The sequence below is a fragment of the Saccopteryx leptura genome, chromosome 11 (genome assembly GCF_036850995.1).
Source record: "Saccopteryx leptura isolate mSacLep1 chromosome 11, mSacLep1_pri_phased_curated, whole genome shotgun sequence".
Classification (NCBI taxonomy): domain Eukaryota; kingdom Metazoa; phylum Chordata; class Mammalia; order Chiroptera; family Emballonuridae; genus Saccopteryx; species Saccopteryx leptura.
This window is the reverse complement of record NC_089513.1, coordinates 31,005,668-31,976,734: the sequence shown is the minus strand read 5'-3', so window position 1 is coordinate 31,976,734 and position 971,067 is coordinate 31,005,668. Positions and strand designations below refer to the sequence as shown.

At 43.2% G+C, this 971,067-nt stretch overlaps 5 protein-coding genes, 1 long non-coding RNA gene, 1 other non-coding gene and 1 pseudogene across 19 annotated transcripts; 5 read left to right on the top strand and 3 right to left on the bottom strand.

Moving 5' to 3' along the window:
- Positions 1–4,935: 4,935 nt before the first annotated feature.
- MOCOS (molybdenum cofactor sulfurase) lies at positions 4,936–86,931 on the top strand. Its single transcript, XM_066352750.1, has 15 exons — positions 4,936–5,199; positions 13,718–13,807; positions 24,479–24,545; positions 25,841–26,467; positions 29,708–29,784; positions 32,653–32,852; positions 46,235–46,351; positions 54,634–55,095; positions 61,688–61,850; positions 64,481–64,559; positions 67,494–67,618; positions 78,739–78,844; positions 81,670–81,808; positions 84,063–84,167; positions 86,458–86,931. The coding sequence occupies exons 1-15, from the start codon at positions 5,058–5,060 to the stop codon at positions 86,572–86,574; spliced, it is 2,616 nt and encodes an 871-aa protein (XP_066208847.1). The 5' UTR covers positions 4,936–5,057; the 3' UTR covers positions 86,575–86,931.
- LOC136383443 (large ribosomal subunit protein uL16-like) lies at positions 62,828–64,091 on the top strand (annotated as a pseudogene).
- Positions 86,932–97,980: 11,049 nt separating the features above from the next.
- FHOD3 (formin homology 2 domain containing 3) lies at positions 97,981–586,167 on the top strand. 12 transcript variants are annotated; one of them, XM_066352670.1, is made up of 29 exons: positions 97,981–98,270; positions 170,310–170,416; positions 184,433–184,497; positions 320,187–320,254; positions 330,991–331,096; positions 390,103–390,197; positions 406,444–406,555; positions 412,685–412,779; positions 422,195–422,338; positions 432,138–432,382; positions 451,225–451,323; positions 455,328–455,666; positions 456,120–456,194; positions 461,520–461,633; positions 478,305–478,439; positions 482,884–482,934; positions 489,565–489,779; positions 507,483–507,767; positions 520,424–521,304; positions 535,013–535,171; positions 545,535–545,717; positions 547,802–547,921; positions 548,678–548,839; positions 554,137–554,327; positions 561,151–561,343; positions 566,351–566,374; positions 567,944–568,118; positions 573,062–573,223; positions 585,558–586,167. In XM_066352670.1, exons 1-29 carry the CDS (start codon positions 98,106–98,108, stop codon positions 585,638–585,640), a joined length of 4,848 nt encoding a protein of 1,615 aa, XP_066208767.1. In that variant the 5' UTR covers positions 97,981–98,105; the 3' UTR covers positions 585,641–586,167. The 12 variants fall into 12 exon arrangements, with proteins under 12 accessions (XP_066208767.1, XP_066208769.1, XP_066208766.1 ...); XM_066352672.1 differs by having other exon boundaries at positions 455,328–455,669; positions 478,341–478,439; XM_066352669.1 differs by having other exon boundaries at positions 455,328–455,669.
- An 8,866-nt stretch (positions 586,168–595,033) lies between these two features.
- Positions 595,034–595,613, bottom strand: LOC136382986 (uncharacterized). The gene is made up of 2 exons (XR_010747358.1): positions 595,180–595,613; positions 595,034–595,133 (listed from the first exon to the last, which is right to left on the bottom strand). It is a non-coding gene; the product is annotated as an uncharacterized lncRNA (long non-coding RNA).
- A 198-nt stretch (positions 595,614–595,811) lies between these two features.
- TPGS2 (tubulin polyglutamylase complex subunit 2) lies at positions 595,812–631,492 on the bottom strand. Of its 2 annotated transcripts, XM_066352419.1 has the most exons (7): positions 631,163–631,492; positions 627,236–627,315; positions 611,103–611,190; positions 608,969–609,097; positions 600,439–600,552; positions 598,347–598,507; positions 595,812–596,800 (listed from the first exon to the last, which is right to left on the bottom strand). In XM_066352419.1, the coding sequence occupies exons 1-7, from the start codon at positions 631,344–631,346 to the stop codon at positions 596,573–596,575; spliced, it is 984 nt and encodes a 327-aa protein (XP_066208516.1). In that variant the 5' UTR covers positions 631,347–631,492; the 3' UTR covers positions 595,812–596,572. The 2 variants fall into 2 exon arrangements, with proteins under 2 accessions (XP_066208516.1, XP_066208517.1); XM_066352420.1 differs by lacking the exon at positions 608,969–609,097.
- A 242-nt stretch (positions 631,493–631,734) lies between these two features.
- On the top strand, positions 631,735–665,835 carry LOC136382985 (protein hinderin-like). Its single transcript, XM_066352421.1, has 5 exons — positions 631,735–631,961; positions 637,647–637,682; positions 638,342–638,484; positions 646,878–646,972; positions 663,496–665,835. The coding sequence occupies exons 1-5, from the start codon at positions 631,841–631,843 to the stop codon at positions 663,677–663,679; spliced, it is 579 nt and encodes a 192-aa protein (XP_066208518.1). The 5' UTR covers positions 631,735–631,840; the 3' UTR covers positions 663,680–665,835.
- Positions 665,836–766,248: 100,413 nt separating this feature from the next.
- Positions 766,249–965,575, top strand: LOC136382983 (protein hinderin-like). Its single transcript, XM_066352418.1, has 6 exons — positions 766,249–766,370; positions 844,415–845,088; positions 849,776–849,883; positions 919,472–919,653; positions 938,498–938,606; positions 964,850–965,575. Exons 2-6 carry the CDS (start codon positions 844,451–844,453, stop codon positions 965,058–965,060), a joined length of 1,248 nt encoding a protein of 415 aa, XP_066208515.1. The 5' UTR covers positions 766,249–766,370; positions 844,415–844,450; the 3' UTR covers positions 965,061–965,575.
- Positions 791,558–791,689, bottom strand: LOC136383670 (small nucleolar RNA SNORA76). The gene has a single exon (XR_010747480.1). It is a non-coding gene; the product is annotated as a small nucleolar RNA SNORA76 (small nucleolar RNA).
- Positions 965,576–971,067: the final 5,492 nt, after the last annotated feature.

Genomic DNA, 971,067 nt, shown 5'->3' with positions numbered 1-971,067 from the left:
ACACCGTGCCCTCCGTGCTGCCAGGGCGGCAGACACAACACTGATGCAGCCACTGTCCTGATGGTGTCCAGATCTTCCTGCACTGCAGTCTGACTCCTGTCCACTCCTTATCCTTGCACAACCACTGTTCATGCTTCAGCCTCACTGGAGTTCCTGCTTCTGGAATTTTCTGAGCCTTCTGCAGCTCCAGGCCTTGCACATGAATGCTGCTTTCCTCCCCTACCTTCTCTTCCAGGACCCTCTGGAGTCCCAGGTGGGGGAGGTTCTCACCCCTGCAGCCTCAACCTTTGCCGAAAGGCCCCTTCTCCAGCGCTCTGCAGTGTGGAGGGGCGGCCTGACTGCAGACCCATCTCCTTCACGGCCTGAGTGCTTCTCAGGCCCAGGAGCTGCCATGCGACTGTCACCACCCCAGCACCTACCACGTTCCTGTCAGGGAGCCGCTGCCAAGTGAACCCTGAGTGGACGCCCCTGACAAAGCCTATTTTCATCATCATGATTCAAGTCTGGACAGGTGCCAGAGTTGTAGCTGGTTTCCGTGTCCCCACTTCCACCCCTTTCAGCCTGGCCCTGGCCATTAGACAGTTCTGCCCAAACCTCTCCTTGCTTAAAATTCTTCAAAGTCCAGTCTCTTAGCCTGGCTTAGAGCCTTTCAAACCCCATCCCCAAACCTGCCTGCCTTCTTCCTCGACCATACAGTCTAACTCTGAGAGGCACTCACTGAACTTTCACCAAGGGAGTAAATGAATGAACACACGAATGAATGTCTCACGTGACATTCATTCTTGTGTGAGGATCTTAGGGAGATTCTCACAAATGGAGCCCATTGCTAGCGGACACATCATCCTGAGTATGGAACAAGGGTCAGTGAGCCTCACCAAGGCAGAGGGGTCTGAAGTAGAAAATTGGAGCTGTTCGCCTGTCTGCCCAACCTAGCCCCTAGGCACCTAGTTCTCCTGGTTCTCAGGCACAGCTGTAAGTAGGAGCTGAAGAGCTGTTTCCCTACAAAGCTGTAAACTGGATGCAGAAGCTGGTCGCCTGGGGACCTCACTGTGGACCAGCTCTGGCTCTGAGCCCCAGGCCCAGCAGCTGTACCGGGTGAGATGAGACAGTGGCAGTCCTTTAGCACAGGACCCTGGGGCTCACTGGGTGGTCAGCACACGGAAGACATTCATTGACAGATGCTGGAGGTTCCACTTCAGTCAGGGTGAGAGCAAGCGACCTGATTTCTGACAGGTTCTTGCTGGCAGGAAAGGCTTAAGGAGTCTTGGTGCCAATTCGAGCTTGAGACTCCTGGTCTCCCCGACACTCTCTTTTTCACAGGCTCACTGCTGTGGCCCAAGTCAAAGGGATACGTCCTCTGGGATACGTTCCCTGGACTCCCTGGGTGGAGTAGCCCCCTCCCTCTCTCCTGCAGTACTCACCCGCATCCTGAAGCAGTGGTAAGGCACTCGGCCCACATGGCCTGTGGCTGGAGGCGTAGTTCACCTCTCTACAGGGCTGAGCATATAGTACCTTAGGCAGAGCCAAGAGCTTAAAGATATTTTTAATGACCTTCAGGAGTTTTACACTGTCATCAAAGTACACAACAGAATGAAAAGGCAACCTACAGGATAGGAGAATATTGCAAATCATACATCTGCTGAGGGGTTATTGTCCAGAATACATAAAAAAACTCATACAATTCAACAATTAAAAAAAAATCCAACTGAGAAAATGGACAAAGGACTTGAACAGACATATCTCCAAAGATGTACAAATGACCAATAAGCACAGAAAAATGTTCAACATCACTAATCATTAGGGAAATGAAAGTAAAAAACAGTGAGAGGTCACCTCACACCCAGTAGGATAGCTACTATCACACAAAAGCAAATGAAGAGTTGTCAAGAATTGGGAGAAATTGGTAACCGTGTATACTGTTGTTGAGAATGTAAAATGGTGCAGCTATGGAAAGCAGTATAGCAGTTCTACAAAAATTAAAAATAGAATTATATAATCCAGCAATCCCACTTCCACTTATATAGCCAAAAGAATTGAAAGAGATATTTGTATACTCATAATCATGAGCAGCATTTTTCACAGCAGCCAGACGGAAAAAGTAATTCCCCAAGTGTTCATCCGTGGATGAATGGATCAACAAAATGTGGTATGTGCATACAATGGAATATTATTCAGCCTTGAAAAGAAATCATGTCACTTGCTACAACATAGATGAACTTAGAAGACATTATCCTAAGTGAAATAAATCAGTTACAAAAAGATATAGTATGGTTCCACTTAGAAATGGTATCTAGAGCAGCCAAATTCATAGAGGCAGAAAGTAGAATGGTGATTGCCACAGGCCAGGGGAAAGGAGAGAGAGTTGTTATATAACAGGTTCAGGGGTTCAGTTTTACAGATGAAGAGTTCTGGAGATTGGTTTTACAACAATGTGAATGTACCTAACATTACTGAACTTTGTGCACTTAAAAATGGTTTAGATAGTAAGTTTTATAATATTTATATTTTTACTACAGTAAAAAAAAAAAAGAGTTCTGGGCCCTGGCTGGCTGGCTCAGTGGTAGAGCGTTGGCCTGGCGTGCAGATTCGATTCCCAGCCAGGGTACACAGAGGAAGTTCCCATCTGCTTCTCCACCCTTCCTCCTCTCCTTTCTCTCTGGCTCTCTCTTCCTCTCCCACAGCCAAGACTCTATTGGAGCAAAGTTGGCCTGGGTGCTGAGGATGGCTCTATGGCCTCTGCCTCAGGCGCTAGAATGGCCCTGGTTGCAATAGAGCAACACCCCAGATGGGCAGAGCATCGCCCCCTAGTGGGCATGCTGGGTGGATCCCGGTCGGGCGCATGCAGGAGTCTGTCTGACTGCCTCCCCGTTTCCAACTTCAGAGAAAAAAAAAAAGAAAAGAAAAAAAAAAAAAGAGTTCTGACTTGGCCATTTAGACTGTTCACTAGGTAAGCTTGTCCTAAAGTAGCAACCCTGCGGATTTGGGATTACTTGGACACAGAACAACTCCAGCAGAAGTACTTCTTACTTTCCCAGGGAAATGACCTAGGCCCTCACTCAGAGCACAGTTGATGGATCCTAGAGTCTGCATCACCCAGGCCAGTTAGAAACACGGAGCCTCAGGCCCCACCCAAAACTTAAATAATCAGAATATGCATTTTAGTAGACTTCCAGTGATTCATGCAAGTTAACACCAGAACAGCCTGGCCTAGAAGAGAACCTCACTGGGGAGCAGGGATTAACACGAGGGGTTAGGAGCTCACACAGTCATATTCTGGGGCGGAGCTACCCTTGCCGCTCTCCCAATTTAGAGATGGGGAAACCAAGGCCCCGCGAACCACAGTGGCCCCAGAGAGACTGCTGAGTACATCTGGTTGGGCTCTGTAGACTGACTTCCCAGGCACTAGCTTGTCCCATTTTCTTCTGTGTGCCATTGAGCCAATTATTCTTTCTCTGCCTCAGCTTCCCCACTTGTCAGAGCCACCTTTTATAGCTGCTTATTTAATTGTGGAATCATTAGTACAGGTAAGAGTGTACCTGTGCCCAGTGCAGTGCCTGGCACACAAGGACGACTCCATAACACTAGCTTTTGTTATTATTGTTGTTCGGAATCACATTTACAGGGGGAAGAGCAGTGGATAGGGGCCAAGATGCCATCAGAGCCCAAGATGCCTGCTCCAAGTGTTGTCAGAAGGTATCTAGAAGCGGGTGGGACTGGTGGTGATACTTGTGGAGGAAGGGCCTGGGAGTTGGGCAGTGAGCCAGAGAAGCTGGGACCGTCTAGGGCAGAGGCTACAGAGACACGCTGGGGTACCAGTTCTAGGGCTGTAGCCCCAACGCACCCTTTTCCAGACCTGGTATGGGGTGGTGGTGGAGGCGCTAGGTAGGCCAGGAGTGGCAGGGCTGTGTAACGCCCTCCAAGGCTCTCACAATGGGTCAAAGAATGGGCAGAACCCTCCCGGCGCTCTTTGTACAGGCAGAGGCTGGGCCCAGGAGTCTGCTGCACGCAGCCGCCAGTTACTCACGCCACCGCCGGGCCGGCTGCAATGCACGCGGAGAGTTTTTGACTCGGGCGCCCTTCCCACCTCGTCCCACCGCGATACGCTTCCAGAGCCAGTGGCCACTCCTGGGCCCCCACGCGACCCAGATCTGAATCTCTTCGGACCCCGGCACGCCGACCGCTTCCCCTGCTTGGTGCCACACGGTGCACCTCGCCAGGAACCCCAGGACCTGGTTGCCTTTCACTCCATTCCCCGAGACGGGCCCCGCGCCTAGGATAGCACCTGAGGTCCCTCTATTTGATACTTGGGCCCCATTTCGTGCACCTGCCCGCCCGCCCTGGAGCCCGACCCAACACTTCCTGAGCGCAGGGTTGGCCTGCTTCTCCATATTTGACGCAGTGGTGTCCCGGGACAGATCCAGGATGTCGGCGCGAGGGCGGAGCGGAACCGGCGCTCTCCACCCGGGCTCGGACGGTGCGCAGCCGCCGAGACTTCATTAACCAGCCTCCCGAATGTCCAGTCCTTTTCCTCCTCCGCCCTTTGCTCGGCCGCGTTCTCAGAAACGCCGAGCGCACGCTTCTCCGGGGAGCGCCAGGCGGGGCAGTCCTTCCCACTCCCTGCGCCGCACATTCGGGTCCCGCCACGGAGAGCGACCGTCCCAGGAGCTGTGAGAGCCCGGGCCCGGGGGACTCGGCGGGGAGGACTGCCAGAGGAGGCCGAGCAGGAAAATGCAACTTGTGGCTTCTTTCACCAGCCTCCCCGTGGGACCACAGATACAGGAGAATTTAGCATTCCCCGTGTCCTGGGGCGTTTCCGTGGGCTCCGCTGGGAAGCTGTCACAAGCGACAAAAATGAGCATTCTCTCCCCCAGCCCCCAGGTGGGAAGAGGACAGGAAAGAAGCGAAACTCCGTGAGTCAGCGCGGCCCAGGCCCCTCTGCGGCGGACCCGGTGCGGCCGTCGGGCGGGAGGCGCGGCCGGGCGCGGCGGGGCGGAGTCCTCGTGGGCCGGCTCTCCCCGGCCGGGCGGCCCGGACAGCGCGGCGGGCAGGCCAGGGTCATGGACGACGGGGCGGGACAGCCCGAGGCCGAGCTGCCGGCCTTCGCGCGGTTCCGGGACTCGAGCGCGCAGCCCCTCGCCTACGGCTACGGCTCGCCCGGCCTGCGCGAGCTGCGGGCGCGCGAATTCGGCCGCCTGGCAGGTGAGGCCGGGGAGGCGGAGGGCGCCTGCGCGGGGCTGCCCGGCGGCGTGGGGGTGGGGGTGCGGGGCGCGCGGCGGCCGCGCGGCTTTCTGCTCCCAGCGGGAGCCCCCTTACCTCATTTGAGGCGCATTTTTAATCGAAAGACCTGGGGGGACGCATCTCTGCGTCCATTTCGTGGACATAGCTCCCTGAGGCCCCACCTGCAGCCTCAGGACGTCTTGCTACTCTTGCTCCTTTGACTTTCCAGCGGCATAAGATCAACCTAGACCTTTTTCACCTGTCCCCATCCTGTACACTCAGGGCTTATTCTGCAGGCTGTCCAGTGGCAGTGGCTGTTGGATGCTCACCGGGCCCAGGGAGTGGTGTGTGGGCGGGCAGGGCGCGGGGTCCGGCCGAGGCCAAGGCCGCTGGGCACGGCGCCCGAAGGCTGCGTTCCAGTCCGCTGAGATGGCTCAGAAGCAGCTTCTCCACCCACCCCTCCCCGCCCCATCCTCCTTTTTCTCATCTTAGAACAATGCCTCTGAACTCTAGCCTGCTGGAGGACTTGAAGAATTAGCAAACTGTGAAATTTTAGTATTGTGTGCAAGGCGAGCCTATAAATTGGACATGAGGACAGGGATCACATCTTGCCTTTGAGTTCTGAAGCTCAATAGGTGGAACAGGGGCTGGTTAAATTTGAAATCAAGCTCAAGCTAGCCCTCTGGCCATTCCCCATTCATCACTGCAAGGGTAGGACTGACCCTTTTGCCAGAGACCTTGTGTAAGGGGCTTCCTCGAGGCCTAAGAATCTAGTAGTGCCAGGAACCAGGAGGGTCCTCAGGTTAAGTGACAGGTCATGGTGCCAGCACCGGATGTGAGGTGTATCTGTTGTCTTGAACAGTTGGTGACTTCTACTCGCTTGTGGCAGAACAGCAACCATGATTTACATTTCACTAATCAGGTGGCTGATTCTAGTCTTTGGGTTATTTCCTTATGTTTCAGTTAGCGAATCTTTTTTTCCCTTTGGGGCCTTGAAGGCTGTGGCTCCCTCTTTGCATGTCCCCTGTTCATAGTTAAGTAGGGAGGCTCAGGAGGAAAATGGGGCTTTCTGGCCAGCATGCTCTACCCCCTCCCCATTCTTCACAGAAGCACATTTCCTTGCTGAAGACAGTCCCTTGTCACTCTGCTTCCACATTATCTCTAGACTTTTTTTCCTTTTCTCCTCTTCCTTCCTTCCTTCCTTCCTTCCTTCCTTCCTTCCTTCCTTCCTTCCTTCCTTCCTTCCTTCCTTCCTTTCTTCCTTCCTTTCTTTCTTTCTTTCTTTTTCCTCCTCCTCTTCCTCCTCCTCCTCCTCCTCCTCCTCTTCTTTTTATTTTAGAGAGAGAAAGAGAGGCAGGGACAGACAGTGAGGGAGATGAGAAGCATTAACTCGTTGTTGTGATACTTTAGTTGTTCATTGATTGCTTTTCATATGTGCCTTGACCAGGGATGGGGGGCCTCCATTGGGTCAGTGACCCCTTGTTCAAGCCAGTGACCTTGGGCTTTAAGCCAGCGACCTTTGGGTTCAAGCCAGTGACCATGGGGTGATGTCTATGATCCCATGCTCAAGCCGGTGACCCATGCTCAAGCTGGTGAGCCTGTGCTCAAGCCAGTGACCTCGAAGTTTCAAACCTGGGCTCTCAGTGTCTTAGGTCAATGCTGTGTCCACTGTGCCACTGCCTGGTCAGGCTCTCTGGACTTTTTTATTATGGAAATTTCCTATCCACAGAATTAGACGGATACAATGAACACCTACAGGTGCAGAGGAAGGGAGATAGGCTTCCCATTCTTTTGAAACAAGTTCCAGAGGCTATCATTCAGTTCCTAATTATTTTAGCACCTAATCCCCTAATCCCCTCCAGCTCTGATCCCTCATACAATCATTGGCTGACCCCTCAACACAACCCTGGGAAACTAGAGCTGTGTTCATGGTCATCCTTTAAAGAACAGCATCTTTCTCCTCAGATGTATAATTTAGATGGGATAGCCAGGATTTCAGGCTGGGCTTCAGAGCCCCTTGAACATCTACTGTGCAGATGCTCCTCCCTTTACCATGGGGTTACCTCTGGATAAACCCATCATAAGTTGAAAATTGTAGTTGATATACCTACTTAACATCATAGCTTAGTCTAGCCTACCTTAAACATGCTCAGAACACTGCATTAACCTATGGATGGTCAGAATCATCTAACACAATGAAGACACTCTGCAGTCTATAGCACCAGTTGTTTACCCTTGAGATGGCATGGCTGTCTGGGAGCCCTGGCTCACTGCCACTGCTGAGAATCACAAGAGAAGAACATACCGCACATCGTTAGACCAGGAAAAGATCAAAATTCAAAATATGTATGGTTTTTGCTGAATGTGTTTTGCTTTCCCACCATCATCAAGTCAAGCAATCATTAGTCAAACTATCATAAGTTAGGGACTGTCTGCACTCATGGTAGTGTTGTGTGCATCCTTGTTTATTTATTTGTCTATTTTGTGCAAGTCCCCAGCATTTTCTCTACATTGCGATTGAAGTAGGCTTCACAAACTAAACTCACCCTTCCCACCACTAGGAGCCTTGGAACATATACACCCTCCCTTATAGGACAGGGAAAAACAAACAAAATGAGGCAAGATAATGTAACTTTTACTTCCTCTTCCTTTCCCTTTCTCCATAGATTTTCTGCAGATTTGAGAATTTGTCTGGTTAAGAGGTAGCTCTGGATAGGTAAATGGTTAACCTTTTAGTCTGAATTAGTTTGCCCAATTACTTGGATGGAAATTTATTTGTCTTGGTGAAAGGAGCACATTGAATAAACAGATGGATTTAACTGGTTCTTGAAGCTTCAGGGTGCTAATTAATGGCCACTCACCTGAGTGGAACTGAGAACTGAAGGAGCATGACCTCAAAGAGGCACTGAAATTTTCTTTCTTGAAGACCTAAAGCCAACTGGCTTTGGGTAATTTGCCTACTTCTAATAACAGCTGAGCCCTATGGAATGTGTGCCAAGCACTACACTGGGCACTGTCATACACCCACTTATTTAACTCTTATCTTATTTGCAAATGAAGGACCCAGGACCCAGAATGGCTAGTGGTGGAGCAGGATTCAGTGAAGGTTGGTTGACTTGGATTCTGTTCTGTTAGCACTGTGCTGGCTGACCTTTCCTGAGATCAGATCTCTCGTTGACTTGACATGGCTGCTTTGTTTTGCAACACAAAGTACTGGACCAAAGGCCAATGAAACCTTCTTCCAAAGGGCTTCCTGGCCCTGCGGAAGCCTGTGGGCAAAGTGTGGGGTGCCTCCAGCAGCCCCTCAGGTTTTACTTGTGCACTGGGACGTCACACAAGCATCTTCCCCAATGCCTTTCTTTGGTTATGTACCTTTGTATTTTTGAATCCTCAGTAAAAGAGAGCAGTATTTTAATAATTTTCTGGACTAGAGAATATATTTACGAGGTAAAAACATGCAATAAATTAGGACTAGAAAGAAATTTAATCAATCTGATGAAAGCCATCTACAAAAATTAAAAATAAAACCCACATAGTTCACATTATACTTAATGGTGAAAGATTCAATCTCCTGTCCCCTAAGATTAGGAGCAAGACAAGGATGTCTGTTCTCATCACTTTTATTCAACACTGCACTAGAGGATCTAGTTAGGATGATTAAGCAAGAAAATGACATAAAATGTGCCCAGATTGGAAATGAAAAAGTAAAACACCTCTACTTGCTGATAACATAATCTTTTATTATATATATATATATATATATATATATATATATATTTTTTTTTTTTTTTTTTTTTTTTTTTTTTCTTTTCTGAAGCTGGAAACGGGGAGAGACAGTCAGACAGACTCCCGCATGTGCCCCACCGGGATCCACCTGGCACGCCCACCAGGGGCAAGGCTCTGCCCATCAGGGGACGATGCTCTGCCCCTCTGGGGCGTCGCTCTGCCGCGACCAGAGCCACTCTAGCGCCTGGGGCAGAGGCCATGGAGCCATCCCCAGCGCCCGGGCCATCTTTGCTCCAATGGAGCGTTGGCTGCGGGAGGGGAAGAGAGAGACAGAGAGGAAGGAGGGGGGGTGGTGGAGAAGCAAATGGGCGCTTCTCCTATGTGCCCTGGCCGGGAATTGAACCTGGGTCCCCCGCATGCCAGGCCAACACTACTGCTGAGCCAACGGGCCAGGGCCAACATAATCTTGTATTTAGAAAATTCTAAGGAATCCACACAGAATTGCTAGATTTAAAAAGCAAGTTCATCAAGGTTACAGAATACAAAGTCCATACACAAACATTATTCCAACTGCTCTATACTAGCAATGAACACAATGAAAATGAAATAAAAGCACCAAAAAGAATAAAATAAATAGGAATAAATTTATCAAAAGAAGTATAAGACTTATACACTAAAAACTATAAAACATCATTGAAAAAAATAAAAAAGACCTAAATAAATGAAAAGATATACTGTATTCATGGATTGGAAGACTTAGTATTGTTAAGATTGCAGTGCTCCCCAAATTGGCCCACAGATTCAAGATAATCCCTATCAAAATCCCAGGTACGTTTTTACAGAAATTAATAAATTGATCCTTAAATTTATATAGGAATGCAAGGGACCCATAATAGCCAAGGCAATCTTAAAAAAGAACAAAGTTGAAGGACTCACACTTTTCATGAAAGTAGAGTAAGTAAAACTTATACAAAGTATTGGTATAAGTTCAAGATCATGTGGTATTGGCATAATAATAGACATACAGGCCAATGGAGTAGAATTGCAAGTCCAGAAAGAAACCCATGCACCTATGGTCAATTGATTTTCAAGAGGATTCAGATACTATTTAATAAGGGAAAGAATAGCCTCTCCAACAAATGGTGTTTAAAAACTTGATATCCATATGCAAAAGAATTTAGTTGGATTCCTACCTCACACTGTATTTAAAATTTAACTCAGAATGAATCAAAGACCTAAATTTTAGAGAAAGAATTATAAGACTCTTTGAAGCATAAGCATAAATCATCAGGATCTTGGATTAGGCAATGGTTTCTTTGGACACCAAAAATAAAAACAACAGGCCCTGGCCGGTTGGCTCAGTGGTAGAGTGTCGGCCTGGCATGCAGGAGTCCCAGGTTCGATTCCTGGCCAGGGCACACAGGAGAAGCACCCATCTGCTTCTCCACCCCTCCCCCTCTCCTTCCTCTCTGTCTCTCTCTTCCCCTCCCACAGCCAAGGCTCCATTGGAGCAAAGTTGGCCCGGGCGCTGAGGATGGCTCCGTGGCCTCTGCCTCAGGCGCTAGAATGGCTCTGGTTGCAACAGAGCGACGCCCCAGATGGGCAGAGCATCGCCCCCTGGTGGGCGTGCCAGGTGGATCCTGATGGGCACATGCGAAAGTCTGTCTGACTGCCTCCCCGTTTCCAGCTTCAGAAAAATACAAAATAAATAAATAAAATAAAACAACAATAATAACAAAAATAGACAAATTGGACTTAATCATAATTAAAACTTTAACACTTCAATGGATGCTATCATGAAAGTGAAAGGACAACCCACCGAATGGGAGAAATGCTGTACACAACAAATGCATAGCTGCATTATTTATAGTAGAGGAAAAAGTGGAAACAACCCAAATATTCATCAGCAGATGAATAGATAAACAAAATGTGTTTTTTCATACAATGGGATAATATTCAGTCATAAAAAGGAATGAAGTTTTGATACAAGCCACAGTATGGATGCACCTGGAAAGTATTATGCTAAGTGAAAGAAGTCAGACACAAAAAGTAACATATGGTATGATTTTATTTATGTGAAATGTCCAGAATGGGCAAATATGGAGAGAGAAAGTAGATTAGTAGTTGCCAGGGCTGGGACTGTGTGGTTGCGAATGATTGGGAATGTGTGTGGGGTCTCTTTTTGGGACGAATGAAAATGTTCTAAAATTAGTAGTAATGGTTGCACAACTATAAATGTACTAAAACCATTAAATTGTATACTTTAAAAGGGTGAATTTTATGGTATGTGAATGTTGCAACAAACCTGTTGTAAAACAAACAAAACTTATGCTGCACAGAACAAAAAATATTTGTTACATAAATGAATGAATGGATCTATTTACATTGTATTTTCTTGCAAATGTATCTCAGATTTTGTTCCCTATTAGTACTTTTAAAGTACTAGATGGGTGTACAATAAATCTTTATTTTAAATACATGGTGATAAACATTGAAGTCATTTCTGATCTTTTGTTATGGCAGACAATGCTGCATTGAATATCCTCATAGACAGGCCATTTTACAAAAGAACGGTTATTTATGAGATCAATTCCTAGAAGAGTGCCTGACCAGGCGGTGGTGCAGTGGATAGAGTGTCGGACTGAGATGCGGAAGAGGTTCGAGACCCCGAGGTCAGCAGCTTGAGCACGGGCTCATCTGGTTTGAGCAAAGCTCACCAGCTTGGACCCAAGGTTGCTGGCTTGAGCAAGGGGTTACTCGGTCTGCTGAAGGCCTGCGGTCAAGGCACATATGAGAAAGCAATCAATAAACAACTAAGGCAGGGGTCAGGAACCTATGGCTCATGAGCCAGATGTGGCTCTTTTGATGGCTGCATCTGGCTCGCAGACAAATCTTTAATAAAAAAATAATAACTTTAAAAATATAAAATGTTCTCATGTATTACAATCCATTCATTTCCTACCGCTCATGTTCATGGTTGTGGATGGCTGGAGCCAATCATGGCTGTCTTCCGGGACAACACCAAATTTTTATTTTTTTATTTTTTATTTTTATTTTTATTTTTTTTGTATTTTTCCGAAGCTGGAAACGGGGAGACAGTCAGACAGACTCCTGCATGTGCCAGACTGGGATCTACCCAGCACGCCCACCAGGGGGCGATGCTCTGCCCATCCAGGGCGTCGCTCTGTTGCGACCAGAGCCATTCTAGCGCCTGAGGCAGAGGCCACAGAGCCATCCTCAGCGCCAGGGCCATCTTTGCTCCAATGGAGCCTTGGCTGTGGGAGGGGAAGAGAGAAACAGAGAGGAAGGAGAGGGGGAGGGGTGGAGAAGCTGATGGGCGCTTCTCCTGTGCGCCCCAGCCGGGAATCGAACCCGGACTCCTGCATGCCAGGCTGATGCTCTACCACTGAGCCAACCGGCCAGGGCCAACACCAAATTTTTATTGGATAATATGTAACCTACACGGCTCGTTGTATGGCTCTCATGGAATTACATTTTAAAATATGTGGCGTTCATGGTGCTCTCAGCCAAAAAGGTTCCCAACCCCTGAACTAAGGTGTCGCAACAAAAAACCGATGATTGATGCTTCTCATCTCTCTCCATTCCCATCTCTCTGTCCCTATCTATCCCTTTCTCTGACTCTCTCTGTCTCTGTAAAAAAAAAAAAAAAAAAATTTCTAGAAGAGTAATTGCTAGGCCAAAGAGAGTTTGCATTTTAAAGTGTTATGTATATTGCCAAATTGCTGTCCATAAAGAGTTGTGCCTCCTACCTATGAGCCATGTACTAGTGGGCCTGTTTCCCTCCCCCCTCCCCACACAGTGAGTTATTCAATCTTTTGATCTTGGCCATGTGATGGGTAAACCTTGGTATCTTTTTTTTTTTTTTTTTTGTATTTTTCTGAAGCTGGAAACGGGGAGAGACAGTCAGACAGACTCCCGCATGCGCCCCACCGGGATCCACCCGGCACGCCCACCAGGGGCGATGCTCTGCCCCTCCGGGGCGTCGCTCTGCAGCGACCAGAGCCACTCTAGTGCCTGGGGCAGAGGCCAAGGAGCCATCCCCAGCGCCCGGGCCATCTTTGCTCCAATGGAGCCTTGGCTGCGGGAGGGGAAGAGAGAGACAGAGAGGAAGGAGGGGGGGGGGTGGAGAAGCAAATGGACGCCTCCCCTATGTGCCCTGGCCGGGAATCGAACCCGGGTTCCCCGCACGCCAGGCCGACACTCCACCGCTGAGCCAACCGGCCAGGGCCAAACCTTGGTATCTTATTCTCATTTAAACTTGCCTTTCTCTGTTTATGAGAGAGGCCAGAAAGATCATTTAAATTACTAGTATTCTAAAGCTCTCAAAGCTTTGGAGGGAGGTAGAATTCACTCTAGGGGAGAAGAATCAGGAGGCACCCACCAGGAAGTGGCACAGAAATCCAGACGAGGGTGTGAGTCTTCAGGTGAACTAGCATTGCTGGCATTAATCCCAGACCTCTGTTGGGCTCCACCTCTGTGTGAGATGCTCTTCCAGGTTCATAAGAGAGCTGGTTATTCAGGAAGGATCTCTCAGGGCTCTCAAGGTCATTAATTATTGGAAGTGCAGTTTTTCCATGGCTCAGATCTATACTTGGATTAAAAAGCCCAAATCGAGAGGCTGGGAGATATGAGCGACCTGATGTTATGTCTCAGAGCATCAGATGGGCATTGCTCACACAAATCAGATTTCAGTAAAACAAGTGGGCAAAACCTTGGAAAAGTAACCGCAGCTTTATTTTGTGCTGTCTTTCAGGAACTGTCTACCTTGACCATGCAGGAGCCACACTGTTCCCCCAGAGCCAGCTCACAAGCTTCACTCGTGATCTCATGGAAAATGTCTATGGTAAAGAAGAATGCACCATAATTGATTTTTGCACTGAACATGAGTCAACTACATTCAGCTGATAGATTTCTGCTTAATAAATGTTGGAATGATAGGCTGGGACCGAGCTTGAGCACCCAAAGCCGAATATGTGCGATGAAGAGGGGTTTGGGCAAACACACGTCACTCCCTGTAACACGTATGCTCCCGGGCGGGAGAACCAGCTCAAGGACACGTGGGTTATTTCCAAAAAAAGGGGTTGGCATCAAGAAGAGCGCAGAGGAGCTGTACATGGTGCTTTGTTTGGTGGTGTCATGACCCTGTGGGGCGGCACTGTGCAGGAGATGGGACAACAGGAGGAACATTCATTCATTCATTCCATGAATATATCTGTTCAGCCACTTAGTGTCGGGAACAAAGTAAACAGTCCCTGCCTTCGTAGACTCTGTCTAGTCAAGGCAAGACCGTAATCAAGAGATAGCCAAATAAATGTAAATTACCAACTGTGTGAAGGCTTGTGAACCAAAGGCCTCTGGTGCCGTAGGGCGGTGATGGGACTCAAATAATTTAACAGCTGGTTCTCTGCCCTAATGACCATTTTAAGTGTAAAAAAAGATATACCAAAAGGTAATTTATTATTTCATGCATTTAATGCTTAAATAACAATAAAAGAGGTACACAAAACTACATTTTGTTATAAGAAAGAGTTTTAAAATATTAATGAAAAAATATTATTGATAAATAATACCTGACAAAAAAACAGTTATTTAAGATATTTCCAATGACAGCTTGTCACCCCCTGGTTGTTTGGTGCTTTTTCTCTTTACGTTATATGCTTGTTTACTGAAGTAACAAATGCAAGGGAATTAAAATGTAATATTTTATCAAAGGTATAATGAGTTTTATGAAATGAATAAATAAACATTACAAGCATAGTTCCATCAAATATTTTCACCTGTGAACGGAATGAACATTACTTTGGGCGCTTAGAATACGCCATTGTGCAGATGAACATTAAAAAAAGAGTAAGGAATGTAAATTTGTGATTTCCACATTGGGCAGCTGCCCAGACGCCAATCTTAGAGAGAACCCTGATTACAAGTGCCATTTTAACAACCTGTTCACTGAACTCAACAAAAAATTAGGTACCGCTTCTACTGAACCCATGTGAACTGGCTGAATCCCACCACTGCTAAGTGGGCTTTGCAGAGAGACAGTGGGTCAGCAGTGTGAATGTCAGGGAAGTTTCCTTAGGGGTTGATGCTGGAGGATGAAGAGGAATTCCCTCAGAAAAGAGGAGAAGGGCATTCCAGGCAGAGGGAACAGCATGAGCCAAGGCCCTGCTCTGGTTTCCGGAGCCAGCCCAGGAACACAGAGGCAGGGGAAGAAAGCAGTGGAGGTATGAATGGTGTGGTAGGTAGATAAACATGATAGGTGCTCTGTAGAGCTTGATCTTTATTCTAGAAATGGTGGCCAGTCACTGAAGGCTTTAACTGGCAGCATAATGTGATCAGGAGATAAATATAGAAAGGGAGTTTGAAATGACAGTCGTAGCAGACGTAACAGTGGTAATGATAGTAGCAATAGGTAGTAATAATAACTACTGAGCACTCATTGCACTTCAGGTGCTGTTCCAAGTGCTTCATCTGCGTTATCTCTCCGTTCTTAGGACAAGCTAAAGTACAGGTTCTGTTTTCACTCCTGTTGCACAAGTGAGGAAACAGGCCCCAGAGAGGGCAGGTAATTACTCTGAGGCCACATCGTCAGGAAGTGCTGGAGCTGCGGGAAGTTGGGGGAGCTGAGCCTCTAGGCAGTTGGGCCACAGAGTGCAAGTGCTTCCCCTCCCCCAGGCTACCTTTGTTCCTGACCGTCCTGTCATGCCACACGAAGGCTCTGGTGGCCAGCGGATGTTTAAGTCTGGGGGAACAGTCCTCAGGGAAGATGCCCATGAGGAGCTTTATCTTGACTTTAAGCCATGGTTTTCAGAGACCTGCAATTATCTTTTTCAAACCTTTGCAAGAGTCATAATTGTGGGAAAGGTGCTGACTTGAGAGATGACAGAAGTGAGATTACAGGTAGTCATAATGAAACCAGACTAAAAACCAAGGTGAAGACAGGCAACCTGCATAGATGCCAAATCCCACAGAGGACTAGCTGGTAGGGAAAAGGAACATCGGTAGCTTCAATGGCCAAACATCCAGTGTGATTTGAGAAAACAAAAACAAAGACTCTAAAACAGACAAGCCCAGTATTTGCCTTAACCTGCACATGTAATGCTGCTCCCGAGAGATTCTGTGACCGGGCCTTGCAGGTTAGGTCCTTTGAATGTCTGTGTTCACATCTTGAGGCCATGTTTTGAGGGAGATAATGATATTCTGGGACACACTCAGGGGGCACAGCAGGATGGGCGGGGAGGAGAAAAACTAGAAACTGATAAAGGAAAGGTGAAATTGGGGGAGCCTTGAGAATGGGTGGCTAAGAGTTATGACAGTGCTGCCTTCACACATTAGGAGGAGGAGACATTTGTGTTTCTGTATAAACAGTACCATTAGTAAGGTTGTGAGTGCAGGGCAACAGAGGTCTCTGCCTCATGGTTAAGGGAAAGGACAGCCTCTTGAGGTTGGGGATTTGGCTCCTTGCAGTTAATGAACAGAACCAGGCTAACCACCTGTTGGAAAACTTGTAGAAAAGGTTCTTGCATTGGCCTGGCTGCCTCTGAACTGACTTCCAGTTCCAAAATGTGCTTCCTAGATCCCGTCTTGTTTTACTAGTGAGGAGAAGGCTTTGTTTGTTTGGTTTTGTTTAACAGCTTTTACTATTATCATTATTATTATTATCATCATCATCATCATCATCAAGTGAGAGGCAGGGAGGCAGAGTGCTCCAATTGGGATACACTTGGCAATGCCCCTGTGGGGCTGATGCTCTGCCCATCTGGGGCTGCTGCTCTGTTGTTCAGCAACTGAGCTATTTTTAGTGCCTGAGGCGAGGCCATGGAGCCATTCTCAGCACCCAGGGCCAACTTGCTCATTCAAGCCATGAAAGGGGAAGAGAGAGAGAGAGAGAGAAGGGGGAGGGAGAGGGATGGAGAGGCAGATGGTGGCTTCTCCTGTGTGCCTTGACCAGAATTGAACCTAAGACTTTCATATTCTGGGCCGATGCTCTACTGCTGAGCCAACTGGTCAGGGCCTAACAGCTTTCTTGAGTTATATTTTATGTTAATAAAATTTACCTATTTCAAATGTACAATGATTTTTAGGACAAGCATCACTCTAAATCATTTAGAATATTTTCATTCCTTAATAAAATCTCTGATGCCCAGTCATAGTTGATTTTGTTGTTCCCCCAACCCCTCACCTCCCCCAACTCCATTCCCTCACCCTTGCCCCAGGCAATAACTAATCTACTACTTTCTATATCTCTATACAGTTGCCTTGGCTGGGCATTTTATATAAATGGAATCATACAATATGTGATCTTTGTGTCTGTCATCTCACACTTAGCATGTTTTTGTTTTCTGATTAATTTTAATGGGGTGACATTGATAAATCAGGGTACAAATGTTCAGAGAAAACATCTCTAGGTTATTTTGACATTTGATTATGCTGCATTCGCATCACCCAAAGTCCAATTGTCTTCCGTCACCTTGTAACTGGTTTTCTTTGTGCCCCTCCCCTCCCCCCTACCCCATAACCCCCACACTCTTGTCCATGTCTCTGAGTCTCATTTTTATGTCCCACTTATGTATGGAATCATAAAGTTCTTAGTTTTCTCTGATTTACTTATTTCGCTCAGTATAATGTTATCAAGGTACATCCATGTTATTGTAAATGATCCAATGTCATCATTTCTTATGGCTGAGTAGTATTCCATAGTATATATGTACTATTTTTAATCCACTCATCCACAGACGGACACTTGAGCAATTTCCAGATCTTCGCTACTGTGAACAATGCTGCCATAAACATGAGGGTGCATTTCTTCTTTTGAAACAGTGCTATGGTGTTCTTGGGGTATATTCCTAACAGTGGTATAGCTGGGTCAAAAGGCAGTTCGATTTTTAATTTCTTGAGGAATCTCCATACTGTTTTCCACAGTGGCTGCACCAGTCTGCATTCCCACCAGCAGTGTAGGAGGGTTCCCTTTTCTCCACATCCTCGCCAGCACTTATTCTGTGTTGTTTTGTTGATGAGCACCATTCTGACTGTGTTGTTTTGTTCTGATGAGCACCATTGTGGTTTTTATTTGCATTTCTCTAATGATTAGTGATATTGAGCATTTTTTCATATGCCTATTGGCCATCTGTATGTCCTCTTTGGAGAAATGTCTATTCATTTCTTTTGCCCATTTTTTGATTGGATTGTTTGTCTTCCTGGTATTAAGTTTTACAAGTTCTTTATAAATTTTGGTTATTAACCCCTTATCAGATGCATTGTCAAATATATTCTCCCATTGTGTAGTTTGTCTTTTTATTCTGTTCTTATTGTCTTTAGCTGTGCAAAAGCTTTTTAGTTTGATAAAGTCCCATTTGTTTATCCTGTCTTTTATTTCACTTGCCTGTGGAGACAAATCGGCAAATATATTGCTGCGAGAGATGTCAGAGAGCTTACTGCCTATGTTTTCTTCTAAGATGCTTATGGTTTTATGGCTTACATTTAAGTCTTTTATCCATTTTGAGTTTATTTTTGTGAATGGTGTAAGTTGGTCATCTAATTTTATTTTTTTCAGGTAGCTGTCCAATTTTCCCAACACCATTTGTTGAAGAGGCTGTCTTTACTCCAATGTATGCTCTTACCTCCTTTGTCAAATATCAGTTGTCCATAAAAGTGTGGGTTTATTTGTAGGTTCTCAGTTCTGTTCCATTGATCTATATGCCTGTTCTTATACCAGTACCATGCTGTTTTGAGTACAGTGGCCTTGTAGTATAACTTGATATCCGGAAGTGTGATACCTCCCACTTTATTCTTCCTTTTCAAGATTGCTGAGGCTATTCATGTTCTCTTTTGGCTCCATATAATTTTTGGAATATGTGTTCTATATCTTTGAAGTAAGTCATTGGTATTTTAATCGGTATTGCATTGAATTTATAAATTGCTTTGGGTAATATAGACATTTTAATGATGTTTATTCTTCGTAACCATGAGCACGGTATATGCTTCCACTTGTTTGTATCTTCCCTGATTTCTTTTGTCAATGTTTTATAATTTTCCAAGTACAAGTCTTTAATCTCCCTGGTTAAATTTATTCCTAGGTACTTTATTTTTTTTGGTTGCAATGGTGTAGGGGATTGCTTCCTTAATTTCTCTTTCTGACATTTCATTGTTAGTGTATAAAAATGCCTCTGATTTCTGAGTATTAATTTTATATCCTGCCACCTTGCTGAATTCACTTATCAGGTCCAGTAGTTTTTTGACTGCGACTTTAGGGTTTTCTATATACAATATCATATCATCTGCAAATAATAATAGTTTTACTTCTTCTTTTCCAATTTGGATGCCTTTTATTTCTTTTTCTTGTCTGATTTCTGTGGCTATGTTGAATAAGAGTGGCGAAAGGGGGTACCCCTTCCTTGTTCCTGATGTTAAGGGGATTGCTTTTAATTTTTGCCCATTGAGTATGATGTTGGCTGTGGGTTTCTCATAGATGGCCTTTATCATGTTGAGGTATGTTCCCTGTATTCCCACTTTGCTGAGAGTTTTGATCATGAATGGGTGCTGGATTTTATCAAATGCTTTTTCTGCATCTATTGAAATTATCATGTGGTTTTTCTCCTTCCTTTTGTTTATGTGATGAATCACATTGATTGATTTGCGAATATTGTACCAGCCTTGCCTCCCAAGAATAAATCCCACTTGATTGTGGTATATGATTTTTTTATATATTGCTGGATCCGGTTTGCTGACATTTTATTGAGGATTTTAGCCTCTAAATTCATCAGGGATATTGGTCTATAATTTTCTTTCTTTGGGTTGTCTTTGCCTGGTTTTGGAATCAGAATTATGCTTGCCTCATAAAAGGAGCTTGGAAGTCTTCCTTCCTCTTGAATTTTTTGAAATAGCTTGAGAAGGATAGGAGTTAGTTCTTCTTTGAATATTTTGTAGAACTCACTTGTGAAGCCATCAGGTCCAGGACTTTTCTTTTTGGGGAATTTTTTTTTTTTTTTTTGGTATTTTTCTGAAGTTGGAAATAGGGAGGCAGTCAGACAGACTCCCGCATGCACCTGACCGGGATCCACCTGGCACGCCCACCAGGGGGCGATACTCTGCCCATCTGGGTCGTTGCTCTTTTGCAACCAGAGCCATTCTAGCGCCTGAGGCAGAGGCTACAGAGCCATCCTCAGCGCCTCGACCAACTTTGCTCCAGTGAAGCCTTGGCTGCGGGAGGGGAAGAGAGAGACAGAGAGGAAGGAGAGGGGGAGGGGTGGAGAAGCAGATGGGTGCTTCTCCTGTGTGCCCTGGCCGGGAATTGAACCCGGGACTCCTGCACGCCAGGCCAACGCTCTACCACTGAGCCAACCGGCCAGGGCCGGGAGTTTTTTGATAACTGTTTCAATCTCATTTGTTGTAATTGGTCTGTTTAGGTTTTCTGATTCTTCCAGATTAATTTTTGGAAGATTATATGTTTCAAGGAATTTGTCCATTTCACCTAGGTTGTCTAGTTTTTTGGTGTACAGTTCTTCATAGTATTTTCTTACAATATTTTGTATTTCTGTTGTGTCAGTTGTTATTTCTCCACTCTTGTTTCTAATTTTATTTATTTGAGTCCTCTCCCTTTTTTTCTTGGTGAGTCTGGTTAAAGGTTCATCGACCTTGTTTACCTTTTCAAAGAACCAGCTCCTGGTTTCATTGATCCTCTGTATTGTTTCTTTAGCCTCTATGTCATTAATTTCTGCTCTGATCTTTATTATTTCCTTCCTTCTACTAGCTCTGGGCTTTACTTGCTGTTCTTTTTCTAGTTCTTTTAGTTGTAGGGTAAAGTTGTTTATTTGAGCTTTTTCTAGTTTCTTGAGGTATGCCTGTAATGCTATGAACTTTCCTCTCAGGACTGCTTTTGCTGTGTCCCATAAATTTTGAGTTGATGTATGTTCATTATCGCTTGTTTCTAGGAATTTTTAAATTTCTTCTTTGATCTCATTATTTACCCATTTTTTATTTAATAACATGCTAATTAGTTTCCAAGTGTTTAAGTATTTTTCAGTTTTTCTGTTGTGGTTGATTTCTAGTTTCATGCCATTGTGATCAGAGAGAGTGCTCGATATAATTTCAATCTTCTTAAATTTGCTGAGACCATTTTTGTGCCCTAACATGTGGTCTATTCTAGAGAATGTACCATGAGCACTTGAAAAGAATGTATATTCTGCTGCTTTAGGGTGAAAGGTTCTGAAGATATCTAATAAAACGAGTTGATATACTATGTCCTTTAAGTCTGCTGTTTCTTTGTTAATTTTCTTTCTTGAGGATCTATCTAGAGATGTTAGTGGGGTATTGAAATCCCCTACTATTATAGTATTGCTGTTGATCTCGCCCTTTAAAACCATCAAAGTCTGCTTTATATATTTAGGTGTTTCTATATTAGGTGCGTAGATATTTATAACGGTTATTTCTTCCTGTTGGATTGCTCCCTTTATCATTATCTAGCAGCCTTCCTTATCTCTAACTATAGTTTTTGTTTTAAAGTCCATTTTGTCTGATATAAATATTGCTACCCCAGCTTTTTTTTCATTTCCATTTGCGTGAAATATTTTTTTTCATCCTTTTATCTTCAGTCTATGTGCATCTTTTGTTTTAAGGTGTGTCTCTTGTAGACAGCATATGTATGGGTCCTGTTTTCTTATCTATACAGCTACCCTATGTCTTTTGATCAGATAATTTAATCCATTTACATTTAAGGTTATTATTCATATGTAATTGTTTATTGCCATTTTATTCTTTAAATTTGTATTCCTCTTTTGCTATATTCTGTTTCTTCTTTGATCTGTTTACAGCAGGCCCCTTAGCATTTCTTGCAGCCTTGGTTTGGTTGTAGTGAATTCTTTGAGTTTTTTTTTGTCTGGAAAGCTTTTTATTTCTCCTTCAATTTTAAATGATAGCCTTGCTGGATAAAGTAGTCTTGGTTCTAGGCTCTTGTTCTGCATTACTTTGAACATTTCTTGCCATTTTTTTCTGGCCTCAAGTGTTTCTGTTGAGAAGTCGGAAGTCATTCTTATAGGGGCTCCTTTGTAGGTGATAGTCTTTTTTTCTCTAGCTGCTTTTAATATTTTCTCTTTATCACTTAGCTTTGGTATTTTAATTATGATGTGTCTTGGTGTTGGTTTCTTTGGGTTTCTCTTTAATGGAGTTCTCTGTGCTTCTTGAACATGTGAGATGTTTTCCTGCCTTAATTGAGGGAAGTTTTCAGCTATGATATGCTCGAACAAAGTCTCTATCCCTTGTTCTTTTTCTTTTTCTTCAGGAACCCCTATGATGCGGATGTTATTTCTCTTCATGTTGTCAAAGAGCTCTCTTAGAGTTTCCTCAGACTTTTTGAGTCTCTTTTCTTTTTTCTACTCTGCCTCTTTGCCTTTATTTATCTTGTCCTCTAACTCGCTGATTCGATTCTCAGCTTCATCCATTCTGCTTTTAATTCCTTCCATTATGTTCTTCATTTCTGATATTGTATTTGTCATTTCTGACTGATTCTTTTTTATTATTTCAATGTCCTTTTTTATATTTGCTATCTCTTTATTTAGGTGTTCGTAATGACCATCTATTGTTGTTCTAATATCTTTGAGCATCCTAACAATCGTTATTTTAAACTCTGCATCTGGTAATTTGGTTATATCTGATTCATTCATGTCCTATTCTGGAGATTTCTCTTGATTCATTGGTGTTGTATTTCTCTGCCTTCTCAGTTTCTCTGTGTTAAGGAAGGTTTTGGCCACTGGAATCCACTGAGTGTGGCCCATCACCCTCTCTCCTGTTGCTGCCTAGGGCGTTTGGGTATGGGCGTTGCCAGTGCCTGCCCACTGGGGCTGTTGCTGTGGTTTCCGCCTCTCCTTCATGGGAGTGGCTGTGATCACGAGCTTGGGTGTACAAGCCTTGGTGGCCTTGGCCTTTGCCCCGTTCCCGTGGGTGGCATTTTGCTTGGCCCTGAGGGCAGTGGCGAACACCTTTGCTCAGCTGTGGGTCTCCACCTGTTTCCAGGCTTTCGTTCTGACCTTGCAGGAGGAGCCCGCTTGTGGGACGGCTGCAAGCCTTGGCTCCACAGGTCCCGCGGGTCTCCGCCTGTTCTCGGTTTTTGGCTCCACCCCTGTGGGAGGAGCCGGCTCCCAAGTCAGGCCACAAGCATTGGTTCTGCAGGCAGGGCAAGGCTGTGCTTCTACACCCTTGCTCAAGGGCTTGTCTCCACCCCTTCCGGGGTTCCCGCCCTTCTTCCGCAGGCTGGATTGCAGGCTGCCTGCCACTGGGTTTTACCGCTTTTGCATGCCCCCTCCTCCCCAGCCGGGCAAGACTGAGCTCACACCTGGGCCCAGTGGTGGCTAGCTGGCTTCTGCCCTTGCCAACAGAACTGCGCTTCCGCAGCCCACCGCTGCGTACCCTCCAGCGAGCCCTCAGCCGTGTGGGGTGCGGGTGCTGCAGCTCAGACCCTAAGACTCACTACTGTAGTCCTGAAAGCTCCCTCCTTCTAGCGACTCTGCTCTGAGTGCTGCGGGAAAGCTTGTTTGGCTGGTGTCCTGCTTCCCTTTACTGGTATTGCTGTTTCCAGGGGAAATATTCATTTCAGATTTGAGGAGTGACTCGTCCCAGGGGTTAGGGTGTCTGTCTCCCCAAATGCTTCTCCCTGTGCCTCCTAGATTACACTCTCTTCCTGCTATTCCAGTCCTCTCCTCTCTCCCCATCCCCCAGAGCCCCGAGTGAGTGGTTGTGAGAGAGGTGTTCTGCGTGGTCCCTTTAAGAAGAATCCTGGGTCTGAGAAATCAGTTTCTTTCTCACAAACAGTATCCTGACTTGTTTCCAGCTAAATACTGTCCATACATCTCTTCTAGGCTCTGGGGCTGCAGGCTGGGGCTTTGTTCCTGGGACTCAGGACCCTCCCCTCTCTGCTAAACTCACTTCCCACCACGCGAGTCTCTCACTGCTGCCATTCACTCCGGGTAGCTGGGCAGTCCTCTCTGCGTTTCCGCTCTTTCTACCAGTCTCGGTGTGGCTTCTTCAGTGTTCCTTGGTTGAAGAGTCCTCTTAGTTTAGTTCAAATGTGGTTTTTCCAGATGATAGTTCTTAAAATTAGTTTGTAATCCACTTTGGTTCTGGGAGGTGGGTCTTGGTACATTTGCCTACTCCAGTGCCATCTTGTCTTACTTAGCATGTTTTTGAGGTTCATGCTTGATACAGCCAGTAGTTTGTTTCTTTTTACTGCCAAATAATTTTCCATTGTATAGGTATGTTACATTTTATCTACTTGTTCAGCAGTTGGTGTACATTTATGTTCCCAGAATTTGGCTTTACAAATAGAGCTTCTGTAAACAATCATGGCATGAATCTTCTTTTCGACATGTTTTCATTTATTTTGAATCTATGGGAGTGGAATCTCTGGATCATATGATAGTTTTATGCTAACTTTTTGAGGAACGGAAGGAGAGGGTTTTGCAGGGACCCAAAAAGAAAGACCATAAGTAGTAAGTGACTTGATGGCTTTGTCTTTGTAACCTGCTAGGTAATCCTCACAGCCAGAACATCAGCAGCAAGCTCACCCACGACACTGTGGAGCAGGTACGCTACAGGTGAGTGACCGAGATGCCAGCCTGAGCGGGCACTTACAGGTATATGGGCTTTTTTCCTATCAAGTGCCTGCATCCCATAAAGATTCTGAATTGGTTCAGAAAGATCAGCTTCAGCTCCATGGCCACACATACAATGGTACAGGTCAGGGTCAGAGGACAGGAAGGTGAGAGTGAGTAGGTGCCAAGTGGGGCAGGTAATGCAGCTCAGGTCTGCGCCACTTGTGAGTGGCTCATGGCTAGAGCTATAGTTTCTGGGGACCAGAGTGATAAGGAGTGACCTAGCTTCTAAGTCTTGTTTTTAGAAGAAAAAGAATTTTTCTGCTTTTTCTTTTTTTTTTTGTATTTTTCTGAAGCTGGAAACGGGGAGAGACAGTCAGACAGACTCCCGCATGCGCCCGACCGGGATCCACTCGGCATGCCCACCAGGGGGCGATGCTCTGCCCACCAGGGGGTGATGCTCTGCCCCTCCGGGGCATCGCTCTGCCGCGACCAGAGCCACTCTAGCACCTGGGGCAGTGGCCAAGGAGCCATCCCCAGCGCCCAGGCCATCTTTGCTCCAATGGAGCCTCGGCTGCGGGAGGGGAAGAGAGAGACAGAGAGGAAGGAGAGGGGGAGGGGCGGAGAAGCAGATGGGCGCTTCTCCTGTGTGCCCTGGCCGGGAATCGAACCCAGGACCTCTGCATGCCAGGCCGACGCTCTACTACTGAGCCAACCAGCCAGGGCCTTCTGCTTTTTCTTTTCATGTTTTATTAGGCATCTTATTTTATTCACCCCCACTCCACCCTTTTTACTGATATTTGCACATTAAACAGCTCTCTATATTATTACCACATGTAATAATTAGTTTTTGGTAAATAATTTTCAGGTGGTATCTACCTAAAGTGACTTGCATTGATACAATTTCAAATTATTTTCAATTTGAAAGGGAATATCGGGTTGCCAACATTAAAGGCGACCTGAAACAAGTTGATGACTTAACACTCATTATGATGGAGCCAGATAGTAGACTGAGGGGACCTTTCCAATTAAGGTGAAGGTAGTTGTGGAATTCTGTCTTATCCTGCGGGGGTTAGGAAGCAAGGTGATTTTGCCAGTTTGATCCATTTGTCATCTTTTCCCCATGACCTCCTCCATACCTGCCCTAACTTCACAGTGACGGCAGTGCGTCTCTGGGATTTTTCCTAGCTCTTAAGGTAGAGAGATGTCTTAATTAGTAGAAATGCAGTTAATTCCAAACACGGAACTGGAGAGAGCCCTAGCTGCGCGGCGGGCCGTGCTGTGTGTGCTTCTTGCAGGATCCTGGCGCATTTCCACACCTCCCCCGAAGACTACACTGTGGTTTTCACCGCTGGGAGCACGGCCGCTCTTAAACTGGTGGCGGAGGCCTTCCCCTGGGTGCCCCGCGAGAGTCTGCTCTGTTACCTCACCGACAGCCACACCTCCGTGGTGGGCATGAGGACGGTCGCTGCAGCCATGGATGTCACTTTCATCCCAGTCAGGCCAGAGGACGTGCGGTTGGCGGAGAAGCGGGGTGCTGCTGCCAGCAACCCCGACTGCCATCTTCCGCATCTCTTCTGTTACCCAGCTCAGAGTAACTTTTCTGGAGCCAGATACCCTCTGTCCTGGATAGGAGAGGTCCAGTCCGGGGAGAGGTGCCCTGCGAGCACGCCTGGGAAGTGGTTCGTGCTGCTGGACGCGGCCTCCTACGTGAGCACTTCGCCTCTGGACCTGTCGGTGCACCAGGCTGACTTCATCCCCCTCTCCTTCTACAAGATCTTCGGCTTCCCCACCGGCCTGGGGGCTCTGCTAGTGCGAAACCGCCTGGCGCCTCTGCTGCGGAAAACCTACTTTGGAGGAGGCACAGCCGCTGCATACCTCGCAGGCGAGGACTTCTATATCCCGAGACAGTCGGTGGCAGAAAGGTAACCTCGATGTGGAAGTGGCTTGGCCAGAGTTCAGCAAGTCTGGGGTCTGGCCTGTGCCACCTGTAGGATTGTGCAGGGGACCAGGCTGGGTCCCTGGGGTCAGGGAAGTTGGTCATTCTTGGCAGGGACAGAGGCTGGCAGCAGGGCTGACAAGATGTGTCTATTAAACCTATGATTTAAAAGATTTTGTGCAAGTTGACGGCATAGTTGGCTTTTAGCATCTAGAATCTACTGAGCTTGGCCTTAGTTAATAACACTGGGAAACAAAATTTTTGTTGCATCCACAAAAACACTTGTTCTTACCTAACTCGAGTGTGCTGATCTTAAATCTGACATTAGTTTTTCTCTATAAGCTACAGTTTTTTTGCAATTCAAGATTTTAGGTTTTCTCTTATTGTAAAATTTTCAACATTTAGTTTAACACAATGAAGTAGAATCTCTTTTAGGCATCATCTTTGTGAAAATATAATAATTTATATAATGCAGTAAATACACTAATACACTAAAAGATATGATTGCAGCAGAAATTTGTCTACAATTTTGAAATAGAACATATTAAAACACTTATTTTAATCATAAAACTTGTGCAAAACTTATTTAAATTCTATTCAGGCAAAAATTTGCATTTGTAGCTCTTGCATTTGTGTACTTGTTGAGGAAAATCTCGTTTGATGGTCCAGCAGTCGTCTGCTCATCACTAACAGCTCCAGATTTTTGGGAAACTTATCAAGGTGACTGTTCAGGAAGTGAATCTTAATGCTCATGTTCCATCCAATGTCGTGGAAAGCCAACAGCATCCTTTGAACCAGAAGTTCATAGTTTTCTTCTTTTGTGTTGCCAAGGAAGTTCTTTGTAACTGCCACAAAAGACTGCCATGCTGCTTTCTCCTCCTTATTCATCTTCCTGGCAAATTCTTCATCACGTATGAGGGTTTGAATTTGAGGTCCATCAAATACACCTGCTTTTATCTTCTCAAAAGACAAGGCAGGAAAAGCAGAAATAATATGTTGAAAGCATTCACTTTCTCTATTCAAAGCCTGAACAAACTGCTTCATTAAGCCAAGTTTGATGCGAAGTGGGGGGAAAATGATCCTGTCTCGATTAACTACAGGTTCATTCACAATATTTTGCATCCCTACTTCCAGAGCTTCAGGTTTCGGCCACTCCTTCTGTGTCCAGTGTTTCTCCTGAGCTTGGCTGTCCTACAAACACAGAAAGCAAGGATACTTTGTCCTTTTTTTTTTTTTTTACAGAGACAGAGAGAGAGTCAGAGAGAGAGGGATAGACAGGGACAGACAGACAGGAACGGAGAGATGAAAAGTATCAATCATTAGTTTTTTGTTGTGCATTGCGACACCTTAGTTGTTCATTGATTTCCTTCTTATATGTGCCTTGACCGCAGGCCTTCAGCAGACTGAGTAACCCCTTGCTCGAGCCAGCGACCTTGGGTCCAAGCTAGTGAGCCTTGCTCAAACCAGATGAGCCTGTGCTCAAGCTGGCGACCTTGGGGTCTCGAACCTGGGTCCTCGGCATCCCAGTCCACTGCTCTATCCACTGCGCCACCGCCTGGTCAGGCAAAGCAAGGATACTTTGTAAAACCTCTCTGTTGTCCTAGCAGGAAATTTACTATTTTAAGATTCACACAAATGATCCAGTTATGCTCCTCATACTTCAGAAGATCGAGGACAATTTTTATGTCATTATAATCTTCTTACAGATGAGTTGAATAACCAACTGGAACCGCTGCATAAACATTACCATTGTGTAGGAGAACACATTTCAGACTCCATTTAGAGCTGTCAAGAAATAGCCATCATTCTGTTGGACTGTAAGTGGTAACACCTAGCTGGCTGAGAAGACTACTGATATCATGACAGTAAACAAAGTGTTTGTCTTCAGAAAAAAGGCCACAAAAATTTGTTCATGCTTCCTGAAATGGGATACTTTAGCTGACCAGTGAAGTACATTCTTTTCTTGAAGCCTGGAGGCTAATAACTCAGCTGCTTTCTTTGATAGGCCCAAATCTCTTACTAAGTCATTCAATTCAGGTTGGCTAAATTGCTGAGGGGTTAATGATTGCTTGGCATCAGAAGAAGACCCTTCAGATTCTACAACCATTTCCTCATGCATCTTACCAAAATACACTTGATCACCATGTTCACTTTATTCGTTCTTAGAAGAAATAAAACCATTGAAAACTGGAACTGGGAGTTTCTCAGAGTGTGGGATAGGTCATATTGCTGAAGGAATATTAGGATATGCGATCATATGCTGTTTTTTCTTGCCGATGCCCTTTGTATGGATCAGACAGAAATAACAGTCACTGCTGTGGTCCTTAGGTTCACGCCAAACCATGGGAATACCAAAAGGCATTCCTTTGTGTTTTCCTTTTGTCCAGTCATGAAGCATTTCCTCACAATTATGACACACAATATGAAGGGCTCAATTCTTGTCTTGATTGCCAAGGAGAACTTAAAAATAGGCAATATATGCACGTGTCACAAATGATGATATATTGCACCTTTGACGTTGAAGTGTGTAACAGCCACATATATAACAGAAGGTGTCAGGACTATTCTTACATTTACGCCTACTCAAAGAAGCCATGATTCGATCTTAAGACAAAATAAGAGGGTGTTTTTATCAGATAATAATTTTTTACATTTAAAAACAACTACAAATATGTAAAAGTGATGTTTGTAAAACATTAATTGCCTTGTGGTTATGTTCAATTCAAGAGTCATTGCCCTTTAATTCCAGTTTAAAAACCAATGCATGCCATTAACCATAACAAAAAGAAATTAAAATTGCATAAAAACTAGAGCATGCACCAAAAAACGGATTTCAGATTTGGAATCAGTGATGCAGAAATATATAGAAACAGTTCTAAAACCTCATGCAACCGAAAATGGAAATAAAATTGTTCCCCAGTGTAATGGGAATCAATTAAACTAGAGGCCACCAGGCTTGTGGGGCAGTGTTAACAGCAGCCACTCAGGGCCTTTTGTCACCATGGCCAGCCCATCCTGAGAGTGCTGCAGAGTAGGTCAGGGACAGAGGCAGCCTGATGGGTCTTGCTGTCCTGAGGAGGAGAGCAATGGTGTATAAGGCAGCAGAGAGAAGGTGGCCATGGATTATGGCTGAGTCTAGAATCAGAACCTTGTCACATACCACAAAACGCACATGGAGACATGGGCCATGGCTTGACCTTGTTTGTTCCCTTCACCCTGGTTACAGGTTTGAAGATGGCACCATCTCGTTCCTTGATGTGATAGCACTAAAACATGGATTTGATACCCTGGAGCGCCTCACAGGTAGGGGACGTTTTCATCCCTGTGGGATCTGCTCCTGTTGTCCATGTGCCCTAGGGAGCCTGGGTGGCTGTGATTCAGACCAAGGAGAATCCATGCAAGTGGCTGGCACACAGCAGCTGTGCAGTGAGTGCAGTTAAAGCCAAGGCTAAAGAACTTCAAATGATTTCTGAGGCAAGAGCAACAGACTAAGGCAGCGGTTCTCAACCTGTGGGTCGCGACCCCGGCGGGGGTCGAACGACCAAAACACAGGGGTCACCTAAAGCCATCGGAAAATACATATTTCCCGATGGCTTTAGCCACTGAGAAGCTGCACTACCATCTGCAGCAGTGCTATTCAGCTTGAACGCACACCGTTTCAGACCTGCGTTCCAAACTGAATGCCTGCGGTCATGGGCAGACGTGATTGCATCATCTGTCCAGTGCCTAAGGGGCGGGGGAAGCAGAGGGAACGCTCCACAGTCCATAGCAGCGCATTACGTGTGTCCGGTGCTTGCTGACGTCATCAGTGGGCGGGTGCAGCAAGTGCTGGAGGACAGAAGCCTAGGAGGCGGAGAGCCAAGAGAGCCTGCGAGACAGCCTGCTGGTGTAGAAAAGGTTAATAATGTAAAAACAGTACACACACCATACACACAATACTGTGTAAGTGTAAGGTGCTTTGTGTGTAATCATTACACAGTACACAAAGCAGCTTACACTTACACAAAGCACCATACATTTACACAGTGTGAACTACATCGGTCTTATACTATAAGAGACCACTATAAGATGTAGTTCACACTGTTCCCCAATGTATAATTACCTCCCATATCTCCCACTATTTTCCCATATTCTGAATGAGGAAACTGCTGAAATCAGCGGTTTCCGGCATTGAATCCGCCTCCTATTGATTTCATTGGGAGTGCGGTGGATTTTGTGGAAGAGAGCTCCCGAGAATCTTGGATTACCACACAATCCGCCGCAGCCTCCTTTTGATATCAATAAGAGGCGGAGAAATGACAGTTTCTGACACATTTCTTCCTCTCCTATTCAAGTCAATGGGAGGCCGCAGCAGATTCCGCTCAAATATAGAGCATGTTGCTTAATTTTTTCCACGCTAGAACTTTTCCTAGAGCAGAAAAATTCCAAAGGTGGAATCCCCCACCCTCAATAGACTTCTATAGGAGGCAGATCTTTTACACTGCAGAATCTGCACAGCAGATTCCTCAGTGTGAAGCCTCTTTCAGTCTATTGGGGGTGGCGGATTCCACCTTTGGAATTTTTCTGCTCTAGGAAAAGTTCTAGCGTGGAAAAAATTAAGCAACATGCTCTATATTTGAGCGGAATCTGCTGCGGCCTCCCATTGACTTGAATAGGAGAGGAAGAAATGTGTCGGAACTGCATTTCTGCCGTACAGGGGATCTCTCTTCTGCGGAATCCACGGGTCTCCCATTGAAGTAAATGAGATGTGGATTCCACCACAGAAACCACTGCTTTATAGTGTGAAAGAGCCCTGAAAGATAACATGCTGTGCAGAAACTGCAGTGTATCCTATGACGTAGTTCACACTGTTCTATATAGAAAACTTGCCACTAATCTGGAAAAAACAGATCCATTAGTTAAGGACCTATTTACGGAACGGTAGCCCCAATACACTAGGTAAGGAGGTCCATTCGTAATAAATATTTCTCAATATATAATTAAATATTGTTTTTGCGATTAATCACTATGTTTAAATTATGTTTGATTTGTAGCAATGAGAATACATAATGCATATCAGGTATTTACATTCCGAATCATAACTGTAGCAAAATTACAGTTATGAAGTAGCCACCAAAATTATTTTTTGGTTTGGGGTCACTGCAACATGAGGAACTGTATTGTGGGGTCACCGCATTAGAAAGGTTGAGAACCACTGGACTAAGGCTTTTGTTGTTTTGTCTGTTAAGAAACATTATGACAGGTAAAAGACATCCCAAATTCAGAGATTAATAGCTTTGCAGAAGCAGAGGAGACAACCTGGGTTCAGCTTTGCAGAAGCAGAGGAGACACCCTGGGTTCCTGCACTGGGCATGTTTGCAGATCCTGAGACCTTATTCAGCTCTGATTTCCCTGGATTCTCCCTGCAGCCCACCCCGGGGAGCTAGACAATGAGCCTACTTATCTACATAGGAGCTTATGCTCAGAGAGGTTCGGTGCCTTCCAAATATTTACAAGTATTTAAAATGAATAATAGCAGGTTCAAGTTTGCATTTATTTTATTTTATTTTATTATTATTATTATTATTATTTTGTATTTTTCTGAAGTTGGAAACGGGGAGAGACAGTCAGACACACTCCCGCATGCGCCCGACCGGGATCCACCCAGCACGCCCACCAGGGGCGATGCTCTGCCCACCAGGGGGCGATGCTCTGCCCCTCCGGGGCATCGCTCTGCCGCGACCAGAGCCACTCTAGCGCCTGGGGCAGAGGCCAAGGAGCCATCCCCAGCGCCTGGGCCATCTTTGCTCCAATGGAGCCTTGGCTGCGGGAGGGGAATAGAGAGACAGAGAGGAAGGAGGGGGGGTGGAGAAGCAAATGGGCGCTTCTCCTATGTGCCCTGGCCGGGAATCAAACCCGGGTCCCCCGCACGCCAGGCCGATGCTCTACCGCTGAGCCAATCGGCCAGGGCCTGCATTTATTTTTAAAAAATTTTATTTATTTATTTATTTAGGTGAGGGGTGGGGGAAGAGAAAGAGAAAGAGAAATATTAGGGGGACCAGGGTTTTGAACCAGTAACCTCAGCATTCCAGGCAAGTTTATGTTATAATGAGCTCATTTTTTTTTTAAATAAGTGTGTGAATTCTACATAAAGTCAGTGATACCCTTTGGCATTTCCTGATTGTTTTTGAGGTGGGATGGAGAACATAAAGCAGCACACCTTCACCTTGGCCCAGTACACCTATGCTGCCCTGTCCTCTCTCCGGTATCCCAACGGAACCCCCGTGGTGCGGATTTACAGCGACTCGGAGTTCAGCAGCCCTGAGGTTCAGGGCCCCATCATCAATTTTAATGTGCTTGACGCCAATGGGAACATCGTTGGTTACTCCCAGGTGAGTGTTCTTTCTGTCTTGCTGACCTCTTCCCAGCAGGATTGCTCTTGTCTGGAATTCTTCAGCCTTTCCAACTCGGACACTTGCAGTCAAGGCCTCTGGACCTTTGCGGTGGTTGTGATGAAGCCTGTGCCTGGCTGCAGAGGCCACTGACCCTTCCTTTCATTGTTGTTGACACAGAGTTCGAACAAGCATGGCTGGGCTTTAGTCAGCCAGAAATAGTCCATTTCAAGTGGGAGAGGGAGGCTGAGTCTGACCACAGTGGGAAGGGACAGCTGAGAGAGGCTCACAGGGAAGACCTCCTAAAATAGAGAGACAGAAAAGCAGTGTAGACTGAACAACATGTCTAAGCTCATTTGATGCACAGATGACAGCTTGGTAGCCCCAGTGACAGATGAGACTGGACCACAGTGTCACACAAAGTCAGGGGCATTTCCACCATTTGTTTGCATGTTGCTTAGAACTCAGAATTCTTCTTTTTTTTTTTTTTTGTTAAATGACAAGTAGAAATGATGTTCTTAGTACCACAAAAGCCCGTATTTCTGCCACAGTTCATGCATCTTTTGAGTTCAGAGGATGTGGTAGGTTGGTTATAAAATAGTTTCTGCACGTAGACCCTTGGCTTGAGCCCAAGGTCACTGGCTTGAGTAAGGAGTCATTCACTCTGCTGTAGCCCCCTGGTCAAAGCACATATGAGAAAGCAATCAATGAACAACTAAGGTGCCGCAATGAAGAATTAATGCTTCTCATCTCTCTCCCTTCCTGTCTGTTCCTATCTGTAACTCTCTCTCTGTTTCTTTAAAAAAAAAAAAGTGCTGATAGTGGTTTGTAATTTGGGAACTGCTTGCATTCTTATCACAGTTGAGTAAACCCATTCTTTAAAAAGTCCCATTCCTTTAAAAAGTCCACCATCATACCAAGCACTCAGATATGGTGGTAGGTGGTCACTGGATGCAATGTTACAGATGGGGCATGGGAAACCCAAGCTCCTTCCCAGAGCCAGGGTTTCTACAGCGACTCTGTGAGGAGCAAGGTTGATCATCAGATAAGTGTAGAAGATGGTTGTCTTCTCTCAAAAGCCACTATCTCCATATACCTTTGTTAGACCCTGAATTTCTCAAAATCCATTTCGCAAGAAATCATTTTCCTGCTCTTCTGAGTAGCCATGAACTTTCTGGGAAATAAACTAGGGAAATATTCTCCTGTGGGGGAATGCTGGTTTTCACTGGTGTTTGGAGGCAGACACTGTGTGACCAATGCTGGTCTCTTGGGCAAGTTGACTGCAGACCCCCTAGGGTCCCTTAGTCATATACCTGCAGCAACCGCCTCAACACACCCAGAAGCATGCAATTTGAATGGGGGTGTGTGTGTGTGTGGAAAATGCATTGAGACAAAAGGTTTGCCTTCTCAGATATGTTATTCTAGGATTCTAGGTCATTGGTAAAATGAGTTTTAATTCTGAAAGCTAAAATGAGTTTGTGTTTCCCGAGGGGTAGAGGAAGGCAGGCCATGAAGTCTGCCATGGCAGGGAGAGCAGGGAAAGGACTCCTCATTTGCTCAGGGATGCCTCAACGAAGAGGAACCAGCGGGGAGAAGGAGCTGCCTGGCCTGGTGCCTCACTGGCTTCACCAGGAAGATCATACCCCTGGGACAGTGTCTCTCTGTGCGTCTGTAGGAGAAGCTGGCACAGGTGTGGATTCCGGGGCTGAGGCAGGGCCAGCTCTGCTGGTTCAGGGAAGTCGGCCCTGTTCCTCCCGGGCTCAGAGAGCCTCACAGTGTGGAGACCACACGGTGTCGTCGTTGGCTTTGGTGGTCTCTTTCAGGGCATATGTGAAAGAATTGAGCCTCTGTGAGAAACCTTTGAGGTCTTGCTTTTGATACCCAGGCCTCCTAATTTCATTCTCCCCTGTGGTGGGAGTCAGTCTACACAGTGGTTAAGAATGTGGGTTCAGATTCTGAACTGCCTTTTGCTAGCTCTGTGAGCTTTGTAAGGTATTTTTCCCCACCGAGAAGGAAGGAAGAGGGCCGGAGCCGCAAAGTGTGGAATAAGTAAACGGCTTTATTGAGTACAGAGCGCACACCCCACCCGGCAAGGTTCCCTGGCCCCGAGGAAAGAAACATGGAGGCTAGGGAAGTTGCAAAGATTAAACCGCGTGGCAGATATTTAAAGGGTCCCTCTAGGGAAGTGGAGCTACTATGACGTGGTGAAATTTCACTGGCTGGCAGACGATTGCTTCTTTCCAAATGGTTCCTGGGAAGCTTCCTTTGGCGGGCTTGATTGTGGGCGGTCCTAGACAAAGTGGGCAGGTCTGAGTTCTCCACATGACTATGCCTCCCATCCACCGACCTTACAAGCTTGAGCAAGTGAATTTAAGCTTTCCAAGTCTGCATGAAATTTGGGGTAACAATGCACCTTGCTGATAATGTTGTTTTGAGGATTAAATGAGATACAACATTCAGGCCCTTAACACACGGCCCAGGATGAGGCTCCTGGGCGGGGAGTCTCCGGTGCTTCCCTGTGGTCAGACTGGCCCCTCCCCCTCCCCGATGCAGGGCTCATCCAACCACAGCAAGCAGCTTCTGCACCAGGCTGAGCGCAGGCCGGGCTGGTGTGGGAGTCAGCAGGGTTGAGAGTGAGAGGGAACTCAGTCATAATGGCGAATTAGGATGAAGGGAAGTGTGGCCGAAATGGCATCTTCTACCCATATCCTCTTCTAGGTGGGGTCTCTGTCTCTTCCCCTACACTCTTGTTGGGTTTACGACTTGCTCATGACCAATAGAATGCCACAGGTGATATTGCATGGTCTGAAAAAAGCGATGCCACGTAGGCGTTGTTCCCTGGCTCACTTACTTTTGGAGCCCCGAGTTACCATGTAAGAAGTCCTACCTTGTCGCCGTCATGCTGTGAGGAAGCAATGCCACGGGAGAGGCCACGTGCAGGCACTATGGTGGCAGTGCTGCTCTGAGCCTGCCTGGCTGGGGAGGCCAGACATGCATGAGTAAGTCTGTCTCCAGATGATCCAGCCCCAGACGCCACACACTCCCAGTCATGACGCAGAGTCCAGTCATCTCCTCGGTGCCCTTTCTGAGTTCCTGACCCACGGGATCTCTGAGCACAACAAAATGGTGTTTTATTCCACTGAGTTTGGGCGGCTTGTTTCACGGAGCGGGTGGGAAGACTTCTAACTCAGCTTGGCAGGAGTTGGGATGGGGCAGGGAGGGGCTTCCCTAGGAGGGGCCCTTTGAAGGGAGACCACCTGACCCTGGACGTGGAGTTGGCCAGACCGTGTGCTTCTGCCAGGTCTCCTCACAGAGAGCCAGAGAGTGCATGACCAGACCTCCACAGCACTGAGCTGTTCCCCAGGGGTAAAGCAGCAGAGTTGTTTTCCGGAGGCCTCTCACTTCAGCCCAGAGAGTAGCTGTGCATTCCGATGTTGCAGGGGAGACAGCCGTGGTCTTGAGGAGGGAGGCAGGGAGGCACCATTGCGCTGCACTGCCCAGCCAGGGCTCAAGCTGACCGCATGGTGACCTGTGGTCTGCTGAGGGCGCCATATCCTCGTGGCTGCCTCTGGCCAACCCTGGGGGTGGGGGAAGTGTTAAAGGCTCACCCAGCTGGGCAAGACGTATTTGTTTCACTGAACACAGTCAGGTGACTCCATTGAGTTTAACCTGAGCCGCTGGGGCTGAGGACACTCACTGGGCCTCCAGGATCTCGGAGGAATGGAGCTCTGGACCCACAGCCAGAAAAGCTGGGACAAACATCCCCCATGCTAACCCTGCCTTTGCACTTTGAATGAATGCAGATCACCTCCCCGATCTTCCAGGGGACAGGAAAGGGCTTTGGAACTTCTAGATTGAACAGCAATTCTGTGATTCAGCCCAAAGTTAGGGACATTATGAAAAGCAAATTGATAACACATAGCATCAACATAGTGATGTCTGTAGTCCAGGCTGTGGGCCCAGGCAGGGCTGCTCTGAGTGGTGGCTCAGGCTGTGGGCCCAGGCAGGGCTGCTCTGAGTGGTGGCTCAGCTGCCCTGCCCTGTGACCTACCTTGTGGCAGAGGACACTAAGGAGGGGCCCCACATCCCAGCCGCACTCTGGTTTTATACTTATTAATCTCGCTTGAAATATGTGGGCCCTAACTTGAAATTTTGGCCTAACTTTGATATTTTTTCTTTTCTCTGACATACATCTATAACCAGTGGTGGGATTTAAATAATTTAACAACCAGTTCTCTGCCCAAATGACTGTTTTAAATATAAAGCACTGATATACTGAAAGGTAGTTTATTATTTCATGCATTTAATAAATAAGAACAAAAAAAGAGGTACACAAACCTAGATTATGTTCTGAGAAAGAGTTTTAAAAATATTAATGAAAAAATATTAAATAATACCTGACAAAAAAACAATAAAACTATTATTTAAGATATTTCCATATTACTTCTTTTTTTATTATTAATTTTACTAGGGTGACATCAATAAATCAGGGTACATATGTTCAAAGAAAACATATCCAGGTTATCTTGTCATTCAATTATATTGCATATCCATCAACCAAAGTCAGATTGTCCTCCGTCACCTTCTATCTACTTTTCTTTGTGCCCCTCCCCTTTCCCTCCCCTCCCCCCCAACCACCATACTCTTGTCAATGTCTCTTAGTCTCGTTTTTATGTCCCACCTACATAAGGAATAATGCAGTTCTTGTTTTTTTTCTGATTTACTTATTTCACTTCGTATAATGTTATCAAGATCCCACCATTTTGTTGTAAATGATCCAATGTCATCATTTCTTATGGCTGAGTAGTATTCCATAGTGTATATGTGCCACATCTTCTTTATCCAGTCTTCTACTGAAGGGCTTTTTGGTTGTTTCCATGTCTTGGCCACTGTGAACAATGCTGCAATGAACATAGGGCTACATGTGTCTTTACGTATCAATGTTTCTGAGTTTTTGGGGTATATACCCAGTAGAGGGATTGCTGGGTCATAAGGTAGTTCTATTTTCAGTTTTTTGAGGAACCATTATACTTCCATATGGTTGTACTACTTTACATTTCCACCAACAGTGAATGAGGGTTCCTTTTTCTCCACAGCCTCTCCAACATTTGCTATTACCTGTCTTGTTAATAATAGCTAATCTAACAGGTGTGAGGTGGTATCTCATTGTAGTTTTGATTTGCATTTCTCTGATAACTAATGAAGACGAGCATCTTTTCATATATCTGTTGGCCATTTGTATTTCTTCCTGGGAGAAGTGTCTGTTCATGTCCTCTTCCCATATTTTTATTGGGATGTTTGTTTGTTTGTTGTTGAGATTTATGAGTTCTTTGTATATTTTGGATATTAGGCCCTTATCTGAGCTGTTGTTTGAAAATATCATTTCCCATTTAGTTGGCTGTCTGTTTATTTTGTTGTCAGTTTCTCTTGCTGAGCAAAAACTTCTTAGTCTGATGTAGTCCCGTTCATTTATCTTTGCCTTCACTTCTCTTGCCTTTAGAGTCAAATTCATAAAATGCTCTTTAAAACCAAGGTCTTTTAGTTTAGAACCTATGTCTTCTTCTATGTACTTTATTGTTTCAGGTCTTATATTTAGGTCTTTGATCCATTTTGAATTAATTTTAGTACAAGGGGACAAGCTGTAGTCGAGTTTCATTCTTTTGCATGTAGCTTTCCAGTTTTCCCAGCACCATTTGTTGAAGAGGCTTTCTTTTCTCCATTGTGTGTTGTTGGCCCCTTTATCAAAAATTATTTGACCATATATATGTGGTTTTATTTCTGGACTTTCTATTCTGTTCCATTGGTCTGAGTGTCTATTTTTCTGCCAATACCATGCTTTTTTGATTGTCATCGCTCTATAATATAGTTTGAAGTCAGGTATTGTAATGCCCCCAGCTTCATTCTTTATCTTTAGGATTGCTTTGGCTATTTAGGGTTTTTTATAGTTCCATATAAATCTGATGATTTTTTGTTCCACTTCTTTAATGTCATAGGAATTTTGATGGGAATTACATTACATTTATATATTACTTTGGGTAATATGGCCATCTTGATTATATTTATTCTTCCTATCCAAGAACAAGGAATATTCTTTCATCTCATTGTATCTTTTTCGATTTCCCTTAACAATGGTTTGTAGTTTTCATTATATAAATCCTTTACATTCTTTGTTATGTTTATTCCTAGGTATTTTATTTTTTTTGTTGCAATCGTGAAGGGGATTATTTTTTTGAGTTCGTTCTCAAATGTTTCATTTTTGGCATATAGAAAGACTATGGACTTTTGTATGTTAATTTTGTATCCTGCGACCTTACTGTATTGGCTTATTGTTTCTAGTAGTCTTTTTGTAGATTCTTTGGGGTTTTCGATGTATAGGATCATATCATCTGCAAAAAGTGATACCTTTACTTCTTCTTTTCCGATATGGATGCCTTTTATTTCTTTGTCTTGTCTGATTGCTCTGGTTAGAACCTCTAGCATCACATTAAATAAGAGTGGAGAGAGTGGATAACCCTGTCTTGTTCCTGATTTAAGGGGGAAAGCCTTCAGTTTAGTGCCATTTAATATGATGTTAGCTGATGGTTTATCATATATGGCCTTTATCATGTTGAGATATTTTCCTTCTATACCCATTTTGTTGAGAGTCTTAAACATAAAATTGTGTTGTATTTTATCGAATGCCTTTTCTGCATCTATTGATAAGATCATGTGGTTTTTGTTCTTTGTTTTGTTGATATGGTGTATTACATTAACCGTTTTACGTATGTTGAACCATCCTTGAGATTCTGGGATGAATCCCACTTGATCATGATGTATTATTTTTTAAATATGTTGTTGTATTCGATTTGCTAGTATTTTGTTTAGTATTTTAGCATCTGTATTCATTAGAGATATTGGTCTGTAGTTTTCTTTTTTTGTGCTGTCCTTGCCCGGTTTCAGTATGAGGGTTATGTTGGCCTCATAAAATGTGTTTGGAAGTATTGCTTCTTCTTCAATTTTTTGGAAGACTTTAAGTAGAATAGGAACCAAGTCTTCTTGGAATGTTTGATAGAATTCACTAGTATAACCGTCTGGGCCTGGACTTTTATTTTTGGGGAGGTTTTTAATAGTTTTTTCTATTTCTTCCCTACTAATTGGTCTGTTTAGGCTTTCTGCTTCTTGACTCAGTCTAGGAAGGTTGTATTGTTCTAGGAATTTATTCATTTCTTCTAGATTGTTGAATTTAGTGGCATAAAGTTTTTCATTGTATTCTACAATAATTCTTTGTATATCTACGATGTCCATGGAGATTTCTCCTCTTTCATTTTGGATTTTGTTTATATGAGTTCTTTCTCTTTTTTCCTTGGTAAGTCTTGTCAAGGGTTTGTCAATTTTGTTGATCTTTTCAAAGAACCAGCTTCTTGTTCTATTAATTTTTTCTATAGTTTTTCTGTTCTCTATTTCATTTATTTCTGCTCTGATTTTTATTACCTCCTTTCTTCGGCTGGTTTTGGGTTGTTTTTTTTTTTCCGGTTCCTTAAGGTGTGAAGTTAAGTGGTTCACTTGGGCTCTCTCTTGTTTGTTCTATAGGTCTGAAGTGATATGAACTTCCCTCTTATCACTGATTTTGCTGCATCCTATAGATTCTGATATGTCATATTGTCATTTTCATTTGTCTGTATATATCTTTTGATCTCTGCGCTTATTTCTTCTTTGACCCATTCATTTTCTTTTTTTTTGTATTTTTCTGAAGCTGGAAATGGGGAGAGACAGACTCCCGCATGCGCCCTACCGGGATCCACCTAGCACGCGCTCCAGGGGGTGACGCTTTGCCCACCAGGGGGCAATGCTCTGCCCCTCCAGGGGGTCGCTCTGCCACGACAGAGCCACTCTGGCGCCCCGGGCCGAGGCCAAAGAGCCATCCCCAGCGCCCGGGCCATATTTGCTCCAATGGAGCCTCAGCTGCAGGAGGGGAAGAGAGAGACAGAGAGGAAGGAGAGGGGGAGGGGTGGAGAAGCAGATGGGTGCTTCTCCTGTGTGCCCTGGCTGGGAATCGAACCTGGGACTTCTGCACGCCAGGCCGACGCTCTACCACTGAGCCAACCGGCCAGGGCCCCATTCATTTTTTAAAAGTATGTTGTTTAGTTTCCACATTTTTGTGAGGTTTTTATCCTCTTTTTTGCAGTTGAATTCTAGTTTCAAGGCTTTATGATCAGAAAATATGCTTGGTACAACTTCAATTTTTCTGAATTTGCTGATGTTATTTTTGTGGCCCAATATATGGTCAATTCTTGAGAATGATCTATGTACACTGAAGAAAAATGTATACTCAGTCACTTTGGGATGAAATGTCCTGTAGATGTCTATCATATCCAGGTGCTCTAGTGTTTTGTTTAAGGCCAATATATCTTTATTGATTCTCTGTTTGGATGACCGATCTAGAGCCATCAGTGGTGTATTGAGGTCTCCAAGTATGATTGTATTTTTCTCAGTTTTTGTTTTAAGGTCAATAAGTAGCTGTCTTATATATTTTGGTGCTCCTTGGTTTGGTGCATATATATTAAGAATTGTTATGTCTTCTTGATTCAGCATCTCCTTAATCATTATGAAATGACCATTTTTGTCTTTGAGTACTTTTTCTGTCTTGTAGTCAGCATCATCAGATATGAGTATTGCTATGCCTGCTTTTTTTTGGATGTTATTTGCTTGGAGTATTGTTTTCCAGCCTTTCACTTTGAATTTGTTTTTATCCTTGTTGCTTAGATGAGTTTCTTATAGGCAGCATACAGTTGGATTTTCTTTTTTAATCCATTCTGCTACTCTGTGCCTTTTTATTGGTAAGTTTAATCCATTTACATTTAGTGGAATTATTGACACTTGTGGGTTCCCTATTGCCATTTTATACATTGCTTTCTATTAGTTTTATGTCTTGTTTGATCCTTCTCTTTCATTTTTCTATCCTTTGTTTTTGTTTGGTTGTATTCCATACATCTTTTCTCTGTTGCTATCTTTTTTAAATTATGTGCTTCTGTGGTGGTTTTTTCAAGGGTGGTTACCATTAAGTAATGAAAAGGGTTTCTACCCTGTTCATTGTAGTTCACTATCTTTTTTTTTTTATTATTTCTGAAGCTGGAAACAGGGAGAGACAGTCAGACAAACTCCCGCATGCGCCTGACCGGGATCCACCCGGCACGCCCACCGCCCACCAGGGGCGAAGCTCTGCCCACCAGGGGGCGATGCTCTGCCCACCAGGGGGCAATGCTCTGCCCCTCCGGGGCATCGCTCTGCCACGACCAGAGCCACTCTAGCACCTGGGGCAGAGGCCAAGGAGCCATCCCCAGCGCCCGGGCCATCTTTGCTCCAATGGAGCCTTGGCTGCGGGAGGGGAAGAGAGAGTCAGAGAGGAAGGAGGGGGTGGGGGTGGAGAAGCAAATGGGCACTTCTCCTATGTTCCCTGGCCGGGAATCGAACCCGGGTCCCCCACACGCCAGGCCGACGCTCTACCGCTGAGCCAACTGGCCAGGGCCTGTAGTGCACTATCTTGTGAGTACTTTTGCACTCCATTGTCCTTTGCTACTGTTAATCTCTGTCCTTTCCCCTTTTTTTTGTTTTTGTTATCACAGTTTAAATTTGGTTTTATTGTGTTCTTGGTGGAGCTTTTACTTGTGATTTTGTTTTGTTTTGTTCTTTGTATCTGGTTGGAAAACCCCCTTTTGTATTTCCTGGAGTGGGGGTTTTCTGATGATAAATTCCCTCATCTTTTCTGTATCTGTGAATGTTTTTATTTTTCCTTCATATTTGAAGGATAGCTTTGATGGGTATAGTATTCGTGGCTGATAGTTCCTCTCTTTCAGGACTTTAAATACTGGGGTCCACTCTCTTCTAGCTTGTAGAGTTTCTGTTGAGAAATTTGATGATAATCTAATGGGCCTTCCTTTATATGTTGTATTCTTCTTTTCCCTGTCTGCCTTGAGAATTTTTTCTTTGTCGTTAGTTTGTGCCAATTTCATTATGATGTGCCTTGGAGTAGGTTTGTAGGGGTTAAGAAAACTTGGAGCTCTGTTTGCTTCTTGAACTTGAGGCTTTAGTTCTTTCCACAGGCTTGGGAAGTTCTCATCTATTATTTGTTTGACTATGTTCTCCATTCCATTTTCTCTCTCTTCTCCCTCTGATATACCTATTATTCTTATGTTATTCTTTTTGATGGAGTCAGGCAATTCCTATAGGGCTTTCTCATTTTTTTAAATTTTTGAGTCTCTCTCTTCTTCAGTTGTGCTTCAAGTTGCTTGTCTTCTATTTCACGAATCCTACCTTCTATCTGGCCTATTGTATTAGCTAAGCTTGTTACCTCGTTTTTCAGCTCGTGAATTGAGTTTTTCATCTCTGTTTGATTTGTTTTTATAGTTTCAGTTTCCTTGGTAATATATTCTTTGTGTTTGTTGAGTTGTTTTCTGTGCTCCCTAAATTGCCTTTTTGTGTTTTCTTGTATATCTCTGAGTATTTTTAGGATTTATATTTTTAAATTCTCTGTCATTTAGCTCCAAGGTTTCCAATATATTAAATTTTTTCTCCATAGATTTTTCCTCATCTATCTGTGCTACCTCTCTGTCTTTTGTATCCATGATATTCGATTTCCTTTTTCTTAATGGCATCTGAGGGTGGTTTTGTTGATAGTATTAATGAGAATTAATAAAGAATAAAAAGTTAAAAAAATACTGGCCTGTGGTGGCGCAGTGGATAAAGCGTCAACCTGGAAATGCTGAGGTTGCTGGTTCGAAACCCTGGGCTTGCCTGGTCAGGGCACATATGGGAGTTGATGCTTCCAGCTCCTCCCCCCCCCGTCTCTCTCCTCTCTCTCTCTCTCTCTCTCTCTCTCTCTAAAATGAATAAATAAAGTAAAAATTTAAAAAAAATTTAAAAAAATAAAAATAAAAAATTATTATCCCCCCCCCCCTTTTTTCCTCTCCTCTCCTCTCCCCTTCTTGAGAAAATCTTGTGGTGAACTGTGAATTATAATGTACTAAATAGAACAAAAACTACCTATAATGGAGGGCCTTAGTTGGGGAGAAGTGATAATGGGGCAGAAAAAGGGGGTATGGACCCACAAAATGCAAAAAAGGACAAAATTTGGGTCAAGAATAAAATGATTTGCTTTTAGGTGATGGTTGACTAAGAGATATGATGAGAGGAATAAGAGGGAAACAGGAAAAATTAAATAATTACTATTGTATTTAGTAGAGCAAGAACTAGATAAAATGGATAGCCAGGGCTGGGAGCAGTGCTAGTGAGTTAAAAAAGCAAAGTAAAAAACCCCCAAATGGCCACAAAGAAAAATTTGAGTCACAAATTAAATAATTTGTTCATGATTGAGGATTGAATGAGGGGAAAAGTAAAGGAGAAAAGAAGAAACTAATATAGAGGGAGAAAAAAAGAAAGAGGAAAACACAAAAAGAAGAAAAAAGAACAAAAGGAGAGAGAGAGAGTTAAGCGTTTTGGAGTGCAACCCTCATAGAGAGAAAGGAAGAAGAAAGAAAAGATAATGGGAGATGTAACTCTTATGGGTAGTGTAGTTCAAGGAGAGGAGAGAGTAAGACCAGCAGAGAATTAAACGACCAAATTGGAAGAGGAAGAAAATAATCAAGACAAGAAGATAAGAAACAAACGAACAAATATAATAAAATGGGATAGGTTATAAAGTCTATGGATTATTCTTGATTTTGAGAGGTTATCTTCTTGCTTTTTCTTTTCTCTTCCTCTTCCTGGTTGGTGACTCTGTACCCCGGGTTCTGCCCCTGTGGCACGCTTAGGTAGAGGTTTGCAGTTGATAAGTCTCTATGGCAATGTCATATATTGGGCTTCAGTCTCATTGGCAGTCGAGGCACATTAGCATTTGCAGGCTCCGCCAATGCAAGAGTCCGTTTTCCCGGAGCCTCTCTCCTAGTCTTTCCTTCCTGAATTAGTAGCCTGATGATCCAGCTATGGGGTTGCTGCTGCCTCTGCCTGGAGAGTAAGAGGCTCAAAGAGCTAGCAAATCCCCACTCTGTTCCCACTCAGCGCAGGGCTCTGGGTAAGGCTCAATCAGTCAGAGCCGCTAGCATAGTCAGGCAGGGCTTCAGCCCACATAAAGACCTCTGACTCTGCGCCTCTGTCGGGGAACACGGGCGCCCACCCCCCAGGAGAATCTCTCGCCCCCTATCTGTGCTTGCCGACCAGGATATTGGGCCGGCTGCCTCTCTCCCTGGGTGAGGCAGCGCCCTGCCTGCTGGGTGAAGTTCGAGCATAGGGAATTTCGCTCCTGCTCACTCCCCGCGTTCTGCTTTTCAGGGCACAGGGGTGACCCCGAGATTCTGGTTTCGGCTCACACAAAGGCCTCTGACTCTGCCCCTCTGTCCGGTAACATGGGAGCCCACTCCCGGGGCTCTAGGAGGAATCTCTCGCCCACTATCTGTGCACGCTGACCAGGAGATTGGGGCCAATGGCTGCCCCCCTTGTTTTTGTTTGTCTGGATTTGGTGTGAGCATTAGCTTGTGTTGACTGGGTTGCCAGAAGCACAGTTTTTCCTCGGCTGGGATGTTTGTGCTACAGCCTGGTTCGGACGTTTGTTCCATAGCCTGGTTCTATTCACACCCTATGCCTGCCTTAGTTCCTATTCTCTCAGTTCTCAGTGAAAGCAGCCCTTGTTTAGGTTAGTGAGGAAGGCGGAGTGTTTCTTCCTCCTTATTTCCTTTGGGGTTGATTATATATTTAGTCAATTTTTCGCTCAATCATACCTTCGCGTTTAGTGTGGAACTTCTGGAGGCTCCAAGGATAGATTTTTCTGTCTCTGGTTGAAGATCTTGTTGAATTTTGGGGGAGATTTATCAGTATCGCTCCTTACGGCACCATTTCTCTGACGTCAGTCCATATTACTTCTTGATTGGCGTCTTCACTTGCAATTTTTTCACTTATAGACGAACGAGCATTACTATGGGTGCTTAGAATATGGCTGTTGTACAGATGAATGTTAAAAAAAGAGTAAGGAATGTAAATTTGTGCCTTTCACTCTGGGCGACTGCCCAGGTACCCACCTTAGAGAGAATCCTGATTACAAGTGCCGTTTTAACAACCGGTTTGTCAAACTCAACAAAAAATTAGGTATTTGTTCTGCGAACTGGTGTGAACTGGCTGAATCCCATCACTGTCTATAACCCAACTGGATAAACTGTATCAGTAACATTTTATAAAATGTGTTTGGTAATACTTGTGACAGATTGTGGCACTTTAGAGCAAAATTGCAGTCTCGTATTTTCGTTTTATTGTTAGGAAAGAGAGATCCAAATATTAATCTGAAACCCTCTCTCAAGCAAAAGCAGACTAAAGCTGGACATTCCTAACCCCTCTTCTATGTCACATTAACCTTGCAGGTGGAAAAAATGGCCAGTCTGTACAACATCCACGTGAGAACAGGCTGCTTCTGCAACACTGGGGCCTGCCAGCGGCACCTGGGGCTCAGTGACATGATGGTCAAGAAGCATCTTCAGGTTGGTGTCAGGTTTGGAAGCCCAAACACTCGCAAGCAACACCCAGTGGTGCTGCCGCCAGCAACATTGTGGGCTGGTCTCTTGTCTAGGGTGAGGGTGGGTTCACTTTTCTAAGCCTACCCTGGGGATGTGCAAAGGAAAAGTTGTCAACGAAAATAGAAAATGCTGCAAGATAGTATCTTTATCGAAGTCATTTTTTACATTGAAGGCAACAATTTAAAAGTCGAAGGGTTTTTTTTTGTGTGTGTGTTTTTTTTTAATAGGGGCAAGCATGTGTGGGAATGTGCTCATCCACGCAGAGGGCCCTTAAGTAGTTCAGTCCTATTGGGGTAGACCACTCCAAGCTAGAGTTTGCTTATCTGTGGGCCGGGTGAGGGGAGGAACCCTTGGGGGGGGCATGCCGCTGCATCTCTCAGAACCCCCTCCTTCTCTGCCTCCCCCTGGGCGGAGGTTTTCCACTTCAAGGCAGCGCCTCTTTTTGGACCATTTTCTAAGAACAATTTGAGTGGCAAAGAGCCCTTATTTATTTCAAGTTAGTTTTTAACTTGAGTTTTGTTTGGTTGAGTTTTGTTTGGACCTTAGGCCACATGTCATCACCAACCTTTACCTCTACCCGATCAAACCCATAGACTGGGCTTTGTTTAGGAAGAGAGAGAAGTTCCAGGTATAATATTTGACCCTGTGGAATGCTGTGGCCCCATCTCTTTGGATGACCGACCTGGATTGGTGCTGGGGGGGGGGGCGAGGGCATCCCGGGCAATGTCTAACACCAGGGGGCTGACCTTGGAGAAGCCTGCCGATCTCTTGCTTTTCTTTCCCTACCACCCAGCAGGGACACTCAAATTTCCTTTGATTTTGCTAGAGGCCTTAGGATGAGGGTTCAAAGGGGCAGCACCTCTGTCTTGCCCTGTTGTCAAAGGGCAGCTGTCAAGGATACCGGCCTCCCTCTGGTTCTGAGAGGGGCTCAGGGGAGTGGCCAGCAGGGGTTTCTCCCACTCAGCCCTGGGTTAACCCCTCCGTGCTTGGAAGCTTTGGTCTGTCTCCCCATACTTCTCCCTGTGAGGTGGCTCTGTGCAGCTCTGGGTAAGTGTTTTCCATGAAGTATTTCTTTTAAGATTTTTTTTTCCCGTCCAAAAATTTTTTTTAAATTAATTTTAATGGGGTGACATTGATAAATCAGGGTACATATGTTCAGAGAGAACATCTCCAGGTTATTTTGACATTTAATTATGTTGCATTCCCATCACCCAAAGTCAAATTGTCTTCCGTCACCTTCTAACTGGTTTTCTTTGTGCCCCTCCTCTCCCCCAACCCCCTCCCTCTCCTCCCCCCCACCCCATAACCCCCACACTCTTGTCCATGTCTCTGAGTCTCATTTTTATGTCCCACCTATGTATGGAATCATATAGTTCTTATTTTTTTTCTGATTTACTTATTTTGCTCAGTATAATGTTATCAAGGTCCATCCATGTTGTTGTAAATGATCCGATGTCATCATTTCTTATGGCTGAGTAGTATTCCATAGTATATATGTACCTAAGCTTTTTAATCCACTCGTCCACTGACGGGCACTTGGGCTGTTTCCAGATCTTCCCTACTGTGAACAATGCTGCCATAAACATGGGATGCATTTCTTCTTTTGAAACAGTGCTATGGTGTTCTTGGGGTATATTCCTAAAAGTGGGATAGCTGGGTCAAAAGGCAGTTCGATTTTTAATTTTTTCAGGAATCTCCATACTGTTTTTGACAGTGGCTGCACCAGTCTGCATTCCCACCAGCAGTGCAGGGGGGTTCCCCTTTCTCCACAATCTCACCAGCCCTTATTCTGTGTTGTTTTGTTGATGAGCACCATTCTGACTGGTGTGAGATGATATCTCATTGTGGTTTTAATTTGCATTTCTCTAATAATAAGTGATGTTGAGCATTTTGTCATATGCCTATTGGCCATCTGTATGTCCTCTTTGGAGAAGTGTCTATTCATTTCTTTTGCCCATTTTTTTTTTTGTATTTTTCTGAAGCTGGAAATGGGGAGGCAGTCAGACAGACTCCCGCATGCGCCCGACCGGGATCCACCCAGCACGCCCACCAGGGGGCGATGCTCTGCCCATCGGGACATGGCTCTGTTGCGACCAGAGCCACTTTAGCACCTGGGGCAGAGGCCATGGAGCCATCCCCAGCGTCCGGGCATCTTTTGCTCCAATGGAGCCTTGGTTGCGGGAGGGGAAGAGAGAGACAGAGAGGAAGGAGAGGGGGAGGGGTGGAGAAAAAGATGGGCGCCTCTCCTGTGTGCCCTGGCCGGGAATCGAACCCGGAATTTCCACACGCCAGGCCGATGCTCTACCACTGAGCCAACTGGCCAGGGCCTCTTTTGCCCATTTTTGGATTGGATTGTTTGTCTTCCTGGTATTGAGTTTTACAAGTTCTTTGTAAATTTTAGTTATTAACCCCTTATCAGATGTATTGTCAAATATGTTCTTCCATTGTGTAGTTTGTCTTTTATTCTGTTCTTATTGTCTTTAGTTGTGCAAAAGCTTTTTAGTTTGATATACTCCCATTTGTTTATCCTGTTTTTTATTTCACTTGCCCATGGAGACAAATCGGCAAATATATTGCTGCGAGAGATGTCGGAGAGCTTACAGCCTATGTTTTCTTCTAAGATGCTTATGGGTTTACATTTAAGTCTTTTATTCATTTTGAGTTTATTTTTGTGAATGTGGTGGTCTAGTTTCATTTTTTTTGCAGTTAGCTGTCCAATTTTCCCAACACCATTTGTTGAAGAGGCTGTCTTTACTCCAATGTATGCTCTTACCTCCTTTGTCAAATATCAGTTGTCCATAAAAGTGTGGGTTTATTTGTAGCTTCTCAGTTCTTTTCCATATGCCTGTTCTTATGCCAGTACCAGGCTGTTTTGAGTATAATGGCCTTGTAGTATAACTTGATATCCGGAAGTGTGATACCTCCCACTTTATTCTTCCTTTTCAAGATTGCTGAGGCTATTCATGTTCTCTTTTGGCTCCATATAACTTTTGGAATATGTGTTCTATATCTTTGAAGTAAGTCATTGGTATTTTAATCAGTATTGCATCGCATTTATAAATTGCTTTGGGTAATATAGACATTTTAATGTTTATTCTTCCTAACCATGAGCACGGCATATGCTTCCACTTGTTTGTATCTTCCCTGATTTCTTTTATCAATGTTTTATAATTATCCGAGTACAAGTCTTTAATCTCCCTAGTTAAATTTATTCCTAGGTACTTTATTTTTTTGGTTGCAATGGTGTAGGGGATTGCTTCCTTAATTTCTCTTTCTGACATTTCATTGTTAGTGTATAAAAATGCCTCTGATTTCTGAGTATTAATTTTATATCCTGCCACCTTGCTGAATTCACTTATCAGGTCCAGTAGTTTTTTGACTGCAACTTTAGGGTTTTCTATATATAATATCATATCATCTGCAAATAATGATAGTTTTACTTCTTCTTTTCCAATTTGGATGCCTTTTATTTCTTTTTCCTGTCTGATTGCTGTGGCTAGGACTTCCAGAACTATGTTGAATAAGAGTGGTGAAAGGGGGCACCCCTGCCTTGTTCCTGATGTTAAGGGGATTGCTTTTAATTTTTGCCCATTGAGTGTGATGTTGGCTGTGGGTTTGTCATAGATGGCCTTTATCATGTTAGGTATGTTCCTTATATTCCCACTTTGCTGAGAGTTTTGATCATGAATGGGTGCTAGATTTTATCAAATACTTTTTCTGCATCTATTGAAATTATCATGTGGTTTTTCTCCTTCCTTTTGTTTATGTGATGAATCACATTGATTGGTTTACAAATATTGTACCAGCCTTGCCTCCCAAGAATAAATCCCACTTGATCATAGTATATGATTTTTTTCATATATTGCTGGATCTATCTGGTTTGCTAATATTTTGTTGAGGATATTAGCATCTAAATTCATCAGGGATTTTGGCCTATAATTGTCTTTCTTTGTGCTGTCTTTGCCTGGTTTTGGAATCAGAATTATGCTCTCCTCATAAAAGGAGCTTGGAAGTCTTTCTTCCTCTTGAATTTTTTGAAATAGCTTGAGAAGGATAGGAGTTAGTTCTTTTTTGAATTTTTGGTAGAATTCACTTGTGAAGCCATCAGGCCCAGGGTTTTTCTTTTTTGGGATTTTTTTGATAACTGTTTTGATTTCATGTGTTGTAATCAGTCTGTTTAGGTTTTCTGATTCTTCCAGATTAATTTTTGGAAGATTATATGTTTCAAGGAATTTTTCCATTTCATCTAGGTTGTCTAGTTTTTTGGCATACAGTTCTTCATAGTATTTTCTTACAATATTTTGTATTTCTGTTGTGTCAGTTGTTATTTCTCCACTCTCATTTCTAATTTTATTTATTTGAGTCCTCTCTTTTTTTTTCTTGGTGAGTCTGGTTAAAGGTTCATCGATCTTGTTTACCTTTTCAAAGAATCAGCTCCTCGTTTCATTGATCCTCTATATTGTTTCTTTAGTCTCTATGTCATTTATTTCCTCTCTGATCTTTATTATTTCCTTTCTTCTATTACCTCTGGGCTTTACTTGCTGTTCTTTTTCTAGTTCTTTCAGATGCAGGGTCAAGTTGTTTATTTGAGCTTTTTTTAGCTTTTTAAGGTATGCCTGTAATGCTATGAACTTCCCTCTCAGGACTGCTTTTGCTGTGTCCCATAAATTTTGAGTTGATGTATGCTCATTATTGCTCGTTTCTAGGAATTTTTTTATTTCTTCTTTGATCTCTTTGTTAACCCATTCATTACTTAATAACATGCTAATTAGTTTCCAAGTGTTTGAGTATTTTTCAATTTTTCTGTTGTGGTTGATTTCTAGTTTCATACCATTGTGATCAGTGAAAGTGCTCGATATGATTTCAATCTTTAAATTTGTTGAGGCTGCTTTTGTGCCCTAACATGTGCTCTATCCTAGAGAATGTACCAAAGAATGTATATTCTGCTGCTTTAGGGTGAAAGGTTCTGAAGATATCTATTAAATCAAGTTGATCTAGTATGTCCTTTAAGTCTGCTGTTTTCTTTGTTAATTTTCTCTCCTGAGGACCTCTCTAGTGATGTTAGTGGGGTATTGAAATCCCCTACTATTATAGTATTGCTGTTAATCTCGCCCTTAAATTCATCAAAGGCTGCTTTATATACTTAGGTATTCCTATATTAGGTGCATAGATATTTATAATGGTTATATCTTCCTGTTGGATTGCTCCCTTTATCATTATGTAATGACTTTCTTTATCTCTTACTATAGCCTTTTCTTAAAGTCCATTTTGTTTGATATAAGTATTGCTACCCCAGCTTTTTTTTCATTTCCATTTGCATGAAATATTTTATTTCATCCTTTTATCTTCAGTCTATGTGCATCTTTTGTTTTAAGGTGTGTCTCTTGTAGACAGCATATGTATGGGTCCTGTTTTCTTATCTATACACCTATCCTATGTCTTTTGATCAGATCATTTAATCTATTTACATTTAAGGTTATTATTGATATATATAATTGTTTATTGCCATTTTATTCTTTAAATTTGTATTCCTCTTTTGCTATATTCTTTTCTTCTTTGATCTGTTTACAACAGGCCCTTTAGCATTTTTTTCAGCCTTGGTTTGGTTGTAGTGAATTCCTTGAGGATTTTTTGTCTGGAAAGCTTTTTATTTCTCCTTCAATTTTAAATGATAGCCTTGCTAGATAAAATAGTCTTGGTTCTAGGCTCTTGTTCTGCATTACTTTGAATATTTCTTGCCATTCCCTTCTGGCCTCAAGTGTTTCTGTTGAGAAGTCAGAAGTCATCCTTATAGGGGCTCCTTGGTAGGCGATAGCCTTTTTTTCTCTAGCAGCTTTTAATATTTTCTCTTTATCACTTAGCTTTGGTATTTTAATTATGATGTGTCTTGGTGTAGGTTTCTTTGGGTTTCTCTTTAATAGAGTTCACTGTGCTTCCTGAACATGTGAGATGTTTTCCTGCCTTAATTGAGGGAAGTTTTCAGCTATGATATGCTTGAACAAAGTCTCTATCCCTTGTTCTTTCTCTTCTTCTTCAGGAACCCCTATGATGCGGATGTTATTTCTTTTCATGTTGTCACAGAGCTCTCTTAGAGTTTCCTCAGACTTTTTGAGTGTCTTTTCTTTTTTCTGCTCCGCTTCCGTGCCTTTATTTATCTCGTCCTCTGACTCGCTGATTCAAGTCTCAGCTTTATCCATCCTGCTTTTAATTCTTTCCATTGTGTTCTTCATTTCTAATATTGTATTTGTCATTTCTGACTGATTCTTTTTTATTATTTCAATGTCCTTTTTTATATTTGCTATCTCTTTATTTAGGTGTTTGTAATGACTATCTATTGTTGTTCTAAGATCTTTGAGCATCCTAACAATCGTTATTTTAAACTCTGCATCTGGTAATTTGGTTATATCTGACTCATTCAGGTCTTTTTCTGGGGATTTCTCTTGATTCATTAGTGTTGTATTTTTCTGCCTTCTCATTTTGTCTATGTAAAAGAAGTTTTTGGCCAATAGAGTCCCCTGAGTGTGGCCCCTGTGTTCCGTAGGTGTGATCTGTCTGCAGGCCAGCCACCCCCTCTGCTACTGCTGCCTAGGGCATTGGAGTATGGGTGTTGCTGGTGCCTGCCCACTGGGGCTGTTGCTGTGGTTTCCACTTCTCCTTCATGGGAGGGGCTGTGATCACGGGGCTCAGGTGTACAAGCCTTGGTGGTCTCGGCCTTTGCTCCACCCCCGTGGGTGGGGTTATGCGCCACACCCTACTGTAAGCCTAAGCCCTGAGGGCAGAGGTGAACACCTTTCCTCAGCTGCGGGTCTCTGTCTGATACCGGGATTTTGTCCCGCCCTTGCAGGAGGAGCTTGCTCACAGGACGGCTGCTAGCAAGCCTTGACTCCACAGGCCAGGCAGGGCTGCATGGCCACGCTCAGTCACAGGACTCTGTGTGTTCTGGGCTTTTGCTCTACCCCCGTGGGAGGAGCTGGCTCCCACGTCAGGCCACAAGCATTGGTTCCATGGGAGGGGCAGAGCTGTGCTCCTGAACCCTTGCTCACGGGTGGGTTTCCGCCCGTTCTGGGCCTCCTGCCCTTCCCCCACAGGCTGGATTGCAGGTGGCCCGCAGCTGCGCATGACCACTTTTGCACGTCCCCTCCTCCCCAGCCGTGCAAGACTGAGCTCACACCTGGGCCTCAGTGATGGACAGCCAGCTCCCACCCTTGCCAGTGGAACCATGCTTCTGCGTCCCACCACCCCTTAGTCTCGGGGAAGCCCTCAGCCGTGTGGGTGGGGGTGCTGCAGCTCAGACCCTAAGACTCACTATTGTAGTCCGGAAACCTCCCTCCTTCTAAGCGACTCTGCCCTAAGTACCACGGAAGAGCTTGTTTGGCTGGTGTCCTGCTTCCCTTTGCTGGTATTGCTGTTTCCAGGGGAAATATTCACTTCAGATTTGGGGAGTGACTCAGCCCAGGGTTTAGGGTGGCTGTCTCTCAAAGTGTTTCTCCCTGTGCCTCCTAGATTACACTCTCTTCCCACTGCTTTGGTCCTCTCCTCTCTCCCTGTCTCCCGGAGCCCCGAGTGAGTGGTTGTGAGAGAGGTTCTCTGCACAGTCCCTTTAAGAAGAATCCTGGGTCTGAGAAATCAGTCTCTTTCTCACAAACAGTATCCTGACTTGTTTCCAGCTAAACACTGTCCATACTCCTCTTCTAGGCTCTGGGGCTGCAGGCTGAGGCTTTTTTTCTGGGACTTAGGACCCTCCCTTCCCCACTAAACTCACTTCCCACCACACATGTCTCTCGGGCTGCTGTTAGCTCCGGGGAGCTGGGCAGCCCTCTCTGCGTTTCCACTTTTCCTGCCAGTCTCAGTGTGGCTTCTTCAGTGTTCCTTGGTTGAAGAATCCTCTTAGTTTAGTCCAAAGTTGGTTTTTCCAGATGTGGTTCTTAAAATCAAGTTGTAATCCACTTTGGTTCTGGGAGGTAGAAGTTGGTACGTCTGCCTACTCCATCGCCATCTTGTCGCCCTCTCTTTTAAGCTTTTAATGACCCCTTGAGATTGGTGCTGACCCTAATTTACTTGAGCAAGAGATCTCGAAAGTGAGCCCCCATGCTTGCGGAACTGTGTCTCCGGCACCCCATGCGTGTTGCAGATGCAATTCTGTTTTCTGGGTCACTTTTAGTTTTCAACCTGAACAAAATTGTTTTTGCAAAACTGTTTCCAATTTATATGTGAGTAATGGCTGACTTATTTCCCCTTTCTTCCAGGCTGGTCATGTCTGTGGAGATGACGTGGACCTCATAGAAGGGCAGCCCACGGGATCTGTGAGGATTTCATTTGGATACATGTCTACTCTTGAGGATGCCCAAGCCTTTCTCAAGTTCATCATAGCAACCCGACTGCACCCATCAAGTAGCCAGCCTGTCCCTCAGGCCACCCCAGGGGAGGCTGGAGCCCCGCTGGCAGAGAATGAGGCTCAGGAAACCTTGCCTGCCGCCATGGACAGATGCAGTCCCACACATCAGGAAGACACTCCCACAGACTCCAAGGTTTGGAACAACGTGCCCACGGCTGTGGATGCTGTGGGTTTGCGCCCATCCCTGTCTGAGGCCACCAGTACCCCGCAGACCCCGTCAGAGACAGCAGCAGGAATCCTGGATGGGGACCTTAGGCCACATGTCATCACCAACCTTTACCTCTACCCGATCAAATCCTGTGCCGCGTTTGAGGTAGGGGTGAAATGGCAGAATGGAAAGTGCTTATTTTTTACTTTATAATGTTTCCTCGTTTTTGTTTTTTTTTGACAAAATGAAGAAAAAAGTATAGAAAGTGAAGAAAAAAACGCAGAAAATCGCACTCAAGTTCAGAGTATTGTGACAGATGAGGAGCCATTCGCACTCTGCCTTTGTTGGTATGGGCTGACTTTTGAACATGGCCCTGCTTGTGGGGACCCTTCAGAGGACCCCAACAACCCTGCTTCTGAGTAGTGAACAGCTAGTTATTGTTAATAATTATGGATATAACTTTCAGTGTATGCATGGGCTGGCTCCCTACTAAAGTATTTTATATGCTTTGTTTCATTCAATTCTTTTTTTTTTTTAATTAATTTTTTAGAGATAGAAAGAGAGAGGAACATTAAGCTGTTCCAGTGTGTGCCCTGACTGAGGATCGAACTGGCAACCTCTGTGCCTTGGGACAATGCTCTAACCAACCGAACTATGTGGCCAGGGCTGTTCATTTGATTCTTAAAACAACATTGTGAAGGCCCTGGCCAGTTGGCTCAGTGGTGGAGCGTCGGCCTGGCATGCGGAAGTCCCGGGTTCGATTCCCGGCCAGGGCACACAGGAGAAGCACCCATCTGCTTCTCCACCCCTCCCCCTCTCCTTCCTCTCTGTCTCTCTCTTCCCCTCCCGCAGCGAGGCTCCATTGGAGCAAAGATGGCCTGGGCACTGGGGATGGCTCCTTGGCCTCTGCCCCAGGCGCTAGAGTGGCTCTGGTCGCAACAGAGCGACGCCCCGGATGGGCAGAGCATCGCCCCCTGGTGGGCAGAGTGTCGCCCCCTGGTGGGCGTGCCAGGTGGATCCCGGTCGGGCGCATGCGGGAGTCTGTCTGACTGTCTCTCCCCGTTTCCAGCTTCAGAAAAAAACCCAACAACATTGTGAGGTGCATGGTAATGTTATCCCCATTTTATATATATGGAACCTGAGGGCTACTGAGGGTAAGCACTTTACCCAGGTCACCTTCTAATAAATAGTAGAGCAGGGATTTGAAACCAGGTCTGCTGACTCCTTGAGTCCATGCTTTTATGTGACTTGTTCTGCTCAGTGCTCCTTATGGAGGTGAACTATGTTATGTCTTAAAACATGTTGGCCTGGAGGTCACTTGAACTGACAGACTGGATTGTCTCCCTTGGTACCACCCTGCTGTGGCCAAGTGAGGCTTTCCTTGTAATCTGTGTGTGTCCCAAATCCCATGCAAAGGTCCCAGGTTTCTGAGCCTCTTGGATGACAGGCTCACTGGGTCAAATATAACCATGGTCAGGGCTGTTTTCAAGGTGGCCCCACAGAAACCTGCCATCAAGTCTGAGGCCAGAAATAAGCAAGTTCACCTGCATTTCCAAATAGAGGCAAGTGAGGAATCCACGTTTTCCTTGAGTATCAGATGGGTCATGTTGTACAGGACAGCTACCCTGCACAGGGAGCATGGGCATTCCATTTTACAGATGAGTTCACTGAGTCTCAGTAAGGTTTCATACATTGCTAAAGGCCATCCATCTATGCACTGACTCAAAAACTACATACTGAACACCTGCTGCCTGCTAGGCTGTGGGCTAGAGTCTGGTGTACAGTGATGCGCAAAATGGAGATGGTTCCTTCCTTCAGGGTGTGTGATGCTTCAGAAGGGGAACACACAAGACCAAATACCGTGCAAGTGAATGGAGTTATATTGCTGATAAAGGCCAAGAAGGCAAAGGTGGGATATGCCAGGGGGAATTCTGATGGGTGTCTTAGTCCGTTCAGGCTGCTATAGCAAAGTACTGTTGACTGGGTGGCTAATAAGCAACAGAAATTATTTCTTGCAGTCTGGAGACCAGAAGTCCAGCATCAAGGCACAGGCAGATTCGGTGTCTGGTGAGAACTCACTTCCTGTTTCATGGAGGGTTGCCTTCCTGCTCTGTCCTTTCCTGGTAGTAGGGCTGAGGGAGCTCTCTGACGGAGGTCTCTTTTGTGAGGGCAATAATCCCTTGTGAGCTTTTGACCTTTAAAAAGCTCCATCTCCTCATAGCTTCATATTGGGGGTTAGAATTTTAACATGAATTTTGGGGGACACATTTAGTTAAGTGGTTCTCAAACTTTCTGAAGTCGGGGCACATTTAAAATCCTACAAATAATTGTAGGTGCACTATATACAAATTTCTGAAAATATGTTGTAATAATTAAGTCAAATATTAAAGAAAAAAATATAAAGTCCAAGCGTGCTTTTATGGTAATTAAAGGGAATAAATATGACAAAATTAAATTTATTCTGACATCACAAACATTTTTTTTTTTTTGTATTTTTCTGAAGCAGGAAACGGGGAGAGACAGTCAGACAGACTCCCGCATGTGCCCGACTGGGACGCCCACCAGGGGCAACCGCTCTGCCCACCAGGGGGCGATGTTCTGCCCCTCCGGGGCGTCGCTCTGCCGCGACCAGAGCCACTCTAGCGCCTGGGGCAGAGGCCAAGGAGCCATCTCCAGCGCCCGGGCCATCTTTGCTCCAATGGAGCCTCGGCTGCGGGAGGGGAAGAGAGAGACAGAGAGGAAGGGGGGGGGGGTGGAGAAGCAAATGGGTGCTTCTCCTATGTGCCCTGGCTGGGAATTGAACCCGGGTCCCCCACATGCCAGGCCGACGCTCTACTGCTGAGCCAACCAGCCAGGGCCACAAACATTTTTATGTTACATTTTTTGAGTTATGCTTTTTAGAATTCGTAAAAAAGAGTGGTTAAAAATAAAAAAAGACAGAAAAGTTATATATATACACACACACACACACACACACACACACACACATTCTTAGTAAGATTTAGTAAATTCAGCAGGTCACGACATGAATGTGTTTTTCATTCTTGTGTTTATGAGAAACATGAGCCTGATGTGTCCTAGTGATTTCTTCAATGTTTGGGCATATATTTGAAAGGCAAACTCTTATTTCCTCATCAATAGATTGGAAAATTCCGCTCTTTTTACTCTTAATTGTGTTGAGTGCAGAAAACCCCCACCATACATATATTATCTTAACTTTACACCAAACAAAGAATAGAAGAAACTTGCCTCCAGTCTTTCCAGGGAACGTGGGGGGTAGTGTAAACAATCCAGCACCACAGCTTAAGAGCCTTTTGCAACCTAATCAGGCAAGTGAGGTGGGGGGTTGGGTTGACTGTTAGTTTATAGCCAATTCCCCATACCTCTGTCCCCCTAAAATCTAAACTCTGAAAACCCTGTTGGTTTTTTGGTCCCCAACAGGCACATATTTCTCTGGAATACCATAGGCGCACCTAGAAATCCTCTAGGGCACACCAGTGTGCCCTGGTGCATACTTTGAGAACCACTGGGCTAAATTTTAGTCCATTGCAGTGGGGTAGATTATATTTGGAGGTGGCGGGAAAGGCTTCTTGAGGAGGGGACATTTAATCTGCAACCTGGGAGTCAGTTATACAGAGAGAGGGGAGGAACATTCCAGGCAGAGGGACCTGTATGAGAGGGAGAGCAGGTCCCAGGAGGAACTGAAAGAAAGACATGTGGCCCAAGAGTGGGGAGTGGTGAGGAGGGTAGGTGTAGTGAGATGTCCTAGGCATGGGTTAGATTTCATAGGGCTGCGTAGTTGAGCAATTTTATTCTAAGTGGAAGAGGGTTTTAGCAAGGGAGTTACTTGCGGTACTGGGGCCTGACTCGTTATTTTTTTTTTAATTTTTATAAATTTTAATTTATTTTGTTAACATGGATTCAAGTGTCCCAATCAATATAACACTGTCACCGCCTCAGTCCATGTCCCCCTGACTCGTGTTCTGGGGACCATGATCTTCGGCCAGCACCCAGGAATCAGGGAGGGTCTGTGAACATTTGTCCTAGCTGTCTCCCTCAGATCAGGAAAGGAGTATTGTGGGTATCATGTCCCCATCCCACTGAAGGCAGTGGTGCACCCCCATGTGGGTTCAGGAGGGGAGAACCCCTGTGTGGGTCCAGGAGTGGCCCCTAAACATCCACAGCACTTGGCAGCTTTGAGGAGTGCTGATAAGGTATTTTTGGAATGCTCCTCAGTTTGGATGTCTGCTGTCTTTGTCGTGATTAGACTGGGGTGATGGCTTTTATGGGAGGAGGACCACAGAGGTAAAGTGTTATTCTCATCATACCATATCAGGGTGCATACTGTCAACATGACTTGTCACTATTGATGTCAACCTGGATCACCTGGTTGAGATAGTGTTTTTTCCTAGGCTTCATTACTGTGCAGTTTCCCTTCCACCCATTTCCATACTGTAATCTTTGGAAGAAAGTCACTAAGTATAGCCCACCCTTAAGGAGTAGGGAGTTATGCTCTACTTTCTTGGGCGGGGGGACAGTATCTACTCAATTATTTTGGGATTCTTCTATATGAGTCTTTTTTTTGTGTGTATTTTTCTGAAGTTGGAAACGAGGAGGCAGTCAGACAGACTCCGGCATACGCCCGACCGGGATCCACCCGGCACGCCCACCAGGGGGCGATGCTCTGCTCATCCGGGCGTCGCTCTGTTGTGACCAGAGCCATTCTAGCGCCTGAGGCAGAGGCCACGGAGCCATCCTCAGGGCCCGGGCCAACTTTTGCTCCAGTGGAGCCTTGGCTGCGGGAGGGGAAGAGAGAGACAGAGAGGAAGGAGAGGGGGAGGGGTGGAGAAGCAGATGGGTGCTTCTTCTGTGTGCCCTGGCCAGGAATCAAACCCAGGACTCCTGCACGCCAGGCTGACGCTCTACCACTGGCCAACCGGCCAGGGCTATGAGTCTTTATATATTTCTCCTTTATTTATTTATTTAGTCAATTATTTATTTATATCCGTATGGACTCATGGATATTTATTTTATACTTTGAGTTATAATCCAATACTACATTATTATTATTATTATTATTATTATTATTATTAAAATTGTTTCAGTTTTAGACTCTGGGCACACTTTGGGTTGACTCCTGCATTCCTTTGACCTTTTTTTTTTTTTAGCACTACCTTACTTTTCTATCACTATAAGGTGCTCCTGGCATATTTTGCATATTCCCTGACCCACCCCTAAATTCACATGTTTTTTCAAGGAGTCTTGGTTCTTTATATTGACATATGGTGTTAAAATGCAAGGTCTGGGTACTGGATGTAATTTATATTTATTTTGTAGAAATATGGAGAATGCAGGAAAACCTTCACAGTTAATGTGGATCAACGTAGTGACCATTCCAGTGTAGCCACAGTTTTTTAAGAAATCTACAGGGGTCCCCAAACTATGGCCCGCTGGCTGCATGTGGCCCCCTGAGGCCATTTATCCAGCCCCCACCGCACTTCCAGAAGGTGCACTTCTTTCATTGGTGGTCAGTGAGAGGAGCACAGGATGCATTCACATCCTGTGCTCCTGGAGTACTGTATGTGGTGGCACCACAAAGCGCAGTGTCGCTCAGGTACAGTACTACTTACGGTGACACGGGACGCACGCCTCATGGCTCCAGAAGCACGTCATATCACTTGTTATGGCTAGCAGTGACAAATATGGAACCTGACATTGACCATCTCATTAGCCAAAGGCAGACCCATAGTTCCCATTGAAATACTGGTCAGTTTGTTGATTTAAATTTACTTGTTCTTTATTTTAAATATTGTATTTGTTCCCATTTTGTTTTTTTACTTTAAAATAAGATATGTGCAGTGTGCATAGGGATTTGTTCATAGTTTTTTTTTTATAGTCCGGCCCTCCAATGGTCTCAGGGACAGTGAACTGGCCCCCTGTGTAAAAAGTTTGGGGACCCCTGGTCTATAGTATCAGGATCTTCCTGTCCAGGCATCCCCCACGGTGGTGGGAATACAGAAAGCAGGAGTGATGGAGAGCTGGGAGGCCGGATTGGGTGGAGATTTACTTTTCACATTCACCCTTGCTCTCTCTGAATATTGTACCAGGCACATGCATTACTCGCTTAAAAAACAGGTTGAAGTGGGTTCTGGCCAGTTGGCTCAGTGGTAGAGCGTCTGCCCAGTATGCGGATGTCCTGGGTTTGATTCTTGGTCAGGGAACACAGGAGAAGTGACCATCTGTGCCTCCATCCTTTTCCATTTCCCTTCTTTCTCTCTATCTCTCTCTTCCCTTCTTGCAGCCATGGCTTGGTTGGAGCAGGTTGGCCCTGGGTGCTGAGAATGGTTCCATGGCCTTGCCTCAGGCACTAAAATAGGTCTGTTGCCGAGCAACAGGGAAACGGCTCCAGATGGGCAGAGCATCAGCCCCAAATGGGACTTGTCAGGTGGATACCAGTCAGAGTGCATGCAGAAGTGTGTCTCTCTGCCTCCCCACTTCTCATGTAAGAAAAAAAAAGAGGTTGAAGTGGAGAAGGGTGGAGACTGGATCTGTAGGGTGAATGGAAGGTATTTAGGTTCTACACTGTCTCCTGTGCATCCTCTTCTTAGTTTTACTTTCTTCTCTTCCTCTCTTTCTTCCTTCAAGAGTATGTGCTGAATTCTTGAAGCCCGTCTGTATTTGTGCAGCCACTGTGCAGTAATGTGAAGGTCATTTTTGAGGACCCCCGACCTAAAATGTGCATTACCTTTTCGTTTAGGTGACCAAGTGGCCTGTAGGAAATCATGGGCTGCTGTATGACCGAGGCTGGATGGTCGTGAATCACAATGGCATCTGCCTGAGTCAGAAGCAGGAGCCCCGGCTCTGTCTGATCCAGCCCATCATTGACCTGCAACAAAGGATCATGGTCATTAAAGCCAAAGGTATGAAAACTGGGTTCATTTTTACACCGCAGCTGTCAAGAGTGGCTTTTATACTCATATGAAAGTAAGATAATAGCTTCTCCTTTATCAAATATTAAAATAATCCGAAAATGAAACGATGTCTAGAAGAGACTACAAACAGTTTGTTCCTTTTGTGTTGTGGGGATTTTCTGGGGAAAGGCAAAGATCTGATTGTCTATTCAGAAAGTGAAGAGGCAGTCTGACCAGGTGCTGGCACAGTGGATAGAGTGTTTGCCTGGGATGCTGAGGGCCTAGGTTTGAAATCCTGAGCTTGTCAGCTTGAGTGCAGGCTCACCAGCTAGAATGTGGGGTAGTCTGCTTGAGCATGGGATCATAGACATTGAGCCCAAGGTCACTGGCTTGAGCAAGGGGCCACAGGCTCAGCTAAGGCACATCTGAGAAGCCATCAATGAACAACTAAAGTGCCACAACTATGAGTTGATGCTTCTCAACTCTTTCCCTTCCTGTCTGTCTCTCTCTCTCCTCTCTCTCTCTCTCAAAAAAAAAAAGTAACGAGGCATAACTTTTGAGACTATATGACAGGGGTCGGGAACCTATGGCTCACGAGCCAGATGTGGCTCTTTTGATGGCTGCATCTGGCTCGCAGGCAAATCTTTAATAAAAAAAAAATAATGTTAAAAATATAAAACATTCTCATGTATTACAATCCATTTCCTACTGCTCATGTTCATGGTTGTGGGTAGCTGGAGCCAATCACAGCTGTCCTCCGGGACAACACCAAATTTTTATTGGATAATGCGTAACATACACGGGTTGTTGTATGGCTCTCATGGAATTACATTTTAAAATATATGGCGTTCATGGCTCTCTCAGCCAAAAAGGTTCCCAACCCCTGCTATATGATATGCTTTTCACTTACATTCCTTTTATTTCCTTCCATCATCGTAACACAGGAGTGGGCAAAAGTAGGCTTACAGTTTTTTATATGGAAAATCATGCAGGTATGATTAGTACAATAGCTTTATTCATTCAAAAGATTGTCACAGTGGCACAGTGCACTTAGGTGCAATCTTGTAAGTGTTCAAATTGCTGGCCTTCATTATTGACACATTCTGTAGTCTTTGAAAATCAGTAAAGAAACCTGAATTTCAGTGACCTGCTTGGGCTGGCCTCACCACCTCCTGAGGTGGCTGAACTCAAACCTGCCTTTGCCCAGCCCTGTCTGTTCTGCCAGCTTCAGTTCAGCCCTGCCAACTTTTATTACAGGCTAGGTAACTAGAGAAAAGTGCAGGTCGTCCCGGTCTAGTGGAAGTTTTGGTGACGGTGGAAATGTTCATTATCTACATTGTCTGGTTTAGTAGCCACTAAGTCACATGTGGCTACCGAACACTTCATGTGTGGCTAGTGGGACTTCAGAACTGAGTTTTAAATTTTATTACAATTTTTATTTTTTTATTAAATTTAAAATTTTTATTTTATTTTAAATTTTTTTTATTAAATTTTATTCGCTTAAATAGCTACATGTAGCAAGCTACAGAACAGGTCTCTTTCCCTTGGCGTGCCACTGAAGGTCCTGGTGTCATCATGGGCTGCTGCCCCTCCTGGTGTTTGTTGTAAGAACAAGCCGGTAAAAGTCTCACTTCTGCTGAGGTGTCCCTGATGCCAAGATCCACATCTTTGAGCTTGGGCAGAAGAAGGCAAAGTGGACGAGTTCCCACTCTGTGGCCACATGGTGTCAGATGAATATAAGCGGCTCTCTGCCCCCAAGCCCTAGATGTTGCCCATATTTGTGCCAACAAGTACACAGGGAAAAGCTGTGGCAAAGAGGGCTTTCACATCTAACTGCGGCTCCACCCCTTCCATGCCATCCGCATCAGCAAGCTGTCCTGGGCTGGGGCTGACAGACTCGGACAGGTGTGTGGGGTGCCTTTAGGAAGCCCCAGGGCACAGTGGCTAGGGTCCACATTGGCCAAGTCATCATGTCCATTGCACCAAGCTGCAGAACAAGGATGTGATTGAGGACCTTTGCAGAACCAAGTTCAAGTTCACTGGCTGCCAGAAGATCACATCTTCAAGAAGTGGGGCTTTACTAAATTTAGTATGGATGAGTTTGAAGACATGGTGGCTGAGAAGCAGCTCATCCCAGGTGGTTCCGGGGTCAAGTGGGACCCTCATTGTGGTCCCCTGGACAGATGGCGGGCCCTGTACTCATGGAAGATGGTGATTGGGGCAGGAATTCAATTTGATGTTGACTCCTAGGGGCTACTGAGAATTGACACTCTATGTTGATATGTTTATAGAGTGAGGTTTCATGCCTGCCTGTTTATTTTTAAAGAATTTTAGGTAGCTTAGAGAACAGTAACCTTGGGGTGTGAAGTCATCACTGGTAGAGAAAACTTTCAAACTAATTTATAGGGTTCCGGGGACCATGGATGTGACTGCCCAATGCAGGGTCTCCCCTGACGAAGCTGTTCCGTGCACACACTCTTCGTGGTATTCATCATGCTGAGGAGAATCTCTGTATTATAAAGATATTTCCAAGCTCCAGACACTTGATTCAACCAATTTCTTGCATATTTCATGATAATGACTTACACAGTTGTTCTTTTTGCATGATGATAAATTTCTCTCTAATCTTTGTTCAGCAGGAATGGAGCCTATAGAGGTGCCTCTTGAGGAGAATGGTGAACGGGCTCAGATTTGCCAAAGCAGGGTTTGTGCGGACAGGTGAGACTCTTCAGCAGGTGATAATCTCAGGTCCATCTGCAGGTGGCAGGAGGCAGAAGAGTCCTCTGCTGTGCTCCCCTCCACTCTCATCACATTGGCTCCTCGCTGTCTTTAAACCTACCAAGCATGCTCCCTTCTCAGGACTTTGACTTGCTGTTTCCTCTGTTTGGCATGCTCTTCCTCTATTTGTACCTCCACAGGGCTCACCCTCTCACCTCCAGCAGTCTCAGTTTTATCAGGTCTCTGCTGAAAAGCCCCTTTTTCAAAGGGGCGACTTGATTTTCCACAGAATCAGCCCCTCCCTCTCTGCTTGCCCTGCTGCATTTTTTTTTAGGTGAGAAGAGGGGAGATAGTGAGGCAGACTCCCACATGTGCCCCAACCAGATCCACCTGGCAACCCCCATCTGGGGCCAATACTCAAGTATCAAACTATTTTTAGTGCCTGAATCTGATGCTGTCCAATGGAGCTATCCTCATCGCCCAGGGCCACACTTGAACCAATCAAGCCACTGGCTGCTGGAAGGAAAGAGAGAGAAGGAGGAGAGGAAGGAGAAGAGAAGCAGATGGTCACTTCTCATGTGTGCCCTGACCAGGAGTTGAACTCAGGACATCTATACGCCAGGCTGACATTCTCTCCACCTGTTTGTTGCATTCTTCTCCTTTGCATTTACTGTTTTTCCAACATTTATCTTTAATCCCTTCCGCATTCTCCAACTTGAGAGAGAGCAGGACTCAGTCTGTGTTGCTTCCTGCAGAGCCTGGAACAGTGTGGTGTGGCGGAGGCTGGTGAGTTCAGAGAAGGCACAGCGGAACTTGGGCGGGGTGGCTGCCATAGAGTGGTGAGGGAAGGGACCTGTTTGTATTTTGAAAAGACCGGCTTGTGGGTGTAGAATAGTTGGGAGGGGGTCAGGGTACAAGTGGGAAGGCCAGCTGAGACAAGCTGGAGGCTTGGGTCAGGGTCAGGGAGAAAAGCAGGTGTGTATTAGATGTATTCTGGAGGTAGAAGCACCTGAACTAGCTGATGGATTGGATGTGGATGCTGAAGGTGTGGGAGGTGTCACTTCTCTTGGGTTGTATAATTTTCAGGTGATAACCCATAAGTATATTTCATATAGTTGTGGATTGTTGCCTACTCTGAGTTACTGATGATAAATCAACTGCTAAATCCTAGGAAATGTAGAAAGTGAGATTGAATGTGGTAATAGCATTTCTATTTTATTTCTTGATTCTAGGTGAAGGCTTATAAACCTATGTATTGAATACTTGTATCCCTTTTTATCTAAATCTAATCGGTACCCTAAATCATGTGGAATAGCATATTTTCTGATTGTGGGAACCGATCCAATAGGTTTCCAGCCCATTTATCAATAATACCCTGAACAATTTACCTCCCAAATAGTAAAACAGTTAACTGTAGCAGGTTACTAAGAATTTACATATAGAGGCTTTAAAAATGCTAATTGCCTGTTAGTTAACACAATACACTCATTAGTGGGTGTGGTGGTGCTCAGTAGATGGCAATGCTGCCTAGTATGGAATCTGATGACATTGACTTCTTTCAGTACTGCCTTTTATTATGTAAATCATGAAACGGTATGTTAAATACTAATGCATAACTGAGCATCAATCCTGCTGGGCACAACTGAGCACCGTGGATACTGGGCCATCTTGGGGCTAAGAGCTAAGCACAGGTGCTTGAGCCAGTAAACACTGACTGTAGCACACCAAATTGGGGCAATGAATCTTTTTTTTAAATTTATTTATTCATTTTAGAGAGGAGAGGAAGAGACAGAGAGAGAGAGAGAGAGAGAGAGAGAGAGAGGAGAGACAGAGAGAGAGAAGGGGGGAGGAGCTGGAAGCATCAACTCCCATATGTGCCTTGACCAGGCAAGTCCAGGGTTTCGAACCGGCGACCTCAGCATTTCCAGGTCGACGCTTTATCCACTGTGCCACCACAGGTTAGAGGGCAATGAATCTTAGGTAAACATTTTTGCATGTCACTATTATAAATCTTCTCATAGAAATTAGCCATTTAGGAATACCTGCAGTTATGCATTAGGCTCATCCCTGTTTGGACATTTCATTTAGCTGCATCTATGAGGAATGCCATTTTTCCAGTTAATAAAGCTTTACAGATAGCTAGAGGGTAGGGTTCTTATGCTCAGAACCAGAAGTGCTTAATATAATGAAAATGGAATTTGGTGCAATCTCACCAGAGAGAATGCACTACTAAATGAGGCCTCATTCATCTCTTCCCTTTCTAGAAAAGATAACTATTTTTCTCAGAAAAAAATTAAGGATAAGATAGATTTCAATAATATCTGTTTTATAATCCCCAAGTAAGTTATTAGCAATTTTTTTCCTTATAAATTCTGGTGAAGTACAGATTAAAAGAATTTTAAATTCTATTTAAAAATGATAGAAGATTACAGAGTTTTAAAACCAGATCAATAAATGTACTTACATTGGGAATTTACAGGCATAGGTCCCCCACCCCCTAAACCAAACATGTTAGTCCATGTGGTCTGGCTGGGAGAGAAAATAGTACCATCAGGCCATAACAAAAAACTGACACAGGTCTGGGTGCAAGGGCTTCTGAAAGCAAAATAATGCTCTGGAAAGTCTCAAATCCCAAGGTTTGTGTTTCTCGGTGGCTGTGTTTAATATAAACAAGGTCTTTCAAGAGGAACTTCTAAATTTTTAATCTGACCCTAAAGCTTTGCACAAGCCCCAGATCTCAGCTCTTCCTGTGCCTCGGAGCTCTCCCTGCAGCTTTTTATAAGGGCGTCTGTCACTTTAGGCTTCCTTCCAGCTGGGGGCTCAATGATTTATATTATATTACATTATGTTATAATATTACTTCTTTGCCATTTAGAGTATTACTTAAAGAAATACTATACAACATTCACCATTCCTCTTTTTTTTTTTTTAAAGAGTAAATACTTATGATTGTGGAGAAAAGATTTCAAGCTGGTTGTCAAAGTTTTTGGGCCGCCCATGTCATTTGATCAAACAAAGTTCGAACTTCCAAAGAAACGCGAAGAAGAAACATGACAAAGGTATCACATTTCAGATGGGTTCTCAGGGCACAGGAACTTGGGCTTATCTTTGCATATATCAAAGTCAGACGTGAAGTGGAGTTACAGGGTGTTGGAATCCATGGGAGTCTGAAAAGACCAGAGTAACAGGCTTTATTGAAAGGAAGAAAGGAACCCTGCTAGGCACTTCTTGGGGAGAAGAGCACCCGTTACAAATTATGAGGCGAATTTTATAGGGCTTGGGAGAGCCTGAGGGGGTACTGAGTCAAAAGTTCTGGTATGTTCCCTTTTACGGTTTTAGGATTTCAGCTTTCTGGAATGCTCCTCCTTGGGCAGTTGATCAGCTTTCTGGAACTTTTCTGCCTCAGGGGCGATTATCCAGTAAGTAAGGGTGAGGTCAGGCAGCCAGGTGGAACACAAAAGGGCAGTTGGAAGTTCTGGTAAATTCATATATCTATCACAGTGCAGCTTGCTCATGTACAGAAAGTGGGGTGGTCTGCTGTTGTCAGAAAGGTGCCCTGGTGGCCCCAGGTCAGCAGGACCCATATATGTGGTCTTCGATAGAACCCTGAGAGGCTAGGGTGGGCTCCCAGAAAGCTGCTTTGCTTCTGTTCAACACTCTGTCTCAGCCATGCATATTTAGAGGCACAGTTTTGTTTTGTAGCTTGCTAAGTCCTAAGAAACCTGGGTTTTAGTCTTGGCTCTATCTCCAGATAGCATGAGACCTTGGCAAATCCTTGGTGTCTCAACTTCAGTAGACCTCAGGTCTTAGACTTTGGCACCTTTGACAGTTTTCCTGCCATAAGATATTTTTAAGATGAAGCGAGATAGCAGAGAGAAAGACCTTTTTTTTTTTTTTTTTTTTGTATTTTTTCTGAAGCTGGAAACGGGGAGAGACAGTCAGACAGACTCCCGCATGCGCCCGACCGGGATCCACCCGGCACGCCCAGCAGGGGCGACGCTCTGCCCACCAGGGGGTGATGCTCTGCCCCTCTGGGGCGTCGCTCTGCCACGACCAGAGCCACTCTAGCGCCTGGGGCAGAGGCCAAGGAGCCATCCCCAGTGCCTGGGCCATCTTTGCTCCAGTGGAGCCTTGGCTGCGGGAGGGGAAGAGAGAGACAGAGAGGAAGGAGAGGGGGAGGGGTGGAGAAGCAGATGGGCGCTTCTCCTATGTGCCCTGGCCGGGAATCGAACTCGGGTCCCCCGCATGCCAGGCCGACGCTCTACCGCTGAGCCAACCGGCCAGGGCCGAGAAGAAAGAACTTTGAAAGTTGACAGTGTCATAGAGGAAGACCAGGTCATTTTCAGGTGTCTGCTGAAGTTTTGTCTTCTCAAGGGAGGCCTTGCCTGATTCCTCTCCATAGAACCAAAGCCCTTCCCAGAACTTCCCCAGCTCCCTTCCCTGTTTTGTTTTACTCTGTGCCACTGTTCCCATCCTGTAGGCCATGCCTTTTACACTGCATGAGATCATCAGCTCTGTGAGGGCAGGGATCTTGTCTACTCTGTTCAGTGCTGCACTTCCTGTGCTTACCTGGCAAATGGTAGTTGCTCAGTAAACACTAGGTGTGAGGAGGCATGAATCATTACTACATTACTGGTTTGTGCAGGGATGACCATCTTACTGATTAGCTCTCAGAGAGACTGGCTTGTAAACCCAAATAGAATTTTGATCATATGGAGAACCAGTAACAGAGTCTTGAGCCCTGCACATGTGAACTTATGAATCCCTGAATAGGTATGCTAGAGAAAGGAATCAAAGGATGTATTCTACTTAGACTTTTACAAGTTCTGACAGTTTGTTTTTTTTTTGTCATGAGCTATTAGAGAATTTGAGTTGCTACGTGATGGAGAATGGGAGTAAACTTATGCTCATTTTATCGAGGAGGTGAACTGGTGGTGTTTGGGCATGGGTTAGCTTAGAGACATGATTAAACAGGAGAGAGAAGTGGGCATCTTCCTGAGTAGAGACACACAAGGAGTGGGATTCATCAGGACCTGGGCTACCCTTATGAATGATCATGTTGAATAAATTGCAGTTATTCATAATGCCTCCTGTTTACCTGGGGCTTATCTGGGTCCTCAGGAGGCTGGCTGAGATAATTAAGCAATGGTCACGGTCCTTCTGGATGTCAGTTTAGAGTCAGTGGCTCATCAGCAGACAGCAACACCATAGTAAAGGTATGTGCAGTGGGCATGGGTGTGGGGGAAGCATCCTCTACACCTGGAAGGAGGCACAAAGGGCTTCAGGGAAGAGGTGAGTTTGGAGCTGCATCTTAACAGGAGAGTAGGAGTTTTTCAGACAGAGAGAGGTAGGAAGGTTACTTGGGAGCAACATGGCAGGGCTTGGCATTCATGGGCTCAGAGAAGGGTTAGGAAGGTTGGATGTGGCTAGAAGTGTAAGGGGGCAGAGCTGGGCAGAGGGGAGAATGTGCTGCTGAGGAGTTCGTACGTACCATCGTGGGGCTGGGGACTCACTGAAAAATTCTAAGCTGGGGGTTTCAAGATGCTGCTTGTGTTGGAAAGACACTCCTAGCATGCTATAGCAGGGGTCTCCAAACTTTTTACACAGGGAGCCAGTTCACTGTCCCTCAGACCATTGGAGGGCTGCCAAATACAGTGGTCCTCTCACTGACCACCAATGAAAGAGGTGCCCCTTCCAGAAATGCAGTGGGGACTGGATAAATGGCCTCAGAGGGCCGCATTGCGGCTCACGGACCATAGTTTGGGGACGCCTGCTATAGAGGCTGCATCTGGGGCAAGGAGAGAAGGGTTTAGGCAGGATATGGCTGTGACTGTCCTAGTGGGACATGGGGGTCTGGGTGAGGCAAAGATGGGCACAGAGGGAAGGCTGTCACCTGCACAATACAGGACAAGAGAATGTCAGCTAATGAATAGTTTTACCCGAAGGATGCCATTTATGGAGATGAGGTCTCTGATGGTCTAGGTCACAGGTCTTCAAACATTTTGCACTAGTACACCTTTGAAAAAAAATTAAAGCTACATTACCTCCTAAGACATTTATATTGTTATCTAAAGTTTAAAAAGTAGTTTAAAGGAGAATCCAAGATGGTAGTGGAATAGGTAGAAGTTACATTCACCTCCTTCTGGAACCAAACTGGAATTAAAACTAAAATAATAAAAGTTTTAAAGCTAATTAAAGGGGACTAAAAAGAGTAAAAGGAAATATCAAACGTGTCCAGGCCTGTGGCCTGGCCTCCATCTCCCACGTGTGGCCATGCCATCGCTGTCTTGATCCAAGATGTTGGTGGAAAGGGTTGGCTGGGCCACGCCTAGTGAGCTGTCCCCAAACCAGGTTGGAAGACCCTGGAATACACAGGAAAGGATACTTCAAGAGAATCGCTTTCCAGACCCTCCTCTTCCAAATGTTCTCATTGCTAAATGGCTTTGTCAGAGGAGAAGGTGCAATCCTGGCCTCCTGCATGAAAGACCTTTGAAAAATTTGGACAGTTATGTGCAAAAAAATGAAACTAGACCACCTTCTTACACCATGAGTTCTTAAAAATAAACTCAACGGCCCTGGCCGGTTGGCTCAGCGGTAGAGCGTCGGCCTGGCGTGCGGGGGACCCGGGTTCGATTCTCGGCCAGGGCACATAGGAGAAGTGCCCATTTGCTCCTTCCTCTCTGTCTCTCTCTTCCCCTCCCGCAGCCGAGGCTCCATTGGAGCAAAGATGGCCCGGGTGCTGGGGATGGCTCCTTGGCCTCGGCCTCGGCCCCAGGCCCTAGAGTGGCTCTGGTCGCGGCAGAGCGACCCCCCCCCCCCCGCAGGGGCAGAGCATTGCCCCCTGGTGGGCAGAGCATCGTGCCAGGTGGATCCCGGGCGGGCGCATGCGGGAGTCTATCTGACTGTCTCTCCCGTTTCCAGCTTCAGAAAAATACAAAAATAAATAAATAAAATAAACTCAAAATGAATTAAAGACTTGATTGTAAGACCCCAAATCATAAAAATCCTAGAAGATAACTTAGGCAGTAAAATCTTGGACATTTCTTATAGCAATATTTTTTTCTGATATATCTTCTTGGGCAAGGGAAACAAACAAAAAAACAATGAACAAATAGGACTACATCAGATTGAAAAGTTTTTGCATAGTAAAGAAAACCATTAATTAAATGAAAAGACAACCCACTGAGTGGGAGACCATATTCTCCAATGAAACATCTGATAAAGAGTTAATATCCAAAACTTATAAAGGTCTTACACAACTCAACACCAAAACAACAACAGCAACACAAATCCAATTAAAAAATGGGCAAAGGACCTTAATAGACACTTTTCCAAAGAGGACATACAAATGGCCAATAGACATATGACCAGATGCTCAACATCACTAATCCTCAGAAAAATGCAAATAAAAATCACAATGAGCTATCACCTCAAACCTGTCCAGATGCCTATCATCAATAAGTCAACAGTTGTATTGACTAAGAAGAAGAGAAAAGAGAACTCTTGTACACTGTTGTTAGTATGCAGATTGGTGTAGCCACTGTGGAAAACAGTATGGGGTTACCTCAAAATATTAAAAACAGAACTGCTTTATGACCCAGCAATTGCATTTCTGGGAATATATCAAAAGAAACCCAAAACACTGATTTGAAAGAATATATGCACCCCTATGTTCATTGCAGTGTTATTTACAATAGTCATGATTTGGAAGCATCAGTAGATGAGTGGATAAAACACTGTGATACATTTACACAATGGAATGCTACTTGGCTATAAAAAAGAAGGAAATCTTACCTTTTGTGACAGCATGGGTGGACCTAGAGAGTATTATGCTAAGTGAAATAAGCCAGTCAGAGAAAGACAAGTACATGATGATTTCACTTATATGTGGAATCTAATAGAAAAATAAACTAACAGAGAAAATAGAAACAGACTCATAGATAACAGAGAACAGACTGACAGCTGTCGGGGGGAGAGGGTTTGGGGGACTGAGTGAAAAAGGTGAAGGGATTAATCAAAGGAAAAAAAGTCATAGACATAGACAAAAGTATGGTGATCACCAGAGGGAAGTGGGGTGGGGGAGGTATAAGAGGGTAAAGGGGTGATAAATGGTGACAGAAGGAGTTTGTTTTTTTTTTTTGTATTTTTCTGAAGCTGGAAACGGGGAGAGACAGTCAGACAGACTCCCGCATGCGCCCGACCGGGATCCACCCGGCACGCCCACCAGGGGGCGATGCTCTGCCCCTCCGGGGCGTCGCTCTGCTGCGACCAGAGCCACTCTAGCGCCTGGGGCGGAGGCCAAGGAGCCATCCCTAGCACCCGGGCCATCTTTGCTCCAATGGAGCCTCGGCTGCGGGAGGGGAAGAGAGAGACAGAGAGGAAGGAGAGGGTGAGGGGTGGAGAAGCAGATGGGCACTTCTCCTGTGTGCCCCGGCCGGGAATCAAACCCAGGACTTCTGCACGCCAGGCCGACGCTCTACCACTGAGCCAAGCAGCCAGAGCCCAGAAGGAGATTTGACTTTGGGTAATGAACACATGATACAATATACAGATGACATCATATAGAACTGTATACCCAAAGCCTATATAATTTTATTAACTAATATCACCACAATAAATGTAATCAAAATTAAAAAACAAAAAAATAGTTTCAATAATAAAAAAGGATGCAATTCTTAGCATATTATAAATAGAGTAATTTTAAATTAATATTCATAGTTCATCCTTTTAAACATTAGCCAGTGGGATGTCAATACCATAGTGATTTGATTCCCAAGAATATTCATTATATATCTATACAAACTGTCATTTAATGGTCACAAATTTTATATCTTCCCTTTTACATCTTTATCTATATTTCCATTCCACTTCTTTAATGGTATTTTATGTTAGTGTTATATATTTTTTTCTTGAAAAGCCTTAATCACCCTATCATATTTATCTGAAAGTAAAATTCTATAAAATTGGAACATATAAATACTTTTAATTTACTGTGATCATAAGAGTTAAGTGTTACAAATTTCTTCTAGATTGAGTCATCATAATTTTTAATAATATAGTTGATCAAAGCAGCAAACATATTATAAATTTCAAAAGATAGAGAAAATGTTGAAAATCAGTCTTTTCATGAGATGGCTGAGCCCTGCATCATTAATTCCCATATTCATGAACAACTCACCTGTGACCAGGAGAGCTGGTGCTCAGCATTGGTTCTCTTCTGAAAAACCTTATTTCAGTGAATAAAGACCTGGGGATGAAAGGAGTTTGGTAAACCCACTGTCACTCAAAACTTTCTCCTGATACACAGGGATCTAACATTAAGATGACTTTAATAATGTCACTTGACAACTTAATTAGGTGTGGTAGTTTTGTGGAGAGCGAAGAATTGGAACCCATCTGACCCACAGGAGGATCATTCACTCAAGCTATAGAGACTTTTATTATCTCAGCACAGACCCAAGGGTTTTGAATGGGGCTTTTGTTTGCCACGCTGCAGATTTTTTTTTTATAAATAAATTTTTATTAATGTTAATGGGGTGACATCAATAAATCAGGGTACATATATTCAAAGATAACATGTCCAGGTTATCTTGTCATTCAATTATGTTGCATACTCATCACCCAAAGTCAGATTGTCCTCTGTCACCCTCTATCTAGTTTTCTTTGTGCCCCTCCCCCTCTCCCTCCTTCCCTCCCACGCCCCCCACCCCAGTAACCACTACACTCTTGTCCATGCCTCTTAGTCTCATTTTTATGTCCCACCAATGTATGGAATCATGTAGTTCTTGGTTTTTTATGATTTACTTATTTCACTCCATATAATGTTATCAAGGTCCATCTATTTTGTTGTAAATGATCCGATGTCATCATTTCTTATGGCTGAGTAGTATTCCATAGTGTATATGTGCCACATCTTCTTTATCCAGTCTTTTATTGAAGGGCTTTTTTGTTGTTTCCATGTCCTGGCCACTGTGAACAATGCTGCAATGAACATGGGGCTACATGTGTCTTTACGTATCAATGTTTCTGAGTTTTTGGGGTATATACCCAGTAGAGGGATTGCTGGGTCATAAAGTGTTCTATTTTCAGTTTTTTGAGGAACCACCATACTTTCTTCCATAATGGTTGTACTACTTTACATTTCCACCAACAGTGAATGAGGGTTCCTTTTTCTCCACAGCCTCTCCAACATTTGCTATTACCTGTCTTATTGATAATAGCTAATCTAACAGGTGTGAGGTGGTATCTCATTGTAGTTTTGATTTGCATTTCTCTAATAACTAATGAAGATGAGCATCTTTTCATATATCTGTTGGCCATTTGTATTTCTTCCTGGGAGAAGTGTCTGTTCATATCCTCTTCCCATTTTTTTTTTATTGGGGTGTTTGTTTGTTTGTTGAGTTTTATGAGTTCTTTGTATATTTTGGATATTAGGCCCTTATCTGAGCTGTTGTTTGAAAATATCATTTCCCATTTAGTTGGCTGTCTGTTTATTTTGTTGTCAGTTTCTCTTGCTGAGCAAAAACTTTTTAGTCTGATGTAGTCCCATTCATTTATCTTTGCCTTCACTTCTCTTGCCTTTGGAGTCAAATTCATAAAATGCTCTTTAAAACCCAGGTCCATGAGTTTAGTACCTATGTCTTCTTCTATGTACTTTATTGTTTCAGGTCTTATATTTAGGTCTTTGATCCATTTTGAATTAATTTTAGTACAAGGGGACAAACTGTAGTCGAGTTTCATTCTTTTGCATGTGGCTTTCCAGTTTTCCCAGCATCATTTGTTGAAGAGGCTTTCTTTTCTCCATTGTGTGTTGTTGGCCCCTTTATCAAAAATTATTTGACCATATTTATATATGTGTGTGTGTGTGTGTGTGTGTGTGTGTGTGTGTGTGTGGTTTTATTTCTGGACTTTCTATTCTGTTCCATTGGTCTGAGTGTCTACTTTTCTGCCAATACCATGCTGTTTTGATTGTCGTGGCCCTATAATATAGTTTGAAGTCAGGTATTGTAATGCCCCCAGCTTCATTCTTTTTCCTTAGGATTGCTTTGGGTATTTGGGTTTTTTTATAGTTCTATATAAATCTAATGATTTTTGTTCCATTTCTTTAAAAAATGTCATAGGAATTTTGATGGGAATTGCATTAAATTTATAAATTGCTTTGGGTAATATGGCCATTTTGATTATATTTATTCTTCCTATCTAAGAACAAGGAATATTTTTCCATCTTATTATATCTTTTTCGACTTCCTTTAACAATGCTTTGTAGTTTTCATTATATAGGTCCTTTACATTCTTTGTTATGTTTATTCCTAGGTATTTTATTTTTTTTTGTTGCAATTGTGAAGGGGATTATTTTTTTGAGTTTGTTTTTTAATATTTCCTTGTTGGCATATAGAAAGGCTACAGACTTTTATATATTAATTTTGTATCCTGCGACCTTACTGTATTGGTTTATTGTTTCTAGTAGTCTTTTTTTTTTTTTCTTTTTTTTTTTCATTTTTCTGAAGCTGGAAACGGGGAGAGACAGTCAGACAGACTCCCGCATGCGCCCGACCGGGATCCACCCGGCACGCCCACCATGGGGCGACGCTCTGCCCACCAGGGGGCGATGCTCTGCCCATCCTGGGCGTCGCCATATTGCGACTAGAGCCACTCTAGCGCCTGGGGCAGAGGCCACAGAGCCATCCCCAGCGCCCGGGCCATCTTTGCTCCAATGGAGCCTTGGCTGCGGGAGGGGAAGAGAGAGACGGAGAGGAAAGTGCGGCGGAGGGGTGGAGAAGCAAATGGGCGCTTCTCCTGTGTGCCCTGGCCGGGAATCGAACCCGGGTCCTCCGCACACTAGGCCGACGCTCTACCGCTGAGCCAACCGGCCAGGGCTCTAGTAGTCTTTTTGTGGAGTCTTTGGGGTTTTCGATGTATAAAATCATATCATCTGCAAAAAGTGATACCTTTACTTCTTCTTTTCTGATATGGATGCCTTTTATTTCTTTCTCTTCTCTGATTGCTCTGGCCAGAACTTCTAGCACCACGTCATCATTTCATATGGCTGAGTAGTATTTTTTTTTTTTTTTTACAGAGACAGAAAGAGTCAGAGAGAGGGATAGACAGAGACAGACAGACAGGAACGGAGAGATGAGAAGCATCAATCATTAGTTTTTTTTTGTGCATTACAACACCTTAATTGTTCATTGATTGCCTTCTCATACATGCCTTGACCACAGGCCTTCAGCAGACCTAGTAACCCCTTGCTCGAGCCAGTGACCTTGGGCTCCAGCTGGTGAGCTTTTGCTCAAACCAGATGAGCTCTTGCTCATGCTGGCGACCGCGGGGTCTTGAACCTCAGTCTTCCACATCCCAGTCCGACGCTCCATTCACTGCGCCACCGCCCGGTCAGGCAGTATTTCTTGTATATATGTACCACATCTTTATACAATCCTCTATTGAGAAACACTTTGGTTGTTTCCATGTCTTGGCTACTATGAATAATGCTGTGATTAACATAGGGCTGCATGTGTCTTTACATACTAATGTTTTTAAGTTTTTGGGGTAGATACCCAGTAGGGGGATTGCTGAGTTATATTGTAATTCTATTCTTAATTTTTTGAGGAACCACCATACTTTCTTCCATAATGGTTGTACTAATTTGCATTACCACTAGCAGTGAATGAAGGTTTCTTTATCTCCACAGCCTCTCCAACACTTGTTATTACCTGTCTTGTTGATAATAGCTAATCTAACAGTTGTGAAGTGGTATCTCATTGTAGTTTTGATTTGCATTTCTCTAATAGCTAGTGAAGACGAGCATCTTTTCATATATTTGTTGGCCATTTGTATGTCCTCCTGGGAGAAGTGTCTGTTCAGGTCCTCTCCCCATTTTTGAACTGGATTGTTTGCTTGTTTGTTGCTGAGCTTTGTGAGTTCTTTGTATATTTTGGATATTAACCCCTTATCAGAGCTGTTGTTTGCAAATATCATTTCCCATTTAGTTGGCTGTCTGTTTATTATGTTGTCAGTTTCTTTTCCTGTGAAGAAGCTTTTTAGTTGGAAAGAGTCCCATTCATTTATTTTTGCCATTACTTCCATTGCCTTTGGGGTCATTTCATAAATTCTTCTCTAAGGCCAAGGTCTATGAGCTTAGTACCGATGTTTTCTTCTATGTCATTGATTGTTTCAGATCTTATATTTAGGCCTTTGATCCATTTTGAATTAATTTTTGTGCATGGAGACAAACTCTAGTCAGGTTTCATTCTTTTGCATGTGGCTTTGCAATTTCCCCAGCACCATTTATTGAAAAGGCTTTCTTTTCTCCATTGTGTGTTTTTGGCTCCTTTGTCAAAGATGATTTGTCCATATATATGTGGTTTTATTTCTTGGCTCTCGATTCTGTTCCATTGGTCTGTGTGCCTGTTTTTCTGCCAATACCATGCTGTTTTGATTATCGTGGCTCTATATTTGAAGTCAGGTAGTGTGATACCTCTGGCTTCATTCTTTTTCTTGAAGATTGCTTTAGTAATTTTTTTAAATTTAAAAATTTAATTTATTGTGTTGCTATGGTTTCAAGTGTGAATATAGCAATTTTAAATGAAACCTTGTAGATTATCCTTTTTTTTTTTTTTTTCCTCTGCATTCCTCCGAAGCTGGAAATGGGGAGAGACAGCCAGACAGACTCCCGCACGCGCCTGACCGGGATCCACCCGGCACGCCCACCAGGGGGCGATGCTCTGCCCCTCCGGGGCGTCACTCTGCCGCGACCAGAGCCACTCCAGCGCCTGAGGCAGAGGCCAAGGAGCCATCCCCAGCGCCCGGGCCATCCTCGCTCCAATGGAGCCTTGGCTGCGGGAGGGGAAGAGAGAGACAGAGAGGAAGGAGGGGGGGTGGAGAAGCAAATGGGCGCCTCTCCTGTGTGCCCTGGCCGGGAATCGATCCCGGGTCCCCTGCACGCCAGGCCGACGCTCTACCGCTGAGCCAACCGGCCAGGGCCAGATTATCCTTTTAAACATTAAGTGAGTGGAATCTCAATACCATAATGATTTAATTCCCTGAATATCCATTATATATATATAGATATGCATGTGTTCTGTTGTATATGTATGTGCTGCATCTTCTTTATCCAGTCACCCATAAATAGACTCTTAGGTTGTTTCAATATTTCTTCTTTTAACTACTCCATCACTTTTAGGTCAATCTGCTGGCACAACAGCCACTCTTTCTCTCGTAAACGAGGCCCAGTACCTGCTGGTAAACAGATCTAGTGTTTTGGAACTTCAGCAGCAATTAAACACCAGGTAAGAAATCCTTTACTATTTTCTGTTTACCTCGGGAATACCGTACACAGGTAACTACTTGCTCCGGCAAGTAAGCCTGGCTTCGACTCGGGAGAAAAGTTCCTAGGGTCATGAAGTCCAGACTCTTCATTATAAGACTGAGACCTCAAAATCACAAAGCCCTTTAGGTAAGTTCTCATTAATCCTTCTGAGGGTCCTCTTTTATCTTCCAGTGTCCTTCTTGATGCCCTCAAGATGCTTAGTAGAAAACCCCAACTCTCATTTTTTAATCATTTCATTTCTTAACATTTGCTTTCATGGAATAAACACCAACTTGATCTAATTACATGGCCTGCTCTCCCCCGTATTCTGTCTCCTGAGAGCCTTGCTCTACTTCCAAAGTGCTTTTGAAGGAAGAGAAGGGTGGTTACGAGAGCTGTTAAAGTTGTAACTTTGAGTATCATTTGCTTGTATCTTTAGACAGAGCTAACATGCCTGTTCACTCCCGCCCAGCACTCTGTCCAGGGCCCCGGCAGTCATAAGACGTCTGGTCTATAAGGGGTCTTGGTTGGTCCATTCACTCTCCTGTTTTTCAGAGGAAATTGCTGTCCCAAGGTCATCAGACAATAGGGGGAAAATCATTGTCACGTGAGTGCTGGATTGCTCATTCCTAGTCCACAGGACAGACAAAGGTGTGCACACGCCGGGCAGCACCACAGGCGGGGATCCTGTGGCCCTCACATGCCACGGGCTCCTGTGCATTTGTGTGCACGCTCACACAGATCTACACATAGCGTTTAATAAGTGTCACAAAGATAAACTGTAGTAGTTCCTGTTTATAGACATTGGCAAAAACCTACGACATTGTTCCCTTTGGCCATGGCCCAGCTCGCCCTTCTTGGGGGCAGAAGTGTGACATGGCTGCCTGGTCCCTGGGTGTTCACTGAGTTTTAGCTGCACTGAGTGACCCTTCTCCTCTCTTCAGGTGCCCAGAGTGCAGCAAGAGCAGGTCTGAAGTTTTCTTGGTGTAGAAAGGTAGGAGGTTGAGACAGGCCTGCTGCAACCCTGGTTCCCACAGGAGGGTACCCCATTTCCAGCCGGTTGGTGTGGTGCACGGCTGACAACCCGGGGATAGGTAGGACAGGTGATCCACGGTCGAAGGAACAGTCCCATGGCTAGTCCATGGTGATGGTTCCTGGAGGTCTGGTTGGTGTATCTCTGTGTTCTGATTTCCAATTTGCTGGCCACAGTCATATCCATGTTGACTACTATAGCTTTTGGACATAAAACCTCCTTTTATGAAGCACAGAAGGAAGTTTTATAACCTGGAGGGTAAATCCACAGTCACAGGATTTTAGGTGAGGAAATTGTAGTCCTCATAGTCCTGGCAGGTGCACAGTGAGAGGGACAGCTGGACCTAGCCATCCGGCTCCCGGCTTTCTACGCCTGTTCACTGTGGGAAGGGCGTTGGGATACTGCTATGGTCCCTTCCTCCCCGGAGCCTGTCAGTTCCATCTCCAGGTAAAATTCCAGTCACACTCAAGGATTTCTCCAAGATTACACAATTTTAAAAGTTTTTTTTTTTGTATTTTTCCAAAGTTAGAAGCGGGGAGGCAGTCAGACAGACTCCCACATGTGCCCTACCGGGATCCACCTGGCATGCCCACCAGGGGGCAATGCTCTGCCCATCTGGGGCACTGCTCTGTTGCAGTTGGAACCATTCTAGCACCTGAGGTGGAGGCCATGGAGCCATCCTCAGCACCAGAGCCAACTTTGTTCCAGTGGAGCCTTGGCTGCGGGAGAGGAAGAGATAGACAGAGAGGAAGGAGAGGGGGAAGGGTGGAGAAGCAGATGGGTACTTCTCCTGTGCGCCCTGACTGGAAATCAAACCTGGGACTTCTACACACCAGGTCAATGCTCTACCACTGACCCAACCAGCCAGGGCCTAAAAGTACTTTTGTTGTAGTACAATAAAGTGTAAAAATTGTAAGTCCACAGCTCAGTGAACTTTATAGGTGCATACCCCTGTAACCACCACCCAGATCAAGTAGAGAACATTCCCAGGACCTCAGAAAACTCCCTCCATCCCCACGCAGTCGACCCCACCAAAGGTCTCCCCTGCCCTGACTTCTCTCACCATAGTTTCACCTGTTCTCAAACCCGACATAATGGGGTAAAGCAGTGCGCTCTTTCATTAGGTTTCCAGTTGCTTTTAGTGCTTTCTCCCATGGTGGAGGGTGTGCATGGAGGCGCAGAGAATCGTTTCATGGAACCTAATGGCAGTGAACAAAAACTTAATACGAAGTATAAAAAAAATAGCATATGCTAGTTTTTTTACATTATAAAAAAAATAGCATATGCTAGTTTCATTACAAACAGAATGAAAGTTGGGATATCAGTACCAACCCCCAAATATACTCTATATTGCTTTATGATGTTTTAGTATCCCAAAAGAATGTGATATCTTGGTAATTAAGCTTGACACTTTTTAAATATCTCTTTCTGACTCACCTTGCAGATTGGTGTTTTCTCAGAAGCTCATTCACTTGACCTCTGTGCACCTGGTGTCCAAAATCCTTCATGTCTTAAACTAAGGTCCACTCACCCTCTGCACTGCCTCTTGGGGGACTCTCCCCAGATGCGGGATCATAACCCGAGGGAGATTACTGAGCTCTGTCTAACACGTGGGTGCCTCTTGGCCTCAGAAAAAGCTTGATCTGGTCATCCAAACCTCAGGCCAAAGTACAGCTGTTGAAGTCAGGTTTTGAGTTATAGAAACATTGAATGATTACCACAGTGTAATTATCCACTGCTCCTCTTTTCCCTTTTTGGTATGTCTTAAACAGCGGTGAGAATGGAAAGGAGGAATTATTACCAGTGCAAGATCTCATCTCACGTTTCCGTGCCAATATTATAACCAACGGAACAAGTGCTTTCGAAGAAGAGAAATGGGATGAGATTTCAATTGGTTCCCTGCATTTCCAGGTGCGTTCTGGGAAGCTTTGTTATCCTTCCTTAGGAGATGCTAATGGAGACTGAATCCTAGGCCAGGGTGGTGGCAGGAGGGAACCCTCCTAATCTTTGACTCTTGTCTACAAAAACCTCAGCAGGAGCGTGTGTGACATCTGCATTCTGCAACGCCCCTTGGACGACCCATCTCTTATTCTCCACCAAGGTGGCAGCAGTCAGTTTTATAGAATTTAAGGAAGAGAGAATGTGCCCTATGCAGGTGGCGGAGGGCTCAGCACAACCTCCACCTCATCATCATATCTAGGCTTAAACTCTGTTTTCTTTGAATGCGTATGTCTGTGAGAAATTTGTCTTGCTGAACTTGTTGGACTTCTTAGCTGTCTGAAGTTCATGGCGGAGGACCTCACATGCCTAGTAGTCTTTCATTGCAATGCGGCTACACCTTCTTCCCATGCTCCAGCTTCTTATTGTACTGGGAGGAGCTTGCAGTTCAGGCGAAGCCACCGAGATGCCCCTCTCCCCAGGGGAGCATAAGGCACCCCCCAACCTGAGCTCATCATCTTCTCCTGTTTCACCAGTCTCTCCAAGCTCTTCAGCCTGTCCCCACTTCCTGTCATGGTCTCAGCTCAGATGTTATCTCCTTAGAAACGATGTTCCTGACCCACCACATGGTCAAGCTTCACACAACACCTGCTTCTTCCTTCAGAACTTGCAGGGATGGGGACCAAGTCTGTTTTGTTCCCCGTTCTACCTCCAAGGCCTAGAACAGTCCTGGCCCAGAGTCTGTGCTCAGTAATTGTTGAGGTAATAAATGGAGAGAAAAGGTAAGGAATAGCTAGGGACAGAGGGGTGGGTCATCTGCACTGAATATGCCCAGTTCTATAGGGGCACATGAAATTACTGTAATTTAGTAGTGTTATTAGCCAGTTGTATAAACTGACTATTTTGGGGTTTCTCATGTTATCATAATGATAGTGTCCACACTTTAGCACAACTGAGTGCCAGGCCTGGGCTTGGCTTCTCAGAAATAGTATCTGGACTCCTTATCAAATCCAGCTCAGGAGCTGGACAGGGAAACAAGGCCTGTCGAGGTCACTGGCTGCCGAGCATCTCAGGGTCAAAATACCAGGCAGAGCTCCTTTAAGAGCCAGCTGCTTATGAGGCCTGGAATCTTAACTTTGATACCACAGGAGGTTATACGTCCTCTGGCTGAAGGCCCAACAGCCAGAACACGAGTGATAGGTAGAGGCCAAGACATATCCAGATTCAGTTGGGTGTTTCTAATTTTAGGGCTTGCTTTGTGCTTGCCCAGTGTGAGCAGAGGAGGAAATGGTTATGAGAAGATTAAGTGCTTTTGCACCTTTTCTGTGTGAGATAAACAAAGCATCTTGTCACTGCTGAGCTGCTTTCTTCCTTGTTGTAGGTTAACATTTATGGGGAATTTTCTTTCTAAATAAGCAATTCATGCTCATGGACCATCCAGAATAGAAGTAGGACCCCTGTTAAGAAGCTGTATACTGTGTTTTATGTAGTTGTGTGTATTGGGTACATGTGTCTATATATGTAAACACATATTCATGAATATACACATAATTTTGTTTCCTGCTTATTTCAGTTGTAAAGATAAACATTTCACAATTTATTTAAAGCCCTTTATAGAATAGTATTAAAACCTGTATGATATGTGCTATATTGATGTAGCATGGTTGGCTTAACCATTCTTCTATACTATTTGATGTTTAAGATACTACTAGGTTTTCTCTATTATGAATAGTGAGAGAAATATCCTTGTACTTGAGTCTGTGTTTGTACTTCTGATTCTTTCTTTGGGTTAAATTCCTAGTTGTGAAATTGCTGGGTCAGAGGACATGGACACACTCAGGCTCTTTCCTGTGACTCCCTCACGGAGACTCAGTGATGGGTCTGGGCTGTTTAAATTCTCCCAGTTTGTCCCCGGTCAGTTCATTCTTTTCTTCCTGGAGGCCCCCAACCTGCCCAATGACCATCTGAGATTCACAGCCACTCTAGTTTCACTGCCAAGCCCCGAAGCAGCAACCATTCGGATGATTCCCGAGTGGCATGTGGAGAGGAGCCACTCTTGGGCTTCTCACAGTTAAGAGTAGAGTACTGAGCATTTCTGTGTGAGTCGGGAATTGCCCGGGGGATGGCCTCTTACAATCTAAATCCTCCTGGACCCAGAGTCCTCCCTGCAGAGTAGGAGGCTGGTCACTTTCATATCCATGCTGTCTTTTCCATCCTCACCTCCCAGGTTTTGGGACCTTGTCACCGGTGCCAGATGATTTGCATTGACCAGCAAACGGGGCAACGAAACCAAGATGTTTTCCAAAAGCTTTCTGAGTATCGAGAAAGAAAGGTAAACCTGACTGAAAAATGTAGTACCCTATTTTAAGATCCTGGTGTGTTATCTAATCCCAGAACTATAACCCTAATAGTGCAAAGTTTTTTTGTTTGTTTGTTTTAGCGAGAAAGAGAGGAAGGGAGAGAGATGAGATGAGAAGCATCAACTCGTAGTTGCTGCACTTTAGTTGTTCATTGATTGCTTTCTCACACGTGTCTTGACTGAGGGGCTCCAGCTGAGCCAGTGACTTCTTGTTCAAGCCAGCGACCTTTGGGTTCAAGCCAGTGACCATGGAATCATATCAATGATCCCATGTTCAAGCTGGCGACCCTGCGCTCAAGCTGGATGAGCCTACACTCAAGCAGGTGACCTCAGGGTTTTGAACCTGGGACCTCAGTGTCCCAGGTGGATGCTCTATCCACTGCACCACACCGGTCAGGCAGTGCTGATCCATTTTTAGAAGCGGGGAAACATTCAAAGGCTGATGGGCTACTCTTAAGTTTCTGACTTCATCTGTGGCACCATCTTGTCTTTCCTTTCCATCCGTATCTTCACTTTTGTGGGACTCTTATTATGTTATTTTTGATGCCCTCAAATCTTGTTGAAGATATATGGAGCATAAAAAGAAGTAAATAAGTAAAGCAGTTCTATTTTTGAAATATTATTTTCTTCACTGCTGAATTCTCATGAAAAGTAAAATGCCTTATGGCAGATAGAGTAGCTTCATAGAAACAGTCAATACATTTCACTACATTAAGTTTGTAAGTCATCTTCTGGAGGGTTAAAAGGACTAAATTCTGTTTTCTGTGGAGTTTACATTATACCTGTAAAAGCTAAACTTCTAACAGACTCTTTTTTTTTTTTTTTTTTTTTTTGTATTTTTTTCTGAAGCTAGAAACTGGGAGAGACAGTCAGACAGACTCCCGCACGCGTCCGACCGGGATCCACCCGGCACACCCACCAGGGGGCGATGCTCTGCCCCTCCGGGGCGTCGCTCTGCCGCGACCAGAGCCACTCTAGGGCCTGGGGCAGAGGCCAAGGAGCCATCCCCAGCGCCCGGGCCATCTTTGCTCCAATGGAGCCTCGGCTGCGGGAGGGGAAGAGAGAGACAGAGAGGAAGGAGAGGGTGAGGGGTGGAGAAGCAGATGGGCGCTTCTCCTGTGTGCCCTGGCCGGGAATCGAACCCGGGACTTCTACACGCCAGGCTGACGCTCTACCACTGAGCCAACTGGCCAGGGCCACAGACTGATTCTTAAGGAAGATTTATTTCCAGGCTCACTTTGCAGACTGTTTGTCTGCAAAGAACTCCAGGAAGTCAAGGAAGTGGTTAGTTTGCGTGGAGCAATTCTTGAAAACTAACTGACACAATGCAAACATTTAATCTCTATCCAGTAATAAATTGGCAGGTGAAATCAGGTACAATGTTCTGCACTGTTTCTTATGTTTCTCTGAAACCAGGGTTTTGTTTCAGAGTATTTGATCGACACATCTCCCTGTGGATTCAGGATAGATATGGTCTTCAGAGGTGTTGCACTTGAGTGTTATCCTAACATGTCTGTCTGCTCTGCTGAGGCAGGCTGTGTCAACCAGGGGCATGTGGACGTTGAGCTCATCCCATGAGGGTTGCTAGGAGAGGGGATGGGTAGGCACATATTCTATAATGCTTCAAAGCATCACTATAATTCTCATGTGCACAAATCACTTTTTAAAATTTTGAAATATTTTTAGATTCACAGAAAAATTACAGAGATAGCAAAAAGAGTTCCTGTGTAGTCTTCCCACACATGCACAAATCTTGAAGAATTCATTTGGCCTCAACTTCTACTCTGAGTGAGGCCTGGCACATGGGGAGGGGATGACCCACTGTTGTTATCACAGCAATGAGCAGATCTGGTAGCTCGTCACATACTCCGAAGTGTTACTAGCTTGCTGGCATCGGCGGCAAACCTTGAGCAGACTTCATTTTGGACCTTCCGTCTTTATTCTGGAGAATCTGGAGAACTTAACTGGCATCACGTGTTCTCACAGAAAATGCAGGGATGACAGGAAGGAGGAAAAAGAATGGATCCATCAATAAAGAGGTAGGGGTGACTATTGGGAAAGGACACATCAGAATGAGAACCTTTGGTGTCTGAAATGATGATGCTCCTTATTTTCCACTGTATCTTACTAAGTGACAGGACATACATACCAAGTCCCAATACATGTCTTGAAATATCTGACTTAATTTTAGTTGAACATTATTAGTTACAAATGATTCCAATTGCTAAAATAATCTAGCGTGTTGCTGCTGTTCTGTTCACAGGTGAACTTTGGAGTGTACCTGATGCATACCTCTTTGGACGGGTCTTCTCCCTGTTTCCTGTCTGTGGGCTCTCCGGTGCTGCCTGCGTTGAAAGGAAACGTGGAATGCCCCAATTGACCTGCTTCCGGGAAACATTAGAATGTTATCTCCTAAGATTTTTTTTTTCAGCATAAATTAAAATTTCTCTTTTACATCGCTCTCTACTCTTATGAAGATCAGCACGTGGTTCAGAAGCCCTTGGTCTTTTGAACAAGGAGAGTTCTTTTTCTCTGTGTGGAAAGTGCTCTCTGGCTTCCTCCTTCCTCTAACTCTCCAGTGTCCACTGGCCCAGGCAGGCAGTTCGGGCCCCTTGTGCTTTCTGAGAAGCAAGCTCAGCATGAGTGCTGCCCCACACCTGGCAGAGCTTCCACATGTATTGGAAGTATGATAGTTTTAATTAAAAATGAAGCTCACTGGGAATGTTTAATCTCCGCCATTTTGCCATTTTCCCATGCTGTTAGTTTGTCTTTAGAATCCTGAGATGCTCTTCAACCCCCTTGTATGGCAGAAGGTAGTCTAATCTTGGGGGAGTGAGAGTGTGCCCCTCTCCCTTCCATGTCCATAGAAGAGGTAGATCTATGCTCAGGGGTGCAGAGTGTGACTGTGGCCATTTCCTTAGGAGAGATTCGATCAGGATATTTCTACATTGAGCAAAGGCACAGGCCGTCAACCCCCTTCCCTTTGCTTCTTATCCCTGCCCACCTTCCTTTTGAGTTGATGCCCCAAGGGACTACTCGTGCGCCTGAAGTCACCCTCATTGAAGACGGTGTTACGTGAGCAATTGTGCTCCCCTCCACAGTGTTGGTTTGTCCCCACAGACTCTTCAAATCCCAGTGAAGAGGAACTCTGGAAGTTCAGGGAGTCCATCTGTGCCACCTATGACCAACGCTCTTGCAGTCTCCAACTGAATATGTCCAGTGACAGAAAACTCACTCTAATGAAGTTATCTGTCCCATTGTGTTGCTCAAAACTTCCTCTGTATTGAGCTGTATCTGCCTCCCTGTGACTCTGGCTATGGGTCTTTTTTTTTTTTTTGTATTTTTCTGAAGCTGGAAATGGGGAGAGACAGTCAGACAGACTCCCGCATGTGCCGGACCGGGATCCACCCGGCACGCCCACCAGGGGGCGACGCTCTGCCCCTCCGGGGCGTTGCTCTGCTGCGACCAGAGCCACTGTAGCGCCTGGGGCAGAGGCCAAGGAGCCATTCCCAGCGCCCGGGCCATCTTTGCTCCAATGGAGCCTCGGCTGCGGGAGGGGAAGAGAGAGACAGAGAGGAAGGAGAGGGGGAGGGGTGGAGAAGCAGATGGGCGCTTCTCCTGTGTACCCTGGCCGGGAATTGAACCCGGGACTTCTGCACGCCAGGCCGACGCTCTACCACTGAGCCAACCGGCCAGGGCCTGGCCATGGGTCTTGCCCTGTCATCTGGATCAACAAAGAATGAGCTTGTATACTCCCACCTCTGCTCTGCTGGAGTCCTGCTGAAGCACGGAGTCCACGTGAGAACCCCAGACCACTGGCCTGGCTTCAGCCCCTTCCACCTGGATCTTTCGTTTACCCATCATTTCCCCTTCTCAATCCCCCCACCCACCACTGCCCACAGCCGTTTCCTGAAGCCAGTGCCTCTGCATTTCTCTGCTGTTCAATTGTTTAGCACATCATGCTCAGGCTTCTGTGTCTGACCTAATCAGAGGCCTGGGGATTTGGAGATGATTTGTTTTATTATCTTATTTGTAAGGACATTGTGCTGTTCTCGGCACTCTGTGAGATTTGGAGGTGTGGCTCTGTTCTCGAGAATTGTTGAGATGGAACCTTGTGCTTGTGCTGTCACTTGGTGTACAGAATTAAGTGTAAGGAGTGGCCTCTGACTTGGTGGTTTTTGAGGTTAGTGAAAGAGAAGGCAAATGAGCTCAGGTAGGAGTTTTATTATTTCAAACTGTTCATGAAAAGATACAGCCTCTTCTAAGACCCAATACTGCGTCCTACATATAGGCCTGTCCTCATAGCCAACTGAAGTCTAATATTTCTCAGAGGTTTCAGCTAAAAATGTATTTTCTATATTCTGTGGGGGATTTCACATTTAGACTTCTTGTGCACTTATAATTCTGTGTCCCTTCCTTGGTTCCCACGTCCTGAAGTTCAGCCCTATGAGCTTCTGAAAGACTATGAAATCAAGGGCAATGTCATGTCCCTTGAAACTACTTCTAATACCAAATATCAGAGTCACCGAAAGTCAAACTGCTTTTTTACAAGTCCTGAGTACAGGCAACATCAACCTGTCTTTCTGGGTGTTCCCTTCCTGGTCCTTGAAATCAGGGGAGAGGCTCTCTTTTGCATGCCTTAGAGACTGTGCCAACACTCCTCAGAGGAGGATGGTGGTGCTGGCTTTCTCCCGTTGAGACTCAGCTCCATCCCCTGCTCAGCGTGTGGGATGGGGAAGGCCAGGTGGGATTCCTTCCTTCTGTTGAAAGGTGTCTATTCATTGGCTCACTCTTCAGTGCTGAACAGGTTCTAGGGCTACAGTAAGGAAAGAAACAGCATAGTACATTCAAAGATCTCACCTTGGGGCTGATACCAAGAGGAGAAAGACTAATAAATAGGTGTGATACAGACTGTTTCAAAGACATGTGACACTCCCATGCATACAGCTGTGGTCCGGGAGAGTTCAGGGCATAACTAGAAATAGAAGGAAAGCCGACAGACACTTTCTAGTGTGCCTTTCTCTAATTCTCCTGACTGTGCCAACAAAGTTAACTTCTCCGTTTTTCATCTTGCAAACTACCAAGTTAAAATCATGGCAAACGACATCCTATACGAGAAAATTATTGAACATCTCTTAGCATCATCTGAAAAGTGATGAAAACGACAGTACTATATCATCGAACTGAGAATTAAATGAGACATACTGTGTTTTAGCATTGTGGCAAAATCATGTTTGAGTAAGCCGCGTCTACCACCTGGTGGCAGCATTAGGTAAGAACAGACTTAGTCACTTCAAGAGGCTGAAAACTAGTTCAGATTAAGTCAGCAAATCCTAGAGCAGGGGTCCCCAAACTACGGCCCCGCGGGCCGCATGCGGCCCCCTGAGGCCATTCATCCGGCCCCCGCTGCACTTCCAGAAGGGGCACTTCTTTCATTGGTGGTCAGTGAGAGGAGCATATTGACCATCTCATTAGCCAAAAGCAGGCCCATAGTTCCCATTGAAATACTGGTCAGTTTGTTGATTTAAATTTACTTGTTCTTTATTTTAAATATTGTATTTGTTCCCGTTTCGTTTTTTTACTTAAAAATAAGATATGTGCAGTGTGCATAGGGATTTGTTCATAGTTTTTTTTTATACTCTGGCCCTCCAACGGTCTGAGGGACAGTGAACTGGCCCCCTGTGTAAAAAGTTTGGGGACCCCTGTCCTAGAGGATGGCCAACACTAGTGGGGCATATCTCTCTGCTTGGCTTCCTTAATAGACCAACTCTGAGAAATTTTCGTTATTGACATCGGAGTCCTTTAAAAGTTAGTTACTGGATTATTTTTTGGTCAGATTAATTTTTAACCTGTATTATATCAACTATTCTTTTGGAGTCCCCTATTTTTCTTGGGATTTTAAAATAAAAAAGTATGCTGCTTTGAGTCAGCTGTTTTGTGAGGTATGTATTCTTGTCTCCTTCTCATCTTTTTCTCTCTCAAGTTTTAATATATTGTACCTGGTTTCAGCCGCAGATCCAGGTTTTGTGGCTGTGAAGCTCATGCAGATTAAAAAATATCTTTAAGGAAAATAATACAAAATAAAAATTAGGTACAGAAATGAATGTTTACTTGCATGAGCAGAAGAAAGGTTTTTGGAAGAGGTCTGTACGAGTGAGAGGCCCTGAACCTCAGTTTTGTTATTTTTGCAATGAATTTACTTTTGCCTATTTTTTCTTTTCGCTGCTCTCCTTTCCTGTTCCTATGTTTTGCCCTTTGCAGAATAAACCGCATTTTGTTCACGGTCTAAAATAAACAGCCACACAAAGACTTGTCCTGGTCTTTCGTCTTCCACCTGTGGCTGGAAACTAATTGTTTCCACTCCATCTATACTGCCCTGCAAACAGCCGCTCCTGAGCCTCTTCTCGGGCCTAGGGGTGCAGCAGGGCCCACTCTTAGGAAGACCATCAGGGCAGACATACATAGGCCTTGGAAATATGGGTCATTTGGGCAGGGGATTCTGTGGTCCCAGGTGCTTGGAGAGCAATATAAAGGGAGAGCAGCCTGGGTCCCAGGTGGGCATGAACTCTTGGTCCTGTGGACTCCTTGCCCTTTAGAGAGGTGGGCAGAGTGAGGCCCTACACACAGGAGCTTAAGGCAGGGGGACCTCTTGTTCTGGCCAAGGGCAATGCTGGTAAGAACTTTCCTGGATAAAGTAAACTACCCCAGAGAGAAGACCTACAGATACTGAAGGAGAAAGCTATTTGCCCCCGGCTTGATCTACAGCGAAGCCCACCAGGCAATGCACCTCTGTTGTACCCAAGAGAGCTTCTAATCAGTTTTTAATATAAATGAACAGCCAAGGACCACAAAAATTTGAGGATAACCTTTACTATAAAACAACAAAATTGAAAGAAAGAGGAGGAAAAAACCCTCAAAGAACACAGAAACAGTGCAATAAAATGGAAACTTCAAAGAAAATGGAATTGATCATATCAGAAAAATCCTGAAAACAAGAATAAGATACCTCTAAAAAATCAGAGAACAAGAAAGTTATTGAAAATTAAAAACATGAATGCTAAAATTACAAATTCATTAAAAGAGAAGGAACATAGAATTGAAGAAATTTCTCAGAAAGTGTAACAAAATAATCAGAGATTAACAGAGTGGAAAAGTTAAGAAAATTAGAGGATCTGTTTAGTGGTCCAACTTCCAAATAGTAGGAGTTCCAGAAAGAGCAAGCAGAGAACACTGTGGAGAAGAAATGGTCCAAGACATGATACCAGAACATTCCCACAATTCAAGCCTAAATGGTTGACCCACAGAACTGAGAGCAGATAAAATAGTTGTTGTTTTAAGCTTCTCCATTTTGCAGCTGAGTAGCTTTCCTACCCATTGTAACTGGGAGTTCTTTTTATGTTGAATAATCTCAGTCCCTTTTACTCCAAGCTCACTGTTACTTCATAAGTACAACCAAATGAAACACTTTGTGGATTTTCTGTTTGTTGGCTTTTATTCCATGTTCCAAATGCTACATCCATACTTCTTTTTCATTTGGGCCTGTCAGGCTGCTTTGAAACAACACCCTGAAAATTCTTAGAAGCCCTTTGGCCTTAAAGGAGAAGATCTACTTAGGCACTCGCTGAGACCTTAACAAAGGGTCTTACAGCCACATTTAATAATTGATCTTTACCAAGATCATTTGCTAGCTGGACAGGCGGGATGAGAGATTGTTTTATTTTACAACCCAGCAGGTCTTAAGTCCTCTATAATTCTCTTAAATTCTGATTAAAAACAGAATACCCTATTATATGCTTGTAGAAACACCTAACATATTTTCAACACACTGTCTAGAGATCTCCTTTGCCAAATCCACAAATTCATCACATACATTTTCTATCTTCCAAATGACTGCAGGCAATTGTTTTGCCAATTGTTTCATTGTTACATAAGACAGGTAACCCTATCCTTAGTCTTTAGTAATAATTTTCTTACTACTTTTTCCAGGCTAGACCTGACTTTGTCACATGGCAGCCTCAGGTCAACATTCCAGGAGGGTGAGGGCAGATGCTGTCTGTCTTGAGACTCAGTTTTGGAAGTCACACAATGCCACTTTCCAACATGTTCTGTTGGTGAAAGCAAGTCACAAAGCATCAAGGAGTGGGGAAATAGATATCACCTTTTGAAGGGAGAAGTGGCAAAGTCATGTTACAAAATGTTTGGAATAAAGGGGGTAGGAAGAATTACTGTGGTCCTCTTTACCAATGAATATACCACACCAAAGCAAGTGTGAGGATCGAAAATAAAGATACCTTCAGACATGAATGTTCTCAAAGACTTGACTTTTCTCAGGAAGCGACTAGGGTATGTATTCACAAAAATTGAGAGCGTAGGTAAAAAAAGAAGATCGTATTTTCCCATGTATAAGATGCACATTAATATTGGGGCCTGAAATTTGAAAAAAAAAAGTATTACATAAAGTTATTGAACTCAAGTTTTATTCATCATAAAATTCATACAACTAACTCCTCATCACTGTCAAAACTCCCATCCATTACCTACAACCACTGTATAAGATTCACCCAGTTTTTAGACCCCAAATTTTTCGAACAAAGGTATGTCTTGGCCCTGGCCGGTTGGCTCAGTGGTAGAGTGTCGGCCTGGCGTGCAGGAGTCCCGGGTTCGATTCCCGGCCAGGGCACACAGGAGAGGCGCCCATTTGCTTCTCCACCCCTCCCCCTCTCCTTCCTCTCTGTCTCTCTCTTCCCCTCCCGCAGCGAGGCTCCATTGGAGCAGGGATGGCTCGGGCGCTGGGGATGGCTCCATGGCCTCTGCCTCAGGCGCTGGAATGGCTCTGGACGCAACAGAGCTACGCCCCAGATGGGCAGAGCATCGCCCCCTGGTGGGCGTGCCGGGTGGATCCCGGTCCAGCGCATGCGGGAGTCTGTCTGACTGCCTCCCTGTTTCCAGCTTCGGAAAAATGAAAAAAAAAAAAAAAAAAAAAGGTATGTCTTGATACATTGGGAAATACGGTAAGTCAAGTGATCAGGAACCAGGGGCTTCCATGTAGAGAGAGAAGTCAAGGAAACCTCCCGGAGGAAAGAGTCACACCCCACACTGGAGCTGGGAGGTGGAGGAGTCCCAGAGGAGTGTCTCTGAGAAGGAAGTCTCCGAGGAAAGTAGAGCACTGAGGAATTATTTGACAGTATTGAAAGGGGCATTTCCGTGGATGTGGTGGGATACGAGAAGGTATAAGCAGTGATTCAAGAAAATAATAAACAACTGAAGAAAATGGAGGCAAATTTTAAGTTCAGGAAAAACAAAAAGTTGTACAAGAAAGGTTATGTAATCATGTGCAGTACTTGACACAAAAGTGAACAATATTAACCTAATCATTTTAAAAAATCACTGAGCAAGAATTTCAAATTGTGATAAAACTATATTGGGAAGGTCGAGAAAGGGAAATGGTCGTAATGAGGTTAAAATCCTCATGCAGCATGATAGAAAGTCAGTGTATTGTCTAAAACTCATAGATCAGAGTATAGCAGTGTTCTTGCATTATTTAGGCATGAGTGCCGCTAAGAAGTGTGGTGTGGAGGTGGGGGTTGTAAAATAGGGCACTGGTTTTTTTTTTTGTTATGACTTTTTATTACTCTTGACCTTTTAAAGTATCACATTACTAAAAAAATGATTTCAAAAAATAGGTTGAGAAAAATAAACCTTGGCTATTGGAGGAAAAAAAATTATTGCTAAGAGCAGTTTCAAGGGAGTTGTCAGGGCAAAAATCTATAAAAGAATGAAGAATAACCTATATGATTAAATAATTTAAAGCAGGGGTCTCAAACTCGCAGCCCGCCGAACAATGTTGTACTGATTTTTTTTTGTTTTCAACTGCAGTGAGAAAAGTGTTGCGTAACAGTTGCCTTTTGTAGACCTAGTGCTGCCCGCCTAACGGCTGTGATCTTGCTCTGCAGCCCACATGCTGAGTTGAGTTTGAGACCCCTGATTTAAAGGATTACTTTTCATTTAAATGCCAGTCACCATGTAAAGTTTTGAGATTAAAATTGAGTAAGGCAAATTCCAATCCTGAAAGTCTTATAGTTTAGCAGGGTAGGTATATAGGTTAGCATGTATTTACAATGCAACATGAAAAGTGCTACATAAATAGGGACATGTAGAAAATAATTAGACACATAGAGGAAAGAGACAATCCTTGTTTGGGGTTCAATTAGAATTGGCTGTCTAGAAGAGCTGACCCTAGAAATGAGTGTTGAAGGATAAGTGAGTTCAGCTGGCCAATTAGATAGGAAAGAGCATTTCAGTTTGAGAAGTTCACCATGAGAAATCTCAGCCTGTTTAGGAAAAAGTAATAAGTTTGAGGTGGCTTGAAACAGGATGTGAAAATGGGAATGACCAGAGAGGTGAGCCTGGAGTGGCAGACTGGGCAGATTGGGGAGGGTCTAAGGGGGTTGGCGTGTTAGGATTTTACCTTACGGTGTGATGCATCAAATCACATCACTGGCTCTGGAGAAGCCGATGGAAGATCAAATGCAGGCTACAAGACTGGGGAAGGGAGACTCGTTGGAAGACTAGCATAGGAAGGGAGGACTAAACAGGAGGGAAGAGTTGGGAAATATTTGAGAGGCTGATTCAGTGACAGGTCATAGTCACCAAATGCAAGAGACAGGATTCACAGATGACTCTGATACTCACTCATCCATCACATTCATCGTGTGGCTTTAGTAGGAACTCTATCAGGCACTGTAAGGGTTTAATATAGCATGGTTTCTACCCTGGAAGAGCTTTTAATTTAGTGGAAACAAAGAGAATAAATAAACTAACAAGTAACTGTAGCTGTATTCACAAGAGGAGAACTGAGCCCAGAGGAACTTCAGAAGAAGCTGTCAAAGAAGAGAGACGCTTAACCCAGAGGGTAAAACTGTGAAGCTGAAGGGAAGAGTTTGGAGGAGTGGTCCCTGATGACAGACGTTGTCAAAAAAGTGGGTAGCAAGGCTGAGGTGTTCCCCAGATAGCACTGATATGCTCAGAACCGCAGGGAGGGTTGCCCACCACATGTCACGGGGTGTGGAGCAAAGAGGTGGTGAGGATGCCGAGAAATGAGTGCAGCTTCATTTTTAGAAACTAGGCAGGAAGTGAGGAAGAGGCAAACCAGAAAGAGGAAGGCTTCATAAAGATATCTTTTTTTAAAAAAAATATTTTTCAATTCTTTATTTTTATTCATTCATTTTAGAGAGGAGAGAGAGAGAGAGAGAGGGAGAAAGGAACAGGAAGCATCAACTCCCATATGTGCCTTGACTGGGCAAGTGCTGGGTTTTGAACCAGCGATCTCAGCGTTCCAGGTCGAAGCTTTATCCACTGCGCCACCACAGGTCAGGCCATAAAGATATCTTTTTAAGATGGAGAAAACACACGAGTATTTTCTCTCATCAGGGCCAGCTATATCACTTGTGGAACCCAGGGCACAATGACAATCTGGGGCCTCTTGTGAAGACAGCGATGGCGGACCATAAAACCAGTGTGGGGCTCTTCTAAATGCAGAGCCCTGTGTGACTGCACAGATTGCATGCCCAGGGGAAGGAGTTGGGAGGGGTGGGGGTGGGGGGTGGGCTGAATCAATGACAGGGTCAGGTCCCAGAGCAATTGGGAAGGGAGGGTCTAGGTCAGGGGTCCCCAAACTTTTTACACAGGGGGCCAGTTCACTGTTCCTCAGACCACTGGAGGGCCGGACTATAAAAAAACTATGAACAAATCCCTATGCACACTGCACATATTTTATTTTAAAGTAAAAAAACAAAACGGGAACAAATACAATATTTAAAATAAAGAACAAGTAAATTTAAATCAACAAACTGACCAGTATTTCAATGGGAACTATGCTCCTCTCACTGACCCCCAATGAAAGAGGTGCCCCTTCCGGAAGTGCGGTGGGGGCTGGATAAATGGCCTCAGGGGGCCTCATGCGCCCGCGGGCGGTAGTTTGGGGACCCCTGGTCTAGGTGAAGGGAGAACCAGAGGAAAAACAGGGCCTTGGTAATCTCCTGAGATGGGGCAGGCGGAAGATGGGGGGGGGGGTGCTGGAGCAGGAGAACTTCATGTTGGAGAGATCATTTTCTTGACTGAATAATCTGTAGGCAGAGAAAAGTGACAGAAGTTTGTGGCAGCACGAGGGCAGTGGGAGGCCACCCTGAGCAGTGCTGAGGAGCTTGGGGAGGGAGGGAATGGGTCAGTGTGAGTGGTCTCACTGCCAGCAGGACAGGAGCAAGGGAGACTGAGGGAGCCTGTGGAAAGGAGGCCCTGGAGATGATGGGGGGAGGGGGTTCATGTTGGGACAGCGATGAGACATGGGGTGTCCAGAAAGAGTGGAGGGCTTGCTCAGTGAGGAGGGAGTTACGGATGAAAGTGGGAGGGTAGGAGGCCTGGATCAAAGCAGTGCAATTTGTGGGGTTTTGTATTCTGACCATGAGCTGATGGTGAAGTTGGTGTCGGCTGGTCTAGAGGACTCATTCAAAGATTTAAGAAGCAAAAGCAAGGAGAGGTAGAAGTTCTGCTAGAATGAGCAGAAATGTCATGGATCACTGTTAGTTTAAGACCAGGCCTAAGTGTGCATGTGTGACCAGGAGAGTTTATGGAGATGGAAGGTTAAAGGGACAGGTGAAGGGGCTTTATACGGGACAACCCCCACCCGCCGATACCAGAAGAAAGAGAGAGAGGCATATTATAGAGACGCCTGCAAAGAGGCGGATGTTAGAAGCGATCGGTATTACCCCTGTGACCTACAGGAGGTATTATGAACCGCGAACTTGGCATTAGCCAGAAATGGAGAGAACGGTGAATTCCTATTGGAAACGAAGGGGGTCGCCCGCGAGCAGCGAGGAGAGCGGTGGCAAGCAGAGGAGTCTCGGGGCTCCCGCTTGGCCGAGGCCGGCAAGCGGCAAACCTTTCCTCCAAGTTACAGCGGGTCCCTAGCTCTCCACCGCCCCTCAGCGATTCGGTGACCTCGTAGAAGCGGCCCCCGAAGCCCACTACGGTCCAGTGAGGGCTTTTGGAAACCACACGGGACAAGAGGCCGTGGAAGTGCAGAGGTCAAACAGTATCCACCAGGCAGCCCCTGTGCCAGGCCTGGAGCTGGGGTCCCGGAGCGGAGCCTCGTACCCTCTAGGCCTCTCTCCTGGCACCCCCTGGCTTCTCTCTTAAGAAGAGCTGCCCGGTTTCCACGGCTCACCCTCCTCCTTAGCTTCCTTCTCCCCAAGGAAAACCTCGCCTGGGCTCCAGGTGCTGCCACTGCCCTGCTTGCTGCCGGGCCGGCTCCCTCATCTCCTGGCGCCCAGCTGGGGTTTTCCGAACCCAGGTAGCAGGAGCCCGCCGTCGCTAAGCCCTCTCCCAGAGGGCTAAGAAGCCAGGGGGCAGCCACGTGCCCCCGCCCCCTGCCCCAATTCCCGGAACTCCTAGCGGTGCAGCTCTGCCGGGGCTCCCCCGGCCGCGGGGCGCACGTGCAGCCGGCGGCCCTAGTGGCGTCCGCGCTGCCGGGGTCTGCCGCCGAGGGGGGTGGGTCCGCGCCCCGCCGCCACCGCCGGCGGGCTCGGCGCAGGGGTGCGAAGGCCGCACGAGCCGTTCTGCCCTTGCCGCGGTCGGCGGCGGGGTCGGGTAGGTCCGGGGAGCGGGGCCTGCAGCTAGGGGGACGGCGGAGGGGAGGAGCGGAGCAGGAGGGGCCGGAGGGGACGGAGGGGCCGCCGGCCCCGCCCCCGCCCCGCCCCCCGCGGCCGGAGCCCGGGCTGCAGCCGGGAGCCCCGGAGCCTGAGAGCCCGCGAGCCAGCCAGCAGCGGCCGCGGCCTCCCTGCTCAGTGACCCCGGCGTCCCGGCCTGCGGCCCCGCTGATTCCGGGGCCCGCGCCCCCCGGAGCAGGGATGCATCATGGCCACGCTGGCTTGCCGGGTGCAGTTCTTGGACGACACGGACCCTTTCAACAGCACCAACTTCCCCGAACCCAGCCGGCCGCCTCTGTTCACGTTCCGCGAGGACCTCGCGCTCGGCACCCAGCTGGCTGGGGTCCACCGGCTGCTGCGGGCGCCACACAAGGTACGGCCCTGCGGGGCGGGCTGGGCCCCCCGGACGCAGCCCCTGCCACGGGGAGAGCCGGGGCGGGGGGACTGCGGGCAGGCTGGGCGGGGCGCAGTCCCAGGCGACAAGAGCCGGAGGACAGACCTTCCCCCTTCCCGTTAGGCAGAGTGGCCCGGGGCACCCGGCGGCTGGCGCGGGATCTCCTGGGCGGGCGAGTGGGAGAGCCCCGCGCTCGGGTCCGGAGCGGGTGGCGGGCGGGGCTGAGCAGGTGCCGCGCCGGCTGGAGGCGGGATGGAGAAGGTTCCCGGCGCCGCGCCGTTAGCTCCGCGGGGTGGGCGGGGTGGGACACGGACTCCCGCAGCCGGCCTCGGTACCCGGGCGGGTGCCTACCCGGCGCAGAAAGAATACGGGCCCCGGAGGACCCGGGTCCTTTGGAGGGGAGTCCCGAGAGACGCCCGGGACAAAACCGCTCAGGCCTCTGGGTCAGCTGCGGGCGGTCTCCCGACCCTCGCGACAAAGCACGCTTCCCGAGGACACCTCGTTCTCCCCCACGGAGGGGGGGAGCACCGCCTGGGGCGCAGACCGCTCACTGCGATAGCGCTCGAAGGAGCCCCTTTTTCTTAGTAGAAGCAGGTGGCCTTGGGAACCTTGGAGGAGCAGTCGCTGTGGGAGGAGGGGCGGGGGCGCGCAGGGGCGGCACGCGCACAAAGCCTGAGCTTCGCATCCCGAAATGAGTGTCCTCCGGGAAGAATGGCTTCTCAGTCCACCCGATAGAGTTTTCTTTTTAACCCTTTGCAGGAGGACAGGCGTCTTGCAAAGTGTGTGTTGCAAAGAGCTGAGCATTGAAAGCTGACCATTTAGTTGGCTAGGAGAACCCTTCCTCCCACTTAAGCAGTCTGATTGGAGCTTGAAGAATTACTTCCCTGGTACATTTTTGCTTAGAGTCCATATTCAAGCTTGGAGATGATTTATTCTTTGAGGATCAACATTGATAAATATTTGGAAGAGATATACCCATGATACCAAAAAGAACAAATGTGATTTTTAAACATTCTTTAGACTTCTATATGATGTTCACCTGCCGTGGAAACAGAGGGGGAGGCTGTGTGTGGAAACCGGTGAACTTTGGCAGTAGTGTTTTTCTCCCTCCATTAGTAGTGTATCAGTACTGCCCTCGACTACTTAATTAGTAACCCGTTTTCAGGAATGGGGAAAAGAGCAGTTCTATCTTATTCTATCCGTGTTGGTGCAAGATGGATACAGTCACTATTCCTGGGAACCTCTCTGGCTGTAAAAGCAGGTTGGATTGGGAGATGGACAGAATGGTGTATTGTGGACTCAGCTTATCAGAGTTACTTTTGTAAATTATTTAGCTCTTCTCAGCCAGTGGATTCAGCTAAAACTTTTTGAAGGGCTTCCTCAGCATTATGATATGTTGTTCACTGTGGTCTCTGATTGCAGGGATCTTTGGTGGAAACCACGGAAGACATAATTGTGGTCCTATGACCTTGAAGTGGTTTCCTTGGATTTCAAACCCTATATACATGGTTGACTTTTCAAGCTGGAAGCTGAAATACCTTTTTATGATTCCATGGAAGAGCCCCACATTCTTGACGCAGTGTTCCTGTCTGGCAGGAGGAATTCCTAGTGTGGTAGCATTACTCCTCAGCACCTTCACTCCCGCTAGAAGCCACAGCACAGCAGTGGCACCAACTCACAGAACTTTCTGAGGTGTCCCTTGTGGAAAAACAAAACCAGAAGACATCCCACAGAGACCCTGGAGCCCTTGTCTTGGGGGTGAGCCAGACTTAGTCTCAGAGTCTTTTGCCCAATATACTGCAGTGTATTGGTATGTTTGGCATTTGTTTATTGCATCTAGGGCTGAGTGAAAGGGTGATTCTGCCAGCCAGGGTTCTGCACAGCAGGACTCAGGGCATTTATATGCCTAGGTGCACTTTCATCTTTTAAAATGCTAGTTAGTTTCCAACAGAGAGTCTTAACGTTGGATGGTCCACCTGTGAGAGAGAGAGCTGACATAGTTGGAGCACTTGGCATGCCGGTGAGTGCTCTACCAGGGGTGTCAATTCATGATCTCATTTAAGACCACACACCTCTGTGAAGTGGAAACTTTCATTTCCCTAGTTTACTGATGAAGAAACCGAGGCAGAGAGCATTAAGTAAACTAGCTTCTCCACTAGGAGTGGGGAGCTGAGATTCAGCCCTCTGTGAATTGAGCCTCCCCCCCGCCCCCACCCCCGCCCCAGTCCCAGTACTGTTCTGCTCCCTGGACCAGCTGGTACTTCTGATCCATTCACTTGGGGAGTTCACCAAATCACCTTCCTGTGGTAGGTACTTTTTGGCCTGGGGTAGATGAATGTTACAAGCATGAGTAAGAGCCTTGAGGCAGCGTTCCTGGCCTGGTAGAGTTCACAGTCAGAGGTGGGAGTAAATGGTTACCCAGCCTGCCATGAATAAACTAATAGTGAATGAGTAGGCAAGCTGTTACCCCAGATCCCTGCCATAGATAAGCTTCTCCCAGGTCCATGGAGCCCAGCCTGACAAGAGGCGGAGTTCCTGGGAGGGGTTGGGGGAGCTTCTTGGGTGGTAGAAAGGGGGAGAAGCATGACTGTGGAACATGCTGACACTCGGTGTTCTCAGCCTTCCTGCAAATTCAAGTCCCCTGGGAGAGGTCTTGTGTGTGAAGTAGATTGCACACACAGAAAAGTGTGCAGGGCATAAGTGAGCAGCTGGATGGATTTTCACTAAATGAACACACCTGTGTAACTAGTCCCTGGAAGGTCCCAACAAAGGGTCCTAATTTGTAAAACTCCCTAGGGATTCTCCTGTATTGGGAGCCTTTGTACTGGATGACCTCTCAGGTTGTTCCCAGCCAAAAATTGAGTCTGTGCATCTTTTCTTAACCTGATGACATATTTATTTAGCTCATGTCTGCTGACTCCATTAGAAGTTCATTGAATTAAAACACTGTCTCTGACAAAAAACACTAGATTGCACTTATTATGCTCTATCTTTTCTTCGTTAAAATTGCTAGATTAGAAAAAAAAGAAACCCCAGCTTTTCATAGCAGTTCCAGGGAAGATGAATAAATAAATGATTAATTTGATAAAAAGGTCAAAGCAGGGGCAGTGTTCTCACTGGGGAGATGTTCATTTTGGTGATGTGTTTTGAAACTGGACTAGGTGTAACCTTTTGTTTTCACATGTGTATAACAGGTATTTATTTTAGGTGTAGTGTTTTAAAAGAAAAAAGTTGTAATTACGGGACCTCTAGTGCAGAAAAATTTATGCAGTAGAATTAATAGAATCCTGGACCTTTCAAAACTTAAATGTGTTGAGATTGACACCGAAGGTTAAGGCTGTAAGGATTCATGTTTCTTTTTGATAGACAAAACTGTAATTGTAGAATACTTTTACAAAGACAATGATAATTAGCTCATGTGTCAAAATGGCAAGTAGGACTTAGTCATTTAATTCAGGAAATGTTTTGGTGACTGCTGTGGACTAGAAAGTGAAGAATTAGTAACTATTGTGTCCTAGACACCCATCAGCTCACCAAGGCCATGACCTCCCATGGTTCAGGTACTGGTGCTGTTATATCTCACAGCAGAAGAGACCCAGGGCAGAAGGAAGTCACCTGGTCATGTGAGTGCCAGAGCTGGAATTTGATACCAGGTCTAAGCTCTTAACAACTCCACTTTTGTGTCTTGAATGCCCTTCTTCCAGGCAGCCTGTCCACGTTCCAGTGTTCCCTCCTCTGATTGGATTAGCCTTGACTAGACCACGTTTTGTGTTAGTTTCTTTCTCACTGCCTTTGTCTTTGTGGTTACCTTGCTGCCTTAGCTATCCCACCTGTAAAATAGCTGATTGCAGTGAGAATGAGAGCCGTGGTGATCCAGGTCGGGGCTGAGCATCACCTGGGCTCGCAGTAGGAATGCTCTCTGGTCTCCCTCTTCCCCTGCTGAATCAGAAAGTGCATTTTCCCAAGATGTCGTGATGATTCCTGTGCATACTGCAGTTCAAACAGTGTGGATTAGAGCTCATTTAGGTCAGACTCTCAGTATGTGGGGGTTATCACTGTCTCTCCTGTTCTCAGATAAGTTCCTTGAGGGTGAAGACTGGCTTTCCAGTGCTTCAGTCTTCTTCAGGCTGAGTAGTGCTAAGGTGCAGTGTGCACTAAGTTGATCGATCAGTGTTAGTTTTAGAACACAAATCCACTGGTATTATTGCTCTAATGAATTTCCACCTTAATCCTCTTAAGTGACACATCTGTTTGCTACATTACATTAAGATTTTTGAAAGATGAGATCATTAGTAAAGTTGGCAAATGTGGTGTGTCACATAGCATCTTAGGACAAAACTGTTTAAGAATGTTGTATGAACTGCTGAGAGCATCTCTGTGCAAGCTAAGATGAATCGGGCTCTACCGTAATTAGCTCAGTTGGTTGGAGCTGTGCTATTGAGATCAGGATCATGGGATTGAACCCTTTATGGGTCAGTTGGCTTTCCTTCATGCACAGCCACAGATGGCATCAATAACCCAGCCAGACGTCCAGCAGGTGCTGTCATGGCTCCCTGAAAGGATTTGCACTGGGATGGACTGGTAGAAATCTTTGCGGGGAAAGGGCTAACATATAATGAGTTTGTGCTAGTCACTATACTGTAGGCCTCCATGCATAACTTCATTTATTCTCACAACTCCAGCAGACAGACAATGATGTCCCCAGTTAACAGATGAGGAAACTGAGACACATGGGGCTTAAGCACGTTTTCTGAACCCACATTGCTTTTAAGTGAAGGAGGTGGGATTTAAGGTCAAGCCTTTTTTTTTAATCCAAAGCTTGTAGCCAGCTGTGTCCAGTTCTTAGAAAACGGGGCAGAGCACAAGCTCTGTGCAAGAGGAGGGGTGTGGGGGGGAGGCACTGACTGCATTGCTTTACGTATGGCTTCCTGTCACACGGCTGTGACTTAGATGGTTGCGCTCTGGTAAGTCTTTCCAGTAGTGAAGCTCTGTGAGTCTGTGCCTTTTGTCCTCAGAGTCCAACCTGTGTCCTTCTGGAAAACAACAGCACTGCCTCCACCCTCCCCCTCCAGACTCTGAAATGTTAGTTCCTAATGGTGGCAGATTTAAAACTGATTAACATGCTGAGGCCAACTCAGGAACACCCCTCCCCTAGCCTCCTCTCTCCTCCATGGTTTGTGTCTCTTTCAAGATGAAACTTCGGAACACTTGGGAACTTTTCTGTCCTCAGAGGGAAGACAGTCAGCACTCTGGGCAACCTCCGCACCTCATCTCCAGATGATGCCTCTCTTGGCTGTCGCTGCCTCAGGAATGTCCCCGATTTAAATCTGGCTTTCTATAGTGAATGTAAACTATATAAAAAAAAATAAATTTGGCTTTCTAATTGGCATAGCTGGTTCCACTTTTGTGTGACGTTTTCAGAGTCTTGGGTTTGCCAGCATCTGCTCCTTTGGAGAGACAACTAGGCTGCTTTTTGCTTTATTTTTTTTAAAAGCTATTTTATTAGGAAGTATATCTGTGCCTTGTTCTTGTGATATTTAAAGAAAAGTTTGTGTCTTTCAGAGATACATATTGAAGTATTTACAGATAAAATTATGTGATGCCCAGAATTTTTTCAAAATAATCTTGAATGAGGGGCAAGTAGGATGGTGAGAGTGTAGATGAAACAAGATAGACCATGAGTGACAACCAGAGTATGGGTATATGGGGGGAAGGTCATTATACCATTTTCTGTACTACTGCATATTTTGAACATTTTTAATTTATAAAAGAGCTTAAAATTAGATGACATGTTCCAGTGTTTCCTCTGGGATCAGAGTCCTTTCACTGAGTATAACTGTGTGTCCAGAGCATGTTTACTACAGGTGAGATGGTCAATCACTAGCAAATTGATTGTTGCACCCCATCCATGAACAAGCCAATTGCAATCAAAACTCAATGACAACAGGAGGGCCCACAGAACCCACACAAGGGACATTCCTGGAATACCCAGCTCAGGTGAACATAGAGATTGCACTAGTGGGTCCCAAAGAACCTATTACATAAGGCCATTCTACCAAGATTGGGAGACATACACAGAAACAAACACAAAGTGGTAGCCAAATGGAGAGGCATGCCCCAAATGAAAGAACAGGAGTAATCTTAAAGAGCTAAATGAAATGGAGGCAAGCAATTGATCAGGTATAGCATTCAAAAAGCATAAGGATACTCAAGGAATTTAGTAAGAATCCCAACAGCATGAAAAAGGACATAGAAACCATGAAAAAACCCATTCAGAAACGAAGAATACAATAGCTGAAATGAAAAATACACTAGAAAGAATAAACCATAGGTTGCATAAAGTAGAGCATTGAATGGATTGAATCAGTGATTTGGAAGACAAGGTAGCAGAAAACAGAGCAGCAGAAAGAAAAAAGAATTTTAAGAAATGAAGATAGTTTAAGGGACCATTGGACAACATGAAGTATAGCAATAGCTACATCATAGAGGTACGTGAAGGAGAAATAAGGTACCTAAGAACAAATTTAACCAAGGAGGTAAAAGACCTGTAATTAGAAAATGATAAGATACTAAAGAAAGAAATTGAAGAAAATACAAATAAGTGGAAGCATATACCGTGTTCATGGATAGGAAGCATTAACATCATTAAATATCCATGCTACCCAAGGCAGTCTATAGATTCAATGAAATTCTTATTAAGATACCAATGGTGTATTTCCCAGAACTAGAGTAAATATTTAAAATATTTATATGGAACCACACACACATACACACACACACCCTGAATATTCATAGCTATCTTGAGAAAGAAGAACAAAGTTGAAGGAATCATACTCGCTACCTGATATCAAGCTATATTACAAGACCACAGTAATCAAAACAGCATATACTGGCATAAAAACAGACGTATAGATCAATGGAATAGAATAGAGAGCCCAGAAATCATCCCCCACCTTTATGGTCAATTAAGATTCGACAAAGGAGGCAAGAATAAAAGACAATAAAGACCATCTATTCAATAAATGATGCTGGGCAAATTGGACAGATATGTGCAAAAAAATGAAAGTAGACTACCTTCTTATACTATCCATGAGAATAAACTCAAAGCAGTTTAAGACTTATATATAAAAATCAAAATCATAGAAATCCTAGAAGTAAACATAGGAAGTAAAATCTCAGACATTTCTTGTAGCGATATTTATTTTGATATATGTCCTCAGGCAAGGGGAACAATAGAAAAAAATAAACAAATGGGACTACATCAAACTGAAAAGTTTTTGCACAGCAAAGGAAACCATTAATATGAAAAGACAATCAGCTGAATGGAAGAACATATTCACCAATGACATATTTTATAAGGGGTTAATAACCAGAATTTATAGAAAGAACTTATACAAGTTAACCCCCCAAAACTAAACAATCCAATTAATAAATGGGCAAAGGACCTGAACAGACACTTATCCAAAGAGAATATACAGGCCAATAGATGTATGACAAGATGCTCAATGTCACAAATCATCAGAGAAATGCAAATTAAAACCACAATGAGACATCACCTCACACCTGTCAGAATGGCTATCTTAATAAATCAACAACCAAGTGATGTGAGGATATGGAGAAAAGAAAATTCTCACGCACTGTTGGTGGGAGTTCGGATTGGTGCAGTCACTGTGGAAAGCAGTATAGAGTTATCTCAAAAAATTAAAAATAGAACTACCTTATGACCCAGCAATTCCACTTCTGGGAATATATTTGAAGAAACCCAAAACAATGATTCAAAAGGGTATGTCAGTAGATGAAAGGATAAAAAAGCTGTGGTTCATTGATAAAAATGGAATACTAGTTGGCAATAAAAAAGAAGGAAATTTTATCTTTTGGGACAGCTTAGATGGAGAATATTATGCTAAATGGAAATAAGCCAGTCACAGAAAGACAAATACCTTATGATTTCACTTATATGTGGAATAGAATGAACAAAAGAAATAAACAAAATAGAAACAGACTCATAGTTACAGAGGACAGACTGACAGGTTTCAGAGGGGAGGGGTGTTGGGCAGCTGGGTGAAAAAGGTAAAGGAATTAACCAATCTCCCCCCACAAAAACTCATAGACACAGACAACAGTATTGTGATTAATAGAGGGAAGGGGGTGGGGGAGGGAGAAGAGGGTAGAGGGGGGTAAATGGTGATGGAAGGAGACAGGACTTGGGGTGATGGACACACAGTACAGTACACAGCTGCTGCATTATAGACGTACACCAGAAACCTTCTATCACTTTATTAACATATATCATCCGATAAATTCAGTGAAAATTTTTAAAAAATGTGAATTGATTGTGTTCCTTACCACTCTTACTATTATGAGCAATTTATGATTGCTATAGACAGATGAACCCATTTGTAGATTAGGGTGAAGAGAGCTCATTAAAACAATCAATTTACCATGTATCAGCAAAATAATCTATATACCCAGAAGTTTATTTTTAGAGCCACAGTGACAAATTGAATCTACATTGTGTCTAGTTACAACTTGAAAACATACCTTCTCGTCACCACTTAGATATGTAACCTAGAAATTAAAATGTTGGGTAGTGCCTGACCATGAGGTGGCGCAGTGGATAGAGCGTCGGACTGGGATGCGGAAGGACCCAGGTTCGAGACCCCGAGGTCGCCAGCTTGAGTGCAGACTCATCTGGTTTGAGCAAAGCTCACCAGCTTGGACCCAAGGTCGCTGGCTCAAGCAAGGGGTTACTCGGTCTGCTGGAGGCCCGTGGTCAAGGCACATATGAGAAAGCGATCAATGAACAACTAAGGTGTTGCAACGCGCAATGAAAAACTAATGATTGATGCTTCTCATCTCTTTCCATTCCTGTCTGTCTGTCCCTGTCTATCCCTCTCTCTGACTCACTCTCTGTCTCTGTAAAAAAAAAAAAAAAAAATAAAATAAAATAAAATAAAATGTTAGGTAGCAAGGAAAAATGTTTGGGATTTCATGTTAGAGAGAAAAAAAATCTCCGAGTTGTTGGCCATGTTGATAAAAGAGAAAATGTTAGACATTTTGCCATTTGATATAGAACAATGGTCCTAGATTTGGCAAAAAAGAAAAAAGAAAAAAAAAAAAACGGAAAAATTTGTACATTGATCCCTCATCAAATATTTTTAGCATTCTGGGAAAGAAGAAAACCCAGACGAAGACATTTTTGTTATTGATTCTGCTGCTCCGACTCTTCCCGCCTGGCACTATGGCAGGGAGTGAGATGCCAGGGTTTTAACCAGAGGTCACAGGACAGCCAAAGAGTATTCTGAAGTTCTCAGAATGAAAGAAAAATGATGCATCTTCAGCTTGGCTTATCATGTTTGGGATTTCATGTTAGAGAGAAAAAAAATCTCCAAGTTGTTGGACATGTTGATAAAAGAGAAGATGTTAAACATTTTGCTATTTGATATAGAACAATGGTCCTAGATTTGGCAAAAAAGAAAAAAGAAAAAAACCCCAGAAAAATTTGTACGTGGATCCCTCATCATAGCAAATGAGTTGATGGTCAAACACTCCTGAGTGGCTTGATACTGACGTGTTTATTGCAGGTTGGAGACTGTGCAGTGGGCACCTGGCGGAGGAACGAGGAGGAGGGTCCCTCTGGCTAAACCAAGGGCACACACAGTGCTGCTGCCATTCGCTGTGCCAAAGTCACAAACAGCTCTGAGCTGTTCACTGTGGCTGCCCAGTTTGGTCATAATTTTGACTAAAGATGTTTATACCAATTCCATTTTATACCATTGTAGCCCAAGTTTTGTTTTATCTGTGACTTGGGTTCACCTTCTCTAACTCTATCCTCATTATAATTAGTAATTTAGAGTTGATTGTGTTGGCCTGGCCTGTGGTGGCGCAGTGGATCGAGCGTTGATCTGGAATGCTGAGGTCGCTGGTTTGAAACCCTGGGCTTGCCTGGTCGAGGCACATATGGGAGTTGATGCTTCTGCTCCTCTCCCCCTTCTCTCTCTCTCTCTCTCTCTCTCTCTGTCTCTGTCTCTATTCTCTAAAATGAATAAATAAATAAAAATAATTAAAAATAAATAAATAAAAGCACATGAAATGTTAAAAAATTATTTAAAAAAAAAGAGTTGATTGTAGTAGCACTTACAACTCATGACAACAGGAGCGTACCATGGTACCGGGGTTTAGACAACTGGTTTAAATAATCCAACCCCCTTCTGTAGTTTTATCAGATGAAGCAAAATTTAATATTGTTAAGTATGCTACAACCCTGCAAACCTAGCTCTCAACCCTTGTAAACAGTTATGAGGAGACTGCTGTCTAGTCCTCTGATTCTATCAGGCAGGCTGCATTCAGCTTGAAGGGAAGCAGCCAGCCGTTGACCAGAGGTCGGGTCATTTCCAAGCTGCAGGGAGTGCGGAGACCTTGGAGCATAGTCTTCAGTTACGCCCAGACCCACATCCTGGCCACAGCCCCTGGGGTGTATTTTGGGCCCTCCGCTCTATTATCTAGCAGCGTGTTCTTGTGCTAAGGCCCCACGGTCTCAACTGTAGTTTACAGTAAGTCTTGATGTCTGGTGGGGTGGATGTGCCTTCCTTGCCTTAGAGCATAGCCATTAATAGAGAAAAAGAAAAAGGTAAGAGAGGACCAGAGAGGGTCCATTCAGTACACTGAAGGAACAGCTCAGGAAACAGGCCTGTATAATTGAGTATAAATAGGAGAAGGAGCGTCAGATCATGTCACTCCTCCAACTTGCCTCCTCCCCGAGACTCCGGGTCATCTCCAAAGCCTTTGAGTGGAGTGGTTGGCCCACTGCTCCATGAGGGCAGGGTTGGTTGGTTTTATGGTCTCTTTGGTTGATTGATGTAGCTTTAGAGCCTAGAACAGTGCCTTGCACATAGTGTGTGTACAGTATATAGTATTTGAATAAGTGAATTATCATAAACTTTACAGTTGGAGGGAAAGACAAGGTCTCTTCATCCAAGCTGTGTCCACACAGAAGGCCCTTTTGTAAAGCCCCTGATCAATGGATGTTCTAGCTTTTTTAATGTATGACAGGGAGTGGTTGCCCCCTCTCTTCAAGTGGCCTTTTCCATTTTTATAGTTTGTTAGAATTTATTCTTTATTTGTCCCTGGATTTTGCTTGGAGAGGTAGATCCTCATATCCCCACAGATAGGGATGGAGGTGGGTCTGGACATTTCATCAGTTGCTGTGTACAAGAGAATGGGAGTAGGCTGGATAAGCCAGAGGAACATGACCCCAGGGTTTGGTAAGTGAGATGACCTGTGGCCCGCAAACAGTGCCTTAAAGTGGTAGCTAGATCAAATCGGTTACTTTTTCTGGTGGTGGCAGAAGGAAAAGCTGATTTCTTCTCATATTAAAGCTAAGTAATACGGACAGTTTTTGTTACTCAAATCAACATTTGTGTGTATATTGATATGTATATGTCTGGTACCCTAACGCATCTTCAACACTTGCAGCTGGGGACTTAAACTGTGTATGCAGAATCAGGGTGACATTGCTGGGAGACATTACCACTAACAAAGCCAGATTCAATGAGGGAGAGGCCGAGAGGCCAGGAGTCTAACCTCACGCAACAAGCAAAGCATCCGCTTCCATTGAGAGTGAGCACATATATAAATTTGCAGACTACTGAAAAACACTTTGAAGAGATAGAAATCACTTTTCTCACCACCCAAAGAGAAGCACTCTTAACACCTTTGTGTCTTACTAGAATTTTAATATTTATGCATATTAACCTATAACATTATATCTGAATACTTTCCCAGGTCATTAACTATTCTTGGAGTGTATCATCTTTAAAGACGGCCTGGTAATGCAGTTTGTGCATGTACCATTGTCCATGTAAACATTGCTCTCATGCTCCGTGAGGGAAAGGGCTCCGTCTTCTGAAATGTTTCTTTGTCCCAGGCTTGGTACTTAGTAAATAAATATTCATTAAATAAATGCATGCGTGAGTGAGTCATTTAATGTTTTGGTGGTTGCCATTGAAAAAATACAGATAATGCCATAATGTGTATATTCACAGAAAAAAATCTTTTGCATTTATATCTGATTATTTCCTTAAGATAAATTCCTAGATATTTAATTGCTGAGTAGAGGGGTAGAGAATTATTTTTGGATGACAGCAGTTTCCCCCATTTTAAGCATTGGAGATGGTTGGAAAGATGGTTTCTAAATCAACGTAGGGCCAAGTTGTGAAGTGCAGTCTGACCATTTCCTTTTATGAGCAGCTGGTGTCACAGCTGAGAGCGACATTTGAATTCTGGGATGACCACAAAGTGGTATTCAGAGAAAATGATTAAAATGCAAGACTGCATCTAAGGGTCACTGGGCATCTCTGGCCCTCCTCCCGACTTATGTGGTACCCTCTGGTCACCTTTTCACCTATGACACTCTGGTTCTCATTTTATTCCATGTCACCATCTCCTGACCAGGTGTAAATCCCCGGTAGCAGGAAGTGCATTTTAACTCACTTTTTTTTTCTTTTTTTTTTTTAAATTTTATTTATTGATTTTTAGAGAGAGGGGGGAGAGAGAGAGAGAGATTGAAAGGGGAGGAGCAGGAAGCATCAACTCCCATATGTGCCTTGACCAGGCAAGCCCAGGGTTTCGAACCGGCAACCTCAGTGTTCCAGGTTGATGCTTTATCCCACTGCGCCACCACAGGTCAGGCTTAACTCACTTTTTGATTGAGTTCCTAGGACAGTGCCTGACACATAATAAGCCCTAATAAATGATTTATGAATATTTGCAAGAATGTTAAATGCAGTAGGTATTCATATTCATGATGTTTGCAGACCATTGACCTTCAAAAGCAGATATCCTCAAACCTCTGTCAGATCCCTAATCTGTAGACTTGATTTGGATGTTATATTTTTCTCCACAAACTGCAGGTGAGTAAACTAGAACCAACTCCTCAAGGTGTGAAGACCTCATTCTGGCCTTTTCCACACTAGGTCCATGCTGGGTCCTTGGAAGGGAAGCTATGGTTTGGCAAGAGAAGGCCCACTGTCCTGTCAGGGCCATTTTCTGTTGAGTTTGGAAGGGCATGCAAATGCCCTGTGGTTCTCCTGTGTAGAGGTAGTGATGTCTCCTCCATGGTCAGACTTGAAGCTTGCAGGCAAGATGGGGAAGCACTACCAGGTGAGCCAGGTGTCCCCCTTGCCTTGTTGTTCCCGAGCCTTCTGTTCAGCCTTGTGACTCTTCCTGTTGAGATGCAGAGGACGAGGACAGCTGTGAGCTTGTGTTGGCGGCAGGGTCCCTGAGGCCGAGGTGGCAGCAGCATCTGTTATCAGTAGGAAATTCCAAGCGAAGGTGGATGTGGGGGACTGGAGTGGTGCCCACAGAGTCCCAGCGCCCTTCTTTCTACACAGGGAGACTCGGCCCCTTGCCAACCTTACAGGCTCAGGTAGGTTTTATTTCAGGTGATGGCACTCACCTAGGAGAGATATATTACCCCTTCACCATATCAGATCCTAGCTTCAGGCCCCAGGGTGCTCAGCTGGCTCCTGGTCACAGCTGCCATACATCACCATCCCTCTGGCTTCTGCAGGACCTGGCAGAACCCGAGTGCTGCGGGAGAGGATATTTCCCTGGGGGTTCCTCCGTCAAGTTCAAGAGCATTGCATGTCTGGGGGCTGGGAGAGGAGAGCTGTTTGGTACCCTGTCTAGAACAATAGTCAAGGATATGAGTGGTTTTTTGTTCCCAGAACAGGGTGCATTTTTGTGGACAGTGATTCATCCCTGAACACGCCAGTAACGGAACCACGGCGTGTCTGTGCAGTTTACGAGGCACTAGGACATAGGTTCCCTGGCTGGTCCTCACACAACCCTGGAAGGGGGTGAGGTGGGGCATGTGGGCCCCATATCCAAGATGGGAAAACTAAAGGTGGGTTGGTTTCATGATGGCTGCACAGGAACGGCCCCCCAGAGGGTGGCAGGATGAGAACTCAGGCGCAGTCCTCTGTCCTCCAGGCCCAGCTCCCTCCAGCGAGGTTCCTTTGGCATGAGGAACGCTTACCGACACCCAGAGGAGTCTGTGGAGTGAGCACAGTCAGGGGAAATTTTAGCTGAGTTCGTGGACATCATACATAACTATATGGAGATGATTTTTATGAGGGCTGGGCAGTGGAGGTTGGCAAAGTGGGAGGCTTTACTTCTGTCCACGCCACTGATCCCAGGACATGAAAATGATCATGTTATGATTCGCTGGGGGAAATAAGTCATAAACATAAAAGTGAAGCAACAACGGAAGGCAGCATATGACTCCTCAGTGCGATGTGGGCAGCCCAGGCTATAGAAATGTCAGATGAGGGGAAATCTGAGCCAACTGCAAGGAGCGGGAGGGTGGGTTTGAGTAGGGGCGGGCCTTCCACGCAGGTGAGAAGGGGCCTGGCAGTCTGGCTCAGGCCCGGGTGGCTGGGTGAGAGTGACCCTCTGGAAGGCAGTGAATCCCAGCAGGGGCCCTCGGGCCCAGGCTGGTGCGCTAGGCCGTCATCTGTGTGCACAAAACTGTTCAGTGTTTGCTTTCATTCTGCGAGATGGAAACATAAGGGACGAGAAAAACAGGAACATGGGAAGGAAATAATTATCAGTAAGAGGTGAGGGAAAGAGAAACGAAGAGAAGAAGAAAGAGGCATGCACAGGTCGTTGCTGAAAAGTCACCCCTGAAGAATGCGTGATGAGGAAGAGAGTCGGGGACCAGCTGCCCAGCTGCCGAACGGGCCTGGCATGTGTGGCAAGGGCAGGGTCTCCTGCTACCCAGTGCCCTGGTCACCGCTGGTTCCTGGTGAGCTGAGGTATCAGCCAAAGAGGGCTTTAAGATGGGACCCTTTCCAGGGGCTCTCCCTGCTTTCTCTTCTTCACAGTGTTTATGGGGCATCTGCTTGGTGTCAGACTCCGGTAAGGCCCGCATAGCGACCAAAGTAAAATAAAGTCTGAATGGCAGCGAGCTCCAGCTCTGGTCCAGCCTGGGCACTCCACGCTCCCTGTCCTGTGACCTTTGAACAGTAGTAGCACCTCCCTTATATGGGTGCTGCGGACAAAAAGAGAAAGATCCCACCGTTATATGTCACAGAGACCTGCCACTAGACTCACAAGGTTTCCAGCTCCAGCTGGTGGTGGGCGTCAGCAGGCTGGGCTCCCCTCTGCCCTGCCACACCTGTGACCGCAGAGACAAAGCAGAGCCTTCAGATGCAGCCCCAACCCCCACCCCCACCTGCCTGGTACCTGCACCCATGCGCCCCTCCTCTGTGACACAGCAGGCATGTCCCTTCTCTCCTGGCTGTGGCCAGGCCTCTTACCATGTACCTTCCACATCTATAGTGTGTCCGTAAAGTCATGGTGCACTTTTGACCAGTCACAGGAAAGCAACAAAAGACGATAGAAATGTGAAATCTGCACCAAATAAAAGGAAAACTCTCCCAGTTTCATACCTATTCAGTGCAGTTTGATGTGGGCTCACGCACAGATATTTTAGGGCTCCTTAGGTAGCTATCCCGTATAGCCTCTACAGACTCGTCACTGACTGATGGCCTACCAGAACGGGGTTTCTCCACCAAACTGCCGGTTTCCTTCAACTGCTTATCCCACCGAGTAATGTTATTCCTATGTGGTGGCGCTTCATTATAAACGCGCTGATATTTGCGTTGCACTTTGGTCACAGATTCGAATTTAGCGAGCCACAGAACACACTGAACTTTCCTCTGTACTGTCCACATCTCGACTGGCATGGCCATGGGCTGCTCCGCTGTATACACGGTGTTACATCATCTGAGCATGAGCACATGCTGCCACATCATCCTACAGACACTGGGAGGGTTTTCCTTTTATTTGATGCAGATTTCACATTTATATCGTCTTTTGTTGCTTTCCTGTGACCGGTTAAAAGTGCACTGAATTTCCCTCTGGGAAATGTCCTTTAGCATTGAGATGGGCTAAAATCTCTTTTATCCAGAAAACTCCTCCCTGGACCCCAGATCCGGTCCTCTTTCTTCACCCTCGAGTAAGCTTCACGGCCTTACCTCTCTTTCCCTCTTGTCCCCATGGTGGGACTGCTCTTGCTAAGGTGCTTGTCTTCAGTGCAGTACTTACTTTTCCCTCTTGATCTCACGTAATCTCTACGCAGCACCTGCCGTTTCTGGCCGCCCCCTCAGGGATGCTTGCTGTCCTAAGTGTGTGGTGAGAGATTCACCTCCGTTTCTGTTCCTCCCCAGTCTTTCTGGTCCCTCCTGCCCTTTGAATGCTGGCCTTCCTCAGGCTCTGTCTCAAGACGGTGCCTTCTACTCACCGCTGACCTCCGTTCTGGGGCGGCTTTGAGGACTCTCGGAAGCCCCCTGGACAGCTCCTCTTGGGTGTCTTACAGATGGTGAACACGCACTGTGTGGGGATCGGATCTTACCACCCGCAGACACGTGCCGCCTCAGTGAGAAACGGCACCAGCCAGCCAGCTGCCCAAACCAAGCCCTTCTCCCTGCCTCTGACCCCATCCCTCAGCCCCAACATCCAGTGACTGCTGCCGCTCAGCACTTTCCTCTCCACTCCATGTATAGTCCTTGGCATGTAGAAAGTGCTCAGTAAATGATGAACTGAATCAAAACTAAACAGGATAATGTGAGAAAGTGTCTGTCATATGGTAGTTGCTCACTCCCCCCCTCCCCCAGCAACGGATATTAGTTATCCGTGCTTGTGAACATATTACTCTAGAGCAGGGGTCCCCAAACTACGGCCCGCGGGCCGCAATGCGGCCCCCTGAGGCCATTTATCCAGCCCCCACTGCACTTCTGGAAGGGGCACCTCTTTCATTGGTGGTCAGTGAGAGGACCACTGTATTTGGCAGCCCTCCAATGGTCTGAGGGACAGTGAACTGGCCCCCTGTGTAAAAAGTTTGGAGACCCCTGCAGTTGCTTAAAGTACTTTTGTTATCTCTCACAGTTTCCTTGGGCCAGGAACTTGGGAGCAGCTCGAGGTGGTACTGGCTCAGAGTCTCTTATAAAGTCACAGCAGAATGGCTGGGCCGGAACCATCTCAGAGGCCTCTTTGCTCACAAGTCTGGCGTCTGGGCTAAGAAGACGCACATAGCGGGGAGCTGCTCTGGCCTCTCTTCATCTCTCCGTGGGCTCTGCACAAGGGGTCTCTAGCACAGTGGCTTCGGGCCAAGACGCCTCCCCTGAACGCCCAGAGCTGCAGAGAGAGCTAGAAGCAGGTCCCCACGGCTGACCCACGTTCACGGGCAGAGAGCTTAGATACTACTGTTTCACGGGAGGAGTGTCAAAAGGCTTGTGAACTTTTAAAAGAGAAACTGATATACAGTAACATTTACTTTTATTTTTTGGTGTACAAACCCTATGAGTTTTAACACATGCATAGGTTCTTGGAACTGCAGTAAGTCCTCACTTAATGTTGTTGATAGCTCCTTGGAAACTTCAACTTTAAGTGAAAGTACGTACAAGGAAACCAGTTTTACTGCAGGCTGATTGATATGAACAAGAGTCAAGTTCCTATGGCATATTACTGGTCACAGAAACATCACTAAACGTCTAAATAAAGACTCAAAAACACTTCTAATAGTAAACATTGAATTACATGTGAGCTATACACACGTTTAAGAAAGATTAATAACAAGAGAATTCTTTTCCAACTCCCTTATGCCAGTTCAGGGTGGTGGGCGGCCACAGCTGATGCCTGCAGCACCTGATGCAAGGCAGGAACCCACCCTGGACAGGACGCCCTTCCCCTGCAGGGCGCGTCACACCCAGCGCCACACTCAGACTGGGACAATGTAGACGTGCCTGTGGACCTAACCTGCACACTCTTGGCATATGGCAGGAAACCCGAGTCCCCAGAGAAAACCCCCAGAGACATGGAGAAAACGTGCAAACTCCCCACAGACAGTGGCCAGGTAGGGTATATTTGTTATCAATGTATAACAAAAGGACATTGAATGAAATGCCATTATTCAACGACCTGCTGTACCACAGGATTCAGAACAATTCCAGTAACCTGAGGAATTCCCTAGGGCTATCCCACTCTAGTCAGGCATTCCCTAGCAACCAGCGATCTGTTCTCTCTCCTTATAGTTTTGCTTTTTCCAGAATGCCACACAAATAGAATTATTCAATGTGCAGTCTTTGGAGACTGGCCACTTTCTCTCTGAATAATGCCCCTGAGGTCCATCTAATCTGTTGCGGGTGTCCTTGGTTCGTTCCTTTTTGATGCTGAGTGGTATTCCATTCCCTGGATGTACCAGTTCATAGATCCATCCACTCCATGAAGGGATTTTGTATTGCTTCTGGTTTTGGGCGATTACAAATAAAGCTGCTATAAACATTTTTTTTTTCTGGGGGTTGCATCTCTTAGCCACTATGTCATACCTTTTTCTGTCATACCCATTCGTGTAGAGATTTGTGTGAACCTAAGTTTTCATTTTTCTAGGATAAATACCTAGAAGTGAGATTGCTTTCTGGCAGGGAGTTCGTTGGCATCCTCCTTAGCTGGACTATCAGGAGGTTTTTACTTATTAGGCAAGTTACCCTGTGTAAGAAGAATTTGTTATTCAAGCCTTTTGACTTCAGAATGTAGTAAGGACCTTCTAAAACTCTGCCTCCAGGAAAGACCATTCGTTTAAAAGTCCCTGATGCCTTATTTGACTGCTCTTTATTCTCAAGCCTCCATCACCCTGTTGTGGATGAACTGGGAGGGACACAGTGATGCCCTGGTGTCCCATTTCAGCCTCGTCACCCTGAGCTCTGGTGCCACCCAGCACTCACACTATATCCTCATTCCCTGAGTTTACAAAGGGACAGTGCCTGTGATAGAGCCATGTGGGAACACTTGTCAAACCTCACGGAGCACAAGATCATCAGAAATTCTGTCTATTGGCACCAGGCCATAAATAAACGAAGCAGCAAGCAGCGTTGGAGAATGCTAGTGTACGAAACATGCACTTTGATCACTGAGCATAGAGATGAAGTGAGCAGTCACGGGGGGTAAGTGGCCGGAAGGCTGTGATTCTCTTCCTCTGTCAAGTCAGAGAACAGATCCCAAGTGAAGGAGGCAGTGGGGACAATGGGAGGGGGCAAAGGGGAGAAATACTTAAGTTCAGAAGCTATAATAGTGGAAATTTGGTCTTTAAATAAGTTTGTCCTTCTCTTAACTAAAGGAGAGCTCAGTGTCCAGAGGTTGCCGAGGGCTCAAGGTGGCCCTCGGAGGAGGACGCCTTCTCCAGTGCTCCGTGCACATTCCCTCCACGCTTGGCTGAATGAAACTCCCAGCCTGGGACCTGCCTGGAATGCACAGCAGTGCCCACCTGTTCACTCCTTTTCCCTGCTGCAGGATCACCCGGGAGACTTACTCTCCTTAGGATTACACTATGGAAATTAGATCAAAGGTTTAAAGAGGGGGAGTTCTGTTCGTTATTCCAAGTACCTTTAAAAAATGAGATGTCAGCCCACGTGGTCTCTAGGAACACACAGGGAAGTTCAATGTGAAGTCATGCCTGACCTCTGCATGACAGAAGTCTGTCACTCACCCTGCGTAGATGTGAATTCCTGCGTGGGCCTTGTTGCCAAGAACTCACAGGCCATGGTGACACCTAGCCTGATGTTCTAACCATAGGTATCCCTTGATTTCTATGGAAAAGGCATTCAGAGCTCCAGACGCGGACAACCAGGTCATAGTGAACATTTGTATGCCAGCCGTGTGTAAGTTGGGAACTGTGCTTATGCGGGAAACTGTGACTGGCCTATATTTAGCTGAGTTTCATTAGACCCTTTAGTTTGTATAAAGATGTTTAGGACAGTGTCCCTCACCTCCTTCCTTGAAAAGTCTCTCTCCTGTCTCTCTTCTCCCTGGTCCCGGCCCATCTCCTTGGCTATGCAAGGTCTCTGTATTCCAGATTCTGCTACCTGTGACCCGTCTCCTGAAATGCCAGCCTGAGTCGGAGCCTCTTGGTTCCCCCGTGCACCCAGTGTGCAGAGGCTCTTCCGGGTCCTCTTACAGATGAGCACAGCGGGGGCTCCCGCAGAGGGCTGTGGGGCCAGGTGGGGCTGGGGGCTCCCGCAGAGGGCTGTGGGGCCAGGTGGAGCTGGGGGCTCCCGCAGAGGGCTGTGGGGCCAGGTGGGGCTGGGGGCTCCCACAGAGGGCTGTGGGGCCAGGTGGGGCTGGGGGCTCCCGCAGAGGGCTGTGGGGCCAGGTGGGGCCAGGTGGGGCGGGGGGCTCCCGCAGAGGGCTGTGGGGCCAGGTGGGGCGGGGGGCTCCCGCAGAGGGCTGTGGGGCCAGGTGGAGCGGGGGCTCCCGCAGAGGGCTGTGGGGCCAGGTGGGGCGGGGGGCTCCCGCAGAGGGCTGTGGGGCCAGGTGGGGCTGGGGGCTCCCGCAGAGGGCTGTGGGGCTAGGTGGGGCTGGGGGCTCCCGCAGAGGGCTGTGGGGCCAGGTGGGGCTGGGGGCTCCCGCAGAGGGCTGTGGGGCTAGGTGGAGCGGGGGCTCCCGCAGAGGGCTGTGGGGCTAGGTGGGGCTGGGGGCTCCCGCAGAGGGCTGTGGGGCTAGGTGGAGCGGGGGCTCCCGCAGAGGGCTGTGGGGCTAGGTGGAGCGGGGGCTCCCACAGAGGGCTGTGGGGCCAGGTGGGGCTGGGGGCTCCCACAGAGGGCTGTGGGGCCAGGTGGGGCTGGGGGCTCCCGCAGAGGGCTGTGGGGCTAGGTGGAGCAGGGGCTCCCGCAGAGGGCTGTGGGGCCAGGTGGGGCTGGGGGCCTCTGGTGCATCCGGAGGTTTTGAAACTCCGCTTGTAACATTAGAGTCTGTGAGCAGCCCTTTGGTTGAAGGCCCAGCCTCACATCAGCAGTCAGGGGGGACTTAGATGAAAGCCCAGAACCTGTCTGTGCTAACATGTGCACCTCATTAGTTCCTGCCTTGTGCCTGGCCTGAGAGAGCCTCCCGCTCTCCGACCTGTGATATCCCAGTGAACACCAGCAGCGATCAGCCGGGAAAATCCCCCATCATGTCTGCCATCACCCTGACTTTTGGAAACATGATTTTGGTTTCCTGATTCGGGGTGTGTCCCCTGTCTCCTCCTTGGTGCACTGCCCCAATGCTATAACCTGCCAGGCCCTTCAGTGGCAGCTGTCTGCTTGCTGTGACTGCACACGCCGGGCTGCTGGTGAGACAGCCGTGAGTAAGACAAGAGCTAATCCTAGGCGGGGGGTGGGGGGGCAATGGGCTTTTTGTGTCTCCAGCTCGGGTGTCTTTAAGCCTCTTTTCTTCTTCCAGTCTCTTGCTTTCATTTTTGCACAAGTTTCTCGGCCTGCCTGGTTCCTGAAACAGAGCACGCCAGCTCCATTAAATTAACATTTGCAGTTCTGCAAAGTCTAAACAGTTTAAATTTCATTATTCTGGGCAGAATTTGTCTGGGGATGAGTTTGCCAAAGCAGGGGGAATCTGCAAGGGGCAAAGACAGGCTTTGCCTGCCGCACACTCAGGACTTGCTTCTGCCTCCTCGTGCGTGTGGGAGAGGCCTGAGCCCCTCGTGCGTGTGGGAGAGGCCTGAGCTCCTCGTGCGTGTGGGAGAGGCCTGAGCCCCTCGAGAGGCTCTGCCACACTGAGGTTGTCGTCCTGCAGACACGGGATGGCACCCGAGCCCCTCCAGAGGCTCTGCCACACTGAGGTTGTCCTGCAGACACGGGATGGCACCCGGGCTCCTCCAGAGGCTCTGCCACACTGAGGTGGTCCTGCAGACACGGGATGGCACCCGAGCTCCTCCAGAGGCTCTGCCACACTGAGGTTGTCCTGCAGACACGGGGTGGCACCCGAGCCCCTCCAGAGGCTCTGCCACACTGAGGTGGTCCTGCAGACACGGGATGGCACCCGAGCTACTCCAGAGGCTCTGCCACACTGAGGTTGTCCTGCAGACACGGGGTGGCACCCGAGCCCCTCCAGAGGCTCTGCCACACTGAGGTGGTTGTCCTGCAGACACGGGATGGCACCCGGGCTCCTCCAGAGGCTCTGCCACACTGAGGTGGTCCTGCAGACACGGGATGGCACCTGAGCTCCTCCAGAGGCTCTGCCACACTGAGGTTGTCCTGCAGACACGGGATGGCACCTGAGCTCCTCCAGAGGCTCTGCCACACTGAGGCTGTCGTCCTGCAGACACGGGATGGCACCCGAGCTCCTCCAGAGGCTCTGCCACACTGAGGTTGTCCTGCAGACACGGGATGGCACCCGGGCTCCTCCAGAGGCTCTGCCACACTGAGGCTGTCGTCCTGCAGACACGGGATGGCACCCGAGCTCCTCCAGAGGCTCTGCCACACTGAGGTGGTTGTCCTGCAGACATGGGATGGCACCCGAGCTCCTCCAGAGGCTCTGCCACACTGAGGTTGTCGTCCTGCAGACACGGGGTGGCACCCGAGCTCCTCCAGAGGCTCTGCCACACTGAGGTTGTCGTCCTGCAGACACGGGATGGCACCCGAGCCCCTCCAGAGGCTCTGCCACACTGAGGTGGTTGTCCTGCAGACACGGGATGGCACCTATTCTCCACCATGGATCACTGGGGCTCAAAACGCAGGTGACAGGGGAGAGCCAGCTCTTTGTGCTTGCCGAGCTGTCTGTGGGTATTTCACGGTGTATTACAGTCATGCTGTCAGTCATTGCTGATTGGAGGGCTTTCAGTATCATTAGTGTTTTAATAGTTTCCTGTCAGTTTACGCAAGGCTCAGAGGAGTCAGTGAACTGAGGACTGAACTGATCAGGTGAACTACCTTAGCTTACGCCAGTGCCCACTGTTCTGCAGCCCAGCGACTTTTAGGGTGAGGCTATTGTTTACGCTTCTGGGATCAATAACCAGCAGTGTGTTGAGAATCAGTATGATGTCTTCAAAGCTCATTGCTGATGAACTTGGATAATTAGCTGTGTTAGTCATTGATATGTTCCCTCAACACATTTTTATTGAGTGTCTACTATGTGCCAGGCTCTGTTTTAAGCACTGGAGGAGCAACAGCAAACAAAATAGGCAAAAGTCTTGACCCACATGGAGCTTATATCCCAGTGGAGGAGATGCAGGGAGAGATAATAACTAAAGCAAAAGAGCAAGTGACATCATGTGCTAGGAGGGTGATCCATGCTGATCTTCCTGACCTCGGTTTCTTCATCTGCAGAATGGGAAAGCTGGGCCAGACCCCACCATCTGTTTCTTCCTTCCACGTCTTCTCTAGATCTCCACGGGAGTGTCTTGTATTACTTCATAAGGAGATCCAGTTATCATTCTTACCTGCAGGTGTTCTTCATGAGAATACAGAAGTCTTTCCTACAGTGTAGTTCTGTGTCATGGTTCTTTTTGGGGACAGTAGAGATGTGTCTCTCCAGGTTTCCAGTGGGAAGTGGTGTGACTCTGTGGCCTATGTAGGATGAGACCAAAATCCATTACTGCTGTTCTGGGTTTGGCAGAACCCCGCATGGCCTGTGGGAAAGCAGTCAGGAAAGCTCAGAAACGGGCGCTCCTCTCTCTGGTAGGTTAGGGCGCTAGGGAGGCCCGGGCAGGACAGAGGGGCCCAAGTGTTCTCAGGCCACAGCTCAGCCTCCACAGCTTGTGGGTAATGGGACAGTGGAGTCGTTTCTCTGTGCTCTCTCTCCTGGGTCAGCGCTTTTAATAAGGAGACTGCCCCTAATCCTCATTAATACGCTTTGTGCTTCTGGAAGATATAGAACTGTTGCTTTCCCCTCAGTTTAAGTCAGTTAATGCCAGTCACTGGGCCAGGTGCAGGGGATGAGAAGGCAGGCAAGTAGCAAGTGCCCTTCCAGGGGGGTTCCTCGTGCCCAGGGCTGTGGGCCCTTTGTGTGAGGTGCTGTCCGTAGCAGCCAGAGAGCCAGGAGGCGAATGTGAAGGGAGGGCAGCTCCCCATCCACAGAGGAGGGGAGTTGTTTTCCCGTTTCCGGTGTCGGCTCTGCCGTGTTCCCGAGTCTCTAGGAAGTGCATGGAGCTGCAGGTGATGCTGAGTGTTCTCGATTCTTCCTCTGGCTGGAATGTCAGGGAGACAGCCAGCGAGGCCTTGCTGTCCCCGTGACCACTCACGGCGCCTGCCTCTAGGACAGTATCTCTTCAGTGTGAGCTGTCCACTTTCTGGTGTGAGTTTGTGTGGTGGGTAATTAGGACCCAGTATGAATGTGGCTCCTCCTACTTCTTTTTAAATTTTAATTTATTAATTTACTTTATTTAGAAATTAAATTTAACAGGGTGACATTAGTCCATAAGAATATGTAAGTTTCAGGTAAACATCTCTATAGCATTTGAACTGTTGATTGCATTATGTGCCCATCACCCAACGTCAAATCATTTTCTGTCCCTGTATATTTGTCCCTCTTCCTCCTCTACCCCCTCCCTCTGGTAATTATACTGCTCACAAATATTAGGGGATATTTCAAAATGCACTTTCAATATCAGGGAACATGCAGATACTCCAGTACTTTCAGCCTTTTGTAGAGTGCATTTTCACCAATGAAATAAAAGTTGGGGCCCTGGCCGGTTGGCTCAGTGGTAGAGCGTCGGCCTGGCATGCGGGGGACCCGGGTTTGATTCCTGGCCAGGGCACATAGGAGAAGCACCCATTTGCTTCTCCACCCCCCCCCCCCCCCTTCCTCTCTGTCTCTCTCTTCCCCTCCCGCAGCCAAGGCTCCATTGGAGCAAAGATGGCCCGGGCGCTGGGGATGGCTCCTTGGCCTCTGCCCCAGGTGCTAGAGTAGCTCTGGTCGCGGCAGAGTGACGCCCTGGAGGGGCAGAGCATCACCCCCTGGTGGGCAGAGCATCGCCCCTGGTGGGCGTGCTGGGTGGATCCCGGTCGGGGGCGCATGCGGGAGTCTGTCTGACTGTCTCTCCCCGTTTCCAGCTTCAGAAAAATACAAAAAAAAAAAAAAAAAAAAAAAAAAAAAAGAAATAAAAGTTGGGTTTGCATATCATTTACATAATCAAACAACTTTCTTTGACTTGTTGTTTGATTTTCTGATGTTCTTGCTTAATAAAAAAAATCAAATGCTTCTTTTTTTTATTGCTTCATAGTCATTTTGAAATATCTCCTAATTTTTGTGAGCAGTACTTCACTGTCTAAAACTGAGTCTCAGTTTTATATCCCACCTATGTGTGAAATCACCATATAGTCCTTAACTTTTTCTGACTTACTTATTTCACTCATTATAATGTTCTCAAGGTCCATCCATGTTGTTGTAAATGGCACTATGTCATCATTTCTTATGGCTCAGTAGTATTCCCTTGTATATATGTGCCACATCTTCTTATCCAAACCTCTGTCGTGGGTATCAAGGGACACTTGGGTTGTTCCCATGTCTTGGCCACAGTGAATGAGGCTGCGATGAACATGTCCTCCCGACTCTTTCTTGCTGAGGAAAGGGGTGCTAGGTCACTGAGGTGTGTGTGTGGCGGGTGCACAGGTGGGGTCTTCTAAGGTGGTGGCAAAAATTGGAGTGAAGAAAAGATCGTGAGCAGATGCCAGGGTCCTGAAGTCAGGCGTGAGGAGGGCTGGTGTAGCCAGATGGTGAAGGAGCAGTGGGTCGAGGAAGGACGGCCCCTGGGCCAGGAGAATCTGGGGGGTGGGTGTACTGCTTTCTCTTGAGAGGGTGACAGGGAAGGGCGTCCTTGGTGAATCTTCAGGAGGGCAGGCAGCTGTGCCTGTTTCCTCGTTGCTGAATCCCAGGCCAGGCCCCGCTTGTAGCTGAGACAGCGGCAGAGGCACCAGGAGGGGGCTGGGCTGTCCTGGAGCCTGTGGCCTGAAAGGGAAAGCAGGTTTCATGGGGAATTGGTAGGCTTGGTGTTGGGCACATTGAGTTGGAGTTTTGGGGTCCAGATGGCCTCTCTTTTCTGTGACTGCTTGTCTTTAACACCCACAGGCCCGTGTGCCTTCATGAGGCATTCTCAGCCTCCTGTGGCCTGGCAGGGTCCCCTCTGTCCAGTGTTGTCCCTTCCCGCTCTCTGTGTCACGCTTAATGCTTCAGTAACCTGCCTGTCTGGGCTCCTCACATTCCTCGCTGCTTCCCGCTCTCTGCCTTTGCCTCTGCCTTCCCCCCTCCCTCCCTCACCCCTTTCCCCACCCTTTCCCCTTCCCCACCCCTCCCCCTCCCCCACCCGCCCCTTGCTCCTGGCTGGGTCATCCTCATCATAAACAGTCTGCTTCCACATGAACTCACTCATTCATCCACTGACACTTACTGCTGCCTGTTAAGCAGCCCAGATGTGGCTGCTGGGTGCTGCCGCTGCTCCCCCACCCTCCCCGGCCGTGTGGGTGCTCCTTTGGCTTTCTGTTTAGTGTAGCCTAATGATGTGAAGCACAGGCTTTGGATCCCTCAGACATGCTATCAATCTCTCTGAGCTTCAATTTCTGTATCCATAAAACAGGCACTGCCTCCGAGGGTGGTTTCAAGCCTTAAAGGAAATGACATCTGGAAAGCATTTAGCACAGTGCTGGGCCCACTCCGGGAACGGAGGCATCCTGCTGCTGCCTCTCTTCCTTGTGTTGTCTTCAGGTTGGGTTTCCCTGACGGGATTCTTTCCCGGGCCAGGGGCGGGGGTCAGACCAGTGCAGTCAGGGTTGGCTTCCGGAAGGAGGTGGATCTAGTCGAGCCAGGAGGGGAGTTTAGGTGGGTGGAGAAGGGGAGAGTGGGCAAAAGGCTTGGAGAGGGGCACGTGAAATGAGTTGAGGTCAGCCGATGAAGGCCTGGGATGCAAGGCCCAGGTCTGGCCTTTGTGACCAGGATGTAGTTTATCTACAATGAGTCTGGATGATCAGCAGACATGGGGCCAACTTCCAAGGCTGTCAAGCAAATTGAGAAATGCAACACATGTATTTTGAGCATCAGATATGGATTTAATATCCAGGGAGGTATTAGCAAATGTCTGCCACTTATTCATAATTTAAAAGGACAGATAAATTAGCAATTATGATCTGATATAATATGTGGTATGATTGAGCTAGTTGAAGAGAAGTAAGTTCAGCTCCCTTAGAATACTCCCAAGAGAGCTGCCGGGTCTTCATTCCAAGGGGACGGCTGGAGTGGCGGGCAGGAAGGTTGGCGCTGTCTCGGGGGTGAAACCGGGAAGTGGGCACTGAGGCCAGCAGCAAAGTTTGTCCTCTGTGGCTGGGATCAAGAGCTTCACTGTGCCCGGCCCCAGGAAGCTGGAGGTGCTAGAGGGGGTAGGCAGAGGGATCCTGGTATGCCTAGGGCTGTGACCCCCCCAAGCCATCAAGGACTGCATTTTGTGAGTAATAAAAACATGCTATTTGAAACTTACTCATTATCTGCAATCTTGCCTCATAGACAATCTGATCCAGGACAGCCTTGCTTTTCTCCTCCTCCTCCCCCTCCCCCTCCCCTCCCTTCCCTTCCCCCTCTCCTCCCCTCCCCCTCCCCCTCCCCCTCCCCCTCCCCCTCCCCCTCCCCCTCCCCCTCCCCCCTCCCCCTCCTCCTCCTCCTCCTCCTCCTCCTCCTCCTCCTCCTCCTCCTCCTCCTCCTCCTCCTCCTCCTCCTCCTCCTCCTCTTCTTCTTCTTCTTCTTCTTCTTCTTCTTCTTCTTCTTCTTCTTTTGCCAGGGTCTTTAGTGGAGGAATTTGATGATGTGCCCCGTTGTGGGGCTTTGTGGTCTAAATTTCCCTTTCTACCTGCTTTGTTAGCTGTTGCCAACTCCCCAACTTCTGTGGCCGGGCAAGTGGTGCCCATGAGGGAACTGTATTGGGCTGAGTTGAGAACAGAGAGATGGTCTGGTTAGAGGAGCTTTGCTTAGATCCTGTGACCAAAGGCCTACGTAATTTGATATTCACAGTCTGCTTTCCATCCCACCGGGCCCTGACCAGCCGCTTCTTGCTCATTTGCAGTCATCCTAGTTTATATTTCCATATACATAAAGGTTAACAGGCTGAAAGAGAAACAATCATAGGCGCATAATATAGAAAAAACATTCGATACAGTATGCACCCATTGTGAAAACAAAATCTCTAGCAAACTTGTATCTCTGCAAACACAGATATTGCTGAATGATATTTCTTTAAAAACTTAGCGAACATCATATTTAATTGTAAAATATTGGAAGTCCGGAAATTAGACTGAGTCAAGGAGATCAGTTATGGCCACTTCTTTCCAGCATGGTGCTGGAGTCCTAGTAGGCACATTAAGGCAAGAAAAAAAGTGGAAGCATTCGAGAGGCATTGGCAGGCATCATGAGTATATACAGAGATTATTCAAAATGATATGTAGTTTAACAATTAGAATTAACAAATGGATTTAGCAAAGTCACTGGATATAGGATCAGTGAGCAAAAATCAACTTTATTTCTATATCACGGTGACAAAATTAGAAAAAATTGACAAGCGTGAAATCATCTAATATCTAAGAATACATTTGACCAAAGATTTTCAAGACTTCCACTTTAGTAAACTGAGAGATAATTTTTAAAAACCAAATTAAATAGAGAGATATACAATTGTCATAAATTGGAAGATTTAATATTGCAAAAATGTGATCTGTCTCAAGTGGAGATATATAATTCCAGTTAAAATCCCAGTAGATTTTATTTTTTTGTAGACATAGACAAACTGATTCCAAAATCTATATGGAAATGGAAAAGGCCAAAGATAGCAAGACAGTCTCAAAAAAGAGCAAAATTGGAGGACTTAAACCGTCATATATCAGGACTTGTTTTAAACTTAGTTTCTAGAACACATGGTGTTGGTGCCTGGGTAGATGACAAGACCACTGGAACAGCATAGACTCTTGAAGCAAACCCATACACACGCTGGGGAGGCAGGGGTGATGCTGCAGCGTAATCAGGACAAGCTTGTCCTTTCAGCAGTGGTGCCAGGTTACATACGTTTCCATGTGGAAGTAAATGAACTTTGCCCCTTATCTTGCACTGTTTTCAAAACTCAGTTCCTGATGGATCAGAGATCTAATGGTGAAAGGTAAAACAATAAAGCCCTTAGAAGTTAATAAAGGAAAATACTTTCACAACTTTGTGTAGTCAAAGATTTTAGACAAGATACAAAAAGCACTAATCATAAAGAAATACCATAGATGGGATAATTAGAACACACTATAATTAAAGGTCTTCTGTTCATCAAAAGACACCTATACAAGGGAAAAGGCAAGTCATACAATGGGAGAAGATGAGGGACATATTAAATAAACCATAGAGCTACAACTGCACACCCACCAGAATGGTTAAAATGATAAAGCATGATAATACTAAGTGTTGACAAAGATGTGGAGTCAAAGGAACACTCACATGTGTACTTTCAATTATTCTTTTATAGCTACAAAGCTGCACATTTGCATGCTTTATGACCCAACAATTCCACACTGAACTAGAGACACAAAAGATATGCATATACACATGCCTGAAGAGACGTATGTAAATAATGTTCACAATAGTAGTCTGTGGGAGAGCAAAAACTGAAACAATGCAATGCCTTTCAAGAATGGAATGGATACTTGCATTATATTTTTGAAATAGAAATTATACAGCACAGAAAGTGAATGTACTGTTATATCCATGTAACAAACATAGTTGAGTGAAAGAAGCTAGTCACAGGCAAGTACCTACTATAATTTAATCACGTTCAAATGCAGGGAGAACTACTTTATGATTTTATATGTTAAGATAGCAGTTACCGGCCCTGGCCGGTTGGCTCAGCGGTAGAGTGTTGGCCTGGCGTGCGGGGACCCGGGTTCGATTCCCAGCCAGGGCACATGGGAGAAGCGCCCATTTGCTTCTCCACCCCCCCCCCCCCCCTTCCTCTCTGTCTCTCTCTTCCCCTCCTGCAGCCAAGGCTCCATTGGAGCAGGGATGGCCCGGGCGCTGGGGATGGCTCCTTGGCCTCTGCCCCAGGCGCTAGAGTGGCTCTGGTCACGCAGAGCGACGGGAGGGGCAGAGCATCACCCCCTGGTGGGCAAAGCATCGCCCCTGGTGGGCGTGCTGGGTGGATCCCGGTTGGGCGCATGCGGGAGTCTGTCTGACTGTCTCTTCCCGTTTCCGACTTCAAAAAAATACAAAAAAAAAAAAAAAAATCCTACAAATAATTGTAGGCGAAAAAGAAGTTAAAAAAAAAAAAGATAGCAGTTACCTTTGGAGAGAAGGGGGTTTTAGTGGCTGGCTGAGGCCTTTGAGGTGCCTGTCATATTCTGTTTTCTTATCTGAGTGACAGTTAAATGAGTGTGTTCACTGTGAAAATTAATTGCTTTATACATTTGTCTATGTGTTATACTTAAATAATAAAAGTTATATGTGCCTGACCAGGTGGTGGCGCAGTGGATAGAGCATTGGACTGGGATCCAGAGGACCCAGGTTCGAGACCCCGAGGTTGCCAGCTTAAGCGCGGGCTCATCTGGTTTGAGCAAAGCTCCCAGCTTGGACCCAAGGTCGCTGGCTCGAGCAAGGGGTTGCTGGGTCTGGTGAAGGCCCAGGGTCAAGGCACATATGAGAAAGCAATCAATGAACAACTAAGGTGTCGCAATGAAAAACTGATGATTGATGCTTCTCATCTCTCTCCATTCCTGTCCATCTGACTCTCTCTCTGTCTCTGTAAAAAAAAAAAAAAAGTTATATATAAAAACACAGAGGATGGAAGCAATTGGTGTAGAATCTCTTGGCATTTGCCATTTGGAAATTAGCTATGTGGAAAAGAGGGTGGTGATGATAACATCCCAAATGTTTTTCAAATACTCTGATGTCAAGATTGTCCAGTGGCAGATATATCCTCTTCTCTGAGCACAGGGAGGTCTTTAGCATTATAGTCTCTGAGGACCAGAATGCAGCGATTAGCCATTTCTGTGGCCCTTCCTCTCCCATGGTGACCCTGGAGCTCCATTGTCTCTGTCGTTTCCCTAATATCCAGTGCCGGAGTGTGCGGAGTGTGTGGGCAGGAGGAAGGAAAGTAGGGGCAGCCCCCCCCCCCCATTTCCTTACTCTGCTGCAGACAGTCAGTATTCTTGCTGGGAGCCCACACCCACAGATGAAAAAGACAGAAGGACATTTATTTTTAAAAAGGACAGATGTAAATTAGGATTTTTTAGACTGAGACATAAATGCTAAGACTTAAGAATGTAGCAGAACTTAGACCTCGTGGGCAGTAAAGAGGGATTCTTTGAGAAGACAAAAATTCCAGTTTTGGAAGCTGAATGAAAAGATATTTTAAAAATTTTATACAGGGGCCCTGGCTGGTTGGCTCAGCAGTAGAGCATCGGCCTGGCGTGCGTAAGTCCTGGGTTTGATTCCTGTCCAGGCCACACAGGAGAAGCGCCCATCTGCTTCTTCACCCCTCCCCCTTTCCTTCCTCTCTGTCTCTCTCTTCCCCTCCTGCAGCCGAGGCTCCATTGGAGCAAAGTTGGCCCAGGTGCTGAGGATGGCTCTACAGCCTCCGCCTCAGGTGCTAGAATGGCTCCAGCCACAACAGAGCAATGCCCAGGTGCCCACCCCCTGGTGGGCATGCCAGGTGGATCCCAGTCCGGCACTTGCAGAAGTTTGTCTGACTGCCGTCCCACTTCTAACTTCAAGAAAAAAAATTTTTTTTATATAGGGAAGGCCCTGGCTGGGGAGCTCAGTTGGTTAGAGCATCTTCCTATATGCCCAGGTTGTGGGTTTGATCTCTGGTCAGGGCACATACAAGAACCAACCAATGAATGTATAAATAAGTGAAACAAAAAAAATCAATGTTTCTCTCTCCCTCCTTCTCTCCTTTTGTCTCTCTTCCTCCTTCTTCTCCTTCTCTAGCTCTCCCTTCCTCTCTTTCTAAAATCAATAAATAAAAATTTTAAGAAAAACTTCATATAGGGAATGCATGGGCTGACTGTGTCTGCCCCCCTCCCCCATTCATATATTGAAACTCTAACCTCCACTGTGATGATGTTATTTGGAGGTGAGATCTCTGGGAACTAATTCGATTTAGCCCCATAAGGATGGGACTCAATTATGGGAGTGGTGCCCTTATATCTACTTAATAGAGATTTTGTGCCCTTATAAGACGAAGAAATAACACAAGAAATCCTTCTCTACACATGCGCGCGCGCGCACACACACTCACACACACACACACACACACTCCTAGGAAAGGCCAGGTGGCCTCACGGTGAGATGGTGGCAGTCTACAAGCCAGGAAGAGGACCTTCATAAAGCACCAATGTTGATCTGGGGCTTCCTAGCATCTGTTAAGTCACCTGGTATGGTATTCTAGCAGCCTGAGCTAAGACGGGGAAATAAAATGTCACCCGATTCAACAGCTTTGATTCCTGCAGCCTGGAGCACAGCTGCCTCGTCCCCGAGGGCGTCTGTTCTGTGGGACCTCTCGGCAGCCCAGGCTTGTCCATCTTTCGTGAGCATGGAGGTCGGGTTGAGATGAAAAATGACCTGCGTGAGCACTAGAGTTTCCGTCTGGACCTGTCCTGGAAGTGGGAAAGTCAAGGGAAGAAACGAGAAACCCTTGAGTTGATGGGAACTGAAAGATTCCAATGTGCACGTCGGGCCAGGATGAGGTTGACTTCCAGGTCAGGGCTTCTCTTTAAATTCTGCTTGTTGTTCATCTAACCAATTAGTTGGAAACCTTATTTACTCTTTTATTTTATTTTATTTTATTTTATTTCTTTTTCTTTTTTTTTTTTCGTCTTATTTACTCTTAAAGAAAGTTATCAGAATTGAATTTTCTCTTAATTTTTAATTACTGCCACGTGTCCTGGATCAGGTCCAAACTGAAAGTTCTCTTCCACTTAACAGACGGTATGTTTCAGTGGTGTAGACTTTTTCCAGCATATTTCACACTAATAAGGTAGTCCCAATCGCTCTACTGCTGAGAAAATAATACTGAGTCATTTGGTTTGTGACAAATTTCAAAAGAACATCCCTGCCCTCCGCTGCTTCTCTGCCCTGAGTCTGGCTGCTTTAATCCGGCAGTGCAAGAGTTTGCCTCTGCAGCGACCACTTATCTGCTAACCAGCCAAAAATAGGCACAAAACCAGTTGCTTTCCATGGTATCTCTGCAAAGTGTGTCACGAGGTTCCTTTGAATTGGGAGATTTTCCTGCTAATTTGGGAAGGTGCGGAGGAGGCTGGCAGAGGCCTGCCCCTCACAGGATCCACGCTGTTCCCCGGGACAGCCTGGGTGTCTCTCTGCTTCCCCAGCGTCAGTTTTTTCTCACAACAATGCTCAAACTATGGACTCCATCACCTCTATTTAAAAATATTTTAAAAATTATTTTTATTAAAGATAAGTAAACTCCACCGCAGCAGTGGCACAGCCCTAGTAGTGTATTTGGGAGGATTAGATGAGTTAATACATACATGCGTAGCATCTATAGCAGGGGTCCCCAAACTACGGCCTGCGGGCCACATGCGGCCCCCTGAGGCCATTTATCCGGCCCCTGCTGCACTTCCGGAAGGGGCACCTCTTTCATTGGTGGTCAATGAAAGGAGCACATTGACCATCTCATTAGCCAAAAGCAGGCCCATAGTTCCCATTGAAATACTGTTCAGTTTCTTGATTTAAATTTACTTGTTTTTTATTTTAAATATTGTATTTGTTCCCGTTTTGTTTTTTTACTTTAAAATAAGATATGTGCAGTGTGCATAGGGATTTGTTCATAGTTTTTTTTATAGTCCAGCCCTCCAACGGTCTGAGGGACAGTGAACTGGCCCCCTGTGTAAAAAGTTTGGGGACCCCTGATCTATAGTGTGCTTGGAATACAGTCCATTCTTAAAAAGTGGCTAGTTGTGTTGAAAGACTGAGAGCTAACCAGTGCCAGATGCTTCACCTACAAAACCTTGACCCCTCACAACAGTTCTGCAAGGTGGTAGTTCTCGTTTTGTTGATAAGGTAGAAGAGCCTCAGAGAGGTTAAGTACTTAACTTAAGGTCACACAGCTGCTGTGTGGTAAGGTCTCCCCTACCATCACCCTCTTCTCTCTCTATTTCTCAGACTGGGGTCTGAGCCTCCCAGGAGTTTTGGGAAGTTTCTATGGGGGATTGTGTATGATTTCATAGTTTGAAAAATCCTGCTTTATGCAGGAGGTTGACAAGCCGTTTTCTATCAAGTGCCTGATAATAAGTGTTTTGAGCTCTGTGAACCACACTATCTTTGTTGTAGCTACTCTATTCTTTTGCTGCAGCTTGCGCCATAGGCAATTCTTAAAGAAATGTGTATCTTTATGTTTCAATAAAACTTTATTTACAAAAATAGGCGATGGGCTGGATTTGGCCTGTGGGCCAAAGTTAGCTGACCCCTGCTTTATTCCATGCTGCCTCCTGTTCTCTTCAAGCCCCCACCTCATAGGGTGTTCCCACTTCTCTGTTGACAGTGTTACTGTCCTCCTGGAAGCCTTCTATTATCAAAATCTCACATTTCTACTAATGCTTGAGTGGCTGCCATGTGCTGGATGCTGGGGATGGGGCAGTAGGCAGAACAAAGTTTCTGACCTCATGGAACTGACATTCTGGTGGGGAGACAGACAGGTGTATGCTAGGTGGTAAAGGGTATAAAGAATAAGGCAAAAGGGTGGAGAGTGACAGGGCTGCTATTTTTTTGTGAAACAGTGAAGGAAGGGCTTTGAAAAATGACAGTGGAGCAAAGGCCTACAGGAAGGAAAGGAATAAACTACATGGTTATCTGGAGGAAGTGTGTTCCAGGTAGAGAGAACAGCAAGTGCAAAGGCCCTGAGATAGGTGTGTGCTCGGAATGTTTGGGGAACATCCAAGAATCCAGAGAGGCGGGAGTGCAGTGAGTGAGGGAAAAGTGGTGGGAGAAAGGCAGGCCGATAAGGGACAGTTCGCGTAGCCTTGTATGTCACTGTAGAACTATTTAGCTACAGGGAAATTTTGAGTTTCATAGTTTGACACACACTATGGATCCCTTGGGTTGCTGGGTGAAGAAAGGCTGTAGGGTGAGTGGGGGTGGATGGCAGGAGCCTCACTAGGAAGATGGAAGTGGGAGAAGCCTGGAGATTCTGAATACGTTATAGAGACGGAGCCACATGCTTTCCCAGCAGAGTACAGCGGCTGTGGGAGGAAGAGATGGAGGGCTCTAGGGGAGCAGGTGTGTGGGGAAGATGAGGGGATTGGTTTGAATGTATTAAGTTGGGGCTGTCAGTTGGATATCCTAGTGCAGGTGTCAAATAGGCAGTGGATTTTCAAGTGTGGAGGTTAAGTTAGGGCTATGCAGTCACGGTCAGCAAAGGACGGGTGGTCTTTAGAGCCATGAGCTGGCTGGGATCACTGAGGGAGGGAGTGCAGAGAAAGGGGGGCCATGTGGAAGCCATCGCCAGCCACGTTCCTTCCCTCTGCAATTCTGGTATGTACACAGCCTGCAGAAGAGTGTGGGCACCTCTGTCCTGTGACCTGTCCCAGTCTGTCCTCCTAACCTCCCCGTGCCCCACCGTTCACCCTTAGTGCACACGAGCAAAGCCGAGCGAAGTTCTGCCTTTCCCTGCTCGGAGTCTCTCGGTTCTCCCACCCTGAAGAACCAGTCCCTTCCCAGCAGTGTGTAATAAATATGTAACCACTGTGCTGAGGACACGAGAAGACTCTAGAGAGATGTAAATCATTGTGGAGTGGAGACGTACAGCTTTTTAAAGTGATCCCTCCTGTTGATACAGAGGGTGCTGGGGATGTGGTCAGAGGCCTGCCGTGGCCTTGCGGTTTGGAGGCCACTGTGATGTGGGGCAGAGTGGTTCACACACACAGGGTCATGTTAGGGAGACACCAAGAAGGCGTGGACGCGGAAGTCACGTTCTGGCTGTGAAGGAGGAGAATGGGACTGGAGGAGGGATGAGGCCAGCTGGTACGGTGGCCCTGCCCAGTGTGAGCGAGTTCCCAGCAATGCTGTAGACACCTTGGGGATTCCCGTGTGGGCTCACAAGCCACATCTCAACAAAAGAGGGGATCCCACAGAAGTTCAGCAGGGTGCCCAAGCCATGGCTGGGCCCACCCCCAGCCATCTGAGATTTAGGCAGGGCAAATAGCTTTCTTTTGCTTATGCCAAGTCAAATCAACTGGTAATGCCTATTTGGGGTCAGGTCTCAGAAGAAAGAATGCAATGATCAATTAGTAATGTCTACCAGGGGGTGTCTCTCTGCTTCCCCAACGTCAGTTTTTTCCCAAAACAATGGGTTGGGTTCGCCATTCTGGCCCTCGTTCTGGTCCTGCAGAGAGCTTCTAAACTGACTGAGAGCTGTCTGGACCGCAGGAGTGCTTGGCACTACTCAAACACCAGTGGGGTGTCGTGCTGCGTGAATCAGACACCTGCCACATTAGAGTCAGTATGAAATGAACCAACTTAAGTGCCAGCTAACTAAATCTATTAGTGCTTTTTAAAAATGTCACAGGTTTTCTCTTTATACTTTGGAGGTGACCTTTCACATTGTTGTAGTCTTGTGTTTTACATCATGGAGCGAATTACACAGAAACTTCTAAAGAAGTAAAAACAAAGCATCTAAGAAAAATTATCCAGAGTAGTAGGAGATTTTCTTCACCAAAAGGAAATAATGTTTGCAAGTATTTGAGTGCCGTAAAGTGCTCTGTAAATGTAAAGATGGGTTCTTCTGTATTGCTCGAGGAGAACTAGTTCAGCCATAATGCTAACAATTACCGAACAGCCTTCATCATTATTCTTCCTTCCTACAATTAAGTTCCTCCTCTTGGAACTTGAAGAGAACTTTTGAGGATGAGTTTTGCCTGGTCTGGATAAAGTCCTTGCCGGTGAGGGTAAGCTGAAGGCAGGGACAAGTGGCCTTGCTGGGCCCAGTGTCCATCATTTTGATGGCCAGTTTATCCAATAGGGACCTAGCCCATGAAGAGTCGGCTGTGGCTTCCAGTGCTGTGCAAGTTGGCTTCATATGTGGAGGCCAACCTACTCTCTGATAACGATGGGCCTGCTGGGCAGCCCGCCGCTTGTGGGTACGTTCTCTTCCCAGTGGGGAGGCCTCCTTGGGAAACCACATCAAGGTCAGGAGGGTCTTGGTAAATGCAGATCAGAGTGTATATTTCTTTTTGTCCCAATCCACTGGATGGACGCTCAGTACCGCCTGGTGAGCGAGTGTAGAATTGGACCAATGAGGTGGCTCCCAGACATCAGCAAGGCTGGGACTGTGCCCACTCCGGGGCTGGCCTGGCCCTACCTCCATCCTCGAGGGTTGACGTTCTCTGCTCCCTCCCGGGCCCCTCCGCCGCCCTTGCAGATCTGATTCTGTCCAGATCACAGATGCTTTGAAGCATCGATCTCTTTGTATAATTTCGCTTCTTCTGACTTATTACAAAGAGGTGTATATCCAATTATTTCCTACTTTTTTAAAAAGAGATGAAAAATTATAAACAATAAGGTACACATAACTTCCCTGCTGGTGCTTGATAGAAACAGGCTACGAAATACTCATCCTTAGTAAGCATCCAGATAGCTCTTGAGTTGACAGATGATGTAAGAAGCTTTAGGACAAAGGTTTGAGCCATTGTTCTTGGCTTCTGTACACTGTACTCAGTTGGCAAAGAGACAGGATTGATTGTCACAAACTACAATACAAGTCAGTCTACCTACTTTGTAGGGGCCCCAGATCCTCTGAGTACATCAATGTCAGCCGATGAACAATGCAGGCTTTGCTGGCCTGCGCCACCCCCATTACTGTAGGGCTTCTGTGGGGTGCCCACCAGGGCAGATCTCCTGGTGCGGTGGTCTGGAGCCAGTCAAGAGGCAGACGCCACACAGTGATTTAAGCAGGGGAAGTTTAATACGAAGAATTATTAAACTATGAAGGGAGAGTAGTTATAGAACATACGACCCAATAGCACCCAGGACTGAGGACAGGACCCAAGGAAGGACCACCTTGGAAGGGCTTCAGCCCTTGCTGGAAATGTAGCTGACTGCCCTGGGTGACAGAGGAGGTTGTGGGTTTAGCTGGTCTGCAGTCACTGGGCCGACCCCCAGGGTTCACGCAGGGAGGGCTGTCGGGTGCTGGTGTGGGCGTGCGGCGGCCGTGGGGCACCCATGCAGGCAAGAGGCCTGGAGCCCAAGGGTCTCTGTCCAGAGGCCATATGTCAGTGGGCCCCAGGAAACAAACCCGGGGAAGGCAACGAATGAGCAGAGGGAGTCGGGTGCCGGCGTGGGCAGGAGGCCTGGGGCCCAGGGTCTGTACCCAGAGGGCTGTGCAGGGGCCGTGAGGTCACTGGGGATAGCACATCTGCGGGGGGAGCTGGGGCAGAGCCCACGGCTGTCCTCATCCCATAGCACCCACCCCCACCCCCGTCCTGTTCCCCTCCAGCAGCCTCTGGGCACCACCTGCAGAGAAAGCAGGTGACGTGTGTGGGTGGAAGGAAGAAGGGCGCGAGGGAATTTCTCTCCCTACTGCAGAGCGGTACTGACGGGCCAATCTGGAACTGAGCGGGGGATTCACTGATAAGTGGCATCCTTGGGTCCCCCTTCCCTGCAGCACCTGTGGCCCCAGGATGTCTGTGAGGATGAACAGTGTCCCCTTCCTCTGGGCTGCCCTGTTTGCTTCTCAAGACTGGCTCGCACTGGGGTTGACTCTCCTGATAAGAGGGCGCTGGGGCAGCTAAGGACAGCAGTGGCGGAGATCGTGACCCTCTCACAGGCTGCCAGACAGCTCCTGTGGGGGGTGTGTGTGTGTCAGGAACCTAGCGCTGCAGGCCGGTGCTCCTGCCAGAGAGGTGTGCTTCCTGGAGGCTCTGTGGTTGGCAGAGCAGCACCTCTGACGGCTCACCGAGGGCACCTCCCTCTCCCCCTCTCTCTTCAGGCCAGCTGGAGGTGCCCAATACTTAGATGTCTACAGTCCTGGACGGCTGCTCCGCTCACAGCTCGGGCAGTTCCTGGAAGGAGGACTTCTTTATCGGCACACTTCAGGCACGAGGGCAGGTTCTGTGCCTGTCGCTGTGAGGACTGGACCAGCTCTCTGGCTGTGTTGGGCTGGATGGATGGGCCTGTAGGAGTAGGTGCCAGGGTTAGGTGTGGAACAGTGTAGGCCTTCAGTAGCCCTCTGCCTGGGCCCCGACTCCTGGAGGTTCTGACTTAGTTGATCTGGAGCGGGCCCTTGGCACACTGACTCTTTAATAGCACCCCAGCCCTGCTGTGTGGTTTGCAAGTGCAGCCAAGGGGAGAACCTGGTTTGAGCCCGTCTCTGCCTCCTGGGTGGGGGCCCCTCTTGGCTCCTGCACTCTTCCATTTAGCTGTTTGTGCGTCCCACTCGATTATTACCTGTGAGCATTGTGACGGCAGAGTCTGTTCATCCTCCCTGTGCATCTGTCCCCAAGGCCATGCCTGGCTGGCTGGTGGCAGCCTCTGCATAACTTAACACTGGATTGGCCAGCCCCTGCCGGTGGAATCGGAGGAGTGGCAGGTGCCTGCAGGTTTATCTCATCGTCATCCCCAGAAGCTAAGTCCCCACCTGTGAGGCCTGCCTTTCTAGACTTTCTCAGGGTCCAGCTGTCACTTGCCAAAGCAGGAACTGAGGACAGCCAGTCTTGGTGAGGATGGCTGTGGAGCAGACCGCGTCCACTGGCTAACTCTGACTTGGAATGCTTGCCTTGCTGACATGTAGGAGTGCCATTTGTCAACTTGAATTCTGCTTCAGGAGTTCATTTACGAGTCGAAAGGATTACATATTGTCCCCTCCTAATTTGGCGAGCTGGATTCAAACCACTGTAAAGCTAATCCAGAGGAACGTATGGTTTTGCCTTGTTGGGGTTAGAACCATTTTTGCCCGGGCAGGCTCTAACACGAGCTATCGTGGTTGTTTCCAGAATTAAATAGCCCACCTCTTTTAGACAATCCAGCTGTCCTCCCTGGAATGTACTGGGTGGCAGTGGGGGTGGAGAGAGCCTTTTGTTTTTGTTTGGCAAGCACTGTCTGAGCAGTTCTCAAAGTGTGGTCCCTAGACTTTCAGTTTCCGCATCTTCTGGGTACTTGTTAGAAGTGCAAATACCCCCTCTCCCATTGGCCCCGACACTCTGGGGCTGGAGCCCAGTGTTCTGCATTATGAGAAGCCCCCAGATGATGATAAATGCTCATGTTGGAGAACGGTTAGCCTACTCAACCGTCAGAGCCAATGGGACGGATGCCTTAGTGTGCCGCAAGTCCAACTTACATATTCTTTTCTCTTTTAACTTCCAAGACTTTATCTCTACCTGTCTCTACTTTCTTCATGTGTGCCTTTTGAAATCACACCCATATTCCTATCCGAAGTCAGAAGTCACTTCCTTCACGAGGTCTTGCCTAACCCGCCCCTATCCCCCACCAGGTGCATTCTCACTCTCCTGATGGTGCTTGCTCCCCGCCCCCCCGCTCTTAAACCATCATTGTACGTGGTCCCCTTACAGCCACACCAGCATCACTGGGCTCTTGTCAGGAATGCAGAATCCTGGCCCTGCCCCACCTCCTGAATTGGAATCTGAATTTCACAAAATCTTTAGGTGATTTCTGTCCACTTCAAAGGTTAGGGGGAACACTGATCAAACCATCCTGAGTATACTAAAACAAATATATATGTGTTTGTTTGTTTTTTACTGAATACATTTTAAATAAATCTTTATTGGGAACTATAGAAAAGCCCAGCCCTGGCCGGTTGGCTCAGCGGTAGAGCATCGGCCTAGCGTGCGGAGGACCCGGGTTCGATTCCCGGTCAGGGCACATAGGAGAAGCGCCCATTTGCTTCTCCACCCCTCCGCCGCGCTTTCCTCTCTGTCTCTCTCTTCCCCTCCCGCAGCCAAGGCTCCATTGGAGCAAAGATGGCCTGGGCGCTGGGCATGGCTCTGTGGCCTCTGCCTCAGGCGCTAGAGTGGCTCTGGTCGCAACATGGCGACGCCCAGGATGGGCAGAGCATCGCTCCCTGGTGGGCAGAGCGTCGCCCCTGGTGGGCGTGCCGGGTGGATCCCGGTCGGGCGCATGCGGGAGTCTGTCTGACTGTCTCTCCCTGTTTCCAGCTTCAGAAAAATGAAAAAAAAAAAAAAAAAAAGTAAAAAAAAAAAAAGAAAAGCCCAGAGATAACACTGACATGAGTAGATTCTCTGGGAATCAATGTTGACATACCTGTCCCATCTCAGTGCTAGGCGGAGCTGTATTCAGGTGACCTGTTTTTGAGACAGGAGTCAGACTTTAAACAACAGCTAACACCGTGTCTTGCATTAAGGAGGTGTTCAATAACTTTTTAAGGACACAGAAGAGGGAATTTAAGAATTCTCTGCTACTATAAAGGTAGAGAGGTTGGAGGCCCTAGCATACTAAAGAGGTAGATCAAGGCTGCTTTTGGGCTAAGCTTCTCATGGCTGCTAGGTCTTGGGGTAGTGACCAGAACATCTCAGTCTGAACCCTCTGTGGTTGGCTCTCCTGAGGGACAGTGGAGCTTGTTAAAAAAAACACTGCGTGCAGCTCTTAGTCGTGGTGAAGATGCTCTGTACCGGGAAGCCCACTTTCTGACCTACTCTGAGAACTGGAGTGGGTACTGGGACTGTTTGTGTTCACTCGAATTCTCCAGTGTGAATGGGGTAGGGTGGGGGGGCCTGGGGAGAGAGGGAATCGTTCTGCCTGCCACTCTGGCTCAGAGCCTAGGGACTAATTTAATTAATCCTGTAGGAGCCCAGCAGCTGGTGAGAGACATGCGGAAACATTCCAGAGTCCACCTTTAGCCATTCAGCCTGGCACGCCTGTCTGTGTGCCCCTGTCTCTCAGGAGCAGTGCGCGGGGCACGCCTGGCTGTGTGCCCCCGTCTCTCAGGAGCAGTGCGCGGGGCACGCCTGGCTGTGTGCCCCCGTCTCTCAGGCGCAGTGCGCGGGGCACGCCTGGCTGTGTGCCCCTGTCTCTCAGGAGCAGTGCGCGGGGCACGCCTGGCTGTGTGCCCCTGTCTCTCAGGCGCAGTGCGCGGGGCACGCCTGGCTGTGTGCCCCCGTCTCTCAGGAGCAGTGCGCGGGGCACGCCTGGCTGTGTGCCCCCGTCTCTCAGGAGCAGTGCGCGGGGCACGCCTGGCTGTGTGCCCCTGTCTCTCAGGCGCAGTGCGCGGGGCACGCCTGGCTGTGTGCCCCCGTCTCTCAGGAGCAGTGCGCGGGGCACGCCTGGCTGTGTGCCCCCGTCTCTCAGGCGCAGTGCGCGGGGCACGCCTGGCTGTGTGCCCCCGTCTCTCAGGCGCAGTGCGCGGGGCACGCCTGGCTGTGTGCCCCCGTCTCTCAGGCGCAGTGCGCGGGGCACGCCTGGCTGTGTGCCCCTGTCTCTCAGGAGCAGTGCGCGGGGCACGCCTGGCTGTGTGCCCCCGTCTCTCAGGCGCAGTGTGCGGGGCACGCCTGGCTGTGTGCCCCCGTCTCTCAGGAGCAGTGCGCGGGGCACGCCTGGCTGTGTGCCCCCGTCTCTCAGGAGCAGTGCGCGGGGCACGCCTGGCTGTGTGCCCCTGTCTCTCAGGAGCGGGGCACGCCTGGCTGTGTGCCCCCGTCTCTCAGGAGCAGTGCGCGAGGCACGCCTGGCTGTGTGCCCCTGTCTCTCAGGCGCAGTGCGCGGGGCACGCCTGGCTGTGTGCCCCTGTCTCTCAGGAGCAGTGCGCGAGGCACGCCTGGCTGTGTGCCCCTGTCTCTCAGGCGCAGTGCGCGGGGCACGCCTGGCTGTGTGCCCCCGTCTCTCAGGAGCAGTGTGCGAGGCCTGTCCCCCCAGCCCCTGTCGGGTGTGGGAACAGCTGCGAGTCTGAAGAGCCTGGTCTGGGTTCATGGATGCTCAGGGGAGTCACCTAGTAAAAATAACCGTGACCTTGGGGTTATAATCTCAAGGTTCTTGATCTGTCCCACATTTCTCAGCTCTGTCCCCTTTGTCCAGCTCTGTAGAGCTGTTTTCTTCCTTGGTAAGTGCCAGAGACGGCAGCGCAGGGGAGCGCCTAGCGTGCTCTATGCGGACGCTACTGAACACATCACTGTCCTCAGCCTCCCGGGGGCAGAAACCAAGGTGCAACTGTGCTCTTCGCAGACTTCTCTTGCTAAGGAGTGGTGGCTCAGAAGTGTCAGCACAGGGGACCTCAAGTGTGACTGGCTGCAGCCGTGTGGTCATTACCCTCCGTGAGCATGCACGAAGGTGTGTGAGACTAGGTGGGTGTGTGCACACGAAGGTCTGGGCATCTTGTGGCAAAAATAGCTTGAGTGCTGGTGCCAACCTTGCAGGACGCAGGATGCGATCGTACTGCACACACATCAGGCCCTGCAGCATCTGCCTGGCCAGAGCATTTGTCTTAAAGGCCTGGGAATGTTAGTGTGTCCGCAACCAAATCCCGTGGTGGCCGTGAGAAACTGCACATTTTGGTGAATTATAATAAGCAGACAGTCTTGCTCATGTGTGCTCCTCTGTGGGAGTGGCAGGTACGGGTTGTTTTCTGGAAACACCATGTCTTGTTGCCTTGCGTGCCCAGCTACAAAGGGACCCAAGTTGAGTGCTGTCACAAACATGCCACTGCTTGTGACTGAAGCTACTGGAACCTCTTCTGGGGCCTGAAGAAAATTTTGATCTTGACCCTTGAAAAAAATCATTTTTATTTAATTTACTGGGGTAATATCGGTTAATAAAATTATATAGGGATCAAGTATACAACTCTATGATATACATTATTTGTATATTATATTGTGTGTTCACCACCCACAGTGAAATTTCCTTCATCACTATTTATCCCTCGTTTACCCTCTTCTACCTCCCCCACCCCCTTCCCTTTGGTAATCACCACACTACTGTCTGTGTCTATGAGGATTTTTTTTTTCCCCGCTTACTCCCTTTACCTTTTCACCTAGCCCTGCAAACTCCCCCTCCCAATGGTGCCAATCTGTTCCCTGTATCCATAAGTCTTTTTCTATTTTGTTTGTTTCTTTTGTTCATTAGATTCCACATATAAGTGAAATCATATGGTACTTGTCTTTCTCTGACTGGCTTATTTTACTTAGCATAATACTCTGCAGGTCCAGCCACACTGTCCCAAGAGGTAAGAGTTCCTTCCGTTTTATGGCCAAGTAGTACTCCATTGTGTAAATGTACCACAGCTTTTTTATCCACTCATCTAGTTTGATATCAGGTAGTGTGATTCCTTCAACTTTGTCCTTCTTTCTCAAGATTGCTGTGTCTATTCAGTGTCTTCTCTGGTTCTATATACATTTTTGGAATATTCTAGTTCTGTGAAATATGCCATTGTTATCTTGATAGGAATTGCAGTGAATTTATAGATTGCTCTGGATAGTATGGACATTTTAATGATGATAGTTCTTCCTATCTATGAAAACAGTATATGCTTCCACTTTATTTGTGTCTTCTTAACTTTCTTCGGTGTTTTATAATTTTCTGAGTACAGGTATTTTACCTCCTTGGTTAAATTTATTCCTAAGTATTTTATTTTTTTTTATGTAATTTATAAATAGGATTGTTTCTTAGTTTCCCTTTCTGATAGTTCATTATTGGTGTATAAAAACACAACTGATTTCTGGATATTTATTTTGTATCCTGCTACTTTACTGAATTCATTTATCACTTCTAGTAGTTTTCTTGGTGGAATCTTTAAGGTTCTCTCTATATAGTATCATGTCATCTGCAAAAAATGACAGTTTTATTTCTTTCTTTCCAATTTGGATGCCTTTTATTTCTTTTTCTTTTCTGATTGCTGTGGCTAGGACTTCCAGTACTATGTTCAATAAGAGTGGTGAAAGTGGACATCCCTGTCTTGTTCTTAATCTTAAGAGAAATGCTTATAATTTTTGCCCCTTGAGTATGATGTTGGCTGTGGGTTTGTCACATACGGCCTTTATTATGTTGAGGTACCTTCTATTCCCACTTTGGTGAGAGTTTTTAACATAAATGGGTGCTGGATTTTATCCAATGCTTTTTCTGCATCTATGTATGATCTTGTGATTTTTATCCTTTATTTTGTTTATCTGGTTTATCATACTTATTGATTTGTGGATATTGTATCAACCTTGCATCCCCCCAAATAAATTCCACTTGATCATGGTGTATGATCTTTATAATGTACTGCTAGATCTGGTTTGCTGATATTTTGTTGAGGATTTTAGCATCTATGTTCATTGGTGATATTGCCTATAAATTTTTTCTTTGTAGTGTCTTTATTTAGTTTTGGAATTAAGATAATGCTGGCTTCATAAAATAAGCTTGGGAGTCTTTCCTCCTCTTGAATTTTTTGGAATGATTTGAGGATAGGTATTAGTTCTTTGAACATCTGATAAAATTTGCCGTTGAACCTATCTGGTTCAGAACTTTTGTTTGTGGGGAGTTTTTGATTTCTACTTCAATTTCATTAGTTATATTTGGTCTAATCATATTTTCTGATTCTTCCTGATTAAGTTTTGGCAGATTCTTATGTTTCCAGGAATTTATTCATTTTGTCCAGATTTGTTGGCATACAGCTTGTAGTATTTCCTTACAATCCTTTGTATTTCTTTGGTGTCAGTTGTTAACTTCTCCTCTTCCATCGCTGATTTTATTTACTTGGGTTCTCTCTCTTTTTTTCCTTGATGAGGCTTGTTAGAAGTTTGTCAGTTTTCTTTTCGAAGAACCAACTCTTGGTTTTATTGTTCTTTTTATTTTTTTAGACTATTTCATTTATTTCTGTTCTGACCTTTATTATTTCCTTTCTTCTGTTTACTTTGGGCTTTGTTTGTTGTTCTTTTTCTCGTTTCTTTAAGTGTAAAGTTAGATTGATGTTTGAAGATTTTTCTTGTTCATTGAGGTAGTGCTGTAATGTTATGAATTTCCCTGTTAGGGCTACTTCTGTTCTGTCCCAGAGATTTTGGGTTTTTGTGCTGTCATTTTCATTTGTTTCGAGTTATCTTTTGATATCTTCCTTGAGCTCATTGTTAACCCATTCACTGTTTAGTAGCATGTTATTTAGCTTCCATGTTTTTGTGTATTTTTCAGTTTTTTTCTTGTGATTGATTTCTAGTTTCATACCAGTATGGTCAGAGAAGATGCTTGATATGATTTAAGTCTTCTTAAATTTATTGAGAATTGTCTTGTGTCATAACATGTGGTCTATCCATGTGCACTTGAAAACAATATATATTCTGCTGCTTTGGGGTGGAATGTTCTGAAGATATCAATTAAATCCATCTGATCTAGTGTGTTATTTAGGGCTGCTGTTTCCATATTGATTTTCTGTCTAGAAGATCTATTCATTGATGTCAATGGGGTGTTAGAATCCCCTACAATCAGTTGTATTGCTGTCAGTCTCTTTATGTCCATCAGGATTCATTTTATATATTTCGGTGCTCCTACATTGGGTGCAAAAATGTTTACAAGAACTATATTCTCTTGTTGGATTGTGCTCTCTATCATTATGTAGTGTCCTTCTTTGTTTTTTACTATAACCTTTGTTTTAAAGTCTATTTTGTCGGATATAAATATTATAAGACCGTGATGGCAAGCCTATGACACGCGTGTCAGCACTGACACATGTAGCCATTTTCGATGACACACGGCCGCACGTGGCTGCATACCAGAGAAGTATGGGGCCGCATGCTGAGAAGGACGTTTCATCCTCGGCTCCTGCACAGCCAGGTGCAGTAGCCGAGGATAAAACATTTGCTGTAGTGTAGACACTGTGCCAGAGGTCTGTAGGCCAAAACAACAGAACTCCGGCACAGAGCGTCTAGTTCTGGGACTTTCAGTTAGGTCATTAGGGGATCTTTGACCTCACTTCTGGCTGGAGCAGGGAGCAGTGGAATGCTGCGGGGTTCGCATCGCTGGGGGCCCTGTGATCGCCATTACCAGCAACCACATAACCACAGCAACCATCATCCAATCTACTGTTCTGGGGTGTCGTGGATTTCTAATTGACCATCATTACTGAGATAAGTGAGGGGGAGGCTGGGAGAGGCTGGGAGAGGCGAGGGCCTGTGCTATGGATGCCATTTCCTGCCATTAGAAATAGCGGCAGCCATCTTAATTTACATAAGATGCAACTTGCAGAATTTCAAGACAGCATCTGGGCTCAGGTGTTTGTCCACTTGAAGTCAAAGCTTGAGAATCTGGAAAGGTGCCACTTGGAGAATCAAGAGGAGTGCCACTACGAACAGGAAATTTGGAGTGCCTGGCAGACACGTTTAGTACCCTGAAAAAGATAGCAATGGCTTTACTCACAGTTTTTCCCTCTACGTACTTTTGTGAGACCTTATTCTCAGTGTTAAATAATATCAAAACCAACAAAAGAAACAGATTGACAGATGAAGTTAGTAGCACTTGCTTGGGTTTGAAGTGTACAAAATATCAACCTTCAACTGAAGATTTAGCCAATGAAATTCAGACACAAAAAAATCACTAGTAGGCAGGTAAGTTAAAGAATTCCCCCTCTCCTTCACTTATCTTAGGTCACGGCATCCCATACAAGTTAAATAATATCAAGACCAACAAAAGAAACTGACTGACAGATGAACAAAGAAGTCACTAAGTAGCTAAGTTAAATAATTAGTTTTTGGTTTATTAAATACAGTTATATATTACAATTATACATTTTTGTTATTTTTTGTTTGTTTGTTTTTTGTTTGAAACCCTGAGGTTGCTGCCTTGAGCATGGGCTCATCCAGCTTCTATAAATATGATGAAATTATGGTTTTTTTCTCGAAGTGACACACCACCCGAGTTATGCTCAGTTTTTTGGCGAATTTTGACACACCAAACTCAAAAGATTGCCCATCACTATTGTAAGCCCAGGTTTTCTTTTCTTTTTTTTTAGTTTCCTTTTGCATGAATTGTCTTTCTCTATCCTTTTACTTTTAGTCTCTATATCTTTTGTTCTTAGGTGGATCTCTTGTAGACAGCTTATATATGGGTCTTGGCTTGGCTTTTTTTTTTTATCCATTCAGCTACACAGTGGCTTTTGATTGGACCATTTATGCCATTTACATTTAAAGTGATCATTTATAGGTACATTTTTTTGCCATTTTATTCTTTTCACTATGTTTCGTGTTCCTCATTCTTCTTTCCTCTTCCCTTTCCTCCTCTCCTTCCTCCTCCTTCTCCTCCTCCTTCCCTCCCTTTCTCCTCCTCTTTCTCCTCCTCCTCCTCCTCCTCTTCTTCTTCTTTCTCCTCCTCTTCTTCTTCATCACACTTTAACATTTCTTGCAATACTGGTTTGGTGATAATGAACTTTTTTTCTTATCTGAAAAGCTCATTATTTCTTCTTCAGTTATAAATGTTAGTCTGCTGCATAAAGTAGTCTTGGTTGTAGCTCCTTCCTTTTCATCATTTTGAATATTTCATGCCCATCTTTCTGGCCTGAATTTTTTTCTTTTGAGAAATCAGCTGATGGTCTTTTGGGAGCTCTCTTGCAAGTAACTAACTGTCTTTCTCTTGCTGCTTTTAAGGTTCTCTCTTTGTCTTTATACCCTTTGCCATTTTCATTATGATGCAACTTGGTGTGGGCCTCTGAGTTCATATTGTTTGGGACTCTCTCTGAGTCCTGGATTTGTGTGTCTTTTCCCTTCACCAGGTTAGGAAATTTCAGTCATTACTTCTTCAGATAGGTTCTCAATCACTTGTTCTCTCTCTTTTCCTTCTGGTACCCCTATAACGCAGCTGTTTCTACACTTCATGTTGTCCCAAAGGTATCTTAAACTAGCCTTACTTTAAAAATTTTTTTTTCTCTTTGCTGCTCTGATTTGGTGTTTTCTGCTACCTTGTCTTCCAAATTGTGACTTAATCTTCTGCTTCATCCAACCTACTGTTTATTTCTTTTAGTGTAGTCTTCATTTTACATATTGAATTTTTTTCTGACTGTTTTTTTTTAATGGTTTCTCTGTTCTTTTTCATGCTGTTGAAATTTCTACTAAGTTTTCTGAAGTTGTCACTGTGTACCTTGAGCATTTTTATAACCATTTTGTTGAACTCTATATATGATAAGTTGCTTGCCTCAGTATGATTAGCCCTTTTTCTGAAGATTTCCTCTATTCTTTCATTTGTGGCATTTTTTTTGTCTCCCCATTTTGGCTGCCTCTTTGCATCTGTTTCTCTATATTAGGTAGGTCTACTATGACTACCAGTCTTGGGAGTGTGTTGTTATGCAGTATGTGTCCTGTGGGACCCAGTGGTACAGTCCACTTGATCATCTGAGCTGGGTACTCCAAGAATCCCCTTGTGTAGGTTATCTGAGCCCTTCTATTGTAAGGAAGTCTTGATTGCTACTGGCCTGTTCACATATGAGGTTCACCCTCAGGCTGGCTGGCTGTGAGCATCGACCCTAATCATGGTGTATGAGCTGCTTTGCAGGTGTGCCCACATGATGTGGAATTTGCCTCAGCAGGGTCTAGTGTGTGCCAAGATCTCCCTTTTCAAATGTCACTTGTGAAGCTAATTTGACCCTTCTTTGATGCTGTCCAAAGCTGGCTACTGGATGTATTGGTTCTGGGGCTTCTTGGGAGGGACTCTGGTGTAAGCCAATGTCAGACTATGTGTTACTGGCCCTGGGAAACCTGTTTGCAGCTACAAACTGATCTTCAGTTTGTGGCTGCCTGTTCTGGGTTTGGGTGTGTGTTGGAAGGAACTAGCTGTGTACCAAAGCAGGTTTCCACCAGCACCAAGGCCAGGGCAGGTTAGCAAAAGGTCCCAGGCACCCTAAGGTCCTTCGCTGTCTGCTGGCTACCTCTTAGGCTCAGTCACTGACAGAGCCTCCAATGTTTAAGTTGCATGAGATGGGTTTTCAGTGAGTTACCAGGTAAGGTGAGTAGTATTCACCAGCTTGATACAGGTTCAAACTCTGTGCCAGTGGTGGGTCCGAGGCCACTTAGCAAATGTTCCAGGATACACCGATTGCCTATGGACCTTTTCGGTGTGGCAGGGTCTTAAGGAGTCATTAGGGTGAGGCCAGCAGCGTTTATCAGGCCCAAACAGACCAAGATTTGACTGTGTAAAGAGAAGGCTCTATACTGGTCAGGTGTGTGAGGGGATAATGGCTCTGTCCTAGATCCAAACATCTCAGTCTCTTCCAGATTCTGCAGGAGCCTAAACTCAACAAAGCAGATCTGCTGGGAATCAGGAGTATTGGGCTAGTGGGTCTCCATGAGATGGGGTGTTGGTCCGGCTTAGGGAAAGGTAGGGGGATTTGCCTACCCCTCAGAGCCACACAACTCAGTCAGTCTTGGAGTCTGCCTAGATCTCCTGGGGAACCTAATTCTGGCAGGGCTGGGCCACCAGGGGTCAGGAGGGTGGGGCCCACTGGGAGCCCTGAGGGTGGGACTATCAGATCTCCCATGATGGGGAGGCATCAGTCAGGTTCACAGGAAAGTAGGGGGAAAGGATCCCACTGAAAAGCCATAAACTCAGTCTCCACACCCCCTGAGTCTGCCCAGACCTTTACACCCTGGCCGCGGCCGCTGACTGTTCAGTGGGAGGAGAGCTCTGCAGGATGGGGGGGATAGGGAGTCTGGATGGTGGGGCTATTGCATTTCCCCAGGCTGTTGCATAAGGAGGGGATTGCTCCACCCAAGAAAGATGGCACCTGTGGTGTGGGAGAAGGACTCAGCCCAGGGAACCTGACAGCTGTCCCATCAGCTCTCCTAGAACCCTAGCCCGTCTCTCCTCACACAACTCCAGTCCACTCTGCCTTCCCTCCACTGGAGCCCAGGGTGAGTGGCTGCAAATGAGATTGTGTGCGTGGCCCTTTAAGAATGTAACTGTTTCTCGCAGACTGCCACCTATCTCTCCCTGGTGGACAGAATCCCGGCTGATTTTCATCATCAGATTTTATGTGAGTGCCTCTTTCTGGCTCTGGCGATCTGGGCTGGGGAACCTGGAGTGACTCCACATTTCGCAAGGGGAACCTTTGCAGCTGAGATACCCCAGTGAAATCTCGGCCACTGCCCATGTGAGTGGGGCCAGTCCTTTCTGCACTTCCGCCCTTCCTACCAGTCTCGCTGCAGCTTCTTCTGTAAATCCTTGGTTACAAAGTTCAGCCAGTCTTCAGTTGGTTATTCAAGGTGATTGTTCTCTATTTTAGTTGAAATTCCAGTTTGGTCCTGGGAGGAGGTGAGAGTAACTTTCACCTCCTCTACTCCCATCTTGGATCCGTCAATCTTGACTTTTTAAAAGCCAACATTGTAATAGATGTTTTAGTTGTAAAGTATCTCTAAATCCCAAAAGATGATAACTGACCCAAACCTCACAGCAATAATGTAAATTCAAATTTCACAGTGGATTATCACTCACCAATAAATATACTACGTTTTCCTTGATTCTAAAAACTTGATCCTCAACAATCTTAGGTTGAAAGTTATTTTCCTATCAAAAGTCATATTCCCCAGTCTCTCAAATGTACCAGCTGAGAACATACCTAGGGTCATATACTGAGAGCCCTGATTTTCGGTTACATAAATGCATGTCCTGCAGAATGAATGAGATCCTCTAATGCCCCAGACCTGGTTACAGAGAGAGCCCTGCTCCCGGCTGCTGTGTAACATGAGTAATCCCAGAAGAGGAGGTGACTTTTTGTCTGCAAACATGTATCAAACACAAATTCAAGATGACAACGTGTTTGGGGTTTTTCAGGGAATATTTACAGGGAGCACATGGCATTCCAATGGGAGTGTTTCCACTTTTGCTGTCCCTTGCGTGGCCTCTTTGGAAGGTTGTCCTTCAGTGCCTGGCAGCTCTGGGGGAGATCTGTCCGAGAGATGTGTGGTCCTCTGCTTAGGAGCATGGGCAGTGTTTTTTTTTTTCAATTAAAAGTGGACAAGTTGTAATTTAGAAATACATGGATGCCTGTGGATTTTTAAATTGGATTTAAAAAGCTGTGGCCAGGAGTAGAGTGATCAGTCTTTAATTACAGCCCTGCCAGCCTGTACTTGGTCATGCCAGGTGGGGGGAGGTACCACCGCAGAGCAGAGTCAGGCATCTCAGGATGGGCTTTCTGTTCGCTATGGCAACGGAAGAGAGGACACAGAGTGGAGAAGCAGATGCGGACGTGGGTACTGGGGGCTCTGGCGATCTTAAGGACAGCCCAAACCTCGGTGAGGTACTGAAGACCTGAGTGTTTTGTTGAGGGGTTTCAGCCGATCACTAAACTAGGGCTGTCTGGTCATATAGTTCCTGCATTACTAAGGGAACAGAGTGGAGTAAAATATTTGCTGATTTTATGCCGCTGATTTTGAAACCCTCTGGTTGTTGAGGAAACATTGGTGTTATGTATGGTTGAAGCTAAATGAAGAAATGGAACATTTAATCATAGCGTGTTTGAGTGAAAAGGACCTTCGAGTTACCTGAGCCAGGGTCCAGACGGTCTGGAAATGAGCCAGGTGGAGAGTGGCCCAGGGGACGCGGCAACACGTGCCCCAAATAAAGGGTTTGTGCTGCTCAGCCCGGTCTCCCTGCATCTTTCTATTCTTCAGAAGAAGCTGGGAGCCTGGAATTCTATGTATGATCTCTTCTAGGTATTGGCAACTAACCAAAACCACTCAAAATGCCATGCAGGCCAAGCTGAGTGTGTCCGTGAGCTGTCAGCTTGCACTCTGGTGTCTGTGGTCCCCCTCGTTCTACAGATGCGATGACCGGTGGCCCCAGGTTCCGGCGCTGACTTGGGGCAGCCTGAGGCCTGGTGGCCCAGCTTCCTGTATGGGAGGCTGGTTTTCTTGTCTTCCAAGGGCCATTTCTGGGCACACTCTGGAGTGACAGTGGTGTGCAGGGTGTTCTGGCTGGCGGGCTGCTCACCTTCTAATGATCTTGAAAGCTCTTCCTGGAAGTCCACTGTCATGGCCAGCTGGACTTCCCTGAGGTGTGGCTTCTACGCCTGGGTGTTCATGTCACACAGGTCGGGGGGGGGGCTGGATTCTTGAGCCATTTGTGTGCTTTCCTTCTTCTGTGGGTGGCGGGTAATCTCCACACGCTTGGACCCCGAGGCAGACTCCGTCAGCACGAAGATCAGTGTACACAAGTGTGCGGTGTAGGAAGAAGGAGCCAGGGATGGGTGGAGAGGGAAAAGTTCCAAAGAGATTCAGACAACTCTACCCTCCCACCACCCCAGGTTTCTGCTCATGGACCTCAGCCTCACCTGAGACTGACGCCCTCCCCCAAGGGAGCTGGGGTGAACTATCTTTGGCACCTGTTCTCAGAGTGTACTCCAAACCCCTGCCTGCGTTAGATCACCTGGGGATGGTGGGAAATGAGCAGTGTCCCGAGTGCTTACCAGCCACAGCCTCAGAATTAGAATATGGGGTTTGACCAGGAGGTTATTGTGCACATAAATGTTTTAAGGACCACTGCTCTGCAGGTGGCAGAGGCACTGGGCAATAGGGCCTCCTCTGGATGGGCCCTGCTGCACAGTGATGCGGCAGGAAGGTCAGTGGGCCCTCTGGCTCACATCCAGAACCAGAAGGCAGTGTATGTGCTGGCCCCAGGATGGCTATATAGGGCCAGTGTTGTGTGACCAGTGTTGTTGCACAGGGCCCTGCACTTGGGGTTTAACGTTCTGTGGTCACAGTTTTAAAATTCTTAATAATTAATTTAAGTTTTAATTGATTGAATGAATTGATTGGGGTGACATTGGTTAATAAAATTATATAGGTTTCAAGTGTATAATTCTTTAATACACCATCTGTATAGTATTGTGTATTCACCATCTAGATAATTTTATTTTTGATTTTATGTTTTTTAATTGAAGGCTAATGGAACAATGGAGTGTGCGCTGGGGGCCTAGAACCTCAATTACGTGGTTTTGCCTTTCTGCCTTCCCCCTCCCCCCTTCCCCCTCCCCCCTCCCCACCTCCCCTCTCTCCCCCTCCCCACCTTTCCAGGACTGGTTCTCTGCTGGGGCTCCCCATCTCATCCTACCCTACCCTGCCCAGTGACTTCTTCTGTCCTCTCCCCTAGTAGGAACCTGGGTGCAGGCCCATGCTGTGTGCTCAGTAATGGGGGCAAGACTGTGGGAGCCAGCGAGGGTCTAAACATGCCCAGTGAGCATCCCTGAGCCCCATGAAAGGCAACAGTAAATAGCAGATTAGAAAAGAACCTACCATGACAGGTCAAAAGAAAGACCACTGAGAAAGGAAAAATAGTTTTATTTTCTGAACATGGGGCCTCACATTTTCAGTTTGCCTTGGGCCTTGCAAATTATATAGCAGGCCCAGATGACCCTTTGCATAAATCTCATTCTTAGTGGGTCTATTTTACTGGTGACTCACATTAATGAAATGATGCATTTCTTAACCTAGATCTTTTCTCTCTCCCCATTTCACCAACTCTTTGTTCTTATAATATCCAAAGTCTTCTATATGTTAACAAGTTTCTGTGTTTTATACATTCCAGTCTTTTTCTTTCAATGAATGTGAATAAGAGGGATATTTGAAGAATAAAGCAATAATATATTAAAAATTCCCTGTAAGAGTTTTGGAGATTTTAAAGAGAATCAGAACTATCACATTTACATGGTTTCTCTAATTATTAATTGTTCTGTTTTAACCGCACTGGTTTGGTTATGTGGTGTCACTGTTTAGAGGTATTCTGTGCTGCCTCAATGTGGCAGGCCAAGTCAGCAGGAGACACTTAGGACACAGTGTGTGGTCAGCGAATGTCTGCAGGACGGATGTGCTGGTGTCTTGGCAAAGATTTTAATATTTATTGTTTAAGGGGATGAGCCACTGATGACACTAGGCCTAGTTACTTTCAAATGAAAATTCTCCCAGCGTGTCACAGTCAACCATGTTTTTCTACTTGAAACACTCTCTCCTGTCTGCTTACAGAACAGCCTCTGGTTTTCCTCTGGTCCCTCTCTAGCTGTTCTTCTCAGTCTCCCTGTCTTTGGCTCCGTCTCTAACTTTGGAACAGTGGAGGGCTTACACCTGTGTCTGTCGTTCCTCCTCATTCCATATACTGTAGTAGATGAGAAACAGTGTCAGGAGCCAGGCTGTCTGGTGTAGTTGCTCTAATTGTGGTGGTCTTAGGCAAGCTGCTCAGTTAAGTTACGGTTTTCTGTGAGCCTGTGCTCCATCATCTTACATCAATTATAAGATGAGAATAATAATAACACTTCTTCATAGCTTACATGAGGATTAAATAATTTATATAACTCACGTCAAATGAATAGTAAATGTTTTCAGCTATTAAAAGTTAGGTGTTGGCTCTGGCTGGTTGGCTCAGTGGTAGATCGTCAGCCTGGCGTGCGGAAGTCCCGGGTTCGATTCCTGGCCAGGGCACACAGGAGAGGCTCCCATCTGCTTCTCCACCCCTTCCCCTCTCCTTCTTCTCTGTCTCTCTCTTCCCCTCCCGCAGCCGAGGCTCCATTGGAGCAAAGATAGCCCGGGTGCTGGGGATGGCTCCTTGGCCTCTGCCCCAGGCGCTAGAGTGGCTCTGGTTGCGACAGAGCAAGGCCCCGGATGGGCAGAGCATCGTCCCCTGGTGGGCGTACCAGGTGGATCCCGGTCGGGCGCATGCGGGAGTCTGTCTGACTGCTTCCCCGTTTCCAGCTTCGGAAAAATGCAAAAAAAAAAAAAAAAAAAAAAAAAAAGAAAAGAAAAAGAAAAGAAAAGAAAAGAAAAAAAGCTGCTTCTCAAGAAATAAAATAAATATTAGTAAAAAAGAAAAAAAAAAGTTAGGTGTTTTTGCCTGACCAGGCGGTGGCGCAATGGATAGAGCGTCAGACTGGGATGCGGAAGGACCCAGGTTCGAGACCCCAGGGTTGCCAGCTTGAGCGCGGGCTCATCTGGCTTAAGCAAAAAGCTCACTAGCATGGACCCAAGGTCACTGGCTCGAGCGGGGGGTTACTCGGTCTGCTGAAGGCCCGCGGTCATGGCACATATGAGAAAGCAATCAATGAACAACTAAGGTGTCGCAATGAAAATCTGATGATTGATGCTTTTCATCTCTCTCCGTTCCTGTCTGTCTGTGCCTATCTATCCCTCTATCTGACTCTCTCTCTGTCCCTGTAAAAAAAAATAAAAAAGTTAGGTGTTTTAGCTTCTGCTTCTGGTTATAATGAATGAGTGTGTAGCAGGCCAATATTCTTATCTAGAACAACCAGGTGTGATAGACAAAAAGACATGTTTAAAGGCACCAGAAAGCTGCCAAGGCAACCAGGACTTGGGCGGCCAAGATCCCAGAGAGGAGGGAGATGCACTGAGGTTTGGCTCACTGGGTCTGAAATTCTAAGCTGCTTTTCACCTTGATGCAGCTACCAGTTCATCAGGGGCTGGTGCAGAGACTATGAAGGCAAGCAGCAAGTGACTGTGAGGTGGCGGAGAGCTTAAGAATGCTGTTAGAAGTTTTATCACCCTGGGGAGAAAAAAAGCAGGGATCAGAGCTCATCAAGGTATTGTATATGAATTGTAATAAATGTTCCATGCATTTAGTTGTGACCTATAAAGATTACACTCTAGAAGTAAGGATTCACTTAAAACAGACTAGACAGGCCTACAAAGACAAGCCCATTTTCAATGAGCTAAATCTTTGATTGGATTAAGGCGATCTACTCCTATAGCTTGCCAGAAGTTAAGGGAATTCTCTCTGGCAGAAGCTATCACCCAAAGCCTTCAAACTTATTTTTGCAAACACTGATTGTATTCAATAAAACATACCTGGTATATCCAGAGATGTGGCCAATGGTGAGGAGAACTATAGAAATATCTATATGTGATCCAGATACTGATAATTAGAGTTATCAGATACAATCAATAAAACAATAATGATAAATAGTTTCAAGAAAATAGGCAAGATGGAGGATTTTAACAAAACAAAATAAAACAGGGATATAAGAAAGAAGCAAATGGGAATTTTTTTTAATTAAATAATTTTATTTTTTAATGGGGCAACAATAAATCAAGATACATATATTCAAAGATAACAAGTCCAGGTTATCTTGTCGTTCAATTATGTTGCATACCCATCACCCAAAGTCCAATTGTCCTCTGTCACCTTCTATCTAGTTTTCTTTGTGCCCCTCCCCCTCCCCCTCTCCCTTTCCCCCAATCCCCCCGTAACCACCACACTCTTATCAATGTCTCTTAGTCTCACTTTTATGTCCCACCTATGTATGGAATAATGCAGTTCCTGTTTTTTTCTGATTTACTTATTTCACTTCGTATAATGTTATCAAGATCCCACCATTTTGCTGTAAATGATCCAATGTCATCATTTCTTATGGCTGAGTAGTATTCCATAGTGTATATGTGCCACATCTTCTTTATCCAGTCATCTATTGATGGGCTTTTTGGTTGTTTCCATGTCCTGGCCACTGTGAACAATGCTGCAATGAACATGGGGCTGCATGTGTCTTTACGTATTAATGTTTCTGAGTTTTGGGGGTATATACCCAGTAGAGGGATTGCTGGGTTATAAGGTAGTTCTATTTTCAGTTTTTTGAGGAACCACCATACTTTCTTCCATAATGGTTGTACTACTTTACATTCCCACCAACAGTGAATGAGGGATCCTTTTTCTCCACAGCCTCTCCAACATTTGCTATTACCTGTCTTGTTAATAATAGCTAATCTAACACGTGTGAGGTGGTATCTCATTGCAGTTTTGATTTGCATTTCTCTAATAACTAAAGAAGATGAGCATCTTTTCATATATCTGTTGGCCAGCAAATGGGAATTTTAGAAATGAAAAATTAAAAAAGACTGGAAAAGATGGGTTCATCTGAAGATTAGACACAAATGAAGAGAAAATTAATGATCTGGAATATAGATCAGTAGAAGATATTATAGGCCAATTTATGGAGAGCAAACAAATGGCAAATGCAGAAAAAAGCACGGTAGGAATATGGGGCATGGGTCTAGAACACATGTACTGGGGTTCCCTAGTGAGAAAAAGAGAATGGGGGGGAAGGAATATTTGAAGAGATAATGGCCAAGATTTTTCAAAACCAACAAATGACATTAAGCTATAAGTTTAAGAGCTGCTATAAATCTGAGGCAAGATAAATGCAAGGTAAATCACACATAAGCATTTCATAGTAAAACTGGTGGATATTAATGACAAAGAAAATATTGAATGCATCCTGGAAAAAATAGGTTATCTTCAAAAGAATGACAGTAAGACAGCTGAATGTTTCAACTGAAATTTTGTAAGCTAGAAGACAGTGGAATAATAGTTTGTGAGTATGCCAAGAAAATAACTGCTAATCTTGAATTCTGTATCTTATAAATATATCTGTTAAAGTGAAGGCAATATGACACTAAAAGCAAAAACAACAAAAGAAAAAAATAGGTAAACTGTCCCTCATCAAAATTAAAAGCTTTTGTGCTTCAAAGGCCACCACTGAGAAAGCGAAGAGACAACTCATAGATTGGGAGACTATTTTTGTAAATCACGTATTTGATAAAACACTTGTACCCTGAATATATAGGAACTCTTAATAACTGAACAACAAAAAGACAAATAACCCAATTAAAATATGAGCAAAGGATTTGAATAGACGTTTCTCTATGGAAGATATGCAAATGACCAGTTAACACAGGAAAAGGTGCTCACCATCCTTAGCCTTCAGGGAAATGCAAATCAAAATCATGAGATAACACTTCACATTTATTAGGATGGTTAGAATACAACAATGAAGCAAAACAAAACAAGCAAAAAAAACCCCCAAAATCCCCAAACCAACAGTGGGCAAAGTTATGGGGAAATTAGAACTCTCATGCATTACTGGTAGGAATATAAAATGGTATAGCTGGTTTGGAAAACAGTTTGGCAGTTTCTTAAAATGTTAAACATAGACGTGCTGTGTGACCCAGCCATTCCACTCCTAGGTATAACTACTTAGGAGAAATGAAAATAAATGTCTACGTAACAACTTGAACACAAATGTTCATAGTAGTATTATTCATAATAGCCCAAAAGTAGAAACAACCAAATGTCGATCAACTGATGAATGTATGAACCAAATGTGGTGTATCTATAAAATAAAGATTTTTTTAGCAGTTAAGGGAATGACATAAATCTTACAGTATGGATGAACCTTGAAAACTATACTAAGTGAAAGAAGCCAGTCACAAAAGACCATGTATGATTCCATTAATATGAAATGTCTAGAATAGGAAAATATGGAGAGAAGGAAAGTCAGTTAGTGGTTTTTGGAAGCTAGAGGTGCTATGTTTCAAGAATAAGGAGTTACTGCTAATGGATACATGGCTCCTTTTTTGGTCATGGAAGTGTTCTAAAATTGATTGTGGTGATGGGTACACAATTCTGTGAATATACTACAAGCCAGGGAATTATATACTGCAACTGGTGAATTATGTACTATGTGAATTATATCTCAATAAACCTGTTAAAAAAATGGAGGTGAAATGTAGATATTTCTCAAAAATAGGAACTGAGGAAATTTGTTGCCAGAAGACTCTCACTAAAGAGTGAAATGATCAAAGATAGAAGGACAGAAATGCAGGAAGGAACCGATGTGCAAGAGACAAGATAAAAATTGGGCAAATTGAAATGAATATTGACTGCCCAAAGCAATACTGTGTATTGGGGTTCAAAATACATTTTTCAATATCAAAAGGTATAGACTATATTGAAGTGGTCTAGTGCCCTTACATTGTCTGGGAGGTGATACCCATTCGTAGCAGGTTCTGCTGAGTCTGGAAGCCATCTGATTATTGTAAGGTAAATTACTAAAATAATAATGAACAAATATATACCTAGGAATAATTAGAATAATAGAAAGAAACGACAGAATAATAGAGACTAGTAGATTAAAGCAAAAGATTACAAGGAGGATAAAGGAACTAGAACAAGTAGGTCAAATACTAAAATCTAGATTTAAACCCAAACATCAGAAACTACTTGATATAAACAGACTTTGATTAAAGACTTTTATTAAAAAACTAAGTTGGTCAGATTGGTTTAAAAAACCCCCTATGTCCTACTTAAAAGAGATACATCTGGCCCTGGCTGGTTGGCTCAGCGGTAGAGCGTCGGCCTGGCGTGCGGGGGACCCGGGTTCGATTCCCAGCCAGGGCACATAGGAGAAGCACCCATTTGCTTTTCCACCCCCACCCCCCTTCTTCCTCTCTGTCTCTCTCTTCCCCTCCTGCAGCCAAGGCTCCATTGGAGCAAAGATGGCCCGGGCGCTGGGGATGGCTCCTTGGCCTCTGCCCCAGGCGCTAGAGTGGCTCTGGTCACGACAGAGCGACGCCCCAGAGGGGCAGAGCATCGCCCCCTGGTGGGCAGAGCTTCGCCCCTGGTGGGCGTGCCGGGTGGATCCCGGTTGGGCGCATGTGGGAGTCTTACTGACTGTCTCTCCCCGTTTCCAGCTTCAGAAAAATACAAAAAAAAAAGAAAAGAGATACATCTTAAATATATGGGGCACCAACTGTTGTCAGGGAAAGACTGGAAGAAGATACACCATGGACCACTAACCAAAAGAAAGTGGTAAAGCTGTGCTGGTAGCAGAGGATGTCATCTTTAAGGTAAGAAACATTGCTAGAGATACGGAGGCAAACTCACAGCGCTAAAGGAGTCACTTCACTAGGAAATATAAACAAAGAGAGAAGTAAAATATTGATGGAATTAAAAGGAAAAATAGGCCCTGGCCGGTTGGCTCAGTGGTACAGTGTTGGCCTGGCGTGCAGAAGTCCCGGGTTCGATTCCTGGCCAGGGCACACAGGAAAAGCACCCATTTGCTTCTCCACCCCCTCCTTCCTCTCTGTCTCTCTCTTCCCCTCCCGCAGCCGAGGCTCCATTGGAGCAAAGATGGCCCGGGCGCTGGGGATGGCTCTTTGGCCTCTGCCCCAGGCGCTAGAGTGGCTCTGGTCGCAACAGAGCGATGCCCCGGAGGGGCAGAGCATCGCCCCCTGGTGGGCGTGCCGGGTGGATCCCGGTCGGGTGCATGCGGGAGTCTGACTGTCTCTCCCCGTTTCCAGCTTCAGAAAAAAAAAAAAAAAAGGAAAAATAGAGAAAGTCACAGTTGTAGTGGGAGATCAGAACGCCTCTCTATAAAATAAGTGGATTAAAGGCAGTAAGGTCAGAGAAGATACGGAAGTCCCATTCAGTAAGCCCTGCAGCTGTGGAGGACACATTCTTTCCATGGGGCCATAGAATGAATTTCAAGAAATTTCATAGAACTGATATCATACAGAGTGTATTTTCTGGCCATAAATTAAGCTAGACACCAACAATAAAAAAGATACTAGAAAATTCCCACATATTTGGAAATTATGTAATATACTTCTAAATAATCCATGGGTCAAAGAAGACATTCTAGTGAAATTTAGAAAATATTTTGGGCTGCAGATTATGAATATATGGCATAGCATATCTTGTGAGCTGTAGCTAAACCCTAGTGAGAGGGAAATTCTGGTCTTGAATGCACATAATTGAAAAGAAGATGGAAAAATCTTAAGATTTTTAAATGTTATAAAAATACAAGCATATTAAACACAAAGAATGTAGAGGAAGGAAATAATAAAGATAAGAACAGAAATTAACAAGATATAAAACAAACTTAAAATAATAGAAAAGCAATGTAATAAAAAGTTGGTTGTTTCAAAAGAAATAAATGAATAAAGACTCAATCCTAAACTATTAGAGAAAAAAAAAAATGGGAAAGCACCAATTACCAATGTCAGGAAAGAAAAAGGGGGACACCCCCACAAATCCTTCAGACACAAAATGTTAGCTGTTACCTTTAGGTATGTCAGTGCACTTCTGAGATTTCAACTGCTATATTTCTGTTCATGCCATGCCCCCAAATCAATGTCTCCACTTGCTTTAGACTTAACATGTAAAAACCAAAATCCCAATTTATCTTGTCTCTCTGCCCCCATAGCTTTTTGTCTGATGTTTACCATACTTGTAAAAAGGTACCACTCTTTATTAATCTGCTCAAGCAAGAAACCCAAGATTTTGCCTCTCTGTTAGATACTTTCACATTTGATAAATCACCAAGTCGTTTTGACTTTTCCATTCTCTTTTTCGGTATCACTGCTCTCCCTTCTCCTCTCTGCATTTCCACTCCTTCCATGATTGTCCCAGCCACCCTCAAATCACCCCCAATTCCAGCACTTGCCTTCCCTTTCCTTCCACACCTTGCAAAGCTGGTCCTGCGTGCATCCATCTATCACCATTTCATGGCTTCTTGTTGCCCTAGAATCAGGTCTAAAGTCTGCTGGGGACAGAGGCTCCACCTTAGAGCCCTTGGTCTTCCTTCTTTCAGTGCCTCGACTACTCAAATTCCTGTCAGGGCTTTTGTATCCACTGTCTTTTAGTTCCCCATGCCCTGCACTCCTCCTCCAGGGAAAGCAGGAACAGAAACAATAAAGGTAACCAACTCATTGTCCTCATTCCCCTGGACTCCCACCAGCTGTTGGTGATCTGTCCCATCCATAGCCCGGAATGCCCTGGGACCCAGCCTGTCATACTTATGGTCAGCTCCCCAGGACGTGGCACAGTGCTTGGCTCAGAGAGGGGGCACGGAAAAGGATTAGTAATTTGAACGAGTGAGTGAATGAATGATAATGGATCTGTCAGAACCCTGAATCTTAGTGCTGACATTATTTTTCACCTTGACTGAAATAAGATAAAATGGAAAAACAGTCCCTGTAAACATAAGTAAATTCAGTCCAGCCTTTTTCAGGAGAGAAGTTTAATGCATTTTTGGTTATTTACTTAATGATAAAAAGATCTTGTAAAAGAATTCAAATAGTTACCAGCTTACTACACCCACTCAGTTTAGGCTCTTAATGGGAGAATCCTGACCTTTGTCTTTCTTGTAGAATTTGGCAAAGACTTTTGCCTTTGGTTGGTGAGCTGTGCAATTTGTTGACTCAAATAGAAATCTGGGGCTCGATTTGGAAACTGCCTAAACCAATTTCAGGACATCACTCCTCTCACTGGGGTTGGTGGCCACTAATAACATAACCTATTGAAGGTTTCTGAGGAACTAAAATCCAACCGCTTTCAGAGTAAATACACTCAGATTATTAAATCAGCCATGCATGCTGAATCTTCAAAAAATGCTCTCATACTTCATCCTAAAACACTTATTAAAATACCTGTGATGTATATGTTATTCCAAGTGAGCCCATAGGGATTTAAAACTATTAATATGATTTGTTAGGATTAGCCAACAAGATCTATTTTCTTCTAATATCATGTAAATTAGTTTCATTTGGTCTTTTCTTAAGAAAACTGATCAGATGTTACATGTATTTTTTTATATCTATATATATAAAATGACCTCTTTATGTGGAATGGAATCATTTTTTATTCACACAAAGGAATAAACATGAAGTGCATGTACAGTTTGAAGGATAATGAAGTGAATGGCTTGTCCTCACTGCCCATCTCAGGAAATGGCAGAGGGCAGCCACAGCATGTGTGGCCTCCACCTTGGCCCTCCGAGGAGGTACGCTGGCATCATAACACAGAAAGGCTTGAATGGCCGAGCTGGGGTTTTGTCTAGGTATTCCTCAGCACTGAAAGAAGCATGTGGCCCTGCTTGCTGGAACACTCTCTTTTCTAACTTCTTTTGCTTGTCATCAAAGTCCAGTCTCTTGTCTCTCCCGCCTTTAGAAGGAACCAGGAAGTTGAAGGAAATCATGGGCTTCATGATTGCCTAGCAACAAAAGCACCATTTGTAGGGGAAGTGGGTGTGGCCCTCTTAGACTGACCGACCCTGCTGACAGCCGTGGTACCGCTCTCAGAGCTGGGATAGCCCAAAGTGGGGCGCTGGCGGGGCTCGTGGCAAACCTGACCCTGGAGTGAGGCGAGGCCGCCGCAGCGCCTCACTTCTGAGCCCGGAGCAGGCGTCATGGGGTGTGACCAGTGCGGTCCGAGGGCCCTGTGCTTGCAGTTGCTATCTTGCGAGTCTTCATGCTGTTATCTCTGGGCGTGCACGTTGTAGGCGAAGCACAATGAGACAGGGAAACATGCTCTGGAGGCTGGAGCGGCGCTCACCCTCCTCACCTCCCTGGGGGGTTCTCGGTTGCCTGCTTCCCTACTCCCCTGTGTTCAGGCCTTGCCACCCAGCAACTGCTGCCGTCCTTCGTCTGTGGATGGCCTTGGGCTCCCAGGGTGAGGGGGTGGGGCAGGGCAGTGCCAGGTGTGTGTGCGCTGTGGCATCTGAGGGCTGGGCATGGTGGTGGCATTCCTGCCTTGAGCTGGCAGTGGCATGGTGCACTCAGAGGGCACTTTGGTGGGGCGAGCGTCTCACCCACCATCGATCCAGGCACTGAGCACTTCGACTGTGAACTTGCCATCTCTGCTGGCTGCCTGTTTGTTGTGGGTCTTTCCTCACGGGAAGAGAAGATTCACTTAAAGCAACAACAATAAAAATATTTCTAGTAAGTCTGGTCTACTGGACACTTCTGGTTTGGGCCAGTCGGACCGATCCCTGCTGGGCTCTCTCCCGTGTCTGTCATCAGCTGGAAGGTCACCTGGAGGCGTGCTGAGCCGGACGGCCGCGTGTAGTGTGTGGCAGTGGGCAGGCTGTCGGCCTCCTGTAGTGTGTGGCAGTGGGCAGGCTGTCGGCCTCAGGTAGTGTGTGGCAGTGGGCAGGCTGTCGGCCTCAGGTAGTGTGTGGCAGTGGGCAGGCTGTCGGCCTCCTGTAGTGTGTGGCAGTGGGCAGGCTGTCGGCCTCAGGTAGTGTGTGGCAGTGGGCAGGCTGTCGGCCTCCTGTAGTGTGTGGCAGTGGGCAGGCTGTCGGCCTCAGGTAGTGTGTGGCAGTGGGCAGGCTGACGGCCTCCTGTAGTGTGTGGCAGTGGGCAGGCTGTCGGCCTCAGGTAGTGTGTGGCAGTGGGCAGGCTGTTGGCCTCAGGTAGTGTGTGGCAGTGGGCAGGCTGACGGCCTCAGGTAGTGTGTGGCAGTGGGCAGGCTGTCGGCCTCAGGTAGTGTGTGGCAGTGGGCAGGCTGTCGGCCTCCTGTAGTGTGTGGCAGTGGGCAGGCTGTTGGCCTCAGGTAGTGTGTGGCAGTGGGCAGGCTGACGGCCTCAGGTAGTGTGTGGCAGTGGGCAGGCTGTCGGCCTCAGGTAGTGTGTGGCAGTGGGCAGGCTGTCGGCCTCCTGTAGTGTGTGGCAGTGGGCAGGCTGTCGGCCTCAGGTAGTGTGTGGCAGTGGGCAGGCTGTCGGCCTCAGGTAGTGTGTGGCAGTGGGCAGGCTGTCGGCCTCAGGTAGTGTGTGGCAGTGGGCAGGCTGTCGGCCTCAGGTAGTGTGTGGCAGTGGGCAGGCTGTCGGCCTCCTGTAGTGTGTGGCAGTGGGCAGGCTGTCGGCCTCAGGTTGTGTGTGGCAGTGGGCAGGCTGTCGGCCTCAGGTAGTGTGTGGCAGTGGGCAGGCTGTCGGCCTCAGGTAGTGTGTGGCAGTGGGCAGGCTGTCGGCCTCAGGTAGTGTGTGGCAGTGGGCAGGCTGTCGGCCTCAGGTAGTGTGTGGCAGTGGGCAGGCTGTCGGGGGCAGCGGGAGCAGTCAGGCGTCCTGGAGGCTGGCGAAGCCGGTGTGCCATGTGGGGGCGGAGTTCCAAAAGCAGCCAGAGAGGACGCCCGCCTCAGGGAGCGGGTATCTTCCAAGTCTCCGCCCTGTCATGTCTGCTGCCTCCTCGGCCAAAGCAAGACCCAGGCCAGTCCAGATTCCAGGGGGAGAGAAAGAGCCTGCTCTTGATGGAAGGACCTGCAAAATCACATCGCAAGGGATGTGGGTTCAGGGACAGGAGGAACCAATGAAACGCCATAAGCAAATGGTACTTATTTTAGCTTTTCTTTATTTTTTTCCCCCTTTTAACAATTAGCTTAAAGGATAGTCCTGACGTGTGTTTATAGAATGCTTCTGGATAAATCTACTTCAGGGTTACAATAAGTTTTACTGCCTAGACTAAGGCTCTCTGTAGACCTGCTGCCAAACCCAGGTAATCATTAAGCCACCCCAGTAACGTGCCACTTCACTGGATTAAGGAAAGAAAAGAATCTGTAAATCCAGACGTGACGTTAGTCTTGTGGTAGATACACCCCCCCACCCCGGGATGGTGAATCTGTTCTTCCTTTTTGAAAGCAGTGTCTTTCGTAGGCATGGTCAAAAGGACCCAAATGACCTTGTGCAACCTGTGCGCAAGGAGCGGAGGGCTCTTTCTAAGTCCCCGGAGATCGGGGCCCCTTTGCATGGTTTGCTTTGACCCAGGAGGAGTGGCACAGAGTTCCAGGATATTTACAAGGGTCCCTTCTGGTGGATCTGCGAGGGATGCCCTCCTGAGAACCCTGCCCCCCACCAGCACACTGGCCACTGGTTTACAGCTTGCAACCTGATCCCAAGTCTTCCTGCTCAGTCACTGTCACTGCCCCTAAACTTCCCTAACGCCGCACTTTTATAATAACCCTGTAACGTTATCTTCCCAGACGGCTCCCTCCCAGCTTTGTCTTCTGTCCTGAAGTGCCCGGCAGTGTCCTGCCCACGGAGCCCAGAGCCAAGAAGGGAGTGCAGGGCAGGGGACATGCTGCCAGGGGACGAGGGTTGATATGAAAAGCATTGGAGTCAGGAAATTCCAGGGCCCTTAGGTCATTGGGGAAGACAGTTGACACGGGAGGCCAAGGGAAGGGATCAGGTTGCCTCCCTCTGTGTAAGTAGGAATGGAAGTGCCCGTCAGGAGCTGGTCTGGCGGGGAGATGTCTGAGTCCTGCCCTCTGTAGGCTAAGTCTGGGCATTTCCGTCTGAATCTTTGTAATAAGCAGATTGGAACTAACCTCCATTCACTGTCTCGTCACACTGTAGTGTTCTTTTATAACTGTTACTGAGGTATCCCTGGCAAGACTGAAGAGTCCATTTAGCTCTGCAAAAATGATACCTAAAGCCGCCTCCCAAAATATGAACACATTGTTTGAATGTGTCAGTCCAGCACAGAAGCCCTTTATTCTTACTCCTTGTCTCATGGGATGATTTAATCTTGTGTATCCCAGGTGTAACGACGAGGTGAGGTTTGTATTGCGTGATGGAGTGGGCAGTGTGTGTTGATTCGTGTGGTATCTTCACAAGCAGCCTGTGTTGTTGGGACCCCTTTTGTGCCCATGTGTCCTGGCTCACTAAAGGTGGTGGTGTCTGACCATGTGGCCTTGCTGTATGTAGCCCTACTATGAGGACTCTACATACATTTCTTTTTTTTTTTATATATAATTTTATTTTTTTAATGGGGCCACATCAATAAATCAGGATACATATATTCAAAGATAACATGTCCAGGTTATCTTGTCGTTCAATTATGTTGCATACCCATCACCCAAAGTCAGATTGTCCTCTGTCACCTTCTATCTAGTTTTCTTTGTGCCCCTCCCCCTCCCCCTTTCACTCTCCCTCTCTCCCCTCCCCCTGTAACCACCACACTCTTATCAATGTCTCTTAGTCTCACTTTTATGTCCCACCTACGTATGGAATAATGCAGTTCCTGTTTTTTTCTGATTTACTTATTTCACTTCGTATAATGTTATCAAGATCCCACCATTTTGCTGTAAATGATCCGATGTCATCATTTCTTATGGCTGAGTAGTATTCCATAGTGAATATGTGCCACATCTTCTTTATCCAGTCATTTATTGATGGGCTTTTTGGTTGTTTCCATGTCCTGGCCACTGTGAACAATGCTGCAATGAACATGGGGCTGCATGTGTCTTTACGTATCAATGTTTCTGAGTTTTTGGGGTATATACCCAGTAGAGGGATTGCTGGGTCATAAGGTAATTCTATTTTCAGTTTTTTGAGGAACCACCATACTTTCTTACATACATTTCTTAAGGGATTAAAAGGCACATACTCATTTTTTTCTATTTTAGTTGAAGGACATGCAGGCACAAATGGCTAACCTATTGGGCAGGGGGATCAAGGTCATGGCACTGGCTTAGGAAGTAATGACATCCCTTGTTTTTTGGAAGGGGGACTGGGGCAGTTTTATGGAGGATGCTTGGGTCTTGGAGGCTGCAGCTGTTAATTATAGAGAAGGAATACAACTTAGTATAAATGTCTACACATTTTGACAGTTGGTTTAAATGGATATTTTTTTCTCTTCTGTGTTCTGTGTGTCATACTCACTCAATAAAATGATCTTTGAGGGAAGGAAATGTTTATGTTCCTTGGTGCCCAGTCCGTGCCTGGCATATAATTTTGTTAAAATTGAACTATGGAAATGGTACTAGTTAAGGATGCCCTGACTGTGAGGAGAGGAATGGTGAGAACAGGCAGCCCTGCTAAAGTTTTGGGATGGCTAGGGCGATGGGGCTGCCTGTGGTGGTTCAGGGTGGCTGGGAGCCTGTTTGGACAGACACTTGGTGGGCTAGGGTGCGTGTTGAGGAAAACCAGGCATTCACCTCGGGCTGCTGGGAATAAAATCGGAAGGTATGGTGTGGAGATGCATGTAGAAGAGCCATGGCTGCCAGTAGGGACTGCAGCTGCCACCACCATGAATCCCCACGTCTGCACTAAGAGCAGCGCAGGGTGGGGTGGTGAAAGCCGAAAGTCCAGGGCAGGGTCTCTCTCCACTTCAGACACCGCCAGTTAATGACCTGAGCGGGCCAGAGGGTGTGTGCCGGAGCTGGCTGGGGTTGCTCGAGAGGGCTGATTGGTATTTTCGGGCATTCTGTGAGCCAGTTGCTCAGTATAGCCATTATTAAAAATTTAATGATATAAATGTACAATTAATAAGTTATATTAAAAACAAAGATAATAAGGCACAACCTTCCAGTTATAAAATCAATAAGTACAGACAGTACAGTGAATATAGCCAGTAACATTGTAATAACTTTGTACGGTGACAGATGGTTAATAGACTTATTGTGGTGATCGCATCATATGGTATCTTAATGTCAAATCACTATGTTGTGCACCTGAAACTAGTATTGTATGTCAACTCTACTTAAATAAAAACAACCAAAATGTAAAAAACAAAAATAATAGTAACTCAAAATATGTCACTTCTTAATTGTTTTACTACATTTCACTGCTACTTATTCCTTTGAGGTTTCTGACATATCTGTGTGGTAAATATGTTACATACTGGCGAGCTGCTGTGTGTCTTTTTGCAACTCCACGTTCAGTAACTTTACATGGTCAGCTTGAAATCGGCTGGGGTGTGAGCATTTATACCACACACACATGCACATGCTGCCCCTCTCCACCCCAGAGCAGAACGCCCTCTCCCACAGGCTCTCTTGTCGGCCGGAGTATGGACTTCAGAATGGCTCAGACCCCATCACGGAGCAGCAGAAACTCTCTATCCAACGCTTCTTTTTCTGGGCTCACATGTTTCTAGGGGCTGAAGCTCAAGAAATTGTTGTGGCTTAAAGCGCTTTCATTATCCCCATCTTCTAGGCTGTTGATTATATGTGGGATTCAAAATAAGCAAATGGGCTGATACCATCAACAGAACAGACCAAGAAAGCTTTATTAATTAACAACACCTGTCGGCGTTAAAAGCTAGAATGAGCTGTGGTGAGTCCCACTCTACACATGGTCCAGTGTCCATGTTTCCAGGTCCAGTTTCTAATGGAATTTTCCACCTCGGAATCATAAAAGTCTGATTTCGGTCCTCAGGAGACCCTTGGCTCCGGAGATGCCTTCTGCAGGAAAGCATTTTTATTGTTGTTTCTGTAGGCTGGGGTGGGGGTGGGGGAAGTTCCCCTGTGCATTTCCCCAAAAACATGGGTGCACCTCTGACACCAAACCACCATGACTTTGGCCAATTGGATTCCTGGGTTTAAATGCTCTTGGATCGGATGACCCATCTGTAAGTGCCAGTCAAGAATGCTGAACTTCACTAGCACGCCCTCAGAGAACAGTTTGTTATTAGAGAAATAAAACAAGTGAATCAAATAGGATTAACCCCTTCAAACAATTTAACTAGGTGTTTCTTACAAATAATAAAGAACAAATTCCTTTCATTCTGTTGAGGATAACCAGAAACCTGCCGGGTCTCTAATTGAAAAAAAAAAAAAAAAAGACCAAAATCTTATCAAACTGTACTCTTAAAATCTGTGCAGTTTAATGTAAGTTATATTTCATAGAATTGATTTTTACGAGAAAACAAAACCCAGCAGCCTCTTATAAATGCTGATTCTAGACAAGATGACAGCCTCTGTTTCTTTTGTTGAGGATAATAAACAAACTTTTCCTAGCAAAACAGACTAATTCCTTGTTTGAAATCTCACTGCAGAAATATTATCAAATATTTATTGTACTTAGATGCTTTACAGCAGCCACCTAGCTGCCTCCATTTTCCCCCAGTCTCCTGCGATTTTGAGATGAGCCACCCATGCAGGCGTGAAGTTATGCATTTACATTTCCTCATCATGTCAGTTTTAATCTTTGCATGTGTATTGATCATTTTAAACGTCATGTAACGTTGCTGTTACAAACAACCTCAAAATCTTCATGACTCATCCCCACAAGGGCTTGTGTCTTGCTCTTGCCACTGCCCAGAGGAGGGAGGTGCTCCGCCCCGTGCTGCGATTCCGGAACCTGAGCCGCCCCTTCCATCTGGGGCTCCGCTGGTTCTCTGTATCTGACCACAGGGAAGAGAAGAAGAGTAGAAGGTTGTGCAGGGGTGTTGTGTTGCCAGGCCTGCTGGGGGCCTTATCCACTTTCACCCACCTTTCATTGGTTGGTACTCAAGTTAGATGGCCGAAGTCCAACTAGAAGGCTGGGATATGTGGTCTGTAGGTCCAGGAGGAAAAGGGAAGGGGACTGATAAACACATGGTGTCAACTTGGCCACACCAGTACACTCAGATACCGTAACTGCATATGGCAAGATTGATATTTTTAAGTACTTTGTAGGTCTCAGGACATAGAGAGGATCAGAGCTTAGTGGTTGAGAGCATGGCCTTGAGTGAAACTGCTGGTATCCATACCCTGGCTCCATCATTTACCAGATGGGACATTGCGCAGATAACTCAGTTTCTCTCAGTGCCTCAGTTTTCTTCATCTGAAAAGTGGGGATAACAATAGAACTTAATAAGGCTCATGTGAGAATCAAATGAAGTAACGTGCAAAATGCTTAGAATTATGCATGGAACATAATAACATATAAGTATTTATTAAATATTTATATACATACTTTTAAAAACTGAGACTAATGACAAGAGACCTCATCTCCTTTATTGTTGTAATTTGGGTATGTTGTTATTCAAATGGAGAATGTTTCTTTCAGTTCAATTGTAAAAATGTTTATTGAGTGACTTTATTTTTAATTTTTAAAAATATTTTTCTGAAGTGAGAAGCAGGGAGGCAGAAAGACAGACTCCCACACACACCTGACCGGGTTCCACCTGGCATACTCACTAGGGGGAGATGCTCTGCCCATCTGAGGCATTGCTCCATTGCAACTGGAATCATTCCAGTGCCTGAGGCAGAGGCCATGGAGCCATCCTCAGCGCCCGGGCCAGCTTTGCTCCAATGGAGCCTTGGCTGTGGGAGGGGAAGAGAGAGAGATAGAGAGAAAGGAGAGGGGGAAGGGTGGAGAAGCAGATGGGCGCTTCTCCTATGTGCCCTGGCCTGGAATTGAACCCGGGACTTCCACACGCCAGGCTGATGCTCTGCTGCTGAGCCAACTGGCCAGGCCTTATTGAGTAACTTTTAATTGTAATGTGCCAAATATGATAGAATCTGAGGAAGCAGGCTTCTCACTGAAGCAAAGGAAATAGCACATTATTGCCACCAAATTTTCCTTTTATTATTATTTTTATTTTTTTTTCTTTTAAACTCTGTGACTCTTAATCCATGTTCACGTCAGCATTGTGATCTTAGTTTTCACTCCCCGCATCCATAGATTCTCCTGGGCCCCTCAGAGTGCTAAAGGGCCCTGGCCCAGGACCCAAGGGCTCCCCCCCCCTTTCATCTACATCTCCTGGGTCCTGTCAATGCCACTTTTCTTAGTAGGTGTCTTATCTGTATACTCAGGATGCAGTTTGCTCCCAATCTGTTCATAGGAACATACTACCGCTTCAAATTATGATCTGAATTTTGGAATAATGCTTGATTTAAAAAAAAACAAAAACAAAAAAACCACATGAGGGCAACATGAAGTGATTTCTCCACCCAGAGTCCCGATCCCAGCAGCGAGCAGGGCTTAACAGGCTCTCTCTCTTTCAGCTCGACGACTGCACGCTGCAGCTCTCCCACAACGGCACCTACCTGGACCTGGAAGCCACCCTGGCAGAGCAGCGCGACGAGCTGGAAGGCTTCCAGGATGACGCTGGGTAAGAGCCACCATGGTCCCTGCTCCCTGGTCCTGATCTCCCAAGGAACGGTGGCGCACTGAGGCCTGGAAAGATTTCGGAGAAACCGCCGTCCCTTTGGTCTTCTTGTCTCTCCCAGGCTCACAACAAGGGAGAGGCAGGTGACAGCCTTAGTCACTGCCAAGTCTTTTGCATTTCGAGTAACACTTTGGGAAAAAAATATTTTTCAGTTACAGTCAACATTCAATATTATATTTGTTTCTGATGTGCTGCACAGTGGTTAGACCAGGGGTCCCCAAACTACGGCCCGCGGGCCACATGCGGCCCCCTGAGGCCATTTATCCGGCCCCTACCGCACTTCCAGAAGGGGCACCTCTTTCATTGGTGGTCAGTGAGAGGAGCACATTGACCATCTCATTAGCCAAAAGCAGGCCCATAGTTCCCATTGAAATACTGGTCAGTTTGTTGATTTAAATTTATTCATTTTTTATTTTAAATACTGTATTTGTTCCCGTTTTGTTTTTTACTTTAAAATAAGATATGTGCAGTATGCATAGGGATTTGTTTATAGTTTTTTTTTTTATAGTCCGGCCCTCCAACGGTCTGAGGGACAGTGAACTGGCCCCCTGTGTAAAATGTTTGGGGACCCCTGGGTTAGACATTTATACAACTTACAATGTGATCCCCTGATGAGCCTAGTACCCACCTGATACCGTATATTTGAGTAATTCTTCCTGCCAGGGCTACACGGGGTAGGAAGATTTCTGGAAGAATTAGGCATATGATATTTACATACTTTTTCCTTTTTTTAAAAAGTTAAATATAATTGAATTAATATTTTTAAGATTTTAGTTGATTGTCAACTGTTTTAAACATTTTTAATGATAACCTACTGGGTACTTAGTTTTCTGGCAGATGTCCTAGTAGATCATTTTATACTGCACCATCTTTTGAACTCATTACAATGGAAAAACAATTATTAATTATGTTAATTAACACCAAATCACTTTTTAGTCTACGTCAAGAATTGCTTAATATTTCTGATTGCTGAGTATGAATAAAGCGGTATACATACAAAATCAGAGATGTGTACAGAAAATAAAATCTCTGTGGAAATATACCCATAAAATCAGGCATTCCTGTATTTATTAAACTATTGAAATAGTCTTCTGATAAGGCCTCCTGCCTTCTTCCCTCATCCACCTAGAGTCAAGTGTATCTCTGATTTTACCATCTTCCTCCTCAGAAAACTTCAGGGACTCCCTGTTGCTTTCCAAATAATGCTCAACTCTCTTAATCTGGTGGTCAGAGACCTTCCCAAAAGCTGTTTTGACATTACCTAGTTTGAGTTAAAAATATATTACACTCAGATGAATATTACCTGAGAATACTGATTTTTTCATGAATGGCTCAAAAAAAAAAAAGGAACCTTCTTAGTGTTAGTTTCCTTTCTACCTGACTCTACCGAGGACTGCTGAGTTCCTGGATTTTCCCTTCTTTATTACCCTTCACAATTTAAAGCCCATTTTTCCTTAATTGTCCCTCTTCTCTGCTGCTATAATGCTGCTAGGTCAGAATTGGACCTGTCTGAATATCCAGTGCCTACTTTATCTCAAGCCCTTATAGGCAATGTAGTGAACGTTGGTAGCCAGGTAAAAGAGGGGATTCCAGAATGGATTCCTGAATGTCATCACCAGGAGCACCAAGAAAACCGCCGTCCTTGGTAGGAAATACCAAGGTTCTGTGAGGGTGCCCTTCCTGTCTCCAAGTGGTTCCGAGGGCCACACCCATAGTGTGTGGGCAAAGACCTGGGAACTCCCATAGGGTATACATATGTGAGGGGTATTACTATTAACTCACATCAAATTCTAGTTATCATTTTTAAGAATTACTATATTTAGATGGACAGACTTGAGTAAATTCCATTGCTATAGTTTTTACCAGGCTTTTGACCATGTATTGCTCTCTAGAAGATTTCAGAATTCAGGCTGGGTGACAGTTTAATTGGGTGACTGTATGGCTCATTGATCCAGCAGATCCCAGGAGTGTTATGACTACTTCATTGTCAACCTGAAAATTTTTTCTGTTGGCAGAATGCTTAAAGACCGTGTCCTGTTTGATTTTTTTCCCTCTTATCAAAAGTTGAATGACTTAGAGATAGCAACTTAGAAAAAAAGTGTTAGTATATTAGACAACAGTATCAAGAATTAAGAGCCAGGAAGAAAACAACCTTTATGGAATCGTGCCATGCCAACCACTATCCTAGGCACCTTATGTTTGTTTAATTGCTCATTCTCTTACCAGTCATGTGGTTGGATTGATCATCTCCATTTTTCGTTTGAAACAACCGAGGCTAAGACGTTAACTCACACACGTAGGCTGCAAAGCCAGTGGATGGTGGAACCAGGTCTGAACATAGGTGAGACCGATTCCTAAGTCTGTATGGGAATGCCTCATTTTATTGTGGTTCACTTTATTGTCCTTCATGGATGTTGCCTCTTTTACAAATTGAAGGCTAGGTCCCCCACCAGCAAAAAGATTACAACTCACTTCATCGTGAGACTTGCTTTATTGCCTTGGTCTGGAACCAAACCCACAGTATTTCCCAGGTATGTCTGCACTCCTCCACCATCCCAGGCGCATCTGGGCAAGGGCACATGAGGTTCTACTCGGGACATACGTTTGCACCGTGCTTGACATACGCTGATCCATGCAAGGACATCCTCAGGCACAGGCTAACACTCTACACTCTGGCTCTAGTTGAAACAGCACCCAACCATCCTGCAGGGTGGCTCCAGGAAGACACACTTGCTGCCATCGTCTGGCCCTGTCACTGCAGCTCGCACTGTCCCCACCGGCCTTCAGGTGCTGGAAGTTTCTCTCCTGCCCTTCCTCAAGGGCCAGGCACTCTGCTGCAAGGTCACCACAGCAGATCCTGGCTTACTTTCTCACTTTGTTTCCTTCTGAGTCACCGCCCGGCCCTGGGCCCATGGTCCTTGACCACGTTTCTGCACCGTAACAGCATGGGATGCTGGGGAGATGAAGCGGTGGGAAGGCAGGCCTCCTGACACGGGCAGCTGCGGACAGGGGACGGTAGCCCCAAAGCAGCCCAAAAGCTGCACATTTGACAGGTGTGCCCCAAACTTACCCTAGAGTGGGGTTTATGTCTTCCAAATAGTCTTCGTTTGTGGTGACCCACCCCACATGCTTTGGATGACACTCTCTTTGTCCAGAAGGGTATGAAGAAGCCACCTTGACTGATCTCTGGTGGGGAGGTCCCTCTGTCCCTGACCTGGGTTGCGGAAAACATGCCAGGATTGTACTGTCCTGGCATGGCCGGGTAACCCTGGTTATGCCCGGGTTATTTACCACACTGAGCGCTAGCCGAGCTGGTTGGGAGCAGCCTGCAGGCTGAACCCTCCTGCACAGGTGGGAGGTGTCTGGGCACATTCGCAGCGTCACTTGCACTGAGCATCCCAGCCAGGTCCTGTCCGGGAAGTGTAGCATTTGGCAAAGTCTGTGTGTCTGAGAACTCATGTCTCCCACAAACAGGAGTTAAAATATAATTTCTTCCTAGTTAACAATTGCCCTATTTAGGCATGAAGGGGTCAAATGAAATACCATTCTTCTCTTGATTTCTATGTGTAAGTGATAGCCAAATGCCTCCTAATGTGATCATCTGACAAAGACACTGTGGCGAGCGGTGTGAAAATGACAGTGTTTTCCATACAGCATGTCCTGAGTGAATCTTCCCGGCTGGACGAGTTTGTTTCTTTGTTCTTATTCATTACCCTGCTCTTTTATGCTGGGACTAAAAATTAACTAACTCCTTGTTTAGAGTTATCACGCAAGCTATAGCTAATTGGAGAAGAAGGGAAAGACCTTCAAAAGTGGAAGGACAAAGTACTGATTACGCTAGCAGAATGGAGCCAGCTCTGCTCCTGGCTTTCCCAGGCTGGGGGACTGAGCAGGGGAAACAGAGGCCCCAAAGCCTCTGGGGTAGCATGCCTGGCCCTGCCATCGTGTGACCTTGGGCAAGCCGTTTGACCTCTGATAGGAGTTAATAAAATTTATTTAGAAAACGAGGACACTATTACCCAATCCTGTTTCCCTCTCTGCATCAGTAGGGATCCCAGTAGGGTCTCTGGCATTCGAGGAAAGCCTAGTGCCGAGCAGCATAGCTCAGTGGTTAGGGGCGCGGGCCTTGTGGTTCATCCTGTAGGTGTACGACCAGGGGAATGTTACTTCATCTCTCTGAACCTCGGTTCCCTTTAAGTGGGGATAACATAGTCATAATACCGCCTCCTTGGGTTGTTGGGAGGTAAAATGTGATGTATCTAAAACAGGAAGGTAGTTTCTGGTGTGTGATACACACTCAAAGCAAGCAGCCCTTCCTGTAAGTATAGTCAGGATTTGAGAAGATCGTACTTTGAAATGGGAATCATTGGATTTTAGACCTGGAAGGGCCCGTGCAGTTTTTTCCTTTTTCCTTTTTTAAAGAAAACCAAAGCTGGGCTGACCCCCCCCCCCCCTTTCTGCTTATTCCCACCCCACGGCCTCAGAAAGGAAACCAGCCACAGGAAAGGTGGGTTGGCAGTTAGCCCTGCGGGGGTAAGGTGGGGAGGGCGTGGTAGGTGGGAGTACGGCAGAGCTGAGAGTGGGCCTGGGCAGCACTGTGCTTTAGGGACGTTGTAAGGACCAGCATGGTGGCTGGATGTGGCGTGAGCAACCCCAGCTGCTCCGAACTTTGGGTAACTTGGAGCGGTCACCTTACCCCCGGCTTGACTCTGAGGGTCAGCCCCGAAGACAGCTGCTGCTTATCTGGAAGTTTGCTCACCTGACAGGGGGGCTGGTAAATACTCACCCCACCCCCTCTCCTGTCCCCAGGGGTTGTATGGGGGTGGTGAACGGCAGATGAAACCTGATGGAGGGGGTGTGGGGAGAGTCTGGCAGGGTGAGGCTCAGAAATGAAGGACGTGAGGCCAGGCAGGGGCGGGCAGGGCTGTAAGGAAGCCCGTCAGCAGGGGCGGGCAGGGCTGTAAGGAAGCCCGTCGGCAGGGGCGGGCAGGGCTGTAAGGAAGCCCGTCGGCAGGGGCGGGCAGGGCTGTAAGGAAGCCCGTCGGCAGGGGCGGGCAGGGCTGTAAGGAAGCCCGTCGGCAGGGGCGGGCAGGGCTGTAAGGAAGCCCGTCGGCAGGGGCGGGTGGGCTTGGCCCGCCAGCTTTGCAGTGGACATGCTTAGAGGGAAGAAGAGGTTTGAGGAGATCTCTGGTTAGACTCTTAGACACCTAACTGCCCCAGGGATCCGTGTGTGTGGGGGGTCCCTGAATCCCTGAGGTTTCTGTATAGTTGGTGGGTATGCAGGGTTTTTGGGTGCGGAAGGCTTTCAGCTGCCTTTTAAATCAGATTCCCAAAGAATTCTTTTCATCCCAAAATGTCAACTGTGAAGGAGCAAGAGCAGTTTTCCCTTCTCATTGTCTGCTACAAAAATTAACGTCATCCAGTCACATCTTTGTCTGGGTTTCCTCTGCATCTAGACCTGCTGGAATGGAAAACCACCTAAAATACATTTGAACCTTAATTCAAAAACCTACTGAACCTGAAAACCAAACCAGATCACAGACAGAAACTGTCTACAAGTTATAAGAAACTCTGGTTAGGGTACAAGAGGAAGCAATGAAGAGTCTCCCCTCTTTTTCCTCTTTCGTGATTATCTTCTGCTTGGAGTGCAGTGTGTTGTTGTCTGAGGCGTTTCCGGCCAGTCAGTGAAGGGTCTTAGGGTCTCCTGTCTTCTCAGTGCTGTGCAAGGCTCAAGGTGCAACCACCAAGACCTGTTCGTGGCCATGGTCAGGAGGAAACTTGCCCTTTCACACAAGAGGTGCCGTGAGGGTGAGTTCGGTGCTGGTCTGGGCGGGGTAGCACAGAGGCCCTGCACACCAGCTCTGGCCTGCTGCTAGGGCGGCTGCCTCTGAATATCCCGGGGAGAAAGCTATTTAGATGCTGGTTTCTAGGTGCCTGCTTCAGGAGGTTTGCCCTGGGCCTGAGAACCTTGCCTTTTATAAAACTCCCCAAGTAGTTGGATGCCATGTTGAGGTTCTTGATCATGGAAAACAGTGCAACCCTCTGAGGAACTTCAAAAATTGCCCTCCCAGGCCCTGGCCGGTTGGCTCAGTGGTAGAGCGTCGGTCTGGCGTGCAGAAGTCCCAGGTTCGATTCCCGGCCAGGGCACACAGGAGAAGCGCCCATCTGCTTCTCCACCCCTCCCCCTCTCCTTCCTCTCTGTCTCTCTCTTCCCCTCCTGCAGCGAGGCTCCATTGGAGCAAAGATGGCCCGGGCGCTGGGGATGGCTCCTTGGCCTCTGCCCCAGGCGCTAGAGTGGCTCTGGTCGCAACAGAGTGACGCCCCAGAAGGGCAGAGCATCCCCCCCTGGTGGGCAGAGCATCGCCCCCTGGTGGGCAGAGCTTCGCCCCTGGTGGGCGTGCCGGGTGGATCCCGGTCGGGCGCATGCGGGAGTCTGTCTGACTGTCTCTCCCCGTTTCCGGCTTCAGAAAATACAAAAAAAAAAGAAAAGAAAAAAGAAAAATTGCCCTCCCACACCCAGCCCTGGACCAAGGAAATCAGATCTCGGAGGTGGGCTCAGGCTTTATAAAGCCCCCACCAAATGATTCCGCTCCATGAGGGAGACTGTTCCTGCAGAGGCTGCAGTGGGTCAGACAAGAGGGGACGAATGCCTGTGCTGAGTGGCCAGTGGGACTTGACAGGCCCTAAGTACCTTCAAATGTCAGCTTGTATAATGGGACAAAGATGCCAGCAGGTAGGAGTGGGGGTGCAGGGAGGCGCTGGGCTTTATAGTATGAACTGGGGTCAGACAGAAGAGGACCAACCTGCAAAGAGGGAGCTGCTGTGGAACCCTGAGACTGAGAGAGAGAGTGGGGCGAGTGGACAGAAGTTTGAGCAGGGATGCTGTGGTCAGGTGTGGCTCACTGTGGGTGTGATCTAGTGGGCCTTGTTGCCGAGGTAGGCAGGTAGAGGGGGGCAGTACCCCACTCAGTGGGGGAGGGGGAAGGAACTGTGAACCTGAAGACGTGGTACTGGTTGGGGGGAGGGAAACGAAAGGATAAAATGGACATATGAAATTGGGGAGGAGAGAAGAGGTTTACACAGGTTAATCTGAGGTTATGTTCCACACTCAAGGTAGGAAGTGGCCAGGTGAGAATTATTGGCCTGGGCCCCAGCTGAGAAGCATCAAGGAGCAGAGAGACTGTGGGGGGTGATCCACTGGAGGGAGTTGTGAACCTAAAACTTCTCTAACAAAATGAAGTCTGTCTTAACAAGTGAGTAATCAGGCTGTGTCCAGGACGCTATGTTGGTTACAGATGCTCTCGGAAACGCAGGCTTCCTGTCTCTTTCTGCTCTGCCATCCTTAGAGTGCAGCTTCCCCCTTGGATGCTTCATCACAGTTAAAAAATGGCTGCTCTTCCTCCGGCATCACAGGAAGCCAGGGAAGCGCGCATTGGTTAGGGTGTATCTTCTCCGTGGTAACCAAGAGGTTCCAAACATGGTAGTTTAAAGACGAGAGAAGAGTCTTTCTTCCTTTCCTTTCCTTTCCCTTTCCCTTTTCCTTTTCCTTTTCCTTTTCCTTTTCCTTTTCCTTTTCCTTTTCCTTTTCCTTTCCTTTCCTTTCGTGTAAGGGTTCAAATGGGGGCAGTCCTTCTTGGGGCTGGTCGAGGATTTCATTTCTGTGTCCAGAGTTGCTTTGACTTTTCCCTGCCCACCTGCCTGCTGGCCGCCAGGAAGGAGGAAAGGGGCCGAGGGCGTGCTTGTCCATTCCTTGTGCGTGTAGCTTTCCCTCACACGCCCGTGGCCTGACGTAGGTTCATGCTATGATCCGGGCTTGTGGCCAGGGAACCCTCTGCCTCTGTTACCATGGGTGCACAGTGGTCCCTGCCTGAGACGAAGAGCAAGTGTTAGTGCCAGTTAGGTCGGCCCCCTTTAAAGAGCTTTTCCAGAAGCACCACCAGTTTCCACATGCAGCTCATTGCAGAGAACTGTGTCACATGGCCACCTCTGGGGGCCAGTGAGACTGGAGAATGCAGTTAAAAAAAAAAATTATTGATTTTAGCAAGCGAGTGAGAGACAGACAGAGACAGGAGCATGAACATCAATCTGCTCCTGTGTGTGCCTTGACTGGGGATCGAACTGGCAGCCTCTGCACTTCGGGCTGACATTCCAACTGACTAAGGCAGGGGTCCCCAAACTTTTTACACAGGGGGCCAGTTCACTGTCCCTCAGACCATTGGAGGGCCGGACTATAAAAAAAAACTATGAACAAATCCCTATGCACACTGCACATATCTTATTTTAAAGTAAAAAAACAAAACGGGAACAAATATAACATTTAAAATAAAGAACAAGTAAATTTAAATCAACAAACTGACCAGTATTTCAATGGGAACTATGCTCCTCTCACTGACCACCAATGAAAGAGGTGCCCCTTCTGGAAGTGCGGCAGGGGCTGGATAAATGGCCTCAGGGGGCCGCATGTGGCCTGCGGGCCGTAGTTTGGGGACCCCTGGACTAAGGTATCCGGCCAGGGCGAGAATGCAGTTTTGAGATGGGTACGTTGTCACCTCAAACAAAATTGGGTCCTCTTTATAAGACAAAAGGGAAACATGGGCGTTAGGTAGGTAACCGTGTGCCTCAGCAAAGAGAGAACATTTCAAAGAAAAAAAAAGGGCAGTTAACACCACGCCACAAAGAAACCATGTTGTGAGAAGACCAAGGCAAGTCCAGGGGTGAGGTAAGGAGATGCAGGCTGTCCGCAGGGAGCAAGGAAGCAGGGAAGTAGTGGAGCGGAGGACTGAGGGTGAGAGGGAGCAGGATCGCACCCGAGCTCGGAGCTCTGAACCATTCCACCACGGCTTCTTTCCCAGTAGGGGCACCTGAGGATGAAAGGTTAAAACTTTAAAACTCTTAGAAGAAGATAGCAGTAAGTCTTCATTTCTTAGGGATGACACCAAAAGCATATTATTATCCCATTTGACAGTCAAGGAAGTCGGGGCTCAGAGAGGCTGAGTAACTTGTCCAAGACCACACAGTTGGCTTCCGAGTTGATGCTTTTCGTCTCTACTGTCTACTAGGGAAGACCAGAATGCACCTGGAGACAAATGCAGTAGCAGCTGGCTCTCTTGGGCTTGGAGCTTTTGAACAAATTAATCTTTGCTGACGCTATGTTTTCACTCGCTGATGACTAGTTCAACTCCATCTCTCCATCCCTCGGGCAGAGCGCTGGCTGAGACTCACAGGTCTGGAAGCTTTCTAAAAGGAAGCTTATTCCTGGGTGCTGAGGGGGCCCTAGTTTCTGTTCCTGCCATGTGGTTAAAACATGTATTTTCTACTCTTGATTAAAACCATAGTATAGTTCTAATTTGAGTGGAGGAATATTTGGAGGAATTAATTCTGCTGTTGGTTGCAAGAAAGTCATCAAGCTTTTGGCTCTATGCCACCTAATAATGTATGCACTGTTCTTACAGTCACAAAAATACTTTATATGTTATTTGTATAAAAATATTCTCTTGAGGGACAGGACTGAAATACAGGGGTTTCTGTCAGACTTACTTGGTTATACCAGACCCTACCCCCCACACCCCGCCCCAAGGCCGTAGACATTATGGTAGGAACAACTGTGTGTTCTGAGAAGCCAGCAAGTTTTGGAGAGTTCCCGTAGCAGCAACACCCTCACGTCCCTGGCATGTTTGCCTTGATTGGAGTCTCCTTGAATTGAGTGTCTATTTTAGAAAGTTCTCTTGTCACTTGGGTAGCACTGGCCTTGGGTGTGGGCACTTGATTGGCTGTGGCCGGTCTCCAATGCTGGTGATGTTTCCCTGGCAGTGGTTGTGCTGATAGGAATGGAATCTGAGTCTCCCTGGGGAGGTACAGGTCAAATTAAATTGCTTTTGCCTCTGGGTCACCCTGCTGTAAACAGGTGGATTCGGAAGGAGTGGCAGCTATGAAACTGATACCGCATGTCAGTATCAGGAAGGAAAGGATCACTAAAGTGTTTGTACTGACTCTGCACCGACAGCCTCTCACTGATTTTTGGAACGTGGAAACTCCATGAAGGCGGATACCGAAGTTTGTATTAGAGTTCTCTAGAGAAATAGAACCTTTGAGATATCTGTCTGTCTACCTAGCCATCTAGTCTCAGCTACCTAATCTAATCCATCTGGTCTACTGAATCTATCTAAGAGGGATTTATTTCAAGTAATTGGCTCACTCCATTGTGGGGACTGGCAGGTCTGAAATCTGTAGAGTGGGCCATTCAGGTAAAAATTGAGGTCTCAGTCTTGAGTCCATAATCTGCAGGGCAGGCCGAGTTTGTGCTACTGCTACCTTGAGGCAGAATGTACATTGTGCACCTCATATGAAGAGTGGGATGAGTGAATGAATGAAGGGACTAACATCAGGGAGGGGATAGGGCACAGGCTCTGGGTCAGACTGCCTGGGTTGAATCTGAGTTCTTTCCCTTCCTAGCTGTGTGACTTCAACTAAGTCGCTTAACCCTTCTGGGCCTCAATTTCCTCATTTTAAAAATAGCAATAATGTTACCTATTTTGTGAAGATTAAATCTGTATAAAGTGCTTAGAATCCCATCTGGCATGCGATAAGCATTCCATAAATCTTAACAACTATTATGATTATTATTTTCCAAATGCAAACTGACATTGTATCCCACTGTGGGCAGGAGAAAGGATACCCATGATTATTTAAATTTTCTCTGAAGGTTTTAGCCATGAAACAGAAGACAAAGGCATATTTACTACAAAAGTGGGGATAAAATGATTATTTTTAAATAGATGATATGAATATTTCCCTAAAAGAAGCCAAAAATAAATCAGCCAAAAAATTTTTAGAATCATTAATAGCTGTAAGATGGCCATATACAGAGGAAAACCATAAAAATTAACTCTCTCTAATATATCAGCATTAACCAATTAGAAAATACGTGGTGAAGTGAGGGAAGCTATCAAGTTTAAAGGAACTCTATGATGGGTGTCCTCTATGCACTGGTATTTGATACATATATAAAACATTGAACTTCCTATAATTCTTGAATTCTTAGGATAAACCTTATTTGGTCCGATTATACTATTTTATTATTTTTGTAATTTGGTTTACCAATACTTTCTCAGATATTTGCATCTTAATTTTTTTTTTTTTTTTTTGTATTTTTCTGAAGCTGGAAACGGGGAGGCAGTCAGACAGACTCCCGCATGCGCCCGACCAGGATCCACCCGGCACGCCCACCAGGGGGCGATGCTCTGCCCATCCGGGGCGTCGCTCTGTTGCGACCAGAGCCACTCTAGCGCCTGAGGCAGAGGCCAAGGAGCCATCCCCAGCGCCCGGGCCATCTTTGCTCCAATGGAGCCTTGGCTGCGGGAGGGGAAGAGAGAGACAGAGAGGAAGGAGAGGGGGAGGGGTGGAGAAGCAGATGGGTGCTTCTCCTGTGTGCCCTGGCCGGGAATTGAACCCGGGACTCCTGCACGCCAGGCCGACGCTCTACCACTGAGCCAACCGGCCAGGGCCGCATCTTAATTTTTTAATGAATATCCTCTTTGCTAGATTTTAGTACTGAGGTTAAACCACTAAAAACAGAGAGGCTTTGTATCCTCTGCAAACCCTGGAGGAGGCCGTACAGTGAGGTGGTTGTGTGGCAAAAGGCAGGATGCTGCTGGTGACTGTGGAGTCACTCTGCTTTCAGGCCCGGCTCTATTACCACCAGCCCTCTGACTTTATGGAGGCTATGCCATTCCTGCAAGCATTGTTTTTCTCATCTGTAAAATGGCACAGCAATGGTACCTACATCAAAGCTGGGAGATAGTGGCAGTGGGTGAGGGAAGAGAGTGGAAGGTGAAGGACACCCTCGGGGCACCTGCTGCACTCGCCGCCACTTGTCCTGCTTTGCCCGGCTCCCTCGGCGTCCACAGCCCTTGGGTCCATACACAGAACTGCCACACAGATTCCTTTCATCGTAGGGTTTTGTGTACAGGGGCAGGCAGGAAAGGAGATGGCAGCTCAGAATGGTTGGCCTACCAGGTCCCCCTTAGAAAGACTGCCCTAGTTTTCATGGAGTTCCTGGAATTCTTGAGAGACTGGCCCGCACACTCACTGTGGAAATGGAGAATTCTGTGGGGAAACTCAGACACTTCCTGAAAAGGTGACTTTGCAACTGTTTGATGATAAAAGTAGGGCTTCTCCAGAACTTGAGTCGTTCTGAAATATTTTCCCTGGCCATCTATGCTTCCCCACTCTGGGCATCTAAAGCGTGTACTTTGCCCACCTTTTGGTATTTATCATTGACTCATATTCACTGAGCACGTGAATTACAGACAAGGCTCCGGGTCTGAGGAGTCCAGTCCTGTCCCTCGTAGCCAGGGCCTGGCTGCGGTAGGGTTCTGCAGTTTCGCTCCCCACTCTGGGTAAGGCTTCCGACCTGATGGCAGCTGCCCCCACCCCAGAACACCTGTCCTGGTAGTTCCCCCAAAAGCCGTTCAATAATTCAGCTCAGTGCACCTAACTGAAACATCCTTCCTAGTAGGATCACAAAAACGAGAGGAGTGTCAAGTGTCAACATCAGGATTGTCAGGAGAGAAAATTGTGTGTGTGTGGAAGAAAGTTTTGAAGAAGTGCTTATAGGAATCTCAAACTTGTCTCCCAAAGATGGGTCAAGTGCTGTGTGTTTGTTGTATGCTCCTTGAGACTAGTGCCTTGCACACAGCAATGTAAGACAATCAAATGAACAAAGTAAGAGGGTAAGAGCGAGCGGTTTCTGGGGACTGAAGGGGACTGAATGCAGGTTCTCTGCCTACACACAGCTGCAGCGAGGGAGGCTCCTGCAGGCTTTCGTAGGACTATGCAACTGGCTTTCTTTTCTCCTTTAAAAGAAGAATAAAAAGAAAAACCCTTTGGAGTCATACTTTGCCCTCTTGTCTGTTCTCAAGAATAAAAGATATAATTATTTCAATGATGACTATCGGTTCATAATCACAATATTAATAGTGTAATCTGGTGAGAGGTATGGTTTCTTCCCCTCCAACACAACTGTGAAACCAGGAAGCAGGACAGGACTGCCAGGCTCCATTATTGATGAGGCCCTGATGGGCAGAGATGAGAGTGGCCAGAAGCACGATGAGAAGAGGAGTCCAGCCACCAAGAGCGCAGTGCGTTATCTGCTGCCGCGCTGCTTGGCTGGCTCCATTTTACCTTTGTCCACTGGCTTCCTCTTTCCCCAAATCTCAAAGCCTTTGCTACCCCCAGGCAGCCAGGACTTGTGCTTGTTTCCACTTCTTATGATCTCCGTCAGCTGCTCTGTGCTTCAGTCCTCGTGTGCATAAAGTGGGGTGAGCCCTGGTAGCAACAGGATCGGGGAGAGGGCCATCTTTTTCCTGCCTCATAAGAAATGAAGTGAGAGGGAAGCAAAGGGGAAGGATGGTGTGTAAATTGGTGTTCCTGGTAATAAGTAGCCCGTAAGCTCTTTGGTGGACTCCCATCTTCCTGTAAAATATAAAAGCCCTGCAGTCTTGAGCGGATACACAGCAAAGCAGCTCTTTCTGATTTCCGTACTCTGTGTGCCCCTTTCCTATACCCAGAAAAATGTAAAAATAGCCATGGAAATGACCAAGCAGATTGTGTTGTTACATTCCTGGGATTTCACTTTATGGGCACAGATTTTAAAATTTTCCCAACATGGTCAAGCATGAGTACATGCAAACTCTGTGGATAGAATGAGTTGACTGAGTTTGGCAATAAAATGTGTGTGTCAATCTAACAGAGTCGAACTTTATTATTTTGTTTTCTGCAAAGCCCTGTGACATCACATTATTTCAGGACAGAGTCTTGTTCTGCTTAGGTCTCTGCTTACCCGGAACCCCTGTCAGGTGGGTTTGTCAGAAGCTTCAAGTTGTTTGACAGCATCTAGGGTTCTTCTTGTTGATTCCTGATGCCCATGTGTTTTTTAATCTCCTGTTTTCTCTCCATTAGGCGGGGCAAGAAGCACAGCATCATCCTAAGAACACAACTGTCTGTGAGGGTCCATGCCTGTATCGGTGAGTGACATCTGTAGAAGGGGGTGCTTGCCATCCGACCTCAGTGACTAAACACATGATGAGAAATGCCACTCACAGGAATGCGATAGTCACTGTGATGCTACTACCTACTTGGATTAGCCTCTCGTGTTGGCTTGGTTCTTAGTAAAGCAATTTCTAGCAATAGTTTTGAAGCCCTGTTTTGCCTGACTTCCTTTGTTGTTTGGTCAGTGGACAGAGCTGGAGCTAAGACATTATTGATGAGGTTCTCTTTGGTGATGCTAAGAGAGATGAGGTCCTTTCTGGGGCTGTGCCTGTGTCAATTTCCATGTGCTTCTGGGGGGTCTGCGAAGCTCCTTGTGGGGAAGTGAGGTCTGAGGCGCCGGTTTCTGGTCAGGTGATTGAGGGGGAAATCTGATTGACATTGCAGGACGGGGCACATGTGGATACTGAGAAATAGGGTGTTGAACAGATGTATTTGTGGTTCAGAATGGTTTGCCTGCGGTCACTTGGGAACCCCATTGGGGCCATTCCTGTAGCCATTGATTTTTTTCTGGACCCTCTGGTTTCCCAACCAATACACAAAGGTTGAATGGCACAGAAATAAATTACTGATGCAAAGCAGACAAACTCTCTCTAAAGTGTTTCTAAATCTGGCTTGGTTTCCTCCTGGCATTGGGCCAAACTGAGGCAAGTATGTAATATAAAAAGGAAAAAAAGAGGAACTAAATTTTACTTTATGCATAGAAGTTGTTTCATATCTCTGAGTAATTTTGCTTTTACTTAATATACACTGTGGTCTTAATTCAGGCCTCTAATTAGGAGAGCATAAGTCATCCTGTTGAAACCCAGTCTGCACCTGGAGTGTGGTGTGCATGGGCGGAGTGGAGGAATCATTTGTGGTCCTTTCTTCTTCCTGCATCCCTGCTGGAGACCCGGGGATGGGGATGAGGGAACAGCTGGATGTGGAGGGAAAGCTACATAATGGAACTTCATTTGGGGTTAGGTATGGTCAAACTGCAAGTGTCTTGAGTGACAGTCTTTGCTTAACTCCATGGCCCAGAGTAATTGTGTAGCAGACTCATAACCCGGTGGGTCATGGTATCAGGAGGGTTTGTAATCTTGTTGGAAGCAAAGCAGGACCTGTAGGACCTTCGGCTAACATTAACCATACACTTCTCAACTGCCTGTAGCACTGAGTGACCATAAGCCATGTGTGTGCACTTGATTATGTTTAATTGGTTGCTTCTGCATTACTTGCTTTATATATATTTTTTGGTTATTTCATATATATATACATCATGCCTACCTGAAGAAAAGACCTGTGACTCTTTTGGGTCAACTCTCCACCGCCCCCCAATGTTTGATCTAGAGCAAATCCAGGCATATAATGTGCTAAACTGTTCAGTATTGGTTGAAATATAGCTAGGATTTGGGACATGAGTATCAACTGGCATTTCCCAGCAATAGAAAGCCAGTGGAAAGCAGATTTACAACAAAATGCGCTAGTTCAAAATCCTAATGAACTAGCTCCTTTTAAGGACATTCACTCTTTTGCGATATGTGCTTAAATATTTTAGTAGTTTTTCTAATTAGCTACTATGTTATTGACTCACTGCATTAATTCGTGTATTCTCTAGTCCCTTGTAGTCCCTGTAAGACCCATATCTTACTCTCGTGGTATGTGAGTACCTCTAGCTAGTCCAGCTCACTCTCTCCCAGGACACACCCCCCTTTCAGCTTGAGGGGGTGAATTGGGTGCTTACAGGGTCAGTGTGTATGTTCCCAAATCTCTTTAAGCCAATTGCACTTGTTAGTAGAATTTTGTTATTTAATGAAATTGTAACATGAATATTTTATAAACTGTTTAAATAGGAGTATGAAACGTCACTGCTTAGAAAATCCATTGATTATTTTGGGAAAGATTGAAAATTAGTACAAAAGCCTGTCAACATACCTGGGTTGTGACAACTACAATAGGTGGGAGGTATTGTAAAAATACAGGGCTCTTGTCTTCACGGGTATCTTTATTCTCGCTTGACTTCAAAGAACCTGAGATCAGAAATCACAGGCCATGTTATTGGGATGGTTCATGGAGGAAGGTCCACACAGGATTCCAGGTAATAGATTCTTAGAAGGGCCATGGCCCAGAACAGGGTGTGTCTCCTTCTGTGCTATAAACGGGGTGACCATCTGTGCCCCATTACAGGCCAATCAGGATGGCCGGTCACTAGAACTGCAGGATACAGTTTTAGGGTATGTATATATCATTTTTAAAGGATTTTCTGCTTTAATCAGTTTTCACCACTATTTTGGTCTGAGTATGTCAGATGAGGATTTGATTGTGTCAATTAACATCAGCATCCAAGAAGGCAAAATATTAAAAAAAAAATCCCCCTTCCTGTTATTTGCAAGATCTGGGGAAGATTTATTATAATAGCACTAAATATTATCCTTTGGTTATATACAGAAAATGGAATGTATGCATCATGTGTATAAAGCACCAGCCTCCACTGTGATATATGCTTTCCCTTTCCAAATGGCAATATTAGGTGAGAGTTCTTTGGGATGAAAACAAACAAACAAGCCTGGCACAATCTTTAGTCAGAAGGACACAGGAAAACATGACAAGGGTGGTGGACAACCATTCACATCAGCAGTTTGAGTTGTTTCTTTACAAGGTTACTTTTCCTCTTCACAATACAATAAACCGTTGAGTTATTATAGGTGTTGAACAATGGCTGATGTCTGAGGCTTCCCCAGGGATCTTCCTTTCCGCCTCACTGTTGGGTGAAGAGCATCCAGGATCAGCTTTGGCTCATGGCTTTAAAATGCTTTCAGATAAATTTTTCTAAAATAATGTTTTCCTCACCCTACTTTCTCTTCTCCTTCATTCCTGTTTTTATTAAGTGCAAGAATGTTTAGCATCCAGGACTGCGTGTTGATGAATTGGAGGTGACATGCCTTTGGAGTTCCCCAGTGTTAACTTTGGAACTCTGTATCAGTTGGGACAGGAGTGGAGTTAAGCCTTCATGGTTCACAACTGAGCAAAGCTCGTGAAAAATGAAGGCCACAGGGGCCCTGCTTTGATGGTCACAGCCAGCGGCCGAGACAGGTCTTTTCTGATAGCACGGGAGTTCTGATGCATTTGGCAGGAAGACGGAATGAGATTTTGGTATGAAGAGAGGCCCTGCTCCCCAGCCTTTTGCACCTCCGTCCTCCCCACTATAGTTTTTATTTCTTGGCACATTTTTAGTAGAACCACTTGATGTAACAGATTGTAGCAAACAATGCATAACTTGTCTTCTTAATCTAGCTTCTGTTCCTCCAAAAAATGATGGTATTATCATGGGCATGAAGTTATAGATATGAAAAAAATTTTGTGATAGGCAATGAGGAGTCTGTATTTTATGAGGTTAGCTAGAGAAAATAAATTTTTTGGTCCCTGCAAGCGATCCTCTTTCCAGACACCAGAAGAATGTTTGGAGGCCCAACTGGCTCTGATGACTAAGTCTCCCCATGAAGAGAAAAGGAGCAGAAGCATTGTGGGTGAGGAATGGAATCGAGAATTAAAAAAAAAAGGTTTGAAGTCATCAGGATCCTAAAGTTAATGTCTGCGTGCTTTCTACTGGCTAACTTTGAAGGCATTTTGTTTGGCTTAGAAATCCTGTGCTTCAGTTTCCTGAAGCAGACCCTGTTTTCCCAAACAAGCCCTGTTGATTGATTGTCTGGGATGAAGAAGGCTGACACTGTTGAGTATCCAGCATTAGTTAAACAAAAGGATAAAAAAAGTTGGCTGAAGACCCCAAAGTGTCATTTATGCTAGTAGTCGCGAAGAAGAACCTGGCACAAAGGGTCTTCAGAGGCATGTTCCCCCAAACTCTGAGATGGTGAGGTCCCCCCATGAAGACAGTGATGACATAGGCAGAAGCTGGCAAGTGGCTGCATGAGATTAGTGTCATTGCTCATTAAGGGGAAAGTCACAGAGATAAAGACAACTTTAAAGTGCAAGAAAACAATGTAGGAGGGGGCTGTTCATGCACAGATGCAGAAAAGTAGCCTATTTCCAGCAGATATACCTGTAGAATGAGGTATGAATAGAATGTGGCATCAATCTATCATTTGCAAAGCATTCTCTTCTCAAGAGTGAGATCATGCAGCTGTGTGCTTTGCCCTGTACCGTTATAACAAGGAGGTGAGTGACAGTGGGGCAGTTCTTCAAGAAGACCGTTCTAGTGCAGTGGTCAGCAAACCGTGGGTCACGAGCCACATGTGGCTCTTCATCTGACCTGCTAGCTGATTTGGAGGAGGTGACTCCGAGGCATAGTGTGGGGTAGCATCCTGAGGCCATGTACAGTCTTAAGGGAAAAGTCCTGTATCCATGCGGGCTTTCGAGGGTGGTGATGGAGATAGTGTGTGTCCATTCGCATGGATGACAGCTCCGGGTGCGGCACGGATTCCGCCCAGTGTCTGAACCACCTGTAGCTACAGTGTGGAGGGTGCTGGTCTTCAGTGTGCTGAGTGTGGGGAGTGGAGCTGTAATCCATGACCCTCTGTCCCCAATACCTGTCTCAGTTTGGCTTTTTCATTTTTTTTTCCTTAGAATTTACTTATTGATTTTAGAAAGAGAAGAAGGGAGAGCAAGAGAGAGAGAGAGACAAAAACAGCAATCTATTTCTGTATGTGTCCTGATAGGGGATTGAACCGGCAACCTTTGCATATTGGGATGATGCTCCAATGACCGAGCTATCCCAGCAGAGCTTGCCTTTCATTTTTAAGCCTGTGAAGGTGAGCATGGCTCCTCCATCCTCTCTCAGCTCACCGAGCTTTCTGACGGGGCAGAGCACTGCTTCCCCCACCTTTGCGTGCCTCTTCCTGTCTGCGCCTGTGAGCTGGCTTTATGTGGCTGAGCCCTCCTGGCTTTGCAGGGAGGCTCCCTCCGGCTTCCTCGGCTGATATTCCGCCTGCCCCTCTGGTGGCCTGCTGAGTGCCACTGGACTTTGGCACTAACTGGATTCCAATGTGGTCCTTGTTTTGCCTCTTGACTATTTGGAATTTCCATTAAAACTAGAGGTTTCGTATTAGAAACAGCAAAATGCCTTTTTTGACACCGTTTGGGCATAATAGCACCTGAGTGCTGGTTCCAGATGAGAAGTCCTTTAGCACCGTGGGAGCTGAGACACCAGAGGCCTGTGTAGTGACATGTGTTAGCTTGGGTGTCCAGAGCCTCTGGGCATTCGGGGTCTCCTGTGTGGCTGCAGGAAGAGAGTAAAACAGGCTGTCCTCTGGCCAGGAGACCCCCGCAGAGCCGTTCTTTCTCCCCTTGGCCCCCTGCCCTGCTTTCCCTGACCCCAGGCCCTGACCTGGGCTTCTTGCTGACTCTCACCGGAGGCTGCTTTTGCTCCTGTCCTGCCTCTGCAGGTGGTGTCCCTCCTGTCCTGTCCCTGGATGTCACAGTGGCCAAGCTGACGTTGTCCTGGCCATATTCTCCCCTAGTGGTATTATGTGCATTTGGTTACATTTTCTATTTTCTGTCCTTGATGTTGAGATCTACTGGCCCTCCAGAAACCTGGAAGCCCAGCTCCCACCCCTCCTGCACAGTCCCCAGAGTGCCCGCTGCAGCCTCGGCACACGATGGGGTTGGGTTTGCAATCTCTAGTCTCCCTCTGCCCCAGGAGACTTGTGGTGCCTGCATTTTAAAATACCTCCTCGCTTTCACACTCCATCAAGTCCGTGACCCACTTTTGCCCAGGGTACCGGTCTCTAGGTAAAAACAAGCTCTGCGGGTTAATCAGATAAATGCCTCCCATCATCTGTTTCCTATTAACCTGCCTCAGCTCCCAGGAGGCAGAACCCACAGAATGTCCACCTTGAGTCTTGGCTGGCATAAGTCAGCTATTCCATAGGTGGCTACTTCTAAACGCCTTACAATCAAATATTGATTGACAAATATGCCACCTCCCCCCCCCCCCCCACGAAGGCAGAAAGGATATGGGAAGGATGTAAAACAACCAACAGGTTTGTTGAACTGAGTGAGCATTTAGTATTTAAATGTGGGTGGGTATTCAGTTCCATCACATATCTGTCCACAGGTGCTATGATCTTAGAATAGATAGGTCAGGAATGATTTCTCACCCAAAATGAAAAGGGAAATGAGAATTTAAGGCATGCAGGCAAACATAAATATGGTGTGTGGTTAAAGAAATAAAGACACACACCTATGAGAGAGTTAACATGAGAACCTTCCAGGTATAGCTGGAGACTCAGGTCAGCTCTGGGAATTAAGAGGTATCAAGGAAGGAAATATGGGCCCTGGCTGGTTGGCTCAGTGGTAGAGCAGGTTGGCCTAGTGTGCGGAAGTCCTGGGTTCGATTCCCGGCCAGGGCACACAGGAGAGGCGCCCATCTGCTTCTCCACCCCTTCCCCTCTCCTTCCTCTCTCTCTCTCTCTTCCCCTCCCGCAGCTGAGGCTCCATTGGAGCAAAGATGGCCCGGGCGCTGAGGATGGCTCCTTGGCCTCTGCCCCAGGTGCTAGAGTGGCTCTGATTGTGGCAGAGTGATGCCCCAGATGGGCAGAGCATCACCCCCTAGTGGGCATGCCGGGTGGATCCTGGTCGGGCACGTGCGGGAGTCTGTCTGACTGCCTTCCCGTTTCCAGCTTCAGAAACACACACACACACACACACACACACACACAAGAAAGGAAATACGAATGGGAACAAATGTGAACTGAGCCACAGGAAAGAAAAGCGGGTGCGTCAGGGCCTCTTACAGCAGCTTCACTTTATATTTGTATTCTTATCCCCGCCTTTTACTTGATTTAAATCGCTTATTCTCTGCCTCTCTAGAACCTTATCTTTCATCTCTAACGCTCTCTAGATGTTGTATAATAGAATCTGAGCATATGTTACGACCATCATCAATGTGTACAACCTTAAGAAGGGACGTGGAATTCTGGCCAAAAAAAAGAGAGAAGAAGACAGTAGAAAATAGTCATGTTGGTGGGGACACCTGCAGTTGTTACAAGACTAGTTTAAACCACGTGCTGCCAGTTAGACTCTAAAGTTGCTGTCCAGCAGAGCCTTGAGTTATGTCCAGAAAGCAACCCTGAGTGGAGAAACCATTGTGTTTTTGGTCGATTTCTACCAGCGTCTCTACAATGCTCTGGCCTGTCCCCTGCGCGTCTGACCTGCTTGTGGGTATAACGCAAACCCTAGTGACGGGCTCTCTGTCCCACGGCTGTCTCCCTGAAGAGGCAACTTCATTTTTGTCACTGAACAAAGTTTATGTTGGGAAGCAAAACGTCTTGTTAATAGAAATTTTGATCGCAGCGGGCCTGGGAGCTGAAGGAGGGGTGGATGGCTCACAGATGTCTTGCCCACTGGGGGTTCTCTCAGGACTAGGTGTGCACCCACATGTTTTTCAGGTCTTACTGAGAGACACAGAACAGATTCCTGACAGGGGGACTTTCTGGGCGTTTTACTGATTTCTATTGTGTTAGAAATACCTAATGGCAAATATTTAACATGGGAAAAACCCCTTGGAAGACATTAGTTCAGCAAAACAGGCGACCAATTCAGGATTTAATTCGGTGAAGAAAAGGTCTTGGGGCATTTGTTACAAGTGCTGTCGTCTCCAGTTTATATCCTAGAGTCACAGCAACAGAATAGCAAAGGAGCAAATTTAAATAGGTGAGCATAAATGAAACCTTGTTATCATAATTGGAGAAAGAGAAAATTTATGTTTTTAATTGTACCCAGAGGGGATGTCTTTTACCTGCATCCTAGTAACTGGATTGTGATCGTGTGGGCAGGAGAAGGATCCGTTTTAGGTTCTTGGGGAAATGTTTGTGGGACAAGTTATAATGTTAGGTATGCCATCAACACTTCAGTCATTTAACTTTTTAAAAAGACCCCGCTTTAGATTCAATGATCAATTTAATAACACTCTTAAAATTAGATAATGTATCTACAAGTATTTGTAAAATGCTATAAAAGATGATTAGTTTGAGAGAAACTCTACTAAAAGAAATAACTGAAAAAGAAATCTCAATTGTTTACCTTGGCCGTTTAAAAAAAGTAACACGGACCACATGTATGGACTGACTGACCTCCTCAGATTTGTCCAGTCCCATCTACAGTGTCACGGACCCTGCCACCCTTTCTGAGCCACCGGAGGGGCTGGGGAAGGCGAGGCCCCCAGGCGGTGGGCGTTTTCCTATAGGCCATGTGCCTGGTAGGTGGTGGGACTAAGCTTAAGCTTTCCAGCCTTGACTAGTGTTCTTTGCCCTGGTCTGTTACTTCTCCTTTGGGGCCATCTCTATAGTCTTCAGCCCTTTTCTGGATTAGTGATTGCACAGACCGGCGCAGCCCTTCTGGTTTGAAGAGTCTGAGAGATGCTTGCCAAAACATCTAAATAAATGTCTTTCAAAACATTTTCCCCAAGTGAAGTTTCACCAGGCTTCCAAGGATGGTTTTCCAGCTGAGTTCTGCTGTGGTTCACAGACGGCCTCAGGGGAAAGGAAGTCAGCTGGAAAAGCTGGCTTTTACCCCCCCCCCCCCCCGCCCCCTTCAAGAGATGCTGATGTTTGGTAATGCCCTGAAAGGTCCTCCCTCCCAGCCAGGCTGCGACACCTGGAGCTGGAGCTTCCACGTTCCTTCCAGGCTCCGGCCTGACCCTCTGGACGCACAGCCTGGCGTTTCAGGCTTCAGGTTGGGGAGTCCCTGGAAAGGACGATGCTCAGCTGATGAGACTACGCGCTAGAAGTGGCTTCTAGCTTTAGAAGCTGCTCGGAAGGAAAGAAGGGTTCGGGGCTGGTGGCCTTGAGTCCTTCTGCTCTTTTCTGGCAAAGTCTGTGAGGCAGGGGTTCGGCATCAGGTAGCAGCTAGCTCTTGATCATTTAAAGATAGACTGTTTTGTGTCCTGCACAGCACAGTGTCCGACTCACAGAAAGAGACCCCAAGTTATTTGTTGATTAAAGAAAGCTGCTGAAAGGGTCATGGTATTGATGACAGTTTAATTTGTTTACTTCAGAAATGTTTTCCTTGCCAGACCAGGTGGTGGCGCAGTGGGTAGAGCATCGACCTGGAGACTGAGGACCCAGGTTCAAAATGCCTGGGTCGCTGGCTTGAGCGAGGGTTCACCAGCTTGAGTGCAGGGTCGCCGGCTTGAGTGTGGGATCATAGATATGACCCATAGTCACTGGCTTAAAGCCCAACGTCACTGGCTCAGGTGGGGACACTCCCTCCCCCCTTCCGTCAAGGCCCATATGAGAAAGCAATCAATGAACAACTAAGGTGTCGCAACAAGTTGATGCTTCTCATCTCTCTCCCTTCCTGTCTAACTGTCCCTGTCTGTCCCTCTTTCTCTCTCTCACTAAAAGAAAAAAGTATTTCTTTGGTATTTTCTCAGGAAGAAGAACAAAAGGCAGTAAATGGGAAGTCACAAAGCTATGGAAGTGGGTAGTATGTCATTTTTGAGGGTGTTTCCAGGAGGGAGGGCTCTCGGTTGTTCAGGGTACTTTGTGACTGGGATTGCACAGCTGTGAGTGTTCATGGCTTCTGTGGCCTGTGCCGTGCACGGCAATGTGAGTGGGGACTTGGGGACCCCTTGCTGCCCCAACCTGGGGTGTCCAGGCCTCCGTGGAGCTGTGAGCATAAAATTTGGTCCTGAGGTCGGAGGCTAAGAAGGTGGTGGCTTGGGCTAACAACCCTATAAATGACTGCTCTGTAGAATAGTGCTTCTGGGGAACTGGGTGGGATGCTCTTAACCCCATCACCATTCCCGGGTTGCACTCTCAGGGAAGGGTCTACTGACGTGGAGAATAAGCAAGCCCTGAGCACGTGTAATCAGACACTAAAGGAGACAGTTGAATGCAGGAAGAGTCAGGTAAAGACTACAACATAGCACCAAGTGCTAGCTACACTGAATAATAATTTTAAAGTTTACAAATTACACTCTTAGTACTGTAAAAGCAGCCAACATATTCTGTATGAGTTGATATTTACAAAATGCTCAAATAGATAAGCTGTTTAAATCACACCTGAAGATACAATCTGTGTGTTTGTTTTTCCAACAACAGCCACACTAGCGGATGGGAAACTCTCACTACACGTAGAACAGTAATTTTGGCAGCTGACTCAGTATCTGGAGAATTAAAAAAGAAGTTTTGTTTGGCTCAGGACACCTTAAAAAGCTCCCCCATGATATCATACGTTGGCCTCTCCTCCACCTCATCTCCCTGCAGTGAGCTGGCAGCTCAGGGTGCCCTGGGCACGGGGCCTGAGTCAAGGGCTTGATGAGGGCGATGTGGTGGCCAAGGGTGGGCTGCTCAGGCACTTGTCCCCTCACCAGGCATTGGCTCCATGGCCTCCGAGGCCGCGGGGAAGCAAAGCAAAGTGCCACGGAGCACTTTGCACTTCATCAGAAAGCCATAAAAAACAATTACCAGCCCATCAGGGACTTTGGAAAGGAGAGCTCCACAAAGCTGCCCTGGCTAGGCGTTGCCAAGGCCACTGTGCGTCACTGATGTGATTTGTGCTGTAGGTTTTCTCTGATGGGATCGAGTGGAATCTAGAAGAGAGATGTGTCCGTTGAGATGGCCTCCCAGAGGGCTTGGGTCTGCTCAGGCCAGGTTTCTGAGGCCGGGCTGCTGGTCAGCTCCAGTGCAGTATAAGAATGGGGACCCTCAGGCCCTGGCCGGTTGGCTCAGTGGTAGAGCGTCGGCCTGGCGTGCGGAAGTCCCGGGTTTGATTCCCGGCCAGGCACACAGGAGAAGCTCCCATCTGCTTCTCCACCCCTCCCCCTCTCCTTCCTCTCTGTCTCTCTCTTCCCCTCCCGCATCCGAGGCTCCATTGGAGCAAAGATGGCCCGGGCGCTGGGGATGGCTCCTTGGCCTCCGCCCCAGGCGCTAGAGTGGCTCTGGTCGCGGCAGAGCGATGCCCCGGAGGGGCAGAGCATCCCCCCCTGGTGGGCAGAGCGTCGCCCCCTGGTGGGCGTGCCGGGTGGATCCCGGTCGGGCGCATGCGGGAGTCTGTCTGACTGCCTCCCCCTTTCCAGCTTCAGAAAAATCCCCCATCCCCTATCCCCTATCCCCCATCCCCTATCCCCTATCCCCTATCCCCCATCCCCTATCCCCATCCCCTATCCCCCATCCCCTATCCCCCATCTCCTATCCCCAACCCCTATCCCCCATCCCCTATCCCCTATCCTCCATCCCCTATCCCCCATCCCCTATCCCCATCCTCTCCTATCCCCTATCCCCATCCCCTATCCCCTATCCCCTATCCCCCATCCCCTATCCCCATCCCCTATCCCCCATCTCCTATCCCCTATCCCCCATCCCCTATCCCCTATCCCCTATCCCCCATCCTCTATCCCCTATCCCCCATCCCCTATCCCCTATCCTCCATCCCCCATCCCCTATCCCCAACCCCTATCCCCCATCCCCTATCCCCTATCCTCCATCCCCTATCCCCCATCCCCTATCCCCATCCTCTCCTATCCCCTATCCCCATCCCCTATCCCCTATCCCCCATCCCCTATCCCCATCCCCTATCCCCCATCCCCTATCCCCTATCCCCTATCCCCTATCCCCCATCCCCTATCCCCTATCCCCTATCCCCTATCCCCCATCCTCTATCCCCTATCCCCTATCCCCCATCCCCTATCCCCTATCCCCCATCCCCTATCCCCTATCCCCTATCCCCTATCCCCCATCCCCTATCCCCTATACCCCATCCCCTATCCCCTATCCCCCATCCCCTATCCCCCATCTCCTATCTCCTATCCCCTATCCCCCATCCCCTATCCCCTATCCTCCATCCCCCATCCCCTATCCCCATCCCCTATCCCCCATCCCCTATCCCCCATCTCCTATCCCCAACCCCTATCCCCCATCCCCTATCCCCTATCCTCCATCCCCTATCCCCCATCCCCTATCCCCATCCTCTCCGATCCCCTATCCCCATCCCCTATCTCCTATCCCCTATCCCCCATCCCCCATCCCCATCCCCTATCCCCCATCTCCTATCCCCTATCCCCCATCCCCTATCCCCTATCCCCTATCCCCTATCCCCCATCCCCTATCCCCTATCCCCCATCCCCTATCCCCTAGCCCCTATCCCCTATCCCCCATCCTCTATCCCCTATCCCCTATCCCCCATCCCCTATCCCCTATCCCCCATCCCCTATCCCCTATCCCCTATCCCCTATCCGTTATCCCCATCCCCATCCCCTATCCCCTATCCCCCATCCCCTATCCCTTATCCCCATCCCCTGTCCCCACACCCCACCCCATCCCTCATCTCCATTCCCCATCCCCATCCCATCAGAGAGGCTGCTGCCCACCCACCTCTCAGTCTCCAGTGCTTTCAGAACAGTACTCTGAGCAGTCCTCTCTTGTGTCTCCAGTTGTGTGAGAGCCCTACCTCTTGTTTCCCAGTGACAGTGACCCTCAAGGCAGGTGGAAGGGTAGGCACACCTGGAAGGAGGAGGAGTCTGAGGCTTCCAGGAGCCAATCATAGAGCTGCCCTGAGCCTCAGTTTCCACACCTGAACTTTGGGGAGAGTTTATTTAACAATGAGAGGCTTCTCTATATACATTTATTTTTCCCCTTCTTCACTAGTATGGTTACATCGGATTTTCTCTTGAATCTTTTGTCTTTTTTGGTTTTTTTTTTCTCCAAGGGTATTTGCTCACAAAATTCTAATTATGTATACTCTTTATTTCTCTCCTGATTCTATAGTGTCCTGTGTTTTTCTGACTTTTTCCTGATTCTTAAATTGGACTAGATGTAAGGCCCAAGGTAAGTAGAGAGAACAAAGCAAAGCCCGCAGTCCCCAACTGACTCCTTAGGTCTGTTGTTTCTCAGACAGAAACAGAAAGTGGACAAAACGCGTTCTGGGGACTGGAGCTCAGCGGTGTACGGAAGCCTGAACGTCACAGCTGGGCAGCAGCCCTGCCTGCCTGCTGTGCCTACAAGGGTGTTTCTCCCGTTCTTCCTTATCCCCTAGGAGGGCATCACTTCCAAACCCAAGAAGTGAAGAATTCACCTTCTTATTTCAAAATGAATTTATGTAATTGCTCGTTATTGTCCTTTTTCAGAGCATTGATTTTTACTTCTCAGTTAGAGTTGACAGACAATATTATATTAGTTTCAGGTGTGTAACATAGTGATTAGACATTTACCATGTTTTTTGTTCCATAAGACACACTTTTTTACCCCCAGAAGTGAAGGGGGAAATACTCATGCATCTATGGAGCAAATGCTCATGTTTTTTAGCTGCTGCGGGGCGCTGCAGCAGTAAACATATGGAGAATGAGCGTCAGCTCATTAGCCATGCCCAGATGGCACTGAAGATGGTATCATATAGGAAAATAGCGAAGAAAGTGATACCAGTGATTGTGAGCCACTGAGCTTCTTAAATTCTGACACTAGCAATGGTGAGTTCCTGAGGTTCCCAGACAACTAGAAGAGTATTTGGACATTGAAGTCTCTTCTCATTTGTTAGTAACAGGGCGAGTGGTTGTTAATACCGCTGTTGATTTTACATTGTTGAAATATTATGTGGTATATTTTATTAAATATTTTAACGTACCATGTGGTTCCGAATATTTTTTTTCTTATTTTCCTCCTTAAAACCCTAGGTGCGTCTTATGGAGCAAAAAATATGGTATGTGAACTTGTGAAGTGATCACCTGGTAAGTCTAGTGTGCATCTGATACCACACATAGTCATTACAATATTATTGACTGTATTCCCTCGCTGTGCTTTACATCCCCATGGCCATCCTGGAGCACTGATTTTTAAAAAACGTTGTCCACATAGACCCTATAACGATGTGGCCTGGATTTCCATTTCCCTCTGATGTGGGTACATCTCAGGGAAGCCCATGTCCCATTCTTCCTATTTCTAGGGAGCAGGGAATTCTCCTCAGTTCCCCAGGAGGACACGGTGGCTTACCCCATACCACCTACTTTATTTCAAGGAAAGATGGGTGGATTTGAGAAAAGAAGGGAGCAGGTGGGGTTCAGGCTCTCCCACTTCTGGCCCCTGTGTGGGGCCTGAGGTCATGCCCTGAATGCACGGTAGCCCGTCCAGTTGCACATGCGGGTAAAACTCCAGCAGTCTGCCTGGCTTGCCTCCTCTCCCTTGTGCTGCTGAGCGCAGGAGAGAAAGACCCCAGTGTTATCTACGGACCTCTGAAGCCCCACAGAGAGGTTCTCTGCACACTGGGCTCAGGAGCTGGGGAGGTGGGGCTTTAGTTCTATCCCTCCTGTCAAAGGCACGAAGCTGCATGGTGGAGCAGCTTAGAGGGATGAGCTGTGTACATAGCAGAAAGGGGTGACATATCCAGAGGGAGGTGACAGGCAGCTGCTCCTGCCTTTCTTCCCTTTGCACTGATGCCAGCATGGGGCGGTGAGGCTGTGCCAGGCTAAATTAAAACTGGAAGTGCCCTGAGCTTTGTTCTTTTTAAGACTGGATATTTGAGATTAAAGACAAGGAGTGAGTCTAAAATAAAATGTGACTCTGTTGTGTTGTGCAGCCAGGTGTCCTCCTTGTGCTCACTGTTCTAGAGGAGACCGAACCTGTCCCAGTGCAGGGACCTGCTCCGACATGCACGATGGCCGCCGCGCTGAGCTCTGTTCACCATGATTTTCTGGGAGACATTCTATTCCTTGATATTTTCAGTAAATACTTATTTAAATAATGTAACCAAAGCAGTTTAGAGCACCATGCTCTGACCTCTGTTGCTTGGTGTATCAAGGTGTGAACAAGACATGGTTTTGAGACAAATACATTTGCAGCAAAATTGCTTTAGAAAAATGTTTATATGAAATGTAGTCAATAACATTGTAACAACTATGTATGGTACTGGGTGGTTATTAACTGGTCTAACTGGGGGAGTCACTTCATAAATTATTATGAATGTCAAACTACTATGCTCTACACCTAAAATATTGAATGTCAACTGTAATTGAAAAAAATAATCAAAATACATATAAGAAGAAAAGTCCCATTTGAGTGACTGAGATAAGAGACGGTGCAGTCACCAGTGATGGTGCTTCTATTATGCCTCACAGGATTTTCCATTCAGAGCATCAACTATTAAACTCTGGAGTAATCATGTAGTAGAGTTTATGGAAGGATTGATTGCTAAATTTGGGGGGAAATGATAACTGGACCACGTGGATAATAACATGTCATTCATGCGTGAAACCAACTTGATAAGATCAGGAGATCCGCTCCAAGGACAGGAAGTGACACTGCCTTGGCTTTCTTTCCTTTCGCCCATGAAAGATGGCCCATGAATATTCACCCACTTGTTGCTGCGCACTGGGGAGTTAGGTCTGAGGGTGGGGCAGAGAGCCTCATAACTGGAGTTGCGGCCATGAGTCAGGGTTCTGTTACTGCTGCTGGAGCATCTTCCCTTAGGCATGGGGCTCGGCGTCACGTGGTGATGCCAACGCCTCTGGGAGGGGGTGCTTCGCTGTCATCAGGTAGAGGCCCGCAGTGTGCCGAGGCTCCCAGCGAGGCTGTGGAATAGGTTTCGAGGACCCTAGGGGCATGTTGCACCGGGAAGCAAAACGTGCGCACTTGAAAGGGGGAGGGGCTTGTGGAAAGGTGGGAGGGGCTGCGGTTTCTGCAGCAGCACCGGGGTCTCTGCATCTACAGGGCTGCTGGCGGATGCCTGGGAAGCACCTTCATGTCCAGCAGGATGGGGCAGCCGGGTGAGCCTCTGGTAAGGGCGCGGTTGGTCATTGTGCGCACCGCAGAGAGTGGGTTGGGGGCCTGGATGAAATGACAACACACTTCCTGCCCCTCCAGCGTCCGTTCTGCTGGAGGATGGCTGGTGCCTTCCCAGACGAGCCCCGTGGCCCCGCAGCTTCGTTTTGGGGCCCTACTACTCTCGAGTCCTATTCAGACTTCTGGGTTTTGTTCAAATACCCTGCTAGATCACAGGGATAATAATGTGTGGCCTTTTGTGTTCCTCACATGTGCGATGGGGGCACCTCAAGAGTTTGTCATAGCCCCTGGCATGCATATGGTAAGTGCTGGTTGTTCTGCTTGGGGCTCTGGTCCCATGTAGGAAGGTGAGCTTTGGAGCTAGTCTACCTGGTTCATATTGGCTCCACCCATAACAGGCTGCAGCACCTTGAGTAAGTTACCACTTCTCTTTGCCTCTCTTTTCTCATTTGTGAAATGAGACAGTCAGGTTTGTTGGGGGGGTTAAATGAATTTATCCATCAGATGCTTTGAACCGTGTGCGGCCAATGGTAAGCACCACAGAGCAGTTATTATTGGCTTCCCCAGCACAATGCACAGTACATGTGGATCTTACAATATCTACATCGGGGTTGTCAACCTTTTTATACCTACCACCCACTTTTGTATCTCTGTTAGTAGTAACATTTTCTAACCACCCACTGGTTCCACAGTAATGGTGATTTATAAAGTAGGGAAGTAACAACTTTATAAAATTTATAAAGCAGAGTTACAGCAAGTTAAAGCATACAATAATAATTACTTACCAAGTACTTTATGTCGGATTTTCGCTAAGTTTGGCAGAATAAATCTTTATAAAACAACTTACTATAGTTAAATCTATCTTTTTTTTATTTATATTTTGGTTGCTCCACTACCGCCCACAATGAAAGCTGGAATGCCCACTAGTGGGCGGTAGGAACCAGGTTGACTACCACTGACATGAACGATAAAGACAGCAGAGTTTGAGGTTATGGTGAGAGTTCAGCTGAAATATCAGACCATGGACTCATCTTCCTTTTCTTCCCAAAACCCTCAACAAATTTTCCTGATATGCTGATAAGATGTAGTGGCCATTACTGAAGTGTTTGCTAAAAAAGCCTGCCCTACGCAGGGGACAGAGGAAGGGCTGCTTCCTGCCGTCCCAGACCCTGACCCTCAAGTCGCTGTCCCTTCCCAGCCCCTTCCGGGGGATGTGGCGAGACCATGTGGAGCAAAGACAAAGCTTTGCTGGGACGGAGCAGGATGCATCTCCTTCATCCCCTTGGTCCGGCTTTATCTGTGTTTCCTGCTCAGCAGCTAATTTGTACCTTACCATGGAGTGGCTTCTTTTTCCTTTGCTGCTGGCATGGCAGCTGGGAAGGGCGGTTTTAATGAATTACTGTTTTCTTTCTGAGATTAAGCTTTCATTATAAATATAATTGCCGGCACACAGCCTTCTGGTACTTACATATTATTTGCCAATTAGGATAATGGACTAAAAAGTCCCTTGGACACTAACAGGGACAAGGTTAAGCCTGCAACTCAGCTCTGGGTGCTGGCGAATGAAGTCCTTTGCCAACTGGAAGCAACATATATCAAGTCTGCCCATAATACGCCTGTGCTGAGAGGTCTGAAAATATTCCTGACCTTTGAGAAAGAGAGATTAAAATTAGTAGGCAGGAACGCGGCAGCCCGCACCAGCAGTCTGTGATGTGGTCATTCCACAGTGTCTGCCACGCCTGCCACGTGGCTGGGGGACGGCTGCAGGAGGGGAGGCTGGGCCACTTTATTTTAGAGTTAAATAGTCACAGGCAACGTTGAAAGCATTTAGGATGGATCTGGGTCTGGCAACTGGCATGGTGGTGTTTCCACCGCTTCTCCTGGACGGCTTAGGTCTTTAGGGGCACTTTCTCTTTTCTTGGTTTTTTTTTTTTTTTTTCTTCACTCTAGACCAGAATTTCTCTCCCTCACCCATGTTGACATTTGGGCCAGATATTTGTTGCGGGTCATTTTGTGCATTGTGGAATGGTTAGCAGCTTCCCTGGCCTCTACCCACTAGCTGCCAGTAGCACCCCCCCCCCCCAGTTTTGGAAGTAGGAATGCCTTCTGGCATTGCTAACTGTCCCTTACGGGGAAGAGAACTGCTGCTCTGGGGCCGCCCCTGAGAGAGTGTGGAGGGACTAAGGAGCTGTGGCCATCCCCCCAGCAGCGCCATGTGTTGAGAGAGGAGTCTGGTTAGACTCATCCACACAAAGTCAATTGGTGTTTCATTCTCTCCGGGAACCAGTGATGACGAAGCCCCATGTCTGTGCTTGGTACTGTGATAGACCCAAAGAATGCAAAGTGAGTGAACACGAACCTAGCTCTCTAAAAAGTTTAGGAAGAATATTCTGGAAGTGGTATAGAGGATGCATTGGATGGGAAGGAGTCAAGTAGTCATGGTGGAGGAGAGGAGGCTGATGTAGCTGACCAGCTTCTCCCATCAAGAGAGTACTAGAAGGGTCCTGGTGGAGGGGAGGGTCTTCAGAGCTCCCACTGAGACATGTGGTTGGGGAAAGAGTAGTTGGCCCTGATTCCATGGTAACTGACTGCTGGGAGACTTTTCCTGCTTTCCAAAATGATTGAAAATGGTGTACAGTATTAAAATAACACAGAACAGTATATTAAACAAATACGAGTCATGACAGATTATAAGGAACAAAGAAGTGGATGTTACCAGGTGTTTCAGGATGAATTAGTTACTATAATTGGTCATTTGAACTCAGCACTAAGCTTCCTGGTAGTTTAATTGCAAAGGAGACCACTGCCTTCAAGCCTGGTTGTTTCTTTCTGTTTGGGATGTCCTTTTAAGAGAATCTGGAGGAAGAAACCAGTGCTTCTGCTCAGATTTAGACCCTTATACAAAGTCACAGACTACAGCTTTAGCTATATGTTGCAACAAAAACAAAAACAAACAAAAAACTCCACCCAACCTTGTTAAAATGGGCTTTTATCTATAAGCTTTTTGAAAAAATGGAAGCGCATTTTAAATGTCTGCCTCACCGGTCTCATTGAGCTCATTTCCGTTCTCACCAAACCCTTTTTGAGGCCTCAGCAGGTGCCCAATGGAGCATGGCAGGCTGGGCTCTGGTTTCTCGCAGGGTCCCTCAGTGTCATGAGGCATATAATACCAGTGTACAGGTGTGTTTCATTGAAGGTTATGTAGGCTGCATTCTTCAGAGAACCAAGCTCACACTTGGGTTTGAAGAGACCTGAGGAGTCAGAGAAGCCTGAAGGAGGAGCGAATATGGGAGTCCAGTACTCCATCGCTCAGGCACGGGCTGTGGCGGGTCATCTTCCATCAGGTGGGAGTGATTGCTACCCCGGGGAGATTAGAACCTTGATGGCTGGCTTGGCATTTTCATGAAGTGGTGACACGAACTTATTTTTTCCAGCCATTAAAAAAGTTGGTTCTGTCTTTCAATTGGTTCATGTTTATAAATTGAGTTTCCCTATAGTTATTCTTTATGTGTATAGGATCATTCATATTTAATACAAATTGGTTTGATTTAGCAATTAAACTCTAAGTTTGTTTCTTTGAATAGTTAATACAATAATTTGAAAATTAAAAGGTGTAAAGGGCAAAGGGTGAACAAGTCCTTCTCCTTCCCTGGTTGGTCCCTCCAGTTTGTCAGTGACATCAGTTTCCTCGTATCTCTCCAGGGATGGCTGAAGTGTGAGGGGGCCAGTTTGAGCACACACAGACGCATGCATAGCGCTTGAGTGGTGATACAGTGATTTACGCATCAGCTCCGAATCCACGCAGTGATAGTGAGGTGTTGAGTAAGAGGATCCATAACCTTTGAATGACTGCCTGAAGGCAGTCAGGACAATGTTCTTTTTTTATTTTTATTTTTGGGGAGGTTTTTAATGGTTTTTTCTATTTCTTCTCTACTAATAGGTCTGTTTAGGCTTTCTGCCTCTTCTTGACTCAGTCTAGGAAGTTTGTATTGTTCTAGGAATTTATCCATTTCTTCTAGGTTGTTGAATTTAGTGGCATAGAGTTTTTCATAGGTTCTTTGAAAAGATCAACAAAATTGACAAACCCTTGGCAAGACTTACCAAGGAAAAAAGAGAAAGAACTCATATAAACAAAATCCAAAATGAAAGAGGAGAAATCACCACGGACATCATAGGACAATGTTCTTCATGAGTATTTAAGCTGACCTGGAGGAAAAAAACAGGCAGAGGAAACCGAGCCTTTTCTAACCAAGCACAGTGAGAGGAAGATTGCAAACCTCAGAGAAAGGGGAGGACAAGGGAGGGCAGCTGATTTTGCGGGAGATGGTCAGGAGCTCAGTTCTGGGCAAGTTAAGTTTAGAGAAGGGGCAACATAGCTTTTCATTTTTACTTCAGAGGGTTTTATTGATTTTTAATTGAATGTATTGGGGGTGACACTGGTTAACATAATTGCACAGGTTTCAGGTGCCCTGTTCTACAACACATCTCTGTACTCTGTATTGTGTGTTCACCCCCTCCACAAGTCAGATCTGTCCATCACCATTTATCCCCTTACACTTCCCTCCCCCTCCCTCCACTGGCAATGACCCCTCTGTTGTCCATGCCCATGAGTTTTTCCTATTTATTTGGTTGTTTTTTACTCAATCTCTCTACCCTGCCTCATCCAGCCCCTGCCCCTGACAGAAGTCAGGCTGCTCTCTCTGAGTCTGTCTCTGTTTTGCTTGTTAGTTCATTTTGTTCGTTAGATTTCACGGACGAGTGAAATCATATGGTTCTTGAAGGACAAGATATCTGGCTTAGGAATATGGCCCTGGAGGGGTTACTGGTTTAGGGTTGCTCTGACGGAGCACACAAGTTCAGCAGTGGGTTGAGTTAGAGCGGCCCATATTTACCCATCTACTTTACATCCTGCTCCCAGCGTGTCAGAGTATCTGTACTGTTAAACAGCAGTATCAGTCAAGAAGAGTTAAGATTTTTATTTTTGCTATCCTCATTTTTTTATAGTTCTATATCTACATTGTCAGAATAAATAGCTATTTTAAACTCTCCTGTTTTCATCTTAGTTCTTATTTACTCTTAATCCTTATGTTCATATCTTTCCAATCATTTTGTGTCTGAAACTCATTCTCTCAAAACTGTTTTTATAATCATTCTAAGATGTTATTTTTCTGTTTTCTCCACTCTCATTCTCTCTTGCATGTACAGTGGAGTTATTCAGAGGGTATGTGACTTGTGACATCACAAAAAATTGGAAGTATAGGCAGATAGGCAAGTCTGGCTATTTTAAAAGATATGAAAGAGACTTAAAAATGAAAACAGTCCTACTCTTTCTACTGATTATTTTTATTTGGGAAAACAGTTATTTTCCCTAAAAATCTGTTATTTATTTTGGCATATAATGGGTTTATTTTTGACTAATTAATAAAATATTTAACATTTTCTGTTTTAAAATTTAAAAGGTAAATGATGTAGATATTATTCACATAAACAAAGCTTTTTGGGGTCTTCAATAATTTGAAGAGTGTAAGGAGTTGGAGATAAAGAATTAGAGGACTGTCATTCTAGTAGACTCTTCAAGAAGGGTTTTAATGTTTTGCACATTTGTTGGTATACTTTGCATTTAAATTTTTGCTGTACAGTATATCCTTGGCTCACATTTTCTTTCCTTGTTACTGTGTTTTCTTCTATATAAAGTGTTGCTTTTAAAAAGTCTGCTGATAATCTACTTTCTTACCTTTATAAGTCACTTGGATATTTTTTTCTTCTGCAAAGCTCAGTAATTAGACTGTGTGTCTTGGTTCAGTTTATTCTGGGCCAGTATTCTCAGAGGCTTAATGTGCTCTTTCAGTATATATTTTCCTTTTTAAAAAAGTTTTTATTGATTGATTTTAGAGAAGAAGGAAGAGAGAGAAAGAGAGACATCAATCAATTTGTTGTTCCACTTATTTATGCATTCATTGGTTGATTCTTTTATGTGCCCTGACTAGGGATTGAACCTGCACCTTAACTTATCAGAAGGACACTCTAACCAACTGAGCTATTTGGCCAACTATATGTATTTCAAATATTTATTTATTTATTTTTATTTTAGGAAAGTTTTCTTGTATTATAGTTTTAAAATATTGGTTCTGTTCCTGTGTTTTCTTCCAGGACTCTCATTTTCTGCATGTTAGATCTTTTTTTTTTTTTCCCTACCTGCAGTAATTTACTGTCTATTGAATCATTTTCTTCTTTCTTTCTTTTTAAAAAAATACTTTATTCATTTTAGAGAGGACAGAGAGAGGGAGAGAGAAAGAGAGAAGGGAGAGAAGGAGGGAGGAGCAGGAAGCATCATCTCCCATCTGTGCCTTAACCAGGCAAGCCCAGGGTTTCGAATTGGCGACCTCAGCATTCCAGGTCGACGCTTTATATTGTTATTTCCTGTTTAATATCGTTTCTCTATATCTTTTATTCCATTTTTTAAACAGTAGGCTACAAATTTGACCTTTAAATCTGTCTTATGGCTACATTGTCCATAAGGGTGTTTCATCTCCTTAATCAATTTTTCCCTATAACAGCTCTGCATGTGATTTGACCTTTATACTCCATGTTGCTCATTTTTATGTGAGATTAGTTTTCCTGAACTTTTAGGAGTTTTGGTTCAAGGTTGTTTTTCTAACTTCACAGAGCTCTCTCCTCTATTGTAGAATAGTGTTCGGAAACATGGCTGGTTGCATTCTGAGATTTCTGGCCTCTGTTTCTGTCTCTCATTTTTAATTGGACCATCTCTTTCCTTTGTACCGCAGTTTCTGCCTTGCTCAATTTTGATTCTACTGCCAGCAGTCTCTCCTATCCTGGGAGGATGCCCTGGGGGCCAGTTTTAATAATTCACAAGGTCTGGACTATTCCAGATCTCAGTCCCAGCCATGAAATCACTGACTTGTCTGGTATTGGATCGGTCAGTACCCTTCTCAGTTTCAGTGGCTGCCCCCAGCTTGGCCGGTCATACTTTCCAGTAAATATCTGTTCACTATTTTGGATTCTCCTGCTCTCACATCAGTCAGGTGCCTCATTGCTTCCCTCTGTTTTTTGCTGGTCAGATGGCAATGCCACACGTGTCTATGGCTTTTAGTGGTTTGTCTGCACTCACTTGCACTTTAATGTGTGTTGGATTTATTTTTCACACACTTGTGTTTGATACTTTATCGTAAATGTTGTTTATGGAGTTTTTGTTTTGCTATGTGGCTGCTTTTTTAAAGATAGATTTTAGAAATGAAAAAAAATTATTTTGACATAATTGTAGATTCAGATGCAGTTGTAAGAAATCGTGCAGAGGGGTCCCCTATATCCATCATTCATTGGTTTTTCTATTTTTATCTAGGGTTCTGAAAGATTCAAAACTTTTGCCTCTGCCACTGCCTCCTTCTTCATAGAATCCCCTCCCCATTGGTGATTCTTCAAATAATTTTCTTAAAATTGTTACTTAGCATTCAGTTTACCTTTGTGTAACAATACCCCTCACCCCTCCAAAAACCTGACAACAGTTGTGTGTGGTTTAATGATAGAAGTGTCCTTCCCTTTTATGTAGAAGTCTGGGGATGCATTCTAGGACTAGTATGGCAGTTCCAAAATCATCAGCGCTGTGGTTCCCTCTCTCTGGAGCTCTGTCATTCTCGGCACACGCCTCACGGTCCTGGACGCCTGCTTGAGCCCTAGTCATCACTTCTGCATTCTAGGCAGCAGAGAGGAGGAAGGGCTTTTCCCATCCTCTTCAAACACTTTTTGGAAGTTTTTGCTTTTGTTAATTTGGCCAGAATGTAGTCTATGGAGTACTGGAGATGAATTCTTTTAGCTGACTGCATGGCCACCCTGAGTAACACTGTGGTTCTTTTAATGGTAAGAATGGGAGAGTGGACATCGGGATAAGCAGCTCAAAAACAAATGGGTTTTTCCTGTATGTGCTTGAACACAAACTTACAAAAAATGAATAAGTATGTGGGAAGTTAAAAGGATATTCTGAGTATGATCTTAATCTTAACATATTTTTCTTATTAAATTTATGCTGTTCTGCAAATGAAAACAATCCAGTGCTATGAATTAAACTTTTTTTGCACATATCTCAGATACTGATGGTATCTTATCCGTGTAGATCTTGAATCTCTTGGCTCAGTGGTGGGAGGGGAGAGATGGCTCTTCTTTCTGCCTTCCTAACAGTACTTTCTGGGTCACTGTCTTTTAAGTGTGACAATAGTACCAACTCCGAGTACATCCAAGTTGTGATGAGTGTGGATTCAAAGGGTTCCTTGGCTTCTTAACTTTGTCAATTTAGATAGCTAAGCATCTTATAGCCTTTGAAACATATGTACCATGGGGAGACGTATGAGGCAGTGGATAACTTTTCTATTTTCATACAGAAACTGGGATATACTCATGGAAGTCGTAGCTCCCTGATTTACTAGAGTCAAAGAATTTGGCAGAATCTGAGTCTGATGTTGAATTGGAAGAATTTGTGTTGGGCACACTCTGGTGTAAAATGTGAGAATCCACAGATGGTGTTCAGTGACTGGGGTAATGGAAAGGCGCACCCTCTCTTCCCACCTCAGTGTGTGTGTTGGCTATCATGAATGTTACCATGAATACGTGTATGTGCTACCTATGCACAAATATCTTTTTGAGACCCTGCTTTCCGTTATTTTGGGTATATGCTCAGGAATGGTACTGCTGAATCCTACGGCAATTCTACTTGTAATTTCTTGAGAAACCGCCATACTGTTTTCCATTGTGGCTGCACCCCTTGACATTCCCACCAATAAAATGCACGATGGTCCCATTTCCCCATGTCCTTGTCAACTCTTGTTATTTTCTATTTTTTGATTGTAGCAACTGTGAGGCATGTGAGGTGATGTTTCGTTGTGGTTTTCATGTGAATTTCCGCCCTTATATTTCTGAATGCTCACCTTCCTTGTCTTTATTTATTTATTTACTTTATTATCTTTTCCTAGAAAATTGAAATACCTGTACTGCACAGCCTCTGATAATGGTATTTTTTTTAAGTCCCTGCATCTCATCTGATCCATTTTTTCTTTCCTTCCTTTCTTTCTTTCTTTCTTTCTTCCTTCCTTCTTTCTTTTTGGTGAGGACATGTAAGTTCTACTCTCTTAGCAAATTTTAACTCTACCATACAGTGTTATTAACTATAGTCACAATGATTACATTAGATCCTCAGACCTTATTCATCTTAATACTGAAAGTTTGTATCGTTTTACCAACATCTCCCTATTTCCCTTTCTCCCATAAAATTGGCAACAATTTTTCTACTCTCTGTTTCTGAGTTCAACTTCTTTATTTGGGAGGGGTTCCGTATACAAGTGCTACCATACAGTATTTGTCTTTCTCTAACTTATCTCAGCCTAATGCCCTGTCAGTTCATATGTGTTGTCACAAATGACAGGGTTTCCTTCTCTTTAGGTCTGAATTATATTCCATTGTGTATATACATATATATGCCACATTTTCTTTATTCATTCATCATTTGACAGACACTTGAGTTGTTTCTACAGTTGGCTATTGTAAATGACACTGGAATGAACATGGGAGTGCAGATATCTCTTTGAGAAAATGATTTTGTTTCCTTTGGATATACCCAGAAGGGGAACTGCTGGGCCATCTGGTAGTTCTATTTTAATTTCTTTTTTTGGGGGTATTTTCTCTAACGATTTTTAACTGATTTTAATTTATTATGTTTACATAGATTCTAGTGTCGCCCCGAATGCATCCTCCCTCCCCCGTATTCCCCTCAACATCTCCTTTGCCCCCCTCCCCACAGCACCCTCCTCCCTTCCCTTCAGGTTTATCCAATCCTATCATCCCCTTTCCCTCCATCCTCTTTTTCTCTGGTCCCTTTGATCCCTCCTCTGTCTCAATTCCGTTCCTCAGTTCACATTGTTCATTGGATTCCTCAAATGAGTGAGGTCATATGATATTTTTCTTTTCCTGCCTGGCTTATTTCACTTAACATAATAGTTTCCAGGTCCATCCATGTTGTCGCAAAAGGTAAGATTTCCTTCTTTTTCATGGCCCCATAGTATTCCAATGTATATATGTACCACTGCTTTTTAATCTACTCGTCCTCTGACGGACACTTGGGCTGTTTCCAGATCTTCGCTATCGTAAACAATGCTGCTATAAACATGGGGGTGCATTTCGCCTTTTGAAACAGTGCTATAGTGTTCTTGGGGTATATTCCTAAAAGTGGGATAGCTGGGTCAAAGGGCAGTTCCATTTTTAATTTTTTGAGGCATCTCCATACTGTTTTCCACAGAGGCTGCACCAGTCTGCATTCCCACCAGCAGTGCAGGAGGATTCCCTTTTCTCCACATCCTCGCCAGCACTTATTCTGTGTTGTTTTGTTGATGAGCGCCATTCTGACTGGTATGAGGTGATATCTCATTGTGGTTTTAATTTGCATTTCTCTAATGATTAGTGATATTGAGCATGTTTTTATCTGCCTATTGGCCATCTGTATGTCCTCTTTGGAGAAGTGTCTATTCATTTCTTTTGCCCATTTTTTGATTGGATTGTTTCTCTTCCTGGTGTTGAGTTTTACAAGTTCTTTATAAATTTTGATTATTAACCCCTTATCAGACGTATTGTCGAATATGTTCTCCCATTGTGTAGTTTGTCTTTTTATTCTGTTCTTATTGTCTTTAGCTGTGCAAAAGCTTTTTAGTTTGATATAGTCCCATTTGTTTATCCTGTCTTTTATTTTCCTTGCTCGTGGAGATAAATCGGCAAATATATTGCTGCAAGAGATGTTAGAGAGCTTACTGCCTATGTTTTCTTCTAAGATGCTTATGGTTTCACGGCTTACATTTAAGTCTTTTATCCATTTTAAGTTTATTTTTGTGAATGGTGTAAGTTGTTGGTCTAGCTTCATTTTTTTTTCAGGTAGCTGTCCAATTTTCCCAACACCATTTGTTGAAGAGGCTGTCTTTACTCCAATGTATGCTCTTACCTTTGTCAATATCAGTTGTCCATAAAGGTTTGGGTTTATTTCTGGGTTCTCTGTTCTGTTCCATTGATCTATATGCCTGTTCTTATGCCAGTACCAAGATGTTTTGAGTACAATGGCCTTGTAGTATAACTTGATAACCGGAAGTGTGATACCTCCCACTTTATTCTTCTTTTCAAGATTGCTGAGGCTCTTTGTGTTCTTTTTTGGTTCCACATAAATTTTTAGAATATGTGTTCTATATCTTTGAAGTATGTCATTGGTTTTTTAATTGGTATTGAATTGAATTTATAGATTGCTTTGGGTAGTATAGACATTTTAATGATGTTTAATCTTCCTAACCATGAGCACGGTATATGCTTCCACTTGTTTGTATCTTCCTTGATTTCTTTTATCAATGTTTTATAATTTTCCGAGTACAGTCTTTAATCTCCTTGGTTAAATTTACTCCTAGGTACTTTATTTTTTTGGTTGCAATAGTGAAGGGGATTATTTCCTTAATTTTTATTTCTGACAGTTCATTGTTGGTGTATAAAAATGCCTCTGATTTCTGAGTATTAATTTTATATCCTGCCACCTTGCTGAATTCATTTATCAGGTCCAGTAGTTTTTTGACTGCAACTTTAGGGTTTTCTATATACAGTATCATATCATCTGCAAATAATGATAGTTTTACTTCTTCTTTTCCAATTTGGATGCCTTTTATTTCTTCTTCTTGTCTGATTGCTGTAGCTAGGACTTCCAGGACTATGTTGAATAAGAGTGGTGAAAGGGGGCACCCCTGCCTTGTTCCTGATCTTAAGGGAATTGCTTTTAATTTTTGCCCATTGGGTATGATGTTGTCTGTGGGTTTGTCATAGATGGCCTTTATCATGTTGAGGTATGTTCCCTGTATTCCCACTTTGCTGAGAGTTTTGATCATGAATGGGTGCTGGATTTTATCAAATGCTTTTTCTGCATCTATTGAAATTATCATGTGGTTTTTCTCCTTTCTTTTGTTTATGTGATGAATCACATTGATTGATTTGCAAATATTGTACCAGGCTTGCCTCCCCAAAATAAATTCCACTTGATCATGGTGTATGATTTTTTTCATATATTGCTGGATCCAGTTGGCTAATAATTTGTTCAGGATTTTAGCATCTAAATTCATCAGGGATATTGGCCTATAATTTTCTTTCTTTGTGTCGTCTTTGCCTGGTTTTGGAATCAGAATTATGCTCGCCTCATAAAAGGAGCTTGGAAGTCTTTCTTCCTCTTGAATTTTTGAAATAGCTTGAGAAGGATAGGAGTTAGTTCTTCTTTGAATATTTGGTAGAATTTACTTGTGAAGCCATCAGTTCTGGTCTTTGTTTGTTGGGAGTTTTTTTTTTTTTTTAAATAAATTTTTATTTTAATGGGGTGACATCAATAAATCAGGGTACATACATTCAAAGAAAACATTTCCAGGTTATCTTGTCATTTAGTTCTGTTGCATACCCATCACCCGAAGAGAAATCGTCCTCCGCCACCCTCCATCCAGTTCTCTCTGTACCCCTCCCCCTCCCCCTCTCCCTCCTTCCCTCCCCCCACCCCCCGTAACCACCACACTCCCGTCCATGCCTCTTAGTCTCGCTTCTATGTCCCACCAATGTATGGAATCCTGCAGTTCCTGTTTTTTTCTGATTCGCCCATTTCACCCCACACAATGCTACCAAGACTCCACCATTCCGCTGCAAGTGATCCGATGTCATCATTTCTCCTAGCTGAATAGTATACCATGGTGTATATGTGCCCCATCTTCTTCATCCAGTCCTCTATTTTTTTTTTACAGTGATTAAAAGCCTTTAAGCAAACTCTTGGCCAATACAGCAAGAATCCCTAAAAGAGTAGTGTCCTTAACATGTTCACCAAGTCCAAGTTGGCCCCATCACCATGCCAAATCCCTGAAAAATGCAACCCAACCACATTTCAGTCTGTTAGGAGCTGTCACAGGGAGCAGGAGTCCAGGAAAGTTCCCCACAGGAAAAGTCCGCATGGCACTGGAATTGTTGTCACCATTCTATATTTTGCAGCTCATGTCCAAGTCCCAGTGACCGCTGCTTCTAGCTGGTAATGATTCAGGTAGACTGGAAAAAGCCATTTACAGCATGTGTGGATATGGAGCTTCTGTTCTCCTCTGCCTGGAGAGTTGAGACCAGGTTGCTTTTCCCTGGAGCTCTGTGATTGTGGCCTGGTAAAGAGAACCTTGGGATACACTAAGCTGGGTGGCAAAGGTAAATTCATAATATAAGTTGGCAAAAGGAGGAAAGAGAGCTCTAAATTAGGAGTAGGTCCCAGCCTGAAATATGAGTGGGGCATTGAGGTAGGAGGGATAAAGGAAACACTATATATTAAGCAAAGCAGCAGAAAATAGGACTCTCAACACCCACAACAGAGATCTTTGAGGGAAGAATAAAAAACCTGACTATTCAGGCAAAACATAGTTAAGTGGCCCTTGTGCGAATGAGATCAGTTTACCTGCTTCTTGGAAGAAATACCCTAGGCTCGTCCACAGTGTCGTAGATGGGGCCGACGGCCCTGGGCACCTTCAGCCTTCAGTGGCAAACCCCAGCTTTCTGGGCAAGGTTAGGTCATAGGTGGCTGGAGCAGGGCTGGAAGAGACTGAACCCTCCCTTAGAGGAGTGAGGGGGAAGCCCACCTTCCAGTGTCCCTGTTTCCTCACAGCATAGGCGTGTAAGCCTGGCAGGCTTTAGCTCAATGACCTTCCTTCCCACTATTGAAGCAGGACCCAGATGGCATCCTATGAGACCCCTTTGGGGCGTTGGAGCCTTTAAGGGTATATCCTAAAAGCTGGTAGTTCCCCTGATCTCTATTGGGCTTTTTCTGCCTCTAGGTATCTTAAAAGCCATTCTCAGAAGATCTCGCTGAGGGGTTTGAGGATCCCCATCCGCCTACATAAATCTTTTCCATATATCTGGAGCTATTTGGAAAAAAGACAGAACAGTGTTATTAGCTAGATCTAATAAAGAAGGTAGTAGTTTGCAGGCAAAAAAGATTTGGTGTCTCCTGTTCATCAGCTTTCAAAAGAAATGTAAATTTTTTTTTTTTTTTTAAGTAAAAAGCATGATATGGTAGACCCGTCGGAGTCGACCTGGTGTGCAGGATTCCCGGGCTCGATTCCTGGCCAGAGCACACAGGAGAAGCGCCCATCTACCTCTCCACCCCTCCCCCTCTCCTTCCTCTTCGTCTCTCTCCTCCCGCCCGCAGCCAAGGCTCTTCTGGAGCAAAGCCACCCTGGACACTAAGGATGGCCCCATGGCCTCCGCCCCAGTTGCCAGAATGGCTCCGGTTGTAACAGAGCAACACCCAGATGGGCAGAGCATTCCCCCCTGGTAGACATGCCAGGTGGATCCCAGTCAGACGCATGCAGGAGTCTGTCTGATGCCTCCCCATCCCCATCCTCAGAGAAATACAAAAAATAAATAAATAAAAGAAAAAATACTAAAAAAAAAAAAAAGAAAAAAAAGGGGGGGGGCATTCCCTTGTGCTAAAGCTCGGGAGTTTTTTGATAACTATTTCAATCTCATTTGTTGTAATCGGTCTGTTTAGGTTTTCTGATTCTTCCAGATTAATTTTTAAAATATTATGTTTTAAGGAATTTGTCTATTTCATCTAGGTTGTCTAATTTTTTGTCATGCAGGTCTTCATAGTATTTTCTTACAATCCTTTGTATTCCTGTTGTGTGAGTTGTTATTTCTCCATTCTCATTTCTAATGTTATTTATTTGAGTTCTCTCTCTTTTTTTCTTGGTGAGTCTGGTTAAAGGTTCTTTGATCTTGTTTACCTTTTCAAAGAACCAGCTCTTTGTTTCATTGATCCTCTGTATTGTTTCTTTAGTCTCTATGTCAGTTATTTCTGCTCTGATCTTTATTATTTACTTCCTTCTACTACCTCTGGACTTTATGTGCTGTTCTTATTCTAGTTCTCTTAGATGCAGGATTAAGTTGTTTATTTGAGCCTTTTCTAGCTTTTTAAGGTATGCTTGTAATGCATGAACTCCCCTCTCAGTACTGCTTTTGCTGTGTCCCATAAATTTTGAGTTGATGTATGCTCATTATCAATCGTTTCTAGGAATTTTTTTTTATTTCTTATTTAATCTCATTGTTAACCCATTCGTTATTTAATAACATGCTATTTAGTTTCCAAGTGTTTGAGTATTTTTCAGTTTTTTTGTTGTGGTTGATTTCTAGTTTCATGCCATTGTGATCAGAGAAAGTGCTTGATATGATTTCAATCTTCTTAAATTTGTTGAGACTGCTTTTGTGCCCTAACATGTGGTCTATCCTAGAGAATGTACCATGAGCATGTGAAAAGAATGTATATTCTGCTGCTTTAGAGTGAAAGCTTCTGAAGATATCTATTAAATCGAGTTGATCTAGTGCAGGAGTCGGGAACCTATGGCTCACGAGCCAGATGTGGCTCTTTTGATGGCTGCATCTGGCTTGCGAACAAATCTTTAATAAAAAAAAAACCCATTAAAGATATAAAACATTCTCATGTATTACAATCCATTCATTTCCTACCGCTCATGTTCATGGTTGCGAGTGGCTGGAGGCTATCACAGCTGTCCTCCAGGACAACACCAAATTTTTATTGGATAATGCGTAAGGTGCATGGGTCATTGTGAGGTCAGGAAGTAAACTTCCCTCCTTTTAATCAAGTAATCAGCTAGCTAATTGCAGAAACCCTTTTGACAAAGAAGATGGCTAAAATAAAAAAAGATGAGGAGTATTGTACTTTTCAGCAGGAATGGACAGAGGAATTCGCCTTTGTGGAGAGAGTAGGTTTTGCAAGGTGTCTAATATGCAATGATAAAATTGCATCGATGAAACAGTTAAATATAAAGCAGCACTTTGACACATGCCATACTACATTTGCAACGAAATATCCAGCAGGGGACAGCAGGAAGAAAGCATGTCAAGAGCTACTGTGCAGAGTGCAAACTAGTCAGTAGCAACTCCGTGTTTGGACCCAACAAGGTGACTGGAATTCGGCTAGCTTTGCTGGTGCTTTAGCAATTGTGAGAAACGGAAAGCCATTCACAGATGGGGAGTATGCCAAAACATTCATGCTTGATGTTGCCAATGAACTTTTGACGACTTTTCGGATAAAGACAAGATAATCAAACGAATAAAAGACATGCCTCTGTTGGCAAGAACTGTTCATGATCGTACCATCATGATGGCAAATCAAATTGAGGCAACACAAGTGAAGGACATAAATGCAGCACCATTCTTTTCTCTCGCTTTGGATGAGTCAACAGACGTAAGCCATTTATCCCAGTTCAGCGTGATTGCAAAGTATGCTGTTGGTGACACATTATTTGAGGAAAGTCTTGCTGTTTTGCCTATGAAAGAGACAATAAGAAGGGAGGATTTATTCAAGTCTTTCACTGAGTTTGCTAAAGAAAAAATCTACTGATGGATAAACTTATTTTGGTGTGTACTGATGGTGCTCTGTGCATGGTGGGGAAAAACAGAGGATTTATAGTGCTTCTTCATGAACATGAAAAGAGACCCATCTTAAGTTTTCATGGCATCCTACATCAGGAAGCACTTTGTGTTCAGATGTATGGCGAGCAGTTTGGTGAGGTGATGTTACTGCTCATTTGGGTGGTCAACTTTATTTTTGCCCGAGCTTTAAATGATTGCCAGTTTAAAACACTGCTGGATTAAGTTGGGAATAATTATCCTGGTCTGCTTCTGCACAGCAATGTGTGTTGGTTGTCAAGAGGGAAGGTGCTCAGCCATTTCGTGGCTAGTCTGAGCGAAATCCAGACTTTTTTTGAAATGAAAAACTTCGAGCATCCTGAGTTAGCTAACACTGAGTAGCTCCTGAAGTTCTACTATCTCGTGGACATGACTGAACATCTGAACCAGCTCAATGTGAAAATACAAGGCATTGGAAATAGTCTTATCCCTTCAACAAGCAGTGTTTGCATTTGAAAACAAGCTGGAACTCTTCATCTCTGACATTGAAACAGGTCATTTACTATACTTTGAAAAACTGGGAGAGTTTAAAGATGCATGCACAGCAAGTGACCCTGCTCAACATCTTGATCTCCAGCAGCTAGCAGCTTCACATCTAGTCTCCTGCAGTAATTCAAAGTGCACTTTTGAGAATTTTATGAGTGCACTTGTTCTTTTAAGTTCATCACCCATCCACACAAGTGTGCAGTGGACAGCGCTGACGTGAGTTATATCCTCGGTGTCTCCGTCAGAGATTTTGAGTTACAAGCTGCTGACCTGAAGGCCTCAGACATGTGGGTGAATAAGTTCAAGTTACTGAATGAAGATTTGGAAAGTCTTGCATGACTGCAAGCAGAGTTGGCGTGGAAACACAAGTGGGGAGAAAGAAAAAAACTTAAACCATGGACCAGCTGATTGTCAAAACTTGGAACGCACTTCCCATCATATACCACACACTGCAGTGTGTGAGTATTGCTGTACTGACAATGTTTGGCTCTATGTATGCATGTGAGCAGTCTTTCTCACATCTAAAGAACATTAAGACCAACCTACGATCACGTTTAACAGATGGAAGTCTCAACTCCTGCATGAAGCTTAACCTCACCATGTATCAATCAGACTACAAAACCGTCAGCAAAACCATGCAGCACCAGAAGTCCATTAATGGTAAGAAGTACTGTATTCATCATTGGTTCGAAACGGCATAACAACGTTATTAAAAAGAATTCAGAGACTTATTGTACTTTAAAAGTGTTGGTCTTACATAAAATGCACATTTACTTGTATTTAGTGTTAAACATATTGTATGGCTTTCACAGGATTACATTTTAAAATATTTGGCGTTCATGGCTCTCTCTGCCAAAAGGGTTCCTGACCCCTGATCTAGTGTGTCCTTTAAGTCTGCTGTTTCTTTGTTAATTTTCTTTCTTGAGGATCTTTCTAGTGATGTTAGTGAGGTATTGAAATCCCCTACTATTATAGTATTGCTTTTGATCTTGCCCTTTATATTCATCAATATCTGCTTTATATATTCAGGTGCTCCTATATTAGGTGCGTAGATATTTATAATCATTAGATCTTTCTGTACCCTCATTGTCTTTAGATGGAGACATGTAGGGCATTCTTTCTATGATAAATGTGTATTGCTTTGGAATATTGTGGGTTTTTAGGTGGTCCAGGTGCTGCCACTGGGCAAAAAGAAGCTTCCTCTGCACTTCATGGAGTGTAATTCTTGTGCTGCAGAGTTTGCTCAACTCTTCTACTGAACTGTCATTGTACTGTGGGCAGAAAGAAAGAAAGGCAGCAGAAACACAGAGGCTAAAAACATTGCTTTTTAAGAAAATCTCCTAAAATATAACAGACTTTTTTGGCAACCTTTTTTTTTTTTTTAAATGTAAAGAGAGTCTTCTTGTTATTCCTTCAAAATTACCTGCTGGTTTTCGAAAGGTTAACAAAAGTTCCACTTAATTGGGGAAGATGTGAAACTCTGAGGACCGCAATTACTCATATCTGATTGTCTCCCAACCAGAGCTGTGATGTAACTAATGTCTTGTTATCATTTCAGCAGGGGGTGCTTGGTCAGGTCCTTCAGTGGCAATACAAATGAAGTCTTTGGGTCACAGGCTTCCAGAGTACTCAAGAGAAAATGTGGCACTTTTTCTCAAGTAGGCTGTTTAGTTATAATAAAACAATAGATCTTGGCCCTCAGTCTCCCCATTGTTTCTGCTGTTTTGTCCATTTCCCTTGTGCTCTATTGGTCTTGCTCTTTCCCTTTGTTCAGAATCTGAGTATTTTGAAATATCCCCTTTCAATCCACACTTGTTGGTCAGCTTGTTTCAAGCCACACATGTTTGTAAGCAAGTTACTGACCATTTCTACTTTTAATCACTGCTTTAAAAAATTGTGGTAAATATGCACCCATAAAATGTACCATCTGAACCATTTTTAGGTGTACTGTTCAGTGGCATTAAGTATGTTTACATTGTTGTGCAACTGTCACCACCATCTGTTTTCAGAACTCTTCTCATCTTGCAAAACGGAAACACCATACCCATTAAAGACCAGCTCCCTGTTCTTCCCTCCAGTCCCTGGCAACCACCTTCCTTCTACTTTCTGTCTCTAAGAATTTGACTAGACTAGATTCCTCATAAAAGTGGAATCATATCTATTTGTCTTTTGGTGACAGGCTTATTTCAATTAACATTATGTCCTCAAAGTTCATGTTGGAGCATGTGTCAGAATTTCCTTCCTTTCTGCGGCTGAATAATACTGCGTTGTATGTGTCCATCACCTTTGTTTACCTAGTCATCCACCTATGGACATTGGGTTGCTGTCATTGTTTAGCCATTGGGAACAGTGCTGTAGTGACCGTGGGTGTGCAGCGCTCTCTGAAGCTGTGCTTTTGATGATTTTGGATATATACCCCAGAGTGGATTTACTGGCTTACACAGTAATTCTATGACCGTTGTCTTTGGAGAAGGGAAATGCAGCTGCCACACAGTGGTTTGGATTTTGGTTGCGTAGGTGGATTTTGGTTGCGTATTGGTTAGGGTTGGTTGTGTACTGGCTTGGATTTTGGTTGCACACGGGGCTCGAGGGCAGTGGAGCTGGCATGTGGTCCTGCGGCTGAGTTGAATGGCTGTTCTGTTAAGATGGCTGAAGTGCTTCCGGAGCAACCCAGGGCAGAGGGGCGTCCAGTGCACTGACAGGCGTCCCTCATGGGTGCTCTGTGACTGAGTAAGCTCATGGAGACCCCAGTTGGGCAGAACTTGAGGCGGTGGCCCCTGTAATTCCTCTCACCCACACGTGCTATGAGTTCTCTTCAACCTTTGCTCTAAGCTCTGACCAGATTAAGTAAAAGCCTGACCATTTTTCATAAGGAAGGTGCTCTGTCTGTGCCTGGGGTCTCTGTGGCTGCTGGAAAGGAAAGTGTTTGAGTGTGTTGGGAGGAGGAAGGTACATGTTGGGTCTTCTGGCTTTTGGTCTGACTATAGTTGGAACCAGCTCTGAAGTCACTCTTTTGGGAGACTGAGATTTTTGCGACCCAGAACTTGATTGCCCAAAGCTGCTTATTTTCCAGAATTGTAGGAGAGTCTGAGGGCCTTGTGCCTAACACCAAGCAAACAGAGGGACCTCAACCTTCTAGGAAGGGGGGCATTGCTGTTCTTAAAACAGGCCTGACACATGCCTTGGCTTTGAGATTCCGAATGGCATCTCTGGAGCACTGGAAGGTGTAGGTCACATGCTTCTTCCCTCAGTCTGGTCTAACTTGAACGTCCTGCTCACTTGTCCCAACAAGGACAAGTGTGAATCAAATGAAACTGCCTGTTCCAGCCGGCAGTTTCTTTGGGACTATAATTTGTCTTACATTGATATGACTGGACACATGTTTGAGCTTTCTGAGGTTGGGTGAATCTCACGTGTCCACATGCGGACTATTGCGTGTCTTTTGTTGTGGCACCTAGCAGCTCCTCATGGGCTGTATGCTGACTGGCCTTAGGGCAGTGACTCCTGGAAGCAGCTTCTCCAGCAGGAGAAGGTGCACTCACAGGTGCTCTGGCTCCTGTCCTGTCCTGTCCTGCTCCCTGCTCAGCCGTGGTGAACCTGCTTGGGGAGGCTTCTCTGGGATGAGAATCCCATAGAAAGAAACCTATTGCTGGGAAGCCAGTATTGACTCTCTACCACCAGGAAGGTGGCCTGGGCTCTGCTGGAGCCAGGAGGAAGACCAGACAAGGACACAGCTAGAGGACCATGTTGGGCTTGGAGGCACAAGGACAATGGCCCAAAGAACAGCTCCTGTTTGATGGCTGAAGCAGAATTTGACTTGACTTTTTTTGGACTGTAGAGTTCAACCTTCAATCACCTCGAGAAATAATATGGGAATGTTCCCCCAAACTAGGTAGGCAGAAGTGGGCAGGTGGGGTCCCAGCTGCAGCCCTAACGCTTCTTGGCTGGCCGTGCCTCTTTCTGTGAACTGAAAGTTATTATCTCTCCTGCTCTGGTTCGCAATAGTTGAGTTTATGGATGGTTTTAATTAATCTTCAGTATTTGTTTTTGCTTGTTTATGGAGCCATGGAGAAAAAATGAACTGTAAATAAAGTATATTTTTGAAGAAATGATAATTTTATGTGCTAGTAATACTCAGTATTTAATAATTACACAGTTTAAAAAGTAGTTACTTCAATAAATTGTTATCTTTTTGTGGGGGGAGGGAAGAGAAATAAAAACACTGCTTCTGCTCACATTCCTTCTAAATGGGCAGGGAATTTTCTTTAAGTCTGGTTGGTTGCTGCCTGTCTCCTACCTCCCGGCTCTTCAGTGGAGGGCTCAGGACCTTGCTTTTTGCAGTGTGGTCTCCAGCCAGCCGCGTCGGCATCCCCTGGGTAGAATGCACCATCACAGCCCCTCCCAGAGCCTGCTGTTCCTCAGTCTCTGGGTGAAGGGTGAGCTCACTCACATTTGAGACATGCCACCCAGGCTGGTTGGTGAGGGAGGCCTCTCTGAGACTGGGGCAGCGGGGCTGGGGGTGGGGGTGGGCCCAGGGAAGTGCTCTCCTGACTCAGCAAGCCCACGGAGAGGAGCGCAGGACCAGCCCTGGGACAGGACGGGGCGGGGCAGATCTCACCAGATGTGACCAGGCAGCGAGTCCCTGCACGCATCTCCTGCAGGAGGGACTTCGTCTCTCCTCTCATTCACAGAGTAGGAGAGGATGGAGCTCAGCAGCAGGGAGAGTGGCCAGCAAGGACAGAGCGGGCTCGTGAAGACACTTGACATCAAGCGAGGAGTCCTGAGGAGGAAAGACAGAGGAGAGTGTAAGGGGGGGGGGCTCTAGCTCTGTCACAGATTTGCAGATGAAATGTCGGCTGGCCTCTTGCTCTGGGGGGCCAGCTGGGACAGAGGTGAGCCATTGAATATTAGTTATGAAGAAAGGAGCATTTTGGAGGATGTGATGCCTGGCCTCATTGAAATGGATGTTTTTCTCAACAACCGAGAGTGTGGGAAGGAGGAGCAGGCAGGTGTCTTCAAGAGAACGCTGGACCAGGAGGTTGGATCCCAGGTTCTTGCTCTGTGCACCGTTTCCTGCTAGAGGGTGATTTTGGTCGGGTCATTGCACCTCTCTGATCCTCAGTTTCCCGGTTTATAAAATGAGCACAACAACATCCGTGTTCTCTGGGCTTTTGTGAGGATCGGATGTGATAAAGGAAGTAAAGCTAAGTGCTAGAAATCTTAACTTCTGTAAATGAGACATCTCGTGTAGGAAATCTCACATAGGGTGCACCACGGGACAGCCATAGTTGGCTAGCAAACCCGAATGTCCATTTTGGCATTTTATTGATCTACGTGTAGAAATATGTTAGGCACGCAGGAGAGGATTCTCACATAGAGGTGGCCAGCTCAGCTCTCTCCTTGCAGGTCTGCTGGCTGGGCGCTGAAGGGCGCCTGGTGTGCAGGGGGTTTGTTAGCTGTCTGGCTCAGGTATTTGATGGTGTCAGGTGGGGCAGCCCTGTGTGGTTGGCCTGTCTCACGGAGGCTGCAGGTTTTACCTCAGTGACACTGCCAGCAGGATTGCGATGATTTTTACACTAGCCTCCCACTCATCTAGGTACGTACCTATACTCAATTTTTTAAAACAGTTCTATTGAGATATAATTCACATACTATAAAAAACTACACTTTTGTTTTTAAGAAAAGCATTTAATACATTCACCTGGTATTTAGTATATTCACAGAGTTATACAACCATCACCATTATCTAATTCCAGAATATTTTTATTACCCCCCAAAGAAACCTTGTACCCACTAGCAGTTACTCCCCATCACCCCCCCCCCCCCCAAGTCCTTGGCAACCACTAATCTACTTTCTGCCTCTATGGATTTGTCTATTCTGGAAATTTCATATAAATGGAATCATGACATGTGGCCTTTTATGTTTGGTTTCTTCCATTTAGCATAATGTTTTCAAGATTCATCCGCGCTGGAGCACGGATCAGTACATCATTCCTTTTCGTGACTGAATACTGTTTGTGGACCTATCAAACTTTGCTGATCCATTACTCGCTTGATGGCCTTCTGGGTTCTTCCTGTCTTTCAGACTATTAGGAATAATGCTGCTATGACCATCCATGTACAGGTGGCTATGTGGACATATGTTTCAGTCCTCTCGCACATAATTCTTTTAAAATTCATTTAAAAATTTGTTGGTTCCTTTAGGCAGGAATTTTTTAAACATAGTACTCCTGATTGACTGTTCATGTCCAGTCCTGAGAACAGGAGAGACGGACAGGGCGCAGGGGCGTCCGGGGCAGTCAGGATCGGATTAAAGGACAGAGTCAGCTGGGCTAGGTTTAAGCCTCGCAGAAGAAAAGAACCACCAACAATTTTTCCTTATTTTTTTAAATAAATAGACTGGGTTAGGAATCTGATACTCATGGTTAAATGCCTTGCTTGAAGTCTCTCAAGTAGTAAGCCGGGGGTGAGAGGTGGGGTGGGGGTGGGGTTTATATGCCTTCACAGCCCTTGGTTTTTCTGCTTACTTGCCGAGGCAACCACATTAGTTGTTAAAGAGGTGGTCTTTTTAAAGCCAAATTATCCTGGAACTAAGCACATTTTGATTGATTGCATTTTCACTTTTTTTTTCCTAAATAAAAGAAAATTAATTGTTAAAAAAAAGAGAGGGCAGAAAACCTGTTAAAGCTTCAGGGTGAAAGAGGCCAGTCCCTCTTCCTTTCATCGGGCGGGAAAGAGGCTTCCTGAGTCGAGTCATGGGCTTGGGTGACTGCACAGAACCTGCGTGCTCATCTTGATCATTTTCTAGATCTATGTAAAAATGCCCCAGAGAGGCAAGGTGACTTGTCTAGGGTCCCCTAGCCAACAGCTGGCAAGCCTAGGACTAGAGTCCACTTTTCTGTGACTTAAGCTATTCCCTGATATCCACTGCTTCTCCTTTGATGTGACCATGCGGGATCCCTTTCAGTCCTTGTCCCCTTTCTTTATGTCTGAAAGGGAAACGGCTTTGTGCGGAGCGGGATTTTATAGCTTTCTGCATTTTAAGGCCTTACCAATATGTTCTAGTTTTCAGAGTCTCTGAACTAGAACCACAGTCAGTTTCCATCAGCTGCAGAAAACCCAACGTTTACACAGAGCAGCATCTTTTGTTTCACATCTGCTGAGAGGCGTGTCTGCGTGGCCCGAGCTGTGGCCAACTGTGACGCAAGTTTGAAACTCAAGCTGGCAAGGCGCGGTAGGAGAGCTCTCCTGGGTTAGACTGTGCCGATCATGACAGTGCAGTGAATATCAGCGAGGATGGTTTTGTTGGGGGGGGGGGGGCTGCGGTGGTGCAGGATCCTGGGCTCCTGATGAAACTCTCCGCGAGAGTCCTCCAAGGCCGGAGCTGGAGTGGACCCCAGCCCCAGCCAGGAAGGCCCGGGCACTTTGAGGGGCAGGGAGGGCGGTTCTCGGGCTGTCCTCTTCCTGTGTCCTCGAGGGGCCGGCTAGGGTGTGTTCTGTCCTCTGCAGCCTTCCTACAGCCCGCCTTTTGGCATAAGACTGCAGGATGGGTTAGATGTCACTTACTGTGACATACCGTATTTCCCCATGTATAAGACGCACCTTAATTTTGGGGCCCGAAATTTGAAAAAAAAAAAAGTATTACATAAAGTTATTGAACTCAAGTTTTATTCATCATAAAATTCATACAACTATTCATCACAGTCGAAACTCCCATCCATTAGCTTGTCCTCATCTGTCTCTGATGGCAGTTCACCGTCTTTAACAATGGGCGCAAAAACAAGTGCGAAAAATGCAAGTAAAAAAGAATCTACAACCGCTGTATAAGACGCACCCAGTTTTTAGACCCCACATTTTTTGAAAAAGGGTGCACCTTATACATGAGGAAATATGGTATACCCAAGGGCATGTCAGTGTGGAATGAAGACTCCTAGTTAGTTCACAAAACCCCATGATTCTCTTCCTACCTTAAAGAAGAGAAAGGTCTCAGATTATCTGTGGCATGAGCGGCAAGTCTTCCTTCTGAGCCACCTATGAAGTTGGGAGTGTTAGAAGCTCTCTGGTATGCCAGGGCATTTTTACAAATATATACTCTCAAAGTGGAACTTAGCATTTAGGGACCTTACTGTTCATCCTTATAATGAAAAGAATGCTCAGTGAAGAGGTTTAACACTTAGTCATCACTAAAAACACTGGCAAGTTTCGTAAAAAGTGACAAGGGGACCTCACCAAAGTAATTTCAGATTTCATAGGGATAGTGCACTTTGTAAATTGTTCTTGAGTTTTTCCAGCACCTGTCAGTCAAAGACGCATCAATTTCAGGTGGAAATATTGGTACTGTATTGGGATACCTGAGCAACTTTTAAGAACTGTGGCCTGGACCCCGTTGCAGCTCAGGGAGATCTGACTCTGGAGGTGGGACCAAGGCAACATCTGAGTCCTTCAGAAACTTCCCCAGGTGATTCACACTGGCGCTAACTCACGCCCCAGTGCCCTTGGGGTAACTATAGCCCACTGTGCTCTGAGCTCCACCTGTGCTAAGCGCTTTATTTATGGGATCACATTTCTGCCTCATTAGCAGGGAGGTTTCCTTATCCCCTCCAAACAGAGGCAGAAATTGAGCTTCCCTGGGCTAAGTAACTTAAGACCCCTCTATTCCCACACTGCACCCTGAAAGTTTGGGCACCCAGCCCAGGCCTGCCTCTCTTCCTGGGCTCTACTGCCTCCTCCTGTGCCCTCCTCTGGGGACTGTCTCATTCGACAGGCCCTCCTCTGGAGAGCCTGCCCTAGGTCAGGCATTTGCTAAGGTGTTGTCTACTTGGGTTGCTGAGGACATACCTCCTGGGATGGAAGCAGTGGGCTCTGGGGAATGACACTGGTTCATGGCCTTGGCCTCTTGCTGCTCTGTGACCTCACTTAACCTCTTCAGATCTCTGCTTCATCTAAAATCAGGGATTATAGTGCCCACCTTCCCATGCTGATAGGGAGATTAAATGAGAGGTGTGAAACCCTGGCCGGTTGGCTCAGCGGTAGAGCATCGGTCCAGTATGTGGAAGTCCCGGGTTCAATTCCTGGCCAGGGCACACAGGAGAAGTGCCCATCTTCTTCTCCACCCTTCCCCCTCTCCTTTCTCTCTGTCTCTCTCTTCCCCTCCCTCAGTCAAGGCTCCATTGGAGCAAAGTTGGCCCAGGCGCTGAGGATGGCTCCATGGCCTCTGCCTCAGGTACTAGAATGGTTCCGGTTGCAATGGAGCAATGCCCCAGATGGGCAGAGTATTGTCCCCTAGTGGGCATGCTGGGTGGATCCCGGTTGGGCACATGCAGGAGTCTGTCTCTCTGCCTCCCCGCTTCTCACTTCAGAAAAATAAAAAAATAAAAAGAAAGAAAGAAAGAAAGAAAATAAAAAGTGAAAGGTGTTGAAGGACTTGGCATGGTGGCTGACATATAAGAAGGATACAGGCTGTGTATGATGTGGACTGACCCCCTACCAGGTCCAAATGCCTACAGGGCAGCTTCCCCACCTTCAGTGTCCTTGTGTATCCCTGGGGACACGGATTCAGTAGGTCTGGGGCAGGGCCTGAGATTCTGCATTTCTGACAAGTTTCTTGCTGATACCACGGCCTGAGTCAGGAGCTTCTGGGACTCTCATGCTTCCACAACAGTGGCTAACAGGTGCCGAGACACAGCCACGAGGCAGGCTGGGAAGTTGTGTGTTCACGGTACTGCTCTCCCCTTTCCCAGATCCAAGGGCTGCAATGCTAGCTGTCCTCCTGGTGAGGTTGTGAGTGCTTCCAACTCTCGGCTGGCGTTCCTTTCAGTCCTTCTAGTAACCAATCGCTAGAAGAATTATAATGTCAGGAGTATATTTATTCTTTAATTTAAAACCAATGGGCTACTAAATGATAGTGTATCAAATGCTCTTTTTTCACTTTTGTGAAATCATTACTGTTCATTTCTTATTTATAACACATTAACTCCCATCAAGCAGAACAGGAAATAGACATGGAGTTGGAAACTCAGAGCTTAATTCCTGGCTCTGCCATTCTGTAGCGGTTTCTCTTGACTTCTCCAGCTCTCCACTTGTGCATCTGTGAAGTGGGCCCAACAGCACTGGTTGGTTAAGTGAAAATGATCAGGAGGCTCAGATCTCACCATTTTGTCTAATTATGTTTTAAGGAAAAAAGTTTTAGTCGGCAGAAGGATTTAGTTCAAAGACCAAAGCGTCTTTTCAAAGCTTGGAGCGGCTCCCCTTTCTTGCCCCCACTGCTTTGTTTGGAGGGAGGTGTCATATCAGGAGCCAAACTGATGGGCATGAAGTGCTTGCAGGATGCTATTTCCATTTTCAAAGTTTTATTTTTTTCAGCTACATTACCTGATGGACGTATGACATTTTAATGAAGAATTTTTTTGAATACATAACATGCAGGCCAAAATAGGATAATCAGAAACCAAAGAGGACTAAAAAGCTCAGGACCAGTATTTATAGAACTCAGGATGAAGAAAGAACACATCTCCATGAGGTTCCCGAGGAGCTGGCTGTGAGGACATTTTAATGTGACTATGAACGTGTCAAAATATGGAACAGATGTGCTTCTTATCCACGTGGAGGAATAACTCTTGTTTGTGGCTGTAAAGTTCATGTATGCTGGGAATTGCATCATAATTATTTCCATTTTTCTCCCTATTTGTTAGTTAAATGATGTGAGGCTCTTTAAAATATGGTATGTCAGATTTGCCTGTGGGTTCTAAACGTTGAGTCAGCTGCACAGGGGTCTGTGCTCAGCATTGCTTAACGCGTAGTAGGTCCTTGATAATGGCCAGATGGCAAATTCATTTCAGGAGCGCGGACTTGGATCTGCCCTCAGTTCACATTGTGGCCTTCTCTGTTTCTTAGAGCAGGACAGCCCCTGCAAATGCCTTTCGAGGCAACGGGAAGTGAACGCTGGCCTCCTGGGATGCTCGCCGGCTGGTGCTAGCTCCCACAGCCACACTCGGTGCTTAGCAGGTCCCGCTGCACAGGACCCGCTGAGCTGTGGCCCGCCACGGAGAGATGGGTTTAGGCTCTGTGAGCTGGACAGCGTGCAGACCCACCCATCTTCCTGCCTCATTTTATTCTCTTGTTTTTGGGTGCTAAACCGAGAGAGTGTCAGAGAGAGGGACAGATAAGAACAGACACACAAGAAGGGAGAGAGATGAGAGGCATCAATTCTTTGTTATGGCACCTCAGTTGCTCATTGTTTGCTTTCTCATATGTGCCGTGGCCGGGGATCTACAGCAGAGTGAGTGACCCCTTGCTCAAGCCAGCGACCTTGGGCTTTAAGCTAGCGATGTTGGGCTTTAAGCCAGCGACCTTTGGGCTCATTCATGTCTATGATCCCATGCTCAAGCCAGTGACTCTGTGCTCAAGCTGGTGACCCCGCACTCAAGCTGTTGAACCCGTGCTCAAGCTGGATGAGCTCGCACTCAAGCAAGTGACCTTGGGTTTTCGAATCTGGGTCCTCCATGTCCCGGTTCGATGCTTTATCCACTGCGCCACCATCTGGTCGGGCTGTATACCTTTTTAAGGGTTGTCCTTTCAGAGTTTCTACCTAGCCTGACCTGTGGTGGCGCAGTGGATAAAGGGTCGACCTGGAAATGTTGAGGTCGCCGGTTTGAAACCCTGGGCTTGCCTGGTCAAGGCACATATGGGAGTTGATGCTTCCAGCTCCTCCCCCCTTCTCTCTCTCTGTCTCTCTCTCCTCTCTCTCCCTCTCTGTCTCTCTCCTCTCTAAAAATGAATAAATAAAATTAAAAAAAAAAAAAAAGAGTTTCTACCTGTGCCTGAAAATGTAGCCTCAGATATGTGTGGGGGTGAGGGCAGTGTGTTTGTTAGATTAGGAGTGGGGTGGATGACAAGAGCAGGATATCTCTCACATATGACATCGAGAAGGAGGTGCATTTGGATCAGCAAATATTGTTTTTGAAAATTTGTCCCCTCTGGTCTCAGTCATCCTCACTTTGGAATGGATGCATTTGAACTGGTCATTTGTCTCTTACCCGAGATCAGCTGCCTGTTGGGACTGAGCAGTCTTATTTTGGGAGGCTTCTGAGGGAATTCTGAAGTTCATGATGCTGCTATTTTGGCTGGCGGTGTGAGAGTCAGAGCAACCTAGGAACCATCTCGACGGAATGCTGAAGAGGAGCGGCTGTTGGCAGGAGCTGTACATTGATGGTAGGTCCCCCGGGGCACTCACTTGGTATAGTCAGGCTACACATGAGTTCTTATTCTGACTTGTCACATCATCCACCCATCAGTCCAAAACACACACACACACACACACACACACCACCCCGGTATACATTTTGCTAAGCACACATGCTTTTGTGCCTGTTGAGGGATGGGTTCACGCATGAGTCCAGTGCTCTGCGCACAGCCGGCCCTCAGGGTCCGTTGCTATGAAGTACGAGTGCGTGGTCTGACAGGCTCTCGCAGTGATGAGGATATGCCTGCCATCCTCTGGCTTTCCTCCCCCTCTCTGTGCCCCTCTCATCTTCCTCCTCCCCGGTCATGCAGGAGTGTGCTCTAGAAACATCTGTGGGGTCTTTTGGGGGTCTTAATGACATCCCTCTTGGGATGGAAGCGCAGGATCGGGGACTGGCGATGGTTCATGGCCATGGCCTCCTGCTGCTGTGTGACCTCAATTTACCTCTCCAGGTCTCCACTTCCTCATCTGTGAACCAGGCGTTAGAGCACTCACCTTAGTGTCGGGGAGGGTGGGGTGGGGGGTGGGGGGGTGGTATGAAATGAGATAGAGCAGTGAGGGACTGGCAGACGGAGGGCAAGCCCAGGAGGGCTTTTGTAAGGCCACGTGGCTTTCTGGGCGATTCCTACATGAAGCCAAATTAAGAATTACTACTTGACAGATTTTCCTTTTCCCCCAGTCTCTACCAGTTCACTGATCCTCCCTAGTTTTGCATTTCCCCCGGGATGTCTTTCCTGTTGTCTGTGCTCAGGAGCACTGATGACGGTACCCAGTTCTGAAGCTTGGGAGCACCCCTGCATGGGCTCCCTGCACTGAGTTAGGAGACTCACACTCATGATTTCAGTCTCATCCAAGTCTAAGACGTTGCAAAATGGGCAGTGTCATCCTCTTTTTACAAATAAGAAAACCATAGCTCAAAAAAAAAAAAAAAAATTCCTGGGCCGCCAAAAATTTGGTTTGAATTGAAGACTGACTCCAAGGCCACGACCTTTCCATATTCCAGACTGCTTCTCCGAATCTTCTTTGAGCTCTGCAGATCACCGACATTAATTCACACCCAGTGCAGTAGGGTTCAGAGTGCGCACCTGGGGGTTAGACTGCGGGGGTTTGAGTCCTGGCTCTGCCACTTGTTGGCTGGGACCTTGTGCATCCTGCTTACCTCTGTTCCTCAGCATCCTCATCTGTAAAATGGTAATAACAGTTCTTCTCTTGCAGGATTGTTGTGTACCAAGTGGGGGCTGCTACATCGTCCATAGTTATTTAAGAAGCACAATCCTTTCTTTATATAATTATGAGGAAACAAAGGAGGAAGGCTGATGGCGTGGGGGCTGTTTGGGGGCGAGTGAGGAGCATGTGGCCTTGACTGTTCAGATTCCTGTGGGAGGGGACCCTGTGGCCCTGAGAGCACCTTGCAGGACCCTTGGGGCTGCACTTGATGATGACACCTTCACCGGGGTCATCTTCTGTGCTGCCCATTTACCAGCCTTTAAAATCAATAACGGAGAGTTTACTTGTTTATTGTTATGCTCAGCGGCAGAAGAAAGAAGAGAACAAGTCAAATGGTTTGCACGAACTGGGGGATGTAAATGTGAATCTTGAAGATGATCTTGGTCACGAAGAAGAGCTATGCACATGAGCCTGGGGAAGCCCAGTCAAGTCGGCAGGCCATCCAGGGCGGGGCCTGCAGCGTCAAGGGTCCTACCTGCCCAAGAGGGGACTTTGGAGGTCAGGGGTTAACCCTTCTAGGTGGAAGTGGTGTGGGAGGGCGGGCAGGTGCTATAAGGCAGCTGAGAGTTGCTGAGATGGAGGTGTGAAGGGCATTGTGGGGTGTAGAGGAAGGGAGCTCTGATGGCAGCAAGTAGGAAGCTGCCTTCCAGAGACTTGGTAGACAAAGGCAGCAGCATCAGCAGAGAGTCCATTTGAAGACCAGCAGCCAGATTGGCTAATATCCAGGACATAGTGCCAGTGGTTATCTGGGGTGAGGGTTGGACAGCCAGTGACAGGTACCAACTCAGCAGGGAGTTATCAGGAAGGAGCCAGGGGTAGACAGGCTGCGATCAGGCCTGGGCGGGAAGGTAGCCATCACGAGGAAGTCCAGGGCCCTGGAGCCACGCCCAGAGTGTGGGCTTGATCATCTGCTTGGAAAGGGCAGGCCCCTCGACTCTGCCATTAAAGGAACATATTAATGGATGTCTGAGTAAAAAGGTATGAGAAGTGACTGAGGTAAATGGTTAAAACAGGGGTGAATTGACCAGGTCATGGAATATTATTTGTTATTATAGGAGGGCCTCCTGAGACTCGGCTCGCTTCCCTCTGGGGGGGTCCAAGCCTGAGTACTTTGGTGACGGCTGAGATGACGCGGCCAGTTTAAAGCAGGATGGAGACTTGAGCTGTGGCCTGGATTTACAGTGCTTCTCAAAACAGCCTTGCAACCTGGCGAATCCCTTCCCCTCCTAGGGGAGACCACCAGACTCACCATTCTCCACTGACCATGGGAAACCTGGGAAGCAACTCCTCCTGGAGTGGGGCTGAGGCATATGCTGATCTACTTCAGCTCCTGCTTTTTAAGGCCTAGAGGAATTAAGCTGCTAATCTGCAACGTGCAGGCATGAGATTCTTAAGCAGGCAAGGAGGTGTTATTGTAAGGACTGGTGATAACACAAGGTTGGCAGTTCAAGAGTCTATAAAAACTCATCTATGCTGTTGGATATCATGTCTGCTCCATTAGCCCCTAGTTGTCTTTCACTGCTCAGCTTAGTGCTTGCTTGTCCAGCAAACTGTCTGTATTTTACCTGTTTTGTCTGGGTGCCTCACATTTGTGTTCCTAGGTCCCCTCATGTGTTATTATTCACTTTTCCCTCTTCTGCTGGGCTCAGAGCTCCTTGACCTTGTCTCTCATTTTTGTGTTCTCAGTGCCAAATACCGTGTCCATTTCGGCACCCACTTTGCAGTAGGTGTTCAGTAGATGTTGACTGAGTGAATGAATAAAGAGGATGTTGTTGGCCGTTGGTCTCAGTCTCCAGCATTGAGTGTCAGAAACAGACTTTTGGTTGCTGGAATAAAGCAGAGCTTGGTGTTTATCTCAGAGCACTGCTGGTGTGGCCTGCAGGGGCTGCTCTGGCAGCTGCTGTGGGGCCTGAGGAAGAAGCGCTGATCACTGCTTGGTGGTGGCTTGTCCCACTCTTACCCAAATTTCAGAGTCAAATGTCCTCTTTTCCCTGAAGACCTGGAGAAAGATAGTAGTCAGAGCAACCTTGCTCAGAGGGAAGAAGATGATCAGAGGAAAGAGACATGACTCAGGGGCTCTCCCACCTACCACCCTGGTCATGGTGCTGTGAACCTACCAGAAGTATAACCTTCACTTTTTTTTTTAAAGGGCTTGATGAGCTATCATCCATATACTCTACAATTCACTCAAAGTATACAGTTCAATATTTTAGTGTAGTAACAGAGTTGTGCAACCATTTCCACAATTCTAGGACATTTTACCACCCTAATGAGAATCGTCATACCCATTAGCAGTCACTCTTCACTCCCCCCCACCTCCTGTGCCCTTGGTAATCTCTGATCTAGTCTGTCTCTATGGGTTGGCCTATTCTAGGCATTTCACTATAAATGAAGCCATATAATACGTGGCCTTTTGAACCTGTCTTCCTTCACCTAGCATAATGTTTTTAAGGTTCATCAAATGTTGTAAGATTTACCTATCTTCACTCCTTTTTGTGACTGACTGTATTCCATTATATAGGTATACTACATTTTGTTTGTCCATTCATCAGTTGATGGACATTTGAGTTGTTTCCACTTTTTTTTTGGCTATTATGAATAATGCTGCTTTGAAATTCAGGTACAAGTTTTCGTGTAAACATAATGTTTTCATCTCTCTTGGGAATGTACTTAGAGTGGAATTGTTAGATTATATGGTAACTCCATGTGTGATATTTAAAGAACTACCAAATTGTTTCTCAAAGAAGCTGTACTGTTTTACATCATCACCAGCAATCTACAAGGGTTTTAATCTCTTCTGGTTCTTGCCAACATTGTTATTGTCTGTCTTTTTGAGGATCCTCATTTCAGGGAGTGTGAAGTGTCTCATTGTGATTTTGTTTCTAGTTCCCTGGTGGTTAATAATGTTGCACATTTCTTCATGTGCTTATTATACATTTGTATTTTATCTTTGGAGAAAAAAATTTCAAATTCTTAGCCATTTAAAAATTAGGTTATTTGGCTTTTTAATTGTTGAGCTGTAAGAATTCCTTATATATCTTGGATATAAGTTGCTTATCAGATATATGATTTGCAAATATTTCTCCCCTTTTTGTGGGTTGCCTTTTTATTTTCCTGATGTCCATTTAAGCACATTTTTGATTTTAGTAAAGTCTAATTTACCTCTTTTTTTTTTTCTCTTATGATTTTGGTATTATATGTAAAAAACCATTGCCATAAAGGTTGATGTCTGTTTTCCTCTAAGACAGGGGTCCCCAAACTTTTTACACAGGGGGCCAGTTCACTGTCCCTCAGACCATTGGAGGGCCAGACTATTAAAAAAACTATGAACAAATTCCTATGCACACTGCACATATCTTATTTTAAAGTAAAAAAAACAAAACAGGAACAAATACAATATTTAAAATAAAGAACAAGTAAATTTAAATCAACAAACTGACCAGTATTTCAATGAGAACTATGGGCCTGCTTTTGGCTAATGAGATGGTCAATGTCCGGTTCCATATTTGTCACTGCTAGCCATAACAAGTGATATGACGTGCTTCTGGAGCCATGACACGTGCGTCCCCCATCACCGGAAGTAGTACTGTACGTGAGCCATGCTGCGCTTTGTGGCGCCTCCACATACAGTACTCCAGGAGCACAGGATGTGGATGGATCCTGTGCTCCTCTCACTGACCACCAATGAAAGAGGTGTCCCTTCTGGAAGTGCGGCGGGGGCCTGATAAATGGTCTCAGGGGGCCGTAGTTTGGGGACCCCCTGCTCTAAGAGTTCTATTACTCTAATCATCACATTTCAGTCTTTTATTCATTTTGAGTCAGTTTTTGTAAAGTGGTGTGAGGTAGGGGTCCAATTTTAGTTCTATGCATGTTGATATCCAGTTCAAGCACCATTTTTGACAAATTAATAAATATTTAAAATTTTACCTCTATAACTTTTAAGAGCCTTTGTTAATTTCCTTGGCATCTGTTAGAAAGAAGGTTATTAAAATAATGTAATTTCCTAAAGGGTTACATTTATTATTATGTGATCCTCAATGAAGAATCAATTGATTTCTTATCTGTCTATATTTGAAACTAACATCTTCACAAGAGTAGCTAATGGTTGAATTCCAGTTCTTAAAGCACACGAAGGCCTGGCCTCCAGACGCTCTCCTGTTTCTGTTTTTCAGTGGCCATTTTCCAACTTTATTCACATTTTGCTTCCCATGTTTGTTTGTTATTGTGTTTTAATTTTTGTTCGTACCATATAGAGTACCATATTTAAAATGCTTGGAGCAGAGAGTAGAGTATGTACCTGTGGATTTGTCTCAACCTGGCCTGCCACAGAGAGTGCTGTGCTCGGAGGGGAGCCAGCATTCTGATTCCTGTCCCCCAGATGAGAGCACCTAACCTATTCCGGTGCTCTTTGGCACTCTCCGCTTCTGATCCTACACCAAGGCCGCCGTTTGGTCACCGGGAGGTTGGCCTGCCTGCTGACTCCTCCCCTTTGAGTAGCTTCTGCTCCAGGCAATGGCTGCTCTCTTGGCCTCTTCTCTCCACCTCCACCCAGACGTTCTTAAAATAAGCAGTGTCTATATAGCCCTGGTGGACCATCTGCAGGGCGACAAATGGATCATTGCAGCTACAGAGTATGATTTGAGTTTTTTGTTTCAAGTGTGTTCTGTGTTTGTTTAGTTATGACCAGGACTGTCCCCCGACCCCCACCCACAAAGGCGGCAAATGGGAAGACGTTCAGAGTGCTCATGGCTACTGCCTTAGGGGGAGGGTGGCAGGGGACAGAAAAGCTGCTCAAACAGCGCCCTTTCTTTAGCACTTTTAGAGCAGCTATGATCAGAGTGTCTGCACAAAAGTAGGACCTGTCCATGAGTCTGTTCACATACGCTTTTGAATAGCACTTTGAAATAAAGCTACTTACCAAGTAAACACAAACTACGTTGGTTCTAGTATTTAAAGTTAAACTTCTAGAAATGTGGCTAACTCTCAGGGGAAAGGGTGATTTTCTTAAGACAAAAATAAAAATGTTGCTTAAATGCATATAATTTAAAATCAGGTTGGTTGACAAGTGACAAGGAGGCAGGTTGGAGTTATTCTTGTGCAGCTGGGAAAGCTGTCTATGTCTTGGGAGATTATTGGGACATTTTCCCCATGTGAATGTAAATGTGATTCTGGACATGAGTTGCCCAGATTAATTTATTCACCCTAAAGCAGGGGTCTCAAACTCGCGGCCCGCCGAACAATTTTGTGCGGCCCGCAGACTAATCCACGAACTACAGTTTCTGGTCGTTTTGTGACACTGAAAAGTGTTGCGTAACAGTTGCCTTTTGTAGACCTAGTGCGGCCCACGGAACAGCTGTGATCTTGCTCTGCGGCCCACATGCTGAGTTGAGTTTGAGACCCCTGCCCTAAAGCAAGACTTAAGGTAGAGAGAAGAATTTGCTCTTAAAGCAATTTTATAAATGTCAAAATAACTTGACAGTTATTTCAGATTCTTTTTGTTTTGACTAGAGAAGATTCACTATTGAATAAAGTTAAGGTTAGAAATATCAATTAGGTATGGAAATCTAATATTAATGCCTGACCTGTGGTGGTGCAATGGGATAAAGCCGTCGACCTGGAACACTGAGGTTGCCGGTTCGAAACCTTGGGCTTGCCTGGTCAAGGCACATATGGGAGTTGATGCTTCCTGCTCCTCCCCCTTCTCTCTCTCTCCCCTCTCTCTAAAAATCAATAAATAAAATATTAAAAAAAAAAACAGCATAAAAAGCCAATACGTAAAAAAGAATAAATGATATGAGAAATTTTCTCATCTGGAACACATGTCCCAGACAGTGCGTAAGCAAAGATGTCCCTGGAGGCTGGCGAGGGCTACTGCCCGCCATGGCCACCTGGCGAACCATTGCTCAATGAACGACGCCATGAAGGACACAGTGAAAGAGCCAGTGATGGGGAGGGACAGAGCCAGGGAGGCAAATGCACCTTTCCCAAAACACAGGTGCATAATTGAGCCACCCTCATTTTCAGTGATACTCATCAGAAACTTGTCAGGCTGTTTTTCACATTTTTCCTACGTAAGTCAGAAGTTGTCAGGTTGACTTTGGAATAAGAGACCTTAAGAAAAGGTGTCTTGGTGTGGGGTGGCCAGGGATGTCCTCCTCCCTGCCCTGTGGGGAAGGAGCTTATTGCCCAGATGAGCAGCTCAGCACTCCCATGCTCAGACCCATTTCCCAAGTGCACACGCAGACGCCTGCGAGACTAGGGCCCACTCCCAGAGGTCCCATTGTTGTTTCTCAGGATGGAGGAAGTAGGAAGTGTGACACCTTCCAGCCAGGAGCCTAGCAACGTGGCACCAGGTGGTTGGGATTAGACTCTATGAGGCTGTCATTGCAAGGGGAAGAAAAGATTAAGAATAAAATTTGACTTTTTAAAAGAAAGTCTTAGTATGCAAGGATTTATTTATACATCATTAAAATTTAAATTATACCATTCAATCTGCCACTGAGGACAATTGGCCCCTTTATGGCCCTTTTTAATTTGAACTGTTTCAATCAGGCAATAAATAGTTAACTGTGGATGTTTTAAAGTTTACCAGGCTGCAGTAAATCTATATTTACATTGTAAGGCATTTCCAATAGGATTAAAATTACCAGCATGTTTCTCAAATCCTAAAAGTAATACCCAATTCTGGGGTATATTTATATAGTCTTCATTTTAGACAGACATTCTTGTTGCACCAACGAGTGATTCTTTTTCCAAGACCACATAATAAGGGTGGTATTTCTCCTTTGCATGCCATGGTGCCCCCGCCAGAGAAAGGAATCTGGTCTCTTCGATGAAGTTTGATAACTGATCAGATGATCTCTTTGCCTTCCGTACTGCTTAATTTCCACATTGGCTGGAAGTAAGTTTGTTTTGTTTTTTTAAAAAAAGTCTTGACCTGTGGTGGTGCAGTGGATAAAGCGTCAACCTGGAATGCTGAGGTCATCGATTCAAAACCCTGGGCTTGCTCGGTCAAGGCACATACCAGAAGCAACTACTATGAAGCTAATGCTTCCCATCTCTCTCCTCCACCCCCATCTGAAAATCAATAAATAAAAAATCAAAAAAAATCTCGAACACATCAAATGTCTGAGTATCATAGACATGGGCTTCATTTCTGAGCCACCTGTCATTACACTGAAATATGAAAAGATGGGTTGGACATCACTTTGGGAGTGTGACAAGTCCTTAATCCCCATCCTGGGCATCTGTGTCACATCACGGAGCTGTGGCCTGTGCCTGACACAGGTGACTGAATGAATGAGAATCTTCTCACTAGTTCCCACAAGTATTTGGTTAATAGCACTTCTTTGTTTGATCTCTAATTTCTATTTATTAAGAACACATACCTTTGATGTGTAAAGTTGTTTCCCTTAGCTCCCTCTCTCTATTCCAGGTCCTACCACTGTAATTTGGGGTTCTTGAACTCTATTTTTGGGACTTTTGTGACACTCTCCCTGTGGTCTCTCTCCACCGGATTCTCTGCCAACCCTTCCTCTATTCATTTTGCAAGTGATCTTCCTGAACTGCAGATCTGACCTGGACATTCTGTTGCTTAAAGCCTATTAAAGTCAGCCCCACTCCTCACCTTCAGGCCACTTCTGTGCCCCCTAGACTAGTGCACAGACACCTTGTCCTGCCCGCCAGCGTCCTCTCTCTCCTCCAGCGCCCTTCCCTCTGCCTGCAGTGGCCACACCAACTCCTGCCTCCTTTGCCGCCCTACTTGCTCTTGTTTGTCAAGAAGCCGTTTAAACTGAAGACGTCTACTTCTTTAATTCTATTTCAGTTTCTCCCCTCTTGGATGAAGAGTGCTGGAGTAACCAAAATATATATACACATTCCTTTATTTTATGAGATTATATACCTCAGAAACCTCTTTCTGTAACCGCACGCTTTGTCTTTAATTGCTGTTGTGTATATTTCGGAGCCAGCAAGGAATTGTTGAGAGAAGAAAACAAATATGGAACTTTTGATGGCATTTCCTCCCTAGATATTTGGAAAACAAGCCACTCAAATGAACTACCTTAGAGAAGGTTATAATGCTGTCTCTAATTTCTTTTACTGACTTTCTGTATTCTTTAGCATCTTGGGAAACTTTTTGGTTTACAGAGGTTGTTGTTTTTTTATCATTAATGGTTACTGCTAAGTTAAGAAATTTAGGCTGAAAAATACTTTTTGAAAAAAGGAAAAGTGTTAGGCATATTAATACACACTTATGCATATTATTAGATGCAAGCATATGCTTTGGTTTTTCCAGCAAATATGAGACTTGGCAGTTTTCACCCCAATGATTAGCTGACACTCTTGCTCCTGTAGGTGGCTTGTCCTTTGGAATTTGGAAATGCTTCACTTTCAGTTCATTTAGATACCCACCCACATCTGATCTGGTTAAAAGTGGCTACCTCAGAGTATCGATGGTTGTAAAGTGTCACATTTTCACATACTCTGAGAAGGAATTTCACAGTGATTAGCATTTAGTGCTCATCTAATTCCAAGTGAAGACTTGAGGGGTAGAATGATCGAATAAAAGCACTTGATCTTCTGTTGCAGTTTTTAAAGTACCCATGTTGCTTTTGCAAAAAAGAGTTCGAGGATCCTCACATCAGTTGAATGTTTCAACGCGCACGAGTGAAACTGGTTGAGGTTTGGGATAACCACTGTGAAACTGAAGCAACAGAGGAATTTGGGTTCTGATGGAAAAGGTTTGCAGGGAAGGCCCGTGGCGAGTGTTTACTTTTTCCTGCCTTGTTCCTATTGTGTGACACAGATCAGACCCTTTTGTCGGAATCCACATTCTCTTGCTAAATGGGACTTTCATTTTTCAGAAAAAGGACTAAAATGGTGGTCTGGGAGGGAATTCTCAGTGGAAGTGGAAGGGGAGGGGTAGAAAAAGCACAGGGCTCTAAGAAGTTATAATGTTAAAATTAAGGTTTATGGTTTTACAATAGGCCTGGCCATAAACATACTAAATTCTTACCAGTATCAAATTCAAGGAAAATGTTGTGAAATAATGCTGGAAGCAGTCAAAGGAATTTTAAAATAATTATAATTTGCTAGACAGTCAAGAGTAGTTTGGAATCTGACTTTCTAGCTGTGCAGAACCATTACTCCTTGCTCTAAATATTTGGCCTTGCACTGTTGTTGACTGTCTCCCCCTCTGGTTCAAGTGGAGGCCTCCTGGGCAGCTGGTGGCCAGGGCAGCTGTGGTGACCCAACTCAAGTGTGCCTCTCCCGTGGACGGAGCTCCCGATTTAGCTATTGGGTTTGTGCACAGAATGCCTGAGCCCAGCAATCTGAGCTCTTGCTTTCCATTTAAATAAAAAGGCAGATGCTTCACACATGTTTTCATAAATTGACATAAACCATGGAAGGAAAGAATGCTGATACTCAATAGTTACCCTGTAACGGCTTGTTGCTTGTAATTTTTAGGTTTACTGTCAAGCCTATCTGTGCTGACACTGGATTAGGAGTAACCCATGCTCTTTAAGTGCCCAAGTAATGGGTGGACGGGGCATCTATAAATAGGTCTTAGTGTGTCTGACGGACCTCAGAGGTGGGAGGGCTTCCTAGGGCCAGCCTTGTCCCATGTGGCCGGGGAGAAACTTGGCCGAGGGGATGAGGGTGCACTTGCCTTTCATCCCACACCCAGAAGGGGCAGATGCTTGGATCATGGAATTAGCCTTCTGTGTTAGCTCTGGGGCACAGGCTACCGGGAAGGCCTAAAAATAGGGCTGAGAAAGGCTTTGTCCCTTTTCTTGAAGAAGACAAAGTCCCATATGATGTTCAGCGGCATCAGAAAGCTCCCAGAGGACTGTCATGTGAAGTTCCGCTTGACGACCTCTCCTGTCTTTTCCTGGGCTCCCTGTTCTCTGCGGCTGACCTTCCCCTTGAATGTAGAAGGTGGAAAGAGAGGATGCGGGCCTGGCACATTCCTTACAGTGGTGGATTTATACCAATCTGTCTGCACCCTTTTGGTCCTAAGTGACAGTGCCAGGCACATGTCAGTGTTGGATTAATTGATGGTGCACACTGGTAAGCAGACTAGCTACAATTTGAGGGTGCAGTCTGTGGCTGTCAAACACAGGTGTCACAGGGACTGAGATTTACAGCCTGCGAGTCCTGAACCAGCTGCAAACACTTAGGGAGGGGAGGGGACATCAGGTGGTGATCGAGAGTCTCATCTCCTGCTGGCCACCTGGTGTGGTACTGCCCCTTTGAGCGTGATTGAACCTGTCAGTGCCGGGTTGCTCACACATGCAGGGTGCCGGCGACTGTGTGCACTGTCTCAGAAGGGTGACCGCTGGGGTCTGCGGGGAAGCCTGGGAGCAGTCTGTTGATAACCTCACAGTCCATTTTGCCTGTGTGGCCCTTGCTCCTGCATGGTGACTGATTTAATCACAAGCCCTTTGTTGACACCAGCTAGAAATTTGGTCTGAATTATTTCTCACCCCTACACTTTAGGGGTTTTGAAAAAGTAGTGCTTTCCAAAGCAAGAAGCAGCTTCTGGGAGGAGTCAGGCACGAGCCTTCGTATTTGGCCGGTGTCCTTTAGTTTATCAAGCTTAAATGCTTGATAAATTTTTTTTTCCCTTTCTGGAATGTTTGTGACCTTGGGGTCCAACCGTCTGCTGGCAGTTCAGGGTGATAAGCAGGAAGTTGTACGGTGTGAGCTGTGTCGCTGCTGGAACCATGTCTCCCTCGTCTTCCGTTCCAGCTGACGACCCCCAGTAGTTCTGGAGTCTTGATGTTTATCGCTATCTCTTTCACCCCCACCTCTTCCTTACCCAGCAGACAAACGGTAAGGTTAAATATGGCCATGACTCAGCCAGGGCTCAGCCGAAGCCCCAGAGTGGCCCTTAGGAAGGACAGCATCATGGTCACGGGCCTTGTTAGAACTGGCATGCAGGCCCTGGCTGGTTGGCTCAGTGGTAGAGCGTCGTGCAGGAGTCCCAGGTTCAATTCCCAGCCAGGGCACACAGGAAAAGTGCCCATCTGCTTCTCCACCCCTCCCCCTCTCCTTCCTCTCTGTCTCTCTCTTCCCCTCCTGCAGCCAGGGCTCCACTGGAGCAGGGTTTGCCCGGGCGCTGAGGATGGCTCTGTGGCCTCTGCCTCAGGCGCTAGAGTGGCTCTGATTGCGGCAGAGCATCGCCCCCTGGTGGACAGAGCGTCGCCCCTGGTGGGCATGCCGGGTGGATCCCGGTCGGGCGCATGCGGGAGTCTGTCTGACTGCCTTCCTGTTTCCAGCTTCAGAGAAATAAAAAAAAAACAAACCCAAAAGAACTGGCATGCAGGCCCTTCAACTGTTCATGCTTTCCACTAAGGTTATGCTTAGCTTATTACCAGAACATAGTTTGGTAATAAGATAATAAAGTACTCCTGGGCATGTTTTAAAAACCAAAAATTAGAGTGACTTGCCCTATGACATTCATGTATGAGGAAATATACACAGTTGAACTAAGTCTAACTTTCATATTTAGATAATGAAAGATGCTTTTAAAAATTTTTTAATATTTATTTAAGTAGTAACCAATGAGAGAGTGGAATAGCTTTTTTTTTAATTTTTAAATTTTATTTAGAAAATTAACTTCAACAGGGTGACATTGATCAATAAGAGTACACAGGTTCCAGGTAAACATCTCTATAGCATTTGAACTGTTGATTATGTGTATACCCATCACTCAGAGCCAAATAATTTTCTGTCACCTTCCATTTGTCCCTCTTTACACCTTTCCCCCATGCCCTCTCCCTTCCCCATTCCCCCACATTCCCTTCCCCCTAGTAACCACTTCACTTTTATCTGTGTCCATAAGTCTCAGTTTTATATCCCACCTATGTGTGAAATCATACAGTTCTTAGCTTTTTCTGACTTACTTATTTGAATAGCTTCTTTTGTGTGTGTGTGTAAGACTTCTCTCATTTTGTGAAGTCATTTGGCCCTGGAAACTTGACTTCAGTTGAACTGAGTTTGTGGAGTTGGTATTTCAAAGATCTTAAGCTTTGCAATCTAATATAAGACCGAGATTGTATATAATTAGTTTTTTTGTGTGTGGTTTAAATTTTAGAATGAAGAATACAATAAGTAGAATGGTGACTGGTTTAATTGTTTTTCTTCTTTATAAAATATTTCAGAGCAATAAACTATACTAAATGTGGCTCTGAGTTCAGTGGGGTTGCAGGCAGACCTTTTGCAATAATTTTGCAGAATCAGCAGTCAGTAAGAACACAACAGTGACACACGTGCTTGATATCCAGCTAGGGCTGCCATGAATGTTGGTGGTGGTTTGGGGGCACGGGCCAGTTTTAGGGGTCAACAGGGCCATGCCGGTTCCTGGGTGGCAACACCTGTGTGGATAGGTACTATTAATATAATAAGGGAGGGGTGTGCTACCTGAATAAAGAGAACTAACTATAAAGGAGTTAGCATAGAGACAGGAAGAAGAGAGCAGGGCTCCCATGGATTCCAGTATATCCAAAAGCCCCTTTCCTAGACTGGTGCACAACCATCATTTTTGGAATAGAGAAGGCATTTCAACAAGATGGATCAGTTTTATTCTAATTTTTAAAATCTCTTTGATTAAACTCTGATTTTTTTTAAAGTGTCACATTCACATGGCTGCAACTTTGAATGACATATAGTAAAATTCCTACATTCTTAGCCCAGCTATGTTTTCTATTCCCATCCTCCAAACTCACCAATTAATCACCACACATAATCAGTGTTATTAATTCCCTGTTTTTATGCATGAAGGAAAAACAGTAATTTACCTTTTTTTAAAAATAAAAAATGTAATATAGCAAATGTACTGTCTTTTTTTCACACTTAATCTTTCTTGAGGCTCTTTTCATATTAGTAAATAGTTTTCTATCTCTTTTTAATAGCTGCATAATATTCCATTACATACATGTATGTGGGAACCTTTATTCAATCTATACCATACCCATGGATAGTTGGTTTGTTGTCTACTCTTCTTGGTCATAGTCACCAATGCAGCAATGAATGACTTTGTGTATATATGTGTATGTACACACACACACACACACACACACCATTTTTCACATGTGCAAGTTTATCTGTAGGATAAATTTCAGGAGGTGATATTGCTGGGTCAAATGGTCTGTACACTTATAATATTTTATAGATTTTGCCAAATTGCCTTCCATGGGACTTATTCTAATTTCCTTTCCCTCCAGGAATTTGAGGTTGGCCAACTCACATATGTTGAAATACCTCTTGGAGCATCAAATAGTGATGCAAAAAGCATATTCTATGTGTGTGTCTAAAAGCAGCACCAGGAATGTGACAGTGCTTCCTAACAGTGCAGGGGACCCACTGAGTCCTGATTTCATGTAAGACAGGCCCACCCTGGACATTAGTGCTTGCTGTACACTGCCCAGGGGCACCCACCCAATGAAGTGTGAGCTGGCCCAAGATCCAGCTCACTCTCTCGGCTGCCCAACACCAGCCCTGGCTGAAAAAGCTGTTTGAGAAACAAAGAGGATCCAGTTCAGATTAGAAAACATAGAGTCCCCAAGCAAGCCTTTGATAGAATGAAAGCCTCTGAATGAATGAAACACCCGTCTTGATCAGATGTGTGGGGAGGGAGTATCAGGGCGGGCTTACATTTTTAGTATTGTTGACACCGAGCGGAAAAGAGTTGATATATCCATCCTTTTAACATAAGAGGCAAAGCCACCAGGCAGGGGATGGCAGGTTGGGAAATTCAGCCCAAGGAGCCTCTCTGGGTTTCCTTCTGCCCCAGCTTCCCCGCCATCCTTCGCTCCAGCGTCAGCCTCCCCGGGTTTACTATGCATGTGTCCCCCTCTCTCCTCTCCCTGCTTTTCACCTTTTGAAGCTTCGTTTCCAAATTCTCATTCCACTATGAATTTTAAAGTTAAGTAATGAAAACTTTTTCTGATAATAAAAGCAGTACAGATTTAGGATTCTTCCATTTAAGATTATTTTGACGTTATGATGGCGCAACAGTGATATGCATTCAGTAGGAATGGCTGGGCTAAGCTAGGGGCTTCAGTGGGTTAGGTGTATTAAGTGCATTTTTGACTTACAGTTCCAGTTCATGGTGGGTTTGTCAGGACATAACCCCATTGTAAGTCAAGAAACATCTCTATACATTTATGAGAGAAAATTTAAGATGTTTATGCTTGAAAGCTGTGATTGCAATTTTGCAATCTTGTCAGAGATTAGATTGGGTTAGAATAAGGAATGGACAGGTATGCAAAAGGAGGTTGGAAGTGGGGTAAATTGAATTTGGGTGAAGTGCTCAAAGTATGTGGTCAGCTGAAATCATCTCAACATATTTTTGAGTGCTGGGAAAGCAAAAGAGGAAGCCATCAGATAGCATTGTGCCTGGGCAAATCTGATGAGAATTTCTGAACACACCGTGAGAATAGAATGATGGCGGGTGCTGAGAATGCGGTCGGGGCCACTGATAGCATAGAGGGCTGATTTGGAAAAACAGTTGTCAACTCAGTGCATCAAATCATGCTGGGGGGAAGAGGAGGGATAGAGCAAGAAAGGACAGAAAGAAAAACTCATGGACACAGAGAACTGTGAGGTGATGTGGGAGGGGAGGTGGAGGAGGGTGTGGGGGCATAAATGGTGACGGACGAAGACTTGACTTGGGAGTAAAACACAGTACAGTGTACAGAGATGTGTTATAGAACTGGGTATCAGAAACCTATATAATTATGTTAACTAGTGTTACCCTAAAAACTTCAGTTATTGGAAAAAAATCACATTGCCTTATAATAGCAGATACAAGTAGAAAGTACCTGGAGGCCCCATCGAAGGGCTTTGAGTAGAGGCTTTGTGACAACAGCACACACTTCTGAAGGTGGAAGAGATCCTACAATGATCGCAGGCTAGTCCATAAATGCTGTGCACACATAGGCTTTCACTTATTTTCTTTTTCATAAAAAGTACTTCTTTTTAAGTGGTTTCCATTTTCTTTTCTTTTTTAAAAAAATATTTCAGTTACAGTTTACATTCAGTATTATTTTGTATTAGTTTCAAGTGTATGGTGTAGTGGTTAGACATTTATATACTTTATAAAGTGTTGCCCCTGATTTAACAGTTGATATAGAAAGAATGCAGTGGAATAGAATAATTCATTACACAGTTAAACAAAGTCTTCATTCTCAGTTTCCTTTACCCTGCAATACCACCTGCAATTTCACAGCAATTACCACCTGATATTATGTACTCAATTCTGTATGCTATTTGTTTTTAAAACACCAATCTGTTCTAATGCAATTGACATATTAGAGAACATTTCGAGCATAACATTGGTTTTGCATTTGCTTATATGTGATTTTCTTTGCAAAAGCAGTAGATGAACATAGAAAATCGCACCCAGCTGTGCCAAGCCACATGGGAATATGCAAAACGCACACATGTACACACCTCAGACATCTGCCATCTGCCTCGTTAATGTCTTGTTTTATAAGGCACACTTTGTCCGCATGTGGTGTTACAACTTCCTCTCTGGTTTCCAGTAATCATCCTACTCCACAATTACAAGTTGCAGTACTTCCTGTGCCCACTTACATAAGCACTCTTCAGGTTTTTTTCTTGTCAAGGGCCACAGTGATTGTAGCTTTTATGTATTTCTTAATCATTCAGCACATATAAAATTGTGCAACAGTTTTTATTAGGTTCCTGCCTACTCCCCACCCCCCATATGTCCTTTTGTTTTTAGCGTCTGATTTTCATAGAGCCTGTTGATTTTTAGGAACACACGCATGGTGTTACAGCAGAATTGACTACATGAGTACAATTGCCTTATTATGTTTATTGTTCATTGTCTTGTCTCTTTGTGTCCCCCTTCCCATATGTCAGTTCACGGGGGGCAGAGTCCTTTGATCATTTGCTCACTGTTGTGTCCCCAGCAACTTCTCAGTGTCTGGCACAGAACGGGGCTCAATGAACATTTGTTGAATGAGTGAATTATCAGATCTTTTACTGGAAACAGAATTCTACTCACATTCTGTTGCAAATTGATGGTTCTGTTAACAAAAGGATTATTACAGTTAAGGAGTATAGTATAACTGTTGAGTGTGACACATGCATCTGGTGCTTTGACTGACATAGCTTATCATGGGAAGGCAGGAATGAAAATGTGGAATATAGGTCACATAGACTTTTTTAATATTCAAGTTTGAAAAGAAACATTCTAACAATATTCTCATACTCAAAGTCAACTAAAGTAGGAACAATCAGCGTATTAGCAGAAGTGGCCAGACCCACGAAGGAGCTATGTTCATTAGTAAAAATAGTGAAAAAGAAGAGATTTTAATGATGGTGTTTAACTTCAAGAGAATTTAGTAAATGAAAAAGGACTTTTTAATTAAAACCAGAAAGATGATATTTCTGATCAGTTGTTAGGAAGAACCCGGGTTGGTTTATATTTTAAACTGAAATTCATCATTGCATCATTGATCAGCGCCTGTCATGTATATTTAAAATACGTAAATGGTTAGTGCACAGTAAATGAAGGCATGGACCGAGTATTAGTGCATGTTAAACTGATAGCAAGATCGTAGATATACCAGGCCTCCAAGCCCTGAGGACATAGCTATGTGTGCATATGCACTTCTAGATCTATGTTTAGACATGTGACTTTGTGCTGCAACTATAGGCGGTGCTGTACGTGTATCATTTCACCCTCACAACAACCCCACAGAGTAGGTGCTGCTATTTTTCTTACCTTTCAGATGAGGAAACAGGCCCAGAGAGGCTAAGTAACTTAGTGAGATTTATGCAGATGGTGAATGGTGGACCTGAGGTGTTGGTATGTGGGATACAGAACCCAGGCCTCCATGCATGGAAGGCATTACCTCAGTACCGGTGATTCCAGTTAAGAAAACTTGTCTCTTGTCCTCCAGGAGGAGGAAATGGAGATGTAAGTAAAAAGTAGCAGTGCCATTGCTACCCAAGTGAGGCAAAGCACATGAAATTGTGGGGCTGGAGGTCAGGGAGCAGGAACCTAACAGCTTCATGTCCTGGACTCCCCATCCATTGGCTAGGTGCTTTGGGAGGTGTCCTCTCCATTGAAAGGAGCCAAAAATACCCAGTGAAGAAGAAAGCATAGACCTGTACGTGAAGGAAATAACTAATATTTCTTTGATGCCTATGTCATTCTAAACACTGGACTAGTTGGTTTTTATGCATGGTATTAGTAACTAATGATTTTGATTCTGGACTTTGTGGTAAGTGCGTTTACTTGTTCTGTCTCATTTAAAATTTTTTTTTTTTTTGTAACAGAGACAGAAAGAGAGACAGAGAGAGGGACAGATAGAGACAGCCAGGCAAGAAGGGAGAGAGATGAGAAACATCAATTCTTCGTGGTGGCTCCTTAGTCTCCTTAGTTGATCATTGATTGCTTTCTCTATATGCCTTGACTGGGAGGCTACAACAGAGCGAGTGACCCTTTGCTCAAGCCAGCAACTTTGGGCTCAAGTCAGTAACCTTGGGCTTTAAGCCAGCGACCATGAAGTCATGTCTGTGATCCTATGTTCAAGCCAGTGACCCCTCACTCAAGCTGGTGAGCCTCCCCTGAAGCCAGATAAGCCCTGGCTCAAGCCAGCGACCTTGGTGCTTTGAACCTGGGTCCCCCACATCCTAGTTGATGCTCTATCCACTGCACCACTGCCTGGTCAGGCCTGTCTCATTTAATCTTGACAGTACTCCCAAAGTTGGTTTTCTGATCTTCATTTTTCATAAAATTCAAAAGCATGTGCCCCAAATCACAGTTAGTAAATGACTTTTTTTTTTGTCCTCACTCACCAACCAGTGGGTAGGAATTACTCAGGCATCAGAAAAGATGGAATACTACATTTGTGATAACATGGTTGGATCTTGAGAATATCATGTTAAACAAAATAAGTCAGAAAATTTAAGAACTCTATGATTTCACTCATATGTAGGACATAAAACTGAAAGCCACAAATGAACAAAGACGACAAAAAAACAAACTCATAGGCACAGACATCAGTGTGCAGGTTACCAGAGGGAAGAGGGGTTGGGGTAATGAAGAGGGGGGGCTGACTGTATGGGGACAGAGGAGATTCGACTTTGGGTGGTGGGCACACAATGCAATATAATATAGAGATGTATCATAGAACCGTACACTTGAAGCCTATATAGTTTTATTAACCAATGTCACCCCCAAATTTTTAATAAAAATAAATTAGAAAAGAAAAAGAAATTAAGACACAGTGAAGAAGTATCACAGTTAGGATTTGAACTCAGATGTCTTCACAGCCTTTGGTTTTCCTATCTAAATAAGGTAGATGTTGAGTTGAGGTGTGTTTCTAGAATAAATATGGAAGGATAACTGAGACAGAAGTAAGTTCCTACAAAGCTTAATAAAGATAAATGTGTACTTAGAATAATGACTGTCCTATATTTAGAAGGAAAAAATCATCAAGTAGTCAGACAGTTTGTAGAAATATGGTTTAAAATATGGTACCTATGAGACAAGAATAATCCCACTACCAGCAGAGGGATTCCTCTCTAACCCAGATCTGATCTGTGTCTCTCCCGTGAAAAAAGTGATCATTCCTGGTTCCTTTGGTCTGCCGAGTAAGATCCTTGGATGTCCACTGTTACTGTCCGTTACTTGCCATCTCCTCAGGCAATTCACATCAGTGGTTCTCTCTCCAGCCCTGAATGCTGTCTGTGAATTTTCATATAATAATACAGTTCAAGTCTCCTCTGTGCCCAGAAGGCTCTATCTCTTTCTCTCTTGCAAAATCTAGTTCAAGGTTTAGACCTTGAGGAAGACTTCTCCAAGTCCCTCAGGCAAAATTTAGTTGTTTCATTTTCTTGTTACCCCGATCTTTGTTGATCTCACACAGGAATTCAGTACACTAGTTTGCAGCCCTTGGCTGGCTCTTCTATTGGTTCAAAACTTTTTATGGGAAGGCTGTGTCTTACTCACGTTCATGCTCTTGGTTCCTGACCCAGGCCTGGAACACCCAGTCAGTGCTAGTGGAATGGGTAGGGGGGTGGGTGGATGGATGGATGGAAGAAGGGATAAAATGTTTGAATTATCCTATAAAAACTGTGATACTAGGTTAATGAGTTATTCTAAAGTGGGAACTATTTGGCCATTGTCACTGAATTCTTTATCTATATAAATGGAATTACTAATTTTTCGTTATTTCTGAAAAGTAATCATTCTCAGAAATTAGGAGGCAAAACAGGTTTTAAACAAGACACGTTCTAGTATCTTTCAGTGGGTCCCAATTAAGAAATCTTAAAATTTGGTATATTTGCTTCCCTGCCTTTCCAAATCCTAGTCATTCTTCTAGGTCCCAGGTGAATGCTGAGCCTGTGAACATCTCCCTGCTCACCTGCCCTGTCCTCTCTTGCCCAGCCTCTTCAGGGAACCTCTCTAGCAGTAGTTTTCAGATACTGTGTAGATCATCCCTAAGATATGGAACATGGCTTTATTTTTCATTAGATCTTCCTTAGGTTGCTCTTGATTCCCTAACCGGATGAGAAATGTTCAGAGGTCAGGGGCCACGTGCATCCTTTTCCCCCCACACCCCAGCCTGTCTAAAGTGGTATGCTTGTCTGTGGTAAGCATTGAAGACGCTTGTCTATACTCCATCACTGTCTTATTTTGTTTTGTCAAATTGCAAAACACTCCTTCTTCCATTCTTGGTTTACACTTTCTTGTGAGAAGCAGAACCTTACTCCGGCCTGCCTCAGTAGAGGGAGTTTGCTGTCGGGGTCCAGGGGGTCTCAGGAAACAGAAAAGCAAGTGGAGCAGCTGGGCCTCCTGAGAGGGTGTGGGAAATGGGAGCCTCGGGAACCGGGCAGGTCAGTGTCTGTCTGTAATGTCAGACAGTCTTTCATCCCTCCTTCATCTGGGCCCAGGGCCCCACCTTCCTGTCTTCTTCTGCTTACTGGACCTTTGTTTTTTATCTCTTTGAACATGGAAGCGGACTGGCCCCTTCCAGGACCCTATGGTACTTTCTGACTTACAATATACATTTTTCAAACTAAGAACTTGATTGGTTCCCCTTGGTCAGGTGTTCTCCCCTGGCCCAGTCAGCTGTGGCCCCTGGGTGTGAATGTTTCCAAGCAGGGTTGTGAGAATACATCACTGATAGACAGTGTGGGCTGCCTGGACATGCCAGGATTCTCTAGTGACACTTAAATATGTTTCAGCAGTAGTCAGTTGAAATGAGAATGCTAAATTAATTAAGGGGCCACATGCCAACATTGCTTGGACTGAAGAGAGAGATATTCTATGCTGGTATGTGCGCTTTAGCCTCAGAATTGGCACCCCATGGAGTCCTTTGAGATCCATTTAGAAGCTGATGATTGTTTTTCCCCAGGAGTCCCTGCTACCAGGATGTTTGACAAACCAGCATGGCAAACAGTGGCTGGAATATACAAAAATCAGTAGTGTTTCTATATATTAACAATGAATTTTCTGAAAAAGAAATGAAAGAGATTCCATTTACAATAGCATCAAAAATGATAAAATACCTAGGAGTGAATTTAACCAAGGAGATGAAAGACCTGTACACTGAAGAACCACAAGACACTGATAAAGAAATCAAAGAAAACACAAATAAATGGAAAAGTATCCTGTATTCGTGGATCGGCTGAATTATATTGTTAAAATGTGAATGCTACTAAAGGCCATCTGTAGATTCAGTGTAAACCCTATCAAGATTCCAATGTTATTTTTAACAAAATAGAAAAAAAAACCACTCCTAAAATTTATGTGGTGCCACAGAAGACCCAGAAGAGCCAAAGCAATCCTGAGAAAGAAGAACAAAGCAGGAGGCATCAAACTTTCAAATTTCTAGCTATGCCGTAAAAATATTGTCATCAAAACAGAATGGGGCACTGGCGTAAAAGTGGACAAATAGACAAATGGGAGAGAATTGAGAGCCCCAGAAATAAACCTAATGATATGCAGTCAACTAATATTTAACAAGGGAGCCGAGAACGCTCAATGGAGATAAGAGAGTCTATTAAATGTTGTTGGGGAAAAATGGATATTCAGATATACAAGAATGAAACTTACTGTGGGGCAACTGTGTTAGGGGTGCTTGCGGGTTACCAGCTGCAGGCACTTTGCCTGATTAGTGCATGAGCACGTGGCAGAGGCTCGTGGGCAGAGCCTATATAAGGCTATGGGTGCTTCCCCTGGGCGGCAGTTCTCCCAGATCACTCTCCCACCACCATGAGGTGCTGTTTTTCTTGCTCCCTTGTCCTTACAGAAAATAGCAGATTTTCCTTTGTTTATTAGCTCTTTCCCTTTTGTTGTTTATTTGCTAGCCTTCAATAAACGGTCATGGCTCGACGCTTCTTTCTGGCTCCGTGGTTCCTCTACCGTCTGCCCGAATCCAATGGGAACCTGTCTGGCCTCGGCCACCCACATTACACTTGACCACTATCATATACTACAAAATCTAACTCAAAATGGATTAAAGACAAATGTAAGACCTGACACTATGAAACTTCTAGGAGAAGATATAGGGGGCAAAGCTCCCAGACATGGGTTTTGGTGATGATTTTCAGCAAACTTCAGTGGGGATAGGGGGCTGAAGAACTAAGTAGACATATCTGATGGGATTCAGAGCCCCAGCCAAACGGATGGAGAAGACACCCAGTGTTCTGTGGCCGGTCCTGGGGCAGCCACAAATGACTGAGTTCTATAAACAACCAACATGCAGCCAAGCAGCTGCCATGTTGTCTTCTTACTTTGAAGCAGTTGTTTTATCTGTTACACATGAAGCTCATTTCTTTGCTGTGGGGAAAACAAATGGCTTTACAAAATGTCTCTCTACCTTTAGCTTGTGTACACAGATGAAGAAATTTTTAGGATTGAAGAACTAGTCAGAGGGTCAAGGTGACAGAAGAGAAACATCTCACAGAGAACAGGAAGGAGGGTGGAACTGAGGGCGGAAGGAGCCGTTGGGGGAGCTGTTTGAGGATATGAGGCACGCCTCGGGAGTGGCGTCCCCTGCTCCCTGGAACCTCCAGGAGGTAGCATGACCCTGCCAGCACTGGAAAGGTGTCTTGTTGCTTAGCAGCCTGAGACGGTGAGAGGTTGGCCGTCTGAAGAGCTGACCGGCTAGCAGTCTTGTGTGGCTGGTTCTCAGGATGGGGTGGAGGAGCTCGCTGATGGACAGGGGTGCTTGTGGCCTCGTGCAGTCTCTGTGCCTCTGGCTCTATCTCCAGAGACCTTGAGGTTGAGGGTGTAAAGCCAAAGGACCTCAGAACAAAGAGCTACTTTTATCTTGTCTAGCAATGGAAAGATCTTTATTTGAAAGAACAAAGATATGGGACTTTGACAGTGCAGTGACGTTGATTTAAATTATAGGTAATTTCATTGTGGATGATGTGCATGATTTGCCAGAAGACTAGGGTTGAGCAAATCAGGCCAGGTTTTAAAAATGGGAAATGAACAAGGTTAAATGTTTGACTCTTAGTCTGACAGCAATCGCTAGTGAGATCTATACGACCCAGTACATAGTAGATAATTAGTAATTTTTTATTGAATCAAGAGTAAAATTTGGGGGCAAATTTATAAATATATTGTGAGCATTTCCAATGATTTCAGAGTTACTAGGCACCGGTGTGGGTTTGTAAAAAGTGAATAATGCTAAGCCAACCTCAGCTTGGAGATAACTTGGGCTAGTAGGTCTTATTTTGGGAATCGATTTGGTAAGGATTTTTGTAATATCTTTGTGGGCTAGATGTTATTATTAGACAAAATCACCATTTATTTAAAAACAGTGGTTTTTTTGACTCATTAAAATGGGACAGTTAGTCCCACTTGATGCCATAGGCTGGTATGTTTAAAAAAAATCATTAATGTCTTTTACCTTTTTTTCCCACCAAATTTCTAAGTATAAAAATAGCCATGGAGATATAAATTACAGCATAAGGAATTTAGTCATTAATATTGTAATAAATATGTACATAGTGTCAGGTGGGTACTAGGCTTATGGGGGGGGGGTCACTTCGTAAGTTATGTAACTGCCTAATCTCTATATTATACACTTGAAACCTATACAAGATTGCATGACTACTGTACTTGAAAAATAAGTTGAAAAAAATCAGTGTCCCATATGTGGAGGCCGTACTCAAAATAATTTCAAGTGACAGAAAGAAAGCTGATAGGAATACCTAATATATTATATGACAAGGTTGAGGTAGCAAGGTTGAAATCAGCTAAAACAGTGAAATCTAATTGAAATACATGCCCTGTATCTTGGGTTCTAAAATTTCATTACGGGAGTATAGAAAGAAACTGGGAAAACAGCATTTCTATGAAAGATGACCCGTAGATTTTAGTTGACTACCTTGACAGCAGGGGTCGGGAACCTTTTTGGCTGAGAGAGCTCATGAACACCACATACTTTAAAATGTAATTCTGTGAGAGCCATACAACGACCTGTGTATGTTACGCATTATCCAATAAAAATTTGGTGTTGTCCCAGAGGACAGCTGTGATTGGCTCCAGCCACCCGCAACCATGAACATGAGCGGTAGGAAATGAATGGATTGTAATACATAAGAATATTTTATATTTTTAACGTTATTTTTTTTTTATTAAAGATTTGTCTGCGAACCAGATGCAGCCATCAAAAGAGCCATATCTGGCTCGCGAGCCATAGGTTCCCAACCCCTGCTTTACAGAATATAAAGCTTTACAGGCCGTCTTAGGCTATAAAGTTTTATATTCTATTAAAGGTATATAAAGTCCCCCAGCTGCAATGCTCTGTAAGCAGTACCTTAAGAGAGGCTCTGGACTCTTTGAAGGGTATCTAACCAGAGGGCCTGGGAGGCCTGGCCTGGAAGGCCTCTTCCTGAGGGTCAGGTCTGTCCTGAGCAAGAAGCTGGCATTTCTGGGTGGCTCCTGAGGGCAGCATGACCTCTGTGGGTAGAGGTCGCTGGTGGACAGATTGGACTCAGGTCTGGGCAAGCTTGATGGCTGGGTCAGGGTGTGTGTTCCATGGGTGGAGAAGAGATCTGCTGCCCTCTGAGGTTCTTTCCAAATCTTAGATTCTGCAATACTGAACAATCTACATTTTGCTTTAATTTCAGAGCCGCTAACATATGGTTTAGAGATGGGTTTATTGTTATAATTTAGGTTGTGTGATACTATAAAAGGAAACTGTGATATGACTCTCCGTTAAGTGGGAACGCTCAAGGAAGTATTCAGAGAAGCAAGAGAAGCCGTGACTGTTTTTGTGCGGAGGGCAAGTTTTGTTGAATGTCATTGTGATGATAAAATAAACTTGTTACATGGAAAAATATACAGGGGCGAAAGAGCGTGCAGGAAACGTGCAGCATGTGGGACATGCCCCCCAAAATGCATTTTGTGTTTAGGCAGTCAAGGTTGACTCCATCTGATACATCTGAAATATCGTTCAAAGTCCTTTCTCCCTCTGGTGATTCTTTTTGAGCATTTCCGCTTTCCAGCAATCATAGCTCTGATGTACCGAGAGAGGCCCGCCTCCCGCGGGCTGTATGTTTCAGGGCAGTGATTACAGCTGGCATGGGTGGCTGAAAGACCGTCGGGGCCATGGCCGGCCTGGAGAGCGTCTGCAGAAAGAGACCCTGAGGACTCTTTATTTTTGTTCATGTTGTTTTACTCTCATCTGTAATTTAAAATCCACTATACAAAGAGTCAACAGAGTGCCAGCTGGATGTCAGTTTAAAGACTTTCCTTTCTTTCTCTACTTTTAAAATTTTAAATAGGACTGTCAATTTGGATGTTTTGCTGTTTAGAAATTCGTGAGATGTATCTTTTGGTTTCCTTAACTTCAGTGGACAGGGAGGTTGAAAACAAAATCACCAGGTTAAGATTTATGTTAAATGTCCTTTTTTCCCCCCTTAGAATAGGGGTGGGGTTACCTCCACCAGCTTCATCTTACATAAATGAGGGAAGGACCATGGGTTTCTGGAATTAGCGTGCTGATTACAGCCTGGGAAGCTGTGCTCTCAGGGGACCTTTGAGCGTGTGCTGGGTGCCTGCTCTGCCTGTCATTCTCTGGGCCTGTTAGGGTCACATGTGGAAGGGAGGGAGGCAGGCAGGCAGGCAGGACCAAGACAGTGCTTGTACTTATGGCTCACTGTCAACCGAAGAAGGCAATAAATGACACCTTCTTGCTCTTTTGAAATGCAGATGCTCAACCCATATGTAATAATGGCTATCTTGTGCACTGCTCTTTATCGTATGTCTGTACTGAAAATTTTAGGAGGGTAGCTTTCTTTTCAGTTCATGACTCTGTCTCTTCAGCTTAAAGTCTTATCTTTCTTTCTCATTCCCTTTCATTGTTCAAGTGTCTTACTGACTCTTGAATAAAATCGTTTATGCAACTCAGGGTTGGTAGGACACTCTTAGCTGGGTGTTCTCAAAATCTGCTTTGGAAGTAAAGTGCTTTAAGAAAAGCAATTAAGCAACATGCATTTAGCTTTTTAAAAAAATTTTAATTTTTTTTTGTGACAGAGACAGAGAGAGAAACAAAGAGGAATAGATAGGAAGGGAGGGAGATGAGAAGCATCAGTTCTTCATTGCTGCACCTTAGTTGTTCATTGATTGCTTTCTCATATGTGCCTTGACCAGGGGACCAGTGACACCTTGCTCAAGCCAGTGACCTTGGGCTCAAGCCAGTGACCATGGGGTCATGTCTATGATGCCAAGCTCAAGTCAGTGACCTTGTGCTCAAGCTGATGACCTGCACTCGAGCTGGTGACCTTGAGTTTCAAACCTAGGTTCTCTGCATCCCAGTCTGATGCTCTATCCACTGTGCCACTGCCTGGCACATTTAGCTTTTATTTTTATTGCTTAGAAAATATCTTTACAAGTTTATTCTCTTTGTCCTTGTAATTGAACTTCCAGGAACAAATCCTAAGGAAATCTTATGAAATACAAAACATAAATATACTCATTTTAAAACATTTATAACAAGGAGTTCTAATAATAAATACTGTAAACAAACTATATGTATAATAGTAAGGGGATTGGTGTTATTTCTTCTTTCTACTTGTCTGCATTTTTCAGCATCTTGTTAAATATGTTCATTTGACCTGTTGCGGCAGCTAGTGGGTCACAGGATCAGATCTTTTATGGATGAGAGGCTAGAGAAGATGGGATTGAAGTTATTATGACTGCGTAGCTTGTGTGAGGGGGGAATAAAAGCTTGATTTAAAATATCTCGTACTTATTGATTGTATACCTTGGGACTTCTGTTTCTGGCAGTATGGAAAGTGCGATACCGTGAACACCCTCATCTTACAGACTACTTAGTCCTGCTGGCTATAAAACATGGAGCATCCTTTTAGAAGTGTTGTAGAGATAACAAGGAACCACAGGAAATCCTCAGCATATAAACACCTTTTCATAAGTGAGAGCTGTGTGAGCTGATGCCAGAGGCGCCCTGGGAAAACTGGCCAGTCTCGATGGCCAAGGGGCATGGAGGGAGGTGGGGAGGGAAGGTGAGATGGTAGGTCCAAGGAGGCGTGGAGTTCCTTGGTTAAAGCCAGGCCACTCAGGACCATATCTTTGGTGAGAGAATGGACCACAGAAAATACGCCCATCTGACTAAGGTGATCACTGGGCAGTTTATCCATTCAGGCTTGGGGCTGGGCATGGTGGGATTTGTAACTTCAGGCCTGCCCTTGCTTGAGTTTGGGGTTTGAATTAGATTAGTTGTGTAAGAATTCCCCAAATTGATAAATATCTGGTCTCACCTTGGATGGCTCTGTGTCAGCTTTGAGCTCCAGGTTCTGCTGAATCCAGTCAGATGCTGACACAAACTGTTTAGGATCCACGCGGTCTGCAATGGAATGAGGTAATATACCAGCATCTCAGGGAAACTTGTCAAGAGAGAAAGCGAATGTTTCTGGCCAGCAGAGGATACTGGACGGAAGGAACAGTACAGCACCTTATTGACAAATGGAAGTGATGGACGTGGTGTAACAGGCATGTATTCTTTCTAAAGACTTTCATAGATTCATCCCCAACCTTGGACCCTCTGGCTTCCGTCTGAAAAGATCTTAAGTGTTTCAGCTGAGGGCTGTCTCCCTGGCGTCGCAGAAGGGCTGCTGCGTCACTTGCTCACCTGGTTGCCTCTTCCGGAGGACCTTGTAGGTACCTGTCAGATATTTGGATCTGTCCCGGGATTTAGAAGAGAAGTCAGTGAAGGTTTGAGGATTTGAGCTCCAGGTTGATAATCCTCAGTGAATAAACACGTCCTCTGTGCTCAAAGACTGAATCAGTGCTTCTCAAACTTTAATGTGCGTGTGACTCTTCTGGAGATCTTGTTAAAATGCAGATGATGTTTCAGTAGGTCTGATTGGGACCAAGGTTCTGTACTTCTGACAAGCTCCCAGATGACGATGGTGCTACTGGTGTAGGCTCCATGCTTTGAGTAGCTAAGGAAACCACTAACCTTTCAAAAATAGTGGGGACATTCAGTTTCAGCCCCCACCTGCTGTGAGGACCAGCCAATCTGTCATCTTCTGTCATGGGGCGGGCTCTGCTGCATCTCAGGACGCCTCTCCGCGTCCTCCTGGGGAGAGCCTTTTTCCCTGGTGATGGATGTGTCACCGCCTGATCTCCGACTTCCCTCCCTTATTTGAGGAAAGCCTTTGATAGGGTCGCACATGGGGTGCAAAGGGCGTGCGGACTGGCCCACGTGGATGCTCTGACTGTGCCTCTGAGTCTGCATCTGGAGAATGCGGGGTTCTCCTGGATGGTCCTCAAGCCCTGCTGGTGCTACAGTTCCGCCACCAAGGCCCTGAGAGTCACCACAGCTGCGAGACTCCTGGAGTGTAGGTTATCTTAAGGCAGAAGTGGTTGAGGCCAAGTTCTGAAATTTTTGTTAATGAACCTAAGTACCTTTATGGTAGAAAAAAAACACACCCATAATAAGCTCTATTAATATCTTCCCACATCTCAACATAGTTCACATACTTGTCATTTTTAAGTGGCTCAGTAGTTACAGTCCCTCAGGTTGTTGGTACAAGGCCATGTGTGGCTGTGGCCATTCCCCTGGGGCCGGCCCTTGGCTCATCTCCAGATTTTTTTTCCTTAAACAGCCGGGTTGTGACTATCTGCTAAGATTATTTCCAGCCCTCCTCCAAACCCCGTTATTGCTTTGAGTAATCTTTTAAAATTGGGACCTCATGTGGTCAGGTCATCTAATTACATGATCTTACAGTTGTGCTCTACTTTTGATTTTTTTTTTTAACAATATTTTCCCTAATTGTAATCACATCATTTTCATGGTTATGTGTTTTAGGTCAGTCTCCCCTTCTAGAGTCTCAATCCCAGGGGCAAGCCCCTCTCGTGTCTTTGTCATTGCAGTGTTCTCGGCACCTAGAACACTGCCAGGCACGAGGGAGCTCTGTCAAGTAGGTTACACCAACGAACGTGTGCTCCCTAGCTGGAGTCCCCTGCACGGTCCGGTGGGCCTCCTGCCTGTCACCATGCCCTGGCACCTGCAGGGGGTCGGACCCTGGGCAGGTGCAGAAGGGTGTGCGTGGACCTGGCCTTCAGGTAGTTCAAGTGCAGCAGGGAGAAAGGGAAGGAAACAACCAATTATGAGTCACCGTCTGAAGTGCCAGAGATGTGGAGGCGCAGCCTGAGGGTGGGAGTCCCCCTGGCTACAGGGGCCTCAGTGGAAGCCGGGAAGCCCGCAGTGTGTGTGCTGACAGCCTGCTGCGGGCGGGGGTCTGAGAGCAGGTGCAGAGGGCAGTCTCACTGGCAGGATTCTTCTCAGCTCCATGTTTACTTTGACTTCCACGATCACTGCAGAGCAGGGGTCCCCAAACTTTTTACATAGGGGGCCAGTTCACTGTCCCTCAGACTGTTGGAGGGCCGCCACATACAGTGCTCCTCTCACTGACCACCAATGAAAGAGGTGCCCCTTCTGGAAGTGTGGCAGGGGCCGGATAAATGGCCTCAGGGGGCCGCATGTGGCCTGCGGGGCTGTAGTTTGGGGACACCTGCAGTAGAGATTGGGAAACCATCACTCAAACAGCTGGGCTATGCAATTGCCTTTCTGTGCCTTAATTAGAGACAGCACAGTCACAATTTGGATGCAAGGCTGCCCTGTGGAACAAAATGTACCTACTTGCCAAGTTGCGGACTCGCTGAATTTGTTTGGTCAAGCTCAAAAGGATCGTGGTCAAGTTACAGTGACATGTTGCATGATGGAAATAAAAAGTCCCCCTCCAAAATCAGAAAGGCCAAGCCAAGTTATGCTAAGTTAGGATTTCTCGCTCCAGTTCATGAGAGTCAGTGAATACAACTGAGGAATAGAATAATAAATTACTGATTACAGTGTTTCCTCTATGAGTCATGGTGAGAGAGAGTGTCATTATTTCTCACAACGTAGAAATGTCATTGCCAGGGGCCGGAATACTCAGCACCGTCCAGACACTGGTCATTCCATGTGTTCTTGGAACACCCTCTCCCCGCTCCCATTCCCCACATCCCCTTTCCTGTGTGCCCTGTGTCACGTGACGTTTGCAGGACTGGGGTCCCAACGTTCTCCTAAGTATGTGACATTTGTAGAGCTGAAAATAGTCTGTGGAGGCCACAGTTGTTTTTTTTTTCTTCTTTCTTTCTTTCAGGGTATGTTCATGATAATATATTTATCATACACAAAAATATATTTCTACATTTAGCTCAAAAGAGATAAATTTTCCTCTTTTCAAATTCCAAAGGATTTTGCTTCTCATTTCTTAAAACCAGGTTTTCTGTACCAGGTTGTTTTCATTGGCTGACTTTCTTACATTGGCATTTGGACTTCATACGCTGATTCGCTTGTTTATCACGCCTCGTCTCTTTGTCTCACCTTCGTGGTCGCAGAGGAAAACTACAGGCAACTTCCCAAGAACTGAGAACTTGGGAAAATTGTGTTTTAATTTTTATATTTTAATATTTCATTTTAAAATATTTATAATTACGGACTCTCCCAAATACAAAAATAGTATGTAAACTTTCTGAGTGTCTTTTACTCAACCTCCCAAATGTTAACATCTACATAGTTAACTATACTATGAACCAGTGGTTTTCAGCTTCCAGTCTGCCAGACATTTCATGCCAGTCTGGGAAAGAGTTAACCACCCTGATGTTTTATGAAGATTATAGAGTCTATAATCATGGGGTGTCGAATCTTCATACAATATTGGGGTGATTAACTCTTTCACAGACTGCACTGGTCTGAGACTGGCAGTTGAAAACCACTGCTATAAACCACAATAGAAGCATTAATACCAGGAAATTCATACTGTGACAGTACTATACTATTAAGTATTCTTTGTACTTTATTGAAATTTTGTCAGTTGTCCTACTATTGGCTTTTTTTGAGCATCCAATCCAGGTCACACACTTATTTCAGTTGTCACAGCTCCTTCCTTTTATAAGCTAGTCTCTTTCATGACTTTGACACTTTTGAAGAAAACTATCCAGTTAACTTTGTAGATTGCCCATCAGCATGCGTTTGTTTGATCTTTCCTCATGACTGAATTCAAATTACACCTTTCTGACAAAAATGTCACAAAAATGTTGTCTCCCTCAGTTCATCACCCAAGGAGGTACAGAATGTGAGAGGTTTCGTTGCTGCTGGTGATAACTTGGGTCACTTGGATGAGGTGCTATCTGAAAACTTTCTGCACTAAAAAGTTACTGTCTTCCTCTTTGTAATTAATAAACCTCTTATCAGAAAATGCTTTGAGGTTATGTAAATATCCTGTTTCTTGTCACACTTCAGAATCCCTTGATAATTCTTGCCTGTGACAGTCGTTATGGTTTTTCCCAAGGGGTAATTTTCTGTTTCTGTCATTCCATATGCATTTACAAATGGGAGTTCTACTGTAAGGAACTGTTTCCCTTCTCTCTTCTCCGGCTATTTATTTATTGACCTATTATCATCGGTATAGACTCATGGAGATTTGTTTTATTTTATCAGTTATAAACCATTATTATCATCATTGATTTTGTTGCTCAAATTCTTCCAGATTTGACTATTTGGAGATCTTTCAGGTTGACTCCTGTGTTCTTTAGGTATTTCTTCATATTGTTTGGACCTTTTTATTTTGGCATCTCAAGATGTCTTATGCCCAGTCTTAGAAGGAGCCATTTTCCCAAGAAGCCCCCTTTCCTTTAGTGGAGCATTGTATAGAAACCAAGATCTCAGAGGGTAGAGGTCAGTGATATTGAGGTGTCACTGGTTTTATACCGTTTCAGAGCGCAGAGCTAGGAAAGACACATACACTTCCCTATCTCTGTGTGTCTTTCTGTCACAGACTGTGGGTTTGTACTGATATTGACCTATTTTAATCTACCCTTACAGGGCTTATCCTGTTCTTCCCCCTTTTCTTATTTGTAATTCCTTTCTCCATCAACGGGGAAATATGACTTCTGTGAGCCACAGTATGTTTATTTACTCAGTCTTAGAATAAAGGGGAATACTTTCTGAATACATGTGCTTACGGGGGGCAAAAACTAGAGCATGGTAACTATTGCACAGCTCTTCTTATCTTTCGCCTTAGAGTATCTAGTCAAGGTGCTACTTCTCAAAGTTACTGCGATTAGTTCTTTTCTTTTCTCATCCCCTTCAGCATGGCTGTGTTATTCATTTGTAGTACAGTTAGATTTGTTTGTTAGTTTTTGTGCCCTGTTTTGGGTTCCTCTCATATCTTGGCTGATTTTGTTTATTTTTTGAACATGTGAGAAATATAAGTATGATTTAAAAAATCAAAACAATGCAAAGAGGCATGCTCAAAGAGTGACTTCCCACTTATCTCACTCCCACTCTCCTCCTGCCCCTTCTTTCCACCTTATTCCCATCCCATCCTGTAATACCTGCTCTCCTTGGTTTTTCCTTTATCGTTCTATATTTCATGTTGCACAAGTGAGCAGGTTTTCTTATCTCCTTCTGCTTACAGGAAGGGTAGCACACTATAGATCCTCTTTAGTACTTTTCTTACATTACTTAGCACAATGTCCTGGAAATCACTTCAGAGCAGTTCACAAAGATCTTCCTCATATTCCACTGTTTGGCTGTACCATGGTTAATTCAACAACTCTCTTCTGTGTAGGTATGTAGGTTGTTTTCAATATGCTGCAATGACAATGTGCGTGAATAGCCTCATGCATGTGGATTTTTGTGTCGTAGGGGTGTATGGTCAGGGTAAATTCCTAGAACTAAAAGATATAGTGCCTCTACAATTTAGATGTTGCCAAATTACCCTCCAAAGGATAATTCGAATAGGACAGGCTCAGCAAACCGTGACTCGTGTTACCAAAGGTGCTGGCTGTGATGACACTCAGTAGTTGCAGAGATGGACGGGCGTGAGTGGCTCTCTTGGAGGGCGGGGACTTGACCATGGTTCTTCCCTCCCCCCATCTTCTAAGACGTCTGCACTATATAGTAGAAGGAAGATGGAGGCCAGTTTAGGATTTAGATAATCCATGCTTTTCCAGGCTACCCGAGGGAACGTACGGGCTGCTTCTCATGGTGGTGAATGAAACAGTATCTTATTTTAGGGAAAGAGCTTGGTGGGGATGGGGGTGGGAGTTGGAGTTGGGTTATCTTCTGGGTTTGAACCCTGACTTGAGTTCTAGCGGTATGACTCCTAAGCAGGCGTTTTATTTAATCTCTCTGAAAAAATGAGAACACTAAATACTAATATATGGAAAGTACATTTCATGGTGTCTGGTAGGGTGGACATGATTGGTCTGAGGAGTAAATAACTCATAAACGGAGTGGTCCACAATGAAAGTTATTTCCCTTCTTCACTTCCCAGTCCTATTAAATTTATTTGAAGTAGGAAAAGGGATGCTAAATCATTCCACTGACTGACCATGAGGCTGTGTTTAAAATTGCTATAAAAATAGGCTTTGTTTCATTCCAGTATTTGACGGCTTGGCTAACATCGTGGTTATGAAGGTTTGGGCCTCTGCCTCATCTTGGGTTTCCTCTTTCCAATTGAGGAGACCCTGTTGGCGAGTTACAAGAATCCTGGGTGTTCCTAGGTAGTGCCCTCCAAGGCATTAACTGATTAGCCTTGGTAATGGTGACTATAGTCTCCTGTATCTTTTTTTTATTTTTATTTTTATTTTTATTTTTTTTTACAGGGACAGAGAGAGAGTCAGAGGGGTGGATAGGGACAGACAGACAGGAACGGAGAGAGATGAGAAGCATTAATCATCAGTTTTTTTGTCATGACACCTTAGTTGTTCATTGATTGCTTTCTCATATGTGCCTTGACCGTGGGCCTTCAGCAGTCTGAGCAACCCCTTGCTTGAGCCAGCAACCTTGGGTCCAAGCTGGTGAGTTTTTTGCTCAAGCCAGATGAGCCTGCGCTCAAGCTGGTGACCTCAGGGTCTCGAACCTGGGTCCTCCTCATCCCAGTCTGATGCTCTATCCACTGCGCCACCGCCTGGTCAGGCTAGTCTCCTGTATCTTAATATAACTTAGGTTGAAACTGAAATCACAAATTTCTTCTGAATTGATTACGAAAGAGTTCTTGACCCTATTCCAGGGTTCTCCGGTGTGGACATGTTTCATCCAAAGCAGAGCAGCCTTCCTGCAGGCTCCATTGCTGAGCTGATGCCCTGGCTCTGTCCCCGGGGTAGGCTCTGGGGACAGGAGTGTGCTGCTAGGACAGCAGGTATAAAAGGGTTTGGAACCATTGAAGTGTTGCCCACAGTTCATCCTGCTGTGAATGAAGGACTGACCCACATGGGCAACGTGTTTGAAAACCAGATCTCAAAATGTGCAGTTGTCACTCGAACCAGGTCCATGGGAATTCAGAACACTGGGAACCTGGTCTCCTGGCAGCCCGGAAGGGCCCTGGGGTTATTGGAATGGTGGGTTGTGGTTAGTGACGGCCTGAAACCACCAGCAGCACGAGAGGCCAGGGACAGACTCAGATTGTCTTTTAACAGCTTTAAATCTACGCATTGATTTCTCCTACTCAGCGGCTTGAGCCTCTGCGGGCATTTTCCTTTTCCAATGTCTTGTCTCATCAGAATTGGAGATTGCTCCCCAGAGAGGTCGTGGAATAATGCCTTATTGGCAAGTTCTGCCTCAGTTTAATCCACATGTCCCAGATTGAACCCTTTTTGAATGGAAAGGCTTTGCAAGCCAGTAAAGACTGGCAAGGAAGTAGAGAGAACTGAGAGAGGTGCCTTGGTTGGGGGGCTGTGAAATCATTTCCTGTCCACGGTCGGTCCTGAAGGAAAGCTGCCCGATTCACCCTGGCCAGCTCACACACAAACTCAGTTTGCCTTCTTGTCACCCTCCCTCCCCCATGTGCTCCCTGGGTGCTTAGTGTAAATAAACACTCTAAAAGTTGTTCAGTATATCCATCTCCCTGCACCAGAATGGAGGTCTGACTCCTCTATTTATCTAGTGCATGCATGGCCTGGAGCCTTCCTCAACACACATTTATCACACGAGTAAGAGGATGGCTGGCTGGGCTCAGGTGGGGAGAGGAGAAGCTGCCTTGTATCAATACTTCTGCCGGGGCAGTGGCAGGTGTGGGAGAGAGCCCTCAGACCCTCGTCCTGGACCTGCTGTGATCACCAAAAAGTCACAGCCAGAAGCTGGGGCAGGTCCTGCTCTTCTGGATTTGAAATGAATTTCTATCAGAGATCACAGTGTCTGCACAGTGCAGAGGCTGCGTAGGGGGTGTCTGGGAGAATGGGGCAGCCCTTAACCGCCTGCCTCTACCGCAGCCTTGGTGACATCTTATTTTCTGAGCTTTACTTGAGAAACTCACTTGAATTCTGCCTTCTCTTTTCTAAGGTATCTTGAGTGATATCAATGTAACAACTCCTTTCCCAGACCTTTGAGTGAGAATGATGCTCAGGATGAAACGCAGTCACCCTCTGTCACTGTAGGTCCTCAGGGATATGAACATGTTTCAGGGGCTCAGTCCAGAGTGTCTCTCAAGATGCTGTCATCCACATGACTTTGTGTTTAGTCTGGGACGTGATTTTAACTTGGCCTCGGTGTGTGATAACCATGTCTGGGTATCACCATATTGACCTTCCCTGATTTGATGGGTTTTTCCACACGAGCTGATCTTTTCCAATAGAATGACAAGACTGGTATGGACTGTGGAACACAGAGCTTTGTGTGGTATTGACTATATGTTTCTCTTGACCTTCAGCACAGCTATCCAAAGGATTGGTGGAGATGGGAAGGGGATGGACACCCCAGCCTCAGGAAATACTCTAAATATGGCAAAAGCTAACCAATGTCATAAGATGGCTATTGCAACATTAATAATAATGAGAATCGAAGAGCAACCTTAATGTTTAATTGTAGCAGGATAAGTTTAAGCAAATTAATGGCTTGGTGGAACTTCTTGCCGTCATTAACATTATTTTTAGTGTAGCAGCCGGGAAGAGGGTTGTTAAGGTAAATAAAAACGTTTTCAAACTTGATTTATAAACACATTGCAATGATACCTGAATGGTGAATGAAGAAACCGGTGCCTTGGCTGCCCTGGGAAGGGGAGTCGGGGAGCTGGGGACCAGCGGGAAGAGAGACTATTGCTTGCGTAGGCTTTGGTGCCTCTTAACTTTTGCATTTTTTTTTCAAAAATAAATAACAATAGGAAAAGAGAAATGTGAAAAGAGTGAAAGAAAATACAGCAAAGGAGACCAGCGGTTGTATTAAATGGTGCTATGAAGAGTATTTTATTTCACTTCAGGCTTCTTATAATAATTTAAAAAAATTTATTATTTTAGCCTGACCAGGCGGTGGAGCAGTGGACAGAGCATCAGCCTGGGATGCAGAGGCTCCTTGTTCAAAACTGCGAGGTTACTGGCTTGCGTGCGGGCTCGTCCAGCTTAAGCGCGGGCTTGCCAGCTTGAGCACAGAGTCGCTGGCTTGAGCATGGGATCATAGACATGACCCCATGGTTACTGGCTTGAGCCCAAGGTCACTGGTTTGAGCCCAAGGTCGCTGGCTTGAGCAAGGGGTCACTTGGTCTGCTGTAGCCCCCCAGTCAAGGCACATATGAGAAAGCAATCAATGAACAGCTAAGGTGCTGTAACAAAGAATTGATGCTTCTTATCTCTCTCCCTTCCTGACTGTCTGTCTGTCCCTATTTGTCCCTCTCTCTGTCTCTCTTGCTAAAAAAATAATTTTTTTTTTAATTAAAGGAGCAAGTGTGAGTACGTATGTGGCAGCAAGAACTTCTCTGAAATTGCTCAACTGTTGAGGAAGGAAGACAGCGTCCACCCTGTATTTTCTGTGCTGGTGTGTCACAGGTGGGGTGGCAGCTCTCTCGTAGATCATCCCAAACAACGGGTGGGTGTGTTAGCAAGAATTTGATTGGAATATTGGATTGGATTTTTTTATTTATTTCAGAGCCACACATTTATTATAATAACGAAGACCTGTTTTTGTTACCGTCCAGCCCTGTTCTGTAGACTCCAGGAGCCCTGCCCAGACTCCTCTGCTTGGGGACGTGCCTCTTCTGGGCTGGCCCGTGCTCAGGCCTGAAGGTGGCGTGGCGGGCTGAACCTTTTCCCACCTGGTTAACCGGGCACTAGCTGACCTGGCTTCCCAAGTATTTTATGAGCAACCGTTTCTTACTCTCTCTGCACAAGGGAGTGTTTTGTCTAGACAGTCCTCTGCTCCACAACTGTGGGGGTCCAGCCTGGGGGACAGGACCTCAAATAACTGCCCCTTCTTCCCCTCTTGCTGGGCCTAGGCAAGCTCCAGGCAGAGTGTGTAAGATGACTCAGGACAGGGTTCCTGCCAACCAGCGTGCTGGAAGCAACCCTGTGTGTGCCCTCTGGCTGTCCCTGGGAGCTCCCGTAGCTGGTCTTGCAACTGAGAAACTGTCTTGGGTGCCGTTCCTTGCTGGGCTGCCTGACCCATCTGAAGCCTTACCTCCTTGAACTCTCTGTGACCAGACAGACAGCCTCTCTATGTCCTCCTTGACTCAAGCCAGGGCTCCCCAGTCTACCTTCAAACCTCCCTCAGTGCCTCCCTTGCCCCTTTGAGACAGCCATTTCTCTTCGCTGGGAGTGATGGGAAGAACTCCTTTACTCTGAAACCTCAGGGGTATTGACATTTATGAGATGGCTGAAGAGTACCTTATTTTAACCAAGGCAGTGAATCCCTAATGATACAATTTCAGATTGCATAGCAAGGGCATGCTGGATATATATAGGAGCTCTGAATTCCTTTCAGTGGCCCTCAAATCCCTTCACCTTGGAAGCTGCCTCCGTTTCCTGTGTTTAAAGGCAATTCTAACACTGGGCTTAAAGGGAATGGTACATGTATATTTTAAGTTTTTATTTTGTTTATAAGATAAAACATACAAAGAGGGCACGAAATATTAAGTATATAGCTTGGATAATTTTTAGGACTATTACATTCTTAATTTTCTTTCCCTGTCCCCTGAATTATGCCTGTGTGCCCGCGTTGTCTCAGTGTTGCAGGCACAGTGTGGAGACGCCGAGGGCTTACGGCACCTGCCTAGTACCTCAGAGCCAGCAGGCAGGATCATAGCTCAAGTTCATCTGACCTGACCCCAGAACTTGAGTTACTGTGTTAACTGTTTTCCTCACTTTCACTCCCTTCTTCCCCAACTTGTTCCACAGACTTAGAAATAATTAAATGCATTCTAAAATAGCTGCAAAATTTAAAGCCTAAAGAAACTTTCAATATTTTATGCTTGGCTAGAATTCTTGGAATTTAAAAAATGACAGTTCTTTCCCTGTGTTCTGATACACAAATAATTAGTTTGTCCAGGAAATTTTTCTTGATGCATACATCCTTTAATTTTTTTTTTATTTATTGCTTTTTTTAAAGAGAGAAAGAGAGGGAGAAACATTGATTTGTTCCTCTTAATTATGCATTTATTGATTGATTCCTATATATTTTCTGACCAGGAGTCGAACCCACAACCTTGGTGTATTGGGACAATGCTCTAACCAACTGAGCTGCCCAGCCAGGGCCTGATGCATATTTCCTAAAATAAGAATTATTTAGGGAAAAATGTTTTCCCCCAGTCCAATTTCATTATTGAGTCAATATTGAATGGTACCCAGAGTAGGTAAATAAACACTAAAGATTTTATATTATACTAATCATGATGAAAATGACCATTGTTTCTTTGTTTTTGATTTTTTAGAGTCATGGTTTTTTTTTTATAGTTTGATAAAGGAAAGAAAATGACACATTCAATGAACAGCTAGTGACAAGTCTGGGAACAGAATTAATGGGGGAGAGAAGGCAGTGGGGGCGGCTTGGGGGGTGGGGAAGGCGAAGGGCTGCAGAGGGTCTGATGTAAAATCATCCATAGTGTCTTGAGGCGAAGTGATTAAAAATAGAAGACAGTGGGGCTAATCTTATTCAAAACTCATTTTTAAGGAAAATCACCGATCATGAATTTATGATTATTTTAAAATTTTTAGTTAGTTTAGATCAGGGGTCCCCAAACTATGGCCCACAGGCTGCATGCGGCCCCCTTAGACCCTTTATCAGGCCCCCGCTGCACTTCTGGAAGGGGCACCTCTTTCATTGGTGGTCAGTGAGAGGAGCACAGGATGCGGATGCAAAGCGCGGCGTTGCTCACGTACAGTACTACTTCCATTTTGTTTTTTTACTTTAAAATAAGATATGTGCAGTGTGCATAGGGATTTGTTCATAGTTTTTTTTATAGTCTGGCCCTCTAACGGTCTGAGGGACAGTGAACTGGCCCCCTGTGTAAAAAGTTTGGGGACCCCTGGTTTAGATATATGTTAATTTTTTTAGACATATGTTAATTTTTAATTTGCTTATGTACGTTTAATAATTGCTTAATAAGCAATGAGCACAGAAAAGCTGAATGTGGTTTCCAAAATCTGGGCTCTCCCATAAGAATAATTTATAATCACTTTCACTCATTTACTTGTTCCTACTATAATAATCTTTCAATTTAGTTTCTTTCTACAAGCTACACATACCCACATTTACATTATGAATTTTCATTTTTCTCCTTACTCCCAGAGAAAAAAGAACACACCACAATCAGTTAAAAAACAAAATATTTATAATCTTGGTATGACATCCCAAATTAATCTATCACATGTTTCCTGGTCATGTGGTGACTGTCATTAATTATAATGTAATGGGTAGAGGAAAGAGAAAAGTATTTATATGTAATGTTAAAATATGCAGTCAAGGTCACAGGTCTCAGAGTTGATGATCCTGGTGTTGTGTGTCATCTTACGAAGCCAGCACTCAGCAGGTCCTGTCTTGGAATGATACCATGGTAAAGAAAGGGTCCTGCAGCCAAATCATTTCAAAAGAGCTAAAATTGGTTCTTTACTTTCTTTCAAGTGAATTCAAGTACCCCCTTCTCTCCTGTTCATGTCTATCAGAACTCAAAGCTGCCTGGGGTGAAAAATCCAAAGAGCTCGTCCTTCCTCTCCACACAGCCTGCATAGCATTGCCCTTCCCACCTCTTCCCTCTCTCCTTCAGCACTTTGGTTAGTAGACTGACTTAGCCAATTGGGTAATTTCCCAGACTTGCCTCTCTCTTTTTCTTCTCCTCCCCATGTCCTGGATTCTGCACACCCAGCTTCAGAAAGTGGCCTGGCAGGAGCCCAACACTCATGAGGGCAAAGTCTGTATCCTTTGTGATGGGAAGGAGAGTTACAGGCTAGAGGCTACAATTCTGACTCATCCCACGGGTAGCCTGTCCTGTGTATGTCGGCAACGTCATGTATTCAGAGTGAACTTGTCAGGGTATAAATGAAAGTGGCCACGACGGTTGTTCATCAGACGTCGAGCTGCCAAGCTCTCCCAGGCCCTCTCTTTCCTGCCCCTGAGTCCTTCTCCCTGAGTTGCCCCTGTAGATGTCTCCTCTACCCCCCACAATCAGCAGCCTCATTTCCTTGCAAGTTCCTGCAAGCCAGGCTCAGGGGATTCATTCACGGTCCCACTTACCCTCCCAGCGACTGGCCACCATCAAACTGTGATTGCAGCTCATTGTCACCAGGAGTTAGAATTATGAGGGTGCCTGTTGGCATTTTTATGTGTGTGTGCCACAAATGCTAACTTTGAGGCTTAGATCTGGTAGGCATCTCATGCGCCTTTTCAGTTTCTGTGCCACTTCTGCCCCACCCCACCCCACCTCCCCGCCTCCCCAGAGCTGCAGGATCTAATAGCAGGAGAATGAATAAAGCAGACTCATCTGGCTTGGAGTTATTCACCATTTGTTGTCAGTGTCAGTCAAGAAAAAAATTCCAAAGAATTTGAGAAGTCAAGAGAAAAGCAGAAGTAGCTATCTTTCATCTCCACTAACAATTTTTTTTTATTGTAGTAAGAATATTTAACATTAGATAATTCTTTTAACAATTTAAAAATTGATTTTAGAGAGAAAGGAAGGGAGGGGGAGAGAGAAACATCAATTTGTTGATCCACTTATTTATGCATTTATCGGTTGATTCTTGTATGTGTCCTGACCAGGGATCAAACCGCAACCTTGGCGTATCCGGACAACACTCTAATCAACTGAGCTACCTGGTCAGGGCCAACAAAATTTTAAGTGTACAGTATCATTAACTACAGGCAACAATGTTTTTCAGCAGATCTCTAGAACTTACTCATCTTGCTTAGCTGAAACTTTATGCCCATGGTAACTCTCCATTTCCCCCTTCTCCCCACTCCAGTCCCTGGCAACCAATATTCTGTATTTGCTTCTATAAGTTTGACTGTTTTAGATACCTCACCGAGTGGAATCACACAGTATTGGTCCTTCTGTGACTGCTTTATTTCACTTAGCATAATGCCTTCTCGTTTCATCCATGTGTCACATATTTCAGGGTTGTCTCCCCCCCCTTTTTTTTTTGTATTTTTCTGAAGCTGGAAACGGGGAGAGACAGTCAGACAGACTCCCGCATGCGCCCGACCGGGATCCACCCGGCACGCCCACCAGGGGCGATGCTCTGCCCACCAAGGAGCGATGCTCTGCCCCTCCCGGGCGTCGCTCTGCCGCGACCAGAGCCTCTCTAGCGCCTGGGGCAGAGGCCAAGGAGCCATCCCCAGCGCCCGGGCCATCTTTGCTCCAATGGAGCCTTGGCTGCGGGAGGGGAAGAGAGAGACAGAGAGGAAGGAGGGGGGAGGTGGAGAAGCAAATGGGCACTTCTCCTATGTGCCCTGGCCGGGAATTGAACCCAGGTCCCCTGCACGCCAGGCCGACGCTCTACTGCTGAGCCAACTGGCCAGGGCCCCCCCCCCCCTTTTAAGGCTAACTTCCTGTGTGTGTGTGTGTGACAAGGAGAAAGAGAGGGATTTTCTTAATCCATTTATTTGTTGATGGACACTTAGATTGTTTTCACACCTTGGCTTTTGTGAATAATGCTGCAACAAACATGGAGATGCAGATGTTTCTTTGAGATCTTGATTTTAATTCTTTTAGATAAATTCCCAGAACTGTGATTGCTGGATAAAATAGTGCAGCTGCTATGGAAGATAGTAAGGATGGATGTTTCTCAAAAAATTAAAAATACGGATACTTTGCCAGAGATATGCATACTTTTGCCAGAGTTCTTCTCAGTCGAGCTTAATTCTAGCTTGGAATTGTCCGGAGCATGGATTCATTTTCTGTTAGCTTTTTGTGTCAGGTCACATGCCGTGGAGAACATTGGGATCAAGGGGTCGGCATACCCTGTCTCTGTGTAATAAAACACCTTTCGTTTGGCAAAGGTTTTTTTTTTCTTTTCATTTTTTCTTTTTATTTATTTATTTATTTATTTATTTTGTATTTTTCAGAAGCTGGAAACGGGGAGAGACAGTCAGACAGACTCCTGCATGCGCCCGACCGGGATCCACCTGGCACGCCCACCAAGGGCAACGCTCTGCCCACCAGGGGGCGATGCTCTGCCCACCAGGGGGCAATGCTCTGCCCCTCTGGGGCATCGCTCTGCCGCGACCAGAGCCACTCTAGCGCCTGGGGCAGAGGCCAAGGAGCCATCCCCAGTGCCCGGGCCATCTTTGCTCCAATGGAGCCTTGGCTGCGGGAGGGGAAGAGAGAGACAGAGAGGAAGGAGGGGGGAGGTGGAGAAGCAAATGGGCACTTCTCCTATGTGCCCTGGCCGGGAATTGAACCCGGGTCCCCCGCACGCCAGGCCGACGCTCTACCGCTGAGCCAACCGGCCAGGGCCTGGCAAAGGTTTTAATTTCTATGATGATTTGATCTCCTGACGACGTAAGGTGGGTCATGAAAGTCCTAGGGAGAAAGAGGTGCTGAGAGGGGTGGAGTCAGCTGTGAGCCCGGGGCTAGTGCGAAAGGAGGGTCTGGTCTCCCCACTGTCCTGGACCCACACTCAGGTTCTCTTTCCCACTGTGCGCTGCTGTGGTGGGGCCGTAACCCTGAACCCGAGGAAGAGCCTGTTGTCAAGGGGTGTTTGGGTCTGAGAACAAAAATGCTTATGAAAGGATCTTGGGAGGGTGCAGGAAGAATAAGGGAAACTTTTTAATGGCTCTCAGTGGATCTTTTGTTTTGATCATATCCATAACAATGGTAATCTATCACAATAATTATTGAGAAAAACTTTTTAATGCAGTTTTATCAAAAGAGGTTTGTTTTTTGAGACTATGAGACATGGACAAGAGTGTGGTGGTTACGGGGGGGGGGCACAAAGAAAACTAAATAGAAGGTGACAGAGGACAATCTGACTTTGGGTGATGGGTATGCAACATAATTGAATGACAAGATAACCTGGACATGTTTTCTTTGAATATATGTACCCTGATTTATTGATGTCACCCCATTAAAATTAATTAAAAAAAAGAGGTTTGTTTTTCCTTTAGACAAGTGCTATCAATATTTGTGGAACTTCCGTTTTCTTTTTTAAGCTATGAGGGATCACAGGTATACGAATGCCTTTTGTATGGGAAAGAGCCAAAGAATCTTTTTAAAAAATAGATAACAGTATAAACCATATTATGAGTCGTGCTGCCTTTCGGAGGCTCTGAGACGAGCCACCAACTCTTGGCACACGGATTTCAGTGTTTACTGCACACAGTTCCATGTTGACCGCAAACGTCTTCATTCCGGCTACAGCTACTATCTGGGAGATGGTGGAAACAGATATGGGACTGTAGCCTCAGGACAGTGACAGATTCATCCCTTTGGCTTGACCCTTCACTCCTAGTCACTTTCCACCTGCCACGTTAATGGCTGGGGCCACCTCCCAGACACAGCATCTTCTGGGTGCCGCACCCAAGTCCAGAAGCTCTGTGTGTCAATACTTCCAAGTCCACGTGCACCCTGAGTGTGCATTGGCATTTGGATCTGCCACCCCTGAGGGCCTGTACTTTTCCGATGTTTTCCAGGCCCCCTGTGGAGTTAATGGGGCTTCTGTTCCTGTTGAACTCCTTTTGTCCGGAGCAGTGAACAGTGACAGGTGAGTCTGGCTCCTGGGCCCCCAGTGCAGTTATAATTAACTGCAGGCCTCAAACAAATCCTTTAGCTATGCATGATTTTCCCCCTTTGCAAGACCTTTGATGGCCTGCGATGAATCAGCCTCTGACAGTGATTGGAAAGGAGTAGTTTTCCGACAAATGGAAAAGGTTGCCCTTGAACTGGGGTTCAGGCTGTAGACTGGATTAGCTGCACCAGCTCGGGAGTTCAACATGCACTGGACATGTTGATGGTTTTCCTTTTCTTCTTGAGAGAGAAAGAAAAGGCGGTTGATTATAATGCATTAGGAAGTATCTTGAAAAGACATGGTCACTTCTTATAAAAACAATCATGTTCTTTTGTCATAGGTAAGTATAGAATAGGAGGATAGGGCTGTAGCTATCATCTAGCCTCTAGTTTTTGAACTGTTTAATAAAGCCCTCAGTGTTCCTTGAAGAAGGGTGTTGCTGCTGGCAAGGGTACCGAAGGGTGGCAGTGTCAGTGATGGGGTCAGAGAGGGACTCATTTCTACTGCCTTCCTGCACTGGGCTCTCTGAGCTGCACTGCACTTCCTGAGAAAGCCCTGCATGAAGGTCAGGTCTGTGTACATGCCCCAGTTCCTGCCTGTCCCTGTGAATCAGGACCACAAAACGATGACTACCATCCTCCGTGTGTCCTGGGGTAACTCGTCACGGCACCCTTTAGAGGTGATGAACAGAAGTCTGAGAAGGAAGACCCTGGGCTGTATTTGCCTTTAAACGGATCTTCCTTTCTGAAGGATTGTGTTTCCCCTTTGCACACCTGCACTGTTGGTGGTGTGGGACAGTGAAGAGAAGAACTGCGGAGAGATGAGAAGGGCTAGCTGGAACATAGAGCTGCAGGTTAGACTCAGCAGCTGGGGAAGTGGCAAGTAAGATGGAGGGCCAGAAAGTTTGGGAGGAGAGAGGTTTAAAGGGAACAGTTGCCAAGATGTATATGACGTGGGTAAGAGAGACAAGTGAAGAACACCTTGACAGTGTTTTGCAGTGTGTTGTTGTCAACATGGATTTAAACAGCCACTGGGGATTGCTGTGATGTTGGGCTTGCATTTTTTTAGTGAATTGCGTGCCATGCTCAGGCACAGCTGTGTGAGTCACTCAGCTTGGTCAGGGTCCTCCTGTGTGCTGGGCCATCATGCGGACCTCCCGGTGAAAGCTGTAGCCATCAGCATGGGTGGGTTGTCCACTAGGAAGAGCACTTCAGATGTGGGAGAAAACTCTGTGGTGAGCACAAGCTTCTGTATAGAACATCTGGTTTTTTGCAAGTATTTTGGCCTAAATTCAAATACTAAAGTGTCTGAATTCAGCAGTGAAAAGGCAGTCTTTTATTATTATTATTATTATTATTATTAAGTGAGAGGTAGGGAGGCAAACAGACAGACTCTCACATGCAGCCCGACCAGTATCCGCCCAGCAAGCCCCCTACTGGGCGATGCTGTGCCCATCTGCTTGGCAACAGAGCTATTTTAGCACCTGAGGCAAGGCCATGGTGCCATCCTCAATGCCTGGGGCCAACTTGCTCAAATGAGCCATGGCTGCAGGAGGGGGGAGAGACAGAGAAGGGGAAGGAGTAGAGAAGCAGGTGGTGGCTTCTCCTGTGTGCCCTGACTGGGAATTGAACCCAGGACTTCCACATGCTGGGTCGTCGCTCTACTGCTGAGCCAACCAGCCAGGGCCAGCAGAATCTTTAAAAAGGAAAAAATAAATAAAAAGGGAGACAGCTTTTGTTGTTTTTTTTTTATTAGTTGAGTTGGTAGAGCTGGAACTATTTCTACAGAGTCTGACAGTCTTGCCAGATAGGATGAGAGGGGAGAAGGCCGTGCAGCTGCTGCAGCAGGTGGACAAGGATGTGCCTGCTTTTGAAGTGACTTTCTTCTGAGTCAGTTCCTGCCTTTCTTGCTGTCTCTGAGAGCTATCTCCAGGGCTTAATACAGTTAACTTAGCTCAGGACATCACTTATCTCAGGCCTGGGAATAGTTTAAAAGACAGAAATTTTGTTTCTGTTTCATCATATACTCTATAGCAGGGGTCGGGAACCTTTTTGGCTGAGAGAGCCATGAACACCACATATTTTAAAATGTAATTCCACGAGAGCCGTACAATATGTTTAACACTAAATACAAGTAAATGTGTGCATTTTATGTAAGACCAACACTTTTAAAGTACAATAAGTCTCTGAATTCTTTTTTGATGTTGTTATGCTGTTGCTAACCAATGATGAATAAAGTACTTCTTACCATTAATATGACTTCTGGTGCTGCATGGTTTTGCTGATGGCTTTGTAGTCTGGTTGATACGTGGTGAGGTTAAGCTTCATGCAGGCGTTGAGACTTGCATCTGTTAAATGTGATCATAGGTTGGTCTTAATGTTCTTTAGATGTGAGAAAGACTGCTCACATGCATACGTAGAGCCAAACATTGTCAGTACAGCAATACTCACACGCTGCAGTGTGTGGTATGTGACGGGAAGCGCGTTCCTGTTTTGACAATCAGCTGGTCCGCGGTTGAAGTTTCTCATTTCTCCCCACTTGTGTTTGTTCGCCAACTCTGCTTGCTGTCGTGCAAGTCTTTCCAAATCTTCATTCAGTAACTTGTACTTATTCACCTACATGTCTGAGGCCTTCAGGTCAGCAGCTTGTAGCTCAAAATCTCTGACAGAGACACTGGGGATGTAACTCAGGTCGGTGCTGTCCACTGCATACTGTGTGGATGGGTGATGAACTTAAAAAGATGAGTGCACTCATGAAATTCTCCAAAGCATGCTTTGAATGACTGCAGGAGATTAGATGTGAAGCCCACTAGCTGCTGGCGATCAAGATGTTGAGCAGGGTCACTTGCTGTGCATGCATCTTTAAACTCTCCCAGTTTTTCAAAGTGTAGTAAACAAATTGTTTCAATGTCAGAGATGAAGAGTTCCAGCTTGTTTTCAAATGCAAACACTGCTTGTTGAAGGGATAAGACTGTATTTCCAATGCCTTGCATTTTCACATTGAGCTGGTTCAGATGTTCAGTCATGTCCACGAGACAGTAGAACTTCAGGAGCCACTCAGTGTTAGCTAACTCAGGATGCTCGATGTTTTTCATTTCAAGAAAAGTCTGGATTTCGCTCAGAGAAGCCACAAAATGGCTGAGCACCTTCTCCCGCATGCGCCCGACCAAGATCCACCCGGCACGCCCACCAGGGGGTGATGCTCTGCCCACCAGGGGGCGATGCTCTGCCCCTCCGGGGCATCGCTCTGTTGCGACCAGAGCCACACTAGCGCCTGGGGCAGAGACCAAGGAGCCATCCCCAGCGCCCGGGCCATCTTTGCTCCAATGGAGCCTCGGCTGCGGGAGGGGAAGAGAGAGACAGAGAGGAAGGAGAGGGGGAGGGGTGGAGAAGCAGATGGGCGCTTCTCCTGTGTGCCCTGGCCGGGAATAGAACCCAGGACTTCTGCATGCCAGGCCGACGCTCTACCACTGAGCCAGGGCCCGCACCTTCCCTCTTGACAACCAACGCACATTGCTGTGCAGAAGCAGACCAGGATAATTATTCCCAACTTAATCCAGCAGTGTTTTAAACTGGCAATCATTTTAAGCTTGGGCAACAATGAAGTTGACCACCGGAATGACCAATGACATCACCTCACCAAGCTGCTCACCATACATCTGAACACAAAGCACCTCCTGACGTAGGATGCAGTGAAAACTTAGGATGGATCTCTTTTCATGTTCACGAAGAAGCGCTATGAATCCTCTGTTTTTCCCCACCATGCACAGAGCACCATCAGTACATACCGAAATAAGTTTATCTATCAGTAGATTTGTTTTCTTTAGTGAGCTCAGTGAAAGACTTGAATAAATCCTCCTCTCTTGTTGTCTCTTTCATAGGCAAAAGAGCAAGACTTTCCTCACATAGTGTGTCACCGACAGCATACCTTGCAATCACGCTGAACTGGGATAAATGGCTTACATCTGTTGACTCATCCAAAGTGAGGGAGAAGAATAGTGCTGCATTTATGTCCTTCACTTGTGTTGCCTCAATTTGATTTGCCATCATGATGGTACGATCATGAACAGTTCTTGCCAACAGAGGCATGTCTTTTATTCGTTTGATTATCTTGTCTTTATCCGAAAAGTCGTCAAAAAGTTCATTGGCAACATCAAGCATGAATGTTTTGGAATACTCCCCATCTGTGAATGGCTTCCCATTTCTCACAATTGCTAAAGCACCAGCAAAGTTAGCTGAACTCCAGTCACCTTGTTGGGTCCAAACACGGAGTTGCTGCTGACTAGCTTGCACTCTGCACAGTAGCTCTTGACATGCTTTCTTCCTGCTGTCCCCTGCTGGATATTTTGATGCAAATGTAGTATGGCGTGTGTCGAAGTGCCGCTTTTTATTTGACCATTTTATGGATGCAATTTTATCATTGCATATTAGACACACTGCAGAACCTGCTCTCTCCACAAAGGCGAATTCCTCTGTCCATTCCTGCTGAAAAGTATGATACTCCTCATCTTTTTGTCTTTTAGCTATCTTTGTCAAAAGGGTTTCTGCAATTAGCTAGCTGACTACTTGATTAAAAGGAGGGAAGTTTACTTCTTGACCTCACAATGACTCATGTACCTTACGCATTATCCAATAAAAATGTGGTGTTGTCCCGGAGGACAGCTGTGATTGGCTCCAGCCACCTGCAACCATGAACATGAGCGGTAGGAAATGAATGGATTGTAATACATGAGAATGTTTTATATTTTTAACATTATTTTTTTTTTATTAAAGATTTGTCTGCGAGCCAGATGCAGCCATCAAAAGAGCCACATCTGGCTCGTGAGCCATAGGTTCCTGACCCCTGCTCTATAGTAAACAAAGATCTAAGTAGAAAAATTATAGCTTCAGAATCTATGTGCTCCTTTTTTCATTATAATCTTAACCGTTCTTAACACTGGGATGACACGGAAAGCCCTGCACTCTGCTGAGGGGTGACCTCTGGAAACTTTACCATGAGAACACTTTAGAATCCACAGAAGGCTGGGGAAAGGAGGGGATTAGATAGCCACCTTCACACCCTCTAGTCCCTCTTTGCCCGTGTACCTCTGTGAAGGATCCTTCATCTGGGAGACTGAATAAAAGCAATCGCTTGTGTGGTGTGAGTGATCAGGGGAAGAAATTCTCTCGGGAGGTATTTGGAGGGTCAGAGAAAACCTGCAAACTCACAGGAATGACTCTTTGGTCAGTGTAGAGAGAAAGAAGAATGGAGGTGAAGACTTAGTGATTAGGTTGGGCAGTGGCGGTGAAGAGGGTGGTCCCGGGTTGCCTTCTCAGAGGGCAGTTTCACCTCCGTCACCCTTCATAGTTCTGTAAGAAGTGACGCAGAAGAGAACTGAGCAGTTTGAAAAAATGGTTTCTTGGTAGCATACAGGTTCAAAGCACTCGCCTTCCCCTCATTACCCTTACGATGATGTGTCCGGACGTTACGGGGCACCGTGGAGAAGACTAAGAACCAGAATCGAGGATGGGGAGTGTCTCAGCTGAAATAAGTGCTGACTCTTCCCTGCCTCTCTATCTGCCTGTTGATCTTTTGCTGCAGTGAAAGGGGGTAGGACTGTCTCAAGCCTTTTAACAAAGCACATTCATTTTTTCCTTTGGTGGAAAATCAAACTTTTCCCCATCAAATTTCAAAATGTTTCAGTTGAACCATCTGGATTACTCAGCCGAATGAGTTCTCATGAATCCTCCCTACCTTCTTTTTTTCCCCCCTTTTAATCTTTGAGTATAGTTTAGTATTTTCCAGATTAAAAGGAAAAACAGTCTGTCTGTGGAACGTGACTTATTTTGAGCTGTGTTATTGTATCTGCACGTGTCCTTGAGCACCTGGCTGGGGTAGTGTTGGTCCGTCTTCTTCACTGTGAAGCTGCTCTCTTTCTTCCCCTTCCATACTGCCCTCCTTGGAAGGGTGTCAGAGTGGGTAGCCCAAGCCCAAGGGGTGGGGAGTTACGCTTTTCTATTTCTCAATTCTTCCCCCTTGTGTGTATTTGTTCAGTCATTCACATCAGTATAGACTCATGGATATTTATTTTGTATTTTGTATTATAAATTTACTACTACTTTGGAGCAGAGGTTTTACAAAATACAAATCACTATGCCAATATGAGGTATTGATATAATCATTGTGTTATATGCTACTTTGGAGGTCATTTTCCCATGAGGCATTTCTAGAAGCTGTTTCCTGAATAGGCCCGGCAGGCTGCGCAGCACGCAATGTGGACAGTGGAGTTGAGTAGCTCCTAACGTGTGTGTGCTGTGATTGACAGGGACGTGTGCTCGAAGTGCCTGCTGATGGCAGTGACACATCTCCTACTTGTCCCGTGTGGGCAGTTAGTTGTAGATGTGAACCCTGGTTCGCTCACCATGCAACCTTGGGCAGGTCACTAAATCTCTTTGAGCATTGCTGTCTAATTGGTCAGATCAGGTCAGTGAGACCTGCATCAGAGAGAGGGTTGTTGTGGTAAATGTATGAAGAGGGGACTGGGAAGGGCCTGCCAGGCAGCAGATGGTTATGTTTTGGCCCTATTCTATCTCCTCACCTGCAGATCAGGGAAAATAATGCCTCCCTGCAACCTGAGTTGACCCAGGTGTTGACTCCTGGGTCATAGCAGATGAGTTTTGGAAGTGGTGAGGATGGGGAGGTGCTCAGGGGAGGATGGGGATTGACAGGGAGGGACCCAATAGCTAGTGGCAAGGGTTTACCTGCAGAGTAAAAGAGGGCGGGGCTTGGAAGGCGCCTCTGGGCTAGCCCTCAGATGCCCCTCAGCTCCTGTCCCCACTCTGGGCTCTGCTGCCCCTGCCTGCTTCCTTTCCACTGCCCCACCCATTCCTTCCGAGCAGGGTTCCCTCCTTCCTCTGAGGGACGGTATCTCCTATCTCCGCACCACTTTTCTCTCTTCACTTGCTTCTGAGGGAGAAGGACCATTTTGATTTCTAATGTACCATCATGATAGGTGCACACACTGAGAATAAACTGATTTCCTCCTCCCATTCTCTTTTTCCACTTGATTCTTACTAAGAGAATAAGGTCTGTAACTATCTGCTAAGGTTGGCTGAACCTGACTTTGAACTCAGGCTGGTCTCATTCCAGGCTTTGTATTTACCCACTTTGCCCTCATGGTTTGACAGTGACTCGGCTTATGACCCAATGCTTGCCCGGCATTGGAACCTCAATTAGAGGTATTTGAGGAGTTAAGGAATCTCAAAAGGCTCAAGGATTACCCACTTTTGCTTCTCATAGCTTCTAAGTTCACTTATGTGGGCTGGCCTGGGAACACATCCAACACAGGCAACATTGCTTTCATAGGGAAATTTCTTTTTAATTTCAAGTAACTAATTTACCAATAAGTTCTTGGAAGGTAAGTAGTTCGCCTCACAGACTTGGGCTTCTGCCTGTCTGTTGTGTAAGAAACAGCAGGATTCCAGCAAGGAATGGGTAATGTAGTGGAAAGAGTCCTGCCCTCGGAGTTGGAAGACCTCTGCTTTAGTCACGGATCTGTCACAAATTACTGGGAACCTGGGCCAATTCCTTCTAAGCTTGAGCTTTTCATTCCTTTTTCAATAAATTCAAGTTGGACTAGAAGATCTTAAAGCTCTCTTTCAGATCTAAGAACTTATGTTCCACATAGAATAATATACAAAAAGTGAAAGTAGTTTTGCTAACTTTCAGATGATTTTATTCAACCTGTTTTTATTGAAGTTGCTCTATCTCTCCCCCCTCCCCCTCCCCCCTTCCCCAGAAGAGAGTTCTGGGCTGTCTTAAGTGTTCTGCGCCCTGGCTCATGGGCTTGCTCACTGGCCAGATGCTATAGAAAGAAGGAGGTATACTTCCTCATGGCTTTGTGCAGTTTTTTGTGTGCCACAAGTAGACTTTTCCTTCAACTGCCTCCTTTTAGTTCTGTCATCCTTGGTGTACTTGATGGCTCAAAAATTATCCATTACTGACCCTCGAAGCTTCCTAGTAGTAGTTTAAAGACAGCAACAAATTATAGTAATCTCTCTGTTGCACACCAACCCATTACACTCTAATTTGCATGATTGCTGGATATTTATTTAAAGACAGCTTTGTTGATGGGAATTTTTCTCTCCAGAGGTTAACTAATTTTTATCTCCAGAGTTAAACAATTTCAGTGAAATCCAAATTAGTTAGGTGGTATCTTTCGTTTCCATTATCTCTGTGCTGTCAGGATCGCGTCCCTAGGAATTCCTTTCTGATAGCCTCTTGCAGGCTGTGACAGGCATTTAGCTCACGTGCCATTTTATCTGCAGAGAATATAAACGTTCTCAGTGTTTTCTTATATTTAAGTGTCAGAGACATTGGAAGTTGGGAAAATGAAATCCAGTAATTTCTTGAAGCATTTCATAGATGGATAGATTAATGATATAGTAATTGTTTTTAAAAGTGTATTTTTTTTCTTATTTTGGTCCCTATATACGGATATCAGTAAAAGGAGACATAAAATTTACTCAGAAAATAGGTTAAGCTAAACGGAAACCCACAGTATCGATGGCAATATTTTCACGCAGCAATAGAGCAGGTAATTTTTACAATGAGATGAAATAGGAGGAAGGAACCATCTTTAATTTTATTTAGTCAGAAAAGCCTTCTGCTCTCAGTAGCTGGCATTTAACTTGGACCATATCTGTGGTTAGGTTGATAATTCTCTTGGGAAACATGCCACTCTACTTGAGTTTTCAGAAGATTGTGACAATATTGACGTGTGGAAGAAATGAACTACATGCCTCTGTGATAAAAAGTATCTGGGGAAAGGATTAGTAAAGTGCAAGTCAGTTACAGAGCAATAAACATTCCTTTCATTAATAATGTTTGAATGGTTCCTGAAGGACTTTTTGCTGCTCTTAAAATTCTTCCAGGAAAGGCTCTGAATGGTAGCTGCACGCTTACTGCTGTCTGAGATGTGCAGAGAGACTGACCTCGGGGTCCCTCTGGGGGCTTAGCAGGCGCTGTGCCGTGTGCTGTGTCCCGGGCCCCAGCACCCAGGCAGCTCGGGCCAGGCGCCGATCAGCTCCTGTGGAGTGAGTCAGGCCCAGCCAGGGAAACTTGGGTCGAGAAGATAAAAATTCCATCTACTCACAGTTAAGAGACATTGCGTTTCTTTTCCTTTGGAGACTGCCAGTGTGATAACTTGCAGAAGTGGAAAGGCTCTGTGTGCAAGTGGAGAAGAAGAGAGAGTGCCAGAGACACGGAGTCAGGGACAGAGAGGTGCCCTCGGGAAGGAGGCCCAGGATGAGGCAGGGTCAGGCGGGGAGGCCCCAGGGAGGAGGTGGTGGTGGTGTGGTTGATGGCAGCGAGAACAGAGACCCCTCTCTCAGCCCCGTTCATTGTCCCCCTTTGTCTTCCCCTCTTTCCTCTGTGTGGTACTGTTGGCCCTGAGCATACATGGGCTAGCTGCCCTCCCCCTGACAGGCACACCCTCCCCCTGAACAAACACAGGCAACCTACCGTGAAATGTTTAAAACTTTTAAAATGAAATGGTAATTTATTATCAATGTGGTCTGACAGTTTTAGGTGAAAAACAGACAGATGTGGATATCGGAACTTTGAAGGATCACACACGATGACATTTGTGGCCACCTTCCTGTAACCATGGGTCCAGAGTGACCTGGGATAACACGAGGCCTCTGCTGACCGGGAGGGAGACTGCAGTCTGGACTGGCTTCTGCAGAGCCCTGGGCTGGCAGCCAGCACAGGCAGAGCGCTGCCTTCCAGCCCTTGTGGAAGTCCTTCTTGATCTGTCCCCGATGCAGTCATCTGGGGCTGTAACAGGAGAGGGCATAGCCAGTATCCTCCTAATGTTTCTAGGTTCATCCAACATCTGTTAACGTTTGATCATCTGTATATTGACCTAAACAAGAATCCCAAATAACTTTTATCTCAGAAGGTAACACTTATTGATTGATGTTAGATTTGTAGAATGCCATGTTAAGAATGATTCTGAGGCTGTGTCTGGGCTCAGTGAGTTCAATTAAGTAGAATCTGCCATGAGGATAGTAGAGGAGGACATGGATTTACCCCCTTTTCTAATCTAAGTCCTTCTAAAGTACCCTAAGCTTAGATATTCCTTTGTCTCTTCCCCAGGTATACGTACATTTTGCCTGAGATTAAGTTTGAATCTGACCTCAATTCTAAAGCCTAAAATTAGAGTAAGTCTGCAAAGTAGATAATATTTGTCAGTTGCTTTTATTTTTTATTTATTTATTTTTTTTGTATATTTCTGAAGTTGGAAACGGGGAGGCAGTCAGACAGACTCCCGCATGCGCCTGACCGGGATCCACCCGGCATGCCCACCAGGGGGCGAGGCTCTGCCCATCTGGGGCAACACTCTGTTGCAACCAGAGCCATTCTAGCGCCTGGGGCAGAGGCCACAGAGCCATCCTCAGCGCCCGGGCCAACTTTGCTCCAATGGAGCCTTGGCTGTGGGAGGGGAAGAGAGAGACAGAGAGGAAAGAGAGGGGGAGGGGTGGAGAAGCAGATGGGTGCTGGCTGGGAATTGAACCCAGGACTCCTGCATACCAGGCCGACGCTCTACCACTGAGCCAACTGGCCAGGGCTGTCAGTTGCTTTTAGACAATTTGGCTTACTCACCTTCTTGCTTGCCTGTTTCCCTGGCCTTCTTCCCATCCCTCCATGATAGAAACCTCATGACAAAATAAAGACTTGTCAGCTTTCATCAGAGAGCTGCCGTCCCCCTGGGTGAACTACTATGGCCCATGTTTTTCCCAGGGGGAGGGAGATAAGGAACCTCACATGGATGTGGTCCCTGAAAGTGGGTGAATTTGCCTTTGAGCCGGCCTGAGCCCTTGTCTGGGTTTGGCCACCTGGGCTGGTCTTCCCAGACCGTGCATGCTCCTGCTGACCAGTGAGTCCAACTCTTTAGAGATGGTGGAGAAGACATTGCATTCGAGAGGGTGGGAGATCCTCAGAAGATAAGAGTCGTGGGTCCCAGCCTCTCCTGGGGGCTCCCTGCCTTCGCCTTCGTCTCGCTGCACCCCTTGTTTTGCTCCTCCAGTGATCTCCTAGCATTCTGACCGACTTGCAACACTGCAGGATAATTGTTTTCCTGGGGTGGTTAGAAAGTCATTGTGTGAAGAGTGTTTTCAACATTTAAAGCTAAAAACACCCTTTCCTGTGTACCCTGTGTTCCCGAGAGAGATGCCATGCAGGTGGAGAGGAGGTACCACCACCCTGTGGATGCCCCTAGATGCTCTCAACCTGGGCAGAGGCACGAGGTGGTCCAGCCCGACTCCCACAGGATGGACAGGAGGGAGTGAGGGGTTAAGGGCAGAAGCTTTGGGCTCTGACTGCTTGGATTCAAATCCCAACTCCTCAGTTTATAGCTGGGGAAGGGAGGTAGGAGAAGGTCATGTGACTTTACTGTCCTCAGTTTGCTCATTTACAAAACAGAAACACCACTCTATCCTTACAGAGTGGTTGTCCAGATCCAGTAAGAGCCTATGGGAAATGCTGTCACACTTCCCAGCAGCCTAGAAGCGCTCTGTGCTGGCCTTGGTGTCACTGAGTGAATAGTGTCCCTTCTCTCAAAGATGTGCTCCACTTATTTACGTCCAATTCTGACGAGACTTGGGGGTGCTCACGTTTCGGGCAAGGTGGTAAGATGGCACCAGACCTCATCTATGGCACGGGTGCCCACACTGCAGACCCAGCAGAAAAGGAGACACTTTTGAAAACAAATTCAAATGGCAAGAAATCCCAGAAGATACTTTTACAGTCTGAGGCAGAGGGTAGGTCTGTCCCTAGCTAGATGGCTAGGGTAGCCCCCAGCTCCTACACACGCCTCTCCCCCACTGTCTATCAGCATGAAGACAGGCTCTGTGTGGAGCGTCTGTGTGTGTGTGTGGGGGGGGGGCAATCACACGATGAATAGTGGCCGCATTCATCACTTGCAGGGCTCCAACTGGCCAGATGGTCTCTGCTGTCCCTTCCACTGCAAGGACCCTGCAGTACTGGAGCCACACGCCTAGTGGTGCCTCTGCTCGGGCCGAGTAATGCAGCGGAGAGGCCCAGGCTGGATGGGGGAGTTCAGGGCTACAAGGGGAAAATGTGGTACTAAGAATAGCCAGCCAGACAAGGTGATAAGGACCCAGATGGTCAGGGACGTCAGTTGGGGACAGGGAAGGCGGAGGTGGTGGGGGAAGAACAGGGCGATAAGATAGGGACTGAGACGCAGGAATGCCCAGCTGGGGCTCTGGAGGTGGCGGTGGGAGCATGCTGCCGACAAGGGTGCCCCGGCAGCTGTGGCAGAGGGTGCGGCCCAGAGCCGGTGCCGAGGAAGAAGTGTGCCAGGCAGACCGAGTAGTTGCTGACTTTCAGAGGCAGCGGGATTTGAGTGAGCGTAGACTCCGCCCCCATCCCAGGACTTCGTGGGGGAGCAGTCTGTGGCTGGGGAAGGCATCCCTGCAAGGTTGGTGGCAGAGCGCCGTCTGTCCCCAGCTCTTCTGGTTCCTCATGCAGGTCGCCCCCTCCCACCACCAGACCACGCCCTCCGGTAGCTGCTGGTCTCAGCTCTGCTTGCAGGGGAGAGCAGGGCACCTCCAGGTGGAGGGCGGCAAGGGTGCCAGCACTGTTGATCACACAGATGAGCACTGAGCGCCTTCTGGGCTGCAGGTCCAGGCCTTGTTGCTGGGGGAGTAACGGGGACCAGGACAGACCAGGCCTGGGCATTCCTGGAGCTGGGGCAAGGAGGGAGGGCAGACAGTCACTCCGGGGACAGTGGTGTTGGGTTCAGATCATGATGAGCTCTAGGAAGGAGACCCAGTCACCCGGGGCTGGTCTCTTCCGGCCTTAGGACTTTGGTGTCACTGTATGGGGATTTCTCCTCTTAGAACTGTGACCGCTCTGCTGTTTTCTAAGAATTGGGGTGAAATTTTTCATTATACACATGCCTGTGGCCCCCACAGCTCCCTGCCTAGCACCAGGTTCACTTAGAGCAGGCGTCCCCAAACTACGGCCCGCGGGCCGCACGCGGCCCCATGAGGCCATTTATCTGGCTCCCCGCTGCACTTCCTATACGAGCACCTCTTTCATTGGTGGTCAGTGAGAGGAGCACTGTATGTGGCAGCCCTCCAACGGTCTGAAGGACAGTAAACTGGCCCCCTGTGTAAAAAGTTTGGGGACCCCTGACTTAGAGAGTACTGACCCTCCTGGGGCTGGATGATTGCTGTTGACTCCATCTTCCTGAGACTTAAGGAGACGTTTCCCCATGGTTAGTTTCTGTGGGTTTGGGCACAGATGAAGGGGCCTGTACAAGCCGCACGCAGCGGCCCCTGGGCCTCGTTGACAGCCTTGGTTGCTGAGCTGGCCAATGGCAGTGCAGGCAGTTGTCCGGCCTGGTCCTGTGATTGGGAGACGGGCAGTGGCCCTGGAGTATCTGACCCTCCTTTGGCCCCAGGCCCAGCAGGCTGGCCTAGGTCCCCTCAAGGTATCCATCACCTTGTCCTTCAGTCGTGGGGGTACAAAATGCTATGTGTGGGGCACGAAAACCAAACTGCTTCCTCAGCTCCCAGAAATGGAACCCTTCCTATGCAGCTACAACCGGACCAATAGGCAGCCGATGCTGACCCTGCAGGAACTTGGCGGGAAGGTCAGGGTTGACAGGGGGTTGCAAGGCTTGATCATTCGGTTTGATCATCATGTGAAACCAGTCGGTGCTGACCAGGTTTGGAGGGAGTTAGAATTTTCTGGCCTGTGGGCTTTCGCAGGCCCTGAGGGAACTTGTTGGAGGTTATGGGGGTGGCAGTGCGTCTGGGGGAGGGGAGCTCCAGGGCTCTGTGGCTGAGCCAGAATAAGCATTATTGTTTCCACAAATCAAGCCGTTTTCATGCATATTTCCTCCTGTGTCTTGATCTGTGTAATTATGGAATGCATATGTGTGGGAAGGAGTCTTTAGAAAACGAGTTCCTGTTCTTTGTCAAGAGGCTGACCTAGAAGTTTAGGAAATTGGTTCATGAGGCAATTCTGGAGTGGAGAGCTGGCAGGAGTTCCAGCTGGTAGGAGAGGGTGGGGTGCCCCGAGGCCGGGGTCTTGTCTGCCTCGCTGAGTTCCTCTGGACTCTGGCGAAGGTTAGGTGCAGAACACGTTGCTCAGAGAAGGAGTGTGAGCATGAAGTGGCAGTTAGTGTCCTCTTTTACATCAGGAGACCCGTGGAAGGGGTTTCGGTTCTGCCACTGAGCAGGAACTATGCCCCTTTTTGGCCCACGATTGTCTTCTCCTTCCTTTTTTTTTTTTTTTTGTATTTTTCTGAAGCTGGAAATGGGGAGAGACAGTCAGACAGACTCCCGCATGCGCCCGACCGGGATCCACCCGGCACGCCCACCAGGGGGCGATGCTCTGCCCACCAGGGGGCGATGCTCTGCCCCGGAGGGGCGTCACTCTGCCGCGACCAGAGCCACTCTAGCGCCTGAGGCAGAGGCCAAGGAGCCATCCCCAGCGCCCGGGCCATCTTTGCTCCAATGGAGCCCTGGCTGCGGGAGGGGAAGAGAGAGACAGAGAGGAAGGAGAGGGGGAGGGGTGGAGAAGCAGATGGGCGCTTCTCCTGTGTGCCCTGGCCGGGAATCGAACCCAGGTCCCCTGCACGCCAGGCCGACGCTCTACCGCTGAGCCAACTGGCCAGGGCCTGTCTTCTCCTTTCTTAACAGTAGCCTGGCACATAGTAAATGCTCAGTAAATAATAGCTCTCTGCACGAGCCTCCTGTAGTCTCCCTGCATCGTGCACAGGGGGTTAACTCAGAGGACTGTAGCGTTCCTGTCTGCAGCAGTTATCCTGTAGGACGGAGGAGCTTGGTGGAGACGGTTCTGAGGCACAGATTTAGCACAGAAGGTGGGGGGAGCAGCGACAGAGTAAGCACTTCCTAATCAGACTTCCTCTTGTCCTATGTAGTTCCGTAATCACATTTCATTAATATATCTTAAGTGTATTGTTCCAAGAGAGGTTTTTTTGTTTGTGTTTTTTCATTTTTCCGAAGCTGGAAACGGGGAGGCAGTCAGACAGACTCCCGCATGCGCCCGACTGGGATCCACCCGGCATGCCCACCAGGGGACGATGTTCTGCCCCTCTGAGGCGTCGTTCTGTTGCATCCAGAGCCACTCTAGCGCCTGAGGCAGAGGCCATGGAGCCATCCCCAGCGCCCGGGCCAACTTTGCTCCAATGGAGCCTCGGCTGCGGGAGGGGAAGAGAGAGACAGAGAGGAAGGAGAGAGGGAGGGGTGGAGAAGCAGATGGGTGCTTCTCCTGTGTGCCCTGGCCGGGAATCGAACCCGGGTACCCCGCACGCCAGGCCACGCTCTACTGCTGAGCCAACCAGCTAGGGCCCCAAGAAAGTTGTAATGGGAATGGCGCTCCATAGTCAGTGCACTCTGGGTCCGCTCCGTGACTCTCTGCGTCCCCTGGTGTGCAGAAGGGGAGAAGTACCCTGCCTCCAGAGGGGGAAAGAGACACAGTTAGCCAGATTCCCACTGAGCATGGGAGGTCCGGCCAGTGTCAGAGTCCTCTGGACATTGATGTTTTCTCACTGGCAGCAAGGGATAAAATGGCCAAGGTGATGTGGTTGGACATGAAGTAGCAGGTGAAGAGCTGGCAGGCGTTAGGTGGTTAGTGAATGCTAAGTAGCTGGCAGCTTCACCCCTGGACGAATGACACCTTCTCCTGGAGAGACAATGGCATGTGGTGTAGGAGGCCTGCTTTGCCTTTCTGAGCGGAGACCTGGAGGCTTTCAGCCCTGGCTTCTCAGGCCCACACGTATTCCTCTGTGACTCAGACCTCGTAGCATCCCACAGTTAACAGTGCTAATGCATTTCTGTCATAAAAACAAAAGGGCAGAGAGTGTGCACTATTTTTCAGAGGGTGGCTTTGAGAACACAAGGAAGCCACCCGTAGTCCTTTGCTCAGTCCTAGGAGGCAGAGGAAAATGCGTTTGTGCCCTGTGGACACTGTCACGAGTGCCATGAGCTGATGAAGGCCAGGCTGCCTCCTGATGAACTCGCTCCCTCCTGCCTGACCCCAGCTGGCTTGCACCCTGCTTTGTGACATGTTGTGCTCTCTCCAGGATTCCTGTGGTCATATCTTCTCCCCGAAGCCTACAAGGTTAGAGGTACAAACCACCCCTAATACTTCCCTTGGTCATCCTATCTATACTCACTGCGAGTGGTCGTTACCCACTGCCCTGTACTGGTGGCCTCCCGGGCTCCTCCTGAGCGCTAGGCTCATTCAGAATAAAAAGCGGTCCATGCAATCAGGATCCAAACAATGGTCTATTGAGCGCTTCTCCAAGTAAAGCCTCCTTTTGTCCAGATTGCTGACTTTGGAAAGTTCTTCTTAAGGTTTCGCTGTAGGAAGTTAGACTCACCAGGGCAAAGACAGTAAAGGAGAGCTTCCCCGTGGGAAAGTAGTCCTGTTTAAAGGTAGCTGTTTTTCTGCTACTCTCACAATTGCTTGTCTGTCTATCCACAGTATAAGGGATATTTTCTTTGTAGCACATGGAAGGTTATTTGTTTTAGGGATATAGATTCCGAAGTACAATTTTGTTGCCACCCCATGGAGTTTTACATAAACTAGATGATATGAATAATGATTTACAGAGATTTTTGTGGACAGTAACAAAATAGCGGTGAAAGATTCAAATCAGGTAGAGAGTTCATAACTGTTTCCAATCATTTTAGTGTCCAGGGTTCCCAGGACTTCAGCAACTAATGGTGGAGAGAATGAAATTGGCAAAACTCAGGTAATGATGTTGCTTGAAAAAAAAAATCGGAGTCTCTAAAAAAAAGTGAAGAGTGGTAAATGCAAACTCCATCGCTCTATTGTTCATATTTTATTGTAAACTGGAATTTATGAATTATTTTCCCTACATGCTTCCCATTAGGGATGCAGCTTTTATGAACTTTCAAGCATGGATAAGTGTCTGGTAGGGTTTTTGACTAATGCTGCTGAAGGCTTTCGGTGAACAAGTTGGAGATTGCGGTTGTTCACACAATGGGGGCCAGCTCCACAGCAATTCAGTGCAGGTTATTCTTACATCATTCCTTTTTTATGGATGAGAAACACCCAAGTTGTCCATGGTCATATATTTTGTAAATATAGGAACTAAATAGCTTTATTGACATAAAATTTAATACCATAAAAGTCATCCATTTAAAGTATACAATTTAATGGGTTTTGTTATATCCACAAAGTTGTACCACCATTACCAGTATCTAATTTCAGTACGTTTCCATCACTTCAAAAGGAATCCTCATTCCCATTAGCAGTCACTGCTCATTCCCTGTCTTCCCCTCCACAGCCCTAAGTAGGGAACCGCCAATCGGCTTTATGTTTCTGCATTTGTCTATTCTGGACAATTCATAGAATTAAATCTTGTAATTGTTGATTTTTTATGACTGGCTTCTTTCACTTAACATACTGTTTTTGAGCTTCACCTATCTTGTAACATGTAGTACTACCTCATTCTTTTTGTGGCTGAATAATATTCTATTGTTTGTATGTATTATATTTCATTTATACATATATCAGTTGATGAACATTTGGGTTGGATCCACTTTTTGAGTATTCTTAAAAAATATTGCTATGAACATTGTGTAGACTTAAGGAGCTGAAGTTTGAAACTGGCTCTCAACAATTCTGCTGTCTGCATGTGGTTGTCACTAATACTTTGTATCTCCTCCAAAAAAATTAGGATTTCACAAGAGGCAGAGTCCTTAGAAATGATCAAATCCAATTCTGAATTTCCTTCATTTGTAGGTAGGCCACCAGCCCAGGGAAATGAAATGTGGTATTTTAATCTTGGCTACTCAAAGTGTGGTGCTTGCGTCAGCAGGACCAGTTTCTTCTGGAAGCCAATTAGAAGTGCAGAATCTCAGATCCCACCCAAACCTGCTGATTCAGAACCTGCATCTTCACAGGATCCCTGGCCGTGAAAGTTGGAGAAGCACTGCTGAGTCACTCACAGCGGGACTAGAGTTGTGATTCTAGTCTAGAGGGACCGTTAGAACACTTTTACAGTACATTCTTCTATAAAATATTTTATATTGATTTTAATTTATTGTGCTTACATAGATGCAAGTGTCCCACCAAATATATCTCCCTCCCCCCCACTATAAAATATTAATAATTTCCTCACTGCCCCAAGAAAAGAGATCTGGAGGAACCAATAACACTGATGAGGTAGAAGAGCTGAAACCTAAAGGAAGGCATTTTAGCATTCTTTTTTTTTTTAATTTTTATTTTATTTATTAATTTTAGAGAGGAGAGAGAGGGGGAGAGAGGGGGAGAGAGAGAGAGACAGAGAGAGGAGAGAGAGACAGGGGGGAGGAGCTAGAAGCATCAACTCCCATATGTGCCTTGACCAGGCAAGCCCAGGGTTTCAAACCGGCAACCTCAGCATTTCCAGGTTGACACTTTATCCACTGCGCCACCACAGGTCAGGCGTGCATTTTAGCATCCTTCTTTCATCATTTTCAGAATGTGTTACTAACCCTTCCATTTTAGCATCCTTCCTTCATCATTTTCAGAATGTGTTACTAACCCTTCCATTCCCCTGGGCCAGCTGTGTCTAACCTCCCTCTGCAAGATTTCTATTCCAGAGGAATATATCAGTGGCTCTGAGAACACCTTGATACAGAAAGCTCTTTTCTCCAGAACACAGGTTTTGAGAGGCATCCTCGTGATAAGTAATACTTGTGTATTACCTGGGGTTTTTCAGAGAAACAGAGCTAATAGAATGTATATGCATATAAGAAAGGGGATTTATTATAGAAATTGCCTCACACAATTATGAAGAACAAGACATCCCAACATATGCCATCTGTAAGCTGGAGAACCAGGAAAGTTGGTGGTATAACATGGTCTGAATTCAAAGGCCTGGGAACCAGTGGGGCTGATGATTGGAATCCTGTTCTGAGTCCAGAGGTCTGAGAACCAGGAGTGCTGATGTCTCAGGGCAGGAGGAGATGGATGTATCAGCTCAGGCATAAAGAGAACAGATTCACTCTTTCTCTGCCTTTTTGTTCTATTCAGACCCTCAGTGGATTGGATGATGCCCATTGCATTCATGAGGGCAGATGATCTTCTTAACTCGGCTACTTATTCAAGTGCTGCTCTCTTCCCTCTCATCTACCCCAGAAATAGTACCCTCTCCTATACGCCCAGAAATAATATTTCATTGGCTTTCTGTCATCCCCTCAGTGTAGTCAGCTTGACACATAAAATTTAAAATCACAACTTGGAACCTATTTTGGGAAATAAATTCGATCCCAATATTGCTGATCCCACATCCCACTCTTCCTCTGAGTCATGGTCATTTGGCTGCGATGTCCAAGTTTTCTGTATAAGTACTTGGTTTCTTCTAACTTTCTTCTTCCATTGACCCTGGACAGTTAAGTAAAGACGGAGTTTAGGAAACCACATGTCTTTTAATATTTGTGCAACATACGACAATAAAAAAAAACCCTTGAAAGGTATTAGAGATCCCTAAGGAACTGTCTTGATTTTTGGTTAATCTTGTAAAACAGTAAAAATTGTACTCCAGAAGATTATATTTTACTGATTACACTATATCTGAGGGGGTATGGTTTCCTTTGCTTTGTCTCAAAAGTTAGTGCGGCTCCTACAGGAGGGATGCAGTAGGTGATAGTGATGGGAATGTGGCCTGGGAGGGAGGAAAATAGGGTTGAGATATTGGTGTTACTTCTATAGGTTTGGGCAAATACCTTCAAGATGGGTCTTGGCCCACCATTTGGGCCAAGTCCTTATAATTGGATGCTGAGTTTTGAGTGAGGAGGCAGACTGCAAACTGAGTGCTGGTACCCAAGAAGCAATGGTTGGAGAATGGAGGGAGGTATAGGGCGAGCCCTGGAGACCCCAGGGAAGAACCTTATGGAGGCTCAGCTCTGGCTTGGTTTCCCAGTCATGCTTCCTAGACCATTTCTGCCCTAGACTTGGTGAGGCGGTGACGAGGGAAGGGCTCATGGAGCCAGCAGACCAGATGCCCCTCCCTGGCCCAGAGTGGATTCCCAAGTCCTGTGACCTTCTGGCAGGCTGTAATCCTTTGGATGTTAGAAAGTGTGACCATTTTTCCTTTAAAATGAGGTCAGAGCTCCCTGGAGCTGCTGGCCATTCTTGGCTAGTTAGGGGCTCAGTTCAGTCTTCACAGGCTTTTGAGGAGTTTGAATGTCTGGTGGCTCTAAGGAGGGCAGAGACAGTATGAGAATATTCCAGGAGAGAAGGCCTCTGGGCATGTCACATTCTCTGCATTTTGTAAAACATCAGGGTCTCGTGGGGCCCAGCCACTGGTAATAGAAAATGTGCATGTGTGGGTGGGGGAGGGTCTCTGCTTTGCTGGAGAAAATCATTCATCAAGAACCAGGGTTTCATAAACATGGAGTTACCATATGACCCAGCCAGTCTATCCCTAGATATGCTGGGGTGAGCGAAAGTAGGTTTATAGCTGTATGTGAACACAGAGTTTATTCTTGAATTATTATTTATTAATTATTATATAATTTATTATTAATATTAACCTACTTTTGCCCACCCCTCTATGCGCAAGATAATTGAAAATGCATGTCCACACAAAAATTTATACACAACGTTATTTATGAGGGTAAAAGGTGGAAACAACCCAAATGTTCATCAGCTGATGAACGGATAAATACAACGTGGTCTATCCCAACATTGGAATATTATTCAGCCATAGAAAGTGCTGAGTGCAGTGATATATGATACAACATTGGAAACATGAGGTTAACTAAAAGAAGCTAAACAGCCAATAAAAAGGCCGCATATCATATGATTACATTTGCGTGAATCGCCCAGAATAGGCAAATACATAAGACAGAAAAAAAATTGCCTGGGCTGGGAGGGGCACCAGTGGGGAGTGACTGCTAATAGGTATAGGGTTTGTTTCTAGGTTATATAAATATTCATAACTAGATAGTGGTGATAGTTGCTCAACTTTGTGAAGATACAAAAAAACCATTTAATTGTACAGTTTAAAAGGGTCAATTTTATCTTATATGAAATATATCTCAATAAAACAAACCAAAAACCAAGGTTTATGCCTTGTACTTGGAGAACAGAAGGACTTGGTACTATTTCTGTATTTGTTTATTCCACCTGGAAAGTGTTCTTGCTTTCTGTCTGGGTGAGAGATTGCACCCTTCCTGCAGTGCTTCCCTCACCACGCTCGGCCCCCACGTGGCTCAGCTCCTTCTTAGCGTGCATGTGGCTCTGCCCTCACTTTCTACGGGCCTGAGTGCTTACCGGTCCTTGGAGCCTTCACCAGCTTTGGGCCATCCCTAGGGCTAAGCCCACCAGAGATGGTGTCCCTTGGGACCCTGGTAGCTTGGATGGCTGGCATTCTTGGCCCCTAAGATCTGTAGAGACCCCAGATGGTGAGGCCTCTAGCTGACATTCCTCACAGGCTATCACAGCAGACATTTTAAATAGTTAAGTCAGACATGTCTTAGAGAAGGGTGAAGAAACATAAAGGGACAGACCTGCCATTGAAATAAAAAAACCAGTAAAGTAATTTCTTAGAAAATTTCCCTTGCATAATTAGGTGCAGAAGCTATTGTTTATGCTGCTTAGTCCAAACGTCTATATGATGTAACTATTATTTAAGAAATCTGGAGAAATATATAACAAAATTACAAGGTGGAATTATAGGAGACTTTTAGCTCATAAATAGATATATAATTGTAGTTTTATTATTTTTACATAATTGCAGCATTTTTTCACAGTAGGAAGGTATTTTATAACCAGAGAAAAGACACACATTTTAAAAGCTAATAATGGCCTAGATAATGTTATCTAAAACCTATGAGTTGAAAAAAATGTGACAGAGAATTTACAGTTCACTAGGTATGTTAGGAAAAACATGATCCAAAGATTGGTCAAGAGGAATTTATTTTTAAAAGCATTTCACTAATACAGTGGTTTATAATTTATGAAGTTTGTTGGTTCATTCACTTATCTGGCCCACCCGTCAATCTGGCAGTCCTTTATTAAGCCCTGGGACTCACCAGCCACAGTGCTGAGTGTGTCTGGGGCACTGAGGTGCCCTGGCCGTGGGGCCTGGACCCATTTCCACTGGGCACTGCTGGTTAAGGATGTCTGTTACAGGCTGCCGAGGGGCCCCGAGAGCACACTCCCCTCTGCAGGGGTGGGAAAGGTGATGCCCTCGGCTGGGCAGGCAGGAATCTGTCTGCAGTCCATGGCTGCCCTTTTTGGCCACAGGGTGCAGGACTGTGGGATGGAGCCTGTCAGGCCACACAGGGCTAGCTTCTCCGGTTCCTGCAGACGGGCAGGCAGAGTGGCCCGAGTGGGAGAGCTCAGCCCGTGGGAATGAGGGGATGGTTCGTGCTGTCACTTTCCTCACTGGTAAACTACACCTGGCCCCGAGGGGAGTGAGGAGAGAGCTCACAAAGCTGGGATCATCCAAGGAGGGCTTCTGGGAAGGGGTGGCCTTTAAAAGGCTGGATCAGGGGAATCGACTCCATGGGAGATCTGGGGATTGGTGAGGTTGGTGTGTGTGTATGTATGAGGAGAGCTTTTAGCTTCCTCTTCTGTTGCCCCTCTCTTTGTCTCTTTCTGATTCTTCTCTATTTCTATTGGTTGAACCCCCTTCTCTCTTTCACTTGTCCCTAGTTGTCATTAATATAGAAATAAATCATGTTCTATAAACTGCCATATTTACTAAATAACCTGAAGGCTCTTATGCGTCATTAAAAATAGAGCTATGCCGCCTGACCTGTGGTGGCGCAGTGGATAAAGCGTCAACCTAGAAATGCTGAGGTCGCCGGCACTGGACTTGCCTGGTCAAGGCACATATGGGAGTTGATGCTTCCAGCTCCTCCCCCTCTTCTTTCTCTCTGTCCTCTTTCTCTCTCTGTCTCTCCTCTCCTCTCTAAAAAAATGAATAAAAAAAAAATTTTTTTTTAAATTAAAAAAAATAGAGCTATGCCATATGCTTTCTCTTCTTTCCTTCTGAAAAATCTCTCATTATAGGAAAGAAGTCAATTTTTTTCTTCATCATTGTGTTTGTTTTTATGGGTTAATGACCTTTAGGAGAAAGGGACTCAGAAGGACTTCTGGACCAGATAAAGTGATCTAATTATAATGTAGTTATATGTTTAAAATCCCCAGTTGTCCAGATCAGGGTTGTACAACTTCCCTCATGACAGGGAACCCATAGGAACAAGTTCTAGCTCTCTCAGGATGAGCCTCAACACTAATGAGGTAGTAAAGCATTAATTTGTATGAATCGCTGATAGCCAGATGGGACGGTGGAGGCCAGGCCATTGATGAGGTGTGAAGGAGTGAGCCCGGAAGCCAGGGCAGGTCGATCCAGAGTGGACCCTCGTTCCCACAGCCTGAGACCTGTGTGTGCGTGGGAGGGCATGTGGACTCAGATACTGGACTACTTGCCTAGAATGACAGAGATGCCATGGAAGAGGCAATTTCTTTGAGACACTACAATAGCATTTTGTTCTCTGAGTGTCCTTTTTTTCAAAGCCCCTTGAGACTGAAGATGAAAGGATCAGAATACTCAACTCTCCAAGATGTTGCTCAGGGCAAGGTCTGCCTTTTGGCCCCCATAACTAGGAAAGGGCTGTAGAATACTTGGCATTGAGGTTTAAGTCAGATCTTAAGCCAGTTGGAGTCACTGAATCCCCATGATCAAAGAGAGTAGGTAATTTCACGTCCTTTAGCCACTTCAAAGCAAGTCGTGGGAAAAATTAGGACTCTGGAAGCAAATTGTTTTTCTTTGATGTATAATTCAATCTCTTGACCTTTCTTGCTTCCAAAATCAACTGTTTCTAAGTGGAAAGAGCCAAACTGGATATAGCTATTTCACTGTGGGGGTACGGAGGTCAATTAAACTCATTGAACACTTTCTTTACCACGGGATGTTCTTGAAGCTGCCAGATGAAGGAGAAGCGCAGGAGGAGGGTTTTGTCAGCAAACTGCCTACCATTAGTTGGGGGAGAAAGAACTGCACAACTGTCATGTGCGGTCTAATCAAATGGTGAATCAGGTGACACAGTGTGCTGTGCCATGAGACGTTAAAGAGGAGAAGGAGCCACCATGATGAGTTGTCTGGCTAGGAGGGGTGTCATAGCAAGTCCGTGAAGGTGTGTAGAGTTTGGTGAGACAGGAGGACCGGGGCACCCGGGAGAAGGCGAGGAAGAAGGGCTATTTCTGTATTTGGAGAAAGTTCCTGTCAGGAGGGAATGTCCACAACCACAGGACTAGATGCACAGATGTAAAATGACCAGACTCCACCCCACCCCACCCCACCTTCCCTCTCCTCCACCCATGGCTGCTCCTGCAGCTGACTGCCCAGTAGGCAACGCTGGTATCCAGTGCTTCCTCCCGCCCTCTCCCCTCCCTGCTCTCCCAGCTGCAGGGGGCTGGGTCAGAAACAAACAAGCCATTCCTAAAAACTGGCCATCCAGAACTCGGATGAACACATCCAAACAAATTGCTAAAACTTGATAAATAATGAAGAAAAACAAGTAAGTTCTGCAAAGAGGGTCTAGGCAAATGGACTTGCTGCAAATTAGCCTATTTCCATGAGGTGGCATCTTGGTGGCCCAGTGGGAGACAGCTTTGCCCTGAGCCTCGGACATTTCTGACGCCCACTGGCCGGATGCCTTCTCCTTCTTAGTGCTGCTCTGGACACACCCTAGCCTTCCCTCCCCACTCCTCGCTTCATGCATTGCTTCTGACTTGCTGTGTTCCAACACCAAGCGCATTAGAATCATGGACACAATTTTATTTAATTCTGTAGAGAAATATTTGCACACATACGTGAAGATATCCATTGTCAAGTGTCCATCAAAGGGATCCAGAGTGGAAAATCGGGGGTAGTTGAAATGTCCACCCAGAAGAGGGAATGCAAACTTAATTATGGTCTATTAAAGAATTTTCCAGCTGGTGTTGGAAATGAACCTTAATTTCCCTGAGCTCGTTTCTTTCACTGGAAGAGAAATGCAAGAGGGTTGAGGGAGGGAGGGGAGTGGTGGAAATCATTGTTAGTTCTGTGTTTGCTCTCTGCATCTCTTTTCTCAGTAAATTGCCTCAGGAATTTCTGCAGTCAGCTGTAATCTACTCTTGAAAGGCCTCCTTTTGGACTGAGCTCTTCAAGTGAGCCAAAACTCTCTCAAGGACTGCAGGGTTTGGGAGGAAACAATGAAAAGAAAGGGAGTGCGTATTAACCCATGGTCTTTCTATTGAGATGACGAAATTTCCTTATGTTGTAGAAGGTGGCTGGAAAAAGGAGAAAAAACTCTGCTTTTGGGGGAGGCAGCACATTCACTACCCACCCCTCTTCCCTCTTTTTTTTTTTTTCTTTCCCTTTCCTACCACCCAAGTTGGCTGCCACAAATTGCTTTTTATGGTTCTGAAATTGGGGGCTTTTGCGTTCTGCTGGTACCATGGACAGATACCAAACTAATACTTGAGTCTCTTCATTCATATTTTGAATTATGACACACCTGAAAACAAACGTAAAATGCATATGTGGATTATGGACAAATCAAACTTTTCTGTGTACCTGTAACAGCTCATAAATTTGTCAAAGTTTAAAGACAAACTTTTGTGTTGATAAAGTTGTGATTTTATTTCTGAGAATAGAATTGGTCTGCTGAGCTGACTTTATAGCTGTCATTCAAAGGCTTGCTTGTATTTATTTTTTTCCAGAGATGAAAAAATGCAACAAAAATCCATTCTATAAGGACATATACTGGTATTTCTAGACATGGTCTTATTCTAAAAAATTTACTTGACTTGCATTTCTAAGTGTTTTGTGTAGACAGATTAGTATATTTTTATACAGCACTGTATCTCTACATTTATTTTGAGACTATTTTCAGTGACTTTTTCAAGTCCACGTGTTAATACATGATTGTTTGGAGTGAGTGTGTAGTGGCCTTCATTACCAAATCAAAAGGATTGTACATGTGATTACAGAAAGCAAGAGTGTGCTTGCACTGTGCACTGAAACCTTATAGCTCTTTTCTAAAGCTTTCTACATTTTTTCATGAAACATTAACTATTTTTCTCTTAAAAAAATAAACATAAAACGCACATGATAAAAATTGCACTTTTATTATTATTTCCTAAGACAATTAAACATGGAAATTAATGTTGGAAATAAGTTAAACAATTTTTATATAAGCCACCGAAGACATAGGTATTTAAATCTGATGGCTGGCATTTTAAACGGCGTTCCTTCCCCTCCTACACAATACAGAAAGAGTTCTTACACTACCAAGTCGGAGGCAGTCTTTCTGAACCTGGGACTCCTGCCATTACTCTAGGTGAAAGGGAGAACAAATTAATTCATGTGTTCTTAATTCCAAACAATGATGTGAAGGAAGCTTATTCCTATTTTATGCCAGGATCTGGGTTGGAGTTTTAAAGGAGTTCAGCAGAAGGTGGGTATGAAAGTTATTCTTAGCTCTCAGATATTATAAGAAAGAAGAAGGCAGTGGAAACAGCCTTCAAACACCCTATTCATAAGATAAGAGGAAGTGGGAGGGGGAGGGAGGGCACTGATCCTTTCATTCACTCCACAGAAATTTATTCCGCACCTTTTATGTGTCTGTCAGTCAGTGTTTTAGGCCCTGGGGCTATAGCAATGGGGTGAGCAGTGGTGAGCAGTGAAAGTCCCTGCTCGTGTGGCGCTTGCTGGCGGTGAGGGAGACAGACAGTAAGCAAGGTACATAAGTAAAATACAGTGACAGTGATAAATGCGATGAGGAGGACAATAGACAAGCGGTTCTGAGATGTGTCTATTTGAGTGCTTGTCAGAGATTTTAAATATCCAGGAAGGTGTCACTCAGAAGGGGATGTTTTCTGAAGATGTGAGGCTGTGAATCCCATGGGGGACAAGGGGGAAAGCAGGGTGACCAAACACTAGTTTCCAAGCCCCCTGAGAGCAAGTGTACTTCTTCTTTATCTTTCTTTCTCTACCTGTGGAGTCCAGTAGTGTTTGTTGGCTGGAACTGAATTGACTATTCCAGATCAGCATTTAAGAGGCACAGAGCATTGTACAATACCTACCAGGTTTAGAATGTATGACTCACTTCCAGTAAAAATGATAGCCAAGGGCCACGAGGTACTCTTCTCTGAGTCACCTGGACACACTCATGCCCCAGAGACAGATGCACCAACTCAGAATACAGAGAACAGAGGTGGAGCCTCCCTTCAAATGCAATGCCTCTGGCTCCAGAGCAGCCCGGCAGGACGGTGCTTCGGGAAGGGAGAGGGAAGCGTGGAAGAATTTGAGATTTTGCCAGGTAGTATGATCTCTGGTTTGAAGGCCAGTCCCTGAAAATGACCCAGGGTTTTTGGTGTGTCCCAAACACAGGACAAGCCAGCAGGGCAGTATGGCGGATGGAGAGGCAGGAGCAGTCTGGGTCCGCCCCGCCAGATGTGAGCAAAGATCCCAGCAGAACTGGGCTCTGCTTAAGGCTCCACTCAACACAGCCCAGCAATGTCTTTGAAGTGAGGAAGGAGCGGTGGTAGTCAGTTCATAGCCGCTCTGTACTCTTCTAGCCTGTCATTTGTGTCTATGTTTTAATAGATTAGTTAATCTGTTTACTGAGTGTGAAAATCACATATGTGTCAAAGGAGTTCAATCCCCACTGGCTTGTTTTGTTTTATTCTCGGGTGAGAAAAGTCATCATTAATGCTGGTAAAATACATTACCAAGTATTTTCACAGGAGCAGGGCAGGTTTTATAGTCCCCCATATTTCCAACGAAGGGCGGGTGGAGGGACTGACTGTAGTTAGAGGGCGGAGGCGCCTTACAATCTTTCTAGCCGGCGATGACATGGTCTTCAGTACTGTAACCTCTTGCCATTGGAGAAGTATGTTATCCTCTCTGACGTTGGCTTCTGAGCTCTGGCGAGCAGGTTTAGACAGCAGGGTCAGATGCACTTGTGCTAGCCACCCTTGGCGTGGGCTCTTTCAAATTCTAACTGGTCATCCTGGTGGTTAGCCTATCCTTCAAACCCTGAAGGCATTAACTTACTACCCCAAGCTCAGTGGCTCCCTCTCTGTGGTCCTGGGACCTGTGAGTGGATAGAAATGCAGACTGTCATGCCTACATCAAAGCTACCTAATCCACACCTGTGCCTTACAGCTCTGTAGGTGATTTCTGGGCACATGGAAGTGTGAGACAACAAAAGGTCCCACAAAATCAACTATTTCTGTAGGTCTACAGCTAGTACTCGACTTATGACCATGATTGGTTCCGACAGGAACACGATTGTGGTGACACAATTTGGTCGTGAGTAGGCTATATGTACAGTACTGTGAAATGTGTTATAAAAATCTTTGTCATATTTTATCATAATTTTCTTTCATTATTGTTATATATCATAATTTTCTTTGTTCATTTTATGCAATTTGTATCATCTCTACACCATTTTGTTTCTTATTTTTACATTCATAAGGCTTAAATAAAACACTGCATTACCAGTACAACTGGTTTAATATTTGCAAAGACAATTTTCTCTTGGTAGACATCTTGGGAGGGGTTTGATGAAAATATCCAAGACACAAAACACAAATTGCTGTACCGAGTCTGGGATAACAGTTGAAATGGTGCACGCGGAGATGGTAGTGCTGCTGGAAGCTGGTCCGCACTGTTGTACGCCCAGCTGGGCAATGCTTGCGCTGCCAGATGCAGAGCAGTTGTGGCTAGAGATTGTGGTCGTAAAGTCAAATGGTTGTAAGTTGCATAGGTCGTAAGCTGATCAATATTTGTATCTTAAAATAAATCAGATCATGTGACTAATTCTTAGTCATGAATGTTCTTACATAGACAACCTGTGTCTCTAATCGCTTCCCTTTCGTTGCTGATTTCTGGAAATCTTTTTCTATTCGTTTGTCTTGTTCCTTTAACAGACATCACGGAAAGCATGTGCCCCAAACTTCTGATAATTTGCTTTACAGTAGAAGGCAGCATACGGCTGTACCCCTTCCTTCACATGCCACACAGGGGGCTGGACGGGGAAGGGCTGCTCTTTAAATTATTTGATTCATAGAGAGGTTAAAAGTGCTTTCCTGACTTGAGGCTGACTTTGCTTAAACATCCTCTAAAGAGAAGTATTAACTGGTGGAATGATGCTAAAAATTTAGTCTTATGTCCCAATGAGAATGTTAAAGAAAACAACAACAAGCCTCCTCCTATTTTTCAGACGAGGAGAAAACGAAGCCGAGCTCTGCTCCCTTGCAGAGCACGGCAACCGTCTGGGCCTCGCAAACGGCTTGGTTTTACCCTAATGGCACCTTTATCTGCAGTCAGTGTTTGAGGGAGCCTCTAAGTGTGGTATAATGACGGGTGTCCATGTCTCTTTCCTGAGGAAAGAGCTCCAGCCCTTTGGGGGGTGTGGTGAAGGCTGGGGCCCTGCTGTCCGACCACAGAAATTACTGAGGGCATTTTCCATGCCTGTGGCTCTGGTCTGAGTGGAGTGAGGGCAGAGCAGCCGAGAGACCACACTGGGGCACCAAAGGGAGCCACCCTCAGCAGCTTCCCATGCTGGGTTCTGTCACTAAGTGCCACCTACCCTCATAGCCCTGCATCTGGAGTCACCACCTAGGTAATACGTCACACAGAGGGTGTGGCCAAGCCAGCCCTGCCCCATTTGTCTTTATCACTCACTTGTATTTCTACTGGAAATACATCTGCCCCTGGGAAGGAGGGGGCTGCCCTCTGTGTCCAGGGGTAATGTGTGCAGAGCTTGGGCATCAGGGAGTAGGTGGTAGATCACCACAAGCCAAAGATAACTTTATCTCTTGCAAAGGTGCTCTAACCCCCCCCTTCCCCCCCCCCCCATGTCCTGACCATTGTCAGGTACCAGTCAGAAGTTTACTCACTGTCTCTGCCTCGATTCCTGGAGACTTGCTGGCATTGCCGTGTTAGAAGAGCATGCCCTTTTGCTGGTCTTCTGTCAGTGACCAGTGGTTGTGACTCTTTAAAGGCTCCCTTGGCTTAGACCCCGGCTGACTGGGTGTTGGAGGCACTGTGTCCTGATTGTGGCCTATCATCCATCCTTGAGCTGCTCCTGGCCCTCGCTCCTTATCTCACCACTATGGGGAAATCCAGGGATGCCCAGTGCTTTTCCTTTGAATGGACTCGGGTGAAGCAGGTGGGCTCCAGCATAAAGCTGTTTTCTCCCGAGGCAGAGACACTGGAGGGGAGAAGAAGGCAGACTCACACCTGCGAAGCACCTTATAGGCAGGCTGGCAGGGGGGGGGGGCACTATCGGAGACTGCTTTAATTTGCAAACAAATGGCACTACCATCACAAAACACCAACCTCATTGAGGGAACCTGAAACTCAGCACAGAGCTGGTAACAAAGTATTGGTTGGGTGGACATCAGAAAACGACACGCCACCAGCCTACTGGTGACTGACGCCTGCTCCTGGAACCAGCTTGTGTCTAAGCCGGAGGGATGAGCTGATGCTGCCCATCCGCGGCCCCTCTCCTCGGTATCGCAGGACCGCAAAGACTCCCCAGCAACAGCAGGCACTCTCACTTCTTGGGGGTCTGTGCATCTGAGCCCGCAGCCTGGAAAGTTGTGTCTGCCTTCAGTCACCTGAATAACTGGCTCAGCTTCCCAGGGTCTGCTTGGGGAGCCTCCCTGAACTCCCACGACGACTGGGCGACCCCTCTTCGGCCCTGTCCTGTTTCACCGCATCCTGTATTAATGGACCATATTTGTCGGCGAGTCACTCCTAGTAGACTCCAGGTTCCTCATGGGCACTGTGCTTTGTTTATCTGTGAGGCTGGGATGCAATGCCTTCTCCATAAAGTAACTGTAAGAGACTCAGAGTCACGAGCCCCCTTCTCCATATGGTCGGCACTTGGTAGCTCCATTATTCAGGGGGAGAAGTTACAGCCAGGCAAGTTGCTGATTTCATTAGGAAATACTGATAAAATATTATCTTCAGTAATGGGCCCCCTTATCCACGGTTTCACTTTCCACAGTGTCGGTTACCTGTGATCAACTGTGGTTCAAAAATATTAAATGGAATTTCAGAAATAAACAACTCATGAGTTTTGAATTGCACACCGTTCTCAGTCGTGTGATGAAATCTTGTGCTGTCCGGCTCCAATCTGACTGGGACATGAATCATCCCTTTGTCCAGCGTATCCGCACTGTGTACATTACCCTCCATTAGTCACTTAGCGGTCTTGGTTATCAGACCGTCTGGCATGGTATTGCAGTGCTTGTGCTCAAGTCACCCTTATTTTAGTTAATAATGGTCCCAAAACACAGGAGTGGGGATGCTGACAATTTGGATAAGCCAAAGAGAGGCTGTAAAGCGTATGTATGTGTAGGGTTTTGTACTATCTGAGGTTTCGGTATCCTTTGGAGGTCTCGGAATTTATCCCCTGAGGATGGGGTGGGGGCGTTGCGCTGATGTCACTGAGGCTTCTGACTCTGGTTTTTCTGGTCCTCTTCCTCGTAATGGAGATCTGCCAGAAATCTGAAGCCACATGCAGTGTTTTTTTTTAGGATGAATTTAGAAGCCTAATTACGTTCTCCAGGAAGTTGGCCTGACCTAGCTGTTAGCACAGAGGTGATGAACAGTTTCGCTGGGGCTATTTTGCATTTTCATTGTGACAACTTGCCACAGTTCTATGTCACCCTGAGCTTAGCCCTCCCTGGCACAGGACATTGGCACAACCTCAAATAAACCCAGAGGGAAAGGGAGAATTGGGATGCAGACTGTTCTTTTCGTGTGCAGAAACCCTCAGATTTTGTTACAAGACAAAAGTCAATATTTAAGGTCTGCTGCACTTTATTGTAAAAATGCAATGCTATATTCGTTTACTGATGTATCCCTCCTCCTTGGTTGGAGAATAAACTTTAATCAAAAGAATTGTTTTAAAACCCCTTTTCTCTGGTGCAGTTTTGTCTGCATGATCGCTACTCGCTGTAGATTAGTGGCTGTTTCCATCGTGAAGAACACTTCACGGAGGAGCCTGGCCCCATGGGGTGGGTCAGGTGAACTGCTGAGTTTTGCCATCTCTGCTCAGTGACATGATTGATGCCAGATTGCTTCCTTTTGACCCCAGTTAATGATCCTTATCTTCTCTCCAGGGGTTAGACAGTCACTTCTTTTTTTCTCAGAGTGTTTAGGACAGGGATGGTGACCATTTTCCCTGTCAAGAGCCATTGAGCCCAGGAAGGAAGAGGCCATCTCTTCGAGGCAGTGATCTTGCCTGGGAGAGGCACCCCCAGGGACCCACCAGGGCTGTCTGAGCTCAGGTGACCTTTTCATCACAGTTGGAAGGACCTGACAGGACAGGAAGTACCTTGCAAACCAGAGTGCCATGTCCATGAAAGGTCTGCCTATCACTGCACGAAGGATCTTGGCTATTATTTTGGAAATGTCATGGAAGCTTCTGGGGTTTGGAGAGAGAAGGAAGCAGACTCTTCATTGAGCACAAATGTGCAGGTGCTTTATCCACATTATTGTGTTCATTGTCACATTATTCCAGAATGTTGAAATATGTGTTTTTAATCCTGTGTTAGTGATGAGGAAACTGAGGCACAGACAGGAATCTTTTCTGAAATGCAAACATCAGTTTAGGAGTCTAGATGCTGGTATTGTCCAAGGCGATGGGGAGTGAGGTAGAAGGCCAAGGGCAGACCAGGGTGGCGCACTGTTCAGGGCAAGGACCTTGCCAGCTGGGAGTAAAGGTGAAGTGGACACAAAGTAGGTGAAGAGGGCACAGTGCCCCCGGTGGTGGGCAGGAGAGGAGAGGGGCTGAGGGTGTCCACTTCTGTGGGCTGAGGCTGGGGAGAGGGGTGCGCTTTGCTGCGGCCAAGATGAGGTCAGTCCTGGCTACAGTCAGTGCCTGGAGGACATGGCTGCAGAGTTTCAAGGTGTGTCCTCAGCGGCTGCTGGGGTGGGGGTGTGCTTTTATGCCCTTGTGCCGGATGCTTCTCTTCTCTTACATTTGCTCCCTGGAGAGTAAAGCAGGGGTGGTCCAGTGGGCACCACCAGGGACTCTGGGTGCTTCCAGAAGTGCTGGGAGAAGACGATGAGCTGGTGTGCTCAGGACTGCTCTCTTCCCTTCGAGCCCGCCAGCAGGGCTGCGCTGGGCCGAGTCGCCGGCTGTGGTCGCCCTTGCGCGGAGGCCGCCTCGGGAGAGAAACACCCTGCAGGCTCGGCCGTGCGGGTTTTTTGCTGTTGTTTAGAGGACTAGGAAGAGAAATATATGTAATTTGGAAGAAACATACGTTTAAATGTTTCAAATTAATTCTAAAATAAAGAAAGAGAATGATAAAGGTCCATAAATAAATATTTTGAGATTCTTCAGAGTCCTACTTTGGGGAGAAGAGAACAAAGGAAGAAGGAAGTGTAGAAAGAGAGGAGAAGGCAGGAAGGCCGGCAGCCAAGGCACTGGGGAGGGAGCCCTGGAGACAGAGGAGCAGAGTTTTGAAACAGTTCATTGGAAGTAAAAGGTCCCCACACCTGTTTGTCACTCGACTGGTTGCCTCTGAGTGTCTTCGCTACGTTTCAGATGCTAATGATCTGATTCCCCCGGGTCAGCAGCCTTCTGAGAGGGGCAGTGTGGGGGCGCTGACCCCTCTCCGCACAGGTGCAGGGCTTCTGTGGCCCGGGCAAGCGGTTAGCTTTTCCGCAGAGGGAGGTGGCCGACTGGACGGTCTCTAAGGACTCTTTGCCACCATTCTTTGATCCCTGGAAAAAAAAGAAGGCGTGTTTTAAACAGAATTTCAATTCATTAAGTGGCCTACACTGGCTGACCCCAGCCTTTCTGCCCCTGAGAAGGAAGAGTTTTGTTAGAGCCAAGATGGGAGCAGACGGGAGTGCACTTTGCTGGGGCCCAAAGCTAACCAACCAGCTCCCTCAGGCCGGGGCGGTGTTTCCTTCGAGGGAATTCAGACCCAGAGGTACGTGGCCCTGCCTGGGCTGTTTTCCTCAGTAAAGATGAAAAGGGTGGCAGCATGGTTTCCAAGGTAACAAACTGGGAAGCTGGGTGGGGCTCAGCAAGATGGTGATGACAGACAACCATGCACAAAATCGTATAATTTTCAGCCTGGTGCAGCCTCTTGGTGATAGCTTCTTGGAAGTTGTTTGCCACTTTGGGGGGTGGCTTCCACATGTTGGCACCTCCCTGTTCCTCTGCAGTGTCCTCTCTGTCAGTGTCTGCAGTGCCCGCTGTCCTCTGCTGACAAATTGTTTGTTCCACTGACTCCAAGCTTTACAAAGCAAGATGGTGCCTTGTTTGTCTTTTTCACTCCCCTGCCTGGCTTGGCCTTAGGAACCCACAAGTGGCTGTTGGTTGTCTGGAAAAAGGAAAGAGCCAGAATGGCCTGCTGAGTGATACAGAGAAGCATCCTGGAGTGTCCAGGGTCCTAAAAGTTTTTTGTGCCCTTTGGAAGCCAGAGAAGGCTATAGACCTGTGCTATAACCATATGTACAGACACACCCAAAACCCACCCTTGGACCTTTTGGGGGATCATACGTCGATAGATTCTTGGGCTCAGGCAGTAGAACATGTCCTGTGTCCATCAGCCATGTACTAAGAACTGACCATTGCCAGACACTGCCAGGGGCAGGAAGGAAAAGGCATGGATGAGAGTTGGCTCTGGTATGGGAGGTCTGATAAGTGCACATGGGAATTTCGGGCCTGAGGTCGCATGGGTGCAGAAAGGGATTGTAAGGAGAGCAGTGTCCTTCGTAATCTCCAAACTCATAACCTCTTACTCCCTGTGGGTTCAGCTTTGGAGAACAGAAAAAAATGAGTGAAAAGTACAGAGAATTTCTCTATATCCTTCCAACCCCTAATCCCCCATTAATATCTTACATGAATGTAATACATTGTTATAATCGATGAGCCAATATTGTTGCATTATTATTAACTAAAGACCACAGTTTACATTAGGGTTAAGCTTTTTGGTGTTGTACATTCTATGGGCTTGGACAAATATATCATTGCATGTATCCATCGTTATAGTATCCCAAGAATAGTTCCACTTCCCCCCTCAAGCCCCCCACCTCTCCTATTCATCTGTCTCTCTCTGCCCCTGAACCTCGGCATAAACATTTAAGGTTCCTCCATATACTTTTGTGACTTAATAGCTCAACTCTTTTTATCGCTAAATAGTATTCCATTGTCTGAAATACCACATTTTATTGATCTAGCCACCCAACTAAGGACATCTTGGTTGTTTCCGAGGGTTGGCAGTTTTGAGTATGGATGTGACTTTCACATCTTCCTTGGCAGATTGGCCAGAGGGACGTGGCCAAGTGGGGCAGTGACCTTGGGGGCTGGACCCATTCACTGAAGGCCAGACTCTGGAATGTGCTTAGGTTTGACTAACCTGTGAAGTTGCCATCAGCCAGATGTTGGGGGCATTAGGAATCTGGAAGATATGTGATCCTCTGAGGTTCTATTTCCAGGTGTCAGAGTCAACTTGGTCAGTCAATCAGTCATTATTGAGATATTAGGTACTTGAGTTATGAAGGCAAGTTATTCACAGGTTCTGACATTAAGGAGCTTACAGTTTAGTGAGGTGAACTGCAAAAGGATCCTTACTTGTTGGAAATATTTGGAGAAACACTGTAAAAAAATAGTAATAACGGCTGATTTGTGGTATGAAAAAATAGACAATTAAAACAGCACCATTACTGAAACTGATTGCAGCCCTCTGTGACAAGTGTGAATGCTTGGACTTCGCAGCAAGAGGCTTGAGAGGCTGAAGGCTTCCTCCAGGAGCAGCTGACTGGCACCCAGGGTGGGTGTGGCAGAAGAAGCAGGACACCCTGGTCCAGCCCAGCGCATGAGCGCTGGGGCATTAGGCCTCTTCTGACCCCAGAGATTCAAGGACAGCTTTGAGCTCTTTTGTGGGTATTACACGTTATTGAGTCAGCTCCCACTCCTGGCAACTCTGTGAATGAGTAACGTCCTGCCCTCAGCAGTGGTGCTCAGCTCCTGTGGACTCATGCCTATGGCTTCTTTGATGGAGTCAGTCCATCTCATATTTGGTCTTCCTCTTTTCCCACTTCCTTCTATTTTTCCCAGCATTGATGTCTTTTCCAGAGAACCCTGGACAGCTTCAGTTTTACCGTTCCCACCCCTGCCCCCGGCAATGTTTCAGTGCTCTAGGGTCCACTTGTTCATCGTTCTGGTGGTTCAGACTATCTGTAGGGCTCTCCTCCAACACCATATTTCAAATAATCACCCCCCCCCCCATCAGCCTCTTCTCATCCGTACATAGTGGTTGGGAACACTCGTAGGGTGTTCAGGGCACAGATTGCCCAGTTCCCCAGTGGCCCATTTCTCAGGGAGTGCCCCCCCCCCCCGGCAAGTTCAGTCAGCCAAGCTGGAACTCTGGGAGCCCTTCGTCCGCCGTCCCACACTCAGGTCCGTCGCTCCATCTCCCTCAGACCACCCCTTCCAACCTGCCCTCACTGCTCCCACAGACCTACCATCCCTCGCTGAGTGGTTTCAGAGGCCCCCTGACGGGCTTCCTGCCTTGACCCACTGCCGCTCCTGCTCACCGGCCCTGGCTCGCCGTGCCAGCCGTGAACGTGATAAAATCGTGCTTTGTGGGCTCCCTTCCCGGCTTGGAACCTCTCAAACCCCCTGTCACTGCCTGTGAGACAGAAAGTGGGGACTCAGTGACATGGCAGCGAGAACCCCTCCCTGTGCCGACTCTCCCCGTGTCCCCAGCCCGAGGCCGTCACTGCCCCAGCCTGTGGACGCACTGGCCGTGCTGAGCGTCTGTCCCTGCTGAGCCCGCTGTCCCTCCGACAGCTGAGCGGCTGTCCCTCCTGAGCCCGCTGCTCCCCTGGGCTGTGTCCTCCCTCCTCCAGCCTCCCCTCCTGCACGGCGCCTCTCACTGTGGCTAACCTTGCCTTTGCCTTTGAAGTCTGCTGTCAGCTCGTCTGAATCTCCACACTTAGCCCAGGCTCACGGGTGTTCCCTTCCTCTGTGGCCCTATAGTGGTGCCGTTACCTTCTCACGTGGCCTTGGCATTATTGGGGGACATGTCTGTCTCCTCTATTAGGCCATCAACTCTTTTGATAACTAAGACTGTTTTCATTTGCCCTTGTAACAACCTCAGCAGAATACCTGCTTAGTAAGTAATCAATAAAGGAATATTGTAAGGATTATGTTACAAATAAGCACTTACAGTGAATTTGGGTTTAAGGAAGGGAATTTGGGTTTAATGAAGGTCTTCTTAAGCAGTCTTGTTTCATCAGGTCTCACTTATTGTCATTGACCTTTACCCTCTTTACCCACAGGCTGATCTGGCTGCTTCCGGCTGAGGGGTGGGGCAGCAGGGCTCCCTGGGGTCCCTGCTGTCACCTGCACTGCTTCTCACAGCCCGCCTCCAGAACCAGATCCTTGCTTTCCTCTGGGTGTGTTTTCTCTCGGGATTTCGTGGATACTTGAGTGTCACGGTTAGCATGTGAGTGACTTGTAGTGGCCCAGTGTTTATTTTTCCATGTACAGACAGAACGTATAGCCAATTCCATTTCTACTAGCCATTTCAGTTACTCCCTCCCTCCTCTGAGAGCCACTAATCCCAGTGCCAGGGACAGCAACCGTGTCACTTCTCTGGCCTTAGTTTCGACGCCTGTGAAAGGAAGGTGTTGTACTAGATCAAGGATTCTAACTTCATGTCCATAGGATCTCCTGAAGGCCCATAGGTCACATTAACGTTTAGTATCTGAATATCATTTTATGGCTTATACATGACTTTCAAATGCATCTGACTCCAAAAGCTTAAAAATCACTGGAGAAAGGTGATTTCCAAAATCTGACCAAGCAATGTTTTCACTGAAAAATAGCATTTCCACTGTGCCACTCTTTTCTCCCCCTTTAAATATCAACGGGCGATAGTGAAGCAATGGTCGCAGGTTGCAATGGGTTGTACGTCCCAGTCCTCAGTGCGTCACATGTCATGTTTGAGTCCATGGGAAGAGTTTCCAGAGTGGAATTCTTTTGCCTTTGTGCTGACAGTAATTGTGCTGTGGGCTTCCTGGCGGGGAAGGGAGCATCACCCGAGCTTGGCCACCAGGGTCCCGCGGGCTGTCTTTGGTCACATTCCGCAGAGCTGGTCTTCCCCAGCCCTCTGGCCTTGATGAGCCTGAAGAGCAGATGCCATGCTTCTACATCCTGGCAAAGGAGGAACTCGTGTCTCGCAGCTGCGCCTGAAAAATCATGATGGTTATATTGTCTGTAACTGGTGCAAACAGATCCTTAAATAGAGGCACGGGCATTTTGCCTAGGAATAATCTCCCTCCTCAATGGGATGTCTTTTGCAGCAGCCTGAAGGGAAAAGGAAAGTCACTGTCTCCCTGTGCAGAGGAGGGCCTCCGTGGTCTTGGCTATGTTTCACTTGGTTAATATGTTTGACACTTGATGAGAGAAGGCCACATTGTAACCATTTGTCTTCAAGTTGTGATTTTAACAGCCTGAACATGCTATTCAAGATGTATCTTTCACTCTCCCACTTCCCTCGACACACTCACAGATGCCTTTGGTTCCTCCCCTCCACATTCTTGTGCCGATGTAAGTTGGTGCTAATTTTTTCACTGGTTCCTTAGAATGTCTGGACTCTCCTCCCCCACCCCCCCCCCCCCCCCCCCCCTCCACATGGAAGTGTCTGCACTCGCCCTGGCAGAGCAGGAAGTGCAGGGCCTCTCGGGCTGCGCTTCTCAGTGCTGATATTTGCGGGCCATGCGGGTTCCTTCCTAACGACAGAGTGGGAATGGTTCCCACTGGCCTTTAACTAATTTGCCCTCTCCTCCACGTTATCATAGTCTAGTTTAGACTGTCATACATTTTGTATATCTCTTAAAGGAGCATGTTTCATTTTAGAAGGTAGGAACCGTGGAGAGAAAATTTGGGACGGCAGTTATGTAGACTTTAACAAATGATGTGATCACACCTCCTTTCCCCACCCAATATAGGCTCCTAATTGCCCTTTACTCAAAGGCTATCCCCCACAGATGAGCGTATTTCAGGTCTGTTCATCCTGGAAAGGGGGAGAGTCAACGCACCCATCCACTTGTTTGCCGAGCACTAGTTGCTGAATTTATAATCAACCCCCACAGCGTCTTTCCAACTGCTGGCCCTGGCTGTGCCCCTTGCATGGGGCTCCTGCAGCCTGAGCTATGGGCCACCCCTTAGCGGTTGTCCTGGTGGGAGGTGGGGCCTTATTTGCATACCTCCCACCTGGCAGTCTCAAAGCTTCAGGAGAGTGCCTGACCTGTGGTGGCGCAGTGGATAAAGCGTCGACCTGGAAATGCTGAGGTCGCCGGTTCAAAACCCTGGGCTTGCCTGATCAAGGCACATATGGGAGTTGATGCTTCCAGCTCCTCCCCCCTTCTCTCTCTCTCTCTCTCTCTCCTCTCTCTCTCTCTCTCTCTGTCTCTCCCTCTCCTCTCTAAAATGAATAAATTAAAAAAAAAAAAAAAAGCTTCAGGAGAATGACAAACCTCTGGTACTCCAACCTGGTCCCAGCCTGACATTTTTTGTTGTTGTTTTTTATTTTCAATATTATATTGTATTAGTTTCAGGTGTAGAGCATAATTGTTAGACAATCATATACTTTACAAAGTGGCCCCCTTATATTTTCAGGACCCACCTGGCGCCGTACGTAGTTATTATGATACTATCGACTTGATTCCCTATGCTGTGCTTTACAATCCGGTGACTCTTTTGTAACTGCTAATCAGCACTCAGTTCCTTCCACCCATTTCACACACAAGGCTTCTGCTTTGGCTTTGATTTTGTGCTTGTTTGGTATTCACCAGGAAGGGACCCACGTTTCGCTCAGGCACCTTTTTCCGGATGCTCTGACTTAGTGCTCTCAAGCTGAGCCTGGGGTGGCAGGATCCGTTTTCTCCCTGCATTGTCCCCCGAGAGGGACTGCATCCCCCAACCCCCATTTGGCATTTCATAACCAAGGTGGACAAAGAAAAGAAGGGAGAACATCTGAGCTCCTGGGAGAAGTGTGACATTCACACACAGGTGCAGTCTCTGGAGCTGCTCTCTTGCTGATTTAGGGTGGGCTCCAGCATCCCCTACCCCAGCTCTGCACGTGGGGTCCTTTTCCTCTCACATTGCTTGATTTTCAGACAATGTGCACACATTTCCTCCCTTGGCATGTGGGAGCCATTAGCACAGTCTACAAAGTGTGTCAGGTATAGGTGGTGGGCAGAGTGTCAGGTATAGGTGGTGGGCAGAGTGTCAGGTATAGGTGGTGGGCAGAGTGTCAGGTATAGGTGGTGGGCAGTGTGTCAGGTATAGGTGGTGGGTAGAGTGTCAGGTATAGGTGGTGGGCAGTGTGTCAGGTATAGGTGGTGGGCAGTGTGTCAGGTATAGGTGGTGGGTAGAGTGTCAGGTATAGGTGGTAGGCAGTGTGTCAGGTATAGGTGGTGGGCAGTGTGTCAGGTATAGGTGGTGGGCAGAGTGTCAGGTATAGGTGGTGGGCAGTGTATCAGGTATAGGTGGTGGGCAGAGTGTCAGGTATAGGTGGTGGGCAGAGTGTCAGGTATGGGTGGTGGGCAGAGTGTCAGGTATAGGTGGTGGGCAGTGTGTCAGGTATAGGTGGTGGGTAGAGTGTCAGGTATAGGTGGTGGGCAGAGTGTCAGGTATAGGTGGTGGGCAGAGTGTCAGGTATAGGTGGTGGGCAGAGTGTCAGGTATAGGTGGTGGGCAGAGTGTCAGGTATAGGTGGTGGGCAGAGGGCCTTCAAGGTCTGCTCCATCATTCACGGGCGGAAGCCAGATGGGCACCTGCATTTGCACACACAGGCCCACAGACGCATGCACCTAAGATCCACAGAAAGAAAGCAGAGTCTGTGGACACTGATAACAGAACAAGGAAGCAGCAAGGTCATCAGTCATTCTACACTGAGGAAGCCTTATAACCCAGGACTGAGAATTATACCTGAAATCTGCATAGACAGGCTGCTTCTAAAGAAGGAATGATTGATGTTCAATAGGGAATGCATCCACGAGTGACATCAAGCATATCCTTTGGAAGCTGGCAGTCCATACTCTGCTCCTTCACACTCTAGTCTAAGTTGAAGGGGAGGGCCCCAGAACCACAGTCTGACTTTCTGTATAGTGAGCCAGTATGCAGCACAAGTGGAGCAGTCAGTTCCTTGAACTCAAGAGTATTTCCCAGCAGTTAAAGCTGCAGACTACAACACCTACAGTTGTGGCTAGCCCACAGCAAGGTAGCCAGACCCTAGGCTGTGTGAAGGAATGCTTCTCCTTCTCCCTGAACCACATCAAAGGGCTGTCAGCAGTCTTTCGTTTGATTGTAGTGTCTGATGTGGTGAAACATCTGTCGGCTCCTTTTCTACCAGCAGGAATTGTGACTCTCATAAAATGACATTTTATGTCATTTACAAATGTCCTTTATCCTTAATCCTTCCTAACCTCTTAGTAAACAGTGGTGTCTTCATGTTAAAAAATCAACAGAAAGAACATACAGATGGCCAACAGACACATGAGAAGATGTTCAACATCATTAATCAAGGAAATGCAAATAAAAACCACAATGAGATCCCATTGTGTCAGAATGTCTATTATCAAAAGGGCAAATGATAAGTGTTGGAGAGGATGTGGAGAAAAGAGAACCCCTGTGCACTGTTGGTGGGATTGTAAACTGGTGCAGCCACTGTGGAAAATAGTATGGTATGAAGAGTTCTCAAAAAATTACAAGGCGAACTACCATATGACTCAGCAAATAAAAACACTAATTTGAAAAGATTTATGCACCCCTCTGTTTATTGTAGCATTATTTCCAGTAGTCAAGATAAGGAAGCAACTTAGTTGTAACTGATAGATAATGGGTAAAGAAGCTGTGGAGTATTATTCAGCCATAAAGGAGAAGAAAATCTTGTCATTTGCTACAACAAAGATGAAACTAAGTGAAATAAGTCAGAGGAAAAACAAACACCATGATTTCACTTATATAGTGATTCTAAAAAAGCAAAACAAATGAACAAACAAAATAAAACAGAAACAAACGTATAGAAACAGAACAAACTAATGATTGTCAGATGGCATGGTTTGGGGGAGAGGCAAAAAACCTGACGAAGATTAAGAGGTGTAAACTGTCAGTTATAAAATTAGTCATGGGGATGTAAAGTACAGCATAGGAAATATAGTCAATAATATCATAACTGTATAGTGACAGATGGTTATTAGATTTATCATGGTGATTACTTCCTAAGGTTTATAAATGTCTGATCACTATACAATGTCTGAAACTAATACAATATTGCACATCAACTGCAATTTAAAAATAAAATAAGAATCAATAGAACAAGCCAGGTAGGGTATAGAAGCTTTTTGGTACCACAATGTTTTTTAAAATAGATGCAATGTTGCTTTAAGTAAGCCCTGTTATTTCATTTTACACCATGTTGTTGGTTCTTTGTAGAGTTATAATATCAATTATCCTTTCCAAAAAGCAGTAATCTAGAGTACTATTTCTTTGAATGAGCATTTGTTCATTTAACTTTCAACCACCATGGTGATGACTCCAGTATTGCTCTCATATAATCTAGGGACCAACTAATGACATTTGTTAAGTGTTGGTTGCATAGGAAAAGAAAAGGTTTGCAGTACTTTGGGAGAGGGATCTTTCTTCATAAAAATGTAACTTCACTGTTTATCACTGTTATAAAAGGTAAAAAAAAATAACAAGAAGAACAACAAAAAACTACCACTTAGACGCCAGATGGATAGATTTTTGATCTAGACCTCACCTAGCGCTTTATAATTTATGAAATAACAAAACAAAATGTTTTAAAGGTCATTTCAGGAGAAATACATAATATTCTTATATAAGTTGGCTGATCTTTTGAGCTTTGATATGAAAAAATACTGCATTACATTTTGGGAATCTCTTTCTGAAGTCTGTAGGGATAATTTTCTCACATCAAAGAAATAATTATTACCTGGGAATCATACTATTTTATTATTCAGCATTTGGAATTAAAACTTATTTAATGAATAATGGTAAGTATTTTTAAAGAATTAAAGACAATTGGAATGAAAAGTCCTCTTTGAGTAGAAATTCTAGTTTGTTTTAATTAAAAGATATAGCAGAAAAAGAAGAGGGAAGAGGTTTTTTTTTGTATTTTTCTGAAGCTGGAAACAGGGAGAGGCAGTCAGACAGACTCCTGCATGCGCCCGACCGGGATCCACCCGGCACGCCCACCAGGGGGCGATGCTCTGCCCCCCGGGGCATTGCTCTGCCGCGACCAGAGCCACTCTAGTGCCTGGGGCAGAGGCCAAGGAGCCATCCCCAGCGCCCGGGCCATCTTTGCTCCAATGGAGCCTCGGCTGCGGGAGGGGAAGAGAGAGACAGAGAGGAAGGAGAGGGGGGAGGGGGTGGAGAAGCAAATGGGCGCTTCTCCTATGTGCCCTGGCCGGGAATCGAACCCGGGTCCCCCGCACGCCAGGCCGACGCTCTACCGCTGAGCCAACCGGCCAGGGCTGAGGGAAGAGTTTTTTGGCAGTACTCAAAGATCTGGCATTTGTTTCTCATCAAAGGGTAGGGGGCACCGTCAGGCCTCCCTGAGGGTCTTCTGTCAGAGCCACAGAGGAGCCAGTTGTGATGTTCTCGAGGTTAGAAAGACAGTGAATGCAGACCAGTTAGAAGATAAAGATTGCCAGATTGGGTAAAAACAGGTTGCAACCACATCCACAAGAAACTCTACATAGATAGGTGAAGTATAAAAGGATGGAAAAAGGTATACCCTAGAAACACTAACCACACACTAACCTACCATATTAGTATGAGAAAATGTTAGAAAAGTAGCCTTTAAAACAAGGAATATTGCCAGGGGTGAAGAGAGACATTACATAAACATAAAGGTCAATTCACCTGGAAGCCATAGCAACCTAATTGTGAGTGCACCTAACAACAGAATGTCAAAGGACCTAAGAGAAACTTGTAAAGCTGAAAGAAGAAATTGACAAATCCACGATAATAGTTGATTTCTAACACTCCCTTCATTGTAAAATATAGAACAGGTAAATAGAAATTCAGTAAGAATAGAAGACCTTAGCCCTGGCCGGTTGGCTCAGTGGTAGAGCATCGGCCTGGCATGCAGGAGTCCCGGGTTCGATTCCCGGCCAGGGCACACAGGAGAGTTGCCCATCTGCTTCTCCACCCCTCCCCCTCTCCTTCCCCTCTGTCTCTCTCTTCCCCTCCTGCAGCCAGGGCTCCATTGGAGGAAAAGTTGGCCCAGGCGTTGGGGGTGGCTCTATGCACTCTGTCTCAGGCGCTAGAATGGCTATCGTTGCAACAGAGCAACGCCCCAGATGGGCAGAGCATTGCCCCCTGGTGGGCATGCCAGGTGGATCTCAGTCGGGCGCATGCGAGAGTCTCTCTGACTGCCTCCCTGTTTCCAACTTCAGAAAAATACAAAACAAAACAAAAAAGAATAGAAGACCTTATCAACACTATCACTTGAACTTGGATATTTATAGAACCTCCACCCAATAAGAGCAGAATATACATTTTTTTCATGTGTGCCTTAGACATTCACCAATATGAAAAAATTCTGGGCCATAAAATCAACTTAATGAATTTAAATAATTAATATATAAAATATATATTCTCAGCATAGAGAAATTAAACTGGAAAATCCCCAAATATCTGTAATTTAAGCAATATTGTACTTCTAAATAAACCATAGTTCAAAAAAATCACAGGATAAAGTTATTCCTTTTGAATGGAATGAAATATTCAACATTCATTTAATTTTGAATCAAATAAAAATGAAAACACAACATTTGCTCTTACTATGTTCGTTCTTGATTGCTGTACCCTCCGTGCCCAGAATAGTGTCTGGCAGGTACTCAGGAAATATGTGACGTGTTGGATGATTTATAACGGGGCAATCTAATATCTGGTGTGAGGAACCCAATCCTGGGCACCTGAGCCACCTGAGTCAGGGCCAAGCTTGGGTCTGAGAAGCCGAGCAGAATCCATGCTCCCAGGCATCCTGATTACCCCGGTGGGACTGCACTCTCCCTTCCTCCTGTGTGCCTTCACCACTTTGTAGAGCTACACAGTGGCTACCTGGTCATTGTGGATCACTCATCTATTTATCCTGCTGCTTTGGGACCTCTGGAGGATGGGTCCTGAGTCAAGTTCACCTCCTTATTCACACGGCCTGGCTTAATTAGTAAATGTTAAACGGGATCCACTGAATAGTGGGGTTGTAGAAGTTGGCAGGAGTCCTGAGCCAGAGAATATTGAGTCAGGGCTCCTTCATCTACCTTGCACAGAGCCAGGGCCCAACCTTGAACATGAGGGAGAGGTCGGGTGCAGGCAGAGCTGAGGCTGGGTTCCTGTCATCAAAAGAGCCGGTCCGTGCTTAGAGCCACCATACTTGCCTTGGGTCTCTCGAGGGGACCATCAGTCCCCAGAGAAAAGAAGGCACCACAAAGCTTTCTCAGCCCAGCCACTGACAGCATGGTGGATCAGGGCTGTGAGGCCAGGAAGGAGGCTGGTGGAAGGGTGACTTCTGTTTAAGCTGTGTTGTTTTTTTGGACACAGTTCACCAACAAGTGTAATGATCTATAAATAGCTAGACATAGAGATCTGGAGAGAGGGAGGGTGAAGTCTGAGGGTGCAGATCTGGGCATCATTCTCTGTAACTCATCCCCCCCACACCTGCTTCCTGTCCCCTGTAACCGCCCAGATGTGTTCTGCGGTGTTGGAGGTGAGGCCTGTATCCTGAATGACACGGAGCCGGTGTACTCCCCTTTCCAGTGGAAATTCTGTAGCTGTTCATATCCTCTCTGTGTTTTTACCATCTTTTGAGTCAATTCAATTAATTTCTATATGTTATTTCTTTATTTCAGAAAAACTGTACAACTCCAGTGGACGTGATTTAAGAAGGGCCCTTTTCTCCCTGAAGCAGATATTTCAGGTAAAAAAAGAAAAAAGAGTGCTCTCAGGTTCTGTGTTTGCATTGCTGTGGAATGAGACCCAGACAAGGTTACACCTTTTAGTGATTACAGAAAAGTCTCTTTAAATTACAATGTAAATTAGGTCAAAATACCAGTTGAGAGTGTTTTTACCATATCAACTATTTCAAACATAATAAGTAAAGACAATTTTATTAAATCATAATATTTTTTCATATTTACTTCAGACTTTTAAAAAGAAAAACCTACTATGGATTAATCGAAGTCTTGTGTTCTGCTCCGCAGTACCAGCTTTCCTTCCGAACCCACCCCCAGGTCCCTACCGACTGATTGTTCCATTTGGTGTTTATCATGCATGTGTATGTTTCCTTACTAATGGTGAATATTCCCAGCAATGTCATATTCTTCTGTGTTGATTTAATATCTATGTTACCATGCCACATGCGTCATACTTGACCTTACTCGCCGAGAGCGGATAGACGTAGGCATGACTGGCGCAGCCCCGAGTGACTGTTCCATCGCGTGAATGAAGCACAGGTTCCATTGTTCATTCTTCTCTTGGCAGATGGTTGGGTTTATTCCCAGGGTTTTGCTCTTGTAAACACGCTGCTAGAACACGACCCCTTGTGCACATGTGCCAGCGTCTCTCTCGGGTCCATCTAGCCCTTCTCTCCTGAGCCTTCCCTAGGTCCCTGCCCTGACAAAGTCACAAGCTCAGTGAAGAGGGCGGAAACAGGTGTGCAGATGAGCTTCGAGGTTGTCACACACATGACACGGCAGAGGAGAGAGACAGAAAGTCAGGGGAGGAGGACGAGCTGCTCTGCCCAGGCAGGATCAGGAGCTGGCTTCGTGGAGGAGATGGCATTTGCATTGAGCCTGTGTCTGAATGTATTTGTTGTTCTTTCCATTATGATGTTGAACTCTGGGGTAGATTCCACTTCTCCTCAGTTAAATATATAGTTTTATCTACATATTTAAAAGATGTCCTTTGTCAGTGATTGTTTTAGCTAGCGTGGCAGACCCTTTCGTGTCTTCCTGTTTGAGAGGGAATAGGCAAATGGGCAGGTCAACAACACTGGGGAACTAATAATTTCCATTTTCTGTTGCATGAAGTTTTAGAACTCTTTCTATATATTTCTGCATCACTGATTCCAAATCTGAAATCCATTTTTTTGGGGTGCATGCTCTAGTTTTTGTGCAATTTTAATTTCTTTTTGTTACAGTTAATGGCATGCATTGGTTTTTAAATTGGAGTTAAAGGGCAACGACTCTTGGATTGAACATAACCACAAGGCAATTAATGTTTTACAAACATCACTTTTACATAATTGTAGTTGTTTTTAAATGTAAAAAATTATTATCTGATAAAAAACACCCTCTTATTTTGTTTTAAGATCGAATCATGGCTTCTTCGAGTAGGTGTAAATGTAAAAATAGTCCTGACACCTTCTGTTATATATGTGGCTGTTACACACTTCAACATCAAGGCGCAATATTTCATCATCTGTGACACGTGCATATATTGCCTATTTTCAAGTTCCCCTTGGCAATCAAGACAAGAATTGGGCTCCTCATATTGTGTGTCATAATTGTGAGGAAATGCTTCGTGACTGGACAAAAGGGAAACACAAAGAAATGCCTTTTGGTATTCCCATGGTTTGGCGTGAACCTAAGGACCACAGCAGTGACTGGTATTTCTGTCTGATCCATACAAAGGGCATCGGCAAGAATAAACGGCATACGATCGCATATCCTAATGTTCCTTCAGCAATATGACCTATCCCACACTCTGAGACACTCCTGGTTCCAGTTTTCAATGGTTTTATTTCTTCTAAGGACGAAGAAAGTGAACATGGTGATCAAGTGTATTTTGGTAAGATGCATGAGGAGATGGTTGTAGAATATGAAGGGTCTTCTTCTGATGCCAAGCAGTCATTAACCCCTCAGCAGTTTAGTCAACCCAAATTGAATGACTTAGTAAGAATGACATAAAAATTGTCCCCGACTTTCTGAAGTATGAGGAGCATAACTGGATCATTTGTGTGGATCTTAAAATGATAAATTTCCTGCTAGGACAACAGAGAGGTTTCACGAAGTATCCTTGCTATCTGTGTTTGTGGGACAGCCGAGCTCAGGAGAAACACTGGACACAGAAGGAGTAGCCGAAACCTGAAACTCTGGAAGTAGGGATGCAAAATATTGTGAATGAACCTGTAGTTAATTGAGACAAGATCATTTTTCCCCCACTTCACATCAAACTTGGCTTAATGAAGCAGTTTGTTCAGGCTTTGAATAGAGAAAGTGAATGCTTTCAACATATTATTTCTGCTTTTCCTGCCTTGTCGTTCAAGAAGGTAAAAGCAGGTGTATTCGATGGACCTCAAATTTGAACCCTTATACATGACAAAGAATTTGCCAGGAAGATGAATAAGGAGGAGAGAGCAGCATGGCAGTCTTTTATGGCAGCTACAAAGAACTTCCTTGGCAACAAAAAACAGAAAACTATGAACTTCTGGTTCAAAGGATGCTGTTGGCTTTCCGCGACATTGGATGGAACATGAGCATTAAGATTCACTTCCTGAACAGTCAGTCACCTTGATAAGTTTCCCGAAAATCTTGGAGCTGGTAGTGATGAGCAGACGACTGCTGGAGCATCAAACAAGATTGTCCTCAACAAGTACACAAACACAAGAGCTACAAATGCAAATTTTTGCCTGAATAGAATTTAAATAAGTTTTGCACAAATTTTATGATTAAAATAAGTGTTTTAATATGTTCTATTTCAAAATTGTAGACAAATTTTGCTGCAATCATATCTTTTAGTGTATTAGTGTATTTACTGCATTTTATAAATTATTATATTTTTCACAAAGATGATGCCCAAGAAGACATTCTACTTCATTATGTTAAACTAAATGTTCAAAATTTTACAATAAGACGAAAACCTAAAATATTGAATTGCAAAAAAACTGTAACTTACAGAGAAAAACTAATATCAGATTTGAGATCAGCACACTCGAATTAGGTAAGAACAAGTGTTTTTGTGGATGCAACAAAAGTTTTGTTCCCCAGTGAATCCATCCCATCTGCGTGTTTTCCTCCTGTTCTTCCTTCATCTTGTTTGACCACGCCCCCACGGTTTTCCCAGAGCAGGGTCCCTTCTCAGTGTCAGTCTGTCTCAGCGTGGACTTTTATGTCATTGCTCTCAGGCTTCACATCTCAGAAAGATGCCTTGGGGTTTGGGCTGTGTCTTGGTTCAGGCTGTTTCTTCTGGAGAATTAAAACAGCTATCCACGGGCACTGCCTGCTTTCGGTCCTCCCCAGTTCAACCCATTCTGTGCTTCCCAGAGGAGTTTGGGGAAGTCATTCTTTTGCTGGTTCCTTGTAGCCTTCTGGGTTACTTCTGGGGCTCTCAGTATAACACCGAGGCCCTTCTGGATCTGTCTTCTGTGCACACCTCACTGTCCTTGAATGCATCCTAAGTTTCACCGTGATTGCATTCTGGGAGCAAGCTGTGCCTTTCTCTTCTGTACCCCTGCCCCTGGACCTAGCGCTTTTATCCCAGAATGCATTGTCACCCCACATCTATTCTCCACATCTCTGAATTTCCCTCCTGGCTTCTCCTGTCAGAGAGCCTCTCCCTAAAGTAAATGACCCCTCACTCTAATCATGGCCCCTCTGAATACTTTTGATGTCCTCTGTGCTTATGTCAAGTACAGAACTTAAGATACTTCAGGGCACTGAGTCTCATCATCTGGGAGTTCCCTGGGTTCCATCGCTGAGTCCTAGGGGCCTCGCACAGTGTCTGGTGCCAGGTGAATGAACTGGGTGAGCTGAATAGCCCAGCAGATAGATGTCTGTCTTCAGTCTTTCCTGTCTCTAATTTAGTCAGTGCTTCACTGACTAATTACTTGTCCCGAAGTTCCACTTCCAACGTATCCATCTGTGTATCCTTATTCCTAGATGAACAGAGCCAAACCTCTTCACCCTCCGTTACTTCCTCCTCTCAAACTCAGGTCCCTGCTGCAGGAGGGCTGGACTGTCACTGTGCCACCAGAGGGCCATGCCCTGCCATTCCTCACCCTAACTCACTTAGTCCCTCCATCTTCCTACTGTGTCCACCGTTCAGCCTTGACTTCTTTTGAAACCTGTATTCACTTTGTTTAGTATCCAGTTGGCAGAACCACACAGAGAAAAGCTATTCTAAGTGACTTTAAAAACATTGTAATTTGTGCATCTTGAACCACACACTCAAAGTGAACTGTTTACATGTGTATGGTAATCATGCTGTTGGTATTGCTATTTTGAGAGAGACAGAGAGAAAGAGAGATCCCAATTTTGTCACTCTTAGAGTTCTCAGAGGTTAGGATTCTTGGTGTGTGGGAGAAATAAAAGATAGAAGAGGTTAAGTTAAAAGCTCCATATTTCTTAATTGGAAGAGTCAGACTGAACCCATGTTGTATATTATTTTAACAGACAAACAAGCAAATAAGCATATTTCTAGCTCTGTTTATGGAAAAAGATTAGAAACAATGATCAACCCATTAGCAAAAAGCACCACAGTCAGTAAGATTGTGGTCTTAAAATACTGAAAGGAGCCCTGGCCGGTTGGCTCAGCGGTAGAGCGTCGGCCTAGCGTGCGGAGGACCCGGGTTCGATTCCCGGCCAGGGCACATAGGAGAAGCGCCCATTTGCTTCTCCACCCCTCCGCCGCTACTTTCCCTCTCTGTCTCTCTCTTCCCTCCCGCAGCCATAGGCTCCATTGGAGCAAGGATGGCCTGGGCGCTTGGGCATGGCTCTGTGGCCTCTGCCTCAGGGCGCTAGAGTGGCTCTGGTCGCAATATGGCGACGCCCAGGAGGGGCAGAGCATCGCCCCCTGGGGGGCAGAGCACCCGCCCCTGGTGGGCGTGCCGGGATGGATCCCGGTTCGGGCGCATGCGGGAGTACCTGTCTGACTGTCTCTCCCAGTTTCCGGATCTTCGGGGGGGGGGGGGGGAAAAAAATAAAAAAAAAAAAAAAAAAAAAAAAAATACTGAAAGGAACCAGACCTCTTTGGAGAAATAGCTGATTCTAAGTCTGGTGTAGGAAATGAGTAAAATAAACTTGGAACCTTTAATACAGAAAGGAAGCTATCAAATACTACTAGGACTATTGCCAGAATAACTCAGAAACATGTTGAAGAGTCTCCCACTGGCTGGCCAAAGAAGGGACAATATAAGCATCAATAGGATGATAATTAAAATGATATAAAGCATATCAAGTATTTGTATTGATGAGAGGATAATGATACTAGAAAAAATAAACGTAGTAGATTGCTCATCACTGGAAAATGTTAGCATCCAGCTCATTATTTTGAAAATGGGTAAAGTTTTAGAATCTCATATTTATCTTGCCTCTTCTTTTTTTTTCTTTTTTTTTGTATTTTCTGAAGTTAGAAACGGGGAGGCAGTCAGACAGACTCCTGCATGAACCCAACCGGGATCCACCCGGCATGCCCACCAGGGGTGATGCTCTGCCCATCCGGGGCGTTGCTCTGTTGCAACCAGAGCCATTCTAGCGCCTAAGGCAGAGGCCATGGAGCCATCCTCAGTGCCCGGGCCAACTTTGCTCCAATGGAGCCTTGGCTGTGGAAGGGGAAGAGAGAGACAGAGAGGAAGGAGAGGGGGAGGAGTGGAGAAGCAGATGGGTGCTTCTCCTGTGTGCCCTGGCCAGGAATCGAACCCGGGACTCCTGTATGCCAGGCCGATGCTCTACTACTGAACTAACCGGCCAGGGCCTATCTTGCCTCTTCTTAAGTGAATTTTAGATAATCGAACAGTAGTTGAGGTGACATTTTGTTTTTAAAAATAATCTACGTACCTAAGAAGTAAGAAGGAGTGTTAGAATTAAAATATCTTAACTTTGCAACCCCTAATGAGTTAATGGATATAGCCCTTGAGACCAAGAGCTGTTGTGACAGAAATGAGACAAAACCAGATATTTTGTATGTCCTCATGGAAACCCACACTACCGTCAACGATGTTGTCAAGGCAACAAAATCAGCCCTGGATCTGATCATGCCTATATATGCAGTAACCAATTTATAAATAATAAGACCAAGGTACAAGAATGTAATCAACAAAACCCAGACTGTGGGCAAATGACCTAGTTTTTTCAACACATAAATTTCAAGGAAAACAAAAAGAGATGTATTAAAAGACATTTAAAAACTATACCAACTAATTGCCACATATGGATCTTATTTGTATCCTAAAACAAACTGTAAGAAAACAGTATTTATGAGACAGAAATTTGGTCACTGACTGGACATTTGATAACATAAGTAAGTATTAATTTTTTATTATGAGTACATAATTTTATTTTACTTTATTTTTTATTTTTTTGTGACAAAGACAGAGAGAGACATAGAGAGGGACAGATAGGGACAAACAGGAAGGGAGAGAGAAGAGAAGCATCAGTTCTTCATTGCAGCACCTTAGTTGTTCATTGATTGCTTTCTCATATGTGCCTTAACCAGGGGGCTACAGCAGATCAAGTGACCCCTTGCTAAAGCCAGCAACCTTGGGTTCAAGCTGGTGAGCCTTGCTCAAACCAGATGAGCCCGCACTCAAGCTGGCGACCTCAGAGTTTCGAAGCTGGGTCCTCTGCGTCCCAATCCAAGGCTCCATCCCAGGGGTCCCCAAACTTTTTACACAGGGGGTCAGTTCACTGTCCCTCAGACCGTTGGAGGGCCGGACTATAAAAAAAAACTATAAACAAATCCCTATGCACACTGCACATATCTTATTTTAAAGTAAAAAAACAAAACGGGAACAAATACAACATTTAAAATAAAGAACAAGTAAATTTAAATCAACAAACTGACCAGTATTTCAATGGGAACTATACTCCTCTCACCACCAATGAAAGAGGTGCCCCTTCCAGAAGTGCGGCAGGGGCCGGATAAATGGCCTCAGGGGGCCGCATGTGGCCCGCGGGCCGTAGTTTAGGGACCCCTGCTCCATCCACTGCGCCACTGCCTGGCCAGGCGAGTACATAATTTTAAAAAGAGTCATGACCCTGGCTGGTTGGCTCAGTGCTAGAGCCTTGGCCTGGCATGTGGATGTCCCAGGTTTGATTCCTGGTCAGGGCACACAGGAAAAGTGCCCATCTGCTTCTACACCCCTCCCCCTCTCACTTCACACACTCTCTCTCCCCTTTCTCTCCCCCTCTTCCCCTCCTGCAGCCAAGGCTCTATTGGAGCAAGTTGGCCCCAGGCACTGAGGATGGCTCCATGGTCTCGCCTCAGGTACTAAGAAGAGCTCAGTTGCTGAGTGGTTGAGTGGTGCCCCAGATGGGCAGAGCGTAACCCTCTAGTGGGCTTGCTGGATGGATCCTAGTCGGGGCACATGTGGGAGTCTGTCTCTGCCTCCCTCTTCTCACTGAATAAAAAGAAAAAAAAAAAGAGTACCTATTTTGGCGATACATACTGGAATACTTATGGATTAAATGATGTGATGTCTGGAATTTGCTTCAAATTAATATGACAGCAGATGGGGGGATAACAGATAAAATAGGATTGGTGTGAGTTGATCGACACCAGGGGTTCACTAAATTATTCTGTCTTCTTTTGTATATGTTTAAAGTTTTCCATGGTGAAAAATTTTAAAAATAAGCATGTTTAAGGTCTTGTTGCAAATCCCCTCACCAATCCTGTTCTGTAGTGTTGTCTCTCCGCATCATCAAGGATGCTACTTCTACTATTGTCAAGCAAATATTTTTGAGCATCCATTGCCTACACTGTGTAGGTAAGGAAGAAGGTGCTTGCTATATGAGTTCATAACCTGACAGGAAGACCACCCAGGAGTTCACAAAACATCTGTAAACCACAGAGCAAAGATGCACTGGGGGCTGAATGGATTACACAGGCTGCAAGCTGTCTGGGACCAAATCACTTCTCACACCCATGAGCCGGTCTCTCCATCAGCTCTTGTGTCTAGATGTGGAGGTTCTTTTTGCAACTAGACTTACAAGGGGGCAAAAAACTAGAGCTATTGGTCGTTTGGATTGAGTTGAATATTTCTTGACTAATAGGTATTTAAAACATGATCACAGGTTAATGAACAGCTATTAAAGAAAATTCTGAAATGCGGTGGTAATCACTTATCAGTGTTAACATTTTGATTGTGTTCTAGTTGGAAACCAATGTTTCAAGAACCCCTTATCAATGCCTTTATATTTTAGGGTACGTGTTTAAAACCTAGTACATTGCCAATTTGGAAGATACTCTCCACATTTATTATCCATAAATGTCTACTTCCTAAGTGCCTTATCTACATATGTGCATACATTTTAGTTAGGGTTCTGAATTATTTTTATATCCACTATCTCCTCTGACCAGTGTTTTTTTCAAAGTACCTTTGCCAGACAGTCAACTCTATGCTATATTAATATTAGTGATTAGCTTGAGTGGTTTCTTGAGAGCTTGTTCTCACTTTTTCACCATGAAGTCATGTGTGAATCTAGTTTTAGTTAAAGTAATAAACATTTGTTACATGCTTGGAAAAACTTTCTGACTAGACATGAGCTCATCTAAATGTTCACTTTTCACATATGCTGGTGGAAAAGGATATGGATGGAGAGAGAATTATTTTTTATTTCCTTTATACAGATGAGTGTAAAGTAATTTTCCAAAAACTCATGATATTGTCCCATTTTTCTCTTGCTTTCCTAAGCCATGATTATCTTCAAGTCTGAGTTAACACAGCTGTCTCTCATTACCTTCAGGGCGCAAGCATTCCCCCCCCCCCCCCCGTGCCCTCTGAACGTGGAGAGTGCTTTCTCCATTCAAAGGGAGCCTTTGCCTGGCCTGCCCACATTTAGCTCAAGTCCTCCATCCATATAATTGGAAAATGCCATAAAATCAAATCAAAATGAGGAGCTGATTTAACATAGAGACGGGAGAACGATGCCAGTTCGTCTAAATTATTTTTTCTTTTTTTTGGAGGTAAACCATGGTTGCTAACCATTCCTATAATAATAACCTTTCATTATTCCATTAAGCTTTCTACTATATACATCACTGAGGTTTTTTTTTTTCATGTTTGCTCTGTTGTTATAATTGAGGTTGAGTGTTGCAGCCCTGTCCTGGTTGCATGTGCAACACGGCACTGTCCGACTGAGGAGATCTCCTGAAGCAGCCAGAGAAAAATCTCTCTCCTAGCTGTCCGTAGGATTGGCTGCTCCAGGAAAAGGACCGTGCTCAGGGGCCGGCGGGACAGAGGCGATCTGGGCGAAGTTTGCCGCTCTTGAATCCTTCTCTGTAAAGAGGAGGTAGGGTTAGATCAGTGGTTCTTGAACCCGCTAGCCTTGAGGATTTCCTGGGGACTTTAACAGCAAAGGCTAGACCTCACCCCCAGAAGTTCTGGTGAAGTCCATCCAGGAAGGGCCCTGCTTCCTATTCCTTTAAAAGCTCCCAGATGATCCTCATGTGAAGGGGTCAGGGTTGAAACGTATATGAGCACCTGCAGATCTCCTGGATGGCTGAGGCACATCTGAATGCCTCTGAGTCACCTGGAGAGCTTGGTAAGCACAGGTCACTGAGCCCCACAGCGGACTTTCCTATCTAGTAAGTTAGGGGTTGGGTCAGGTGTCTGCATTCACGAGTTCCCCAGGTGACACTCTTTCTGCCCGTGGGTCTGGAGACCTTGCTTTGTGAACCATGGAGTTGATGACCTCTGAGGTTTCGTCCACGTTTTGCCTTCTGCGGTCAGGTCTGCAGGCTGAACACAGTGGCTCCTTCAAGGAGTGGTGTGCTGCCCCAGGCACACAGTGCGTCTGCGCTCTGCTGGTCTGGCAGGTGCACAGCTCAGGAAGTGGGAAGACGTCTTTTCTACCTTCTGATACCTTTGGAAGGACTGTCTTTTGGAACACACAAGGGGCTTTGAATCCTCCATTGATGGTCTGTGCTGCTATCGAATGTTTCCTGTTGTTAAAATCTGTTGAGCTCCATGGGTTAGTCCCATGTCGGACTTGTGGAGGAGCCTGGTGATTTTTTTTTTTTTTGTATTTTTCTGAAGCTGGAAACAGGGAGAGACAGTCCGACAGACTCCCGCATGAGCCCGACTGGGATCCACCTGGCACGCCCACCAGGGGGCGACGCTCTGCCCACCAGGGGGCGATGCTCTGCCCCTCCAGGGCGTCGCTCTGTTGCGACCAGAGCCACTCCAGCGCCTGGGGCAGAGGCCAAGGAGCCATCCCCAGCGCCCGGGCCATCTTTGCTCCAATGGAGCCTCGGCTGTGGGAGGGGAAGAGAGAGACAGAAAGGAAGGAGAGGGGGAGGGGTGGAGAAGCAAATGGGTGCTCCTCCTGTGTGCCCCGGTCGGGAATCGAACCCGGGACTTCTGCATGCCAGGCCGACGCTCTACCACCGAGCCAACCGGCCAGGGCCGAGCCTGGTGATTTTTGAAGAATGGGAAACAGAACACTATAAATATTTCAGAGTCAGGGGATTCGTTTGCTTTGTCTTTATTAGATTGCCCAGAAGGCAATAATTGGTCTTTGACAAACAACAATGTCAAGACTGGTTGTAAAATTCCTTTGGCCACAGTTGGGATGCTTCATTTGAATAGAGCAGACCAGTCTTAGGGGTCAGTCTGGCTTCATTCAAATGCTTGTGCATAGTTTTAACAGCACAGACTGGATGGAGGCTGGACTGGGACAGTATCTGAAGTCTTTTTCTTTCCCCTTCTCCTGCCAGGATGACAAGGATCTGGTGCATGAATTTGTGGTGGCTGAAGGTCTGACCTGTTTGATCAAGGTGGGAGCTGAGGCAGACCAGAACTATCAGAACTACATTCTGAGGGGTAAGTCACAACGGGCCATGCAGCAGCCCCGCTACAAGGGAGGTCAGGGGTCCCCCTCCAGGAAGTTCAATGCTGAGGGCTTTTTAAAAGACTTGGATTAGCCCCTGGCCGGTTGGCTCAGTGGTAGAGCGTCGGCCTGGCGTGCAGGAGTCCCGGGTTCGATTCCCGGCCAGGGCACACAGGAGAAGCACCCATCTGCTTCTCCACCCCTCCCCCTCTCCTTCCTCTCTGTCTCTCTCTTCCCCTCCTGCAGCCAAGACTCCATTGGAGCAAAGTTGGCTTGGGTGCTGAGGATGGCTCCATGGCCTCTGCCTCAGGCGCTAGAGTGGCTCTGGTTGCAACAGAGGGAGGCCCCAGATGGGCAGAGCATTGCTCCCTGGTGGGCGTGCTGGGTGGATCCCGGTCAGGTGCATGTGGGAGTCTGTCTGACTGCCTCCCTGTTTCCAACTTCAGAAAAATACAAAATAAATAAATAAATAAATAAAATAAATAAATAAAATAAAAGACTTGGATTAAGAAGCAAGGTGGTGAAACCACTCTGTAGCAAAAGATGACACCTTCATCAGGCTTTATCAATTTTTAGTTATTAGTGACTGAGCTCATTTTACTGACTTTCACGTGAAGAAAAAAGAATGTACTATGAACTAGGTTCTTTATAATCTCTGATTTAGTGAGGAAGAGGACATACTAAATGCAGGCTTGGGCAAAGCCTGCATTTCAGCAGAAAGCCACTCAAAACTAAAGAGGCCAATTTATTTCCTGGGAAAAAATATTTCCTCCAATTTGAGCTATCACTGGGACCATGTGTCGGAAGTGCACATCTCTCACTGGACTGGTCCTCCTGTTCTTGACTTGATAAGTTTGGAGTGCACCCAGGAATTCACATTAGAATGTTTCTGACACCTGCCTCTGTAATTTCATTTTTATAAAGCAATGCACATGTGGAGTTTGTAGCACTGATTACTTCCAGTTTATAAGGTTAATGCACTTTTTATAGTTATAGGTCTTCTGTTTGTACCCCTTCATATAAATACTAATTTTATTTGATCCTATTAAGAAAAGTCTGTGAATAGCAGGGTAGAAATGATTAGGTTGGACCATATGACATCACGGCTGTCAACAGTTTTGACCTGTAAAAGGAGAAATTTAGTATCGCTTAATATTATCTTCATTTTACAGCTGAAAAAGTTGAGAGACTTCAAGAGGTAGGATGTTGGCCTGATAAAGTCAATTTGTCTGGTGTGTGCTCAGCAGGGGCCGTGCCCAGGCGCTGGGCACATTGGGGCTGGTGCAGTTCTGTCGCCTTTCCTGCACGTGCGCCTGACACCCCACAACTCTCTGTTCTGTGACCATATAAGGAAAAAGCCCCTCCTTTCCTTCTCCCCGGGATGAAGGATAAATACATGAAACGTGTGATTTAGTCTCAAGTGTCCATGGCTACTTGGAGACAGGCAAAATGAAACGGTCTGCTGCAGTTCCTGTTGTGTTTTACTCTGAGAAGTCTCCTCTGTTCTGCTGTTACCCAGCACATTGAACGCGGAGTCCTCCCTTTCCCTGACCCCTGGAAAGCCACTGTAAGAAAAGGCAAAAACAAAAGAGAAAACTACAGGTTCATTAAAAAAATGCTTTTAAGGACATATTTTCAAGTCGGTGCTAGCCGTTTCCATTCACTTTGATAAATGCCCAATGTGCGTGAGAGAGTCCCCAAGTCCCTGGTGTTTCTTGCACGTGGTGTTTGTGAGGCGAAGGAGTTGCCTCCCTTTGTTGATCTTTAGCTTTTCCTGGACGTGTGATAGAGCCTCATTACAAGTTGTCTGTACAGAGGCTCCATTGGTGATTTTTGTTATTTCTATCCTCAGTACAATTAAAACACTTATATGGAAACTTTTGTGACATATGTAGACAAGTTAACCAGAAACTTCTCCTGCTTAGTTGCCTTCCAATGCAGCTGTCTTTCTGAGTCTGAAGGGACAGTGCAAGCCTTGATTCTCACCCTTGTATTCTGTTCACACTTGTAGGACACCTCAAATAGGGAAAAGCACAGAAGTCAGGGTGGGGGAACTTCTTCTAGTTTGTTTTCCAGATCACCTAAAATATAGATGGTCAGAAGTTTAACCACATGGAAGGAAATATACCTAAAGAGGTCTAATTCTGAATAGTGGGTCCAAATTGACAATAAATATTTTTGTTATGTTTAAAGTATATATCATTTTAACTTTACAAAAAGAAGTCTTCTCTGGTGGGTGTTTGCATGAATGTGTAAGCACACACCCCTCTATACAAGTAATACTGTTATAAAACCATCTGCGCATTTATCGTTACTCTTCTGATGCTTATTTGGGAGTGTAAATGCATGCTTTTATTGAGTAATCATCAGTGTAAATAGCTACATTCAAGGCTGGGGAGACACAAGGGCTCTGCCAGTGTGGTCAGACTCCTTTTATCAGGAAGCTATCATTCTTGTCAGAAGCCCCCTGTATAAATATATGGTGACAGAAAATTATTTGACTTTGAGTGATGGATCTACAACATAATCAACAGTTCAAATGCGATAGAAAAGTTGATCTGAAACCTACATACTCTTATTGGTCAATGTCACCCTGTTAAATTTAATTTTCTTAAAAAAAAAAAATCCCCTACTGACTTCCTATGGATTAGAGCTGGGCCACTTGACTCTAATAGCTGAAAGGAGGGTGGAGAAGTGGTATATATAGTAAGTCCTCACTTAATGTGTCCATAGGTTCTTGCAACTGTGGCACAATGATGCAAGGAAACCAGTTTAACCAAAGGTGATTGATACAAACAAGAGTTAAGTGCCTATGACATCTCCTGAATGTTACAACAAAATGATGCTGAATGAAACTGTTACAAGGACCTACTATATTTGGTTTTCTGGACTCGAAGGTGTGGCAGCAAGAGAGAAAGGCCTGGCTTTGGACCTGAGGGTGGCCAGTGCTTGCCACACAGAGGGAATTAAGAAGGAAAAACTCAGCCCGGCTGAGCAAACCTTCTAGAAAACACTATCTGGTAGCCTGGCTGGAGTGAGGGCCTCCCCGCGGCTGAGAGGACGGTGGTCGGAGTGAGGGCCTCCCCGCGGCTGAGGGGACGGTGGTCGGAGTGAGGGCCTCCCCGCGGCTGAGAGGACGGCGGTCGGAGGCAGCGAGGGCCTCCCCGCGGCTGAGAGGACGGTTGGTTTTCCAGGAGGCAGAGTGACTTTGGTGGCTTCACAAGGTCGCATATGGCGCGTGGTGTGAGTTGCCCTTCCTGGCGATGGAAGGAGGTGTTCATGTAACTACTTAAGCTGCGCTCGCCGGCTTCATGATTGCGTATCATTAACCTGCAGGGCGCTACTGACGCGCACTGTTCCAATCTGTCCTGGGAAGGTGCCAGAGGCGATTGCGACATGTTGAAGAATTAGAACACTGAGCACAGCCAGGAGTGGGCCCTGCCACCCGGCTGCTGCTTCTCGGGATGTGCGGAGAATGGCAGCGGGGTCAGACCCTCGTTGCAGGCAGCTCTTCCTAACGTGTAGGGGACTCCGAGCTTCCATCGCCAGCACCGGGATCTTGCCCTTAGCTTTTGCTTTCCCGGTAGTGTCTGGAGGCGGAAGACTCACCACGTGTCCCCCGGGAGAGGGGCACGTGCTCGCCCGTTCTGGTTACAAGGCGTCCTGTTTTCCACGCGGAGAGGCTGTTTGCATGCTCGCCCCACCTCAGCGAGGCCGCGGAGGACTCGGGGTAACGAGGGCACTGTGCAAATATCAGCATATTCTGACGCATTTGACCAAAACCCCTGCCAGGAAAGTACCTTCTGAGGGCTGTAAATGACAGATTTCTTGGGGTGTGACTTTTGTGTTTTTATACAAGGAAACTATCATTTTTCCTAGGCCACATGTTGAGTCACCCCTTCCTGACTTTGAAAAACGTCTCATGGAGACTTTTTTTAGGTTGCGATCAGCTGCCGGCTGCCAGGAGACATTTGCAATCAAGGATGACCCTTGGATTGCCTCTTTATTTGTCCAAGCGTATTTTAACCATACTACCTTAGATGCAGATCAAGGGAGAGGAATGGGAAAGAGTGTTCCACTTGTAGCTCCCAGTTTCCCGGGGAGAGCGCATCGTGCTATCCGGGGGCACGCAGAGTCCTCGGGAGGCAGCACCTTTGTTGTGGTTGCCGTGGGGAAGCGGAGGAAGCAGGTTAGGACGGGCTAGGGTGCCGGAATTTAGGGCTGTCCTGGTCCTGGGTGATTATGGTGGGAACGTCATAGCCTGGAGCTTGAGAGCCACATGGCAGGTGGCTGGGTGTGTCGTCCTGATGAGCTGCTGGGGAAGGGGAACTGACTGACGACTAGGCAGAGCCTAAACCCTGGGTCAAGATAAAAAGGAAAAAGGATTACACACTGTAAGGTGGGTCGACCATCCAAGTGTGGAGGAGCGTGCCCTTTGCGATGTTACCTTAGGAGCTCCGCTCTGTGTGACCAGGTGCGAGTCCCCAGATCCAAAGGAAACAAACGCATTTGGAGAACCCAGTGCTTTCCACATCTGCTTTCAGACCTCGTTTAATTTATCTTTATTTTTGCACTCAGCCCTCTGTCAGCTCCTCTTCTGAGGCCCAGGACTCTGTTGCTTTTAGTAGAGGATGTATCTGCTGAGAAGTAAAGATAGGTTTTGAGTTACGGTGTAGCCAAGCGCTCTCCAAAAAATGTGAGCCGGCTGCTGGGAATAGGTCTTAAATGTACAACATGTAGAAATAATATTTATCTGGCTTATTATTCTTGGATGGTCATAGCTAATGATCTAAAGTTTTTTTTGTGATAGCCAGTATTTAATATAAATCTACTGTGGAATTTGTACCTCACAATTATTCTTATTGAAGTAGGACCTAGAGTGGTATATTCTTGGGAACTTAAACTTTCCACACACATGCTGAGCCTCCAACTGTGGGCCGTATTGACCCTGAGGAACGTGACAATGAAACCCAGAAACAGCCCTGCTCTGGAGGAGCCCTTGGGAGGGGCTGGCACGGCCCATGTCAGGTGTTGTATCGGATTTGCCTTATTGGTTTAGAAATTGCATATAGGTGATATGTTTTCGGGGAGAAAGAGAAAGAGAGGAGCAGAATCAGTAAGACCAGCCACCTTTTCTGGCTGTACCTGAAGGGAAGCTGCCTCGTCAGGGCTAGTTTTGCGTGGAGAAATGGGATTTTATTCTAAAGCCATCTACTCGTTAATCGTGAGACACCACCTCAGTCATGATCAGAGCTGGGTATGGTCTTAGCACTCCTTCAACCCTGTCATCTTAGGAGAAAAGTTGCCCCCATAGTATGTCTTTTAAAAATGTTTTAATGGTTGCCAGTATTAAAAATGGGATATTTAACCCAGATTTTAGACTTTTGTTTTGTTTTGTAAAAAACTACAACCTTAGTGCCTTACCAAATATCACTTAACTATATTCCACCATGGGGAAAAATGCATATTAGGTGATCTCTTAATGAGGATCAGGACTTCTGGACAGATGGTTTCTGTTGGCATCTATGTCACCAGGAACAGAAATATTATAGACAGCATAGGAAGAGATTTTGTGATTTCGGAAAGCAGTGGTACAAAATGATCAAATGGTAGTTGCAGCAACACCCCCCATCTTAGAAAAGCTTAAGTGCTTGTGCCTTGGCATTTCAGAACAGAGGAAGAGAGCATAGGTTGGGTTCAGACTGGGCACACGGGGGTGAGGGAGGGGCTCAAACCAGTCCCAGGGGGAGGACTTGGGAGCAGAAGGCGGCAGCTGCTTCCGTCCCGAACCGAGGTCAGATGCTTGGTTCCCATGTTTTCCAGTGAACTGCCTGGCTGACACTCCCGTATCCCCTGACTCTGGTCCTGGGCCACACCTGCCGGCTTGGAGGAGCCTTCCTCTCTTCTGCCTCTTGCTGCGAGCTTTCTGTGTTTGGTCGGGATGTCAGGTCTCACTTATGGCAGCCAGATGGCCCGGTTTGGGTGTGGATGGCACAGCTGCACAAGTGGTGTCTGTTGGCAGCCCCTGGGGGGTGGGGAGGCCGGTGTGGAGGATGAAGTCCCTCCTCACTTGATGTCTCTCCTTGTGCTGAGTTGGTGTGACAGGGGCTAGTCGCAGGAGGGAATCATGTCAGCTGGCACCAATTGGCAGCTCACAGGACCAGAGTGAACACACAGGTATTTTGTTTACCCAATTTAGCATGTTGAAAGATTTTAAAATAATCACAAGCATTTAAAAACTGGGAGATTTGACATAAACATATGGATTTCTGGCTTCTGTTGGAAAAAACTGCACACTTGAGCCAACACGGGGTCCTCATCGCTGCGTGGCCACAATGAGCTGGGGTTGGAAGAAGCTGGTCCCCTGACTTGGGGCACGTGGGCTGTTTCCCACAGTCCCTACCACTGCCTTTTGTAGTACCCCTGGGCTGCCCACTTATTTGGTGGCCTCTGTGCCTCATAGGTAAGGACGTTGGAGACCTCTCAATAATAACATCACAGCCTGTGAAAAAGAATTACTGTTACCTAAAGTAGAGAAGCCCAGCTTTGTTACAGCTGGACAGAAATTGTGATGTTATTGCTACTTTGCGACCTTGGCGCTTCAGTCCAACAAAAACATTTTATTTTCTTATTCCCCCACCTCTGGCATTTCTCAAACGTGCAAAGCCACTCAAGCCCTTATGAAATCATCTAAGGATAGACATCCTATCACTACATGGACAGTGGGGACCTAGGGTCTGAACAGCCAAGCTTGGGAAAGGGAAGCTGAGAGTGGGCGGAGCCCCTGACTGAGGCGAGAGTTTGTAGACAAGGTTCCCCTCGGAAACCCGCCGCATTGGTTGAGCTTGTAACCTGATGACAGCAAGACTTTCATCTCAGTTTTGCACTGTGAGCCTCAGAATCCACCCCGGGCCTGGGGTGACCACTCTTCACAGTCTGTGCTGTTCCTGGTGACGGGAGCACGCTTACTCCTACCATGAACTTTGTAGTCGTTTTTACAATATAACGTGGTTTGTAACTTTGATTGTCATTGAATTAAATCTGCCTATTACTTTGGGAAGAATGGACAACTTTATTTGAAAATTCAAAACTAATGCTTGCATACCCTTCCATGTCTGGGACAAATCCTTTTCAAGAATACATTCTCAATTTTATGCATATCCACCACCCACCGTGGTGTTTTGCATTTATTTATTTATTTTCTTTGTTTATTTTTTAATTGGGCCTGCTATTTACCACACGATAGAGCGAGAAAATTCTCTTGGGTCCTTTTTCTGTTTATTTTGTAGATTTGGTTTGGGAATGTCCTCTCCCAAGAAGGTCTCTCTCAGCCCCGTTGGATGCGTGTGGCTTTGATCAGCCACACTGCACTGATGCACAGGACCATGAGCTCTCTGTGTCGCGGGTCCTGGCTTCTTCAGTCGTGACAACAACTTGGTGAACATGCCGAGTCTCCTGTGTGAAGTCCTTTCTCCCTGAGGGCGCGCTGGCCTCCTCTCCCTCTGTGCTTGCACGTCTGAGACTTCCTCTGAGTGCTTGGACTAGTGGCGTGCCGGCAGGAGCCTCGGTCTGTCGGCCCCGGGCACTTGCCAGCTGTGGTTTGTGGGCTGCGGAGGGCTGAGACGCTGGGCCGCTCACAGGAGGGCGACGTGGTCTTCACGCTTTTGCTTGTTTTTTTCTTAGCATTTAATGTTCTCTCTGCCCTGATCTGTGACCTTGGCCTGACCTTTTTGCTCACCCACTTGGCACACTGTTGGGGATGTGGCCACCAGGTTGAACCCAGCACGGACCTGCTGAAGGGTTTGGTCAGGGGCAGGAAAGTCACAGTCCGCCCTCCCTTGGGGAGGGAGGCTGAGTCCTTCTTGCTGCTGCTGTTGGTGTGTGGTGACAGAAATGATACCTCTGAATGTCCCATCTGTGGCCCCTCTTGTCACCTCCTCATCCCCATCTGGCATCAGGCCTGAATCCCCCTTTAAAACTGGGTCAGAGAATAACTGAGCTCCCCTCATGTCCTTGACCTTCTGGCCCATTCTGCTGGGAGAGTTCACCGAACCCCTTGGCCTGACTAGACCTCAAGATATTGTGGGTTTGCTGGAGTTTTCTAATCACTTCCCACAACGCTGCATTCCCCAGGAGAGGACGTTGTAGTCACTGGTGTGTTTAGATGGACCCCTCTAGAAGGGTCCACACTGGCATGTGGCTGGCTACCCTCAGGCTTGGGGCTGGAGGAATCTCTTCTCCACTGTGCTTCCCATGGGTCATTTGGACAGACTGGTAGGGAGGTGGTTTGGAGGCTTCTGTTGTGCTGCCATTGTTTTCTGGAGGTGCCAGATTCTCTGAGTCCTCGCTGCTTGTGGTCTGGCCCTGCCCTGCCTTCAGTCTGCAGTCCGCGTGCAGGACTGTGGTGGGTCAGGTGGGGAGGGCATACCTGCTGGGGGGTCAGGTGGGAGGGCGCACCTGCTGGAGGAAGCAGTGGGGGGCCGGGGCCGGGGCCAGGCCTCTGAAGAGGCCCAGTGCTTTTCCTCCTCTGGGCTCTCAGGTGACAGAGGGAGGTGCTGGGCTAGACCCCAGGTGAGGTGACGTTCCTGACCCTGAGCCCCTCCCTGTGTTTGGCAGCAAGTAGGATGTTTGCCTTCAGATTCTGACTCAAGGTGGATACTTGCAGCTTTAATCATGATTTTGCTTTTCCCCTTTCTTGCCACCTTTCAAGGTATTTTTTTCCCCTGTAATTAGATAATGCTTTTTCTCTTGGTAACTTTGCTTTATGATTAATAAGGTTTTTTTTTTCTTTCAAGTTTTAATTTTTCAAAAGTAAAAGTGAATGATGAATACTCTTGAACACAGCAAGCATTAAGCATTAACAAAAATACTTCACATAGAGCAGTCTTGATAAAGCAATACACAGCGAGGTCTACCTGCCAAACATCTCCACTGTGGAGCATTGGTAGACCAAGTTATGTGAAACTGCTGGTATTTGACCATTTTTCACCTACAGAAATGGCAAAGTCAAAGGGTTTAACTTAATATATTGTAATTGAGCCTCAACCCGACTCTTTCCTAGACCAATTTTACCTTGCATTCTAAATAGAGTCCCACTCAGGCCGGTTTGCAGACCCACCTCCCCTCCCCAACAACAACCACCCTTGTAATTTTGTGCATTTGTACCTCTGAGCACTTCCACTTAAAGAGCTATTCCTGCCACCGTCTCAGACAAAGAGGCTTCTGCAGAATTTTCATCTCACCTAGAAGCCTTTATCTTCTTCCCTTTATAGGAGAAAAGAAGGAAAAAGACAAAGTTATTTGGCCATTCCTTTGTGTGGAATTTTCCACAGTCAAATACCAACGTCGTGTGTTCATCAGGAATTTTTCCATCTTATTCATACCAAAGATGAGCCTCTCACTTTGTCCTTCTTTCCTTGCTTGGTAGACTCTTCCAGAGGGACAGCTGACGAGGTGTACCTCGAGTCACAATTGTTACCTCCTTGGCTGTAACTACCTCTCTTGTGGTCTCTTTTATAGGGCATCTACTTACAAATCCAAATTTATGATAGAACAATATGTCTTATGCAAATTTTAGAACTAACCCGAAACATGGATTAAAGCTATTTTCTTGGCTGGGATTTGTTGGGGAAATGTCAGTTGCGTGTTCATAGACTCCTGCATTTTGGAGTTTTAAGGGCTCTTGGTAGACTGGACCAGCCTTCCTGCAGGTTGCCCTCTTTTTCCTGACAATGTGGCTTCCCCTGCCACCGATGTGCACAAGACCCCAGCGCAGGTCACTCTGCAATGTCCCAGATGTATGGAGCCAGCCATGTCCTGGGTATCCCCTAGGCCAGTAAACATGTATTTTCTGATGGCTTTAGGCGACCCCTGTGTTTTGGTCTTTTGACCCCCACCGGGGTCGCGACCCACAGGTTGAGAACCGCTGCCCTAGGCCCTGTGTCCAAAGCTCAGCACAGCACCTTTGCACACCTGTCAGTACCCCACAGCTGCCTTATTCATCACCTCTGTGAGGAGCATGGTCCTCCATCACATTTACATCAGCTACCTGGGCCACCTGGACTCCTCCTTCTCACTCACTCTCTGTCATCATCCCCAGCCAGATTTGGCCTTCTTGACCCCTTTCTCCTCACTCCCTTTCATATCCTTCCATCTTGTTTCATTTCCAGCTATAGTTTCTCAGTTCAGACCAGCATTTTTCCCTCCCTAATCTTCTCTACGTGCTAATATTAGTCTCTCTGATTTAATTTCTGCCTCCCTTTGATCCATTTTCTCCCCTGTTGCTAGGGTTGGCCTTCTAGATCTGAACTCCTCAGTCCCTGGTGTAGACCCTTCAGTGGCTCCTCTCATCCCAGGAAGAAGTCCTGGCCCTTCGCGTGGGCAGAGTATCCATGTGGCTAGTGTTTCAGTCCAGTCCGCTTCAGCCTTCACTCCGACCTCGCTATTGTCTACGAGCCCTTCCTCATCTGGCTCACGCTTTACCCTTTGCTTCCTGTTTGTGTTTGGGATGGGGCTAAGATGCCAGATTCTCCAGACCTCCCCTTGTCCCCTGATAGTGTGGTCCTCTGTGCGTGTTTTGGTATTGACACTTACTGATAATAAATATTTGTTGCAAATACACTTTGGGCCAGAAACCCTAGGCTAATTCCCTCTACCATAGTTGGCTGCCTGCCTGCATGTCAGTTTCCATCCTTGATGCCAGCCACATTTTAGGAGCTCAGTGAAACCTGGCTGGAGGAGAGAACAGAGGAAGGATAGAATGTCTGTGGAGAAGAGAACCCATAATCCCCGAAGAAGCTGCTGGTTTACTCGGAGAATCGGAGAGAGCTAACCTGGGTTTGCTAACCTGAAGCTGTAGTTTGCCAGATTGTCTTGTTTCTGAGTCACTAGAGCCTGTGTTGATTTGTTTTTTGTACTTAGAAAAAAATGCTGAATGACTGAATTTTCTCTTTCATAATTTTGTTAGTTCAGTAGATAAGATGGTGTATATCTTGATTTTAAATGTTATGCTTTCTGAAGATAAAATCCATATAAAAAGGGATTATACTGTATGTTTTGTTTCTCAGAGAGTTATCTGCCTGCCTCTCAAGCAGATAAATAAGGGTCCCTTGGCGGCAGGAGTAGTGTTGTCATAGCCTTTGTGGCCCCAGCTCCAGCCCGATCCTGAAGCCTCATAGATATTGAGTAGCTATTTGATTTAAAAAGGTAAATGAATGAATGAGTTGGAGGGGAGTGCCTAGAACCATGCCACGGAGCTCTGCCTGGGCCTTACGTAGTGCAGCACTTGGTCTGTGAGGGAGTGTGGGTAAGCGCATACTTCACCCTGGGACCTGGGCGTGCATGGTCAGGAGATGCGGAGTGGGAGACAGCAGTAATACGATAAATGATGGCGTGTGATTGGGAGCATTTTCATTTGATTTGATTTTCAGTATTCTTTTGACCGCAGCCATGTTATTCCTTGCTTCCTTTCCCCAGCCTCTCCTTTCCTCTGCTTCTTGAAAGTGGACTCCCCCAGAGCCACTCCTGGGCTAGGTTGGCCTGACATTTCTGGAGCCAGTTTCCGTAGGCAGAACCAAACCGTGTACCATGGCCCCCACTGCCCACACTCACCTCCGGCCCCAGGGCCTTCTCGGCTCCAGACTTCCCTGAAGCACTACTGGGGCATCCTAATCACCCCAGAATTAGAGCTCCACTCTTTACCCATCAGGTCCCCTCAGATTTGGGACCCTGTAAGGGTTTAAGTGGGGGATACATTTAGATACAGTTACCAATGTAGGAGTTGTTTTCGGAGGAAGGGGCAAACGTGTTGCTTTTAAAAGCAGATTAGGAGCCATGAGTAGGAGCAAGAGGAAAGTGGTTTTCCACCGAAGACAAGCTGCTGGAACAGAATTGGAAAATTAGTTTCTTTCTTTTGCCAACACAAACTGATCAGCGGTGACTTTCTGGAGCAGTCTGTTGAGGATTCTGAAGCCACATCCAGCATCAGCAGGAAAGAGCACCACGGCCGAGTCATGATGTCCGCCAGCAGCCTGAGAGGTAGGGGGTGAGCGTGGGAATACTATATATGGTGTGTGCTTATTCTGGAAATATCGGACATTTTCAGAATGCTTGTTCAGTTGATTTTAGGCAGGCACATGGCACCTTGCATTGCGAATGCTCCAGCAGGGACCAGATGTCCTGTTAGGGCTGCAAGACTTGGGGTGGGGTCCAAGGAGATGACCTCTTAGATCCCTTCCAGCTCTAAGAGTCTGTGTTTCTAAGTAAAATAGAAAATGCAGGAGGGTGAAAGCGGAGCTGTTTGGCTCTCCTCCTTCTCTGTGTTCTGTCTTGGTTGCGGTGGGGTCCCCGGGCTGTCACCAAGCATATGTTGTCTTGTTCGAGCTTCAGAGAGGGCCACCTGGTTACATGACATAGAGCACAGCCAAGTCATTGAACATGAAGGTGCCCTTAGTCATTGAGGGGCTGCTATTTATGTTGATCTGCAGAGTTTTGAAGGGTCAGCTGGGTGAGTATTAGTTTATGTCCAGGAATCCGTATGTACGTGGTGAGGCCTGGAGACGGTGATAGGTCTGCTGCTCCTCCAGAGCCTGAGGACCAGAAACCCCCAGGGGCCGGCCTCCCCGGTCAGCCCAAGGCGGGACTGGAGGAGCAGGTTGGCAGCCATGAGGGAAGGGCCTGTTGACATGGCTGCCTCACTCTGCCGCCTTCCCAGCTTCCCTGTTCTCAACTCACACGACCAGCTGCGTCCAGATAATCTGTTCTCTGTGTGCACCTTGCTGCCCTACATCCTTCTGTCTAGATCTTTCTGTCTTTTCCTAGTTCTTCCAGGTCTTAATTTGAGGGTTACATAAAGATCAACATCCCCCAGATGTTAGATTTTATTGCTTTTTGTCAGCTGTGCTCCTGTTTTTCTGGGGTTGGAGCCTCAGTAAATAAAGATGAATTGACTGGGTTTTGTTTTTTTTTTCTTCATTAATCAGTGAGTGTGACTTGATTGAGTCGGTCACTTTGGTGTCTGAGTTCAGGGTAGATGGGAATAACACGAACTAAATAATGACTGGTTACAAGTCCAAGAATAAGGTGCTAAGAGGAGAGAGCTTAGACTGTAGCAGGGCAAGTGACATGCATACTGTGGTAGGCAGAATGCTAAAATGGCCCGAAAGAGTCCCGCCCCCTTGTGCACAGCCTGTGTTATCTTCTCCCTTGAGTGCGAGTGAGACCTGTGATTATGATGGACCCGTGAATATCGCAGAAATGTAATTAGGTCACATTATATGGCGAAGGTGAAACGATTTCGCAGATGTAATTAAGTTCCTAAATCAGTCGAGTTTGAGTCAGTTAAAAGGGAGGTTATCCTGTGCGGGACAGACCGAAACAGGTGAACCTTTGAAAAAGAGTCTAAAAGTCAGAGACACGCTCTGCTGCTGACCTTGAAGAAGCAAGTTGCCATGAGTTCTACAGCTGCAAGGAAATGGATGCTGCCAACAACCACATAAGCTTGGAAGGGGACCCCAAGCCTCAGAGGGACCACAGCCCCCATCTGACACCTTGATTGCAGCCTTGTGAGACCTGGAGCAGAGGACCCGGCTAAACTGGGCCTGGACTCCTGCCCCATGGAAATTCTGAGATAATGTATGTTGTTTTAAGCCGCTAAGTTGATGGTAATTTGTTATACAGCAATAGAAAACAAATGCAGTTACATACAAAAATTGTAATACAAAGCCATCTGGACATGCTAAAATTGATACAAAATACTGTGTGACCGCAGAAGTGACAGAGGTCTTTGTGTGGGGGGGTGTAGGGGAAGGCTTCACAAAGGCAGCAACTTCTTATTTTTCCCGTGGGGTTCTTAGGCAACCAACCACATGCCGTCTATCTCGACTCGGTTCCCCTCCACACACCTGCAACTGCTGATGGCCTCTCACACAGTCTACTTAGACCCCCCACTCTGGCGGTGGCTACTGATTTGGGTATCTCAAAAAAACTTTGGTGACTTCTATTCCCATGCAGTAAAGGGGCTCTCTCCTGTACACAGACTGACTAATAGATAAGGTGATTCAGAAGAAAATTCACTATTTCCAGTAGCCAGGGACACGAGAGAACATGGTGGTTTCATAAGGGCTGGGGCAGGTTTTAGGAAAAGAAGGGGCGTTGGTAAGCCAGCACTTGGGTCATCTTGGGGGATCTTGCCCATGAATTAAAGATGGGCCACTGAGGCACAAGGGTTCTGGGGCAAGTCTTGCTCCTTTTCAGAGATGGCTTTTGCTCATCTTTCTTTGCATCCCCATCACCCCCTCCTTCACGTGTCCACCCGCCCAGCACGTGCCCTGTGCAGACACCTGCAGGGAGGGGGAGAGCTCCAGCCAAGGCCCCTTACCACAAGGCACTTGGCAGTGGCCTCCAGACAGGAGCCATCGAGTCAAGATGGATATACAGAAAAACACTGTATTAAGTTAGGTTTTGGATGAAAATCCTGAAATTCTGGTATTTTCCTCTCAACTTTGCTTGCATCAGCATTGTTTCCAAAGGTAGTTGATAAATTTTAAGTGGTTCAATCCTATAGCATCCGTTTCAAAGACACAGGAAACTTTTTCAGTTATTCTTTGCTCAGTCTTTCAAGATGTTAGCTTTTCATAATTCAGCTTCTCTTTTTTTTTTTAGAAGCAGCTTCATGTATCACGTTTCATGGGAATTTCATAAAACATGAAATGTGGTACTTGAGTCAATTGTTCATTCTCATGTAGGCAAAACACAGCACAAAGGTTTCTAGGTATTATCAGGCTTGAAAAGAAAGGAAATATGTAATTTTATGGTTTTGTTTCTGAATTCCATGTGGATTACAAAATCCCTATTATGTCAGATGAAGTCCAATGTGAAAGGTGCTAGCAATCAAGAAGGGCTGACCCTTTTGTAAATTATAGTTGAGATAATAGTAACCTTGCAACCTATTAAGGAGCCCCTGGTTGGACACACTGATATTCTGTGGGGACTACATCTGGGTGCTGTGACACTGGGGAAGGGGACAGTGGCGACTAGCTGCTCTTCAGTACCTGATGGAGGGTTTCTGGGAGCATTTTCCTGCTGAAGACCCTCTGATTATTCCCTTGGGAACTGTGCCTAGTTAACAAGTGAGAAGGGGTACTGTTTGTCTTCTTTGAGCCAAAGTGGAGAGGCATATTGTCATCTAAATTATCTGATCTAAAGTCTATTTTCTGACTAGTCTAGTCCTGCACTGAGAAATTAGTATGCTTCCTCATGAAAAAGGAGTTATTTAAAAGGTACTGCAAGTATCGCAGAAGTGTTCTCTCAATGGCCAAATTTTAAGAGATGGTAGCAGTAGAACCCGTCTTATAACCTAATGTACTCCTACAATAAAATGACTAGTGCTCTCTTTATTCTGTCTTTGTAGGCTTGTTGGTTGTAGGACACTGTAGGGCATTGGTACCCAACCCCCGGGCCGCAGACTGGTACTGGTCCGTGGGCCATTTGGTACCAGTCTGCAGAGAAAGAATAAATAACTTACATTATTTCTGTTTTATTTATATTTAAGTCTGAATGATGTTTTATTTTAAAAAAATGACCAGGTTCCCTCTGTTACATCTGTCTAAGACTCATTCTTGATGCTTGTCTTGGTCACGTGATACATTTATCCATCCCACCCTAAAGCCCGGTCCGTGAAAATATTTTCTGACATTAAGCTGGTCTGTGGCCCAAAAAAGGTTGGGGACCACTGCTGTAGGGGAAATGGTTTGGGGCTGCTTTTCCCCAGGGGGTTGACAAGAAAGGGGGTCGGCATACAGGAGCTTCCCAAGCCCACTGTCTCTGTCACCTTCTGAATCTTCTGTCACCTGAGTGCAGTGGTGTCTCCTGGCAGTTACCATCACAAGCGCGTTTTGGCCTCAGCATACAGACCGGCCACAGGGCACGTTCCCGTCTTGGCAATATGGCAGCGGAACTGAGAAGACATATTTGTGTCACCAGGGAGTAAGACATCCTCTACTCTGGCTCCGTGTCAGGGTGTACGTAAAGCTGAACTAAATGGGAGGGCCTGAATCCACTGTGCACCTGACCTTTTGCTTTATACATGCTGATCTTTCTGCCCCCTCCTCCTTGGCATACTGTAGGGTTTCTCTTTACCCGTTGTGATACTCTTCCCAGGATAACCTCTGGGGGGCCCTTCCTAGAGACCTCTGGGGGCCTGACCTTCCCACCTCACAGAATATTTGTAACCATTTGTCCCCTGTCCTTCTCCCCAACTGGGCAGAGACCTCCTTAATGATCAGGCACTCTTATCTGCCCCTGGATTCTCCATGTCCCGCTCTAAGCAGGCACCCTGGGCAGTGCCTGGCGCTTGTGAGGCCCTTTGGTAAAGGAATCAACCAGTAAGTGTTGTTAAGAGGATGTCAGGGAGACAACAACTCCATACAACAAGGATAAAACAAAGAAGCCTTAGGATTAAAAGCTAGAAAAACTGGAGGAAAGACCCACAGGGATGATCATGAACATAGGCAAAGCCATGTCCATACACGTGGACGGTTAGATGGAACCTCAGCGTCCTTGGCTGGTCCCGTTCCGTCTGCCATATTAGATAATAGGGGCCTGACATCTTGAGCCCCATTCTGGGCATTTGGCATGGTTTGCTGGGAGCAGAGTGCTCTGTGTTCCTAATGAGAGCCCTGTGCTTCTCAGGACCAAAGTCTGTCCTTCTGTAGCTCAGTTTTTTCCCCTTGGGCAAAGGGCACAGAGCTGAGAGAGCCAGAGGGCAGTGCAGTGTCCTGGCTCTCCCCCTTCGAGGTCACAGCACCCTAGATTGGGTATCTGAGCCGGCGCCTGCTATCTCTCCGGCTTCCCTTTTAGCCTCAGGTTGTATAGGTAATTCACCCCTGTGGGGGCTGTGATCTCATTTGGCTCAGTGTTGATTCAAAGCCGGGACCATATGCACAGCCGGGTGCCTTTGGCTTCCTTTGTTAACTAGACTTACAGTATTAAGAAGAGGACAGGGTTGTTTTATCAGATTATGCCTTGAAGGTTTGGGTGCTGAGAAAACCGTTGACTTCATTGCACAGCTTCTGCTCCTTTAGAAAGCTGGCCTTGTGTACATTACATCACGTATTTCCACACCTGCTTCTGTGCCAGTGTGCCATGCCAAATCACCATTCACCTTGTTTCTCACACACTTGCGGGCCTGCTGACAGATTGGTGTCAGCTGGACCGGATGCTGCACATCGCAGCAAACTCCTTACACTTTGGGGGGATTCTGACTTCAAGTGCACGTCACCATCATTTGCTATAAAGAGAGTGTCTGGAGGCAGACTGCTTACCGGAAGTTTTATAAATAGATGTAGCTGTGGGTGATACCCAGGCTTTGGATATTGCTTCTATAGATATAGCTAAACACCAGAATGCTTAGCTCTGAAAATCCTATTGATAGGAGGTTGTTCTGGAAATGTGGCAGCATTCGAGGACACATGGTTTAAATTCAGATTCCAGCCCTGGCCGGTTTGCTCAGTCAGTTGAGAGCGTCGTCCCGAAATGACAAGGTTGGAGGTTTGATCCCCAGTCAGGACACATATAGGAAGCAACACATGAGAAACAATAAATGAACAACTGAGGGAACAACGAATGAATGCTTCCCTCCCTCCTCCCCTCTCTTTCCCTTTCTCTCTCTGTCCTTAAAAAAAAAAAAAAAAAAAAAAAAAAAAGCCCTGGCCAAAGAGCTCAGTTGGTTGGAGTGCCATCCTGGGGAGGTTGTTGGTTTGATTCTCTGGTCAGGGCACATACAGAACCAGCTCAATGTTCCTGTCTCTCTCTCCCTGCCTCGCCAAAAAAGAAAAAATATTCAGATTCCAAACCGGCCTGAACTTGACATGTGATCACATCTGCTGCTTTCTGTTCACCAACTGCTAGTTCCAGAGTGAGGCAGAAGCCGTGTCTTTTCTATTCTATTCCTGATGAGGCTTTGGGGGCGCCCTTTTCAGGCACTTTGTGTTTTCCTGGGAGAGCACCTTCAGGGAATAAGTGCATCCTGCTTGCTGATTTTTCTTTTTTCAGTGCAGGAAACTAAAGAGAGGAAGGTTTTGGGGAACTGTTTTCATATCCCGTGTATTCTGAATGTGTGAAAAGGCTAAGGCAGTCTGAAGCCCGAGAAGCCCGTGTAATTTGGAGTGAAAGTCCGTTGTCCAACAGCAGAAGTCAGATCTCTGACGAAGGCTCCTCGCAGGGCTCTGGGGCAGCAGGCACTACGAGGATGGGCTAGATTCCAGGAGCATCACGTTTGACCTTGAGAGCCTCTGCTTCCTGCGAACCATTAGCCTCTGTGGACTGCAGGTTTGCACATGGGCTGAGAGACAGGAGCGGCGGTCTGCGGAGTCTGCGCCTGCACTGCCGAAGGCATAGGTGCTGGGTGCCTCTGCCAGGGTGTGGCTCCCCACCCCTGGTGAGCACCAGGCTCTCTGTGCGGGGAGAAGGGGGTGTGGGGGCATGGACAGATGGGTCAGGATCATGAGGACAGGGTATATTTAGCTCTATTTATCAGCTAATTCTCTTATCAGTCATAGTTATAATTAATTTTTATTTTAAACTACAATGGACTTATAAAGGTATAAAACAACCTATATGCACCCACTGTTTGCTCAAGATAAGAAGCATCACCAGGACATGATTTGGCCTTTGCTGACCTCTGTGACAATAGCACCTCCACGCTTCTCTGTAGGGGGTGACATTGTTCTATAGGACACGTAGAACTTGACATGTGATCACATGCTCACCCACTTTGTTCAGTGAACAGTGCCTTGGCACAGAGTCTTGTCCTCATGAGTGCTTTTGAAAAGATAAGTGAACATAAGGATGTGAGATTCATCTAAGAGTGAACATGGTCCTGCCTGTCCATTTCTGCCACTGGATAGTCTTCTGTTGTATGAATATATTACCATTGTTGAGTGGTTCTCGGGTTGCTGCACACTTACGTTGGAACTGTAAACATCGCTAATGTGCGTTCTTGTGTTTCCTCGTGTTCTCTGGGCAGTTTCTCTGGGCTGTACACAGAGGAGTGGAATCACTGAGTCAGGGGAGTTTTCACACTTGTTCTATAACGTGCCAAGTGTTTCCGCACCCAAGTCAGCTGCTGCTACTGAACATGGGCATCCTGCATTCACAGAGGGCTGCTTCTCTGTACGGGGCTTCAGGACTGAGTGCTGCTCTCCCCAAGGCCCCTGCGGTGAGTGACCACGTGACTGAAATGGTCGGTGACCTTGGTACTGGAGTCTTTGGGCTGGGAAGAGACTTTTCCTTGGCCCGGCTCCACTGGCCTTTAGGGCCTGTCCTCCCTGACCGTGGAGATTCAGTGCCCCGTTCAGTGGCTGACTGCCTGGCTGCTCGCAGAGTGTTAGAGCCCCAAGTGTCAGCAGATGCCTAGCTGGCCTTCTCACAGAGAAGTGGATGCGCAGAGGGCAGAGTGACTGGTCCACGGACTCGTGGCTGTCACAGCCACACCTCTCCCCTTCCCCTTGGACAGGCTTTCCTTTCCTTGTGGCTGACCTTGCTTTCACAGTTTGTCCCTTTGCTCTCTCTTCCAGCTGTGACTCTATTTCAGTGGTCATGGTCATTCCTGTTCTGTCACGCTCTGGTTGATGGGACCCTTCCCCTTCTTGTGTCTCCCCAGCTGGCCCATCCCTCCGTCCCTTCCTGAGTCACTAAAAGGCACTTCTTGTGTCACTGGGGTGGACAGGATGTCTGCAGGAGCCCTTTGCAGCAGCTCCTCAGGTTCCATGAACCCCTTGGTTTACAAGAGCATGTGTGATATGAAAAGGGTGTGCCTTGAGTGCCCTGAGAAGCGACGGAACTTAGAGGAACAGATATAAACCCGCGTGAGTCAGGATAATGTCTCCAAAATGGGGTTGTCTCTTCATCCAGCTCCTGACCTCCGCCTTCTGCTGTCTATGGCCTGCGATGTGCTCAGACTCGGAGGCTCCCGATCAGAGTCGTTCACCTGTGGCTGGCTCCTCACAGGGTTCCCCTGTGTCCCCTGCTGCCCTGCCCAGGCCTCTGCATGGCTGGTGTCCTGGCACCAGCTCTTGCTCTTGTCAGAGAAGGTCTCTTCCCCACCCATCCCCTCCGCCCTCATGCTCACCCTCAGCCTTGCTGCTGGCCCGCTGCTGTCTCTGCCCTTGGAGAAACGTCCCTGCCATGCAGCTCGCATGTCACTGGAGGACAACCCTGAGCTCCCCCCGTGCCCCAGATCTTACCCCTGCTGCTTATTCTCTATAACTATAATTTGAGATGTGAGCGAGGCTCTGTAATTTTCAGGCTGAAGTACACGAAAGTATGGAGTGTCTCATTTCTTGTCTCACTGCGCATGCAGTGGGTGCCACGATTCAGAGAGCCCTTAGTCTGCATGCTTAGGATTCTGCAGGACTCTCACCCTCCTCGTCCCCCAGCCACTTCCTCCCAGTCCCACCGTCCCTGGGAGAGAGCGGCAGGAAGGGGGACCCCTCGCGGTGGCCTCTGGAGGCGCCTAGCTTATGCGAGGGTGACCGCTAAGGCATCTTTGGGGTGTCCTGTGGGTGGAAGGAGCTGCTGCAGTTACTGGTTGTGTGCTCAGCGTGGCCTGGGCGCCTCCTGGCTCTCCTTCCCCTAGAAACACTCCGAGGCTCTCACCTGCTCTGCTCCCGGGGGAACTGGAGTCCAGAACTTTCCCTAGAACCTCCGTGAGTCACCTCCGGAGCCACTCCTGCTCCCCTCTGTGTGAGAAACCAGAGGTTTCCACGTGCTATTCCTCAAACCCTAGGGTCCCTCTGAGGCCCCACTGCAGCCTCAGAGCCTCCACTTGGGTCTGTGTTACATTCCAGGCTTGCGCATAAGCATTCTTTGAAAAAGGTTCTGTTGTTAAAACATTTTAGGTCAGAAACCATTGTTTCTGGCAAGGGGACAGGAGAATAAAGGTACAGAGCAAGGGACCGCATAACGAACGAATGCCTGCCCAACACTTCACTTCCAGCTTCCAGGGGCGGAGTGGTCAGAGCAGGAGGGAGGCGGGGGCGGGGCCTGGCAGTGCAGGGCGCCCAGTGTCCTGCAGAGGAGCCGGGACTGGCCGGCGGCAGGGCGCAGGGCACTCAGAGGGTCTGGAGGGAGGGGCGTGTCTGGAGGGAGAGGGCGTGGTTCAGATCTGGTCTTGGGATTGGGGCTGGGGGGGGGGGGAGCAAGCCTGGGGGCAGGGGAAAGCTGGGGTGGCCCTGTCTGAAGCGAGGAGATAGGGGAGCTACTGCTCCCCACATGGGTGGTGGCCGCATTACTGTCTGCCCGTGCGGGGCTTGAGGCTGAGGGAGGCATCTGGTGACTAACGGGTGCCAAGCCAGAGTCATAAGGCACACCAGGGCATCACTGAATGAGGGAGGTCGGGGAGCAGTGTGCAGGGTGTGCTTGAATGGCTTGATGCTTGTGGACATTTATGTGGAAATGTCAGCAGGCAATTGAATATCTGAATCTAAAACGCGAGGGGGAAGTCAGAACAGGTCTTACAGGGTCTGGGCAGCATCAAGGTTCCCTAGGTGGCAGAGACAGGGTTTTGGGCCATGAGGGTGGCTCTGGCCCTGCCAGCCTGGGCGCTGGACTGCAGTGGGCTGCACTGCCTCTGACCTGAGGTTTGATGGGATGGGGGTGTGACCGATTTAGCACAGGGCCCTCTGACATCGGGCGCAGGGTGAGCAGGAGCCATGTATATAGTACTCAACAGTGAGAAGCAGGGTCGGGGGCACAGCTTGATGACTCTAGCTCGCACGGGGCACAGGAAAAAATTCAGCAGCCACGAGAGAGCAGAAAGCAAATGGTCAGAGAGACAGGAAGAAGCCCCAAGGACTGAACTGTTCCAGCAACTCAAGGGTGGACACTCAGGGACTTGGGACGCGGGCTGCATTGGCCCTGAGCTGTGAATACTCGAGTCACAGGTGAGGGGGAACATTGGTGCTTTACCAATGGAACCAGAAAGCCCTGGGGGACCTTAGACCTTGAGCTGGGCCACTTATAGCAGATATACAGCCAGGTTTCAGTACCAGGAACTAGACATTCTCAAAGGCATATCCTCAGCTATAAATGGGATAATACAAGTGTCCCCTTGAGAGCTTGCTGCCAGGTTGAATGAATGCACATGTGGGATGCACTTAGGTTCGTCCTGGCCCAGAGTGAGGGCTGGAGGGATGCTCACTCTGCCAATGGCATGCCTGGAAGAAGAGACCGGCCAGGGATGGAGGAGGAGAGTCCGGCTATTTACTGAGCTCTTGTAAGAGACACGTTGCTGAAACAGCACCTGTCCAGATGTGCTTGTCTTCCAAGTGGACTGTTAGGTATGGCTCTGTGGGGTAGGCAGAATAAGCTCAGGGGTCCGGTGTCTCCTGAAAAGTCTAAGGGCCTTGGTGGTGGTCTTTGGATAACTTTCCCAAGGAGTGAAAACTCTGATGGCTGTGAAGATGAGGGGGACTGAGGAATGGGTAGGTGGCTCTTGGCTACAGTAGGTGACTGGCCACCTCATGGAGTTCATGGGGGAAGGTGACTTAATGTCTTAGCTTTTGAGGAAAGCATGGCACAGCCTGGCCTGCCCTCCAGGGCTTGCAAAGAAATTGTAAGGTAAGAAAATCTGTCATTAGAGGCTGTGTGTGTGTGTGTGTGTGTGTGTGTGTGTGTGTGTAGGGGACAGGCGTGGGGAATAGGAAACTGAATGATGTGATATGTTGTCTAAAATGCTTGTGTGTTGTTGAGAAATAGTTTCCTCATTAGTATTTATATTAAGAATGTCAGAACTATTGGGTCATTTGGACTAACTTCCCATTTATGATGGCTGGGTCTCCTACCTCTAGTTCTTACTACCCTGGAGTGCTGACCCACCCCATTTTTGGACACTTCTGACAAAAGTTTTCCTTCCTGGAATCTGCATCATTGTAACATTCTCCTTTTGTCCCTGGGTGGGACATGCAGTCATTCTAATCTCCACTCCAGTGACAACCCTTCAGACAGCCAAAAACAATGGTCACAGTTCTACTGCCTGTTCTCTGGGGTTCAGGAGAAGATAGACCCACCGCTCAGTCAGGACGCGGTCCCTCTGCCTGTCCCTGGTAACACTGTGCTGTGTTCCCAGTAGTGAGCAAGGCGCAGCCTCTCCTGGCCAGCTGTGGATGAGGCAGGGTGGACGCCCGAGCGCAGGGTGATTGTGGAGGGAGGGATGTTCCTGCAGCTGCTCTGGGTGGGACTGGTCCCCACCCAGAGTGACCATCAGAGATGGAATTTTATTAGAGTGGCTCATAAGTTCAGCATCTGCCTGTTTAATCACCCTGGGTTATTCCTGTCAATCAGCACCTTCGAAACTATCCCAAGTGCCTTCAAAAGATGTGCAGGAACTGAATCACCTGCTTGTTTCCAATTGTTCCTGTTTTGCAAAGTTCTGCTGAGCCCACTGGTTCAGAGATGCCCCCCAACCCGTGCAAGAGAGAGGAGTGTTTCCCGGGTGCTAACTTGCAAACCCCATGTCTAGCTTTTACTTGTCTATAAATCTGCTGTCCTTAGAAGGCCACTCAAAACACTCAGGACCATCTGTGAAAGTTTACCCCAGTGGTGGGAAGACCCTACTGGGCCAGTTGGAGCCACTTTGATGTCTTCTTAATGTTTTTCTTCTTGTGTTTCTTGTTTTACTAACTTGTCCCATTTGTTCCTTCAAACTCCATCCCGCTGCTGCTCTAGGAAACTGATTTTTTTTTTTTTCAGATTAAAAATATGTGTAAGAAACAAACAAAAATAGCGTTACCCAAACAGTGCTACCTGTGATTCTGCGCTGTGAGCTGACAGGCAGGCTCAATGGACTGGTCAGTTGCTTGAGTTAAATGCGTGTTTTTCACTTGCCAAGAGTCAAGTCTCTGAACCGATAACTTCATCCCAGATTAGGAGATCCAGAGTGGGTACCTGACCAGGCCTTCTCAGCCCTGTCTGTAGGCCCTGGCTGGCATCTGGGTGGCAAAAGCCCTCTCTCCTGTCCCCTGGTTCCTGTCCCTTCCTACATACACGTCATCCCTCTGCCTCCAATAGCCACTTCGTGGTTGCTTTGGGGAGAAGTAAAGGGTTAATATGAGGTCTGAACCCTTGAAGGTCATTGAAAGTAAAACTCTGGGTCTAAGGAGGGAAGCAGTTAGCAGGAATCCCTTTACTCGGTGGGGTCTGATGTTATTTTATTTTGCCTGAAAACAGAGGGCCTTTTGGAGCAAAAGTCTGAGTTAGATAATAGTGTAAAATACACGTGTCTGATATTTTAAGTCAGAATTACATCAGCAAATTGAGGGCTGCTGAATTGTGCTATGAACAGACGATTATTTTAAAATTCACATATTTTATTTCTCTGATTGCTGAGCCCACTTAGGCATTCTAAAATCAGCCGAGATGGGTCAGCCCCTGAACTCTTCCCACTGCATGCACCGTGGGCTTCCTGGGCTTCCTCCATCCAGGCCCCGTGCTGGTCCCGCAGGTGTGCCTGCCACTGCCCCTGCCTCTGGGACAGCAGCCCCGAGCTCAGACTCCCTGCGGAGGCAGCAGCGGCAGCGTCCCGGCGAGGATCAAAGCAGGGAGGGGCAGGGAAGGCCTGTTCCCACACTCCCGTCTGCTTCTGCTGCTCCGAGGCTGTGCCACCCCTGGCCGCTTGGGGCGCACTAATTCTGCTTGCAATCCTGGCCCCCATACAAATGCCTGAGAAATAGTCCCTTTTTTCCCTTAGTTCAGCGAAAATAGTGTCATTTTTCAAATGGAACATTTTCTAGAATTAACAACATGAAAGGAAAGAAAAACAAATGTCGAGGAAGGTAGACTTACGGAATCAGAGTTTGACTAACATGTTCTAACCTGACTGAAATCTGACATGGCCTTGGTTTCCCCTCCGTCCGGGCCTCCTGACCCTCCTGGCTCTTCTCGTCTGGAGCCGAGGCTTCCGCCTGCGCTGCCCACCGCTGCCTCGGGCTTGGATTCCCGGCTGCTGCTGCTGGATGGGGAGGCAGGCTGCTTTGTCTCCACTGCAGACACAGCCCCAGCTCTCCCACCACAACCCTCACGTTCTTCCTTCAGGGTGGGGGCTCCGGCCTGGGAGGGCCTTGCGGACTCTCCATCGTTCACCCTTGCTGTGGGCCAAGGAGCCCAGTTCTTGAGCCTTCTCGTGCCCCTGTTTTTCACCATGACGTCAGACCGCTGCTCTGGGTTTCTCCACTACCCCATCTGGTCTTCTCCTGACTGTGCTCAGATGGAGGCATTCATCTCCCGGGAGTCCATGGGGAAGTGGATACCGGCCCCTCCCTGGGGGCTGGCTATGAGGGGCCCTTCCTTTTCTTTGCTGAGCTGGCGCTGGGGAAGGCCAAGTGGACAGTCAGGATATTTGCTACTGCTGTGTTGAAACAGGACAAAGAAAATGACCAGAGACAGAGAAGGACGTTAGATAAGGATGGAAAGTTCAGTCTGCCAAGAAGGCATACCAAATCCTAAATGTATGTGCATGGAGCGCTGGACCTGTGAAGTATGTGAAGCAAAAACTGATAAAACTGAAGGTGAGAGAGACGAATCCACAGTTACATTGTGAGACTTTAATACCCCTCTCATGACAGTTAGACAGAAAATCACAAGGATGTAGAAGAATTCGGTGTCACTATCAAACATTTACAGAATGCTCCAACTAATAACAGCAGAATATACAAATATACAACCTTTCCAAAAGCCTGTGTGATACATACCAAGACAGACCTCATAGTGGGGGTCACATAACAAACCTCAATTAATTAAAAAGAACCAAAATCATACAGAGTATGTTTCTAACCACAATGAAATCAAACTAGAAATCAATGACAGAGAGATAACAGAGAATGTCTAAACCCTCAGAGACTAAACTATATCCTTCTAATAATCAGTTAATCAAATAGGAAGTCTCAAGGGTTAAATATATATTTGAATAGAATGAAAATGAAAAGCAACACATCAAAACTTGTGGAAATATATTTACTATATATTAGTATTATTTACTATATTATAGAAAAACTAATGTAAGCTCCCACCTCCAGAAACTTGAGAAAGTAGAACAAAATAAACCCAAAACAAGCAGAAAGAAGGAAATAATTAAGATAAGAACAAAAACCAGTGAAATTGAAAACAGGATGACAAAAGAAAAAATCAAACAAAAAGTTGGTTATTTGAAAAGATAATTAAATGGATAAATCTCCAGCAAGAATGATACAAAGAAAAAAGACACAAATCACTGATATCACAAATAAAAGAAGGGCTATCCCTACAGACCCTACAGATGTCTCATGGATGAATATTCCTCCCCCCCACCCCCCACCCCGGAATAACTCTTAGAACGGTGATGGCTAAAAGTTTAGGTAGCATAGGACAAAGATCCTTTGTTGCCATATCAGATACCCTTGTGACCAGAAATCGGGGTTACCTGTGCTAGGGTTTTCAAAGACAGTTTGAAGGTACAGTTGGGAGAAAGGTGCTGTGGTGCCAAATGCAACTTATAGACGTGTGTGTGTGTGGGGGGGGTGGGGTCTTGCTGATTACATAAAGTTAATGCATTTGAAGTAATAGATTTCATAGTGTGGCAGTTTGCAGGCCTGTGCTTGCCTGACTAAGCCCTCTTTTTTGAGTGGTACCCAGTGATTTAAGCAGGGATGGGAGAGACAGTGGGCTGGAGAAGTACAGAAGGAAAGCAGGGTTGCATAAAGTGAGGACAGGAAGGACTGGTTGGTTCGAAAGCAGCTTTCAAGGAAGGAGCTAGAAGTGCCCTGATCCCAGCCCCGGCCCCCGGCCCCCGGCCCCGTGGACACTCTGTGTGGCCTCTCTGGTTCCAGGCCCTACGTTGTGGAGCAGAGCACACCTAGCCCCTTGGGCTCGTTTCCCCAATCTTCGTCTCCAGGCTAGCTTGTCCTCACCAACAGCAAGTACTTGATTCTGTGCTGTTTCTTTTTCTATTTATGTCACTTTTCAAAGGGAGTTTAGGAAAAGGCATGTTTGAAAAGTTTGTTATTTATTTTTTTTCGCTTTCAATTTCAGCAGTCAGAAATATAAAATGTGGTACACATGTCTGTGCTTTTTCATTTTTTATTATTTTCACATTTCATTATTCCTTCCAAACAAAATGAGAAGTTATTCGAGTAGTCAGTAAAATGTAGAACTGGCCCCCGGGACATTAGGGTAACAGGAAAGTTGTTTGCAGTTCAGGTTTCGGGTCCATAGATTCCTAAAGTCTTTTTAGAGTTGGCATTTAATCTAATGTGTCTCTTTATGGGACAAAATTGGAAGTGAGCCTCACAATTGAACTGAGCTAAATTTCCAGGCTATTCCTCATGAAAATGCTGAGAAATGTATACCCTTCCTTTTAAGTATTTAGAGATCTTCAGATAGCAATACTCTATGCTTCTAAAGTACTCTTTACTGGGATACAAGCCCAGGGGAGAGGCAGGAGATGTGCCCGCATCTAAGGGCTCCCAGGAAATCATCCTTGCCAGTCCAGTCCTCACCAGCCCAGCATCAAAGCTGGTTCACAAATGGGAACTTGGCTCCCAGTTCATAATTTTGGAATTAAAAGGCCAACATACCGAGGATAGAGCTATTTATACTGAGGACGATTTTAATGGGTTTCCCCACAGCCCTTTGTAGAGTTAGTACCATTCTTGTCTTTTTATGATGCTAGCTGCCCTGTGAAAATTAAATGGATCAGAGCTGGCGCCCAAACAGGAAGTACAACACATCACGATTTCTATGTTAATGTGCTTTTAATCTCATGGGTGTCAAGGATGGTAAGGGTGGAGGTGCCTTTATCTCTTTTACTGACTCAAATTAGTCCAATTTATTTTTATTTTTAAGGATTTGAAACACTGCGTTAGTTTTTGGTAAATTCAGAGAAAAATAATAGGTAAACGTTTCACACTAATGTTTTCCAAAAACTAAAATGAAGTTCTAGAAAAGGCCAGTTTCACTGAGTATTCTCTACTACCCTTGGCTTTGACATTTACCCTTTCTACCTGCTAAATGTATATGGTGTTCCCTGAATTATCTTTTCTTCCAGAATCAGTTTGCTAAATAGAAATTATATTAGAAAAATATCTACTCTGTCTTACAACACTCTTTTTCTATTTAAAAAAGTTTGATTTTTTTCTTGTTTCCATAAAGAATGGCATATTTAGAAAAAAAGTCTTAAACTTATGATTTGTGTGACAACCTTTGTAAAGGGAATCAATTTCTAAGTTGTCACAGATAGTTTATAAAGCTTTGAAGTTTCTGTAGGCACCTGCATTGCTAAGAGAGGTTATTACATTTTCAAAACATTTAGTATATGTGTAAGCATAAAAAAGGCGGAGGGAGAGGGAATACATTAGCTCCCTGTGCTGATTAATTTCTGTGTCAACTTAGCAGGACCACAGAGTCCAGATATGTGGTCAAACATCATTCTTGATGTTTCTGGGTGAGATAAACAATTAAATCAATGGATTTTGAGAGAGCAGGTTACCCTCCATAGTGTGGGTGGGCCTTACCTTATCAGTTGAAGGCTTGGATAGACCAAATGACTGACTTCCCTCAAGCAAGAGGAATTCTTCAGTAGATGGCCTTTGAATTTGAATGGGGAAGTGCTGGCTCTTCTTGGGCCTCCAGTTTCCCAGCTCACCTTGCAGGTTTGGATTTGCCACTCTCCACAATCGCAGGAGCCAATTCCTTAAAATCTATTCATCCATCCATCCATCCATCCATCCATCCATCTTCCTTCTATTGGGTCTGTTTCTCAGGAGAAGCCTGACTGATACAATCCCCTTTTAGAGAAATCTACCAGCAGAAAAATCTGTGATCAAGAAGTTAAATTTCCATGGTGTTTTCCTCAATAGCCTCGTGGGACTGTACATCATAACATGTACACTGGTCCTGCTATGTCCAGGGAGGAAAGGTCAGGGCACTCAGCGGGGAATAGAGTCCATGATCCAGGAAGAAACTTTACCTGGTTAATTAGGCTACCTGAACAGAGGGGAACATTCTCGAAGTTTCTAGATGCTAAAAAGCTTTTTAAAGCCAAGGTGGGCTAAGATTGTGAAGACCTAGGAGCCCAGCCAGCCCCTGGGGAGACTCTGGTGAAGGTAAAGGAACAGGTTTGGTGTGTTGACATAAAGGCAAGGCCCAGTTGAATACTGGGGATGAAGGCACTAAAATGTATCAATGTGTTTGCTCTCTCTGCTTTTTAAATAGTATTTAGTGATATTAACAGTGCTTAGTGTTTCAAAAAGAGTTCTACTGCCTGACCAGGCGGTGGCGCTGTGGGTAGAGTGTCAGACTGGGAAATGGAGGACACAGATTCGAAACCCCCAGGTCACCAGCTGGAGCGCAGGCTCACCTGGTTTGAGTAAGGCTCACCAGCTGGAGCCCAAGCTTGCTGGTTTGAGCAAGGGGTAACTTGGTCTGCTGTAGCCCCCCGGTCAAGGCACATATGAGAAAGCAATCAATGAACAGCTAAGGTACCGCAACAAAGAATCAGTGCTTCTCATCTCTCTCCCTTCTTGTCTGTCTCTCCCTACTGTCCTTCTCTCTGTCTCTGTCTCTGTCATATACACAAAAACAAACAAACAAAAAAAACAGTTCTACTTTTTAAAATGAAAGTGTTTGTGGAAAATGATCATGCTTCTAATCTCTTTCAGTTATCTCTGAGGGAAGGCTGACACTTGATGACTCAAACCCCGGATGAATTATCTGGGGTAGGGGAGGGTATTTGAATATTGCTGCAGCAAATTAAATCTTCACGCAAAACATAAAATTGTTTTAAGGTCTTTTTATAAGCTTCAAGTACCTACAGGTATTCATTAAATATGCCATGTGAATGAGAGATTTTCTGGCTGTTCCCTTGAATATTTGAGCAGGTAGGGTGCTGCCCTTGAACAAAGGCTCCTGACTAGACTCTTCTCTACGGAAAGATGAGGTTAGAAAAGTTAGTACTGGAAACGGGCCCAGGCTCCCACCCCACATCCCCCCACACACTCCTTGTTGCTGTGCTATCCTCTGCTCGCTCATGGGCTCGTGGAGACGAGGAGCATATGCCGTTTGCTCACCATGTGTTGACTTTCCTTTTTACTTCTTGTTTGTTTCCCATCTCCTTGCATCGAGTCTGTGGGTAATGCTTTATTGGTTGGGGCCAAAGCCCAGGCATCCCCTGGGCTCGATGAATCAGGTTGTATCTTGAGTCAGCTCCTGCTGTGAGCTGCCTGGGCACCTGAGTCATGCAGAGGCTGGCCGGCTGCAGACGCCACGGTGCCCCGTCACGGTCACAGTGACCGGCTGTCCCACTGCCTCTGGACTTACACAAGTTTTGGCAAGCTGAGAAGTTGGCTACAGTTTGAAAAAAGCCAAGGAAAACCAACCAGAGTTGCGGAGCAGTAAATGTGTTTTGGAGGAAACCTAAAAACCAGGTGAGTGTCGGTGGACAAGTCAGGCTTGGCAGCTAAGCGTGTTCAGCTGTTTCTTGCTCAGCCTCCTAAGTGTCTCCCTTCCTTCCTTCACATCTTCCCCAGGCTTTTCTTTAAACTGAGTGCTGGGTACTTTTCAAGTATCTATGAACCTGTAAACAGAGAGATTTTGCAGATGATTTTAACTTTAAAAAATTTAACAGAAAACAGCCTATTCTCAGAAGTTGGCACTCCTTAGACTAAAGTTTTAGACTTGTAACTTAAAATTTCTAAATCTAGTTTTGTCATCTCTAAAACTGGGCTAATAATACTATCTACGTACTGTTGTCATGAGGATGCATTGAAGCCACGCGTGTAGATTATGTCTATGCTGTATATACTAGAGCAATACTAGAGACAGTCGTGCAAAATTTTGCTTGAGGTTTCAGAATGTAAACTTCAGCCATGCTCAGGCCCCCCTCCCTTTTTTCTCCCACTTTGGGTCAACAGAAACTTATATCGTCCTCAGTGAGCCAGGAACAGAGCATACAACGGTGAACAAGGTAGATACGGTCCTGCCTCATGGAACTTTCCATTCTGGCCAAGGTGATGGACAGGAACATAGAAAGGGTAGATGTAATAATGACAGGTGGTGATAACTGCTGTGAAAGAAAATAAAGCAGGGCATAGGGACAGGAGGATATTGGGTGTACGGCGCGCACTCTGTTTTATATAGGGTGGGTAGAAAGGCCTCTCGGAAGAGGGGACGTTTCACCCAAAGAGGGAGGAAGCTGGAGGTTATTCTACATCCAAAGTTTAGAAAAGGGATGGCCAGGCATTGGGAGCAGCTCCCTGAATCCTCAGCTACCAGCAATACTACTGATAGTGTATCAGCTCAAAGATGTGTATCACAAAATGCTTTTAGGTTCTGGGAACAATTTCTGCATGTGTGCTTTATCTTTCTGAGGACATCATTGAAAGAAGAGCTCGGCAAGACATGGCAGAATTTACCTGGAAGGTAGAGGACGTGGGGATGCTTGTCAAAAACCCAAAACTATCCATATCTAGTTGTCTTTAAAGAATACCTGCAACTTTGATATAAAAAATGCTGTTTAAAAACAGTTTTAAGCCTCTACAGCTGTCAGAACAGCCGGGTACAGAGTTGACAGCTTGTGAGGAGTTGCTGAGGGCTGCCTTGGACACTTCTTTCCTAGAAGGACCCTCCATGTGTGATGTAGGCTTGCCTTTTGGAATGCAACCTTTGTGAATCTGTCTTGAAACTGTGTGTGTGTCATGGCAGGTGTTTCCTCCTGAAGAGATAAGTGCCTGAGCGAAATGGACAATAAGCTCCGTGTTGTAGGTGCGCAGGGAGAAGTCCCTTTCAGGGCGCACTTTCCCAGGCTGTCCTCCTGCGGCATCTCAGCTTTACATATTGCTGGTAATCCTCTGTTTTTAGTGATACTATGAACTGGGACCCCTAGGATATACTGCCCAGGTTCCTAGTGGCATTTGGGCTGTTTTTATTCCATATTTGTGTATTTATTACTCACGTTTTTCTGTGTTGTTGTTTTTTTTTCCTACTGGTTTCCATCATTTGTGCTTCTGATTTTGATATTTAAAAAATTAACCTGGGCCTGACTTGTGGTGGCGCAGTGGATAAAGCGTCGACCTGGAAATGCTGAGGTCGCCGGTTCGAAACCCTGGGCTTGCCTGGTCAAGGCACATATGGGAGTGGATGCTTCCAGCTCCCCCCCCTTCTCTCTCTCTGTCTCTCCTCTCTCTCTCTCTGTCTCTCCCTCTCCTCTCTAAAATGAATAAAAAAAAAATTAACCTGGGCAACCTAAAAGCAACTTTAAACATGTGTGGTGGTTGGCGAGTTTCATCTTTGGTGCGATCAACATACAATGGCTCTCTTAGGAGCATAGCAATTTTTCAGATGTTGGCTTATTGTTTTCTTCAGAGAGAGTGGCATCAATGAGCAACTTGAGGAAGTTCCCCATGTTCCCTGTCCAGCAACAGGAAAAGAAGGGCAGGCTGGAGTGGTCATTAGGGAGACTTTAGGCTTTTCTTTTGAAAGATAAAGCAAGTTGTTTTTAACTTGACTTTAGGATCTCAAATCCTTTGACATGATGCGTGTGTTTGCTTGTACACAGGTATTCCCCCTACACCTAGTACATTTCAGTGTAATATTTATTGGATGTTGTAGGAGGCAAAAGCTTGTATGGCATGAAGAATTTAGCAATGACACCAAATACTTGCTTAATGCTTCTCTTTGAAGCTCAAATGTTGGCTCCTTCAAGCCCTCTGTGTGTTTCTTTTATTGTTAATATTATTTAGGGCAAATTAGTATGAAAGCTCCAAGCAAGACATGTGATCTAGGGACTTCAAAGTCATCAGTGCTGCCATGACATACAGTCTCTAGACTAAATTGTCACAGACCACTTCACGGAGCTGATCCGCCCTGCCCTAAGCCAGTCTTTGGGGGGAGCCTTCCTTTGGCCCCCTTTACGGAGGGGAAGTAGCATCCTGGGGGGGGGGAGAAGAGTATGGGCGAGGAAAGGCCAAGCCCCCAGCAGCATGGGGCTGGTCCATTGCATGAGTAAGCCCCGGATCTGATGCACTGACTCAGGTGGGAGAGCCCCTCCCTCCCCTTCCTCACTTTAAGATCATTGTGTCAAAGCATTACAGCCAAGACGCAGGGGAGAACACCCCGAGCTAGAAGAAAATTTTGGTTTGTTTTGTTTTTCTTACTGGGAGGGAGATACATAACATGTTTAAATCACTTATTTTTAAAACCAGGGACAAGGACCTTAACCATTACTCTTTACAAATCCAGTAAGACAAAAGGGGAGAGGGAGAAAGAACGTGGGAGGGCAGAAACCCTAGAGTAATTCAGAAAGGGAAGTAACATTTGCGGGAGCTGGGCACCTCTGGTAGCTTGGTACATCTGTGCTCTTTCCTCCCTGGGGTGACCGGTCAGCTCTCAGCATGGGCCCAGTGTGGGGCACCAGGGGGCCAGTTCTTTCACGAAGCCCATAGTTTTGAGTTAGGCTTCAGAGCAAAAAAAAAAGGATTAATGTTGAGTGAAATTTTGGTTTGATGAGTGTTTAAAACTCAAGTTTGTGCATTCACTGAGCAAACCATCAATGGCACGTTGACAGTGTGCCGGGTACCGTGTTTAGCTCTGGGAGTCCAATGATTTCTGAGTGAGATTGTGAGAAGCTCCAAACTTATTTGCTGAGGAGAGTGCATTTGTTATGCAGTTGTTTCCTTTTCATCTAGTGGAATATATTTCTATTTTCTTAGATGCAACCTTCGATATTTCTAAACACTTTTGCGATGCAATTGACATACAATAGATAATCTGTACATGTTAAATGTGTTAGGTTCGATACATTTTGACATTTGTATACATTGGTGACGCCAGCACCACAGTCAAGAGTGGAGGTATCCATCCCCCAAAAAAGTTTCCTTGTGCTCCCGTGTAGTTCCTCTCATCCCCAGCCCCACCTGTCCCTTCCCCAGGCAACCTCTGCGCTACTTTTTGTCACCATAGATTAGTTTGTATTCCCTCAAACTATATATAAGTAGAAGCAGACAGTATGCATTCTATTATTGCCTGGCTCCTCTCACTCAGCAGAATTATTCTGAAATTTATCTATGTAGCACGTTATTAATAGTTTATTTCTTTTTATGATGAGTAGCAATCTATTGTATGGATAAACCACAATTTATTTATATATTTACATATCAATGGACATTTGGGTGTTTTCTGTTTTAGACTATTCAAAATAACACTGTTGTAAACATTACTGTACAAGTGTTGTAGACACATGCTTTCATTTCTCTGTGGTAAATACCTAAGAGGGAATCATTGAATCATAAGGTAGATGGACGCTAACTTTTTTTTTTTTATCATCAAGAGAGAGAGAGAGAGACAGACAGACAGGAAGGGAATGAGAAGCATCAGCTCATTGTTGTGGCACTTTATTTATTCATTGATTGCTTTCTCATATGTGTCTTGACCCGGCGGGGGGGCGGTTATAGCTGAGCCAGTGACCCCTTGCTCAAGTCAGCAAGCTCAGGCTTAAACCAGGACCTTGGGCTTCAAGCCAGCAACTTTTGGGCTCAAGGCAGCGACCATGGGTCATGTCTATGATCCCTCGTTTAAGCTGGTGACCCTGCACTGAGCCAGATGAGTCCGTGTTCAAGCCAGCAACCTTGGGTTTTCAAACCTGAGTCCTCAGTGTCCCAGGTTGACACTCTATCCACAGCACCACTGTCTGGTCAGGCTGGATGCTGACTTTTTAAAACACTGACAACTTTTTCCAAAGTGGGTATACAATTTTACATGCACTATTGTATGAGAATCTAGTTCATCCACATGCTTTTCAACATTTGGTATGGTTTGTCTGTTTAACTTTAGCCAATCTAATTGTGAGTCGTGGTAACCCACTGGGGTTTTAAATTGCATTTACCTAATGACTAATGATATTGGACATTTTTTTATGTGTTTATTTGCCATCTATTTTCTTTGGCTGGAATGTTTGTTCAAATCTTTTGCCAATTTTTAAATGGAATTGTCTGTTTCTTATAATTTTGTGTTTATTTTGTTACTTATATTGCTTTTCTTGTTTTGTTTTTTTGAGTTTTGAGAATTCTTTATATGTTCCAGATACAAGCCCTTTATCAACTATGTTCTTTGCAGAAATCTCCCCAAGTCTGTGGCTTGCCTTTTCTGAATGGTGTCTTTAAAAGGGCAGACATATTCAATATTGAAAAGTCTGATTTATTCATTTCTTTTTCCTTTCATGTACTGTACATGTAGTGTCATATCTACGAAATCTTTACCTAACTCAGGGTCACAAAGATGTACTCCCCTGTGTTCTTTTAGGTTTATAGTTTTAGATTTTAAATTTATATCTATGATCTATTTTGAGTAAATCTTTGCATATGATGCAGATCAAAGTTCTTTTTTCCCACTATGTATAAATAACAGTTCCTGCACCATTTGTTGAAAGAACATGTATATACATAAGGATTGGAGATTAATATAGGTGTAATCAGAGTAGTGGTTACCTTTGGAGGGAAGAGAAAGACGCACCTGCTGAGCGCTATACAAGGAGCTTCAACTGTAGTATTGATTTTGATTTCTTAGGGTTAATTGTATATTTATAGGTATTTATTTCTCTTTATACTTCTTCACATGCTTTTAATATTTTAGAGTAAATATCTAAAAAGAATTATCAAGGACTGGTAGGGGAGAAATGACACTGTTATTGCAAGTTTCTTAGCATGTATGTGAAGTGGTATAATATCACTGGGAAAAAGTCTATAATGGGATAACTATATACACAATAAACCTTAAAGTAGTCACAAAAATAACAAGGAGTTATATGTAGCTAAAGACAACAAAAGAAATTAAAAAATTCTAAAAACTAATCCAAAATAAGCAGGAAAAAAATGTAATGAAGTACAGATAGAACAAATAGAAAGTAGCGAAATAATAGATTTAAACCTAAACATTCAATTAACCACATTAACTATAATTGTTCTAAACACTCAATAATTTAAAGTCAGATTATATATATATTTTTTAAAAAGCAAGACCCAAATGCTTCGTACATATAACAAACTTTTCCTATAAGATAAAAATAAGATAAAAGGATGGAAAAAGATAAACTATGCTAATGCTAATCTAAACACTATGTTAATGTCAGACAAGATAGATGTAAGATAAATGAATATTGCCGGGGATGAAGAATATCATTTCAGAACAATAAAGTGGTCAATTTATCAAGTCGAAATAGCAATCTAAATGTTTCTACACATAACAACAGAGCTTCAAAGTACTTGAAGTGAAAATGGACAGAACAGAAACAGAAAAACCCAGTTACTTTCACAGTAATCCATAGAACAAGCAGACAAAAAGATCAATAAGGATATAGAAGGCTGAAACAAAACTATCAATCAACTTGATTTAATTGGCATTTATAGAATATTCCACCCAACAACATCAGAATGCACCTTCTTACATGCCCATAGACAGACCAGATTCTGACCTGATTTAATGGCCTTGTCCAAGATAACAGTATTAGTGTGAGTTCTGTTTAGTTTTGATTAATTTTTCTTCAAACTAGGAACATCTTTTTCTGCTTTTTTGCATGCTTGATAGTTTATTATTATTATTATTGTTATTATTATTGAATTCTAGACACTGAATTTCACCTTGTTGCATGCTAGTATTTTTATATTCTTACTAATTTACTATTTGTAAATTTTGTTCTGGGACATATTTAATTTACTTGGAAATCGTTTGATCTTTTTAGGTTTTGCTTTTAAGGTAAGGTATTATCAGAGAAGCATTTAGTGGAGGGTTAATTATTCCTCATGACTAAGACAAGATCCTTCTGAGTACTGTACCCAATGTTCCATGAATTATGAGATTTTCTAGTCTGGCAGGGGAAATAGCCCTGTATGAGCACTAAGCACTTTTCCTTCTAATCTTTCTGGGTGGTTCTTTCCCTAGCTTCAGGTACTTGCATGCACTGATTAGCATGCTGAATACTCAAAGGGGACCCTCCTTAGATTTCCAGGTTCTTTCTCTGGGCAGCTGTCTATCATATTCGGGCCTCTGACTTCTATCTACTATATTTCCACGTGTATAAGACACACCCATTTTTGAAAAATTTGAGATCTAAAAATTGGGTGCGTCTTATACAGTAGTTGTGGCATTTCAAATGCCACAGATGGAACTGAGGATGAGATAATATATGAAGACAGTGATTCATCATCAGACACAGATGAGGACAAGCTAATGGATGGGAATTTTGACAGTGATGAGGAGTTGTATGAATTTTATGATGAATAAAACTGAGTTCAGTAACTTTATGTAATACATTTTTTTTCAAATTTTGGGCCCCCAAATTAAGGTGAGTCTTATAGATGGGAGTGTCTTATACACAGGGAAAACAGTACCTTGCTTTCCTAGAGCTCCTGGCTCAGAGTCTGTGGACTGCCTAGCCCTCCCTAGAGGCCCTTTCCCTGTGTCCCGGCCTGGAAATTGTCTTAAGGCAGTTAACCGGGGTTTGGTATATTTTAAGCAGAAGGGGAAATTTGGTGCCTCTCCTTCAACATTGGCCAGAAACAGTAGTCTTGCCATCATTTATATTTAAAATGTTTGACAGTGTATAATGACTCATAAAAATGATCAAACTTTTGACCTATAATCCTACCTCTGAGAACATATCTTAAATAATTCTGAAAAAAATTAAAAAATTACACACACAAAAATATTCTGCACTGTGTTATTTGTAATGGAGAATTAGAAGAAATCTATGTTTAAGAAAAAGGGAGTGGTTAAAATCAAGGCATATCTATGCAGGGAAATATTTGAGGGTTATTTTAAATGACAATTTCAAAGTATTTTCAACATTAAAAATGTTTTTTCAAGATTCCGTATATCACCATCACAATGTCATAAAAGACTTATGTGGATAAAGATTCAAAATGTCAGAGCATTTTAGGGAGATGGTATTGATTACTTGTTTTTTCTATTTTAAAGAGTGTAGTTATTGTTGTATTAGAATCTGACAATTTGGAATTAATTTGATAATTATTCTTTTAAAAATGTATTACAAAATATTAAAAGCGTACAAAGATGTATGAGGAAAAATAAGGTGAATATCTGTGGACATACTGTTAACCTTAAGAAATCAAAGTCAATCACATCTTTCTCCTCCCTAGAGTAACTACTATCCTCACCCTGTATGTATTAGTCTCTAATCCTTATATAGTACTGTGTATATGGTTTGCAAACCATATACACAGTATATACTTTTGTACATGTGATTTTCTGTGATTTGATAAGGAATAAGACTAATCCCTTTTATATTTGTTTTTGTTGTCGTGTGGCATATTTGTATATGGAAACAGGAGCCATCACCTGCTGATGGACATTTAAGTTGCCTCAGTTTTTCACAGTTATAGACATTGATGTTGTAAAAACTCCTATACGTGTCTCCTTGTACATGTGTGTGTTTCTCTAGAGAAAGCACATTAGTGTGAGAGAAGTTACAGGCTTGCGAGGTCAGTAATTATGTTTTATGGAGCTCAGCTTCATAACCTCTCTCGTTTTACCTGTTCTCTGGAAGGAGGGGTGCTTTATACCTCCAGTTATATGTTAAAAACATTTTTATGTGATTTTTAAATGAAACAACGGCACCAAAAATTGCATTATTAATCAGATCAACTGAAATTTACATGATGATCTGGAACCTTTTGGTTAATCCATATAGCTCTGCCTTAGTTATCTAGTATTTAGGGAGTCTCTTAGGATTTCAGTGTCTAGTCTAGCACCATTCATAAGTGCTCCCTTATGCATGAAGACTCTTGGGATTTTCCTGCTGGACCACCTCAGGCTACCTCCCCTGGCTGTCTCCCTGCAGAGCTGCAGTGTGCCTGGGCTGTGCTCACGCTCACATTTGGCCCGTGCTCTGCTCAGCTTCCGGGCCTGCCTCATTGGCAACCTGTCCTGTTGCCACCAATGTTTTCACAGCACAGGAAGAATCACCTGGCTCCAGCCACCTCATTCATCTTTACCTTTTGGAAATTACTGACCTTCTCCGTGGACCGCAGTCAGTCATCACTTCCTGTTCCTTGACAAACTCTTGGGGTTGGAAGCTTCTGGGACTTGTTCATCTTTTCAGGGCAGGATGAGGTAGAGAAGCCAGCTGGTTTCAAACCTTCCCCCTTTGCTCACCTCACAATTGCAAGACTGCCTCCCCAGGGGTGGGATCAAATAATGTAACAACCGCTTCTCTGCTCTAATGACCATTTTAAGTATAAACAAATGATATACCAAAAGGTAGTTTATTATTTCCTGCATTTAATACTTAAATAAGAACAATAACAGAGGTACACAAAACTAGATTATGTTATAAGAAAGAGTTTTAAAATATTAATAAAAAGTATTAAATAATACCTGAAAAAAAACAATAAAATTGTAATCTAGGTCAACACTTTATCCACTGCGCCACCACAGGTCAAAACCAATAAAATTGTTATTTAAGATATTTCCATATTGCTTCTTGATTAACATCGTCACTTGCAATTTTTTTTATCTATGGATGAAATGAACATTACTATGGGAGCTTAGAATATGCTGTTGTGCAGATGAACGTTAAAAAAGAGTAAGGAATGTAAAATTGTGATTTCCACATTGGTGGCTGCCCGAGTGCCCACCTTAGAGAGAACCCCGATTACAAAGTGCCATTTTAACAACTAGTTCTCCAAAGTCAACAAAAAATTAGGTATCGGTTCTGCCAAACTGGTGCCAATCAGCTGAATCCCACCGCTGTGCCTACCTACCAGCTGTCAGCCCAGTGGCGCTATTTGACCTCCCAGGATCCCTTCCTCTGCTCTGGTCTCTCTTGGCTCATCAGAAAGAGAGAGAAAGCCTTCCTCTTCCACTCAGAAGGAAGCTTTTAAAATCAGATTCGCTGACTTTACCCTGTCCTTCTTACTAATAGGCTGTGATTTGCATGTGATTTTTTTATTTACTAATTACATAGCATTCAGCTACCTCTGCCTCCTCTGTACCCTTGCCTACACTTCCTTTTATTACTTTGCTTGGACAGAACACACTCATTTTAAACAGAGCTGTGATTTTTCTTCCTCGTGTAAGGTTGGTGCTCCCTGAGGATGTGTCTATTTCGGTTATCACCCCTGCCTTACTCTGAGCTCCCTTGTCTCCAATTAGAGGCTTCCTCTGTGTGCCTCTTCTATCAGTTTCCCTCCCCCGCCAGCAAAGTGAAGGAGAACTCTGCGTGGGGTGCTGAGGGCCACGACAATGATCAGGGGTCATCTCTTTATACATTATAGGTGCATGTCCAGCTTTTGTGTGGTCTGAGGTCCTACGACTTGGGGTACAAAAGTGAATATTTTAGAATGAGAAAATAAATGAACAAATGACAGATTATAACAGGTCTTCAGAAACATCTCAAAACTCAGAAAAAGTCTTAATATTTTTGTTAATCAACAAACAAACATACATCTAAATACGGTTGTTGTTGTTTTCCTGCATATTTTGGCTGCATGCTTACTATTCTCTTAATATTACAATGATTTGGTAGCATTTTCTATTAGAAAGCAGGATGGTAATTCAGTCTTTGTTTTGTTATGGCTGATCAGAATTTGCTTTGTGTTATTAATAGTTAGAGCAGGGGTAAGCAGACATTTTCTGTAAAGGACCAGGTAATATTTTAGGCCTTGGGAGCCACAGAGCCCTGGTAACAACTAATCAGCTCTGCTTATATAGGCAAACACAGTTATGGACAATATATAAGGTCTACCGGAAAGTTCTGTCCGTTTCTATCACAACAAGTTTCGACACGTAAGCACGTTTATTTGGTGCATGTGTGCCTCTCTATTTTTTATCACTTAATGTATACATACTGATGTAGCAAATTAACTAAAACAGAGTTGATTCGTGTTAGTCTTATGTGTGAAGCGATAGTGTACCCATGGCTACTGATAAAATTCATTTACGCCACTGTAATTTTTACGAATTTCAACAAGGAAGAAATGCTACAGAAGCATGTCTGTCGCATCCACCATATTCCCCGGACTTAGCACCCTCTGACTATCACTTGTTTTTGTCCGTACAAAATTTTTTGAAGGGCAAAAAATTCAAAAATGAAGAAGATATCAAACAAGCACTGGTTCAATTTTTTACATGAAAAGATAAAACATTTTTCAAAAATGAGATATACAAATTGCCCTCACGCTGGCAAGAAATCATAAATAATAATGGCAATTATATTATTTAATAAAGTTTATTGATGGTAAAAAAAATTTGTATTTTGTTTTATTCCAAAAATGGACAGAACTTTCGGTAGACCTTATATAAATTATGAGTGTGGCTTTGTGCCAATAAAACTTTATTTATAAAAACAGGGAGTGGACTAGATTTGGCCAATAGGCTATAATTTGTTGAAACATAATTTGCCAATCCTTGCTTTAGACTGTTTTGTGTGTTTTTTTTTAATCTTCACAGCTCATTCAGGGTAATCTCTTGGAAATGTCTAGGATGTTTTTCATGGACAGTGAGGAATCTCTGTTAGTTTTCTTTCCTATGGGAGCAACGGAATTGGAGAAATAGACCACAGATACGCTTCTTGTTCTTTGCATCTGAAGTTCTGGTTTTCCTCCTGCTCACACACTTGCCTCACACTTAGGACACACTGACATTGCAGTGTGACCTCTGGGCCTCCCCTGCAGTCTCACAATTGGTGAGTGGCTGCATTGGCCAGCAGGGGTATTCTGGGGAGTCACTCTTCCATTGGGGTGACCAGCAAAAATCTAACTGTACACCAAAGTGATGGTAAACCATGTAAATACATCCCACTAAACCCCCACTTCCCTTCCCTTCCTGGGTCCCCACATGCTTGTGATCATTCTACCACCTGCCACGTGAGAAAGTATGATGGAGGCAGCTAGCGTGGAGAGGGACCATGGTCTTCAGTTATTTCTCTTATGGTATCTTCCTTTTGCAAATTGCATGAAAATATAAGACTATGAGAACGCATTGCTAGGGCCCCTCCCGAGGTTTGGGAAAAGGGCCTGTGGGAGTGAGGCCCTGGAGTGTGCTTTACTAGCATCTCTGTCCTAGGGGAGGTATGCTTGAAGCTTACCTTTTTTTTTGTGGAATGGAAACATGTATTCACTGAAAAAGTTTCAGCAAGCTGGGGAGAGGCATACTTTTCAAAGGCCTGTTCCCTCTAGGGCCCCTGAAATCATACCCCAAAGGCAGCCAACTTCTTTGCCTGCTTATTAGTTCAAGTTTGTGGGAAGTGAACTCACTGTGTCCTTTCAGTGTGTCCTTGGGCACCCGGAGTGAGTCCGCCTCTTCTTGGCTCAATAAATTAGCATGGAAGAGAGGGATACATGTTGCTGAAATTCGTCACTGACTTGGAAACCCTGCCTGCTGCAGCTCCACACTGTTCTCTGGTTTTCCAGCTGGGCTTTGCATCTGACCTGCTGGAGCTCAGTCTCCTGTGCGCTGCCCTTGAAGCTGGAGCCCCCCGCAGAGATAGTTGCAGGGCCCTGGCAGGACTGAGAGGGTGTTAGTACACAGCATACACTGATGGAAATCATGACGGGTAGCTATGTACTTCCTAGTTGGTCTATTATTTCACCCGATAAGGCATTACCAGTAGTTACTTGAGCTTGTAAGGGACAAATGTCTATTGTCATCTCTTGCTTGGTTCTCAGTGCCTCTCTGTAAGAAACATCACCATCTCTGTTCTCCAGAGCTCAAATCACTTGTGCCAATTGTTTGATAAGAGCCAATGCTGCCTGAGCTCAAGCCCAGGTTTCTTGGCTTCAGAGCTCAAGTGTGTGGCTACTCCCCTTGCCTGCTGCCTGCTTCTTCCCTTCAAGGCTGCAGTGGAGCAAGGGGTCAAGGCATTCTCCCTTCCTGATGACTGCGGGTTCTGTCCATTTGGACTGGGCAGGTCCTTCCAAATGAGCCAAGTGAGTGTCTGGTGCTTAACAAATGCTCGTGACTGCTTGCATCATAGAATGCATACGTCAGCCTTAGGGAGAGCTGGGCGAGTTCGCTAGGCAGAGGGGAACGCCCCTCAGAGAGCCACACGGTGCTGGAGGCTGGAGGAGGCCCGCAGGAGAGCCACACACTGCTCTCTAATTAAAGCTTCTTTTCATAGGTTTTTTTTTTCTTCTTCTTCCTCCTCTTCTTCTTCTTTTTTATTTTGAAAAACAGCTGTCTTCTTTCTAGTTTAAGGAACATCTTTAATTAAAGGGTATGAAGCAATATTTGTCAATCATTTTTTTTCTTTTTTTGCCATTATCCTCCAAGGGAGACTTTTAATACATTTTTTCTTAGCCACCCCCCCCCCCAGGAAATTTTAATGACAAAGACATACGGTATATCTGAGGACCATAAATCATTGTAATATCTAAGGTATTCTTGCCCCCAAGAACCAGTCTTTCTTGGTTCTTGCTCCCATTGAGAATGCATAGTATTTATTCAGCTTAAGTACCTGATTACCTGTGCATTCATTGCTCAGTGTTTGTAGAACTGAAAACAAAGTGCTCATCATTGACAGCCTGTAATGACTATTAGCATGGCAAAACAATTCAGTTCTAATGAAGGTGTGATTATAGCTGCCAGGGAACAGCTGTTAAATAAATAGGAGTCTAGTGTGTTGGCCAAGGAGACAGGATGGATGATGGTGAAGTTCAGGGACTCACAACCCCGGCAGCTCTCGAGGGCTGGACTAGTCTTGCACCTGTTTGTACACAGGAAACACCCCCAGAACTGCTCGGACCATGGACACCCAGGTCGGGAGGTCAGGCCCCCTGACTCTGGAGGCATTCATTATCTTAGTTGCTCTCAGGACTTTCTGCTATGGATATTAGGCAATTGGTCTTTAGCCAAGCAGTATTTTGATATGATTTTATTTTTACTTATGTTATTGTGGTGAAATATATATAACATAAAGTCTGTCATGCTATCAATTTTTAATTGTATAATTCAGTGGCGTTCATTACCGTCACAATGTTGTAATACCACCACCACTATCTGTTTTCCAAACGTTTTATTCCCCCAAACAGAAACTTGTACCCATTAAGCTGTAATTCCCATTCTCTCCGCCCCCAGCCCCCTTTCTATCTCTGTGGATTTGCTTATTCTAGACATCTCTTGTAATGCAGTCATCCCATAGCTGTCCTTTCGTGACTGGCTTATTCTACTTAGCATGATTCTTTGGTCAGGGTTCATCCATGTTGTAGCATGCAGTTGATATGATACGATTTTAAAATATGTTCAATGTATCCATACATATTACTGTATCCATGTATGCAGAGGCCCTGAATAGGAACATAGAGCAGGGACAGAGTCCAGTGCCCTGAGGCAAAAACCACAGTGGCTTGACTGACAAAATTACTGAATGCAGCATTGTGCTGAATGAAGCACAATAGGGATAGAATTAGCAATTCTGATTAATGGATAGGTGGGGGCATTTGAGCTACTTCCTTGCCCTTTAATCTGCTCTAAAGAAGTTCCCCTTCCTGACTTCCTCATGCTTGTCCCTGCTTCTATTTGTGTGTATTAATAAATACCTATAGGAACTGGGTGTTCGGGCTCTCTCATGAAACCTGTGTAGGGGATTGTGAGGTGGTCTTCCCTAGGTCCCACCGTGCACTCTATGTGGTCTCTGAGTAGTCATTGTCTCTGCCACAGGTGGTGCCCTGTGTGAGGAACCAAGTGACACATCCATATCTCAGTCTGTTGGAATGCAGATAACAGTGCGTACAGGCACAATCAAGAGAGAGATTTGATTGTTATTTTTCTGTTTTTGAAGGAAGTTTTATTCTTTCTCTTCATCTTTTTTCTTTAAACATCACCATTGCAGAGCCAATAGGTATGAAAATGTGTATGAATGAATCACAATATGAAGGTCTCCAATTCTTTGTCCACTGTGCATGTGTTGATTTTGTTCTAGATAACAAAATAATATCATAAAATGCATTTGTCAAACCTGTAATACTTCTAAAGAATTCAGGTTTGACTAAGCCATAGTAGGCAAATGGCGACTGCACTGGACCCCACTTTTTAAAAGCCCTCGAAATCCCGTTGTGGAGGTCCACCACAACATGATAAAGTCCTCTGAGAAGACACTAAGGCTTGTTTTACTTTAAAACATTATTTAATACATTGCATTATGTGACTTTAAGATAATGTTTCAAAGTTGAAATTTTAAAATTGTCTATCAAACAGGATGAGGACTGGGAGCCACTTTTGAGATTTGGAGTTGTGGGTGGGAGCAAGCAAGCTGGGCTCGTGGGAACTAACATCCCCTGCCTTGTCCCTAGCCACAGTCTTCTGCCTGCTGGGCAGCATGGAACTTGGCTTTTCTTGTGTTGGCCTTTGAGTTTGGTTTTGGTTAGAAGTAGGTGCTGATATTGAGCTGGGAGAGAACCCTAAGCCAGCAGAGTTCTTAGATAATGGTTTGGTTTAGCATGGACCATAGGTTCACATCCCTGGCTGTGCTGGAGAGTCACCTGTGGAACATGGACAAACACAGATGCCAGGTCCACACACAGGACCAATCAAATCAAGTGATGGGGGCGGGGCCAAGAGGGTGAGGAGGTGTGGTTTAAGGCTTCTAAGGCACCAGTGATTCCTCTGCAGCCCAGCTGGAGAGCCCTGAGTAGCATCTGCCTGGAAGCTGGCAGAGCCAGGGTAGTCTCAGGACACAGATCCTTTTCAGACGGCCGAGGGCTACACCCTGGAGAGGGCCCACTGTGAGTCCCTTGAGATATAGATTCACTAATAGTTGGTAGGATTTTAGGAAGTGTAGTAACTTAGAAAGTTTAGTAAGTTGGTTTTTGCTTTAGGAAATTAAAATTGTAAAGGTTATGAAATCTTAAATAGAAATATGGAATTAACTTACTGTAATATACTCTGATGTTTTAAATAATGCCAAAAAGTATATTTCAGATTTTTACAAAGTCACATCTGGGACACCTAGGACTGCAGGTATAGACACCTATTATTAGTGCTCCCCGGTGCTGGACATGTCACATTACATCCCCACAAATGGCTTTGAGAAGAAATGTTGTGGAAATGCAGAATGTTGGAGCTTGGGCAACACTGTCCTGAAAGCAGAAATTAGGGGAACCATTGATAGATCTCTTTTTTTCTCATGTCCCAGAAACCCATCTGTCTTCTTGCAGCTAAGTGTGCCCCATTCTTTAAGTTATGGTTCTATTGTCCTTCCTCATGAAACCATTTCTAATCACACAGGCTCAAACCAGCCCCTCCCTTCTATAAATTGAGGTGTTTATGAGCTTCAACCCACCTCGCTTGGGCTTACTGGCTCTCTGAAGCTTCATGCCTCTTGCCTTGTCACCCCAGAATACAGGTAAGCTATTTGGAGAAGATGCCCGATGTGTACACCTTTAGTGCGTCCCTTCCCTAAGCCGGGGAGGAGCTGCTCTCCGCGAGGTCACTGTCAAGCCCTTGTCGCTGACTCATGATGCCATCCCAGGTCCCCGTGGGAAGAGCAGGGTTAGATTGAGCACATGAGGTGATCAGGATGGCCCAGTCACGGCTGTGGAGTCTGTTTGTGGTTCATTCCCTTTCTGGCTCTGAGATGCCTTGGGACAGCTGGGTGCTGCTCCGGGTATTTCACTGGATGTAGGTCCTGACAGATCACTATAGAGCAGGTTATTAAAATGACTGTTTTTCTTTGCACAGAAAAATTAAAAGTCTGCCAACATTTTTTAGAAGCTCAAAACCTGCTCATCTATTAAACCTTTCTTCATGCCTTTGCTTTCTCCTTATCTAAAAAATGGGGAAATGTGGAATGGGAGAGACGGAGAGAGGCCAGGGAGCATGTGATCAAGGCCACAACAGCCTCCGCAGTCATGGAGATTGGTGAGGGTCTGCTTTGGACCTTTGCTGTGGGAATCTGGAATTTGACTTTGCTGCTGGTGGGAAGGTAAAGGAATAGTTCAGAAAAAAATCAGTCCCCTGTTTGGCATTAGCTAGGAGAAGAGGATGCAGGGCTTGGCTGCATAATGTCCTCGTGGGGAAGGTGATCAGAAAGAACCACCCCAATGACACTGCTTTGGAGCCCTGGTAGAATGCCCTCTGTCTTCTGAGTTACTGAAGTAGTCTGCAAGCGTTAAGAGAGGCCATAGGCCTGATTTATTTAAAATTTGGGGGGGGGACCCTTTTTTAGGAAGCAGGAATCCTGGGGTGGAGAGAGGTTAGTAATTTTTCAAAGACTGCTTCTGAAGATTTGCATTGCAAATCCTGCTAAAGATCAGCAGGGGACTTAAAACTTTGACACCTTGTTGGAGCTCTTTGTGCTGATCAAATTCTTGTCTTCAGTCTAGAATTGGCAGCTTCTTCTCCTTAATTTTCATGCAGTAATCAGTGCTGAAAGAATACTTCTTTGACAGTTGCCCCTGGGGAGAACGTGGTCTGGGCTTGTTATTTAGGGCAGACAGTTAAGTGGGAGAGAGAATAATAATAACACAGGCTCCAAGGTCTCCATTTAGTTCCAAGAATGTCAGCATTATCAACTTCTTTTCAATATTTACTGCAGGCTTCGGTGAATAATGGAAAGTGGGGGTCGGCATATCCATTTCAGAGTGAAGAAGAGTTAAGTTTTAATGGTCTGATTAAAATAAGATGAAATCCCATCTTAATGATGAATTAGCCCTTCCCAGAAGATAAGGTTTTAGTAGTGGTAATGGTTTTTCCTTCTCTGGGGAGAACGTTGATTTAAGGACTCTCAGTGACTGTCGGAGCCCCTACAGTGCTCTGCTTGAGAACACAGTGTCAGTCTTTGGCTTACACAGGCCCCCAGAAAGAACTGACTCCATCCAACAGCTCAGTGACACCTGCCTTTACTCCCAAAGCACAAGTCACAGGTCGCCCCCCCCCACACCCCTTCCCCCAAAACACCCCAAGAAACTCTAGTGATTACTGATAATTGTTTTTAGGAGAAAGTTGCCTTTAGCGAGACAATTATTCTCCAATTTTTTATACAACCAGTCTGTTTTTTCTGTACTTTTGATTGAAATAAATAGGAGTTATTTTTAGACACATTTTCAAGTGGTTAAATATCTGCTCTTATGGAATGGCTGTAGAACAGACGTGCCTTCCCACTGCCTTTTGACAAAAAAAATCGAGAGTGGGGAAACATGATGAATGAGTCTAGGGATCCAATGTACAGCCTGTTATTAGTAACACTGTGCTGAATTCCTGAAATACACGAAGAAAGTAGATTTCAGGTGCTCTCATCACCCAGAGAAAAGGTAACTGCATGAGGAGATAGCTAATTAGCTTGACTGCAGTAATTGTTTCACTGTGTATATGTATGTCAGATCATCATGTTGTTCACCTTAAATATGCACAATTTTTATTTTAAAAATATTTTTTAGAAGTTTAGGAAAGGAGAGAGAGAATGATAAAGTAAATGATACACAAGGTAGACAATGAATGAATCTGTGTGAAACGTGTATGGGCAGCAAAGAGTCCTATTCTGGCAATTTTTCATAACTCTGAAATTATATAAAAATTAAAAGTCACCCCAAAATGAAAAAAATAATTAGTGGAAAGGTAGGTGCTATAGAAAGGCAAACTGAAATGCTCAGACTTTAGTGGGTGGGATCTTTTTTCCATGGGAACCGTAGGGTCAAATGTACAAGGGGTTACTTAGTTTACAAACCACGCCTTGTCTAGTATGAAAAAGGGCTGGTTTGGAGTAAAATGTGATATACCTATAGTTATTTCAGTGCTTTGTAAGAACAACAATCCACACTGCATTAAAAATCCTTGGCTCTACACAGTGTAACTCTCTTAAGAAGGTACTGTGGCCCTTGCATCTCTGAGCCCATTTACAGAACACACATGACCTGTGATTTCACTGTAATTTCGGGTGAGAGGAAAGAATGGATGAGGGGCTTATTAAAAGACCACACAGGGCAGCAGTGTTTAAAAGCTCTTTGTGTAGAAAGTCTGATGACTCTGCCAGGAAGGAATTACCTTTCAGCTTCTTTCGTGGCATTTCTGGCATCTTGGGCCAAAGGAAAGGACATGAACAAGCAGGCAAATAACTGATTTGGGGTTTTTTTCTAGTACATCTCTGATGTGTAAGGAATTCTTCTTTCAAAGACTATGTCTGCCTCTGGTTTGTAGAATGAATATACATTTTATATGTAAGGACTTCTCTTAAGTGCAAAGGACATGTAATTAATTGACAGCTGATAGGCTTAGACTTAAAGGCCCGAGATGGTGGCAGAAGGTTCCAGAGACACAGAAACCCAGGTGGGATGGGCAAGAAGCTGAAAGGTAGGTTGGCTGGGGGTGTGCGGAGCCCTGGGCCTTATCCTGAGGCAGACGTGAGCCCGAAGGCTTTCCCGCTTCAGCTGAATTTTCAATACTTTGGAAAGTTCAGTGGTAACAATATCTGTAATGGATTAGAAAAAGCGTAGTCGTCACAGTAGGGACTCCAGTTGGGATCAGCAGTTGCTGTAACCCAAAACAAACAGTGGAAGCCAGACCTGAGGCAGCGATGGTAGCAGAACAGGGTAAATAAGGAACCAGCTTTCTGGTTGAAGGATTAAGAAGGGGCGTCCCAGGGAACCTGAAAGTATCAGGGGGATGGATAATGGAGGAGCAGCTCAGGAAAGTGACTTGCAGAGATGTTTGCGGAGCCCTGAGCTCGCCACAAACAGTGCTCGTGAGAATCTGACCCTAAACTGCATGCAGAGAATGCTGAGAAGTGGATAGCAAGGTAGATGACTGGGCCGGTCCCAGACTGGCCGTGGATACACACGCAGCGCCAGTCCAAGTGGCACGAGGGCTTTGAAAACTGACCCGGCGTTGGAACCGTAGCCCACGAAAGACAGGTCATAGCATGAGGCTTGAAGTGAACCAGGTTAATTGCCTGCTTAAACAAAAAAGTCAACATTTTCTGTAATATTTAAACAAAACCCAAGGTCTTATAATATAATCTTCAAAATGTCCAAGACACAAACCAGAATTACCTGGCATGCAATACACTAGGAAAATCTCAACTTTCATGGGAAAAGACAAATCAGCAGACCCCAGTGCCAAGAGGACTGGGGATTTGTCGAATACTTTACAGCAGCTAATATAAAAATGCTTCAGGAAATAAGCGTGACAGACACTGTTGCCATAAATGGAAAGATAGAAAGTCTCAGCAAAGAAAGATATAGAAGGTATAAAGAAAAAAACCAAGTGGAAAATTTAGAAATGAAAAATATAATAAGCACAATAAAAAACTCACTAGATCATTTCAGTAACAGATTGGAAATAATAGACCTAAATTCAGATACACCAATAATTATATTAAATGTAACTGGCCTAATCACAATAATTAAAGACATAATCAGACTGAGTAAACAGAGTAAGACCCAGCTAAATGCTGCCTGCAAGAAACCCACGTAATGTTATATGTAAGACAGTTTAAAAGCAAAAGGGTACAGAAATATATAATCATGCAAACACGAATCAAAAGAAGGCTATACTAACATTAGAGAAGGTAGACTTTAGAGTAACAAAAGTGGCAAAGGATAAAGAAGGACATTATAATGATAAAAGGGTTAATTCACACAGAATTGGAAAACCTAGACCTTCAAAAGTCATGAAGTAAAAACTAAAAGAACTGAAATAAGGAATGGAAAACCCTCAGTTATAGCTGGAGACTTCAACACACTTCCTCTTGGTAAGTCAATAGGACTGGTAGACTGAAAATCAGCAAGGCTAAGGAGAAACGGAGCAGCACCATCTACCAGCTAGTTCTAATTGGCATTTTGAGAGCACCCCACACAGCTAAAGCAATATGGAACTCTTCTCAAGTGAGCATCACACATTCACCAAGAGAGACCGTATCCTGGTGTCCTAGCTCACAGCCAAACTTCAAAGACTTGAGATTGTCTGTTTTCTGACCATCATGGAATTAAACAGAAGGATAACAGGATTATTTCCAGCTACTTAGAAAGTAAACAACATACTTCTAAACAGTCCATATGCTGAAGAAAATTTCTTAATGGAAATTAGAAAATATTTTGAACTAAATGAAAATGAAAATATAAAATATCAAAATTTCTGGAATGTGACTTGACCAGTGGTGGTGCAGTGGGTAGAGCACCAACGTGGAGCATCAAGGTCACTGGTTCAAAACCCAAGGTCACCAGCTTGATCCTGGGGTCACCAGCTTAATCCTGGGGTTGCTGGCTCAAGCCCAAAGTCGCTGGCTCAAGCCTGAAGTTGTTGGCTTAATCTCTGGTCAAGACACATATGAGAAGCAATCAATGGATATACAACTAAAGTGGAGCAATGAGTTGATGCTTCTCTCTCTCTCTTCCTCCCTCCTCTTCCCTCTATCCAGCCTTCCACCTTCTCCTTCTCCTCTTCCTCACCCTCTTCCTCTCCTTCTTCCTCTTCCTCTCCTTCTTCCTCTTCCTCTCCTTCTTCCTCTCCCTCTTCTTCTTCCTCTCCCTCTTCCTCTTCCTCTTTTCCTTCTTCTCCCCCTCCCTCTTCCTCTTTCTCTTCTTCTCCCCCTCCCTCTCCCCCTCCCTCTCCCTCTCCCTCTCCCTCCCCCTCCCCCTCCCTCTCTCCCTCTCCCCCTCCCCCTCCCCTCTCCCTCTCCCTCTTCCTCTCCCCTCTCCTTTTGTCCCTCCCCCTCCCCCTCCCTCTCCCTCTCCCTCTCCCTCTTCCTCTCCCTCTTCCTCTCCCTCTCACTCTCCCTCCTTTCCTCTCTCTCAAAAAACTTTTTTCTTGAGATGTGGTTGAAGTAATGAATAGAGGAAAATTTATAGCATTACATGCTTAAATTAGAAAAAAATCTCTAATCAATAATATAAACACTCACCTTAATAAACTAGGATAGAAAAAGAAGAATAAAACCACAATTGGAAGGAAATAATGAAATAAGAATAGAAAATAATAAATTCAAAACAGAAAAACAGTAGGGAAAACTCAGTTAAACAAAAAGAAAAATAAAATGTTTGAAAAGGAAAATAACAAGCAATTGATGACAAAGAAAAAAAGAAACTAATTGCCAACATCTGGAATAAAGAGGGGATATAACAACAGCCCCCACAGACATTGAATGAAAAATAAGAGAATTCTGTGAACAATTCTGAGCACATAAAATTGATAACTTAGTTGAAATGGACAAAGTCCTTAGAAACCACAAACTACTAAAACTCAGCCAAAATAAAATAGATAGCCCAGCTAGCCCTTTTACTATACTTGATATTAGCTATGATTATTATATACATTTAATTTGCAATTCATCTTCTGAAAAAGAAATCTCCAGGTCCAGATGGTTTCCTGGCAAATTCTACCAAACATTTAAAGACAAAATAAAGCCAATCTTATACAGTCTCTTCCAGAAAACAGAAGAGAAGGGAATATTTTCCAACTCATTTGAGAAGGCCAGTATTACATGATATGAAATGAGGCAGAGACAGGATACTACAGGCCAAGATCTCTCATGAACCAAGTTGCGAAAATCCTCAGCAAACGATAGCCAGTCCAGCACTATATGAGAAGAGTGATGCACCGTGGCCATGAGGGAATGCAAGGCTGATATAGTAGTTGAAATTCACTCTGTGTAATGTCCACCAAACAGTGTGAAGAAAAGGTACAGAGAATCAGTTGAAATAGAATAAGCATTTGACAAAATTCACATCCATTTATTATTTTAAAACTCTTAGCAAACTAGAAATTGGGTGGAACTTCCTCACCTTGATAAAGGCCAATGTACAAAAACCTACACCTAACATAATTGATGGGAAGAGACTGCCTTCTTCCTGATATTGAGAATAAAACAAGGCTGTCCACCTTTTAACACTCCAGTTGAACATTCTACCAAAAGTAAGAAGATGGAATGGGGGGTATAGATTGGGAGGGACAAAATAACACTGTTCATCAAAGACAGCCTTATTTTCTATGTAGAAATATCAGGAAATCTACAAAAACAAAACCTAAAAAACTCATAGAATTAATACATTTAATAAAGTTATAGGATGCAAAGTCACACAAAAATAAATTTTACTTCTCTATGCTGTTAATAAATAGTTGGGAATGGACAAGTTTTAAAAATATTTCCAATAGCTCCAAAAAAATATGAGCTGCTTATATAAATCTGGCAAAATACCCAGATACAAGACCTGTAGTTAAAAATGACAAAACAGCCTGACTTGTGGTGGTGCAGTGGATAAATCGTCGACCCGGAATGCTGAGGTCCCCGGTTCAAAACCCTGGGCTTGCCTGGTCAAGGCACTTATGGGAGTTGATGCCTCCTGCTCCTCCCCACTTTCTCTCTCTCTCACTCTCTTTCCTCTCTAAAATGAATAAATAAATTAAAAAAAAATGACAAAACAAGAGTTATGTGTTTGGGTCCTCTGCTCATTTTTTAATTGGATTGTTTTTTGTTGTTGTTGTTGTTGTTGAATAGTGTGAGTTCTTTGTATATTTTGGATATTGGTCCCTAATCAGGGACCAATATCTTCACATAGGACATTTTAGAAATGAAAATCCAGTATCATGTGCCAATAATGGAAGGGAACTATGAAAATGAATTTAATGAAAGCAAAGCAATGTTATTAAATTCGAGTTGTCCATGTCTCTCAATCTGAAGTTGTTTTCTCGCCGTTGAAAAGTGCTAAGAGGTGTGTCCAATACACTGCAAGTAAATCAAGGAATGAAGATTTACTTCTGCAGGCCAACTAATGGCCAGGAAGACAACTAATTAAGGACTTTTGTCACTATAAAAAGAAAATGACAGAAACACTTATGAAAACAATCAGAGAAGATCTAAACTCATTGATGTAGTAGCTTCGTAGTTAGAAGCTTCAACATAGGTCAGTTCTCCCATAATTCATGTACACATTTCATGCATTTGCCGTAATACTTTCAGAAAGACTTTTTTGATTTTGTAGATTTAAACAAGCTGCTTCCAAAATTTATATGAAAATGACAAAGGACAAGAATAGCCAAAATTTTTGTGAAAAAGAAGAATGACATTTTAGGGGGCATGCTACCTGATTTTAAGGCCAGTGGTTGTGGTAAACAGGTCATGTGGGAATGGCAACAAGACAGATAGATCAGTGTCATAGCACAGAGAATCTACAAATAGATCCGCACAAACATAGCCCATGGATTTTTTGGGGCAAATTTGTAAAAGCAGTTAAATAAATAATCATCTCTGCAACAGATAATGTTAGATCAGTTGGATATCTATAAAAGAAACCAAACACCTGAGTCTAAACCTTACAATTTATATTCTAATTATTTCAAAAAGGATCATGCACTGTATATAAATATAAAAAGTGAAGCTATAAGAATTTTAGAAGAAAACAAAGTTTTTATCACTTTGGGTTAAGCAAAGGACCCACTCTCCCACTTTGTCTTTGATATTCTATCAACGTGTACTTCTGCTCAATAGATAATTGATGTTTGACTTCAGTGAGGTGGTTTACACAGCTAACATTTATTCTGACTCAGGCAGTGTTCTAACTCAGTTCCTACAACATCCTTGAAAAAACAGGCATTACAGTATTACTAGCTCATTTTTGAGATAGGGAAACTGAAGCACAGGAAAATTAATTAAGGTGCCTAGAGTAAAGTCCACGAGCCAGGCCGTCTCATAGTAGATCGTGCTGTTACCCACCACTCTGTTCTGACACTCTCACCCTCCTCACCCTACTTGAAAATGTGCATTACTAATATTCGTGACTCCTGTGACCCAGACCATCTACTTTTTGTTTGTTTCGTTTTTTTCCTGTGAGTTTTATTCATAGACCCACATATAGAATGGTGGTTTTTTGCTGTTGAAGCCAGTATTAACCCACTTGAATCTGGTATTTAGCGCCATCTTGTGTTTGGAGTGGCTTTTATAGAAAGCAGTGCTTTTAGCACTTGAGCTAGGGAACAAAAGATTGAGTGGGCAAGCTGTTGATTACCCAGCTTATTATCACAAATCAATGTAATCAGAAACTTGAATTCCACCAGACAGAAACTTTCTGGTGACTTTTTGTCTGAAATGGTATCAGATAATAGAATCTTGGAGAGAAACATCATAAAGAGAAAACAATATTCAAGTTGACTTACAAATCTTACGTTGCCTTCCTTTTTTTGTAGCAGTGTCCTGGTTTCCTGGACTTTCTGCAGTGCAGAGGCTCCGAGAGGTTAGGATGGAGAGCGTCATTTCTGCCAGTCAGCCTTGGGGGAGAAGGCCCAGGGGATGTACCTGCCACAGCCTGACGAGTCTGTCGTGTTTCTCTCTGTGCTATTAGGCTGCTTTAGAAGAAGATGCTAAATCTGCTCCTAGATTTGCTTCTTTAAAATATTTTTAATTTTATTATAGCTTACATTCAGTATTATTTTGCATTAGTGTCAGGTGTACTGCACAGTGGTTAGACAATCATATCATTTACGAAGTGTTCCCTGCCCATATTCCCAGCACCTACCTCTTCAACAGTGGAACTCACATGGGAGAAGGACTGTAGTGTAAATCCCCCCTCCCTGGGGATTTGCCAGTTGGTTTGGAAGGGAGAGGAGGAAAGAAAGGGGGGAAAGCGAAAATGGGGCAGGATGTGCTGAATTCTCAGAGCTGGGAGGGGTACACGGCTAGTAAAAAATTCTGAAAACCAAAAAAAGCACCTAACATTTGACATTATACAGTCTTATTATGTTCTCTTTTCTCTATTAGTTTACTTTTCTATTCTAGAGGTAATAGCTCATAATGGAAAAGTGGCAAAATAGGAAAAAAATACATCCAAAGAACACACACACAATCACAATGCTTAATATATTGTGGTTTTCCTTTCCTTCCATGCATGAAGATTTTTGTGTTTAATTGAATTATGTGATGTTTATTCATAATTTTCTACATTTTAATTTTTATTATAAACATTTTGCAGTTTAGGACCTAGCGTTGGTAAATTACTGTGTATGCTGAATTTTAGAGCTATAAGTATTATAGGTTTTAATTGATATTCTGATATTATAGATGATGCTTAATGGAGCACCTTTGTATCATCCCCCCCCTTTTTTGTTTTGTTTTGTTTTTACAGAGAGAGTCAGAGAGAGGGATAGACAGGGACAGACAGACAGGAATGGAGAGATGAGAAGAATCAATCATTAGTTTTTCATTGTGTATTGCGACACCTTAGTTCATTGATTGCTTTCTCATATGTGCCTTGACCGCGAGCCTTCAACAGACTGAGTGACCCCTTGCTTGAGCTAGCGACCTTGGGTCCAAGATGGTGAGCTTTGCTCAAACCAGATGAGCCTGCACTCAAGCTGGCGACCTCGGGGTCTCGAACCTCGCTCTATCCACTGCGCCACCGCCTGGTCAGGCCTCTTTAACATAGGGTTATTTCCTTAGGATAGCATCCTAGCATCCTCCAATCACAGTGACTAGGGGAGAAACCTGGAGAGGACTTTCAGGCTCCAGTGTAGATACAGAGGAGTCTGCTCGTCCTGGCTGGAGGTGGGCTCAAAGGGTTTGGGGGTACATTTCCTCTCTTTTCAGAGCCTCAGTTATTTCCTTTTCATGTGGGGGTAATAGTTGCCACTGCACAGTAGGGCTGTTGTATTAATAACATGTATAAAGTCCCTCCTCAGAACATGGCACACAGGAGGCACTAAATATGTACTGTAGTATTTTAAAAACAACTATAGCACTAAGTAGTCTTATTACAGGATTTGTACCAGTTTGCCGCACCACTGGTGATATATAAAGTTACCTGTTGAACCTCGCTAGCGATTAATAACCTAATCATTTCTTTTAAAATGATCTTTGACAACTTAAGTAAAACTACCTCAATATTGTTTTAATTTATATTTCTTCAATTAGAGTAAGAACAAACAACTTTGTGTATTACTGTAAACTAGCTTGTCTCTCTTATGAAATGCTTTTGGCTTTCTTTTTTCTCTTGGCATTTAGTATTTTTTTTTTATCAATTTGTAGTAATATTTATACATTTTTGAACCTTTATCATATTTGTTGTCATATGTCCTTTTATCTTATAATCTTTTTATATCAAACTTTGATTTTCTTTTTATGTAACATACATATTTCTCATCCAGATGAGAAGTAGTTGTAATCATGATGCCTTCATTATACAGTCTATAGGTGAATATTATATTGAGTCTATGATATTTTATGCAAAAAAATGACAGTATTATGTATTTATTTCCAATCATACTACCTCTTACCATTTTTCTTATCATTAATTTTGGCTGGAATTTTAGAGCAGTGTTAAATAATCAGGTCATAAGGCTTCATTTTTAAATGATTCCTGATTTCAATATGAATTTCATCATTACATAAAATAAGAGTCTGTTATTTCCCAAAATATGCTGTTTATTGTATCAAGGATAGGTTTAGTTAATTTTTAAAAAAATTTTGAGCTTTTATCTATTTAGGAGCATAATTTCTTTTTCAGAATGATTATATGGTTGTGTTATCTGATCTTTTGTTGAGTAGGGTAATAATGATTTTCTAATATCACACATATATTTGTATACTTGGAATTAGTGTTACTCACTAGTTTGTGTTTTACTTTTCTCAACTGACACCATTTTGTATATAGACTGTTTCCTACAACCTACATATAAACTTGTGAGAAATGCCTCAGAGGAAAAAAATACAAGAAAAATACATTAATATATTAGGAATGATTGACTTAAATTATGGGATTATAAATTATTTTCACTTCACTCCTCTGTGTTTTCCAGTTTTCTAAAATGTGGTGTCCTACCATTACCATAAAAAAAAAGTGTTGCCTAAAAACGTCAATGCCACGCCAATTAATTATGGGTGAAATGAGACTTAGGAGACCAAACATGATTTTAGGGAGCCCACTTATTTAGAGTATGTTGTTCTGCTCATTATCTAGGTTATTTTGATGTTAAAGGAACTGAACAATAGAATTAACTTTTTTTTTTTCTTTTTTGTATTTTTCTGAAGCTGGAAATGGGGAGAGACAGTCAGACGGACTCCTGCATGCGCCGACCGGGATCCACCCGGCACGCCCACCAGGGGCTACGCTCTGCCCACCAGGGGGCGATGCTCTGCCCCTCCGGGGCGTTGCTCTGCCTCGACCAGAGCCACTCTAGCACCTGGGGCAGAGGCCAAGGAGCCATCCCCAGCGCCCAGGCCATCTTTGCTCCAATGGAGCCTTGGCTGCAGGAGGGGAAGAGAGAGACAGAGAGGAAGGAGTGGGGGGTGGAGAAGCAAATGGGCGCTTCTCCTATGTGCCCTGGCCGGGAATCGAACCGCTCTACCGCTGAGCCAACCGGCCAGGGCCTGAATTAACATATTTTTTAATGGTAATAACATTTGGATTTTCTTTTTGAATAATGGCAAATATGGTGACTGTATTTTTCTTAAGAAATTAGGACTTTGTATCTGAAAAATGATATTTTTCATGATTTCTGACATTTTACAATCTGAAAATCTCTGAAAGGAATTAAGAATAATATTTAAATACATGTGTATCTTTTATCTAAAGGATTCAAATAGTATTGGCTAGGGATGTTTCTGCAGCCTCTGGGACCTGCCTGGCCACAGGCTGGGCCAACTCGACAGGTTGCTTTTGGAGACTTCTGTCCACTTGGCCTCAGCAGGAGCCACGACCCAGACACCATCGTGTGGATATCTTTGCCTGTCTAGGACTGCGCACAGATATAGAAACGTAGAAACATGCAGTTATACATCAAGACACAGAGAAACAGCAATCACTGGATTTGGTACCTTAATTGTATCCTCCAGACACCAGGAATAGCCCTTGTTTCTTCTGCTGCGGTCAACATTTTTCCCTCTGAAATGAGATTTTGCTCATTTCAGGGCCCAGGCATTCTCTTCACATTTGGTTCTTAACCTGCTGTGTCCTTAAAGTATGAAACCCTCAACTGACATAATATATGTTGAAAAATATGTTCACATGGACAACCATAATGTCTCCTTGCTTCTTTCTCTTCTCTGTAGCTTTGGGCCAGATCATGTTATACGTGGATGGGATGAACGGAGTAATCAACCACAATGAAACCATTCAGTGGCTATACACTCTCACTGGGTCAAAGGTAAGAGAAGACCCTGGCTGACCTTGGTTTCGGTATCCCACACCCTTCTTTCTGTTACCCCGACTGAGGTGGTTTTGCAGAAAGAAATTCTTTTCAGCTGGGTCCCAGCCTTGTCGCAGTACACATGAGGACTCCTGTTTTATAGATTTAAAATTGCAGTCACGTTGCAAGGGTGTATGCTTTTAATGCCTTTTCAGTTTTCTTCTTTTAAGTTTGGTCAAAATGCTTTCAGCACCTCTGGTTCTTTAATGTTTAATTTAAAATTTATATCATAACTATAGCATCAGTCTTACCTACTGTATTTCATCTTCATATACATTGTTACATATTTACATGTTGTACAGATGTATATGCATGTTCCTATATGTGGATGAAAGAATTTCAAACTGCCTTTCAGCTCTACCATTATGAAAGTAATCAGCATTTATTAAAGATGTACCAGACAACAGGCACCATAGTAAGTTGCTTCACAAGCATTGTCTCCTTTAAAGAGAGAGACAGAGAGGAAGGAGGGGGGGGTGGAGAAGCAAATGGGCGCTTCTCCTATGTGCCCTGGCCGGGAATCGAACCCGGGTTCCCCCGCACGCCAGGCCGACGCTCTACCGCTGAGCCAACCGGCCAGGGCCAGTCAGCCCTATTTATATCAAATTAAAACCTTGCATGTTTCCATGAGGAACAGTGACCATTTTTTAGCCAATCCCCAGAGAGGGGAGGTGGAGAGAAGATACAGAGAGGAAAGACACACAGGAGAGAAGGGAGGCGATGGGATCTGATGAGAGCAGAGACCACAGGCGGGGGGTAGGGGAAAGGGGAGAGGAGCGAAAGGAAACAGTTCTCACTGGGACGCACCTGTCTGCTCAGGGGGTCGGAGAAGACTCGGAGTATTCCCTGTTGCAACAGCACCTCGTCGAGTTTTTTTAGAATCATTCTGTAAGGAAAACAACTAAAAAGGGACACACAGGAAAATCCTTATTGCATTTCTAAATACCATGAAGAAATCGTCAAATTAAAAGCCCTCAAGAATGAGTATGTAGGAATTCTGCATCCGGCCTCCTTCTGTGGCACGTGCAGTGTCCGGGACCCTGGGCGTCTGCCCTTTGGCCCTCTGAGCTGGGGCATTGGCATCTTTCTTGGGGCAGCAGTACAGGATCAGTGCTGGTGTTTGTCTCCATCTTCCATTTTTCCCAAAGGAAGGTCCATAGTAGTCTCTGGCTCCAGATAATAGAGCCAAGGGTCAACCTCAGCCCTGTGGCTATGGTGTTAGGAAGGGGACCACAGGTGATGCCCCACAGCACAGCCTGTGTTCACGCATTGTGACATCAGGTGACACTGCAGGGTGTGCTCAGTGTCAGGCTTGTGGCCAGCAGTCAACAATGGCAGCAGCTACCGAGTTTGTTCTCAGTGCAGTTCTATGAGATCACCTCTTCTTTACAAAACCGACAGGGTGTCCCTGACACGCCCCCACCCCATCTGGGCAGCGAGGAAGCTGCGAGCAGAGAGGATGCACCAACCGCAGGCTCTTAGGCTTCGAGGAAGTAGCCTTGGTTCCTTCCTTAAACATATAAATTTGGCAATATGGCCACAAGAGGTTTTCCCAGTTCAGATGCAGTTAGAAGTCAGAAAAGCCAGGGGTCCTCCAGGCTTTCTTTTGACTAAGAATCAGACTTATCAGAACCCAAATGGTTTACCTCAAGATCCTGTGGTCTTACCTTAAATAGGCACAGAGTTGATCATGAAACCCAGGTTAGAGAGACCTTGTCATCCTGTCTTCATAATTCTTCATTTTTCCTTCCATGAAAGGCAACAGGCTGGGATTCTGCAGTTTGCCAGAGGGTCATTATGCAATGCATATTTGCAGATATTTGAGACTCATAGAGGACAAAATGATGTATTTGCAGCCAATAATTACTTTTTAAAAGAAAGAAAAGGTGTTTTCAATAAACTGTTTTATTCTATTTACCAAAGTCCACCTTTAAATTCCACAGTCAGCGGTAACAAGCAGATGCCCACCCCGTGACTTCTCACATGGCATGAAGTTTTTTTCTCTTCCTACATCTGGAAGTCTAATTAATTGGAGTAAGATGCTTCAGCTTATATAGCACAGCCTTTTGTCACTCTAACAATGCATCTGTCTCTCTGTGTCTCTATGGATTCCCTTCTGTCCCATGGGGGAGGCCCTAGGAACCCCCCAACTTCTTCTTCCCTGTGTGTGGTGCTGTCCACCACGGCTCTCTCTGTTCTCTCTAGTGTTCTGTCAGCCCCATTGAAACTAATTCCTCCAGCTGTGCCCTAGGTTGCTGATCACAGATCTCTAGATCTCCTCTGTACCTGTGTGAGGTTAGCCATGCTTCCCTTATGCCCAGCCCCAGCAGGGCTAGTCCACCGGAGCTGAGGGAAGCCCTGGTCACAGCCTGCTTTCAGACACATACCTCCACATGCTCTCTTACACACATCAGAGAGCTGTTCTCTCTCTCTTTCTCTCCCTCTCACGTGTGCGCGGGCACATACACCCCCCCCACACACACACACACTGGGGACACTGCTGACGTTTCTTGTTAGGACAGTAAGGTGATGAAGGTGGTAAGTAACATATGCTGTACAGATGGAGTGGCAGAGGGGGAGAAATGGGCAGGGATGGGAAGCTAAGGGCTAGAGCAGTATCAAACCTGTGAGGTGATGAGGACAGGTCAAGAGTCACATTGGACAGAGGATGATGGAAATATGGAGACATTTTGAGGAATAGCTTTCTAGGATTGGATATCTGAATATGGAAAAATATGAGCAGGAATCAAAGACAGAGGTCGCAGTTTTGAATCTGAGCAGCTAGGATTCTGATAGGAGGAGAGAAGTTGGAAATTGGGACTCCTCAGCAGGAAGGCTTCAATGCGCTGGTTCTGAGATGAAGGCAGGGTCCCCAAGGAGAGCTCAGCAGATGCATCCAAGGTGCCAGGCGCTGAGGGAAGTGCTGGCTGGTGAGTCATTGAATCTCGGAGTCACTGGCATGTCACTGCTGTGTAAGGTACTTCGATGACCCACGTGTGGATGAGATCTGAAGTGCTTTTTGAGTTACATACTATAAAATCACAAAATCCTAGTTTTGGAGAGGTGACAAAGTCTTGCTGAAGGTGTTGCTGACATTCGCCAGCCAGTCCTGATAATGTCAGCCGCCATTGTTAGACACCAGAATCGGCGGAAAGCCTTCCTTACTGTGACCTGCATCTACATCTCTGTCGTGAACAAATGCTGCACACTGCTTTCTGAAGCCACGCACTCACTTCTCCGTGGAAGTTGGGTTTTTAGAGGCAGCTACGTTATCCTGTCCAAGCTATAAGCAATGGTTTCCACAGGTAGTTCTTGGGTACATAATTTGTGATTCCTCATCATACAGGGGACTAATTTTTCTGCCCGTCCTGTACAAAGACTAGCAATGTGGCAGCCTCCTGGGACACCGATACCACATCTTTCCTCCACAGATCCCACCTCTGATTCATTAGGGCTTCTCAGCAGCCGCTCTGGGTGCCGGCTCAAATCAAACTGAGAATCCACTAACCCTCCCAGGTTCTTTTCACACGTCCAGGTTTGCCAGTTTCTTCCCATCTGCATCTCTGCGGCTGTTTGTCACCTAAAGGCAGGGCTTTCCCTTTGATTCCAGGCCAGAGTTCCAACCCCAAGATAATTACATGAATTTTTCTTTGGCCATTCATCATATTAATCTGTTAATCTTGGTTTGATTTAACATAAATTTAATAAGCAGAAGTTCTGTGTCATTGACCAAAATGTCGACAGAGGCGAGGGGTGCATAGTAATCCAGTGCAGCCTGCAGGTCGAGACCGATCAGTCCAGGCATGCTCGGATCACCTGGTGCAGTCGGCGAGAAGATACCTAACTTTGTGACCGTGTGCCTCTTGTTTCTCCATTGAGTTGACAGGCCTTCCTGAAGTCAAGTTATACTGCCTCTGGTGGTAAGTGCAGAGCTTTAGGGTCAAGCACGCCTGTGTGATCCTTTGGGTAGATTATTTTTCATCTTTAAAATGGAGATAATAATCTATAAAGTGTAATCATGATAATGAAGAATATGTATAACACTGAGCATTGTAACGACATAGAAGTGCCCAGTGTTGTGAGCTAACAACTCTTTCCACAAGTCCACCAACCTCTTACCTGTTAAAAAAGAAGATGTGCTCAGGGGCCAGGACCAGCTCACCTGGAAACTGGTGGTCCCAGTGTTTTCCTGTCTTTTCTAAGTGCTCATGAGACACTCATTCCCTGATCATCTGGAGCATATTGCCAGAGATCAAGAATGGATCTAGTAAAGTGTGGGATATGATGTTTAGACTTCCTCTTTAATCTTTTTCTGAAAATTGGGGTAGTTAACTCTTTATAGATTTTGGCAACTCTTCTATTCTCTCCGTTGTCTCAAGATTTACTAATTTTGACTTTGAATTGTTTGAGTGCTTACCTTGTAAATTCTTAATAGTGTTATGAAGAATCCTTTTAATTGATGTGTCTAAAAGTACAAAATGAAATGAAGTTTCTATCTTGATAAGCATAATTATCTGAACTCCCATTCTCACTATAACAGGCCACATGTTATACTATCATTTAAGTCACATTATTTCCGAGGTCCTTTAGTCTCTGTGTCTTCACATTGGGAAACAGATTGTATGTCTTCACTGGAATCATTTTATCATCAATAGAATGCTTAAGATTTTGCATCTGACTTCTGTCCAGGAAAGGAAAGTTTTAGGCTTTAATGTTTTCAGTGACATAAAGAATATGATTTGCGGCCCTGGCAGGTTGGCTCAGTGGTAGAGCGTCGGCCTGGCGTGCAGGAGTCCCAGGTTCGATTCCTGGCCAGGGCACACAGGAGAGGTGCCCATCTGCTTCTCCACCCCTCCCCCTCTACTTCCTCTCTGTCTCTCTCTTCCCCTCCGGCAGCCAAGGCTCCACTGGAGCAAAGTTTGCCCGGGCACTGATGATGGCTCTGTGGCCTCTGCCTCGGATGCTAGAATGGCTCTGATTGCGGCAGAGCGACGCCCCAAGATGGGCAGAGCATCACCCTCTGATGGGCATGCTGGGTGGATCCCGGTCGGGCTCATGCGGGAGTCTGTCTGCCTGCCTCCCCGTTTCCAGCTTCGGAAAAATACAAAAAATAAAAAATAAATAAATAAATAAAAAAAGAATATGATTTGCATAGGTAAAACTTTTATTCATTTCTTTTTCCTCATTGTGTGTTTTTATTGGGCAGTGTATATTGACATATTATTTAAGTTAACTGATTCTTTGCTCAGCTGTGTACTTAAGAAGCACATTCTTCATGGCTTTTATTGTGCTTTTTATTTCTAGCATCTCCATGGATCTTTCTTATAGTTTGCCTCTGCCAAAACTTCTTATCTGTTCATGTGTGCTGTTCACCTGTCCAGTAGAGTCTTTAACATATTAACAATTGAATTACGTAGTTCCAACATTGAGTCAAATCTAAGGCTGGTCCTGTTGATTGCTTTGCTTCTTGACAGCAAAGGTGGGAACTTGGGGGCTTTCTTGCTTTTTTTGTACATCTTGGAATTTTTGGTTGAAAGCTTGATGTCATGAATAGGGAGGTCGATATGGACTGAGGTCAGTGGTACCAGTGTCTACAAATGGGCAGGTCTGTAATTCTGAGATGTTAGAGGGGAGCGGTTGTCAGGCTGCTCCTGTGTGGATCTGGGTTTGGGTTTTTTGTTGCTGTGTTGTCTTCAGTGCACCACCAGTTGCCTAGCTTCTTAAAGCACTCTCTTGTGCTTAGAGTGAGTGCCGGTTTGCTAGAATGTTTGTCAATGGTTCCTTTCTTACTCTGAGCTTTAGAGAGGGTCTCTCTCTATTCCTCTGCTCCTTTCTTAGTGACAAGCTACTGTCGTTTGGTGCTTGTTCGCCTGGGGATGCTGGCCTGGGCTTGCTCTGTCCTTTCTGGCCCACATTAGTCTTTAGCAGGGTCTTGTGGCCAGGCAGTCTCCACGATCCTGTATTTCCCTTGGTAGCAGAAGACTTTGAAAAAATCTGGGTTTTCTGCCCCTGCCCCAGGAGTTGTAGTCTTTTTTTTCCCCCTTCACCACCTGTGCTGCAAGGACAACAAGATTTTCGGCCCCTTCCTGTGGCTCATGGCTTGTGTCTCACAGAGGAGGAGGCTGTGTGTGGTTCTCCACCTTTCCAGGTGGGCTGGTGGCTGCTCCCTTCCTCCTGGGGGGTTGCTGCTGCTTTTCTGGTTATCTGACTGTCTACACACAGGCCTGCACTATGGGGAGGTGTTTTTAGGTCTCTAGCTGTCCCCTAGGTCTTCTTCATGAGTGGCATCAGGGTCATTGGAGAGCACTGGCAAGTGGGTGCTGAATTTCTCTGTGTCTGTAGTTCCTGGGAGTTCCATATTCTTACGGTAGTCCATGCTAAAGTCCAGGCCTTTTTTAAATTGTGCACTTTTTAAAATTTAATTTAATTTATTTTTCTGGTGACAGAGATGGAGACAGAGAGAGGGACAGACAGACAGGAAGGGAGAGAGATGAGAAGCATCAATTCTTTGTTGCGGCACCTTAGTTGTTCATTGATTGCTTTCTCATATGTGCCTTGACCGGGGAGCTACAGCAGACTGAGTGACCCCTTGCTCAAGCCAGTGACCTTGGGCTCAAGCTGATGAGACTTGCTCAAACTAGATGAGCCTGCGCTCAAGCTGGTGACCTCGGGGTCTCGAACCTGGGTCCTCCTCATCTCAGTCTGATGTTCTATCCACTGCTCCACCGCCTGGTCAGACCCTTTTGCAATTTGTTAAAGCTATTATCTGTGTTTTTCTTACTGCATGGTCTGGAGGCTCTACCTTCCTTCCCTGCTCTGCTTCAGGTGGGCCATTGTTGGTGTCTCATCTTTTCCTGGTGGAATGCAAGCTGTTCCTCCTTAGAGTTCAGACTGTGGGTTGCCCCGAAACCTCAGGTTTCTAATGGACTCCCCAAAAGTTATGATTTTAATGATTATTTGGCTTTTCTTATTGTTAGGTTTGGAGTTGATACTCTTTGTGGCTTTCTAAGTAGAAGCCAGAGGTCTAATTTTGTTGATTGAAAAACACTATAAATATATTCAATACCATCAGATCTACTCAACCAAGGAATTCTACTGCATTTTTTTGTTTAATCTTTCCAAATTACTTGAATTAATATGTATATTATTCATATAAATTTAGATTAAAAGTCATTTTTATGGCCTTAGCAGTTGGCTCAGTGGTAGATCATCAGCCCAGTGTGTGGATGTCCTGGGTTCAATTACCACCAGTCAAGGCACACAGGAAAAGTGACCATCTGCTTCTCTACCCCTCCTCTTCCCCCTTCTCTCTTTCTTCCCCTTCTGCAGCCATGGCTCGATTGGTTCGAGCACATAGGCACAGGTGCTAAGGCTCTGCCTTAGGCACTAAAAATAGCTTGGATGCAAGCATGGCCCCGGATGGGCAGAGCATCAGACCCAGACAAGGGTTGCCAGGTGGATTCCGGTCAGGGGGTATGTGGGAGTCTGTCTCTCTCTCTATCCTCCTCTCACTTGGAAAAGAAGAAAAATAAAAAGTCATTTTCATGATGTAGTAGTGACAACAAGTTGAGGAGAAAACACTGTAATTTATTGGTGTAATATGAAATCAGATATTAAAAAATAGCCTTTTAAAACTTTTACTGATTTTTTTTATGATTATAAAAGTAATGTACTCTCTTGTATAAATCTTTAAAACTACAAAAAAGTGAAGTAAAAATCATCTGAAGTGCTACCTTGGTATAAAGATTTTTAACTTTGGACATTTCTTTTCAGTTTGTCTTTAAATTTTTCTTATATAGTGAACTAAAAATATATTTCAGGCATTTTTATGTTTTATTACAATATTTTAAAAACATAATATTTAATGCCTATAAAATTTTTTAATTCTACGAGTTTTAATGACCTAGCCTATAATATTTGTGTTAAAGGCATTGTGGATACAAAGAGCCAGCTTCTGCTTTAGGACTATTGATTGCTATTCTACCGAATATTGGGCTATTACACTCAGAAAGCTAATTCTCACTTATTTGATCTCATGGTTGTCCATCTCCCCCACTCCCATTTGAGGATAATCTCAGTGGAAGAAAAACTGGGGTGGGGAGAGTTTTACCATCATTGTTTCAGGAAGATGTCAAAGAGACCAGAGGTTCAGGCCAGAGTTTAAGGGACTAACAGATTGAGGAGACCCCATGGTCCAGGATGGGTCTTTCCAGCTACAGGGCTGGGACAATAGTTTCTCTAATCCACTCAGGGAGCCGGTTGGTGGTTCCTTGATCCTTAAGAGGCTCGTTGATAAACCAGAATGGCGCTGAGGGCTAGGTCTCCCTTTGCCAGGCTGCTGGCCGCCATCCCCATGCCTGTCCCCCCTGCCTGTGCTCACCTGCCCGTGCTCACCTGCCCATGCTCACCTGCCTGTGCTCACCTGCCCGTGCTCACCTGCCCGTGCTCACCTGCCCGTGCTCATCTGCCCGTGCTCACCTGCCCGTGCTCACCTGCCCGTGCTCACCTGCCCGTGCTCACCTGCCCGTGCTCACCTGCCCGTGCTCACCTGCCCACCCTCCTCCATCCATCTGATGAGACCTGAGCTGGCTGCTCAACTCTTGCTAACAGCACATTCACCATACCTGATGCTCAGTTGTCCACTGTCATGTTTCCAGGGCTGGTTATTTATTTAAGAAAGTTCCTTTACTTTTATGATTGCTTGGTAAAGAATATTTGTCATATTTTCCCAAGGCTTATTAAGTTTTTTGGACAAGAGCTAAAGATGGGTTCCTTGTAGTAGAGAAGAAAGAATCAATTTGCCCATGTTTTCCTTTGACTTCCTCCAGAAATTTGCTGTGTGACAAGTTATATAGAACATGAGGTTTTGCATCCAGAAATAGGGATGTCACTAACTGGAAAAGGACCCAGCCCTGTTGGTTTTCCCTCCTTCACGATATTCCATAGGGCAGTATTTCAGTGCAGTTCCTGGTATCCCTTAGTCAACAGTAACAGGATGGATTTATGGTACCTATGGGCCTATGTTACCTCATGCTTCATAATTACAATGAATAGCTTCGGGGAAAGTTAGCGAAGTGGATGTTTTCTGGTCTTGTCCACTTTTAGTCATTATGCTTTAAAGAAACTCCCAGCTAAGCCTCAAGAATTTTATCTCAACAGAAAAAAGAAATGTTCATTTGTAGCGCTATTTATTATTTTGACATGTTTTAATTAGTTTTAAATAGTTTGCTGTATTCTGTAAGATTTCCTATCCAAGAGGTTCCCAGCCTTGCACTTGGCCCGCTACATTAATCACAAAGCCGGCTCTTTTTGTCCATTTCATCGGGCCATTAGCAAGTCCACCAGCAGGCCCTGCGGCCATAGCACACAGACTTGGTGCTGGTGACTCCTGTCCTGGCAGATGTGCCAATCCTGGTGTCTGTATCCCTCCTTCAGGAACACCTGAAAGCCAAGGCCCAGAGTGCTGTGCCAGGTAACACATTTGGGCCTATACTGTACTTTATTTCCAATAAGACCTACCTCATTTTGCTGACAGTGCCTTTGAAGGGGGGGAGCTATGGAGTCTGAGGTATCTATTAGACTGTTGGATGACCAGTTACAAAGACTTGACAGCCTAATCTGAGTTTGTTGCACAGGAATTCTGGACTTAAGTGTATGTTATTGGAATAAAGTGTTTAATTGAGAACTTCTGAAAGGTAAGTATCTTGAGATACTTGAATTTTTCTGTTGTTGTTAACATACTCAGATAATCTTAGTTCTTTCTGGTAAATGTGTAAACAGTGGCAAAGCTTTGCAGATCAAGTTATCTCACCAATTTTGAATTCAGTTTTAATAACCAGCATCCACTTCTATAACATGTATTTATGCTTTTCTTGTGGAGAACGAAACAAATAGAATGAAACATGTTTTTCTAATCCCCTTTGTAATTTAAATCCTGAGGTTTGGAAATTGTTTTCTTTTTACGGTTGTTGAATTTTTAGAAGAGGAGTAGAAATTTGGAAATTTTGGGGGAATACTTTTATTTCTACTTAATAAGCAGCATATTTGACCTGCTAAGTATAGTTCTTGGGTTTCTCTAAGTACAATAAAACATGCAGGGAGCTCCAGTTTGCTTTTAAGTGCAAAATTATTGAGGAAAATTGCCTTTTATTCCTTTTCCATACATCTGGTGGTTACATTTTATCTAAAACCTAGACAATGGGTTCCGTGCAGGCTGACTCCATACCTCCCCTGTGGGTTGACCCAGAAAATGAAAACAAAAACAACAACAACAAACAGCAGAGCACCGTGTCGGTACCATCGAGCCACCTCCAGTCCAGCCTCCCTGGCCGGAGGGGGTGTTGGAGTCATTGTGCAATCTGGAGGCTTAGTCCCCGACTCGGGCCTGACAAGTGGTACATCGCTGGGTTAGAGGCATTTCTGTTCCTCTGAGGACGCATGGCCTCTGTTTTATGTCTAGGAAGAACAGAGAGTTGAGAGCTGTAGTAGAAAGAGGAGCTCAACCCAGGCGCCCCTAAAATGTGCTAAATGTGTCTGAGAAGCACAGCAGGTGACACCTGGAGGTCTTCCCCTCGTACCAAGGGCTTTTCTCTGGTTCCTGCTATGCACTTTCAGTTCGCTGTGCATTTTATTAAAACGATATCAAACATACTTTATTAAAATGGAGTGTTAAAATAGAATACTAGCATTCCCTAGAAGGTAATTCCATGAAACGTAGGTAACATGTGGCCCAGAGGCTGAGTCTAGAGCCTCAGTGTGATTCCTCCAGCCCTGAGGAAGTGGGATCATTGGTGTTAGCAGGAACCCAAAGGATGTCACATAGCTTTTCAGCTCCAGGGAAACCCGGAAGGGTGGCCGGATCAGCTCTGAGCCTGTCTGGCTGACTTCCCTCCTCACTGAAGGGGCTGTCCCCTGGGAAGGGCTTCTGTCCTCAAAGACCTGGCTCTGGGGGCCCCTCATATGGGTAGCACTCTCAGTTGTGTGTTGTGGAGGTGTTCTGGGTCCTCTCTTGGCAGTGGGATGACTACCTTCTTGAAGGCAGGGCCATTGCTTTCTTACTCCCTTAAACCCTCTTTGGGGCCTGGGAATCTGGAAGGTGCTGAAAATGTTGAAAGGGGAAGCAGAGCATCTTGGGATTGGGAGAGACCTTATGGGGCAGCCAGTCCACCTCCATCCAGGTTCTGAATTCCCTCAGCAACAACCTCAGCAAGTGGCCACTCAGAGCCTCCAGATGTAGGAATTCACGCTCTCTGCATCCGCCCATTTGCCTTTGAACACCTGCTTCTGAGGTTGACTCCTTGTTGCCTGGCGCCCCTGCCTCTCATGGGTGACTGGTTGCTTTATCTTCCCAAGAGGTCGATCTTCCATAGAAATGAGAATCAATTATGATAAATTTTCCCTCGGTGCTAGACAGATGTGCAAGTGTTTGAGCTTATACGTCATTTCATAGGACTCTTCACTAGAACATGGCAGAGCACCAGGCAGAGCTGAAAGTCAGACAGTTCAGATTGGAGTGACACGGCCACATCCCTTCGGAAAGCCTTCTGCATCTGAGCCATGCAGTGGTGTGTGCGCCGGCAACTGGTAGCTCGCTCCCAACCTTCTCGCTCGTGGGCCTGCCTCACCTGATCTGTCACTGGTCTTTGCTTTGCCCCTTTCAGCAGATGTGGGCTTAGAGTCTCAGTAACCATTATTGTTAGAATGTCTAAGATAAACACAAGTGGCACCTAGTGTGGATATTTAAGAACTTTGAGATGAGCCGTGTGTTTGGACTTGGAGGAATGGGTGTGTGGCCTCCATTGTGGCTGTTTTAAGAATTGGGTGGCCCTGGTCAGTTGGCTCAGCAGTAGAGCATCAGTCCAGCGTGTGGAAGTCCTGGGTTCAATTTCCAGTCAGGGCACACAGGAGAAGCGACATCTGCTTCTCTACTTCTTCCTTCCCCTTCTCTCTCTCTCTCTCTCCTTTCTCTCTCCTCTCTCTCTCCCTCTCTCTCTCCCTCTCTCTCTCCCTCTCCCACAGCCATGGCTCAAATGGTTTGAGCAAGTTGGCCCTGGGCACTGAGGATGGCTTGGTGGCCTCACCTCAGGCGCTAAAATAGCTCAGTTGCTGAGCAACAGAGCAGTAGCCCCAGATGGGCAGAGCATTGCCCGTTAAGGGGCTTGACAGGTAGATCCCGGTCAGAGGCACATGTGGGAGTCTGTCTCTGCCTCCCTGCCTCTCACTTAACAAAGAAAAAAGTACCAAAAAGAACCAAGGCTTTGAAGGGTTTGACTGTATTCTACATACTTGAGGGCATCAAATTAAGTGCTTTCTGGATAAATGAGGGATTGGTACAGAGATCTTTCAAAGTAATATACTTTTATTACTTTCAAGTGTACGCAGAAATGCTAATAAGGTATTTCAGAAGAGTCCTGCTAGGTTATTTTGACGATTAGTTAGGACATGCTTGCAATTACTGCCATGCATTTCCATGAAGTTAATGTTCCTTTCTCTTTTTCTAAGGTAGTTTAACTACCTAATAATTTATTATTAATTTTAAATAGTAAATTTTCCAAACACATATAAACTTAGATTCAACTGAAGCCAAATTCATAGAAACCCAAAATCATAAATCAGAAGAGTTTGGGGGCTCTCTCTATCTTTTTAATTACAGTGCCAAAGACACTCCAAACAGAGTCTTTACAGCAAAGAAGATGACATGAATAGGCGTGTTGAGACCAACAGCAAAAGATTTGCTAGGAAACAATGGTTTTCTTAATTAGAGAGCCTAGTGACAGAGAGTGGCTAGGGGGTTCCGGGTCCTGGGACCATGTCCGCCAAGGCCCCACGACCACAGAGATGCTCAACAGCAACCTTGAGGAGATGGGCATGAGGACCCTGCTGAGAGCTGCTGGGGGAGGGGGCTGGGCAGCAGCCGGGCTCTTCCCCAGGAAGGCACCAGAAGGCTCAAACCACATAATGACATTCCGCCCACTAAGGAAGTCTCCAAGCCCGGACTTGCTGGGTGTTTTATTTACTTGAAGAAATTTCTTCATCTCTAAATGTGCAAAGATAGTACTGCTCATTATGCCGTGCCTTCCCTTTTACCCCCAACCTGGTAGTCGGTGAGAAAAACATTCTGGCATTTAGTTTATTCCTTCTCAGGGAACAGAGGACCAAATGTGAGACCCAAGTTGTGAAGGTGAAACGCCCTAAAGAGCTGAAAGCCTTCCAAAGAAGTCAGTCCCTGGTGTAGTGGGGACGGAACCATGAGAACAGAGTCCAAGGCCCTGCTTGTCCCCAGAACAATTGTGCAGGAGCCTCGGCTTTGCTGAGGACCGTGATGGGGTGAGGACATGCAAGCTGAGCCGAGGCGACTCGCTCCACACAGTGTAAGGGGCTGGATTTGAACAAGGGGCCTCCGTGAGAGGGGCGTGCCCGCCTGTCTCTCCTGTGCAGTTCTGACTGAGCAACTCCTTGGGGACAGATGCTGTTTCCAGTGTCTCAGTTAAAAAACATGTGGGCCACAGGGGCTCAGGTTCTAGTCAGGAGCAACAAAGAAGTATTAGGTGAACAGATGTGTATGTAGCAATTTCAGGTCATAATAACAGCTGTGAAGAAAATAGGGTAATGTGACAGTGACCAAGGGACTCCTTCAGATGAAGTTGTCAGGAAGACATTTCCCACGAGGGGACATTTCTCAGACCTGAGGGATAGGAAAAGGCCACTCCTATAGTAACTGGTTAAGAAACAGCCAATGAGAGACTGAATCATGAGTGAGCTTCAGTCTGTTAGAAACATAGTCATGTGACTAAAGAAAGGTCAATGACAGAAGGGAGGGTGACAGGAGAGGAGATCATTGACTGGCACAGAGGTCTGGACATAAACCCTGCAGGAGTAGACTGTGTCCTGAGTGTGAGGTACAGCCCAGGAGGGTGAGAGTGCAGGGTCACTCCGGCTGCCGTTTGGTGGCTGGCCGTCAGGGGGACAAGGGTGGAGGTGCCTAGGAGGCTCTCTCAGGGTCCAGGATGGACAGGGAGATGAAGAGGCGGATGGAGTCAGGACAGCTTTTGAAGTGAGTTCTGTCACAACTGGCAGATAGCTTTGTTGTGAGAATGGGGTGAGAGTTCAGGGTGACTCCCACTTGCCGCACAGTGGATGGTGGGTCCTTGGACTGAGATGAAGACTGTGCAAGGAGCAGGCTGGAGTGGTTGGTGAGATGGGGCGAGCGTGAGTGAAAATGAAGAGTTCTCCGCGGATCACATTGAGTCTGACATGCCTGTTAGCACCTGAGTACAGATGTCAGGGATCAGCTGAGTGTGCAACCACCCAGCCCGGGAGTGGTTGGGCCTGGCAAATAACACCTAGCATTGATTTACAGATGGGATTTAAAACTAAGACACTGGCTGAGCTCACCTGGAGTCAGTGTGTGGACAGAGAAGGAGAGGGCACTGGAGTGGACTCGGAGGCTTTTCCACACCCAGAGGCTGAGGGCCATAGACAAAGCCAGAGAAGGGGTGGCCGTTCAGGGAGGCGCCTGTGCTCCGCCGTGGGAATGGGTGCTGTTTCTAGAGAGGGCGATGAGTTGAACTAAAGCGAGCACAGAGCAGTAACCATTGGATTTGACTGCATGGAGGCCATTGGCATCCTAAATAGGAATAAATTAATTTGCTTGGTGGTGATCAAAGCCCGGTCAGATTGGGTTGAGCTGTCAATGTGAAGGGAAGAAGTTGAGCAAGGAGTGTGACAGCTCTTTTGAGAAGCTTTCCTGTAAAGGGGATCTGAGAACCCCAGGGCGGGCTGGAGAGAGACGTGGAGCCAGTAGAAGACAACAGGTGGTCTAGCAGGGAAGTGTGACAGGGGTGAAGAGGGTACGGGAGCAGAGGTGTTCGCACAACACGGCTTGTGATGAGCGGTGCTTTTCCGCGGCTGCCTGAGAGCATGCACCATGCTCAGAGTTCCCGGTAATGTTTACTGGGTCCCTAAAATTTTGATGTAAAAAGATACTTCCAGGAGGTCCCGGGTCTTCCTTGGGCTGCAACTGGAGAACCTGCAGCCAATTCTCCACAATCTCCCAGCGAGGGAGGGTTGCAAGGCCCAAAATGGCCTTCTTTGTTCAGTTTTAAGACTGGAACCTGGTTCAGATTCCTCTTCACCTGAGCTAGCTGTTGTGATCTAGGACAAGTCATTTAACCTGCTGTCCCTGTGTCCTCACCAGAAAAAAGTTAGAATTGTGATCATTCCTACTTTACAACGTTCTAGTCTAGAAAAAAACAAAGTACACTATTCCCTCCTTGTCTGTGGTTTTGCTTTCTGTGGTTTTAGTTACTCATGGTCAACCACGATCTGAAAATATTAAATGGAAAATTCTAGAAATAAACAGTTCATAATTTCTACATTGCCTGCTGGTCTAAAGAGTGTGATGGAATCTTGTGCCATCCTACAACATCCCCCCCAGGACATGACTCATCCCTTTGTCCAGAATATCCACACTTACAGGCTCCCTGTCCGGGAGTCACTGAGCAACCATCTTGGTTATCAGAACGACTGTTGCCGCATCACAGTGCTTGTGTTCAAGTTACCCCAATAGTAGCCTGACACTACGTTCTGCTGCCTGCGTGGTTCACCTTCCTCCATCTCGCCACACAAGCCTGTATCCTCTTCCATCATCACAAATGGAAGAGTGAGCGCAGAACAGTGAACGAGACCATATTCATGTTAACTTTATATTACCGCATATTGTTACAGTTGTCCTTTTTATCATGTTCTTACTGTTCATCTCTGACTGTGCCTAATTATAAATTAAACTATACTGTAGATGTGTATGTATAAGGGAAACATAGTATAAAAGGTTCAGTACCATCTGTGGTTTCAGACATCCAGTGGGGGTCTTGGACATATCCCCATAGATAAGGAGCAGCTACTTGAGGTATTGAGAGACCACTGGGTGTGAGCTCTGTCTGGGACCAAAGGCCTTGGGTTCAGATTCTGGTGCTATTTTAGGGGTGTATTCTTGGGCAGGGTACTCTGGTCCCTCAGTTTTCTGATCTGTGCAATGGGATAATTCTAATACCTGCCTTCTGAGGCACCAATGAAGAAACCCGTGTAATTGTTGAAAAGAGCGCCAGGCCGGAGCAGGCCCTGGGTGCAGCTGCCATTGGGAGACGGTGCCTCTGGGTGTCCATGGCTGTGCCTGCCCCCTCCTGATGGTTTGTTTTCTGCGCAGTTCCGCCTGGTGGTGAAGACGGCCCTGAAGCTGCTGCTCGTCTTTGTGGAGTACTCGGAGTCAAACGCGCCTCTGCTGATCCAGGCGGTCTCTGCTGTCGACACAAAGAGAGGTGCGTGGTCCTGTCCCCTTGGTCAGACAACCCTGTGCTCCCCAAGCCCCTGTGTCCCTCTGCTCTGCTGCACTGTTTCCACTGCTGTCTCTGCCGGGTGTGCACCCTGCTTGACGATAGGCTTCCCAGCTCCTCTGGGGTCCCGGCACCCAAGCTGGCTGGCCTGCACTGCACCCTGGTGAAGAGCCAGCTTGGGATCTGGCTTAGTGTGTCACATGCTTTGGCCCCTATAATACTGCGAAGCCTGAAGTGAAGATGTTGGGTTTTTTCATTTGGTTTTGTTCCCCAGTAAGATATTATTATTGTTATCATCATCATCATCATCATCATCATCATCTCCACAAAAACTCAAAGAACAAAGCTTGATAACATTTATTTTCTTTTTATGATTATAGTAATGCTATAGTAATTCTCTGTAGAGAGTTTGGAAAAAAACCCCAGTATAAAATAGGCAATAGCAAAATCACCTCTAATCTCCCCAGACAGAAATTGTTATCATGGTGATGCATCTCCTTATGGTTTTGTGTATGCACAAGTCAGCCAAAATACAACTGTCAAAAAGAAACAAGGGGCCTAAAGAGCCCTCTTTGGTTCAAATCTTCTGTGTCTGTGACTCAGTGTTGCTCAGAGGCCCACCTTCCAGTGCTAAATTCAAAGGTGAAAGAAAGTAGGTCGCTGGTTACTTTGAAAATTGGAATATAAGTTAATGAAAACCATTTAGAACCGAAAATCGGGCTCCCATGCTTTTCCCGTGGATGCACAGACAGATGTCAGCTGCCCACCTGGTGGATCACAGGCCACAGGCAACGCTGGGCCTCTGTGTGAATGTGTGTGACAGAGACAAACCCTAGTGCGTGGCCAGGGCCTGTGACTCTGGAAAATGGGCTCCAGACAGGGCATGTCTGTGTGTTCTTTCTACCATAGCGTGTTGCCATCTGGTACAAGATTTGAAATTCCCTATGGCTAAGAGTAGATCTTGGGGCCAGCTGAGGATCCTAATGAAGACTGTCAATGGCTCAGAAACCAAAGTTGGTGTTTCCAAGACCAGCAAATGAGATTTAGGGCCAGAGGGAGTGTTTGGAAGGTTAGCGAGGCGGATCCCTTCATCCATGCCTAGAGGAGTCATGCTCTATCCCCAGCTCTGGGGTTGCTTTAGGATGAAGAATGGACTCTTCATTTTCCTGTCCTAAATTTCAGGTAACCCATGAGCCCTTGTCATGGGGGTTGTGTTAAAAAGGCCAGTCTTCTCATGGCCTTGGAGTTGTTCTTTGACTTTGTTCAGTTGGTAACTCAGTTTCCTTTTTTGGGCTTCATATTTTGTAAAGGGTATATACATATATTTTTTTATGATTATTAATCAAAAGCTTTTATTATTTTATTTTATTTTATTTGTATTTTTCTGAAGCTGGAAATGGGGAGAGACAGTCAGACAGACTCCCGCATGCGCCCGACCGGGATCCACCCAGCACGCCCACCAGGGGCGGATGCTCTGCCCACCAGGGGGCAATGCTCTGCCCCTTTGTGACCAGAGCCACTCTAGCGCCTGGGGCAGAGGCCAAGGAGCCATCCCCAGCGCCCGGGCCATCTTTGCTCCAATGGAGCCTCGGCTGCAGGAGGGGAAGAGAGAGACAGAGAGGAAGGAGAGGGGGAGGGGTGGAGAAGCAGATGGGCGCTTCTCCTGTGTGCCCTGGCCGGGAATCGAACCCGGGACCTCTGCACACCAGGCCGACGCTCTACCACTGAGCCAGCCAGCCAGGGCCCAATGTAAAGTGTATATTGTGGGGTAGGAGAGTGATCCTGAGATGAACCCAGAGCATGGCACCCTATTCAATACTCCATCGACTGGCCCAGCCAGGGGCTCTGTGCTGTGCTCAGTCTCTCCTCCACGACAGCATGATGACCATTGTTTCCCAATTTGTAAAAAAAAAAAAAAAAAAAATTAAAAAGCAAATGGTTTGTTTACTTAACTTCATTTTTTTTTTTTTTGCCTATAAATTTTCTTAAGTTTTGCACAACTACTGTTATCTCTCTGTTACTAAGCACTCGCAGCTGGGAAAAAAGGAATATAACTCATGGAAAATATTACGACGTAGCTTATCACATGTGATTCAATAGCATGTTTCTCTATAGGCAGGTGTGGCCTTGGCCGTAATTTTATAATGCATGCATATAGCATCATCGTATTTTACTGCTGGTAAAAGTGCTCCTGACCCCTATGATGGAATTAAACATAAATAGACCATAGTGTTTGCAGAGAGCAACATGATTTCCAGGTGTGTTTCCACCAGCAGGTTTATAAGGAGCACTTCACTTCCTTCTCAGCTGGGTGAGAGTAGACAGAGGGGCCAGAAGTGGCCAAGGGCCACTCGAGCATGTCCTTTGTGCACAAGTGTAGGCCATAAATTTTACTACTCATGTGGCTTTAAACATGTTCCTCTGGGGAGATAGGGTGGAGAATGGGTATGCTCAAGTATAGGCTGGTGTGTTTTAATAGAAAGGAATTTTTTAGGATGATGAAACTGTCTGATTTAAAGAATTAACAAAGAAAAACAACAAAAAGCTATGAGTCCTCAAAAATTACTTCCATCAACAGCAAATGAGGTTGTCCCAGAATAAATTCTCTTGGTTGCTTCATAAACATCACAGAAGGGATTATTCCATGAGCCTGGGCAGTTTACCCTCTGGCCAACAGTGGGCCAGTTGCAGAGAGAGCCGGTAGAAACTCCGAGGGATCTAAGTCCATCGTGGGGACTAATATATATTTACAAGTTAATAAAAATTAAAAATGCCCTGTTTGCTCTAGCAAGCAGCACTTTTGCTCAGAGGCTGGACTGAAGAGGTGGGTTCGAGGAAGTCTTGGGGTATGACACAGGGGCTGTGCTGTACTCGTTCTCCCAAAACAAAGTGAAGGCCATCTTTCCCCAATGTGTGTGTGTGTGTGTGTGTGTGTGTGTGTGTGTGTGTGTGTGTGTGTGTGAGACACACATCTTCTGCTCAGACTGCTGAGTCATCTTCTCCTTGGCTTGGAACTCCATGTTTCTTTGTCCTTCTAGGGCACAGGGCCTGGCAGGAAGATAGAACAGCAGTGAGAGCTCACGGAGGCCCCTGAGAGGGCTCTGCCTTGTCCTTCCGCAGCAACACAGGCCCCTTTCCTTGAGAGCTCCTCGTGGTGACTGACACGAAGCTGTTTGCGATCTGCCTCCCTGGGAAGGATGCCCTTCTCCCTGACTATATGGGTCTGCCCCTCAGACAGAGGGTGGGGCGAGTGACCAGACTGGGTGACCTATTTCAGTCCTAAATTGTGAGTCAGCACGAATTTGGTTCAGCACTGCTTTTGAAGACGTTCCATTTCTCATGGGAATGTGAGATGATGAGATATGACATAATTCTGAAACATGTGGACCACACATGATTAACAGGGGAGGGCATCCAGCCATCCTTTCAAGTCCTCTTGTCTCTGACATCCACTCGGGGACGCATTGATCTGTGAAGAATGCACAAAGCATGGTAGAAGTTAGGGGTTGACAGAACCTAAGTCCATTCCCATTATTATTTATAGCTGAAGTGTGGATGCTGAGTGTTTTGATCAATCGGGCCGAAAGACATGGTACTCCGTGTCTTCACACTGTGAAGACCTCCTGTTCAAGTATTAGACCAACTCGTGTACAAGGCATCATGCTGACGATCTTGTTTCCTTTGGGGTTTAATACAGAGACCTAGTTAGAAAGTAAAAGGGGGAAAGTATTGAGCAACTTATTCCGTGCTTATTTATTCTGGGTTAAGGGAGAGGCGTTGTGGTCTGGTGGGGAGAGAGTTCTGGCCTGGGAGCCTGTGCTCCCAGGGTGTTGCCACCTCTAACCGCGATTACAATTCCAGCTACGAATATTGTAGTGCCTACCATGTAACAGACACCATGCAAAGAATTTTTCATATAAAATTCACTTACTTGACAAATATTTAAATACCAACCGTGTGCTTGAAACATCAGAGGAAAGAGAGGCTTTCACAGAGCCTACACTCACTCCAGTGCTTGGGGGTGGAGTTGGAGAGACAGGATGGTGAGTGAGTAAATCAGTTATTGTCTTCTACTGATGAGTTTTGTCAGTGTGAAGGCAAAAAACCTTTATCTCAATGATACCTGAGAGCAATCCTATGAGCTCGATGCCATCACTCCAGGTTAGATGCATTTCCTGAGCCACCGTTCATCCCGCCACTCTGGGGCTCAGTTTCTTTCTTTGTTATGTGAAGGGGTAAGATGATATATATGGTTTATGATTCTAAAACAGTTGAATGTTTTCATGATAAAGAATAAGATGGTACCCAAGTGTGTTTGTCTCTATGTGAGAGGGAGAATGTCATCTGCCTACTTCCCTCTCTACAAGATGCTCCTTTGCTCGTTGGCCTTTCTTTGCCAGGCTCTGTTGGCATCTTTGGTTCCAAAGATTGCAATCAGGAGGCAGCTCTTTCCACCAGCACCAGTGAGAGTTCTTAGCTTCAACGCTTGCTCTCCTGCACAATCTTCCTTTTAACCACGTGTGGGTAACCAACTAAAATATGTGTTTTCTGCTGAGGCTGGGTGCCGAGTATGAATAATAGAAGTTGCTCTTCTTATAAACACAAGCATAGGCACTTAGAGCGTTTGGACTGCACCTGGACAGTGAGACCCAAGACCTACAAATGACACTGATTGATTGTCCTGAGGGCAGAAATGGTTACCTTGCGGGGGGTTGAAGAACAGGTGAGGACTTCAACATCAGTGGATGATAAATATCGGAAGGAAGACAATTCAGCAGTTAACAGGAGAAAGATCATGCTTTTGTGTTCAGAGCTAGAAAGGGTCATAGAAGCCTGCCTCATTCTGACCGGCTGGGCAACTCGGCGGAAGGAAAGGCTATCTGTGTACTTGCTGGGAGAGCCAACAGATGTCTACCTCAAACTACATCGACATCTTTCCCATTGTATAGGTGCCTGTACCTTTTTAAAATTCTGCTGTCTTTTCTCCTTTTCTTCCTGTGCACATTTTCCCTCTGGTGATTTTAAAACCGCTCCAGCTTAGCCCACCCCATGCCCTCCCAGAGACCTCCCTTCACATCTCAGCAGACACGTCAGCTCTGACACAACACATCCGAGAACCAGCATTGAGAAGCCACTGGTTTTAGGTTAGTTCAGCATTTACGTTTATTAGCAAAAAACCAGCAATAAGTACCCTTTGTGATCTTTAGAGAGAAAACAGGAAAGAGCTTCATGCTCCATACAACCACACTAAAGGCATGGCAACACTTCACTTCAAATATCAGTCTCAGGCACAGGAAGTGTGTCAGGGTGTCCTGTACCCTTTGCGACCTTGGCCTTGGCAGTGCTGATGTGAAGAGTCTCCCTACTTTCTCCTGGAGCCAGGGGTTAACGACCTATGAGCCTGCACCTGCAGAGCCCCAGTTAGGAACCAGTGTGCACCAAGCTCTCCACCACCATCTGCACAGCAGGAGACCTCCTCCCCGAGTGACAGGCTCCAATACGTGCTTTTGCCTTTCAAGTGCTTTCACTCTGTGCTGTCATGTGTTCTGATGCTGAGGCCTAATTGCTCCATTAGATGATAAAACTCTTGAGGACAGCCTTCCACTAGACCCAGTTCCTTGTACCTGGTTTATGCTTAAACAGTGTTTCTACCTTGGTTAAACAGAGATAATATACTTCAGTTCTTAAACTGTTTGCCAGACAGGTGTCTCACAGTTAGTTCTTAGAGCCCGCTGCTAGTGTGACTGTCGAGTCCTCCCACATCCCTTTCCTTGCAGGAGAGCAGAGCAGAGCATGCCGATGCACAGAGAGCCCGGCAAGCGCATGGCTTAAAGAGCTGAGCAGAAAACGTTCTTTTAAAAGTTACTACATAATTAAGATAAAAGGAACTTTCAAGCAAATTTATAGGCCTCCTGACACTGAAGAACATACATTTTCAAGGGGACAAGAATAATGTAGTATGTTCTCACCTAATTAGAACATGTGTCACGCTTTGATATTTGGTGACTGAGATACGGCAATCGTTGGGTGAAGAGTCTATAGATATAAACCCTGATACAAGTTAGATAAGGAATGCTGAATTCCTATTCCTAATGATTTTTGCTTTACTCATAGGAGTCATACCCTGGTCAAATATCATGGAAATCTTGGAGGAAAAAGATGGGGTCGACACGGAGCTGCTAGTGTATGCGATGACATTATTGAACAAGGTCAGTCACTGTTTTCTGTGGCTTGTTTTGTTTCCCCTGAAATTTAGGTTGACATCCTAATCCCTGGTATCTGTGAATGTGACCTTACTGGAGACTGTAGGGTCTTTGCAAATGTAAACAAGGTAAGGTAAGATCATTAGGGTGGGCCTTAATCCAGGATGGCTGGTGTCCTTATAAGAACAGGAAGAGAGACACACACAGAGGGAAGTCGATGTAGAGACATGTACACAAGGGAGGCAGCCGTGTGAACACAGAAGCAGAGACTGTCGTCTTATAGACTGCATTTATAAGTCAGGTGATGCCCAAAAAAGTCAGGGATTTCTAGCAACTGGTCTAGAATGAGGCAAGGAAGTCCCTTCCCCTAGGGCCTTCAGAGAGAGCGTGACCCTGCTGACACCTGGCTATCAGGCTTTTAGTCTCTCAAGCTATTAAGAGGATACATTTCTGTTGTTCTAAGCCACCTCATTGGTAGTACAGGCAGTCCTGGGTTAAAAATGGGGTAGGTTCTGTAGGTTTGAAATGTTTATTTATATGCACAGAAAGGTAAAAATAACTACTATGTTAAGACAAGCATCTAAGTTGTATTTAATAGGTAACTGTAGCTGTTCCAAGTGACATACATTTTCAACTTAAGAACAAACCTACTGAACTTATCTTGTTCCCAGCCTGGGGACTGCCCGGTTAATTCTGGCTACCCTAGGGAACTAATACACTGTGAGCATTTAAAATTTTCCCTCTGAAAAAGAGCCACGTCCTGTGGCCCTCCATCCCAGTGGCTGGAATCACGGCTACAGTGTGCTCCTTTGCAGGAGAAAACCCTTCACACTCACATGTGGCATGTGTGCTTCTGTGCTCGGCGCATGCGTGTGAGGCCCTGTAAGTGTCTGCTTGCTCCCAGTTGCTTTGATCTTTTCTAATAAAACCAGAAAGACGACAGCAAGGATTTTATGTCGACTTTTCCTATCAAGAGGTCCCCTTAAAAACATTTTTTCTTAAGAAATTAATTAGCATGTTTTACTTTAAGGAAATAGGTCACAGTCAGGAAGAAATAAAGGTGCTCTTATTCCACTATATATTCAATTCTGACTGCTGGGGGTGAAATCAGAGTTCCTGGGGGAGGGTCCCAGCCTCCTTTACAATGGTGACTACACCCTGTGCTCTCATCCCCTCTCCATGCCCCTCACGAGTCACCACCTCGAGGGCGGCTGTGATCCTCAGTGTTCATCCCCGGGGCTGCTGCTCGGACAGTGGTGGGTCCACACGGCCTGGGACAGCCCACTTCTTTCAGTGCAGTCCTCCTTAATAACTGAGGCTGGGGCAGGTGGTTGGATCTTGCAGATTGGTGCGCCCAGACCCCAGAACCCGCACCAGTCCTGCTACGGGCTTCCTTTGCTTCTCCACAGGCTGCTGGTCGCAGGCCTACAGAGCAGACCCGGAAACTCTCCCTGAAATAAAACAGGAGAAACATTCTGTCTCATGAACTGGGAAAAATGGGTAGAAAACAGCATAATTATAAGGAGTAACTTATACTAGATATTGAAATGTTGTGCAAACTCTAAGGATTAAAACAATGTGATCCCCATTCTTTGCTCAACAGACAGAGGGGAGCAGAGGAACCCTGAGACAGACCCAACGCTCAGAACTTATTACCCCGTCATTGCCATCTGGGGGCTGAGTTAGCTTCGTCCATGATTGGGAGAGGTCTTGCTAAATGGAAACAAACAAAAACATACTTTGATCATATACCAAAATAAATTTCCAGATCAAAGAGTTTAATGTAACACATCAAACCATAGAAAAATGAGGAAAAAAAAAATCAACGTGAAGATTAATTGATCTCTGGTAGGTGAAGATTACTTTAATAATAAAAGCAATCAATGCCTAACCGGTGGTGGTGCAATAGATAGAACACCAACCTGGGACGCTGAAGACCCAGGTTTGAAACCCTGAGGTTGCCAGCTTGAGCGCGGGCTTGCTGGCTCGAGCGTGAGACCATAGACATGATCCCATGGTTGCTGGCTTGAACAAGGGGTCAATGGCTCTGCTTGAGCCTCCCAGTCGAGGCACATATGAGAAGCGGTCAATGAACAGCTAAAGTGACACAACTATGAGTTGATGCTTCTCATCTCTCTCCCTTCCTGTCTTTCTGTCTGTCTGTCTCACTAATACTAATACTAACACTAACACTAACACTAACATTAATACTAATACTAATACTAATACTAATACTAATAATAAAACAGTCAAGAGACATTCCAAAGAAAAGGACTTAAATATTTTAGTGTACCAAACTCTATAAGGTTTTATCTGTAGAAATAAAAACCACAAATAAAAACTAAAGGCAAATGCCCTGGCCAGTTGGCTCAGTGGTAGAGCTTCAGCCGGGCGAGTGGAAGTCCCAGGTTGGATTCCCGGCCAGGGCACACAGGAGAAGCGCCCATCTGCTTCTCCACCCCTCCCCCTCTCCTTTCTCTCTCTTCCCCTCCTGCTGCCAAGGCTCTATTGGAGCAAGGATGGGCCGGGAGCTGAGGATAGCTCTGTGGCCTTCACCTCAGGCACTACAATGGCTGTGGTTGTAATGTAGCAACGCCCCCAGATGGACAGAACATCATCCCCTAGAGCAGTGGTCCCCAACCCTCAGACCATGGACCAGTACTGGTCCGTGGGCCATTTGGTACCGGTCCTCAGAGAAAGAATAAATAACTTACATTATTTCCATTTTATTTATATTTAAGTCTGAACAATGTTTTATTTTTAAAAAATGACCAGATTCCCTCTGTTACATTTGTCTAAGACTCACTCTTGACGTTTGTCTCGGTCACGTGATACATTTATCCATCCCACCCTAAAGGCGGGTCCGTGAAAATATTTTCTGACATTAAGCCGGTCTGTGGCCCAAAAAAGGTTGGGGACCACTGCCCTAGAGGGCTTGCCAGGTGGATCCCGGTTGGGTGCATGCGGGAGTCTGTCTCTCTGCCTCCGTGTTTCTCACTTCAGAAAACTACAAAAACAAAACAAAACAGACAAAAAAACAATCACTAAAGGCAAATGAAAAACTAGGAAATTGTTTGCAAAAAAAAAAAAAAGGACAGAAAATGATACTATCCTAAATAATTAAGACCCTGGTCAAAAAATTAATAACATTAAACCTATGGAGATTGAAAGCAATATGCAGTAAAACAACAGACATTGCCTTTGGGTCCCATGGGTAGGCATCGCTCTTTAATGACAGGCATTGTTGATGAGGACGCAGGGAATTCTACAATGCTAGTGGGGAATGAGCACCACTTTCCGGTAGATAAGAATTTTGCTTTTACTTTAAAATCTCTGAGTTTATTTTACTGTGCAATTTTAGAGCAATTTTCTGTTGGTCTTGTAAGATTAAGGTCATCGATTTCCTGTCATCTTCAGTCACTGACATTGTTTTGGAAAACACTGTATTCAGCAAAAAATGGAATTTTCTTTCTTGCACAGCGGTTTCCATTGTAACGCTATCCGTCTCGCTGGTAGAGGCCTCGCTCAGCTGTTCCGATGGCCCGGGCGGTGTCTGCGTGCTGTGGCCCGTCTGCTGCCAGCGCTGGCGAGGCCCCAGCGCGTGTCACACTCGCCTTGGCCTCATACGGCGTTTCATGTCCAGGAATTCCTCGCTTACTCTTTCTCTTCTGGCAGTTCTGTCTCATCTTTTGTTAATTCTGGCCCAGGGGAAGTCCAGGCAGGTCCTGAGGACATTACTCCAAATGTTATCTTTTCCTCTGAAAGAAGTCCGCAGACGGCTGGCACCCACACTGGGTTTGTCTTCCGTTGTTGAATTGTAGTCGTGTTTATTGCCCCAGTGAGTAAAAATCCTCTGAGATCCCAAACAAAATAATGAAATGTTATGTGGGTCTGGAAAAAATTTAGACTCTGAAATCTAGGAAATTGTTATATTGCTTTTCTGACTTTTGTTTCAACATAATAAAAGATGTCCTAATGACATGGAATTCAAAGAGTTAACATTTTTATGGCAAAACAAGGAACTCAATTCTAGCCTGATTATGGTTCTGGGACTGAAGTCTCACTTTTTAAATGGGGCGGGGGGGGGAGGCATTAATGGAAGGGCGTTTCCAAGATCCAGACTAATTTCCACCTCCATCCTTCCCCCCATCTCCCACCCCATGTCCTCAGAAGATCATTTCTCACCCTGAGAGCTGAAGTTATATAGTGCCCTGTCTTGATCCAGCTGAAATTTCCTCAGTGGGAGTACCCCACCTGGAGGGGGATCATCCGTGGCAGATGGGAGAATGAGTGATGGGCGCTGCTGAGGGGAGGGTTGGGGTGTCCAGGGAGGGAGGGTTCCCGGAGCCCAGGGAGGGGCTCTGCTCTAGCAGGGCCAGGGGCTCAGTGTTGCTGAGGGGATGGTTGGGTGTCCAGGGAGGGAGGGTTCCCGGAGCCCAGGGAGGGGCTCTGCTCTAGCAGGGCCAGGGGCTCAGTGTTGCTGAGGGGAGGGTTGGGGCGTCCAGGGAAGGATGGTCCCTGGAGCCCAGGGAGGGGCTCTGCTCTAGCAGGGCCAGGGGCTCAGTGTTGTTGCTGAGGGGAGGGTTGGGGCGTCCAGGGAGGGAGGGTTCCCGGAGCCCAGGGAGGGGCTCTGCTCTAGCAGGGCCAGGGGCTCAGTGTTGTTGCTGAGGGGAGGGTTGGGGCGTCCAGGGAGGGAGGGTTCCCGGAGCCCAGGGAGGGGCTCTGCTCTAGCAGGGCCAGGGGCTCAGTGTTGTTGCTGAGGGGAGGGTTGGGGCGTCCAGGGAGGGAGGGTTCCCGGAGCCCAGGGAGGGGCTCTGCTCTAGCAGGGCCAGGGGCTCAGTGTTGCTGAGGGGAGGGTTGGGGCGTCCAGGGAAGGATGGTCCCTGGAGCCCAGGGAGGGGCTCTGCTCTAGCAGGGCCAGGGGCTCAGTGTTGCTGAGGGGATGGTTGGGGCGTCCAGGGAGGGAGGGTTCCCGGAGCCCAGGGAGGGGCTCTGCTCTAGCAGGGCCAGGGGCTCAGTGTTGTAGACGGGGTTCACTCTTAGTATTTGCCTTTGTTTTTATATTTTCTTTTATTAATTTTTAATTACTATACAACAAGATTCACGTTTTTCCTTTGGTTTTAGCTGTATGAGTATATATGGATAACCTTCATAAATAGAATGCAGATCATCTCCCCTCCAAATCTCTCTGCTTTTATAGTAACTTCCTGATCCCCTGTTTATGCCCCTGACAACCATTGATTTGTTTTCCATCACTATTGTGTTGTCATTTCAAGAATGTCACATGGGGCTATGGCCAGTTGGCTCAGTGGTAGAGTGTCGGCCCGGCGCGTGGAAGTCCCGGGTTCGATTCCCAGCCAGGGCACATGGAGAAGCGCTCATCTGCTTCTCCACCCCTCCCCCTCTCCTTCCTCTCTGTCTCTCTCTTCCCCTTCCTCAGCCGAGGCTCCATTGGAGCAAAGTTGGCCCAGGCGCTGAGGGTGGCTCTGTGGCCTCTGCCTCAGGCACTAGAATGGCTCCAATTGCAGCGGAGCAACGCCCTAGAGGGGCCGAGCGTCGCCCCCTGGTGGGCAAGCCAGGTGGATCCCGGTCAGGCGCATGCGGGAGTCTGTCCATGTGGTCTGCCTCCCCACCCCTTCTCACTTTGGAAAAAATACAACAACAACAAAAAAGTATGTCACATGGAATCGTATAGGATGTAGCCCTCTGATGTTGGCTTCTATTAATGGAAGAGATTTCTCTGTTTCTGGGTGTATTAATACTTCCCTCCTTCCTGCTGCTATGTTATATGCACTGTAGATGCACCACAGTTGGCTTATTTCTTCACCCACTGAAGGAGATTGAGGTGTTTACAGCTTTTGGTTTTCATAGATAATGCTGCTACAAATTTTGTGTTCAGGCTTTGGCCATACTGATTTTATCTTACAAGAAAGATTGGATGCAATCTATAAAAACCTGGGGAGAGGAAACTGAAATGTCCTTTAGGACAGAGCTTCCTCCCGCTGAGAGATGCCTGTAAAGGTTTACTGATCACCAGGGCAGGCAAGACAAGGTCTGAGAGGAAGCAGGAAGTAGGTCATGAGGTGTCAGCTGAGAGTGAAGGCATCAAGGGACCTTTGCCTCACAGTCTCTCCTGGAATAACTGCCACCTTTGCCAGGAGTAGATGCCATAGCAGTGAGGTGTCAGGGTAGGAATGGGAGGACAGGCTCTGGGGAGAGATGGGGATATGGCAGAATGGCCGAGCATGTTAGAGAATAGCTGAAAATGGGTGAACACGTTTCTAGGATGTGTAGTCCCTCCCCGTGCCAGTGGAGAAAGAAACCGCATTTGTCTGTGGCCAAGGTCATTCCCTCTGCCGCCGCAGCCACACAGGAAAGGTGGGGGACGCAGGCTTGGCTCCAGCCCAGATCTTCACAGTGGAAATGACAGATGACCTCTTAATACACTCAATTCTCAGCCTATTTGTGATCAAAGGCTCCGTGAGTCTATTTGGTTTCCTAGACCTATTTGTTTAATTATTTAATAGTAATCCTCCCAGCCAATCATGGTAGGGCCTCCTGGAGGGATGGGGATTAGATCTAGGAATTCAACCCCCTGGAAACTTCTGAGAAAAAGAACTCAGCAGGGAAAAAAGGAAAGAAGGAGGGGAATGGAGAGGTGAGGAGACTCCAGAGCCCCCCCCCCCCCCATTCCTCGTCCTGGCCCCTGCACTGTGGTATAGAAAGATTTGAATCTAACACCGAGTGTCAGTTCATGGCATTCCTCACATTCTGCTTTTGGGAGAGTCGTTAGCAGCCAGGGCGCCTCCAGCCATCAGCCCTCCCTCCGCCTTGGTGTCACCATTTCCATCTCCTCATCTTTTAACCAAGTTCTGGGGGCTAAAACCAAAGGATGCGAGCGTCGGCCTAGCGTGCGGAGGGCCTGGGTTCGATTCCCGGCCAGGGCACACAGGAGAAGCGCCCATTTGCTTCTCCACCCCTCCCCCTCTCCTTCCTCTCTGTCTCTCTCTTCCCCTCCCGCAGCCAAGGCTCCATTGGAGCAAAGATGGCCCGGGCGCTGGGGATGGCTCCTTGGCCTCTGCCCCAGGCGCTGGAGTGGCTCTGGTCACAACATGGCGATGCCCAGGATGGGCAGAGCATCGCCCCCTGGTGGGCAGAGCGTCGCCCCTGGTGGGCGTGCCGGGTGGATCCCGGTCGGGCGCATGCGGGAGTCTGTCTGACTGTCTCTCCCTGTTTCCAGCTTCAGAAAAATGAAAACAAAAAAAAACCCAAAAACCAAAGGATGAGCTGTTCTGATGACAGCCTTCTTTGAACAGGTGCCTACTTTTCCAGTTAGCTGTGGGAGCTGGGGGCAGTGCAGTGGACGGCTGTGCCTACTGATGCCTCAGTGCCCGCCTGGCTTGGCATCTGCAGACAGTGGCTCACATCACACTTGGCCATAGGTGTGCGCACCATTTCTTACAGCCTTATCTGGTTCGCAGCTCCTGTTCTGTGTCCGAGCTGGGGCCCTGACTCATGAAGTGACTGCATCCAGTTATTTTTCACTTATTTCTGATCTCAAGAACAGTCTGGTGGCTCAGCCTAGAGAGGAAAAGGCATTGTTAGCATTATGAAGAGAAACATTCTCTCCAATATTAGTAAGTGCACATAGAAGCCTTAGGGAAGTTGGTGCTATGAAATGATTGTTAATCATTAGGAAAGTATTGGGTTTTTTCTCTTCCGAGGCAAGTCACCATGTTGACAATAATTTTGAAATATATATGTAAGGCTCTTAGAAAGGCAAGATAGTGAAATCAATAGGGACTAAAGGTCTGTGTCTGAAACTGAAGGCCAGAATAATTTGTGTAGAAGGCAAGCGTGTGAGGGAGAGGAGACTAGGGTAGTGCAGGGTTTATCCCAGGTGTTCAGGAACTTCCTGTTACCTAGGGCAAATTCCTTCTCTCCCTGCCTTTATCTCCCTCATTTATAAGATAAGGGACTTGCAGTAAATCACCTCAGAGGTCCTTCCAGTTCTGATCGGAGGCCTCGTTTGAGATACTTCTTGTAAGAGAGGCAGAATTCAAAGAGAAGTCAGCCTTTTCTTTCTTGGATTATTTATCTACTTATTTGTGTCTGGGTTGCTGCTTTGAAATTTCTCGTGTTTTCATAAATTTCATAGACCAAGGGGAAGGCCTACCAAATTGAAAGAAGAGAGAATCATTAAATTCTTATCACTCCAGCTGTTGGTAGATAGATCTTAACAGGAGTTTCTGATCCCTGACTATGCTGGTTTTCTTCTGCCATGTAACCAATTACCACAAACTTAGCAGCTTCAAACAGCACAGATTTATCATCTCACAGTTTCCATGGGAGGGTGTCCAGCACTGCCTCGCCGGGTCCCCTGCTCAGACTCTCGCGAGGCTGCAGTCAAGGTGTTGACTGGGGCTGGAGTCTCATCTGAGGCCTGGGATCCACTTCCAAGCTTTTGTGGTTGTTGGCAGAGCTCATTTTCTTGCAGCTGTAGAGCTCATGGTGACTTGCCCCTGCTCTGGGGCCAGCAGGATTATCATTCTTCCAGCCTCTGAGTTCAGGAAAAGGCCTTAGCCCACTTTTAAATGGTTCATGTGATTAGGTCAGGCCCACCCACGATTATATCCCCTTTGATTAATTCAAAATCAATTGATTTGGGACCTTGATGACATCTGTAGAATTCCTTCACTCTTGCCTCATAACCTAACCTAATCATGGCCATGATATCCCTACACTCAAGGGGAGGGGACACAGTACCTGACTAATAAGATGGGGTTCATTCTTCTTATGTTAAAGAATAAGAAAGTTCCCTGGCTGGTTGGCTCAGTGGTAGAGCATCGGCCCAGCATATGGATGTCTTGGGTTTGATTCCCCAGGTAGGGCACACAGGTGAAGTGCCCATCTGATTTTCCACCCTTCCCCCTCTTACTTCTCTTTCTCTCTCTCTCTTTCTCTCTCTCTCTCTCTCTCTTCCCCTCCTGCAGCCATGGCTCAATTGGAGCAAGTTGGCCCTGGGCACTGAGGATTTCTCCATGGCCTCTGCCTCAGGCACTAAGAAGAGCTCTGTTGCTGAGCAATGGAGAAAAGGCCCCAGGTGGGCAGAGCATTGCCCCCTAGTGGGCATGCCAGGTGGATCCCAGTTGGGGCACATGAAGGAGTCTGTCTCTGCCTCCCCTCCTCTCACTGAATAAAAAAATAATAATAATAAAACAAGAAAGTTTTTTAATTCTCAATTGAACTTGTTATCTATCTTGCTTTGTCCCATATTGTTATAATCATGGCCACTACCATGTCATGGTATGGTATATAATCTACCATGCAAAAACAAACAAACAAACAAATAAATAAATGCCTTGAGAACCTTGAGACAATTATCTAAGACATGTCTGTGTCCTGTTCTTATTTCGTCCAGACATTATCAGGATTGCCAGACCAAGATACCTTCTATGACGTGGTGGACTGCCTGGAGGAGCTGGGCATTGCAGCCGTGTCCCAGCGGCACTTGAGCAAGAAAGGAACTGACCTGGACTTAGTGGAGCAGTTGAACATTTATGAGGTAACAGACCATGCCTTTTTTAAGGCATCTTACAGCTTGGACAAATGTCAAAGGCCAAGGTAAACACACTCTAGACCTGTGGTTCTGAGTGTGATGTAGCAGCGCTTGAAATGCCCGGGAACTTTTCCAAGTGCAAGGTCTCAGTGCCCAGCCCTGACCTGGTGAAGCAGAAACTCTGAGGGTGGGCCTGGCAGTCTGGGGTATCTAAGCCTCTGGGTGCTTGTGATGCACACTCAAGTGAGAGAAGCACCGATCTGGCAGAAGCATGGGAGCTTGCTTGCTCATTTATTTATTGCTATTTTAATTTAAAAAACATGGATTCTACCAGCAGTGTTTTCATTCAGCCTAAGAGAGAGGCTGAGAGGGGGGCAGAGACAGAGAGACAAACAGATCATGTTTCTCAGACTTGATAGGGGTGGGACTTCAGGCAGGGCCTGCTCCATGATTTATAGGACAAAATAAAAACATGGGGGAAAACTGATGTTAAAGATACTAAACAGCCCTGGCCGGTTGGCTCAGCGGTAGAGCGTCGGCCTAGCGTGCGGAGGACCCGGGTTCGATTCCCGGCCAGGGCACACAGGAGAAGCGCCCATTTGCTTCTCCACCCCTCCGCCGCGCTTTCCTCTCTGTCTCTCTCTTTCCCTCCCGCAGCCGAGGATCCATTGGAGTAAAGATGGCCCGGGCGCTGGGGATGGCTCTGTGGCCTCTGCCCCAGGCACTACAGTGGCTCTGGTCACAACATGGCGATGCCCAGGATGGGCAGAGCATCGCCCCCTGGTGGGCAGAGCGTCGCCCCATTGTGGGCGTGCCGGGTGGATCCCGGTCGGGCACATGCGGGAGTCTGTCTGACTGTCTCTCCCTGTTTCCAGCTTCAGAAAAATGAAAAAAAAAAAAAAAAAAAGATACTAAACATCTTTTTACTTCTTCCTTAGTCTCTCTCGGCTTGTTACGGTATTTCTTTTTATTTGCTATTTACTGTCATTGTAAGGAAAGAACAATTAAAATTTAAAAGTATTATCAGGGTCTCATTTTTTTTGAGACTCAGAGACATGGACAAGAGTGTGGTGGTTACGGGAGGGGAGGGGCACAAAGATAACCAGATAGAAGGTGATGGAAGACAATTTGGCTTTGGGTGATGGGAATACAACATAATCAAATGTCAAAATAACCTGGAGATGTTTTTTCTGAACATATGTACCCTGATTTATCAATCTCACCCCATTAAAATTAATAATAAAAATTTAAAATTAAAAAAAAGTATTAACAGGGCTTTTACTATTCACCTTTACATTGTGCAATGCCAGTTTAAAATGCTATTATAAGAGCATTTAAACTAGATGCATACTCAGCAAAATTCGGTATTTGTCACCCCTGCATGCATAGGCATTTTATCCTTACCAGAACAGTGGAAACGCTGTCAAACTGACTCAGCTATTTTTGCTTCATTTCTTGACATGTGTTCATTCTGTCAACACTCTGTCTTCCACTTACTGATGAGTGAGGAAGGCTGAAAGGGAAAGGAACTGTGGGCTGGGGGCTGTCCTAGCTCCTCATTTTTCCTGTTTCGTCATTTCAGCATAAGTGGTTGGCTAACCTGGGGAAGTAACACTGTTGAGAAAGAGTAGGATAGGACCAGTGGTGGGATTCAAATAATTTAACAACTGGTTCTCTGCCCTAATGACCATTTTAAGTACAAAAAAACCCCCGATATACCAGAAAGTAGTTTATTATTTCGTGCATTTAATACCTAAATGAGAACAATAAAAGAGATGCACAAAACTAGGTTGGTTATAAGAAAGAGTTTTAAAATATTAATGAAAAAAATATTAAATAATACCTGACAAAAAAAAGCAGTAAAACTGCTATTTAAGATATTTCCATATTGCTTCTTTGATTGGCATCCTCACTTAAAATTATTTCACCTGTGGACAGAATGAACATTATTACTACGGGCGCTTAGAATATGCTGTTGCGCAGATGAATGTTAAAAAAGAGTAAGGAATGTAAATTTGTGCCTTTCATATTAGAGATCCCTGATGACAGGTGCCATTTTAACAACAGTTCACCAAACCCAACAAAGAATTAGGTATCAGTTCTGCCGAACTGGTGCGAACTGGCTGAATCTCACCCTAGATAGGACCCTTGGGTTGCCATCTCTTCCTTTAGAGCATTTCTGGTTTGCATGGAAAGCCTGGCCTCCAGGGCTGCCAGTGACTCTGCTTAGCCAGACAGTCTCACTGACCTCCCAGTGTCATGGGTCGACCAGAACTCGACTCACAGGGGCATGGAATAGCGGACATGCGTATTGCATCTACACCTCTATGCATACACGTGCTCCATTTTCCCACTGGACTTCACTTATAAAACCCAAGTTTGAAGTTAAAGTTAATAAGAATTTCCCGATGGGGAAGGCAGAGCAGGAAGCCAAGTGCAGAGCCCGCTGAGCACGAGGACGGAGCCCTGGACAGTTGCAGAGGTCACACACCCACGTGGCAGGCCCTGCTCTGGGTGATGCAGCATGGCTTCAAGGCCTGTTGACTTGATGTCCAGCTGTTCCCAGTGGGTTAAAGTTAGTTATCTGAGGTGACTGTTGTCTGGACTTGAAACGAAGGTTAGAGCACATTTTATGAATAGCAAATTGCATTCTCCATCATCCTAGTTTCCTTCCATGGCTAGTGGGGGATAGAGTCTGGAGACATGCTTTCTCTTAGGTGATGTGACTTTGAATAGGAAAGCTTATTTGATTCGACCCAAATTTTCCCACAATAATGCAGTGAATGAGGCTATGTCAGAGGACATTCTGTCAGTGGTGTTTCACTTTTTTTTCTTCACATTTTCCTCTCCAGATATTGTTCTCATACCACAAAATTAACCATTTTAAAGTGTAAAATCATATGGATTTCAGTATATTCATAAAGTTGCATAACCATCACCACTATCACTTTCCAGAATTTTTCATTACCCCCAAAAGAAACCTGGACCTATTGGACACTCCTTATTCCTCTCGTGCTCCCACACTTCATACCTCAAACCACTAATCTACTTTGTCTCTCTGTATCTATTTGTCTCTTTTTTTACATAAGTGGACATTTCATGTAGATGGAATCAGCATGTGGTCTCTATGACTAGCTTTCACTTAACATGTTTTCTAAGACTCATCCTGACTGATATTCTATTGTACAGCTGCATCACATTTTATTTATCCACTCACCATCATATGGGCATTTGGGTTACGCCCATCTTTTGGCTATTATGAGTAATGTTGCTAAGAATAGTTGTGTGTATACATTTTCAATTCTCTTGGATATATACCTAGGAGTGAAATTGCTGGTCACATGGGAATGGTGTTTAGCCGTATGAAGAAAAGGGGTGAGGTGGGATGAGAAACTGTGGTGTGGATAAGGAGGCCCTTCTGAGCTGACGGCCTCAAGAGAGACAGTGACGTAGAGGAAAGCGATGGAGGAGCTCCAGCTCAGCAGGCGTGCAGGGTCGGAAGGAGACTGGTGTGACTGGAGGGGTAGGGCCTGGGAGGGCAGCGAAAGCAGAACCTGGCGAGGTTGACAGCCTGCAGGTGCTACATCCCATGGGGCCTTCTCTGCCCTCTCTCCTCCTTCCTTACTCCCTGCAACTGAAAACAAGGTGTGGGAAAGTCAGATCTGACTAGGCCATTTCACTATTGAACAAAACAACCAATAGTAAGCAAGTGAATAAATATATGAATGAATGAATGAATGAATGAATGAATGAATGAATGAATGAATGAAAAAATCATTTTCATGGCCAGCAGGATATAGCCCTAACTCCTTGAGTTAGTTCAAGGGCCTACATGGTCTGTGGCCTCAAACCTCTGTGGCCTTTTCTCCAGCCATTCCTAAGATGTTGAAGTTTCAGCCACATTCAACATCTGTATCCTGAATGCGAAAAGCAGGTCTTCGGGGAACCTTCCTTTATCTAGTCTCTTTTCTTTGCCTGGAGTACTCTCTTTTCCAGTTCTCAAGTTAGCAAACTCCTACTCCTGCTGTAGGAGTCAGCTCAAGTGCCCCTTGTCCACGAGGTCTCCTTGACAAGGTCAAAAGAGTCTCTGCTGCTCGTCCTTGCACTTTGTTAATAACCGTGGAAGAGCAGGCGCTTCTGTCCTTGGACTGAGCAGCCCTCAGGACGTTCTTGCCTGTTTCCTTTTGAGCTACTCTACATTGTATGCCTCATTCCTCTCTCGAGACCCGGTGCCCAGTAGTGCACCTGCTCAGCGTAGAAGTGCAGTAAGTACTCAAATGAAGGTCTCTTTTTATATCACATGTTTTATGACAATGTTTTCCAGATGCTGGGTTGAAGTAAGGGCATGATTTAATCAGAAAATAGTTAACCTTAGAGGGAAGATGCCCTGAATAATCACTCAAGGTGACAATTGAGTGCTTTATATACCAGGCAAAGTCAGGATTTTTATTTTGTTCTGAAAGCCAACGCAGTTTTAAAAATATGTATTTATTGCTACAGGACAACTAATTTCAGAATATACACAAGCAGCAAGGAGGCCTATAAGCAAAGCCAGTATTTTCCTCCATGAATGTTTTTAAGCAATTGAAGAAAACTTGGTTGGGCTTCTAGAATTCTTAGTAGTGGAGGACGTCTGGTGACCATATGTCCTAGACTTTCTGAGGACAGGCCCAATTCCATGTAATTTAATTCCATTTCAGAAAGGTGAGTTAATCTATGTTTCATTCATTTGAATTTTTATAGCTTTGTATAATTTTACAAATACGTAAATTCACAAATCAAAAAGAAATAAGTCTTTTGTCAGGTTATGTGTTCTAACTTTTAATTCTCAAAATGTGGTCTTTGTAATGGGAAAGGCATCTGAAGGCTGGAGACTTTGGGGATGAGGGGTAATCAGTACTTTTAGAAATCATTAACTATCAGGTCTAATATCTTAAGATCCTTCTTTGTCATGGGGATAAAAAATGTGTATCAGCTAGCTCTTGGGCATAACAAATATGCCAAAAATGTAATGACCTGAAAGAACAAGTGTTGCTCATGATTCTGTGGGTCAGAGCTTTGGACCTGGTTCACCTGGGAGATACTCAAGCAGCTTCAGTCATCTGATGGCTGGACTGGAGCCACATGGTCTAAGGTGGCCTGATTTACCTGGTTTAGCATTGATGCTGGCTCTTGGCTGAGCCGGGCTAGCCTATACTTCTTCACAGGATAGCAGCATTTCCAAAGCGCAAGTACAAAAACACCAGCACTTTTCAAGCCTCCGTTTGCATCGTGTTTGAGATGTCCTATTGGCCAGTGGAAGTCATGTGGGTAATCCTGGACTCAGTGTAGGAGGGGCTACACAAGGGTAAGGACACAGGCAGTGCTGTTCCCGGGGAGCCCAGTGCTGTTCCAGCCTGTCACACCCTGTCAGCAGCATGGTTACGTTCTGAAATGATACCAGCGCTGGCATCCATGTCCCCTAAAGACTGAATCAGGTTGTGTATATATGAATGAAAAAGAAGATGTGGGATAGCAATAAGGGAAAGGACTGGATCTCTTTCTTTTTTTAAAAATTCATTTGAGAGAGAAAGAGAGAGAGAGAGAGAAAGAGAGAATGGTGTGTGTGTGAGGGGGAAGCATCAACTCCCATATGTGCCTGGACCAGGCAAGCCTAGGGTTTTGAACTGGTGACCTCAGCATTCCAGGTCGATGCTTTACCCACCGAGCCACCACATGTCAGGCAGGGCTGGATCTCCTGTGTAAAGGTGGCTGCCAGTCATGGATGTTAGTAGCAGTGTAGCAATATAAACTCCAAGAAACATTAATAGCTTTTGGCCTCCATCAGGAATGTTTGGATTGTTGGATAGTAGTTGATAGAAACCATTTTAAGTGAGACAGTGTATGCTGGTGATGGTTTTTAGAAAGCCTTATCTTTTAGGGATTTACACTGAAATAGTTTCAGATAAAATTATGTGATCTTGGAATTAAGCCCCTCCAAAAAAAAAAAAAAAAATCACTGGCTGTGTGGAGTTGGGGACACAGAGGGAGCAGGGTGTAAATGAGACAAGATTGGCCAGGAGTTGATCACTGTTGAACCATAATTGGTAGTGAATATGTCACAGTCTTTATACTCTTCAACATACCTTGTGTAGCCTGATAAAGCAGTGGCGCAGTGGATAGAGCGTCAGACTGAGATGTAGAGGACCCAGGTTTGAAACCCCAAGGTTGCCGGCTTGAGCTCAGGCTCACCAGTCTGAGCACGGGGTCGTTGGCTTGAGCATAGATCATAGACATGACCCCATAGTTGCTGGCTTGAGCCCAAAGGTCACTGGCTTAAAGCCCAAGGTCACTGGCTTGAGCTCTAGGTCACTGGCTTGAGCAAGGGGTCACTCACTCTGCAGTAGCCCCCTGGTCAAGGCACATATGAGAAAGCAGTCAATGAACAACTAAGGTGTTCCAACAAAGAATTGATGCTTCTCATCTCTCTCCTTTCTTGTCTGTCCCTGTCTGTTCCTCTCTCTGTCACAAAAATAAACACAAAAAACCCAAACAAACAAACAAACAAAACCATATGTTGTATCTTTTTGAACATTTCCACAATAAACTCTTTCTAATAAAACATTAGAAAGAATGCTCAAATCGTTCAGTGGCCTCAAAGACTGATAGAAGTTTGCAGAGATGCCACTTTCAGCTGCTCTAACTGCTTTCTCAGTAAGGTAGGGTAGGGGGTGCCAGTGGTCAGTGCTCTGGACTCTGCAATCTTCTTGCTCAGTCTGGGTTTTCATTTACAAACAGTGTTCCACGTTTAATTAAAAGAGTTAGAAGATATTTGACATGGGATCTAGCAAGTGACTCACTCCATCATTTGGGTGACAGTAGGGATCTTTCAGGACAAGTTCGACCTCACCTTGTGTCCCCGTGGAGGACACTTGTTGCACTTACAGTAAATTAGATCTGACACCACAGATTCTGAGTAAGTCTCGTAGTGAGGTTTGTCCTCTTCGGGTGTTTTCTAGCTTGTAGGGTCCTTGAATCTAATCTGTAGGACTCCCTAGAATCGGGAGAATGTGAAACTGCCACTGTAGCCCCACTGTGGAAGCGAAGTCTGCCTTCCTGTCGTCTGTGGACACTGGTGAGTCTAGGATTTATCTTAAGAACAAAACCATGAGCAAACAGCAGCCCCCAATTTCTGGTGATACCAAGCCCGAGGCTGCCTTGGGCTCTGCTGGGATTCTGTGCCCCCATTACCCCTCTATCACTCTTTTCTTGTTTTAAGGAAATCAGTGTTTTTGTTGAGGATCTGAGCTTTAGGAAGTCCCCCATTGAATTTCACTTTATAATGTTGCTTTGATAATTTCTCCAGATTTTTCTTTTCATTGAAACTCTCTGATTGTGTCTGAGTTTCTTGACAGAAGGCAGGTGAGGTGGCTTGCCCTGTGTGCACACTGCGAGGGCCTCTGCCAGGCCCTGGGAGGGGAAAGCTGTTTGGTCCTTGGATCACTGAGGTTAGACAAGGAATTAGAAATATCTGAGCTCTACTTTGGCCCCTAATCTTATCATTCCAAATGTGTGTTTAATGAGAAGCAGAATCAATACCTCAGGTCAGAGTGAGTTCAAATGGTCTAGAATTTTTATATCTCAAAATGAAGAAAAAGTAATTGGCTAGAAATATTTAAAAATACTGTCCTTGGTTAGGTACGTAATCATTCTCAAACTCTCCCCAGAGAATGCCATTTAAAGTGTTCAAGTTGAGAGGATGATAAATGTGACTGACCAAGTGCATAATTTCTTAGTTCTTGCAGTTCAACTGGAGAGGAGATTCCTAGGAAACAGCCTTTCCAACGAGATTTTATAACAATCGGGCTTTTTCTGAACTCGTATCAATTCTTACCTCAAACCTCCCAAAATTATGTCTGGTTAGTAAATTCAGAGGCACCAAATAGTCAAAATAGTATTAAATCGCCTTCATATATCTGAGAGTTTGTTATAAAATGTATCTGGCTCAGGGACAGAAGAGTTTTCACTAAATCGATCTTCTCTGAAAGCTAAAGCTGGAGGGAACGGGAGACAGGGCAGATGAAGGGTGGGCGCACTCTTGTGAAGCAGGCCACGTGTCCCGGGTGCCCAGTCCTGTGTACCTGCGTGGGAGTGGCCAGCCTCGCCTCGACTCTGCCAAGCTCACCTTGCTTGGCAAACACTGCTGCCCAAACTGGACACGGGGCTCACCAATTTTGCAATGGCCAGATTTTCTGTAGCTAGGTGATATAAACGCCACATAGTGTGATGATCTCTTTGTGTCTTTATCACTTCTTCATTCTCGTACCAGGACCATGTTGGGGAATGTGACTGAGAGCACCCACAGGCTAGAGCACTTGCACCTGAGGGGACATGACACTATGGGACTCCCAAAGTTGCCAAGTCAGAGAGACTGCTGGACTTGGTGGGCCTGGCCTACCTGGACTGCAAGGTGGCTGACCCACCAGACCCGTGAGATGGAGGAATCTGTGGGCATCCCAGGCGCCCTCATCTGAGGGCATAGGTTGGAGAAGGACAGTCATGGCTATTGAGTACCAGCCACAGGGAGCGCCCTGCTCTAGCTGCTTTGCGTAAATTACCTTTATATAAGTTATCCTTGCTATAAACCTGCAGACACAATCCTATTTTCCTCAACTGGTGGGCTAGAGTGAGGGTCAGTATCTTGTTGCAGGTCACATCTGGTCTCTTCGTGGCACAGCCAGTTTGCGCACAAAAGTCTAGTCGGTGGCAACTCGTGCTCTTCTTACTGTCCGGTTTTAGAGGAGGTAGGCATAAAAAAAAATTAAAGAAACTGGAGATACAGGTGGATAGCCCGTGGCCGGGAAGAGTGAGCATGCATAAGGGGCAGAGCTGTGCAGAGATGTGTACCAATGAGGTGAGGGGAGCAAGCCGCGGAGTTGGATCCAGGTTAGGGTGAGATTAGGGGCAGTCGAGCTGGGCTTCTGAAGGGGGCACCAACTAGGGGCAGGACCAAAATATCCCTCAGAAGAGGATGGGGTGGGTAGGGTGGTGACAGTTGGTTCGGGTTTCCACATGAAAGCCCAAGTGACAAAATATAAGCCAGTTATTCCTCTGCACAAATATGCATCACTTTTTATAAACTTGTGTTCTGGAGGTCAAGTCTGTTTCTGGTACATGTTTTGGTGGCTCCCATATGCACGCTGTCTAGTTTAACTACAGGCTCCACCCCCAACCCTGAGACCCGGCTGCTGCGGGGAGCTGCTGGTGAGGGAGCTATGTGAGGTCTGTAAGAAGGTAGCACATTCTGTGGGCTCGGCCTCTCAACAAGACCCGTGGGGGAGGCTGGTGCCCCTCACCTGGATCCCGAGTCTCCCCACTCTGACCAGAATCCCCCCGTGCTCCTCTCAGCTCCCTCATTGGGAAAACCAGCTCTGCAACCATCAGCAAGTTTAGGGCTTCCTGTCACTGGGCCGCAGGAGGGACCCCACCTCCTGGACCAGAGGAGAGCAGGGCATGGCCCAGGAATATGGCAAACTTGGGGTCCAGGGTGAAGATGCCATGCAATTACAAAACACTTCGCAGACCAATTCAGGATATCGTCTGTTTCGTGCCTGTTTGGGTAAATGCCCAGCGGCCGGCATCCTTCAGTCTGCAGCCTGCGCCGTGGGTGGGTTTGCTTGTGAAGACCCTGCGGAGACTCTGAGGCAGCAGAATGGGAAAAGCTCGTTCAGTTCTCACAGGGCGCGCCTGCAGCGCACAGTCCCACTTCGGGGCCGCGACAGGATGTCAGGTCTGACCTGGCGCTGGGCGTTCTCTGCTTTTGCAGGTGGCACTCCGACACGAGGATGGGGATGAGACGGCCGAGCCACCCCCCAGCGGGCGCCGGGACCGGAGGCGGGCCAGCGTGTGTACTGGCGGCAGCAGCGAGAGGGAGCCGCGGGGGCTGGACCGCAGGCGGAGCCGCAGGCACTCCGTCCAGAGCATAAAGAATCCTCTGTCGGCCCCCACCAGTCCCTGCTCCCAGTCGGCTCCCGGCTTCAAGCCCAGTCAAGTGCGAGACCTCCGTGAAAAGTAAGTGTTCACCTAGCTGTGGAGAGGGGTACAAGAAACCTAGGGAGTGAGGCCTCAACCCCATGGAGCTCCACATTCATCCCACTTTCTCCCCTGTCTCTTCTCTACCATTAAAACATCACCCCAAATTCCCACGGAACTGCCTAGGGCAAGGTGGCCCTGGTGACAAGCATAGATTTGTTCTTACTAACTCCATGATTTCTTCTCCACCCATCTGTGTTTTCATATTATTTAATATTTCAATTAACATCTGTCTAGAAAAGTTGTGCTTTATCAAATGAAAAAGAATACAAAACACGAAGTTTTGACCTAGAAATAAATGCGATGCCACCTCTCAGCTGTGAGATGGTGACAGTCCTCAGACACTGATGACAATACACAGTTACAGCTGAGTTAAATAGAACAAATCAGTGTAAGTTCTAAAATATACATATATAAAATATGTAACTGTATATACATCTAAAGTCCCAGTGAATGCGAATTCCATCATTTATTCAGTCCGTCAAGCAGCAAAGATTTTTATTAAGTGTGTGCAATAGGCCGGGCCTGTGTGAAGCCGTGAAGATATATAAATGGAAAATGTCTGATCCTTGTCCTTAGGAGCCTCAAATCTAGGTTGGGAGAAAGTGAGAATGAGACAAGTAGGTAGGAAGAAAGAGCTAGATTGACCATCCCATGAGAAATTGTACATGTTCAAAATACAAAGTTTGATGAAATTTAAGGGAACTCAGAAGTGGTCCCATAATGCACAGGTGCAGCAAAAGGATGGCCATGCTGTCCTGGGATCTGGAGCCAGTTCTGTCTTCCTGATGCTGTCAGTTTACTAGGATGATGGGGCTCTATGGACCAGTCCATGCCACCCAGGTCCACTGTGCCTGATTGATACACCACTTGCCAGTTCTGTTCAGATCACGTGGCTGGAGCCTTTCCCCCCATCATGGAGATCGACCTGGGAGCCAAATGTAGTTCAGGAGGCAACAGGGTGAAGAAAAATATAACTCGGAATAAGTTGGATGACCTTAAAGAGTGATCAAGATATGTCCCTTTCTCTCTACCCCTGAAGGACCACCTACCTCCGTTGCTACTGAGGATGGCCCTGAATGGTCTGATATTCATGAACTTACTAAAACATGAACCAACCCATGCCCTTGGGTACCTCCCATTGTGGGAGGAAGAGGATACCGGTCTGAGAGTGATGTGTAAGGCATGGTCCACGTTGATACCCTGCTCTACCACATAGGCCTCTAGCTAAAGCTCTTACTGTTTTCTGAGAGTCTATTTTAGTGTAAAGAAGACCAAAACTTCTAAACAGATTGACGCAAGACAACATCTCGACCATTGCACTCTGTGATCTAAGATCATCAGGAAACTCAGGCACTGCTCAAAAGGCCCTTGAAGGTTTCTCCAGCACTTCTTGTAGCTAATACTTGAAAAATTAACATGGAGAGAGTTGAGGAGTGTGTGTATACAATGGGCTAAAAAAATCTGTATTTAAAACCACCAATGATGCTGAGGGTAGGAGCTGAGAGACCTTGTCAGTAGCACATGCTGATCTTTTGTTCTCCGTGACTATGCCGTGCTTGTTCCTGTTCTATTACTTGCCATTACACTTCCCAAAGGTCCCCATGTTGTGAGTTCAGGCCACAGTGCCTTGTGATAGGTAATAGCGGTGGAGTAGACGGTCCTGAGCACAGTTCACAGTTTGGAGGCACTGGGCTGGGTGGGATCTGGAACCAGGAGTCCACAGAAGCTGCTCTGAATGTTGCTGTCTCATCCTTTCCAAAGTAGGCTGTCTTTTCATTTCACAGGAATTATTACTTTCGTGTTAAATTTGTAGCATTTATTTGAGAAAAATATACCTTCCAGCTCATGAAGGCAGATAAGGTTCTACAGGTTGAGGATCAGGAAGTGGCTTCATCCGTAGGACCTGCAGGGGGGATTTTGCCCGACGGCCCCCAAACGACAGCACAAGTCTGGCAGAGCCGGGAGTGAGGTAGAGGGGAAGGGGGACGGGAAACAAAACTGGAAACGATCTCTGCGTGCATAGCTTAGCCACCTGGTCAACATGTGTGCCTCTAAACATTACCTTGGTATTAAGTAATTCATTTTGGTAGATTCCCTGTAGGCCTTGAAAGACACAGAATCATGCCTGACCTAGATTACTCCTCACCTACCTGAATGTTCTGGCCCAAGGGACTGCTAACTTGTAGCAACATGCCCACATACTCCACACAGGAGGAATTTCAGGCTGGATGTTATAACCTTGTAACCCAACGAATGCTGATACTTTGAAAAGAAGATAAAAATGTCTGAGTCTAGAAAGAGATTCATGATATCCTAACATGTCTGTGGCCCCCAGCCCTCAGATGACCCTTCCATATCATTTGACTCTGACATCATTTAATTCCCACAGTGCTCCCCTGTAGCATCCAGGCAGGACAAATGTCAGCATCCTCATTCTACGAGTAGAAAATCAACCAGCGTGTTGGTGCCTTGAGCCGAATCATAGGGCTAGACGGCTGAGCCGTGGATTAAACTCGAGTCTTTGGTCTTTGCCTTTCAATGTTGGAACTGGGCAAAACCATTTCCCAACTAACCATTCCTAAATATAGTCTCTGAGTGAGATTTACACGTCTGACTTTTTAGACAGGGAATTTGATTTACATATTGGATGTGCTTCTGTTTCCATTGAAGAGAAACCCCAAAATTCAAAGAGAGTTGAAAAACAGAAAATCTCCAAGTCTCCTTATAGACGTAGGCCTGCTAGGCAATGGGTTTTAATTCTAAGGACTGATAAGACTCTTAACTCATATTGTTTTGCTTTGGTTTCTGAAGAAATAGAAACCAAACCTCACCAAGCTGTTAACCAAATAAGGTGCGAGTTTATTGGTCATGTGTCACCAAAAAGTTATCTTTTGCAGCTATGGGTGTTTTATCTTTGTACTTAAATTTACAGGAAGGAAGAAAATGTTAGCACTTTTTTTTTTCCAAGAAAATTTATTTTTAGTATCTAATCAGCAAAAGAACCATTGTCTCTGGTTTAAATTGTAATAGTATATAATTTTAGGGTTAAAACGTCTTCAAGGTCGTGTAGCTCAGAGCAGGAGGCTTCCCATTCACTCCAGGCTCAGGACTCTCCTCCCTGGGACACCCCATTCTATCCTCGAATCTTTCCGCTTGCTAGGAAAGTCATGTGACCTACATTTGCTCCATCATGTTATAGCTCCATTACTCTTAGTCTTCCATTCTATGGGTAAAATTTCCCCATAATGTTTTCCTATTCATCCTGGTTCCTACTTCTGTCAACACATACCAGGTCTTGTTCCTGTTCCTTATGTCAGTCTTTCTGATAGTGAACACTGCATGGGACTTCATATATGAACTTCAAATTTTATCCTGTTGATTTCCACACAACATTCCAACCCGCAGAGGTAATTTTGAACTTCACTCAGTCACTGGTGGAAGCATTTGTGCCATCCAGCCTTCGGTCATGTGTATATTTTAATACACATGGACCAGTGACCTTGCAGGTTGTAGATGATGACAACGGGTTGGGAGTGGGTGGTACAGATTACTGCCCCATGCCTTAAAGGCAAGGGTAGGAAGCTTCCTCTGTCAAAGTCCAGATAGTACATATATTAGGCTGTGCAAACCAGACAGTGTCTGTTGCCACTGGTTGACTGAGTTCTGCCTTGGTAGCATAACAGCAGCTGTAGTCAATAGGTAGATGAATGAGTGTGACTGCATTCCAGTGAGACTTTGTGGGCACTGACGTTGGAACTTTACATGCCATAAAATATTCTTTTGAATTTCTTTCCAACCGTTTAAAAATGTGAAAACCATTCTTAGCTGCCGGACTGTATAAAAGCAGGTGGTAGGCCAGATCCTAAGGGTCTGGGTTGCTTGAGGGAATTTGGGAGGAAAGTGGTCTGGAGTTGGCAAAGAGGTGTATGTGGAGTCGGAGAGAAGAACCCAGCACGCTATGGGAGAGGGCTGTAGGGAACAGCGTGCTTAAGTTCAGGGTTAGAACACAGATTATTCCGTGAAGAGACTCTGGCTGTAGGGGATCTGGCTGATGGTTGTTGTTGCTCCCAAGTTCCCACAGCACTGTGGAATTTCGAGGGGGTTGGAGAAGGCAGGACATGTGTCAGACAAGGGGACCTACAGAGCTAGCTGGGAGCAAGGGGGTCTGGCCTTGAGTCTGGGAAAGGTGGAGCTGTTCAGGAAGGTGGAGGCAGGTGGTCCTAGGTGTCCTGGAAGGCAGTGGTTCTGAACCACAGGTAATTTTGTCCACTAGAGCAGTGGTCCCCAACCCCCCGGGCTGTGGACCGGTACCTGTCCATGGGCCATTTGGTACCAGTCCGCAGAGAAAGAACAAATAATTTACATTATTTCCGTTTTATTTATATTTAAGTCTGAACAATGTTTTATTTAAAAAAAAATGACCAGATTCCCTCTGTTACATCCGTCTAAGACTCACTCTTGACACTTGTTTCGGTCACATGATACATTTCTCCATCCCACCCTAAAGGCCGGTTCGTGGAAATATTTTCTGACATTAAGCCGGTCCGTGGCCCAAAAAAGGTTGGGGACCACTGCCCTAGGGGACATCTGACAATGCTTCGACACATTTTTTGTTCATCATAGCTGGGGCAGGAGGAGTGCTATTGGTATCTTGGAGGTGGAGTCTAGGGATGCTAATTGCACATCCTACAGTGTATATTATAGGACAACCCCCTCAACAAAGGATGATCTCTTATAAAATGTCAATAGTACTGAATCTAGGAACCCCTGCCCTAGAGGAAGGTAGATAATTGATTAAAATGTTTTTTCTTCTTCTTAGGATGATGCCATGGTTAGAAGTATTAGGGCTATTGGAAGATAGCTTCCTTAAAATCACAGAGACCTCTGTGGACTTACTTTAAATGCTCATGTTCATGAATCAAAGTTTTCTTGTTTTCAGAGACTATAATTCTCAAATTTCTGGGCTACCACATAGAGTATAGTAGGTCCGTTTGTTTTTGTTTTGACTCCATTTAGCAAAGTTGTGCACTTCTAATTCTCACGGAACAGAGAATGTGCAGAACCCTCTTGGGGAACCAAAGGCTTGACTAAACCTCTTGCTCTTCTCAGCAACCTATATGCCCAGCATATCCAGTCTAATCAGCGTCACATTCATCACATTCCAAACATTGATAATGGGATATGACACCAGCATAAAACAAAATGGCACACTGGAAGAATGGTTATATAATAGAAGGTGTACTGTTCTACAGCCAAGCTCAGGAACCTGTTTGAAGGAATAGTAATGCAGGGGTCAAGCTCATTAGAGCCACCTCTGCCCACCCAGTACTCACAGATGATCAAATGGACTTGGGAAGGAGTAACGAAGAGTCTCCTCTTGGCTGTTGGTATCGTTAGCTGGTGGTCAAGAAGTTGAAATGTTAAATTCAAGAATTGCTATTTTAGCCTGACCTGGCAGTGGCGCAGTGGATAGAGCATCGTACTGGGACACAGAAGGCCCAGGTTCAAAACCCTGAGGTCTCTGGCTTGAGCCCAAGGTCACTGGCTTGAGCCAGGGGTCACTCACTTTGTTGTAGCGCTCCCCCCCCCCACCAGCCCCAGTCAAGGCACATATGCGAAAGCAATCAATGAACAACTAAGGAGCCACAACGAAGAATTGATGCTTCTCGTCTCTCTCCTTTCCTGTCTGTCTGTCTCTATCTGTCCCTTTCTCTGTCTCTCTGTCTCTGTCATAAAAAAAAAAATAAAAAAAAGAATTTTATCCTGTAGGTTAGACTAGGGATAAAAATAAGGGGAAAAGGTTCAATATATGTTATACAAAAGTATTTATTCTAATAGATTGAAAGGTATAAGGAAGTAAGCAAGATGACGGGGGAGTCAGGGATTATGGCCAGGCCTTGAGTTTGCACTTGGAAAAGACTGGACCCAGTAGTTTGACCAGAATACCTAACCTTTATGTAGCAGAGAGCATAATATATGGCCTGGCCCCGGCTGGTCCTAGAAAAAGGAAAATGAGGAGAGACCATGGCCAGGTGGGCTGCCGGCCATGGATGCTGACATGGTAGGTGATGGCCGGCTCATCTATGCTGTAGGGACAGGAGTTTGGCTGGCAGGGTATGGTGTGGGGTGGAGTGCAGACACCAGCATCGGAAGTCTGGTCTGCACTGACTGGTGGAGGATAGGTCACAGCACTGAGGGAGTGGAGGAGCACTGTTTGTGCAAGTCCTCATCAGTGTGGCCCGCGGAGTCACTGTGGTCTATTTATCGGACATAGCAGAGATGTTGAGGCATGGGAAGGGGTGCCTGGCTCTACCACTAATAGCCATGTATCTATTTATGGCCCGAGGCACAGAGCAGGCACTGAATAAGTGGAAACTCTATATGTTTTCAAATAAACACAATATAGGATTTAAGGATGTGGTACCAACTATGTGACATAAAATGGAGATAGTTGGATCACATAGTCCATATACGAATGGACCAACAGTAACCTTTACTGAGCACTTAAGTGTTTGCCAGGAACTGTGCTAAGAACTTCAGTGTGCTAAATCCATTTTGCACCCTTACCCCACGGGGTAGGTACTGTTATTACCTCCATATGACAGGAGGGGAAACTGAGGCACAAGGCGCTGAAGTAACTTGTCCAGAGTCCCACAGCTAATCTATTGTGGAGCTGGCTTAGAGATGAGATGGTCTGCCTTCGCAGTCCCTGTCCCCACATTTTATTAAACAACCCCCTCTTGTTTCCTCCTGTGATTCTGTAGATATAAAACAAATGTACTAGGTACTGAGCATTAATAAGTAGTAACTGCATGTTGCTGTCTTTTTACACTGATAATTTTCTGTATCAGTACATTAAAAAATATTGCCTAGTGTTCCATTGTGTGGAAAAACCTTCATTCATTTGCTATGGCTTGATTCTAGTTTTCTCCTAGTACCAAACTTGCTGTAATGAATGCACACACACGTGTGCACATTAGTTCTTTTTGGAGAGATACTCAGGAATGGAATTCTAGATCAAGGCATAAAACATTTTAAATATTGATATTGCCACATTGCTTTCTAAAAGGGGTAATCCAGTTTGCTGTCCTACCATCAGCATGCAGTTGACCATTTTCCCACACCATCACCAGTGCTGGATAGTAAGAGTTTTTCGGAAGTTTTATAATTCTGAAAAGTGAAATGGGCCTCAGCACATTTTAATTTGCATTTTTGCTGACTTCTGAGGTCGTTCATCTTTAGTTTGTTCATTGACTATTGACCTTTTCTGAGTATTGCCTGTTGATATTCTTTGCTCATTTGTCTTCTGAATGGCGTATCCTTTCAAATTGATGAACAGCTACTCTTTGTTTTTAGTACAGAAACTTTCAGATACAAAAGCAGAAAAATTATTTATACGTTATAGATATTAACTTTTTGACAACTATGTCATAAATAGTTTCTCCCTGTCTTCCAAATATCATAATTTATGGTGTCTCTTGATATATGCATAAAATCTGTTGTTAAAGTATCCAATTTGTAAATCTTTTCCTTTGTAGCTTTTAATTTTTTTTATTAATAAATAAATTTTTATTTAAATGGGGTGGCATCAATAAATCAGGGTACATATATTCAAAGAAAACATTTCCAGGTTATTTTGTCATTTAGTTCTGTTGCATACCCATCACCCAAAGAGAGATTGTCCTCCGTCACCCTCTATCCAGTTTTGCTTTTAATTTTTTTTTAATCAAATGAGAGATAGGGAGGCAGAAAGACTCTCACATGTCCCCAGCTGGGATCCACCCAGCAAGTCCCCTGTCTGGGCCTGATGTTTTGCCCATTTGGGCTGCTGCTTCATTGCTCAGCAACTGAGCTATTTTAGCAGTTGAGATGAGGATATGAAGCCATCCTCAGTGTCCAGGGCCAACTTGCTCATTCGAGCTATGGCTGTGGGAGAGGAAGGAGAAAGAGGGGTGGAGAAGCAGATGGTCACTTCTCTTGTGTGCCTTGACTGGGAGTTGAACCTGGGACTTCCATATGCCAGGCCAATGCTCTACCGCTAAGCCAACCAGCCAGGACCCCTATGTAGCTTTTAGGTGTCATGCTCTCTCAGGAAAGTGTGTCTTCTTTCTAACTGCAACCTCTCTGTGTTGTCCTGGAAGAATGCTTTGCAATTCTTTCACTATCTCAGAGATAAGTAGTAGGAGCAGCAGTGATAGCAGAAGCCAGCATTTATGAAGTACTGACTTTGTGCTGGCTCTTGTGCTAAGCAATTTCACACATATTGGAAATTTCATGAAGATGATGGCAGTATCTTCCCCAATGTACAGATGAGGAGACTGACACACAGAGAGGTTCGAGAACTTGCCCCAGATTTCACAGGTGGGAAGGGACACAACTGGGTTTGAACCCAGACAGCCCTGGTCCAGAGTGTCCACTCAGAACCAAACATTCCTGCAGCTAGTCTCTGAACCTGTAGAATGTCTTCAGTAGTGGCAAGTTCTTTTCTTTGGAGGAGGAACTAGATTTGTTGAGAAAGCAAAACATCCTTCAGAGCAAATGTTTACTAGAGCTTGGTAATCCTAATGAGCTATATTGGGTATAGTTACTGTTTGATTTTGATCCTGAAATCGCCATCCTAATTTGCTTATTTTTCTCATAAATTGGCACTGCAGACAGTTCCCAAAGAGGAGTTACAAAAATAACCGGAGCAATAATCGCAGCATTGGAACAAGCCTTTCCAGTTAATCCTAACAAACCAGCCATAATCTTGGTGATGGGTAGGGAAGGAAGATAGAGAGAACAGACACTCACGGTTGAGAGAGAGGAAGCTGCAGTTACTATCAATTACTGGAGGCCAACCAGCCCTCACCTTTTGGAAGATCATACTTGATGCACACCAGTTAGTGGCCCAGTGGGTGGTAGAAAGGAGGGAGCCAAGCCCCAGGGCTCAGCCTCAGAGGTAGGAGCTGGAGGGAGGTGACTGGAGAGGGTGGTGGGTGGTGTTTTCTGTTCTCCTGCAGGAGTGCAGAAGGGGACTGGCACCTCTCCACCAGCTGCAAGAACCAGTGGGCAAACGGGGCAGCCTAATTATGGAACCGCGTAGTGTGGCTTAGCTCATCTCCCTATATTTTGACAGGAAGGAGGTGAGTTGTGGGCAGAGCTTTACTCTCTGGTTTGTATCAGGCCTTGTCCACAAGACTCCATTGCCAGGGGTCAGAGAATTCATTCACTGGTTAGGTGCAGGATGTGTAGCAGAAATAGAGATACCCTCCCCAGCTCTGTCTTGGAAACAGTTGGCAATGAGCAATAGATTTGCAAGCACAACGTATTATGGGATAGAAGGTGTTATGTAATTGCTGTTAACCTATAAAATCTATGACTTGGGTGACCATCCCAGTCCTGGTTCCCAGAGGCTTGGCCAAATGCAGTACCACAGCCGAGGCCGCTGAGAGCACAGGCCTGGTCTTTGCAGCCACAGTACCAGGTTCAGCCTCAGTCTCCTCCACTGCAAACTCAGGCTGATGGTGCCTCTTTAATGGGGGGAGGGTGTGAAGAGAGGCAGCCCAAATGTGTGCTTAGCTCAGGGTTGTTATCATTACAGTCACTCCATGCCCTGGAGCTTTCCCGGATATTGGTCTATTAAAGAAGGTAATTGTTAAATAAATATGGACATGACCTGGAGGGAAGAGTGTGCACTGGCGTAAACACACTAGAGGATTTCACAACAACCAGGTTAACAACCGCTGGTACCATGAGCGGCAAGTAGCTACTTGGGAAGATTTATCTGATGGTAAATGATTCATTAGAAAGGGGATTCACCCACGAGATGTGACTTCCTGAGGTAGGTGTGATTGGAATACAGCCAGCGATTTGGATTTATCACTTAGTGTCCAAGAGGCTCTGGTATCCTCAGTATTGAGTAAGGAAGGGACATAGGGAGTGAGCTTGGAGCTGGGGAAGCCTCCACCAGAAGGCAGTGGCCTTGAGGTATAAGGAGGAAGTCACTTGGTAAAGCCCCTTTGATTCCTGGGGCAGGATTCCTGGTTTCTCCAAGATTCACAGTGACCAGATTGAAGATTTCTTGGAGGTGGGGAGGGGTTGGACTTTGCTGAATTGAATTTGGGGCTCTTTTTAGATTTTGAAGAAAATGGCAGATTTTATTCTTAAAACTTCCAGGGGTACTGAGGAATTGTAAGTGAGGAAGTGCAATCAGGCTTGTGTTTCAGCAAGACTGCTCTGGGAGCAGTGTGGAGAGTGCACTGGAGGAGAGCTGACTGCGAACAGGTGGCCAGGCAGGCTGCTGGACAGTCCAGGGGAGGTGGAGCGGCCGACTCGGGGAGTGGCAGGGAGCGTGGCGAGTAGGGGGAGGTGCTGAGAGTCCGGGTGCTGCCTGCACGCTGTAGTGAGAAAGAGGAAGGAGTCTGGGTTATTCTTACATCACCACGAACCCAGAGTCATGGGATGGCAGTAAGGCCACTCAGTAAGCTTTGGGCATTTTAATTTTGAGGTGTCTATGGTCAGTTGAGAGGCACTTCTGGAACTCAGGTACATGTAGGTGAGGGTTGAAGCCCAGGCTTAGATGCCATAGCCCAGGATAAATAAACCGAATGCGCAAAGAAGCTATCAGATAAAGCCCTAGATGGAAAGTGTAGAGTCATCATCTCACACAACACTGAAACTGAGAAGTCCACATGCTTTCCAGGTCGGTGAACCTTGCAGTCAGTTGTCTTCCAGTGTAACTGTTTCTAAAGCTAGAGTGGCCTTACTTGGTGTGATGTGTCAGGAAGAGACAAGCCATTCACTTTGGGCGTGTTAGGGGGCGCACTTCAAAAAGAAGGAAAGAGTCTTGTTTCTAGCCAAATCTTGGATTTGCTTTGGGAATCTTTTTTCCTCCCTCCTTCCCTCCCTCCCTCCCTGCCTCCCTCCCTCCCTCCCTTCCTTCCCTCCCTCCCTCCCTTCCTTTTTTTCCTTTTTTTAATCAGTGAGAATAGGAGAAAGACAGAGACAGACTCCAGCATGTGCCCTAACTGGGATCCACTGGGCAAGCCCACTAGGTGGATATGCTCTGCCCATCTGGGGTGCTGCTCAGCTACTCAGCAACCTAGCTCTTTGTAACATCTGAGGCAGAGGCCATGGAGCCATCTTCAGCACCCGGGGCCAACTTACTCCAATCGAGCCATGGCTGCAGGAGGGGAAGAGAAAGAAGTGAGAGGATGGATGGGGTGGAGAAGCAGATGAGTGCTTCTCCTGTGTGCCCTGGCCGGGAATCGAACCTGGGACATTCACACGCCAGTTCAACACTCTACCACTGAGCCAATAGGCCAGGGCCAGGAATTTTTTTCTCTACAGTCAAATCCATTTCTTCCTGACCTGTGCAAAAGCCACATTTGCTGTAATGCACACCTTTTCATCTGCATTTTGAATGATCACAGCCCTTCCTGGAAGACCTTGATTTTCTTTGGCTGTTCATGAAGGGACAGGTGGGGGTGTAGGTGGCCTTTGACAGAGTAAGCATCTCTCTCTCTATCCCAGGCCGTGCCCAGGATCCGTTTGGAAAGGGAAAAGAAGCTTCCTAGTGATTACTAAACTGAGCTGATTGAATCCAGCCATGGAAGGAATGAGATTATCTTTGCTTGACAAGAGTCTGTGTGGAGAGCCTGGTGATAACTCTTTACTGGAGAAGGTTAAACGAACAAGGAAATAAGCCTCTGAAAACGTAGGTTGAAGAGGCCTAATCTGACAGGGCAAAAAGGAAGACCCGGCAGAGTGAAGCGGGGGAAGCGTTTTGCAAGGGAGCCCTTTAAGAACAGGCTTTGGAGAGGAGAGGGCAGGCGCGGAGAAAGGGAGTCCTGGCCTAAGTCAGTGCCGTCTCACACCACTAGCTCAGCCAGCTGCCAGTGGTCACACAAGCATTGTATCTGTGTAGAAAAATACTTATTCCTAAGCAAGGTCATGTTTAGGGTTCAGAAACTGATCAGAATTAACACGGGCTGTAGTCATTGTTCGGATATGTCTTGTGGTGCCCCATATCAAGCTGTAATTGACTCTCCTGGTGGAATGGGGCCTCGGTAGGATGGGGAGGGTGAGAGCTAGAGGCTCCCCATGCTCATGAATATGGTGAGAGGAGACATAGACGGTCAGAAAAGAATCTGAAAGCAGAAAGAATTAATGGCTTCTTACAGTCCTTAAATAGGAGAGATTTTTTTTTTTTCCCCAGCCACAAAGAAATGGTCATAGCAGAGGTAGCAGAGCACGGAGGTTAAGAGCTTGGATGCTGGAGTGGATTACCGGGTTTGAATCCTGGCTTCTTAGCTGTGTGGCTCTGGGAGAATTCCTTAACCTCTCTGGGCTTCAGCTCCTCTTCTGTGAATGCAGTAATAGTACCTACCTAAGCAGTTCCTATGAGGATGAAAGGAGTGAAAGTGCTTAGCATGAGAGCACCTGACACAGATTTTGTTAATAGAATAAATGGGTGAGTGCAGGACCCCAGCGGAGTCTGTATTCCCTGGAGAGAGAGCTCCCCAGAAGGCAGAGCCAAGCAAAGAAGAGGGAAGCCTGCCCCTTGCCCTTGGAGAGTGCCCCGCAGAGCTCAGGGATGCCCGGGCACATTCGGGACAGGTATCTGCAGCCTACATGCTTTTTGATCACCTGATACAGCGTGCTTCTCAAAGACATGAAACTCAGTAAGGAATTCAGAGGCAATTATATCACACCTCAGGAATACTCAATTATGGTATTCACATCGCCTCAGAGAAATAATTTCATTCCTGAGGTTTTATTTTTCCAGCCGTGTGGTTCTGGTTTTATAAACATGAGATTAAAAATTGACTAGAGATGAGCTGCCACCAGGAAGTGGCCAGTCTGGACCTGCTGCGTGCAGGCATTTCTCTGCTAGAGGTCTGGGGCCGGGCGGGCGGAGTCGGGGAGGGCGTCACGGCTGCATGCCTATGGCAGGCTCTCCGAAATGGAGCAAATGCAGAGTTGACTGGAGGAGATAGTTTTCTTTGTTTACATTTTTTCAACTATAACAAGTTTTTGTAAAATTGCCTTTGAATCATCAGGGTAAATAATTTTGATAAGGAAATGGGGAGAATAATCATGACGCAAAGATGACGTGACTTTATGTTTGTTAAAACATGGCTGAGACTTAGGTCCACATACGCAGTAGCTCACGTCTATAAGTGAATGAGCAAACCAGCAAATCTCTAGAAAACAAACCCCAATACTGAGTATGTTTTGTTTTGTTTTTCTAGTAAGCTTACATGAATAGACTTCTTAGTCAGTACTGGCATTTTATGAACTTTGATATTATGATTACTGCCCTGCATTTATTGAGGCAGGAACACTGGCTCGAGAGCTAAAGGAGAACGAAATCATATCCATTCATTCATTATTCACTCAACTCATATTTTCTTGCACCTGCCGCATTCTTGATTCTGAGGATACATGGTAAATATGGTCCTCATAAAGCTCCCAGCTTCATGAGACAGTGACACATAAATATTGTAGCAAGTCAGCAGGTATAGCTTTGGAAGAGTGCTTTTGAAGAGAGCAAACAGGGCTGTGTGGTAGACATAATGGGTACAAAGGTGTGCCCTTGAAGAGATCTTGCAGATATGCCCAAGGACATGTGTAGGATTATCTTTACATCACAACAGCAGAGAATTGGGGAAGGCTCAATAAGTCAAACATGAAATAGCCATATGGTGGAAGGCAACCAGCATTAACAAAGGCAGCATATTGAAAGTATCAACAGACTTTACTAGTCACATCAATTTCTCTAGAAAAAGATTGTAGAGTAATATGTCTTTTTTTTTTTTAATCTGGAAATTTAACAGTGGTTACCTCTGGTCAAAGGGGACTTAATTTTATCAGTAGTATTATACTGTTTTCAAAGAAAGTATGGATACTTGTAGTTAAATATTCATGTAAAAGATTCGTTAGAAAAGAGTGGGTTGGGGTGTGGTCCAAGAAGCCTTTTCAAGCATTTAGGCTGAATCCTAAAGGATGGGAAGAGCCGCCTGGGCTGATGGACTGCCATGTTCAATGGCCAACGGAGGAAAGGGCATGATGTACCTGGGTACGACTAGGTGTCTCAAGAGACAAGGTTATGGAGTGTAGAGTGGGACACCGAGGTGGGAGAGAGATGAGATGAGGTTGCACATTCAGCAGGTCAAGTCACACAGAGTCTTGAAAACCGTAGCATGGAGTCTGGTTGTTGCCTGACATGCAATGCTCAGTCATGCGCACCTGAACAGATGGCTGTCTGACTGGTTGGGATCAGATCAGAGGTGAAGGGGGATGGAAACAGAAACACTTGTTGGTTGCTACTGATGCAAAACTATTGAAAAACATTGATAGCTTGGACTAGGGCAGTTGTTCCCAACCCTCTGAAGCACATGGACTAAAATAACTCATGCTCAGTCCAAACCCCCAAATAGTTGAACACAATTTCTGAAGGTAGGATCTAAGTATTTATATTTTCAAATAATATATCACAAGGGTGAGGATCATCAGGTTGGAGATTGCTATTGGCCGTGGAGAGGTGTGGAGACTTTGAGGCATGCATTGGAATGTCAGTAGGACACACACAGGGTATTCCAGGATCACCCTCCTGAACCAGGCTGAGCCCATAAACTGGGACACTGTGGGAACTGTGGAAGTGTGCAGGGAAACGAGGACCTGTGACATGTGTCCAGTTTCCTTGGTCTCTAGATAATTCTGGCCCTTTGCTGCTTTTTTCTCTTCCCATTATCTCCTTTTATGTAATTCATTCTTCATTGGCATCTATACCAGCAGATGGTCAATGAAGCAGAAAGCAAATACTACCCAAGCAAGTCCATGTGGTTACTGTTGGTAATTTGGAGCATGACTTGAGGCTATAGAAAATAGAAAATGAGGTTATTGGGAAGAATCCTGGCTGAAATGTAAGATTCGGGGTTTATCTCTAAATGTCAATTATTTGTACTTTATGACCATATTAAGAGTTGACTGTGGCATGTTGAAGTGCAAAGCATGTAAAAAGGCAATTAGAGTTTTAGACTCAATCTGAGTCACGAGTTAGAAAGATATTACTTTGCACTAAATCTCTGAAACACGCCTGGCTTCCTCGTGGTGGGAGTTGTATTTGATGTCTGCTGCTTAAACACACACATATTATGTCTCATTTCTAATGAGGAGTCCTTCACCTTTTACTATATTTCCCTTGCCATTTGTAAAAAACATAAGACAGAATGTGTGTAAGATGTGCCATTATTTGAAACACTTAGAAATGAGTTTGACTAGACAACACACGTTAGACTAGTGATTGGACAATTTCTAGAGATGGAAGCACTTGTCTAATGTCCACACAATTTTGTTTCTTCATCTATCACAGATCACTAGAGCTGGAGACTCCCATTCTGCTCTTCCACTTTCTTTTATAAGATAAGAGAGCCCCAGGGTCTCAGGATGAAGCCACGCTAGACACAGGGCAGGGCTGTTTTCACCTCTGCAGGCTGCCATCTTGAATTCCCTGTCCGGGACCGTGCTTGGCGTCTGCTGTTTCCAAGAGGTCATAGAGAATTTTAGTCTGCCATCATCCTAGTTTCTCTTCTGTTCTGTGAGACTGCTTAGGGACATTTAAAGCACCTTACTGGTATCTGTGGCTTAGAATAAGGTTTTCCTAAAACATAAAATCAAAGTATATAAAAAGAAATAGTGAGACAGCTCATGGTCCTTAGATTGATTTGTTTTACACATGAATAAATTTGCGACTTGGCTACTAAATGCGGGGTTTTATTTTTTCCTTTTTTTCTATTGATGTTTATACTCTACAGACTAGAATTCCATTATATTAAACTACTCCATGTTTTCAGCAAAAAGAATGTGCTGGATCCATTAGTATTTCATTCTAAAACAAAATAGCAAAATAATGGCTTATGCATTAAGGTTCTGGCTGGTAGTCCAGTTCTTGGGTATATTCAGTATCCAGGGCCTGGACTTTAAATGCCTTCTAAACTTTGCGTGCTACAAGGACAATAAATACTTCCCCGTCTAACTTTGGGTTCTCACCATGGAAACATTGGAGCAACAGCTGGGCTCTGTTAGATGTCTTTTCATTCTCTTGGCTGGCAAAAATCTGGGGAGGGAAACTTTTTTGTCTTTGGTGGATAACAAAACTCTATTTTTGAATGAAATCACTGCTTCAGTTGGTCAGATATGTGGCTTAACTGATTAAGATCACTAATTGGAAAATTTTAAACCTCATCTTGGACCCTTGGTAACCTAAAAAAACCCTCAAATGAACAGAAAGTGTGAGTCACTGTTAGGTTAAGTTCAAACTCCAGTTTAAGTCTCCTCCAACACAGAGTGATGCAGGCAAACCCCAAAGGGGCACTTTCTTTGTCATAAATTTAACAAGAAATATTCTTTTTCATCTCATTATGATCTGTCTTATGCATTTTACAGAACTAAATGGGGCATTTCAGAGGCCTGCATCTTATCTAAACCTTATTGCAGAGCTTTCTAACTAGCTGCCACAGAAAGGTCATACCTGTGTCATAACTGATTCCTCAGGACCACCTGATTCCACCAGGGCCCTGGGCAGGTCTCCTGGGACCACACACAGCTTTGTCCTTTACTCTAGAGGGTGGTGCCAATGGTATCTTGTTGTCTGTACTGTGTGAGAGGAGGGTTGAGAAGCTGAGTTTAGGAGGCTTGCTTAGAAGGACCAAAGCAGCGACGACAGAGTGATAAAACCAGGTTAGATCCTGCTTTGGTTTCATGGGTGCCAGGTAGACCAAGAGTGACAACATCTGCAAATTGCCAATCCAGCTGAGGGGAGGTGGCCTCAGGCTGAAGGTTGTCATTTTTAACTGAAAAGTACCTGGTTATTAACAGTAGATTGGATAAACTAAACCGTGGTGGCCCTGGCCGGTTGGCTCAGCAGTAGAGCATCGGCCTGGCGTGCGGGGGACCCGGGTTCGATTCCCGGCCAGGGCACATAGGAGAAGCGCCCATTTGCTTCTCCACCCCCCCCTCCTTCCTCTCTGTCTCTCTCTTCCCCTCCCGCAGCCAAGGCTCCATTGGAGCAAAGATGGCCCGGGCGCTGGGGATGGCTCCTTGGCCTCTGCCCCAGGCGCTAGAGTGGCTCTGGTCGCGGCAGAGCGACCCCCCGGAGGGGCAGAGCATCGCCCCCTGGTGGGCAGAGCGTCGCCCCTGGTGGGCGTGCCGGGTGGATCCCGGTTGGGCGCATGCGGGAGTCTGTCTAACTGTCTCTCCCCGTTTCCAACTTCAGAAAAATACAAAAATAAATAAATAAACAAAAAAAAATAAACTGTGGTATATTCACACAAGGGCATGCTGTATAGCAATGAAGACAATGGTCTTCAATTGCACATAAAGCATGTGGACAGATCTCACAAATGTAACATTAAACAAAAGAAGCTGGTCATGGTATGATTCCTTTTAGATGGAGAAGAAAAACATGCAAAGTAACCGATGGCGTTTGAAGTAGGGGAGGGAAACCACCAGCAGGGAGCATGAAAGGCACGCTGGTGTTATGGAGGGACCTGCCTTGTGAAGCTTCTATGACAGCTGACCGGCAATGAGACAAAAGAGTTCAAGATCTTGACCAGGCGGAAGTGGTGGGTTAATAAGGACTGAAGGGAAGTGGGAGCTGGTGGACGTTTAGAAAGCAGAGGACAGGCGCCGTGAGATTGCAGAAGAGTTAGGGTGGTTCTCGAGAAGCAGGATGGGAGAGTGGGTGACGGGGGCTTGAGGTTGGGGTAGGAAGTTTGGATGCAGGGTGTAGGCCAGTTCCACATCATGGTGAGGGGGACCCATGTGTGCAGGGCTGAAGTGGAGAAAGGTAAAAGTCACTGCAGTTCAAGAGTTTCAATTCCTTTGTCAAGGCACCTAGAAGCCTACATGGTCTTGGCTAGGTATTTCATGTGGACACTGACATAATTCAGATGTTGACAGGATTCGGAGGCCAAAGAAGGGTAATGAGGCAGTTATTACAGTCTGCCCTTGTTTAGTGCAAGGGCAGAACCCAAGTTAAACTACCCTTGGCAAAAATGAGAATTTATCGTCTTCCATTAGTAAAAAGCCAGAATGGAACTTCAAAAGTACTGGGTCCAGGTTCTAAATTTGTCATGGGGACGGCTTTCCCTGCGCTCTATCTTCACTCTGCTTTTCTTGGGTCAGTTTCACTCACAGACAGTCTTCCTCCACTAGAAGCTACGGAGGCTCCAGACTTAGGGTGGCCTCATAGCTCTGGTTTCTCTGAAGGCACCAGGAGAAACCCCAGGGGTGACTCGGATTGACGCCACCTAGGCCATGAGTCCACCCTTGAAGTGGAGGCACCTCAGCCCTCCCTTCCTTCCCTCTGAATCTCATTCACAGAACGAGGGCATGGTATACAAAAACCACATGCCCCCTCTGGAGGTTGGTGCCACCTGACTAAGAGTGGTGCAGGGAAGAGGTGAGAACCCTGCTTGCTGCAGGAGCTGGGCATCACCAAGCACTCACTGCGTGACTGTGTGTGGAGGAGGAAAACCACACGAGTCCCGCCCAAGGCCAGAAGCTGCTCTGCATCCCGGGTGGGGTGCAAGGCAGTGGCATCCAGCCACGTCAACAACGAAATCTGGCCTGTGCTGGGTTGCTGCCTCTCTACCCCACATTTAAATTTCCCTGTCTCTGAACTGTCTTCCTTTCTCCTAACAGATCGAATGGGCTCTTTTCATTTCATCCAGCTGGAGTTTCTGTGCTTTATCTTCTTGTTCATCTACAATGTTTATCTCGCTTCTCCATCTTGTCTCTGTCTGCATTTCTCTTTTCCTGGCCTCTCTCAGGGAGGAGGAGGAGGAGGAAGAGGAAGAGGAGCAGCCAGTCACGGAACCCAATTCCGAGGAAGAGAGAGAGGACGATGCCCCCTCTCAGGGCAAGGACAGGTATTGAGGACTGGGCCTTCCCAGACCCCCACTAATGAAGAGTCTGCAGACACCAGTCCCCTCCCTTCCTCACCAGCCCCCCCCCCCCCCGGCAAACCTTAACTGACCCTGTACACAGAGCCACAGAGTGATTAGTGTGCAGAAATCTCTGAGCACGTTTTCATTAGAGAGCTGAACTTAAATACTGCCTTCCTAACCAGGCTTTATGGAAAACTCGCCCAATTGGTTTTCTTCCCACTGTTCCTTCCCTTGTTTAGCTCACTCAGATTGACAGGAAAACGTAACCCTTTCAGCACTGTAGTAAAAATAATTATGTGTGTTTCCTTCTTTCTACTAATTTTACCAGTACAGTATTAGCTAAAATGTGTGGGTAACTACTATGTGAATGATGCAAGTTTGTTTTTTATCCAAGTGAACAGGAACACTTTTTATACTCTACGGTACAGCTAAATTTCCGAGTGTTTTTTTCATGCCCAGAACAACTAACACAGCTCTAGGGCCTGTCAGAGAGTTTACTGTTCTTTGTTCCTCCCTCCAACGTGCATTCTTTCTGTCTTCAGGCGATGGTAACACACATAGGTGCCTTGCAGATATTTTTAAATTTTGTAGGCATTTTCCGAAAACAGTGTCTATTTAAAAATAAAAATCGAGCACAGGTAATTTCTGATATTCCTGAATATATCAAAGTTGGTTTCCTCCACTTAATTGATTATGCTACAAATTGACATTTTTACTATTAGTTTTTACACAAATAAGCAAAATCAAAATGATCTTAGAAGAATTGAGGTAAAACCTTTCTCTTATTAACTTCAAAGTCCATGTGATTCTTTGCTGCTGTGGCCTCATTCTCTAGGTCATCAGCACAAACGAAAGTTCTCAAATAGGCTCATTTGATGCACTAAATGCCCACTATACCCAGGGGTCGTGGAATCCTCTCGAAAGTGACAAACTAATGATTGCTCCCCCCACCACCATTTTGGAAATACCTGAGAGGAAGCGGGCAGGGCATGGAGAGAGGGAAGGAATGGTGACAGAGAGGGTGACAGAGGGTGAGCCACGCAGTTCGGAATGAGAGGGCAGAAAGGGTTGGCATTTACTAGAGCTCCTCTCCCAGGCCGAACGTCCTGTGGGGGAATAGTGACTTTTAAGTTAGGGATGCTCTGGGAAGGGAGAAGGTTTAATTGACAGTCCCACCTAAGGAAAAAAAAAAACTAGCCACAGGAAATTGTGTAGACCCTCAATAAATGCAAGGTCATGGCTCCATATGTGCTGAAACATACACATTCGTACCCCTCCATCCCCCTCCACTCCACACACAGACTCTTCAACCACCAGACACACAGTTCAGCACCTATGGGCCAGATGGAGGAATCTGGCCAGAATGGGCACCTCTCAGTGGCACCCCTACTGACACCGTGCTGTCTTTACATAGAATTGTTTGCACAGGTAGATAGGTGGTGGTTATACTTCAGATAGCACCATGACTACATGACTGACTGTTGAAGGTGTTCTTGATTAGAGACTACAGTCAGGTTTTTTAGTTTTAGGAAATAAAGTTGTGCATATTAAACACCAGGGCTAGATCTTGACAGTACCTGAGGTATTTATTAACCTTGATCTGATGTTATTTGTTCTCGGGTATAAACTTATTAGACTTTGAAGTAGAAGGAAAGATTCTGCTTACTTCTGTGGCTGTGGTGTCTTCGATTGCCCCCCTTGCTGCTTGATGGCTGCTTCGTTGTGTGTGCCCACCATGCCTACCCATCCTCCATGCCTGTCATGTATGCCCACCATGCCTACCCATCCTCCATGCCTGCCATGTGTGCCCACCATGCCTACCCATCCTCCATGCCTGCCATATGTGCCCACCATGCCTACCCATCCTCCATGCCTGTCATGTGTGCCCACCATGCCTACCCATCCTCCATGCCTGTCATGTGTGCCCACCATGCCTACCCATCCTCCATGCCTGTCATGTGTGCTCACCATGCCTACCCATCCTCCATGCCTGTCATGTGTGCCCACCATGCCTACCCATCCTCCATGCCTGCCATATGTGCCCACCATGCCTACCCATCCTCCATACCTGTCACGTGTGCCCACCATGCCTACCCATCCTCCATGCCTGTCACGTGTGCCCACCATGCCTACCCATCCTCCATGCCTGCCATGTGTGCCCACCATGCCTACCCATCCTCCATGCCTGTCACGTGTGCCCACCATGCCTACCCATCCTCCATGCCTGTCACGTGTGCCCACCATGCCTACCCATCCTCCGTGCCTGTCACGTGTGCCCACCATGCCTACCCATCCTCCGTGCCTGTCACGTGTGCCCATCATGCCTACCCATCCTCCATGCCTGCTGTGTGTGCCCACCACATATACCCATCCTCCATGCCTGCCGTGTGTGCCCACCATGCCTACCCATCCTCCATGCCTGCCGTGTGTGCCCACCACACATACCCATCCTCCATGCCTGCTGTGTGTGCCCACCACATATACCCATCCTCCATGCCTGCCGTGTGTGCCCACCACACATACCCATCCTCCATGCCTGCCGTGTGTGCCCACCACATATACCCATCCTCCATGCCTGCCGTGTGTGCCCACCACACATACCCATCCTCCATGCCTGCCGTGTGTGCCCACCACACATACCCATCCTCCATGCCTGCCGTGTGTGCCCACCACACATACCCATCCTCCATGCCTGCCGTGTGTGCCCACCACACATACCCATCCTCCATGCCTGCCGTGTGTGCCCACCACACATACCCATCCTCCATCCCTGCCGTGTGTGCCCACCACATATACCCATCCTCCATGCCTGCCGTGTGTGCCCACCACACATACCCATCCTCCATGCCTGCCGTGTGTGCCCACCACACATACCCATCCTCCATGCCTGCCGTGTGTGCCCACCACACATACCCATCCTCCATGCCTGCCGTGTGTGCCCACCACACATACCCATCCTCCATGCCTGCCGTGTGTGCCCACCACACATACCCATCCTCCATGCCTGCCGTGTGTGCCCACCACACATACCCATCCTCCATGCCTGCCGTGTGTGCCCACCACACATACCCATCCTCCATGCCTGCCGTGTGTGCCCACCACACATACCCATCCTCCATGCCTGCCGTGTGTGCCCACCACACGTGCCAGGCCTACACCTAGCACATCAGTGTGGTCTCATCCTCCTACCGGGCCAGGGAAACAGGTACACCACTGCCTGTATTCGGAGATGGTGCTCAGATGTTGAGGTTGGAAGAAACCAGCTCGCCTCCCATTCCCAAATGGGCATGGCCAGGAGTCAAGTTCTCTCTAGGAGAGGGGCTGTGATTTTAAAAAATGCAGTTAACATAAATTCTCATGTTATAAGGGTCTACACCAAAGTATCTACGTGGTCTGCACCCAGTCCTCTGAAGGTGGGTGTGTTTATAGCTGCACCTGGGCAGAAGGGGGCCTGCCCGCAGGACACGTGTCTAGGGCCCAGGGGTGGGGGCCAGGGAAAGTGTGTGCTCCTTGTGCTGGCCCTTCCCCTGGCTCTTTGAATTCCTTATTGGCAGCTCTGTTTCTTCCCTCTTATCCAGGCAGACCTGCCCTAGAGAACGGGCTGAGGGCAGTGAGCCAAGGACAAGGATAGGGCTGTGGGATGTCTTTTCCTCCAGGCTGGCTTTGTAGCAAAGAGGACAGCTGAAGGGCAGGTGCAGAAGAGCCTTTGGGGTTCCATTAAATCCTCTCCCAAGGGCCTCTATGCCCATAGGCCGGTGGGTCTCCCAGAATGGCAAGCCGAGGGCACTGGGCTTCCTGGGCGAACCCAGGCTCTGGTGCTGGTGCTTGTCCTGCAGTTCGAGAAGCACAGCTGGATTTGGAAAGTAGCTGTGACAGCAGTGGGTTTTTACATGTCTTTTTTTTTTCCCTAACCTTCACTCCCTCTCTCCTGAATCTCTTTTCTTTCCCTTCCTCTTCTTCCACTCTTCTCCCTGCTGGGCCGGCAGCGAGGCCAGCCCCGCCCCAGAGCAGAACCCCACCAGACAGGAGACTCCAGCGCTCCCCTCTGCCTCCAGCACCACCTCGCAGGGAAAGCAGCTTCCAGCCAGCGGCCTTGCAGGGGGGAGCCCCTGGGGCAGCGGGTCCTCTGGGCCTGCCCTGCTGCCCCACCCCACCCCTGCCTCAGCCTCTCAGACCTCCTCCACTGCACCCGGCCCCCCGAAGGCCTCGCTGGCGGTAGAAAAGCTGCCCTACGTGCCTCACAGCCCCTTCCACCTCTTCTCCTATGACTTTGAGGACTCGCCCTTATCCACCAAGGAGAAGGAAGCCGAGGCCCAGAAGGAAAGCAGGTAGATCCGGGCCACAAGGAGGCCTGCGTGAGGTTCACCCGGGGAAGGCACCGCAGCCTACTAACTGCATCGCTTGGTTTGCCTCCCGGTTTGTGTGGATCCCAGTTAGAGCAGAGTGCAGTTGTGGTGAGAACTAACTCACCAACCCCCGACTAAATACTAACTTACCAGTAGTTAGGCCAGGGGCACAAGAAAACTGTCATTTGCTTGAATTAAAGGATTCTTTTGTTATAATACAATTACTAAACATGGACTTTAAATGTAAGGTTTTAGAAATATGCACAGTCTGACATATCTCTGAGATATGTCAGATATGTTTTGCATGAGATGAGCGGACCATCTCGTGCTCATCTCTCTGGCGCAGGGTCTCTCTTGACTAGCAGAATTCAGCAACCTGCTTAGCTGCCTTGCCATGCGGCATTCTAAGTGGGGCGTTTCTTCCTCTAACAGTTGCTCTGATTCTCTGCATTCGAGCTCGTATTCTGCCTCTGAGCCTTACAACTTCCGGTCTTTCTCTTCCAATAGGTGGGTGCCTTTATTTCCTTTCCCTTTTCAGTAGCTTTCTGTTTTTATTCTACTGTATGTATTTTTCCTTTCAAAGAGGGCTCATCGCTTCCCACAAGATGGCCAGCAATTGCAGTTTGAATCACTTCATGGACATTAATGCTATTATGTGAACACTTCAATAACTCATAAAATTGGAGAGGAAGGCAGGGGAAGGGAGGTGTGCAAATCAAAACTGCACAGGGAATTATCAGCAGTGCTTGTCTGCCCTTGACTAGTGCCTGGATGACAAACTTCTGCACAGTGGGGGATGGGGACCAGAGGGTTGTGTATTTGGAGCAATCAGCTGTCCAAAATCAATAACTGATAACACACATGGCCACTCCTAACTTCTGGTAATAATAATTGCTAGCATTTATTATAAGCCAGACCTGTACTTTCCACAAATTAGTGCTTTAAAAGTATCACTTGATCCTTAAGAGGTAGGTTCTATTACTTGCCCTTCTTTGTGAAAGAGGAAACCGAGGCACAGAGAGGCTAAGGAGGTAGGGAGTGGTTTCCACCCCAGGCACCTGCTCCACAGTCGGGTCCTGACCTGTACGGTGTATAACCCTCTCTCTTAGGCAGTTTGTCACTCTCCTGCGTGGACTCAAGTACACAATAGCTCCTAACCCGGCCCCTAACCCTGGCTGCTCCCTGCCAGGGCTCGTTCAGGCAAGTCCTGCTCAATAAGACTTTTTTGTTAGTCTTCCTGGGGGACCCTCAGCTGGGGTGCCAAGGAAGAAGTCACACCTCACTCTTGGTGAAGCCTTCCAGGAATTCCTTCACACCACGAAACAACCCACCACTATGGGTGTCAGCCATTCCATCGGATGAATGGAAGAATTCATCTAGAACTGCGGTCATCAACCCTTTTTGCTTACGAACAGCTTAAAAGATGATGAAAACTTCTCTCAAAGTTTCAAGTGGCCTGTCTAGTTTTTTTTTTTTTTTTAATCATAAACTTAAGTAATTGTAAAGGCTGTAATTTGTCTATGGTATATGTGCTTTTAATTTATTTTTGTCAAAACCTTGGGGATTGAACTGATTTAATAATGGGAAACACCTCCAGATGCTTAACTGACAAAGCCAGTCCTCAGTCACATGAGACCGTCAGGAACAGTCTGACTTCATGTTTCAGTTCAGATACATTAGTATGCATCTCACTTCTGGGGTCTGACTGGCAGGCAGCTGGGTGGTGACAGAGACAGTGTCTGAGACCTGGCTCTGAGTGTGTCCCTGGGTAAGGAAAGCACCGCCTTCTCCCTCCACAGCGTTGCTTAAGGAATTGCCCCAGGCATGCTGCTTTCCTATCACAGTCCTTCTCCCCCCCCCCTCCCCCGCAAGCACCCTGGAGGTCTTACAGCTCAAAGTGGTATCCCACACAGATTCTGCCTGGGTGAAACTGTTTCTTACCCCTGCCCCCCTGTAAGTGAGAGGCAGTTGTGGAAGGGGAAGCGGAACAAGAGAATCGGGGTCCCTAGGATGGCTGTGGGCAGATCCATTTTAAGAAAGAGCCAATGTGGAACTTGAGGATCTGAAAATTCATGTCCTTGTATACCCCCAGGAGTCTGTGAACTCCAGCTGGAACACCTCCAAACGACAAGCTCTCTACCTGTTTTTCCCAGATTTAAAGCTCTGGCATTGCTGTGATCTTTCCCACAATTTTTGAGGATCGCCTCTATCATGGTTCTTATGCCCTTTATGTGCAAGTTAGGAGTGGTGCATGTCATTGAAGTTCAAATATCTTGATAACCTCATCTTTCCAGCAGGGTGGCGTTAGCTCCTGATGGCAATCCAGAGCTTTCTGGTGATGGGCTCACAGCCGCTGATGGGCCTTTCCTGGGACCCAGTTCCTCAAACTTGGTCTCCAAGTGTCACAACCACTTCCAGCCCTTGGGGGGTGGGAGCAGTAGAGACCTATAAATTGCTGAAATGTATATACATGGAAATTGTGAAAAGCAGCGAACATGTTTGTGAATGAGGATTGATTTAGATTTAACTGAGAAAAGTTTACGGTTTTAAATATTTGCTACACTTTTCAATTCTGTCTAAATATTGTTTGTTCTCATTAATTTTCTGATGGTAACTTGCTGTGGTTTTTATGGGTCTGTCCGGTGACAGATTTGACTGATCAGGGGATGATCGCAATTAAATGGCTTATACTAGAGACCAACCAGTTAGTCATTAAAAAATATTTAAAAGAAAACAACAACTGGGTAATGAATTGCATGATCCACTCAATTCCTCTGAAACTGAGAAGCAAAACTAGACTGGGAGGTATTTGAATTAACTGCTCAGCCATTATAAAAACCAAAGGAGGGAAAAACGCGTTATGCTTGTCTTACTTCCATAACATCATGCAAATGTAATTTTAGTAAACTAACCCCGTTGAGACATTCTCCTGGGTGCCCACTTTTGGTCGGAAGGGAACTGCACCGGTTGTATAGAATAGTGATGGTTGTATGGAATAGCGATGGTCAGAAGGGAACCGCGCTGGTTGTATAGAATAGCGATGGTCGGAAGGGAACCGCGCTGGTTGTATAGAATAGCGATGGTCGGAAGGGAACCGCGCTGGTTGTATAGAATAGCGATGGTCGGAAGGGAACTGCGCTGGTTGTATAGAATAGCGATGGTCGGAAGGGAACTGCGCTGGTTGTATAGAATAGCGATGGTCGGAAGGGAACTGCGCTGGTTGTATAGAATAGCGATGGTTGTATAGAATAGCGATGGTCGGAAGGGAACCGCGCTGGTTGTATAGAATAGCGATGGTCAGAAGGGAACCGCGCTGGTTGTATAGAATAGCGATGGTCGGAAGGGAACTGCGCTGGTTGTATAGAATAGCGATGGTCGGAAGGGAACTGCGCTGGTTGTATAGAATAGCGATGGTCGGAAGGGAACTGCGCTGGTTGTATAGAATAGCGATGGTTGTATAGAATAGCGATGGTCGGAAGGGAACCGCGCTGGTTGTATAGAATAGCGATGGTCAGAAGGGAACCGCGCTGGTTGTATAGAATAGCGATGGTCGGAAGGGAACTGCGCTGGTTGTATAGAATAGCGATGGTCGGAAGGGAACTGCGCTGGTTGTATAGAATAGCGATGGTTGTATAGAATAGCGATGGTCGGAAGGGAACCGCGCTGGTTGTATAGAATAGCGATGGTCGGAAGGGAACTGCGCTGGTTGTATAGAATAGCGATGGTTGTATAGAATAGCGATGGTCGGAAGGGAACCGCGCTGGTTGTATAGAATAGCGATGGTTGTATAGAATAGCGATGGTCGGAAGGGAACCGCGCTGGTTGTATAGAATAGCGAGCTGAGAGTCCAGGCAGCTGTGCACAGCGCTAGGGGCAGCCAGGCAGCGCTGTCTCCCGGCCACTCAGCGCCCACTGGGGTCTCCTCCCCTCCCCACCACAGAGCTTCTGCCTCCTTCTCTCCCTCTTCACGCCCAGGAGCTTTTTTCTTCCTTCTCTGCGGCTTCCTTTGTTGTTCTCATCCTTTGCTTTTTCTGCCTTCTCCATGGCCTGTGGTTGGGGCATCTCCTTGTAAAACCAAACCAATACTCAGAGACGCAGTTAACCTGCTGGATGTGCAGAGTGTTGGGTTCTTAAGGAGGAGGGAACACAAATGCCAGAAACCACGCTGATGGGCCTTTCCTGGGACCCAGGAAAAGGTGGTGTGTTCACGGAGGGGGCTGGTGGAGTAATGTGTGATATGAGTCCCCGTCGCCTGGTGGGGCACCTGGTCCTGAGCACAGGCCACACATGCAGTACCGACTAAACAGTAAGGGAAACAGCCCAGCACACGAGACTTAATAACGCAGGATAGATTAGGGGAAATGTAAATATTTTCTTTCTCGTTATGATAGTGTAACTTGTTAAGGAAAACTGACATTTTATCTCTATTTCACTTTTTGAAATAGATTTTTTAAATGTTTTTTTCTACACATAATGTTTGACTTTCAAGAATATTTGCATACAATTATAATCAAACTTGGTGTAGATTATATCCTAATATTTTAATTCAGCATATACCATATATATGACCTTTTCCATATTATCACTTAAAAATTGGCAGTAATTTCTTATGGTTGCATAATATTCCATTGTGAATACTATATCATATTTTCTCACCCATTCTTACATTGTTAGCTGGTTGGGTAGTTTCCAATTTTTCACTGTGATCTCAATAATGCTACAGTGAATGGCTTTCCGCATGACATTTTCTGTATATAAATAACCATAAGGTTATGATAACTTCCCAAAAGTAGACTGACTCTGTCAAAGGATATCTACATTTTGAGGTCAGATTGCTTCTCAGAATGATTAGTACTGACTTCTGTTGACAGGAGTTTGGACTGTATTCACCGTACACAGGAATGTCTTTGTGCACTTATATCATCGTGACCCTTGAGGTCCCATTTACCCAAACAATGTCCCTAACCAGCTGAGGGGAAGGAGTCAGCCCTTTCCTGTGGTTGAGTAGATTGAGAGGCAGAGTTCTCTGAAGCTTGTTATTTGTAATTAATCATGAGTGTCCACCCCCCCAGGCCAGGGCTTCACATGATGATTTGTTTTCTGAGAAATCACTGAGTGATGATGGCTACATATAAATTGCTAAAGGACATCTATTCTGAAAAACAAAGAAAACTGGAATTTTACAAACCTTGAAACTTGCCAGAGATGCCTGGGAAATGTGTATAAAAGCTCGTTTGAACCCAGTGTCTGTAACTTTGGTTCCAGGGAAGTATTGAATGAAAACGTGGCACGTGCACCTCTCTGCCACAGGCGAACCCAGAGAGCCTGGTGGCGTTTCACTCGTGGTCGCCAGCTGCACGGCGAGACTAGAGTTAATGAATAAAATTGATTCAGAAATACCTAAAGCAGAATTTGTAAGATGTTTCTTTAGCCAAACATCTGGCACTTTTCTACAAATCTTGGATGGATTTAATGCTAATTGTATCACCAGAAGAGGCAAGAAAACCCTTTAGGATTCAAATGAAAATAATTTGGGTTATAATTTATGTTCATTATTTTAAAAGTCAGGAAATATGAATGTCTTATTTAAACCCTTTGTCAGAAACCCTGCTGCCCAATGGTTTTAGACTTTGGGAAACTTCTCTACTGAAAAATAATCAAAACAGGGTAGTTAGTGAATTTCTCTAAGTTAGTGCAATCACTAATGATGCCAGCATTTCCAGACCTGTTTTTCTTGCAAAAAATTAAGATGATTTGCTGTTTCTTATTTAGTGACTTGTATTCATTTCTTTGTCTCCTCTGTCCCCCTACTTAATCCTCTGCACACTTTAGATACAACAGCTTTGGCAACCACTCGTACCAATCTTCAAGACCGTCATCTGGATCCCTGGTGCCCACCACCTCCACGTCCTCCCTTTCATCCCCACAGGAGGCCAGGCTGGAAAGGTGGGTTTTATAAGGAGCATTCTGACAGCTTCACTGTCCTCAGGTAAAAGGGATCCCTTTGATTAAGAGTCCCTAATGGAAAAAGTATAAATAAAAGTATAATCTGAAGTATTTTGCTTTACAGAATGTAGTCTAAAGAAAAGATTGTTGTTTTTTTTTCTTTCACCCTATTTAGTAAGAAAATGTTTTTGAAAGATACATTGTTATTATTGTCTCATCTCGCTACCTGCTTTCAATAGAAAGGATAAAAATATTCACCAACACATTTAAATGTAAATATTTTAATTCGACCCCCAGAAACTTGTAGATCTGGTGTAGGTTCTGCAATCTGTCTTAAACACATCAGTTTTCACCTCTGAATGATTAAGTCTGTGTAAATCAGTAGGTAGTGGGCCCATTAAGGTACAGTATAATTAACCCAGGACCTACCAGAAGAGAAAAGAATTGTATGGGCCTCTGGAAGGAATTTAACTTGGCAAGAGTATTAGACCACCAGAATTCACTTACTATTACTTTTAGAAGTGAGTGATTGCACAAGGATGTGTTTACAAGGGAAAGGTAAGACCTGTAATTTTAGAACAATTAAAAACAGTTACCCTTATATGGCAAGAGTGCTGAGTTAGAGAACACTGGCTAGGGTTCCAACTCACTGGCAAGTTATTTTATCCCAGAGGGTAAAATGCCAAGTATGCCAACCCGTACCTTAGAAGGTGGTGTTGATGAACAGATGCAAAGACACATTGAAACTCTGTGTGGACCCCACAGTGCGGCTCCTGTGGGAAGTGACAATGTGCGATGATGCAGTATAATGTCCAGCAACTCGTACTTGGTCAGAAATCTAGACATGAGCAATTCCCAGGGGTCATTTGCCTCAAATCCTGAATTTAAAACAAATTTGACCTGTGTCTCCTTCTCTTCTTGACCTGGCTGAGTGTCTCCTGGGGGTGGGGGGGTAATGAGGAAGAGTGGGGCTGGATCCAGAGCCTGAGGAAGGAAGTTAGTCTTCACCCGGAGACCACAGGCTGTTCAGGTTTGAAAACAGCTGGTGATGTCCTGTCTAACATATCAATGAATGAAACCTAGAGGGTGAAGCTGCAGGGACAGGGGACACCAGAAACTGCCTCCAATTCCAAGAAAGATGACCATGTCCAAGAAGGCCAGTGACCCGAGGACTCGAGGGGAGAAGCGGGTTTGGGCACTTGACTGCGGCCAGGGGGCAGCAGCAGGGGAAGCGGAGCGAGTGAAGGCTCAGGCCTGCATGTGGACGTCAGAAGCAAAGAGCTAAGATAGAAGGTGCTGGAAGAAAAGCACATGGAGGGTGGAGATGTTCAGCTTGGGGCATGCGAGGCCTGAGGAGTCTGAATGACACCAAGAGAGACGCGGACCCAGCGGTCCCGCCTGAAGAAGGCTCGGGTGCCTCGCCCGCGGGGAGCCGTGCTCTGAGACTGTTCAATGGGGAATGGCAGTGGCAGGAGCCTTTACTAAGCCACCCGTTCCCTCTTACAGTGCATTTCTGCCACAGGACATTGATCACCTTTGCCATCCCTGTATCCACTAGTGAGTAACATCGCTTCAAAGAGTCTATTGCTACTTTCCGTGTGCATGGTTTTTTTTCAACCATCACTGTCTGTGCCCTTGCAAACCCATGTGATGAATCATGGGAAACATTAGGTGTGCAGTTTCATTATCGAGACCAGGGAGCCACCAGGCCTGACTGCGTCACCCCTTCCTGCTAGCTATGTTTTGTGACTGTAAAAAAAAAAAAAAAAAAAGAAAAAGAAAAACAAGAGGTATCCCCAACTCCAAACCTTATTTGCACTCCATTTCCCAAGCATATTATGCCGGGTACATTTATGGTAATATGTGCCTTAGTACACTTTACTTTTATTTTTTCTTTTTCATTTTTGACAACTGAACCCAGAATCTATATTCACCTTGGCAAATATTATATTCTGCCCTATTAAGATATATGATTGTTTTTACTGAGCTATGTACTTTAGCAGAATGTGTAATGTTTACTGTTGAAATGTTTCACATATCCATATTTTATTGAAACAAAAAACTTTTCTTCTTAGGAAAGACATTGAACTATTGCGAGCAACAGTTGCATTTTTGTGGGTAAAACCCCCTCGTCTGTCGGCGAACCCCTGACCATTAAACAGTGTGCTGGGGCCCCCGTGCAGTACTCGGGAGCTCTAGAACTTCATGCTCTGGATCTGGAAACAGATTTCACTTCTCAGAAGTTGTAGGAAAATCAGGCCAATTAAAACATCCCTTCGGGCAGGTGGGCCACTTAGGACATTACTACTGAACATCAGTGTGAACTTCAGAGTTTTCCATAGTTTCCTCAGGCACATTCATTCGTGTGTTGGATGTTAATAAAACTGGGAATGATAAATTGACCTAGAAAGGAAAAACTGAAGAAACAGTGTACAAAATTAAGTCAAAACAAGGGAATTAAGAAGAATCCATCCCCACATCTCCTATTACAGCTCCGTGTATAGGGCTCTCTCTTAGGAACAGAGTGTAGCGTTAATGCTCATGACACTGGAACTTGAATTGTGCCAAAACAAAATAGGAATGCCGGAGTTATTTGCAAAGGCCCTCAGGGTTACAAGATGCGACTGTTGTGAAAGCAGGCTTTTAAAGTGCTTCGATTTGAAAAATGTACTTTTTGAGTGGAAAAGTTCTAAATATTTTAATGTTAAGGGAGAACATAATTACAGGACTTGTTGAGCCATTCAGGTTCAAGTGTTCAAATGAAACATAAACAAGCAAACAGCAATCACACCACATGAATCTGTGGCTCTGGGAAGTTGGGCAAGGCGGATGGTGTTCGTTCCCATCCCTGTGGGGACGTCTCCATCTTGTGGGCCTTTTCAGAAATGGTGGCTGGAGGCTTGTTTGGTGTGACAGTTAGGGAGTGGGCTTGAGGGAACAGTAAGTCCATGCCTGGGGCTGACGGTACGGTACGTGAAGCAGTCCGTCTTTGTGGGGGGCTTGTGAGTGCACGATAACGAGGCCCACCCTGTCCTGTGGAAGGGGAGCCCTGAGCGGGTGAATGTGCTGAGTGCTTAATGGGAGCATATCGGAGGGACCTCAGGCTTAGATGTTAGGGACAAGGGAGGACTTCGTGTGGACATGTTGAGCTGAAACCTGAAGGATCAGTATGTGCCTTAAGCATTGATTCTGTTCTCTTTTCCACTTACAACAGTGCCACTGTTCACTGTCGATGACTATCACCTGTCTGTCCTATGGATTAATGTCCAGAGCCCCTGAAAAGTTAGGGAATTATCTGCCCTGTCTAGTCATCCAAGTGGAGTTTTCCCTACTTTTGGAAGACTGTGAGCCCATACATAAGTAATGACACTTCCCTTTGGGAGTCATATGTATAATAAGGGATGAATAAATTTGATTAATTTTAATATAGGCTTTAATGTACAAATATAATAGTTGAAAGGTATGAAAGGGTGAACAGTAGTTCCTACCTTGCCCATTATCCTTCCAGAAGCAACTGCTCCTAGCAATTCTTATGGAAACTTCCAGAGATATCTTATGTCATATCTTTACAGAAATAATAACAATTTTACAAGTTATTCTGCCTCCTGCTCTTTCACTTAAAATACGCATCTTGTTTCTTTCCATAGCAGTACTGTTAGCTGTTGCTTTTTTTAAATGGCTGCATATAGTGTACTTTTTTCTCTGGGCACTACTTTGTACACCCAGTGATTATCTCTAGGATAAATTCCTAGATGTCAATTTAGTAAGTATGTGTTTCTGTATTTTAAATTTTGAATTTTGCCAAATTGCTTTCCATAAAGATTGTTGATTTTCAACCGCCATGTCTGAGAGAGCTGGTTTACCCATGGCCCCACCAAAGGGTCATTCAACATGCCAACCCACACTCACCTGAAGGGTTGTGTGTCATTAATATTTATATTTTCACTTCTCTTATTGTGAATGTAGTGAGCAAGTTTTTTGGGTATCCAGGGGCCTTTAATGTTTTCTGTTCTGTGGATTTTTGATTCATGATCATGGAGTAGTCTTTTTCTTAATTGAAGTTTAGAGGTTCTTCATAAACCGTGATAGGAGAAGCAAAGATTTTCCTCAGTCATTGGTCTTTTTACTTCATTTGTGATGTTTTTATCATGCAGAAAAATGTAAAATTTAAAAATTAAATTTATTAATGTTTTTATCTTCTGGGTTTAGTGTTATTCCCGAAGAAAGCATTTCACCTGTGGTTTCTTCTAATACTTACATAGTTATAATTTTCACATTTAAATATTTTATCAACCTGGAAGTTACTTTGGCATATGGTGTGAAACAAAGATCCAACTTAAATTTTTTCACTTTGGATATCATTTACTGAATAATCCATCACTTCCCTGACAATCTGTCATCTACCAATGGGAATACAGATGTATTTATGTATCTGTGTGTTTGAGCCATTTCCTCAGGAGCAGGTCAAAACTCCTCCACCTTCTCTGGTCAACCACTCCGGGCTGTCAGGAGCTCTCCTTTCTCCCAGCACTTGTCTGTCCCATTCGGTTAGTAGTCTTTGGAATAGGAATGTATTGTGTGCCACACTGAAACAGTCCGGCTATTTTGTCAGTAGGCTGTTGTTGAGTTTTGTGTGAGTATCGACAGTGCTGGAATAAAGGGCATGGGAATATTTGGGGACACTGGGACCAAGGAGCTAGGACCAGGAAAGTGGGAGCCTGTCATGCTGAGTGGCGGCTTGTTCGCCCAGCTCGAACTCTCCCTTGTGGGATCCCAGTTCCTTTGACCCCTTCAACACTTGTCTCTACTGCTGGTGTGTTCACTCTTCCTTCAGAACGATGGTCTCTGTTTTCATGCATTTCTACCTATTTTCAGTTACGTTAGCTCTTCTAGTCATTGCCTGCGTGGCAGGATTGTTGACTCTTGCCCTGAGTGCAGTTTGCCGCTACCTGTGTCTTCTTCCTCCAGGTGACGGTCTGTTCTGTATGAGTCTGAGTGCTAATGTCTTCCCATTCTGGGCAACTTTGGCTTTTATCATTTCTTGCCTTCACTGATATCCCCTGTGCATTGAGGTTCTACTTGTCTGATTTTCAGATCATTTCTTCTTTAACATATATGACCCATGTGTTTGTCTGGATCCCAAATACTTGTTCACTATGTCCTATCACTTGATCTACACAGTGTCTTTTAAATTTTGTGTCAGAGGAATCAAGAATGCCACTGTCCAATAGGTCTTAGTTAAGCTTTTTTTTAATTTTTATTTTTAACTTAAATTTATCAAAGTAAATTTTTTTTTTCCAGAGACAGATAGAGAATCAGAGAGGGGGATAGATAGGGACAGACAAACAGGAACGGAGAGTGATGAGAAGCATCAATCATCAGTTTTTTGTTTTTTTTTTTGTTTGTTTGTTTTTGTTTTTGTTTTTTTTTTCATTTTTCTGAAGCTGGAAACAGGGAGAGACAGTCAGACTCCCGCATGCGCCCGACCGGGATCCACCCGGCACGCCCACCAGGGGCGCCGCTCTGCCCACCAGAGGGCGATGCTCTGCCCATCCTGGGCGTCGCCATGTTGCGACCAGAGCCACTCTAGCGCCTGGGGCAGAGGCCACAGAGCCATCCCCAGCGCCCGGGCCATCTTTGCTCCAATGGAGCCTTGGCTGTGGGAGGGGAAGAGAGAGACAGAGAGGGAAAGCGCGGCGGAGGGGTGGAGAAGCAAATGGGTGCTTCTCCTGTGTGCCCTGGCCGGGAATCGAACCCGGGTCCTCCGCACGCTAGGCCGACGCTCTACCGCTGAGCCAACCGGCCAGGGCAATCATCAGTTTTTTGTTGGGACACCTTAGTTGTTCATTGATTGCTTTCTCATATGTGCCTTGACCGGGGGCCTTCAGTTGACCGAGTAACTCCTTGCTTGAGCCAGCGACCTTGGGTCCAAGCTGGTGAGTTTTTGCTCAAACCAGATAAGCCCGCACTCAAGCTGGCGATCTCGGGGTCTCGAACCTGGGTCCTCCATTTCCCAGTCCAACGCTCTATCCATTGCGCCATCGCCTGGTCAGGCAATTTTTTTTTTTTAATCACTGAGAAAATCCTGAACAGCATGTGAAATGGGATAGAAAACATGCCTTTTTCTGTGATCACAGTTAATGGTTCTGGACTCACAACTGCCAGCACAAAGTAAAGGGTACCAATGCGGGAGATTCCCTGCCAGTCACAGAGAGAAGCTACAGGCTCCTGTACTGAGCAGCAGCAGCAAGCAGACTTCCTCCTTGCCTGCTGCTACTTCCCGATAGCAATCTTGTTACAGACAATGAGTTCCTGTAAGGCACAATGAGGTCCTGATTAATTGACTGTGTTACATCCAAAGTGCAGAGGAGAAGCACTGGTCAGTTGACAGAGTGAATTTACAATAGGGCCTGGCTCTCCGATGGCCATTTTATGTAACAACTGCGGGCATTAGGGAACCTGGGCTCTGTGTCAGCCTCTGTTTTGTGTTTGTTGGAGGGGGGCTGCTCTGGGCCCTCAACAAATGCTAGAGATTCTTTATCTCACATCTGTTTTGAATCAGACTACTCATCATCATTCCTACTACCATAGATTTAGTTCAAGATCTACGTCATGCCTGTACTATATATTACAGTGGTGTATGTCTTCTATCCTTTCTGAGATACAAATCTGAGCAGGTGACTCTTCCTGTTTGGGAACCTTGAATGACTCCAACTAGCTCTCAGTGTATCTCAGCCTGATTGCCATCGTCTGTAGGACCTCTCATGTTTGGGTCCTACAGGCATCTTCCAGCCCCCGCCCCCATCCTCCCTGTACTTTATCCTCGTAGAAATACCACTTGAACATGCCAGGCTCTCCTGAGGCCCCTTCCTTCCTATTTTCTCTGTCCCTTGGCTAGCTGCCTCCCTTCTTCATTTAGTCAATTCTTTCACATCCTCTAAGACCCAAGTAGGTGACATCTGCCCTGTAAGTGTCCTCTGACTTCTTTAGACAGAAGGGACTGTGACATCTTCTTGGGTTCCTAGTCTACTATTTAAGCTCTCAGCCCTTGGAATCATTATGTGTCTACCATTTGTTTCTAAATTGGGGCTCACAACCCTATCGTCACCCATGGCAATGAACCTGGGTCCCATAAGACCATAGGTTATCTTCCCTGACTGGCCGTTTTAAAAAAAAAAAAGATTTTGGGAAAATCTTTACTAAGGCAAGCAGGACTATATGTAGGAGAATCCATGTGCCCAGGAATTGTAAAGACATGTTTTGGTTTTGCAGGGAACCCTTTGTGCTGTCCCCAAGGTCCTCGTCTTCTGCCTCAAGGGCTTCTTGCTTCTCAGGCGACAGCCATTTCTGTGTCTCTCACATGAGATTCCCAGCTCCTTTCACTGCCCTGCCCCTCTTTGTCAAGTAACCAGACGAACAAATGCAGGAACATTTGTTTCACCTGTCTGAATCCTGTTTTCTTCCTTGGGAAAGTGGAATCAGAATAAGACATATTTTTTAATTAGACAATTTTCTAACCCTTGTTTACGTAAAGGATGTACATGGCAACCTTAAGACGTATGTATTATCATTCTGGTTGGAAGTGAGAACAGCGTGTGTTAACACTTAGAATTAGGTGAGATCTGTAACAAGAAAGTGTAAATATCACAGATCAATAAGGATGGATGGCATTCCTGCGCCCACAGAGCGGGAGACATTACAGTCCGGTGCTGTCAGCTGAGCCGTGTGCCTTCACCTCTCGCTTCTGTCTCAGCCCCCGACGCCCACCTTCCCAGCTGTCGCCGGCTACAGTGGTTTTGCTCTGGCATTGTACAACAGTTACAGAGCAAAAGGGAAGAGGAGGGGGAGATTTTTTTCCTTCAGAAAATGTATTCCAGGGTCACTGATATGTGTTCTCTTATCCAATTTCCCTACTCGTTACCTCAAAGCCCAGCAGTGAGTGAGAAGCTTTACCATTATAGTAGAAGAGACCGAATGTGGAAGAAATTTACTGTGTAGCTAGATAGTCCCTTCTACTCTTTTTTATTCAGTACTCCTTGTACAGTGACAGTGCAAAACCACTGTAGCCAGTGACAGCTGGAAACCTGGCCACTGGGGCTGCACACACACACATACACTCACCCCCACACATTCACTCACAAACATTGCATACTCATGTACTTCATTCAGCAAATACTGAGTGCTCACAATGTGCCAACCTTGTGCTTTGGCATGGGACTCCGACACTGACCACTTCCGACCCTATCCCTGACTTCACAAGGATTACATCTAGTGGCAGAAACAGAAGATAAGTGCACCGTCAGCCTACAAAGAGTTTCCATTGGAGTAAACATTGTAAAGAAAAGGAACCTTCATAGAAAAGCTGGAGAGGGGGGAGCATAGCACAGGTGGTCCATCCTCACGCAGACACCTCTGGTGAGAAGTCTGGGAAACTGAGTCTCTGATGGAGGGCAGATTGCAGTTTGCGGTTGGTTCGCTGGTGGGAAGCTGGGGGTATGTGCGGGAGGGAAGGTCAAGAGGGAGAGAGGAAAATAGAGTGAGTTCATGTCTGTCTTTACAACACAGTCCTGAGATCTGAAAAAGGTAGAGGCTATGTTGAGAAGAGATTTGGTGTTTAGAGAAGGGGTAAGTGGGGGGAGGGGGGAGTGGGCCTGGAGTGGAGAGGAAGCGAGGAGGTGGGAAGCATGGACCTTAGTCCGGGTCAGTACGGCCAGGAAACCATGGAGCACAGGAGGTCTGGTGGCCATCAAAGCTTTTGGAAGCAGCCAGGAGAATGGTTTAGTTATGGGGCCAAATAGGGTGGACCTGGAGCTGTGACAGGAGAGGACTGACCTCCTTCTGGCTGGAGGAATCACTTGGTCTTGGACAGGAGGGTGGAAACTAAGAGGGAATGAGCTAGAACTGCTGTATGCCCAGGGCCGGAGCCTGCAGAAGGGCCAGTGGACAGGCCAATGTGTGATGCCAGCCAGCCCGGAGGAATGGCCTCACACTCTCTGCATGAGCCAGCACAGTAACGTGAGACTGCACACGGGACCCGTCTCCGCAGCAGCTGCAGGAGCCGGGCTGTGTCCTCCCATGGTGGTGGTGGTGAGGCGGGGGGGGGGGGGGCTCAGCTCTTCACTGGAGCAGTGTGGGACAGGCTGCGGAGATGGCAGAGGGGAGCCTTACATCCATGCCCCATCTCTGACGGCAGATGTCTCCAGGACGGTAGCAGTGCTGATGGAGAAAAGGTGCTTGTTCCTAGGGCTCTGTTCATCTCCTCCTGAGAGCTGGGATGTGGCCCTGAAGGTCCAGAGGAAGATTCTGACCTTTCTTTGTTCAGCTGGGTGTAACCCTGAGTTACCTCTTCCCCTAGAAGCATTTGACCACGTGACACTGATTTCATAGCCAGGTCATGAGGATAGCCTCACTGTTCTGCATCATCGAATTGCCCCTTCATTATTATTTTTTACCTCTAAGTCTTCATGTTAAATCATCTACTTGTGAATTAAGTGATACTTTCAAATGTTAGATAACTTGTAAAATGTAAGTGACTTCTGTTAACGTGTAACCAGAGATTATAATTTATTTTTTAAGTAAGATGTTAAAGATTTGCTCCTTTCATAAATAAGATTTTACTTAACTCAAACCTACTAAAGGAGCATATATTTTTCAACACTTTTGCCATATAATTGACATACAAAAAAGTACGCATCGGTTTTGACATGTGTGCGCACCAGTGAACATTTCCACAATCGAGGTAACGCACACATCCGTCGCCCCCAGCCACGCTCTCTCTCCTGCTCTCCTGTGAGCACGGCCTCCCCGCCCCATCCACAAGCAGCCACCGGTCACCGGTCTGCCTTCTCTCATTAGGCATTAGTTTACAGTGTTTAGAGTTTTATGTAAATACAACCCTGTAGTATGTGCTCTTGTGGAGGGATTGGCTTCTCTCAATGAGCATAATTGTTTTGAGATTCACCCATTTTGTCATACATTTCCATAGTTCATTCCTTTTTATTGCGGAGTGCTACTACGCTGTATATATAAACATACTACAGTTTATCATAGCCTCGTTGGTCACTTCCAGTTTCTGCCTGGGAACATTTGTATGGAAATGTGTTTTCAGTTCTCTTGGATAAATATCGAGAAGTAATAGATGCATGTTTAACTTCTTTAAAAATTGCCAACTGTCTTCCAAAATGGTGGTAGTCCAGAGTAATGCTGTCCTCATTAAAGGAGATGAAGTGCCTCCTTCCTTTTCAACTTTCCGTAGGACATTGGTCAACACTGGGTCTCTGGCCTAACAGGTTTGTTATGAGCCCAGCTCTGCTACATTCTAAATGTAAGTTCTCTGTGCCTCAGTTTCCTCATCTGTAAAGAGGATGTAATGTAAAATAATTGGCACCCCATATTGTTTCCACAAAGGTTAACTATTATTACCAACCATATTTCAGTGAAATAAAGTTTCTGTTCCAGATGTCCTAGAGAGCATGGCTCTAAGCAGATGGGATTTATGGGGCAGATCCTGGAACCTGGTATAGCCAAGATTAAATATCGTAATTCTTGCTCAGAGTATATCATCCCTGTCCTTGCAAAACCTCTCCCTGTGCTCTCACCACCTGCATTCCTGTGTGGCGTCACTCGGTTTCAGCTGCCTTGGGTGTAACTTCGCTGACTTCAGCTTTGCAGGTGCATTCTGGGATGGCATGCAGTCTCCATGACTGACCCAGCTGGTAGCCATGTTGGGAAGGTTCAGATACAACTCCCAACCCACTCAAGTTTCTGAGGCTGGGAACTTTAGTGTCATAGTCCAGATCTGGCCTTGGGGACTGCAGCTCAAGCCTTCTTCCGCATCTACAATTTTTAGACTCCCAACAAAATGATGTCTGTTGAGTGCCTACTGTGGCCCCGACACTGTTCTAAGCAAACTCAAACATACCACTCATTTAAATCTTATAGTCCTTCATGAGTTGAGTATTACTATCTTCATTTTACAAACAAGTAAACTGAGGCTCAGAGAGGTTGAGTGGCCACACTCAGGTTTTCTCAGTCCAGAGCCCTTGCTTATTACTTGACATCATAGCTGGTCCTCAGACCACTCAAGATTAAACATTGCAGCAACTTCTAATTAGGTATTTTACTGGAAAACTTAATATGAAAGAAAAAAGAATCTGTTAAAGATGCCTTTATAAAAAGAATTTATTATGCTAGCTTGAATTTTGGTGTTTGGGTTTTTTGTTTGTTTGTTTTGTTTTTTTAATAATGATTTTGGATATTCCATTTTATGGTTTGAATACATTCCAGCATTGGTATTATAGGGTGAGCTCATTTCTAGAAACAGGATTTATAGGACAGGAATTTATGCTCTCACTGTTGGGCTTATTTAGGTAGCAGGAGACCTAGGGAAATTTAATTTATTAACATTATATTTATAACCCTTTGTTTCAAGTATGACCAAAATGGCTTATGTGCATCCAGGACAGGCAAGCTCTTAGGAGCTCTCTAATTTTCTCTCCTTGCTATGGGGATCTGGGTTAGGGTGTTCAAGAGAATGGGTCTTGAATGGCTCCGGCATCATGCTTCCCTTCAGGAAAAGAAGAACCATTTCTTATTGCTTTGAGTTAGTAGTTCTTTCGGAACTGAAATGTTTGAAGAAAGAGCCTCCACATGTTCTTAATGCCACCTGCAGGTGTGCCTACTGGTGCAATGCTGGCCTCAGAGCCAACGTGAGACCCGCTCTTGCTTGGTCCAACTGGGCAGGAGGGCCTCTGCATTGTTCTTTCTCTGAGGCACCCAGGGAGCAATGTCAGGATCCACCTGACAGAACTGGACACTGTTCACTTTCTCAAATTCTAATACTATTCTAATTTTAAACAATCTCTAATATTGTCATTTTAAACAAGGAACTGATGTTAATGCATGTGGTTTTTCTATCTTTTTGTACTAAGACCTCCACAATAACATCAAGTATGTATAAGCAATGATGGGGGCATTTTTGAATCATTTCTAATGTTAAAACTGCTCTTGCCTGACCAGGCGGTGGCGCAGTGGATAAAGCGTTGGACTGGGACACGGAAGACCCAGATTCAAGACCCCGAGGTAGCCAGCTTGAGCACAGGCTCATCTGGTTTGAGCAAGGCTCACCAGCTTGAGCCCAAGGTAGCTGGCTCGAGCAAGGAGTCACTCAGTCTGCTGTAGCCCCCCAGGCAAGGCACATATGAGAAAGCAATGAACAACCAAGGTGCCGCAACAAAGAATTTATGCTTCTCAACTCTCTCCCTTCCTGGCTGTCTGTTCCTATCTGTCCCTCTGTCTGACTCTGTCACAAAAAACAAACAAACAAAAACTGCTCTTAATGTTTCAGCATTTAGAGTGATGCTTACTGTAGTTTTTAAAAATATCTTTACGAAATACCCAATGTCAGGTTTAGAAAGCTCTCTTCTGTTCCTAAGCTTGAAAAAAGTGTTGTTTTTTTTTTATATCAAATGGTTATAAAGCTTTTTCTGCACCTACAGAGCTAGTCCTGGCTTTTCTCTTACAATCTACTGATGTGGTAAATGACATTCACCGGTGTGCTTATCTTAAAATATAATTGCATTCATTGGAGAAACCCAACATGATTGTATTTCACATTTTCGCAGTGGTGTTCATAACTGCAATCATTATATAAATTTCTGTCCTCTTAGTGTTCATGTCTGGGTTTTGTGTCAGAGTGATTTAATCAAGAAATCAGTTGGAGAGCTTTCCCTTCAATCTGTTTTTTCAAACTTTGCATATGATTAAGATGAACTCTTTCTTTTTCTTTTTTTTCTTTTTTTTCATTTTTCCGAAGCTGGAAACGGGGAGGCAGTCAGACGGACTCCCGCATGCGCCCGACCGGGATCCACCCAGCATGCCCACCAGGGGGCGATGTTCTGCCCCTCTGGGGCGTCACTCTGTTGCATCCAGAGCCATTCTAGCGCGTGAGGCAGAGGCCACAGAGCCATCCCCAGCGCCCGGGCCATCTTTGCTCCAATGGAGCCTGGCTGCGGGAGGGGAAGAGAGAGACAGAGAGGAAGGAGAGGGGGAGGGGTGGAGAAGCAGATGGGCACTTCTCCTGTGTGCCCTGGCCGGGAATCGAACCCGGGACTCCTGCACGCCAGGCCGACGCTCTACTGCTGAGCCAACCAGCCAGGGCTAAGATGAACTCTTTCTTAAGTGGTACAATCACCTTTAAAAATCTGAGCCTAGAGAGGCTTTTCGTTTTTGTTTTTTCTTTTGTTTGTTTGTTCCTTGATGTATGTGGCTATATCTATGATCAATTGATTCTATTTTTTTAATGGTTAATAAGGCTATCCAAAATTTCTATTTTTTCCTGAGTCAGATTTGATAAGTTACATACTTTTATAAAATCAAACATTTTGTAAAGCTCTTAAATGTACTGTCATAAAATTTCCCCTTGTTGCATCATAATTTTTCTTTATTTTTGCTACCTGTCATTCTTGAATATTGCCTCATCTTTTTTTTTTTGAGCAATTCTGACAGAATTTGCCTGTTTATTAGCTTTAAAAAAATTTACAAGCCAAATTTTTGTTTTATTGATTTTCTCTATATACCTTCATGTCCTATATCATTAGTTTTTGTTTCCATCTTTATTTCCTTCCTTTGCCTTATTTTATTTCATTGTTGCTTTTCAAATTGTTGGGTTCACCACAATTTGAACCCATATATTTTACTTTTTAAAAATATAAACACGTATGGCAATAAATTTTCTTTTAATGCTATTTTAGAAGCATCCTACAAATCTTGATATATAGTTTTTTTTAATTATAGTACTGTTTGATTGTATTCTAATTTTCTGCATTTTTCTTCTTTGATCTGAGTTAGAAGTATTTTAAATTTTCCACTTTTATGATCATCTTGTTACTTATTTTCAACTCAGTTGTATTGTGCTTGGAAAGGTAGCCCATATAAAACCAATTCTTGGCATTCATTCATAAGCTTTGTGGTAAGATTGATGGCCAATTTTTGGATAGTCCCTGTGTATTTGAGAAGACTGTGTTTTCTCTAATTTGGGAAACCAGATTATATATGTGCATCTGTAAGATAAAACTTAGGTTAAACAAATCTATTATCTATATATAATAATTTCTGTCAAACACTATGCAAGAAGTATTGGCAACCTCTCTGATTGTGGATTAGATTTGACTACACATAACAGAAAAAAAATATATATGATATTGCCTAAACAAAACAGAAATTATATAAGACAGTCTAACTTTTATGTAAAAGGTAAGTACAGGTCTGTCTATGCCTAAGTGTCCAGAGCTGATACAGTAGCCCCCTGGTGATCCTGGAGTGTGGGAGCTCCCCAGAGCTACCAGAAGTAGAGGTTCCTCCTTGTACTTCTACCGCTAATAACCAGGCCTGACTGGCCTTTTCTGGAGACAGTGGCTGTGGGACTTGGGGCAGAATGTGTAGAATACATGAATCACAGTTTTTTAAATTTCGTTTTTTAATGGCAGTTTACATTCAATATCATTTTGTCTTAGTTTCAGGTGTACAGCATAGTTTCATAAATATTTGGTCTATTTGTTCTAGTTTTGTGAAATGCATCATTGGTGTTTTGATAAGAATTGTGTTGAATCTATAGATTGCTTTGGGCAGTGTGGACATTTTAATAATGAGACCCCACACTACCCACAGCCAGCGACTTCTCTGCAGGGTGCAAGCTCAGCCAAGGAGAGCGCTGGGAGTCAGGAGGGTAGTGTCAGCACATTTCCCCTGGGCAGGAAGCACTAGTAAGACATGGGAGGAGTGAAGGGGAGGGAATGGCACCCACCCCAGAATCACACAACTCAGTCTCTGACACCCCTTGAATTTTTCCTCAAGAGCCCTCCGAGAAAGTCTGTCCCATGGACCAAGGCAGCTGTACCTCTGCAAGGCATGATCTATGCAGGGTGGGGTGACAGGGAGCAGGGATGATGGGCCTTGTGCTTTCCTCCAGGTTGACCCAGGAAAGATGGCATCTACGGGCAGTGTGTAGAACAACCCAGTACAGGGACCCTGATGGCTGTCCCTTCCATTCTCCTGACTTCAAATTTCCTGTTCTACTCACCCCTGTGATCTCTCACTGAGGTCTCCCCACAGCTGATCTTCCCCATATGCCCTCTTCAGTGACTACTACCGAGTGTGTTTGGTTTTACCAAGAGTCAGGGGCCATCCTTTGAAAATGCTGAGTGTTCTTAGATGCTTCTTGACATAGAAGGAAATATCCTTAATTCTATCTCAGGTTTAAAACCATTGCTATGTCTTTTTCTACTCATCTGTTAATCCCAATACCCTGTTTTAAGATGACACAATTATTGTGAGGCAGTATATTGAGCAACTGATATATGGTAAAAATGTAAAATGTTAAAGAGTTTTAGATTTAACATTGATTCCAGCTCATCAAAGTCCTGCCATAGACCGACTTTAAAACGACTATGTGTGTGTGCGTACATGAATGCATGTATATATAAGAGAAAGAGAAATTGACTGTTTTTATACCAGGCATGTTGCTTAGTATTGTCTTTTTTTTTATTTTTATGCAATATTAAAGAAAGAATAATCCAATTTATGTAAACTAAAACAAAAACATTTCTCCCATCCCTGCCTCTGGCAACCACTGATACATGTTCTCTGTGTCTGTGAATTTGGTATGTATGTATGTATGTATGTATTTTCTAGATTCCACATATAAGAGAGATCATGCAGTATTTGTCTTTCTCTGACTGAATTATTTTATTTAGCACAATACCTTTGAGGTCTATCCATGTTGAAGCAAATGCCAAGATTTCATTCTTTTGTGTGGCTGAATAATATTTCACTGTGTGTGTGTGTGTGTGTGTGTGTCACAGTTCCTTTATCCATTCATCATCATGGAGACACATTAGTTGTTTCCATATCTCAACTGTTGTCAATGATACTGCACTAAATATGGGGTGTATATATCTTTTCAAGTTAGTATTTTTGTTTTCTTTGTATAAATACCTGAAGTAGAATGGGTATTTATGGGTCATGTGGCAGTTCTATTTTTAACTTTTGGAGGAAACTCAACACTATTTGCAATTTCATCAACAGTGCACAAGGGTTCCCTTTTTGCCACATCCTCGTCAACATTTGTTATTGATTTATTGATGACAGCCTCTCTGGCAGGTATGAGGTGATGTCTCATTATTGTTTTAATGTGCATTTCCCTGACGAGTAGGGATGCAGAGCACCTTTCCATGTAACTGTTGACCCTCTGTATGTCCTCTTTGGAGAAATATCCACTCAGACCTTCTGCCCATTTAGCTGAATTGTTTGTTTTTTCACTGCTGTGTTATATAAGTTCTTTATATATTTTGGATATCGGCTCCATATCATATATAACTTGCAAATATTTTCTCCCATTGTCTTGGTGTTGACGATTTTCTTCCCTGTGCAGAATGCTTAGTATTTTTTATACGTGACACCGGTTTTGTCCTCCCAGTGCATGAGGCAGGGTACTGGTCTCCATTTAGTGATGAAGATGCTGAAACAGAAGAGCCGAGACACCCAGTCATTTCCCCCAAGCACTTACCTAGGTACCGGCAGACCCTCCGTTCTCACCAAGGTCTGATTGATTCCTACGTCAGTGCCTGGAACCCTAGGCCAGCCCACTAAAACGTGAACTCATTGTATCTCTAGGTCTTCTCTGAGTGGTCTTCTCACATCATCCTTTAGGCAGCACCAGGAGTCACTGGCGGCAGAGCGGGAGAGGCGGCGGCAGGAGAGAGAAGAGAGGCTGCAGAGGATAGAACGGGAAGAAAGGAACAAATTCAGGTAAGAAGGACTTTCAGCTTCTTAAAATAGTGAATTGAAATGAAGGCACGTGCCTCCACAGCTCTGTATGATGAATAATAGTGTCATCAGGTTAGGAGGTTTGCATTTTCTTTGGATTTTCAAAGAAGAGCAAGAACATACCTGCATTAGGATACATCTGGTTTGTTCCAGCCATTTTTTTCTCTACCCACATGGCAGGAGGCACAGCCAGCAAGCCAAATACAATTAAGCATTTCTGTATTCTTGAGTCTTCCATGATCTAAAACAGTCTTATCCAGGCCTTCCTAAAGACAGAGAGAACCTAATTGTCTTAACTTCATTTGCCATTTCCCCTAAAGCTACTCATGTTTTATTCATATTCTATTGGATGCCTGAAAGAAAATGCTTTTCTCACTTTCCGGTTTGCTGCTTGTTCCCTGTAGCAATCTTCCAGATTTTTTTTTTTTTTAAAAAAACAGTAATCTCTCCTCCTGGGAGGGGTGGGGGGGTGGGGAGTCATTGTGCTGATTACTCCCAGCTCATTGTGCCCTGATCTCCTGGTCTCTGTTCAGCTCCAAAAATATGTTCCTGTGTGTGGCCCACACCAGGTTCCATGTCTTACCTGTCTGCCTGCTGAGTCCAGCATCACTCTGTTTCTTTTCGGCCAGTTCACCTGTTCTCCCTGTCCTCACCTCCGTCCGGGCCCCTCCCTGGGCTCTGTGTTGTGTAGGGCTCCATGGGACGGAAACCCCGCTGAGTCGCCCCTTACACCTCTCATTCCTTCTGCTCATCCTTTTGTCCCTCTTTCTTTTCCCTCCTTCCTACTTGCTGTGTCCTTATCTGTCCCTTCTTTGTCTTCTCAGTTACCTCTCCTGTGGCTGCTACATCTTTCTTCTTTCTCTCCCCACCTCCACTTCCTGTTTCCTCCGTTCATTTTCTTTGGCAAACAATATTCCCATCAACCCCTCCCAGTTAAACCTACAAAGAATGTAAAGCATTGTCAAGGAGGATTTACAGGTTCAATGTTTTTTTTCAGCAGCCAGGAAGAGTATGTGTAACTGTGGAAAAATGATCAAAATAGGAGCGAAGTTGTGAAGTTGCCATAACTGTAACTCACTGCTGTGTGAAAACAAATATCTCAAGTCTGCGCTGAAATGCCCAACCGGGCTTTTGTAAGCCTGGGTGAGTGGGTGCGTGAAGTAGAGCAACACCAGCCCCCAACGCGATTGGGTGGCATGCCCTGCGCTGTCAGATTTCCACTAAATGATATATGGCAACGCCAGACCTGTATGCACCGTTTCTCATGACGTAGCTCGGGAATTTGTCACTTTTGGAAAGACCAATTTGTAAAAACCACTGGAACAGGTTAAATGCTTCCTGTGTCAGAGCTTTCTGGGGAGATTTGCATATTTTACCACCAAATAGCAGTGGATAATCTGACTGAAACACCTAGAAAATTCAGAGATTAGCTTGCACACCTAAAGATTTTGATTGAAAAGCTCTGAGAACAGGGCAACAGCTCTGTGTAAGATGGAGTCAGCACCCCCCCCCCGCCTCTCTGGCACCGCTGTGTGCCCCATCCGTCATGGGCAGCGCGCAGAGCTCTGAAAACTGAAGTGCTCGAGGGGGCAGGGCCAGTTGGGGAAGGAGACTAGCGTACAACATGCCACCGAACCAGTGAAGGGTTACCACTCTTTCCTCCACGATCACCTGGCTTGTGCTCAGACACCCCCAAACCCAGATGCGCGTACCACGTGCGTGCTGAAAGAGCTATGTGAGAAAGCCTCTCTTTCTGGGCTGAAGAGCTGTACCAGGAATTTCTAAGGGTCAGAGAGTGGAGAGAATTTCCTGAGTTTTCATATTTTTTCCTTCTCTCCTACCCCAGCCTCTAAGCAATATTATTATAGAAGCACAATGCCAGCAGTGATGTCCAGGCAGGTCCCTAAAACTCTGATGTGGGGAGCCCTTCCTGTGACCCGAAGAGCAGTGAGCCCGAGGGCACCAGACACACCAGCACCTTCTCTCTGTGTCCTCCTGCTGGTTGCCCTGGGTGCAGGCGGAGTTACTGTCAGTGTGCAGCAGAGCAGGAAAACAAAGCCAAGCTTTGTGGCTAGGGGATCAGAAGTGGAAACCCAAGGAAGCCAGGAAATGATAGGAAAGAGTGGAGAAATCAGAGTACTGATTGGTGCAAGTGTGGCGGTTCCGACCCGAAGCAGCACAGCACAGACTTGGAGAACGAAGTGCAGATGGACCACCACTCGGGGCCCAGACTGCACACACAGGGCTCGGCTTCAATAGCACTAAAAATATTTGAAAACTGAGCTAATGTTGGAACCAGTATAAGAAGACAGTCAGAACTTGCAGGCTGAATCTAACCTAGTTGTGTGCCTACTAAAGAGAAACAAAAGAAAACAGTCAAGTTTCTTCATAGGATTTAAATAAGACCCAGAGTCTCTGTGCAAAATACTTAAAAATAAACAGAATGCAATCCAAAATAACTTGTCATACAAAGAGCCAGGAGACTCTTAACTCAGAAGGAAAAAGAGAATCAAAATGTGCTAATAACCACAAAAGGAAGTTGTCTTTATCAGACAAAGACTTTAAAGCATTTATTATAAATAGGCTCTAAGAAGTAGGGCAAATAGTTTTGAAAGAAATGAAAATCGAAGTCTCTACAAAGAAACGGAAGACATACAGAAGAATCAAATGGAAATACATGTGAAACTTAAAATTACAACAACCAAAATAAAAAAATTCATTGGGTGGGCTTGATAGCTCAATGGAGGCAGGGAAAGGATCCTGGACATGATGACAGAACAGGAGAAATTATCCAATCTGAAAACCAGAACAGAACAGTGGAAAAAAAGGAGCAGTTGCTCAAGGACCCTTAGGACAATACCTAAATGTCTAGCATTCATGTCATTGGAATCACAGAAGAATAGAGCAAGAGTGCATAGTGTATTGCAATATATATATTAGTCATTAGGTTATATATAATATATATGTGATCCATATGACATATAACAAGAAATATGTATCATAACCAGAGTTTCTCAGTTATGAGCATGGCCTAGGAAGATAGTTGCCTGGGTCTAAGCCTCACTCTATCAACAGAGATAGATAGGTAGGCGGGTGGGTATGTGTGTGGGTAGGTAGATAGGTAGGTAGGTAGGTAGATAGATAGATAGATAGATAGATAGATAGATAGATAGATAGAAAATATTAAAATAAACCTTGTCCAGGAAGGAACACTGACCATCAGGACAGACCATGTACAACTATTAATTACAATGACTATAGTTTCTTCCTAAAAGTCTGAGGATATGAATGAAATAAAAATTGAAGTAGGAAATGGAATATAAAGTAGTCCCTGGAATTATCCAAATGGCTGACCTTTCACTACCCATCATGTTGATTTGCGTTATTCCTGTTCCTGGGCTTTGCTCCTTGCATGCCATCTAAAAGTTGCTCCTTATCTGCTGTTATTTTTGTGGAATATGTTCTTATGGAAATATTTGTTTCTAGTATGGAAAGTAATGAGGTTATGAAACAAATTATTTCTAGTACAGAAAGTGATGCGGATGGGCATTTATAAATGATAACAAAATTTGAGCCTTTGTTGCTTTTTTTCCCTGTCCTAACCTGTTTTAGTTGCTCTGACTTTATGTTCAGTTACCAGTGCATCGAGGGGTAGAATGTTCAAACTATGATAGGTCCAATGTAGAAAACCTGAATGTCAGAATTCTTCAGGAAAATAAATGGTCTATTGAGAGGTGTCTGATCACGTGGTCTTACACTTAGGTTCACATTGAAACCTCACCAGCAGGAACAGAAAAACAAACCTTAAAATTGGACAAAACTGAGCATCTCGTGGGTACAGACAAAAGAGAATGCACAAAGCAAGAGCTTCCAGTGATCCCTGCAGAGAGATAGAATGCGGGGGTGCAGAAGAAGGATCCTGGGCTGTGGGAGGAGCGTCCAGACTCGGAGTGCAACACAAAGTGGCTGTGACACCCCGAGTCGCTCAGACTTAAGTCCAGAGATGAACATGGTGGAGCTACCGGAGCTCGATTGAACGTTAATCACCCCTGAAAGCCGTTGCTTGCTTGTGGTTGCCATGTTTTATTTATGCATTGTTTCATCCTTTGATAATTTTTTTCTTCACCCTTCCCCCCCATATGCTTTCATTTTTCTTCCCATAAAGTAATTGGTCATGTTTCTGAGTGAATCCAGTAATCCCATGTTTTTGGACTCCCTATGATTTTATGGAAAATCCATTCTGTTTAGTATTTTTCAAGTACAGTCTTTACCCATGGTTTTTATAAAGTCAATGACAATCACTTTCCATTTCCGAGGCAAAAGTGGGCTTTCATTGTATACTGTTAATCATTTCTTGGCGATTTTATGAGCATATAATTCTGTTCTTTTTCTTCCCTATTTTATTTCTTCCATATTTTCCCATTAGCCGAGAGTATTTAGACAAAAGAGAGGAGCAAAGACAAGCAAGAGAAGAAAGGTTTGTATATCTCTTCTTTCCCACGTAACCACATGGCACGTGACTGACTGCACTGCTAACCAAGCATGCAGTGGGGACTGTGCTAATTAAAACATTCAAGCATTACCTAAGAGACCTAAGACCTTTGATAATTGGCATTTTACACAATAGAGGGTCCTGGTTATCTAAATTTTCCTGGAAAGTACAGGTTAATTATTTAGTGCCATCATGGTGTAAAATATGAGTCTGTTTCCAAAATTCTTCTCCAAATGAGCACATTAATTTAGTATATTGACATGTGGTATGTATATGTTTTCAATACTCTCTCTGCACCACCACTCTGGAGCCTGGGTTAGGTGCTCCTACTTGTTGGGCAGATAAAATGTATTATGCTCACTTTGTTAAAGACGGCGCTGCCCACGAGGAGGCCGTCGCCCAGGTGATATTAATGTGTGTCTCTGTGGGCAGGTAGAATCCTTGTAGCCTGGGGCTTGGTTTTGGGATTAGGCCTTTCCCACCCATTTTGATGTGGGGTGGTACAATCCAATCATGCCTCAGAGAAGTGACTTTGTATTACAGACTTCCCTATTTTGTATATTGGATTAAGGGTTTGGATTTCTACACTATAAAATGCGGACGGAGCAGGAGCTTGCTCTCTTGGTTTCTGGGATGATTAGAGGAGAGAGCAGAGCGGAGAGCAGAAAGAGGCCATTTGGCCAGGAGAAGCAGCCAAGATGGCGGAGTGCTGAGTGAGATGCCAGTTTGTGTGCCGTTTGTATCTGGGATAAGGAAGGAGATGGGGAACTGAGGAGAATAAGGCTGGTGAGCTAGAAACCTTTGATTCTAGGAAACTCGGATAATTCAGTGGCTTTGTGAGCACTGAATGTGAGTGGGTTTTGGAGCCCAGTGTATGTTTTTACTTGCCCGCCGGGTGCAAGCTAGGATTAAAGATGAAGGCCCATCAGTTCTTGGCTCTGTTGTTTCTTTACCGACTGTCCGAATCCAATGCGAACCTGCATGGGCTGGGCTGCTCTGATAGTGGCCCTGACCCTGGTTTCTGGCTTTACACTACTGTATGTTTCCAGGTCACTTGTTCAGCATTTCTGCAAAAATAATTTGAGTACGCACACTATGCTGAGCGCTGGCTGGGGAGCTACATGCACCTGAGACACTCACTATATGGGCCTGATCATTGACATGTCTCCTTCCTGAACTGTACCCAGTTCTGTGGTGGCCTGGTTTCCCTTGGTTGTCCCAGTGCCTGCCACAGTTCTTTTTTTTTTTTTTTTCTGCCACAGTTCTTGACACATATTATTAGACACTTAGGAAAGATGGATGGAATAAGTGAGCAAATGCAGTAACAGCTTTATTTCAGATTGTTAATATTTAGACTGTAAAGCAGCTTTTAAAATTTCAATGGCAACATGTTTTGAATCCAGTTAAAAGATGCAAAGTTAATGTATTCAGTATCTGATCAATTTAGATAAGCAAAGGAAACGGGAAGTAGAATAACAGCACAAGACAAATTTTTACCCCGTAGCGCTGCAGTTATTTCCTCTACCACCAGAGGGGGTTACTGCATGGAGAGACGGAAAGGCTGATACCATACCAGAGCCAGTTGGGAACCTAACAATCTCTGAACGATGCCAATAAAACGTGGAATCGTACTAATTTTTTTAGACACCATCAACTAAATAGATCAGGACAGTCTGTGGCATGGAGGAGTGGAGTCTGCCTGTGTTCAATTTAAAAATTAGATGCTTATGTCAGCCTCATAAACAAAACTATGGCATTGCTTTAATTCCAACATTTTCGATTATTGCCCTCCTAATAACCAGTTGCAGCCAGCAAATTTAGAGTGAAAGACACTGGTAAAGAACCAAGAAACTTCGATTTCTCTAATTCATACAGTTTTTTTGACACTGGTAAACATGACATATACTGAAAATGCTGTCGACTTTGTGTTCGAGCTTAAAAAGAAGTCAAATTTTATCTTATTTTTTAGCTTTTCCTCCAGATTTTGCACTTTTTTGAGCTTCTGACAACGTGACCGTCACGTAATGTCTGCACAGGCAAGGCTCGAAAGCTCTTGGGGAGATGGAAGGTCTGAACTGGCTCAGACTGAACTCAAAATTTTCCAAACCACCAAAGGCTACCTCTTTCTGGATGTTATTTACTGTTCTTTTTCCCAAAGCAGAATATCACTTAAGCCTGGAAAACTTGTGCAGAAGAGTTTGCCACGCCCTCCCGTCTCCTCGCTCAGCCCTCAGCCCTCGCTCCGTGCCCCTCGCTCCCGTGCCCCTCGCTCCCGTGCCCCTCGCCTGCCGGGGCCTTGCTAGCTGGTGCAGGCGCGGGCTCTTGGTGGCCCCATGCGGGCTCTTACCCTATGGCCCACCTCTCTGTTTCCACGGAGGTTTGGGGAAGCGTCAGAGCCTTTTCCTCTGGTTTGGACCAGCCACTTCCCTTGGTTGGTTTGCATCTTGGATTACCTGGTGAGATGGGAGTGAGGAAGAGAGACACTTTTATCCCCGTTTGGAAAGCTGTTGGTGGTAAGCCAGGAAGTGATCAGACTCCTGAGTATAATGGACTTTGGAAATAGATGAGGAAACTGATGGAGATCAAAGGAGGAAAGCAGTACAGAAATAAGGACCAGGACTCCATCTGTTAACTCTTCCTGATAGAGTCGTGTGTGTGTAGTGTTCCGTGTTTCTTACTCTTCCTGCGATGACTCAGAAAAAAATGGCCAGAATCACAGCAGAGGGCTTTTTGAGGTTTGTAATCTCTAGTGTAACAAGATGAATTTCACTTTGCTATGTATTGTGATGTGCAGTGGTCATCCAGACACATTCGATTTGATTTTGATTTATTTTATTTCCTATCATCTCGCTTCATAATTTCAGGTAGACCGTTGTGCTGACAGTGGTGTAGACCCAGAGTACGTTTCTGTTGAGGTGCTACTTTTACCTTTTTAAATATGAGAAGAAAGGCTGTATCTGATAATAATCGACTTAAGTGACATTCATGAATAATTTTTTAAGGAACCGGGAAGGAATAAGATTCAGGCTGGGGGCATGGTGGGGCAGGGGGCAGGATGGGGAGGAGTCGGGCAGCAGGTCACGGGGAGGAATGCCTGTCGGCAAGCAGGCTTAGGGGAGCAGAGCGCAGGGCCAGGCGGGGACTGGGCTGCAATCTGGGAAGTGATGTGAGAAGTGATCCGTGTGGCAGGAAGGCAGGATTCTGAGCACTGCTTAGCAGGTAGAGGACAGAGTGGAACGTAGAGGGAGCCAGGTTTGGGGGTTAACATACGGGGACATTTCCACGTAGGAGGGCGACAGAAGTCATCGGTGAGCAGGTTCAGGTTGAAGACAAGCAGGGTTTCTGTGGGGCCCTGTGGGGAGAGACTGGGCCTGAGTGTGTTCCCTGGGCTGCAGTCCCAGCCCTGCCGCTGCCCCCGTGTGGGTGTTGGGCTTGTCCCAAAGGTTGGTTTGACTGTCTTTTCCACTGACCTGTGAGCTCCGTGAGGTGTGTGTGTGGGAGTGGGTTCCTGTTTACTATTAAATCTCTAGTGTCCCCTGTGGTTCTTAGCACATGACAGGCACTCAACAACTGCTCAATCAATAATGAAAAGATGAATAAAGAAGCAAAAGAACTGGGCAGAGGGAAGATAAATGGGAACGTTTAGATGAAGGCAGCAAAGATGAAAAGTCTTTTTTGGGGGCTGTAGATAGAAAGCCCGCAGCCTTGCACACACGAGGCTTCATCAGAGTCTTGGGATTGAGGTCGCGTCAGTAGGCAGCAGGGACTTGTGACGGTCATTGCATAGGCTGGTGGGCTTCCTGAATCAAGTTCCACTGGGCCCCTAAGTGGTGCCACTTAGAGTCACTTTGAAAGGGGAGGTCATGACATAGGTCCAGCTTCCCCTTGGGATGGCGGGAGGTGTGTGGAGGCCAGGAAAGGTCACAGAGCTGAGCAGCTGTAATGCCAGGTGGCCTAGCATGTAGTCCATCCTCACTATTCCAGCCCATTGAAGGTGGCACTGCCGCTACCTTTATAGAAAGAATTAGTGGCTCTGGACATCTGAGCCTCCCTGCCCCTGCCTTTTTGAAAAGTTTGTAAATGTGGCAAAATGTAAAGAACATAAATTTTACCATTATAACCATCTTTTTAAGTGCACAAATTGGTAGTATTTGGTGCAGTCACACTGTTGTGAAGCCATTCCCCAGAACGCTTTTCCTTCTGTAGAACCGAAACTGTCTACCCACTAAGCAAGTCCCCATGGCCCCTCCCCTGATGTTTTTGCCCACCACATAAACATCCTTGGGACATTTCCGATTGAATTTGTGACTTTTCCCATGCCTCCTGGACCCTCGAGGATGGCATCCGTGAGACCTAGGGGTGCCCAGGAATAGTCTTTGAGTCATATTCACCCGGACTCTGGGTGAGTAACCCCTGGAGCTCCCTGAACAAGAGGTGAACCCTTTGGTTGCTCGCACATGCCTGCCAACTGAGCTGCCCACAGGATGAGGCGTGGCGAGTGCGTCCTGCACCAGGGCCGGGTCAGAAATGGGTTGTCCTGGCTTTGTCACCTTTCTCCCTGCTGAGCACGGCTTTCCTGCTCCAGGATTCCGGTCTCCTGGACCACGCAGCTCCTCTTATTTACATGTCATTCCTTGATGTCCCTTTCTTCTGTCCCAGAGTGCTTGGGCTCAATGCTCACACTCCCCCTGGGCTCGCAGCCTCTCTGGCTCTCTGTTTGCTGCTGTCTTATTTAAAGTATGCCTCCTATGGGCGCTGACCCTCAAGATCACTTTCTTCCAAGATTCCCATCACCTCCAGAGCCAAGTGGGTTTTCCTTGCTGGTCAGAAATAAGTTATACTTAACTTTTGTTACCTCTCCTACCTTTTGAGAGGTGGCTCTGGGCAAGGAAAGCCTCGAGTTTGTGAAGCTTTCTCCCTGGGCATAGCGTCTCCACCTTCTGCTGCAAGGCAGCGGCTCTCCAAGCCGACCTCAGACGGTTGTACCTGCGCAGACCCCCCACAGACCTTCTCTCGGAGGTGCACCACCGTGCACGCATGCCCACCCCCTGAGAAAGTGAAATAGGTGCACTGGTCCCGTTGGTGTCCTGTGCTTCAGGTGGACCTCTGCATGCGGGCGCCCCCTGCAGGGGTCTCACTGCCCGCCTTGCCACCTCTGCATGTGGGTGCTCCCTGCAGGGGTCTCATTGCCTGCCCTCCCTGTTTCCAGGCTGCTGACAAGTGCGAGGCACGAGGCACCAAGGGAAAGAACAAAGGAGGTGATCTCCCTGCTCTCAGAAATCCTATTATCTGCTTGTTGGAAACAGACACGCACATGTGAAAAGATGAATAAATATGCCAGGCAGTAAATGTAAAATGCCATCTGAGTTGAATGGACTACATATCCGACATGAGTTCAGAGGCACGGCCAAGATCACTTCCAGCTGCGGTGGTCAAGGCAGGCCTCACCGGGAAACACGCGGGCCTGGCCTGGAGGGCAGGCTACCCTGGGGCTGGCAGGAGAAGGGCCGATGGTTTCAGACATGGGGAGCCACGCCCCCTTCAGGAGAAATGAAGAAATGCGTGCTTTTTAAATGAAATGCATTTCTCAAGGTTTTATATAGCTGCCCCACCTTTCTTATCGAGGTGAATTAGGAGTGCCAAGTTGGTGCCTAGGTGGGCCAGGGTTAGGGGCTTGCCTATGGGGAGGAACTGAAGCAATAAATCTGGATGAATGTGAGTAAGGGTCTTGAATAAGCTGTTTTCAAAGTTTAGTGGTGGGTAAGACAGTCAGAACCCGGCTACAGCTGGGTTCATAAATTTATTTCTGAGCAAATAATGGTGGGTAAAATTAGCAGACATCTGGAAGAGGCACATATTTCAAAGTTATTTTGGTCTGATCTATAAAGCGCACCATGAGGAATATGATTGGTAGCTGGTCTTAATAAACAGTTAGTGGGTTCTGCCTGCCTGAAATGCAAAACAGATGTATCTTTGTTCTTTTCAACTGACTTTGATGAATAAACTATATGTGACGTCAGGTCCAAGCTATTGGATGTCTGAGTCCGACTGAGAAATATTTTAGAATATAAAAAAGTTTCCATGGTCGACACCAGAAGAACAAAGTGAATTCCAGTCGCATTGCTGTTAGCATTGAAGCAGGTTCAGAAACTCAGGGAGACCTTCGTCCAACACCCCCTTTATGGTATTTGGGGGCATTGTTTCCCTCTGTCACACGAGGACACCCTCCCATTTCATAGCTATGAGTTCCGAGGGCGTGTGGTTTTCAGCTGTCACTTTGGGCCCTTTTTGATGGTCGTTATTGTTGTTTTGCTTATTTGTACAAATGTCTCCTAAAAGGGCCAACTAGGATTCTGCAGCAGTGCCCCGGTATCTGGAGCCTGTGTGATGTGGCCGTTCCCCTCCGTTTGTTTGGTTATGCATGATGCGGGATTTTTAATCATTTGCATCTTGGCTTCACTGGGTGTTTCTGGCAAGCGGGCTCTCCAGCCAGCCCTGCGCTGTGCTCTGTGCATCGGGAAACCAGCTCACTCTGCAGGTGTTTCATCCATAAACAAGCATCAGCCACGGGCTCCTCTTTCTTTTTACGGAAACGCTTTGGAATTTAACTTTCAGATACAAATACTTGGAGCAGTTGGCAGCGGAGGCACACGAGAAGGAGCTGAGAAGCCGGAGCACGAGCCGGGGCAGAGCTGACCTCTCCTTGGACCTGACCTCACCGGCAGCCCCTGCCTCCTCCGCCCTTCTGAGTCCAAGCCCTTTATCTCTAGACTCCCAAGAAGCTCTCCCGGGAGCATCCTCCTCCTCAGGAACACCTCAGCATCCCCAAGGTGAGTGCTGGGAGAGGCGGGGGAGACTGGCGGGTTCATTAACACCAGACAGGCTTTTTCTGGGGCAGTGGTAATCATTCCTACGTTCAAACTAATGCTGACAGTCAACTAAGGGTAAGCTTAGGGAGTGGCTGCATCCTGTGCTGCCACTAATAAAATAGCATTTTCAGAGTCGCTTATAGTAAAACAAAATGATTTGTAAAGATGGTCATTGAAATAGAATACTGAGAATAAGACTGACTTTGACATCTAATCCTAAATCACAGGGTTTTAACTTAGTACTCTATAATTTGGATATTATTTATTTATTGGCTCTGCCCCATAAAGTGGCCACTTTGAAATGTTCTTCTTACCCTAGGAATTGTTGGTCTGGTTTAAATTAAACCGATGGAGAATAGAAGTAATCAGTGTAAGCAAAGAAAAACGTGGACCTGGTGAGAATAGGAGTTACACGTTGAGGAAGGGAAGACTATGGAGAATAGTAAAGATTGCTGGCACGTGGTGTGGGTGGAGGTGCTTGTGTGCAGACAGACAGGCTTTCCCTGGACAAGTTCCCTGTCACCTTAGCTTTCTTTGGGGAAAAACAAGGGTATTGTACACTGCAGCTTTGGGCATCAGCTGTTTTCCCAATTACTCTGTGAATCTGGGTCCCTTTTCTTTCCCATTAACAGAGAGGATGGTTCTTGGGCACAGGCGCCTCCACAAGGCATGCTGATTAACCCTGCAGCTAGCACTGCTGGGTTTACTCGAGTGTTATGGCTTGCAGCCTGACATAGACTCAGCCAACCTAAGACAACAGAGACACTAAACTTTTAACTCTAGGAGGGTTGACTAAATATGGCGCAAAGTTTAATTTAAACAAGCCAGGACTCCATGACCTCAGCAGAACTGGATGTAACAGAACAAAGTCATCTGTCCAATTCTTTGCTGGCTCTCCAAGCCTCAGGGCTCGCTCTGCAGGAGCAGGCTGGCTGCTCCACTGCTCTCCCTCCCGTCCAGGTTCTCCTGGTCCCTGAGCCATGGAGCAGTGTCCCAGGCAGATGGCTCAGGCACAGATGAGTGATGTTGGTCTTAAAATATTGAGACTGAGAATCAGGAAGAAAAAAAAAAAGACTCTTCTGTAACAACTCTGTGCGTTCCAAACCCTGCCTGAGATCACTGCTCTATCTCAAGTGTGGTGTTTCCAGAAGCAATGTGAAAAATACTTCCCGGCAAAGGAGCTCAGCACTTAACCTTGAGACTTTTAATTCTAATTGTTTTTCCTCCAGAATTTTACAGAATGTTTGTCTCTACTATGAAATACAGAGTGGCCCCACGCTGAGAGGTAATTGTCAATATCTATAAATAGTCTTTGTCCTCAGAATTTTAAATCTACTTGATACTTGTGGCAAAAAGAGTTCCTCAGGTATTTATCCATTTACAGTCGAAGTGGAGGCTGTTCTAGCCAATTGAAAAGAACATTTTAAATGTCAACAAGAACACAGAAACTACTTACTTGGAGTATATACAATGTACATTCAAAGAAATAAAGTTATTTCAAGTATACTTCCAGAAAGATAAATAGCAAATATTATTTTTCTCTACAGAGAAGGAATTAATAGAGACTGAGAAAACTGTGAGTGAAATCATACAAGTGATCTCTGCCCCTGAAAAAGGAATGCAGAGCTAAATATAGTCATGACTACAAACTGATAAAGTCACACTATGGGACATTTGCTTTTTTTCTGAAAAAGAAAGCAGTGGCTCTTAAGAAGTTGAGAAGAGCCATCTGTCACATGTTAAGTAGTCATCATCCAAGTCACTTGGGACCAGTCAACTATTCTAACATCCTCGTCCTAATACATAACTGAATTCATACAATTGGAAATTACATGTGTATGAGAAGAAACGCTGGTAGAGAGTGGTCTCAGAAAGAACTGCTGAGGCTTCCTTCTGACTTGGGGGTCTTTGCCCTCAGGACAGAAATATAATGTTGGTATGACAGAAAGGTTTCCCTCAGCCTAATTTGTTATTGTTCTTTGAAACTAAGCATTCAATTAATAGCCTATTCTTTTTACCAGGTCATATTTTCAAATGCTGAAAGCAATTTTTTGCTTATCCCTAACCTTTACAATATCCCAGCAGCATCTGGAGGAAGAATAAAAAATGTAATCACACATCCAGATGTTTGTCCTGCACCAGACACCTGGCATTATGTTATGTGGTCCAAATGTGCCCGGGGTTGACTTGCTTTTTCATTCTTTCTCCTTGTGGAATCGTATGACAGTGACCCACTTCACATTGCTCTCATGCTCTGCCCCTCCCCCCCAGAGGCTGCTATTTAACACCTGTGCATCTGGGGAAGTAGGGGAGGCTACTGTCTGTGTTTTACCGAGTGTCAGAGAGATGGGAAGACATGCTTCAGCTCTCGTTGGCTTCCTGCTGGGAGCACAGCCAGCGTTTTGACTTCAATCCAGCTGTTTCTCAGGGTGTCACTGTATCACAGTATTTGTGGTGGTGTCCACAGCAATGCCACACCTTCTCCTCAGCATCTGCAAAATTGTGGCCTGCATTTCAGGATTGTATTTACAAGAAAAGAAAAAACAAATGTATTTGTTATTAAACTCTTTGTACTTCGGGATTGAAGGTCACTTTGTGGGTTCTTTTGTTAAAACTTACTCAGAGTCCGGAGAACTTAATAGCAGAAGGTATGAAAACACTAAAAGTGTCTTCACCTTTTCTTTTACAAAGTATATTTTAAAAGAAGAAAGGGCTAATGATAAAATACCCACAGCATTGTGTGCCATCTAGTGAGATCTTTAGGCAAAAACGTTCCCGGTAAAATCTGCTATAACTTTTGTACCAATTATGCCTTACCCCCACCATCAAGTCAGTGTGTGCTTGAATTATTTTTCCATCTGGCCCTCTTGTGGCTCAGGGCAGATGTTTGCCCAATACTGCCTAGACTTAGTGGTGATGGTCAGAGTATGTTTTCTCTGTGTGAAACTACCAGTCCTAAGTAAGGAACAAACATACACATGCGTTCTCATTTGCACTGTGCTGTAATTAATGCAGGTAGCCCCAAATTGAGGTAAACATGGAAGAGCCTATCTCTTTACCCATTGCTGTAATGATCCGTTCCTTATTTTCACTCAGCTTTGGTGGTATGCATCAGAATATCTAGCTTGTCAGTTTATTACCTATCATTTTTTTTAAAAATCACAGATAACACTAAGAAACAAATAAATTATTCTCACAAACCAGAGAAAAAGGTACAGGGTTCTTACTGGGATTGAGTTATTTGGGATGACCCTTGAGGAAGTTGCTCTGAGGATTAAAAGTAAGCTGTGTACCCGCAAGTGAAATAAATATAGCAAGATAACCCAGTGGGTATCAGGTCTAGGTAACCTATTTCATAGAAACAAGGTATAGAAAACCACTCATCTCAAAGCCAGCTGTTAATGGTGGCTTCTGGAGGGTGTCTCAGGGTTGAACTACCTTTCTTGGAGGTAGAACTGTGTTCCTCTTTTGCTCTTTGGCTTACACACCAAAGGCCAGATGGAGAGAGAAGGGAGCTGCCTTCAAGAGTCTAGAGTATCTTTCACCTGCTGGTGTCAGGTGAGAGCATATAAATGGCTGGATTATTTTTCTTATTTTTTAGTTTAGTGCTCTACAGGGCGGGGCAAAAGTAGTTTACAGTGTGAGTATGTGACACGGTTTATTCCTGTATTGTTTATTAATTATTTTATTATTTTCAATACAAACAGATGTAAGTCTACTTTTGTCCCACCTAATTTTTTCTCAGTCTTTCTCGTTTTGTTTCAATCTTCTTACTCTCTTTCTGCCTGCCCTCTAGGTGTCAAGTTTTTCCCAAGGTTCGTTCTCCAGCAACCCTCTCTTTTCACAGAGAAATAAGTAGCACTTTAGAAGTACATTTGAAAATTTTACCACACTATATTCTATGTCAGGGAAAAATAGTTCAACGGTGATGTTTTGTTTCTACCTATAATTGGATTCCTAGATATTTCCAAATATTTCACTGTTTGGCCCTTGGGATATAAACCGTAGGCTGCACGGCCCTGGCCTACTCACCAGCACGCACTGCAGGCATTTACGGAAGTTGTTGACATGGTATACTGATATTTTATTTTAGATAGTCAAGCATTTCAAGTACTGGTAAATATAATTGCTCTAGCTCCTGATACTCACACCTGCACCTAAACTACAGACATACAGTTATTATCATGAAATGTTCAATGTGTTTAAATGAATAATCATGTTTCATGGAGGTGTCACCCGTCGTCATGGCTGCGGTCGTTACTGGCCATTGCGCATCTTACCGCCTTTGTTGTGTAATGTGTTCCGAGTTCCCTTTAGGTGTAGACACTCTGCTAGGTGACCCAATCCACGTGGCAGCAATCAGAAACATCTGGTATCCCGTTTCCAGCTGGCACAGTCACAATAGATCATCAGTCGTCAGCCTAATGCATGCTGGTTCCCTCTCATAAAGCTTTTGGACACCTCCAGTCCCGTATTTCATGAATTGGCAGGAGATTAGATTCTCCGTGGTTCTGTGACTCAGGGCTGACCCACCTCCCTATACCTCACCTGACTGTTGCTACTTGATGCCACTTGGTCAATTAAAATTTCTCAGGAACTCTCCCTAAGGCCAAAGCCCTGCCGGCCACAACTGCTGTGGGGTTTGGGGGGGGGGTGAGTAAGCCTTTGCAAATCATTGTAGGGTTTTTCGGTTTGGTTTTTGCCATTTCGCTGTTTCTAAAAATGAAAAAAGACAAAACCTTCCCCTTTTTTCTCCCATTGAGAATAACATTTGCTTGCCATGTATTTTCTTACACTGTATTTTAAATCATTAAATAGTTTTGAGTCCTTTTGATGTAGACAAAGTGTGAATCTTACTTAAGTAAAGACAAGGCAAATAATGGCATTGGGAGAGTTGTTAAGGAAGTGTACTGTGTGATCAACACCGTAACTTCACAGATAGCAATTAGGCCTCCCACTCATGAAGGAGCTAAGACTACTGTACATGGTAAGCTGGTAAGTCAGCCTGCCCCAATTTCATGGATATTGCCAGAAGACATGAGGCTCCTGGATCAGAGCCAAAGGACTTCGTTACTTATAGCAATAACAGTAGCTTGAGTATCAGCATTTGTGCCATATCTCCAAGCCCATTCCCACGAGGTGATGTGACTAGGCCCAAGTAATACCTGCAGGTGCACACACACACAAACCTGAGCTTTGGGATCCCAACTCGTTTATAGCAGGCAGTTAGCATGCCTCCCCTTTGTCCCAGAGAAAGACATCTTTAACACACTGGACAGTAAACCAACCAATCCTTTGCTCTAGAGCAGGGGTCAGGAAACTTTTTGGCTGAGAGAGCCATGAATGCCACATATTTTAAAATGTAATTCCGAGAGAGCCATACAACGACCCATGTACGTTATGCATTATCCAATAAAAATTTGGTGTTGTCCCGGAGGACAGCTGTGATTGGCTCCAGCCACCCGCAACCGTGAACATGAGCAGTAGGAAATGAATGGATTGTAATACATGAGAATGTTTTATATTTTTAATGTTATTATTATTTTTATTAAAGATTTGTCTGTGAGCCAGATGCAGCCATCAAAAGAGCCACATCTGGCTCGTGAGCCATAGGTTCCCGACCCCTGCTCTAGAGGGAGACGCTGTCTCTGTCTTCCGAGGCTGTTAGCACACATAGAGATATTCCAGAACCAAAGGCTACCAGAGCCACCGCTTGCAAGATAGCAGAACACGAGAGACCTTGGAGAACTGTTTCTAAGCATTGTATTATAAGGGTTTTGAATCAACCTTTACAGTCAAATGTGCATCCTAACATCTGTTTAATGCAGGGGTCCCCAAACTTTTTACACAGGGGGCCAGTTCACTGTCCCTCAGACCGTTGGAGGGCTGCCACATACAGTGCTCCTCTCACTGACCACCAATGAAAGAGGTGCCCCTTCCAGAAGTGTGGTGGGGACCAGATAAATGGCCTCAGGGGGCCGCATGCGACCCGCGGGCCATAGTTTAGGGATGCCTGGTTTAATGTAAACCAAAAATTTGAATTTTGAACAGTAATTAGCTTGTTTGTTCTTCACTCAGCAAAAGAGGAACAGGAGCTGCCAGACCCAGTCTGCAGCAGGCACTGGAGGTGAATGAGTTTTTCTGCACCCTGAGGTGCTAACAGGGAATCTGGAAAGACAGTAGTGCCTTTCATTCCAGGTCAGAGCCTTGGGTAAACGCTCCCAGGTATGGTGAGGCAGCGGCCGCAGGCAGGGGCAATGAGCATTCTTTTTTTTTTTTTTTTTTTTTTTTTTTTCATTTTTCTGAAGCTGGAAACAGGGAGAGACAGTCAGACAGACTCCCGCATGCGCCCGACCGGGATCCACCCGGCACACCCACCAGGGGCGGTGCTCTGCCCCCCAGGGGGCGATGCTCTGCCCATCCTGGGCGTCGCCATATTGCGACCAGAGCCACTCTAGCGCCTGAGGCAAAGGCCACAGAGCCATGCCCAGCACCCGGGCCATCTTTGCTCCAATGGAGCCTTGGCTGCGGGAGGGGAAGAGAGAGACAGAGAGGAAAGCGCGGCGGAGGGGTGGAGAAGCAAATGGGCGCTTCTCCTATGTGCCCTGGCCGGGAATCGAACCCGGGTCCTCCGCACGCTAGGCCGACGCTCTACCGCTGAGCCAACCGGCCAGGGCCCAATGAGCATTCTTCAATCAGTGTGGCAGTTTGAATTTCCAGAGTCAATGACTGAGACTGGAAACTGGCAAAAAAGCATAACTCTCTGGTTCCCTCTAGTATCCGTATCTGTGGCCAGGGCCTCGATCACCACTCTGCTATTTCTCCCACTCCTCTGCTGCCTCTAGCAGCCCTGCCTCTCCCTTACCACCCCCTCCCCCATAAGGTATTTGTACAAAATGATACAGTGCCTGCAGTGCGGAGCAAGATAATCACACGTGGGTTTTCCAGTCCCTAAAATTATGCTTTTTCAAGAAAATCCCTGGGTTCCGTTACCCTGGACTATATCTTATCTGCCTCTGAACCTGGCATGAATCTTTGGAGCCTTCTGAAGCTGCAGCCCCTCCAAGAAAGCTGCCTTCACTAGATATAGTGAGACGTTTCGGTAGATTTTGCTGACTTTCTAGATCCAGCATCTCTGGATCCCTGCGTATCTCTCTAGGTAATCTCCAGACTCTATGTGTTGTTTGGCTTTATTGTCTTCTACATTTTTCATCATTGTTTTCTCATCAATTTTTTTCTCAGTCTTTCTCATCATTTTCTTTCTTTTTTTTTAATTTTTATTAATTTTAATGGGGTGACATCAATAAATCAGGGTACATATATTCAAAGAAAACATGTCCAGGTTATTTTGTCCTTCAATTATGTTGCATAGCCATCTCATCATTTCATTTCAATCTTCTTACTCTTTTTCTGCCTGCCTTCTAGGTGTCAAGTTTTTACCAAGGTTCATTCTCCAGCAACCCTCTCTTCAACGCTCTCTGGCTGTGTCTTCACATCACATCTGTGATTCTTAACTACTTCCCATGTGCTAAAACTGCTGGGTCTGCATCTGCAGCTAGGACGCGTGTATCCAACCTTTGTAGGCATTACCATCTGAATGCTCCTCAGACACTTCAGACTTAATGGATGCCAGACATTCAGATGGGAGACCTCACCCATAAGACTCCTACCCACAAACCTGCTTGTATCTGCTAGTCGTCATCTGGTTAAGACCATCTTTCTTGGCCTAGTCATTTAAGCTAGAAGCATACATATAATTTTCTACTTTTCCCTCAATGTTCTCCCCTACATCTAGTCAGTCACCAAGTGTTTATGTCCTCTTTTCTCTCAAGTCAGCCCTCTTCCCTGTCTTTCTGTCACCAGTGCCTTAGTCCAAGTGTTAGCCATCTCTGATCTGGTTCTAATAGACCTTACATCTTCCAGGGTCTACTTACCAACCCAATCATTATCTATACCTTGTTCTTCTCTTGGCTCTCCTACAACCAGTCTTTACCCCCATCCCCCACCCCCACAAGTTAGGTTCCATCAGCACCAAATCACTGTGTCCCTGGAAGGTACTGCATTCTCTCAGGTGTGCCTCTGTGCCTGACTGCCCTCTTCCACTGGGTGCCCGCTGGGCTTTTATTTAGCTATTTGAAACATCTCTAAAGCCTTCCTTGTGCCTCTCCTCTGTTTCCCTTCAGCTTCTGCATGCCTGAAATACAGGGCGCATCTCCCTGCATATACAGTCATCCCCCTTCCTCATCTATATGCTCTTCAGAGGAGGGCCCATGCATGCACTCACCTTTGTTGTCACTCAATGCTTGAAGCAGCATAGGCATTTAGTAAATATTTTAAGCCCTGGCCGGTTGGCTCAGCGGTAGAGCGTCAGCCTGGTGTGCGGGGGACCCGGGTTCGATTCCCAGCCAGGGCACATAGGAGAAGTGCCCATTTGCTTCTCCACCCCCCCTCCTTCCTCTCTGTCTCTCTCTTCCCCTCCCGCAGCCAAGGCTCCATTGGAGCAAAGATGGCCCTGGCGCTGGGGATGGCTCCTTGGCCTCTGCCCCAGGCCCTAGAGTGGCTCTGGTCGCGGCAGAGTGATGCCCCAGAGGGGCAGAGCATCGCCCCCTGGTGGGCGTGCCGTGTGGATCCCGGTCGGGCGCATGCGAGAGTCTGTCTGACTGTCTCTCCCTGTTTCCAGCTTCAGAAAAATACAAAAATATATATATTTTCTGAGCTCATGCATGAATAAACAACATGTAAAAAAAGAAAGCAGACACATTAATCTACACAGATGGCTGTCTCCCCTGTACCCAGGTATTTACTATACAGGCCATGACAGAAAACACACCTTTGACTATCTAGTCCATTCTAAAAAGTGAAGGAATGATGGTGGCCTACTATGCAGGTGGAGCTTTTACAGAGAGTTGACATAGTGTCTAAGGACTATTTCTTTCTGAGGTCAAACTCTAAAAAAGAAAGAAAATTCAGAGAATGAGTCTTAACAAATTTGTAATTAACATATTCAACTGCCTTTTAAAATACTCCATATTTTAACAATGAATGAATTCTTCGTGAATGAATTTGTTAACAAGCACAAATAAACTGAATCATTGATTAAGTGGAGAGCCACATCCATCAGTGCTTAGATGTAACTGAGAAAGGCTCAACCTGTTGGGATGAGAATTAAAAAGTGGGATTTCTAGTTGTACCCCAATCTCAGGCTAGCTGGTTCTGCTTGGGCACGGTCATATTCTACTGATAGGAAGGGCTAATATTTTCCTTAGATATTTGTTGTTTTGATATAATATCTATTGACTATGACTTAAGAGACCACTTTAGCTTGAAAAATATTTCAAGGAAGACAGTTTTTCATAGTGCCTGGCTCCTAAGACTTCTAAATAAATATTTATGGAATGAATGAGGTTGCTACTAATCATATTAGAACATCTAATTAAGAGTAAGTATCTTGCTCAGCCTGAAAAAAAGTGAATTAGCAAAAAATAAATAAAATAAAATTCCCTCAAATTCAGTTTACTTGCTAGCTGTTATTATTTAGGACTATCCATTTTAATGTTAGTGTATCCCTTCCAAAATAGCAGTTTTTGTTTTGATGTCCTTGTTGTTTCTGTCTGGGACTTGACAAGAGCTAGCAGTGCTGTTGAACGCATTGCCAGTTTGAAATCAGACAGCGTCTTTGTCCTTGAGGAGAGGCTGGTCTTCCTATTTACTCTTACAAGAAAATGGGCATGTAGTAAAGCCAGGACCTCCACCAGCCCTACGGGGCATGGAAGGACAAATATTGGAGTTGATTCTGTTTGACTCTGTTTGAACCAAGGCAAGACTTGTCTGACTGTCAAAGAGAAATTTGAACAAGTTCAAAGGAAGTCTCTGTAACTGGGGGTTGATGTTTGGAACTATGCATATGGTTCAAGTTCAAGATAATGATAGAGTAATAAATGATACAATCATCTTAAATTGCTCCTCATTTTCTGTTTATAATGTGAAATAGAATCTTTGTGGTAAGAAATATTAGAATAATTGAACCTAAAACTGGCTTCTTTTTTGTCCTATATGATACTACAGTGGAGTCGTATCATATGTATGTTTAGCCAAGTGAACTCAATCAGAAGCATAATCTAAGAGGCAAAAGGGGAGGAGTGGAAATGACAATTTAATAGCGTTTGTCATCCTTCCCAACACTCAGCTCAGGTGAGTGTCCCGATGTGAGCATGACACGAGGAACAAAGACCTGTTTATTTTCTTGAACCATTCCTTACTCACACGCCTCTTGTCGTATGAATGACTTGCTACATCAAATGTGATTTTACAGTGTAAGGATTTGTATTTGGAGACAATATGTCCCAGAACATCAAGCTCAAATTCTTACTGCATTCCCCTGAAACTGAATGAAAACCTTGGTTGTTGGAACGACCAAGGTGGGGATGGGATTGGTAAAGTGGCGTCCTCCAGAAGGGTTTCTGAAGGTGATTCTGACCATGTATGGTTTTCATCTGTAGAGGCAGTGTCAGCCTGAGTGGTTTAGAAAATCTAGCTCCAAACTTTGAGAACAAAGCTGTGCTTAATTTTGAAGGCATATAAATTCACTAGGCAATGGATCAGTATTTTGCAGGTGATAAAGTATTTCTTCTGTAAAACTTGAATAAGCTAAGATTGTGCCTATCCTGATGAAACTATTCACCTAAAGCAGTAACTCTCAATCAGGGGTGATTTTTTTTCCCAGGGGACATTTGGCAGTGCCTGGAGACATTTTTGGTTGTCACAACTGGGGAGAAGGTACTGTTGACCTATAATGGGTAGAAGCCTAGGAATGCTTCTAAATGTCCTATAGTGCACGGGATAGCCCTCCACAACAAAGAATTAGCCAACCTCAAATATCTGTAGTATCAAGGCTAGGGAACCCTGCTGTAGAGTGAATCTGAGTGAACAGCTTAGAAAGAACTGGCCCAACACCAAAAGCAAAGTCTAAAGAATTTTCAAAGTTCTGAGCTTTTTCCCTTGGGACCTTTTTCACATTTATGTGATTCAACCACAGTTTAAAGTTGATGGTGTTAGTTATTAGCTATGAACTGGGGAGGTCCCTGGAATCTACACAGTTTGGAGCAACTATTATAGAGCTGGCTGGCCCAGCCCTTGGTTTCATAAGACCTGCCAGAAAGCCAAGTCCTGGCAAAGTCATCGAGACACCATCATAGATTGAAATCAGTTGAAGCCACCCAAAGACTTATTAAATTCAGATCTTTCTACCAGCAATTTATCTCTTCAAAGAAAAATTGCTTGACAAGATTCCAGTTGGATCTCCTGGACTCACTGTCAGGGGCATCGATAAAAGCAGAATTGAAATGTTTGTACCCACCGTACTTTCTTTTTTTAAAGCAATGACTACAGTGTACTTATCCTTTAAGGCTGAAGTCAACTCACCACACAGAAACAGCATGATTCACAGCCCAAGCTTTTCAATCGGGCCATTCAAGGTTCAAATCCCAGCTCTGCTAGCATTTGCTGTGCTTGTCAGTGAGTCCTTTTGGAAGGAGATGGTGCACATTCAGAAGGGTGCCTGAGGGTGGTCAGTGAAGGGACTACTCACAGAGGTATGCAGAGGGTCAGGGGACATTAGAGGTTGCAAAGCATCCAGAAACTAGGATCAGTGAAACATGTCAACTCTGTCTGCCTCTAGGCCTGGAGGAACTGGGTGACCGGCTGGGACTTGGTAAGATCTCTGTAGCCTTGGAAGGGAGCCCATGGTTCAGAAATGGTGACTTGACAACTTCTGCCAAATTGCAACCCCATTTAAAGAGAGCAGGGGCATCAATACTCCAGCCTCTCCTTCCGCTATCTTGTCTGAAAGTGAGATGGACCACAAATGGAGAAGCGCTCTCCATAGAGGCCCGTCTCCCCAGGCGTGGAGCTGAGTGGAGAACGGGCTGGGAGAAGCAGTCCGGGAGGACCCAGCCCACTCCGTAGCCCTGGACAAGTTACTTAACTTCTCTGAACCTGTTTTCTCGTTTCTCATATGGGACACCACCCTTCATGTTGTTGCTGTGATTGATATAAACAAGGTAATGTGGTTATGGTATCTAGAACTGCCCGGATATATAGAACTTTTATTTTCACTTGACTTGAAGGCCAAGCAGGATCTGATATCTAGTGAGATTTTCAAAATTAGATGAGGAATCGGTGCTGGGCTTTCGGAGGGACAAAGAGAACTCGCTAAGACGAGTCAATGTTTGCCCTATGTCTGGGAACAGGGGCTGAGCTGGCTGAATCCTCACGCCCTGCTCTCTCCTCATCTCTCGGACTTTTGTGACCTGCAGGAGGGAAGTAACAGTGATCTGAGTAGGCACCCTCTTACAGTCGCTCAATCAAAACACTTAAGTTTCCCTCTGTCCCTGTGGTTCTATATTGATGTTTTCATTCTGGCTCCCCAGCCACTCTCTGTCTGTTTCCTTTGGATAGAGAATTCCCATTAGTAACCATGTCAGCCATGGGTCCTTCCTACAGGATGGCAACAACCAGGGTCCTTGTTACTTCCTTCTGAATATATTGTAAATGCCTTCCTATTATTTCTCCACATTACATAAATTACCCATTGCCATATCCTTTTTTTTTTTATTTATTTCTCCTTCTAATACCCTTCCCCCACCCTCTGACCTTAAGATTTAGTTTAAAGCCCTCTGAATCAGGTCAGCGCAGGTTCTGGCCAAAGCCAGTTTTCTGGCCTTTGTTAAGTGCGTTCAGGCAACGCCAAGATCCCATCAGTCTGCTGTGTCGGGACACGGTCCAGAAAGACCAATCCCAGGTTTGGATGCCTTTTGTGTTGCCAGCTACTTCTTGCCATGTCCTCCTTTTATTTCCAGACTCGCATCCAGCCACAGGGAGAGGGCTGCCTGTCACCTGGCCCGGTCCCCACAGGGCTGCCCTCCTTTGCCCAGCCCCAGGGGTGCCGTCGGATTTCTGTGTCCTTCCTCATTCGGAGGTGATTGGCCAGTGTGGGTGGGTGTGGACAGGTGTGGGGAGCCCTGGAAGCCCTTGACTTGCAGGTTTGGTTTACCATGGTCGCTTCTGAGTCTCACGTGAAGACGAGGCTGCAGGGTCCTTGCAGGTGTGAGCTGGAGGGTGGGCACCTTGTCCCTCCCTTTCTGCCAGCATGTTGACCTGAGCCTTCACCGTTTCCTCCTGGCCTCGGCTTTCTGAGGACAACAAGGAGACCTTGGGACAGATAGGTGGTGAGGATCTAGTGGCCAGTTTGTGTGCAGGGCCTTGAAGGAAGCCAGCAGCCCTCCTGCAGCCCCTGCTCCTCAGATGCTAACACAGCACCTCCCTCAGTGGGTCTCCAGGTTGGAAGCTTGGTCCCACTGTCCAGAATTTCAACCATTGTAATCTTCCCGTGGCACTGCTTATACGTCCTGCTCTGGAGCCCCACGGACTGGCCATCGCCGTGCGCTCCCCACTCTGTGTGTCTGCAGGTGTGCCTCCTGGTCTGTTTGCTCCACACGGACAAGGAGCCTCGCTTGCGGCTACCGGCACGCCTGTGCTGTCCCAGAGGGAGTGCAGCTGCCATGCACGTGGAATCGAGGGGTCCTCTCAGACAAATGAAACATGGCCTGTCTCTACCTGAAGCCACCATCACTGCCCTTAGATAATGTTTCGTCCTTGTGTCACCTTATAAGGCCTGTGGCCCTGCCCCCGACACTGGACGTCTTTCATTCCTCCAGCACACCCTGTGCTCCGAGTCTCTGCCCAGAACGTTCTCATATCTACTTTCCCTCTTTTAACTCCTTTTCATTCTTACAGACTCGGCTGAAATGTCATTTTAGCACCGAGACATATATCCCCTCCCAGGCCTTGCCACAGACTCTTGCCATACCCTCCAGGGCACCAGGCTCCTGCTCTTAGAATATCCATCACATCTATAAATATTTGTAATTGTGTCTAGTGGGAGCTGAGGACTGGTCTTTCCCCATGTCCGTTGGTGGCAAGGTTGGCCCACCTTTGCTGTGCAGAGGCTATGGCAGGAAGGCTAGGAGCTCTTGCTCCTTTGTAACCTCCAGGTGTGACACTGTCTCTCACCACCAACACCGTTGTTGGGCCAGAGAAAGGCTTATAAATGCTGAGACTAGCAACAGCGGGAGGTTATGAGCAGTTTCACCCCGTGGCGCTGGCAAGTACCTTAGTTCTCTTTAGGACTTGTGCAGCAGACAACTCTAGGTCCTCCTGTTTCTCAGGGACTCACAGAGGGTAGACGATACTTTTCCCTGCATCTGCCCGGAGACAGCCGGCTTGGGTAATGACTCAGAAGAAACGACTGTGTGTGTGGGAAAGGAGGTCTTCATAAAGGAGCTGCTGATGAAAGACCATGGGAAAGGGGAACGGAAATGTCCTGGGATTTAGTGTGTGTTCTCGGTGCTTCCTGAGACCAGTGAGAGTTCTATGAGCAGGTGCTGGCTCAGGACCTCTCTGAGGGCTCTTGGATGTGAAAGGGAGGTGGGGTCTTAGCCCTTAAGGACCTTCTGCTCTTGTACCTGTGTTTGATCGATACAACTCGAGAAGGATTCTTCCGTGGACCCTGGCTGCTCCTACCGGGGACTCCTGTCACTTGTTATCTAGTGCCCTCACCTGGGTACCTGGTCACAAACAGCTGTGACCTATTGATGGGTTTTGTTTTTTGTGTTTGTTTTTTGTTTGTTTGTTTTTTGCCCTGTGTCCCTAGCCAAGTGGTGAGACCTCTGAAGGCAGGGACGCATGTTACATCAAATGACACAGGTGTTACCTGGTGTATATAGCACAGAGATGGTCAAGAATGAGCAGCTATATATGTGTGCTCTCTGCTTTCTCTCTCTCCATCCTTGGTTGTTTTGCTTGACTTCAATGTGTGTGTGTGAATACTGTTTAATTTGTTCATCATTAGAACAACCTCACATACCACAGACCTGCAGTCAGACCTTGTGGAGATGACTACCTCCCCAGCAGTAATGAAAAGAGAAACTCTCCCAGTGGTCAGATCACACATATAAATAAATGTCTGATTCCATGAAGTTAGGCCCTCACGTGTGGGGAAGCAACTGCCCTGTTTATTCCCAAGAGTGTGTGGCCTTCTAGAGATTGTGTGTCTATTACCTATCCCCACAGCCACTGGCTGTCCAATCAGAGGGCAGAGCCACTGCTTAAGTGGGAGGAAACAAGATAGTGGAGTGCATGGAGGCTAGAGTCAAACAGCCATCAAATCCTGGATCCCTCCTACTTCGTCTGCCCAGTCTCCTGGGGATGGGGAGTAGACACAGGCTTATGGCAACCAACTGCACCCCTCTCCCTGTCAGTGAGGAAGCCGCCGGAAGGCACCCTCGCCAGTTTGCGCCATATGCTCGCCAGTTAAACCTCAAATGCATGCCACATGCTAGGCTGTCGGAAACACATTTTCGTTTTGATGTGGCTATTCTGAAGTTAATGTGTGCAAGAACAGATGCTTTCTGTCAACCAAATGATGACACTGCTATTGCTAAAACTATGCTTTTGCCATACTTGTGAATTGGGGAGGGTTTTATATCTCTTTCTATTATCAGATGAAAAAGACATTACTATAAGCGTTTCTTCAACATCAAAGGGAATTTTTCCTGAAGTGATGTTCACTCTTTCCCTGTAGCAGCCCTGGTTTTGCTTTTAAGGAAAAGTGCCTGACATACCCATTCATAGGCACATGGGTTCATGTTCATGGTCCTGCCCTGTGGTTTCCTCCTGCTACCACCAGCCAGTGTGTCTCTGCTTGAAAACTTTGCCTCGTATCATCAATTCCTATGACCGTCCCTCTTAAACACACCTAGCAGGGACAGCCAGGAGAGAGAGGGGCCTGTGCTGCCCCGGCCTCTCTTCAGTCTCCCAGGGAAGCGGGCTCCTGCCTTAGGCTAGAGTCCCCAGCCAAAGATGGACAAGCCACAAGTCATCAAGCCCCAGGCTGACAGAAGGAAGAGGCCCTCCGTCCTCTACCCCCAGTGTTCCCTGAAGGACACTAGGGGAGGAGTCGCACCACGGGGTGTTCTACCCTGTGTAGGTTGGAAGTTACCCAGGGACAGAGGGGAGGCTGGCATCTTACCCTCCCCACTGCTCACCTCCCTCCCGAATTCCCTGCGCATTCTCAGAGGAAGGCAGCCCAAGAGCAGATGAGGGGCAAACGGGTTGGACCCCATGAGTCCTGGCAATGTGACTTCTTGCTAAGATGCTGGGGGACAGCTAGGCCCCCTGCCCAGTGAGGGCTGAGCTGTCCACTCCCATAATAATGCCATGGCCTGGTCTCCTGGGGGCCTGCTGTGCGCAGTCCACTGCCAGCTATTCTTGCTCACCAGCACTGGCAGGATACCTCCACACACACACAGAGAGAGAGAGAGAGAGAGAGCCCGGTCTGCTTGTCCTTATGGGGTCTGCCCAGGCCACCTGCAGATCCTGTCTGAAGTTGTATATGCCTCGGGTCCGAGCGCACACTCTTGGAGCACACTACCAGGATTCCAGCCATGTGGCTTTGCCCACATTGGTCAAAGACCCTCAGGGGTGGTATGTCCCATTATTCTGGCCCTCATATGTGGCAGTTGGCTCAACAATTTTTTTGTATTCTCAATCACTTTGTTACTTATTCACAACACACAGCTGAGATTTTTGCTTAGCAAAAACATGCAAAGAAAGCCACACCGTGCCAACTTCCTAAGGATGACACACACAGGAGCATGAGGGTTTGACCTTGGTGCAAGCATCCAGTCTCCAATCTTGATAGGTTTACAAATAGTTCTGTACTCATGAGGGATTCTTCTGCATAGCTTTCAAAATTATAGACTAATTTGCATTATGGGAAAACGATTCAAGCAGAGGGTGACAGGGCTCATTGGTGTGGCCACTGATAAAACACTGGGCTACTACTTGCTTATCAGCTTGATTCACCATGGGTTGGTTGGTTTTTTCCTCTTTCCCTGAGAGTCAGAAGGATCATGTATTAGTTATCTATTGCTGGATAATAAATTAGCATAAGATAGCAATTCAGAATGGCACCCATTCATTATCTCACAATTCCCATAGGTCAGAAATCGGGAAGTCCAGCATGGCTCAGCTGTGTTCTTGGCCTTTCCTATCACAAGGCCATGGTCAAGGGTGGGCTGGCTGGGCTCTTATGGGGAGCCCCTGGGAACACAGCACCTGCAGGTTCATCTAGGTTGTTGGCAGAATTCAGTTTCTTGTGCTTGCAAAACCAAGGTCTCTATTCCTTGTTTTGTGTTGGCCAGGAGTCACTCTTAGCTTCTTAGAGGTTACCCACATTTCAAGACACATGGCCTCTCTATCTTTAAAGCCATCAGGGTCATATCAGACGCTTCTCCTGTTTCTAATTTCAATGACTTCCTTTTCTGCTGCTAATCAGACAACATCCTGCTTTCAAAAGGCTCCTGGGATCAGATCAGGCCCACCTGGGTAATCTCCATATTTAACCTCAGTCAGAATCCTTTCCTAGCAGTGCCTAGACCTGTGTTTGATTGAATCACCAGGGGACAGGAGTCTTGGGGGCCGTCTGTAGAATTCTGCCTACTATGAAGGGCACAGAGAAGTGCGCCTCACATCCATCCTCACACCTCGCTTGACACTTCTAAGAAATTCCTGTTGTGATTGTGTCTGCATTGTTGTCTCCACCAGGGAGCACCAGGGATCCCGCACCTGATCCAGAGGCAGAACCAGAACCAGAGGCAGAGGTGGGGCAGGCGGCCCATGAGGCCCACCAGGAAGTAGCCCCTGCCCACGTGGGGACAGAGAGTGAAGTGGAGCAGGAGCCAGAAGAGCGAGCCTCCCTCAGTGAGAAAGAGAGGCGGAACGAAGAGGTGAACGAGAGGGACAACTGCTCTGCCTCCAGCATCTCGTCCTCCAGCAGCACGCTAGAGCGGGAGGAGAAGGAGGACAAGCTCTCCAGGGACAGGGGACCTGGTAATACAGCCCCTTTCCCCATGAACATTCCGGGGAGCCCTGGGGTGCGGGAGGACAAGCTCTGCAGGGACAGGGGACCTGGTAATACAGCCCCTTTCCCCATGAACATTCCAGGGGGCCCTGGGGCACGGGAGGACAAGCTCTGCAGGGACAGGGGACCTGGTAATACAGCCCCTTTCCCCATGAACATTCCAGGGGGCCCTGGGGCGTGGGAGGACAAGCTCTGCAGGGACAGGGGACCTGGTAATACAGCCCCTTTCTCCGTGAACATTCCGGGGGGCCCTGGGGCACGGGAGGACAAGCTCTCCAGGGACAGGGGACCTGGTAATACAGCCCCTTTCTCCGTGAACATTCTGGGGGGCCCTGGGGTGCGGGAGGACAAGCTCTCCAGGGACAGGGGACCTGGTAATACAGCCCCTTTCCCCATGAACATTCCGGGGAGCCCTGGGGCACGGGGCCTGGTTTGCTGGCCTCTGAGGTCACCTGCTGGCTCAACTCACTCACTGGGCTGTGTCACCAGGGTCTGGAGGTGAGGAATGTGGCCGCACTGCCAGCTAGCAGCATCCTACCCCATAGAGGGGGAATGCCCACACCCTCTGCCATGCTGTTACATCACTTCCACAGGTGGGAAAGAGCCCGAACGTGAGGGTGACAGAGGGCTTTTCTGAGGACTGAGCCCCCTATTTCTCATTTCCTTCTAATTGTTCATAGTTCACTGTAACTCTTTTCTGATTTAAATTTAGAGCCATGTCATGTTGTTGTCTACTCACTTGAGTTTTTCCAGTGACATGTGTTAAACAATTATGACAACATCTCAGACCAGTCCAAATTTGTGCAAAGGGAATCAAATGAGGACTTCCAGAAAGGGGCAGTTCGCAGCGCTCATGTCCACAGATGTACTCTACTGGAATGGGCATAGTTTCAGTCATTTTATACAGCAGACTCAGGACATGCTCTTCTTTGGTACAAAGTACATGCTTTTCCTTAGGGGAGTATATCTTTTTAGTGTTATATTTGATATTCTGATATTCAGTTCATCTACATAATGGTGGCTATGATTCAGGATTAAAGGTAATGTTAGTCCTCAGTAGGGACTTCGGAGGGAGCTACAGAGGGTTGTAGGAATTGCAAATAATTAATATAATCGTTTGAATTATTATTTCTATGTGAAACCATAGGGTTGATTTTTCACTCATGACTTGAGTGCTGTCAGGATGTTGGGGAGCCACCTCTCTCTTGATGCACAGTTGTCACTGTTGGAGCATGTCTTACAGGCCACCCTTCATTCTGCCGCAGACTGACATGCATTCAAGCCCGAGGGTAGCATGAAGGCTCTGTAAGGGCCTGCCAGCCAATGGCATGACCTATGTCTGCCTTGTTAGTTCACAGATTAAGAATACATTGTCTCTGAAGCATGGGTGTGTGACAGAAAATTGAATGAATGAATGAATGAATGAATGGAGCTATAATGTCTCCCATGAAACTTGTCATTCAATGGCTTCATCTAAAATAGTTAATCGTTGAGCCTTCACTAGTTATATTAGATTTTATTCTCTACATTACTAGTCACTATGATACAGGTAAAAAAAAAAGAAGACAGAAAGATGTGATTAATTTCTATTTTAGGAAATATTGCATTGAAAGGCTTGTGTCTTGTTGAAGACCTAAGTGCTAAGAGATATTAAATATATTAATACTTAATTTTTTTTCCAAGTCAGATTACAGTTAGTCTCCCAAATTCTACTTGTTTATTCACACTTAATGTAATTATGGCCAGAGTAAGAGTACAAGGTGATCAAGTCTTCTTGATCAGTTTGGCCTTAAAATGTTTTATTTACTATGAATAGCTATCAGAATTATTCTTCATAACTAGTTTGAGCAGGCCTAAAACATATCAACAAGTTGTCTTAGTAAAAATAAGCCAGGGAACAGAACTTTCTTGGATCATATTGTCCAATATTCTTCCAAATAAGGACAACTTTCCAAAAATGGAGATTTTGCTCCCAGTGCAGGGCCATCGACTTCCTGACAAGAGCTGGTGGTGTCCAAGGATATACACTCAGGAATTAGGCTTCACAGTGATTTTCCTGCTTCAGTCTGGTGCTTTTAAGAGGTGTGATCATGTTTTTATGTGGTAGCTCTCTGATTCTTAAAAGAATCCCACTGCTCACAGACACTATTAGCAGCTGTGGAGTCGGACAGCTTTGTCTGTGTAGCTCTTCCTTTTCAGAATGTTCTCAACTAAATCACAAAGACAATCAAAATGATATCCAATCTTATTCCTATGATTGTATCTAAACTAGTAAGGTTTGAAAGAGAGTCAACGTATTCTAGCTGTGTAGTGTCCTGTTTATTGTGTTCTGTTTCATGTATTATTGTATGGAGAGGCTTTATCATAGCATTCATCACATTTTGTCATTACTTGTGTAACTGTTCTTTGTCTCCATTTGAATGTAAGCTTTGGGAGGATGAGGATGTCTGTCTTGTTCATTGTGAGTTCAGACTTCCAAGTTGGGTGTCCAGAACATGGTAGGGGCTCACAAAACCATTGGTGAATAAATGAATGAAGAGCCGTCTGGCTAAGATGGAGAAGCTCAATTTCTCCCAGGTTCTCCCTCTTACAACTAAAATATAAACATCCTGGGCATAACAGAACAACCAATCATAGGCAAAACTCTGAAAGGTGGAAAGAAGACAGATTACGTAGGAACCTTCAGACTTGAATGCTGTGTCAATGAAGCACCAAGTAAAGTCTGTTACCCTAGCCAAAGGATTGGAAAAGGCCTTGCCTAACAGAACAGACCATCTTTTTGGCTATTAATATATTCCCTACCCTAGACAAGCACTAATAGAAAAATCTATTGATGTCCTACCCCAAACAACCCACCCAGTAGCTTCCAAATAACCAGATGTGTCAACCATGAATTCTATATACAGCAAAAATAACCTTTAAGAATGAAGGAAAAATAAATATTTACAATTAAAGAAAAACTAAGAATATCTGTCACTAGCAGACCTACTCTTAAAGAATAGATAAAACAAATTATCCAAACAAAAAGAAAATGAAGACAGAAGAAGACTTGAAATTTCAGAAAGGAAGAACAGAATGGATAAAAATAGGGGTTAACTAAAATACCTGTCTTTTCTCTCATGAGTTTATTAAATCATATTTAAAGTTGGAAGCAAAAATTCTATTTGGTTTTGTGTTTAATATACATAGAAAAAATACTTTTGACAATAATATTTAAAAGTGGGGAGGATAAAGGGATCTAAATGGAAGTAAGGTTCTATACTGCAAAGTAGTAAAATATCAATACAAGTAGACTAATGAGTTAATGTATATATTATAACACCTAGAACAACCATTAGGAAAATTACACCAAGTAGCATACTCCAAAACAGTATAAATCAAATTGAAATTCTAAGACATGTTCAAGTAAGTTACTGTGAGTGAGAAGGAAGAAATAAGAACTGAGATAAAGGACACAAAACAAATAAAATGGCAGGCTTAAACACTAACATATCAATAATTACCTTAAATTGGAAGACTGAGATTTGCAGAGTGGATAAAAACACAATCCAACTCTTTGCTGTCAATTCATTCATTTCAAAAATGACACGGGCAGATGAAAAGTTAAACGTTGGTAAAAGATATAACATGCCAGCATTAATAAGGAAAAGTAGGAGTAGGTGTATTAATATCAGATAAAGTAGACTTCAGAGCAAAGGAAAAACTAGGGGCAAAGAAGCACATGACATAACCATATAGGAGGACCCAAGTGAATAAAAACAGCATTTAAAATGTTACCTGATTATGCTCTTCTTCCTGTTGCCAAAATAAGAAATTGCCAACATTTGCTAATAAATGGAGAAAGAGAAAGGCAATCTGGTGTGAGAGACTTGGCCACTTTATCTGCTGTAGTTTCCTGGTGTCAAAGCAGTCACCCTATTTACAGGACTGTATGACCAATTATAGGGACTCCAAATAACCAGATTTTTCCATCATGCTCAAACGCTGTCTTCTGTTTTTTGGGTTTTTTAAATTTTTTTTATTTTTAACAGAAGGAGACTTTAAGGAGCTATTTGGATCATACAAGCCTCCTTACTGCTCCATGTTTTTTTAAAATTAATTTTAATGGGTGACATCGATAAAACAGGGTACATATGTTCAGAGAAAACATCTCTAGGTTATTTTGACATTTGATTATGCTGCATTCCCGTCACCCAAAGTCCAATTGTCATCCTTCACCTTCTAACTGGTTTTCTTTGTGCTCCTCCCCTCCCCCAACCCCCTCCACCCCCCATACCCCGTAACCCCCACACTCTTGTCCATGACTCTGAGTCTCATTTTTATGTCCCACCTATGTATGGAATCATATAGTTCTTAGTTTTTTCAGATTTACTTATTTCGCTCACTATAATGTTATCAAGGTCCATCCATGTTGTTGTAAATGATCCGATGTGATAATTTCTTATGGCTGAGTAGTATTCCATAGTATATATGTACCAAGGCTTTTTAATCAACTCATCCACTGACAGACACTTGAGCTGTTTCCAGATCTTCTCTATTGTGAACAGTGCTGCCAATAAACATGGGGGTGCATTTCTTCTTTTCAAACAGTGCTATGGTGTTCTTGGGGTATATTCCTAAAAGTGGTATAGCTGGGTCAAAATGCAGTTTGATTTTTAATTTTTTGAGGAATCTCCATACTGTTTTCTACAGTGGCTGCACCAGTCAGCATTCCCACCAGCAGTGCAGGAGGGTTCCCTTTTCTCCACATCCTCGCCAGCACTTACTCTGTGTTGTTTTGTTGATGAGCACCATTCTGACTGGTGTGAGATGATATTTCATTGTGGGTTTTTTTTTTAAATTTTATTTATTTATTTTTTTACAGAGACAGAGAGTCAGAGAGAGGGATAGACAGGGACAGACAGACAGGAACAAAGAGAGATGAGAAGCATCAATCATTAGTTTTTCATTGCGTGTTGCAACACCTTAATTGTTCATTGATTGCTTTCTCATATGTGCCTTGACCATGGGCCTTCAGCAAACCGAGTAACCACTTGCTGGAGCCAGTGACCTTGGGTTCAAGCTGGTGGGCTTTTGCTCAAACCAGATGAGCCTGCACTCAAGCTGTCGACCTCGGGGTCTCGAACCTGGGTCCTCTGCATCCCAGTCTGATGCTCTATCCACTGTGCCACCGCTTGGTCAGGCTCTTTGTGGTTTTAATTTGCATTTCTCTAATGATTAGTGATGTTGAGCATTTTTTCATATGCCTGTTGGCCATCGGTATGTCCTCTTTGGAGAAGTGTCTATTCCTTTCTTTCACTCATTTTTTGATTGGATTGTTTGTCTTCCTGGTGTTGAGTTTTACAAATTCTTTATAAATTTTGGTTATTAACCCCTTATCAGACATATTGTCAAATATATTCTCCCATTGGGTAGTTTGTCTTTTTATTCTGTCCTTATTGTCTGTAGCTGTGCAAAAGCTTTTTAGTTTGATATAGTCCCATTTGTTTATCCTGTCTTTTATTTCCCTTGCTTGTGGAGATAAATCGGCAAATATATTGCTGCGAGAGATACCAGAGAGCTTACTGCCTATGTTTTCTTCTAAGATGCTTATAGTTTCACGGCTTACATTTAAGTCTTTTATCCATTTTGACTTTATTTTTGTGAATGGTGTAAGTTGGTGGTCTAGTTTCAATTTTTTGCAGGTAGCTGTCCAATTTTCCCAACACCATTTGTTGAAGAGGCTGTCTTTACTCCAATGTATGCTCTTACCTCCTTTGTCAAATATCAGTTGTCCATAAAAGTGTGGGTTTATTTCTGGGTTCTCAGTTCTGTTCCATTGATATGTATGCCTGTTCTTATGCCAGTATCAGGCTGTTTTGAGTTCAATGGCCTTGTAGTATAATGTGATATCGGGAAGTGTGATACCTCCCACTTTATTCTTCCTTTTCAAGATTGCTGAGGCTATTCATGTTCTCTTTTGGTTCCATGTAAATTTTTGGAATATGTATTCTATATCTTTGAAGTAAGTCATTGGTATTTTAATTGGTATTGCATTGAATTTATAAATTGCTTTGGATAATATAGACATTTTAATGATGTTTATTCTTCCTAACCATGAGCATGGTATATGCTTCCACTGGTTTGTATCTTCCCTGATTTCTTTTATCAATGTTTTATAATTTTCCGAGTACAAGTCTTTAATCTCCCTGGTAAAATTTATTCCTAGGTACTTTATTTTTTTGGTTGCAATGGTGAAGAGAATTGCTTCCTTAATTTCTCTTTCTGACAGTTCATTGTTAGTATATAAAAATGCCTCTGATTTCTGAGTATTAATTTTATATCCTGCCACCTTGCTGAATTCATTTATCAGGTCCAGTAGTTTTTTGACTGCAACTTTAGGATTTTCTATATACAATATCATATCATCTGCAAATAATAATAGTTTTACTTCTTCTTTTCCAATTTGGATGCCTTTTATTTCTTTTTCTTGTCTGATTGCTATGGCTAGGCCTTCCAGAACTATTTTGAATAAGAGTGGTAAAAGGGGGCACCCCTGCCTTGTTCCTGATCTTAAGGGGATTGCTTTTAATTTTTGCCCATTGAGTATGATGTTGGCTGTGGGTTTGTCATAGATGGCCTTTATCATGTTGAGGTATGTTTCCTGTATTCCCACTTTGTTGAGAGTTTTGATCATGAATGGGTGCTGGATTTTATCAAATGCTTTTTCTGCATCTGTTGAAATTACCATGTGGTTTTTGTTTATGTAATAAATCACATTGATTGATTTGTGAATATTGTACCAGCCTTGCCTCCCAAATTAAATCCCACTTGATCATGGTGTATGATTTTTTTCATATATTGCTGGATCCGGTTTGCTAATATTTTGTTGAGGATTTTAGCATCTAAATTCATCAGGGATATTGGCCTATAATTTTCTTTCTTTGTGTTGTCTTTGCCTGATTTTGGAATCAGAATTATGCTCGCCTCATAAAAGGAGCTTGGAAGTCTTCCTTCCTCTTGAATTTTTTGAAATAGATTGAGAAGGATAGGAGTTAGTTCTTCTTTGAATATTTGGTAGAATTCATGTATGAAGCTATCAGGCCCAGGACTTTTCTTTTTTGGGAGTTTTTTGATAACTTTCAATCTCAGTTGTTGTAATTGGTCTGCTTAGGTTTTCTGATTCTTCCAGATTAATTTTTGGAAGATTATATGTTTCAAGGAATTTGTCCATTTCATCTAGGTTGACTAGTTTTTTGGCATACAGTTCTTCATAGTATTTTCTTACAATATTTTGTATTTCTATTGTGTCAGTTGTTATTTCTCCACTCTCATTTCTAATTTTATTTGAGTCCTCTCTCTTTTTTTCTTGGTGAGTCTGATTAAAGGTTCATTTATCTTGTTTACCTTTTCAGAGAACCAGCTCCTGGTTTCATTGATCCTCTGTATTGTTTCTTTAGCCTCTATGTCATTTATTTCTGCTCTGATCTTTATTTTTCCCTCCTTCTACTACCTCTGTGCTTTACTTGCTGTTCTTTTTCTAGTTCTTTTAGATGCAAGGTCAAGTTGTTTATTTGATCTTTTTCTAGCTTCTTAAGGTATGCCTGTAATGCTATGAACTTCCCTCTCAGGACTGCTTTTGCTGTGTCCCATAAATTTTGAGTTGATATATGCTTGTTATTGTTCGTTTCTAGGAATTTTTTATTTCTTCTTTGATCTCATTGTTAACCCATTTGTTATTTAATAACATGCTATTTAGTTTCCAAGTATTTGAGTAGTTTTGAGTTTTTCTGTTGTAGTTGATTTCTAGTTTCATGCCATTGTGATCAGAGAAAGTGCTCAATATGATTTCAATCTTCTTAAATTTGTTGAGACCGCTTTTGTGCCCTACCATGTGTTCTATCCTAGAGAATGTACCATGAGTATATTCTGCTGCTTTAGGGTGAAAGGTTCTGAAGATATCTATTAAATCAAGTTGATCTAGTGTGTCCTTTAAGTCTACTGTTTCTTTAATTTTCTTTCTTGAGGATTTATCTAGTGATGTTAATGGGGTATTAAAATCCCCTACTATTATAGTATTGCAGTTGATCTTGCCCTTTAAATCCATCAAAGTCTGCTTTATATATTTAGGTGCTCCTATATGAGGTGCATAGATATTTATAATGGTTATATCTTCCTGTTGGATTGCTCCCTTTATCATTATGTAGTGATCTTCTTTATCTCTTACTATAGCCTTTGTTTTAAAGTCAATTTTGTCTGATATAACTATTGCTACCTCAGCTTTTTTTTCCATTTACATTTGCGTAAAATATTTTTTTTCCATCCTTTTATCTTCAGTCTATGTGCATCTTTTGTTTTAAAGTGTGTCTCTTGTAGACAGCATATGTATGGGTCCTGTTTTCTTATCCATCCAGCTACTCTATGTCTTTTGATTGGATCATTTAATCCATTTACATTTAAGGTTATTATTGATATGTAGTTGTTTATTGCCATTTTATTCTTTAAAACTGTATTCCTCTTTTGCTATATTCTTTTTCTCCTTTGTTCTGTTTACAATAGGCTCCTTAGCATTTCTTGCAGCCTTGGTTTGGTTGTAGTTAATTCTTTGAGGGTTTTTTTGGTCTGGAAAGCTTTTTATTTCTCCTTCAATTTTAAATGATAGCCTTGCTGGATAAAGTAGTCTTGGTTCTAGGCTCTTGTTCTGCATTACTTTGAACATTTCTTGCCATTCCCTTCTGGCCTCAAGTGTTTCTGTTGAGAAGTTGGAAGTCATCGTTATGGGGGCTCCTTTGTAGGTGATAGTCTTTTTTTCTCTAGCAGCTTTTAATATTTTCTTTTTATCACTTAGCTTTGGTATTTTAATTATGATGTGTCTTGGTGTAGATTTCTTTGGGTTTCTCTTTAATGGAGTTCTCTGTGCTTCTTGAACTTGTGAGACGTTTTCCTGCCTTGAGGGAAGTTTTCAGCTGATATGCTTGAACAAAGTCTCTATCCCTTGTTCTTTCTCTTCTTCTTCAGGAACCCCTATGATGTGGATGTTATTTCTCTTCATGTTGTCACAGAGCTCTCTTAGAGTTTCCTCAAACTTTTTGAGTCTCTTTTCTTTTTTCTGCTCTGCTTCCGTGCCTTTATTTATCTTGTTCTCTAACTCGCTGATTCGATTCTCAGCTTCATCCATCCTGCTTTTAATTCCTTCCATTGTGTTCTTCATTTCCGATATTGTATTTGTCATTTCTGACTGATTCTTTTTTATTATTTCAATATCCTTTTTATATTTGCTATCTCTTTATTTAGGTGTTCATAATGACCATCTATTGTTGTTCTAATATCTTTGAGCATCCTAACAATCACTATTTTAAACTCTGCATCTGGTAATTTGGTTATATCTGACTCATTCAGGTCCTTTTCTGGGGATTTCTCTTGATTCATTTGTGTTGCATTTCTCTGCCTTCTCATTTTGTCATTGTAAAAGAAGGTTTTGGCCACTGGAATCCACTGGGTGTGGCCTCTGTGTTCCCTAGGTGTGGTCTGTCTGCAGGCCCACCACCCCCTTTCTTCTGTCTTTTTGATGATTGTTGTCTCCTAAGTGTTTTTATGTCTTTGGAACCTACAAGAGGGCTCAGAAGTTCCTTGTTCTGGTGTTGGTCCCTTGGTGAGGTCAGGCTACTGTTAGAGCAGAGCACAGAGGTCAAAGCTACACAGAAAGTAACAGCACAGTGGGGCCCCTGCACTTCCCTACTAAATGCCCCCTTTAAGATCAAGGCAGAGCCGATGGGAGAGACCAGTGTCCTCCCCCAGTACATTTGGTCAGGCTCTTCTCTTTGGGTAGAATGAAAGCTCCTCAGACTCATGTCCATGGCCTAGGTCTCCTACCACCTCCCGACACAAGTATCCAGGGAGACCTGGGATATCTAGTGGAACTCACATCCTGAAATGCCCACCCCACAGCCTTGCTGGCCCTTTGGGAGAAAACTCAGAGTAGTAGTGACCTATTTGTCCATTCATGCATACATGCTAGATGCTGGGGATACAACGGTGAACAAAACACACCTAAATCCCTGCTCTTGTAGAGTTTACATTCCAATGAAGAAGAGGACCGTTTAACTAGTAATTATAATTGTTCCAGTAATGGGACAAAGATGGCAATAAAGTAAGAAAAACGTGTGGGAGGTTAGAGAGTAATAAATGCTCTGGTGAAAAATATGGCAGTAATGAATGATAAGCAATGCTGGGGAGAGAGAGGGTTGTACAATTTTAAGCATAATTTTAAGGTGGTTGGTGAATTCTTCACTGAGCATACTATTTGAGCAAAGATATAATGGAGGTTGAGAAGCAAATTGTGTGACAAACTGGGAGCAGTTTGTTTAGGGGGGGTAAAGGCTAAGAAACTGGGTCCTGCCTGGTGAGTTCTAGGAATGTCAAGGAGCTAGTATAGCTAGAGAGGTCCATGTATGCATGTCTGGGTGGTGGCATAGACGAAAGAAAATTTAGGTGAGATCACATAAAGCTTGTGAACATTGCAGAACCATTGGCTTTCTGTCTCAGTGAAATGTGACATTATTAGAAGACTTCGAGCAAAAAGACATGATCTTTTTTTTTTTTTTTTTTCATTTCTGAAGCTGGAAACGGGGAGAGACAGTCAGACAGACTCCCGCATGCGCCCGACCGGGATCCACCCGGCACGCCCACCAGGGGCGATGCTCTGCCCACCCGGGGGCGATGCTCTGCCCATCCTGGACGTCGCCATATTGCGACCAGAGTCACTCTAGCGCCTGAGGCAGAGGCCAAGGAGCCATCCCCAGCGCCCGGGCCATCTTTGCTCCAATGGAGCCTTGGCTGCGGGAGGGGAAGAGAGAGACAGAGAGGAAAGCGCGGCGGAGGGGTGGAGAAGCAAATGGGCGCTTCTCCTGTGTGCCCTGGCCAGGAATCGAACCCGGGTCCTCCGCACGCTAGGCTGACGCTCTACCGCTGAGCCAACCGGCCAGGGCCTAGACATGATCTTTTAATACATCACGTGGCTATTGTATGAAGATCTGACTGTAGAGGAGCAGGAGTTGAGGCTGAGACCAGTAAGACCATTTAATGCTATAGGCAAGAAACCATGCTGGCTTAGCCCAGATTGTGACACCAGGAGGTGATAAGAAAAGTGGCTGGATCCTGGATATGACATTAGTTAGCTAACAGGGTTCCCTGCTATGTTAGATGTGTGGGATAAAAGGAGTAGTCAAGGATAACTCCAAGGTTTTTAAAATTGTCAGAAAGATGGATGAAGTTTCCATACCTGAAATAGGAAATGGTTGCAGGAGAAGCAGGTTCGGTGAGGGGAATGGGAGTAAGGGCAGCAGGTGGTATTTAAAGCCTTAAGACTGGATTAGACGATGACTAAGAGTGAGGATAGATAGAGAGAAGAGGTCTACGACATTTCAAGGTTAAAGAATAAGGAGGAACCAGCACAAGATACTGAGAAGGAGTAACCAGAAAGAAGGAAGCAAACCTGAGAGCAAGTCCTGGAAGCCAAGTGATGGAGATTAATATAGAAAGGAAGGAGTGATCAGCTGGGGCTAGTACAACCAGCAAGTCATTGGTCACCTGGAAAGGAGTGGCTTTGAAAGGTGGTGGGATCAAAATCTTCCTAAGACTGGTTCAAGAGAAAATAGAGAAGTTGGAGACAGTGAGCAAAAACTCATAAGCATCTTTAATTTAAAGGAAAAGAGAAACATTGGATTATAGCAGGAGGGATAAGTGGAGGTTTTTGTCTGTTTTAAGATGGGTGAAATTATACTATGTTCATTTGCCAGTAGTACGGTCATGTGGGAGGAGCATGGGCGATGCAGGACAGAGAAAGGCTGGAGTGGTTTCCAAATGCACAAGTAGAGCACTTGACTCCTGCTAAGATGGGCAGTTTATCAGTAGTTACTGGACGGAGGTCATGGTTGGCATTCAGGTGCAGGCAGGGTGGTGGAGGTGGGCTGAAGAGCCCCGACGATCTCCTCTGATTTTGTCTGTTACATTATTGAACTAGGAAGCAAGGCCATGTTGTGTGAGGATGAGATAGGTGAGGGAAATTAGAGGAGAGAGGATGGGTGTCAAGGTTATCCAGGAGAGGTCTTAGATGAGACTGCCAGGCAGCTTTAAGAATCTCCTGAAGACTAGTGACCGTGAACTTAAATCGCAACCAATGGCATAATCTGTGCATTTCTACAGGCAATTTGAACTACCCTGGTGTAGATGTGGTGAGGTGGGGAAGAAACAACTCCACAGCCTTTCCAGCACCTTTGTGGGGGAGGGAGATCTTTGCCTCCCTCCCTGTGTCTAGTTAGGACAAAAGCCCTTTGGTTGCCTTGTGGCTGGGTGGGTCCTGACCAGCTGTCTCCAGTGAGTAGTAAAGGTCAGCAACAGTTCTCCCATGAGCCTTGGCAGAAGCTACGAGCAGAGTCACACCTACACGAGTCCTGGGTCCTGCAGTGGGTCATTGGGAGTCAAGAGTGTTTTGTCAGCCACGACCACCTTCCTCTTCAATTGCTTTGTTTCCCTGTCTTCTTTGAAGTGGCTCTGTGTGGAAAGCCCACCTATTACCTAATTGGTTTTCTGGTGGTATTGAGGCCCCTGCTACTTTCTCATTTTTTCCCCTCTTACATGCTTTCAGGTTTGTGGCCCACGGGTGTTCAGGATGCCAGTGTAAATGAACAGTGTGGCGACATCCTCACCAGCAAACGGTTCATGCTGGACATGCTGTATGCCCATAACAGAAAGCCCACGGATGCCGAGGAGAAGGGAGAGGGCCAGCCGGTGGGCACGGAGCAGGGGGCGGAGGCGGTGGCCAGCCTGGCCAGCAGGATATCCACCTTGCAGGCCCACTCCCTGGCCCAGGATGAGAGCATCAGGACAGTGGACATTGGCTGCCTGGACAATCGGGGCAGCGTGAAAGCCTTTGCTGAGAAGTTTAACAGCGGGGACCTTGGGAGAGGGTCCATCTCCTCCGACGCTGAGACCGATGACAAGGTCCCAGAGAAAACATCCGCACAGCCCAAGACAGAATCTGACTACATCTGGGACCAGCTCATGGCCAATCCTAGGGAGCTCAGAATCCAAGACATGGATTTTACCGACCTAGGGGAGGAGGATGACATCGATGTCCTGGACGTGGACCTGGGTCATGGGGAGGCCCCGGGGCCGCCTCCCCCGCCCCCACCTACCTTTCTAGGTTTGCCGCCCCCACCCCCTCCGCCCTTGCTGGACAGCGTGCCTCCCCCTCCAGTCCCCGGTAATTTATTGGCTCCTCCTCCAGTACTCAATGCTCCTCAGGGCTTAGGGTGGCCCCAGGTACCCAGGGGTCAGCCGGCATTCACGAAGAAAAAGAAGACCATCCGTCTTTTCTGGAACGAAGTGCGGCCTTTTGAGTGGCCATGTAAGAACAACCGCCGCTGCAGAGAATTCCTGTGGTCAAAACTGGAACCTATTAAAGTGGACACTTCCAGGCTGGAGCACCTGTTCGAGTCTAAATCTAAGGAACTGTCCGTCTCAAAGGTACCCCTAGCACCTGGCATGCTTCTTGATTTACAGAGTTATCTGAAGCTATTGAGTAGGACCAAGAGATTTGTATATAAACTTCCCTTTGTGTTGCTTTTGCTATTTGGTAAAAAAAAAGGGGGGGGGGAGGGGGGAGGTGTTAGAGGAAAAATCTGACCTTTAATACATTACTTTTGTGCCATGTCCTAGACATCCTAGATGTAAGCTAAGTGAGCAAGGAACCTCAATAGCTAACACAGCATCTTAGTAACACCATTGGGTAAAGTAGCTTCCAAATAATCTGGAGAAAAAGACAAAAAGATTAACCCAGCAATATTAGCAGAGCCCAACAGCAGAGGTTAACCTCAGCCAGAGCAGAGTAGACTTGCTAATTTATCAAACATGTCGACTTTCCCCGGGAGATGTGTTTAATTACTCTCACCTTCATTGATTATAGCTGGTAGTAGTCCTTTGAACCTCAGCGGTAACCACGTGATTGGTTATAAATGTCTGAGAACTCGGTAGGCATTGCTGCTGTGGTATTTTTAAGAGTGATGTCGTATCCGTTTTTATAAATGGAAAGTGCTGTGCGTGAAGTTATCGGACATTAACAGTAAAGTCACGGTTAGTGAACACTGATAGAGTAGCTGCAGCGTACTGGATGACAGATTTTATTTCTAATGATTTGCTGCATTAAGAGTCTTCTTTCTAGCATTTAAAGAACTGTTTTTATGAAACCCTTGTGATTCTGGGTGTGTGACAGATATAAAACAGGTTTAAGACGATCCTTCTCAGGATCTAGGGGTTTAAGAAAACACTTTGTAAAGTATAATTTAGAGTGAGTATACAAGAACTTATCCTCATGAACCAGTTCTAGCTGCACATGTTTCTCCATGTGCCATTGTGTGGGGTGAGGATAGAGCTGCCTGAGTCAGGCGCCCTGACTTACCAGTCAGCCTGTTCTGAATCAAAACGCTCTAGGTGCAGCGAGCGTCCTCAGGACGAAAGCATCCTTCAGACAAGGAATCTGGTGACAGAGTTAGTGCCTGTCACCTCTGTGTTTTGCTGACAGGCCAGGTAGGGGAGCTGTAATTGGTCAGCTTCCTGTTAAAACTCACGTTGTGGAGAGGGCGGGACTGTGTGTGCTCCTCCAGAGCTCGCCTTCCGCCTCGTGTTGATTTCTGCCTGGTCTCGGGGAGGCTGTGAGCCTACCTTGTCTCCAGCCTCGGGAGCCATCCCCCCAGCCAGAATTAAAGCCCTCTCCTGTTTATAAACCCAAAGCCCTGGACTCTCATACAGAAAATCATGCCAAATCAGCCCCCTCCTTCAGCTGAAAGTAGACCTCCCTTTGTCCTCTCTAGAGAATGACACCTGAGAAAGTGATGCTGGGCACTTACTCTAGGTGTCTCTGTGTCCTGACTTTCCCAGGACTGTTAACATGTGGTGCTGAGCTGCCTGGGTGCCCCCTTTCAGTTCTTTTTTTTTTTTCATTAAGGGGAGGTGGGAAAGCAGAGAGACAGACTCCCACATGCACCCGACCGGGATCCACTAGACAAGCCTACTATGAGGCGATGCTCTGCCCATCTGGGGCATTGCTTCCTTGCTTGGCAATGTAGCTACTTTAGCGCCTGAGGTGAGGCCATGGAGCTGTCCTCAGTGCCTGGGGTCAACTTTGCTCAAACCATTGGAGCCTTGGCGAGGGGAGGGAAAGAGGGAGAGAAGGGGAGGGGGAGGGGTGGAGAAGCAGATGGTTGCTTCTCCTGTGTGCCCTGACTGGGAATCAAACTCAGGACTTCCACACACCACGCCGACACTCTAAGCTAAATGCCCAGCACTCCTTCAGTTCTTAAAGTCAGTCCTGGCATTTGGAGAAGACTGGGCTGGCTGGGTTAAAACAGCAGTCTCTGGTTGCCAGGAGGTACCCAGCACTTAATGTCACTCATTCCACCCTCCAGTCCTCTGATCTAGTTGGCTGTCTCCGCCCCTCCCCTCCATCAGCTCATGTGGCTGGCTGCGCCCTCGAGGTCTCCCTCGGCTGGGGTCTCCCTCGGCTGGCCGCGCCCTCGGGATCCCCCTCGGCTGGCCGCGCCCTTGGGGTCCCCCTTGGCTGACCGCGCCCTCGGGGTCCCCCTTGGCTGGCCGCGCCCTCGGGGTCTCCCTTGGTTGCTCATCACCCTCAAAGATTGCTGGGGAGAGGCTGGCCCTTGACAGCGAGGTAGGAAAAATAAAAGAGAGTGACAGTTTGGCAGAGAAGGCACTTTTGACATCCTTTTTACAAAGGAAATGGTAAGAATTAAAAGCTTCCTTCAGAAGACCCAAAATGGACAGTTCCCCTACCTCCCTCCTCTTGGTTCCTCTGTGGTCAGCAATAAGTCCAGTTGGTGCCCTGTTAGGAGCCCAAAGTTTCATTCTTGCTTGAAGTACATGGTGACCTCTTAAAACAGTTTATTGCCTAGATAAAGGACAAATGTTTGCCTGGTGTTTATAAAGTGAGAGCCTAAGAGGAAAGTGATATATTGAAAAATTTACCAAACTGACTGTAGGATTTTCTACAACAGGACTCAGGAGCCCATGCCGCCAGCTTCTGGGGGATAGAAAATGTGAGCAGGGGCTAATTTACAAATGTCACAAAAGATGAGAATGCAAATTAGGTTTAAAACACAATACACTGGAGAGCTGAATCCACTATGTGTATGTTCCCACTACATATCTAACCAGTTTCACTTCTGTTTCTAATCCACAACTGATTTGTATGAAACACAGCTGTAAACAGCCACTTCCGAATTCTGGCTCATGAGAAGTTTTTTATTAAGCACAACAGAGTGTAACAAAAAGAAAATGAAGTAGATTTTACAAGACAATGCTTAGCAAAAGGAATCTGTTTTAGTTTCCATCAGAAAACTGAACACGAGAGCAGAGTCATAAAAGGTCATGGTTATGGCCGTCCAGGTCACCCCCCAAACAAGATTCGTGAGCAAGAGCCAAGGCTGAGCTACCACTTAATGGAAATGATAAGAACAGAAAAATGTTCTTTTTGGTTTCCTTTCCAATTAGTTTCTGGAATTGGATCTACTTTATTGTCTCTCAGCAGGAAATACACTCAACTTTTCAGTAAGATGACTTTAATTATGTTTGGTGGAGAAAGACAGAAATCCTGTGCTAAATTTCATCATGTTGTGTTTTTACTGTTGGCCTAAGATGTGGAGAATCACATAGGAGAAAAAGTGACCCCAGAAAAAGATCTAAGGGCAGAAAGCCCTTGGGGCTCTGGGGATGTACCCGGCATGAACGTGACATCATCCTGACGAGCCCCAGGAAGTAGCCTTCTAACCTGTGCCTAATCAAGGGAGCAAAGTCTCTTTGCTCCCAATAGACAGCTTTTCTATCCCGAGTTGTAGACAGACCAAGATAGATGTGGGATGGAAGAGGACACATCTACCAAAAAGGGGCATGGCTTTCCTCTGGGGATTCGGTTCTGTCTTACCTTGGGTCCACAGGCTCATCATGGAGAGGGGGCTGTAGAATAGATTGGGTGAAATTTGTCCAACTTCATTTACCTTGAAGTTTCTAAATGTATCAGACACTGTTTGCTATGACATTTTAAAAAAATTCAGAGATGATGATGTCTAGGTTAGGGTACTAGATAAACTATATTAACATTGAAGATGTAACTGTTTTATAGTTGGCCTCTGCTATAGAAACTCAGACTGCAAGTATGGGAAATTAATACTTTTTTCCTAAACTTAAGAATAAAGCGTGGCCCTGGCCGGTTGGCTCAGTGGTAGAGCATCGGCCTGGTGTGCGGAAGTCCCGGGATCGATTCCCGGCCAGGACACACAGGAGAGGCGCCCACCTGCTTCTCCACCCCTCCCCCTCTCCTTCCTCTCTGTCTCTCTCTTCTCCTCCCGCAGCCGAGGCTCCATTGGAGCAAAAGATGGCCCGGGCACTGAGGATGGCTCTGTGGCCTCTGCCTCAGGAGCTGAAGTGGCTCTGGTCGCAACGGAGCGACACCCCGGAGGGGCAGAGCATCGCCCCCTGGTGGGCGTGCCGGGTGGATCCCGGTCGGGCGCATGCGGGAGTCTGTCTTCTGCCTGCCTGCCTATTTCCAGCTTCAGAAAAATACAAAAAAAAAAAAAAAAAAAAAAAAAAAAAAAAAAGAATAAAGCGAGCCTGTTTAGGCAAATACCTTAGAACCTTTATTCCTCACTAAAGGTGTGTTAGTGTTTATTCAGACTTAGTGTGTTTGTTGTTGTTTTGTCTTTTGCCTTAATACTTTCCCACGTATACTGCCTGCTCCCTTGTTACAGAACTTAGGAAAATTTCGTAGCTGTCACATCTTCCTGACATCTGTATCACAGCATCATTGTCATTGTCATTTTCTCAACGAACAGTTTTGAAAATATCCAGTGGCGTCACTCTTAGCAGTTAGCAGGGAGTGAGGAATGCGTTGCCTTTTCTAGAACGAGCGTCTCTCTGAGCCAGACCGGGGTCTGCAGCAGTGATGTTGAGAAGGGTTTTGGGAAGTCGGTCGCCTTTCATGGAAGTGCTCTCAAACTTAGCGACATTCTCCAAGACTCACAGAGTCCTTTTAATAAATCACGTCCTTAGTTAGTTTCTATTTCCAGCCACGGCATCCTCTGCAGTGACACGTTCTGTGTGCTGAATATCTACTTTTCAGAGGCTGAATTTTTTAAAAAATTTGCTCGTCAAATTACTCCTTAAAGATCCAAAGGGGTGATCCTTTGTGGCTGCATTTCAGGAAAATACGCCCTGTCCACCTGCCCAGACCATGTGCCTCCACAGGCTTTGGTCATGTTCCCCTCCGTACTTGCCTCATATTGTTCTGTTCGTTCATAAGGACGTGGCTGCCTTCACAGTGGCCCTTCCCTGGACCTTGGCCCTCTTTATCGTGGTGTCCCACAGACAGAAGCCCCAGGACTGGTGGAGCAGGGTTTTCTGTTTTATTTTCAAGAACCACCCCCGTAATCTGGCTGTGTGGGGTTAGCTGTGGCAGAGTGTGTGGCCGTGTCCTCAGGAATCTGCCACACCCAGTCTCAGGCCTCCCACACGGCATCGTGCCTGTGTGCAGAAGGCCTGACAGCTCAGCTCTTAGCTCCAGGAGGAGCTGGGCATTTTGGGGGCACCTCAGGCTCATTTTAACATCAATGGAAACTTCCTGCATTGTCTGTAGCCGTAAGGACTAGATCCCACATCATTCATAAAAACGACAGGGCTAGTCCTTGCTGCTTTGGGAATGGGGGCTAGGCGAGGGCCCTGCTACTGTCTTTCAGTCCTAAGAAATGTTCTCTTATCCCTGTCTTTTGTTTCCTATTTTTAAATTGTTTCCTTTTTTTTTGAAAGAACAACTTTTTACTCTCCTAAAAATCCCATCTCAAAGTCTTTAGGCTTGAGAGTCTAAATCAGAGAATCCGGCTGCAGGAGAGATGTTTTACACAGCTTTGACCCTTGTGCCCCACTCCAGATTGTGGCGATCAGGGTCTCTGGGGTGGGGTCCCAAGTACCCTGTGGTCTAAGGGTAGCCTTACAGAATCCCTTGTGCACCCCATGTTGCAAAGTGCTGCTCTAAATAAGCTACCTTTTCTGGTTTTCCTTCAGAGAGTGTCGGTAGGTTGATCAGACCTGTTTTCTCCTCAGATAAATGATGTTGAGTTTCTTCCAGTTAATGGTGGTGACTTCGCATTTGCCATTCTGCTCTCAGTCATGAGGAGCCGTGTCTCCTGGCAAAGAAGAAGCATCTCTTGCTCGTTCTCCAGCACTCCCCTTTCCATCAGTCCTGGAGGCCAGTCTGTCAGCCTCAGAAGAGAATTGGGCGTCTGGAAATCACCATGATATTCTCCTTGTTAAAAACAGAAACCAGAATATTCTCTTTGCAAGGAGATCTTCAGTACCACGCGGGGCATGCTCATTTTTTGCACCCATTTTGATGTCTGGGATTCCATGTGTTTGGGGGCCTGCACACATGGAGTCCCATGAACATCCATGAGTCATTTTTCAGTTATTCACAAAGTCCCATGATGTCCAGGTCCCTGGAACTCGGCTCTGCAAGCTACATTGAGTATCAAGTCTCCATACTTTCCCTGGAACTCTCACTAGTCAGGGTAGGAACACTGATCTGATCCGCCATCACTGTTTATGTAGGTGCCTTTGATCAGTAAGTGTGGTAGATGCATTTGTTACGAAAAATATACATTGGTAGACCATATATTTTTAAAATGCAGTATCAGTAGAATGAAAATGATATAAGGGAGTCATTGGTGGTGAAAATAGCTAAGAACTAATTCTCAGAAAGTGCTATGTTCCAGGCATTGACATAAGTACTTTCTATATATTAATACCAGCAATACTATTCTAATAGTCCGCGCAGACACGTCTGTAGTGCTGCCACAGGCCAGGCGTTGTTCTCATTGTTTTGCATCCATTGTCTCCTTTCATCCTCACAACAAACCTTGCAAGATAGATGCCAGAGAGCAGTCTGGCACAGAGAGGTTCGGTGGCCTGCCAAGGTCACAGAGCTATGCTGGGTCAGAGCCCAGCTGACCCCCCTGGATGACTTGCTCCTCTGGGTAGTTTCAGTGGCGCTTCAGGGACTCCGAGTCTGTCTCTGTGGTCCCTGGATTCCATTTTGTTTGGAGAATTTTCAGTCCATCTCTGAACACATCCTTGTACTCTTCCCTTGGGGATTTTTATCTCTTGCCATCTTAAAAGACTCCCCTCACCCCCACCCCTCGAAAGACCTATGTGATTTGTTATTGCAATTTTAAATTTCATTTGGTCTAGGCTCTACCTCTACCTGTGTGACCTTAAGCAAGTCTGTCAACTTCTCTGAGTCTGCTCTCCCCTAGGGCGGTAGGGGAGGGGGGTGGAGAAATCAGGCCTGATCTAGGTATCTGACCTTTGGGGTCCTTGAGTGAATCCAGTGGATTCTTTACTTGCAGATTCTGAAATACTCATTCTTGAGGCAATACTTTGTTCCTTCCTGTCTTCTCCCTGTGAGGCAGGTAGACATCGTCTCTGTATCAGAGACCGGCATTGCATCAAGGTCCCCGAGTGGGCCTGAATATCTCGCTTTTCCATTCCAGAAAATATTCCTATTATTGTATGTAACTTTCTGCCCGTTGGAGTGGCTGAGTTCGTAGGGCCCTCCCTTTTGGACCTGGTTGGTTCTAGAGAGTAGACCCCAACGCAGAAACCTGACCAGCAAATGACCCTAGGGCTGCAGAGAAGAGTCTCGCCCTTGCCCTGCACCTTGGAAGTCAGCAATCACTAGGGCTGCAGAGAAGAGTCTCGCCCTTGCCCTGCACCTTGGAAGTCAGCAATCACTACTTAAGTTGGCCAACTCCTCTGTGCTCAGAAATCCGGTAACTCTCGCAGCCTTGGGTGCTGCCTGTTTGAAACCTCTTTCTGGAGAGGAGCTCACTTCTGTCTTCCTGGAAGCTGGACCTTCAGCCCTCCTAGGCAGCTGGGGACAAAGGTGTGGAATTGCCTTGGTTACTTCTTTTCTGTGCCTTCTCTCTAAGAAGTCTCTGATAGCACCCCTTTCCACAGAGGGTAACTTCTTTCTCTTACCAGTTTGGCTAGCCACACCCTCTTCCCCTCCCCCTGCAGTCTTCTAGGCTGAGTGAAAAGCAAAATCGAACAAAAGCCCTACATGGTATCTAAGCCTGAAGCATTTCTCCAGAGACTGTTTCTCAGTATTTCTGGTAGGGCAGCTGCTGACATCCCGGAGGCTTCCCAAAGGCCCGTGGTTCACAGGGGCGGCTCTGCTCCGTGCTGGGTTCTGCTCAGGGCTCAGCTAAAGAAGGCTTTCTGCAAGCAAAAACCAGAGACTGGGTTCTTTCCAGGATACCCTGACCCTCTTAAAAGAACAAGTGCCTTTTCCTTGAACATTTCTGGACACATTTGGAACAGTAACCTATTCAGAAGCAGCTCCACAGAGGTAACCCCACACAACATCACTTCCGCTCTTGCTTGGGGTGACTGTCTCACCCCAGAGAGAGTTCTTTCCATTTTCACTTCCGTCCAACTCCTAACTTAGAATCCTGTGCCTGGAAGGATGCTGGGCCCATGGGAGCTTCCTTCCAACATCTTTTCCTCCCTGATAGTTCTGGGGCTTACAGAGGAAGAGGGCAAAGGTTCGGCTGATTGACCTTTTATCAAAGACTTGAGGCAGGAACCCTTATTTCTTATTCCCCCAGGACTGACCGTGGGTGTCATGGGCCTCCTGGCTCTCCACAGTCCTTGTGGCAGTGTCCCCACTCGAGAAGCAGGCACTTCACAGACACTCAGGAAATATCTGCTTAAGGAAATGGGATCTATATCCAAAAGAGGCAACAAATCAATAAATATGGGAAGACAGCCAATCAGAAAGAGACTGTTGGAAGACTTAGTCTCTTCTCCTGCCTCTGCTCAGGGTTTGTCATGAACCATCACTGATCATGCCTTGAGACTCCAGTCAGCCAAGGGCTCTTGTGGCGTGTGACATAATCCTTGTACCCTTACCCATGCCTGTACTCCTGCTTCCTCTCTTACCCATGCCTGTGCTCCTGCTTCCTCTCTTACCCATACCTCTACTCCTGCTTCCTCTCTTACCCATGCCTGTGCTCTTGTTTCCTCTTTTACCCATGCCTGTGCTCCTGCTTCCTCTCTTACCCATGCCTCTACTCCTGCTTCCTCTCTTACTCATGCCTGTGCTCTTGTTTCCTCTCTTACCCATGCCTGTGCTCCTGCTTCCTCTCTTACCCATGCCTCTACTCCTGCTTCCTCTCTTACCCATGCCTGTGCTCTTGTTTCCTCTCTTACCCATGCCTGCGCTCTTGTTTCCTCTCTTACCCATGCCTGTGCTCCTGCTTCCTCTCTTACCCATGCCTGTGCTCCTGCTTCCTCTCTTACCCATGCCTGTACTCCTGCTTCCTCTCTTACCCATGCCTGTGCTCTTGCTTCCTCTCTTACCCATGCCTGTACTCCTGCTTCCTCTCTTACCCATGCCTGTGCTCCTGCTTTCTCTCTTACCCATGCCTGTGCTCCTGCTTTCTCTCTTTTTAAGAAGGACGATGTCTGGCAATCCAGTCTCTATCATGATGTTAACCTGCCATATTGGCCTTTTTTACTTCAGGTTACTTTCTTCCGTTCCATCTTAGAAATCAGGCTTTCCTAATGAATTGTGACTCACTAACCTGGTGGTTTTGTTGGAATGATAGGGTTGGACTACCGTATAAGAGCTTTTTCTGTTCTATCATTCTAGCTATTCTAGTGCTAGACCTTTTAATTATATCAGTATTATAATGTTTTTATCGCTAAGTAAATTCTACGTACTGATTTTTTCACACATAACCTTTCATAGTAACTTTAGAATAGTTTGTTATTCCAAAAACAAATCTTGCTGGATTTTTATTAAAATTACTTTAAATGTATATATTCAATGAGAGATAATGAGCCTCCTTACAATATTGAGACTTCCTATCCTGGATATGATGTTCCTCATTTATTCACATCTTTTATTCTTCTCAAGATGATGTTGTTATTTCCTTTAGGTAGGCCTTGTATTGATATATCAAGAGGTCTGTTGTTTCCTAGTTTGGGTGTTGCTTTTTGGGATGTATCTGGTCTCGTATCAAGTGCAGAACAACTTTCTGATTTCCTGCCTAGAAGTTATGCCCCCTGTCATCATCCCAAGTCCTGTTCTACCTTTTTCCCATCACATCTTACACCTTTGTTCTGGATCCCTTTAGAGGGGCAGTAAACATTTCCTGATCTTCTCCACAAGGACCACTCTTTCTTCTTTGGCTTCTGCTTTATAGCCTATTTCCATTGTCAACCAATTTTCTATTTTTCTAATTTCAAACAATGGACAATCACTGACTTTCGATCAAAGAAGTACAATAAGGAAATGGGTGATTGAGCAAGACTGTTAGCAAGTGTGTGAAGGGTGCATTGGGAAGAGAAGAGGCTAGAAGCAGGAGACCAGTGGTGGGATGGTGGGCGCCGGGGGCAGGCTCAGGGTGGAGGTGGTGGGCATGGAGAATAGGGGTCATTAACGGCCTTGTGGAAGAGGATGGATGACAGCTTCTCTGTCACAGGACCATGTGAAGGATCTAGTGAAGGTCATACTTGCTGACCTAGGACTTTGAACCCCAAAACAATGATTGGAATGGGTCAGAATGGGTGACTACTAATCCTTAGAAATGAACATGTGCTCCTGGACAGAGAGAACTTGGCCTTGTTCCTGCAGGTGCTTCTGTAGGTTATTGTGGGGGGAAGGAGGGAGTTAGCCCTACATGACCACTACCTCGTCTCAGGCAAAGCATGAGCCAGGACACTGCGTGTTCAGTAGCATCCAGTGGAACCTGTTTTAATTATAAACAAAAGCATTTAAAACACTTCTTGGATAAAATCTAGAGATTGAATCATTCAATTTCAGATATTACTTTAATCTTATTCTTTCAGGAAGTGAGAGGAAGTGCTCTGAGAACATGGAGAGTCATCTCTGGGGATAGCTCTCCCCATTATCTCATATGCTTTGAGGCTTTTTCCTAACTTCCAGGGGAGTGTGTGGGTGTGTCTGCTCGTGTCCATTGGATTCTATTGAAAGTGGGGACAAGGCTGTGTCCGGCTCAGAGTCACCATATAGATCGATGCACATTGTTTTGCACATGGACACTGGTTGAGCGGAAGAGCTGAAATCTGAGTAGTGCAATTTTCTCCGGCTATTTGCCAATAGGGCTGTGTCTCCCCAGAAAGGGGCATCTCTTTCTTTTCCTCATTTGCACCAAGGCTCTAGTTGGGCAGGGCCTGCCCAGGCATCTCTCCAGGCTTCTAAGGTGTGGGGGACTTGTATCAGTGAGCGGCTAAGGGCAATGATTCCCAGGGAGTCCCTGCCTTTGAGAAATGTCTTCTGCACCGGAACCGGGCTCTGGGTAACTGCCTCCCCAGTGCCAGACTCCAGGCTCCCTCTGCCTTCCCTGCTGCCATCCTTGTGTGGCTGCACAATGCCTTGTGTGGCCACTCCAGGCCACAAGTCCACACTCGAGGCAGGAAGGATGGGGAAGGGCAAAAGGCATGGCCCTCTGGCTCTATCCCTTTTTAATCAGAAAAACAAAAGCCAGAACTAAGTTACAGGGCCAGCTTTAGTTGCAAAGGGTCCAGGGAGGTGACTGATATGATTGACACAGTGCCAACTTGAAAAATGTCAAGGCCCTGTTGGTGAGCACAGAGGAGGGGAAGGACGTGGTTGGGGTTAGGGGCCCCGCAGAGCCTGGATGGCTGGGCACCCCAGCACCCCAATGTGAGCATTGAAAATCATAACATCCCTCTTCACTGCCTATAGTCAGCATTTTATCAAACTTTTCTTATTCCTTCTTAGCCTTTCACACACAAAGCAACATTTTTAATTAGAGCTAAAAGCTAAGTTTCAGGGATTCCCAATAGGCTTATTTGATTCAAGAAATAGAAAACAAGTTTTCCCTGCAGAATGAAGATGCTTCCGTATGCCACATATCCCTGGAAGCCCACTGTGCAAAGCTGATCACCACACCCACAGGAATTGTTCCTCTTGGCCACCAGGCTCCAGAACTGCTGGGATGCTTTCAATTATTTTCCTCGTGAAGAAATTTTAATTTATTCCCAAATGCATATTTAAGGATGTAAAATAGAATTTTAATAATTGAGTTTGGAAGGGCTCAGTAGGGCTCAAGGGGCCACAGTCCATTTCTCCTTGCCAGCTTCCAGCTTCTAGTCTAAACGTAGCAACAGGCCAGCTTCTCCAGACAGTCCGAGCGCTCCCAGGCCTGGCCACTAGGGGGCCTCAGCGCAGACTCACGCTGAGCAGCCTTCAGCTACTTGACTGGGGCCTGCAGTGGAGTCGGAGTGGCTGGCTCCTGAGGTCCCCCAAGGTCCCCTGGAGGTGGCCCTCCCAAACCTCTAGCTTCTTCTCTGGCAGTTCCAGCAACCTAGACAAAGCCACTTCTTATCTTCCCTCCCCAGCTCAGGACTAGATCCTAGGCCAGTGGTTCTCAACCTTTCTAATGCCGTGACCCCGCAATATAGTTCCTCATGTTGCGGTGACCCCAAACCAAAAAATAATTTTGGTGGCTACTTCATAACTGTAATTTTGCTACAGTTATGATTCGGAATGTAAATACCTCATATGCATTATGTATTTTCCGATGGCTTTAGGCGACCCCGCCGGGGTCATGACCCACAGGTTGAGAACCGCTGTCCTAGGCAGTCTACCTCAGTGTCAGCTTCTCCAGACCCCCCGCCCCATCATAGATGAGCTTATAACCCCCCGGCCAAGCCCCTCATTCTGTGAACACACCCCACCTTCCCTTCAGGATGTGCACCATGCCTGTTGCATCCTTGTCCGCTAGGCTTGTTACCTGAATAAAAATGGTCGCTCTCCCAGCTCTGTTTGCCGGAAGGGAAACCTGGACAAACCAAGTGCCAACGACAGAGTCAGGGAGCTTGCTGGGCTGGAGCCCCTCCACTCGTCCCCACGGCCACCCGCCCTTAACTTCCTAAGAGCTCAGGGGGAAAGCGGAGGCCTTGTCTCTCCTCTGGGCAGGTGATGGCTCAGCACCTCACACCCAGGGCCTGCCCCCAAGAAGCACTCAGACCAGCAGGGAAGCCGCACACATACAAGGGCTCTGGGTGGACACCCGGACACTCTGTCCCCATGCTACCCTCCTCAGCCTCTGGGCCTGTTGGCCCCGCATTCCTCTTCCCCAGCACGTGCCCTTCGGTGTTCCTTCCTCAGAAGGTCCCTCTTCACACCGCCCCTCCCCCCAGCAGCAGCTGCCAAGATGTCTGTGTGGCAGGTGCTCTGGGGTGAGAGGCAGGGGATGTTTGAACGGTGAGAGGAGCGCCTGAGACGATGTAGCCAGGGGTCCAGCCGGGGCAGATCCCGCCGTCACTCGCGTCTTCCCGGCCTGGGTGCTGACTGTCTCTACTTGCAGGCACGCACCGTGCACACCAGGGCCAAGCAGAGCACATTCTGACACAGGGGTCCCCAAACTTTTTACACAGGGGGCCAGTTCACTGTCCCTCAGACCATTGGAGGGCCAGACTATAAAAAAAACTATGAACAAATCCCTATGCACACTGCACAGATCTTATTTTAAAGTAAAAAAAACAAAACGGGAACAAATACAATATTTAAAATAAAGAACAAGTAAATTTAAATCAACAAACTGACCAGTATTTCAATGGGAACTATGCTCCTCTCACTGACCACCAATGAAAGAGGTGTCCCTTCTAGAAGTGTGGCGGGGGTGGGATAAATGGCCTCAAGGGGCCGCATGTGGCCCGCGGGCCATAGTTTGGGGACCCGTTCTGACACCTTGCAGACCACAGGAAGTGAGCTCTGAGAGGTTTTAGTTTTGTTTCCATTGCTTCTATGGGAAAAAAAAATAGGTGTTTTCTTTTTCCTTGTTTACAAAATATCACATTGTTCCCAATTGAAGGAAAATCCATTTTATTTTGTAATGTCTCTGACTTGCGAAGTTCTGTTGCTGACCTGCGCTTGGCGGCTTCTTGGGGCTAATCCCTGATCTCTTTCTTCCACGCTGAGCGGTAGCCAGTCTTTTCCAAGCTGAGTTGGGGCCACTGATTTTCGTCTCTAAATAAGTAGCGAGTTTGCTTTTAATAATGAAACACAGAAAAGACCAAAGATGATACATTAATCTCAGATTCTCCTTGTTTTGTGACCAAGAAAACTGCTGCAGACGGGAAAAGGCAGGAGATCATTGTCCTGGATTCCAAGAGGAGCAATGCTATCAATATCGGCCTGACAGTGCTGCCCCCTCCAAGAACGATTAAAATAGCTATTCTGAATTTTGATGAATATGCCTTAAACAAAGAAGGAATTGAGGTAAGAGAAGCTCTACCATCATTTCTGTTCTGTAATATGTCACATCTGTAAAGCATTACTGTGTCCAGTATGACTTTTCCTGTAGCGTGGCTTGATATTTTTCTGTTTCAGCCAGACTCTGAATAATGTTAATAATTCTCACATTTTTTAAAACGCTTCTGGGAGACGGGGAAATCCCCCTTTACCTATGAAGTTCAGGGATCCTCATCTGGTTCATTTACCAACTTCCTTCTGACTCTCCTCTGCCTCCTAAACCTGGAAGAAGAGTATGATGACCTCTTTAGGAGGCTGTTAGGATCTTCTTCCACTTAATTTCAAACTAAATATACAGGGTCCTCAGGTGATGACAGTCTCGACATACAACGTTTCAAGTTTACGACCTTTATACCCATAAAAACTTAGAAATTGAGATGCGTCTCGGCTTACACTGTTAGTGTCGTACTTTTTTTTTACACTCATTTTTTGTCATCTTTTTTCTGTTACTACAGTACAGTGTACCGCATAGTATATTTATGTTCTTTTTCTGTGGCTTAGTTGTGTTTTTATGTTCTACATTATGATTTGATAACGGTGTTAGGATAAGTAAGTGACTTAGGCTAGGATGTGTTTCGACTTACCCCCAAATTTAGGTTATGTTACTGTCGTAGAAATGGAACTGTGTCATAACCCAAGGACCCCATATGTTTAATGAGCAGTTTCAAAAGTAAGGTTTTCAGATGTGCTCAGATTCATGTAAATGATTTTGTTTCTCCCTTTGCACTCATTAGGGTATGTAGAGATAAGTTTCATTTGATAAACTGGAGAACCCAAGCTGACTGAGTCTTTAGCATTTGCTGATCTGAATGGCAGAAGTGGAGGGAGGTTGGGTGACTGGGCTGTGACTACATGACTGGAACGTGTCCTCGCTGGAGCCACAGCTCACCTGCTCTTCCAGGCAGGGTTCCGTGCATTCCACCAGGACCTGTGTCCCTCACTGTGGGCTGGTGCCAGTTTGCAGCAAGTCAGATCTCCTAATAATAGAGCCAGAGTGAGTAGAGCCAGTGGCCCAGCCCACAGATTCCTACTGATGGGTAGTATAGCCTGGACCCCACTGGGTCGGAGTGGGGACTGGAGGACACTGCTTCATAGCATTGGGTGACACCCACTCCATTCTCCTATTAGCAAGAAGCCCTGGATTCCTTTTTCATTCTTCCACAGTTGGGGTTCATTCATACATAGTCTTATTTGAAAGTCTTGAAAGTAGAGGGAACAGATGAGGACTGACTGCAGTGAGGGAAAGCAGACTCTTGGCAAAAGAATTGAACGTGAGGAATGACTCAGGTCATGGTGCCAGACTTGACCCATCCCTGAGTGTGGGAGGGCATGTGGCATCAGAGCCCCGCTGGACAGGCATACCTTTGTGCTCTACAAGAACCCTCTGCAGGAAACACTGGGTTCCTAGAGGTTTGCACTGGTTTGAGCAGCGGCCCTTTAAAATACATGCCCACCCAGAACCTCAGAATAGGACCCTATTTGGAAATAGTCTTTGCAGATGTGATCATGTTATGATAATGTCATGTGGGATTAGGGTGGGCCCTACTGCAGTGACTGATAACCTTATAAGAAGATGGAGACTGGGACATAGACACAGAGAGGAGAATGCCATGTGAAGACAGAAAACACACAGGGAGACACACAGACCAGAAAGCCATGTGATGATGGAGGCAGAACTGACTCCAGAGTGATGTGTTGACAAATCAGGGAGCACCAAGGATTGCCTGCAACTGCCAGACACTAGGGAGAGGCAAGCCAGGGTCCTTCCCTGGAGCCTTTGGAGAGAACTCCTTGATAGCACACTCCTAGTCTCTCAAATGATGAGAGAGTAAGTTTCTGTTGTCTTAAACCACCCAGTATGTGCTGATGGCAACCTTAGAAAACCAGTACAGGCCTGAACGGATCTGCTCTGAGAAACACACACATACTCTGCTCCAAGAAGCAGGTCCAAGGACGGAAATGCATTTCCTTCAGGCTGGAGAGGAGTTGAACTCCCAGCCATAGAGTCAGGGCAGGCAGCAGAGCCGGGCGACAAGGCAAGTGGGCAGCCAGGGAGTGAGAGCACATGGCGGACTGGGCAGAGGGCCCGAAGGAGAGAGCCGGTGGCAGTAGGTACACGCAGAGAGGGACATTGAGACACTGCCGACAGGAAGAAGGGGGCTGGCCAGGCCTCGGTATGAGGCAGCCCGATTCTGGGACCCCCAGAAGGGCAGGGAGAAGAAAGGCATTGGCTTGCCATTGGGCAGCTGGGGGCTGCCGACCTGGACAAACCAAGTGCAAATGACAAAGAACGGCCCTGGCCGGTTGGCTCAGTGGTAGAGCGTCGGCCTGGTGTGTGGAAGTCCCGGGTTCAATTCCCGGCCAGGGCACACAGGAGAAGCGCCCATTTGCTTCTCCACCCCCGCCCCCTCTCCTTCCTCTCTGTCTCTCTCTTCCCCTCCCGCAGCCGAGGCTCCATTGGAGCAAAGATGGCCTGGGCGCTGGGGATGGCTCCTTGGCCTCTGCCCCAGGCACTAGAGTGGCTCTAGTCGCCGCAGAGCGACGCCCCAGAGGGGCAGAGCATCGCCCCCTGGTGGGCGTGCCGGGTGGATCCCAGTCGGGCGCATGCGGGAGTCTGTCTGACTGTCTCTCCCGGTTTCTAGCTTCAGAAAAATACAAAAAAAAAAAAAAAAAATGACAAAGAACATGGTTCCCTGGTGCCCATTCTGACCTTCCTGTTTATGTAAGTGTCTTTTAGAGATTGCAAAGCTTCAGATAGATACAAAGAGAGGGAGGCTGCAAATGCAGCCAGAGCCAGCCTGATTAAAGGGAAAAAATGACAACGTCCTCTTTTAAAAATATCTCCCCTTCTTTTCCTGAGAACTTGAAAGGTCCATTAGGAGAGATTGATTCTTTTGGGTTTTGCCTTTGTTCTTTCCTGAAATGCAGATCTCCCTGGGGAGGGAAATTTTCAGATACAGTAGGTTACTTAGATTTTAGAATGAATCAAATTACTTTTTCCTTTCCTGACTGGTTTCCAGCTGAGCGCCTTTTTGATCCGGAAAGGAGTAACGATAGCCTCAGTAATGATGATAGACACAGGAATGGCCACGTAGCACCGAAACGGGCGGTCTTAGGTTGCTCCCTGCAGCCAGGCTCCGGGTAGTGCTTTGCACAGGGGCTCGTCAGAACCTATGGGATACAGACTATTACATTTCCTATCTTAGAGATGAAGAGAGTGAGTCCCAGTTTTAGTCTGTGCCCAAATTCACAAGCCAGTGAGAGGTCAGGTGAAATATGAGCTCTAGAATCTGAGTGTAAAGTGCAGAGCAGGGGCCTGGAGGACGGCTGGCCCAGGAGGGCTCATGGGCATCAAAAAGAATAAGAAGGACCCTGAAAGGGAGGTGAGAAGACTCAGGAGGCCACACAGGCCACTTCCCAGCGCTGCCTGTGGCTTTCTCCTGGGGTAGCTGATATACGCAGTGATAGAAAGCAAGAAGACAGCGGTAAAAAAAAACACTGCTAAGCCCTTACCGAGAGTTTACCGTGTCCTGAGTGCTCAGTGAATCCATATTTAGTCACAACAGTGTGCAGAGTTACACATTTCTATCCCAGTTTTCATCTGAAGCAGAGTTTCTCAACAGTGGCACTGTTGACATTCTGGGCTGGGCAGTTCTGTACTCTGGGAGTTGCCCTGTGCACTGTAGGATGTATAGCAAACATCCCTGGCTTCTCCCCACAAGCCGGAAGTACTGTCTCCAGATTTTGTCAAATGTTTGCTGGGCACAAAATCACCCCGGTTGAGAACCCGTAATTTCAGGCTGCCTGTGTGACTCCTGAAGCTGTGTATATGTTTTTTTAACTCTTGTCAGTCATAGTTGAGTAGAGTCCAGCAAACACCAGTCCTCTTGGAGAACTTGGAACCCAGGCATGTCAGCCATTACGTGCTGTCTCTGCCCCCTGATCTCAGGGACTCAAGGGGCACGCGTGGTCTACAGCCCTGTGTGGAGCCAGTTACCCAGAGTTTATTCACTAGGCTTGTCGGTCAGGAATTAAGTCAGGACTGAGAAGAGATGGAAGTTTTGTCCTACAGATCTTTATTAATAAGATTTCTAGCTTGCGCGCAAAGGGCCTTTGGCCAAACTGTCTGCTTCTGGGACGCAGGACTGTAGCATGGCACCATGGCTTAACAGGGCGATGGAAACCTCTGTGTACCTGAATGTGATTAGGATGTATTAAAAGACATCCTGTGGCTTTGCCTAGCAACCTGATGGCATGCATCCAGTTTGTTGTGTAAACCCAAAGGAGTCATTAACTAACTTCATTAAGGAAGTCGTTTTTCTTAAGAGGATTAAATTTGAGAACATTATTTTGAGGCCGTTTCTAAGTAGTATTAGTGATATTTCCCAAGTAAGATGTCATTAGGGTACCACAAAGGGAGGTACGAAGAGGTTTCTGAGTGGGACCTGCCTTTCTGAATTTTATAGTCTACTCAGAGGGTAGCACCATTCAGTGGTCCCACAGAACATTTAATTTGGCCCATGTGGCTGCCAGGCCTGTCCGCATCCTACAAACAGAAGTTCCCTTTGGCCACAGGTACAGAACGAGAGCACTTTTCCAAGCACTTTGTGTGGTGCAACTCCGGTCCGCAGGTGCCCGATGGGTGCCGGGCACACTCAGCTGAGCCTGCGTGCGGGCACCACGGTCAGTCAGCAGTGCCAGGGAAAGTGTCCTGAAGGTTGGCACCTTAGCCCCGTGGTCAGCTTTGTGCTTCTGGTTGACTTGCTGTGAGCTGTGCAGCGGTGCTGGAGGCGAGGAGGAGCCCCTTGGTGGGTCTTCAGCTCCGCCTGGTTGATGCAACCTCGCTTCAGGTAAGTCACCTCATCCGCAAGTTTGATGCAATAATTTCTATCCCATGTGCTTCACTGAATAGTTACAACAGTGAAAGAAGATGCTATCAAGACACCTTAAAAAGTAAAAAAAGAAAAAAGGAAAGATAAAAAAGAAACATGTCTGTGCATGTCCATGAGAATAAGTTCCCGAGTAGAAAGCCATTATCTCAGGAGAATATGCAAGTTGCCTACAAACCAGGCCCAGCTCTGCAGGGCTTCAACTTTCTCTTGTTGTCACCAAAATCCTTGTATGAGATTTTCATCCAGAGCCATAGCCAGGGTTCTGTTCAAAACTCACAAGGCAAAATAATTACTCATTACAATCTGAGCAGCAGGTAAATGAGATAGCCAAACCCAAACACATTTGTCCATGAACAGTGAGACTTGTGCATTTTTCTCTGAAATGCAGCTTTCGGATACAAAAGCAAGTCTACGTAAAGCAGTGCTGGAGAGAAAGTAAGAGAAAATACACTGAGATTATTGTGTAGTGTTCTTGTTTGATGTTTTTTCTCCCTGTGGGACCAAATAGTGATCGTAAAATTGTCACTAAATCTCCTGACAAGGCAGAAGAGCAAATTAGAGTTCCTTCTCTTGCTCATCTCCTTTCATCTGCTCATGGAAAAAAAAAAACAGCCATCACCTTCAGCCGGCGGCTTTGGCCTGGCGTTCCCCTGTCTTACGGCTGTTTTTATTGCCAGTGATGTGTAAAAAAATAAATAAATAAAACAAACTGGCAGATGGCAACCGCATACATCTTCAACAGTGAACAAATGGTTTAAATTAGTCAGAGAAGTGAAAAACAAAAGTAAGAGTTTTGATGACTTTCCCAAAGAAGAAAAGCAACTAAGAGCATGGCAGGAAAATGCCTTCTGAAGAAGGGGTAAAGTGTTGACAATTTTTTATTTTGGAACTCTTGTACATGGTGAAAACAATTTGAGCACGGAGAAAATTAAAATGCAGATTTTAGTTCATTTTTTATTTTGAATGCTGGTTGAGTTCAAATCCTGGGTGTTTGCAAAGAAGTGGCTTCTGCTTGGATTCCTTGGGTTATGTTCTGATACCATCCATGTGGACAGGTGGGGTCAAAGCATGAGCCAGTGGGAGAGCAGGGAGCCCTGTTACTGAATATTGATGGCCCCTGATGCTCCCATTCCCCCCACACACTCTCAGGGTTTGGGGCCAGGATGAAGAGAACATTGGAAGAGGTGGTATCTGAAGGCATAGAGTCTGTGACTTCAGTCTGACTCCCCGTACAGAACACACATCTTCAATGCAGTTTGGCGTCACTGGCTTCTGATAGAGGACAAAGACAGCCCTTCTTGATAGCACTCTCACCAAACCCTGATGACTTTTGTCCTCCTCTCCCCATGTACATCCTGAGGCACAATCCTGTTGACACCTGCATGCTTGCTGATTATGGTGTCAGGAGTCCAGCTTTTTAATTTTTAATTTTATGCATTAATATACAGTGTGTTCGTCAAGTCATGGTGCACTTTTGACCAGTCACAGGAAAGCAACAAAAGAGATAGAAATGTGAAATCTGCACCAAATAAAAGGAAAACCCTCCCAGTTTCTGTAGGATGATGTGGCAGCATGTGCGCATGCGCAGATGATGTAACACCATGTATACAGCAAAGCAGCCCACGGCCATGCCAGTCGAGATGTGGACGGTACAGAGGAAAGTTCAGTGTGTTCTGTGGCTCACTAAATTCGAATCCGTGACCAAAGTGCAACGTGAATATCGGCGCGTTTATAACAAAGCGCCACCACATAGGAATAATATTACTCAGTGGGATAAATAGTTGAAAGAAACCGGCAGTTTGGTGGAGAAACCCCGTTCTGGTAGGCCATCAGTCAGTGATGAGTCTGTAGAGGCTATACGGGATAGCTACCTAAGGAGCCCTAAAAAATCTGTGTGTGAGCCCACATCGAACTGCACTGAATAGATATGAAACTGGGAGAGTTTTCCTTTTATTTCGTGCAGATTTCACATTTCTATTGTCTTTTGTTGCTTTCCTGTGACTGGTCAAAAGTGCACCATGACTTTACGGACACACTGTAGAGTAAAATTAAACTGTTGGGTATACAGTTCTAAGAGTTGTAAAATATGCATAAACTCAGGCAATGCAAAGTCAGGATTCTGAACAGTCCCATCTCCCCCCCAAAAATGTGCTGGGCTGTCCCTTTCTAGGCGCACCCTCAGCTCACCTCTGGCCCCTGGTAACCACTGATCTGTTCTCATCACTGTGGTTTGTCCTCTGGAGAATTTCACATCAGTGGAATCATGCAGCGAGTAGCTGGCTTCTTTCATCTCAGCATGGTTGAAGCCTTTGAGAGTCATCCTCGTTGTGGTACGTCCCTGTAGTTTGTCCCTTTTTATTGCTGAGGGCACTTTCATCACCTGTTGAAGAATATGTAGCTTGGTCCAGTTTTTGGAGTTATGGGGTAAAGCTGCTATAAGTATTCATATCCAAGTTTTTGTGCAAACATAAGTTTTAATTTTGTTTCTAGGGTAAAATCTACAAATGGTTTTGCTGGGTCATATGGTAACACTATGTTTGACCCTTATGAGGAACCGTAACTTGTCTTTTTATTCTCTGTACAGCGTCTTTCACAGAGACAATGTTTTTAATTTGGGTGAAGTTAAATCTATCAACCTGTTCTTTTTTGGTATCATGTCTAAAGTTCCTTGCCTAACATCAGTCACAAAGATTTTGTTCTGTGTTTCTTTTTTTTTTTTTTTTTTTTAACTTTTGCAGTGTTACCCTTTACTTTTAGATTTGAGTTAATTCATGTGTAAAGTGTAAGGTTTAGGTTGAGGTTCCTTTATTGAATAAGAATTCTAAATGTTCCAAAACTGTATGTTGGAAATAGTGCCTTTTCTCCATTGAACTGCTTTTTGAGAAATTAATATGTGACTGTTGTCTTTCAGCCCATATGTTTGTTTAAATCTTCTTCAATCGTTTTTATCAGCATTTTCTACTTTCCAGCATAGAGATCCCAAACATTTATACTTAAATGTTTCATTGTAAATAGGCTTTTTCTAAAATTTTAGTTTGTAATTGTTTGTTATCAATATATAGAAATAAAATGGATTTTTCTGTGTATTAACCATATATCATGCAACAGTATCAAACTCACTGTTCCATAATTTTTTTAGATTAGATTTTTCACAATTTTCTATGTAGACAATTATACCATGTATGATAGGAACAATTTAAAATTTTCCTTTCCAATCTGTATGGCTTTTTTTTTTTATATACCTCCTGTCTTGTTCCCAGTCTTAGAGAGAAATCACTCAATCTGTCACCACTAAACATGATGTGAACTGTAGGTTTTTATGAATGTCATTTATCAGATATGGGAAATCTCTCTTACTGCTGGGTTGCTAAGAGTCTTTTTGTTTTATTCATTTTTGTGTATAATAAAGGGGTATTGAATTTTATCAAAAAAAGTTTGTATCAATTAAAACAATTATGTGAAGTTTTTTGTTCAGACTATTCATCTGGTAGATTAATTGTATTGATTGTTATATATTGAACCAATCACATGTTTATTATTTTTACTCTATTGCTATGTAAAATATAGTCATGTCTTTATATATCTTAACATACTGACATTTATTTATATATTTAAAAATGTTTTGTTAAGGATTTTTGCCTCTAGTTTCATCAGGGATATTGGTCTCTGGCTTTCTTTCTTGTACTATCTTTGACTATTTTTTATATCAGGGTAATTCTGTTCTTATATATAGAATTGAAAACTACCTCTCCTTTGTTTGGGTTCAAGCTGCAGGTTCTTCCCTGCCTCTTGTGGACTGTGGTTCCAGGGTCAGCTCACTTATTAAAGTTTTCAAAGACTAGTTCAGGTCTCCAAGTCCTTGATGTGCTGTGTAAGGTCAGATTCACATATAAGCAGCTCAGGGACAAACCCAGAAGTTCTTAAACAACTTTATACACTTGTTTGGCCAGGCTCTGTACTTTCAGTGTCCTCTCCCGTATTTTTCAGTTTGATCTTCCAACAGAAAGCTAGGGCTTTAGTTACCTCACTTTGCCACCCCGCTTCGGTAACTATGCTAACGTCTAGGGACGTGCCAAGGGAGGACAGAGAAGAAAAGCAGAAGGCGTTCGCCCCGGCTTCTTGGGACCCAGCATCACACTACAAAGAAAGGGTCCCTCCCTCAGAGTTCTAGGTGCCTCCCGGCTCCGGCTGCCGCTGCTAGAAGACCGTTTTCCCGTTCCTCCAGTCAGGACTGCAGGGTTCACCGGAGCTCTCTCTGCTGCACCGGATACTCTCATCCAGGTTTCTGGCTACCTTATGCCCAGGCTGCAGAATGCCAGAGGAAAAATGGTCAACTCATTGCCTACCTGTTCAGATGAACTTCCAGTGCTGGTCTTCTTCTGCAGTCCACCTGCCACTATTTGTTTCTTAGAGTCTTCAAAGAGCTGCTCTATGCATGCTGTCCGGGGTGTACAGTTACATTCAGTGGGACAGACAGGGTGATGTGTGACTGCCCCATCTCACCCAGAACCAGAATTCATCCCCACCTGTTATCCAGATGCTTGCTATGTAGAGCAGTAACCAAGGCCATTTACAATTAATGAATTAACGCAAGTGACAAAAAGTATGGCACAAGATGTGTTTCTTTGATGCTACAGAAGGAGAAATGAGAGAAAAACGATGGCGCTGTATCTTAACTAATGCTGTATGTGCTATGTCACGTGATGGGAACTGTTCTCTTCTTCTAAAATGTCGTCACTAAAAAATTTGAATCTGTAAGAGCCATAATCCCCATAATGCCTTTTCTGTGTCCCCTGCCTTCTGCAATTGATCTTAACCAGAATGAAATAGAAGCAAAAAGATACACTTTTTTTTAGCAGTTGCTGGGGATTGCTCTTTATAAATATCATCCTCATTTTTCCTTAGCCAGACTTGAATTGGATATTTGTTTAGAGTTTATTTATTTCAATATACATTTTAAATATGGTTTAAATATTTAAAACATTTAAAATTAGGAAGTCCTATGTGCAAATCAATCTGAGTTCTTTGAAAATGATTCACTTTGGTAAGCTTTAAAATGAATCAGAAGTACTGGTAAGCACATGCTCTTGACATGTGTTACTCTCTTTCCTAGGGAACAAGGAGCTGTTCTCTAGTCTTCTATCTGGTTCTTTCACCTTTCTCCCACCATCATCCTCTTTGGCCTAGAGGGTTCTTTATGTATAAGACCCAGAACATTTGGGGCAAGTTGCTCATGAAACAGATTAAAGGAGAGAGGAGGAGGGAAGTTTAAAACAAATGAGTGTACATGTAGATGCCACTGAGTGATAGGAACATTGACAACAGACTATCTCTACTACCTGATTGGAAAGTTGCAATGTGAATTTGGAAACATCAAAGGGGTGGGATAGGTTCCATTACTAAGAGAGAACATATACTGTATCATCTCATCTTTCTAGAAAATTCTAACCATGATCCCTACGGAAGAAGAGAAACAGAAAATCCAGGAGGCTCAGCTGGCCAACCCTGAGGCCCCCCTGGGCAGCGCGGAGCAGTTCCTGCTCACACTCTCCTCCATCAGCGAGCTCTCAGCCCGGCTCCACCTCTGGGCATTCAAGATGGATTACGAAAGTACAGAAAAGGTAAGCTCTCAGGACGAGAGGCGGCCAGTCCTACCTCTCCAGTCTTGAGAAAGTCAGTTCTTAACTGGTGAAGGTAGTGGAGTGTCTTTCTTGAGAGAGGGCTTGAGCTGATTACGATGAGGCTGTGCCTGAACTAAGGGACCAGCAGCCTGCCAGTGAGGTATCGTTCTAAAGTGTTTGCCTGGCACCAGCCTCAGACATGTCATTGTGGGTTAAAAAAAAACACACAACAAAACAACAATTAAAGTTTCTTCTGACTCTAGATTCTCATTATAGAAGATTTGTAAAAGATAGAAAAACACAATACAGAAAGTGATCTGTAATCCATCCACTTGATGATAATCATCTAAAATGCCACTGACTCTAGCAATTAGCAGGCCATTGGGTCCCTTTGAGAGCATATCTTTTTTTTTTTTTTTTTTTGTATTTTTCTGAAGTGAGAAGCAGCGAGGCAGAGAGACAGACTCCTCCATGCACCCGACCAGGATCCACCCAGCATACCCACCAGAGGGTGATGCTCTGCCCACGTGGGGGTTGCTCTATTGCAACCGGAGCCATTCTAGCACCTAAGGCAGAGGCCATGGAGCCATCCTCAGCACCCAAGCGAACTTTGCTCCAATGGAGCCTTGACTCTGGGAGGGGAAGAGAGAGATAGAGAGAAAGGAGAGGGGGAAGGGTGGAGAAGCAGATGGGTGCTTCTCCTGTGTTCCCTGGCTCAGAATTGAACCCGGATCTTTCACACGCTGGGCCGATGCTCTACTGCTGAGCCAACCGGCCAGGGCTGAGAACATATCTTGAAAGAAAGTTGAAGAAGAAACAGATTGCTAGAGGTTGAGAGGAGAGTAGAAGGAAGGGGGCTGTGATAGTCAAGGCAGAGGGAGGAGACTCACCTTGAATAGAAAGCAGAAGAAGCAGGAATCCCCTCTGGCCTGGGGCAGTGTGAGTATTTTTGCCAGCTGAGCAAAAGGAACTAGTGGAGAGGAAAAGGGAGAGGTGGACAGTAAGCTGGACATGAGTTTAACTGAGAAGAAGTGCCCAGAGGAGACAGATTGAAAGCACAGGTGGACAGGTTGCAAGGCCTTCCTCTTTCTGCAAAGGAGAGAGCATACTCCTATAATGAGGGCCAGGTAGGTAGCTGTGGGTCTGGGGGACTTCAGGAGGAAACCGCTGTATTTGAATTCATTTGGGAATCAGCAGGGATGAAGAAACCGAGGACTGCTGAGGTGACTTAGCAGGACTTGGTCACAGAACCAGTCAGCATGCTTAGGTGACTGTCTCTAGCAAAGTGAGATAATATCCTGGAGAAAACAGACAGTTGGGTCAGCCTTGGTGGGGGCTAGGCAGGGAAGAGCTAGGCTGGAGAGAATGAAGCTGGACCTTCTAGCTCTGGGGTGCAGGCTCGGGGAGAAACTTAAGAGGAACATGGGAATGCGGATCACACAGTGATAATAGAGAGAGACTGAGGCCACGAGGCTATAGGGCAGTCTACAAGTGAGGGAGCGGGCATTCTGAAGGCGAGGGAGCAACGAGGGTGGTGGCCTTGCAGAAAGTAACCCGGGCTAAGTGGTGACCAGGCAGAGTGCTGAGAGGGAAGGATAGGAGTCCTGGGTGGTCCAGGGACAGTGAGGCCACAGTTTCCAGTGTCATGTACCTGGGAGGAGAAAGGCAAATAAGACTGGTCCAGATTCTGAAGGAACATGTGAGGGAGGACTGTCACCGACGTCACATGGCGACACGACAGGAGGAGAGGAGGCTGTGAACTAAGGGCCCTGCTGGTGCCTGGGAGGTGGGCAGGAAAAGGGAAGGACAGATTATTTATACCCCAGCACGAACTCCTTTTAGCCACAGATGCACTTGGCCTCCACTGGTGACCACTCGGGAGATTTGGGGGACTAGACTTGCTCACTGCTTGCCTTTCAGCATTTTTTCATAACAAGGAGCATATGCAAATCCTGGGGGAACGATCGCATTATATGGAGGAGAACTCCACTTGTTATTACCTTGTACAGAAATTAAAGAGAACAACATATAGCCAAGATGAACGTTCTTTATCATCTTCTTCCATTTTTTTTCTTAATTGAAAGGAAGTGGCAGAACCCCTTTTGGACCTGAAGGAAGGAATAGACCAGTTGGAGAACAATAAAACCTTGGGCTTTATCCTGTCTACTCTCTTAGCCATTGGGAACTTTCTAAATGGAACTAATGTAAGTCTCCCACGTCCCTTGTCCTCCTACTTCTTGTCATGAAGCCCCTGCCCTTCACTCGCTGAGGGAACTCAGACCTCCGGTCCTCCAAAGCACAAGTAAAAATCAACTCTTGTGTCCTCCTGCTGAAAATCTAGACGGAATTTGTTCTTAAAATATCAGGGCCTATTTATTTGAACCTGTGTCTTGCTATAAATAAGGAAACTTAGCAAAATAGATACAGTATTTCTTCCAAGGTTGGCAACTCTTAAAATGGACATGGAAGATATATTCTTCTGGGCTGTTGTTTTTGTTTGTTTGGTTTTTTGGTCTGATGTGTGTAAGTACAAATATTTGTTCTTATCACTTGAATCTTTGTACTTATATGCATTTTTAACAAACTTTTTGAAAAATTGGCCTATCTTTGGCTAGGAAGTAGAACAGCAATAGGGCAAAGGGAGGAAGAGGTTATAGATATGCAGGTGACAGAGGCCCCAGCTCCCAGCACCTTTGTGTTTAGGGGCCAAGCCTTGGGACAGCCTGTGGCTGGTGGCCGTGGTGGGGAAGGGCTAGAGGCTCATTTCCTTCTGGCGTGGCTTGTCCACGTGTGATCAGCTAAGAATGATAGAGCATGTGGCCCAGGAAGTTCCTGTCACAAAGGAGCTAGGTTTAAATGTTGGGCTACTGCAACAGGGCACTGATTCTAACATTCTGTGCCTTTCTAAGAACCTGCGTCCAATTTGTTCTTCCTGTCTCTATTTAATGTTCACCTACCAGGCCAAAGCATTTGAGTTAAGCTACCTCGAGAAGGTTCCGGAAGTCAAAGACACCGTGCACAAGCAGTCGCTCCTCCATCACGTGTGCACGATGGTGGTGGAGAACTTCCCAGACAGCTCCGATCTGTATTCGGAGATCGGGGCCGTCACCAGGTCAGCCAAGGTATGTGTGTGGCCGTGGAGCAGTCGGTTGTGTCTGTCCCTCGGTTGGGTCTGCGTCACCTCCAAGGAGCGTGGGCTCTGCTGAGTAAAACACTGCAGGGCTTGTTGTGTCCCCTGCCCTGGCGTTTGTGAACGTGGCCCGCCTCGTGCCTTTGGCAGTGGGCTTTTCAGATCCTTTCCCATCTCCGGTTCCCCGTCGGATTCTTTCCTGCTGAGGTATGTGAGGCGAGCCTGCCATCCGTCCTGACTGCCACGGCCGTGCGGAGCCGTGTTACTCACCAGGCTGGACCCGCAGGCACTGGAACTCCCCAGCTTGTTGTAGGTGGGAAAATGTCAGAAGGATGTGATTTGGCTCCTCCTCAGACTGCCGCAGGACCTTGCCGTGAGGTGCCGCGCCAGGAAACAGGGCGCCCCCACCCCTGCTCACCCAGACTGGCCATCCCTGTGACCTCCCACAGAGGGGACAGTTTTACGGGGCTGTAACCGGTACACAGCATTGGACCCTGCGCTGCAAGCTGTGAAATTTAGTGCAGAGTGAAAAGCTTCACAAACTTACGGTTTATTAGGAAAGGGACAGTTAAAATAGCTAGACAGCCAGCTCCCCCCACTGCAGGAGCGTCCCTGAGGTGGAACAACCCCAGAGGAATCCCAAACAGCAGAGCGACAGAACACACACGGGGAGGAGTGTGGTGGAAACTCCTGGAAAGACAGGAGTGTTTAGCTCCCAGGCCAAGGAGCTGAACGCACAGTGACCTTCGGCTCGGGGACACGTGGGAGTCTCGTATGAGGAGAGGAGAGAGTGGTGGGCAGAAGGGGGAGGAGTAGGGAAGGGGGCTTTGCTAAGGTCCCCCCCACAAAGCTCTTCCTCTCTCTGCCTGCGCCCACAGTACTGACTTGTGGGGACCTTCCTTCTCCTGCTGCAGGAGCAACAGGCTGGCAAACTGCCAGGCACACTGAGCAGGGGCCCCCTGAGCCAGCCTGACAGGGGCCATGTCTTGAGGCAGAAGGAGCCATGGCCAGCGATCCCCCAGCTCAGAGGACTAACAAAGAGGTTTTTAAAAAAACAGGCACCCTGCCCTGGCCGGTTGGCTCAGCGGTAGAGCGTCGGCCTGGCATGCGGGGGACCCGGGTTCGATTCCCGGCCAGGGCACATAGGAGAAGCGCCCATTTGCTTCTCCACCCCCACCCCCTCCTTCCTCTCTGTCTCTCTCTTCCCCTCCCGCAGCCAAGGCTCCATTGGAGCAAAGATGGCCCGGGCGCTGGGGATGGCTCCTTGGCCTCTGTCCCAGGTGCTAGAGTGGCTCTGGTCGCGGCAGTGCGACGCCCCGGAGGGGCAGAGCATCGCCCCCTGGTGGGCAGAGCGTTGTCCCTGGTGGGCGTGCCGGGTGGATCCCGGTCGGGCTCATGAGGGAGTCTGTCTGACTGTCTCTCCCCGTTTCCAGCTTCAGAAAAATACAAAAATACAAAAATACAAAAAAAAAACAAAAAAACAAAAAAACAAAAAAAACAGGCACCCTTACCATGTTTACCGTGTGCCGGGCGCTGTTCTGAAGTCTTTACAAATATGGCTTTAATATCCGAACCAAGGAAAAAGCCCCTCTGAGTATCCCAAAATGGATCCTCCAATCGCTGCTCTGACACCCCCTGCCCTCCCTGCACCATGAGCACCGTCCCAGAAGACTGTTAGGAATAACTCTGTTTGAGACGGTCTGTCTGGCTGTCTAGATTCATCTTGGTCCTGTTTCCAGAACCACCCAGAACAAATCAGTTCCCTTTCTACATGGTCCTTTGTTCCTCCCAGGGTCTTCTCCTAGGTGGGACCTGCTTGTAACCAAAGTAGCCCTGGCTTAGGAGTCCGGACACCAGGCTGACCCGGGTGAAGGCCCCAGGCCCCCCTCAGTATCAGGCCTTTTCCAAAGGATGATTACTTATTATTAACTAATAACTAAATGACTTTTTTTTGCCTGAGGCTTGGCTGCACAAGCCAAAATTATATATAGGTTCTACCCATTAACTTTGGCAATTACTAAACATGACAGTTGACCCAGGTCCCTGTGACTTGCAGCAAGAGGTCAAGAGGGCACATACCACTATTTCAAAGCCTTTTTGGGTGTTGACGGGGCCTTGTGAGCAGATAGGTACAAAGTAAGCCTCAGGACTCACCAACCCTAGCTGCATTCATTCCGTCCCCTGGAGTCTCACACTGTGGGCCTCACCACGACAGTCCCCACGGGGCGCGTTGCTCTGGCATCTGCAGGAAACCTTCCTCAGTGTCCCCAGCATCCCACACGGACTGGATCAGACTTGACTTTGCTTCACAGCGCAGCTCACGTGTCTTCCTACCTGTGGGAAGTGGCCCGGATGGAGCCCTCCCTCGGTCCTCTCACAGTGGGTGTCTGGGCCAGCTCTCTCCCTGGGCAGGATGTGTTCATGGGCAAGCCTAGGCCTAAGGAGTGATGACTGAGAATGTGGACTCTAGATCCAGAGAGACTTGGATTCAAATCCGTTTCACCGTGTATCAGCTGTGTGGCCTCTGGCAAGTTACTTAACCTCCCTGTGCATCAATTTCTCCCCTAAGAAGTGAAGCTGGTAACAGAATCAGAGGTCATGTGTCCTTCCCAGGAGGGCCGCCAGGTGGGGTAGCCTTCCAGTGCTCCTCAAAAGACCTACATTAAGCTCAGCCCTCAAAATGCTTTTTACTGAAGGGCTCCCACCTGGCTTCTATTGGTAGTGAAGCCACTTTCTTCTGCCACCACTGTAAGAGCTCCCAGTGGATTCTCTTCCCTAAAAAAACCATCCCTCACCTCCACATCTCTGCCTGCTGTGTTCCCACTGCAGTGTTGGGCAAGTATCACCTGGTTAGACAGCACAGGCTGCTTGGTGCGTGTCTGAGCTGAATGGCAGTCAGGTTATTGTGGCTCAAGGGAGCTGCCAGACAGAGCCAGAGCTGTGGTTAGAACTAGTACAGTTGCCTTAAACCTCCGAGGCCTCCTCCATGGTACTTGTCAATCCCAGGTCATCTGGACCAGTTTCTAGACTTATTCTTTAAACTACTCTGTTCTTGTTTAAATCTGCTTTATCTTTTCCTTTCAGCTGAATGCCAATTTTTTTCTCAGCTTCACAGTATCATAGAAAGTAAAGCCTTTAAAATCTAGACCCAGAATGTATTTGGTTTCAAAAAATCATTTTTCTCAAAAGTTCCATGAACCCCGGTTGACCTGAATCGCAGGGCTCCGCCTAGCTTGCCTTCTGTTCTTGGCTCCTTAGTACCCAGGAAACCGAGGGCATGCAGTGTCTGGCCTGGCCCCCTGGACATCTCCACCGCCACCGCCACCGCCACCATGCTAAGCACATCTTTATCCTGCCTGGTGACAGATTGTGTCCCAGAATCAACCTTTGTTGACCTGGTCCCCTCTACTGTTGTTTGGAGGGAGTGGCCGGAATCTGAGGCAGCTCCAGCGAGCCCCCTTGGGCATTCCTACCCAGGCCCTGCCCGCGTGACCTCATCGGCACCTGAGCCACGGTGCCCCCTCTGCACACCTTCCTTCTCCTCCGACCGGGTGGCCCCCTCTGCACACCTTCCTTCTCCTCCGACCCGGGCTGCCTGGCCTCGTGACCACATCGGCACCTGAGCCACGGTGGCTCCCTCTGCACACCTTCCTTCTCCTCCGACCCGGGCTGCCTGGCCTCGTGACCACATCGGCACCTGAGCCACGGTGGCTCCCTCTGCACACCTTCCTTCTCCTCCGACCCGGGCCCTGCCCTCGTGACCACATCGGCACCTGAGCCACGGTGCCCCCTCTGCACACCTTCCTTCTCCTCCGACCTGGGCTGCCTGCCCTCGTGACCACATCGGCACCTAAGCCACAGTGGCTCCCTCTGCACACCTTCCTTCTCCTCCGACCCGGGCCCTGCCCTCGTGACCACATCGGCACCTGAGCCACGGTGGCCCCCTCTGCACACCTTCCTTCCTTCTCCGACCTGGGCCTTGCCCTCGTGACCACATCGGCACCTGAGCCACGGTGGCCCCCTCTGCACACCTTCCTTCCTTCTCCTCCGACCGGGCTGCCTGCCCTTGTGACCACATCGGCACCTGAGCCACGGTGCCCCCTCTGCACACCTTCCTTCTCCTCCGACCGGGCTGCCTGCCCTTGTGACCACATCGGCACCTGAGCCACGGTGGCTCCCTCTGCACACCTTCCTTCTCCTCCGACCGGGCTGCCTGCCCTTGTGACCACATCGGCACCTGAGCCACGGTGCCCCCTCTGCACACCTTCCTTCTCCTCCGACCGGGCTGCCTGGCCTCGTGACCACATCGGCACCTGAGCCACGGTGGCTCCCTCTGCACACCTTTCTTCCTTCTCCTCCGACCTGGGCTGCCCTCGTGACCACATCGGCACCTGAGCCACGGTGGCCCCCTCTGCACACCTTTCTTCTCCTCCGACCGGGCTGCCTGGCCTTCCCCGCTCTCTTGGGCCGCACCTGCCCTGCCCCCGTCTGTGCCCTCCCTTCAGCCCCCTGCTCATCTATTCCTTCAGCCCTCCTAGCCTGCCCAGTGCCTCTCCCCTCTCCCACATCTCCATGAAGACCCTCGAGGGCACTTTTTCATGACTAACCCTGATTTACACAATTGCTAGTCTAGAGACTCTATAAAAGCATTACCTTAGAAAGCTTCCTCTGAGGCCACTTCAGTCAATCCAGACCTCCCACTTCCTTGAAGAGCACAGTGAGTGCTCTGTTATACCTGTCCCTACACACGAGGCTCAGCCATGTGCACTCAGACCACACACACACACACACACACACACACACACACACACTCGCCTGGTGGGTTCTATATATCCCTAGTGTTTGGTATCACCTATCTGTACAATCAGCCTGTATGACTATAGTGCATTCCAACAACCTAAAGTGAACTGTCATCTCTGAAAAACAAGAGTGCTCTGAAAAATTTTATGATACATCTGCTCAGTTCATCTTGTACTGGGGTTCCTTGATATTATGTTTTAATTTACAGTTTTCAAGGCTTGCCTAAGATTTCTTTCCAAATGTGGCGCACACACAAAAGTGACACTTGCACTGGATTTATGTGGAGAACTGTTTTATCGCTAAATAATTTGATGCCAAGATAATGACAGATACACAAGTCGGTGGTGTTTAGGCTGTAAATATGTTTGTATTTCAAGATGCAGATTTGGTTTCGATGTTTATTTCTTCCCAGAGGCAGTCCGGCTTCCGGGTTCAGGTTGGGGTCTCGTCGTTTCAGCGCGTTTTCAATGGTCGCTTTCTTATTTTCAGGTTGACTTTGATCAACTTCAGGATAATTTATGTCAGATGGAGAGAAGATGCAAAGCTTCATGGGATCACCTCAAGGCAATTGCAAAACATGAAATGAAACCAGTTTTAAAACAACGAATGTCAGAGTTCCTGAAAGACTGTGCAGAGCGCATTATAATATTAAAGATTGTTCATAGAAGAATAATTAACAGGTAAGTGGGTTGAGGAATATAAGGAAACACCAGTAAAATGGCATGTTGAAAATATTCTGCAAACCAAGATCGGAAGGTTACAGTTAAAAAAATTGTACTATAAATTCTTGGTACGTGGCCAGAGTACCTTTGATGCACATGTTTGTTTCATGGGCACTTATTTTTTCTTACACACACACACACACACATACACACATACACAATAATATAATGCCATTGACTCTTGAGGTCAGAAAGAACCTCAAGGATGTCATTCAGAACTGTTCCTTGATCCGTAATTGAATCTGTAACATCTCTGAGGAGTTGACCCTGAATCTCTGTGTTTGTTTGAACAGAGAGCCCACGTTTTCTAAGGCAGATTGACTTGTTAGAAAAGCTCCTTCTTTATATGATCCACAGTCTGCCCTGTGATGCGTTCCATTCATTGATTCTCTGGTGGTTGCTTTCTGCTGCCGTTTGTCTGGATGAGGCTTGGGCCCCACCAGGAATGCCCCCCTCTGGACCAGCCTTCCGCAGACTTACAGGATCGAAGAGGACCCTGAAAGACACAGCAGTCAGTGTCCGGTCTTGCTTGCCTGTAGGGAGGCTGCCTGGGGTCGAGGATAGCTCCATGGCTGTCCAGTCCAGCCCAGACCCTAGCCCGGATCTCCAGGGCACTGCCCACAATGCACCACCGCTTCCTTCCCGTTCGCTTCCTCACAGACATTGTGGTGGGTCCCTTCCTCTGGCCTGTGGGGTCTCTGTGCTCTGTCCTGGACCTTGCACCTTGGTGAGCAATGTGCAGCTCTGCAGACCTGCAGGCTGTGGCCCACGTGGAGCAGGAGCCCGGACGGCAGCCCCTCCGAACCAGGCCTCGTTCAGTTCGGCTCAGAAAGCCTCCCCTTGGGGCCATCTAGGCCGCAGCCTTTTCCAGAGGCCTGCTTCTCCAGCAAACTCTCCGGTCGGCGCCTGAGCACTTGATACTTTTTTTTTTTAAAACAGATGTGTTGTATTTCCATTTATCCATGTACATTCTATATTTTTTATTACTTTTTTCTATTTCCTGCCTCCTTTCCTCTTCTCTCCTTGTTTTCTTCACCTTCCTGAAGTCATACAGAACTTTTTTGTCAATTATAGTTGACATACAATATTAGTTTCAGGTGTACAGTGTAGTGATCAGACATTTATATACCTTACCAAACGGTCCCCCAGGAGGCCTAGTCCCCACCTGGTTATGCAGTATTACTCACTAGATTCCCTACGCTGTCCTTTACAGCCCTGTGACTGTTCGTAAAAACCTAACTCTCTTGTCTGCCTGTGAGCCCTCTGCCAGCTTGTGTCGCTTGCCGCTTTGGTAATTGTACCTCCTGGGTCTTAGTCCAGACTGTCTGGTGTGGGTCGTGGTGGCGGTGGCAGTGACCTTTAGATGTTAGGAACAGGAATAAGGAACGGAATCTTCCCTTTAGGTTGACAGCTATTCATTACTCAGTACTTTGGGAATTTGGTTGTTCAACTCTGCATCCCAGTCACTGTGTCTCATCTGGACCTCCCAGCTGTCCTCTGGGTGGGAGGATCTTACCCGCGACTTTGTCTGATTTCTCACTGAAATCAAAGCACACTGTGCTTTTAACATGGTTACAGAGGGGAGGCATGGAATGTGAGTGCTTTGGCCCTCCATGCTTTGTATGATACAAGCAATTTCCCACTTAAAACTACTCAAATAAACAAATAGTTTCCATTTGGAATATCATGAAACTGGAGCAATTTTATAAAGTCTTATAAAACTGTTATGACTGGTCACATTAACCATTTTATTCCTGACAGATAAAATCTCAGTGATCCATCTATTCCTTAAGCTATAATGCATGTGTGTGTGTAATTATATATATATATATATATTTAGGGCATATAACATATATATAATGCTTGCTCTGATTGTCTTCCTGTTAACCTGGTCACCTGGATGACCCTGCGTAACCTGGATCCCTGCCTACTCTCTGCTGGCCATCCCATTGGGATGACAGGCATGAGCCAGCAACTGACTGTAGTTCTGGTGGGAGGTAAAAGGAGCAAGGTTGGTCCAGGTGGTGGCCAAGCCACAGATCCACAGATACAAAGCATGAGCCCCAGGCTTAAATGGAGTCATTATCAGGAGTCAAGATGCACAGCTGATCAGAGCAGGACTGTCTTGCTGGAATGGAGATGAGGGCACAGAACCCCAACGACGAGCTGCGCCTCCTCTCTCCCTCCCCCACCACCGCTCTCCGGGAGCACAGCCCACAACCGGTGATCTAACACATCCCCTCTAGACACTGGGAAGCTGAGGCCTCAAAAGGAGTCACACCCTAGGTGAGAGTCGGACCAGGGGTCACAGAATCATCCTGGTCATGAAGATCAGCCTAAATAGGACTTCAGAAAAGGAAGTCTCAAGGAGCTAGACCTTCATCATTTTTTTTTCACACGCAAGTGTAAGAGTTATGTTTTTATCTGTGAAGTGAGGAATTCACTTGACAAGGCACTTTTTAAAGAAGCACTTGTTACACGGACGCTGCTTTGAGGCTCTCAGATTGTGAAGATGCCTACCTCCTGGGGATTGACTCACACCTGCACAGGTAGCGAAGAGGCACCCCCCCCCCTTTTTTTTCATGGCACTCAGATGTGCAGAGAGAAGGGCTTTTTATTTATTTATTTCATTATTTACTCCATCTCCTTGAGGACCCACTTGGCTGGGTAGCTGTTGGGTAATCTAGCCAATCATGTAAACAGCTGAACATTTAGCCTCCTGAATGTCTGGTCTTCAAGAGTTCAACTCCTCCCTGCTACTCCTCTCAAAATTGGCTTCAGAGAAGAACCGTGGTTTCTGTACCTTATGAGTGAGGGGGGAGACAGGCTCCCAGATGGATGGAGACTTGAGCGCCTCACTGGTCTCCCACACGGACAGGCTAGGACTGGTTGTGCTCAGCCTCTGCTGGCATCTCCTGCTTGACTAGCGGCTGAAGGAACAAGTCATCAGGTCTTTGCCTCTGCTCCACCCATCCGCCCAGACCCTGCAGCTGTCCGCCAGCAGACAGCGTCCCAGTACACCACCTCGGGTCCCACGGGAGCCGTGAATCCAGGCCCCCTGGCTTCCTCACCTCACTGGCTGCCCTCTGGACTCTGCCAGGAGTGCTCTGTTTTCCCCTGGGAGCCTTCTGATGCGAAAGGAGTCCTTTAGACTTTGCACCCCCCTCTCAGCAGACCTCTCCCCGTTGCAGGGCCTCCTTGGGGGGCAGAGCTGAGGACACGCATCTGGCTGCCACCTCTCTGCTCCCCTCTGTCACACAACAAGGCCAGGCTTTCTACCACCCTTTCTGCTCTGACGGGCCCTCCCTGAGTTATTCCAGTGGGTCCCTTCTTGATAAAGGACTGAACCAAAGCGGTGTACGGGGATATGTTATAGAATTGGGCACCTGAAACCTCTATAATTATAACCAGTGTCACCCCAATACATTAAATTTAAAAACAAAAGAACTTAGTCCTCTTTAGGAAAAACCTGGCTTTCAAAACTGTTGTCTGGCTAAGAAAATCTTGTTCTGGATGTCCAAACCGGCATCTGAACCTCTCCTTTCACACGGCTGCACCGACAGCCGGACTCCGCTCTGCTGTGTAGGCTGCAGGTCCTCGAAGGCAGGCTCTGGAGAGATGGGACCAGGTGGGAGGTGGGGAGGAGGCTTCCTGGGAGCGGCAGAGAACTGCAGCCAGAGGCTACCATTCTGTGGGGAGAGACGGGCAGCATACAAGGGCACACCCACCCTGGCTTCCTAGCACCCTAAAATCCGTGTGTCCCCTTTCCGGGCCACACACCCTCCTCAGTGGTACATGTGAAAAAAATGGTGAGTGATGGGACAGATCAAAGGAGTCTGGTTTGTGCTCAGGATACTGATGAGGGGAACCAGCCTCCATAACCGTCAGACCTTCATGTCACGTGTTTTGAAAGTGACAAACTCGACTAACAAAAAAATCCTTTCAGTGTTTTAATCCCTTAAAGCCTTACCCCTTTTCCTTATGCAGATATGCCATGCCATAGTCTTTCCTTTCAAACATGCATGGGAATCTCTTTTTCAGATGTGCATTTTATTGGCTTGTTTGCAAAATATATGCTTGAATTCTACTAACTTATGTTAAGTTTTAACCCCCTATTGTACATAAAAATGATGTTCTAGAAGGTAGAAGATAAGAACTCTTGGGTTATACTTAAATATAAAAGAGAACTCACCTGCCTTGGACAGATAGCTTGGTTGGTTAGAGCATCATCCCCAAACGCAAAGGTTGCTGGTTCAATCCCCAGTGAGGGCATGTGCAGGAATAGATCGATGTACCTGTCTCTCTCTCTCCCTTCCTCTTCTCACTGTTTGATTCCTCCCTAGGTTTGTTTTGCACACAGATCTTGAGTAGTGAGAAGTGGCAATATATGTAGTATGTTACACAACCCTATCCCAATGTATCGTGTCATATCTCTATATAATGTCAGGTGGTAATAAGCCAGGAAGAAAAACTATAAGTATAAATGGGAATGACAAGAAGGTGCTGATTACATTAGGTGGTCACAGAAGGCTTTTCTGAAGTTGTGCTATTTAGGCAAAGACCTGTGGATTGAGAGGCGGTTATCCATGCACCTGTCTATGGTGTCAATGTCTGGGCATAGGGAACAGCTGGTACTGGATGCCTTGTCAGGGCTCATGGTCCTCCCAATGCAGTGGCCTCCCTGCCCCTCTGCCAGTTCTCAGCTTATCTGTGTCCTGTTAGGGTCCCCTACATACCACACAGCAGGGAGTGAGGCCCTGAGGTGGGCTTGTTTAAGGAATCAGGAGGATTCCAGTGTGGTTAGAACATAGTAGATAAGGTCAGAGAGGTAGTACGCTGATTATGCAGGCCTTCTATGGTAATAACACATTTATTCATCTGTTAATAGATATTTGGGTTGTTTCTACTTTTTGGCTATTATGATTAATGCTGCTGTGAACAGTTGTGTAGAAGGTTTTGTGTGGACATGTATATTCATTTCTTTGGGGTATATGCATGGAAACGAAATTGCTAGGTCATATAGTAAGTCCATTTTAGCTTTTTAAGAACTGCCAGACTTTTCCGTAGCCGCTGGACCAGGTTTATGGTCTCACCAGTGCCATATGAGGGTTCTGCACATCCTCACCAACACTTGCTATTGTTTGTCCTTTCAATTATAGCCAAGCCAGTGAGAGTGAACTGTAGCATTGTGGTTTTGGTTTGCATTCCCCTAATGACTAATGGTGTTGAACATCTTTTCATGTGTTTATTGGCTATTTGCACATATTTTTTTGAGGAATGTCTACTCAAATTCTGTGTTCATTTTTTATTTGTCTTTTTAGTGTTGAGTTGTAAGATTTTTTTTTTTATATATATATTCAGGATACAACCTTCTTATCAGACATATGATTTGTAGATCTTTTCATCCGTTTTGTGGATTATCTTTTCACCCTTGATAGTGTCCTTTGAAGCACAAAAGCTTTTTAATTTTGATAAAGTTGAATTTATCTATTTGTTACCTTGTGTGCTTACACTTTTGATATCATACTAAGAAATAATTGCCAATCCAAAGTCATAAAATTTTGCATTTTCTTCTAAGAGTTTTATACTTTCCCTAGGAATTTTGAAAATATATATGTATGTATTTTTTTTTTTTTTGAGAGAGAGAGAAAGACAAGAAGGGAGAGGGATGAGAAGCATCAACTCATAGTTGCATCACCTTACTTGTTACATTGATTGCTGTCTCACGTACCTTGAATAGGGGGCTCCAGCTGAGCCAGTGACCCCTTGCTCAAGCCAGCAACCATGGTGTCATGTCTATGAGCCCACGCTCAAACCAGCTACCTCAGGTTTTCGAACCTGGGTCCTCTGTGTCCCAGGCCAACACTCTGTCTACTACAACACTACCTGATCAGGTGTACTTTTGTTTTTAAACAGCATCATTTGGTGCCTTTTATCTTAAGTTAATGTTGTATGCTTTATTTTATTGCTCCACAGAAAGAATAAGCCAATGTCCCTTATTTGAAAAATAAACCAAACCTTATTCTAACTATAAATTCAAGTGATCAAAAACAAAAGTTTTTATAATACTGTTTGTTCTACATAAAAATTTCACTCTGTCTTCTAGTATCTTCTTTCTCATTTCCTGATAACTAAAAATTGGGCACTGTTTGCTCGTTTAATTTCTTTTACAAAAAATTTAAGTAAATAAAATTTGACAAATTTTTATTTATAAGTTAAATAGCCGATGTAAATTTATTTTGATGCTCATTCAATGTGTTCTTATTTAAATTAAGATTATATTAATATTACAAGAAAATATTTCAAAATATTTACTCAGAGAAAACTTTACAAGCATCTTTTTATAAATCAATTTACATATTATTTATAATATAGGTATGTTCAAAATATATGCATGTCTTTTCCAAGTAGCCATCGGAGCAGATCCCCAAGGAATTGCTAAGCAACATTGTTTTATTCCTTTTTCAATTTTTATATAATCTAGAAACTATGATATTTATTTTTTTAACAAAAGTTTCTCCTATCCTTTTTAGCAAGCATTACAACACAGACAAGCAAAAAAAAAAAAAAAGATATATATTCTTCTGAAATCCTGCCATCTTGACATAGCCTTTCTTAGTGAGAAAGTGAGTCGCATTTTCACTTGAGAAAACTCTTCAGCCTCAAAGCCCCAGGAATGAAGAACAGTGTCTTCAGCTGATTGGTTTATTACAGAATGTTTTTAGATCCTTGATGTTTTGTTCCTTAAAACTGAACTCATTGCCACTATTTTTCATTGCAGATTCCATTCCTTCTTGCTCTTTATGGGACACCCACCGTATGCAATCCGAGAAGTGAACATAAACAAGTTCTGCAGGATCATTAGTGAATTTGCGTTGGAGTATCGCACCACCAGGGAGAGGGTCTTGCAGCAGAAACAGAAGCGGGCCAACCACAGGGAGAGAAATAAGACCAGAGGGAAGATGATCACTGATGTAAGTTTCAAGAAATCGGCTTGCTTATTTATTTATTTATTTATTTATTTATTTATTTATTTATTTATTTTCTTTGGTGATAGAGACAGAGAGAGGAACAGACAGGGACAGACAGACAGGAAAGGAGAGAGATAAGAAGCATCAATTCTTTGTTACGGCACCTTAGTTGTTCGTTGATTACTTTCTCATATGTGCCTTGACTGGGGGGCTACAGCAGACCAAGTGACCCCTTGCTCAAGCCAGCAACCTTGGGCTCAAGTTGGTGAGCATTGCTCAAACCAGATGAGCCTATGCTTAAGCTGGTGACCTTGGGGGTTTCGAGCCTGGGTCCTCCATGTCCCAGTTTGACGCTCTATCCACTGCGCCACTGCCTGGTCAGGTGAAATAAGCTTATTTATGTCTTTTATTTTGAAAGTACAATCAACCACAAAATGCCCCACAGTTTGGGGACTGTGCTTTTCCTTTTTTCTTTCTTTCTTTCTTTCTTTTTTTTTTAATCTGAGCCCTATCCAGTTGGCTCATTGCTAGAGCATTGGCCCAGCATATGGATGCCCTAAGTTTGATTCTGGTCAGGGCACCATTTGCTTCTTCACCCCTTCCTCTCTCCCTTCTCTCTCTTTATCTCTCTCTTCCCCTCCTGCAGCCATGGCTCAATTTAAGCAAGTTGGCCCTGGGTGCTGAGTGTGGCTCCATGGCTTCACCTCAGGCACTAAAATAGCTTGGTTGCTGAGCAACAGAGCAACAGCCCCAGATGGGCAGAGCATCTCCTGGTAGGAGGTTTGCTGGGTGGATTCCAGTTGGGATGCATGAGGGAGTCTGTCTCTCTGCCTCCTTGCTTCTCACTTAAGAAAAAAAATATCTGCTATATAATGAATGAGGAACTAGGACATGTAAGTTAAGAATGTGTGGCTGGCCCTGGCCAGTTGGCTCAGTGGTAGAGCATCAGCCTGGCGTGCAGGAGTCCTGGGTTCGATTCCCGGCCAGGGCACACAGGAGAAGCACCCATCTGCCTCTCCACCCCTCCCCCTCTCCTTCCTCTCTGTCTCTCTCTTCCCCTCCCGCAGCCAAGGCTCCATTGGAGCAAAGTTGGCCCGAGCACTGAGGATAGCTCTGTGGCCTCTGCCTCAGGCACTAGAATGGCTCTGGTTGCAACAGAGTGACGCCCCAGATGGGCAGAGCATCGCCCCCTGGTGGGCGTGCCGGGTGGATCCCGGTCAGGCACATGCAGGAGTCTGTCTGACTGCCTCCCTGTTTCCAACTTCAGAAAAATAAAAAAAAATAAAAAAAAAAGAATGTGTGGCCAGAGGAGGAACTTGTAACCCATGTGGGGGTGTTGTATAGTGCTGGTGACATTAAATGCTAGTTTTCATTTTCACCTTCTGTGATGAAAGACAATAACACTTATCAGAAGACAAATGTACTGATTTAGGAATTGATTCAGGATTTTAAACATCATAATGATGCTGTATAACCAATCAGTTGACACATGGATCACCCATCAAGTCATCTGAATAGAGAAATAATTGATGTGCTTGCTCAAAGGTGCACTCGGATGGGCTCTTAGCAGTCCCTTGAGTCAGAGGCTATCAGGATGGTACATGATCCCAGAGGATAGTGCATGGAGTAGGAGAGCCCTGTGGGGGACCCTGCACACTTACATGTTTCACTCCTGGGTTTTTCCTCCATCTCTCCCACCTCATCCCTGAGCCCACTGGGCCATGGGTGTAGGGGGTTCTCAGATGGTAGGTGCTTATAAGTGGAGAAAGGATACGTGAAGATGCCAGAGACAAAGACACACAGTGCAGGTGTCTCCTCCTGACGTGCCTTTGTGAAACTGATTCCACCTGTATGTATATCGAGAAACACGTTGGCTCTCAGTTTACCCATTCCCAAGAAATGGAATAGATAAATGATTAAGCCAATATCCTTTGAATGCCTCAGCTGTACTCAAGTCAGGCTGATTTCTTTGGGAAGGGATAAAATCAATTAAGAAGACTTCATCGAGGCTGCTGTCTGTGCTCAGAAGGGTGTTCATGTTGTAGGAAAACAGAGGACACATGATTACTGTCCACATTCTTAAGGGGTCTGACCTTTTCATGAAGACCCAGATACATTATCTTAGTGCTTTAAAATAATTGAGGTAAACTAGGGACTGATCCCCTTACCATCTACTCCCACACAGACCCCTTGTTTCCTTGGAATTTTCTGGACCCTTAGAGAGTGCTCAGACCGCTTTTCTGCAGGAGACGCCCTTGGTACAGTCCCCTGGCATTCCAGAGGCCATCCTGGCATCTCCCGTCTCCTCCCAGGCAGTCTTGGCTCAATAGAACCTTTCTCCGGCTGGATGACAGCAGCACTGGGAGCAAACGGAACACACCTGGGCAAACTAGGTCCCACATTTCATGCCACAATATTCCGTATTATTTTTTAAAGTTGTAAAAGGGGTGCTCACTTCGGCAGCATATATACTAAAAGTTGTAAAAGGGGAGTACTTATTTTTGTGGAAATGAGAAACATTGGAGGGTAAAAAAAAAATACAAATCTGATATGCTTGTAGTGATGAAAACATCAAAATTTCTTGCCAAATTATTTTTTATTTATTTATTTTTTAAAGCATTTTTATGTATTTATTTATTTAGTGACAGAGAGAGTCAGAGAGAGGGACAGACAGGAAGGGAGAGAGATGAGAAGCATCAGTTCTTTGTTACGGTACCTTAGTTGTTCATTGATTACTTTTCCATATGTGCCTACAGCAGACCGAGTAACCCCTAGTTCAAGCCAGCGACCTTGGGTCTAAGCTGGTGAGCCTTGCTCAAACCAGATGAACCCGTGCTCAAGCTGGTGACCTCGAGGTCTCAAACCTGGGTCCTCCGCATCCCAATCCAACACTCTATGCACTGCGCCACCGCCCAGTCAGGCTCTTGCTAAATTCTTGAGATTTTTTTTTTTTTTTACAGATCTAACTTTGAAATTCTGTCCTCATCTGACAACTTTTAGCTTTCCTATGTATAAGCAGGGCTAAATTTCTCTAGGGCTTGATTAAAAAGTAGTTAAATTCCCATTAACATCTGGACAGTACAGGCTTCCGCAGGGTTTATCCTCAATGTAGGTAGTCCCTATTGTTCGTGAGCTAAGTGGCATCACTTGTGTAGAAAGGTTGCCATCTGCTGGAAGATTAGTATATTGTCACTTAAAACTAAGTGTACAGCTTCATGTTTTTCCAACTCTCAGGTAAGCAGGCTCCCAGCGCATGCACAGCACGGGATGGGCATCGATTGAGGGTATAACAAAAGACAAGCTTATCCCCTAAGGATGTCATGATTTGGTTAGAAAACAACACATCACAACCTAAACCACTGAGAACAAAACCAAACAAATAGATTGAAAATCACAGAGTGCCGGCGTATTAGAGCCGGAAGTGATTTTTAGAGGAAACTGTGCAATAAGTTAATTTTAATATAGATGCCAAATAATGAGGATGGAAGTGGTACTGGTTAGACAGAGATGCTTTTAGGAAAACCATGATTTTCTAAGACACAGAAAAGTCTGGGTTAAATCTAAGACCCTCTATTTGTAAAGTCAGCCCAATATCGACTCCCCTGTGTTGGTCTCTCCCCTCCTTTCTCTGTTTCTGAATATGCAAAAGGCTCCTTTTCTTAAGTCCAGGGTCCTCCCAGGGAAGAGCCAGTGAGAAACTCGGTAATTCCTCACGCTTGTGTCCCAGACTGGTTCTCAACAAGACGGTGCCGTAGCCGAGGCAGCCCAAGGCAGTGGTGGCCCTGTCTGCTGTCATGAAGCTCCAAGTGGGCTGCGAGGACACAGGCTGTCCACGCCAGGACTCCCAGGCAAGGCAGGAGTGATGCTGGGTGAGGCCCGAGCCTCCCCTCAAGCCCGGCCTCTTCTTTTATGTAAAGGGAATGCTAATTACTTCGGGGATATGCAAGGGCTAGAGATTTTATATGTCAGCATCTTGCTTGTGTGCTAATTGCTGAAAGAAACACCAAACATCCTGGTTAAATAAATAAGTTCTAAGATTAAAAAAAAAAAAAAATAGCACAGCAGGACTGTCATCTCCTGTCACAGTGCCATTTGGCTGAGGGCAGTGTGGAACGTGATGCACGAGAAGCCTGGTATCATTTTGGCTTCCAGAAATTGAGTCGGTTCTCAAAACCCTTGTGTCAGATGTGCTGGCCCAGCCTCACCAGCTCAGTGGAAACAAACTCAGGTACAACTGAGGCATGTTTAATTTAAAGTTAAGAGATTGATCCAACTTCCGTCCTCGATTTATCTTTAGAAAAAGAGTATTTCCTTTGAGGTTACTTCAGGAAGTTGAGAATTAAAAGGATGGCGTGTCAGTTCTGACAGCCTCCCTGAGGGACAGGTGAGATTGTAAAGAGAACTTAATCTCATGCTTCTGAGGAGAGAGTGATGTGATATCCATTCTACTCGGGCAGCTGTTCCTCTTGTCCCGTCTGACCTGTGTGTGGAAGGTTCTCGGAGGTATATACCTGGCAGCCCAGGCCGGGAGGGGTCCAACATTTGGGACGAGAGGGGAGACAACAGCTGATAGGCAGAGCCAGGCTGCTGGAGGCCAGTCACTGACTGAGGCCCTGGTAGCAGGCCGGGTGGTGAGTTCCAGATTGTGGCTGTCTGAGTGGCAAGGAACAGAGCTGGGAGTAAGGTCTGTAGCGGTCGATGAACCAGGCAAGCTGGCCACCGACCTCATGGGCAGCCTTAGGAGATTGACCTGGAGACCTGCAAACCCCTTCTGACTTCGTTCAGGATGTAGCTTGGGACTCACGCGTGCAGGGAATTTCCAGACGAGGGCAGGAGGGCTATGTGAGCAGGGCGTGGCAACCTCCAAATCAAGAGGGTGTGCCTGGTTGTGGGGGTCGGTTTCTTTTATTTGGAATATGATATGACATGAGATGGTCTCATCTTTGCTGACTTCTGTGCCTTCTAAGAATCTCTTCTATCTCTCCCGTCCTGTCCTGTCCCCTCGGGTAGACTGATGAAGAGGATGAAGTTGAGGTACGACTCTTTATAAACATGAAGAATGCCGTGTTTGACCTTCCTTCTACAGGAGCGCTGTAGAGTCTAACCTAACATGAGCAGCATGAAGTGTCAGCACTGTTCAGTGCTCTAAGCCATGCATGGACGTTTGCTCGTCTGTTTCTGTGTGATCACTAACCTCCTTACATGAGTTCTGGTCATGCTGTGTGCCAACAACTGAGTGGCTAACTGCATTTTCCAAGATATTCCTACATCCCAGGCCCTGTCAAGAGTGACAGCTTCAGCGGACCTCTCTCTACTGCTAGAAAAGCGGGCAGAGAATTTTCCCTCCAGCTCTGTCTGAGCAGGAGTAAGGCCTGTAGACCACACTTGGCAACACAAATATGAGAAATGGACTCTAGAATAACCACAAAAGAACCCTAAAACCAAAGAGGAAGCGGGGTAGTGGCCACGTGCCAGACCATAGAAGTGACCAGCTGTGGGCAGCCTCTGACTTATGCCCATTTCCTCTCCTGGCACCCACTGCGTCTGGTGGGATTAGTGTGTGAGGGGTGGGGTGGCAGGGGCTCCTCCTCCTGGTCCTGGTGCAGAGGTCAGGACCAGAGTCCAAGTCTGAGCTGACTGGCTCTGGAAGACGCGGAGGGAACAGTACAGATGTATAGACCACAGCTGTGTCCTGGCTCCCTGTTGCCATGACCGGGACACTGGATGCAAAGAGGTGGCCTGGGATCCGTGGAGCTCCTCTTGTAAACGTGGATCTCACTCACTCTCTCTGTTTCTTCGGGAGGTCGGGCACTGTGTGATATGGCCCAAATGATCTAGTATACCTCCTGTAATATATCTATGTCCTGAATCTTTGTTCAGCTGGAATTAGAGAATACTGTATACATGTAAAGCTTGTTAAAAACAACTAGTAAGTTTCAGCATGAATTTCTGAGTCATGCTCTGATCTGGTCCCTGAAACCAACCCCCTAGGGGCCTTTGGCAAGTCACTTAACCTTGGAGGGTCTCAGTTTCCTTCTCTGTAAAGTGAGGTGGGTCTGGATATGGAAAAGCTCTTCCCAGGTCTTACTCTTGTGTAATGTTGTGACCAAATCCCACTTTTAAAATTCTACTATCATAAGTGATAGATAAGAAAATGTTAACTGCTTTCTGACACTAAAGTTAAAAAACTTAAAAGCTTACTATATTTAATTAACACAGCCTATTTTGACTCTCATATGAGGGCTGTGGCGTGAGAAACGGGTTGGGTTTCTGAGCTCCTCGCCGAGGTGATTCAGCCGCCCCTGCAGGCCCCCACGGAGGGAGTTGGCAGCCGGCCAGGAGACCTGCTAAGCGGAGGGATGGGTGTGGTCCCGCTGGAACCAGGGCTTTTCTTTCTGATAAAAGAACTTTCCGTGGACACAGATGTTTTGTCACTAGCTCATCCACAACCTCTGACTATCATAACAGATGTGTCTGCAGAATGCACACAAGCCAAAAAACACAGAGGAAGACAGACGAGGTTTCCCTCAACTCAGTGTTTTATAAGCTTGAGTTGGCTTTTGGGAAGTCAACTGACGCCCTCCCCCTCCTTTGGTCTTGCAGTCCGGCAAATTCTCCGGCAGTTCTCCAGCACCTTTGAGCCAACCGCAGGGCCTGAGCTATGCTGAGGACGCCGCTGAGCACGAGAACATGAAGGCTGTGCTGAAAACCTCGTCCCCGGCTGTGGAGGACACCACCCCGGCGCTGGGCGTCCGCACACGCAGCCGAGTGAGCCGAGGTACCTCCGGGCTGGGCAGGGCCCGACTTTGCAGTTAGCCGCCCCATGGGGGCCTGGTCCCATCCCAGGATATAGATTACTGTGCCCAGGCAGTGGCTTCTATGGGCAGTCACCTCTCCAGTGCTGATGTAACCACACTTTTCTTTACTCACCTCTGTGCCCACCTTCCACAGCTTCATCTCAGAAACAGACAGTCCCAAAAATATCACTTAATTCACACAAGAGGAATTATTGTTGTGAATGAATCCTCCTAGGTTAAGTCAGGGATCAGCAAATACAGCCCCAAGGCCAAGTTTGGCTGGCCATGTGTTTTGTAAATAAGGACTTATTGAACACAGCCACCCCTACTTGTTTGTGTGTTATCTGTGGTGCTTTCCCTCTGTGGTGGCAGAGCTGTGTGGCTGACAGAGACGGCAGGGACCATGGAACCTCAAGTTTAAATACCTGGCTCTCTACATCAAAAGGTTGCTGACCCCTAGACTAAAGCACTGTCCTTGTCTGCCTATTAAACCCTGAAAGGCAGACAGGAAGCTAAAACTTCAAGACAGTAAAAACAGATAAGTATATCCAGATTGGTTTCGTAAATTGAAAGGGACTTATTTTAATTAAGAATTAAGATGCAGTTTTTGCCTGACCAGATGGTATTGTTCAGTGGATAGTATTGACCTGGTGTGCTGAGGTCCCAGGTTCGAAACCCCAGGGTCGCTGACTTGAGTGCAGGCTCACCAGCTTGAGTGCAGAGTCGCTGGCTTGAGCTCAAGATTGCTGGCTTGAGCAAGGGGTCATTGGCTCGGCTAGGGCCCCCCCAGCCCCCATCAAGGCATACAGGATCGGCAACCAATGAACAACTAAAATGCCACAACTAAGAGTTGATTCTTTTCATCACTTTTCCTTCTTGTCTTTCTGTTTCTCTGACTCTCTCAATAATAATAATAATAATAATAATAACAATAACAACAACAATAATAAATTAATTAAGATTCAGTTTTCTTCTGAGAATGCTGATTTATGGCTCCCTGGTTTAGTCTGACTCAACACTGGCCTTCCTAAGTTACCTCACTGACTGCAGGATATGGCCACATCCTCTGCCCTGTTGTTTGAGGACCTCTGTGGTCTGGGCCTATCCTGTCTCTCAAATTTGGGGCTCACTCCTCCCCACATGGTGGGCATGCTCTGTGTCTCCCTGGGCCACCATGTTGCTCATGCTGTCCCCTTCTCAGTCTATCCAGGCCCCATTCATCTCCGGAGTCCACCTCCTCCCTGCTCCCGGAGTCCACCTCCTCCCTGCTCCGGGAGTCCACCTCCTCCCTGCTCCCTGACTTGCAGGTCACTCTGTCTCTAGGCTTCGGTCTTGGCCCTGTAACAGGGCTTTTACTTTGATATGCAGCTAAGAGTAAGCCAGAAGAGGGTCTATCTCCAGTCACCCTGGCCCCACTTAAGACACAGATGACAATTAGAAAAGTATTACATCTTATTGTCTATAAAAGGCCTCCATTGCTCAGAACAGCCGAGAAGTGACAGATTAGAAAGTATGTAAACAAGAAGGACTACAAGAGAAGAAAATGGGGAAAGTCAGAAGGTGAAGAAGATAACTATCATTAAATGCTGAGCAGGAGAGACTGTCAGTCTAGACCAGGGGTAGTCAACCTTTTTATACCTACCGCCCCCTTTTGTATCTCTGTTAGTAGTAACATTTTTTTTTTCATTTTAGAGAGGAGGGGGAGAGAGAGAAAGAGAGAGAGAGAGAGAGAAAGAAAGAAAGAGAGAGAGAGAAGGGGGAGGAGCAGGAAGCATCAACTCCCATATGTGCCTTGACCAGGCAAGCCAGGGTTTTGAACCGGCAACCTCAGTGTTTCCAGGTTGATGGTTTATCCACTGTGCCACCACAGGTCAGGCAGTAGTAACATTTTTTTAACCACCCAACCAGTTCCACAGTAAGGGTGATTTATAAAGTAGGGAAGTAACTTTACTTTATAAAATTTATAAAGCAGAGTTACAGCAAGTTAAAGCATGTAATAATAATTACTTACCAAGTACTTTATGTCGAATTTTCGCTAAGTTTGGTGAAATAAATCTTTATAAAACAACTTACTATAGTTAAATCTATCTTTTTATTTGTACTTTGGTTGCTCTGCTACCGCCCACCATGAAAGCTGGAACGCCCACTAGTGGGCAGCAGGGACCAGGTTGACTACCAGTGGTCTAGATGAAGCATAAAACAAGGATAAGAATAAAATAAAACAGCTTTGCAGTGTTATGGGTTTGAGGGAATGGAATCATTTATACCCTGTGGTACTCAGAAAAGCCTCCGACACCCCAGGCATGGGGCTCTCTGTGCTTGGCAGCTCTTGCAGAATTTGTGTGCTGGACTGAACATGGCCACCAGGAAGACCAAGGAGAACATTAAGACCTGCATGGGGGTGACCCCAGACACCAGGGGTCTTGAGCCCTGTGCCTTGCAGGAAGCCAGCAAAGCGGGGTGAAAGCCATCAGGGAGATGAAGTCCAGTATCTTTACTGGAACATACAGGTTGTGCTAATTATTTTTAATAACTGTTCTGACTTGAAAGGACAAAGAGAAGAAGATTTTTTTTCTGGGTTTATACAAAATAGGTTCATCTTCATGAGCTGATGAAAGGGATTAGGAAGGAGGGCTGTTCGGTCTCTCTGCACAGAGACGGCTGTTTCCAGGGCACATAGTCGGGAGCGGCAAGCGGCCAGTCCTGCTACCACAACTAGAAGACAACAAAGCTTTCTTTTAAAAGGCACCTGAGAACTGAGAAAGGAAAGAGAGCCAACTAAATGGGAACTGATATTTTCAAACAATAGCTCAGATAAGGGCCTAATATCCAAAATTTACAAAGAACTCATAAAACTCAACAACAAACAAACAAACAATCCAATAAAAAAATGGGAAGAGGACATGAACAGACACTTCTCCCAGGAAGAAATACAAATGGCCAACAGATATATGAAAAGATGCTCAGCTTCATTAGTTATTAGAGAAATGCAAATCAAAACTACAATGAGATACCACCTCACCCCTGTTAGATTAGCTATTATCAACAAGACGGGTAATAGCAAATGTTGGAGAGGCTGTGGAGAAAAAGGAACCCTCATACACTGTTGGTGGGAATGTAAAGTAGTACAACCATTATGGAGGAAAGTATGGTGGTTCCTCAAAAAACTGCAAATAGAACTACCTTATGACCCAGCAATCCCTCTACTGGGTATATACCCCAAAACCTCAGAATCATTGATACGTAAAGACACATGTAGCCCCATGTTCATTGCAGCATTGTTCACAGTGGCCAAGACATGGAAACAACCAAAAAGCCCTTCAATAGAAGACTGGATAAAGGAAAGAGGAGTACGCAAACCAGAATCCCAGGGGAGCCGAGATGCCGCTCTGGGAGCACTTGCCATGTCCAGGCACAGGCTGTGCGTGGGACTCGCCCCGAGCAGAGTGGTTCTAATGGTACAGAGAGCCAGCAGGACTCCGTAGCCGTGGGAGCTGCCGTAAGGGGCCGCACGGTGGAGGAGCTCCAAATGCAGGCAGCTTTCTCCAGGAGTCTTCTGCTGAGCGCTGGGCAGCACCGGAGGCAGGGGCTGGGCCAGGAAGGCTGAAGGAAGCCGCCTGCAACCTTGACGTTCTGAGGAAATAAGCAACAGTACTCACCTTCAACATATGCATACAGCTATATCAAGACAGAGGTAGGCTGAATCTGCCCCCCCCCCAATGCTGTCTGGCCCCAGCCCTGCACAGTATTTTACTGTGTCTGCCCAACAGGAAAAGGTGAAGCCTGAGGGGAAACGACACCAACTGTAGTCTCCTTTTTGTGTGTTTGTGTGTGACAGAGAGACAGAGAGAGGGATAGATAGGAACAGACAGACAGGAAGGGAGAGAGAGAGAAGCATCAATTTTTCATTGCGGCTCCTTAGTCTCCTTAGTTGTTCATTGATTGCTTTCTCATATGTGCTTTGATGAGGGGGGGGGGGCTACAGCAGAGCAAATGACGCCTTGCTCAAGCCAGTGACCTTGGGCTTAAAGCCAGCAACCTTTGGGCTCAAGCCAGCAACCATGGGGTCATATCTATGATCCCACGCTCAAGCCAGCAACCCCATGCTCAAACTGGTGAGCCTGTACTCAAGCCATCGACCTCAGGGTTTTGAACCTGGGTCTTCTGTGTCCCAGTCCAATGCTCTATCCACTGTGCCACCGCCTGGTCAGGCTTCTCATTCTTTTATATACAAAGTCCAGTTAAAATTGTGAGCCAAGAGAAGAATGTGAAAATGTGACTGATAATATTGACAGATCCACTGGTGATCTAGGTGTTGAAAAGTTTCACCATTTTAAATGTTAAAGGCAATAAAGGAAAATATAGGCAAATTGGGTAATTCCGACAGACAGTTAAAATTTATAAAAAGAATCAAATGGTGGACCTTCTGGAACTGAAAAAGAAAATATCTGAAATAAGGAACTCATTGGATGGGTTTAAAGGCAGACTGGTCCCAGCAAAAGAAAGGGTTTGTGAATCCAAAGATAGATTAATAGAAAATGTAAAACTGAAGCAATCCAAGGAAAAGAAATACTAAGAAAACCTATGGAGGCATCCCATGGACTAAAAGCTCAAACCAAAGATAAAGATAAAATCTGTAAAATAGCCAAGTGTAGAAGTTAACAGACAGTGAAAGACAAGAACACAACTGTGTGCAAAGTATTACAGTGGAAGTGCCCCAAGTGCAGGTGTGTGTGAGGTCAGAGCCTGGAGGGCAGGGGTCACAGCGGTGCCCCTGCCCCCTGTGGCGGGGACGGTGGGCACTCAGACCCGTCAGGCTCAAACTCTCGGCTCGGCCCGTCCCTGCTGCAGGAGCAGGGCTGTGTGTCGTCTTTGGTGCTTTCCTTCTCTCTGAGATCATCGCTCTCCCTGTTTAATTCGTCAGGATCCACCAGCTCATGGACTATGGGAACCGATGACTCGCCAAATGTCACGGATGATGCAGCTGATGAGATCATGGACCGCATCGTCAAGTCGGCCACCCAAGTGCCCAGTCAGCGAGCGGTGCCCCGGGAGCGGAAACGCTCGCGGGCTAACCGGAAATCTCGTAAGTGCCTTTGAGTTGGGGTGAGGGGCTCACTGCCCAGGTACCTGTCCTCCGGTTCTGTATGACCGGGAAGGGCAGAGACTCAGGGGGGCTCCGGTGCGTTGTCAGCAGTGCCTGGAGGGCCCACTGGTGTTCGTCAGCTGAAGGTGTCATACTTGGCAGTCAGTGTGGGCCGTGTGGAGAAGCACTGCTGCAGTCTCCCCTGTCCAGCATTTGTCGTTTCTGTCCAGAACTCCTTCAATTCACTCTTTGTTCCTACAAGGGTCTGAAAGGCCCTTCCATGTGCTGGGCACGCAGGGGTGGGCTCAGGGCGGCCCACTGCCAGGCACAGCCTGCATGTTTTGTAGAGGCTGTATTTCTCCCCTCCCCCAGCCTCAGGGGCCACTTTCTGAGCTCGAGGTGGTTCCCCCAGGGCTTTGCTGCTGCCTGTGAACACGCTCAAGGTGAAAACCAGGGATTTCATGGTCATTAGGATGCTTAAAATATTTAACGTTAGCCTAAGCTGACCAATGTTTTTACTTTTTTCCTACCAAAGGATGCTTAAAATATTTAATGTTAGCCTAGGCTGACCAATGTTTTTGCTTTTCTTTTTCTATCAAATGAGGATTCAACTGAATCAGAGCAACTGCCTTCTCCTTTAGTTGGAGCCTGACCCCTGCCCCTGCCCTGAGTGCTGGGTGTAGCGTTGCCTCTGCAGACACCATGCCAGGATTCTCCTGAGTCCTTTGATAGCACTTGCATTTGCTGTGTCCCTTGCATGTGTCAAGAGAAAGCTCAGCCCCCAAGCTTTGGTCGCACAGTGGCAGCTTGAGTCTTGACTGGCTCTGTTTCCTGGAATAAAGGGTGATGAGTAGGGAAGGGATTTATGTTCTTACAAGAAGGAGGGCTGATTGCCTCCCCATGTCCTGACTCCCAAAAGTGACAGGAGAGTGAGTCCAAGTAGGCAGGGAGTTCAGTCAGACTCAGAGAGCTCCCAGTGGTGCCAACCTTCAGGGTCACACAGGATGTGATTGGGTTTGAGCTGATTGGACCCCAGGATTTTGTGTGACCCATTGGCACACTTGTTTCTAGGGTAAAGGACATCAAACCAATTGCTGCCGACTCTTGGACACTGTTCATTTTATATGGTCTGCTTTCATTTCTGATGGAGACTTCTTCCCAGACAGGAAAGTGGCATGTGACATCTGCACTGGAGAGAAGCAGGGCTCCTCAACCTCCATAACTGGGGGTGGGGTGGGGGGGGACAGTTTTCATTTAGTACTACGGGCAGCTGACAGTCTGTGTTTGCCACGCTCCTGGATGAGGTCAGTGCTACTGGTCCTGGGTCCACTCTGAGTGACAAGGCTCCTGAGCTGTGGCTCTCAGCCATGGCTGCACCTCAGAACCTTCTGCCAAGTGTTGAACGCTGCAGGTGTCTGAATGCACCCAGGCCAGCCACTTCAGAGCCTCTTGGAGCCCCGCCCCTGCCCCTTGGGTGATGAGCCGTAGGAGGAGGAGGGCTTCCCCTCCACTGTGTGTGTCCCTGACACACTCTCTCCAGTTTTTTTAAATGGAAAACTATCACTGAGGGAGACATCTTCAGGAATATATCTGTGGGCTCCAGCATCAATATCTAAGGCCTTTACGTCTGTTCTTTCCAGCACTTTGCTATGTCCTGGTGCTGCGGTGAAGTCTTTGCCAGTCTCCTAGTAAACCAGTGTAAGAACTTGGCTATGGGCTTGCTACTCAGACACTAGGGCATCTCCTGGAGGCTGGTTAGAAACATATCCATGAGGACCCCCAGCACAACTGATTCAGAATCTGCGTTTAACAAGATGTCCAGGTGACTCATGGGCACAGTGAGGTGCAGCAGCCCTCGATGTGAGGCCTGGGGTGGAACTGTGGGGGCCTCAGGGGTGCACACCTTCCACGGCAAACTCCTCTCCTGGGACATGGGGCTCGTCCGCGCTCCCCACCCTGCATGCTGCCACTCAGGGCTCCAGGCCAGTGTGCCACTTCTCTTTCTGCGTGGCTGAAGGGGTGAAAGGTCATTTCTTTGGGGTTTTAGCCGACTTTTTCCTGCATACTAGGAAGGCTGAGTTGAGTCTCTTCCATTTGTATCTCTTTTGTGGATGGCTTGTCCATATAGTGTGTCTATGTTTCTCTTGCTATTTTTCATAAGAAATCTTTTTCTAAAATAGATTTATTTAATGAAGCTTATGAAAGGCTTTTGGAGATCTTCAGTAGATTATCTTCAGTGTTTGCCCTTTATTGCCTTCCTGTTAGTTATTTCAATAAACCGGAAACCAGATGGTAGAAACCCTGTACCCAGTCACCCCTGGTCTTGCTACAGTGTGGAACCTCAGCGCAAGAATCACTCCTGGGAGAACCGTGGAAAAGCATATGGGGGTGGGGGTGGGAGGAAGAAACAAAGGGAAAGGGGTAGAGAAAGGATGCCGGGCCAGGGAGTGCCCTCACCGAGGTGGGCAGGGTTGGGCCAGGCACGTCAGAAAAAGAGACTGCATGAGACAGTGGCCTGGCCAGTCCCAGAGTCCCAGGGAACGCACTCCTGGTGGCCTGGCCAGTCCCAGAGTCCCAGGGAACGCACTCCTGGTGGCCTGGCCAGTTCCAGAGTCCCAGGGAACGCACTCCTGGTGGCCCGGCCAGTCCCAGAGTCCCAGGGAACGCACTCCTGGTGGCCCGGCCAGTCCCAGAGTCCCAGGGAACGCACTCCTGGTGGCCCGGCCAGTCCCAGAGTCCCAGGGAACGCACTCCTGGTGGCCTGGCCAGTCCCAGAGTCCCAGGGAACGCACTCCTGGTGGCCCGGCCAGTCCCAGAGTCCCAGGGAACGCACTCCTGGTGGCCTGGCCAGTCCCAGAGTCCCAGGGAACGCACTCCTGGTGGCCCGGCCAGTCCCAGAGTCCCAGGGAACGCACTCCTGGTGGCCTGGCCAGTCCCAGAGTCCCAGGGAACGCACTCCTGGTGGCCCGGCCAGTCCCAGAGTCCCAGGGAACGCACTCCTGGTGGCCTGGCCAGTCCCAGAGTCCCAGGGAACGCACTCCTGGTGGCCCGGCCAGTCCCAGAGTCCCAGGGAACGCACTCCTGGTGGCCCGGCCAGTCCCAGAGTCCCAGGGAACGCACTCCTGGTGGCCTGGCCAGTCCCAGAGTCCCAGGGAACGCACTCCTGCAGGTTACACGTCTGCATTGGCAGAGAGTGTTGGCCTTGCCTTCTGGTCTAGAGAACCAGATTCTTACAGAAACACATAATGTCACTGGGACAATCACACAGCCATAATTAATTTTCCTCTTCAATCTGGCCAGAGAGATATTTTGCCTGTTTTTGTTGTTGACATAAAATAATATCCTTTAGTATCGTTTCCATTCCAATCTTATGCAAAACAGCCGTCTATTCTTTTTATTTAGCCAAACACATTTCATCCTGTGATGCAGTTACTGCAACAAGAATAGCACTGTCTGTATGTAAATGTTGATCTGTAACAGGTTTAATTTATTAGTAATTGCACAATCCACAGAAATTTAAGACAGAGAAAGTTACTTTGATTTCCATTTAAAGGGGTGATAAACTCCAGCTTTTCACAAGCGCTTAAAGGAGTAAGAAAAGAAATAATTTACAAAATCAACATGAAGTTTTGCCTTTTGGGTCCCTCCACAAAACCACACTGAGTTTTATTTGATGGTTTAATGGGGGCAATGAGGCAAGTGGGTAATGAGTAACTGACATATTTGGGCTATAACTCATTTGGCCAAAGACAATAACAGTCCAGCTATTGCAGAAAACTAAACAGAATCCATCCCATAACCTAGAAATTTATGACCTGCAAGCCACTTGAGGATCCTCTGAACAAATTAAATGTCTGCTTTCCTGTTCGGTGCTGGTGGCCAGGCCACACCAAATGTCTTGCTCAAGCCTGACAAATGTAGTCACTTGAGACACACCAGGGGCATCTTTATCGATTTGCAGGTTCCCATGGCTCAGTTCTGTTGCTTTTCCAGCTGGTGCTATCAGGGTCTCATTACGTAAAATGTTTCGAGTTGTCCACTTGAGTTCTAGCCTGTGCAGCGGTTGATCCAACACACCTCGTGTGTTCCCCAGAGTCTAGCCAAGACTTGCCAGTCGGCTGCTGCGTCTGACCGAGGGAGAACGTTTTCTGAGCTTTTTGGTTTTGTTTTGTTTTTCTACTTGTTTTTCTTTTCATCATATTGGGTCAGGTATTTTGTCTCAGAGCTGTTTGTTCTTTTAGGCCTCGTGGATGTTGGCCTTCCCTAGAAAACCCTGAAGCTACCTGGCCCTTGAGGCATCATTATGGGTATAATTCTGCGGGATGGGCCCTCGTGCCTGGGGTGCAGAGGGGGCCCCTCCCCAGGGCTCTTTTCTCTTGGACCCATCTTGAGAAGAGGGTCTCCACCCAGCTGGCTGCCTGCATGTGGCCACTAGCCCAGAAGGTCATGGGACAGAGCGGGGACTAGGGACTCAGCGCTGCCTTCTCTCTGTTACCAGGGGCGTGCCAAGGTTGAGAGAGGCAGGTGCCCCTCTCTGCTGAGTTCCCTCCAAGGGGGAGTCTGGGCCCCGCCTGTGATAATGACCATAGAACTGTGGGCTCACGGCTATATTTCTCTAAAGATGTGATCACTTTGATGTGACTTGCACGTAATCAACTAATTTCTTAGTGAAGTAGTATTGTAAGGTTGGATACCCTTACAAGAACAGCCTCTCGGTGGGCAGAGCCAGGAGTGCAGTTCCAGGGCCTGCTGGGAACGGAACGCAGAGAACTCAGATTTTATTTCCTCCCCTCACACATGACCCCCCACCCCCTGTACAGTGTGCCTCTTGTGAGGTCCCCGTTTGGTCCTCTCACAGGGCACGACGCATAGTTCACGTTGATTTGCTATAACTAAAACCTCATCTCTGCTATAGAATATTGAGGAATGTAGCCATCCTATCTAAGAAGTAAAATTTCATGGAGAAAGAGAATGATTGAATCTGAGCAGTTATTGAATCTGTTTTGGAAAAAAACATGATTTATGCCTCACAAAATATGAGATTCAACCCTAGATCTAATCAGTACACAACTTAGTTTAGTTGTCTCTACTTTTCCAAAGTGGTATTTGAAAATACGAGGAATTTTCCCACTAACCTCATTTTTAAAAAATTTCTCTGCGTTTTATTTAAATAGTTCTTCCTTACTTACCATGAACCAATTTCATATTTATATAAAATTTATATTTATAGGGCAAGATAACAGTGCCAATAGGCCAGAGGCCTTAAAATTACTGCTCTTGCGATAAGTAAAGTAAGATGTTGGCAAGAAGTAACGTTTCCTCCATCCAACTTCTGTCTTCTCAACAACAGTGTCATTACTGTTTACTCAGCACCCAATTATTCTTTGAACTCACTAAAGCTGGTCTGATCCCTCCACTGAAGACGGCTGAGGGTGCCCACACACGTGTGCAGGGCACAGAACAGGAGAGCAAATAGGACAAGTCCATGCGAGAACCAGGTGCCGGGTTGAGAGTCGGTACCTCTTGAGGGTGGCTGAGGCCTGAGTGAGTTGTGCCTCTGGCTGCAGGAGCGGAGGGGCCAGAACAGGAGGGAGCTGACAGCGGCTCTCTGGTTCTCTGGGACCTACTTTAAGCCTGTAGTGGGTTTTGAGGTGTTTTCCCTCGAAAAGGAGGAAGGGAAGTGAGGAAGGCCTTTGCAGCCTCTGCCCTGCCTGGGGAGGGCCCTGCAGGCAGGAGTATGTGGAGGCAGGAGAGGGGCTCGGAAGGGGGAAAGTGGGGAAGGGAATAGAGGAGGGACCTGCTTAGAGTCTAGGAAGTAGGGAGAAAAATGAGGTCCAAACCAGAGCAGAAGCTATCAAAACTGTACGCAGACCCCGAACCATCAGGGCCCTGGAAGCAGGTCCGAAGCAGGGGTGTACAGACCTGGCTTCCGAGCCCACGGGTGGGAGCAGCCCCATGCCCCCGAGCAGGGCCGGGTGGAGGCCGAGACTCCAGGGTGGCAGGGAGCTGAGGGAGGCGCCTGGCAGTTGGGGAGCCAATGAGGGAAGAGTTTGGAAGTGTCTCATGGAGTGAATGGCCTTCTGGTAGTTTTCTTTTCAGCTCATTTGCCTCCCCCTTACTGGAAACAGCACATTGAAAGGAGGCTGGCTCGGGTGCTCTTCACCATGTCTGTCTGGGTGCCAGGCACCCGTTTGGCCCAGAGAGGAGGGAGAATCAGTAGAAAGAGGAATCTGAGAACCTGTCCTTCCTCCTCCGAGAGCTGTTCTGAGGACAGACCAGGGGTCTCCATCCGGGGGCTCTGGGAGGCCAAGCACCTCACCGAGAGAAGGCTGTGGTGTTCTGTTGCCTTTGCTGCCAAGTCCAATATCAGTTTCAAAGCTCAGGAATTCACAGAGCAGAGAAGGACTGGGTCCTCCATGAATTACTTGTCCTCACTGAACCCCGGTCTTCTTCGATACAGTGAGGGCAGTCGTGCCAACCTCCAGGGGCAGTTGTGAGGTTTAAGTGAGGCACCTGTGGCGGGTTCCCACTGCCCTCTCTCTTTTCCATGCTCTGTGACATTGCTGCCCAAAGCTCCCAAGCCTGGTGGCAATACAAAGCTGCCTGCAGGTGCTTGGGGGCTGTTGTGTATAAGTCGCTAGAAAGTCTGTGCACAGAAACAACACCTCCCCAGTCGGCACTCTGCCACCTCGCCCACCTCATTCCCTGCGCGCCCCTGTCCACGTCACGTGGCCTGCTCTGATTGGCAGCCCAGACCCGTCCTCACCTCTCCTTTTATCTCCAGGAGATGCTGGTGTCATGGGCCCGCACCTGTGCGCCAGAGGCTGCATTGTCAGCGTGGCACTTGTCTAGTCCTGTTGTGACCCCCCGAGGAGAACGGAAGAGCTGGACTGCACTGGGAAGGGGGAAGGCTGTTCTGTCTGGTGCAGCGCTTGAAATGGTGCTGGAAACTCGAGTCTGTGGGCCCAGAGCCGCCTTCTTTCTTACTGTAGACTTCCCCAGGTGATGTCGGTTCTCCCAGAGATCAATGAAGAGAACGTGTTTGATCTATTTCCTCTCAAGCCACGCACCACCCTCTCCCTTCCCTCACCCATAACAAGATTCTTATGAGGCAGCTGGCTTTTGCATTTGAACTGGCTGCTTTCTCTTCAGGGCCTACCTAGGAACCAAAGAGAATCCTGAGGAGCCCCGGATGTGAAGGTAGCCACGGGTGTGGGAGGGCAGTGTGACGGGAGCCGGAACCGTTGTGAGACCGGGGTGATAGAAAACACCTGACACCTTCAGTATTTCCAAGAGACATTTCAGCTTGAGGGACCTAAATTCTGGGTTACACAGAGCTCAGAGACTTCAACCCTGTCACCACAAAGGCCATCGCCTTCCTGAGGGCCCGCCTTTCCCTGTGTCTCAGTCCCACTGGCAGGGATTTAAGTCAGGGACCCCAAACCTAGCTGCCGTTTGATCTCCTGAGAAGGCTGTTTGGAGCATGCGGTCCTCTTCCTGCATGTCAGGGCTGAGTTGAAGAAGTCAAGTGTAAATCAGTGAAGTTTGAAAACCTTGGCTTCTTGTTGTTCAAGTTTCATTTTTTTAACTTTTTCTTTTGAAAAAATAAAAAGATACTAACAAAAAAGTTGCAAAAATAGCACAGAGAATTGCCTTATATACTTGACCCAGCTTTCCCTAATGTTAACACTTTGCACGGTATAGGACAGTTTATCTAAACGAAGACATTAACACTGGCACAGTACTATTAACTGAACTGTTGGCTTGATTCAGATTTCACCAGTTTTTCCACCAACATCCTCTTTCTGTTCTATGATCCTACATTGCCCTGAGTCACCATGTCTCCTCCTGTCTGTAGAGGACATTTCATGACCTTGACACTTTCAAAAGATACTGGTCAGTTATTTTGTAGAATGTATGTCAATTTAGGAAACCTCTGCTTTTAATGGACAGGATTTTATATGCTTAAAAAAAAGCTGGAGGGTGGAAATAAGGAAAATACCTCAGATGGTTAAATAATTGATGTTGATGAAAATCAAAACCCCACTCCAATTCTAACATCAAATCACTAAAAACTCGACACATTAAACCAGTTTCCTACATTCAAGACCAAAGGGCATGATGAGACGTGATATTTTCTCCACTCGGCAGAGAAGTCCCTCGAGGAACAAGGCAAGCATAAGAGGACAGTTGTGAGTGGCGCAGGGCTGGGTGTCCCCAACCACAAGACACATGTGTGTCAGACACCTTGAAGTTCCGATATTAGTCCCTATATTCTAGACACACTGTTCTCAGTATACTTTGTAGAAAATCTTTTTTATTTTTTTCTTATGTTGGTTGATTTTAGAGAGACAGAAGGAAGGGAGAGGGAGGGAGAGAGAAAAGCACTCATTTGTTGTTCCACTTATTTGTGCATTCATGGGTTGCTTCCCATATGTGCCCTGACCGGGGATTGAACCTGCAACCTTTGTGTTTTGGGGCAATGCTCTAACCAACTGAGCTAACCAGCCAGGACCTTGGTAGAAAAACTTTAGAATCTTAGAGATTACCAAAAAGCAATTTATTTCCATTGTTTGATATTACATGCAAAAAACAAACAAAAAATCTGTCAGTGACCCACAGGTGAAGGAGCACGAGTGGAGTTCTGTCACCTGAGTAAAACTCGGTACATTTTGTATCTGTGTGAAAGATGGTGAGTGGGTGCCCGGCCAGGCTTCCGCGGGGCACAGCTGTTTCCAGGGTGGGGTGAGTCAGACGTTCTGTGTCCGGTCCTTCTCTGCCACTTACTGTGTGTGCTTGCACTACGGGCTCGATCTCTGCCTTTTGCTCACTTAGTGGAGAGATGCAGTACCCATCTCACAGGCTTTCTGCAAAGATCAAATGAAATAATCCATGTTCCGGCTAGTAAATTGTGGCCGCCATTGCCAATCTTCTCAGATTTAAGTCATTCTAGCAAAGAGTCACCTGAGAGCACCTGTAGGATTAACATTTGTTTTTAATTCTAGGAAGGGGGCAAATGAGAAAAAGAACGTAGGTTTTGTCTGAGTCCCCAGACACCCCTGCGCTGCATGTTGACACAGAGGCACCCCTGTGTCAGGTCCCACTGCTGTCACTGCTGCGTGAGAGCCGTCGCCAATGCCTGAGGCAGAGTGACCGCTGGTGCCAGCAAGGTGACCCGCAGCGTCTGTGGAAGAGCTGCGAGGCGGACAGGGGTAAACATTTCCACGGTCTGCTCTCTGTTAAGCAGCTGTGAGGAGGGGAGGCAGTGGCATGTGACAGGCTGGGTAGCTGCAGCCAGAGCATTCAAGTGGCAAGCAGGAAAGGGGGATGGAGAGGGCCCAGACCTTATCTTACCAGAGGGAAGCCAGGCCCCCCACCTCCAGTGCTTAAATCCCCTCTGTGTTCCTATTGTGCAAGTCCCACATCCTGCCAGCCCCCGGTTGCGGTCCCCTCATCCTCTTATGTCCCCAGCCCATTTTTGCTTCTGGGGTGAGAGCCAACTCCCTCTCTGGACAGGGTCGGCTGACTTCCCACAGCAGGTCCCTGTCAGCCCCTGTCTGCATGACAGCAATGCTTGGCTCAAGTAACGTTTGCTGAATGAATGAGTGAGCTGACGAGCCGACAGCTGGATGAACGGACACCCAGAGAGCCCTTTCCCTGCATGATTTGAATTGGGGTACGAAACTGATATTAACTGATTGCCTTCCTTTCACACCTTCTTTAAGTGGTAACATGAATTTACTTCGACTATTTAACAAAGGAAGGATTCAAATTTTTAAAGTCTGTGGATGAGGGACTAATATATTTATGTTTATAAAGGGGTTGTTATAGTCATTATTTACTATGTTTATTATGACAGAATTTGTCGGAATTGTCATGAAGGCCTACAGGAAGTACGATTCGATAGATGGGACAGATTTTTCTAGGAAGACTCATTTCTCAAGGACACATCTGGCAAGCAAAGGGAAATATACTGGCTTTTCCCTGCAGCAGAGAACGCATAAGCCCGTGCAGGAGGGGTGTGGGAGGGTCCCAGGGGTCTGGCACATCGACACTGTGAGTACAGCATGATGCTGAAGTCACAGCCCCTGGGTAGCCAGGCAGTGAGGCTGACGAGGCACCAGTGAGCTCTGCTCTGTGCTCTGAGCCTGTCCCAGTTGGGCTGGCCCAGTGCCTATATCCATCCATTATTGCACATGCTGTCAGGTGCCAGGGTTCTGATTCAAGTATTTACTTGAACCAAACACTACAGTTACAGGACTAAAACAAACGTGTGACCAGAAGTATTAAAGCAGCATTCAAATGCCCTCATGGGCAAAATGCCCACCAGGCCGTGGAGTCTTATCTGCATTTGGCCAAGCATGTTTACCTAAGAGGTGCAAAGAGCATGGTTCATAGACACACGTCCATGCTACCTTCTGCAGCTAATGGAATTGAAGCTGTCCTGCTAGTGCAGCCTGGACTTCTTCGGGCAGAGCTTTGCATCTTGGATAAGAGGTCTTAGTAGTCCTTTTCAAGAATGAGAAGTATTTTATCTTGTTTTCTGCCATTAAAATTATCTTTCTTTAACAAATACTTGAAGGAGTGTTTAAAGGACATAAAAGGTTATTACAAACTAGTATTTTTATTGCTGCCCCATAGAACAAATTCCATTACTCAATTAAATGCAGTCTGCCTCCAGCCGAGGCTCTGGAGCCAAATGCTTTGTCTGGATGGGTTAGACACTCAGTCTGGAGCCCGGCTGGGGTGGGGGAGGGGGAGCCCGTGCGGGAGCAGCTGCAGATGGGCAGCCGGGGGGCCCAGAGCTGGGCCTCGGAATGCGGTAGTGTGTGACTCTGGCATGGTGCAGGTGTTTGAGTCTCTGTGAAAACCCGCACTTGATGTCTGCGAGCCTTGCAGAAGTGTGCTGATTCTCTGAGTGAAGTACTGAGCACACAATAGGTTCTCCATAAAATTTGTTCATTGATCAGATTCATGGATTAGGTGTTGGGCCCTGTTCAAAATGTTGATTCCTGAGAGAAAAGCAACCACTTATTAATCAATATTAGCCCCTTTGCATTCTACCACGGGCACAGATGCTTCAGACCCTTTGTCCACAGGTGAAGTGGGCTATTCCCCAGGGGATGATGGGAGATGTGGAGTCTGGGGCATCGCTTGCAGACAGAGGAGGCGGGGCCCTGGACTCTGGGGAGACCCCAGAGGAGGCTTCAGAGAAAGAGGCCATGGTCCCAGAGGGGATTCAGGGAATGGGGTCTGGCAAGGGAGGATGGGAAGACACCAGCAGTGAGCTCTACTTTCTCCACGTTCTGACCAAGGACCTCCCTGATCAGCTCAGGGACGCTGGCTGATTGAAGCTTTAGGATGGAAGGTAGGCTAAACATAACTTATAAATTAAGGGACATGTAATTAGGCTACCTTTCAGTGGAAAGGCCTCATCTTGGAAGAGGCAGCTGTCTCCTCTTTCACCTCATCCAGCCTTTGTTTTGACGTCAAAACTGATCCACGCTGAACAATGGGAAAACCCATAATGCCAAGCTACAGAGAAGCCAGTGCAAGTCAGTGAAACATGAGTGTTCTTCCGGAGACCAGTTATAAGCCTCGGCGAAGGGGATCATTGGTTCTTTTTCAAGTGACAGGAGGGGAGATCATTGGTCTTTCTTGAGCCTTGTGTGCAGCACAGAGAATATCCACCAAATCCTCCCAGTGTAGCAGTTAGCCTCTTGGCAGCCAGTCTGCAAGGAACCCTGGTTCTTCTCTCTGGAGGCTCTTTGATGAGTTGAGACGAAGACCCACGAGGCTCACAGAGACTCATCCTGACTGCTGCTCCTTGCCCTGGGTCCTCAGCATCTCACTCTGTAAGACCATGGACTCTTGGTTATGTCCCCATGAGTGGGGTTACCTTCCCTAATTTGCAGTGCTGGGACTCACATCTTCCTACGCTCTGTAGTTGCTTCTCCACCTCGGATCCATCCCCTATGCTCGTCAAAGGCTGTGCTCTCAGCACGCCACCTGCACTTCTGCAGTGCTCAGAAGTTGTGTAAGGATGGCCTCTTTCCCCTTCTTCCCTTATAAGCCCCGTCGGCATGGCTGTCCAGGTCAGCACCTGTGCCATCCTCAGGTCAGCCTCTTGCAGCCCCAAGATTTCCCCTGCCCTGGCAGATAGATGACCAAGGCACTTCAGCAGGAGCAGAAGGGGACTGAGCCTCTGTGAGCCCTGTGACTCGTCCCCTGGGGGACCTTACGGGTAGGGGGCCATTGGACCAAATTCCATATGCCTGGCTGCTAATACCTCCTTCCCTTCTCCTCCCTTTGCGATCTGCTTATACCACCACAGTGCGAAGGACCCTGAAGAGCGGCCTGACTCCGGAAGAGGCCAGAGCCCTGGGCCTGGTGGGCACCTCGGAGGTGCAGCTGTGACGCCGCGGGCGCCCTGGGAAGTGTGCCCGAGCGGAGCGCGCGCTCCTGCTGGACACCGCCCCTCCAGCGGGCGGCCAGGAGGCTCCGCATTAACATCTGAGGTTTCGGGAAGGGAGTGCCCATTTCTGTGCGTCCCTGCGTGGCTGGCTGGCACGCTGGGCACTGAAGTGGATCTCGGAGCCTCCTTCATGTACTTTCTCCATTGTGTCAGCTGTGTTTCTCTTGTTTCTTCGACACGTGGTTGTAGTAGTTCCCAAGTGTGACGCCTTCTCTGTGCAAGGAACAGCCCTTTTAAGGAGCAGTTCACTTCCGTCACAGTTACAATGGTCGTGTGAGGCAGTTGGATTAGATTCACAGACTGGGTCTCTCCGCAACACCAACATATCCAGATGTAAACTCCAAAATTGTACACAAAAGAAAGCACAGATTGTTTACCAGTTGTGGATTTTAGATGTACTAAATGTTTATATGAATTCATAAATGTACACCATGTTTCAAATACTAAATAAATAGAGTTTAATGTCATAACCAGACATTTTTATTCTCTTGGCTGTCCGACTTTAAACAGCTCCACAGACCTGCCTGCCTCCTTCCAAATCAGCAAGACCTCTCTCCTCAGGCTCATCAGAAGGCCCATCTCAGCATGGCCCCCAGGCCTTGGGGGTTTCCCTTTTGGCTATAGATGAGGAGCCCCAAGGACACGCTCTTTGGAAGCCCTGATTAATTAGGCTCCAGGCAGTCTGCAGGACATGCTAGCAATAACCTTACCCTCATGCTTTGTTTTGCTCCAGCAAGATACGGAGGCGAAAGTTAGAGTAGCGTTTAAAAATCCGAACCACTCTGCAACTCACTCAACTTGCCTCTTTATATAAAAATGCATTTTCTCAAAATAATTTACTAAGTCACCAAAACAAAATGGAAACTTAAGGCTTTGATAACAGAGAATGACGAGTAGAGTCCTGGGCACTCAAGTACAGGCCCTCAGAAGCTAAGGTGTCCAGAGCTGGAGGGGTCGTGCAGGTCTCCTGGCAACAGCAGAGTCACGCGGCGGGGGGTGCTGCCCAGGTGGTAGCTGAGCCCTTCACAGAAGTCACTGGGTCCAGGGTCGCATGGCTCCCTGTGAAGAATCCCTACCTCCAAAAACATGGAAAGGTAAACGAACCACTGCAGCGGGTACTTGGGGGGTTGAAAGATCACTGGGTCCCTGATTCTACCTTTGTCAACACTGTTACTCCATGTTCCTGAATCTGGGCGTACGTGTTTTCTGAAGAGCCAGCGATCATTGGTTCACGCCACAGCACCACAGGCCTCTGTAATGGTGTCCCCGTCTTCTGCATCTCTACTCACGGAGAAACGTCAGGCTCTATTTGTCAGGTAATTCATGAGAATTGTGAGCACCCCAGGAGAGCCTGGGACCTGCCAGAGTTAGGTCGGTATGTTACAGATAGTTGAGTTTTTTTAATCACTTTATTAAAAGGTGTTAGGTGGTGTTTCCTTATGGAGCTAAGTAAGGTGTACTGTTCTGCATATGGTTTAGTGGTGTATGAACACTTATTTGCTTTGGCACTGAATAGACATGGAGTGTCTGTATCACTGGCGATCATGATGTACAAACAAAAGGAAGAGGCATTTTTCCTCACACCATTTAATGAACTGACACATTGATACCCTTACAGGGGCCCTAGGTGCTTTGTTGAATTACTGCTTTAGAATAAAAAGGTCACATTTGGGAGTGGCTGAATAAATCTGATATTAACTTTAAGAATTAAAAAGTTCTCAGGCCCTGGCCGGTTGGCTCAGCGGTAGAGCGTCGGCCTGGCGTGCGGGGGACCCGGGTTCGATTCCCGGCCAGGGCATATAGGAGAAGCGCCCATTTGCTTCTCCACCCCCCCCTTCCTCTCTGTCTCTCTCTTCCCCTCCCGCAGCCAAGGCTCCATTGGAGCAAAGATGGCCCGGGCGCTGGGGATGGCTCCTTGGCCTCTGCCCCAGGCGCTAGAGTGGCTCTGGTCACGGCAGAGCGATGCCCCGGAGGGGCAGAGCATCGCCCCCTGGTGGGCAGAGCATCGCCCCTGGTGGGCGTGCCGGGTGGATCCCGGTCAGGCGCATGTGGGAGTCTGTCTGACTGTCTCTCCCCGTTTCCAGCTTCAGAAGAAAAAATGTTTAAAAAAAAAAAAAGTTCTCAGAGGAGGCCCTGGCAAATTGGCTCAGTGGTAGAGCGTCAGCCCGGCATGTGGAAGTCCCGGGTTCAATTCCCGGCCAGGGCACACTGGAGAAGCGCACATCTGCTTCTCCACCTCTCCCCCCTCTCCTTTCTCTCTCTCTTCCCCTCCTGCAGCCAAGGCTCCATTGGAGCAAAGTTGGCCTGGGTGCTGAGGATGGCTCCATGACCTCGGCCTCAGGTGCTAGAGTGGCTCCAGTTGCAACAGAGCAACACCCCAGATGGGCAGAGCATTGCCCCTGGTGCGCATGTCAGGTGGATCCCAGTTGAGCGCATGTGGGAGTCTGTCTCTCTACCTCCCTGCTTCTCACTTCAGAAAGATAAAAAAAAAAAAAGTTCTCAGAGGAAGCAAGCAAGCTAATTTTTTGGTTACAACTAAGCATAGAGGGTCTCTTGCTATTGGGGACTTGGCTTAGTGGTTTTTAGTGAAACTGAAGGGTTTTTCCTGTTGCTCATTGCCTGTCTCATTGCTGCCACTCACTCTGGCCTCCTTTGTTAGCACTGTTTGATTCAGGAGGCTCAATTTCTCTAAAAGACCTTTGAAACACTTGTGGGATGCTATTGCTAATCTTGCTGGTCATCACCATAGATATTCCTGTGCCTAATTCTTAATTTGGGTCGAAATTACTGCTGGTAAAGAAAGGCAAATGCTTTCCTGTTAAAGATGCCTGGGTTTGAAGGTTTTTTTTGTTTTGTTTTTTGGAGGGGGGATCTTAAGGTTTTTTTCTTTCTATTTAAAAAATAACTTGGGGATTTGGTGATGGGGGGGTGGGTGCACAGGGACATGGAGAGTTAAGACCCTGTTTTGTTTTCTTCCAAGTCCATCATTGAACACAGTGGGCTACAAGAGACCTGATTTCCAAGCTCCTAACCTGTAAGTGGCTGCCTCACTGTCCTCAGTCCCCAAATCCACCTTCTCTGGGCTCATGGTCCTGGGATGGTGTTTCAGTAGATGCCGCTGTAGTTTGTGGTCACCCAGAGATGGCAGGTCCCAATTGCAGGAACCTCTAAAGAGTAACTTTATAATAAAGGGTCTTCTCAGCTGTGAATAAATGCAGGGTTTAGACATGGGAAGAGTATTCTGGATTATCTAGGTGGGCCCTAAATCCAGTCATAGGCGTCCTTATGAGGAAAAAGGCAGAGGGCGATCTGATAAACAAGAAAGAGTTGTGAGGACAGAGGCAGAGGTTTAAGTGATGTGGCCACAAACCAAGGAATGCCAGTGGCCACCAGACACTGGGAAGAGGCGAGGAACAAATTCTCCACTAGAACCTCCAGAGTGTGGCCCCATTGACATTTTTATTTTGGTCCAGTGAAACCATTGAAACTGATGTTGAACTTCTGGCCTCCAGAGCTGTAAGGGAATAAATTTCTGTTGTTTTAAGTCACCACATTTGTGGTGATGTCTTATCACAGCCCTAGTAAAACACCGTATTCCCCCATGTATAAGACACACCTCTTTTTTGAAAAATTTGGGGTCTAAAAACTGGGTGCGTCTTATACAGTGGTTGTAGATTTTTTTTACTTGTATTTCCTGCTTTTTTGTGCTTGTTTTTGCGCTCCTTGTTGAAGACAGTGATTTCTCATCAGACACAGATGAGGACAAGCTAATAATGGATGGGAGTTTTGACAGAGATGAGGAGTTGTATGAACGTTATGATGAATAAAACTTGAGTTCAATAACTTTATGTAATATTTTGTTTTTCAAAATTCAGGCCCCAAAATTAAGGTGCATCTTATACATGGGAGTGTCTTATACATGAGGAAATACAGTAATACACCAATCACAAGTAAGCACTGAGGGCCTGTTGGAGAGGTGACCCTGTGCCGGGGGCTGGGGGTGCAGGGGTTCAGCTGGGAAAAGCGAGGTCATGATCCTTCCCCTTAGGGAGCTTACCTGGGGCCATGAGAGGTGGTTGTCAACTAAAATTAGAATTTAGTTTAATCAACCACTCTGCAGCTATTTATACATTCTGTCAGAGAGGTAAGTAAAAATGAAAGCACCCTGTTGCCCAGGATCAGGGATGGAGTGTCTTTGCAAGTGCAGTGATGGGCCATGGGATTAAAATGCCCCATCGATTCTGTTTAAAAAAAAAAATCAATTTTTTAGAAAAATCTGTTGTTTGCTAGACAATTCAGGGAGGGCAAAATGGACTTTTTGAAAGATTTTAAAAATAGTTAAAGCCCTGGCCGGTTGGCTCAGCGGTAGAGCGTCGGCCTAGCGTGTGGAGGACCCGGGTTCGATTCCCGGCCAGGGCACACAGGAGAAGCGCCCATTTGCTTCTCCACCCCTCCGCCGCGCTTTCCTCTCTGTCTCTCTCGTCCCCTCTCGCAGCCAAGGCTCCATTGGAGCAAAGATGGCCCGGGCGCTGGGGATGGCTCTGTGGCCTCTGCCCCAGGCGCTAGAGTGGCTCTGGTCGCAATATGGCGACGCCCAGGATGGGCAGAGCATCGCCCCCTGGTGGGCAGAGCGTCGCCCCTGGTGGGCGTGCCGGGTGGATCCCGGTCGGGCGCATGCGGGAGTCTGTCTGACTGTTTCTCCCTGTTTCCAGCTTCAGAAAAATGAAGGAAAAAAAAAAAAAATAGTTAAAATATTTATTAAAGGCATCTCTGTGTGGGTACTTGTTATGTATAATTTTATAAAATCCTTATTGCTACTCTGCGTTTTCATCCCACATACGAAGAAACTGGGCATGAGAGGAAAGGAGTGACTTGCCCCAAGGACTGAGGATAGAAAGTGATATGTCCTGGCTACCACAACAGTTTACTTTTTGTTCTTTTAGAATCCTTACGATGGCCTGTGAGTTGGATAGCCAGCTCTGTTTCTGGGCCCAAACGTGCCGAAGAGACAGAACCAGGGGCAGGCCGGGTGGGTGGGGAGCCAGTCAGCCCCACCGGGACCAAGCCGAAGGCCCGGAGGCGGGTTTTCCCAGTCCATTCATCCACTCACCCATCTGTCCATCTACATCCAGCTCAAGTAGGAAAAGCTGAGACGCTCAAAGGCATCTTGTGACTTTCTGATGGATTGATTCCCGCTCTGATGGCTGAAAGGATAAGGTAAGAGGTCATTCGGGTTGCTGATTTATATTCTCTTAATAAGCACTATCTAATTACGGTCTTTACTTTTTTTTAAGAAGATGTATTTGAAGTACAAACTTATGATTGTGTAGTTCAAACCCCGTTTCAGCTGTTGACATCATAGAAATTATTCCTAACCACTAGATCAGCAACAACGATTTGTTTGCAGAATGTTTTGTAATTTAGAAGTAGAGCATTACATGTACAGGAAAATTAACACATGAGAAGGAGAAAGAGCACATTCTAACCCTCACTGAGGAAGGACTGTGACACCACACTGCATCAGGAGCACGTGGGATCAGGGGTGCAGGACCCACAGCACCTCCAGGGCCCCACGCTGCAGGCTCTCTGCTGTGGGCGGTGGGGAGGAGCGGGCTGCATGTGCCGGTCCCCATGGGTCTTGAGAGACTCCAGCACGCTCACCTCAGCTCCCGGAGGAGGGGCTAGACAACCAGTTTCTACTGAACACATTTCTTCTATTCATTTTGATAGAATCTTTAAGTTACCTGATTTTGGTGGAAACAGGAGGAAATGGATTTTGGTCATGCATCCAGGAGATTTCACAGAGGACCTGCATAGCATGTTATAGATATGGCATTCCATCAAGCACAGGGTCAGCAGGGCACTATTAGCACTGCTAATACAGACCCAGCTAAGCAGAGGCCTTGGCTTTTTTGCTCTTTCAGAAAATAAACCAGAATGCTCATTTTCCTTTACAGAGGGACCCAGCCCCGTAATAGCATCTGCCTGTGAATGCTCTTAAACCCGTACTGTTCGCTGGACGGGGGACCCACTGAGGGACAGCAGGTACTCCTGGCCAGAGCAGTGGGCTAGGAAAATGAAGCAGTCACCCTGTCTAAAAAACACTTGAGAGTGTACTCAATGGAATAAGTATATTTTTGTAAACCCCAGCTTTCAAATAAGTAAACTGGCTGCCTAGGGAAGCTTCTGTAGATGCTTTATCCAGTTCCTGAAAAAAAGCAGTCCTTGATGACATGTTGATTTAGACAAGGTTATTCTTACCAGAACTCGGCACCCAGCAGCTGGTGGTAGACTTGGCTACAGAATTAGAGCAATTCAATCAACATCAGAGCCCTGATCATTTAAAAGATGAGGCATAAGATTGGAAGTGGCAAGGGAATAAAGGGAGTTCATTCCCAGCTCAATGCAGCCTCAGCAATGCAGTCTCAATGGAAGGAAGGTTATGATCCACAACCCCTCTCGGCAGTTAGGAAAAAATAACTTGTCTCTTTTCGGACAAAAAGACTGTCCTGAAATTGTAAACTTGTTAATAAATCAATGTTGTTGTTTTTTTCCCCTGTGACAACGTAGGGATAAATTTTATTATATAACTCACCTCAAATCCATGGCCTTCAATGGCCCAGTCTCAGGATTTTGGTTAGACAGACTTTTGAATGTCTTGTGCTTGACTGAAATCTTCCTGTTTTTAATTGATTTTATAATATAGAGGGTGATAGATACATGAATTCACCAGAACTTCCAACTTCCCTTTTGCTGTTCCACTTGTCTATCTGACCCCACCCTTGCTTACTCACTATCACCCCTGAAGCAGAAAAGTTCTAGGAAGCTGGTCAGCTGCCCCGAGGAGAAGCGTTCCAGGAAGCCGAAATCGTAGGACTGCAGAAGGGAGCAAACCAGGATTGCTGACTCAACGCACACCTGCTCAAAGCTCTCCCCGCCTTAATAAATGTTTGCCTCAGAGTCTGTTTCAGTGCACTTCTCCTGGAGCAGTGCCCCAGCAGGTCTTTCTCCTCTAATAAAGCCTGCACACCTGGGGTTCGAGTGCCGTCTCATTCTTACAGAAGGCTATTTCCTATTTTGAATGGGCGAAAACATAAGTTGTGAAGATTGTAATTAAGGCCACACTAGTCCTGTTTTAGAATCAAATATTTAAGAGAAACAACTTTCCTTATTAATAAGCCTCCATTCTAGGACCCCAGTGTCGTCGCAGTAGTGGGTGTGGGCTAGCGCCACCTGTGGGCGCTGTGCCTCAGGACCGCCAGGCGCTACACAGCCCCTCAGCAGCAATCTGAACCTCCGCTTGGATCCCGAGATGACCTCGTTTACAAATAGTGGAAAGGCAAGCTGCTTTTCCATCTTATTAATCTTTTCCTTAATAGTTTGTCCCTTGCAGCTTTTGCTTAAGGGATGAAGTCTCTCTTATTGGATCTGAACTATTCTGATGGCTGTTTGTGTCCCTGTCCTGGTTGGTCTACAAGATATTCTTTGCCAGTCTTTATGCTGTGAGAAAAGAAAAAGGTAACTGAGTATCATTTGAGGGAACATTTCCGAGCTCAGGAGGGCATTCTCAAAGCCAGGCCCACCTGGGCCTTGAGGAGGCAGAGATGTGCTGCTTTAAGATGCAGAAAACCTGTTCTTCCATTTCCCCCAGCTTTCCTCGCTGGAGACCACGTGGAGGCCTAGAGGCTGAGCTGCTTTGGTGCCTACCATGTGGGGCAAAGCCCTGACCCCCCCAGGATGCAGGGACCTTTTCCAAGATGTGCAGGGGCTGCTGACTCACCCTTGGCTTTCCCTGTAAACCAGGAGTTGTAAAATATATAAAGTAGGGAAGGATGCTGTCCTAGAAATAAGGTGTCTTAAATTAGGTAAATGTCTCTGTTGAGTAGAGCATCACCTAAAAAGGCTTGGCAGCAGAATTATTATGAGAACTGTAAATACAAGCCGTGCCTGACCTGAGAGGGCTACCCAGCAGAACTTCGTGATGATGGAAGTGTTCTGTATACAACCTATTCAGTGTGGTAGCCACTAGACCTATGTGACTGTGGAACACTTAAAATGTGACAGGAGGGAGACTAAGGAACAGAATTTTTTCTTATTTAAGTTTCAATGGCTGCCTATGACTAGTTGCCCAGGTCTAAGAGAACCCACTTTGTATAGACTTTGTTGTTGTTTATTCATTTTACATGCAGGTTTCCATGCAAAATTTGTGTATAAAATTGCTTTACACTGCCATTTACTCCATCAAGAACTTCAGTGTCTAAGAAACTGTGTCCACTCCCCGCCTCCACTGTGCTCTGCGCTTTGGGAATCTTGTCCTCCAGGAAGAGTTCTGATTGATGTTGAGTGCTATCAAGCCTGCACTTTTCTCCGGAGGCATCCTGCGTTTATTCTCATTTTGTAATTCCAGCATGGTGTCTTTTGGGTTAAGGGGGGGCAGATGATTTATAGGAGAGCCTGTTGCCATCTTAATCACTTCCCTTTCTAAACGTAAATCTCGCGGTGTTTCCCCCAGTTGGCCTACATTTCGTCCGAAGCCCTTCTCCGGGAGCACTCCTTCCTCCTCCTCCAGGGCCTGCTTCATGGGCACCACGCAGAGTGCCACGACACTGGGTTCACTGCTCTCCTGGCACTAGTTTGTGGTCCTTAATTTCATCTTTGAATTCGTGTTTTTTAGTGAAGTCTGATGAGACGAAGGACCGTACACTTGAGCAGAGGAGATACGTGCGATTGAGTAAGTGACTGAGAGCCCCCAAAAGCCTTCCTTTTCATTTGAACCAGAGTTGACTCGAATGCAAAAGGAAGGTAATGGCATCCCAAGGACCATGAGTGACCACGGAACCCTAACAAAGTCTATCTTATGTTACTTTCCTGTATTTTTGGACAACCCCTTATGCTGAAAATGATGGCGGAGAAAATAAAATCATCTAGGAGCTCAGTATCTTTTTCTTGCTGACCTTTATCAGTAAGTTAAAGGAGGGTTGACAGAATGTATACATATCTTGAACTGAAACAGTAACATCTGAGCTAATTTTAGGCAGTGTTTCTACCATTCTGGTAAGAATACATATGCATACAATATGTATGAAATACAATTATGTACTTTGGGTGATTCTGCATGAGTTAATGTTTATGATTTTAATGTTTTTATATTTGCAGCTAAAACAAATTAGACAATAAAAAGGTGAGAGATAAAATTAATGCTAATACTGAAATTTTACTTATAACAGCATTAAGTAGCAAACCCCACTCTAACAAGCTATTAGAGAAACCATGGAATAAAGGGAAAACATTGTAGTGCCTTTGGTGGTACTGTTTCCTGATTTTTGAACCAGAGGTCCCACACCATTTCGCACTGGCCCCTATGCCTAGCAGCACACCCTGCCCTGCCCGTCCCCAGGCAGGCCTTGAGCCTTTCCTTATCAGAACCCCTTTAGTCTCCAGCCCTCGGAGGCCCTCCCAGGTCCTCCCTGACTGCCACTGCCCTGAGGGCACCACTGCCCCGAGGGTGCTGCTGCCCCGGGGGCGCCACTGCCCCCCAGAGCGCCACTGACCTGAGGGCACCACTGGCCTGAGGGCGCCACTGACCCGAGGGCACCACTGCCGCTTCCCTTGCAAAGCCCGGAACTGAATGGGGACTGACAGAGAAGTAATCCTGCAGGAGCACCAGAGGAAGGCCGTCTGCCATCCGGAAGATGACACTTCTCAATCCTCTCTGACCTCAACTGTTTTGGAGGAGCGGCCAAAGGCTGGAATCTCTTATCTGGTGCTGCTGGTTCTTCCTTTCATGTGACCAGTTCTGGGAGGATAAAAATATTGCAAGACGAACTTCCACTCCTGTGCTTGACAACCTGGTCCCTGTCTACTCTTTGAGCCACTTCCTGACTGGGGCAGGGCTGTGAGTAGGCAGAGCGGGGGGGGGGGGGGGGGGGGGGGGGGGGGGGGGGAGAGCCCTTGGGAACAGTGACTGGTTTCATCAAAGCTCTTCGTGAAGTCCTGCAAAGCAGTTCTGGGGAGTATCTTTAAATGGAGCACTGCAGAATCACCTCTCCTTTAAAAATAAAAACAACTGAGAAAGATCATTTTGGCAAAAGTGCAAACATCACAACATAAAACTAGAAGCAAAAATTTATAGGAAACTGATGAAGATGAGGAACTTTATAGGAAACTGAAAAAGAAATGAGATTTGTTTGTGGTGAAGTAAAGAAAGAACATACAATTGTATTTTCAAGAGGTCATGGAACATTATGACCCACCCAATTAAGGTATCAACGTTCTCTAACAAACATTGATCTGAGGAAGAGCAGTGCAAAAATATTCGAATGCAGTGCTGTCCAGTAGAAATTTCCGTGACAACAGACATGTCCATTGTCTCTGTGCTGTCTCTGTGGAACCCACGAGCCACATGAATATTCAAAATGTGGCTATAATGCAATATACATGAGGAAATGAATTTTTAGTGTAATTTACATTTAAATAGTTATAAGGGACTAGTAGATACCAAGTGAACACTGCAGTTCTAATGCCTCATGCGTCAAGACCAGTTTCTTTGCGGGGTTGCTCTAATCACAGCTGAAGGGAGGGCTGTGGCTGGGAAGAGAGGGCACTCTAACAGATCTATTTGGTTACTTAAACAAGATCTGAACTTCTCCGCGGCTTCCGGAGGCAGGGGATGGCACAAACTGCTGCAAGGGGTCTGAGGAGACTTGGGGAGACCTGAGTGTGCCCTTCCAACTCCGGCTAATGCTGACGGGGGTCCAAGGCCTGGGATTTGGTCACTCAGATGGGAGGAGGCCCCCAGGCGTGGACTACCCCTTGGGCCCCTGTGCATGGAAGTCATCGCTGTGGGGTGGGCCGGGGGCTCGAGGAGGGGGCGCTCATTTCCGGACAGGGTTTCCAGAGCCAGAGGACTTAGGGGTGGAGGGAGGAGCGGAGGGCCCTTTCTGGCCACCTGCAGGTTGGACAGGTCCTTTTTTCGGGGGGATAAAGATCTTGTTCTTGCTCTTGAACACTTTGTTGGGATCCAGCTTGTTCACAAAGGAGTCTGTCTCTTCGGTGAGCAGGTGTGTGTTGTAGGTGATGGGTTTATACATGTTGAACCATTGCTGTAAGGCAGAATTGGGAGAGAGGGTCACAATTCAAAGGAGAAAGGTCTTTGTTTATGCTCTTTAGTGGGGATCCAGGGTAGAGAGCTGGAGAGATGAGGCAAAGAGAGTAAGTTTTTATGAAAAACTCCTAGAAAATCTATTAGCACTTCAGTCAGTGACAGCATTACTTTATGAGGTCTCATCACCTTTATTTTTTATTTTTTTATTTTTTTGTATTTTTCTGAAGTTGGAAATGGGGAGGCAGTCACACAGACTCCCACATGCGCCTGACCAGGATCCACCAGGCATGCCCACCAGGGGGCGATGCTCTGCCCATCTGGGGCGTCGCTCTGTTGCAACCAGAGCCACCCCAGCGCCTGAGGCAGAGGCCACAGAACCATCCTCAGCGCCCGGGCCATCTTTGCTCCAATGGAGCCTCGGCTGTGGGAGGGGAAGAGAGAGACAGAGAGGAAGGAGAGGGGGAGGGGTGGAGAAGCAGATGGGCGCTTCTCCTGTGTGCCCTGGCCAGGAATCGAACCCGAGACTCCTGCACACCAGGCCGAAGCTCTACCACTGAGCCAACCGGCCAGGGCCGAGGTCTCATCACCTTTAAGTACCAGCATGAGAACTAAGAATTGGAGTCCATTTCCTTCCTCCGCTCTGGTGAGCCCTGAGCCTGGGATGCTAGGTCCCCAGCCCACAGGGCGTGTCTGGCTGTTCTGCCCTCACTCCAGCCACAGCCCACGAGGTGGGTTTGGCAGGGTCTGGGGTAGAAACGAGGCACATCCATATTCTGCAACACTCTGTTGTTAAAAAGGGCAGCTCTCTGGACCTGTGGTGGCGCAGTGGATAAAGCCTCGACCTGGAATGCTGAGGTCGCCGGTTCAAAACCCTGGGCTTGCCTGGTCAAGGCACATATGGGAGTTGATGCTTCCTGCTCCTCCCTCCCCCTTCTCTCTCTCTCTCTCTCTCTCTCCTCTCTAAAAATTAATAAAAGTAAAAAAATTAAAAAACAAAAAACAAAACAGAAAATGTAATACTTAAAAAAAAAAAAAAAAAAAAAAAAGGCAGCTCTCTGTGCTGACAGGGAATGAGCTCCAGAGTGGCGTGTGCAGTGAAGAGATGCACAATACGAACAGTAGACTGCATTTGTGATGGAGAAAAAGGAATACAAAACCATATGCAGCAGAGTGCCCCGTCAGGGCACACGAGAAACTACAGGGCTGCCTGTGGGAAGTCCACTGGGAGGCTGGGGCCCGGCAGAGAAGGACTTCTCTCTGTCCACACGAGCGTGCACTGCCCATCCAGAACCCACAGTCAGACCTAAGGCCCGACCAGTTCCATTAGAAAAACTCCCCAGGTGATACTGAGCATCAGCCACGTTTGGAAACCACTTAACTAGTGAGTATAAAGTGTGGTGGGAATCACCTGCCCTGCTTATTGAAAATGCAGGTCTTTGGCTCCACCCCAGACCTCCTGAATCACGGGAAAGCTGAGATCTGCAATTTAGGCATTTCCCGAGAAGGTTCTGATCCACTCCACAGCCTGAGACAGGCGTCCTCACCTTGGCCTGCGGGCTGACGCCGTAGCTGGTGAAGGCGTACTGCCACTGCGGCAGGCCCAGGTGTGTGATGAGCAGGCGGTAGTAGGCGGTAAAGGTCTGGGTGAGGAAGTGCCAGTACAAGGCCCGGTCCAGGAACCAGATCTCGGTGTCCTTCGCCAGTGCTGAAATAGCAAAGGAACTAAATGCAAGGATGGCTTAACATGGTTTCCTTTTAGCTATACCGTCAATACATACTCATGGTTTAAAAACACTCATATAGCAGAGGGGATGCAGAACGTAAGTAAAAGTTCCCTTTTTTCTCTTCCAACCTCCCAGTCCTATTCTCCAGTGGCCATTGTGCCTGGTTTCTTTGGTATTGTTAGGGATTCTTTTTTTATTTTTTTTTTATTTTTCTGAATTTGGAAATGGGGAGGCAGTCAGACAGACTCCTGCATGCACCCGACCGGGATCCACCTGGCACGCCCACCAGGGGGCGATGCTCTGCCCATCTGGGGCGTTGTTCTGTTGTAACCAGAGCCATTCTAGTGCCTGAGGCAGAGGCCATAGAGCCATCCTCAGCCCTGGGCCATCTTTGCTCCAATGGAACTTTGGCTGCGGGAGGAGAAGAGAGAGACAGAGAGGAAGGAGAGGGGGAGGGGTGGAGAAGCAGATAGGCGCTTTTCCAGTGTGCCCTGGGAATCGAACCTGGGACTCCTGCACGCCAGGCCGACGCTCTACCACTGAGCCAACCGGCCAGGGCCTGTTAGGGATTCTTGATCAGTCGACTGACCCCTCTGCTGGGCTGTGGTCATCTGCGCATCGGGCTATGGCAGCGGCACTCCTTTTCTGGATGGAAACAGCATTCCCCTCCCCCAGCGGGACATACTGTGGCCTCAGCCTTCCTGAGGAAAAGAAGCTCTGAATGGCGCTGGCTTCCTACAGCGTCTCTGCCAGGAGTTAGAAGTGCCATGAGAAAGCACCCCGGAGGGGCCGAGACCAGCTCCCTCTCCCGGAGTCTGCGGGAGACATCCCGGCTGGCCCGAAGCAGGCACTGTGGCTCCAGGCCAGCCTCACACTTGCTTCTGACCCTCCACTCTTCCTCCTGGTAGGCCTCCCCTAGTTCACCGCCTAGTGTCTGTAACATCTCCCAAGTGGCCTCCATCCTGCAGTCTCTTCCTCACCCCACACTGCTTGTGGTCACATTTGTCTTTGAACCCTGCCATTCTTCTGAACATTCTCAAGTCCCTACCCTCTTCTAAGCTATGTCTAAACTTCACCTGGCTTTCAAAACCCACAAGGGGAACTGACCTCTGGCTTCATCTCCTCCTCTTCCACAGGATGAACCATGGGGGTCCAGTGAATTGGAATTATTGGTCATTCCCCCAAATCAGTTGCCCTTTGCTACGACATGGCTTTTATTTGTGCCTCTTTGCTCGGATGGCCCTTGTAACTCGCCAAACCCTTTTGTCCCAGCCCATATCTCATTCCTACCCACAATTCAAGATGCAGCTCAAAGGCCATTTCATAAAGATCCCTCCAGCTGAAGATCACCAGTCTCCCCCCCAAGGCAAGGTGAACCCTGGTGTATCCTCTCAGGCTACCAGGCAGACAGCCACCTGTAGAGGGCTGGGCCGTGTCCAGCTCTGTAGGCCGGGGCCTGCGCTGCTGTTAGGGAGTGGCCACTGCTCGAGGAGCCAGAGCCTTCCTTGATTTCCTATCGTAGTCTTAGACTCAAATCTAGCAATTCAGGTTTTTATTGCTGTTAATTGGCTCACATACATAAGTATTGAAGAAAGATAATATTTTTCCTGGATGCTTTTCTAACACATGCGCCTGAGGGAGGAGTTATAAAAAGAATGACAATTCCTTTTAGTTTTTATTCACTTGTTATCCTAATCCCATTATTTTGCAATAACTCACAAATGACGATAACTTAAAAACACTCTAGTAACTGGCACAGAGGGGGATGCTTAGAGAGGTCCCGGCATCTGGAAGAGACCTGGTAGTGTCTCAGGAGGCCAGGGAGGAGTGTGCCCTCTGTGTGACAGATGGAGAGCAGGGTCAGCCGACGCTACACCCAAACTACGGGACCATGCTTGTCAATGATTCTTACCTGGTTTCCCTTTTTTGTAGACAAGGCAAACCTTCCCATTCCCATTGCAAGGATCCAGCTCAAATATCACACTGCGAGAATCAAAGTGAGGCTTCTCTGGCTGGTTCTCACTGGCTGCAAACCCAGAAGGTAATGGCAATGTTCAAATACTCAACTCAAACACACACTTATTCATCCAGCTTTGCTAGGATTAAAAAAACGGGGGTAAAAGCCTCATCTCAGACATACTCTTAAATATTATTTTCCGATGTGGGCCAAAACAATGCTACACTCTAAATGCCCTGGACCTTATCCACAGTCTAGCCTTCTGTCTGGGCTCCCTATCACCAATCCACAGTGTCTCAAGGGTGGACAAAGGCAGCACGAGGAAAACAAACCGGACTCAGAAGGGGACTACACAAAGGCAGAGCAATCCAGATGACCTGGTGGTGACAACCTTTTTTCTTTTTTCCAGAGAACTGCATCCCCTTATTTACAGCATTTTATGATCTTTTGATTAGAATCACCTTCCCACAGTCTAAGATGTACATAATATTAACTATGTTATAGTTAATGCTAAGTCTGGCTCAAGTTAGAAATACCTATCTAGAAATCAAATATTATGGAGTAACAGATAAAAGATAAATTCTTAAAAATAAAGCATCAGAAACCTTCTCTTCTGCTTCTTTGATTACAGCTAATATGTAATAAAGATTAGTATTAGTGACTGGGGTGGAGAGTTTACAGGTTGGATAAAACAAAATATATATACATAGTATTTTTGACATACACACATATATTCACACACATACACACCACCTATATATATACACACAATTTTATATAAATGCATAAATATTTACATTTCTTTGAAATGTTTTCCTTGTTTTTTTTAACTTGGCTTTTTGCCTCCCTAGGAGGTTATACCTTCATATTTTTCTTGATCTCATATGGTCCTAGACAGACATACAGGTGTATATTTAAATTTTGTCAAGATTGTTTATTGTAAACAATGGGATTGCACACATATTGTATCTGAATGTTGCTTTCCATGCAATAATACCACACGGAAAGGCCTCTTAAGACATTTGGTGCAACCAAAATTCAATCCTTTTAATGGCTGCCTGGATAGTCTGTGGGAGTGGAGGTACCCTAATGCACCCAGCACGCCCTATCGATAGGCCTTCACCTCTATTCCTCTGCTGTGAACGCTCCCGTGTCGTCTCTGGACACGTCCTTATGTTCTGCTGGGTTCACTACAGGCAGACTTCATTTCATTGTGCTTGGCTTTATCGTGCTTCACAGATATTTACCGTATTTCCCAAATATAAGACATACCTTTGTTCGAAAAATTTGGGGTCTAAAAACTGGGAGCATCTTATACAGTGGTTGTAGATGTTTTACTTGCATTTCCTGCCTTTTTTTTTTTTGACAGTGATCAGGAGTTGTATGAATTTTATTATGAATAAAACTTGAGTTCAATAATTTTATGTAATACATTTTTTTTTCAAATTTCTGGCCCCCAAATTAAGATGTGACTTATACATGGGGGAGTCTTTAACATGGGGAAATACGGTACATTTTTTACAAACTGAAGGTAAGACCCTCTACTAGAAAAAAGATTATGACTCACTCAAGGCTCAGATGACGGTTAGCGTTTTTTTAGCAATGAAGTATTTTGTAATTAAGGTATACACATTGTTTTTTAGACATAATGCTGTTCTACACTTAATAGACTACAGTATACTATAAACATAACTCATATGCACTGCGAAACCAACTATTTTTTCTATTACTCAGCCCTGTGACCTCGAGCTGCCTTCCCCTCGCTGTGCTCTTAGCTTTGTCTCCTCCATGTACGGAGGGCAGTAGGTTCTGCTTGGGCTCCCCGTGCTGCAGACTGGGAACTCAGGTCGTAAGCTGGGTTCACCTCCTTTGTTTCTCATCTCTTGCTCGTTGGCTTTTACTGTCTGATGGTGCCTTGAAACCTACTGTTCTATAGATTTTGTCTGTTTCTGTTGTTCCAGGTTGGAGGATGCATCTAGTCTCTGTTATTCCATCATGGATGAAATCCAAAGTTCCCACTATAGGTCCCACCAGGTCTGAGCCAGCCTGACCGAGGCCCGCCCTCAGGTATAAAGTTAAACAAATAGAAAACTCATTCAGGGTGCTTTCTTTCTGCCATTTGTAGATGCTGCTCCAGTTTGTGCCTGTTTTTGGTTATTATCCAGACCTCTGAGGTAATTGTTTTTAAAATTTTCCAGAGTTTAGAGTATTATTGGCTTAAGTCTTGATCTGATAAAAAGTAGTCTGCTGTTACCAAAAGCACAAGGTCAATATTTGAATTTTAGTTTCAACTCTGCAGTGTCATCAGTTCCTCACTGGAATTTTGGTTCGATCTCCGTGTGTGTGCATATGCCACAGACTGTACCTAGGAAGCCCACCCCTGGGAGTACCAGTGGATCTGTTACCTGTTCATTGTGCTGGTTCTTATTCATGCTGCGGTTTTTCATGTGCCTGGTTATTTTTTAGTAGAAACTGTGGGGGTTTTTTTGTTTTTGTTTTTTGTGGCAGAGACAGAGAGTCAGAGAGAGGGACAGATAGGGACAGACAGACAGGAAGGGAGAGAGATGAGAAACATTAATTCTTAGTTGCGGCTCCTTAGTTGTTCATTGACTGATTTCTCATATGTGCCTTGACTGGGGGACTCCAGACCGAGTGATCTCTTGCTCAAGCCAGTGATTTTGGGTTCAAGCTGGTGAGCCTTGCTCAAACCAGATGAGCCCGTGCTCAAGCTGGCGGCCTCGAGGTCTTGAACCTGGGTCCTCCACATCCCAGTCCTACGCTCTATCCACTGCGCCACTGCCTGGTCAGGCAGGAATTATTTTTTGAAAAATCATTTATAAAACAATTTGAGGTCTGGAATGATGTTATCTTCTAAGAATTTTCTTTTGAAAAAAGAGTTTTATATTGAGATACAATTCACATACCATACATTCACTCATTTAAACTATACAATTCAATGGTTTTTAGTATAATTACAGAGTTGTGCAACCATTAACACAATTTTAGAATTTCTTTAAAATGAGCTTGTTTCTTTCTGCTAAGCCCCTGAGGTGGTTAGGAAGCTGGGATCAATTTAGTTCAATTTTGGGATTTAGCATTTTCTGGGACACACAGATGACATACCTGAGCTAGAGTCCACATGAAGTGTGGTTACTTCTGGTTCATTCTGTCATCTAAAAGAACTGTGGTTTTTATGGTGGCATCTTTTGTAGTTCTTGGATTCTATTTTATTGCCTTTGTCTAACATATGGGTCAAATTCTCAGCTTTTCAGAGCAGCCCCATGGTCTCTTTATTTATTTGTATTTTTCTGAAGTAAGAAGCAGGGAGGCAGAGAGACAGACTCCCGCCTGCACCCGACCAGTATCCACCCGGCCAGTATGCCCATTAGGAGGCAATGCTCTGCCCACGTGGGTGTTGCTTCACAGCAACCAGAGGCAGAAGCCATGAAGCCATCCTCAGTGCCCGGCCATCTTTGCTCCAGTGGAGCCTTGGCTGCAGGAGGGGAAGAGAAAGACAGAGAGGAAGGAGAGGGGGAGGGGTGGAGAAGCAGATGGGCGCTTCTCCTGTGTGCCCTGGCCGGAAATCAAACCTGGGACTTCCATACGCCAGGCAGACGCTCTTCCATTGGGCCAACTGGCCATGGTCTCTTTTGAAAAGAACAATGTACAATGGACCCCAGGCAAAAGCAACCCCAAATGCTGAGTCTCTCCCCTGGATTCTATTTTCTTCTGGATGTTGACCTGGTGCTACCTCAGCACCCTGTCAGCTCTGATGTTTTTAGGAAGATGAGCTCCCACACTGCCCTGGCCCCCGAGTTGTCCTCAGCAGGAAGGCTGCTCTGAATTACCAGAAGAAGTCTGTCATCAGTTTAAGCACGGTCCTGAAAATGACATAGCTGAGCTGTGCTTTTTATGTCAATGTGACAGTGTTTATTTTTCAAAAGAGAAAGTCCATCCCAACATATCTGATATAATGAATGCTGTTTTATCTTATTTCTCTTAATGCTTTGTTATTTTGCTTTATAATGTTTCTTTCCCTTTCTCTTGTTTTTTCTCATGTGAGTCAACATTTCCCTTATTAAGAGATTTTAATGTAGTTTTTTTTATTTCTTGAGTTATTTTCCTTTTTGTTTTGTCTGCTTGCACGACTGGATAATATGACTCTACCTGTATTTGAAAATATACCATTTCCTAAACCACGTGTGGCATGCAGAGCTCTAAGCTGGCCCCAAGACTCCTGCTCCTGGGTGTGCACAACCTGCGAAACCTCCTTCCTTTGAGCGTGGTCAGGACCTGTGAATATAACAGCAGTTGCTCTCCTGATTAGGGAACACTATGAAACTGTTGTAGCAGACTGGGGAGAAATTTTCCTGCTGGCTGAGAAGCAAGCTGCCATTTTGTGAGAGAGTCAAGTGGCAAGGAGCTGAGAGTGACCCATGGCAAACAGCCAGCAAGAAAACAGGAACTTAATCCCACAACTGCAAGAAACTAATGTCAACCGCCAGAGAACCTAGAAGAGGCGCCATGTCAGAGATGAGATCGCAGCACTGGCTGGCACCTTGGTTTTAGCTTGGGAAAGCCCTATGCAAAAGACCCTGCTAATCTATAGCTGCATTCATGAACCATGAAAACAGTTGTATTGTTTGTATAATATATTTATGGTGTTTTAAGTGTTTAAATTTGTGGTAATCTGTTATACAGAAATAGAAAACTGGTACACCAAGACACTTGTTTTCCCCAGTAAGGTGTACAATTTCTTCCCTTCAGTAGTATGAAACCTACTCCTCTCTGCTTCTTTTCCTCTCCAGTACTACAGTTCCTACTATGAGAACCCCGGAACAGTCTTAATATTCATTATTAGGGCTGCTGTAACGAAGTACCACAGACTGTGTGGCTCTCACAGTTCCGGAGTGACAAGATCAAGGTGTTGGCAGAGTGGGTTCCTTTTGAGGGCTCCATTCGTCTAGTTCTTTCTCTTGAGTTCTGTCCAGTTTTTTCATTTGAAGCAAACTTCTTTGTCTCCTCATTTTAGTTGACCCCTTGTTTGTTTCTACATATTAGGTGTGCTACATCTCTGGGAAATGGCAGTGTCCCAGTCACCTTAGCTGGGTGCTCCAGGGGTGTTCCTTGTGGGAGATGTGTGACTTCCTGTTGTAGCTGACCCCGACTGCGGTCGACACATCTGTGGGTGGGTTCACTGGCTGTGTCGACCGCAGACGAGCTCTTGTGCAGGGGCTGACCCCACGAAGCGAAGGTCACTTTGGAGGGGCTCTGGCCATTTGGGTATGTCATTTGTGAAGTTGGCTGGGTGGGGCTCTGGTGTGGTCTAAAGCTGGCCACTGGGTGTATAGGTTTTGGAGCCTCTTGGCAATGGCTCCTAGGCAGGCCAAGGTCAGCTGCCACTTATGCTAGGCTTGGGGCCACCTGGTAGGAGCTAAAGTGATCTGAGATTTGTTGCTGCTTGGCTCATGCTGGACTTGGACACACTTGGGAAGAGGCTATGCTGTGAACTGAGGCTGGCTGCCCCTTGTGCTGGGCACCTGTGAGCTGAGGCCAGCCTCTGCAGGTGCCGAGCTAGTGGCTGCTTAGTTACAGCTATGTTCCAAGTCAAGATCGGCTGCTGCGTATGCCAGGTTTAGGGCCACCTGATGGGAGTTCAAATGCAAGTTGGGACAGGTCATTGCTTGTGCCAGGCTTGGGGCTGCTTAGCAAGAGGCCAGCTGCTGCTAGTTTGGGGTTTGTGGGCCTTTGAGCAATTTTCAGAAGGTCTGCAGTGGGAGCCGAGTCAGGCTGCTCCTGTGGAAAAGCTACCGGAAGCAGCTTAGGCCGGGCTCGTGAGTTGGGTGGGATGGGGTCTTGGGAATTGCCAGAACACGGTGAAGAGTGTTAGGTTAATGGAGAGCACCGGTTTGGTGCTCACCTGGATTATACTGGGTGCGGGTAGGACTCAACGAAGGAATGATGGCACCTGTCAGTACTTCATCCCAGACCCCTGCCTGACCCCTGCCCTTTGAGTTCTCACCCGAAGCATGTCAACTTAGTTCCCATAGGTCCCTGGTGTTTTCTGAGCTGCTGCCCCTGCAGTGGGAGTGAGGAAGTCCATCTGTGGGACCCTTAAGAGGAGCACCTGGGTTTCCAGCAGTCCTCCGTCTCATGTGGAGAATTTCCCCACTGGTTTTCATAGAGATATTATAGGGACCCCTCTTCCTTGCACTGGTTCCTTAGGCTGGAGTGCCCAGTGTCGGGCGGGCTGTGACTCCTTGCTCCTCAGGGGACCCCCGGCAAGTCTCTCCTGATTCTGAATCACCACACTGTAGCTATGCAGCATGCCCGTCCACACCTCTGCTCCAGCCTCACTGTGGCTCCTTCTTTGTATCCTTAGTTACAGGACTTCTGTTCAGCTGGACTTCAGGTGGTTCTCGATGGCTGTTCTAAAGTCTAGGTGCACCTGTGATGTGGAAGCAGGGCAGGCCAGCACAACCTTGACCTACTCTGCCATCTTGACCAGAATTCAATTTAATTTCAAATACACACATTCTTTCTTGTTCATAGGAGATTCACTAATCTCTTGACTCCTTTCCTCTTTTTGCATCCACATCTGGAGCTCTCCATTCAGTTTCATTTAAATCATATATCTTTTGGTTAAAATATATCCTCGAAGTTTAAGGCATCCTTTAATAAGTCTTATACCTGGAAGGTGTCTGATCTATATTTTCAGGACTCTTGACTTTGACTTCTCTATCACTAACCAGTATGTGCTTTTTCATTATCTTCCTGTTTCACTGTTGCAGGTGAGAAGTCTGATTATTATTCCTTCACAAGTAAATTGTTATTTTTACTTAGACGTCTGTAATTTTTTTCCATATCATGTAATGCCTAGGTGTCTCTTTTCTCATGAATTCAATTTGGGTCTAGGAGAACTTTTTTAATCTGCAGAGAAATTGTATTTTATTACTGTTTACTTATTGTCTTTCCATCCATTGTTCTGCTTCTTCAGCACCTGTAATTCCAATGGAAGGTCTCCTGGATCTATTTTCTATTTCTCTTACCTTACTACCTTTTCCGTCATAATTTTCCCTTTTAAATTTACTCATCTGTGCTCTTGGATATTTCTTGTATTTCATTTTTCAGACTACTAACTCAGGTCTCAATGTTTATAGTCTTCAATTCATCCAGCAGTTGTTTAATTGAAAAATCTCTACTTTTTTTCCCTATAGGAAATGGTTTTTAACCCCATGAATATGTCGTACAATGTGGTCTCTATCCCAGCTCAGTCCTTGGCCAAGGCCCCGTGACATCCTCTCTGGTGTCTAATCTAACTCTACTCTTCCGGCCTCAAGAGCAGGGAAGACTCCTCCACTTACTTAACTCTGTCTTTAAAGGGTCAGTGGGCCTGGCACACACATATGCAGTCAGTGTGACTTTCCCCCCACCTCTGAGAATTCTGCACGTCTCTGAGTGACCGGCTTTCTGCAGGGTCCATCACTTTACAGTCTAGCTGATGAACTTCTCCTGCTGTCCAACAGCTTGTCCAGTTGAAGGAGAAAGTCTTGTATTGGTTCTCTCTGCCAAGACTTCAGTGCACCCCAAGGCCTCAGTATTGGAGATGCTAGTGGCCTACTCAATATTAATTCTTTCTTTCTTGTTTAAACCCCAATTCTGCTTGAGGAGCCAATCAATACTGCATAGCTAAACACACCTCCTCACAGCCCGTGGCAGCGATGCGTCACCTGACTCTGTTCTCACTAATGGCTACAGGGAAGGGCTTCTGAAAGAACCACTGCTTTCCTGCTAAGAAGGGAAAGATTCTGCCGAGAGACGGGTTTTTCTGCCCTTTACATTTTTCCCTGGAACAAGCTGGAAGCTTTGAGGTGGAGCCCGCATCCCTCGCCTATGAGGATGACAACCAAACACCAAGGCTGGTGCCCTAGGAGCCAGAAGGAGACTCTAGCGCTGAGCTCCTCGAGCAGCCGCACCAGCCTGGTCCAGGGTTGTTAGAAAATAAAAGTATTTAGTTCAGACACTGTAACTGGGTCTGTGACGTGCAGCCAAACCCTATTCTGACTGAGGAAGTCCTCACTTCTCGGGTGCTCAGAGCTTCGTAGCCGTCTGAATTATAAGCCGTTTCAATCAGAAGTGGCAAAGAGCCTGGAGGGAGGAAGGGAGCTGCATGTAGACTGCCATGTTCCCAGAAACCTCGGATACGGAAATGCTGAGTACAGTTTAATCTGTAACATTCAGTCATTTACCAAGTATTCATTAAGGGTCTAAAATGGGCCAGGGGCTGAAGTGGGTGATGGAAGCAAAACAAAGATTCCAACCCTGGCATTTTCTTCATGGAAATTTCCTTTGATACAAGCTGTTTCTAGTCATGGATGGGAAGGGTTTGGAGAAACATAATGCCACAAAATCTTCCCACAGTCTGCTACATTACCAAAGGGAAACAAGCAGGCTAATTCTAACTCAGAGCGGAAGCCCCCAGTACCTTCTTGGGTATCGTCCTCCAGGTCGGCCAGAGTTGGAGCATTAGGAAGGGAGTACATGGAAGACTGGTTGAGCTGAGTCAGTTTGGTGATACTGTTAATTGCCATGCTGCCCAATGGAATCGTGTTCTCTATGGGAACATTAAAGAGAATTACATGGAGTAACAGCCTAGTTACCATGGTTATCAGTTGGGCTTCTGCTTAAGTAACCTAAGCCCACTTACTGTTTGATCCTAGGGCCGAGAAATCTGATAGAAAGTGGAAGAAGAGAATCCTTGTGCTACATGCTCTAAAGCACCAACCTATCGTGCAAAAAAAAAAAAAAAAAAAAAAAAAAAAAAAAAAGCCACTGGGGCCACAGTGAAGAGTCCCCAGTACCTGTGTTAGGGCGGAGTACTGAAGAAGAATTACAAAGGATGCGCAAAGGAACTGGGAGATCTAGCGTAGGAGCCCCGTTCGAAGAGAAAGGACTTAAAAATGTTCTTCTTCCTTCTCTCCCTTGCATGAGAAGTTACATGCGCTTTCCACAGGAGTAACAGCTTCGATTCTATACCTGCCCCTTCTTCTACTCTTGTTGTTATAAGCTTTCACGATGGACAATCCCTCCCCCTTTACTTCATTTTTCCTTATTCAGTGAGGACAACTTAGCAGGCTTCTTGCTTGGTTGCAGTCTTCTGCGATTAGGGTACAAATAAGAACGTGTATTTTCCTTATCTATTATGTAGAAGCCTTGTGAACAGGGTGCTGGACACAGGATGGCTCACAGACATACACTTCTGACTGCTAAAGAACTGGAATGGTGCGACAATAAAACAGCTGGTGTACAGACCACGGAACATTCAAAAAGAAAAGAGCACTGAAGAAGTCAACACAGTGAGCTACCTCTGCTGGCCTTCCTGTCACTGACTCTAGTTACCCAGTGAAAAATGGGTATGTTAATGGGAATAAGGACAGGCAAATGAGTTGGGAGGATTAGAGAAGGCATAATAATGAAGAGTGGCTTATTCATATAAGCTTCCTGAAATGTTTCTTTTCTCAAGCTTGTGAAGGGCTAACCAATCTCCATGATGTGAGCAAGTCTCGCTTCTGTCCACTCTCTCTGGTGCACTAAACTCCAAAGGCCATGGCCATTCTATAAAGCAGACTTCTGATACTGGTGACAAGAACGGTTTCTAGGCCATCTGAGGACAGTATTTTACACTGAAAGTTCATTTTAAATGCTCAGTAGTAAGCTACAAGAAGTGCCTCTGCTCGTTTGGGAGAGAGAAACAGTAAGGCTTTGGGAATCACCAAAAAAGGGAAAGTCAGGAGGCAGAGGCCATGAAGGGGAGAGCGGTCTGCACAGTTACTGGCAGCAGCAGTGACTGCACTCTCCGTGACGGCATGGAGAGGAGCGGGGCGCTTCCCAAGGACGGCAGATCTAGGGACGTGGTTAGAGTATGGAGGGAACAGAGGCCTCCAGGGGACAGGGAGGTCTGTGCCGAGAACTGGCTGCACTCAGCGGCTACCTCAGGGTTACCCAGCTGATGACATGGGACTGGAGCTCCCCTGCACGGGCAGCACTGCCTTCCATGTCTGCCTAGTGCCTGCATCTCTGCACGCTCTCCCCATGAGTTCCCACATCTGCACACGACGTCTGTCGCAGACATAGCTAATGCCGAGATGGGCAGTGACTTAGGCTGAAGAGATGTGAGGGAGAGAAGGAAAGGCTCTGGTCTGAGGAAGAGCCCTGAAATCGTCACTGTGCAGAGAACTAAGGAAGGAGCCCCTCTTCTGACCACCAGAGGCTGCCACTGCAGCTCGCCCTGTGGAAACTGCTTGGGGGTGGGTTCCTCGGGCTTTCAAGTTGAGGTGGCTCAGGATTTTTGTGTGGTGATTATTTCTTTCCTTCATCTCATTTCAACAGGAAACTTCTAAAATAAGCTTCCAGTTAAGGACTGGCCAGACTTTGGCATGGGGATAGGGTGAAGAACGATGGTATATGTTAGCTTTGGTCACAGCTTGTGGACACTGTACTTTAGGAGAACCCATGAAAGCCATCCAGATTCAAAGACTCAAGCGGTAATGGCCCTCAGACTTATGTTGTCTAACTTCTCAGGCAGGAAATGACCCCATACAGCAAGGGGGCTGACTCACCATCCAGCTTCACACTCCATGTCATGTGGAAGCCATTGGTCATCAGGTAAAAATTCTTCACATCCTCGGGCAGCACACAGTTATTTTTCTAGAATCACAGCAGCTGTTAGGTCAGGGCTGGGAAAGAGCATAGGGCTATGCCTCAAAGCAACTGGGGACACTGTTTACCATGTTTCAGATCCCCCCAAAGAGGAAGACTGTGAAAACTATTTATAAAACTCGAGTAGAGTTCAGGGTCAAAATGGCAACACTGAAGGCTCCTCAGCCCACTTCCTCCCATAGACACCCAAATCTACAGCTACATATTGAACAATTCCCTTTGAAAGAAATTCAGAAACTAGCTAAACGACTGCTGCATGTCAGGCAAGCAAGAAAAAACTCACACTGAAATAGGCAGAAATGGCTGATCACCAGCTCGCCACAAAACCCACCCTTGATGGGTGACACACAACCAGAACTCACAGCTCTCAGACTCTTCCTGAGGAGAATTTGGATCCCACATGTGACACCCCAACTTTTAAGATTTCCACCTGATAGATGGATCCTCAAAACATCTAACTCTGAAAGCCAACAGAGTCATAGCGAACTAAGCGCTCAAAGGGCTCACAGAGTCACATGGCTGCCCTCCCAAGGCCCAGTATGGAGCAGACTGGAATCAGGAGTCTCTGGTAAAAGAGGCCTAACTGCTGATCTTCAAAGCTTCTGCCCGAGGACAGGCTTCTAATGTAATACACACCCAGATGGCAACTGCAGTGCTCTCCAGAGACGGGGAAGCCAGCAGGTAGGACCTTCACGCTCTCCTCCTGCCTCACCCCAGGTTGCAGGTGACTCTGGGAAAGGATCTACACATTCTGACCCCCCGGGTTTCGCAGCTGCTGTTTGGGACATATACCCCTCCACTGACAGGTGCTAGTGGCAGGGCCTGTATCTCTGGGTCCCACAGGACTGTAACAAACAGAGTAACAGTTCTTAACTAGCTATATCCTCAAGGCACAGCCCAGAGGCAGCAGAATGAACTGGTATCTTTCCTTGAAAGATCTCTACTTGTAGCTCTTAAAAGATATAGCCCAAGGGTCAGGCTTATCCTTTTACCCTTTAACAACATGTAGAGTCCAAATGCCCTCTTCTCCAGGGATGGGAAGGACAGCAGATGTCATGTTCACACCCTCCCTCTGCCCTACCCCACACCACTGGTGTCTCTGTGAATGGCGGCTGTGCCTACATCTGGTGCCCCAGCTTTGGTGACTTCTGCCCAAAGGACACATCTGTTGACAGCCTGGCTCTAGTGTCCAGCAGGGCTTGTGTTCACAGGGTCAAGAAGATGGTAGCAGAGAAACAGTTCTTAACTGGTTATCTCCCTAGGTCTTGGTGCAGAGGAAATAGAAAGAAAAGCCTATCTCCCAGTCTTACCCAGAAAAAGTATTGCCAAAGTATTTGCATACTTTAACCCAGGCGTCCCCAAACTATGGGCCCACAGGCCACATGTGGCTCCGAGGCGATTTATCCAGCCCCCACTGCACTTCTGGAAGGGGCACCTCTTTCATTGGTGGTCAGTGAGAGGAGCACTGTATGTGGCGGCCCTCCAACGGTTTGAGGGACAGTAAACTGGACCCCTGTATAAAGTTTGGGGATCCCTGCTTTAACCCTTTGAGTAGTACGAAGTTCATGTACATCCTCATTCAAAGGGTTAACAAAAAACTCACTACTCAAAGGGTTAAAAGTAGCTTTCATTCAATTGCATCTAGGTGCTCACTGAAATCCTCCCCTTTGGGACACTGATAGATCCTGGCCCACCCTCAACTACTGGAAGACACTAAGGACAAAGTAGGCTGGATAATCACAAACATCTGAGAGAAAACCAAGACCTAGGACAAGGTTGAAAAATAAGGTTCATCTCTTACATGAGGCCACTCCTTCAAGACTGGAAGAGGTGGCTCTTTTATCTAATACACAGAAATGAACATAGAAAGACAAAAAGTCAAGAAAAATGAATTAGAGGAATATGTTCCAAATGAAAGAACAAGATAAAACCCCAGAAAAACATCTTAATGAAACAGAAAAATCAACTTACCTGGTAAGGAACTCAAAATAAGTGATCATAAAGATGCTCACCAAGTTCAAGAAAACAATACATAAATGAGAATTTCAACAAACAGAAAATATTAGTACCAAACAGAAATCACAAAGGTGTAGAATATAGTAAATAAAGTGAAAAAACTCAAGAGGGTTTCAATATCAGGCTAGATGAAGTGGAAGAAAGGATCAGCAAACTAGAAAACAGGGCAATGGAACTCATCCAATCATACCAGCCAAAAGAAATAAGAATGAAAAACAGTAAAGGCAGCTTAAGGGACTTATGGGACAATATCAAACAGACCTGTTTGCATCATAGGGGTCTCAGAAGAAGGGATAGAGAAACCTTACTTGAATAAACAATGACAGGAAACTTCCCTAACCAGGGAAAGGAAACAGACATCTCAATCTAGGAAGCTCAGTATTCCAAAAATAATGACTCTAAAGAGACATTATAATTAAATTGTCAAAAGTTAAAGACAAAAGGAAAATCTTAAAAGCAGCAAGAGAAAAACAACTTGATATCAACAAAGGAACCCCCATAAGACCATTAGGAGATTTTTTTAGGCAGAAACTTGACAGGCCATAAGAAAGTGACACAATATAATCAAAAGTACTGAAGGGGAAAAAAAAAGCCAACCAGGAATACTCTACCTGGCAAAGTTGTCCTTCAGAACTGAAGGAGAAATAAAAGCTTTCCAAACAAGCAAAAGCTGAAGGTATTCATCACCATTAGACTGGCTGTACAAGAAATGTTAAAGAGACGTCTTTAAGTTGAAATGAAAGCATACTAATTAGTAACAGGAAAACATTTGAAAGTATAAATATGACAGGTAAAGGTAAATGTATAGTTAAATTCAGAATAATCTAATGTCATGGTGGTGGGTTGATCACTTATAAATCAAGCATCAATGTTCAACGTAGTAAAAATATGATGACAATAATTTGTTAATAAATATACAAGATAAAGAAATACAAATTTCAATCTCTTTTTTAATGTGTGGCAGAGAAGGAGAGTAAAATAAAAAGGTGGAGCTTCCGAATGTATTCAAACTTAAGTTATTATCAACTTAAAATAGACTGTTAAAAACTGTTTTCTGTAAACCTCATGGTGACCACAAAACAAAAACCTATAATATATATAAAATTTAAAAAAGCAATCTAAGCATACCAATACAAAAAAATAATCAAATCACAAAATAGAGAACAAAAAAGGAACAAGGGAATTACAAAACAGCCAGAAGTCAATGAACAAAATGGCACTAAGTCTATTCATACATATTAGTAATTACTTTAAATGTAAATGAACTAAATTCTCCAATCAAAAGACAAAAAGTGGCTGAAAGCCTTAAAAAGCACAAGACCTAGCTATACTGCTCACAAAAATTAGAGGATATTTTATCACTTCATATTCATTTTGAAATATCCTCTAATTTTTGTGAGCAGTATATATATGTTGCCTATAAAATACTTCAGATATAAAGACACACACTAACTGAAAGTGAAATAATGGAAAAATATATTCCATTCAAATGGAAATCAAAGAAAGATGAGGTAGCTATTTTGTCTTATATAAGATTATATAAGACAAAATGAACTTTAAGACAAAGATTGTAATAAGAAACAAAGAAAGTCGTTATATAATGATAGAGGAGTCAATCCAAGAAGAAGATAAAACAATTTATAAATACTTATTCATCTAACATCGGAGCATCTAAGTATGTAAAGCAAATATTAACAGACCTAAAGGGAGAATAGCTAGCTATACAATTATAGTAGGGTAACTTCAAATATTCTACAGTTACCATTCATAGATTAGCCAGGCAGAAAATCAGTAAGAGAACACTGAACTTATAAACGACACATTAGATCAGGTGGACTTAACAGATATTAACAGAACATTCCATCCAAAATTAGCAGAATATATATTCTTCTAAAGCAGGGGTCTCAAACTCAACTCAGCATGTGGGCCGCAGAGCAAGATCACAGCCGTTCGGCGGGCCGCACTAGGTCTACAAAAGGCAACTGTTACGCAACACTTTTCTCACTGCAGTTGAAAACAAAAAAAAATCAGTACAACAAGCACAATCATACATGCAGTTTACTCAGTGTCACAAAACGACCAGAAACTGTAGTTCGCATCACAACTGCTGTTAACTAAGCTAATATCTAGCTAGGATGCTAGAGAAATGAAAAATACAAGTAGGCCGCTAGGCTTACTTAATTTTATCCAAAATTTTTTGAACTTCGTGGATTAGTCTGCGGGCCGCACAAAATTGTTCGGCGGGCCGCGAGTTTGAGACCCCTGTTCTAAAGTGTACATAGAATACTCTTCAGGATAGATCATATATTAGGCCACAAAACAATTATCAATAACTTTAATACTGAAATCATATCAAGCATTGCTTTTGGCCCCAATGGTATAAAAATCTATCACAAAAAGAGAACAGAAAATTTACAAACATAAGATTAAACAACATGCTACTGAACAACTGTTGGGTCAAAGGAATCGAAAGAAGAAATAAGTCTCGCAACAAAGGAAACGTAAATACAACATACCAAAAATTACGGGATGCTGCAGAAGCAGTCCTAGGAGGAGGTTCACAGTGATAAACGCCTACATCAAGAAATAAGAAAGTTCCCAAACCTACATTTACACCTCAAGGAACTAGAAAAGGAAAAAAAAACAAACAACAACAACAAAAAAAACAACTAAGTCCAAAATTAGTAGAAGGAAGAATATACCAAATCAGAGTAGAAAGAAACAGAGACCAAAAAGAGATAATAGAAAAGATCAATGAAACTAAGAGTTAGTTTTCTGAAAAGATAAACAAGAGACAAACTTTTAGCTAGACTCACCGGGGAAAAAAGGGATTAAAATAAAATCGGAAACTAAAGAAGAGACATTATAACTGATACTACAGAAAGACAAAAGATCATAAGAGACCACTATAAACAATTATACACCAACATAATGGATAACCTTGAAGTTATGGATAAAATTCCTTGAAACATAACCTGCCAAGACTGAATCACTGAACAGAACAATTACTAGAGAGGAGACTGAATCAGTATGAAGACCTCCCAGCTCAAAATAGGTTAGACTTGAATGTAAAACCTGAAACCATAAAATTCCTAGAAGAAAACGGGATAATAAGCTCCTACACATTGGTCTTGTCAGTGATTATCTGAATTTCACACCAAAAGCAAAGACCATAAAAGGAAAACAACAACAGAAAATCCAAATGAAACCAAACTAAAAAGCTTCTGTATGGCAAAGGAAATCAACAAAATAAAAAGGCAACCTACAAAACAGAAGAAAATATTCTCAAATCATACATCCGATAAAGGGTTAATATTCAACATATAAAGAATATTCTTTCCAATATATAATAATGTATAAATAATTCATACAACTCAATAGAAAGCAGTCATTAAAAAATGGATAGAGAAACTGAATACAGTAGATGTTTTCCTAAAGAAGCCATAAAAATGACCAACAGGTAACATAAAAAGGTGCTCAACATCACTAATCATCAGGAAAATGCAAATCAAAACCACAATGAGATACCACCTCACAACTATCAGAATGCCTATTATCAAAAATACAAGAAAACAACAAGTGTTGGTGAGGATGTGGCAGGATTCTAAGTAACTCATGTATCTGTGAACATGCGTGACCAGTCATCTCTAGCCAGCCAAACCCCTGGAGAGTACAAGACCATAATTTTAAGGTTCCTCAAAAATTAAAAATAAATCTAACATATGATCCAGCAATTCCACTTCTCGGTATTGATCTGAAGGAAATTAAATCACTATCTCAAAAAAATATCTGCACCGTATGTTTACTGCATCATTATTTACAATAGCCAAGATGTAGAAACAACCTAAGTATCCACTGACGGATGAATGGATATAATGTGACCCATATATACAGCAGAATATTATCCAGCTGTTATAAAAACCAAACAGGAAATCCTTCCATTTGCAGCAAATATATTGATCTTGAGGGTATTACGCTACATGAAATAAGACAGAGAAAGATAAATACTGTATGATCTCACATATATGTGGAATCTAAAAAAATGCTGAACTCATAGATTCAAAGAACAGACTGTGGTTTCTGGGGAGCAGGGGGCAAAATGGGTGAAGGTTGTCAAAAGGTACAGAATTCCATAGTAATGCCTCAGCAGAGAACTAGCTGGAGAAGGACTGCTCAGGGAGGAGGAGACGTAGGTAACATGGGGTCACAGGAGACCCCTGGCAAAGCGTGGATGATGCTGGAGCAAGGCAATCACTACCAAAATTTCAGACCCATGCTCATAAAGTACTTTCTGAAATAAATTACTGAATAAACAAGAACATGTTAAAAGTGAAGAGTATATACCTCTAGAACACTTAATACAATGAAACTACTAGTTCTGAAAATTCTTAAGTAAAAAAGTATAACAGGATATAAACAAATATCTCATTAGGGACAGCAAATCATCCAATCTGGTGGTAGAAAGAAAGTGATATCTTAGTATCCTTTCAGGAGGCTAAAACACGCCCTAAATTCTAAGTAACTCAAATCTGTGCACATGCTTGACCAGTCAGTCATCTCTAGCCAATTAAACCCCTGGAGAGTACAAGACGATGAGTTCTTAATTCTTCTCCTGGGTCTCTTAGATTGACTTCTCATCATGTTTATCCAGGCAGAGGGGCGATATGGTAATAACTCCATCCATACTTTTAGCTTATTGGACACTTGAGATGTGATACTGACACTGCTCATGTCAGGTTTGCTTTAGTCATATTGTCAGTCTGTGCCAGGTACACAATGTGTAGGAAAGTTAAGAGTGTAGCAAGATGATCTGAATTTACTTCAAAATTCTCCCACTAGCTGAGTGACCTTGAGTGTCACTTAAACTCTGTGAATCCAGTTTCAAGAATAATCTCTGAGTCTAAAAAACACTGGATGTGGGATGGGATGCGAGCTTGGCAGAAAGAGAGAAGACTACCTAAGTATGATTTTAGGGCACAGCATCTTTAAGAACTGCAACTGAAAAGCAAATCTCAAGCTTGCAGATGATTTGAAGCAGTGTTTTCTATATTATTAAATGGACAACAACTGTTTTAATAAAACAGGTTTTGCATATTTTTGATCTAAGAACTAAAATATGCATTATGAGCAGTTTTGTTTTATCTCCCTTACTTAGTTCACAGTATCAAAGAGGTATAACCTATTAAATGATTCTCTAGTTCCTTGAGCTAACATATTTTCCTACTTAGAATTTTATTTGGACTTGAGGGCTTGCTCCTAGTGCCTCCTGAGTGGCACATCCTCTGAGCTTTCAGAGGAAAAGGGCCCGTGCAGACTGCCTTTCTCTCTCTAGATTTTGGTGACTAGTGCCATCTAGTGGTGAACAAGAGGAAATTACTGCCTATGAGCCTTTCTAAGGTGGATTCCATGAAATCCCAGCTGAGAAGAGATTTATTCATCTTTAAATTAAGCTGAAGAATTCCAGCAGTAGTGATTATAACATTTATTATAGCATTAATTTCACAGAAAAAAATATTTGGCATTATTTTAAAAAGTGATTCATATCATAAAAATAGAAAAATGAAATCTAATATTTAATACATTTCAAATACAGTGGTACCTTGACACACGAGTTTAATGGTTCATGTCTGAGCACATGACTCAATTTGCTCGTGTGTCAAATCAAATTTCCTTATTTAAATGAATGAGAATGCAATTAATCCATTCCAGCCCCCAAAAACCACATGAATTTTTTGTTTTATACGCTTTTAAATAAGAAAATGTACTTTATAAATAACAAATACACATGCATATACATATATACATAATAAGAGAGAATGTAAAGAAATAAACTGGTTTATGAAGTGTATTTACCTTCAAGGTCAGCTGAAGATGCTGGCAGAGGCGAAGGCAGAGGAGGTTTTCATTTTGTGTGCTATTGCTTAACATACCTTACTCTCTACACACTTAATGCTACATTTAACTGCAAAATTTAACTTAGATACTATGTATAATACGTAACTTTATTGCTAAACTTAATTGCTATTTTTTTACTTTGCTTAATCATCATTTTCTTTACTGACTTTTGGCTTTTTTGCCACATTTTTCTCACTTTCATTTAGAGCAGTGGTAGTCAACCTGGTCCCTACTGCCCACTAGTGGGCGTTCCAGCTTTCATGGTGGGCAGTAGCGGAGCAACCAAAGTATAAATAAAAAGATAGATTTAACTATAGTAAGTTGTTTTATAAAGATTTATTCTGCCAAACAACGAAAATCCAACATAAAGTACTTGGTAAGTAATTATTATTATATGCTTTAACTTGCTGTAACTCTGCTTTATAAATTTTATAAAGTAAAGTTACTTCCCTACTTTATAAATCACCATTACTGTGGAACCAGTGGGCGGTTAGAAAATTTTACTAGTAACAGAGATACAAAAGGGGGCAGTAGGTATAAAAAGGTTGACTACCCTTGACTTAGAGGCTGTTTCAACAAAAACCTTTCTGTGGAAGTTTGTTTCTTCCTCCCTTTCAGAACATTTGGCAGGCTATCTAGTGGAGGGTGGCAGAAGCTCGTGATTCAAATGATCTGCTCGTGATAAAGCAAAAAAATCCTGCGAGTGACTGTTCGTCTCTCAAATTGCTCATGATTTAAAGTGCTCATGCGTCAAGGTACCACTGTACTAATATAAACCACAGAATGCCAAGTAAACCAGGCTCATGAAAACATTAAGCCTGCACCATTATTTTCATGCCAGTCGCTGGTGGCTGTGGTCTGCTGCTGCCTTGCCACAGACCTCACCCCTGGCAGCCAAACTGGGGTGGGCCCTGCAGCGCACTGACTTTAGGAATTTCCTCCGAGTGCAGCTTTCAGGGACATGTTTAGGGCGCTGCTCTGCCCTGGCCAGTGACTCAGAGTCACTGTTATTTTAATTTTTCTCGTGTCCAATCTGGAAAGAGACCCCTCTTCTCTGGGAAGCCATATGCCCACTTCAGAGGACTTCCCTGCCAGTATTTTTTGTGGGGGTGAAAAGGAAAAGGAAGACAACTTGCAGAAAGTGAATGGACAGGGGGTTAAAGGTTAGAGAGAGGATTTAGGGAGAAAGTCCAGGAGGGAGGACAGTGCTTACCAGTGTTTGAAATAAGTGTGGCTCTGACATGGTACTGCCATCCGTGTACCCTGATGATGACTGTCACATAATTCCCGATTTGCTTTTTTTCTTCACCTAGGAGGCTATCTACAATGTTCTCTCTAGAGAGAGCCCATAACAAACTGTTACTGCCCCATCCATCAAAGGACCTGAGCCACTCTGACGTATTGGGAACTATCAGCCTGCTTCTCAGAAAGACCTTCTGAGCACTGCCTGCACCTCGAGCATAGGGCTCGGGCGTCACCACCTCCACTCCCCTTCGCCTCTGGGAATCCCACACCGGGTCCCTCCTTTCCAGATGCCACTTCTCCAGGGAAGGGGGCTGGGCCGCATGCAGGACCAGGCTGGCAAAGGGGCCGTAGCATAGCTGTTAATGTTTCACAGGTGCTTGTCCACACTGGGCAGGCTCTGCATGAGCCCACCTGCAACCGCAGCCAGAGGAAGACTTGCCCAGGACGCCCACCAAAAAGGAGCACTAAAACCACTGGAAAACAGGAGCGGTGAGAACGGCGCCCCTGCCGAAACCCAGGAGGATGCCTGTGTGGCGGAAGGAAGACCCGGCGCTGTGGAGGGACGGGGCGTGGAGGGGTGGGGTGAGATCCCCAGGAGACTTCCCAGATATGGTCTTAAACTCCCCCCGAGGCGAGGAGGAAGGTCTGGTTAACTGGAACCCTTTCTCTTGGAGACTGGGGTGTGAAAGGTCAGCGCCCGAGGAGTACTATTTAAGACTCAGAAGAGAGGCAGCATGGTCTTCCTCAGACCCTCAGACTGCCTCTGAAAACACATGATAACAAAATGTGTAAACATCACCCTGTCTGGGGCACCATGTGTCTTGTGAAGTGAAGCTCTGTAGACGGCAGACCAGCCAAAACAACCTTCAAAACTGCGGCGGCCCAGGCTTAAGCAGCCATCAGAATTCTAGTCGGGATCAGTCGGTCGGGGAGCCTCTGCTCTGGGCCGCTGGGCTGCGGAGGTGGTGATGTGGTGGCCTCGCTCTCCCGACTGAAAGTAAGGGCTGCTTATGGAAAAGAACCCGAGTGACCTTGGAAAAGGTCTACACTCTTTCTGACCCTTGTGCTCGAATTCACTCATTCATCCCACATTTATTACGTGTTCGTACAGAAGAAACACCGCGCTGGGCACTACACGCGGCAATGAGGCAGGGTGCGGGGGAGCCGCGCAGACACGGCAGTGAGGCCGGACGCCCCCGACGCGGCAGTGAGGCCGGGCGCGGGGGAGCCGCGCGGACGCGGCAGTGAGGCAGGGCGCGGGGGAGCCGCGCGGACGCGGCAGTGAGGCAGGGCGCGGGGGAGCCGCGCGGACGCGGCAGTGAGGCCGGGCGCGGGGGAGCTGCGCAGACACGGGGACTGCGGGTCAAACCTGCCTCGTCCTCCTTCGTCCTTGGCCTCTGTCTGAGATGGAACGTGCCCAGTTCAATACTTGTGTTTAAAACCTCCTCTGCAACTAGTGCTGGGCATTAAACTGTAAACTCGTCTCTCACTTCTTCTTCCTGCCTTGGATTTGGAGGTGACTGGTGGGACCACAGCCATCATCTGGCCACCATAGAGGAAAAAAACCGAGAGAATTAAAGACAGGCTTAACATTGTCGGGACTGATGAACCAACTGCAAATGTCCACCTGAGGTGTCGCTATGCAAGAAATATTAACTCTCATTTGTTTAAGCTATTCTTAGTTTAATATTACGTTTCTTTGAGCCAAACATATTCCTAATTTCACACAGACAAATATGTACCAGAGGAGTGCCGTGGAGCTGTCGGTGCAGAGACCACCAGGGAGGACAGAGAGGAAGGGAGAACCCGAGAGGTGCTGCAGAAGCCACGGGAGGAGAGCGCGGGGAGAAGGGAATGGGTAACAGAGAAGCGCAGCAGAGATGTCAAGTGGGATGAAGATGGCTTTAGCCATGAAGAGGTCCCCCGTGATTGTTGACAGTGGCATCCGCAGACAGGAGGTGGGAAAAGAGGCTGTAGAAGGATGATGGGTAACTGAAGTGAAGGAAGGGGACAGTAACTTAGACCAGGGTTAGCAAACTACAGCCCACTGGACATCTCTGCCTTGCCATGTGCTTTTGTAAATAGTATTATGAAGCCAGTCGTGCCCATGCATTTCAGACTGTCCATGGCGGCTTTCAGTCCTACAGCTGCAGAGAGGGAGGCGTACAGAAGGCAGACACTGTACGGCTCACAGAGCCTTTTATTTTATTTTATTTATTTATTTATTTATTTTTTGTATTTTTCTGAAGCTGGAAATGGGGAGAGACAGACAGACTCCCGCATGCGCCCGACCGGGATCCACCCAGCATGCCCCCCAGGGGGCGATGCTCTGCCCCTCCGGGGCGTCGCTCTGTTGCGACCAGAGCCACTCTAGCACCTGGGGCAGAGGCCAAGGAGCCATCCCCAGCGCCCGGGCCATCTTTGCTCCAACGGAGCCTCGGCTGCGGGAGGGGAAGAGAGAGACAGAGAGGAAGGAGAGGGGGAGGGGTGGAGAAGCAGATGGGCGCTTCTCCTGTGTGCCCTGGCCGGGAATTGAACCCGGGACTTCCGCACGCCAGGCTGACGCTCTACCACTGAGCCAACCGGCCAGGGCCTTCACAGAGCCTTTTAAAGAAGTCATTTGCTGTCCCCAGCCTTGGACCATTTTCCTGTATGTGTGGCTGTGAAAGGAACAAGTGGCCGAGTACCGAGAGGGAGATGTGCGGCTCAGGGATTTTATTTTAATTATAAAGAGAGGAGGAAAGCCTCGGGAGGAGCTGCCAGTGCAGGGGAAGAGGTGTGACACCGGAGAGAGGGACTAACCTGGGGAGAACACAGAGGAGCCACCAGGCAGAGTCAGAGCACAGGGGAAGGGGCTTCCCAGTGACAAGAGGTCACAGGCTGCCATCTACCCCAAGGATGCTTAGGATAAATTGACAGCAGGAGCGTGAGACGGACAGATCTGTAGGGAGGTTCAGACCCACTCTCTGTAGACTAGAAGAGAAAGGCTAAAACGATGAGGATATTTTGCAAATCATTTGGCCTCTATGGGCCAGTTTCACCATCAGTAAATTGAATTTTTATCTGGGGATTAGAAAGTTTAACCAATCAAGAATTGTACAGCACTCTGCAACTCTAAAATGTCACTGAAATGCCTAGTAGTAATAGAACTCTCCTGACACCAGAAAGCTGGAAAATTAAGAGGCAGAAGCTTTCACGGTGCCCAAAAGATGAAAAGCTCAATGTAGACATTATACCATCACTACAAAAGGCAGGCAGCAGCACGTGAACATGAACCACAACTGCACAAAACCAGGTGGACTAAACCTGCTTTTCAAAGAACAAAGAAGGGAGAAACACATTAAAATAGAAAGAGGTTGTTCACCTTTTCCTCTAACCCAGGGGTGGTCAACCTTTTTATACCTACCGCCCACTTTTGTATCTCTGTTAGTAGTAAAATTTTCTAACCGCCCACTGGTTCCACAGTAATGGTGATTTATAAAGTAGGGAAGTAACTTTACTTTATAAAATTTATCAAGCAGAGTTACAGCAAGTTAAAGCATAATAATAATTACTTACCAATGAATTTTATGTCGAATTTTCGCTAAGTTTGGCAGAATAAATCTTTATAGTACTATAGTTAAATCTATCTTTTTATTTATACTTTGGTTGCTCTGCTACCGCCAACCATGAAAGTTGGAATGCCCACTAGTGGGCGGTAGGGACCAGGTTGACTACCACTGCTCTAACCTTAGGGGATACAGCAGGTATATGGTCATTTGAGTTTTAGTTTCAACTTTTTCTTCCTACATGTGCACCAAGGAATCATAAAATATTAGGCCTGGATGAGTTCTTCAATAAAGCCGAGACAATATATGGTGACAGAAAATGATTTGACTTTGGGTGATGGGCACACAACGCAATCAACAGTTCAAATGCTATAGAGGTGTTTACCTGAAACCTATGTATTCTTACTGACCTATGTCACCTCATTAATTTCTAAAATAAATAAATAAATATTTCTATCAGAAAAAAAAAGATAAGAAAAAACTGACTTCAAACCACTTTTTTACAGATGATGAACATGAGACCCAGAGAAGTTACTTTATTTAGCCAAGGCCCTAGAGCAGGAATAAGACTCCTACTGTCTTCCTCCATTGGTGCCTCCTAATAGCTGATCTCAGTGGGATTGCCAGAGGGCTGCATTTGCCTGTAAGGGCAGGGCAGGGCAGGGCAGGGCAGGGCAGGGCAGAGGCAGCGGGCCTTCTCTTGGAGGACCTACGTTATCTGGCCACATTTATGCAGCTGTGGACAGCAGCTGTACCATATGGTGCTATGCCCTGGGTCAGTCCCCTGGAGAAGGGAACTTACCAGCTCCTTAGACCCCCCTCCAGTACAGACACTTTCAGGTGCAGGCACAAGCCTGGGAGCCCCGCCACACTTTCTCCTGTGGAAGCGTGCTCCTCAGGAACCCTTTGGGTGAGGAAGTGGGACGAGGTATTTCAGACCTGCTCAAAACTTTTGCCCTCCATTGCTTAAATGACGAAAGTAGGTACTCAAACAGCACGGAGAGTGTCATGTCTGTTTTGAATAAAAAAAAATTATACAAAAACCTGTTAAGCTTTTGGGGGTTATGAACCCCTTTCAGAATATACCAACTGCTCAAGTGAATTGTTACGTTACTGATCCTACTACTGCTTATACTTTAATATGGCATGTTTTACTGGATTTTGGTCTGAGACAGTTCAAGTAAAAGACTCAATAAAAAATTCCAAATCAGTGTATCTCAGTACTCTAGGTGCTTTCACAGAAATTCCCCCAACTGGGTGTCTCTGAAGAAAACATTCTGTAGGCTATCTCAGTTAGTTAAAGAACTTTGTCTGTCATGCTCACCCTTTAATTCTTTCATATCTCCGATGGCTATTTGTCCAACTTGAGAACTGTATTCTCCTAAATGTCAATTTAGGATAAAAGGAAACCCAATAAGGTGCTATTGTCCAGGAGGCAGATTAAATCCCAATGAGATCAGATGCAGACTCTAGCCCTAAAAAGCAGCCAGGAAGGCATGCTCCGAATGACTACAGAATGAGAAATACTGGGACTGATGGGTAGCCATTTCAGAGAGTTCTGGGGAATATTTAGTATAGGTCACAGGAAGAAACATGCCTTGTAAATTATTTCAATGCATCAGTGACACAGTATGACAGAGCCTTAATGGTATTTCACCCCAGACAAGGCATTCCTGTGCACTCACATCTTCACCCAGGTCTGTGAACTTGACTTTCCAAGCCAGGATCTCCTCTTTAGCACACAGAAGCACCAAGGCAGTTTTGTCTAGAAGGCTGCGGAAGCCAGTCAAGGACCAGGAGGGATGTAATAAACCATGTCAGAAAGGCCAGACTGGCAGAGTCACAGCCTCACCAGGAGCAGGCTCTGGCTGATCAACCAGGGAGAGTCCAACAGACAGACACCGCTCTGGAACTCCCTTTTCTATTATGGACTGTGAGTGCGAGTGGGGATGCAGATGAGTAAGCCCAGGAGAAAGGTGGGGAGCTCCTGAGCTGAGGTCATACAGAGAAACATCAGCTACCAGTTACAGAGTTGTCAGAGGAGCTGCTGCTGGTTCAGCCCCGGGAGGGGGAGCCCTACATACAGGACTGAACATGCACATGTGCACACAAACCCATCTACTCATCACCTGCTTGGCTGCTGAGGACAAGACTGCCATAGTGATGACCACTGGCACAGGAGCAGTCTGCAAAAAAGACCAGGCAGGCAACCCTGAGTTCAAATTCAGGCTCTGCCACCTGGTAGGTATATGGCCAGGACAAACTTCTTAACCTCTCTGAGCCTCAGGAGCCATCAATACCTACCTTGCAAAGCTACTACAAGGACTAAATGAAATAACTTATGTGATATGTGTTAGCAGGCACTCATTATATAACAAGGTAATTTCTTGCTCCTTAGTCAAATCTATTTGCTGTTATTTAGCCACAATGTTTTTTCCAAAGCAGAAAAATTGGACTTCCCAGTTCTCCACCTAAAACATTTCACTGGCTCCCCTTTACACCCAAGAAACAGAGCAAACTCCTAATGATCTAAGTAATTTTACATGTCCTTGTCCTTGTCAACCTCTCTCCCTTGCTCTCCTGTGTTCCAGCCATAGGGTCTTCATTATGCTCTCGGAAAGTGGGATCCTTATCTTGAAGCCTTCACACAGGTCGAAAGCCCCTTCTGCCAGATCTCATCTGCCTGGTTAACAGCTTCTCATAACTTCTCTGAGAAAAAATCCTTCTCATCCTCCAGACTAGGCCTCCTGACAATGCTCCCTTCACCTAGTTCACAGTAGTCAGTCTGCTTTATAATCATACTTGCAGTGATTTACACTGTGTCTTAGCCAGTAAGGTAAAGAGGTAAGAAGCTGTGCCCTTTTTTTTATTATTACTGATTCCCCATTACTCAATACCAAAGACAACGCCTGGCCCATTTTAGAAGCTTACAAATTTTGTTGAATTAATGAATGAAAGTTCAGAGGAGGGTTGGGAGCACTAACTGTTCACTTGGTGAGTACTGCCCGGCAACCCTTAACCACATTCTGCCTGGCATGCTTACTAACGTTTCATTTTTCCTTTCCCTGTTGTATTTTTAGTTTTGTTGTGAACAGCTGTGAATGTTCCAGTGCCTCCACACGACAGGCTCAGAGATGATCCATGCTGGGGAATGGCACGGAATGGAAGAGGGTGCTCAGTGGCAAGACCAGGAACGGAAACGAACTCTACCTTGAAGGCAGCCACGGACTGAGATTAGAATAGGTTTGCTGCCCTAATCTTTCCTTCTCAGGGGCATTTAAGTTGACCTCTCTTTGTTGGAAGGCGAGAATTGAACAGGCAACACTTACTTGTTCCCATGAAGAAATCATATGACGTTCGGCAGGTGCCCTTTCCGTGATGGTCACCTCTGTCACACCTGGAGATGATTCTGAAAGAGGAAGAAGAGTCTGTAGAGTTGCAATTGACCTGCTCTCATACATCTCTACAATAGGCAGGTGAATGTGCTCAGAGCAGAAAAAGAGGACATTTATGTGACTTAAAAATTGTAGCCACAGAGCCTGACCAATTTACACTTAATGTGTAGGATTGCTTTGTTTGTTTCTATGAATATTTTAGGATTTTTTAAAAGTATACAAGATCATGTCATATGTAAAAAAAAAAAAAAGTTTACTTCCTTCTTTCCAATTTGCATGTCTTTATTTTCTTTGCTAATTGCCCTGACTAGATTTTCCAATACAATGTTGAATAAAAATGGTAAGAGGGGAATTCTTATTGTAAAGAAATGAGTAAAGCTAGCAGACCTCACATTACAATGTTAGAAAAGCCTGCTTATAAGGCTGGCCTTGTGGATCTTGCATCTTGGATTTTGGGAGCATTCCCACCATTCCTTGTTAAGAATGGCTCACTGTGCCTAAAGGTTAGTGCAAAAAAATATTTGTTCTGAACACCTGCTTTCCTTCTGGAATTTCATATACACTAACTAGATAGAAGGTGTCTAAATGACTGACTTACAATAATAGGTTGGGACTCCTATGAGCAGGTGAGCTTCCCTAGTAGACACTGCAGACATGTTGTCACGTTGCTGGAGAAATTAAGTATGTCCCATGTGATTCCACTGAGAAGACTCTTGAAAAATGACATCAGGTTTCCCTGATTTCCCCATGTGCACTTCTCCCTTTGCGTTTGCTGTAATAAATTACTACATGACCACCTCCCAAGTTCCGTAATCCTCCCAGTGAACCACCAACCTGGTATGTATGGTCTTGGGAATCCTCAAAACATTTGTCTTGTTCCTGATCTTAATGGGAAAGCATCCAACTGTCCACCCTTTAAGTATGGTGTTAGCTGTGGGTTTTTCATAGATGCCCATTATCAGTTGAGGACGTTTGATGTCTATTCTATATCCTATTGTTAGTTTGTTGAGTGCTTTATTTTTTTAAATCCTGAAAAAGTGTTGGATTTTGTCAAGTGCTTTCTCTATACCTATTGACATGATTATGTGTTTTTCTTTGTCCTTTATTCTATTAACAAGGTGCATTACATTAATTGATTTTTATACGTTCAACAAACTGCATATTCCTGGGCTAAATCACACTTGGTATGTAATCTTTTAATACTGGTATATTTGGTTTGATAATATTTTGTTGAGGATTTTTAAATGTTTGGTTTTAGACAATACTGTCGCTGTGAAGTTATTTCTTATCTTTTAGGAAAGGGATTTTGGAAGTTTGCTTACCACATACCCACCACTAACTTCAGCTACCTCGTTTTATTTATTTATTTATTTTGCATTTTTCTGAAGCTGGAAACGGGGAGGCAGTCACACAGACTCCCGCATGCACCTGACTGGGATCCACCCGGCATGCCCACCAGGGGGCGATGCTCTGCCCCTCTGGGGCGTTGCTCTGTTGCATCCAGAGCCATTCTAGCACCTGAGGCAGAGGCCACAGAGCCATCCTCAGCGCCCGGGCCATCTTTGCTCCAATGGAGCCTCGGCTGTGGGAGGGGAAGAGAGAGACAGACAGGAAGGAGAGGGGGAGGGGTGGAGAAGCAGATGGGCGCTTCTCCTGTGTGCCCTGGCCGGGAATCGAACCCGGGACTCCATGCCAGGCCGACACTCTACCACTGAGCCAACCGGCCAGGGCCAGCTACCTCGTTTTAAAATATCCTCTTAACATATTATCTTTTCAAAACAAAATGCATATGTGAAAAAATAAAAATATAATTGATTTCAATTTGTGATTAACTTGAAATTATGAGGTCTGATTAAATGTGTAAAGAAAATGTTAAAATGGGAGGCTCGATTCATTATACGTTTAATCATTAGAGTTCTTTAGTTCCTTAGGAAGGTTTTACTTTAAACGTCACCAATTTGCCAGACATCTGAAATGCTTAATAGACTATATTAAAAGTATAAATGGAATTTAAAATGTTTACAGTCATTTATTATAATTATTCAGGTCTTTAAACTGGACTGACAGTTTAAAGAAAATTTTGTAGCCTTGAGTAAACAGTGATCAAAGAAAATAGTATTTACAGAAAAATTCTGAGATTTATAAAGAGAATAATGAAGCAAGCCTGTAAAATAGCAAGCCCTACCTGACTAACCCAGGAATATAAGAAGTAACAGAGCATAAGGTTGAATGAGAGAGAGTATAGGTGGTCTCATTTAGATCTCTCCTTGCCCCACTCTATAATTTCATTTCTAAAATTTACCATTTCTTCCAAACATATCGTGGTATTTCATGTCTCATTGACTGTTTTAGGCACTGGGAAATCCAGTGGAGAACAAGACAATGTTTCTATTCTCATGGACTTCTATTACAGAAGAGAGACAAATAAACAACCAAATAAATATATAATTTCAAGTAGTGATAAAGCCAGTAAGGATAATAATAATTTAAAAATGTTGGCTAAGAGAAGAGTGATAAAAAAAAAGGTGTTACATATAATCACGGAAGGCTTCTCTGAGGTGTTTATATTCAATTAGGGACCTGAATGAAATGAGCAAAACAGATTTAGAGAAAGGTAATTTCAGTGAAGAGTCTAGCAAATTGCAAAGCTTATCTGTGTTTATAGTACAACAAGGAGGTCACGGTGGCAAAAGCATAGTGAAAATTAAGTCAGAAAGACAGATGAAGGCAGATCATAAGGGACTGGCTCATGGTACAGTTCTTTGGATTTTATTATAAATGTGATGGTAAGGCATCCAAGCATGCTATTTAGCTGGCTTAGTCTGCCTTTCCCCTTCTTGGTTATCCGACTAATTTCCATTTGTTTTTCAAAGTCTAACAGTGGTAGTCAACCTGGTCCCTACCGCCCACTAGTGGGCGTTCCAGCTTTCATGGTGGGCGGTAGCAGAGCAACCTAAGTATAAATAAAAAGATAGATTTAATTATAGGAAGTTGTTCTATAAAGATTTATTCTGCCAAACTTGGCGAAAATCCGACATAAAGTACTGGGTAAGTAATTATTATATGCTTTAACTTGCTGTAACTCTGCTTTATAAATTTTATAAAAGAAAGTTACTTCCCTACTTTATAAATCACCATTACTATGGAATCGGTGGGCGGTTAGAAAATTTTACTACTAATAGAGATACAAAAATGGGCAGTAGGTATAAAAAGGTTGACTACCCCTGTAGCATCAGTTGTGGGATATATATCTTAACTCCCTAGATTAGGTTAATCACCCCCACCCCCGTGCGCTACTTCAGAACAATAATGGATTACTGACTTCCTCTCACACATCTGGGGATCTAGGTTTATTTATTTACTTATTTATTTTTACATGAATCTGTCATTTTTCCCCCTATCTTTGTAGCTCCAGACTCTAACGTAGTGGTGGTCAAGAAAGGAAAAACACCCACTCATTTGTGCAAAGCTGGACTTCTTCGCCAGCGCAGTGCGTGGGTGCTGCCGCCCAGGGAGGCTGGCTGCAGCATCCTCCCAGCTCCCTGTCATCAGCAGAAGGGCTTGGGATTCAAGGATATTCCCTCCGCCAAGAATGCATTTCGGGAGACCCAAACTCCCAAATGGCAAGTGCCTGCTGTCTCCCCTTTGCACGTTTCTGCTCGTCCTTTCCGAGGCTTGTGGTGGGACCCCGGTGGGAACCTTCGTGCCTCCCGGGTCCGCGTCTCAGCACTCCCGGCAAAGCTCTCCCTTTCTTCCTTAACAACGGAAGTCACAGCCGCGATACCCGTTGGCACACCGGGTCCACTGTCGCGCCGCCTCGCCCGCAATCCGCAGTCGCCCCCAACCTCCCCGCCCACTCACCTAGGATGCGGGTGATCCCCAGGGTCAGTTTCTCCAGGTGTGGCTTGCAGGAGCTCACCGGCGGGGGTGGCGACTCCTCCATGGCTCGCGTCCGGGCTCCGCGCGCGGCGGGGGCAGCGGAGCAGACGGGGCGGGCCAGCGGGGAGGGCCGCAGCGGAGGACACCGCCCCCGAGCCTCGGCCATCAATTCACGGCATGCCGGGAGTTGTAGTGCTCAGCGCCTGAGAGCGCGGCGCGGCGCGGCGGCGATGGGGGGTCCGCGCCGGCCTGGGTGCAGTGGTTCCGCGGGGCGCCGGTTCCCACCTCCTCGGCCTGTGCCTCACATCACGCCTTCGCGACTCCGCGACGCCTCCGCCCTGTCCCTCCCGTCCCGCCGGGACTGGCAGCGCCAGCGAGGGTGGGCCTCTGTGCCGAGTGGCCAATGGGGACCGGGCCTGAAGTCCGGGGCGGGACGGCCCGGGCGCGACGCCCCGAGTGGCGGTTGTTTCAAGATGGCGGATGGGGAGGGTCCCCCCCGCCCGGGCGCCGCGGCGTTCTGGAGCCGGGACTGTATCCTTTGCCCGCCTGGCAGGGGGCGCCGGCGCCCTCCCCGGGGCGGCGAGTGGCGAGCGGTCGCGTGGGACCCAGCGGAGGGGAGATGCGCGGCACTAACCTCGGGGGAAGGGCCGTTCTGTCCCGATGCAGTCTAGGTGCCGGCTTTTGCGCCTTGCTTGGGAATTAGGTGGCAGAGTGCCTGATCTGTTTCCAGCTGGGGTTCCAGGTGTGAGGACCGAATACAGGTGTTTCCCAGCCCTCCGTGGTGAGCTCTAGATAGACGGTCTACAGTCGTGGTCCAGCCTGGGGCTGGGAGGGTACCCCAGGGTGCGCAGGGAGCCTGTGGAGAGAAGGATGTTGGATGATCAGAGAGCCTTTTTTGTCTTGGCTTAGAACTGTCCTTGGTCCGCGCTGTTTTGTAGGATGCCAGGATCTTGTTGGACTTCGAAGGCCTGTCATGATGATCTGTTTTCATACTGGGAATTTTTGAGGGGAGTAGGGCTTGCTTTCACGGGGACGTGGTCTGGTGGCGCTGGCTATGGAATAAACAGCAAATCGTTGTGCCTCGATGTTGATTTACATATACATAGTTTGCAGGTCACCACTGGCAGGATTAAAGTTCTTGGATTGTTTGGGGTTGGAGAAACTGTAGAGTTTTTACGTTTGTGGTAGTCTTCCCAGTTCAGTATCTGTGATGAGATGTGTGACATGGTGGTTCTTTTCCTGGGTTAGGTAGACGATTCCAGCCTGAGCTTTGGTCCTGATGACTTACTCCTTGTTCCTTAGAGGAGTGAAAGCAGAGCAGTCAGTGGGTTGGGTCCCTGCAGAGGCCAGTCGTTTTGTCTGTTTGCCTGGACTGGTGATAGCATTGTTTGAGGCATTGTTGTTAACTTTGTGTATTCTTTGCACATTCTACTCACCTCCTAGTGAAATTTACAAAACTATATTATCAGTTACCCTTATTTGAGTTACTGGGATTAAAGAAAGTGTCATGCCATGGAGAGAGAAATATTTTTGCCTTCCACGCTGTACTGTGTTTAGAGTTAAGCACTCTCTAACTTAATTACCACTTGTCCCTGACAGGTTGGGGAGAATCAAAGAGAAATCACGTCCGTACACTGTGGATGAAAGCACAGTAGTGCACTGTGCAAATTAAGTTTTTTTTTTCTTTACCTTTCAGTACGGATGCAAAGAGAATGTGAGTGTTGGGAACAACTAAGCTGAATTAGAAGTCAGGAAATTGTGACCAGTCTTTGTTTTGAAACACTGCTTCTGCAATGACGATTTTGTGATATTGGAGATATTTAAAGGTTATTAATTTATAATGTGCTTCTTCAAATTTAATCATTTTCATAACCACCTATGACCAATGGTATAGTTCTGACATAGAATAAGTGGTTTGGGGGGAAGGTAAGACAATCTGTTACAGTGTTACTGATTAATAGGTATAGAAACTGAACCTATGTTCTTGGATACTGCAGCCCTCTACCCTCACTTAATTCATGTAGTCCTATTACTCCCTATTTCATATAGAAGTTATATATCTTTCCGTATCTCTTACATTCTCCCTTACTCTAAAAATTTATGTAAAATACTCATCTTCCCATTGAAAGTGAAGAGTTGACATTGTTATGGGGGAAATGGTGGTTACCTTCTATAGAAATCAGATATTTGAAAGGCATTGCAAGTTTACTAGTATCACTTGTTTCCCCAGCCCAGCCTATTCCAACGTTTAGCCTGACGTATTTTCATTTTATATCGCCATAGAACTTAAAAGCAATGTCAAATGTGAACTTGTTACTGATTTTTCACTAAAAAAGCATAATGATAGTTATGAATCATTTTTCATAGTCATGTGTCTTTGAATCTTGATCTCTTGTCACATTGATGACTTCCCAGACTATCCCGAAGGCTTTATAGTAGAACTTTCAGTAGAAAAGGACCAAAAAGTATGTATATATAATCTGGTATATTCACACTATTGAAAGAAAGGTTGTTCAGTGCTTCCCCTAAACAATTGGAGAAATGTGATTGGGAGATTTCCCATCCTAGATGTTTTCAGCATGTGAGGACAGATCATCTGTGACTAAATGTCATCTTTTTTGTTTTAACTGTTGTTCTTATGAGTTATACATCTCCTGCACAGTATGATTCAGCAGTGCTGTTCTGTACAAATTATGTCTTTGTACCTAATGTGTAAACAGTGTATATGCCAATATGGGTTAAATGTGCAAGTAAATAAAGTACTTTTCTACTTAGTTATAATTCCTGGTAATTTCAGAAGTTAATGTTTCTGCAGCATTTAGATTTAATTCTTAAATATTCTCAAGTGCATTATCATTAACAGTGTTACTAACTTGATAATAACCAATATGAACTCTAAGGAACCTGGTCACAACATTATTGTAGCTATCATGTCTGCCATTGACTTTTCAATTAAAATTGACAAAGACAATGTTTATTCTTAAAATAATATATGGCATACCTTGGTGATATTGTGGGTTCAGTTCTAGACAACTGAGTATCACAATAAAGCTGGTCGTAATCTTTTTCTGGTAGAGGGTCTTATCTTTAATTTGTTTAAAAAAGGCAACATCTGTGAAGCACAATAAAGTAAAATGCAATGAAATGAGGTATGTCCATTGTCCATATTAACCAGGAAAGTCATTGTGGTCACTGATAATATTGATATAATTACATATGTATACATCTGTTGCTGGTAAGTGATTCTATCTCACAAGTTTAGAGTAGAGTGGGCAGTAGAGTACTAAGTCTATTTCTTTCCACTCTCTATGATATGGGATAGACATACTTTTTCCTTTCTACCTCTTCTGCCTTGGGTTTCTCATTACTGCTTTAATTCTGGGATTTAGATAGATTGGTATCAGCATTATGGATGCTTTCTAACTTGTACTTGTCTTATTGAGGTGCTTGCAAAGAAACCAGAGTAGAACTAAGGTGGCACATAGAACCCAATAAGAGATCCAATATGAGCTTGGTGTATATTGCATCATCTTTGACTTTCCCATAAAATATATGCTTTTTGGGAATCTCTATTTGAGGAAGGTAAATATTTGGGTTATTAAGATAAGATGAAGATAGAATTAAAATGATTAGAAAGGAGAGGTTTGATGGAGGCCATTTCAAATATGTTTGATCTTATTTGTAAAAAGTTTTGTTAAGGTCAGTTTATAAGCATTTTATAATATTGAAAAGTAATTTAGCATGGATGTGGCTAATAGGTTTTACCTGCATATTTTGAACAAACTAAAGAAAGAAAGATGACACTGAAGCTTGTTGGACAATGCTTCATAAAATTAAATATCAATTTCATTCTTTACTGTGAGCCAGGCATTCTTTGATGTTTGGGGATTTGACATTGAACAAATTAGTTGAAAATCTTTACACACTTGATGCTTCTATTTTAGGGATATGACATGAGACCGTGAGTAAGTAAAATGTATGTCTGATGATTATAGGTGCTATGGAGAAAAATAAAGCTGGAAAACAGTAGCTATCATGGGAGTCTTTTGTCTCTATGTTTATGTCATTATCATACTGTTTTGGTTATTATAGCTTTAAATTATAGTTTAAAATCAGAAAGTATGATGTCTCTAGCTTTGTTCTTTTTTCCTCAAGATTGGTTTAGCTCTTGGGTGTCTTATGAGGTTTCATACAAATTTTAGGATAGATTATGCTATGTCTGTGTCACTGCTGTTGGAATTTTGATAAGGATTGCATTAGATCCATAGATGGCTTTGGGTAAAATGGTCATTTTAACAATATTCTTCCAATCCATGAGCATAAAATATCTTTCCATTTATTTGTCTTTGATTTCTTCTATCAATGCCTTATTATTTTCAGTGTACAGGTCTTTCACCTCCTTGGCTAAATTTATCCTTAGGTATTTTTTTCTTTAAGAGGCAGTTGTAAATGGGATTGTTTTCTTAATTTATTTTGTACCCTGCAACTTAACTGATTTTGTTTATTAGTTTTAACAGTTTTTAAAGTGTAGTCTTAAGGGTTTTCTATATATAATATGTCATCTGTAAATAGAAGCTTGTGGAAGATCTCTACAGTTTAAGAAATAGGAAATAAAGTTACTACTGACAGTAAGTATGAAGAAGTGGTGTCAAGTTTGAGGAAAGAGGAGAAAGTATAATATATTGAGTGAGCTTTCAAATCAAAGTGCAGTTGACTGGGGTACCCAATAGCTGATCTTTCCAAGTTGTGAGCAGTCTCTTTTGTGAATGGTTTAGGGAAGTGTGTTTTTTGCCAGGACCCAGATATGTTAGTCCATAGGTGATCCTTGAAGAATATTCTGCAAATTCATCATTATTGTATTTTCTAATTGAATACAGTGCCAGAGGAAGCATATCCTGAGTTGTCTTGGATTCCCCCTCCCTCCTACCTGGATCCTTTATTCCATTTGTGTATTTCCAACAGTAAATAATTACGCATGTATTGAGCACCTATTGTATGTGCTAGCCCCAAGAGATATAAAAAATGAATCCATTTTCACTGTTAAATAGAGTCTGCACAAATTTATTTTGTAGAGTTTTTATAGTTTGGATGTCACTGAATTGGGAAATTCTTTCTCTTCTCCTGTGTTAGCTGCTTTCAGTTTCCTTGTAATATGGAGTCTATTTTTTTTGTACGCTTACTTGTCTTATGTGCCTTTTAAAATATCAGCTCCATCCCTAATATCTGAGGGAATTTAAAGATTAGGGGCATTGGCTCTGGCAGGGTAGTCCAGTGGAGAGCATTGTCTCCTATGTTAAGGTTGTGGGTTTGATCCCAGTCAGGGCACATACAAGAATCAACCAATGAATGCATAAATAAATGGAACAACAAACCAATGTTTCTCTCTCCCTTCCTTCTTTCTCTTTCTCTCTCTCAAATAATAAATTGAAAAATAAAAATAAGTTAAAAAATAAAGTTTAGGGGCTTTAGTTATCAGTCAAAATCTTGAAGCTGTGATAGCGCATATGCTGCCCTGGAAGGCTGTTAGAAACCAGCTGACTGAAACATGTGGACTTTTTAAACATGTTATTAAGTTGACTGTTCTACTCCATCCTTTTTCTGGAAGAAAATAGTTCATAATTGATTTGTCTGGAAATCTTAGATAAGAAAACATTTTATCAAAGAACAGATAACTTTAGAGTTTTCTAGATCACTAGAATGTTCAAATGTTCAGATGCTTCTTTCCTGCAAGTACTATTAAACTGAGGACATATCTGGATTTATTGATAGATATGGTTCTGAATGACTTTTTTTTTTTTCTGGAGAGAACACTCTTATTGTATTGGTTCTCTTTCTAAAGCAGTGTTACGATCTTAGCAGCATGTCTAACTTTCCCCTTTTGAAATTAAAAGTATTATAGTTCTTTTTGTCTTAAATTTCTTCCACTTGTTAAATAGTAGGGCTTCCTGGGACATTTCTTGTATGTACTATAAGGAATAAAAAAACTCTTTGTGTTTGCATGATTGAGTTGCCCTCAAACAGTGTTTGTTTTTCAAAGATAAAGCTCATTTTGAAATTATTTCTTTATGCCTAAAATAACTTGACAGTTCTCCAGTATTGAGCAAACTGGAGCACTGAACTCTTGGTTTACAAAAGGAGAGGAAATGAAAGGAACCTAACAGCAGAATTCATAGAGCAGAATCTCTCACTTGGGAGTAATAATGGATAAAAGGTTTATAGAACAAGGCTGTCCACCCACAATTTTTACAAAATATGTAGTTGTGACTATGTAAGAATGAACTTTAAAAGAATATTAACTTTTCTATATTTAATTCAATTACTTTGTTTTCTAGTTTTGGTCTTAAAAGCTAGTTATAAATTCCAAGGTCAGTAGAAATTAAGAATTATAACAAAAGTACAGAACAGAAGCAGCATTTGGATGTTGGATAATCTTTGCTAGTATTTTCCTTCATGTCTTCCTGCATAGTTTCTGATGAAGAACAATCAGTAGTATATGTTCCAGGTATGATTTTTCTATTAATTTGGTAAGCATCATTTGCTTCTTAAATGTTAGAAGAAAGATAAAACATTAGGACAACTTTGAAAGTATAACTGGATGTGGAAACAGTTCATTAGAACCTAAAATTTAAAAAAAAACCAACTGGTATGACTCTATTAAGGTTCAAGCTATTGTCTTGTACTTCATGTATTAAGGGTCAAGAGATTTTCTCATTTTTTATATTACAAATAATAGCCTAAACTTAATATTTCAAAGAAAAGTGGGAAAACTTCTTGATATAGAGTTTATGCAATAGGCTCGTTGAAGTTTACTAGTTATTACAGATGAGTAATAAAACAGAACTATTGAAAGTACCCCAATTATGTGACAAATAAGATCTTTAATTTCCCTTAATTTAGGGTATGTGTGGCATGTTGTAATTTATTGGTTTTAATATGATTTATGAACGTGCTAGCACCATATAAAAGTATTTCTGTTGAATCTTCGATGTATTTAAAACATAATCTTTTCACGATTTATTATTTATTAAGAGAGCTTTCAAATGAAGAGTTTTCCCTATTAGGCCCTGTAACGTAGAGAATATCAGTGGAGAGGTTGATGGGGGGAGGGCTTAAGAGAATGAGAAGGTTTAATTTGAAATCTTATTTGATGGAAATCCTTAGGAATTTCTACAGAAGGAAATATCAGATCAAGACACAAGTTGATGAGTCCAAAAGCTAATGCTAAATTTAAGACTTCCAGGATGACTGCTGCTTCAATCTCCATGGAGTCTTTAAAAGGTGCGGGAGATTCCATAAATGAACAGGTCAGTAATTTCTTGTTTTTTTTTCTTATTCTCCAATTTTTATAAATACTGACCAGTAACTGATTTTTCTTTGCTGACTGTCAGTGCCAATTCAGTGCCAACAGGAATATCTGATTTGGGATGTGGTGAAGAAGGAAACGTTATTTAGTGCAGAACAGCTCAATGTGATACAGTAGTGTTATGAAAACAGAACGGCTGTGGAACAGTTCTGTAGTGTTATCTCTAAGTTAGAAGCAGCACTGTTGTTTCACAGCACTGCCCTGGGGCAAGACCCTCTTCAACTAGGCAGCTCTGCTCTGGTCTGGTCTTTTCCACCTGCTTCGGTCCACTTTGCTATACACCAGTCTGTTCTGTTCTAGTCATCTCTGCTCTGGTTAGCTATCTTCTTAGTTTCACCTACAACTGGAGAAATGCCCTCTTCAATCTTCCCAGAGCCAGAGGGGATATAACATTAAAAGACAGAAATCCATGCCCCTGGTCCCTCATTGGTCAGTCTGTGCTTATGCAAACGAGGGCTCCAAATCCTTGTAGTTACATTGGTCCAAAAAGCACTGTCCTCATTGGTCAGATAGAGCTGCTCTGATTGGTTGGTAAAGATGTTCATGGTGATATAGTTGCATAGCTCCAGTTCTGGAAAGTCTTGACTATACTGGTTAAAATAGCATTCCAAGAACTCCTGTTTAGAAATGACAGCTAACCTCTGTTTTTTTGGGGGTTTTTTGTTTTTCTTTTAAGTCCATTTAAGCCACCCTGAGCCCTTCTTAGTAGGGTAACTGATATATATGTGTAGAAGAATTTTTGAAAGAACATTAGATGATCTGTAAACATTCTGAAAATGGATACAGAGGCTTCTCGGATGCTTTGATGATGCTTGGTATGAATATAAAGTGTTTAGCTCCAAAATATCTGGGCTTGCTTTAGGCCTTAGTTAAGACAATTTATTATCTTGGTATGTCTCAAAGACCTACATTGTGATTTACGTGTAGTATGTCAAATTGACAACATTTTTTTTTTTTTTTCTGAAGCTGGAAACGGGGAGAGACAGTCAGACAGACTCCCGCATGCGCCTGACCGGGATCCACCCGGCACGCCCACCAGGGGCGACGCTCTGCCCCTCCGGGGCATCGCTCTGCCACGACCAGAGCCACTCTAGCGCCTGGGGCAGAGGCCAAGGAGCCATCCCCAGCGACCGGGCCATCTCTGCTCCAATGGAGCCTCGGCTGCGGGAGGGGAAGAGAGAGACAGAGAGGAAGGAGGGGGAGGGGTGGAGAAGCAAATGGGCACTTCTCCTATGTGCCCTGGCCGGGAATCGAACCCTGGTCCCCCGCACGCCAGGCCGACGCTCTACCGCCCAGCCAACCGGCCAGGGTGACAACATTTTTTATTAAGCATTTTTTATGATTTTTTTTGTTGTTGTTCATTTGAATCTGTTAGTTGATAATGAATAAACCCTTAAATAGAAGAAAGATATTTTTATTAAAAGAAAATTAGCTTTCATTGTTGTTGTTGTTACTTCCTTCGCTTGGAAAATATCATAAGGACTCTTCTTTTTTATAGTCCAGTCATTGATTTCTCCTTTATCTTTGCCTCTTTAATAATACTCATATATTCTTTTGACACATGGGCTATCTGACTGGCTTATTTGCTTTTGGTTATATATATTTTGTCTTCCCAAAGGAAGTTTAAGTTATAATTTGGCAATCTGTGACCTTTGGAGTCCAAATATGCTTGCCACCTGTTTTGTAAATAAAGTTTTATTGGAACACAGCCACACTTATTCTTTATTATCTATTGCTACAGACTGTATGCCCACAAAGCCAAAAATATTCACTGGTGAGTTTTTTATAGAAAAAGTTTTTCAATCCCTGGCTTATGTTCTTGATGAAATTTCCAATATCGAATTTGTTACTAATTATTGTGTTGAATAGTCTGTGGGATTTAATTGTGTTACATATATCCCCAACGTACTCACTTTACACTGCGATGTGAATAGTTGAATTTGCAAGTTCTAATAAAAAATTTAACCTTTTTTTTTTGATAAAATTGTTTGTTTTATGTTCAACTATAGCCTTTTGGATTAAGTCCATACTTTTTTATGATTCGATTGGCTTATTAGCTATAAACCAATAAGTCTTTGTTGGGCTATTTCACTGGCTTTAGGAATTCTATTACACATATTTAATTTATCACAGCCTAATTTCAAGGGATAATTTCCTACTTTACCTGTAATTTAAGGCCTATTGAACAGTATAAGTCCTGAGTTTTGTGATATTTTCATAAATTTTCTATGCATGAACAAGAAAATATATTATTATTTTGCTTTAAATAACTGTCTTATTTCCAAATTGAGATATAGTTCACTTATATAATATTTACCTTTTTAAAGTAGACAATTCATTGGCTTTTGCATATTCACAAAGTTGTGGATCCATCACCACAATTTAATTCCAGAACATTTTCATAACCCCAGAAAGATGCTCCATGGTCAGTCACAGTCTCTCTCCATTCTCAAACCGTCTCAGCCCCCAGTAGCCACTAATGTACTTTTAGTCTCTATAGGATTGTCTATTCTCGACATTTCATATAAATGGAATTGTATAATATGTGGCCTTTGGTGACTGGCTTCTTGCACTTAGGAAAATAATTTCAAGGTTCATCGATATTGTGTTATATATCATTACTTCATCCCTTTTTATGACTGAAGACACATTTTGTTTAGCCATTCATCAGTTGAAGAACACTTGAGTTGTTATGGTTTTTAGCTATTATGACTAATACTGCTATGAACATTGATGTACAAGTGTTTATGTGGATATATGTTTCCAATTCCCTTGGATATATCTATATATCTATATATATATCTATCTCTATATCTAGAAGTAGCATTGCTGAGTCATTAATAATTCTATGTTTAACCTTTTGATGAACTGCCAAAGCAGCTATATCATTTTATATTCACATCAGCAATTTATGAGGATTCCAGTTTTTCTACATACTTGCTAACACTTATAGTCTTCTTTTTTATTATAACCTTCATAAAAAGTTTGAAGTGTTGTACCATTGTGATTTTAATTTGTATTTTTCTGATGACTAATAATGGTGAGCATCTTTTTATGTGCTTCTTGGTCATTTGTATATGTTCTTTAGAAAAATGTTTACTCAGATCCCTTTCAGTTGGATTGTCTTCTTCTTAAGTTACAAGTTTTTTATAGATTCCATTTACAAGTCTCTTATTAGCTCTATGATTTGCAAATGTTTTATTCCATTCTGTGCATTGTCTTTTCACTTATTGGTGTCTTTTGAAGCAATAAAGTTTTTAATTTTAATGAAGTCCAATTTATCTATTTTTTTCTTTTGTAGCCTCTGTTTTGCTGTCATGTCTAAAAAGCCATTGTCTAATCCAAGTTCTCAAAGATTTACATCAATATTTTCTTCTAAGAATCTTGTATTTTTAGATTTTACACTTGGTCTTTGATCCATTTTGATTTAATTTTTATAGATGGTGTGAGTAGTGACCCAACTTCATTGTTTTGCATGTGAATACCTGGTTATCCCAGCATTATTTGTTGCAAGACTTCTTTTCCCTTTGATTGTTTTGGAATCCTTATTAAAAATCTCTTGACCATAAGTGTAAGCATTTATTTATGGACTCTAAATTATACTCCATTGGTCTGTATTTCTATTTTTATGCTAATAATATGCCGTCTTAATTATTGTAACTTTGCAGTAAGTTTTGGAATAGGAAATATGAGTTCTCCAAATTAGTTTTTCTTTTTCATGATTGACTCTTCTGGGCCCCTTGCATTTCCATAGAAATTATAGAATCAGCTTGTCAAATATTGCACAAAAGACAGCTGGGATTTTGACAGAGATTGCAGTGTATCTTTAGATCAATTTGGAGAGTACTCTCAACTTAAAAATTGTAAGTCTTTCAATCCTTGAATATGGTGTGTAAGATGTCTTTTCATTTATTTATGTCTTCTTTAATTTTCTCTTTTTTTTTTAAGAAAGAGAGACAGGAATGGAGAGAAAGAGAGGGAGGAGAGAAATGAGAAGCATCAACTCATAGTTGCTTCACTTTATTTGTTCATTGATGACTTCTCATTGGTGCCTTGACCAGGGGACTCAAGCTGAGCCTGTGACTCCTTGCTCAAGCCAGCAACCTTGGACTTCAAGCCAGTGGCTATAGGATCACGCTGATGATTCCATGCTCAAGTCAGTGCGCTCAAGCTGGTGAACCCGCAGCGTTGGGGTTTTGAACCGGGACCTCAGCGTCCTGAGTCAAAGCTCTATCCACTGTGCCACCATTGGTCAAGCTTGTCTTCTTTAATTTTTTTTTCATAGATGTTTTATAGTTTTCAGCATACATATCTTATACTGTTTTTATTAAAATTATTTCTAAGTATCAAGTAGTTTTATTTGTTGATGCTATCATAAATGGAATTGTTTTCTGAATTTCTGTTTTGGATTATTCACTTCTAGTATATAGAAATACAATTGATTTTTGTTTGTTGTCTTGTTTCCTTCAACCTTTCTAAATGTACTTACTTCTAATCTAATAACTTTCTGGTGAATTCCTTACAGTTTGTTACGTGTAAAATCATACCATCTGCAAATCGAGGTGGTTTTAGTGTATCCTTTCCCATTTGGACTTCATTTATTTCCATTGTTTTAAAAGAGGTTTAACAATACAACAAATGTTTTTAGATTTATCCATTTAGTTCTGTATTTTTTTTCATTTGAAATCAGTAATAACATTTGCGATCTGCCTAAAGTACTTTCTTTAACATTATTGTAGTTCATATAGGCCCAGAATGACTTTTCTCAGATTTTGTATGCCTGAAAAAGTCTGTTCTTCACTTTTATTTGAAAGAATTAATATGTATATGATGTTAAATTAGGGTCATGGTTCATTTATCTGTATGGATAGCTTATTGGTCCAGCACCAGTTGAGACCATTTTTTCCCCACTGTATTATAAAGTGATGCCATTGTAAATCAAGTGACTGTAGAGGTGTCCTCTTCCCTTATTACGTCATCTTCTTTGGTAATTCCTGTCATGAATTTTTGCTCATTATTTTTTATAGTCATGGGTCAATGGACGTTTTCCGTAAAGGGCCAGATAGTAAATATATACTTTAGCCTATAAGAGCCACATGGTGTCTGTCTAAAGTACTCAACTCTGCCACTATAGTGTGAAAAGAGTCATATATATGTCTCAATGTGTAAATGTATGTACATGGCAGTGTTTTAATAAACCTTTATTTTAAAACAGACGGTGGGCCAGATTTGACTTATAGCTGTTGTTTTCCAACCAGTGTCCTGTGTGTGTGTGTGTGTGTGTGTGTGTGTGTGCGCGCGCGCGCGCCCCCGTGCATTTATATATTTATTTATTTATTTTTCTTAAGTGAGAGGCAGGGAGGCAGAGAGACAGACTCCTACATGCGTCCTGACAGGGATCCACCCAGCAAGCCCCCTATAGGGTGATACTCTGTTGCCCAGCAACTGAGCTATTTTACCTCCTGAGGCGAGGCCATGGAGTCAGCCTCAGTACTCAGGGCCAAGTTGATGCAACCCTGTATGGTTATGGGAGGGGAAGGGAGAGATAGAGAGAGAAGTGAGGGAGGAGGGGTGGAGAAGCCGATGGTCGCTTCTCCTCTGTGCTCTGACCAAGAATTGAACCCGGGACATCTATATGCCAGGCTGATGCTCTACCTCTGAGCCAACCAGCCAGGCCCCTATATTTGTTTTTTAAAGAATATTTAACTTTATATGTTTCAAACCTTATATAAATTAACTCATACTTTGTATATTGTGTGATTTGCTTTTTTACTCAACATTATGTTCATGAGATTAATTTGTTATATTTTATCACCGATGTTCTAGTTATGGTTTAGCTAGTTATTTTAACTAAAAATACTTAATATAAAGACTTGTTACATTAGTGCTGGAGAACCAAAAAGGCAAAAAGAGAACCTTCCTTACCACATAGGTAGTAAATGCAACAAACAACTACTATTTCTAGGGCTGGGAAAACAGGTGGAACAAGTGGAATTATTAAAAAGGAGAAGCTTTGAGGAGGAGGCGCTCAGAACTGGAGCGTGGCCCTCTGGTGGTGGGGAGCCAGCCTGACTAGCACTGCTGTCCCTCAGGAGACAAGATAAAGGCGGGCTCTGTGAGGACATGAAAAATTGCAAAATAGAGTCAGCTCTTCTCGCTGAGGTGACACTGACGAAGGAAGGAAGCAGAGAGGAATGAATATGTCCTTTCTTCTTCCAACAACACCTGGTCTCCCTCTAGTTCTTCCTACTGGCAGTTTAACAGCCATGTGGCATAGAAGAAATGAGGTTTCCAGAGGCTCGGCCCCAGCATCAGAAAGCAGGGCATGGAAGGGTGGGTTTGAAGATGAAAGTCAGTAACATAACAGCTGGGTCCTCTGGAATTCCACAGTTTAATCATTCTCTAGTTGGTAATACCTAGTTCTCAGGTTTTTGCTGTTAAACACAGTGCTGTGAAAATTCTTACACATGTGCAAGAGTTTCTTTTGTTTGTTCTTTTATTCACTGCACCTTTACGAATTGTCTTTTCATGGGTTATCAGCAGCTTCTCCCGTTGCCAAATCCAGTGACATTGTTCACATTCTGTTTAGCTTTCTCAGTCATTATCACTGTTAACCCCACATTGTTCTTGAAACTTTTTCTTTTCTCTCTCACAATATTATATGCTTCTGATCCCCCTCTTGTCTTTTCATATATACATTTTTTTCATGGATTTGTAGGTTATTTTTAAAAACTAATAATTTTTCTTAACTTTAAGTGAAAATTTAAAGCAGAAGAGAATAAAGAAAATAATAAAGATCTAGACATTCTCCGTAATATTATATTGCTAAATTTTTCATCTTTTTCTCTGACTTGAGAGCCAGGTGGACATTTCCAAACTTCCTGCCTAAGCATTTCTATATGAATGTCTTCTTGGCATCTTAAATTGACCTGATGTATCTAAAACCAATTTTATTTTCTTACCATTCCTCTTTCTCATTTCCTTACCATTCCTCTTTCTCATTTCCTTTTCTATCCTCTTTTCCATCTTTCAGTATTTCTGTTATTCATTATAAGGGTCTTGGATTATTCTTGACTACCAGAAGTAACTGAACTGACCTATTTTGTGCTTATGTAAATTCCAAAGAGCATAATTCCTTCTTTTTTTTTTTTTCATTTTTTCCGAAGCTGGAAACGGGAGGCAGCCAGACAGACTCCCGCATGCGCCCGACCGGGATCCACTCGGCATGCCCACCAGGGGGCAACATTCTGCCCCTCTGGGGCGTCGCTCTGTTGCATCCAGAGGCATTCTAGCGCCTGAGGCAGAGGCCACAGAGCCATCCCCAGCGCCCGGGCCATCTTTGCTCCAATAGAGCCTCTGCTGCGGGAGGGGAAGAGAGAGACAGAGAGGAAGGAGAGGGGGAGGGGTGGAGAAGCAGATGGGCGCTTCTCCTGTGTGCCCCGGCCGGGAATCAAACCCGGGACTCCTGCACGCCAGGCCGATGCTCTACCGCTGAGCCAACCGGCCAGGGCCAGTTCCTTCTTTTTACAGATTACCTCCAGTTCCCTTGTGACTCCCTGAGTTTTAGGGCTTTAAAGACCCCTGTTAATGATGTTCAAGTCCTGGGGGAATTATCTGTAGCACAGGAGGCAGGATAGTGCAGTGGTTAAAGCACAGGCTCTGCAACCTAGTTTAGTTTTGATCCTGCTACTTAACAGCTATAATCGCAGACAAGATAGGTATCCTCACTTTAAAATAAGAATAATACTTACCTAGTAGCATTATTGGGAAATAAGATGGATTAATACATGTAAAGTAATTAGAATATCCCTGGCATGCAGTAAGCACTTGATTTGTGTTAGCTATTATTGGTAGTAGTATTATTATTCTTTGGTCTAGTACCCTTTGGAACAAACGTCAGGGTATTGAGAGGTTAGAACCAGGTGCATCTGCTTCCAGTCCTAGTATGCTTTTAAGCGGTGCTATGCTTAAGAAGGGTTTTCAGTATCTTCCATGAGGTATCTGTTTCTGTGATATTCACCAAGGGAAAGTGTTTTTTTGTTGTTTGTTTTTTTAAATATTCCCTAGTATTTAAGCAGGGACATTCTGCATTTGAGTTCTTTCTGTCTGCCTTTTATGTATAAATTTTATGATGTCCCCTAGTGGGCAGATAGTTCCTCAGCCTGTTTTTAGTTCACAGTAAGTTTTAAATGAAACAGGCTCGTTGTGTTTCCACAAGATAAAAGGTATCTAAGAAATTTCACCTACTGTGCTTATTTTGAGCAATTTCTTGAAGAGTCTTAAAAATTGTTTTTAGTAAAAGTTAACCAGGAATTTTTTTTTTTTCTGCTTTAGAATTTCTGCAAGGGAGGAATAAAGAGTGCATCATTGAAGGATTTATGTATTGAAGACAAAAGACGCATTGCAAATTTAATTAAAGAACTGGCCAGGTGAGACAAAACCTTATATGAAATACATTATTAAATAAGAGAAAATTCAAGAACTTTAGAACAGATGAATTCCATTTTTCTCTCTTGATTTTATGTAATTATAAAGTGTGTCATAATTTTTATTTATATAAGATTTAATTCACTGAAATCATTACTTTTTTGAATTATTTTGAAATAATTTTAGAAAAATTGCAAAAATATCGGGAATGAGGAATGGGTAGTGACTGCTAATGAATATGAAGTTTATTTTTTGGGAGGATGAAATGTTCTAAAATTATATCATGATGTACTAAGTATACTAAAATACTCTAAATCTAAAATCCATTGACTTGTACCCTCTAATGGTTGAACCTTATTATATGTAAGTATCATATCAATAAAGCTCTTAAAAATGGATTCTCACACTTTTCACATAACTTCCTCTAACTTTGTCACTCTGAATACCATAATGCAATTGTCAAAAATTAACACTGATACAATAGTATTAATTAACCACAAGTATTCAAATTTTACTAGTGTTTTCTCTCATTTTTTTCACTAATGTATTTTTTCTGTTCTAGTATCACATTTTGTATTCAGTTTTCATGTTTTCTTAGTCTCCTTATGTGGAGTAGTTCCTTAGTCTTTCCTTGCCTTCTATGACTTTGACTATTTTGCAGAATACTAGTCAGCTATTCTGCAGTATTTCTTTCAATTTGGAGTTCTCAGGGGGTAGGTGATGATTATATTGCATTATGATATATCATATTGCATTATGATGTGTGATGTTTGTATGCCATTTCTCATGGTTTTAACTATGGTAACTTGGTTAATGTAGAGATGTAGAGTGTACTAGATTTATCCCCTGAAATGTTATGTAATTTATGAATATATAAAGGAAGTCCATGGGGACTATTCAGATATACTGGGTTGTTTTCTGAAGTTTTTACCCATTGTTATAAGCATTGAGTCCATCAGAGGAGTTTTCTTGGAACAACTATATTACTGTGATGTTCTAATGTTTACATTATGTTTCCCTGTTTATTTTGCATTTATTAATTGGAATTATTGTTTAAAGATGTGTTGCCCTATTTATTTTTATTTACTTACGTATTTCAGTATTTATTTTTTTAATCAGTATCAGATTCATGGACATGCATTTTATTCTAATCCAGAACTCACAGGAAGAAAAATAAGAATAATAAGATGGTACATTTTTTTTCTAAAAAACTTTTTATTTTGAGGTAACTGTAGATTTATCTCCATTGGTAACTCTACACAGAGAAAGAACCCGTATCTCTTTACCTAGTTTTCACCACTGGTAGTATTTTGATTTAACTATAGTGCAATATCAGTCAGGAAATTGACAACTGATGGAATTCATCAACCTTGTGTAGATTTCATATGTACTCATTTGTGTATATAATTAACTCTATGCAATTTTATCACGTGTAGGTTTATGTACCATCACACAGTCAAGATACAAAACAGTTCTGTTACAAGGATCACTTGTCATGTCCTTTTATAGCTATTACTACCTTCCTCCCTACCCCCTTCTCTAATCTCTGGCATTCACTAATCTGCTCTTCATCTCTTTAATTTTGTCATCTCAAGACTGCTATATAAATGGAATCATACAGCATGCAACCTTTTGAAATTGGCTTTTCCCACCTGCTTAGCAAAATTCTTTAAAAATCTTTTGAAGTTGGTACCTGTATCAAAGTTGTTCCTTTTATTGCCGAACAGGATTGCATGGATGGATGTACCACAGTTTATTTCACCATTCACTTATTGAAGGCTATTTGGATTGTTTCCTGTTTTGACTGTTATAAATAAAACTGCTGTGAACACAGATAGTTTTGGCATGAACATACATGTTCATTTCATGAACATGTATGGGATACTGTATCAAAAATACCTGTATAGTTTTGTTAAGAAACTACTGAACTATTGTTGAAAGTGGTTTACCACTTGACATTCTCACCAGCAATGCAAGAGTGATCTAGATCCTCTGCATTTTTGCCAATGTTTGTTACGATAATTTTTTATTTTAGTCAACCTGGTAGGTATTTAGTGTTACCTCATTGTGATTTTCATTTGCATTTCTCTACTAGCCAGTGGTGCTGCTGAACATTGTTTCATTTGCTTATTTGCAATTTATTTCTTCTTCACGAAATGTCTGTTCATCTTTTTTGCCCATTTCCTATTGAAATGTTTGATTTTACTCTATTGCTGAGTTTTGAGAGTTCTTTGTGTTTTATATACAAATATTTTGTTGGACACATAGTTTGCAAAACTTCTTTTATAATCTGTGGCTTGCCTTTTTATCCCCTATACAGGATCTTTCATACAGCAAAAGTTTTCAATTTTAACTAGGTCCAATTTATCAGTTTTTTTCATTTTATGCAGTATGGTTTTTTGGGGTTTTTTTTGTGTTTTTTTTTTTATTGTCAAGTCTAAGAACTCTTTGCAAAGCTTTAGTACCTTAAGAGTTTCTCCTGTTTTTTTTTCCTTAAAGTTTTATAGTTTTATATTTAACTCTCTGATCCATTTTGAGTTAATTTTTATATAAGTTGTATGTTGAGGTTCTTCTGCTTTATTTATTTTTGCCTACTGATGCCCTATTGATACAGCACCATTTGTTGAAATGTTTTTTGCGCCTTTATTAGCAATCAGTTGGGCCTATTTGCATGGGATTCTAATCCATTGATCTATGTGCCAATCCTTCTGTCAACTGTCTTGATTAATGTAGCTATAGAGTAAGCCTTCTTCTGGATAGAGTTATTTGTTCCACTTTGTTCTTTTAAAAATTTATTTTAACTCTTCTTGTTATGAGCCTTTCTTTAAGAATTTTAAAATAAGATTGTCAATGTCTACAAAAATCCCTGCTGGTATTTTAATAGATAATTACATTAAAAATACAGACCAATTTTGGGGAAAATTCACATCTTTACTGTACTGAGTTTTCCAATCCATGTGTATAGTATGTCTCTCCATTTATTTAGCTCTTTGAGTCATCAGTGTTTTGTAAGTTTTGGGATACAGATCCCGTATATTATTTTCTCACATGTATATCTAAGTATTTAAAATTTTTAGAGCAATTATAAATGTTATTGTGTTTTAAATTTTGGTTTCCATTTATTGTTTCACGTTTGTTTGTTGTTGAAATATGACTGAATTTTATGTGTTTATCTTGATTCCTGCTGCCTTGCTTAACTCACTCTGTAATTCTAGGAGTTTTACTGTTGATTCTTTGGGACAATGACATTTATGTTATTTGTAAATAGGGACAGTTTTATTGCTTTCTTTCCAATGCATATGCTTTTTATTTTATTTTTTCTTACCTTATGGTGCTGGCTAGGACTTCCAGTGCTATGTAAATAGGAGTGGTGAGAAAGGATATCCTTACTGTATCGTTGATTTAATATGAAAATTATTCAGTCTGTCATCATTAAGTATAATACTTGCTGTATATTTTTTATAGGTGCTCTTTATAAAATTGAGAAAGTTTTCTTATATTCTTAGTTTTATAAGCGTTTTTATTATAATTGTATGCTAGAATACTTTTTGTAAATTAATATGATTTATGAATTTTCTTCTTTAGCTGTTGAAATGTTAGATTATATTAATTAATTTCTGAATATTGAACCTGCCTTTCCTACCTATAACGTTCTTATATATGTTTTTTTATACATTCCTAATTTTGACTTTCTTATTATGATGTTTGGAATTTTTACATCCAGGTTCTTAGAGGTACTAGACTAGTTTTCTTTCTTTTACTTTTTTTTTTTTTTGTTTAGTTTGGTTTTAATATAATGGTAATAGCCTTTTAATATGAGTTAGGAAGTGTTCTCTTTTCTGTTTTCTAGGAGAAATTGTACAAAATTGGTTAATTCTTCTTTAAATTTTTAATAAAATTCTCCAGTGAAATTATCTGGTCCTAGAGATTTCTTTATAAAGATCTTTTAAATTACAAATTCAATATTTTAATGGTTACAAGATTATTCAAGCTGTATATTTTGTCTTGATTGAGTGTTGGGAGTTTGTGGTGTTTGAGAATTGTTCCATTTTTCTAAATTGTCAAATTATGAACATAAAGTTGTCTGTGGTATTCTCTTATTAACTTTTTAATGACCACAGGATCTATAGTGCTTCATTATGACATTATTGATTTGGACTCTCTTTTTTATTTTTGTCAGTCTTGTTAGGTTTATCAATTTTATTGAGTTTTTTCAAAGAACTAGCTTTTTGTTTTATTGATTTTTCTCTATTATTTCTGCTTTCTGTTTTATTGATTTTTGTTCTTTGTTATTTCCTTCCTTCTGTTGCTCTGGATTTATTTGTTCTTTTTCTTGTTTTTGAATGTGGGAACTTTGAGACCATTCCTCTTTTCATGTAAGCATTTAGTGCTGTGAACTTCTCTCTCTTTACTGCTTTCAGTACTTCCCACATATTTGATCTGCTGTAAGTTCATTTTTATTCAGTTCTATATATTTTTAAAAATTTCCTTTGATACTTCCTCTTTGACCCATGTATTATTTATTTAGAACTCTGTTGTACGAGTTCCAAGTATTTGGAGATATCCCTCTTGTCTTTCTATTATTGATTTCTAGTTTATTTATTTTTTTGTCTGCTTTTCTTTTATTTTATTTTCCTTTTATTCTTAATTAATTTTAATGGGGTGACATTGATAAATCAGAGTACATATGTTCAGAGAAAACATCTCTAGGTTATTTTGACATTTGATTATGCTGCATTCTCATCACCCAAAGTCCAACTGTCTTCCGTCACCTTCTAACTGGTTTTCTTTGTGCCGCTCCCCTCCCCCAACACTCTCCTTCTTCTCCCCCCCCCACCCATAACCCCCACACTCTTGTCCATGTCTCTGAGTCTCATTTTTATGTCCCACCTATGTATGGAATCATATAGTTCTTAGTTTTTTCTGATTTACTTATTTCACTCAGTATAATGTTATCAAGCTCCATCCATGTTGTTGTAAATGATCCGATGTCATCATTTCTTATGGCTGAGTAGTATTCCATAGTATATATGTACCAAAACTTTTTAATCCACTCGTCCACTGACGGACACTTGGGCTGTTTCCAGATCTTCTCTATTGTGAACAATGCTGCCATAAACATGGGGGTGCATTTCTTCTTTTCAAACAGTGCTATGGTGTTCTTGGGGTATATTCCTAAAAGTGGGATAGCTGGGTCAAAAAGCAGTTTGATTTTTAATTTTTTGAGGAATCTCCATATTGTTTGGTTTTATTCGTTTGGTCAGAGAACAATTTTAAAAAAATTTTGGAGGTTTTTTTATGGCCTAAGATATGGTTGATCTTGTTGAATGTTCATGAGTGCTTAAACAAATATTTATAATTGTAACTCTCCTGGCTGACACTGAAGAACTTGGTTTATATTATCTTTAATATATTTACATTTTTATTTAATCATGCTGTCTGTAACTAAACCTCCATCAGCACTGCTGCACAAAAGCGTTCCTTATCCTGCTGGAACTCGGATTCCCCATTTCAGTCTGCTAGTCCCCTCACAGTGGATGTCCCCCTCGCCCTGCTTCCAGCACACCAGTTCAGGCCCTACTCTGCCTGAGTTCCTCCACATTGTGCTCTCCTCACTACTCACCTGTCCTCTTTCCTCTGCTTGGGCTTGGACACCCCACACCAGACTACCCCTTTACAGCTGGGTCCTCCTTACCTTTCTCTGGCTCCACAAGTCCTCTCCCTTGTGTAGACTTCCTCTTCACTCTCCTTAGACCAGTGGTTCTCAAACATTTTGAAGTCTGGATGCATTTAAAATCCTACAAATATTTGTAGGCGCACTATATACAAATTTCTGAGAAATATGTTATAATCATTAAGTCAAATATTAAGGAAAAAAAAAAGTCCAAGCATGCTTTTATGGTAATTAAATGAAATAAATATGACAAAATTAAATTTATTCTGACATTAAAAAACATTTTTATGGTACATTTTTTGAATTATGCCTTTTAGAATTCGTAAAAAAGAGGGGTTTAAATACAGAAAAACAACAAAAAAGTTATCTTTTTATATATATAGATACATTCTTAGGAAGATTTAGTAAATTCAGCAGGTCCCAGCGTGAATGTGTTAAGTTTTTTCATTCCTGTATTTATGAGAAATATGAGCCTGATGTGTCCTAGCAATTTCTTCAATGTTTGGGCATATATTTGAAAGGCAAACTCTCATTTCCTCGTCAATACATTGAAGAATTCCTCTCTTTTTACTCTTAATTGTGTTGTGGGTAGAAAATCCTAATTCACATAAATAGGATGTTGAAAATTGTAGTAAGGTGTTCAAAGCTTTTTTAGATAATGCCTCATAGTCTTCTTTTCTAGAAATCCAAAAGGTTTCAAGAGACAATTCCTTATGTTTAATCATCAATCCAAAACCCCCACCATACATATCATGTTAACTTTACACCAAAGGATAGAAGAAACTTGCCTCCAGTCTTTCTGGGGAACATGGGGGGTAGTATAAACAATCAGCACCACAGCTTAACAGCCTTTTGCAACCTAATCAGGCAAGTGAGGTGGGGGGTTGGGCAGACTGTCAGTTTACAGCCAATTTCCCACACCTTTGTCCCCCAAAAATCTAAACTACAAAAACCCTGTTGGTTTGTTCGTTCCCAACAGGCACATATTTCTCTGGAATACCATAGGGCACACTGGAAATCTTCTAGGGCACACCAGCGTGCCCTGGCACCCACTTGAGAACCACTGCCTTAAGACTGACATTCCACCAGCCTGCCTCTCCTTGATGGTAACCCTCCTCACTTTGCCTGGGCTCTCATACTGCACACAGGGCTGCCTCCTGGGTGTATGTCCTCTTCAACCTTGGGCTCTGATAACCTGCTTCAGGTTAGCCCTTGGTGTGGATGCTCTCTACTCTCTGTGGGCTTCTCGACACTAGCACCCACTCCCAAGCCCTGCATTAGAGCCTTCCTCACCACTTGGGCTCTGAATCTCTACGCCAGGTCAGTTCCACACCTTTGCAGGAATACTCACATCAAATATTCACAGACTGATACCCATGCTGGGCTCCTCTTCCTCTTCCACATGGATACTCTTCTCATTCTGACACCTGTGCCAGCCTACCCTCATGTGTTGACACCCTTCTCAACCTGTTTGGCCACTGACATCCTACGGGGCAAACCTGCTGATATGCCCTCTTGACCTCACTCTGACGCTGACTGCACAGCCCCTGTCATGTTTTATTTAGCACTTACTTGTTCAGGAAGAAAAAGATAAGTAAAACATGAAGACAAAGAGGAAATGAAAGTTCAACTTTCATTTTAGAAAAGAAAAAGGTTTTCTCTTTGAGTATTTCCTTTTCATGAATAAACACATTGTTTTATGTTTATATACTTTGTTTTCCAAATCATGTCGCTTAAAATAGGACAGAAACTCTGCTTTTTTGTGTTCTGCTTACTTTGCCTGTTTGTGACATGGCTTTTTAAATTAACGGCCTTTTGTATAAATAGGGAATAATGTAAAAATATTAATAGAGAATTATTTGTCTTTTCATTAAAAATTAGGTATGAATTTAGAAGATTGTTTTAGTTGTGATAAAGATTAAACCAAAAGGGCAAAGTGTCAGAAGACTTAGAAAACCTTATGTATTTCTATGATGTATTCAACTATAGCATGATTAAAGGAGTTCAGCTATTTTGTAAATTCACCAACATTATTTTAGGGGAGAAGTCACAGAGAATGCTTAGCACTCACACTGATGATTAACAAGCATATTTTCAGAATAATATAATATTTAGTAGCTCTCAGCACAATGTACTAAGCTAATAGCATGTTTTTCAATTACAGAGTGACAGGCAATATAAAAGCAAAGTGAAAACTATAGCTTTTTCTTAATGGTGCTCTTAGGTGAAAAGCGTTTTTACAAAAAGTATTAGCCTTTTTTATAAAAACATGGCCTTAACTTTAACAGTGTTAGTGGGGAAAGTATGCATGTCTAAAATCCAGGACTGTCCTATGGCTTTCCGTTGTCTTGGAGGGGTCCATTGAGAATCTGGCTGTGCAAGCCTTTTCAGTCAGTGTCTTTATTGGTCCTGTGTATGAAAGTACCAAAAAGATGCCAGTAGGATTTATTGATGTTCCTAAACAAAAATAAATGTTAATAGAACATATAGATAAGATTCAGAATTGGCATAATAGGCTGGAGAATGGATTTATTCAAATAGGATAAAAGATAGTAGTGACAACTGCAGGTTATTGTATGTCTAAGAATAAAAATAAATTAGAAATTCATTTTAAAGAAAGACTTACTGGTTAGGCCCAGCATATATATATATATATATATATATATATATATATATATATATATATATTCATGGTTCATAGTTAAATTTAACCTGAGCATGAGCAAGCAGTATTATGCTATTTGGCAAGAAACCAACTCAATTAAAAAACACACAAAAAGAAACCCAGTATGAGTTTTTAATAATCTGCAGCTGCCTCCTTACTAACCTGTATATGCTCAGGGAACTTTTTTACTGTGTTAACTACACTAATAAAACAATAGAATATACATACAAATTAATAGGCTAATGGAGAATGGATACCAGCGATTTTATGAATTATTTAGCTGGTGGAAGAGAGTGGAAGAGATGACTTGATATATGGGTTTTAAGTAAATGAGGGCATTTTCCTGAGGTGTCTAGCATTTATTTACATTTGCAGGAGGATAAATGGAATATTGATTGATCCTTTTCAGAGGTATGAGGATAGAGAGATTTCTTTTTGTTCAAGATTGCTAAAGTAAGTGACCTCAGAAGGTCTTTTACAGTAAAATTAATGAATTGTTTGCCTAGATGGGAAAAGCAGCACCATTTATGGAGACTTGAAAAATGAGTAGCTTTGCAGAATTGTAGTTTATGCTAAAAGATGTTGAATTCCTATGTATGAATTTGCATTTTGTTTTACTGAGACTTTTTAAGATGGGGACAGTACCCTAGACCAGCGATTTTCCGTCAGTATGCCGTGGCACACTGGTGTGCCACAAGAATTTAAAAACATGCATTACCTGACTGTTTAGTCAGGGGCACTGAATGCTTTTCCCTTAGATAGTTAAATGAGAAAATTACAACAGCCAAACAATAGCCATCTAGTGCAAATGAATCAAAATTATAGCTATTGTTTTGTCAGATCGGCAAAAATAATGTGTATTTTTGGTGTGCCACAGAATTTTACTAATTAGTTTATATGTGCCGTGAGATTGGAAAGTTTGAAAATTGCTGCTATAGACTAATGCACAAACTGTACTATAGCTTAGTTTTTAAAGGAAAAAAAGTTTTAAAATAATCTTGGCTACATTGCATTTTTTGCTGTGTATGAGCCATATTCGAAGAAGCCTGAAAAAATCGCCACTATTTCTTGTCCTGTGCCCACACTGTCAAATAATACATGGTTCCCCAGTGAATACTTGTGCACTAACTCATTTGAGGACAGGGTTCTTTTTTAGGCTCAGAAACTGATTTTTCCCAGAGGACAGTTTGCTGTTTCTACTTGACATTTCTCAGAAGAAAAATAGAAAGTGTAGCACCATTAATTTTCCATTGTAAAATGAGTAGATTATTATTTTATATTTATTCTGGACTTTTAGTTTTTAAAACTAATTATAAATATTTTGTTATAATTAAATTTATGTCGTAGTACAATGAAAAATTAATTTTTCAGTGACTTTGTTTTTTGTCTTCCCGTTTGAAGCCTCGTGGATTATTTTTTTGTACAAATAGTATTTGTAATGGATTATATAGTAAATTTCAAGAAAAAAATAAGGAATTTTTAACTCTTTTTGGGTGAAAGGCATTCTCTGAACTTCAGTTTATCTTGACACTAGAAGAGTTAGTATGACAAAATTTATTTTCAGATTGTGTATTCTAAGCTCTATAACTCAAGAAATATTTTTTGAGTAGTCTGTATTCAATAATCTTTCTCTTGGTTCTGCCAAGATACAACTTCCTAAAAGAGATTAGTTTCTCTATAGCATTTGCCCTCTTCTGCGTGGCCTCTAGACACATGTACACTGCTGTATGAATGTGGTCAGTCTCTTCTGACCTTGCTAGGTCTACTCAAAATTATTCCTCCTGGATCTGCTTAGAGTTAGGCATGGCCACATTGTGGTTATGAAAAGTTGAAAGGCCACAACTGTAGATACATGTGATACCCAATTATATGCTAAAGCTTTTCATTCATTTCTCAGGCAACTTGCTTTTTTTAAAATTAAATCTATGTGCTTTCTGTATGCTGATCATTGTCTTTCATAGTTTATTTTTATGTGCCTGTTGTAATGGATTCAGATTTTTTTTAATGTCTTACCTAAATGGGATATTTATTTATTTATTTACTGAATTTATTGGGGTGACATTGTTTCACAAAACCATACAAGTTCAAGTGTACAATTCAACAAAACATCATCTGCACACTGCATTGTGCACCCATCACCCCAAGCAAAGCCTCTTTTATCCTCATTTATCCTCCTTGCCTACCCCCCACCCTCCTTTCTCTCTGGAGATCACTACACTATTTTCTGTGGTTTTTTTTTTTTTTTTTACAGAGACAGAGAGAGAGTCAGACAGAAGGATAGATAGGGACAAACAGGAATGGAGATAGATGAGAAGCATCAATCATCAATTTTTCTTTGCGACACCTTCGTTGTTCATTGATTGTTTTCTCATATGTGCCTTGACCGTGAGCCTTCAGCAGACTGAGTAATCCTTTGCTTGAGCCAGCAACCTTGGGTCCAAGCTGGTGAACTTTTTTGCTCAAACCAGATGAGCCCGCACTCAAGCTGGCGACCTGTGTCTTCCGCATCCCAGTCCGATGCTCTATGCACTGCGCCACCACCTGGTCAGGCTGTTTTCTGTGTTTATGTGTTATACATATAAATATTTTTGTGCTTAATTCATTTACTTTCTTTCACCTAGTCCCCTACACCTCTGCCCTTCTAACACCTGTCAGTCTGCTCCATGTATCCATGCCTCTATTTCTATTTTGTTTATTAGTTTCTTTTTTTCATTAGATTCCACATATAAGTGAGATCACATAGTATTTGTATTTGTCTTTTTCTGACTGGCTTATTTCACTTAGCATAATGCTCTCCAGGTCCATCCATGCTGTTGTAAAAGATATCCCCCCCCCTTTTTTTTTACAGCTGAATATTATTCCATTGTGTAAATGTATCTTAGCTTTTTTATTTATTTATTTTTTGTATTTTTCTAAAGTTGGAAATGGGGAGGCAGTCAGATAGACTCCCGCATGCGCCTGACTGGGATCCACCCGGCATGCCCACCAGGGGGCGATGCTCTGCCCATCTAGGGCATTGCTCTGTTGTGACCAGAATCATTCTAGTGCCTGAGGCAGAGGCCACAGAGCCATCCTCAGCGCCCGGGCCATCTTTGCTCCAATGGAGCCTTGGCTGTGGGAGGGGAAGAGAGAGACAGAGAGGAAGGAGAGGGGGAGGGGTGGAGAAGCAGATGGGCGCTTCTCCTGTGTGCCCTGGCTGGGAATCGAACCCGGGACTCCCGCATGCCAGGCCGATGCTCTACCACTGAGCCAACCAGCCAGGGTCGTACCTTAGCTTTTTTATCCAGTCATCTACTGATAGACACTTTGAGATGCTTCCAAATCTTGGCTATTACATTGATCTTGTATCCTGAAATCTCAATTAACTCTTTTATTAGTTCTAATAGTTTTTAGATGGATTTTAGGTTTTTTATGTACAAACCATGTCCTGAAATAGAGATGGTTTTACTTCTTTCTTTAGAATTTAGATGCCTTTCATTTATTTTTTCTACATGATTGCCCTGACTAAAATTTCCAGTACAGTGTTGAAGTGATGAGAGCAGATATCCTTGTCTTGTTCATGATCATAAGAGTTAAGAATTCAGACTTTTAGCATTAAATATGGTATTAGATATGGGTTTTTCATAGTTGGCCCTTTTCAGGTTGAGAAACTTGCTTTTCCTTTCAATTTATTATTTTTTTAAAATTCTGAATTGTCACTGAATTTTTTTCAAATGCTTTTCTGTGTTCAATTAGATGATCATGTGGTTTTTGTCCTTTATTTTTTGGTATAGCATTATTAGATTAATTGATATTTGAGTGTTAAGCCAATGTTTCATTCCTGAAATAAATCCCATTTGGTTCATGATGTATAATCTTTTTTATGTTGCTGGATTCTGTTTGCTAGTATTTTGTTGAGGATTTTTGCATCTACATTCACTCAATATTGCTCCATAGTTCTTAGAGCCCTTTGACATAGGTTACTATGTCTGATTTCTTAGGAGCACCTGTGTTTCCTTAGACAGTACTTTCTATATAATAGCCAAATATTAAAATTTGTAGAGGACATTAAGATGATTCACTGAAGTAATATTTAATGATGAAAGCCATTCTTTTTTTTTATCATGCATTTCCTTTTGCTTTAAAACATATTTCTGTTTACTAGATGTCCTATGAAATCTGTTCCTTCCTTCTCCAAATCTTGCCCACTAAGTTGATATTCAGAATTTATGAAATGCAGCCAGCATATCCAACTCCCAAACGCAAGATACTAAGTAGTGGAGGAGATTTATCTGGTTGACCATTGGGTGATTGGGTGAACTGTAATACTCTTTGGGATAGAAGTTTGCTTCCTTGACCTTGTCTTTCATATTAGTGTACAAGTACCCTATCCTAGAGTATCCAGAAGAACTTTAGGGTATGCAAAGCCACACAATAAACCTCTTTCTAGAACATTAGTTTTACTAAAAAATTTAGAATAGATGGGTGTGGGAAAACTTTTTTATATATTGCTCACAAAATTTAGGGGATATTTTATCACTCCATATTTATTTTGAAATATCCCCTAACTTTTGTGAGCTGTATAGTAAAACAAAATATGGTTGTATGGAGAAAAATATAAGATATCCAGGGATGTTTAAGCTAAACCCTAAGACTTCAAAGAAATTCAGTACTTTTAGCATAATTTTCAGCCCAACCACTCAACTCTAAGGGTATGAATTCTCTTTTCTTATTAGATAACTACGTTTTGTGGAACTTTTTGAGAAATTCTCTGAGGCGTTAAATAAATGCTAACAATCTCCCTTTATGAACAGGCTATTGTCCTCTTTGTAAATACTTAACAAACCAACTCTGGGAATATGCTCTTGTCAGTTTTAATTATTTTATTCTTTTAGTCAAGTATTTCCCTTTCCTGCATTTAGCTTCTCGTTTTGTTAATTAACTTGTTGCTATACTGTAAATGAGATAGAAGATTAGCTCTTTCTATGTTACTTTGTGATCTGAGAATGCTTTGATGAAAAATGTAGATCATGATACCAGATATTTTCTCTTACATATACCTTATGGGAAATATTATTGAACATAAATTAAACAAGAAAACAGATTTCATAGTGGATAGCAAATCTTGAGGTTGTTTTATTGGCAAGTCCTCTGCATTTAGAGGCTGTATTAATGTACTTGTTCATATTAACTATGCTAATAAGCCAGAGAGAAGCCATGCATATCTTTAGATAGGCCTATGGAAGAAGGGTTGCACTTTGTACTTAGCACAGTTTGTTAATTTTATAGCCTTCCAGAGCATAATAATTGCAAAAGGGTGGTCTAATCATAACAGCATAACAGAAAAGATTAAAAAAAAACTTGGTTATATAGTGTAGTGATAAATTTTTTAAACACACTCCAGAAACTAAATTTTAAAAAGAATAATTTTTCTGGATAGAGTACTTAAAGTTTTGTGAAAAACTCACTCTAGACCAGGGGTCTCAAACTCGCGGCCCGCCGAACAATTTTGTGCGGCCCGCAGAGCAGACTAATCCACGAAGTTCAAAATATTTTGGATAAAATTAAGTAAGCCTAGGGGCCTACTTGTATTTTTCATTTCTCTAACATCCTAGCTAGATATTAGCTTAGTTAACAGCAGTTGTGATGCGAACTACAGTTTCTGGTCATTTTGTGACACTGAAAAGTGTTGCGTAACAGTTGCCTTTTGTAGACCTAGTGCGGCCCGCCGAACGGCTGTGATCTCGCTCTGCGGCCCACATGCTGAGTTGAGTTTGAGACCCCTGCTCTAGACCCTTGCGTTATGGAATGTGTGTACAAACATTTTTGTCCTCAATGATTTTTAGATTTTTTATGGATCTCTTTCAGGTTGAACAAAAGGAATAAGTAAACGTTGGGGTGTGCCTGTATGTTCTGACCTGGCAGGCTCCAAGGATAAGCTCTGTGTCTAGTTTAATGTTAAGGTAAATTTGGCAATCTACAAGGGAGGCAGGACTATCTGAGACTAGATTATAAATCCTCTTCTTATAAGTATATTTGTTCTTTGTTTTGTTGTCTGGGTTTCCTTTTAATTATATCTGTTTTAGAGATCTTAGGAAAAGGGCCTGTCCCATTCATGGGCCTAATATTATGCTAACCATAAATAATAGGGTTGATGAAATGATTTGAATGTCAAAATGAGCAAGAGGAAATAAACCTATTTTTGAACACTACTGTGTGCCATGCATTTCACACAAATCATTTATAAAAAGCAAGTTCAGTCAACTTTTGAACATTCAAAAATTCTAATATTCATTGTTATATCATTGATTTTAATATCTCCACCAGGAGGCTAGCAAGAAAGAAAAAGCTTTAGAGTTCACATTATTCAGAAATTGTGCTAGTAGAGGAGGGTTCTGGGAGAAAGTAAATTTAGGAGTGCAAAGGAAAGGTGTGGATTCCCTGTGGATCTTACTTGCGCACGTTCCTGTGTTATACTCTCTTTGGAGAAACAAGCACCAGGAACAGAAATTCAGGGTTTATATCTTGTGCACAGAATAACATGTCATTTTATGAGAAGTTTTAATGTTGTTATTGTTTAGTTGTTTTTGTGGAGTTTTTTAAAGATTTTTTTTTCTTCTGTGTTCTTGTTAGGAGCCACCCATTTTTTGGTAGGGTTGAGTTGGAATACTTTTCAGAATTAGGCATTAAAGAATCAAAATGTTTTGGTTGGTGTTTTTAACTTTCAAATCCTTTTTGAACTAAGAATAAATGTAGTGTAAACTTTTTTATGTTAATGTTGTGTTTTAATTCTAGTCTGGTTATTTATTGGGTTGGGGAATAAGTTCGTAGTGTTTTTATATTTTCTTTTATTTTACAATGATTTGTTTGCTGTTTGGCAAAGGGTAAGTATTCATTTGATAAAACTCTTTCTGCTCTACAAAACTATGTTAATTGTATTTTTGAGTTATTTAATTTTTATTAGTTTTGAGGCTTAGAAATGGAATACCCAGGAGGCAAAAATCAACATTTTCGACACCTGCTCTTCTTTGCTTTTCATCGAGGTCAAAAAGCTGCCAAAGCAGCCCGGGACATTTGCGACGTGTATGGAGAAGGTGTCATAGGCGAGTCTACAGCACGGAAATGGTTTGCAAAGTTCAAAAATGGCGACTTTGACGTCGATGACACGTGCCGCAGCGGAAGGCCTTCTGAATTCGATGAAGAACTGGGAAATGCTCGAAAAGAATGCCACGGTCAACAAGGAGCTCTACATTGCCCAGCTACACCGCGTGAATGAGGCTATTTGAATGAAAAGACCTGATCGACATGGTCAAACCATACTCCTTCATGACAACGCCAGACCCCATGTTGCACAAGTCGTCAAAGCCGCACTCCAAGAGCTCGAATGGGAGGTCCTTCAGCATCCGCCATATTCTCCGGACCTTGCACCGACCGATTACCATCTTTTCTGCTCCCTGTCAAATCATATGAAGGGTGTTACCTTCGATAACAAAGAGGTCCTTAAAAACTGGCTCAACAACTTCTTTGACACCAGACCAGGCGATTTTTGGTGGAACGGCATCAACAAATTGGTCGAGAGGTGGGAAGAGGTTGTAAACAGCAACGGCGAATATATAATTGATTAACTTATTGATATAATTATTGTTTTTTGTTTAAATAAAAGTCTTCGGTAAAAACGCTACGAACTTATTCCCCAACCCACTATATGCTGCTGAAGAATGCAGTGTATCAGCACCAGAAAAAAGAGTGAAATTGCCAGTGGATGAGTAGTGAAATGTTTAAGTTATTCATGTTGTTTATGTTATTGATAGGATTTAAATAAGAGTAAGACCATATAGAAATCAAAATAAATTGTGCCTATTTTGATAATGAAGAAATGAAACCTAATGTTTTAAAAATTAGGTATTTTTTTTGTCCTAGATTATAATTGGGAACCTATGTCTTATGTTGGGTTCCCATATTTAAGATACATCTGATGGTTGGAAACATTCATAGTGTTTAACTTACATGCATATTCTATGGCAAAGGTATCAAAGATTGCCTAAAAAAAGGTTAGTTAAAAAAATACATAGAGTAATCCTGAAGAGACTGGGGAAAGAGGTAAGCTTACCTCTGGAAGAAGTCTAGTTTTGGTAAACTGCAGCTGTAAACACACATTAAATTTTATTCTCATAGGCATTTTCTTTTCATTTTTAAATTTCTTTCAGAGTAAGTGAGGAAAAGGAAGTGACAGAAGAACGACTCAAGGCTGAGCAGGAATCATTTGAGAAGAAGATCAAGCAGTTGGAAGAACAGAATGAGCTGATCATCAAAGAAAGGGAAGATATCCTTTTTGAAAGTTCTCTTTTTTTAATGTGCAGGAAGTTTGACCTTTTCGTGAGGGAAATGTAAACTCCAGAGGAATAACTGTTCTAATTTATAACAGGGAGTAAGTCTGCATGGGCTGCTATTTCTAGGCAATCAGGATGACACTTAACAGCATGTGCTCTTGCCTCCTTTGTGCCTGATACAGCCACCCAGCTGTTCTGATGCTGCTGTTATACTGCACAGCACGTATTTGTCAACTAGAAGAGAAAATCAGGAACTTAGGCATTAAAACGTAGTGTTGGAACTTGATTAAATTCTGTTCCACTGCTCTAATTGAGCCTGAAACCTCTTTGTATTTGGTATTCTTTCTAGCCAAACCTTTGGCAGTCCTAAGTAATTCTAGTCTGAAATCGTAAAATATTTTAAAAATCTGTGTGATTTATAGATATTGTAATTGCTAAGTTACACTGCAGCATAATGCCACCAAATCATTCTCATGGAACAGAAGACTGTGGGGATTATAACTAGGGGTGTGTGTGTTTGTGAGTGTGTGTGTGTGTGTGTGTGTGTGTATTCATGCAGTCGTGTGCCATATAACGTTTCAGTCAATAATATACTTATTGTACAAACGTGGCCCCATAAGATTATAATGGGGCTGAAAAATTTTCTGTCATCTAGTGATGAGTCTTAATATCATAGTGGAAAGCATTACTCATGTGTTTGTGGTGATACTGGTGCAGACAGATCTACTGTGCTTCTAGTCGTATAAAGGATACCACAGTGGTTTTCAAACTCGTATACTTGGGGACCAGTGAAAATAGAATTATTTCAGGGACAGAAATAAAGACCATTAATAGTATTTTGTGCATTATCTTTTAGTCATACTATAAAATGAACATAACCAGATGAACATTAAAAAGATATATTTTTAATAGAATACAATAGAAATTTCTAGGAGCAATATTTAATTCAAATTAAGCTAGTCTGAAATCTGCTTTTGCTTCTTTCCAAGAACACTTGATAATCAAGGCTGCAGTTTTGTTTCCGAGAGACTGACAAGGCTCTGCATTGACATCCACTCGTTTATCTGTTTGGTTTTTATTAGTGATGGGGCCAAAAAGTCTTCTCACACAAGTAGGTAGTAAAAAATATGATTAAAAATTAAATAGTTTTGTAACTAAGAAATTGATATTCTTCTTCCAGTGATATCCAACATTGTGACAATGCTTGCATTTTTGTTTGGACACCAGAGTGACTTCAGAAGATAAATCTGTTTTTCTTTCTCACAGTGATTAAAGGAGAAGGAGTTGATATCTTCCACGAATGGGTTATTGGTCCAGAGGTTACCTTTATAGATATCCTCGTGTTCAGGGTATTAATGGCCAAAGTTTTGAACTAATGCTCTTAAATGTTGATTTATATTAAATATGAATTTCCAGTTGATGTCTGCAGCAATCAAAAAGTCTTGGAAAAGTAGAAATATTTCTATATCTTCCTGTATGTGACTTTCTGAAAGAAGTTGTTTCTTTTTGAATGAATACATCTTATTTCTTAGTGTAAAAATTTTGTGTTAAATCCCTGAAGAGAAATAGTTTGTTGAAGAGGCTAAATGTATCTACCATATATGCAAGCTTAGCCATCCGTTCTTCATCCAACAGAAGCTCTACTAAAACAGTTTCGCTCTGGCAGACACTGTTTCACTTCTCTCTGCTGGAAAAGGCATGAAGAACCCTTCATCTCGAAGACCACCTCACTTCCTTGTAGAGAAGGAGATGTTAGTGTTGTTCATCCACGCTTTCATACAGTGTCGTGAACAGTCTCGAGTTCAAACCTCAACTGCAAATATCAATAATGATCTTCACTGTGTCGTTCATCACTGTGTTCAATTCAGGGGAGTTTTTTTGTAACTAAATGCTGCTGAGGAACCATGAACAACATTTCTGGATGTGCAGCGTCCTTTATTTTCACAGCTACCCCTGAGCGATGTCCAGTCATGCTCATAGAACCGTCCATACACACTCTGATACACTTTCCCCAGTTTAAACCATCACCTTGAAAGTATTCATTAGAGCATTAGTACCATCTAATTTGTGTAAGTGTACTCTATGTTTGCACAATGACAAAATCACCTAATGATGCATTTCTTTGAATATATCCCCAAGTGGTACATGACTGTGTGTGTGTGTGTGTGTGTGTGTGTAATTTTATATATAAATATAATTTTAAGAAAGTAAAATAAGAACTGGTGCTTTAACTTAAGAATTGTATTTAAGGAAGATGTGAGTAAAATAAACATTTCTGAAATTTCTTTTGACTGGATAGGATTAGTTATTCTTGCATGTTCTTTTGCAGTGGCATTAATACAAAGAGAAGTGACTGTCAGCAGTTAGTGTGGTAGATCTGCCAGATAAACCAGGATGCTTGAAAAATCCTATGTCCTTATTGTCGGTATCATCATTAACTTGATTGTTAGTAATTACAGAGGTTCTTCAGGTGTCAAAAATGATCACATACTAAAAGTAACTATACCATTCTGAATACCAGAAAAATAGAAGCATAAAGTTAAATTAATCAGCTTGGAAAAAAACAAAATTATAACTATAAAAATGAGTTATAAATTTATATTTTTCAAAAAGTGGGAGTACATGATTGGAAATTAATATAATCAGAATTATTAGATTTGATTGACTGAGTAGAACATTCATAAAGCTTATTGGCCCCACAATTGTAAAGGAGTACTTTTTCAATCATTTTTTTATTCTAGATCTCTTTTGCATTTGAATATTTTCTTGGGCCTTCATTGGCTTTATTGCCTAGGTTGTCAACTCTTTTGTGGTTCTCATCTGCTACATTTCTCTCTAGGTTAAAATAGTGCTGGGTAGTCAAAATTCACAACAAACTGTTCAACCAGTTTGGTCTTTCACTTCTCACAAGGAGTAGTATCTCAGTACCCCTGACACTTTCATCAAAGGTAGGTTAAGAATGCTATTATTTGTAGCAAATATTTGCTTTTCGGGTTCTGTTCTTTCACATGAAACAACTCTGGAGCCTGACCAGGTGGTGGCACAGTGGACAGAGCATCAGACTAGCATGCCGAGGACCCAGGTTTGAGACCCCGAGATCGCCAGCTTGAGCACAGCCTCATCTGGTTTGAGCAAAGCTCACCAGCTTGGACCCAAGGTCGCTGGCTCGAGCAAGGGGTTACTCGGTCTGCTGAAGGCCTGCAGTCAAGGCACATATGAGAAAGTAATCAATGAACAACTAAGGTGTTGCAATGCACAACGAAAAGCTAATGATTGATGCTTCTCATCTGTCTCCATTCCTGTCTGTCTGTCCCTGTCTATCCCTCTAACTCTCTCTGTCTCTGTAAAAAAAAACAACCCAACTCTGGAGATAAATGGCTTCTAGCATTGGTTCACTGGCTTAGTTTTTAGTGCTGGTCGTCTACAGTTCTCTTAGCTGCTTCTAGTAGTTCCACGATGCCAGGATGCAAAACATTGGCTCCAGTTCCAGGTATCACGTTCACATTAAGGTAGGAAGAAAGGGGGGGGCATTCTGGCAGTTGGGAGTCCCTCTACATTTTTTTTTATAAATAAATTTTTATTTTAATGGGGTGACATCAATAAATCAGGGTACATACATTCAAAGAAAACATTTCCAGGTTATCTTGTCATTTAGTTCTGTTGCATGCCCATCACCCGAAGAGAGATCATCCTCCGCCACCCTCCATCCAGTTCTCTCTGTACCCCTCCCCCTGCCCCTCTCCCTCCTTCCCTCCCCCCAACCCCCGTAACCACCACACTCCTGTCCATGCCTCTTAGTCTCGCTTTTATGTCCCACCAATGTATGGAATCCTGCAGTTCCTGTTTTTTTCTGATTCGCTTATTTCACCCCGCACAATGCTACCAAGACTCCACCATTCCGCTGTAAGTGATCCGATGTCATCATTTCTCCTAGCTGAATAGTATACCATGGTGTATATGTGCCCCATCTTCTTCAATCTGGTCCTCTATTTTTTTTTTTTTTACAGTGATTAAAAGCCTTTAAGCAAACTCTTGGCCAATACAGCAAGAATCCCTAAAAGAGTAGTGTCCTTAACATGTTCACCAAGTCCAAGTTGGCCCCATCACCATGCCAAATCCCTGAAAAATGCAACCCAACCACAGTTCAGTCTGTTAGGAGCTGTCACAGGAAGCAGGAGTCCAGGAAACTTCCCCACAGGAAAAGTCCGCATGGCACTGGAATTGTCACCATTCTATACTTTGCAGCTCATGTCCAAGTCCCAATGATCGCTGCTTCTAGCTGGTAATGATTCAGGTAGACTGGAAAAAGCCATTTGCAGCATGCGTGGATATGGAGCTTCTGTTCTCCTCTGGCTGGAGAGATGAGACCAGGTTGCTTTTCCCTGGAGCTCTGCGACTGTGACATGGTAAAGAAACCTTGGGATACACTAAGCTGGGTGGCAAAGGTAGATTCATAATAGAAGTTGGCAAAAGGGGGAAAGAGAGCTCTAAATTAGGAGTAGGTCCCAGCCTGAAATATGAGTGGGGCATTGAGGTAGGAGGGATAAAGGAAACACTATATATTAATCAAAGCAGCAGAAAATAGGACTATCAACACCCACAACAGAGATCTTTGAGGGAAGAATAAAAAACCTGACTATTCAAACATAGGGCAAAACATAGTTAAGTGGCCCTTGTGCGAATGAGATCAGTTTACCTGCTTCTTGGAAGAAATACCCTAGGCTCGTCCACAGTGTCGTAGATGGGGCTGACGGTCCTGGGCACCTTCAGCCTTCAGTGGCAAACCCCAGCTTTCTGGGCAAGGTTAGGTCATAGGTGGCTGGAGCAGGGATGAAAGAGACTGAACCCTCCCTTAGAGGAGCGAGGGGGAAGCCCACCTTCCAGTGTCCCTGTTTCCTCACAGTGGAGGTGTGTAAGCCTGGCAGGCTTTAGCTCAATGACCTTCCTTTCCACTATTGAAGCAGGACCCAGATGGCATCCTATGATACCCCTTTGGGGCGTTGGAGCCTTTAAGGGTGTATCCTAAAAGCTGGTAGTTCCCCTGATCTCTATTGGGCTTTTTCTGCCTCTAGGTATCTTAAAAGCCATTCTCAGAAGATCTTGTTGAGGGGTTTGAGGATCCCGTCTGCCTATATAAATCTTTTCCATATATCTGGAGCTATTTGGAAAAAAGACAGAACAGTGTTAATAGCTAGATCTAATAAAGAAGGTAGTAGTTTGCAGGCAAAAAAGATTTTGTGTCTTCTGTTCATCAGCATTCAAAAGAAATGTAATTTTTTTTTTTTTAAGTAAAAAGCATGATATGGTAGACCCGTCGGAGTCATTGGCCTGGTGTGCAGGATTCCTGGGTTCGATTCCTGGCCAGAGCACACAGGAGAAGCGCCCATCTACCTCTCCACCCCTCCCCCTCTCCTTCCTCTTCGTCTCTCTCCTCCCGCCCGCAGCCAAGGCTCCACCGGAGCAAAGCCACCCTGGGCACTAAGGATGGCCCCATGGCCTCCGCCCCAGTCACTAGAATGGCTCCGGTTGTAACAGAGCAACACCCCAGATGGGCAGAGCATTCCCCCCTGGTAGGCATGCCAGGTGGATCCCAGTCAGGCACATGCAGGAGTCTGTCTGACTGCCTCCCCATCCCCATCCTCAGAAAAATACAAAAAATAAATAAATAAAAGAAAAAATACTAAAAAAAAAAAGAAAAGAAAAGGGGGGGGGCATTCCCTTGTGCTAAAGCTCCAGGAAGCATGAAGTGAGCTTGAGTATGTCCTATGAAACATGGAGCTCTATGTTGACATATAAGTCTTTGAAGAAGGAGGAACTGCTGAAATAGTTTATCAGCATTTGTCCCTAAGACAGCAGTCTTTATAGGGGGAACACCATTTGTAAATATTTGCTGTCTGTCTATAGATTAAGGGGGGAATATAGCAAATGCTGAAAAGCCATGATCTTTGTGCCCCTCCCCTCCCCTAATGCCCTCCCTCTCCTTCCCCCACCCTGTAACCCCAACACTGTTGTTCATGTCTCTGAGTCTCATCTTTATGTCCCACCTATGTATAGAAACATATAGTTCTTAGTTTTTTCTGATTTACTTCTTTCACTCAGTATAATGTTATCAAGGCCCATCCATGTTGTTGTAAAAGATCCTATGTCATCATTTCTTATGGCTGAGTAGTATTCCATAGTATATATATACACCAAAGCTTTTTAATCCACTCGTCCTCTGATGGACACTTGGGCTGTTTCCAGATCTTTGCTATTGTGAACAATGCTGCCATAAACATGGGGGTGCATTTCTTCTTTTCAAACAGTGCTATGGTGTTCTTGGGGTATATTCCTAACAGTGGTATAGCTGGATCAAAAGGCAGTTCGATTTTTAATTTCTTGAGGAATCTCCATACTGTTTTCCACAGTGGCTGCACCAGTCTGCATTCCCACCAGCAGTGCAGGAGGGTTCCCTTTTCTCCACATCCTCGCCAGCACTTATTCTGTGTTGTTTTATTGATGAGCGCCATTCTGACTGGTGTAAGGTGATATCTCATTGTGGTTTTAATTTGCATTTCTCTAATCATTAGTGATGTTGAACATTTTTTCATATGCCTGTTGACCATCTGTGTGTCCTCTTTGGAGAAGTGTCTATTCATTTCTTTTGCCCATTTTTGGATTGGATTGTTTGTCTTTCTAATATTAAGTTTTACAAGTTCTTTATAAATTTTGTTTATTAACCCCTTATCAGACGCTATGTCAAATATATTCTCCCATTGTGTAGTTTGTCTTTTTATTCTGTTCTTATTGTCTTTAGCTGTGCAAAAGCTTTTTAGTTTGATAAAGTCCCATTTGTTTATCCTGTCTTTTATTTCACTTCCCCGTGGAGATAAATCAGCAAATATATTGCTGCAAGAGATGTCAGAGAGCTTACTGCCTATGTTTTCTTCTAAGATGCTTATGGTTTCACGGCTTACATTCAAGTCTTTTATCCATTTTGAGTTTATTTTTGTGAGTGGTGTAAGTTGGTGGTCTAGTTTCATTTTTTGCAGGTAGCTGTCCAGTTTTCCCAACACCATTTGTTGAAGAGGCTGTCTTTACTCCATTGTATTGTCTTACCTCCTTTGTCAAATATCAGCTGTGGGTTTATTTCTGAGTTCTCTGTTCTGTTCCATTGATCTATGTGCCTGTTCTTATGCCAGTACCATGCTGTTTTGAGTACAATGGCCTTATAATATAACTTGATATCTGGAAGTGTGATACCTCCCGCTTTTTTCTTCCTTTTCAGGATTGCTGAGGCTATTCATGTTCTTTTTTGGTTCCATATAAATTTTTGGAATATGTGTTCTATGTCTTTGAAGTAAGTCATTGGTATTTTAATCAGTATTGCATTGAATTTATAAATTGCTTTGGGTAATATAGACATTTTAATGATGTTTATTCTTCCTAACCATGAGCATGGTATATGCCTCCACTTATTCGTGTCTTCCCTGATTTCTTTTATCAATGTTTTATAATTTTCCGAGTACAAGTCTTTAATCTCCTTGGTTAGATTTATTCCTAGGTACTTTAGTTTTCTGGTTGCAATGGTAAAGGGGATTGATTCCTTGATTTCTCTTTCTGACAGTTCATTATTAGTGTATAAAAATGCCTCTGATTTCTGAGTATTGATTTTATATCCTGCCACCTTGCCAAATTCATTTATCAGGTCTAGTAGTTTTTTGACTGAGACTTTAGGGTTTTCTATATACAATATCATGTCATCTGCAAATAATGATAGTTTTACTTCTTCTTTTCCAATTTGGATGCCTTTTATTTCTTTTTCTTGTCTGATTGCTGTGGCTAGGACTTCCAGAACTATGTTGAATAAGAGTGGTGAAAGGGGGCACCCCTGCCTTGTTCCTGATCTTAAGGGTATTGCTTTTAATTTTTGCCCATTGAGTATGATGTTGGCTGTGGGTTTGTCATAGATGGCCTTTATCATGTTGAGGTATGTTCCCTGTATTCCCATTTTGCTGAGAGTTTTGATCATGAATGCGTGCTGGACTTTATCAAATGCTTTTTCTGCATCTATTGAAATTATCATGTGGTTTTTCTCCTTTCTTTTGTTTATGTGATGAATCACATTGATTGATTTGTGAATATTGTACCAGCCTTGCCTCCCAAGAATAAATCCTACTTGATCATGGTGTATGATTTTTTCCATATATTGCTGGATCCGGTTTGCTAATATTTTGTTGAGGATTTTTGCATCTAAGGTCATCAGGGATATTGGCTTATAATTTTCTTTTTTTGTGTTGTCTTTGCCTGGTTTTGGAATCAGAATTATGCTCGCCTCATAAAAGGAGTTGGGAAGTCTTCCTTCCTCTTGAATTTTTTGAAATAGCTTGAGAAGGATAGGAGTTAGTTCTTCTTTGAATTTTTGGTAGAATTCACTTGTGAAGCCATCAGGCCCAGGACTTTTCTTTTTTGGGAGTTTTTTGATAGCTGTTTCAATCTCATTTGTTGTAATGGGTCTGTTTAGGTTTTCTGATTCTTCCAGATTGATTTTTGGAAGATTATATGATTCAAGGAATTTGTCCATTTCATCTAGGTTGTCTAGTATTTTGGCGTACAGTTCTTCATAGTATTTTCTTACAATATTTTGTATTTCTGTGTGTCAGTTGTTATTTCTCCACTCTCGTTTCTAATTTTATTTATTTGAGTCCTCTCTCTTTTTTTCTTGGTGAGTCTTGTTAAAGGTTCATCAATCTTGTTTACCTTTTCAAAGAACCAGCTCCTGGTTTCATTGATCCTCTGTATTGTTTCTTTAGCCTCTATGTCATTTATTTCTGCTCTGATCTTTATTATTTCCTTCCTTCTACTAGCTCTGGGCTTTACTTGCTGTTCTTTTTCTAGTTCTTTTAGATGCAGGGTTAAGTTGTTTATTTGAGCTTTTTCTAGCTTCTTGAGGTATGCCTGTAATGCTATAAACTTCCCTCTCAGGACTGCTTTTGCTGTGTCCCATAAATTTTGAGTTGATGTATGCTCATTATCGTTTGTTTCTAGGAATTTTTTAATTTCTTCTTTGATCTCAATGTTAACCCCTTTATTGTTTAATAACGTGCTATTTAGTTTCCAAGTGTTTGAATGTTTTTCAATTTTTCTATTGTGGTTGATTTCTAGTTTAATGCCATTGTGATCAGAGAAAGTGCTCGATATAATTTCAATCTTCTTAAATTTGTTGAGACCGCTTTTGTGCCCTAACATGTGGTCTATTCTAGAGAATGTACCATGAGCGCTTGAAAAGAATGTATATTCTGCTGTTTTAGGGTGAAAGGTTCTGAAGATATCTATTAAATCGAGTTGATCTAATATGTCCTTTAAGTCTGCTGTTTCTTTGTTAATTTTCTTTCTTGAGGATCTATCTAATGATGTTAATGGGGTATTGAAATCCCCTACTATTATAGTATTGCTGTTGATCTCGCCCTTTAAGTCTATCAAAGTCTGCTTTATATATTTAGATGCTCCTATATTAGGTGCGTAGATATTTATAATGGTTATATCTTCCTGTTGGATTGCTCCCTTTATCATTATGTAGTGACCTTCTTTATCTCTAACTATGGTCTTTGTTTTAAAGTCCATTTTGTCTGATATAAGTATTGCTACCCCAGCTTTTTTTTCATTTCCATTTGCGTGAAATATTTTTTTCCATCCTTTTATCTTCAGTCTGTGTGCATCTTTTGATTTAAGGTGTGTCTCTTGTAGACAGCATATGTATGGGTCCTGTTTTCTTATCCACGCAGCTACCCTAAGTCTCTTGATCGGATCATTTAATCCATTAACATTTAAGGTTATTACTGATATGTAATTGTTTGTTGCCATTTTTTTTCTTTAAAACTGTTTTTCTCTTTTGCTATATTCTTTTTTTCCTTTGATCTGTTTACAACAGGTCCCTTAGCATTTCTTGCAGCCTTGGTTTGGTTGCAGTGAAATCCTTGAGTTTTTTTTTGTCTGTAAAGCTTTTTATTTCTCCTTCAATTTTAAATGATAGCCTTGCTGGATAAAGTAGTCTTGGTTGTAGGTTCTTGTTCTGCATTACTTTGAATATTTCTTGCCATTCCCTTCTGGCCTCAAGTGTTTCTGTTGAGAAGTCAGAAGTCATCCTTATGGGGGCTCCTTTGTAGGTGATAGTCTTTTTTTCTCTAGCAGCTTTTAATATTTTCTCTTTATCATTTAGCTTTGGTAATTTAATTATGATGCATCTTGGTGTTGGTTTCTTTGGGTTTCTCCTTAATGGAGTTCTCTGTGCTTCCTGAACATGTGAAATGTTTTCCTGCCTTAATTGGGGGAAGTTTTCCGCTATAATATGTTTGAACAAAGTCTCTATCCCTTGTTCTTTCTCTTCTTCTTCAAGAACCCCTATGATGCGGATGTTATTTCTCTTCATGTTGTCACAGAGCTCTCTTAGAGTTTCCTCAGACTTTTTGAGTCTCTTTTCTTTTTTCTGCTCTGCTTCCATGCCTTTATTTATCGTGTCCTCTAACTCACTGATTCGATTCTCTGCTTCATCCATCCTGTTTTAATTCCTTCCATAGTATTCTTTATTTCAGATATTGTATTTGTCATTTCTGTCTGATTCTTTTTTATTATTTCAATGTCCTTTTTTATATTTGTTATCTCTTTATTTAGGTTTTCATAATGGCTATCTATGGTTGTTCTAATATTATTGAGCATCCTAACAATCGTTATTTTAAACTCTGCATCTGGTAATTTGGTTATATCTGATTCACTTAGGTTCTTTTCTGGGGATTTCTCTTGGTTTATTTGTGTTGTATTTTTCTGCCTCCACATTTTCTCTTTACGGGAGTGGCTGTGATCACGTGCTCGGGTGCCCAAGGGTTGGTGGCCTTGGCCTTTGCCCCGCCCCTGTGTGTGACGTTATGCTCGGTCCTGAGGGCACTGGCGAGCAGCTTTGCTCAGCTGCGGGTCTCCGCCTGTTTCCGAGCTTTCGCCCTGCCTTTGCAGGATGATCCCACTCAAGGAACAGCTGCTAGCCTTGGCTCTACCGCGGGGCAGGGCTGCGTGCCCAAGCTCAGCTCTGTAGTGGAACTCCGCTTCTTCTGGGCTTTTGGCTCCACCCCCGCGGGAGGAGCCAGCTACCAAGTCAGACCGCAAGCCTGGGTTGCACGGACGGGGCAAGGCTGTGCTCCTCTGCCCTTGCTCTGGGGTTGGTCTCCACCCTTTCCGGGGTTCCCGCCCTTCTCCCGGAGGCTGGATTACAGGCTGCCGGCAGCTGAGCTTGACCGCTTTTGCACGCCCCCTTCTCCCCAGCCGGGCAAGATTGAGCTCACACCTGAGCCCAGTGGTGCCCAGCCGGCTTCCGCCCCTGCCAGCAGAACCGCGCTTTTGTCTCCCACTGCCGCCCGCTCTCTGGTGCACCCTCAGCCGTGTGGGTGGGGGCGTTGCAGCTCGGACCCTAAGACTCACTACTGTAGACCCGAAAGCTCCTATGCGACTCTGCTCTGAATGCCGTGGGGGAGCTTGTTTGGCTACTCTCCTGCTTCCCTTTGCTGGTATTGCTGTTTCTGGGGGAAATATTCACTTCAGCTTTGGGGAGTGACTTGTCCCAGGGGTTAGGGTGGCTATTTCCCAAAATGTTTCTCCCTATGCCTCCTAGATTACACTCTCTTCCTGTTACTGTGGTCCTCTCCTCTCTCCCCATTCCCCAGAGCCCTGGGTGAGTGTTTGTGAGAGAGATGTTCTGCGTGGTCCCTTTATGAAGGATCCTGGGTCTGAGAAATCAGACTCTCACAAACAGTATCCTGACTTGTTTCCAGCTAAATACTGTCCTTACGCCTCTTCTGGGCTCTGGGGCTGCAGGCTTGGGCTTTGTTCCTGTGGCTCAGGACCCTTTCCCCTCTGCTAAACTCACTTCCCGCCACGCGAGTCTCTCCCTGCTGTCGTTCGCTCCGAGGAGCTGGGCAGCCCTCTCCGCGTTTCCGCATTTCCGCTTTTCCTACCAGTCTCTGTGTGGCTTCTTCAGCGTTCCTTGGTTGAAGAGTCCTTTTAGTTTAGTCCAAAGTTGGTTTTCCAGATGATAGTTCATAAAATTAGTTTGTAATCCACTTTGGTTCTGGGAGGTAGATGCTGGTACGTCCGTCTACTCCAGCACCAGCGCCATCTTGTCTCTCCCCTCTACATTTTTGTAAAACCATAAAACCTTTCTCAGAGTATCCTTCCCCACCCCCAGCAGCCTTTCATGAGATATTTATTGTCTTGAACTTTATTACCTTGCCATGCTAAGCTACAAGAGAGGCTGAGAAAAGTGAACATTTAGCTTGTCCAGTTTATGTAGTAGAAAGCAAGGGTGGGGGGGGGGTGAAAATGAAATCAGCCTCCAACTATGGTAGCAGAAGTAGGGGAAGGAAATAGAAACCACTTTTTACATAGGGAGGAGGTGGTGATACCTTGACTTTACTGGGACAAAAAAAATACTAAGTGTATGTCCACTAGAATTGGGGTGAGTTGGGGAAATAAGGTGAGAGAAGGAGGTGGCAGACAATTTAGAAAGCCTGGCCACAGAGTGGGGCCTTGTTTATCTGGTGATATGCTTAACAAAGATGGATGGCTAACTGGACAAGCAGAGTAATTCTGGTGAGCTATTGTATTTAGCACTCTCTGGGCCACTAGTAGTTAGTGCTGAAGCTGTCTAAAGTCAGCGTGGCTATGAATGGTTTCTTCTGTTTCAGCTAAATACCAACATACCCCAGGACTCAGTGGTCGGCAAACGGAGGCTCGCGAGCCACAGGCGGCTCTTTGACCCCTTGAGTGTGGCTCTTCCACAAAATACCACGTGCGGGTGCTACCTCGATAAGGAATGTACCTACCTATATAGTTTAAGTTTAAAAAATTTGGCTCTCAAAAGAAATTTCAATCGTTGTACTGTTGATATTTGGCTCTGTTGACTAATGAGTTTGCCGACCACTGCCCCAGGTGATTGTAGTGACACAATTTTTCCTATTTTCCCCATGACTTAGCTCAGGGGCCAGCAAACTATTTTCATGGGCCAAATTCACGAGGGTGCCAGCTAAATCTAGCCCACTCATTTATTTATGTATGGTCTACGGCTGCTTTTGCACTGCAGCTGCAAGTCTAGTAGTTGCAACAAAGGCCCTGTGGCCTGCATAACCTACAGTATTTGCTATCTAGCTGTCACAGTAAGTTTGCTGACCCAATCTATCTTACATGCTAAAAGGAAAGAAAAAGGCATGCAAATAAAGCCAAAGACTTGGACATGTAGCATAGGTAGGCCTATTTTCATGTGGTTTGAAGGGATTTGACTTTAGCCTTTTTTATTATTGTGAATGAAGGTGGTAGTAAATGTTAGACCATTATCAGTAATTGAAATGGTTTCGTTAACATAATTGGTTTAAGACTTTTTTGAAACAAAAGATAGGCAGTATTTGTAGAACTTGTCAAGGAAAACTAACACCTATGGTTTTTATGAATAGTAAACTGCTCATGTACAAATCTCTTTTACCAGTGTAAACCTGTCAAAGATGAACTTACATGATTTTGCAGTACATAAAACTATAAAACTTAAAAACATAAAACAAGGTTATAATGTAAAACAATGTAATTTTAACAATGTAATTTTAACTACATGATAGGTAAATGTACCTATCATGCGTGCATACATGACTCAGACTTTTTAATATATAGGAAATCAGATAATTTTAGGTCATTTTTTAATGTCTATTTCTGTGGGAGTAACTGTATGAATCCGATTTTGGGCACTTTAAAGATGTGTTATGCTAAATTTATGGAGTTTTATTTTAAAAGTTCTAATAACTTACTGATCAACTACAAATGCAGAATGGTCCCTTAGTAAAAAAAATGAGGAAAGACATTTTACGTTTGCATTTGGATCAGGCTTTTAAAAAATTTTTTTTTAATTTAATGCAGTGACATTGATAAATCAGGGTACATATGTTGAGAGAAAAATCTCCAGATTATTTTGACATTGGATTGTGGTGTATACCCCTCACCCAAAGTCAAATTGTCTTCCGTCACCTTCTATCTGGTTTTCTTTGTGCCCCTCCTCTCCCCCTACCCCTTCTCTCCTTCTTCACCCCATCCCCCTCTTCCCCCCACCCCCAATACCATCACATTCTTGTCCATGTCTCTGAGTCTCATTTTTATGTCCCATCTATGTATAGATTCATATAGTTCTTAGTTTTTTCTGATTTACTTATTTCACTCCGTATAATGTTATCAAGGTCCATCCATGTTATTGTAAATGATCCGATGTCATCATTTCTTATAGCTGAGTAGTATTCCATAGTATATATGTACCAAAGCTTTTTAATCCATTCGTCCTCTGATGGACACTTGGGCTGTTTCCAGATCTTCGCTATTGTGAATAATGCTGCCACAAACATGGGGGTGCATTTCTCCTTTTGGAGCAGTTCTATGGTGTTCTTGGTGTATATTCCTAAAAGTGGGATAGCTGGGTCAAAAGGCAGTTCGATTTTCAATTTTTTGAGGAATCTCCATACTGTTTTCCACAGTGGCTGCACCAGTCTGCATTCCCACCAGCAGTGAAGGAGGGTTCCCTTTTCTCCACATCCTCGCCAGCACTTATTCTGTGTTGTTCTGTTGATGAGCGCCATTCTGACTGGTGTGAGGTGATATCTCATTGTGGTTTTAATTTGCATTTCTCTAATGATTAGTGATGTTGAGCATTTTTTCATATGTCTATTGGCCATCTGTATGTCTTCTTTGGAGAAGTGTCTATTCATTTCTTTTTCCCTTTTTTGATTGGATTGTTTGTCTTCCTGGTGTTGAGATTTACAAGTTCTTTATAAATTTTGGTTATTAACCCCTTATCAGACGTATTGTCAAATATGTTCTCCCATTTTGTAGTTTGTCTTTTTATTCTGTTCTTATTGTCTTTAGCTGTGCAAAAGCTTTTTAGTTTGATAAAGTCCCATTTGTTTATCCTGTCTTTTATTTCACTTCCCCGTGGAGATAAATCAGCAAATATATTGCTCTGAGAGATGTCGGAGAGCTTACTGCCTATGTTTTCTTCTAAGATGCTTATGGTTTCACGGCTTACATGTAAGTCTTTTATCCATTTTGATTTTATTTTTGTGAATGGTGTAAGCTGGTGGTCTAGTTTCATTAGTTTGCAGATAGCTGTCCAATTTTCCCAACACCATTTGTTAAAGAGGCTGTCTTTACTCCATTGTATTTCCTTACCTTCTTTGTCACATATCAGTTGTCCATAGAGCTGTGGGTTTATTTCTGGGTTCTCTGTTCTGTTCCATTGATCTATATGCCTGTTCTTATGCTAGTACCAGGCTGTTTTGAGTACAATGGCCTTGTAGTATAACTTGATATCAGGAAGTGTGATACCTCCCACTTTATTCTTCTTTTTTAAGATTGCTGAGGCTATTCGTGTTCTTTTTTGGTTCCATATAAATTTGGAATATGTGATCTTTATCTTTGAAGTATGTCATTGGTATTTTAATTGGTATTGCATTGAATTTATAGATTGCTTTGGGTAATATAGACATTTTAATGATGTTTATTCTTCCTAACCATGAGCACGGAATATGCTTCCACTTGTTTGTATGAAATGGACAAATTCCTTGAAACATACAATCTTCCAAAAATCAATATGGAAGAATCAGAAAACCTAAACAGACCGATTACTCCAAATGAGATAGAAACAGTTATCAAAAAACTCCCAAAAAGAAAAGTCTGGGGCCTGATGGCTTCACAAGTGAATTCTACCAAATATTCAAAGAAGAACTAACTCCTATCCTTCTCAAGCTATTTCAAAAAATTCAAGAGGAAGGAAGACTTCCGAGCTCCTTTTATGAGGCAAGCATAATCCTGATTCCAAAACCAGGCAAAGACAACACAAGCAAAGAAAATTATAGGCCAATATCTCTGATAAATATAGATGCTAAAATCCTCAAAAAAATATTAGCAAACTGGATCCAACAATATATGGAAAAAATCATACACCATGATCAAGTGGGATTTATTCTGGGGAGGCAAGGCTGGTACAATATTCGTAAATTAATCAATGTGATTCATCACATAAACAAAAAGAAGGAGAAAAACCACATGATAATTTCAATAGATGCAGAAAAAGCATTTGATAAAATCCAGCACCCGTTCATGATCAAAACTCAGCAAAATGGGGATACAGGGAACATACCTCAACATGATAAAAGTCATGTATGACAAACCCACAGCCAAAATCATACTCAATGGGCAAAAATTAAAAGCAATCCCCCTAAGATTAGGAACAAGGCCGGGGTGCCCCCTTTCACCACTCTTATTCATCATAGTCCTGGAAGTCCTAGCCACAGCAATCAGACATGAAATAAAAGGCATTCAAGGTGGAAAAGAAGAAGTAAAACTATCATTATTTGCAGATGATATGATATTGTATATAGAAAACCCTAAAGTCTCAGTCAAAAAACTACTAGACCTGATAAATGAATTCAGCAAAGTGGCAGGATATAAAATCAATAGTCAGAAATCAGAGGTATTTTTATACGCCAACAATGAACAATCAGAAAGAGAAATTAAGGAAACAATCCCCTTCACTATTACAACCGAAAAAATAAAGTACCTAGGAGTAAATTTAACCAAGGAAACTAAAGACTTGTACTCGGAAAATTATAAAGCATTGATAAAAGAAATCAAGGAAGATACAAACAAGTGGATCAGGCTTTTGAAAGATACGTTTTTGTTTATTTGTTTTTGAGAGAGAGAGAGATTGAGACAGGGAGAGATGAGAAGCAGCAATTCTTTGTTGTGGCGCCTTAGTGGTTCATTGATTGCCTTCTCATATGTTCCTTGATGAGGGGCTTCAGCAGAGCCAGTGACCCCTTGCTCAAGTCAGCAGCCTTGGGCTCAAGCCAGTAACCTTTTGGCTCAAGCCAGCGACCTCTGGGTTCAAGCCAGCACCATGGGATCTTGTCTATGATCCCATGCTCAAGCCAGTGACCCTGCGCTCAAGCTGGGGACCTGGGGGTTTCAAGCCTGGATCCTCTGCGTCCCTGGCTGATACTCTATCCACTGTGCCACCACCTGGTCAGGCTTGAAGGATTTGTTCTTATAGAAATAGAGAAGTACTACTAAAACAGAAAAATTCTTAGTAATTTTCTATCTTTGAACAAAAAAAGTTTATTTTCTTAGAATTTAATATGTACATGACTATGCCATTTAAAGTCAAGCAGTCTGCTAAACCTTGTATATTTTTGCCTAGCTACGTGAGTATGAAACGAGATAAATCTGAAACTTCAAGAGAGAAATATGTCCAATATTACGATAGAAATAATTCTGAAATATGTTAGCATGTATAGTGTGAGACAGAGGATGTCATCATTAGAAAAGTTTATTAATACTTGAGCTAATTATATTTCTAGAACATATGTCTTAGGTTAGGATGATATCGAAAGCTTACAGGAGGAAAGTGATGTTTGCTAACTTCACCATTTTAACTGGCATAACAAGAGAAGCGATAAAGAGGAAGCACATGGGCTTTAGAGTCAAAATCCTGTTCTTGTGCTGACTACCAGAGGTGGGTTAAGGTCAGGTGAGGCCCCGGGCGCAGAAGAGAATATTGGGCCCCTTAAAAAAGAGAGAGAGAGAGACAGGGAAAATAAAAATACATGTTAACCATATTTTTAAATAAATAAAAAATATTATATACTATTAATGTTAAAATTGCACATATGAAACCAAACTTGGTGTCATCAGAAAAAAGTGTGAAGTTGGGGTTTTGGTGGGCCCTCCGTTAAATTTGCCTCTGCTTACTACCCATCTGACTTGGGAAACCTACTGAGCTCTCCGAGTCTGTTTTCATCTGTAATATATGGATAACTGATAATGTCTCTTCTACAGGCCTGCTGAAATTTGTGTGTAAAGAACAAAGTAGTGTCTTGTGCTTAGTGTGCACCGGTAAAAAGGTAGCAGTTCTCATTACTACTGCCACCAATATGAATGAGTGATGAGATGACCGTCTCCTCTTTCTCATTTTTGTGCCTTTCCTCACTGGGGTTTGGTTTTCATTAGTTTAAGCAAGTACTGAGGCTGCTTAGAAGGCCCAGTAATAGAGTGAAATTGATCTGTTCTCTGCTTTATTTTCTAATTTCTATGAAAGAAGAAACCTCTCTACCACATATTCCCATTGAGTTCTCGCTAGGAGGACCAGGTCTTACTTTCCTGTCCCCAAAACCAGACTGACAGAAATGGTTGGGTTTTTCTGCCCCTCTGATCTGCTTTCATTATCTCTCTGATTGTGACCTAGTAAATTAAAGAGGGTTGGGGTGCTTATAGCTCAGATTCTTAGTCCATTGCATATCTAGTCACTTTAGAAACCTTGCTCTAGGAAGAAAGAATTTTAAAGGAACTAACCTTAATCTTTTTTGGGAATGTTTTAAGTATTTAAATGTTTTAAAATGAGCTGAAGATCTCAGTACGTTTGCACTGAAAATAGAGAAAATTTACAAGAATTTTATCTAATTATATAAAAAGAAGTCATTGGTTTGAATAACAGCAATACTTCAGAGGTATTCTAAGCTTTCCATTTAACTATACATCTCTGCTAAGGAGCCAGTTGACCATGACCTGTTAGGTTTTTGCCAAGGATAGTAGGGTAGGAGCCCTACTGTATGAATTATCATGGATATAGGTGGAGTGAGGAAGGACAGTAGAAAGAAGTTTCATGAGAAATGAAATAAGTTTCAAAAGAATGAGTAAATCTCTTCTTCCTAACTTTTCTGGTCCTTTTTAAGAGAAGGCAGGAGATTTTCTAGTCTTTGAAATTGTTTTAAGAGAATTAAAAATCTCAAATTCTTAAAATGAAGGAGACTGTAGGCAGAGAAGAGAGTATTATGGTGTCTGACAGTGTAACATACTAATATAGCAAGGTATGTTACCTTCCTCTTAGCAGCTTTGATGAATCTTGCCCTTTTTGTTATGTATAAATATTGTGTTTTTTTGTTTATGTTTACAAATTGAATTCTGTGGTGACAGGATATATTTCATATACTCGGAAAAAGTCAGTTTATTCTTTTTAACAAGCTCTGGACAATATTCCTTTACTAATCAAATAATTAACACTGTAGAATTTGTGCTGCTGGAGGCCATTTTATTTGCTTGGTGATGCTGTGTAACTTTAGCAGGTTTGGGGCCATTATTATTGTATTGTCCTGGAGTGCCATTTTAAATCATAATTACAGATTAAATAAGTCTCTCCATGTGTATTAGAGAAATAAGCATGCTTAGGGAAAGAACTGTTTATTACTAGTATCGTTGCCTAAATTGTTCTTAAAGATTATTTTGTTCTCTTAAAAATGCTTAGGCGTTCATGCTAACTACAGGGAGGAATTGGTAATAAATGTTTTCAGAAATTTTAAAAATTGCAATTTTTTTTATCCATATACTTAATTTCATTGTAATAAACCTTTAGGGGTCAAGTTACTCTGTGGTAGTGAGTTATGTTTACACTTTACTTTTCTGGAACTCATCCAAAAATGAGAATAAAAAGAAGTAATCCTCACCTGCCCTGGTCCCCTATGGATGTATTTTTCTTATATGAGAATTCCTGAGGCAACCAATTAAGGTGACCAGTCGTCCTTCTTTAGGGAGGACAGTCCTTCTATTTTAAGTTCCATTCTCCCTCAAAAAGTGTCCTCCTACATGTCCTCCTTTTTGATATTGAAGACTTATCTGTAAATGTTCCTATTCGATGGATGCAGAGTCAATCCATTGCGTGTAATATGACATATTTGTATCTAAAGGAGTACTTTTTTCTTACAATTATTATTAAAAATTAATAGGCATGTAAACATAATTACAATATAAAATATTACAAATGTTGCCTGACCTGTAGTGATGCAATGGATAAAGCATCGACCTGGAATACTGAGGTCACCAGTTCGAAACCCTCGGCTTGTCTGATCAAGGCATATATGGGAGTTGATACTTCCTGCTCCTCCCCCCTTTCTTTCTCTCTCTCTCTCTCTCTCTCTCTCTCTCTCTCTCTCTCTCTCCCCTCTCTCAAATGAATAAATAAAAAAATTAAAAAAATATTACAAATGTTTTTATGCATTTATCATATTATAGTGTATTCTTGTTGCAATGAATAAAATGTTTCTTTTATTTACGATATTATTTTCTTCAATTTAGTTTTGTCCTTTTCATTGTAAAAAAGTTGGACACCTTAATTATATGGATAATAATAAATTCATTAACTGGTTTCTAGTTCATAATTCCTTTGCAGATTAGAAGTAGATAATTGGCAGTCAGGAATGGAACTACAGTGAGAATATTGAAGCTGATGGAAATTAACAGGGAAACTTAAAAACCACATAAGGATTGGCAATGTACTATAGTCTAGAGCTCTTCCCTCCTAGATAATATCTCAACTCATCATATATTAAATGCAGTTCCATAGTTAACAGACATAATGATGATTCTGAGGCATCAAAATAATGCTAAATTGTTTCTATCTTGTTACTTTTTACTACCATTAGTAACACAGCCTATATTTGGATGCTGGTTTTCTATATACAGAATACTTTCATATACACTTTTTTTTTTTTTTGTATTTTTCTGAAGCTGGAAACGGGGAGAGACAGTCAGACAGACTCCCTCATGCGCACGACCGGGATCCACCCGGCACGCCCACCAGGGGGCGACGCTCTGCCCACCAGGAGGCGATGCTCTGCCCCTCCGGGGGGTTGCTCTGCCACGACCAGAGCCACTCTAGCGCCTGGGGCAGAGGCCAAGGAGCCATCCCCAGCGCCCGGGCCATCTTTGCTCCAATGGAGCCTAGGCTGCGGGAGGGGAAGAGAGAGACAGAGAGGAAGGGGGGGGGGGAGTGGAGAAGCAAATGGGCGCTTCTCCTATGTGCCCTGGCCGGGAATCGAACCCGGGTCCCCCGCACGCCAGGCCAACGCTCTACCGCTGAGCCAACCGGCCAGGGCCATATACACTTTTTTAATATTCACAATAACCTGGTGAAATTAGGTGAGGCAGATATTCTTATTCTTCTTCTAGAGATAAAGCTACAGGTATGGAGAGATCACTATAACAGCCCACTGAAGAGTTAAGAGGGAAATATTTTGATACCAAGTGTCTTTTCATTGTACCAAATTATTTCTGCAGCAGGGAGTAATACAAGTATCAACAAGCTTTATCTTCTAGCCTGCTTTAAAGCACAATTTATAAAAATTTGTAATATTTTTATAGTGCTTTTTATCCAGAGTTGGTTAAAAAATGTTTTTAGTTATCCTGAAGTCAAAATATTTCAAGTATTTTCTTGTATTTTGACTTTTCTAATCAGTCACGACATTTTTATCATTTTCCTTCTGAAATGTTATTCCGAGTCCATTATGTTTTGCTGTTTTCACTGAACTTGGCTGCATTTCCGCACCGTTGCATTGCTGTATGGTAAGTATCCTTTGTCCCTGCCTCCATTCTCTCCAGTATCCTTTCATTGACTTCATCCCGCCCCTGCTGCCAGACTCATCTCTCTTGAGGACTATTTTTATTATAGCACTTGGCATTTTAATACTTTTCTGTGGCTTCTTAAGGTCTAAAGCATCAAGGGCATATTCTTAATTTTGACATTCAAGCCCTTCATTATTGGTATGTAACTTATCTGACCTTCATTTTTATGACTCCTTTTATGTTCCCTGCAGCCTTGATGGGAAAGACGCATTGGTTTTTACTACTCATTACAGTTGATTTCTATTTTTTTGTCATTGTTCCTTTTATTTGTTTTCTTCTTCAAGGCCTCATTAAGATGTTTTCTATGATGATTATTTTTAAAATAATATTTGGCTCTTAGAATTCTTCAAGTATTCATATGTGTATCAACTGCCCTAACTTGTGTATCTCATGATTCTTTGGGCAACTATGATGTTCTTGCAACAGCGCTGGGTTTTGAGTAAAAAAGCTGCTTACATCAGAGTTTTGGATCAGCTGCTTAATACCTGTGTGACTTTCATTAAAGTCATTGAATGCACGAACATTTCAGTGGCATTTTAGAAGAATAAGCCAATTTGCACTGGGTTTAGACTTGAGTAGGGGTGAAATAATGAAGGCTGTGAAGAAAAGGAGATATTGTCTTTCCAAAGGGGAATCTATATTCTGGGGAATGTGGATTGATTTGTTTTAAGGCTGGAAGAGAATTTTGAGAATATCTAAATGTTGAAACAACTGTGCCAGCCAGTGATTAAGAGCTGCTTTCTATTTTATACCACCCTTTTTTTTTTTTTTTTCTGAAGCTGGAAACGGGGAGAGACAGTCAGACAGACTCCCGCATGCACCCGACCGGGATCCACCCGGCACAACCACCAGGGGCGACGCTCTGCCCACCAGGGGGTGATGCTCTGCCCCTCCGGGGCGTCGCTCTGCCGCGACCAGAGCCACTCTAGCGCCTGGGGCAGAGGCCAAGGAGCCATCCTCAGCGCCCGGGCCATCTTTGCTCCAATGGAGCCTTGGCTGCAGGAGGGGAAGAGAGAGACAGAGAGGAAGGAGGGGAGGGGAGTGGAGAAGCAAATGGGCGCTTCTCCTATGTGCCCTGTCCAGGAATCAAACCCGGGTCCCCCGCATGCCAGGCCGATGCTCTACCACTGAGCCAACCGGCCAGGGCCTATACCACCCTTTTTTATTTTAAGATTCGTTTTATTTATTCATTCATTTCATTTTTAGAGAGGAGAGAGAGAGAGAGAGAGAGAGAGAGAGAGAGAGAAAGAAAGAGAGAGAGAGAGAGAAAGTGAGTGAAGGGGAGGAGGAGCCGGAAACATCAACTCCCATATGTTCCTTGATAGGCAAGCCTACGGTTTCGAACCAGCAACCTCCGCATTCCAAGTCAACGCTTTATCTACTATGCCACCACAGGTCAGGGTAACTACCTTTTCTGATTTTCAGTTTTTCTTCTCTGAAAGTGAAACAAGTCTTAAAGAAATTCTGGTAACTTTGCTCAACTTTCATGCTTTGGAATACTAAGATAGGAGATAGTGCTTTTCAAGTCCTTCACCTTTGTAAGAATGAGACGGCACTCGAACACCAGGTGTGCAGGCTTTATTAGAGGAGAAAGACCTGCTGGGGCACTTCTCCAAAAGAGGGCACCAGTACAAGCTAGGGGGACTAATTTATAGGGTAAAAGGAGAGTCTCGAGCAAGTGGGTGTTGAATCAAAAGTCCTGGTATGTCCGAATGCTCCTCCTTGGGGGGCTTGCCAGCTTCTTGGAATTCTTCCGTCTCAGGGGCGATAGTCCAGTAAGGTTGAGGTCTGACAGATAAGTGGAACATCAAGAGAGCAGTTTGGAATTCCTGGTAAATTCACGTATCTATCATTTCTCAACTCTGTGGTTACATATAAAAGAAAGGCAGTTATTTTTATAATATACGGTGAGGAGTGATGAGGAGAAAGAGGAGAAAAAATTGGGAAATTATTGCTTCTTCTGGAGAGAACTCAAGAAAAAAACCTTGCCAAGCCAAGTCCCTCATCCAATTAAGGAGGTTGTCAATGTCCGTGCTGTGAGGTCTGAACCAGGCAATGTCCTCGAAAACCTGAGTGAGGAAGTAAAAAAAAAAATTTGTGCCTGACCTGTGGTGGCGCAGTGGGATAAAGCGTCGACCTGGAACACTGAGGTCGCCGGTTCGAAACCTTGGGCTTGCCTGGTCAAGGCACATATGGGAATTGATGCTTCCTGCTCCTCCCCCTTCTCTCTCTCTCTGTCTCTCTCACTCCTCTCTCTCTAAAAAATCAATAAATAAAATATTTAAAAAAAATTTTTTTGCGAGGTAATTGTTAGTTGCTTGCTGCAAGTGCTGATCTGGTTCTTCTCGAATAGGAGGACATGTGGAGATTTTTAGAGACAGGGAATCTGTTGGTGTAAGTTTTTAGAAGGACTGAATATGTGTGGTTTAAAAGGAAGGGGGTTTGGAGAACATTCAGGAGGTAACTTCTCGGGCTGAGGGGCAACTTCTTCCTGCTGTCATCCCTACCTATTTGATATTTCCCTCGTGAAGTTCTCCTTGTGGTATTGGGGAATAGGAATGTAGGAGCATTTGATTTAGATAATTCTAGAGATTTCTCTCATCCGGGCCTGTAGGAACTTGATAAAGAAGGGGACAAGTATTTGGAGATAGGAGTGCAGAGATAAGGAGGGTTGTATAGTGGGGGTGAAAGTTCTTCCATGGTAAATTAGAGATATTCTTTCCTGGCAGCCCTGCAGGGAGCAGTAAGTTTGAGCTAAAAGAAATGTTTCATGTCCGTTTGTAGGCTCCTCTTCAGCCAGGAAGACCCAGCGATCTTGTTCCCTTACTATGTTAAGGGTAAAAAGACTGAGAAGCATTAAGAGGTGAATGCTATTCATTTCCCTAGTTCTTCAGGGATACGGGAGAGCTTTAGGGTTAGGGGACCTGTAGGGGTTGAAAGATAGGATTTAGGAGGTTTGCTGATACAGGGTTTCAGATTTTTCTGTTTTGCGAAGGCAGGTTTCAGAGTTGGTGTGTAGGGTTAGGTAGATTTTTCCACTTTTCTTATTGGTGAAGGTCTGCATGCGGTTCTGTAAGAAACTAGTGAACAAATGTCAGAGGTAGGGTCCAAAAGTTAGAAAAATAAATAGAGTGAATGGACCAATGAAAGGCACCCAGTTTGTGCGAAACCACTGATTCCATGTTTACGAATTTGCTGGGTTTCAGAGAGAGAGAGAGAGAGAGAGAGTAGGAATAAGACAGGGAAGTGGCCAGTCCCCCTGCTCCTAGACCTACTTCTGTAGAAATTCCTAAAGCAACAAGGAGAAGGATTACCGGTACAGCTCGTTTGGTCCTTAGATTGACGGGTAGTGTACTAGAAACTGGAAGAGGCTCATGGGGTGGGATTAGGTTGATATTTGGGGTGAGATAGATTTGGGTACAGGTTTCTGTCAAATTAGTAGGGAGACACATATATGTTTTATGCCAGTTTTCTACTTTAGCAGCAGTGGGAGTTGTCAGGATCACGGTGTGTGGATCTGTCCACATGAAAGTCAGTCCTTGGGTGATGTAATGCTGGAAGAGCATCTTGAACAGTCTTTGAACAGTTTGCTGAGTAACCTGTAAATTCTTCAAGGACTTAGGGAAAAGGTGATTATATTTCTATACTTCGCAGTTAGAGTTTAAATCCTAGTGACCACTGCTTCTAGCTGGAATTAGCAGTAGGTCCCAGCCTACAATAGGCATGGGGCATTAAGACAAGAGGAATAAAGGAGATACTATACATTAAATAAAGTAATAAAATCAGACTGTCAATACCCACAGTAGAGATTTTTGAAGGATAAATAAAACTCAAATATTTAGGCAAGGCATAGTAGATAGCCCTTGTGTTCACCAGAAATGAGATAAGCTTATCTGCTACTTGGAAGAAATACCTTAGGTTCATGAAGGATGTCCTTGGGCCTTCAGTGGCAATTCCCAGCATGCTGGGCAAGGTCAGGTCACAGGTAGCTGGAGCAGGGCTAGAAGAGACTGAACCCTCCCTCCATGGAGCAAGGGGGCAGCTTACCTTCTCGTGTCTCTCTTTCCACAGTAATGATGATGTGTCCCTTGATGGGGCTGGGAAGCCTGGCAGGCTTCAGTTCAGTGACCTTTCTTTCCACTCTGGAGCAGGGCCCTGATGGAATCCTATGAAGCCCTTTCTGGGCGCTGGAGCCCTTAGAGTATATGCCCAAAGCTGGTATTTCCTGACCTCTTTTGGGCCTTATTTGCCTTTTCTGTTACTTCCTTGGCCATTATAGACCTTAAAAGCCATGCTCAGAAGATCTCACTGAGGGGCTTGACTAAGAGAGTAAAATTGGGAATCCAGTGTCTAAAGAAGCCTATTAGACTGAGGAAAGAAAGGATTTGATCTGTGGTGGTAGGTGGTTGGAGACTGTGGAACGTCTGAGTTCGATCTAGGGTGAGACCTCAGGTGGTGGGGGTTAAGGAGATGCCCAGATAGACTATGGACTAAGAATGAAGTTGAATCTTAGCAGAGAAGACACAATATCCTTTTACAGCAAGGAACTTAAGAAGGGTGGTGGTGTGTCTCCTTGAGGCAGGCAGGAAGGGACTGCAGAGGAGTAGGTTATTTATATATTGTAAGAGAGTATTAGTTTTGAGATTGCATGCTGCTAAATCCTGAGCTAGTGCCTGCCAAAACAGGTGTAGGCTGTTTTTGAACCCCTGGGGTAAGACAGTCCACGTAAGTTGCTGGGCTGCATTAGTGTCCGGCTCAGTCCAGGTGAATGCAAACAGAAAGTAAGAGTTAGGGTGTAGAGCAGGGGTCCCCAAACTTTTTACACAGGGGGCAAGTTCACTGCCCCTCAGACCGTTGGAGGGCCGGACTATAAAAAAAAAAACTATGAACAAATCCCTATGCACACTGCACATATCTTATTTTAAAGTAAAAAAACAAAACAGGAACAAATACAATATTTAAAATAAAGAACAAGTAAATTTAAGTCAATAAACTGACCAGTATTTCAATGGGAACTATGGGCCTGCTTTTGGCTAATGAGATGGTCAATGTGCTCCTCTCACTGACCACCAATGAAAGAGGTGCCCCTTCCGGAAGTGCCGCAGGGGCCGGATAAATGGCCTCAGGGGGCCGCATGCAGCCCGCGGGCCATAGTTTGGGGACGCCTGTTGTAGAGGAATGGTAAAGAAGGCATCCTTGAGGCCTAGGATTGTGAAGTGAGTGGTGTTTGAGAGAATGTGTGACAGTAACTTGTAGAGATTAGGGACTACTGGATAGAGGGAAATTTCTGCCTCATTGATTAGGTGTAAGGCTTGTAGGGGGTGATAAGCCCCTGAAGGTTTTTGAACAGGAAAGGTTGGGGTATTGCAGGGAGAGTCCATGGGGATGAGTAAGCCTGGTTTAAGAGGTGGGTCATTATTGGTTTAAGGCCTTAGAAACAGACGCAGTTACACATTAAATAAAGACTTCAGATACACATTATGAATTAAGGAATCTAAAGGAGCGTGCTTTACTTGTTTCAATTAAAATTATACTAGAGATATTTTCTGACAGAGAGACAAACAAATTACTTCAGCCTGTGAGGGAGGAGGAGGGATTTAAGAACATGTGGAGAAGGGAGGGGCCCCTGGCCAGCAGGGGAGGAGGAAGAGAGACTGGTATTTGCAGGTGAATGAGAAAACAGGATCCTGTGAAGGGAGGGGTCTTTCTGAAGGGAAGAGACTCAAGTGAAAGAGATTTGCAGAGGGACCAAAGAGGGGTCCCAAGAAAGGGGTGTCCTGGAGGTCAGTCAGGAGGGAGAGAGAGTTGGGAGTCTGCGAAGAAGGAAAGATTAGGAGCGGAGGTTTTAGGTGAGGTTTCTTTGGCCAAAAACGGCCTGTGTGTAGAACAGGCGGCACAGAAATTAAAGACAGGAGAGAAGGGAGAAGAAAGGCCTGCATGTAAGGAATCTCTGATGCCCTCCCCATCCGGTGGCAAAAGTTGTCAAGATCTCTTAGGATATTGTAATGGTAGTAGAAAGCAACCTGGCTAGGCGCCTAGACTTTCGAGGAAGTCCATAGAAGCTGGCTGCTTAGAGTAGAGACCTCCCGAACTGTGAACCTCAGAGAGTAGAGTGAGTCCCGAAGGAGTAGAGGAGTCCTGAAGAAGTAGTCCCAAAGGAGTAGAGGAGTCCCAAAGGAGTAGAGGAGTAGTCTCTGAGGCCTGAGATTGGGAGGAGCCCATGTTCTGAGGGAAGTCTGGCTGGATAGTTTGGACTGAGAGGAGCCCACAGTAGAGGAGACTGGTGAGAGAAGGGGGCGTCCCCACCTTCAGTCACAGTTCCAAGAGGAGAAAATCTCCATAGAAAGAGAGTCTCAGACAGGAGGTCGTCAACCCAAGGCTGAGATCCCGGGATGTAGGAGAGGGACCTGGTTAGGTGCTCCTAGACTTTGATTGAAGTTCATAAAGGAGAGACAGACCACTCGTAGATACGGGGTCAGAAGTCTAAACCATCCGACCAGAAAGTGGTGTTTTTAGAGAGAAATTTGGAGGCCAACTGGGGAAGCGGAGGGGGAAACTCCTTACTTCCTGATCTGGCAGGGTTCAGGACAGGGTTAGACAGCTGGCCAATCAACCCTGTCCTGGGTTTCGGCACCAGATGTAAGAATGAGACGGCACTCAAACTCCAGGTGTGCAGGCTTTATTAGAGGAGAAAGACCTGCCGGGGCACTTCTCCAAGAGAGGGCACCAGTGCAAGCTAGGGGGACTAATTTATAGGGTAAAAGGAGAGTCTCGAGCAAGTGGGTGTTGAATCAAAAGTCCTGGTATGTCCGAATGCTCCTCCTTGGGGGGCTTGCCAGCTTCTTGGAATTCTTCCGTCTCAGGGGCGATAGTCCAGTAAGGTTGAGGTCTGACAGATAAGTGGAACATCAAGAGAGCAGTTTGGAATTCCTGGTAAATTCACGTATCTATCAACCTTCTGTTCTGTTTTTAGCAAGGGTTATTTGCTTATATATGTATGCATTGTTATTTTAGTATTTGCCATAGACTAAATTATATCATATGTTGAAGCCCTAGCCACCCAATGCGACTATATGGAGATATGGTTGTTAGAGTTAATTAAGGTTAAATTAGGTCATAAGGGTGAGGCCCTAATCCAATAGGACTGTGGCTTTATGAAAAGAGAAATTGCCCTCCTTCCTTTTCCTTCCTCTCCTGTCTCATCCCATGCGAGAGAGGATATTGCAGGAATCAAAGGAGGACAAAAACGCCCAGACAACCTGATGAAGGAAATAGGATTTTTCAAGTGGGGGATTGTAGCTCCAAAACACGGGCTTCCTGAAGTTGATTTTCTTACAGGTTATATACCTTTACGGTATCTAAGCAATGGGCATATGATTTTTTTGTTTAAGGTTTCCCAGGACTCAAGGAGAGGGGAGGGAAAGCTTCAGTGGGGTCAGCAAGGGGAAAGGGGGTTCCAGATCGCTGGCCATAGTTACATACAGATCCTGCTATTCTTTTTTTTTTTTTTTACAGGGACAGAAAGAGAGTCAGAAGGATAGATAGGGACAGACAGACAGGAACGGAGAGAGATGAGAAGCATCGATCATCAGTTTTTTATTGCAACACTGTAGTTGTTCATTGATTGCTTTCTCATATGTGCCATGACCGCGGGCCTTCAGCAGACTGGGTAAGCCCCCGCTCGAGCCAGTGACCTTGGGTCCATGCTAGTGAGCTTTTTGCTCAAGCCAGATGAGCCCGGGCTCAAGCTGGCAACCCTGGGGTCTCGAACCTGCGTCCTTCTGCATCCCAGTCTGACGCTCTATCCACTGCGCCACCACCTGGTCAGGCCAGATCCTGCTATTCTTGCTTTGTATTTATTGTACATGACTGAGCACCCATTAGAGAACTATGGGATATAGTTAATTTATCACTGGCTGACTCAGTTACCCCTGCTGGCTCCTTTCCCTTGCATTCTTTTCATTTCTTCTCAGGGAAGAGGGGGCCTGCCCCTCCTTCCTGAAGGACACAGGTCAGGAAGAGAGCTCTGCCAGAAACCACACCCTGTGGGGCCTTGATGTTGGACTTTCCAGCCTCTAGAACTGTGAGGAAAGAAACTTCTGTTGTTTAAGCCACCCAGTCTATGGTATTTTTATCCTGGAAGCCTGAGCAGATTTAGAGAGTATTTAACATGTACTTAGTTCTTTCGTGTTTTTATCTAAGTATAAAGTGAAAAGGCCTTTCAGTGTATCGATAGAAGAATTGTGTTTTTAAACATTTCTGTGTTCTTAGATATTATTCTCTGGTCATTTTCCTTATTTTAATGTGCCTGGTTGGGTATTAATGCACTTTGAACAATAATTTTTAAAATATTACTTTGTATTATTTTTTGATGAGATTTGCTTCTAGGGATTTCTTTGCCTGTTGTCTGAGATCTTTTTAATATCTGTGTGTATCCATTTACAATAAAACAAATAGTTTTACTTTTTTTGGTAGTTTGGTTTTGGGAGTGTTTTTATTTCTTTGGCTTGTCAAAGGCTGTAGCTTTGGAGCCTCGGTGCCCCACTTTGTTGGTTTATAATTGTAAAGCCATTAGCTATAGCCACCATCATAGCCGCCTGGCCTATGCAGGTTCGCATTAGATTTGGACAGTCAGTAATGAAACAACAGAGCCATTAGCTTTAATCCTAGCTTGCACCCGGCGGGCAAGCAATACACACAAGTGGGAAGACACTTCCCTTTCCATTCAGGACTCCCAAAGCCACTGATTTATCCTAGTTTCCTAGAATCAAAGGTTTCTAGCTCACCAGCCTTATTCACCTCTGTTGGTCAAATAAGTTTTTAAATATGATATATATGTTTGCTCGCTTATAGTTTGTATTGGATGTGGGAGACAGGCTGTAACAGCCAGGTCGTTATAGCCTAAGGCTTAGTTTTAAGACTAAGTTTTTCCCACACCCTTGACTGATTGCGTGATGTGGGTGGTGCACTCTCATGAGGAATCCCATTATGCCTCAGATAAGTGACTTTGTATCAGAGGCTTCCTTGTTTGTATATTGGATTAAAGGTTTTGGTTTCTACACTATAAAATGGGGCAGACCAGGAGCTTGCTCTCTCGGTTCCTGCTATCACCATTGCAGGGGCCTCCCTGATCCCTTGCCCATCATGGGTAAAGCTGGTTTTCTGCTTTTCCCTTGTCTTCTCTTGTGGTTTGACTGTCTTGGTGAGACACCAATAAACAGGATGGCCCACCATCCTCCGACTCCGCCATTTCTTTACCATCTGCCCGAATCCAATGGGAACCTGCATGTGAATGGCCACGATGGTGGCTCCTGGCCTTACAACCTCTGTTTCCCATCTCCTTCTCTCTACACAAACTACACAAACTGGCTTCTCCTTCAGCACTCCACCATCTTGGCTGCCTCTGTCCTCCATGTGGCCTTTCTCTGCTCTCTCCTCTAATGCTAATCTCAGGAACCCAGAGAGTACAAGCTCCCGGTCTGCCCCACTTTATAGTGTAGAAATCAAAACTTTTAATCCAATGTACAAACAAGGAAGTTTCTGATATAAAGTCACTTATCTGAGGCATAATGGAATTCCTCATGAGAGTGTACCACCCCAGGGTGGGAAAGGCTTAGTCTTAAAACTAAGCCTTAGGCTATAACAACTTTGCCAGCTTACAGCCTGTCTCCCAACCAAAAGTGAGCAAACATATATGTCATATTTAAAAACTCATTTGACCAACAATAATGAGTAACCCGAGGTTCAAATAGATGTGGTTTAGAAGTTAGCCAGTGGCCCCGATGGCTAAGGGATTTATTTGTTTTTTATGCACACATGTACATAAGCTCACCAAAGTAAAATTTTTAGAAAAGGTTATTATTTACACTCTATTTAAATAATTTTAATTTTTTTCAGTGACAGTTTTACACTAGGTAAACAGTACTAAATCTGTTTCGCGTCATTTAAAATTACTTTGGAAGTTTCATCAGTTCTTGAATGAAGAAATAGACGTTCAATAAATTAATCTTATAATTACTGAATATTATTCAGGAGAGTTCATTATATCGTTTAGCCTTTTACATTACTGATCTTCTTTAAAGGGCTATTCTGATGTAATCTCTTCAGCTAAACCATTTGCATACCAAAGCTTATAATTGCTTTATATTTGAAGAATATAATGAATGACTTTATTATTTATCAGTAATTCATTTGTCTTAGTGTTCTTAACCTTAATATGATCTTCACTTATGAATAAATGATTTAAATGATAATATTCTCACTTCAATTAGAGACTTATACAGTAACATTTTTTATTTTTATGGTTTTGCCCAACATTCTGCATCTCTAAGCTCTGTAATTTTCCAGACGTAGTTAATCTATTATGTAGTCATGCAATGATCAGAAGTTAACTGAACATCTGGAATGGATCTGCCTATAGATAATATGGTAAGGATTGTCACTCTCTCCCAATTTTAGTATCTTTGTTACTACAGAAATTCAGGCAGTTGAGCATCTTGTTTTTCTGAATTCTCAGGCTTATGAAGAGCAGAGCCAAATGGAGAAGGAATCCTTCCTATCAAAACAGTCGATCAGTTCTTGAATTTCTAAATAAATGTCACTTAGAAAATTCAAATATCTAAATATATTACTGTGTTCCGGTTGGTCAGTTTTCAAATAGTTGTTATGATGTATGTGCTTTATTTTGGGGGCAATACCTGTCAGACCTTTTCTACACAGAAGCTAATAAACTGGAAAAGTGGCAGGAAACAAAGGAGAAAATAAATGGGTGGAAACAATAGGAAAGAAAGTTAAAAATAGTAGTTGCCCTAGTAAGAAATTTGCACTAGGAAAAATCTGACAATAGAGAACAGATATTGTCACCTATAATGTAACAAAAAAGAATAGTTATTACTTGAGTACAGGAAAAGTTGCCAAATATCCACTTCTGTCTTAAATCAGTAACCCTATGTAGCATCAGTCAGTATGCTAGGCTAAAGGCACAAGAATTGGTTAAGCAGTCTAGAGGCAAAGGGAGAGTGTGATGGTAAGAGGAATGATTTAGAGGTGTCACAGCATTTACAAGCATACTCTTCATATGGCATTACATAGTGATTTGAGATGGCAGAGAACTGCTTTATGCTGATATGGTAGCTTTATCCTCATTAAATCAAAATACCAATTATGTGAAAAGTCCTTTCTGTAAACTGTTGATTAGAAATTAGATGTCTCAAATATGACTTATCTCAATGTATGATATAACAGGAAATATTGTAGTATTTTGTAAAGAGCACTGGAATTATAAAACTTGAAATCTTGACTTAGGTTTGCATTTTAACTACCTGAATGATCTTGGATAAACTAACCTCTGCAAATCTTAATCTCATTTTATATATAATGAGAAAAAAAATATATATATATCATAAGAATATATGTCATGTGTAAAGGCAGTAGGCAAGGCCAGCATCACAGCCACCTGGCCCATGCAGTTTCGCATTGGATTCGGACAGTCGGTAAAGAAACAACGGAGCTAAAAACTGGTGGGCCATCATCTTTAATCCTAGCTTGCACCCAGTGGGCAAGTAAAAACACACACTGGGCTCCAAAACCCACTCATTCATTGCTCACAAAGCTACTGACTTATCTGAGTTTCCTAGAATCAAAGGTTTCTAGCTCACCAGACTTACTCACCTCTGTTCCCCATCTCCTTCGTTCTCTCTGCACAAACTGCACAAACTGGCCTCTGACTCAGCACTCCACCATCTTGGCTGCTTCTGGTCTCATCCATGTGGTCTATCTCCACTCTCTTCTCTGCTCTCTCCTCTAATACTAATCTCAGGAACCGAGAGAGCAAGCTCCCGGTCTGCCCCCATTTTATAGTGTAGAAATCAAAACCTTTAATCCAATATACAAACAAGGAAGTCTCTGATACAAAGTCACTTATCTGAGGCATAATGGCATTCCTCATGAGAGTGCACCACCTCACATCAAAAAGGGTGGGAAAGGCCCTAGCCAGTTGGCTCAGTGGTAGAGCATCGGCCTGGTATGCAGGAGTCCTGGGTTCGATTCCCGGCCAGGGCACACAGGAGAAGCGCCCATCTGCTTCTCCATCCCTCCCCCTTTCCTTCCTCTCTTCTCTCTCTTCCCCTCCTGCAGCCAAGGCTCCATTGAAGCAAAGTTGGCCCGGGCACTGACGATGGCTCTGTGGCCTCTGCCTCAGGTGCTAGAATGGCTCTGATTGCGGCAGAGCAATGCCCCAGATGGGCAGAGCATCGCCCCCTGGTGGGCATGCCAGGTGGATCCTGGTCGGGCGCATGCGGGAGTCTGTCTGACTGCCTCCCCCTTTCCAACTTCAGAAAAATACAAAAAAAAAAAAAAAAAAAAGGGTGGGAAAGGCTTAGTCCTAAAACCAAGCCCCAGGCTACAAGGATCCTGCTTGCCCACAGCCCGCCCCCAACACACATTAATATCACCTGGGCGACAGGCTTCCATGTGGGCAGCACCCTCTTTAACAAAGTGAGCATAATATATTTTATCTGCCCATCATCATGTTAATGTTTGACCTATTTACTACATAAGATAATCAAATGAGCTTAAAAATGAAAAATTTTCAAAACTATGAAGTTCTATAAAAATTTGAAGTTTACAAAAGATTTTCTTGACATAAAATAGTTGTGAAGATATATTTAATAAATCTCAAATATTTTTTAATTTAGATGTTATCTTTTATTTGAAGTTTTATTTTCCTTTAGAGTCCTCATTCAGATTTCTGTTGCCCAAAGAATAACAAGATTTTTGAGATGAGAGAGTATAGTTTTTGAAGCAAACAATTTTTTGATTTATGAGAGAGCATCCTTAAAAAAATTTTAAAGCAGTTTTAGAAAGGTTGTTGCTAAGAAATCAAGTAGTAATTAATAAATAATCTCACCTTAATATGCTGCCCTAATAAGGCATAGAACAGATATCAAGTAGAATAATGAGAAACAAAGCTGAAAAGTCTAGGATAAGATAGGACCTACTTAAGGATGCTTTATGATCTGCGTTAGGATTGAACTCTCTTGTTTATAAAAAGAAATGCCAAAGTAATAGTCATTAAAACAAGATATATGTTTATTTCTTTTTATTGTAAAAGACATTTGAGTTTCTGCGTGAAGCAGGTATGATGACTCCATAGTATGATTTTAGAGAGCTACACATTTTTGTCTTGGCAATTCCAAGCTTTAACCATTGTGTGCACATTCTAGTCAGCTGGAAGGAGTCTGTTGATTTGGCAAAGTTTGTTCTCAATTTAGTTTTAATTTCAATGTTCAATTGTTGGATTTAGAAACACAGTTGAATTTTTATATTGACTTTGCCTTAAATGAATTCTCACTTGTTAATTTTAATAGTTGTTTTACAGATTCTTTAGGCTTTTATCTGCAAACAATGATGTCATCTGCAAATAAAAACACTTTTAGTTCTGTCTTTCTGATCTTTAAGCCCTTTATTTATTTTTCTTGTCTTACTGCAATACCTCCAGTTAGGTATTAAATAAGAGATGAGTGAGAACAACCTTGTCTTTTTCCATGTTTTAGAGGAAATGTATATTGCATCCTTAAGATTGATGTTAGCTATAGGTTTTTGATAGATGTCTTTTATCACACTGTGAAATTTGTTTTATTTCAGTTTGCTAAGAGGTTTCTTTTAATAGATGTGAATGGGTTTCAATTATTGAGGACACTTCACATTCTATTTATTTATTGTATGTTTCCCTCATGGGACATTATTTTTGTCTCATGCACTATTATATACCAAGAATCTTATACTGTACCTGGTATTCGGTATGTATGCAAAAAATACGTTACATGAAATTGTTAAATCTGTATTAAGAGTCAGAACATCTGACTCTTGAAAGAAAACTTGCATTTTACTGTTAAATCTTCGTAACATCATCGCATTCTACCACCACCTGGTGTTAGTATATCTAAATTGCAGCAAAAGCTTCTTGGGAGATGAATAAACAGGTGAGAACCAAAACTGCAAATGCTTGGACAGTTTTGACAGTTATAATTTCAAAATAAACATATATTGTGTCTGAGGTTAGCAAATATTTTTCACATTTGGTAGGTGCTGAAGTGCTTCCTGTTTTCCTGGATGCTAGAAAAGGGTGCAGGATCAGTTTAATTATATATGTTAAGGAAACAGAATAAACTGAAAGTTGACACAAATAGAGAGCAAAATGATTTCTACATCTGCATTTGTGCTCCGTCAGCATTTCCTTACTGCTAGGTGCTAGCTAAATTGGAATTTTAAAGAAGGATTTTTCAGCTTCTTAATATCTTGTACTAAATATTTAATATATTGCAAGAAAGTCCATCTTATAGCCTAGAAGGAAATTTTAAGTTTGTTCTTAAAAATCAAATCACTTAGCTGCACAAAATTCACTGAGATATCAAACTGGGTGGTATTGGTCTGTTATATCAGGCAGCATTTGAGCATGAAACTGTCCTATATACTGACTGGTATGAGTACTGCTGTGTGTTTTTACTTCTTAGCCTCCCTTTAAAAAAATGCACCATCTGCCACATGTATGTTAATAAAATTTTTTAAAACTGCAATTGAAATATTAAAATTTTTTTACTGATGTTAAGTGATCAATTTTGCAAAATGTTGATTTTTTTTACATAAAGGTTAGCCCATATGATGGTCAAAATGCCTAGGATGATAATATTAGGAGTACTATTTTAGTAATAAAGATTATAGTATGGATACATTCCCTGCAAGACCCCATGATGGTAATACCCCTAGATTTTTGTCTTTAAAGAAAACTGCTGAGAGGCAATAATTTTTTTTGTATGTGTCCCATTTTCATTAATGCATGGTAATTGATGGAGTTGCAGTGACTTGTAGCAGTAATGAGTTCTAAACATAATAATGCACTCTTTTCTAATAAGTGAGCACTGCTGGGGTTTAAAAGCATACTAAATCAGTTGCTTTAGTATGAATTTATTAGTTTTTTTCAGCATTAGCTTTAATAGTAGTTATTTACATAAGCGTACATCCCATTAACCGCCATCAGGGCTGGAAAACATGCTGAACTGTTCATATTTTCATATAATTATTGAACATAATGGTTTCATTTGCATTTCTAAACAGTGATGTTTCTGTCAGCCTTGGAAATAGTGTCTTTACGCAGTCCCTATTTCACATCCACTTATTTGACATCGTTAAATTTTATGCTAATGTGCTTCCCTAGAATATCATCAGTAGGACAGATGCTTGTGCTTTAATATACAAATCAGGGATGCTTTTCCATCCCCCAAATGGCAAAGAAAATAAAAAAATATATATGCACCTTTAGATATAGAGTCTGTCTCCATATAAATAGGTTTATGAAATAAAATTTTCAGGGTTAAATGTTATAATCTGGTTTTCCCTTCAGAATACTTCATTATGAATAGCTATCTACCTGACTAGGGTTAGTTTTGTTGTCTTGAATGAGGAGATGAGTCTTAGTAAAGATCTTGTTGCTTATGAATATTTAGAATTCTGCTTCTGAATGTGGATCTTGAGATGCAAGATTTCAGTGCCTTTGAATATATCAGGCCACAGTAGTAGTTCTAAAAGTATTCTCTATATTTTTGTTCCTTTAATTTCTTAACCTGGATTGTAATAACTCATGGCGGGAGATGTTATGGTAATGCTTGCTCTTGGGCATCTAAGCTCTTGTACACATTTAGAAAATGTTCAGTGTGCCTGACCTGTGGTGGCACAGTGGATCAAGCGTCGACCTGGAATGCTGAGATCACCGGTTCAAAACCCTGGGCTTGCCTGGTCAAGGCACGTGTGGGAGTTGATGCTTCCTGCTTCTTGCCCCCCTTCTCTCTCTTTCTCTCTCTATGTCTCTCTTCTCTAAACTGAATAAAGAAATAAATAAATTTTAAAAAAAAGAAAAAATGTTTAGTGTAAGAAATGAATCAGTTGGTGAGGGAGGGGTGCAAGATGGGAGACCAAGAGCATGTCATTGTCTTAGCAGAACTAATGCGGAAGGACAGGTTTTATGGAAAACTCCTTGCCTCTTGGATATCTATGTGTACTATCAGCTTTTGTTTCTCTAACATTTGTGGATACTTTTTGTGAATACTGTCAATCAGATGGCCGAGAAATTTTAAACAGCAGCAACCAAGTAAAGAATTGTTCTGAGAGTTGATACAGGTATTTTTGATGCCCGCTACGAAAACACTAGCTCTTCTGGGCTCCCTTCCTTTCTTTCGTTCTGACAGCTCAGGGCAGCATTTTACTGTTGACTCTTAGTGGACCTGCCTGGCAGAGCTGACTCTGCAAAGTTCAAAACGCGACGTTGGCAGTCTGGCAAGATAGGCTAAAGAAGCAGCTTTAAGAGGAGTTCCTGCCCCAAATTACTTGCTAAAAATATAGTAGAACTGATATAACATACAACTGATATAGCATAAAAGGATTATTTGGATAGAAATGTTATTTGGCTTAGCAGGTCAGGTGGCAACTGAAATTTTTGCAAGGACTTCCATTCTTTGGGAATTGCTAGGGAAGAAATATAAGGGTTGTGAAGAAACTATGACAGAGTTGAGAGTTTTATAGCTGTTCATTTTTACCCCAACTTTTTCATGAATTTTCTCTATAATCTCTTAAATAGTCTGAGATTAGTATTTCTCACAGTGATGAGATCTTCTGAACTATCATATTGAAAACATTGATTGTGTCCTGTTATCTAGGGAAAATGTCGCCTTCATTGTTGCCAGATAGACATCATATATGAAAAAGGTTTTAAAGTTCTGAAAATCTAACCTCACTGATAAGCAAGGCTGTATTTTCAGCCATTTCTAAAGCTATTTATAATTATATTCTTCAGTAACCACATTATTGGGAGAGTGGGGTACAGTTTGCCGTAAAACTAAAGGAACAAGCCCTGTCACCAAAAATCACCATTTATCTTTTTCCTCCCTTTACACATTTCTTCCTTTCCTGGAAAGAGGCTTAATGTCGAAATGAAAATTTCATCTGCCTGTTCAGTTTTAAAGTGCCACAATATTTAATTTTACAACTTGCCCCTAAATATCTCTTGTTGCTGCAAAACTTTACTACCTTCAAGGCAGCAAAGGAGGTGTGCTTTCAGTGCTATGTGACTGGTTTCCAAGCCCTGACTTCAGAGGATAAAAGAATCTTAAATTGTGTTTTAGGACAGTCTCTTTGTCGGTTTCTTGTAAATTTAAGAATTCTGGAGAAAGTCAGGTATTATCCATAAACTGCCACCAGTTAGGAGGACATCACTTGCTTGGTTATACTTATTTTCTCTTTTATGGCTGGGGGAATGCAATCACCACCTTCCTTCAGAGACGATGGAAGTGCTTAGCAGTGAGCCTGAAGCGGTGTGAGCTGCCTGAGCCACCTGTTCTGCCCAGTTGTAGGCACTCTTCGCCATCCACCGTGTTGCACCTGTTTAAGGAACCTTTGATTTAGGGTATTGCATTTTTCACTGCATATTTTTTTCTCTATTCTTAGCCACGACAGTAATTACTCATAGAATTCTCTAGCCTCTGGTGATATTTACAAATATATCTGTTAATCTTTCCTCAACAGAATGATTAATACTAGTATTTGAAGACTTAGGAGGAGCCTAGGGAGTACTTAATAATTAATGCCTTATTTTATTTTTAAAAATTTAACCTACTTTTTCCTGATTTTTGAAACAGTATTTGCACATTGTGGAATATTTCAAATAATGAAGAATATTGCTTCATTCTTGGAATCATCTGTGTATGGCATATTCATGATTTCCCAGTTCATCATTTAATTATCTAAATGGATGCAAGTAGGTCTAATCTGAAAACACAGTGAAAGTTAGAATTTTTCAGATCTCTTGCCTTTAATTTTTTATCAATTAATTTAGATTAAAATATTAAGCATCTCTTTAAACACAACAGAAAAGTCGGCCAAAAGATATTTATTGTCGTATATTTATAGTACTACTTGCCAGTTCAACTGTGTAATGGTATTTTCAGAAGTTCTCGGCTCATTTTTGTGTTTATGCTTAGGTCTTTCCAGTGAGGAGGGGAAGGAAGGACTCAAAAGAAAGAGACATCTGAAATTAATGGATTTTAGGGAAGATGTTGAGAAAACAATTTCCATGAAGCTCATTTAGGACTTTGCTAAGCCAGGTACTTAGATAGCTCTGTGATGTGTGTAAATGGGACCTCTCTAAACTTCAGATTCCTTTTCTGAAAAATGAGAATAATAATAGTATTGACGTCAGAGAGTCACTTTGAAGATTAAATGAAATAATGCATATTAAATGCTTCGTGACTAACCACATTAGATACACTAAAAATTTTTTTTAATTTATTTATTCATTCATTCAGTCAGTCAGTCAGTCACTGGCTTTCTAGAAGCAGGCACAGGTAAAGTGACCCTAGCCTGCTTTATTCATTTGTCCCATCTTCTAGTCCCTGCTGCTCCAAGTGCACCCCTCAGAGGTGTGATATTAGGATCAACAGCAACACCTGGGAGCTTGTTAGAAATGCAGAATCTTGAGCCCCATGCTAGACTTAATTTTTTAGAATCTGCATTTTAACAAGATCCTTGCATATTTAAGCACTGTTTGTGCTAATTTCTTGCAATAGGACTGTTTTGTGTAAGAGATGAGCAGTAGAGAAAATACTGTTTTCACTTTCTTCTGAGTTCTCGCTCTCCAGTTTATATCTTTGGATTATGATGGAAAGTGAACTAAAGGAGTGTATTCTATGAACTTTTATTCTGCTACTGTTAGGTGGATTATTCTACAAGTGTCAGATCTGTGGGGCAAAGCTATGTGTGTATTTATTTATTATCCATAAGTTCTGTCAATTATGGAGAAAGGGGAATTGAAATCTCTGAGAATAATTGTAGGTCTATCCATTTACTCTTGCAGTTCAATCCATTTTTGCTTGGTATATTTTGAAGATCTATTTTTTAGTGCATAAAAGTTTGAGATTGTTACCTCTTCCTGTTGAATTGATCCCTTTTGTCATTATGAAATGACCTTTATTCCTAGTAATATTTTTTGCTCTAAAATCTACATTGCCTAATGTTTATTAAGCGACTATTTGCCTTTGATTAGTGTTAGCATGGTCTATCTTTTTGTATCCTTTAATTTTTAGCCTAATTGTGTCTTTATATTTAAAGCACAATTCTTACAGCCAGTAGTAGGTGAATAGTGCTTTTTATTTTTAACCTCACATAATATCTGCACTTTTTAAAAGGGATATTTAGACCCTTTATATTTTATGTGATTTTTTAGTTTATCAATTTGCAATTTATCCCATTTAATCTTTGTTCCTTCCTCTTTCCTCTTTTTTCTGCCTTTTGGATTAATGGAATATATAAAAAGAATTTTTGTTGACTCATCAGCTGTCATTTTGTTCTTTTTTATTTTTTCTGGTTGCTGTAAAACACACACACATATATTTCACTTATTATATAATATATATATTAGTGTGTATATATATTATTTATTATATACACTGATACTCAACCTTCCAATGATGGGTTATATCACTTTAGCTACATTTACAGTCATGTAGTACCATTTCTCACTTCTAATCTTTGCGCAACTGTCAAGATACATTTTAATTTTATACTCAAAGTTACAAATTTTGTTAATCAATAATCTTTAAGGAGATTTAAAGAGTAACTAAAATATCTTCTATATTTACTCATGTAGTACCACTTCCAGCGTTCTTATGTAGTTTGTATTTCTGTTGTCACTTCCTTCTGCCCGACCGACTTCCATTAACAGTTGTGGATATGAGTTCTTTGTTTTTGAACTTACAATAAAAGTTTTTATTGTACTCTCATTTTTGAGGATTTTTTTCTTCAGCACCTTAAAAATGTTGCTCCATAGTCATCATACTGTCATTTCTACCGGGAGCCGTGGTTGTCCTTTGACTTACCACTTGCCGGGCCGCCTCCAGACACGGCTGAGGCACTGGCTTCCTTTCAGACGGGTTCCCCTACCTGCGAACTATTGGAGAATATCTCATCATTGCTGATACATACTCATCTAGGTTTTGCAGGGCCTAATACTTGATTACATTTTAGGACTTAATATATAGTACCCCTTTATATGACTGTACCACAGTTTCTTAATTTATTCATTTATTAAAAGATATTTTGGTATCTTCTGATTTTTGGTAAATATGAAAAAAGTTACTAAAACATTCACATGCAAGTTTTTATATGTACATAAAAATCAGAACTATTAGGTAAATACCTAGTAGAATGATTGCTGGATTGCATGGTAAAACTGTTCCTATTTGTAAAATACTGCCAAACTCGCTCCAAAGTGGCTGCACCATTTTCCATCCCCCAACAGTGACTGAGAGCGCCTGCTGCTCTGCATTCTCATCAGCAGACGTTATTTTCAATATTGTGGACTTTAGCTATTTTATAAGTGTGTAGTGATAGCTCATTTTTGTTTTTAATTTGCCTTTCCCTAATGACATTTGATTTTTATCATGTTTTCATATGCTAATTTGCCACCTGTCTGTGTTCTTTGGTGAAGTGTTTATTCATATCTTTTGCCTATTTTTAAAATTGGATTGTTTTTCTTGTTGTTGAATTTTAAGAATTTTACACAGCTCTGGCCAGAGAGTTCAGTTGGTTAGAGCATTGTCCTGATATGCTAAGGTTATGGGTTCTATCCCTGATCAGGGAACATACGGGAATCAACCAATGAATGCATAAATAAGTTGGACAACAAATTGATGTTTTTCTTCTTCGCCCCTCCTCTTTCTTCCCTCCCCCCCCCCCTTTCTTCCTTCCTCACTCTCTAAAACCAATACATTAAAAAATGAAATAATGCCTGACTAGGCGGTGGCGTAGTGGATAGAGCGACGGACTGGGATGCAGAGGACCCAGGTTTGAGACCCGGTGGTCGCCAGCTTGAGCGCAGGCTCATCTGGTTTGAGCAAAAGCCTACCAGCTTGAAACCAAGGTCGCTGGGTCCAACAAGGGGTTACTCGGTCTGCTGAAGGCCTGCGGTCAAGGCACATATGAGAAAGCAATCAATGAACAACTAAGGTGTTGCAATGCGCAATGAAAAACTAATGATTGATGCTTCTCATCTCTCTCCGTTCCTATCTGTCTGTCCCTGTCTATCCCTCTCTCTGACTCACTCTCTGTCTCTGTAAAAAATACATTAAAAAAAAAATGAAATAAGCCTGACCAGGCGGTGGCACAGTGGATAGAGCGTCGGACTGGGATGCGGAAGACCCAGTTTCGAGACCCCAAGGTCGCTAGTTTGAGCGCGGGCTTATCTGGTTTGAGCAAAGCTCACCAGCTTGGACCTAAGGTCGCTGGCTTGAGCAAGGGTAACTCAGTCTGCGGTCTGCTGTAGCCCCATGGTCAAGGCACAGAGAAAGCAATCAATGAAGAACTAAGGTGTTGCAATGAAAAACTAATGATTGATGCTTCTCATCTCTCTCCATTTCTGTCTGTCTGTCCCTATCTATCCCTCTCTCTGACTCTCTCTGTCTCTGAAAAAAAATGAAATAAAATAATTCTACACATATTCTAGATACAAGTTCTTTATCAGATATGTACTTTGCAGATATATTTTCTCACTCTATTACTTGTGTTTCATTCCCTTAATAGTGTCATGAATTTCATGGATTAAAAGTTTTTAATTTTTTTTTTTTCTGAAGTGGGAAGCAGGGAGGCAGGCAGACAGACTCCTGCATGTGCCCAACTGGGATCTACCTGGCATGCCCACTAGAGGGCGATGCTCTGCCCATCTGGGGCTTAGCTCTGATGCGACTGGAGCAATTCTAGTGCCTGAGGCGGAGGCCGTGGAGCCATCCTCAGTGACCAGGCCAACTTTGCTCCAGTGGAGCCTTGGCTGTGGGAGGGGAAGACAGAGACAAAGAGAAAGGAGATGGGGAAGGGTGGAAAAGCAGATGGGCGCTTCTCCTGTGTGCCCTGGCCAGGAATCGAACCCAGGACTTCCACATGTCAGGCCAATGCTCTACCGCTGAGCCAACTGGCCAGGGTCAAAAGTTTTTAATTTTGATAAAATCTATTTTTTTATCAATTTTTTCCCATTGTTCATGCTTTCTTTTCACATTATATTTAAAACTCATCGTCAAACCTAAGATTGTGCATATCTTCTATATTTTCTTTGAAAAGTTTATCACTTTTTGTAAAGTTAGGTCTACAGTCAATTTTGAGTTTATGTTTGTAAGGTGTAATTGTTTTGTTCAATTATTATTTTTAGATATGGACATCAACTTGTTTCAGCATCATTTGTTAAGAGGACTATCTTTTTAGTAGTGAATTACCTTTGCTCTTTTATAAAAAATAAGTTGACTATTTGTCAGTCTGTTTCTAGGCTCTCTTTCTGTTCTGTTAATCTATGTCTATTCTTTCATCAACCACACTGTCTCGAATACTGTTTCTCTATAATAACTATTGAAATCTTGTATTATGAGTCCTACAGCTTTCTTCTTCCTTTTCAGAATTGTTTTTCACTATTCTAGTTCCTTTTTCCATACCGGTTTAGAATAGCTTGTTGATATCTATAAAAAATTTACTGGGATTTAGATTTGGATAGTGTTAAATGAACAGATCAGACTGGAGAAAATCTGCCTTTTAACAGTATCGACTCTCAATTCATGAACATGGTACATCTCATTTAGATTTTGGAAAAAAAATTTTCTTTGAGTATATTGTAGTTTTCTGTCTACAGTCTTGCACATATTTGGTTAGATTTTACCTAAATAATCTTTTTGGTACTAAGTAGTGTTAACTTTTAAAATTTTTCAGATTTAAATTTTTATTGCTGGTATACAGGAATGGAGTTGACGTTAGTAGTTGTTCTTGTGTTCATTCTGTTACTACAAAACTTAACTTCCTTTTTTTATGAAGTTTTTTTGTAAATTCTTTGGAATTTTTTACATAGGCAATCATGTTGTCTGAAAGTAAGAACCGTTTTTCCATTTTCTTTCTTTCCAGTCTATATGCTTATATCTTTTTCTTGCCTTATTACACTAAAACTTCTAATATGATGTTGAATGAAAATAGTACTAGAGGACATTATTGCCTTTTTCCAGATCTTTGTAGGAAAGTATTCAATCACTCACCATTATGATTTTAGCTATAGGTTTCATATAGATACCCTTTATTGGGTTAAAGAACTTTCCCTCTATTCCTGGTTTGTTGTTAGTTCTTATCACAAATGGATGTTGAATTTTGTTAGAAGCTTTTTCTTTTTCAATTGATATAATTATATAGTGTTGCTTATTTATTCTACTATTATGGTGATTCACACTGGTTGATATTTGAATGTTGAACCAGCTTTGCATTTTTGGGCCGAACCTCACTTAGTGTGAAGTGTTATATTTTATATGGTGATATATCTTATTAGTTAATATATTGTTAAGGATTTTTGCTGAATGAGAGATAATGGTTTATACTTTTATTTTTTTGTAATATATTGGTTTTGTGTCAGAATAATAATGGCTTCAAAGAAGAAGTTAGGGAAGTATTTATTTTCCTAAATTTCCTATAAGAGTGTATAGAATGAATTTAAATTCTTTTCCTTAAATTTGTGTTAGAATTCACTTATGAAGCTATCTGAGCCTAGAGTAGCTTCATTTGTTTTGTTTTGATTTCCCTTTTTTATAATCAAAACATTTTTTTAATTAACCATTTTATTTTACTTTATTTTTTAAATTTAAGACTTTATTCATTTTAGAGAGAGAGAGAGAAGGGGGGTTGATGCAGGAAGCATCAACTCCCAAATATGCCTTGACCAGGCAAGCCCAGGGTTTTGAACTGGCAACCTCAGCATTCCTGGTCAATGCTCTATCCACTGCGCCACCACAGGCCAGGCTAGAGGAACATTTTAAACTACAAATTAAATTCAACTTTAATCAGCATAGGGTCATTTAAGTTATTTATTTCTTCTTGAGTAAGTTTTGGTAGTTGGTGTCTTTTAAAGAATTTCTCCATCTCATCTATATTACCAAATTTATCTGCATAAATTTGGAGTAATGCAGTGATTTGGAAATTAACAAAATCAATTACTTAAAATATATTAATTTAAACTAATTTGGAATAAAAGTGGCAACTTTTTTTTAATTCTTCTTGAATGTACTTAAAAAGAAGCATATAACAGTTATTTCCTCTAATGGAAGTATTGCTCAGTTCATCATTTCTTGAGCTTATGCCTAATTGAAGGAGACAGTTGTTATTAAGACACCAAAGTAATTTGTTTTCATTTATTTTATCAACTTACAGAACATTTATATGGAACCCCTAATGATTTTTTATACCTAATTCTGATTATATTTTTGCAAACTAACTTGGGAGACTGTGTCAGGTGTGAATACATTTACATGGGATTGCAAGACAGAATTTGCAGCTGTGTGAATTGTATGTATATTAATTACTGATTAAAAATAACTGCCAATTTTTATAATAATATATTACATATAAATTGAGTAATTCCCCCTTTTTATAATATATAACATTGTGAAATGCACTCTTTTGTAGTGCAAGTTCACATAAGAATCCCTATTCTCATGGCCAAATTGGAATAGCCTTTATGAAAAAAATCTCAGAGCTTACTTAGTAGTGACAGAATTGAGCCAGAGCCTGTGTGGTATGTTTGGGCCAAGTTCTTTTACTCTTTCTGTATCCACTTTCCATGTGATTTTGCAGTTACATATATTTAGCTTCCTGTTGACTTTGGATGTAATCATGTTACTTTGACTAAATGGAATGAGGCAGAAGTGAAAGATAGTATGCCATTTTGAAACCTAGGCTTTGAAAAAGAGGGGCCTTGAGTGTTTCCACTTGCCCTCTTGCATTTCTGCCATTATCAAGAGCAACGTGTTCAGGAGGGCCAGTCCACTTCTGACTGCCCAGTGTGAATGGGTCATACATTATGAGTACCCTAAAAGCTCCCCCTGGTCACTACCATCCCCCTGGGGTAGCTTTCCTGACTTATAAACCATAGGTTACTTTTTACTATCTTGTCTTGGGTATCCCAAGTGTTTTTTGCAGAAATCTTGGGGGGAAATTAGCCATATGTTTGAGGCTTCTCAGATCTACTAAATGCTCATTTGGTTTTGTACTCTATCTTATATTCAGAAGATTCTTTATATAACCGTAAACTGGTGCTTGAGTTTAGGTTATAAAAATTACTAGAATCAAGTTACAGTATAATTCTTAATACCTTGGCATTTTTAGGCTGCTATTTCACCTCTTCTATGACAATACTGTAATTAGGAATTAGAATTGTGTCCATGAATCCTTGTAAGCCATCAAGCAGGTATGACATCCTACTTTCAAAATACTTTGCTTACCACAGCAAGAGAGAAAAGACTTTGACATTTTATTAAAACTGATAATGAGTATATAACCAAAAAGTCTTTGGTCATTTGTCAACCAGAATTCCCATTTTCTCTTTAAATTTAACTCTCTATGTGACCTTGTACAAAAACATAAGTGTAGAGTATTTTATTTGCTTATTTATTTATTTTCACTTTTTACTATTTATTTCATTTATTTATTTATTTATTTATTTATTTATTTATTTATTTGAGAAAGAGGAAGGGAGAGAGACAGAGACAGAGAAAGAAACAGTGCCTTGTAGTTCCTCTCATTCATGTCGTCTTTGGTTGATTCTTGTATGTGCCTAACTGGGGAATTGAACTGCAATCTTGGCATGTTGAGAAGACACTATAACCAACCGAGTTATTGGGCTAGGGCTTTTTTGCTTTTTCTCTTTTTTTTTTTTAAGTGAGAGGAAGACATATACTGAGACAGGCTCCTGCAATGTACCCTGACCAGGATCCACCTGGCCACCCCTGTCTGGGTCTGATGCTTGAATCAACCAAACTATTTTTAGTACCTGAGGCTGACTCGCTCCGACCACCTGAGCTAGCCTCAACACCCAGGCAGACGCTCGAACCAGTTGAGCCACTGACTGTGAGAGGGAAAGAGGAAGAAGGGGGAGAGGGCGGGGGAGAAAGCAAATTGTTGCTTTTTTTGTGTGCCTTTACTAGGAATTGAACGTGGGACGTCCATACGCCAGGCCGAAGTTCTATCCACTGAACCAACTGGTCTGGACCTCTTTTAGCTTTTTTAAATTGCTTTATTTTCTTGCAGAGCAAGCCACCTGCTCTCTAAAGCATCTAGGCAAGAAACATAGACTCAAAGAAATTATATGAAGCTGTGTAGTATAGTGGTTAAAAAACACAAAGCTCATTTGTATTCAACACAAAGATATATTCTCTTTTAGCTGCCTAAATTTGGTCAAATTATTTTTTAAGCCCCCTTCTTTCCCTCTGTGTAGCCTGTAGATATACATATAATGGATTCTACCTCATGGTTACTGAGGAGGTTATATGTGATTAAAAAATAAAATAAGGCCCTGGCCGGTTGGCTCAGTGGTAGAGCGTTGGCCTGGCGTGCAGAAGTCCTGGGTTCGATTCCCGGCCAGGGCACACAGGAGAGGCGCCCACCTGCTTCTCCACCCCTCCCCCTCTCCTTTCTCTCTGTCTCTCTCTTCCCCTCCCGCAGCCGAGGCTCCATTGGAGCAAAGATGGCCTGGGCGCTGGGGATGGCTCCTTGGCCTCTGCCCCAGGCACTAGAGTGGCTCTGGTCGCAACAGAGCAACGCCCTGGAGGGGCAGAGCATCGCCCCCTGGTGGGCAGAGCATCGCCCCTGGTGGGTGTGCCGGGTGGATCCCGGTCAGGCGCATGCGGGAGTCTGTCTGTCTCTCCCTGTTTCCAGCTTCAGAAAAATACAAAATATATATATATAAAATAAAAAAAGCATGTAAAGGCTTATTACTACAGTGTCTGGAACATTATAAGCACTCAGCAAGAGTTCTTTGATGATGTTATTAGTTTTATTACTATTACTAATATTATTAACTCTTACTACTGTTAAATATTTTACTAGGATTAGGAAAATGTAAGCAATGTTTGAAGAAATATTTTTCTTTCATTGCTTATACATTATAGAATTTACTATCTTACACTTTTTTCCCCCTTAAAATCCATTAATATACTGCTTACAAAAATTAGAGGATATTTCAAAATGAATATGAAGCAATAAAATATCCCCTAATTTTTGTGAGCATTGCAATTCTAGTTAAAGTTTTCTGGTTTTATGAATTCTTCTAAGTATTTTTATTCATTTTCTATTGCTGCTGTTCCAGAGTCAAAATTCAAAATCAATCTCAGTGGGATAAAATCAAGTTGTCAGCAGAGCTGAGAACCTTCTGGAGGCTCCGGGTAGAATCCTTTTTTATTGTTCTTTTCATCTTCTGGTGTTTGCCAGTATTCCTTGGCTTCTGGCCCTGCATTACTTCAACCTCTTTTTCTGTCATCATATCTCAATCTCTGATTCTGTCCTGCTTCTTATAAGAACCCCTGTGATTACATTGGGCACACCCAAATAATTCTGAATAAGCTTCTCATCTCCAAATTCTTAATTTAATCACCTCTACAGAGTCACTTTTTCCAGGTTATATAACGTATTTTCAAGTATATGGGATTAAGATATGGAAATCTTTGTGTATACTATTATCCTGCTGACCCTCAGAGATTTATGTCTGTCCAGCATGCAAAATACACTCACCTCATTCCAACATTCTCAAAGTTTTGACCCCATTAACAGTATCAACTCAGAAGTCCAAAAATCTCTTCTAAATCTTATGAGTTCCCAAGTTCAAATCTCATCATCTAACACATCTATATTTGGCATAGGTGAGGCTCTGGGTATAATTTGTCGTAAAATTTCTATCCATCTATGAACTTGAGAAATTCAAGAAACAAGTTATCTGCTCTCAAACGACAGTGGTGGGACAGGCATTAGATAAAAGCTATAAAAATCTTATTCAAGACGCAGTCCTGCCCGGCAGTAGAGCCAAGGCTAGCAGCCGTCCCTCGAGCGGGCTCCTCCTGCAAGCTCAGGGCGACAGCCTGGAAACAGGCAGAGACCTGCAGCTGAGCAAAGGTGCTCGCCAGTGCCCTCAGGACCAAGCATAACATCACACACGGGGGCGGGGCCAAGGCCACCAACGCTTGTACACCCGAGCGCATAATCACGGCCACTCTCACGAAGAGAAAATGCGGAGGCAGAGAAATACAAATAAACCAAGAGAAATCCCCAGAAAGGGACCTAAGTGAATCAGATATAACCAAATTACCAGATGCAGAGTTTAAAATAACGATTGTTAGGATGCTCAATGATATTAGAACAACCATAGTTGGCCATTACGAAAACCTAAATAAAGAGATAACAAATATAAAAAAGGACATTGAAATAATAAAAAAGAATCAGTCAGAAATGACAAATACAATATCTGAAATAAAGAATACAATGGAAGGAATTAAAAGCAGGATGGATGAAGCAGAGAATCGAATCAGCGAGTTAGAGGACACAATAAATAAAGGCATGGAAGCAGAGCAGAAAAAGAAAAGAGACTCAAAAAGTCGGAGGAAACTCTAAGAGAGCTCTGTGACAACATGAAGAGAAATAACATCCGCATCATAGGGGTTCCTGAAAAAGAAGAGAAAAAACAAGGGATAGAGACTTTGTTCAAACATATCATAGCGGAAAACTTCCCCCAATTAAGGCAGGAAAACATTTCACATGTTCAGGAAGCACAGAGAACTCCACTAAGGAGAAACCCAAAGAAACCAACACCAAGATGCATCATAATTAAAATACCAAAGCTAAATGATAAAGAGAAGATATTAAAAGCTGCTAGAGAAAAAAAGTCTATCACCTACAAAGAAGCGCCCATAAGGATGACATCTGACTTCTCAACAGAAACACTTGAGGCCAGAAGGGAATGGCAAGAAATATTCAAAGTAATGCAGAACAAGAACCTACAACCAAGACTACTTTATCCAGCAAGGCTGTCATTTAAAATTGAAGGAGAAATAAGTTTTACAGACAAAAAAAAAAAAAACTTAAGGAATTCACTGCAACCAAACCAAGGTTGCAAGAAATGCTAAGGGACCTGTTGTAAACAGATCAAAGGAAAAAAAGAATACAGCAAAAGAGGAAAACAGTTTTAAAGGAAAAAATGGCAATAAACAATTACATATCAGTAATAACCTTAAATGTTAATGGATTAAATGATCCGATCAAGAGACTTAGCGTAGCTGCGTGGATAAGAAAACAGGACCCATACATATGCTGTCTACAGGAGACACACTTTAAATCAAAAGATGCACACAGACTGAAGATAAAAGGATGGAAAAAAATATTTCACGCAAATGGAAATGAAAAAAAAGCTGGGGTAGCAATACTTATATCAGACAAAATGGACTTTAAAACAAAGACCATAGTTAGAGATAAAGAAGGTCACTACATAATGATAAAGGGAGCAATCCAAAAGGAAGATATAATCATTATAAATATCTACGCACCTAATATAGGAGCACCTAAATATATAAAGCAGACTTTGATGGACTTAAAGGGCGAGATCAACAGCAATACTATAATAGTAGGGGATTTCAATATGCCATTAACATCATTAGATAGATCCTCAAGAAAGAAAATTAACAAAGAAACAGCAGACTTAAAGGACATATTAGATCAACTAGATTTAATAGATATCTTCAGAACCTTTCACCCTAAAACGGCAGAATATACATTCTTTTTAAGCACTCATGGTACATTCTCTAGAATAGACCACATGTTAGGGCACAAAAGCGGTCTCAACAAATTTAAGAAGATTGAAATCATATCGAGCACTTTCTCTGATCACAATGGCATTAAACTAGAAATCAACCACAATAGAAAAATTGAAAAACATTCAAACACTTGGAAACTAAATAGCATGTTATTAAATAACGAATGGGTTAACATTGAGATCAAAGAAGAAATTAAAAAATTCCTAGAAACAAACGATAATGAGCATACATCAACTCAAAATTTATGGGACACAGTAAAAGCAGTCCTGAGAGGGAAGTTTATAGCATTACAGGCATGCCTCAAGTGCTAGAAAAAGCTCAAATAAACAACCTGACCCTATATCTAAAAGAACTAGAAAAAGAACAGCGAGTAAAGCCAAGAGCTAGTAGAAGGAAGGAAATAATAAAGATCAGAGCAGAAATAAATGACATAGAGGCTAAAGAAACAATACAGAGGATCAATGAAACCAGGAGCTGGTTCTTTGAAAAGGTAAACAAGATCGATGAACCTTTAATGAGACTCACCAAGAAAAAAAGAGACTCAAATAAATAAAATTAGAAATGAGAGTGGAGAAATAACAACTGACACAACAGAAATACAAAATATTGTAAGAAAATACTATGAAGAACCGTATGCCAAAAAACTAGACAACCTAGATGAAATGGACAAATTCCTTGAATCATATAATTTTCCAAAAATCAATCTGGAAGAATCAGAAAACCTAAACAGACCAATTACAACAAATGAGATTGAAACAGCTATCAAAAAACTCCCAAAAAAGAAAAGTCCTGGGCCTGATGGCTTCACAAGTGAATTCTACCAAAAATTCAAAAAAGAATTAATTCCTATCCTTCTCAAGCTATTTCAAAAAATTCAAGAGGAAGGAAGACTTCCAAACTCCTTTTATGAGGCGAGCATAATTCTGATTCCAAAATCAGGCAAAGACAACACAAAAAAAGAAAATTATAGGCCAATATCCCTGATGAACTTAGATGCAAAAACCCTCAACAAAATATTAGCAAACTGGATCCAGCAATATATGAAAAAAATCATACACCACGATCAAGTGGGATTTATTCTTGGGAGGCAAGGCTGGTAGAATATTTGCAAATCAATCAATGTGATTCATCACATAAACAAAAGGAAGGAGAAAAACCACATGATAATTTCAATAGATGCAGAAAAAGCATTTGATAAAGTCCAGCACCCATTCATGATCAAAACTCTCAGCAAAGTGGGAATACAGGGAACATACCTCAATATGATAAAGGCCATCCATGACAAACCCACAGCCAACATCATACTCAATGGGAAAAAAATTAAAAGCAATCCCCTTAAGATCAGGAAACAAGGCAGGGGTGCCCCCTTTCACCACTCTTATTCAGCATAATTTTGGAAGTCCTAGCCACAGCAATCAGACAAGAAAAAGAAATAAAAGGCATCCAAATTGGAAAAGAAGAAGTAAAAGTATCATTATTTGCAGATGATATGATATTGTATATAGAAAACCCTAAAATCTCAGTCAAAAAACTACTAGACCTGATAAATGATTTCGGCAAGGTGGCAGGATATAAAATCAATAGTCAGAAATCAGAGGCATTTTTATACACTAATAATGAACTGTCAGAAAGAGATATCAAGGAATCAATCCCCTTTACCATTGCAACCAAAAAAATAAAGTACCTAGGAATAAACTTAACCAAGGAGATTAAAGACTTGTACTCGGAAAATTATAGAACATTGATAAAAGAAATCAGGGAAGATACGAATAAGTGGAGGCATATACCGTGCTCATGGTTAGGAAGAATAAACATCATTAAAATGTCTATATTACCCAAAGCAATTTATAAATTCAATGCAATACCGATTAAAATACCAATGACTTACTTCAAAGATATAGAACACATATTCCAAAAATTTATATGGAACCAAAAGAGAACATGAATAGCCTCGGCAATCTCGAAAAGGAAGAATAAAGCGGGAGGTATCACACTTCCAGATATCAAGTTATATTATAAGGCCATTGTACTCAAAACAGCATGGTACTGGCATAAGAACAGGCACATAGATCAATGGAACAGAACAGAGAACCCAGAAATAAACCCACAAATCTATGGACAACTGATATTTGACAAAGGAGGTAAGGAAATACAATGGAGTAAAGACAGCCTCTTCAACAAATGGTGTTGTGAAAATTGGACAGCTACCTGCTAAAAAATGAAACTAGACCACCAACTTACACCACTCACAAAAATATTGTAAATTCAAAATGGATAAAAGACGTAAATGTAAGGCGTGAAACCATAAGCATCTTAGAAGACAACATAGGCAGTAAGCTCTCTAACATCTCTCGCAGCAATATATTTGCTGATTTGTCTCCACAGGTAAGTGAAATAAAACACAGGATAAACAAATGGGACTTTATCAAACTAAAAAGCTTTTGCACAGCTAAAGACAATAAGAACAGAATAAAAAGACATACTACACAATGGGAGAATATATTTGACATTGCGTCTGATAAGGGGTTAATAACCAAAATTTATAAAGAACTTGTAAAACTTAATACCAGGAAGACAAACAATCCAATCCAAAAATGGGCAAAAGAAATGAATAGACGCTTCTCCAAAGAGGACACACACATGGCCAATAGGCATATGAAAAAATGTTCAACATCACTAATGATTAGAGAAATGCAAATTAAAACCACAATGAGATATCACCTCACACCAGTCAGAATGGCGCTCATCAATAAAACAACACAGATTAAGTGCTGGAGAGGATGTAGAGAAAAGGGAACCCTCCTGCACTGCTGGTGGGAATGCAGACTGGTGCAGCCACTGTGGAAAACAGTATGGAGATTCCTCAAGAAAATAAAAATCGAACTGCCTTTTGACCCAGCTATACCACTGTTAGGAATATACCCCAAGAACACCATAGCACTGTTTGAAAAGAAGAAATGTTTATGGCAGCATTGTTCACAATAGCAAAAATCTGTAAACAGCCCAAGTGTCCATCAGAGGACGAGTGGATTAAAAAGCTTTGGTATATATATACTATGGAATACTACTCAGCCATAAGAAATGATGACATAGGATCTTTTACAACAACATGGATGGGCCTTGATAACATTATACTGAGCGAAATAAGTAAATCAGAAAAAACTAAGAACTATAGGATTCCATACATAGGTGGGACATAAAGATGAGATTCAGAGACATGAACAACAGTGTTGGGGTTACAGGGTGGGGGGAGGAGAGGGAGGGGGTTGGGGGAGGGGAGGGGCACAAAGATCATGGCTTTTCAGCATTTACCATATTCCCCCTTTAATGTATAGACAGATAGCAAATATTTACTTATGGTTTTTCCACTATAAAGACTGCTGTCTTAGGGACAAATGCTGATGAACTATTTCAGCAGTTCCTCCTTGTTCAAAGACTTATATGTCAACATAGAGCTCCATATTTCATAGGACATACTCAAGCTCACTTCATGCTCCCTGGAGCTTTAGCACAAGGGAATGCCCTTTTTTATTTTTTTTTATTTTATTTTTCTCTTTTCTTTTTTTTTTATTATTGTATTTTTTCTTTTATTTATTTATTTTTTGTATTTTTCTGAAGATGGAAATGGGGAGGCAGTCAGACAGACTTCCGCATGCACCTGACCGGGATCCACCTGGCATGCCTACCAGGGGGGAATGCTCTGCCCATCTGGGGTGTTGCTCTGTTGCAACCAGAGCCATTCTAGCGACTGAGGCAGAGGCAATGGGGCCATCCTTAGTGCCCGGGGTGGCTTTGCTCCAGTGGAGCCTTGGTTGCGGGAGGGGAAGAGAGAGACAGAGGGGAAGGCGAGGGGGAGGGGTGGAGAAATAGATGGGCGCTTCTTCTGTGTGCTCTGACTAGGAATTGAACCCGGGAATCCTGCACACCAGGCCAAGGCTCCACCATTGAGCCAACCGGCCAGGGCCTAGGAATGCCCTTGTTGATCAAGCTACCCAAAAGAAAATTATATAGAGCAACCATGACAGACCGAGCAAGTCAGTCTCATACTATTCATCACCAGAACGCTGCAGCCTGGTGTAAACAGTTTCAACTTTCTCGGGAAGCAGCACGGCAGATTGGGAAATCCTGTCCAAGGGGTCCTATACTGCCCCTTCATTTAGAGTTAACCCTCAAGGACCCCTACCAGGACAACTCTGGCAGATGGATGTTACTCATATACCTTCATTTGGCAAACAGTCGTATGTCCACATTACAGTGGATACATATTCCGGATCTATAGTAACCTCTGTCAGAACAGGAGAGGCTGCTAAGCATGTTATAGCTCATTGTATGCATTGTTCTATTATTGGATTTCCTAAACTGGCTAAACTGAAAATGCTCCTGCATATGGAGCAAAAGCATTCACTGTATTTTGTCATGCTTACAATCTTTAAAGTTAAGGTATTATTAAAGTGTACTCAGCAAACATTTTAAGGTCAATTTAAAAAAAAATTTTTTTTAAGGGGGTATTCATATCCTGGAACTCCTACAGGTCTACCATGTCATACTTTTTACTTAAAAAAAAAAATTACATTTCTTTTGAATGCTAATGAACAGGAGACACCAAATCTTTTTTGCCTGCAAACTACTACTTTCTTTATTAGATCCAGCTAATAACACTGTTTTGTCTTTTTCCAAATAGCTCCAGATATATGGAAAAGATTTATATAGGCGGATGGGGATCCTCAAACCCCTCAGAGAGATCTTCTGAGCATGGCTTTTAAGATACCTAGAGGCAGAAAAAGCCCAATAGAGATCAGGGGAACTACCAGCTTTTAGGATACACCCTTAAAGGTTCCAACACCCCAAAGGGGTCTCATAGGATGCCATCTGGGTCCTGCTTCAATAGTGGAAAGGAAGGTCATTGAGCTAAAGCCTGCCAGGCTTATATGCCTCTGCTGTGAGGAAACAGGGACACTGGAAGGTAGGCTTCCCCCTTGCTCCTCTAAGGGAGGGTTCAGTCTCTTCCAGCCCTGCTCCAGCCACCTATGACCTAACCTTGCCCAGAAAGCTGGGATTTGCCACTGAAGGCTGAAGGTGCCCAGGGCCGTTGGCCCCATCTACAACACTGTGGGCGAGCCTAGGGTATTTCTTCCAAGAAGCAGGTAAACTGATCTCATTTGCACAAGGGCCACTTAACTATGTTTTGCCTGAATAGTCAGGTTTTATATTCTTCCCTCAAAGATCTCTGTTGTGGGTGTTGATAGTCCTATTTTCTGCTGCTTTGTTTAATATATAGTGTTTCCTTTATCCCTCCTACCTCAATGCCCCACTCATATTTCAGGCTGGGACCTACTCCGAATTTAGAGCTCTCTTTCCCCCTTTTGCCAGCTTCTATTATGAATCTACCTTTGCCACCCAGCTTAGTGTATCCCAAGGTTTCTTTACCATGCCACAGTCGCAGAGCTCCAGGGAAAAGCAACCTGGTCTCATCTCTCCAGGCAGAGGAGAACAGAAGCTCCATATCCACGCATGCTGCAAATGGTTTTTCCAGTCTACCTGAATCATTACCAGCTAGAAGCAGCGGTCATTGGGACTTGGACATGAGCTGCAAAGTATAGAATGGTGACAACTCCAGTGGCATGCGGACTTTTCCTGGATGTGGACTTTTCCTGGACTCCTGCTCCTTGGGACAGCTCCTAACAGACTGAACTGTGGTTGGGTTGCATTTTTCAGGGATTTGGTATGGTGATGGGGCCAACTTGGACTTGGTGAACATGTTAAGGACACTACTCTTTTATGGATTCTTGCTGTATTGGCCAAGAGTTTGCTTAAAGGCTTTTAATCACTGTAAAAAAAAATAGAAGACTGGATAAAGAAGATAGGGCACATATACACCATGGTACACTATTCAGCTGGAAGAAATAATGACATCAGATCACTTACAGCAGAATGGTGGAATCTTGATAACATTATGCGGAGTGAAATAAGTGAATCAGAAAAAAACAAGAACTGCAGGATTCCATACATTGGTGGGACATAAAAATGAGACTAAGAGACATGGACAGGAGTGTGGTGGTTACGGGTGGTGGGAGGAGGGAAGGAGGGAGAGGGGAGGGAGGGGTACAAAGAAAACTGGATAGAGGGTGACAGAGGACAATCTCTCTTTAGGTGATGGGTATGCAACAGAACTAAATGACAAGATAACCTGGAAATGTTTTCTTTGAAAATATGTACCCTGATTTATTGATGTCACCCCATTAAAATAAAAATTTATTTATAAAAAAAAAAATCTTCGGCCCTGGCCGGTTGGCTCAGTGGTAGAGCGTCGGCCTGGTGTGCAGAGTTCCCGGGTTCGATTCCCGGCCAGGGCACACAGGAGAAGCGCCCATTTGCTTCTCCACCCCTCCCCCTCTCCTTCCTCTCTGTCTCTTTCTTCCCCTCCCACAGCCGAGGCTCCATTGGAGCAAAGATGGCCCAGGCGCTGGGGATGGGTCCTCAGCCTCTGCCCCAGGCGCTGGAGTGGCTTTGGTTGCGGCAGAGCATCGCCCCCTGGTGAGCAGAGCGTCGCCCCCTGGTGGGCGTGCTGGGTGGATCCCGGTCGGGCGCATGCAGGAGTCTGTCTGACTATCTCTCCTCGTTTCAAGCTTCAGAAAAATAAAAAAAATAAAAAAATCTTATTCAGTAAGGGAGGAAATTGAAGGAAAAATGGAATTACCAGTTCAGGCAATTTTGAATCCAGCCTGACAAGCTCTATTAGGTTTTGGTGCCGAATAATTCTCTTTGATGTAAGGCTCTACTCCAGTGGTTCTCAAACTTTTTGAAGTCGGGGCGCATTTAAAATCCTACAAATAATTGTAGGCACACTATACACAAATTTCTGAGAAATATGTTATAATAATTAAGTCAAATATTAAAAAATATAAAGTCCAAGCGTGCTTTTATGGTAATTAAACAAAATAAATATGACAAAATTAAATTTATTCTGACATTAAAAACATTTTTATGTTACATTTTTTGAGTTATGCTTTTTAGAATACATAAAAAGGAGGGGTTAAAATATAAAAAAATGACAAAAAAGTTATCTTTTTACATATATAGATACATTCTTAGTAGGATTTAGTAAATTCGGCAGGTCCCAGCACGAATGTGTTGAGTTTTTTTATTCTTGTGTTTATGAGAAACATGAGCCTGATGTGTCCTAGTGATTTCTTTAATGTTTGGGCATATATTTGAAAGGCAAACTCTCATTTCTTTGTCAATACATTGAAGAATTCCTCTTCCTCTCTTTTTACTCTTAATTGTGTTGAGTGCAGAAAACCCCCACCATACATATCATCTTAACTTGACACCAAACAAAGGATAGAAGAAACTTGCCTCCAGTCTTTCCAGGGAACATGGGAGGTAGTGTAAACAATCCAGAACCACAGCTTAACAGCCTTTTGCAAACTAATCAGGCAAATGAGGTGGGGGGGTTGGGCAGTCTGTCAGTTTACAGCCAATTCCCCACACCTCTGTCCCCCCAAAATGTAAACTCCAAAAACCCTGTTGGTTTTCTGGTGTCCAACAGGCACATATTTCTCTGGAATACCATAGGGCACACTGGAAATCTTCTAGGGTGCACCAGTGTGCCCTGGAGCACACTTTGAGAACCACTACTCTATCCTCATGGACTCATGGTTCTGCCTTTGGGATCATCCTTTTCTTAAATGAAGTGCAGCTGAGTAATTTTAGTCTATGGTAGTTGGGGAGTCCAGAATCTTCTTTTATTTTGTCCTTTCTGGTTTTTTTTTTTTCTGAGTTAGCTCTTTTTTCTCCTCATGTAACATTCTCAGAAGCTTTGTGGGTTTTTATGTATTATTTAGGGATTAATTTTATTAGATGAGAGACTCCTCCACATATCTTTCCTAGCCATATCTTTGGGCAGAGTCTCCTTTGATACTTAATATATCCACAGGTTTCAAGGATCAGGACATGGACAACTTTGTGTTGATGGGCTATTATTATACCTGCTATTTTATTATTCTTGTTTTGCAAATAATTTTTTAAAGTTCCAATTACATGTCTAATAATACATGTATGTATACATATATTTTCAATTAAATCGTAGCAGTAACTCTTATTAAATAGAGCAATTCTGATATATTATCTTGAACTTCTGGTCAATTACATTTGTTTTTTACACAATGGAAATAACTTCTTCCCTGCTCATCTGTACTTCTAATATAAATTAAAAGATGTATTTCCCATTTCTTATGGCATTTATGCATGGACTTGTATTATCTTATTTAAAAATTTATTTTTTATTTTTTTTTATTTTTTACAGAGACAGAGAGTCAGAGAGAGGGATAGACAGGGACAGACAGACAGGAATGGAGAGATGAGAAGCATCAATTATTAGTTTTTCGTTGTATGTTGCGACACCTTAGTTGTTCACTGATTGTTTTCTTATATGTGCCTTGACCATGGGGCTAACAGCAGACCGAGTAACCTCTTGCTTGAGCCAGTGACCTTGGGTCCAAGCTGGTGAGCTTTGCTCAAACCAGATGAGCTCGTGCTCAAGCCAGCAACCTCGGGGTCTCGAACCTGGGTCCTCCGCATCCCAGTCCAACGCTCCATCCACTGCGCCACCACCTGGTCAGGCTAAAAATAATAATAAAATATATATATATATATTATTATTATTATATATATATTATATGTAATATATAATATATATATAAAATATATTATATATATATATTATATATTATATATAATTATATAATATATATATATATTTTTAATTTTTTTTTTGTATTTTTCCAAAGCTGGAAACTGGGAGGCAGTCAGACAGACTCCCGCATGCGCCCGACTGGGATCCACCCAGCACGCCCACCAGGGGGCGATGCTCTGCCCATCTTGGGGCATCGCTCTGCCACAATCAAAGTCATGCTAACGCCTGAGGCATAGGCCACAGAGCCATCCTCAGCGCCCGGGCCAACTTTGCTCCTGTGGAGCCTTGCCTGCAGGAAGGGAAGAGAGAGACAGAGAGGAAGGGAGGGGGAGGGGTGGAGAAGCAGATGGGCGCTTCTCCTGTGTGCCCTGGCTGGGAATCGAACCCGGGACTCCTGCACGCCAGGCCGATGCTCTACCACTGAGCCAACCAGCCAGGGATAAAAATATTTTCATAAGTTACTTAAGGTGCATCTGACTTATCTAATACATTTTTGGGTCTTGAATTTAAAATGCCATTTTCACATGTTTCAATTTAACCTTTTTGTTTTATCTGCTACTGCAATCAATATACTCATACTTTTATATCTTGTTTGAAATGTGTTTTAATTTATCTAATCTTCATATTATGTTTTCCCCCAAATTTTATGAGGTAATACAAAAACACTGTGAAGTATTCTAAAGCTTTCCAATTGTTTTTTTTTTAAGTCTGTATGTTTGTTTATTTATTTATTTATTTATTTATTTATTGTGTTGGTTACCATTCTGGGAAATTTGTAGGGATTTGTGTTTTCAATCTTTTTATTTATTTTTTTCCTACAGAGACAGAGTGAGAATCAGAGAGAGGGATAGATAGACAGGAATGGAGAGAGATGAAAAGCATCAATCATTAGTTTTTCGTTGCGACTCCCTAGTTGTTCATTGATTGCTTTCTCATATGTGCGTTGACCGTGGGGCTACAGCAGACCGAGTAACCCCTTGCTCAAGCCAGTGACCTTGGGTCCAAGCTGGTGATCTTGGCTCATGCTAGATGAGCCCATGCTCAAGCTGGTGACCTCGGGGTCTCAAACCTGGGTCCTCCGCATCCCAGTCCGACGATCTATCCATTGTGCCACCACCTGGTCAGGTGGGATTTGTCTTTTCAATTTTCAATTTTTTTCTTTTACCAACAGCGAAATTACATTTTAAGCACCTAATACCTTTTTATCATCTAATATATGTTCAGTCCTTAATTTTAGTTTGAAATAATAAGGTATTTTTAGTAGTGGATGTTCACTACAATGATTTGAGGTGGAGTTGTGACAATTTATAAAGAGTGAAGTAAGGTTATACCTCATCAATTGATTTTTGGGGACCATATATTTGTACTGCAGACTTTAAGAATAGTCTCCTAGTTTTGTAGGCACTGAATTAAGAAGCAATTTATTTGTCATTTTTATGATCATAAACATTGTGTGTGACTCCTCTTAGTCTTTTCTTCCCCTGTCTGATAATGTCTAATATATTTAATTGTTTCTGTGATATTGACTTTGAAATATGGAAGGAAGTAAAACTTTTGATAACCTTGTATCAAGATTACCTACAGTGATAAGAATAAATAATGGCTGTTTGAAAAGATTAGTGACTTCTTACTATATTCCTGTTAACATCTCAGAAAACTGAAATTTACAGAGGTTAACTTGCCTAATGTCAATCACTTGATAAGTATTACTTTTGGGTGTGGATGCAGCACTTGGCTCTGAAGCTCTAGCTCTTCCCAGTTAGCCAGAGACACTTATATACTAAGAAGCATTTGGTTTTAGAGATGAAAATTTTGAAAGATTACATATTTAATGTATTGTATTGAAATAGGGTGGTCTAGTTGATTATAAATATATGTGTATATATTTTGTTTTTCATACCTCAAAAAATGTTTAAGTAGTTTTCTCTAATTTCCAGTATTACTACAAGATTAGTATTTAAGTGGCAATCTGCATTTGACAGCTACAGATGATCTTTCCATTATACACAAATAGTCACTTAGTACTTTTAAGAGCATAAAAGTCAGTTTTGCACAGTTTCAAATACTTTATTGGTTTGTTTTTATTTATTCTCAGCCTGGCAGTTTGTGTTTGCATTAGTGGATTCCATGTTATAAGTCATATTATCCTAAAACAAGTTTTCTCTTTAGTTCAACAATTTTCTTTCCTTTTATTTATTCATGTTGTTGTCTGTTTTCCACACTGCAGCAGATTTTATCCTCATCAAGCCATGTCTCTCCACTGCTTGCTGAGGAAATTAATCTTCCCTAACACTATTGGGAGATGTTCTTGCCCTTATTTTAAAATTGTTTATTAATTACTTATAAATATTTATAGTATATTGTGTGCACTTTTATATATTTTTGCCTGAGAAAAGGTCTGTATTTTGTTTTTAAATGCATATTTATTCTTTTACTGGTTTCTCAATAAATTTTCACATATATATTTAACTTATTAAAAGTTTAAAGTTAACATCTTTATTCTTCACGCATAGAACTCATTACTTCTACTAACTGCTCTCCAGTTTATATGTTGTCATTGTTAGGTATTTGTGTTATAAGGTTTTTTTTTAAAGCTTTTTTGAGTTTTAGTTTTTTAAAATAGCAAATTATTTCTTGCATTTCAGACCTTCTACAAGGTATCACTTACCTTCTGTTTCCGATCCATTCCTTATTTCTTTTTGTGAGGATTTCCTGGTGTTCATCTACATTTTTGTCTAAAATGTCCTTATTTTCATTCCTTTTTTTTTTTTTCTGAAGTTGGAAATGGGGAGGCAGTCAGACTCCCGCATGCACCCGACCAGGATCTACCCGGCATGCCCACCAGGGGGCGATGCTCTGCCCATCTGGGCCATTGCTCTGTTGCAACCAGAGCCATTCTCGCACCTGAGGCAGAGGCTATAGGTCCATCCCCAGCGCCCGGGGCCAACTTTGCTCCAATGGAGCCCTGGCTGTGGGAGGGGAAGAGAGAGACAGAGAGGAAGGAGAGGGGGAGGGGTGGAGAAGTAGATGGGCACTTCTCCTGTATGCCCTGGCCAGGAATCGAACCCGGGACTCCCATACGCCAGGCCGATGCTCTACCACTGAGCCAACTGGCCAGGGCCCTTATTTTCATTCTTAAAATTCTAAGCTGATAGTTACATTTGTCAGCTCATTAAATATATTATTTCACTCTCTTCTGGCTTCCATCTTTGTTCTCAGAGAGCCATCTTTCTACATAATTCTCAATCCTCTTTTCAGTATCTGTTTTGTTCTTTGATTTCATTGTAGTGATTCTAGATACGAATTTCCTTCTGTTTACCCTGCTCAGGATTCGAATGTTATCTTGAGTCAAACGTTGATTTGTGTTTTATTGCTACTGAAAATTTTTTAGCTCTTAGTTTCTTATATATTGCCATTGCCCATTTCTTCCTGTCTTTGCCTCCAGGAAGCCCCAGATATATTTCAGATCGCTTCATTCTACCCTTCCTATCTTTCAACTCTTTATATCATCTCTTCATTACTTTGTGCAGCATTCTGGCTAACTCTCAGATCTCTCTTAAAATCTTTTGTCTCTTTATTTCTGTCTAAACTGCTGAATTAAATACATCCATTGAAATTTAATATTTCAGTCATTGTGTTTTTATAGCTAAAATGTTTCATTTGGGTCTCAAATCTGTTTGGGCATTCTTTATTGTTTTCTATCCTCTGTTCATTTTTTTTCACCTTTCTTTTTCTTTTCATTAAGCATATTAAATATAGTTACTTTATGTGACACGTAGTTCCAAAACAGGAAGACTTTGTGAGTCTGTGCCTACTGTCTCTTTTTTGCTGATTCTCACTTATGGTGTTTTGTAGCTGTGTAGTTACTGAATTTTTTTACTGTGAATTACTGCTTTGTAATTTTATTTTTGGGGATTCTTTGAGGTTTATGATAAAGGTAGATTTTTTTCAAAGATGATTTGATTTTTTTCCCCAGGTCTCTCTTTCTTTTTAAATTAAATATATATAGCTTTATTGAAATATATAGCTTTTTAGAAAGTTTCCCCTGAACCGTCTTTTGTGAGTACTGTTATGTGGTGATCTCTGTAATCTGGATTATCATCTTCTATCACATGAATAATACAAATTTTAGCTGAAAATATAAGAAGGCAGTCTCATGGTGACAAATTCTTAGGGTGATTTGTTCAGTCACTTGAGCTTTTCATATTCCTACCACAGTATATTTAGAATATAATACAAATGTTGTGCAGAAAGGTAAGAAATAAGGGCTGCTCAGTTAAGTCTCTTTCTTTATGGGCTAAAGCATATAATAAGCATGTACTCCATATGGGAAGGTCTTTTGATGAGATTACAAAACATCTTGTACATATATGGCAGTAGAAGAGAGTATTAGCTATTAGCTTTAAGCTCTAATACTTTGGTTATCTTCATAAAAATTCCAAGGAATCTTTAAAACACACACACACATACACACACACTCCTTGAACTATTAAATGATTTTAAAACACTACAGGATACAAGATCAACATACTAATATCTATCACAAGGAATAATGGGAATCTAAAATAGGAAAAACACATTCTAAAATTTATTTGGAAAATAAAGATGTTGGAATATCTGAAAAAAATTTGGAGGACTTCCACTCCCCAGTTTAGCTAGAGTGATCCAGTGCAGTACTGACAAAAGGGTAGATCCATAGACTAATGCAACAGAATACACTCCAGACCTGGCCCCACACAAAAATGGCCGGTGCCTTTTGACAAAGGTACAACAGTGACCTGGTTAGGAAATAAATCCTTTGATGTGGGGTTTACACTCTGAGGAAAAGCCATAAGAACGGAAACCAACTCAGTGTTTCCTTCTTCCAGTCGCCAGCTCACCTCCCATTTTTCCTGCTTCTGGTTAACCTTTAGTGCCTTGAGATAGTTATTTTTTTTTACATCTAGAGTTTTTATGTCTAGAGCTTTAAGTTATCTATAGTAGAGTTGCTTCAAAACAAACTATTTAAAAAAACCTAATTCATAATTGCAGGAAGTGAGATTCCCCTTACTTTTCTTTTGATTTGTATAACATCTACAGTGATACCTCCTCTTTTTTTTCCCTTATATTGGCAATTAGTATTGCAATGTCTTATCAATTTTATTTAATTTAAGAAGCCCGCTTTGGACATTCTTAACTTTCCATCTTACTTGTTTTCTATTTCTTGATTTATGTTCTTATATGTATTCTTTCCTTCCACTTTCTTTGGGCTTAATTTGCTAGTCATTTTTTAGCATCTTAAGATAGAAATTGAGATCATTAAGACTTTCTTCATTTTTACATAAGCATTTTAAAATATAAATATCTATTTAAGCTCTGATTTAGCATCATTCTGTAGTTTGTGAAATACTGTACTGTATCATAATTCAGTATGAAATATTTTTGAATTTTTAAAATTTCTTTTTTGACACATGAGTTTCTTAGAAGTAATTGTTATTGATTTCTAACTTAATTACTTTATGCTTAGAGAACATACTATTTAATTTTACCCTTTAAAATTTAATGAGACTTGTATTATAGCCCAGTATGTGGTATATCTTGATGAATATTCAACGTGCACTTAGAAAGAATATATATATTTCATAGTGGTTTGGAGTAGTGTTTCCTAAATTTAAACCTTAATTGGATCAAGGTGCTTGGTGGTATCATTTGAAGCTCTGTTACTTGGTATATATACCTTCATTATTATTTTATGTGCATGATGTATTTATCCTTTTATTATAAAATTTTCCTCTGTATCTGGGGCCATGCTTCTACTCTTGAAGTTTATTCTGATATTAATATAGTCACTGCAACCCTGATGCTTACTGTTTCTATGATCTATCTTCTCCCATCCCTTATGCTTGCATTTCTTGTATACACAGTACATAGATGGATGTTGTTTTTTTGTCCAGTCTGACAATCTGTATTTTAATCATGAATACTTAGTCTTATCCTTACTTAATTATTGATATGGTTGGATTTAGGTCTTCTGTTGTGCCATTGGTTTACCATTTATCATATTTGTCATAGGCTCCTTTCCTGCCTTGTTTTGTGTTAGTTGAATATTCAGTATATGATACTGATTCTTCTATTGGAATTTTAATTCTTCCACTTTGCATCATTGTTTAGTAGTTGCTCTGAGGAATTATAATATGCACTTTATCAAATCTACTTAGAGTTAGTATTGTACTACTTCTTGTTAAAGGAACCTTGCAAATTATTATATAACATTTGCCCTCTAACCTGTGAACTTTAATTTGCTTTACTTTTTGTAAATTATAAAATGTTTGGGTCATTATTCAGACACTAAAACAAATTATTCAGAATTAATTTGTGTCCTTTGAATCTTGTTTTTAAGCATCATTATAGTATGCCCATGTCAATCTTTATTCTTGGGCCAAGTTAACGCTGTTGTTAAGGTGTGACTTTTTCTGAGGATCGTATCAAATGCTTGTGTAACAGTTTTTTTTATCCTGGCTGATGGGATTGCTATATGTTTTTATCCCTGTGTGAGCTCTGGCAATTGTTCAGCCTTCCGCTGTCCAGTGGGTCTTTAACTAACTTCATGGTTTTTACTAGGGATCAGTCACACAGTACCTGCATGACTGAGTGTAGGTCCCCAAAACACTTGTTCACTATAAATCACATCATTCTCACAAACTATCTAGACAGTTAGACAAATTGGTACAGTTTAGTTAAAGGCTCCAAACATGCAAAACAGTTTTCATCAGAATATTCTATGATTCAATTCCCAAGAGCCAGCCAATGGCCAGTCACAAAACAGGCATCTTTCCTGCACACACTCCTATACAAACTATTTCTGAAAATTGAAGAGAAGAGGATATTTCTCAATAGAATATTTACAAATCAAATCCAACAGTATAAAAAATTTATACTATAGCATGACCAAATTTTTTTAAATGTGAGGTTGGTTTAACATTCAAAAATTTAGTCAGTATAATTCAATAGATGAGTCAGAAGCAAAAAACTATATAATTATCTCAGTAGATGAAAAAAATTATGACAGAATCCTACATTCCTTCATTATAAATGTCTCTGACAACTAGAAAGAGCATTTTTTTTTTAATTTTCCTGAAGTGAGAAGCGGAGGGGAGGGGGGCAGAGGCAGGCAGGCAGGCAGACAGACTCCCGCATGCGCCCAACCGGGATCCACCTGGCATGCCCATCAGGGGGTGATGCTCCCCATCTGGGCTGTTGCTCTGCTGTAATTGGAGCCATTCTAGTGCCTAAGGCAGAGGCCATGGAGCCATTCTCAGCACCTGGGCCAACTTTGCTGCAATGGAACCTTGGCTGTGGGAGGGGAAGAGATAGATAGAAAGGAGAGGGGGAGGGGTGGAGAAGCAAATGTGTACTTCTCCTATGTGCTCTGGCTGGGAATTGAACCAGGGACTTCCACAAGCTAGGCCGACACTCTACCTCTGAGCCAACTGGCCAGGGCTGAAAGAGAAATTCTCAGCCTGTTCTATGGAATACTACTCAGCCATAAGAAATGATGACATCGGATCATTTAAGACAACGTGGATGGACCTTGATAACATTATAATGCATGAAATAAGTAAATCAGGAAAAACTAAAAACTGTATGATCCCATACATAGGTGGGACACAAAATTGAGACTCATGGACATAGATAAGAGTGCAGTGGTTACCAGAGGGAGGGGAAGAGAGGAGAGGGAGGGGGTACTGGGAGGGGAGGAGAGGGGCATAAAGAAAACCAAATGAAGGGTTATGGAGAATGATTTGACTTTGGGTGATGGGTATACAGCATGGTCGAATGTCAAAATGATCTAGAAATGTTTTCTCTAAACCTGTGTACTCTAGATGATCAATGTCACCCGTTAAACTTAATTATCTAAATAAAACTATTAAAAAATTTTGCACTTATAATTAAATGGGAACACTATACTTTTCCATTTAAGATAAAAAAGTTAGAAGTTTAAAGTATAAGCCCAAATCATTATTTTAAAGTTATTTATGATTCTTTACTTTCACATATAAATAGAACTTTTACTAATTCAGTGCAACAAATATATATATATATTTTGGTGGGACACTTTTATTATCCCTATAGACTTTTCTGTGTTTTGTTGTCATTTATTTAATTTCATAGGAATTATGAACAATGGGAGAATAAAAAATGGTATATTAGAAGCTATTGATTAATTTTGGTTTTGCTCTTTGAAAGATATTACAATATTTTTGGTTAAAGACTCTTCTGAGCATATGTAAACAAAATAATAAAATGGCCATTGTGTAATTCCTTGGCCATTTAGTTTGATTCAAGAGGAAAGGTAGTACAAGATTAAAATAGTGATAGGCAGTTCTAATGTTTTGAGTAAAAGTGGACCATGTATAACATTTATTGTACTTGGTTTCAAAATACTTAAAACCCTTTTTTTCCCCTTTAGGTCTTGGTTCCCTAGGCAGGGACTCAATACAAGGCTCAGATAGTTTATTTGGATAAATTAAATAAGTTTGGATTTGTTCAGTTTGACTTGACTTGTAGGTCTTTCTCTATACAGTGGTACTTTTAAATACGAGTTTAATTCATTCTGTAACTGAGCTCATAAGTCAGTCAACTTGTATATCAAACAAATTTCTCCCATTTAAAATAACTGAAATAGATTTAATCCATTCCAGCCCTGTGAAACATCCCCAAACCATCCTTAATTATGAAAAAAGACATGTTTTTAATTAAGAAACACATATCTATACTTTCCCAATGCATAACAAAATATATGAAATAAAAGAAAAATGTTATTTAGTACTGTATTCTTACCTTGGAGACAGACAAGTGCGGCTAACAGAAGTGAATGGTGGAGGAGGAGGGAGGAAGGAAGGGATGCAGGCACTGTAGACACGTAAACTAAAACTGCACTTTCTTAACACTAAATGTAAACTAAAAGTGCATTTTCTTTACTTTAAACAAAACTAAAACTGCACTTTCTTTACTTAAAATGAAACCACAAAAACTTAATTGTAGCCTGACCAGGTGGTGGCGCAGTGGATAGAGCGTCGGACTGGGACGTGGAAGGACCCAGGTTCGGGACCCCGAGGTCGCCAGCTTGAGCGCGGGCTCATCTGGCTTGAGCAGAGAGCTCACCAGCTTGGACCCAAGGTCGCTGGCTCCAGCAGGGGGTTACTCGGTCTGCTCAAGGCCCACTGTCAAGGCACATGTGAGAAAGCAATCAATGAACAACTAAGAAGTCGCAATGCGCAATGAGAAACTGATGATTGATGCTTCTCATCTCTCTTCGTTCCTGTCTGTCTGTCCCTGTCTATCTCTGCCTCTGTAAAAAAAAAAAAAAAAAAAAAAAAAAAAAATCAATAAATAAAACTTAAAAAAAAAATTTAATTGTAAAAAAATGCACTTTCTTAACTTTAAACTTAACCTAAGCTTAACATCATGTATTTTTCATTTAATCATCACCTGCTTTTGCCTTTTTGGCTGCACTTTTGGCACTTTCACTTGCAGAACTTTTGAATAAAAATCTATCCAGAGGTGTGCTTTTGCCTGCCTTTTAAAATGTTATGGAAATGTGACAAACAAGTGTCATTAAAAAAATGACCAACTGAAGCATGACCAGTTGAAACTTTTTCTGGGTGTTTCTTTTCAGTGAAACTTGAAAGCTTCTCACACATTGCCAGCATGTCTTTAATTTCACTTGTAGAAATCACTTCCTCCGACTCCACCTCCTCCTCACTACTAATCTCTTGCAGAAGTTCCATATGTTGCATCATCTGTAGCTCCTTCAACTCCTCAGTTGAGAGTTCCTCCTCATGTTCCTTGACGAGCTCGTTTATGTCACCCTCTTCTACCTCTACCTCCAAACCCATTGACTTTCCGAGGGACACAATCTCTTCCAACACTTCTACCTTGGTCTCAGTCTCTGGTTCAAATTTTTCGAAGTCCCTGTCTGCAACAACATCAGGCCATAACTTTTTCCATGCTGAGTTCAAGGTTCTTCTTGTAACCTTTTGCCATGACAAGTCAATAATGTGTACACATAACACGATGTTGTAGTGATCTTTTCAAAACTCTTGAAGGGTTAGAATTGTATTCTCAATCACCTCAAAGCAGCAGCGGAACAAGTGCTTTGTGTAAAGCTTTTTAAAGTTGGAAATGACCTGCTGATTCATAGGTTGCAAGATTGAAGTCGTGTTGGGTGGGAGGTAGAGGACTTTCATGAATTTGAACTCATCGAGAATGTCATCTTCAATACCAGGTGGGTGGGCTGCAGCATTTTCAAGGATTGGTAATGCTTTCATCAAGAGTTTATTTTCTTGAAGATATTTCTTCACTGCAGGACCAAAGACGAGATTTACCCATTCAATAAAAAACTGCCGCATAACCCATGCCCTAGCATTGGCGCGCCACATAACCTGCAGTTTTTCTTTAAGAATCTTGTGAGTCTTAAAGGCTCGATGATTTTTGGAATGATACCTTAGCAGTGGCTTTACTTTACAGTCACCTGTAAAGTATTTGCACACAGTGTAAGGGTCAGATGGTCCTTCATGGGTTTATGGCCTGGCAGCTTCTTTTCCTCTGCGGTGATGAAAGACCTCCGGGAATTTTTTTCCAAAACAATCCTGTTTTGTCACAGTTCAACACTTGTTGGGGGATGTAGCCTTTCTTTGTGATAAGTGCAGCAAAATGTGCGATGTACTCCTCAGCTACTTTAACGTCAGCACTCGCAACTTCACCATGCCTCACCACCCAATGGATGCCAGATGTCTTCTTGAAATTTTCAAACCAGCTATGACTTGCCTTAAACGTATCTTCTGCTGCCTCTTTTGAGGTTGATGGTTCTTACTTCTTTAAGTTGCCATAAGTAATACGTGCCTTTTCGCACATTACAGTCTCCGTCACTGTATCTCCAGGCAGCTCTTTCTCTTTCATTCACACCAGAAGAAGCTTCTCCACTTCTTTATGGATATTTGTCCTTAATTGGGACAGAATTGTAGTTTCTTTTGCTGGATTTGTGCTTTTGATAGTATCCTTTTGTTTAAGGGTGGTACAAATTGTAGATGTATTGTGGTCGTACAGCCTTGCCAGTTCAATCACTCGTATACCATGCTCATGTTTTTCTATTATTTCTTGCTTTACTTATATCAACATCATTCTCTTCTTCTTCTCACCACTGTTCTTTACACTCACTTTCTTCTACCCCATGATAGCACACAAAAAAAGTTAGTAAAAAATGCAAAAATGATGCAAGAATGAGTACAACGCATGAGATTCAACTAGATTCTGCAGGTAACACGTGAGAAAGAACGAGATGCTGGTGTTGTGCTGCTGATACTGGACCCGTGCGCCAACGCGCCAACTAGGGGCAGCTTCCCGAATCATGACTCGTATCTTGGAATTTTGCTCGGATCTCTAACAAAAATATGGACCGAGTTGCAGCTTGTATCTTAAAAATTTGTATGTTGGGTCTGCTCGGATCTCAAGGTACCACTGTATGTCTATTTACCAAAGATATAAATTTGCCTTATAAGGCTCAGTGAAAAGTCAGAGTTGTATATGTTATTGGCAGAAATGAAAGTAAGAATAATGTTAATTGATAATATTTCTCTTTCTTACTATTTAGACATATATTTTGCAAATAGTTTTTGAGTGCCAGCTATGTACTAGGTATTGTCTTATGGACCATATAAGGGTAACAGAAAAGATATTGTAATGTAGTATGATAAAGATATTTTCAGGGTACAATTTTAGAGAACAGAGCAAAGGTTAATAGGGATCTAGAGCAACTTCTCAGAGGAAAGGGCTCTTGATTTGAATCTTAAAGCACAAAGGAATTAATCAAGTAGAGAAGGTAAAGGAGGGAGCGCCAACAAAAGGAAATCATGTGAAAAAGCATCAAGCTATGAAAAGGGCATGGCAGTGTTGATGGATACTTCTGGTATAGCACTCTCACATTGTTTACCAGTTCTCTGTCCTAATAAGCAATAAATTTCTTCTTACATAATCATGACATTCTTCTTTGTGGCATCAAGGTTGTGCACAGCATTTAACGCATAACAAACACTGTAAATATCTTGAAAGAATAACCACAGTATGATAAATGGTACTTTATTTTTTTTATTTTTATGTTTTGGCCTAAAGTTGTGGGAGTTGATAGGAGCAGAGAAGACTTTGTAGTAAAATAGTCATGGAGTTGAGACTTGAAGTATAAATAGAAAATTACCATGCCAACAAGTAAGGGGTAAAGAAAGGAACATTCTGGACAGAGAGACATAGAGAGATTAGACCTGCACTGTTTAATATGGTAGCCACTAGCTACATATGACAGTTTAAATTTAAATTAGATTTGAATAAAATAAAAAATTCAGCACCTTAGTCACACTTGCCAAATTTTAAGTTCCCTGTTATCCACGTGTGACTGTACTGTGTAGAATGGATATAGAACATTACATTATTGCAAGTTCTGTGGGACAGCACTGTCATAATGTGTTTTGGAAACTTAAGGAGTTTGACCTACTGAAAGTATAAGTTGCCCTTGTAAGATGGAAGTTACAAAGGCAAGGCAGAAGGAAATGATGCTGGAAAAGTAAGTTTAGTCCAAGTCATTGACTGTTTTGAATGGCAAAGGTGTTTCTCCCTTCCCTGTGGGATATCAATTAGGGTAGCAGTGAGGGTGTCTGATTTTGATTTTTGAAGATAGCATCTAGTAAATTAATTTGATTGGTGTTTTAACAGAGGTTTTTTTGTTTGTTTTGTTTTGGGTTTTTTTGCAGTAATGTGAAGAATGGATAGAAAGGATGAAATTAGTTCCCAGACGCTTACTGCGTAGTAAATCAGTAGTCCCGATGAGAGAAATGTAAAGACTGAGCTAAATCAGAGGAAATGAGCAGAAAAGACAGGACCGACTTGACAGCTATTAGAATAACTAGGTCTGAGGATTTACTGTAGGAGCTGACGGAATCTGATGACTCTGGTTTCTGGATTGGGCATATGTAAACAGGATAAGCCTATGGGAAAAAGAAGGTCTTACAAAGAGCAAGCGTTTGTGAATTTAATTTTGTCCATGTTAATTCTGAAGATAAACTCACTTTGATTAAGATAAAAATCTGGAGTTGAGAATAGAATTCAGGACCAAATGTGTGCTTCTGGGAGTCATCAGAATATAATTGGCTTTCGAAGCTTAGAGTTTGGGTGAGATTGCTCAGGTAGAACATACAGTATGAAGAGAGAGAAGAGTCAAGGACAGGACCTAACATTTATTAGGTTAGGTATAAAAAAAATAGGGCCTTAGAATAGGAAGGAATAGCTAGAGAAAAAAGAATAATATTGAGTGGTGCCAAAAATTGCCGAAGGAAGATAGCAATTCAACAGTTACTGATCCAGAGAAGGCATATAAGAGGACCATAAAGTATATATATTGAACTTATTGAACAGGAAGTTATTGGGGACCTTAAAGAACCCAGTATGCTGAACCAGCAACTGAATTTAGCTCTTCATTTGAGGTGAATTTGTAAAGGGTGTTGGGAGTATCAGAACTGTTATGGCCTTCACTCATGTAAGTTACCCTTGCTCCATTTGTAAGATAATAATACAACATGGTGTTGCTATAAAGATCAAGTGGGAGGATACAAGAAAAAGCATTTTGTAGACTCTAAAATTATATTTAAAGTTTATAGAATTATGATTACTTTTAGGTAAAATCTATATTTAATTCAAATTTAAGGTAAGGGAATGGGAATGAAGATTTTAGGTAAAGACAGTGGACACAAAGACATATCTTGGTAGAATATTATAGAATATTCTATAGAGAAACATTAGGATTGTATGAACAGTGGAGATATGAGCCAAGCAAGAGGAAGGGGTGGGCTGATTGAGGAAGAGAAAAGAATAGTGTATTGTTTAGATCACTGATAAAATACTTTCTTCCTGGGAAGATCTAGAACACACTAAACAAGATCGGAGCCTTATTTTATACTGTACAAACAGATAACTATTCCTTAGATGGGTTCAGACTGATAAGGTATAGTTTAGTCTTTTTGAAAAAAAATTGATTCTTGTATATTTCTTATAGCTGGTTTCTTTGAAAAGGTTAGTTTTGGAGGTAACTTTCATTTCGTCTAGTTTTCTTCTCTCACCATTTGTCCCCTTTGATTTTTTTCTTCTTCTTTTACGAGTTTTCTGAATATTTTTTCTCTTAAGTTTTTGTTGTTGTTAAAACCTTCATCTTTTGTAGCTTTTGAGAACAGGTCTTCTGACTATGGTGCTTCCTAAACATTTTCATATTCATTTCAATATGAGGTGAGCTCCTTGCTCAAAGGATTCAATTTCCTGGGGGCTAACTGAATGAAGGACAAATTATCTAGGAAATAAGAAATTATTTATAGCTTAATCAGGAATAATTTCAAATTCTTATTTTAACATATTTGGCTATATGCCTTCCTTGATCTCTAGAGATATAATTTCTGATAGCAGATGGCAGCACCAGGCATCATTGTGTTATTAATAGGATTGGGGAACACCACTTTCACTCTTTTCCTTTTCTTTCTTCCATTTTAGTCACTCTTCACCCCTAAAGGGAGGGAGGGAGGGAGGGAGGTGTGTGTGTGACTTTGGTTTCACAGTGTTGTGAAGAACAAGGCCTGTTACACATTCCTCTCTTCAAAGCATACCTTGAAGGAGCTTTGCTTTTTTTTCCTAATGTTAATTTTCTACAGATGCACTGGGAAGAACTGTGTAGCCAACTGTTAAATTTCATTTCTTTTTGGTAGTGTTGGACTGATAAGTGGGACATGGGCTTGTTCTTTGGCTTTAAGAAAATGAAATATCGGCTAAAAACATTTACTGTATCTGATCCTGTTATGCCCACCTTATATTAAACACAGCTTAACCATAAATTAATCAAATGGAGAAGAGACAACTCTTTCTCATACAAGAATTTCAAATAACAAATGTAAATAGCTCCCCCTTTTAGATAGTAGAGCTTAATTCCCATCCTCCACTCTCACTAGTGGACTGTATTCACTTATTTGCATTCATAGAATAGGAAAAATAATAACTTTACAGTGGAGAAACCTGGCAACACTACCTTAACTAAGTGATCAAGTTTAACATCACTAGTATCTTGGTTATCATGTACCCCTGCTGTGATGGGATGAGAATGACACATCACCTCTGGGATATTCTTCTCCAATATTCATTCTCCAACCATTTCTTGCCATGAGAAAACCATCAGAAAAGCTCGAGTTGAGAGCATTCTGCAAAAATACCTGGCCATTATTTCTCAAAGTTATTAAGGTCATGAAAAACAAGGAGAAATGAAGAAATTGTCATAGGCTAGAGGAGACTAAGGGGACAAGACAAATGTACCCTGAATTGGACTATGGAACAGAAAAAGGAGATTAATGGAAAAGTCAAATCTGAATGAAGTCTAGAGTTTAGTTAATAGTAATGTAACAATTTTGGTTTCTTAGGTATGACAGATGTACCATGGTAATATAAGAAAACTGGATGAGCAGTATATAGGAACTCTCTATACAGGGATTCTTCAAGTTACTAACAGTTCCATTCCTACGACAGTGACATAACTCAAATTTTAGTGTAAGTTGAAACACACCCCAGCCTAAGTCACTTACCTATCCTAACACAGTTGTAAAGTCACATAAAGACACAATTAAGCCACAGAAAAAGGAATAGAACATAAATATACTCCCATGTAGTCCACAAGTACGACGCTACCGGCATAAGATGAAACACGTCTCAATTTTTTTTTGTTTTTATGGGAATGAGCATCGTAAACTCAAAACATCATATGTCGAGACTGCCATAACCTGAGGACCCCCTGTTGTGTATCTTTGCAACTTTTCTGTAAATCTAAAATTATTCTAAAATTAAAAGCTTATTAAAAATAATTCAATTAATCATAACACTGTGACAAAACTGTTGCCTGGAGAATATGCCTACAGTGAGCAGAGACAATTAGAAATAATAATAACTTTTTTCTTGATATTGTTATTTTCACTGTCCTTTAAAGGAAAGAAGTGGTTCCTAATAGAAATTCCCTGTAAGAGCAAGTAGGTGTGGCCTGCCTGTGGTGGCGCAGTGGATAAAGCCTCGATCTGGAATGCTGAAGTTACCAGTTCGAAACCCTGGGCTTGCCAAGTCATAATGGAGTTAATGCTTCCTGCTCTGCCCCTCTCTTTTCTCTCTCCCTTCTACATTCCCTCCCTCTCTCTTCTCTCTCCTCTCTCCTCTCTAAAATGAATAAAAAATAAAAAGGAACAAGTAGGTGCAATTTAACACAAAAATACATTCATATAGTACAATTAAAGGCCAGGTTTCCAGCCTGACCTGTGGTGGCGCAGTGGATAAAGCGTCGACCTGGAAATGCTGAGGTCGCTGGTTCGAAACCCTGGGCTTGCCTGGTCAAGGCACATATGGGAGTTGATGCTTCCAGCTCCTCCCCACCTTCTCTCTCTGTCTCTCTCTCCTCTCTAAAATGAATAAATAAAATTAAAAAAATTAAAAAAAAATGTAAAGTCATAAACCTCTAACTCAAAATCCAGGTTTCCTGTTGCCCAAAAGTGTTCAATTTAGAAGGAATTGTGAAAACTGTGCTAACATTCCCTGCCAACCCTGGTAGGGATAGAGAAGTTTCTGTCCTTTTATGTTAAAGTTGCTTTCTCTTCTAGGAACACAGACAGAGCAGGTTACATGATAGCAGTAGTAGGGGTGGTGTGTTTATTATTGTTGTTTATAGGACCCTAATGGGATAGAAATAAAGGTCTTGACCAAAGCAGAATGGTATAGTGATTAAAGAAACTATCCTTTTCCCCTTAGATTCTTGGCTCCTTTGTCATAAATCAATTGGCTATGTGTGTGTGGGTTTATTTCTGGGCACTCGATTCTGTTCCATTGATCTATGTGTTTGTTTTATGCCATTACCATACTGTTTTATTAGTATAGCTTTGCAATGTAGTTTGAAATCAGAGAGCATAATGCCTCCAGCGTTATTATTCTTTCTCAAGGTTGCTTTGGCTATTTGGGGTCTTTTATGGCTCCATATAAATTTTAGGATAGTTTTTTATATTTCTGTGAAAAATGCCATTGAAGTTTTGATAGTGACTGCACTGAATCTGTAGCTTGCTTTGGGTAGTATGGGCATTTTTAAAATATTCATTCTCCAATCCAAGAAAATGGAATGTGTTCCATGTATTTTTTGTGTCCTCTTCAGTTTCTTTCATCAATGTCTCTAGTTTTCAATGTACAGATTTTTTCACTTCCGTGGTTAAATTTTTTCCTAAGTATTTTTTTATGTCATTGTGAATGGGATTGTTTTCTTAATTTTTCTTTTTGATGTTTGTTGATAAATGAAACTGATTTTGTATATTGCTTTTGTATACTGCAGCTTTACTGAATTAATTAGTTCTAATAGATTTTGGTGACATCTTTAGGCTTTTCTATAAATAATATCATGTCATCTGTGAATAGAAACAATTTTACTTATTTCTTTCCGATTTGGTTGTTTTTTCTTTTTCTTGCCTACTTGCTCTGTCTAGGTTTTCCAGTGGAAAATTATTTCTTTATTTCAGAAATCAATGAAAGTAACAAGAACAAAGTTTGGGGAAACAAAAATTATATGTCATTGCAAAATGACAAAACTGAGGTCTGTAATGAATATGTGCTTTATTTAAATATTAGTCTTTGTTTTCAAAGGGCTAATCACTGTTAAAAGCTGTCATGGTGATCTTAGAGACCACCCTTCTTGATAGAGGCCATATGATTTTCATTCATCATTTTTTTACTCTATTTCTCATAAAACCCCAGGAGGGTATAGCCATAGGCTTATCTAGTTCTCAGGTAGGCTTTAACAGGGCTTGCAAACTACAGCCTACAGGCCAAACCCAGGCTATACCTACTTTGTAAATAAAGTTTTATTGGAACGGAGTAGTGCTTATTTGGTTATGTATCATCTATGGCTACTTCTGTTTTGCAATGGCAAAGCTGTGAAGTTGCTGAGATCGTGTGGCCCACAAAACCTAAAATGCGATCTAGCCTTTTACAGTAAAAGTGGCCAAAGTTTGGCTGGGTATCCACCCAAAATGAGCTCTCTAGATCCTAACAGGCCTCCCTTTTCTGTCTTTATCTCTATTTTTGTTTTTTTATGTAGCAAAGTTGGTGGTTTTGTTTTTCTTTCTTACTGATTCTGATCTTTAATACTTGTGCCCAAGTATTTTATTTCTAGATTTTGTGTCTTTATCTTTCTGAAAAAAATCAAAAGCATTATAGCCCTTTCAGTGAATTAAGAAGCTTTTGTTTTATTTTTGCATTTTTGTTTTTAACCTATTGATGAGTATGTTTTGCCTGAGCATATGTATTTTTCTGCTCGCTACATTTTTCTTTATTCAACTCTCCAGCTCTCTTTTCCCCTTTCTCTATTAATCTAGGTCTGATGTTAGTGACAGCAAATTTTGAGCCCCTTTGGTATAAACTTTTTAGTTTATATCTTAAAATAAAGAGCATTTCCCCTAGTGACAAATGGCCCAGATATTGCCGTCTTTGCATTCCCAGCTTGCATGTGTTCATTGTGTTATCTGGAGCTATATAGCTGCCTAGTGGGAATTTTCGGATTGGTTTGGTTTGATGTTAGTCTTTGTTTCATTGTTTTTGTTGTTATTCTTATATGTTGTATATGTTTATGGCAGGGGGAGGGGCTTATCCTCTCTAAAGAATCTGTAGCATACATATATGCAGTGGACTTCTAAGAAACAGATCAAGGAGAAAAGAATACTTATAGCTAGTAGATAAATAAGTCCTGGAGATCTAATACATCATGTAATGAATAAAGACAATAATATTGTATTGTAAACATCAAACTTGCTAAGAGACTAGATCTTAATTATTCCCACCAAAGAAAGAAGTGATAATTAAGTGAAGGGATAGAGGTACAAACTTTTGCTATGATGGCAGTTGTGCTACACTATATAAATATATCAGATTAACATGGTGTGTACTTGAAATTTACACAGTATAATATGTTAAATATATTGCATTTTTTTTAAAAAGCACACACACAGAGAAAAAGAGAGAAGGGTGTATCCTTCAGTACTTTGTAGCTCCTTGACCTTATGAAGCAGCCAGGCTAGTTTGTGCTGAGTATATATTAGGAGGTCAGGGGATATATTTATAGTTTGAAAGAACAAACTCATTTTACTAGAGAATTCCTGGGTGCTTTGCATTTTAAAATTATATGGTAGTATGCATGTATTAATGAGCTAGGTAATGGTTTTCAGTATAACTCTGTGATAAATGTCCTGTCGTACCAAATCTTATAAAGGTACCATTACTAAATGTTTTCATCTGCATATTTTAATTCTTTGTAACTAAGACAGTCAATTTGGTGCTTTTACATCCAATCGGGGAAGAAAACATGAATGCTCTGTAGTTTAAATTTTTTTTTATGTAATTAATAAAATGTGTCCTGTGCATGTGACATAAACATGAGTTGCTGGGGTTTTCATTGTACAGATGTCTGCTGTTTTGCACGTACATTTGAAAAAACGTGTTTTATATTTTATGTATACTTATATATGAAACTCTGCCTTCTTAGAAATTAATATTTAGTTATATTTAATCTTTATCCCAGTATTTTTGGTGAGTCATTTTATTAATTGTTATTCATTATGATCCAAACAGGTAATGTTCTAACAAGGTTCGAAAGCCTAACAAAATAGAAGCAATTTTTTTTTTTTTTTTTTTTTTTTTTTTTTAATATAATTTTATTTTTTTAATGGGGTGACATCAATAAATCAGGATACATATATTCAAAGATAACAAGTCCAGGTTATCTTGTCGTTCAATTATGTTGCATACCCACCACCCAAAGTCAGATTGTCCTCTGTCACCTTCTATCTTGTTTTCTTTGTGCCCCTCCCCACCCCCTATCCCTCTCCCATTCCCCCCTCCCCCCCCCGTAACCACCACACTCTTATAAATGTCTCTTAGTTTCACTATTATGTCCCACCTACGTATGGAATAATACAGTTCCTGTTTTTTTCTGATTTACTTATTTCGCTTCGTATCATGTTATCAAGATCCCACCATTTTGCTGTAAATGTTCCGATGTCATCATTTCTTATGGCTGAGTAGTATTCCATAGTGTATATGTGCCACATCTTCTTTATCCAGTCATCTATTGATGGGCTTTTTGGTTGTTTCCATGTCCTGGCCACTGTGAACAATGCTGCAATAAACATGGGGCTGCATGTGTCTTTACGTATCAATGTTTCTGAGTTTTTGGGATATATACCCAGTAGAGGGATTGCTGGGTCATAAGGTAGTTCTATTTTCAGTTTTTTGAGGAACCACCATACTTTCTTCCATAATGGTTGTACTACTTTACATTCCCACCAACAGTGTATGAGGGTTCCTTTTTCTCCACAGCCTCTCCAACATTTGCTGTTACCTGACTTGCTAATAACAGCTAATCGAACAGGTGTGAGGTGGTATCTCATTGCCGTTTTGATTTGCATTTCTCTAATAGCTAAAGAAGATGAGCATCTTTTCATATATCTGTTGGCCATTTGTATTTCTTCCTGGGAGAAGTGTCTATTCATATCCTCTTCCCATTTTTTTATTGGATTGTTTGTTTGTTTGTTGTTGAGTTTTATGAGTTCTTTGTATATTTTGGATATTAGGCCCTTATCTGAGCTGTCGTTTGAAAAAATCATTTCCCATTTAGTTGGCTTTCTGTTTATTTTGTTATCAGTTTCTCTTGCTGAGCAAAAACTAGAAGCAATTTTTAAAGAAATGAGTATTCCAGTTAATTTAGTGTAAAATAGCTCTGATTGTGATGGCAGAAAAGCTGCTTTTCTTAACTCTATAAAAAGTGCAGGGTAGGCAAAAGTAGAGCCTGGAGTGTGGCTGTGGTTTAGCCTGGTGCTCCTCAGACTTGAATGTGGACATCGTGCACCGGGGCAGCGCGAGGAGTGCTGATCTGACCCGTATCTGCAGAGGGCCCCAAGGTTTTGCATATCTTACACAGGCTCTGGGTGATCCTGAGGCTGCTGTCCATGGAGCACACTTTCAGACTTCTTGCCTGACAGTAAGTTTTCCTCTATTTAAAGCAGGCTGTAATGTAGAAAGGTTAAGTCCAATGCAGACAAACTGCTCGTGTTGATGTGTACTTTGATAAGGAAGGTACGTGACAGTGAAGCTTTGTGTGTGATCAAGAGTATTAACTAAGTAAAGGGCTATGCATTCCTGAGGCTTATTCTGACTTCCCTTTTATTTGAATGTAATGCTGGTGTTTTTCAGAAAAATAGAGGGCCAGCGAGCATTGGTCTTGATCGTCTGAGACCAGCGCTTTGGGATGTTTGTGTTCCCTGGAACCTAGTCTCTCTCCTTAATGATTGCTTATTTTTCTTATGCAACTTTGTAACCAATTCAAGTTTGAATGACATATGTCCACAAGACAAGGAATCATCCTGTCCTTTGGGTTACTTGAACCTTTTCTCACCTCAGACTTCTGGAAAGAATTTGGTTTTCAAATTAGAGCAGTAGCACAAACTATTTGCAGTGATGAATAGCTTGAATGGGGAAAAAACCATATATATGTGGGGTTTTTTCTGAATTATTAAGTTCTATAACTGAAGAGAGAGCCTTTCTAAAAGGAGATAGAAAAAATTAGTAGTACTTTCATGGAAATAAAATACATTTTTTAAAGTTACAAAATGTAGATAATTATTTTTAATTACTCTTGTCCTATGCACAAATATAGTAGAGGCATCTAAATTTTATAATTTATTATACAGTTAGTTCTGCTATAAGGAGATATATGTGTATTTCTAAAAATTACCACATACAAAATCATGCCAGAAAAAAACCCACATGGCTTATGGGAAAAAATGGGTTTAGGGACCAACACAAAATCTTCATCAGCAAAACTTTTTTTAAAAAAGTAACTTAGTAAAAATGATAGCACACACACTGACACATTAACTAATGAAGAAATATATCTATACTACAGTAAATATGGCCCTTTATCTCAAAAATAGCTTACACATGCTTTTGGAAATGGACGTTGAAAGGGTTTGCAGTTTGTGAGTTATTGTAAAGTGGCGGATGGGTTACTGCCATTGGATAAAGGGTTTTAACATTAGACCCAGGTGAACTACCACAGCTGGGAGATGCTTGAGGTGTGAGACATGCAGGTGTGTGTTTTGTGTTCCTTCAGGGCATGGGTTGGCTGAGTGCCGTTTTCTGCCTGCACCTAGTGTTTCTCATTGGTAATGTTTAACTTTTTCTCAAATTACTAATACATCAAGTGTACTGAAACAAATCTGTGTTTTCAAAGCAAGCATTATAGCAGAACTGACAGTACAGTGTATGAAATTTCATACTTGGAGAAATAACTTTTTATTTTATTGCAATTCAGTTGCACAGGCACCAGGGGGAGTAGTAGGTTCACATTTCACAGCAGCACTGACCAGTGCTTTTCTGAGTTTTGCAGCTGCACATATGGTAGATTATTATCATTTTATGGTTACAGTTATAAGCAATTTGGTAGAAAATGACAGTTAAATTATGCAGTGTTACTTTTATTTGTTTTAATTTCATAATCTAAATATATTTTTTAAATGAGGACACAAAAGGCAGAGTCATTTTTTAGTAGTAGGAGTAAGTAATCCTTCCTGTGGCTTAGTCTTGTGCCACCCAGTGGAGCTTGCATTTCATTTTTAATCGCTCTCTTGTGTATGATAGAAATTGGAGCATATAGCTGAGAGATTGTGTCTGTGTTCTGGAGAGTGAATGTTTTAGCTACATTATCGTGACTCCTACTAGTTATTAAAAGGGAGATTTCACTGGCAGTTGGATTGACAAATACAGAAAGTTAAAAATCCTCTACTATTAGGCTCTGGCCGGTTGGCTCAGCGGTAGAGCGTCGGCCTGGCGCGCGGGGGACCCGGGTTCGATTCCCGGCCAGGGCACATAGGAGAAGCGCCCATTTGCTTCTCCACCCCCTCCCTTCCTCTCTGTTTCTCCACCCCCTCCCTTCCTCTCTGTCTCTCTCTTCCTCTCCCGCAGCCAAGGCTCCATTGGAGCAAAGATGGCCGGGGCGCTGGGGATGGCTCCTTGGCCTCTGCCCCAGGCAGAGCGACGCCCGGGAGGGGCAGAGCATCGCCCCCTGGTGGGCAGAGCTTCGCCCCTGGTGGGCGTGCCAGGTGGATCTGACTGTCTGACTGTCTCTCCCCATTTCCAGCTTCAGAAAAATACAAAAAAAAAAAAATCCTCTACTATTTCCTAGAGACAGAACATTCTCAAATTTTATTCCATGAGGCATCCTCAGAAATAATGTCAAAGCGAATTTATTTCCTTGAACGCTATCAGGATTTGTACGCAGACTGCTCGCTGGGTACAGGCATCATGGCCTCTTGGCATCTTTACATAAACCCTTCTTTTGAGTTGAAGGAGCTAGCAATGTGCCGGAAAAAAGATGTGCAGAGAACTTGCCTTGTTTGTTTGGTACTTGTGTGTTCAAAGGAGGTGGTCAGATAATTGGTACCCAATACTTGTATGAAGGTGAGCACGATCCAACTTTAAATACGTATCTATTAGAAAAGATTTGCCTTGAGTAAAGGGACTAAAATTTTGTTTGCAGTATTAAATGCAAAACTACTTTCATTATTACGTTTCCCTTAGGTATTTCCTTGACTTGTGTTCAGCGTTAATACTTGTTGATGTCCGTATGGTGATCTGCATATCTTAAAACACGGTCTGTCATTTCTGCATGGTCTATATGTTTCAGAGCCATTACCTGAACCGATGGGAAGATGTATATAACCTGCTTGGTCATTGAAAACGTCAGGCATAGGAATGTAATGTAGTATTTGTCATCTTTATTTTGTTAGTATAAATAGATCGTTTTAGTGATTTTACCAAAGTGGAGAGTTATTTGGCATTTTTTATTTCAGGTCATTTAAAACAATTATTGTGCAAGTGGTATAGATGAAGCTAGAAAACAGTTCATTTGAGCGTTAGAAAACTGACGGTTACCCGAATCTTATTGATGCCAAATGGAGTAAAAGAAGCAATTTTATTTTGATAGATAACGTAGTCCATTTTCTTCAATGTGATTTCTTTTTTATTGTACATTGGTAACCCTAACTTAATTCATTTGTATTTTGCCATATGTCATTTTGAACTCACTTCAAGGGGTAATCAAGTCAGGAGCTAATCATGCAATATTATTCTCCAGTAAAGTAAATGTTATGTTTTCTGCAAATGAAAGTGGTATGTATCAGCATTTTCTTTATAATAAAGTGACATCATTCAACAACATTTTGATGATGATCTAAAAACAGTAGTAGGATATTAAAGTTTTTGTGGAGCATTAACTTTTATTATTTAAATGTAAAAATCTAGCAGTATGATTTGAAAATACTGAAAATGATTTGAGAAATTGGAGGTTTACAACTGTCTTACCTACATTTTATAAACCATATAGTGCCAGATATGAGCATGTACTCTACTGGATCATAGTCACGTTGGTAATGTGATGTGGCACTGCTGGAGAACCTCATGCCACACTGATTTCTTAATAGCTAAGACATAGAAACCTGGGGAGCACCAGCATAACCTGAAGCTGTAGTTGAATGTAATGTTATATGGAAAGAGGTAGTGAGAACAGAATAGGTTCTAGGACATTATCCTAGGGAATATTTGCATTGAATGGTGGGTACAGGAAGGGAAAGTCAGTGAAAGAGATTTAAAAAGAAGCAATCAGAAAGGCAAAAAAGAATGGGCAAGTAACTCAGGAGAAGGGAGCATTTGAAGAGAGAGAAAATGGCCAGCCTGAAACCCAAAAGCAGGTTGATGTATTTAGCAGTTAATAGATTAGAGGATATTTGTAAAGAAAACATTGGAAAGTGACAGGACAGGAAACATTGTATTAGGCCAAAATTTAAATTGGAAATGGGGAAATAGAGACAATGAGTGTAAGTTACTTTTTTTTTTTTTTTTTACAATTTTGGTAATGGTGGAGAGGAGAGAGATATTGGCAACTTAAGAAGAAAGTATTTGACAAGAGCTTTTCTTAGGATGTACTTAGCTGAAGGCTTATGGGAAGGAGCCAGAAGCTATTGAGGTCATGAGAAAGAAAGAATAATTTATAGGACAGTGTCTGAATGATATAGAAGAGGGCTAAGTCAGGAGCACAGATGGAGAAGTTAGTCTTCAAAAGCATTCATTCATTCACTCACTTACTCAATATTGAATGTCAAGACCTGAGGGACTGATGTGGTGAAACGGGAGTTGTGAGGAAGTTGGGCATATTTAATAAGGTCATGTTGGCCACATGCCTTTTCAGTGAAATGGGATGTACTTAAAAATGAGTAAATTTCTTGCTTTCAAATGCAGTTGCTTAAGCAATTACTCCCTAGTTATTCCACTATAAGTTTTTTCTTTATTCACATCATACAGCGTTATAATTTATGTTTCAACTGTCAAACATAATTTAGAAAACTTGAGAGGGGAAGGAAAGTCTTTTTATTCATATTTATACTCTTTCTTTTCTTTTATCCTGATGTTTTAGAATTTCTTTCTTCATCATTTTCTTCCTATTTATAAAACCTTTAGCCATTCTAAATTCTCATAGTTGTCCTTCCATCTGAGAATTTCTTGATTTTTCCTGCATTTTTGAAGACTATTTTTGCTGGATATAGAATCCTAGGGTTGACAGGTCTTTTCTTGCAGCACTTGAAAAATGTGCCAATTTCTTCTGCCTCTGGCCATGTTTTGTGATGAAAATCCACTGTCATTCCATTTTCCTCCATTTAAATGAAGTGCTGCTTCTCTCTTGGTTTCAAGATTTTTCTTTGTCTTTAGTTTTAAAAGTTTGATTATGATATGTCTTGGCATGGACTTCATTGAATTTAACCTGTTTGAGGTTTACTTGGCTTTTTTATTCTGTAGATCTACGTTTCTTGCCAAATTTGGGAAATTTTCAGGCATTAGTTCTCCATATACTTTTCTAGCTCCCCACTCCTTCTGCTCTTTCTGCAACTCCAAGACAAAAATGCTAGATTTTTTGTTACAGTCCCACAGGGCCCCAAGTCTCTGTTCTTCTGTTTATTTTCTCACCATTGTTAAATTGGATAATAGTGTATGTATTCTATCTTCAGATTCACTAATTCTATTCTATGTCCTCTTCGTTCTGTTGTTGAGCCCATCCAGTAAGTTTCATTTATTCTGGTTATTATATTTTTCAGTACTAAAGTTTTCATTTGATTGTTCTTTATATATATAGTTTATATATTTTTTGCTAACACTTTTTCATTTGTTTTAAGCATTTTTGTAATTATGTATTGAAGCATTTCATGATGGCTACTTTAAAATTTTTGTCAGATAATTCCAGTATCTGTGTCATTTCAGTATTGGCATCTGTTGATTGTCTTTTCTCATTCAAGTTGCGATTATTCTGGTTCTTGGTATGGTAAGTTATTTTTAGTTGTATTCTAGACATTTTGGATATTGTATTATAGTCTTATTTAAATCATATCCTTTAGTAGACCTTTTCTGACATCACACCAATAGAGAAAAAGGAGGTTCCACTTCATTACTTTTATTTATTTTTATTTATTTATTTGTGACAGAGACAGAGAGAGGGACAGATAGGGACAGACAGACAGGAAGGGAGAGATATGAGAAGATCAGTCTTTTGTTGTGTCACCTTAGCTGTTCATTGATTGCTTTCTCATATGTGCCTTGACCAGGGGGCTATAGCAGACTAAGTGACCCCTTGCTCAAGCCAGTGACCTTGGGCTCAAGCTGGTGAACCTTGCTCAAATCAGATGAATCGCTCTCAAAGCTGGTGGCCTCGGAATTTCAAACCTGGGTCCTCTGCATCCCAGTTCAATGCTCTATCCACTGCACCACCTCCTGATCAGGCCACCTCATTATTTTTAGGTAAAGAATGAAGTGCAGGGTCCTTACTCAGCTTCCTCCTTTGACACCCAGGGACAGGTGGGTACCTCATTGCTGCCTGGTGTGAGGGGGGTTCTCTCTGCTAGACCTCTGCTGAGAAGGGCAGGGGCTTCCCAAATGGTCTCTGCTGTTACTACTGATATGTCCTGAAATTCTTGGCTTTCCATTCAGTTTCCTCTGACACCTCTAGCAAAGCAGGACACCTAATTAAAACTAGATAATGGTGGAGGGTCAGGCTCCCTATGAATCCTCTACTGATCATCATGAAGGTAAAGGATGTGGAAAAGGTAGTCATACCATCAGGGATTCAAGTACTGGCTCCCCACTCAGTCTTCTCTGATACACCTCAGCAGAAAAAGGAGGGTGAGGTAGAGGGCACCTAGGAAGTCTTAGGCTTTACGGAGGGAGGTGGGGATGGCTTGTAGTGTTTTCTAGGGTGTTTGGCTAGAGTGAGGCAGTTCTTATCTAAACATTCTCTGTTTTGCTAGGCAAGGTCCCCTTTTCTTTTGGCAGGCTGCTCTTGGATTTTTTTTTCATGTGTCTATTGGCATTTCTGGGATGTTGACTTCTCCAACACCCAGCCCAGGGTATATGAAGCAAAAACAAAACGAGCCTACTCACCACTGTGTTGCTCCTCAAGTTCTAAGGCCTCTGGCCAGTCTATCAACTTCTCTCCATCTTCCTGAATCTTCTTATATTTGTTTGATATATGATATCCAGGGCTCCATCTTGAATGGAACCAGAAATTCCACTGAACTTATTTTTTCTTAAAAAGTTTTTCTCTGGCTACTAATATTGACTCAATTTTCTGAACACATCCTTTGTATTTAGATGTCTTATCTTAGTCCAAGAGGATATTTTTCTTCCTTCTATTGCAGACATAGATGAACTGATTTAGCCAAGACTGATTGTTTAAGAAAAATCACCACTGGACAGAGACTAAATAGAGAAATTTTCTGCTTCCTAGTGGAATTACTTAAAACAGAAAAATAAAATAGAAAAATCATTGGCTTTATTTTCTTCATTACTTTTGACTTTTACTGTAAAATGAAAACCTAGGTCTCTAGGATTGTTCTTTTACGTGCGACCTCTTGGATTAATTTGTTAGCTATCAATAATATTAAAATAGTAAGGCAAAAACCTAACTCCTTGATTTTAATGACACTGTCAAACTTTTCCCCTTGAGTGTTTTGGGCTATTTCTCAATAATATTTCTTGAATGGAGGGTCAAGAAAATAATCTGATTCTTTACCAGTTTTTAAAATATCATTCTGCTAAACAATCCACAGAAGCTCAATTGTATTAGGAACCGGTGAAGTGAAGTTCTTCATAAAATGTTTTATTACCTTTAGTCTTTGCAGCATTTGCTGAGTTTAGATAATAAACCTGCACATAGGAGTTACTTAATTTTTCTCTGAGCAGTAATTTACATTTGTGAGCAGTAGCCTCAGTCATTTTCAAGGTGGCAAGAAATGAGATATTCCTACTACCTTTTTTTTACTTAACCTTAAAATGTTAGATGTGATAACATTCTATAAGAACTCTCCTTTTTCATTCTAGTTATGAGTATTATTTTATGGAAAATAGTTTGAGTTTTACTGAGAATTATTATACTGGGTCAAAATTTCAAACTACGTTAAAAAGCGCACACAACTCTGATAAGAATGCTGTTCCCTAAGGCCATAGCTAATGTAATGATCTGGTAGTGTTACACTGAACTCATAAGCTATACTGTAAACTTTGGCTTAAAAGTGTGTGTGGGCAAGGTAGAGGATGGATATCTATTTGAAAGTAGAAAAGAAAAAAAATGTGGTGGTTTATTTTTTTTTCTGTGGACTCTTCCCCCAATATAAATTCTCAAGCCCTACAGGTAATATTTGCTAATTGCTTTTACTTCAGTAGTCAGCCACAATAGAAATGTTATACTGCTCTGAAAATCTAGACTACCGCTTCCTTCCAAAGGAGAAAATGGGTTATTTCGTGTCTTATATCTTATTTTCTATATGCTTCTTTCCAAAACAAAAACAGGTGAACAAAGAGAAAAAAAACACCACCATATTCTCAGGATGGTTTAAAGAGAGGAAGGCACGGAGTCCAATAATGTATCATACTGCAACACGAAGGAGGAGATGGGCTTCCTCCCGCTGGTGTGGAGGAGGGAGGACTCTTCGAGCTGCTATGCACACTCAGAAATGATTGTGGTCCCTGGACCAGCAATCAGTATCACTCAGAGGCTTGTTAGAAGTGTGGAGTTTTAGGCCCTACCTCGGGCCTACTGAATAAGTACCTGCTGTCTACCAAGACTCACAAATGATTCCTTTGTACATTAGTTTTGAAGAAACACTGATCTCTAGTGCTTCTGGGACATTAGTACGAAAACCAGCTCCCTGGCAAAGTAACCTTGGGTAAGTTGTTAACCATTCTGTGCTGCAGATTTACTTGTAAAAGGAGAGTAATGAAAATACCTTTTTTTTAATGAGAATCAAATACAACAATATCTCTAAAGCACCTAGAAGTGCTGCACTCCGATGTAGCGGTTCTACTGAGTCATCCTCAGGCACTAATTCAAGTACCTATTTCTGGTGATAAGCATTAACTGTGCAGTAGGTGATGGTGGGATCTGACTAATGAGAGAACTCTCTAATGAGGAATGTGAGAAGGGAGAGGTGACAAGTACACAAATTATACGAGCTGCAAGATGAACTGTATGAGGAAAGTATAATACCACTGGATTACTGAGTTTGGCAAAGAGAAGATTAAGGGACCTCTTAAATTCAGTTTACACTTCCACTCAGAAATGAATGGTCTCACATAGCAGCATAAATATACATAGTTCAAGTAGACAAATATAGCAGTCAGAGGAGAGGGAGGTATCATATATATTGATATTGATAGTTCATGGAGGGTTTTAATTTAATGACGAGAACGAAACTCTTCTGCTCGAAGATAAGGAGCAGAATGAGATGACTTCTTTCTGAGAAGCTTTTAGCCTGTTCCTCATGGCTGGAGCTAGCAGGCCCCAGTTTGGTATGCTTAGCTCTGCTTCACAGCATTATACCCACAGCTTCACTTTCAGAGTCTAGAGAGCTTAGTGTGCAGACTGTTTTCAGTGGTCTGTATTGTCAGGAATTTTCCAGTTCTGAAATTGGAAATTTTCAAGTGTTTAATCATTGTTACTGCATTTCACTTTATAAAGTAACTTCTGGTTGAGGTAGAGGTATGATAACAGGCTTCTTTCCTTCTGCAATTCTAGGCTACTTCCTGTAACTCCAAAAAGGCTGAATTGATTTAAAGTAGCCTTCCAAATGGAGAAAATACTTCTCCTTTGGGTCTAGCTGAAATATGGAACCTTTATACAAAAGATAAATTTTTAAGCAGGTTAGAAGCAAGAGAAAATGCATAGTTTTCTATAGAAATGTTTTTGCAGCCTTGTCTGTAACATCTACCACAAATGCTTGAAATTGTATATGCATAGAATACTATGTGTACAGGATACTATGAAGAAATCAAAATTCTGATCAGTCTGGCACATTGATAGCCTGCTTTTCAGGATATCTGCATATGAACTTTTAAATTAGTGTCCTTGCCTTTAAAGTTGGAGAAATAAACCTTGGGTCTTTATTGTGTAGTTGGTTTCCTGAAAAACCTCAGGGTCTGATGATCTGAACAAAAGACAATCTAAATTATCTCAGTTCCAAGTCTTGTGTCTCTGCAGGAAATGAGGTAGAGAGTATAATGCTTAGAAAATTCTTTAAAAAGCTAGTTAATTTCTCAAACTAGCTATTTTTCCGTGGCTCACGTTTTTGTTGCTGTTGTTCAGACAGACTGAGCACAGCCCAGGGGAACCAGGGTGTGTGCCTTTGACTCTTACTTCCCTTGGTAAGTATCCAGAACATTGAGTTGTCCCACTTGTTTCAGATTTTGTCTCCTCCCCAATGATTACTATCATCAGGAAATTGAAAAACACTGGCCTTACCCTGAATTTGCCATAAATTTCTCTTTTAATTAACATGAAAGTTTCAGACTTACATCAGTGGGTTGTACTCCAGCAGAGATCACAACTTAATAAAAAAGTGTCAACATTCATATGAAATTCTTGTCTGTCTCTGCTAATCAGTTCATCTTGAGATCAGCTTCTATTTTACCAGCGGTCCGTGTTCAGTTGCATATATCATCATTGAGTACCAAACTCGATATGTTATTTGGACCTCCATGTTCATGTCAGAAACCATGTACACTTTTTTGAAGGAGGAGAAAAGGAAGTGAATGTGAGGAAAATGTGTCCTGGTCGGAAAGCATATTTGCTTTAGGTGGCAAATCTTGTTGAGATTGGAACAATTTAAAAACTTTGTTTTTGTTTCCTTTTTATTGAATTTATTAGGGTGAAATTGGTAAAACTTAGTAAAAATTAGAAATTGGTTAACAAAATGATGCAGGTTTCAGCTGTGCAATTCCGTACCTTGTATGTGTTCACCACCCCAAGTCAGGTCGTCATCCATCACCGTCTATACCCCTCTGCCCTCCTCCACGTCTGCCGACCCGCCTGCCCCCGGCAGTCACCACACTGCGGTCCTTGTTACCCCCTCTGCCCTCCTCCACGTCTGCCGACCCGCCTGCCCCCGGCAGTCACCACACTGTGGTCCTTGTTACCCCCTCTACCCTCCTCCACGTCTGCCGACCCGCCTACCCCTGGCAGTCACCACACTGCGGTCCTTGTTACCCCCTCTGCCCTCCAACACGTCTGCCGACCCGCCTACCCCTGGCAGTCACCACACTGTGGTCCTTGTTACCCCCTCTACCCTCCTCCACGTCTGCCGACCCGCCTACCCCTGGCAGTCACCACACTGCGGTCCTTGTTACCCCCTCTGCCCTCCTCCACGTCTGCCGACCCGCCTACCCCTGGCAGTCACCACACTGCGGTCCTTGTTACCCCCTCTACCCTCCTCCACGTCTGCCGACCCGCCTACCCCTGGCAGTCACCACACTGCGGTCCTTGTTACCCCCTCTGCCCTCCAACACGTCTGCCGACCCGCCTACCCCTGGCAGTCACCACACCGTGGTCCTTGTTACCCCCTCTACCCTCCTCCACGTCTGCCGACCCGCCTACCCCTGGCAGTCACCACACTGCGGTCCTTGTTACCCCCTCTGCCCTCCTTCACGTCTGCCACCCGCCTACCCCTGGCAGTCACCATACTGTGATCCTTGTCCAGGAGTTACTTTCTCTTTTTTTTCTTTTTGTCTTGATCCTTCCACTCCCCCACCCTGCCCTGCCCCCAACAGCTATCAGCATGCTCTCTGTTTATGAATCTGTCTCTAATTTGCACGTCAGTTCATTTTGTTCACTAGATTCCACATATGAGTGAAATTATATGGTACTTTTCTTTCTCTAACTGGCTTATTTCACTTAGCGTAATACTGTCTAGGTCCACCCATGCTGTTGCAAAGGATAAGATTTTCTTTTTTTTTTTTTTTTTTTTTTTTGTATTTTTCTGAAGCTGGAAACGGGGAGAGACAGTCAGACAGACTCCCGCATGCGCCCGACCGGGATCCACCCCGCACGCCCACCAGGGGCGACGCTCTGGGCAGAGGCCAAGGAGCCATCCCCAGCGCCCGGGCCATCTATGCTCCAATGGAGCCTTGGCTGCGGGAGGGGAAGAGAGAGACAGAGAGGAAGGAGGGGGGAGGAGAAGCAAATGGGCGCTTCTCCTATGTGCCCTGGCCGGGAATCGAACCTGGGTCCCCCGCACGCCAGGCCGACGCTCTACCGCTGAGCCAACCAGCCAGGGCCTTCTTCTTTTTTATGGTGGAGTAGTATTCCATTGTGTAAATGTACCACAGCTTTTTATCCACTCAGCTACTGATGGACCCTTGGGCTGCTTCTAAATGTAGGCTATTGTAAATACAGGCAGTCCCTGGGTTATGAAGAAGAGAAGTTCTGTAGGTTTGTACTTAAGCTGAATTTGTTGGATCAGGTATATTTACCTATTAACCTTTTGAGTAGTATGAATGTTCATGTACGTCCTTGTACCTTCTGACCATCCAGAGTATGATTGTACAAAAACTTTTATTTAAAAAATGTATAAGGCAACATTTAAAAAAGGAAAATGTATGTTCTTCTTGTATCCATAAATTGGTTATCAAACAGACATGATTTTAAGTTAATAAAACTATAACTAGAACTAATTTCATATTTTGGAAAAAAAACCACTCCTGGGGTTTTTTTTCCAAGGGGGGGGTCGGCGAGCATGAAAAAACTCACTACTGGAAGGGTTAAATAAAACTTAGGCAGATGTTTATATTAATACAGTATTTGTTTTTACCTTTCTGTGCATATAAATACTTAAACATCCTCAAACCTACAGACCCTATCTCGTTTGTAACCCTGGACTGCCTGTACCTCAAAAAATTAAGTGGAACTGCCTATGACATAGTGATTCCACTTCTGGGAATTTATCAGAGAAACCCAAAACACCAATTCAAAGGAATATCACCCCTATGTTCATTCCGATTTAAAAATTTTAATGAGTTAGTATTTTTAGCCATCCTCTTGGCTAGTATAAAGACCACATGCTGTGTCTATGCTTTGTTTCAGTTCTAAACTCAAAGCTAACATGACATTTAATAAGCCCTCCTTTACCTTTATTCCTTTATTCATTCTGCTAACATTTTTGACGTGCCTGCTGGGTACTAGAGAGATACCAAGATTAATATACTGTGATTTCTGGAAACACACAGGCCTGTTCAGGTGATAGTAATATAACCAAATGATTTCAGCTGCATGCCGTTTACAGTAATAAAGATGTTTATGTCTACCTGTGAGGTCAGTGAACGCTTGGAGGAAAAGAGGACATAAAAGAAAGTTTGAAAGAATAAATAGGAATTTTGTAGCATTGGACGGAGACAAAATATTCTAAGAGGAATACACATCATATGCTGTCTTTATATATTGTGTAGTATGTAGGTGTTCAGAGTAAAGGGAGTATGTGCTATAGTGAATATCTTGGATTCTGTATTTCCTGGGAGTCTGTGACTAATGGATTGCATTAGAGTTGCAGGCTCATAGTCAGCTGTTTTTATCTCAAGGTGACCCTGAATAAAACATTGCTTTCTGTCCACAGGCTTCTTTCTTTGATGTGATAATAGCATAACTTTCATCTACCAAAACAGTGGGGGTAATGTCACCCTTGTTTTTGGCGAGGTTCGCCAATAACCTCCTCAACTTCAGTCTTTAACTGGTGTGGCCTCTGCAGCGTTGGACACGTTGACTACATCTTTTTATTGATTCCCTTTCCTTTGCCTGCCCTTTATGCGTTGGCTGTTATATTGGCCCTCTTCTCTCAGTTTGAACATTCCCACAAGAGGTTTTCTGTGGTTCCTTAGTCATTTAAGTACTCTTAGGAGGTGCTAGCGTGGCACTACCTAGTGTTCTTGCCATTGCTTTCATCATATGTTAGTATAAGTCCGTGCTTCATTACCTGTCCTCATTGCTGGCTGGTAAGCTCACTGCAGGAGACAGTGTTGGCCTTGCTAGTCATGGTAGTTCTAGCACCTAGCACAGTCTCGGATGTGAATGTACTCAGTAAATGTATCAATTTAATAAATAAATATTTATTGAACAGCTATTTAATAGGCTAAGGAATTTAGTAGTAAACAAAACACACAAATATTTCTGTCCTGTGAACTTATTGTTGGATGAATGAAAGGACTGAACAAATGAATGAATGAACAAATACACTGTCCCTGGACATTGTTACACCTCACGTCTTTAGCCACCACATATAAAGTGACTAACTTCCAAATGTCTGTTTTTACTGAGACCTCCTTTCTGAATTCCAGCCCCAGAGATTCATCTCGACTAAATGGTTTCTAGGCATCTCCGACTCTCTGTCTAAAACTGCACCTCCTTCCCCCAGGCCTCTTACTTCATCTGCATTCTCTGTCTTGGTAAAGGGATCTGTTCGCTTGGTCATACATCTTGTTACCCAACTCGGAAGTTTACAGTGCCTTGAATTTCCCTGTATAACCCCTTCCCCCCAACTCCTACCACTGTTACTTCAGTTGAGGCCTCTCTCATCTCTTGATCTCTTGGTTAGACTGTTGTAGCAAGTTTCTGGTTACTTTGATTCTAGTCTTGAGCCCTACACACTGTCCTTCACATTCCTATGAAAGGTGCTTTTATCAAATGCAACTGAGCTGTAGGACATCAGTGAGTTATACAGAAATAAAATCCAAATATCTTAGTGTAACATTTAAGGTCTGACCCATGTTTATCTTTGCAGCCTCTTTACTTATTCTCCATATTCGTGACCAGTGAACCATCCTTTCTATACTACTTGTATTTCCCTTGATGTGCTTGTTTGCCTCATTTCTCTGTGCCTTGCTCCTGATGCCGGGGTAGTCCCACCTCCCTACCCACTTTACCTACATGGTTCTTTTCCAAATTCAGTTCTGGGGCTACAGCGTCTCCGGAGCCTTTCCTGACCTCCCTCCAGTGTGGTCACAGTGACCGCTCACCTCCAGCTGAATTTCCACTGTGCCCTGTGTTTAAGTGTCTCCCCTAGAATATGTTATCTTCACTTGTTTAACTCTCTCTAAGCCTCTTGACTTTTTATCCCCAGCTTTATTGAGTATTTTTGACATACAACTTTGTATAAGTTTAAGGTGTAAAATGTGATTACTACTAACACAATAGCTTTAACACCTCCATTATCTCACATAGTTGTGTGTGTGTGTGTGTGTGTGTATCTATTACTTATCTTACTCATCTTAAAACTGGAAGACCTTCCTTCATTTGGCACCTTATTAGATTATTATTACTGAGGACCAGACCCGAGTATTCCAGACATTCAAGGCAAAGGCGGGGCGGCTGATGGGGTGGTCTCTGCTGCACCAGAGGCGTTCTTCCGGCATAAGACCACCCTTGTCCACTCTGGCAGCCTACTAGTCGTATGTCCTCTCCTCTGGTCGTTCTTCCCGCACCTCTGATTTTTCTCTCTCAGAGCTTTTATTCTTTCATCTCACTATTTATTCTGCTCTAATCGTTCATTTTATTTTTTTATATACAGTAGTCCCCCCTTATTCATTGGGATATGTTCTGAGACTCCAGCAGATGCTAAAACCAGATAGTACTGAACCCAAATATACTATGGTTTCTTTATACATACATACCTATAATAAAGCTTAATTTATAAATTGGGCACAGTAAGAGATATAGAACACTAATAAAATAGCATAATGACAATATACTGTAATGAGTTATATAAATGTGGTCTCAATTGTATTATACTCACAATTTTTTGCAAATCTTTTTTTTATTAAATTTATTGGGGTGACACTGGTTAATAAAATTATATAGGTCTCAAATGTACGATTGTATAATACATCATCTGTATATTGCATTGTATATTCTCCACCCAGAAGTTAATCTTCTATTGCCATATTTGACGCCCCTTTCTCTCTGGTAACCTCCATAATGTCTGTGTCTATGAGTTTTTGCTTATCTTGTTGTTTGTTGCTTTCAGTTTTATATCCCACATATGATTGAAATCGTGGTTTTTTGCTTTTTCTGTCTTATTCTGCTTAGCATGATACTCTCAAGGTCCATCCATATTGTTGCAAACGGCAGTATTTCATCTTTTCTTATGACTGATATTCCATTGTATATATGCACCACATCTTCTTTATCCAGTCATCTATTAAAGGACATTTTTGTTGTTTCCTTATCTTCTTAAGGACCCTAGGATTTTCAGAATGGTTAGAGAGCATTGGCTTCAAGTTAAAGTCACCAGCTACATTAGTCCCTAACAAAAGATTCAGACTGTCCTTGGAAGTTTTGACATCGGGCATTGACTTCTCTCTAGCTATGATACTCCAAAACAGCGTCTTCTTCCAATATAAGTCTGTCTTGTCTACATTAACAATACTGTATGTTGTTAGGTGTAGCCACTTTCATCAATTATCTTAGCTAGGTCTTCTGGATGATTTGCTACAGCTTCTACATCAGCATTTACTGCTCCCCTTGTACTTTTATGTTCAGGAGACTCTTTTTTTCCTTAAACCTCATGAACCAACCTCTGCTAGCTTCAATTTTTTCCTCTTTTTTTTTTTGTGACAGAGACAGACAGAGAGACAGAGAAAGGGACACATAGGGACAGACAGGAAGGGAGAGAGATGAGAAGCATCAACTCTTCGTTGTGGCACCGTAGTTGTTAATTGATTGCTTTCTCATATGTGCCTTGGCCAGGGGACTACAGCGGACCAAGTGACCCCTTGCTCAAGCCAGTGACCTTGGGTTCAAGCTGGTGAGCTTTGCTCAAACCAGATGAGCCCGCGCTCAAGCTGGCGAGCTCGAGGCTTCAAATCTGGGTCCTCTGTGTCCCGGTCCAACGCTCTATCCACTGCGCCACTGCTTGGTCAGGCTTCAATTTTTTTCTTGTGCACCTTCTTCATAGGGCCCTGCTGTGGGTTAGGCTTTGGCTTAAGTGAATGTTGTTGCTGACTTAGTCATCTCTCCATACCACTAATACTCCCCCCATATTAGCAGTAAGGCTGTTGCACTTTATCACTCATGTGTTCACTGTAGTAGCACTTTTTTTTTTTTCCTGAAGTTGGAAATGGGGAGGCAGACAGACTCCCGCATGTGCCTGACCGGGATCCACCCAGCATACCCACCAGGGGGTGATGCTTTGCCCATCTGGGGCGTTGCTCTGCCACAACCAGAGCCATTCTAGCGCCTGAGGCAGAGGCCACAGAGCCATCCCCCGCGCCCGGGCCAATTTTGCTCCAATGGAGCCTTGGCTGCGGGAGGGAAAGAGAGAGACAGAGAGGAAGGAGAGGGGGAGGGGTGGAGAAGCAGATGGGTGCTTCTCCTGTGTGCCCTGGCCGAGAATCAAACCCAGGACTCCTGCATGCCAGGCCGACACTCTACCACTGAGCCAACCAGCCAGGCCTGTAGTAGCACTTTTTTTTTATATAAATAAATTTTTATTTTAATGGGTGACATCAATAAATCAGGGTACATATATTTAAAGAAAACATTTCCAGGTTATCTTGTCATTTAGTTCTGTTGCATACCCATCACCCAAAGAGAGATCGTCCTCCGTCACCCTCTATCCAGTTTTCTTTGTACCCCTCCCCCGTTTCCTCCTCCCTTCCCCCCACCCCCCATAACCACCCCACGCCTGTCCATGTCTCTTAGTCTCATTTTTATGTCCCACCAATGTATGGAACCCTGCAGTTCTTGTTTTTTTTCTGATTCACTTATTTCACTCCACATAATGTTATCAAGATTCCACCATTCTGGCCCTGGCCGGTTGGCTCAGCGGTAGAGCGTCGGCCTAGCTTGCGGAGGACCCGGGTTCGATTCCCGGCCAGGGCACACAGGAGAAGCGCCCATTTGCTTCTCCACCCCTCCGCCGCGCTTTCCTCTCTGTCTCTCTCTTCCCCTCCCGCAGCCAAGGCTCCATTGGAGCAAAGATGGCCCGGGCGCTGGGGATGGCTCCTCGGCCTCTGCCCCAGGCGCTAAAGTGGCTCTGGTCGCAATATGGCGATGCCCAGGATGGGCAGAGCATCGCCCCCTGGTGGGCAGAGCGCTGCCCCATGGTGGGCGTGCCGGGTGGATCCCGGTCGGGCGCATGCGGGAGTCTGTCTGACTGTCTCTCCCTGTTTCCAGCTTCAGAAAAATGAAAAAAAAAATAAGATTCCACCATTCTGCTGTAAGTGATCCGATGTCATCATTTCTTCTAGCTGAATAGTATACCATGGTGTATATGTGCCCCATCTTCTTTATCCAGTCTTCTATTTTTTTTTTACAGTGATTAAAAGCCTTTAAGCAAACTCTTGGCCAATACAACAAGAATCCATAAAAGAATAGTGTCCTTAACATGTTCACCAAGTCCAAGTTGGCCCCATCACCATACCAAATTCCTGAAAAATGCAACCCAACCACAGTTCAGTCTGTTAGGAGCTGTCACAGGGAGCAGGAGTCCAGGAAAAGTCCCCATCCAGGAAAAGTCCTCATGGCACTGGAATTGTTGTCACCATTCTATACTTTGCAGCTCATGTCCAAGTCCCAATGACCGCTGCTTCTAGCTGGTAATGATTCAGGTAGACTGGAAAAGCCATTTGCAGCATGTGTGGATATGGAGCTTCTGTTCTCCTCTGCCTAGAGAGATGAGACGAGGTTGCTTTTCCCTGGAGCTCTGCGACTATGGCATGGTAAAGAGAACCTTGGGATACACTAAGCTGGGTGGCAAAGGTAGATTCGTAATAGAAGTTGGCAAAAGGGGGAAAGACAGCTCTAAATTGTCTTCAAGAACTTCTTTACATTTACAACTTGACTGATGCAAGATGCCTAGCTTTCGGTCTATCTTAACTTTGGACGTGCCTTTCTTACTAAGCTTAGTCATTTCCAACTTTGATATAAAGTGAGAGATGTACGAGTCTTCCTTTACTTGAACACTTAGAGGCCGTTGTAAGTTATTAATTGGCCTAATTTTAATATTACTTTCTCTCAGAGAATAAGGAAACCCAAGCAGAGAGATAGAGGCAGGATAACCAACCGTCAGTGGAGCACTCAGACACGCACATTTGTCAAGTGAATTTGCATTCACATATGGGCATGGTTCGTCTTACCCCCCCCCCCAAATTACAATAGTAACATCAAAGATCTCCAATCACAGATCACCGTAACAAATATAATAATTAAAAAGTTTAAAAACTTGTGAAAATTTCCAAAATATGACAGAGACACAAAGTGATTAAATGCTGTTGGAAAAAAAATGGCGCTCATCGACTGGCTCGACACAGGGTTGCCCCAGACCTTCAGTTTGTGAAATGCACAGTAATGTAGGGCTCAGTAAAATGAGTACGCCTGTAATTTGTCTCCAAGTGCTGACATCTAACTCGTAAGCTGAATAATGGTGCTAGATTCTTTGAGAATACAATTCCTATCCTGTGCCCAGGCTTATATATTCACCTACTATGAACATCACTGCCTATGATAACAGCTAGAATAAAAAAACAACTTGTTAAATACATCATAGCTGGCAAAGACCACAAATCATTCCTGTCTTTTGGAGCTTTCTGACAAAAAGCACAGAAATGTAAAACTAGCCTGATCTGATATGTTTGACTTTTAAAAATATTAGCTTATTTAGACACTGTTCATTCTGTTGTTATTGTTTTTAAGATCCTGAGTATTCAACAAACTCTTCTAATTAATGTATTCTTTGAGCTTAGTAACCTCTCCTTTCATTATGAACTAGTCTCTCTTCTACAAGCCATCTCTGATTCCTTTTTTTATTAAAGATTAATAATGAGAATAACAAAGCAAAGGGTTATTTATGTAGTCATGATTGACAAAGGTTATTAGAACAGGAATCTGCCCAGAAGCAATGATTAGGTTATGAAAATGTTACGGAATACTGAAACCAATCACCATTTTTGACATTTAAGAAATACGGTTTCCACTTGAATCATGATGACCTGTTGTAAAAGTGTTTATACAGAATAATCTCATTGGACAGTAATTTTAATACCAACAGCATACATAATAATTAAGTGTAAGGGGGAGATTCAGAAATGAACTGAGAGAAAAATGGGCCAGGGGAGGAAATTACCACAATGAAAAACTGAGGAACAGAATTCTCTCTTGGATAGAACTGTTTGTCTCTCGGATACCTGATCTATACAGTGAGGTGACCTTTCCCATTTATTATCTTCATCTTGAGTACTTTGCAAGTTTGAATAGCTGTTGGAGAGGGTACCTCAAGTTAGGTTAGGTTGCTGTGCTCTTCATACTAGTCTGTAAAAAGTATAAGGAGGTATATGGACAGAAAATGTCCTCATGGTGGTTTTATTCAAGAAACACTGACTTAGCAACATTGTGTAAAACCAAACAAATAAGACAAAAATCTAACTATATCCCTTTTTTGTTAAATATAGTCAGAGGTTTGTAAATTAGGCAGTAATTTTGCCAGAACAATACCATCACTTCTACACTGAATTTTTTTGTTTTTGTTTTAACAGCTTTATTGAAGTATAAGTCACATATAATAAAATTTACCCTTTTGAAGTCTGTCTATGACTCAGTGGTTTCGAGTGTATCCCTAAAGCTGTGCAAAGACAACATCTAATTCCAGAGCACATTTGTTACCTTCCCCATAAAACTCATAGCCATTAGCAGTTGCTTTCTATTTTCCTCCCTCAGACTCTCATAACCACTAATGCACTTTCTGTCTGTATGGATTTGCCTATCCTGGACATTTCTTTTTCTTTACTTCAGCTTTTCTCATATAGTAGCTTCTTTAAAAACTTGGAGAAGAGAATAGAAAGTGGATATGGATGACTGTAACTCTTATATGTAATCTGGTACACTTAGAACTGAGTATTCTTTCCCCTGGCTCATTGGAAGAGATATTTAAAACAGAAAGAATAGCAACAGCTTCATATAATGAAGTCATATAATATATAGTATTTTGTGTCTCGCTTCTTTAGCATAATATATTGAAGATTCATTCATACAGTAGCATGTAGCAATACTTGGTTTCTTTTTATGGCTGAATAATATTTCATTGCATAGATATACCACATTTTGTTTTTCTATTTATCACTTGGTAGACATTTAGGTGTTTTCACATTTTTACTATTATAAATAATGCTGCTCTGAATATGCATGTACAAGGTTTTATGTGGCATATATTTTCAGTTCTCTTGGATATACATCTAGAAGTGGAATTGCTTGGTCATATGGTAACTCCCTGTCTAACTTTTTGAGGCACTGCTCAATTATTTTCTAAAGCAGCAACACCTTTTACTTTCCCATCAGCTATGTGGGAGGATTCTCATATTTCCATATTCCTGTCAATATGTATTATTGTCAGTCTTTTAGATTATAGATATCCTAATAGGTATAAAGTGGTATCTCACTGTGGTTTTTGATTTGCATTTCCCTAATTGCTAATGATACCAGGCATCTTTTCTTGTGCTGTTGGCCACTTGCTTATGTTCTTTTGGGAAATGCCTATTCAAGTCCTTTGCCCATTTTTAATTAGGTAATAGTTTTTATTGTTGACTCATGGAAGGTCTTTTTATATTCTGGATATCAGACCCTTACATACAGAGTGGGGCAAAAGTAAGATTATTGTTGTTTGTGTAGAAAATAATATAATGAATAGTAATACAAGAATAAACTCTATGTTTCAAATACTCACAACTATAAAACCTGTATATGATTTGCAAATATTTTCTCTCATGCTATAGGTTGTCTTTTCAATTTCTTAAAAGCACACTTTAATTGTGAAGTCTAATATGTTTATTTATTCTTTGGTTGCTGTATTTTAAGTGACCATTGCTTAATCCATAATCACAAATATTTACTTTTATAATTTTTATAGTTTTAGCTCTTATCTTTAGGTCAGTAATTCATTTTCAGTTAGTTTTGTATATGGTGTGAGGTAGGGGTCCAACCTCATTCTTTTGCATGTGTTTGCATTTGTTTTTATTTTTTCAAATTTAAATGTTTAGAGATAAATGTCTCTTCAAATGTGATGCCCATTGCTAGTCTGTGTTACTATTTCATTGGGGGAGTATATATTATTGTGTTCATCTGAAGATTACACTTACTTGCATTCTCTCCAAATATGGCTGCATTTCTATCTCTAAATTGCTTATTGGAACACGCAAAGCAACACTCATTGATATAATTTGAATAAATATATTAGTTTTTTCCTTAATTTGAAATCTTACGTCTTCAGCTACAGTATAGAGAATGCCAAGAACTTCTAAGCCTCTATCAGAAATATCTATCAGAACAGCAGGAGAAGCTCACCACATCTCTCTCAGAACTTGGTGCTGCTAGAATTCAGGAACAACAGGTAAGCATCTTTATTCTCACCTTTTCTTGTCTTTAATGGATCAGCAAGATATCAGAAGAGTTATCTGCCTCTTTAATGTCTCACAGTACATACAGAGTGGGGCAAAAGTAGGTTTACAGTTGTTCATATGAAAAATAATGTAATAATTAATAACACAAAAATAACTTCGTGTACTCACAACTGTAAGCCTACTTTTGCCCCACCCTGTCATACTGTACTGAAATAAGGAAATACAGCACATGATTGAGCTAGTGTCTTTCACTTCCCTCTTTCCCTTTTCTCTCCTATTTCTTGGGGCTCAGAGGTCAGGAATGATTTCTTGAAGCAGGCTGGGGATCAGTGTGGAAGCTCCTGGTTGTATCAAAGCACAGCAGGAATAGTAAAGAAAACTCAAGGCTCTGGTGCTTAATGACGATGAGGTGGGCTCTGTCACTCATTCTCCTATGGAAAACACTAGTCAGTCTTTCCTAACTCATCCTTGCATTTTTAGAATAATAAAAGTGACTTGGAAACTTACAAAAGCTTGAATTGGATAAAATTAAAGTATTTTGAATGATTTTATGTTTGTATATATATGTATTAATCACATAAATATATATATATATGAGAGTGTTTGGAGATAAATATTTACATTTGTGTCATCAAATAGTGTATATTGTATAATTAAACAAATGTTCAGAACCTTGCCAGTTTGTGATGGGAGACAAGCTTTAAAAACTACTTCTCTCTAGCAAGTAATTCTTGATTTCATTGTTATATGCACGAGTTTAAATCTTCAAATGGATGAAGCTAAGCCTTATATAATATATTAGTATATATTATATATTAATATATATTAATGTCTTATGTGTTATATAATATATATTTACAACATAAATATATTATTACATGTATATTAAAATATAGTATGCATTATATGTGTTATATATAGTAGAGTCAGAGTTATTCATATTAAGTATTAAAGCATTGATAATATACTCAGATATTATCCTCCCCCTTGAATAATATCAGGTCCTGAATGTTTTTTGTAACCCTTCTAAAGCACAACATTGCTAATCAACCTACAGACATTTCTCTTGAATGAGTTAAGAGTTTTGGCGAAGAGTGACCTGTGGTGGTGCAGTGGATAAAGTGTTGACCGGGAACACTGAGGTTGCTGGTTCAAACCCCTGGGCTTGCCTGGTGAAGGCACACACAGGAAGCAACTATTATGAGTAGATGCTTCCCACTTCTCCCCCCTCTTTCTCTTTCTCTTTCTCTTTCTCTTTCTCTTTCTCTTTCTCTTTCTCTTTCTCTTTCTCTCTCTCTCTCTCTCTCTCTCTCTCGCTCTTTCTCTCTCTCTCTCCCTCTGTCTTTCTCTCTCCCCCTCCCTCCCTCCCTCTCCATAAAACAAAATATAAAATCTAAAAAAAAAAGTTTTGGCCAAAACTCTAGTTTTGATCTTAAAGTTTGGACATATAGGAAAGTTTTTTTTTTTTCTTAAAGAAATGATTTTGCGGCCCTGGCTGGTTGGCTCAGCAGTAGAGCGTCGGCCTGGAGTATGGGGGACCCGGGTTTGATTCCCGGCCAGGGCACATAGGAGAAGCGCCCATTTGCTTCTCCACCCCCTCCTCCTTCCTCTCTGTCTCTCTCTTCCCCTCCCGCAGCCAAGGCTCCATTGGGCCAAAGATGGCCCGGGCGCTGGGGATGGCTCCTTGGCCTCTGCCCCAGGCGCTAGAGTGGGTCTGGTCGTGGCAGAGCGACGCCCCGGAGGGGCAGAGCATCGCCCCCTGGTGGGCAGAGCGTCGCCCCTGGTGGGCGTGCCGGGTGGATCCCGGTCGGGCGCATGCGGGAGTCTGTCTGACTGTCTCTCCCCATTTCCAGCTTCAGAAAAATACAAAAAAAAAAAAAAAAAAAAAAAAAGAAAGAAATGATTTTTCTAGAATGTGGTAAAACTCATATTTTTAAAATATGTTTTTTTTCTGAATTCACATTTATAAAAAGTGACCAAAGTATGAATGGTTTGTTTGTATTCTAATTTGAAATATTTTCTTTTGTTCTGTTTTCTGAAAACCTAGGTTATAAAATGATGCAGAAGAAAGTGACAGTTAATCTTGATTGTTTATATGGATTTTTCCTGCCACTTTGAAAATAGCAGGCAGTTTTTAAGGTGGTCCTTCTCTATTGCTTTCTTGGGTGCGCTAGAGAAAACTATTGTGTGAAGATCAGATTTTTAACCTTTGTTTTTTGCGTTTTCACTTCCCACTTTAGCATGGCAGGTGTGTTAGTGGGCACAAAGTGAAGGGCAGCCCTTATCAAGGGTATGTGATGGGGAGGCGGAGGGCCTTTCAGTGGCCAGTATAGAGCCTTATGACCTTAAGGATATAGACAGAGAGTCAAGAAATTGTCACTAGGGGGCTCTAAAGACATCTGGATAAGAAGGTCTAACCTTTTTTTTCTATTTACTTATGAATTTAGGGGAAAAGCAAACTTTCTCAGTATTAGGATTTAAGCTACTGAATTCTGGAGCTTTCACTAGAGACCAGTCATAATTAACACCGCCTTCCTTAACCTTAACTTTGAGGGACAAACCTTAAAAAAAAAAATCACATACTAGAATGAATGAAAATGTTGGCTGAGTATATGGAGACAATAGTATATACCCTCAGAAAGAAAACACTTTTATATCTTCATTTTAACTTAATTATAAGAAAAAATTAAAACCATATTTTCAAGAAGTACCTGGTAGTCAAGTTTTAGATTATGTCTTATCCGTAGTACAATGAAATTGAAAGTTAAAGGCCAGTTGAACCTAAAGAGGAAAAAATAGTTTCATTTTGAATACCAAGTAGAAATTGTCACCTTGTTTCCTCTGCTGCCTTGGTTATTTCTTTGTGCCAAGCTTCTCCTTTCCTATGAGAACTGGGTAAATTTGGCCAAGACGAATTTCTGTTAGAAAGGGTGTGATTGTGAAGGCTCAGCCTAAATGAGGACATAATTGAGTTCAGTGTCTTCTCTGTGTGCTTACAAGTGGACTGTGCTCCTCTCTGTGATAGCACCTTTTTTGTTCTTTTGTAATGAATGTTTACTTATCCACCTCCCTGCCAAGCTCTTTAGAAAACGGGCTTCCTGATGTATTTGGTCTTTGTACATTCAGAGCCTAACATTTGGCTTAATAAATATATTTAAAAATTTTTTGTAACAACTATTTATATGGTATATACCATGTGCCAGGTACTCTAAGCTCTTAACATATATTAAGTCATTTAGTTCTCACAGTAACCCACTGAGGTTATTGTCCCTGTCCCAGATGGAGAGAATGATTAGCTTGCCCAGGTCTTTCAGCAGCAGATCTGGCTCCGGAGTTTCTGGAAGAAAGAAAAACAGGAAAAACTTGAGATAGCTAAAAAAATGTTTGCTTTAGATGCCCCTGCTTCTGTGACTAAACTCGTCAGCTAACATACAGGTTTTTGAGCACCAGAGCACAAATACAGTGGACGTAGTGGGAAACTATTTGTTTTTCTTACGAGTAGCCACAATGTCAGGTAAACATAAAATGTTATTTGCTCTCAAAATAAGTTTTTTAAAAAAATACTTAACTCCAGATGTTGTATTGGCGATGGTGGCAGTTCATTCTTTGTGAGGCATTCATTTGACTTTGAGAGACTTGTTCTGTTTCTTCTTTGCATTGGTTGCCATCTGGCTCAAATTGCATATTATAGCTTTTGCTTATAGTTTTATTAAATGCATAGTTCTTCCGAAGAATGCCCTGGCTTATGATTTTCTTTTTCAATTTCCTTGAAAAGAAATCGCTCTGTTTACAAGGTGAATTTTTTCCTTGTTTTCCCCCATTCTCTTTCTTGCTTTGCTTCAAAGATAAATGCATTTTACATTCATTTTGGAATTCATTACAACTTTTTCATGGTGGATTCTGTAGAGGTTTTTTACTTGTTCTGTTTAGTTTGAGACATTTCACTGTTTAGACTGTGTCTGTTACTTCATTTCCTTATCTTAAGAAACAGTACTTAGTCTTGGTCTTGGACATGGGAGTGTACTAGTTTTGCCCAGTGTACATTTTAGAATATAGCTTTTCTTATAATAATTGAGTTTTATTTTTTGTATGTGAACCTGAACTTAAACAATATCACTTCAAACTGTGATGCTTATAATTTCTGTTTTGTCTTATCGATAGGCTGTGCCATTTTAGAAATGTTACGTTGTTTCCTCCATCCTCTTCATATTAATAGAAAGCCTAGGCAGCATTTGAGTAGCTTCTCCCACTTATATTTCTAAGATGCTGGTATTCAAACCTAACTTACTATTTTTCATAATTCTTTATCTTTTTAGTAAGTAAATGTACAAAGGTAGATTTGGGTTCTTGAGATTTCTCCCTTTTCTGTATAATGGGTAAAATCACTATCAATTTTTAGCCAAGTGCAATGAATATTAATGAATCTCTGGTGTTCTGATCTAGCCATTCCATTCCCTTTTACAAGTATTATTTCTCTCTGGTCCCTTGCTAAACTTTTTCTGTTACTGCTCATGATTTCCTCTTTTATAGTGTATATTAATAGCAAAGCAAGATACTGAAACTTAAAAACATTTTAAGTAGTTAAATTTTTAAATACCATTATATTATAGCATCAAAATAGATAAAATACTTAGGGATAAAAGTCATCTGTACTCTGACAACTGCTGTGCAAAAGAATTTAAACACATACATGGAAAGATGTACCGTGTTTATGGGTCATAAAACCAATTCTGTTCACGTCAGTTCTTTCAGAATTGATCCTTCGATTCAAAACAATACCAGCTGAAATTACAGTAGACTCTTTTTTAAGAAATTGACAGCTAATTCTGAATTTTATCTTAAAATGCTAAGGATCAAACAAAACATTTAAAACTACCAGTAATTTAAACTGTGGTGATATAAAGATAAATAGGCCAATAGAACAGAATACAGCATCCAAAATTAGAGCTACTTATGTATAATCAGTTGTACCTAAACTTAACTGTAAAGCTTAAAGCTATAAAAGTTCTAGAAGAAAAAACTTTTAGAATCAATACCACCAGCATTGATTCATTAAAGGAAAATTGATCATTGTACTTTATCAAAATTAAGAACTAGTCTGCTGAAGACAGTGCTGAGAGAATGAAACTTTAAATCCCTGGCTCTGGGGAAATGTGTATAAATCACATATTTGATAAGTTTATATCCAAAATTATATGAAGAACTTTTAGAACTCAAGAAAAAAACTAGCCCCTTAGTACTTTTAGATTGTTGTTGTTGAGTTTCAAGACTTTGGAGTGGAGAGTGACAGTATTTACCCTGTGTATACCCTCAGTACTATTTGAAATTTTACTACTTAGGTACATGAGGTAATAATATTGTCTGGTTTCTATAGGTCTTACCACTTACACTTTGGAGTTTCACGTTGAGACTTCTTAATATGAACTTACAGCTGTTAATAACTGTCCGAGTCCTTACTCATAGAACTATTAACTCGCTTTTCTTAGACTGCCACACTTGCTTTCAAAGTGTTCATGAAATGGCATGATTTTCACCCATGCCCAGTGGCAGTAAAGATTCAAATCCGATCTTGTGATCTCGAAGTCAGTACTCTTTCTATAATTAGATTCTTACTCGAAAATGAGTTTGGGGTTCTAATTTTGCTCTTCCAATGTGCTAAGGTACCAAAGAATAGAAAAATTAATATTAATATTTTAGGAAAAAGAGTTAGGTTTCTTGCCCCCTCCTTTCTGTAAGGAGTGAGGGGAGAGGAATGTGGGAGTTTACTGGCTTGCAGAGACATACTGTGTAGGAAACCCCCTTTTACTAGGAAGCTTAAAGGGCATTTTATAATTTGGGCTAAGCATACAGGGAGATTTTGTAAATATGACTTTTTATATTTGTGTGAGATTTACACCAGGTCAGGATGGCTGATAGCATTGCATTATAAATGAAAAGAAGGAAGGCGACTTGAGTTCCCTCTCTTTCCCCACACCTAGGGAAGAAGGTAAGTAGCTAGCCAGGTTGGGGGGGGGGGGAGGGGGGGATTTGACAGGCCTTTTCCTCTCCCCTCTTTCTTTCTTTAATGGGCCATTCACAAACACTTATCCCCTGATACCGTGTTAGCTTCCCCTCCCATCCTGAAAATGTGTGATTAATGTACTGTATATACCTCTAAACAAAGGGATGGCAGATGGACACTAAAAGATTTGGGAATGTCTTTTAATATCTAAAACAACATTTTTTGCTATTGTGTTACCTTATAAGTTTTAATTTTTTTTTTTTTTTAGAGAGTCAGAGAGAGGGATAGATAGGGACAGACAGACAGGAATCGAGAGAGATGAGAAGCATCAATCATCAGTTTTTCGCTTCGACACCTTAGTTGTTCATTGATTGCTTTCTCATATGTGCCTTGACCGTGGGGCTACAGCAGACCGAGTAACTCCTTGCTCGAGCCAGCAACCTTGGGTCCAAGCTGGTGAGCTTTGCTTAAACCAGATGAGCCCTCACTCAACCTGGCAACCTCGGGGTCTCAAACCTGGGTCCTTCCGCATCCCAGTCCGACGCTCTATCCACTGTGCCACCGCCTGGTCAGGCTACCTTATAAGTTTTAAAAGGTAGGGATGTTTTTTATAAATCCTATAGACAGATGTTATAAGCTTGTTAAGGATTGTGTCATCTTCCCCTCCTCCTCCTTTTCCCGCCAACCTATGTGTGTGATCAAGTGTATATAACCTGCCTCGGGGCTATATTCAGGACTGCACAATTTGGGTCAGTTATACCCTGTGTTTGTCATATGCAGCTGACTTATTAATAAATCTTTTAATAAAACTCCTTAAAAATTCATTTGGACTTGGTGGCTCTACATAAACCTGGTGGAACAGTACTTGGCAACACCAATAATTCAGCTGTGTGCACTTAGAGAAGTCGTTTAATTTTTCTGATCTTCCATTTTTTTGACATAGAAAATGAGACCATAGAGGGAAAGAGAAGAAAAATGTAAAAGGCCCTTTCTATTCTAACTTTGCCTTATTTTCTTACTCAATTTTTCTTTACTTTTTTTTCCTCTTGCTCAGTCTTTTCCCCCTTCTACATTTTTGTCTTTTTATCCCCAGTGAACTCTCCATATATCAGAAGGTCAATTATGTGTAAGTTCAATATCTCAGAAACTCTCTCTGAGAATTTCTCAATAGGTTCCCTTGCTGGTTGGAGCCCTGTTGTCTTGTTTCTCCACCAGCAGGGTTGCACTCAGATTCTACCTTTGCTCTCTATAAAGCACACCATACATTGAAACTAAAAGTAATTTTTGTGACTGTCATCTCAACATGCTCGGTCAGAAAGCTTGATTCTAAATTTTTACATACAGAAGCAATTGTCTTATTCTTTTGGACTCTGAGATTTCTCCTTTTCAAGAGGAGTTATTGAGTGACAAGTCTGCCCTTTTCTGCAGCTCTAAATTAACTATAGAAAAACAAACAAACACACATATCTTTAGAACCCTTAAGCACTGATTGAATTAGATAGTGGAGGTGAGGTTGCATGGCAACACTGCACAGTTTTGAGTGCTGATCAAGGAGACAGTAATTGTGAAGTTGCTTTGTTATAGTAGTAGCCATAACCATACCCTTGTATTGAACTATAGTTCCGATTCTATCCATGGTCAGCTAGTGCTGCCACTTTTGTCATTCTTTCTTATTTATTTTAGCCCCATTTTGTTGTCCATCATGCTTTCTCAGGAATTTTCTTCCACAGAAGCTTAACTCATTAACCATATGTTTTTCCTTAAAGAGAAAGTAAATTTCTAAAGAGAAAGTAGGACATACTCATTTGAAGCTAACAGGTATAGCTGGAAAGCCTGTGGCTGATTTTGTTCTGGGTCCTTTTCTTTCATAGGTCTGGTGTCCCAATGGGAACACCTCCACATCACCCAGCCTCCTGTGTTTCCTTCCTCCTCTCTTCCCCCTTCCTCTGCCTCCTTCCCCACTGTTTTTGTCATCAACCATCAGGTCTAATATCAATATTTCCAATAATGGTATTCTGTTAACCCAGTCATTGTTTTATATTTGATATTTGAATAATGTCACCAAACATAGGAACTATTTTATTTAATAAGAACTTACTTAAATAAGTTAAATAATTAAGTACAGTAGTAATTTAATGATTATACACTATTGGGGAGAGAATAAAAATTTATGAATTTACATTAGTAATATATACATACATACATGGAATGATGGAGGAAGGTGTATTCTTATTTACAGTAGAGCACTGAAAGGCCACCTGGTAAATGTGGAAGGAGTGCTAAAGTTGGAAAATCATTATTTTGAAACCATGGGAAAGATTGGGTCAAGCAAGTCATCAATGGCTGCTCAACCTATTGAGAAATACTGAGGGTGAGCAGGATATTTGTGTGGCCTTTAAGTGTTTCCTCTTTAGCCTACTTATTAATTGCAAGAGGGCAAAAGGAAACTAATTGTACAGTGTGGAAAAAATGTTTCCAGGTGATTGAAATTAATATCACCAATGAGAGGAGACAGGTGGTCTCTTATCTCTCCTGAGGTTAAACTTTGGTAACACGTCACCTACCATATTTCCCCATGTATAAGATGCTCCTATGTATGAGACACACCTTAATTTTAGGGCCCAAAATTTGGAAAAAAATGTATTACATAAAGTTATTGAACTCGTTTTATTCATAATAAAATTCATATAACTCCTCAAGAGGGAAATGCAAGTAAAAAAATCTACAACCACTGTATAAGACACACCCAGTTTTTAGACACCAAAATTTTTGGGAAAGGGTGCATTTTATACATGGGGAAATATGGTATTCAGTATTCTGAGAATACATAACCTGAATCTAAATCTCAAGGAAACAGCAGATCAACACAAAATGGCAAACCTTTTACTAAATAAAGGAGGGAGGAAAACCGCACACTTCAAAAATGGAAATGTCATAAAAGACAAAGGCTCTGGAAATATTCTAGATTAAAGGGGAATTAAGAGCTATGGCAGCTACATGTAGTATCTAACCCTAGACTATATATCCTGTAATGTCTGGGGGAATATAGTGTAAAAATAGTAGGTCACCTGATAAAATCAGAATGTGGATGACGAATTAAGTAAAACTTATGAGATTAATAACTGTAATGTGGTTATGTAATATTCCCACTCATAAGAAATGCTCACTGGAATATTTAGGGTGTTAAAGGGTCATGAGGTATGTAAAGTTACTCTCAAATACTTCAGAAGAGAAAAATATATGTATTTGTGCAAATCTCTGAATGTGGAAATGATAGAGAAAATGTTGCTGGAACTAGCCAGGGTTTAAGTTGCCCATCGCTGCCAGTCAATCACAGAGATGGATTTGAGTGATATAAGAGTGTCTTTTATTCAGATTGCCAGCAAACTGAGAAGGCAGGGGACTCCTGTCAGGAAGAACTGCCTTCACATTCTCCTGGTGTTGGATGTTTTTATAGGTTCAGGGGCAAAGGCCCTGTAGTTAATCAAGTAACAATGTGCAGGAGGTGGGAGTTCAGTTAGTGAGAATGTCTCTCCCAGAAGTCCTTCTGATATAACACAGGCCCAATTAGCATGGTCCTATCTGGTGTTCTTGGTAAATCTTCAAAACAGTCGGGACCTGGCACCTCTGAGACCACCGGCCTCTGGGAATTGGCATGCAAGAAAGACTCTATTTCCTTAGAATACCGAGTAAGGATTTAAGTTTGGTGAACTACGTTTCTAATTAATTTATAGGCCTTGACTCTTCACAGAAATCCTGGGCTAGGCTTTTACAAACCACTATTGTGATTTAAACTTCTCTGACCCTCAGGTCCCTCCTCATGTAAGCTTTCCCAGACTTCCCTGCCAAGGTAAACTTTTCTCTGCATGTAAAGTAAAGGCTTGGGAGCCATTAAAGAATAGCAAGAGTATTAACTATTTCCTGACCCTTACATAATCTCCCGTTTATTAAAACTAAAAGCGACTATTACTGAAGCCAAATTTTTAACTTTGGGCTCCCCTATCAAAAATAGGATATAATGTCAACAATAGGTAAATCTGGGTAAAGAGTATTTGAGTGTCAATGTACCTTTTTATTGTTTAATTTTGTTCATAAATAACTTTCAAATAAAAAAAAAGACTAATTAAAGTGAGAAATCACTTGTGAATCCAGCTAACCTGTTAGCAGAGTCTCTCTGAGAGCTCTGCTATCCAGTAGAACTACCTGTGATGATGGAACTGTTCTATGAGTACACTATCCAAAATGGTGGTATGTCACCAGTGTAGCTATTGAACACTTGAAATGTAGCTAATGAGACTTGAATTTTTAATTTAATCTTAACTAATTAAATTTTAGCAGCTTCCCATGCCTAGTGCCTGTCCTATTGGACAGCGCAGTTCTGGAGTGTGATTAATGGTTGGGTATGAGAAGTTTATAAGTCCCCATAATCAATAAGTTGACAGTTTAAGAGATGAATTAGTTATGGCTGGGCTTATTAGTTTAGGTGAGATCTGTCTTTTTCAGAAAGAATCTGTGATATATTGCATATATTTTTACCTATCCATTAGTAGAAAATTTTATTGTTGAATAATAGCAAGTGAAATTTAATGAAAATTTCAATGTCAAAATGAAATATAATCATTGCAAGCCTTTACCCAGGTTACATTAGTCACCAAAACCCAAAGTGGGTGTGGGGCTTCCCTTCCAGTGACCTTTTCTGATTAAAGAGGCACAATGGATATGTGGGAAGGAGGAAGGGAAGAAAGGGAAGAAAGGATGGGAAGTTGGATGGATTAAGAAAACAATGCAAGATACTGTGTTCTGAATGCTACAAGAGAGTTACAGTAAGTCTCTTTTATCAAACATGTGAATAGACTGGATGTTATCTAAGGTTCTTTCTATGATGCTAAATTTTAAGAATACTGAGCAGGAGGAAATGTCTGAGAGTGCAGCAGTCAGGTTAATTTAAGACCTGGAGTTCAGTGTGTGACTTGTGTTGTTAAATGATCTTAATTTCCCAGACCATATAAATTATTTCCGTTTGGCTAAGTAAATTTATTTTGTTTCAAATGGAGCACTGATTAAAAGAAAGCTCTGGTAAATATTCCATAGAATGTGGTATCATCTTGGTTATTTCCATAGCTTTTTTAAGAGTGATAATCATGGTTTTTATTCAGTCAGCTGTAAGTATACTCCTTATGGAGGCAACATGTTAAGAGAACAGGCTAGAAGGAAGTGTAAACATGAAAGGTGACTTGTGTGTCTCCCTCAATGAAGCACTGTTTAGCACTGATGGACAAAAGGAGCAACTTGAAGCCTCAGTCCATGGGCCTCATCTTTCACTGTGTGACAGTGGGCCACTCATTGGCATTGGCAGGTAGCACTATTCTAGTTGGTTAGCCAACCATGTTGGTAGCTTCAGTTCTGCCAGACTGACTCAAGACACACTAACTTTTAAAGTTTAATGCTCTGTTGATTCATAAATCTATTGCTCTGTTTAGCTTACACCTTTGTGCAGTGTTCAGAGCTTTCAAACGATGTGTAGGCTTAAGCATTTTGCTCTGCTTTGGGCTTGCAGTAAGAGTCTGATGAAAGCCTGCCTGCCTGACAGGTTGAGTGACTGTCATTTTTCTCTCTGTCCTTATGCTGTTACTGAAATGAATTTTGCTCAGTGCCTCTTCTCTCTGAGCATTTGCCTGAGTGCTCAGAACACTGTCTCATAGAGAAGGACACCTAACTGGAACTGTGTGCCGACTTCACCTCACTATTTTAGGCAAGGGACTATATTAATCTATTCAACCCACAAACCAGGTGTAGCAGGGTTCCCAAGACCACCCCTAGGTTTGTTGATTTATTGGTTTCTGACAAATGGTCGTACTCCTAGCTAAGATTATAGTGAAAGGACACAAAGCAAAATCAACAAAGTGTGGTGAAGTCTGGAAGAAACCAGGTACAGTCTTACAAGAACCTTGTCCAAGTAGAGACACATGCAATGCTTTTAATTCCTGCAGCATCTAATTATGACTGTATATGCAAAGTATTCTCTACCAGGGAAGCTCATTAGGGACTTAGTACCTACAGTTTTTATTGGAAACTGGTCAGGTTTCACCCTCTATATAGCACATACCAATTTGCAGACTCCCAGAAGGAAAGCACACACTGAGCATAAACCATATAGTTTACACAAACTATTTAGGTATTGAAATATACCCTTATCAGTTAGGGAATACTCCCCAAATCCAAGTTCCCATATGCCAGCCAAGGGCCAGCCTTGAAAGTAGGCCTTTCTAAAGATAGCAGGCTCAAGCACACTGTGCTAATTCTGCCTCCAGATATGCTCCAACAACATTGAGCTTGGAACTTTGACTTGCTTGGAACTTTCTTTATGTCTAGACTCCTCACAGTCTTTTGTTGCTCACCAGTATCACTTTGAGATTAACAGAACTGTAGTGTACTATGTACCTACTCTTTTGCCTAATGGGGCCATTTCTATTTCTTGTTAGAGCACCAAATCTTCTTCCTCTCAATCTCTGCCACTGTGTTTTTCTTGTTGGATTTGCTTTGCTCAGTTCTTCAAGAGAATGGTCTCATAGTTGTATCTGAGCCTCTAACCACAGATTTCTTTCTCCCTCAAAGCTGCAGGCTAGTATTACCTGAAAGAAGATTACATAAATACCTACCAATATGCTTCTCAGTCATTAAAACCCTTAGAGTTGAACCTGCAGCAACTTAGAGAAGCTCTTATGTCTCTCAGAGATATAAATTGTGGGTATTATATGAGCAGACTGAGAAATAAATTGGGCCTTTAAATCGGGTCTAAATCAATGTCAACTCATACTTCCAAGTGATTTAAGATTTAAGAATAGAGAAAACTTTTAATTCTGCTGGTGGAATCACAGTTAAAAGCATTTGGGTAAAGATAATAGGAAAGAGATATGGAAGCAATAAAATTGTGAGAGTACCCAAAATGGGAAGTAGGTGATGCTGCCCTAGAAACACAGTAAAGATGGCATAGAAATAAGATATTATAATAATAGGGACATTGAGTTTGTAATATTGAGCGTATGCTAGATGACTCATTGTAAATTTAGAATATGTAATGATGTTTGCCCTAAATGGATGTAAAGGAGGTAACAAGAAGCATTACTACTTTGGAGTTAATTTTAATTAACAAGCAAAACCTAATTGATGAGGAGCAAGTGATAGGCACTATTCAGAGGAAGTGATCATTTTAAGAAAAAAAAGATACTGAATTAAAACAATGGGCAAAAGATTTGGATTAATACTTTATAAGAAAAGATATTTAGATGGCAAATAAGCATGTGAAAAGATGTTCAACATCATTAAAATTAGGGAAATGAACATAAAAATGACACTCATATACCACTATACATCTATTAGAAATTTAGCTATTGGCCCAAATTAAAAAGTCTTGCCCTGTCAAACAAAGGTGTGGAGGAACTGGAACTACTATCATGCACTGCTAATAGAAAAGTAAAATTGTACAACTACCTTGCAAACAGTTTAACTTTTTAAGAAAGTGCCATATTCCTCTATATGATTCATCCATTTTACCCAAGAGAAATAAAAGTATATATCTACACAGTGATGTTCAAAGCAGCTTTCTTTTTCTTTTTCTTTTTTTTTTTTTTTTTTTGTATTTTTCTGAAGTTGGAAACGAGGGAGGCAGTTAGACTCTCGCATGTGCCCGACCGGGATCCACCCGGCATGCCCACCAGGGGGCGATGCTCTGCCCCTCTGGGGCCTCACACTGCCACAATCAGAGCCATTCTAGTGCCTGAGGCAGAGGCCACAGAGCCATCCTTAGCGCCTGGGCAAACTTTTGCTCCAATGGAGCCTTGGCTGCAGGAGGGGAAGAGAGAGACAGAGAGGAAGGAGAGGGGGAGGGGTGGAGAAGCAGATGGGCGCTTCTCCTGTGTGCCCTGGCCGGGAATCAAACCCAGGACTCCTGCACGCCAGGCCGATGCTCTACCACTGAGCCAACCGGCCAGGGCCACAGCTTTCTTTTCTATAGCTTCAAACCAGAAACAGCACACGTGTTATTCGCTGGTGAACTGATGCATTGTGGGATAGCTGTATAATGGAATACCACTCAATGATAAAGAAGTGCTGATATGTTCAACAACATAGATAAATGTCAAAATAATCAAACAGTTAAAGAATACAGACTTAAAAGACAACAGATTATATAGTTCCATTTATAAAAGCTCTAGAGAAAGCAAAATGATCTCTGATGATGGAGAGCAGATCAGTGGTTGCCTGGTTGGCAGATGTAGGAGTACAGGGGAGTGAGTGGGAAGGATGACTAAGGGACACAGGCGACTTCGGGAGATGACGGATATGTTCATTATCTTGATCATGGAGGTGATCCCTGGGCCTTCACATATGCCGAAACTTATCAACTTGTACAATTTAAATGTGTGCAGTTTGTTGCATTTCAGTCATGCCTCAATAGCTGTTTTAAAAAATGTGTGATTTCCCTTTAAAGTTCTAGTTGCCTGGCCTTATTGTGATCTGAGCAAATCCTCCAGCCCCAGTACAGCTCGCCCTCCCCCTGTAATCTATTTAGCAGTACATGATCTATTTAATACTCACAAAAGAAACTTGTAAGCAGTTAGTATTGCCATTATCCTAACAAATTGTATATTCCTGGCAAAGTGGAAATGTTCCCATTTTAATTTCTCTGTAATGACACATTACACAGGCTTTAAATGTCGTTCTGTATTTTCAAACCTACAGAAACTTGAATGAAGTTTACATATAAGAGCAATCAACTCTGATAGCAATAGACTGAATATCAGTTTCTGAAAATAAATTTTATATGAATCTTTTCTCCAGATAATTTGACTTTTAAATGCTTTTAACTATGACATTTTTATGTAAGTGAATATGGATTGAAGAAGCAGCTATAAAACCTGAAATTTCCATGTTTCAATTTTTTCTTACCATGCTAGTTAACAGGATATAGCCAGATATTATGCACACTCCATTGATTTACTCCACAATAGATTACTACCTTCCTGACCAGTAAATAGACAACCATCACCATGAGTTAGAAATGTTAGTCATTTGACTATATCTGTGAACACAAGTCATGGTTTTTAAATATTGTGTGTGTGAATATTATTTAATTAAAATTATTGGGGTGACGTTGGTTTATTGGGATCATGTAGGTTTCAGTTATACATTTCTGTCATACATGAACTGTATGTTGCCTTGTGTGCCCACCACCCAATGTTAAACCATCTTCCGTCATCATATATTTGGCCCTCTTTATTTCCCGTATCCCCCACCTGCTTCGCTCAAACTCAGCACCAAACAACCAGTTTAAAAATGGGCAGAGGACCTGAACAGACACCTCTCCCAAGAAGACATACAAAAGGTCAACAGTTATATAAAAAGATGTTCAACTTAACTAGCTATTATGGAGATGCAAATCAAAACTACAATGGGATACCACCTCACACCTGCTAGAATGTCTATTTTCAAGAATACAACTAATAACAAGAGTTAGAATGTAGAGAAAAGGGAACCCTCATTCACTGCTGGTGGGAATGTATACTAGTACAGCCATTATGGAAAACAGTCTGGCGGTTCCTCAAAAAATGAAGAATAAAGTTACTATATGACCCAGCAAACCCTTTCCTGTGTATCTACCTGAAAAACTATAAAAGATTTTATAAATGACCATTTGACAAGCTATAGCATTCTACTTTCATAAGCCATATTTGAGGGTATTGATTTATAACTATAGTCTTGCTCTAGAGTCTGCTATTTGGTGGACAGGATATTTTTCTGCTGATTCCTCAAAGGTTCCTTCTGAATGCCATGCTAAGAGCATGAACTTTGGAGCCAGAATGTTAGGGGCTCTTACACAGTATGCTCTACCACTTTCTGTGACCTTGAGCAAGTTATATGAGGTCAGTGCACCTCAATTTCCTCACCAGCAAAATGAGGGAAATGTAATGAGCATACCTCACAGGGTGTCCAGTGGCACTGAACAAGTTAATAAATGTAAAAGAAATAGAGATGTAGTTCACGTGCAGTAAGTACTATATAATAGCTCCAGATTGTTATCATTGTTACTGTTATAATTGACTCATATGGAGATTGTGAAATGGATTTTGGTAAAAACAAAAAATACCGTGTGTCCGTAAAGTCATGGTGCAGTTTTGACCAGTCACAGGAATGCAACAAAAGATGATAGAAATGTGAAATCTACACCAAATAAAAGGAAAACTCTCCTACTTTCATACCTATTCAGTGCAGTTCAATGTGGGCTCCACTTGTTGTCCTACACACATCCAAACGATAGTGAAGTTCTTGCCACACACGGGTAAGGGCGTCTGGTGTAACAGAGTGAATAACGTCTGTGATTCTCTGTTTTAAGTGATTAATGTCGTTGATACGTTCAATGTACACATGTTGCTTCACATAACCCCAAAAGTAAAAGTCTAAGGGCATCAGATCTGGGGATCGTGGTGGCCATGGCTTGACAGACCCCTGCCTATCCACTGCCGGGGGAATGTTCTATCCAGAAACTCGTGAACAATAGTGGCATAGTGTGGAGGAGCGTCGTCCTGTTGAAAGATGACACTTTCTGGAAATTGTGGCACTGCATACAATTCCAACATGTCAAGATAGGACTTTGCCGTCACAGACTGCTATGCGAAAAAAAATGGGCCTATCACCTTATCATGCCTCGGGCCACACCACACGTTCACTTTAGGGGTGTTACGTTCGTACTCAACGTAGGCATGAGGATGTTCAGCAGCCCATATTCAGACGTTATGGCAGTGAACATGTCAACAGATATGGAAGGTCGCCTCATTGTTAACACAAACTTCTGCAAAAATCTTGCATCATTGTCGATCTCATGAAGCATATCTGTAGCAAACATGTATCATGTGGGTCTATCCGCTGGTTTGATAGCGTGCAGCAGCTGCAATTTGTACCCCGTAAAACAGAGACATTTCTTTAATACCTTATGAACTGTAATCTTGCTTAGGTGTAATTGTCGAGCACAAGCACGCACAGATTTTTTTAGGGCTCCTTAGGTAGCTATCCCGTATAGCCTCTACAGACTCATCACTGACTGATGGCCTACCAGAACGGGGTTTCTCCACCAAACTGCTGGTTTCCTTCAACTGCTTATCCCACCGAGTAATGTTATTTCTATGTGGTGGCGCTTCGTTAAAAACGCGCTGATACTCACTTTGCACTTTAGTCACGGATTCGAATTTAGCGAGCCACAGAACACACTGAACTTTCCTCTGTACCGTCCACATCTCGACTGGCGTGGCCATGGGCTGCTCCGCTGTATACACAGTATTACGTCGTCATCTGCGCATGCGCACATGCTGCCACATCATCCTACAGAAACTGGGAAGGTTTTCCTTTTATTTGGTGCAGATTTCACATTTCTATGTCTTTTGTGGCTTTCCTGTGACCTGGTCAAAAGTGCACCATGACTTTACGGACACGCTGTATCTTCTGTTTGGGAATGCCCGTGTTTCCTCATCTTTTGTGCCTTTCTTTGTTCAATCATTTTTTTCCTCTGTGGCAGCAGTTCTCATCCGGGGGTGAGTTTTACCCCTAGGGAAAATTTAGCAATATGGAGACATTTTTGGTTGTTACAATCACGCATTGTTACTATCATCTAGGAGGTAGAGACCATGGATATTAGTAAACATCCTGCAGTGTACAGGATAGTCCACACACAAAGAATCATGTTGTCCAAATGTTAGTAGGCCAAGTTGAGAAACCTTGCTCTATGTAATACTGACCTCACCTTGGAGGTTGAATGGAAAGATAAAAGGAACTGAAGTCCCTGATGACAGTGTGACACTACACAGCCCTGGACACCTCATGAAAAGAAAAAGGAAACACCTACTCTGTTAAGCTAATGGATTTCTGCCCCCTTACACATTTCATAACTGATAGAGTATTTATTTAGAAATTGATAATCATTAACATTAGGGCAACTAAAATATAAATAGTCACAAAGAGGTCTTAGGCATAAAAAAAATGAGGAAAATCTCACAATGATATATATCTGTGCCAAGAGGCATTTTGAAGAAAGTGTACTTGGTGTGTGGAGGAGTATTAAATCTGACAGAACATGAGAATTGCTGGGCTACTGTCATACATTTGCCCGTGTTAAAAGACTAGAGATATCTTTAAAGGAGTTGTACCATTTTGTGAGTTTCTTTAATGAGGCACTTTTCTGTGTCTACTGTAATGTATTTCATTCTGGTGCCAGAATTTGGTCACTTCATCTTCCACTAGATCTGCAATTATCTTAGATTATATAGGGACTTAACTGCCTTAGTCTCCATTACCTGATTGCAGATCCACTGGGGGGAAGTGATGGAGGTAAGCTGTATACACACCAGGCAAATAAGTGATGTTGCCTAATCACTCTGGGACCCTTTTCTGATTGAGGACAACATCAAAACTAAAATTCTGTGTCCACTCTTGGAACTCAATTAAAAAGATGCTGTCATTTGAGATTATCTCACACTATGATCTAAGGAACTAGAGCTGTTTGTTCTGACCTAGGAGGATAGTGGCATAGCAATAACTGATGGGAAGAAAAAATGAAAAATTCAACATAATGTTTCCTAACCATGAAATTGCCTTATGCTCTCAAGAAAGTGGTATTTCTTTGCCATATATATTCTGGTTCTAGCTGTCACAGAGCAATGCCATGTTCACCTTAATTACAGGGACCCTATAAGTAGGCATTTGTGGAGTATAAGAATCTTAGTGCACTTGTAAATTTGCACCTATGACAGCCTGATTCTCAGTGCAGAATTTTAGGGTTGAAAAATTCTCCCAAATCTTCTAACCCATTCTTTTACTATTGTAGGAAGCCATATGTTAGTAAGAGATATAGATTCTACCCTATAAAAAGCCCTAAAGGGTTTTCATCTATTGAACCTAAGAGTAAACATACATTCGATCTGTCCATTAACTTCTCAAATTTAGCATGACTAAAATTAAACTCTTTGATTTCCCTTCCAAACCTGTAACCCCGTCATCTCTCCAGCTCAGTATATGGCACTCCCGTTCCTTATGTTTCTCAGAAAACATCATTAGATTCATAATTGACACGTCTCTTTCTCTTCTCTCACCCCCAGATCCAAATTATCATCAAATCTAGCCCATTCTTCCGCCTAAGTATAGCCCAACTCATACCGTTTCTTAACCACCTTCACCTCTCCCACCTTAGTCCAGGTCCTTTTCACCTGGATTACTACCTACATTGTTCCCAAGTGAAAGGCAACTCTATATTCACATAAAAACCTATAGTTGAGTATTCACAGTGGCTTTATTCATAGTTGCTAAACACTGTAAACCATTCAACAACCTTGCATGACAAAAATAAAGGAAAGGAACAGACTGCTGATATACACGCTACGTACATGAATCTCAAATGCATTCTGCTAAATGAAAGAACCAGATTCAAAAGGTTGCTGGCTGTGTGAGTCCCTTTATATGGCAGTCCTGAAAAGGAAAACTACAAAGACAGAAACAAATCAAGGGTGGAGGTTGGAGGAGAGGCTGACTGCAAAGCACAGGGAGTTTTTCAGTATGATGGAACCACCTTAATTGTTACAGTGATTACCTAACGACATTCAAATTTCTCAAAACTTGAAGAAACGTACACTAAAGAAGTTTGCATCTTGCAGATTGGTGCAGCCGCTGTGGAAAGCAGTGTGAAGTTACCCCAAAATATTAAAACTGAAACTGCCTTATGACCCAGTAATTTCACTTCTGGGAATATATCTGAAGAAACCTGAATCATGAGTTCAAAAGAATATATGCTCTCCTGTGTTCACTGCAGTGTTATTTACAATAGCCGAGACTTGGAAGCAGCCCAAGTGTCATCAATGGATGAGTGGATAAAAAAGCTGTGGTACATTTACACAATAGAATACTACTCAGCTGTAAAAAATGAAGGAAATCTTACCTTTTGCGACAACATGGATAGACCTGGAGAGTATTATGCTAAGTGAAATAAGCCAGTCACAGAAAGATAAATGCCGTATGATTTTATTTATATGTGGAATCTAATGAACAAAATAAACCAAAAAACAAAATAGAAACAGACTCAGAGACAGAGAACAGACTGACAGCTGTCAGAGGGGAGGGGGGTCTGGATGAAAAAGTGAAGGGATTAAGCAAAGACCTAAAACTCAGAGACAACAGTATGGTGATTACTAGAGGAAAGGGGGGTGGGAAGGTAGGGGAGAGTAGAGAGGGGATAGATGGCAACAGAAGGAGACTTGACTTGGGGTGGTGAACACAATACAGCGTACAGATGATGTCTTATAGAATTGTATCCCTGAAACTTATATACTTTTATTAACCAGAGTTACCCCAATAAATTCAATTAAAAAATGGATGCATCTTATTGTATGTAACTTAGGGGAAAAGTGAATGCATTGTTAGTGATAGCAGAAGACTTTCAGTCAGGGATCAGTGTGAGAAATGGAAACCACTCAAGGTATTTTAAGCAGGAGGAGTTGAATACTAGAAATAAAAGATGAAAGAGCTAAAGAAGCAACTTTTCTGTTGGACTCTTAGTAGTGACTTCAGAACAATATAGAACTAACATACTTGGGAGGCAATGCTCTGGACCATGGCTGGAGCTAGGCTGTAAGCAGGAGCATTGCATCTATGGCTGCTGCAGTGGTGTCAGGGCACCCTGGAAAATACAGAATAGATTCCCATCAGTGAGATCTTGGGGTTAGGGGGCCAGATCAAGAAGCCATTGGTGCTTCCACTGCTGTCACAACTACTTCCTCTAACCCAGAACATGGGAAAATGATCCTTGAGGTATTATTGCCAGAGAGAACAGCACAGTATCTAAACTCCCGTCGGTAAAGCATTTGAATAAATTACTGTATGTTATACAGTAGATGAAGGATTTACTCATGTGGTAGGTATTCCTGGAGTGTAACTACAGGCTTGAGAGTTGGTTAGTAAATTTGGTAATTTAAATGTTGAACTCATAAATCTAGCCTATACCAAAGCCGGTACTATATTGCAGTTTCTGTAATACTGCTATTAAATTTGTGCTGCAAACATTGCTACTTCTTGAAAATAGTTAAGTAACTTCGCTTATTTTAAAATTAATTTGAAAGATTACAGCACAGATTAGACTTCCTAATATTCAGAATGCCATACATAAATTTAGAAAACAAGAAATTTTCAAAATGGTAAATATATAGTAGGTCTTAGCAGCTTTCTGCATGAGGGAAATCAGCTACAGATAAATGACCAAGTTTCCATAGAATCAGTGGCAAATATGGAACAGGATGAGCATAACCTATCTCTTACTGCAAAGTCCAAATGCTGCCTTTCAGATAGTGTATGAGTCACCTTTCTTGGAGGAATGGCTGGATGGCATCCTTTCAGATATCACCTGCTAGAAATGGTTTGTGTTCATGTTTATACACAGGAGTGGATTTGAGTAGGCTGGTTGGAAACCAAAGCTCCAGGAACAAGCCTTAGTTTATGAACACAAGCCTGTGTTAAGTTCTGCCCTCTCTCACCCCCACAACTGTACAGTGTCAAGGGTACTATACTTATGGGGAATCATTTCATAAGGTACATATTAATATAAATGTCTAACCAGTACATTGTAGACCTGAAACTAATATAAAATTAAATGTAACTGTAATTGAAAAACAAAAATAAATTAATTAAAGAAAGTGAAATTAAAAAAGTATTCTTCAACATAAAATAAGCTATTTTAAAGTGTACAAGCAATGAGATTAGAGTGAATTGCCACAGAAGCTAAATGGCTAGACTTCCTCTAACAGATTTTAATTATTTTTGTAGTGTTTCCCAAATGAAGACTCACAGTAGCCATTTTAAGTAAACTAAAGCAGCTCTTTTATCTTCATTGCAAGCTTCAGACCCTAAATAAAGCATGAAGCTGGGCAGTGCAGTGTTTAATTTTCAAATTGGATTTTTCATTATGTCTTATGATAACTTTTTATTTTTATCAAGTTGCATCTCAGCCTTCTGTTTAGACTCAAGAAGATTTATGGCAAATGATCTGGTTGCTTATTTGGACAAACAAATGCAATAAATCAGTTTACTATTTCAATAAAACGTTATTAATAGAACACATTATTCTGTTCAATATTATGTTATCTTTAAAATTAAGCGGAACATTAGTGGCAATGAAGCTAGTTTCAATCAATACATTCCTGTAATGAAACCTATTGTATAAGAAACTTTTCTATTTAAGAAGGAAAAATGTCCTTGGCACAGCCACCAAGTTCTGACTCTAGAGCTGGCATTACACAACTTCTGAAAACTATTTGGTAGGGTTTCTTTGTTTTTGTGTCAGTGTTAAGGTAGTTCTTTGAGCCCCCTCACAGCAGGTAAAGCACAATTGAATTTAGTTGGCACTGGACCTGGCAGGACCTCAAACATGTGCTTCAGTGAAATTGAAATCGGAGAGGATTTTAAGAAAGGAAGAGTTGATGACACTCAGGAGCATAAGAATTGACAATTTGTTGTCTGGTCCTTTAGAATTTCTGATTAAAGTTCTTAATAGAGTATTAAGAAATAAAATATATGGATGAAAATGAGTAATGGATGAAAAATGGTAATATTCAGATAAGGAGGATATAGATTTTAATATTCTAAACTCATATAATAATGAGAGTTTCCTGGGAATAGAACCCTGATTTAGACTCTCAATCATCCGCTGTATTCCTTATTGAAATTTTAGAATGATGGTTTTAAAATTAAAGGTGGTTGAAGTCTCAGGATATTATAGTCTTAGAGGCCTGCAATGAACAGGCTGGAAGGTTATTTCAGTTGCAATTTAGATAACAAAGTACCGGTCCTGGCCGGTTGGCTCAGTGGTAGAGCGTCGGCCTGGCATGCGGAAGTCCCGGGTTCGATTCCTGGCCAGGGCACACAGGAGAAGCGCCCATCTGCTTCACCCCTCCCCCTCTCCTTCCTCTCTGTCTCTCTCTTCCCCTCCTGCAGTGAGGCTCCATTGGAGCAAAGATGGCCCAGGCGCTGGGGATGGCTCCTTGGCCTCTGCCCCAGGCGCTGGAGTGGCTCTGGTCTCAACAGAGCGGACCACCCCCCAGGGGCAGAGCATCGCCCCCTGGTGGGCAGAGTGTTGCCCCCTGGTGGGCGTGCCGGGTGGATCCCGGTCGGGCGCATGCGGGAGTTTGTCTGACTGTCTCTCCCGGTTTCCAGCTTCAGAAAAATACAAAAAAATAAATAAATAAATAGATAACAAAGTACCTTTAAGGAAGGCTGCTATTTAGTAATACAGTGTAGAAGTTTAAGACTTCTAGATGTTAACTTGCATACATTTTCCAGTGAAAACTTTTCAAATATTTTATAGATAATTTTGCTTGATACATGGTATTGTTGTCACATAGCAGTTTACGGAATCTGGAGACTTTAGTTAGAGTCCAAAGTTCACTGTATTATTTCTGCCATTTTGTATGTTTAATCTGAATGTAAGAAATAGAGATGTTATTTTACTGTGGTTTTGTTCTAATTAAATATTAAGAAATTGTTATTTTGGGAGGTGAGAGTTACGTTAAAATGAAAAAATATATTTATGAAAATCTAAGCCATCATACATATTCTGTTGGCTTAGGATCAAGTTTCTATAGCCTATGTCATAGGCGGTGGCACAGTGGATAGATTGTCAGCCTGGGATGCTGAGGACCCAGGTTTGAAACCTGAGGTTGTCACTTGAGCAAAGGCTCACCAGCTTGAGCACAGGGTCACTGGCTTGAACATAGGATCATAGACATGACCTGATGGTCACTGGCTTGAGCCCCAAGGTCGCTGGCTTGAAGCCCAAGGTTGTTGGATTGAGCTGAAGATCTCAAGGCTTGGCTGGAGGCCCGCTCCTCCCCACCCCCAGTCAAGGCCCATATGAGAAAGCAATCAGTAGACAACTGAAGTGTCACAATGAGTTGATGCTTGTCATCTCTCTTCCTTTCTGTCTGTCTGTCCCTGTCTCTCTCTCTCTCCCTCTCTTGCTAAAAAAAAAAAAAAAAAGGTTTCCATAGCTCATCAAGCAAATAATTTAAGCAAATTGCTCTACAACTCTAATGGCAAACGAGTGAGCTCTGTACTGAGAATATCACTGCTAAATTTTCTAAACAGTCATACTTTCCTCCTCCAGAAATTTGAATGCAAATGATTGTCTTATTTTTTTTATGCCAGTGGGAGACTGCTTAAAATCTGAATCTATTTTGGAATGAAGCATAAGATAGAAGTAAACCTAATTTTAGTTTTTATCTTGGTTTCACCTCAAAGCTTTTATGTTACATTTCTAAAGCAAGATTCGTTCTTGTATGATGTCTGTGAACACCTGTGAACCATTGGGTTTAGGTGGTCTACAGCAGACTGATTGCTACCGCTTTGGCAGTGGGTGGCAAGCAGCAGCTGACCATGTGGTTTTCTTTGCAATGTCTTTATTTTTCTTCTTTTCCCCAATATTTTAACATAATCTGTGTTTATGGGTGTTATTTATCTGTAGTTATTTTTAAAAATATTTTACTTATTGACTTTAGAGAGAGGAGAGAGAAGAAAGCAGTGAGGGAAGAGCAGGAAGCATCAGCTCATAGTTGTCGCTCCTTTATGTGCCTTTACCAGGCAAGCCCAGGGTTTTGAACCAGTGACCTCAGTGCTCCAGGTCAACGCTTTATCCACTGCACCACCACAGGCCAGGCTCTGTAGTTATTTTTCTAGTAATAGTTTTGTCTGGTTTTGGTATTAAGGTAATACTGGTTATGGCTTTATTAAATGAATTGGAAATTGTTTCTTCCTTTTACTATCTATATTATTATTATTATTATTATTTGATGATTGATAGAATTTACCACCGAAGCCATGATGGATGGTTTTCATGGTAGTAGTGTGTGTGTGTGTGTCTTTTAAGATTTTATTTACTGATTTTAGAGGGGAGAGAGAGAGGTGGGGAGGAGCAGGAAGCATCAACACATAGTTGCTTCTTGCATGTGTTGTGACAGGATAAGCCTGGGGCTTTGAGTGAGCAACCTCAGCATTCCAGGTCATCGCTTTATCCACTGCGCCACCACAGGTCAGGCTTGATGGTAATGTTTTTGATTACTACTTTAATTTTTTTTTCTTTTTTTTCCCGCGGGGCCGCAGTGTCGCTCGCGGGTAAAAGGGCCGTCCACAGAGAGCAGTCGGCCCCAGTTTTGCGCGAGTACGTACTCTTGCGCTGCAGCCTGACCTACTTTAATTTTTTTTAATTGACGTGGAGGTAAAAAGATTTACTCTTTTGTCTTCAGTTTGTATAATTTCTGTCTTTCAAGGAATTTGTTCGTTTCACTTAAGTTGTCATATATAGTAACATAAAGTTGTTCATATTATTCCTTTATTAACTTGATAATGTCTGTGGCAGTTCTACTTGTGTGCTCCTTTTTTACCTTTTTATCAAAACAATTTTTATTAGATTTTCTCTATTGTCTGTTTATGTAATTTATTTCTGACTTTATTTATTTTTCTCTTTCAGTTTTAATTTGCATTTCTTTTTCTAGCTTGTTAAGATGGTCATTTAGATCATTGGGTTGGAACTTTATTTTTTTTCTAATATACGCATTTAAAGTTATAACTTTCCCTCTGAGAATTCCTTTATTTGTATCCTACAAATTTTTTTAAGTTGTATTTTTTATTGTTTTGGTTCATTTTAAAATACTATCTGATTGCCTTTGTGATTTTCTTTTTGAACAGTGTATAATCATTTAAATTTTTTTTTTTTTTTTTTACAGGGACAGAGAGAGAGTCAGAGAGAGGGATAGATAGGGACAGACATACAGGAATGGAGAGAAATGAGAAGCATCAATTATCAGTTTTTCGTTGCGACACCTTAGTTGTCCATTGATTGCTTTCTCATATGTGCCTTGACCGTGGGCCTTCAGCAGACCGAGTAACACCTTGCTGGAGCCAGCAACCTTAGGTCCAAGCTGGTGAGCTTTGCTCAAACCAGATGAGCCCGCGCTCAAGCTGGCGACCTCGGGGTCTCGAACCTGGGTCCTTCCACATCCCAGTCCGACACTCTATCCACTGCGCCACCGCCTGGTCAGGCTAAATTTTTCTTAATATCAAAAATTTACATTTTTCTTATTTAGCTTTCTGTTATTTATTTCTAATTTAATTCCCTTGTGTCAGAAAATGTACTCTCTTTAATTTCAGTACTTCGAAAATATTGAGACTTGTTTTGTATCCTATGTATTGGTCTGTCTTTGTGAATATTTCCTCCACATGTAATAATGCTCTAATCTGCAACTACTAGATGGAATATTCAACATATTATATCAATAAAATCAATATTTTCATGTGTACCTGCTGACTTTTGGTTTTCTTTTTCCATCAATTAGTAAGAACTTTGAACAGTCCAAATCAGATTGTGGATTAGTTTATTTTTCCTTTCACTTTTCTTCATTTTTTCCTTCACTTTTTATTTCAGTTATTACCTTTACATTTCTGATTGTAATGTCTTCTTGATGCATTAACTTCCTCCATTTTGAAAAATGGCTCTTTCATCTCTGCTATTACTTGTTCTCAAGTATACATGGTCTGATACTAGTAGAGACACTCCAGCTTTCCTGTAACTGTGTTTGCTCAGCACATCCTCTCCCATCGTTCTACATCTACCCTGTCTTTGTCTTTATAGTTAAAGCAGGCTTCTCATAGATTGGGATTGGATGTATAATTCTGTCGGACAATCTCTGGCTTTTTTGGGAGTATTTGCATCCTTTACACTGATGCAATTGGCAACATGGTTGGCTTTACATCTAGCATCTTGTAATATATTTTCTATTTTTTACCAATTTTTTAGTTTTTATTTAGTTTTTCCTGCCTTCTGTTGTTTGATTAAATAATTTCAGTATTTATTATGCCTATTTTGGGCTTATTATCTTTGTTCTGTTTTTTAGTGGTTTCTCTTCTATTTGCAATATTCATCTTTAGAAGTCTATTTTCAAATAATTACCACTTTATGTATAATATACAATGTATAACCTTACAACACAACTTTTTGTTTCTTCCGTCTTTTCTGCTATTGTTGTCATACATTTACTGCTATGTGTTATACACTCCATAGTTTCGTTATTATTGCATTAAACAGTCAATTATATGTTAAGTAAACTTTAAACATGAAAAACAATATTGCTTATATTTTCATTTCTGGAAGTCTGCATTCATTTGTATAGATCCAAGTATCCGTCTAGTTTTATTTATACCTGAAGATGTTCATTTGTTTGTTTATGGTCATATAGGTTATCTGGCAATAAATTCTTTTATCTTTTGTTTGTCTGAAAATATTTTACTGTCAGTTTTTAAAGGAAATCTTTGTCAGGTCTATAGCTCTGGTTTAGCAGTTTGTTTTTCTTTTCCATTGACCATTTTTAAAATATTTTATTGTTTCTTCAGGTTTACATGTTTTGTTTTGTTCTTTAATGAAATTCTGCTGTCATTTCTATTTTGTTCCTTTGCGTGTAATGTCTTTTTTAGCCTCTCTGCTCTTAGGAGCTATCACTAGTTTTTAGCAATTCAATAAAGATACCACTAACTGTTCTTTGTTTTTCTGCTTAGGTTTTATTCACTTTCTTGAGTCTGTGGGTTTATAGCTTTTATTAAAATTTAACACTTTAAATTATTATTTCTTTAGATATTTTTTCCTCTCTTCATGTCTCTGGCATTGCAATTGTAAATATCTTAGATCATGGGGCTTTGTTTCCCAACCTTAATTTTTTTTTTTAGATGTTTCATTTTAAATAGTTTTTATTCTATTTTGTCTGCAATTTTCTTGATCTTGTCCTAAGTAGCATCTTATCTCCTAAAACTTTTACTGAATGAAATTAACTTTCAGATTTAATTTTTTTTGTCTGTTGAATATTGTTTGGGATTTTATAATTATTTGTAATTTTTTCATCTTTAATTATGCTGAGCTTATTTTAATCAACATTTTTAAATCCTCATATGCTAATTCCATCATTTGTTATTTCTGGGTGTATTTCTATTAACTGACTAATCAAATTTTATTATATATCTTATAATTTTTTATTGCATGCTTATCAATGTGGATATTACGTTAATTAATAACTAGGTTTCATCGTCTAACTTTATAGAGAGTCCTAACAGACATGTAAGTTATTGTTAGATCAGCTTGATCTTTTTTAGTCTTATTCTTAAGCTTTGTTAGGACTAATCTATAGGCTACTATTTTCTCTAGCAACCATTTAGTTCTCTCTGTGTTCTCAGTAGGACTGAGAGCCCTGGGATCAACTATGCCTCTCATTCTGGCTGGTCAGAATGTGTCATCTCCCTGTCTTGTGTGACTTCTGGGAATTATTTTATTTACAATTCCTTGGTTGTTCTTTTCCCAGGCCATTGTAGTTTTACTTTATACGGGTGCATTCTTGATATTCTGTAAAAACTCAAACAGTTCAATGTGCAGATTACACAACTGTTTTTCTGAATAACTCTCTCTTCTCTGGGAACTGTCTTGTAACTTCTGGATACCTCAGCCTCCTTGAACTCTGATCTGTGTCTCCATAATTCACCAAAACATTTTTGTTCTGCTTAGAACTACCCTATCTGCACTACTATCTGGAAAGTTTGTCCAAACAAAAAGGGCTATTATAGGGCCTGCTTCATTTGCTTGCCTTCTCCCAGGGATCATATTCCTGCACTACTATTATTCAGTGTCTGAAAACAGTTGTTTTATATATTTTGTCTAGTTTTCTAGTTTACAATGGACAGGTAAGTGTATCTCCTGTTACTTCAAAATACCCCAGAGTGGAAATTCTCATTGAAACTATCTTTTAAATTTAATTGTTAAGATTTTAGCATACAAATTTAGTGATGTGGGGGACCTTGAGTTACGACAGTTTCAACATATGACATTTCAAGTTTATGACGCTCCCATAAAAACTTAAAAAAAAATGAGATGTGAGTATTTTGTCTTACGCCATTAGCACTGTATATACTTACAGAATATGGGTGAACTAGTTTGGTTGCATGGCAGAAGAATGCACAGTACAGTACAGTATATTGATGTCCTTTTCCTTTTTCTGTGGCTTAGTTGTGTTTTTATGTTCTAGGTTGTGATTTTACAACTGTGTTAGGATAGGTAAGTGACTTAGGCTAGGGTGCATTTCAACTTAAACCAAAATTCAGGTTCCGTCACTGTTGTAGGAATAGAACTGTGTTATAACTTGAGGGCCTCTGTATTCTTAGGAAAACAAAGAGGCTTTATAGAGGGATAAATTGTATCATGAGCATATTAAATACACAGTTACAAAAACATACAGTATTAAATGTTGTGGGGGTTTTTTGTTTTGTTTTGTTAGCAAGAGAGACACAGACAGGAAGATATTATAGTTGTGGCACCTTAGTTGTTCATTGATTGCTTTCTCATATGTGCCTTGATGGGGAGGTCCTCCAGCCAAGCCATTGACCCATTGTTCAAGCCAGTGACCTTGGGTTCAAGCCAGTGACCTTTGGGCTCAAGCCAGCAACCATGAGGTCATGTCTATGATCCCGCATTCAAGCTGGTAAGCTTGTGCTCAAGCTGGATGAGCCCACGCTCAAGCTGGTGATTTTGGGTTTTGAACCTGAATCCTCAGCATCCCAGGACAATTCTCTATCTACTGATCCACTGCCTGGTCAGGCTGTTTTTTGTTCTTTTAAAGGAGGTGAACTATATGGGCCAGAAGAAATACATAAATGGGAAGAGAAACCACATTTTTGTCAGATTTTATTATAACTTATATTTAAAGAAAGCACAAATTGATATATTACAGGAATCTTGTGAGTACTTATTTTGAGGGCCCAAAGTAATAAAAGGGAAATAAAGATTTAAGTAAGAACTGCAGACCCACAAATACTTCCTGAAGTGTTGGTGCTCAGTCTGGGGACCGAACTCCGCTGCCTTGGCTCTCCATTCAGTTGCTTTGAGGATATCTTTAGCTTTATGAATATTTCCTTATATGAATTAGATGTAACTCTTAATAAAAGTAAATGTTGACTTCACAAAATAAAAGATGCTCTTATCAGATCTATCTGACGCACCTTCTTGATGATACAGTGCTTTGTGGAAAACCTGTTATACCTTGTAAGGACAAAGAGATGAAATGTACTCAGTGACAGATTAATAATCTTCTGCCTCTCAAAAGTTTATTTGAGCTCTTGTCATAAATAGATTTAGTCTTAAAATAAAAGCAATTTCAGATGAAATGAGAAGTAGAAAATTTCATCAGCACTGTTAAACAGAAGAGCTGAATGAGGTACATCTGGTACTGTTCAAGATTAAAAGATACGTTGAAAAGTAATGGGTATAAAATATGAATAAAGGGGAGAGCAAAAGAGTGAAAAAAAACCCTTCAAATGTGTTTTTCTTTCATTAGTTACCTACAGACCACACAGTCAGAGACCTTAAGGAAAAGATCATTTATGGGCAGAAGGTACTTATTTTCATGGGAAAGAATTATCGCAATATTCACAAAAGGAGGATCTGTGATAGATGTTTAGGTATTGACCAGTCATAAGGGGAAGGCCAGAGCAGGAATGGGAATTGTATGCAGCCTATTATATGAGGTAAGGAAAGGAAAACATCTGAACTGAACACTGACATCCCACAGCCACATGGGATCATTCATGAAGTCAGGAGGCATTCGCTAGTGCAGTGGTTCTCATGTGTCCCAAGGCCTGGAGCCTCAGCATAACCTGGGCACATTTTTGGAAGAATGCATATCGTCCAGCCCCAACCCACACCGGCTAAATTAGAACTCCATCAGTGAGGTCCGGAATTCTCCATTGTTATAAGCCCTCTGGGGATTCTTGTGGACACTGTAGGGAGAACCTTGTGCTAGTACAATGGAAATAAATGTCGTCTGTTGATCAAATTGCTGGTGAGTCCTGTCATCTGCAGAGTTTTATAATAAATTTCCCAAAATTCTCTTCATGGTATAGATCTGTTAGAAATATTTTCTATCTGAAGAAAAGATCACACAAGTGCTAGAAAACCAGACAACTCTATAAGGTAGAAAATGAACAGAATTCATCTTCTACAGGTCTCTTCCTTTGTCATCACTGTTATTCATTCTTATGTGCTTTTTGTGTGATTTTTCTGTGTTGATAGAAGGATTTAAATTAATATTGGTTTAGAGTGAGATAATCAAATAGGCTATTTTAGTACAAAAATGAGTCCTTTAAGCCTAAGATAGTTTTTAAAAACCAGTTTGAAATGTACTAAAGTAATTTTTTGATACAGTTTTTTTCTGGTTTAAGTGTGGCTCTTTCCCCCTCACTCCTCTGCTCTTCTCTGCTTCTTCCCTCTCCACTTTGGGACACATCAGCTTTCTCCCCAGCCTTTCCTTTCGCTCAGTGTGCCTTCAGAGACCAGAGTCGATGGCTGGTCAGGTCTGGGTTTACGAGTATTAAGAAGGTCTCATTTTAATGATTGCTTCTGTTTTCCTAATAATGCCATAAAACTGCCACCCTGTTTTGTAAGTATTTGATTACAGGTTTGCTTGGTGCTGCCTAGAAGCTTTGCTCAGATAGCTGATCTGTGACAGAAATCACACTTGGTCAGAGTGGTTTCTGGAGAGTGCTGAAAAAATAATACACCGTATTTCCCCATGTACAAGATGCACCTTTTGGGGGGAAAATTTGGGGTCTAAAAACTGGGTGCATCATATACAGTGGTTGTAGATTTTTTTTACCTGCATTTCGCATTTTTTCACACTTGTTTTTGCACTTGTTGTTGAAGACAGTGATTCATCATCAGACACAGATGAGGACAAGCTAATGGATGGGAGTTTTGACAGTGATGAGTTGTATGGATTTTATAATGAATAAAACTTGAGTTCAATAACTTTATGTAATACTTTTTTATTTTCAAAATTCAGGCACCAAAATTAAGGTGCATCTTATACATGGGAGTGTCTTATACATGGGGAAATACGGTACTTGTAAATTAAGGATGTTCCTTTCTTGTGCACTGACATTGGCTGAGTTAGCAGTCTTTCATAGCCAAGTCAGTAAGCATTTACAATTATTTATTTATATTATCAAGAAATGTATTGACTTTCTTATGAATTAGCAGCTATCCTGTGCACTGGACACCCAATTGCACCAACCTGAAAAGTATTACTGAGAGGAACTCTAATAATAATTATAGAAATAATATTATATTAGTAAGGCAAGACTTCCAGGTTTGAGTACTTCTCAGGAAGAAGCAGATTGCTCTGTCCTGCTTTCTGTAAGAGAAAATTTTTGTTCACAGATTAATCAAAAGCATACTGATTGTGGTGTCATTTAAATCACTAGATGATTAGGACTTAGCTAATAAGACTGATAGACCCTGCTGTCTGTGCTCATTGAAGTTGTGCCAATCTTGGTAGGTGACATTGATTTGTAGACCCTTTACATACAATTCATTTGGACACATCAACTGTGTTGAACAGATGTTGACATTTGGCATGCACAGATATTCCATACAATTTGAGTTGATTAGTTCTTGTTGAGAGATGCAGAGAAACATGAAGACTATTGCCAATATGTCAGTCTATGTTCATAGGCATCTGCTCTTTCTTCCTTTCTTTTTATCTGAATTAAAAAAAAAAATTCTATTGATTTGAGACACAGGAGAGAAGCATCAACCCGTTTTTCCACTTAGTAGTTTCATCTAGTTGTGCGCTCATTGATTGCTTCTCGTATGTGCCCTGACTGGGGATCGAACCTGGGACCTCTGACATGCCGGGTTGACATTTTATCTACTGAGCTACCCAGCCAGAGCCTTCCTCTCTCTATTTGGAGTCATTAGACTTGGTTAGCCTCCTGCTTTAAGTGCCTGAGTCCACTCTCCTTCCTGCTTACAAAGTGTCATAAGAATTCAGATTTATGTTGTTGTTCTTCACAAAACCCATCCCTCCCCTCCATTGCAGTGTTTAAGGACAATCTTCTGTGAGCAAGGCTTTTCTTATTTTCTAGATTTAGTCTAGATTAAAGAACTAATATATTATTTTGTGCTTTTACGCTGTTGCAAGCAGTAAAACAGCTTAAATAATCTTCCAAATCATGAGTACAACCAAAGTATGCCCCCAAATTATACAGTATATAATACCTCATAATGATTTCCAGACCCTAAAGAAACCATATATTATAAATATTGTTGCAGTAATTTTCCATTTGAATTTTCATCATCACTCACATAATAGCAGTGAAGAAAGCAACATCTGGCTACTATTTGAAATGCTGTATTTTCTATTGTCATTATAGTTAACTTTATCTCTTTACACCTATTTTCTGCAAACTGTATTGTTCACTATTTATATATTGTCATAAGTATTTAGGGCTCTGTGCAATAAATTTCTCCTTAAATCAAATTAATTTTCAGCCAATAGGCTGTAAAGGCTCATCTGATATAAGATAAAGTTGAAGTATGTATTTCCCATATTAATGACACATTGCCTATCATAGCAGAAGGGGTCTTGTAAAGATGGCCGAAGTACTGAGCCAAGTAAAGGGGGACGAAAGGGTTCACCCCAATAATTCTTCTTCAAATAACTTTATTTGTATTGTTTTTACACCATTTACAAATGACCTCATAACTTATTTGTTTGGTTGTTTGTCTCTTTCCATTAGAATGTGAGTTTTCTTTAGAGCAGGCTGTTTATGTTTATATTCATGACGATTCCATAGAACCTTTGTGGATTCCACTTTATACATGGTACGCATTCAGTAAATGTTAGTAAATGAAGGTTGTCTTTTTGGTAAATTTATAGAGTTCTGTAACCAATCCTAAATGTTTTATAACATTTTGACCAGTGTTGGTTCATTAAGGACCAGGCCTGCTGAAGGATCCCTCATGCCCAGTTACATTCATTCCTAATCATTCCTAGGCAAGCACTAATCTACTTGCCTTTTCTAGACCTTTTATGGATATAGAGTCATAGAATAGATATTTATTTGCATCTGGTTTTTCTTAGCATCATGTTTTTGAGGTTTATTTTTTGCAGCATGTAACAATAGTTTGTTTCTTTTCATTGCTTAATAGTATTCCACTTTATAGATATACCAGATTTTATTCAACAGTTCACCAGTTAATAGGTATTTTGATTATTTCCAGTTTTTGGCTATTATGAAATATGATGCTGTGAACATTTGTGTATAAGTGTTTGTGTGGAAATATGTTTTTATTTCTCTTAGATGCACAGGAGATAAATTTCTGGGTAGTATGGTAATTTTATGCTTAATTTTTAAAGAAATCACCAAACCATTTTACAAAATGGGCATACCACTTTACATTTGAATTTTAGTTTCTCTGAATCCTCACTTTCTGTATTTTTAATTATCACCATTATAGTATGTGTGAAGTACTGTCTCCTTTTTGGTTTTAAAATGATATTCACTTTAATTTTCCTAATGATTAATCATGATAAGCATCTTTTCATGTGGCTGTTATTCAGTTTTAGGTTTTCATTGGTGAAATATCTATATTTTATCCATTATTGAGCCATTTTTAAATGGTTATTTTTCTTTACTTTTTTCTTTTTTGTTATGGTTTTTTGTTGTTGTTACAGAGATAGAGAGAGGGACAGAAAGGGACAGACAGATAGGAAGGGAGAGAGATGAGAAGCATCAACTCTTTGTTGTGACACCTTAGTTGTTCATTGACTGCTTTCTCATATGTGCCTTGACTAGGGGGCTACAGCAGGCTGAGTGACCCCTTGCTCAAGCTAGTGACCTTGGGCTCAAGCTGGTGAGCCTAGCTCAAACCAGATGAGCCTGCGCTCAAGCTGGCAACCTTAGGGTTTTGAACCTGGGTCCTCCGTGTCCCAGTCCAACGCTCTATCCAATGAGCCACTGCATGGTCAGGCTATTTATCTTACTATTTTTTAATTATAAGATTTCTATATATTCTGAGTGCAAGTCCTTTATCAGAAAAATGTTTTGAAAATACTTTATCTAAATATGTGGAATATCATTTCATTTTTTAAAGGTATATTTTGAAGTATGAAAGATTTTTATTCATTTATTTTTATTTATTTATTTAATTTTTTAAAATGAATTTTACTAGGGTGACATCAATAAATCAGGGTACATATGTTCAAAGAAAACATGTCCAGGTTATCTTGTCAATCAATTATGCTGCATACCCATCACCCAAAGTCAGATTGTCCTCCATCACCTTCTATCTAGTTTTCTTTGTGCCCCTCCCCCTCCCCCTTTTCCTCTCCTCCCCCCCCCCCTCCGTAACCACCACACTCTTATCAATGTCTCTTAGTCTCGTTTTTATGTCCCACCTTCATATGGAATAATACAGTTCTTGGTTTTTTCTCATTTACTTATTTCACTTCGTATAATGTTATCAAGATCCCACCATTTTGTTGTAAATGATCTGATGTCATCATTTCTTATGGCTGAGTAGTATTCCATAGTGTTTAATTGCCACATCTTCTTTATCCAGTCTTCCATTGAAGGGCTTTTTGGTTGTTTCCATGTCTTGGCCACTGTGAACAATGCTGCATTGAACATGGGGCTGCATGTGTCTTTAAGTATCAATGTTTCTGAGTTTTGAGGGTATATACCCAGTAGAGGGATTGCTGGGTCATAAGGTAGTTCTATTTTCAGTTTTTTGAGGAACCACCATACTTTCTTCCATAATGGTTGCACTACTTTACATTCCCACCAACAGTGACTGAGGGTTCCATTTCTCCACAGCCTCTCCAACATTTGCTATTACCTGTCTTGTTAATAATAGCTAATCTAACAGGTGTGAGGTGGTATCTCATTGCAGTTTTGATTTCCATTTCTCTAATAACTAAATGAAGATGAGCATCTTTTCATATATCTGTTGGCCATTTGTATTTTTTCCTGGGCGAAGTGTCTTTTCATGTCCTCTTCCCATTTTTTTATTGGATTGTTTGTTTGTTTACTGTTGAGTTTTATGAGTTCTTTGTATATTTTGGATATTAGGCCCTTATCTGAGCTGTTGTTTGAAAATATCATTTCCCATTTAGTTGGCTGTCTGTTTATTTTGTTGTCAGTTTCTCTTGCTGAGCAAAAACTTCTTAGTCTGATGTAGTCCCATTCATTTATTTTTGCCTTCACTTCCCTTGCCTTTGGAGTCAAATTCATAAAAAGCTCCTTAAAACCAAGGTCTATGAGTTTAGAACCTATGTCTTCTTCTATGTACTTTATTGTTTCAGGTCTTATATTTAGGTCTTTGATCCATTTTGAATTAATTTTAGTACAAGGGGACAAACTGTAGTCGAGTTTCATTCTTTTGCATGTGGTTTTCCAGTATTCCCAGCACCATTTGTTGAAGAGGCTTTCTTTTCTCCATTGTGTGTTGTTGGCCCCTTTATCAAAATTTATTTAACCAGATATATGTGGTTTTATTTCTGGACTTTCTATTCTGTTCCATTGGTCTGAGTGTCTATTTTTCTGCCAATACCATGCTGTTTTGATTGTCGTGGCTCTATAATATAGTTTGAAGTCAGGTATTGTAATGCCCCCAGCTTCATTCTTTTTCTTTAGGATTGCTTTGGCTATTTGGGTTTTTTAAAAGTTCCATATAAATCTGATGATTTTTTGTTCCACTTCTTTAAAAAATGTCATTGGAATTTTGATGGGAATTGCATTAAATTTGTATATTGCTTTGGGTAATATGGCCATATTGATTATATTTATTCTTCCTATCCAAGAACCAGGAATATTCTTCCATCTCATTGTATCTTTTTCGATTTCCCTTAACAATGGTTTGTAGTTTTCATTATATAAGTCTTTACATTCTTTGTTATGTTTACTCCTAGGTATTTTATTTTTTTTGTTGCAATTGTGAAGGGGATTATTTTTTTGAGTTCGTTCTCAAATGTTCCATTGTTGGCATATAGAAAGGCTATGGACTTTTGTATGTTAATTTTGTATCCTGCGACCTTGCTGTATTGGTTTATTGTTTCTAGTAGTCTTTTTGTAGATTCTTTGGTGTTTTCGATGTATAGGATCATATCATCTGCAAAAAGTGATACCTTTACTTCTTCTTTTCCGATATGGATGCCTTTTATTTCTTTGTCTTGTCTGATTGCTCTGGCTAGAACCTCTATCACCACATTAAATAAGAATGGAGAGAGTGGACAACCCTGTCTTGTTCATGATTTAAGGGGGAAAGCCTTCAGTTTTGTGCCATTTAATATGATGTTAGCTGGTGGTTTATCATATATGGCTTTTATCATGTTGAGATATTTTCCTTCTATACCCATTTTGTTGAGAGTCTTAAACATAAAATTGTGTGTATTTTATCGAATGCCTTTTCTGCATCTATTGATAAGATCATGTGGTTTTTGTTCTTTGTTTTGTTGATATGGTGTATTACGTTAACCGTTTTACGTATGTTGAACCATCCTTGCGATTCTGGGATGAATCCCACTTGATCGTGATGTATTATTTTTTTAATATGTTGTATTCAATTTGCTAGTATTTTGTTTAGTATTTTAGCATTTGTATTCATTAGAGATATTGGTCTGTAGTTTCCTTTTTTGTGCTGTCCTTGCCCTGTTTCGGTAAGAGGGTTATGCTGGCCTCATAAAATGTGTTTGGAAGTATTGCTTCTTCTTCAATTTTTTGGAAGACTTTGAGTAGAATAGGAACCAAGTCTTCTTTGAATGTTTGATAGAATTAGCTAGTATAACCGTCTGGGCCTGGAATTTTATTTTTGGGGAGGTTTTTAATAGTTTATTCTATTTCTTCCCTACTAATTGGTCTGTTTAGGCTTTCTGCTTCTTCTTGACTCAGTCTAGGAAGGTTGTATTGTTCTAGGAATGTATCCATTTCTTCTAGATTGTTGAATATAGTGGCATAAAGTTTTTCATAGTATTCTACAATAATTCTTTGTATATCTATGATGTTCATGGTGATTTTCCTCTTTCATTTTGGATTTTGTTTATATGAGGTTTTTTTTTCCCTTGGTAAGTCTTGCCAAGGGTTTGTCAATTTTGTTGATCTTTTCAAAGAACCAGCTCCTTGTTCTATTAATTTTTTCTATAGTTTTTCTGTTCTTTATTTCATTTATTTCTGCTCTGATTTTTATTATCTCCTTTCTTTGGCTGGTTTTGGGTTGTCTTTGTTCTTTTTCCAGTTCCTTAAGGTGTGAAGTTAAGTGGTTCACTTGGACTCTCTCTTGTTTGTTCATATAGGCCTGAAGTGATATGAACTTCCCTCTTATCACTGCTTTTGCTGCTTCCCATAAATTCATATTGTCATTTTCATTTTTCTGTATATATCTTTTGATCTCTGCTCTTATTTCTTCTTTGACCCATTCATTTTTTTAAAGTATCTTGTTTAGTTTCCACATTTTTGTGGGGGTTTTTTCCTCTTTTTTGCAGTTGAATTCTAGTTTCAAGGCTTCATGATCAGAAAATATGCTTGGTACAACTTCGATTTTTCTGAATTTCCTGATGATGTTTTTGTGGCCCAACATATGGTCAATTCTTGAGAATTATCCTTGTACACTGGAGAAAAATGTATACTCTGTCACTTTGGGATGAAATGTCCTGTAGATGTCTATCATATCCAGGTGCTCTAATGTTTTGTTTAAGGTCAATATATCTTTATTGATTCTTTGTTTGGATGACCGATCTAGAGCCGTCAGCGGTGTATTGAGGTCTCCTAGTATGATTGTTTTTTTGTCAGTTTTTGTTTTAAGGTCAATAAGTAGCGTTCTTATATATTTTGGTGCTCCTTGGTTTGGTGCATATATATTAAGAATTGTTATGTCTTCTTGATTCAGTGTCCCCTTAGCCATTATGAAATGGCCATTTTTGTCTCTGAGTACTTTTGCTGTCTTGTACTCAGCATTATCAGATATGAGTATTGCTACGCCTGCTTTTTTTTTGGATGTTACTTGCTTGGAGTATTGTTTTCCAGCCTTTCACTTTGAATTTGTTTTTATCCTTGTTGCTAAGATGAGTTTCTTGTAGGCAGCATACAGTTGGATTTTCTTTTTTTTTAATTTTTGGTCTTTTTTTTAAAATTTATTTATTTTTTACAGAGACAGAGACTGAGTCAGATAGAGGGATAGACAGGGACAGACAGACAGGAATGGAGAGAGATGAGAAGCATCAATCATTAGTTTTTCATTGCGCATTGCAACACCTTAGTTGTTCATTGATTGCTTTCTCATATGTGCCTTGACCATGGGTCTTCAGCAGACCGAGTAACCCCTTGCTGGAGCCAGTGACCTTGGGCTCAAGCTGATGGGATTTTGCTCAAACCAGATGAGCCTGCACTCAAGCTAGCGATGTCAGGGTCTCGAACCTGGGCCCTCTGCATCCCAGTCCGATGCTTTATCCACTTCGCCACCGCCTGTTCAGGTGGATTTCCTTTTTTAATCCATTCTGCTACTCTGTGCCTTTTTATTGGTTAGTTTAATCTGTTTACATTTAGTGTAATTATTGACACTTGTGAGTTCCCTATTGCCATTATATACATTGCTTTCTGTTAGTTTTGTGTCTTGTTTGATTCTTCTCTTTCGTTTTTCTATCTTTCATTTTTGTTTGGTTGTATTCCATACATCTTTCCTCTGTTGCTATCTTTTTTAAATCATGTGCTTCTGTGGTGGTTTTTTCAATGGTGGTTACCATTAAGTAATGAAAGGGTTCCTATCCTGATTATTGTAGTACACTATCTTGTGAGTACTTTTGCACTCCATCGTCCTTTGCTACTGTTAATCTCCGTCCTCTCCCCCCCCCCCTTTTTTTTTTTTGTTGTCACAGTTTAAATTTGGTTTTATTGTGTTCTTGGTGGAGCTTTTACTTGTGGTTTTGTTTTGTTTTGTTCTTTGTATCCGGTTGGAAAACCCCCTTTAGTAATTCCTGGAGTGGGGGTTTTCTGATGATAAATTCCCTCATCTTTTCAGTATCTGTGAGTGTTTTTATTTCTCCTTCATATTTGATGGATAGCTTTGATGGGTATAGTATTCTTCGCTGAAAGTTCCTCTCTTTCAGGACTTTAAATATTGGGGTCCACTCTCTTGTAGCTTGTAGAGTTTCTGTTGAGAAATCTGATGATAATCTAATGGGCCTTCCTTTATATTTTGTATTCTTCTTTTCCCTGACTGCCTTGAGAATTTTTTCTTTGTCATTGGTTTGTGCCAATTTCAGTATGATGTGCCTTGGAGTAGGTTTGTTGGGGTTAAGAAAACTTGGAGTTCTGTTTGCTTCTTGAATTTGAGGCTTTAGTTCTTTCCACAGGCTTGGGAAGTCCTCATCTATTATTTGTTTGAATATGTTCTCCATTCCATTTTTTCTCTCTTCTCCCTCTGATATACCTGTTATTCTTATGTTATTCTTTTTGATGGGGTCAGACAATTTCTATAGGGCTTTCTCGTTTTTTTTTTAATTTTTGAGTCTCTTTCTTCTTCTCTCTGTTGTGCCTCAAGTTGCTTTTCTTCTATGTCACTAATCCTACCTTCTATCTGGCCTGTTCTATTAGCTAAGCTTGTTACCTCATTTTTCAGCTTGTGAATAGAGTTTTTCATCTCTGTTTGATTTGTTTTTATAGTTTCAGTTTCCTTGGTAATATATTTTTTGTGTTCCTTGAGTTGTTTTCTGAGCTCCCTAAATTGCCTTTCTGTGTTTTCTTGTATATCTCTGAGTATTTTTAGGATTTCTATTTTAAATTCTCTGTCATTTAGCTCCAAGGATTCCAATATATTAAATTTTTGCTCCATAGATTTTTCCTCATCTATCTGTGCTACCTCTCTGTCTTTTGTATCCATGATATTCGATTTCTTTTTCCTTAATGGCATCTGAGGGTGGTTTTGTTGATAGTATTAATGAGAATTAATAAAGAATAAAAAGTTAAAAAAGTAAAAAAGAATAAATAAAAATTATTCCCCCCCCCCTTTTTTTTCCTCTCCTCTCCTCTCCCCTCCTTCTTGAGAAAATCTTGTGGTGAACTGTGAATTATATTGTGTTAAACAGAACAAAAACTACCTATAATGGAGGGCCTGAGTTGGGGAGAAGTGATAAAGAGGCTAAAAAGGGGGTATGGACCCACAAAATATAAAAAAGGAAAAAATTTGGGTTAAGAATAAAATGATTTGCTTTTAGGTGATGGTTGACTAAGAGATATGATGAGAAGAATAAGAGGGAAACCGGAAAAAGGGGGAAAAATTAAAAAATTACTATTGTATTTAGTGGAGCAAGAACTAGATAAAATGGAGAGCCAGGGTTGGGAGCACTGCTAGTGAGTTAAAAAAGCAAAGTAAAAAACCCCCAAAGTGCCACAAAGAAAAATTTGAGTCCCAGATAAAGTAATTTGTTCATGATTGAGGATTGAATGAGAGGAAAAGTAAAGGAGAAAAGAAGAAACTAATATAGAGGGAGAAAAAAAAAAGAAAGAGGAAAACACAAAAAGAAGAAAAAAGAATAAAAGGAGAGAGAGAGGTAAGGGTTTTGGAGTACAACCCTCATAGAGAGAGAGAAAGAAGAAAGAAAAGATAATGGGAGATGTAACACTTATGGGTAGTGTAGTTCAAGGAGAGGAGAAAGTAAGACCGGCAGAGAATTAAACGACCAAATTGGAAGAGGAAGAAAATAATCAAGACAAGAAGATAAGAGAAACAAACGAACAAATATAATAAAATGGGATAGGTTATAAAGTCTGTGGCTTATTCTTGATTTTGAGAGGTTATCTTCTTGCTTTTTCTTTTCTCTCCCTCTTCCTGGTCGGTGACTCTGTACCCCGGGTTCTGCCCCTGTGGCACGCTTAGGTAGAGGTTTGCAGCTGATTAGTCTCTATGGCGTTGTCATATATTGTACTTCAGTCTCGTTGGCAGTCAAAGCTCATTAGCATTTGCAGGCTTCGCCAATGAGAGAGTCCATATTCCCGGAGCCGCTCTCCTAGTCTTTCCTTCCTGAATTAGTAGCCTGATGATCCAGCTATGGGGTTGCTGCTGCCTCTGCCTGGAGAGTAAGAGGCTCAAAGAGCTGGCAAAACCCCACTGTATTCCCACTCAGCGCAGGGCTCTGGGTAAGGCTCAATCAGTCAGAGCCGCTAGTATAATCAGGCGGGGCTTTAGCCCACACAAAGACCTCTGACCCTGCCCCTCTGTCCGGGAACACGGGTGCCCACTCCCGGGGGAATCTCTCGCCTACTATCTGCGCTCGCCGACCAGGATATCCGGCCAGCCGCCTCTCACTCCTGGTGAGGCGCCCCGCCCACACAGAAAAGTTCCAGCGTAGGAAATTTCGCTCCTGCTCCCTCCCCATGCGCCGCTTTTTCAGGGCACAGGGGTGACCCCGAGATTCCGGTTTCGGCCCACAGAAAGGCCTCTGACCCTGCCCTTCTGTCCGGTAACACGGGCGCCCACTCCCGGGACTCTAGGAGGAATCTCTCACCCACTATCTGCGTGCGCCCACCAGGAGATGGCGCAGATGGCTGTCCCAAGTGCCTTTCTTTGTCTGGGTTTGGTGTGAGCGTTAGCTTGTGTTGACTGGGTTGCCACAAGCACAGTTTTTCCTTGGCTTGGATGTCCATGCCACAGCCTGGTTCGAATGTTTGTGCCGCAGTCTGGTTCTATTCACACGCTATGCCCGCCTTAGTTCCTATACTCTTAGTTCCCAGTGAAAGCAGCCCTTATTTAGGTTAGTGAGGAAGACGGAGTGTTTCTTCCTCCTTATTTCCTTCGGGGTTGATTTTATATTTAGTCAGTTTTTCACTCAATCATACCTTCGCGTTTAATGTGGAACTTCTGGAGGCTCCAAGGATAGATTTTTCTGTCTCTGGTTGAAGATCTTGTTGAATTTGGGGGGAGATTTATCGGTATCGCTCCTTACGGCGCCATTTCTCTGACATCATCTGAAAGATTTTTAAATGAACTAAAATTTATCAATATTTTCTTTTATGGATTGCACTTCTAATATTATAGTATAAAAATCTTTACCTAACCCAGGAATCACAAAGATTTTCTCCTATGTTTTTTTCTAGAAGTTTAATAGAATTTTGTTTTAGTTCTTACATTAAGATTTTGATCCATATTTTTCTTTTTTTATTTATGATTTTGTATTTACATTGATTCAAGTGTCCCACTGAATATATCTCCCCCCGCCCCCGTATTCCCCATCAGCCTTCCTATGCCCCCTCCCCCAATGCCTTCCCCCCTTCCTTCCAGGATTTGCTATCCTGCTCTCTATAATGCTGTGTTATGTATATATAATTTCATTAATCTCTTTCCCTTCTCTGATCCCATCTTCTCTTCTACTTTCCCTCTGGTCCCTTTGATCTGGCCTCTGCCTCTGTTCCATCGCTCAGTTCACATTGTTCATTGGATTCCTCAAATGAGTGAGGTCATATAATATTTTTATTTCTCTGCCTGGATTATTTCACTTAGCATAATAGTTTCCAGGTCCATCCATGTTATTGCAAAAGGTAAGATTTCCTTCTTCCTCATGGCCGTGTAGTATTCCATTGTGTATATGTACCACAGCTTTTTAATCCACTTGTCCACTGACGGACACTTGGGCTGCTTCCAGATCTTGGATATTGTAAACAATGCTGCAGTAGACATGGGGGTGCATTTTTTCTTGACTTAAAAGATTCTGATCCATTTTGAGTTATTTTTGTGTGTGTATGGTGTGAGGTAAGCATCCTGGTATCCCACAAGTTTGTTTTTAACTTTTCAGATAAGATAATCTCTATTGATTTTAAGTTATAAATATTCCTTCTCTCTTTATTGAGATTCTCTTTGTTGTGAATATTATATGTTTTCATTTATTTCTTTAAATATATTTTTCTTTAGGTCTTTTAACATATGAGGGAGTACAGGAGGGTTAAGGGGGATAAATGTTAATGGAAGAAGACTTTGGGGTAATGAATATACAGTGCAGTGTATAGATGATGTATTATATAGAATTGTACACCTGAAACCTATATAATTTTATTAACCAATGTCACCCTGATAAATCCAATTAAAAACATTTATAATAGCTCCTTTGAAATCTTTGTAAGTCTAATTTTGGACGTCTAATATTTGGACCCCCTCACAGACAGTTGACTGGCTTTTTTTTCTTCCTCTTAACATGGGTCACCGTTTCCTGTTTCTTTGGAATTTTTATGACTTTTACAGAAAACTGTATCTTTTATATACTATATCATAGCAATTCTGGCTCCTGGTCCCTTTTATTGAAAGTTATTGTTGTTGCTATCTTTTATTTGTTTGTTTAGTGATTTGACTGGATTAATTTTATAGAATTTGTTTCCCCTGAAGTGTGTGTCCACTGATGTCTCTACCTGAGCTCTTTCTTTTTTTTCTTGTTTTCTTTCTAAGTCTAGCTTCATAGGGGACAGTCTGGATGAGCGTAATTTAATTAGCAAACTGCTAATGATTTGTGATAAGTTGTGCTCTAGTGTCTTGAGTCACCATGGATTCCACCCTTTCCCAATAGATCTGTTTGTGAGTTGAGGAATACCTTTACTTTCTAACATGCCTTCTTATGTCTTCTCTACAAGAGGACAGGATCTCACATTCAGACAAAGATTAGTTAAGACCCTGTCTGGTCTTTCATGAGTGTGCACACAACATACTACCTTCTATACCACTTAGTTTACAGGGGTTTATCAAGGCTCTTGGCTGCTATTTCATTCTCCAGTCTCCTTGTTAAATTTCTAGCTATAACATTGGTTATTCTCATTGCCACAAAGGTCACTGTTGTTTCTACAACTCTGAGGGGTGTGGTAATTTTCCATACTTCACGGCAAGACAATTTAGAATCCTCCAGTTACCCTGTTGGTTTTCAGGGCTTGACCCATCCTTGTAGATCTTTTTTCTTTTCTTTTCTTTTCTTTTCTTTTTAGAGAGAAGGAGAGATGGGAAAGGAGAGAGATTAGATGAGAGCATCAACTTGTAGTTCTGGCACTTTTGTTGTTCATTGTTTGCTTCTCATATATGCCTTGACCTGGGGGCTCCAGCTGAGCCAGTGATCCCTTGCACAGGCTGGCGACCTTGGGATCAAGCCAGCAACCTTGGTCTTCAAACCAGAGACATTTGGGTTCAAGCCAGTGACCATGGGTCATGTCTATGATCCCACACTCAAGCTAATGAGCCTGTGCTCAAGCCAGTGACCTCGTGGTTTCAAATCTGGGTCCTCAGCCTCCTAAGTTGATACTCTATCCATTGTGCCACCACCTGGTCAGGTCTTGTAGATCTACTTTACTTGTCTTAACAGGAGACTGACATGGGAGCACAGCTTCAGGCTAAAATGCCAGCCTTTTTCTATTCTTACCCAAGATTCAGTTAGAATAAATGCTTCTTAATTTGTTGTATGCCTTTGTTCAATTCTTCCAGTTCTGAAATGGTTGTTTTTCACGATTTTGTATGATATTCTCATTGTTTTTAGAGGGAGAGGATTTATTGAGCTCTTTACTCTGCCATTTCAGAATTCCCACCCTTAGGTTTTCTGCTTTTGATTATTTTCTTACATTTGGACTAGATGTTTTCCCCAGGAATTTATATAAATAAAACAATCAAGAACCAGTACAGTTAGTATAAAACAAAAGGGGAAAGGAAGTTATTATATCACTAAAATATCATTTTCAAACCAAGTTAGTTTGCTGAAACTATAATATGGCTATTTTTCTTAAAACTATAATGTAGTTTAATACAGCTAAGCTTCAACAAATATATTTGATTCTTTCAAAATTATATTTTGTCCATTTTATAGGAGTTTTATTGCAATAAGCAAGACATTTAAAGTTATATACAAATAAGTGCCTTTTCTGAGGATAGGATTTCTTAAATGATTATGTCTTCTGGAAAGTACAATTTTGTGCTTCTGTCCGTTTCCAGAAGGAGGCAGGGAATGGAAGGTCAGAACTCAACCCACTTGTGCTATGTAATTTTATGGGTTTGAAGTCCACAGATTAGGAAAGAAATATAGTTTAGATCGAAATTAATGTATATGGGCGTGTGTGCCATGTATGTATATATATTTTACTGTATGTGTTTATATGCCCATGTTATTCTCTTTTCCTTTCTGAACCATTAGTAGAATAAAACAGCTAATTCCTATGAATAATACAGTTTTTTAGGATTTTAAAATAAATATGAAATCAATTATAATACAATGTCTAAATAACCATTACTTTTATCTTCCCCCCCCCCTGAAATGAGAAGCAGGGAGGCAGAGAGACAGACTCCCACATGTGCCTGACCGGGACCTGCCAGGCATGCCCACTAGGGGGCGATGCTCTGCCCATCTGGGTCATTGCTTCGTTGCAACTGGAGCCATTCTAGCGCCTGAGGTGAAGGCCATGGAGCTATCCTCAGCACTCGGGCCAGCTTTGCTCCAGTGGAGCTTTGGCTGTGGGAGGGGAAGAGAGAGACAGAGAGAAAGGAGAAGGGGAAGGGTGGAAAAGCAGATGAGTGCTTCTCCTGTGTGCCCTGGTCAGAAATCGAACCCGGGACTTCCACACGCTGAGCCGATGCTCTACTGCAGAGCCAACTGGCCAGGGTCCCCATTACTTTTAATATGTATTTATTTCTTAACATAAGCAGTTTTTATTTCTCTTGGTTTACTGTACCAACTTTTTTATATTGTGAATAGTTTGCAATTTTTTTTTAAGTATATACTTTTAAAAAAGTTCTTAGCATGCTAAGAACTTTAAGAAGCAAACTTGACTCAAAGTAACCACTGAGCTAAAGCCAGCCCACGAACTTCATGATGTAGACCAATTACTATACAATTTCAAAAGTTAGATCTTTAACTTTTTATCTCATACTCGTGATCCAAATAAATTGTGAGAGTTTCATGAGAATGTTAAAAAAAAGAAAAAATGTGCTTCATACATTGCACATGCAAAAAATTGGCTCCTAGGTGAGAATTGGATGCTTGCTTGTCTTTAGGCTACTAGACTCACAAATTATTTTAGCTTCTTTATTCACAGAGGAGCCTGAGGTTGATAAATACTGCATTAAAAAAAAAAACCAGGAGGAATATTTATTGTCAGTGACATTTAGGATGCTAGACAAGAATTAAATGCTAAATGTGATAGACTTGTATACATTTGTAAATACTAAATGAGTTATTTAAAGATGTTGTCATTCTGAATTCTTTAAGTTCTGAATCTTTAGTTTGACTACAAATTATGTATATTTACTAAGTAACATTACTATCATATATAATAGCAAATGGAAGATATATTTTAGAGAGCTTTATAGATGTTGCTGATTTTCTAAGCTAGTAGTAATGTAAAATTTTTTAAAATTAAGCTACCCATGACAGGCAAAATGTTTCTATTGTTGATTCCATAATGCTTGACTGCATAAGGTAACTATCTCAAAATAGAAAGCTGGTACTATATTTCAAGCCATTCCAGAAGTCAAACATTGAGGGTAATAGTTTTGAACTTTAATAATATATAAGTTATGTACTATAACATTTCAGTCATTTTGCTTCCTAATGTAAAGCTTCCTTTATGTAAAGCTCTGTTTAACATTCATTTTTGGGGTTTGGGGAAATTCTCAAATATATTGGTTTTTCAGTTACAATGTATCCCTTTTCAACTTTAAAATATGTAGCAGTAGTCCCTAGAATTATGGAGAATGCAGATACTTTTCCAAGGACACTAACTATGGATTTTATTTATTATCACTCTTCTTTTTTGGGATTAATAGATGGCAGAAAAATTGTTGAGGAGAGTATATATACTCAGTTCTATCATGTGACGTGCGTGCGTGCGTGTGTGTATGTGTGTGCGTGTGCGTGTGTGTGTGTGTGTGTGTGTGTGTGTTTCAAAATATAACCATGCTATTCAAAACCACACAGTAAAAAATACAGGGTTTTGGAAGAAAATGGGATTTTTTCCAAAATGAGCTATAATTTTTAAAACAAGGAACCTAATAACTTGATGAGATTTTAGTGCTAATTAGTAGTTACAAAAAAAGTCATGAGGATGTAAGGTAAAGCATAGGGAATATAATCAATATTGTAATAACTATGTATGTTGCCAGATGGGCACTTGAATTATTGGAGGGAACACTTTATAACCTATAGGAATGTCTATCTGCTGTGCTATACACCTGAAACTGATACAAAATAGTGTTGAGTGCAAACTGTAATTGAAAAATAAATTAGTGAGACTGCCTGACCTGTGGTGGCACAATGGATGAAATGTTGACCTGGAATGCCCAGTCAAGCACCAAGAAGAAGTAACTACTACAAGTTGGTGCATCCTGCTCCTCCCCGCCCCACTTTCTCTCTCTCTTCTGTAAGTAAGTAAATAAATAAATAACCTGATAAAAATAGTAGCACAGGTGTACACATGTTAAATGTTTAAAATAATACATAGATTTTACAGTAAATATTTAAAGCAGACCTGAAATTTTCTTGTTGAATTGGGTGTTCTAAGAATTACAGTTTGCAAATTATTGTGAAATCATGAAAGTAGAGTTATCCAAAATGAGAAGTTGTAGTTCCAGGTGTGGAAGGGGACAGCTTATGGACCTAGCTTAGGAGTTGGCACTAAACATTCAGTTAAGTAATCTTTTGGCCTTAAATCCTGAAGTATGTCTTTCTGCATTTGAGATATCTGTCTTTTGAGGCAAACCATTATAATAGACACCGGTCTCTTCAAAATTGAAAATTTAATCCAATCCTGTAGCTTTCTTCACTTAATTTCTATATCACGTCTAGAAATTCTTTTGCAAGTTTTTATTCACACTCACGGCTTTGCTCAAGCTGAAGTGATGTTTGAAAGCACTAAGCCAGCCATAACTAGCATAAAAAGGAGTCACTTCTAAGAATTTAGAGATTTACATTTAAGGTCATTGTATATAGATAGGTGCTTTCTGTTTGTGAAAGGTTGTTCTCAGTTATTTGCTGTTTGGTCTTCAATCCAAATGCTCACCAAACATTTTTTTTTTTTAGGCCATGGTTTTTGTTTTTGTTTTTTTCATATCTTTTTTTTATCTTATTTTTATTAATTTTAATGCAATGACATTGATAAATCAGGGTACATATGTTCCGAGAAAACATCTCCAGATTATTTTGACATTTGATTATGCTGCATACCCCTCACCCAAAGTCAAATTGTCTTCTGTCACCTTCTATCTGGTTTTCTTTGTGCCCCTCCCCTCCCCCTACTCCCTCCCTCTACTTCCTCGCCCACTCCCCACCCCTCCACCCCACCCCCTGTTACCATCACATTCTTGTCCATGTCTCTGAGTCTCATTTTTATGTCCCATCTATGTATGGGTTCATATAGTTCTTAGTTTTTTCTGATTTACTTATTTCACTCCGTATAATGTTATCAAGGTCCATCTATGTTATTGTAAATGATCCGATATCATTTCTTATGGCTGAGTAGTATTCCATAGTATATATGTACCAAAGCTTTTTAATCCACTTGTCATCTGACGGACACTTGGGCTGTTTCCAGATCTTTGCTATTGTGAACAATGCTGCTATAAACATGGGGGTGCATTTCTCCTTCTGGAACCGTTCTATGGTGCCCTTGGGGTATATTTCTAAAAGTGGGATGGCTGGGTCAAAAGGCAGTTCGATTCTTAATTTCTTGAGGAATCTCCATACTGTTTTCCACAGAGGCTGCACCAGTCTGCATTCCCACCAGCAGTGCAGAAGGGTTCCCTTTTCTCCACATCCTCGCCAGCACTTATTCTGTGTTGTTTTGTTGATGAGCGCCATTCTGACTGGTGTGAGGTGATATCTCATTGTGGTTTTAATTTGCATTTCTCTAATGATTAGTGATGTTGAGCATTTTTTTAGGCCATGTTTTTATTGTTCTTATTTACAGCACTTGAAGTTATATCAGCAGTAGAAGTTTTTTTGGGGTTTTTTTTGCCTATTGTTTTGATGTCCCTCAATGTGGATTTCTTTCTGTTTGTTGCTCAGGAGATGACAAGTTCTTTCAAAGTACTTCTATTATTTTTAGTTTTTCCTGAATACTGAAGCTTTCCTTTTGCATTTACTGTTTGATCTTTTTGATCCAGGATACTTATGGAAATGTTAATTGATTGTTTTCTTATATTAAAAAGTTTACAATGTCAAAGGATAGCGAAGTACACAACCTTTACCCTTATACATATTGGGAACTCAGATAACTAGTATTATTTCAGAGCGTGCATGTGTGCATTTTGTAAATTCCTACATGGCTCAGTTTGGCTGAGTGCAGTTTTCTGAGTTCATGAAGTATGTTTCACAAGAACTGTGCATATGCAAACATAAAATTTGCATTATGTTCAGATTATTCCCTAAAATGTAAATCACATTGGAACAAATCCACCTCTCTAAATAGTGTTATAATATAGTGACTGTATTCTAGATGATTTAGGTCAGGGCTTCCTAAACTAAACTATCTATGGTAAAAGAACCAGGGTTCATTTTTTTTTTTTTTGGTCCATCTCCCTGGTCTAAGTGACAAAATTTTATTAGATAATAGTTTCAACATACATAAATTTTATTTTAGTAAACATAATCTGAACAGATGCAACATAGGAAAAAGAGAATTATAAAAACCTTCATCAAAAGTGTGCCTACAGGTAATTAAAATAGAAAATGACCATTACTTTTGGATATTTGTAATCATAACTAAAGAAAAATATGTGAAATCACAATTCCTTCATTATAAATGCCTTTACGTACTTTGAGTAAGCATCAAGTATATATCAATGGTACCAAGTATGTCAATATTGAAGGTTTTTAATAGGATACATAAACTTGCTCCTTCATTGGTAATCTATGCAGAATTGTTTGGAGCGGTGATAATGATATTCTCAGGTGATAATGTATATTTAAACTTTTTTCTGTTTTTGTTTATTAACACTTATATTAGAGAAACCTCTTGCATAGCAATGTACTTCTAGAAATGGAAGAAGAGATTTGAAAGCAGTTTCATAGACTGGGAACATTCTTTCTAAACTTTTAACTTTTTGTCCAAGTACAAGAAGGAAATGATGATGTATTTTCAAAATTTGTTTCCAGTTCTTATAATTAAGCAGTTTCAACAATTCTATAAAATAATAGTTAAATTTAAGTTTTTTCAATGAAAGAAATGGATTTTGAATGAAAATAAAATTTGAAACATTAAATTTGAAAGAGTTCAGTGGTAATTTTTCACAGATGTGCAGTACCGAGATCATCATTTACTTCACTAAAATTATGGAATAGTCATAACAATCCCTAGAGATGCTGCTCTTCCAAACTGTTACTGTTCTTTTTTGCTCTTTGATATAATCTGCCATTGATGACCATGTTGGATTTCTACCTACTATGGAAGTATTAAAAATCAGTAACAAATACTAACAATATCAGACAAATATCAGACAGAAAAGGTTAGGTTGGCTCTCCAATTCAACCATTTAAAAGTTGTAACCAAATTAGTTTCTTACGTTGCAGAAACCCTTAAGGTTTGTTCCCAGTTCTCAACCAAACCTTTCCCCATTATGCCTGAACATATAATAATAGTTGTTACTGGTTGCTTTCATATTATGAGAAATAAATAGTTTAATTCAAATTGCATGCATTTGCCTTTGTGAAGTCCACATTTTTAACATGTTACTAAGCATTATTTAATTTACCTGATGTTTTAGTAATAAAACTTCCAGTATGAAGGAATTAATATGCTTTTTTATGACTTGATTCATGATCCAAAATGGTTTCCTGTTGTTGCTGGGCTGTCAAACCACATTCATGGATAATGTAAGCCTTCATAGTTTTATACTGTTCAAAATTAGCTATGTTTGTCAGTAATGAAGCCCAAAATACTCTTTTCTCTTCACATCATTATGATGTTTGAGTTGCACACGTACTAGAAAAATTGCAATGTTAGCAGTATATATGATTCTTCAATTTCCAGTAAAAAATACGGTGCTAGTTTTATTCTATGGATTGGTTTTCCATATACTACCCAGTTTCTGCATAGCCACATCTACATTATGACATTAGGGTGTCATAAAAAATGGTAGTTGAAGCCCTGGCCGGTTGGCTCAGTGGTAGAGCGTCGGCCTGGCATACAGGAGTCCCGGGTTCGATTCCTGGCCAGGGCATACAGGAGAAGCGCCCATCTGCTTCTCCACCCCTCCCCCTCTCCTTCCTCTCTGTCTCTCTCTTCCCGTCCCGCAACCAAGGCTCCATTGGAGCAAAGTTTGCCCGGGCGCTGAGGATGGCTCTGTGGCCTCTGCCTCAGGCTCTAGAATGGCCCTGATTGTGGCGAGCGACGCCCCAAGATGGGCAGGGCATCGCCCCCTGGTGGGCATGCCAGGTGGATCCTGGTCGGGTGCATGCGGGAGTCTGTCTGACTGCCTCCCCGTTTCTGGTTTCGGAAAAATACAAAAAAAAAAAAAAAAAGTTACTTGAGCTACATTTTTTTTTGTAGATTCACCCAACGTCATGCAAACACCTTGGATATAGCCATTCACTAATGTTTTTGACAACTGTATATGGTCTCTGTGTACTTAGCAAACCAAATTACTACCTTATAAACCCATGAAATACTAATGTCTATATGTGAATATTACACTGCTTCTCTTGGCTCAGTACTCTTTCTTTCCAAGGTCACTTGGTTTTTAACTTATTTATGTGTGTGTAATTTCATTGTTTTTTATTAGTGAGAATATCTCAGTAAAGAATATGATTTTAGCAGTCTACCATCATTGATGGCCACAGAACCACTCAGTATCTAAGAGAACAACACACTCTTAAGTAAAACTAGTATGAAGTAAAGCTAGATCCTTAATTTCATTTCTTAGTTTTTATTTCTGCAGAATCATTTACATAGTCATTTGGTAAACCATTTCTGCATTCAGAAAAAGGGTATCTTTCTTGACCAAAAAGTCTAGTGAAACTTGTTTTACTATATACAAATTACAATTTTAAATAAGTAAAATACTATTTTCCTAGGTTTGCTAATAATATAAAATCAGTATAAAAGTAGGCTTGATTAAGAATTAAAACTGTTAATACAGTGACTCACTTAAAATGATATAATTTTACAAAAAACATTTTCTCCTATTTTAATACTATTTTGGGGTCCAAATGGTAAAAACTGTTCTGAAAATATCACACATGCTAGTCTAAGACTAGTCTCAGCTCATGGACTCACTTATACTTTTAAAATCACCTGAAGCAGTTCTATTTAGCCAGAGGAGGACACTTATAACACATGTAGCTTTTTCCATTTTGATGTGTCCTATGTAATATTTGGGACATAAGTATGCTAAAAATTTATTTGTTGATTATATGAATTTCAAATTTAACTGGAAGTCCTGTATTTATATTTGCTAAATCTAAAATCCTACTTTGCCTATACTATATGGTTGCAGAGATTGTTTCATATTTTCTTCTAGAATTTCATAGTTAGAGTTTTTATATTTAGGTCTAGAATTCATTTTGAATTCATTTTTGTGTATGAGTTATAGAAGGGTTGAAAATTTTCCTATGTATATGTAGTTTTCCATGGTCCTTTGTTGAACTACTGTCTTTTCCTCCATGTATTAAAGTGACCACTGGTGTATCTTGCCCTTGTATAATTCCATCCTTTTGACTGGGTATGGAACCTGTGACTTGCACCTAGGCAACAGAATGTGACAAAGGTAATGGAATTTTGCATATATAATTAAGGTCCCAAATCTGGTAATTTTGAATTAGTCAACAAGAAGATCTTGGGTGAGCCTGATTCAGTGAAGTGAAAACATTATAAGAGACAGTAGAGCCCTCTTTGGAAAGAGCTCTCCTGCTGGATTTGAAGAAGCAAGACTCCTAGAGTTCTACAACTGCAGGAAATGAAAATCTGCAACCACTATGTGAGTTTGAAGGCAGACTTCGAGCTTCTTATTTGGCTGTGGCCAACACTTTGGTTATAGCCTTATAAGATTCTGAGGGCCCAGTTAATAGAAACTGTGAGATAATAAATGTGTGTTGTTTTATGCTTCTGTGTTTGTGGTAATTTGTTGCATAGCATTAGAAAGCAGTACCTTTGTCAAGAGAAAACTACTGGCATTTTACTACAAACATAGGAGCTTAAAAGAAATGGCTGGCTGGCTGGCTGGCTGGCGGGCTGGATGGATGGATGGATGGATGGATGGATGGATGGATGGATGGATGGATGGATGGATGGTTAGATGGATGGCTGGCTGGCTGGCTGGCTGGCTGGATGGATGGATGGATGGATGGATGGATGGATGGATGGATGGATGGATGGTTAGCTGGCTGGCTGGCTGGCTGGCTAGATGGCTGGATGGCTAGATGGCTGGCTAGGTTGGATCCCATTTCTTGATTCTTTATCCTTTTCCAGTATGTCTCTAATTCTAATGTCGTTATTAGAATGTTTTTATTATATAGCTTTATAATAAATACACTGGGATCTTATTGAAACTATAAATAAGTTTGGGAGAAACTATCATCTTAACCATATTGAGTCTTTTGATCTTTAGACACAATTTGTCTCCATATATTCAGGCTTTTTTCAGTTTCTCTAGGTACTACTTTTTACTTTTCACTGTACACTAGTGCACATATTTTGTTATTTTTATCTCTAAGTTATTTCATATCTGGAATGCTATTGTTAATAGTATTTTTGTTTTAATTTTTAATTGCTCCTTATATAGAAATATACCTTATTTGTGTATATTGTCTGTATCTCACTATCTTGCTAAACTTAATGAGTAATTTTGAGATTCTAAGTTCCTTATGATTTTCTGCATATTTGATCATGTTTATATAATATGGCACATTTGTTATTTTATTTCCAAATTTGGTGCCACTTATTTATTTATTTTCCTTATTGAACTGGCTGGGACCTCCAATGCTGAACAGATGTGCTGAGAGTGAGCATTTTTGTTTTTATTCCTATTCCATATGACATGCATTGTGTCTTTCACAATTAAGTGTGATGGTAGCTATAAGTTTGCATAAATGCCCTTTATATAATTGAGAAAATTTTTTCTTTATACCCTGCTGAGTGGTTGTTGAGTTTTATCAAAGTTTTTTTTTTGTTTGTTTGTTTTTTTGCTTCTAGCAATCTGATCCTATAATCATATTTTATTCTATTAGGATAGTGCATTATAGTGATTGATTTTTCAGTTGTTAGAACAACCTACATTTTCTGGGATAAACCTTATTTAGTCATTTAATATTATCATTTTTATATATTTCTCATTTAATTTGATAGAATGTCTTTAAGAATTTTTCTATCCATGTTTATGAAGGATTTGAGTTTATAGTTTTTTCTGTAATGTCTTTGGTTTTTATATCAGCTACATAAAATAAGTTGCAAGTGTTCCTCTTTCCTTTATTTCATGAAAGAATTTGTGTGTATTTATATTATTTTCTACTTAAATTTTTGTGAGAATTCATTAATGAAGCCATCTAAGCTTTAAGTTATATTCATGAGAAGTATTAAATTAAAAACTTAATTTGTTTAATTGATATAGAGCTATTAAGTTATTCTATTTTGTGTTGATTATTTGATAATTTGTATCTTTCAGGGAATTTGCTTATGTAGGTTGTCAAATTTATTGGAATAAAGTTATTCCTAATATTTTTTGTTGTCTTTTTAAAGACTAGGATGAGTAGCAGGGTCTCTCTTTCATTCCTTAGTTTGTCTTCTTCCTTGATCAGTCAGTTTAAGTTTGGCCTTTTCAAAGAATAAGCTTTTTGAAATTATTTTTCTGTTTGTCCATGTTTTACTTCATTCATTTCTACCATAATCTATATTATTTCTGTCCTGATTGCTTTGGGTTTAGTGTGTTGTTCTTCTAATAGTTTCTTAACATGGAAATATACCTTATTGATTCAAGATCTTTCCTTTTTTCTAATATAGGTTCTTAAAACTATAAAGTTCCCTCTGTAGACTGCTTGCACTGAATCCCCAAAATTTAGAAATGTGTTCATTTTCATTCGGTTCAGATTTTTTACAATTTTCCTTATAATTTCTTGATCCTTAGGCTATTAGAAGTATGTTACTAAATTTAAAAATAATTGATGATAAAATAATTGGGGATTTTCCAGATAGTTTTTTGTTATCGATTTTATATTTAATTTCTTTATCTCAATATATCAATTCTTTTTAATTTGTTGAAACTTCTTTTACGGTATATGGTTTATGTTGGTGGTTGTTTCATATGCACTTAATAAATGTGAATGATGTTGAATTGATTGATAGTGTTTCTATAACCCTCTTTATTTTGCCTACTTCTCCTATCACTTGCTGAGAGAAGAGTGTTGCAGTCTCTATCTTCATTGTTTGTTCTTTTGGTTGTTGTTTTCTCAGTTTTGCTTTATGTATTTTTAAGCTCTGTTACTAGGTGCCTACTTATTTGGATTACTTTGATGTTTTGATGAATCCAGTCCTTTATCATTATTAAATGTTCTTATTTTTTCCCTAGCAATTTTATTGTTCCAAAGTCTGCTTTGTCTAAAATGAACATAACCATTCCAGCTTTCTTTTGACTGGTGTTTGAATGCAATATTCTCTTCTATTCAATTTCCTTTTAATACTTGTTTTTATATTTTGTGACCTTTTTATAGACAGTATAATTGAGTCTTGCTTTTTATTCAATGTGAAAATCCTGTCCTTTAATTTGGAGTGTTGTTTATTTACATTTACTTTATTTATTTATTTTTGTATTTTTGTATTTTTCCAAAGTTGGAAACAGGGAGGCAGTCAACAGACTCCCACATGCACCCGACCGAGATCCACCCGGCATGCCCACCAGGGGGCGATGCTCTGCCCATCTTGAGGCATCGCTCTGCCGCAATCAGAGCCATTCTAGCACCTGAGGCAGAGGCCACAGAGCCATCCTCAGCACCTGGGCCATCTTTGCTCCAGTGGAGCCTTGGCTGCGGGAAGGGAAGAGAGAGACAGAGAGGAAGGAGAGGGGGAGGGGTGGAGAAGCAGATGGGCGCTTCTCCTGTGTGCCCTGGCCGGGAATCGAACCCGGAACTCCTGCATGCCAGGCCGACGCTCTACCACTGAGCCAACCGGCCAGGGCCTACATTTACTTTATTTAAATTTTTGAGTTTTAGTCTACCATTTTTAATTTCTCTCTGTCCCAGCTGTACTTTTACTTTTTATTTTCTCTTTTTTTAGGTTAATCGATTATGTTTTAAGATTTCTCTGTCTGCACTATAGACTTTTTAGCTATGCCTCTGTGTTTTCTTTTCTAGTGGTTCTAAGTTTTATGTTAACCTTTAATGAACCATAGTCTATCCTTGTATACTATTCTTCCACATTATATAAAATATATGAACTTTAAAAGTCAGTACACTTCTGTCCTTTTCCTTTTGTGGTCATTTTGTTTCTGTATATATATAAAATACATTTATATTATTGCTGCATTAAGTGATCAGTTAGCTTTTAAAGACATTAATTAATGGGAAAAAAGTCTTTTATATCTAGCTACTTCATTATCATTTCTAACTGAGTTACAACATTTATAAGATTTTTCTTTCACTAGGACCTGGTTTCCATTTGTTGTCATTTCCTTTATTATTATTATTATTTAAATTTTTACTTATTTATTTATATACCTTTTATTAAATTTTTAAAAATTATTGTAACATGGATTCAAGTGTCCCACTGCTGTCATTTCCTTGTGCCTGAAAACTTCTTTGACATTTCTTATATTTCAGGTTTGCTCTCAGGAAATATCAAGGTCCATCCATGTTGTTGTAAATGATCCAATGTCATCATTTCTTATGGCTGAGTAGTATTCCATAGTGTATATGTGCCACATCTTCTTTATCCAGTCATCTATTGAAGGGCTTTTTGGTTGTTTCCATGTCCTGGCCACTGTGAACAATGCTGCAGTGAACATGGGGCTGCATGTGTCTTTATATACCAGTGTATTTGGGTTTCGGAGGCATATACCCAGTAGAGGGATTGCTGGGTCATATGGTAGTTCTATTCTTAATTTTTTGAGGAACCACCATACTTTCTTCCATAATGGTTGTACTACTTTACATTCCCACCAACAGTGTATGAGGGTTCCTTTTTCTCCACAGCCTCTCCAACATTTGCTATTACCTGTCTTGTTGATAATAGCTAATCTAACAGGTGTAAGGTGGTATCTCATTGCAGTTTTGATTTGCATTTCTCTAATACAGTGGTTCTCAACCTGTGGGTCGTGACCCCGGCGGGGTCGCCTAAAGCTATCGGAAAATACATAATGCATATCAGGTATTTACATTCCGAATATAACTGTAGCAAAATTACAGTTATAAAGTAGCCACCAAAATTATTTTTTTGGTTTGGGGTCACCACAATATGAGGAACTGTATTGTGGGGTCACGGCATTAGAAAGGTTGAGAACCACTGCTCTAATAACTAATGAAGATGAACATCTTTTCATTTATCTGTTGGCCATTTGTATTTCTTCCAGGGAGAAGTGTCTGTTCATGTCCTCTTCCCATTTTTTTATTGGATTATTTGCTTGTTTGTTGTTGAGTTATCTGTGCTGTTGTTTGAAAATGTCAACTCCCATTTAGTTGGCTTTCTGTTTATTTGTTGTCAGTATCTCTTGCTGTGCAAAAACTTCTTAGTCTGATGTGGTCCCATTCATTTATCTTCGCCTTCTCTTCCCTTGCCTTTGGAGTCAAATTCATAAAGTGTTCTTTATAACCAAGGTCCATGAGTTTAGTACCTATGTTTTCTTCTATGTACTTTATTGTTTCAGGTCTTATATTTAGGTCTTTGATCCATTTTGAATTAATTTTAGTACAAGGGGACAAACTGTAGTCTAGTTTCATTCTTTTGCATGTGTCTTTCCAGTTTTTCCAGCACTATTTGTTGAAGAGGCTTTCTTTTCTCTTTTGTGTATTGTTGGCCCCTTTATCAAAAATTATTTGACCATATATATGTGGTTTTATTTCTGGGCTTTCTATTCTATTCCATTGGTCTGAGTGTCTATTTTTCTTTTTCTTTTTCTTTTAAATTTTATTTATTCATTTTTAGAGAGGAGAGAGAGAGACAGAGAGAGAGAGAAGGGGGGAGGAGCTGAAAACATCAACTCCCATATGTACCTTGACCAGGCAAGCCCAGGGTTCCAGTCCGGCAACCTCAGCATTTCCAGGTCGACACTTTATCCACTGTGCCACCACAGGTCAGGCCTGAGTGTCTATTTTTCACTATGCTGTTTTGATTATTGTGGCTCTATAATATAATTTGAAGTCAGATATTGTAATGCCCCCAGCTTCGTTCTTTTTCCTTAGGATTGTTTTGGCTATTCGGGATTTTGTTTTTTGTTTTTTGGGGTTTTTTTTGTATTTTTCTGAAGTTGGAAACAGGAAGGCAGTCAGACAGACTCCCACATGCGCCTGATCGGGATCCACCCGGCACCAGGGGGCGATGCTCTGCCCATCTGGGGCATCGCTCTATTACAACCAGAGCCACTTTAGCACCTGAAACAGAGGCCACAGAGCCATCTTCAGCGCTCGGGCCAACTTTGCTCTAATGGAGCCTTGGCTACGGGAGGGGAAGAGAGAGACAGAGAGGGAGGAGAGGGGGAGGGGTGGAGAAGCAGATGGGCGCTTCTCCTGTGTGCCCTGGCTGGGAATCGAACCCGGGACTCCTGCACACCAGGCTGACACTCTACCACTGAGCCACCGCCCAGGGCCTATTCATGGTTTTTTATACTTCCATATAAACCTGATGATATTTTGTTTCATTTTTTAAAAAAAAAGACATTGGAATTTTGATGGGAATTGCATTAAATTTGTATATTGCTTTGGGTAATATAGTCATTTTGACTATATTTATTCTTCCTATCCAAGAACAAGGAATATTCTTTCATCTCATTGTATATTTTTCGATTTCCTTTAACAATGCTTTGTAGTTTTCATTATATAGGTCCTTTACATTCTTTGTTATGTTTATTCCTAGGTATTTTATTTTTTTGTTGCAACCATGAAGGGGATTATTTTTTTTAGCTCGTTTTCTGATGTTTCATTGTTGGCATATAGGAAGGCAATGGACTTTTGTATATTAATTTTGTATCCTGTGACCTTACTGTATTGGTTTATTGTTTCTAGTAGTCTTTTTGTGGAGTGTTTGGGGTTTTCAATGTATAGGATCATATCATCTGCAAAAAGTGAAACCTTTACTTCTTCTTTCCCAATATGAATGCCTTTTATTTCTTTCTCTTGTCTGATTGCTCTGTAGAACTTCCAAAACTACATTGAATAAGAGTGGAGAGAGTGCACAACCTTGTCTTGTTCCTGATTTTAGGAGAAAAGTTTTTTTTGGTTTGTTTTTTTTTTCCTGTATTTTTCTGAAGCCGGAAACAGGGAGAGACAGTCAGACAGACTCCCGCATGCGCCTGACCGGGATCTACCCGGCACGCCCACCAGGGGGCGACACTCTGCCCACCAGGGGGCGATGCTCTGCCCCTCCGGGGCGTCGCTCTATTGCGACCAGAACCACTCTAGTGCCTGGGGCAGAGGCCGAGGAGCCATCCCCAGCGCCCGGGCCATCTTTGCTCCAATGGAGCCTCAGCTGCGGGAGGGGAAGAGAGAGACAGAGAGGAAGGAGAGGGGGAGGGGTGGAGAAGCAGATGGGTGCTTCTCCTGTGTACCCTGGCCGGGAATTGAACCCGGGACTTCTGCACGCCAGGCCGACGCTCTACCGCTGAGCCAACCGGCCAGGGCCAAAAGTCCTCAGTTTTATGCCATTTAATATGATGTTAGCTGATGGTTTATCATAAATGGACTTTTTTATGTTGAGATATTTTCCTTCTATACCCATTTTGTTGAGTGGTGTTTTAAACATAAAATGATGTTGTATTTTATCGAATTCCTTTTCTGCATTCATTGATAAGATTATATGGTTTTTGTTCTTTGTTTTGTTATTATGGTGTATTATGTTAACCATTTTATGTATGTTGAACCATCCTTGTGATTCTGGGATGAGTCCCACTTGATCATGATGAATTATTATTTTAATGTGCTGTTGTATTCAATTTGCTAGTATTTTGTTTAGTATTTTAGCATCTGTATTCATTAGAGACATTGGTCTGTAGTTTTCTTTTTTTGTGTTGTCCTTGCCAGGTTTCAGTATGAGGGTTATGTTGGGCTCATAAAATGTGTTTGGTAGTATTGCTTCTTTAATTTTTTGGAAAACTTTTAGTAGAATAGGAACCAAGTCTTCTTTGAATGTTTCATAGAGTTCACTAGTATAGCCATCTGGCCCTGGACTTTTATTTTTGGGAGGTTTTTGATAGTTGTTTCTATTTCCTCCTTGCCTATGGGTCTGTTTAGGCTTTCTGCTTCTTCATAACTCAGTCTAGGAAGATTGTATTATTATAGGAATTTATCCATTTCTTCTAGATCAGCGGTTCTCAACCTGTGGGTCGCGACCCCGGCGGGGTCAAATGACCAAAACACAGGGGTCGCCTAAAGCCATTGGATTTTATTTTAAAATATATTGTATAATAAATATGTATTTTCCGATGGCTTTAGGTGACCCCTGTGTTTTGGTCGTTCGACCCCACCGGGGTCGCGACCCACAAGTTGAGAACGGCTGATGTAGATTGTTAAATTTGGTGGTATACAGTTTCTCATAGTATTCTACAATAATTCTTTGTATATCTATGCTATCTGTGGTGATTTCTCCTCTTCCATTTTAGATTTTATTTGAGTCCTTTCTCTTTTTTCCTTAGTGAGTCTTGCCAAGGGTTGTCAATTTTGTTGATCTTTTCAAAGAACCAACTCCTTATTTTATTAATTTTTTCTATAGTTTTTCTGTTCTCTATTTCATTTATTTCTGCTCTGATTTTTATTATTTCCTTTCTCCTGCTGGTTTTGGGTTGTCTTGTTCTTCTTTTTTTAGTTCCTTAAGATGTAAAGTTAAGTGGTTTACTTGGGCTCTCTCTTGTTTGTTCATATAGGCCTATAGTGATATGAACTTCCCTCTTATTACTGCTTTTGCTGCATCCCAGAGATTCTGATATGTTGTATTGTTATTTTCATTTGTCTGTATGTAACTTTTTTTTTTCTTTTTCTGAAGGTGGAAACGGGGAGAGACAGTCAGACAGACTCCCGCATGCACCCGACCGGAATCCACCTGGCACGCCCACCAGGGGGCGACGCTCTGCCCACCAGGAGGCGATGCTCTGCCCCTCTGGGGCGTCGCTCTGTTGCGACCAGAGCCACTCTAGCGCCTGGGGCAGAGGCCAAGGAGCCATCCCCAGCACCCGGGCCATCTTTGTTCCAATGGAGCCTCGCTGCTGAAGGGGAAGAGAGAGACAGAGAGGAAGGAGAGGGGAGGTGTGGAGAAGAAAATGGGCACTTCTCCTGTGTGCCCTGGCAGAGAATCGAACCCGGGACTTCTGCACGCCAGGCCGACGCTCCACCACTGAGCCAACCGGCCAGGGCCTGTATGTATCTTTTGATCTCTGCTTTTCTTTCTTCTTTGACCCACTCATTTTTTAGAAGTATGTTGTTTAGTTTCCACATTTTTGTGGGTTTGTTTACCCTTTTTTTTTGCAGTTGAATTCTAGGTTCAAGGCTTTATGGTCAGAAAATATCCTTGGTATAATTTCAATCTTTCTGAATTTGTTGATGGTATTTTTGTGGCCCAAGATATGGTCGATTCTTGAGAATGTTCCATGTACACAGGAGGAAAATGTATACTCTGGCACTTTGGGATGAAATGTCCTGTAAATGTCTATCATATCCAATTGTTTTAGTGTTTCATTTAAGGCCAATATTTCTTTATTGATTTTCTGTTTGGATGAACGATCTAAAGCCGTCAGCAGTGTATTGAGGTCTCTAAGTATGATTGTATTTTTGTTGGTTTTTGTTTTTAGGTCAGTCAGTAGCTGTCTTATATTTTGTTGCTCCATGGTTGGTGCATATATATTAAGTGTTATGTCTTCTTGATTCATTGTCTCCTTTATCATTATGTAATGACTGCTTTTGTCTCTGATTACCTTAGCCATCTTGTAGTCAGCATTGTTAGATATGAGTATTGCTACACCTGCTTTTTTTTTGGATGTTATTTGCTTGGAGTATTGTTTTCCAGCCTTTCACTTTAAATTTGTTTTTATCCTTGTAGCCTAGATGTGTTTTTTGTAGGCAGCATACAGTTGGATTTTCTTTTTTAATCCATTCTGCTACTCTGTGTCTTTTTATTGGTGGGTTCAATCCATTTTAGTGTGTTTATTGACACTTGAGTGTTTCCTATTGCCATTTTATATATTGTTTTCTGATAGTTTTGTGTCTTGTTTGGTTCTTCTCTTTTTTTTCTATCATTTGTTTTTGTTTGGTTGTAATCCATACTTCTTTCCTCTATTACTTCTTTTTTCAAGCCATTTGCTTTTGTGGTTGTTTTTTCAGGGGTGGTTACCATTAAGTAATGGAAAGGATACATATCATGTTCATTGTAGTACATTATCTCATGAGTGCTTCTGCACTGCATCCTCCTTTGTTACTGTTAATCTTTGGCCTCTCCCCTTTTTTGTTTTTGTTGTTACAAATTAATCTTGTTTTTATTGCAATCTTGATGGAGCTTTTACTTGTAGTTTTGTTTTGTTCTTTGTATCTAGTCGTAAAACCCCCTTTTGTATTTCTTGAAGTGGGGGTTTTCTGGTGACAAATTCCCTCATCTTTCCTGTATCTGTGAATGTTTTTTTTTTCTCCTTTGTATTTGAAGGATAGCTTTGATGGGTATAGTATTCTTGGCTGGAAGTTCCTCTCTTTCAGAACTTTAAATATTGGAGTCTACTCTCTTCTAGCTTATAGAGTTTCTGCTGAGAAATCTGTTGATAATCTAATGGGCCTTCCTTTGTATGTTGTGTTCTTCTTTTCCCTGGCTGCCTTGAGAATTTTTTCTTTGTCATTGGTTTGTGCCAATTTCATTATGATGTGCCTTGGAGTTGGTTTGTTAGGGTTAAGATAACTCGGTGTTCTGTTTGCTTCTTGAATTCGAGGTTTTAGTTCTTTCCACAGGCTTGGGAAGTTCTCATCTATTATTTGTTTGAATATGTTTTCCATTCCATTTTCTCTCTCTTCTCCTTCTGATATACCCATTATTCTTATGTTGCTCTTTCTGATGGAGTCAGACATTTCCTGTAGGGCTTTTTAATTTTTTTTAATTTGTGAGTCTCTCTCTTTTTCTCTCTGTAGTGCCTCTAATTGCCTGTCTTCTATGTCACTAATTCTCTCCTCTATCTGGCCTGTTCTATTGTCTAAGCATGTTATCTCATTTGTCAGCTTCATTTATTTTTTCATCTCTGTTCGATTCATTTTTATAGTTTCAATTTCCTTGGTGATGTATTCTTTCTGTTTGTTGAATTCTTGTTTGAACTCCCTAAGTTGCCTTTCTGTGTTTTCTTGTATATCCCTGAGTATTTTTAGGACTTCAATTTTAAATTCTCTGTCATTTAATTCCAAAGTTTCCAAGCTATTGAAACTTTTTTCTGTAGATTTTTCCTCATCTATCTGAGCTACATCTCTTTTTTATCCATGATATTCAATTTTGTTTTCCTTAGTGGCATTTGAGAGTGGTATTGTTAATAACACTTTGATGTATGTGTATTTCAGATGCTCCTGTGATTATTTTTCTGTCTCTGGTTGTTGAATTTGTTGAAATTTCAGGGAGGTTTTTGGAGCACTCCTTGGTGCCATTTCTCTGACGTCACTCTATTTCTGTTCTTTTACATTCATCTTTTCATGTTAGTCTAGATATTCTCTGCTGACTTGTATTTCAGTTTATTGTTTCTTCAGATATACGTAATCTAAGTTTTTAAATTTTATTTATTGTATCTTCTTAAATTTTTCATTTGATTTTTTTCTAATTTTTTTCTCTATGTTATTCTCTATTATATCACTTAATTTCTTAATCACATAAATAACAATTAAAGTCCATATTTTAAATAATGCAGATTATCTAAATCTCATGTTCTATTTCTGTTGTCTTTTTTCCCTTGTAACTGTGGGGATTTAACCCACATATTTGGTGTATCCAGACAACTCTAACCAACTGAGCTACCCAGCCAGGGCCTGCTTATGTATTCTTTATTGAATGTTAGACATAGTCTATGAAAAAGCTAGATATAATATCGATCTCTGTTAGAGATTACTTTTCTCCAGGAAGAATTTGCTTTTTCCTCATGTAGGCTGTTAGCATTGATTCAAATACCCTTAACCCAGTTCAAGACTTGGTAGAGTTGAAGTGTAAACTTTAGTATGTACACGGGCTTTTCTATTTTATCTCATTCTTACTACTTATTTTTAGGGATCTTAACTGAAAGCCTAGGGTTTTTGACAGGACCTCTCTTTCTTGGCAGGCTCTGAAATTCAAATTTTGTTTCCAGCCCTGTGAGATAACTAAAGTTCTTCTCAGCCAGCACTTCCTAATTTAGAATGCCTTGAACAGAAATGTGACAACTAATGTCAAACTGTCTTTTCTTGTATGCTTTCTATCTGGGATCTTGGCCCCTTCATATTCTCACTACCTTAGTAACACTTCAGTGCTTTCAAACATATTTTTAAAAATATTTTGTCCTTATAGTTCTTCATGAAGGGAAGTTGACAGAAACACTAATCCACAGTGGATTTTGACCAACCTTTATGAGAATGGAAGCACTGGACTTTAAAGAAATTATAGAGTACTTAACAAATTGTAGTGAAGTTGTTGGTACCTTCTTGCTGATGTAGTTTCTTCTTATGCCTTGGCTAAGCATCTACCCTCTACCTAGTTCCCTTACTTTCCAAAGATCATAGATCATTTCAAATTAGTTTGTTAGTGTTTTGGCCTGTGGTACACCTTCCTTCTTTGTCATTTACAATTTTATGTCTGGATTCCTTCAGATACTGAGTATAAATTATCTTGCCTTTGATTATTTTCTTCCAACTGTACACTGTTTGTCTCTCATTGGCCAACTCCTGTATTAGTTCATTTAAAAAAAATTTTAAATGAAACTTCTATAACATAGCATTTACACCATATGTACTGTGGTACCTATCTAACATTTTGGTTTTACCTATTCCTCATCACCCTGTCCATGATGCTTTGGACTACTTAGAGTTCATTATACACACAATGGTTTCTCATCTATCATGGGGGTTAGGTTCTAGAACTCCACGCGATAGGCAAAAATCTGCGAAATAGCTACCTTATATTTATTTTATTATTTATATATATTTTAAAGCTTTATAAACCCTACCCACACTCTTATAAACCTTTCCCATACTGTTATTAATCTTTCCCACAGTCTTATAAACACTTCATATGCTCTTAAACACTTCGTACACTCTCAAACCTACGTAATTTTAAAAACATATAAAATTTTATATGGGTACTCACAAGTGAATATACAGTAATACTCTCTTAATGTGTTTTAATTAATATTTTTATATTGTTTTAAATTTTTAGGTTAGAAAATGCTTATATTACCTCACAAATAATTAAAATAATAAATATATAAAAATACCTATATACTGAAAAATTCTGCGATTTAGTGAAAAATCCACAGTACAAAATTAGATATATACAGTTTAAAAATCTGCGATACAGTGAGACTGCAAAAAGTATACCGTGATATGGCGAAGGACGACTATATTTATTTACACAGTCTCTGTTCTCTATTCATATTTTCCTTCTACCTGAAATGTCCTACCCTGCACATTCTACATACCCTCATAATACCTTTATCATTAATAAACTCCAATCTGTCTTCCAGAATTTAGTTTAAATGTCTCCCCTACTATAAAAACTTCCCAACTTTTCCCCATTTCTGTTAAAGGCAAAATTAATATCACTAATACTTCTCAACTCTTTGTAGACTTTTTCACATGAAGTGTTTTCCCCTTAGCCAAAATTTGAGGGTCATAAAGACTGGGACCCTGTCTTATCAAACTCTGTATCCCTGACAGTCAGCATAGGATCTGGAGATGCTTCCAGATCTCCATCCTGCCTGCCCACCCCGAGGTGGCAACCTCTACTTTTAGGTAAAATTTTAGTGGGAGGATAATACTGAATGTGTTTATTCATAGTATTTTGTTTATATACACTTTTCCCTTCTATTGTTGCACAAATATACAAGATTTGTCCTTTAGCTATAGATGGATGGGTCCATTTCTGTGTTTTTCCATTTAATGACTTTAAAAATTAATTATTCCTCACAAAATGTCTATCATCCTAACCCTTTCTTCTAAAATTTAGCACCAGAGCAACAGCCCAAAATACAGAACACAGGAAAACAAGTTTATTCTAAGTATTTTTAAAATAGTTATAGGACTGTATAGAAATATCTTTTATACATTGTTTAGAAATATCTTTTTATACATTGAATGACACCATTAACTGAAAAAGGATTTGGAGGAGACACTATTAAATATTTTAAAAGCCCTGATTCTGATTGTCAATGATTTCCATACATCTTTCTTCAGAACTTAATGTTGTTCCCAAAATATGCCAGTCTTATTTATGAAATGAGAGTCAATTATGTTAAGGCTGATTTTCTTTTAATAACTCAAGGTAGAAATCATAAGGCAGTTGCCTTTTATTCAGGCATAATGTATTACAACCTGTCTGTTTGCCTAATCTAGGATGATAAGCACACGTTTTATAGTCTTTCAATATAATATAGTTTCTTGTTTAAAAACGTTTTCATAAAACACTTTAGGAAATCATATATTCAGCTTTAAATATCAACTGTCATTCAAAAAGCAAAAAGTGCCCTTTTAATTTCTGTTTTATAGGTCCAAATTAAATAGGCTTCTCAATTCCTACTTATATTACCTCTCTACAATGGAAAATATGATTGCAATTTCTCCTGGATTTACAGAATTTTCAGCAACCTTTAAACTCTCTGATTGAGGAAAGGTACTTATAGAAATAGTAACTGGCTTCTGCAAAAAGTAAAACATTGTACGATAAGTTACCATCAGGTTTCTTAGAGTACATGTTAAACCATATAGCTGTTGCTGCTCCTGTTTCCTGCTTATTGGCTCATTCAACAAATGCTCATTAATTTCAGTACTTTTATTTCTAAAGGCTAGTGTTGTTGAAATATGAAGTTTGAAGTAACATTGTCCCTCTCCTAAAGTTCTGTACACTATACTGGAAAGGAGCCAAACTATGTGCAAAACCCATTATTTATTGAGCACCTACTATCTTTACTGCGGTACAGCAATGAATAAAAGTAATGGTTTTCTTTTGGGGTCTCTACCCTAAAAGCACAATTTTCAAAAGGAGAAGTATAAATACTTACACATCACACGGAAGCATAGCATGTGAAAACGGCTAACATGTAACTATGATGGCGCAGGATGAAATAAATAGAACAGTAAAGGAACAAACAAAGTACTCCTGGGGTGCCTCCAGGAGAAGACACAACTACCGTGAGCTGGGGAAACGGGGAGAACCCAGTGGAGGAAGTGGTACTAAATCAGACTTGAATCCTTGAGTGGAATTTTGAAGGCTAGAAAAAGGAGTTAGGGCATTTGAGTACTAGAAGATTTCATCACTCTTTTTATTTTTTTAAAATTTCTAAATGAAGTATCTTGTATGTGTGTATGTGTGTGTTTCAGTAAACTACACTGGCTAATAAACAATGTCCTAAATGTGTAAGTCAGAATTTGGCACTATATAATTAAATGACTAAGAGTTCTAAAGAATCCTGAGGCCCCATGGAAGGGCTAGCTCTCTAAGGGTGGCCTCTTTTCTGTGATAAGTGGTTCTCCCATTCCATCAAAAATATTTAAATCCCTGGCCGGTTGGCTCAGTGGTAGAGCATCGGCCTGGCATGCAGGAGTCCCGGGTTCGATTCCTGGCCAGGGCACACAGGAGAAGTGCCCATCTGCTTCTCCACACTTCCCCCTCTCCTTCCTCTCTGTCTCTCTCTTCTCCTCCCGCAGCCAAGGCTCCATTGGAGCAAAGTTGGCCCGGGCACTGAGGATGGCTCTATGGCCTCTGCCTCAGGCGTTAGAATGGTTCTGGTTGCAGCAGAGCTACGCCCCAGATGGGCAGAGTATCGCCCCCTGGTGGGCATGCCAGGTGGATCCCGGTCAGGCACATGCAGGATTCTGCCTGACTGCCTCCCGTTTCTAACTTCAGAAAAATACAAAAAAAAAAAAAAAATTAAATCCCATAAAAATATTTAGGACTAGCCTCATACAACCGTAACTCATTCTTCATTTGTATCTCTTTCAGACTTAGCAACCAGATAAATTGCTAATTTAAGTTCTTCAGCATGTGAGTTGCGTGAGGCAGTAATGTTGTAAATCATAGAATTAGCAAGGGGAACTCAACCAAGGGATATTCAGTCATTTTGCAGGAGGTCTATTAGTTGATAGCTGAATGTTTACTGATTGGTATGATTTCTCATCTAACCCTTTTTTTTTCTTTCATTTCCTTGGGATATAACAACTCAATCCCTGGGTTTTTCAGCTCTTAAAGATAGCATAAACTCAGATTCAAGTGGCAGTAGCCAGAGGGGAAGGGGGGTGGAGGCAAGGAGAAGGTGGGTGAGGTAGAGTAGGGGGTTGGGGATGGGAAGAGACTTTGCTTAGGACTGAGAGTGCAAGAGCCATGTGCAGATGGAATTAAGTATTAGGTTGTACACTTGAAACCTGTATGTCATCCAATAAATTCAATTAGTAAAAAAAAAGCGTGAACTATAGAGACCATCAAACCCAACCCCTTATTTTATAAATGCCTAAACTGCCTAAGAGACCTAAAACGATTTGTCAAAAATAACAGAACTCCTAAGTAGCAGTACTGGAATTTTAATCAAGGTCTTTTGACCTAAATTCAATCATGTTATCAGTTTTTCCATGCTTTCTTTTCATTTTTATAGCAATTTAACAAATTCCAACTCTCAGAAAATGTAGTAATGATTAAAGAATATGAGTTTTAGCCTTCCTGAGTCTGGTAGTTACTGTTAAGAATTTTGGCAGACCTGTGATGTACATATCCTAAAAGTTGGTATTGCATTTGGTATCTGTGCTAGTATTCTGTCATTTATACATTATTATATGCCTATATTCTTTTAAAACTCAACAATTATTGACTTTAATGTCTTTTAGATTTAATATTCCTAAACTGTGCTACAATCCCTGTGGGAACCAGAATACGTTATTAGAGCCTTGCAAATGTGTTTGACTGCTGCATCCTGTTATTTTTCTCTTCCATTGATGGCCCACAGCTTCAGCCGCTGAGCAGTGGAGACGCTTAAACCTCTAGGGCCCATTAGATTTAACTTGTTTACTGCATGGATATCTATATGTTAAATGACAAGAGAGTTCAGATTATTGAATAATTTAAAATTCAGCTCTAATTGGTGTCATGCGACCTAGAAAAGGCCATGGATGACGCCAGGAGCATACTGTGAGTTTCTTATAAATAATTTACAAATTAGATGATTCATTTGCCTGGATGTCTTGGTAAATGCAAAAGTTTGTAAGTTATAACTGATGATAAAACACCTGTAAGTATTTAGTTCATAACACTGGAAGGTAATCTACCTTGATGATCTTCTAGTAAAATCTGCCAGTACAGGAGATTTAATTGCACTGGGGAGAATGAACATTTATTTGGGATGAGACTTTGGCAAAACATACAGTGCAGCTGTTGTATTACATAGCTTCTGTCGGCTTGACAACTGGTTCCTGTACGCCTGACTTTAAAAAAATGCAGCATGTCGTTTTGGGCCCTATTTCACAATTCCAAATGTTCTGGGTAATGCAGTATCCTGCCCCACACACAATAATTTAGGGTTAGAAATTTTATCTAGGTCTTGAATTTCTGAATTCTCAATAAAATGAGCATGGGGAAAATTTTGAAGGTACAAAATTGAGATTTTCATTCTTATAAGACCATCAGTGGGAATATGGGGATTGTTAATAGGGCACTTGCCAGGATAGTAAATTATTATTTTCCATCAGAGAAATGAATACCAATAAGACTTATTGGTACTATTGACTAATCCTGTGGTTAACAACTCCTAAGTGCATTGTAAGTAATCACTTCCTCATCATGCAAAGGAAATAACCTGTTGCAAGAAATAATAACTGCAGTTCAGTTCACATCTCTCCCTGTAAAAATGATTTTCAGAAACTTATAAAACATCACTGCTTACTTGTTGCTAGTATTTCACAAGCAGTACTGTAGTCATGATTTATAACATGTGAAAACGGGAAAACCCTGGCTCACAGTAGGAAATGTGTGATTTTGGGTGTTCACATAAATGCCTATACCCCTGTGTGTATGCACATATATGTATACAAGATCATATCGTACATGTTTATCAACATCTTTATTTTCTATGAAGTCTTTTTTTAAATATGCCATATTCTAAAAAATAATTTTAAAGATTCATAAAACCTTCTTCCAACTCAGAAATTTACTTTAGCTGCATTGTGTTTAAACTAAGTCTCTCACACTGTTTTTAAAACCTTTTGCTTTTTTCATTGGTTTTATTTTTCATCTAGTCAATCTGTATCTGTCTAAGTTACGAGACATTATGCTCCAACTCTGTCATAAGCCAAAAATACCTGCATCTTCTCCTCATCTGTCTTTTGTGCTATGAATCCCATAGCATGCCATGTCAAGGACTGTATTGACTTAATTTCTGCCACTTTTAGAGTTTCAAGATGTAGTCAAGGATTGTGGAACCTTTTGTATAGGATAGATCCTAATATGCTGCCATTTTGAACTCAAATTTTTTTTTTCTTTTATTTTTCCGAAGCCAGAAACAGGGAGGCAGTCAGACAGACTCCCGCATGCGCCCGACCGGGATCCACCCAGCATGCCTACCAGGGGACGATGCTCTGCCCATCTGGGGGTCACTCTGTTGCAACCAGAGGCACTCTAGCACCTAAGGCAGAGGCCACAGAGCCATCCTCAGTGCCCGGGCCAACTTTGCTCCGATGGAGCCTCGGCTGCAGGAGAGGAAGAGAGAGACAGAGAGGAAGGAGAGGGGGAGGGGTGGAGAAGCAGATGGGCGCTTCTCCTGTGTGCCCTGGCCGGGAATCGAACCCGGGATTCCTGCATGCCAGGCCGACACTCTACCACTGAGCCAACCGGCCAGGGCCGAACTCAAATTTTTATCTGTTGTGATCCATAGATCATTTTCCTGTCTAAACTTTTGTTTTAATTTATATAACTTGTTTTTCCTACCTAGGTATATTTTTCTACATGCTTTTCTACTGAAGATCATTCCATTTATTTCTAATTAAGCACTCTAACTCATTTTCATCACACAGAAAACATGTAAACTGATTACCACAGTAAGTCATATTGTTCAGTTTGCTTACTGGGTTATGAGCATATCTTAGCATATTCATAGACTCCCTAAGGAGAACACACATTATAGTCTTCAAACTATGGCAGGCCAAATCCAGCCAACCGCATGGTCTTATACAACTCATGAGCTAAAAATGGTTTTTAACTTTATTAACTGTCTAGAAAAAAGAATATTTCATGAAATGAGGAAATTACATGAAATTCAAATTTTGATGTCCATGAACAAGGTTTTACTGGAACAGTCATTTGTTTATGATCTCTTGCTTTCCCAGTACAAAAGCAAGCATAAATTTTATGACAGAGACTGTATGGACTGAATACTCTACAATGTTTATTCTCTGGCCCTTTACAGAAGTTTGCTAACCCCTGCTATATAGTTATGAAAATGAACAAATTATAGCCACGTGTGGCACAAGTTGTGAAGCACCTGGGACTCTTGCTGTGCTGATGGGGATGTAAAATAGAATGACCACTTTGGAAAACTTACTGACTCTTTCAAATAAAGTCAAACATATGCCTACCCTGCGCTCAAGAGAAATAAGTGCATATATCTAAAAAAGATTTGTATAAGAATATTCATAGCAGCTTTATTCATTATAACCCTAAACTAGAAACAACCTAATCCACTAAGAGAATGGATAAACAAATTTTGCTACGTTCATATAATGAAATATATATTTTGCAGCAATAAAAAAGAATGAACTATTGATATCCACAACAACATAGAAGCTCAAAAACTATGTTGAGCTTAAGAAGCCAGCCACAAAAGAGCATCATACATTATGAGTCCATTTATATGAAGTTCAACATAGGCAAAACTAATGGTCATAGAAGTCAAGTTACTCCTACAAGTGTGAGGAGGTGGTATTGCCTAGAAAGGGCACAAAGGAACCTTCTGGGTTAATGACAGTGTTCTATAATTATATGAGCATATGCAAATGTAAGAATTCATTAAACTGTACACTTAAGACCTGTGCATTTTATTATATATATTTAAATTATGCCTCCAGTTAAAAAAAAAAAAACTATTGGTTTTTCTGAAAAATTCATATCAAAACCATATGCCAGAGACAACAGTTTGGGATTTGTTGTTAGTTTAAGCTTTAGTTAAGAAGTTATATTTGTAAATATCATATAGGAAGCATGGAAGCAGCTCTAGAAAGAGAAACATCTGTTTTTAAGACAAAGCGATATTTGTCTTAACTCTAATAAAATAATTTCTTTTTAAAAAATTTTATCTGTTGATTTTAGAGAGAGAGGAAGGGAGAGGGAGAAGAAGGGAGAGAGATAGATAGATAGAGAGAGAGAGAGAGAGAGAGAGAAACATTGATTTGTTTTTCCACTTATTTATGCATTCATTGGTTGCTTCCCATATGTGCCCTGACCAGGGATCAAACCTGCTATCTTGGGATATGGGGACAATGCTCTAACCAACTGAGCTACGCAGCCAGGGCTATGACTTAATTTCTTATGTTTAGATTCAAACAGGCAGTTTTCTATGTCTCCTCTCTTTCTCTTCCTTGGTAGCATATGATTCAGCCTCATCATTACCCATAACCCAATTTGAATTTTTCTACTAAGTTGATAGAGTCAGCCTATAGTTACTGAGAATGTGCAAGCCCCAGCGCTATACATACAGAGGGTTTAAATAGTATAGTCTGTTCCTTCAAAAATTGTCGAGACAGAGACGTCAGTGATAGTAATAGTAGTAGTAATCATTATAATAATAGGAAACATTTTTGAATAGTAAATTTATATTAGGCACTATTCAAACCACTTTGTATGAATTATGTAATCATCACAACAATTCTAAGAGGCAGTGAAAGGTATTGCTGTAAGACTGCCATTGTTCATATGAAGAACCACTCTATTATCTCAACAAATTCAACTCTGGCCCAACTTGCAAACTTTATGGTAGCAAAGAAAAAGTCTATTCCTGAACTCATTCTTTTTAGAAAAGAGTTTAGTGGTAATCTATTATAACTGAACACACCCCTTGAGCATTTCTTCCCTACCTTTATCCACACACACACATATACCCCGTAATGTTTTCCTCTGTAAATATAAATTTTACCCAAACAAAGAGATTTGGGTAAATATAAGGGCTTTTTGTTTGTTAAATTAGTACCCTTATGAATTGGCAGCCCTGATAACTGCCCATCTGTTGTACCACTACATTCAGTTTTGACAGAGATGCTGTTTATAATCCTTGTTTTACTGATGAGGAAACTGAGGGTCAGGTAAATTGAGTGAAATGCTGTATTAATTTATTTCTGTGTAACAAAATATTACAGCTGTGCAGCTTAAACCAGTGTCCATTTATTATCTCTGTTTCTGTGGATCATGACTTCAGCACAGCTTACTTGGGTCCTCTGCTCAGGGTCTTTGAAGGTTGCAGTCGGTGCCAGCTGGAGCTGTAGATCCTCTTCCAAGTTCACGTGGTTGTCAATTTAGTTTCTTAAATCTGATAGAGTCTCGTTTCCTTGCTAGCTGTTGGCTGGAGACTGCCTTCTGCTCCAGAGGTTACTGCCATACGATCCTCTCCACTGGCCCTTCACAATGTGGTAGCTTATTTCTTCAAGGCCAATAGGAGAATCTCTGACCTTGGAGAAGGCACCTGACCCTCTTTGAAAGGGCTTACCTGATTAGGTCTGCCCACACAAGATAATCTTTTTATTCAAAGTCAGCTGATTAAAGAACCTTAGTTGCATCTAGGAAATTCCTTCTGCTATATAATGTAGCATAATCATAATCATTTCCACAAGTTCTATTCACACACAAGGGGTGGAGATAGTACCTCAAAAGGATGGCAACTTTGGGGACTGTCTTAGAATTCTGCCTACCAACATGCGTAGTCAACCCTCTGCCAGTTGGCATGTATTAAAATCATTGAGTTGTACTATCTCTCAAAAACATGTTAACAAAAAGAAATATTTTAGAAATATTCCAAGTACCTGACATTTTTGAATAATTTAACAGTCAGTACCATTAATAAATGTCGACTATGTCAGTACCTAAAAATGCACACATGTAAATAAAATGAAGGAACAAAAATCAGAATATAAAATAATACATACATACTGTCTGTTGTTAAATTAATAATAATACATGTATTAGAAAATATGTGATAATGTAAATGGCTAATTTAAGTTTCTAGAAAAAAAAGTTATCTGTCATTTAAAATATATAATAATTCTATAAAAAGGTAGTTTGTCGTACAAAGTAACAGGTGATAAATGTTAAATATCTGTGTTGACAGTAAGTGCTACTGAAGTTCACAGTAGAAAGATTAGTGTGTACTAGAGCTTCCTTTTAGGTGTACAGTAAGGCTAATTTTTTTCATGAGGTAGTTTGTCATAATTTTGCTTTAGTACTAGTTCCTTTTCTGTAGCTTGTAATCTGCTCAGTGTACAGGATCATGTGTCTTTGGAGAAAACCAAGTCTTCTCCCCATATGATCAAATGATGTGGCTTATTCTTTTCTTTTCTTTTTTTTATTTTTTCTAAGTTAATAAGCGAGGAGGCAGTCAGACAGACTCCCGCATGCGCCTGACTAGGATCCACCCGGCATGCCCGCCAGGAGACAATGCTCTGCCCATCTGAGGCATTGCTCTGTTGTGGCTGGAGTCATTTTAGCGCCTGAGGCAGAGGCCATGGAGCCATCCTCAGAGCCCGGGCCAACTTTGCTCCAAAGGAGCCTTGGCTGCGGGAGAGAAAGAGAGAGATAGAGAGAAAGGAGAGGGGGAGGGGTGGAGAAGCAGATGGGTGCTTCTCCTGTGTGCCCTGGTCGGGAATCAAACCCGGGACTTCCACACTCCGAGCTGATGCTCTACTGCTGAACCAACCAGCCAGGGCTGGCTCATTCTTTTTTTTTTTTTTTTTTAATTCATTTTAGAGAGGAGAGGGAGAGACAGAGAGAGAGACAGAGAGAGAGAGAGAGAGACAGAGAGAGAGAAGGGGGGAGGAGCTGGAAGCATCAACTCCCATATGTGCCTTGACCAGGCAAGCCCAGGGTTTTGAACCGGCGACCTCAGCATTTCCAGGTCGACGCTTTATCCACTGCGCCACCACAGGTCAGTCATTCTTTTTTAATTAGAACTCCCTTAGAATTGCTTTAGAATCTCAAAATTTTAAGAATCATTATAATAGCCTTAGGATAGGAAACATAGTACTGTATTGCTGTATATCTGTTAGTTGACATTTTTTACCAATAAGTTCATCATTTTAACTATTGCTAAGCAAATTGATGGGATTTTTTCCATTCTACTAGGGATCTCAACTATTTGTTTATTCTATGTCCCTAGAATAGATGAGCATCTCAACTATTTATGAATTATTTGAAAAGAAGCTGTGGTAGACCGAAGAGTGCCCCACCTGAAATACGCCCATGTCCTAATACCTAGAACCTGTGATGCCATTTTATATGGCCTAAGGTACTTTGTATGAAAGAGACTTTACAATTGTGATTAAGTTTAGGATCTGGAGATGAGGAAATTATCCAGGATTACCCGAGTGAGCATAGTCTAATCAGAACAGTCCTTAGAAGAGGGATACAGAAAACAGATGTTCCCTGATACAGACCAGTGGTTCTCAAAGTGTGGTCCCAGAGTGGCAGCATCAGCATCCCCTCGTGACTTGCTGCAAATGTAGGTTCCTCCGCTCTGCTCTCACCTTGTAGAATTGGAAACTCTGGAGGTGAAGCCCAGCAATTCACGTTTAGCGAGCTCTCTAGGTGACTGATACCTGTATGTTTGAGAATCACTGATCTGCACTAAGTTTTGTTCTCCCCAGTAGTACAAGCGTGAAGCTAAATGCTGGGAAAGCTCACTCTGTTGGCCTGTCCAAGGTGATTTGCAACTGCTTCCTTTCTGCCTGAGTTTTATCAGGCTGTAATCACTTGAACAGCTTAATTGAAGAATCACTTAAGTTTATCGCTGAAATTAAACATGTTTTGTATTTAACCACTTTTGATTAGAATTGTATTCTGTTGAAAGTGTTGGTTTTATCTGTGTGCTGTAAAAATATTTATAAAAACTCATCAAATTTCTAGCTGTAACCAATATCCTATTTAGTTTAAGGTTAAAGGTTTTATATCAAATCTCATGCTGTGTAATGGCCAATCAAAGGGTATTACAAAGAGTATTTAAGGTGGCTAAATGGATTTCTTGGCTTAGTGTTCAAAATTAAACATTTTAAGATCTAACATTTAATGCTTTTGCCTCTTCTCAAAGTTGATTTTATGTAACCCTCATTATTTGCAATTCCTGAAATCTTGCTTAAGCAGTAAATAGCAACCCTTTCTTGTCCTTACAGATTTACTGAAATCTCAATTGTTTAAAAATGGGTTTTGCCTGACCTGTGGTGGCGCAGTGGATAAAGCGTCGACCTGGAAATGCTGAGGTCGCCAGTTCGAAACCCTGGGCTTGCCTGGTCAAGGCACATATGGGAGTTGATGCTTCTAGCTCCTCCCCCCTTCTCTCTCTCTGTCTCTCTCTCTCCCTCTCTCTCTCCTCTCTAAAAATGAATAAAATTAAAAAAAATACGTACTATAAAAAAATGGGTTTAGCTTTGTGGCACATGTCACGTGAGCTTTGTAAATACTAGCATTTATTATTTAAGAAGACAGAACAACTTTGTTTTGGTGAAAATGTATCATTGATTTCTGAAAAGTCAAGAAAGAACTGGTTTTATTGTGCTCTTATTTGACAAGTGATCTTGTGGTTCCTTTTAGGTATTCAATAGGAAAAGCACTCGCCAGCCTTCGTCTATGGAACTGGATGGTTCCTACTTGAGTGTAGCCAAACCACAAACCTACTATCAAACCAAGCAAAGGCCTAAGTGTGCAAACCAGGCCTCAGCTTCAGAATCCCTTGTGGAGTTCAGGAATAATTCTTTGAAACCACCAGCCCTGCATTATCCCAAACAGGACCTAGGCAGGGTGCCATTGGAAAACAGAACATGTGATTATGGATCCCCAAGGAAAAAACTAGCAGATGCAGTCCCTACAGAGAAAGATTCATCAGAGGAAGTGAGGATGAAGGAATGCCAACATCCCAAGCCTACTCTGTCTAGACTGTGTTGTGGTCATAGACTTCCTGAAAATGCAGATCATGTTCATGTTAGCCATCCTACAGACCTGGCCCCTCCAGATTCCAAGGCACACCCAGAATCATGCCATTATTGTGGGTTTTCTTGGGCATCTCTGATGCATGGCCAAGGGTTACTGCAACCCAGTGAAACCGATTTCAAAAAGCAACTCTCAGAAGATAGAAGGCAGCAACTTCTGCTTCAAAAAATGGAGCTGGAAATTGAGAAGGAGCGCCTTCAGCATCTGCTGGCCCAGCAGGAGACAAAGCTTCTCCTGAAACAGCAGCAGCTCCATCAGTCTCGGCTGGACTACAGCTGGTGAGTCCTACCTGTTCTTTCAGCAGCGTCGTAGCCTGGAGAACAGGATCAAGTGACTGCAGTGTTACTGTAACAAGTGTTAGGAGCAGAGGTTCCTTGGGATCTTGGCTTTTTCAGGACATGCACAAACTATGACTGCTAAGTAAATTTCACTGTCACTTTTGGAAGACTTGAAAGATAACCTTGTCTTCCAAAATGTTAGCTTAGAATATTTACTTTTGAGCAGTCCAGTATAATTTTTGCCAGATTTCAAAGACAATATTTTTCAATGATATTACCATTACACAAAATCCTTTGCTGTTTAATGTCATTGTAAAGAACGTTAGGCATTAAAGTTAGACTTGACATCTCAAGGTGTGGAATCCGATTGTGAAGAAGTATGAATAGCTGTCATTGTCCCATAACCATGTCCATCAACCATAATATAAAATATAACGAATGACGGGAGCCTGTGCAGTTCAGCCTTTTCCTGTTCTTGAACGGTGCTTCCCTTAACAGTTCTCCCCTAAGAACAGTGTTTCAAAAGCTGAATTGCTATTTTGATATATAGTTCAGCATACTTTTAAATGCAGTCATAAAATGTGCCATCTTAATTTATTCAAGCAAAATATTAACAGTAAACCAGATACAGCTATATTTGAAACAATAAGATATCATGTTTTTTAAAAGAGTAAATTTTAAGTCCAAAGATATTATGTGGAAAATTCCAGAAATAAACAATTCATAATTTTCAAATTATGCACTATCCCAAGTAGCAAGATGAAATCTTTTTCCATCTCACTTCATCCCACTCAGGACATGAATTGTCCCTTTGTCCAGCATACCTACACTGTATACGATCCCTGCCTGTTAGTCACTTAGTAGCCATCTTGGTTATCAGATCGACTGTCATGGTATCACAGTGCCATGTTCAAGTCACCTTTGTTTTACTTAATAACGGCCCCAAAGCACAAGACTAGTGATGCTGGGAATTCCAATATATCAAAGAAAAGCCAAAAGTGCTGCCTTTAAGTGAAAAGGTATGTATAGGAAGAAACATTGCATATACAATATAGGGTTCAGTATTATCCACATTTTAAGGCATCCATTAGGGGTCTTGGAAGTATTCTACATGGATGGTGGGTGGGGAAACTAACTACCATACTTAGTTTTCTTGGAACCAAAAGCCATCTTCCTCTTTCTCTTCCTATGATCAGACGATTCTAATCATCATTGTTGAAACCTAGAGGCTTTCCAATACATGAAAATAAAGCCACTTATAACAAGATTGTCACCAAAGGCTGAAATGTTGCTTCAGTTTTATGACCCCGATTGTTAATCCTCAAATTATGTATACTCTCTTCTGATAACATCATTCAACAAACATTTACTGATGCCTATGATAGATGAGGAATGGTTCTAGGTACTTAGGATTGAAAAATAAAGTCCCGGTCAGGGCACACAGCAGAAGCAACCATCTGCTTCTTCACCCCTCTCCCTTTCCTTTCTCTCTCTCTCTCTCTCTCTCTCTCTCTCTCTATATATATATATATATATATATATATATATATATATATATATATCCATCCTCTCCTCCCACAGCCATGGCTCAGTTGGAGCAAGTTGGCCATGGACCTGTCCTCAGCACTGAGGACCTTGCCTCAGGCGATAAAGTAGCTTGATTGCTGAGCAGTGGAGCAACAGCTCCAGATGGGCAGAGCATCGCCCCATAGGAGGCTTTCTGGAAGCATCCTGGTCGGCACACATGCAAGAGTCTGTTTCTCTGTCTCCTTACCTTTCACTTAAGAAAAGAATAGACATCATGTTCATTTGAACATCATTGAATTGTCAAATAATGCTGCATAATTCAAATAATGCTGCATAATGATAATAAAGTCTTTATTGTTCTCTTGATCATCATTGCTTAGATGAGAGAGATATGGAACACAGCTTTTGAGCAAGTTTTATGTATGTATAAGTTGCAAAAATTAATATTTACATAGATTTTTATAAACTTTATTTTTAAATAATTATAGATTGACAGGAAGTTGCAAAAATAGTACAGGGAGATTGCATGTATTCTTTATTGTTTCCCCCAATGACTATTACTTACATAACTATAATACACTATCAAAACTAGTAAATTAACATTGGATAGTTCTGGATCATTTTATCACATGTGTAGATTTGTAGATTTGTGTAACCACCACTACAATCAAATATAGAACCAAGATTTCATTTGTACTGTCTCTAGAGTTGCTCTGCCCTATTCTGCCCCCACCATTCCTAACATCTGGAAACCACTAATTTGTTGTCTATTTCTAAAATTTTATCATTTGGAGAATGTTATAAAATGGAATTCCGTATTATATGAATTTTTGGTATTGGCTTTTTCCATTAAGTGTAATAATGCACTTGAGATCCATCTAGGTTATTGCATATATTGTACCTTTTGATTATTGAGTCGTATACCATATATGGTTATGCCATGACTTGTTTCACCATTCATCTATTGAAGAACAATTTAGTTGTTTCCAGGTTCTTCTGTTAGAAATAGAACTGCTATGTACATTTTTATACAAGTTTTTGTGTGAATAACGTTTTTGTTTATACACTTGAAAGCTAGGGTAATAATTGTTAGATCATAGGGTAAGTATATTTAGTTTTCTGAAATTTAGCTTATACTACACTTCATTTAAAATACTTTCCCACTAGCTGTGTAGGCGAGATCATTTCTTCATATCCTTGTCTGTCGGCATTTAGTATTGTCACAAGTTTTTATTTTTTCTCTTCTAATGTGTGCATCGTGATATCTCATTGTGGAATTTTCATTCCCCTGATGGCATTGGTGTTGAGCATCTTTGCATTTGCTTGTTTGCTCTTCTTCCATCCACCTGGGTAAATAAATGGTCTCTTTAATATTTTTGGCCCATATTCTGATTGGATGGTTTGAGTCTCCTTTTTACTATTGAATTTTGAGAGTTATTTATTTATTCTAGATATAAGTCCTTTGTTAAATATGTGAGTTGCAAATATTTTCTCACATTCCATAGCTTGTCTTTTTAATCTCTTAACAGAATTTTTCAGAGTAAAGTTTCAATTTTGATAAAATCTGATTTATCAATTTTTTTCTTGTAGCTTATATATATATAGCTTTATCATAAATGTTTGTTGAACAATTCAAAGCCCTTTTATGAATCAATTGATATTTCTTACTTAACCTGCTAAATATAATAAATTATACTGATTGCTATTTTAGTGTTGACCTAGAATTGCATACCTAAAATAAACCCATTTGCTCATATTATACCATAACATTTTATGTATTACTAACTTCTATTTACAATTTTGCTAAGGATATTTGTTTTAATATTGATAAGAGATACTGGTCTATGGTTTTGTTTGTTTGTTTGTTTTGTACTGTCTTGGTCTAGTTTCAATATAAAAGTAATATTGGCATTATTTGTTTATTTCATTCATTTCCTTATAATGTTCTTCTGCTTGCTTTGGATTATCTTGCTCATCTTTTTCTAATTTCTTAAGGTGGGAACTTATTGATTTGAGACTCTTTTTGATTTCTAGTGGAAACATTTAGTACTATAAATTTCCTTCTCAGCACTGTTTTGACTGTATCTCACAAATTTTGGTATTTTGGGATGTTCATTTTGCAAAATATCCTCTAAGTATATCCATGTTATCCCAAATGGCAGGATTTACTTCTTTCTCATGGATAGATAATATTCATGTATATAATCCATCTTCTTTATACATTCATCTCTTGACATTTAGTTCCATATCTTGACTATTGTGAATAATACTGCAGTGAACATGGGAGTGCAGATATCTTTTAAACATACTAATTTTGTTTCCTTTAGATAAGTATCTGGAAGTGGAATTGCTGTATCATATGGTAGTTCTTTTTTAAAATTTTTGAGACACTGCTATACTGTTCGCCTTAATGAATGTACCAGTTTACATTCCCACCAATAATAGATAGAATTTCTTCAGGATCTTTTGGGGGAAGTTTTTCTGTAACCCAGATAAAATGTTAGTTAGTGAGCTATAGCCCCAGCTTTTTAAATGATCAGTATGAAAAGCTCCACCAATGGATACGTTGGGCAGGGTCAGTTTTACTTACTGTTACTGGAATTTACATTTTAGACTCTGGTGACCAAAAAACACTTGCTTAGCAGTGGAGATGGAGAAGCTTTAAATTTCTAGAGAAGATATTTAAATTGCTCCTAAAACATCTGTAATGTTGAGTTTTTATTCTTCCCCCCTCCTCTATAAATTCTTCTGAAACTGCTTTGTCTTTATGTGTCTTTAGGAAGAAACCATTTACAATGGTACCGAGATACGAACAGACCAACATATGAATTTTTAAGATACGAGCTGAGACTCGGTCTGTATTTTTGTTCGAGATCCAAGCGAAATTCTGAGATACGAGTCGGGAAGCTGCCGCTAGTAGGCGCGTTGGCGCATGAGTCCAGTATCGGCAGTTTGATATACAAGTTGACTGACTTACGAGCTTGGTTACAGAACGAATTAAATTTGTATCTCAAGGTACCACTGTATATATTTTTGGTAGATTGAGTTTTAACTTGAAAATTGCTGGATAATATACCTAGAAGAGAGTGGTCTTTCAAGAATTACCATTCAGTTTCATAAATTCCACAGAATTAGATTTTCTCTAAATTTATTTTTACAGGTTAAGAACTCAAGCTGTATTTAAGTCACAAGAACTGGCTGCTGATAAAGAGCTTACTAAGCCGCGAGAGCTCAACCTGGATAAGAATGGGAGTGACTCTGGACCAAGGTAAAATTGAGTAGTCAGTCAAGGCAAGATTATACAGGATACTGATATTAAGGATATGTTAGGTATATAGTTATAGCTCCATATTGGTGAATCCAGTTTTCTGATTATATGAATAAATACATTCTCATTATAAAGTTTTGAAGTATATAGGAAAATTTAAAGAAGAGAATAAAAATTATTCATATTCCTACCATTTAGAATCTTTTAACCTCTTTTCCCCTTTTCATCTTTTTTATAATTATATATTCTATATTGAGTAATAGGGATTATGCTTATACAGAACTTTATTTTTGCTTTTTTCACTACATTTTCTGATACCATTAAATTTTTATGAAAATATAGTAATTTAATTAACAAATATTTATTGTGTGACATCTGTTATTTCGTATATATCTATAGCCTGTCGTTGGTTAATACAGGGTTTTGCTTTGAAATTATGCTTTGAAGAAATTATGCCTTTCCCTAAATAAATTATTAATTTACTTCTACCCATTTTCTTAGTATAAATTCCTATGAGTGGACTGCTAGCTCAGAGTATTCATGAATCCTTTTAAGATTCTTGATTCACATTAACATGTTGCTTTCCATAAAAATTAAATCAATTTACTCCAACACTATGTTTGATCAATGAACAAATAAAGTGTTTCAACAAAGATTTGATGCTTCTCATCTGTCTCCCTTTCTGTCTGTTTGTCCCTATCTGTCCCTCTCTCTGTCTCTCTGTCAAAAAAAACCTATGTTTGATACTTTTTCATGACATCTGAAGAATTTTTGGTGGTTATTTTTTCAAATATATATATTTTTCCCCCATTCTTTTTCTCCTCTTCTTTAAGACTATATTTACTTGTACATGGACCTTTAGATACTACTGCTTATCCCTGACTATGAATATTTTAAAATATTTTTCTTTATTTTTTATATTGAATAGTTTACATTGATCTATCCTCAAGTTCATCAACTTTCATGTTACTTAGAGTGAATTTTTTAAATTTTCAGACATTGGGTTCTTCAGTTTTAAAACTTCTATTTGGAACTTTTTTTAAGCTTTTTTTTTTTAACAGAGACAGAGAGTCAGAGAGAGGGATAGATAGAGACAGACAGGAACAGAGAGAGATGAGAAGCATCAATCATCAGTTTTTTGTTGCGACACCTTAGTTCATTGATTGCTTTCTCATATGTGCCTTGACCATGGGCCTTTAGCAGACCGAGTAACCCCTTGCTCAAGCCAGAGACCTCGGGTCCAAGCTCATGAGCTTTTGCTCAAACCAGATGAGCCCGCGCTCAAACTGGCAACCTTGGGGTCTCGAACCTGAGTCCTCAGCATCCCAGTCCAATGCTCTATCCACTGCTCCAACCCCTGATCATGCTATTTGGAACTTTGTTATAATTTTTACTTCTCTGCTGTAATTTCCTATATTATTCATTACAAACATTTTTTTAAGTACATGTCTACTAAGTATTCTGACATCTGGATCATCTTGGGGGTTTATCTCCATTGGTCAATTGGTTATGTTTTCTTGTTTCTCTGTATGTTTAGTAATTTTGGATTGTTTCTTAGTCATTGTGACTGACTATACAATTCAGTCATATTTTTCTGAACAATGTTATTTTTTTTATGCTAGCAACCAGCTAACTTAACTGAACTCTAATTTCAAACTACTTCCCTTGAGTAAGTGACAATGAAAATTTTTACTGTTATTTTAACTTTATCTGGGATGGTTGAGCCTTCCCTGTTCATGTGTAGTTCAGAGGTCAGTCAGAACTGGAAGAGCTGTTGCGTAGAATTTGAATCTTTCACTCTTTCTATTAATCTGAAATTGTTTTTATCCATCCTCCTAGAAATTTTTGCTTTTCTGGATTATATGCCTCTTTTGTTTGAACTACATACTCTCTTCTTTTTGGTTTATACTCATCTTCCTTAAACGTGTCCTTCAATACCTTACTGAGAAAGAGTAGAGGCAATAATTTTTAAAGATCTCATACCTCTGAAAAATGTCTTACATCTGTCTTTACATTTATTGTACAGTTTAGCTGGATATATAATTCTTGGTTGTTAATTTTTCTTCAAAATAGATTGAAGGTTGGATTTCATTACCTTCAAGTTTTTTGTGGTTTTTTTTTTTTTTTTTTTTTGTCACTAATAAATTTGGTGTAGTTTGATCATTTTTTTTATGTGGCTTATTCTCCTTGGACACTATTACAATCTTGTCTTTCTCTGAATCATTGTAAAAATTAATACCAATGTGTACCCTTTTCCATTAATTATACTGAGTAATTAGTGGAGTCTTTCAAGTAGGAAACTTTGTTTAATTTGTAGATTCTTTGTCAGTTTTCTTCATTTCATTTTTTATGTTATTTTAATATTCTTTCTTTCCAGAAGTCTATTAATCAGCTATTGAATGTCTTGGAATCATCTCTCACTTTCTTATTTTTCTATCCAGTCTTTCATATCTGTCCCTTTTTTCTAGTTTCTAAAAGACTTTCTGAACTCTTTTTCAGCCCTTCTGTTGAATTTTTTTTACTAATATAATTCCAAATAACACATTATTCTCTAAGTGTTTTTTTATATAAGAACCAATACTTGTTTTATCTTTCTCTTATCTCTGAGGATATTAATAATAGATTTTGAAGTTTCTTTTTTCTTGGTGCCTTGTTTCTATTTTCACCAAATCAAAACTTATTTTTTTAAAAAGTCTTATAATGCATATATATTTACAAACAAAGTAGTGAAAAGTTATTGAAAGCTCTCAGTGCCCTGGCCAATTGGCTCAATGGTAGAGCATCAGCCTGGCATGTGGATGTCCTGGGTTTGAATCCTGGTCAGGGCACATAGGAGAAGTGCTAATCTGCTTCTCCACCCTTCCCCTTGCTTCTCTCTCCCTCTCTCTCTCTCTCTCTCTCCCTACATTATACAGCCATGGCTCAATTGGAGTAAGCTGGCGCCCAGCACTGAGGATGGCTCCATGGCCTCTACCTCAGGTGCTAAGAAGAGCTCAGTTGCTGAGCAACAAAGCAACACCTCAGATGGGCAAATCATCACCCCCTAGTGGACTTGTTGGGTGGATCCTGGTCGGGGTACATGCGCAGTCTGTCTCTGCCTCCCCTCCTCTCACTGAATTAAAAAAAAAAAAAAGAAAGCTCTCAGTATAAGTGAGCAGGGCTTATGAACTGATGAGCTTTATTGTGGGGTGATCAGGTAGGAACACTGGGAATCTGCTGTAGGTCCTTTCTTTTGGATAGTCAGTTTCCCTAAGGATAAATCTGCCTGAGTGGGAAGAAGGAATGGAGCATTATATAAGCTTGGCTGCCAATGTGGGAAGACCAGTGGAAGAAGGGAAATTGCACCCAGTGCTCATTATATAGACTTTCACTTAATATTCCTTTTAACTATGGTATTTCTGCCCTCAGCTGTATTTTAGACCCCCAAGATAGAGTCATTTGGGTTCAACCTCTCCAGGGGAGTAAACTTCCAATCAGGGAGAGATACTTGACAGGCTCTGGAGATAAAAGAGGGTATCTTGAATGTTTAATGCTATGCAGACTTTCAACAAATCATGCTTACAGTTCCACCTGCATTCCTACCTGGTTCCTTTCATCCCTGATCCTCTCGGGAGTGCTCTGGCATGTTTCAGCCTAACACCTTCCTTTGCAAATATTTCAGTTAGATTTTTCTACTTGGCTAGTTGAGTTTGAACTCATACATCTGCTTTATAGGCTTCTAAAATTTTGTGATCTGTCTTATTTGTTATCCATTCCTCTTCATTTTTTCCATTACATAATTTTATGTCTCTATACTTTTACTATAATTTTTAGAGATGTCAGAGGGAATGCATTTGCTTTCAATCAGCCTTATAAATTGGCTCTTCAGTGATGTTTTTTTTCTTAGAGAGAGAGAGAGATAGGGACAGAGATGAGAAGCATCAGTTCTTCATTGCAGCTCCTTAGTTGTTTATTGATTGCTTTTTCATATGTGCCTTGACCAAGAGGCTCCAGCAGAATGAAGGACCCCTTGTTCAGGACCTTGGACTCAAGCCAGTTACCTTGGGCTTCAAATCAGTGACTTTTGGGCTCATGCCAGCAACCATAGGGTCATGTCTATGATCCCATACTCAAGCCGGCAACCCCCATGCTCAAACTGGTGAGCGCGTGCTCTAGCCAGATGAGCGCATGCTCAAGCTGGTGACCTCGGGGTTTCGAACCTGGGTCCTCTCTATCCCAGTCCCATGCTCTATCCCCTGCACAATTACCTGGTCCGGCTACAGTGTTAATTATTATAAACAACATTTGTCAGTTTAATAGGTGAAAAATAGATTGCTAATGTATTTTGCAGTTATTCAATACTCAATTAAGATGAATCTTTTTCTTTGTATTATTAACCCTTTGTTTTTCTATGCAGAAATTTTTATTCCTGACTATATACACATTTTTTATATATAGGCATTACTTCTTCAGTTGTTGTGTAAGAACTTTTTATTACATTTTTTTTATTTTAAATATTTTTTCTTATTAATGCTATTCACATTTAACTATATCATTATATATTTACTTGCTTGCCAGAAAAGAAATTAAAATGCTGATTAGCCAAAAGAGGAGATAACACATGTCCATAATCACATTATTAAAGGCAATCTTAATATATAACCTCTTGATAAATTCCTACAACAATACAACCTTCCTAGACTGAGTCAAGAAGAAGCAGAAAGCCTAAACAGACCAATTAGTAGGGAAGAAATAGAAAAAACTATTAAAAACTTCCCCAAAAATAAAAGTCAAGGCCCAGACGGTTATATCAAACAAGGCCCAGCAAATTCTATCAAACATTCAAAGAAGACTTAGTTCCTATTCTACTCAAAGTCTTCCAAAAAATTGAAGAAGCAATACTTCCAAACACATTTTATGAGGCCAACATAACTCTCATACCAAAACCAGGCAAGGACAGCACAAAAAAGAAAACTACAGACCAATATCTCTAATGAATACAGATGCTAAAATACTAAACAAAATACTAGCAAATTGAATACAACAACATATTAAAAAAATAATACATCACGATCAAGTGGGATTCATCCCAGAATCGCAAGGATGTTTCAACATACGTAAAACGTTTAACGTAATACACCATATCAACAAAACAAAGAACAAAAACCACATGATCTTATCAATAGATGCAGAAAAGGCATTTGATAAAATATAACATAATTTTATGTTTAAGACTCTCAACAAAATGGGTATTGAAGGAAAATATCTCAACATGATAAAAGCCATATATGATAAACCATCAGCTAACATCATATTAAATGGCACAAAACTGAAGGCTTTCCCCCTTAAATCAGGAAGAAGACAGGGTTGTCCACTCTATCTACTCTTATTTAATGTGGTGCTAGAGGTTCTAGCCAGAGCAATAAGACAAGACAAAGAAATAAAAGGCATCCATATCAGAAAAGAAGTAAAGGTATCACTTTTTGCAGATGATATGATCCTATACATCGAAAACCCCAAAGAATCTACAAAAAGACTACTAGAAACAATAAGCCAATACAGTAAGGTCGCAGGATACAAAATTAACATACAGAAGTCCATAGCCTTTCTATATGCCAACAATGAATCATTTGAGAACGAACTCAAAAAAATAATCCCCTTCACGATTGCAACAACAACAAAAAAAAATACCTAGGAATAAACATAACAAAGAATGTAAAGGACCTATATAATGAAAACTACAAAGCATTGTTAAGGGAAATCGAAAAAGATACAATGAGATGGAAGAATATTCCTTGTTCTTGGATAGGAAGAATAAATATAATCAATATGACCATATTACCCAAAGCAATATACAAATTTAATGCAATTCCCATCAAAATTCCAATGACATTCTTTAAAGAAATGGAACAAAAAAATCATCAGATTTATATGGAACTTTAAAAAACCCTAAATAGCCAAAGCAGTCCTAAAGAAAAAGAATGAAGCTGGGTGCATTACACTATCTGACTTCAAACTATATTATAGAGCCACGACAATCAAAACAGCATGGTATTGGCAGAAAAATAGACACTCAGACCAATGGAACAGAATAGAAAGTCCAGAAATAAAACCACATATATATGATCAAATAATTTTTGATAAAGGGGCCAACAACACACAATGGAGAAAAGAAAGCCTCTTCAACAAATGGTGCTGGGAAAACTGGAAAGCTACATGCAAAAGAATGAAACTCAACTACAGTTTGTCCCCTTGTACTAAAATTAATTCAAAATGGATCAAAGACCTAAATATAAGACCTGAAACAATAAAATACATAAAAGGAAACATAGGTTCTAAACTCATGGACCTTGGTTTTAAAGAACATTTTATGAATTTGACTCCAAAGGTAAGGGAAGAAAAGGCAAAAATAAATGAATGGGACTACATCAGACTAAGAAGTTTTTGCTCAGCAAGAGAAACTGACAACAAAATAAGCAGACAGCCAACTAAATGGGAAATGATATTTTCAAACAACAGCTCAGATAAGGGCCTAATATCCAAAATATATAAAGAACTCATAAAACTCAACAGTAAACAAACAAACAATCCAATAAAAAAATGGGAAGAGGACATGAAAAGACACTTCTCCCAGGAAAAAATACAAATGGCCAACAGATATGTGAAAAGATGCTCATCTTCATTAGTTGTTAGAGAAATGCAAATCAAAACTGCAATGAGATACCACCTCACACCTGTTAGATTAGCTATTATCAACAAGACAGGTAATAGCAAATGTTGGAGAGGCTGTGGAGAAAAAGGAACCCTCAGTCACTGTTGGTGGGAATGTAAAGTAGTACAACCATTATGGAAGAAAGTATGGTGGTTCATCAAAAAACTGAAAATAGAACTACCTTATGACCCAGCAATCCCACTACTGAGTATATACCCCCAAAACTCAGAGACATTGATAAGTAAAGACACATGCAGCCCCCTGTTCATTGCAGCATTGTTCATAGTGGCCAGGACATGGAAACAACCAAAAAGCCCTTTAATGGAAGACTAGATAAAGAAGATGTGGCACATATACACTACGGAATACTACTCAGCCATAAGAAATGATGACATCAGATCATTTACAACAAAATGTTGGGATCTTGATAACATTATACGGAGTGAAATATGTAAATCAGAAAAACCAAGAACTGCATTATTCCATACGTAGGTGGAACATAAAAACGAGACTAAGAGACATTGACAAGGATGTGGTGGTTACGGGGGGGGAGGGGGGAACAGAGGAAAGGGAGGGGGAGGGGCACAAAGAAAACTAGATAGAAGGTGACGGAGGACAATCTGACTTTGGGTGATAGGTATGCAACATAATTGATTGACAAGATAACCTGGACATGTTTTCTTTGAACATATGTATCCTGATTTATTGATGTCAGCCCAGTAAAATTAATAATAAAAAATATATATTTTTTATATGTAACCTATAGACCTTATTTCATTAAATATGAGGTATTTTGATATTAACATTTTGTTTCATATTCTACTTTAGTTTTTATCAAAGTGTGCTAAATTTCAAGAGAAACATTTTCTTATAAAAAGCAAAACATCCAAAGACACATCAAGAAAAGATCTGTCATCTTTCATTCCCTATTTACTCCCCTATTTTGAATTAGTGTTGGCAGCCTGATATCCTTTTTTACCTTTCTTTATGCTTCCATATATATATACAACATCCTTAAATATTTGAAACCAAACTGTACACATACTTGTTAATTTTCCCCCTACTTAACAGTACTTTATGGTCAGCTATAAAATTTTTAGATGTAAAACCATGGTAAGTGGGAAAATTGCCCCAAAGATGTCTGTGCCCTAATCCCTGGAACTTCTCACTATGTTACCTTACATGGTAAAGGGACTATGCAGATATGATCAAAGCAATCAACCTTGAGACAGGAGATTATCCTGCATTATCTGGGTGTTCCCAGTCTAATCACAAGTCCTGAAAAGTAAAGAATTTTTCTTTGCTGGGTCAGAGAGATGAGATGGAAGGAGAAAGAAAGATTCCAACATGGGAATGACTTAAATTGCTATTGCTGGCTTGGAAGATGGAAGAAGGAGTTCACAAGCCGAGGAGTGGAGGTAGCCTCTAGAAGCTCAGAACTGTCATCAGCTGACAGCCAGCAAGGAAATGGGGACCTCAATCACCCAATTTAAAGAAACTAAATTCTGCCAACAACCCAAATGAGCCAAGAAACATCCTCCTCTGGAGCCTTCAGAAGGGAACATAGCCTTTCCTAAACCTCAGTGTTAGCCGAGCGAGGCCTGTGTCAGACTTCTGATCTATAGAACTATGGAATAATAAACTTGTGTTGTTCAAGCCACTAAACTTGTTTCTGTGTATATTGTTAATGTATCCAGCACTTCCATTGTTGGACATTCAAGTTATTTCATGTTCTTTACCTCTACATACAATGCTATAATAAGCATGACTGTATGTATTCTTGTGTTCTCCTACTTCTGTTTTATTAGAATAAATTCTCCAAAATGAAATTGCTATTTTTACATAAGTATATGCCAGTATAATTTATAATGATAAATTACAGTACTCCATACTAATTTTCTTTTCTAAAAAGTTGTAGCAATTTGGCCCTGGCCGGTTGGCTCAGCGGGAGAGCGTCGGCCTGGCGTGCGGGGGACCCGGGTTCGATTCCCGGCCAGGGCACATAGGAGAAGCGCCCATTTGCTTCTCCACTCCCCCCTCCTTCCTCTCTGTCTCTCTCTTCCCCTCCCGCAGCCAAGGCTTCATTGGAGCAAAGATGGCCCGGGTGCTGGGGATGGCTCCTTGGCCTCTGCCCCAGGCGCTAGAGTGGCTCTGGTCGCGGCAGAGGGGCAAAGCATCGCCCCCTGGTGGGCAGAGCGTCGCCCCTGGTGGGCGTGCCAGGTGGATCCCAGTCGGGCGCATGCGGGAGTCTGACTGTCTCTCCCTGTTTCCAGCTTCAGAAAACGAAAAAAATAAAAATTAAAAAATTTTTTAAAAAAAGTAGCAATTCATACTCCCACTTGCAATTTATGAAAGTTTTCATTACTGCTGTTCAGGTGAGTGTAGTGAATGCTTTGGAAACAAATGCTTCAGTTTAAGAAATGGGCATGCTTTAAAAGTTCAGGTACATCTGGGCCTGCATGTCCTACATTCAAACAATTATGACAAAAATAAGGTAGACCTATGCACTGCTTTGAAAAAAATCTTTCCTAAAATACCTTTGATAGAGACCTTTTAAAATGTTAATTTACATCATAAGAATTTGAAGAAGTTTGACATTCGTTTGCCAGTAGAACTCCCTAGATAAAATTTAATTTTAAGCTGAATTTTGTTTATTTTGGAAATTTACATTATCTTAGTATTAAAAATACTCTGTGTATTTAAAATATTAAACTTACTCAAGTGAGGCATTAAGAATTTGGAACTAAAATAAATGAGATAACGAGGAAGTAAAAACATATTTTTTGTAATTAACAGCTCATTTTGAGTTAATTATATACAATTACCAAAATCTAATTGCAATTTATTTTCTATTATCTGTTGAAAGAATCATAGTCAAGGGAGCTTACATTGCTGCCTTCCTGCATAAATGCTATAAAATGCGAATGAATAATATGTGAGGCTTTAATGACAAATAAGAGCAAATAGGGCACAGCTGAGCCAAACCATTGGAAGGTAATTATCACATGAGAGACAGTAATGACTGAAAATGTCATAGAGTGACTCTGATGGCTTATAGGTTCTCTGATTTGTTTTTTACTTACTTAGTTTAATGTTTGTTTGTGGCTGTGCAAAGGTGACCCTTATTAAAAAAAACAAAACAAACAAAAAAATACCTGCTAAGTACTACAGGAGATGTAATAAGTCCCTACCTTCAAGTACTCGAGTAGTAGAGTAAGGCAAATATACACATATTTATTATCTATTTAGAATATAAGGGCTATAAAAGAAATACAAATAAATTAAGAAAAGGTTTATGGAAGAGGTAATATATGGTTGAGATGATAAGTCCTAGAATTTTATAGGTTAGGAATGTGTTGTGTTTCATGTAGGAGAAGGCACGGAAAGAGTCAAAGTAAAGGAAGGCTACCACGCAGTAAATGTGAGGCACCACAGTGAGTACACGTAGTGTGACCAGGACAGTAAGGAAAAGAAACTAAAGGTTAAATTAGTGAATTAGGTTATATTATAAAAGGCTTTAAGTATCTGACCTTAGTGATAGGAAGAATAAAAAGGTGGGGGGGGGACACTGATTTTGTGATGAAGATGATTAATTTGATTTTGATAATTGGATCAAGAATGCCAGGTTTTAGTCTATCCAATTATTAGCTGTGTGGCTTTAAAGATAGTACTATGTGCCTCAGTCTCCTTGCCTGTAAGTGAGAGAGTTAAAATGGGTTTTTACTAAGAGTTTCTCCCATCTCTTAACAGTTTGTGATTATTAAACAGGTCAGATTTCCAGGCAAAGCTATCTAGTATATAAGTAGAATTTTGGATCTAAGTGTCCTAAGAGAAATTAAAGTTGGAAATTTAGATTTTGGAGTCCTCTGCATTGGTGTTATACCTCTGAGAGAGGACATTAATCTCTGAGCAAATGTTTAGAGAAATAGAAACAAAACCTTAGAAAATGCCGACATGTGAGATTCCAAAAGAATTAGATGGCAATGTGAAAAGCTGACAAAGAAGCAGGCTGCGCAGTGTCATGGAAACAAAGGAGGGAACGCAGACATGGCTCCTTGGAAAGAAACTTGATTGATGGAGTATAATTTTGAGGATAAGAATGACCTGTACATTTTTATAATCTTGGAGAAGTGGCTAGTGAAGGAAGAGATTGCAGAAAATGAATAATTGATTGAGCGCCGCCCTAGAAAAGGATCACTTGTCAATGTCTCAGTTATTTCTGCTGGCTTTCTTTTTTTCTGCCTGTACCTGGGCCCACCCCTTCTTTCTTCTGTCTACACATTCTCCCTGTATGACCTTATCTAGGCCCCTAGCTTTAAATATCATCCATAATCTGATGACTCCCAGATTTTTCTCTGTAGACCTGACCTTTCCTCCAATCATTAAACCCATGGATCTTGTCATCTATACAGGACTCCCACTGGACTGTCTAATAGACGTCTCACAGATAACAAAGCTAAAACAGAAATCTTCTTTCCCTTTCCACCATACAGTCCACTTTCTCCCCATCCCAGCCTTCATCTCAATTAATACTAGCTACTCAAGTCAGAAAATACCCTTGATTTCTCTCCGTCCTTCCCCCTCCTCTTCCATCTCAGAAATGTATGCACTGCTCCCACCACAGTCCACATCTGGACTTGTGCAGAGGTATCCGAAGTGGTCTCCTTTATTTATTCCTGTTCTTAATCCCCTACAATTCATTTTCCACAACTGGAAAGATCATTCAAAAATTGCAGTCTACTTCTTTGCCTAAAACTCTAAAGAATTGCTTATGTAAAAACAGAACATTTTCCCAGTTTCTCTTTCAAAATTCTTTAACATGACTGGTTCACGTGGGTGGGAAATTACTGTTGTCTACCTTAGATATGCTAGAAACCATCAGTAAAATTGTACTGTTGAGCTAAGATACATCATGTATAAACATAGCTAAAATAAAATGAGAAAAATATTTGCTATAATTGAATATTACATAGCCTAATACTAGAGAAAGTTTGAGAGATGAGACAGTGATCTTCCTATCCTCTCAAACTCTTCAGTGCCTTCTTCTAGGGCCACATTTCAATCATTCAAAATTCTTAACATTTTGATAAATACAAGTCATCACTTAATCATAGAGTTATCATATGACCCAGTAATTCCATTCCCAGGTCACATACATCCACACAAAGACTTATGTGTGAATGCTCACAGCAGCATTATTCATGATAGCCAGAAAGTGGAAACAAGCCAAATGTCCAGCAACTAGCAAATGGATAAACAAAATTTAGTATATCCATACAATGGAATATTTGGCAATAAAAAAGAAATAAAATGATAATACTTGCTACAACAAGGATGAAACTTGAAACTATTCTAACTGAATAATGATTACCAAAGACCACAGATTTTACCTTTCCATACATATGAAATGTCTAGAATGGGCAAGTCTACAGATAAAGGGCTTAAATTTTTGATGGCCCAATGTGCCGGTTGGTGATGGCGAGCTACTACAAATAAGCATGAGGTTTCTTTTTGTGGTGTTGGAACTGTTCCAAAGTTAGATTGTGGTTATAGTTGCACAACTATAAACTTAACCAAGAATCACTTTAAATGGGAAAATTTATGGCATATAAATTTATTTCACTAAAACTTTAAAAATTCTTTCTCTGTTTTTAATATTGTTCAGTATTCAAAATAAACTAAGAACAAAAGAAATGGCACGAAGCTTTGCTTGCTTTCAGACTACATCAGCCTTCGTCTTTCCCCCACAAGACTCTTCAGCCTACTTCCTCTAGTTGGGAATTGCTTTTTCAAACCTAATTCTTCAAGATGACATTTCATTCATACAGATACAATGATGAGACAAGTAGGAGCAAATACTATTTAGATTTTATTTATAAGACCTATGTCCTAGAAAATGATAATTTGATTTTTAAAAATTATATTCTATATAACCAATTTTAAAAGATTAATTGGTGATAAATATATAATTTATGAAATCAACTTTTTCTTTTTTTCATTTCAGCAGTAAGGGAGATAGTTGATGCATAACCAATCTGGTGCTTATTTTGTCATGGCCTAACTTGCCTTACATAGCTTTTAAGAGCAAAGCTTCATTCTTACATTCTACACTGGGACACCTCTCTACTCTACCCTTGCCCCAACACTTGTTCTTAAATGATAGATAATCCACTGGAACATAAGACTGCTTAGGGTTCTTCCAAACTGTTATTGACACATGCTGAGCTTTGCAGGTTGATAGCATTCAAACAGGAAAAGACAAACCTACTGCCACCTTGTATATGGTATCTTTAGAACTAGCTTCTTTGTGCCCTGGCCTGTTAGTTCAGTGGTAGAGCGTCGGCCTGGCATGCAGGAGTCCCGGGTTCGATTTCCGGCCAGGGCACACAGGAGAAGTGCCCATCTGCTTCTCCACCCCTCCCCCTCTCCTTCCTCTCTGTCTCTCTCTTCCCCTCCCGCAGCCAAGGCTCCACTGGAGCAAAGTTGGCCCGGGAGCTGGGGATGGCTCTGTGGCCTCTGCCTCAGGTGCTAGAATGGCTCTGATTGCGGCAGAGCAACACCCCAGATGGGCAGAGCATTGCTCCCTGGTGGGCATGCCAGTGGATCCCGGTCGGGTGCATGCGGGAGTCTGTCTGCCTCCCCGTTTCCAACTTCAGAAAAATACAAAAAAAGAAAAAAAAAAAAGAATTAGCTTCTTCGTGTGTAATATCTACGTATTTTTGGCTCTGGATAATTTTTTAATTACATTTGTCATCTCAGTACATAATGAGTTTGTGGGATAGATATTTTCTAAAATGTCAATGATAGACTTAGGATGTTAAATTATTTAGCTGCATAGCGCATTCCCAAAGTCTGATGTGCATGTATGTGGGCTCAGGAGTACAGTATCATCTGTAGAAATTAGAGATAGTTCCTGAAGAATATTGGTGCTACCACTGGTTAAATACAAGGAATTGGGCAGTAAATTGCATAAACATTTGCACTTTATCTGCTGCTGTGCACAAATGGATTGAATTACATACTTACACAAATCTTTGTGAAAGTAATTTTTTTCCCAGCCAACAATATTGGTGGAATTGGAGGTTTGGAAGTTTCATTGCCATTTGAGTCAGCTTGCTTTGATCCCCTCATTCCTATATTTATTTGGAATGAGAGCAGTTTGATATCTTTGTAGACAGTGACTGCCTCTCCTGTGCCAATCTGAAACATACAGGTTCTTGTCACAATAGGGAGCAGAGGGAGCACCTTGGATAGTGCACATTGCTTCCCAGGAGAGAGAGAAAAACAGTGGTCTATGAGCTGGTCAAAAAGTATCATTTATTTTATAGCATTTTGGGGTTGTTTTTCTTTTATTGTGTTTTGTTTTGTTTTGTTTCTTTTTTGCAAGCCCCAGTAAATAGAGATGAGTCTGAAGCTACAACTGCAGATTTAGTTTTGTCAAATCTTTGGTAGAATTCCTTGGACTGCTTCTGGATATTATGACCTAATTGATAAAATATATCCAGGTCTTGATTCTTTTTTTCTTTCTACAACTATGTAAGCTATTTCTATAAAAGGAATCTATGAACATGTGGCTATGTTTCATTTATATGTCTAAGTATTGTTTTTCAATGGAAAGAGAGAGTAAGAACTAGGGGTGAATGGATGGAAGCCAGAGCATTTTGTGTGTGTGTGTGTGTGTGTGTGTGAGAGAGAGAGAGAGAGAGAGAAAGAGAGACAGAGAGAGGAACAGTTAGGGACAGACAGACAGAAAGAAAGAGATATGAAAAGCATCAATTCTTCATCGTGGCATCTTAGTTGTTCATTGATTGTTTTCTCATATGTGCCTTGACTGGGGAGTTACAGCAGAGCTAGTGACCCCTTGCTCAAGCCAGCAACCTTGAGCTCAAGCCAGCGACCTTTGGGCTTCAAGCAAATGACCTTTGGGCTCACGCCAGTGATCACAGTCATGTCTGTGATCCCATGCTCAAGCCAGTGACCCCGCACTCAAGCTGGTGAGCCCACACTCAAGCCAGATTAGCCCACTCTCAAGCCAGATGAGCCTGTGCTCAAACCTGCAACCTTGGGGTTTCAAACATGAGTCCTCTGCATCCCAGTCATTGCTCTGTCCACTGTGCCACCACTTGGTCAAATGCCAGAAGCATTTTACCAGAACATCTCATTGGCATATAAGATATCATATGTAAAAGAGTGGAGGAAATAAGGTTAAGACTGGTGATTATGAATTTAATCTGTTTATTCTTGTTTTTAGACATCCTGAGAGTTCTGTCTGAAAGGACATAAAAATTTTAGATACTGTGAAAAGTTTTTATTTTTAATTAGCAATAACTTCAATTGGCTTTTTTTTAACTGCCTGAATATACTTTATACTTTTATTTTTAGATTCAGGACAACTGAATATATACAAGACAAACCCATAAAAAACACGGAAGTTTATAAAACAAGTGCATTTTTTTTATTTGTAGAAGTATATATGTAGGAACCTACTGGGTAGTTAGGGTAACTGGGGGTTTGTTTGAAGATTAGATGAAAAGAAATAATGACTATTTCTGAGCATATATTTTATCATTATCATAAAGTATCTAAGGATATGGTTGTGATCTTAATTAGCCCATGGTGGTTTGTTGTAGGTGGATACCTCCCTCAGAAGAGCTGGAAATTATACAACGACAGCACTGATTTTTGATAATCCTGCAAAGAAAATTTTACACTGAACTCATCTCATTTGTTTTTCATATTGCTTCTGTGATGCAGAGGATTGATTTTTGTGCTGCTTTTGCTGTTTGGCATTTTCTTCTTTGGTAAACAGTGTATGCGAACCTTAATCCTTTCACCTTGAATCTGAGCCCTGAGCTATTTAATGGAAAAGAGATTTTTCTTTGTTACATGATGTGGCATGGTGAAGGATTGTACTGGTCAGGGTCAACCAGAGAAACAGAACCAGTAGGAGATATATATTATGAGACGTATTGCAAGGAGTTGGCTTAGGCTAGGTGAATCTGAAGTTCCTAAGGCAGGCTGTCAGGAAGAACAGGCTAGAAATCTCAGGTCCCGGCTGAGCTGCTGTCCACAGAGGAAATTTCTTTTCAGGGAAGCCTCAGCTCTGCTTTAAAGACTTTTCAAGAAATTGAATCAGGCCTATCCAGATTACCTTAAGAGTTTATGGATTTTAATCACATCTGCAAAATACCATCAGCAACACCTAGATTAGTGGTTGGTTAATTGGGGACTGCAGGCTAGCCAAGCTGACATATATCAAAAAGACCATCACAGCCCTGGCCATGGAACTCACTGGGTTCTAGTGTTGTCTAGATACACCAAGGTTGCTGGTTCAATTTCTGGTCAGAGCACATACAAATATCAACCAATAAATGCGTATAAATAAGTGGAACAACTCAATTTCTCTCTCTCTTTCTCTCTCTCCCTCTCCCTCCTCACCCCCTTCCTTTATTTAAAACCAATAAATAATTTTAAAAAATCACAGCTCACTCAAGGAAACACAGTGACTGAATGTAATATAGTAACCTGGGATGGATTCTGGAATAAAGGCATAAGTATAAAAACTGATGAAACCCTAATAGTCTAGAGTTTAGTTAATAATTATATATCTATTCTATTTTCTTGGTTTTGATAAATGTGTCATATAGTATTGTAAAATGTTAACTTTAAGAGAATCTCACTGAAGGGTAAGTGGGAACTCTATAGTATCTTTGAATCTTTCCTGGAAATATAAAATTATTCCAAAAGTAAAACTTATCTTCAAAAACAAGATATAAAGACAGAATATTATGGAAATTAATCAAAGAACACATAGTGGTTTTAAAATTCATCTTGGTTTTTTTTCTTCTTTTCCAAGTGAGAGGAGTGGAGATAGAGAGACTCCTGCATGCATCTCAACCAAAATCCACCTGGCAACCCCATCTGGGGCCGATGCTTCACCCAGCTGGTGCCTTGCTCACAACTGAACTATCTTTAGCACCTAGGCGGAGGCTCCACAGAGCTATCCTTAGCACCCAGCCCAATGCACTTGTACCAACCAAGCCATGGCTATGGGAGGAGAAGAGAGAAAGAAAGAGAGAAAAGGGGGAGTGGGAGGAGTGAAGAAGCAGATGGCCACTTCATCTGTGTGCCCTGACTGGGAATTGAACTCAGGACATCCACACGCCAGGTCAACACTCTACCACTGAGTTAACTGGCCAGAGCCAAACTCATCTTGATTTTATAATGTACCAGTGTACATTGGTCTGTGGTCACAGTTTAGTCTCTGATTACTTCATGTGACCAAATGATGGCCAGAACTGTAGCAATAAGAAAAGATGGGATTATAAACAGAACTGCATAGCATGGAATCCCTCCATCAGGATAGTCATGTTAAGTGTTTTGATTTTTTTATTTGTTTATTTGCTTCCTTGTAAAATGATTCACAAAAGTTACTTTGGCTAAGATAGAAGGGGGAAGAAAAATAACTTGATCTTGCCTTCAAAGAAAGGAAGATGAAAAGAAATAAGTAATTATTTCTAATTGCTTCCAGTTTGGTAAAAGCATTATGTAATCTTTGTTACTTTGTTAACAGTGAAATGCAGAAATGCTGGATGGTATAAGAAAGGGGTGATTTTATGAAAAGAAATCCAGGTCTGGCAGTTCGTGCAGAGAGCCAGCCCAGAAACTCTCAAGGAGAATCAGAAAAGGCTGTATGTACTTCTGCCTGAAGTGAAAGTTCTAGCCACAAGGTAGCTTACTGTCCTTCTGATGAATTATAGAAATCCTGCTCTACTTGTCTTTCAGGCATAAGTGTTTTACATGCAAGCAGGTGTCTTTGAGGGAAAAGTGGAAAAAGGTATCTTTTCAAACTTCATCTCATTAGAAAGTTTCTAGGAAGAAACTAATATAAAAGGAATCTGGAAGTATAAGATTCTAAGAAGCATGTCGATTTTAGAATTTCTAGCTTCCTTAAGAGGGGAAGAGCACTGTCAGGTAGGAGGCAAGTGGAGAATGACAGTATAAAGAGAGGAAAAAACAATCTCTGTTCTGCCATACTCATGCAGTAGGAATTGTGCTTCTTTAAAGTTATAAGGAAAATAATAAAAACCAAAATAGATAGATGAATATTTAAAGTTTTGTAGATTAAAAAGCCAATAGAAGCATTTTCCAGCTCTCATTTTATCATTGTGTAAACTAAGGAAAGAAATTTGAAAGAATTATTTTAGTTATCATTAGGTCCAACAATCTGAAAACACTAAACAGTAAAGAAAGTTTCTAGTTTCTAGCAGAATCAAGGATATCTGTTGTTGTCTTCCTTAAGAAGGGAGTTCATCAGGGTAGCGTATGATTCTCTTATGGCCAGTGGACATACCATGTGTAGACCTCACATAATTTCTAAGGAAAGGTGCTATCATTGGGACCTCTAATTGTTTAAAAGAATCTGTTGAGAGAGCGCAAGATGTCAATGGAGTAGGTAGACATTCCAACTCCCACCTCCCAGAACCAAAGTGGATTACAACTTAATTTTGAGAACAGGGCCCTGGCCGGTTGGCTCAGTGGTAGAGCATCGGTCTGGCGTACAGGAGTCCCAGGTTCGATTCCCCGCCAGGGCACACAAGAGAAGCACCCATCTGCTTCTCCACCCCTCCCCCTCTCCTTCCTCTCTGTCTCTCTCTTCCTCTCCTGCAGCCAAGGCTCCATTGGAGCAAAGTGTGCCCAGGCACTGAGGATGGCTCTGTGGCCTCTGCTTCAGGCGCTAGAATGGCTCTGATTGCGGCACAACGACGCCCCAGATGGGCAGAGCATCACCCCCCGGTGGGCATGCCGGGTGGATCCCGGTCGGGCGCATGCGGGAGTCTGTCTGACTGCCTCCCTGTTTCCAGCTTCAGAAAAATACAAAAAAAAAAATTAAGAACAGTCATCTTGAAAAACCAACTTTCGACTAAACTAAGAGGACTCTATAACCAAGGACCACCAAAGAAACCACGCTGAGACTGGTAGGAAAGGCGGAGACGCAGAAAGGGCTGCCCTGCTCCCAGGAGTGAGCAGTGGCCTGGAGGGACTCTTGCAGCAGGGTGGGTTGCCCAGAGAGTTGTGGGTCCTCAGCCCCAGTACCGGAGCCCCAGCATAGAGCCCCAGAGCCTAGAAGAGGCGTACAGACAGTATTTAGCTGAGAAAAGAGCCAGGATACTGTTTGTGAGAAAGAGACAACTTTCAGACCCAGGCTCCATCTTAAAGGGACCACACAGAAAACCTCATTCATAGCCATTTACCCGGGGCTCCAGGACCAGGGAGCGCTGAGAGGTCTAGAGTTGTCAGAAGAGAGTATAATCTCAGAGGCACGGGGAGAGACACTTTGAGGGACAGCCACCCTAACCCCTGGGCTGAGGTATTCCCCAAATCTAAAGTGACCATTTTCCTGGGAGCAGCAACACCAGCAAAGGGAAGAAATTAGCCCACCCACCGGAGGCTCCTGCTCCAGTCAGAGCAAAGAGGCACTTAGAAGCAGGAAGCACGTCTGGGACACAGGTAGTGAGTGCTGAGGTCTGACTACACCGCCCCCCCCACACACACACACACTGCTGAGTATTCACTGGAGGGTGGGCCCCAGCGGCGGCAGCGGAAACTGGGGTGGCTGCAATGCCGGTAGTGCTTTAGCCCGAACGCCAGAGGTGGTAGACAGACCACACGTCAAGAACACAGAGGCCACACCACTGGACTCTTGTGGCCACACCCTTCTGAGGGCTGAAAAAGAAGAAAAATTTTAAAATAAATCTGGATAGAATGACACCTGAGGCTAAGGGACAAGCTACATCCAATACCGTACCTAATCTCTGAATTACAGTACTGAGCCCAACAAGTAGCCAGCAATAAGAGGCAGCAGAAAGCAGATCTCAGGGGAACATGAACTTTTAAAGGAACTTCTCCCAGGCCAAGAGTAGACAAAAGCTAGCCTAGGAGTGCAGCTGATATTTACAATGGCACCGGGCCCCAGCAGAGGCAGCCACAAAATCTGGATCACCTGTAGCTCCAAAAAGGTTGATAAGGGCCAGTCATAGGCAGTGACCCCCACTGATCTGCACCAGGCTCCGGCCAGGGAGGTCCAGGGCAGGCACATTCAGTGGCCAGATATGGAGAGCATTAGTTCAGGACCTAGCAACCCTTGTTAGAGTAGTATCTTAAGGAAGGACTCCTCACACCTGACCCAGCTAAGACATAGAAAACACCAATACAAATAGCAAAAAGAACAGTGACAGCAGACAAGTAGCTCACAGCAGATTATGAACAACAGCTGAGGCCAACCCAAGAAGATCTAGAAACAACACAACTGGAAATTGGAGGCAAACAATACCAACCCTAGACTCAGCTAGCTACACAAACAACACACCCAAAGGAGGAGTCTATACACAGACAAAATGGGAAGACAGAGAAATGCAATCTAAATGAATCAACAACAGAAAACCCCTAGAAAAAGAACTGAATGAGATGAAAATAACCAAATTACCAGATGTAGAGTTTAAAATAATGATTGTTAGGATGCTCAAAGATCTTAAAGCAGCATTATATCATGGATATAATGAGCTAGCAAGTATCAAATAAAGATATAGCAAGTATCAAAAAAGACATTGAAATCATAAAAAAGACCAGTCAGAAATGACAAATACAATATCAGAAATGAAGACTACACTAGAAGGAATTAAAAGTAGGCTGAATAAATCAGTAATTTAGAGGACAAGATAAATAAAAGCACAGAAGCAGAGCAGCAAAAAGAAAAAAGGCTCAAAAAGCCTGAGGAGACTCTAAGAGAGCTCTGTGACAACATGAAGAGAAACAACATTCACATTATAGGGGTTCCTGTGAGAAAAGAGAAAGAACAAGGGGTAGAGAACCTGATTGAAGAAATCATAGCTGAAAACATCCCTAAATTTATGAAGGAAAAAATAACACAAGTTCAAGAAGCACAGAGAGTCCCATTAAAGAGGAACCCAAAGAGGCCTACACTAAGACACATCATAATTAAAATGTCAAAATTAAGGGATAAAGAAAGAATATTAAACGCTGCAAGAGAAAAGCAGTCAATTACCTACAGAGGAGCCCCCATAAGTATGACATCTGACTTCTCTACAGAAACACTAGAGGCCAAAAGGGAATGGCAAGAAATATTCAAAGTAATGCAAAACAAGAGCCGAAAACCAATACTTCTTTATCCAGCAAGGAGAAATAAAAAGCTTCCCAGACAAAAAAAACCTCAAGGAATTCATTACAACCAAACCAATGCTGCAAGAAATGTTAAGGAGCCTGTTGTAAACAGAACAAAGGGGTTAAAAATCTAGAAAAAGAAGAATGTACATATCAATAATAACCTTATATATAAATGGATTAAATGTTCCAGTCAAAAGACATAGGTTAGCCCTGGCCGGTTGGCTCAGCGGTAGAGCGTCGGCCTAGCATGCGGAGGACCCAGGTTCAATTCCCGGCCAGGGCACATAGGAGAAGCGCCCATTTGCTTCTCCACCCCTCCGCCGCGCTTTCCTCTCTGTCTCTCTCTTCCCCTCCCGCAGCCGAGGCTCCATTGGAGCAAAGATGGCCCGGGCACTGGGGATGGCTCTGTGGCCTCTGCCTCAGGCACTAGAGTGGCTCTGGTCGCAATATGGCGACGCCCAGGATGGGCAGAGCATCGCCCCCTGGTGGGCGTGCCGGGTGGATCCCGGTCGGGCGCATGCGGGAGTCTGTCTGACTGTCTCTCCCTGTTTCCAGCTTCAGAAAAATGAAAAAAAAAAAAAAAAAAGACATAGGTTAGCTGTGTGGGTAGGAAAACAGGACCTGTACATATGCTGTATCAAGAGACCCACCTCAAAACAAAAGAGACACACAGACTGCAAGTGAAGGGATGGAAAAAAATATTTCATGCAAATGGAAATGAAATAAAAGCTGGGGTAGCAATACTTATATCTGACAAAATAGACTTTAAAACAAAGGCTATAGTAAGAGATAAAGAAGGTCCCTACATAATGATAAAGGGAGCAATCCAACAGAAAGATATAACCATTATAAATTTCTATGCACTTAATATAGGAGCACCTAAATTTATAAAGCAGATTTTGATGGACATAAAGGGCGAGATCAACAGCAATACTATAATAGTTGGGGATTTTAATACCCCACTAACATCAATGGATAGATCCTCAAGAAAGAAAATTAACAAAGAAACAGCAGACTTAAAGGACACACTAGATCAACTGGATTTAATAGATATCTTCAGAACCTTTCACCCTAAAGCAGCAGAATATACATTCTTTTCAAGTGTTCATGTTACATTCTCTAGGATAGACCACATGCTAGGACACAAAACGAGTCTCAGTAAATGTAAAAACATTGAAATCATATCAAGCATCTTCTCTGATCACAGTGGCATGAAACTAGAAATCAACTACAATAAAAAAACTTTCAAACACTTGGAGACTAAACAGCATGTTATTAAATAATGAATGGGTTAATAATGAGATCAAAGAAGAAATAAAAATTTTCTTAAAAGAGGCCCTGGCCCGTTGGCTCAGCGGTAGAGCGTCGGCCTGGCGTGTGGGAGACCCGGGTTTGATTCTCGGCCAGGGCACATAGGAGAAGCACCCACTTGCTTCTCCACCCCCCCTCCTTCCTTTCTGTCTCTCTCTTCCCCTCCCGCAGCCAAGGCTCTGTTGGAGCAAAGATGGCCCGGGTGCTGGGGATGGCTCCTTGGCCTCTGCCCCAGGCGCTGGAGTGGCTCTGGTCGTGGCAGAGCGACGCCCCGGAGGGGCAGAGCATCACCCCCTGGTGGGCAGAGCGTCGCCCCTGGTGGGCGTGCCAGGTGGATCCCGGTCGGGCGCATGTGGGAGTCTGTCTGACTGTCTCTCCCCGTTTCCAGCTTCAGGAAAAAAAAAATTTTTTTTTCTTAAAACAAAAGAAAATGAACATACAACAACTCAAAATTTATGGGATGTAGCAAAGGCAGTCCTGAAAGGGAAGTTCATAGCATTACAGGCATACCTTAACAAGCAAGAAAAAGCCCAATTAAACAACCTAACCCTACATCTAAAAGAACTAGGAAAAGAACAACAAACAAAGCACAGAGGAAGTAGAAGGAAGGAAATAATAAAGATCAGAGCAGAAATAAATGACATAGAGGCTAAAAAAACAATACAGAAGATCAATGAAACCAAGAGCTGATTCTTTGAAAAGGTAAACAAGATTGATGAACCTTTAACCAGACTCACCAAGAAAAAAAGAGAGGACTCAGACAAATTTCTGGAAGAATCAGAAAACCTAAATAGACCGATTACATCAAATAAGATCGAAAAAAGTTTTCAAAATACTCTCAAACAAAAGTTCTGGGCCAGATGGCTTCACAGGCGAATTTTACCAAATATTCAAAGAAGAACTAACTCCTATCCTTCTCAACCTATTTCAAAAAATTCAAGAGGAGGGAAGACTTCCAAGCTTTTTTTATGAGGCGAGCATAATCCATATTCCAAAACCAGGCAAAGACACTACGAAGAAAGAAAACTATAGGCCAATATTTCTGATGAACTCAAATGCTAAAATCTTCAACAAAATGTTAGCAAACCGGATCTAGCAATACATGAAAAAATCTTATAATACATCATGATCAAGTGGTATTTATTCTGGGGAGGCGAGGCTGATACAATATTCGCAAAACAATCAATGTGATTCATCACATAAACAAAAGGAAGGAGAAAAATCACATGATTATATCAATAGACACAGAAAATGCATTTGATAAAATCCAGCACCCATTTATGATCAAAACTCTCAGCAAAGTGGGAATACAGGGAACATACCTCAACATGATAAAGGCCATCTATGACAAACCCACAGCCAACATCATACTCAATGGGCAAAAATTAAAAGCATTCCCTTTAACATCAGGAAGAAGGCAGGCGTGCCCCCTTTCACCACTCTTATTCAACATAGTTCTGGAAGTCCTAGCCACAGCAATCAACAAGAAGAAGAGATAAAAGGCATCCAAATTGGAGAAGAAGAAGTAAAACTATCATTATTTGCTGATGACATGATAACTGTACATAGAAAACCCTAAAGTCTCAGTGAAAAAACTACTGGACCCGATAAATGAATTCAGCAAGGTGGCAGGATATAAAATTAATATTCAGAAGTCAGTGGCATTTTTATACACCAACAATGAACTGCCTGAAAGAGAAATTAATCAAACAATCCCCTTTACTATTGCAACAACAACAACCAAAAAAATAAAGTACCTAGGAGTAAATTTAACCAAGGAGATTTCAGACTTGTACTCAGAAAACTATAAAACATTAATGAAAGAAATCAAGGAAGATACAAACAAATGGAAGCATATGCCGTGTTCATGGATAGGAAGAATAAACATCATTAAAATGTCTGTATTACCCAAAGCAATCTATAAATTCAATGCAATTCCTATTAAGATACCAATGGCATACTTCAAAGATATAGAACAAATATTCCAAAAATTTATATTGAACTGGAAAAGAACACGAATAGCCTCAGCAATCGTAAAAAAGATGAATAAAATAAGTGGTATCACACTTCCTGATATCAAGTTATACCACAAGGCCATTGTACTCAAAACAGCTTGGTACTGGCATAAGAACAGGCATATAGATCAATGGAACAGAACAGAGAACCCAGAAATAAACCCACACCTTTATGGACAATTGATTTTTGACAAAGGAGGTAAAAACATACAATGGAGTAAAGACAGCCTCTTTAACAAATGGTGTTGGGGAAATTGGACAGGTACTTGCAAGAAAATGAAACCAGACTACCAACTTACACCACACACAAAAATAAACTCAAAATGGATAAAAGATTTAACTGTAAGTCGTGAAACTATAATCATCTTGGAAGAAAAGATAGGCAGTAAGCTCTCCGACATCTCTTGCAGCAATATATTTGCTGATTTATCTTCACAGGCAAGTGAAACAAAGGACAGGATGAACAAATAGGACTATATCAAGCTAAAAAGCTTTTGCCCAGCTAAAGACAATATGAACAAAATAAAAAGACAAACTATGCAATGGGAGGACATATTCAACAATACATCTTATAAGGGGTTAATATAACCAAAATTTTTAAAGAACTTGAAAAACTCAACACCAGGAAAGTAAACAACCGAATCAATAAATGGGCAAAAGAACTGAATAGACACTCCTCCAAAGAGGACATACAGATGGCCAATAGGCATATGAAAAAATGTTCAACATCACTAATCATTAGAGAAATGCAAATTAAAACCACAATGAGATACCACCTCACACCAGTCAGATGGCGCTCATTAACAAAACAACACAGAGTAAGTGCTGGTGAGGATGTGGAGAAAAGGGAACCCTCCTGCACTGCTGGTGGGAATGCAGACTGGTGCAGCCACTGTGGAAAACAGTATGGAGATTCCTCAAAAAATTAAAAATGGAACTGCCTTTTGACCCTACTATCCCACTTTTAGGAATATATCCTAAGAATACCAAATCACTGATTCAAAAGAAGAAATGCACCCCCATGTTTATTGCAGCATTGTTTACAATAGCCAAGATCTAGAAACAGCTCAAGTGTTCGACAGTGGATTAGTGGATTAAAAAGTTGTGGTAAATATACACAATGGAATACTATGCAGCCATGAAAAAGAAGGAAATCTTCCCTTTTGCGACAACATGGTTGGACCTGGAGACTATTATACTAAGTGAAATAAGCCAGGCAGAGAAAGAAAAATATCATATGACCTCACTCATATGAGGAATTTAATAAACAGTGTAAACTGAGGAACGGAATAGAGGTAGAGGTGGGATCAAAGGGACCAGAGGGAAAGTGGTCAGAGACCAAGGGGAGGAGAGGGTGGAATTAGAGAAGGAAAAGATATTAGTGAAATTGTATATACATAACACAGTATTATAGAGAGCAGGACAGCAAATCCTGGAGGGAAGGGGCGAGGGCGTTGGCAGGAGGGGTCAAAGGGGTATCAAGGGGAACACGGGGGTGGGAAGAGGGAGATACATTCAGTGGAACACTTGAATCTATGTACGCACAATAAATTAAAATCAATAAAAAGATTTTAAAAAAGAATCTGTTGAGACTTTTGAAAACTGATTATTCATGTAAGCATGACAATATGACTACATATTACAAAAATGTATTTCAGTTGTGGGATCATGTTTTTCGTCAGCTAGGAAAGTGAGTCTGAGCTGTAAGTGGAGTATGATGATTGGGAAGAGCACTTAGAGCTCACTGTTTTAATCAAGAGAATTTTAGTAAATACTGAGAAGTTAGCAAGATGAAACTATGAGCATGTTGTATAGCATAGCAGACATGACTTAACAAACAGACTAAAAGAAAATGGCCATATTTCATATGAGAAAATATCGGGGAAGGTGGTTTGAAAGCAGTATATTCAGCATGATGAAAATAAAATATAAACACTTCCACTGGACTTTTAGTTCCTTGAAAGGATTCTGGTCTCATATTTGTTATTTGGGTGAGAAAATGAATGAATGAAACATTTGGCAGGGTGTGTGTGTGTGTGTGTGTGTGTATGTGTGTGTAAAATACATGAATGGTCATTGAAACCAAGGAAACCTAAATAATTTAGAAAGGGAGATTATGGCAAAAGACTACAACTGGTAGCCTACAGGCTGAATCAAGCCTCCAGATACAGTGTTTGGTTAGCACAATATTTTTAAACATTTATCCCTTTGAGTAGTATGAATGTTTATCCCTTTGAGTAGTATGAATGTTCATGTACATCCTCACTCAAAGGGTTAACAAAAAACTCACTACTCAAAGGGTTAAGATTTGAATGCATTTAGATGATATAACATAGTACTAAAAGAGATCCTTAAATAGCAACATTTCAGGAATAGGCAGAGTAAGTGGACCCTGCAACAGAGATTGAGATAAGCACCAAGGGAGACAGACTAGTGGAAAACCAGGAGAAACTCATTGTAACAGTCAAGGGGAGAAAGTGTTTGAAGAAGGGACTGTGATCTTTGCATCATGCTGAAAGATCAAGTGTGGTATGGCTGCATATGTGCCACTGGGCTTAGCAACAGAGATGGTGACACTGGAAGATGATGGCCTTTAGATTGAGTGGAAGTGAGGAGATGGGTGGTAATGACAAAGGGACTTAGCTGTGAAAGGAGAGGAAGTGGGGAACCATGTGTGGAGCAGATGTAGAGTCAAAGGAGGGTTTTGTTAAACCAGACAAGAAAGAGATATTTAAATGTAAATGATGAGGAGGCAGCAAAGATGAGGTTGAAAATACAACCGAGGGAATTATCAATAAATTGTGCTCTCAGCAGTATAAGAACTGAAATCTGAATCACAGATGGGAGAACAAACTTTAGTCAAGAAGGACAAGTACTTTTAAGTTTGTAGGTTTGTTAGGCAGGTAACATGTTTCCATATGGTATTCTCATTTTTTCATGTGAAGCCAGAGGTGAGGGGCTCTGCCTGAGTGTAGGGAGGTGAGGAAGGTACAGGGATGATTGAAGGTGGGATTGAAGGTTAGGAATAAAAGAGACTTGAAATTACTGCTGTGAAGAGCCTGAGATACGGAAAGAGAACTGCCCAGGAAAATGCAGAAAAGACATTTGGTGGCATTGCATGTCCAGTTGATTTTAGAAATATTGAATTTGCACTGCCTTTTTGAAAAGTAGATCTCCTAGAACACTGAAGTGTTGATGAATGTCAGGAAAATATGCACAAGTGTGAAATTCCATAATCCTGGAATGGATCATTACAAGACAGTGCAGCGCAATGATTTACTAGCTCGAGCACTACAGTGAGACCTGGGGTTGAATCTCAGCTCTGCCACATACTAGTGGTATGAACTTAGGTAAATAATTTATCCTTGCTAAGCCTCAGTTTCCCAAACCTTTATTCAGAAAGTTTCGTGGATTGGTTGTCAGACTGAAAAGAGAAAGAAAGCATTCGCACTTGTTATCCTACAGAGCATTTTGGTAAAATCAAAGACAAAGAGGAACTGAAAGTCCTATTCTACTGTAAGAATTCTTAACTGCCTATTGTTAGCATTTTATATCCTAAAAGGAGATGAGGCAACCAGTAGAGTTTTCATGTTCAGCCTAGTTCTAACAAATGAAAAATTAGTCATAATTAGACATGTAATTCAAGAAAAGAGAAGCATGGTTTTCTAATCTGAGACTCAAAAAGAGTCTAAAGTACTGGGAAGCTATCAGAAGTATAATTCTGACCATGTGAACAAATTAATTGAAAAATTAAGAGAGGATTCTTTATATTGTGAGTGCAAAAATAAGAAGATACATCTAAGGGTAGATGGAGAATTTCAAAGAACAGCAAGAATACTGTCAAGTATACTAAAGCCCCAAATACAATAGGTTTAGGGTTTTAAAACATGCTATGGATGACTGAAATAGCTTATTTGATTTTGTTTGAAGGTTTGAGAGCAAATCAAGGATAGGCTTATTATTTAGGACCTAAGATGTGTTAACACAAGGAGAATGAAACACTCAATTGTTTTCTTCTCAAGATGAATGATCTTTGGTCTATAAAGAGTGGAACAATCATTGTTACAAGAAAGCAGGAGCAAAAGATAAGTAAAGAATTTATTTAAAATACTGTACCTATACACACGCATACATGTACATCTATACATAAAGATATGTAAATTCAGTTCTCCAGCTTAGTTTATATATATCTCAGTGTAGTAAAAGTCCCCATAGTTGAGGCCACAAAACATTTATTGATAACCTTGAGGGTTGGTAGAAAACTGTGGAGGTGCCAAAAGGCTAAAGATGGATATTTTAAAATAAAAAAAGAGATGGAATCTGTATATTATATGCCAACAAACTAGATATTAATTCTGGACATGATTCTTAATTCTAAGATGATTTATGATCTAAGAAAGCAGATAGAACATGTGGTTACCACTCTTTCCTACAGAATACCACTAAGGTGACAAAGGAAAGATGTTTGGAAAACTGAGACATACAGCTTTCTTCTTACCCATTTTAGATAGATCTGTACCCTGTTGCTTGAGTAAATAACTGCATCAACCACCTTGATTTAATCTCTCCTTTCTTCATCCTCTGTATCCAGTTCATTAGTAAGTCTGAATGTCCTCCTTTGTCATCTTCGTTCCATTTCCATTGTTCCACTCTCATCCAGACCACCCCATTTCCATCCAGATTACCACAACTGCCTGCCAGCGGATAGTCCTGCTTCTACTTAATATCACTACAACCAACCCATCCTTGACACAGTAGTCAGAGTGGTCATTTAAATATATATATCAAAGTTCATGTCAGTCCTCTGCTTAAAACTCTCTAATGGCTTTTGTTCGTATTTGAAATACAAATCTAAATGCTCCCATTTACTAAGCCCTCCATCATGTGACCCTTGCATACTCTGGCCTCGTTGTAGTATCTGCTGTCATCCTGCTCAAATATCCCAACCACAGTGGCCTTTCAGTTCCTTGAATACTCTAAGCTTATTTTCAGCCCAACCCCTTTGTGCTTTCAGTGTTCTCTATATGGAATGGTCCCTAGGGTCTTATGTGATTGGCTTCTTACTCATTAAGGGAAAAGCAGTCAACTCTCACTTCTCATTCTTCATATTGGCTTGTAGGGCTGCAAGGAAAATAACAAAATGCATATCTGATCTGGTGAAATACATAAACAATTTTGTTGAGCAAACTGACTCTACATTTGAAATGGAAAATTTAGAACTGAATGAAGATGAAAATACAACATACAAAGACCTGTGGGATGCAGCTAAAATAGGGTTTAGGGGGATCTTATAGATAGGTATTAATTACTGTATTTCACCATGTATAAGTCACACCCTTTTTTGAAAAATTTGGGGTCTAATAACTAGGTGCATCTTATACAGTAGTTGTAGATTTTTTTACTGGCACTTCCTGCTTTTTCACGCAGATGAGAAGTTGTATGAATTTTATGATGAATAAAACTTGAGTTCAATAACTTTATGTAATACTTTTTTTCAAATTTCAGGTCCCAAAATTAAGGTGCATCTTTATACATGGGAGCAAATACAGTTAGTCCCTTCATGGAGGTATGGAAACTGAAGTCCATATTATAGGAGAAATAATGAAAGAAACCAAGTCCATTTAACTTTAGCCTATTAAATCACAATTTCTGTGGAGGGGCCTAGGAATCTGTATTTTCAGAAAGTTCCAAGGTGATGTCTGGTTTGGGAACTAACTAGATAAGATTCTTTCTATGCTCTGATTGTGCTTGTTGTGTGAATTAATTCATAAGTCTTACATATCCTGCTATAATGCAACCAGTGTTCATTAAACATTTTAATACTATTGTTATTACCTTTAGCAAAAAAAGTTTTCATATTTTTATGACCCCTGGAGATTCAAAGTAGTATCAGAATTGTCCTTGCTCTCCAGACCACGTATGTGCCAAAGGTGGGTGAGCATTGCTATCTGAAGTCAGTCTTCTGAGCCATGGTTTCTGTTTGCTTGATTCCGTTGGCCTCTAGAGCCTTTGAGCAATGTAAAAAAGAAAGGAGGAGGAGGAGGAGGAGGAGCTTGTAACTGTACACTAATGAACTAATAGACATAATATACTGGCATGGTTTGTTTTTCACAGCCAAGTCGTTATTATATATTTATATTTATCAACTCTCTGCTCCTGTCTCTTACTTTTCTCCAAAGAGCAATTCAGTGTGGCACCCAGCAGGGAGGTCTTGCAGGAAACACACTGACTGTACAGAAGCCTTTTTGCAAAACAGCACAACTCAACAGAGACCTGGCTCATTTGGTAACTATACAGTAATGCCAATAGCAACAAACATTCTATCAGAAGAACATGCCAAGGACTGTCTTTGTGTACATTATATGTAACTATTAATATTAAGTAGCATGATTGATTTCCTTCACACTTGTCACACTGAGGTAATTGAGACTTCCATTTTATTCTTATTCTCTAGGGCTTTCATCCTGTAGGAGGGTTCTGGATCAAATGGGTACCAGGCCCAAACTATAAGAAATCTACAATTTTATAGCTCACACCGGCTGCTCCTATAATGGGTCTTTTTTAAGTGTTTTCTTTGAATCCCTCTAAAATGCTATTTTTTCTTTCTATTTAGCTTTCTATTACATTCTCATTTACTTCAGTTGATGCTGGTTCTATGAATAGGACCTATTGGCAAAAAAAGTGGATTTAAAATTGCTATTCATATACCTAAAGCTGCCTGCTATGAATGGCTGTGAGCCAGTTCTGAGGCCCCTGTGGTGGAGAACGCTGTGTATATACTTATAGTCCTATTGAGTGTATGAAAACATAAAAGGTCTGGGTCTTGAAGCATGCTGGTGCACCCCGTATTCTTGTAGAAGATTTATTGATTCTGAGTCACAGGTTACCAGCTTGGTTTTACCCTACATAATAATCAAAGCCCTAGAGGGAGCTTCTTTGCTGTGTTGGGTCCAAGAAGACAAAGAAGCCTCTTGATATGGCCTATTAGTTGTTTTACTCAGTAGACAGACCTCAAAATATGAGTGTGTAAATACCAGAAATGAGTTATTTTTGTGATGCTTGTTGATCAGGTGGGATTACTGGGAGTCTATTGAATGGGAAGAAGGGGAAGGTGAATTGGAATGGGAACTCCTGATAAATATTCAAGGAGTTTATTTGAAGGTGGGTTGACTTTCCTTCCATAAACAGACAGTAAGCATTCCCTTAATGTAAATGGTATAGTCTGATCTCTGGAACTTGGGATGGTATTTTTAAAGTTTGTCACAAAACTTTTGTTGAAAATGGAGGAACAGGACTTCTTTTTAAACTAGTATTATTAAGTGGTAAGAGCCAAAAGACTTCCTCTGTTACCCCGACTAATTTAGGAGCTTCTTTTAGTTATGTGAAGCATCACAGTAACTTATATATGCAGTAGCCAAAACTTGGAAACTACCCAAATGGCCTTCAGTGGATGAATGGATAAATACACTGTGGTAAGCCAATGCAATTGAACATACCTCAGAAGAAAGAAGGAATGAACTATTGATAGATGCAACAACATAAATGACTCTCAAAGACATTGTGCTGAAGTAGAGAAGCCAATCTGAAAAAGAATAATTGAATCCTGTTTGATCCCATTTACATGGCATTCTGGAAAGGGCAAAACTGGAGTGATGGAGAGCTTATCAGTGCTTGCCAGAGGTTAGGGATGGGGTGAGGGTGTGAATAGTAGAGGAAGTTTTTTAGGATGATGGATTTATGTTGTTTCTTGATTGTGGTGATAGTTAAAAGAATCTATATATTTGTTAAAATTCATAGAACTGTATACCCCCCCAAAAGCCATATTTACTGTATACTAATTATTTGCATTTAAAATTTTTTCAAAAAAAATTTTCTGCCATTGATTTTCTGAAATCTTCCATGTTAAGGCCACATTAAATTTCCCAAAGAATATATTGGTAGTTAGTTCCATGGTTTTATCATTTATCATTCTATATACAGTGGCAGTTCTCGAACATTCTGATCTCAGGACCTTTTACACTGTTAAATTTTATTGACCCCAAAGAGCTTTTATGTATATTCTATCTATTTAATGTAGTTTATTTCTATTAACATTTACTGTGTGAATTCAATGTTAAAGCAAAATTTTAAAATATTTATTCACTTAAAAATAATATTAAATTCATTGCATATTGATATAAGTAATATATCTTTATGGGAACTGTATTTTCCAAATAAAAAATAGTGAGAAAAGTATCATTGCTTTACATTTTTGCAAATCTTTTTAATGGCTGGCTTAATAAAAGAAAGCTGTTTTATCCATCTGCTTCTGCATTTAACCTGTTATCATGTCACATGTCATGTACTTCCAGGAGAATTTCACTGTACACTCATAAGACAATGAAAGTGAAAAGGCAATGACATCTTAGTATCACTATAAGTATTGTTTACGTCCTGGGACCTACTTTGAGAACCACTGCTTTAGAGAGAGCAGAAGCATGGGCTGGTCCTCCCCTTGCATCTTCCGTCACACCCCAGCTGTGTGGATTCATACCAGACTTCAGTTTGCTTTAGGGAGATTTTTCAACCTCAGTTCTTAACTGATCACCTAAGATTTTTTTTGACATTTTCAGCAAATGTATTGATCTTCATACCTTGGTTTGGATTAGCCTGGGTTCTAAAATTTTGTTATCTGTATTATATTCACAGTTCATTTGCAAGATTTTTTTTTTTTTTGGTGTGTATAAACATGTCTTCATAATGTCTTTCCATCTCATGCCAAATTTTTGAAGTTTCATACATGCATGTTTTCATGAAATTAAAATGTGGATTATAGATCTAGGAATAACTGTGAATAGTCCACAATGCAAAGAAGAGGTAATAGTTAACTAATTCAGAGTTTTATTATGTCAATCCACAAATGCCTTCCAAATTATAATTGTTTCTTTAGCAGATGTACGTTGGGCCTCCTCTTGGTCTGAGTCTCCGTGGAAGGCGCTGCTGGGGACTCGGGGTAGGGCATGGCATCTGCCCTCAGGAAATTGTGTAGCGGACAATATTTATACTTTTTTTTTCTTGTGTTTCTTAGTTTATATTAAACTATCATTTTCATCATCACAACTGTTAGCCGTCTTTTACATACTTTTAGAAAGTATTCATTCTACATTGAAATATACATTAGTTGACTTCAAAGAGCTATTTATTGAAAGCTGTAGAGAAACCCTGAAGGTCTCGGCCTCAGTGGTTGGGGTCTACCCACAGCACTGCATTTTCTTCGTGCAGCTCTGGCACTGTTTTTATATTTTTAACTCTTCCTCAGTTGCTTCTTCTGGGAAGAATTAAAATAAAGATATTATAATTAATGAAATTCCAGCTACATTTCATTTGGTGAGGAAGCATTTTAAGATCTAGTGACATATTCAAGCAGAAGGTATACTTTCACTAAAAATGAGGTCTGCCCTAATGTTTAATTGTTTGGTGAGGGTCACATCTTTGTGTGAGGCACTGACCTCCCTCCGGAGTTCAATATTGGAAGGTGCCTAAGAGGCATTACTGCTCCGAGGTCTCGTGGAGATATCAACTCCAAAGGTGTCCTGCATCAGTGCCTCGTTCATATTTCTCTCCTTTTTTCTTAACAGTTTCACTGGGTCAGTACCTCTTCTCATACATCATCAGGTTCTTTTTCTATATGCTCACAGATTCCTTTCCTGAAACACACACACACACACACACACACACACACACACACACACACACACACACAAACACACTTCATTCTGCCTTGCCATTGAACCACTGCCCTTTTTTGTCAAACTCTGAGAGCATACCTAGTTGTCTCTGCTTTTACTTCCTCATCTTCTATTTACAGGGGGTCCTTGGGTTATGACAGTCTCAACATACGATGTTTTGAGTTTACAATGCTCACTCCCATAAAAACTTTAAAAAATATTGAGATGTGAACCTGACCAGGCAGTGGTGCAGTGTATAAAGCATCGACATGGGATGGAGAGGGCCCAGGTTTGAAACCCCAAGGTCTCTGGCTTGAGTGTGGGCTCACCAGCTTGAGTGGGGGGTCACTGGCTTGAGCATGAGGTCATAGACATGACCCCATGTTGCTGGCTTGAAGCCCAAGGTCGCTGACTTGAGTTCAGGGTAACTGGCTTGAGCAAGGGCTCATCACTCTGCTGTAGCCCCTGGTCAAGGCACATATGAGAAAGTAATCAATGACAACAAAGGTGCCAAAACAAAAAACTGATGCTTCTCCTCTCTCTCCCTTCCTGTCTGTCTGTCCCTCTCTGTCTCTCTCTGTTTTTGTCTCTCTCGCTTAAAAAAAAATTGAGATGTGTTTCAGCTATGCCGTTAGTCATACTTATGGACTATATGTGCGAACTAGTTTGGTTGCACATGGCAAAAGAATACACAGTATTCTTTTTCTTTGGCTTAGTTGTGTTTTTATGTTCTAGATTATGATTTTACAACTACGTTAGGATAGGTAAGTTACTTAAGTGTGTTTCGACTTATATCAAAATTCGGGTTATGTCACTGTCATAGGAATGGAAGTGTGTTGTAACCTGAGGATCCCCTGTATTCCTCTTCTACTATATCACTCAACTAAAACCATACTCTCCAGGGTGACAAGTATCCTTCTAATTCCCAAATCTTTTTACTGCTTTTCAGTCTTCATCTTACTTGACTTCTCAATAGCAAGTGATACAGCTAATCTTTCTGATATCTCTTTCATTGCCTTGCTTGGTTTTTGAAACTATTCCTTCTTCTTTCTCTACTTTTCTCCTGTTGGCTTTTGCTTCCCCTCCCCCACAAAGATTTGACTGTTTCCTTTGCCTCTGCCTACTGTTAAAATTTTGGCAATTCTATCCTTTTTCCTCTTTTCAACAGACTTCTATCTGTGGGAAATTTAATTCATTCCCATGACTGAAGACCATATCTCAATGCTGATAATTCTAAAAGTTTTATCTTAGGTCTCAGCTTTTTTCTCCCAAGGTCTAAACCTGTCCTTATAACTGCCAGATGATACTACCTAGCCCAAATTATTTACAGGTCCTTCAATTTCAGGGTCTTCAGACCCAATTTCATTATCTCTTCTTCACACCAGTGACCTACTCTGTCTCTATAATTCTCAACAATTATACCATCTACCTATTCAGGTAGTCCAGGGGTCGGGAACCTATGGCTCGTGAGCCAGATGTGGCTCTTTTGATGGCTGCATCTGGCTCGCAGACAAATCTTTAATAAAAAAATAATGTTAAAAATATAAAACATTTTCATGTATTACAATCCATTCATTTCCTACTGCTCATGTTCATGATTGCTGGTGCCTGGAGCCAATCACAGCTGTCCTCCGGGACAACACCAAATTTTTACTGGATAATGCGCAACGTACACGGGTCTTTGTATGGCTCTCATGGAATTACATTTTAAAATATGTGCTGTTCATGGCTCTCTCAGCCAAAAAGGTTCCTGACCCCTGAGCTAGTCTGTAATAACTTATTGAACACCTGTTGTGTACTAGATGTTGCTCTATGTCTTTTAGATGTTTACTCATTTAACAGTAATAGAAATAGTAATAAAAATAATGATAATAATAGAAACTAACACATTTAGGTAGTGTTTATGTGCTGGGAACTCTTTTGAGTATCTTACATATGTTAATTTATTTAATGCTACCACAGCCTACAAAGTTAATTATTAACTTCATATTATAAATGAGGAAATGAGGCTCATAGATGTTAAGTAACTTGCTCATGAAATCACATCTATCAGAACTTAAAACTAGTTATACAGTCAGTAATCATTTCTGTCTGACATCAAAGTTAATATTCTCCACTATTAGGTTGCCCAAATTTACCCCTCAGGGTCAGACTCCTCTTTTTCCTATGCCATGAATATCTAAATTACATCTTTTCTGCCTCTAGAGAAAGTACCAATTGTCTTCCAGAGATCATTATTTTACCCAGTGCTCCTAAGGGATTTGGCATGCTTCTGTAAGTAAATTCTTTACTGGGACAGCCACATCTTTCGGAGCCAGGAACCTTGCACGTACTTCTTGTATAGCATATGCTAGTACGTTATCATTATCATTCCTTTTTGCTGGCTTTCCTTACTTCATTGCCTTTGTGACCCTTCATTCTCTTTTCACAAGCTTCCTATTACATGCATCACCTCCCTATAGCACTTTGCTTATACTGCCATCATAACTGTCTTGCCACATTATGTATTCATTGTTGTGCTATCTCTTTCTGTTTACCTGTACATATTCAAAGATAGTCACTTATTTCTTGGTGTACTCCCATGCCCAAACACAGAACTGACATATAGTAGGTTCTCGGATAATCTTTATTGGGTATATGGGAATAAATTTGTCCTGATGATTTCAGAGTGGGAAATAGGAAGGTAAAGAACAGTATATGGAATATTTCATTTCTGAAATTTATTCTTTAAATTTCTTGGTCTTAAAGTATTTTGTTTTGATTGACAGGTCCATCTCTGGGGAATATGAAGATTTAGTTGGGACATTTAGGAAAATTATTTTTAAGAGTTCTAAGCACTGGGGTTATGTGCCATTTCACTTCACATTCATGAGTAGCCAAGTGTGCATAGATAGGAATGGTAACTAGATACTCTCCTAACACAACAAACCATGAATTCTTTCTTTCGTGGTAGCAGGTGGAATTTAAAAACTAGCTTATTGGACCTCCTTTTGCTACTTGAATCACTTAGCATATCAGTGGATCCATAATATTCCATTTACAGACCAAGCAGACCATTTTTGCTAGATTGATTCATTGAGATGAACAGCTAAAACAAGTTAATATCCATCACCACATCCCTGCATAATTTCAAAATGAATTTAGTTGGTGTTAAATGGACATTTGTTTTTATTGTCTCAAAGATTGAACTTTTCCTCCAATAAAGCAGAATAATATATATATGGTGTTCAAACTTGAACAGTACATGAAAATTAGTAAATAAGGCCCCATTAAAAATACTTATAATGTAAGTAACATGAGTCCCAATAGCATTTCTAATGTCCATTAATGCTTATTCTGAGGATCAGAGCTCATTTTACTGAGCCATTTAGTCAAATCGTGTGATTATTTAGAAAGTTAATTCATGCATACTAAAATCTAGCTTAAGTAATGCAGAGGGTAGGAGGTAAAACTCTATGGAAATGATAGTCCTTTTTGTTATTTAATGATCAGCCATAATTAACTTGCAAATTTGAAATAATTAGAACAAATTAAAGGTATTTAACTTTGCCTCCCTAAAGAAAAATTCAAATTGCACCAAATGCAGCTTTAAATTATTCAAATCTCAGAGGTCTAGGCTAGATTTTTTTTTATAATGCCTTTTCTATGATGAGAATACCAATCTGCTTTTTGTCAGAAGGCATCCTATCAAGTAAGTGTTCTTTGTGTTTAATATATGACAGCTATTCTTTGTAAAAGTACTCCAGTCTCCCAAGACTACATCTGCATTTCCGTGGCATTTTAATTCAATAAAACAAAAGGTTAATGTTTTTCTACTTTTTAAAGAATGCAAATACAAGTGATATTCAATTGGTACTGAATGATATTTAAATTTTGCCATTCAAGCTCAGACAGACTATCGCGATATGAGATTTGGGCAAAATAGGAAAAGTTTAAGAAGCCTTAGATTATTAGAATTTTATGGAACTTGAACTACTGAAAATGTTTTTCCTTTTCCCATCCTAAATCAAGGCTACTCTTAAGTTTTCCATTTACAATAGTATATATTTTATAATTTCTGTTGACTAAAATATAGAGATATTGTTCAGTAAAATCTTAATAACTTAGGAGTGCCTTATACAGTGTGGCAGTACTAAATTTGCTTTATTGATTGTGATCATTTTACCATTACTTTAACAGCTCCAACAGATGCTAAATAAGAATAACAGCTATTCCTAATAATTTCATCATATCAATGAATGATGTTCTTTTTAGTCATAGCTCTTTAGTGCATTTTTTACACATTTTCTCTGGACTATATGAAGTGATAAGAAACAGTGATCTGACAATTATGTTCTGATTTTATGGTGCTTCACAAAGTGAATATGAATGGTTACAGCATGTGTGGTCAGTGAATGTCTCTTTTGTTTAGTATCTGGTTCTGTATAGTTTTGAAATAACATATAGATTCTGATTTTCATACATCTCTGTATATCAAAAAAATTTTTGGTGAATTTTTTCTGTTCAACTTTATTTTTCAATCAACTTTATTGAAATTTACATTTAATGAAATTCATACATCAAGTTTGATTTGTTTTAACAAATGACTATACCTGTGTAACTAATAGCCCAACTAAATAGAAAGTATCCATCACACCAGAACGTACTTTATGTCACTTTGCAGAAAATCCACGGCAACCCAGCACCACCCCCTTCATTACCTCCCACCCTGCATCCCTCTGGCCTAGGCAACCATTGATCCGATTTCTCTCACATAAGATAGTTTTCATGTTCTAAATCTTCATGTAAATAGTGTATAAATGTATCTAGCATCTTTATTATATGTTTTAAAATTTACGCATGCTGCTCCATGTTTCATCAGTCCATTACTTTTTTATTCTTGAGTAATACCTTATAGTTCATTGTATACCACAGCTTGCTTATCAGAGTTATTTGTTGATAGACATTTAGATTGTTTCCAGATTTGGACAGGAGTAAAACAGCTGCTATAAATACCAGAGGTCATGTTTTAGATACAAAACCTTCATCTGATATATGTATTATGAATATTTTCTTTTAGTGGATTACTTGCCTCTTTATTTCCTTAATAATATTTTTGAAGAACAGGATGTTTTGTTGATGAAGGTTAAAAAGATATACTTCTATGTTTTCTTATAGGAGCTGTGGAGTTTTTAACTCTTACCTTTAAGTCTGTGATTCATTTCAAATACATCTTTGTACTGTGAGGCAGGGCTCAAGGTTTATTCTTTTAATATCCTGATATACAGTTATTCTAATACCAGTTGTTGAAAAAAAAACTTTTTCTTCATTAAATTACCTAATGTTTTTTCAAAAGTCACATACACACATACATTTATGGATTTCTATTCTACTGATCTATGTTATGTCAGTGTCACACAGACTTGATTACTTTAGCTTTGTAGTAAATACTGAAATCAGATTGTATAAGTCTTCCAACTTTGTTTTTCTTATTAAAAATTGTTTTCTCTATTCAAGGATTTTGCATTTTAGATTCATCTTATCAATTTTTATTAAGGAAGTGGAATTATAATTAGATCATTTTGGAAGAATTATTCTAAAAACATTGTTTCCCAGTTCATGAACATGGTATATATCTATATTTATTAATATCTTTTTAAATTTTAACTCAGTAATACCATACTCTGGTTTCTCTTCAGATCTCATAAATCTTTCGCCTTTTAACTCAGTAATACCATGTAGTTATTCATCTAACAGTTTTGCACATTTTTTATTAATTTTTTTGGCAGCATATAGAAAGATACATTTATTTTTAAATATTTAGTCATGTACTACAACCTTGCTAAATGCACATATTCTAGTAGGATTTGGGGTTTGTTTGTTTGTTTTTCTGGTAGATACCTTAGGATTTTCAAGCTCATAGTTACATTGACTGAATATCAATAGCATTATTTATGCCTTTCTAGGTTTCTTGCCTTTTGTTTCTTATTCTTGACTTATTGCATTGGCTAGAATTTTCAAAACAGTATTGGATAGGAGTGGTTAAAGAAGACAACCTTGTTTTGTTCTCAATGAGAGGGCATTTAGTAATTCACCAATAAATATATTAAATGTAGCTGTTTGGTAGATACTGTTTATCAAAATGAAGTAAGTTCTCTTTTCTTCTTGGTTTGCTGGGAGTTTTTGTTAGAATTTTATCAAATGCTTTTCCTGCATTTATTGATATAATTATATGGTTTTATCCCTATATTCTTTTTAACATAATTGTTTACATGGATTTTTTTTTCTTAAATGAGAAGCAGGGAGGCAGAGAGACAGACTCCTGCATGCGCCCTGACCAGAATCCACCTGGCAAGCCCCCTGTGGGGTGATGCCCTGCCCATCTGGGGCTGTTGCTTCATTGCTTGGCAACCTAGCTACTTTAGCACCTGAGGTAAGGCCATGGAGCCATCCTCAGTGCCTGGGGCCAATTTGCTTTAACCAAGCCATGGCTGCAGGAGGGGAAGAGAGAGACAGACAGAGAGAAGGGAGAGGTGAGGGGTAGAATAGCAGATGGTCACTTCTCCTTTTGCCCTGACCAGGAATCAAACCCAAGACATCCAAATTCCAGGTCAATGCTCTACTACGGACCCAACCTGCTAGGGCCAGATTTTATTTTTAATGTTAAACTACAATTACATTTTGGAAAAATATACGTTTGGCCATGAAATAGTATATATTAAGTATTGCTGGATTTGGTTTGCTAATATGTGTATTTTGTTGATAATTCATGTGTCTATGTTCATAAGAGATACTAACTTGTAATATTCTATATTTAATAACTTATACAGGTTTTAGTATCACATAGTGATATAAAATGTGTTAAAATGTTCTCTCTTCTGTTTACTGAAAGCTTATGTAAATTACTAATATTCTTCTTTAAATATGATAAAGATTACTAGAATCCATCTGATGATGAATTTTCTTTGTGGGACTATTTTTATATTGAATTTAATTTCTTTAGTAGATATGAGGGTATTTATATTTTCTGGTTCTTTTTTTTTTATATTTGCTTTTACTGGGGGAGAGAAAAAGACATTAATTAGTTCTATTTATTTATACGTTCATTGGTTGATTCTTGTATGTGGCCTGACCGGGGATTGAACCTGCAACCTTGGTGTATCGGAATGATGCTCTAACCAACATAGCTACCCAGCCAGGGCTTTCTGGTTCTTCTTGAGCCAGTTTATGGAAAAATCATATTTTTTTATAAATGTTTACATTTTATTTCCTTTTAGTTACTGAATATAGTGGCATAAAGTTGTTCATGAAATATTCTATTTTCTTACTATCTTTACAATCTATACAATTATCCCCTCTTTCATTCCTGATATTTGTAAATTGAGTTTTCTTTTCATCTTAGTTTGTCTTGGTAGAGGTTTATGAATTTTATTAGTATTTTCAAAGAGATAACTTTTGAGTGTCTTTTGTATTTGTATTGTCTGTTTCATAATTTATTCTCTTTGTTTCCTTCATTCTACTTACTTTATTTCTATTTTGCTCTCTTTTTTTTGTAGCTTCATAAGATGTAATATTATACCATTAGTTTTAAACTTTTTCTCTTTTTATTATTTTCCCTCTAAGCACTGCTTCTGTATCCCTCAAATTATGATGTGTTGTATTTTTATTATCATTTGTTTAAAAATATTTACTAATTTCTCTTTTGAGTGTTTTTTTATCTATGGGTTATTTAGAAGTATATTACATATCTTCTAAATACTTGAGATTGTTTTTAGGTATCTTGTTTTTTATTTTAAATTTGTGTATATGTGACAGAGACAGAGAGAGGGACAGATAGGGACAGACAGACAGGAAGGGAGAAAGATGAGAAGCATCAGTTCTTTGTTGTGGCTTCTTAGTTGTTCATTGATTACTTTCTCATATGTGCCTTGACCAGGGGGCTACAGCAGACCGAGTGACCCCTTGCTCAAGCCAGTGACCTTTGGTTCAAGCTGGTGAGCCTTGCTCAAACCAGGTGAGCCCGCGCTCAAGCTGGCGACCTCAGGGTTTTGAACCTGGGTCCTCCACATCCTAGTCTGATGCTCTATCCACTGCACCACCGCCTGGTCAGGCTATTTTAAATTTAACTTCATCTTGGTCAGATAATATACTCTTGAAAAGTTTTCATTCTTTTTAAATGTGTTGAAATTTATTTTATGGCGCAGGATATGATCTATCTAGATCTCTATTCCATGTGTACTTTAAAAAATGTATAATATATTCTGCTCTTGAGTAAAGTTCTGTACATGTCAATTAAAGCTAATTTGTTAATAGTGTTGGTCGGTTCTTCTGTAGCCTACTGAACTGTTGTCCTTTCCCCCCCCAATCAATTGGTAACAAGGGAATGTTAAAGTCTTTAAATGATTGTAAATGTCTCTACTTTTCCCCTTAGTCTTCTCAGTTTTGCTATGTGTATTCTGAAACTATTTTAAATATATTTAGGATTGTTAAGTGTATCTGATGATTTTCCTCTTTAGTCACAATGAAATATTTTAATCATGATGAAATATTTCTCTTTATGTCTGGTAATACTTTTTCTTAACATCTACTTTATTGATAGTATATACCACTCCAGCCTTCCGTCTCTACTGCTTGCATGGCATGTCTCCTTCCATCAACCTATTTTATTCTTTTATATTTAAAGTGTGACTTGTCAACAACATATGGTTTGGGTTATGCATTTTTCTTCAATATGACAATTTTATTTAATTCGAGTGTTTCATCATTTCAATTTAATTTAATTGTTGATACTGTTGGATTTAAGTTTGACATTTTTCTTTTCTTTTTTTCTTTCTATGTATCCCATCTATTCTCTATTCCTCTGTTTCCTCCCCTCTGACTTCTTCTGGGGCATAGGGGTGGGAGGGAAGATTATAAAAAAGTTTTTCAGTTTTCTGTTTGAATTCTTCTATTATTTTATTAGCTTTACAGCTTCACATTTTTAGTGACTTCTATAGGGATTACAGTATGCTTCCCTACCTTACTAAAGTCTATGTGGTACTAACTAATAGTTTAGCATTTTATTTAAAATGTAGGAACTTTTCTATTGTATGGGTATATTTACCTCCCCATTCTTTGGGACATTATTGTCATATAATTACAGCTCAGTATATTATAAATCCCATAATAGTGTTATCAGTTTTGCTTTAAATACTCATACATCTTTTTTTAATACAGTACTCATGTATCTTTTAATGACAGTAAAAAAAGAATAGGAAAAACATACTTTTATATTTATTCACATATGTACTATTTCTGATGCTTTTCATATTTTTCTCTAGATTTAGGTTTCCATCTGATGTCATTCAACCTGAAAAAAAACATTTTTTTATATCCAGATCTCCTCCCAACAAATTTTCCCTGTTTTGTTTATCTGAAAATGTTATTTCTCCATTTTTTAATATTTTTGTGGGATACAGAATTCTGGGTTAACAGTTTTTTTATGTTCTTGTTTTTTCTTAAAGCACTTTAAAGGTATTGCTCCACCATTTCTGGCCTTCATTGTTCTGTTGATACATTAACGGTTAATATCAATATTCCTCTGTATATAATTAACATTTCTATCTGGGTGTTTCAGAATTCTCTATCATTGGTTTTCAGTAGTTTGACTATGAACTGTAGGCCAAAGTTTGTTTTTTTTTTATCAAATTTGGGAAATAATCCGCAGTTATTTCTTTTTTTTTTTTTTTTTTTTTTTTTAAGATTTTATTTATTGATTTTTTTTAGAGAGAGGAGAGAGAGAGAGAGAAAGGGGATGAGGAGCAGGAAACATAAACTTGTTTTTTTTTTTCTTTTCTTTTCTTTTTTTTGTTTTTGTTTTTTTTTTTTTTTTTTTTTTTCATTTTTCTGAAGCTGGAAACAGGGAGAGACAGTCAGACAGACTCCCGCATGCGCCCGACCGGGATCCACCCGGCACGCCCACCAGGGGCGACGCTCTGCCCACCAGGGGGCGATGCTCTGCCCATCCTGGGCGTCGCCATGTTGCGACCAGAGCCACTCTAGCACCTGAGGCAGAGGCCACAGAGCCATCCCCAGCACCTGGGCCATCTCTGCTCCAATGGAGCCTTGGCTGCGGGAGGGGAAGAGAGAGACAGAGAGGAAGGCGCGGCGGAGGGGTGGAGAAGCAAATGGGTGCTTCTCCTGTGTGCCCTGGCCGGGAATCGAACCCGGGTCCTCCGCACGCTAGGCCGACGCTCTACCACTGAGCCAACCGGCCAGGGCCGCAGTTATTTCTTTAAGATAATATTTTTTCCAATTTTTTTACCCCAGCCTCAGACTCATCTGCTTCTGAAACTTGGTTATATTTGTTAGACAGTGTAATATTGTCTCTGAAATACCTGAGATTCTGATCATTTTACGTTTTTCTCTGTGTTCTTCAAGTTGGCTCATTTCTATTGATTCTGTCAGAAAATTTACTAAACTCTTCGATATTTAATCTTTATTTTCTAATATTTCAATTACTGTAAGTTTTAGCTCTAGAATTGTCCTCTGGTCTTTCCTTTTTTAAAAAAGATTTTATTTATTGATTTTTCACAGAGAGGAGAGGGCAGGGAATGAGAAGTAGTACCTTCACTCTAGCTGTTCATTGGTTGCTTATCGTATGTGTCTTGACCAGGCAAACCCAGGGTTTCGAACCGGTGACCTCAGCATTCCAGATCTGCGCTCTATTCATTGCACCACCACAGGTCAGGTCCTCCTGTTCTTGCTTAAAGTTTCTCTTTCTCTGCTTACACTGCCTGTCTGTTCACTCGTTAAGACCATTTTGTTCCTTATGTCCATCAACATATTTATAATAGCTGATTTAAATAAAGTCTTTATCTTTTAAGGTCAACATCTGGGCTATTTTTTTATTTTAAATGACTATTTTTTTTAATTATGGGTCACATTTTCTTTTTTCTTCTGTGTCTTGCAATTTATATTATATCCTACATATTATGATTCATTTAGAGAAGTGAATTTTATTACCATTCTTTGAAAAGTATTGACTGTTTCACTTCCCAACAATTCAGTAACCTGCTAGTCACCTTGACCTTGGATAGTTTTGGTTTATATGCTTTGTGAGGGCGTATCTCTGGAAAATGCAAGGTGTTTCCCAAGCCTCTCTACATTGGTGAGACACAATTTCTAACTTTTTACTCCCTGTGCATTTTGTCATGGCTTGAATTCAGCTTTGTTAGAGGTCTCTAGTAAGCCTTTGTCTAGGACCTGGACTTTCTGGTGTCTCCCCGAAGGTCTGGCCCATTAACAGTGTCTCTCCATTCTGTGCCAGTGCTTTAATTTCTCCCAGCATTGCTCAATTTATAGTATTTCTATATTTCTATTCTGCTTTTAACATTGTAGCAGCCACTTTTTTTTTTTAGAGGGATAGATGGGGACAGACAGACAGGAACAGAGAGAGATAAGAAGCATCAATCATCAGTTTTTTGTTGCGACACCTTAGTTGTTCATTGATTGCTTTCTCATATGTGCCTTGACCGTGGGCCTTCAGCAGACCAAGCAACCCCTGCTCAAGCCAGCGACCTTGGGTCCAAGCTGGTGAACCTTGCTCAAACCAGATGAGCCCGTACTCAAGCTGGCAACCTCGGGGTCGCGAACCTGGGTCCTCCGCATCCCAATCTGATGCTCTATCTACTACACCACCGCCTGGTCAGGCATGGCAGCCACATCTTAATAAATCTTGCAGTGAAAAAGAGAACAAGCAATAGAGAAAATTTACAAAGCTAAAAGTTGATTCTTTGAAAATATAAGGAAAATTAATCAACTTTCTCAAGATGATTAACCTGCTATAGAGAGAAAAACAAATTCACTATCAGGAATGAGAAAGAAGATATCACCATGAATTCTAACAGTATTTTTTAAAGTTCTTATGAAAGAGTATGAATAATTTTTACAAGTACATTTAACAACTTAAATGATATAAATTTCTTGAATTTGACAATATACTCAAATCCATACCAAAAAAGTAGAGAATATGAATAACCAATATCTGTTAAAAATATTTAATTTTTTTTAATTAAGAAATTTCCCAAAATCAAAACTACACATTAAAACTTTATGTGTGAACTTTACCCTAGCATCTAAAGAGGAAATAATTATCAATTTTACACAGATTTATTTCAGAGACTAGAGCAAGTTTTCTCAGCATTGGAATCATTGACATTTTGGTCCAGGTAATTATTTGAGAGTGCTATCCAAAGCATTGTTGGATGTGCGTGATAAGAAGATATATACTCCTGTCTTCTACCCATAAAGGCTAATACAAGCACCCACATTGTGACCATCAAAAACTCTTTAGACATTGCTAAATGTCCTTTTACCCCACTTGAACCATTGAACTAGAGGGAGAACTTTTCCCAGCTCCTTATGTGAGACCTACAAGGTAAAAGCTTTAGAAGAAAAGAGAAAGACCATTCAACCTTTCCCTTGAACATAAATGCAAAATGAAACATTTAACAAAATATTAGAGGCCCTGGCCGGTTGGCTCAGTGGTAGAGCGTCGGCCTGGTGTGCAGGAGTCCCGGGTTCGATTCCCGGCCAGGGCACATAGGAGAAGCACCCATCTGCTTCTCCACCCTTCCCCCTCTCCTTCCTCTCTGTCTCTCTCTTCCCCTCCCGCAGCCAAGACTACATTGGAGCAAGGATGGCCCGGGCGCTGGGGATGGCTCTGTGGCCTCTGCCTCAGGCACTAGAATGGCTCTGGTTGCAGCAGAGTGGTGCCCTAAATGGGCAGAGCATCGCCCCCTGGTGGGCATGCCGGGTGGATCCCGGTCGGGCGCATGTGGGAGTCTGTCTGACTGCCTCCCCATTTCCGGCTTCAGAAAAATACAAAAAAAAAAAATTAGCAGATTGAGTACAGGTATAAAAAGGATGATCCAGCTTGACTAAATAGAGTTTATCCTAGGAATACAAAATTGGCTTAAGATTTGAAAGTCAATTTGCCATACTAACATAATAAAAAAGGAAAACATCCTCTCAAACAGATGCAGAAAGAGTATTTAACCTAACTTTTCCAATGCTCATTCATTTTCAGAAAAAAAAGTGAACTCTCATTAACTGGAAATCTGATAGAGGATATGAACAAATATGCATCTCTCTCTCTCTCTCTCTCTTTTTTTTTTTTTTTTTTTGAGAAAGAGAGAGACAGAGAGAGGAAGAGGGACAGATAGGGACAGACAGGAGAGAGATGAGAAGCATCAATTCTTCATTGCAGCACCTTAGTTGTTCATTGATTCCTTTCTCATTTGTGCCTTGACTGAGGGGCTCCAGCAGAGAGAGTGACCCCTTGCTCAAGCCAGCATCCCTGTGCTCAAGCCAGTGACCTCGGGCTTCAAGCCAGTGACCTTTGGGCTCAATCTAGTGACCATGCGGTCAAGTCTCTGATCCCACACTCAAGCCAGCAACCTTGGGGTTTTGAGCCTGTGTCCTCTGTGTCCCAGTCCAGTGCTCTATCCACTGTGCTACCACCTAGTCAGGCAAGATGCATCTTTTTAATGGCGAACACCTTTAGGAACAAGTAAGGATATCTACTAGTGCTATTTTTGTTCATCAGGATATTAGATCCTAGCTTGTATAATCAGCCATGAAAACTATTGGAAAGAAATAAGTAAAACTATCATTATTTTTAAATAACATGACTGGCTGCAGAAACAACTACTAAAATTATTAAATGAATTTAACATACAGAGTTCAAGTTCAAGTTTGACGTATAAAAATTCATCTTATTTCTATATACAGCAATTAACTATATCCTATAGCAAAAATATAAAACAGCAATTACTCTAAAAAGTATTTATAGTACCATTAACGACCATCAAATTCCTAGGAATAATTTAACCAAAAAAATTACAAAATCTCTCTATTAAGAATTTTAAAATACTGCTGAGATGCATTTAAGAAAGTTTAAATAAATGAGAGATATACCATGTTCTTGGACTGGAACACTCAATAATAAGATACCATTATTTTTTAACCCAAATTAAAGCTTACAGTCAATATAGTTTCAGTTAAAATACCAGCATACTGCTATAGAAATTGGCAAACATTCTGAAATTTATATGGAAATGTGAAGGGCCTAGAATAGAAAGACAGTCTTTGCAATTTAGAAGAATAAATTGAAAGACTTCTGCCTAATTTTAAGTATGTAAATTAAACCTATGTAATCACTACAGGTTGGTATTCACCTTTAGACAGATAAATAGGTCAGTGAAACAGAATGGAGTCCAGAAATAGACCCACACACTCCTGTATTCAATTGCTTTTGACAAAGGTGCCAAGCAATTCTGTGGAAAAAGGAAAGTCTTTTTAACAAATAATGCTGTATATACTGGATATAGATCTGAAAAAAAATGGACCTTGATCCCTGTCTCCCATCATATCCTGAAATCAATTTGATCTTGGTGTGTTAGGGCCTGATCCACAGAGGAGGGCAGCGTGGCACAGAATGTCAGACCTTGTGCTGGTAGGGCAGGCTTCCACCCTGGGGACTGGATTGATAAATAGGGTACTGGTGTTTGAAACTTGCATTGACCTTCAGTCTACTGCCCTTCCAATACAGTCCTACCCCTGGAGCAAACTCTCAGACTGCTTCCTCTGCTTCCACACATGTGTGCCTAAACCCTGATACAAACTTATGATTTCTCATTGTTAGGCTTTCAGAATTGTAGGGCAGTGTGCTCTTTCTTCTTGACCATTTTTACCTTGAATTTCTTCAACACATATGACAAGCCTTTGCCTTTCTCAGTACCCATTTTTAACGTAGAGAAATGAGTTTATCTTGCCTTCACCAAGAAAATTGAGAGTGAAGCTTTCAATTATATTTCCTCAACCCTGCCTTTCTCAACCCCACCACCCTAAAGTAAATCAGCCAACGAACTAAAAGTTACAATTATTGATCCAACTGGTTTCCTGAAATATCTTTCCAAATGTTTCATAGACACTTCAAGCTACATTTAATTTCTCCCACCATTCCCAAAAAGTCTCTGTATTGCTTATCTACCCAAAATTCTGCCAATCATCTTCAACTCCTTTTTCTCCCTCACTCATGACATTCAAACACTCATCATGTTCTGCCAATTCTAAATCCAAAGTATGTTTTAAAAGTGATCTCTTTTCCATTCCTACCACTGCTTCTCTATTTAAGACCCACATCATCCCATCAGAGCTGTTACAACACCTTCTGACTCATGAGCTTCTTGCAGTCTGTTCTCAGAATGGTGCCAGAGTAATTTTTCATAAACTGGAGATGATCATGTCATTTTTCCCCTACCAGCCCTTCAGTGACTCTGCCTGTAAGATAGAGTTCAAGCCCCTTGACATGGGAAACCAAACCTTTTATGAGCTAACCCTCCCGTGTCTGTCCTGTTTCACCTTCCTCTTCTTCCCACCCCATGCCCCACATTTGATGCCCTAGCACAGGGGTCGGGAACCTGTGGCGAGCGAGCCACATGTGGCTCTTTTGATGGCTGCATCTGGCTTGCAGACAAATCTTTAATATAAAAATAATGTTAAAAATATAAAATATTCTCATGTATTACAATCCATTCATTTCCTACCGCTCATGTTCATGGTTGCGGATGGCTGGAGCCAATCACAGCTGTCCTCTGGGACAACACCAAATTTTTATTGGATAATGCATCATGTACACGGGTCATTGTGAGGTCAGGAAGTAAACTTCCCTCCTTTTAATCAAGTAGTCAGCTAGCTAATTGCAGAAACCCTTTTGACGAAGAAGATGGCTAAAAGAGAAAAAGATGAGGAGTATCATACTTTTTAGCAGGAATGGACAGAGGAATTCGCCTTTGTGGAGAGAGCAGGTTCTGCAGTGTGTCTAGTATGCAATGATAAAATTGCGTCGATGAAATTGTCAAATATAAAGCAGCACTTCGACACACGCCATACTACATTTGCATGGAAATATCCAGCGAGGGACAGCAGGAAGAAAGCATGTCAAGAGCTACTGTGCAGAGTGCAAGCTAGTCAGCAGCAACTCCGTGTTTGGACCCAACAAGGTGACTGGAATTCAGCTAGCTTTGCTGGTGCTTTAGCAATTGTGAGAAATGGAAAGCCATTCACAGATGGGGAGTATGCCAAAACATTCATGCTTGATGTTGCCAATAAACTTTTTGACAACTTTTTGGATAAAGACAAGATAATCAAACGAATAAAAGACATGCCTCTGTCGGCAAGAACTGTTCACGATCGTACCATCATGATGGCAAATCAAATTGAGGCAACACAAGTGAAGGACATAAATGCAGCACCATTCTTTTCTTTCGCTTTGGATGAGTCAACAGACATAAGCCATTTATCCCAGTTCAGCGTGATTGCAAGGTATACTGTCGGTGACACACTACGTGAGGAAAGTCTTGCTGTTTTGCCTATGAAAGAGACAACAAGAGGGGAGGATTTCTTCAAGTCTTTCACTGAGTTTGCTAAAGAAAAAAATCTACCAATGGATAAACTTATTTCGGTGCGTACTGATGGTGCTCCGTGCATGGTGGAGAAAAACAGAGGATTCATAGCGCTTCTTCGTAAACATGAAAAGAGACCCATCCTAAGTTTTCACTGCATCCTACATCAGGAGGTGCTTTGTGCTCAGATGTGTGGCGAACAGCTTGGTGAAGTGATGTCGCTGGTCATTCGGGTGGTCAACTTTATTGTTGCCTGAGCTTTAAATGATCGCCAGTTTAAAACACTGCTGGATGAAGTTGGGAATAATTATCCTGGTCTGCTTCTGCACAGCAATGTGTGTTGGTTGTCAAGAGGGAAGGTGCTCAGCTGTTTCGCGGTTGTCTAAGTGAAATCCGGACTTTTCTTGAAATGAAAAACGTCGAGCATTCTGAGTTAGCTAACGCTGAGTGCTCCTGATGTTCTACTATCTCGTGGACATGACTGAACATCTGAACCAGCTCAATGAGAAAATGCAAGGCGTTGGAAATACAGTCTTATCCCTTCAACAAGCAATGTTTGCATTTGAAAACAAGCTGGAACTCTTCATCTCCGACATTAAAACAGGTCATTTACTACACTTTGGAAAACTGGGAGAGTTTAAAGATGCATGCACAGCAAGTGACCTTGCTCAGCATCTTGATCTCCAGCAGCTAGTGGGCTTTACATCTAATCTCCTGCAGTCATTCAAAGTGCACTTGGGAGAATTTCGTGAGCGCACTTGTCTTTTTAAGTTCATCACCTATCTGCACGAGTGTGCAGTGGACAGTGCTGACCTGAGTTACATCCCCAGTGTCTCTGTCAGAGATTTTAAGCTACAAGCTGCTGACCTGAAGGTGTCAGACATGTGAGTGAATAAGTTCAAGTCACTGAATGAAGATTTGGAAAGACTTGCACGGCAGCAAGCAGAGTTGGTGAGCAAACACAAGTGGGGAGAAATGAAAAAACTTCAACCCGCGGACCAGCTGATTGTCAAAACTTGGAACGTGCTTCCTGTCACATACCACACACTGCAACGTGTGAGTATTGCTGTACTGACAATGTTTGGCTCTGTGTATGCATGTGAGCAGTCTTTCTCACATCTAAAGAACGTTAAGACCAACCTACGATCACGTTTAACGATGGAAGTCTCAACGCCTGCATGAAGCTTAACCTCACCACGTATCAACCAGACTACAAAGCCATCAGCAAAACCATGCAGCACCAGAAGTCGCATTAATGGTAAGAAGTACTTTATTCATCATTGGTTAGCAACAGCATAACAACATTATTAAAAAGAATTCAGAGATTTATTGTACTTTAAAAGTGTTGGTCTTACATAAAATGCACACATTTACTTGTATTTAGTGTTAAACATATTGTATGGCTCTCATGGAATTACATTTTAAAATATGTGGCGTTCATGGCTCTCTCAGCCAAAAAGGTTCCCGACTCCTGCTCTAGCAATACCAAACTATTTAACTTGTCCAAAATATATTATGAAGTTTTACCAGTTGGTATATATGCTAACACTGTTTTCTTTTGCCTTTCATCCTTCATCCTTATCTCCTGCTTGACTGTTAAGATTTAGTTTAACTGTTTGAGGAATTTTCTTTTGTTGTTGCAGGTAGAGTTCAATGCCCTGCCTTTTTGTTCCCATAACAACTTGTGTATTCCTGAATTACAGCTTGTATCTTCTCAGATTTTAAGTGAACTGTTTTCATCTCTTGTCTCCCCCTTTAAAATGACTTTGAGAATAGCAACCAGTCCTTTGTATACCTATGTTTGTATACCCCATACCTAGCATATATCAAGTACACACAATAAATATTTGTGTCTATGTTTGCCACCATGTAGCATATTATCCTGCCATAGAGTATGTGCTCAATAAATAGCTGATGAATACATAACTAAATGATAGTTTGGGCAATTTATTGAACAGGAATAAGGAACCAAAAGTTGAGAAAACTAAAGTTTTTCATGAGTGACGAGGAGAACGGTGATTGCATTAAATGAGAATGAAAACAGGTGGAGGAACTAGTTTCAAGATAAAGATTATGCATTGCATTAAAATGAGTTGGTTTGGAATGTATGAAAAGACATCCCTTTGCAGCTTGTCAGCAGACACCTGATCAGGTCAGCAGCTGGAGAGAGCACTGTGGGCTGGATAAATTGTGGAATATACAGTGGGGTGGCAAGGACCACAGAGAAAGTGCTAAGGAAATAGAGGAGGACAAGCACAGAATCTTCAGGAATTTCTGCACTGAGGGGAGGAAGTAGAAGAGTTCCCAGGAAAACAATCTGTAGGAGCCTCTTAAAGTATTGAAACAGTCAAGGTAATGTTTTATGAAAAAAGTTTTAAGAAACAAGTCAGTTGTTGAGAATTGGTATAGTAACAAGCAAGACTGTTGAAAGAGAAAAGGCCACTAGATTTGTTCTTTAAAAAATAGTTTTCCTAGCCTGACCAGGTAGTGGCGCAGTGGATAGAGCGTTGGACTGGGATGCAGAGGACCTAGGTTCGAGACCCCAAGCTCGCCAGCTTGAGCGCGGGCTCATCTGGTTTGAGCAAAAGCCCACCAGCTTAGACCCAAGGTCGCTGGCTCCAGCAAAGGGTTACTCGGTCTGCTGAAAGCCCACGGTCAAGGCACATATAAGAAAGCAATCAATGAACAACTAAGGTGTTGTAACGCGCAATGAAAAACTAATTATTGATGCTTCTCATCTCTCTCCATTCCTGTCTGTCCCTGTCTATCCCTCTCTCTGACTCACTCTTTCTGTAAAATAAATAAAATTTAAAAAAAATAGTTTTACTAGATATGTCTGTTAAAGTTCATTACTCATTCTAGAAGTTTGGAAGAGAAGGGAAGGAAAGAGAAGATGGTAATACAGTATAAAGGAAATGGTGAAAGTTTCTGTTTTTTAATTACAAAAGTACATTCCCATTGGAAGAAATGAAAATATTCAGAGATATATAAATTAAATTATAAAAGTCTTTCTCTTAGCCATTCTATTTCTATTTCTCTGATCTGATTTAAGAATTTTTTGTGTGTTTTTGTTTCTACAAAATGAGATCACAATATACATTCTTTTATTGCAAAATGCCTTTTATTTTTACTTAATAGTGTATCATGAATTTAATGCCTGAATATAACCTCATTTTTTAATGCCTGAATGATATTTCTTATGATGGCTGTATCGTATTTTATTTTCTTATTCTTCTATTTTTTAGCATAAATGACAAGCCATTTTATTTTTTTACTAAATTTATTGAGGTGACATTGCTTAATAAGATTATCTTGGTTTCAAGTATAGATTTCTGTGCTACATGATCTGTATATTTTGCATTTTGTGCCCACCACCCAAAGTCAGATCATCTGTCACCGTGTATTTGGCCCCCTTTACCACACCCACCACCTTTCCTCTGGTAGCCACCATACTGTTCTCTGTGTCTATGAGTTTCAGTTTTTTATCCTACATATTACTGAAATCATAAGGCTCTTAGCTTTTTCTGGCTGACTTTTTTCGCTTAGGATAATATTCTCAAGGTCCACCCATTGTCTCAAATAGCTGTATTTCATCTTGTCTTATGGCTGAGTAGTATTCCATAGTATATATGCACCACATTTTCTTTATCCAATCATCTAAGAACACTTGGGTGTTTCCATGCCTTGGCCACCATGAATAATGCTGCAATGAGCATAGAGGTACATATTTCTTAGCAAATAAATGTTTTTAAGTTTTTGGGGTAGATATCCAGAAGAGGGATTGCTGGGCCAAATGATAGCTCTATTCTTAATTTTTGGAGAACCGTCATACTGCCTGATCAGGCAGCAGCGCAGTGAATAGAGCATCGGACTGGGACACGGAGGACTCAGGTTTGAAACCCCGAGGTGGCTGGCTTGAGCATGGACTCATCCAGCTTGAGCGCGGGCTCATCTGGCTTGGGTGCGGGATCGCTGGCTTGAGTGTGGGATCAGAGACATGATTCCATGGTCTCTGTCCTGTGACCACTGGCTTGAGCAAGGGGCCACTCGGTCTGCTGTAGCCCCCCAGTCAAGGCACATATAAGAAAGCAATCAATGAACAACTAAGGTGCCACAACCAAGAATTGATGCTTCTCATCTCTTTGCCTTCCTGTCTGTTTCTATCTGCCCCTCTGAATCTCTCTCTCTGACAAAAAAAAACAACCCAAAACAGACCACCATACTGTTTTTTCATAGTGGCTGTACAAGTTTACATTCCCACCAGCAGTGCATGAGGATTCCTTTTTCTCCACAACTTCTCCAACACTTATTATTACTTGTCTTGTTAATAATAGCCATTCTAACAGGTGTGAGGTAGTATTTCATTGTAGTTTTGATTTGCATTTCCCTAGTAGCTAGGAAAGTTGAGCATCTTTGCATATATCCATTAGCCATTTGTATGTCTTCTTGAGAGAAATGTCTGTTCAGGTGGGCAGAAGTGCCCACTATTTTTATTTATTTATTTAGTGACAGGGACAGAAAGAAGGACAGATAGGTACATACAAGTAGGAAGGAAGAGAGATGAGAAGCATCAATTCTTCATTGTGGCATCTTAGTTATTCATTGATTGCTTTCTTATATATGCCTTGACCAGGGCGGGGGCTATAGCAGAGCAAGTGACCCCTTGCTCAAGCCAGCGACCTTGATCTTTAAGCCAGCAACCTTGGCCTCAAGCCAGCGACCTTGTGCTCAAGCCAGCAACCATGAGGTCATGTCTATGATTACACACTCAAGCCAGTGACCCCACGCTCAAGCTGGATGAGTTCATTCTCAAGCCAGCGACCTCAGAGCTTCGAACCTAGGTCCTATACATCCCAGTCTGATGCTCTATCCACTGTGCCACTGCCTGGTCAGGCCTGCCCATTTTTTAATTGGATTGTTTCTTTGGTGTTGAGTTATATGAGTTCTTTATATACTGCTCTCAAAAATTAGAGGATTAGGGAATGTGCAGATACTCTAGTAATTTTTTTTTAATAAATAAATTTTTATTAATTTTAATGGGGTGACATCAATAAATCAAGGTACATATATTCAAAGAAAACATGTCCAGGTTATCTTTTTTTTTTCTTTTTGTATTTTTCTGAAGCTGGAAACGGGGAGAGACAGTCAGACAGACTCCCACATGGGCCCAACTGGGATCCACCCGGCACACCCACCAGGGGGCGACGCTCTGCCCACCAGAGGGCGATGCTCTGCTCCTCCGGGGCGTCGCTCTGTTGCAACCAGAGTCACTCTAGTGCCTGGGGCAGAGGCCAAGGAGCCATCCCCAGCACCCGGGCCATCTTTGCTCCAATGGAGCCTCGCTGCGGGAGGGGAAGAGAGAGACAGAGAGGAAGGAGAGGGGGAGGGGTGGAGAAGCAGATGGGCGCCTCTCCTGTGTGCCCTGGCCGGGAATCGAACCCAGGACTTCTGCACGCCAGGCCGACGCTCTACCACTGAGCCAACTGGCCAGGGCCGTGTCCAGGTTATCTTGTCATTCAATTATGTTGCATACCCATCACCCAAAGTCAGATTGTCCTCTGTCACCTTCTATCTAGTTTTCTTTGTGCCCCTCCCCCTCCCCCCTCTCCCTCCTTTCCTCCCCCTGCCTCCCGTAACCACCACACTCTTGTCCATGTCTCTTAGTCTCATTTTTATGTCCTACCAATGTGTGGAATCCTGCAGTTCTTGTTTTTTTCTGATTTACTTATTTCACTCTGTATAATGTTATCAAGTCCCACCATTTTGTTGTAAGTGATCCAATGTCATCATTTCTTATGGCTGAATAGTAAGTATACCATGGTATGGCATGGTATGGTGCCACATCTTCTTTATCCAGTCTTCTATTTTTTTTTACAGTGATTAAAGCCTTTAAGCAAACTCTTGGCCAATACAGCAAGAATCCATAAGAGAGTAGTGTCCTTAACAAGTTCACCAAGTCCAAGTTGGCCCCAACACCATGCCAAGTCCCTTATAAATGCAACCCAACCCCAGTTCAGTCTGTTAGGAGCTGTCCCAAGGAGCAGGAGTCCAGGAAAAGTCCACATCCAAGAAAAGTCTGCATGGCACTGGAATTGTTGTCACAATTCTATACTTTGCAGCTCACGTCCAAGTCCCAATGACCGCTGCTTCTAGCTGGTAATGATTCAGGTAGACTGGAAAAGCCATCTGCAGCATGTGTGGAGATGGAGCTTCTGTTCTCCTCTGCCTGGAGAGATGAGACCAGGTTGCTTTTCCCTGGAGCTCTAAGACTGTGGTTTGGTAAAGAGAACCTTGGGATACACTAAGCTGGGTGGCAAAGGTAGATTCATAATAGAAGTTGGCAAAAGGGGGAAAGAGAGCTCTAAATTAGGAGTAGGTCCCAGCCTGAAATATGAGTGGGGCATTGAGGTAGGAGGAATAAAGGAAACACTATATATTAAACAAAGCAGCAGAAAATAGGACTATCAGCACCCACAAAAGAGATCTTCAAGGGAAGAATAAAAAACCTGACTATTCAGGCAAGACATAGTTAAGTGGCCCTTGTGCAAGTGAGATCAGTTTACCTGCTTCTTGGAAGAAATACCCTAGGCTCGTCCACAGTGTCGTAGATGGGGCCGACGACCCTGGGCGCCTTCAGCCTTCAGTGGCAAACCCCAGCATTCTGGGCAAGGTTAGGTCATAGGTGGCTGGAGCAGGGCTGGAAGAGACTGAACTCTCCCTTAGAGGAGCAAGGGAGAAGCCTACCTTCCAGTGTCCCTGTTTCCTCACAGCAGAGGCATGTAAGCCTGGCAGGCTTTAGCTCAATGACCTTCCTTTCCACTATTGAAGCAGGACCCAGATGGCATTCTATGAAACCCCTTTGGGGTGTTGGAGCCTTTAAGGGTGTATCCTAAAAGCTGGTAGTTCCCCCGATCTCTATTGGGCTTTTTCTGCCTCTTGGTATCTTAAAAGCCATGCTCAGAAGATCTCGCTGAGAGGTTTGAGGATCCCCATCCGCCTATATAAATCTTTTCCATGTATCCGGGGCTATTTGGAAAAAGACAAAACAGTGTTATTAGCTGGATCAAATAAAGAAGGTAGTAGTTTGCAGGAGAAAAAGATTTGGCGTCTCCTGTTCATCAGCATTCAAAAGAAATTTAAAAATTTTTAAGTAAAAAGCATGGTATGGTAGACCTGTAGGAGTTCCAGAATATGACTCCTCCCTTTTAAATTTCTTTAAATTGGCCCTGGCCGGTTGGCTCAGCGGTAGAGCGTCGGCCTGGCGTGCGGGGGACCCGGGTTCGATTCCCGGCCAGGGCACATAGGAGAAGTGCCCATTTGCTTCTCCACCCCCCCCCCTCCTTCCTCTCTGTCTCTCTCTTCCTCTCCCGCAGCCAAGGCTCCATTGGAGCAAAGATGGCCCGGGCGCTGGGGATGGCTCCTTGGCCTCTGCCCCAGGCGCTAGAGTGGCTCTGGTTGCGGCAGAGCGACGCCCCGGAGGGGCAGAGCATCGGCCCCTGGTGGACAGAGCGTCGCCCCTGATGGGCGTGCCGGGTGGATCCCGGTCGGGCGCATGCGGGGAGTCTGTCTGACTGTCTTTCCCCATTTCCAGCTTAAGAAAAATACAAAAAAAAAAATTTTTTTTAAATTGACCTTAAAATATTTGCTGGGTACACTTTAATAATACCTTGACTTTAAAGATTGTAAGAAATACACATAATTCGAAAGGTTTGACAAAATACAGTAAATGCTTTTGCTCCATATGCAGGAGCATTGTCAGTTTAACCAGTTTAGGAAATCCAATAATAGAACAATGAATACAGACAATGAGCTATAACATGCTTAGCAGCCTTTCCTGTTTTGACAGAGGTTACTGTAAATCCAGAATATGTATCCACTGTAACGTGGACATAGGACGTTAGGGTTAGGGTTAGGGTTAGGGTTAGGTTTAGGGTTAGGTATATGAGTAACATCCATTTGTCAAAGTTGTCCTGGTAGGGGTCCTTGAGGGTTAACTCCAAATGAAGGGACAGATTGTAGTATAGGACCCCTTGGACAGGATTTCCCAATCTGCCCTGCTGCTTCCCGAGAAAGTTGAAACTGTTTACACAGGGCTCCAGCATTCTGGTGATGAATAGTATGAGACTGAATTGCTCGATCTGTCATGGTTGCTCCAAATAATTTTCTTTTGGGTAGCTTGATCAACAAGGGCATTCGCTTGTGCTAAAGCTCCAGGGAGCATGGAGTGAGCTCGAGTATGTCCTATAAAACATGGAGCTCTATGTTGACATACAAGTCTTTGAAGAAGGAGAAAGTGCTGAAATAGTTCATCAGCATTTGTCCCTAAGACCACAGTCTTTATAGTGGAAACACTGTAAGTAAATATTTGCTGTCTGTATGTAGATTAAAGGGGGAATATGGCAAATGCTGAAAAGCCATAATAATGGCATATAATTCTAGTCTTTGAGCTGAGTTTAAGTTGACAGTTTCAGTATAAATTTGTCCATTGATTTGCAAGAGCGATTTGTCATTTAGTGGAAGTTTCCTAGAGCCACTGTTGTTGATCTTTTGAAAAAAGGAACAACAATAATTTTGAGGCTCAAAACCTATAAGCTGTATAAGGGTCGCCTATGCCCCTTGATAATCCAGGAGGCAACAAGATCAAAATATTCCATGGGCTATTAGATGGTTCAATGTGCCCAAGCTGTAGCTGCTCTTGTACCAATTGAACAGCTGCCCTAAATTCCTCCTGAGAAAGGGGCCGTTGGTCTGCCCATACAGGATTATCTGATTTCCAAGTAATTGGGTCTGCACAATGCATTATTGAGGTAGCAGGAGCTACCAAGGCTCTTATGCTAAATTTTGATATCCTAATCCACACCTTCTGGTATTGGGTGCCACTTCTATGGGGGTGAGAATTCCTCGCTGTTCTTTCCCTAGTCCCTTGGTGGGCAAAAATCCCCGATCAAGCATCTGAGTACTGACTAAACCATTAGGACTGACAAGCAACGCTCCCATATTTTTCAAAACATCTGTACCCCACAAATTAACTGGCCATCCAGGGAGCACATAAGGCTTAAAAAATCCAGAATGACCTTCTTAATCTTCCCAATGTAGAAAACTAGAACTTTGTTGAGGGGATTTACTCTGCCCTATACCTTGTAATTCTGTGGCTGCTGCATGAGTGGGCCAGGAAGGAGGCCAATGTAGCTTAGCAATAACAGATACATCAGCTCCAGTATCTAAAAGTTCTTTAAACTTATGTTCATATATTGTTAGTTCCATTTCAGGGCATTCCTGACCTATTTTTTTTAGATCCAATTGCAAAATCTGAGGAACCAAATCACCAATTTGCTTGGGGCCCCTTTTGCAGGATGTGGCCTGAGAAGCAGAATTAGCATCCTTATACTATTTATTCTTCTAACTGCCTGAATTAGCCTTGAGACACATTCTTTTTTTTTAAATTAATTTTAATGGGGTGACATTGATAAAATTGTCTTCCGTCACCTTCTAACTGGTTTTCTTTGTGCCCCTCCCCTCCGCCAACCCCCTCCCTTTCCTCCCCCCCCCCCCCACCCTGTAACCCAACACTGTTGTCCATGTCTCTGAGTCTCATTTTTATGTCCCACCTATGTATGGAATCATATAGTTCTTAGTTTTTTCTGATTTACTTATTTCGCTCAGTGTAATGTTATCAAGGTCCATCCATGTTATTGTAAATGATCCGATGTCATCATTTCTTATGGCTGAGTAGTATTCCATAGTATATATGTACCAAAGCTTTTTAATCCACTCATCCTCTGACGGACACTTGGGCTGTTTCCAGATCTTCACTATTGTGAACAATGCTGCCATAAACATGGCGGTGCATTTCTTCTTTTCAAACAGTGCTATGGTGTTTTGGGGGTATATTCCTAACAGTGGTATAGCTGGGTCAAAAGCCAGTTCGATTTTTAATTTCTTGAGGAATCTCCATACTGTTTTCCACAGTGGCTGTACCAGTCTGCATTCCCACCAGCAGTGCAGAAGGGTTCCCTTTTCTCCACATACTCACCAGCACTTATTCTGTGTTGTTTTGTTGATGAGCGCCATTCGGACTGGTGTGAGGTGATATCTCATTGTGGTTTTAATTTGCATTTCTCTAATGATTAGTGATGTTGAGCATTTTTTCATATGCCTATTGGCCATCTGTATGTCCTCTTTGGAGAAGTGTCTATTCATTTCTTTTGCCCATTTTTGGATTGGATTGTTTGTCTTCCTGGTATTAAGTTTTACAAGTTCTTTATAAATTTTGGTTATTAACCCCTTATCAGATGCATTATCAAATATATTCTCCCATTGTTTAGTTTGCAAATATATTGCTGCGACAAATGTCAGAGAGCTTACTGCCTATGTTTTCTTCTAAGATGCTTATGGTTTTATGGCTTACATTTAAGTCTTTTATCCATTTTGAGTTTATTTTTGTGAATGGTGTAAGTTGGTGGTCTAGTTTCATTTTTTTGCAGTTAGCTGTACAATTTTCCCAACACCATTTGTTGAAGAGGCTGTCTTTACTCCAATGTATGCTCTTACTTCCTTTGTCAAATATCAGTTGTCCATAAAAGTGTGGGTTTATTTCTGGGTTCTCAGTTCTGTTCCACTGATCTATATGCCTGTTCTTATGCCAGTACCAGGCTGTTTTGAGTACAATGGCCTTATAATATAATTTGATATTCGGAAGTGTGATACCTCCCACTTTATTCTTCCTTTTCAAGATTGCTGAGGTTATTCGTGTTCTCTTTTGGTTCCATATAAATTTTTGGAATATGTGTTCTATATCTTTGAAGTAAGTCATTGGTATTTTAATCAGTATTGCATTGAATTTATAAATTGCTTTGGGTAATACAGACATTTTAATGATGTTTATTCTTCCTAACCATGAACATGGTATATGCTTCCACTTGTTTGTATCTTCTCTGATTTCTTTTATCAATGTTTTATAATTATCTGAGTAAAAGTCTTTAATCTCACTGGTTAAATTTATTCCTAGGTACGTTATTTCTTTTGGTAGCAATGGTAAAGGGGATTTATTCCTTAATTTCTCTTTCTGACAGTTCATTGTTAGTATATAAAAATGCCTCTGATTTCTGAGTATTGATTTTATATCCTGCCACCTTGCTGAATTAATTTATCAGGTCTAGTAGTTTTTTGACTGGGACTTTAGGATTTTCTATATACAATATCATATCATCTGCAAATAATGATAGTTTTACTTCTTCTTTTCCAATTTGGATGCCTTTTATTTGTTTTTCTTGTCTGATTGCTGTGGCTGGGACTTCCAGAACTATGTTGAATAAGAGTGGTGAAAGGGGGCACCCCTGCCTTGTTCCTGATGTTAAGGGGATTGCTTTTAATTTTTGCCCATTGAATATGATATTGGCTGTGGGTTTGTCATAGATGGCCTTTATCATGTTGAGTTTTGTTTCTTGTATTCCCACTTTGCTGAGAGTTTTGATCATGAATGGGTGCTGGATTTTATCAAATGCTTTTTCTGCATCTATTAAAATTATCATGTGATTTTTCTCCTTCCTTTTGTTTATGTGATGAATCACATTGATTGATTTGCAAATATTCTACCAGCCTTACCTCCCAAGAATAAATCCCACTTGATCATGGTGTATGAATTTTCCATATATTGCTGGATCCGGTTTGCTAATATTTTGTTGAGGATTTTTGCATCTAAATTCATCAGGAATATTGGCCTATAATTTTCTTTTTTTGTGTTGTCTTTGCCTGGTTTTGGAATCAGAATTATGCTCGCCTCATAAAAGGAGCTTGGAAGTCTTCCTTCCTCTTGAATTTTTTGAAATAGCTTGAGAAGGATAGAAGTTAGTCCTTCTTTGAATATTTGGTAGAATTCACTTGTGAAGCCATCAGGCCCAGGACTTTTCTCTTTTGGGAGTTTTTTGATAACTCTTTCAATCTCATTTGTTGTAATTGGTCTGTTTAGGTTTTCTGTTTCTTCCAGATTAATTTTTGGAATATTATATGTTTTAAGGAATTTGTCCATTTCATCTAGGTTGTCTAGTTTTTTGGCGTACAGTTCTTCATAGTATTTTCTTACAATATTTTGTATTTCTGTTGTGTCAGTTGTTATTTCTCAACTCTCATTTCTAATTTTATTTATTTGAGTCCTCTCTCTTTTTTTCTTGGTGAGTTTGGTTAAAGGTTCATCGATCTTGTTTACCTTTTCAAAGAACCAGCTCCTCTGTATTGTTTCTTTAGCCTCTATGTCATTTATTTCTGCTCTGATCTTTATTATTTTCTTCCTTCTACTAGCTCTGGGCTTTACTTGCTGTTCTTTTTTTAGTTCTTTTAGATGTAGGGTCAAGTTGTTTATTTGAGCTTTTTCTAGCTTCTTGAGGTATGCCTGTAATGCTACCTCAGGACTTCCCTCTCAGGACTGCTTTTGCTGTGTCCCATAAATTTTGAGTTGATGTATGCTCATTGTCATTTGTTTCTAGGAATTTTTAAATTTCTTCTTTGATCTCATTGTTTACCCATTTATTATTTAATAACATGCTATTTAGTTTCCAAGTGTTTGAGTATTTTTCAGTTTTTCTGTTGTGGTTGATTACTAGTTTCATGCCATTGTGATCAGAGAAAGTGCTCGATATGATTTCAATTTTCTTAAATTTGTTGAGACTGCTTTTGTGCCCTAACATGTGGTCTGTTCTAGAGAATGTACCATGAGCGCTTGAAAAGAATGTATATTCTGCTGCTTTAGGGTGAAAGGTTCTGAAGATATCTATTAAATCAAGTTGATCTAGTATGTCCTTTAAGTCTACTGTTTCTTTAATTTTCTTTCTTGAGGATCTATCTAGTGATGTTAGTGGGGTATTAAAATCCCCTACTATTATAATATTGCTGTTGATCTCACCCTTTAAATCCATCAAAGTCTGCTTTATATATTTAGGTGCTCCTATATTAGGTGCGTAGATATTTATAACGGTTATATCTTCCTGTTGGATTGCTCCCTTTATCATTATGTAGTGACCTTCTTTATCTCTAACTATAGTCTTTGTTTTAAAGTCCATTTTGTCTGATATAAGTATTGCTACCCCAGCTTTTTTTTCATTTCCATTTGCGTGAAATAATTTTTTCCATCCCTTTATCTTCCGTCTATGTGCTTCTTTTGATTTAAGTTGTGTCTCTTGTACGCAGCATATGTATGGGTCCTGTTTTCTTATCCACGCAGCTACCCTAAGTCTCTTGATTGGATCATGTAATCCATTAACATTTAAGGTTATTAGTGATATGTAATTGTTTATTGCCATTTTTTTCTTTAAAACTGTTTTCCTCTTTTGCTATATTCTTTTTTTCCTTTGATCTGTTTACAACAGGTCCCTTAGCATTTCTTGCAACCTTGGTTTGGTTACAGTGAATTCCTTGAGGGTTTTTTTTGTTTTTTTGTTTTTTTGTTTTTTTTGTCTGTAAAGCTTTTTATTTCTCCTTCAATTTTAAATGATAGCCTTGCTGGATAAAGTAGTCTTGGTTGTAGGCTCTTGTTTTGCATTACTTTGAATATTTCTTGCCGTTCCCTTCTGGCCTCAAGTGTTTCTGTTGAGAAGTCAGAAGTCATTCTTATGGGGTCTCCTTTGTAGGTGATAGTCTTTTTTTCTCTAGTAGCTTTTAATATTTTCTCTTTATCACTTAGCTTTGGTATTTTAATTATGATGTGTCTTGGTGTTGATTTCTTTGGGTTTTTCCTTAATGGAGTTCTTTGTGCTTCCTGAACATGTGAGCTGTTTTCCTGCCTTAATTGAGGGAAGTTTTCAGCTATGATATGCTTGAACAAAGTCTCTATCCTTTGTTCTTTCTCTTCTTCTTCAGGAACCCCTATGATGCAGATGTTATTTCTCTTCATGTTGTCACAGAGCTCTCTTAGAGTTTCCTCAGACTTTTTGAGTCTCTTTTCTTTTTTCTGCTCTGCTTCTGTGCCTTTATTTATTGTGTCCTCAAACTCGCTGTTTCGATTCTCTGCTTCATCCATCCTGCTTTTAATTCCTTCCATTGTGTTCTTCATTTCTGATATTATATTTGTCATTTCTGACTGATTCTTTTTTATTATTTCAATGTCCTTTTTTATATTTGCTATCTCTTTATTTAGGTGTTCGTAATGACCATCTATTGTTGTTCTAATATCTTTGAGCGTCCTAACAATCATTATTTTAAACTCTGCATCTGGTAATTTGGTTATATCTGCTTCATTTAGGTTCTTTTCTGGGGATTTCTCTTGGTTCATTTGTGTTGCATTTCTTTGCCTTCGCATTTTCTCTGTGTAAAGGAAGGTTTTGGCCACTGGTGTCCACTGGTTATGGCCTCTGTTCCCGAGGTATGGTCTGTCTGCAGACCCACCACCCCCTCTTCTGTTGCTGCCTAGGGCTTTTGGGTTTGGGCATTGCTGGTGCCTGCCCACTGGGGCTGTTGCTTGGTTTCCACCTCTCCTTCACGGGAGTGGCTGTGATCACGTGCTCAGGTGCACAAGCCTTGGTGGCCTTGGCCTTTGCCCCGCCCCCGTGGGTGGCGTTATGCTCGGCCCTGAGGGCAGTAGTGAGCACCTTTGCTCAGCTGCGGGTCTCTGCCTATTTCTGGGCTTTCGCCCTGCCCTTGCAGGAGGAGCCTACTTGTGGAACGGCTGCTAGCCTTGGCTCTACCGGCCGGGCAGGACTATGTGCCCATGCTCAGCTCAGTAGTGGAACTCTGCCTGTTCTGGGCTTTTGGCTCCACCCCCATGGGAGGAGCTGGCTCCCAAGTCAGGCCACAAGCCTCGGTTGCACGGGCAGGGCAAGGCTGTGCTCCTGCGCCCTTGCTCAAGGGCTGGTATCCACCCCTTCCGGGGTTCCCGCCCTTCTCCCGCAGGCTGGATTACAGGCTGCCGGCAGCTGGGCTTGACCACTTTTGCACTCCCCTTCCTCTCTAACCGGGCAAGACTGAGCTCACACATGAGCCCAATGGCGGCCAGCAGGCTTCCGCCCCTGCCGACAGAACCACGCCTCCATGTCCCGCTGCCGCCCGCCCTCTGGTGAACCCTCAGCTGTGTGGGGTGCGGGTGCTGCAGCTCAGACCCTAACACTCACTACTGTAGACCCGAAAGCTCCCTCCTTCTAAGCAACTCTGCTCTGAGTGCCGCGGGAGAGCTTGTTTGGCTGGTGTCCTGCTTCCCTTTGCTGGTATTGCTGTTTCCGGGGGAAATATTCACTTCAGATTTGGGGAGTGACTCATCCCAGGGGTTAGGGTGGCTGTCTCTCAAAATGTTTCTCCCTGTGCCTCCTAGATTACACTCTCTTGCTGCTACTCCAGTACTCTCCTCTCTCCCCATTCCCCAGAGCCCCAAGTGAGTGGTTGTGAAAGAGGTTTTCTGCGCAGTCCCCTTAAGAAGATTCCTGGGCCTGAGAAATCAGACTCTTTCTCACAAACAGTATCCTGACTTGTTTCCAGCTGAATACTGTCCTTACGCCTCTTCTAGGCTCTGGGGCTGCAGGCTGGGGCTTTGTTCCTGGGCCTCAGGACCCTCCCCTCTCTGCTAAACTCACTTCCTGCCACGCGAGTCTCTCCCGGCTGCTGTTAGCTCCAGGGAGCTGGGCAGCCCTCTCCGTGTTTCTGCTTTTCCTACTAGTCTCAGTGTGGCTTCTTCAGTGTTCCTTGGTTGAAGAGTCCAAAGTTGGTTTTTCCAGATGATAGTTCTTTTTTTATTTTATTTTTTTATTTTTTTTTACAGAGGCAGAGATAGACAGGGACAGACAGACAGGAACGGAGAGAGATGAGAAGTATCAATCATCAGTTTCTCGTTGCGCATTGCAACTTCTTAATTGTTCATTGATTGCTTTCTCACATGTGCCTTGACCGTGGGCCTTCAGCAGACCGAGTAACCCCTTGCTGGAGCCAGCGACCTTGGGTCCAAGCTGGTGAGCTCTTTGCTCAAGCCAGATGAGCCCGTGCTCAAGATGGCGACCTCGGGGTCTCAAACCTGGGTCCTTCCGCATCCCAGTCTGACGCTCTATCCACTGCGCCACCACCTGGTCAGGCCAGATGATAGTTCTTAAAATTATTTTGTAATCCACTTTGGTTCTGGGAGGTGGATGTTGGTATGTCCGCCTACTCTAGCGCCATCTTATCTTCTCTCTAGTACCTTTGGTATAGTACATTTTCACCAATGAAATAAAAGTTGGTTTTGCATATTATTTGCATAATTGAACAACTTTGTTTGATTTGTTTGCTTTTCTGATGTTCTTGCTTAATTAAAAAATACCAAATGCTTTTTTTATCACTTCATATTTATTTTGAAATATCCCCTAATTTTTGTGAGCAGTATATATTTTGGATATTAACTTCTTGTCGGAGCTGTTGTTATTCTCCTGTTGAATAATATTTGCATTCAATTTTTCACTATTACAAACAATTCTAAGAAGAAAATCTTACCTTTTGCGACAGCATGGATGGACCTGGAGATGATTATATTAAGTGAAATAAGCCAGGCAGAGAAAGACAAATATTTTATGATCTCACTTATATGTGGAATCTAAGGAACAAAGTGAACTGAGGAACAGAATAGAGGCAGAGGCGGGGTCACAGGGAGCAGAGGGACAGCTGTCAGAGGGAAGGGGGATGAGGGGATGGGATTAGAGAAGGTGAAGGGATTAGTGAATTTATATACATATAACACATAGATACAGATAAGAGGACAGCAAATCCCAAAGGGAAGGGGGGAGGCAGTTGGGGGATGGGGGACAAAAGAGGTGTAAAGGGAGATATGGGGGTGAGGGTGAGGATGCTATATTCAATGGGACACTTGAATTCATGTTAACACAATAAATTTAAATTAAAAAAAATGAAAACAAACAAAACATAATTCTGCCATGACCATCCTTAAACAAATATTCTCATGCTATTGTTTGTGTAATTCTATAGAATGACTTCTTACAAGTAGAATTATTAGGAAGATGGGTGAATTTTTATTTTATTTTATTTGTGTTGACATATTACCCACAAAAGGGCAATACTGATTTGCAGGCTCTTCAGTAATGTATTAAAGTGCTGTTGCCCCACACCCTACTGACACTGAGTGTTGTCATACTTCTCCACTTAAGAAAAGAGGTTTTAGGCCTGACCTGTGGTGGCACAGTGGATAAAGCGTTGACCTGGAAATGCTGAGGTCGCCGGTTTGAAACCCTGGGCTTGCCTGGTCAAGGCACATATGGGAGTTGATGCTTCCAGCTCCTCCCCCCTTCTCTCTCTCTGTTTCTCTCTCTCCTCTCTAAAAATGAATAAATAAAATTTTTTTAAGAAAAAGAAAAGAAAAGAGGTTTTAGTTTTAGGGTTAATTTTGATTTTTAATGGAAAGTTTGACCTTATTTGTAATCCTAGGACAGTGTGCACTGAGAGGAGGAGGAGTTTATAAGTTATAAGAAAAGGAGATGAATGACAGGCCGTAGTCACAGAGGACATGGGTCCAAATGGTGTCAAGAGTATGAATGAAAGGTATGGTTTTCTTCAGAGATATTGAGAGAAATAGTAGATGGATAAATATGGAAATAAATGCAAATGAAAGAACAAATCTTTTATAGTCATCTATATTTTAAGAAATAAGAAACCAAGTTCCCTGTCTAGATAGAAGATTACCAGGATAGGGTTTGGAATAAAGGAGCAGAAATGCTTGTGTGTAAGCTGGGGCAAAGAATCAGGAAACAATCAGTATTGTGAATGATCAAAACTGGCTGGTGGTGTTGGGGGCTTGACAGAGCTGAGAGTGAATGAATTTGGGGGAAGCGAGTAGTCTTGACATTAAAAAGCAGAGATGGAGTCATTGGATTTGCCTGGGTTTAGGGCTTCTGGATCAAGGTAAATTTATCTTACATTCACAGTGAGGTAGTTTTATTCTCCTATTTTTTGTCCCATGAATAGAAGTTATATGAGCTAAGATACACATCCATTAGTGGTTCCTCATGGGAAAGTGATCCCCTAGTTCTGGTAAAAATAATTTTTTTAAGAATATAAATTTACTACATTGCATTATGACTATATAAAGCCATATTGCTAATGGTTTCTGTTTTTTATATCACTGAATATAAAGCTATTTAATTTTTTGTTTTTTATTAATAAATTACAGTGTGAACAAACATTACTAAAACTTCTAATCAATACAAACAGAAGGCCAGCGACTTTAATGCGTTTACAGGATTCGGCTTCTGGCCCAGGGCCACCGGGGTTAGTAATGGGTCCTGTAAAACGCTATCAATTTTTTCTTGTCTAGAGATTATCTCTGCTTCTGGGGAATTTAAACATCTTAATTTTTAGAATCATACTTTTTGAGTAAAAATCTTTTTCTTCACTTTAATTTTCACTTTGTTTATGGTCATGGAGAAGAAAATAAGCAAGGTGTCATGAGTCTGTGGGGAACTTAAGTTAGAACAGCGGTTCTCAACCTGTGGGTCGCGACCCCAGCGGGGGTCGAACGACCAAAACACAGTGTTGCCTAAAGCCATCAGAAAATACATATTTTATTTAAAAATAGGTTGAGAACTGCTGAGTTAGAAGGAAAAGGCTGGCAGAAGGGTAAGAGGTACATAGACATCAGAATAGTACTCTCTAAAACATGAAATGTTATAAGAAAATGTGCTAAGGCAAAACACAAGTTGTTAGAGAGAAAAACATACACATATGTGTGTTTTTATTAAAATCCCTTTTACTCTATATTTACCTTGTTGATTCATAATGAAATTACATGAAGGACAGAGACCAGGTCTTCCACATGCAGTATTGTACTACCTTCTTTTATTCTCTGGGCACATGATAAATACTGTAACAGTTGAAAATGAGAAACACAAATGCACTTTGAAGCAAATTGTTTATATTTTAATTCCTAATATTTATTTAATAGGAATTTTTTACTTATACACATCTTCTTGTAGCACACCTTTTACTTCCACGGATATTCTGGTTCCTGGTCATACTCTGTAGCTTTACTAGCAGTTTCACGGGTCTGGATCTCATTTACCCAACTCCAAATCTAGGCTTTTGGAAAGTAAAGACCATTTCTTCTGTAACATTGTTGTGGCAGGGCACAAAATAGACTATCACTAAATTATTCAAATTATACTGCAATAAAAAAAATAAGGAAAAAAAGAAAGTTTTTACTACCATGAATTGCATTTCAACTCATGCTGCATTTATATGGCTCTGTGATTTGTACCCTTCTCTGCTCTCCGCAGCTTATTCATACTTATTCTTTTCAGTTTGCTGAAGTCAACATGTGATGGCTGGCCGCTTAGAACACCACCATCCATCAGAAAATACCAAGAGTCCTCTAACAATGGGGAGACTAGAAGAGAGAAGAAGACAGTTGGGTTTCAGTCACATGTGGAGGATGATGCTCCCTGGACCTGTCAAAAGAAAGATACAGCTGGACCCCAAAGAGGTAAGCTTAGCATCTACAGTAGCAAAATTAGACCTGTGGGGGGCAGGTGGTTGCTGGTAGCTGCTAGCCATGAACTCCAGATAAGCTCCTAGGGCCCTGAGCAAGAGTGAAACTGACATGTTACAAACCTCTCAAACGGTTACAAACCGACATGTACCTGCAGGGCTATATATAGGTAGCACATGTAGATAGATCAGTGAATGACATCAGCATTTCTCTTGGAATACTCATATGAGCAACTATCCAATTTGTCCCCCTTCCTGCCAGCAGCAAACTGTAAGAATTATTCAGCAGTAAGTGCGGTCATAGACATGAAATAATGCTCAAAGTGAGTAAAGAGGACAAGAAATTGAACATAAATCTCTGCCAAGAAAGTAAACTCTTAACAACTACAGTTAATCTTCAATTAACTAGAAATGTGGGGAGGATTGAGGAGGGTCATGGATAAATGCTACATTGTGGCTGAAACAGAACCTCGTATGTCTTAAACATATATTGCCTAGCAGTCTTAAGTACCAGTAATTCTTTCTATCTTATATGTCATGGATATTTTTAAAAACCAGTTATAAATAACTGTGAAATGTTGAGTGAAGCAGTGAAATTGAACGGTTTCCCAGTTGTTTCTGGAGTGGCTTTGGCTTAATGTCTCCTGGAATTACTAAGGGTGGGATTTTGGAACAGAATGAAGTAACCTGAGCTCACTGTGCAGACAAGATATACAGAAACAGAGGGCAGAAGAGGTCCCAGAGCACCCTCTGCTTACGCCTCCTTTCCAGACCTCTTTCTTTCCTGCTCACGACCATTAATCCTGATTTCCTTCTCAATTATCTCTTGGTCACTGGACTAGCACCGGCCCATCACTGGTGTTACACAACCAACTTCTCATAATCTCCCAGCCACTCTTGTTCTTACCTGTTTGAGAATGAGAAGATCTTAGAGGTGGACCACTCCCTGCTTTTCCTCCTCATCTACCAGTGTTGTTGTGGTTTTTGGTTTTAATTATGATTAATCTAGAAATGGTTTAATCCTCTCCCAGATAACTGAGAGACGATAATTAGCCCAAACTTCAGAAGGGAGAGTATCCACAGTTTGAAACAATAGTTAAAGTTGATTTTGTCTGATATAAGGAAAAAGTTCAGACCTCCATTGCTGTAGGACATCTTGGAAACAAAAATAAAATTCAGGAGGCTTAGTGCCTATGATAGAATCTTCTTTACTTTGTTAGTGGGCCTTCAGAGAAGGGAGATTCACCTTGGCTTCCACTATTCTTAATCATTGCACTTTGGAGAGCAGCACCAGTCAAATTGGTGTGTTGGTTGCATAGCGAGGCTTAACATAGTCTTCTGTTAACGTGTCACCAAATTTGTGTTGTGTGTCAGCACTAAAATAAAATGGCAAAATGAGAAAAACATAGTGTAGTAGCAGAGGGGCAAATTACTTATGTTATTGGTTAAGTCCGCAGCCACATTAGGAAGCTACACTTGAAAAGGCACTTTGCAAAAGGTACCACCAGGCCAGCCCTGCCTGGCGGAGGTCCGCCACTCCTGGGCCCTGCTGCAGAAGCTGGGCGCCTAGAAAGGGTCTGTGTCCAAAAAAATCAATTTCTAATTTGAAACAAAATCATTTTTGACTAACAGGAGTTCAGAACCCATTACTTTTTGCTGTATAGTCTGCTGACATTTCAGCACTTTCTGTTGTGCACAATGAATCCTAATAGTCATTTTATAATGTTGCTACACCAATCAATTTAACCAAGAGAAAGCTGTTACAATTCTGCAAAGTTTTCAGGAACAGTTTTCACTTGTAGTTTAATTTTTTTCATTAGTTTTTTTTTTTCTTCCTTTTTTGAGGGGAGGGGTTGTATGTTGGAGTGAAAAATGGAAACTTACTCATCTTTCCAAAGAGTGTTAAGGCATTGTACTCACAAGAATTAACTTTTTTCCTAGTTACCTCGTATTTTTGTCTTTTATTCTAATGTGGAGCATTAGTAAAGTTATGATTGGCCTGATCATTAGGGGAGGGTCCCCTGTGAGTCACCCTGTTCACTTAGCGCTGGGGTGCCCAGGTTCCAGGACAGGGCAACCTGACAGGACACAGCGTTGTCCAAGGTGTGTCACAGCCGGTTTGTACGCCTGTTTCCCGTAAGGCCAGTGACCTAGCTAACTGCCTACGTTTCACTCCTTGGTTTATCATCTCCTTAATTACGTTTCCCTTTTAGTATGTCTGAATCTTTTAATGTACTTTTCTTCTGTTTTATATCCTTTCTTTTGTTGTCCTTTAATTGTTATGTCCCACATATACTGCAGGATCATTAATCTTTACTATCAGTCTCTTTCTTCTCTCCCTCTCCTATCCCCCCACCGTGCTGTCAACTGCAGACATACTAACATGTAAAAAAATAAAATACCTGACTCGCATCTCAAGAACAACCTTGTGATGACAAAAATATATACAGTATTTTCAGAATTACACTCAAATATCAATTGTTTTTCAATCAGCAATGCTTGGGATGCTCTATTTTAGTTGCTTTTATTGAGCTATGTGGAACAAGGAGACATTAGGAGAAAAAAAATCTAAACTTGAGTTAAGAGCTTCTAAGCTCACCTGACTAGGCAGTGGTGCAGTGGATAGAGCATCGGACTGAGACACATAGGACCCAGGTTTGAAACCCCAAGGTTGCCAGCTTAAGCACACGTTCATCTGGCTTGAGCACGGGGTCGCTGGCTTGAGCCCATAAGGTCTCTGGTTTGAAGCTCAAAAGGTTGCTTGCTTCAGCCCAAGGTCGCTGGCTTGAGCCAAGGGGTCACTCACTCTGCTGGAGCCCCCAACCCCTGTCAAGGCACATATGAGAAAGCAATCACTGAACAACTGTGAAGCCAAAACAAAGTATTGATTCTTCTCATCTCTCTCCCTTCCTGTCTGTCTGTCCCTATCTGTTCCTCTCTCTGTCTCTATTATTGTCTGTCACAAAAAAAAAAAAAAAAAAAAAAAAAAGAGCTCCTAAGCCACAGGCACAAATCTGAAAGTACCCAGTCCTTCTTTCCCTGTTTCCTTCCTCCACAGCAGTGTCTTCATTCTCTCCCTGCTTGCCTCGAACCTTCTCTTTTCCGAGCAACCACTGATTCCCTTTCATAGGAGCCTGGGAAGCTGAGGGCACTTTTTTCTGTTATGCTAAAGGGCTAGCAAAGGCGTGAGGCCACTGAGTACCCGTGTTCCGAAACTGCAACATCAGGCTTCAGGGTTCGCATGGCCCAGTCCTACCTGAGGCCGCAAAGCCATCCCAAGCCCTCTACGACGTCTTGAGCAACCTCCTGGCTGCTCCTCTTTCACTGATCTCTGAGTCCCCTTAGAGAGAGGCTGAATCTAGAGTAATTTTGACTTACCTGATGGTATTGACTATGCTTTCATCTGGTCTTTGGTTTTTTTAGGTTCTGTAATATTCAGCAGCTGTCACTGACAGGCTTCCTGAGGGGCTTCCAAACACATTTTTCTTTGACTCAAATAGGATTATTGTAGACTCACTCAAAGTGAGGAATAATTTCTGAAGCTCCCTAAGGGACCTATTCTTACAGTGATGAGTGCTCATTGTAGTCCATGGCGGATTAAAAGGTCACGTGATTAAAGAAACAAGTTGGAGTATCCAAAGTACAGAAACCATTTCCATCTTGCCTCTAAGGAACACTTATTTATGTTTATTTTGTTATCATTATAATTGTCATGGTTGTGTGTTTAACCATTAGAAAAGGTACTGCAAGATATTACTTCTGATTCCCAGAAGTCTAAGCTAAAAGATCCACTAAAAGTTGATGCCCTGCCCGACCAGGCAGTGGCACAGTGGATAGAGCGTCAGACTGGGATGCAGAGGACCCAGGTTCAAAACCCTGTGGACTCTGGCTTGAGCCCAAACATCCCTGGCTTGAAGCCCAAGGTCGCTGGCTTGAGTCCAAGGTTGCTGGCTTGAGCAAGGGCATGTATAAAAAAGCAAGCAATGAACAACTAAGGTGCCACAATGAAGAACTGATGCTTCTCATCTCTCTCCCTTCCTGCCTGTCTGTCCCTGTCTGTCCTTTTCTCTGTCTCTGTCTCTTTTGCTGAAAAAAAAAAAAGAAAGGTTGATGCCCTTATCAATAGAACACAGAAGGCAAGCCTCCTACAGGGCTATGAATAAACCCAGGCATGTAGATTAGATTGTCCTGTCCCGTCCACTCAAAAAAGGGATTCAAATGAAAGAGACTATCATTGAGAGTTGAAATTGCTGTATATGGAAAATTGTCACTTAAACCAGAGCCTATACATTTTCTATCCTCTATAATAGAAAGAAGTATCTCAAAATACTATATAATTTAGTTATTTATTATTTATAGTTTGTATTTCTCCCACTAGACTATATGCATCCTGTATGCTCACTGTTGTACCCTCTCAGAGCCCATTGCTTAATCTGTGGTAGATGCTCATTATATATTTGTTGAATGAATTAAGGTAACATTATAGATATTGATTTTTCTCTGTGTCCTTGCCCCATCCCCCCCCTACACACAAAAAGGATCTAATCAGTTAAACCTTTTGACTTCAGTACCTGCCATGATTTAGTGATTTAAGAAATGCATACACTTGTCCCTCCAAAGTCCTTACGGTGATTGATTGGCGATGTCAAAGAGATATCAGTAGAGTCTTAAAAATAGCATTGCCTTGAAAGTCAAGAAAACTGAGTATGGGGGGGGGGGGTTCCATTTTCTCTGATTCTAATTGAGATTTAATTTATATCCCATAAGATTGCATAGGTTTTAAGTGTACAGTTTGAGAAGCTTTGACAATTGTACATATCTACGTAACCACCACCCAACTAAGATATAGTGCGTTTCCGTTATTCATGACAGTTCCCTTGTGTTTCTTCCCAGCCCCTTCTCCCATGAGACCTCTCTCCTGGGCTTGCAGACGGCTACCTTCTCCTGTGTTCTCACAAAGCCTGTTTGCTGTGAGCCCGTATCCCTGGTGTCTGTCCCTCTTCTTATAAGGACACCAGTCCTATTGGTTTAGGGCCTATTCATATGACCGTTTAATCTTCATTATCTTTGTAAAGGCTGTCTCTGCAAATATATTCTGAGATATACTGGGAATTTGAGCTTCAACATATGAATTTGGCAAGGGATGAGGACATAATTCAGTCCATAAACTCTACTTTTTTTTCTAATCTTTGAGCCTTTTAATTTTTCTTATTTCATTATACTGTCTAGAACTTTCATTACAATGTAGAAGAAAACGGTAAAAGTGAATTTTATGCCTTGTTCCTGATCTCATAAGGAAAGCAGATAGTCTTTCAATATTAAGTATGATTTTAGCCATAGGCTTTTGCAAATACTATTTATCCTATTGTAAAAGTTCCCACCTCGTTTGCTGAGAGTTTTATTGTAGTGAGTATAGAATTTCAGCAAAACTGTTTTTTGCACTCTGAGATGGTCGAAGTGTAAATTTGTAAACAACTTTGGAAAACAATTTGGCATTATTTATTAAAAATAAGGCTGGGTTGGAGAGGGTGGCAGGGATTGAACAAAAAAGAAAAACTCACGTATACGGACAATAGTGCGGTGATTGCCGGAGAGGGTGAGGGGTGAGGGGTGAGGGGAGGTAGTGGTGGGTATGAGGGGGGTGGGTAAAAGGTGATGGGGTGATGGAAGGAAACTTAACTTGGGGTGGTGAACACACAATACAGTGTACAGATGATGTATTGTGCACCCAAACCCTGCATAATTTTGTTAACCAGGGCCATCCCAGTAAATTCAATAATACACTGAAAAAAAAAGAACAAACCCCCTGTATTGCAGAAATATCTTTCTAGGTATACATACTAGAGAGACTCATACACACAGTGATTAACTTAGAAATATGTTCATAACTCTATATTCAGTTAGGATAGCTAAACTATGTAACAAGTGAACAGAAAAATAAATAATTTAAAGAACAAGAAGTTTTTTTTCTCCTATAGTGGTGCAACATAAGAGTCGAGGTTGATACTAGCTCCAAAGAATGATGGTTCTGCCCTCTTTTTGTGCCCTCTGAGAGCACCTTGAGACTGAATGACACAGGGCGGGAAACTTGGTCCATGGCCACATCTGGCCCACTGCTTGTTTCTGCAAATAAGTTTTATCGGAACACAGCCATCTGCATTTTTGTTTATTGTCTGTGGCTACTTTCATGCTACAACAGCGAAGTCGAATAGTTGCAACAGGCACTGGATGGCTCACTAAACCTAGCATGTTGATCCTCTGACTCTACAGGAAATGGTTGGTTGGTTCTGCCATAGCAGGTCAGCAAGGACGAGGAAGGGTGTGGAAGAGTACAGGTGGAAGGTTTTTATAGGACAGGCCTGAAGAGACACATATAATGTCTACTAGTTTTCCTGACAACACATAATTACAAGGAGTATGGGGAAATATAATCTAGCTGTGTGTACCAGTAAGGGGGAAGAGAGTGCATTTTAGTGGATAAGTGGCATCCTCTGCCAAAGCAGCATTCCTCTTACTAGTCCCAGATCAGAAACACTCCACACGTCCATCAGTCGTAGCATGGGTAAATCCTCATAAATGCACACATGGAATACTATATAGCAAAGAAAACAAACAAACTACAGCTACATAAATCATGAACATAGATAAATCTCACAAATATACTGCTGAGCAAAAGAAGTCTTAAAAGGAATATACACAGTATATTCCTATTTTATAAAGATCAGAAGCAGAACTGAATCACATTTGAGGGCTGCATATCTAAATGGTAAAATTATAAAGAACTGTGTCTGGCTCAGTGTGGAGAGGAGGCTGGAACACCCAGTCTACCAGCTGCACGACAATGAAGACCTCTGCCTGCTTCCCCCACTGCTGCGCCCTGGTGTCTGGAACTGGCCCGGCGTGCTGGGCGCTGGCCTTTTCCCTTCAGAACCACATTAATACTGTGGGGAGTTCCTACAGTAAAGTCCAAGTACTACATCACTACACACTTATCAAACCACAGGATGCACAGCCCAGTCTGTGCAGAGCAGATGAAACAGAGTATGCAGCACATCTCTCTGGAGCATCGAGTTTATAACAGGTTTTAAGAAAACAAAATACTTTAAAAAGTACCTTCACAAACATGGAGGCAAAAGAGAGCATGGGAGGGGAGAAGGGCTCCAGGAAAACAGTCCAGTGTGAAGTTTCATTCAGGTTGGGGCCTGGGGTGGACGTGCAGCAGGAGTGGCCTCTCCTCTTGACCCCGATGGGGCTCCAGGCTGTCCTCTTATTCTGGATAAGATGTTTCTGAAGGCCATAGAGATGCAGGATCCCCTCCTGCTGTGGACCCCGTGCAGAGAGCTCCATGGCAGGTGCCTCTCCCACCACCCGCAGGACCGAGTCCTCGCCCCGTGCACACCCGCGTGTATTTCCGACATGCTCTCACCCCCGTGCACACCCGCGTGTATTTCCGACATGCTCTCACCCCCGTGCACACCCGCGTGTATTTCCGACATGCTCTCACCCCCGTGCACACCCGCGTGTATTTCCGACATGCTCTCACCCCCGTGCATACCCGCGTGTATGTATTTCCGACATGCTCTCACCCCCGTGCACACCCGCGTGTATTTCCGACATGCTCTCACCCCCGTGCACACCCGCGTGTATTTCCGACATGCTCTCACCCCCGTGCACACCCGCGTGTATTTCCGACATGCTCTCACCCCCGTGCACACCCGCGTGTATTTCCGACATGCTCTCACCCCCGTGCATACCCGCGTGTATGTATTTCCGACATGCTCTCACCCCCGTGCACACCCGCGTGTATTTCCGACATGCTCTCACCCCCGTGCATACCCGCGTGTATTTCCGACATGCTCTCACCCCCGTGCACACCCGCGTGTATTTCCGACATGCTCTCACCCCCGTGCACACCCGCGTGTATTTCCGACATGCTCTCACCCCCGTGCACACCCGCGTGTATTTCCGACATGCACTCACCCCCGTGCACACCCGCGTGTATTTCCGACATGCTCTCACCCCCGTGCACACCCGCGTGTATTTCCGACATGCTCTCACCCCCGTGCATACCCGCGTGTATGTATTTCCGACATGCTCTCACCCCCGTGCACACCCGCGTGTATTTCCGACATGCTCTCACCCCCGTGCACACCCGCGTGTATTTCCGACATGCTCTCACCCCCCTGCACACCCGCGTGTATTTCCGACATGCTCTCACCCCCGTGCACACCCGCGTGTATTTCCGACATGCTCTCACCCCCGTGCATACCCGCGTGTATGTATTTCCGACATGCTCTCACCCCCGTGCACACCCGCGTGTATTTCCGACATGCTCTCACCCCCGTGCATACCCGCGTGTATTTCCGACATGCTCTCACCCCCGTGCACACCCGCGTGTATTTCCGACATGCTCTCACCCCCGTGCACACCCGCGTGTATTTCCGACATGCTCTCACCCCCGTGCACACCCGCGTGTATTTCCGACATGCTCTCACCCCCGTGCACACCCGCGTGTATTTCCGACATGCTCTCACCCCCGTGCACACCCGCGTGTATGTATTTCCGACATGCTCTCACCCCCGTGCACACCCGCGTGTATTTCCGACATGCTCTCACCCCTGTGCACACCCGCGTGTATTTCCGACATGCTCTCACCCCTGTGCACACCCGCGTGTATTTCCGACATGCTCTCACCCCCGTGCACACCCGCGTGTATGTATTTCCGACATGCTCTCACCCCCGTGCACACCCGCGTGTATGTATTTCCGACATGCTCTCACCCCCGTGCACACCCGCGGGTATGTCTTTCCGACATGCTCTCACCCCCGTGCACACCCGCGTGTATGTATTTCCGACATGCTCTCACCCCCGTGCACACCCGCGTGTATGTATTTCCGACATGCTCTCACCCCCGTGCACACCCGCGTGTATGTATTTCCGACATGCTCTCACCCCCGTGCACACCCGCGTGTATTTCCGACATGCTCTCACCCCCGTGCACACCCGCGTGTATTTCCGACATGCTCTCACCCCCGTGCACACCCGCGTGTATTTCCGACATGCTCTCACCCCCGTGCACACCCGCGTGTATTTCCGACATGCTCTCACCCCCGTGCACACCCGCGTGTATTTCCGACATGCTCTCACCCCCGTGCACACCCGCGTGTATTTCCGACATGCTCTCACCCCCGTGCATACCCGCGTGTATTTCCGACATGCTCTCACCCCCGTGCATACCCGCGTGTATTTCCGACATGCTCTCACCCCCGTGCATACCCGCGTGTATTTCCGACATGCTCTCACCCCCGTGCACACCCGCGTGTATTTCCGACATGCTCTCACCCCCCTGCATACCCGCGTGTATTTCCGACATGCTCTCACCCCCGTGCATACCCGCGTGTATTTCCGACATGCTCTCACCCCCGTGCATACCCGCATGTATTTCCGACATGCTCTCACCCCCGTGCACACCCGCGTGTATGTATTTCCGACATGCTCTCACCCCCGTGCACACCCGCGTGTATTTCCGACATGCTCTCACCCCCGTGCACACCCGCGTGTATTTCCGACATGCTCTCACCCCCGTGCACACCCGCATGTATTTCCGACATGCTCTCACCCCCGTGCACACCCGCGTGTATTTCCGACATGCTCTCACCCCCGTGCACACCCGCGTGTATTTCCGACATGCTCTCACCCCCGTGCACACCCGCGTGTATTTCCGACATGCTCTCACCCCCGTGCACACCCGCGTGTATTTCCGACATGCTCTCACCCCCGTGCACACCCGCGTGTATTTCCGACATGCTCTCACCCCCGTGCACACCCGCGTGTATTTCCGACATGCTCTCACCCCCGTGCACACCCGCGTGTATTTCCGACATGCTCTCACCCCCGTGCACACCCGCGTGTATTTCCGACATGCTCTCACCCCCGTGCACACCCGCGTGTATTTCCGACATGCTCTCACCCCCGTGCACACCCGCGTGTATTTCCGACATGCTCTCACCCCCGTGCACACCCGCGTGTATTTCCGACATGCTCTCACCCCCGTGCACACCCGCGTGTATTTCCGACATGCTCTCACCCCCGTGCACACCCGCGTGTATTTCCGACATGCTCTCACCCCCGTGCACACCCGCATGTATTTCCGACATGCTCTCACCGCAGCTGCTGGTGTCCAGCCTCCGGCTCCCCTCCCGCCCCACGCTATGTGATGGTCTCCCTGCAGCTCAGCACCTTCAAGTTCAGCGTTTCAAATTCAGGAAGTGTTGCTTGACCTCAACCAGCATCTTACACGGTGGCCCTGCTGTGGCCATCCACAATTTTAAAAAAAATTATAGGGGTTTGACTCTTGTCCTTCTGAGATGTGGCCTTTAAATGGATGGCCCACAGCATATGCACCTTAAAAACATCCTAAAGACTATCCTAGCCAGCCCTGGCAATGGCCAGAGGGAGAGACGGGGGTCCCACCCTCAGGCTGCCCAGCCTCCAGAGGGCTGGGCTGGGGGTGCCCTGGACTCTGGGCCACATGGGGAAGTGCTGGTCTTGGACTCTGGGCTGGGTCGTGGAGTACTGGTTCTGGACTCGGGGCCACATGGGGGAGTGCTGGTCCTGGATTCGGGGCCAGGGAGGTGTGCCGGTGCCAGACTCAGGGCCACGTGGAGGAGTGCCGGTCCCGGACTCGGGGCCATGGGGGGAGTGCCGGTCCCGGACTCGGGGCCATGGGGGGAGTGCCGGTCCCAGACTCGGGGCCGGAGGGGTGTGCCGGTCCCGGACTCAGGGCCATGGGGGGCGTGCCGGTCCCGAACTCGGGGCCACGGGGGGGGGGGGTGCCAGTCCCGGACTCGGGGCCATGGGGGGAGTGCCGGTCCCGGACTCGGGGCCACGGGGGGGGGGGGTGCCAGTCCCGGACTCGGGGCCATGGGGGGAGTGCCGGTCCCGAACTCGGGGCCACGGGGGGGGGGGTGCCAGTCCCGGACTCGGGGCCATGGGGTGAGTGCCGGTCCCGAACTCGGGGCCACGGGGGGGGGGTGCCAGTCCCGGACTCGGGGCCATGGGGGGAGTGCCGGTCCCGGACTCGGGGCCACGGCGGGGGGAGTGTGCTGGTCCCACGGGGGGGGGGGGTGCCGGTCCTGGACTCGGGGCCCTGGGGGGGTGCCGGTCCCAGACTTGGGGCCACGGGGGGGGGTGCCAGTCCCGGACTCGGGGCCACGGGGGGGGGGGGTTTGCCAGTCCCGGACTCGGGGCCACAGGGGGTGTGCCGGTCCTGAACTCTGGACCTGGTAGGGGAGTGGTGGCCTCTCTTGGAGGGTAGCAGACTTTTTTATCTTCTTCCCTGATATCTGAACATCTTGGGCTGAGGTCAGGGGAGGGACAGGGCTTTCCCCGGATAGTGCAGCCTTTCATCTTGGTTCTCCTGGAATCCAGGAGAAGGTATATACCCATGACGCTGCTGCATGTTATTTCGGTTAGTCTTCTGTATGTCCTGCTGCTGAAATCCCATGTTCTTTATTTCTTCTGTTATCTGAGGGTCCAGATTCTCCCAGGGCGGCTCACAGTAAGACCTCAGTTCCTCTACCTGCCCGATGTTGATCCATGGGTCTTTCATGATGTCTTTAAGGGGTATTCTTTGGCTGGGGTTGAGGGTCATTAATTTTTTTAGAAGTTCTTCACATTCAGGAGATATAAAGTCTGGTCCAAGGAAATGCCCACTCAAAATCTGACTGTTCACTTCCCCAACACTCTGCTCCCCAAACAGCAGGGTCCCTGTCACCATACTGTAGAGAACTGTCCCCAGGCTGCACACATCACCTTTGTGTCCTCCTAGCCTTGGAGCTGCAAGATCTCTGGGGCCATAAAGAAGATGGTCCCACAAAAGGTGCTCGGTTTTTCCTCTGTCAATTCCATACCGAATCCAAAGTCTGAGCTTGATGTTGCCCTCCCGACCCACCAGTGTGTTCTCCGGCTTCAGGCCGGGTGCCCCGTGCCCCGCTGGTGGCAGTGCTGCACCGCTGACAGCGGTTGTTGAAAGATGGCTCAGGCTTCCACCTCGGTTCTGGGGCTGCTGTTGTGCAGAGAGTCACCTAAGTCCCCGCCGCTCATATACTCCATTATGAGCTGCCCTGGTGGCATTCACCTCAGTCAGCTTCCTGATGTTGGGGTGATTTAAGCCTTTATGACAATGAACTTTACTAAAAGCCTCAGGGCAGACCCGCCTGTGCCAGGCTAGCTTCACCTCAGCAAAGCCTCCCTTGCCGATGGTGCGCAGGACGATATATTGAATAGTTGCCCATACAGCACTCCTTCTTGCCAGAGGTGGCTGCAAAGTCATTGGACAGGGTGACTTCAAAATAAGCCAACTAGTCCAAGTCTAACAAGTCAAAATCCAAGGCAGGTAGTCCAAGTGCAAAATCCAAAAGTCAAAAACCAAGCCAACAAGTCCACAGGTCCCCACAAAGCTTCCTGGGCTATAACGGAATAAAGCCTCAGCCCAGCCAGGGCCTTGCACACGCTGGTCTGTAATTCCATCACAGAGGTGCCTCACAAGGCCAGGGCCAGTGCGGACCCTCGTGGCTGAGGACAAACCTCAATGGGTTTCTCGCTTTGGGTCCCATGACCCTTTTACTACGGAAAAAACAATTTAAAAACACCCAAAGAGCTTTTTGTTCATGTGGGATTTTAAAGACTGATACTTACTAAGATGCAAAAAAATAAAATAAAAAATTTTAAGAGTTTACAGTACAGACCTTGATTGTATTCAAAACCCAGCCTTGCTCTTCCTAGCCTTTTGAAATTGGACATCCTGTTTGACCTTTCCACACATTCCACTTCCTTATCTATAAAATGAGGACAATAGTATAATTTAAGGACAATGAGATAATGCACATAAAGTGATTTAAAGTGATTAGCAAGGTACAAGGACATAGTAATGCTCAATAAGTATTTCCTGCATACACTAAATATTTAGCCTTGAGGTTTTTAATTTTCTGCTCTTTTGCTAGTTCCATGCTCCAAAATTCCTTCCTATCAAAATTCCACCTCCTGCATTAAATCTTCCCTAATCTTATAGCCAGATGTGATCTCTCTCACTTCTTAATTCCACTTCTCATATTTACATATTGAAGTAACCAGCACAGTGGTGAAAACCCTGGGGTCAGACTGTCTGGACAGGAATGCTGGCTCCATCCCTGCCTAGCTGTGTGACTTTGGCAGGTCATATAAGTCCCTTATGTCTTATTTCCTTACCTTTAAATTAGATATTAAAAAATAGTATCTATTGCAAAGGGCTTTTTTGAGAATAAATATAACTAATTCCTAGAACTGGCCAAAATATAGAGATAGAGCTGAAGGCAGGTAGTAATAGACCAGTCAGGGAGAAGGGAACTACATACAAATGAGCATAAGGGAACTTGTTGGAGCATGAAATATTATAAAACTGGATTGTAAAAATAAACAAGAAAATACCATGACCAAAGTATTTAAAATGGGGTTGTGTGCATGATTTCACACCTAAACAGATTTGCTTCTGCTTATCAAACTGTACACCTAAGATGGTTAAATTTTACAGTATTCAAATTATACTTCAATGAAACTGTTAAAAAAAAGAATATATGCTATTAGAGAAATGCAAATCAAAACTACAATGAGATACCACCTCACGCCTGTTAGATTAGCTATTATCAACAAGACAGGTAATAGCAAAAGTTGGAGAGGCTGTGGAGAAAAAGGAACCCTCATCCACTGTTGGTGGGAATGTAAAGTAGTACAACCATTATGGAAGAAAGTATGGTGGTTCCTCAAAAAACTAAAAATAGAACTACCATATGACCCAGCAATCCCTCTACTGGGTATATATACCCCAAAACTCAAAAACATTGCTACGTAAAGACACATGCAGCCCCATGTTCATTGTGGCATTGTTCACAGTGGCCTAGACATGGAAACAACCAAAAAGCCCTTCAACAGATGACTGGATAAAGAAGATGTGGTACATATACACTATGGAATACTACTCAGTCATAAGAAAGGATGACGTTGGATCATTTACAACATAGATGGACCTTGATAACATTATACTGAATGAAATAAGTAAATCAGAAAAAACTAAGAACTGTATGATTCCATACATAGGTGGGACATAAAAATGAGACTAAGAGACATGGACAAGAGTGTGGTGGTTACAGGGAGGGGGGGAAAGGCACAAAGAGAACCAGATAGAAGGTGATGAAAGACAATTTGACTTTGGGTTATGGATATGCAACATAATCAAATGTCAAAATAACCTGGAGCTGTTTTCTCTGAACATATGTACCCTGATTTATTAATGTCACCCCATTAAAATTAATAAAAAAAAGAATATATGGTATACAGAAAAGATTTAGAACAATATCAGGCATATACTAAGCAAATAACATCTGTTATTATTACCTTATACTGGCTTGGATCACTCACGATTCTTTACAGAGCATTCAGAGTCGTTCATTTTCTTACTCTCACACCTTCCTTCCCCTTCTCCTAAACCAAGCTTGAGCTTAATCCTGGCACCAGCCGTTGCCTGTCATTAGGAACTTGGTAAATATTTACTGATGGAATGCACTATATGTGCTGATGAGTTTGTCTAGTATGAGAATGTACTGGTTTGGATTGAGGGCCCCACAGGTTTGTGTACACAAAGATGACAATTGTACATTTGGATGGCTAGTGGTTTGCATCTATGCATAACAGTAAGCAGTTAATACCACAGTCATCGTGATGGTCTTGATGCTGATCTCTATAGCCCTGACTCTTGCTTTCTCTAGTTCTGATTTTCTCTGGTCACACCTAAACTGCCATTCCCAAAGCTAGCATACTGTATTCTTAGAATTTTAGAGTCTGGTATTCCCAACACACCAAAGCTGTCTTTGTGTTATTTGAATACTCACCCTTTCCTCAAAGGAAGAGTGAATCTTCCCAAATAACTTCTTTAAGCAGCCTGGATAACAGTCCCGCAGGAAGCGGAAGAAAATTGTGAATGACATTCTTACAGTCTTACAAGAAAGAGACAGCAATGTTTTGTGTTGTTTAGCATATAATATTAAAGGCCCTGGCCGGTTGGCTCAGCAGTAGAGCGTTGGCCCAGCGTGTGGAAGTCCCAGGTTTAATTCCCGGCCAGGGCACACAGGAGAATCGCCCATCTGCTTCTCCATAATTCCCCCTCTCCTTTCTCTCCATCTCTTTCTTCCTCTCCCACAGCCAAGGCTCCATTGGAGCAAAGTTGGCCTGGGCACTGAAAACGGCTCCATGGTGCTAGAATGGCTCCAGCCGCAATGGAGCATCACCCCCTGGTGGGCATACCAGGTGGATCCTGGTCGGGCACATGTGGGAGTCTGTCTCTCTGCCTCCCCGCTTCTCACTTCAGAAAAATAAAAAATCCTGGTCAAAAAAAAAAAAAAAAAAAAAAGAATATAATATTAAGAAAAAGGAGGAGGAGAAAATTATTCTAAATACTAATAATTAGAAATAAACAAAAACAACAAATATCTATGTCCATGTCTTCTTCTTATTTAGCACTTCAGAAAAGAAATTATCAATTAAACATTGCTTGTTAGGAAGGAACAAAGGCCAAGTTAGCCCTAGAATGAGTAGTTGAGCACCTCTTCCAGTAAGACACTCTTTTAGCCCACTACAGAGTTCTTTGAAACATTCAAGATTCATGTCTACCTTGAATGTTTTGAGGGTAGGATAAGTTTAATTTTGGAGGCTTTGGAAATACAAAGTGCTGGAATTTTTTATTTTGTCAAAGAGAAATGATCTTTTGCTTTGATAGTTAAGGGAATGAAATAAAGTAGTTTACAATCTTGGGCATTTTCACAGTAAACCCAAATCAACAGGAATATGAAAAGGTGTCAAGTTTTTAAAAAATCTCTAGTCTGTTATTTCAAAAATATACTTTTCTAAAACAAGATACAGTGGTCCCTTGTCCATCATGGAAGTTAGGTTCTAGAACCTCCCACTGTAGGTGAAAAATCTGTGAGTAGTGACCTTATATTTATTTTATTACTTATATATATTTTAAGGCTTTATAAACCTACCTATGCTCTTATAAACCTTTCCCACACTTCTATTAACCTTTCCCACACTCTTATAAACACTTCCTGTGCTCAAACACTTTCTACACTCTTAAACCTATATAATTTTAACAACATATAAAATTCGGTATGGGTACTCACCAGTGAATATGCTACGACTTGAATGATGAGGATGATGAATTAACTGTGCAGTACTGATGACGATGAAGGTGATGGCGATGAGATGAATATACTGCACAGCCAAGAAGAGCATTACAGTTCTTCTGAAGGCACCACTTCATCAGGTGCTTCATCAGGTGGTGCAGTATCTTTGCCCTCGTACGTCACTTCTGTTTTTGCTAAAGGCGTAGGCAAGACTGGTGTCTTCTTCCGAGTGAGGGACATAGTTATGGTGAGTTGCTGGCACTGTTTGTTTTTTTTCTGGGGAGAAGGTTTTTATAAACCGATATGCCACCCATGATTGTATTTGAGAACTGCAATGAACAAAGCATCTGGGTGTCCCATCCTTGTACCACTCGCTGAAGTTTTTTGGCCATTCTGATCACGGTTGTGAGGCAATCAAGTGTTAGGTCAACCTTCTCTTTTTCTTCAACCCCTAGTTCCTCTTGTTCCTCTTCCTCTTCTTCGCTTGCTGACTTTGTCATCTCCGTCAGGTCTTCTTCCTTCAACAGTTGTAAGTGGGCATCAATCAGGTCATTAACGTCATCAGGAGTCATATCATTGAAGCCATCTCCTCCCAGTAGTTTTGCCAACTTCATGGCCTTATCTACCGCAGAGTGATGGACTTCATCAGGAGAAAATCCCTTATAATTGTGTAGTCATGCCACTACACCTTTAGCGAGAAATCTTCATCCAAATCATAGCTTCAACAAGGTTTTGCAGGGCGTCTGGCATATACAGAGCCTTAAAAGCGTGAATAACACCTTGATCCATGGGCTGAATCAGTGATGTGGTGTTCGGTGGTAAGAACTCTATCTGCATGCCATCATATGGCAGATCAACAGTGTGACCTCTAGCCTTGTCCATGATCAGAAGCACTTTGGATGCGAGGCCAGATAAAGCTTGATCTCCTGGATAAAGCACTGGTGGAACCAATCCAACGTGAGGAGTTTCATGATCCAGGCCTTGGGGTTTGCATCCAGTACACAGGCAACACATTCTTATTCTTGTTTTTTTGGGCCCTTGGGTTTTTTGACTTACAAATAAGCCCTGGCTTTATCATAAAGCCCTCAGCATTCCCACACATAATCAAAGTTACATGATCTTTTTGGGCCTTAAGTCCAGGGACTTTGGCTTCATCCTTCGTAATAAAAGTGCAAGAAGGCATTCGCTTCTAGAATAAGCTAATCTCGTCCATATTAAAAACTTTTTCAGGCTTATAGCCCACTTCCTCAGTGATGGTTTTGAATGTGTTGTTCATGTACTCCTTGTCTCCAGCTTTAACCGCGGAGGCAGCTTCTCCATGCCGAGAAATGCTCTTAAGTCCAAAGCGTTTCTGAAACTTGTCAACCCAGCCCCTGCTGGCATTGAATTGGGTTGGTCTGGTGGGAGAAGCACTCAATAGTCCTGCTTCTGCATCATCCTTGTCACTGTTGCAAACGTCACTGCTTTCAGCAAAAGTTTTGTAAAGCTTCTTGGCCTTTGTGTGGATGGTGTTGGTATCCAGCGATATATTCTTCCTGCAGTCACTGATGCACAGGGCCAGTGCAGACTCCCATCCTCACCATGGCCTCATTGTGGGAAGTTACCACCCTCTTCATAGTCTTGTTAAAAGACACTGCTGCCATTGTCATTATATTCTTTTCGCCATTCTTTATGTACTGAACCAAAGATTCATTGATCCCATAATGGCGGCTTACAACCACATAGCTTCTCTCTTTCTTTAGCATGTCGACAAATTTCCCGTTTTCTGCAATGGAAAGCATCTTCCTCTGGCACTTGGGTTCAGTGCCAGAAGCCTTAGAAGGTGCAGACATTTGGGCAACATCGTAAGGCTTGAAATAAATTCAATTTTTACAAAAATTTTGTGAAAACACAATATCACAGAGCAATACTACACTCAGTGATCAGACGTTGATGTGAAATGGACAACGCATGCTATATGTGGAAGACAGCGGAGAGTGATGCTATGGTCGCTGAGCCAATCAGCGTCCAGGATACAGAACACAGTGCTCTGGTTGGTCACCTCCCATCCATCAGCCAGTAGTGTGCCGTGTACAATCTCACCTGGGCAAACTAGCTCAAGCGGAAGTGACTGTGCTGAGTTTTCTGTATGTGCAAGTCTTTGTCTACTCATCTGCTGTACGCTATATATTTTATTTTGATTTAATAATATATTTTAATTAATATTTTTTATCTTTTCTATCTTGTTTTCAATTTTTTAGGCTAGAAAATGCTTATTTTACTACAAAAATAATAAATATATAAAAATACCTATATACTGCAAAAATCCCGCTATGTAACGAAAAATCCAAGATACAAAATTAGATATATATATATATATATATATACAATCTAAAAATCCGCAATACAGTGAGACTGTGAAAAGTGACCGTGATATGGCGAGGGGTGACTGCATTGCAGATCTCTGATGTTTACAAAATGAAAACAACTCACTGAGTTTTCCATCTGTCATTGTTTCATTTCATCGGGTGAAATGGTTAATTTTGGAATTTAGGGATTCCTGTAATCTCTACTATATTACTCAGGGTAGACTTTTCCACTTCCTTTTATTGAATGTTCAAATTATTTTATTTATTGTTCACACAGGGACAATGACAGGAGTTAAAAAAGATGCGTCTACATCTCCTATGACTACAGAAAGTCAAAAGGAGCTTGTGAGCACAGCCACACCGTCACTGCAACACAGCACCTCCCGGTAAGCCATGGGACTCCTCTATTTAACATTCTCTAGATAAGAGCATTTTTTAATCTTGTTTTTTATTGATATATAATTGACATACAATATTCTATTAACTTCAGGTGTACATTATTGTGATTAGATAATTATGTACATTATGAAATGATCCCCACAGTAAATCTGGTTACCACTTGTCAACATACAAAGTTATTACAATATTATTGACTATATTCCATATGCTGTACATTATATCCTTATGACTTATTTATATCATAAGTGGAAGTTTGCAACTCTAAATATTCTTCACCTATTTCACCCACCCTCCCCAACCCCTCCTCTTTCTGGTAACCACCAATTTGTTTTCTGTATCTATCAATTTGTTCTGTTTTGTACGTTCATTTGTTTTGCTTTTTAGATTTCACATATAAGAGAAATCATACAGTATTTGTTTATCTCTGACTTATTTTATTTACCGTAATACCCTTTAGGTCATTCATATTGTTGCAGATGGCAACATTTTATTCTTTTTATGACTGGACAATTTTCTGTTATATATAAATCACATTGTGTGCGTGTTTGTGTGTGTGACTATGTGTGTTCCACAAATTGATTTATTCAAGCACTCTTACCTCCAGCATCTGGACAGAACTCACAACCATGCACTGGGATTTCAAAAGTCAAAATATAAACCTTATTTTTATACCACATCTTCTTTATCCATTCAGCTATCAGTAGACACCTAGGCCGCTTCCATATCTTGGCTATTGTAAATAACGCTGCAATGAACATAGGAGTTACCTCTTCAAATCAGTGTTTTTGTTTTCTTCCAATAAATACTCAGAACTGGAATTGCTAGATTGTATGATAGTTCTTTTTTAAATTTTTTGAGGAACCTCATACTGTTTTCCATAATAACTGCACCAATTTACATTCTCACCAACAGTGCATGAGGGTTCCCTTTTCTCCAGATTCTTGCCAACACGTGTTTTTTTTTCTTGGTCTTTTTGTAATGGGAGGTGATACCTAATTATGGTTTTGATTTGCATTTCCCTGATGATCAGTGATGCTAAGCATCTTTTCATGTGTCGACTATATGTATGTCTTTTTTTTGAAAAATGTCTCTGCCCATTTTTTAATCAAAATCTTTCTTTTTTGGTATTAAGTTGTATAAGTTCTTTACATTCTTTGGATATTAACCCTTTAATGGATGTATGATTTGTAAATATTCTCTCCCATTCTGTAGGTTGCCTTTTCGTTTTGTTGATGGTTTCTTTCACTCTGCAAAAGCTTTTTAGTTTGATGTAGTTTGTTTTTGCTTTTGTTTCCCTTACCTGAAGAGACTAGTCTAAAAAACATTGCCAAGATCAATGTCAAAGGGTTTACTGCCTGCCTGACCAGGCAGTGGCACAGTGGATAGAGCGTCGGACTAGGATGCAGAGGACCTAGGTTTGAGACCCCGAGGTCACCAGCTTGAGTGCGGGCTCATCTGGCTTGAGTAAAACGCTCACCAGCTTGGACCCAAGGTTGCTGGCTCGAGCAAGAGGTCACTCAGTCTGCTGAAGGCCCGTGGTCAAGGCACATATGAGAAAGCAATCAATGAACAACTAAGGTGTCGCAACGAGAAACTAATGATTGATGCTTCTCATCTCTCTCCGTTCCTGTCTGTCCCTATCTATCCCTCTATATGACTTTCTCTCTGTCCTTGTAAAAAAAAAAAAAAAGTTTACTGCCTGTATGTGTGTATATATATGTATATGGGAATTTTATGGTTTCCAGTCTTACATTCAAATCTTGAATCCATTGTGAATTTATTTTTGTATATGCTGTATGATAGTGGTCCAGTTTTCCCAGAAGCCTGTCTTATCCCTATTGTATATTCTTGCTTCCTTTGTCATAAATTAATCAACTATATGTGTGTGGGTTTATTGTGTGTGGGGGGATATATTCTACTCCATTGATTTACGTGTCTGTTTTTGTGCCAGTAACGTAGTGTTTTGATTTCTATAACTGTGTGGTATGGTTTGAAATCAGGGAACATAATACCTCCAGCTTGGTTCTTCTTTCTCAAGATTGTTTGACTATTGAGGTCTTTTGTTATTTCATACAAATTTTAGAATTCTTTTTCTAATCTGTGAAATATCCTGTTGCTATTTTCATAGGGATTGCAGATTGTTTCAGGCAGTATGGACATTTTAACAATATTAATTTTTCCAATTCATGAGCATGATCTTTCTCTGTATTTATGTTGCTTTTAATGTCTTTCATCCATGTCTTATAGTTTTCAGAAGACAGGCTTTTTACCTCCTTGGTTAAATTTACTCCTAGGTGTATTTATGCTATTGTAAATAAGATTGTTTTCTGAAGTTCTTTTTCTGAAAGCATGTTATTAGTGTGTAGAAACGCAGCCGATTTCTGTGTATTAATTTTGTATCCTACAACTTTACTGATTTCACTTATTCTTATAGTTTTTTGGTAGAATCTTTAGGGTTTCCTATGTATAGTATCATGTCATCTGCAAATAGTGACAATAGTGACAGTTTTACTCCTTCTTTTACATTTTGGATGCCTTTTATTTCCATAGAGCATTTTTTGAGGTTGATTTAATAAAGAGTGGAAAATCGTTTTTACTTCTTAATGGCTCTTATCCAGGAGAAAGACCTTTATTTGGCATCTAGATTTGGCCAGGTTGAACTCATGGAGTCCTTTTCTTTATACATGCCTTTCCCTAGTTGATAATGGCAATTGGCAAGGATTTCCTTAGAAAGACAAACTAATCCTATCTTTCATAAAAAAAAAAATCTGCTGCCTGACCTGTGGTGGCGCAGTGGATAAAGCGTCAACCTGGAAATGCTGAGGTCGCCGGTTGGAAACCCTGGGCTTGCCTGGTCAAAGCACATATGGGAGTTGATGCTTCCAGCTCCTCCCCCCCTTCTCTCTCTCTCTGTCTCTCCTCTCTCTCTCTCTCTGTCTCTCCCTCTCCTCTCTAAAAAAATGAATAAATAAATAAATAAAAAGAAAGCCTTTAAAAAAAAAAAAATCTGCTTAGCTTCCCATTTGTCACAGAATGGTAATATACTTGGACTAAATGTTTAACTAACTGAATTAATTGATATTGAAAATTATAGTGGATTTTGTACTACAGTCAACATTTACTTATACCAGAGAAATTTGTATGAAGAGTTAGGAGTTAATAATTTGATCAGTCCCTTTTGGAATCAGGAAAAAATATGTTATTAAAATTTCTCATATCTAATAAGCCTACTCTCATTTGTATACTTAAGGCTGAATATATAAATATTAATACCAAAAGGGCTTGTTTATTTTTCTTTGGGAATATGTTTGAGCACTTAAATACCTAGTGTCTTATCAGAGGAATAGAAACTTTAAGACAATTTTTATTTGAAAGAACTTTTGGGAAATGACACAGAGGATAATAATAATGGCTGTCAACTATTAAGCATCTACTATATTCCCAGCCCTTTGTATGTATTATACAATTTAATCTTTATTGCAGCCTTATAAACTGATGCTACTGTCATCCTCATTTTAAAAATTAGGAAACTAAGGCTTAGAGAGACTGCGTGACTTGCCAAAGGTCACATAGCCAATAAAAGGTAAGCCAGTATTTCAGACTCCAAAGCCCATAATCATAAATATTATAATAGATGACAATATCCCTATTTTGGAGGCCACCCACAATCAAAAGAAAATTTAACTAGTTTACCACAGTCTTTATTACTCTTTTTTTTTTTTAAATGTGCTATTGTTATTTTGCCAAAGACCCCCAGTGAGTTGTGGTTCTGAACTATTGATGGTGTTCCCGCCTTGGACCACTTAATGTTGTGGCTGAATGCTTGTGCTCGAACAGGATCAATACTTGCTCACCTTGCAAGGTTCCTCTGGAAGAGTTCCAGGTAAAGAGGCAAGTGCCTGGATTTTCAGTCTTAGTGAATTTCCTATTGTTGAAGATTCAAATGAGATCTTTAACACTAATGTATGTTTGATGATTGCATTTTGGTTTAGTGAGAATCATGGTAAAGGAAAAGAAAATGCTGCCCCAGTGAGGGTTTTATAGAACATCCTTCATATGGCCAGTAGTCATGGCCATCACAGCCAGGCACATGCAGGTTCTCATTAGATTCAGACAGATGGTAAAGAAACTGTGGAGCCCAAAACTGGTGGGCCATGCCTTTATTCTAGCCTCACAACCGGCCAGCAAGTAAAAACACACAGGGCACCAAAACCCACTCACACATTCTTCAGCTCCACAACCAGGAGAATCTTTTCCAGTTTTTTCCTAGAATCAAAGGCCCCTCCACCAGTCTAAATCACCTCTGGTTCCCCATCTTCCAACATGGCTTCTTACTCTGCAAAACTGGCTTCTCTCCCTTTCAGCACCCTGCCATCTTGGCTGCCTTCTCTGCAAAAATGGCTTCCTTCCTCCTTCTTAAAACTTTTTGGTATGAAAACCCCTCCTCCAGCACACATTAGCATAACAAAGTCCCTTCCCAAGCAGAAGGGTAATTAGCAGTTTCACCTGGCAATGCAACTTATGTGGGCAGCAGCCATTTTTAACAATAAAAGTGAGCAAACATAAAAATCACATTTTACAAGCTTATTTGCCCAACATCCTTAGTGCACATTTTCTGAATGGACCATATCCCCCTTGTCGAGTTTTACAAGGCCAGTTAAAATTGCTCTGAAGACTCATATTTACAGACCTTAAAAAAAGGATTTTGTATCTGTTAGTTCTTAATACTGCAAATCAGCTAAATATAGACTCTCAGGAGCTTCTTAAATAATGAGCATTTGGCTAAATAAAACAATCTGCAGTACACCAGATTTTATCCTGTGACTCACACGATGGCGGATTCTAGGTCTGTTCTACAAAGTGCAGAGTTGAAAAAGATTCTGAGCTATGAAAATTGGTTACCAGAAAGGCACAGTAGTTGCTTTCCAGATTTCAGAATCAGGATTATTTGAATTATTTTTATTTCAAAGTGTAGAAAAGTCATTTTTTGTAGACTACCTTTCAGTTATAGGAAAACTCAATGCAAAAGAAAAACCTACTGTTCTTTGTCACAACAAACCTTTGAAGGTAGTACTGAGGTAAAAAGGAGTAAAAGCTCTTTCTCTCTCCACCCTAAATTCTAAGAATTTTCAAGACTTGCAAGAGAGTATAAGGCTGGGCGGATGCTAGTGGGAGACAGATTTTCCTTTGTTCTCCGAAAAGCACTACCCCCTAGAAAAGTCCCACATCATTTCATATGCAAGTGATCAAACAAGGCGTGGCGAAGTCATCCTTCTCATTCACAGTGTAGGTGGTTAATTGTTCTCTCTGCTGCCTGTCAATATAATGTGAAATTTTTATTCCCCATTCAAGATGGAAAAAGTTGTGGCTGAAAATGTTAACATTTGCATTTTTATTTGTTGATTTATTTAAAGGACAGCCTCTCCTACAGCAATCCATCACTTGGTGACACCCCAAATATGAATAATGTATTGTAGACTTGCAGTTACCATGTGTAATAAGTGCTAGGACAGTAGAGGAATGTTAACTATGTTGTAAATGTAATATTTATTGACTCATAAAGTTTATTGCTTTTGAGGTTCAATAATACTGACCAAAGGGCATTAATATCACTTATCCTGATTTTAGTTGGGCACCTTTATATGTAGAAATATTTATCTATCTCATGCTAACAAAATAAGTATGTAATTTATAACACAAGCAAAAAGAGGGCTTTGTCATTTTTGGTGCTGGGAGCTCTAATGCTTCTTTCTCTTCACTTTACTTCTGGCCTCCAGCATTGATCACACATCCGTGAGCTGTCCGAGACAGTGAGCACACTGGTCATCTTGGCACAAGAGAGTGGTGCCACTGGGCTAACAGTGCCATGCATTTCTGCTAGGCTGGAACAGGCCACGCCCACAGTCACTCCACCTGGAAGGAGGACTGGCGAGGGCTTTTCTCCCTGTCATTTTGAGCACCTTCACTCAGAAAGTTCAGTACTTTTCCTGTCATGATACTGACAGAAGTATTATTCTGCTTGATCCTGTTCTCCAGTGTGAAGCCAGACCTGGTCAGGATACCGATGAATTTGTTATGAGCATGCATGTTACTGATAATTAACCTTTTTGTTCCCTCAAAAATTAGGTATGTCCATTGTCAGCAATAAAGATCATACAAGAAATACCTGGCCCTCAGAGCAAAAGAAGTAATGTTAATTAGCAACCATCAGCTGTAATTGTCATCCCCATTAAGATGCAGAATTATGTATTTCTTCATTATAAATAACCTTTCTAATTGTACTTGATGTATGCCAATTTAATCAAAAGAATACTTGCAACAGGCAGATATTTGCATTAATGTAGCTTTGGATCTTTAAATCTTTTACTTCAAATTTGACTGGGAAAAGGAGTCTGTTGCAGCTAGATATCCTTTGTATGTTGGTGTCTTTTTCTATTCAGGTATATAGGTCTAATACATTTTATATTAAAAATTAAGGCAGTATCTTCTGGGACTATTTAATGAAACACATCTTGTCACTCCACCACAAAGACAGATTGAGGCTATATGAGAGGATAGATACGTTAATACCTTAATTATTCTGAACAGAGTAATCATTTTACTACATATGTATATCAAAATATCATGTGGTACACCTGAAATACATACAAGTTTTTTTTTTTTTTAAAAGATGGCATTTTCTATCTTTATTTTCACCTTAAATAAGTTGACATGAACATCAATTGCTTCCAGCCCCAGCTGTGATGATAAGCCTTCAAAGTGCTAGAACAATAGATGGTGTCTTGGTCCTTGGCTGTGCCTTGAAGAGGGACAGACATTTCTGAATTTGTTCCTCTCCACTGCCTGTGGCTTACAAGGTTTTACCCACAGGCGGTTGAAGCATTGTTTAGTTTCCTACATCACAGTGCCAGTAACCATTTATATTGCAGAGAGGGGAAGATTATGTAAATAATTGTAACCATGATCTGTTTTGTCTTGGGCAACAATATTCTGGATTAACAGCAGCCAGGGGATTCAAGAATCATATCTCTGTTATGCTAATAATAAATATATAATGCTGAAAATTATAATTACCTATTCACAAGTTTTGGCACAGTATCTTAGAGTTGACAGGATGCTTTTAATATTCATTGTCTCATTTAAATTGCACCAAACCTTGTGAGGTAAGTAGTAGTATTATCCCATTTCATAACGAGGACACGAGAACTGAATGAACAGAGTGACTGCGCAAAGCCCCACAAGAAGGAAGCAGAAAAGAAGGCTTGACTTGTGCTCATCCGATCCCAAATCTCAGAGTTTCTTCACTCTTTCCTGCTGGCTGAACTGGGATTTAGTTCTGAGGTATCAACACTAAGCTGATAAAATTCTGGTTTAGGGTAGGATTCAAACTTACTTTAAGAGTTGGAGCCCTGGCCGGTTGGCTCAGTGGTAGAGCGTTAGCCTGGCGTGCAGGAGTCCTGGGTTCGATTCCTGGCCAGGGCACACAGGAGAAGCACCCATCTGCTTCTCCACCCCTCCCCCTCTCTTTCCTCTCTGTCTCTCTCTTCCCCTCCCGCAGCCAAGGCTCCATTGGAGCAAAGTTGGCCCAGGCACTGAGGATGGCTCTGTGGCCTCTGCCTCAGGCACTAGAATGGCTCTGGTTGCAACAGAGCAACGCCCCAGATGGGCAGAGCATCACCCCTGGTGGGCATGCCAGGTGGATCCTGGTCAGGCGCATGCGGGAGTCTGTCTGACTGCCTCCCCGTTTCTAACTTCAGAAAAATACAAAAAAAAAAAAAAGAAAGAGTTGGAATTTGTAGCTTGATAAAAAGAAACTTAACCATACAGAGAAGGGTAGGTATTGTGGTTTCACTATACACAACAGCCAAATTGCAATGCTTTCTTGCACTTGTGTCCAAAATCCTAACAGTGATAATTTCCTAAGAATCAGACTTTATCTCACCAACACATTTACATAAATATTTTAAGTACTCAACCACATTCCCTCTTTTGCCTAGCAGAGGAAATGATTGCGTATTATTCTCCCAGAGGTGGAGAGATGGAAGCTAACCTAACATCTCAAACCTCAAACTAGGGCCCACGGGCACTATTTGGGTTTATGTGGTAGGTTTCAACAGCAGACTTCACTGCCTCTGTGTAATTGGGTACATGAGTGATGACCATGTGTGATAATTTTGACTACTATTCACTGACTGTCTATTATATATCAGGTACTGTGTCGGACATGTCCAGACATATCCATTTATATTACATGTTCATAGAAATTAATTTTATTGTAAGGCTTTTAATGACTATTAAAACTCAGTTTCAAAATATTGAATAGAATTTCTTCTTAGATTTTTCAAATAGCTTCCTAAAATGTGGGGTACTAGGCCCAGGACTATCATTTTAGCTTTATCTGGCCTCAGAGTAACAGTTTATGCAGTACCTACCATACAATCAAAGTAGCATTTACTATATTTTTTTTCCATTTTGAGTATATTGTAAATAACAAAATAAAAACAAAACCTAATGAAATAATGCACACAGAATGATGACAATAAAAAAGAATAATCTGAAAACTTCAGAAAAGAATGTGTTGAATATGTTAAAAGAAAATACGAAGTTATAAATATGCATTTCTGTCTTCCATCTTTAATCAGGAGGATGAAAAGCCCAGCCATTCAAAAGTGTTTTGTTTAAGTTGGGTTAATAATTTGAAATTCCCTGCCAGCAATGCATTACCACCAAGAACAGCTAAATGCACTGAAATTCTTATGTGTTTCATGAAAAGATGTTGCTTTTAATTAAGCCATGATGTTGGGCTGTTATTATAACTCCCACTGTTAAAAGCCATTAATACAATCATCCATTCCTTTTGCACACACTATTTATAGAGTGTGTAAGTTAAGAAAACAGAAACAAATGGGTTAGGTAGAAATAATAAAGACATAGCATAATTCTAAGAAATGAATTTAGCCCAAGGAAGTTTGTCAAGCCAGTTTCACCAGAGGAAGAGCATACACTGGGGGAAATGTACAACAGCTTTGTTTACTAGTCACTTAAAATTCTAGTCCTTGGCTTTTGGAAATTTTTCTAAGTTGTAGGTTCAAGGGATTATAAGAGCTATGTTATTCTTCACACTTTTCTATATTTCTAAATGTTCTACAACAACAATGTACTACCTATATAATTTTTAAAACAGTATTTTAAAAGAAAACAAAGGACTCACATTTGTAAGATGTAAACCCATTTCAAAATTTTAATACTCTCTAGTGTCAAGTGGTTAGAAAAACCCTACGGTTACCCTTGGAACATATGACAGAAATGTGTTATTTCTTTGTTGAGACAGCAGTAGGTGAGGATTATGTTTCCTTGGTGTGTCTTCTCCAGGGTACTGAACTCTGAAAAATGCTACGGTTAGTGACATCTGTTCAGTATTGCCAGTTCCTGCTATCATTTCAGTTGTTAGCCTCTTGAACTGATGTTTTAGAGTTGTTCATTTGGTCCAAGGTCCTCAAATTCCCTTAACTTCAATGTAAAGAAACACAGTTGAGTGTCACTTACTGTTCTGAGCACTTAATGCTTTTACAAAACCTCCTTTATATATGTTACTTGATGTAATCCTCACAACTATGAGAAGGTAAGGCTCAAAAATGCAATTACAGAACAGAACCAGGTGAAATAATTATAACATCTAGGTTTACAGGCCGAAGTTTGAATGCTTGCTATTTGGTTTTGAACAAATCATTTAATTTAATCTATGAAGTGGGGGTAATACTAGCTCCCTCATAAGCCTGTCCTGCTGATAAAGCAATATAGTTTACATAAAGGACTGAACACAGAACTGATATAAGGCTAAACAGTAGTTGTCATCGTCAAACTTCCTAACAAGTACTAGGTGTCTAACCATATCATAGAGCTTCTTCTAAACCTCTGCTTTGGTCTGTGGCAAGCCCAAAGACCTGGATTCATCGGTGCCTGTCTCTACCACTGACAGGCAGCAAAACCTTAGCACAGTCCCTGACCACATGGAACCTGATTCCCATCCTATCTGCCTGAACCTTACCCTATGTTTAGAGATAAAATTAAGACAAAAACATGCACATCTGTCTCCTCATTGCACTTTTACACATTTGGGGAATAAAATAATGAAAAAAAAATGAACATTTTCAAAAATAATTCAATATTTGTTTCCTTAATAACATGGTTTAAATATCTTTTCAAGATCTTTGAGTTTCTGTGCTGGCCAGTGGTTTTGAGCCAGTGAGTAGACAGCAGACGTGGCACCACATCGTTCACAGAAGACACGGTGGGAGTGTCTGGCCTTCCTCCCGAGCAGAAGATGAGGGGCAGTTCTGTCTCCTGAGTTAGGTTCTGTGAACATGTGTTTACAGAAGGTTTTTTACATGTTTAACATTTAAATGAAATTGTGTCTGGAAGACATTAGCTCTTACTTCATGAAGAACACCAGGAGAAAGAGAAAAAAAAATAGCATCCTGGAAGTCCAAATTGAGGTCATTGGCCACATTGAAAAAGGTGACTTTATATTAGCTAGCATAGGTTATATGCTTTGTCTTAGGGAAAAAAATGGTCAGGATCGTGCATGATCGTACCAGGAACGTCACCGAGTCAATAAAACACGTTTTGAGAATACTTACATTGGAGCATTGGAGAAGGCAGAGAATCAGTGTAGTAAATGGTCATTGACTGCAGTGGTCAGCAAACTCATTAGACAACAGAACCAAATATCAACAGTACAACGATTGAAATTTCTTTTGAGAGCCAAATTTTTTAAACTTAAACTATGTAGGTAGGTACATTGTTATTAACTTAATTAGGGTACTCCTAAGCTGGCCTTTGCACCCGCACTCAAGGGCCAAAGAGCCTCGTGTGGCTCGCGAGCCGCAGTTTGCCGACCACTGGACTAAGGTATCTTCAGCTCAGCTGGATATTTTTGTATATTGTTTCTATTTTGAATGTGTGTGTGTGTCTGTGTGTACATATATACCACTTATAATATATGTAATACTTTTCATATTTCCCCATAAGCTATTTGCTTTTTATATTAATGAGATGTGCCCCTCAAAAAAAAAAAAAGACATTATAGTCCTTTATTTTCAGTCTTCCTTTTCTTTTTCTCTTATTTATATTTTGCCATTTTGTATTATCTGAAACTTTTTATGAGTTTAATCACAAAAATGAAGATACACATATGAAAGTTATTTAATAACAGTAAAACAAAATACATAAAGTTTTATTTCCATTAGCCTTGAGACTTTTGGATCCATATTCTCACCAAAACATCTTTGCTATGCCTTTTTAGAGAATGAGAATGAGCCAGTTGGAGTGCAAATTCTAACACTGACCATGAGAGAAAGATTCCAACTTGGTCTTGAAGCTCGAGAATAATTGACCAGCATATTTACCTGTTTACTTATCTAAGCTTTCATTGATCTTCTTTTTCTCATGGGTTCATACTGTATGACTAGTACTGACTGAAATTTCATCATCTATTACTGGGCACTCATCCCTAAATGCTTATAAAATGATCACCTTGGTTGGGATGTAAGCCTCTTGGCAAGCAAGGGGAGAGTGATCGCTGTTTGTATGAGGCTGTTTCTTCCTTTGGAAGAGGAGAGCTGGGAGATTCTGAGGTGGGTTGGGATTTATATTAAAATAGGGACCCCGCTTGAAGCTTTCCTGTCACAGGACACGGGCTGCTTGAAAACCAGAGCCAGTGTCAAAGCCAGGGAAAAAGGCTCCAACCCAATACCAGGACAGCAAGGTAGGAAGCAGACAAACTTATACACATTGCATGTCTTGTGAAAGCCATGTATACAGTCGTGTTTCTTAGCATATGTGAAGAATTCATCCCTTCAACCTTTTGGCAGTTTAAAAATACTCAGGATTACTGTTCATGCTAAATAATAATATATAAGAAAGATAAGATAAAAAGCATACTTGGCCAGTGGAATTTTTTTTAAATGTTGTACATTAACTGAATAAAAGGGTGCTATGAGTGAGCCTTGGGGATTTTCTTCTTTATGGGGCTCTGAGTGACCCTGTGGAGGCTCTTTGAAGAGCCAGGATGGAAGCCAGAGCTGGGCATCATGCCAGTCCCTGCTGAGGGAAGGAATGGTAAGCTATTTCTTATCAAGGGTCGTCTCTTTTTTCTATGCCCTGGAAGAAGTCTTTCCAACAGAAGTCACCATGATCATTTACTTGGCACTTGTAACTTGATGAAGGCTGGAAGTATCTCAGGTTGGTAAACCTGTCCTACCAGGTGAAGAATGGACCATTGACCACGAATGGCATTCTCTGTGGACTTGCATTAGGATGCTTCTCAATGTGCTCTTGTCAGGGAAGTGTGCCCTCCATACAGACTGTGCCAGCTGGCTCAGAGGGGAGTCCTCAGTCAGTGTCCCTTCACTCCATCCATGTCTGCTGTCCCTACAGTCTCAGCTCATGACTGGGAAATGGGCTGCTCCTAAAATAACGCTTCTCTGTAGACCAGCTGACACAGTCCACACCCAACCCCTGTCTCCTGGGCTTTGGTCAGAAAGAAATGGGCTGCAGTGGAAAAAGCAGCTTCTCGTGAAAGCCAGGCATCGCTTCACCTCAGGGGTGGGTCATAACTCACACACGCCGCTGAGTTACAAAGGAACCAGCTAATTAGCGACAGACCTAACATGGGAGCTGGCCCTGAAACCGCTGGGAATCGTGAACTCTCTGGACAGCAGGAGAGCTGGAGTCAGCAGGTCGCCGTGTTGCTCGTAGAGGCGCCGGCCTCCGGCAGCCGCGCAGCTCCCCGGTGCCATGGTCCTGTGTGCTGGCACTCAGCAGCTTTCCTGGAACTGTCCCCTTTAGTACGTTTCTGCTTCCCCACAGCTTGCCCCAATTCTTTTATCTTCTTCCTTTGGATATAAATATCTTTGTGAACAGCAAAATGTTTCTACTGGTGTACAAACTGTAGGTCACATGGCATTGACTTTTATTCAAACCAGAAGGTTTCATGCTAGGATTGTAGCATTGTAGCATTATTTCACTGGAGTCTTTTGTGTTGATGTGAAGTTTTTAATTTCATGCCCTACAGACTTCATAGTCTTGTGTGCTCTCTCTGCTCCTGTTGTTGCATAAAGGGTAAAACACTGTGTCACGTTCATTTGAGATTGAGAAAAGTAAAGTTTATCCATTTAAAATCTCCAAACAGAAACAGAAAAAAAAAAAGCTGTTACTTAGGGGAGAAAAAAAGAACTTTTCAGTTAATATGGATTTCCATATGGGTGGGTATGGCCTCAAGGCTTAAAAGAGAAAAAAAATAACTTATCTGTTACCATTGGCTACTGTTATTTCATTAGTACAGATTATCATTAACTTCCTGATTAAAACATGAGATATTGTCAAACGCTTGGGTATAAACAATTAGACTGGGGCTAAGATCTTACATAAGCAGTCAGTGCTGGCCAAAAAGAAGTTAAAATTTATGCTTATCACAACTGTTTATTTGAAAGAGAAAAGAAAACATTGTGGTAGAGAAGTTGGCCTGTTAGCAAGGTTGATTGTTGGAATGAAAATGTCACGTTTCTCTCATAAGTTACCTTAGAAATACTATTTTGTGATTGTGTTTCCAATAAGTGAAACTCTGGAATAGGTTAAAGCAAACTTGGTGGAAACAAATCAGAATTTATTATTGACATTGGATATTTGATTAAAATTAGTTCTTGAAATACAATGAAAAACTTACATATGGAGTTTTTCGTACCAGAGGTTTAACATCAAAGATAGCACAGAATTAGAATATTAACTCAATACCATAAATTATTTAACAATAACCTCTAAAAACTATACTCATTTTTAGCCTTTATAAAATGATGAAATACTGTGTGGCCGATAATGAACTATTTCAAATTTATTTTCTTGAGACTACCAGCATATTGTCCCAAAGTCAGGTTTAAACTGCCGAAGAAAATTAATTAGCTATGAAATGGACACCCTGCTTCCACCCCCTCGTAAAAACAAAACCCTTTGTAGAGGATCACGTATAGGGGTTAGGGAGGATCCTTTCAATGATCTGTTTTCTAATGAGTTTTTAAAGAAACTGATACCAGAGATTTGGCAACAATCACTTAAGTACTTGTGCTTATTTGAGACAATTACAATGCTAATATATACCGTATTTTTCGCTCCATAAAACGCACCTGACCATAAGACGCACCTAGGGTTTTAAGGAGGAAAATAAGAAAAAAAAATATTTTTGAACCACATGGTGTGTTAAAATACTTAATAAAATACACCACAATAATATTTCAACAATGTAAATTCAACAGCAGTATTAACCATTAGCACAGTTATTAACAAATGAGAAGAGACTTTAATGTTCAAATACTCTTCTAGTTGTCCGGGAACCTGCAGCAGCTAAAGAAAAAAATGAACATTTGCTCCATAAGACGCATGGGCATTTTCCCCTCCAGTTTTGGGGGGTAAAAGTGTGTCTTATGGAGCGAAAAATATGGTACATTTTTAAAGTAACATTTAAATTACTGTTGGGCAGATAAAATGTATTATGCTCACTTTTTTAAAGATAACATGAGGAGGCCGTCGCCCAGGTGACATTAATGTGTGTTGGGGTGGGCTAAAGGCAGGCAGAATCCTTGTAGCCTGGGGCTTGGTTTTGGGATTAAGCCTTTCCTACCCTTTTTGATGTGGGGTGGTACAATCCAATCATGCCTCAGAAAGTGACTTTGTATTAGAGACTTCCTTGTTTGTATATTGGATTAAGGGATTTTGGTTTTCTACACTATAAAATGGGGACGGAGCGGGAGCTTGCTTTCTTGGTTCCTGAGATTATCATTAGAGGAGAGAGCAGAACAGAGAGCAGAAGGAGGCCACGTGGAGGAGGCCAGGAGAAGCAGCCAAGATGGCGGAGTGCTGAGTGAGATGCCAGTTTGTGTAGAGTTTGTATCTGGGATAAGGAAGGAGATGGGGAACTGAGGAGAATAAGGCTGGTGAGCTAGAGACCTTTGATTCTAGGAAACTCGGATAGGTCAGTAGCTTTGTGAGCACTGAATGTGAGTGGGTTTTGGAGCCCAGTGTATGTTTTTACTTGCCCGCGGGGTGCAAGCTAGGATTAAAGACTATGGCCCACCAGTTTGTGGCTCCGTTGTTTTTCTACCGACTGTCCGAATCCAATGCGAACCTGCATGGAGCAGAAGGCTGCTTTGATAGTGGCGTGGCTTCTGGCTTTACAATTACCTATAATTGTTCCACCCACTGTATATACTGTATACACTATATGTATCAGTGTTAATATTTTAATATTTGGCATATTTCCCTCCAGTCCTTTTCTATTTTGCTTCTTACTCACTTCTCTTTTGTTAGACTGTTTTCTTCTAAATTGTAAACTGCCTAGAACCTTAAAAAGCAAAGACTCTTCTTTGTATTAACCATTTCATAAATAAATTGAAAAGAGGTAGGTGGGAATTAATGGTGCTAAATAAAATTGCCTGAATTGGCCTGTTAGCAAGGTTGATTGTTGGAACAAAAATGCCCATGTGTCTCTCGTAAGTAAGTTGCCTTAGGAATGCTACAGAGTGACTGTGTTTCCATTAAAACTTCTCTCCTTTTTTTTCTTTATTGGATCTATATACAAATTTAATTTGAAGTATAAATCACTGTTATCAAATGCCTGACATTTTCTAAATATGACTCCAACATTTATTTGGGATGAGAAAAATATGTATTATAGGTAAATCTCGCATTAGAATGAATTTTTTTGTAGAGGAAAAAAAGACTAAATGGACTCTTCCTGGCTAAAAGCAAGGCAAGATGGAGGCGTGTCCTGAGGCCGCGCTCAGACTGGCGGGGCCCACCCACCTGTCCGCTTTCACAGGCAGAGGCAGCTTGGGCAACCAGAGTGCATCTGCAGTTTGAGCTAAGAAAGAATAGTCTCTTGTTCTGAGCCTCTCTTCAGACATCAGAATAATGTTGGATTTTCACCTTAGCATAACCCATTTATTTATTTTTACCTTATTCCTTCCATTTATCATTGATTTTGACCCAAATAAAGGATGTCAGTTTCAGTTATCATGCTGGCCCAAGGCCAACTCTAATGAGCCAGGAGGTACTGGTTTTCCCATCAGTCTCCCTCAGATTCGGTCTTTCTTATTGACACCTCTTACGTTTCAGTATTGGGACTTCTCCTTGTCATCCAGTTTTCTAAATTCTTCCAGACTGGAATAGATGGTTGATCTCTCTAGATCATTTTACTGCCAGACCCCCGGGAGAAACCCACCAGGTCTTGCAGTCTTGGTAATGCTGTTAAAACTCTGACTTTTCCTCATCAGTTTCTGCTTGTTCTATTCCATGTGTTCACAACAACCAAAATACTGTATTTCCACTGTATTTGGCTACACTAGTTTTCTCCGCTGACTCCCCTTCTTTTCTCCCTTTCTGTGAAATCCTTCTAATTGTCCTAGCACCAGTAAAGTCTATTAAAGGAAGTTGGAACAGTAAATCAGACATAGTTACTTGCACTGTTTCTTATCCCCACCCCACCTGCCAGTAACAAATTAACATGGGAGGAACATTAGGTACACTCTAATATCTTTTATTATGGTCTGGGTCAGAGGCATATTCATTGGGAGGACATCCTGGTTACCACCAGTGCCAGTCCAACATTGCTTGTATTACAGCATATTAGCTGCTTCACCAGCAGTGTCCTGTTTTGCACTTCCAAGGGAAATTGCCTTTTTCAGGATACACACTGTGTATTGTTGCCCTCAACCTCCCCAAAAGGCTGAATGTTCTCCCATCTCTAAATTTTCATTTTAGATTTCATAGAAAAATGGCCAGTTGGGGTTGATGTATTAATCCAGACATGTTTCTCATGCAATCATACTAAGAATTAGAGAGTCTTGGCCCTGGCCTATGGCTCAGTGGATAGAGCATCGGCCTGGTATATGGACGTCCCGGATTCCATTCCCAGTCATGACACACAAGAGAAGCAACCATCTGCTTCTCTCCTCTTCTTCCCCTCCCACATCCAGTGGCATGATTGATTCTAGCGTGGCCTTGGGTGCTGAGGATAGTTCAATTGGTTTGAGCAAGTCAGCCTCAGGTGCTAAAAATAGCTCAGTACTCAAGCATCAGCCCCAGACAGGGTTGCCATGTGGATACTGGTCAGGGCACATGTGGGAGTCTGCCTCACTATCTCCCCTCATTTCACCTAAAAATTAGATTTTGGGAGTCTCAGAGTTCACACTCCCGACTCTTAAGTAATGACTCTTAAGTAAGTTACTCACCACTTAAGTAATGACTCTTGCAGGAACTGTCTATGCTTATCATCAACGTAGGTGAGCCTTTTAACTATATATTCACTGAATGCTATTGTTTGGTGATTTTGCCCCCTGCCACCTTTGTTGTGACATGAGGATGGAGAGCTATAATTCTTTTCCTAAATTGGAAGAATCTCAGATATCTGTCTTCCAGAGAACTCCTGTTTCAGCTCGCTCACCAGCAGTTCTAGTCCCCCAGCTTCAACTGACGTTCTGAGAGCAGCTACTGTCCCTACTGCCGTGGCCCTCAACACCTGGTTTTTCTCAAGACTAAAGACATCAGGCTGTGGCACACACAGAAAGTGTGTGTGTGTGTGTGTGTGTGTGTGTGTGTGTGTGTGTGTGTGTGTGTACAGAAGGGGCAGGGCTTTTTTTTTCTCTTGGGTTTTCCCTAATGGGTTCATTTAAGGTTATAAAGTCCATCTATCCATATTGTCTCTCTCCTTGAAAACACAAACAGTCATAAAACAGAACACTACCATTCGGTTTTGTAATCTTAAATTTCAAACAATGCACTGATGAATTATTTATGTTATAGAATGTGTTTTCAATAATGTGTAGCATAAAATGGAATGAATGCTTACCCCTACGTGCCCTGAACTTTCTAAAGTGCATGCTAATAAGCAGGGTAGCCCAGCGTCACTTGGGCCTGGTATAATTTACAAGGCAAGCACTTCTTCCTCTGGGTTCTGCACTGTTTTCTCCTGCAGTCGGCTCACTGCCTTTCCTACTGGAGCCTCGCAGGCAACGTTCTCTGACTCCAAGCTGTCCAACAATGATTCTTCTCTCAATATAACCAACATTGCGATCTATAAATTTCATTTGTCATTCTGGCTTGCAGCCATACTAAATTAGGCTTTAATTCATAATTAGTAGGAAGTCACAATCCCATAGAAAAGAGAACATTTTATATTAAATGGCCATTATCTAACATCATGATTTCACAAAATGATTAAGATGCTAGAAAATAATTAAGCTATCGTAAGGTTTCCAATGCTTAAAGTGCAGGCATGGGGAGGAGAGTGCTAGTTTTTAAAAAATCTGTTCATAGTTCCTGCTTCAGTGACAGAAAGAAAAAAATTATTTTATTGTACAAATTACCAGATTTGCCCAAATTTGCTTTCTATATCAAAATTTCCAAGGTCATGTGCATTGCTTGCATAGTGGTAATCTTTTACCCAAACTTCCAAACACAACGTAGACAGCCAAGAGTATATTACTCATGAACCTTGAATGGTGGGAATTGTTGAGGAAAACTATAACTTTCAAAAATCTGTTTCTGTTCATAATAATATCTTTGTGTGAATACTTAGCTCAGGAGAGAAAATGATAAAGGTTCACCAAAATTCTTGGAGCCAAATGTATTTCAGACAGTCTCTCTCTCTCTCTCTCTCTCTCTCTCTCTCTCTCTCTCTCTCTATATATATATATATATATATATTATATTTATATATATATACACATATATATAAATTTCATGGATGCATTTGTTTTTTAAATTTTTATTTGTTTTAGAGAGGAGAGAGAGAGACAGAGAGAGAGAGAGAAGGGGGGAGGAGCAGGAAGAATCAACTCCCAGGGTTTTTGACCTCAGGGTTCCTGGTCAATGCTTTATTCACTGTGCCGCCACAGATCAGGCTGATGCATTCTTTTTTAATCGTTTTTTTTTTTAATTTTCTATCAGTTTCAGGTGTCCTCTTAGTGGTGAGACAATCATATACTGTACCTAGCGTGTCCTCTTAGTGGTGAGACAGTCATATACTGTACCTAGCGTGTCCTCTTAGTGGTGAGACAGTCATATACTGTACCTAGCGTGTCCTCTTAGTGGTGAGACAATCATATACTGTACCTAGCGTGTCCTCTTAGTGGTGAGACAGTCATATACTGTACCTAGCGTGCCCCCCCCCCCGATGTTCCCAGCGTCCCAGCTGGCACCACAGATATCACACTATCGTTGACTACATTCCCTGTGCTGTGCTCGCTTCCCTGTGACTATTCTGTAACTACCAATCTGTGCTTCTTAGTCCCTTCACCTCTTTTACCCAGTCCCCCAAAGTCCCTCCCCTCTGGCAATTACCAGTTCTTCCTCTGTATCTATGTGTCTGTTTCAATTTTGTTTGTTCGTTTATTGTTTCTTAGACTCCACCTATAAGTGAAATCATATGGTATTTGTCTCTCTCTGACTTATTTCATTGAGCATAATACTCTATAGTAAGGTGACCAGTCGTCCTCCTTTAGGGAGGACAGTCTTTCTGTAAGTACTGTCCTTCCTCAAGAAGTGTCCTCCTACATGTCCTCCTTTTTGATATTGGAAGACTTATCTGTAAATGTCCGTATTCAATGGATGCAGAGTCGATCCATTGCATGTGATGTGACTTATTTGTAACTAAAGGTGTACTTTTTTCTAACAATTATTATTAAAAATTAATAGGCAAGTAAGCATAATTACAGTATAAAATACTACAAATGTTTTTATTGTGGATTTATCATATTATAGTGTGTTATTTTTGCAATGAATAAAATGTTTTGTTTTTCTTTTAATTTTAATTTTTTGAAGCTGGAAACGGGGAGAGACAGTCAGACAGACTCCCGCATGCGCCCGACCGGGATCCACCCGGCACGCCCACCAGGGGCGATGCTCTGCCCACCAGGGGGCGATGCTCTGCCCCTCCGGGGTGTCGCTCTGCCGCGACCAGAGCCACTCCAGCGCCTGGGGCAGAGGCCAAGGAGCCATCCCCAGCGCCCGGGCCATCCTTGCTCCAATGGAGCCCCGGCTGCGGGAGGGGAAGAGAGAGAGAGGAAGGAGGGGAGCGTGGAGAAGCAAATGGGCGCTTCTCCTATGTGCCCTGGCCGGGAATCGAACCCGGGTCCCCTACACACCAGGCCGACACTCTACCGCTGAGCCAACCGGCCAGGGCTAATAAAATGTTTATTTACGGTATTGTTTTCTTCAATTTATTTTTGTCCTTTTCATTATAAAAAAGTTGGTCACATTATCTGTAGGTAAATCCATGCTATCACAAATGGTAAGATTTCTTCTTTTTTATGATCAATATTCCATTGTATATTTGTACCCCAACTTTTTTATCCAGTCATCTGTTGATGGGCACTTGAGCTGCTTCCATATCTTGGCTATTGTAAATGACACTGCAGTGAATATAGGGGTGCATATATTCTTCTGAATCAGTGTTTCAGGTTTCTCCAGATAAATCTCGTGAAGTGGAAACACTGAGTCATTAGGCAGGTCTATTTTTAAAATTTTGAGGAATCTCCATACTGTTTTCCGTAGTGGCTGCACCAGTCTGCATTCCCACCAGCAGTGCAGGAGGGTTCCCTTTTCTCTACAACCTCACCAGCACTTGTCATTTGTGGATTTATTGATGATAGCCATTCTAACAGGGGCGGGGTGATATCTCATTGCGGCTTAATTTGCATCAGAATTCACTATTTTAAGGTAAACCTGTGTATATGCCATATAGAATACTACATAATGCATGATCACTCACATTAAATGAAATAAACAACTAATATAAATAGCCCCTTATTAGCTCAGTCAGAGCTCATGAGTTTGGGTTAGGTCAGATGATGCTACCAAAGTTTATGAAAAAACTTTTTCAAAATTACTCTTAAGATGTCACAATTACAGATAAGGATTAAGAGCCCACCTCACCACTCATAGAGACTTTTATTTTGTTTATTCCTAATCCAGGGATCTCCATGAAAGGCAGTGTCTCTGCCTGCTTTCCTCTGAGCTGTTTCTTCATCTTGCTTTCCTGGATAAAATGCTGGGCCTCCCAGATCACAGGAGGAACCCATTGAAGTGTTTCAAGTCCAGTGGAGTTCAATATTCTTGGCACAGAGACCTGAGCTACATTGTTTTCATAATTACTGTCTTATTTGTAAGGTATAAATTCATAGGGATTTGCAATGAAAAGAAAGGCTTTCTCACACCCCAGTCTCTCAGCCAGCCAAGCACTGCCAGGGCCTTGTGTCCTTTAGGGATGATATGCTGTACAGTCTTGGCTGTGTCAGTGAGTGTCATCCCGTGCATCTGCTGCAGACGATCATGTATTTACTCGTAGTTCACCAGGGAGTGGATACGGGGGTTCTTTCCAGTCCTTTGTGATTGTAAATAATGCTGTAATAAATATTCCTGTTCACGTCATTTATATGTGTGTGAGGATATCTACACAATAAATTCCTAGAAAGCCAATTGTGGGTCACAGGAAAGTTCATTATAAATTTTGATAGATATTGCTAAATTGCTTCAGTAGGGGTTGTACAACTTATGTTCCCACTTACAATATTTGAAGGTGCCTATTTTCTTACACCTTTAAGAGTGTAATACAAAAGTTTACTTCTTTGCCATCTGAAAGATGAAAATGATATCTTGTATTATCATTTCTCTTATTATGTGAAGCTTTATATTTAAGTCATTTGTGTTTCTACTAACTGTTGTCTTGTCTTTGGTCTGTTTTTTCCTGAGTTGTTAGTCTTTTGATTTTTGACTTACAATTGCTCTTTTCATTATAAAAAGTAGCCCTTTTTTAATATGTCACAAATATTTTCCCAGCTTATCTTTTGTCTTCTGACTTTGGTTGTATAGCATTTTTATCCATCAGAAAAATTCCCCATACAAATGATTTTTCAAGTTCTTTTCATTTGGTTCTGCTTTTGAATTGTCTTTAATCTTCTCACTCCATATTCTTTTCTATCATAACTCTGCAGTTATGATAGCATTAATGGCACATTTACCCAGAGTTCTTTCTGATCCTTTTACCTAAACCCATTCCCTGCCTACCTCCTGCGTCCTAACAATAACTTAAAAAATAATAGAAAAAGCTTCCATTTACTGAACAGTTATTACATGCCAAGCATAGTGCTAAACACTTTATCGTAATTCCTCAGGAAAATAGACATTGTTTTTATCCCCATTTTGCAGATGAAACAACTGAAGCCCGGAATGTTAAACAACTTGCCCAGGATTACATAGTTAGAAATTGGTAGAACCAGAATTTAAATTTAGCACCTGGCTTCATAGTCTGATCTCTTACCACTACCTTGGATATGATGTTTTTATGGAGAATATTAATTTGGAGCTATTACCAGAAATACCATAGTAGAGTTATGATTAGTATTGTAATGATGACTAAGATATTATTCTCCTTGAATAACAATTCAGTCTTCAGAAATGAAGATCCCCAAATTTTCCCATAGTTCTTCACTGTTTATACTACCTGTTTCTCACTGGTGTCTAAAAATCATGCCATTTAAAATAGATAAAATAGTATGGTTATCTGCTGAAAATATGTGTACATGTGAATTTAGCCCGTTGAATTGTTCTATTTGTCTGAAAGTGTCCAGTCACAGCTTTGTTTAAATGGTAATGATTTATTAGAGAAATAGCTTCATCAACCAGGTCCACTTTTTAAAGCACCAACACAATAGATATTGACTTTGTAAAGTTGGAGCTTGGAACCACGAAACTGACATAGAAATAGGAGTCAAACTTTTTTTTAAGAAGTATTCTTCCCATGAGTTTTTTTTTTATTAATTGAATTTATTGGGATGACACTGGTTTGTAAAACTATACAGGTTTCTAGTGTAGAACTCAGTGTAACACCGTCTGTCCACCATATTGTTTGCACTCCACCTTGCCCCCACCCCTCTTTCCCTCTGGCTTTGCTACACTGTGCTATACTGGCTATTGTCTGTGTCTATGTATCTATATAGGTTTTTTTGGCTATCAAACTTTTGAGCCAACAGACTTTCAGTTTCATTGGCTCTCTAGAACTAATAGCATTAAGAAGGCAGAAAAAAAAACTTATAGGAACTCTTAACTTCTCGAGTCTCCATGCCAGAATGATGCCTGAGTTCTCCACACCTTGCTCATAGACTGTGAGGAATATTTGGCATTTGGCATGAATGTAAGAACAAAAGGTACTTATCACACGGGGATCACTGATACATACCTGAATTCAGAATCTCAGAAAGGAAGATGGATACTAGGTCTTTGTGAGACTGTCTAGTTTATAGCATGGTAAAAAGCAAACCTAATTTGAGCTATTTTATCTGAGATCTCTTAGAACCTTCACTGTGTCTTCTCATTTTATTTCTGTTCATTGAAGCACGTTATGTTGGCATTATCTGTGTGAATGAAGTAGAAAGTAAGTTCAAGAAAAGCATTCTGTAAAAGAAATGTTTTCAAGTAAATTGTCCTTAAATCAACACTAATTACCAAATACTGATTTTTTTTCCCCTTAAGATAACAGAACAGGAATGCTAAATACAGAAGTTAGCTAGAGTGAGATAATAAAAGCTATGGGGATTCTTTTAAATTAGAGCAATGGCACATCCATAAAAATAGAACCCTGCTGCAGCTTGCAGGAATTAGTTAGATCTATGTGCACTATTGTGGAACAATCTACAAAACATTCTGTTAAGTGAAAAAGCAGATCATAGATCAGTGCCTGAGCATAGCTCACTTTAAGTTTTTAAATACATGTGTGTGTGTGTTTGCATATGCGCATGCATGTAATTACATACAAAAAAAGATTTGGAAGCATTTGTACTAAACTGTTCACAGTTCTCTCTGGGAAGAGTAATGGGGTTTGCATTTGGTTGAAGGATAGTGTTGAGAGGACTTATATTTTTCTTTGTATAATTCTGTGTATTTCAATTCTTATAGTGGAGATATTCATATTATTTGAACACTTTAAAATTTTTTAAGAGAATAATTGTGACAGCGCAGTTTCATTCATTACTTAGTGAGTACTTAACCTGAAGAGTACAGTGGTTTCTGCTCTCATATTGCTCCAGTGAAACGAGGGAGATATTAAACAAATAAACCCATATAAATAAATAATTACCAATTGTGTTAAATGCTATAAAGGAGCAGAATATTATGAGAAGAAAAATAACTGGAGCAATCTAATTTAGATAATGGGGTTGAGGAAAGCCTTTCTGACATAGTGGTATTTTGGTTGATATCTAGCAGGATGAAGAATGTTTATCCAAAGGCAAGGGAAATAAAAGCAAAAATAAATGAATGGGACTATATCAAACTAAAAAGCTTCTACACATTAAAAGAAACTATCAACAAAACGAAGAGGCATCCAGCCTAATGGGAGAAGATATTTGCAAACAGTACATCTGATAAGAGGCTAATATCCAAAATATGTAACGAACTCATACAACTCAACAACAAAAAACAATCCAATTAAAATGGGCAGAGGACCTGAATAGACACTTTAGCAAGGAAGACATACACATGGCCAACAGATATATAAATAGATACTCAACATCACTAGCTGTAAGGAAAACGCAAATCAAAACCACAATGATACCCCCTCACACCTGTTAGAATGGCTATTAATAAGACAAGTAATAACAAGTGTTGGAGAGGATGTGGAGAAAAGGGAACCCCTGTACACTGCTGGTGAGATTATAAATTGGTACGGCTACTATGAAAAACAGTATGGAGATTTCCCAAAAACCAATCCTTCTGAGTATCTACCTGAAAATTTTGAAACACTATTTGTAAAGATATATGTATCCAGTGGTGGGATTCAGCCAGTTCACACTGGTTCGGAAGAACCAGTACCTAAGTTTTTTTTGAGTTCAGCGAATCATTTGTTAAAATGATACATAATCACGGTTCTCTCTAAGTAGTGGGTGCCTGCGCAGCCGCCCAATGTGGAAATCACATCCTTACTGTTTTTTAACTTTCATCTGTGCAACAGTGTATTCTAAGCGCCCGTAGTAATATTCATTCTGTCCACGGGTGAGAAAAGTTACAAGTGAGGATGCCAATCAAGAAGCCATATGAGAATATCTTAAATAGCAGTTTGTTCTTTTGTCAGTATTATTTAATGTTTTTTAATTAATATTTTAAAACTCTTATAACAATCTAGTTTTGTGTACCTCTTTTATTGTTCTTATTTAAGTATTAAATGCATGAAATAATGAACTACCTTTCGGTATATCGTTTTTTATATTTAAAAGTCATTAGGGCAGATAACTGGTTGTTAAATTATTTGAACTCCACCACTGTATGCACCCCAATGTTCATTGCAACATTGTTTATAATAGCCAAGACATTATAAACAACCTAAGTGTCCTTTGACAGATGACTGGATAAAGAAGGTGTGGTACATATATACAATGGAATACCACTCAGCCATAAAAAAAAAGAGGAAATATTACCATTTGCGACAGATCTTGAGAGTATTATGCTAAGCAAAATAAGTCAGAAGGAAAAGGACAAGAACCATACAGCTTCACTGGTGGGATATTAAACAAAAAGCAACAAATGAATAAAACGAAAAAACAAACTCATAGACACAGGCAACAGAATGGGGGCTACCAGAGGGGAAGGGGGCTGGGGAGAGGCTGAAGAGGGTCAAGAGGCCAAATACATGGTGATAGAGGAGACTCAATCTCCAGTGGTGAGCACAAAATGTATACAGATGTTGTATTATGAAGTTGTATGTTTGAAACTTATATGTCATTAACCAGTGTTATCCCAATAAATTTGATAAAAATTTATAAAGATTAAAAAAAAAAGAATATTAGAAGTGAGCAGAAGAGCTTGCGGATGGACGGCAGGAGCCTTCTGGTGTTTCCCTCCCCTATAGTTCCTCCCCCAGCCGGCCCTCTGGCACAGGGGGGATCTGTGATCCGGTTCTTGCCCTGGGGAATATTAGAAGTGAGCAGAAGAGCTTGCGGATGGATGGCAGGAGCCTTCTGGTGTTTCCCTCCCCTGTAGCCCTCCCCCAGCAGGCCCTCTAGCCCGGGGGTGGGGGGTGGGGGTGGGGATCTGTGATCCGGTTCTTGCCCTGGGCAGCCCATCTTGAGCTCCTCAGATTCTAATCTGCCAGTCTGATCATTTTCTGTCTGGGTTGTGTGTGTTACAGGTATGAGACATCTCTGTTGGATTTGGTTCAGTCTCTGAGCCCAAAGGCTGCTTCTAAACCTCCTCCGCCCCCCTCCCGAGCAGCTGGGGCCGGGAAGCACAGCACCTGCCGGCTCAGTTCTCTGAAGTCAGCCCGAAACAAGATGGGGGCCAGCAGGACCCCCGAAGACCTGGAGGAGCGTCAGATTCTGGAAGATATCTTTTTCATTTGATACCAAAGAACTTGCTGCAAAATTTCCATCAGAACAGTTTCTTAATATACTGATGTAGGATTTTAAATTTTCTTTATTGCAAGAAATTGTGTGTCTCCTTTCACAGGGCCCCATCTCACTAGCATTCTGTTTGTTATGTATTGAATATAGAAGTCATCCTAACAACCCAGGGTGTTTCTGATGAGAACAGTCAATGGATAACACACTAAGGGGGGTGGGGAGGAGGGCAGGGTCTTCTGTGCCAAGCAAAGACGAGAAAGTCAACACGAGACCCTTTATTCACGGCAGAGGCCACTGCATACTGCGCCTCTCTTCTAGTCTTTCCTTCTCAATATTCTGCTGGAAACGGTTGGCTCTCTTTTGTACACGAGGAAAACCTATCAACTGGAAGCTCCCTCTAATTTAAAAGTGGCTGTTGTAACATAAGCAATTTCATAAAGGCAGACCCTTTTACCTCTACCCTGTTCTCTCACCACCTACCTCTAAGTGTCGTCGTTTAATTCTGAGGTTGGAGTCGGTGCTCGTTATCACAAGCAACACTGAAGGGCAGGTGTGAGTCGGGCTCAGCTGGCAGCAGCCTGGCAGCTGCTCCTCCCGTAACTGGAAGGGCTCAGTGGCCTACAGGGAGCGTCCACCCAACCCTTGGAGACCACCACTAAATCACACAGGAGAGTGGCCACACCCGTGGAGGCCGAAGCCTGAAATACTTTTCCTACCATCCACACATTTCCCCAGATGAGAGTAATCTCTCAGTATATTTTGTTGACCGACATGTTCATTTTATTTACACTCATGCACTTCCCAGGGTTGTGTCTGGAGCAGATGCCACTAGGGGGCGGTTGCAGCAGCTCCTGCAGGCTGATAGGCTGTCTCTGACCCTCCCTCTCTTCCCATGAGGATCCACGGCCCTGGGTTAACCTGGCCGTGCGTATGCTCTGCCAGCGCTACTGCCCTGTGCCTGCAAAGAACCATCTCTACTTGCCCGATTGTGTCCCGCTGCCCCAAGCTCCCCCCATTTCCCACCGGCCTCCCTGTGACGGGAGAGCCTATGGAAGAAGCACAGTTGAGCTCACGCTGTGTCCTGTTCAGCAGAGCTCTCGGGCGGGGTCTTCAGCTCGCAGCGGGCTCTCGGGGCCTCTCAGGCTGATGGGCTGTGTGGTGAACTTCAGAGAGCCGGTGAGTTTAAAACTTTGCAGTCGTTGGAAACAAGGGGAAGATATGTCACTAAGTGTGTGTTACTTGATGACTTTATTTGATCTGAACAGTGTGGCTTTGATTCTCTCTCCCTTTCACCCACGCCAGGCTTGAACCAGGACCAAGACTCTGTCCTTCAGTGTTGGTGGCCACGGTCAGGCTGCCCAGGGTAGCCTGCCCCTAGCAGGCGGCGTGGCTTCCCGAATTCTTGATCAGGACTAGGTGGCGGCCTGAAGCCTGCTGAGCAGCCTCCTGGCCTGGAGAGATCTAACTCTTGTCTCTTCAGGCTGAGGCGCTGTCCCCCTACCCAGCCTCCCTTCACTGGGGTCTTTTTGTTCTTTGGAGAGGAATATTTGGAACCTACCAATTCCATCTCCTTAACCTGAGGTGAATGTAAGGTCAGGACTAACGAGCTGTCATCATTCATGTGAAAAGCTGAAAAATCATTGCCGGTCTCCCTACCTTTTAAAAACTTACTCCTTTGAGAGGAACCGAATCAGTTTCATCCCATCTCAGAAAGCTTTTGGGAAACGGCTTTTTCTTTGGTTTGGCAGAAATGGGTGGCCATTTTCTCGTGAAAGTGGGGTTTCCGGAACCATGTTTTTCTTGCGCCGTGTGTCATGACCTCCTTGTGTTCACCCAGCTCTGGGATCCCACAGAGCCACACCCTTCTCTCTGCACCCCAGTGTCCTTCCCACCCCAGAGGAAGGGGATGCCAGGACGACCCAGGAGAACACTGTGCTTTCTTTAAGAAGCTTGTTTGCCCCTAGAAGAATCATAAGGGGGATCTACACCGAGGTTGGTTGGGGATCACGTGCCCCAGAATGGAGTGTGACTGTCTCGTTACCTCCCCCGAGAGGGCAGTTTGGAAGAGCGCAGATGGGATGTCAGCAGAGCATCAATCAACAGTTTTCATACACCACTTTCCCCCACCGTTTGTCTCTCTCTATCCTGGAACCACTTCCTGGCTGGCAATGGGATGTGACTTCGTGTCCAACCTAATGTCTTCGGTATGAATTGAACAGCATATGCTCACATTTAACCTGTGTCTTACTTTGAGTTACATATATGTGCAAAGGCGGCAGAGCCTGCAGGCTTGACCTAATCGCAAACTAACCCCGAGAGGGTCCGGCACCCAGGAATCTGCCCTCCTTCTGTGAAGTGACTGGTTGGGATTTGCTCGCCCAGCCTCAGCCGTTTCCCCAGACAAGACCTGGCACACCGTGGAGGCGCTGCGGGTCTGTGGCACGACATTGCCGGCCCGCTGCCCGCCCCCCATCCTGTGAGAGAGAAAACTGTGTGCAAAATGGAGACGGACAAAGTGTGTCCATGGAAGCTCTGTAAATAGTGCTCAGAGTGCTTGATTTAGAAAGCTAAGGCTAATCAAGGACAAGCTTCTGCCACAGTCACCCTTCCAGAAGGCACAAACCTGACCCCCACGGTGGGGGCTCACCTAGAGTGCCCCAGACTGCGTGGGGAGGCAGGGACCCTCCTCCTGCAAGTGGCTCTTTTCACTCGGCCTGCCTCGGGCACCACAGCTGAGAGGGTTGCTGGCCAGAGACCGTGGGAGGGCCCAGGCCGACAGGAGCAGAGCGGGTGTGGTCCACAGTGATCATGGAGCTGGAGGCACGCTCACTCCCCCAGCTCACCGCCTTATCCCCACCTCAGTGCGCGTTATTTTTCATGTGGGCAACTGTTTGGGTATGTGTAGGATTTTAAGTTAGTGAAGGACCTCCATGGCTGTTTTCCCTAGGTGGTTGTGATATCCAGTCCCTGATCACCCCTCATCAGATCAGTGGACACAGCTGGAAAGTCAGAGCAGAGCCCCAGGCTATGCAAATGTTATTCTTAGTACTTGTTAAACAAGGAGAGCTGTGGTCAGCTGAGAGCAAATGGTTTGCCACATCTAGTAGGTTCTTCCGGTTGGCCCCAACTCACTCCCATCACAAGGACACCAAAAGCCTCCTCCAGGTGGAGTGGTTTGCTGGCACAGGGGGACCCACCGGTGTGCACCTCTGAGTCCCTTTTAGAAGCCTGTCCCTGAAACTGCCCGTCAAGGATGAACTAGGCCGGCCCTTTCAGACAAGGACAGGGGCCTGCTGGGCGGCTTTCGTGTTGGCAGAGGCAGGGGAGGCCTGAAGGCTGAAATGCCCACTTCTGAGGTCACACCTGTGGGTTCCACTAAGGTAGCCAGAGACCCTGCTGCTCCTGTCCCCAAGCCACCAGGCCCTTCACCTGAACAAGGACCCTGCAGCTGCCTCTCAGAGGCAGGGGCGGCAATGATACAATCATTGTAAAACCAGCTCCCAAACTGATAATGAAAAAAGTCAAGTTTGCCCCCAGTTGTCAGAAAGTTCCCCTTAGTCTAGGAAGGACACTGGAGATGTGGGTGTGGAAGACGTAGTGGGGTGTGGGTGACACCCTAGTCCCCACAGGAAGAAGGCCCTGGCAGCCGAGGGCCAGTGTCATCAGTCAGTTCCCGTTCCATCGTGCTCTGAGCTGCTGTTCCCAGTGGGCTGTTCCCACGCCCCGAGGCTCCACTGTATCATTCAGCAGTGGAGCCTCTGACCTCTCCGGGCTCAGCTTCCCGGCTCTCTCCCCTGCCTGTCCACCCCACCACACACACTCAGAGTTGGTAAGCACCCAGGAAATGCCCAGGCCCTGACCATAATCCCCTCCCCTTCCGGGGCCACAGAACTCTGGATGGACTGGACCCGATTGCCCATAGAATCCATCCTTTTCATTGTACAGATGAGGACGGCACCCTGTCTGTGTTCCCACGTCCTGGCAGCGGCAGGCCTGGTTGCTAAGCCGCCTACTACCCTCCGCGCTACAGCACGTCACTGCATTACTCGGGTGTTTCACGGTGAACGTTTAGAATCTCAGCTAGGACTGCGTGTTCCACCACCATTTCAGAAGTGAGACCTCCCAGACCACTTGGGCCAAGGTGAGCAAACATGCAGCATGTCTACCCCTTGGGGACGTGTAGGTTAATAACCCTCTAGTGAGTGTGGAGGCCACAGGAGGGCTAGCTAATGCCATTTCCCTGGGGAGAAGACAGATGTCTCCATGTAGCTTAATGGATGTGGCTGTCCTTTTCCATAATGGCTGTGACAGCCCTCAGTGAGATCTCTTCTGAAAATACAATGGCCAGAACGAGACTGAGACCTACCCACCTTGGGTGGTGAAGGTGGTAGGTATCCCGGAAAAACCAGCAGGTTGGTTCTTGGGAGTCCAGTAGGAATGACCTGTCAGGACTGTCATGGGGATGGTGTTGTCTCTTTGGCTTCCTGTGGCCCAGGGTGCTCTCCAGCACTTTCCCTCACTTTCCCCTGACAGGACATCCTGGTGGTCATGGACTGTTTTCGTTCCCTTGGGAGATACCTAGGCGTGAGTTTGCTGGTCACATGGTAACTTGATGTTTCACTTTCTGAGGAACTGCTAGACTATTTTCCAAAGTAACTTGACCACTTCACGTTCTCACCAGCAGAGTGTGAAAACTCATGGACACTTCTTAATTTCTTCTAAAACCCTCCCTCGCACAATTATTAGTGTCACTTCTGGGCTTCAGCAAACTCAACTCGCCCTTGCCCACTTGCTACTCACTGACCGTCTCCCAAAGACCCTCAGCTCTCTCCTGCCTGTGTCTCTTCCCTGTCCCTCTGTTTTGGACGAGTCTGCTTCCGTGTTTCCTGAGACCCTCAGCAGCACTGCAGACTCGCCCGGCCCCCTGTCACACCCACCTGACGCGGCGCTGCGCGTACGGTCTTCCCTGTTGGGACGTCATGTGTCCACACAGCACATGCATTGACCTTGGAGTCAACTCAGCCTTACCACTCACTGATGAGCCATCTACGCTTAGGCGAGTTACTTACACCCTTGAAGCCTCAGCTGTAATAATCTATAGTTACTTGTAAAAATGGAAGTGATCATTCCTACCTTACAAGTTTGGTGCCCGAAAGCTGACCCAACCCTGGAAACTTGCCCAGAGGAAAGCCAGAATGACAGAGCCAAAGTGTCCACGAGAATAGGGCTAGACCAGGTGTCTGGGGAGTTTGAGGGGACTGAGAGGGTTCCCGGTACGTGGAGGACCCAGAAGGCCCAGGAGGAAAGTGGTGGTGGAGTTTGTGAGAAAGTAGAAGGCTGTCTAGCAGAGCAGGCTCCGCTGAGAGCTGGCATCGGCCTCTCCCCCGCTGCAGTCCACAGCTCGTTGGCACCACCACACAGGCAATGGCCTGACCACAGCCAGGATGCCCGGGGCCCACTGGGCACCACCTGTTCTGCAGGTGTGAGCTGTGCTTCTCCCATGCCCTTCTCTTCCCGCACGGCAGCCCCTGACATCTGAGGCAGGCGGCTCTGGCGCTGAGCTGGGCAGCTGCAGAAGGGAGGCTCGCTCCCCAGCCCCTGGGGCTGCCCGCCGAGACTGGGTGAACCTCCAGCCCAGTTCTCGGCACTCTCCCCCGAACTGGAGGTGATTTAAGCTCGCTGGATTTATACAACATTGGGAAATGGTAAACTGTGTAAATTTGCTATGTTTTCTAGGGACAGTTATTTATGGAGGGGCATTCTTAACTCAAGTGCAGAAGTGTTAAATCATTATAATAAATTCATGCTATTCAGACTTTCTTACTTTGTAATAAATTTTTTCTAAGCATGAATGAGGAGATATTCCTCTAATATACCATTATGTATTTCTTCTCAAAATGACACCGCTTACTATATCAACTTGGAGAATAACAGAAGGAGATTTACTACATTGGAAAAAAAATAGTGGAGTAGCAATGGATCTGAGAATGGCCTTGGGAGCGCTGAC

What these genes read in the sequence shown, in the direction of transcription:
- MOCOS (XM_066352750.1), top strand. Translation starts at nt 5,058, where the DNA reads ATGGACGACGGGGCGGGACAGCCCGAGGCCGAGCTGCCGGCCTTCGCG. An exon ending in CGAATTCGGCCGCCTGGCAG is followed by an intron (nt 5,200 to 13,717) that starts GTGAGGCCGGGG and finishes GCTGTCTTTCAG; the next exon opens with GAACTGTCTACCTTGACCAT. An exon ending in TACCCTGGAGCGCCTCACAG is followed by an intron (nt 29,785 to 32,652) that starts GTAGGGGACGTT and finishes ATTGTTTTTGAG; the next exon opens with GTGGGATGGAGAACATAAAG.
- FHOD3 (XM_066352669.1), top strand. Translation starts at nt 98,106, where the DNA reads ATGGCCACGCTGGCTTGCCGGGTGCAGTTCTTGGACGACACGGACCCT. An exon ending in GAAGAAAGGAACAAATTCAG is followed by an intron (nt 478,440 to 482,883) that starts GTAAGAAGGACT and finishes TTTTCCCATTAG; the next exon opens with CCGAGAGTATTTAGACAAAA. An exon ending in AGGAACTGTCCGTCTCAAAG is followed by an intron (nt 521,305 to 535,012) that starts GTACCCCTAGCA and finishes TTTGTGACCAAG; the next exon opens with AAAACTGCTGCAGACGGGAA.
- TPGS2 (XM_066352419.1), bottom strand. Translation starts at nt 631,346, where the DNA reads ATGGCCGAGGCTCGGGGGCGGTGTCCTCCGCTGCGGCCCTCCCCGCTG. An exon ending in GGGGATCACCCGCATCCTAG is followed by an intron (nt 627,316 to 631,162) that starts GTGAGTGGGCGG and finishes TTCCTCTTTCAG; the next exon opens with AATCATCTCCAGGTGTGACA. An exon ending in ATGGAGTGTGAAGCTGGATG is followed by an intron (nt 609,098 to 611,102) that starts GTGAGTCAGCCC and finishes ATGTTCCCATAG; the next exon opens with AGAACACGATTCCATTGGGC.
- LOC136382985 (XM_066352421.1), top strand. Translation starts at nt 631,841, where the DNA reads ATGCAGTCTAGGTGCCGGCTTTTGCGCCTTGCTTGGGAATTAGGTGGC. An exon ending in GTGTTTCCCAGCCCTCCGTG is followed by an intron (nt 631,962 to 637,646) that starts GTGAGCTCTAGA and finishes CTTCCTGCATAG; the next exon opens with TTTCTGATGAAGAACAATCA. An exon ending in ATCAGTAGTATATGTTCCAG is followed by an intron (nt 637,683 to 638,341) that starts GTATGATTTTTC and finishes GGAAATCCTTAG; the next exon opens with GAATTTCTACAGAAGGAAAT.
- LOC136382983 (XM_066352418.1), top strand. Translation starts at nt 844,451, where the DNA reads ATGGAACTGGATGGTTCCTACTTGAGTGTAGCCAAACCACAAACCTAC. An exon ending in GGGAGTGACTCTGGACCAAG is followed by an intron (nt 849,884 to 919,471) that starts GTAAAATTGAGT and finishes TATTCTTTTCAG; the next exon opens with TTTGCTGAAGTCAACATGTG. An exon ending in CTGCAACACAGCACCTCCCG is followed by an intron (nt 938,607 to 964,849) that starts GTAAGCCATGGG and finishes TGTGTGTTACAG; the next exon opens with GTATGAGACATCTCTGTTGG.